The sequence below is a fragment of the Melospiza melodia genome, chromosome Z (genome assembly GCF_035770615.1).
Source record: "Melospiza melodia melodia isolate bMelMel2 chromosome Z, bMelMel2.pri, whole genome shotgun sequence".
Lineage (NCBI taxonomy): Eukaryota > Metazoa > Chordata > Aves > Passeriformes > Passerellidae > Melospiza > Melospiza melodia.
The window spans coordinates 6,474,358-7,598,759 of NC_086226.1; the positions used below are offsets into that span (position 1 = coordinate 6,474,358).

Consider the following 1,124,402-nt stretch of genomic DNA (forward strand, 5'->3'; position numbering starts at 1 on the left):
CCTAATTACCTGATCCTAGATCTTCAAGGGATCAGAATTCTCTCTCACAGGCATTACTAAGAAAGCCTCTCTCCCCACTGATTTCATAGACAAGAGTAATAATGCACATGGCTGGCATTTGCTGGATATCTCTGGTTAAAGACTGGTATAACCCCACCCTTATATCCCATTCTGTGAAGTCTTGGTTCTGCTCAAGTTGTCCTGCAAGCAAGCAGACACCTTGCTCTCCTGTGGCCAGTTAGTTGGACACATCCTGCAGCTAAAACCAAGAAATACAGTATTCCCTTTCCTCTGTGCAGACTGGGAAGAAGACCAGGCATTTTCTATTCAAAATCAATTGCCCCTGGAAAGCAAGGTCTGATTCTGTCAGTCTGGGACCTAGCAGAGCTCTCCTCCTTCTCTTCTTAGTGCTTCTCTGGCTGCTTGCCAGCAGGAGCATGAACAGCACACAGAAGCAGAACTACTGGACAGAAACTCTCCCATTTTGCCTCTGAGTCTCCAACTAATCCTACTTTGGATACCTGTGCTTCGTTTGACTTGTTTCATGTGCTTGAGATGACTTGCTGTTTATTTTGACAGCAGACTTTCCAACCAGGCCAGTGGGTGGAAGTTTAAGCCTGTATTTAAACTTGTCCCATTATTTCACACAAAAAAAAGCTTGCTTCCAACTGTGTGTGAAGCTAGTCCTGGCATATCCTAAGTTTCAGCATCAAAGTATGCATGTAAATACATGTACAAACTGCTCTGCTCATCCCATGCCCTTCTTTGGTGTAGATAAATTCACAAAGTTCATGGTATCTTTATTCTCATTCCATTATTTCCTGTCACAGCACAATAGAAGGTAGTGATAGAAGGTTTCCTTGAGGAGCTGCTGCAGATGGAGCTGGAACATTTTGTTCAGACTTAGATTAATTCAGAGCTGTGGAATTATGGCCAGTTTCAGAGGTTACTCCATTATGGACTCTGGAATTTCCTATGTGTTTTCTGACATTTCTCCCCATGCATGACCTCTTTGACTTTATGTTTTATCCCTCCAAACTCTTGCACCTAGTTTTATTAAGTGTTTAGACCTTCCTCAGAAAGGCCTCAGTAGCCTTATCTACCCAATTATTTTCTGAATAACTCTTCCTTTTTTTGACCCAACTAATATCCTCACCAAGACTTTGCTAGTTTTTCCAGGAAATGTAGCTGCTTTACCTTCTCCTGCCTGCACTATGACTTAGAATGTTTCCTTCATTCCTGAATTTCATTTCAATTTTCCCTCTCTACTTCCCTTTCCCAGTCCCTCTTTTGACCTTCTCTGAGCATTTTTCTCATCTGCTGCCTCCTAGAGATCTGGCATTTCTGCTTTCTGAATTCTAATCTACCATTTCCTCTTCAGCTAAGGGTCTGGAGAGATGAACAGCCCTCAATAACACCTATCTTTTAACATCAGCTGCAGATGTAACTGGGGCTCCTAAATTAAATGGATACATGCAGAAAGCACAAAGGATGAAAACTGACTGTTCTCATTTCAGGCCCAGTACAACCCACCAGCTGGAAATGCAGGAAAAGACCTCTTCACCCTCCTATTTCAGTCAATGGAACAAACAGAGTCTGAATCTTTGTATTATGCTGTCACTTGTACTATAACTATTACTTTTAGATCATGGGGAGGTACGTGCAACACAGAGTTTTCCTGAGATTCTAGAAGGCTGGCTGAGAGAAAAACAGCTTCCAGGTGAAAAAGCCATTCTGAAGTGACCAAGACCCTACACTTTCCTAGAGAATGCACACTTAAATGTGCACATGCAGCCAGAAAACCTCTTGTATTTGTTCCATAAACTTAATAATGTGGGCTTGGCCCCAGAGCTAACTAGAACCATGAGTATTCTCTCCCACTGCTGTTGAAGCCATGGCCAATTCAAACACCCCTGCTTATTCAAATTACTGTCTCTACCTACATGTCTCGCCTTCAGAAGACAGCTCACTGTACAGGTGATTTACTATTCTGGACAGAAACAGACAAAAAAGAAATAATCTATATGAGTTTAAAGACATATAAGAACAGATCTACATTTTATTACATTCATAAATTCTAGGACAGATTTATAAATTTGACCATTAAGGAAACTGAGCATATTTGCAACACCAGTAACAAATAATGCAGGTAGAGATATCATCTATCAGACAGCAAAGAACTGATACATTTGTAGATATGTAGACAAACAGATAGGAAGGGAGTGAAATAGGCAGAGAGACTGGCAGAGAGAGGGAAAAAATCTTTAAAGTCTCTATGAAATTGTAGCAGAAATCTGATGAGGAGTATTTTTGCATGTTTGGCTGTAGAGCACCCTCCTTCTCTGTCTGCAGTATTTCTACATATGTGCATGTGTGGATGCACTCCTACATGGGCTCACCCTCAAAACACACACACACACACAGACACACACACAGTCAGCACTTGGTCATCTGCCATGCATCTGCATTAGAATGAGATACATGAAATCAGCAGCATTAATGCTGGACCCTGGCTGTCATTCCCTCTGGGCACTTGGAGAATAAAACAGGAGCAAGAATGGGTTTTATAAAACAAGTATTCACTCATGCAAATAAATGCAGCATTGAGACTATGCCTACAACATGTGTCGTTCAAGGCAAAGCCGGGCACAGCTTCAGAAGTAAAACATGCCGCGGGATGTCAGGGTGCTCTGAATCTGAGCTCTGACTTTGCCATTTCCCCCCCCTGAGGCTGTAAAGGTCCGTGTGTGAAGGGACCATGATTTGGGATACTAACGTCACACACCTAATCTCCATGCTTCATTCTCTCAAAAGTTCAGCAAGCTGCTGGGTGCCTAAATATGAATTAACTGCTTTAAGTCCTTTTTCAGAGTTAGGCCTGTTTTTCAAGAATGCACACTAAATGTGACTACAGCTCTGGAGGACAACACTCTCTAAAAGCTAGCTTATAATCCATCTTTAACCTTGTTAAATTGAGTTAAAGTCCCCAGATCCCAAACTGAGTATACAAAAAACAAAAACAAAGGAAGAGGGGTTTTAGTTTGTTTTTTGGGTTTTTTTTTTTGTTGTTGTTTTTTTTTTTTTTTTTTTTCTTGCACACAAGCCCTAATTAAAAAGAAATTATTCTGGTTGCAAAGACAAGCACTTAAATATTAAGAGCTCCCAGAATTGAGGTTACTTGCACAACCTGGATTTTCCTTTGTTGTACAGATGCATTCTAATTCAGACTTTAATTACATGATCATTCACAGAGTAGATGGCATGTGTAGTGGTGTTTGCAGACTGTAGAGGACTGAGGGACTCTGCCTCACATTTCAAGTACTCAGAAGACTGGACTTTTAGGGGCAAGTATTCTCTCAGGCAGGTCTTCCTGTTCTTTTAACTCATCCCCTTCTCAGATCCATCCCTTTCACTCTGTATTCCCTTTCCCTGTTACAGTCCTGTATCTGATTTCACTTTTTGGCTCTTCCTCAATTTGTCTCTTTTATGCTGCCTCAGTCTTTAAGGGCCTTGACTGTGAGTTACCAGCCCCAAAGATCTCAGGTCCTCTGTGCTTTACCAGAATTTATTTTCTGATGTTTACTTACATCATATTTTGCGTATTAACCCCTCAGTTTTCCCTGATTTTATACTACAGGTGGCTGCCCATTAGATTTATCTCCCCTCCCATTTTTATTTTCCCAGTTTCTTCTTACTGAGAAGCAGACTGCTGTGTCTCAGCACAACCTTTTCTCCAAAGCTCTCTGTGGCTAACTGGGTCAATACAAATAAATATCCAGAGAATTCTTTAAACCTGGGTCCAAATGACATGGAACCAGCTACCCATATGGATAAATGTTCTTTTCCATAAAAAAAAATAAAACCCCACATTATGCTGTCTGTAGTGCCTATTGAAATGACCACACTGGTCAGTGATGACCTCCAAGCCGCACCCAGAAGGTACCTGGGAGGCTGGTGAGGACCAAACATGTCAAAATCTGTGGTAAGATTAAGGAAATTAATGCTTTTCTTAAACTTATACTCTGAACTTGGTCGTTCATTTCCTGGTACACATATTATTTTTGAATCTGAATCTCAGTCTGTTCCCCATTTGACTCCCTTTTGAATCCAACCCAATGATACTTCAACCTCCTTGTCTTTCCAGAATTACCTGAATTTCCCCCCAGCTGCTTCTTTTTAGTTTCTGCTCTAGTCTCACTGTTGGGTCTCCCTGTCAGCCCCTGAAAGCAAAGGGAAGATACATTCCCTGCTTTTGTCTTAGGTATCCAGACTCCAGTTTTTCCTGGCCTGTCCTGGCCCTGAGCTGCAATGACAGGAATAACTCTCTCCACTGTAGCAAACCCGGTGAGAGCCGAGTCACTGGGGAATCTGGTTTTGGAAATCTGCATCTCCAGTGAGCATATGAGAATTGCCATTTTCCCCAGGCTTTTAATTGGCCGCTTTGGGGCAGATTTTCCCAGAGACAGCAAAAAAATCTCGAGAAAGAGCTTCACCTCCTGACAGCTCTTAGTGTCATGCTGTAAAGCGTGGGGACAGGAGAGCTTTTCAAAGCATCTCATTTGACTCAGTTCAAACCAGCCCAGTTCTCCTACGGATTGTTCTCAGGGACAGACAAATAGCTCCAGACAAAATTTTTGAGAAATAATTAAAGAATCTGAGCTGCACGCTGGTGCCCAACTTGGAGTTTCAGCCAAAACACGTGCAGTTTATCAAAGCTGAACAGGATTTTATTAGACTGAGGCAACCTTTTTAATTGGTGGTGCTACCAGATCCTATTAAAGTGAAATCTCCCTTCCTCACAGGGGCGCTGTAAGCATTAATTTGTTAATGACTGCACAATGATTTGATGATGAAAAGGACTGTATTAACATGAAGCATTATTGTCCCTACAATACAGGCTTGCCTGCTTTCATTACTCATTATGTACAGGGACATACCTATTATGAAAAGGGATGTGGAGATAATAAACTTGATATTCTTTTCAAAGGACTAATCCAAGATGTTTACAGTGTGTGCAGCACAGGCAATAGGAATATTCTGGAGAGCTCTGTTTAGATGGCAGATTCCATTGTGTGGAATGTAATGATGTGCATGTATGTGTCTGCACAAATCCTGTGTCTAAACATACCTGCAAACACATGTTTGCATGCTCTCTTCTACTTTTCTGTCCTCTATTAATCATACATTTATTTTCCTTTGCCACCTCAAACTCACCAGTGCTACTTTAATAACAAAATGCCTCCATAAACAAACTCTTTTATTTTTTCTTTTAATAACAGTGATACCTTTTGTTTCCTACATTGACTACAATCCTCTGCTAAGCTCCTTTGGATACAAATAATTTTTCATTTCTCTCCTCAATCAACCTTCTTGATTTTAACTAAGAGTTAAAAAAAAAAAAAAAACAACAAACAAAACAAACATAAAACCACCAACCCACACTGACTTATGCATTAATTCAGGGACCAATCTTGCAAATGTTCTCATGGGTAATCCTTCCTCAGATGAATAATCCCTCTGACCACAGCAGAGTGATTAACAACAATGCAGATTAAGGTCTTCAGGATCGGGCCCATGCCCTGATGCTTGGGTTCTCACCCAAAGTTTAGTGGATGATGGTCCCTCTTCTTTTGTTAGATGTTATTAGAGGCCCACATGCAGCTCTCAATTATTTCATTTGATTACATAGCTAATATGCCCTGATCCTGTCAGCACTCCCTGCAAAGCCTAACAAGCTGAAGTAAACAGTTCCAGCTGAGTTAGAAGGCTTGGCAGGATTGGGCCCTTTAATAGCAGTTGTGAGCTGTATCTGATTTGTTATCAGAATGTCTTTGATACTAACAGTCTCATGTTTCATTTAGAAATAATCTTAATTAAAAAAAAAAGAAAAACTAGTAGAAAATCTGTGGGTATATGAGCTAGTAAAGCCAACTGAATCTACAGAAAGAGAAATTGCTATTTAAAAACAGAAGTCACACGAATTTTTATTTCTTTGGTGCAAAACTTGCCTGCTACTTAACTTGTCTGTTTAAAAATAAAATTCACATTTATTGCTTACTTATTTGGAATAAAAAAACCTGCCTGCAATTCTTTTCACATCATACAACGACTGGTGGTTTTGTGTGCTGTGGGTCCAGGGGTTTGAAGTCCAGCAGAAGAATCCCCCTCCAGCAACCTTTTGGCCTGTTCCTCGCCTTTCTTCTCCTCTTGCTCGTTTCCTGGAGAACGAAGACAGTCAGGGCTGATGTATCGCTGTGTCCCCCTTGCCTGCACCGCACGGTGTTCATTAAAAACTTGCTGCTAGCAAGGGCCTGATCCAGCCCTCCTGGAAGTCATTGGAAAGCTGTCTATTGACGTCATGGGGACGAGGAGCATACTAATGCGTGCCAGTACCTTCGCTAATGCGGCCAGTCCTGTTAACAACGCCGAAGTTGTTCACAGGATTAACAGCAATCAATCAAACCCTTTGAAAGGCACATTAAAAGCCAAAGCCTGGTCTGCAAGCCCTTTCTCGCAGGAGGTGTGTGCATACCTGTGGCTGGTCCTGCCGCATCCTTCTGCTCCCGGCCTGGCCGTGCCCCTGCCTCTTTCCGGCCGTGTGAATTTTGGGGTAGCATTTCCTCGGAGGAGGTAAAAATTAATGGCCATCTACCCCCAAAATAAATGGTGCTTGTGTTCTTAAAAAAAAAAAAAAAAAAAAAAAAAAAAAAAAAAAAAAAAAAAAAAAGAAAGGATAAAAAACAAGGAAAAGGAAAAAGAGGGAAAATAAAAGAAAAAAAGACACACTAATCGGAGTGAGAAGCAGGAGAAAATGGGTCTGCAAATGGCTGTGGGAAGGGGCTGCTTTTTCCCTGCAAGTACAGAAAAAAAAAAAAAGAAAAGAAGTGAAGTGCTTTATTTTGGTCCCAAGCAGATAAATAGTATTTACTGTCCTGGAAAAACTGAAGCCTGTTACAAAAGACCTTATCCTTACAAAATTCCTCTGGACTTCTCTGCTTCTGGATTGCTGAACTGGACCCACTGTGATTACACCGGGAACATTTCTCACTGGGGAACTGTTCAGCAAAAGCTGGTTTATAGATAGCAATTTCACTCCTCCTTTGCGTGTATCTGTTTAAAATCTGCCACAGCCCCTTGTACATGTGTAAAGGTGCTTGTGGGGGTATAGCTTATTTCCACCCGCAGCAGCAGCTGTGTTCATCTTGGAGCCCTTGTAGCAATATTTGTGTCCGTATTATTTCATCCTGCCACCCCTCACAGCTGTGCCTGTGCACCAGGGGGCTGTACTTGAACAGCATCCATTTCTAAATGACTATACTTACGGCTCTGTGAAAACGGGGCGTGGACCAGCTCAAAGTTTTAAAAAATAGAGATTGTTATAAAAGGGACACCCGCACTGAGCGGCAAAATGACTCTTTTTACTGCCCTGGTCTTTTTAATTGGTTTTCATTTGGGATAAGCCGTGATTGCAGGCAGAGTGGCCTGCTCGTGGACAAGGTGTTAACAGAGCTATCGCTGGGATGGATCAGTGGGATGTTGTTTCACTTTTCACTGTTGTGGATATTTCTTCTTTAAAAAAAAAAAAAAAAAAAAAAAAAAAAAAAAAAAAAAAAGGGTTTAGTCCTCCTAGTTCTATCACGGGTGTGGTTTCAGGATCAGAAAGAGCGGATATTAGGATTTTTAAGGGGTGAGGAGGGGGGGAAGGAAGGCTGAAAGATTTTGTTTGGTGTGGGTTTTGTTGTTGTTGTCATTCTTTTATCACAGTCCAAGGCACAAAGCAGGATTTGAAAACAGGTGAGTCACGGGGCTGGGAATTTGGGAGCGGGGCTGTCTGAGGGTTTTACCCTCCCCGCGCTCCTGGGCTGTCACATCCCCGTGCTTGCAGCCTTTAAAGGTTGCAGGAGTGTGCCCAGGAAGGGAAGACGGGCAGAGCAGCCCCCTCGCCCCCCGGCTTGGACGCCGGCACGCAGCACGGCTGGTCAGGCGGCAGACAATGCGCGGTGCCTGCCACCAGCCCGGCACCAGGCGGCTGACAGCCGCTGCTGCCCGTCAGCGCCCCAAGGTATTGAAAGAGCCGTAAAAGGCAGCGCAGGCTGCCGGGGGCTCCGCTCGGCTGTGCCCCCAGGCGCGGGCCCCCGGAGGGTGGCACGGGGAGGCTCCTCGGGGCCGCTCCCGTCCCGCCCCCGCCCGCAGCGCTCCCCTCGCAGGGACCGGCGCTGGCCCCGGAGCGGGGCGCAGTCCTGCCGCCCCCCGATCCACCCCCGCTCCTCTGCTGGCCGGACACGGGAGCGCTCTCAGGCGCAGGAGGAGTTGGAATAGCCGAGCCACCTGCAATGGGGTGATTTTATTTTTTTTAAAGGTTTTTGGTTTTGTTTTTAACGGGAGGCGGAGGGGACGGAGGACGGTGGGGGGGGGGGGGGGGGTTTGGCAGGACACTGCCTTCCTTCTCCGTCATTAAAACAAAAGCCAAATAAAGTGGAAAGGCGGCAAAGCTCGCCCCTTTCTTTTGTTTGTTTGCTTGTTTGTTTGTTTTTAAAACCGAAATTAAAAATAAATAAATAAAATAAAATAAATAAATCCCGCTCAGTAAAGCAGGCAGAGGAAGGGTTGAAATTTTAAACCAACAACCTCCTTCCCCCGCCGCTGCCCCTTCCGTCGGCGGCCACACGTGTCACCTGCGCTCCCGGGGGACGGGCGGCCGGGGGGGTCCCGCTGCCAGCCCCGCTCCCCCTGCCCAGCTCCCCGGGGCCCCGCCGCCCCCGCCGCGGGGCTGCGCTGCCGCCGGCGCCGCCAACAATGGCCGGGCCGGGCCCGGGGCGGCGGGGCTGCGGACACCCCCGGGGGCGGCCCGGCACGGCACGGCACGGCACGGCACGGCACGGCGCGGGGGGTTCAGGCCAGGTAACTCGCAGGCTGCTCCGAGCTCGCCTGCTGCTGCTCCTCCATCCCCGCGCGGCTCGCACCGGCGAGCGGGAGAAGCGGAGAAAAGGGAAAGCGGGAGGAAAAAAGAACAAGGTGGGAAAACGCTCTGAGCGCACGCAGAGCCGTGTTTCGTTACTGTCCGGATTACTGTTGTTATTATTTGGGGGGCAAGGGGGAGTTGTGTCCTTAATCCGAGGCTCTCTGCCCTCCCCACCCCCGGATGCTGTGAAAGAAGAGCTGATTTCGTCTCCACCATACAGTGCACTTTGTCTAGAGAGCATTGTTCGGACAAGCAACTCCCGATCACTGATGACTACAAAATACGATTTATGTTTCCATCAGAGACAGACAAAATATCCTGATGGCTTGAAAGTCGGGCAAGAAAACCTTACTTAATCAATCCCTTTCCAATATACACAGGCACATACACACATACACACACAGAGCCCGTATTGGAGATAACGCCCGCACTGACTGTACATGACATAAATATCGGCAGCACGAAAATTAACAACACTGATTTCGATATTTTTTACTCTCTTCAAAGCACTACAATAATATAGGTTGTGCTTTTCTAGTTTGATGTCATCATCAGTAACATAATTTATATTTAAAAATAAAAGAGAGAGCTTAAAGAGCATGCATTTTTTTTAGATGCAACATGAACAGATATAGTAAAGAGAGCTTGTAACATCACAATCACAACAACAACAGCAAAAGCAACCTCTGAGCCGGGGGGTTCATCCGTATCTGAACTGCTTTTTATTATCATTTGCGAAATTAGAATAAGAGTAAATAATAAGTAAGAGGCATCATCATAACAGAAAGAAGTCAGAACACCTTGGGTTTGGGTTTTTTTCCCCTCTCAAATAAAAAGACAGATTTCCCGATGATCACTGAAATTATAACGACAGCGATTGATCGGAGGGCTTGCAAAGGAAAAGGAAAAAAAAAATCATCATCATTGGTCCTAAAAACGCAACCGTTCCCCTTTGCTCACTTGGCACAATAGAAATTGACTGTCTCTCAAAGAGCCATGCGCCTAGTGCTATTTATAGCCAGGGGCTGTGTTGGAAGATACCATTGAGCCTCTGCCGGGCAGACAGACAGGGGGGTGGTTGGATGGGAGGAGGGGGTTTAGCCAGAGTAGAGGCAAAAGCAATCCCCCACCCCTAGCCTCCCTTCCCCGTACACACACACATCCACACACTCACACCCCACCCCCTAGTCTGGCTGGGAATTTGAACCGATCCAGCCTGTTTAAACGGAAAGGACACAGATCTTCAATGTAAAAAAAAATCAGATCAGACCCAGAGAGAGAGAGAGAGAGAGAGAGAGAGAGAGAGAGACAGAGAGGGAGGAGTGTGTGTGTGTGTGAGTGTGTGTGTGTGTGTGTGTGAAAGAGGGAGAGGGAGCGAGAGAGCGAGAGAGAGGGAGAGAGAGAGGGAGAGAGAGGGAGGGAGAGAGAAAAGAAGAGGGGGAAAAAAAGGAAAGAAGATTTTCTCTATGTATATAAAGATGGCCACGTTAGCAAACGGACAACCAGACAATACCAGCCTGAGTAGCAATCACAGCAACCCCAGCACCAACGGGCATATGAACGGATTAAACCATAGTCCCGGAAACCCATCCACCATCCCAATGAAGGACCACGATGCCATTAAGCTCTTTATTGGGCAGATCCCCCGTAACCTGGACGAGAAAGACCTCAAACCGCTCTTCGAGGAGTTCGGGAAGATCTATGAACTGACGGTGCTGAAGGACAGGTTCACTGGCATGCACAAAGGTGAGTTACCTCCTGAACTTTCCCGGGAGAGATCGGGAGAGAAAGGCAGGCTCCCTCTCTCTCCCCGTCTCTCTCTTTCTCTCTCTCTCTTTCCTTTCGATTTCATTTCATTTTATTTCATTTTTGGTTGGCCCGGGGGCGGAGGCGGCAGGCTGGGGGGGCAGGGAAAGAAATAATAGACCCATCCTGGGAAGAGAAGAGCGAGAGTCAGGGCAGGGAGTCAGCTCCGTTCGGCTCGTTTGTTAGTATTTTTTATTTCTTTCCCCGCTTTTTTGGGGGGTGCGAGGCAGCTCCCGGGGAGCGCCGGGCGAGCGGCGGCGCGGGCGCGGGGCCGGCGGCAGCTGTCCGCGGTGCTGAAGCCGGAGCGGGTGCTCTGTATTTACCTTCGGGAGCCGCTCTCCGTCAGCCCAGGGGTGTGCGTGCCCGTCTGTCTGTCCCTGGCTTTGCTGGCAACCCCCGATTTTACAACTGTTCCGTATCTGGCACAGGCGGCTTTTGCTTTTCTTTCTTTCTTCTTTTTTTTTTTTTCTTTTTTTCCCCTCAATTTTTTGGTAGTTTTTTTATTTTTACTGCTGTCACACTTATTATTTGTAGTCCTCTACAAAGCAAGAAGTGGAGGAGAGTGAGTTGCTCCGGGGGGAGACTGTTTCAGTTTGGTTCTATTCAACACGGGAACAGGGATATAAACAACAATAAAGAAGCCCATCTCAAGCGGGGCAGGGGTGTGTGCACAAAATCACGGCATGTGTGCTCGTGTGGGAGAAGGCAAGACAGAAAGGACAGGTGGCAGCTTAGTTCCAGAGGGAAGAAGTCTCTGACCAGGCATATTCCAAGCACTACTTTAATGTGCCCGAAGTCCATGCCGGGAACTTTTTAGGTTTTCTCTAAAGGTAGTGGAGATGTACTCCTCACACGATGCCTCACTTGCTCCATCTCTGCCCGCTCATTTCCCTGCTCAGCTTAGGCTCTCCGGAGGTGCCTGTCAGATTAGATGGTGCTCCGTTTTGGGGGTGGGGGAGGGTGTGTGTAGTGGGGGAGAGATGCTCAGATCCTCGGGTAGGAAAGTAGGACTTGCAGGGAGGAAGTTGAAGGTAATTTGCATGGCAGTCCCTCTTAGAAATAGGAGAAAGGCAGAAGTGATATAAGCCACCTTATTAACTCAGATTCTGTGCGTATGTGTATGTGTGTTTATATTTTATTTTTTAAAGAGAAAAGGGAAAAGAAAAAGACCGGGTCAGAAGTGATTGGGGTGTGACTCCAGATTTAGTGCAGGAAGAGAAAGCATTTTGCACGGGGCCACGGGGAGAGTGGAAGTTGTACCTTTTACAGGACAGCTTCCGTACCAGTGTCTAGTCCAGCTTGGCAGACTCCTGGCAGTGACAGTCACCAGTAATGGCATTACTGGCTTCCCAGCTTTCCAGATGCCTTGGCGAGTTGTAAATCTTGAACTTAACGGCATGTTCAGCAAGCATCTCTTTCCCCTTCCCACTCACTCCCTTCCTTGCTTCCACTCTCAGGAAACGCGAATGAAAATATACCCTGACAGTGCAAAGTACCAGCTTTACTCAGGCTGGAGAAAATGTCCAGGGATCGGGGACTAGGGACTCAGTCTAAGTTACAGGATATTTCTCCCATCCTTACTTGCCGGTCGCTTCAAACACCCTTCTCATTTTTAAAATGATCAGTGTAGCTCTTTTGAACCTTGCTTTCTTTTCAGACTGTCTTCCTAGAAGCCACATCAAGGTCCGATTGGCATTATTCAAACATGACACCCGTACTACTATAATAATTATTAATAATAGCAATAAAAATACTAGTAGGAAGTGTAGGGAAGGAAAGGTCCTGAGAGATTTCATCTAATAGTGAGAGTAGACACTGAGCTCGTATGTGTGTGCATGTGTTTGCAAAAATTATCTAAGGTTTCTATAAAATAGAAATAACAGCAGTAAAAGCTACACTGAAGAGAATCACTCAACATAGTGTAGAGGAAATCTTTGAGCTAACACTTCAATAAAATATTTATTTTTGTCGTGGGAGATTACTGTGATTTGTTGATGAGATTTTATTCTTTTGCTATGTTTTATCTTAAACCTGAAATTAATCATTCTGTGCGCCAACTTCAATTTCTATTTCATAGATTTGAGTTCTCCCTCTTTGAGTTCAGTTTTGCTTTTACTGTATGCCTGTATTCACAGACACAAACTCAGGAAGGGGGAGAGAGAGAGAGAGAGAGAAGGAGAGAGAGAGAAAGAGAGAGAGAGAGAGAGAGAGACAGAGAGAGAGAAAAGAGAGAGAGAGGGATCATTTATCTTGCTTGGATGTGTTTAACACATATCCCTGAATTAAGCAAGATACTAACTTCATTTCCCTTCATTTCATTTCTGTTCTAAAGCTGCAACCTAGGAAAAAATCCAGGTGGGGAATCTTGTCACCTCATCAAACCACACTGCATGAGTTCATCTCAAAACAAACAGTCATTTTTAACATGCTGTAAGTTTTGGACTTTGGAAAGAAAATTTATGATGATGATTGTTATTTTGCGGGCTAAGGTTTGAGTGAAGTTTCAATAGACACCGAGTTGCCAGCATTTCAGAGATCGGTTTTATTTAGTACATCCGAGAAGAGTTTGAACTCCTTTCTAGCGATGCCGCTGATTTATTAGCTAATCCTGATAAAAATGTGCCTCTGGCTACCTGGAAAAAAATTACTTTCTTGCCAGTAGTGATTAATTACTATTAAGTCAAAAAGCGTGATGGGGCTTTGAAGGATGAGGGTTGTGTTTGGCTTTTTTATTATTATTTTATTCATTTTATTTCATTTCTAATCTATTTTTTCTCTCTTCCCTTCTCTAAATGCAGTCATGTGAAGCATTGTATTCACTCAGATGTCCTTATTTTGGCTTTGCTTTGCAGGCGTAGGTGAAGAATTGCATAAAGATAGTCCAACTTGGCTCACAGGGGTAGGTTGGCAATACAAAACCCCAAGATGCTTTCCATAAGAGATGCATAATGCTTATACATTAATTGATCCATCACTCTCAGTTGATTTCATTCCTAATTCAGGGGAAGAGGCTGTGGCAGTGGTACACCCTGAAGGGTTAATAGTAGGCTGTAGTTTATTTAAGTGTGCGGAGAGCAAACCTTGGGTGTAGAGGGGGAGAAGGTGGGACTGTTCTGGGCGGAGGGAAGAGAGAGGAATTAGCTCAAAGTAAAAAAACAGCAACCGGAGTAATTTCAGGTGTAAATCCATTGAAACAAGATCAAAGGATGTGTATTCCTGAAAATATTATGAAGATATCCTATTGTGGTGCCCCTGTATGGCAGGAGGAAATTGAAAATTAAGAACCTAAAGTACATTACTATGCCCTCCTCTATAAGAAAAACTATCGCAAAAGGAGAGTGAAGTCCCAGGTTCTCTCATCAGCAGCTCTGGCTGATACCAGTACAGAAACCAGGAAAGAGGTAGGGGATTATGATTCTCTTGCAGATACACAAAGAGAGGAAGGGTACGGGGGAAGCAGCATGTGGGGGAAGGCGGGAAAGGCTTGCCAGATCTCCGAGAAAATAAGCTTGAGCGTAGCTGCTGCATATTTCCCCCATCCTTGCTTCTCTCCACATGGGGCAGGAACAGGCTCCTGCTCTGGTACTTTGCTGAAGGGTTGGGAAGAGGTTGTGTGCTGAGATCTACGGGTAGAAATCTACCGGGGCTGAGCTGACCCACCCACGCTCTCACACATACACGCACACACATGCACCGAGTTAACTAATCACACTTTAACAATTTAGCAAGACATTCATTCATAACTTCCCCCCATCTTATCTAGCTGTGGAGTATGCTTTAAGGCTGAGTTACTGGGAGATATAAAGGTTAGTGCTCTCAGGACAGCCATATTATAATGCATTATCTTTGAAGTCATTTAAGGCCAATTTAAGTGGTATTTAGTATAATATTTATGAATTAATGTTATCTAAATATAGGACTGTCCCCATAGGTTTAAACAGTCTTTTCTACTGAAGCTTGCTTGTACCCAAGGCCTGGGAAATGTTTTAATTTAAAACACACAAGTCTCCATAATATTCTGTTTAGGAAGTCGGAAGAAATCAGCATTCCACACTTAACTGAGATTTACTGAAACACATGCGGGTGAATGCACTTAAAGTGCGGAGATAGTGTGCACTGGAAAAGCAGGAGTCTTGCATAGACTTGAGACCAACAGCACTCTTTCAACCCTTATTTAGGGGTGGGACAAGCACAACCCCCCCAAAACTTTCTTGAAATCCACTGCTGCAATCCCGTGGTTGGGGTGTTTTTCCTACCTGACCCGAACCTCACTCTGTAAGCATTCAATGCAGATAGAAAAATGCAGTATGAAGAGAATAGCTTAGTTCTTTTACAGCTTTACCATCTTAAAAATATAAATAATTTTGAAATTTAAGACACCTTTGGAGTAGAAAAACAAGGCTTCAGTTCATTATATTCTATTCTATTTGATTACAAAAATAGATGATAGAAAAATTAAAACCTTTTTAAGTTTAAGGATGTTTATGAAGGTTTTGGATATGTCAGAAATTCAAACGCACAATGAAAATGAGCATTCAGTTAAGATGATGTGTATGTTTATATGCAGAAATGTATAGATTTGTGTGTGTATACATACAGAAAAAAAGATGTGTATACATTCATGTGTACAGCCTTTGGGAAATGGAAATTTAGTTGAAAAGAAGCGCAACGCAATACAGGTGCTGAATAAACTCCTCCATAATTGAAACATAAGACTTGCCTGTCTGAAAGCAACACATACAACATTTAGTATGGTAGTAAACCAAACAAGTTTTAGGGAGGTAAAGCACAAATAAACTGGAACAAAACAGAGGAGACTTCAAGTCTTAGGTCTAAAGAACAACCCCTTAAAACAATCACAATGCAATTTGATAGTTTGATGGAAGAGAGGAAAAAAGCAACACCCTGTTCATTAAAATCTCCTGTATTTATGAGCATCTATGTGTTTTGATAATGTCAAACAGATAGCCCAGATTGCTCCATAAATTATAAGAGTACACGTTAACTCTTTTTTTCCAGGGGTCTGGACATGGATTCTGGTTTCTAAAAGCAGCTGCAGCCAGTTATGATGCTGTTGTTACGGTTGTGTCAGCATTTCCAATACAAACTCTAATTTTCTGGGATCTCTTGCTTGCCTGTCAAGTTTTGCACTGAAAGCTGTTCCTCAGCTAGTCCCACTACCATATGAACTAATCATCCTTACAAGATGGATTTGTTTAAAAGTTACATTAATGCAAAAAAAGGAAAGAAATTAAAGTTTGTGTGCCCACAGCTTTTGTTTCTTCTCTTACATTTCTCCAGATTAGACTTACACTTCTTACACTTTTACAGATTACAATTACTTCTGTCCCTCAATACTTACATATTCTGGTGCCTTTAGGCATTTTATGGAATAAAAAAGGGTACTTTTTGTCCTTAAAAAAAAATTAGGAACAACCAAATTTCTCAGTATTCATTTGTCCCTACCAAGGTTTTAATTAAGGTTTGAATCAGAAACTCACTAATTTCTGCAAGAAACAATAGGAATGGGGTGCACCTTGGTTAATTTTGTATCTTTTTTTCCCATATCGAGCCAGAAAAATTGGAAATTTCAACACTGAAGTAGAGGGAAAAAATTGAGGATCCTTGTCACCTTGCATGAGAAGCGTGGTTCATCTGGTCCTGTATCCCACATCTGCTAGTGGCCAGTGCCACCGGCAGGGCTTTCTTCAGCAGAGAATTCAAATTGCACAGCATAATAAAAGCCAGGCAGCTGATGGAATAGTCTTTTGAAGGAGATTGTCAGAAAGCACCTGGAAATTTTGTCTGGGCAAAGAGTGAGCGAGATTGCGGAAAGTGTCTTGTGCTCAACCGAAAAGCGGTTTGTACCTGTCAGGGAGGGCAGGCAGCGAATTCTCTGTCCATGGTGGTCAAGAACAAGCGACAGAAGGGTGGTCAAGGAGGGTCTCCTCCAGCCTTAAGAGCTGGAAGCACGCAGCCACATTTTTCAGCAAGACATCAGGGTGTTTTTTGATCATGCACACCCTGCGTGCACGCACACCAGCCAGCCGCACTGACCCGACAGACCATAACGACACTAAAGGAGCTGTTACTGTCCCTCCCGTCAATCAAGTGTGAACTGAGGTGGTTGTATGTGACAGGCAGTAATGGTTCCAAGGGAGAAAAAGTGGGGGAGATGATCTAGGCTGTTGGACCGCTTACCTGCATTTCAAATTGAGAGAAAGCATCAGATGCCCAAAGACCCATGCAGGTGTTGGCTCAAGCCTCAAAGTAATACTCCAAAAAAGCAGGGGGCTGCAGAGCTCAACATGACCTGTCCACCAAGCACTGTGTGATTTCTTCCCCATAAGAGTTTTGCACTAAGCAAGTGAGGTGCTAAGGAAGCTAAGTTTAATCCTGACTTTAACAAATAGCTGGTGCTTTATTAATCCCTGCGTCACTTTTACTTGAGGAGCAAAGGACTTTACCTGCTTGCTGGACAGAGCACAGTGAGATTTCTGCCATCGCTTAGGTGGCTTCATGTTTGCTCTTATGCAGTGTTCCACATTCCCTTTAAAATTCTGGGTTTTGGGTTTAAATAACAAACCTCAACCCTTGGAGCTAATGCTACTAATTTCTGTCCTTGCTGGCTTGTCCCTTAACTTAGCTTTACTTCTGTAAGTTAAACTAAAACTAAAACAAAGCTAAGGAACTGACAAAAGCCTGATCTCAGCCACATTTCTCACTCACTTAAACGCTCCACCGACACTTGTATGACTGTTGCCAGCATTTGCCATGGTGGACTGACCCTTATGCATTAAAATCTGCTGCAGAAAAAGGGAAAAATGTAAACTGTGGTGAGTAAAAGTTATGGTTTTCTTCCACCAGCGCTCCACTTACTGAGCTGGGGTATATATTACAAGGGTCTCTCTTTCCCCCTACCTCCCAGAGAGCCATCATCGCATTTTGGGGATCTCAGGATCTACTGAGTCACTTTATCTGCGCTGCATCTCTTGGTGTGGTCTGGAGTCAGGATGTCACCACAGAGATTGCATTTGTTTGCTTTTGTCACTGTGAGCCACAGCCTGAATGCACCTACAGGTGAATGCAGCTTTTAATGTGCATTCATTATATCCAGCTGACATCCCCTTGAAGGAAGAGCGGGCTTATTATTGTCGCTCCTTAAAATAAAGATGGATGAGAGCTCTAAACCTCTCAAATAAAGTGCCTGACCATACGTAGTAGCTAAAAATAAATCATATACGGCCATCTATTCCATGTAAATGAATGGCAAGACATATAGATATAGACATTGTGTTAAGTTTGTCAAGCAGAAGCAGCCAAAAATATTGATCAAGGCAAGGGGGAAAAATTGATAATGAACTGGACTCCAAGAAGACTTTAATTGACAGTGACTTCTGTGAACCAGCTTTGGACAGTATATATAAACTGACCACGATGTAACTTTATTGCAATGCACTCTCCTGTAATTAATTGTCACCTTTGTTAAGACTGGCTACAGATCAAAGGTTTAAAGATACTTAACAGGTTCTTAGTAACAAACCCTTCAGATGCATTAGAAATATCCGACAGTTCAGCCAATGAGGCATGCAGATTTCGATCTACCTCACCCTTATCTGTTTATTTCTTCCTCCTTTGTTGAACACGTAAAGTCATTGTTTAACATTAACTATTTAATAGATGACTTTGCAGGCAATTTTAATGCCTCCAGGGATATATGGTTGTGGTGATGGGGACCCTCACTGTAAGGTCTCTCAAAGTATTTTGCAAACGGAAAGTTGTTTATTGTTTGGTAGACCAAGGTGTAGTGCAGACACAGTTTGCAGTGCAGACTGTTCTTACCCCTTTTCGTGGTGAAGGTGTTTAATTTCCTTGTTTAAACCCAAAAAACATAAAAAGAATATAAAAACCTGAAAAAGCCCATACACAAACAGTGTTGCTGAAAATGAACTTTTATGAGAAAACTGCGTAAGCAGTGAGATAGAAGAATGCCTGACGTTTGTACATCACACACATGCAACTATTTATTTTATGTGCATGCTAATGAAAACATGTATTCAGTACAGACAGGATAATATATGTTTCTAAATAATTCCTTTCTGAAAGACAGTAAAGAGAACATACTCTTATGTGAAAGTGTCAGGTGACTTAAGAGGGCATTCCTGAAGTTATATGCCGAGTTTGATATTATATGTAACCATTTACTCATTATACTATTTTAATGATACAGTCACACTTAATTAATTCAACTCTGCTTTATGTGTACGTTGCGTCTGAGCCTCCAAAATATTTTAGAGGCTACCAGGCTGCCTTCCCAGTGCACCAGGGCAGATAACTCTGGACATGAAGCTTCTTCAAACAGAATAAAAACAGAGCTTTGCAGACAGAGTTGGTCTGATGAGATCTGACTTCATATTTGGCCTGTTTCTAATTCAAATGCCTGTGTATATCCTACACAGGGACTGTGTACGCATGCATGTATCGAAAGGGCAGACTTGCATTTGCACATAGTTCCTCTCCTTCCCAGTCCCTAAGGATAGATTCTCATCACATAATATGCATCACTCACTGCAAACGCACACAAATATCTTTGTCGGACTCGGTAGCTTCTTGCAGGTAGATGTATAAAGCAGCATCAGCCTAATAATATCCCTATAAAACAGCGCTTCCTTCCTAGGATCGAGAGGGATGAAGGTTGTCAGAAGATCAAAAGATATATCACAGTGTGCTTGTAGAAATCCCCTGATTATATTTCCTCTCTATAATGCTCTAATTCACTATTTGATCAATTGTAAAAGGGCCAATGCTTTAGGAGGAAAAAAAAAGTATTAGGTTACTAGATGCTTCAGGGTGAGTGAAAATCACACCTAAAATTATATGTAGCAATACAGTAATGAACTTATCAATACTTCTTTAAAGAATCTGACAGCCCTATATGAGAGATTCAGTTCTGTGAGCAAAGGTCACAATAAAGGTATTGCTTATTAAGACTATCGATAGCCTAGTTGACCAATCTAACCAGAGACTGTATAATGTACCTGCTGTTAACAGGCGGGGAGGAGAACTATGAAGAATTTACAGAATTGCCCACATGTAATATTAATAATATTGATTGATTCTAATAATATAATAAGGTAAAGATGCACTTCTTTGAAATGGTGCATGGAGGAAGCAGGGGGAGAGTGAGATACCTTTGCCGAACAGATTGAGTTAGTTTGTTCTTCTCTGGAAGTTAATCTAGAGAAAATTCAGTTTTCTCACCTAGGCTCTGTTTCCTGCTCATTATTTCACTGAACACAGACGTAAACCGGATTTACTTTTCTCTAGGATCAGGTCTTGGCCCGACAGGTGCACAAAAAGCCAGAGACCTGAGAACTTGTCGCAGCGAGGAGCATTTTGGTCAGCAACTTCAGCCCCCGTCTAAATAGGATTAATCCTAGAGAGTTCTTTTTCAGCACAGAATTGCAATGAAAATGTTTCATTTTTTCCCCCCCCCCCCCACCTTTATCAGCATTTAAGGGACGGGGGGAAAACATGGCAGAAATAACGCTCATTCAACACTGCGTGAAATCTATAATTGATAAGGAAGGACTTTGCAGAGCAGCCACACACCTGCCCCAAAGCCTGCTGAAGCTCAAGAAGGGCTCAGCCTTGCCTGCAGCAGTGTTTGGATTGGGCCCCAAGTTACGGGCAGCTCTGCAAGGTGCCGCTGGTTGAAGCGGGAGCGGCCGATCACGCGCGACGCAACTGACTCAAGGTTGTTACTCACCCAAGCCCAGACAAACCCAGCTCCATCCGAATTCCCTAACTACTCCCTCTGCAACACTAGGCTGCCTTATCTAGGTAAGGTAGCTCACTCCTTCTGCTCTACCATTCAGCTTCGACCGTTCCCGTTCCAGTGTCCATATGGTACTTTCAAGAAGGTTTGCATTTCATTACACCCTTTTTTTTTTTTTTTCAGTTTATGGGGCAAGTGTTTTTCTTTTGTGAGCATTTAATTGCTTTTAAAAGCGATTTATTTGATCGTATTCCATCTTCAATAATACATGGATGAGGATGCAATTTTTCACCCTCTTTTATAAAGATATATTGTTATTCAATTATGCTATTCTGTGGTATTTGTTCTGTTTTGTACATTCAGAGGGAGCTTGGTTACTTTTTTGCATCGCTTTCCTTCTTCCTATCTTCTTTTTATTATTATTTATATGGATTTTTTTTTTTCTTTTTAGAAAAAGAAATCTCATTCAAGATACTGGCAATAAATGAGAAAAGTAGGAGTGGAAATGAGGAATGGGCAAGACAACCAAGAAAAATCCTTTGGCAAACTCTTTAAAAGCATACCATTGCCTCATGTTTATTTGCAAAAAGGGATACAGCCAATTTTGATACCAAAAAAAGAGTATCTTAGAAATTATTTAACTCCAGGTTTAGTAACTAACAGAGAAGGGGAAAAAAAGAAGTGAGTCAACCCATAGGAACACTGGCAGAAAAGGCACCTAAATATCTTGCAGGAGACAAGAATGCCAGAGTGTTGCTAGTTTCTACATTCTGCTAGGGATTTGAAAAGTTAACAGGGAATTAAACAAACAAATAAAAAAACAAGGAACACAAGCATTGCCATTCCTTCTGAATATTTGTAATGGCTAATACACCTCAGAGCTGCTCCGTTTAAATTGCTGCCTGTGCCTGCAGCTTCATTCAAAGGAAGGGCATTATCTGGTGGGTGAGGGCGGGCAGTGAGGATGCCTAGGTTCTAATCACAGCGTGGCTCTCTGATGGAGTCACTTAAGCTCGGTGCCTTCAGGCCTGAACTGAAACCTGTTGAATCAATGGAAAGATTCCCATTGGCTCTGGTGAACTATTGATCTTTCATTTCCCCAACTGCAATATTAGGCCAGCAGGATTTTTTTTTTAATTTTTTTTTTTTTTTTTTTTTTTTTTTTTTTTTTTTTTTTTTTTTTTATGAGGGAGAAGGTAATGGCATAAATTTGACTTTTTTCTGTGTAAAAGTTTTGGTGTATCTCTGATGGTAAATGTATTACATCAGAGCCCCTTTCAGCGTAGATCCGGAAAACACGCTTTCAAAAAACACTCAGTGGGGGCATGGAAAATTAGCTTTGCTCATTTCACTTGTAAATGCATATTTGTCCCTGCTTTGCTAAGAAAGGGTCAACAGCAATTTTGCCAGTTTTCTTTGTGTGAGTAGGATTCAGCCTTTGTAATTTCTCTGTCTACAAGAATGTCATCATTCACTGATTCAGGATCTTGATTTATACTTTTTTTTTCCCCCCTTCTTTTAGTGAATCACATACATACTCTTCATTGTTATGGCAACTGAGGGAGCTGCAAAGCAAGGATTTGACGAAGGGCTGCATCCCACCTTTCTTCTTTGAGGGCCTGATCCAAACCTATTGTTTGCAGCAGAGTTTGGATCAAGCTGAAGGTATCTGCCTTCACCGGGTCAGTAAAAAGAGCAAGTTCCCTCCAGACAAGTGTACTCCCGCCCTCAGTACAGGCAGGTGGAATTGGCAGTCGTCGCCCATTTGCCGAGCACAGACCCAACACTCTCTGAAGTCAATAGTTAGACTCTGACCCAGCCTCACAAACAGCAGACAGACACTGTGTGAATCCTTAAGCAGGGATGCGAGCATCCCTGACTTTGGGAGAGCAAGGTAGTCCAGAAGGGAATTTTCACTGCTGCTGCCCAAGGTGTAAGTTGTGGGCAATAAACAACATCTCCGTGTCCTTAGGTGTCCAGACACAAAAAAATTAATTTAGCGATATTTTCATCAAAGAGGAGGGTTTCAGGTGATCACCTACGGGAAAGATCTGACAAACAAATTAATCAGGTTCCTTGTGTTTCTTTTTTTCATTATTTCAGTTGTAGTTTTAGTTTGGTCATCAGTAGCTATGTACATGGGATTTCTTTTGTTTTTTTTGTTTGGGGTCTCTTTTGGTGTTTCCATCCCATCTGTGCTCATGTGCTTTATGAAATAAATGAAGGAGCTGGAGTGTGCATGAAGTTATGTGTGTGTGTGTAGAGTCGATTATCTAACCCCTAGTCTATTTGAAATCATCACAGTGCGCTCAAGTCAATGATATTCTGTCAAAGGTGGAGAGGAAGCCTGCGTGCAGTGTGAGTGTGTGAACACGATGCTGTTTGATTGCCTGAAATCCAACTAAGTCTCAGTTTCAAAGGCCTGGGGGCAGCAGAGAAAGTATTTGTTTGTTTAATTATTTATATATTTACTCAGCTTTACTGACAGTGTTTGCAGATGGGGGAAAAAAAAGGAAAAAAAAAAAAAGGAGGAGGAATGTTGGGTTCTTGTTTGGAGGGGAACATGTATTGTATTAGCCTCAATCTGTTCTCCCTTATAACAGCTGCTTTGTGCTGTTAAATGGTCATTTGTTACTGACCGGCTCATTGAAAAAGGCCAGAGAGGTGCTGGTAGAATTAGATTTCACGAGTTTATTCATAAAAGGAGTTGCACAATAGGTGTGTCATTCCCCTGTCTTTTCCTCTGCACCGATCCAGGGACAGGACTTCTGGCAGCAGCTTCTTAATTCAAAAAGATATAGCTGAGCCACCAGCAAAGCAGATGACCCTGCTGTGACAAAGCACACAAGTCCGACTGTGCCAGGCGAGCAGCTCGCTCCCCCGGCTTGGGCCTCTCTCCTTGGCCCCTGCCTTTGCTGTTCCAGTGCAGCACCCAGGCTTTCACTCACTCGGCTTGCATCCAAGACCAGCTCTTCATCCTGGCTTCTCAGCCTTCCTCGCCTGGTTGCAAGTACAGGTGTGGGTGTGTGGACCACAGGCTTAGATCCCCTCCAAGATCAGGTCCCTTCTCCAGGTGCCGCTCCAGGCTCGCTGCCCATTCCCACTTGCCAGCTTACCGTGCTCATGAGTCGTTTATTTTTCCATAGCCAAGCTACAGATCATTTCCCCCAGCTCTCACCATCGCTGCTCACACTCCCCTTCCCTTGGCTCAGCTCTGCGCCGATGTTCTGCCCTCGCACCGTCCCTTGCAGAAAACACTTCACCGGTTCCTGCCGCGAGTCACCACCTGGGTTCTCTCTGACCATGCTAGATGTCTCTCCTCTCTTTTCTCATCTCCTTCCCTGGCAGGTTTTGGGAAATGGAAGCAATTCTGTCCATATTCTCAGAAAGCAAAACAGCCATAGGTAGTAGCTGAAAGACCGCACTCATTAAATATGCAAATACACAGACACATTTCTGTACGTAAACTACTAAGAGAGTAGACAGAAAAACATTTTTGTTTTTGGGGCTTTTTCCCCTTTTTGGGGTTCAATGTTCAAAGTCTTCTTTTAAAGATTAAAAAAAAGAGTGCAGTAAGTATTTAATTTCACCAAGACAATTGCACCTTTTTAATTTTTAACTTTGCTTGTTTCATTAAATAGGCAGCTGGTTTCTCACACCTGAACAAAGATCCTGCATATTTTTTCCTTTGAATTCTAAAAATTGTTCTTAACAATCCCTGGCAGTCCATTCTGGGACTACACTTCAGCTTCTTGGAAAAAATATTTTTTCTTCCTGTTTTGAAACATAACTTCAGAAACCAAAACTTCACTTCCAGAACCTCTCTCTAGCAATCCAAAATTAATGTGAGAAGGCAAAATAAGCATTTGATGTGGTGTTGCATCAGAGTCTTCTTCATTCAGAGGTAGGTAGGAAGGGATTAAGAGCCTATTTCTAGCCCAGTCCTCTTACTAACCTTCCATATCTTACCTGATCCCATTCCTAGACCTTGTTCTTCCTTAGTTTGCTATGTGTAAAGAGGAATTTATGATATCCAGCTTTGTGTATATTTAAGTCAGAAGTCATGCTGTAGCTTTAGCGGTGATGGTCTAAGGTTATAAATGAGACCAAATTTGTAAGGAGAGGTAATATCTTTTATTAGTCCAGCTGATGTAGCTGGGAAAAAAAAAAAAAAAAAAAAAAAAAAGACTTCCTTGTGTGCTTGAAAGCTTGTCTATTTTTTTCCAATTGTATCACTCAGTCTAATAAAAGATATTACCTCTCCCAGCAAGGCTTGTCTCATTATTTGAGGTGTAAAGCATATAGGCAGGTAATTTAGGCCAGTTTTTTGTCTGTCTTGAGGGATTAGACTTTTCCTCACCCAGGTGGACAGGGGGAAAAGCACCCCGGGCTGGTGTCCCTGTCCCTGACTTTCTGTGATCAGCAGCGGTGGCCATCTCACAGAGGTGCAGAGAAATTCTGAAAGCCTCTGTTTTCTGATCCTGGATATGTCCTTCCTTTTTTGCTGTGCTGCTCCCTTCCAAAGCGCCACATGCCCTCTCCTCACCCCTGTGACTGTGATTTATTTAAAAATTTGCTGCGTGTATGTGTGTGTGCGTATGTGTGTGGGCAACCACACAAACATCCCCAAGCTGCCCAGCAAGATGATGATTATTTTCTAATGTATTTAGCAAGTAATAATGCAAACCACAGGCAAAAAGTTCAACAAGGACAACAGGTAAAATGCTTAAGCCAGGGAAGACTTTGGAAGGAAGGTATTTTTTTCCGCAGCTATGAATAAATTGCAGCCCCCTCCATGGCTGGGAGAAGTATTTTGGTGGTTTTTTGGTTTTTTTTTCCTGTTTGTTTGTTTGATTTCACAAAGTGTTGCTGAAAATACTGAGCAGCAGAAAAGAATCCAGAAGCAGATAGCAGGTTTTCAGACACAGCAAAATCTGACTCGTACGCATATAAGGCAGCAGTAGTCAGAGGACAGCTATTACTTATGCTTGGCTTTACTACCAGGGAAAGCATTGGATCATCTATTCAGATCAGGATAGTCAGCTATGCCAAAGGTTTAATCAAATATTAAACATGGTCAGTAAACTTAAACCAACGTTAGACATGCAGGAGATCTGTTCCTTTTCAAGCAAGCACTCTAAGAGAGGAAAGTTTTGTCTTGTCTTTCTCTGATGGAGACCTTCTGCAGCTGGAGGGATTCTTTTTTCAGACAGGGATCCACATGGGTGTATGTCTGGATAAATAGGTGTGCATGTGGGTCTCCAAATGTGTATCCTTTACCCTGCCAAGTAGAGACAGAGTTGATTTTTCCCAACAAGTTCATCTCTTTCTCACTCAGATAATTTCCTATATGCTCTTAACTGTTCACCCTGTCCATTTCTCTGTCCATCTGTCCCTCTCCAAACATGTTTTCTCTCCTGCACTCCCTCTCATAATCTCTTCAACAGGGTTAGAAAGGTGTGCGCTTGTAGATATGTGTATGTGTGTATTTGCAAACCCGTTCAGGTAAATGTGCGTATCTGGCTGCTTATTGATAAATAATACACTTACAAAGCCACATCTGCCTCCTTCTTCTGTGCATTTGGGCTGTATTTACACCCTCCAGCTCTTATTTATTCTGACTGAGGACAGTCAAAGGTAGAACATTTTGCAGGGAGTTATGGTTTACAATGTTACCTCTCCCTTCTATTATTCATTCTCTCTGATTTTTATCTAATCTCTCTTTGATTGTCCTGGTGCAGCTTAAGAGACAAAGTGAATTTTTATTACATCATCAATATAATCTCCAGCTAATCAGCATCTGTGTGCATTACCTTGCCCCCCTTTGGCTTTTCATCTGTGTCCATAAATAATAAGAATAAGGGCCAGTTTTTGTCTGTGTGCGTGTGTTTGTGTGTTGGTATCAGTGAGAGAGTCACAGCTGCACTTTTTCATTTCAGCCAGCTTGTTTTAGTAACACTGGACCCAGCTCTCTGCAGATTGTCTTGCCTATTGCCCAGATTAATTTCCTGATGCCTAATGCTTAAATCATGGAAAAAATTAAAGTGGATGAATCCATACACATCTTCCTGCAGCAACTGAACTTTGCTGTTAATTGTACAAACACTTCCATGGCATTACAGGCAACATGCCCAGTCCCAGTGGAGTGTGAGGCAGCCAGAGTATCCCCCTATATAGACATTTAGCCTCTAAACTTTTAGTGAATGCTTGCCACTCTTTCTTGGGTAGGAGAATAGTACATTGCATGAACAGGAAGCTTGGAGACCAGATTTTTGGCTTTTGATTGCTGATATTTTTCCACAGCTTGCTGTGTAGCTCTTAGCCTGCCACTCAGGTCCGCAAATTTTGCAGAGTTGAGCTCCTATACATTTTTTTCTCCTCCTTTTCCAGCTCTGGAAGAACAATGAGAATAATACCTCCCCATAAAGTAAGACTTGTGCCGTACTTTGAAATTCTCATCCTCTGTATAGATGCATTGCGAATTTTAAACAGAACCACTCTGCTATCTCTTTAAAATACCCTGATTTGGCAGAGCAAGGCAGTAGCAGTGCCTCTCTGTTAAGCAGGCAGATTTCAGATTGGCTTCCCAGTGGCTTAGGGTGATACTCACATCCGATACACAAACTGTAACGCTTCTGTCCCGCTCTGAAGTGCCAGGATCAATCCTCCCCAAGTTGTCCAAGACTCCTCGCAAGCACCGCGCAAGGGTTCGATTAGATATGACAAAATCTTCAATTAAAAAAGGCATATACACTTATGGAAAAATTTTAGACTGATACAGTGGAGAGCAACGAACCCTCTGGGAAAGAGTATGGCTCTCTTCCAGGTGTAATGTAGTTATGGTATAGAGCTGTCCATCCAGCAAAGTGTGCGCTTAATTCACATTGTGGAAAGCCTCCCAGAACGCAATAGGTTCTTAAAGTTGAGCAGGTGCTTAAATGCTTTGCTGGATCTGTGGAAATCTGTAGTTCAGATGAAATAATTAAGCGTAGGGGTGTTACAGAAGCCAAGTGAAAAGCATAATTCTGTGACTCAGAAATAACACTCCTTCATAGCTGTGACAGAAGAGTGAAATAATGAAAGAAGCACTGTGTACCTTGAACACCTTGCAGGGTGGATCAGGCTGAGACCACCTCTATATTTCAAAATATTTCCTATCTGAATTCTTTCTTCATGGGCAGATTCTGATTTGATTTGGATTGGGAATGGGATTTGCTTCAAGCAAACAGAAACACAGAATATTTTCAGTCCTCATCTTCTGTTTTCTTTTTTATAGCAAATCCTTCTCCCTGGCCCCTCCAGTTCCACTCCCTGTTTTGACAAACCAGCTCATTTATCAGATGGGAAAAGAGGATGGGGGGAATAGGAATATTTTTGGTTGCTTCTGTTTTGCATGATATAATCCCCCTCTCCACTTAGCACCTCCGTAAATAGGAGTTCCAATCTGAAATTGGTCACAGTTTATCGAACTCAGGATGAGACCATATTGGGTCCTGAGTCTCTGTCAGTCATCTAATAACGAAAACAGAGTTTTACACTTCAGAGAGATAGATCTGACACTTCATATAATGTCTTCTGATTTTTCTGGATCTTTATCCTTTATTCTTTTCTTATTTTTTCTTTTTTTTTCTTTTTTTTAAAATTTTGAATGTTTACTTGCATGCATACCACTAAGTCTTTCTTTATTGTTTCACTATTCATTTTTCCTCCCTTGCATGTTTTTACACCCTTTCTCACCCAGCTTCCTCAAACCCAGTGTCTAAATCCCTTGGGCAGGTATGAAATACCCACAATAATTGCTGAATAAAAGTCTACCTTGAAGGATGAAGAGCATCCCCCCATTTAGAACTGGGAGCCATGAAAAAGAACACATCACTTATCTGAATTTGCTGTTCATTCAAGCACTGTTTATGGAGATTTACAGTTCCTTGCCTGCGCAAAGAGCTCTATTGCATGGTGTCTGCTGGAGGATTTTAGGTGGCAGTATTAGCTGCGGTATTAAAAATGCATCGGAAGGCACGGGGTGGGAGATTAGTTGGATAGAAGGACCCATGAATGAAGGGTTAATTGCATTCAAAGAGGCCATCGTATGGAGCAGAAGAGGCAATAGGTTTCTTTTCTTCAAAATTTACTAAATAGCTGGAAACACGGTTTAATGAATTTTAATGGGATCTTTCTGAATCCTATGCATATTGCATCTGCTGACTGTAGGAAGTCAAAGTATTGTTGAAAGGGAGGGTATTGCCCTACTTTAGGTTTCACAGTTCTGTATTTAAAAAAAATATTCTGCAACAAGCACTTTATTCAATATATATTTTTCTCCCTATTTAATTCCTGCCCCCCCTCCACTGCAAGTGGAAAAGACTTTCAGAATCTGTGAGCCCTCAATACCATAGATTATTCTACTGTTATGTAACACGTGCTTTACATTTATTGAGCCATCTTGTGCTGTCAAGATAAAGGAGGCCTTAGTATTTTCCTTGCTTATGAACCATCGATGAAGACACGGTGATGAATTCTCCTCTTGGTTATATCCGTGTAAATCTAGAGGAACTGACTCTCGTGAATTTCTTCCAGGATTACTGTGATATAAATGAGACTGAGGTTTGGCCCAGTTTGCTGGGAGAAATAAAGAAGGTAAAGAGTCCGAGTTCTCTTTCTCCCTTCCAAGTGTGCATGGGCTGAGCTGGGATCTCGCACCATACAACTCATTTCCACAGAAGCTCCAGCAGAGGCAGCAGAAAAGCCAATCTATTTGACTTCGATGCAGCGCAAACCAGATACCCACTCACACTTTAAAGAGAGTGGGTTTTAATGTAGCTTTTTCCTATGGGAAACCAAGGCAGGGCATGCAGTGAATTTGTCTCAGAGGAGCTGTGTGGATGCAGCACGTATTTTTTACGTCTGTCTTCACTATGTTGAGGTTTCCCATTGCCTTGGCAACTTGAATTTTCTCTGTCGCTCATCCTCAAAATGCCAGGCACCCTCCCAGGCAGCTGATAGGATAAGACTGCCCTACTTTTTATTAACCTGGGGCCCAGTTCTCCTTTGGGGTGCAGACAGAATTGCTGAGACCCTCAGAACAGAAGCTTTGAGGTTCCCTCGAAGCCAGCAGGAATTGACAGGGCTTGCCATCTTACAGGATTGCAGGTCTGTGGAAGGAGAAAACTGCACCGTTTTAACTGCAGCAGCATGATTAGGATGGCAAAACTTCTGTGTTAGAGATGTTTTAGTACCTATATAGAAACGGTCACACTCCCATGTAAGTACACAGACGTACACACGAATATAGAAAATGTGAAAGGAAAGTGAAAGCAAGCTGGCATTAGGCATTTTTAAACCAATCTGACCGTGGCTATTCTACTGCGATAATATTTTCTGTGACCAGTTGTTGTGACACTGGCTCTGCTGATCCAGAGGGTGTCCCAAGGCAGGAACCAGGGCTCCCTTAGAGCAGAGGCAACCTTAGATCTGGATTTGGAGTGAGACTAACCAGACTGAGAACAACAACAGGACTTCGCACCCGGGGTTCTTTAAAAAAGAAAGACAGAAATTTAAACACTCTTCTGCAGGACTCCAGGCAGCACGCCTTCCCAGTACGGGGTTGGTGTAGCTTTCCCCCCTTGTCTCCCATCCTTCCCTCATGTGTTTCAGATCTTTCTCTGCTTACAGGCAGGCAATGTGATGCCGGCTTTAACGGCACAGATAAGTTAGCCACGCAGCTCGGAGTGCCAGCCCTAAACCACCTATCCTCCTCCCTTTGATCTGGAATCAAAACAAAAGACACCAGCATCAAAACGATCCTTTGCCAGGTAACGGTTACTTTGTGCGCGTCGCCTTAATTCAGCTGCGAGGAGCTCTCATCTTTGTATCGTGCTCAGATCTTTGCTCGTCTTAATACTTTATCAATGTGCCAGCAAGCTGCTTCTATCGTGGATACAGCTGTGCAGAAGCTGTCAGCGTTTTTAAGTAAAGCATTAAACAATACTTCAGGAGACAGCAAGTTGTTATTTCCTTACCCCTCCTCCAAATCTTCCCTCTTCCCCTCCCTCGCCAAGCCCAAATGATGAAGCCCTTATTTTTATGTCAGCTTCGTGCTCAAATTATACAACCCAAATGCATTTTCCTTCCCCCCCCCTCCGCCCCGATGGGACACGTTCTCTCTCTGAGGGGTGGAGAAAGAGAGGCACAGGAGTCCTTCTGAGGAGCTGCAGACTAAATGAACCTCATGAGCTGTTTTGGTGGCTCATTCCCCCTCCGTTCCAGGTGAGCAGCTGGACTGAACCCAGAAAAGCCACCCGCCTCACCCAGGTCCTTCCAAAGGCACAGCCTGGGTTTCATAGCCCTCTCTACACTTTTAACACACAGTGTTGTTGAAGGCTGGGTGTTAGGAGACATAGTTGTTTTGGTTTTTTTTTTTTTCCTAGCTCAGCTGTTGGTTTACTCCATAGACGCTGAGCAAGTAATTTCTAGAGAAAAATTAAAACTGTCTGTCACTGGTTTTAGTGCCTACTTGTTGTGTGCTTGTTATGTACATGCTTTGGGGAAGGGGGGTCCCTGGCACAATTGGTATTTCAAGCTGAACACTAAATTCAAGATTGATTTAAAAATTTCGAGATACTGAACTTGTTGGCATTGAATTTCTGATTCTTGTTTTACAAAACTGGATAAATAAAATTTCCCTTTAAAGAACTTTGACGTATTCCAAAGGGTTAACAATTGACAGTCACTTGAAGTATCAGGGATCAGACCTTGTTGGGCTTGCACATGCTGCATAAACAGATATATCCTAACAGGAATATTTTGCCAGATTCTTGCTTAAGGGATTCCAGCTTGTTTTGGTGTATAATAATCTAGCCACCCCAAATTTTTTTCTTTTATTTTTGGTGGGGTTTTTTTTTCCCACTTTTTTCCCCTTCTTCTCCAGTGAGGGGCAGTTCTGAGGCACCAGTACCAGAGAAAAAAGTTTACTCCTCATATGTTGCCTTTGGTACTGATCCTCTCCTAATAAGTCAGGTCTAATTTGATGCAGGCAGGACCAAGGTCAGGCTCGCTTGACTCTGGCTGTGTCTTGCACACACCAGATACAATGCTGCCACTTTGTGGTTCCTTCCTCTCTGTTCTGCTGCACACACTCCCCCAGTGCTTTCATCCTGCCAGAGATCATCCCAGCTTTCTCTCCAGGGAGGGCTGGTGACACTCCAACTCTCACACTGCCTGGTCAGGAGTGCCATCCACCCCTACCTGCCTCCACAACAGGCTGAGACCAAAAAAAAACCCCTCTGCCAGCGGTCATCTATTGCAAGCCCCTTGTGTGGCACCTAGTGTTTCCAACTAAAACCCTCTGAGCTGGAAGGGAGGGTGTAGGGGTGCCAAACTTCAACCCTCAGATAGACACCACCTGTTTTTACCCTCCTCTCAAGATCCTTATAGAGGTGTCTGATGATTTTGGTGCAAGAGAAATGTACTCAGGCCACTCTTTTCCTGAACATCTTTTCTCTTTATTGTCTGTCAGGTTCTTGATCCTCTTTATTTTTTATTACCATTCCTTTTTTTCTTATTTCCTTCCTTCTTTTGAGGAAAAGAAAAACATACACACAAAAACACAGCAGGACAGGAAATTAAACCTTTGCAGAAAGATGATTTGGTAAGATGCTGGCTTTTCACTCATTTGTTTTGCACTGATTATTTTTTATAGGGGAGAGAGGAAAGAGTGAGAGCAAATGGATGTGACAGAGAGGGTAACTAAGCAGAGGTAAAAAAGTCCTTTAATTTATTTGGAGATCTCAGACATTGGCTGTTGCTTTTTCCCTAGACACATGAGAAAACCAAAAGAGCTTTAAACCCACCAGCAACACTCACATGAATGAAACGCCAGGTGGAACTGCTCCCATTTTCCTGGATATGATAAGGATAATGGCTTCCTCCTGGCGAGATTCTCCCCACATCATCCTGGTTAAGCAAGCCCTAGCTGTATTGCAACACCACTAGGCATTCCAAGGCTCCTTTTAATTTAAATGAATCCATCCCTTTGTACCGAAAGGTGGTTTCAAAATAAGGCCATAGCAGTTCCTTCAAAAATCCCTCTTTCTCTTTTACGAGCATATGAACATTACAGCCAGGAAGCACTGGATGTCTCTGGCTCCCTGCTCATCCTCAGTGCTCCCCAGTTTGCCTCCTCAGAGAGGATCTGCCCTTGGAGATATTGAAATGCAAAGAGCAGGAGGGAACTGCCACAACTTAGGAATTTGCACTTCAAAAAAGTGGAGGTATATCAAGGATAGTCACTATTTCTGAGGAAGATGTGCCCCAGACAGGAAGATTCCAGTGTTCATCTATGGACGTGTCTTACACTTCCTGGAAACGTGTTCAAGTGCAGTAAGAAACAGCTGTGACAGAGTCCCAGCAAACCCTAACCTTCACCTGGAGGCTGGGAATTTCCCCACGCGTCCTGCACCGCCCAAGGGGGTGAGAACAGAGAAAAATCTCCTGCCCCACCTGTCCCTGGTGGCCGCCACCAAAGGATACACCTGCAGCCCTCGCGCTGTGCAAACACTGCCACATGCCCCGTCATCTATCTGCCACAAGGCTCAAACAGTTTTTTTATTTGCACACTCTGCAAACCCAGAAAACACGGTGTTCTCTGTGGTGGTTTCATTCTGTGCTCCTGTTGGCATGAAGGGCCGCGCACTGCCTGCTCTTACTGAGGGAGAGGGACAGCTTTAGGGAGCTGAGTGCTGTTATTAGGGAAACAGCAAACCTGGTGAAGTGCGGACACAGGTGTCACAAAGGAGTAGTTTAGTAGCCAGAGGAGGGGAACTGTGGCTCTCATCCCAGGAGACATGATTAAAATAGGAATATTTATAAATCTGACCAGAGCAAGGGGGATGTGTGTCTGTTCCAGCACAGCATTTATGGGGATGTTTTGCTGTTTCAAGACCTAAGTGCTTATTTATGTATTCTTTGTCTGGGGCAAAGTTCTGTGACTCAGTTTCCTGCACTGCAAAGTAAGCAAGATAACAATCCCATGTCTGGGAGGGCAGGATGCAAAGCCTAGTTCATGCTTGTAAAATAATTGAGATGTTTTGAGGAAGGGTCACTAGAAGAGCTGAATAATTGAAAAGGCCACAGGAGATCAATGCACAGCAAAATACATGTTTGCTGATAATTTTTAAAGCACAAGAGAACATTATAAAATAGACTACAATAACAAGGTCCTTAGCTTTGTTTTTTTTTTTTTTTTTCAGTTTAATCCTCAGTATGTGTTGGACTTTTTGGGTTGGGGGCTTATTTGGCAGTTGTGATCATGTTTGCATTATATTTTTCCAGCAACAGCTGGGATCAAGAATGCACTGTGCTAGATGCTGTACAGGCACTCACAGAGCTGCCATGTTCCAAATGGACACAAGCAAGCACACATCCAGTAGGAGAAAAGAAGTACCAGATTGTGATCAAACATGTTGGGTTCCTAACCCAGAGCTGAGATTAAAACTCAGATCCTTAAAGGCACTTAGAGCCCAACTCCCATTGAAATCAATGGGTGTTAGATGCCTAAATAGCTTTATGGATCTGAGCATAAATAACTTATCCAAGAGCAGAGCAGCAAACTACAGCTGGGTTGGGAATTAAACACAGATTATACAAGTTTCAGTCTGATTTCTTAATCACAAAATCATCTTTTCTCTCCATATTTTGTGCAATAAATCCCCAGCATTCACATCACAGCATGGATACACAATGTCCACCCGAACAAATAACTGAAAACCTGTGGTGCCAAAAACTGTTTTCCTCAAAACAAACCCAGATACAGACACACACCAGTACATTTCTTCTGTGTTTGAGGTTGGCTTCTGCTCTTCTTTACACCATAGAATCTTCCATGGTCTTCAGTTTCCTCCCTAGGTTTACACCCAGGTGACAGAGAGCAGAATCCAACCCCAGCACTACAAGTTCAAACATTTTTCACTTGGCTCTAGGGAGGGGATGGATTAGACAAACTGAACTTTCTGAAAAGATCAATATGGAACATCTCTTTCAATTACTCTCCAAGGCACTAAGCCTGTGAAGTCGGTTATGATGCATTTATAAATCTTTCCAGGAGGGGCTGTCTGACATTTTCTTCTTCCACCTTTACTCCCCACAAATAATTCCCTATTGCCTGGGATGGGCTGGCAGGGCAGCGTTACTCGGGGAAGGATCAGGCTTCAGTTTCTCAGAACCAGGACAAATGGGGACCATTTTCATCTCCCCTCCCCAGACACTAAAATTCACATAATTGGAGAGGCAGCTACAGAACAACAGGAGGGCCCAGGACCAAACCTTCCAAAAGCCACTGCAAAGTCACTGTGGCCAGAAGACATTGCACAGCCTGAATGTAGGTGTTACAGTCTCCAAAAAGTTCACAGCCTGAATGGACTGCTAGTTTGGATGCAATTATATAGGGGAATGGGGTGGGGGAGCCCTTATGCCGGTACAGCTCCTTTGATTCACGGAACAGGTTTAAAGCCTACCCAAAAAATTATGCTGAAGGCGTTGATTTAAGTTCATCTCCTACAAGCCTGCTGGCTCTGATACTGCAGGGTTGAAGAGAGGATTTGGAGCACACAGGGAGAGTTTTCTAGAGGACCATGAGTCACTACACTGTGGCTATGCTTTTCTGTGCATTTACCTGCCAGGACGACAGGAAACCTGCCAGTTAAAAGAGCATCAGGGTCACTTGAGATGCAATCTGTGTCCCTCGTTCTCCCTCTCCAAAAACCCTGGCTTAAGATCAGGCTGTCTGAAGTTTGATTTCGTGTTCTGTCTTGGTGTCTGGTTAGGACCTTCTCTAGAGGCATTAGCTGAAAGGCAGTAATAGGCTCGGGCAGACAGGGCTGTGAGTGTTTAATTCGTATAAGCTATTTAGACGTCGCATCAACAAGGCTGCAGGATTAACGCATATTAATTCCCATCTTTCAAATCTGACTGCAGACCAAGCCTAAAAACACCACTGCTGGCCGAGCTGTCTCCACTCCTGTGTGGGTGTTTTTTTCTTAGAGGGCTTGGTGAGACAGATTTTGGCGGGCACATGGGATGAGTCTGTGTCTCCTTTTAGGGTATAATAAAGTCCACATGATGGTCTGTAGATAGGAAAGAGATGCTGGGCAGTTCAGACTCCTCTCTGCACTAAATGCACCCTCCTGCTGCAGAGGGCATGGTTGTACCTTGGGGTTGCATTGACCTGGAGTTTGTCACCTCTGCTGGGGCTGAGAGCCCCACTGCTGGGTGCTGCACAGATGGGGGACAAACAGAACCTCCAGCTTCAAGGTGCTGGCTTGCCAGGCAGGAGAAGGGAGGTAGCAGATGGATACTGGCAGACAGGGCAAGCGTGAGTTGGGGCTGAGATGTTTTTCAGCAACGTGGCTGGCAGCCTTCTCACCCACCCAGCCACTCTGGGTTCCCAGGCAGGAACCCAGAGGTGAGAAGGGGCTCAGCAGCAGGTGAGGGGGTTTTGGTCTTGGCTCATGAACCCAGCAAATGTGACAGCCATCTGGGGTTGTCTCCCACCAGGTCCCTTCTTGCCCTTCCAACTCTACCTTACCCCAACTTGAGAAAGTCCAGGTGCTTGGGTCTTGTTTGCTCTGACAGCAGTGCTGGGCTGATTCCTGGCCTGACAGGGTCTGCTTTGCTGATATATCTTCACAGAGTGGACACCTCTGCACCCTTCACCCCTGCCTTTATGGAATCAGGAGTTCCAGACCCGGGCAGGGAAAATGAGGGAGCTGGCAATGTGTGAGAAACGCTGCAAGTACGGCCAGGGAAAATGTTCTCCTCCATTTCTTTCCTTTGAGATGATCAAACTCTTGGCAGCTGCAAGGGTCAGTCTCTTGATTTGTCACCCACTGGTGAAGGTAGACTTGTGAGGGTGGCCAGAAGGGACATTTAGGCACCAGTGTGCCATCTTTTGCCCACCCAGCCTGTGGAATCACAGGAATCCAGAAGATGCCCTCACTGCTGCCGGGTGAGAGCAGCAGTGCGGGGCAGCAGCGGGGAAAGCGCTCCAGGAGCGGCTGCAGATAGCGGGAGGTGAAACTGTCCATAACCTGATGCCAACTGCAGGATCGGGCCGCAGTGGGGTTGAAAAGGACCTGCCATCCTCGGTGACAGCATTTGGTGTGAGTGCCAGCCTTATTTTAACCCAGTGGATGCTGTTAATGAGAGGATGTAAAGGCACCGAGGAAAATTTGCATGCAGTGACTGCGCAGGGATTGAATCTTTCGGAGTGAAATTTCTAGTGTGAGACAGTCTTGGTAGATGCTATGAAGAATTAATATTTATAGACCATCTCGGCTCTTAGCTGGGAATTTCTACGCAGAGGTACATTTGCATTCTTGGAAAAGAACTTTTTATGAACTTTTTTTTTTCTTTATCACTAAATAGAAATAACTTGTTGATATACAGCATATAATTTGAGCGGGTGATTACTGTCACATTTACAGATAATTGAGCAAAGTGCATATAATAGATGTATTTTTACATTGTAGTGGTTACATTATCTAGAAAAAACAGAGAAATGCACATGACTACATTAAAGATTTAGGGCTCTATTCTGCACCATTTAAGTCAATGGGAGTTTGTCACTGATTTTAATGGAAGTTAGGGGTTTATAAGCCCAAGTAATGCAGCTGCTAAGGAATAAATATTGACATAAGTGGGTCAATATATTGGTGTCTTTTAAGTGCTAAAACTGTACTTTGAGATACCTATTGCATTTTTTTCTTTTTTTTTTCTTTTTTTTTTTTTTTTGCATATTCATTGTAGCTGCAGTGCAGCCATCCTGCTGCTAAAAAAGCAGGACATGGTGGGTACCAGGATTCATTGTGTAGTAGTGACACCTTCAGGTTACTACCAAAACCAGTCCCCTCTGTGCAAGGCACTGCACACACACGTGTGGAGAAAGAAACCTCTAGTGAGAGATTTGGTGACTTGGCCAAGGACATAGGGCACATTGGTGACAACAGAGGTTGCAATGAAAACCAGGGACTGCAGCTCCAGGGACAAAGCAGAACTGCATGCACTTAATCAAGTCTTGCTTGGGAGGTTTGGGATATTTTTCACCAATGGGCATTAAAAAATAAAAAAAAAAAAAAAAAAGAAAAAGGAAAAAAAAAGTTCAGGTTAAGCTCAAAATTTAATTTGTTATTTTTCTATTAAAAAAAATCTCAGATATTTTATTTTTTAACACATCTATGTTGGGTCATCTTCTATACTTTTCATAAAATACAATAACAAAACCAGGTCACACCCCATTTAAGAAAAAAAGTTATTTCCACAGATAAACTTTTTTTAAAGAGAATAAAAAATGAAAATGTATTGAATTTATCCCTTTTTATGTCCTGCTTGAAACAACTTGCCAAATTTCCTCCAAATCTGCGAACAGATTTCCTTCTTGCTAAGCTATTTTTCCCCTACAAATATCAGCTGACAAAAAAAACTGTGCAAGTCTAGCCATCAAGCTAACAGTCTGCTCTCAGTCTCTCCAAACTAAGCAAACAGTACACAAAACAGAAAAGAAATTAGGAAAGAGCCAAAGAGACCAGAACAAAAGCAAAAAGGATTTATTCTCTGAAAGCATCAGCCTGGAGTACGGGGATATTACTCCAAGACGCACAAGAACCACTAGAAACAGCCACCTCCATATGAACAGAGCGAGTCCTGTACTCTGCCTCCATCTAATACGTGAGATTTATAAGTGCTTCAGCTCCCCAGAGGCACTCAGGCATATTGCTATATATAGGACTGTTCCCAGATTACAGAATGCCTTCCCTTGACTGTAGCATTTTCAGTCCACAGGGATTTTTTTCTTCTTTTGCTTCTTTTTATTTTCTTTTTAAACCAGCTCACTCCTAGCTGCTTCCCTTTGTTTGCTCCACCACCAGTGTTAATCATTGCATGGAAATGGGTTCAATGTCCGGTTCAAAAGCAATCCTAGGCAAATACAGATAAACGGCCTCTCCCAGGAAGCGACAATATTTGTGCGGCACGTAATGTGGACAATAGATTTGTTTTCTGAACGAGTTAGCTGGAAAATCAGTTAGGGCTCTGCCTCACATTGAGCTGTGCCTCCACTGAGGCCAGGACTGGGGGCTGTGGGCTGGTTGATGCTGGGCTCGGGGCTGGTGGAGGTCCAGAGGGGAGCTGGAGACACCCATGGGTTGAGGCATGCTGCTGGCATCCCATCCCATCACCAGATCTGTGGAGGATGTGGTTCTGTCCCAACTCACACTCAGGCTTTTAGCTCAGAAGTCTTTGCTTTAACCTGAAGCATTCACAGGGATCCATCACCCTCTCAGGAACAGTGAGGAGGGGAATTGGACAACAGCAGCTGCTGCTCTCATAGAGGATGTGATTGCACATGGTTTTGGGGAAGACATGCACAGATCCTGCAGCAGTGCTGAGTTCCCTCTGCGCAGAGCTGGTTTCTCTTTCTCTTTAGCCTACAGGGAAATTAGTATTTTTGCTCTCCTTCACTCTGAAACTGGTGTGTGATTTCATACATCTCTGCTTCTGCAATCACTGGCCTCTCCTCCATTTCTTAGACTTTTTTTCTTTGTGTGTGTGTGTGTGCTTTCCTTTCCTGTCATTATTTTTGTCCAACAGCTATTTGTTCAGTAATCTCCCCCAAGAGATTAGCACACTAATAGGCAGGCAACAAAACAAGAAAGAAAGAAAGACACAGTACTTAAAGGATGAATACTTGGGAGAGAGCATCAGTCTTTTGATGTCCTGATTCCAGTCGGGTTTATTTGCTATATATATGTCTATAATAACTATACATCTTCGTACAGCTGTCCTACTGCTGAAACGGAGATTTCTGACTGCCTTGCAAACCTTGTGCCTCTCTTTCACTCGCAGACAGGAGGAAAACTACAGCATTTCCAGCACCCAAAGGGGCACCCTGGCACAGAGAGACTCACAATTTGGGGCAGCAGGACAGCTTATCCGCAGAGTCAGTCTACCCATCACGTTTTCCTGCTCTCTGTAGCAGCAGCCTGAGTCCTGAAAACATCTCCACAGCTTTCACTTTAACCCCGTGGTTGGTCCTGTTCCCATTTTGAGGGGTCTGTGCCTCCTGGTGGTGCAGAACCAGGGCCCCATCTCCAAATGTAGACGCTGGATTTCGCTCAGTCATGGCTGACTAAAAGAGCATCATCTGATCTTTAGTGACCCTACTGTGCTGAGTGGATAACAGCCAGGCATTTAATACAGATGCAGAAAAAGGCAGGGGCACTCAGGAGGGAAAATATGGCTGCAACTGCGTCACATTTTGCAGCATGGTCTGACAGAAGCTGCAAGTGCACTTTTCGAAGAAAGTCTGGATTTTCAGGCCTGCTCCATCTTTGGTGGTTTCTCTTGCTTTGTTTTTTCTCAGACAAATTCTTCTTTTAAACTGGCAGTGAAGACTTACTTAGGACTGCATTAGGGGCTCTTGAAAACACCCTGGAAATTGATACCACACACTTGGGCGATTTTATTTTTTTTAACAGATTGGTAGGCATTCTTTTAATTTCCCCCTTGTGATTTTGTACAGAACACTTTTTCAGGCAGATCTTTTCACACCCCTCCAAAGCAGTCAATGAAACCATTTGCATGCATACAATTAAGCACAAGGGAGGGGGTGAAAGCAGGAAAAAGCTACAACTACAACAGCCAATAATTTCATCTGAAAAAATCCTTCAGCTGGCTAATATTCTGAAGCAACAAGTCCTTTTTGAGTAGAATTTCAAAAATTCATGCATATATCTAACAACCATTTTATGTACCAACAAATGTTGGAAAATATGAAAGATAGTAACTTTAAATCTAGAATAATATCATATGTTCTGCCCCCAGTTTGCCCCTGATCCTACACAGTTGAGGATGGTAGGAGCTTCATTATTGAGTCTGTTGAGCTTATGACAAAGTAGCTGATGGGGTGCAGCCTCTCTCAAATCAAATGGACATCACAGGTGTAGCAGAATCTTCCCCCACATTTCTGATAACGTGTAACATAAAACCCCCCCTTTAAACACACTCCAATACCCAGAAATCATAGAGGGACAATGGGGAGGCCTGTATTTGGGGGAATAAAGGTGAAAGAAGTTAGATCAGCAGGAATAAATCACAAATCCTCACAGTAATATAGGTATCTTAGGTATCCAACATCCTAGGCCTCTTCCCAAGAGATCAGAGCAACCCAGATGCTCCCTGTGATTCCCGGTGTACACAGAAGAGGGAGTTACTCAGAGTTTGGAAGGCCATGAACTTGTTACTTTTGATTTCAAAGAAAACAAATTGGTGTTTGAAAGTTAATAGGGTTTTTTTTTTCAGCTGTCATGCATTCAGAAAAATGAAAGAGATCATCCAAAATTACGATGCTGGACTGAATATCTCTAGCCAAAATATATTCAATAATTTCAGCTCGAATCAGTGCACTCTGTTTTGCAGTATTTCAGTCTATAGGATTTGGATTTTCTCAGTTAACACACAGGCTGAAAAATGTACACTTAAAAAAAAAAAAAGGTGAGATTCTCATATATTCTCACACATTCTGGAGCTGATTGTGAGGAAGTAGAGCAAAGCACACCAGACTTGGAGGAGCTAAAAGAGAGAGCAAACCCAAAATAAGAATAGGAAGGTTTTCCTTTGAGTATGTACATGGTGCATTTGGTGATTTTCAGGGTCAGATCTCAAAAGTACCCTTTAAATTTTTATTTGCTTGCTATTCATTCCCATTCATCTCCTGGAGTCCAGTGAACACGGTATCAGCTTTGTAAACAAAGCTCACACGTTTGAGGGCTGCTTAGAAAACTTTTTCAACACTAAGGATACAATGGGAAAAAGAAATAGAAAGAAAAGAAAGACAGAGAAAACGAAGGACAGGGCAAGTGTGTGCAACACCTCCCTCAGACATTCTCCCATTTTCAACCCAAGGGACTTCCAAAGCCTGATGCTGCTCAGGCTTTGCGTGAACCTTTCTGTAGTGAACCATAATGAGCTATTTCATCCCTGTGCAGCTCCAACCTAAAAGTCTTGAAGGCCTTGTACCATGGGGGCATGAGATATTATTCCATCTATGTCAGTGCATCTGGTCAGAAAAGAGAAGAAAAGTAATTCAGAGGGTGCAATAAAACCTTGAGCAGAGTCTTCTGGAAGCACCCAAGAGGAAATACCGGTCCAGAGACCTGCCTGGAGTAGCCAAGGTTTGCCTTTTAGCACTGGCATTTTAGGAATATACATCAAAAATATAAGAAAAAGAGTGATCACATAATTCCTTGGAGAAGCAGTACCTCTGGAACCAGATCAAATGTCTGCAGTAAAAGCTGAATACAAGTAAAATTCACTTGCATTTAATGTTTCACTCAAAGTTTCAGGGTCAGCTAGATTAAAATTAAAGTCTGTCCAACATTTCAGATGAGCTTGAAGTTGGACAGAAACAGGGGGGACTTTTGTTTTTCGACATTATCACGTAGATGGAACATTCGTGAACCTTTCACTTGGAACCAGCTATCAGTGCTCAAAATAACCTTGAAAAAGTGTGACTTGAGAAAGCAGAAAAAGATTTATTTTGTTCATACTTTTATCATGCCTTTACAACATTTCCCAAATGAAAGGTTGGGATATTAAAAGGGGTGACCGAATTTACCAGCACTTCTGTAACAAGATCTTTTAGACCATCCAACATCCTACAATGAAAGATCAATTTCTATCATCACCTTACACAAAATGCTGGTTTAAAAGTTTAATTCCCACTCTGTGCCTCTGAACAATGCAATAACATCCTCTTGCTTTTTGTGTTTTCTGGCCCAGGCGAGCTTTGGATTTCTATTCAAACCGCTCTGTATTCCAAACCCAAGCCCCCAGCTCCCCTCATCCCAGGTAGACATTTGCATCCTTTAAATGATCTTGTTTATTCTATGTGTTGGAATACAGTTATCTGAATATTAATTATGGTTTTAGTGAAGTTCATCGGTTGAGTGCAGGAATTGAGAATTCTTCCTTCGGTTGCAGCCACCTGCCTAGATTTCTGTGTTTATCTGCTTCACTGAGTTTAAATCAGTTTCTGTAAGTGAAAGTCTGTTGCTTTGAGCAGATGTTAATGCTCAGAAATAGTGTACAGTCTGCCATTAGCATATGTAGCATAACACTAATAAATAGAGGCATGTACCACCCTTGAAGGTTATTCTGATTTCAATAGAGAAATCTTCCCCCCCATCCTGCCAGCCCCTTTCCTTAGGGAAGCCTCTGGCATATACAGCTGTTAAAAGTGAGGGATCTTCCTCCCACCCCTGGAAAGACCTTAGCAAATGGTCCATTCTGTTTATGCTACATTTGGATGATTAATGATATTGTATAGTGTAACTAAATTGTACTGCTATTATCATCAGGTCACTGCTGACAATTAGATATATCATCTCTGGGGTTCATACACAGATAACAATTTTAACTATGTGGATAAGTAAAGGTTTGATGGTGTCCTAATGTTAATGTAAATATTACCACATATTGGAAATCAGTAATGCACCGCATGCGGGGATCGCGTTTCACAGCAGCGGCTACCGGGGAGCTGGAGCTGGTCAGATGGTTGCAACCGTGGTTTTCTCCTTTATCCTCCTTGTTAATTTTTTTTTTTTCCCTTCCCTAAGGATTTGGAACAATCCATCTATAAAACATGACAGGCTCTAGGGGAACCAGCAGCTTTCAAGCAAAGCTGTAATGAAACTGATTTGGGATGCTTTAGGTTTTGGGAGGGGGAAAGTTCAGTAATCTCAGTGCTCTCCTGGCTCCCTGCTCAATGCAGGGCTTAGAGATCCAGTACTAAAGCAGAGTCACTGGAAGAAAAGTTGTTGTTTGAGCATGGCCAGCTTAACCATGAGAATGAGAAAATCTGAGAAAATCAGGTCCTGAAAGTGTCTTCGTGTTTTGTCTCGAGAACAGATCAGCGCTCCTAATCCTGACAGCTGCAAGTAACCATTTGAGAGAGAGGTCGTATTAAGTCAAGATGAAAAATTTGAGAAAGGACTTATTGCAGAAATGTAACATTACAGCTCCTGGGTAAAGTTGAAAGTATATTGAAAAGGTTTGGAGGAGCAAGAATTCAAATTGAGCAAAGCCTCTGCCCCTTTTACTATTCATCCATCAATAACTGGCACATGTCATGTTAGGGCACAGACTAGAAATTAATTTTCTCGCTAATATTAAGAAACTTTATTGCACCAATCCTTATCTTCATAAATCCTGATATATACCAAGAGCAAAGAACACGGAAGTCACTGCAATAATATCAGCAGAAAACTGGAGCATGATAAAAATCAGCTTTATGGGCCTTGCATTTCCATGAGTCTAATTCCCATTTCATAGGGAGGAAAACATAGCAATCTGCACTCAAAAAGAGAAAAGAATCACTGGATCAGAGCCCCCAACTGATTTATACTCACAATTTCCTTCTGAGATAGCAGCAGCGGATGTGAAAAGCAAAGACTACCAATAATTCTGTTCTCCTCCCGGCATGAGAAGGGAAAGATTTTCCTAAACTCAAGAAATTACTGGAGTTAGATTCATTGGACAGTGGTTATTTTTAAGTGGCTTGAGCTATCCACTTCCATCATTTCAGGTGGATACATCCCATTTTCCACAGAGGAAGGCATTAAAAATGAGAACATTTTTGAACAGGAATAAAGATATAAGCTGAGTTCACACTTTAGTGATTATTGCATACCTTTTCTGCTAATTAAATAATGGGGTATATAAATTAAAGTAAAAAGAAAATACAAAACAAAAAAAAAAGAAACTACTAAAAATGATAGATAATGGTTGCTCATCTTGTTAGAGAGCTGAATCTATGTTGCAAGATCAGATCCCTTGTTGGTAAATTTTTGCAGATACCCAGAAACTGACAAAACAAAAAACCCAAACAAAACCAAAGTAGGTCCTAGAGCAGACAGGTTTGTGTGAGAGGAAAACAGAGATGATGGGAAGCAGATATTAGTTTCCAGCAAATCAACACAGATCAGAGCATCACTTCACTTGACACCTGCACCTCTTGGGAAAGGGATTCTTCTTCCAGACAGTGTCTGGGTCTCTGGGCAGAGGAACCCAATTTCTGTGGGTCTCAGAATAAAAAAGTAGATTTCTTCTCTGCTCCAAGCATACTTCTGCTGTAAAATAAGTCCACTCAACAATTTAAGAGAGAGAAAATAAGGAATGAATAGTATAAATTCATTTTTATTCCACTGATGTTCCCATGCCCAGTATTTGCAGTTATTGATCTGCATCTCAGGGAGAAGGCCAGAAACAGTAAAGGATAAAGGTAAGCCCAAAAAACTTTGCTGTTCTAGAAGCTGGAGGGCAGAGGAGAGACAAGGAAGAAGAGCTGCAAGAGAAAGGGAAAACAGAGAAAGGAAGAGAAAATTAGAAACAGAGCAAACAAGATTAAGTTTCATCTGACTTATTGGATGTACACTTGGAAAGCAAAAGGCAGAGAGAGGAAGGGCAGGGGGAGAGAACATGAACTGCAGCAAGTTCTGTCCTGAGGCTCCATGCAGTGGTTTTGTCAGAGACTCTCTGAGGCTGGTGCCACTTGGCATGATGTGTAGCTTTAATGAAACAAGGAGGGGGCCAGGCAGGAGGGAAGGGAAAAAGAAAAAGTGGCTGAGACTCTCTGTCTCTTGCTTGGTCCCTGCTTCGGAGACCTATTGGCCATAACTCTTGCAGGGCAAATAACAAGTGTTCCCCATCCAAATGTAAGCACATTGGCACTTAATCCTCTTTTATAAAGGTTATAGTTTTACATAAATCACTCGCTCTAAATGCACTTTAGTAATCCTCCTCATGTTAAGTTTCCCTTTAAGCCTAACTAGGCAAGGAGGATTTCTCCCACTGGCCCTCTGGACATGACGCCACCAAGATTGAACTATGCTCTCCATCTTTAATATCCCTGGAGGGATTCATCTATAATGATGTCAGGGGCTAAGCATATTCCCTTGCCTGGGCGGGGGAATTAAATCCATCCTTTCCCGTCTCACTCGGGTCCAGCACAGCCAAAAACAAGTTGTTTGGAGACCAGGGGAAGCTGGTGACGTTTCACTTTTGATGTCTTGCTCTCCGCTCAGGTTCCCTAATGTCTGCTAAAGAGTGAGCTTAGCAGCCTTTTCTTGGGTGATTTCACTATCAGTCATCCCATTAATGAAGTTTATAACAGTCACTGAGACCTCTGCTCTCTATCATCTCATGTCAAATCCACCCAGTGATTCTCAGGGTTACACTGGAAGGACAGACTGACAGACGGAGCCAGACCTAGGTAGGCAGACAGAATATTGCTTGAAAAAAGCACATTTCACTAAGGAATCAGGTTAAAAGTGCTGCTGACATAATTGCTGCAAGTCATCTTTTACGTGTTCTCACACAGATGCATCCCTGATGGGGAAGGCACAGTCAAGCTCCTGCACATTTTCCTAATGAGTTCTGTGTTTGTTTCATAGCAGGGCACACAGGCTGTTGAATCATCAAGCACTCAGGAAACTTCATGAGCTTTGACCAAGTTAGGTACAATTATTTTAGCAACCTCAGAGCAGAAATACACTATTCCAGCTGCTCCCTTTATTTTTTTCAGTGAAAAGTTAGTTAGTCCAGAGGGATAAAGTATCATAAGTCCATAGACACTTAGGATACATAGTCCAAGAGCTTTATGTGGCCAAAACAGAACTTAAGTTCTTTCAGCTAGTGTAGTTGAGCTATCTCTGTGGCATCTCACTAAAGCACCTTTAATTTAAACATTTCTTCTCTACACGAATACTCATTTTCTTAGCATTTCTTTTAGTTTAGTCACTCAGATTCTGGACCTAGTCAAGTTTTCTGAGGTTGAATAGGTTTTAAGAAATTGGAGTGGAGTGAGGAGAGCCAGAAACAGTAACATTACCATCAATAGGCTTGTGTTCTGAAAACTAATCTAAAAATACACTCTCTTTACAAGGAGACAAGATAGGTAAGTAACATTAGATGGCAGGAAGTTTGCCCCCCAAGCTGTCTTGATCCCTCTCAGTAGATCAGTTTCTGGTAATCTGCAAGAATACCCTGAATTTATTGTGAGGAACCCAGAAACCTTTTTCAGTTTTCCACTAGCACAGACTTTACCTAGCCTTTGTGTTTAAGAAAAGATTCATGCGATCCGGGTTTAAATGAGTGTCTCTGCCCAGCATTAGAAAAGGAGCTGATGCAACAGGAAGCAGCTCTTTTGTTCTTTCTGGCCTTACATCAGGCAGGAGACAGTTTTTGTGACTTCCAGTCAACCGATGCAAAACCACAAGTCATTGAACTAAATTCCCAGTGTCTGATTCAGAACACGACTGTAAATAGATGACGCTCCACTGAAATCATTGTTGTTTAACTCTCCCCACCAACTCTTTGACTCTTCACAGCAACTCTGATTCTAGCTCCAAATTAACATTAACAGCACATAATCCGTCTTAACAGAAAGCTATGGACAGATAGGAGATGAAAAGCTTGAACTCCTCTGCAGAGAGCAATCTCACACCTCTGAAATCCTCGAGCTTTCTGTGTCAGCCTCAGCTTAAATGATTGTAGAAGCCTAAAAAGGAATGAATTTCACCCACAAACAACATGAAGAAAATTTTTTACTTGCCAGTCAGTGACGATTCATGCATTAGCAAATTCACGGGAAGTTCAAAGCTGCCTAGTTCTGTCACCAGCTCTGCACAGCTGGGAGAAACTCCATTTCCTTGAAATAGTAATGACATTCTACTACATGAGTAAGAATAAATTTGTTTTCTATCAGACAACCAATAGAAATAATTCATAAGTTTGCCTTATGCAATATGGTTGCATTTGGAAAGCTCAACTGCAATCAGTGCCCCACCGTGCAAGGTGCTGTTCATTCTTTAACAAAAACACAAGCCAAGAGAAACAGAAGAGAGGAAGTCATACACTCAAGGCCGTGCAGCAACTCGGCAGCCAAGGGAAAAAATGAACTTAAGTTTTTTGACCACCAGCCCAGTGTTCCTTATGCTGCACCATTCCCCGTGCCATCAGTGAGGTCAGAGAGGGTGTTTTATTTACGCACTTCACAACATCACCATGCAAAAGCACCTCACAGCCTATATTCTTATTTTTCCCCAAGAAAGAAAAAGCTGTTTCTGTTCCCAGTAACATAAGAAAAATTGAGATATAGGAAAAAAACCTGGAGCTACAGCCATAAATAAATAAATAAATAAATAGATAAATAAATAAATAATGTCTAGACTATAATTTGTGGTGTTTATGTCCCAACCTCAAAGGCCCTGCTCAGTTTCTACTCAACCCCAAAAGCACCTATTCCATCAGCATAAATACTCCTTCTCTAATGAATCCATATCTTGGAACAGGGCCCAGATCTGAGGTCTCCTCTGAGTCGCATAAATGCCCTTACCAGAGCATCATTTTCTCAAATCTCTGGTCCAGAATTAAGACACAAGAAGCAGCAAAACATTTTTATCTCCTGCTATTGCAGCATCCAAAGCACCACCTTGATTCTTTTTGGTGCACGCTGTTTGTTTTGGGAGCAGTAGTAGCTGTCACATCAAATCACTGCCATGTACTTTGAGGGGCACTCACTCACCTCTACTGGTCCAGAGAGCCACCTCCAGCACCAGCATCCCCCAGCTGTGCTCAGCACCCCCAGAGCAGCCCCTGGCCCCCTCTTTGCCCGAGATCCCCAGTAAAAACTTCTCTCTCCACACAAATAGACGAGACAAGTGTTTATCTGAAATGTTTAGGGCACTGGGTTTTTTTCCTGAGGATTTTCTGTTAAAATCTCCTTGGCACTAAAAACCAGGCTGGGTCATGGAAACACAAAGCTTCTAAGTTTCTCTAACAGTTAACAAAAAAACAAAAAAAAACCAAACCAAAAACAGAGAAACAAAATACCAGCATTTCTTCTTTGCAGAGAAAAACAGACTGGGGCCAAGGACAAAGAATCAAGTTGCTGTTTTCTAAAACATTGATTTGAACCTGCTTTACACTTAAAGCAAAACAGTAAGACAATAAATCCTAAGAAAGAATCAGCAAAAAAACCCACAAAAGATATCAAAACTTACGGAGTTCTATAGTAAATCTAAACTGCTCACATAAACATGCTTTCCTGTTGAAGCATCCTAGGAGGACTTTTCTCCTCAAGGGGATGCCAGAGTCACCAAGGTTAGCTTATCCCCCCTCCTGCAAACATCCTTGCAGAGCATCGCAGCTGGAAGGCTGACGTAGATTTGAGACAGACACACAGACTGGGCTGCTCATGCAAGAGGCCCCACGCAGTCACAGTGACAGTCACACCTGCTCCGTCCCTGCCTCCGAACCGCGCGGGGCCGCTCCCATTCTCTGCCACAAGGCAGGGCAGAGCAGCACATATGCTGTTCACAAAGCAAAGGGAAAAAAAAACTCACAATGTCATCTGTGGAAAGCAGGACATCCTTCAGCACCGCTGAGAGGTGAGTGATAAGAGAGTCGTCTTCTTTTTCTGAAAATACCGGAGCAACGCTGGTTCCCTCAGCTGCCACCACAGCAACCTGTGAACAGGGCGCATCAATTTTATGCAGTCACAGAATAAACACCAGGTTTAGAAGACACTGTCCACATGCTGTCAACACTTATTTCATGTCTGTGCTCCTTAACACGAAATACATTCACAGGCCTCTCCATTACATAATTTCTAGCGCAGGTGTACCCAAGCTTTTGAGTCAAAAGCAATTTTTTTGCCTTTTTTCTTTTCTTTTTTTTCCTCTCTTCCTTTTTTCTATTCCCCTGGCAAACCCACTTAGTTTCTGAAAAAGTATAAGACTGGCAAATGATGTCTTAGTACTTTCTACTGCTTCCCCTAAAGCCCACCAAATTAGTTCCTGAAAATTGCTCTTATTCCTATTAGGATTCTCTAGAGAAGGTGCAACAAGAGAGGATTAGGACAAAGAAGAGTTCTTTCGCATAGTTCAGAGAGGGGATACACTTTTTTTTTGTGCTCAGAAATGAAGGTGGACTTTGGCAGGCTCCTCTGCAAAGCTCTGCTCCTGCTCCTGACAGCTCTCCTGAAGTGATTTCACATGGAGGCAGGAGCTCCTTGTAAGATCAGACCTGGTTCCCACTCACTGCATTTGTCATGAAGGTTCCCAGCTGGTACAAATTCACATTACTTTGCCAGAGTCAATAAAGCTACAGCTCAAGTGTTGGCTGTAAAGCCATTTTCTTTTTTCTGAACTTTTTCTTTAACTTTTTTCATTTTGAGAGCTACTCCGTGTTAATTAATGATCCATCCAAAGAGAGGGTGATATAGAGTTGCATCTAAAAAGTTATTTACATAGCAGACCAGTTGCTGAAATCCATTTGAAGGTATAGACCTGAGTCTGGTTTTGAATTAAGCCCTTATAGTCACTAAAAAGGAAATACTTTCTTATTTCTTTATTTATGAGTATAAATTAATTTGCTATCCACCTAGAATGTGGTTGTTTAATTCTTTTCTCTCAGGAAGAATAGGAATGGAACTTGGTGAGTTAGAGCCATAGGGTAGTAATTCCTTAACTGCTATAAGCTCTGAAATTGACTTTCAACAGAAGCAAACACTACATGAGGAAAGTTAGCAAGTGAGAAAAGTATTTGTTATTCCATAGGCAGCTGTGTTCAGAAAAGCTGAGCTCCTAGAGTGTCCCCTCCTTGCTCACAACCCTTTGACTGTCTTTAAATAAGTAGTTAGGAGAGGTTTTAGAAAACTGTACCAAAAAATTTTTGCAGCAAGCCCTCATGATAAACTTAACTGACTTGCTTGGTCTTTGAGACTTTCTTGGTTTTGTCACTACAGAAGTGTCTATTTGTGTTTCATGGGGGGAATTATCAAAGCCCAACCAGGGAAAAAAACAAAATGAAACAAAGCCAGAAAAAAACTCTAAACCTTTCCAATCATTTATTTTATTAGCTATAACAGTAATCATAGCAAATGCTCCTGAGAACAATTAAAAATAGTCTTTCTAATACTTATTATTGTTTTTTTATATTTAATTTCCCCTCAAGACACTTGGAAAAGCAATTTACTAAAAAAAGCAGGAGGATACAGGAGGATACAAGTCCAGGACTGCACCAGAAGCATCATATACAAGCCCCAATGTCCTCTCTTTTTATCATTTCCTTCCTATGAGCTGCATCTTGTCAAGGTTTCCCGTCTATGAGAACACTTCCTAGCCTATTTTTGGAGAGATGACTTCTTAACACAAGGGGCAGAACCATTGTAAAGGCCCTGAAGAGTCTGTTTTGCAGTAGGTGGTAGACTGGTAAATCTCTTTGTTTCGGGTTGTAAGTATCCTTATTTCTTGTTTGCGAGCTTTTAGTTTGTGTGTCTCAAACAAAACTGTTGACACCTTTCCCCCCCATCCTAAAGCTAAGTAGTTATATTTTCCTTTCCTAGATTATTTTTGTTCTCCTAAAAATTGTTCCAACTTGCCTCCCTAAAAAAATCATCTCTGAGCAGCCTTCAGACATGGAAAGGGTTTTATTTTTTTTTTTTCATTTTCTGAAAGCTATGGATAGCCTCGTTCTTGCACAGCTCCTTGGAAGTAATTCTCATTAATACAATATGTTAAATCCCAGTCTTGAGGAGACTTTGATGTGTAGGCTTACGAGATGTTCAGGATGGGATCTATCCATTAAGAAGGGCTTGCTTGGGACAATGAGTTTGTGTATTAGGGCCTAGAGCTGTTAGTTTAAACACAAGTAATAAGATGAGGTTATTCCTGGATGTAAGGCTAAATATAGCACCACCTTTGCCGGCTTATGCTGCTGCCTGTGCAATGCCTTACTCCTAAATCCCTATGCCACATTCCTGCACAGTTCTGGGATGCTGTTTTATCCCTCTAGGATGTTAATAAGCCTCACTGGCAAGGAAGAGAGCATTAGTCTTTGATGGGTAGGTAGATTAAATATGCACGCATAATAGTAAATATTTATTTAGGTACCTGAGCTATTCTGATTAATGGCTGCATTTTTCTTTTAAACGATTTGAGTACTTTTTAATGGCAATTAATTAGTATTTATGGCATGATTATTTAATTTATTTCACTCTTCTGCTGCTACTACTGTCAGGGAAGCTGGAAACTCCAGGTTTTTACAGTTTTTTCAGGTTGGTAAATATTAGAGTTTGCTTCTGTCTTCTGTGTGCCTGGGGATGCACAAACCAGCATGTCTCTGCTCTATTTCCTGGCACTTATTTACCAGCAGCAGAACTACCATCCAGGGAAATAGGACTCTGATCCTGCAAGCACTTCATGAAGTTTTTTAACTTTAAGTACACAAATAAACTTGTTGTGGTCAGCAGTGGCACAAGGATTACATGCATAAGTTTCCAGAATTGGGACCTCTAGGTCTCTCCAGTGACCTGCTTAGCTTGCAGCAATAACAGGGCAGCTCTCAAAGGACTATGCACAGAGATACCCGGTGCCATAATCTGGCTTTGTAGGTCCGATGTAAGTAGTGGCAATATGATTTATTTTTGGCCCTGATTGTTGAAGTGCGAGGAAAAGAAGTGAGGGTTTCAAGAGAAAGGACACAGGAGACCCTTCTTTGTCTGGAGTGTCCACTGCAGAAGCTATGAGCAAAGAGGATGTAGCAATATGTACCTCCTCTCCTTGGCCTGTCAGGTAAGCTACAAGGATTGCAGGCATCCATCTCTTGCTCCTGCACAAGGAGCTCTACAAGGACCTTGTTGATTGACCCTGGGAAGAATCTCCACTGTTAACCTCACAAAAAAACCTACTGAATTAAAAAAAACATAATTTCTTCTTAGGGTGAATTCCTAGAAGTTTTATGGGCTTTGCTGTTAGTTGCTTAAGCAGCTTCAGTTCTCCCTTGGCTTGATGCATGCTTTAGCAGCTGGATTTTTTTTTTTTTGTTGGTTTTTCTGAGGCATGTGGGTTTGTAAATGAGACCAATATTGTATTAAGCCAAAACTTTGGAGTTCCCAGTCCTAGTCCAGATTTGTCTGAGACAATTTCAGAGCTGTAGGGCTTCTGAGCTGATCTGGGCACAGAAAACTGCTGACAGCCTCGAGAAAACCTTGTCTCCCAACAAACAGCACAGGATGAGCACCTTGCCTGGATCAGGCAGAGTTGGAGGCTACCAACAGGGAACGAGTTGATGGGAGAGGTCCTAATGAAGCAGAGGGTGAGACAATTAGCACCAAGGGATAAATATTACACAGACGGTTCTCTTATCCGCTCATCCCCTACGCTCTCCTCCCTCGACAGCCCTGAGTCAGGGCATAGCAAACAGATGGGGAAAAATACAATTAGTTGAAGAGGCACCAGAAATCCAAACAATATTCCATCACAGGTTCTAGGCCAGCACACTAATTTATCGAGTTCGTGGTGCTATTGGAAGTGGCCCGGTGTGCTAACTCGGCAATAGATCATGATAAAAAATGTAAGTGATCCGTTATCGCCAGGTTAATGCGCTTTACTATGCAATTCTGCTAGCTCGACAGAAACATCATTACATAATGATAATGATGCTCTGCAAACACAAGCTGGAGGAGGGGGAGGAGGGAAAGAGACCTCAGGCTCCAGGATTTTGCAGAAATTCCTGGGCAAAAAGAGCTGGATTTCCAATTCAATTAAAAATAAATATAGGAAACTGAAGAGAGTCAAGTCTCAGAAAGCAGAGATGTTAAGGAATCATTAGTTCAAAGTAATGAATGCTTTTTTTTTTTTTTTACAGTTCATCTGCCTGATTAGGAGTGTTGATAACCATGAAATTCACCAGATATTTGCTATTGTTTCATTTCTCAAGAGCTGACAGGGCTGTTCAAATCTGGATGCACTTTGCTGAAAATGTGGATGAATCAAAAAACTGTCTTCCCACCTGGCACATGGGCTTTGGAAGCTTGAAAGAGAGACTGGAGGGAGGAAGCAGGAGGGAGGGAGAGAAGGAGCAAGTGATGACACTCAGTGCCTGGAACATGGGTGCAGAGAGAGTGGGATAAGTGGGAGAGGCTGAGGCAGGTAATGGGAAGGGGGAGAAAGGCAAAAATAAAGCACAGCAGCGTGGTGCTTGTGGGACGTGTGTGAAGTGAGGTGAGGGAGTACACACAGGCAGTGCCCTGGGTGAGGAGTCCCTGAGAGTGAGCAGAAATATGTGTGTGAAGGAAAGAGAGCGCTGCCTGCTCTGAAGGCATGGCACAGTGAGTGACAGGGTTGATGCTCGTGACACAGACATGATTCCAGCAGAGGGGAGTTTGAGAAATCACAGCACGAGCAGGGGCCAAGAGGGAAATTCTGCTGCCTTTGATGCCTCATCGGGTCCTGGTGCGGGACAGAGACCTGGTCTGTACAAGCCACACTGCTTTACCCCCATCTTGCTCTGCATCTGCTGGGTGTGACATGTTTGTCTCGTGGTGCTGTGGAAAGCTCTTGCAGTTGATGTGCTTGCCTGGGTATTTTTAGCATTTACATTATAAATCCTGCTGGCTTTAACTTTGCTGGGTAGACTTGGTATAATTTACCTTTGGTTTAGCAAGAAATAGGAGCTGACTCAGGGATTAAGGTGTGTCAAGTCAACACAAATAAAAAATAACGCAGGGGAGGATTAGTCAAAGATGAATGCAACACGGGACCTGCGTGCTAATTGTGAGAACAGCGCAGGGAAAGAAGAAATGAACCCTCCTTTATTCACCCTCTGACGACACAGCCTGTCATGGGGTCAGCGTTGACAACACATGCTGTTGGTGTGACTCTCTGTAGCTTGCAGAGGTTGCATCCCTTCCCGTGGAACTCATTGTCTTTACAGCCCAGGTTTTGGAGCTGCATCTCTTAGATGAGGGAGCTCCTGCTTGGCCTCCCACACAGCAGGCAGGGTGGCAGCCCTCAGCCCCATCTCGTGGCTGGCAGCTGCTGTGTGATGTGGCGGTGAGCAGGGGCTGGCTGCTGACAGGATGCGTTGGGAGACGCCTGATTTGACACAGATTCCGGTCTCTGGCAGGAGAATTTCCCTTACAGGCTCCACACAACTTCAGCCATACTGGGAAGGGGAAATTTCCGAAGTGTTAAAACTCTTCATGCAAAGCTGTTGTGGGAGGGAGGGTGCAGCTGAGTAAAGCTGGTTGCTATTAAATACAGGGGCCTGTGACTTTGGGGAAAGATGAGGGGTGACTTGGCAACATTGAAAAGACGGTGGAAAAGGGGGCTGGTCTTCCCTGGCCAATCCCTATTGAACTCTTCTTTTAAATGAAAGACCCTGAAGGTTTCAGCACCTGAACAAATTACAAAACTTCTGTCTTCCCTGAGGGCTGGGGGCCTATTCTGTTCAAAATGCTGGGGTTCATGCTTTTGCCATATGGCAAAGGTTCAGGGTTGAATCCCTCAATGACTGTAGGGGAAACTACCATCCCCTATTATTCTCATTCAGCACAACTCTCCATACACACACATGGACTCTGCAGTGAAGCCTCTATCACAGACTTCTGGGTTATGCGTTGCCCTGCTCATATTCCACTTTTCATGGCTGGCATCAGGCTGTGACCAGAATACAAAAGAAATTAAAGTGGCTCAGTATTTTTTGATCTTTTTGTTCCTGTTCTAGTGTTCTGCCCCAGAAATAAATGGTTATAACAGACATTGAAACAACCAATTTCATAGCCTTGGGTTGGTTTCTTATGAATTATTATCCTCATTTAGAACCTCTTTATGTTTCCTTTCAATTATTTTTCTACAAGAATATGCAAGGACTAATTTGGAAGGAGAGGATGGGAACTGTTGCATGTGCACATGGAACACATGTACACATCTAAAGGTAGTGTAAAATTTGTGATTAGTTGTTTAGATTAGTCATGCTTCAAATTCCCCATCAAAATTTAGATGGGCTTTTTGCTAGTGACAGCAATTTCACAATACCCACCCCTCTTCCCCCAGTGTTCCTGACACTGTTGTGTTCTGATAAGGAATGATTAGAGGTAGGAGAAGGCTGAGGGCTCCAAAATGCATAAAAGTCAGCACAGGACAGTTGGTTTGGACCTCCAAACTGCCAATGTTGTGGCCCAGGAGTGACATCCCTTCACACCACACATGCAGGATCCCACAAGCAACAGGCTGGAAACCCAGGTCTTGCTGCCAGCCTTCTGAACTTCTGTGAGTGCACACACAAGCATGAGGTGCATGAGGTGATATCATGGAGTGGGGAGTTAGGATTGTGTGAATATTGGGCTGAAACAGGCAGGGAACTGCCTTCATCAGATACTGCCTTCAGGTCTGGGCTTCTAAATTCTCTGCAGAAGTGGGGTGGCACTGCAGAGGTCTGAGGTAGATTCTCAGGGTTAAGGACAGCTATTAAGTCATTTAATACTTCTCCTGGGCTAAATACAACTTTCCTGTGTTGAATCATCCACTCTGGTAGTACATGTGAGCCTACGAGAAGCCATTTCCAAGATTCCATAAGAGTACATTTTTAAATTTAATTTTCTGTAAGTAGTGCAGAGATAGAGTGAAAACACTTAAAATTTTTCCCCACCACACCATGATGTCACAAAGAGGAGGGATAATGCTGGTGCCAATGGAATATGAAGCCCCTATCATTGCACTTGAAGACCAAACCAATGAAAAACTCAGTCATACAAAATGCTTTATATCTGATCTTTCACTGTAAATGTCATATAAAGAAAGGATCTCTCTGATATTTCAAGGAGCAGCAAAGTCTGTGATGACATGCTGGTATCAAGATTTGCATATTTATTATAGATAAGCTGTCAAAATGTATGTTGTCAATTTCACCTTATACTCAGAATTTAATGATGCACATAAAGGACAGAAAATCTTTAATATTAATATTAATATGATTTTAGATTATAAGACTTCATTGTGGATATCAATCACCTAACCCTTAAGGACATGCCACTCAAGTTGATAGAGCTTATAGAAAATTAATGCGACCCATTCTGTGTGATCTATTGCGGGACGGGGGGCGCAGGGGGTGGCACGGGGAGCGGGCAGGGGGCTGGCCATCCTGAGTTTGCATTCCTCTCCTGGCTGTGCTCAGCCCTTTGAGCAGATTAACTCTGCCTGACCTGGGACTCAATTGCTGTCTTTCAAATGCAGCTGCTGAGGAGCCGCGCAGCCTGCAACCTGAGGGAGAGCTTGCAGCTCTGCTGATGGCCCCGTGTTGGGTCAGCGCCCGCATAAGGAGGCTGTATTTCATCAGCAAGAGGTGCTCTTGGAGAAATATTTCACTTCCCCTCGTTACTTAATAGCTTTAAAGGGGACGGGCATTACGGCTTCCAAGAATCTAAAGGGGAAGGGGATGCAGGGAAGTAGTTGAGAAGGAAAGTTGCTCCTGTGATTGATGTCCCTATAAGAAGAGTGTTGAGGTTGACAGGTTTCTTAAACTTGATTGCACGGATATTCTGGTAAAATCACCCTGATATTTAGAGAAAGGCTTTGAAAAGCTGCTACAAGCCTTGGTTTGGGTTATTTTTGGTATCTTCTTCCTCATGTCGGAAGAGACTCGTTCATTTAAGGCACTACCAAATCAACATTCTTACACCTTCTTTGCATGGGCAGAGACTTTCAGGTAGAATTCAGAGAGGAGTTTGGAGGTTTTCATCTTTTACTTCAGTATCTGTTGCTGTAGTTCATTACCTACAGCATGTCACACCCGTGGAGCTCTTGTTCAGGACCCTCAGGAGAAGACAAAACTTGGGCCAGGCTGCAACAATTAGATCTGCTCTTTTGAGCAGGGGGACAGAATAAGACCATTGCACACTCCCCCTGGCAACTCTTGTGTAACAAGAAGAAACATTTTGTGGGTGAACAGAACCAGGATCAGTTCCAAGCTCAGTCACAGGTGGGGAAAGATATCTATACACCCCAACAAAATGGTGATCCTTCTTGTGGGCAGCTCTGCTGTCCTGCCCTGCCTTTGCAAGCCTTGTGTTCAGACTGCAGCTGCGCTGGTTCGGGGCTTCCATCACAGGAACAACACAGCACAGCACATATTTGCCAATAATGGTGCATCATGTCTGATTGCCTCCCCAGCCCTCATCTCCCTTGACATTGGCTCCCAGGGAGGAGAGTGTTAAACTTGCTGATGAAACCATGCCTTCAGCTTGCTGCAGTGTTTCTGGGTCAATTTTTTTTGTATGGGCCAAGAAGAAGCCACCCAAATTTAGAAATTATTTGTTTTGATTCATTCCCTGAATTTAAGTAGCTGACACTGCTTGGGACTTTAGGAAGCAAAACGCCTGATGCCCACCTTTTGTATTATCTTCAAAGCTGTGAGTTCTGGGAGACACTTAAATTTGTGGGGAGCACCTGGGCTCTGACACCGTGGTGGGATGGGGGAGAAGGAACTGGAAACCACCTTCCTAATGACATTCCCACCAGCAGAGAATCATAATGTGAAAGTTCAAGCATGAAATGAAGGCAACGTGAATCTATTTTCTTTATCCACTTCATAATACCTGCAGAAAAGAGGCAGGGGAGCTCTTATATTTAGCATGTGAAAGTGGCATGAAGCTCTGGCAACACAGACTGGGTCGATGTAGTTAGTTACTCCTGGAGTTTATTCTCATACATACTCCTCTTATCTCTGAAAAAGACAGTATGCACAGGCTCAATAAATCAAAAAAAAAAAAAAAAAAAAAAAAAAAGAAAAAAAGAAAAAAAGGCATGTGGGAATGAGAAGGGGGCAGAGATAGCCTGAAATATCTGTAACAGCTTTAAAAACACCTTTCTTTCAGCCCGGTTTTTAGTGGAGCTGACTTCTTACAGATCTTGTGTTGGCAACTTGGTTTCTGTCCCATATTTGGGTGGGGAAGGAGAGATTGAATTGTATCTTGATTGTATAAATTAATGGGTGAACACCCTGCACATGTTTTCTTGTATTAAATAGTACCAAAGATTCACTAGTACAACTTTCTCTGCATGCTGGCAAAATGCTGAATTGGGAGATCTTTCTCAACATGTTTATGCCTCTAGAGCAACTGTGAAAATGATAAATTCCAAAATCTGTCCTATTTTGACTGCTTTTTATCTCTTTTTTTTTTCTTTTCCTTCTTCTTCCCCCCCATTCCCCTCCCCAACTCTCTTCTTCTGCTTGCATATTTAGGACACTTACTCATCTGTGTAACTGTCTCATCTATTTCCTGTAGGCCTCCTGCATAGTAGTATAAGCAATGAAATAAACCTAATCAGCCAAACACGTGTGCTCTCTCTTGCCTTGTGCATTTTCTCCTGGTTGTATCTGTTTATCTCTGTGTCTCCAATATCTGCTTTTATCTATTAGTATGTCTACTTTCCCATGTTTTATCCATTAATACCTCTTGTTCAGCTGAGGATAAACTCAGTAATAATTGCACTATAAAATGAAGAGTACACTACATGTCTCGTATTGCTCAGGGGTCTGTTAATTGGAATTTATAAAGTTCAATAAACAGTAATCCAATAAGACCTAAACTCTTATTCATTTATCTTAGAGGTAATATCCAGGCTGCCAGCAGCAAGCTGGAAGTAGTTGAGCCGCAAGCCCTTGGTCACACATGCAGAATGGATTTGTCTCTTTACCTCTCTGTAGTAGGTACCTGCAGCTGTGAGTCTCCCAGCATCCCTGTCACTCCCAACAGCAGGAGATGCTTTCCCCCTGTATGGGAGACTTTGAAGGAATGTGGCAATAAGCAACTCATGCAAAGAAAAAGGTAATAATTTTTTTTTTCCCCCTTATGCCACGGCCTGTCTAGCAGATCCATATGGAGGTAGTGATCCTGTGACTCTGGGTGCTTTTTTTTCCTTTTTCCTTCAGTTGGACACTACTAATCTAGGGCTAATTTAAAACACTGTTTTCCCCCCCACCCCTTTGAACTCTGCCTTTTAAACCTTAGCCCTGTACCAGAGGGGTCTGCTCTGCCCTCCTCCCTCCCTCTGGCCTGAAGCTCTGCCTGTGAATCACATTGGACACCACTGGCTCATTTTCACCCCAGCCTCTGTTTTCACTGAGGGAGAGAGAGCATGAAGCAGCTCTGTGCTGTTTTCCAGCACCGTGCAGAGCTCTCTGTGTGTACAGGCACTAAGTTTTCTGCAGTCCACTGCAGTGGAAACCAGGAGTGGAGTCCTGCAGGCATAGATCAGGTCCTGTCCCTGGAGCAGCCTGGGGAAGCAATGCAGATAAGGGGTGAGGCAGGGTCGTGTTTTGAGGTCTGCTGTTGACTATCGTGGGGGCTGATTGAATAGCCCTGCATTTGGCTATGCAAACAATTAAGTGTTCTGTAATACGATCCCTGCAGATGTTGTACCAAATATATCTCAGTGATAATGCAACTTAAATAGCAATGTATTGACTGGACAGACTAAACAGATAACATGATACCTGATTACTGGATCAGTTCGGGAGCAAAAAGCAGCAGGATTGAGAGTGATTCACATGGCCTTTTGAAGGCCACGTATGTTTGCTGCTACCTAAAAAAAAAAAACCCAAAAAACGAAAACCCAAAAAAACCCAAAAAAACCCAAACAAAAAAAAAAAAGCCACAAACAAAAAAAAAAAAAAATCCAACCAACCAACAAACAAACAAACAAAAACAAACTGTATAAAAACAATTTTTCAAAAAAAAAATAGACTTTATGTCTATTTCTAGGTTTTTTTTTAACTCTATAATAAATTTGGGGCTTTGAACTGAGTTTGATAAATCTAAATATATCGCTTAGAAACCATCTTTGAAAATAGCAGCTCAGCATCCCAGTGTTTCCCAGGAAGCCCCACAGAAACCTCTCCAGCATGCAGCAGTGGTTTTGCTCCTTGCAAATTGTTGCTGTAGATCTGAGAGGAGATGCCTGGGTTGGGGATTACACAGCTGAGCTCAGGGTCTCACTCTTTCCTAACTCTTTTGCACCTTGAAACAAGAAACCCTTTCAGCCCCTCACAAGTAAAACATGACAAATAGAGTTGGCTCATCTTATCAGAAGCGCCCACAGTGCCTCTGCATTTTACCTGGATGCTCAAAGAGTAGTTTGATCTTGGCTCTGTGGCACTTTTACCTCTGCTTCAAGAGTGTTGCTGGAGTTTTTTTTCACTGATACCTACTCATATCCTGCCATCTGATACAAGCACCCTGCTAAGATTTTGAAGCAATGATATTATGGCAGTGGTTTCTACCTCATTGCCTATGCACTGGTTTCTACATCATTGCCTATCTTTGCAGCATGATGTGGTTGGCAGAAGTTTCCCATCTCAAAGTGACTAGGCAAATGTTCAGATAACTCCCCTTGAGTGTTTTGCTATTTTTTTTATTTTTTTTTTCAATCTAAGATTGCCACTTTGGAGTCAGCAAATCTTTGAGATGTAGATAGCAGAGGTTAAGAGAGCATACAAGGAAAAGAGCGTACATATTTGCCCTGTTCTTGAGCTTTTTCACTTAATAGCCATTACTGACCATAGCCAGAGATGGGAGAGACACTGGGACAAATAGATATTGGGCCTGACCCAGCAGGCTGTGGTTGCAAACAGCCCTCCTGAGACCCCTCTCTCTGCATTCACTGGCTGCATAAATAACTTTGAACCATCAGAGTCTGTTCTGAGAGCCTCAGCCATGTATCTAAAGTGAAGTGGAAGGAATCTCTGTCTCCGGGTCTACTCTTGTTGAGCAAAAACTGAAACAATAATCGTGAATGACAAATGCTCTCCAAACCCCAGAAGCAATGTTGGGCAAGGCAGTATATTTGCTTTGCCTCCTTTTGGTGATGAAAAACAGTTTTCTGAAGAAAATGAACATTTATAAACCCTTAGTTCATCAGTGGGGAAGCTGCAATGATATATTTAAACCTTTCGTACTTTACTGTTGTAAAGTTGTTGCTTAATATTAGGGTTTAGAACAACATATGTCCCTTTTTTTGAGAGTATTTTTTGTTTTAGGACTTGTGGAAAAAGCCACAAGCTCTGTAGTAAGGAGAGGAAAGGGACCTCTATTTTAGAAACTTCCATACAGAAATGGACAAAAGTCCTAGCCTTGATTCAAAGCTTCAAAAGTGCAAAGTGAAGGCTCGTTATGACCTGTTCTGTTAAATGAAGTACAGTGGTTGTTCAGAGGTAATATCCTCATATATTATCATGCTTAAAAACAGGCAATGTCATAAACTTTTTGAAGCACCTAACATACTACAGAAGCTGTGCAGGCTGGTAAAGTCACTAGTTAACATCTCTAAATCACATAAAGCTGGAAGTGCCATATTCTTTCCTGATGTGTTCAAGGTCACCTGCCATTCTCACTATAAACTGGATTTTTAATTTATTTTTTTATTTAAGAAGGGAAATGCATCCACTCTGGGGTGGTGAATAACAGCTGTTTAAGCATGCTAGGGCACCGTTCCTTGGGAAGGGGCTCCTTCCATTGTGGCCTAACCACAAAGATGCGCTGACAACTTTGTTGGTGATCACTGTCCCGATATTGACATAGTTTTCAGTGTCAGAGGCAGGTGCCTTTGTTTCCTCATTCCTTCACAGCCTTGATGCATTTGTTGAGCCTAAACACCAGGGCCTAAAAGCCCCAGGTGCTGTCCTGCAGTCTTTACAGGTGCAGCAACAGGTTGAATTGAACTCTTTTGAGGAGGGCAGTGGGATGTGTAAAGGCAGTGAAAGTGCTGTCCCCCTGTGGGTTCCAAAGGCAGGAATAGATGTTCAAACCTCTGTAGATTGTTTTTAAATACTGCTTAAAGTTAGACTTTTAACGCTCTGTGTAGGAACCAAAGTGTGCATCCTGGCTTTCAGAGACACCAAACACTCAGGAGATCCCACGAAAATCAGTGGAGGCATCTTTGTGCTCAGGAGATCTGAAATAATGCCATGACATTGTCAGAGGGAGTGATGATTCCTTCCTCCCATAATCTATACCTAACCAAGGCAAGGTATCCCTAACCAGGATCATATGAAGCTCAGTGCTTTGCACAGGAGCTTCTGTCCTCTTTGATTTACTCTTGCCACGCTGTGGTTTGCACCAACCCATCCCTCAAAGCCTCCTCCCTCTGTAAATCGCAGTACTGCTTCACTGACCATGTCAAAGGTTCACTCTGCTCCTGTAGAAGTCTTTTCCAGCCTGGTTAATGTCACTTAGTGTTTAGCTGCAGTGTTTGTTTTGAATCAGATTAATTAGGTTTCCCATGACTGGTGTGTTAAGAGCTTCTTGATTCATGTGTCCTGAATATTGTCTCTGGATGTGTTTTGTGGACAGTCTTTGGAAATGTTTGTGCTGTGGTGATGTTTGTTGCTAATTGCTGTGATTTGTTGAGACATGGAACAGTTGAATGATATCACTGTTTGCAAGGGCAGGCAGAAAGATAGTATATTTTATTCTGAGGTCAGAAAAAAGTAGGAAAAAAATCCATTGCAAGTTCTAATGAAATTTTCCCTGTGTAGTAAGCAATTACTTTGAAAAGCATCTAAACAAAGGGAAGCAAAGTTTGCTTTTTTGAAAAGCAAACAAAAATCTGTTATGTTTTAGAAACAATAAACAAACTTACCAATGAAGCACAGCTGTTCCCTGCAGCTATGTTAATGGTAAAAGGTGCCTTTAAGCACCTGCTTAAACAGGGGTGGCCAGTACTTGACAATGTTTTTGTTTTTCAAGCTCCCCTTAGCAAAAATGAATTGTCAGCAAGTTTAAGTACAACATCCTTTCTAAAACCTCCAGTGACTCCCAATGACTTCTAAAACTGTGTAGCTAAAGGTGTGGATTGTGGCAGCTATCTCTCCTAAACTTAAGTGAACCTTCAAGAAGTTGGCTATTCCCTCTTCTTCTAGGAATGCCTTCCCTTAAAGATCCTGAGAGTTTTACTAACAGCTTTTCCTTGTAATGATCAGATTGTGAAAACTGCGTCCAAAGCTAATGTTTATCTCCAAAAATATGTTCATCTCCATCAGTGAGAGGGATCTAGTGCTCTTGCAAGTTTTCTCTCCATGGATCAGTGGTCTCATTAATATCTAAAAGCCAATGGTTTCTGACTGAAAGTTTGGGATATAATCTTGATTATAAAAAGAGAATATGGTGGGACAACTGCTGTTTATGGATAAAGAGTGAGGCTGTCTTCCAAATACCAAGGAAAGCAAACCTATTATGTTCCAGCTGCTGACATTCATAGAGATTATGTCCATAATATAATAGATACAGACATGGACTTGGATGTCGGAAGAGTCCAGAATTTCGACTTGGCAGATTGCTATGTATTAGTAGCTTTTTAATTTTGGTCATATTATTGTCTTCTTGATGTATGTAAATTTGATAGAGTGCATCTTTCACACTCTCTGCTAGCTCAGGGCTGCTGCCAGTGTGGTCAGGGTGACAGACTGCCATGATGCTCTGCTGCTACTGAGGAATTGGTGGTTTTCTAGCCTGCCAGCAATTCTTGGGGTTCCTGGTCTTGGCATCTTGCCTAAGTTCCATCTTTTTAACTTTTTACTGTCAACTTTGTTCAGAGATGTGTGCATACAGCAGGCATTGTCTGGAGACTGTTTTGCCCAAAGTGTGTTTTGTGAGGGCTGCTCAATTTTCTCACAGTATGAAAGAGGCTTTTCTCCCCACTTTGGTAGGAAGCACAGAAAAAATTTTAACGCTTTGGGACTTTCACACCAGATACAAAGCAAGAGAAGGAATCTTGGAATTATGGAAAATTTTGAGTTGGGAGGAATGATTCAAGTTCATCTGTTCGAGTAGTTCTGCAATGAGCAGGGACATCTTCAACTGGATCAGTTTGCTCAGAGCCCTGTCCAACCTCATCTTGCACGTTTACAGGGAGGAGGGAACTGACACCTCTTAAGACAACCTATTCTAGTGTTTTAAAAAACATTTTAAAAGACTTTCTCCTTATGCTTCATCTTAATCTTCCTTCTTTTAGTTTAAACCCATGACTCCTATCGTAATAGGAGAAAAAAGCAGTTTATGCCCATCTTTCTTATAGGCCTCTTTCAAATACTGAAAAGCCATAATAAAGTCTGGAAAGCCAGAATCCTGCCCTTTTCTTGAATATTCTTTTTGACATAATATAAAAGTTATGATAGTTTGTAAATTTACCATAATTGTTCTTCTTCCTCCTCCTCCTCTTCCACACACTCCCATTAATGTCATCAGGCAGATGTACATATGGCCATTGCTGAAGTCAGGGCTGTTAAACCAGTTGTTTGTGTCTCTGGAAGAAATTCCAATGGTAAAACTTGGAAATGTGCTGGGAATATAGGGCCAACCCCCTTTCCCTTGCCTTTGCTGCACACCTGCATGAAACTTACCCCACCAGAAACCCAGATAATCTGCAACTCAAATATCTTCTGTGTATCTGAAACAAATTGTGCTGGCTGTTTGCCATGCAGTGAAATCACACAGTTTTTCATTACACTCTCAGAAGCCTTAATTAGTGAATAAGGCAGCTGTATGCTCTCAAAAATACATCTATCAGTACAAACGGCTGCCTGATGGTCCAAAATAAAACGTGCCAACATTTCTTTCATGCTTTCTCTTCCCTTAGAGCTCATGGGCAGGTAACTGAGGGGAAAGGGACAACTGAGGATTTTCTTACTTTGTGATTTACGTTCATCCGCAATTAAGAAGAAAAGACAAAATGCAGCTTTAAATTGTCTGTCTGATTAAAATTATCTGTCTCTGTATGGGTTTACATTCCTTTCTGTCTCGTCTAGGTGTACAACTGGTACCTTGTAACTCCTGATTTTGTGGGTCCTTCATGCTTAGAGGAAAGGTTCTCTGATCTTCACCCATTAGCTCCACAGTGCTGTTTGTCAGCATGGAGAAAAAAGAATTCTTGTCTTGACGTATCTTAAAGAGGGCAAGGCTCTTACCTGTCTTAGAGAATTGACCAGAATATACTGTTTTTCTAAAAAGGGGCAAGAATTTTACTTAAAAAATTGACATGTGTCACTTCAAATGGCTCTTGGTATTTTTGTTGAATAAATTAGCCCTAGGGACATGCACAGGTGGAGTTTCTTCCCCTGGAACTTTTTCTGGAATTTCCTCTTCCTTTTTACAGCAAACTTAGAAATGAGCTTGTGGAGGTTTTTACTCACTAACATAGCAGGTAAATAGCTCACATCACCCAGTTCCAAAGTATTTCTAATAGGAAGTTTCCACCAGCTTTGAATTAGAGCTGCTGAAGCATCACTGGGATTCTATCCTCTTGAATTCCCAGGGGGGCAGTGAAATTGAGTGTTTCTTTTTACAGAGGGGAGAAGAATTCCCACCTGCCACCTAGGAAGCTTTTGGTGAATTTGGGAATTGAACCTATACCTTTCACATCAGCAGGCACCTGGCGTTGATGCCATGAATGCCTGGCACAGCTTCAAGCAGGAAGAGGGTTAGTTTAGGGTTGTATCAAGGGAATGCAAATTCACATTGATTCCTCTCATCTCCCTGAGCCAGGGAACTGCCTAATGATGCAAACTTGCAGAAAGTGACAGAAAACCCAAGGGAAAGGCACAGAAATGATACTACTATTTCAAAATTTTATATAAAGAACAGGAAGGGTGGTGAGACTTGAGTCCTATTGTGAGTATTTTGTCTTGTTTGTACTGTTTTCCATAGTGGTGGTTGAAACAGCTTGAGAGACAGGGGGAAAAAGCTCTTTCTTCTGAGTCAGGGGTACATGCCTGGTGGAACAGTGGAGTCTGATCTTTCTGCCTGTCGGCATCTCACATGCACTTGTACGCTGTCTGTCTTTCTCCCCCTTGCACCCTCAGAAGAAACAAGTACCTCTGCTTCATTTCTCATCCAGATCACTTCTGATCCTTCTTCAACAAGATTCTAGCACAAGTCTTGGTCTCCTGTGTCTGTCTCAGTATAAGAGTAGAGTATGAGTCAGAGACCCATCTGGACACCCTCTGGGTCTTCTGTAGAACTCTCAAGGATCAGCATGTGAGTTTCGCTAGCCTCAGCTGGTGGAATGTCTCTTAGCTAATCTACATCCCAGGTTTTCTCTTCCTTTTGGAGGTTTGTAGTTGGAAAAGTGTTCACTGAGAACCTGCTAGTAACAAAAGAAATCTCAGCCTTTTAAATGTCTTTTAACCTGTATCAAGTGTGTACCCCTAGCAACTTCTGACTCACAGCAGCAGATCCTGGGAAATCCAATATTCTTTTGCAGCACAGTGCAGATAGAAAGGCATCAAGTAAATTCAGGTGAACAAAACACATCAAACAAGACTAGATTTAGACCTAATTTAGATTTGGACTTAATTTCCCCTCCCTCACTCCCTTAATTTCTCATCTTTCTGCTTTTTGGACTGTATTGTGAGGTTTTAACTGTGGTTATGATATGAACAAAGAGCTTTGATAATCAAGAGACTCATAAACAAAGGGCAATGCTAATTGTGGAGCTTTTATTATCGAATTAAATAGTGAAATAAATTCTGCACATCTGAACTTCCCAAAAAGACAATATTTAGCCTTTGCATTAAAAAACACATTTTCTCATAAAATCATACTCCAGGCTGAATTTTATCCTTCAGCAAACAGTTGGAAGGCAAACAAGCAAAATTTGTGCCCCACAAAATGCAAGTGAAATAAACACAAGCCTTCTGTCCCTCAGCAGACTGGTAACATCTCCCAGATGATATGCTCCTACTCAGAGGTCTTCAGTGCTGCTGGGAGGAGATATGCAAGTAGACTTTTCAGACTTCTATTTTGCCCGCACATTTGATCCTCCTCGTGCCTGAAAAAGAGGCAATATATAAAATCAGGGTTATTCATGACGGCAGTAATACCATTAACTGCTGCTTTAATAGCCTGCAGGAAATGAGCGGGAGTATGTATCTTACTATTTATGGTGAGCAGAGGGACACCATGAAGAGGGCTCTGACAGCTCCAGTGGTTTCTGTGGCTCATGTTGTCCACAGTGTGTTTATCTGACCTCAAAATGCACTTTGGCAGGGGCAAGAGATGGAGGAAATGTGTTACCTTCTTCAAAAAAGGGATTGAGGGGTGCAACTGGACAGGGAGCTGGCCCTGAGGAAGGTGGATTTCACACACAGCTTTGTTACCCCTCTCCTGGTTGAGTTTGGCCAAGTAGTTTCGTATTTCTCCAAGTATCTGTCTTCTCATCAGCAAATGGAATAAAGACACTGACCTTAAGTGCTTTGAGACCTACTCAGATGAGATAATTTCTAAGACCATGGTGGGATTAACATGGTAGGTTGAGAGCTTTACCCTTTTCTGGGTAAATAGGATACCGTTCTCTCAGGCTGTCAATCCAGTAGCTGTCACTTGTCAGATGCACTAAATTCAGATGCAAAATGTATAATTGCAGACAAAGTTAAATGTACCAGGGTCAAAAGAAGGGGGTGGTGGGAAAATGAGATAAGTTGTTTATGTGGAGAGGGAAGGTACGTGTGTGGGGGGAAGTGTTTGGTGAACCTCATAGACCACGTCTTCTGAAGGATGGAATGGCATTGCACGAAGATTCCAAATGCTAGTTTCTAGCAAAAAGCATTAGCTGCTGGAGAAGCAAAACCATATATTACAGAGCAGCACTTTCTGCAACTTTTTTTTTTTTTTGAGGCACACATTTGTAAACACATCTAAAATTAGATTTCAGCATCAGAACAATGAGTACTAGCTCTTCATATTCTTTGCTCTCAAATTTTGATTTTTTTTTCCTTTACAGATCATAATATAAGTAGTGCATGTGTATATAATTTATTTATATTTTTAAAAGGAACTTTCTATATTTCCATCTGTTCCAATTAGACTGAATGGAACAGCTTTTGTAAGTAAATGGAGAGAGGGGGAGGAAAAGGAGAGTAAAAAGAACAAAATGGCTTAAAACACAAACCTTGAATGGAAGGAGAGAAAACATTTGTTGCTTAGCACCAAGACGAAAAATATATTCTCTCCACAAAAATCCAGAAGCAAAATTCTCGTTCCTCCCCCTCCATCTTCCTTTCTCCTTTAGGGAATTTCCAGCCACTAGCAAGGAATATGGGATGGTAGACTTGAGCACAAAAGGTCACATAGGACTGGACACAGCATTGCTCCTGCGGCAGACAGCATTTTCCTAAATAGAGAATCTCTTTCTAGTCACAAACGACCCCACATCACTCCTCCATGCTTTGAGTGAGTTGGTATAATCCAAGGAGAGGGAAGATCTTGGTCATCTTGGGCAACACGATCTCCAGAATCTCCTCCCAGAATCCACAGTGCTGTGGCCCAAGATGGTCAGCAACATGCATGCCTCCTTGGTGTTGAGAGGTCGTGCTTTTGGTCTCTGTCCTGGTGACTCGGCGTGTCAAAAATTCTTGCCAGAAACTCTAATTTCGTGGTGGAGAATTTAAAAATCAGTTAGCCCACTTGGTTTATAAAGCAATGATGAGAATAGGCCAAGAGTACCCAAAAGGCTGACTGTTTTACTGTTTTGCTACCATTTTCTTCTGCTTGCCTTTAGTTTCTTTGTTGTTTATTTTTGTTTCTTTGTTTGTTTGGTTTTTTTTCTTTTTTCTTTTTTTCTTTTTCTTTCTTTCTTTTTTTTTACTTGCACTTATTTGTCTCCAGGATTTTTGGCTGCTTTGTACCTCCACGTCTGGGTGAACTGAGGCTTCTAGAGTTGGTAGAAGCTTCTCTGAATTTGTCCTTCTTCAACCTTTGTTTGAGGCTCTCAGCAGTAAGCTGAGATGAGACCAAGAGTAGAAGCTCTTCCTTTCCTGGGACCCACCTGTGGCACTTGGAAGGTGCATCCTTGCTATTTCATTCCCTCAACCAAGTGGGAAACCCAACCATGCTGTCCAAGCCCTTTCCACCCCACAAGAGCGAGCAGGCCTCCTTTAATGGCTGGAAGTTGCTGGGAGATGGGAACCCATGCAGTTTTTAGGTTCATAACCCCCTCCTTCCCCTTCCCTCTCTTCCCATGTCAGTGTTTTGTTGCCATGGAGACAGTAATTACTCCAGGAGGTTTCCAGACTCCACCGAAGCTCCCATCAGTCTCGCCTCCCACCTGGGGAGCTTCTGACATTGAGTTAAAGGTCAAGTCCTCATGTAAATGTTTTCCTTTCCAAAATGAAATATTTTACCTATTTTGGGTGACTGTGGCGGCAGCATGGAAAACAGTTTGTCAAATCACTTACAGAGCCAGGGCTGGGACACTTAAATTCTATTCCCATCAGGTACATGGGAGTATGGGTGGAAATCAACTACCTCATAAGTCATATATTAGTCCAAGTTGAATGCTTGATTTTCCCTGCCTAATATTGCACATGTGCTTTGCCATTCCCTTCCATCCCCCTCCTTCCAGGTTTTCTGAGCTTCTTGTTCTCATTAATTTGTTGTTTGCTCTCCTGCCTACACGTAAAAGCTGGGATGAAATAATTTTTATTGACGTTAGTCACAGGCTGACACAGTCCTAGAAAGGATCCCCTGGGTCACTGAGTCTGCCCCCCTGCTATTGCAGCAGGCAACCACGTAATTTAATTCCTTTCATAAACTACCTGTTAAAAGCCAGAATAATCCCTTTTTAAGTGACGGTGAGGGAGGTGGGGGAGGGGAAAAAACCCTCATCCCCTGGTGTTTCTTGTATAGAGGGCAAAGAAATGGAGATGTGTTGTTAGAGCACGCAGAATAAGAGGCAAGAAGATGTGGCTCTTTCATTTTTGGGTTTTGTTTTTTTTTTTCCAATTAACCCATGCAGTCACCTGCTGGAAGGTGTCATCCACGTGTGTTAGACTAGACAGGACCAATGAAATGATGGTGCTGAAACACCAGTCCTCTCTGAAGTGAAGGACAGTGTTAGAGTTTTCAGATGCTGCACTGAGGTTCATGTGACCAAGCTCTGCTTGTCTTTGCCCTGGAGCAAGCCCAGACAAACAATTTCTTTGACAAGGTCTTTGCTGTCTGACCACTGATGCTGCAGATGACTTGCAGTTTTCCAGAGAGGCCAAGGCAGAAGGAAGTGTGTTTGTGGTGGCTCCTCCAGAAGGAATAGCTCTGCTGAGCCCTCCTCCATCCAAGCTGTGCCTGCGCTCTGTGCCGCTGGCACAAGTGACACGGAGGTCAACTGTGCTCTTGTCAGAGGCAGACTGGAAAGCAGCAAGTGTAATTTATGGAGGCTGGGCATGCAGTTAAGTGCAAAGTGATGGAAAGTGTGGTGGATCACTGCACTGGTGCACTTGACTTGTGCAGCAGGCACATATCTATGCAAGTTCATGTTCAGTTCAAAGACAGTCCTGAAAGCATAAAAAATGGCAGCACTCCCAGCTACAGTATTGTCAGTGTCAGAGGATGCCATGGGGCTTTGCTCTTGATACCTTTCTGAGCTTCTCAGCAAAGCACACAACTGTAATTAGTTGACAAGCTGGCTGTGAGGAAACTCTGGGCTTTTATAACATCCTCATGTTTCACTGACACCCTAGATCCTGAAGTGCTTTACGAAATTCTGCATGTGCTCAGAGGAGACCTTTAATGCTGGCACTGACATTCAGCCACTGCTGGGGTGATCTGCAGCAGGTGGGTAAACAAACAGCAGCTACAGCTGCATTGGGTGCCGGAGAAAGAAGCACTGAAGCAGTTGAAGAGTTTTGGGTAGGCAGCTTGGGTAGGGCCCAAGTGAATGCATTTAGCTCAAAACAAAAAAAAAAAAAAAAAAAACAAAAAAAAAAAAAAAAGGGAAGGAGCTTTCAAAGTATGTTAGTGCATTGTTTCTAAACCAATGTGTTGAGCTAGGTAGCTTGCAATCGGAGAAAGTAATTCTGGAGGATCAAGTGTACTTGGCAATTTTCTTTGAGAGAGGGACTCAAAGAACAGAGGGCTTTTTCTAACAGCTAAAACTCAGGATACAGGCTAATCTCAGCCAGTGAAGTTGAGCTGATGGAGAAAACAACATCCTGCGAGCAGATCAAAGCTGGACTGTATAGACAGCAACTTTAGCATTGGTTGAGTATAAAGTGTACATGACTGGACCCCCAAAAGGATATCTGTTTAAGCAGACATTTTTTTTTCAGTGAAACAAGTGCCCAATTTGCAGTCTCTTTTAAGCCTCTTCATTGTGGGATTGTTTATGTTGGAACAGAGAGGCTTTCAGAATGGTTGTGAGCAGTTCAGAGTGTCCACATCTGCAAATCCACACTTGGGATCTAATTTTTCTGATCAGAAGTAGATATGGTACAAAACAGTGTGAAAGAGAATGCAAATATCTGTATTAAAGTGATAATGTGGCCTGGCCTACTGGTAAACTGCTTTTGTTGCCCGAGTTCAGGGTTTTCTGGTTCAGTCAAGTGTCAGGCCTAGCAGTCAGGGACAAACACTGACCTTGGGCTGTCTGTCTCTTCTCCTTGGTTTTTGAAGAACTTTGATCTGTCAGTGTCAGACATGGATGCAGTAACTGCTGGTTAGTTGTGATTTTCAGTGTATTTTCCAGCCACCACCATACCTTAGTTCCCGCAATTAACAAGCGAAAGTAATCTCCTCTTTCACCAGCATGCTCAGAGGAAAGGAAGCAGACTTCAGGTATGTTTCCAATGACTCGTATTACTGATGGAGAGTATCCTTTAGCTCAGTTGAGAAAGTAGGAAGATTAATTTAAGCCCTGGAGGTTTAGCCACAGCATTAGTTAAAAGGCCTTAGCACTGCTGCTGTGGAGTAGTGCAGCTTCTTGGTACGTGAATCCAACACTTTGGGGAGGTGGGCATTGAGGTAGATTGCAAGTTGCCCAGACCCAGAGGATGTAATCAGCAACATTTCTGGCTTTGAGACTTCTGGGTTCCCAGAGCTGGGCTCTGAAACCTTGGTCTCTCCCAAAACACAGTGTAAAGTCATTGGGCTGGACACAATATTAAACTTTCCTGCTTCACAAACCGTGATCTTCTCTGTGGCGTGCAGCCACAGCACAGCACAGCAGCAGGCTGCTGTGTAGTAAATTCATTGTGTATTGTGCAAGGGACCATTAGTTAGCTTATTATTAATACATGTGTGGGCTTTAATATACTGGTACTGTATCTGTCAGCATCTCTACCAGGTTTGCTTTTGTCCTCTGTGTTTTCCCAAAACAAGCTTATACAATTAGTTTCTTCTTGTTTCCTAAATTATTTTTTGCTGTTCCTAATTATTTCACACTCCATATAAAAGAATTATTGGGGTGGGTAATGGGAGGCAAGGGATCACCTCACCATTGCACTGCAGGCAATGTGACGTTAAGGCAATTTGGATTTGTTTTTGTACTTGTTTATATTTGGCTGCTGAAGAAATAGGAGATACTTGGGATCTGATTTTAGAGGTTAGGGTGTGACTTTGCAGTAGGGAAAAAGAAGTCTATCAGGTTGGCCTTTATGTCCAAGTAAGATTTTTGCTGAAATAGGTTTAGACTAAATCACTGTCAATTCATTCAGAGATTAATGTTCTTACCTGAACATGTGGAGTTATTGGTTATTTCCGTAATTTTTATTCCTTTACAGACTATCCTCTTTCTTCCCATCTTTAGATATGTGTAAGTAGCATCTTCAAACATTCATTGCTATTTACATCATGGGCAGAAGACAGTATTCCATTGAAGATTGTCTTCTCAATCTCATGCAGATAGTGGAGGGGAAATGTGTGAGAAGGGTGTGAATAAAATGAATTTTACAGCTGGGCAGTTAAAACACATTTACGTTTCTGATTTCTGAGAAAGCAGCCAGCTCCTTAAATACTGGTTGACTGAGTGTGAATAGGCCAAATATCACTTATTTCTTAAATACTAATTAAACAGCCATCTCAGTTAGGATTAGGATGCAGACCAGCCATGGGGAGAGCCTGAAGAGAATATGTGCAGAGTGTGCCGCTGACTTGGAGGCAGTGCCTCTTGCCCATCCAGGATAGTGATCCATGTCCCTCACCAAGCATACCTGTGCTTGAAAATTTCGACCAGAACTGGAGTAGCAGCTGTGCTGTCCAAAGCTCTAGGGTAAACAGGGCCTCGAGTATGCTCATTGCCAAGTCATGCTTGGATTGCGGTGGTTAAATGCTCAAACACCATCTGCTTATATACTTTTTCTGCCTTCCACAGAGCAACACCCTTGCTAACGTTTGCTTTCTGGTAGAGATGAAGCATGTTTGCCTGTTCTCCCCAGGTTGAACTAGAGCAAACACATCCATTTATTTTCCAACACAAAGTTTCTTGCTTGAAATCTGGAGGGTTCTTTCCTCAGTGGACTATTCCCTTCCAGTGATGACATCCTGCCTTTCTCTAGCCTATTCTCATGCAGAAAGACCTTTGATAAAACAGAGTTAAATGGGAGGTGGGTTCTGTACTGGAGCTCATGAAGAGCTGGGGATGAAACTAAACAGCCGGAAACACTGCGGGAAACATTATAGAGGTCAGGGAGAACATACTAATTAAATCTGATAAATATGTTTCTCTTGGGGACAAAAAAAAGCATGGCAGTTTGTTGGCTGTTTTTTTTTTTTTTGTTTTTTTTGTTGGTGGTGGTTGTTTTTTGTTTGCTTGTTGTTGAATAGGTTCTTTTGCTGGCTGGTTTGGTTGGGGTTTTTGGTATTCTTTTTGTACAGTGAGTGGGTATCTTGAAAGGGGGAAATGCAGTTTACCTGATTATTTATTCCACAACTGATGGCCATGGGCAACAGTTCCCCATTAGTGGGAGTGGTCTGGGCAGGGTGGCAGGGCCCTTCCACTTAAAATATCTCTAAAAATCTCATATCCTAAATGTGAATGAGTCCTTGCTACAGAGGAAGAGAAAAACAAGGGCATAAGCAGCCAAAACCTCTCTAAATGGAATATTTGTTAGTTTTCCGTGATGCACTAGTGGGTTTTTAAGCTCTTCCAAGCTTAGAACAAATTAAGACTGAGTGTAAAGTGTAGATATATTTATATTTGTTCCACCTCTTTTGGGTAAGTTGAGGATCTAGAGGAAGACTCATCAATTCAATGCATGTTCCATTAGAAACTTCTTGGGATTAGATCAGGTTAATGAAAGGAATAAATAGGGCTTTGACATGTTGTTTGGTTTTACAGGACTGTATTGTTTTATGGTGTTTTATGAGAAGCACTTATACTACTCTTCAGGCGAGAGATTATTGCGCCTTTTATAAAAAGTAAAAGAAAACCCACTTCTCTTTCTTTTTCTCTCTGTTGCTAAGTAGATGCTATGTTTGTTTGCCGTCGTCATTTCCCAGTAGAAATGCTATGTTCTGGAGCACTGCCTGGAAAGAAATGGTTTCAGAGCACAGATTTCACAAGCAGAAGTGGTGGTGTGGTGGGAGGTACCCGAATCATGAGCACCCAAAAAAATCTTGGAGTAAATAAGTTGTCTTGGAGAGAAGATGAATGAGCACGTCCCAGATGAATACACCCAAAGTCCAAAAAAGCCCCCTTGGGCTCAGTTCTGAAATACGCCTCTTGTTACATTTCCTATTTCATTAGAACTCTCATATCTCAACAAACAACTGAAAACATTACTCTGACACCAAACCTCTGGCTGTGCAGAGAACATCTAAGGTGATGTCAGTGTTCAATTTGAATAGGTTAAGCTCAAGCTCTGAAAGTTTCCAACGCCTACTTTCAGAGCTGGCTTTTTAGTCTTTCAGCATCCTGGTTAAAATGGGACAGCTGATCTTTTGATTTGCTTTAAGGGTTTGGAGGCTGTCATGCCAAATCAACAGGGAGTACTTGTTAAGCTGCTTTGTCTCTGACTTCACACTATTCTGTTAGAGTTTTAATCTTTTCTGTAGGATTTAAACAAAAACACAGTAAAAGTGTAAAACTGCATCCTAAGCTCCATCTTCTCTTGCTACTTTACTCTCCAGCTCAGCTTCTCCATGCTAGCTCTCATATAGAATGACATCATTGTTCTAGATAGTGTCATTTTCACTTTTAATATCCTCTGCCTTCCCCTATGATGACAATCCCCAAGCAATTGGTTTAACTTTCTAACCCTTCCAGCACTGTGGAGACACACAGCAGTTGTGTGAGGGAGGCAGAGCTGAAGAAACAAAGCGATGTGCTCAGATCCACACACAGCTTGGGGGATGCACAGACTTGAACAAGGTCCCCTTGTAACCTTGGCTTCACAGGAGGCTCTGGGCTGTACTTGCAGACTGTCACTGGTTTTGTGATATGGACAAATGTCTGTTAGACCAGTGTGACCCACTTATGCGTGTAACCTAATGAAGCTTTGAGTACAGACCTTTCCTCAGAGGCAAAAGGCCAATGCACTTGCCTATGAAGTCTCTTCTCATTCACCTTTAATATTTTGATGTTAATGGATCATGCTAAAAAGGATTAGCCATTTCAATTTACATTCTGCTGCTTTCTGCATTTAACATTCTCACTGTAAGTGATGAATTATTGACTATTTGAATGTGACTACAAACAGTCTGAAAGAGAAGGTCTGCTTTACCGTTTGCAATGCTGAACTCATGCAGCACAGGTGAAGGTGTTCCTTTCTCTTTTTAGCTACCCATCAGTGGCCTGCCTTCCCAGCCTTCACCTACTGTCCCAGTACCCCAGGCTGGTGTGCTGTGTGATGTTTAACAGCCCAAGAAGAGGCCCCAGGGTTAAATATTGTTAAGCATGTGAAATTTAACCTATATTATTGATATTGGGTTCAGACCAAAGTGTCTGCAAAGTGGCTTAAAAGGAAGAGTTCATTATAGAATAAAGCACTTTGGCAGAAGACCAAATCCACATGCCCTTAAAATTGCTCTTGATTCCTCCCCTCATATTTAAATGTACGTAATTACAGAATCGGCCGCTGTTCAGAAATCAAGATCTGTCAGATCTTGAAAATAAGTCAGAAGAGATCTAGGAGCAAGACAGGGTACCATTACTCAGGACATGAATCCCAGTCTCCTGAACAGCTGTAGCAATGCAGTGAGGCTGAGAGATCAGTGTTTTTCTGGGCCTGAAATAGTTTTATAGTGGCAAAGACTATGAAAGCAACAGCGAGTGCAGAGGCTTTGGGAAACTGTTTCTACAGACTGCAGTGAGGTTTCAGATCGCCCCTGGAGAAATGAAGGATTCATCCTTACCTTGCTCCCTGCAAATTTCCTTCAAGTCACCTGTCCTTGGCCCCCTCAAAAGCCTAGAAGTGAATCATGCGCCTCTGAGATGGAAACAAGGTTTCTACCCTTGTATGTTGGAAATTTTTTTGGGATGGGAGGGAATGAAGAGATCTGGGATTGGTTTCCAGGCTACCCATTGCAGGGAAAAGTAGAACTTCCTGATAAATGTCCAGTTCTTACTCCAAGATGGTAATGATGGAGGAACTTGGAAGTCTTCCCTTGTTGTACATATGTATTGTGTCTAACATATGATAGACAGTTTTTGTACCTTTGACATGAGTAGTAGGTCTGTGACATTTTCTTCAGCTGCAGATGGGCCGAGAAGAGGGACAACTTTTCAAGCAATCAAACTGAGAAAGCTCTAAGCTTTTTTCTATCAAGGCACTTAATTTAATTTATTTTTTTCTTTTTTAAGTTCTATGTCCACAATTGTTCTGTAGGCTCTGCAGCATAAGTGACTGTCCATATCTGGAGAGCAGCCACCAAGGGGAAACCAAAAAATTCCAAATCACATGTGAAAACTGAAGTGCTTCTATAAAATATGCTGTACAAACCTCTTTCTAAATGTGAGAGGAAGGCATGTGTCAGTGGTATAGTCAAGGTTTTACCCTTCAATGTAGCTAGACATTTGAAAACAAAATAACTTTCCCTAAGCAGTTAGTCAGAAGAGTATGAATTGGGTAGGTATTTGGTGAACTCAAAACCAACTCAGCCTTGTCTGATCCCTTCTTCACACCAATGCATGGGAAACACAAACTCCTGATTAGAGGAGAAGGCGGCACCAACACAACCAAACCCCATCAGATTGCTGAGTATGACCTAGCAGTTGGCACTGAGCACAGAACTTCTGGCTCCTCTTTCTGTGATAATTGAGTTCTGAATCTTCCATCAACTATGGGGAGTGTTTCAATCTTTTCATTTAATTAAAAGTCACTACTTTAGTGCTAAGTATTTACTGGTTTGGTATGACATTGCGTATCCATGTCTCTTCATGGATTCATATGCTTGGAGTGTCTTGCATATAAATTTACAGTCGCGCAATAATACACTGTTAATACTAGTACTGTTAATAATAACTATGCAGATTTGTTCAGGGCCTTTTATAAAGGAGAAAAATGCACTTAGAGCTTCTGTCATGCACTTAAGAACCTGACACAGGAAGTTAGGAAATTGTTGACAGAGTTTGAAGCAACTCTATTCCATCTCTGGCAAAGTTTCTTTCAAGTTAAAGAAATCATGGCCAGTGAAGGCTAGCAATGTTTCTTGAAACTCTTTGCAATCAGATGTTCTATATGCAAATAAATGTAGGTGAGTACTGGAGAAAATGTCCTTTTATATTCAGATTTCATTAACATTTTTAAATATCATTTTTAAGTAGTGGTGCAGTACCTGAAATCAGTGGACCCATTCTACAAGTTACTAAACAAAATGAACTCTGAAATACCGATAAATGGAAGAGGCAGTGAAGAACTAATCAGAGACATTGCTCAAAGTGTAAAGTCATGTGGGAGTGCTTATTGAAACAGATAAATAGCAGGAACTGCTCTACTTGCTGCACATTTGTGTTTAGTCCCAGTTGTAACAAGCAATAGTTAAAAATTAAGGTGAGAATTTGAATGCACTATTTTTCAAGAAGAGGAATTGGATCTTCTAGAGTAGGAACATTATTAATTACAAGAGTCATGCTGACAGAAATGACTCAGTTGTGCAAATTTCCCCTTATTTCTTGTATTTTTCTTGGTTTTTTGTTTTTTTTTTTTTTTTTTTTTTTTTTTTTTTTTTTTTAATGTATGTTCTTTTGGAAATTGAGGTCTTATTTTAAGAATTTTTACAGCTGTGAGAAAGAAAAAATGACAGACCTTCAAATCGTTTTGGGCCTTTCAGACTATGAAGCGTGATTTCTTAGCATATGGCTAGAGGAAGAGGGTTTGGATGTGCTCTGGAAAATAATTTTCCACAAGCAATTGCCAACTCTGCAAAAGGATTTCCTGAACAGAGACTGAAAGGACGCTTCTGATTCCACTCAGGGTGTTCTCTTTAATGGAAATGTCTAACTTGCTGCAGTAAACCTTGAAGTCCCCATGAAAAATTCATGGAGCATAGAGAGAAGAGAAAAAAAAAAAAAAAAAAAAAGGCTGAAGGGCTTGCGTAGTGCTGCAGGAAGAGGCTGGCACCGAGGCTCGGTGACATGAGAAGTCCCGCGGCTCTGCCAGGTGGTGCCCTGGAAATAGCGAGGAGTCCAAGCCCCGTCATGCTCCTGAGCACTGCTGAGCTGGAAGAGAGGTACCGCAGAGGAACCCAACCAAACCTTGTAATTTAGCTGTCCTCCCTCCCCATTCAGCCTTGCTTTCCGTCCTGGGGAAGTCCAGACAGGAGTGGAACTCTGGAAGTGGATGTGAATGGCTTCTTCTCCTTTTGGAAGGAAGGTGTGCATGAGTGGTTCCTAGGCTGCAACCACACGCACAGTCCTGGTGCCTGGGAAGGAAAACCATCTTCCTTCTCTTCTGGACAAAATCTCTGCTCTGGAATCAGTTCTGTTCATTCAGTGTGAACTTAGTGTGAACTGAATTCCTTTCATTCTGTGTGAATTCAATTCAGATGATTTCACTCTTGGTGTAAGTGAATGGAAGAGAGACCTTTCTAGTGTAGAACAGGGCACACAGACATTAAATTTAGCTGTTCTTTTCCTGCTGAAGAGTGGCTATAACTTGTTCTTTTTCTGAGAGATGGAGGCTTGAAAGTAAGCTAATGATGCTTCAAGGCCCACTGGGTAATGGCACGCAAATGGCAATAAGGCAATAAAATCCTGGCATAGCAATTTGAGCAGTATGACCCTTGTGATAAGGAATTTGCCCATAAAGTGCATCTAAATAAAATAAACATAATTGTCAGAGGAAGTGTGGAGTGAGATTTGAAAATAAGTGTAAAATAAATTAAAAATTTTCACTCCATCTTCATTTGTAGGCAGCTGTGGGGGCTATCTAGGGTTTGTTTGGCAACAACGTTGTTGGTGTGGACAAAGACATCCAGAAGCAGAAGGAGAAAGATTTCCTATGTGGTGTTATGGCACATGAGAAGTTAAGAATATCCCAGAGGTCCAGTGATTGACATCATCAAATGCACTTACAGTTCCAAAGCTCTTGTCTGTCTCAGGCCTGTTTGGCAGCAGAGCCAAAGGTCAGAGAGAAATTAATCTGCTGTAAATGAAACTAAATGGATTTCAGGGTGCTGTTTGTGACAAGAGTAAGTGGTGGAAGACTTCAGCATGTAAAGGGCTACAATTTAGACCTTGCTGGTGAACTGGGTCATGCATCTTTCCCATGTAAAATGAGGTGAACTTAATCTTTCCAACAAAATAAGGATAACAAGCAAGACGGGTGTTTTTAGCAATTTAACCCCAGGGCAGCTGCCATCTAAATAACTAACTATTAATGTGCCTACCCTGCCTCCTATCAAAAGGAATTAAAAGAATAATGTTCACATGGAAATAAAAAGTAGTTAATTGTTGTCATTCTAGATATCTCAGCTCTAACTGAACCCCTGGTAATATATTCTATGTTCTCTAATTAGTGGTGCTTGAGTGGCAATTATACCTCAGGAGTACCCTGGACCAATTCTGGGTGACAAAAACATTCCGATCGTGCTACCAGAAAGGTAATTTTGGGCAAGGAAATATTTTTGTCATAGCATTATGGCACTTGTTGCAGGGATCCTTCATCATCTTGGCCATTGACTGAGGTCATACCCTGCTTGATTCAATCCTCCTGGAGTTCTGAGTGCTTCTTAGCCACTCTCTTCCTCTTCAGTGTTTTATTTAGTCCTCTGAAGAGCAATTAAGATGCACTGATTTAAGAAAAAGCTTTGTGTACAGCCTACCTGAATGTGGTGCCAGGTATGCATGTGCCTCTTAACATGAAGAAAACTGATTCTGGTTGAGATTTCCAGGTATTAGAAGGTATAAATAATCTCCTCTTGAAATGAAGTGAAATAAATGTGTGCACTTGTACGAGAGCTAGCTTTCTGTTGAGAAACATATAATGATCCTAGTTTCTGAGGCGTCTGAGCCAAAATGTGTGAGTATATAAATGAATGTATATCTCAGTGCTTAGATGCTTGAGTGATGGATGCTTTGGGAGAAGATAAAGTAGCCAGGAAGGTTTGAATAAATGTCTCACCAGTGCCTATCAATAGGCAGCAACTGCTGCTGACATGCTGTGTCTCAGTGGGCAAACTGTAAGGCCTTTAAGTAAAAACAATTATTGAATGTATGATGTCTAAGTCTATTAGTTGTATACTATTATTGACTGACGTTAGATTAAAAAGCATGTCCTTATTACTCCCTCCTGTCATTAACTTGCCAGGAAAGGTCAGTCAAGAAGTATATTATTACTAAATTGTAGACTCACACATTTGTGGATGAAACCAGAATAAAGCCATGGAGGACTAGAGCCAAGCTTTGGTCAGGCCCAGAGCCTAGTTTTGTTCTCACTCCCCACACTCTATAACGCAGCCAACTGCTCCCCATCCAGACACATTGTGGCTTTGTCTGTATTCTGTGCTGAAAACAAGCGGATTTCTCCCACTGTAGCTCTTCCCCAAATGCCTCAGGGAAGAGCTGCACTGTGCAAAGAACCTGGAGCTAAGCCTGCATTTGAGTTCCAACCTGCTGTCCATCAACGCAGGGCATGTGCAAGCCCACGGTGTGCTTCATCTAAGGGACAGAGGGAAAAGAGAGGGAATAAAGGCTTTGTGCTCAAAGTGTATATTTATCCATGTCATGGAGGGACCAGTCAGCTGTGTTCAGCCTGTCTCTTTCTGTTATTTAATGTTTCCTGCAGCCATGGTGGTTGATCCACACCAAATAGTGGAGAAGATGCTGCCAAATCCTTCCTGAAAGAGCCTGACATCTGCTGCTGCAAAGCAGATGGGATTTGTAAGCAACCTAAATCAACTCTCTGTCAGGAGACATCAGGAATCAAAGCCTCAGGCCAGAACATGGAAGGGTGGAGAGTGGGCAGGGAAAGAGCTGGCCATCAACCTTCCTGCTGACCCAAGCATCATGAAGGCAAACATGTAGTTTCAGTGCTAGACCATCCTTGTATCTTCTCTGACTTCAGCAGCAGTTAGTCTGAAATGCCTGAACTTTAGTCCATGAACTCCTTTCTCAGAAACAGTATTGAGCTAAATAGAATGACACTTGACAGTGACTTCAGTATTTTGGAAGACTTTACTTGGTGTTTAGTGTCATTGACATAAAATTGCAGGATTGGGAGTGGATAGGACTCCACTTATTCCTTTTCCAGTGATTCCTTAAAATGTTCCTTCCGCAGCTCAAAACTTAACACTAAGATTTCAGAACAAATCAAGCTCAGAGGTGGAAATGGAAATTATTCTTCGTCCACAATGTGGACTTATAGATACAGCAGTAGGTTACTGACACAGGCAGAGAAATAACTTGCACAAAAAATGAAGCTTTGTTTTGATATTTTTTGGTCCCTTTGCCTCTTTCCTTGGACAGAAAGATTCATCACAGTCTTTTGATTCAGAACAAAGCTCCTTACAAACATCAGATATGTGACTCTTCTTTCAGGCATAATGTCATTGTTTTGGCCTTGCACCTTCTTCCCTCTCTTTCCCTGTTCTCAAGTAAACTCCTTGAAATCATCTGGGTTAGTGTGTTTTTATTCTTAGTCTCTTGCGTGCCTAAGGGAATTGAGTCACAAATGGCTTGTTTTCACAAAATTAGTGGAATAAAGCCCAAGCTTTAAAGATGCTGCTTGGCAGCTTTTAAAAGGGCATAAGTAAAGGCATAAAACATTGGGTGAAGTTTCCAGAGTGATTTGAGAAAGTGATTCCTAAGTGAGTTAAGAGAATTTAAAGAAGATTCTGACATTCATTTTTTGTCTCATAAAGATACAGGATGATGAGCCATTACATACACATTTAAGCATCTTAAAGTGTGCTTCAGAATATATGTTATTCTGCTCCTGCAAGAATGGGGAGGGTGTGTGTGTGTGTGTGATTCCAGAACAGGCTCATCTTTAAAGTAAAACTCGGGAATGTCATGTGGCAGAAGTAAGAGGGAGTTAGGAAAAGAGTTTGACATTGTAGTGGGAGGGAGGGAAGGAAGGAGCTGTTTGCTCTTTGTGGAGGAGTTCAAAGTTTCAAGAACTGTTTAGGCATTTGGAAATATTGGTCCTGTTCTACAGTCCAAAATCAGGGAGATTTGGTTAATCTGTTGACTGAGAGCTGGCCATGCCTCCTGAAAGTGAGTTGGAGGGCAGGTTTTACAGAGGAACCTATTTCTGTTTCTTAACATGTAAAACCATAGCAAGAGGGACAAGGTGTGCAGACATTAATGTTTGCCACGGGATCATTCTGAATCCTTTACATCCATCCTGATCTCTGCACTTCTCTCCAAGTTTTCCATATCTCTCTAGGTTTCAAATCCTCTCTTCCTGGCAACTCTGGAAAAAGTTAAGTTTTTGAAGTTAGTCTTAAGGATTTTTATCTCTTTTAAATATCCTATCTCTAGTCTGCTGTGTTTCAGAAGTGTCACACCAAATCCTGAAGCGAAGAGTGAGAACACCAAGCTCTGCATAATGCAGGTGCCCAGGAGAGCAGTAGGCAGGCTGGTTGCTATAACAGCTTGTAGCTGTAGAACATCTTCCATTTCAGAAAAGATCCCAAATCTCTTTATGGACTCAGTTGAGAGAAGGTAAAATGCTCTATGGACAAGTTGGGAAAAGCTGAAAGAGGCAAAGTACTGGGTTTAACTTGGTATCTAGGATAAACAGTCCTGACCTACTAAGTACTCTCCATGCACAGATGAGAAAGGCAGACAGAGTTCTTCTGCTTATTTCTAGGCAGTCTTTCAACATCTGTGGAAGAGGGATAGCAATTTATCTCTTTTCAGTAGAGCTGGTGCAGAAAAGGAATGATGCAACATGGCTAAAAAACCCCTATGGCTTAGGAAGTTTAGTACTCTCTACCCATCAACTATTGTGCGTCTGTATAGAGGGCAGCTGTGTTAGGTGAAGGATGAGATGACAACTGACACTCTGGACTGTGTCTATGCAGCCTATTTTTCTTTTGGAAATGACAGAAATGGGGAGGTTTGTCCCTATGGCTCCAATAGCCATGACTGAAGTGATCTAATTTGAGAAACATGGATGGGAAACTTTGCTGGAGTGGCCAGGCATGAAACCACTGTGAATTGTGTGGTGAGTTTATGACACCCTTAAGATTTCTCAAGACACCAGAGGTGCTTGCTCTATATTCTTATCAGAAAATAATTTCCCTTGCAGTGTGAAACTGCTTTGCATATCAAGATTCATCTTTCCTGGGAACTTTATCAGTTATCTTAAGGAAAAAATAATGGCTAATATCAAGACTGCTGTTGGGGTAATCCTGGGACAGCTTTAACTTTGCAGAAGGCTTTTTTATTGGAAAAGGAGGAGCGGTTATATTCTAAATCTTTTTCACCTGCCACCCTAATACTTAATAGGATTCAGACTCAGGCAGTTTATATTGCACTATGATTCCAAAATGCAGATTCTTCTTATTTCTGGAGGATTCTAGGAAAGGATTGGACAAAAAACGTTAAATGCTTTATGTATGCCGTGCATTTTGGTAGCTGGTTGGATGAGCTGACCTCGCAGGCTCCATTTCATAGTAATTGGTGTGAATTGACAGTTCTGTGATTCACCTGAAACTGCTAGGTAGCCAAGAGTGCTGCTCTCAGTTTTCAGAGTTGAACAGAAAATATGGTTTGCATGACTAATATGCTTATCTAGATGCTACTTCCTGCAACAAAACTCTCAAATGCATGGACTGATTTTTATTAAATATCAAAGTGGTTTCCTGTGTATATGTTTATTTATCAAAATATTGGAGTAGTTTGCCCAATTTTCCAATAGAAATAATCTTTCCTTTCTTCCCCCCACCTTTATTTCAATGACAAATGTCTAAGTTCATCATTTCCCACCATCTATAAAGATTTCTAGGGGCTTTTTTTCCCCTTTTTCCCCCTCCTCTTTTTTTCTTTACATTTTCAGTAGTAGAAGTTCCCTTTCAATGTAAGTTGAAATGTATGATCTTTGGAAAAAAGGAAGCCAGTCCTGTTTTAGAACAGGGTGGTCTCTGAGATGCCTGGTAAATCACTGCACTGCAGAGGAGGATTTAGGTTGACAGAATGCAGCCTGGAACACAGGGCTGGGGGGAAATTCTGGCTCATCAGGATCTGTTCCCTAACATTGCAGACAACCACATCACATAATCCCTTTCATAAGTTTATCGAGCCTCATCTTTAAACTAATTAGGTCGTTTGCTCTCACTATCCTTGTTGGAAAGCAGTTCCAGAGCATCGCTCCTCTGATGGTTGGAAACCTTTTTCTAATTCCCAAATCAAATTTATTCATGGTCAATTTATACTTATTTGTCCTTGTGCAACATTGTCCTTTATTTTAAATGCTTCTTTTCTCCTTGATATTTAGTGAGGGGATGTAGCTAGCAATCCTGTCAGTGTGGAGCTTTTTTCCATTTTGCCAACCAGACAGAGCAAGCTCTTATTTCTTGCATAATACAGGAATTTCTCTCTGGCTCCAGGTATTGTATTCCACTTTTTGGAATACAGGTGTGGGGAATGGTACCCCCTCTTCATGCTGGGCCCTCCCAACAGCTTTGCTAATGGCCATGGTATTCTTCTCCCTGATTTCTGAGCATTCTTCTTGGCGTTCTTCTTTGGTTTTAGTACTGGAAAAAACATTAGAGCAACACACTGAGGTTAACCACTCTCCTTTCCTTTTTTCACATGAAGAAAGGGATGCAATCACACCTTAAGCAAACAGTTGGGAACAGGGACACCCCTGGGTGTGCATTTCAAAGCGTCACAATGCGTCCTGTCACACAAAGCCTACTAGATGACCACCAGCTTTACAAGCAGTCTCCAAATTTGTGAAGACTTACAAGAATCTCAAATGCTGACCAAAACCAGAAAAAAACCAGTAGCTGCAAGCTACTCTGTCTTTGTCCTTCCATTCACAATGCGATATACAATGCAGAACCATGTGTAAGGGGAAAGACCGGTGTCGTGTAGCTCCTCCTGGTGTGTGCGTGAGCAGCAAATAAAGCCCTCACAAGTGGAGTTCTTCTGGGGACACAAAGTTCCATGAATTTGCAGGAATCATAGCCAAAGGGGCAGTGATATGGCTGCAGGGCATCCGCTCAAAAACTGTGAAAGTCTTAGACATGGAAATGCAGAGCGGTCGAAAGACTTTGTGGATGCCTGGCAGTGCTCCATGGAGGGCAAAGACAAGAGGTAGAGTAACAGAGCCATTAGCTAGCCCAGCGTGTCAGCAGGTTGTCACTGAGGAGGGTTTTCGAGCAGTTGGACAGAGCTGACCATGAGTCATCAAATGCCGCGTTAAACCGCGATGTTAAACTCCTGCTTGAGCTGTCGATGCTAAATTTTATCTGTTTAGCTGTCAAGCTTGGTAAGGCAACTTCAAACCACAGCAGGCATCTGCAAAACATGTCATCGTCGTCTTTGGGCATGGAATTCTTATGGCATGCATCCTGGCAAGAAGCAATTCTGAAATATTTTTGTAGAGAGAGGAGAGGGAGAAAACAAAGTACTGCACGACTAGGGTCTGTGTTGTGTGAAGAAGTGTTGCATGCGTGTCAGGGGTTGGGAGGAAGAGTGGGCCTTCCAGAGACATCCAGCACCTTTGCTACTTAGTAATAGTTGGATAAAAAGTTTCTGGTTTTGCCTCTTTTGCCCCTTTATCAAGGTGAGAATTCCTGCCGCTTTAGCTATAACATAACATTCTGCATATCCTGACAAACCTAATCTGTTGCAATTAAATCATATGGCGATCATATGACATGTTTCAATTCAGATGAAGAATTGTTTCAGTCGTACTGGAGAAAGTGGCTGCATGGATTTATTTTTATGAGGATGCTGATCTGCTAGGGTCTGTACAAGAGTGGAACAAAGACAGTCCAGTGAGAGAAGCTAAAAAACAAGGAACAGAAAAAACTGTGTGCAATCATATAACTGATATCTTCTATAAAGCATACATATATTAACATAGTTTTGCTACAGAGGCAATTTAAATTCTGCTGTTTCCTGGCTTCTAATTTCCATTTTAAAAAAATTACCTCAAAATCTTGTATTTTCACATTTGAAAATGTAAGGACCTTGCAGAGATTTTATAGTCCTTGTCTGAGGGAAGGTGGGGAAAGGAGAGTCTGTAAGGTTTCTTCTTTCTTCTGGGGGTGGGAGAAATATTATTTAACATTCCTGTGGGTATTATCCCATTATCATGCAGAACATATTATCATGAGAAATTTGGTTTATCAGCAGAGGTAGATTAGAGAAGAAATTCTGTGATAAATTAGTTCCCTATTGAGCAATGTTGTTTTACAGGAACCAAAATATTTGAGAAATGCTTCAACTCAAAGCTTCTGCCAGCTGTTGTACCTGGATCTTGAATATTTGGGTCTGTAAAAGGGTTGGTAAGATACTGGAAGCCCTGTAGGGCACTTCTAAATGTATAACCTCTTGATACACCTTTTGGACTGCTCCATAAAATCAGATTATAGGTAGTTCTGGAAGTACAGTCTTATAATTATTGCTTTTAAGACTGAAGCTTGCTAGTCAGGGGTCTACTACTTTTTCTGGAAAACTTACTATAAATGATAAGAAAACCTACAAAGCAAACAGTCAAGCACCCTTGAATTTGTTTGCAGGGGAATAAAAAAAACCAAACCAAAACCACACAAACAAAACCCCCAACACAAATAGGAATATTAAATATATTAAAAATATTTAAAAATGGCTATGGAAAATGAGAGATTCAGTTTCATCAAGTGATTACTGAATATGCAGAGATCACATGTGGACCACCAGACCCTGACCCACAAGGTGAAATCTGAGAAGAATACCCAGAGGAGGATGATGCACATCCTCTGCTTAAAACAGGCCAGGGCCTCTGCTTCTGACCCCCATTGGAATGAGGATATTGAATAAGGTGGATTTTGTCCACCTAGCATCATTGTCCTTATATAATGTTCTAGTCCACTACTTTTGAGGGCAACAGTAGTTGTTCTTTGGGATTTTTAAGCTCATTAAACTCTACTCTCCTACTTTCTGACATCAGCAGGGATTCTCCAGTGAGTTTCAGCCTCCCAGAGACGCTCAGCAGCTGGCTCACTATTATTAGCTTTCCTGACAGAAAAAAAAAAAAAAAGTAAAATGTAACCACATCTTTGATGTGTGTCTGCTTTCAGGCATCCACTATCCACTGATTCATTGACTGGTAACAGGGAAAAATTTGGTAGGTCACTGTATTCATGAGGTAGCCTAGAAAGTTTCTTTCATCTGTTTTTTAATGTCTTGGTCAAAACGGCTTCCAACAGTCTCTTTTGAGGAGTCTGCTCTACAGTGTGAATACTTTCCCACTGGGAGCTATTTGCTGGTACTGTGTTGGTACAGACATGCCTTTCTGTTCATTTCTGGCCTACAGCTTCTCAATCTAAACTAAAATATCAAGCGAGACGTCATATTAAACTTTTATTTAAAAAAAAAATCTAGGAAAATTATAATAGGGTGTGTGTGTATGTGTGTGCATGTGTGAGAGAGAGACTGATTTTCAGGTTTTTTTCCCTGAAATAAATAGTTACAAAATAAAAAAATAATTGTACCACTCAGGAAAATTTGGTGACTGGCTGACTGCACAGCTCTGTCCAACCCCTTGGAAATTACTGGCAATTGCCCAGCTGACCATGGATGGAATGGTGTTTTAATGCAAATTTTATCACAGTCAGTTGACATTCTGATTTCTTTTTACCAAGAAAGGCTATTGAAACTGTTTCCTTAAAAAATGGGCTTTTTCTTGGGTTAGACAATGTATTAAACTTCTGGATAGAATCATTAAAGTCAGAAATAGGGAGAAGGGGGAAAATGAAGGCCCTCTGAATGCATTTGCTCTTGGATCAGTATTAGCTTTTGTTTATGGTTTCAAGTCACTTAAGTAATAAAAGTTCCATGAAGGACTGATTTGTTCTAATGGCTGGGAGAGACAGTTAGTAATGTTTACTTTTACCTTCTGTAGGGTCATAAACTTCCATCTTATAGCTTGCAATTGTCCTAAATGGCACAAGAATCTGTGGCTGCGATTCTCTTCCAGGGTTGCAAGAATTTCTCTCTCCTTATGCCTTTTAGCAGACTAAGGAGACAAAAGCCTTACAGAACAGTCAGATGGAACAGTGACAAAGAAAGGTGTTGGAAAATTACTGAGTTAAAAGTTTGCACTAGAAGCACCCTCTGCCCTTCTATGCTGATTTAACTCTTCCACCTTTTCCCTCCCTGCCTTTTCTCCATCCCTGCCTCCAACACACACAGGCATAAACACCCCTCAATCATGCTTAAGAGATTATTCCACTATTGCCCTTGAACTTGTATGATCTGGAAAACACCAGGTTATGTGGTCATGCACTACCCTCACACAAATAAATGCCAATAAAAATTCAATTAAATATATTCCAGACTAACAGGTTGTTTAGATCCAAAAGCCACTTTGAGGCTGAGAGGGAGGAACAAACACCAATATTCTGAATAATTAGGAAGCATTCCTAAAGCTCAGACAAAATGTTCCAGTGTTGAATTTCCTGCTATTACCTCCAGTTATTGTTCCCTGGTATCACCCTGAACAACTTTTCTCCAGTCTTTATGCTTATACCTTCAAGATTTGCAGCCTGTTACCATCCATCCCCCTGAGTCATCATTTACCCAAGTCATACACGTTTAGTTAATCTTCTCTCATAACTCAGTCCTCCCAATCCATTACGAATTTCTATTACTCATCTCTGAAATTCATCTTTTCTTTTCCATTTTTTTTCCCTTCCATGTGTTTCTGAACACTTTTGGGTGATTAGAGCTGACAAGACCATTTTAGATGTGGGTTTTCTAAATGACACCAAAGGAAGGGGTGTCTGATCTGGAAGAGACACACACACTATTGCGTATGATATTGCCCACTGCCATCTGAAAATGTCTTTTGACATTACTGCCTTTCAGCTTCGTTGGTCCTGTTGAACATTTCTCCTGTGGCTATCCTTTACCTGCATTTCCAGAGATGAACCATGCATGGTTCTGGGCATGGCCAATCCTCCACAGCAGGGATTCAGGTGACTGCCCATGCCATTAAGGGGCTCAGCACCCTCTAGGATCTGTTGCAACTTATTCTCCATTCCTCTTGATGTGTGAAATCTTCCTTGCTGCGCTGTTTAAATTTAATATCAGAACTTCTGCTTTGCTAGATAGTTCTTCTACAACTGACATTTATCATGCACGTTCCTCCTGCCAGCCCTCAGAGTTTTTTGGTCTACACTGTTCATCATCTAACATGAGTTCAGTTCCCACAGCAAAAAAAAATCTGCTATAAGCTGTTTCAAATGTTTGATAGAAACAATTTACTATATACTCAGCGTTCACTAATTTTTAAGTTGATCAACAAAAATGTGATCAAAATATGTCTCTGGTAGTTGATTGCTACACACTTTTCCTTCTGTTCTCTATGTGTCAGGAAATTGTACCTCCTTTACTTCAGCCTGACAAAAGCCCTTTTTAAACCTAGTGCACTGAAGCTTTTTAAATCACACAGATCGTGTTTTAATTAAATTCACTGTTTCTTTTTCACTTCAAAGATTACATCCTTTTGTAAAAATCTGAAGTCTTAGACTTAAATTCACACAGTTTGTCTTAAACTTGCTACCCAGGAACTTTGTCCCACAGTAGTGGATGGGAAAACGCAGCTGGATACAAGAGACAAGAGTGTTTTCCCAGGTTTCCATTTTGAGATAATCTACTCGATTATATTTATAATAATTCATTTATAAATTATTTACTGGATTGTATACTGGATAACATTTGTGAGTCTGCTCAGGAATATGCTCAAGAAAAACAGACTGATAGATTTTTGTAGCTCTATGTAGGGTTTTGGGAGGTTTTGGGTTCAAGTTTGACCTTTTCTACAAACTCTTTGTGTGGCTTTGGACAGGTGGTTAAATCTTCATTCAGTCTCTGCTTGCCTTGTCTAGGTTCCTGAGCTCCTTATGCATGAGCCAGGCTCTTTAAGGAAGTTTGTACCATAAAAAAGATGGCTCAACTTGAAGCTTTTTGCCAGTAAGGCAGTGGAGGACCTTGCCCTTGGGACAAACCTCTCCTCCTTTGTGTTATAACTGATTGATAGGGCCTTTGAGAACCCATTTTCACCTTTTCTTGTCATGAACAGAGCACCTCATCTCACCTCCCTTTCTCTCTCATGCACTCACACAGGCTGTGCCTCGTGGTTCTCAGCCCTAAGCAGATAGAGGTTTGTTGATTTAGAAGATTACTTCATCCCTGGAATCTTGCAGAAGAACTTGGTCCTACTTCACACCATTCTGCTACCTATACTTAAAGAACAAGCCAAATTGAGAAAGAAGGATAAAGAGAGAGAAATAGGTGATAAGAGACAATACTTGTTTGCTTCCAACATCTCTTAGAGGATAGAAGAAGCTATTCAAAGTCAAAACATATGGAAAACAGCATCTGGTTATGGGAGCTTGGATGTTAATTGTTCTGACAGCTGAAATTTGTCTCCAGAAATCTCATGAAGCCAGCTGGTATTGTAGAGTTTTCTCTGGCTCATATTGTGACTCTTACAAGTTTCTGGAGTCTTCTAGTCTCAGGGTGATCATCTTGTAGGAGCAGCTGCTGCTTAAAGATTTTCATTTCTATATCAGCTGGAATCAGGAAATACATTTTGTGTGGGTTTAGATTTGCTTTTGTGACAAAAAAAAAAAAAAAAAAAATCCTAAGGTGGCTTTGGATGCTCTTCCCTAAATTCAAACTTTACAAAAACTTGTGGAACTTAGCAGAGAGGTTCTGATGTTGTCCAGTTTACATCTCTTGCATATGTGGTGTGGAGAAAAACTCAGTAACTGCGAGTAATAAGGCAGATTTTGAGAGGTATCCTAAGGTTCAATTCTGAATCTGAATTTCCTGAATCAAAAAAGTGTGGGCTGGCAAACTTGGTAAGAGCAATAACTCTCTAGAGATAATTACAATAGTTTGTTTCTGAATGGGCTAGGAGTTGTCTAATAATAGTTCTTTTCTGCAGTTGTTTCAGTGCCTTTTTTCTTTCAACCTTGAGCTGGAAATGTCAGAAATCTATACTGACACTTGTGCCCTGTCTGAGAGAATAAAGAATATGAGGTTGTTTAGAGAGCATACACGTCTGTATTTAGAACAAGCTACTTACATGTTTCTGAGACAAAAGCATAAATAACTAATCATTTGATGATGCTATCAACAAGATGTTTGCTGCATAGGCCTGACATTTTTTAAGGGTGAAAATACCAACTTTTTTATGCAAAAGTACAAACACATTTCCTGCACATAGACTTGATGTTATTTTCCAAGAAATGTCTGTTCCTCATCCTTGTGAAAGATAATGAGCAGTAAAAAAAAAAAAAAAGGAAAAGAAAAAAAAAAAAACAAATCAAACCCACTCTATATAGATGCAGAAAAGAAAGGCTTGGACAAAGCTGTAAGTAGCAGAGCAGTCTAATTAGTCTAGAGATGTTTTGCTTTAGCTTTATTTTGCTAAGATTCAAGGCATTCAAAGTGATTGTTGTTTAACAGTAGCATAACCTCTGGAGACTTAGATGAGCATTCTTGAAGAAGTCTCTCCAAAAGAAGTGAATCCAAAAATCAAAACAAAATGAAGTGGAGGAAAAGTTTCCGAAAGAGCTAAATGTTTTAGAAAATCCACTGAGTTATTCATATGCTGCTAACAATAGAAAGAACTCAAAAGGCAGGACCCAGAACAGCAGGTACAAAGTCTAATTAATGCATGTAGTCTAAGGAGGTTTAACCCATAACATTCTGAATTTAAGTGTTTCTGTTTCAACAGCAAGATTATATTCTCCAGTCTTTCACAAATGAATCACAGGACACAAAACCCCCTAAATTTCTGTATTTTTTCTTTATCACCTCACTTCAAACAAGAAATCTTGGAGATTTCAAGATATTTTTTTCCTGAGTCTGTAATGTAAAATGGATAACATAATTATGTTGGATTTTCTTTGAAGCAATAGGTAGGTTGAAGTGAGTCAAGCTTAGAGATGATCAGGATTTTAACTCAGATTTGATGCATCATTATGGAGTAGAAGGTGAAATCTGCTTACTCTCACGTGAGTGATCTCCAAAGTTTGTTCATGACTTTTTCATCAATGACAGAGTTCTGAAACACTGGGAACACTCTTGCTTGGTCCAGAAGAGCACTTGACTATTATTTTCACTTGAATATCTGTCTTTCCTTAGTTTAAATCAAAAGCATGCCCTTTATTAGGGCCTGAAGGCCCTACTTTGCCTTACAAAGTAAGGCAAGAAGTACACAGGTATTAGGCAACAAATGAGAAATTTAAGAGGCTGCTCTGTTTAAAAGTAAGTTTTCTACCATAACTCAAAGCATATTTCCAGGCCTTATTGGGCACACCAGCACTCTCTGTGGTAGACAACTATCTTAACCAGTAATCTACATTCTGATTTCTTCAATGGTGAGCCTATTCATAGGCCATTTCTTGTGTATATGGAAATTGGACACCTGTACTGGGGAGGAAATGTTCTGGATAGTCAGAATTGCAGAAACTTGAGCAGCGAGTCTTCTCTTGACTTGGCTGGGATGATCAAAATTATCTCTGGAGTTTCAGGATGAAATTTAAAGCTGAAACATTGGCAGTTATAAGAGAACAGGACGTGGTGCATGGTATGTCAAATCAATGGTTCACTCTGCACCTTGCTTTGAATGTACCAGTCAGCAAAGGATTGCTCAAAGCAACCTTGCAAGGAACTTTCAAGACCCCAGGAAAAAACATTTATGTGTGAATCACAGCCAGAAACTGTTCCCCCATCCTGGTGAAGAAAGTCTGACAGATCAAATGCCTTCCATTTTTGCAGTGGTGTGGAGGCAAGGTAACTGTGGTGTTACTTAAAAAATACACCTGAAGCTTTGGGGGTCTGCCAGTGACAATGTGCTCTCCTGTGTCAAAGCTCTGCACTCGAGACCCTGTTTGCCTGATCCAGATTAGAGCCCAGACTAGTGGCTGTCCTGGAATAAATTACTCTTGCTGTAGGATCTTGTCAGAAATGGTATCACGGGGCTGAGGGACTCGGTGAACTATTTCGTTAAAAATTTCTATGAGAAATTCTGACTTTTAAAAACGGATGCTTTCATTAAAAAACTACTTGTTATCAAAAATCAGGAGAAAACCATTGTCTGTGTTGTTGAAATACATACCAACAGATGCTCAAGTCTCTGTTGTCTGCCTGTACACTGCTAAATATAATTAAACGCTGCTTACGCTGAGGACTGACTCTGATTTGGACTGTGCATATCAATGCCTCATTTTGAACTATCATAAATGCATTTTAAGTGAGCTAATATTCTGTAAATATGGTTAACTTCTGCATTTGCAGATTGCGCCTCTTAATTTGCTTTTTAGTATTGGTTCACGGACGTATACGAGTGGGTCTTTTGTATGCTTTTAACACAGAGAACCCTATCAAGTTATCTATAGCAGGAATATTACAGCATCATAATAGTTAATGGAAAATAGCATAAGAGGAAAAAGAAAATTAGCATTCCACACAGCAGGGCATTTCGGATGTTAATCTGCCTTGCAATATAATTGACAGGGAAGCTGATATCTGGGAAGATTTTTATTCCTATCTTTTTCTCTAAACAGTTAGTGTTCAGTTGTTGTGCAGCAGGGGAGATGGAGAAAAAGAAAGTTCTAGCCAAGTGAATGTTCTTTACCAGCAAAGATGTTAACTTTTGTCAGAAGGTAGTTAATCACTGAGAGAGAAACAGATGAAGAAATTGGATAAAACATTTCCAGTTCCAAAAGTCTTTATTGATTGTGCCTCCCTCAAGAAAATTCAGCTCAATCTCTGAAACCCTCAAGTGATTAAACCTTGGGCAGTCCACTGTAGACAGAGCAAATGAGAATTGTTTCAAACCCAGACATGTAGAGCTAGGATAGTTAAAGCGAAAAAAGATTTCTTTTTCACTTTGAAATCCTTGCTGGGAGACGTAACCTGAGATGTTGATTTTAAGGCAAGAGTTTTCTTAAGTATCATGCTCTTTCTCTATATAACAGATCTCTGAATTTTGAAGCAATGAACTTCTTTATTTTCAGAGAAGTAGCTCTCTTAAAACACCAACCTAGTCTGGAAAATGGGGCACAGGTCTCTGGTCCACCACAGCTAACTCGTATATCTTCGTCTAATTTTTTCAATGGCAATTAGGGTACAGTGAAATTGAGGCATCACTAAATGAGATGCTCAGACCTGTGACCAGTTAAGAATTCCTATATTTTTTTCCCAGTGATGTAAACTTTTTGGTCTCAAACCAGTTTCTCTAGAAGACTATAGCTCTTCTTGAGCTGGAGCGTGACCAGTAGCCTGTGACCCAAGGTATGCAGAATTACTTGCCTTCTCCATTTTCAATACACAACATGAGGATCTTAGAGAGTTGTGTTTGGATTGCAGTTTGCTTTCTGAAAGTCCATAGTGGTCTGCTGGTTTCTCTGCTTTGGAGTTTTAGGGTGTGAGGTACACTAAAGATGGTAGGGGGAAAAGTAGACACTCTCGGCTGATCTGTGTTCTTTCTTCTGTTACAGAAGGCTGTCTTGTTCACTAGTTCATGTGCTGTGAAGGATTCTAGCATAACACAACACAGGAAGGCCAATTAAGGAAATCCTCACTGTTAACTAATATATTTGTAACTAAAAGCAAGAAGGTATTTGACTCAAAGAAGAAAAACCAACTGACAGCCTTGTTGAAATTTTATCTTTTTTTGGGCAATGATTCTGATTTTAGTTACACTCACAAGTATTGGAAAGGCTGTAGTTTCAGAAGTTATCACCTGTCAGGCGAGCTGTGATAACTGGTTGAGTGAATACGCTATAGTCACAAAAGTTTGTGAATTAAAAATTGTCTTAGATCACTCGAGCCAGCCTTCTCAATCCCTAGGGTTATCCTAACTGTTCTGGATTATTGTGGCTGAGGTGAGCATCTGGGACAAGAACTGCTCCAAGAGATGCAAAGCATTAGGGTTCTAAACCCCAATGCAATATCACTACTTAGTTTCAACTTCCCTGCCTGTCCACCTTCTGCTAGACCAAGGCACCAAGCCTCATCCAACACAGCCTTGAGCATATCCAAGGATGAGGCATCTGCAACCTCCTTGGGCAAACTGCTACCGTGCCTCATCACCTTCACAGTAAAAAAAAATTCTTCCTAATATCTGATCTAACTCTACCCTCTTCAAGTTTTAAGCCATCTTTCCCCTTGTTCTATCACTTCATGGCCTTCTAAAAAGTCCCTCTCCAGCTCTCCTGCAGCTCCTTAAGTTAGATGTCTCCAGAGCTTTCTTTTCCCCAAGCTCAACAAACTCAACTCTCTCAACTTGTCCTTACAAGAAAGGTGCCTCAGGCCCTCTGATCATCTCTGTGGTCTCTTCTGGACTCTCTCCAACAGCTTCACATCCTTCATAAGTTTGTGACTCCAGAAATGAGAGTCCTCTCCAAGTGGACTCTCACAACAGTAGACTAGAGGGGGAAATCACCTCCTTCAACTTGATGGACACAGTTCTTTTGCTGCAGCCCAGGACATGGCTGTCTTTCTGGACTGTCAGTGTGCAATGCTGAGATCAACCAACATTCCCCAGTCCTTCTTGGCAGGGTTTATGTCAACACATTCTCTGTCCGGTCTGTATTTGTGCTTGAGTTTGTCCCAAAATGGGTAAAAGACTTTGCATTTGGTCTTGTTGAATTTCACAAGGTTCGCATGGGACCCCATTCCAAGCCTGTAAAGATCCCCCTGGATGGTATCCCTTCCCTCCAGAGGATGGACTGCTCCACAAAACAACCTTCTGTTTCAAGGTAAACCTATTGAAGGTGCACTGAAACCCAGTGTCCATGTTGCCAGTAAAGATGTATAGCAGCACCAGTTCAAAAACCAAATCCTGAAAAACAAGCACTACTTGTCATTGTTCTCCACTTGGACATCAAGCCATTGGCAGCAACCCTTTGAGTGTGACTATCCAGCCAATTCCACTAGCCCATCCCCGAAATAGATTTTTCTCTATTTTAGAGACAAGGATGTTTTGTGAGACAGTGTCAAATGCTTTTCACAAGTCCAGGTAGATGGTGTCAGTTGCTTTCCCCTTTTCCTTCAGTGTTACAATCCGGTTGTAGAAGGCCCACGAGTTTGCCAGGCACAATTTGCCATTTGGGAAGCCATTTTGACTGTCACTAAGTACAATCCTTATTTTCCATGTAGCACGTTTTCCAGGAGGCTCTGCTCCATGATCTTATCCAACATGGTCTGTAGTTCTCTAGCTCTTTCTAGTTTCTCTTTTGAAAATAGGGATTTTTTCCTCTTTTCCAATTAGTTGGTCTCCCAGAGATGAGGAACAGTGGCTTAACCACTTCACCTGCCACTTCCCTCTGGACCCATGGATTCATCTCATCAGATTCCATGGACCTGTGCATTTTGAGGTTCCTTAGATGGTCTCAGACCTGATCTGCTAAAGTGGGTTGTTGTCCATTCTCCCAGGTCATGCATTTGCCTTCTTCAGCTCAGGGTGTGTGACTGGCTTTCAGTTTTCAGTATTATTTTGTTCAGTTCACAGTGTGTCTCCTGACAGTTTTGCCTCCCAGGCTTGTGCAGAATCTTCTGAAGACTTGCTATGAAGTTGAAGTTGCCATAACCACAATCATTTTCCATCTGTATCTCATACAATTATTATTTGCACTATTGAATTCTCTGGAGATAAAATTAAAGTAGAGCCTTTGTAATTTCTTTTCCATCTCAAGCTTTTGTTTTTGTTTCCCAACATGTCTTTAACAATCCTGTTTCCCAGGAGATATCTTGATATGTCCTCATGCTTCCAAGAGACTGGAGTTCAATAGGTTAACAGGCAGGTGGGATTTTCCAGATGTTTATGTGCTTGCCCAAAAATCTGTTTGCTGGTAGCAAATGAACAGCTGGAAATACACAATCCAAACACAGCCTTTTTTAGCTGATTGACATATGTCTGGAATGCATGAGAAAAATAGAATAGAAATTAGGAGCAGTTTGGACCAAGCCCTTCATTGTCAAATATTTTGTTCAAATTCTAATATAATTCACAAACTCTGCACTGAGTCATTACCTCCCATATAAGTGGAGGATAGAAATAATGCATTGCTTTCACACCACCTTTACTTAAGAGATGTGTTGAGAAATGTTGGTTATACTGCTGAACATGGGCAATTCAAAGGGGATGGATGCTGCAAATGTTTTGTAATAGAATATGAAGCCTTCCACCCAGAAGTCATGTTCACACCCAGACCAAACTGCTGATGGCAAGTGAGCAGTTAAGTTGAGCTACTTAGGAGTCTACTATGAAAAACCTTTTTTTTCCCCAGTGAAATAAGTGATTCTGTACACAATCGTGAGGTTCAGCTGGGAAAATTGATTGTTCTAAAATATTTTTCCATCTGGGAAATCAAAATGAAAAGAAGAAAAAATATCATATTAAAAAAAAAACACCTTTTTTTTCCCCCCATTTTCTTTCCTCTGGAAAAAAATAAAAAACAACATAGCTGCTCCATATGAAAATATTTCAAGACTCAGTTGTTTAGGATGCTGTATTCCATAGTGTTAATCTGAGTGTCTAGTGTTGTATTTTCTAAGCAACATCCAGGAAGGAAGAGCCCTTTGGAGGGGTCATATGGAGGCACACTGAAAGTGGTAGCCTAGGAAAAGTAACACTTGAAAGGGGTTCTCATTCCTTTAAACACCACAGTACAAAGCAGAGATCAATTTTGGTTTCGGGGAGGCAGGCAGGATGGTGCAAGAAAGGGCATTTCCTTTCATCCTAATGCACAAGAAATTCTTGCAGGATGGAGTAATAGATAAATATTGTTTTATAAAAGTTCTCGTGATTTTGAAAAAAATCATTATTTTAGCTGATGGCTAATGCTGCATATGTGCCTTACAGGGCAATATTGTGGTAAGGAAAGGGAAGACAAAAATTCCCCATGAGCTGTCCTTTTCAAGTTCAGGTTTGAGGCCTGCTATGAACATTAATCTTTATTTCATTTGGCCACTGCTGGGATGGAACTTCTCATGGTCTCTAAGAAACCAAGCCTTACTTTAAAATAAACAAGATATTATTTTTCATAGAGATATTACTTTTTCACCCAACATGCGTGGGATAGATTGTAATTCATGTGCATGATATATGAATGAAAAGGGAAAAAGAAGCACTTCCACAGAGGATACATTTTGTCTCTGCAAAACAGGAGGGGTTTTTTTGTCTGATCATATGAGAGTGTAGATTTCTTTTCAATTTCAAAGTCTTTTAGTTCATAGCAGTGTGTTTGTTATATCAGTGATGATTGGATGCATTCTGAGTACTGGTTTGGGAAGTTTGGTACTTTTACCACTTTTGAAACAGCTTTGGAGACAACTTAGTGGAGGTTTCTCCCTGGTGAGGACTTGCCTCCACGCACACACAGAGGGTGGATTTTGGGTGGAAAATGCCCATTTTGAGAGAAGAGTTGTTTCTTGCTTACTCAGCCTGAATTACAGTCGTGGTACTATAGGAGTAGGACATTGTTACCCTGAACTGTCATCGTGGCAATCACAATGAGGAGAAAAATATAGCTATCATTATGAGAGCTTTACACTGCATAGTTTATCTCTATAACAGTGTGCTATGATGTGCCTAATTAGACTGTATCAGCTGCTCCACGTCTGCTGCTAAAGGGAGACTTTCTTATTGTATCTAGTAAACAGAGAGCTCTCAGCCTGTGATTTAGCACTGAAATTAAATTTAAGCATAGTTTCCCATTTGATTATCAGGCTATGGGTGACTTTTAAGGATCCTTTCCAATCCATTATTTCTGCTAGCTGTAAACACTTTGCCACAGTTTCTTCCTCTTCTTTGGTGGATACAGACTAACTGAAACCTCATCCATTTCAAGTTAGAGGGGAACAAATCAAAATAATTCCAAGTATGCAAACTTTTGGTGATGTTCAATCTCCTTTTCTGACTGTTACCTTCTGCATCTGAATCTCAGTTACTGAGACATAATAAATGTGATTGGTTTGAATAAACAGAAAGTAAGAAGACCCCAAAAACTAATACAGGATAAGAAATAGTGAAAAAAAAATGTTATTTTTCTTCTTTTTCACGCTATATCATAGCTTCATTGTGATAGGAGTACAGTGACTTCCACAGGACAATCTCTGATAAAAAAATGTTAATTTATAGAAAAAAAAATCCTATTTTCTTTAATGTACTAATCTATTAAAAGCATGTAAAAGTGTGTATTTCTTCAGTGATACTCTCTAAGGAAAAAAAACTGGAAAAAAGTGAGCATTGCATGGACAAAATGTTCAAAGTGGCAATCAAAGCTGAAAAGAAGTTTACAGTTTACTGTTTACTCACCTGTTACGTACTTTATACATTCTTGGGGAGAAGGTGGGTGGGTGAAAAGGAAGCTGTGGGACCTGTTTGTTTCTTTGGTAGTCTCTCCATACTTGTGCTACTCTAGAAGAACATTCTCAGTTTGAGGGACATGCTTCCTGAACCTTGAAAGTTGTGATACCTCCATTTCAAGGAGCTGGAGACGTTCTGTAGTAATTTCAGAGAAAATGTCTTCTGCATAACAAGCATATTTTTTGCTGCAGGAACTGGCAGGTTTTCAGTATACTGCAGTAAGAAGAAATAATTTGATCACATCAGACACACAAATGGAGTAAGATATTGCAACATTTTTACCAGAAGGGAAGCATAGAGGTGGGGAAGGAAAACATAGCAGGGCTCTGCTTTGACAGGGCTTTAGGCTTTGTAGTTGATAAGTTAATCTTTGGAAGAATCAAAGATGTAACCCATCAGTGTATCTCTAACATTCAAGTGATCTGTGGGTCAGGGATGTTTTGTAGTGATTGTTTGGGCTTTGGCATGTTTGTGTTTACAACTAGAAGCCAGCGAGTCCTTGTGGCAGCCAGTGCGGGGAGATGGATTCCTGGTGTGATGCAAAAAGAGCAATGAGTTTTTGGTGCAGGTCAGGCTGAACAACAGAAATTTTCCTCTGCAGTAGGAGGCTACAAGTCCTTGCATGCCCTTTGTTTAAAGTACCTGGTAGGGAAGAAAGGCATGAGACCTTTCAGGATGTGGCAGCAAGGGGATTGTTCCCAGCGCTGCTGCTGGAGCAGGAGTGGGATCCCATGCCCCACCTTGCCATCCTGTGGAACCTTTGGGATCCCTAATCCTGTGCAGCCTCCTGTAGCTGAAACATCAGCATGTCTTGAAGGAAAAATAAGCACTCAAATGTACACTGTTGCTCACTGTCCACCAGGGTTTAGAGGAAGAGATGATAGCTTCATTTCTTGACTTTTACTACTGACACTACTGACACACTAAGGAGAGAATTTTATGATTGATTTACTGGGAATGGGATGATGATAGGAAAGTGGTTTGTTCTATGTCTCAATTTCAGAAGGATCTTCTCGGAAATAGTGCTCTTACGAGAGGTTTTTCTTGTTCTTTGCAGGCTGTGCCTTCCTAACATACTGCGAAAGGGAGTCTGCTCTAAAGGCCCAGAGCGCACTGCATGAACAGAAGACACTGCCGGGGGTAAGTCCAGACTGATAACATTTCCTTTTTTTTTTTTTTCTCTTTTCTTTTAAATCTAAAAAATAGGTTACATATAGTGTTCTCCTCTCAGATTTGGAAGCAGAAAGTCTCCATTTGTTTGGACGATTCAGTATTTGCATTGTGCTAATAAAATCAAGATACCACCAACCCACCCAAATGGTTCCCATGCACAAAACTAAAAGCTTTTTGCCCTTATTGGGAGTCAGGAAAACAGAAATCAACTGGTTATGGACTGGATTCCACCAGCCTAACTCAGCTGAGGAGCTGCTTTAGGATTCTGACCACTACAGAATGTTAGTGGTCCTCCCCAGGTACTTCCTCTCACTCCTTTTCTTCTCTGAAGCAAGGTTTGGCAGCAAGAAATCAAGAAACAGATCACATTATTGAGTTATCACAGAATGAAAACATATTCCTGATGACAAAGTGGTTTGACTCAGTTACTTTAGTATTCAAGCAGCTGTAGCAGATTGGAAAGGCGGTGAGACAAGGAGAAAAGAGAGAGAGAGGAAAGACGCACGCGAGATAATGAGGAAAATTATTCACATGAGCAAGATCTAAGGTTCAGACAACACAAGCAGAACTAAAAATAGAATCAGCATTATGTGGGGAAGACCTGCCCTGCTGGGATGGGTTTCTAGTTAAGTGGTTACCCGGGGGAGGGAGAGACTATTTAGATTCAGCCAGAGTGCGTGGATCGGGAGCAGCCAAGTGCTCCCACAGCTGGAATGAAGCTGGTTTCACAAAAACCAGGAGCCAGTGACCACATAACTAAGAGTGGGCTTCTGAGGGCTCCAGGCTGCATCTAAACTGAGAGGAAATCTATCCAAAAGTCTGTCTTTATTAGCTGGTGCTGAATGATTGATTGCTGTGTAGCTATAACCTACCTTTCCACCAGATCTAAGACACATCCCTTGCTCTGTGTTCTGAGGAAAGTGTTGATTCTGCTCTGCTTGTTTCCATCATCCTGGGTCTATTTACCTATCTCTAAGCCACCTTGCCAGTATGGAGATGCCCACGCACTTGCTCATCTACATCTATCTTTGCTTAAAAGGCCATACCTTATGCAAATATATACATACTTCATTGCCTAAAAATATTTCTGTCAGCTGACAACTCCCTCTGAATTATTTTTTTCTAGAAACTCCTTAGCAGCAGATTGAAAGTAACTTCAGTCTTGGGAGGGCATTTCAGTTTTTCTTCCTCCTCCCCCTTCCAATATTTTCTTTTTGATTCTCTTTCCTGAATGATAAAACTGGATAGGAAAAAAAAAAAAAAGAGAGAGAATATGTTGAATAGGGATGTTTCAGGTAACATCAGGTAAATCAGGTAAATTTTTAACTGAAATTTTCTGAAATTTGCTTGAAATAAAATACATATTTATCTATACTAGAGATGTGATGAATAGAGTGTTGTGTATTTTAAAAAGAATAATTGAAATTTCAGATTTTCCACTGAGACTCCTTGCACTTCTTATTGGGAAGAGATCATCCACTTGTAAATGGAGATCTATCTTCTCTATGAGTTTAAAATCTTATCCTGAAATTGTATGATGATAATATCTTCAAGAACACAGTGGGTCAGTGAGATTGAGGACTCAGGTGTTGGAGAGGGAGGGCAAGTGATGATTTAGGATTTTTTTTCCTATATGTTCATCATTCTGATTCTCAATTTCTGTGTTAGAGACTTCAAATCACAAAAGTCTTAAAGTCAAAACTATTTTCTTGGACAGTGGTAGAATTCAACCAACTTTTGCATTAGGATTGAGACTTACTTCAAAGGCTGCACCAACTAATTCTAGACTACAGGGAAACAATTTCTTCCTTGGTTTGTGCAATTTCTCTTACATATATTCCATACTGGCCACACTGCCTCTAGGAGGCTTTTCTTTTTTTTAATTTCCTTACACACTTTCAGGAGACACATCAGGATCTCATTGAGCTGAGAGCAGTGAATCCTCTGTCTAAAAGAGCAACCAGGTTTCTTAGAGTTCTGAACACTGATTTTCCCATCCCTTTCATTTCCAGTTCTATTTGTCTCAGGATAAAGGTTTGCTTTCCACCAGCAAACCCTCTTCAAGCAGCTTTCTGCCAAATTTCTGAACTCATCCTCTGAATGATGTCACTGTAGTTTATTTAAGGAAACCAGTCTTGTCTCTTGATAAAGTATCATGCCTGGATACTGTTTTATGGTTCCTATCTGAGTAGCAGAGAATTATTTATGACTTACCTGACTGTTCTTGATAACATGCACCAAAAATATCAACCATAGTTAATCACCATAAAATAAGAGGCACTTTTAGGGTCAGGGGTCTAAGTCCTTATTCATATAAGTTCAAAATGAGATGCATATAACATCTTCTCTTGACACTCCACTGTCTGTGACACAAACAGCTCGACTGAGGAGGCATCAAAAACAATTAACAGGCATGGTATAGGAAAAAATAAATAATACTAGACTAAGACATTCTTTCCCATTCTCCAGTAAACTGTACACTCTCCTGCTCTTGCAATATTGCTTGTATTCTTTGCATTGTAAAACACAGAACTGAGTAATTTTTAATAGTATGCACATGAATGGTAATGTATGGAAATGGTGAGAAATGAGGAGGTTTTGTCCAGATTCAGATGCCTTGCCTCTTAGCTATGTATCACTTTGTTTTTAGTGGAGTGGCTACATGCACATATTTTACAGTAATTACTTTCTGGATGTGCTTTGTACAATGACAGAAATATGTTTCACATATTTCTATGTTATATGTAGGACATAAACTCATCTTGTGGAATAATCAAAAGACTTCCAAGCAGGTATGTGTTGATTAATAAAGTCTTTATGGCACTTTGTTTTTGGGTGGGAAGGAAACATGATACATATTTTGAAGCATCTGGATTGGAATGTAAAACAGAAGACTATCATTTGAATTGTCTTCATCTGAATGAGTAAATTAGGCTCATTTGGAGAGTTTGAAATTGTTTTGCCTAAAATGGAAGGTTAATGTGGCACAGTGTGTAAAGAGCACTTTGTGATTGTCGGACAATTCAAATTCTAGTGTTTACTTGTGATTGTTTATTTTACATATAATAGAGTGGCTGGATGATGAAGTATATTAGTTCTTTAATAATTTATAGAAATGCTTTGATGTTGCAGTAATTACATTAAAGGTCACATATCAAAGGTAATTTGGTTGAGCAGCTGTGATGGTTTCTCAGAAGCAATCAATATTGCTGTCCATGGCGCTGATTTCACCAAGGGGACTGCCAGATTAAAGGAGGCTTATTACCAGACAGACAGACACGGGGGAAATCAAGAACAGATTGGAGAGATGCACTATTCTTTTTCCTCACCTATAATTAACACTGTTCACCATAATCTGTGCTAATCCTTCATAGTGGGAAACCACCTTTTTTTTTTCTTTTTTTTTTTAAACTCGCATTATAAAAAGCGAATTAAGGCAAGGGAGAGTAATTTGGGGGAGCAGAAGAGAGAAATTAGAGAAAGTAAAAGTTGTCTCACCCCTGGGATTTCTGGTGGTGATATATCCCATGATGATAAAATGCAATATCAAACCACAGGCCATGGTTCTGAGGAAAGCCAGGGGGGTAAAATGATCTAGGCAATGAAAGTGCAATGTATGGGAGAATTATATCTGCCTGCAGATTTTGTATAATATTATCTATTTGCCCCACAAAGCTCCACAGGAAATGAAATCGGGGAAATAAAATTATGTTTTAAGTGTAGTCATTTTGATTACAAATTATAGTGAAGCGAACTTTTTCTCCCCTTTCTTTTTTCTTTCTCAAGTGAATGGCAGAGGATAATGCTGAGAAATGTAATTACGCTATCAAGATCTACTTTTATTTATAGCACAAATAAACTGAGCTCTTGTATGATAAGCACAGCAGCATTTTTCTTCCCCTAGTTCTTTGTGGCTCTCTCAGGCAACGGGAGAGAACAGTCCATGTACACTTGGTTGGAGGCACTGTCTCTTTGCATAATGTTAAAACCTTCCTGTAAGACTTGCAAAGAATAACTATGAAATTAAGTATGTACGAAACTGTTAACCTCAGCAATCTGCGGGGCTTGTTCAGTCTGGGAAATAGGCTGGGCTTTCTCACTGCATCTATTCCTCTTGAAAGAGACAGTGGTACTACTGGTATGCTAAATTTCTCAGTGCGAAACATAATTAGTTTTCTCCCTAACTGTTCTGATACTCTTTGTCTCTTCTTGCGATCTAGAAAAAATGCATTCTGTTTTATTCATCATATGCAAAAATATGCCTCTTTAACACTAGAAGACAGGTGAGCTCATAAAACTCACAGTAAACCCATTTTTTAAAGAAACAAAAACTCTCCATCTAATTTCACGTGCCCACAGTTTAGGGGGGTTTTTTTGTTTATTTTTGTTTTGTGGGTTTTTGTTTCTTTGTTTTGTTTTGTTGGGGGGATGTTTGTTTGTTTGTTTGTTTGTTTTAATAAAAAAGGTTTTTCCGACATTACTGGTCATACCTGACTTAAATTTTTATGTGAGGAAAGACACCTGAACATAGAGGGGAGGGCAGAGGAAACCCTGTAAGGTCTGGCCTCTCTTAAATCCATGTCATAAGACTTAAATGAGACATAAGTATCATGTAGACTTCAGAAGTCCTGCCTGTATAGAATGGATTTCACTGTTTAAGCAGGTCTTGAAATCTTACTGTCTTATTGTTGTTTTTTTTTTTTAGTGTTTCAAAGCTTTTTCCAAAAGCTTGTTAGAAAACCATTAAACCACATATCACCCTGCATGCTGTGTTGTGCCAAAAATGGTATTATATTCCCACAACTTCCCATTTCAAAAGTTTTTCTCTACTGATGTAAATTGCAATTTGGTCAGCAGTGGTAGGCTGGATGGGTTCCATTGATTAAAGTAGCCTGCTGAACACACAGCTTGCTCACCATGCCCTTTAGATTTTGAAAGAAAACACATTTAATTGTTCCCTTGGGAGAAACATGTCTGTTTTCTGAAGTTAAAAATGAAGATGAAAAGGAATAAAACCCAGATTTGAGGTAAGAGACTTGGGAAAAAAAGAAAAAATAGAAAAAGAGAGGAAAAAAAAAAAAAAAAAAACAACAAAAACCCAATCCTTCAGAAATTCTTCAGAAATTCTCCCTTTAAGATTTTTGGATGTCAATGTCATGCTTAAAGTGATCTTTATTTTTTTCCCCCTTGTTTCCTCCTTCTGAGTGACCAGCCAGCAAAAGTGCTTTTGGACCTTGCTTTGGATAAGCAGGGCAGAGGAAGAGGAAGCTACAGGCACTTTCCATTTGCTAAAAACCCCTGTAGTTTGACAGCGCTGCTCTGTTCACCAGATGAGATGAAACACCTGGGTCCTATCTGCTTGGTAAACATTAAAGTTCCATTTCACTAGTTAAAGATTGGCTTCTGTATCCCTACAAGTCAGCCTCCAGAATACAAAGTAAACTCTCTCCCTGCTCCCCAGTCCAAAGAGCTTTGCAAAGAAAGAGCACAGTGCCAGCATCCTGACAGAGCCAGTGTGTTGGATGCACACTGTTATCTCAGCTGAGACTGGTGTATTCATCACCTTTGTGGTGGCTAACCACACTCAGCCTGAGATGCAAAATGGGAAAAAGGCTTCCCAGTCGTGTCTGGGAGATTTGGTGGCAATTGAAAAATGATGTGCAAAAAAGAAAAAAAAAAAATTATAAAGGTAGCGTTGTCTTGTCTTTTTGTTTTGACACCTTTTGGATCTCAGAGGATGATTTTCAAGTTATTCAACAAAAGCTTTTGCTGGACCTTCATTTGCTTTATGTGTTATTCAATGACAACTTTTCTCTCTGACGTGTCTGCCATAGGAGGATCAATCTAATTTTATGTACAACTGTAAAGATGAATGATAAGTAGAAAGGATTCAGGCAAGTACAAGCTGAATAAATTATAAAGGGCAAATGATGACAGGACTGGGGGTCCCAAGAGACAGTGATATGATAACAGAAACTAAAGACGAATTTATGATGGATGTAGTTAGCATGTACTGAGGCTGTTAATTCTTCAGGGTAGTTTTACAACTTCTTGTGATTGGAGCAATCAAAGTATTTCATTTTAAAGAGATGCTGTATATTTTCACTTGTCTGTTCTGCATATTTGTATGTATGTCCTCATTTACATGCATAGCAGTAAACTCCCATAGGCTAGTCAAGCTTACCTCCCATCAAAGGACCCCTGTTCTCCAAACCATAATGCCACTGTTTATGCATAAATAAATAGATAATGTGCAACAATTTGAGGGTAAAGCTGGATATCAGGGAAAAAAAGTTTCCATTTTCATAGAACACAGGGAACAAATTTCTTTAGACCCTGTGAGTAGCTGAGCACCTCCAGCTACCTTCAAAGCCAAGCTTGGAGATTGAGTCAGCTCACAGATCCCTGATGAAAAATTATGTATAACAAGTTTCAGGTAGGTCAAATTTTGGGCTTAAGCTGCTGTAAGAGCAGCTGATGCAGCATCATAAAGTTAGAAGCAAATCTGATCTCAGAGCAGTTCTTGATTGCATTTCATTCATACTCTTATTTCTAACTCTTGTTCCTTATTATTAAGCATATTTGCATGAAAATGATCTTTTTTCCTTCCTCTGAAGGGTTGTCTCTTGTCTGTGAGTAATGCTTACTCTGGCCTACATTTGTGAATACCATGGGCTGGATTCTGACTTCATTTACACAAGTGTAAATCAGCAATGATCTGATTGAGGTCAAGGGATTTATATGGCGTAGGAAAGAGCAGACTCAGCTATATTTGTCACTGCTGAAATGATGTCATCGTGAAAAGTACCGTAGCTCTAAATGGGGAAACATATTTTTACCAAGAATCTTTGCATGCGAATGCATGATCTCACAAAACACTGAGCATCCCTGACACCTGCTGGGCCCTTCAACAGCACCCTCAGCCCCCTTGCTACACAGAGGTCCCAGCCCCAAACTGTAAGAATTAAGGATGGTTGATGTCTTGGTGTTTCAACAGTGTTAAGTATTAGATACTAATGAACCCTAAGAGTTTGGATTGCCAGTTGCATCACCCTGCTGATTTGGCAATGATGGGATACACCCAGGAATAGCTTGCAAGCAGTAAACCTTCCTTCCTCATCCCACATTGCCAGTCACAGAGAAACAGAGGAAGAGGACAGGCACCCTTTACCTTTTCATTTTTTCAGCCATAGTGTGAGACATTACCCAGCCCAGGAGTCATTGTTCCTAGGCTAACCTTCCCATAAACACCCACTTCCCATATTTGCACTACAAAGCCTGTGCTGCTTGTGATCTGCAAGGCTACTCCAAGTTTCTACTAAAGCACTCAGTATAAGATCCGGTATAATTGTGTGATTTGGATTTCTTCCTGGGGAGATATGCCCACCTATACTATAGCTTTACAAGCGGTACCAGTCATAGCCTATGCTGGTGTGAGCACTGTCTGTTTCATGTTTTTCATGCAGTGTATACATCCCTTAAAATCTTTCAGATACTCAGTTACAACACAATAATTCCTTTTTTTTTTTTTTTTTTTTTTTTTTTAATGCAAAGGCTGAAGACCACGCACAAGAATGATGAATCAGATGCTTATCTCTGCCACCAAAATATTTATCTTTGAAACACACAGACCTGTGTCTTGATCTAATTTAATTTAAATAGACTATGTAATAGCAATGAAAACACGAAAACATGGACTTGAATGCTGTGGAGTAACTGCATTCCATGACTGTAATTCCTGGTGGGCAGCTCTACAGTAAGGACTTGAATCTTTCCTGAAACATTATTTCTGGTAGTGCTACTTATGCTATGTAGGTTAAGAACATCTATGCTTGCTGAAAACATTTCAGTCGCAGAGTAGACAGCCTGCCAGCCTTACCATGTGAAATCCATCCACTGGCTGCAGATCCCTTAAAAAAATAAGCCGTGTTCCCTACGTTAAATAATCTAAGAGCATGATTTGTGCATTAAACTTGAAACTGTTCTTTAGGTTAAGGACACCTTTTAAAGAACTCTCTGAGCTGGAATGCTTTTGGGAGTGGCAGGAACTGTCCCATCTCTCCTCTCACGGGTAACTCCTGATAGGACTTGACGTGATGTAACCCATTTAGCTGCCGTGTTTCCCTTCTGCTGCGCTCTGTCTCTGGCAGGGAGAAAGTGCTGGGGAGCGACTGACCACGAGATTGCACTATCAGCTGAGGCGAGCAGGTATCTGAAGGGATTTTGCTCTTTTGAGTAAGCTGCAGTGAGAGACCCACAGCGGCCCCGCATGTATGAGCCGCTGCACTTGGCAGGTTCCCAGCAATGTCAAATCTCTCTGATTAGTTTCTGTAAGTACAAGGACAAAATTAAGCCTAACCTATTTTTCAAAGAAGAAATGTGCATTTCCCATTTTTCTCTTTAATGGGAACTGCTTCTATCTTGTGTCCCACACCTTTTTTTTCCCCTCCCCTTCCCACCATGCCACTCCTTTAAAAAAAAAAAAAAAAGTTCGTTAAAATACAATTTCTTGTAAAAACATGCATTCAAATTTCTTTGATTTCTGTAACGTATTTTGATCTTGATATGCATTCATTTTCTGCACCAAATGAATCTTCTGGTGCTAGAATGAAGTTGTTATTTTACTTTCCCCTTAGGTATGGTATACTACAATCCTAAAATCCTCTGTTTCTTTCTAGTGCATATTTTCTTTGACATATTGCAAAAAATGAGTGTTTTGATCACTGGCTTTGTAGGCAGGTTTTGGCAGAGCAAGTTCTGTCCAGCTATAACTAATCCATTCCAAGCTCAGGTTGTTCCTTCAAACAGATGGAGAAAATTTATTTTTCTCTTGTTCTTAGAATGGCTCAGTAATTTCTATGCTACTATATTGACTTTGCACGGTAAATATGTAACTGATAAGACATGCTGGCGTGAGTTTCTGATTTCATTTACAGCTTTGATCAGTGGAAGAGCACTTTGTTTTCAAGGTGGTAAAACTGGAATTGGTTTTTCTTGGTCTTTTTATTTATGGCTAGCTTACTGTAGAGATCTTCCTTGGTAAACATTTGAGGTGCTGCTTCTGTCTTTTAGGCTGTTTTGTAGTGTCCTTTCCCAGTGAAGTCACGCTAATGTCTCCTGTCTGGCCAAGCATCATTTTCTCCTTTTCTCCTCCATCCCGTCTCACCCAGCACGTCTGTCCTTGCCATCTCTTATCTCCTTTGTAGATTTGCTGGAAACATTACCCTGCGTTCCCGTAATGCCTGCTTGGTGAAATGAGTTGAGATTACAGTTGCTGAGAAGGAACACCGTGCTTCCCAACTACATCTGCCTGGGAGAGCACGTATTTCCCCCAGACAAAGGGAGAGTCTCAGCTTACTGAAGATTTCCACACGTTTGTGATGCCTCATGTATATAGACCGCAGAGCTGGCTTGTCCTAAACCTCATGTCTCTTGAAATTATGGTGTGTAAGAGCTTTTCAGTGCATACTCATGCTGCCCAAGAGAACAAGACACCCAGGAGAGGGTTGTACGTGTTGCGCTCTCTTGTCTGTTCTTCCTCAGAGCAACTGGGGATTGATTTCTCTGCCTGTGTTTATCCTGTACAGAGGAAGGGAGTGGGATGTACAGAGGGTGAGCCTTTCTAACCTTTCAGGGTACCTGTTCTGTTGGTAGCAGCCTGCTGCTCCCGCCTTGTTGTTTTTTTCTGCCACCGCATCCTCACATTGCTCGACGTGACTCACGCTTTCACCTGGGAGAGGAGAGGCTGAGACACTCCTGGGCAAGTTGGGCATGTGTTGCTAGCATTCAACAAGCACAGAGCTTCTGAGGGGAGCCTGAGAAAATGCTGATATTTCAGGGCTTTGTATGTTTTTGTTTTGTTTTTTTTTTTTTGGAAGCTACAGTTCTACAAATGTGGATGCACTACAAAGAGTACAGATGTGACACTCTTCAAAGACAGTGTCTCATGATGTCCCAGTGGAGGCCCCAAATTTATGAATATTGCTGTGTATTCCTCTTTCATTTTTAGTTCAGTTAAGCCTTAAACCTTTCCCACCAGTACTCTGAATCCAACCTGCCACAGCACAACGATAATGCTTCTAAAGTGAGCCTGTCCAAATTAATTTCATTGTCCTTGTTGAGTGAAGTGCAACAATTAAGCAGACAGCACAAATGAGTCCAGATAAATCTAGTATTTACAATTATTTCAGTTTGGATAATCTAATGTGATATTCATTGTGCAGCTAAGAATTATGTTTCTCAGTGAGGAGGGGCTGTCATTCAGTACTCTTGTTGGATGGATGTAAATTCAGAGTAACTCCATATGCTCTTGCAGAGTTTAAGCTTCTTTACATCAGTGCAGCTCAAATGAGAATCTTGTCCTCTTTCTTTAGATGCCCTATACAGCTGAGTCCCTTCAGCTGTGCTTGCACTTTAGAGATATAGCCAAGGGAGCTGGAAGGTCAGGTTTTTTTCTAATTTTTTTTTTTAATTTTTTCCCTGGGCCAGGGTTGTGCTGTTGAACTTGCTCACTTTAGGGACTCCAGCTTTCTCTGAGCGCGTCTTCACTTTCCAGCTCTGAAACACTGACTGACAACTTGAGTTACCCTTCAGATCTGGCATTGCTGCTGCCTTTCTGAATAGAACTGCAATCAGATCTCCTCATTATAGGTGCCTCTCTTTCTTGGTATTAAACACCTTGTGGCTGTGCCCTGCCTTTCCACCAATTCCAGCTGAAAACTCACAGCAATCCTGGTTGAAAGCCAAGAGATTTATACCAGCATATCAACGTTAAAAGGCAGATTTGTGCTAGTTTCTGCTTCATTTCTTTGCAGGATACATTGCTTCTCATTCTCTCCTCCTGTTCCCCCCTCTGCTCAAGCAGACCACACTGTGCTGCTGGGCAATTTTCACCAACTTAATCACATTTGGGCCCAGTGTTTTTCCTGCAGACCCTGGAGTGTGCATTGCTTAGGCCTTGGTTATTAGTTTACACAATATATGAAGCCCATTAGAAGAGGATAATCAGGGCTTGGAGAAGGCCACCTCACTCATTATCTGAGGAGGTTATGCTAAGCCTCTGTAGTTATTAATCATACTTTCCCATGCAGATAGCTGAAGATTAAGAGTCACATTTATCCTCTTTGCTCCTCATTCTTTCGCTCTGATGTGCAAATTCTTTTTATAATCGTTGTTATTATGATTATTCATAGCCCATCCAGCCAGCCAGCACTGCTTCTAAGATGTCACTTGAAGTCTTGCACCTATCTGAGGTGGCCTGATGATGCAGATCAGAGCCACTGGAGGTCTCTCCATTTGAAACTCAGAAAACATCCTTGAGAGTCCTAGAAAGTCTCTGCTAGCTGTTATTGAATTGCAGTATCTTGTCCAGAGGCCAAGAGAATTCTGAACAGAAGCCGACACCATTACAAGAGCCAAGTTTAACAGCAACCCTCTTGATTTCACTTGCCTTGCTTTTTAATATCAGCTCTAACCTTGAACTTTGACTAAGATGATATGCTACCTTGTGGCTTTTTGAAACCTAGCCTAATGCCCTTTTAATCGAAGTGAATGATTCTTTTTCCTTACTTCATTTTTAAAGCACTTAAGTCAACTTGGATAAAATCAGAACTGTACCAAATAGACTCAACATTGTTAAACAAAAATAAAAGTTTTAAAAATGAAAGTGTTTACTCCACGACAGAATTTTTTCCCCTAGAAATATCTTTAGGTTTTCATCACTCTCTTTCTGATATCCTGTGTACACAAAACAATTCCCCAGAAAAACTTGTTTAAAAGCCAAGTAGTTGAAGCTTTTTCTCCAATGGATCTAGTCATTGAGTCTTTGGTTCAATAAAATTAACGTTAAAACAGCAGTTAACAACTAACACCATTCAACATTTAGAGGTTGCACAACCATCCAGTCACAGATCACATCAGTGTGCAGCTACTTCCTATTCCTTGCATGCCTATTTCTTTCCTTTGTGTCCACTATCAGCTTTGCAGAAGTTTTTTCTTGTCTCCCTTAAAGAAAACTGGTTTTCTGTGAGCGGACTTAGTTTCTGAAGCAGTAGTCATGTCAGTCACAAGCAGAAATCCAAAACAATGGAGACCATAGAATCTATCGTGCAAATTTAAAATCACCTATTCATCCAGTTGTTAAAAGCTGGATTTACTCTTTGAACCTGGAGTGTCAGTTACCATATATGTACGTTTTTCCATCCTAATATTGTTTCTCATCTGTGAAAACAGGCAAATTTCCAGAATGAACACTTTGTAACATTTCTCCTTTGACTGAAAGAAATAAAACTCAAAACACTGATTTCTCCTTAAGAAGTCTATATCATCCCCAAATGCGGTGCTTACAATACCAATTCTGCATATCTGGAGGAAATCAGCACTGCTGTATTGATTGAGAGGGACACTAGTCTCTGTCATCTCATGATCTGGCATCTCCTTTTTTCTCTTTTCTTTTTCTTCTTTTGTATTTTTTGTCTTCACCTAGACAGCATGCTTGGTAATGCATAAGACCTTTGCTATGGCATTATGGGGGTTTTTTTTTGGTTGGTTGGTTTAGGCTTGGAGGAGGGGCTTGTTTGTTTGTAGGGTAGAGTTTTTGTATGGTTTCTTTTTTTAATTATTTTTAATGAAAGTATTTTATCCAGAAAATGTCAATTCAAGACCTTTTCATTTGAGGGATCATAGTGGATTTGATCATGCATTTATGTGAAGACTGAGTTTTGGATCAGATAGAAAATTCTTGCTCAAATGAAAAGGCCAGAAAAGCAGAAATCAACCCAAACAGGCAGGCATGACATTTGCTTGACATACGTAGCTTCCCTGATACAAATCCCTGCATTACCTAATTCAAACTAAAAAGTGAAGAGGCACTGGCTTTTCTCTGCTCTCCCCAAATAAATTTCCTACCCTCTTGATCCTTGACTATTTGACGATATTTGCACATATGCTTCCTTTATTTTCCCCTCCTCTCCCTCCATTTTTATAGAAATTGCGACATAATTTTCTGGAAATGTTAAGGACTTTTTTGAGTACATGAATATTTTGGTGTGGTTCGTTGAGGCACAGTACCAGACCTGGATGATTTTAAGACGAATTTAAGGTTTTTTTAAGATGCTTTTAATGTTTTTGACATGCAGCGACGAGAGGGGACTAGGCCCACAGATTAATTTTGCTGCACGTGACCTCAGGTTTCATTAAGATGTTGGCAGCTCCTCAGTTGCCTCTGTACAAACTGGTCTCCTTGATCCTCCCTGAGGTGGAAAAGTGAAGAGAGAAATACCGGTGATAAAGAGCAGTTTTGAGGGCTGAACTAAACCAGGATTTCCAACTCTAGATTCAACTCTTGCCTACATAACAGAATTCAACAAACCCACCTATGCCTTGATATCCTAACTATGAAATGGAGTTAATTAACCTTTCCCCAGTGTTATCTCTTTGATTGGTAAGCATTTAGACTCCTCCAGAAAAGCATTTTTCCTTTCATATGCATCTGTGTTTGTGTACAGTGCTTAGGAGTGACAACTCCAGCTTTTGACTACAGTGTCGTAGACATTCCTGTGATGCTGACAAAGGATGATAACTGTTGGGAGGGAAAAGCTTTCTTCCAATATAAGTTGATAGCTCAGCATGATTCTTTCCTTTCAGAAGGGGGTTGCCTCTCTTCTCTTTCTCATGATTGACCTGAAAATAAATAAGGAAAGAGTGACATTCTTACTAGTGCTTTATTTTTATATATTCATTTTAAGAAAGGAGAATTTCTCTTAGACTCATGCTGCACTTGTCCATACTGTATTTGACATCTGTGATAAAATTTGGGTCAAATACACTTGTCGATAAAAAGAGGCATCCTACAAACAGCCCTGTGCTTGCATTAGGGTCATGTCAAGAATAATAGAGACTATTGTCACTGCAGTGAACCTCTGCATCATATTAAGTATTCCTCACTTCTCCCCTCTCTGCATCTCTCCAAGACATAATACAAGATGCCTATCATGTTCCACCACATCTCACCAAAGGGCACAGAAAGGGGAGATGGCTAGCAGGGAGCAAAACTCATCCAGGTTGCTCCAGCATCAGTAAGCACAGGGAAAAATGCTGCATCCATTGTCTTCCTTGATCATGTCTCCTCTCCACTTCCGTGGGTGAGAATCTCTGGAAAACATTGCTTTTGTCAAGGGGAATTTCAGGAGCATCTTGTTATTTTTAAGCACAAAGTGTACGTTGGGGTTGTTTTTGTGAATGAACAGTGTCCTGGGGAGAGATGAGGGAATCACACATTGATATATGAAAAAGAAGGTCCTAGGCAACTTCCTTTCAGTGGTTTTTGCTTAAGATCTCCCATGCTGCTCACAGGTACACAAACATCAGACACCTGCATGTGTTGTAATTGTGTTAATATGTGTTCAGCCTGCTGTGTCTTAGCAATGAGATTTCATGCTATTTCTCTGCACTGTCCACCAACACCAGAAAAATTCATGTGCTATCAGAGACCTGCACTCACCTCTGACCTGTTCACATCCAGAGATGGCCCTTGGCCTTAAATGGCTCATACATCTCTCCCTGACAGTTCTGGATCAGCACCCACAGCAGTGTAGTGGCTCAGGAGTACCTTTGTATAACCATCTTTTTGCTTATTTAGTGCATTTCTGGTCAAGAATACCTTCAACACTGGTGCTCAATCAAACCTCTTCCAGTTCTGGTGATAAAAGAAAGAGGGGAGACTGATTTCATTTCACCCGTACCTCAGAAAAGGCTTAGAAGACAGGTCATGTAGGTAAAGGAATTATTTGCTCTGAATTTAATGCCCAAAGTTGCTCTGCTGGACATTTTCTGTCCCCCAATAGTGTTTTTTGGGGTAGGCAGCAAAATCTAGTTCCCCCCTAAAAGTGCAATACCCATCTCTCCCCTGTACAAAACCACTTTCACTTGACCAACACATCAATAATTCAGTGTCACCTGCTTTGGCACCACACACCTGCACTTTCCCTCCCTTCCTGTTTCTCCTTTCCCTTCTTTTCCCAAAGCCTAGTGACATCCTTTGCTATATTTGAGGTGCTAGCATAGATCAAAGTCCTCTCAGGATCAAACAACGCGCTGCATACAATCCTTACGGTAACAAACAAGGTCTTCCACTGACAGAAACACGTTTCTGTGCTGAATTTTCAGCAGCTATCAGACTTGATTCAAGGGTACCTTTTGATTTCACACGGAAATCTCTCCCGCCCTTCCCCCCAGTTCTTCAGGCAGAGGAGGAGGGGGAAAATAACACCCCACTCAGTTTGCCTGGAAGGAAAGGGAGAGATTGAAACTTTGGGGGAGAGATTTAATATTCCCATGCTGTATGCTTGATTTGTTATATCAATAGCAGACAGAGACCTTTAACAAAGGATGGATGTATCTAATGTAAAAAGCAAGAAAGAGAGAGGGCTCAGACACTTGCCTGAGTGTTTCTTACGTCATTCTGGTGGTATTTTTTAATATCTTGTGGTCCTCACTTCCCAATAAGGTCTTTCCTGTTCAAATATCCCTTCAATGCAACCTTTGATGTTTGAAGTGACAGGTGGGTCCAGAGTATGTTTTGAAAGTTGGATAAATGGGTTTCAATACAGGATACTAGTTACTATGGGCAACTATTTCCTATGAGTCCTGTCTTTGTACAACTTCAAGCAGACCTTCAAAGGAGATGAAGTGAAAATATAAGTATTAATGTACAGTTTTCTGACTAGCTAGTATCTTTTGTATTCAATCTCTTGGGGCTTCTGAAAAGCTCTCTGAAAATTTAAGTGACGTAGATGCTGAAAATTGAATGCAAATACTAATTTTGCAAATCCCATTTGCAGAGGTTCACTTTAGTTTCCAGTACTCTGAGAACACTCTTCACTGCACAACTTAGGGTTTTGTTGTGTTTTATTTTTCAGACCATTTGATAAAAATCCCTTTTAAATTATTTTCAAAAGACAATTCTGCTTGAACCTTGGGGAAAAAAAAAATCCCAACAACATATTTTCTTTGCCACTTTCTATACAGTCAGAAAAATGGAAAAGTAAAGAATGTAAACAATAAATAATACTCCTCTCCACATTAATGGAAGAAAAATCTATATTTTTGCTAGAGAAAATAATTGTTGATTAATATTTCTGAGCAAATAATCTTCATAGTTCATAATTTGCATTCTATTATTAAAAAATCAATCAGTAGAAAGCTCTTCTTAATAATTAAGTTCAGGAATGTTACTGTTTACTCATAATGTTACTGGGTTTGTAACTGTTCTGGTTCATTCTGAATCACAGAGATGGAAAAAAAGCACTTACTTATAAGTGGCATACAGATGAAACATATTGCTTTCAAGAAGAAAATTAGAAATTCTCCCTTGGTGCTCACTTCATCAGGGTCTGTTTATTTACCAGGAGAGTCTTAGTTTCATTCCTAGTTGATATTTCTTCTCTAATTTTGAACATCCACTCTTCCTAGGGTACAAGTAGCTGGCTCACAGGTCCTCAGAAGACCTGAAAGATGTAGATCGTATGCTCTGAAAAATTGTTTGTCAGGAAGCAAGAGCAGGATTGCGCCCCAATCTGTGATTATCCATTACGGGATCACACTCTCGCTGGCTAGCCTCAATGTCCTCTCTTCTGGAGTGCCTGCAGGGTAAATAGGTTCTAATTTCCTTGCTGCAATGAGTGCATTTTCTGTCTTGTCTGAAGAGAGGAGGTGCTCCTTTCCCCCTGAAGAGTTTCTTTGTGTATTGGTTTGGATGAGACACCAAATCAGGAGAGAAAGTCCTCCAATCGTCACACACTCAAGTAAGATGCAGCGTGCCTTTCTCTCCCACTGTTAATTCCTTCAAATTCTTTCCTCACAAAGTAATGTTCAATTTTCCTTCCCAAGAAATATCCCTGCTGGTCACTACAGATAACTGATGTGGTAACTCAGTAGTATGAGAAGCATCACAGAATAAATAAAAAAAAAATAATAATAGGCAAAATAATTATGAATTCACACACTGGAGTGAAATTTCAAGCCTCCACAAGGAAGGAAATGGTTACCCAAATCATAGTGTGTACATATGTACTCTAATATGAGGAAATATGAGTAATGCATGGGAGGCACGGAGAGATTTGATGTGAAATCCAAGTTCATTGAAAATCTAACAAATATTCAAATCCATTCCAAGTGCAACTCTCCACATCTGGATGATAATTTCATTGACTTACCTACCTTAAAAGAAATAAATTCAAAAGGAAACGTAACAAAACTGTGTTATGGGAAACATGGAATGGTTAAATGGAGTTAAAATTTTACTTTTTTTTTAAAGGAATGCACTCATAGTTTTTCAGATTCTCTGTGAAAATGAGCATTATACAAAAGTACACTGAAGCAATTTCATGTAATGAAAACAGCTTCATTTAAATGAAAATACTGGTGTAATTCTCATTAAGATTTAAATTTATGAAAGATAACCCAAGGAACGGTCTTAAAGTGATTTAAAAGAAAAGGGGGGCCCTTGCTAAACTGGAAAACATCAAGAGGGGCTGAAAAAACTCTCAGTGAGGAAGGGGAAGACGCTAAAAGGAAGAGATTGGTTACATTAAGCTCTCTAGATTATGACCCAGAATGAACCAGTTCAGCACAGTACTCAAAGGGCAGGAGGCACTCAGCTTTCCCCACACCCTTACTCATTACCACAGACAAATCTTTCCAGGCCTAAGACTTCTCTGCACAACTGAGGCTGCTGAAGCATCTTTCCTGCCAGTTGCCAATTTCCTGATGAAGCTCAGGGTGCTGGGCTGTGTGAGCTGTACCCTGTTGTCACTGCCACGTTTTCTGAAAAATCTATTCGCCAGGATTTCTTCTCCTGGGAAGCTGAGAAGCCTCAGAGAAGAATGAAAACAATAATTATCTGATTGCTTCTCCTGTGTTTGCTGCTTTGGAATGTGGTCTGGAGATTGTTTACCAACTCTCAGTGTTTGATTGGGTTCATGTGAATTGTTTTTACTTAATGACCAATCGCTATCAGCTGTGTTGGACTCTGAGGAGTCAGTCACGAGTTTTTATAATTCATTCTTGTTAAGCCTTCTGTCTGTATCCTTTCTGGTACTATTCTTTAGTATAGTAATAGTATAGTATTCTTTAATATAATATATCATAAAATAATAAATCAGCCTTCTGAGAACATGGAGTCAGATTCCTCATCCTCATCTCATCCTCATCTCCCCCCTCCTCAGTGTGGTGAGGCCCCACTGGTGCTTGATTGATGGGGAGTCCACAGCTTTAAGAGGTTGTGTGGAAAAACCAGAGGCTTTCTGAAGTTAGAATTAAATCACAGTTTTACTATTCCAAAGGGAAGACAATGAGGAGGCTCTTCAGGCTTTGTCTGAGGCTGGTTTTGATCTCTCTCTCTGCGAATTAGTCAATTACAAATGACTCATTTCAGTGCAGAGAACCCAAGTTAGTACTGGGGGAAGGGATGAAGTTGATTGGATTTTCTGTCAGTATGTGGGTAGATTTTTCTTATATATGTGTTCAGTATCTGTTTTGTTCTGCTCTCAGTTGGAACCAGTGAAAAGTCTTCATCTGGATTCCCAGAAAGTAGAGCTAAGTCAAGGACACGATAAACCTCTCTTTTCATGTGAGATATCCATTTTGTCCATTCCCAGTATGTGTGGGAGGAGGTGGAACAGGGCTCAGTAAGCTGATGGTAGAGCTCTTTTATTTCCAAGGATGTTGTTTTTCTTATACTGGGAAGCTGGTGGGAGTTCTGCAGTGAGTAGGTGAATACAATTCTCAGAGGCTGGCTTGGTAGTGGCAGACGTGCAAGTTAAACTGGAAAACGCAGTCATGTGATTTGACTTTTAGATGAAGCTAAAGTGGGAGCAATATTCTGGTATTGCAGTGTTTTTCTGTCAGCTAACTGATCCCAGCCCCTTTATCCAGATATTAACCCTTCCCTATTTAAAAAACTCTCTCCCTGGAATTTGATATTTTAGATTAGCTGTAGGCATCCTTATAGACATTCAAGGCCATCCTGGTATTTCCTAAGTGTGTTCTTACTGTCTTTTTCCCATTTGTTTGTTTTACAGTGTAGAGAGACCTGATGCATGATCCTTCGTGGTATGGTCAGTCATCCCCTAGAAAACAGAGTGGATGGGGTGAAGGAGATTATTGGCCATCTTCAGTCTCACCTGAATGTTCCCAAACTGTCTTGGAGAACAATCAGCTGGGTGGTTGAAGTTGTTTGAATTGCTGATTTGTACAAACCTGATTAATCTGAGCCTGAAAGCAAGATTGCTGCCTCCCTGTAGTGCAGGGAGATGCCCAGGTGACTGTGGCACTGCTGTCATGAGCTCAGAAGGGTTTTACAGGTGCTCATCTTAGCCAGTATGGCTAGAAGCTGCTTGCCTTTGGCAGCACACTTTCCTGGATCACTGTTCTTTACATCTCCAGAGCAGTCATTAACAGTTTGGATTCCAGTTCCCACACCTAATAGCTCACCTTGACAGATGACATTGTTTCTTTTGTCAGCGCCTGGCTGTATTTTCCAGGTGGCCTTCTGTGGAGAGGAAAAGTCAGGGGGCAATGTGGACGTAGTTTTATTTTGAGCACTTATACATAGGATGCTGTATATTTGGAAAGGAAATATTCAAGCCAGACTTCCAGGGAAGCAGTCCATGGGAGATGGAAATAAAGCAATGGGACTTCAGCATTTCTTCTTGTGCTTGGCAAAATAAAGCTGGCCATTCTTGTTCTGAACTAGATAGAAACAGAAAACCCATCCATGAATTTGCTTCTTAGTGATCCTGGGAAGAAGCCTGGGATGTGAGGTTTCAAATTTGTAAACAAGTTAACTATTAGAAATACAGATTATATTGGGCAAATCATTTTGCCTCTCTGAGTCTTGGGCTTTCACCCAAAAGAAGGAAGACAAAGCTCCTGAAATATTTTGCGAAGTAGCATAGAAAGATCTAGTATTTATTCTCCAGTCACCTGCTCTCCCTGCACAGGAGAAATTTCTTTTTTTTTTCTTAACCATTTCACTATTGTCAGATGCTGGCAAGAACTGCTAAAACACCAACAGTTTTCCCACCTCTTGGCTTTTAAAAACTGTAAGCCCTTAAAATAAATTTGAAAAACACCAACCAAGCAAAAACCTGAATTTATCATCACCTGGTAGGTCTGGATAGGGCTATTCATGAGAACAATCCAAAGGCCTTCACCTTGACTTCCCAACATAGTTTGATGTGATTTTAATCTGATTATTAGACTCTTGATACATCTTGCAAGCTTGTAAAAGATTCATTGCTGGCAGAAACATTTTCGTTACTGGGGAAACTTTTTGTTGTTGTTGATGTATGTGTTGCCTGCCATAAATACTCATCCAAGAGCCAAAGGTCATTTGGTAGCTGCTTAGCAGCTTCACTTTCTGAAATGAAACTCGAGTGTGTTGGATCAGCAGCAGAATGCTGGGGGTGTAAAATAGATGAGGGAAGAGCTGTTCTGTAGCATTGAAGCAGCCAGATCATTTTCCATCTTTTTTGTTTGGTTTGGGTTGGAGTTTTTTTGGGTTGTTTCTTTTCTTTTTTTTTTTTTTTTAATTTGTTTTGGTTTGTGAGTTTTTTTCTTCTTTCTTCTTCTTTTTTTTTTTTTTTTTTTTTTTGGGTGGGGGTGTTGTTGTTTGGGTTTTTCTTTCTTTTTTTTTTTTTTTTTTTTTAATTATCTTGATGCTGAATTTTCTTGCTTTCAGTTTTGTTCTCTATTCTTCTTCATAACCTTTAAGTTAAGATGTGCAAAGTGCAGAAGGGGTAGTCTTGCTATCCAAACCTTGTGTTTACTTACAGGGTTTATTTACAGGGCTGCATAGTACAGCCTGTGGCATTAAGGGATGCACTCCCAATGCCATGACCTTCTCCTGTGCTAGCCCAGGGGATTTGTCTGCAGAGCAGCAGATGCAAATTTGGGCTTGTTTTCTGGACTAACCAGAATGATTTGGTAACCAAGGGCAGTGGGTAATCAAGCCTTGACTTAGAAATTTCATTATGTGTACAGAAATGAGGCTGAAGAAAAAACTGAGATTCTGGCTCATGCAACATAAATGCACCCTGAACAACACAACAACAAAAAAAATCAGTTTATCCCTATGTCCATTCAGTTCTCAGTTTACTTCAATAAAGTTTACTTCTGTAGGTACTAATTTCTGCTAGGGCTTGCAATATCTTTAAAAAACCTCTGTGACCCACATGACACAGCACATCAGATTAGGTGGTACAGCAGCAAGTGCTCACTCTAAACTTTTTAATTTATTTTGTTTGGGGCACCACCTTATACCTCTCTAGATCTCTGAACTTCCCACAGTTGTGATTTGGTGTCAAAACTGAGGCAAAAAAATTGGCACTGTTGTAGCCAACAGACCTGTTTGTCCCTGGTGCTTGAATGGCATTCACTGCAACTCTTTTTTTTGAGTTGTTAGCATTTTTTGAGAAGTTAGCATTTTTGCTTATGGAAACAGGTGCCATCCACAGAAGTGACAGCACTGCCAGAACAGCAGCAGCTCCTGGCTGCAGGACCAACACCCATCATCTTCCAGCAGTGAGGAGCAACTGGCCTGTGATGGGAAGCTACCTGTGTGCAGGATCTGCAGTGCAGCCAAGTTCACTGTTAAAATTGTGACTGCATCTCCTCTCTTGTTTAAAACACAAGAAAATGCTGAATTTAGTGAGCAGAAATGATGGAACAATTAGCACACAAAAGTTATTCTCCTGGAAAGCACTGAAATGTTTTCTGGAACAATAGTGCTTTCAGTATATTTCTTACTGGGATGGTGTCTCAGATTCAGAACAGTAATTTGACCAAAAAGTTTGCTTTATCCTGTTTTGATGACATCTGGAGTTACAAAACAGTAAGTAAACTGCTCTGATATTGGTAGAGAATTCTCCTCTAAAATTGCATCTAATCACTGGATAATACACAGTGTTATTTTTCCTCTTAGAATACCAGTTCTCTCTTCACAGGAGAGAAATAAGCTTCACAGCCTTGAAGTGTGCATTAAATGGAGTAATGTTTTTCTGGCCAGCCCTGGTGGTACCTTGTGATCATGGTTATATTTCATCTTCCTTAGCTTCAGCCTAATGAAGGTAAAAATATTTGGGTTTCTTCTCACAGCCATTGCAGAGTAGTAGTTGAGTGTGGCCAGTCAACCCATCTTTCCTTTTCCCTTAATGGAGAGTGACTCAAAGGCTAAGGCTGCCCGAGTGACATCAGGTGAAACTGCTCTGACAGCATGATTGGTGAATTAATCCCCTGGACCCAGGCAAATCAGTAGCCAGGTCTCCCAAATGAAGCTAGTCAGAAAGTAGGTTTTCATCCTATTAACCCACATGCTTAGAAGATTTAGCATTATGCAGCTTGTTATAAGCTCTTCACTGTCTTTATTAAACTATTTATCTGAGGTAACTTCATATTTTCTTTTAGGATAAACTGGAGATAATGCAATGTGCTTGTTTTAATTTGCAAGGTTAACTGATCTAATTATCTGTGTGTGTTTATTTAAATCCTTTTGAGCACAAGGCCCTTGCAGGTGGCTGCTTTGTTTTCCACCAACAGGAAATCTTTTAAAATGAGATGATATAGCTCAGTGGGTCTTCTTGTATAAAGGATTTTCTAATAATGTATGAATTTATTAAAGACAAATAGAGGGCTTATTTACATTAAACAAATTCATAAGGAACTACTTTTTCCTTAACTAGGAAGAACAAATGGCACCTACTTCTTTTACTATGTGAAAGGAGTGTACATTTTCTACAAAAATATTAGACATCAACATTTTGAGTGAGGCCTTTAGACATACATTTCCATTCTCATATTCACGCAAGTTTTTACAGTGTTTGTGAGTCAATATTTTCACAAAGTCTTTGAATCTGGAAGATTTGGAGACTTCAGTGGCATGGGAATCAGCACCACAGTTCTAAACCTCTGCTTCAGGTGGAATGAGTGCAACCTTTGAGGTGTTCTGTGTTTAGGTGCCCAGTAATTTAAAGAAAAAAAACATGCTCTTAAGGATGACTAGATAACATTTCAGCAAAATCGAAAGAAGGCTAATATTTTTTCCTCTTTCATTCCTTTTGCTCTTAGACATATCCTCCTCTAGCTTTTACATGAAATCTAGATGTTCTGCTTGCAAATGCTGACTTACCATTTGCTGCATCCAGCTGATGGAGTTAAGCTACAAGCAGTGCCATCTGGGGCAGCTTGTCAGCAAAGGTGCTGCATGAATGCGGCCAGACAGCCTCCAGACCAGAGAGGGCTCTGCCCTGGCATCCCCTAATCTTTCAGCCCAGGGATTACCTTGAATAGAGCCAGCTTGTGCCAGCCTGCTCCTTATGTTGTACAGTTACCAAGGTGCCCAGGTTTTGCAGGACCGGTAGATTTCTTTTGTTTGTGCTGCAGAAGGCTTTCTCCTAGTAACTGTTCATCGACTCTGAATACTCCCCATATTAATGAATTACCATGTTCCTCCTATCAGCTCACAAAGCCACCTTTGATAAACAGACTCATTTGCTCTGTTTCCTGACCAAGCATTAGCTTAGTGGCCCAGCACATCCATCTTATCTTTTGGGAGCTTTGTTCGCTACAGCAGAGCCGATATCTTGCTTCAGTTAAGCACCTGCCAGTGATAAACAGGAGACAGGTGCTAATCTCCCTGGGCCTGCCACTCCCCAGGGAAAGAGCCCATTTGGTCATAGATATGAGTTGCTGATGGATATTTTATAGATGCCACATCTCACCATAAAGGGAATTGGCTGAAGCCCTTTCTTGATTTTGGGTGTTTTTAAATCTTGGCTGACTGGGGCACTGCAGAATGTGCTGCAGTGAACAGTCATGTTTTGGCTAGCGTGTAAAACAGCACTGGTTTCAGACAGAGTTGTGTATGAGGAAGGTCTTACTTTTGCTGATCCTGCTTGTGCTCCAGACGGTCTTTTATGGGCTGTCAAAACAGAGAGCCAAAGTGAAGTCTTTCCTTGGATTATATGTGGTCTTTACTTGAGCAGAGCCTGCACTAAGTGAGCAAAATCTAAATAAGGCTGTCAAGGCTCTGACCTAGAGTATTTACTCACACGAGTTCCAGTGAGAATTGCAGACTTTATACACTGGTGCAAATGTGTTTCAGTGCATTCTCCTGTGCTCTGACAAAGTTAATTGTCTAATCTTGACACCGAGTGCCCTGTATTTTTTTAAGTGGTTTATGCATGAGACTAATTATGTGCTGTTAATTTGGCTACTCGAAGCTTTCTGCTTTTAACATCCATTTGATTTGGGAACCATACAGGGTGGCATTTGCATGTAACTAGTGCAAGGGCTCTGAACTATATGCTGAAAGACAAAGGCAGCATGTACCAGTGAAGCACTCAAAGAGGAGGAAAGTGCTGATTCTTTTGTCTTGCTGTCCAAAAATACTAGGATGCATGATCCACAAGTACAAATAAATTTTTCTAGCACAGAGACATTTTTCCCGTACAGGGAAATTTTTCCAGTGTATATGTGCTCTGTTCATGTACATAGATAGTACAAGGAAGATTAGCATTTTCTGTAACTATGTTCAAGTGCAAGGAGAAAGAACTTAGGTTACAGAGGCAAGGCAGGGAGCCCTAGGTTGGGACAGGCTATTTCCATCAGCATACTTGAACTTCCAGTTGTCTCAACTGCTTTGGAGGTACCTCTAAACTTAGTAATGTCTTGGCATGCAAGCTTTGAAATGAGACAAACTTGTGAGTTATCTAAATTCTCGAGGATATGCTAGTGTGTCATAGCTAAAGGTGCCTCAAAATCTGAGCAAGACCTTGCACAATTTCTGTAAATGTCCTATTTTTCACCCTCCCAATTTTCATCAGAACTTCCAGTGACTGCAGCTGAAAGAGAGAAAAGCAGACTGTGTTTTTTGTTGTGCATCTAGAAAGTGCTGTGGAAAGCTAATCAACTTTGTACAACAGGACATTTACTGTACTGCGTTCCCAAAGTAGTTTCTCAATGGTATAATGAAGCACTTACAACATTTCATAAATTAAAAAAAAAAAAAAAAAGTGGGGGAGGCAAGCCATTGTGGGAATCAGATTAATGTGACAGCAATTTGTAGGTGTTTGGGGAGGGGGATGGCCTCAGCTTCTACTGTGTTACAATTATGTTTCTCATGTCATTTCTATCTGAAATGAAACATAATGCCAGAGATCTTAAGACAACATTGAACTGATACAGTGCTTCAAGAGTGGAGAAAAGCTGGCTGTTCAGATGCTTCTATGTCAAAAGTTTGAGTAGATCAGAGTGTCTGTAACTGGGTTTGATTACGAGCCCCATAAATATACATTAAGTTTCTGCCAGGGCAGTGTCTGATTTGTAGTTTGGGAACTGGCAGACTGCAGGCTGTCCCCTCACATCACATCCATGGGAAGTTTAATTTTGGATTCGAGAATGATGGACCTTGATCTTGGGTTTCCAGCTGAAGTTCCTTGGGACTCTAAGCCAGCTCCAAAGCCAGTGTTGATCTCAGCATGATGTAGCTCAGAGGCAAAGCAGTCTTTGTTATCCACCTCAGACCTTCAGCCTGCGGGCCAAGGCCTTTCTGAAACCCAAAGCAACCAAAAGAAAGCAGACTCCCCTGCAAAGAAAATGGTATAACAAATTTCTTAGGAGCACCTCTAACACTGTAGTCCTGATTGTTAAGAGGATCTGTCACTGTGGAGTTTCTGAAATGACTTCTCTTTATATGGCAATTTCCCATCTGGTATAGAAATCAGGTTGTCAACAGACCTGTTTTGATCAGAAGGAAAAAAACCCATAAAAAACAAAACCAAAACAAAACAAAACAAACTAAAAATAACCACCAAACCAAACCAAAAAACTCCATAAACAAAACAAAACAAAACAAAACAAAACAAAAAAAAAAAAAACCCCAAAAAAAAAACCCAAAAAAAAAAAAAAAACAACAAAAAAAACCCCAAAAACCCCCAAAATCCCCAAAAATGAAGAAAAATTCCGGGTGTTATTAGTAACGTATTAGGATCCTAAATTTTTATTTAAATCTAGGGCTGAGAGCTGAAGAATATATTTTTTTTTCTCTGAGACAATATAGTGTCCTAAGGCTGAAGAGTTATCACCATGTACCTATGAGCCCTTTTTAGTCTGTAGGTGCATCTTTACCTGAGCAAGGAGCTGAAATAAATGCCTAAGTTGATGGATACATAGCCAGTGAGGTTTTTTAAAGGAGCAGGTGTTGAATGAAGTTGGAAAGCAACAGAATAAGGGGATGCGGTATCTGAAGGCAGCTGCGCTGGGCAGGCAAAAAACATAAGCACAGGGGCAGCTGGTAACCTGTGCTGAGAGGAGGAATAAAGAGGAGCCTCTGCTGAGGACAGGGGAGAGTGAGCCTGCTCAAGCCGAGTGGGAGGCAGCAGGAGCAGGAAAGTTCACTGCCTGCTTAATTGCAGGGGGTGCCACAGTCCCACTGTGTACACAAAACCCTGTCAATAGCACTGAGGTGCCAGCCTGTTAATTAATGATTTACTTACACTGACCCCTAACCCTGAGGCAAATAAGGGGGATTTGTTTTGCTTCTATTAACTCCTCAGCTTGCTGAGCAGGGGCCCTGTAGTCCCCAGAATCACACGGCCACACAGGAGCTACGTGTCTTTTATTGTGCAAAGATCCAGCTTGTGGCTGAAGGGAGGGACTTCTCATGGGGCTCAGTAAAAGAACTGGGGGCTCTGGGCCTCCTTTTCCCCATGCCTAGCTTAAAAGTGCACATTTTGATGTGGCAGTGTGGGCGGCGGTAAGGGAAATAAGTGCAACAATCTCTTTGGAGGCAAATATGGTTTCCTAGTGGTATAAATGGGGAAAGAAGTCCCAGTACATCCTCAGGGACACCTGCCATAATTATCACAGTCAGTTTGGCCAAATGGCTCCCAGCAGAGCCTGGGGTCTGATCTGTGACTGCTGTCAAAGCCAGATTTCTGACACAGCACTGTCTTCCTGCATGACCATGACCAGGCCTCAAGCCCACACCAAGATTCAGGCCTGCAAATCCCATGCCATAGGAAATGAAGATCTGAGAAGGCATTGGAAAAGCAATAGGAGCAGCAGTGATCTCTCCTTCCCCTGAGCAGTAGGAGGATAAATACATTTCAGAATGTAAAGAGATTGATACTATGGAAATAGGAACTCTATAAGTTACTTAGTTCACACACGTGCAACTCCCTGAGGGTGTAACTAAGGTTGTTCTGGTTTTTTAGTATTATTGCTTCAGGCATTACACCTGAAAATGCCAGATGTATTTAAATCAAGTGTGATGGTGTCACTGCATAGTAATAGTGTTTTATCAGGGGGATGAACTGGTCTGCTTTCTCTCTCAAGAGCATTTGGAAGAGTATGATGCAGAGTGGTTTGGAAGGCAGATGGGCTCCTCTCTACTGGAGAATTACATTTTTATTAAAGTAGCTGGTTGTTGCTTCAGTGGAGGGCCAGTGGCGGCTGCTGTGATCAATAGAACTGTGCTTTTTATGTAAGATTTACTCTTGCTTGTCCCAGTTTTGCCGAGAATGTTCAGCTTGCAATCGATAACAAGCCGTGATGACAAAGTAGCTCGTTTCAATTGAATTTGATGTCATTAAAAATGTTAAAAAAACTATTGTCTCTTCCACCTTTTTTTTAGATAAAAGCTTTTCAATGAGAAACTTTGGTGCTGCCTTAGCAACCCAGCAGAGTGAGAATAACCAACCATCTGTCTCAGCCTTGCCATTGCTGGTCTAGGATTATCATGGCAGAATCCAGCATCTTGTAGCCCTGTGTTTAGACTGGGTCGTGGTGGCAATTCCCCAAGAAAAGAGGTGCCCATTGGTGAGGGGAGAAGATTCCTGATGGATGGCTGTAATGTGATACCAGGCAGCTTCCAAAGTAATTTTAGCTGATACTGCTCTTACCTCTGGAATCAGGCTCCTTTTGGCCTTTGATATTAAGAGTCTGATTTGTAATTAGAAGAATGACATTATGATAACTTTAGGCTCTGGAAGGTAACTGTTGTCATGTATCTCATAATTTTCCGTTGCCAAAGTCAGAACGCATTAAGTAAATATCCTTCTTGTGCCCAGAATGGGCGATTATCTTCTAATCTTACTTGAAGAAGCCCTGATGCAGGGACTAACTTGCTCCAACTTTTGGAGAGCAGCCACTTCTTCTGACTCTGACAGGACCACAATTACATTTACCAGTTTTGTCTTGCACATTTCAGCTTGTTTAATTTCCTAATAAGTTCCTCTTCTTGGGCAGGAAGTAAAGTGATTTCTCACTCTTCCAGGAAGTCAAGCCATTCCTGGCTCAGGTGGTTCAGGTCACAGTGACACAGCATGGGGGGGAATCCTAGTAACTTTCTGCAGCAAAAAAAAATGGTTGCAGATTTTAATTCATCTGGGAAGTGTTCTGAGTTGTAGAATTGACTTTTCCTCTCCAGTCTGCAGAACTGCGTCTGCATTTAGAGAACCTGATATTTGCTGAGGAAAGCAGCCCTTAGAAATAAGCTTCCAGTTGTTGTGAGTTCTTGGTTGGTTTTGGTTTTCTGTTTTTTGGGTTTTGGTTTTTTTTGTTTGCTTTTTTTTTTTTTTTTTTTTTTTTTTTTTTTTTGCTTCATCCCACATCCTGCTTTAAAAGCATCCTTACACCCAGAATGTTCCAATCAGCAGAAACAGGTATTTTAACATCACAACCAGGCAGAGAGAGAGAGATGTGTGGCTGCAGAACTGCCTAATTCTTCCTCCTAGGTTAGTCTGTTGGGTCAACATCTCCTCAGAGCAGGTAGTCCCTCCTCTGAGAGCTTCCCAATGAGGGGCTGCAACACCAGAATAAGATGAAGGAGAAGGGGATGAAATACACAAAGGCCCAAACCATCTTGCTACCTGCAGCTGGTACAGCAGAGCACTCTATTTAGATGGGCTTAGAGGTGGATGGAGCTGAAGTCTGACAAATGAGCTTGGAGGCCCTGCTGTGTGCTTGGAGCAGGGGGAAGGCAGGATGAAGCGACTGCAGACCAGGCTGACAGACGGACTTTGTGCTGGTTGCTAGGCAAAGGCAACTCATGCCTGAGCCAGCAATCCCCAAACCCTCCCGAGGAGCACCAGAGCTGGAGATGAGGGTTGCTGCTATTCCAGTGCCAAGGAACAGCGCTTTATTTTGTTAAGAGCATGGTCCTGCTTTATTTGTGTCCTCTCCAGCTGCTGGACATCAGTGGCAAGGTTAACTCTGCCGTGGGTGGGGAGAATTCCTTGCTGTGGCCTCCTTCACATATTTTGTTTTGTTCTGTTTTAATTTCATAACCTCAGCAACAAACTTCTCCCCCTTCTCCCTCCTTATTCTTCCTCTCCCCTCCTCCCCTTACTCCAATGGTTTATGAGTTTTGTGCTCTGTGGCCTATTAAGGTTCAGTTCCCAGCCAGTAAAAATGAGGAATTGGTTCCTGCCATTCCACGCAAGGAGTTTTAATGCACTCGGTCTCCTGGAAGCCTAAATGTTTTGTATCGGTGATAGTTGTGTAACATAAAGCCTTAATAAAGGTTTATAAGGGAAGGGATATGAAATGGAGCGTATGGAGTTCAGCTCTGTCTGTGGCTCTGCTGGAGAATTAAACCAGGGAGAACGAGTTCCTAGGAGAGCTGGGGGGCTGTGATGTGTACAAACATCCACTGCTGTGACCCCCCACATTCCAGCTGTGTTGCCTCCTCCTGAGATAACAAAATCCCCTTCCTCTGAGCCCTGCATGGGAACTTGTGAAGCCGTGGCCTGAAGAGACATGGCTCAGTCTGAGGTGTGGGTTTCCAGGGTGGGCTCTTGTGTGTCTCATCCTGAGGTGTCCTCTGCTGCCCAAGTCTCCAGCATCCCTGGAGATGCACTTCCCTCCACAACTTCTCTCCAAAACTTGTGTGTGCAGGGAAGGTGCCTGTAAGTAAAGGTGGCAGCTGGATCATCTCTCTGTGCACCTTACTCAGCTTTGGGCTGAAAAGTTGCTTTATCATTTGCTTGATCTTTTTGCAGCGATCCTTGAAAAGCAGCTTGCTGTCACCTCCATTTGCTGTCTCATCTTTTTGGGTTGTAAGCTCTTCAAGATGCTGTCTGCTCCTGTGCAGTGCCCAGCACAATCTTTCTTCAGTGGTCAGTGAGGCATCTACCACACATATTTAATATTTAATAGTCTTGTGGGTCTCAGATTGGGAATACAGAGACAGTCTCATACCTACCCATTGTCTTTTCCCCCATTTCAGAGATGGTGCCACATGAAGTTACAGCTAGCCTTCTCCATGAATTGATAAAACACAAGCTTTTTATGAGCTTTCCATCAAAATTCTTGAAAGTAGGTGCATGGGAATGCATTTAGTAGGGTTTGAGGGGTGCCCTTTAGCTGCCTTATGGTATGTAAACATGAAGGTATTTTTTGTGGCTTTGTTCTTTAGCAAAGCAGCAAATCTTCATTTCATTGAAATGTCTCACAAACATGAGCTTTTAAAGGGATAGGGATGGCAGGTTTTTGACATATAGGGAGTTTGGCTTTTCCCCCCAGATCTTTGAACAAATGGAAGCAAAACATGAGAATGTCTTTTCTTCTCAGCCTTGTGTTCTCAATATTTTAAATTTTAACTTTCCAGAAGTCATCATGGGGGTAGGGAAAGTACTGACTTCTATTCTGCTGTTGCAATTGTTTTCTGTGTTCTGATCTCTAGACCCAGTCCCATTCCCAGTCACCTCAAATTCAGATTTCTGTATGGTTTCTATTTTTATGAAAAGGACATGAAAGACAAACATTAAAGTTTTGATGACTTTGGAGAAAGTTTGTCTTCTGACTTGAAGGTTTGTTTCTTATTACTTCAATATTGTTCTTCCAGTTATTTCACAACTTCAAAAAATTAAATTCAGATCTAATTACAACTGATTTAATTGTCAATTTTTAATATACACACTTGCAGGCTTAGATTTAAAAACCAATAATATTTAGATATATGTATGGTCTTTGGGGTTTTTTGTTTGTTTTTAAACAGACGAAAATAAATAAGTGAAAATGGTACATTAGGGATCCATGGTCTAGTCCTTAATATTGCAAGAAAAGTGCAGGAAGTGTTTAACTCTAAGAAGGACAGTGAACTGTCCTAAGTGATTAGAAATGCTGCTTCTGTAAGGTGTAAATTCCCCATAAATGTATTAAAGGATATTAACAATGAAACCTAAAAATGATGTATGAATATTGCAATGAACTTTTTCATTGCTGATCAGGTTAATAGATGGGGTGAAGAAGAAGGCTAGTATGAGGCCTTCTAAAGGTCCTCAGGAGTTATTGCAGAGGACAAAAAGCAGAGAGATGAAATAGAGGAAATAGATATGGATAATAACCGTGCTTCTGAACAGGTGCAGTTTTCTCCTGTGCAACAGAGGTGACAGAGTAATAGCAAGTGATAACTAAATTGGTGTTTCAGTAATTGCAAAGTCTTGGTCCATGCCTTAACATCCTGCTGCTGTCCTTGGACTACTCTGATGAGAGGACAAAGTAGTCTTAAATGAATATACTTGTCTAATGATCCAACCCACAGAAAGATCGTGGGGTTTTTGAATGCTGCCTCACATGCTGTTCACCTGCAAGCAGTACAGGACAGGTGTAGCTCACCTAGTTTCACCTGTAGAGCTATCTTAAATGACTCAATTTGCCATCCTGTGTTCTCAGTATGAAGATTGAAGTCCAAAAAAGTTTCAGCCATTGATTGACTGACTTTCTCTGATTGATATGTTTCTTTGGCTTGACATAAACAACATTTCCTGGGACACTGTACCATGGATTGGTGTGGGCTACCCATAGAAAGGGTGGTGACCTTAATATCATGCCCAGGTTCACTTCGACTCCTTCAGAAAAATTCCTGTTCAGTTTAGACTAAACCAGTTTGAGTTGCACTCAGAAGAATATTTGAGATGGGTGACTCATATTGAAATCAATATGGGTCCATTGCAGATACAAGCTCTGGTTCCCTCTTGGCCTCATTTCCATGTGTGTAAAATGGTGAGAGGGGCAACCTCTGCCTCACAGAGCAGGAGGACAAAATGCATTAAATGCTGAGAGCAGCTCAGATGCTGTGGTGAGGGGAAGGCACACAAGCACCAAGTTGCAAATGCTTCAGACTAAAATGCCAGCAGGAAGAACAACTTCAGCATTGGAAGTAAGTCATCAGGGTATCTGCAAAGAGAAAAAAAAAATGCTTGAAAGAATCCCCTGAACAAATTAAATCTTGAGGCCTAAAGACAAAGGGAGAGAGAATTAATTTTTCTACAGATATGAAATGTTCTGAATCAGATAAGTCTTGTCATTAGAAAAGGCACTAAGCAGCAAATGTCTGGATAATACCGCCAGCTCCAAGCTTCTCTTGGAACCTCTAAATACATTAAATCCATAAAACTAAATGAAAGCAGCTGCAGTTTTATAGAAATAAAAGGCTCTCATATTAAAAAGCTAAGAGCTTATGAAATGAAAGAAAAAAATAATAATAAAATTAAAGTGGGGGAGGAGGAGAGTGAGAGAGAGAGAGAGGAGTGAAAGTTAGAAACATAGGTTCCTAGGAAAGGATGATGCAAAACGCTCTGAGTTAATATATGAGAATCCTTCAGAGACAAAATAACACACATTCAATGCTCAGTAAGAAAGAATAATAATTTTTTTTTATTAAAATATTTTTTGGCTTTAAGGATAGGTTTTAGTGTAAAAATGCCATTTTGCAATAAAACCTTTTAGAGCAGTGTGCCCTCTGAAATTTTGGGGGAGGCCCAGAGGGTTTATCCCTTTTTTCATTCCTGCTTCAGCTTTCTGAATTGAAGCATTTTGGCTTTCCACTTTGAAACACTATTCTTCCACCTTTTTGAGTTACAAAAAAAGATGTCTTTTTGTCCCCCTCTTCTTATTCCTTAAACGCATCAGTGCATAGAAATAGCCAAGTATATTTTGTGAGAAATTCTGCTGTTTCTTCTCTTTGTGGGAAATGGAAACAAGGTTTCTGTCCAGCAGTAATTCCTCGTGTCTTATGCATCCTTGAGGTTCTGAGAAAAGAATGAAACTGGAGGTGGGGGAATAGTGCGTGCAAAAATAACTTTCATTTGTATGCAAATTTGCTTTCATTAGGTTTTTTCAGTTCTTCTTTCTTAGATGTATTACAGCAGGGTTTGGAGGCCTGCTGTACAAACACATGAATTCTGCATTGCTAACATCCCTTTGTGCAAGAGCTGCTGAGCCACATCTCCGTGATTTAAGCGGAGCTGCCACTTGTTGTGTCTCTGCTTCTGCAGAGCTGTTAGAGGAGATTCGTCTTGCCCCATCTACAGCGTTTCAAAGCCAACTGCCCATGCATGATTGGGCTGTCTTGGACCCTTTTTATAGCCAGGAAAGGGACAAGAACCTTCAGAGGCACATTGACCTTTGCCTGTTGGTCTGCATTGCCTATAAAAAGAAGTCTAGGTTGAATAACTCAAACTTGGAGTTCAGATCACTGACTCCCACTCTGTGATTCCTTAACTTGCTGGAACCACTCTCACCAGATGGATGCTTTCTGTTGAAGCTGTGCATCACAGGACTGCTATTTTGCCAGCTATTCAGGAAAACGTGCATGTGGGCCAGATGGCTAAAAGTAGCCTTGATGTGTGGTGATTTAAGTAGGCCTTCTCCTGTTTGCTTTGTGAGGTTTTTTTGGGTTTTTTTTTTTTTTTTAGTTTTTATGACATGGAAAGGATGAAGAGGGAGAAGCTGATTGAACATCCTATTCATAGGAATAATTACTTTTGTAAGGCATTTGAAGGGAAAACAAAGAATTATTTGATTCCTACAAGGAGAAAGGCAAGAGCTGAGACAATGAGACATCAATGAATACATATTAAACCAGCTGCCCTTAAGTAGAGTATGGACTTGTAGTAAGAACTGACCTAAAATCCCTTCCTGACTGTGTAATTGGTTTGATGCAAGATGATGGCTGAAATGGGTAACATTCTCCTCCATTAGTCATCTTACTTGAATAAAAGAGATAAAATCTCAGATGTTACCACCAATGATTTCATGCACCAAAGTTATTGACATTAATAAGGCCTTACAAATGTTAAAAAAATGATGATAATGCTGTGAAATCTTAAGCTAGATGCTACTTCTCAGCAAAACAAAGTATTTTAAGTGCCATTATCCTTTATATTCCTGTACCGTTTTGCTTTTTTGCTTTGTTCTGATGTGTCAAGCCTGTGGAGCAATATTCTTTCCTAGTCCTCTTGCCTTGGCAGGAAGACACAAAGGCCAGGGAAAGTTGTGTGATTTATTCTAATTTTCCTTAGAACCTCTCTCTTGGTACGCTCCAACTCCAAGTGGGCAAACGCTCCCATCCAGGAAGGCAAAGCTTGTCAGATGTTACCATGACAACCTGAGTGTAATTAAGGCCCGTTTCAGCTGCTAACAGCTGTGTGCATTTTATCTGTCTTGAAGATTATACACACACACACACACACAGAGATAAATATATATCTACATGGGAAGTGTACTGTGAGGATATCTGCATCTATCTAGCTGTACATAAACCCACACCTAAATTGCTGCCCCTATGTACTACCTGAGCTGAATTAAAAAAAAAAAAAAAATTTGCAAAGACATTTCTGTTCTTAAGGATGCTGAAGAACCAGAGCTTCTCCATTGCCTTTCCTCATACAGACACCCATTTTTAATGAAGTATGGGAAAATAAATATTCATAGCCAAGAAAAAGGAAACCTTGTTTCAGGGTTAGAGTTTCCTGCATCTTTTCAGGTTGGTCATAGAGACTATGATTTTTGTTACTATTAAGGAGGAAATAGGAGCTGTTTCCACTAAATGTCTTTTGCAAATGCATCAAGTTCTGAAATAAGTCACTTAACCTTTAGGTAGCTCTTCCTGCCTTCCTGCAGGAAGCCATTCTCCCGTGCACTGTTTCTGCACTCGGGATGGAGTGTGCTGTGGTGTGTGTTGGCACACAGTGCTGTGTCTCCAGGCTGGGACAGATCCCCTGCATCCCAGGGCACAGCCAGTGCTGCTCTGCTGCTCCTATGCAGCGCTCAGCAGAGGTCAGGAGCTGCTGCAGGCACTGCTCTCACAGGAGAGGGAATGGGACCTGCAGGAATGGATGCTCAGACCACTCACAAATAGGTGCCAGATCCATTTCCTTTGGTAGCCAACCGGGACAAGAACCTTTTGAGAGGCACCTACAGCAGGAATGTTCACTGTAAGCTGTGAGACCACCCTCCCGAGCTCACTGGCTGTCCCTGCCTGTGCAGCAGGCTGCACTGGGCCTGCTTGGAGGATGCAAAAATCTCTCATTGTGTCGCAGTGGGTTACAGAATTGTCACCTGATAAACAGTGCTTCAGTTGGTTGTGCTGAAGGTAAACATGTTTTCTGTGAGTGTGGCTCGTAAAGGATGTGAGGTTCTGTGAGATGCCACACGTAACTTGTCTGAGGCTGTGAATATATTAGACTCCCACTCAAATTTAGATACACATCCTTCCAGCAGAGCAGTTTAACTCTTCAAGGAGCCCATAGGGATACAGTAAAGCATGGAGAACTTCATAATTAATAAATTTATTTTCTAATATCTGTATAAATTGTCTGAGATTACATCAGTTTCAGTAAGAACTGATGGTCAAAGGCTTAAGTGAACCATTTGTGAAAAGAAAAAGGAAGATGAGGAGACAAAAAATTAAGAACTGCTTTTGGGAAAGATGGTTCACAAAGTAAGTGCAGTGTAATGAAGGCAGTGATGGTGTTCAAAAGACAATAAACTCTGGACACATCTTCTAAGACCTAGATGCGGCTGTTGTTGTTGTTGTTGTTTTTCATAATGCTCTCTAGGTTTGCACCTGCTATGAACTATACAAATGTGGATGTCCAGAATGTGTTTGGCTGGCCTTTTGGTTTTGTTTTGGGTTTGTTTTTTTTTTTTTTTATTATAATAATCTGAGCTGGTGAATACAGCTGCGTTCTCCTGCTCTTTCCCTTTGTGTGTGAGAAATTATAGGTGCCAAGGGATCCTGTGAACTTTCTGTTTTGGGAAGGAGTCTCATTGCAATCTGCATTTTGGGAATGCAGAATTTCCCCTGAGTAAGTGAACGGGGTTATGTCCCCGAATGCTTTTTGCCTGGGGGACAAAGCAGGGGGAGGCTGCAGGCAGAGAAGCCAGCAGTGTGTGATTATGTCCATAAGGTCCTGTGTCTAAGGCACAGTTCTCAGAGGTCAGATAACTCTTTGCAGCTCTGTTTTTGAGTGTCTGGCTTGCAGAAAGGCAACTCACCTGGCAGCACTTAGCTTGAAATTCTTTGTCTCAGTCCTACACTCTCTTCTGGTCTCCTTGGTCATTGTGTTCTTCTTTCCAATGCACGTGATTTTGTCTTTTTTTTTTTTTTTTTTTTCTATAGGAGATGATTGTAAGTTAGGTATTTTGATTAAAAGATGCTTATAAATCCACTGAGAATGTGTTTCATTTTTGTGCATATGCCCACAGGCATGTGTAACTTGGAATATGCTCAGACTTGGACACAAAAATGCCCCTATCCTGGGTGCAGGAATCCTGCACTGGGCACTGGTAAAGGTTTGGCTACAGCTGCAAGATAAAGTGGGAGTGGTGGGCTACAAGTTAGCCTGAATCCAGAGAAATTAAAACAACTTGAATGCCATGCTGTACCTTTAGCATGGTCTAAATGATTCCTCAGGAGAAAAAAGAAATACATTCAGCATTTTGTGGTATTTATGTGAGGGAAATGCTCTTCAGGGAAAAGGGTGAGATGGTGGTTTCAAACAAAATAAATGGAATTTCATGGAGACATTTAAAAGGGGAAAAAAGTTGGAATGGTGGGAAGATTGGGGTGATAGGGAGTAGGAGACCTTTGCAGAGTATGGATCTTTTTGCTTGGGGATTTTGTATGGGTTTTGATTTGAAGAATTCTGTGAATGATCAAAACACATTCTCCCTCCACCTGCACCCAGTCCCTTTCCCCCCCAAAAAAACACCAAACCAAAGAAAAACTGATTATGAAAACTGTTCATTTTTTGCTGGAATAATTCCAAACTCGAGATGTCAAAGAATGATTTTCAGGTCTTACATGTGAAAAGCTCCAGCTCTTAATTTCAAGTTGGCATATGCTTTATCAGACTGGAAAATCCATCTCTGAATGGAAGCGGAAGAAATAATAAACTGGTAATTGGGATAATATGATACCAAGATTAGCTTCCTACATAGCTGCAATGCCTCAAGTAATTTTCTTGGGACTGTGATATACCCAGTTATATCCAAGCTTATTTTGTCTTTATATCTATATTTATGATATACTTTAATCCCCCAGTGATATTTTATAGCTGGGTAGCCATTTTGTGAAGCACAAAGTGAATACCCTCGGAGGAAAACATCAGCACCACTACTTTTTGTGTGCCATTTTTTGGGTTTGTGCTGCCCTTTTCCTACCCCATGAGAGGTGACACCGTGAGGAAAGTGTTTCGCTGGCAGTTTGTATGGAGAAGTGGAGGAAGGTGAGGATGGGATGTGCAAGGGATAGAGAGGTCAAATATTTACAGAACTAGGTCACATTTTCCAAGCTCAACTTCTGGATAGCAATCACAAAGAAAAAACTCATTCCTTCAGAAACCAGGATGTGCCCTGAATAAGGAGGAGTCTGTAAGAAAATGAAAAGCACGCTTATCACACAGTGAAAGGATCTACTTGGAACGGGGAGATTCAGCAGTTTAAATGTGCCTTTGGACTGTAAATAGACCCAAACCCCTATCTACCAGTCAAACAGACTCCAGTCCTTTCAAATGTAAGATTTGCTTTAATTACAAAAGCATATTACCATTTATCACCACACTCTAATCCCTAACCATACACCTCCTTAGCCTCTCTTATCCACTAACTTTACTCAGCCTACCCTAACTGATAAAAATCTACATCTACATATCAAACATATTCATGAACCTCTGTCAAAAAAAGGGAAAAGAAAAAAAAAGAAAATAAACGACCCCCCTTCCCCAACAAGCGCAGGATTAAGCCAGCAGAGGTGCGCTTGTGCTGAATCTTGCTTTGCTCCTGCGGGAGCTGCAGCTCACCAGAGGTGCCTGCATCCCACAGTGAGGGACAGGGACAGTGTCCCTGCCAGCCTGGCACGTGTAGCCCATAAATCCCTTTTCCTTCGGAGTGCAGGTGTTTGGTGTCACGGTGCTTTACGCATCTCCTCAGCTGCTGCCGAAGCTGCCTGAGGTCTGCGGCGATGGATCGGGGTTTTGATGTTGGCTCGCCTGTCTGTACACTTTGCTAATTAGAATAACAAAACTGGTAGCAAATCTTCAGGCATCAGCCATGCATTGCATCAATTAAAAACATCAAAAACAAAGCCTCTCCTGGTTCCTCTCCTTTCCACTTGATCTCTTACTCCTTGGGATGATGTAACTGTTTCCCTGAGTCCTTCTCCTAATTACTGTGTTCCTTGCTTTCTCTCTGAGCTTTCTTGCAACCCCAGTTCTCTTCCAACATTTTATTTGCTTGCCCTTTCTTTTGCTGCTAGGGGACACCACTACTCTAAGAGGGGAAGACAAGCATTTGCTGAGTTTACGTACCCTGGCAGAAATATAAGCATATGATTTTAAAATAAGTTTTTCTTCTCATTTAATTTGAAGCTGACTTTTAAAATTTTCTTTAAAGTACCAATTTTTGCAACATTTCTTCCAAAGGATAGATAAGTTCTGTTATTTCAGTTGCATGTGGGGTATTCAAGGCACACAAGTTTGAATTAGATGAGCTCATATGTTCTACTGGATAAATTCTAAACCACTGAGCAAGTAGGTTGATATCTTAGGACATTGACAAAACATGATTGTATGGAATTTAGATAAAACACCCTGAACATTAATTTTGACAGAGCTTGGATTCAGTTTTGAACTGTTAGCATTTAAACTTACATCTCGTGTTTAACTGACACAGAAATATAAAATACTTGGAGGAAGACAGAGACACTGCCCTAAATTTTTTCTTAGGCAGTTTAGTATGTGCAAAACAAAGCAGAGGGAGATGCCTCACTGTAAAGATAATTCTTTGTTCAGAGTCTGAAAAATGAGATCATGGTATAAAGAGGCTACTTCTGCACTGATGTAATTTCTTTATGGGCTTCTAATATAATTGTTTATTTTTCTTAGATTAATGCAAAAATAGAAAGAGTGCACTGAATATTTCAGGTGATCCATAAATCATACCATGGATATTTTGGTCTTGTCATCTCACTTTGTCCAGCTTGAATTATGTTGTGACACGTGGTGGAAAAGAAAAACACTGCTCAGTGGAATTCAACACCAAGTGTGCAGGTATGAATATAATCCCCCCCAGATATTAATTACATGTCCCAAAATTCAGACCATCAATATTTTGTCTTTTTTTCCCTCCTAGTTAATCTCTTGTACGTTTTTGATTTTGTGTATGAGTTTTTGCTGTTGCCAATGAAAACTGGGATGGAAAATCTCATGACAGAGGCCAGTGCCTCCCCATCATCTTCTCCCTCTTGCTGACTCAGGCATTTCAAGAAGCATCTTAAACAGGGATGTTTCTGAGCCTGAACTCTCAGCCTTTCATGCCTCTCTTTTCAGTCTCCTTGCTCTTCTTTCACATTGTTTGTTTGCTCGGCATCGCATTAAAACCTACCTTAGCTGGGACTTCTTTAGAAATCTCCCTACCCAACCACAGCAATGCCCCTACTTCCCTTTCCTCCTTCCTCTCACTGTCTTCATCTGTGAACACTCAGAGCTGCTGTTGGGGGAGTGACTTGTACCAGGGCAAGCTGCATTTAATTCAAGTCACTCCTTACACCTACAGAGCTGCCTTCCTGCTGTTCAGCATATGTTATGCATCCCCTCTCCGTGCCTGGTCCGTCCGCCTTGGCAATTTAATTCAAGTTGCACAGCATCATGCTTAGAGTCTCCAGTTTGCTCTCAAGTGTCAGCCAAGATGGCTGCTGTCATAGTCACTTAAACATCCCATGTAGATGAGCCCTTTGTGTGACAGGAGAAGGGATTTGGTGGGTCAAAACCAGCACGAACCAGGAGACACAGCATTTCCTATTCCTAGCTGAGCTATCCTGACATTTCTGACCAGACTTCACATGCCACAGAGGACTGACTGCAACACACACTTTCCTGATGAGCTCCTTCTTAATTAATTATTTCTCTTCAAAGGAGTTGTGGGGGGTTTGATATATTGATACATGGTACTCGCTGTCAATCCAAAGTAGAGGTCTGTCTTGAAAATTTTAGACAATGCTTTATTGAAAGAAAAAAAAAAAAAAAAGGAAGCAAAGCAAAAGCCCCAAATGATTGCAGGACTTACAAAGAATACACTAGGGGCCAGAAAAGGCAAAAAATGAGTAGTGTTAGTGCATCTGACAACTTGTAACAGGATGCTTGTTCTTGCATCCTTTGGTTAAATCAACTCAAAGTTACTGACTAGGAGGAGGGTAAAAGAAGGTGGGAGTGGAGGAGATAGAGGATGATGGTGGATGGGGAACAGGGGGAAAGAAAGAAAAAGAAAAATCAATTGAGGCTGAGTGAGATTTTGTTTGCCAAGTTTCCAGCTGCTGCTCAGAGTGAATTTTTATGGCCAAGTTATAAACCTTTGAAAATAGGAGTTTCTAATGGAAATGCTGACAGACCCTTTATATGGTGACATTAACACTGGCCGCTCTGCAATTGTCCTTGCCTTCTTTTATTTATTTTCCTCTCTTTGTCCTTAAGGTCCTATCACACTTACTATGATCCTGGTGAAGAAACAAAGAGAGAGAGGTCAAAATCACTTAGAAACAGGAACTCTTTGTAAGCTGATGAAGCAGGTTGGGGAAGGGCAATTTCACTGTGTGGGGACAGAAATGCTTCAAGTTATTGTACCCTCCCACCACAAAGCCTCTTGTGATGCAATCTGTCAATATATATTGTTTTATCTTTCTTCTTTTTTTTTTTTCCTACTCCCAGTAGCTAAATGTCATGTGAATGCTGTTCCTCCTTAGAGACAATTAATGAGGTAAATTTTTCAGGTAATAACAAAAGTGAGCTTGAGAGTAAAAGAAAAAAAAAAAGGTAATTGTACCCTGTGTTTTCCTTTTGGTATTTTGTGTGTGTTTCAAATAATCAGGTCTCTTTCTCAGCTGAAATTAAAGTGGTGTTTTAGGGGAAAATCAGTCTTTCTTACCTCTTTATTGAGAAACTTGATTATACTATCACAGGCTTTTGATTTACTTGAGAAAGTTTAACTTTCTTTGTGTCTGAATGGCCTTAAAATAAGTCTCAAGCTGTATTTGTGAAGGAGGCAGTCACCTCTGGGTTGCTGGGAAAAAAAAAATGGTCAGGAATATGACCTTGTCCATATTTGCTGCCACAAGCTTTTCCTCCACGCGTGCGGGTTGGGATGGGGAGCATCCAGTGAGCTGCAGAAAACAGGCTCTGTGAGGAGCCAGCAAAGTGGTTAACAACTCTGAGGGCACTTGGGGACTCTGCAAAAGATGTGAAACTTTCCTGAAGGAAAAGGAGGGGGGGATGTGCAAGGAGGGAAATGAGGACGTCAGTCTTGGCCCTCCCATTTCCTTCTGCAACCCCTTTGACTTGCCAGACAAAAGAGAAAACTTTCTGCATCACCTGAGATTTAGTTTGGTCTTGTCATTCTTGGAGACATTAAGCATTAAGAAGGTCTTTAACTGGAGAGGAGAAAAGAAGCATCTCTGATCTTTTAAACCCTGTTACTTACCTTCTCTGGGCCTTGCTGATTCGGCTTGCCCCCAGCAGCATGCTGTTGTGCGCACCGGTGCCTGGCATCTGTGAGGGGTGGGATGTCACATTTGTGAGCAGAGGTTTTTCATGAGGTGCCCTGCCTGCAAAGGCTCCTCCTGCCATGGTGGCTGCGTCCCAGGCTGGCCCCAGCGTGACAGAGATAACAGGATGAGCATTTGCAGCCTCTCCAAGCATCCTCAGTGAGAAAAGGTGGTGAAACCTTCTCCCAAGAGAGGACAGATACCCCTGTCCAGCCTGTTTGCCTGGTGGCACCACTGTCTAAAATCTGTGTCTCTGTCTTCAGGGTTTGTGCCCTGGCTGGAGCCGAATGCACCTGCAGAGAATTTGGCCATCATTGGATTTAATAGATCTCAGTCATGCCTCCCTGCACTCCCCAGAAGGTGGAAGTCAAATACATGCCTCATGCTTCAGTGCTCTTCAAACACATGTTTAGCATCTTAACTTTATTTCTTGGTTTCCATTTTGATGGTACACCAAGGGTTTAATGTTTTCATTGTTATACACAGTAGCTTAATTTTTTTCCTTGTAGCCTCTGGGCTGTTGCACCACTGTTATGAGATCCCTCCTAGGAACAGCAGGGCAGAAATGTTCTTTATTATGTGCTTGAATTTAACTTTTTTTTCCCTCTCCTCCCTTCGCTCCCCCCACAGTTTCGTTTGCCTCTCTGGTTTTAATTAGCCTTGCTTTTCCAATTAACATCCTGGTCTGCTGCAGTGAGGCCAAAGAAGGGAACCAGAAAGGCATGGCAAGAGCCCCCTTTTCTGAGAAAGACTCGTGGCTGAGGCTTGGAGACTGAATTTTCCCAAGGTGGAGCTGCATTGACTGATTCTTAATAAAAGGAGAATTTGGGGCCCAGCGGCACTGTGGGTTTGTAACAGGCATTGTTCCTTGAAAATATTAAGCTCAGTAGGAAGCACGTTCCCCCTTGGCCTCTCCGAGTCTCAGGTAGTGATATGGAAACTATCATCACATTTGAACCCCTTGCAACCTGTCCCTAGGTGGTAATGCTTTATGAATACCACTGAGCAAGCAAAAAGAAGAAAGGAAACAGGAAAATAAAAGATTAAAAGCAAAACCTTTTGGCTTGTCCCCCAGCACAATCAGCTTGGTATTTTCAATAAACTAAAAAAAAAAAAAATAAATTTGGGGCTGAGCAAATCCTTTAATTGGGACTTAAAGATTTTCTCAGACATTTATCAGAAGTGTCAAACTGCTGTTAGTGCATCCCCTAATGTGATGCATTTAGCCTCTCAAGCCTGGCACTTGCTTTCAATGGAGTGAGTCTGGGTTTTCCTCCCTGATTTTCCTTCTCCTGCATGTGTCCAGCTAATGGTGGGGCACAGGCACTGTTTAATGTGGTCCCCTTGTCCAGCAGGTCCCCCAAACTGGCTCTACTGGTCCCAGACCTCCCATAATGGTCCATCCTTCCATAAGGGGTCAGGGCAGATCACAGCCAAGGAAAAGAGGACCTGGATCAGCCTTGTTCCCTGGGATGCAGAGTAGGGAAAGGTAGTGATGGCGGCTTCCTGCCACTGATGCTCTGTCCAGCTTTCCTTTCTCTGCCCAAACTGAGTTCTTGATCCTAGTGTGCCTTAGCAGGAATCAAAGCCTTCCAGGAAGGAATTGTAGGCACAAATTATATACATGCATATTTGTATTTACGTTGGCTGTGTTTGCCTGGTATTTCTAGATAAATAGTATCTTTTAAGAATATCCCTTTCTAGAGAATATTTTTGGTCAGATCCAGCCAATATCCATTTATTGGCACAACCAAACTTCAAAAAATGGCTGTGATAATGACAGAAAATCCACCTGAATAAGGACAAATTAACATTCTAGAGAATACTTCTCCACCAGTGTTCTTGAACAGACTAAACTATCAGAGCTTTAATTTTTTCTCTCTTCCTGCTTCTGCTCATTTTTCTAGCTGTGATCATGCATCCTTAATTCCATTCAGATTTCTTTCCTTTGAGAAGATGGTATTAAATTAATAGCTTTGCTGGAAATACAAAAAAAAAAAAAAAAAAAAAAAAAAAAGAATGTAGCCAATATGTAAAGTACCTGGAGATTTAGCACTTTGCTGAAGAAATTAATAATTACAACAATATGAATCTCATTGCTTTGCCCAACCCACCAAAAAATTAACAAGTCTCTTCCCCTCTAGAGATAAAAATCTTATTTAGATCTGTCAGGAATATACTTTTGTTGCCTTTGCAATATCATTGTCAGTGCAGGGACAGGGGGAGGGTAAGATTCTATGCAATGTAACAGATTTGGAATCTAAATATTTGATCACATCATTCTCTGCTGAGATTTTATTTTTCCTTATCTTACTTCCAACAGCTTATTTTACCCTCTTCCCACTAGGGTGGTGTAGCTTTAGTCACAATTCCAAAAGAGCTCTGTGTTAGACCCTGGATTCAGCCCTGGAAGGGTTATTATTAATAGTGATGTTTCTCAGTAAACTTGCCTCCCAAGGTTGCTCTAGCCAAGATTGTTTAGAAAACTCCACTGGGATACTTGTAAGGGACACCTTGGGTCTAATGTACTAGCATTTAATGGACAAATCTATTTAGGTCCCTGTGTTAATATAAAACTGTTTTGTTAGTTGTGAAGCAGGCACAAAGCACTACTAATAACAGCTGTGAAACAGAGCTAATTTGAGCATCAGTGGCCACCTGAATACTGGAAATTCAGGGCACTCTTAAAGCCTCTCTGTTCTTGATGAGTACAATTGGATTGATGTACATTTCGTTATTAAAACAAAAATTCTTACTTCCCATAGAATTTCTTTTTCACTTCTTTGAAAGCAAAAATTACATTTTCTTGAGAGAAGAGCACAATTTGATAGCTAGGGAAAGTATATTCCCTGATTTTCCATGGCTTGTTTTGGAAGGCTGGATCCAAAAGGATTTGGAGCCTGTGCTAATGTGATAATGGCAATACTGGTGCTATTAATTTGGTGTTTCACTCTGCCTTGTCCTGCCATGTTGCAGCTTTAGGACAGAACAGACTTGTCTCCTGCTCTGTGGGGACCTGTCAGCCAGATGATCCCCCCCGGCTCAGGGTGCTGCTCTTTCTCCCTGCAGTAACCTGAGCTGCCACAGAACTGGGCAGTCAGTGGAGATTTCTGGGTGAAGAGAGGTGGTTTGGCGGAGATTTATGGGTGAAGAGAGGTGGGTTGGCGGAGATTTCTGGGTGAAGAGAGGTGGTCAGCATTGCAGCTCCCAGGGTGGGATGGAATCGCGTCAGATTCCAGCCAGGCCCCCAGATCACCTTGGTGCAACAGAGAGAAAGGAGGGTACAGAGAGCAGGGAGGAAGAGGCAAAGAGAGACACCAAACCATGATGCAGCCACTTTCTTCCTATCCCCAATTGCCTGTGTCTTCATCTAACTCTTTTTAAAATCACATTTTCCACATTTCACAAAAGTGGTCTTGCGTCTGTCCTTTTCTTTCCGCATTTAAAAATGCAGTGGTTCTAGGTTTCCTTCTTGGAAGTCTAAATCCTCACGTGCTTGGTTCTTGTCCAGAATCTGGCCTAACAGTCAATTTGTGTTCACTATGGCAGGGGAAGTAATGACTCTATGTGGAGGAAGTGTGGGAAGAATAAAAAGAGGGCATTTTTTTTCTGGAATTTTTAAGAAAGAAACCATGTAGAAGGGCAGAAAGTTACAGACAATTTAGCATTTCTTCTCTGGGACAACTGGATGGAGGAAAGTTTTTGGACAGCAGGGAACTAGGGAATGGTGTTATGTGATGCTGCTTAGGTGTTGGATAGCAACACAGCAAGAAACAACACAAGGAGCCAAAGGTCATTTGACCAGCGCATCTCCTGCGTCTGCACCGCTGTGCTTTTAAATGATGCATTGCTTTGGCTTTCCTTCCCGGGGCCTGTGGTGGATAATACCAACAGTTTTTGTGCTGCCCTGGTATCCTGTGTGCGCCAGGGCAGCCCGCTGTTGCCGTGACCCTGTGAACACCACTTTCAGCGGCACGGATCCGTCCCGGCGCTCTTGACTCCGCGGCGCCGCGTGGGCTCTCCCGTAACTGACAGGTGCATTTCTCGGGGGACTTATTTGTCAGCCTGGAGTTCCCCTTCCCCTGCTTTAGCAGAAACCTGTCGACACCATTAGCATGGGGACTGCTGATTCACCAAGTGGGAAACAAGAGGAGATTGTTTATTTGCTAATGTCAGACGTCAGTTCAAGGTAATCTCTGACCCTTGGTCAGGTCTCAGGAAATGAAGCTAAGTGATACCTTGGCTGGTTTACTTTGACAGAAGAAGCAAAATATTATTATAAACTATACAGAGATTAAAAAGGAAAAAAAATATGGAAAAAGCTTTCCATGGAAAGCTTTCCATGGGAAAAATTGGTAGCAAGGAATCCCCAGTGTATTATCTCTTTGAAGGTATCTTCATCCATCTTTGTGACTTTTTACTCTAAAAAATAACCTCATCTTAACCTAATCTCGCTCAATTTTCAAGGAGAATTGGAAGAGGATATTAAAAAAAAAAAACAAACCAAACCAAAAGAACCACCAAAACAATGGAAAGCCTTAGGGTTAACAGATGGATAAAAAAGAATATATAAATTACATTGCCAAATAATCTTATTGATGGCAAGTTTGTATCTCCCTAATAAAATAATGTGAAAGGTGTTTAATTTGTGGGATAAATTAATGGTTGGCAGCATGAAAAATCCATACGGTACACAATATCCACCAACCCTCTCCTCTGTTGGATTCCATATCCAATATTGACAATGAGAAAATTATTCTGGGCTTTTAACAGTGGCTAATACAAAGACTTTACAGAGCTGATTAGGGTTTTTCATTTTTCATGATGCCTGCTCTTTACATAAACTGGATGAGACTGGATATATTTTTAAGTCTGAGCCAGAAGATGACTGAATTTTTTCTCCCTAAAACCCTCTGATTTTAAATTGTTGCCTAAAGTAGGGTCTCAATCAGTCGTTGGTGAAAATGACTGGTGAGCAGCTGCCAGCCTTATCCAAACCTCAGGAATCCTTACTGGGAATACTTAACTCTATTGTGAATGGTCCATGAAAGCAAGTAGCCTGAGATTTTCCTTCCCACTTAAAACCCACACAAAGGGACTAGGAAACAACACCTCAGGGTCAATTTCCAACGGAGGACAGTGTTAATCTCTTAAGAAGTGTTACTCACACTTCATTTTTTTCATGTCTCTGACCATTTACGTACACTCCTGACTCATTGCCTTCCTATCATACCTGCGAATGTGCAGCCCCTAAACTGGAGCTTGGTCTTGGTAACCCTCAAACAGAATTTCCCACCTCAGCAGGTGGGAATAGAAGAACTCTTGGGCAGATACTCAGTGGTAGAATTTGAGATAAATGAATCCTTGTCTGCTACAATTCCCTCCTAAATTCCCTTACTAGCATCCTGGTGAGATGAGTCTCCATTTCTGGTCTGATGATAGAAACAGATGATCTTTTAATAGTTTCAGTGGTGGGAATGCTGTTCCCTCGTCTTCCAATGAGGAGTTTAGGAACCGACAGGTAATTAGCAGGAGCAGCTGTTCATATGAATAGGCCTATGTCCAGCTTTCCCCTCTTCAACAGCTATGCTCTGTGGAAACAGGGAAAAATTATATATCAGTGCAAGGGCAATTTCATTTCATGTTCTTTTTCCTCTCTTCCATCATTTACAGTAGTTCCAACAGTAGTGATGTGGTAGCAGGTACCACTTAAAGCTGAGACCTGCAAAAGAATGAGACCCTTGACATTTATGTCAATGGATTCAGAATTTATCATTTTTGTTACACTATATGGCAGCTAAGGTTTTTTTGATCTATTTCTTGAAAATCAGAATTCTAAAATTTCTGTTTCTAATGATGATTTTGTTCAGAAAACACAGCTAAGTGGGTTAAAACAATCTGTTGCATAGACAGCTTCAAATAGAAGAAGATGAAAGTAAATTTTTTAGAGTTCTTTGGGGGGTTTTTCTACTTTGGTGTCTTCTGTGTCAACATTTTGTGAGGCGGGTGGGAAAGGGAAGAAATACGCTAGAGGCTTCAGTATAAATTAAGACGTGCTTTCCAAATCATTAAAGGGAATTGTTAATATTCACAGACACTTCCAGGGGTCAGTTCAGCCTACCTAGGATCTGAATTGCCATCTGGCTATGCCAATCTCTGCTCATTCAATACATAGTGAACTTAGGGACTAGACTCCTAATACCAAGATGCTGTTTCCAATTTTGTATTAATATTCTACTCAGATGTGGAAGATTGTACTTCCATTAGAATCATCTAATTCAGAGGGTGCTTTTTTTTTTTTTTTTTTTTTTTTTTTTTTTTTTTTTTAATGTGAGCTGTTGCCTTGTCAAAAGGAGTTCTGCTGGTGATGCAGTAATTCAGATTGTAAAGTTATGCATCAATAATTGCATGTTGAGCTCCATGAGAGGCAGGACCCTGCAGGGTTAAGCGTCTCATGAATGTGCAGAGATGTCCTTTGCCTTTGGGAGTTTTCCAGTGAGGGGAAGGAGCAGAGAGGGATGGCAGAGAATTGGAGTATAAGGAAGGCTTGTTCACCAGCAGCCAGCAGTACAGCTGTGAAGAGAACTGGTGATTCAACCCCGTGTCTTTGACTGCTGGCCCCTGATTCACTGCAGCTGAGGTGTCAAGTTAGGAGCTAATCTCCTTCAGTTCACTCTGCAGTCAATGAAATCTCTTGAAGCGTTTCTGAAGGACAGGTTACTTAAGAGCTTGAAGTTAATGAGATAAATTGAACAGTTGGTGCCCCTTTAAGTTGCTGTCACTTCTGCCCATTGAAATCTCCAACGTGCATTTGGTCTGGCAGCATGACAAATCCCAAGCAACAGTAATGATGACTTCAGTCTCTCCAACACCAGTTAGCCAATATAATATAAAAGTGTTAGTAGTATATGTTGTATTTTTGGTTAGATATGCTATTTCTCTAGCTGGGAGAGGTGCTCCACGCAGAGCCCCATCAATAGCTCTGGAACCATACTCAGTGCTGCTAATTGGATCCTCTGCATTTTCTAAATTGAGGGAGAAATGCTGGAACTGAGAAAGAGGCTGGAGCACCTCTTTTCCCTATTCACTCTGCTACACTTCTGCAGCTGCTACCATTGTTTTTCCAAGTAATTTCCAGGAACCCAGACAAAGGAGATTACATGATCGCTACAGTGGCCTCTCTGAAGAGACAGAGTGATTAAATGTGTTGATTAGAAATTTGCTGCTCACCTCTGATAGCAGTGGCGTGGATCAAAAAGTCATCTGCAGGTGAAAAAAAAACCAAAACAAAACCTGCCTTTTGAGAAGAACTCTGACCACATTTCCATCAAATACTTACAAGATTATAGAGTAACTAAGAAGAGAGCAATGTGTTCAGAAGTTTTCTAGGTAAGTAATTTACCATATAAAAACCAGATGTATGAATTTAGAGGTTCTTTGTCTATGCATGGACATTGGGGTGGCCACTGCCTACTCTGCTGCTACAGATGCTCAAGTACATCAGCTGTCCTAGCCCTGAGCAAGTTATTGAACTTCACCTCTTCTGTGTCACCTAGCAATATGGTCACTGTCAAATTGTAAAGTTCCTTAGTTTTCCCTTAAAAAAGTCTTTTTTTAAAGTGTATATTTATGGTTTTCTGCTGTCTACTGCAGGAACATGGCTTATGTGTGACAGGGAGATGAGATGAAGAACTCAGGGTCCCTGCAGAACTTGCAGAACACAAGAATTAGGTGTCCAACACAGGAGGGCTTCTACCTTTTTCAGCATATAATGGATGGTAGAGTAGAGAAAACTGGTTGTTGCCACCCATAGCACAATGCTTTGTGTGTTTTCTCAAATTTTTAAAATCTGGAAACAGGCATATATTTTCAAAGGGTTTATTGGCAAGAGTTGAAACTGTGTTGCTTAGGTGTTATGATCTGGTATGCTTGCAACTCTGTAAGCATTCAGTAATACACAATTTCTATTCTGATGTTTTGGGTATTTCTCAAAATATGGAGACAAAATCTAGCACCATGGGAGTGGGGATGTTTTATATTTAATGCACTCTTCTCATTTTTCATTCTTGTTTGTCTTCTCCTGATTTTGCTCCTTGGGTTCAAACTGCAAGGCGTTGAGGCATTGCAAGTGTGTTTTCATGGTGGGGTTCCAGAATGATCCAGAGGGATGTGCAAGCTAACACATGATGCATATTACATTTCCTCATATAATTTACAGGTTTTACAGAAAACCTGTGATGAAGCCAAGATTTCAAACCTGTTTTTCCTGTGTCCCAGTGATGTAAGAGCAGAATTGGACATTTTAGTTAATTTTTTAGCTTATCAAGAGTGTGTGGGCTAAACTAATTGGAGTTAGATTTTATGGACATTCTGGATAATAATAGGATGTGAAATGTCATACTGGGATGTTTTTTCTCTCCCAAATACTGCACTTTTTTGGCCCTAGGAGGACTCTGTCTCAAAGAAACTTTGCTATTCAGCTACCTGTGAATAAAATATTCTACTCTAGGTCAGCAGAGCACACCATGAGCTTTTGAACAAGACCAGACTAAGTTTGGTCCCCTTGGCCACTGAATAATTGAGCAGACAGGAGATGTCACAAAAAGTGACAAAACAAAACTTTTGAGGCTGCTGTCATTTTTGTTACACTGCACAGGGAAACAGTGTTTTACTTGAAGAGTTTCATAGAGAAAAGAGAAGTACAGAATTTTTTATTTCTCCAAAGGCTCCTTAGCAGCAGCGCTTTTTGCTTCCAGTGTGGTGCCGCACCTATAGGCCCAATCCCCCACCAGTGTGAGCCCACTGAAACTGGGGATGAAGATAAACTCCACAAGATAAACTCCATTTGTCATGGCAGGTCTGAGTGTGGCCTTTTGAACCCACTGTGTATGGCCTTAGGCTCTTCTGCCTTGAAAGGAGCTGTATTTCCATCTGAGGCACTGCAGAGGCTTTTTCATCCTGGACAGGACTCAGCCCTCTTTGCTTTTGTGATGCCTTGAGTTTTCCTGTTGCTCTCCTCAAATGTCTCACAGACAAGCCGGGAAGAGCCAATGTTGTGTATAATGCTGCCACTGGTTGCAAATGAGGCTCAAGAGCTTCACAAGTGTTTACAAAGTGTGCCAGACCTAGCAGATCAGTGTGTGCAACAACAACTTGATAAATACACAGGTGTATAGGAGTCAGAAGAGTACAGCGCTGGGATTCAGGAGCTCCCAATGTATGTAGCTCAACCATCTGACCAGTGTAACCAGTTATTTTGTTTTGAATTGAATTTGAATTTCTCCCACTCATATTTTTAATCTATTTCCTTTCTATATTTTTCATTTTTTTTTAAACAAGTGAGTAAAATGAGAGTAAATATTTTTATAGTGTAGATAGAGGTCAAGAAGCTACATCTTTGAAATCACCAAAATATTTTTTGGATTCTGTTGTAAGATTGGGTTTCTGAGAACATGAGTCTTAAATATTTTTTACTGTAGCTCTATTTTCTATTCTTGTCATTTTTCAGTCTGTTCAACTGACTAGCCAAGTCCTCCTGTCTCTTTCTTGTTCTCTCTCTCTTTCCCTCTCTTCCTCTCTCCCCTTCCTCTTCTGGAATAAACCCTCTCAAATGTATTTATTTCCTACAAAGCTAATGAAAATAAGGCTGTGGATAGAGGAGGGAAAGCCTGATTCTCACTGAGGGAAAAGCCTTAGTTGAGATTAAACACATTGCTTTGACAGCAGAGATTCCAAACTGGGAGGAAGAGTGGAAAAATTAATGCTTAGTAGTTCCACCATTTGTTCACCTACATGCAGATTTCCTGGCTATCTGCTCCTCCAGAAGCAGATACTTATTATTTAAGTAAACAATTAAATTTTAAAAAGAAAAAGAAAAAAAGAAAAAAAAGGTATAAGTGAAATAACTGTATGATAATTTTGGACCAAAAAAAAAAAAAAAATCACACTTTTCACATGCATGACGAGTTTGGCCTAGCTATTATCACAAACCACTTCCAAAACAGGGCTTTTTGTAAGCATTTATTCTAGGGAAAATCATTGCACTTTCCTCAAAACTCCCTGGGGCCCATGGGATGGAGAGAGGGACAAGCAATTTACTGGCACAGAAAAGTACTATTGGAGCTGCATATGAAATTATTTCCTTCTTTTCAAACAAATGGGGATTGGTGTCAGTGACCTGAGAGTGCTGCAGAAGTGTCTCCCCCAGGAGCTGAACCTGAGCAGTGGCAGCTGTGAGAGCAGCACCCAGCAGTTCTGAACAGAGCTGTGGGACAGCAGCCCACCCGAAACTGCAGGTCAGGGATTTTTGGAGACCCTTGAAAGGGATAAACCTGCATGTGTAACTTGAGCACAGCCCAGTGTGGTCCTATCCACCAAATATGTCCTTCTCAACCTATCCCCATCCTAACAAATTAGGTTTTTTTTCTGGGAGCTGCTGGGTCCTTTTGCACCCCAAACCTTCACAGGCAGCAGCTCTGCTGGTGTGACCTGAGTACAAGGTACCCTTCACTGCAGCAGGGCTGCCAGGATATTCCTGCCATCAACAGAGCCATCCATCCAATCCTTACTGGTAAATTGGAGCACAGATCACATGCTTTTTCAGGCTAATGATGATATAAGGGAGTACAATCCATGGGTTGCCACTGCAGCAGCTCCAGGCAAGCACAACCTCTGCTATTCGAGCAAGAGGGAGGAAGAAAGCTTCCAAAATTCACCTAGTCTTTGCCCATCACAAATGATCTTTCTCCTCCTGGCTTCAGGCTTCTTTGTCAATATCAGAGCCAGGTACTGCTGCCACTGAGACCTGGTAAACCTGGTGTAGCACAGCTCAGTTTTCACTTGCAATACTCACAGGTACAGCCAAAGATGGGAAAATAGCTCTTGTTATTCTGGAAGCCTCTGTCCCTCAGCTGTCTGCCCAAGCAATGCAGCACCAGCCTGCCTGGCAGGGAATATGGTGCAGGATTTTGTGACTTGTTGAAAAAGACAGTATATCATGAATTCAAGTCTGCCTTGTGCTTTTGTTGGAGCAAATGGGAGTTTTGTCTCTAATTTTGTGGAGAGCAAAGTCAGGGCCATGGCCAGCAGAAATAAAACCTTTTAAACAAAAAGGAGTAAAATCTGAAGGTGGATTTCTTTCTATCAAAGTTTAAAAGTACTTACTGCATGGAGGAAAATTATTTGTCTGAATTATGACACTGAAAGTCACCTTTCAAAGAGCTCTCTAAATAGATTTGTATTTTCTTTTCAGAAGTTCACTGCTGAAAGTTAAGAAATCCCCAATAAACATTAAAATTTATTTACAAAGTTATAGGTGTGAATATGCTGCATAAAATGAATATTTAATATACAAGAACTCTTGCTTAATATTTGTGCAATTGATTCATTTTTTTATTATCCCTGTCATAATGATCATTGCTTATTTCACACTGAAATCTGTTTCTGATGGTTAGTTCTAAGCAGACACTTTTTCTGTGATTAACATAATTGGTTATCTCATTACAGGCAATCAAAGATTTTGATCTTAAATACTTTTTGAGAATTAATTTGATGTTTTATTGAGTAGTTTTGGCTATGTGATAGATGCAGGAGACAAATTCTGCATTGTATGACACCGCAAAAAAAACTTGGGCTAAATAACTTATCACAAAGAATATTTACCATTTGGAAAAAACAGCTATATTTAGAGTAAAGTCTCTCTAACTAGATCTTCTGTAATGTGCAATTTAAGATTGACATGCCATCTAATCTATAACAGTGGATTACACCACTTTCCTTACTGCTGCATTCAAATATTGAGCCTAGTTTGAAGTATTGATTCAGCTGTCTTCAGCCACTAGAAATATGACAGTTTATACCAGCTATCTGGTTGGTAATGTCTCCATAAAGTGATACATTTAAAAAATACATGCTTAAAAATAATACTTTAATTTTTGCTTGCTTCTTAAAAAGACCATCATGGTTGTCATTAAATGAAAATAAAATGCTCTAGTTCTGAAGGACAAGTTTATAATTTTTTTACTGCACTCGATCAGGTCAGATGTGCAGTCCTTGTACAGCTGATACTCCTTTTACAACCAATGTTTTGGACATCCTCATCATATTTTGATTTTTTAAAAAAAAAATTGCTCAAGGAAGCTTTGCAGAATTGGACCCTTTGTTCCATCACTGTGCTGGTTCAGATCTGAGCTCTCACATCCAAAGGGCTGGTCTGTTTAAAAGCTCCTGTGTGTCAAATCAGGGGTGAGAAATAGAACCATTAGGAATTATTCATACAGTGACAACGAGATTTCAAGGGAAAAAAAAAAAAAAAAAAAAAAAAGGCAAAAAACAAAATATCCTGCCTTAATTTTGGGGAAGTGGAAGCCAAGCTGACCTTCTGACCCAAAGAAACTCTGCCTGCCCATGGCTCATTTCTCCTGTAGTTCTTCTGGCATCATGTCTTGCTGCAAGCTTCCCTCTGTCCCACCTCACACATGATAACCCAGGGACTGAAGGACAGAGAAAGCCCTGAAGGGAAAATCTCCTGGGGGTGACACTATGCTAATACCAAAATAAATAACAAAATTAAACCCAAACTTGTTAGTGGGTAGGTCACACAGCCAACCCTTTTAGGACAACTTCTTGATGCTGGAGGGAAAAGAATATGAATCAACAGGCAGGACAGAGACCCTGCTTCTGCTGAATGACTCATTCGGGGAGTGAACTGTCTTCATTAGCATAGTATCACCCATTAATTTTCCTCTGTAGAAGGAAAGGGCTTCAGTTTCCTCTCTTCCTCACATGACCTTCTTCAAAGTTATTGCAGAAAACCACTTGGTTATCCAGCACCAGCTCTGTTGCTTTCCTGATTTTGTCTTTTTTTGTTTTTCAGTGTGACAGTAAATGCAATTTGAAACCAAAATATTTGTAGGCTACTTACTCCCTATCCTATTTAATTTCCTATATCATGACTACATTATGACATTCTAATCAGGTTCCCACATCACACCCATTGTTGCTGAAGTGAATTTTATTTATTGTTTCTTCCCTTCTCTCTTGTGCCCTCCTTCATAAGAAGGACATTGGGGCTATCTGGGAAATGAAATGACTCACTCAGTGAGAAATCCATTTGTATCGTACAGGAAGGGCAAAACAGATTTGCTCAGTTGCTTGCAGAATGTGAGGGCAAACCTTCTTGGTGGTTTTCCAGTTTCTTTCCCTGTGTTTTGAGCCTGGGAAACAAACAATTTTGAAATTGCTTTTTCTAACTTGGTTTGGGTGTTTTCTCTCACATCTGTCTCGAGGTTACTGACTGGAGAAGGAATAGAGGGGGAGAGAGAGGCAAGGGGCTGGTGGTAGAAACCTTGGAAAGAATCTGGTGAGGTTATCCAGCATATCTTCCTTATTCTACAGAGGGATCAACTGTTCTTTCCTGTGGAATTTGAACAGGAGGGTTTTTTTATAATTCTGTGGAGATGAATTTCTGGCCTGATTATTATCTAATCCCAACATGCAAGATTAAAATTGATAGTTCTAAAGCTGAGAAGTACATACGTGAGGAATGAAGCTTTTAGCTGTATTGATCAAACTACCAGTTTTATATGAGAATTAGTTGGTATTTAATCTATCTAGCAGCATATATCAAAATTACAACCTAAGGTTTTTAATACTTACAAAAAAAAAATTGGGAGGGGAGGCTTGGGGAGATATAAATCAATGGGATAAACTGTAATTAGCTTTTTTTCTGATAGATTATAGTTCCTTTCCCAAACGAGAACTCAGTACAGTCACTATATATATTTAAATTGCATTAACTATCCTAAGAGCTGTAAAATACCTGGAGCATGGGAGATGTCTAATATAATAAAGAAAATAGTAAGTAACAATATATAACTAGGAGCTAGTGTCGAATTTTTATGGGTCATGTTGTTTATAGGCTTATAACGGTGCTCTTGGTTGGAGCACGCACTAAGGAATACCTAACTAAGAATCAAAGAGAATACTGTGCCAGAAGATTTGCATGAGTCCTTTTCTTTTATAAACTCTATGTATTAACCATGTTCAAATATGGTAGCCTGTTCATGGAATGTTAAATTAAAAAAAATAAATAGAAAATTATGTCAGATTCAAAAAAGTAGAAAACTTTTGTCAAAATGTACTTTGTCTAAATATCTTTCCATACCCAGCATAAAAGGTTACAGACAATTACTGAAATAAAATACAAATTTAAATAATTAAAAAAGGTAACCCATGAACATTCCAGAAACAATGAATTTTAAAATTTCATTACTTTTCTGAACAACTTGCATGTTCTCAGAGCTGAGATTTTGTTGCAACAAAACCTGCATTTTACTGGCAGCTGAACTTGTGGCCAAAGAGAACACAAACAGAGACCTGTAGAATCAAGTTTTGAAGAAGCCTTTTGGCATTAATCAAGCTGACATCTTTAGGATGCTTTTTTCATACACTTTCTCCACCACTAACATTTTCAAGGCTGTGCTCAATCACCTCCAGCACACATGCTCAGTAGTTTTATAACTGGAGGTTGACTTATCGAGTTGTCCCTCCTCTTCAGTGCCACTTTTATTTGGCTTCAGATCCTGAAATCCTCATTCTCCAGTTCAAAGTGACTTTGTCAGAGTACCTATATGTGACTTGGTCTCACACCTGGGCCTATCTGAGGTGCATTTAGCAGCAACTCTTTAAACCTTGCTACAGCCATAAAACCTTCCAAGAAGATTGCAGTTAGCTCATCACCTTCTAATGGATGCCTTGCACAGCCCCTGGAGCAAAGAAAAACTCATGCACTGCTCTGAAATACACCTTGGGTTTGCTCTGCTCCTGGTCATCAAACGTTAACACCAAATGTTTGCGATTAGGCTGCCTATTGTAGAGACTCAGGAGTTCTTTGAATATAGAGCAGCAAATGGTTCTGAGATAATGGTAGGCATTATCCTCCATAGGAGAGATCCTATTTTCAGTGACATGCTATCTTAATTCTGCTTTACAGCTGCTTTACAGAGAAAAAAAAAAAATTAAAAATGCTGTTTCAGTCCAACTCTGAGCACTTGTTTCTTGGTCTGCATCATGGCAAAGTTTTCTTTAGCCCCACTGCTGCTCTCTTTTTCTTATGACAATGCATCTATCAGGATTTTCAGGCTTATTTAGGGATCTGCCTGCTTACATGTTTATTATGAGTCTCAATCAAGCCATCACATCTTCTTCAAAAGTGCAGAAAGCCTGGAAGTGCTTAGGATGTAATGAAAATAAGCAGCTTTATGACCATAAAGGAGGAGGGAAAGAGTGGGTGGCAGATGAGAATAAGCAAGGGGAAGTTTACATCTCTGTTCTTTCCGTATGGTCCAACAGACAGAATTTCAATTCCTCAAAGACCTGAGTCAACTCTGCTGAATTCCCTGGCTACAGTAGGCATCCTATATGACTTTTAGAAGTTACTTAGCTTGTCTATGGCTCAGTTCCCCTTCTTGCTTACTTGCTTTTAGGCAGCACATTGCTGATAGCAAGACACTCATGATTAGTGTCAGGGTAATAGATAGGGGTAGCACAGATCATCTGAGAGTGGTGACTTACCTCAGGGCCATGTGCCAAGTCCTGAGCAGTGCAGGAATAAAGCCAGGTCCTGTTCAGGTTGGTGGCCTCCTAGTGATACTTTCTGCTTGCTGCTCTGTGCTGATTGACTGGAGATAGGGCCCGCATTGGTTGGTGTGCTTCAGGATGGCCTAGATTATGGACATATACCACCACAAACAACCAGTTCAAAATATTTCTTGTTGTTGCTATCACTTGGATGTTGATGCAGCAGTGACTGAAGGTACTGAGAATAAAGATGAGATGAAGCATGATGGGCAAGAATATCTGATCTGAGAACTGACCTTGGTCTAGGAGGCTAATCCAGTTTGGTGCTCAGCGTGTTCATCTCCCCACCAGCTTCACCAGAATTTAAGCAAGCTGTGCACCTTGAAGGATCAGCCTCCTTTAGTACGTTTTTTAGCCTTTGGCAATGCATTAATTAAATGAGGATAATGCTTACTTTTCCCTTGAGGGTATTGTGAGACTTGTGTAGAGAGACATTTTGAGCCCTCCTCATGAAAGACACTGCACAGAATAAATGCCAAGCGTTATGAACCTCTTGAGAATCAAAAGGTCACCCACTGAAGACCAGGCTAAATTCCCATTGATTTTTATGAGAACTCTGGGTGGAGCCCAGAAAAACAGTCCCCAGGGCATGGACTGATCCTTCTGGCCTACTCAGTGCTGGGATTGTGTAAGCTTTGATACTTTCTGGAATTAAATAATTCACTTCTTTCTTAATTTTATCATCATTAATTTAGCCTATCTTGAAGAGAAGCAATAGGTCAGTTGGATGGGGGGTAAGGAAGCCACATGGAACAAGTGAGGAGGAATTAATTAGGTATGCTGCTGGCAACGTGCTGCTGCCTTCTGTGGAAGCCACAATGCTTAGAGCTATGGAACTATCAGGGAATGAAAAATAAAATAAAAGGCTTTAGATTTACGATTCCTGCTCTTATGTGTTCTTACCATCGTTCATATGGATTAGGAGTTAAGTTCAAACATTCCCTGTAGAAACAAGGGTTTGCTGACTTAGAACAAACAGCATTAGGAATACAGGTTAGGCAAACCCAGAGATATTCAGGTTCATCCTAAGTTTCAGCTGGAGTTGGTCTGAAGTGCTATGCTTAATTTTTTTTTTTTTTACTCTGGTGCAGCAATATTCATAGGATAAATCTATATTGGTCAGAATTTTTCAATGCTGCTTTGGGGGAAAAATGTAAACTAGACCTAACGCTTCAATATTTTATAATTCCTCTTCCTTGTCTGTTTCTGTTTCTAACTTCTTCCAATATCTGTCGTTTCTACTGTTTCCAGGTTATTTCAGAATCACCCTGGGCAATGTTAAAGTTGAGAAGTCCAGGTGTACCAGAGTGGTAAATTCCTTCTATCTGAATAAGAAGTGAAAACTGATATTTTGGTATCCAGCACAGTGGCAGTGCACAGAGGTCAAGAACCAAGGCATCTCCATACAGAGATGCCTTGCTCCATCTCCAAATTAGACATAATTAGACATAAACATAGCTTGTGGCATAGAAGTTGTAAAAGTTACATTCATCAGATCAGGGAAAACAAAATAATTAAATATAAGGTTAGAGGTAGGAGCAGGAAAAAAACAGCAAGAAAAACCAAAGCAAAAATAAAAAAACAAAAACTAATGGAAAAATAACAAACAAAAAAAAAAAAAAAAAAAGGGGGGGGAAAAATCCCACCACAAAAGACAAACACAAATTTGACCTCTGTCTTCTGGAAGTCAGGCAGATGTGCTTCTATAGAGGTTGGCAACTCCTCTGTTCAATGTTTACAACTTCCATAGGGAATAGTAAGTTTCAATACATAGGAAAAGAGGGCTGCTTTAGGACTGTCATGCTGTCTCAGTCTATAGAAGCTGTGAAGATGATATTAGAAAAGCATCCACAAACTACTGGATATTTATAATTCCTTCTGGATCAGGTGATCTTTTGGGATTCCTCACAGCTCTGATTGCTAGCTTAAGAAACAACAACACTGATTTGACACCTGAACTTTGAAGAAGATGGAGAAGGAAATATTATGTACCTTGTAATATTTTTTTTTTTCAGTCTGGAACACAGGTCCAGACTTAAAATCATGCAAAAGCTGAAAATGTGACTCTTAGCCTACTTGCACAGTTGAATTCTCTTCCTCGCCTGGGGCCAGCACTGTCCCCAGGGCTGTTTGATTTTGCTCTGCTTGATCCTGAACACCAATTCCCTATTTTTCATAAATCCAAAAGACAGAGGAACAGATCATAATGAAGGCAAATCCCATGATCCAGGAAGCTAAAGGGCTAGAAGGGATCATGAATTGTAAAGCCACTCTCTAGCTATCCCACTGGTGAGGTGACTTCTCCTTTCCACTTGTCACCCTCCCCTGCACCCATTCTGACCATGAATTTTGGGCCTGTACCAACCTGTGTTGATACCAAGCCAGAAGGCAAATTTCTTTGTCTTCACATTAGGCAAAACATTCACTGGTATCATTAAACAAGGAGCCTCTTTCTACAGCATCCCTCCTCTGGAAAGAGCCTTCTGATTTCTGCTTTGGGGAATGCATTAATGATGCCGACAGGGAACTCTCTTGCAGGTTGTTTCTTGCAGCGTACGAGGATTTTACTCTATCAAAGGGTTTCTGGCTGTCTCTCAGGGCCCAGGCAGCATTGCTGCTCTAATTCCTGGGCCTGGATTTCATTTAGCTTTTTACTACTTCTACCCTGGTATGACTCCCCTGACCTGCAGAGGCTTTTCTCTGATTCATGCTAAAGTAGCAGCCCGTAGTTCACTCAGAAATCCAGAATTCACTCTTTCCGATCCCTCCTCTCCATTTCAGACACAATAACCTGATGCTGATCTTAGTTTCATCGACACCTGCCTGAAAAATAACTCTGTTTGTGTGCACCTGTTGAATGTGTTTAGGGACAAGCCACCTTGGAGCCTGCCTGCATGAAGGGGACCAGATGTTACTGCCAAGCAGCTCTGGTTGCAAAGGGTCATGCATAAATTTCCATGTGTGTTCCGTTTCCAATTTCACTCCCTCAGATGCAAAATCTTTCCTCAGGGGTCTGTGTTTAAAAACTTGTTCTACAAAAGAAGGGTGAAAGGGTGATATTTGCATATCTGCAAAGGCACCAGGTTTTAGGTGAGAATCTTGATAGATCAAGGATGCCACTTTTAATAAATTCCTCTTTTGTACGAGACTGCTGAAACGTCTCTTATCTGACACAACAAAACCAAAATTTTCTAGCAATGCTGTTTGATGTGAGGAGTTCCATTCCAAGCACTTATTTGCCCAGAAGCTGATTGTGCGACCTGATGCCTAATCCCAAATTCAAAGTGCTGTCACATATATCAGGTTATTGGAACTCTGTGCCTCGGTTTCCCCAGTTATAAAAGGGAGAACAGCTACCTTTCTCCTACTCAAAATACATTGAGGATTGGGCAAATTACACAAAAGGAAACATCTGAATCTAAATGCTGTTAAGAGCTTATTTTCCATGTTGCTTCAAACTCTCAGAAGTAATTCAGAGTAGTAGTAGTGATGTGTGTATGTGTGTGTGTGAGAGACAAGAAGGGAAGCAGTAAAAGCATTTATGAAAAAATGAACAGGCTTAAGGTAAATTTACCTGAAAAACTTTTGTCAGCATAAGGGGTGGCTTGAATTGAATGACAGAACTATGTGTGTGTTTATTTGTAGAAGTAAATGTAAAACATCTGTTGGGCCCGTGTACTTAAACCTCCTGGGAGCAGCTTTGAAGCTATATACCTCTGAGTCGATGCATTTTCTTTCTCCAGATTGGTGACTAAAGATAAAAAGAAATAAAAATATGCCTAAAACAATCTCATGTGCCAATCTGGATGTGGTGTTTCAGGCTCGTTCAGATTGTAAGGCTTATTTATGGTTTATTTTGTCACCAGCAATCTCCAGTAAAAACCCCGGCCTTTTATTGTACATTTGGATCTTGTTATATCCTAGGTAATTAGAGAGCAGATCCAGGTATTGAACACACATTCCTTCACTAGCTATCTAAAATTAAAGGTAATCATAAAGACATTACGGAACACATCAAGATTTCCTTTATTACGACATTAATAAGACATTATGCATCGCACCCCATTTGATTAGCATATGGTGCCTCAGAGCAAATCAGTTAACACTGATGCATCTATTAAAGTGTCCAAGCAATATTCTGCATCCCCTAAGTGATGCACAATAAATACACTGCTGTGTGGCCACCCTCACCCAGCCTCTGCCAGCCTGACACAGCCCTAAACCTCCTGTGATGGGCTGGGTGTGCTGCAGACACAACACTGGGATGAGCACAGGGCTTGGGGGGCCCTTGCCAGAGATGAGGAATTTGAGAGCACATTTTAAGCCTTGTACCTCAGCTAAGCTAGTTTTTAAGAGCAAGCTTGTTTTAAAGTGTGAGTTTAGTGAGGTAGGAGTGAGTGAGGTTTTTGTCCCTCTGAGACACTGCTGTTAAATTACCTGGTTCCACTGCATCCCAAAAGCCCTGTGAGCACAGGTCCCCCCTGAAGTCAGTGCTGTAGCTCAGTGCCTTCCTCTGCAACTGCACAAGTGAGCCAGTTTCAAGACATTCCTCCCATCCTTTGTTATGGAATTGTGGCAGAATCAGTAGTGCATGTATTGTCCTGATCCCTGTTGCAGTCAGTAAAGCCCGGAATAAATACATTAATTTTAGGGTTTGATAAATGTGAGTTTTGCCTTGTGACTCAGTGGTCAGGTTTCCATCACATATTTGGACTCACTTCTCTTGCTCTCAGAGTTTAATTCTTATTGCCTAATTCTGTCCTTTTACATTTTAAATTATGCCTTTATCTAGAATTTATTTCTCTCGTCTGCAATTCAGAATTTCTATTATTAATCCTCTGCAATATTATAGACGTGCAGGAAGTACTATGAAAAATTCAATATACTTTTAAATTTTTTTATTATTGTGGTAAAAAAAGAAATACGAATGCCCCTCATCTTCGAGTTCAACATATTTAATTTAATTTAACACATTTAACGACATTTAAGAAACAGACTAAAGATGTGTTTGGATTTGGGGTTTTTTTTTTGTTTGTTTGTTTTTTTGTTCAGAAATTCAACCACAATTCATAGCCAATTCTGTTGGATTGTGTCATAACTATGAGATTAAAGCAAACAGTAAATATATTATCCCTTTTTTCCTGGATGGGAAAACTGCATCACAGGATAAGTTACATGACACAACAGAGTAACAGTAATAGCCTGGATATTAAATACATAGTCTTGTTTGCCCTAGATAAAGTCCCTGTGCATTTCTTTCTAGAGATTGTCTCTTACTGAGCAGCCTCTATTGTTCAGATATTCTGCCTGAAAGCCTTTGTCACTAACTCAGTATAGCAAAGTAGGAGCTAAATACTTGAAACATTTTTCTTCCTTACTATAACTTTCAGGCACTTCAGGAACATAAAGGACCATTTTTAAGTGTGGCACATCCTATTTCTTTAAAGGAACAAGTCAGAATCTCTGATGTGCTTTTGAACTTCCGCAAAATTCACACTGCACTTTCTTTGCTTGATGACTCTTACACTGTGACAAGTTGGGGGAAGGTTGCCTGAGGTCAGCTGAATCAGACAGGAGTAAGCAAAACTATTCCTTGTCTAGTCTGCAGAGAGAGGATCACCCCGAAAAGAGAATTAGCCATGTGTGACCATCAGGCTCTTCTGCTATGAGCTGACAACTGCCTGTCTTCCTCAAAACCAGACTCTGTAAATTTAATTTTTTTTAAAACAATAATAGCCTTTTCTGCGCTGCTAACATGAATGATTTTTTTCCCCTATTTTTAGATTGTAAAATAAAGTCCTATTGGCAAACAAGAAATATTATCTGGGAAAAGTTCAGTAAACTGTGAATGCTGCAAGGGCTGCATATACCCAAGGCCATGGTCAAATGGGGAAGAAAGAGGAATGTGAGAATGGGGAACAGAGGGAGGAAGGAAGAGCAGGCAGTCCAGTATGATGAGAACCATCTGAGTTTCTCTTGATGTCCCTGCAGCTCTGCCTTCCTCTGGTGTCTTTCATCTGTGAAGCTCCAAGTCATTCCACTCATGCACTCCTGGAATTGTGGGCACGTAGCAAAGTGTTTGGAGCAGGAGCAGCCTCGGTGTGTGGCACATGCTGTACATGCATTTCTCTTGAACCCACTCTAAAAATGCACAAATTCTGACACACATACAGGAGGCCCATTCTGGGGTTTAACAAAGGCCTTGTTTTTTTACAACATAAACCTCTTGTATAGCTTGAAGAAAGATGGAAAAGAGAAAGTATTCATTTCTTTTTTTTTTGGAAGCTGTAAACTGTAAGGTATTTATTCAAGAGACAAGAGCTTTTCCCAAGAGCTATTTCAGTTGCTTTTAGAGTTCTCTCTGTGTTTCTCTTAGAGTGGAAGAATTTTAATATTTGTTCCCTTCTTTTTACTTTTAAATATAATGTAAGTGGATCTGTGACAGTTTAAACTCTCTGCTTATATTTTCCCTGATTGAATGGGCTGCAGGAAGATAGGATAAAATTTAGAGGCATGGGTCATAGTTTTGATAAAACACATTTCAAGAATTGCTGCTACAGGAATGCTACAGCTGAGATTTTCACAGCAACTAAAATGTAATCTCAAATGTTTTTGCTTGCTTTGCCCAATAGGAAATTCATCAAAATGGGGTTAGATCCTAATTTTAAAAGCTAAAAAAGATGATTGTCAGAAGTGAGTACAAGATAGTGTGAGTTATTTCACCACACCACTCATGATACCATAACATCTTTGACATAAGATCAAGTGAGGCATCTCAGCTACCCAGTCCTCCCCACTGCTGCCACATCAGCCCTTGAACAGCTGTGTATTAATTCACACAGGCTCTTCAAAAATTTTATTCATCTGCAGGTCACAAACCTTCAGGTCTAAAGATGTTTGCGACGTGTTTGCACCAATTAGTTTTGCCCAGATGGTGCCATGCACAACCAGCCCCATGAACAGCAGCACCCACGTTCTTTACTGTGTCCATTTAAACATCCAGGGGCTCTTCTGATGAGGATGTTTACATTGGTGCAACTTCTCCATCTACAGAGGATTCATTGCCACCAGGGTTGCCTAAAAAACATGCTGAGGGCAGGCAATATTAGCTAAGCCTTTAGATGCAGGGTGGTCTAATGTACAGGATGTGAGCTTGAACATCTAATTCTTTGCTCTGGCACTGATTTCTCTGAAACTCTGAGCAATTTGTTTTACCTTTGAATCCTCCTTTCTCTGAATCACAGTGCTTACCTGCTTTGAGGTTTAATCAAGGAAACTGTGCAAGTGCCAGATACTGTATAAAAGCAAGAGGCAATTATTAAAAGTGGGCTTTGACTTTTTAAAGGTAGGATAACAGATGCTGGGTAATAAATCTCATTAACGATGATAGGGAAATTGTCTTACTTTTGAACTCTCGTGGTGTTTGTTCCCTAACTTTTGTTACTGCTTAATACTTACTCTGGTTTCACTGTTAGTTTTCCAAAAGTGCTGAAAACAATTAGATGACACAATGAGCTATTATTTCCCTCGGGTGTCCTAGCACTTTCAGATCTGTGCTTATGTTTAGGAATTATTGAAGCATATTGTTTTGATATGGCTTTAAGCAACATGATTGGCTTTCAGATCTAACCAACACTGAGATTTGGAATCTGTTGAGCAAAGTTGCAGTGTTTTTAAAGTGTTGCAGCTAGAAATTCATAAGAGATATTTCACCAGCCTAATATTTGTGTGTGAACGCTTATCTACTGACAAAAATTATTGACTTAATAGGCTCTGATTTTTCTCTCTCAATTTGGAATGGGAAAAACATGTCTCTTGTTTGCTCATGATGGGAAATCTGCTTCCTGTCCACTTATATCAACAGCTCTGAATGAGGAGCTGCAAATCCAGCCTGGACTTGATTGCTCTCAGAAGTGTTTCTGCAGTTAAGAAGCTGCAGTGTAGCACTTGGTTCCACATGAGGGGAATCAGATGGGCTTTAGGATTTACTTTGCTCTGCTAGTGAATGTGCCTCAATCCTGCAAGTTCAAAATGGTGACGCATTTAAAGTTAGCCGCTGCACTCGACTCACCCACTGTTCTTCTTGGATGATTTCTGTCTTGCAACAAGCGAATACACAGGAAATAAAGATCTAAGTTTGGGTGATTATTTGTCTTGGGATGATGGGTTAGGCGTTCACATTGAGATTTAAAAAAAACCCACCAAACAGAGTGTAAAACTCTTGCTTGAGTAGGAAACAAAAGTGTCAGTGATAAATTAAGCCTCGACCTCAAAGTTTCCCTTTCCTACACAATTAGGAATTTCATAGAAATACCTCACAACATGCTTGAAAGAGAAAAGACAGATTTACACAAGTGGGAAATATCCTTACTCAGGGTCATGAGAAATACTAATCATCACAAACACAAAAAGCCAAGTGAAACAGAGGTTTGAGAGAATTAGGTTTTGTTTTTAAAAAAAAAAGATGTTGCTCTTGCAGACAGAAAACGGTGATAAATAGACATGCAGGTGGTGTACTTGTGTAGTCCTGGGCTTGTTGGAGATGCTGACCCACCCAGACATGGGCACATCTATCTATCAGGCAGCTCCTCTCCGAGAAGTGTCCTGTGCTGATTCCCTGACTCATATTGTAAAGAGAGAGGGAGACCAGCCTCGTGCTTAGGATTTTATGATGGAGCGTAAATCAGGTCTGCCTGTACTTGACCAAGGTTGAAACCCACAGTGCTGCATGGTAATTAGATTTTTAAAAGATTTTTTTTCCCTCTGGTTTATTTATATAGCAGTAATTACCTCCAGCACACAGTCGGAGTGACTGCTTGTCTTTCATGACCATACTTTTACCCTTTCATTTGACTGTCCTGTGCTTTTGTGGCTAATATAGAGCTTCATTCATTATCCCCGAGCCCCTTCCCCTGCCAGCCCTTGCACAGTGGCACAGCGGGGAGCACAAGGTTATTCTGTGGCAGCTTAAAGTGGGAGTGGATGTGCAGAGCAGAGCAGAGATGCGTCCCTCAGCGCTGAGAGGGCCAGGCTGCTCCCACGCCTTCCTCAGAGGCACAGCATTCCTAGGGGGAACAGGGCTTGCCCGGGGGCCCTGAGCCCGTGCACCCCCTTCCTGCTGCTTCTGGTGATCCTCCCACCCCTGGCTCTTGCTGGTGTAAATTGCCAGTTACACAGAAATGTTCCTCAATAAACGTCTCATTTTCCAGCTCTACTTGTCACAGAATCATTAAGGTTGGGAAGGACCTTTAGGATCATCCAGTCCAACCAGCACTGCCAAGCCCACTACTAATCCAAGTGCCACACCTGCATGTTTTTTAAATCCCTACAGGAATGGTTACCCCACCACTGCCCTGGGCAGCATGCTCCAGTGCTTGACAACATTTTCAATGAAGAATCTTTCCTAATATCAAATCTAAACTACCCTTGGTGCACATATGTCTCTCTTTGCCTCTCTTCTCCTCCCATCTCTTCCCAACCTCCTTTCCCATGAAGTGTCTTTTGAACTTGTCCCTGGGTTTGAAATGAATTTGACAGCACTTGTTTTACTCCAATTAAAAATTATTTGGTTCTTACACTTCTCATCTTGACATGAGAGAAGGACCATCAATTAGCTTCGTGAGGATAAAACAACCCCTCATTGTTTCAGCCTGGCTCCTGACAGGACCTGTGGGCCCTGCAGAGAGGAGTCCTGGAGGCTGGAGCAGGTTTGCAGGTGGACTCATGATCCCACGGGGAACAAGCTGGAGCAGCCTGCTCCTGGAAGCATGGAATGGGAAAGTGGGGGTGCTTGTGAAGAGCTGCAGCCCACGGGCAGGGCCCAGGGAGGAGCAGTTCATGCAGGACTGCCTCCTGTGGGAAGCACTCCACACCGGAGCAGGGGAGGGTGAGAGGAGCCCAATCCCTGCAGAAGAAGAAGCAGCAAACACAGCGTGTGATGAACTGACCACAGCCCCCATTTCTCATCCCCCTCTGCCACTGAGGCTGAGCAAATCAGGACTGAAGTTGAGCCTGGGAAGGAGGGAGGGGTGGGTGAAGGGTGTTTTAAGATTTGGTTTAATTTCTCCTTATTACACTGATTTGATTTGAAATAAATTAAACTAATTTCCCTAAGCCAAATCTATTTTGCCTGAGATAGTAACTGGTGAGTGATTTCTCCCTGTCCTCATCTGGACCCATGATCCTTTTGGATAATTTTTCTCTCCACTGTCCAGCTGAGGAGGGGAGCAAAAGAGCATTGGTGTGTGCCTGATGTCCAGCCAGGGTCAATCCACTGTGGCCCAACTTCTGTTCTGGCTGCACTTAGGGAAGGTGATTCTCATGTTAAGTCAATTTTCCTGAAGGCATGCAAGGATCCTAAAACCATATTTTTTCTGCTAGACCAGTGTTGAGGTAGGAAGGACTGAGGTGGATGCCTGATGCAGATCTGTGTGGCACAGGCTGCAGAGGGACACTGTCTTCTCTCTGGAGGCTCCCTAGAGCTCTGGGTGTTCCCAGTTATTATTGCTTAATGTGCAACAGCGTGCTCCCGGACCAGCAGAAACATGGAGTTTCCAGGGGATGTCTTTATAGCAGTTGTCAGGAGGCTTGAGGCAGAGCAGCTATGAAATGGAGCATTTTCAGTGCTCAAATGAGATAGAAGGATCTTGCTTAGCCACATGAGGTGGTGGTGCTGCCATCAGGCCAGTGCAGTCAGTCAAACAAATGCAACTCCCTTTACAGTGTGAAGAAAAATAGGTTTTAAAAGCATCACAAGCCTTCCCAAAAGCAAACAATGTTGGTGAGTCAATAAATGATGGAGTTCATAAAGTGCCATTTACTTCCCCCTCCATCTGCAGCAGTAAATTCAGATCAGACTTTCAGTAGCTGTCTGGCCTCACAGGGGTCTTGATTTCTTTTTGAAAACCATGGATGACAGTTACTTCTCTTCCCCAAGCTGTCAAAAAGGAGCTGATATGACTGTCAGAGGTACAGTGTACATGGTGTAAGCAGCGTTTCTGTTTCCACCTCACATTTGTAAATGCGGCTGCTAACATCGGAATTCAACTCATTTCTAATTATTTCAGTAACACTGAGCTGGCTTTCTCTTTCTGCAGAAATCTTCACTATTTACCAAGTTTCCTGACAAGATCTTGAGTGAACAGGACCTATCTGTAGATATTACATTAGTTTCTGGTAGAGGAGATCAGTGAGGAGGAAAGATGCTGATGGTTCACATGTAGGGGCAGGAGGCAGAGAGAGCTCTGCCACAAGGTGTTGGTGTCAGCATCCATGCCTTGGAGACCTTCAAACATACTGACTAGCTGATCTAGCTGATCTATTCCAGATCCTGGTGTCTTGGGCTCAGCTGCTTCAAAAGCATCACAGCAGCCCTCCTGGATCTCTCCAGCCTTGTTAATCGTGTGTCCCTACAGCAGACAGAGCTTGGGAGGATCCAGGTCTAGAACCACAGGGACACAGAAGTGTTTTGGCTTGAAGGGACATTAAAGATGGTACCACCAAAAGCCCCTGCCATGGGCAGGAACCCCTTCCACTAGATGAGGCTGCTCAGAGACCCATCCAACCTGGCCTTGAATATTTTCAGGGATGGGGCATCTATTCTCTGGGCATTGTGTGCCAGTGCCTCAGCACCCCCACAGGAAAGAATATTTTTGCTACCTTTCACATTAAAGCCATTCTCCCTTGTCCTGCCATTACCTGCCCATGCAAAAAGTCCCTCCCCAGCTTTCTTGTAAATCCCCTTTAGGTTCTGAAAGGCCCCAATACAGTCACCTTACTGCCTTCTGTTCTCAGTGCTAAACAGCTCAACAGCTCAGACACTCTCCATAGGAGAGCAGCTCCACTGTCTGCTCATCTTTGTGGCCTTCTCTGAACTCAGAGTGAGTTCCCCTGAGATGTCCACGTCCCTCCTATGCTGGGGACCCCAGAGCTGGGCATGGTGCTCTGGGTGGGAGCAGAGTAGAGAGTTCCTTCCTTAGAGAGGGTAACAAAAGTTAGATGTGACCATCACTGCCCATGTCTTACTTGGACTTCTCTCCTTCACACCTGCATGTGCATGATGCAGTGGAGACCAGCCTGACTTGAGCAGAAATACGCTCCTAACCATGACACCAGATTATCTGAAGAGCAGATGCATAGCTCTCAGCACACCACAGACCTGTCCCAGTACTACTTTCTGATAGTGATTAAATGCAGTGCTGGGGTTTTTTTTTTGTTTTATTTTGGTTTTCAAGGTACCGAAAGCATTCACAATTTGAATTCACAGTGCTATTTTTCTACCCGCTGTAAGATAGCGCCTCACATTACCATTCTTCTGTTAAAAAGCCATTTTTAACAACTGCAGGTCAGGAGTCTGTTTTTCCTTCCCAGCTTCAGCCCACAGGGATTTTCATGATAACATTTAGCTTCAGAGCTGCATGCTCTATGGAGAAATGTGATTCAACAGCTGCCCTTCCTGAACTGTGTCCTTAAAGTAGAAGCAAACCTTTCATAAAGCCAGGGATGCAGGGGGAACAGGTTTGTATGTGTGTGGATGGGTTTATGTGTATATATAGGGACCCATATGAAGAAAATTTTGCTGTTTCCTCAGATGACTTCTGATTTCCAAGTACTGTAGAAAACTTGGTCTCAGGTCACTTTTTCTGCAATCTGTAAGTGGGGAGGATAAGCTGTGATGCTTTGGTAGCTGGGACCACTGGGTTGGGGTGTAGGTGAGGAGGGAGCAAAGAACATCCCATTCTGAATGAGAGTGGAGGTCATTCCCACACCCTGGTAAACTTCTCCCTGTTTCAGTGTCAGGGTGTTACGTGGTCCCTACATAAGAGTGAGGGGACTGGGGATGGAAAGCAGTTGATTCCCACACATGCTGAAGGTAGTGTCCAAGCCCTGCAATAAGGGCTGTTAGCCCATTTTGTTTGTCTTCTTCCCCTCACAGTCCAAATGATATTCCTCTTTTGTTTGGTTGTAGGGGTTGCCCTTTTTTTTTCTTTGATTGTTTAGTTTCATTGTTTGGGTTTGATTTTTGTTTCCCCTAGTCTCCTCCTTCCCACAGATTCTCCTTGTACATGCTGTTTTCTTAAAGCTAATTTGTTTCCTGAGCATCTCCCATCTGCCCCCTTAGAGAGGAGTTGGACCTTTTCTCTTTTCACCCACAGACTCCTCTTCCCACCGTCATTTGGTGTGGGAGTGTGTTTTAGGGTTCATTTTAATTATCATTAGTGTCCTGAAATGACCTACACGGGTAAGCTGCTTTGCATTCCCTAAATCTGGTGTGGAGCAATGCCTGGCTGGCTCCTCTCGGGCCGGGTGGGGCTCTGTGATGGATCAGGGCTCAGCTCCTGGCCTCCCTCCCTGCCCTGCACCCTGGTGAGCCCACGCAGAGCCGCCTTCCCCTGTCACCCCACAGCTGATTGAAAACCCTGCTCCACGGATTAAGACACAAAAGTCCTAAGTGAATTAAATTGCTCAGCCTCAGCTCTTTCTTTCGATGAGAGATTTCGGAGAACAAAAGCCTCTGTAGGTTGTTTTTTTTTTTTTTTTTTTTTTTTTCCACATGGTTCAGCACAATTGGGGCATCTTGCTCGGAACAAAGGAGATGTGGAGCTGAACGGAAATTGCAGGGCTGGTTGTTGGACCCTGTCCTCCACCCTCCCCTCCGTTCTCTGCACCAAGTGCAAAGGGCTGAGAAGATGCTCCTGTTGTACATAGGTGGGAGCTTTTTCCCCTGCACCTTGGCCTGAGTGTACTGAGGGTCCAGAACTGCCCTGGCCCCAAGTGAGTATTCCCTGATACTGTCACTTGAATTAAAGACGGATGATTTTCACATCATTCCTGCCCTGACAACATTAATCTGATGTGGCTTTCACAGCTTTAGTTGCAAATCCAATCACTTGATGGATGGGAATGTTTACCCACCCCAAATCTCAACTTTCCTGCCTTCCCCGCCTCCTAGCTAGTGTCAGCCAAGTCAGCAAGATCTCTGTCCATAAAATATACCAAGCAAGCTGCAACTTTGCAGTCTTACTGGGATTTATGGACAGGCTTAAATGATAGAGGATTTTTTTTTGTTTGTTTTTGTCCTTTTAGGCTTTTATAAACAAACGTTTTCCATGAGTAGCTTTGTTTTCCTGAGTTCCATGTCAGCCCAGCTCAGCTGATGCTGAGACCATGCCCATCTTTCACAGTCACCTTAATTGCAGTGAGTATTGTGGCAAACTGAGAGATGAGTTTCACTTTCTGGAGCATGGAGTAAAATTCATGCAAATAACTTTTAAGACTTAAATCTCCTTTTCTTTATCAAACCAAGAGAGAATTGGTATATGGAAGAATATTGAGACAGGTGTGGGGGCAAAATTGGAACAAAACAACAAAAAATTATCCAAAAAAAGCAACCAGATCTCACTCTCTGTTTTCTCTAATAGGACTGCAGAGGGCTGAGTATTATTTCTTTTACTACTGGCCTTCTCATGTGACTATCTCAAATACACCCCTTCTCTGACCAAATCAACAATGCAATCTGTGTTTGTGTTTGTATTTGGATGTCCGTCCATGCCCTACCTTGTGTGACTTTGCCATCTGTGGGGCAGAAATACTGGTTGTGTCTGCCACACAGAGTAATTGATCAAGGCCTTTTACATCTCTCTTAGACAGAATGGGTCATTTGCTAAAGACTGGTCCCATTCTCTAACAATTAGAAGGACTTGGTGTCATCCTCCCTCTGCTATCTCACTGTAATCCATAAAACATTGCCTTTACAATGCATTAGTATCCTCTTTATAATCTCTCTCTGTTCCCCTCTCTGACTTTCCTTGAAAGGACAATGTCAAGATAAAAATCAAATATTTACTCTTGTGGGTGTAGACAAATCCTTTCTGTGTTACTTATAACACCTCAGATTATGAAATCGGACATGATTTCAATCCTCTAATTGACCTGTCGTCATTTAGGCTATTTACTTTAGTTCTTGTGGTGCTCAGAGCTTGGACAGTGGGTTCAAAGGAGCATGGGAGAAGAGAAATTTTATGCATAAGTTGGATGCCTTTAGTCCTTTTATGGCAGTGGAAGCCTTTACATCAGGTGATAACACTGAGAGGAACAGCCTGACATTAGCTGTGAGTAAGCACAGTGTACAATCACCTCCCTAAAAATGTTATTTTGCTTATTCTGGTCTCTCATTAAAGACCTACAAAGCACAATTCATGGAAATTTTTCATGTAAGTGCTATCCTGGAAAACCTGGCTATTCAGGTTTTGTTTTGACCCTCAATGAACACTGTAGTGAGAGAAATGCAGTTTGGTAGTAAGAGTGTGGGTCATGTGCCCTGAAAGCTTCATTTGAGGGAGCAGTAAAGTCAACTGGAAGATCTCTTTTGATTTCAGCATTATCTTCCTGGCTTTGTATGCACTGACCTATGCTACCCAGGTAATTCTGATAATCCAAGGGATGCCAGGGTGTCACTGTTAGAGACTCAGTCCCTCTGTAATAGATATGAAGGATGTCCTTATGTCAACGTGCTTCAAAGGTACGACACAGTACCTAACGTTTTTCTACCTTCTGCAAAACAATTTCTCAGTAAACATACACCAGTCCCTTTGAGAGGTCTTGGCTAAGGTTTAACTCCAGATCATTTTTCGCTGTCTTGAAATTTAATCACTTCTGCTGAAACTTTTTTGGTAAGGGACTGAGAAGGGCAGAGTGAAGGAGGAAAAGAAAAGCCCTCAAACTTTCCAAAGGGTTTGAGAGGCTTTTTGGGATGTGAGAGGCACTCTTCTATCTAAGAAAACCATCAACTTTCAGCAGGCACATTGGTGCTTGGTGCCTACTCACATAATTTTATGGCATTCTCTGAAGACAGTGATGTTGAATGATAAACATGAATAGGTTCAAGCTTTCTGAGAGGTCCAAGAACACTCATGGGATGCTGCAACTTTTTCATTTCCTTATGTTAAGACATTGCTGCTTGTTGGAGTGGACAGGTGGATACATAATTCATCCCTCACTCATACAACAGTGACTGTTTTGGTCAACACAGGACAGATTGATGGTCACCCTGAGGTGACACAGTATGCTTGGGGGGACCAGGAATGCAGCTAAGGGCGCATCTTGCCTGTGTCAGGCAGAACGAGCCACTGGATTACACTGGACTATAGAAGAATTTGAGATAAAAAAATACTCCTGGCCTGGAGCTTGCCTTCTTCTGTGACCATACATGTGGGGTTTAAGCACAGTTTAGTGCCTAATCACAATATATTTCATTGACAGTGCTGTTAAAATGGTTGTTCTTACCTTCTGCCTAATGGCCATTGAGAGGTAGGCTGTGCTCTGTGCATGGCAAGGGGTAAAGTTAATGACTGTAATTTCAATTGCTTGTAAGAGATCCTGAGAAGATTTTAGCATGCTCTCTTTTCTTCCTAGTGTCTTTTCTCAAAGGTGGGAGGATAACAAAAGTCAATGTGAGCATCACTGCCCATGGCAGTAAATCCATGATGGAGCCTTGATTGCAGTCCATCTCTTCAAATTTGTTCCCTGGTTCCCCTGTTAGCTGACAGAGAGAGTGGTATTAGCTGCAAGTGTGAGATCAGATGGGGTGGGTATTAATGGAATCTTTGTTCCTGCTCTGATTGGTGGCCTTGATTGCGTCCGTGATGTTGTCTGTTCCTGTATCTCACCACTGGAGGATAAAGTCTGATATCTCTATGCTTTTCCTAGAAAGCTGTTATATCCCAGTGACCAAACACATCAACACATTAAAAATCTTGCTCCTGAATGGTAGGAACCCAAGAAGGTTTTGAGGGAAGGTGTATTTATTTGTCTGTCTTTTTAACCAGTCTCTTTCACAAATCAAGTTGTTACCCAACCAGTTGACTCCTTGGCAATTGGGGTACCAAGCTGATGTACCAAAAGGGGTACAGTCTCACAAGTACAAGGAAAACAAGTGACTTTTGCAAAAAAAATTTGTAAAATGGAAAGCATCAATCTGTTTTAATATCGATGTTCAGGAAGGGTAAAGATAAGAGGAGAGAAAACAGTTAAAAATTGCAATCAGTGTGTAGTGGGCACGGTCAGCTGAAGAGTTAAGTGACAGAGCCTTATTCACTCATATGAATTAATAATTGATTCAGTAACAAATCACTAATGTTGCAGTAGTCATGGTGAATAAGATAATAAATGTGTCCTGTCCAGGGAATGCAATGTTGTTAGAATTCAGCTGAAATTATTCATAAATGTGCTACTTTTCCTCATCTCCAACTACTGCTAGTTTAGCTTTTCTTTTTAATCTTCCTAAGCTGTCACATTAGATGGTGGAGCTAGTCACATTCTATATACAGTGGGATATTAAGGAGAACTGTGGAGACATTATGTCAAATTTCAATAGATAATAGACACAAATTAAGAAACAAAGTGCTTCCATACCTTTTTGTGCTCCTCATCTAGCTTAATAAATAAATAAAATAGAAGCCCAAAGGCTATTTAATAGCTTTTGCATGTGACCCCTGCAGATTTTCTGCCCCCTCCCTCTTTTTCTGCTCATGGAAGGAACTCCAAGGACTTCTGTAGCCCTTTGGTGATGAGATGTCCTGACTGAAGAGGCTGCAGGGTACCTGGTATTTGACTGCAGAGAGGATCCACAGCCCTTACACACCAGTCTGAAATGCCACCACAGGTCCTTACGTGTTTGAACCACTATTCACAAAGGCAGCAGGGTGTCCTGGATGACAGGAAATGAGGGCTTATAGTGGTATTTGGAACATGAGGAAAAAGGTGTTGGGGATGGAGAATCAGTCAGCCCGCAATTAAAGAGAAAGTGAGGCAGATGGAGCAAACTTTCAAAAGATGAGAAGTGCTTAAGAATGTCGTAGCTTAGATGATGTGAACAACAAAATATCTCTAGTTTATCAAGGAAAATTACACCAAGGACTAATACTCGTGAAAGCCAACCAGACAAAAAATGACAAATAAGTATGCTTTTGTTTTTTTTTTTTGTAATCAATGAATGTAATTGAGCTTTGTCATAACTTCAAATGGGTGAATTTTTCATTGCTTGAAGTTTTCAAATCAACATTTGGATCCCTTCCTAGAGAAGATGCTTTAGCCAAGGGCAAGGTGTTCAGTAAGTGAGTGGAAATTGTGGTGCATCATGTTAACGAGGTGAGATTAGAGAAATCTGGCTTTAAACTCTTTGAACACAATCTTTAAATACATCTGGAAAATGACAACAATATGAAACAAAATCCCCATCAGTGCAAAACTGAAGAATGCTGGAGAAATTATCATTGTGTTCAAAGAGGGAAAATAATAAAGATGGGAAATAGTTCAGAACTCAGGGCTAATGGCAAGCAGTCTAGAAGTAAGGACAAGGTAATTTTCAGTACAACAGAGGGATAAGTGGTAGAACATAGGAGATCTCATTTTAAAAGTGAGGAAAACATGGGGGATTCACATGCCTACAATATTTAGGGCCAGTCTGAATTGCAGTGGACAGCTTTGTAGGAATGTAGGTCAGGAAGTCTTCAGTCCTGCTCTGCTCATATTCCTGGTACACAAAGAAGCACATCCCTCTGAGCCAGACAGAAGAGCAGGGCTGAGTCAGAGACCAGAGACAGCACCAGAGTACCCTTGGAATACTGAGCTGAGAAAGGGAGGGGAGCACAGCAGAAATCAGCGAGCTCTTTGGAGAGGGTGATCTCAGCTCTCCCTGGTTTGATATGCATACTTTTCTCATCTGTAGCAATTACACACAACCTCCTAAAACTTGCTGTAAATTCACCTTTCTGTGCTCTCCTCAGATTTTGACTTTAACCTCCTGTTAAGATGTAGCTTCCACCTGGAGATTCTTGCTATAGTGCAGCAACACAGCAACCCATTTCTGTCTGGAGATGCAGCCGCCAGAGCAGGTTTATCCATACAGCCTGTGATTCCCCAGGCTGGATGCCAGCCAAGATGACGTTGTCAGATCTCTTGTTTTCAAAAAAAAAAAAAAAAAAAATTCTAAAAAACCCAACACTGCCATGGGGGCCGCAGTGATCACACAACAAGAGGGCCTCCCACCTCTGCCTCCCCATCCTCATCTCCCTGGGTGCTACCAGGGAACAATAAAGCCCAGCAGAAAGGAGCATCACTCCTCCTGTAATCACAGAGGATAAGACAAGCTGTGTGTGCCTCCCCCCCGGGTTACCTAACCCCTGGTGGTGGCAGGAGCTGTACGTGCCTCCCTGGGAATGATGTCAGAGCAAGGCGCAGGGGGCTGGGGCTGTGCCACATGGCGAGTCACATGCACTGTGGCTGTCTTCACGTCCTCCTCCTCCTCCTCCTCCGAAAGGCTCCGTGTTTACTCTGCAGCACACTACTCCCCTGTGCAAGGGAAATGCTGCTCGCTGGGGTGCTGAGGGAGCAGGGTTCACACGTGTGTGCGCACGTGTCTGTGTGTGTGCAGAGACAGGCCTCTCCTCCTCCAGTGCTGCTTTAGCACCAGATTAGGGACATGCTCTTCCCTTGGGGCTATGAGGTCCCTTCAAGTGAAGCCCGAGCTCTCCTCCACGCAGCAAGAGGGGAAAAAAAAAGTGAGAATGGGGCTGGAGGGAAGTGGAGAGGAGCGGAGTCCTTGGCTGGCTGTTTGCCCTGTCCGCTTGTCCTCCCTCCACTTCCACATTCCCTCTTCCCCCTGCCACCCGGCCCTCCCCCTCCCTCCACACACATACACTCCTTTTATTCTCAGTAAGTTATTAAAAATGTAGACATCACTGGCTCCCAGGGTCAATATGTTGTTTTTAAATTTAAACATGAATTTCCATTTCATTGAGCCTTCAGGCCTAATGAGATGTGCTTTGACAGGAGCAGCTAGCTGGAAAAGGCATGATTGAGGGGCGAGCCAATAATATTAACTCACAGCAGAGTGTGCACACACAGCGCCGGAGCCACGAGCCTTGATTCGCTCCTATCCAGGGCTCTGGATACAGCCAGGCAAGGATTTCTGCTGCAGGCCCTGCAGTGAAATGTCAAATGCATTTAACCATCTGTGAGCTCTGCCGGCTCGTGCTGGCCCAAGTTGGACAGCCTGAATGGAGTTTCTTTCAGCTGGGATGACAGACGGGGCCAGGAGGGCTCTGGAAGTTGGGCTTGTCAGTTTGGAGGGCATCAGCTAAAACAAAGAGAAGAGCATAAAGCTGTGGAGAAGGCATTGGGATGGGACTCAAGGGATGTAGACTTTCGCTGGCCTAGTGTGTGACCCAGGCAGATCACTCTGTGTTATAAGGAGGATCAGGAGGGAATGTTTGCATATCCTGGTGTTGGAGGTCTCTCCTTTCCCTGAAAAGTGCCTCATTCTCCCTGGGGACAGCTACCAGCACACAAACTTGGCGATATTCCCTGTGGAGAACATGATTTTCCCAACCTAGTCTGTATAAAGCACATTTGGGAGTCTCTGTCAGGATTGCACTCTGGGAAGGGACAGCAACCTTAACTCCATTTCCACAGGGAAAACCTTCTCTCAGTTGTGAGATGGCCCAACCTACCAGTGTGTTCTGGGTGCTACGGGACTGTAGAGTCCTCAGCCTGGCTCTGTCACCAAATAAATTTGTCATTGAAAGTGACATTTTCCCATATTTCTGAAAGATGGCTCATTTCAGTCTTTTCATCTGTTACAGACAGAACCTCTTACCAGCTCCAAGACCCATGTTTTGTTATTCTTAAGGTGTGTAACACCGCAGATGTGCAGGAACAGCAAGGCAGTGAGAATAGCATAACACATAAAAAAAGATAGGTTGGTCTGATTTTTCCAGCTTTCTATCAGAAAAGATATCAGTTGGAAAGACTGAGGAATGGACCTCAGAAATGAAGAGAATTATTTGTGACTTGTCTCTAAATTAGAATTAGCACAAATGTTTTATCAGAGTTGTGTTTGGGAGAAATTAGATATTTGACCTTTAGATTTTATGAAAAGATTTTTTCCCCTCTGAAAATAGTGATTTGGCATTGATAAAATAAAAGGGGAAGTAGAGAAGAAAATCAAGTTTTGGAAAAAATAAATAATTTTGATTTTCAATGCAAAATTGATGCTTCCCATAGACTCAATCCAATTAAAACGCTATTTTTTTCAATCTTTCTTTTTCTCTATCTGGGCATATAGAAAAATCCATTTCCCAGACCTAATCCAGACCCCTGGTGATTTCAAATCACTTAGGAGGTTTCTGTCAGGTGTGATTTGTAGGCCTTCCTTGGTTTTGTTGATCCAGACTTAAAATCAGGAAGAGCCTTTCTCATGGTACTTTAGTGGGTTTGCTCCTGCTGAAACCCACAGCAGCAGATGCTGATCTGTGAGAGCGTGTGTGTGTTTACAAAATGCGAAGGAAAAATGCAGCGTGATATTAAATGAAAAGTGAATCAGAGTAATAATTAATAATAAAGGCTGCTGAATATTCTGAATCTTTGAAAAGAGTCGCCTTCTTCCCCCCTGAATCCGGCGAGCAGTCACTCGTATGAATAACATTACATGCATGAGTAATCCTTTTGAACTCAATGAAACCCAAGTTAAGTATGTGCAGGAGACCCACGCAGGATGGGGACCAGGAGCTTTAGCCCTGAGCTGGGGGAAGCTGTAGCATTATGTTTGTACTGTTGCTTAATTGCAGAGCAGATGTAAACAGTAGGTCTCCCCAGTTCTATTCTGTTTGGGCTTGGCTGGGAGAGATTCCCTCTTGGTGCCTAAACCTTTCTGGACTCGTGCATTTGTGGCCTTTAAAATGTGATATTTAGCTTTCAGAAAGCAAATAACAACCATTGTGCACTTTTTTGCACCTTTCTCCTGAGGATCTTCCAAAGCACTTTTGACAACATTAACTGTTGAGACCTGACAACTCCTCTGCTGAGGGACAGCATTTCAGATTTGCTCTTTCTCCTTCTCCCCCTCTCTGAGTCTGCCTATATTTCTCACTTGCATAATGATATTTGGACCTTCCATAAAACCTCTCCTGCTAATAACATATTTGTATAAGAAGCTGAATTTCTATTTCACATTTTTTCTAGGAATAAATTTCTAACCTGCACACACTTAAAATTTTGGAAAAAATATAATTTAGAAAAATCTTACATTTTGAGGGAAGCAGTTCAATATGTCTTAACATTTGGTTTTGAGAGTCCTGGGTGCTCAATTCTGATTTTATAGAGAACTAGATAGATAAAGGTGAAGTCTAATTTAGAGCATTGTGCCCAGTATCATATAAATCATCAGTGTTAGGAGCAAGAATAAGAAACCCAGAGTACCAAATCCCTTGCTTTATGTCCTGGCTGACACTTGTAGTAGGAGAAACATGAACTGCAGCGGCTGAGATGGTGTGAGGATTTGCTGCCTTAACATACAGAACGTTTTCCATAAGCTGAGTTTCATGAGTCAGCATTTCAGAGAGCAATAACTTACAGTAATAAACAGGGAAAGAACACCAAGTTTGTGTGGGTAAATTTGGTTCTAAAATGACTGATGTACTTCGTGGTAATCAGGTACAGTTGTGATTTGAGCCCCTTAAAGCCTGTGAAATATGTTCTCTGTTGGATAATTCCAGCTTTTTATTTTTTTCTTCTTCCCCATCTTTTATTTTCAGGGGTGTTTTGGTTTTTTTTTTTTGTTTGTTTGTTTTGTTTTTCTTTCTTTCTTCCTCCCCTTTTTTTAGCTTAAACTGTCTTTAAGGACTGATACCTCAGTGGGATATTGTGCATTGCCACTACAGAAAAAGAGAATAAAGAGTGAGGCATGGAGAGGAAGAGTACAAATTTTCCCATTCACTATTGATTTTTGTGATTTGCAGAGGGAAGCTTCTGTGGCTTCTGTATGAAGGCTGTAGGTGGGGAAGACGGGGAAAATGAGGAAGCAGATTCAGGAACTCTGCTTCCATGTAAATTTTTACCCATCCCTGTCTTTCTGCTCAGTGGAATCTTGGAGCGGATTCAGGCTTTTCATGTTCACAGAGAATTGGAAGCTTAGATCTCTGACCTTTTTAAAATCCATTTTGAGTCTCATCTTTCAGAGATTTAAACAAAAGATTTTGACCTAAACAGCCATTGGTTTACACTTTCTGATAGAGGGGATAAGAAAGACTAAGAGGAAGGAGGGGAGAAGCAGAGATTATCTGAAGCAGGACCTGCTGATTCAGGTGGTAATTTTGCAAGTGGGACAGGGAGACAGAAACCTGTGAAAGGTGCAAGTTTCTGCTTTAAACCTGTAGCAGGAAATGTGGCAAGAACCTTTGGGGCACAGACAGACTCACTGTTGGAATAAAACAGTTTTCCTTACTATAGTCAGGCTCAGTGTTAGAGGAAAAGGACATTCCTGATTCTTTACTGCCATCATAATCATCTGCTTTTATTGCTTTTATACTTAGACCCTGAAGAAATGCCTCAAATAGCAAAATTTCAGAGACAGAGAAGGTGTGGGATCCAAGCATTGGGCATGGTGGGAGCTGACACCTCTCACTATCTTAGCTCGAAATCTCCATTCTTGGTGCTGATTTTTTTTTTCCTTCCCTTGGAGTCCTTTCCATTTGAAAATTAGTAGTAGCTATGAAAAGATATCCACTCCAAGCCTTCTTTATTTTCCTTCTCCCTCATTTTTCTAATAATCCTTTTTCTGTTTGGAACAGATTTTTTGTGCTTTTTGGCAATTGGACAGGATCAAATTCTTCATACCTCTTCTTTTTCCCACTGACCCACCCAAATACTTACCCACTCAAAGAATTAAAAATGGAAATGTGCTAGTGAAGAATTCTCTATATTTAGGAATGCTGGAAGGGGACGTGTCCTTTCCCTAATCACTCTAGGAGGACTTTTGTGATACAGCAGTGTACTACCACTGGAGCTTCATCTCTGTTCCTCATCTTCAGAAGGAAACATCAGAGGGTGTGGAGAGAGGAGGCATCTGACACACCAGACACATAAGAGGGAGGAAGGATTTGCTCCCTGTTGAGAGAGGGGCTCACCCCAGACTTCAGAAAAGTCTAGAGCAAAGCTCTGCCCCATCTCACTCCCGCCTGCCCAGCTGCAGGGGGCTGTACAGATGCAAGGGCATTCAGTAAACAGACTGGCTCCAGCTGGGGAGTGTTCTGTTGGGGAGAATGGATTGAAGAAAACCTTCATTTTGCCTGGATGTGAGCTATGTTTTTAGTCTTGTTTCCAAAGGAAACAGAGCCTATTCATTCACACAACCCACCCACATCTGCTCACCTGCTTTCCTTCTACCCCCATTTCCATCTGCACTCCCGCAAGACCCTTTTTAACCTATCAGTGGGTTTCAACCACATCTAAAATATCCTGAAAACTCTTGATGGTAATTGTGGTTCCAGTGGCTGAATAAAAACAGGCAGAGGAAAGGGTTACCAAAGCATTTCCCTTCAGAGAAGGTAATGGCCAGAGTCTAACCTGGGCAGCAGCTGGTGCAGCTGGAATGTGTCACCCCCAGCACGAGCCACAGAGCTCACAGGCTTTTGGACAAAGTGGAACTTATGGAGGAGGCTGGCTTAGCGAGACGGGAGAGCACGGGAGGCCTGAGATACAAATCTGTAGCAAGCCAAGCTTCATTAGCTTGGCTTCATACTTTGAGGAAGCAATTATTATTTCCAAAGCTTCCACGGCGCACGGAGGATGCGCCGCTTAGCTTAGAAAAATGCCACGTCCTTGAGAAATACCTGTACCATTGAGAGAGCCAGGGTGTGCACAGTCAGTCCTGAGACAAAGAGAAAAGGAGTTAACTGGGCACCTTTGGAACAGCTTAGAGTGGAGGCATTAAGATCTAGGATGTGGAAGCTTCTCTGTTGAAAAGAAGAAATCCTCCCCACCCCATGAAACACGCAAAATGTTGAACCAATTATTTTAGGACGCTGTGAAGATCAAGAGGTATTCCTGGAGTAGAAGGTTTACATAATTTAATAAATAAAAGCACTAGGCAAATTTGGTTTAGGAAAATTTCCAGAGGAGGCACCCATGGTGATTCTTAAACATGGTTACCCATGTAACCAGTTTCTGAGAAATTTCCATAATTGCTGTTTTCCTGAGAGTAAGAGGCTCTGGCTGGGGGGAATTCACTTTTATTCTTTCTATTTCTTCATCCACAAAAAATCTCCTAATTACTGTCTGAAATAGGTGCTGGACTTGAAAAGTGATTAGCTGGTTCTAGCACCACAATATTTATTATTTCATCCTCATTTGTTGGATATTCTGGGTCCTAGTAACTGAAGGATTGAAGTTTGAAACGGAATTCTTTGGGAAGGAGCCATGGACAGATTGACAAAGCTGCTGTGGGATAAGAAACTGGTAATTGTGGCAGATTTATTATGACCTTCATAAATGGGCAATGGAACCTTCAATTCAAGGAGGAAGCCATTAACCCTTTTGCAGATATTAAAAATAATGTCATGGGGTACTTTAAGTATGCAAAATTTTTCCTCCTGATGACACACTTTCCTTTGGGTCTGATTTGAAAAGCTGTGCATTCTCCCAGGGGCTAAGCTTCAAATAATAGCGAAGCGTGCAGGGAAAGAAACTACTTTCACACTTCATAAAAGCAGGACAACTTTCCACCAGGGAGCCAGCAAGCAGTGTCCCTGTGGGACCTGTAAAGGTGTGTTTAAAACAAAAGTGAGACAGGTTAAGAGAAGACTGCAGTGATTAACAGGGGGCCAAGTGTTCCCTGTGTATAATAATCTGATTATTGCAGCAGTGACATCAACACTTTCACTGATTTAGTCTGTCTGGGGTTCCACCCAGTTATTTCTTTGTGAAAACAAGAAAAATATCGTAATACAATTTTCTCACATTATAAAATGCTTCAGTACTCCAAAGTTATCTGAAATATTAATGTTTTGGGAAAATGCAAAGCATTAAGAAAGGCAACTTGATGACAATAGTAGCAGAATTCCATAGGATTTGGTGGCAATTGTAGTTGCTAAGATTTTGGGGGGAGGGTGAAAATTGTTACTTCCCCAGCATGTGAGGGAGGATATTGAGGAAATGGGAGATGAAAGGACCTCTTGAAAGCAATATATGTTGAAATTCTGGGAGAGAAAAAGTAATTTTGCTGAGTTTAGAGTCTCCTATATCAGCGTTGTGGCTAAATAAACTTTTCAAATTCAGTACAAAATTATTTTAATGAAAACTCAGTGGGAGTGGCTTTTAACTTGCTGCACAGTGATGAGGAATTACCAAGTAATTGATCAGCAATGTCTTGAGAGGCTTCACATCACTAACAGAAAAGGCACCAACAATTTTGTCATCTCTGTGCAGAATGGTGGTCACAATTCCCTATAAGCTTTGAACTGACGCCTCCCTTCAAGTCCAATGGTCCCAGCCCACAGCTTTTCCAAGCACCATTTGAAGTCAAGATGACTTTTGCTCCTGTGGCGCTGCATACCTCATCCTACCCTTCAGAACACAATACTGGTGTGAAAAGTGCAGATATTTCCTGGAAGAGATAAAGGATAATAAAACCTGTTCTGGGCAGCATTGATTGTATGACCTTATATGAACAGGTTTTTTTTTTTTTCCTTATTTCCAGAATAAATATACCTGTTATGAGGTCTGATAGGAAGAATAGACTCTGGCTTCTCTCCATTGCTCCTCTGAGCAAAAGCATCCCTTTAATGAACCTAGTGCTCAGCATCCAGGGGACAAAAAGTGCACTTTGCCCTTGCAGGCAGGTGCAGGAGGGATGATTTTCCCCATTAGTGTTTTGGAGTATGGATAACTGCTTTCCCCAGGATGGCTGATCAGTCAGTAGGATGTCTCTCTTTCCACAGCCTCCCGCAGAGGTGGTGGGCGAAAAGGAGAGAACAGCAGAGAATAAGCCTCTTCCAGCTTCTTTTCTTTACCTTGCTCTGCCTTGTTCCTTTGATGTAGCTGCTGGGACTTGTGCACAGGGACAGTGAAAGGCCCAGGCACAGAGGGACTGCCCAGAGCTGCCCCAGAGCCCGTCGGAGGGGCCATACAAACACAGCATCCAGGATGCTCCAGCAACACCATGCTGCTGGGGCAGAGCAGGCCTTTGCAACAGCTCTTCCTCTGGTGTGTAAATGAAAATAGAGGTGGTAGTGTGGGACACTGGAGTCTGAAGCAGGAACATATCATGAGCACGAAATGAAAGCGAATGACAGTTACTTTTATCTATTTGTCTTCATTTCAGTGGATTCTCCCTTCACCCATTCCCACCCGCCTCTCGTCCTTTTTTATTGGGTGAATAGCAGTTTTTGAACAATCTGATAGTAGTTGCTAGCTCAGCTCCTTTGCTTTTGAGCTGTATTTATTACTCATTTCCTGATTTCTTACAAAAGAGTTCTGCTGCCTTTGAGATTTACAGAGGGGTCTCTTTTCTGCAAGGAAAGGAACAAAAAACACAGGGAGGACTTTGCTCAAATCTGGCAGTGGAAAGAGCTTCCCCTCACCTTGTTGCTCTTACTGACCTTTTTTCCAACACTCATGCAAATTAAAATCAGCCTTTTCCATCTATCCATTCCCTTCTCGCTCTGTACATCAGCTTCACATTGCAGATAATCATTATCAAGAAAATCCTCCTGCAGTGCACTTGTTGGTCGGGATCTGGAAAGTGTGCCTCTGTTCAGCTGCAAGGCAGGGCCAGACATATCTAATTGATGCATAATTATAACCTATTTGGTCTTCCAAACTGCTGCTGCTGCTGAAGCTTATCTAACCTTAAGAAGGACTGGCTTCAGCTACTGCAGCTGCCACCTCAGGAATGCCTCGCCCAGACCCACAGTCTCTCTGGCTCGGGCTAATAGACATTAACCCCATTGCTCTGTGCTTTGTTTTGAGTTCCTGACACGTCTGTTTTTGACAGCTGGCCTGCCCTGAGAGGACCTGGATGTGCCCATTAGTGGAGCCAGCCCTGGGCGCACAGTGGGCTCTCCTCTGGCTGCTGTAGTGCGGAGGCTTTTCACCACCACCACCACACAAATGCAGTTCCCAAAAAGGGAGTCTGAGGGACTGCAGCTGGGGAGGACAGCAGTGGAAATGCATGGGAAATTCTGTTCTGAGAAACTGTGTGAACTCTGTGTGCAAAGCCATGGTGATAGCTGGGCAGAAATACACGGGCCCAAGGAGGCGCCTTCCAAGCCCTCCTGATCAGTGGGAAATTCAACCTAACTCCAGAAATAAACCTTCTCCTTATCCTGTGGCACTTGTTTTTGAATGTATTTGAGCCCCTTCATCATCCACATGTGAGCCAAGGAGGAATAGAGAAAGGCTTGGAAACACAGGTCATTGGTTTACCTTTCATCCTGCCCTCTCTAATACTTTTGATTTACCTCCAAAAACATTTTCTGCAAAGAGAAGATCTGCCCGTTTATGTGCAAAATTGCTGAATTCTAAGGATGTTAAATGGCTAAGTATTATCACACAGTGACTGAGATATGAAAGAACCCAGGTGACTTGACTTCTCCAACTCTTTATGATTTTCACCCTGCTCTCTCTGCAAAGTGGTTGCGCACTAAAGTGCATGGGAACTGCTGCACTTTATACTCCCTGAATACAGCTTTTAAATTTGGGCTGGTAGACCTTTCTCTTCAGTACCTGCAATTTACAGTCCCTCCTCTCCACATTTAATTGTGTTTGTAAATAATCAGTATATCTTTGGGTGGAAAAATAAAAGTGCAAAGGATCTGTTACAGGCCAGATTTGTAAACTAAATCTTTCTTCTGCAAAAAAGAGATAAAGGGGAGGAGCCCTTTGGTAGTTTATTTCCTGCACAATTAAAAAGCTCTAGTACTGCTGTAAATAAAACTCCAGTAACCGTAGTCAGCTGGCACCATGTGGAAATCACTGATTTTCAGGCTGAACAAAACTGTCCCTTTGTACACCTCTGCCATTTGCTGGCACTGAGCCGAAACAGTTTGAGTGTGTGTGGAGAGGCAGCTGGCTGTTTGCTCTGTGCCTTGCCTGTGTAGCACCCAACACGGAGATTTTTCTGACTCAAAAAGAATATTTTGAGGATGTTGCATTGGTGAAAATACATAATTATGTGTTGGGTGGTAGGTCATTACTGTGCTGACTGCATTTGTTCCTTAAGCAGCCTGAGAGAAGCCAGTATATCCCAATAGCTAAGAAAGGATTTGCACGCCTGGCTGAGGATCTCAGTGCTTTATCTGCTCTAGTGAACCAAGCCTGCAGCTCCCTAAAATGAAGAGAAATGCAGTCACTCAGGACCTTTTCCTTTGTCACTGAACTGCACAGTCCTGGACCAGAAGGGTATTTAAGTGGAGAAGGCAGGAACAGAGCCTAGGTGTGGTTATTCCCTAAGATGGTTTGCTCATTAATTCCTATTCGTAACATTAGATCACATTTTATTTTTGAGTTGATTGTTTTGTTTTTTGAAGGGGGTGTTTTTTTGGGTTGCCTTTTTTTTTTTTTTTTTGTTTTTGTTTTTTTTTTTTTTTTTTTTTTTTTTTGTTTTTGTTTTTTTTGGGGGTTTTTTTGGTGACTGGGAGGAAGAAAAATATCCATGACTGGTGTAAGACCAGGATAAGTTTATTTTCATGTGAAGTTTCAGAATGCCATTTCCTGTCATGATGGAGGAACCAGCCCCCAGGGCACCTGCCCCTGTCCCATGGGCCATAGAGAGATCCCTACACAGTGTCAGTAGCAAGTCTGCAGCACATTAGCAGAAACTGGCTTTACCCCATTTTCTCCTTTTTGGTATCTTCTCACCAGTAAGATATGCGCAAATTGAAGGAAGTTCAGACAAGAGCCACAAAAATGATGAAGGGCCTGTGAAGTGTTGACTTATGAGGAGAGACTAAAAAGAGCCAAATATGTGTAGCTTGGCTAAGGGATGACTGGGGGTAGAGGGGAGGAAGGGAATGTGATATTTATCTCCTTGTACATACAAGGATGTAAATTCCGAGGCAGGAGATGAATTGCTTATGATAGTACAAAGGAAGATTTATTAGAAGTTGTAGTAGGAAATTAAGCAAAGGAAATTTTCAGCTGAATATCAGGAGAATTTTGTTAAGCGTATGATAACGATGATAAATATTTATATAGCATTTCCATAGTGAGAAGGGGAGAATGGTGGCACAATGATACCTGCATCCAGTGTTTCAAGGCAATAGGGAGGGATCACTTTCCACCCTTACTGCTATTTGATAAAAGGCTTAGTGCAGAAAGGGAAAGTTTTCCCTCCAATATGTGAAGCCAAGATGGCTAAAATCCTTGTCTAACCATAAATGGCTTTGGTTCTCTGGCAGAAGTAACTTGGAGAGATCTTGACCATTTTGCCTGGTCAAGCAAGCCAGTTGTTGGTCAGCTAATGCTGGTATTTCTAAAGACAGATTGGTTGAACATTTTCCTGGGCAGCTCAAGCAGAAGACGTGGCTGTCTTCTCATGACAGGCGCTTATATTCAGAAAAACACTGGAAAACTTGCTATTTACTTAGTAAACAATCTTTGCCTTCCAGCCTGTGATCAATTCATTTCACAGCTCTGTATTAGTGCTTTCTGAACTTAACAGGAATTTTCCAGCACCAGCCCAAGGAAAGATATCTTCTTAGTGGGATGGTGGAAAGCCAATACTTGAGGACCTGGAGGCAGGAATACCAGAATGTGCTTAGCAAGGGACAGAGCCATGCAAACCTGGAAAGAGTGTGCAGGATGGAAAGCAGTGTCTCTCTGTCTCACATCCATTACAGTGACCCCCATCTGATGCCCCTCAAAGCCACGCTGGAGTCATCCACTTGACTTTATCGAGCAAAGGGGAATCCCAAAGTGATTCCAGTGTGAGTGAACCTCACACGCTCTTTCAGAAAAAGATTTCACACAATTCAAGGCAAAAGCAGAGTGGGTTTCTTCTTTTTTTTTTTTTTTTTCCTAGTGCAGTGTTCAGTGTCTGGGACAGAAAAAAAAAAAGGTATTGTCAGATGTGTAAATGCAAATTTAATGAGTGCGTAAAAAAATCCCTTCAAATCAATGCAAAAATATTCCACAGTGGAGTCATTTTGATTAAAAAAAAAAGGGGGGGGGGAGGAGGAGGTTGCCTGAAATAAGCAAAATTTCAAGCTAATGGGAATCTCATTCATTATTTAATCCACTCCTTATCTGAAATGTACAAAAAATGGAATCTAATATGGCGTATGTATGTTGTTGTCTTAGCGAAAAGACAGGGGCAAAGGCCTGCAATTTCACTTAATATATTAAATCCTACTGCAGGCTTTGAGCCAGATTAATAACTCTAGCGAGCTAGAAAATCCCAATATATATTTTTTCTAGCTCCATGCATGATGCAGCTTGATTCATAAGCAGCTCTACTGTTGGGCTTTATTAAATACAAATAAAATATCCCTTCTATTGCTAAAGCCCACAAGGTGACAGAAAGAGGAGAAGCAACTGTCCTTGCTAGTTAAAATGTATTTTCTTTGGCTTCCTACTCCTAAACTCAGCCCCCAAGTCCCAGGTCCCTAGAATATTTATACAGTCATAACCCTGTGCATAGAATCCGGAGGGACAGACTGAAAGGAAAGAATTTGTTCCCAATCACTGGGGCGTGCTTGTGCACAAGACCCTGCAGCATTCCTACCCTCAAGTGGACACGACTCAATTTTATGTCCGCTCAGGAGAAGAGTTTCAGCAGCCCAGCACGCTTCCTTACTGTCTGGGACATCTGGTTTGTGGCTGATTTAAGAGTGTTACCCAACGACTCGCTGGCAGCTCTGCCACAAAACCTGGGTTGGTGCTGTGTTTGCCAGGTGGCGTATTTGAATCCCCAGCTTGGAAAGCAAGAACGGTGTCAGGGAGCTCAAAATCACCAGGCTGGTTTAAAAATCGTGGGATTGAAACTACAAAATGTATAGGAGAGGCCCTATATAATTTTAAGGTTGCTTTGCAAGCCTTTCTGTGTACGTGGAGCGATAGTAAAACAAAGGATTTAGGAGAAAAAAAAGAAAATCAAAGTTACATGAACAGCATAGTCCTGCCTATAAAATGTGGCACTATCTTGGGAAATCAATCCTTTTTTGGACAGCAGTGAAACACATGCTGTATGGATAGCTAGGGATGCACTTGAAGGTCCTGAAAAGAGAAGGGTTTACTCCTGCACGGCCTTGGTCTAAACCTTCTGTGTGCAAAACCAAGTTCTTGGGGTCTCTACTGGAGTAAGTAGACAGGGCTTCCCAAAAAGTAGATCTGGATCCCATTGCAACCCTTTGCCTTGGTATCTTACAAAGGCTTTAAAACCCCATTGGAATATGCCTTGAGTCTAATGGTGGTGATCCCTGCAGGAAGCACCAGCAAAAATCTGGGAACATCAAATTTTCCATAGACCTGCTGAAAGTAGATACAATAAAATTATGCAGGAGTCAGAGCCTTCTCTGTAAAGGTTAATATGGAAGTAGGCAAGTGAATTAGTGGAAAAAGATATTACCTGTTCTGAAGTGAGCAGAGCTGGCCTGATATAGACCAGGGGACAGGATACCTGCAAAAGCACTTTGGGGGAACATGACACCCTCCTCTTAAGGGTTTATTTAAGCCATGACTTATTCTTTCTAAAATAAACAAAAGAATAAGGTCTTATTTAATTTATTCCTCTGGAGAAAATGGAGCTTTCAGTGTACTGGAACAGGATAAAATAACTTCTTCAATATAATTTCACAAGTCTTTTTTTTAATTTTTTTTTTTTTTAAATCATAGATGACCGAAGGGCTTTGTTTCATTTTAATTAAAGGAAGAAGAAAAATGGAGTCTTAAGCTAGTGCTGCAGGTTTTCAGATATCTGGCAGTGAAATAAGAAAGCAGTGGTTTTTATTGCTGCAGTTGTTTTTAAGGTGGGAAATTAGTGTAAAGTTATTTTTAAATCCACATTAGTATCTTGATGGATTTTTCCACTCACTCCTGGCACAGACCCAAGGATTCCAGTCCTGACTGCACTGAGCTGCTGGAAGTGGTGTCCAAAGGGACCAAGGACAAGGGCACGGTGCCGGAGGAGGGATGGTTTTCTGTCTGTGTCTGTGTCTGTCATGAGTCTAGTTGGAGGCTGAAACTGCTCTGGTGTCACTGCAGCATCTCTGCTGTGCTGTGAGCAACAGTCAGTGGATAACCTGAAGAAATTTGAGGCTGGCATGAGCTGCTCTGGTCGTGCTTCGCAGCTGGGCCAGCCCTCAGGACTGCTGCTGTTGTTGGTTTGTTATGGGCACAGGAGCTCCTGTTGGAAGGTAAAAGCCCTGGACTAGTAAGTGCTTACCACATGCAAAATGAAAAGATGGTCCTTGACCTGAGCTGCTCGGAGATGTGAACGCCTGAGAGAGGCCACAGCAAACAGATGGAGGGAGAGCAAGGTAATAGAGAGCGGATTATGATTTGGTTGGGAAGTTGCAGTGATAGCACACTGGCTGCCTCGTGGGTGTTGAGTGGTTTGGAAGTGTCACCGCAAAGGTGAGTTTCAAGGAGGGATGACGAGGCGGGCTCTGTAGTAGATGCCTCTGATGTTGGCAGGACTTTCACATCCCTGGTACACAAAGGTCTCTGGACAGTAGAAACAGCTGACATAGCTTTGGGGTTAAGCCAACACTATCATGCTGTTAGGATGTTTATCTGAACCAACCGTCACAAAAGGCTCTCCCATGCCTACCTCAATATTAAGGACTCAGAGGATTTTGAGGACAGAGCACATCATTTACCCTGACCTTCTGGATGTAACAGGATTACAGTGGCTCCTGCACCAGGCCCCAACCACTTGGCCTGAATCACAGCAGCCCTCTCAGGAAGGTGTACAAGCCTAAGAGAGAACCTTGAAGGGAGATGGTGCCTCACTTAAACAGGACCTGTGTATGTGTTTGCACAGCATGTGAAATATAGTAAGCATATATTTGTGGGTTTGATTTTTTTGGGTTTTTTTTTTCTTATGTTAAATGGGCTTCAGGGCCTTTCTGAAAAGCTCAGGGGTTTTGAGCACAACTGTGTACTGCAGAGGCAGCAACTGTAGGCTAATTTGAAAAATTCACGCTGGACACTGGGCTGAGATGTGCCCTTTAAATGATGGTCAGTGACCCAGGAAGAATTTCCTGAGTGCAGGAGGACCTCAGCGGAATTGTTTCATGTCTGCAAGTGTGTGGCTAAGCAGTTTAAATGGAAATAGTACTAAGGGCATATTGTTTTCCTTTGGCTTGCATTTAAAGTGCTTATCCTGTGCTTCAAATGCTCATGATTTTACACGAACTTAAGTTCAGCATAAACATTTACAAACTTTAGAAAGTCACTAATGTTACAAATCCATATTTTAATTTATAAGGTTTTTCCCTCCTTTTTTTCCCCCAAATGCCATGTTGCTTCTATTTTTTTTTTTTTTTGTTTCCCTTATACAGTCAGCACCATTCAAAGGGTTCACAGATGGTAAAGTTGGCTGTGACCATTAGAAATGGTATTTTAGCTAGAGGAATAGAATTCAGGAGGTGGGTTGTGTCTATGCCACAGAGTTGCTTTAGAAGTCTTGAGTGGGACATGAAAATATTACGAAAAGGACGAATTAAGGACAAGTGTGGTATTTGGTTTCACAAATTAATTAGGTATCTTGTCTACCTATATGATAGAATGAATAAGGGGGAACGTGCTTTGTTCTGGGAACAGTGTGGAGCACTGATCATTGCTGACAATTTTTTACACTTTAAATGAAAGTAGAAAATAAAAAATTACTGTAAATTACAGGAAAATTTAAAATTTTGCCATAAATTGTTGCGTTAACTGAACTCCAGATTGTTGTCAACATTCTTCTGAACTTCCCCCATCCATTATAACCCCTTTTCTCTGCTGAGATCATATCTGTCTACTTTGTAAGCTCTGTATATACAGTCCAAAACCACACTTTCAGGCCCTGCTAAGAAATTGTGTTAGCACTAGGACAGAAAATTGATTAGTGCGTTTTCTCTGTTCCAACTTAAGAGAAGAGTGAAGCAGTAAATAGTGTTAATGCTGAAAAGTGAATTAGATTTCTAACACTGTTTCTGCTTTAATAGTTTTTTCCATTTGCTAATAGCCCAGATAATAGCAACTGCCCTTCAATAACATGTGTTGTTTTGTTTGTATCTTTTTTCTGACAGCATCTTTTTAAAGCAACATGTTACAACTCATTCATGAAATAGTTATCAATTCTGTCCTTGTTTGTTTCTCCAGGCAAGCTAAGTATGTCCTTGTTAACACTGGCTGTCGGGCATTGTGTACCTGCAGGCTGTGCTTAGCTCCCTACCTTTAAGGGTCTCTCAGTCAATTAAAATTGCAGATACAAATTCCAGGTTCTTTGGAATGGGGCTTTAGCTCATTTCACACTTTTTTGGAAAGCAGAGCAGTGTGGATGGGTGGTGACAGCCTCTCCAGGCAGGAGCAGGGTGTCCCCTGAACACCAAGGATGCTGAGCCAGATTGGAGTATTTTGGTATCACCTTTCCCAAACCTCCTCTGTTTTATCCATCTCAAATTCCTCTTTAGGCGTGCTTTTACTAGTCATACTGTGCTTGTCAATTCTAGCTTTTTTATCTACTCGTGGCTGTATCTAGACACTTCCCAAGAGTGTCCAAAACAGCAGGGCCATTACATCACCTGTAGCCAATATTCTTTATCACCCCCTCCTCAGCAGAGTGAGTGGGGGAGTGTTCTGCCAGGGTTTCTTTTGTTTGTGCCTCTGCAACCCACGTGCTGCTCCACGTGAACACTTGGAGGAGGTGGTTAAATTTGCTGTGAGAAATTGATGTGTCCAGAATGCTCCTTCATTCCTGTGTTTGCTCTGAAATACTGTTTGCCTTGAAAATCATGGTTCCCAGTTAAGCAACACATATGGAGAAAAAGTCTGTCGAGCTTTCAAAGCCTGTCAAATGCAGGCCACAATGTACAGCACTAGGACACTTCCTCATGTATAGTCTGTGCCTTTGAGGGCTTCCCCACGTGTCCTTTGATGATTAAGTGACAATTTGTGATTTGATATTGCCTAGCAAATTCATCTTCTTTCCCTGTACCAGATTTCTCAACCCACCCCATTCTGTTCTGTCCCAGCATTTCAATGCCTAAATTATTAGGAAACTAGGGCAGAGACCATTTACTTTGGGATGTCCATTCAGTAGTTTTCCCAAGTATTTAATCTCAGATTGGTGACTGTAAAGCTACAGTAATTTGTAATTGCAATTACTGAGTGATGACAGTTAAATGGTATGTAATAAGAGCCTTTTAGCTACATACTGAGTTTTATCCTAGTTTATCACTGACATTTCATTCAGAGAAAAAATCTCACAAAGTTTTAGTTTTGTAGATACAGTCATCTAGAGCAGAAATGTTTGCAGAGGAGTGCTACTCAGTTGGTTCTGTCACTCTGTCCTTGGCAAAATACATGTTTAATTTTAAAATACTCTTTTAATTTATTTGGTAGTTCAAAGATCTATGTTTTTTTTGTTTTGTTTTGTTTTGTTTTTTTTTTTTAACATGGAATTGCTATTTACTTGGATCTCAGAAAATATGTCTAGCTTTTTTTGCTAAATTAAATATCCTGGCTTGAATTTGTATCTTTAAAAAAGAAACTTGTGAAATTGGCATGGAAGAACTATTTGACTAGTGTGTTCTCAAATCCATTTGCATAGCCAAATTCCTTCTTCTGCAACAGTGTGCAAAGCCTGTACCTAATCCCTGGGTGAGAGAGCTCACAATTATCTAGGTGGAAAGGACCCCTTGCCACATATCCCTGGAAACCTTTCTCCAGAGCTTGGCAAGAAGATGAGCTTGGGGAAAAGTTTCTGAAGTTCAAGTGGGATGTTTGATAAATTACTGGCCAGCATATTACTTGTTGTACTGTGATTGTGATTAGTCCAGACATAACCCTGTTTTTTTTTCCGGAGTTATTTCTTTGAGATTAAGCAAAGCATAATAGTGTGATAGAGTTGAAGTTTATAAGGAAAAAGGTTAGAACATTAATTAAACTTTTCTGTATTTATCTCAGTCTTCTTGCAAGACAATTTCTTTTACAGCCAAGCCAGATACTTGAATGAAAAATGACCCATCTCCTTAGCTCTCCTATCCACCACTTTTCATGAAAATTGACCTCTCCATTAGATCAACTAATCAGTGGAGCATAACTGAGGTTTAATGGCCATCAAAGAGAAAACCAATTTAGCTTCAGCTGCTTTGACCGGAGTGCATCTGCAGGACTTTGGGCAGACTGATCAGTAGGGTTTTTTCTGATTGTTGTGCCAAGTCTTTGCTAAATTTCAAGTAATGATCTCTCACAACTGTCCCTATACTTTGTGTTTGTGCTAAAAATAAGTTACTGGGTATTTCTCAGGAGGCATTGTCAAAGCCTGGACTTAAATGTTTGTATGAGGACTATCATGTCACACTCCTGTGGCCTGGATAAGGGATCCAATCTCTCTTCAAACTGCAGGACATGTTGCATTTTTTCTCAAGAACCGGAGAGGCATCGCCAACCGTAATGGCAAAATTTTCGCCAAGTATTTTCTTCTGGATTGAAACTCCATTTTCATAAAAGAATAAATTCTAGATTTAAATAAGGTGTTTCACATGCAGCAATGATTTTATTTAATTAATTAATTAATTAAATAAATAAATAAATTTAAACTCCCTGTTGCAGTTCTTACCTTTGAAACTAATCTTTGCTGGAAACTGGATCCAGTCTTGACTGAGTGTGAGAGCTTCAGTAATATGTTAGGGGTGGTTGGTTTGTTGGTTGGTTGATTTATTGGTTTCTTTATTTTTGGTAGAGAAAAGTTAACACTTAGATGTGGACCCAAGGAGAAGGTTTGGGAACCTCAGGACTGGTATAGCCATATCTGCTGATATGGGTATCTCCAGCTGATTAGGACTGCATTTTCCCATGGAGTTTTATCCAGAATTCGTCATGAGTAATCTGAAATAACCTAACCTGCATCTCCATGCCAGTGTAAGGTGTCAGTGCAAATTACTTTTTAATTCATAGTAGCCTCAGTTCATGCTAGTTTTCTTTCCTTTTTTTTTTCCTTCTACTGTAACACCTCTTTAAACTTCCTGAAGTATTCTGCAACTTCATTGGCTTTGGGAGTGGGTAGAGGTTAAAAAATAAAATAAAAACTTTTTACAACTTATTTTACACCTAGAGTAAACATGTTTCCCATTCTTGTTCCAGGGATATTTCTGTATCTCCAGACTCTCAGGCTCTGATCCAGAGGAGCTCATTACTATACAAGTACAGTCAACGAGAATAATTTTTGTAGGCTTTAAATACAGAAAAGAAGAGAAAAATGCATGTAGAAACTAGTAAATTAAAAGAAAAAAAAAGGAAACATTTTAAGACAGAGTAATGCAAAGCTTTCAAAAGCATGAATTAAACCAACCTTTCACTGATTAGGCATTAGGATGAAAGTTTCCATGGGAACATATTATCTCATCAGTCTCTACTTCAGTGTTCCTTGTGTCCTCGATTGAAACAGCTGGAACTAGCTAAATTATGCCATTTTGTTTGTTCTCAATTGTATGAAACCTTTTTCTTTCTGTGTTTCAACTGCAACACCAAAAAGTCAGTGTCTCTTTTTTTCCCTCCTTCTTCTTTCTTGGCCAATGAATCTTTAATTATTTATACAAGTGGAATATCTCCAGGAGAAGTGAGGGAGAGAAAAAGAGAGGGAGTAAAATGAAGAAAAATTGCTTTAGCTTTGCTGGTGTGGAGTTGATCCCAGTCTTGAAATAAATATCAGCCTTTTTGGACTTGATTATTTACCAGTTAGGGGAAAAAAATATTAAAAAAGAGAGAAAAATCATGAACCTCTGATCAATAATTCAGGCTCCTCCATCTGTGAAAATGTTGGATTTGGCCTAATTTTTCTTATAAACAAAGACCATCATCTGCTCCAGAAAATAAAATCTGCAAAATTCAGGTTCTGAAGGGGCACTTTTTCCCTGCCAAGATCTGATATATTTTTTTCCCACACAGATGCAATTAAAAAGCCAAACCAGGAAATTATAACAGAAAAATCAGGCAAGCTATCTTTCATCCCTGTTCTGGTAAAATGTCAGTTGCTTAGGGCTATGCTGTTGAAAACACAGGTCAACAGGAAAGGAGTTGTTAGCTTTGCCAGATTCTGCTATTCAGTGCCTAAATCCCTTTGGCAGATACGCTAGATACCTGATGCTGCTCTGAGAAGGAGACCCCATATCAAGCACTGACATGGAGCTTGAAGGACAAGCAATAACTTTAGCCTGTATCTTGTATTGCATGCAATGGATATCTCCTTCAAATTTAAAATAGTTTTAGTAAAACAGCTTCAGTAATTCTGCACCTTCCAGGATTTTATTTCTTTAGAACTGTGGAGATATGTCTGGGTGTAAATATGTTATTATTTGCAGGTCATCTGGAATTAATGAATTGACAGAGGCCAGCTGCAGCCTTGAGTGGTTTCTGAGCACTCAGCATTCAGGGGTTTCAGGTAGTAAAGAGCTGAGGATTAGGGAAACCTGAGGTTCAGGGATCTCAGCATGGGCCAGTCTGTAACCAAGGAACTGGTGATCTTCTGCCTTCCACATCAAAAGTGAGTGTGGGAGTGCAATGGCATGCAGCTGATTTTTCCAGGTTTTGAGAGAGCTAAATGCACAAGGGTGGGCAAATGTCAGGGGAAAGACCTGTGGTAAGCTGAGTTGGGAATGGAAGAAAGGGAAGCCAGGCTGCAGACTTCGATATACAGTCTGGAAAATTGTGTTCAGAACTAAGTCTACAGACTTCAGAAGGAGAAGAAATTTGCAAGGAAGGGAGCCTGAATCCACAACTTAGAAAAATTCAGCAAGAAAAAGTGGCAGGGAGAACTCTGAGAGGCCTCGAGTAGAAAATGCAATATGATGCCAGTAAACACACCAGCCCCATGGCATATCCTTCTTTGCATTTGGCTTCTTCCTTTGATTTAACAGAGGTCCAGGGAAAAAAATGCAGCCACAAAACTGCACCCAGCCAAATTTGATCGCAGCTTGTTTGGCAATTATTGTATTCATGTATGCGTGAAATTTCTGCTGGGAACTTCTCAGGGAGAGTTTGTGGCTAAATTATTGTCATTTCTCTCCTAAAACTCTAAAAATGTTAATGAGGGTTGGTGCAAAAACTTGTAACTTTAAAATTAGATTCATCCAGTAGAAATGACCTGAAAGTGAGTTCCCTGTGACAAGCAAACCAGGAATCTCATGAGAGCAGAATGGCAGTTTTCCCTCAAGAGTGACGGTGGTGAACTCAGCTTTGCAACATCAGAATCAAACCCAGCTCTCTGGCTCTGTCAGACAGGTGGGATATTTATCCACCTGCCACAGATACACGTTTCTACTCAAGAGTAAAAATAAGTGACATAGAGGAAGAATCTATCATAAAGTGTTTAGGGAAAAGAAAAAAAAAAGAAACAAATACAAACCTACAAGCTTTAGTGTTTCTCTTCTAGGTTCAAATTAAAAAAAGAGATAATATATAAAAGCCACATTGTGAAATGAAATTTAAATAGATGTGGACACTTGGACTACATCCAGCTTGCTGGACAGTGCTCACAAGGCTGTGCTGAGCTGTGACATTGCTTTAGAGAGGAGAAAACAATACATGTGGCCACTTCTGAAGTGGCATTTGCAGTACAGGGTGGACAGAAACAGTCATATCCGAAGGTCTGGCAGTGTTTCCATGGCTGCTGAAGTCAGATGGAGTAAAGTGGCTGTGGCTGAGCACCAGGGTACCCGAAGATGTGTGCCTGTCCCCAGACACCCCAGGGAGCAGTGGCTGGGCTGGGGAGGACAAAGAGAGGCCCAGAAGTGGAGCTAGGAAAGTATAAACAGGATTATTTCCTGCAGCTTCCCACAGCTCTCCCTAGGCATCAGGTTAGCCTCTGCACTCCCCTCCTGCTCCGTGCAGCGAGCGCTGACTGGAGCTGCTGTACCATGAGAGGGAAAGGGTTTGTAGCATGTGGGTTAGAGCAACAAACCTGATCGAATTCCCCAAAGGGAGCTGCACTTTCTGAGGCTTTCCACAATCTGTTGGGAAGGTATTTTTTTCCCTTTGTCTTTCCTTTATGTGTCCCTCACAATCTGAGCATTTTAAAGAGCGTTGCACAGACTGCAGAGAAAAGGGGAGAGGCTTTTCTGAGGGTGCCCCTTCCACCAGAGCAGAGCAGACACTGCTCTTGTTTCTTTGCACGGGTGAGAGGAAAGGATGGAGACCTGCTTTCCTCCTTCCCTTGCCAAGCCAGACCTGCTCATGCAGGGAAGAAAGAAAATGAAACTCGCTTTTGGGATCAGGGGAGGAAGATGGGAATAACTCCTCTTCACTGTTATTTCCAGCCTGAGATTAGCTAATTTCTGAGCAATGGCACTCCATTAGGCTCTGGGGAATCGGCTGTCCAGCCCTGCACTGCCAGAAAATCAGTCCTTTCACAATGATCAACCCGTTTTTAATTCATCAGCAGCCAAATCCTGGGGAACAGCTCTGTGTACATGTCTATATGTGTGCGAGATAGTTATGAAAGACCTGTCTTTGACCTCCTCACTTTCAGCAGAAGGTTATTGTCTTAAATAGCACATCCAGCTCACAATTCCCTTTGATCCTCTGAAACTTCAGCTCAGCCACCTGATATAATTTTCATCCCCCTCTCCAACTCCTTGCAATCCCTCCTCCCCATCCACCTCCCCCCCCAAACATTCAAAGACATTATAGCAGGAACTAATTTTGTCTGGACTATTATTAGATCATGAGATCAGGGCAACATAGAGGTCGTAAAATGTTTCATTCTCTCAGAATGGCCATCGTGCCCCTATCAGGTACCATAACGTTAGGTTTGCTTATTGTGCAGATTGCTTGAGTTGCAAATTGCACATTATCCAGCTTAAACACCTGGCATTTACATTCATTATAACCCTGACACCCCCCCTTTATGGCCTCCCGTGAGGGTCTTCCAATTGGTCAGAAGCGCAAATGAATGTTTTATGATTATGATGAATAATGTGAGGGGCTGTGGAGGGGAAAAAAAAAAGGAAAAAAGAAGAGAAACTAAAAACAAGAATGAGATGTAGGCAGAGGAAGGGCCTTATAAAGCACTTTGGCAATGCAGAGCTTTTTGTTAGAGGGGTATAGTGATCTCTGTAGCTGGGAGAGGGCTCCATGTAGATGGATAAAGCTCAAGCAGAAATAAAGCAGTTTCTAGGAAGGTATAAAATGTGTCTTTTTTGAAAGCAGGTTGAAGATTTTGGCATCCTGACACTAAACAAAGAGTTGGAGAGAGGAGGTTATATTCCTGGTGGTGTTTTTTGTTTCTGAGTGATTTCAGGCCAGTACCTGCCTATATTTCCATGCCTCAGTCTCCCTTTAAACACTCATCAGGAGCATATTTAGCAGCCACTCCTCTTTCCCTGCTCCCCACCCGTCTCAGGGCCTTTGCACTGAAACAATCCCTTCCTCAGCCCTTCCAGACTTTGTGCTTTCCCCAGAAAGGGGCGCTTGGAGACTTGCTGCTAACTGGAGCCACATCTATGTGCGGGTTTGAGGTGTGTGACTGTAACCTCCAAATCAAGAGCTATCCTTTCAGTGTTTCCCTGCCTCATTTGCTGGCTTGAGGAAGGGTCATAGCTTTGAATTAGGAAGCTGCAAACTAAATGTATGAAGCCATTTACTGCACTACTTCTTGGGTATTTGGCTTTTTATTGGCTCCTTCGTTTCCGCTGTCAGTGGCTGCTGGGCCAGCTCTATCTCAAGAAGTCACACTGCATTTTGAACCTGGGTGTTATATTTTCTATTTTATTTCTCAGGCAAGATGTAGTTCCACTACCCTAACGCTGTTATGCCTCAAGTTTGTTTTTCAAGGGGCAACAGAAGGTGGACAGAGTTTATCTCTTGCCTCTGAGGCCATCTTCAAAGTTGAGGAGTCTTGACTATAGTTTGTTTTTGGGTTTGTTTTTGTTTTGTTTTTCCAAGAAAGTTGTAGCTATTTTGCAATTTACTTCAGTGGAGCCAGAACTTCAGGGCTTATTTCCTAGACTGGTCAGAGAGAAAAGCTGGAAAAAACAGTCTCTCTCTAGTGGGGCTTTCACAGGCTAACAAGAGCCTGGAAATTGCCTCTGGGTTTGCTAGTGCCATGTCTTCCCTCAGGAGGCACACAGAGATCATTCCAGGATGCTCCAAGCAAGGAGGAAGGAAAAAAAAAAAAAAACACAACAGGAAAAAACCCAAAACAAAACAAAAAGTCTAAATGAGACTCCATGTCTCCAGAGATTGTTTCTGTGGCTTAAATGATTTTAATTAATAAATAAATAAATGAGATTGAAAGTTGCCTGGGAGAGAGACTGAGGTTCTGAGATATTTTTAACCCCTCACTCCTCCCCCCCGATGCTGTTTTGCTTCATCTCTGAGTGGGATCTGCTGGTTGCTGGGTGCTCTTGTGTGCATCTCAGTCTGGGCTAATGAGACTTTCGTGTGATGGAAAGCTCAGAGCAAAGGCAAAGATAGATTTGACTATTGTGCTCAGGGCTTGTGTGCATTGTAGGGTACCAGCTGGGCAAGGGAGGCTGATTTTAAGGGCTGGTCTTTGTTACAGCCTCACCATTTAGAAACAATCAAGCAGCATACTGATAATGAGAGGTTTTAAATGCAGTCTTGGGCTCTGCACAAAACTGAACTGGTCGAATAGCAAATTGCTCTGCGTTGCTTTCTCTCACATTGTCTGTGATAGTTCACTTATTCATGACGTGCACTGAGCTCAGGGAAGCCACATGCCCAGCCTAAATGCATACAGAAAAAGCAAGTCAGTCTTATAAGACCCAAGAAGAAAAGAAAGGAATATTTACCAAAGACTAGCATGACATTTAAGATGGGTAGAAAAGACGCTGCTGGAAAGCCTTCTGCCTGATCTCTTTGTGGAACATTGCAGACAGCAAGGCTTAGAACAGTGGGAGAGATGTGGGCTGCTGTCCCCGACAAAGGATATGTGCTTGTGAGTAGTTTTGTAGTCTGTGTGGCTCATAACCTAAGATCTCTCTGACTAAAACATAAATCTTGTTTGGTAGCAGGGGCAGATTCATGTCCTGAACAGGAGTGGGCTCAAGCCCAAAGGGGTTTGAATCAGCAAGGAAGCCCAGTGCCCTGTCTTATATGGTTTCATCATATTGCAGCCTTCAAATCGACACATCCTTTAATTTTTCAAAATAGCCCTTTAATTGAATTATCAGCCATTGATGAAAACATAGTCTTTGCCCTCTGCAGGCATAATGAGACCAATTCCACAGTACTCTTGACATATCAGTTTCTTATGGCACAGTCCTGCAACGCTCAATAGGAGTGAAATCATCAGGATTTTATAGAAACAACTCTGAGAGGGCATATAATCCATTTGATAATGTTTTGATCTCACGGATAGATAGCTCTGGATATTTCAATACATCCTAGAGATTTTTCTAGGATCATATTCAGTTCAATCCTATAGATGTGTGGACAGGTTTCCTCTCTCCTGTATCTAGACAGCATGGATATCTGTTATACACAAAACAGCTATGTAAGTGAAACAAATTCATCCAAGGGAGGAGGGTGCCTTGCGTGTCATCAGTTACTTGAAAATTACACTTGTGTAATTTAATCTTGCTAGAACTCCTTGACTGAACACACCATCCATTTCTACCTCCATTTTTGGTGGTACAGGACAAGTGCTAAAGTCCACTTCAAGGGTAAGTACAGAATAAACCAAATTTCTTCCCAACTTTGTCTGACTTATGCCTGGAAGCATGAGGGTGATTTTGCTAGCATTTCTTATCCGAGACAGTGCAACTGTGGATGTTCTCATTATGCATATAAATGTCTAATCCTATTTGGAATTACGGTGAGGTCTCGGATTTCATGGAACCTTGTGGCAATTTGTTGCACAGGATAATTATGCAGTGTAGTTAAAAAATAAATAAAAATCTTTTTTCGGCTTCAGATTCATTCTCCCTTTCAGCTTACTGAGGCTTTCCCTCAAACTGGTAATATATGCATATATATTTTATGCAGGGTTTTTCACGGAAAGACTGCTGATCATTATAATGGTTTTTTTGAAGAATGAGGATTGTTCTGATCTCACTAATTTCTTTCCAGGCACCTATGTCTTCATATTTTGGGAATATGCACTTGCCTCAATATCACCGCCCCATAAAAAAAGAGAAAAAGTAGATTTAGTTACACATTCAGTTTAGGTAACATGATCCTGGACTTGCAAGTGAATAAATTAAAAAAAAAAAAGGATTTGAAATAATCTGAAGAACATGCAAAAAGGTCAATGCTTCTGGGCAGTATCTGGGAACATGATGGTTCTTCCATCAGTAGGGGATGTTCACATGAAAATTAGATTGTGTTTTAAGATGAGCCATGTACCAGACAAGATAGAGAGGCATGATGCAGACACTATAGTGTAAGATTCTATGAGAGTGCTTGTGCTTTATATACCATGTCAGACTAAAAACTACAGCATCTCCTTGTACTTCCAGCGTCTTAATCTAGAAGAAATATTTATGCTTATTGTTTTTAATTAATTTAACTCTACTTCCAAGTTGTTGAGCCATTTTCCCCCCAGTTGTTATTGGCTTGCAAATTTTTTGGTTGGTTAGGGATTTTTGGTCATTTAAAAGTATTTTAAATTAAAGTGTTGCAGAAGATGTTGTTCAGAATATCTTCCCCTTGAACTGAGGGGGATGTTATCAGATTTTAAATTTTCTATAGGAAGTGAGTCAATAAACCTGATGCTACAAAATAGAAAGCAAGATCTTTTCAGGGGGAGTTTTCACTATTCTTATAGGACTTGAGAAACTGGGTGTGAGTCTCTCTTGAATGTTATGATGTGGCTCAAAATATTTAGGCACGGCTGATAATTTCCTGTTAAATTCTAACAGGTTGAGAAATGCGACAAAGATGGAGACTGTGGAAGGAAGTGGAGCTCTTTTTGCCCTCAGTGATTTATGCTAGCTGACGTCTTCAATTATAATTCAAATTTGCAATTTCCTCTTAATTGTTTTATAGAATCATTATCTTCAGACTACCTTTTTCACGGCTACATGTAGGGCAGTTCTCTGACTCCAGTCCTCTCTTTAAAGTTTGCCCTTTCCCAGCTGTGCTCTTCCCTCACTTATCTGATTCCTGCCCTGGTATCTGCAAGGGGCTGGCGTTGTGTGAAGCTACAGGAACGGCGCAAAGTTGCCACTCATAAAACGATTTTCAAACATGAGAAACATAGCGTTCAATTTTCCTGTCCGGAGCTGCATCCTTAAGTTGGCATTGATGAATCAGCTCTTTATTTGGTGTCACAGAAGCCAAGTCCAGGAAGATTTCCTGATGCTTCTGGAACTCTCCCTCTCCATCTGTGTGGTGGATGGACCTCTCCACGCGGTGAACCATGAAAGGGCTGCACCACAGATGCTGGGGACTGGCACGGAGCTGGTGATGGAAACCAGCTCGAGCTGGTGGGGCTGGGACACTTTCCACCAGCTGAGGGTCATCGGGGAATGGAGCACCTTGTTGGGGTCGCAGTTTGGACACATTCCGCTCTTTTCTCCCTGAATTTCTTGGCACACCCTTATTTCCTCCGCCCTTCCAAAAAAAAAAAAAAAAAAAAATACAAAACACAACCTAAATTATCCCAAACTACCGGAGTGATGGTCTGCCTCACCCTGTCCTCCTCCTCCTCCTCCTTGCCCAGCTCGATCGCGCTGTGAGCCTGCAGAAGTTTAGCAATAATTAGTGCCAACCTCTAGCTGCTCGCGGCTTGCTGGGAATCCGGGTTGTCAGCTCCGCCTGTCACAGGGCTGTGAGGAAATGAAGCATTGGGAGGCACAGGGATGTGGGAAGGAGGAGGAGAGATGTCCCTGCGCTACAAAGCACATTGCTATTAAAGTGTCAGTTTTTTGGTTTACTGTTGCAGTTTGTGTGAAGAGTTTATGGATCAGCAGATAACAGTAATTATCAGAGAGACTTTTCTGCTAAAGTCTAATCTAACCTTTTATAGTTTGTACCACAGGGCATCCTTCTCCTCACTCCTCCCCCCACACCCTTATTTTTTAAGAGCTTATTGGGTGATTTTATTATTTTATTTTTATTTTTTATGGCCTTTAAATCATCAAAGTTGACATCAGACACCTTCACATACACACACAAAAAAAAAGGATGCATAGATTAATTGAATGAAGGGGAGGATGGTAGGGTTTTATTAATAATACCAATCTAAAGAGTTTATTGTAGTAAAACCCAGGAACAGATTAACTGCATTAAAAGAAAAGGGAGGAGGGAGTAGGGAAGAGTAAAAAACTCAGAAATGTTAGTCAAGGTGAGATGCTGTCCTCAAATTTAAAGCACTTGAAAATTTATTGAATACCATTTAAGCCTTGCAAATACTGGTCCCAGTCTGGAATCATTCTGTCAAAGGCAATGCCTTTATTCTCAGTTGAGGAACAGAATAGAAAGACTTATCCCAAAAGTGGGAGAGTGAAGAAAAATTGAAAAAAAGGTAAAAATCACCAGCATTGCTAAAAAGCAGAGAAAAAGTGCCACAAGGCAACTTTCTAACCATTGTTAAAAAAAAAAAAAATGAAGTCGTTAGGATAGTGTTGTAAACCTTGTTGGGGTGTCTTGTACTTTTCTTTTACTGAAACACAACTTTTTTCAATGAAAAAATCTGAAATACTTATAAAACATGGTGTGTCATTTTATAAAAGGGACAAAGATTTTCATTATTTTTATTTCTGCCTCCACAATCTTTGCTGTGCAAGCATTACAAAGAGGTCCTGATGGAGTTAAGCTCTCAATTTATATTACTTTCCCCCCCTCTCTCTCACCATTCCCGCTTCTCCAAAAGGAAAGAAGTATTTCTAGAAATTAATAATGCAAGTGAGTAGGGGTGCATTTTCCTTTCCCCGCCATTTGTGTTTTCCTTTGAAAAACTTCAGAACTGTCAGCACAGGGGTTTATTTCAGTTGTTCATTATTTCATAATATGGTAGAAACCATCCCAAAAAGGAGTATTTATTTCTGTTTGCTTGAGGATATGTTTTTGAAAAGCTACCGATTCACAATTGTAATGTGGTGGTTTGGAGACAATGTGCCAATTGTCAGAGCCCCAGTGCAGAAGGGATGTTCAGACATCTAGGAGGAGCTGAGAACTGCCCTAAACAGCTTTCATGTTCAACAGGGAAGGCTGGAAATGCTTCATTTTGACATGGAAGGTTGATGTACAATGGGCAAGACTTGAGGTCAAGTTGGTGCTTGCAGCATGACTGAGAGGGACCATCTTAAAAACAGTCATGCCAAAGATGGTCAGTGAACAGCAGAATCCACGGCTGTCTGAAACTCTTCAGATGTCAGAGAAATCACAGCCTAGATCCACCAGTTCTTTGGGACCCTGGAGTCTCTGGTCTCTTGGCAAACCACCACACTTGGTTTAATTTGTCATCACATTTCAAAGCAGGATGATGATAAGGGTGAATGGTGTTGGATTGGTGCAATATTTTTTACATCTCTTGCATGCAAGATGTTAAGCTCTTCCATTCATGTATAAGTTTTCTCTTCCTAAGGTTTGGGACATCTATTTGCTATTTTAGTGGGGGAAAAGAGAAGTGACTCAATATGGAATACACAATCATTGACCCCTCATAAGAAGAAGCAATAGTTAATGAATTACACAGAGGGAACTGAGTAGGAAAATGCTGAAACATCCTATAGGTTTAAATTGTTTTGTGTTTAAGCCTGAGATTTGGGAGATCTGGTCCCTCTTTATCACAGTCCTTCCTTTGCCTTTGTGCTTCATTTCTATTAGGGGATGTTTCAGAACAGACATATCTGGATTTTAATACTCTAAAGAGCAAGGTTTCCCTGAACCATTGAAGTCCATACAGCAACTCAGGGAGCTTCTCTGTTTTGTGTTTTCTCTTGTCTCCATGCTGGACAGGTAGGATTATAGGTCTCCAAAACTGTTCTGTTGAGGTACAAAGTACCAGCTCAAGAGTAATTTCCTGCAGGGATAGCAAGGGAAAATCATGAAAATGGAATACTGAGGCAAGCTGTAGTCTCTGGAAGACCATGTGGGGAAAAAAATCCTATTTTAATTTAATTATTGTTAAAGAAACACAATGGCACTGGGCAGCAGTCACTTTTCAGGGTATGAAACATGCCAGGGGGATGAGGATGATATTTTTGTTCCTGCCTGAGGAGGAGGGTGGGTAGGTACAGCCTTGGTGCAGAAATCCATCACTGGTGCAAACAATTTGCCATGCCCTGCCCATCATCCAAATGATGGGAAGATCAGTCTACAGATCTTCCCCTGGTGCTCAGCACAAGCATGAACTCACCTTGGAGGAATATTAGGTGCCTAAATTTAGTATATTCCTGGATGCGAGGCATTTCACTTCTTCATCTTTTCTTTCCTATTGTTCAAAAAGCTCTGGTTCATCAAAATTAAACAAACAAACAAACCTAAACATAAAAAAACAAAAAAGCCCAGAAAACAACATCAACAAAACAACAGCAGCTAAATAAAAACAATAACATACCAAAAAAATCTCTCACATTTTCGCCTTCTTCCTTAAAGTACGTGGGCCCAGCCTTTTTTCATCCTAAAGCGACAGAAGAATGGCAGGAACCGTGAACATGAAATGAAACAGTTCGCTTAGCAGGAGAGCAGGCTCCTGGTGTTCGAGGTCTCTGAGAAGCCTCTGTCAAATGGCAGATGTGGCACTGGTGATCAGGCTTTGCTCTTGCTGGATTTAGCACAGCCAGAGGATTTGGACTGTTCTAGTCAACTGTGAAAACAAAGTTTCCTTTTTCTGTTTTGTTCTAAATCTGAGGAGAGAGGAAAATAAAATGCCCGTAATTCCAGACACACTGAAGGGCAGCTTTACTTGTGTCATTACAGGAAATATTTTAATCTTGACGATCCTTCTCTGGATGCCTCAAATTTTTGACATTGTTTTTATAATCTCTGTCCCCTTTCTTTGCCCCTTGGCAATATTGACTATTGTTTATCTAAGCCCTTCCTCAGTCACCTGAATATATGTTTCAAAGATTGAATTTCTTCCCCAGAAGTAGCTTTATTCTATTTTCTCTAAAAACTGGAAGGAAATTGCTTCCAGGAGGGTATATGGCAGCTTGGATTGCAAAGGCTACCGGCATCTTCTTTCTCCAGCTCCACAATACCTAGCCAGAGATGCCATTATTTCTGCTGGACTTTTCATTTCTGAATTAACCATGTAACCAGAGGCAGTAGCTCATTTCATGGCTTTGCTGGGAAGAGAAGGAGCCAGGGACAGATATCCAGGCATTTTTACTTTAGCTGCAAATTGATTTTAGCTCTTGCTCTGGAGTTTGCAGCTGGCCTTTGGCATCTGGAAAAGCATTTGCTGAGGAGTATCCAGCACAAATTAAGGACTCTAATTTTTATTTTTTTTTTTCCTTTGGACATTCTCTTTGCAGGGGTTGTTTTACTCTCAGAGAACACAAAGCAAGGAGGTGAGGGTGGCTTTTCAGACCTCTTGCTCCCTTCCTCCAAAGCCACTTGGAAGCCTTTCAGCCCTCTGCAGTAGCCATTTGGGGGTACAGACTTCTGACATCTTTTTCTGGTACATTTTTCTGACAACAACAGAGGTACCTAGAGATGATCTCAGAGATGTGGTATAAATGCTCTTGTTTATGGTTTGACACTCACAGGGCACCCAAAGGCCTCAGGTTTGATGTTTGCAGATCTCAGAGGACCTATGGAGGTGTTTGAGTTTAAGCACTCCGGTTTTGACAGTTTTGTCCTGTGAGATTTGACAAAAGCCGTGCTGCCAGGTTGGTGATGGGAGCAGACACAAAACCTGGGAGTCTGGCTATCCAGATGCCTCCCTGAAACATCAGTTACATTCTCTCTTCTCTGCTGTGGTACATAATTATGATTATGGCAGCCTACAGGGTTGTGGAAAAGTGCAAGGGTTTTCTGCTGATTTTGGCTAAGATAAATTACATCTTGGGAAATCCAGTGGATTAAGCAGGTCTTTTCACCCCCATTTTAGAGACCATGATATCTGCTGACAACAAAGAAATCAAAATCACTGTTTTTCCCCCCAGGAAAACTGGCTTCTTTGAAAGTTGAGATGGGACAATAGAAAAATGAGTGAAAAATATATTGGGAAAAAAAAGAAATCTGAGAATCTGAAGGCTTTGCCCCAGAAATATTTTTAAATAAAGAAAATCTATGACCAGAAGTTCCACATCAGGTCTGTTTCCCACTTCTCTGAGGGATCTGTGATTTCAGCTGTTAAATGTTAAAAGCAGAGAGATGTCAGCCCCATAGTTTGCGTCTTCCTTCTCATTGTCACCTCTCTTCTCTAGCCAGTGCAGGAAGCCATGCAGCATCTTTCTGGGCAGGAATTTTATATTCTACAACAATCTATATAATCACAGAGGTTTAGGAACCTCCCTATGCAATGGCATTTAGGATCTGGAAACCCTTTTAAATACCAGTGCCTCTAAGGACTGTTCAGTCTGCAAACAGCAGACAAACTGGTTAACTCTTGGTTTTGTGTTCTCAGGCACCCCATTTAACACCCTCCTTGGTTAGATAAACAAAGTTATTTGAATCCTTTTCCACCAGCCTAAAACTTGCTGGAGACAGATTTTATTAAAAGGGAAAAATAAAAATAAATTCTTGTTTGTGTCTTTCAAGTGTCTTTTCGTAACAATGCTACACTGAGGGAAAAGGCTTTTCCATCACTCCACACCTCTTGATTAGTTTGGATTATCAATACATCCTGATTATCTACATGGAATTGCTTCAAGAATTATCAGAGGTGACATTAAATTGATTAATCTAGTAAAGCTTTTCTTGCAATTAGATTCATCCTATTTCCAATTACCTAAGCACTTGCCTGGTATTTTATGTGGTGGAAGAGGAATCACTGAGACATTCTTGTGTGCTGGGTGCACTTTTTCCCCCTTTGTAGAGGAGTTTATCTCAGAAATAGAAAATCACAATTCAGTGCTGTGTTTCCAACAGTGAGAGGTCACTGCTTCCAGACCTTTCAATGAGAGGGGCAGAGTTGAAAAAAAATACCAGCTCCAAGTCAAAGTTGTAGAACACAGTCAAAGTTACCTTTTGACAAATCCTGTTTCCCTATGGTCTTTTTGGTAATTTCCACTTGGAAAATGCACCAGACTTTCTGGTACAATGTTTTGAAGGTGGTCACTGCTGCTTCACACCAGAGAAGTTCTGTGTTTGAGCTGCTGGTTTATGATGCAGGAGGTTTCTGCCTGCTCCCAGGACAGTGATTCCATGTGAATCACCCTTCTCTGAGTCTGCTGTGCCATCCATAAAACATGGGCAACAACATTCCCAAGGTTTCCATGCTTTAATCTGGTCACTCTTGACAGTAAGTTCTTTGACTTCAGGGGTGCTGTACTGATTTAAACCCGCAGAAATTCTGCCTCTGAAAGTTTTTGACTTGTTTTCCAGCTCTGTGGGTGAAGAACACACAAGGTTTGCTTGAAATTAAAGGTGAGGGTGACTGGTTGGCTGCGTAAGAGCAGAGTTCTTGTGGGATGTCCTTCTCAAAGCGGGGAGAGCAAGCTGTTTTGCCACAACCCCATGCTGTGTGTCTGGTGTACAAAACAGGACCTGAGAGAGGGAGATGCTTATCAGCTGCAGTGAGGGAAGAGGAAGAGCAGAGTAAGCAGTAGGAGGGAATCTTCACAACAGCTTTAAAGGAAACACATTTGAAATATAATGAAAGGTCTTATTGGGCTGTAAAATAAAGAGAGAAGGGGAGAGGAAACAGCAACCAACCCTGCTGTTGTATTGTCTTGTTAACAGTGTGTCACCAAATTTAGCAGAAGGAAGCTTCTCCCACACATCTCCCCTCACACAACCGCAACTGTCACAACCTCCCGAGCTCTGAAGCACAGCTTTGATCCTGTGCAGCTCTGCCCCAGTTCTGCAGCACACAGAAAAGAGAAGAAAGGGGAATCACCTAGCAGATTTTCTAGGGGAACCAAGAACACCATTGCCAAGACAGGGTTAATTGCCATGACAACAGTACTTCCCCAGCATCTTTCCAGTCTCTGTCAGAAGGGCCCCCCTCCTCGTGTCCTCCTCCCCTCACTGCATGTGTTGTGTTAATCTAATTTGTTCAGCTCAGTGGCTAAACAAATAACTGCAAACCTGGTGCTCATTCAGATGCATGGCAAGAGGGGGCAGCTCTCCGAAATGATATTTACTTGGTTATCTGATGATACACGAGTTGTATAAGGAAGGACAAGGCCTGGGAAGGGAGCAGACGGAGAGCAAGGTGAGATAAAAGTGAAGGGGCTCCTTAAGTGCCGACTGATTTGTGGCTGTGTCCTGCTGCGGTTGGGCAGATTGCAGAGAGCAAAGTTGGTCACTGGAGCATGATGTGGAAAGGCTGTAGAGGAAATCTGCTTCCAAGGATTTCCACTGAAGTCCCAGCAGCAACTGACAAAACTGACAGAGAAAAACAGAAAGCTTTTCTGGAATCACTGGGTCCCAGAATAGTTCTTAGAACAAAATCTGTCCTGGTCAAGATGTGGGTCGCTTTGTAAGATGTCTGATCCAAAGAAGTGCTTGGCCTTTTTCAGTTTATTTCCTCATTTAATGATTATGCTTGTGACCATGAAATGTGATTCCCTCCTCTCACGGGATTTTTGTGTTCTCAGCTACCCTCAGGAATGCTTAGCTTTTCACAGCTGTGTCATTTGGTTGCTCTAAAATTTGAGAATTCTCTATGAAAGGAAAAGTTCCTTCCCAAAATTTGTTCCTACCTTGATTCGCAGAGAACATACATTCTTAGATTTAGCTCAGAAAATCAGAAGTGAGCTACTGGGTCACGTACTTACACATGGTATGGGACCCACTAGCTGTGACCATACATCTTACACTCTGTACATCTTTTCTGAAGTATTGACATTGCCTTTTGGATGGAGCAGATCCCTCCTAAGAAGCAAGGCAGGGAAGTACACAGAGGTTCTGGGCATAGAGTTGGGCACAGAATTGGGCACCTACATGCAAAAGCTGACTTGCAAATTGCTGAGTGCCTTGAGCATCTGTTTTCAGTGTGGAGGGTGCAGGCAGCTCCTTGCCTCTCAGAAGTCTCTTCTGTGTATCTATTTGAGGCAAGGCTTTTGCCAATGGACATGAATTTCCACATAGATTCCATTGAACCAGTTATATTTCCAACCAGACTGGGGAGCCATACCTGTAACCAGCCCATCCTCAGGTTTCAAATTATTTTCCCATTATGTCTGTGCTTCCCTGGATTCAGGGCAATCTCAGGGACAGGGAACAAACCCCTGAGAGCCCCCTTCCCTGTGAGCCCTACATCAGCTACCTGCACTCTCTGTGCATCTGTTTTCCCTGCCAGCACTGCCTGCTTGGCCGTAATGCTCCGGATGAGCATTTACTGGGGTCCCAACAGGTGTTGCAGCACAGTCTTCTGTATTATTAGCAGTAAATAGCAGACCACTGCTGCAAAATGCTAAATATGTTTTGTTTTCCTTAGCTTCACTAAGCAGAAGGAACACCTATTAGCTCAGGTCTGTTCAGACCTGTAGGCAAGGACTTTCCTAATTTAATGTGAATTCTTCTCCAGTTAAAAATGATAGCCTGTTAGAAACACTGCACATGCACATAAGGTTCAATGCCTCTCTTAACAAGGCTAACATGTCCACACTGTTACAGTGGTCTTAGATTTTAACAGGATCATCCTTTCTGTTATTTTTGAAGGAAATTAAAAAGCTGCAAAACTTTCGGCCTTGGAATGGTTGTTTTTTTTAGCGCTTGTGGTTTGTTTTTTACCTTCCGCAATTTCACCAGTGCTCTCTGAGGCCTTCCTTTGTTCAGAGGTAGGTCTGTTTTCAGGGGAATGAACGTTGGTATGATACTTCAGCAGTCCTCCTTTCCTCCTCTCAGCAGTTTCAGGTTGTTCTTTCAATGTCTCCTCTTTCAGTATTTCACCAATTATGAGAGATTTGAGGAAGATACAAAAACTTTCCTGCAAACCTCCTGCTCCCATTCCTTCTTTGCAGCATGGGATTTTCCATCTCTGGGTTCATATAGAGAGTGGTGACCAAAACATCAACATGCTAATCTCAGAGCCCCGGGCCATTTTACTTACAGTTGCTAAAGAACACAGCCCTGCTGGCTGTGCCCTGAAGCTCTTAAAGCAAGGAGCTGAATTTTGATATTCTCTTTCCTTCTCTTGCCCGTTTTTTTTTTTTTTTTTTTTTCTCCAGCCTTATTTTATAATTATATTTATTTGAAATTGAATTTTAAAGGTTCAATCCCCAAAGCAGTGAGATGTAATTTCTGGTGGATATTAAAACTGTATAAAACTGCTCGTATATCCCCTCATGAAGAACAGCTGGTATTCAGAGCGGAGGAGAGAGAAAGAGATTGACTCTACCCTTCTTGCCAGCTATGCAAAAACCCAATAATAATAAATAAAAACTTATTATTTTCCCTTGGAAAAGGAAAAAACCAAAAAACCAACAAAAACTAAAATAAGCCTGAAGTTACATGAAGCATAAAAATTTGCTGCGTAGATTATAAACAGATATTCAACCATATAACCTAAAGTACTGCCATTGAATTCAGGACCATGATACTGCCTTGTGCTGGGGGAAGGTGTAGCATGGAACAGCTCAAGAAGTTTCTGCCTGAGAGTGCAGACTAAGAGACAGCCACAGGGCCTCTCTGTATTTTGTACAGTGGAATTCAAGACCACACTTCTATCCAGGGTCCAGATTGTGATGCCTGTCCTTTCAGTTCATCTCTCTCTCAAAGAAGCATTGAAACAAAAGGATGCAAATAAAACTGTATTGTGTTAACTTGGGTGGAGATGGCAATAAGGCCCAGGGCTTACACAGAGACAAAATAGACAAGGGCATGAAATACTGGGACAGAGATAAATCAGTGGTGGTGTTCATTTGATCTACCTTTAGGTGCATTGTGTGTAGGCTTCCATTTCTCAGTTCCCTTCATAGCTAATGGAGAGGTAGGAAAGACAGATGGTGAGTTTTAGGGCATGACTGGTGCTGGCCTTGAGCAGATACCTGTGTTTAGCTGGATAAATTGCACTCCAGACTGGTGGGGCCCTTGGTTCCATCCCCAGTGGCCGTGAAGAGAGCCATGGATGAGCCCTGCACAGGCTGTGCCCTCTCATTGCTGACAGGTAATTACATTGGCTGATACAGCCAGTGACCTGCTCGCTGTTTCAGTGGCACAGACAGGAAAGGGGCTCAGGTCTCTTGAATTTGAATCTTGTTCTCATCCTTCACCTCCTTTAACAACGGGGGAATTATATTTTCTGGTTTGGAGTAGTGGGTATCCTCCACATTTGTCTATGCATAGTTCAGGTATTTTTCCCTGTTTCTACTGCTTTCCAGCTAAATTAATGAGATTTGATTTTCACTGAGAAAGCAGTAGAAAAACAAAAGTGGCCTCAGTGTCTGAATACCCTATTAACAGCATAGGGGTCAAACATCTCCACTGGCCCTAGTGGGTCAGGGGGCCACGAGCATGACTTGGAAAGGACAGATTCCTAGAGGGCTGTGCAGAGGGCTATTCACCTGATCAATAATTCATTAGGTACAATTTGTAAATAACTGAGTGGAAAATATCCTTTCTTTTCTTCTAATCACCCCAACTAATCTGCTGATCTAGAGAACAGACAGGTTGATAGGGAGTGTTATCTCACACTCCAAATGTAGGAGGAAGAGGTCAAGCTTCTTTTTCAAGTCTCACCTCATGGACTTTGGATGCATTTTGGTCCAGCTGGTGTTATTTGAGCCGCTCATTTGGCTCCAATCACAGCCTGATCTCCTTGACAAAGTTCTCCCAAATCACTGAAAATCTCTTTTATAAATTTTATTTTTATTCTTTTATATCTCAGCTCTTTACTCTTGTACAGAGGTCTGTGGAAATAACATATCATAACCCAATGCAATGATGGGTTAGGTATTAACAGGTGGAAAATTCAAAGTTAGCAACAGAAGAGTCTATTTAGGGTTGTGGATAAGAGTGTGCTCTGTCACCAATCCACTCTGCACCCAAAGTCACATCTCTCAGTTCCTGTTTCACCTTCCCTTTGCCTCATCTATTTTGACTATATGTTCTTGGATGGAATAGCTCAGTTACCACTACCATCATGATACTGAAAACACAGTCTGCCCCATATTACCCAGGAATAGTAGGAGTCCCTTCCTCCTCCACATATGCATGCATTTCCTGCTGAAAATGTCAATATTCTGCAGAAACCCATCTGTTTTCAGAGCAGTCTTGTAAGATTTCATTACTGTAGGACAAAAGACAGGGGGAAAAAGGAACTTTTTAGCTTTACAGCCAGCAAGCTCTAGAGGGAAGGTAAGGGTGACAATTTTGTAGCTCAGTGTTGAAAACAAATTCTCAGCTTTTTGACATTAACCTGATGGTCCCAACTTAGACCAGAGGAGAGTAGTAGAATTTGAATAAGATGCTCTTCCTGACATTTACGTGGTTCCATAAAAGCACCACAGCAGAGAACAACCCTGCTGTTTGGCATGCCAGTTCTTGTGGCCCAGCTTTGTTACTCTCTGCCTCGTCTCTCAAGGAGCACGGTGGTTTGATTTGTGTGGTCACGTCTCTCTAACCCAACACAGAATTGCAGGATCATTTAGGTTGGAAAAGACCTTCAACTTCAGCCATTAGCAGTGCTCTGCTCCATTAGCAGAACACTTCCAGGTGCACCACAAACCCATGTCCCTGAGCCCCAGATTCACCCATCAACCCATCACAGCCATAAAGAGCAGCCCGTGGCAGGTTTTCCCCTTCCTGAGCTCCTGGGAGAGTTGTGCTCCTCCTCCTTCTCTGAAGTCAGAACAGAGGATGCAAGGCAGTGTGAAATCTCATATCTCACCCTCTGCCACCAAACAAGGCTGAACAGCGTGCAGTGTACTTAAATATCTGTGTATTTCTGTACACATGAGCAAGTGTACAGTGACACAGATAAGGCATCATTTGCCCTTTAGATTCTGGTCACTGACCTTCTTTTCTATCTGATTGATCTAGAAACACATAATAATATTTAAATAGAAATACACCGGAGAAATTTGTAACATCAACAATAACACTAAGAAAAACAACTCACTTCTTTATTCCCTTTGTTTTCTTGGAGAAGTTAAACTCTAAGTTAATACCGATTTAGGTTTTCTGAGAAATCTTGCTGTGATGAAGCTCATGCAGTGACCTAAGGAAGCACACACTGGTTTGAACTCTGCAGCCCCTGGTAGAAAATGTTTAATTACCTTTATTTTGCCGAAAGCAGAGCTGTTTATCGTGCACTTCTTGGAGATCTCTTGGACTCCCTCTGGTGGCTCATCCAGTACGATGTGAAGGGAAGGGAAAAGAAAAGTTGTTTACTCGGTGCATTGCATCTGGGCACTGTTTGTGCTGCCGCTGTGGTTTGCATTCATCTCTCCTGGTGTTTCCTAGGACTGTGTCATCCTCTCTCTGCCTAGAGCTTTTCAGTCAAAGCTCAGTGAGGGTGTGATGGGCTCAAGGTATTTTAATGCCTGCTTAGTGGAAATAACAAACCTAATCCTCAATTCTCCACGGCATTAAAAAATAAAGAAATAAATGTCACCATGCTCATGAATGCCCAGATGTTTGCATCAGTGCCTGGGGAAATCTGCTGGATAGCAAACCTGTAAGGTGGGACTCAGGTTGTTCCTGTACTGCACAATTTCTCACTCACTGCCTTTTTTCACTGTGAGATGTTCTTGTGCTTTGAGCCCCAAATGAAGAGCATTGCCCACATGCTCAGAGAATCTGGGAATTCATCCTGACTAAGGATACAGACAGATACCATTTTATTTTGTTTTTCATGAAAGGAACTCTCTGCATTGAAGCAAAAAACAACCAGTGTTATTTGCAGCACAGCTGTTTTGCTCTGCTTGATACTTTCCCTTCTTAGTTTTTAAGTCAGCTCTTTGTAGTTGGTTTGCTTTTGTTTGTTTTGCTGTTGTTGGCCTGGTTCATTGGTTTTGGGATTTTTATTTTTTTTTTAGTTTTTGGCTGGTTTCACATGAAACTGGACGCAGTTTTCTGTCAAACCCATCCTGTGCATCTGAGCTCAGATATTGGTGAGTCTGGCTTCAACCTGCACACCAAGTCAGTGCATCCAGAGAGGTATTAAAATATTCCGGTGATAGCTTCCCTTCAGTTCTATGAATGCCAGTTCAGTCTTATCCATGATAGAAGTGTTTGCACATCTCAGAAACTAGGATAAGTTTTCCTGGTGCAGACCCAGATGAAACAGTAAATCTGTTCACAGCACAGAGAGAGCCAAAACCTCCCTATATGGGCTCAGTGAGATAACAAGCTGGCTGGAGTGGCTTCATCTGCATCATGGCAAGGATCAGGGATCTTTGCTTGTAGAGTTGCCCATGGAACTCTCCAGCACAAACCAAGCTTTTTCCATGTGCCTGCTCAAGCTGAGCTTCAGGGAAGGGATTTGTTTAAATGTCTAAAAGATAGATATTTACATCTGAGATTATTAACTTCACCCCTTCTGTGGTCAGTGGAGGGAATGAACAGCCTCTCTGTACTTAAAATAATCATACTAAGCACTTGGGTCCAATGACAATCCATTCAAAATGATTTATCTGTAATTGGATAAGTATATCAAATTCAGATGTCAAAGGTTTAGATGTCAAGAACAAAGTACCTCTGAAGGGCACAATGCTTGTATTTAGGACAAAAAGTGACTTTTCCCTTTTGGTTCGGGATGAAGTGCAAAGTGTAAAGTAAATTTTTCATGAAACCTGCTCTATATTGCCAGAATTCAGTGTTATGTGATGCATCCTTGACAAAGAGTATGAGCTGGTAAAACAACAAATGTTCAGGGAACACAGTGAGAAGGAAGAGATCTGCTCAGAATGTGGCTTCCTTGAAGGTCCACTTGGCATGTCTGTGATAACACTTTAAGTGCTGAGAAAGGATGGTTATAAGGGACTGTTCATGCCCTATTGGACTTAGGTCTTGGCCCAAGAGTAACTCACCCAGTAACTGACACTTGCAGCACTTTGAATATCTGGGGAGTTAATTACATATATAGATATAGATATAGATATAGATATAGATATAGATATAGATATAGATATAGATATAGATATAGATATAGATATAGATATAGATATAGATATAGATATATATCCTTTAAATAAGTATTTTCAGCTGTGGATTGTGCACACTGCTACATGTACACAAGTGCATCTGAACCAAGTAATCTGTAATATTTTTTTTACAGTAGTACAAAAATTGGTGGTTTTGGGGGTTTTTTTGGGTTTTTTTGTTTGTTTGTTGGTTTTTTGTTCTTTTCTAAAAGCACTCTGCAAGTGAAGTTCAGGTATATGTTAAGTGATCGATCACTTTTGAGATCAAAATTGGGCAAAGAGCTTCATGGAAGGTATTGGGAGCACAGCAATGCCTTGACTGGTTTGCTGTCCAGGTGCTGTTGGGTTTTCACCAAAACTACTGTGTTCTTTCGTTAATGGAGCTCCTGAAACAGCTGTCCATTAATGTACTTTTGCATAACTTCATGGAGGTGGCACATAGAAGTGTCACTGATCTGAGCCATCTAATAATCAGTCTAGTGCCTACAAAGATGATGTCGCCTTTTAGGCTTGATCTGAAGCTCTTGAAGACAGAGGGATGACTTCAGGGGCCGTAGAAGCAGGCCCTCTGTAAGGTGCAGACCTGGAAATACCCAGCTCTGGCTTCACATGGTTACTGGGAAGAGGGTTGAGGTTCATGCCCTTGATTACTGCTTCTGGTCATCTGGTGCCCCTCTCTGCCATTACAGCAAACTCTGCAGTTGGGTGCCTCCTCTCCGGGGGAATAACCTCACTCTGGGTCAAGGAGGGAATGCTGGAGGGAGGATGGAGAGGCAGCCCCATGTTTGTAATCTCTAGACAGAGAAATGCGCGTCAAAAAGTGTTGGAGTCAGCTGGGAATGCTGCTTGCAGCAGCTCGTGGTCAATGGCCAGTTGGGAGGTTACAAATGGCCTGTGCAGCCACACACAAGGCTCCCTCCCTCACAATGGGTGAGCCGGGGAACAAAACCAGCTCCCTGTGCCAAATATCTGCATGGGAATGGAACAGATACAAGGAAATGCCAAAATTGCACTTGCAGATGCAATCCCTGGGAGCAGCCCCGGGGTGCAGAGGAGCAGCCACCCTCTCCACCCCACTGTTGGCCACAAGGCAGACCTTGTCTGGTGAATTTCAAAGCATCTGCTGCATTCAGAGAGGGAGATGTGAGGAGATTTCTTTCCCCATTTTCATTTGCTTCTTGGTTTCTCTTGAAGGCATCAGAAAAGGTTTGCCTTGATACTCACTGCTGAGGCATTCCCAGTGATTTCCCCCACGGCACACGCCATTTGTCTTTACCTACCTGTCTGTTAGCACAATGCAGGGAATCTTTTTGGTGTTTGGGGCTAAATCAAGAATAAAGAGCCCAGTCTTTTACCGCATGGTTATCAGAAAATAGATTGTGGCAAAATACCTCTATTTGCACAGGATTCTCTTTGTTGTGATGAGTGAGGGATACAGAGGACACTTAGTCATTCTGGGAATTACTGACTTAAATTCTGCTACTAGGGATTTAAAATGATAATACAAATGGTCATTCTGGCTTGAAACACAACACCCAGGACCCATAGCTTTAGAGCATTAGAGATGTTAGGTCACAGCATTCCCTCTTAAAGATTTAAGATCATTTATTATCAGATTTTATTTATATGGTTTTGTATCCTTTCTCCAAATGAGCTTTAAATAAGTGCTCTCTCTCTTTTTCTTTTCTTTCTTTTTCTTTTTTTTTTTTTTTTTTCAGTCATTAAAAATCTTACCAGTATGGTCAGATCTCCCTGGAAATACTTGTCAGTCTTTTAACAGATCTGACTCAATTACAAATATTTGAGAAACACCCCCAAATTGAGATGGTCATGGCCTTAAGTTATCTTGCATGAATTTCATTGCACCTCCTATCATGGAGAGAATTTCAAGGGTCTCTAGACACCTTTAGGATGATCATCACTACTGATTCAGGCGTGAAAATAATGTGGGATATTTTTAATTATTTAACTGAGACTTTGCAGAGCTGTTTATGTGTATCTTGTTTGTTCCCAAAGCAGACTTCACCTACTCCAGCTAAAATTCTCGACCCTCAGAGTAGTGTTTGTATGCCAAGAACTACAAGTCATAGAGCACCTCTGGTAGCTCAGGTAAATGGTAACTGTGGGTGCAGTCCCAGCCGGGGAAGTGAATTGGAGTCCTGTCAGTTTTTGAGAGAAGGAGGGAATTCAACTACTTGTGAGCAAGGCTTTCATGCTCACAAGAACCAGCCCATGGCCTGGTTTAGTTTTTTTTAGCACACATGTGAGAGGTCAGAAAAGTACTTTTGGAATATTTCTACTGGTTCATTTCTTCCTAAAGTCAGAAACTCAGATTGCAGCGAGGTGTGGATAGAGGCACAGCCTCATGGTCAGGAGCATGAAGCCATAGAATGTCAACCTTGACTTGCATATGGGCTGTGTCACCTCAAAGGTGAAGATAAACTTCAGCCCAAGACAGGCAGCTTTTCAGTGTTTTCAAAGCCCGTTTCAGAGGATCTTGAGAGAATGAAATTGTCCTGTAACATACTTTGCAAGGGTACCAGGAACTAGAGGCCTCCTGTGTGCCTCTGCACAGAGGAGGGCAAAGGAGAGGTTTATTGGGTGTTTGGATTTCTGCTCCTGAAGGACATAGCCATAACTCAGCTCCTCTCTCCTGAGCAGCTCTGTCACTCTGCACATGCAGATGAAAGCCTCTTAATTCACTGTATGCCCTTCTCTCCCTTTTTCTGGTGCAAACATATGTGCATTTACATGCTCTGCTTTCCTGCATCCTCCTCACAGCCCCTGCCCTCTCTCCCACCCACACGCTGTAAAAATCTGCCAGGGATCCAGTTAGTAAAAGGTGAATTTTTCCTGCCATCTGGGTGTTTGGTGGCACAGATTCTCTTGGCCTGCCCACACACACTCGCGGGCGCAGTACGCCCTCCTCTTTCCCCTTCCTCTTTCTCTCCCCCTCCCACGAGCTGGCAGTGAAAACAAAAGGGAAATCTTCAAAACCACAATGTCAGCTGCCTGTGTCAGTGTGGGTTGAGAGGACGGATCACAGCGTACTCATCTCCCAGTAGGCAAAGGGGACTGTATTTCAATAAATTTACATACTACAGAAGACTCTGTGAGAGATTGCTTTGGGGATCTCTCTGTTGAGTTGCTTTGGGGACACCGAGCCCTTGACTTGCTCAGGAAGGGTTTGATGCCACCTGCTCTAAAACTCCCATGTTCTCCATACCCTTTCATTTCAATACCAGTGTCCGTTGTTTGCTTCATAGCACAGTTTTGTTTTTCTTTCGGTTTGACGAAATGCTGTTTATTTATAGATCTGGAAATGTTGGCTCTGGGCTCGCTCTCAGGAAAGAGCAATGATAGCTTTCCTCTGCTTAGCTCCTGCACACACCTTGCTCCTGACCTTCTTGGGTCTCACTTAAAATCGTGACCTGTCTTGAGTAGATCACTCAACCTCTCTGCCTTTCTTTAATCTTTGGTTTCTCTTCTGATTAAATCCAGTGGAACTATTCTAACTCAGGAGAGCAATCGGAGAAGAATAAAAAGTGTCACTGAAAACAGCATTTATGTGTTCATCTCACTTTTCTTCAGAATTATGTATAATTTTTTCCTGTGAAAAGATAATATTGAAACAGTTTTTGCAACTGGCTGTTCAGTACAGATTACATCTTTTTGTTCAGAAGAGAAGAAGAAATTTCCCTTAGAAATCCCTGCATTTAAACATTTTTGAATTGCATATTTCCACAAAGCATGTGTAGTTGTTGCCCTTTTTTTTTTCCCTGGCTTCAAGAGAAGTGGCAGCTGTAGAAATAGCAACATTTCCTGTGTTTTTGAATTCTTGTACTCCTCATGAAAGCTCGCTTCCTCTAGGACCTTAACTGGACTGATCATGGACCCAAATCCCATCCCAGAACAGCATAAAACACAGGGACTGCCTTCCAGATGGTTGTTGCTGTTGCTTATTGAAGGGATTTGCTGCTATTCCCAGACTTTTTTGGGGTGATCGCCTCCAGGTAGCACAGGGAAGACCTGTGACTTCACAGTCTGCTGTAGGATAATTCACCTGCATGCTTAAAATAACCCTTATCCATATTCCTGTGAGCTCAGACTGATGTCATGGAGAAGCTGTCCTACCATACTCTTCAAGCAGGTGATGATATCCTCACCTAGAGGCTGGAATTTAGAGCTGGGCGTAGAAGGTTGGTTTGAGGAGCACAATGAGAGAGGAGCTAGTCAACATTTCATATACCCGGTGCTGATATCAAAGAAATGGCTTCAAACTCCCTCTCGGGCACGAGCTCTCTGTGTGACAAGGCAATTAGCCTCCCTGTGGCTCTGTTCCCAGTCTGTGCAGCGAGGAGAACACAGCACACAGCAGAGCAGCAAAGCACAAGTGCTGGTGAGATGTGCCACGGGGAAGGGGATGGAGGCATTGCTGAGAAGGGATAACGCAGGAGCGAGCAGCAAAGAGCCGCGTGTGAAATGCACATCCTCACAGAGGCAGCAACCTGCTGCTTCAGTGTTTGCATGGCTCTGGAAGTGCACCAGGACAAGAGGCTCTGAACCAGGTCATTTTAACAGCTCCTGTCAGAGGAGCGTTCATTTAATGCAGAGAGGGAGCGGCTGAGCAGCTGCATGTAGAGAGAAACGCCGTAATCTATTACGGGGCTTGGGCCACCATTGATCAATACGGCAAAGTCAATAACAGCTTTTGATTCCAGCATATTAGGCTGAATGTCAGATTCATGTTTATTAGAAGTTTTTACAAATAAGTCAGGCTTGAAGGAAAGAGAATATGTGTCAAAACTTCAGGCAGAAGGCTGATTTTTTTTTCTTCCTTGGGATTATCATAGAATGATATAATAATTTGTGTTGGAAAGGACATTACAGATCATCTAGTTCCAACATCCTGCCATGTTGCATAGCTTTTTAAGGGGGGGAAAAAATCTCCACCTTTCTATGTACAGAATGAAATTCAAATAAAATCCATTAAATTTGAGTTTTCAGTTAAGGAGGATCAGGATTATCTGAGGTTTAAACTTGTAATGACCAAAGCCTCATATCTAATTTTTTCTCCTGAAACTTCCATGACTGTAAATAAATCAATCCATTAGTACCTAAAACTCTTCTTGAAAAGAAAGGAATTCAAGCCCAAAGTGCTTTAGGCATTCCACATGACATCAGAAAAATGTTATAACTATAATATGAATTTATTTCAAATGTCTAGAAAACATGAGGACTGTTATATAAATAACACTAGAGTTAAAACACTACAGTAAGTTTTAAAATGAAAAATTTAGTATATTTTTTATATCCATCACATATGTTTCTACCTCAACAATGAATTTAGAATATTTTGACTGACAAAAGAAATTAAATTACCAAATATATAAATACTTTAGCTTTTACAAATGTTATTTTGAAAGGTAAAGTGGAAGTGCACAAGTAAAAATACAGAACTGCTTGAATTTAATCTCCTCTATCTTTTTAATCAACCATGTCCCAAAACACTTCCTGGGAGTTAAGCAGCACCAGTACAGAGACAGTTTATTAAAGAGAAGGGGGGATTAAAAGATATAAGGAAAGGAAAGAAAAAAGTTATAATTGAAACTAATTGGAATTGACAAGAAAAAAGGGAAGTTTTTCCTGATGTCTGGAAATATACAACACAGAAACAAGGTCTGAACATAGCAGTGACAAGATTGTTTTAAAGACACACACAAGAGGTCTCTGTCCTGGATGAAACTAGAGTGATAGGAGCTCACAGATGCAAATAGATTTGTGGGACTGGTGGAGAAACAGACAGAGCAGCATTTTGATTTTTAGTTCTTGTTTATTAATAATCAACGGAGGTCAGCAAAACAAAATCTCTCCATTTAAAGAGAAAGTCTAAACGAACAAATAGGTGAACAAAGTTGTTGGAGAGTAAGTCAGACTGTGTGTCAGAGCTCAGCCTTGAAGGAATATGTAAGAAGAGCTACTTGTGTCCTTATCTGAGTCTCCTCTGAGATGTTAGTGCATCCGATGCATTTTAAAATTTGATGGATTTCTGTGGTCCTTATCTTCTTTGTTCTGCTGGTGCTTTGCCCTTCTGCTTTCCTTTGATCACTGCCTAGGATCAGTTTTTTGTAGAGCTGCTGGGGCAGAGTGTGTTGGCCGCCTTGCTAGTCGGTGACCCAGCAAGAGTGGTACAAGGACATTACATGGAGAGGAGTTTTTCAGGGGATGCTGGATGAACAGGTTTATCATAATTAATGAACTTGCAGAGAAGAGAGCCTTGAAATCTTCCTGCTCCACTCCTGTGTGCAGCCCCTTCACCATGGAATTTGCTAGGTTCATACATCTTGGTAGGTTTGTGGATTTTGGCAAGAGCTGATGGGCGTGGGGCTGAAGTAGCATCACAGGGAAAACCAAACTCTCGCTTACATGCCAGTGGTGTTTTTAGTTAAGGGACTAAAAATGTTTGGAGTAATATTATAAAGCTGTTTATTCCTGAGAGAGAAAGGCTTTCAGCAGTACACATCTGCAGTGCCTGACTTCCTGGTGGATTTCTGCAACTTTTTAATGTAAACCTTCTGAAAGTTTGTGAAACAAAAACCTGGGAAGTTTCTAAACTGCTGATTTCAGACTCAAGAGTACAGCCAGGGGAAAGATCACTCTGTAATTGCCATGGTTTTTATACACTTTCCCCAAACATCTGTTACAGGTCACTGTCAGGAACAGGTTATTTTGTTACAGACTTTTAGTCTGACCCAGGATGACAGTTTTTACGTTCTGATTAATAGCCTTAATCCAACATCACCCACAACTCCTATAAATCCTCTTACCTCTTTTTTGGCTCTTACCTGCCAGAACCCCAGGAGTGGGAACACTACAAAGAAAATGTTCCTTTCCCTTGCAGCAGAATCCAGCTTTAAATCCAACACAGTCTACTGAGTTTATCATTCTTTTTTTTTTTTAAGCCTTGCCTTATCTGCTGTTATTGCCCCTCTTGGATCCAGAGCATTATGTGAAAGGAAAGATGGTTGAAAACCAGAGTTAAGGGCAAGATGGTGCTCATTCCACGAGCAGAGGAGCACAGAGAGGTTTGCATAACACCACAGTACCTGCTGGTTTTGTTCCTGTGGGTCATCATTGCACTATACAGCAGAGGATAATTTCCTCTTTTTTTATTCTTTTTTTTTTTCAGAAAACAAATAAACATCTTACTTTTCAGCCTGCCAAACACATGTACCAAAACCAGGAAAGAGAACATGTTCATGATCTTACAATGCTTACAAGAGTGGAACACGTATTTTCATACTGGAATAAATGTCATGTTTGCAACCAAGGCTTATTGCTGCACCTTTCCCAGGATGTTTCGAAGTGTGTATCTTGTGGGCATAAAATTGTTTTCTGTAACACTGGTGAGGTAAAAAGGCCTAGTGCATCTTACTTTCTTGTGACAGAAAGAATTGTTCTCTGCATTTGCTGTACATACATGAACTTGAAGCCAAATCCTTTATGAGTTAGTCTTTCCAAATGATTAACAGGACTAGTGTAGGCTGCACGCCGTGATGTGAAACACAATCTGGCACTTCTCTTTTTCTCATTTCAGTTGAAATTCTTTTCTATCTAACATGTTAGTGGAAAAGAAGAAATATGAAGTTTTTGATGGTTTCTCCATGATGTTGACGTGTTTGATTGGTGTATGTTCATATGTCCTTTCTTTTTTCCTCCAAGTTCTGCAGTCATCTACATGCAGAATGGCCTTTTTTGTGTGTTTAGTGTGACCAAGTCTCTGCTTAAGGTCCCCAGCTACTAGCCTACAGGCAAGAATGAGAGAGAGAGAGTCCTTCTTTGTGGTAACTAACTCTTTATATAATGAGCCCTTTGCAAATTCTCCTTGCATACTTACCGACACCCCCGCAGTTACTTAAATGGGCATTATTGGTCACTAGGTCCCAAGGTCATTCAACAGAATGGGGCTGTTAAAAATAGGAATGAGGGTTCAAGGCACAGGGTCAAGAGAAATTAATTGAAAAATCTTCTGCAGGCCTGACATCATCTGTGGAATGGCAGTGCCCAGACACCTCCAGCTGCTGTTGCGTTTCTCGCGAATGTAAATGAATGGCTTCCTTTGTGGCACTGGGGTGGTTTCCAGGCTGGCTAGTTCATTTTATTATGTTCTTTTACCTTTAATTTTATTTCCTTTTCCTACAGTTCATCTTTTCCTCGGTGTCTTTTAGTCTTCCTTCCTGCCTTGTCCCCAGCTTTAACCTTTGAACTCTTTGGACAGATCCAATTAAATGTGAAGTTCTCGCCAGCTCTGTGGAATCAGGCTCCCAGATGAAGGAAATGCCGTTTCTTTTGCTGTCCTTAACTTCATGAAACAGGATGCCTTAGTGGACTGTGGAGAATGCCCACCACTGCCGACACATGAAAAAATATTTCACAAGCCAAAGTGCATTACTACCCTTGCAGACTGAATTGCTCACATTTGAGGATGAGTGGGTGCTGCTTTTCTTTATACCAGGTTCGAAATCAAAAGTTGTTGCCTACTTCCTTCATCAGCACACATTCCTGTTCTAAGCCTCTGAGCTATTGCAGATCAGGGCAAAAGCTGAGCCCTGAGGGGAGTATCCATAGGCCACCAGGATCCCACATTTGAGAACTAACCACAAACCCAATCACGAAAACTAGATGCTTTGAGGAAGGTGTCTCCTGTAGGGTGTCACAACTTGGGATTCATTGATAAATGTGTGTAATGAACTGACATCTGACCTAACTGCCCAAACTCTGTACACAGTCAGTGGAGAGAAATAGGCAATTCCAGAGAGTGAATCTCCTGACATCTACATTTGAATTAAATGGATCGTCCTCTAGAATTGACTATTTCTCATGGGTTGTGAAGGTGACCTAGATGACTATCTCAGATGTAAATGCCAGCACTGTAGATGACTAAATCTGTACCAATGAAAGTACTTCTGATGAAGATATGCCAGTCCTGAATTGCTTCTGGCTGTTTATGCTTTAGAGGAGCCTGAGATCAGGACTTGTGTGCCAGGAGAACACCCCTTCCCAATGCTGTTTTTTTAGTTGGTTGACTTTGTGTTTTGTTTTGTGTTTTGGGGGTTTTTGTTTTGTTTTGTTTTGTTTTACAGAAACAAGACAAGCAAAAGAACATCACTTTTCAACAAATGTGACTGAAGTTATGCACCTTTCCCACTGTGACTCTGAAATTTTGGTACAGAATTGGTAATAAGACTGAAGTGTCTTCAGTCTTATTTCAGTACCTTAAGCTTAAAATTAACAATTTTCAGAACATTATTTTCAGAGTTTGAAGACAGAACCATTTAAATTTGAGGTTCCTCATAGAGCTAAACAGATCTTAGACCATGAAAACTCTAAAAGGTGTTGGATTTATTCCCACCTCTGGTCAGAGAAGAACTTTACCAGGTCAGAAGTCACACTGCAAATACCAAGTTCCCACCTAAATAGAGATGGTACTCAATTTGCCAGTCACAACTTTTACCAGTCACCTCCTCCTGCTCCGATCTGCTGTGGAGGATCACTTCTTTCCCTTTCTCTTTCTTCTTTAAAGGAAAAAAATATGATCAGGCTTTGAGGGCTTAAAACTGTTGCTGGCTGCACATCTCTAAAAATAATATAAATCACTGCCGAGGGACCACTTGTATTTTGGCTGCATGAGGAACTTTAACAGCAAAAGAAAAAGGAGAAAACTCATCAGTGTGTAGATCTCAAAAACTAGGATGCTGCGTCTGCAGCCTTTCAGGAAGTTCAGAAACCCATTAAAAACTTTATTTTTTATTTTCTTTCCTTTGGCTTTTCCTCTCTGGTAAGTTATTCAGCCTTAACATGGCACTCATATACACTTTTATCCAGTCTTGCAATGCAGACAGGAGGATCATCTCAATCTGGCTGCTCTTGTAGAAACAGGTGTGAGGCAATATCAGGAAGAGAGATGCTGGGTTTTAGTTCTTCTTTGTCCTCTGATTTCACACTTGTAGCTTAGATATAGGCAGCAACGGTAATATCAGCCAGCAACAGGGTGCAGGAGGGATAATCAGTGATATCAGAATGCAACAAGGAATGCCAGAAAGGCAGGTTGAGTGGCAGAGAGGCAGAAGAAAGTCAGCCAGCATCACCAGGAGATGAAGAGTTAAACAGAAGTCCATTTGTTTCACATTTGACCTCTTCAACTTCTTGCATTTTATCCGTAGCTGACGTGGCCTTTGAAATTCACCTGGAAGAACTGAAAGGCTCTTCCAGGCACCTTCTTTATAGACTCATTTGTAAACACACATTTAAAAATTTCACGCTGTTAATGATTCCCATGATAAGCTGCTTGCTGAGGCAGCAGAGGATATTTAATGAATTTGAACTACTCCTCTATCCAGCTCCATCCTCTTCCTCAGGTGAGATATCAGCATTCAGGATCAGATCTGACCCATGGTCTGGGTCTATTAGAGACAACTGTTGAGCCAAATTCTCCCCTGTTGCCATACCAACTGAAGTAGAGGAGTGAATATTCTTAACATGAGCCTGTCCATTTAGCTGTTGAAGCACAGAAGATATTCTTTCACACGTAAACTTGAGATGGAGAAACTGTGATAAAAGCTAAACAATCCTTGTAGGCCAGATAGCCAAAAACCAGAGGGATCAAGAACAATGCTAAGGTTGTCCCAACTCTGTGCCCTGTCTCTTACCTACAAGACAGAGTTACTGACTGGATTTAGAGATCAAAGTGACTCACAGAGCTTCTTAAGGCTGTCTCAACCACATTTCTCTAATATTTTTCCTCCTGGCTCCTTGAACATTCCCCCTTCATCTTTTTTTTTTTTTTTTTTTTTTATTCAAATGCACCGACCGTAAATCTGTTTAAGTAACATGATAATGACCAAAGGAATGGTTATGATGTCACTAAAATGAGCTATATATAATCTACCTAGTGTATTATTGGGAGCAGACAAGACAAGGAGATGGGAGAAAAGAGAGGGAGGAAAAGTGCTTGGAGTTAAATATCAATGTTTATTAGCTACCTTCTCAGAGGTGCTACTTTAAAGGTAAGGGATCTGTTCCCTTGCATTTCTTTTGCCCCTTCACCTTCTGTTTCTGATGTATTAGAAGTTTAATTTTGATAGCAGAAGTATTCCCCCCACTCTCTCTTTGGTTTACACTAGACTGTCTGATCTGTTTCACTGACATAGCACAATGGAGATGCTGCTAAGAGATATTAAAGTCAGGAATTATCAGCTAGGTGGTGTAATATTATTTCAATCTCATCCTCAATAGATTGTCTGCATAGTGACATGCTGCCAAGGTGAAATGAATGAATGAACCTGGGGAGGCTCATTGCATGGTGAGCACAGGAAATGAAATAAACAAAGGGCAGAGAAACCCAATGTTAAGGAGGAACATGGACATGGGATCTGGGGGCATTGCCTTCACTGTCCTCCTAGAAATTGACCTGGTGGTGGCACAGGATGAGATTTCTGTCTGATGGACACATGGCAGGAGTTAAAATTCTTCTTCAATAGTGGAAATGGTCTGGTCTGGTGATGTGGATGAATTAATGAGAGGAAAGTAATAGCCCTGCTCCTGCTGTAAACTATCACTTGAAAGATCTGAATTTGGTTCAAGGGAAACAAAACCCAATGAAAACCTAGACATAACTCTCCAAGTACTGCAGGGTTGTACCAAATACCAAATCATTAGTGTTTAAAGATGGGATATTATTGAATATTCTAAGTTGGTAATTGGGAGGAAAAAGTGGGTTTGTGCCACAATCTCTCTTCATTCCTTGGACAATTCATGTACCAAATTTTTCCTTTTTCCTCGTTTCACTATCTGTCCCTTGGGGTTGGACCCCAGTTAATGCCCTGGTGAGCTTCTGATGTTTCTCAGCATCTGCCAGACTTTTCTGAACATTACAGGGGAGTAGGTCCTGATGCACACAGGCAGGGTCTGACTGAACCATGGGCTCAGACCCCCAGAGAGGGGCAGTTGTTGGTGAGGCACGGGCTAATCAGCTCAGCTGAAGAGTGGTCATGATAATTTTGTTACCTCAACCTGTTCACTGAAGAAATTATATAGTACTGCCATGGAGATCCCTAAGCAACTCCGACTTAATCTAAAATTATAAATCTGGCTTCAAGGGGAAGGAATACAGTCTGTGTCTGTCCTTCAACTTTTGAATTCAGCTGATTTTGGATAAATTAAGCAGTGGAGGTAAAAAAACTAAGATACATTCTGCTTTAATATGAATTTTGGAAACAGGTAAAATGGTGAGGAAAAGGCACTACCACTGCTTCCACTGAAGAAAGAGCTAATTGATGTTGTCCTTTATTAGACATCAGAGAATCCAGTCACAAGCAAGCCATTGGCAAACAGTCCTCATTAATTTCACAAAGTCTGAAATAACTTGTTCCTCTTTAGGAACTAGGTAAAAATATTGAGGAAGCACCTTCCACCTCTGTCTCTCAGTAAACTGAAGTACACTACAGAAAATTAACAGCTTTAACAATCAACCTTTCACTAATGACCAGCGTAGACAACTGATTTTATGAGCCTCCAGGCAGCGCCTCAAGACCATATGCGTATGTACTTGATTGTGCATTGAGATGGATTTCGGCTGATTCTCACTTCAAAGTATTTCCAGCTTTCCCTCTGCCTGTCCCACACTTTGTGCCTCTCAGCACAGTTCTCACAGCCCATTAGAGAGAGTTGTCCATGGCTCAGATTGCTGCACTCAGCCAAGATGGATGCAGGTCCCATTCCCCTCGTTCTCACAGTCCGCTTTGTGCCCCTGCTGTCCTCTGTTGGAAACACTCATCCATCTGCACGCCCCAGATGTGCTGCTCCCACTGAAATCTGGCAGGGGTAACAGGTTAAAGATGCATCTGGTGGAACCTGCACCCAGAGAAACGCCACTTGGTGCTCCAGCCGCTGCAGGCAGGGAAATCAGCCAGGAGAGGACTCACTCACCTGATTCGGTCTTGATGAGCTGCCCTGCAAGCTTCAGACAAGAATGCCTTAATCTTGTAACTCATCCAAAACAAAGCGAACACACACAGAAAGTGTTCAGCTTCACACAATTTCAGAAAATTCAGATTAACATTTTCATTTTGTCATAGCTGTACAACCAGTGAAAATGCCAGACTGCTCCATGAGAAACTAGTAGCTACTTCACTTCCATTGGATGGCTGGAGATGAGGCAGAGACAGAAACAAAGCTATTGTGCTCTGTAGCATGAGAATGATATCTCAGGCTGCAAAAGGAACAGGTAGATGTAAAACTTTATTTTGTCCTGCAGCAAATTCCTTCACCTGCTTTCAAACTGAATATGCTGTGACAAAACTATGAGCAGAGTCTGAAGATAGCTACAGGATCTATCAGAATTATCTATGGGACACCACAGTCCCATAAGGGTGTTTATCCCCTTCCTGGTCATGTCTTCATCTACTTCTACAGCAGCTCAGTTTTGCTTCTAGGAGCCAAGTGTTGCCTGCAATGAGAGAGATCTGCCCAATGACAGATTTTTTTAGGATTTAGCATGTTTTAATGATAATGTAGAGTAATGTTAAGATCTCTCATATTTACTGTCCACAAGGAGAAGGGTGAGGTAGCTAAATCCACCCACATGAAAGAGATTGAGTGCTGCCCAGTGCTCGTTATATTTGTCTAGATGATAGGAAAGCCTTTTACCTGCTCTTTTCTTCGTATGCTGAAGGATTTGAATCTTTGCCTTCAGTCTTCCTAAATGAGTCCCCCAATGACAGGGCTTTCATGCCTGTGCCCCCTTTCCCTACAAATGTTTTATTATTTATAAAAGATGAAACTGCTCCCACTGTAAGGACTGACAGGTTAAGGTATGTAGGATGTTAAAGCCTCAGGCAAATGTTTCTGTCTTTTCTGCTATCCAGGGCTGAACCCAGGGATCTCATGTGGGTACCTTAAGTGTCTGTCTATTCAAGTTCTCCCTGACTGCCATCCATTTATTCTGGAAAGAATAAAAGCAAACTAGGCATCAGTCACCAAACATGAAAATCCCAGGGGATTTGAAAACAAAACAATACCTGACTGATTTTAGACGTTTTGTTCTCTGTGTTATTTGGGGGGTGGGGGGGTTGTTGATGGAGGAGCTGTTTGTTTTTTAATCAATTCTATAGAAGGAAAATTAAAACTGTGGCTGAATTCTGTAGCAAAGACTTTAAAATGCCTGACTTTAATAATTTATATCTCTAGCACTGTTTTTATTTATGTTAAACTCTTAAAAGTCTAAAAGGAGTTTTTCTTAAATCAGATGGTTCAACTTCTTTTAAGTTTTATCGATATTTTCTAAACAGTTAAAGGACATATTTCAGGGGCTTAAACCTCTCAGGTCTGTGGAGACTTGCCAATGGGAGCTATTTTTGTGCTACTAGGGCCAGACCAAAATAAGAAGGACTAGAATAAGTGTCTGTTACCTTATTGCTCATTTTTGTTGCCTGCTGCATTATTGATGCAGGAATGGAAAAGAGTAAGAAGTGGTGAGTTAAACAGGGACATATCAGCTCGTCCTGGTCTCTTGCAGCCTGTCCTTCTGTCTAGGACTTTCAGCATCAGTCACAAACTTTCAAAGAGTTTTGGAGATCTATTCAAGGACACTCTACCACTGGATAATTAATAAAAAAAAAAAGCCACCACTATTCAGCACTTTTAGTAGACTTCTGGAGTCACAGTACTTCTAGGAAGTCATTGGGTAAATCAGATTATGTTTAATCTTGCAGACGAAGCAAATACATATTTTCATGCTGACAAAACCAGTTACAATTGGTGATCTGCTGGTGCCTAAAGTGCCACCTGTTTCTCCAGAGTGAGAAATCTTCTTGGTCTTGGGAAACTCAGAGGAGAAAATGATTGCAAATACCTTAACCTTGAACTCAGTAAAGTGAGATAAGGTCCAAAAACTGGCTTGGAAAAACTGAGGAGCACTACTTGGGACTGTACAGAAACACTAGAGATTCCCACATTTCACAGGGCTCCAAGAACTGAAATTCAGTTCGTATTTGAAGGAAAATATCAGAGAAAAAAAAAAAAAAAACAAAAAAACAAACAAGCACACAAACCCCAGGAACCCCTCAGAAGCTGCCTCTCAAGAAAAACTTTCTTGGCAAGGTGAGTTGGACATTGGTAATCTGGGTGAGGGTGGTTTGAAGAAGAGTCTGCTGCCAGTTGTTGATTGTCTGATGGGAACATTGGCTGAGCCTCTGCCCTCATTGTGTTCATTAGCATTCACACCATTCACTGGCCACCCCCTTGCACCAAAGACATTTTCTGAGGTTGCTAATTTTCATGAAAGCAAGTGGGGTCACTTTCCACCTTTTTTCCTCATCTCGATGAGGCTCGTCCCCCAGAGAGCTGAGAAGAAAGGTGCTTTCTTGTTGTCATCTGTGCAATTATCAGCTTTGAACACGATGGCAATTTGTTGTTGTTGTTGATTTCCTTTGTTATGCAAATGTACCGGCTCATTCTCTGAGTACTTTTTTTCCCCCCATACAGCATAAAAAGGAATATTACACATTTAATTTCATGTTATCATTTGTTTCCCTCTGAGATTTCCTCCAGCCATTTTTCGGTCTTCTTCAGGCTAGTGGGAGCTAAGCAGTGGCATTTTGAATTCTGACTTTGTCACTTCTATTTACTTTTTATCATAAAGGGGTATTGTCAATAGGTCTTGTGTGGCACCTATAAAACCCATTTAGGAATTTAAATCTCCACTAAAACACAGAATTTATACTTCCTTTTATGATTTATGAGTAGAAGCCTAAATTCTGCTTTTAATAGTCTACCCATTTATATTCAAAGCAATCAGCTTACATGCTGCACGAGCCTTAAAGTTGTTAGTGCACAACTAAAGAGAATAAAAGCAGGAGGATGTAGACAGAGGCCTAAGCCAGGAAGTTCAGAATAGAATTCAAATTAGGACTTCTCCAGGGCTTTAAGATGCTGTATCTCTCTGACACTTATTATGATTCAACTCCTCTATGCATCCTGTATTTCACCCTTTGGGAAGAAAAACAATATTTGAAATCAAGAAGCAGGAATATCTTTTTTCTTTTTTTTTCTTTTTTTTTTTTTTTTAATCACGTAATCAAACCTCAACTGGTTCACTTGCAAGTATAAATCACTAAACAAGTGGAACACTCCTCTGAGTCAATTGTTCAAAACTTAACAGTCCTTACAGCTAAGGTGGTAAGTGGTCTAAACCAGATTTTTTAATGCTAACTGTTCTTATTCATTTTCAGACAGATTTAATGGTTGTAATATCCTTTTTTTTTTTAATCAAAGTGAGTAATAACACTTGTCTGTAATAATGCTTAGAATAAATGAAAGAGACTGATGAGTACTTAGGTGTTTTCAAGTTTTTTGATTAATTGAATTTCTTTCCTCTGAATTTTGAGAAAGAGTGAGTGGAACAGGACAAAGCTCTTACCTCTTCTGGCCAATTACTGGTAATTTGTACCTATCAATAACTGCAGATTCATATCTCTTGATTTACATATTTGGAAGGCTATTTGTTGGATGTCAGTTTAATTTGTCTTCCTTTTGATCTCGCTGGAATAAATCTAAAAGTCTTCAGATAAATGAATGACTCTGGAGTATTGCTATCATAACAAAAAATTATAATGTGTCTAAGATGTGCATAAAATAACCCATACCTCTTAAGGGTTAAAGTATTAACCCAATTTTTTCCTACAACCTGACATATTTTGCTCGCATGTTTATCATCATTGCATGGAGAGGCAATCTCAGAAATCATACATCAAAAATGGGACTCAGAAGTTATCTATTTATGACAGAATATCTCTTGCTGATGAACTCTGTTGCAAATGATTTTATGCCTGGTGGGTTTTAAAGGAGTTCTCACAGATCATTATTGAGGTTCTGAGGAATGAATATGAGAGAGGAGGCATCAAAACGTGGCCAGTTTAAAAATATCTTCTACTATAAGTATTAGTGCTGTCTATTGATGAGCATTGTGGTGTGCATAGCAAGCTTTATCTTCACTGCAGGATTAGCAACGTGCTATGCTGGAGCTGAAGGAGTTTCTGGAGGCAGCTCTGGTTCATCCAGTCAGCATCCCTAACAGTCAGGTCTGCCTCCCAGTCTGAAGTATGAAAAGCAGAAGCATGTAGCAAGACAGTCCCCTAAGTTCCTTTTAAACTCTCTGCATTTCAGGCCATTCCAAAAAATTATTCATAAACTGCACGTGGAATATCAAGTACAACATCTTTTGCTATTTACCTGCCCAACGCTATTTTTGATTTGTTCTTAAGAGGGACCATCGAGGTCTATGGCAAAACTAACAAATTATTTTATTCAAGGTCTTTCATGCCTTTGTTTAAGGTGAATTTGGTTTGGTTTTGTTTTTTTTTTTTTGTTTTTTTTTTTTTTCTATCTTCTTGGGAAAAAATGTAGAACCCAGCATTTTAAGTATGCATTTTCATACACAACTTCTAATGAATGCGACCACAAGAGGCTTTCAGGTATTCTCCTTCTTTAGGTGTGGTGATGATATATGTACCAGCTGAAGGGAGCTTTTGTTTCTGGAGAGACAGAAGCAGGGCACAGAGGGAGCACAGTGACCAGTTTAAATCCTTAATAGCAGCCTAAAATTAAGTTTCCTCCTAAAGAAAAGGGGAATGAAGATAATGAATCTTCTTGTAGTTTGGCTAGCACAATCTCAGAGTATTTCTTTAATAGATCCTAATTTAGTGTGTCCATTGCTGTGCAGATCCCAGCCAGGATCTTTTCCACACCTGCAATGGAACAAGGATTTGGCTCACTACTTTGAGGACTCACAAACCTTAGATGAGGTTAGAATTTTACCCCTTTCTCACTCCCAGTCACGTGCTGGGTACCAAAAATAGGTCATAACTTCTACCCTCCTTTTAGAGAGAAGACATTTATCACAGCATAATCAGGACTTCCCTGGTGAATCTCTGCTTTGGGTCTATATGCTTACTCTTCCAATTATGAGTGCTATGATAAAACGTCTTCACAAAGGACAAACTACTTTCATAGCATCCGTCAGCATCATTTAGACTCCAGTGCCCTTGCTGACTAGGTTTATAAAAATGACATCTACATCCCAAACTCTTGGAGCAGAAGAAGAAGCTGCCTCTGCGAACTGCCATTTTTTTTTTCTTCTTATATTATGCTCATAGTGATAAACAAAGCCTCTTTTGAAATATTCATGATACTGGCCCACCTGGGGTATAAAATATCCAGAAGGTAAATAATGAGCTAAGGTTTCACAAAATATATCCCCAGACAGAATGGAACACATCAACTGCTTCCAAAGTCCCAGAAAAATAAGTTCCTTAAACTTACTCCCGCCTTGGTCCCAATATGGTCACAGACAAGAATGAAAATGTCATCATATGTGAAAATATCTCCACATGTCCTTTATTAATGTCGAGGTCAGTAGAGATAATGGATATTACATATTTAAGTTTCTGTGCACAACGGGCTGTAGAGATTCATGTCCAAGTTCCTGAAGCAGGTGGACAATCCACATGGAACAGGCTGCACATATAGAAACAGTTTCATCACTTAACAATGACCATCAATGTGTTTCTGGGAACAGGTGATTTCACTCAGTGTAGCAGGTCATTGCAGGTCTTTGGAATTATAATATTTTAGGGGCAAATAACAATGAAATATTTTCTGTATAGACCACAGTTAGTCCTTGCTAAGCAGCTGTTTTAGCATGGTTCTGAGCTTGACTATAAATTCCCTAATTTTCACTATAGCTATTGAGCTTGGAGTAAAATTTTAATCAGCCATTGATTCCGTGGCTTTTTTCAGAACTGGTACATGTAGAGCCTGCCATAGAGCAGACCATGGACATCATGTCTACTAAAAAACTAGTACACAGATGGAAGAAAAATAAGAAATTACCAATTTTTCATCATTCCTAGTGTTCAGGCTTCAGCAGAGATCCTTTTCAAGGCAAGCAAACAAAACCAGCCTCTATCTGAAAACTATTCCTTTTGCAGTCCAACAGCTCATCCTATTGGTCTCCATTTTACAGACATACTGTCTGTGAACAACTAGTTCCTTTATAAACCATCTAATAATGTCCTTCCACATAGTCTCCTGTGGTAGCAAATTCCAGAGGTTCACTACTTACTGCATAAAGAAGCTTTTCCTTTTGTCAGTTAAAAAAAAACCTTACAAAAACCTTTCCTTAGTTCCTTGCTTCTTTTATCGCATGTTGTGTTGTGTTGAACAACATTTCCACATTCAGGTCGCCCAGTGCTTTCACCTTTAGTAAATCTTCGTGGTTTCACACCTCAGATTCCTGAATTGTCTAAGTCTTTCAGTTTCCCTTCAAGAGGCAGCCACCCCATCTCCCTGATCATAATGCTTGTCCTTCATTTCACCTTCTTTAACTTTAGTGTATCTGTCTTGGGGTGTGTAAGCCAGAAAAGTGCACAAACCTGTTCGAGATGTGGGTGCACGACACCTTTTAGACACAAAAATATGTATCCTATTTTGCTGTCCACAATTTCATGATGGTGACCAGAATCTCATTGGCTTTTTCAGCGGCCACTGCGCATTGAGTCGAAGATTTCAAACACCTGACATCATGAAACCAAGATTTCTTACCTGAATCATAACTGCCATTTTCATGTCCAGCTTTATGAACCTTCTGGTTCATGGCTTAGGTTTTTTGGTTCTTTTTCTTACTTGCATTATTTTAGGTTTATCCACATCGGACTTTATTTGTCATCCATTTGTAAATTTTTATGGGATCTGTCAGCACCTCCTTGTCAGCAGAAAAGTGGTTTTCATATCTACAGAGTTGGATATTCCTCTACTTATTTTTTCTCCAGGTCATGGACAAAGATGTTGAATAAAATTGCCTCCAGGACCAATCCCTATTGACTTGTTTCTTGAAAAGTCTCTTCTCTTTAATATTCCTTGCCTTTCATCCATGCATTTACAGTCCCCCTGCTAGAACTTCAGCAGATTATTGAGGTGAGTTTTCCCTTTGCAGAAGTCATGCTGCCCAACAGAAAATATAGTTCATGTACTGTATGATTTTATTGTTTATTATAGACTCTGTCATCTTTCAAGGGATGGAAGTCAGTCTCACCAGTCTGTAGTTCCCAAGATTTTCCCTGGAGTCCTATACGCTCTCAGTGAGGTCAGTCTTTGATTAGAAGTTATAGCCTGTCAGTATTGGTTTTGATAGCTAGGTTAGGAATCTCCTCCCATGGACTTTATTGCACAGTTAGCCCCCGAAACAGAGCGAGAAAAATGTGCCTCCATTTGAAAAAAGCCTGACATTTTACTCTTCCCTTATTTTTTTTGTTTTTTGAATGAGTGAAATTAAAAGCTAACACTGATTTTATCATTAAAATAGAGTGAAACCAACATAGCTTTGTGTTGTGCAAAAGCTAGGGGGAGGGACACAACAAAAAATATACAAAAATTCCCTTCTCTCACTACAGTAGAATATCATGCAAGAATTTGCTCACGGCGTGGTTTTTTTTTTTTTGCTTTGTAGGATAAAGATGTCATTCCTTATTCTGTTTCTGCTTTAGAAATAGGACTTTCAGAATTTTAGCACAAATACCATCTCTGTAATAAGATGTGAAATATGAATGAGTCTTCTCAACTGATTACTACTAAAGGGATGAAGAGCTAGGACAGTCCAGCAAGACAGAGATATACCAGTGCTTTCCTAAGTGTCTCATTTTGCTGATTCAAATGTCTCTGTAGTCAGGGTTGTTTGAACAGAATCAAATTTACTTGTAATGAGCCATATAGTGATTCTCTTGCCTTTTTTTCCTCTTTTTTTTTCTCTTGTCTTCACATTAATTTCTGTAAAATAGCACATCTGATTTTGTAACGCACTAAGCAACTGTTTCTCAATTACACCAAATTTTACTACTCCTTAGTTGACTTTTAAAGACATGGCAACTTCAACATTATCAAAGGTTCTCCTCACAATAAAATCTACAGTAATTCTTCACCAGTTTCATAAAAGTTTCAGTATCAAATTACTCCATGAATACTTGAGTAAGTAATACTTTCTACCAAATTCTTAGACTTGTTTCTAGAACATCATAGATCCATGGCAATGAAATCCAAATTGCCCACAATGGTAAACTGATAATTGCTGCATACATCTACATTCTTTTTTTATAAGGTTTTTCTTCCTAAGTCATCTTTTTAATGTATGATTTTGAAAGTGTACAACAACTAGCAAGAAGTGCTGCATATATGTTTGGACTTGGATAGAACAGTAGAGGAATATAGGAGGTTCAAGGAGAGTAATTATGAAATAGGCACTACTTTATTTATGAGTATTAAAGAAAAAAAGAAAAAAAAGTTATATTTGTTCTTTCTTTTGGTTTTCCTGAAATCTTTGTCTTTTCTAAAGCAGCTGTTTTGGGTCTCTTCCTTTTGTAGACCGTCTCTGTACATCCATCACTCAGTGTGTGTCTTTTCTGGAGAGCTCATCCAGTTTCTAACTCTCTCTCTCTCCTGCCCTCAGCTCCCTGCCATGGTATTTCCATATGTATGAGGGACAAAACTTTATTCCTATAGTTTCTCTCTTTCTTGTGCTTTTGGATAATCTGGACTGGGAACTTTTCTCCTTGCTGAGGGACTTCAAAGCACCGTGAGACGTTTATATATGAGCCAAGACTCTTACACTCATGTACTTGAGAAATGGGTTTGTGAAGGAAGATGGGAGAAAATCCAATATGGTCACAGACAAGAATGAAAATGTCATCATATGTGAAAATATCTCCACATGTCCTTTATTAATGTCGAGGTCAGTAGAGATAATGGATATTACATATTTAAGTTTCTGTGCACAACGGGCTGTAGAGATTCATGTCCAAGTTCCTGAAGCAGGTGGACAATCCACATGGAACAGGCTGCACATATAGAAACAGTTTCATCACTTAACAATGACCATCAATGGTAACAGTCACAGATGACTTTCTTCTCTCTCCATCAATCAGGTATCTCTATCCTGAGTAAAACAAGTCCTTTCCTCAAAGCTAAAATGTGAGATGTGTTACTTATAGACAGAGCTGTCTTACACCTTTGAATTTCCTGCTTGAGCTGGAAGGAAACATTGCCAGCAACCCCAGCAACTTATGCCAGTAATTTTTCAGAGCCACCCACTTTCAAACATTACACCTTCCTTCTGCTTTTCCTAATATTAAAATTCTTCCCTATGATAAAGTGAAGGGGTAAAAGAACCAGGCATTCTGATTATCTGACGAATAGGGATGATGACCTAGCCGTTGACATTGAGGATCAAGGCAATATGCTCTGGGCTGCAGAATCTTCCCAAACACCAACAGCCATTCATCATCTGTCCTGTAGCAGAAACACTGACATGAATCTCCACAGCTGGCTGAATGTGGTGGCCTACTCAGTTCTGCTGGGTCTTAAATTGGTTTTCAAGACACCTTTGTGAATCATGGGCAACTGGAGAATCAAAAGTTTCTGTTGAAAACACCAAGGTGAAGAAACCACATAATTTTTGTTTATTTATTGGAGGACTAAATTCAGCAGAGACCCAAGTACTCTAAATTACAGCCTGAGACATGTTTGGAAATAGTTTACCTTACTTTCCTCATGGCCTCTTCCTTTTCTGAGACTAAAAGGGACTTGGTGACCAGCATCAGTACCTGTGCGGCTGCAGGCGGAAATTAAAATCCTATGAAGTTGCCACAGTGAAAGACATTTGTCAGTGAAAATACAGCATAGGAATACAGGTTTTTCTGCTCCAGGACACATAACCCACTCAGCTGTCACAGGAGTAACCAATGCAGCAAAGTGAAATTCATCTCCCCCAGCATAAGCTGAATAATGAGAGAGCAGATTCCTGAGAATTCTCTGCATTAAGAGTTAGGTCTGACCTGTCAGAGCTCAGAGGGTGCTTTCAGTGCAGCTGAGTTCACATGGCTTTTCAGTGCTAAGACACTTCCTAGAATATGACAGGAACTTCCACCACCACAGCCTGGCTTCAGACATTCCCTGTGGATGTCTGCCAACCCCCTCCATGGACATGCAGGCTCTATTTAAGACCTTTGCAGTGATGACAGTCCTGATGACCATTTTGACCTTTCTTAAGTTATTCATCCTTCCTTCCTTTTTCTGAGTTTTCTGTAGTGGTTGCTCTTTTGGTTTAATTATATTAATGTTGTGCAGCGCATCGATTGCCTAGAGACGGGTCTCTTAGAGAACAGTACAAGAACAAGAGTTTGCAGCAAATCCTTTGTTGTAGAAATAGATACAAAATTCCAAGCTTTGCCCCGAGGAACTGTCAATGTGACAACTTTCACTTCCCCTACAACTCATGGGGAAGGTGTCTTTTTGATGCAGCTGGTGGCTAGAGGAGCTGTGATCTTTGTGCACATTTCCTCTGCCAAATGCACGGCTGAGGCAGTCCTCAGAGCAGAAAAGACAGTGTGGTTTGTAAGCACTGCAGTGAGGGAGGTGATCAGGAAGTGACAATAGTGGACCTTTCTTGAGCTCCTGTCTCACTTGTCAAAGGCAAGAGAAGGAATGAGATGCAATTATGTCTGAGCCTTGGCTAACACAGAATGAGAAGATAGTAACACCTCCGAGCAATTGTAATTGCCTGGGTTTTTACCGCTGAGATGGAGACCCATTTAGGGTGAAGTTTCTGAGGAGATTTTCGGCATTTTAATCTCCTCATCAAGCTAAAAGTAATGAGAAAGCAGTGAATTCCTGTAGTGGTCTGGTGCTGGGATTCAAAGCATTGGCAAGAGGCAAAAATCCCAAATATCTACCTGTTGTTTAAGGCAAGAGAACAGGTTGTGAAGTCATCACCAGTAAAGGAGCCACTAGTAAAGATCTGAATATGAAAGTGCTTGTTGTGAGTGTGAAGCAAAGGCCTCAATGGATGGTCATTAATCTAAGACTTTTCATTCTTTTTTCATCCAACTCTAGATCTCCCTGCTGTACTCCCCTACTTGCTGCTTGAAATATCTCACAGCAAACCACTTTCCTGGTTGCAGTAATGTCATACCAGCACAGCAGAGGAAAAAAGGATGAGAGGACAGGGAGACTAAGGGCAGACTGTTTCTACCCCCTTTCTTCCCTCACCTCAATATTCCTAGAAGTATTTGTTCAGGGCCAGCAATAATTACGCTGGGGTTTATGTAAGAGAGCCTCTGAGAAGTCAAAAGAATGTCACCCCTTTACAGCACTAAAAACACAGTGATACTGCTCAATACATGCAGGTTCTTCAGGAGTTCAGGTCTTCTCTTCAGCTGTTAACTTTTCATGGGGAATACAGAAGAATACCAAAAACATCTCTAGGTGGGATTTGTCACAGAAAATAGGGGACATTAACCTTCTCTGACTTATATTCTACTCCTGTACAAAGACAGTAAATGATATAAGTATAATGATGAGCTACTTGGATTTGGGTTATCAGGGATGAGGAGTGGAACAAAACCTTCTGTTAATTTGGGGAAACATCGTGAGTCCCTACCTAGTAAAGTTCCCATTTACTTCACTGACTATACCTGGTGTCTCCAAACATTACAATTTTAGATACTCAGAGCAGACCAGACACTTTCAAGGCCTAAAAGAATTTTCTTCATGTAGCAAAAAACTATATGACAACTTAAAGCTTTCTCGTGCACCCTGAGAGTGCCCCAATGTTTTCTGACAGCTGACAAACTAAAAAGGACGAGGCTGTCAAATGCAAAGAATGGGTCCCCTCCTTTTGGCTTCTGTCCCTCTGGTCTATTCAATTAGGATTGATCAAGCTGTGTCAAAGGTCCCTCCTCTGTTTCACTGGCCACCAAGATCTTTCATGATGACTAATGATAGGCTACCCTTAAAAAGAAATGGAGAAGAAATAGAAAGGATAATACAAGCATTTCTTTTTTCCTTTCTTTCTTCTACTCTTATGGTCCAATTAGGCACGTTACCTTTATGGTGTACTAAATGAATTTATTATAGTTGTCATTGCTCAATGATACACCAGACCCTCCTGCTTTCCAACATTTTCTCTCAAGCAGAAACCACCACTTACTCAAGCAAAACAAGATTTAATCTTATTTGGTGAAAGACAAGGTGGAAGATAAATATTTTTCTTTCTCTGAAAAGTAGCTAAAATAATTGAATGCAGATATGGATAACAAAGGGAAACTGGGTAACACTGCTGATAAGAAACTTACACATTTATTAGGTATCTTGCATAAGTTTAAGAAATTAGACTGAACTGTTACTAGAATTGAGGAAATGACCCAATCATCCTCTGGCAGTTCCCATACCTGTTCATATTTCTCCTAAACTTTTTTCTGGACTTTTTGCTTGTTTAATGCTAATGCCCAGGTCCCACTTACGCTTGAAAGTATATGCCATACTTTTCTTTGGGAGCTAAGGCTGTTGGCCCATGGCAGCCATTTCAAGGGGTTTTTTGTCTGTTAATCCCAAAATTAGTTGTCATTTGTAACAGATACTTCCCAAGTCTTAAATTAGACCAGCCTCAGAAAGACAGAATGATCTGCACCAAAGAGTTCGGGTGAAGGTGATGGAATGACACCACAAACAGAATATAAATTTATTATGATAATTCTTATTATTGGAATAACAATATAAAAACTGCATCTATCTCATTATCCTAGTAACTAGACAAGGAGTGCCAAAAGTTCCCATCAAAAATCAGTTATATACAGGATATAGGCCTCTATCTCGTGAAAAATCCTTTATTAATTTCTAAGCGTTAATTTCCTCATAAAGCTAAAATATATAAAAGAAAGGAATGGGGAGATCCTAAGAGATTTGAAAAGCAAATAAAGCCTGAGAACTTAAATCTGTTAGAGTAACACAGGTCTAGGGATTTTCCTTTCAAGCTCACACAGAAATTCCTGATTTTCACAATCTTATTCATGTCTAGTAAAAAATCTTTGGAAATTTGTACTTTGTCTTAAGAACAAATTATTTGTCTGAGCATCTGAGTGAGTTCTAATCACAACATGCCAGAAGTTGATCATGGCTGAATATCACTGTCCTAAAGATGCCTGATCCAGTGTTTCCAACACATAAACTCTTCCTTAGGACTGAATATACCAATGAATTTCCTAGTGTGGTCATGTTAAAACATTAATGACAAAAATGTTGTGAAATTCAGTGGTTTTTTTTCTTTTCACAGAGGGTTATGGCATTTACTGTTGGTTGAATTTTTCTTTCTCTGACGTGAAAGTAGAATCACTCATTTATTGCCAGAAAGTTTTATCAGATTTACCAATTTTTTGTAATACTTAATATTAATACTTAATAACTTTCCAAAATAACTGGAATTGAGGGCTTTCTTATCTTCCAGTAAAACTCAGTGGCCTCCCAGTTTCTATCTTTCCTTGAAGACATAGATAATATGGCCTTAGATGGAAAAAAAATCCACTAATATCAGAAACACAAATTAAATTTAAATATTGAGGTTGTGCAATATTCTGATTCTGGAACAACACAATACTACATTTATCCTGAACCTTTGTACTGAAGGATCCTAAACCGTGATGCAACTACTGTAACATTAACACTCACGGCCTTGAAGCATCAATATTATAATTTTTCAGCCCATGAGGAAATGAGGCATGCTCAGACTGAATTAATCCAGGTTCACAGAGAGTCAGGAAGGGTCCTGGCAATTTTGGTAAACAAAGGCTGCAGGGATCACATGCAGAGATGCCCTGGGAAGATGAGGGGAAGTCAAAACTGCCTAATTACTTGGGCAGATCATCACTTTAATCACTTATTGTATGTCTTGCTGAACCCCAGAAGTCATGAGAACCATCACTGGTGAGGAGATGCTGTAACTGTGCACACCAAAGCCCAAAGACTCACAGAGGTTTCCGTGTAAATCGCTGGCCTCTGATACTGAAATGTCGCTCACTGGCATTAAAATGAAGTCACAATTTCCAAGATAATAAGATTCCCTGCCATTTTTAACATTAATTCCTCACAGAAACTGCCAGCCCCACCAGCAGGAGCTGAGGAGGTGGTGTTGCAAGACAAGCAGGTTTTGGGAGCAGTGAAAAGTCATGGAGCAAGGGAAAAGAGGAGGAGGAGAGGATGGGGTCAGGGCGGTCCATCCTAAAAAGAAAAAAGTGGGGAGCAACATGTCCAAGTGCACAGATGAGGAGTGGGAGGGGAAGCAGAGACAGAGGGGAAGGAGTTGAGCCCAATTACAGGATTCACAAACAATATTTTTGCCTCTGAAGAAGTCACCACTATCCTGGTGAGACACAGCCAGCCATACAATTATCCCACAGCAGTAGTAAAAGGTCTGAGCTGAAGGCATGTATGAAACCCTGTGATGGTGACTTGATGCCTAATGCACTGACTTCTCAGCTCATGACCTTGTGGCCAGCCCTCAGAAGGAAGAAAATATGCAGTAATAAAAGACCCTTCAATCTGAGGGAATAAGTATTTCAAGAAAAAAAAAGGCCAGAAGTTGAAAATAGATAAAAGGCATATTTTTCCCTCTTTTAAGCAGTGAGTATAATTGCCCATTGAAAAACAACTGGTGTATTTTATAATAGTTTCTCCAAAAAGAAAACAGAGATCTTTCAGAAGACAAATGTCAACTTAAAAAGTCATTGCATTTAATAAAGAGGTAATAAGGAAAATCAGTGTCCAGTTACATGTAGAGGGTCAGACAAAAAGAGTGATGGAGGACTATTGGCATTGGTGTTATGCCTGGCACTGATGGAGGCCTGGAATGACACCAGCTGGTCTCCACTGCCATGTTTTAAGCAAATTTGGCAAGAGGCACCTGAAAAATTTTCAATTGCAGTTGAAGGACCTAGAGGTCTTCAGAGGCAAATGCATTTCTGAATGAGCACATTTACTTTCTGGAAATATAACTGCACTGTTTTGGTCAGGGTCCTTTTGGAAGGGTGTGGTAAGAGCACCAGGCTTTATCAGCAGGCCAACATTTGTAAAACACACGTCCACACAAATTGGCAATTGTAGCAGAGACATCCTATCTGAAGGTTTAAGTTACATTTGTGTCCCTGTTGCATGGTTGTCTAGGAAGATTGATTTCTAGCTACAGTCAGTATTGTGGACTAACTCTAGGGTTCACTTTGCCTAAATAAATAAGTAAATAAATAAATAAATATTGCTTGCTTCCTCTTGTGGCAGCTAACATTTCTTGGCTAGGCTTAGCTTTCCATTTCTGTGTGTCATGGACCTGCACTCTGAATAATGTCAAATGCCTCTAAAATATACATCACAAAGCTGTAGATCTGTTAAGATTTCTAATCTTTACTGGTGAGAATCAACTTTTCATTGCACACAGAGAAACCAATTCCCATCTCCTCTCCCTCCAGAAATTAGACTGTACAGTGGAAAGGCTCCAAGTCACTGCTGTTTAATGGCAAATTGGCTTGGGGCACCAGCAGTACTAGTTCTAAAATCATTAAGTGAGCTGCCACCAATACATCTTTCACAGTCAAGCTGCAGATAAATGGATGGTGAAATTGTCAAAGATGGAAATCAAAGTTACTGATGAGTTCTATCCTCATCCTTTGATTTTTTGAAAAATAATATTATTTAATATTATTTTCTTCAAGCACAATGTATTTTTTTTTTTCCAGGTGGAAAATAAAGGGCTGTGATAGGAGAAAGCAGAGAATAATTTTCCTCTCTGAAACAATCAACTTCTCTCCCTACTCCCCTTTCTTCAAGACCAAACTCCATTAGTAGTTTGCTTTGATAGGAAGGGGTAAGATTTGTAAAAGTTTCTGAGATGAGGAGAAAGGAGACCTGAAGGAAAGAAAAATGATGCATGTTTTTGTCGAGGGGAGGGCAGCGTGGCAGAGACATTTGTGGCTCCCACAATATTGATCCTGAGACAGAGGTACCCCTCAGAATTTCCAGGTTACAAATGAACGTGTCCTTCCCCATCCTCATACCCCATTAATCGAAGTAGGCTCTCTCCTTGAATCACAGGTTTGCTTCTGTTGCAGGTCAGTAAAAAACACTGACTGAGGGTTGGGGAAAAATCCCTTCCAGGGGAAGTGTGGCATGCACTCACCTCTCCTTTGCTGCTGTTCATCACAATCCAGTGAGAAAGATGAGCAGACCTTTGAATGGGTGGCACGTGAACTGATGTCTTTGATGGCAGGGTTTGATGGCAACGCCTGTTAGAGGCTCTTCATGCAAATTGTGAAATGACATTAAAAACCTCTCCGGCTGGAAGAGTCTGTTCCCTACAACACAGACAGCAGAATGAGAGGGAGAGATTCAGGGAAAGCATTGCTGTAGGTGCCTCTCCTATCTTCCTATGGAACTAGGCTAGGTTTTCTCTTTACTAAAGAGGCCAGGAAAGACATATATAACCAGTTGCCTGTATTTCTAAGATATCATCAACTTTCGGATGGAATAAATGTTCTTCAATGGAAGCGCAGATCACTATTTATTGATTAGAATGTTGCCTTATATGACTAGCTTAGGGGTTAGGCTTAAAATCTGAATACCTCAGATGAGATACACTTCCCTGAATCTTTTTAAGCCAGGAAACCAACCTCCTCAGCTTGTTTAATCCCCAGGAGGTTCATAGGAAGAGAGTCATTGGTGATTTTATGCGAAAAATAGCTGTACCTTCAGCATTTTGTTACTCAATAAGGGTATTTCATGGCCAAACATATGGGTGAAAATGTGCTATGTGTGAGTCACAGGCATGGAAGATAAATATCTGAGACTGTCAACAGAGTGGCCATTTCATGTCCCTACAGATATTAACTCCCACCATAGTTAAAGTCATTGCCTGTATAGAAACACTGTTTATTGGCAGGAAGCACATGGAAAATCTGAGTCATTTTACACACTCCTGACATATGTGGGGACCATCAGGGATAGAAGGGTTATAATAGATGATGCTCCTCCAGCACAAGACATTTTTTATACCATGCACTGCATATCACAGGTTCTCGGCATCACCCAGAAATCTTTGATGATGATTTGTGACTTGTTTGAAAGATTTTCTTGTTCATTGCAGCAAAAAGTTTTTCAGTCTTCTCTAAATTCCAGTGAATTTCTGACCCAAACTGTTCCAAAGAGGTATCCAAATTCTCAGGAATATTATATTAAACTGTTAGAAGGTTTTTTACATAATCTTTTGTTATAAGTCTTTGGGTATTTAATATTTACTCCACATGAATTTATTCTGTTTTATTTTATTGTTAATGGTTAGAATCAATGATATTAAGGTCTTTTCCAGCCTAAATGATTCTATGATTGTATTTTAATACTGCCCTTATGATTAATTGCAAAAGGACATTATTAGAGTGCAGATTCACCCCTTTCTTCTTAAGTCAACTCTACCAATGTCAGGGAAACAAGTGATTCTTCTTTTACAAGAAGATAAAATTATGATGAATGTAATATAAGGAATAATTGAATTAGTGTCATAACAGCAGCATAGACTTCAATTAGAAAAAAATATTTCCATTGTGATAAAGTTCTGGCCATAAATTTCAGAAATCATACATTTTTGTAGCCTTATATTTCTTTGCTCAGGAAATGTCTGTCACTGAGAACCTGAGGATGACTCTTAAAAATGAAAGGTTTCTCTTCATAGAAGTGCAAAAGGAGAGGGAAAAAAAAAAGAAAAAAAAAAAAGAAAAAAAGCCTGTCCTGTAAATGAGATACCATTTTCAGGAATCAAGTTAAAAGGTAAAAGACACTTTGCTCCCAAGCATGAGATTGTTAAGTCAAGGTGTTTTTTTTAACATGGCAAAGAGCACAATGTGATTCTATAGGTCTGTCTTACGTGCAAAATATTTTCTCCCATTCTTCAAAAGGGAGGAAGAAGACAGAGATTAACAAAATTTAGGGACCAGATAGTGTAACATCTGAACTTGCTTAGACCATTGCTTAAAATGGAATAAAGTGACGGGTGTGAACTTGTGCTGAAGGTTGTCAGGATCAGGGAGTACACTTTTGAGAAAGGTCCTCATTATTATATAGTTTTATCTGAGAAATAAAAAGGGGAATGAGCTTTTCTCATGGCAAATTGTGCTCTACATATAAACACAAGTGTCAAAGAGTTTGGTAAAGAGAGGACTAAGCTGCAGAGAACAAGTATGATGTCCAACAAAGTCTTAAAAAAATATTTTGCAAGTCTGTGTGTGCACATACATGTGCATTTTGGGACTGAATGGTGCCAGTGGTAAATTACAGTGCTTGTGGAAAAATAATTTAGTGAAGGATGGCTGACTTGAGTGAGAAGGAAAAAAAAGGAAAAAAAAAAAACCAAGACATTTCCATACTGTTGATGTTTCATTTTCTTGCACATACTAAAGGACATTTACAAATAGGAGAGCAGCTTAAGTTTCTTCAGGGAGCAGCCAAGTCCATAGCTATTGGGATGATCTGGAGTATTTTGTAAAATTACCTTTAAAATTGTTCCCTTTGTCTTCCATATTCTTTTCTCAATTTCTTTCACTTAAAAAAAAAAATTGTGTTGTTTCAATCCTGCTTCATCACGATAGAAATTATTTATGCACCACTGTCACTTTCAGCTGGCTGATGTGGAACTGATACTCAGGGTAGTCACTGAGACTAGACCAGGTAGGACTGCACCCCCTTTTCTATCATGGCATTGCCACCACACAAACACACCACACAGCCCTGGCATTGCTAGGAATAAGTGTCGCTAGTGCCTCTTATTAGTGTTTATTATCATAACTGCTCATTGTATTGCCCATTATGTTAATGAATTAGAACAACAGACCTAAATGTTTGTTGTTGTATAAAGCTCATTAGTCTCTGAGAGGAACTCAATGCGACATGAAGGTTGAGGAGCTGGGTTGCAGGAATATTACCAATTAAGTCCTATATGAACACGCAATTAGGTAGGATGACATGCTTGATTTACGTTGCTTTATGGCTAAGCTGGATAAACAGCGTATCGCTGAAGACGAGAAACCTGCTCCCCCTTTGCTCATCCCCACCCTGCTGGAACCTATTCTAATGCTTCCAGTGGGAGCTCAGCACACAAGAACGGCTGGGCAAGGTTATTGGTGCCGTCCTGAAGCACTTTTAACTCTCTCTGCTGAGCCAAAAGGATGGGGGCAGAGTGTGTTCCCATTGTGGCTCTTGTTAGTTTAGCTGCTTGCCTCTTCCTCACTGATGTCTGGTCATCACGGGGTGTTTTCCCTCTGTACCTCAAGCCTGCAGTGACTGCCAGCTTATAAATGGCTTTATCCCACACCCTACTTCTTCAAATAGAGCGCTGGACTTAATTTAGATTTCTCCATCAGCCCTTGCCTTCCCTGAGAACACACACAAGTATTTATTATGCAGTGCATAATGCAGCATGCAGCACTGCACATCGCACACACACACATTGTACATCAACATGCACCATCGGGTGTGATCCTTGTGAGGCATCACTCTTCCTAACTTCCTCTTCCCTATTTGTGCCATTATGCACATCCATCACAACTGAGGGGAGATGCAGTTGAAAGGCACTTTCAGAAGTTGTCACCTCCAGCTTCTCAGCCATAAATTGTTACCTCCCAACTGAGACTTGGTAACTGATCATATGAGCACTCCTAATTGTTTCAGAGCAAGGTGAAACTTCAATAATGAATTAAACTATGGAATCAGCAACCATTAAATAGCGACATGTTGATCTTTTTTTTTTTTTTTTCAGTGTAAGGCATTTTATTTCCAAAATTAGAGGTTACATGTGCAAGTAGAAACCCAACAGGAGCCAGGAGACTGCTAGTGAAAGACACAGGCAGCTGATCAGCAGTATCTTGTTCTGTGTGAGGCACCTGTCTCTCACAAATGTGTCTTTCAAAAAGCCACGTCTCCCCAGTCTCCTGGCTTATTCTGTGCTGTCTTTGGCACCTGCACAATCAGTTGTTGACCTCTGTTTTCAATGACGCTGTCTTGGCACTGAAATCAAGCCATAGAGACAGTGAGGTGCAACAGAGAGACATTTTATGATGCTGTGTCTTACTGCCTGAAATGCTGCACATGGACAGTCTAAATCCTGGAGCTGTACAGAAGGCTTGAGTTTCCATCACTTTTTCTAAGCAAAAATGGTGCGGCTACCTACTAGGACATTTGTTGTGTGGGTTTCTAGTGACTCAGAAATCAAGTTTACTCTTGGTGTTATATTGACCAGAACAATATAAATGTGCTATAAGTCAGCTTTGGTGAGAGAGTAGGGAACTACACACTTCTTGCTCCTTTCTGTTCCTGTGTGTGCAATACTAGTGCACCATTTGCTGTTTCAGCTGTGTGGCAGGCTTTTGCATTTTATCTTTTTGTTAATGCTGGGATAGAGGAGTCAAAGTTCTCTCCTGTTCTAAATTGCTGATGAATACTACATCTCTCTTGAAGTCTTTTTCCCTGTTCAGCATGAAAAAATGTGAAACTTTCACCATTGCATTGCTTTAGAGTTTAAAGTTCTGTCATTTCTGATGAATAAATACTTAATAACAAAAAACTTGGAGTCATCAGTGGGAAAATGAGTCTACTTTAGAAACTAAGGTAGCAATCAGCTTGGAATTGAAGTAAGTGCTTAAAAAGAAACCTTAGAGGCACAAAATGTCAGTTTTGAATGGAAAGGAGGAGTGGCTGTTAGGGGGAAACCGGGAAGATCAGAAGTGTGATTCATTGGGCACACAAACACCCAAACAAACAAATACCCACAAAAACCAAAAACAGCTCCTGAAGGGAGAAGAGAGGAGGGGACCTGCAGTTACAGGAAGAGTTGAAAGGAAACAGTGACAGGTAGCTATGATGTGTTCAAAAAGTCTCTTTCAGGATCTTTCATGGTTCTAGCCTGGAGGCAGAGGAGGAGGGCCTGACAGGAGGCAGCTCTACATCTGTACAGCCTTCATTTGGCACCAAGAGTGTCTCTGTCAGGATTTCTAAAGAAGATTTTGCTGTTGTCCACCTTTTTCTTTCCTAAATATCCTACCCAAGCATATACTTTTTGATGAATGGTTTGAGACCATTGGTTTTGGAGACTGGTGCTTGAAACAGGCTGCGTTTCTCCAGACAGACACATTCAGGTTATCTCAGCCCCATCCTGAAGGACCTGTCTTTAACACTCTGACTATCTGGCTGTCTTCTCTCCCACAGCCCTCCTGGGGCTTTGGCAAGAGTGCAAAATGATGTGGATTGTTAGGAGGAGAGGCAGCTCCACAGCTCTCCATTAGAACCTTCCTGCCCACTCGAGTCCAGTCAGCCTGCCTCAATATTCCATAGACTCTGCTAGGCATTTTAATCTGGATTCAAACAAGTAATTCTTGATTGCAAGTTTCCTAACAAGTGTGAAATATCCCAAGGTCCCCTGTGCTTTCCTCCATTTTGCAGAGGAGCTTCCTCATGCAAGAAGGCAGAAACAGAGACACTGTTCTCTGGTGCTTCATCCAAAGCAGCGATGAAATGTGAGAGGAATGGTTATTAGCAGGAATGAAAAAGGAATTTTTTTTTTTTTAATTTTATTTTCCATCTCCACCGAGTGTTTGCTGGAAGGATTGTTCCAATCTGCTCCTGTAGTTGCTAGATCAAGTGTCCCATTCCATCTGCCTGCATTGGTTTTCCTTGATTGAATGGACTGAAGGTGAGAAGCCCTTAATGTGGGCTGATGAAAGTGGAGCTGGCACTCCACAGCAATGGGATAAAGGTGGCAGGTCTGATTTTTCAAACTTGTCTGAGAACATCATTCCACTCATCTTTAACCTTCAGATCCAAAGATGGGGGAAAGGCAAAAAGGAAGGGGTAAGATTCTCAAGGGCTAATTCTGAACAGTGGTCTTCCAAAGCATAAACTCTGTGGAGGACATTTACTGTCAGGAATTTTAAAAATCAGAATTTTTCTTCTATATGTCTATTTCTCTATGCTTATACTTCTATACTGTGCAGATAGAGAAAGACTTTAAAAAATAAAATTGACTAAAACCCATCTGGAATGGAGTCAAGCTGTTTGCAAAGTGGTTAATTATCATAGTAGGAACAAGATATTCACTGCCATGTGCTTCCTAAAATTTGAATGTGAGAGAAGAGTGAATGAAAAGGAGTGCCAAAAGAGTCCGAAATATTAAAACTGATGCTGCAGATTTTGAAATCTAGGCTTTCCTGTTTTCTGGAGATCAAGATCATTTGAGCTAGAAGTAGATCCTAGAGGGAGTTGAAGCTTAGTCTCAACTTATCTAGCTTTAGACAATTACTTGAAAAACTTCTACTGGTTTCATAATAACCAAATCTGTTTAACGTGGGGATGGGTTTTTTTCCAGAGGGAATACAACCACTTACTATTTGAATAGCTATTTTTTTCTACATTGACTACAGTGATAGCTCAGGATGGTTGCACTCTAAGCTTTAGTATCATATTTAAATACATGGAAGGATCTGGGCCACCGTGTCTCATCAAATCACTCTTGAACATAGATGGATGTCACCCTGATTGTTATTCAGAATCAAGACCATTTTCAAATCACAAACCTGTGCAAACTGCATGGCAAAGCACAAGGTGTAATTTCCGAGCTGAGCTGAGCAGTAGGATATTCCGTGGTATCCACCAGTGAGGTGAGAATGCCTTTCAGTCATGGCACAAATACGCTGGAGGTGAGGTAGAACAGCTTAGAAAGGAAAGGTCGTCCTCTTCAAAGCCAAACTAACGGCGAGCAAACTCAGAGCCTTAATGCATACCGATTAAAAGGAAATCAGGATGGGTAATTAACTCCTCTCTCAAGTGTTTGTACAATTCACTTTCCCTCTGCTGCATTTCCTGAGCACTCCTGGTGCTTAGCTCTGAAGACGTTGAATAATGACTTAGACCACTGAGTTAAAAGTTTATTTTCCTAAAAGATCTGTTCTCCCATTCAATCCATTTCACACATTGCCCTCCACCAAGCAGAACAATAAAATGAACTATAATCATAAATCCACGGGTGTTTTGAGGTAGCCCATTCATAGTTTCTCAGACTAACAATATGAGTCAGCCTGCAGTACCAGGGGAGATGTTAAATTTACATTGTTAAATTTTCACTCTTACCTCTATGGTTTCTCCGAATCCTCCCTTCTCTGTTTAATACAGCCTGCTAATCTGTGTTCTGTTTATTTTTCAAACGCAGGCCTTCTGCCTCCTACACCACTCAGCATCCCGCCCACCTCCCTTCCCCCTGTGACTTTCCCAGAGCAAACAGCGCATTCAGATCGAACCAGATTGACAGGTGTGTGACAGATGGATGGACAGAAAACTGGATCGGTCCAAACTCCTTGGCACTTGAAAAATTGACAACACAACCAAAGCAGCGTAACGGGGAGAGATAGATTGGCAAATGGAATAAATGGTCCCCTGAAAGTTTGTGATTAATCTTTGCCCTGTCAAGTAATGGCCTGATAATGCAGGAATTTAATGGGAACAACTTCTGCTAGTTCAGAGGCATCCATTAGTGTGGGGTAAAGCAGGAGACAGTAGTAGGAATTGTTCTTTTTCATAGCCTTTGCAAATGAGAGAAGGTTATTAAAATTGTACCATCTGCATCCCTGCTCCACTCTCCTAAATGACAAGTCCACACCTTTGCACTCTTCTGTTCATAGGAGGCGACATTTGTGGGTTTGCAGCTTCCTTCCTGGAAATATTCCATCTTATTTGATGTTACATGCTTCTCCTCTCCAGAATGAACTCCAAGCTACCTAATGAAGTTAGCACTGGAAGAGAAAGATTGTGTTAGCTGAAAGGTGTATACTTCTCAAAAAGTGATGTTTCTCAGCCCCATCTTGAGAAAAGTAGGTTTTCCTCTCTTCATACATCATTTGGCTCTGCCTCAGTTTCCCTGTACATAATGAGGCTGTTCCCCAGCAACAGGGCACTGCGGAGGATTCTGCTAGACAAGTGCAGAAGGAAAATTCTGTGTCTGAACAAATGCTGGTGTTGTCTCAGGTCTAAATTGTGCCTCACATGCTGTGGGTGTTTGTTAGCACACTAGCTTAAGGGTCTGATTAAGGTGAGAACACATCTATTCTAGTATTCTGTTTATAAAAACAGTTGTAGTGACTGGGGACATAACACAAGAGTAGGCAATAACATTTCTACTGAAATTTTTGTTGTAAAGACATCCTGTTCTGAAATCATTTGGCTCAGTAGATGCTAATTGGCCTGTGAATCTGTTTGGTTTGTCTTTTTGAACTTTTCTGAACTTTGTTGGTTGCCTCAGCATCTCCTGCAACAAGTGCTTTAATTCTGTACCACTTCAGGGGGAAAAAAATAGCTTTTACTTTCAACGTGCTTGTCTTCTCATTTCATTAGCTTCAAGCATTCAGAGCAGGTGGTAGCACTTTTGTCTTTAGCCCTTCAATTCCAGCCAGAGGCTTATTGCACAAGATGTCAAGAGGGGAGGGAAGGAGCCGATGGGCGAAGGATCCCAAGGAAAGAGCAGGCAGTTGTGTGGCATCAGTGGGGTGGTGTTTACTCTCCAAGAGGCCTGGTACAGACTGAGACACCCCAGGCCTAGCTGATATGAATAACTGAGTCACCTTCACGTTGGCACGGAGGGGACTGGCTGGGGAGTGAGGAGGGAGCCCAAGTGCTCAGTCACATCAGTGCAGCTGTAGCACTGGGGGAGGGAGGATGCAGGGGGGCGGAAGAAGCTCATTATGACTGATAAATAGAGGGCTCCTGTTGTCAGCAATGTCATTGTGTTCACCTTTTTTTTTTTTTTTTAAAGTCCCCTCTTTCCAGCTGTGTAATTAATTAATGGATTGGAAGTGCTTAGTTTCCAGTGATCTACAGGTTGACCTTGCACCTTCCCCTGCCTGTCTGCGATTGTTGTCAGTCGGTCCAGCTTTCACCAAAGGCACCTCCCTCTCTAACCATCTAACCATCTCTGCATCAGCCCCCATGGTAGCAATAGCTGATTCCTCCCCATGATATTTTCATAGTTCTGAGGAAAAGAAAGCAGCAACATTCTTTTTTTGCTGTCATTTTTACACTGACTTTGCACTGGGATAAACACTGGCACAAGGTGTAGGTCCTCATGCGCCAAAGAGTAGGATTAAGATCACAGGCATTTTAGTTCCTGGAAAGAGGGAGGATCATACCTTTGAATTTCAGACTGCCCAAAACAATGCTTGTAATCCAAACTAGATTTTCTGGTCCTTCTGCAGCTGCTGATGAGAAAGGTGCCTCTACTCTGACACCCAAAGCAGATAACTGTCCAGAATAGGATAAATCTCTTCCAAGAGAGATGTTTTCCTTATTTAGGCTAGGAGGACTACAGAAGTTAAAGTAGATATTTTGTGTTCAAGGTAGTAAAATTAGGCAAGATGTGTTTCATCCTCATCATGTCTGCCTTGTACTTACAAATGAAAAAAGCAGATCCATTCCTTCACCTCTAATTTTTATCTTTAAGCATATCATAAAGGCGTACAATGTTACAACAGTTTATCAGAAACTTAGAGTTGTTAATGGGGACTGAAGAACTTGTACCAACAGGGACCTCGTGTCTTCAGTCCATAACTGAACTCTTACTTTTTGCAGTGTGTGAATAAAATATCATGAGCTTTACAATCAACACCATGAATGAAAGTCTGGGTAAATACACTTGGTGACCTCGCTGGCAAATCTGCCTGACAATTTTGCAGAACAGACTCAGGCTATTGATCAAGTTGGTTGGGAGGGATCTTTTCACCTCAGGGTCTCTGGACTACATTTGACTTAGGGCAGTCAAGAGCAAAAGTGGCTGTTATCAAATGATAGGAGCAAGCTGAAGGTCTCAACCTAGTCTCGGGAGAAATAAGTCCAGGGTATGGAGATCTCAATCAATTTAAGTTATACTAGGGGTGACTGACTAGGTTCACATCACAAGGCCAATCTTCTCTTGGTTTTAGGCCTGAATGCATAAGAACACAGTTATTTAATCTTTTAGTTTGACATAAGATTGGAAGAAAGTCGGAAAGACCATTAGAGAATCTGCCAGTCTATTGCTTCATTGTTTCAGTTTCTCTGTAAAAGCAATTTTTTTTAAACTAAACATATCCCAGCACTGACAGTCTAAAACTTTCAGCTACCTTAATAAAGTATAATAACTAATTCAAGACTCTATTTCCCAGCCTCACCTTCTCCAAGAAGAAATACAACCAACACAGGAGCAGGATTACCTAAGCAAGTTGCAGGAATGTGCCCATAAGTGCTGGGTCAACCACTTTATTACTCTAGTGTAGAGCTTTTATGATTACTCATAGGCTTTGTCATATATTTATTCACCTAAGCAAAACCCCACCTTTCCTAAGAGCTTTACTGACTCAGACCAAAACTTCTCCTTGTCCAGCAGTTTCTTCTGCAACAGTGACGGTAAGAAAGTGTCCAAATAAAGGTGTAAGCGGAAAGCAAAAACATTTTATCTCTTAGTTTCAGCACCCTTGCAGCATGTTCAAGCTCAGACATTTTCTGAGGTGTCCCATTTGCAGTTAGGAGTGTTGGGTAGATTTTATTTTCTTGAATTCTCCACAACTTTTGGATTTATGAAGGTGTTTCATACCTGTATCTAGGAACAAGTTGATTCAAAAGTATAAGTACTATATAATCAACTCCCTTTCTATATTTTGAGCATACTACATGCTAATTCTGCTACAACCAAATTCCGTACTATTTTTTATGGAACATCTTCCCTCTCTTTTTCTTCTCTCTCTAAGAGAGATGCCCTTCCCTTCCCTTCCCTTCCCTTCCCTTCCCTTCCCTTCCCTTCCCTTCCCTTCCCTTCCCTTCCCTTCCCAGTTTCCCAGAACTTCCAAGAACTTTCCAGAACTTCCCAGAATTTCCCAGAACTCCCCAGAACTTCTCTTCCTAGAATTTCCCTTCCCTTCCCAGAACTTCCCTTCCCCATCCCCTCAGTATGTGAACTACTGGAAAACCAGGCTCAGAAGAAAGCCAGGCCACAGAAAATGCAGATCATTCCACAGGAGAGAACAATCACAAGTCCAAAGTCAGTTTCTGAGGCCGACTTTACTATGGTGCTGCCTTCCCTGCCGCTGTGGGATCTGGGGAGGAAGCATCTGGCAGTGGGTTCTCTTGCGCGCTCTCTATTCCCTCTGACTGCTCCCCGCATCTGAGTTGGATGGTGTTTGTATTTCTCCTCTTCAAATGTGCATCAGCATTTCAAATGAAACTTCAGACCACCGCCGTGGCAGCCTTTTAAAAGGATACAGCGCGAGATTCCTCTGTCTCCTCTCCTCCGCTGGAGAGCAAAGGCAAACCAGAAGAGGGATATTAATGTGCAAATTAGCGCAACCTGACTGGCTCCAGATTGCTACTTAGAATTTGCATATTAATAAATGTTTTTGTGACAGCATTTAGCAGATCAAGAAGGGCAGAGATTAAAAAAAGTCAATAAGATTTTTAAGCTTTTCCTTTATATTCCCTTCTCCTTACACTCGCAGCCTCCTGTATATATCAATATCTCCTTATACCATATCCATATGTGCTTAGGTTGCACATCTATAGGTCAATGCACGTAAATCTGCCCAGCTCTTGACAGATGTGAGATTTGCAGAACTGCCCTGCGTGAAGTTGGAAAAATAGTTCTGTGCTGGAAGGAGAGACGGCAGCTTTGCCTGTGTGTGTATTTGAATGAGTGTGTTTTATACACACGCACACAGAGTTAGAAAGACAGATGTAGGAACTGGACAGTCTCCCTCCCCCACCCCCCTTTCAAATCTTTTTCCAACAGGCGCTTTTATCCCATTCAGCTGAATAAATTGGGACTCTTGAAACTGTGATCTTGACAGATGTGAGCTTTTTTTCTGAGCTGCATTGGAAAAAGATAGATAGTGAAAACCTCCAGGGCATTTGGGCTTAGTGGAGCCAGTGAAAAGGGTTATTTCCAAGCGTGCTGAATAATGCATCTCTCTGAATTCCTTAGTTCTCTCTTTCTGTCCTCCTTTCTGTCTTTCACTCTCCCTTCCTTTAAATGCTTTGTGGATGAAATGTTGAATGCCCTCCCAGAGTTCTTCCACCACCACAGGAAAGTTGCGATCAAAATCTTACTGAGCAACGGGCCTTTAAAGTGTCTCATGTGAGTAGTCTGTGGGGGTCAGGAAAAGAGGGGGAGAAAACGAACAGGCAGATAAACAGAGCAAGTTACATGTACATAACTGGTGCATTAAAGATATATTTCCCAATTTCAGCTAATTAGTTGTCACATCAGTCTTAAGCAGAGAAACTGGCTGATAGCCAGACTACATTTTTTTTTTCAGAAATCTCTGAGTCAAGAACATATGTTCAAAGAGACTCTCACCCCTATTAGATTTGTCTCCCTGGCTTATTTTTGTTTATCTATGACATGTTTATCAAAACAAGAAACAACTTGAAATTATCTCATTGTCAACTCTTTTCTTTGTTCTCCTCAACTTTCTTTATCCTTTCCCAGTTGGAGCTTGAATTTTGTGCTAGTTGGTCAAGGCAACATTACAGTTTGCAGTGAGGACAAACCAAACTTCACATTTTACTGAATCAAAATGTACAATTTCTGTATGAAACAAAGGTAAAAAATGCAATCTCATTCAGGATAAATGTGAAATACTTTGTTCTTGCCTTGCTTCATACAAGACAGATGTTGGACAGTTATGTAATTATTGTTCGGATTTTTTTTTTCTCTTAATTGCCCCCATTTTGTGGCCTTTTTTCCTTCCTTTTTTAAAACAAAGGCATTTTGAGAAGAAAAGCCCAATTTCCAAATACAAAAGTTTTGTTTTTTCCTTTGGCATTTCCACCATAAAGCACTTTGTCTCTGACTGCATTGAAATGCAGTGTTTTGACATTTTGCTGTGTGGATGTCGGGCTAAGTGTCTTGCCTGAAACCACAGAGGGAATTAAGACCACATCTCTTGAGCCTTCGGTTAGCCCTTAACCACTGAACCATCCTTCCTCCTAGCAACCCCTAGGAATTTTTTTGAGCAAAAGTGAGCCCATGGACAACAACATGGAGAGGGACACGTCCCTTTATCAGAGGCTCATGAGCAGAGACAACCCCAAGCGGTTTGTGGAGAGGGGTGGGCACGTACCCCCCACGCTGCAGTTGGCATCATTTGTCTTTTTGCTATGCCTCCACTATAAAAACAAAGATTTAAGAGAAGCACAACAGTGGCACACACACCCTTGGGCCACACATCAGTGAGTTTGCTGGCGAGAGCAAAGCTGCCGTGTCTCTGCAATGCTTTTGTCAGGATTATCTGACTCCCAGTCAAGGTGCAAACAAACCTGAGGTCTTCTGTCAATAGCAGCGTGTGAGCTGAGAATCTCAATGTCTTATGAAAGAAAGTTTGGGAGTTTTTCCAGAAAAAAAAAAAAAAAAAAGAAAAAAAAAAAAAAGTGGGGAAAGGTTTCTATACCAACATTGAGAAAGTCACTAGAAGAGTCATAGTGGAGTGAAGACAAAGTCAGAGTATCTCTTGATTTGTCTTTTCGAGTATTTTATTTGGCTTGGTTTTTAACACCTCAAATAGCCTTTACTGCTTCTCTTGGGAGCCTAGTGCACCATCTCATTTCCATGAGCCTTCCTCTATTTTACACTCCCATGGTGTCACACAATCAATCCTTGCAATACATCAACATTAGTGTAAATTACTTCAGAACTTTCTGGTTCTGGTTCTGGTTCTGGTTCTGGTTCTCGTTCTGGTTCTGGTTCTGGTTCAGGTTCTGGTTCTGGTTCTGGTTCAGGTTCTGGATGGCATTTCCATGGCTGTGCTCAATCATCCCGGTGCTGCTCTCCCCCAGCCCAAAATCCCTTTACAGCTATCTGAAAACCAGTTACATATACCCAGCTCCTGAGAGATGAGAAAATTTTTCTCCACACATCCATGCAAACCTGTGACACAACTGTAGGTTTAGATGACAGCCAATGGCAGTCCTGATTTCATTGATCCTATGTTCATTCATTTGATCCAAACGGAATTCACAGATTATCTTATTCACCTTATCTCTTCCTTATTCCCTGTTTCTTGCTCCATCCCAGTTTCTACCTCTCTTTTCAGCTTTCCCTCTTTTCAGAGTATCCTGAAGCATTTTGTCCCAGCTGCCCTTCATCAGCCCATCATCTAGAGTAGCCCATATGAGGCACCACAAAATCTTCAGAGCCAAGTCTTTGCTCTTCACACAGGCTTCTCCCTTGGGTGGGGGAGGTAGAAAAGAGAGGGCACAAAACATTTCTGACAGGCTGGAAGGCAGTTAAGGCCTGGAGATGTAAATAACATCTTTGTGCAGCAGAAGGAATGGGGCCCCGTTTCCCATGTTATCCAATCTCCCTCCTTTCTCTCATCACATCCTTTTTGTGGATTCCCCTACGTCTAATATAAAAAGGTGAACATACTTCAGTTTTCTCTCAAAAGAGGTTTACAGACCTTTCCTTCACTCAGCTGTCTAGTCTCATAAACATCCACGGAAAGTAATGTCTTTTTTTTGTCTTGAAGAATTTTCTTTCTCTCACTCTGTCAAATTTGGTTAAAATTGCTCAGCTGCTATAAGAAATATTGGCAGAGAAAGAATGGGACAAGGAGATAGGCAATAAACATAGCACGGTTCTGTAAATCCTGTTTCCTTAGGAAAACTAAAAGAGAGTGTTCAGGATTCAGCCTGGTCCTGTGATGGGCTGGATCCCTGCCTCTTACTGATTCCTTGTGTGGAGGCAGGACTCAGAGCTTTCCCTTGGAAACGATCATTGTAACTGGGTGTGCTGGATGGGTTCATCCTGCCTGCATGTGCTGAAGGCAACCCCACAAAGTCCTGTACCCTTTGTCTTCAGGTCCTTTTACAGAGTTGTAACATTTCAGATGCCCTGAAATTTATGCCTCTACGTCCTGAAATATGCAGTATTTCAGTACGTCCTCAAAAAATGCATAAGCTTTCTCTTCCCACTTTTCCGACTCCACTTCCCCCTCTCTCTGTCTTTTTCCATCCTCAGTCAGCCTCTCTCTGGTTTTTGTCAATAAATATTCAATTAATGCTTTCCTATGATACAGATCTATGGGTGCCAGATAAGAACATCTTCACAGGTTGAATGGTGCTGCTAAGTCTGGCGGCTAATTCTATGCAGATGCAGAAAGTCTGCTGGAAGTGACTTTACAAAATGGAGTGCTCAAGCATCCCTGTTTTATTTTTTAATGCAGATGAGAATTTAAAAGCCTGTGTTTTCTACAATTAATTTTATGTACTATTCTTTTCAATTATTTATGTTCCCTGAATGATAAATGGGCTGGTGGAGAGGAAAACAAGACTCAAGGTAGTGGGAATCTGTAGAAAGAATCCTTTTTCCTCATTAGTTATTTATTTATTTTAGACTGGAATAGCAGCCCAGATGATAATTAAGAGAATGCGGGCCCTAGATCAACAGGTCATAGGAGATCAGTTTATCACCTAGCAAGGCTCAGAGGAAAAAGACCAGAACAGTGGATGGAGGTTTAATCATAATTTTGCCACAGATTTATTTAATGTGCTTTGCCAAATCCCTTAACTTCCCACTTGCGAATAGGAGGAGATAGCTGTTTTTGCAAAATAGAAATGGATAGCACAAGTAAGCACAAATTCTGTAGCTGATGAAAAAGCAAAACTTTCATGGATTCAGATAGACTTTTCTTGCATATATCAGTGTTGATCCTGAGCCTAGGTGAAAGCTGCATTCATTAAAGTCATGTTCATCCAAAGCCAGAAAAGTAACCCAGAGGTAAATTTTGATGTTTGAGGCAGGAGAGAAGTGTTACAGGATGCATCCATAGCTTCTTCAGGCAACCTATGCCAATGCCTCACCACCTTCACAACAGAGAATTTCTTCCTAATATCTAATTAATATCTACCCGCCTTCAGCTCAAAGCCATTGTCCCTCATGCTATCTCTATAAATCCTTGTGAAGAGTTTCTCTCCAGCTTTCTTGCAGTCCTGTTAGGTACTGGAAGATGCTATAAGGTCTCCCAGGAGTCTTCTATTCTTCAGGCTAAGCATGAATGTCTTTCTCATGTTGGGGGCTCTGAGCTGGGCAACATACTCCATTTTTATTTATTTATTTTTTTTTTTTAATTTCATGCCTTTGTGTGAGTTCTGGGCATAGCACACAGAAATACAGACATGCACGGAACAGCCTTCCTCAAGAAAGAAAATGCCTGCTTGAATCAGTGGGCATTTGAAACCTCTGGGGAGAGAGCCTTACCCTCTCTGGTTTCCAGTCCATTTCCAAGGCTTTTGGAGAAGCAACAGGATGGCATTTGGGGCCTCTGAGAAATTGATTCTAAAGATGTAAGGGGATTATTTTAGAGCAAAAGGGAGGAGACCCCATTAAAATAGCACTGAAATGGAAAGGAAGCTGAACAAATGGAGATGTGTTAGGCTGAGCGTTGTTTGAAGTGAGACATTTTCCTTGAGATATTGATTGGGTTTTTATGCCGTTCTTAACCTAAATCAGATCCTTAAAAACAAACAAAAGCAACCCTGAGTAAAAACAAAATATAAAAACCAAAACCAATGAACAAAAAACCAAATGAAAAATATATAGAGGGTTATTTTAGGACTGAGAAGAACAGCCAGGATTTTCCTTCCGCACATTCTGCTTCCCTAAAATAGTAGTGCTTTCTTGTAAGAGAGACATCTTGGCAGTAATGTATATTATTTTCTTTCAAGTTCATTTATAAGGTTAAAATCAAAAGGTTTGTGAGTTCTGGATGGAATTTTTTTTCTCCTTTCTAAATTTATTTCAGCATAAAAGAGTTGAGTTGGAAGGAAAACAATAGAGGTAAAAAATATGCACTGGAAAGAACTAGGGATGAAGCCACTTGAAAAATTGCCAACTTTCAGAGACAAATTTATACTAATTTTAGAAATTTCAAACACTTTCACAAATGTATTTTTATTCACTGTTATCCCATTGTGCTTTCATGGTTCTTTAAGAAAGCAGGGCAAGGTGGGGGTGGGAGGACGGTAGATCAGAGTAGAGACCTTCTCCCAGTTTGGGAAAATAAGGCAAGCAATTTGGACAATTTTATACAGATTAGAGTTTATTAAAGTCACAACTAGAAAAATCAGCTATTAATTGAGAATTATACTGTAGGTAAAACTGCCTGATCCTTTTCAGGGTGTCCACAGGGACATCTGGAGTAATCTCTTCCACCATGACCTTCAGAGATGACTGAAATTATGGCCCTTGATACACTAAAACAGTTCCTTCAGGAAAAAAAAAAAAAAAAGCCAGGAAGGAGAAGTTTAAAAAAAAAAAAAAGAGAGATCCATCAGACTTATAGCATAAATGTTTGTCTTTGTCATAGAGGCTGTTAGATTAGTTCAGCTTCCATAATCTATTTAATTATTGTCTTTAATGGGACAGCCATTAAGAGAACTAGTTACTTTCTGTAAACATAATGAGAAGTATCTGCATTTTTTGCACCAGCCTGCCACCTTCTGAACCAAAATTGTGTACTCATCTCAGTGACATTCCGCTCTTTCCAGAAGAGATGCTGTTGTGAGATGGAGAATGGGAATGATTTCACCACTCTGTCTATTGCACTACTGAGCTCCATTAACAGTGGAAGACAACAGCTGGAGAGACACTGGATTCTTCCCCCTACTTTTCCCTTTTTTTTGAGTCTATTGCACCACTGTCCGTGCAGTTTGTGATTTGGGTGTTGTGGGACACTCGGAAGGTAGGGATCAAGCTGAAGCTGCAGGTTCATTTTTCTAGTGGCAAACAGGATGTGCTAATGAAGCCCTGTTTTCCTGCTTGTCTCTGTGGCTGGAGAGGGACCTATTCCACTGATATACTCAAAGATATCATGTGGTTTGGAGACTCTGGTAATTTCTAGTGAAATAACAGTTAGGCAGAGTGAACAAGTACCAAAAGAAAGCTGGGAAACGTAACCAATGCCTGAATTAAAGGCCAAATCTAGAAAATACCTTTGAAACACTTATTTTTCTCTCAGAGTTGTTTTTAAATAAATATTTTAAACTTTAGGAAAGGGAGACTCCAGACTTCAGCAGAACCTGGACCTGACCTAAATCCCACTACACCACTGAATTTACTTATGCCTGGTGGCACTTGGTTTTGTTACTTCTTTCCGAGTGTTCTTTCTCGTTGTCTCTATTCTTTTCTTTTCCTGCAGATTTTTTCCTGTTTATTGTGCTCCTAGAATAAGAAGGGATCTGAAAATGTTCAAATCCTAGGAGGGGTTCTGACCCAGTGGTTGCTAGGTGATTAGATGTTTTGATGATGGGAAGTCATATAAACCGATAGCAAAAGCAGTATCCAAAATACAGCACAAGCAAGTGTGAAAATATGTGGGTGATGAGCCTCTAATTTTACACTCTTCATCTTTCCACATGAGGCTGTGAGTTTACAGCTTGTGTGGATACTATCTAGATGCCTGTTGTATGAGGATGAGAGGTGCTGTAAAAAGGTAAGGCTATCTTCAAAAATAAATCCATAAACTCCCCTTAGCTACCCATTACAGCAAGAAGCCAACCATTAGAGCTCTCGATGAGGGTGGAGAAAACTGGGGAAAACAAACTGCTCAAAATGGTGCCACATGCCCCAAAGTGGCCTCAAACACACTGCTAGAGAACAATATTCCAGAAATAAACTTTTTTTTCTTCCCCCTACCCTCTGCGTGTGATTAGCTCATCCTAATTCACCATTTAGGAAGCAGGAAGCCATGAGGCAGAAGGAACACTACAATGCCAGGCTGCTATTTCTTGCTGAGTAGCAACAGGCTGCAGAGTGGACACGCAGCTTTTCCTGGATGTGGCAAAAGGTTTCTTTCAGCCCCTAATTTGCAGTGTCAGAGTAACCCATTATCAAGACGATTAAATTTAAAGAGACTGCAGTAAATGCTAGCATACAGAAGACATCAAGCATCATTAAAATGTAATTGGAAGCAAAGCTTAATGAGGTAAAAGGGAAAAAAAATACCCAGAATTCTTCAGGGTTTTCTGCCCCCCCCCCCCCCGCCCCCCTTAACTTGCTTTGCCTGAGCCAGCAACTACTGTATTGAAAATTATAACATGCAAGCTGCATTTTTTATTTGCTGTTCTTGCAGCAGCTAAAAAGGCACGATGTTTAGTGTAGCTTGGCAATGAGCATATAAAGTTATATTCGCTGTAATTTTAGACTAAAGGCGGGAATGCTTTTGCTTTCTCAAAGTCTAAAGTTTCTTGTAGGACCAAAGATAATCTGGTTTCACTCATCTAGGACAGACAATAATGGACAAATGGAAATGTGTGCCTACAGTTTTGCACTGATCCCTAGACAGCAGTGGGTTTTGGAGCAGCGTGATTCCATCTTTCCTGAGGACAGCAGGAAGGGTGAGACAGGGGAGCACAAAAATTGGAAAGGATCGAGAGGGGAGCAGCAGTCATTGTACCTGGTAAACCAGAATGAAGCTGCAGTGCCTCTGGTAGGGATGTGGATAGTAAATGTAATGTTTGTATAGGAGGTAATAGCTCAATAAGGCAGTGGGCTGGTTTCCCAGGTCCTTAAAGGCTACTTGCTACAAAGCATCTGCAGTTCAGCTGGTGCTATTGTGATATGTGCTGGTAGGGTTCTCTGGAGAGGCAGTTGTTCCATTCATCTCTGTCTTGCAGCAAGGTTGAGGCCAAGCCTAGACTTTGTAAAGGCTGAGTTGGTGTGAGTCCAGCTTTTTTTTGTTGTTGTTTTTATTGGTTGGGTTTGGGTTTGTTGTTTTTGTGCTTTTTTTTTTTTTTTTTCTTTGTTTTTCTTTTCTCCCCAAGACATCAAATCAACACATTTTGCACTTTTTTTCTGGAGAAGGAAACAGACTGGCTGAGTTGGCTGCATATCACTATCTGGGCTTGTGTTAGTGGTTGTTCTCCTTGTACACAGCTGCATATTTCCTGGAAGCATCACCACTTCCACTCAAGGCCCACACAGAAGTAGGTTAACAATACAAATATTTTTCACAAAACCATCTGATCCAGCGAGGGTGCCAAGACCTGGCCCTTAAACTAGCCAGATATATTAATCTCAGTTTGATCCATGATGATTTTATTACATTTTGTTTGATGTTGTCCTTTAAATCAAAACTCTTCAGTCACCAATGACGACTCTAGAAGAGAATTTTGTACCTTTGTTAGAGAATAGAAAACCTGACCTCTGGAGAAAGCTGCCTGAGCTACAAATAGAGCCCCAAGCCTGCAGTGTGTGTTGCAGCTCAGCCCTACCAAACACCATTCACCATCCCTGGTTTCATTTACAAGAATTCACACCACAACTTGTGCATTGGTTTTTTTTAAAAAGGCTTCCAAAAGCAACAAAGTGACCTCAGAGCTTGGGAGCGAATTCCAAGCAATGTCTGCGCCAGAGGGGGCTCTGAGGTACAAATGCCTGAGCTCATTTGGAGCCAGGAGATATGTCCACACAGCAGCAAACCCAGCTGTCCTGTCTCCCTATCCAGAACTGATATTTGCACCAGACTCCACTGTCCTCTCCCAGACAACCAAAAGAACTGACCCCTGAAAGTTTCCAGTATTTCCAAACATTCTCTGAAAACTATGCCCTTCAACTTTTGCCTTTGCCTTTATTGCTGCTCCTATTCTCTGTCATGTCTCTTTTAATTTAAGTCCTCCAGGGAAAAGACACTCTTCCTTATTAGGAGCTCATACAATGTATAAAACAGCAGGGCTCTATCTTTTGCTCTCTAGGATCAAGCAAACAACCTGAAGAAATAAATTTTGTCAAAACATGTCAACAGAAGCTTGACTGAGTAGCACATCTCAGTACAGTAAAGGAGGTGGTATGCCTGATACAAAAGATTACACATGAATCACTGCTTGTTTTTGTTGAATAAGATCCTCTTGCTTCCTTGCACTGTCACATTTATTTTTAATTGCAGATACAGTGTCAACTTAATTCAATATGGGGAGTGATTAGTAGAGTATAACCTGAAACAACTGGACAGGTAGAGCACCCTTAAGGATCTTAGCTGGGCTGCAATTAAATAGAGGTCGAGTATTTGAATAAGCTTCAGATTAAATTTTCCCTTCATTTTCTGAGTTGCTCTTATTGGCCAACTATTTTACATTGTCTAAAAATGTAAATCTTCAAGTCTCCAGCTGCTCAAACAAGACCTTTCACTGACACAGTGTTGTCTTTAGATTGAAAAAAATGCATAGTTGCAGGAAGCTGGTCATTGGATCTTTCATTTTCCTGCCTTTACTTGAAGAATATTTGCCTTATCATACAGAAGTAGAGAGGGGAAAATATATATATATGTGTGTGTATATATATATATATATATACATATATATACGTATTGCTAGACTCTTCTGGTTTAATACTGAATATAACTTTTTATTTTTTGGATCACAAAACCATTCCAGTAAGGTCTCCAAATGTTCTTCTCCTCCGTGAACATATGTGAAGTGCCATTGCCCTTTTTAGCCCCAAATGTACATCTGTGACAAACTGAGTCAAGTTCTTTGTAATGTTACCTTTCTTTGACAGTTTCTTCTAAATAATAACAGGGGGGTAGGGGAAAGTAAGCGCAATCATCCATTTCATAGTATGCCAAAGAACAAAAAAAGGAAACCACTTGATTTTTTGCTGTGTTTTGGCCACACCTTTCACCAAGGTTGAGATTGTGATGCCAACACTTATAAAGGTTTGAAGTTTGGATTATTTGGATTTGGACAATATTAAAAAGTACAAAGAAGATGAGTTGGCATCTTCATTGCCTGCAAAGGGCTCTCTATTTTCAACAAATTTTTAAGATATTGTGTGTCTTCAAGTTGAATATGCTTTTGCTGCACATAATTGAAGAGATTCTCTCCTTTTTTATACAAATTAGATCTGAAGGATCTCTACAAATAACACAACAAAGTTCTGTGTCTCAATGTTCTGTTTTTACATGTCATTGCCCTAAGCTTTGTAGGGCAATCCTCACTATACTACATTTCTTGCTAAAAATAGGAGTATTATGTACTAGAAAACAGTAGTTATTTTTTTTCCATCAAAAATGTGTTTGACTTTTTAGAGGGGGAAGTTGAGGGATCGAGTTGCAGGATTGTTGCCCTTTCAGGAGTAGCTGACACGTTTTAGGAGATTTCAAATTCTTATTTCATGTCAATTTTCAAAGCTTTCATTAGAAAGAGGAATCGAAGGCAAAAGATAACATAATTTTTTGATCAACTTGTGTGACAGAGAAATAAGCACTAAATTTATCTACGTTGGCATAAATTATAATAGATTTCCATGTGGTACTACAACCTCAAACATGAGTGCTGTGAGTTTTGGACAGAGTGTGAAAAATTTTTTGGTTTCATATTATAACATTTTACAATATTTTAGGGCGAAAGTCCAGATTTCAATTTTAATCCCTGTGTACTATGGGAACTCTTGGAGGGTGAAATAATTTTACTCCTAGATTTCAGAACCAGAGGTTTTGCTGCAGTTCAAAAGCACTTTAGGCTATATTGGGATTTTCATTTTACCAGCTGAGTCCTTTATAGAGATTAACCATTGTACACTTATAATTTTGCAATAGCAACACTGAGCTTTATACCCCTCAGTTATAAATAAAATCTCAGCCCTAAACAGTGGCCTATCAAAACTGAAGTTGTATAATAATACCTGGGGCCCTGAGTAGACCATCTAGAAATATTTAGAAGAAAGATCAGAGGTGAAGGAGATGAAAGAGGATAACATTTAGGAACCACTCTTGTTTTGCCTTCCCTCTACCCAAAAAGAAAAAAAAAGAAAAAAAAAGAAAAAAAAAGAAAAAAAAAAAGATAAAAAGCCTCTGTATACACATTATCATAGAAATAGATTGCCCTGCAGCTGCTCCACTCCAGATATATTAACAGCTCTGGGATTCAAGAAACCATTGTACAAGCATAAGCTTAAAGCCATCAGAGTGACCGCAATGGACTTTTTCATTAACAACAGGATCACAGAGTAAGAATTTACTCAGGCGGAACAATTAAAAAGCATGGAGCTGCAATAAAAGGGAATGAGACTTCAACTCTTTCTCTGCCTCTGTCTTTAGGACTCTTTCTCCCTTCCTGGCTCTCTCTTTTTTCCTCCTTCCCTCTTTCTCTTGTTGTTCTAATCCAGGGCTCCCAATGGTCTGGCATTACATCTTCCCTTGAATTAGCATTCCCATTCCCCCGGGAGGGCTGCTGTGGTGATGACTAAGGGAAGGGGTGATAAATGTTAACAGAAACACTTTTGCAGAGTGCTGATTTTTCTGTTTGTAAAGCATGCACCTGCACAAAAGATGCCGAGTGAGAGAAAATAACTCCGTCTCGATGGGAGACAAGCGCACCCGGAGACACACACTCACTTAACATACATTACAGGGATGCCCCGTAGTACTATCACACTGGGACTTGCACGGCAGAGCAGCAAGAGGGAGAGGGGAGGAGAGGTGCAGAGTGGAGGGGATGTTTGCTTTGGGGGTTAAGGCTGCAGCTCAGGTTTTGTGTCACTGCCACGCAGCCCCATCGCCCCTTCCTTCCACGACCTTGTGCATCTCTCTTGCTCGGTGTCTCACTTTGTCAGCGTGGCTGTGGCTCATGAAGTGAGGGTGGATGGCTGGGCCTAAGGGAATTCGAGTCCCTGAATATCAGCCACACTCTAAGGATGCATCTATTCAGGGCAGTTCAGTTCATTTCTGAATCCCCACATGTGGAATTCTAAGGGAAGGAGGGAGCCCGTAGGTGATAAATTGGACACTGGGGTGGTTCCAGTTCCTGCAGGGTCTGTATATGGAGATGAAGATGAGCAACTGGAGCCTTGTCCCACCTGAATCTGCACTCCACTCCACTCCTGCCCCACACCACGAGCCCTAACACAGACACATATCAGTACAGCTCCCATCATATCACCTGGATGATAAAAGAAAGGAGAGTGGGACTATGGCCTCACACTGGGGTGTCCTCATCTTCAAGAGCTAGAACTGCAGGAGCTGTAACTTCTTAAATAAATGTGGTAGGTTCTGCTTTGGTATTGGAATAAAAATGATAAATATGAGCAACACATCCACGTTTGATGAATTGGAGGGCTAAATGTTCTCATGCATATGTCTGAACCACTTCCTGAGTCACCCACTCTTGGCAACATCTACTTTTGGGCTCTCTATTATTCATGGCCATGCTGTATTTGCAGCATTTTTAGCTGAATGGACAAAGTAAGGCCATGGACATTTTCTGGAGAAAGGTCAGTGCACTCCCCATATTGTAGATTCAGAAAAACAGTAAAAAAGTTGTTCAGGCCGATGATGGATGCAGAGAAACTTGGGAGAGGTATGGTTTGCTTTTGATTACAGCTATGATAAAGATTTGGTCTAAGAATATTACCTTACAAGGGCCTACTAGGCTGCCACAAACTTTGGATTAGTTTGGAAGCCTGTGTCCAATCTTTTTGTGATAGTAATGAATTTTGGTCTTTTGCTGGAATTACTATTGCAAACAATTATATTATAGAAGGGGGGGGGGAAATACTGATTATTTTTTCCTCTGTGTATGAGTCACCAACATTAAAAACAAGCTATAGAGGTAGTTTTACCAATTAACTTATTGTAAAAATTGTAAAAGTAAAGAAGGCTAAATCTTTCCTTCTTTAGTCAAAGTTCTTGGAGTACTTCTTCCCTTCTTTCAGACAGGGTTGGAGATGGTGTATACAACCTTCATCTCACTATCAGGCTGGTTCTTCACTAGTGATGGACATGGGGTAATAAGGTGAGGACAGGACAACAAAGACCCAATCTCCTGCTACCCAGCAAGACAGGCTCATCACCCAGTTGGACTGAACAGTCCAAAGTCATGGTGGGTGTTCTGACCCTTCCTTATGTGAAAAGTTGAGACGAAAGAACAAATTCAGAGCAAGCACTAGTTCATTGAGCAGTTTCAGCCAGCAAATTTACTTTAGGGTCCTTAATGGCTATGCCTGGCACATTCCTTCAAAGGTTCTTAGGGAAAGTTGTATGGGCAGGTCTATGAAAGAGCTGTCTGAGTTCTGAACTGGGCGTTGTAGGAGCCCTAAGAAAAGAAGCCAGCGTGCCAGTCTCCAGGCTTCAAACTGCAGAACATGCAGTTGTGAGGTGTTGGTAAAGACATCTAAATACCCTGCTCAGAAGGAGCACCAATCTTTGACAAATAGAAAGCACTTTGAGCCAAAAAAACCACTGACTTCATCCAGAGAAGGGAGGGGAAGAGAGGCAAAGGCAATGTTTAATTAGGAAGCTAATTTCATGACATCATGCCTCCTGGCCTTTATTCCATTAATGAAGCTGAAAGTAGGCCACAAACTACAGGGATTTATTCCTCCCTATTGGGACCATGTTGTATCTGTCTGTCTGCTTGCATGGAAAATGCAACATCATTCCCAGTTGTTAACTTACTCCATAAACATTCACCATTCACTCCTCTTTTCCTGTACTCTCATTTGTACTGCATGCCTAATGCCCTGTATAAATTGCCTCTCTCTGTATACTAATGTGGGCATATTTTTATTTTTTCTTATTATATTTCCTTAGAGCAATGGGCATAGGAAGAGTGGAACAGCCACCTCTGAGGATTTACCTGTGGGCTAAGCTCAGAGTATAAGGGCTGTCTCCCAAGATACTGAGAGGTGCTGAAATGGAAATCGTGAGATGGGAGAGCAAAGAATTAATGTTGGTTTTACCTGTACTGTGGGATGAATACTGAGGATCTGATAACTCAGCCCTTATGTGCAGGGGGAAGAGGCAGAAAAGGACAGTGAAAATTAGCTGGAAGCATGCTTGGGATAGCGCAGACTAAAATGCCTCAAGACCTGGCTCGTGCCCTGTCTCCAGGCTCCTGGTGTTTCGTGATAGCGAATCTGTGGCGGTGCCTGTCTCCCCCTCTCCCCAGCGTCTGCTGCTCCCCACAGACGAGGCAGTGGAGCAGAAGGCATGTCTGCTCCATGCTGCTACAGCTCACAGCCCGGGGTCCTAACGCAACACGCAACAGATGCCAGGTCTGGTTCCTGCTGGAGCCGTTCTCTGTCAAGACACTGGGAAAGGAAGCATCTTCAGGCCTTCTGCCGGCACTGCCGAGGCACTCAGCTGGGTTAGAGGGGAGCCGTGCCTCAAGTCAGCCCCGTATCAATCACCACAGCTCCTAAGACAGGACAGAGAAGGACATGTTTGGATAATATAAGTAAATAGCTCCAATGGCCAGCTGCCATGAGCAGGGGCAATGTCATCCCCTGCCCTTATCTGCATGTTTGTGCTCTCTCTGCTGCGCCAGCGCAGCACTCATCAGGCTTGAGGGTTTTATCACAATCGCAGAATCAGAGAATAGCCAGAGTTTGGAGGGACCCACAAGGACCACTGAGCCCAGCTCCTGAAGAGCTCCTGAGGTGAGCCAGCTCATGCAGCTGACCAGGCCTGGGGTGAGACCCACGTAGTGTCAGACAAGCACCAGTGCCACCCTGAGAATAGGGCAGGAAGAAATATTTGTAAGCTGCTGCCAAGAAATGCTGTCCCATGGATCTGCAGTGATGCTGAAGTCTTGGATCCCTTTCCCAGACTGCACAGAAACCAAAGTTAAAGCTGGGAAAGTAAGTAAACACTGTCATGAGAATACAGCATCTCAGCACCAAAAATTGTGCATTATAACCCAAAAAATGCAGTCTCTTAGCTCAGGCATGTACCCATCCTCTGTGTCTGAACAGTATCAGCACACATTACACCAAGCCACTCCACAGGCCTGCTCAGCAATCAGCTGGGTATATTCATAGATGTTAAAGCCCTGAGGACTACTGCGATAATCTGCTTTGACCTACATAACATGGGCTGGAGAAATTCACCCAGTATTTCCTGGAGTGAAAGGAATTGTTCTTCCCAGAGTGATTTCATTCAAAGTAGGACTGAGTTGATTGTCTGTGTGTTTGTGTGTGCTTGTGTTTAGGTATGCATTATGTTGTGTCTCTTTTTAATTCTTTCTCCATCTCCCATTAGTGGCCTTTTCCCTTCTTCTGAATGCTTAAGCCCTTGAGGATTTAACAGTATTCAGAGGATTCAAAATTCAGAGTTGTGAGCATGACAACTGGAAATATCACCACGAAAATGTGTTTAGTTCACCCTGGAAGATAGGGCCATAACAGCATGTGTCATTCTCTGACCAACCACAGTGAAAAGCTGTGATTCAAATTTCAGATCTGCACCCATGATAATGGTTGAATAAACATCACTTTTGTTTGGTGCTTGACTGCTTAGGGACACCAGCAAACCCTGATGAAGTCAGCACTGACGCTCTGTGTCACAAATTCCCTGTATACAGTGAAAAGGGACAGTCTCAGATAGCACAGTCAGAGCAGTCACATCTTGTCACAAGTTTCCTTTATGGTTGGCACCTGTCTTTCCAAAGCAGAGCTCTTTCCTCTATCCTGTTCTGCTCTGATTGTGGCATCAGCTGTCCCACACCAGCATGCAATCCAGTGGCCCCAGATTTGGGAAAGCTCTGTGTTTCCTAGTCTGGCAAGCACCAAGGGATGTATTTAGGCTGATGAAAAATATTTCAGTTTGTTCAGGCTCTGGCCTCAGAGATTGTGTGAGTGATGTTTGCTGATTGTACTTGATGCTTATGTAGAAAAGACTCCCTCCTTTGCAAGGACTGCATTTCCTTGGGATTATGAGTTGGGTGCAGTCACCGCTCACTAAGTGAGAGGAGGAAGGACTGGTTTCTCCACACCAAGGTATCCCTGTGCATTACCTGTTTTTCTAGGAAAGTCCTCTTTAAGCTGTAGCGCAGAGCTCTATTCTTCTTTTCACAGAATCTAAGCCACTTTTTTGGCTTATCTTTAATGTAGGTACTGGCCTGCTGCTTCCTGGACAGAGTAAATTTACAGCACAGTGCTGTTGCTTCTCCCTTTTCCTTGGGCTTCCTTCTATCAGATGGAGGTGTCTGTTTGACCTGCAGTCCACTGAGCAGCAATGGAAGTCCCAAAACTAGAAAGATAACACTGTGTCGTGTAAGGCTTCTAGCGACAGCTCTTGAGCTGATTAATCCTTTTTACCTGGTCCCTGCCTCACATCAACCCTGACATGCAGGGGTTGATGTGAGGTAGGGACGTAGTAAAAAGGATTATTGGTAAAATAACCCTGGTAAAAATAAGGATTATTGGTAAAATAATCCTGGTAAAAATAAGGATTATTGGTAAAATATTCCATGGTAAAAAGGCCATGGATGGCCTTCCTGTGGCCCTGGGGGCGTCCGTCCACAAGCAGGTGCAGAATTCATTCTGGTACTTCACATGCATCTCTCTCCGGTGTCCTAACAGCCCTTCATCCCTCAGCACACCCCCAACACTGATGTCTTGGCCTTCGCATCCCCATCTCCAAGCTCCAAGCAGCCATCTCCTGCCCTGCTCCTGCCCCTGGGTGTGAGCAGCGAGCTCAGGGAATCAGCCCCGTCCCTCCTGCTCAGCAGCGCAGAGCGTTAGGACAAGGTCAACCAGCCTGACCCTTGTGTGTGTTTTTTTATAAATACATCCTCCAGTCACCAGGTCAGCCGCATACAGACTTCTTTCTGAAATATGGGAACCTGACAAGTGCTTAGCAGACGGCCCGACATCCTGAATCCGGTCTCTGTGAGATTCTCCTCTCAGCAGCGCCGGCACATGCTGTTCTGATGGTGCGGTGCCAAGTGACTTCTGGGTCAGTGCTGATCTTTGGAAATAAGTCTCAGTGGGGGATTGATGACAGAGTTCTTCTGACCTGAGGGAAATCGGTAGGAGGAAGGCACAGACGTGGAGCTGGTCTGCAGGAGGGGGTGAGGAGGGGAAGGGGCGGGCAGAGGGGAAGGGGGGATGGAAAGCTGGCGACTTGAATATTAAATCCTCTTGAGCCAGGGAGCATGGTGAGGCAGCCGAGCCTTTAGCTCCCTTCCTCACGGGCTGTTTTCCAGGGAAGGAAAACAGCTTTAATCTGTTAGAAGAATCCCAATTTGTGTTTGAAAGCATATGTTTATGCTGGGAATCCAGCAAACGGCACTGCAGTGCTTAACTAGTAGGTCAATGCTGTGGACTGGGAATTCAGCTCTGCCTTCAGTCTGGAGAGTTTATCCACACAGATCTGAGCTGCCATGGTGGTACTGAGGAGCAGCACCTGCACAAGGAAGGCTCAGAGGATGCTGGCTCTCCAAAGGCTCACCTGGACCTGCCTTTGTTCTGAAAGCTGACAGGGTTTGTGGGGATTGTTCTGTCCCTCTCTGCTTTTACTGAGGAGCTGGGACCTCCCCTTCTGCCTGGCTGGACTCAGCCCTGACATTGAAGAGTTGTTGGTCAAACAGATGAAGGGAGGCAACCCTTTGGCAGCTGTGCCCTCAGGCAAGAGCCCACAGTCCCTCCCTCCCAAACCTAAAAAGAGCATGTAGAAGTCACAGGAGGCATTTCGTTACAACAGGTCTGGATCTTGCACACCTTTTGTTGCAGAAAACCAGTAGTGTCCTCAGGAGAAAGTAGCACAAAGCAGCTCCTGGGATGTCACCCTCTGTGCAAATGCTGCAGTCACGGCGGGCAGAGCAAACTCATCCTTCACCCCACTGCTGCTCCCCTGCCCCCAGCATGGTTTCTGAAGGATTTCCTACAAGCTGCAGCAATTCTTCACCCTGGTTTCTCATTTGAATCAGCAGGGCTCTACAAATGGTTTCTCCAAATGGAGGAACAAGAAACAAGAAGGGTTTAACCTAAGATGTGAATTATGTTAGGCCAACCTCCAGCACAACCTCCCTGTTGACCTCACTGTTTGTTTTCAGCCAGGCTCATTTTGGTTTAGTCGCTTAGGGACAGCCTCATTTGTGACAATGAGGGAATGTTTACATTGGGTATTTTTATCAAGCAGGCAAAGCCTAGTTTAAGGAAAAAAACAAAAACAAAAAAAAAAAAAAAACAAACCACAAAAAATATGAATTATCTCATTGTATCTTTGCTCCTGAAAGATAATGCTGAAGTTATGATTTCCCCCCACGCCCTATGTGAGAACACAGTGCAGCACTGTACATGGAAGCACAATAGAATAGTAACTCTTTATTACTCCCCTCTTCGCAAAATTATCCCTAACTTTGTCCCATAATACCATTCTTTATATTTAAAAGTGTGAGTGCAGGAACAGATTTGCAGCATTTCCATAAAAATTATATAGACAGGTACAATCTGCTGCAGGCAAGACAAAGAATACGTGATTCTCTCATTCTTTATTTGATTTGTCCAGCTATTTCTCAGCATGAGACAAGACAAAGCAGGAGTTTCCTTCACCTCTCATAGCAAGGAGCGAGCATGCATCAAATAAGAAAGAGTTTGTGGCCATCTCCCATGTGAGCACTCCTTAAAAACTGTGCTGAGGAAGACCTCCGGGGGAAATATCACCCTCTGGGAGAGGGAGATTTGTGCTGTGGTTTGGTTGTTTCTGCAGAGCCAGAAAGCAGAACATCAGAGATGGAGTAAGATACTATGGCTGAAACCTAAAGTGGGGCTGCTGCATCTGCCTTGGCAAAGACCTCACTGCAGAGAACAGGGAAGTTTTGCTACTTTGGGACGCTTGGAAGCTGAAATTGTAGCACAGGCTTCAGGTAATTGATGAGTTCATATCCAGGATACTAAATCTCCTTAATTGCATGGCGAGTTCTAAGGAGTCTGGGCCAAGTCCCATGATATCATGGGAATACATTAGTTGACAGCTAGGGACAGAGGATTAATCCCAAGTCGTGAAGGCCTGGTGGTGTCTATTCCCAAACTTATTAGTCAGACTTGGAGTTACTTGTGTTGGCATTAGGAAAGGTGCACTGAGACATAATCGGCTTCTTCTAACTCTATCCCACAATGCGAGAACAAGGGGTGACTTGCTGAAATTAATGGCTGGTAAATTTAGAATAAATAAAAAGAACCACTATGCCATGTGCCAGTCCCCTGTGGGATTTACAGCCACAGGAGGTCATCGAGACAAATACTGTGGCTGTATTATTAAAACAGGCTAGATAATTTTATTACCATTAATAACGTTTACAGTTATGTAAGCTGAGATAATGAGGCTAATCAAATCTCATGCTTCAGGGCATAAACTGATTGCCTGCAGGGGTCAGGAAGAAGTTTCTTTTTCCCCACATACAGCACTGCACAGCTGGCTAAGTGCTCTGTCTAGGGGCTACCCCAGCACACTGGCTCTCACTGGAGAGGGTGACTAAAGCCAGCAGCATGGCAGTGTCCCCATCCATGTTTTGCCGCCATCTCCTCTTCCTCCATGTGCTCCTGCTGTTTTGGTTCTGACCCCATCTCCTGGAGTGCCCCTCCTCCTCGTTTCCTGAGCATCCTCTGCTTTCTCACTCTGCACCCCAGGTTCCTCTCACTGCCTACAACTGCCTCCTTCCATGCTGTCTGCTCTTTCCCACCTCCTGCACCACCCACACCTTGCCTCTGCACCCTGCCACGAGCTCCAGCACGCTGGCTGGGAGCCCAGGCTAATAAGCCTGGCTCCATTTGTCTGACCCTGTCCAAAGCTGACCCTCGGCAGAACAAGAAAATGTGCTTGTGTGGGGTCTGGGGTTCATGGTAGAGGTTATGAACCTGTGATATTTCCTATAGTTTCTTTGCAGATATATTTTAATGACTTAGTGCTTTCCCTGGTAATGGTCAACATCCTCTGCTGAAAAGTTTTTTGTAAGCAAAAAGTGAAGGCGCATTAGCTGAATGTCCAGAAAAAAAAAAAAAAAAAAAAAAAAGAAACAAAAAAAGCCCAGCATCTCTTTCTTGGTGCATAGAAAGACTCTAAGGAGAAAGCAGAGGTGATAAGTAGACAAAGAAGTGCTTTTGGATATCTCTTCTGGGGAGCAGGTGAAAATAGCAGTCGTGTCATTGTTATTTTGGGTGAGATGGGGAAAGGAGAAGTGAGGGAGAAAGTGTCATTTAAGTCACATGCAGTGTTTTGGATCTGCAGTGATTACTCATGCAGATATCTGTGCTGGCGTCTGACAGGCAGATGAACTGGCTGTGGGCTTGCAGAGCTGTGAGCAGGGGAGGTCAAACTCCAGGTGAAGGGGTTTGAGATGTTCTCTGCACTGTTATTAATTTGGCCAGTGCAGACCTGCCCCTGATACCCCCAGGGGCAATTTTGGTCCCCTGTTACAGCCACAGAGGGGCATGGTGCAATCAAGGGCTGGATCTGGCTGTGTCCAAGGCTGCCTCTTCACCACAATGGCCCAAATTCTTCAGTGCCCAGCGCCACAAGTAGTTATCAGTCCCACCTTCTCACAAATTCTGGGACAGTCACTTGATCCCCTGATTTACACTTCAAATGTATCAACAGGCGAGATGAGAACTTGAAGGCCTGCTAGGAAAGGACTTTAATAGAGTGAGTTTGCTCCTGTTGCAAGAGTTGAGATGACTCCAGGGCATACACAGAGTTGTGAGCAAAGCTGATGCACATTTGCTCTTCTCAGTCAGAATGGTGAAACATTTCCTTCTTTAAGCATCCTTCCCAATCAACTCAACTTGCTGGGAAAGACACCACATGTTAAATAGCCTGCTCAGATTTTGTCCCTGAAAATACATGTGAGAAGCATGTTTTCCTCCCCACTCATGGTAGACCCCCTCACCTCCAGGATCTGTGTTCACCTCAAACAATTTTGAAAGCTACAGGCTTTGTCACAACCTGTCCTTGTTGTTGCAGAACAACCTCACATGTGCACTTTGAAGGGTCTTTAATATAGGTATAATATGGGGGAGACCTCATCACTGAGAAAATCTCTCACAGAACCAATCTTTATTAATGCAGACAGGTGCAGAATGCACCTTTCAATACCCCTTTCTAGCTGAATGCACTGAAAATTACTAGTGCTTTATGCAACTCCATTGGGGGCCACTGAAATTTCAGTTTTGCGATTAGATGCTATACCAGATATGTATAAAAATATATTATGGAGTTGGATTTTTTTTTACCTCCCCTTCCTTCTCTTTGATTAATCCTTCTTTCCTTAGATTCCTCTTGCTCCCCTGCCTCCACTGCTTCCATAGAACATCGCCCTCATGTCTGGTTTCACTTGATCATCTCCCAGGAGTGGTACTGCCCGTCCCAAAAATGTGAATTCCAAGAATCATTTGGACTGGGACTGTGGATGGGAGACACTTCCTTCTGCAAGTGAATGATTGTCCCAGGCATTGTTACCACTCACTTGGTAGCACACTTTTCTTTTTCTTGTCCACATATATCCTTGGGATAGAGATTGTTCTGATAGCTTGTATGCCTTGGAGTATTTTGTAGAACATTACCCTGCGAGAAAAAACTGTTTGATTTCTGAGCTAAGGTTTACTGATTAACAGAAATATGAGGTTCAGTCTTGGTGCAGTGGGGCTAATTCTTAAATATTTTAAAACCAAGTTTGCCTGTAAGAGGCCTTGATTTAAATTTATGGTCCACTTTCACACATAAAATGGTGGATAGGGGACTTTAACACCAAAAATTTGCCTTAAAAGCAGGAGGGCTTGATTTAGAATTAGAAATTTAGAGTGAGGTGGACAGCTCTCTCTAAATAAAATACTTTTCGAAAAATAAAAAAAAAAAAATTAAAAATTAAAAATGTTGTTTCACAGAGCCAGGGCAGACTAGAGAATTACTATGAGCAGCAGTAGCAGCAGTTGCCCCCCTACAACCCCTAGGTAGACAGCCTAAATTGCTCTTCACAACAATGGTGTTTACTCCAATTTTCAGCTCCACTGGTGCAAATACACCAGAGGTTGTATGGTTACAGCTATCCTGGTGGCTGCTGAACACACAGCCACTTATCCTCCCCAGGACGGAAAATACTCTTTGCATCCAATCCCACCAAAAGCTCTTTTTCTTGCTAAACTATCTTCTGAGAAGTTCACTGGAAGATTAAATACCTCCTTCTGCTACCGCCCTCCCCTCTTTATATTTTTATCACTCTGGATGGCCCAACCTTTCCCTCTTAAAGCTGTGCTCAGTGGTAATATAAAACCCAGACAAAAGCACAGAAGCACTGAAGACAGCAGCCAAGTTAGAATTTAGGTTGCATCCTCTGAGCTCCTTTTCGGAATACTGCAGGCTTAATTTGTTGTTTGAGCATCTCCCATATTTATAATAATACCCTCTATTAAACAACATGCCGTTAGCCATAATTTCCCGTGTGATTTACATATTTATTATTTTTATTTTTATATATACAGAGGGTGATTTTGTCTCTCTGAATCTACTGCTCTCAGATGGCTCTGGTTGTTGCATTATTATTTTTTTCCCATCCTTTACCAAATGATCACAGACAGATTGCAGGGGGTTTTTTTCTATTTTTTTTTTTAATAGGGTGGCCTGGCTAAAGAAGGGTAGAGTGAAAATGGGTGCAATGCAGTAAACCTGGAATCGACACAAGGAACCCAGAAGGTCTGCTAGGTTCTTGCCTCATTAAGAACTCCATATCTGCTCACTGACTAACCTTGCAAATGAGTTCACGCTCAGTAAAGGAAATTGATTACTTTCCATTGCAATTAACATCTGGTCCTGGGTCAGATCATTAGGATAATTTGTTATAGAAAAAACCAAAGAAGCTAGCTACAGGGTAATAAAGTTTCTTCTGGACCCAATTAAAGATGCATTCTCCGGTTATTTTGCGGGACATCAGCCATCTCTTGGGGGTATTACCAGGAAGAAGGAAGCATAAGGAGTGGACAATAGGTGGTGGAATGCCATATATGAGAAAGAGATATCAGGGGAATCATTTGCTCCTGCCTCTAGGAAACGCTCCCATTTGCAGCCTGAGTTTCAGAAATGATGTATGACATCTATTTGGTGAGGAATGCGCGGGGCTGAAGGGTTAGTAGGGACTGTGAATCTCTGGGGGTTCCACTAAGAGCAGGCTGTGTTCCTGTTTCGGACAGGTTAATAGATAAAAATAAAAATAAAAAAAAAATCTTTTTTAATTTCACGGCCCTGTTTGCTCTGAGATTCATAAAGATGTTGGCTTTCACCGGCAGAGTTTTCCCAGTTTGAGAAAAAACTCTGAATCTTGCCCAAGAACTAATAAAGGGTTTTCTTGGATCTGAGACCTACTTTACTTTTTTTTTTTTTTCCTTACATGTATATATATCAAAACTCTAAGAAATCTCTAAACTGAAAATTCCAAATTTCAGCCCCATATGTTAATCGAGCTAAAAAAGAAGCAAACACCACCAACTAAGAAACCTAGTTTCCATTCATTTTTCTTGCAACAACAGGTTTGCATGGCTCCAGGGAGAACATTTTGGGAGCCAAAGTGTCAGAAATGGAAACAATGCTGTTCATATTCGTAGCAGGGAATGCTCTTGTAACAAACCTGTTGGTGTCTGAGACTTCCTGGTGTTTCTTACACTTCTTTCTGTGGCCACTTAGAAATTCATGGTGACAGGGAGGCTCAAAAACTAGGTTTTCCTGCAGCACAAATACCATCCCCTACCACTGAGTTAAAGGAGAATCTTCACTAGCAGCAGAATGGATAAATAATGTTGCTCTAATTATATAACTGAAACTGGGAAGGGGCATGTCAGAGTTGGGTGGGAATTGATTTTTTTCCCCCACTGGAGAAGAGTTTTTAAGATCACTTTTGATTTGATACTTTTGTTCCAATTGTGATGAAAAGTGAAATTGGGGGAATGTAGCAAATAAACATTTTCAAAAATCAGATTGGGTCAGGTGAATATATTTTAAAATCATGAGTTTAAACTGCTTAGTTTTCTCTTCATCATATTACATTTATTCATCATTTAGTTTATGGACTACAATTTCAAAGTAAAAAGTAGTTTTCTAGTGACATTCACTAAATATGTCATGTTTTAAAATTATGGAATCATTATTAATTTCAGATTATAGAAGGGAAGGGTATTATTTTGTTGTTGTTGTTTTTACTTTCAATTTTCTCTGTGAAAGTTGAGGGATTTTCTTTGTTAGCAAATTTTTCTCGCAAGTGCTTCAGTTCTTTCTGACCAACAAAACACCAAAATGTCACAGAAGGAAAAAAATCAGAACATAATTACCCTATGAGAGAATATAATACTGAGGTATAAGACTATATGCCACTCTTTTTGTTTATTTAGTCGTCCAAAGAAATAAACCAACTCTCAACTTTAATTTTTTTTTTTTTTTTTTTCCTGAAAATTTGAGCCAGACATTGCTGATGGCTACAAGAGTTTGGGTTGATCTCATTGCAGCAGAGGATGTGAGGGAGCAGAGCCTGGCTGAGTGCTCAGGTAGGACTCAAGTGATGCATAGACTTCACGATGGCTCTGCACAGGAGATGTAAATATCGGACTCCAGTGGCTTTGAAGCATCTTGCTGATAATTCATATGGCTACAGATCTATAAACCTGCTGGTTCTCAGGCACCTTTGCCACAGCTATCCATGTTAATGGGAATGGGAAATGAAGCATATATTTTTCTAGTAATGGATAAACATCAGGAGGTCCAGGGAGTTTGAATTCTTATTAGAGAAGACTACTCTACTTGTGAAAAGCCCTTCCAACTCTGGAACAGTTTAGACCTAGACCACTGAAGTCTGTATAGGTGCTACCTGCATTTTTTTTGATGGGTTGGGTATTCAGTTTCAAAGCCTCTGAAAGCTAGAAGAGGCTGATATTTTTAAGATCTGGCTCTGGAGCTCACTACTATAGTCTGACATCAGCTACTGTCCTGATGACCTTGCATTTATGTTTGTGCTAAGATCAGTCTAAGCTTGTGGTCGTTTATGATGAGACCTCAGTCTCAACGCAGTGAAATAAACCAATAGAAATATTTTTCAAGCACATTAAATGCCCAAGTTATTTATTTGAAGAAACTTGGCATTGGGTCAGATGGCAGCCAGAATATCTAGGCTTGGGATTCATCTTGTCAAGTGTAGACACCATATTACCTATATCTGTAAGCATCCTCTGCATTCCACAGAGAAAATTAGCACTTGCAAGAGGGTTTCCATACTAAAGCAGACATCCTGGGAGGTACCTGTTTTCCACTGTTGCCTCTAATGTCACCAGCACAGCAGAAAAACTTTATATCTGGTAAAAAGGTCAGGTTGAATGCTATCCAAAAAGAGTCTGCCTACAATCTTCACATATCTTCATGTGACCCAAGGTGGATTTAGATTCCATGAGTAGATAAACAGGCCAGTTACTGAATTTTACACCACAGTTCATCTCACCCCACAGTGGACACTCACATTTCATCATGTGAACAGGCAGAAGAGATTTCCACTGATTAAAGGAAAAGCCTAGACATCTATCTTCCAAATGCCCAAACTTGGTTGACAGGAATCCTACCCAAGATTATAGACTCCTGGAATGATTTAGATTGGAAGGAACCTCAAAGATCATCTCATTCCAACCCCCATTGCCATGGGCAGGGACATTTTCTACTAGACCAGGCTTTTCATTCAGCCTGGCCTTGAAGGCTTCCAGGGATGGAGCATCCACAGCTTCCCTGGGCAGCTTGTTCCAGGGTCCCTTTTCTCTCATAGTGAAAAGTTTCTTCCATCCAATATCTAATCTTAACTTGCCTTCTATCAGCCATTCCACCTCATCCTCTCACTCCATGACTTGTCAAAAGTCTCCTCTCCAGGTCTCTTACAGGCTCCCTTTAGGCATTGGAAATTTCTATAAATTCTCCCTTTAAGCCTTCTGGTCTCCAGGGTGACGCACCCCAGATCTCAGTCTGCCTTCACACGAGAGGCTCTCCATCCTTCTGATCATCTTTTTGGCCTCCTCTGGACTCACTACATCAGGTCCGCATCCTTCTGGTAATTAAAAATCTCAGCTAATTTCAGTGGAAAGTGAGCTAGGTTGCACTTAAATCCCCCATCAGAAAAAAGGGGTGGGTGAACTGTCTGTTTCAGAGGGATTTGAATTTGGGTGGGCGATGGAGGCTTCTAAATGAGCTTAGAACAGTTTTATCACTATCTTGGTAATTCCTCAATAAATAAAATTAATGAGTTCTGTTGTCATCCACATCCCCACTGAAGAGGATTCAGATCCTCCTATCTCTGAAACCACTCAAGGAGTCTTGCTCCTCATCTGCTTCCTGATGATATTTTCTGTTAAAGAAAGGTCCATTTAATATGTTCCTCCCCAAAAAGTATTTGCAATTAATTCTTATCAAGGGCAACAGCTGATTTGTAAGATTACTTCTAAATTGGTAATTAATTAACCTATTACCAGAGGAGGGAGGGGTGCTCTGATTGTCAGAGGTTAGAGCTGATAAGTGATGAATGGTTGGCTTATATCAGGACCTTGGCTCCCCTCTCTGATCACTTTGGATGTTACCTAACCATGCATTATATTTGAACATGAATCACAGCTCCTCAGTCTTTACATTTCCTAAGCCAAAGCCTGACACACAGAACTATGGGTACATCTCATTTATTATTTCTTAATTAAAGGCTCAATGCACAAAGAGACGCCTCTTGCTTCACTCTAGCTAGCCAGCAAGATCATAATTGTACTGATGTCGAGGCCAGCTTTCTAAGTAGCTATTGGAAGTCACAGTGAAGAAGATCTGAGCTATTCTGTAGGGAATTCTAGACAACAAAACTTACAGTTATAATTTTTAATTAAGAAATTACTTTTTTTTTTTCCTACTGGGCTCCAATGTTGATTCCTTCTCATTCCTTTCATGGTTCCACACTGGAGCATTACAAGTAGCAGCGAATAATTCAGTTCTTTTTCCTTGTTTTTAATTTTTGTGACTAGGCTAATATGTTAAAATCTTTGCATTGACCAAAATGGTATCTTTTAGCACTGCTAGTATAACAGTTGTTTGTTGTTTCAGCCCAGTAAAATAAATTTTTCAGTACACCTTTGATACCGTCTTGCAGTTTTCAGGTTTAAATATGTTTACATACTCTATAGAACCTGCTAATAATATTTAAAAAAAAATTAAAATAACAAGTCTATGCAGCTCAACTGTAAAACATCTGCAAAAAAATTCAAATTCTTATGGTTTTTGTGTGTCTTTTAGCAAAAAATAATTTCCTCTGGTGGAAGTAGGTTCAAAGCAGTATTTTATGTAGCCTCCCATTGCTGTCTGAAAGAAATTCCATAGGATTGCAAGGTGACAGACAATGTGTAAGGATGAAAACGATCAAACTGCTTTAACTGCCTTTTTTTTTTTTTTTTTTTTGGCAGACTCTTTCTCTTCTAAGGTGATGTAAGAGTTAGATAATGCATGACCCATCCTTAGGGGGGAGTGTGCCAGAGCTGAGTTGGAAATGAAAAAAAATTATTTTTGACTTAACAAACTCAACCTGGCAATGTTATACGAGAGAGAGAGGGAGAATAAAATATGGAAAGCCCAGATGGCATTATAGAGTCACTTTTCCTGACTGTGACTGTGTTTTCAGAAATTGTCCTGCACTCTGGGATGCCATAAATCTGTCTTGATATAATGCAGCACTGCTCAGTTGCTGTCTGAAACCTTGCATCCTTGGCTTTTTTTGGTGGTGGGGTCTGGGGTTTGGTTTTGTTTTCCATCAAAGAGAAATAGGAATTCTTTTTCTGTGAGATGGAAAGAAGGCAGGCAGGAGGCATCTTCTCTTTGCTTCCCCCCACTCTGCTGTGCTCCCCATTTAGCAAGATAATCTCTGTTATGTATAAATAATGATAGGCCAGGCATTCCTGAGGAAGGCAAGCATGGGGTAGAGGTCTGACAAAGAGTAAGAAAGCCTAACTTGATGGAAATGAAGATGAAAGGGGCCTTCAGATCTAGAAGTTCTTCTCTCCTGCTGACCAGCTGTTCCCAAGTGAGGCAGGCTCTGCTCAGACAGACCAGGCCAGCAGGAAAGGTATTTGTTCCCTGCAAGCCCAGGTGGAGAACAGTGTCATGATCCCAGAGATTTCTGGAATTATCTGCTATCTGTCCCCCATGGCTGTGTTTTGGTTTCGCAGTCACCAGAGGCAAACTCGCTGCCTCAAGTGCAGACCTGTCCGCAGCTCAGGAAACTGCTGGGAGAAAACAAAGGAGATTTCCTGCATCCTTGGGTTTCTCATCCTGCTCCCGACCACAGGGAAGGCTCTTACCAGCTTCAAACAACTCTCCAGCCCATCAAAGCTTTTTTTTCTTAGATTCAAACTTGCAGAAATATACCTCTTTCTGCTTGTGGGTGTGTAATGTGCTAGTGGATGAATATGGGTGTACATACAGACACAACTCCATGCATCTGTACAGAAAAATACTGCCATGATCCATCCAATCAGTGAAAGATGCCCCTGCCCAAAATTAAGGAGAAAATGAGGCCATATGCAAAAGCAAATCATATGGTTTTTATTTAACAATAAATGTGAGGTAGAGAGATGGAAGGAAGAAGAAAAGAGGAGGGGGCAATGGGAGAGAGAGAAAGAGGGATAAGGCAGAATATAGTCACAAACCACAGATCTTCAGCATTCCCCTACTCTTCCTCACTGTAGACTTCCTGGTGATGACGTCCTGGAGTCATTCTTTTGGGGGCACCACCTTTACACAGTGAAAATTCCAAGTACCCACAGGGTGGTCACAGCTGCCGTCCTATTACTGAGAGTGGCATAGGTGTGAACCATGGCTTCCTTTCCTACACTTTGCCACTGAATGAATTGTTTTCAGGTGTGTTAACCCTTTTGTGCAAAGCAGATCTTGCTTCCTCCAGGCCTGGAATTGACACCTTCCTGTCACAAATTCCTTCCTCCAGTGCTTATCTCAAGTTCCAGCTGTGGTGACTTGTCTTATGGCAACTTCATTCCTACTGGCCTTGTCTGTATTTGAGACAATTGTGCTCTTTAAATCCTCAAAAATTCCTGTAGGAATATATATATATGTATATGTATGTGTATATGTATATATTATGTATCTATATGTATATATATATATATATACATAATATATACACATACATATACATATACATATACATACAAAATATATCCATGTACATATACTTATAGATATAGACACATATACATGTATATACATATATATACATGTATATATGCATACATATATATAGGGACACAGCAATGTAGTTTCTTAATTTCTCTTTTACTACCCAAAGTCAAGGCACCAAGAAGAACATGTACTTAAAATTAATAAATTGAGGTGGTTCTTGAAACAAAAACTGAAGGGTGCCTGTGAGACATTGCAGTGATTAGTGTTGAGACACAGAACAGGCATCCTAGTGAATGCCTTATAAAATAAAAAAAAAATAGAAAGGAAATTAATTGACTCCATGTAGTTGTATCTGCACCACTGCAGAGGTCTCCTCGGGACTCAGAAGTGTTTTTGGAGAGGTGACTCTCTGCACAGTCTCTCAGGGTGCAAACAGTCTATTTTGCATATCACTGTGCTAATTTTCAAATCACAGAAAATTTGCTCCAAATTTTTACCAACACCTCTCCTATGCAAACAAGACCTGTGGTTGAATGTTGTATTCATAACCCTGTGCTTGTTGTTGTATTCAGTGCTGTAAAACAACCCAACACCAGCAATGTTGGCAGATTTTAAAGGTGTGTTTTTTGGGATAGTGCACTGGAAGTGGAAGCATTTTTTTTTTTTGTTTTTTTTTTTTTTTTAATTTTAAATAGTCTCTTGTCTTATTTCCTCCCACAGATTGTAGAAAGATTTTTGTTTTTGTTATTATTTATCCAATCAGTTTTCAGGAACACCAAGCCTTATGAAATGCTTTTTATGTGAGCCAGTGGACCACAGGTGAAAAACAGTGGCCAGCTCTCATGGATAATCCCTGTCAGCAATAAGCTCTACACAGCCTCTTACACACTCCCAAAACCCAGCAGCAGCGGGGAGAGGATCAGAAGAGTAAAAGTGAGAAAACTTGTGGTTTGAGATAAAGAAAGTTTAATCAAACAAAACAAAATTAACAACTTCCTCGAAATAATAAGAATAGTAATAAAGAAAGAATAAGAATAAGAATAAGAATAAGAATAAGAATAAGAATAAGAATAAGAATAAGAATAAGAATAAGAATAGGAATAAGAATAAGAATAAGAATAAGAATAAGAATAAGAATAAGAATAAGAATAAGAATAAGAATAAGAATAAGAATAAGAATAAGAATAAGAATAAGAATAAGAATAAGAATAAGAATAAGAATAAGAATAAGAATAAGAATAAGAATTCTCACCACTCACCAACTGATGTCCAGCCATAGGATTGGTTGGACACCCCATCCAGCTCTCCCCACAGTTTGTATGTTTATATATTGCCTATGGATAAACCCCGTGCTCCCTCCCACCTTCTCAGGCCTCTGTTTGCTGGCAGAGCTCAGTTCTCTGAAATGTTCTTGATCAGAGTGAGCACCAGTAAGCAACAGCTAAAACCTTGCTGTGTTGTCAACATTATTTTCATGCTAAGTCCAAGAGGACGAGCTATATCAACCACAGGAAAGAAAAATAAATCTGCCCCAGCTGGCAGCCGGACACCAGCTTTCTCTGGAAAGACTTTCCTGTGTAGACAAGCCCTCAGGAAAAGGTGTTTTCAGTTTCTGGTACCATCTCTGCAATATCATGCCACTGCATTGACTTTATTCAAAACTCAGCAAAGCCAGCTTCATCACCAAATGCCTCTAAAAAACTGTACAATCACAAGAAATTACTTGTCCACATGCAAATGGGGTTTCAATTAAGAGATATTTTCTCTTTGAAGGATTTTTGGTAAGTTGCCACACACTCAAAAACCAACTGAGAGTTCTGCTAGCTCTTCCAAAAGCCTTCCTAGTGTAGTGCAGGAGGACAACAGCCTTTGGTTTCCATGTTTGCCTGCCCAGGGCTCCCCAGCAGTACACAGCATATTGACCTAGTGCCCTGATTTAGTTTTAGTCAAAATACTAAATACTTTTTTGCAAATCTGGCATATTTAAATTGTGCCTGTGGTTACTAACATACTCTCTGTTTCATTTTCTGGAACTTGGGATAAATAACTTTATGATAGTGATGTTGAGTAGCCATTAATTCTCATTTCTTTCAGCTATTCCTCAACTCCAGCTTATGAGTTCTTCAATAAAAATCTCCCAAAGTTACCTTGGCGACTCATACGTTTGCCAAGCTGACAGATTTATGACAGTTACATATATAAATATTTATATGCTGCGGCAATGCAATTTTTAAAGGCAGATATATACACTCTCACCGAGACTTTCAAACAAGGCAAAACGCACTCCAACAGTGTGACATAACCACGTGCAAGTCAGTGTGTACCCACAGTGCCCGAGCACACAGGCACACACCCTGATGGCCATATAGACTTTCTCACAAGCCTGTAGGCTTTGTATTCAAAGGCCTTTTGGGGAGCCAGAGCATGCCGATGGATGTGTGTCTGTAATGCACACCTCAGACACCAGAATTAAACCCCCTGCTCTGCTGCACTTTGCTGGACAGGCAGCGCAGGAGCACATCTCCCACAGGAGCTCCATGCAGTTTGTAGACTCAACTTGGCTTCAACAGAGAAGAACATTCACTACCCCATGTCGCAGACATATTTTATGAAAAATCCCTTCCTTAGGATTTTTCCTCCTCAGAAACTCAGAGGCCTCAGAGGCCTGTAAACAATGGTTATCTGCTGCCGTGGAATGCAACAAGCAGATCTTTGATTGGCCCATGTTGGTTGTTTCTAATCAATGGTCAATCACAGTGAGCTGGCTCAGACAAAGAGTCCAAGACACGAGCCTTTGTTATCATTCCTTCTTGTACTATTCTTAGCTGGCCTTCTGAAGAAATCCTTTCTTCTATTCTTTTAGCATAGTTTTAATGCAATATATATAATAAAATAATAAATCAAGCCTTCTGAAACATGGAGTCAACATTCTCGTCTCTTCCCTCATCCTGAGACCCCTGTGAACACAGTCACAACTCCCCAGTAAAGTTGGACACAGGACATCAAAATATCTGCCAACAAAGCCAGCTTCACCTGCTTGTACAAGACCATGCACATACAAGGCATTTATCTGTCTGGTTGTAATTATAGAAGAATTATCCCTGGAAATAATTCTCTTTATTTTGCCCTGTCACATACTCCTGTACATTCTTTTTACACTAACTGAATATCTTTGTGCTGCATTGCCCTAGGCTGGTGACCAGAGCAAATTCTTAGCCTATACATTCTGGTGATGAGTTCAGCTGTTTTATTGTCTGGCAGAATAGATGGAGATGATACAAAGTCCAAAGTTAAAAAAAAAAAAAAAGAGAGAAGGTGGCTAAATAGAGAGGAGTCATTTATATGTAAACGACTCAGCAATTTATAGAATAAGCCAGGGATCTTTTATTTTTGTAAGACTGAGGGGAAGCACAATCAGCATCATGTTAACCTAGGACGTACTCTGAAGGTACCATTTTACTTGCTCCATCTTCCCTTTCTTTGTCTAAAAGTCTAAATATAAAATCACATCCCCCCTCCTTCCCTTGCTTTAAAAATAGAACTGAGATGAAGTCTTCCTCCTCCCCTGCTTTTGATGGGGAAATCTCAGTGGCTGTTTAGATTTTGCTTGTACATTAATAAAACATTACAGGGAAGTAGTAGGAGAGAGAGCAAAAATCTTTCCTGTGACATCAAAATGCTTTTCTATTCTGCTGTTGCCACTTGAATTCACTGCTGCGTCTTCTAATCTCCAGAACTTTGGTTTAGTGTGAAATGTGCACATAGGGAGAGGTTATGTATGTGCATATATTTTTGGATGTGTTGTGTCTCCCAGTCCCTTGGATGCACACTGAGTGGTGTGGCAAAGGATCCAAGAGAGCCTTCCCTCATACAGGAAGAGCCTTCCCTCTTGGTCCATCTGTGGACGTGAGAGCAAAGAAAGCTGGCAGGTTCCCAAGTCCCAGCCCTGGAGATTTTCCCTGTGCTGATGGCAGAACGAAAAATTTGAGCAGTATCTGTTGAGGTGGGTTCTGATTTTGCATACTTTAAAAAGGGACACTTGAGATGAAGGGAGCAAACACCTGCAGAGAAAAGAGAGTGCGAGATTCTGAAAAGCAACAGGAATCTGAGCCAAGAGGGAAGTCAGTACAAGCAGTGGCTTTAGAACACTCAGACTGGGTGTCCAAAGCTGCAATCAGAACTTGGACAACTAACTCTCTTGGCCTGATCTTCCCATCTGTAATCCCAGTTATCTACCGTGCCTTTCATTCTGTGAGGATGAGCAGCGCTGGGGAAGTGTGCTGCTCACTATCCTGACTCCTGAAAGCTACCAAAGAGCTGTGGCAGTCTGACTGCAAATGCAGCTACCTGGATAATTAATCCTCAACCTAAGCCAAATCACATGGGATAAGAATTAGACAGTGCTGACATTAAATATTTGTGCCATTTTGTTCTCACCTGCATGCATCTTTGCAGAATTTACAGTGCTTCCAAATACCATGCGCAAAACTGTTTTTGCTAGATAATAAAAACTTTTGTGATATTTGTAGCTTGGGTTTTTTTTGTTGTTTTGTTGTGGGGCTCTTTAGCATTCAGGCCATCAGGTATGCAAAGTCATCTCCTCATTCTCATACTTTTGAAGGTCTGAAGTTCATTCACCAGCCTTCCTACTTGTTTCCCAGTTCTGCAGCCACAGCTTTCCTTAGGATCTGATCCAAATCCCTTTAATCCCATGGAAAAGCCTCAACAGGCATGGTTTGTACACTCTGTGCAGACATCTAAGAAAGTTCTTCAGGTTTTTTTTCCATGCATAACACTGGGAAATATAACACTGTACCTCTTCCTTCACTTTTTCTTTTTTTCTTTAAGGGAAACCTTTTTTTATTGCTTGTCTTTACCATTGCTGCAGTATTATACAACGTGTGGATATATATATTTTATATATGTATACATATTTTTTATATTTTAATATTTTTATATATTTATTCATATATATGCCTATATATATGTATTTCACAGATATGCAGTTCAGCTACTAATGTCTCCAGGCTTCATGGAAAAGAATAGTTTTACAAGTTTAATTCTATTCCATATTAAATACAGAGCCTCAACAAAACTAGAAGTCTTACCAGGGTGTTCAAATCTAGGAACAGGGCCATGTTTGAATTCTTTGTTGGAAGACATGATTAGGAATGTTCCCATCTTAAATCACTTTCTAGGAATTAAAAATGATCATGCACTGTAAGTGCCCATTGTTCTTTTGAGGTTTGGAAATTAAGGAAGTACAATAAATTTACTGAATGGGATCTACTGTTTCTTGTCTTATTTTCTTCAGGGTAGTTAATCTTAAAATATACTGCCACGTTTGCTGAATCTGTTTGTGTGTGTGTGTGTATAGCCATTTTGAAGTAGGAACAGAAGTACAGAGAATCCTTTAGGAATTTACTGTAAGTCAGTAATGGATTTTGCTTGTTTTCAGGCCTGGTTTTAAAATGTCTTGTAAAAAAATAATATCCCCAATGCATATTGTGCAGGAATTAATGTGGAACTAGAGCAAAATTACTCTGCCTCTTAGGCATTAAAAAAATCCCAGTGACACTAAGTTCAAAACATTGCAAAAATGTGTTTCTCCCTCCTTCTCTCTCTCTAATATTTTAGTAACTCAGTATAATTCTTCATTATTGTGCTGTTTGATATGTAGGAAAGGGGACCTTGAACATAGAATAAGTGCTTCTAGTACAGCTGTAAGATATGTGATCTGCAAAGCATAATATTACATAAGCCTGATAAAGCAGAATGTTTTTAAGCCATTAGCTAAAGCAGGTTTTGTAGCAACAAGGGTTTAACTCAGTGGTGTACCACTGAGTTTATACTGGTTTAACACCATCACCCATATAAAAGGAAAATCCATAGATACACCTCATCTTTGCAGCTGGACAAGTTTTTTACCTTTGAAGGCTTTAATTTTTTCTCCCCTTTTTCATGGCACGGTTGCATTAACAAAATAAGCATCCCATACTTACATTTATCAAAGGACTGAAACTAAAAAAAATCATCTATATATGTATATGTAAGTTAAGGAAGGGACCCTGATCCCAGCTGACACTGCTGAAGTGAAGCTTGGATCAAATGTTCCCTTTCCAAACAAAGCAACTCTGGGATTTTTGCAGCCCTGAGGGCAGAACAGTACCAATTTAAGGACTCCCATGATCAATTCAGGGGTCAGTCCACTGTTTATTCACAGTCTGAGCTTGCAGTGACCTCCCACGGTAGGTCCAATTGAAGAACGGGGGCTTTGGATATAATTTCTTGGAAAATCTTTTCAGTAACTGGATTTTGTTGTTGTCCTTGTTCTCAGGGGATCTAGACTTTATTCTTTCTTGGTTACTGGTTTGCAATGAAACTCCATGGAAGGAATTTCCTTTTCTGTGCTTTACTTTTCCCATCCACAGGGAAGGAGCCTGGCTGTGAGATGAGCTGAGGAAAATCTTAGGGCATAATTATTTCAGTGGTGTCACTCAAGGTTAACTTGGCTTGAACTGGACCCTGTCAAAACTTGTCAAGATAGGAAGCTTGTCATCAACTAGACCCATGGAAGAGGACCCCCTTCTACACCTCCTGTTTTCTTCACACAGGAATAATTCATTTCCTAGAAATATTGTAATTGAATTAAGCAAACACAGCAGCCACTTTGTGGTTCTGTGGGAGATGGTATTTAGAGTGGGAGGATGACTAGAGGATATAAGATTAAGTGAGGGAAAATTAAGCCTGAACATCAGGAGAAATGTTTTTCCAGTATTAAAGTCTGAGAGGCTGTGATTGCAATTTCATAATCCAAGGGAAAGGGGGGAGGTAGGACAGGACAGGGTGGGGGGTGTCCATGGTGTCTTTGAATGACAAAGCACAGCAGAAAATATGATTCTGTTTCTATTTACTGGACTCCCAAGTACACTGTGATCTGGTCTGGATTGAATTACACAGTCTAATTAAAACAGACCCTTATTTAATGGGCTAGAGACACAGAACATTTAGGTACACAAATGCTGGTGTAAGCTTTGCATGCAGTTGCATTAATTTGCCTGCCCAGTTACAAGAGTTCTGTGTAGAAATTGGTTAATTGCACCAATTGAATCGCTGATTGGGCATAATACCCTGCACAATAGCCTTATTTGCATATGCATTGATGGAGGCTTGCATGTGTAGTTATGTGGGCAACGGTGCTCATATTTTGTATATATAAGAGTGCATGTAAATTGCTCGAAAATCTGTCCCTGTAGATCTCTTCTATCTCTACTTTAGATCATTTTTGTTTGCTAAGCAATAGATCATCCCACGCTGATACGAAAATGCGTCAGCTTAGAGAATGAATATCAATTAAATGGGTAAATAAAATGCTGCCAAAGGTGTATTTTTGTCTTTTATCTACAAAATCCTTTTTTGCATTTCTCATAACTAAAATTCTGGATTGTTTTGAGGCCCTTTTCTGGCTGTGAAAGCCAGATTTTTCTTTCAGTAGTTTATTTATTAGCCCCTTTTCACACAGATTTATTAACTATAAACCTGATTGAATTCCATATAAGGCACACCAATGATATTCTCACTAAATTCCATAAGATATGTGTTTAATTGGAATCAAGGCCTCATAGCACTGGGAGCTATCATGCTGCTAATATGCTCCTCAAGGCTAGGATCTGTTTTGAGGCAGTTATATTGCCCAGTAAATATCTTTGCTTTGATCTTTTTTCCTTAGGTAGGGCAACCCAGTCACAGAATGCAAAGGTCACCTAAAATGCTATTAAGGAAACCACACATCCTGGTGAACTAGATCTTTGTTCACTGGTGAGTCTTTTAGCACTCCTTGCCCTCTCCTGTCTCCAAACATCAGCCAGCTGGGCCTCTCAGTCTCCTCTCTTCAGCTCATCGCTGGCTTTAGAAAGTAATGAGCACTCCTGTGGCTCTCTTTTGTTGTGTCTCATTCTTCTTTGGCAAAGTAACACATGTTGTCCAAAAAAAAAAAAAAAAAAGAAATGGGAAGAGCTTTCTTCAAACCTTTAACTCAATACAGGAAAGGCTACAGGATGAACTAAAAGAGATTATTGGAATGTTCACCCATTCTTTCTCCTTTCTGGTTTGGAGCACACACGGGGATTTGGGAGAGTTCTGAAGAAAACAGAGTTTTCTGAGGAAAGCAGAATTTCAGACAAGTGATTCCAAAAGGTTTGGTATTATTATAAAGGTGGGCTTTAGTCTCAGCACAAAAATTGAAGGCCCTGGTTCTTGTTTTTTAGCAAACAGACCCTGAAGATGCAGGAGCATAGTGCTGGGATTAGGCTGGAGGGTGCCTGGCCAAGCCTGGAGAAACATTGTGGGTTCTGCTTTTCATAACTCCATCAGGATCTGCATGGCCATACTCCATTCCTCCTTCTATGGATTTCTTAGTCAGGAATTCCCACCCTCTGTAGAATTATTTAAGACTTCCAGAGTGGGTTGACAGGATGGTCAGCAGTTGGACGTGATGGACTAATTTCAGTAAAACAAGACTGCATTCCATACAAGTAAAAATGATATCATGTAAGGGGCCTGACAGGAATACATAATCTGAACTTTAAAATACAAAACAGTTTGCAGAGCAGTTTCCAAGCAATGAGTGTCCCAGAATAGCTAAAAATTGTCACACGTCAGGTGAATGAAATATCAGCTCCCTAAAGATGGGGGCAGTGAGAAAGTGGAGCATCCTTAACAGATTAAACATAAATTGAGTCTCAGAACCTCCAGGTGTAGTTCCATTTTTGCAGAGAAAAATTAAAATTCAAGTGTGATTTGAAGGGAATCTGTGATGCAGAAAGTAGGAGAAATTTTAGAGGATGAGTCAAAGGCACTCTTACCAGTAGAGAAAACCATTTAGTGTTTTATAAATAGATAAGAGAAAACAAGGACAGAGTAAACTGGTGCCCAGCCTTTAGCACACGCTTTAAGCAAGCAAATATCCTTAAATTAAAAACTGAGATCCTGTGACTGTGGGAAAAGAGCACCTGTGTAAGCACTGGTATCACCAAAAAAGAAAAGGAGGTCTGGCCATTTTCTTTTCATTGGAGTTGATGTGTCTAAGGCAGGTAACACCATTTTCCACTACAGTTTGTTATGCTCTCTGTCATGAAAAACAAGTCTACTCCAGCCCTGGCCCTCCATCCTATAAAAAGTCAACTCCTGTCATCCAAGAGAATGTCTTTGAATAATGAATCCTGAAAACAGCCAAGAATTCATAGCAAAGCCTATCTAGCTTTCCCAGATGCCAGGCTTCCAGGTTCAGATTTAGTCAAGACTTTTGAGAAGCTAAGGTAAAGAAATAGGAAGTGGAAAGCTTCATTATTATTGCTTGTTGTGGCTAGAGGTACAGAGAACTAGTCAGCTAGCAGCAGAAAATTGACAGCTTTTCAAATCCCCTCTAAAAAATTGAAGGTGCTTTGCAGGATTTTTTTTTGTTGTTTATTCCAACAAAATATATGTTGTCTTCTTTTTTTACTCTGTGTGTTTTGCTATTTCCACTTTGCTTGTGCTATAGTAATAGAAATTATTATTCTTGAAGGCCAAACTTTCAGCCAGCAGCAAAGTAGGGGAAATATTTCCATCAAGAAAACAGGAAAAAAAGGAAATACCTTCATCTCCCAAGATAATGCCATACATGATGAATGCACCTCTTGATCACATTAAAGTGTTTAATTCATGTAAAATTACAAAGGCATGAAAATGAGCAGGATTCCTTTTGAAGTCAAGACAGTTTACGTCATCTTGGTGGTCATTTCTCAGGGAGGCAACTCTGAGTTTATTAATAATGAAGATGGGAACCTAGAGGGAAGGCTCATTTTGTGGGTGGCTTTTTTTTTTTCCCCTTTTTTTTTTAATTTCTTGGAAGAAACAACCTAAATCACTTGGAGTATGAAGTCTTCTGGCACCTAGAAACACTGGCATCCCTTGAAATAGCCATAAAATTCCTATCTGCTCAAATAAATTCTTGTCCCAGTAATTTCCTTTAATCAGCAGGATAATTTGCTCTCAGCCTGCATCAATCAGGAGGTTGAAACCCTGTCCCTACTATGGTCCACAAGTTTCCTCGTAGCCTTTACCCATTGACAGCAGCAGTAGCTATATACCAAAAGTTTGGACTATTCCATGTGGTGGGGTGTTTTCTGAGAGAAAATTGTGGCAATAGTTTGATGTGAGTGTCCGAGACACAGCAGATCTTCTGAAATCTTGGTTTGTGACTTGCATGTCTGCAGAAGTAAGTTTTGAGTTCAGTGTAGGCACAAGTGGTGTCGAGGTGAGATTTGCATTAAAAGAGACAGCATTAACTATGAAAGATAACAGTATGTTGTCTAAAGACATAAAAAGTAAGTGGGAAGAAGTATTCATCACTGAAAGGAGGACTGAAACACAGTTTTGTGGCATGAGCAGCAGTGGTCCAGTGGTTAAATGAATGCAGCTTCTCCTCTGGAAGTCTTCAGTGGCAATCATCAGACCACACTGGTAAAGTAGAAAAATTATGGATATATTAAGAAATAACTTAATGATTTCCATGCCTAAGTTTGCAAAAGATCACTCCAGAGCTTCATTACACACCCAGGAAGAAATTGCAGAAGTTCTTGGTCCCATACTCTCCTTTTTCCCCATACTAAAATGTATAATATTTCCACACTAGAGAAAAAATATCTGGGATGAGACCCATCTGTTCTAAACTTGAAGGCCAAAAGAGAGACATCAAAGTCTGGGCTAGTTATGCTAGACTCACTTTATGGTCAGTGGAGAGAAATAATCCTCTCCTGAGAGTGATCCATCACACCCTGAGATACACACCTCAGTTAACCCAACTGTGTGTTGCCGGGGCTTGCTGTTTCTTTCCATTGACTAAAAACATAAAGTCCAGACTGTCTGAAGGCAGATGTCTTAGTGAAAGTGAAATCCTTGTTATCTTGCACCTGAGAAGTCCCCACAACCTGACCCCTTCAGATACTATGCTTTTAGTATTTTAAAATGTCTTCTCCACCAACCACTCATCCCAAATAGTACCAGTATTTATGCTTTGAAATGGCATTTAAGTGAGATAACCTATATGTATAAAAGACAAATCATATTCAAAAAGTGTCTCACCCACCAACACAGTATTTCTGAGGAGCCTGAGCAGCAGATGTCCTTAGATGGAAGTTTACACTGGACATTTAGGTGAAGTTATTTCTAATTTCTGTGTGTGTGTGTGTGTGTGTGTACGTCTGTAACAGCAGATATGACAATGCGGTGTGTACGGGAAGAATGGGTGAACTTTACCATTTCATCCAAGCATTGTGTGCTACAGTAAATATCAGAGATAATGATATTGACTTTAAGGTATTGCAGCTTCAAATGTCAGTTCTACTCTATCTAACACTCCTTTGGATTTGATTTACATCTCTTCCTCCCACCTGCAAAAAGGAGCATGTTAGAAAGAAAGACTGTACACGGACACACTTTGTCTCTGTTTTCTGGCTCTTCTTTTTACAGTTTTTCTTTTTTTATTGCAGATTTTTGACCAGGGCTGAAGAACTAACTCCACAGCCCTTTTTTCTAATGCTTTAATTCTGATTGTAAATAACTGTGCTTCAGGCTCAGGGGTAAATCAAATGGATGAAATATCATCAGCCTCGAAAGTGAGTTCTCTTGCCAGAGGTGTTGCAGCTGAATCAAAAGGTCAAGGAAGTATTAGTGACAGTTTGAACAGAAATTAAACTAGTCCAAAAAACCAAAGAGCTCATAAGAATAACATTTAAACAGCATTTCTTGGTCCTTTAGAGGCATTAACTAAGAAATCCTCACTGCACCCCGGTGACATAATGAGAAATATGATGGTGGTATTGATACTGAAGATTCAGTTGCAAACTGTAGTCAAATCCGCACCCTATAATTGAGCTGAAAGCCTATATTTTTGATCCTTAGAAATTGCAAAATATTGACTTAAAACTCAAAGTGGGCAGGAAACAGATTTTTCATCCAGCAAAACTTTGCTTCTTTCTGAGCCTTGATAAGACAAGCTTCAAAACAGCTAATTTGCAGGAAGGGGACAGCACAGAAAAAGCCCAAATGCTTGATTCAGTGAGGGCATTTTGCTTCAATAGTCCAGAAGTGCTTAATTTTCTTTTCAGGTCCTTGGTTCTATTCTGTCTTTTAGAAGAGTGTTGCAGCGTGTCATTCACCATGTAGGATCAAGTGAAGGTTACTGAGGAGGCCAGTTCAACAGAGGTCACTTTTCCAAAGATCCTGGAAGGAAGCAATAGCAAAGAACTTCCCCAGTGATGGTTTTAAGCTTCCTAAATGCATTAGGTCACTTTACTGTAAAACCTTTTCCTTCAGCTTTTTCTTCTAACACTCTCACCCTTATACTGTGCGGTAAAGTTTTTCCATTTTAAGTGTTTTGTGTTTATGGAAAAAGGAAATTACCTTGATAATTTTAGGGAGGCACTACCCTAACTAGTAGAGACATCTCTATATCTCAAGGATGTAGGTACTGAAAAACTGTATTTTTTTCAAAGGATGATTAAAAGGACAAGAAATAAATTCAGAAATGGAAGAAAAAAAGTTGTCCATGAAGGAAGGAGTTATTTAAGATGATCCATGGGGTCATAACTAAGAATAATGGGATAAAATTAGGCAAATAAAAACTCACAACAGGTATCAAGTGAAATATATCAAGCCCTGGTCTCCCGAAGGAAAGGGTAGAAAATCCAAAGTTGAGAAGACCTAGAGGCACATTGAGCAAAATGGGGTAACATATACAGGAACATTCAGACACTGGCAATAGAAATGGCTGGATGACCTACAAAAAAATAAGTCTTTTTCTTACTCCTGGTCCTGGCAATTACTGTCCTATAAATCTAACTTCTCTCCCCATTAAAATAATGGAATATAAAGACAGAGAAAATAGCATGAAACTTCTAGAGGACAATGGGATCGTGAGCCGTAAGGAAGATGGGGTTGAGAATTAATGACATCAGTGTAAAGACAAAGCAGAGGGAAGGTTATGTGATAAGATTTTAGTAATAAGTTTGATAGAGTGCATCTGAAAATCTTGAACCCAAAAGGTCATTTAGATGCCTAAGATACAACCACTTCCTTGTTAAGGCTGTCTGTGAGAGAAGGTGATGATAAACAGCAGAGTTTCTAATGATGGAGACTGGTCTGAAAGTGCATTGCAGTGCCTTTTCCCTTGTGGCGTCTTCATTCCTGATGCAGAAAAGAAACAGCATGATAATGATGTTTCCTACTAACAGGAAGTTAATCTTAGTCCTAAATGCCTGTCATGGCAAAGAAATGCTTCCAAGGAATGTATCCAGATTTGCAGTACCATTTGTTTGAGGGAATGGTATTTCAAAATTGTTCATTTTTTAGGCTTCTCACACTTTGAATTATTCCGGACAATGCTAGTCAGACCTGGTGGTAATATCCTTCTGTAATTTAGAGCAACGTAGTTCTTCATATTTTGTACATGGTCTTTTTTTTTTTTTTTTTTTTTTCTGTTAGAAAAAATGAAGCACATAGATGTCATTTCTCTTAAATATACTGAGTTTGTTATAGCTGGGAGCAGACAGCCTGACTTGCAGGGCCCTTAAGGACTTTTGAGATCTCTGCATATCATCACAATGGTGCTTACTGGTATGTGGGTAAATAAAGAAGTTGGGGTAGGATTTCTCTGACAGTTCATTACAAACCTGAATGGTTGAAACCTCTGCCTGGCACAGCTGTTCCGGACTGGTCAGATGTGTGAAATTTTCAGTTTCTTGTCTTTGATTATAAACTTGAGAATTAATTCAAATTCAGACATAGAGGGATGAAAATAGGTGTGTTGACTCTCGGTCTTTTAACCAAGTCCTGCGAATTATTTGCCTGCTCTTGTTGTTCTTCTAGAACAACATCTACAACCTCCAGAGAACACCTTTAGATGCCTAGTATTACCATTTAGTTTTGTCTTATTTTGGTTTTTTTTTTTTTTTGATTGTTTGTTTGTTTTTGTTTTGTTTTGTTTTTTGTTGTTGTTGTTGGGGTTTTTTTGGTTTTTTGGTTTTTTGTTTTCCAGAGCAGCTGTATTTCTAAACATGGTAACACACCATATCCCTATATTTTTTTCACAGCTTCCTACAGACAGAGTTCTGACTTTAGTTATTGTTCTGTGAGAGAGAATAGGTTCTTATAGCTGGATTCTCAGTCTGGCCATTCCCCTTCTCCTCCCACCTTCATGGCTGAGATCCTTCCAAAGGTGGGTTTTGGGACCACAGACTCCTTAGAGGAGAACCTGGTCTTCCCTGCTTATTCTTTTGCCAGTTGGATTCTCATCATACCTGAGACCTGGATGTATTTGTGCCCAAAGTGCAGCTGAAACATCACTGAGTAGAAATTCAGCTGCAATCCTCCTCTTCAGCCATGACTCCTGCTCCCGGTTCCACACGGATCAGCAGGGATCATGTCTTAATCTGAGCAGGCATTCCTTCCTTTGCTGTGCCACTCTCCAACACCAAACACTCCCCGGCCTTGGTGGTCTGTGCTGGATTCAATCTGAAAGGTCAGGCATAGAGAGGAGGCCAGATGGCCGTGGAGACCCAGCATGTTGGAACACTATGTTTAATTACACACAAATTTACTGCAGCATGTCAGGAGGGACACGGGGAGCTTGTCCCATGGAAAGGTCATGCATTGTGTGGTGGCTTTACCTAAATTACACCAGGAGGAATGGAAGTGAGACCCTGACCTTGTATAATGAATGTACAGCCAGACCCCAGTGGGCACAGTGCATTCATGTGTTCAGTTCTTGCTTCCCCAGACAAAGCAAAAATAATTTTTTTTTTCACATACTAAATAAAATGCCCCAGATTTTCCTTTTCTTAAGAAGTGCCAGTATACAGGACACTACATATGTTAAATGTATAAAAGTGTTAAAATATATATAAAAAAAACAAAAAATGTATAAAAACTTTAAAAATGTATAAAAATGTTAAAATATATATATAAAAAAAAAAAAAAAAAGGGAATGCTTTGACCGTGGAAAGCCATCTAAATATGATTTGGACGTCTGAAATAAGTTGGGGAACCAAATCCCAAAGAAGAGTTTAAATAATCAGATGCAGAAATTTCTTCTTTTAGGGTAATTTCTATGGGGTAATTTCTAAATGGGATTATTTCTCTTTGAATTTTAAATTCTGCAACCTTAATATCCCATATTTTTTTAATCCCTTTTATTGTACAAAAACTGAAGGAAAAGCTTATGTTTTTAACTTATTCACTTATTTAGCCTGGTTTCCTTGACTTGCTTGTTTTTTCTGACAGTGGAGAAGATGGAATGAGGGAGGCAGGAGAGTTTCTTTGGCTCTTACTGTTGATCTGAATCTCAGTGGCATCCAATGGTCACCATGATGATGAAGGTCCCACTGTTGTGTTTGTTCCAGCACAGTCCCCACTGAAAAACAGTACAATTCCAAATAAATGTCACCAGGATTGAGACAGGGAATAAATGAAGAAGGTGGGAGAAATTTGTTTCCCAAGATTACAGTGGATAAGCGACAAACTGGAAGAGAACTTTGTTGTCCTGATTTCCAGTCTAGTTCTAGTATTAACACAGGCTTATTCAAAGACATGGATATGATGTGAACACTTATCTGGGGAAGGTGCCGATTAGAAATTCTTGTAGGTAACTCACAGTGGTTAGGTTTCAAATTACATTAAGAGCTTGACATGATTTAACTGCTTCTGCAACTAACCAAATCTGATGGAGCCTATAGATTTCCTTTTCCTTGGAATGAAAAATCATAGACTGATCTCATTTTATTCAAAGCAGTTGTTCTACTACTGCCTTAAACAATGAGTTTTATATCATTATTTGTCAGTTTAGCCTCCTGGGGTATTCCTTTAGTCTCCTTAAATGAGAAATGAAGAACAGATAGCTATGGTGACACTTACTAGTGCCATATTTCTGTATCCTACCATCTTACTGGTATGTACTCTGCAGAAGAAGTGACCTGTCTTATATAAATGAAAGTATTCAGGACTAGGAATTTATTTCTGTGTTTTCGAACTTACACATTCTATAAACAAATGTTAAGAACTTAGTAACTTCATAAAGTACTAGTATGAGAAGGTAAAATTGCACAGAGTTAGAGTGCATTGCACAGTAAGGGAAAATAAAACAAATAGTAATAAATAAATACATAGATAAAAGCCAATAGATGGGGACTATATCAATAGAATGTTCTCCCTAAGAACCATCACACAGATCAGGGACTGTCAAAGCTGGAACTTCAAGAATTTTGGTTGCTTTGAAATAACAGCATTATGTTTTTAGGGTACACTTCTGCATTAGTTGGACTATGTGACTTGGTAAAATGGGTATTTCTTTTTGCTGGTATTTCTTCTGATTCTGTGTGCTTGATTTTGTTTAGTTTTATTGGGGTTTACTGCTTTCCTGACCATCATATTTTAAAAAGTCTGGGAGATTTTCAGCAACTCAAATCAATAGGTTTCATGACAGTTTAGTGAGAGAAAGCATGTTTTCTCATGTAACCACAGAAAGGACATGTGCCTAAGATACTGGCATATGACCAAGACAGATGTGTGTTAAGGTGTTGTGAAATGTTATCTAAACAAGTAGAGGTCAAGATGACAGTTCAGAGGCCTCTTTATCAAGGATTATGTATTTATATAATTTATATAATTGACAGCTCTAGCAGTGTACAATTTTAATGTCCAGATTAATTCCATCTGACAGAGGAGTCTGATATTCTTGGAGGTTGCTTCAGATCCTGGCCTGAACAGCTCCATGGAGAGGCATAATCTCACCATCTCTCTCCATTTTTGATGACGTCAGATGGTAGAAAACCTCTTCATTCTTCAAATACCCTCTGCCTAAAACAACAGCGAAGTTGCTGGATGTCTGAGCAGCTCCACACCGTTAAGTGTTCTGGTTAGTCATGGAAATGCTATTCCTCTAATTCATAGGAGGACTGGGGAGGAGGGCAATAAAATAGGGAGGGACTGGTCCAGAAAGGTTCAGACAGTGCCAAGCATCCAGTACCATGAGCTTTGTCTACCTGCACACCAGCAACACATGCCAGTGGGTCTCCAGTTTAAACACAGGAAAGGACAGAACACAGCCTCATTGATATAGGAAGACATCAAAATTCTTTCACAATAAGTTGATATGAAGTTCATTTCAGCTAACTTGACAGCCCTTGGGTTGGATGTTTGTAAGAAGTCATCAGCAGAGAGAAATGGTTGTGTGACATTCGTACAGCCTCTTTCACTTTTGAGATCCCCATGTCCTCCTTCATCTGCCACTGCAGGCACCGTACCTGAAAAACTATTTCTCTCCTGAGCACAAAGTTTAATTTCACACCTTTTCTATTAAGCCCACAATCATAGGATGGTTTGAGTTGGAAAGGACCTTAACTATCATGTTGTTCCATGGGCAGGGATGTTACTACTACTGCACCAGGTTGCTCAACTGCCCAGCTTTTGTTCTCTCAGTGGTTGCACTGATCACTGGCAGCCCTTCTCATTCTATTCTAATCTCTCATTCTATTCCAATCTCTAATCAGAAGTAGTCCTTAGATCTTCCTACATGACTGAGGTCACAAGCTAGCGGTGATCTGAATCCATCACCTCCTGCAAGGCTGCCTGGGAGGTTTTTCAGTCTGTTACACACCTTTGTAGTGCTGGTGAGAACTGCCTGAAGGAGATGTCAGTCCTAAATCCAGCTTGCAACAGCCAGGGGTAAATACAGCCACGTTCTCTGGCTCTTTCCTGGGACTGGCACATTGGGGGAAAAAAGGAAGGAAGAGATCACAGTTTCCATATACTACTCGACCATAACATTCTGAAAGTTAAAAAAAAAAAAAAAAAAAACAAACCCAAAGCACAACCAAAAAATCCAAAGCTATCAAAGAAAAGAAAAAAAAAAAGTACAGAAACAACAAAACCAAACATGTTCACAGATATGTGCCTAAAATGCTTCCCCAGCACAGAGTCAAAGCTGAATTTAATTCTGAGAACTTTTTTTCTTCCTTTTAAACTGAAACCTCCAATAATTGCCTAGTGTTCCTAGGAATGTAAATTACTTTTTTTGGTCTCTATGTGGGAAGCAAGGAGATGAATGGGAGTCTAAATTGGTTTTGCTTCCTGTTCCCTGTAGTGGTTGCAGGATTAGTCCACTGTGCCTCTTTGCCCTTCCATTTCCTTGAAGACATGGGAAAACCTTCATTTTGCCAGGAGTTACTTACTCATTAAAATGAATCAAACAAGCCAGATTGTAGCAGGCATTTGAAAACCTGCTATCTGTCAAGAATTTTAAATTTAAAATTAACATTGAGTCCTCCTTTAAGACAAAAACCTTGACCTTAAGTTGCGTAGTGATTGGCAAGCACTCCCCATCCCCTGACTCGATTAACATTTAAATGCCATTTTGTGTGAATATGAGTTGCGCCTTTGGAACAAACAAATTACTAATGTCTTCCTGCAGGAAAGGAGCATCAGAAGTGTCTTATTAATTTGATGTCTAATTGAAAACCCCTTCCTTGATCTGGAGAGGTCTATGTGGCTTAGGAGAAAAAGACATGGGGTACTTTTTGCCCCTACAGATGATATCTCCATTGGCTTACTCTTCCTTTATTTGTTCTTCCAAGCATGCTCTGCAGTGGGACAAAGAGAAATACAGGAGAGAACTTGTCTTTTCTGAGGAAATGTATATTTTGTGTTTCAATCTTCTCGGAATGAGCAATAAGGAACAACTTATTGTTGAACAACCATTAAGCCATGCAACTTTTAGTACAGCACCCAACTGCTGTACCAGTGAATAAAGAAAGCTATTGAGAAATACAAGTTTCTCAAGCAAATTAACAAAAAAGCATCCAAGCTGGAAGCCAAACTCAGAAATTCTGGTTTTTGGACTATTGAGTTTTTAGGGTGTTGATGTTTTAGTGCATAAACACTTTGCAGCCTTAACCACTATCCACACCATGTGCTCAGATCATCTGTGTTTGTTGGATCTCGCTCATCTCTTGTAGCCAGAGCAGGTTAGAGTCTAAACAGAATCACAGAACTATGAAGGTTTGAAAACACCCCTGAAGAGTTTATAGCCTACCCTTTCACCAAGTACCACTATTCTCACTAAACCATATCATGAAGTGCCATGTCTGCTCATTTTTTGAACATTTCTAGGGATGGTTGCTCTATCACTTTCCTGGTGCACTTATTCCAAGTTTTCCAACAATAAGTATGCCTTGATGGTGAGTACACATTAGAGGTGTCTCCATCCTTCATCACCCACAGAGAAGTTTCACAACAAATTTGAAGGTTAACCTATCAGTGATGTGCTCCTGTTTTGCATTTCAACAAAATATCTGAGGCCTGTGCTGTTGGCAGGGGAAAGTATAGGAGGGAATGCTTCACCAGCCAGCACATTTATCTGCCAGCACTAATTGTGCAAATGGGGAAAAATTTGTAAGATGCAAAGGTGCCTCTCAGAGAACAGCAGAATTTGCTGCTATATCAGATAAATAAATATGCATATGCAAATTAGAAATGGGCTGCTTTTTTCTTTTTTTTTTTTTTTCCTAGGATAATGCCCGCCATCTCCTTCAAATTATGTCAATTTGACATTGTAAATTTGCAAGGTACACACAGGAATCTTGATACACCAAGCCTAGCGCTCGTTCTGTTTCAAGTGTTTTTCCCTCCATCTCATTAACTCTGTCAGTTAATTCTTGTTCAGACACTTTGCCATATTCTATATTTAAATTTTGAATAAGAAAAGATGAGATTTTATTTAATTACTCCCTTGTCCCACCTTTTCTTGCTAGAACTCCCATTACAGTCTGTCTATATGCTCACGCTACGCATCATCTCTAGCTACAGAGATTTATTTTTTTTTTTACCTATGCATGAGCTAATCAGCATGGTCTTCTGCTGAGGTCAGTAGAGAGAAATACACTCTTTTATGATGTGATTCCTCTCATGCTAATGTTGAAATCTAAAATCAGTCAAATGAATTGTGTCCCAAAAGAACACATTTCTCTTTGTTGATTATAGAGAATATCAAATGTGACTCACTCAGATGAAGTAATCTGTGTTCAATGACCACATCTGGCTGGATAAACTTAAACTCACTCCATCCTCCTGGAGGAGAAATGTTCTTGAGGTACCAAACCCAAAATATTATCTCCTACTCCTGAGCAGCATGCATAGTAGCATTGTGATATGCATGATATCAAAGATGCCTACATGCCTGCAAATTAGTGAAGGTGCAGTTGCATCCATATGTGAAAAAGAAACCCCAAACATGCAGATATTTCCTAGATACTACCCTACATTCTGCTCTGTGAAGATGGGATGGAGATGTTTTGTTTGAGCTTGGTCTCATCTTGTAAGGATATCAATCAGATTGTGTGGTGACAGCGTGATCATCATTTTAGCTTTCCAGTCCACACCCCCTGCCAGTTCAAGGATGCTTTCTCCAAAGAATATTTAATCTGCAGCTATCTTATTCATGGCTTTAAGTAGTAGCATGATGAAAAGCTCCTCCTGACCTAAGTGTTATGCAAAAGGCTTAGAAGAAATATGTTCTTACAAGACTTTTAGCTCAGTCAGATTGAAACATTTATTTTTGTACAAAGAGTGCATCACTACTTTACAGGTGCTCAGTCTTTAAACCATAGATTTTTTCCCCATTAAAAAAATAGTAGTTAAAAAATAGTAATAGTTAAAAAAATAGTAATAAAAAGAAGAAAACATGAACTATATATTGATCTGTGTCCAGCTGGACCATGTGATGTCAAAGTACATGAGAGTTCATCTGCCTGTTTTCAGTAGATGAGTGACTCTTAGTTGCAAGTGCTGAAGAAAATGCTGGTATTTGAGCACTTTGGGGATAGATCTGTCAGCATTTCTACTGTTTTCTTGAAACCTTAGGCATGTTTGTCTGACACAGAGGTGATAAATCAGTGCACAGAGTGCAGGTGACCTGGTCAAAGGTGTTTGTTTAATGCAGTTAATCACCTGTTCTGCTCTTCATCATGAGGACCTGCAAAAGTTGTTCCTTTATAAAGTTAGCTTTTTATAAGCTGGATATAGATAATATAGATTACTATGGTAAAGAATGCTGACATAGTCTTTTAAGTAAAATATAAAAATAAAGGGCTCTCTAAGTGGGATGCTTTGGAATAAAGGGGGAATTGTGTGGTAAGGCTTTTGGTGAGTAAATATCCAATATTATGGCTGTGGACAGCCATATTCAGAAGATACCTACAATCTCAACACTCCCGTGAAAAAAGAGCTGGGAGAATGGATCAGGTGATGTAGGATGCAATTTCGCCAATTGTTTCCTCTTATGTATTTCCCCTACATCTGTCTGAGTGAGTATTCAAGATCCTAAATAAAAGGGCTTTCTTTATTTCCCAGGGTGGTTACAACCTAATATACTTTTCATTTACGAAAATTCTCCTTGGCATCTATGTCTTTCATTTTTCTTCCCGTATGCGTGTGTAACTCTATCAGCAGATGATCTGTTCAGAACTGATGGCGTTTTGGAACCCAGGACAGCATTTTACTCCTGTAGCTTGGTCAGCCAGTAGCAAAAAGCTTTGGAACATATCACTGGCTTCCTTTAAGATTTTACCTTTCATCAGTTTCCAAAGGAAAGTGAGAGTGGGCCAGAAGTCTGAGTGGGAAGTATCTTTATGGACTTGGACACTGTAACTTCATCCGTCTGTGGAATAGCCCATTTTGAAAAATTGCCAGTATATAGGGAACAGCAGAAAAAAAAAAAAATACAAAGCAAATCAGAAAACAGAACACACTGGTTTTCCACTGTCTTTTCAAGAAAAAATTTTTTGTCCCACACAAAATTTTGATAATTTTATTAATGTTTCATTTTCAAAAAAAAGGAGAAAACATGATCTCAATATAATAATAATATTATAATTATAATATTATATAATTACTTTTATAAGACATTATAATAAAAATTACAATATCTTCTCTGTAATTGGAAAGTTCCTAATAATTATTTAAGTTATGTTTTCTTTAGTTTTATTAAATTTTTTCACAGACAGAAGCCTGATAGGAAAAACAATCCTAAACTTTCAGGAAAATAAGGAGGCTCCTATGTTTCTTCAAGTTCAATAAAAAAAAAATAAATTTGCTACAGTTCCTATCACACGTATTAGCATTGTGATAGCTGGTTATTCTTAGAAATAACAGAAATTGATAGGTTTTCATAGAAGATGAAAATAAAGTAGCAGCATATGCTATGAAATAGAGGGCAGAAATCGAGGTGTGCACATATCTGCAGTGGGAAGAGGATGAAAAATCAGGGAGGGGTTTTGAAATGAGTTTGCTTTTATTCAATCACTTGCCCAGGACCTTTCTCAGTGCTTCAGAAAGCTTTCAATAAAAAACAAATAAAATGAATAATAAAATACGGACTCACAACAAAAATTCAAATGACCATCCCAGTACAAGACCATAAATAAAAGATTCAGCTGGTGAGACACCCACGAAAGACATTTTCAAAAGGTTTTTAAACTGATTAAGGAAGTTGACTCCATGTATATTGATACTGGAGGGTGCAATTTCCTACAAAGAGCAGGCAGGCAAGGCTTGGTGTATGGAGGGTAACTCAGGATGCAGTTTTGTAGGGCTATAAAACCAGTCCTCCCAACAGGTTGTTCTTAGAAGAAGATTGTCATTAAATCTTAAAGAAAGATTTAGGTATGTGTTCTTCTTCTTTCTTCCTCCTCCATCTATTTTAATTTCAAAAAGTTTTACAATCCTCACTGTAATAGCTCATTTATCTGCAAAATAAATAGAATTTATTCCGTTCAGCTGAATCATGCAATAATGTAATCAGGAAAGAGTCATAGGCTAACACACACACAGCTTGATCATATTAATTTTTTTAGAAAACCTAGCTCTACTTACTAAAAAAGACTCTAGCAATCATTTCAATCCACAGCTGTGTCCAAGAACCAAAGATTTTATTCTGTCTTGGCTTTAAATCTATCTGATGTTCTAAAGAAGATTGATTAGACATTTTAAAATCCCTTAAAATGAAAATGTTGCATTTTTAATGAAGAGTAAGGATGGCAATAGAGTATTTCTAGATATTGTAATCCAAAAGTGCCACAATACCGCCAAACTTTATATATTCATAACACCAGTATAAAAGTATTACTTTTTTAAGCAGGTGGGGAGGGTTTAGGTAAAATCTGTGTCCTCTTGGTGCAATTTTGCTCCCACATCATCTGGTCTTGCTGTGGTGACAAGTTTGGGCTCCACAGTATTAAAAGTCTCATTTTTGGCAGGCACATGGCTGTGTGATAAGGTGAGGTTGTCTTGCTTTCCCTGTTTATCGTGGATCCAGAGTGCAGGATGGATGTAGGAATGCAGTGAAGGCTGCTGACTGCACACAGGCTGCCTCTCAAGAACCCTCTGAACTGAAAATTATTGGAGTTTAGGAGATTATTTAAGGTAAATGTAATCTTTCTTGCCTGTTTTTGCCCTATGCTCCATCTCTGATGAGAGGAACTTCAGTTGGATGGACCTATTGTATGATGCAGTAGAATTTGTCTTATTCCTCAAAAATATTTACTATCATGACTGTCCTGTGATGGAAGCATGGCATCCAGACCCACAGGAAATGATCTGAAAGGAAACCTCCTGACACTTCATGCCAGATCCACACCCACAGAGCAGAGCTGCACACTCCAGGTACGTCCAGGATTGCTGAGTGCCCAGAATAAATCACCCCAGCCCTCTAATCCAACGTGTCTGCAATGATGTGGTAGAGACTGAGGCATGATGGAGACATAATAGCCCTTCAAAAGCACTTTTCTGCATCCTCATTCCCTTACTGGCTTTTGGTTATTCAGTGAGAGTTTTTGCTGTGTGATGTAGCACATGAGGCACTCGCAACACAAAGAACCCAAAATATGAAATTAGATAGGTAGAGAGTGGAGAATTTAAGCACGGGAAGATTAAATGACTTGCCCACAAGCATCTCAGGAGTCTGTAGCAGAGCCATGGACCTGTTTTCCATCTCTACCTCTTGCTTCAGTCTATCACTTGCTTTGTTTTCTTGTTTTTATCTGGCCCTTCTTTCCCTGAGGGCAGAGAAATTTCGCAACTCACTGGATCATTTTGTCAAGGGAGATAGATAACTTTCCAGTTCCTCCCTCTCCCCACCCTCTTCCCCCCATTAGCCAATCCAATTATAGAAAATCAAATATCTTGCTAGAGCTGGCCAAATTCAATTACACAGGTACTTCTGGGTAAATTTTGGCAGTGAATAGTTTGCTCGCTTTACCCAGACTTTTCTCTTTAATAAAATGCTCCCAGTTAGCCAATATATCTTGTTATAAAACAAAACAAAACCCCACATATACATGCAATAGATAAGCAGAGACATTTTCTTCAGATGCTTTCTGGGTATAGATTTTCAGGTGTCTTCCAGGACCTCTCTGCCACTCTGGATCTGAACTGTCAAATCCTGTCTACCTCCAAATGATTAAATGGCAGGATGGGAAGTCCTGCCTTTCAAAGCTGGAGCTCAGCAGTCAAATACCAAAACTGCTTCTGCTCAAAATATGTTACCTTTTCACTAGGGAAACAGGAGCAACAAAAAGAAACGAACAAAATTAAACAAACATGTCACATACAAGTACACTTTTAAAATAAGGTGCTTCATTTGAAAGCAGTAATTTTTTTATTAAACAATGTCAGAGCAACACCAGGTGGAAATTCAAATTACTCATATTCTTATTTATCTCTGTGGGGTTAAACCTTTAAGTTGCTTTGCTTGTCTCTTCTGCTTTAAAAGCGGCAATTCATTGCCAGACATGAAGTCCACCTGGGGATCACTACTCAGAGAGGAAAAAGTAGACCTCTGGCAACTATCCTTTAACTCACTGGAACAAACCTCTACCAAAATATTTGGGCACTTCTGTAAAAACTCTGCAAGGCAAAAAAACCCCAGAACTATTTTCCTTAGGAGGCAAATTATTCTTTATAAGATTTTACAGGTGACCAAATTAACAGTTGCATAAGATAAAGGACATACCATTACAACAAAGTGAACCAACCAAAAAAGTGTTGCCTCAAAGAACAGTACCTCATACTATTTCTTTAGGGATCCCCAGACCAATGCTAAAACCTCCACAAACACTTCAAGCTTCTGTGAAATGCAAACAGGAAACATTGGCCAAAATAACCAAACCTCAACTGTCTGGCAATTATACAATATTGTCTTAAAAAATATTTTGTTGGTTTTTTAAACTTTTTTTGAACCTTCGTGTGGAGAAATTCTACAAATATTCTCTCTCTCTGAGTCCTGTGGCTGTATTCTTGACCTTATGCAACTTATCCAGCAAAATGAGACAGTGGACTGGCATTTGGAATGAATCAGAGCTGATGTATCTCCTTTTTCTCTTGGATAACACCTCTTCTTCCTCTCAATAAAACCTTGTATTATTCAAATGGGGTGTAAAGACAGTGGACCAGCCAAGAAACATGCACTTAAGATGTCTGAAATACAGAATGCTAAACATGTCCTCTGGATCCCTTCCAAGCTGGTTTAGTTACTAGACTTGTTTCATAAAGGAAATGGGTGCTAAGTGTGGGAAGTGAAAATACATGGAAGGGCATTTTCAGGCTGTTTTAATGATCACAGCCAGATAACAAAAATATTGGTCATGTCTGTTTTCAGTAATTCTTCTCAAGTTATTCTTCTTCCTTGTTTGTTCTGAGATGGGGGGAGCTGCTCTGAGTTATTAGACAAGTTTCTCTCCCCTGTTCAAGCAACATCTTCAATTCAGTTAAAGAAGAAAATACACACACAAACTACTATTTGAGAACCAAAATTTTGACAGTTTAGGAGGAGGAGGGGAAGGAGGAGAATGGGATTAGACTTATATTAGGTAGCAAGAACATCCAGATTTAGTATTGTGAGGATTAAAAAAAAAAAAAAATCCCAGAGCTTCAGCTTCAGAGTGGATAAAAGCTTTCTTGCTTCAGTGCCTAAACCAACTTCTAATTAATGGGGTTTAGGAAGACATTGTCCTTATGAGTATGTTATCCCCATGGCTGCCCACTGAAGGGTGCCCTGCCTGTTGCAGGGAAGCAGATGGTATTGACCACTGTCTGAGACAGGCTATTGAACTAAGGCTGACTGTTGATCTGGTCCTCTATGTCTGTGCTCTTTTAATCTAATCTCATCCAATCTAATCCTAATGCATTTTTCTTGTGCGCCTCAAAAACTCCCAGGTACATACGTAAAATCTTTTTTAATAAATTCTCTAATTCCAATTGAAAGTGGCCTTCTGGTTCGAGATGCCCTCCCACCTTATCAACCTATGAAATCTTCACCCCAAACGGTGAAGTCATCCACTGCAGGTCTGACATTTTCACCCAGAACAAACAGCTGTCCGCTGTAAGGATCCATTGCAAACACTTTGATTTTGGAGGAAACCCTCCTGTGGGCTGGGGGCCACAAGGGTCTGGTTTGGCCTGGAAACGTGCAGGGTGACACACAAAAAAGTTTCAGAGTCAGGATGAGCCATCTGTGATGAGCTTTGGGAGGACACTGCTGGCTATAAATGAGCGATCATTCCGTGGACACAAGATGTAGAGGATTGTCTGTGACTTGTACACCTGGATATAAATCATGCCATGACTTTTTTTTTTTTCTCCAGCCAGTCAAACAGTCAGTGTTTTGAAGAAGACTTTGTCATATTTAATAGTGCTGTCAACCTTGCAGTTTTGCTGGCCTGTTAATAAGAAATTCCAGAATGACACTATTAACTATTATTTTCCCAGAGCTGAGCAAAGCCGGCCACCACAGATTCTCACTTGAGGTGGAATGAAACCCTCATGGTGCAGAAATGATAAGCTCAATTCACCCCCAGGGTAACTTCAATATATTTGGAAGCCAGTCTGCCACCTGCCTTGACAGCAACAGCTACAGGGGAAGGAATTTGAACCCTTCTGGGCTGATATGGATGTTGAGGCAAACACAGGTTGAAGTTCTTCCCAAAGTAAATAATTTATATTCTATATAATGCTAGTGCTTTTTTTTTTCCCTTTTTTTCTCTGGGTGCCATCTCAGTGTGAAGATAAAGAGAGCTGGCAGGAAATATCCTCTCAAAACAGAGGAAAAAAAGCCTTAAGGAACTTGATAGATAAATTTGTACTTATATTTCCCCACTCTGCTGAGAGATTTATCCTGCAATAAAAGTTATGCCAGAAGCTCAGACAGACAAGTCCAGATTAATGCCAAACTCCTGCCAGAACCACTAAATGATCTGCATGGTCAGAATCTACTTTGCAATATGTGAGAAATGACTGCCCTAACAGATGATTTAGTTTTAAGATTTCCTCTTAACAAGCTGTAGCAAAGAGTTGGTGGGTGTTTGCCCTGTGCATAGTCAGTTTCTATTGTGTTTTGGTGTGCACTTTCGCCCTCTTAAGCAGGTCATCCTCCAATAGAGAAAAAAAAGGAAATAAAAAATTCCTATCTGTCCAGATGGTCCAAACAAGCAGCTCACAGGTGGTTGGAGTCAAAAAGGTTAGAGCTGTTGATTTTGTTAATCCATTCACTCACAAACAGAGATTCCTCTCGTTCAAACTCTTCTATTTCAGTCTTTTGGTGCAGGAAATTCGACCTTACATGGAGGACAAAAAGTGTCTGTTGAAAGATAAGGATGTTTTCAGAGTCATAGGCACCTGAACAACTGATTTCAACTTCTATGGGGTCTTCCCTGATGCCAGCTTTAATTTTTATTCATCACGGTGTTGACTTGGTTAATTGTGCATTGAAAACAGTACCATTTGCACCATTAACATTGGGCTGATCTGTTCTATCAACAGAGGAACACAGCCCAAATTGATGCAAAACCCCTTGCAGCTGAAACTTGTCATGTGAGATCTGGTTCCAAATTACCCACAGTTTCAAAGAAAAAAGGTACAGAAAAGAAAAGAATGTTTTCCCCTTCGCGAAAACACAAAGAAATCCAAAATAACAACAATAAGTAGAAAAAAGGTAGGAGAGTGGAATTTTGCTACTGTTCAGATTTTGCTACTGTTCACATTTCAAGAAATGTTTGATCCAGCATTCACTGAAGTCAGCAGGATTCTTTCCATTCCCTCCCTTTTCCAATTGCAGCATCATTAGCCACATTACTTCTAACTGTTGGGCATCTACATCTAATGTTGCCCTCTCAATTGCAGCAAATAAAAATAGAAAATTAGAGAACTCAGCTTTCCATATCAGCACCTGAGGAAGGGGACTGAGCAAAATTTCCACCCAATTACCTTCATGGCCAGATGCACAAGGTTTTGATCACCTTTCCTTCAGTTTGGGAAGCATTATTTGCTGTGCAGCATTTTCCAGGTGATGTTGTAAATGATAGATCCTCATAGGCAAGGTACCTCATATATGGGTGTTGCTCCTGAAGCTGCAATCTTTGCACTTCCTGTTTTTTGCCACTTCATATTTGCAACATTAACATTGCATTAACATAGGGATGGAGTGTTTAATATGGGTGTGCAGTTGTTTGCAAGTCAGTTTGCAAAGCACTTTGGGATCCTTCTGGATGAAAGGTACCATAAAAGTGTCAATCATTATTACTATCATTATTATCATTATTATCATTATAAGTTCACAAGGAGACAAACAACCACGTTGGAATAACACTGGGGGCAGATTTTTTCAAAGCCAGAGTGGAGATTTGGGCTGCATGTGAGTGCCATGAATGCACAGTTAATGGCAGGTCTAATAGATTACCCTGCAAGGGGAGCTTTGGCCTTGTGAAAGGATAGGTACTTTCAGAGCTACAGCTCCAGCCCTTAAAGCAGCACATCTAGGTAATGCCAGGGAATTTCAGCTTCTTTTCCTGCTGTGAAAGATGATTCATATCAGGACATGCAGTGGGGGACGTTGGGGGAATTGATGGGAGGAAGATTTGTGGGAGCCCTGCAAGGTGGCAGCTGTATTGGGATTTGCAGCAGCTTCTGGACCTGTAGCATGATGTGCATATTCCAGGAGAGTGCTAGAGAAACTCACCCTCTCCATATTCTGTGCAAATTCATCTCAGAGCAAAACCTTTCTGGATAAGGAAGCAAGAAGGAGTTTCTCTGGCATTTTGAGTGCTGGAATGGGCGTCAGAAGAGAAAACTGTTTTCTGAACTTTCAGAAAGAGGTTATCTTCATAACCACCAAATATAACTAATCTTCTGGTTTAGCATCTCCTGTCCTCACCATTGTTCTGCAAGGGGTTATTGCCCTTCTCATCTCTACAAACAAAAATCCTTGTTAGGATGAACTTTAACTTAAATCCATTTCTGGGGACATTCCTACTTAAGACTGGGAGGTTTAGCAGTGTGGATTTCTAGGTTGTTTTTTTTTTTTCCCTGCTTTGGTGCTTATTTTGCCAATGGATAGTTTCTCAAGCATTTAAATTGAGACATTTATGAGGACTCCAGAGTAGAGGGATATCTGTTGTGGAACCATGCCCCAAGTTATGTATAGAAATATAGCCCTGGATTGTGAATACATCTATAGATGGCACAGGTTCTACTTTTAATATTGCAATTTCATATCACTGTCTTCATTTTTTCTTGGGAAGGCTAAAAGCCAAGTGTTTGGCTCAAATCAGACATGACATTTTAAAACATAATTATAAAGTAATTGACTGAAACCAGAAGTTACTGTTAGCAAGTTGCATGGCTGAAGTGGAAATGGCCATAAAACATATCTCATGATGTAACAGTCCCTAATACCATTCCAGAACTGGATCTGGTATATCAGAACATGGTTTTGACAACACCAACAGAAACAGCTACTGTCCTGACCATATATGTCAGTATTCAGGCACCTACTTCCAAACAAAATTAACCCTCGATCTGGATTTTAAAACACCTAACTTTAGGCTAGTTTCTTAAGAAACAGAATTTATGCAATCAGCCTCTTTGTGTTCCTGTCCATCTGTTCCTCCTCCTCAGGAACTGTGCAACCACTGAAATTTGACTGATCTGTGGCGTGTTTGGGGTCCCTAGGTCTTGGATATTGAAGTGGAGCTAAAGCAGCACGAAGTGAGCTGAAGTGGAGGTGGAGTGAAGCAGCACAAAATTTGTCCCTTCTGAGTGGCTTGGCTTGCTTCTAGTTTAAAGGACAGACAGATCATGCTGTATTTCCATGTGATAATGAAAAGGCAGATGCTACAAATATCCTGCTGCTTTACCAGGCAGGAGCATTCCAGATTATATTCCTCATAGAATGAAAGTTTAGGGTAAATGGGACCTGTGGCATGAGCCACATGGACGTAAATCAAGGCTAAATTGAGGGCACTGACTCATTTCCTCAGTTTACCAGGAAACTCCTGTCCCTTTCACTAAATCAGGAGACATTAAGACCCATATGGATACCATACAGTCAAAAGAAGGGGAAAGGACAAAGCAACCTTTATTCATGTTATTTTTCGTGGTAATCCACCTGTCCACACTATTATTGTCTTGTAATTAGGGTGAAAGACACTTGAGACAGCAATTCTCTTTTCTTTGTTTTCTTTATGGTTGTGATTATAAGTGGGCTTTGGTTCGTGTCCTCATCTTTATGTGCTCTTTTGATTAAAATAATTTAGATTTTTTTTTTTTTAACTAGGCTCAATTAACCCTCTGTCCCTTAGTTTTCCAATTTGTAAGAGAGAGCTAATAAATAAGCCCTATTTACAGAAATGTTATTCAAAATTAACATTTTTACAACTGATTTGCAGAGAAAAACCCTTTGCAAGTGCAAAACAATTATAAAGATGAATTTACAGATGTATGATAACAGAAAATTATTCATGAAAATCCAGCTGCAAATCTTAAACACAACTATTTAGCACTAGCATACTTCTCTAGTAAGCTTTATGGATTAAGGGACCAAAAGGGATTTGGATTTGGAATAGATCAAGTCTCTCCAAGGTTTCTATTGGCCATGTATTTCCAAAATAATCCCACTATCATCACAGTGTTTTCATGTTCAGCTTGAAAAACAACATTTGATTTCTCATCTCTTCAGAGGTTCCTTGACTCCTAAGTTGTTGATTACAATTCAGATGTTAATTGAGGAACTGGAGGATGAGTGTGGGTTGTTGTTTTTGGTTTTTGGTTGGTTTTTCTTTTTTTTTCAGTGGAATATTTTTGCTGGAGAAATGAGGTGGCAAAGGATGTTTTTGACAAATAGATGCCAATTTAATGCTGCTACGTACACTATTCCTGCTTTCCCCTGCAGGGGCTTCCTTTTACAGTCCCACAATGTGCTAGTTTCCAGAGGCTATGCCTCTGATTATCTCAAAGTTGACAGCATTTCAAGCAGTCAGCAACCCTGTTTTAAAGGAAGCTGTGGTGATTGGTTGAAAAAGACAGCCTGAAGGCCTCCTGATCCAGGAAGCCACTTACACATATGACATCTTCCCCATACCCTCACTTCTTCAGATCGACTCAATACCAGTTTCTGCCATGATAGTGCCCTGGGGAAATCAAACAATTAATAATGGCTGAGAAAAATGCAAAGTTAATTGATGCTTGTTCTATTCTTCAATGAAAATTGTGGTTGCCCATGATAGATCGGCAATAGTATTTCTCTTCCTGCGTCTTCCCTTTTGGCACTGCTGAGTCTTTGGGTCAGAGAAAGTGATTCTCATATGTATTTGTTAAGTTTCTGGTCTAAATTAACATTTCTGTTGGGAAAACAAGAATTTGCTCCCTGATGTATAATTATTTTTTTTCTTCATATCTTGAACATGCCTTGTAGAAAATTAAAGTTGATTTAAAGATTTTAAGACTCAGAGAGTTGACTCAATCAAAACAAACCATGCTGTAATTTTAGACTTATTTGTCTAATGTGATATTCTGTGGCGTCTTCACATCCTAAACTAAAATGCCCTCTGCCATCAGATGTTTTTTCTTCTGATAGGTAATAATAAAGGACAACAAATTTTCCTGACTTTCCTTTGTAGAAGCTACATATACAGCATCCTTAAATCCTTTTTAAAAAAAACGTTTCAAGCCTCTTTTTCTTTTTTTTTTAACCCTTCCAGTGCCTTCACATTTTTTCAGTATCCAGTTTGTAGAACAGGCAGTTGAAAAATGCACTGTTTTGATTTAACATCCTCACTAAAGCCCTATGGATAAGTCACATTTGTTGCCTTTTCCTCATTAAGCCTTTACTCCTGGCACTCGCAATCTTCTTGGTCTAGGAAATCACAGAGGGAATTTGCCATGCTGGCAGTGCAACCTGAATTCTTCATGTGTGTTGCTGCCCTTGTGTTCTGGTTATATATGCACTCTTGCTTTCTTCCTGTTATAGTTGTGAGGCTACACTTGGGGAAAGGAGGGAAGGTGAATGCAGGACCTTCAGGAAGAAAGGATCATCTGAAGGAGTGGAACGTGGAGACAGGATGTTCCAAGCATAACAGGGACATAAAAAGGAATGAAACATCATTTTGGACAAGCAGAAAAGGGGAGAGGAGACAAAAATGTTGAGTCGTTGGCAAGCACTAAATCAAAGAGGGGGGCCTTGAAGTCAAGGGCAATGCCTTCCATTATATCAATACAATTAATGGCATCCTTATGTTCAGTTATTTGCATTAACAGCAAAGTTAATGCCGGCAAAGATCAATGCTGAGATTAGTGATGTCCAAATCAACATGCTTTTAAGCAAATTATTTCCACTGTCTGAGTCCCTCTCCTAGTTAGTAGCATGAATCTTTGGTGGTGTCTGCAGCTCCATCAGCAGATGCCTCTTAAGGGCTGCTGTCTCTTAAATATAGTCCTGCTAACATTAGTACCACTTGCACAGTAAGCAGGAATATCAGTTCAATAGATCCACTCCGTGTGGATGTCCTGTACATCACCAACAATGGCCAGGAGCAAAATGTTCCTTTTGCATTAGTGATTAATATTCCTATTATTATTGAGAATATTTTAATTTCCTTTTCTCTTTGATCCTCTCGCACACAATCTGATTATTGTGCTTATTCCTTCTAAAAAAAAAAAAAATGAGCCTGTTGTCTTGGAACATTAAACCCAAACAAATAAATCACACCAAATCCCATGAACCACCTCTACACATGTTGCAAATGCGAAGTAATCAGTCAGCTGTGGTCAGTAGCATCTCCATAGTATGAAGACAATGTGCTTCCTGCCAATAGGAGGCCTGGAAGCTTAAGACTGTCAAAAGCAGTTTCAAAAAGATGCCTTTGGCTGGGAGCTGGTGGCAATAAAGCTAAATCTGTGTATCTCAAAGTACCCCAAAAACCTCATAAAGAAAATATCCTCGACAGCAGTGACCCAACATATTCTGCATTATTACTCACTCTTGCAAACTTGGCTGAGTGTTGATCCCTACTCAGCTATTCCTAGATAGGCCTCTCTGCCTTTGGGCCTTCTTGTAGAAGTTGGAAGTTCTGCAGCTTTGGTTCTGCCCCGGCGTTTAGGGCTGACAGACACCGCGTGCCTTTGGCGCCTCGAACGCGCGCGATCGCCGCGGCACTCTCCGCCGAGACACACCCACACCACTCCACCCAGCTGCTGGCAACGGGCTGGAAGCATCTTGGAAAGGACTGATCAAAGCAACTTAGACAATGTTTTTCTACTGGAAAATCTTGTGGGTTTTTTTTTTTTTTTTTAAAGCTTTTTTTGTTTTTCTTCTTCCAGGAGAAATCACCAGGGATGTCTCTTAGATCCAGGCTTGAATTTCTTTTGAAAATTAGTGACAGTGGGAGAGAGAGGACTCTGGATTAGCAGGCTTTCAGTAAATTATCAAAAGAAAATATTTTTTTGCTGATCAGTCAGTTACTCTCTAGCATTTCCTTCTCTATTTTTTTTAAATCATTGAAATGAATCTGTGTACTTTGTGAGTCAAATTTTCAGTTTGCTAACAAGAAGTTACAAAATTGGAGAGGATTCTATAAGAAACATCTTTTTAAATACCATTCTATTGGAAGGCATGAATTCAAATTAATCTTGCAGACCATTGGCAAGACAGTTTTGCTGGCAATAATAGAAGAAGGTTTTGATGATAAAGCAAAGATATGAAAAATATATCCAGAGCCCTAAGACTGTGTATGAATAGAGCAGTAGAGGTATCAGTAGCAGTGGTATCTTTATGCTTTCTGATGGCTGGATAGGCAGGTGGGCCATGATGTGCAACATTTTGGTTATCAGTTAGTATTGGATAAGCATTTCGCCAAAATATCCTCTATAATTAAATACTGTGGTTCTGGCACCTTGAAGAACTGCATAACCCACTTGGATCCTAATTTATTTTGATTTCTAGAGATCCTGTCACCTCCCTCATGAAACAGCAATGCTTTCCACACTACACATGGTATTTTGTGACACTAAGACATAGTGTCAGATAAGCAAAGTGCCTTCTTGCCACCCTTTTCCTTCCTGATAGCCCCCAGTCCTTGCTAGGCTATTAAGGAAAGCCAGAGGAAGGTGAAGGGAACGTCTTTGGGCCCTGGTTTAATTCAGAGCACCTGCTGTCTTCCTGGGTGCCAGAATTGTATAGCCTTGTTGGGAGCCAGGATGTAATAGCTGTGCCTGATAAATAGCAGCACTAAACGTGCTACAGCAAAGGTTTTCTGTACTATAATAATTGTAGGCACTGACTTGGTGCAATATATCTTTGCCAGCGTGTAGTGACAGAATAAATAGCTGTTTTTAACTATAGGATCAGGAAAAGCTAATGCAGTGATTGAGGGAAAGTATCCAGCTAAATGCAGTCTGTCTTTGTTATGCCATCCTTCCAGCCCAGTCCTACCTGTGCTGAGGGGGTGAGGGATGGACTCCAGCTTCTCCAGCATCCTCTGCTCCTCCTGGTTCACAGCAGGGCTTGACTGTCAGGGCTGTCTCTGCCCCTGTGATGGCTCCTGGGCAAAGAGAAGGAGGAGGCAGAGAGGAGGCTAAGAAACCCAGCGTTCCAGGAAGCTGTTGGAGGGGAAACAAGTCAAGGTCGTGAGTTCACAGTCTTTGCAATCTGGTCAGTCTTTGTTGGCCAGGAGAAAATTAATGTGAGTCCAGCCCAACTCCTGGCAGGATTTCCCTCGCACAGAAGGGTGCCAGAATGGTTGGTCACCATGTTGACAGTCCTGCAGGGATCAGGATTGAGAGGGGTCTGGTATCTAAGCTAATGTCAACTATTTTTTCCTGCCTATACCTGGGATATTTCATCTTGCTCAGGTGGTTGTAGGATATTTTACACAGTCACTTCCCTGCTGTGGATGGTTTTTCTGTTTAAATAAAATAAGCACAGTAACAGAGAAGAGCTTTCATTGATGCCATGCTTCAAGGTGACAGCCATCAGGAAAAAAGTCTGAGTTCTGCAAAGTGTTGTCAAGGAGGAGGATCCCTTGTGGAGGGTCTGCTTGGGGTATAAAAGATAAATATTTTCTTTCTTAGGCTCTGGAGTTTTATCTAAATCTATTTCATATGAAAGATTAAGGCACAATAGGAGTAATGAGCAAGAGACCTTTGGAGCATGGGCAAGCACAGAAGGGGAGAGCCCTCGCTGCAGCTTGACAGTCACTGCAGATGGCAGGAGGTCAAAGAAGGTGAAGCCTTTTGCTTCCATCCAGGGGCTGACCCAAGATGAAGGTTCCCTCACAGCATTTCCAGGGCAGGGCTGCATTTGCTCTGCCCTGCTTTGCAGACCATTTTTCCTTCCATCTCTCTCTTTTCTGTGGCTTTGCCGGCTCTTGCTGCTTGTACTGAGAGCACACTTTGCATAATTTATCTCTTTCCTAATGAGGAGATGGAGTCCTGGCTGCAGCTAATGGCACTGAATTAGCTCACCTGCAGTCTGAGCACTGGATCTCATTTACCAAATCTGCTCTGAGTGTCTGGGAGCTCCTGCCAGCTTTTGAGGTACACACCTTGGAGATGTGGCTGGATGGTCAAGAAGTGCTCAAGGGGGAAAAGTCTTTAGTCAGCTGAGACTGAGGTGATTGAATTTTAAGTTGATTTTTCTGCTGCAGTGAATTCCATACTCTTCTGATTTTTCCTCAAGTGGAGTTACAAACTACCCTGACCCAGGACCAGCAGACCCAGAAAGAAAAGGTCTGCTTGAACAGCAGATCTGGTAATCACTGCACACGCATCCTTTTCATGTACACAAGCAGTGTGTTTCAGGCAGGTCATGAAGGCCTGCACATTGCTGGAGCTTTAATCAGTATTAATTACTTGTAAATGTGTGTCTCCTACAGCAAGGAAAGAAGGAGTAACAAAAAAGAAATCATTGAGGAAAGGCTGGAGTTTAGAACTTTAGCAGGAAACAAAAAAAAAAAAAAAACACAAAGCAAACCCAAACAAACCAATGTAAAAGGCAACCAAATTCTTCCAGCAGCATTTCCTCTGTAAAGCATCAAAACTTTGGATGATTGTAGGAACATTTTAAAGGGTAGGAAATGAATACATGTCAAACTGGGCAACAATTATTTTATTCAAGAAGTCAAGCTTTTCATGAATTTGGTAAAAGAATGCAGAAATCCTTGTAATTTTCAGGACATTTAAAATGTAGCTCCGGGTTCTTGGATATGAGTTTCATCCTTATACCTTATCTATGGGGCAAAGGATCACAAATAGAATACAGATCCATGTCCATGCTGTACATATCAGTCCAAAATAAATCCAGTGGTATTCTGGTAGGGGTTTTTATATAAGAGCAAGTGTACAATTCTGTTGAGTCCAATTAGAGATTCATAGACTAGCAGAGCATCTAACTTTGGCAAGTGGCACACACTCAGGGGAAAGGTACCTAAAAGAAAGTAGCCCAACAGTGAGTGGCACTGATTCATTAAACCTCTGCATTTCAGGCAGTGCTGGCAAGCCTGGAAATTGTTCTTATCATCATACAAACATTAAGGATGTTGACTAAACTTGTTCCACAAACAACAGGGAGAAAGTGGCATCTCAGGAAGATATGAGCTATCTTACACTAAGACATGTAATTTTCCTGGCCAAAATCATCTGAGGCCTTAACTGAAACCTCCTCATAACTGAGCTAAAGTTTTTCTCAGTGATGTGCTTTAATACTAATTTCATACCTTTATTCATTCTTCACTTCTGCACTCTAAGCAGGAACCATTCTTTCAGCTGTTTCTTGTGGACAATGTTTTCTCAGCCTCTAATTCACCCTTCTCTGAATTCACTGATCAATCCACACATTTCTTCAAGGAGAGTGCCAAACCTTGGTTCAGCTGGGGCTTTTTCAGTACAAAAGGACTGTAAAAACTGCTCACCTCTTTTCTCCCATGGTCTAGTTACAGCCACTCGAGTTAGGAGGCACAGTGAACAATGTTAATGCACTGTGCTTAAAGACTGCATCACTGCCGCTAGAAGATATTAAATATTTCATGGTTTGTTCTTATTTCTTTTCTCATCATACTGTATGATTTCAGCTCTTGTGCAGCCTAGCAGAGATTGTTTTAGATAATAATGACTGGCTAATGCAAAGCAGAAAAACTCTTGTATCGTTCCTGTGGTCCTTTCTGGCTTTAACTCTTTTTAATCTTCTATTGTACTTGCTTCTCTTTCTAACACATTCATATGCACCCATATGTGTGAAGCATGGTAATGTAGATAACTACCAGTAATATTATCCTTGTAGCAACCATTCCACATGGTTTTCTAATTACACTTACACATAAATCCATGTGTGTGTCTGGGTATGTGAAAAACATCTGTACACACAACACATGGAAGCATCCAAGTGTTTTCCAGTCCAGGGATTAGAGGTGGGTTTGGCAAGGCTGTTTCTGTCACAGGAGGGAAGGAACAGAACTGGGGTCAGATCCTTGAAAAAACTGATCTTCCTCTTTACCTCTGCAGTCCTGGAAGAGTGTGATGGATGCAGAATTAGAGTAGCATTTTTCCAGCACACCACAATTGTGCCTAGATGAGTGCAGCCAGGCTGAGGAGCAGAGCCACTCTGCTGCCCCTCAGCAATGTTCTTCTCTGGGCAAGCCAGGTTTCTGGCCAGATCCATCCCTGCATACACCTGCAAGTGTTTAGATAGGAATTTCATCACACCATATCAGTGAAAACCATCCTCCAGGACAAACATGTGCTGGAAATCAGCAGTCCCAAAAGCAGCCTAGATACCAGGAAAATTGCCAGACCCTGCTGCACACTAGACATGTGCTGAAAGCATCTCTAGACCTTGATGAGATCCATGAATCCCTGGGCTTCATTTTCCTCCAGCCCCTTGTTCACATTCATGGCTTTCAACACAGGTTTTGTTCCATCTCCTCCTTTCCAAGGCAAGAGAACCACAGGCACTCTTAATTCACAGATTTCTTTGCATTCTTGAATGAGAAAGAAAATGTTGGAAAATGGAAACCATTTGCGGTTCTGGATTGTCTCCCTGTTTGACTTGGGTTTTAGGATTCCTTATCACCACTTCTGCCCTGCTGCTCTCCCCCTCCTCCCTGCCTTTTGGGAGCAAAATCTCTAAGCATGGAGACAAAAATTGTTCTGGAAATCAGCAACTGGGCACTTGCTCTGTAAATTTCACATGCTGATGCATTTCTGTGTTAGCCAAAAATAGCAACAAAACCAACAACAAGAGCAACAAAAGGAAAAAAATTGCTTAATGCAAATCACTTGCCACTGACTCTTTTCCAAAACAGTAACATTTAGTGTATAGTGCAGCTGGCTGCTGGCCCCCTGTGGAGGTTTGTGACTAAGGTACCATTTAGAAACAATTTGGCTGATCCATCTTATGTATTTTTGGCAGATCTTGTCCCTCATTTCTTCTTTACTAAGAAATTATGACAGATGAGTCTCAGACACAGATGTCATCTGCTAGGTTCTCCTAGAGGATCATTTTAAACCTAGACCACCTGTAGATGTCCCGTTCATCCTTTGGACGTCTGTCCCAAGATCAGACAACCTGTGGCAATCCTATCAGTGAACTCCAGAGAACCTCCTCTGGGACTCTCCAATAAACCCAGGTTCTGCTGAAATCAGTGACAAAGCTCTGATTTGTGCCAAAACCCTGTTAATCCACAGGATGATTCGCAAATTATGGAGATTCCCATTCGTTCATTTGTTTATTTATTAATCTAATCTTCATAGAGACTTTCTTCTCATCAAACTTGGCTCTGTATTGCTAATTGGAGTCAGTATTAGGTTTCACTCAGGTTGCAAATCAGTCACTTGGTAATTTGAGTTATTCTTGAGAAGTGTCATTATTTTGTGAGATAACTGCAGAAGGAGCCAGATACAACTAATTCAGGTGTTTTGGCTCCTGAAAACTGGTTAACTGGTGGTTAAATTCAAATCCTTAGGGAAACATAAGGGTGTGTGCAACACTCTCCTTTTTCCTCTTCAGCTGCCCATTGTTGCCCTGTCTCTCCCTGTACCTCTATAATACACAGGCAAAAAAAAGTGTTCATCTATTGTGACCTTCATGTAGTCACTTAATCTCAGTACTAGAGTTCCTGTAACTTTCCATCCTTTCCTATCCATCATCTCTGCTTACATTGTGGAGTCTTTAGGCAGCTTAAGCTTCCTGGTAGCACTAAAATATAAATCATAAATTATATTAAGGTCATCTCTCTTCTCCAATATTATATTTAAACAAAACATATATGGTTTTTCATCTGCTTTTCAACCATTGTTATCTTGCCCTTTTCAGGCTAAAATGAGAGCTCTTACTGGATTACATTCAACACACACGAACTTTAGATGTCTGGAAGTAAGGTGCTAAGGTTAATCTGGTCATCTAAACCTTTCTATAGACAATGGAGAAAAAGGATCATCACAGAATAAAGTTTGTCCTATATATATTATGAAACTATGACTAAGAACAAAAGAAATGTCTCTTCAGAGGTGTGTACATCTCTTTATTTGATCATGGAAGGAGTTGGAATGATTAGGTTAAACTAAATACTATACGGTTAAAATTCCAATCGACAGAGATTAAATTAATCACATGCCACATACACACTCTTTTTGTTGCGTCTGTGTTTTATCCAGTGTCTTGGATAAACACGACACTCCTGCTTTTATATTTTCTGATTCAGATGCATTTTTGTTGTTGATCATCTTCTCTTTCCCATTCAAGCACAGGACAGCGCTGTTTTTCAACCGGTGCTGTTGTAGCAGACCCTAAGATACAAAATGCAGCTCTAAAGGTGTCATGTAAGGCTGGAAATGCCTGTGATTGTGCAATCATGAAGCATTTCTTCTCTTCCCAAGTTTAACGCACATTTCAGTTCTGGTGACAGCCCAAAATTTTTCTGCGCTATCTTTCCTATTAAATGAAAACAGCCCACTTACACATCTCTGTTTCCCCCTCAAAGATATTTTTGTTGATGTGTTTGGAACTTTGAGATTACATTGATCTTTCTGAAGGTTGAGAAATTAGCACTGTTTTACCAAAGTCACTCTAAGGATATCTGCTATTTTTGCTTCATTTCACACATCATGTGGTGATTCTTGAAGGTGTAGTCTGTGACATATAGTGACATGATTATGCAAAGATTGCCAAATATGTTTTAGACAAAGATTCATTACCAAGAAGCTCGAATAACCTTCCATGATAGACAGCAAGATAAAATATTTCAAATATTTTGATTTAAAATAATTAGATTTCAGAGGTGGCTGCATGTGTTTTATACACATAGCATTTTGCACACGATTCTCTCTTTCAATGAAGTCAAAAAGGAGAAATGCATTGTCCAAAACGTACCAACATTAAAGAAAAGCTCACTTTTCTGAAACTTACCTGCCTCAACAAGAATGAACTTAGACATGCTAATTTAACATTTTGCTGTTCTATTTTCTTTCTTTTCTTATCACATGTGTACTTTCATATATTCTAGCTTTAAAAGTACAGTCTTATAAGATTTACAATTATGGATCTTTTGTTTTTCTTTTTTTGTTAACTTATTGTCTGGCTATAAACTCATGATAAATTTCAGACATAAAATGTGCCAAAGTCTACAAACCCAGTGGATCACCACATGGGATGAATAAAAAGCAGAGCTGCTATTTATCTGCCCTTGGAACTAATTAGTAACTGCAGCTCCTGGATCCCTTATACTCTTGATACTCAAGCACAAACAGAGCCCAGTTACACTTCAGGGTGCCTACTTAAGTCTCACTTATTATTAATTTCTCTCTAAAGGCTTCTCTTTGTTCCAAACTGTAGACCAAAGTGATTTGGATGTTACCTGGATCCTCCCAAGCTCCAGGCAGCAATATGGGAAGGGTTAACTGCACACCCATACAGGACACAGGCTGACCCCCTGGCCCTCAGCAGAGAAAACATTCATCTTTACCAGCTTAGCTTGAGTTGATCCAGCTTTGTACTGAGGGAAACCGACCTTTGGAGCTCCCTTCCAGCCCTGTTCTCTCTGATTTCCTTCAGGGAAAAGGAAGCTATCCAAAGCAATTTAGGGTGGGGTCTCTGGAGAATGCAGTATATTTCTGCAAAGGGCAAAGCAAGGAAGAACTCATTCTGCTAAAGTTATTCAATGCTATCCCCTGCCAACATTTACTTAATTATCTTTCTGTTCTATAATGGCAATTGAGTTACGGCTCTTTCCTGGAACTTCTATATCCTTCCCTAGTGAATGTGTTTGTGTGTGTATTTTAAAGAAGAATAAATTGAGTCCAATCAGTTCTGCTTTGCTCAAGGCAGAATTTATGATGGTCTGGTTGGCGGAAGAAGCCACGAGGCAGGAGAGGACAGTGCTGCTGCTATATTTTAGCTGCTAAATATGCATCGTAAACGGAGCGCTCTTCTCTCCATACTCTTCAAAAATCTGTCTCAGGGATATTGTTGCCACTTGTCAGAATCGTGCACTGCCTAAATGTTTCGTCCCTCTGTACTTGCTCAGCTGCTCCAGATTACCTTAGTCCTTGTGAAATGCATTCACCAGACCTCAGGCACACAGATTTGGTGTTTCAACTCCATTCCCTCACTGCAGAGTTGATTTGATGCCCACATAAAACGGAAGGGTGATCCTCTGCACAGCACATCTGGTGCCTGGTGAACTGAAGGCATCATTTTCTCTATATCCACTTTCTCCTGTTACGTTGGAGATAGATGGGAATCTTCTAAGCTAATTGTAGTGCTAGTAAAAGGGAAGGTGCTCAGTCTAGGTTGCTATTCATAGCTCTCTTAGTCATCAGCAGGGAGACACAGGCACCCTTGTAAGCCAGTGGATGACTCCTCTTGCAGCACAGAATGATTCACTGCATGGGGCACCTGACTCCCTGCTGATGACACAGCTAGTGGAGATGCCTGGAGCAAATCTGGTGCCTGAGTTCTGCTGGTTCAGTTTAAGTTAAAGAGCTGAATTTATCCCTCAGTTACGCACCTGACAAATGAGAATGGTCTGACGTCTCCAGAGATGTTTGAAGGAGATGTACACTCTGAGTTTTTGCTCATTGAGATCACAGTAGATGCTGAGGATTTGTACCTTTTACTCCCCCAAGATCTCCTAGTTAATATTACAAACTGCTATCAAAGTCAGTTTAGTCCTCACTTTCATAGCCTACACTTATGTAATTACAGAAACACTGCTGCAACAACTCTAAGAAAACCATCAGCCATCAGCTGAGTGTATGAGTAACAGCATAAAAGAACAAAATCCATAATCTCTTTACTTGCAGGAGATTTTTGAAAATTAGGACACATGGGAACATTAAATTTCAAGTTTTAGAGAGTTCTCCCAGTGCTAATTTTTCAAGATGATTTTTCTAGATTATTGTTAATCTCCTTGTCTGCAGCATGAGGAGACCCCAGGTTGGGATAAATATCTGCTGTGCTGCCCTTTTCCAAAAGAGAATGCAGTCATGGCAACACAACACAAGTAAAGAAAGAAAAGATGAAACATTTTTCCAGTTACTGATCGTGTGATCAGGGGGAAAAAAAAGCAATTTAAAGAAACACTTGACAGCATTCCCTCCAACTCCCTAGCAATGACTAGTTTCCAGCTCCCAAACAAGAAGAGACAGAGTGTAACTGAATCTGGGCCCAAGGTGCCTTTGCACTAATCCTCAAGTCCTAAGGTTATTTGGCTTTAGTTTTATTTAGTGTCAAGTTTTACTTCTATGAAGAGAAAAGAGGGGGGGGAAAAAAAGGAAAATAAAAAAAAGGAGCTGATGAATTTTCCTCTTCCTATGGAATGAAATGCCAGCACCTGTTGAGCTGCATCTTCATCGCTGCCTTGGGGGTATTTGATTTCATGAATCTGATTAAATTATTCTGCTTTCAGTGTTTCTTTAATATTGCTTTATAAAATATACTCCTAGTGGCTTCAGTAGTGAGAGCACTTGCTGTACTTTCTTTAAAGCTTGCACTGTCCCCCTTGAGACTGGGGGAAGAGCCCTTATTAAAGAGTTCAGTCATAAAAGCTTCTTCCTCTAGGAGAAGTACTTTGAAACAACTGAAACACACACATACTTTTTCACTGTGATTACAGAGGCACCCATACTAATTCCTTTCAGTGTTCTCTATGGCCATCTATGATTTCATTGTCAGAAAACATATTTCTGAAGAAATTTCAGGACATTGTCATTTGATCAGTGTCTCTAACTGATGGGAGACCATTTCCCCCCCAGTGGTGAATACCTCAAATTTGCTCTGTGGTGAAATGTTGCATTTTTATATCATGGGGGTTTCTGAGGCTCTGACCTTTTGTAGGGTGAGGCACTGCATGAACATTCAGTGAGGGACTGTCGTGGTGGCAAGGATTGCATAGACCTCATGAGCAGCATGGATAAAATCAAAGTGGATGGAAAAAAATGGAAAAGGGGATTAAGTAAGGCCAAAGTGAGTGCCAAAGGTGAATGGCAGAGCTGAAGGGAAAACTTTTCCTCTTCTCCACCTGCCTAGTACTGCTGTACTGTTACTAGTTAAGGGTCCTGTTAAAATAGAAAATTAGCTGCCCTGTTGCTGTGCTGTGCATCTTAATCTGCTGTCAATTCTGGCCATGGGGGCTGAGGACACTGGGCCTTCAAAAATCACGTAAGAGTTTTAGGAGCAAAAATTCTGAGGCAAGTCTTTGAAGCTGAAAGGAAGAACCCAGACCTTTTCTTTCTGTGCATTGCCCAAACATGAAACATAAACACAAAAAGCACGAACAAAAAATTATATCATGTACTGTTAACAGAATATATACCAATGTAGTGAAAAGCTTGTGCAAACAGTAGGAAAAATTCAAATATACAGACACTGTGGCTCCTTATCAGTCTCTATCCTCCTCAGTCTGCTCACAGAAATTTCTGTTCTTTATATCACTTGGATGCATGTGTGATGCGCAAGGAAACACAGCCCTGTCTTCTACCTGCTTCTTAACTGGGAAATCATCCATCTTATTGCTGCTGATGAAAGCCCTTTATTGCTATTAAATGTCTGCAAATAACTCCTAAATTGCATTGCTTCTCTGAGAGGCACTTATTATATACATGTATAAATGTATATAATAATTGTTAGGAACAACTCACGCATCTACTGCTGGTTTGCAAGATAAATGACATTAATCAATAGGATGCCTACAGAACTTTTGGTGAGTCATTTGTTATGCTAATTGAACCACTTAAAGTAAACTGTCAATGAATAGAGATTTTTGACAGCTGAGATGAGACGTGGGGCTAATTAGTCAGTTGCTATTAAAAAAAAAACCTGCCCAATTTTCATAATGTAATGTTTAAGAGAGAAGATAATGTTAATCATCTGACCAGACCTCTCTCCCAGAGGATATAGTAGCAAAAGGCACAACCCATCACAAAAATCAAGTTTCTCTCAGAAGCAAACAAAACAAATGGCTGGCTGCACAGAGATGACAACCTTTGCAAGAGAGTTGATGTGTCCCATAGGTTACAGCAAACTTTTTAATTAATACACAAAAGCCCAACTTCTGCTCTAAATTACCTGTGTCCTTTTAGATCAATCCCCTTGTTTTCGCTCAAAGTATTTTGCATTCATGCTGGCAGCAATGAGATCATTGGGTCTGACTGTGAGGCTCAGTCCTAACCTACAAATCAAATGGATTGATCAGATACACACACTGTCTAGAAGGCATGAGCAGCGTTTTGGCAGCCCTTTGGAGCTGGGTTGTGGGGGATGCAGACACATGAAGTTGTGACTGAGATCACAGGATAAACTTCAGAATGTCGCACCTCTCTTTCTGTGATAGTTTCCATTTGCAACCCATTGTTTCTCAGTGCTGCCACTTCCACTCTCGAAATTGCAGGAGTCACAGCAGCAGGATTCAGAAAATAAGCATTTTGGTCTCAGAGCACAACACAAATTCTAATTCTCTCTAATTCTAACAACTTAGAAATACTTTCAAAGAATTATTGTTCCTTATGTACCCAGCCTCTGTACAGTATGAATAGTTAATCTTGATTCCACTGAGGCATGCCAGGACCCTTATGCCTTAAACAGCAGGATTGGGACTTTCTGCTGTCAGTACATTCCACCCGGAGGTGGCCACAGCTCTGTGGATGAACAGTGACTCTGGCACTGCAGCAAGTGTCACTGGCAATCACCAGTTACCAACTTCCCAAATTCTCTCTTTTATGCTTGCCAGAAAGGTCCTTAAGACAATTTACCTTTAATACCAAATTTCCATCCTTAATGGCAACCAGCAAGGTTGTGCGGAATCAGAGCTGTCTCCTGTGCTCAGGGCAAGCATTGGAATGAAACTGAAATAAGATAACCAGGCAGTTGTCTAGACTGTTGCCATTCTAATTTTCCTTAAAATAATAGGATAAAATAAAGGCAAATTCTTGAATGTGTTGATGGAAAAAAGCAAGTGTGAGCCAGAGACTTCCATCTTGATTTTTTTCTTGTTTCATAACTGCTCTTGGAAATTACTGGACTTCACACAGCACATTCAGAAGAATCCTGATTTTTATAATTTTAAATTTTCAAGCTTTTAAAATTAACTGCATGGTACAGTGAAGTTAACACTTATCAATAACCAAAGGAAAAGTATTCAAAGCAGCTTTTCAAAGTGCTAAGTAACAAGAAACTAGTTAATGTATCACATAAAATGTAAACAGTACTGTAGAATGGCCAGGTCTCTTTGTCTTTTTCTTAGCCTGTTTGTGTATATGCACCTATGTCTCTACCGTGATAGCACCTACATATCTGTGTTCCATATCAATATTAAAAAGTTAAACAAATTATTTCTGTGGGTTGGCTGTTGCCATTTTTGTGTCACTCTGGCACTGCCCTTGAACGCATCGACACCCAAAGTCATGTAGAGATGTGTTATTAAACAGACTTTGACTGAGACACAATGAAGTGCATTTCCAGGAGCATTAGAAACAACACCCATCTTTAGCCTGTACCCAGGTCAACCTGTAATCCTGCAAAATAAATGTCACAAATGTCGCAAATTAGAAACTGGTATTTTCACAAGCCCAGAGTGCTGAGATGCTTTTTGCTGCTGCTTGTGGATGGAAGGTAGGGTGACACAGACTTCACCAAGAGGGAACGTTCAGCTTTCTCCAAGGCAATTCAGCTTAAGCAAGCATGAAGCACAAACTTCATCACCCAAACCTCCAGACCTACTTAATCTGACAGGTCTGAAATAGATCAAAGGCTATGAGCTCTTTCCTTTCTCCCTGCTTTCTGGTGTCCTGGCACTTAGTGTCTTGCCCTGTCGGGAGCACAGTCAGAGTTGGAGTGGGTGATGTCCTGTGAATTGGAGGGTTACTGAGGGCTGGAAGTGGACATGGCAAGTCTTTGGATTGAGTTAAGAAACTGAACCATCCGTGAGGCAAGGGAAACAAAACAAAACAAAACAAAACAAAAAAGTGATGGTTTCGGAAGCACTGAAGCCTTTGCTTGCCATGGTGTCAAAGAGATGAGAAACCACTGCAGGATGGGTGTCTGGCAGGCACTCAGACACAGACTCAAATCTGTCCTGGTCCAGCTGATTTTTTGAGTGTATCCTATGCTGTGGCTCACCCAGAGCTCAGGCATGGCCTTCAATTGCTTAGGACAGGTTTCTTGCCCAGAACCTAGCTGATTTCTTGAGGACCTTTCAAATACAATTTAACATGATTCTCTGCAGGAGGATTTATCTCAGTCAGGGACTCTTCTACATTCCCCTTTTAATCAACAGAAGATACAAATCTTTCAGGGCCTCCTCTGGCCATTTGTCTCTGGACATGCATTTCCAGCTTTTGACATCTGCATTGTGCTTTCCCAAATGACAGCTTTTGGAAGAAGGAAGGAAAAAATTTTTGTTTTAAACTCTCCTTACATCCTTGCTCTATGCTACAGCAGCTTCATTCTTTATTTATCTATTGAGCAATTTCTTGGTTTAAAGAACACTCAAATTTCAGACTTTTCCATCTGAAGAAAAAAACACACACATTTTGATGCAGGGTTTTGATTCAGAGAACTACTTATTTTTGTTTAAGAAGAGGCTGATTTGGCTGATCATTGTTCACAACTGAAAACCCTGACCTTCATCTACAGTTTGTTTCCTTTCTTTTCCACAAATGCTGAGCAACTTTGAAAGAGATTCATGAATACAGTGGGCTGGGGAATAGGAAACCCAGGGCAGAAGGCAGAGGTGTTCATGTGTGGAGTAGGAAATGAGATTTCCTTCACCTTTACAGAGTACAAGGATTTTAAATCTAAACATTGGCATCTATATGTGTTGAGAGGATCCTGCCTAAGTATATTCTTCTAGAAAACTCCAAATACTTCTTCAGCTGAACTCCAGATTTATAATGTATGCATCAGAAGTGAGGCTATGCCTTGAATTCTGGGTGGGCTTGAAATCTGAAGTAGCCTTAATCTCCTTAATGACCTCAACTCTCCCAAATTTTGCTGAGAAAAAAAACGAGAAAGAAATGGGTGTGAAAAAAAGATTCAACTTTACAGCCTTGACCTATTTCTAATCCTGTTCTGATTGCTATTTACTGGGCTCCTTTCCAAACATACTGTTTACTTTAGGGCGGATTTTTCTCCATCCAGATTAAAATTCCAGTGAGTTTCCCTCATTCCTTTAGACTGTAACCCCAAATGGGCCATGGTATTTTATTCAGAATACAGTAGCTGGATAATGATGCTCTCAGCAACTTGCAGAAACCAGGCAATTTGTATACGAGGAGCTCGTATGCACACAGAAGCACACGGGAGCTCATGCATACAGCCCTGCAAATTGCCTCATGCACACACACACACACAGAGAAAAATGTGCTCCATGAACATGCCCATGGCTCCTTCTACGCCGTGCACATATGGACTAAACAATTACACTCACCTATGAGCCTGTCACAAGGCAACAGAAATGCCAGCTGCCTTTGAAGTTTCCCGAAGAGCAGGAAAACGAGTCAACAGTGCTGGCCAACATCACATCATTAATCATCTATTAGCCGAGGTTGTGTGCTCCTGTCACCTGTCACTTTGTAATGCATGCAAATCACTCCAAGAGTAACATTTTCAGCCTGACATTTCCAGGGCCAGAGCTGGGATCAACCTGCTCTTTGTATTCAAGATTAAAAGGAAGTAGCGAAACAAGTGGTGAGATTGTTGGAAGGAGACAGGGAAAACAAGAGGAATAAGAAAGGTAATGAAAAATTGGTCAAGAGAAATAAGTTTAAAAATAGAAAGCTAAAATAGTGAGGTTTTACATATGACTGGGAAATACTCAGTTTAAAAACATACGTCTGCTCTATAGCTCTTAAAGAAAGTGAACCATAAAAATGACACTGTTTTCCTGATAAACTATGTAGAAAAGGAGAATACTTTCTATATGTTTTCCTTTATTTCTGACTTCTAAATTTGAAACCTGATCTAGCTTTAGAAATCTCTATCTGAACTGTTTGCTATAAGTTCCCATTACTGCCAATGTACGAAATAAATTTTTTTTTAATACAATTCCCTTATCTCTTTTTTAGATGCATACGTTAGGAAGAAATAAATTGCTGAAGTGCATGGAAATGTATAATTCTCTTGTTTGTCTAGCAAGGGAGTTGAGGGTGTCTCGGCGAGATATACATAGGTACAGGTATCTATATTTACTGAGTTGAATCTCATCCCTACTGATTTTTAACTCAGTTCAATTTCTGGTGATTCAAAAGGGACAGAAAGTGTGATACCAACCCAACTTCCTCAATTATTTTTGTCATGATTCTTGGAAAGGTAGGATAATATAAACTCCTCATATCCTAGATCTGACCTACCTAAAAATGCCACATTAAGTCTTGAATACCTTTATCATGCACAGTGTTGATTAAACAGGAAAGTTTTCAGTAAATTAGTGTTTCGTGACCAGCTTCTCCAGAAAGAGCCACACTTCTACTTACAAACTTCCCCTGCTATAGTGAAAACATCTTAAATTCTCTTTGGACAGATTATACTGGTGTTTACAACAGTCTCTATTGTGCTGATCCACAACAGACTGTTAAGAGAAAAATATGAGTTTAGGGTTAAATAAATCTCCATGTTAAATAAATACCTGAGGAAAACCAGATGGAGATATCTGGTAGTTCAGGTAGAGGTGTTCAGGTTTGTAGATCCAGACAGGCACAAATTCCCACCTTCATATCTGTCTTTCCTAAGACACTCATGTTAGCTTTCTCTCCAGCCCCTTCCTTCCTTGTTATCATTCCTTTCCTTCTCACTATTTTCATTTCTTCTTCATTTGGCCCACTTTGGCAAAACATGTCTGCCATTTCCCGTGTCTATCCTTATACAGATGAACATGTTAGAGAAAATCATCTTCACATGGATGAGCATTGCTTCAGCGTCAACAAAGCATACCTTGTGACTGAAAAAATATAAGGGTAGCATTTATCTCAGCTGTGGGTCCCTCCTGGCAGGGATGGTGGTGCTCTCTGCCATGCCACATCTCACTGCCCCAGGAAGGCAGACACAGATTAATCCTGCTTGTACTGGTGGGGAAGTAATACTGGGAAACCAGAATAAGACATCAGCAGTCCTCACCAAGATTCAGTTACCTGTTTCCTGTCTTTGTCTTCTGAGGAAGCAGAGTGCAGAAATTTTCTTCCTAATTTAAAGCCATTTTCTTTCCTTTCTCTACTGAGATAAATAATTTATTCTTTCATTCCTTTCCTGGGTGTGAAAGGACACACCTTTCTGCAGGGAGCAGCAGAGTCTCCTCTGTGGAGTCTAAATCAGGGTGCAGCACTCCAAGGATGGAGGGGCAGTATCCTCAGCTAGCCCACAGGATATGCATTTGCAGGAGATTTTGAGGCTTATTTCTTTGGATAGATAAACTGCAGATCATGAAGGCAATTAATCATGGACTCATGGACGAGTACATCTGCAAGGGACCTCAAGAGGTCATCTCATCCATCCCCCAGCACGGAGGCAGGATAAATGTGCACAGACCATCCCTGACAGATGTGTGTCTGCTTCTCTCTGCTTCCACTCTGGATGCTTGCACACCATTATCCATCTAGAGAAGAAACAGATTTAAAGTTATGAGGAGAGGCAGAAAATATCACTTTTTAAGCCTGAAGATTTCCCCCTTAGTGTCTCTTGGGGCCAGAATCCAGTTTTTGGCAAGAGGAAGATCCAATCCTCACTGTAAAATCTTATGAAGGGAAGGAGGCGTGAGCAATTTGCTCGTTTTGTAGCCCAGGTTCTGTTCCAAGATGTAAGACCTTTTTGATTGCTAGTTCAGTAGAAAAGCTCAAAATTAAATCTTATCTGGATGTGTGCATGTGTAAAGGAAAAAGAAAAGAGAGAGAGAACAAAGAAGGAGGAGGAAAAATTAAGTAAAAGGAGAGTGAAGAGAAGGAAAGAGACAGAAGGGACAGAAAAAGATAAAATACATAAGACAAAAGGGAAATTGCAGAAGGGCAGGGACTAACTTGAAAGGAGGAATGAAGAAACAGAAGGAACAGAGGACAAACAGGCTGAAGTGAAAATGCAGAGAGATGCAGGATTTGAAGCTGGCCATTTCTAACCGAGAGATCAGAAAGACTTTTTGTTGTTGTTGTCCTTAAGTGACTTCTCCCACTGGCTAACATCTCATTTTATGGCAGGTAAATAAGCCTGCCTAATTGGTCCCTTGTTCAAGAATGGGAATATCGAGCTGAGCCTGCTCCTTCTGAAGTGGGATCTTGTCCAATTTATGGTCTTAGCAGATGTGATCTCTTCAGGGTTCCACTGTAATGATAAATTGAAACATTTGAATGCTGCGTTCCCAGGTCTGGGCATCCAGCTTTGTGAGTGGGGAGAGAGGATCTGATCAACTTTCCTTCTGAAATGACAAATTGTGGTTTCCAGAAACATGACTTAGTCCCATTTGCAAGCCTAGCAGTTGTGGAGGCCAAGAGTGGGCTGGGTGAAGAAGGATGCACCAAGGTCACTTGACTCTGAAGGACTTTGGTCCAGGAGAAAATATCTCCTTCGAAAAGGAAAGTCGGGAAGTGCACCTTGACTCAAAAGCACTTTAAATTAAGGTGACACTTACAAACACTTTATTAATAATTAATAAGTGATTAATGAAAATTACTTTTTAGCTGATAAATTGCTTGAAGACACATTAGAGCATGTTTCAGAAAGACATGGATAAATATTTTTATGCATTCCCATTTATAAATGCTTAGTAATGGGCTCTCAACTTTCAGGTGTCTCGGCATCATTTATCCCCATCATCCTGGTGGCATGCTATAGAGACATCTTATAATCATTTATTTTCAAAATCTGTTCCTATTAATCATGTATTAATTATTATTAAGAAAACATTTGTGCACACTTCTCTTAATCTGAATTCTTGCTTCACTGCTTTTCCTAGAAGTCTGGAAGAACACTCAGCTTGAACAGTTCATCATGTACTCCAGAGCCAGGCAGGTGTAAAATGGTAGTTCATGCGACTATCTCAACTTACTCCAGCTAAGAATTGAGTCTGGCCTGCTCTGCCCTGGCTTTATTTTCCCCTGTGGTGCAAGGGGAGGATCTACAAGGATGCAGATGCATGGCTACCAGTGCTAAGCAGCGCTGCTGTTTCTGTAGTGTCTGGGCACTACAGGATGGGAGCTCACTGCTGAAATCCATCCTGTGAACAGATCAGTGTGTTTTCCTCCTGTCTGGTGGGTGGCAAACCAAAGCACAGATGCACACAACTCCAGATCTTGGAAATTTTTTTAGGCACCTATGGAAATTAATGAGCTTGCATCTGAAAATGGCTGATGACTTATCCACAGCTCAGTCCCATGCTGGCTCTTCACCTACTGGGCTGTTCTGCTGCAAGGTCAGGGTTGGTCTGTCAGTGAAGTGTACACAGAGAGAGGGAGCAGACAGGCTGTGTAAATCCTTTACACAGGGCTTCGACTGAAGCTGCTCCTCCACAAAACTTAGAGCAGTGTGAAGGCCACTGTTATTTATACCAGCCTTAAGGACTGAAACAACACAGGGATGCCTAAGTCTGTCGTGAGGATGACAGCAAAATTGTCCCTAAATTACTCAATGAGTTAGCAGAGCCAGGCAGATTACTTCACTAACTAGCAATAGAACAGTAGACAGGACTACCTAACTGATGGTTTTCTGATGAGTTTAAGCCCATGATTCCTAAGCCTAAGCCTGAGCTCAGAGTCTCTTGCCTTTGAGACCCCTCAACATCAGCCTGAGAGATGGGAGACTAAAGGCGTAAATTGTTAAGACCAGGTACTACACACAACACTTGCTCCATACCTTGATCTTCCAATCAGCCAAGGGCTGGAGGATCTCTGCTCTGTCCTACATGGACCAGATAAATCACAAATAGAAGCTGTCTTAGCTTAGAACTCTCTTCAAATAAGAATCTCATTTTATTCACTGTGCTTTTTATGGTGGGAGGGGGTCAATACTGAAAAACATCTCCACTTTTCTAGGAAAGTTTTGCAAAAACATTAATTCCTCAGAAAATAAATTTTAAAAAAAGCCCAGCAGAAACTATTTCCTTGCAGCTTCTTGTGATTACTTTCTCTCATGTCTGTCAAGCTGCAAATGAAACCTCCTGTGTCAATTGGTTCAAAGCTATTGAGGGAAAAGGAAAAGAGAGAGAGATGTAAATAGACATTAAGATGTGAAATAATCACTAAATTCTTCATTTCTTTAGGAAACAAAGCTAAAAATAATTTTAAAATTATGTTAAAGTTTCCTATATCTGTCCCTGGTGCTTTTGCAGAGCTCTGTGACAACAGACCATTGTGCAGGACACAATAGCCCTGTGACTCCTGAATTGAATTTGTTCTGCCTGTTCATGGCCAGTTTGCACTCAATTTTTATGCCTGTTGCATAGAAGAATCATTTTTCACAGACAATGATTTCTCCATGAGCCGCTCTGGAATATGCACAGTGCAGTGACTGGCTGAATTCATAATTACCAATGCTCCTCCTGGAAACACACAACTGCAAAAGTTATGCTCTTCCAGGCAGAGAACACAAACAATTTATCTGCCTGCCTAGGTGCTCATATTCCCTGTGCCAGGCTGTGGAGTGCCTCTTGATCATAACTTGACCTAGTGCCTCAAAAACTGTGGAGAATCAGGAAAATATTAACTCTGTGGCCAGTGGTGGGACAGGGACAAGACAAGGGACAGGACAAGCGGACTTGGCAGAGCTAGGAATTGATCTAAGGTCTAAAACCTTGTACCCAACTTGGCAGCTAAACTCCTTCTCTGATCAAAATCTTCCCCTGCAACAGGGTATTGAATGTTTTGCCTTGATGATAAACGGCTGCCACTTGGCTGCCGTCCAACAAATGCCCCTCCCATGCACCTATGTGAATAGCTCTTAAAAGAAATAGCCAATACCTACTCACAAAATAATTCCCAGAGAGCCTGTGTATGAGACAAAGGAAAAAAAAATCTCAGAAAGTCTCTCCTCAGTCTTTTTCTCAACTCCCCTGCTGTGACTGATTTTTAGAATATCAGTAATACTTATAATACCAGTCTTACAGGACAATTACTTAGAAGAAAAATATAAGAAGAAGCAAATCTGCATTGTGTTCCCATCCTTTTTTTTTTTCCCATTGGGGGTGCTGCACGGCTTGTGTTATTCACTTTCCCTCTGCCTACCTGTAAAATTAAAGCAATTTGGGGAAATTTGCTGAAAACTGCTTCCCACAGAAGGTGTGTAAGGCCTGTGTGTTTTTAATCACACCCATCTGGAGCTGTTATGAAAGGATGAGGGACGGGCGGGCGTGCGCGGATGAAGAGACGCACGCGGTGGATGCGCGTGGAGAGCTGGGGAGACGCAGGGCTCTGGGGCTTCTCTCTGTGCAGGAGCTGCGAGGAGCAAGCGTGCATCACCAGGCAAGAGGGAGACAGATTTAAAGGTTTCTGAGAGCCACACAGGTCAGCCAGACCATGGGCACTGTGATCCCTCCTGTACAGGAGCCATCACACATTCCTGCTCCGGGCAAACACTGGAAGTGCCTGGTCTGAGCTCTCTCCTCTCTATCAGGGCTGACATGTGCTCCAGTCCAGCACCACCTGAGTGCCAGAGGCCAGAAAAACCCTTGCATTCTTTATAAGATGCTCTGGGGGTAGCTAGCAGTATGTCATGTCTCTGCAGGTATTATGAGAAAAGAAGCAGAGACACAGGTGATTACAAACAGATTCAGAGATATAACTTTCCATCCAATTCCATCAACCCCATCTCTCTTTAATATTTAGCTATTTCTCAATAAACTAAATTGACAGCACAGTCTCTCCTGCCGGGTATTTAAAATATATGTGTATACATTATACACAGATTGCTCCTTATTTCTTTCCCTCCTTATATCATTAAACTGGTGTTGTGTCTGCTGCTCTGTAAATGTGTAAATGGCAGCTTCTCTTACTGATAGTGGAAAAGTTTGAATAGTGTGGTTTTGCCATAGATGAAGTAAAGGAGAGGGAAGAGGAGGACTGTCTGCATGTCTACTGGGTGATGAGTGCGTGGTTGCGGGTGTTAAAGCAGAAACTATTTCCTCAGAGTCTTGGTGGTATGTTCTTTGACAGCCTCCTACACCCATGAAAATGTTTATGTGTTTAAATTCTTCTTTAGGACCCTAATCTTCTTTCCTTATACTGGGCATAAAATATCTAAATGGAAGGCAGGATCCTTTATGTGTTTCCAGATCACTTAAGTTTCTCCTTTCCCAGCGTGTTAATTTTTGTGCATGGGAGTCTTATAATGGATCAGGGGTACAGAAGTGCCAGAGGAGCACACAGATGTACAGAGGGATGTGTGATGGTTCTGCTGAGGCACATCACAAGAGCAACAGCCTGCGCACAGCATCACTGCTGGCCAGCACAGGAGCTCCTCCAAGCAAGGAGTCAGGCTGGGGGATTCACCCCCTTGCAGGGGCTCTGTGACATCTCACACAGACACAGGCACAGGCACACATCCCTCAGCCCACTGCAGCTCAGCCTGTGGCAGAGCACACAGACACACTGAGCAGAAATGGGTTTGGGGCACTTCAGTGTACAGGCAAAAGGTGGAATACAACAGGAGAGCACTCACTGCAAGTGAGATGGATGAGTCACCTGGTCAGGGACTTGGAGTGGATTTTTCCAGCCTTTGGGAATCCAGGCTGTCCATGTCTCTACTTCATAAAAACTCAAGGACCCTCTCGAATCAAGGGGATCTTGTCTATACTTCCAGGATGCTGTAATTCCACATGTGTAGATACCCACATTTGTATCTAATGGAGAGAAAATAACATACAGACAAGATCTTCCCAAATAATTAAGTCCACAATAAGCTATCAATCAATACAGAAAATCATACCTGTTCAGCCTCCTTGGGAGAGACATACCCAAGACCCATCTGTTCAATGATCTAAAAGTGAATGCTTGGAAGAGGCATTTAAAAAACAAATGTAGCATGGAGTGACGCCTCCCTACATTAACCCACTCCGAGGTTCTTGCAAACACAAAACCACAGGGTGTCCAAAACCTCTTCTGTTTAAGGTATACCAGAAAGTGAAATGTTTTCTTGTGAGGTCATCAAGAAACACTTTTAAGCTTCATAGCATTTTTTGTTTAACCTTTGAGCACAGACAAAAATTTTCTTTCTTTTAAAGTAGGCTTGTTTTGCCTGTGCAAGTGTATGTTAGAGTCATGATACAGCTTCCAAGCTTCTACTTGAAGCCTATGATTGCCAAAGAAAGTGGTGTGAATTCAGGTGATAGGAATAAGTTTTCTAGAGACAGGTGCTCTAAAGTGAAGCTGAAGAAACCACTCTGTCCTGGGGCCAGATTCTGCAGCTGGAGTGACTTGCATTTCATCTGCACTCTCATGTTGCATTTCTGATTCCAGGAGGCTCTCCTAATAACCCACCTTTGCCTGTTCGTTATAGTAGCTCTGGTTATAATTAAACTCCTCTTTTAAACAAGATACCAAATCCAGCCTGCAAAAAAATATTCATCAACGATTTCCATCTGTGTTAGCAAAGATTTCCATTCACTTTGTCTCCTGCCTCACCCCACCCCCTCTGAACACGTCTTTGGGAGGCTTTCAGTATGCTCGCAAGGAGGCTTCATCTTCCTCTGGGTAGATGTAATTTTAGCCTCATGGCAACTGAGAACCATGAATATTGAAGGGGCTGTGGTTGTTTCTGGAGCTGCTGTTGAGGCAGAAGCCTGATGTTGGTCAGAGAAGGGCTGTGTGCCAGGTGGCCTCACGGTTTAACCCTTTCTCACCCTCAGCCGCAAGGTGTCTGCAAAGCCCTTCTGACCGGGCAGCCTCTGGCACTGCTCTGCTGAAGTCTGTTTACTTGCTGAAGGCAAAGCTGAGGGGCAGCCTCGCTGGCAGTAGTTTTCCAGGCATGGACTGCCTGGTTGCACTTAGGAAGGTATCCAGGGATGCTGGCTGCCCTTTTCCCTCAAAGCCAAATATGCTCGTCCTTGTGCTAGCGCTGTCCATTATGCAGTAGTGCTCCCAGAGGCTTGCAGTGAAACACCTGATCCTCAGGTGGGGATAAAAAGCCCCAGCAGAATAATTCCACTGACTTCAACAGGGCTGTGTCATTCCATGCCAGATGAGCAACTACATCAGGAGACCTTAGAGTCACTTGAGAGGCTGGGAAATCACGAACTCTTAATTCTGTCTGAATAGTTCACTGACCCGAGAGGGAGACTGGATGTCATTGTCTCCAGAGCCAGGATATTCACCAGCTTCCAGGGATAAGCAGCACTGTCTGTATCAGGACAAGCGCATCACGGCGCAGTGTTGTCACCCACTGTAAGAGATGTGGTCTCCCTGCTTTCCCCAGGGTGTGTCAGACACTGGAAATGTGTTAGCAGGGGGTGGGAGTCACACTCAATGCCCTCCCAGCCTCTACGTGCACATCCTTGTCTCTGTGTTTCACCCTGGAAAGGGAGTGTCCCTCACACACAGTCGAGAGAGAGAAATATAAATCAGTGTAAGTAAATTGTGCTTCCAGCTCCATTGCCAAATAGAACAGGGCTAATTTGCCTTTCTTCTAACAGTCTTCTAACAATTCACGGTCTTTAAATGCAATTTTTGCACTGTTTTCAGAGATTTCTTAAGGTTTTCTTGAATCTAGTTATAATTTTATTCCCCAGAAGGTTGTGTGGCAAAGAATTCCTCCAGTAAAATATGTATGGCATAAACAAGCAATAATTCTTTGATTTCAAATATAGTTTTACTTTTTTAATATTACAAGTAAGTGAATCTTGACTGTCTGTTTAAAAATCCTTTTGACATTTCATTTATTTTTTTTTATATAAATCAATTTGATTTCCACTCTGTTTTGTCATTCATGCTGGGGTATCTAGACCATTTCATCTTCCCCATCCTATAGAAACTGTGTTTTCCCTCTGATCTTTAAAGCCATCTTTTTCTCTGCCCTTTCTAGTTTTGCTTTACTCTTTTTCTATTTTTCTGGTGAATTCTGTGCACCATCATAGGAGACAGAGTCAAAATCATTTAAAGATCATGACTTTCGAATATAATTTTGTTGCCTTTCTAATTCTATTAAAGGACTCTGTGCTCATAGTTCCCCTTCCAAAAGGGCGGAGGGGGAGATAACAAAAAAAGATATGGGTTTATTTTTGTTTTCAAACAGTTATTTAAAAGGAAAAAAAAATACAAATACAAAACAAACAAACAAAAATGAAACCCACCCCAAAAATCTAACCCCAACTTTTTTCTTGGATGGAGGGATGGATGGATGGATGGATGGATGGATGGATGGATGGATGGATGGATGGATGGATGGATGGATGGATGGATGGACGGATGTTTTTGCTGTCAGGCTAAAGCCGAATGCACAGCTCCGGGGCATTGTTCCAATATTTCAGTTCTTCAGCTAGGTGATACTTCTCGAGTGTTTGAACAAGAGATGCATCACGGAGTGGGGGAAGGAGGGGTGGAGAGGGAAGAGTCTGTCAGCAAGAGGCCCCATGCTAATCTTCTCCTTCAAGACGGGGGCCTTTTGGAAACCTGTTTTAATATTCATGGTCTTTAGGTAAATAGTCTCTGAGTCAGGCTGTCAGTTTCTGCAAATGTGGCTGTCTTGCTGAAGCTACTGCACATTTATCAGTGAGTAAACAGTGACAGGAGTAGGGGGATTAGAGAATTAAATTAGTGTGTAACCACTCTCCTTCTCAAGTTTTTGGCATTACCTCGTGTGTGTTTTGTTCCAAGTTTTTTCTAGGTTGTATTTTTTTTTTGTTTTAATCTCTGTCTCTCCCTTTCTCCCTTCCTTCCTTCACACACACCCAAGTCACATACTTACTCAAAATCACTGAGATTTAGCTAGCTTGTTCTCCATTTTTTAAAATTGTGGGAGCTTTAATTTAATTTTCCATCAAAAATGAAGTTTTTAAAATAGCAATGAGGTGGGTTGGAGGAAAGGATCAGGAGACACTTGCTGATGCTGACCAGCTCTGTCTTCTCCCACCCCGGTCCTTTTAAGTTTCTCTGGCTGAGTTTCCCAATCCAACAGCCCTGTTCCAGCGAGAGGAGATGGCACTTCCCATCTGCACCAGTCCTATTTTTTCCTCCTTTCTTTCCCTTCCCTCTCCGCCCCCCACAGGGCATGACATAGACTCTGCCACCTGCCTTGTACTCATCAGGTTATAAGCCAAATATGCAAGCCCCTTGGCAGCGCCACGTTCCTGACATCCTTTGTTGCCATCCCCTGACACCGACGCACAGACACGCGCTGGCCACCCCTTCCCCCAGCCCATCTGTGACAGGAGGAGACACTTTACTCTCTCCTGGCTGCCAGAGCCAGACCGGTCACAGAGGATGCCAATTAGGCCTCCGAGACACTAACCAGGTCACGTCCAGCAAATTCCTCACCGGCCCTCGCAGGGGTGCTGGCTCTGGTGGGGGTGCTGGTGGCTCCCCGTGGGAGTGCACTCCCGGTGTTTGAACAAGGCACCATGGGCAGTTTGGGGTGTTGGCATCCCAGGTAGGGCTTACATCAGTCCCACAACGTCTGCCCCTGTGTCACAGCACAAACAGAGCGTATGTTGAGCATCCTCTCCTGTTTGCTGTAACAAAGCCAGTATATTGGGAGCGCCACGGACCCGGCACTGGCTTCCAGACTCCCTCCCTAGCTCAGAGCAGACAAAAAAGGTGGGAAGGAAGGAGGAAAGCAACTGCTTCCCCGTGTATCTCCTCGCCTTGTGTTAGGCTGATATCCACTGGCATGTACACAGCCACAGATGGGACAACAGTACCTTGTTGTGTATCCAGCCCACAGAGTTTGTCTTGTATGTGCGTCTGCTCGGTTCAGCCGGGTTCGCCAAGGTGGGTGGCGGGGAGCCAGTGCTGCTGCAGCTCCCAGGATTTATTATTAACACCCAGCTTGAATCAATGCAGCCTCCTTTCACAAACCTCATAGTAAGCTCTCTCAGGAAAAGGTTTCTTTACTAAGCGGAAACTCTTCCCCATTCTGTGCAAGCTCTTACTTCGGGTCTGGGGACTGAGGATGCTGGGGCTGCTCTTGCATGCCAGGCATTTGGACTAAACCCTGCAACAGCCACTGCACATGGTAGTTCGTGTATGATCTGTCCTTCAGCTGTAAGGGCTGGCCCACTTTCTGTTCTGTTGGAGGGCTGGGGTGGCAGATGGGGCAGTTAAATTTGCTGCTGATGGGCAGAGGAGACTGCTGCAGGTCTCCATGGGGCTTCTGAATCCTTTACAAGGGGTAGGATAGGGTGAACTACTTCATCTGCCTCCACTCACTCTATAACTGCGAGCATTTTACAAATTGCTAGCAGACATTTCTGCAGGAAAAATGCATAGATGGAATAAGGAGAACACAGTGCAAATAAATAGGGTTGTTTTGGCATTTCTGTCCCTGTGAACACCTACCAGAGTGTTAAGGGCTGCATAACTAGCCTATGAAATAGAATGAAATCCCATTTTGGCAAATTTGCTACTGACCATGTGGACATGCCTGTGACTTTTCCTATACTCCCTCTCCATCACCATCAACCTCCTGCAGGGCAGGTCATCACTGAGGGGGAGGAAAAGATGGTCCCACAGATGGCCTGAGTTCAGAGGGTCTGTGGGAGGGAGATAGCTCTCATTTCCAGATGCCCGTGGAAGAAATAAAATAAAATAAAGTAAAGTAAAATAAAATAAGATAACGTGTAGGTCACCCATGAAGCCCTCTCCCTCCACACCCTCCCTTACACACACATTACCCTGTTAATGACAACCACCCTTGGGGCCTTTGCCATTTGGAAATTCCAGAGTGGATGGAGAATGCAGCTGCTGCCCCCAAGCAAGTGCCCAGGCCAAACAAATGGACCCGCTGCCACGGTGTAAAGGCCTCCAAGATGTGCAAGTGCTCCCTGCCCAGGATACGCCCCTGCTCTGACACATGGCACAATTCGCTAACAGCAAACACTCATAGATGCCATCCAGCTGGGATGGGAACAGGAGCAGATGCTCCTATTAAAAAGGCTGTAAGACTCAGTGCCCCTGTGCCCTGTTCAAAGGGAAAGTCCAAAGTGGCTTGTACAAACAGAGGCTCTTCTCCTTCTGTCGCCTCCTCCTCCCAGGGGTTAGTGTGAAAACCAGCCATCCTCAAAGATATTTTTGCTCGGTTTCATGCTTTGCAGGACATCGTTTGTTGTCACAGACCTTGTATCTGTGTTTGTAAGGGTTGAAGCTGCAGCCAGGACTTCCCATGCTGGAGATGTTTCGGTTGTTTTGTTTTGTTGTTTTTTTTAATTTGGTTGTTGGACCCCTGAAACTGATCTATCTGGGAAAGGACAGGATTTTTTGGGGTGGTGTGCACACATCCTGCTTTTACAGATAATTCATATGTGCATAAAACTCAACTACTGTGGTGTAAACAAAGAACAAGAACTTTCCTGTAGTATCAGAAGCAAATCCTCTCTTCCTTGGCACAGAGAGGTGTCTTTTCCACAAGTATTTTGGGAGAGGGTACTAATATCAGGTGCACTGTGCATCATCCCATGAGACATGTATTTCTCATGCGCTCCCCTGGGCTTCCTAGGGAGGGAGTGTGTCAACAAGACAGCTTCCTTCTTTCCCTGTACAGTCCCACAATGGCCCTAGGGGAGAGTTACAGATTCCCAAAGCTCCAGATCTCCCAAGTGAGTATGGTTTTGGAGAGTTTGTTTTTGTCTCATTAATGACCAGCCTTTGCATTGGGAAAGAATGAGGTTGTGGGGATGTCCTGTAAGCTAGGATTGAACTGTGCCCTCAAAAAGAGCCTGAAGGTGCAGACAGCAATTCTCCCTGTGAAAATCTTTCTTCACGTCCACATGGAAAAGCAGAGTAGAAGAGGAGACGGACAGATCACTTCTTCCCATCCTATATGTGGTGTTAGCTCTTCCACACCCATGCATTTGGAGCAAGCAGTAAAGGAAAACTAGGAGCAAGGCTCTTCTTCACAGATTCTTTGTATTTCTCTTGGAGATAGGCAGTGATAAAACACCATTTTTGTCTTCTCTCCAAAACTTTCTCGCTGCTTGTGGTTATCTCAAGGTCAACCAAAACAAAGCCAGAATGAAAAAGTCTATATGTAGTGCAGCAACCTGAAAAATAGCCTGGGATGGTGCTGTAGCCCAGGGAAGGCTCTTAATGTGATGCATTTGAGAGAAAACAGACCTCTGGCATAACCAGCAATATGATTAAGGGGTTTCTTTGCTTCCAGTAATGCAATATTCCAGCCTAACACATGCAGGATTAATCAGCCTCTTCCTGTAGACTGGGAGCAGGACATGTGTAAGAAGTTACAGCCCTCGTTTAAACCCAACTGCAGAGGATTTTGCGGGGCTTTTGCTCGTTCTTCTCATCTGCAAAATGCCACTTTGGTGGTTTATGTCAGTCGTAACAGCACCACATAATGTTTTCTGAGCCCAGCTGGCCCTTATTTAGAGATCAGGAGGTAATGAAGGCACAGTGGAATGATATCGATGCGGCTGCTGAAAATTTTCAGGGCTGGATTGCAATTTGCTGGAGTGGGGGCCCTGGGGAGGGGATAACGGTGTGTTAACCCTTTCCATCTCATTTTCCTCCTGCTCCCAGCCAGGCTCCAATCCCTAGCAGTCAGAGTGAGCCAGTGAGAGGCTTGTTTCTGATATTCCACAGAGGCTGTATGGGGCATCTTGACTTTCGGCTTGTGGCTGTTTTGCCATACAGACTCAAGGCCGGTTTACGGGAGATATCCCCGGTGCTGGGACCGGGCTTGCTGGGTGCACTCAGCCAGCTCGGTGTGCCCTAAACACTCCCTTAACTTCCCGGGATTTTTGAGAGAGCAAGATGACCACTCCTGGAAAACAATGACTCCAGCTCCTCCAGTCGATTGGATTAGCAGGAGCGATTGGATTAGCTGCTAATGAGTAGTTGTCACTGGAACTGATGCTACCTCACCGCATTACTAAACCAGCATCAGCTGCCCTCTGCACACCTTCCCTGGCTTAAACTCCATTTACATCCTAAAGCGTAATTTAAACAAAAATAGTAATTACTGGGGTGCAGAGGGGGTAAACGTGGGTGCAAAACTCGGTGCAACTCCAGAGGGGTGCAGAAGACTGTACAGAACTGCAGGCTGAGTGAAATCCTTAGGAAGAAAAGGTAAAGCAGCACATGCCAATGCATATTTCTGGGTATTGGACATTAATATGTTGGGAAGGAAACCATGTAATACACAGGAACTAGCACATTTCCTGCAGTTCTGGGGTTTGGGGATTCCTTTGGATTTTTTTATTGGATTTCTCAAAAGCTGCCTAACCTTGTCTTTCCTGTAATTCAGCTCATTCTGATGGTGATTCAATTGAAAAAAAAAAAAAAAAAAAAAAAAAAAAAAAAAGAAAGAAAGAAAGAAAAAAAAAAAAGGAAAAAGAAAGAAAGAAATCTTTACTCTAGCTAAAGGGGGGAAATCAGCGGGTTGTGTGTGTGAGCTGTCAGAAGCCCTGCACATGAGCTCACAATTCACACACATCCTCCTCTCTGGTACAAGCACCTAAATCTGGTAATTAGCATGACAGATAAGATTAGGGGGAACTGTTGGGTAGACATAGTTGGTAGCTTTTTTCTGTGCTGTAACTTTTTGCTCTTTCCACACTTCTGGAGCTTTTTTTTTTTTTTTTTTTTCCACAGTTTCAATATATTTTTCACTCTGCCTGATTTTTTACTGTGTTGGTTTTTATTCTTTTGCCTCCTTCCCCCACACACTCTCTGCTCTTTTGGTTCACTGCTTCTCTTATTCAGAACGTGAACTCAATAGCTTTAGAGATCGAGTTGAAACCATGATATTTAGTGGCTTCAAAATTAAGAAAAAATTGTCCCCACCTCCCCAACTCATTAGCAGGTCTGGTAGATTTTTTTATCATAACAAGACAAAAAGTTATTTTCTCGGCATCATTTTGAGAGACTATTAGGGAAAAACTGCTGATTTTCTTTCATTGTTCCCGTGCTGTCTCCACCCATAGAAATGAAGTTCCCGTATCTTTTTCCTCATGGTAAAAGCCGTATAGAGAAACTTGGATTTGTAGGTGTCCAGATGCCAAAGGAGAGATAACAAGGCAGGCAGACTGAGACAGATTCCATCATCTTCCAGGAAAAAAAAAAAAAGATCTAAAAAACTGTCCTCTCATTTTCCTTCTGAAATGAAAGACTACAGCTATAGCAAAGCATCTTGCAAGGCAAACAGGTGGCCAATGTGTTGGCTGGACCAAAAAGGAGCGTAGGAAGTGTTGCAAGCCTGGTTATAATTATTTCCTTGCTCTTTCCTGCTTACAGTGTTTCACTTACGTATGGTCTAGTTTTCCGTGCCTCCATCTACCTGCTCAGCCCTGCATATTTATTTGGACCTAGGACGTGTGATAACACAATCCTACTTACCAACACACGGTGCCTACGAACTGCAGGAACTGCTCCACAGGGATCTGGGTACCTCGTTTTGTCATCTTGTGACACTAATCTCTACCCTTACTTGTTAAATTAAAGGGGAAAAAAAAAGTCACATTTTAGTCATTGCTTTTTCTTATCGGATTCATGCACAAATTCCAGGTTTGCATGATTGCCCTGTTGAGGAAGAGGCCTTTGGTGCAAAGTGATAAGGGTCTGGCCCATATTAAGGGAGAGCAAGGGAGGCAAGATAAGGTCAGGAAGGGGAACTAAACATAAACACCACGGTTACTGTTTCTGAAGCACTATTTGCCCAGATTAATACAATTTGTGAAATGACAATCCCTGTGGTGGCTTTGTCCCAGCAAACGTTTGCTTTTCGGATTAAGCCTCATTTGATTTTATTTTCTATTTCCTTCTCCAAGAGCCCCATGCCCTGCTCTGAATCCTGCTGACAGACACAGGGACTCTTTTGTGCTGCTTCTTCCTCACTGAAGTGGAACAGGGAGAATTGCATTTCTTTGCTTTTCCTCCTGCTGCCCTGGAAGAGAAGAGCAGATGGAGGGGGCTGGGGCCAGCCTTTTCTCACCCAGATATCAGTGGCTTTTATGGTCCTTTCTAGTTTGTGGAAATTTGAAGAAAAGACCCTCACACCTATTGATTCTCTTTTTTCCATATACCTGTACACACATATAGACACCACATATATGTATTTGAATGAAACGCCTCTATGGAAGATAGCAATGTAAATATAAACACACTTTAACCTCAATCTAACAAAGTGAGACATGGAAATTTCTTCTCATAAAGCAGTAGCCCAAATGAATTCTTTGAAACTGAAAAATATTCCCCTTCTCACCAGTCACTGTCCTTTTAAGATCTCTCTTTCCTTCTCCCTTCCCAATACGAATTTATAGCCTGGACATACCCATTCTTGTGAAATTAATTCATCCCTCACATTCATCCCTGGACCTTTTCTTCTGCTTCATCTTTTGGGTGTCGTGAGTGTGACACACCATTTAAGATCAGTCCTTATCCCCTTATCCCTATCTCATTCCTCTGACTAGTTAGATTCATCTTAGCTCCTTCACTTTGCTTTCAAGCTGGAAGCCACACGGCAGTGGTTAGTCAGAGAATCCCAGAAAATGATGGGGAAAGAAAAGAGGGGGAGAGCAGCCCTGGTGAGGCTGTGTGCTTGGTATGAATCAGAGGGGAGGATGCATTTTATAACACTTCTAATCTTTTCCTAAGTAGATTTTTTTTTTCTTCTAGGAGGGACGTCAGGGACACTCATCCCCCTCACCTTGGCTTTACCCATGCCTGGAGAGCATGGGTGCCCCTTCCCTGCTGCCAGCCCCGTTTTGCAGAGCTGTCTGAGGGAGGGCATCATGCTGCTGTGTCAGCGAGGCCCCAAGCCTCTGCCCCAGCCAGGCTGCTGGAAGCTGGCATCCAGGGCACAGGGCTTGGAGGCAGGGAGAGAGAGGAGTGAGCTGGGCAGCGATTTCTGCCCCATTAACTCCCCTCTCCCTGTAGTGAGGGCTTATGTAAGAGGGGACGGCGTGTGCCCGCGCAGGATGGGCAGGACATCTGGGCTCCTCTGCCTCTAGAATGGTATTGTTTTGCACAATGTAACCAGGTAAATGCCTTGATAGACTAGACCACATCGCCAAGATAGCATTACTAATTTGATTATGTCACTGTGACATTATTAACCCACTCAAGCATCCTTTAGATGCATCGCTGCATCCTGAACTTGCGTTGCTTTTCCTTCCCAGTGACAGGCTAAGGGTTCTTTCTCCCTAATCTATTGTTCTACACGACTACTACTTTACACAATAATTTCTCATAATACTCAGCTTTCCTAAGAGCTAGAAAGCTTCCTGGCTTTTTCTTTTATATTTCTGCCTGTCTGGCTCTTTCTGTCTTTCTCTGCCTGTCTAATCATACTCTCCTCTATAATAATTTCATAAAACATTTCTCCATTATTTTGTAACCATATACATAGGGTATGTTCTTGAAGAATAGACAAAACTCTCTTTCCCTCTTCTTTAAAAAAATAAATCTCTGAATGTATTTTGCATGAAATCAGCATTGGATAAAATGCAAATGCATTAACTTTCCCACTCAAAGGTGTGCTCTCTAATCTCTGAGCTGTAGAGATATACCCCTGTCACTCCCCTTTCTTCAGCTATATATATATATTCTTTCTGTCTTTTCTCACCAATTTCACAGTATTAGGAGGCAGAGGGTTCAACTCTTTCCTCTCTCACAGTGTAGCTGATAGCCTGGTGGAAAGGAATTTTCCCAGGAGTAGAGCCAAGGAAGAGACTCAGCAGAAATGTCCTGTACGAGGGTGATCATCTCATCCTTGTTAATGTCTAGGCTCTTTCAGCCTGAAGCAGATGATACCCGACCAGAAAGGTCTCCCCATGCTGTGTGTAGCAAAGGGATGGTGGCTAAAGGGAAGGCTCTCAGGCAGCCTGAGAGCATCTGCAGCCTCAATAATTGTGTTGTGCCTACGTCTGCTCTCTCCTCGGGTGTATCTGTGCTCTGGTGCAGCCTCTGAGAGCCATGGCGTACGCACACGAGTGAGCGCCACTCCAGATAGTGAGACTCAAATGCATTTTTAAGTCTGTGCTAAATCAGGACCTCAGAGTGTTCCTGGGAGGGGATTTCTTCTCTAAGGCGTTGTGCAGAGCTGTCTCTTCGTATCACATGAATAACTGGGATATTGGGCTCTTAGAGCTAGAGATGCCTTCCTCTTTTAGTTATGCCGAGGAATCATTTCACTGGAACCTCGGCTCCCCAGACAGCTCCCTTTTGCTCTGTTTCTCTACATCACATCTGTGTTTTGCAGCAGCAGTAGCAATATTCTAGCCATAGCAGTAGCAGCACAGGAATTCCACACAGAAGCCTGGATCCTCCCACATTTGGGATGAGGGTGTCACAAAGTAAACAACTCACTCTATTTGTAGTAGCTCCCTATGGCCCTTTGCATTGTAGTTTGTTTTCATACTGACCTGCAGTATGTTTTCTCCACATCTGAGTATTGCTTTTCCCTGGTCCATCCTGTGTTAACTCTCTGCTGCCCTTGTGTCCTTGTGCCCGTGTCAGGAGATCTCTCTGTCTTTCCCTTAATGGCACATGGACACACTCCAAGGGCTCAACCTCAGACACCTTTACTCATGAATCTTTCCAGAAACAAACCCCTTGGAAGCTAGTTCCACTCTATCTCTCCCATCTGGACAAAATCCACTCACTGAACTGACAGAAACCACAAGAATCAGTGCAGGGGAAAAACTAAAAAGAGGTGTTAGCTTTGTAGTGGACTAACAGGCTGAATCATCTTTGTGTCTTACAAGCACCAAAACTGTTTTAGATGAAGGAAGCAGAATCTCAAGGGAGCAGCTTGGTAGGGGACAGGGACTGGCCTTACCCAGGCAGGGATTTGAAACGCAGGAGCAGCCCCCTGTGCAGGTGCACTCCAAAACAGAGGGGTTCAGGCACAAAAGGAACAATGCTGTGGCACGGATTGCAATGAAAAATAACATCTCAGTACACCAAAAGCCTCACCCCTGCGCACTTTTCTGCCTTTAAGCTTTTGGGAGCTTTATGTTTAAGGGAATGCAGAGCTGAAATGAACTCTGGCTGGAGCACAATGCAAATATGAAACAATGATGAGTAATATTAAAATTAAGCTGGACAAAGCGCTGAGAGAGTAATCCATAAGGGAATAATCTCTCATCAATTCCTTGGAGCACCAATGCAGCAACTTATTAGCTCTTTATAGCTCTGGGGAAAAAAAAAAAAAGAAAAAAAAAGGAAAAAATCTAAGATTCCCTTAGCCAATTGGCCTATGAAGTAATTTAATAATAGTAACAATTATAAACATAGTGGTAGGAGTAATAAAAATAACAATACTAAGATGACTTCTAAAAAAAACAGTTTATTTACACGCTCTTTCAAATAGTACAGCTTGTAAAACAGCAATATTTGTACCACTGCATCTCTTTGTTCACCAGCTGCCACCAAGTACCTGCCCTCACTGACCATAAGAAAAAGAAAGGAAACACTGGAGTGGTCTGTCAATCCCAGCTTTTATTTTGAATAGCTGATTTCTCGAGCATGTGCAGCCTGAGGTCTGTCTCATTTGCAGGATACTCTGAGGAATCAGCCCTAACGCATTCAGTGACCTGGCCTGTAACAATGCAGGATGTGAAATAAAGGGGACTTTTTATTATTTTAAAAAAAAAAGCTAGTCTGTGTCAGGTATTGGTGAGCAGCTGTTTCTGCAGGTGCTGTGCTCTCAGCTGAGATGCAAGGAAAGTCAGCAAAGGGGTTTGGCTTCTTTTCATCCCTGTTTTTGCCCCTCAGCGCTGACAAGTGCTGCAGGATCAGGCTGAATGTCATCGTTCCCCCCTCCCCAGCGCTGCAGTGGGCAGTGGCTGCCCAAAACCGTGCATGTGCCCTGCACCGTGTCCGTGCAGACATAAATCACGGGCTCCACTCCACAGAGACACAGAACACGGGAGTGCTGCTGCACACACACTGCCTGCTGCACCGCAGAGCCTGCCCAGGGTGGCCACACAGACGCAGCTTTCCTAAAGGTTAACACCCCAGCCCAGCAGCCACAGCTTTCCTAACATTGACACCCCAGCCCAGCAGCCACAGCTTTCCTAATGATTAACATCCCAGCTTTCCCAAATATTCACCCCCCACGCCACCGGGCCTACCATGAGAGGCCCGCCACGAGAGGCTCGCCATGGTGGCTGCAGAGCTTGGCACAACAAAAATCGTACACCCTGCACCTAGAACCATTCCCCAGCATCCCTTCCCACTGGGATTTCTTGCTGTTCCAGAGAGAGGCAGCCAGAGGACAGGCCCAGCACCGCAGCCTGCACAGGTGTGGTGACCTCTGGGCGTGGGTGTGAGTTGTCTGTGTGCACGGTGCCCACACAGCACACCCAGAGCCTTGCTTCCCTGTTCCTTCAGCCCATCAGGCCCAGAACTTCTCTTCACATATTTACACCTTTAGCACACTCTGTGGCAGCTTATGTGAGTCCCACAGAGTCGAGGGACAGCAGGTTGATCTGCCACAGGCACCCCAAAATGAACAGCACAAGCATGAGCACGCACACCTGTGAATAAGGGGAGGAAAGAGCTAAAAAATGCAGTGAACTAATAGGAAAATAACACTAGCAAAGGCTAGCTGAAGAGGCATGTGCTCTCCTCTGCTTCCTGAAGGGCTTCCATTTGAAATCTTGGAAATGTTAATAAGAGTTAACCAGGTGAGACCGTCAGCAGAAGGGAGAGTGGCTGTGTTGGAGGCTGCTCGGAACACCTGTCCCCTCTCACAACGAGCCCTGCTCCCTGCTCCTCATCCTTCCTGCGCAGGCGAGGGGGAAAGCGGATTCCAGTACGGATTTCTCGTTTAGTTGCTCTATAATGCCATCTTGTGGCTTCTTCAATCATGAAGCCCTTTTTTTGTTATGTTTTCCCCAAATTAGGCGATCACCTTGTGAAGACAGGGATGGGCAGGGAAAAAAAGGAAAGAGGGAACTAAAAGGAGCAATTTATGAGGAACTACCCATATATCAGAGGAGTGAAGGGCTATAGGTCATCCTATAATCTAAATTTTGAATGTACCAATTGATACTCTGAAGCCACCTGCATTCAGTAAACCTTGACAGACTCCTTCTTAATACTTTTCATATATCTTGGAGTACCAGGTGATATGTTAAAAAATATATTATTATTTTATTAGAAGGCCAAGCTCAGATAATTCAGGTTCTTACTTTGATGGAAGTGTAGAGAGATCCCATTTGCTATGAAAACCTGGTGTTTGAATTATCTCATTTGTGGCAGGACTGATGGTCGCATGGGGCTTTCAGAACAGGTGGAGTCAGAAAGGAACTATGCTCAGAGCATGCTGGTCACTATTGTGAAAGCTGAAAGAGGTGTGGGGGGATTTGCAGGAAATCTGAAATGCTGGACAAGCCAGGCAGCACACACAGGTTCCTTTGTCAAAGCTAGATACACAGCAGGGTGAGGAAAAATGTGAGTAGGGAAATGAACACAGCAAGAAATTACATCACTCAGTCATTGGTTTCAGGATCTGCTCACCTTAGTGATGATGCCAGACTCTGAACAAAAGCACTCAGCTGTAGGTGCAAGCTTAGAGAGCTTCAGATATTTGTCCCAGTGGTCCTCCATGTGGTGTTTTTTGAATTGAGGTAAAGATTCTCCAAAAATACAATTCTCAAGCTGTTTGAAAAATACACCCTTCAGAACCAGAGTTGGGTTCAACACAGAGACACCAAGAGCAGAATACACAGGCCAGATCTGAGATGCTGCCTCACCCAAAAAATCCCCCTAAAAACAACAACAAACAAACAAACAAACAAACAAACAAACAAAAACAAAAAAAACCAAACAAACAAAAAAAAAAACCCACAAAACCAAACCAAAACAAAAAACCCCACTACTCTCATAAGTGGGATTTAATTCTGCCAGCTCCTAGCAAAAGCAGACAAGCAGGACTTCATCCTAGGTGGGAGAAGGTACCAATACCTTTGGGACAATGTGCGCTGGCTCCCTTTATGGCTCAGTTAACTGGAACCTGCGCTGGGATCCACTGCTGGGATCCACTGCTGTCTGCAAACTGTACCAGAGGTCCTGGTGGTTTTTTTGTAAAAACAGTCACTGAGCTTTTGCTAAAAAGAGCCATGCAGAACACAAAAGCTTCTTCATCTCTGCTCTGCATCACCTACCACTGTTTCCCATTAGTTTTGGCAAGTGAAGCCTCTCATAAGCAATAGTGGGTTTTTTATGAGATTTGAGGCAGCAATGGTAGCAGGAGTCACCATGTGGAAACTTGGTTTTATTCAAGGGGAAAGGAGTTTTGGAAGGTGATATTTGAGACAAATTAGAGGAAAAGAGTATAAAGAGAACCGTCACTCTTGAATGAGTGTCTGCTTCTTCATAATTTAAACAAAACCCTTGACTCACCTCTGTTCAATACAGGAATATTGGGTAAAAATAGATTAATTAAGACAGAAGAGAAATGTTGTCATGTTTAGGTTTTAAAATCAAATTAACAGGGAAAATTCAATTCTTCACCACCCCAACATAAACTGAGAACTGCTGGTTTGGTTTCAAAGGAAAGTATCTGCATCTTTATAGCAGGATTTGTAAGCAGTTTGCATCAAGGAGGTTTTTTATTAACAGATTGTTGCAAGAGTTGTCGCATTTGACCTGCAGTGGACTCCTTGCATCATCTCATTCAATTATATTCTTTTGTGTCAGATAACCTTTGTGAAAGTGTTCTGTTGCACCTAAAAACTCTTAGGGATTTGTTGTTGATTATTTTTCCTTCTTTTTTTTTTAAATTCTTTTCACCTAACTTTAACCACCTACAGTGTAAATGTCTCTGTACCAGTTACCTCGGGCTCTCAAAGCACAGGGAGAAAAATAGGTGTTTCTGGACTGTGATTCATCTGGTCTATTTTGGATGCCTCATTAGGGTGAGATGATTCATAAGTGATGCTTCATTCTCACCATTGAATAGAAGGGGCCTGGCTCTGTTATAGGCATCTGCATTTGTTCTGGTTTGGAAGGCTTTTCCACATCTCTGTCTCCTCTTCATTTCTAGACTAAATTTATTCACAGCCAGTCCAAAACCATCAGTTTGAACAGAGATGCTCTCCCTCACTCTGGACAGCCAAGGAGCTCCAGTTTGCTGCCAGCCTTTGGGGCAGGTCAAGGGAGAAATGTTATCAAGAGTTTGGGAAAGGCAATGGCCAAGGACAGGTGTGATTCCCTGTGTGCTCCATGTCCATATAACCTCATGGAATCTTTATTGCTCAGATTAGGTGTTTTGGTAAAAAAAAAAAAAAAAAAAAAAAAAACAAAAAAAAAACCAAGGAAAAACCCCCAGAAGGTTGGAACCACCATCTGCTGTGTCTAGATAGGGATAAAGCATGATGAACTGAAACATTAACCGTAAGACTCAAGTTTTTTAGAGTTTTGTTTTCTCATTGGGTGCAAACCTGGCTTTCCCTAGCAACCTACCAGTGAATTGCCCATGACCCAGCCAAAAAGCCAATTCACCACCTGTACCTAACCACATGAGCAGGGAGTTTGGCACCTCTCCAGTCAGAACAAACACTGAGGACAGAATCGTTTATGGGGTAGCTCTAGTCAGAGCTGTCTTGGTCTCTTGTTTGCAACTCAGAGATTATTCAGTGTTGAAACCAAACACAGGCTGGGAAGTAATAGGCCTTGTTATCAGCAGCAGCAGAAGAAAGGGTTTTGTTGTTGCTGGGTTGGGGTTTTTTTAAAAGTGTTTTTCTCATGTAGATCTTTACTATGGGATTTATTGGGAACCTGCTCAATCCTTCAAATTAAATGCAAGATAAACCAAAACACTGTTCAAATGGAATAAAATAGGATAACACCCATGAAATAGTCTGACTATATTTTAGTATTTGTTTTCATTCCAAGCCAGAGTCAGTACCACAGCCCAGCAGGCTGAAGCCACCTGGTACAGCCACAGTAGCTATAAATACTCCATTGCACTGGATTTTAAATGTTCCTTTACAGGGTGGAAGATGGGGCAGCTCTCTGTGCTTTATCTAATCCTTGTCCCCGTGGTGTGCCTGCCAGCAGCAGTACTCATTGTTAGTAAATGTGAGAGTGATTTTGTCTTCTTCTATACTTTGTCCATGAGGTCCTAGAAATGGCAATCAAAGTCCTGTCTTTGCTACTGCAGACTTACCAGGTGCCTTTAGTTCTGGACAAATTTGTAGTCATGGGAGGGAGAACTGTGTAGAAACCCTTCTTGGGACATGAAGGGAAACATGAAGTTTCTAGAAATTTTCCTCCACACTCCTCTTGCTTGTCTTAGGGTGTTGGTCCTGCTACCTGCAGGTGCACAGCTTTATTCTTTTGGCCCATGTGTTGCTTGCTTTTATGTCTGCTTCAGTTTGCACAGCTACAGCATCAGCTGTCATTGCCCACCTTGCTGACCTCCCCTGCGGTCAATTCATTCACTGAAACGAGTCCTGCATTGTAAGCTCTGCATTACTGCACAGAAATTCCACATTTCTGCTGTGGTCCCTCCTTTTCTGCAGTGAGCACAGTGAAGAGGGAGGAAATCCATGGGTGAAGCGACACGTGTAAAGCCTTACCTGAATTCTTCCAGTGTAGGATAAGAACCACAGAGGGTAAAATGTATTTCTGAGCCGTGCCCTATGCGTTGGCATCCTGCTGCATTCTCAGAGGGCTTTGGACTTGGGAGTAGGAGTACAGGCTCAGCATAGAGGCCCAATTTGGTTAGTCAGCACTAACCTTGAGAGTTACAGAGGACAGGACATAATTTGGGTGGCTCTGGCTGCAGCAGCAGGGCACCAGGTACATTTTCATGGTGAGCTTGTGGCAGGATCCCCAGTTAGTCTGGTGAAGGGGATCTGATCACAGTTTGGTTCACACAAACAAGGTGAGTAATAGAATGATTTAGCCCAGTTTTAAGGACATATCTTTTGGCACTCTTAGCACAGGACACACTGTCTTTGCAAACCTACACTTACAGCAGAGATGTATCAGGGTTGCTGGGTTTCCCAGATGACTCATGTCCTAAGAGAAAGCACCTCTTTAGGGACTGATATGAATAATAAAGACATGGACCCTGCAAAGACAGCATCCTGAGGGTGTTTTTATTTTTGAGACTCCTCTGGAAGTGCAGGATGTTCCCTTCATACCCTGAAGAGCACTGACTGCTTCACTGCCTCCTTCTTCCCTCTTAAATTTGTTCTTGTCCCCACTTACTGCATTTAGCATCCCGTGAAGTAGGCACTCCAGCACTGCCAGCGAAATAAACTGCCTGCCACCTGCCTACCTATCTGCAGGTCCATTTTTTTCCTTCTTCTGGCTGTAAATATGTTGGTCAGAATCAGAGCTGGCCTCTACCATCTGCATCAGGTTGTATTTCAGCACTGTCCAGGCTTGTTGCAGTGAGGGCTTCTGACTTAGGGATGAGACGAGCAATAAGAGCTGAGCTCCAGAGGAAGGAGCATGAATCAGGTCATTAGTTATCCCTCTGCTTTTCTGGAACCTGGGGCATGAAGATACCTGCTTGCTTTCAGATGAATCCCCCCATCACAGTGTAAGCTAATGAGGCGCAATTTTACAGCTCAAGGTGAACAAAGAATCTGAAACTGTTGTTTGCCTGCATGAGCAATTGGTGGCAGGTGCTAAGCAGTTCCTTCAGCAAGTCTCACACATCAGGGCAAGCCATGAGAAAAACAGAGTAAGGAATCAAGGTGTGCTTTTTTCCCACTGGAGTGTCCCTGTGCGTAGGTGATTTCCCAAACCAGAACTCCTCAGAACTTCTGCCCTGCTTTGAGCCAGATTTCCAGGGGCTGCCTGCTACTGAAGCAGACATCTCTGCCTGGGCTCCTCTGTGGGGGCTTCCCTCGCTCAGTAGACTAACAAACAAAAAACTCTCCAGCAGGTTAATGGGAGGACCAGAGCAGAGAGGAACTTATGTGCTCACAAGCCACACAGGGAGCCCAAGATTTATTGATCCATGCTCCAAATCAGGGACGGAGCCCCAGTGAGGGACACAGGATATGGGGTTATACAGGGCTGCTCCTGAAAGACACCACAGTGAAATGGTGAACTGCCTGCCTTTACAGCAGCTGAAGAACAAGCAAGTAATGGATTTGGCCTCCCTCAGCTTCTCTCCTGAAGGTCACTGTGCCCAGAATCCATACTCTCCGGAGCATGGGACACTCTCCTTCAGGCCTGATTACACAGACTGAATTCCCCTCAGACAAAAGTGGGAAGGTGACCTGCTTTGTAGTAGCTTCAAAAAATGAGGATCATTTATTCCAGTAAGACACCACCCGAGACTGAAGCCTTAGTAGAGATACTAATATTGGGTCAGGCTTAGTTCAGCTGGTCCATTGTGGGGACAGCTGAAATTCTGCAGGAATGTTATAAAAGTTTGTCTGAGACCTTTCTGAGATGAGATGAGATGAAATGAGAAGAAATGAGATGACAGGGAATGGTCTTGTAAGAAGGGGTGAAATCTGAAACACACAGCTCTGGGTCTGCAGGCTTGCATTTGTGCCTGTCTGTGGGACCATCTCTGCTCCTAAACACAGCTATTGGCAGGCTGGCTAGCACTTTGCTGTGTATATAATTCCCCCTAGCTCCTTTCCCCCTCATGGTTCTATTTCTTCTTTTCCTTATCCTTGTCTTACATTTTTCCCCCTCTTACCTTCTTCCCTCTTTCACCTCCTTCTGGTTGATTCTCCTCCATTCCTTCATTTGTGGGTTTGGTTTTTGTTTTGCCTCTCTTCTCTCATTTATTTGTTTAGAGCAAATTTTCAAATCTATAAACCTATTACAGCAAAGAGACTGTGTTGAGGCAGCCTCTGAGCCTGCAGATGTGGTGGGTCCTGGATTCCAATAACAGAACTTATTTGGAAAAAAACATTATCTGTAATGTGGAAATGGTTTGGCTTGAGGCTAAAATTTATCATCATTACCCTAATATCATCTCAAGACTCAGCTCTGGCAGCAGCTAAAGAAAACACCAAGGCTTAATTCAGTCAGTGCAAGGAAAGAGAGACAGAGGATGGAAAATATGATTTATGATGGAAATCAATGCAATCATAATACTTTATGCTTGTAAAATTGGGCTGTTCCAACAGTGCTCACAGATTGGATAGGCAGCTCTCCACCAAATAAAAAATCACGGCAAGAAAGAAGGCAGTAGTATGATGGTGCAGCTGGCACAAAGGGATAATATTCAAGGTTTGGGGTGTGAATTGGAACAGGTTTTGTTTTGCTGGGGGTTTGTTTTCCTTCCTTCCCTCTCCAGGGATCAGGCAGCTTCACTCAGCTGAGGTCAATCTCTGCAGGACAATAGAAAGATGTTGTCCTGCAGCTCCCAGAGGCTGGAGGAAGGGGGAAAGGGATGGCAAGGATGACAATCTGGAATATGAAAGGAGCGCTGACTAGTTTTCCAAGTAAATGGCAAGATCTGGCAGGAGCAGTATCCCCAGTGTAAAAGTGAAAGCAACAACGTGACTCATTCCTCTGCAGTGCGGAGTACCTCTCAGAGACCAGCTGAAGTATATTTACAAAAATTTGAATCAGGCTGTTCACCTCAGCTAAAGACAGACAAAAGTGATGAGGCCTGGGAGGTTTCTTTCTAATGCAGAAAGGTAAAAAGCATCTGAACTTTTAAATTTGACCAAATCATTACTCCTTTCATCCCATAAATAAAATAAAAGTTGCAGATCACAGACAAATTTGCTGATGGGTTAGCTCATATATAGTGTAAGGAACATGACTTTTCAAAATGTTATATGCAATTTCCCTGAACAATTCTTGAAGGATGTTCTGCACTTTGGTTGTATGGGTAGGAATATATCCTTGCAGCATTGCCTGTCCCTGGAGAAGCAATGGGCTTAGCATCCCCAGCAGACAGAATGAGGGAATACAGTTATTCTTTCGGAATGTAAAGAAAAATGCTCATTCATTTATATAATTTCATCAAAAATGAAATACATGATATCTAGGACTTACAATTCAATGCAAACTCTGTCCAAAAAATGGTCAAAAGAAAGCACTTGCATTATTATTTTTCAGTGGAAAATACCTTTCCAAACAAACCTGTCTTTAGTAAGATGCTTTTGCAATTCTTTTGATATTTCCTAATATCTTGAAAAATCTCTGCCTGTAAAACTTGGGAGAAAAACAATTTGGCGATTCCTCCTTTAAAATAATCAAAGTTTCCAGATGTCATTTATGATTCCTCCCTCCTCCTCTCCCTCTGCATCTCCTCAAGCAGAGTATATGCATGCAGTGATTTGGACCTGTAGCCACTATAGAGGAATAAATTGCAATGTGACGCTGTGACCACCACACTCACACAGAAAGAGAGGACATGCTGGAGCACACCAGAAAATCCAAAAAAGGTCATGACTAGCAGTACAAACCGCTAGGAACACAGGCTTCCTTGTCTTCAGGGCTCACAGGAAGATTTTTTTTGTAAATGCTGTAGCCAGCAAAGGCAGAGTCTCCCTGTCCCTTTCCAGCTCTCAGTAACTCCGTGGGAGTTATGCAGTGGCCAGCTTTGAACAAGTTTGTATGGACAGGAGCAAATTGAGAGGAAATGGTGCTTGGGGTGACTCCATACCTGAACTTTCGTCAGCCAGGCTGAGGGGTGCCTGGTGTCACAGGGGCCTTCAGAAATATGCAGCTGCAGGCAGGTTTGCCTTCCCAGGAGGACCATCACAATGAAAAGACCATCACTGCACAAAAGTAATACAGTTCACCTTCCACTCCCAGGGCCAGAGCTAGGGTTACCAAGGACTCTGCCTTGTGCTGACAGGGACATCTCCATCTGTGACTTTAAATGCTTAAAGCTTTCAAGCACTGTGCTCTTTGCAGGAATGGACAAAGAAAGGAAAGTACAAAGGAGCCTTTAGTCTATTCTTCTCCATCTCATCCACTTCCACAAGGACATTGACAGATGAGCCTCTGTGGTGCGAGAGAACTTGTGTCCCTCTCTGATCTGAGCTTTTCAAATGAAACCAAGAGGAGGCTGGTTTTTAGCAGAATGTCTTACTCTTATAGATTACCCTGTAATACCCCATCAGTATCTGGCTGTCATTTCTGTCACCTCCCAGCCCAGATCTCACTAGCTAGTCCTCTTCCTTTCCCCCACCTTGCATCCACAGCTTTCCACCACCACCCCACAGACCCACACACAGAGAGTGCGCACACCTGTTTCACAGAGACCTGCGTGTGAAGCAGGTTCTTGTCTGATGGCCTGATTTCCCCAATGGATTAACAGATGACTCTACCACCTTCTGTAATTCTATCACATTGTCCCCCACACTCTTTCTTGCTTCTGGAAAAGTTTGACAGCAGCAGCAAGGGATTGGAGAGCAAAAGGTCTGCTGAATGGAACCGAATTAAAAGCCTTGAACACCTGCGGTGTCAGTGTTGGACAGCCATCTGTCCCTCATTTGAGAGCGCCCTTACTGTCTGCCATACCTAATGTTGCTTGTCCCAGACAAATGTTGAGATGCTACATGGACTAAGCTGATGTACAGGGCCTTGCTTGGCAAATCTATCCTTTGTTTTAAAGACAGAAAGGAAGGTATTGCACAGGTTTGTCTTTGAGTCTGTTAATGAGATCAGGAGATTTACACTGTACGTTAACTCCTTTTGCTGTTCAGGAATGTTACCTCAAAATAAACCTTCTTTAACTCACATCACCTTCTATCTGCACACTGCCTGAAGTACGGAGACATCCGTACCAGGTACAAGAGTATTTCCTCTTCACAAATACATATATATATATACATATAAAATTATTTAAAATATGCTAGACTTATGCATATGCATATCTTCACACATGCACACATATGCTTCACACACATAAGCAATGAAATTTTTCATCAGACCAAAGTGCTGGGAGCAAAAAAGAGCAATAAAAACCTTGCTTGATACTTAATTCTTGAGCATACTGACCATCCAAAAATAGAAGAAATAAGTCTTTAAGGACCTGATAGTGCCAAACATTTTGTACCCTAACAAAATCAGTTTAGCAGGAGAAAATCTTCAAGAGCCTTTAGAGTAAGCACAGAGCAATATAATTTTTGTTTTCTAGTATATTCCTAATTTAAAGAAAATCTGATTACCCATCTCCTCACAGAACTTTTTTCTGATATGTCAGTTGAATTGGCAGAAGAATCACAGTTTTTATGTAGGAGACAGAAAAACAGATTATATTTGCTGATGTGCTTGAGAACCCTCTTCTGCTACTAAAGCTGATAATGTTTCCTTGTCTGAGATGATATTGAAAGCAAGATCTCAAAATCCAGGAGAAATGGCTGTCACCACCTCATCAATAAATACTGTAGGGCCTTTGCTGTAAACTGGGAAAGGCATGCTGCAGGGCAAAATTTACTATTAGTCATTGTTTGTTTCTTCTGAGATCTTACTGTACTTCTACACTCTTGTCCAGACCCCAATCAGAATCAGAGTAGGAGTAAGTGGGGGAAGTTTCCCCATCTTTGCCATGAAAAAAGTCAAACTATGTAAATCCAGTCAATTTGACAGATCAGCGGCAGTGAATCAGACCACATGCTTAGTAAATAAAAGCCCATACCATATAAAACCATCACCATGATCAGTATTTAAGAGTGAGTCTTGTTTACTTCTAAGCACAGTGGTTAAGATTGAAGGTTCAGAGAAACTGTTATATCTTTACATCATTGGATAACATCTTTACATCATTGGTTAATCGAGAACCAGAGGCTTTGTCAGTTTAACATTTTTGTCTACTGAAGTCATGGAAATTGAGGTGATTTGAGAGCTTTCCATCCCTTCAGCTACACATGATAATCATTTCAGAGCAGCTCAGGAGTGGTGATCAGCAAAACCAGAGATGAGGTGTCTCTTGCTGCCACCACTGCTCTCGCAGGGATCTCTTGGGGATGAAGCAACAGCATCAACGTGGCTGAGCAAAGAGGGGCACGACAGTGTTCAGAGAAGATTTTTCTCGGGAGGGGGTGTTTGGTTTTTTTTTGTTGGTATAGGCAGGAAGCTTAAGATGTTATCTTCAGGCTACAGTGTGTGCCATTTTAAACACACTGCTCTTAATAAATACCGACAGCAAATCAGGACAAGAACAGACGCAAGTTGTTTCAGGCGACTTCTGTCAAGTGAACAGTAATGCGCCAGGATTAGTGGCAATCCTCTCCATATTGAAGAGAGCAAGTCGCCTGCAGATGAAGTGCTCCAGGCATTGCAGTGGGTTTATCAAGGGGTCCTTGATATTCTGGAGCAGACGTGCAAGCTGCAACATTATCAGCAGCTTTTCAACTCAGCCATCTCCCGCTGAAACCTGGGTGGCAGTAGTGGTGGGAGTGGGAGGCAGTTGTTTTTAATTCCAGATGCATCCTAAAGAACCCACATCCCAGTGGTTCCCAGACTGCTGCCTTGCCCCCAGTGATGTTGCTAATGCAACTAGACTTGCTCTTAATAACCAAATGTTGAAAGCACGGTATTGGCAGGGCAACAGTTTGAGCCAGTGAACCATTAACTTCCATTCCATCATTTGCAATCAAAGTCAAAGTTCACTGGGGCTCAAAAAGGCAATGGTAACCATCTCCAGTGTCACCATCCTCCCTCACACCAAGTGTTCCTTGAAAATGCCAGCCCAAAGGACAACCTTTTCTCGTGTAATTTTATTAAATGAGTGCTAATATCTACAGCACATTATTCTTCTCTCCATGCTGAGATAGGCAGTAGTTGTGTGGGTTAGCTCTTTATATGTGAACAAGACACCTCTTGCATATTCCTGAATAAGGATCTCTTTGGAATGACAGTGTAGAAGTACTTCCAGGCCTCCTTTACCTTTCAGCATATTTGTGCTGTCCTGCTAGCTTAAGACTGCCTAAAAACTAGAATTAACAAATTTTATTGAGTTACCATGAGGGAACCCTCATAACAGAGCCAGCTGTGTTGTTTTACTAATAACGCCATCAAGGCTGGTTTCCAGAAGAATCTATCTGATCACTGGCATCTGGTTTGAATTACTTTGTACATTAGCGCTGAGAGCTGACTCAGTCTCTGGGCACCTCAAAGGTCTCTTTCAGGCACAGATTGGTTTGCTTGCTGGATCCTTGTCTACAGCTGAGCATCTAAATTTGTATTTCCAATCCAATTTAAAGGAAACATCCTGAGAAAAATCTGTCCTTGTAAGACCTGTAGGCTGGAAAATACTGAAAAGCCAGGAAATTAAGATAAAAGCAGCATCACACATTCCATGGAAACCATTTCTGAAAAACCTGTCACCACTTCTGGGATTTAGCTGTGCAGAACTTCTGGCTAAGAGTTTTAAAAGAGGTAATTAACAAAATACATATTATGGTCTCTTTGAAGCTTCAGGGTGGGGTCTGGCTCTAATAACTTTCACTGCAGAGCTCCTGTCTTGACCCACCTCCATACAGAGCTCAGGAAACATCAGTGAAGGAAATCCAGTTTGGAAGTCCTCCCTAAATTATATTCTAGCACAGAAAAAGGGTTTATAAGAACTTGGAAGCCTTTCCCCTGCTCATTCTGAGTTTGCAGCTAACAAGAACTTTTCTTGCCCTTTTTTTTAACCCCCTTTTTTTTTGCCTCATTAGCCTTCCAGCAGAAAAATGCTGCATTACACATGACCCTGAAAGGGTCTGTATTCTCCACGCAATTTTTATGCATTTTATAAAATAAATAGCTTAATCAGACGCACACCAAAAGCAGAATACAGACACACACACAGAGTGAGAGACAGCAGGCACACCTGAGACTGAAGTGCATCCTGTTCATAAAGGGAGATATAGTGCTGATGGCATTTCACACTGAGGTATCCAGGGACCATCACATGGCTTGATGAGACCAAGGAAGCTCAATAGACTTTCCAAACCTAATTAGTACTTAATGATCTGGAGAGACACGGATGTCCATCACCTCTGCTTCAGCCCCTCTGTTCTTCCTCAAATTCTTAATTAACCTTTAAGGAGATGATGTGCTGATGAGTTTCCTAGGATATTGCATTGATTTTTTTTTTCACACACGCACACATACACACTTGTGCACACGCTCAGCCACACCACACATGCCAGCTCACATATTAAAGAAGCTCTGGTACAATTTCTGAGCTCCAGTGCACTCCACACAAGGGCTCTGCTGATCAGTGTTTATTAATGAAGCGCTGCCTCGAAAATTGTTAATTGATGGCAATGTACAGAACATTGTCTGGAATTTAACCTTATTCATCATTTAAATATGGGGGAAACTAGAGCGTGGTGTTAATTAATAGTGTAAGAACAAAGTTGGATCGTTCTGCTGTGGATTTGAAAAACAAAATCGTAAGTGCAAAGAGAGGGAGAAAAAAGCTGTAATTAAATATAAAACCAGAGAAAAAAACTGAGAGAAAATGGAGCCAAAGCCAGTGTCATATTCAAGATGACTCACTTTGTGCTGATAATGAAATAAAAATTTTCTTGTGAGCTTATGTAATATTTTACTCTTGTGTCATATTTAATCAACTCTGAGTTTTAAGAAGCTAAGTAGAGGGTGGGGGGAAGCTGCTACCAATGAAGTGAAAACAGATTAATAAGTTTTGAGAAGTTAATAGACAAATTTTCAGATTAAAAAAAAAAGAAAATAATCAATGTTGGTAGCTGAATTCACCAGGGGGAAAATGACAAATGGAGAATGCCTTACTTCAAGTTCACTTAATAACAATCTAAATATATGGTGATAATGTAGTGTGCAACGCTAACAGCTGCACTCTTCCAAGCTTGTCTAGATGTTTTCAATGGCTGTTTGTTCTCCAAGTCATATGCCTGATTAATGGAAACCTATCTACTCAGATATTCATTTAAATGACTTATTACCTCTTATTCCACTTACACTGTGGTTTGAGTCTGACATTGTCTTCCACGGGACTGCTGCCCTTGCTGAGCTAGGGCACCTGAACCCTGTGAGTTTGGGCTCAAAATCTCAGTGTACAGGCTTCAGCCTGTTGAGCTTTGCTGAGTGAACCACAGTTATGGACCAGTCTTCTGGTCCATGCAGGAATTTCTCTGGCACAAAGATCTTTGATCTCCCCCAGATCATACTCAACACCAAGGATAAGAGGGGGACAGCATGGACATTCCTGGCTGTGCTGGAAAGTCATGCGCTAAAGCACTGTTCTCTTATAGAGCAAAGCACAGTTTCTGCCTGTGATCTGACAAAAAACATCTGTACGGAGCAGGGATGAAGCCTAGCATTTCCTTGGAACTGTCTTCTTCTGCAGTTTCTCTGTTTACATCAACGTGGGGTCCTAACCCTTTAAAGAGATGTTTCAGGGACTCCTAGGTTTGAAAATGTGGAGGACGGTGTGAACACATGGTGTGCTCCCCACTCCAGAAATTCTGTCATGGAAAGAGAGAGGATAGTCTGAGGAAAGACAGGAAATGAAAAGAGGGAAAAAAAAAATCCTCAAGAAACAAACAGTTATACCAAGGGAAAAGTACTGCCAGACTTTCCTGAATTTCAGAGAAATGTTCTTCAGGGGTTAGTCCAGTACTTTCCCTTTAGTTTAAAAGAAAAATATACCATTTTGAAACAAGAATAAATCCCATCTATTTTCTTTATTTCCAAAGCTCTTTTGTACCTTTATTTTTCCTGGATGCTGACCAAATTTCTGACTTATTCAAGTCCCCCTAAAACTTAATTTTCAATTTACTTTACTGTTTATTTGGAACATATTTCTTAATTTCTGCTTGGGAAGATAAGGCATGAAATGATGAAATGTGGAGCTACACAAAGGTTGTTTAACCTACCTTCAGGCCCCAAATCAGGATTAGTTCTGCCTTTGTCATCCCTGTGTCATCCCTTGTCATCAAGGCCTGTAACCCTTGAGTCATTTGGCCATGGGTGATGGGAAATGGCTGGCGAGGAATGCAGAGCACAGGAGATGACAGTGCAGAGCATCAGGGACCACGGAGGATGTCAGAGGCTGCCAGATGCCATGAGAAGGCAGAGATACTGTTTTGCCCAGACCTCCAAAGATAAGAAGAGAAAGGTCCTTCCAGTGCGTGCGCAATTCGAATTATGCTCAGATTTCCTCGGATGCGATTAGTGACTGTTCGTGCACAGCACACTCTGATGGTTGGTAGTGGGAAAGTATCCAAAGGACATAGAAAGCTTCAGGGGTATCTGGACTGTGTCAGAAGCAGGATGGTGTTTTGCAGAAAGCACAAGAGAACATTTCCTGTTCTGCACTTCGTGACCCTTACATGAGGTCTGATTGCCCTGATATCACTCTGCTTTGTGCTCTCCCTGAGAGCTGATTCAGTCTTTATTGCCTCTTCTCTGTCACATGCCTGGGGGCAAAAAGGACACCCAGCCCCCCAACCAGTCATGTAGGCTGACATGTAAGTCACACAGATCAAGATATATAAGAACAAATACCCCGTCTCTCAGCCAGGAAATGCCTGGTGGGGATGGTAAGAGTGCTCTATTATTAGTGTCTGTTAAGTGAACTGTTTATTATTTAAAAGTCAGGTGGCTTAATTGTTCTTGTGAGAGCAAAAAGCAAACAAATGTTCAATAGGCCAAGCTCATTTTACTTCCTATTTATGAGTAACCTTTACTACAGAACCTGGCAGCAACTGGACAAGAAGACAGCAGCTATTTTCTGCATCTTTCACCATTTCCTTTCTTCTGCTTCTTACTGAGAAGAAAGCTTTTTTCCCAGCCTGTAAAATTTTGTTTAGATGAGCAATGAGAGGCAAAATATGCTGCCTAAATCTAGGACAGTAGCTGACTAGTTAAAAAGAACAGTGGTCTTATATTTAGGAAGACTGCTGAATGACAGAGCAGAGCAGATTTTAGTTCTGGAAAACCAAATAAATAAATGAATAAATACATATAATAAAAGTAAAGAAACCCACTTCCTCACTCTCTATAATCTCAGTGTTTTTAGAGAGTCAGGTGAGGCCATCCAGATCACCAAAGGCAACCCAAAGCTGGCAGCTTACGAACTGTGCTGTTAGCAATGCTTACACCCAGCCCTGGACATTAGAATCTGTTTAACTGAGCAAAATAAACATGTTAATCATGATCCTGGGGATTAGCTTGTAGCCTGCTTGAAAATCGCTGCATCATTTTTGGCCACCAGAGTTACTCTTTATCAGAGCTGGTTTCACGCAGAGATTAGGAATCAGCAGGGCTCTCCAAAGTGTACCCAGCACACTCCCAGGAGCTTTTGGGGTCAGTGGTGAAGTACCTTGCAAACAAGCTGCTGGCATGTGTGTCCCAAAGAGGCCCCTCCTGATCTAGCAGGGGGAGTGTTAAATTGGGGATTGCTGCACTTGGTTCAGTTCCTTTCTTCACCCCATGAGGGACAGGAATGTGCAGGGCTCCCTTGTGTTCCCCATGCTTCTCTCCCTCCTCCCTACTCTCACCTATGTAGAATATATATATTTTTTATGTAGAGTGTATAATTTTTTGCATCAATATTAGTTTCTCGTATTTGGCACTCTTCTTTTGGCAAGGGGAAGATACAACCTTGGTGGGAATTTGTTTCTGGGGCAAATCAGAAGTAGTTCACTCCTATTTCCAGCATGATTCAACCCCACCAGAGAAACCCTGCAGAAGAGAGTGCTCAGCATGTGCCAGGGGCTGCAGGAGCTGGAGGGTGGTGAGGCACTGGCACAGAGAAGCTGTGGATGCCCGTCCCTGGAAGTGTTCAATGCCCATTTGGAGAGGGCTCTGAGCAGCACAATCTAGTGCTAGGTGTCCCTGCCCACATCAGCGGTATTGGAATAAAATGAGCTCTAATGTCCTCTCCAGCCCAAACCATTTTACAAATCTGTGATTCCAAGATGCACAGTGGGATACTCATTGCCTTCTTAAGCCTGAGAGAGGCGTCCTCCCTACTTGTCTCAGTTAAATCCTACACTACCAATCTTCTCTGCTCACCTTGAGTGAGCAAGAGTAACTTTTGGTTCCATGGCTAGGTGAACTTCCAATGAAGGTGACTACATTCAGCTTTCACTGACTTGACTTAATTCCTTAACATGGCACAAGGTCAGTATCTATTCTCAACTGAAAGAGAGCACTTAGTTTGAAGAGACAGAACATTGAAGGCTTTGTTTGTCTCCTAGACCTAAGGAAGCTGTGCACAGTGGGAATCAGAGTGGAATCAGGAGGCAGATGATTGCAGCTCCTGTCCTGTTTTGCTAACAAATATGCTTTAATCAGGTAGCACCAGTGATGGTGAGTGTGGCACTACCTGTTTTGTGCACAGTAGGATGCACTCAGCTTTCTGGGAGACATTCCTTGTCTGAGTAGCTCACTTGTCTCTAGCAGGTTCTTGTTATGAAATAGGGCTTTTTCCACATATAAGAGTTCATTTTGGTAGAACACTGTCATCCCAAAAGACATCCTCTCCATCCTTTCTATTCCTTGGTGTCTTCTTCCAGTGACTAAATTTCTGCATGCCTATTAGCAAACAGCCTCAGCATCCCATCGTGTTACTTGAATGACACTATCATGAAAAATAAATAGAAAAACTGAGTAAAAAATACCCAAATCTGACTGGGAAATCTTTAGAGAAGTTTTCTCGATCCTTCTGCCTTGGCATCTAATGTGTTGATTTCATTCTTTCCATTCTCCTGTCATTTCTGTGCCTGCTTCCCCCTATGTCCCTCATTCTCTCCCCACTCATCCCTACAGGTATAAATAACCCAAAACCCACGTAGCTGTGTCTGCGACACAGCCATGCTGTGTCAGTCTCTGTGTGCCAGTTTCCCCATCTGCTGCCTCTCTGCCCCACACTGCACGTCCAATACACACTCTGGTCGTGCTGAGCTGATCCAGGTGGGTGCCCGTGCTTGAAATGAGGCAAAATCTGAAGCCCTCTGCTGAATCTGAGACCTAGGCTGTGACACTGATCCTGAACAGGCAATTGTGCCTTTGCAAGAGGGGACAGAATCCATTCCACAGTGCAAATTCTTGAGTACTAATGGGTCTGATAGACACAGGTGTGAAATCTTGAAACAGCAATGTCCAGGGCTGCCTGTCAATGCAGAAAGATACCTGCTTGATCTTCCTGTGACCAGGCTAAAGGCTACTGCCTTGCATGAGCCCAAAATGCACATTGATTCAATTTCCCATCTCTGTCCTGGAGTTCCTTAGGAAACGGAACATTTGCTGAAAAGAAATAAAGCAATCATTACAAATGCTAGTCATTAACAGTGTGAACCTTCATATTCACCTGCCAAGACATTGGTAGCAACTCAGCAATGTTGTTCCCTGAGCACTGACTGTTGGGTTTTAATTACATTGTTCTATTAGAGCTGTTCAAATCAACCATTTGAGAACTGTCTGGCTGTTGTAGTAAAAAAAAAATAATAATTTGACCTTGACATCCTCTTCCTTCTCTTTGTCCTAGTACTCTTTGGAGGCAATCATTCACACAGTGTTTATCTTGTATATAGTCTGTCACTCTTCCTCCTGCAGTCTGTGTGGGATCAAAGTGGCTTTTCTGGGTGTTCAAGCTCCTTTATAGTGCACTGAATTTACTCAGCACCTAAATACTGATATTCCTGTTGGTGCTGTGTGACTGCTCTCATGCTGATGTTTCCTACCATGGCCCTACATCTGTGAGAGTTTGGCCATCATGTCTGATACCTTCTTCATGCTTTACTATCTTGATTATATATGTCTTCGTTAACACTTAGTTTGTCTGCATTCCCATCTATTTCGTGCAATGAAGTCCCCTAGCAGTCAAATGCAAAAATGTTCCAAAAAGTCAAGACTAGACCACCTGTGTAGCTCTCTTATTACCAGAATAGGTCTGCTTTTCCCCTTTCCACGCCTAAGCCAGGGCTAATGAAAGGCAGATGGACAGCTTTTTTAGAAGCCAAAAGACAAGTTCAAGCTGGTCTCTTGTGGCAGACCTTCCTGAGAAGTCACTGTCTTTATCTCAGCTGACATCAACTTGACAGTCAATGAGACTGTCCAAGTTTGAAAGCGAAATGAAGATACAAGTGCACTGATCCCTAAGCCCCAAAATATGGTTTTATTAGTAGTGGCAAATTCTGTTACCAGTCCTCCAAGATACTTCAGCTGGAAATTGAGTTTGAGCATAGAAACAGCTTATTGCAACATTATTTCTTAACAAGGGTTTAAATACCATGTCAGAAGCTACACAAATAGAGAGAAACTAGATCTGTAGTAAAAATGCAAACAATTTCATTTATGCTCCCTTTCCTCATCAAAAAAAAAAAAAAAAAAAATAAGTTGACAAAAACAATTATATGAGGTCCTTAAAATTTATCCATGGAATATTTTGATTCCATGGACAAATAATAACTGAATGCATAAATATTTATTTATACTTTGAAAGACCACCATGCTGTGAATAGCAATTTGGGTAACTGATGCTTATATCTTCTTCCATACCCCATAATCCCAAATTAGACTTGATGGATATGGTACATATAATAGTCTCTACTCTTAATGGAAAAAGGGAGTTCATCAAGGGAACTTTTTCCTACAAAGTATCCTGAGAGGCTTAGTATGTCTGGGGAAGCCATCTCACAGCAGAGCACGATGGCAGCATAGGAAATGAAAATACACTTCCTCTGGCAGTATCTCCAGACTGAAATCTTTGGTGTGTTTGGGATTTGAAGGGGGGGGAGGGGGGGAAGAAATATTCTCCATAGACACCACATTTGTTTCATGAAAAAAACATAGAGCTCAAACACTAAATTTCTCTGAAGAAACAGCTTGATTTCACAGTAAGTGGTGATTAAGACCCAAGAGGAGAGGCTTTCTCCAGAATGCAGCCACCCACCCGTCCCCAGATTTCTTTAGCCAAAGAAGTGCTGTGAGGAATAAGATCGTCACGACCTTGTGGAGGAGTCTCAATGAGATCCTTGTGATCATCCTGCTTGGCTCCAAGTCATATGCAGGAGCAATAGCTTCCAGTTTCCGCCACAGCCACACTCCCAAGGACAGTCAGGGCGACCACAAGGAAAATGAGCATTTTGTGCAAGTGCTGCCCATGTGCAATATTCACACATGGCATCCCCTCTTGTCACCAGAATGGTGATCTATTTTTTTCATTTGTTACCAACAACAATTTAATTCTGGGTAGTGCTCCTGAGGGGAGGAAAAAAACTAAAACCCACCACTAAAATAACCTGTGCCCCTCCCATTACTGTACGTTTAGTTATCCTGTCCCCTACTTCTGCAAGAGGCCTGCCATTAACAAATTCCCAAACCACTCATTTATTTCCAGGGCTGTGCTGTGAAACCTCATTCTTCAAACACAACAAATCCAACAGCTTCATGAGTTGAGCTATTGTGGATTTTTTCGTGTGACTGCAAATGGGAATGGTCTGTACAAATAAAAGCCCAGATCTCTCTGCTATTGCAACTAAAAGAGTTTGGGTGAAATATCTGCCGAGGAATATATTTTATGTGCTTTCTTTAACTGTCCATCCAAAAAGTGCTGAATGATGGTCGGGTGCTGTTAGGAGGCACTGATAATGGCCTTACATTTATAAAGCACCATCCATCCAGATGGACTCCCAAAGTACTTTATAAACTTTACTAACTGGTTGTTCCAGCTCCACACGTCACCTTATATCCATCCATCTGTTCACAGCTATAGCCTTACACAGAGCACTTCTTTCACCACTAAAGGGTGGCATTTCCAGATTTGGGATGTAGCTGATGGTTAAGAGCTCACATCATCGTTGAGTAACAACTCTGTGGCTTAGCCCTGCTTCTCCTCCATAGCTCTGTTGACTTCAGCACTAATTGAAACTAGAGAGCAGAAAATGAAGGTCCCGAGGAATTGGGTTAAATAGAGATGAAGTGGTTTTTGTGTAGTAAAGCAGAGTAAGGCACCTCATTGCCAGCAGCTGCTTAGATGTTAAAAGTTTACACAGATGTGTGGGGAAGCTCACAAGCTCATGGAAAATCTTGGTTCCATATCCACAGAGATATGCAATGTCTCTAGGGAGATTACTGTTGGCAGACCCAGACCCCCTAAGGTCACAGCTGGATTTGGGGTATCTGTGTAAATTTTCCTATAACAATGCCCACACAGAAGACCCAACAGCAGGGCTTCTTGTTCTGGGCAATGACATGCCCAGCTGGACATCATCAGGTAATTTTGGCTCTAAAATCTCTCACTGGCTTATTGCAAGAAGTTGCTCAGATTTCCATTGCTCTTTACTACAGGGATTGCTGTAAAGTCCTGAGTTGAAACTACAATTGCACTATCAACTGGAAGTCAGTATTTGGGGCTACCAGTTTGCAGTTAAATTACCTAAGCAGGGGATGGTGAAGGTAATTCCACTAGGGAGGGAGAAGTGAGGGGTGTTCTGCAAGTCCCTGTGAGCCCCAGGGGACTGCTTCTCTCCCAGGTGAAGTGTGAAAGTTTTATGCAGTGCTTGTTCATCCCAGAAATTGTTTAAACAAGAAGCACGAGTCACTTTACACATCCCTCTGACAGGTCTGTTCACATTAGTTGGGGTTTAGATCAAAATTATATTCTGTTAAATTCTGGTTTGTATTTGGCTATAGGAGGCATTTAGATCAGGCAGCTTCTGCTCTCCTGAAATATACTCAAAAAGCAACATGATTGTGACTGGTTAGACTATGATTTATTTTTTTCTTCTCTTTAGTCTGGAGGATATGTTCAGACAACAATCTACATTTGTGTGATATTAAGATCCATCCAGCACCCTGTAAAAAATCCAAACTAAAAGATTAATTGTTAGCCATGATTACCATATTATTTATTGTTATTGTGTGATGTTGAGACTATGTTTGGAACAGATGGGAATCCAATTAGCTTAGTTCTGCCTTTGTCCGTTGGACGAGACATTAATTTCAGGGCCACTCTCCACCTCATCTGAATAGCTACGAGGAAAGAAATATGCTCATGGAACTTCATGTTTTTGAGACTGTTTGTCATATATTTTGTTTTCTCATGAAAGGGCACTACTGGCTGCTAAGCAACAGAATAGCTGTGTTTACATGTACATTTATCTATATATATGCGCATACTTACGCAGACACAGGGAGTTGTTTACTCAAGGACAAGAGTCCTCAACAGACTGGCTTTCAACTGAGAGTAATTCTATTAATTAGGGCTGCAGATACCATCCCCCTTCTGCTTCCCCCACCTTACCCCTCCTTTTCTTTCCTCTGTTGCAACTATTACTATTTTTAATTAACGTGCCAAAATGTTCACTTCTAACTATAACAAGCAAAGAGAAAGACAAAAGGGCAGAAGCAGGGAGAGGAGCTCTGGAGAGAGAGACAATTTGTTTGACTAACCCTTTCAGAAAAAAGACAGGCTTGTCAATGATTTCTCTTCAGGATGGTATCCCATAGCCAGGAGAGGAAGCAGAAAAGCTTTTTAATGGGGCTTTTCTCCCAGCCAGGAATAATCATGCCTACACAGAAGTCTTAAAGCAGCCTTCGGCTTGGGGGCAGTTCTGTTACACCTCTCAGTGGTATTTCTTTTTTTCCTTTTTAACATCGCCCTCTTTTTCTTTTTCCCTATTTTTTAAGGTGCTATGAATTCTTAGTCTAGGAATTATCTCTCAATCCAGCTATATTTTTTGTGCTGTATTGATTATTAGGTTATTTCTCCACCACAAATCCCTACCCCTGGATTTTAAATGTTACAACATTTGATGTAATCCCCACACTTCAGAACTGATATCCAGACACCACAGTAAATATTTAGGGTTCAAGGTTGCCTCTCTGTTCCTCATCTTTGAAAAAGTTTGTGATTAATTGAATACTGGAAAAAGGGGAAGGTGATTGAGATACTCGTTGTAGAGAAACAGAAGTATAAAAGACAACACTGGAATTGAGATATAAACACAGCATTATCACTGGAAAAAGTGTAGACTGAGATTGGGCATATATGGGTATGAAATATAGCTTTTCATACTCAATAAATTCTATGAAATCCATGCTTTTATTGTTGCTGTTTTATTTAAGCTGAAGTTTTCTGGGTGTTGATGAAATACCAGAGGAGGTGAGTTCAAGAAAGAAAATCAGCTTTTAACTGAAAGGATAATGGCTTTGCATTTACTAATGTTATCATTCTCCATGGATAATATTAATAATCTAAATGTTTGCCAGAAACTGGAAAAAACAGTTTGCACGTTTTAGGTTTTCTGTTGAATCTTTCCCATCCTAGGCCTCCTCCCCGTCCCTTCCCAAAATATATGCACAAAATTAAAAACATCAGAGAAACCAGTGTGTTGTGAGCCCCATCCTTTCCACTTCTGAGGAGATGTGAGTTTTTAAAGCTTCCAGCTGGCATCCACCAGCCTTTCAAGACAAGCTGGGGATCTGGAGCCTGCTGCTCCAGAGGTCCCTGATTCAGACTCAGTGGCTTTGTCAAGAGGGTGGTGACTACTTTTGCTGCTCACAAATTGGCAGTTTTCTGAACCACTGTGAGCAGAAATCCTTGACTCCTATTCATATGCGTCAGGCAGCGTCTCTCATTTCAAATGACATTGGCTTATTTGACTTTCAAATGAGAAAACTAAGTATCATGAACAGATGAAGAGATAATCAAAACATCTTTGTTCAGGTTTTTGGAAACTGGTTTTGAAAACTGAAACTCCTGAGCCATTCTGCCAGTTCTCACAATATTTTTATCATTAAAAAAACAAAAACAACATTTGCTAATCGGTTTCCTAAACCCCCTGCCTTTGGAGGCATGTGAATTGGTACTGATTCACCTTAATAATAATTAAATGTAACTTATGTTTCTATCAACCCATATTTGAAAGCTTGAAAAACATTCACTTTCAAATGGAGAAGAATTCAGAATCTGAGCTATTTCTAAGCCAATCCTCAGCCCTGACAACAGTGTTGCAAGAGCCACCCTTGCTTTTAAAGCATAGGCATAAAATAAAAAGTAATATAAAAACAACAGAAATGCATAGTAGTGAAAAACCTTCCCGGATCAGCAACTTTGATCCTTTACCACTGCATGAACTTGTCAAGGTTCATCTTGAACATGATCTTGTATCTTGCTCCTCACTTTTCCAGCTAGGCTAGGACTGCTTATTGTTGATGAGCGATAATTCTCGTCCTAATTTCTGGGCTAAATATATTCATAACTGGTCAGTCTATTTCCTCATCTCAAAGAATTTATATTAATGAGTGGCTAATTGTTAATTCAATTATTCTTTGTAATTATTCTTAACTGTACGTCGCATTTTCTCTCCCTTTTCGCATATTTGAATTGTTATCTATGCATATTCACTCTCCAGGCTGTTTTGGTGAGTTATGATTGATCAGCAAAATTGTAGGGTGAATGTGTTTCATTTTCCCAATTCTATAAGCAAAAACATATTTGTGAGAAAATGGAGTACTCATCTTCCTTTAGTATTTGACTATATTCTTGGAAATTTGGGGTTTTCTTGAATATTCATTGCTATAGAGACCCATTTCACTGTTCACAGAAAGCAGAAAATAGGTAAAGTAAATGTTATAAACAACTCAGTCTTGTCTTCTGAAAAGGAAATTTACCTTCTCACACAGTTCTTGTTGTGTTATCTTCTATAAATGGCTGCATTTCAGCAATGCCATGCACAAATTTCTTATGAATTCAGTGTACTGTAAAGTACCACAGGACATTTTGGGATGTCGTTGTGGGTGTACTTGGTTGTGTCTAGACTGGTATTTTATAAACAGACACCAGGGAATGGAATATCCTCAAGATAATAGCATTTCTTAAGGATGGGTGGATGCTGGAGGATATGTTCAGACAACAATCTGATGAGAGTCAAGATGAGAAGGTCTAGCAGCATTTCCTAAGGGATTTGGGGGTCTTTGCCAGGCAATTCCAGAAATTCAGGCCTTGTTTGCTTATGTTTTGGTTTAATTATCTGGAGTGAAAGGACATCTTTGCTTTGTATTCGAACAGTGACACATCACCTGCCCTCTCTAACCTCAGCTAACAGCATTATCTCCTCAGGTCAAGTGAGAAAGGCCAGTGCTCTTGTTGCTGTGGGTGACAGGTTCAAACCCTTATAATCATCCATGACAGCACTTGTTATACTTCTTTTTTTTATGAGAATTTTTCAACCTTTCTCTTTCAGTTCCTTTATACTGCAGGTCTTTGTTTCTTAGCTTTCATTTTACATAATTTCCCTTGTCCTTCCTCAGCAGCCTGGCGTTTCAATGTTTGTATGGCTTGAACAGTTTCCCTTCAGGATTTAACTCATATGCTCATGGTCAAACTTTCAAATCCATAGGGTTAATCTGGGTTTGAAATACGACCAGAAGCACCTTACAGTCCAGAGCAAGCACACACTCAGACCTTTGCTTCTTGGCCTCTTTTTCTCTGGCCAGCAAGCTGGAGAAAGACACATAAACACAGGGCACACACCCCCAGGGCACAGACATATCCTGTTCCTTCAGCTCTATCTTCAGCATTATCAAAATTAACAAGAGGCCACCTTAATCCTGCTCACTCATCACAAAGCCCTCTTTCTCCTGCAGACCTGGATCCACAGCTGGTGACTTCCTGTCTTGGAGGCTAAGTAAATAAAAGAAAGGCAAAGAAAAATAAAAAATACACCTTTCTACTCTTGCATAAGCTTCACACCAACCTTCTTGTTATTGATAAGTGGCTTAAAGTGATGTTTGGAAATGAAAAAGTCACTCTGGTAAGATAACCTCTGGCCTTGACAATACCTGGCAAATTACTGCGCATCTCCGACTGGACACAGCTTCTCTTATTTTGCCTTTGACTGGGGAAAACTGACACCCTGGATCACAGAGTGAGCTACCCCAGTGTAATCCCTTTCACTCCCTAGCAGCATTTTCTTAATTAATATTGGGCCTTCTCCCCAAGTTTCTCTCCTGCCATCACTTCTGTGTTTTGTTTTGACTTTTTGTTTTGGCATTTCCTCTGCCAAGAGCAGAGAGAGGCATAAAATGTGAGATTTGACGTTTTCTAGCCCAGGAAAAAAGAACAGCTCAGGAGCTGCACTGGCTGGCAGAGCTCCACTCATGGTACCTGGTCTGAGCTGCTGCATGGAAAGACACCAGGGGGGGATGTCTATACAGAAGAGAGAGGAGATGCTGCAAGGTATGAGGACAGTGGAGAAATGGTAGCTTTGGTGAAGGCTCTTCCCAGGATAGAGTGAGAGCGTGGCTCTCTTGGGAATTAATGTGGTGTAATCTTCCTGCGGAAAGCAAAGTTTGACCACGTGAATTAAGCCTGCTACTTTGCAGTAGGTGAGGAGAGTTTGTTGCCTGTGCCACCACTCCACAGTTTTTCTCAGGAGGTAGTGTGCGGCATTATTGTTGTGCCTACTGCTGTTGTTTTAATTTTTCACGGGAGATTATATAAAACAGCCTCTCCATGAACCAGAACACATCTCTGGGGAATATGATGACAGCATCCATATCTTAAAAAGCCATAAAGTAGAGACACACTGTAGAAGGTAGTCATTCCCAGTAATAAGTGCAGTATGACATCCAGGAAAAATACCCTATTGTGACAAGTTTGAACACTAGTTCAAATCTGGAGAAAAGTACCTTTAAAACCACAGATGTTGCCATGCTTGTTTTTTTAAAGGATTTTCCTTCCCTAAATTACTCCTGCAGCCAGAACAAAGCCCTTTAACCCTTGGAAGACCACAGCCATTTCCTGCTCCCCAGCTGTGAATCTTAAAACTGGTTCCTCTTGAAGCCAGCATCACAGACATCCTCCCTTAAAATAGCAGCTCCCCTGCATTTTGCAGGACTCACACTTTGGTGTACTCCAGCCCATGTGGACCCTGACCTTGATGGGTGAACAAGCTGATAAGGGTTTTTCTTCTTCTCTGATCTCACGCAGAGATTAGTTTCTGGACTATATATAGTAGATGTGAGGCCTGATAACAGGCTTGTTCCAGGTCCTGCAGGAGCTGAGGCAGGAAGAGAGGATAACCAGAGTTCCCAGTCACAGAGGGATGGAGGCAGACTTCAACTTTCCATTTGCAAAATGTGCTGCACCTCAGAGCAAGACACTCATTAGCTATTGCTGCATTCATACCTGGAGGTGCAGTCCTGCTGCATCACCCATGCTGCCGCCCACAAGATGGAATGGGAAAGAGTTTCCTTGCTGTGCTACTCCACTAATCTGCTAGGAGAATTCAGGCCACTGAGCTTTAGCTACCTCGGGCCACACTTTCAGAGCTGAAATGCCACCTCTATCCCTGCAGCTAGTTAGTGAAAGAACAAGAGACTCCCGAGCCTGATTGAGACTGCCTGAGCAATGTGACGTGCAGGATCCTGCTTAGAGCAAGTGAATGGAAAGCCGCGGGTACAGTGCAGGTCAGCCTTTCCAAATATGATGCTGTGTGCCTCAGTTTCCCCTCTCTGATCAGTGTGCAAATTATGCCAGCAGCCACTGCCCTCAGTTAGGTTTTATTTATGAACTCCAGGACCAACAAGTCAATAGATCCTGGAGAAATGTCACTATTACACCCATCCACGACAAGGGAAAGCACATTCCCAAGTAGGGACAGTGTGGAAGGCCTAATGAACATTAAGCAGAGCACTTGTTCAGCACTGGCTTTGTCGCTGCTGGGCAGCCTTGTCCTGACAGAGCTCCTGTCCAACCAGGGACGTGCATCCATTCATCATTAGTCCTAATGCAAGCTTGGGAGTTTTAAAGCCAGGGCTAAATCAGACCATCTTAATTTGCAGGCTTAATGCATTGCATATTATCCGTATCCTTCCTATGGGATTTATCTTGATTAAGTGCTAATTTGTAACTGGTGGTATACCCAATGAAGTGACTGATGAGAAGGGTGCCTGGGTTGAGTCTGTGTTTTGGCAGCAGTGCAGACTGGGGATGGAAACTGCTGTTCCCACTGCAGTTTCAAGCAGGCAGCTCATTTTAAGCCCACCCCCATCAGCCTCATAGGCAAAGTGTCCAGAAAGGTTTAGCTTGGGTTGCTCTTCAGCTGAGATGCAAGCCAGAGGTCTGCAGTGGGAGAGAGGACCAGACCTGTAAAGGTTTCTGGCTGTACTTGAAAAGCCAATCCCTGTGGTGTTGTACAGCCCTGTGTGGGCAGAACACAGAAGGTCAGGTAGATGCTTCAAATAACGAAGTGCAGGCAGTTTTTTACACACCCTGACTGACACATCTTCTGTTGGCTATTGGGCTCCTCCTGTCAGTGCCCACAGCTGAGCTGCCCCATCCCCTCGGTGAAATCCTGCCCAGCCCTGCCTGTCTCACTGATTCCACCCAGTGCCCACCAAGAACCAGCTGGAATAAAATGTTGAGTGGGTGAGACCATTTTAGACACAATCACAGTCCTGATTTGACCACAAAAACCTGACAGAGCCTAACAGCATCATGAAAAAGTCTCTTTGAGATGGGCAGAGCTTTTCCAAGGAGCTAGGAAGGTCCTATTTCAAGATAGTTTTACTTTGTTGACCTTCATTTTGGAATCAGAAACAAACCTCCCACCTTCACCAGACACACCAAATCTCAGATCAATCTACATCAACATGTAAATTTTACAGGGTTTGAGGAGAAGTGACCTTTAAGCAGAAATGGGTTCTCAACTTTTGCTATCCCAGCGTTGGCATTTCACTAAAATAAAAGCCTTTATTTCATCTGTCACTTTGGTATCTGAAACTGTGTCTGATTTTGTAACCACCTGCCCGTCCTCTTACCCCACACCCTAAATCATAAATACAGGCTGAATATATGTCTTAACTAAGTCTTATACACATATACAGAATTCAGGTCAAGCTGTTTCATAGTCCTATTTTACAGAAGACTGAAATGAAGCTTCACCCAAATTTCTCTAATGTGGTAACAGTAAAACCCAGGGAAGGCATCCAAAAGTTTTAATTTATGTTTTATGCTGTACAGAGGTGTTCCCAAATAGCATTTCTCCTTTTGGTTGCTTTTCCTAATGCTGAAAATAGTGGACAGTTTCTCAGCTGATGGATACTGCTTCCTTTTGCTTGAGTAACTAATGACAGCATTTGAGGAGGAAGGGGGGCTTTGTGTAGAAAAGAAGTTAATTAATTTGGGGGGTTTTAATCTCTTTTCTTTTGTACCAAACTATAAAACAAAAATTCTTCGGGAGCCAGAACATGTACCTCCAGTAATCGAAAGAGAGGCAAGGATCTGACTAATAGATATTACGTTCCATTATATGGTCTTGAAGTCAATAAACATTAGGTTACCTTCATGCAGTGAAAAAAGACCAGATTTATTAAAAAATCTTATCTGGAGGGTTTGCATTTCAATAGGATGTGAATTTGCATATTTTAACAATAACCTCCCATCATTCTGTCTGATCTGTGCTCAGTTGGCCATACAGATCACTTTATCTTGAATAGATTATCACCGGTTTAATAAACCCTTCATAATATGCAGGTATAACAATGGTACTTCATTGGATAAAGAAGGCATTAAAGTTCTTTTTCTGGAAATAGGGGTGGCCCAGCTAGTGATTAACTTTATACCTCTGTACATCCCTGTGCTGAATACCGATTGAAGGAGAGTATTCCCATTATTCACATTCAAAATGGACCAGCTCTTCAGAGCTCCTGTTAACTCCTCCTTGCCCATGGCAGCTGTGCAGAGGTGGGAGTTTAAGAAGCCAAGGCTGCCAGGGACGTTATCTCCAGCAGTGGCCTCTACCTGGAACATCAGGAAAAGCTGACATTCTTCCCCCAGGCTGCGTCTCTCGCATGCGCAGGGTGATCAGTGACAAGATGTCTCACGAAGGCAGCACCATCTCAGTGCTAGCTGGAATTAGGGTCAATACACTGCCCAGCAAAGAGCCAAAAAGTCTTTTAGGCGAAAAATCTTAGATTGCCTGTTCTTAGAAAAATCAGCATTACCTTGTCTCCTCTCACAGGCTTTTAGTTACTGACCACTTCAACTTTCCACACAGAAGTTCATTTTCCACTGGTTGTCCTTTACAAGGGATGAGTCCCAGTTGTCATCTCAAAATGTTTGTTTGGGAGAAGCACACTCAGACCCTCGGCAGGAGCACCAAGGAGTCTCTGCCAAACCACAGGGCTGGCTTTTGCCTCCTGCAGTTTCCACGGAGACAGACTATTATTTACATACGCCTGCATTTCCAGGCTCCCGACCACCCTTCTCATGAGAGCATCACTACCAGTGCACCAGAGACAGGGGCAAATATAATTTTCGTGTTGTCCTGCAATTTTTGATTTCTTCATTTTTGTTTCTTTGCTGACATTTGCACCCTGACTTGAAAAACAACATGGTACTCTTCCTCTCCAGGGTATCCAGTACAAAGCAGGCAGCTGTGAGCGTGAACTGTCCACACACACAGCTCAGACAACCCGCAGGCTACTGTGGCATTAAGCCCGAGCTTGTAGACCTTAATGAGAGATAATGTTTGCTCAGGACCAGCTCTGTGGTCATGCAGCCTTGGGATCTGGGCTGCCTCACATCTGACCAGCTGGGAGCACAGGAATAATGAATTTAGGGGCTGAGTGTGCATGCACGTATGAGAAACAGAGAGTATGTCACACACGCATTCCCCAAGACACTCCTGAGAGCAACTAGAACTTTTCACACTCTCTCCCTCCCCGGTTTTCTTTTTCTCTGCTCAAGCTGTGTTCGTGCTTGCTTTTCCAAAGCTCCCATCAGGAGCTTTTTGCTTCACAAGAGCCAACATGCCGTTGTGCTGGCTGACAGTGGGAGCACAGCAAGGCTAGTGAATAATGGAAAGTTATTGACCTATAATAACCTGGCATTATTGACCATAAATGATTTAGTTAAAGTGCACACACACACACATACACACCACACGCACACCATCTCACGTGAAGGAGCTGAATTTTGAATTTCGTCTGTTCAGCACTGGCTCAATGGAGCTTGTCACAGGGGCATTTTGGCCTGGCATGAAATTAATGTTAATCAAAACATCTCTGAGGATCCTCCAAATAAGATTCTTGTGGGGAACAAGCACAATATCTGCAGCCAAAAGCAGACTGTGCTGAGTCTTTACTTGAGGCTCCATGAGAGCACAAAGCTTTCATGAACTTCAGCAGAGTTCACAGATTTTAAGGCTGAAGAGGACAATTTTCATTAAGCAGTTTTGACCTCCACCATAAGACAGTCTAGAGACTAACTACCAGGACCACTAACCCACCACCAAACCAGAGCACAACATTTAGGGAAAAGGAAAAACATCCACTTTTGGTGTCAGACTTCCCAATTTCCTGTTATTTTTTTCCTTCTGCTGAGCCAGCTGCTCCCCTCCAAAGTGCTGACATCAGGTCCTTTGGAGTCACAAAGCGTTGGTCGCCCTTCTGGAAAGCATACTCAGGGTTCATGGCCGGCCTCAGGGGCCCCTCTGGATCCACAAGGTCAGGCTTTACCCCCACCCACCCTGAAGGGACCCCAGCACCCTCCTGTGCCTGAATGGAAGCCTGTGGAAGTGCAGGTATCTGAGCTGGTGAGCTTGGCTGGCTCAGATGGAGATGTGAGCAAGTGCCTGTTTAGCTGAGCCAGATTTCTGAACCAAGTGTTACAACCCCAGACACTTGCACAGTCGCCATATGCCCTCCTAACATGTCCACGTTTGTGTCAGCATCTGAATTTTGTGCCTGACCCTTATTTTGGGAGGTTCCTGCCCAGCTTTTGACAGGTGAAACTCTGCAGCTTGGACCTGTTCCTGATTATCTATCAGTGCTCTCCAAACAGCCATAAAAGCTTTTCATTAGCTTTGTGGGTGCTGTTCTTTATACACAAAATAGCCATGACACTGTGCCTGGCTTTCTTTGTTTTCTCAGGGTCAGAGGGATGAAAGGAAGGATTGCTTTGATTTCAGATTTGCCTGACTGGGAGCTCTTGAGAGAGGATACAAGAATAAAATTTTAACTCTCAATGGCGCTGACCTGCGGTGAGGAAGCAGCTATGAATTGGCATTTTCAGCACAGAAAAGTGTCACGATGCAGGGTTTCTTTGCCTTGCTTTTCCAAGATCAGGGCAGTGTTCTCCCACTCACTCCAGCAGGCAGTGGAAGCTCCTGGAGCTGCTCCCACAGTCCAAAATCACTGCAGACAGGCAATCACTGGAGTCAGAGGTGCGATCCAGTCTGTGTACTGAAGTAACTAACTTTTGAGTACATTTTAAGTACCTAATGAAGCAGGCTTCCCGGAGTAAATCCTTAATTTCTCCATCTAGGAAATTGGGTTTGCATAATTTAGTTGTTTAAATTTAGGCAGCCAAGAGCTCCCTCTGGAGGTCTCCAAGCAGCCCGTTCCTCTGCATGGGCACGGCCGGGCGCTTGCTTCAGAAAAGGTTTTCAAGATGTACCTGTGGTTTCAGCACAAGATAAGTTTTCCCATTCAGCAAACAGGATCTCCCCAGAATTTTCCAATTTTTCCTCTAGAACTAGGGCTAAGCTAGGGGGCATGGCCAGGTAGAAAGGAAAATCTCTATTTCTCCCTGAAGTCAGGCAAGGCGCATGATACCCTAAAGCAGATGTGCTCGTCACAGCGAGCAGTGGCAGCAGCACAGTGCCTCATCTGTACGTGCACACCATCACACACCCCTGCACACCCCCGAGAGCAGCCCAGAACACCTGGCTGCAGCAGGGTGTGAACCAGACACAGCCCTTTCAAGGGGGGCAGAGATGGGGGTGCTGACCTCCTAGATCCCTCATGGAATAAAGCTGTGTCTGGGGACGTTCAGCCTAAACATTGGGAAGAGATTCTTCACTGAGTGGGTGTCTGGTCACTGGAACAGACTCAAAAGAGCACTAAGCCTGTCATTGTCCAAGTCACATAGGCAAGTGTTAGGTACACTACAATCATCATTATGGGCCCTTATAACTCAAGATTTTCCCTGATTCCATGGTTTTCAGCTCTGTCTTCCTTCCTCTCTCTGTAAGGTACTACACCAGCATTATCCGTGCCTTGATACCTTGGATTCGCAGAGCTTCTAACAAATATAAATTCCCCTTTGCACACACCCCATTTAATCAAAACCTTGCTGGTTTAAGCAGTCTGTTTTATTAAATTACCAACCTATGAAGCCATTAACTCAATTAGAAGCAGCAGTTCTGTAGTCTTGAACAACCAAGGGGTAATATTGCAGTGGTAGACGTTATGCAGGTATGGCACGTTATAATAACAGTGAGAGCTCATAGAGCATCTTAAAACTTTACAATTTTGTAGGAATAATATCTAATTAAGGCTCACAATGGTAAAGATTACTGTCTAACCCCTTTTTCCATGGAGAAAACTTAGTGGGGAAGGAGATGATAGGTAATAGACTTGGGAAAAGCACAAAAGGCTGTATCTTTCCACGGTCTGCATTCACTGTAAGAAGGTTCACCAAACTGCTGCTTTCTTTCAGAGCAAAGCAACCCCGGGTGACCATTTTCTCCCTTTCTTGTCTCCATGCTGTAATATGTAATGGGTTGCGTTAATTTTTTAAAAATCTTTTATATTTTGGAAGGAGTAGAGGTAGGAGTGTAAAAGTAAATAACACCAAAGTATTACTAAAAGTTAATATTAAAAATAAATCATATGGAAATAGAGACAATAAATTGGAAAAGCAGCAGGACTTGATTTGAATTTGGGAAAGAAAGTGACAGATTTAGGATAGTACATTCTTTTAACAGAATATTGAGAGAAAAAAAAAGCTGAAAACAGTGAAAATCAAATGATGTTTCTAATAATTAGCATTGCCAACAATAAAAATGCATCAGGCATAAATTATCTCAAGCAATCCTGTATGATAAAATAGTATAAATAAAGAAAATTTATTTTCACATTTTTGTTTTCTTTGAGTGATATTTTAAGCATTAAGAATTTTATTTCATTCAGGAATTAAAATTCTCATTAAAAAGTTACTCAGGTCCAGAAGTTTAGGATTTAAGGAAAGCACCATATGTCAGGAGACTGATGGTAAAGCCCCAAAAGCTAGAATCTCTGGCAGTGCTTGTAAGCAGGGCTAGATAAGGGTTACCTTTAAATGCAGAGGTTTGCAATTTACCCTTATTCAAAGAATTAATGAATAGTTTATTTAAAGTAGATGATTTAAAAAAAAAAAAGCCCAACGATTGTTCTCAGTGGTGATGGCTCCATTTTATCTCCTTTCATATTTACACCATGTAGCACCCAATTCACACTGCAGAGAGAGAAAGTACAATCTGGCTCAAATTTTCAAATATGCTCAGCACCCAGTGGACCAAAATCTTTTAATTATCTCTCTGTGCATTTGAGAACATCCCGCGTTTGAAACAGAAGGCTCCTTAAGTAGTGTGATTTCTTGCTCGGTTTCCCCCTCTGCTTTTTTTTTTTTTTTTTTTTTTTTTTACTGTCAGCATCACATCTCCAGAAATCAGGATGGATCCTGCTAGGAAGCACAAGCCTTGTTCTCTTCCAGGCTGGTTCAGACATGTCAGTGTTGCTTGGGCTTGCCACCCTCCTACCCAGGAGCAGCAGGGCCCCGGAGCTCAGACACACACTTAGCAAAAAGTTAATGGCCACAGACTCCAGAAAGTTCACAGCTGAAATTTTCTGTGTCTCTGAACAATTCTCCCTCTTCATCCACAGCCCAGGAAGGCGAAGGATGGAGGAGAGTGCTGCTGGATGCAGCTCTTGGTAAAGCCCCTCTGCTTTGCCTCTTCCAACTTAATCCAATTCAGAAATCTGTGAGAGCGAGTGAGGGGGTCAGGCTTGTGAGCAAGTGGGACTGGGGGTGATGGGGAAGGTAGTAAATAACTTTAAATAACTTGGAGCTGTTGGCTGTGATGCCAGAGGTGGCACGCTGCTTCCAGCCACTAACACATGTGGACAGGTGAACCTTTACACCAAATCAATCATCATATTTATTCTAATTGTATCGTAATAGTCCCCCAGGAGCTCAGTTCAAATGAGCTTGACATTATTAAAATTTTAATGCCCAGTTTTCATAGCTGAATGAATATTTAAAGGGTATGTCCCAGGCTTAAGTTATGATGATGAAGAAATTAATGGAATGTCTTGTTTAATGCTTTGGTACATGTTGATGCAAAAAAAAAAAAAAAAAAAAAAAAAAATGTGGCTGTTTAAGGCAGAAAAGAAAGAAAGGCAATATTTAGGCATAATTAGAGGAGGAAAGCATCAGTGATGCATTAGTATCAGACACCAATTTTGTTGGATAGCTCTCAGCAGAGGGGAAATATTTATCATTCAGGAGGGGTGGAAGTCAGGGTGCAATCAGGGACCAGAAGAGAAGCAGCTCCACATGAGTGACAGATCAGAAACCAATCTCTGGGAGTCTCTGACCACATCCCTACACAGCAGAATGAGCTTGCTAGCCTTTGTTGCCTGGAACAGAGAGAGAAAATCACCTTTGTTACCCAACCAGGGTGTTTGTTTATTTTAAGTACCCAGATCAACTTTGAAGGATGGCATAATTAATCAGCAAGACTCATCAGTCTGGTAATTATGTTACAGATAATTGTCAAAACATAGGACCAGATGATACCAGGTATACATAGATGGGAGTGAGAGGCAGCGCCTTTTGCACTGGAGGGCCTGGTACAGGCTGAAACTGGTGCAGAGAATTGCACTGAGGGTCTGAAATCTGGCATGATTGTGGGGTTTTGTTTCAGTGTTCGGGTTTTTTCAAGCCTTCCATTCTTTTCCCAATTCAGGAAATATTTGGGAATCTATGGATTTTGGTTTTCCCCTTTTTGAAGGCTCTACTAAAATTTGCAAGATTCCAGTTTGTGCTTATTCATTTACTGTTATAAACTGAGAACTAACTTGAGCATTTGAATGGGCTTAAAATCATACCCTGTATGTATTTCCTAGCTGTGAAGGAGGGCAGAAGAAAAAGTTAATACTCTTAAGTCCCTTCACAGAAGATTTTCTCTAAAGGGGCACTTTCAAAACTAAAATAATCTTATTCTTCCTCTGAGTGTTTCCTTGTTTGTTTTATTTTTTTGTAAAATTATTTTTTATTTTCCTTTTGCCAGCTCAGGAGCCCTGATCAAGTGCACAGCTAAAGGGGCTTATCATCAGAACAAAGTGTTCACACATCTGATTTGAGATGTGGCTTCAAACCAGCTTAGACAAGTCAGTGGATAAGGTGGCAGGGCTGCTGGGGGCTCTTCTGCTCAGATGGATCTTGTTTCAGGCTGTCTAAAAAAAAAGACTAAATTTTATTTGTTTGTTAATAGAACTGAAAGGAGAGTACAACTGTAACACCTGCAGAGGATAGGGATACATGTTTAGAAGGAAATTCTTGTGGTGCAGAAATGTCAGAGCATTCTGCTTAGAATAGGTTTGGGTCTGGGCCTCCTGTTGCTCAGAACTGAGGTGATGGTCTGCTCTCTGTTATACTACAGCAACCTTTAACCTTAACCTGACTTTAACCTTTTAAAAAAGGGAAATTAGTTTAGGAGGAAGAGAGTGAACACACTGACCTTGGAAGCAGGACCAGGGATGGGGGAAGAACACTTTCTAGCCCAGTACCAAGGAAAACCCTGCTTGCAATCTTAACCTGGTGAGAGCCTCTTTCACTTCTTGGGGAGGCTGTGTTTAAAGTCATGCTCTGAAGCTACCTGCACATTTAGATCAGTGAGAGAGCCTGTATTTCATGGTCCTGGCAGTGGGTGAAAGCAGCTAGTTAATTTACCCAGCTTACTCAGTTGTTATTGAATGGCAATGCCATGGAAATCATTTCTCCATAGGCAAAGGGGCTGGCTGTGGTTCTTATCTTTGTGGCCAGGCACACAAAGCTACAAGCACAGAAGGTCTAATCTTCTTGGATGGACGGTGGCCAAGGTCTTTTTGCACTCAAAGCACTGAAGTCAATGGAGCTTGGCCTTGCCTAAAGTCTGCAGAGTCAAGCCAAGCAACCATTAGTGGCAAAGGCAACGTTTGGGTCTTGCTTCAGAAGAAGAGATAAAGCTCAGAGAGGGAAGAGCACAGCAGGAAAGTTCCAATAGCCAGAGGCCATGGGCCCAGGGTAAGGTAGAGACAAGAGCAGATGTTCATCTCCTCGTGAGGGAGCAAGGGTTATGTCCACAATGCCTTCAGGGACACAACTGTCTCTGTGATCTGACTGCTGATCCCTGCTCATGTCCGTGCTGAGGAGTCCCCAGGGCTCTGTGTGACCATGGTGTGCCCCACATGCAGAGAACACCCCACCTGCCCAACAGACAGCAGCAAAACAGCACCAGGAGCACCTGTGGGACCACTGGGATGTGAGGTCTGAGGGGAGGCCTTCATCTGGGAGGTGCAGACAGAGAGAGATCCACCACCAAAAACACCTTATCTGAGCACTGCAAAACTGATCCAGGACCCTCAGCTCATGTTCTCATTGCTCATTTAAATGCTGTGATGCCTCATACATGCATTAGCCATCTGCAGGGTGAGGGTCTGTGCTTGTTAGTGTGAGGCTGTCTTTGTAGTGTCCATTTGGACTGCCTTCACATGCTGGGGGAAATGGAGAGCTCAGCCTGAGAGAAAGGAGGCTCAGGGGAGACCTTGTCACTCTAAAATTACTTGGAAAGTGGTCATTGCCAGGTGGAGGTTGTTCTCTCAGATAACAAGGGGAAATGGTCTAAGTTGTAGACCTGCTAGGGCAGGTTGCATTTGGATATTAGGAAATATTTCTTTATCAAAAGGGTGGTCAATCATTGGGGCAGACTGCCAAGGGAAGTGATGGAGCCATCAACCCTGGAAGTGTTCAAAAAGCTCACAGATGGACATTTGAGGGGCATGGTTTAGCGCTGGACATGTCAGTGTTGTATTAACAATTGGATTTGGTGATCCTAGAGATCTTTTCCAGCATTAATTATTCCATCATTCTATGACTACACTGTTCCTCTGCCTTGAAGGAGTTTGGGATCAAAGTGAAAGAGAATGAGGTCTCTTTTTACTCAATACATGCTAAGCTGGCTAATAGAAAAAGTTAGGGATAGAGAAGAACGGTTTTTGATAGAAGGTGTTTGGGCATATTTTAAAATTGGAAGCAAATTATCTTGAAATAAACTTGAGAAGGAAATTAGAAGAAAGATAGGATTATGGAAAAAAATTTTCCTACTAATACTAGGGAAGAAGAGAGGAAAGGACGGCAAAAGACTGACTTATTTTTATATTAGAATTTGATGTGCTTATGAACAGAATTTCACATTGTAGTTGCTCATCATATCAGCAGAAAACGATATTTAATGAACAGCATGTTCACTCAAGAGTAATTCCTCTGCTTTAAGGATGCACATAGAAATAGATCCTTTTATGTAACTTAGCTTGGCCAGAGGGCCAGTCCTGGGACTCTTGACATGCTTGAGTGTGCTCACTAAATGCTCAGGGATTTCTCACTCATGTAAGGGGTCTGGGGCTACAGACACCTTTTCAAAAGTCACTGTCCACAAGACACCCTTCTTTTCCTGGAAAGAAAGGTCAAGGGCAGGAGCCAAGTAAGATCCATGACTGCAAAATCACACATCTGGGTGATCAGAGCATCATCTTCTGTCCTTAGCCACCAAGGTACCACGTGGCAGCACAGTCTAGGGAGTGAAAATAGAGCTACCAAACACCATTTTTACAGTGTCACTGCCCAAAGCTTTAAGGAAATCTCCTGCTGTCTGTTTCACATGCAGATTTGTACATGAAACAATATTTATAAGATAGAAACACTAAAAAGAACAAACCAAAGCAAACCAAACAAACAAAAAACAAAAATAAAAGCTAAAAAGGCAGTTCTGATTATCTCATTTTGGAAAATTAGGCTTCACTCCAAGCATCCTGTGTTTTGTCCTCAAACACAGGATGAAGACTGAGATCTCCCTTTACCCTACCACACTTCATTTAAAACCAGAGACACCATAAGAATAAACACTACATTCTCAGCTACCCCAGGAACAAACAAAATGACTTGTTGTATTGGAAAGTCTGTAGTTGCCTATTAGCAAGATTAGCAATTTATTCAAACTCAAGCCCAAACTGTTGAGTGAGGAAGAAGTTTTGTGTTTGAAGCCACAGGCTTGTGCACGTGAGCATGAACTGAACTGGAGCCCCTCTGGGTTCATCTACACACGGGAGAAAAGGAGAAAGAAGAATCAATAGTTAGACAGATGGGTTATAATATGTTCTATATGATATATAGAAATAGTCTCAGAGAGCAGGGATGGCCGGTAGCAATCATTCTCAGGGGCAGGCACCAGAGCATTGACTGATTTGGAAAGGTCAGACCCTTCAGTGGGGTTTTTTTTCATATTTCACACATTGCCATTTCAGGTCTTGTCATCTGTTTGTGTACATACCTATGGCACACATCTCAACAGGAGGGGAAGAGGGTGGTGGGGATGAAATAAGACTCCTTTACCAAGATGAGGTTTGGGATAATCATTTCAGAGGCAATGCATTACTAGCAAGGGAAACCTACGTGATTTAGTTTGGGGGGTTTTTGGGTAATTTTTAAAAAACTTTCTAAAATATTTCCTCTCCTTACTCTTTTGTTAACCCAACATTTTATCAATTCGGAGTGCCCACAGTAAATGTGGATAATGTGTAATTACACATCAATCCATGCATACATAGCTCTTACCTCTATTACCTTGGGGACAGGTTTTTGCTTTATGAATTGCAGCTGAAATAGACAAATAGAGTCTACTTGTGCAGCTAACCTGTGGTGAAGAGACTTTCCTGATTCTGTAGCATTTGGAGAAATTTCCCTGAGCTGAGCACCTGAGCCCTGACTTTGTTGGTTTTTTTTCTTCAGAGAAAGGAGATTGCTTTGGATTCATGCTTATGGCTATCTAGTTTAGATCACTGTAATTCAATTATGTCACTCAGAATCAGGTACAGAGTGATTTACTTGAACTTTGCAATTACACATACACAATTCAATTGTAGGTGATTTTCTTGGCTTTTCCAACTTTGACACTGATATACTTTGCATTTCCTTAGGGCCCTCTATCAGGGCAGATTTTGTTCAATGCTTTAAAAATTATGACCCACTCCCATAAACACATTCCTGCCAATACCTTTGCTCACATAAATAGCTGTATTGAATTTGGAGAAATTACTATTGTGCACGTGGCAGACTCAAAAAAGACTCATGGCAGACTCAGTTGGCAGAAATGGTAAAATGAAATTCCTCTTAGCGTTTTGGGGAGAGATTAGAAACAGAAAAACTCACCAAAGAAATAAATAGTAAACGTATTTTCTGAAAATTTCAGAGCAGGTATTAAACTATTCCTAGCTCCAATTAACATCTGAGCTATGTCACAAAACCCTCAAGAACAGCATATTATTTTGGGAATTTTTTTTCCATTAAGCTAACCAGCAGCTACAGAGATGCAGGAGTGCCCAATAAACATTTGCTAAGACCTGCTAGCTGGCATTCTTCATGACCAGGTCACAGCTGAGTTTCATCATCAGTTTAGGGGGCTGATCCCTGAACAATACCAAACACAACACAACCTCAGTGAGAATGAAGAGTTTTTTATTTGCTGCTATATCTGTCCACATAATTCAAGCATAGAAATGACAGGATGTTTGTTTATTAGTTTTTTGTTTGTTTAAAAGCAGAATTTAGACACTTTTTTTTTTCCATCAACCACCTTAATACTACATGATGATATCTTTATCTTCATTAGTAGAATAAAAGTTGAGAAAGAGGCAGATGTAATGATGTGTCCAAACTCACCCAGAAACCCAGGAGAGAGCTGGAAACAGGCCTTGCCAGAGGTTATCTCCTCTACTTTTTTTACATTTTTGGAAAATTCCAGAAATATGGGCAGCAGAAATCCTTTCATCATGGTTCTTGATACAAACCAAAACCCCCAATATGTCCTCAAGGAGTATTCAATTATTTTAAGACCTCTAAGGATGGTGGAAAGATTATAATTATTATTCATATGATCAGCAGAAAAATCTTCCATGGTTCTATAAAGCACACAAGCTCTAGAATAACCTTTTGTCTCCTGAAGTGACATCACCCTTAAGCACAACCAGCAGATTATCTCTAGCCTCTCTTCTGCTTGGTCATGATCTTCCTGTTAGTGGCATTTAATTCATCTTCAGTAATCTCCTCATCTTTTCCCTTTTATTTCCTGTTTCAGAGCAGCTCCATATTTTTGAGGGATTTTTTTTAATCTCTGTATTTGTCCATTCTCAAGTAGAGTTTTAGACCTACTTAAAAACAGAAGGTACATTGATGAGCAATGAAAAAGTGGGTGAGACAAGAAGGAAAAGGGTGGTAGGAACAGTGAGAGGAAGAAAGATGGAGACAGTGAGAAATCAGCTGTCTCTGCTTCCTACTCTTCTTTCCTAGGTGATCCTTCTACCTGCTCTAAATTAATATCAAAGCCAGAGGGAGTAGAAAAAGGTTGGTGGGGGAAAAAACCGACAACCTTAGGAAAAGAAAAATCATGATGCAGAAAAGTGTCTGTCCCCTGTCTAATTCCTGCAGTGGCCTGTAGCTGATGGTGCTGAGAAAAATACAGCAGCAAGCTCTGACATTTCATTTCTGTGGAGAATTGAAAAAGGGCTTGCTATAATTCATCGCTTCTTGTAACTCAAACCCTTTTTGACAGGGGTACCTGCGCTGTCTTTTAACAGTGGCACCACAGTGGCTGTAATTGGACATGAAAAATGATGTTGTGTTTCTACTTGCTGGGAGAATTGGGCTGGGCGTAGGTGGGGCAGTGGCAATTTGGTGTGAGATGGTGGCATCTGGCATAATTTGGATGGGTTGGTTTTTTGGCAAAAAAGAAGAAAGGGCAAGCCAAAATGAAGGAAGGGTATGAAGCGTAGAAAGTGTGATCGCCTTGCTTAAGGTTTGCAAAGGTGCTGGTAAGGGTGGTGTTCATCATTGATGAGCCTGCAAAGAATCACAGGAAAATGAGAAGTGTGATGCACATGAAGTACTAACTCCACCATCAACACAAATATTTATGGCATTTTTAGGAAAAGGACACAACACCTCTTCCTGAAATGGGCCCATTCACAGCTGCCATGGTTCCTCTTCCCAGTACAGATGGGGAGCCTGAGCCACAGGCTTTTCCTGACTCCACACTGGGAACACAGTTGTGCATAAAACTCTGCTGTGCATAACACTGTCTCACCATCTCTCTGAACACTGTGCCTATATATGTAATCCAGATTAAATTATTTGGCTCTTGCCTAAATCCCTGTGCCTCAGTGGTCCTCAGCACATCTTTGCTACAAAATTGTTGTCGAGTGAAGCACTTCAAAGTAAATTTTTGGCCAAATGGGACTCTGAATCACGAATGAGGATAAACATTGTCCTGATTTATAATGGTTTTATAACTATAGAGCATTCTGGTACCATAAAGTCAGATATCTCCATATTATGGAGGGAATAAAAAATTTATGTCAGGTCTTAAAGGATGGTAGAGAATTTAAAGATGAGATGAATGTTTTTGGGACTAAAAAATGGTCAAACAATTTACTCCTTTCTCAGTGGCACCCCAGCAGGGGTGACATGGAACAGGGAAGCATGATCATATTTCAGGTGAGAGCACAAAGAGCATCCATGAGCAGAGGAAAGAAGGACCACTGAAAGGACAGCACATCCTAGAGGAAAGCCTGACAGTGCACTCACTCCATCCACTCCAACAGTTCAGATGTTGGGTCAGCCAGCCCTAGGTCCTTTCCCTTTTGAAGCCTTCTAGTGACAGGGTTTAATAACACCTTACAGCCACATCTGTAATTCCACAGATCCCAGGTGGATTTCCTGGTGGTATTAATCAGATTTGCTGTCTGGAAAATATTCTTTCTCCTATCACACACTCAGGGTCCACCAAGACAGGACACATATTAAAGATGTCCATATCACTATTTCCCCAAACACTCTTCAGAAGTCTTCATTTTGGAATATAAACTTTAGTTTCATTCCACTTAACTTATGGCCACTTCCAGCTGAAGAATAAGCAGGGAACTTGAATATCTGAATACCCTTATCCCCACTAAGGCATTTCCCCAGGGTTAGAAAGCTGCATTGTTCTGCCATTTTATTTCCCCACTTAGCCCTTTTCTGGTCCCCATGACAGGTCCTTGCTCCCAGAGTGTCTGTATGAAAAAAAAAATTCCATAGATGGAGAAAGGAAACTTAATTATTTTCCTCTCAGTGTTTCTCCCTATAATTGGTGTCTTTCATGTCAAGATGATCTCAATTTGTATTATGGGCTCCGTTCAGGCAGCACTTTCTCTTTGGTCTATAAAGAAATTGTCAAGTGTATAAATCATAGTGTACATTAAATTACACTAGCCTTTTACTTATTAATTTCCTCAGTTTTTTCTTCCTCTGTTGGATGCTCAGTTCCTCACTCTTTTTATAAATTTTCTTCAGAACTGACTGCTTTTTCTCACTCCTCAATATCAGAAAGAAAAAAAAACAAAAACAAAGAACCAAAAAAAAAAAAAAAAAAAAAAAAACCAACCAAAGTCCAAACACATATTTGCATCCTTTCATTTTTGCCAAAGGGTCTGATAATGTCCTCTGCCTTGTGCAAACTGACTTCATTCAACTCAGAAAGAAGGATGAAATCTGTCTAGTTTTCCTCAAGGCTGGATCTAAAAGTTATTTGATTTCAGTGGAAATTTTCATGGACTTTAGCACAATGCAGATCAGCACATATGTGGGTGGATTTATGGGATGTTCTGCATCTCAAGGCTGTGTCCATTTGGACTCCACACTTTGCCTCTTGATGCTGTATCCTGCACACCTCCTGCAATTTCCTGCTTACTGTGACATTCCTCTGACTGCTTGGGATGCAGGTTCTGGCTGTCTTGGAATGAGCACCAGGGACCTCTGAATCCCCTTTCCTGACCATAGGGGTGGATTAGACATAAGGTTCGCATCAGGAGCCCATAATCTGGAATAAGGAGGCAAATGTTAAAAGTAACCAGGTCCCAAGTCAGATTTTGGCACGTGGATGGCCAACACCAGCCTGCTGCAAACACAAACAGCCAGAGGCTGAGCAGCTCAGGGAAGCAACCAGGGAATTTGCCTTCATTGTCCTGCACATGAGAAGCAAGGTGGGGCTCACATCAGCTAAGTCTAAATGCAAAGACAACCTCCATGATCAGTAGAGAGGAACAGGCACTGCAAGAGACCATGCACGGTTTGTGCCTCAAACACCAAGTTCAAGAGTGGCTCAGAGTTACACTTTCCACACATTTGGCGTTACACGGCGTTGAGTTCTCTCCTCGCCTGTGTGGTGTCAGATCATTGAATGTGAGCAGCAGCTAGCTGCTCACATGTGGGTATGAAGGAGCCCTGTGGCAGGATACCTGTCCTGCTGCTGCTGCTTCATACATCACCCCTGCCCTGCTAACACCTTGTAGTACCTCTGTGAGCAACTTTGCAGAGGTAAGGGCTGATGCAAGGTTTAGCTATTACCAGACTCTTTGTTGGCTTCAGCACTTCAGCTGTCTGGGTTTTGTTGGATGGCACAGGCATAGAGGAGAGCAGGAACTGCTCAGTAGTAGCATCTGTAGGCATGGATCCTTCTCTTGCAGAGCGTGAGTCCAACTGTAGTCATTTTATGGATAAGTACATTTTCCTCTAGAGACAACAATACAGCAGGATCTGCTAGGCTCTTCATCATCTTAACCTACTTGTCAGCCAGCTTGATAACTTGTTGTTACTAAAAATGTGTGCAGAGCAATTAGAATAAATCTAACTTATTATGAAGCGCTTTTCAAAAAAAAAAAAGGGGGAAATTAGGAAAAAAAAAAAAAAGGAAAAATGAAACTAATGGCCTTGCTGCCCAACTATGATTAGCCACAAATAAGGGACGGATTAATTCCCTGAAGGCATTCTGTGATATTCATCAGCCAATTTGTGGTCTGACTTTACTGGGAAGACATATGTTAGGAGATTCCTATTGCCTTCTGACCTCGTGCTCCTTGTGATTCTTGTTTGAACTTGTACTTTCTTTGTTGGTTGACAAATCAAAAAGATATTTTTATTCTGCTCAGAGGTGGTCACACATAGAAAGATATTTTGAATACTCCATCTGTACAGGGTATTGATTGCTTTATGTGACAAGAAGTATGAGGCAGGGAAGGGCTTTCAGACTAAATTCTTAGCTGTTTCTGATCCAGTCTGCATTCCTGGCTATTGACAGGAGGGGTTTACCCTCATCCCTGTTCTTCAGGCTCCCACATCATGTTAGGCACTGCCAGTGAAGAACATTGTGAGCATCTGTTGCCCTCTCTCCTGGGAGTGAGCAGCTCTGGGGATAGTGATGGTCCCCAGTTATTTTGTTGAGTGAGAGAGGGATAATTTGAATATCAGAAACCTATTCACAACACAGTGGGCAAGGTTTTTAATCCTACTCATATAGTGATATGAGAAAGGAAAAAGATATCTGAAAAAGCAATAGAAGGAACATCTGGTCCTCTACCACCAGAAAATTCTCAGTATCCAATACTCCTGCAGCATGTGGCCAAGTTAGATCCAAATCCTGGTTTGAAATGGAGGCTGCTGTGTCACACATGACTATCCTACTGAGCTAACAGTAGAAGTGGAATTAGCTTTTCAATTTCTTTCCCATCACACCAATCTCAAGAAATTTTTGCACTTTAAGTTTCACTGGTCCTGATGTTCTGACAAAGCATTTTTGCTGTCATGCACCAGTGTTTCCAGGGGAAACTATTAGAAATTTTAAAAGTTACATTTAAAATTTCATGACCTGTGTGAAATGAGTCAGATCCCTCTCCCAATGTGATTCAACAAAGCCACTGTCGGGTAACAGGAGTGACACTGATTTATTTGCCTCAGACCAAGCCGCAGCCTGCACTGGTTAGTTCTTTGTTTACTAATTGCTTTTTTTCCCCCCCTTGTGGAGTAAATGCTGGTGCTAATTATGATGCACAGTAAAGAAGCAAAGCAAGCCTCTGTATATGAATGTCTGACTCCTCCATTAATTACATGTCTGTCTTTGTTCTTCCTTGCAGATGAACAGACCGATCCAGGTGAAGCCAGCGGACAGCGAAAGCCGAGGAGGTAGTTGACTGCATTGCTTTCAGCCACAGTGCTAAATATAATTGTTGTCTCTGGCTTCTCTCAGGCAATGTGCTGATCAATTAGTAACGTAATCACTGCCAAAGAAATTCCCTCCACAGCAAAGATTCTCTTTATTAAATCTCCTTTACTTCGTCTCACTTTCCTCATATTCAATTATTATTTGATTTTAAAAGGCAGGCAGGTGCCAGCAATTGCCTGAGAAACAAATAACTGCCTTGTTAAGAAGTGAAGCATCAGGCAGTGACTTAACAAAGTTTAACAGCAGTGGACAGCAATGGGGGTTTTTTCAAGCCCGTGTCAGGCTGAGCTGTAGATGTGTTTAATTTGGTTAGGATAAAGCAGAAATTCTATGGTTCCTCTAACCATGTGGTTTCTGCATGCACTCAAGTAACTCTGCTTCTGGAAAAAGCAAATTCTGAGCTGGCAGAGTTTTCTGCACCTGTATCAGCTTATCTGGATAAACCTGTTGTGGAAACTGAAGACTTCTCCCAGACCCTGGGAGTTATTCAGGATTTGCACAGGTATAGCTGAAATCAGGAGCTGGTATTTTGCTTTTCCATTCTACACAGTGGCTTTGGAAGGCTTTGTTAAGTGATTGTTCAATAGATCACCAGTGATGAGGTGTTTCCTCTAAAAGGTTTTTTACCTGAACTGATGGGGTGATACTTCACCGTACTCTTCTAATAGGAGCCTGTTTGTCAGATCAAACACACAGATCACTGAGAGAGTGTGAGATGGTCTGTTATGCTGGATAAATTACCATCCTGCTATTTTTTTCTTGTGTCTGTACATTTATATATATATACACACGCATATATATATAATGACATGTACTCTTCCTCTCTATCCCTATCTCTTTGGGAAAAAAATAGAGAGCCTTTTCCTCATCTTTTCAGTAAAAACCTCTAGTGCTTATGTATCTGATAAATGTGGGAGTAGATTTTGTCATTTAGCAATGATGTGGCTCTTAGATGTCTGAAAACTTTTCAATTTCCACCATAAATATAAACTCTTCTTCATTTGTGGGATGACTATCTTTGTGCTGGCATTAGTGGAAATCTCCGGCAACAACTACTTAAAAGGAGAAAAATGCCTCACAGAGAAAAGGCACCACATTCTCTCTCATTTCATTTGGAAGCTGTGGTTTTCAGGGACTTTGGCTGTGTCAGTGTGAGGCTGAAACTCTCCAGTGACTCAAGCTGTTGGGAGAATTGGTATGTAGCTTGTAGTTAAAGGGTTGGTGTTACAGGCTGGTGAAATTACAGGTTGAAAAGGGTTCTGTAAGGACTGGCTGTGGTGGTGTGTAACTGCAGAACAGGAGAAATGAGTGCTGGAAAAACACCAGAAATCTCCATCAGAGACAAATACTGCCCTTTCAGAACCTCTATAAAGAAAATTTAGGGGAATTTGGTTAATACAGGGGGAAAGTACCTGATGGGATCTGGCAAGTTCTGCATTCAAGGGCCAGGGCACATTTCTGACTTGTAATAAAGACGCGTCACATCCTCCAGCATTGTCCAGTGGTTTTTAATAGAACCAGGTCAATTTCTCCCCCTTTCCCTCCTTGTCTGATGATCTGGCTCTGTGTCTGAGTAGGACTGGGTAAGCCATGGGCAGTTGTCAATGCCAATCTCCTAGGGGAAAATGGAAAGGCTCAGCTGCCTGGGCAAATGAGGGGACATTAAGCACATTCCAGTGGAGTTCGTGCCGACAGCGAGAGTGAAGGGAAGGCCTTTTGTCCATTTAATTAGACATACCAAAAAATAATAATTAGGCTGGCCAATTTGCCTAGTGCGCCTACAGGGTATGTAGCTCCCAATCTTTTTCTTTTTTTTTTTTTTTCTAATGCAAATCAGTAATAGAGAACACATGCCTGGCTTTCTGGGGAGGGTTTTCAAACTCCTTTGCTAAGAGCAGCTGCTTTCAGGAGCAGTGGTTTGAACTGCAAAGGGCTCCAGTGGCAGCTTGATTCCACATTACCCCACCCGTGGCCCCCTCCCCATTGTATTTTAGCTAATTACCTCCTCATCTTACACAAACCTCATCTTTTCCCATCCAGCCTGCTCCCATATTTCTCCTGTCAGTGGCGATCACAATGCAGAGGCCAAGCGGGTGCTCTCGTCATTGATGTGAAAGACACGTTGTCCTAATTCCCCACTGACAAGCTGCTTCTGGGCTGGGGATGCTCCAGGACGGCATGACTCAAGGGCAGCTGTGGGAGAAAAGAACAATTGGCACCCAAGGGAGGCATTGTGTGAAAACTTACGTTCTTCAAGAGCCCACTGGTTAGAGCAGGCACGGAAAACGGAATGCTAAAAAGGGGGCCCTGTGCCTTAGGAGCGCATCAAAAGGCTTCATTAGGGCTGCAAGATAAAGGTCAACCTCAACAATAAAGAAATTTAAGTTGTGGCTTATTATACCCTGTCCCTCTATCAGTATGGGACATAGGGGAGGAGAGGGGCTTGGGAGATGAAGCAGCTCTTCCACGCAGCACAAGTCCTTGCTCTACCCAAAATCCACACTCTGGATTATGGGGAATAGACACCCTGGATTAAGGGGAATTCTGGTGCCAGGCCACAGTGCTAATGAAAAAATGCAGTGTTTTCTGGAACTGCAGCTTCCAGGCAAGCTTTTACTGAAAAAGGTGAGCAGCATTCTTGTGGAACTGAGATTGTGTTTTCTTTGGAGACAAGTACTTGCATTTTACTGAAACAGGAATCTTTGAATTTTTCAGCAAGTTCTTCCACAAGTAAAAGGTGATAAGAGTCACAAATTTATTCTCGCCTTCAACCAGATTAAGCTCAGTTTTTCTTGTTGTTCGGGAGTCCGGATTTTTTTTTTTCGGTCTTTAACCCTCCCTGTGCCCTAATTCTCAGCTGAAATGAGAGTGAGTGTTAGCATTCAGTGTTTGTGAGCTGGAATTTAGACTGTCTTAGTTTGGGAAAGCGTTCAGTATATTGCTGTCAAAAATTACAGTCAACCCACCAAAATGGATATGGTGAGTGCCGCTTAATAATTTTTCTGGGTTTATTATTTTTTTGTTAATATCCATATTGTACTATGAGCAAAACAAAGCATGAAAACCTTTTAAACAAAAACTGGCATTATTTACATTTGCCTAATCAATCCCATGGGAAATAGAAATTAATGTGTCCTCAATATATTCCTCTAGGGAAATAGTCTCAATTACTGGGAAAATTTTACATTTTACATTTCTGCTTTTTTGTGCCTGTATGTGCATAGTCAAGATACAAAATATTCTATAGGGGTATTCCTTTTACAAAATGCTTCATAAAGTTTCAAATACCTGATCAGAAGATCAGAGTCCATTGAGACTTTTTACTTTAACACTAACATAATTGATGGAATATGATAGAAAATGAGCAATTCCATATTTTGTCATGAAAAATCAGATTGTGAGTCCAGCTCTACTAAGGATATCTTAGAAACGTTCATAGGCCTTTGTTTTGGCCATTTTATCTTGATTATACAGAAACTACTTTGCCAGACCCTAGTTAGTCTAATACAGTTTTAGGGAGGTAAGCTAGAACTCCACATCAAAATTTCAAAATAAAAAATCCCAGCTAAACTGTTAGAATTCACTATTATTCTCGCCTTGGTGGAGGTGGTTTTCCTCAGCTCCTTGTCTGATATTAAGCTCTAAAAATAGCCTGCAGGTATCTATCACTTAAAGTTTCTCAAACTTAGAGAGTGATCTCAAGCCTGTTTTGTGGTTTGGGGCAAAAGTTTGGAGCCATTTCTTATTTCATCCACAATATCTCCAGCCCTCACCAGGCAGCTCTCACTGCAGCTGGCAGGGTTAACCTATGATAAACGCAGCCCCCAGGTCCCACTATGTTGTACAGGCAGTAACATTTTTTAAAAGGAAAGGACTCTCCTGCTGCTCCAGCTGCAGCCTGTTAGTGATGCTTAGATGCTCCACTGCTCCCACATTCCTCTCAAAGGACAGAGGAAGGTCCGTGAAGGAAACCATGCAAAGATGTACGCCGTGTGCTATACCCTGGCTCCGTGTAAATGTCACTACCAAAATGCATTTTGTGGTGGTTTTGGGGTCCTCCAGCCTTCAAACAGAAGGCTCCTGGAGTAAAGAAAGGAAAAGTAGAGAGTGCTTTAGGATTGAAAGGGTGTAGTGTCCTGCAGAGAGAGTGTTGAGAGGTTTACAGGACAGACTGTGGTGCATTGTACTGCAGTATTTCTGCAGTATTTCTGCATGCAAGAAACCTGCTAAAGTTTATGTCTGTGCTTTCAAGCAGGTTATCTTTTGTGCATGTTTGAGGGAGGTGTGTGCTGTGTTGTCAGGACTTAGGACATCTCTCTGGCTGTCTTGAGCAGCTAAGACTTTTGCCAGGGGTCTCAGGACCCTGGCACAGAGCTTAAAATGCTTGTGGTTTTGATTATGACTCGTGGAGCAAGTTACTAACTTCAGATGAAGACTTGCAAGTTATGACAAATTAAGTAGAATAATAGTGAAATTATCACAGGGTGGAAAGTAGATTTTGAGATTTTTGGTATGAGGGTTCAGGAGGCAAGATGGAGGAATCTGGGTGTGTCCAGCCTTTCTCCTTCTTCTTCTTGGCCTCCATTTTCTGCTGTGATGTTGGCACTTACAGATTGGTTTAGAGTAGAAGCTCACTCTCTAACATAGGTGATAGGAATTGGAAAGTCATTGTAAATATTATACATGTAGTTTTTAGTATAAAGATATAACACTGCCCTGGGGGCAGGCAATGGGCCTGGAACTGTCCTGCTGGACAGACCTCGGCAGGGCAGGAGAACATTTTTTATAGATAAGATGCAATAAACAACCTTGAGACTGAGAAATTAAGAGCTCTGACTCCTTCTTCAAGCACCGGGTTGGGAAAAGAGACTTTCTAACTTTTCTCTGAGTCACTCGGACTAGCTAAAGATCCTGACACTGTGTCATTTTTTGTTGCTTGGCAGCTGGAAGGCTTAGACTTTGTATTTCAACTAACTTGCAGTATTTCTCTACCTGTTTCTTGATGTGCAAAATCTGAAACTATCTGTTTGGTCATGGTTTATTCCAGATTCAGAGCAAAATATTCAAGTACTGAATTAGAGTTAACAGCAAAACATGTGCCTTGCTCACGAATTATTTTCTGCTACTTATTATACCCTTTCCATCAGCTTGGTAATGATGATGGGGTCAGAACGGCCTCTCCACATTTTCTAAGTTAAATTTTCATTTAGGACAAAAGCCTGGGTCTAATTCTTACTTCAAACAGGTAGTCTCTAGCTTGCTAGCTCTCTGCTGTGGGTGGCAGGGCAATCTGTCCTAGGTCCCAGTAATTATTTGTTAGTCAGTTGTTTTCCATTTAACCAATCAGAATTACACAGCTTGTGCAGATGTCCAAAACCTCTCAGGGAGCTTCCCATCGAGGTACCAGCCAGATCTAGGCCTATTTGGGTGCTGCAGTCATGCAAGACTGGTTTCCTTCAGCTTAGTTTGGCTTCATGTTGGTATAATAGTCCTACGTGGAATGATTTCCTTCCTCCTCGGAAGCCCTTTGTAAAGAATAAATTAGTTGCTCAGATCTTTAGACCAGAAAAGTCTGAAGACGTCCAAGGATGAGAAAGCAGATGGCAGCCTTGGCAGAGCTCAGCATCTTCTCTCCTGCCCTGCTGAAGGCTGGGCTGTGCCTGGTGAGAGCAGTCCTGAGGTCTGGGCCGTGCACGTGCAGAGCTGCATCTCTGCAGCTCTCATCTCCTCCTCAGCTCTGATCCGCACGTGTTGCCTGCGACATTCAGCTCTTTGGAAGACACTTTACTAGCTGCTTCCAACCTTTTACCTTAAAAAGACTACCCACCCAAGAGCAGCAGGAGGGAATATCCTCTTCCAAGGTGGCAATCCTTACATACTGCCTTTATGTGGTCTGCCACAGCTTTTTCCTCAACTGCTCATTTTTTTTTTTCCTCTTATAGTCTACACACTCATTCAGCAGGAGTAAGCAGGTGGCACTGGCAAATTATTTAGAGAAAAAGATAATTTTGTCCCATGTCAGAGTTGGGGAAAAGATCTCAATGAACCTATCTCCATTAACCCTTTCAACATCACAATGAGTGCAGTACAGCTCACGTTGATCTTTTGTAGCTCAGGTAGAAAATGGCACAGACAGGGGCTTGCAATGGTCACACCACACATGAATGGCCTTTGCTGAAAATGTTGTACTGCAGATGCTGACTACTAGTTGTAAAGCAACATTTACAAATTGTATGAGCTCTGGACTCAAGACCTCTGAAAAAAATAATTTTCTACATCCAGGGTCTCATATTCCCTCTTCTTTCCCTCAGTGTTTACAATAGTTTAAAGAGCATCTCTCTCCCCTCTTGTCAACTCTTGCAGTTTGAAAGAAGGTTCCCAGCTTCACGTCAAATCCTCCTCCTAAGTCTCATACATCTCCCCTTCCAGAGATTTGTACTCAACATGGTTAGCTGGTTTTGACTTCTTTCAGGAGGCATTTGGAAAAAAATACTCCCACATTCAAATATAAATATCTTTTTCTCCATCAATTACATATCAAATATTACCTACTAGAACTGAATTGCAGTATATCTGTGTGGACAGTAAAGAGAACAAATGACTGGTTAAATTTAAACCTAATATTCTGTTAAAAAGTCTATCACAAGTGAAGATGAGCTCATGAATGAAGGGGAAAAAAATAAAAAGAAAAATCAAGAACACAGCAAAAATCTTGATATTAAATTGGGAGGCAGCTTTTTTGCCTTAGAGGCTGGGGAAGTGTTAGGACCAGCAGCAAACTCTGGTGTCATTACCAGAGGCTCCTGAGGAATTACTGTAGGAGATGCTGCAGTACTGGGAGAGATGTCAGTGCCTTTGAAGCCTGTTTGTCTTGTCAAGGGCTGGGGAAAGAGCTGGGTCCAGAACCAGAACAGGCTCTTAAGGTATCCCACAAACTTGAGCATCAGTCTGAGGACATGTCCGTCGGATTTTATTTCAGATCTGAACATCTCTTATGACCAGCAGTGTTTTTCCTTCAGCTCTAAGATAAATCTGATCCAGAAAGAGCTTTTCAGTGCTCATGGAAATCTTGTCTTCCTAGCTGTAAGTGGTTGTGGGACTGATTACAGTCAATGGAAAATCAAAATCTCTTGGTTTATTGTGGAATTTCAGCACTATGTGACCCTACTGACAGCTGACACTCTGCTGTCCTCAGAAAGCTGTATTTTCAAGCAGGGAGAGTGTACCAGCATGCAAATGGATCAGTTAATTCAAAGTGGCCCTGGATGACCCTGTTCTTGCTCTCCATTCTCTGTTAAAACTTAATTCTGGGTGAGAAAAAGGGTTTCAGCAGATCCTCACGTGTAGTGTTTTATATTTGATGACTCTGCTGAAGGCTGATGTGCTCCATTCTGCAGTCAAATGTTGAAAGAATATAAGGGACATCAAACTTTTGTTCACATCTGCCCTTCCCATGGTGATTGAAATCAATGGAAGTGTGCCCATCAATAGGAACTGGAAAAGATCCACAGGACATTGTGTTCTAGTACATGTCCTAAGGACAACCTTTTAAAATCAAGTATTAGGGGAATAAAAGGGAAAAAAACCCAAAAACCAAAAACCACATTGCACATTTTTCAAAAAATGTTTGTAACCTAACAATTTACTGACAAGAAGGAGGAGAGAGAGACTGGGGAGCTCATCTCCTCGAGGTTTTGATATTGGCTCTGTTTCTTGCTATGACAGAACTTTTGATCAGTTATGTAACTTTGATTCCCTTCTCCTTCACACCCTTCCTTTATTGTCTGCCTGGGCTGTGGTATGTTTTTATTTGCTCATTTCTTGTAGATAGTGCCTTTGGCATTCATGCAAAGGCTGTCAGTGTCAAAGGGTTAAGGCACCAATGAAAGCCTGTATCTGTACATAGGAGGATGTGTACAGGGCCAAAAATCAGCTGCAGTGGGTAATCAAGAGCCCTCATACTGCAGTGTGATATTTGGAGTTTTCTTCAGTAAAAGGGCAAAATGGAAGAAGCAGTGGGAGGAGAAGAGTGGAGGAAATAAAAAATATAATCCTATAAAAAATCCTACCATTGTAAATACAGTTCAGCCTCCTGGGTGAACTCGAGGACACATAACAATCCCAGTATCCTTTTTTTAATGTAAAGGTTGCTTGTCAATGGGGTTTTATATAGAATTAATAATACATTTATATATACGCGCCACAATTAATTGCAAAGCATTTATGGCACTGAACAGTTAGAATGCATTATGATAATCACTCCTCGTGCATTGACTTTATTGTAAAGGTTTTGCTGATCACTGTAATTGGCTTGTTATTACACAGGAATATAATAACACCTCTCTGTATAGTAGTTTATAGCACATCAATAGCAAATGCATTCCCTTTATTGGAAGCAATGTGCATTTTATTAGAATACAGCTGAATAAGTACAATCTGTGTAGACAAATGAAGTTCCTAATGACCTGTCTCACAAAAGAGTCGAAATAACAAGCCATTCATTATGTATTTTTTTCCACTGATGAACTTCTAGTTACGGTTATGCAGCCATTCCTTTAAAAAAAAGTAAGGCATGTTTTTCTGTTCTTTCAAAAAAACATTTTGGGGAAAAGAAATGTATGGGCCATTTTTCTGCCCGTGTTGAATAAAGTAAGGGTGACTGATGCTCACACCTTAGAGATTTCATTTGCTTGTTGAGATTTTCCAAGCTTCTTCCTTGGCTATTTCATCTGACATTCACAAAGAATCAAAATGTTCTTACACTGAGTCCAAATGCAGCTCTTGGAGCAGTACTATTCAAACAACCCCTATGAAGTCACAAATCTGTTAGGTATGAGGGTCTTGGTGTTGCCCTTATTCCTGTTGAATGGGCTCTTTTCCTTTAATTCACAGAGGCATTTCTATATTTAGCAAAAAAAAAAAAAAATCATTAAGGTACCCAGACTTTTCTTCGTGTCTGCCACCATTACTCCAGATCTAAATTTCAGATTTTTCTGGAAACTTAGAGCAGCGTGAATCTGACATACACATTTAATTAACATGCATTTGTTTGTCCAACTATCCCCAAGTGTGATAAATGTAAATCAAGTGCCTAACCACTTCTGAAATCTGGGTAAACAAGATTGTTGTTTTCAGACCTGGTACAGTTATACTGCTGCCCATGGTATAAACTGAGTCCAGTGTTCAGCACATGAAGATCACCATCTTTCATCTTTAAAATTCCACCAGTGGTAGATTTTTGTCATAAACTCGGCTGATTAGCGGATGGGGCTAATAATGCCAAAGTTGTGGGTTTGATCCTCATACCAGCCATTCACTTAAGAGTTGGACTTTTGGGTGGGTCCTTTCCAACTCAGAATATTCTGTGATTCCGTGATATGTGTCTGCTTCTTCTCCACTGTCACTTGTTTATCGTAGACTCGCAAATCCCCTTGACTCTAGAGTAATTCAGGGTATTTCTGGAAAGCAGGAGCTAGGAAATGTCTGCACCATGGGCAGGACTCTGAGCTGTTGGCACCCAGATTGGCTCAACCCAGTTTTGACACAGACAAACTCTCTTTGAGTGGGAGTTTCAGTGGGGATGGTTTTGCCTCTTGCCTGCTGAGATCTCAGATTGGAGTGTCACAGCTTGCAAGAAGTTTCAAGACTCCGGAAACACTGGAGGTCAAGAAAACTTTTCTTCGTGACATACACAGCATTTTCCAATTTGCTATATATATTTTGCAGTATGTACATGAAATCAGCTTGGGAGGAAGAACATCTCTCAATGTAAATGATTTAGCTCACTGAGTAAACTGTATCTACTGCTTTTACCCAGAATCTCTGGGCCTCTTAGGAGCCCTAGACTTAGGGACAGGAGAAATTTTAAATAGGGCAACTATGCCATGGTTCTTAGAATGTTACTGCAGGCAGAATTCACTTTTTCTAGCTTTATCACAAAAATATTAAGCATATAGTCTAAGTTAGTAATCTAGTCTCCTCCTATGGACAGTGGAGAGAGAGAAGAGCTTCCAAACTATGATTCATCCTGTCCTAAGACAGATTGGATAAATGGCACTTCAAAGTTTCCCTTCCCTCTCCCGTCACTGAATCAGGAATGAACCTATGGCAATTAACTTAGATTTAGATATCTCACTTTTAGACACCTAAAGAGAGGTAAGATGAATCGCAACTTTCACCTTTTCAGGCCACAGTTTTCTATCTGTATCATATGAAGGATGATACTTGACTTTTCTGAAACCCTAGGCGAGATCTATGAATTAAAATTGCTATATAAAAACTATGGATTTTAGAAGTTTGGGGTTTGTCCTAAAAAGAAAAGGTATCTTTTTTCATTAATGTGTTTGCGTCATAATATCAGGGGAAGAATAGAAGGGATTGCATCCCTATCAGCCTGAGCAATAGAGATTATCTGATCAGTTTTAATTCCTCATTAAAGTCAATTTCCATTTTCATTTTTTGTATTTTACTTTGCTACCACTCATATGCTCAGGACAGAAAGTGAACCAAAAAACCACCCCAAAACCTTAAAATTAAAAGTAGCGGTGTGTAGCATCAGTGTCTTTAAAATGTGTTTTCATAATTAAGAAAAGTATTTTTATCTTTAAAACCAGCTTGCTTTGGAATCTGTGATAGAAAATGAATATGGCCCCTTGTAATATCATTTGTAGAGAGGCAATTTTCAAGGCAGCACTGCACTGAAACATTTTCCCCCAGGGAGGATAAACAGTTGGCTTCAATTAGTGAGGGACTGTTTCCTTTCTTTTCAATTTTAAGGACAGTCTTGCAGCCTGATCCTGCACAGAGGAAGAGAAATCTCTGCACAGGGCAATAGACTGCAGCTTGGAAGACTGAGGCTTAAATTCTTGCCTTGCCACAGATATTCTCCTTGACCTTGAAGAGGTTACTGAGGATCAGGCTATTATTTTCACTCCATTTCTATCTGGTGACTATTATTACCTTTGACTGTCTGAATATACACGTAAAATTGGCCGAACATCTTGCTCTGACTCCAGTTTCCTTCTATAAAATAATATTGGTGCTGCAAGGATACATGCATTAAAGATTATTAGGTGCTCAGGTTCTCTAATCATTAGTTCCACAGAAATAACTTGGTTAGATAAATAGAGGTGTTCAAAAGTGTCAAATGTGTTTCACTGCTCAAATCTCACATAAAGTCAATGGGCCTTGGGTGTCTAAATATTCCCTTTGAAAATCTCCCCAAATAATGATGTTCTTCCAAATAGTTGGAGCCAGCTTTGTGGGGCTGATTCCTTACACTTTTACAATGGAATCAGCTCCATCTTTCTCCCATAGGAGAAGCTGCCTATGGATGCTTGTGGAAAGTGAGGAGGACATGTTCCATGGCAGGGCAGGCTTGTTTCATAAAACAAGTTGAGACTGCCCAATGAACAGGACTGGAAGAGTGTTAAAAATAAGGGAAAAGTAACTTAAGTATCTTAGGAGTTCCCTTAGTGAGGGAATGCTTTCTTTTTTGCATCAAACCTTAAATGCAGGAATTGATAGTTAATAAAATACTTCCTGCCCATGAACTGCCATATGAATGGTAATTAATTCCCAAAAATCTTTATTTTATCCATCTCTAGAGTCACTGATAAATGGCCAGATGCATTGATTACTAACCACAATATACTAACACTACCAAGCAGACAGCCAATTAACATGAAATTATATTGCCACAACCCGATGTACATTGGTACATTGGATGTATTGCTTTCTTGTTGTTTTTTTTTTTTTTTTCCCAAAATGATTATGACTATAATTATTATTAAGAATAGCTAATGAAACAGAGGTGTGGAAGAGTGGGCCAGAACCACAGGAAAGGGTGAATCAAGTTTGTGTGAGTTTAATGACTTTAGAGATTGGACTAAACCAACACAGTCGCTCCAATCCCTAGACCAGAAATCTAATTATTTATCTTCTTTCTTATGGTAGTGCCTATAGAACCAGCCACGAATGATGACACCAGGCTCACTGTACTACACAGAACAGACAAAAGTCTTCTCTTCCTTAAAAAATTAGTCTCTAAAGACAACCAGGGGCAGTGTTTGGATACAGAGGTTTCAGACAATGTCTCCCCAGGTGACACAAAAGGAATTACGCTGGGTTGCATAGTTAGGAGTGAAATTAGTAGTTCAAGTCAGGGGCTGAGAACTTAGAGTCTGCCCAGAGCAAGAAAACAGTAGGATGGCCTTCAAGCAAAGCTCCTTTTGGTGACACATCCTCTGACACAAAGCAAGTGACATGAATGGCACACACAAGAGCCTAAGCCAGAGCAGCACAGCCTCCTTCTTGACCAGGACCATTCTCTTACACTCTCACACCACAGGGTGGGTGAATGTGATCACACCAAAGGCCAGACAGCTGAAAAAAAATGATCTCAGGTTTAGCAGATATCTGAGGGACACAAGAAGGAGCCTGTTATGCCACCATGCCACTCACTACAGAGGAGGCAGCTCAGTGGGCACCGTGGTAGAAACAAGGGTGCAAGGCTATAGATGTCCCCAAATACCAACTGTATCTTTACAGAGAGCTCTTCAAAAGGACCAAGGGCGCCTAAAACAAAACAGAGGTCAAAAAATCATGTTCACAACAGAAATTCTATTCCAGGGTCTGCAATGAACTGAATTTATCCCTGCCTCTCCTTGATCTCAGTGTGTGATCCCACAGTCTTCCCGGGTATTACAGGCAATGGGGTTTCATTAGAGCCTCTGATGTTTCCTTTTTGAAGTTTGGGCTTTGAGAGGAAAGGCCAAAGCATGGGAGCAGTAGCCATTCTGGTGTTCCTCTCCAGATAAAAAGGAAAGGAATAGGGTTTAGATCTAGATGAAATCGTTAGATCTCATTTAACCTTCTGCATAAACTGACTGTAAAATTTCACCCAAATGATCTTTGCTGAGACTTCTGGCTTGTATTTGACTGAAGAATAAAGAAATTTAGCCAGAGAATAACTCTTTTGAGGCTTCAGTACAACTTTGATATCAAACAGGTTGGAATTGATATGAACCTTCTAAAAAGCTTTTAATAATTCAGTTCAATTAGTAAGGATACATTTTGGTGATCAACTACATGTAACAAGTAGAATATATTTTTCCATCAAATACCTAAATATGTATGCTTTCTCCAGTTTCCCTCACAAAAAAACAAGGGGCAATCTTTTCCTAGGGCAAAATTTTCCAGATTTTTCTAAAGAGACCCTTGAAAAAACACAACAGGGTGACTCTCCTAAAACTGAATGGGTGGAAATATTCATGTTTATGGACAATGGAACTCATTCAGAGCAATAAAAGGGAAGTCTCCTGGAAAACAGAGGAGGATGCAATCTGCATGGCTCCTCCTGTGTGGTCCCAATGCTGTCATTTCCTTCTTGCCACATGTCCATACCAACACAAATGTTTCTGCTTCAGTTTCTGTCTTCCTATTCTGACCATGCGCCAAAGAGGTGAGACATGTTCAGGGCTTTTCAGAAAGTTATGCTGTCCCCAACTCAAAAGAAATGTCTCATCTGCCTTATCCAGTGACCACAGAAATGGTTGTTTGCATGTCTGCAGACACTGTGGAGTGACAGAATTTCCATAGGCAACTTATCAGGAGACAGAAATCCTCCATTTTGCAGACATCAGTAACATGGTGACCTTTAACAACATCGCAAGCTTTCACTCTCTCTTTAAAGCATTATATCCATCCTTAGGGAGAAAAACTTGTAGCTAAGGATTGAAATCAGAAGTGGATCATAATTCTGGCTGTGCTATTCAGTTGCCCTGCTGTACTTAGGATCCATTTCTTTCTAGCAGGGCTTTTTTTTTTTTTTAAATTCTGTCTTGAATCTAAAAAAAGAAGTGACCAGGCTGGCAGTGACATGTGATTAATAGATTGCACCTTTAGAAAAAGTTAGCAGAAGGAGATTAGCATTGCAGCCTATTATTTATTAATTAAATGCAGACACCCTATTTATACCAATGCTGATGGCATTAGTTCACATCCATGCTTTGGGACTGCATTATCCATCCGGTCTCCCAGCATAGTAATGTTTGTTACTGAGCTGGTGGATGTTGCTGGGCTCCTTCTGTCACTTGCTTCTGTTGTCAGCAGGAAAGGACAGCCAAGAAGTTAAAGATCCAACCTGAACATTTTGTTCAAGTGTCTGCTCTGTCTCTAAGAGCCTGAGTTACCTTGGCCATATCTCTGGGCTCCCTTGGGACATCACTGCTTGCTTTCTACATCTGTACCTCCCCGTAGCTCAGTGTGCAGTGAAGATTGAGCATGCAAGGCAGAGCGCTGTGTGAGACCTTTCCCATTGCCTACAGGAGGAAGAATTACATTAGTGGGCATATAGGTACCTGCTGCTGCTATTTCAGTCAGCAGAATGGGAAAGAGTTATCACAAGTGTTGTTATTTAGCTGTGCCAGGGTAGAAAATTATACTTCACATGACTCTTGTTTGATAAGCTTGTCCTCCTGCCTACAAAGTATTCAAAGGAAAATTCTGAAGCCTAATACAACCCTGAGGTTTCCATTGTTCCTAGCAGCTGTTTTCAAGATCCTGCCTTCAAATGCAGGAAAAACAACAAATGGATTGCAGGGCTCTTCCTGATTCCACCTCAGAGGAATGCCATGGGCTTCTCTGTCACAGGCTAAGCTTGGGACAAGCAGATTGCTGTGAAATGGCCTTCTCTTGCACCTTGAATTAGAGAAAGCCCTAGTGGTGCTTGGCACACTTCTGCTAGTTTAAATCAGGAGATAGCTCTTTAGTGCCTCATAAACAAATACATGGCTTTTGGTTGGACCCACTGTTGTTTCATGAGCCAGCAGAGCCAATAGACCATACATGTTTGGCCTTCAGAGTAAAGATGGGAATCCAGGAATCCTCACATTCACCTGTGGGTATCCTTGAAAAATGGCAGTTTGGGTGTCCATAGTCCAAATGACCAGCTACTCCTGCAGAAACGTGTCATGAATGCTTAGATTTGGTAGGGTTTCTTAACAAGTTGTGATATACATCTCTTTTGTGACTGTGTTTGGCTCTTTTTTCACACATTAAAGGACAAGTTAGATGCATGAACTAGTCTCCCAACAGCATCTTCTACTTGTAAGCAGCTGCTTTGCCTCTCAGCAGGATGATCTGCAACCAGAGCAGGCAGTCTGGTCATGAATAGGTTTAAGGTTTTCTTTGTACTCTGGGAAAATTCCTAAGTCTACAGATTTACAAAAAAAAGTTTTAAAACCGTGGTGAACTCATGAAACTATTTGGGCTTTGATTCAAAACCCTCTCAGAATGAGACTTCTGGAGTCTGAGTAGGCTTTGGATCAACACCACCATGGAAGTGTTCCTCCAGAGCAATCTGAGGACCCGAGCCTTAGGCATCCTCCTACCATCATTTTGGTGTTTGCTTATTTGAATTTTTGTCAGCTATCATGTTCCCTCGCTGAAAGCTGAGCACTGTAACAGCCAATAATTAAAAGTGAATATTGAAGAGTCTTTCAGCATTATCTGCACCATGATACAATCTGAACACAGGCAAAAGACATTAAAAGATGAATGAAGAAAGTGAATGGGCTGATTTATCCTGGACTGTTTCTCGCGGTGTGAAGTCTGCCTTTCACAGCCTGATGAAGTGCAGAGACAGTTAGTGGATTTGCTACCAGGAAGGGCACACATTCATTTCCCTTCCTGCAAATGTATTTAGAGCTGAAATTGAGCATAGGGAAAGTTAGAGCCAAAAAAGCAACTACTGAAAATGCAAACTATCATTTATTTTGGCAAGCTGGTGTTAAGAAGAATAAGTTGAGGGTAATAGAAACTGGCATAGAAATTTTACAGAAGGATTTCTCCCTGTGTGTGTATGCTTCCAACTGGTTGTTTTTTTCTTCTTTTTTCTGCCCTGCATTTCTTGTAGCTTTCCACAGTTAGACATTTCTTCCTATGGAAATTTATTAAATACTGTACCAGTTGTGAACATACCCACTTCTAACCTTAGACAAAAAGAGAGTTGTATGCAAAGTGAAACTGCAGTTCCTCCCCATCCCCACTGCTGTAGCAGTAGCATAAAGCACCTCGTCTTTAGTCAGGTAGTGAAGAAGGGCAGAAAGATGGATTTAAAATGGATGCTGCTCTGCTGGATGATGTAGATATATTAGCACTTCTGCATCTCTGTCAGTGACTCTCAAAGCCTCCTTCAGATGTAATCAGCCTCTTCACCTTGCCCAGTGTATAAGGAAACTGAGGAACTGTGACTAATGTGGTTGGGAACAGCACATCACTACACAGCTTGGAGATGAAGTCACGTCTTCTAAATCCTGTTCAGTGCCCTACTTAAATCTGGTCTTCTTCATTCATTTTGCCCTCCTTCCTTCCCCCAGATTTTCACGAGTCTTCTGGGTGCTGTAAATGTGCTATAAAGTGAATCAGAGGGCACAGGAGTGCACGGGGTTGGGGAGGTTTCAGGGGAATTCCCTGTGGGTCCAGCCTGTCAGCACCCACCCATTCCTATGGATGGGGAACACCTTGCTGCTGGCATTGCAGGAAACAAAGGAAAAGGTGATGCTATCATGCTGGAGAGGATGTAGCCCCATTCCTGACCTCCCTGCACCCTCTGTGCCGTAGGAATTCATCATCACTCTCCTGTCAGTTATATTATCTCCTGCATGCAGCCGTGCAAACACACAGCATAACACGTACAAATATCTGGTCACAAAAGGCTCAGCAACAGCTCTGACCAAATAAAATCCCCCAAACAGACAGTGAGTCTGGATATTGTCCTTTTAAATCTCCTTTGAAGGTTTCAATTTTTTCCCCCTTTTTATGTAAATCTGTTCTACCTACACCACACAAATGCCAGGAAGTCTTAGAACAGTAAATACCCCTGCAGCACAAACAAAAATCATGCTTCAGAAAAATTGTTCGGCTTCTCAAAGCCACGGTCTTGCCCTTTAAAATGAAGGACGTGCTTCTGAAAAGCTCTCCTTCTTCTCCAGACCTTTGTTTCCAGCATGTTTGCAGCTGTACCACCTTTGCCTGTGATGGTATCATAGCTTCTTAGGTTCAGCGAGGACACTCAGCCCTGAGAGACATTTAAGTAATGTCTTAGAATTTCAGAAACTGTTTTGCCATTGAGTTAATATTAAAGCGACATCTTCAAAAGGCAATATGAAGCAATTTGCTATAAGTTATCCAGTCTATTGGCTAGGACCAATAAAATCCCTGCTCCTTCTTGCCAAAGGAAGTCAGACTTGTACAGTCAAGCTGTTTGTATGTGCCTGTCTGGGCCCATCTATCAGTCAATCTGTCAAGGGCTCCTCCTCTGAGCTTTGAACCCACTGGGTAATTTAACCTGTCGTTGATGGGGTGGAAGAAGTCCCAAAGCTACTGTGTTCCTATAAATTTCATGAAAATAGGCAGCCATGCAGAGCAGAGGGTTCTCATTAGTGTTCACAAGCCCATCTTTTATTAGACATCAATGAACTCATGGGGGTAGGGGCACTGGATGAGGGTTTACACATTCGGCTGCCCATGAAGCAACTTGTTTCAGTGTGTGAGCTCTGATACCCTGTCAAGAGGCCTCCTGTAGTAACAGCTTCCTGGTTTTAACAGGATGTCAGACAGATTTCTTAGCTCCTTTCTGCTGATTTCAACAATGCTTCACACGGCAGAGAAGTCAGCCTGCTGGTTGCATTTCCCTTCCCTCCTCAGCCAGAGCCACTGGGGAGAATTTCTGCACAATGTTTAACAAATAGCACAACATCAGAGGTGGCTGCTTTTCAGTGAGGAGTACCTGAAGGAAACAAGAAAAACAGTACAGTCTTTTGAAATTTTTCTCTATAGCATCACAAAAAGTAATACTCAAAAATAAACAGGTATCTCAATCATATCTTCAGGTTGTCCAAAACAGACTTCAGATTAAAACAGGTGTGTGAACAAATCTTAATTTCATTTAACATTGTTCAGATGGACTCAATTCCTCTTCCAAACCCTTTTGCATTAGTAGTGTTGATTTTTTTTTCTTTGTTCTGCAGAATAAAGAAATCTGAGCTGTTGCTCAAAGCGTCTAGGTTTAAAACAGGAAAGCACACTCTGAAGCAGACCTCAAAAGCTCCAGTTAGGTGGTAGTGCATGTAGCAACAGGAGAGATGGTTCTTCAGCTTTAGTTCTGAAATCTCTGTGCTGTCCTGGGTTGATGTCAAATCTCTGGCCATTACCCAAGCATATCTGTGGACAGAGGGATGTGGATGGAGGTGTTCACAGTATACAGTGTAATGTACTACAGACAAACCATGGGTCTCTGCCTCTGACAAAGAATTTTGAGGTAGATTTGATATAATTTTGAGGAAGATTTGATATAACTTGGCTAAAAAGTACAAGGAATAAATGGCACTAAAAACATATACATATACATATACATATACATATACATATACATATACATATACATATACATATACATATACATATACATATACATATACATATACATATACATATACATATACATATACATATACATATACACATATATGTGTGTGTGTGTGAATAAATAAAAAACCTTTTTTTGGCAAGAACAGCATTGAACAACAACTGAAATGTACCCCCAGCTGGTATCAGTCATATGGAAACCTATGTTTCAAAGAAAAGCAACTTAAAATTAACATCGTGTCAGAGCTACTGCTTTTCATGAGCACCAGAAAATTCTCCATCCTGTTATTTCTGCAGATCAAAAAATTTTTACATGTGTACTTACATTATTTGTTCTCATTGTAGCATTCTGGATAAAGGAAAAGTCAGTTTAATTCCTCCTTTCAAAGAAAATCACACTAATTTGGATATGTGGATTGCATAAAACTAGGTACTCTGTGGGATGTGTGTGCACATGCATTGTTCAGGTCCTATGCCCTTTTAGGTTTTTTAAAATTCAGTGGCAGTTTTACAGAAAAATTATTGGGTTTATTTTCAATTTGTCAAAGTATTGGATTTTTTTTTCTTAGACTTCATTTCTATAGTCCCTTTGCTGAAAGTAAAAAATCTTATTTTCTTTCTTTCTTATGTTCTTTATTTCTTTCGGTTTTGGCTTTCTTCCTTTCTTTACCTCTTTCACCTACCTGCCTGCCTGCCTCTCTCTTAGGTAATATCACCATAATTTCTAGAAGCTATAACAAGCAGGCAAAAGAATAGGATCAGCCTTTCTTCTTTTTAAATGGTGGTGACTAAGCAGTAACTCCACATGAGTTCTTAAAAGTCAGTTTGATTTACTGTGGGGTACATTAGAGCAGGCTCTGGTATACATTATCCTGCCAGAGAAGTTGTTTATATGTATGGAAGACCAATAGGATGAAGCTGGAAAAAAGGCTGGTTTCTGTCCCTCCTGAATGAGTGGAAACAGAAAACAGGAGAAGAGAAGAGACAAGGACAGGAGACAGTTCCACCAGGAGGTTATTTCTGCTTGCAAGGATTCTGCCCAGAGCTCTCTCCTTACGTGGACCACCCTCTGTATAGCTGGAGGTGTGCCCAGTGAGGAACCAGACCAGGGAGAGCACCCTGGCAGCAGGAGGTTTGCCAGCCTGGTCTTACGCAGCAGCTGAAATTTATTTTCTGAAGGTAGGACCCCTTCTGTGACCATTATTCACCCCAGCCCTTACAATGCAATTATTTGCCCCTAATAATGTTGTTTTCCTCATGTGAAACATCATGCTAGGAGTCACATGAGGAGTCACATAATACCTGTCTCAGGTATCTCTTGTGCTTCCTGACTTCCTGAAGAAGCAAGTCAAGAGGACAACAGAGGTTTGCAGCATTGCCTGAGCCCTTTGACTCCTTTTAGCTTTGCCTCTCTGTGGGCAGAATGACCTGGGAGCAATGTCCCAGCCAAGCAGGATCAGATTATGGCCTTTGCAATGTGGCAGCACAGCCAGCACCAGGGGAAATCACATTTTCACTCAGCTGATGTTAAAACAATAATATTACTGGTCTTGTTCTCTGATATGCCACGAGGGTAGTGTCCACCACTGTCGCTGCCCACCACTATTGGTGTCCACCAATAGTGAGATGTTCTGTGGTAAAGGGAAAGAACCATAAAAGCATTGGGTCCATACAGCAGATGAACTCCCTACACCCTCCAGAACCTGGCAGAGCTCTCTGAAATAACAGGGGGAGAGGAAATAAAGAGCTTGGAGCCTTGGGAAAGTTTTGTAGGCGTCCTTGCACATTTCATGCAAGTTCTTCTTCCCAGTTCCCCGTCTAACAGTGAGCCTTTGAACACACCACTGAGCCAGGAAACCAGGAGCAATACCACAGCAACCACAATCCCTCGGGCCATGCTGGGCTTTACCTGTCCTGATATTGGATGGAGCACATCATTTTTTTAGTGGGAATACTTATTTCCCAAGCCTAAATTATCCTTAGTGTTTTTGAGACTAGATTTTTACGGGTCAGGCTTTAGTGTGGTGTTAAGCCTCCAATAAATTTTATTCAGATTGCCTGAACAACTTTTAATAGTTCCTATTTTTCACTCCTGGCAGTAGTCCTGCAGAAGTAGTTTGTTCTCTGTGCTGAAGTGCTAAAGTCCAAGCTTGCAGCCCCAGACCCTACAATCTCCTCCATGGTGACCTATAATCATTATCCTTGCAGTTGAAGGTTGTATTCATTTCCAGGTCTCTTGATTTATTAAGGATGAAATTCAGCTGGGACTTGGAAAAAATTCTTTACTCATTTGGCTTTTGTTGCAGACTTATTTATAAGGCCAGGAATCAGTGAGCACTTTGAATCTGGGATGGGCAACATTCCTTGATTTGGATAGCATTTTGTCTTCTGGTAATGTAAGCAATGAGCTAGACAGATAAAAAAAATCTGAAATTATCTATCCTAGTGAAATTCTTTGCTTCCTTATTTTTGTATGTAATATACATAGTTATCTCCCTCCTCCAAATTGCTCAATTTCTATAATCCACTAGAAAAATGCTCCGTGTGGGCTGCGGATTTGTCTCTCTTGCCAGGATCAGGCTTTCATTTTAATATTCTTTTTAATTTTTCTCTTGGGCAAGGATGGAAAACATACCTGAAGGTCTCACCTGACACCCAGTACAGATCATGTTAACACTACTGTGACTATCAGCGGGCCTGCAAAATTTTACAGAATGTCTGGGTGCACACATGCCTGTTGGAGTTGAAAGGACAATCCTGGGAAATTTTGATCTTGTTATTGATAAAATGCAATAAACTATTATTACTGAAGTGTAACCCTCTCAACTGTCAGAGAAGTTGCTAGTACAGAGCTTGCTAAGGATTAATATCTATGTGTGTGTGTGTGAGTGTGTATCATGGTGAATAATAATAACCACTTTAGTCAGGTGTTCTTTTCAATCCTTTCCTTTATATCAGCTGTAGGTTTTAATATTTTTTTCCCTTTAGGGGATATTTAAGCATGTTAGCTATAAAGAAGTAAAGCAAATGCAAAACCAAATATTACTTGAAAACGGCATTCATTCCCAATGGGTTGCTGTGCATGGAATTTATCTAGCTTTTCTGTGTGTCTTCAATTATTATTATTTTGTAGAATTTAAACAGGGACATTTGCTCCAAGAAAAATAATATCAAAGATGATCCTCTGGCTCTACTGTTCATAAGAAATGTCTTTATCCTCATTTCCTCCGAGGGGGAAATAAGGGTCTGAGAGCCATTGAGTTTGGATTAATCTGGATCCATAGACTGAATACTTTCTCCCTCCATTCTCCAATGCTCATTTCCCTTCTTCCCTTCCCACACACTCATCTACTGCAATACATAACAAAAACCCATTGAAAGTGTGACTCTGGGCTTCAAGCCACACTCATCCCTGAATCCAGCTTAATCATGCTGAGGGAACATCATCAAGATTTTGTATTTCAATTCTCTGGAGGTTAACCTCCCTTTACACTCCCAAGACCAATTTCTTTTTGTTTTAAACAAAACAGCTATCACATAACAGGTTTTCAACAGTGTAAATTCCAGTTTTGCCTCTGTAGTTCACCAGAAATTGCACGCCAGATCTGAAAATGTCAACTGGACACAAAAACAAAACCAATTGGCAAAACAGAGAGTGCTGGTCCACATATGATTGCTGACAAGAGGGTTCACACATGTCCCAAGGAGCCATCTGGTGAATGCTCTACAAGAAGAATGTTTGTTTCACCCTGTTCCCAAATAAATTTTACTCTTTCAAGTATGGGAGTTAATCAGTCTAAGAGAGAGGCATTAGTCAATGAAATAGCTTTCTGAAGAAATCCTCATTGTTCAGGACTTTTAAAAATTGGCTGGACAATGAGCTCCTTGAATATGGGGATTCATTTTGCTCCATCCAGGGAGCAGAGTGAGCGTGTGGGATAGAAGAATTAATAAGTCTTTTCTGTTGCTAATTGCTGTAATTTTGAGAAAGAAAATGGAGCGAGAGCATTGCAGCAAGAGAGCCAAGAGACCCGAGGACAGGAGGGGTTAACACTTGTCACTCTTAATCATACCCTCACAGTCTTGTGACACAGGGCTGCGCAGGGTACAGACACACACACAGCTCACCCAAATCCATTTTCCCCACTGGCACCGTCTCTTTATGACTCACTGTGTTAATTAGCTGGCCTGCTCTGTTCACACTGGAGCTGAGCTGCAGCGATTGCCACCTGAGGGAGAGGGGACGCCGCGGCCCGGCGCCAGCGACCGCGCTGCTCTGCTCAGGGGCGGCTTCCAACGGGGCAGCTTTCCATCATTCCCGGGGGAGCAGGGTCTGTACAGCTGGCAAACAGGAGGGTCCTTCCCTCCCCTTGGATTTCCTGACACTGTTCCTGGGGCTTGCTGGTCTCCACTGGAACTTGGGGAGATGCAGTCCAGTCTCGGAATTCATCCCTGCAACCACCTGGGCTCTGGTTCCGCTTCAGACTACAGGCCTGCGCTACAGGCCTGGAGGAGGGGGAATTGTTTCTTTGTTTAATTTTAAAGTAAGGTTAATGTCAAGTAAATCAGTGTTTCCTCTAAAATATCCTTGTACCCCCCCCCCCCCCCCGCTCCACCACCACCCCCCACCCCCAACTGTTTTCCAAAAAGAATTTAAAAAAAGAGATTTCAGGCTGAACCTAACTGAGTCCTATCCTTAGGAGGGATAGTCAGCTTAGTACAGGAATAAGTGTGGCTCAAGGGAAGGAGTGTCCCAGCCAGAGGATTGAAGGTTGTTATACAAATTAATGTGGTAATTACAGTATCATCTGGAGAAAGCAACTGTGACTGCGTCCCTGTTCTTCTAAGTACTGTAAGCACTGTAATAGAAGAGAAGTCCTGGCATGCTTATAATCTCAGCAGACAACTCAAAAGGAAAAAAAAAAGAAAAAAAGGTCGTTTGTTACTCATAGATAAGAAGCCAAGGCCCAGAGAAATTTTAAAGGTATTATCATCACCAAGTCACCGTCACCTCTGGTGTCATTTTGCCTATACTATGTGCAAGACTAAATTGAAATTCTTGACAGGGGAAAGGGATAGCCACAACTGCTAGGAGTAAAAGACATTTTAATTTAAAAATGAAAATTTCTGCCAAATTATTCTTTCTTTAAAGTTTCTGAATAATGACTGAAAAGGATAAGAAAAGCTCTTCCTTCTTCATTCATCCTTTGTTTGGGAGAAAAGGGATGTTATCTTGAATTCCAGAAGAAAGAATAGATAGAGAGGACTCTTTCTAAACACAAAAACAAATCCTAATGAAAAAAGAAAATCAGGACTAAGAACAAAAGAAAATCAGGACTGAGAACAGACATCCAAAATTGTATTTTTTGGTTAATGAAATATGTCTTGGTTTAGTCCAAATGTGCCCCTCCAAAACCTCTGTCTAAGAATAATTTGCAGATGGTAACATAAGGAGGCTTCAGCAGAGTAGTCTTGTTAAAACTCTGTTTTAATAAAGGAAATAATGTTAATAAGATATCAAATGAGCAGTCATAAGCATGCGTTATTTGTAAGACAAAAAAAGTGTAAGTAAGTGAGAAAGGGGAAGATCAAAAGCAACTTCTGCCCATGCCAAAACAACCCCATTACAAACAAAAAGGACATTAGGCAGAGATTATTAAAAACTAGTCCATTGTTCAGTAATAGCAAACATTTCACACCTCACAAGGCAGAAGCAATAAATCCCATTGATTCCTCTGAGACAATTCACAATTAAATACTGATTTGCAAATAAATAAATAAATAAATAAATAAAGGCAGAATTCATTGTGGCACCTTGCACCGCCAAATCAAAGCAATTGGAGTGGAATTGAGAATAATTACCAGATGTGTTGCTTTGTGCTCAAAACGGCATCCATTATTTACAACTACCAGTGATGTTCCTTATTTATTCCTCCTGCTGGTCTAATGACTATTGCCATTCAGCGTTCTTTTATTTAATCATCAACATCCAAAAAAAGAAGTATCTTTTTTCTCTCTCTGTTTTTTTGTTTTTTTGTTTTTTTTTTTTTCTTTTGGCAGCAGCAGGAAGGGAGAATTTTTCTAAACCCCAACAATAGCAAATTGCTCTGGAGGAATGTATCATTTTTTTTTTTCAGATTGGCCTGTAATATAATTATGTGCATTGCCTTCAATTTATTGGACTTCTACAGATGTGCAATCCAAATGGATGTTTCTTTAACTCCTGAAGTAATGAACATTTGTTTTCTCCTTGCCTATTTCTCATCTTTTCTATGGAGGTTATTTCTGGATGGAAATTGACTGGTGGTCATGAGCATTAAGAGAGTCTGAAGCTCCCCCAGGGAACCCAGTGCAGTCATAAAGTTGTAGTACATGTAGCCATGCACACACGGAAAGAAAAGTGTTCACAGGTGAAGAGACTCCAGGGACATGGATTTCCTTTTTTCTTTATTCTTCTGTTTGTTTCAAACCCATTTACAGGCAGGGTGCTTGCCAGGCTCATTCTAGGTAAGGACAAAGAGAAAATATTCCTTGAGGAATGAAGAATTGATAGGTAGATTTTAGCAGACAATTAAATAATCCGGCCCTTCATATGCTATGTCCATAATAGGCCAATTCATTTGTATCCCAACACTGTTTCTAGGAAGTATTTACATGAATATGTCCATTGAGATAGAGAAGGAGTTTTGAAGGAATAAGTGAAGATGTAGTGAATTGTCTCAGCTGCAGGCTGTATTAGAAAACATCCCTCTTCCATTGTCATCTCATTATTTCCAGAGGTAAAACTGTTGGAACACCTCTTTTCCTCCACAGTTTACAGATTGAACATTATTTCTGTAATTTTTCCTCTCACCTTGGCTGTTCAGAATGAATCCTTGTGATTATATAGGGGTTGCCATACTTTCAGGCCCTTGTACACATTTCAAGAACTTCACATTTCAAATGAGGAGATTTTATCACATTTAATCATCTTCAGGGAGCTCCCCAGGAGAACAGAGTCCTGGTAAGTCTGGCTTTGCAGGGACAGTGAATGGACACACACAAGGAAAACCTTTTTTCCTCCATTTCAAATGAAATCTGGCAAGTTCTTTCCATTCCAGTCAATGCACTCCCACTATAAGGAAAGTATGACCACAACACCCCTGCAAAAGTGTCCACCCTGTATCACAGTAAAAGGATTAGACTAAACTGGAAGCCAGAAAATACTGGGGAAAAATGCTAGGCAGCAAAAAATAATGGTACTTCTGCCACTTGCAGTTTTCTTCCAGGAATATTAAAAGTGAAAAGAGTATGAAATTTTGTAGGGATTAAAGAAGGCATCACAGAAAATCTGATATTTGAGCAGCATTTCTTCTGCTAGTTTCCAAATTCTTCACAACAGGATCTCTGAAGAACCAAAGATGCAGACGACAGGATGTGGACAAAAGGTTGTAGAAGCTGGGCAGGGCAGGCACTGTCTAAGAAACTTACAGTAAATTCCAGGGTACACACACCCACACACACACACAGATTCCTGAATGGCTCAGAATCTCCTGTCAGCTGGGTACTCTCAGTGAAGACAGACATCATTGCTCCTCGTTCTGTGCCTTTAATCTTCCGTTTTGCTCATTCTGCTCTTTAATCATCAGACGACTCCTGACAGTAATTGTGGATGTCCCTGGATAGCTCAGTAATAAATGTATCCTGAACAAACATGCCTGTCAGACTCTATTTATCCCAGAGCATCAAGTTTATGACCTCATGAAAGAGAATCTTTCTTAAGTTCTCTAAACAACTCTCAAAGTTAATCTCTACTTCTTCTAGTCATTAACTATTTTTTGCCATTTCCCTCAAGAATTAGGAATAGCCCCCTGAAAATTGCATGGGTCCCAGACTTTGGACCACAGACATAATCTCCGTGTCCAAGTCTTAATGATTGTGTTGCATTCTGCAACTTCAAATTTGCCTTTTGTGAAGACCAGTAGCAACAGAGCAACATTGCAGAATATTGCTAATAGAAGCACACTTGTGCCCTCAAAGATTGCTCTTGCAGGAGCATGGAGGACAAGCTCTTTTTCTGTATTCACTTTTGAGCATAGTACATCTGCTGTGAGAGTTTCACAGACTAAAGAAGTGGAGTTGGAGAGGGGTTTCTTTCATTGTTAATTATTTGTGCTTCTGGTCTAGTGACCCAAACTATATTTAGCTCCCCATCAAAACCAAAACCTGAAAATTAAATGGACTGGAATGAAAAGGTGGTCTCTGTGTCACTCTCTGGATTCTGTTTCACAAGATGCAATCCTCCTCGATTTCCAAAACCAATTTTCTCCCATCATCTTATGAAACTAGAGGTCATCCTGTGAAATGTGATAGCTCACCAGTTTTTATAAAAGAACGTGCCCTTTCTCACAAAAGCAGGGTTCATTAAATCATGCAGCTGATCAGATTGCTGAAGCCTTGATTGGCCGGCAGCCAGGGTGAAGAAATCCATGGGGAAGAGGCACATGGCACCATCCAAATAGGCTGGACCTGAACTAGGGTATTTTAATCACACTGCTATAGAGAGGAAAGACAAATCTCAAAGAAGGGCAGTACAGGAGCTTTATCGACTTTTAGGGTCACCAGGAGATGGGAAATAATCATCCAGCCACATCTGAGTTCCACAGTTAGCATTTATTCCCAGGCACCGCTTTACTGCTAATCAGAGTTAAAAAATAATTCAGAACCCCACCTCTGCCCTTGTTGCACACCTTCTCTCCACAGTTTCCTTACAGAAGCTGGCAAAAAGCTGCTTGGAGTTGATACCAGAAGGCAGCTGCTTCTGGAGCAGGGCATAGGAACAATGAGCAATGCTTCCTACAGGACAGAAAACATAGCAATTGTTCTACAGGACAGAAAACCCAGCAAGTTTTGAGAGCAGGTCCCTGGTCTAAGACAAACTTCAGGCAAAATGATGCCCGGGACTAGCAGATGGGACAAAAATCCTTGTGTGTGCTGGGTAGAACAGGGAAAAGTGTGCAGGAACAAGAGAGATTAGGAAAGTATTTCTTATGCTATTCTAACTCTGGAATATCAGGGTTAGATGTCCCAAATGTCAGATGACTTATTGTGAATGTTATCTAGAGTTATAGGGCTAATTTTTTCCACAGATTTCACATGGAATGAAAAAGGATTGGATTTAAGCAACACTCTAATTTCTTTTCAAGGTGTTCAAATAAAATTCAAAGTCATAACTGGTGACTCAAGGACTAGCCAGATCTGAATACGAAACCAAGAGTCTGTCTGTCTGGGATTTGCAAGGCATGGATAACCTACACCTAAAAAAGGATAAAGACAGCAAAAGAAGCACCCCAGTATTCATCACAGCTGTCTGGGGCTCTGAGACAAAATATGCTGGGTATTTTCTTTATATCAGCCAAGAAGAGGGGAGTTGGCAGAGCATCCTCAATTGAATCACCCATTCCTCAGGCTTGAGGGTTTTGCATAGTTCAGATGAGCAAACATTCTTTTGGATTTAGCCCCAACACTAAGTTTTGTAGGGAAACTGTTGCATACACTATTAATGCTTTGGGATTTCACCTCTGCTAGAAGACATTTTCCATTGATTTTGTGAAAAATGGGTATATGTAGATCCTCTGTTCACACTCAGACTTAAAATTTGAAAATATGGATGGTGTTATCAGCTAATATCTATAAACAACCAATGCTTTTTTTTTTGCATCCATCCATTTTTACAAGTGGGAAAGTGAGGCACAGAAAGACATAGGATTTAGACTGAGGTATAAGACTGAAAGGCAAGAATCTCTGATGGCTGGTAAAAGCTGCCAAAGGATCCTCTTCAACTAAGTTGAAAACTGCAAATTCAGAACAGCCAACCCTTCATTCATGGGAATCAGCATGTCCCTACCCTAGGGTGAGGCGTTCAAAGGCCAAATGCCTTGCTCACCAACTGTTGTCTGAGAAGTTTTTCAGCTCTTTGGAGAATATTGATATTGATTGTGGAAAACAAGCCTTAATCTGGAGAGACAGACAAACACACATAAATAAAGTGCATTTGAGTTTAAAGAAAAAAGTTAGCATTATGCCATTGAACTATTGACAAGACTGTCACAAATATCATCTTGTCTCAGTGTAAATAAACAAGCTTAGTGCTGTTATTTTAGAATAAAAGGCCGGAATAGCTTTTGTATTGACTTTCTAATACCCACTCAAGAGTTGGAAGAAGAAAATTAAAGATAATAAAGTAAAAGTGCAAACCATAAAAGTGGAGACAGCTGGTGCATAGTAAGCTGTGAATCTGAGACCTCTTCAGTTCAGGAAACCAATTGTGTAACTCAGTAAAGGTCAGCAGCTGAGATAAGTTGAGCTTGTCAGTGAATCCCCTTCTAAATTTGGAAGGATGACGACTGCAGGGTGATACAATCTCAATCTGAACTGATTCAAAGACTGGTGCTTGTTTTCACCCTTTGTGTGTGCACTGGAGAACTGGGAGGTGTTCCTGGGCCCCGCCACATTCCTTTGAAGTTGGCCTGCTCTTGGGTAGCTTATCCAATCCACTAGGCAATAGTGTAAATTGGTAATATCATCTTAACTCTGTTCAGTGGCAGGGATGTCTATAACTGCCTACAATAGAATCAGGTGTGATCCCAAGTGTTCTTCATTTGCCTTTCTTATAAAAATCTGCACTGATGCCACTTGGTATCTTTTTTGGAGCTCATCACTCTGTCTCTTCGTTAATTCAGGCCTCTTTCTGGGTAAGTGCTGTTCCTAGAATAACTTCATCATCTTTACCAGGTTCCTCTTAGAGCTTCTTTTATTTTCCGAGCTTCTGTGATACTTCTGTGGACTTTCTCACTTCCTTTTTTCATCCTAAATGAAGGAGGATAGAAGGATTTAAAAAGATAGGAGAGGACTGAAAAGAGAAATCTGATCACCTAGTCCAGTAGCCCTCTCAGGAAGGACTACTGTTTTGTCCTTTGGCTCATCTCAGCATGTTTTGGGCAAAATGCTCCCTTTAAGGATGGCAAATCGTGTGTAGGAGGACTCACTTTCCATTTACTTCCCAACATTTGGCAAGCAAAGTATTGCTAAGAGAGTAAAGTTAAAGGTGAATAAGTGGTGAGAGTTGGAGGGGTAAAAAGAGCTTGCATAAGGGGCTGGCAACATGATGAGGATTTTAAATGATGATGAATTTGAAGATGATAATATGAGGAAGAACTTTATTTACAAAGAGCAGTTGAGGAAGATATTGACAACAGTAATGACCATAGGCTGCTGCTCTGCCGTCTCTGCCTAAACTTCCCTGCATCCAAGCAATTAATGAATGATCAAGGCTTTCCATGACCATGACTTCTACACACGATTTTGAGTCAAATCAAAACATCCTCTAGATCTGATCTATTTCAGACCTCAGGTTCTGCCTTCTGCAGCTTCTTGAGCTTCCAGTGATGTTGCCTCGTAACATCCAGCATATCAAACTCATGCAAAAAGAGGGTGCAACTGCCCATGAGTTGTTGAATACATGCAAAGCTTTCATGCAATCAATTAGTTTCAATCAGATTGGTTACTGTGTCCAAATAATGCCATTTGAATAGATTTCTTTGACTTCCCTTCTCAAATTCCTTTGAGTTGGAGAGTCAAATGTGAGGTAGGGATGAGTTATTTGGTTTTGTTTTCTATTTCAAGGGAGAAAATTTGAATGGAAAATTCAGAAAATCCAGCTCTATATAGAAGCTGCAACTCTTTAGTCAGAAAAGAGATGGGACTGCAATTGTGTGGATAAGCTCTGGTCTCCTGTACTGGGAGCACAAAGCAAGGGGCTGATACAAGTAGTGACAACACTTCCAACTTTTGCACTTTTTCCTTGGAGGTTTGAAGGCAGCAGTAGCCTTTGACATTTCCTCCTGGCCTCACACACAATGCTGAATTTCACATAGTGACTCTTGCATCTGCCCCACAGCCTATGGCTCAGCCAGAGGTATTTAATTGCTTTAAAAAGTCTTATGGAAAAGGAGAGGTTTCCCCATCCCTAGCCTCAATGCTTAATTACCCTTGCTGGTTAATTATGCTCACTAATTCTCTTCAGTGACAACAGGGTGACTATAGGGTTTTTTTCCTACTGAATTTAGTTTCTCCAAGCCTCAGATTTACCTTTGTTAAAGTGGAAGTAATAAACAAAGAGCCAGATCATTCCCCAGTGTGGATTAACAGCACTGAGCACAAAACCACCTTTCCTACTTATTTAGTTTGGGGTTAGAGTCCTTTGAAAATCCTGCCTGTGCCTCTCTGTACTTTTAGTGGGCAGGATGCAAAAGTCCTGGACATGACATTGCCTGTGAAATGATGCAAGCCCACTATCTCTTCAGCATTGTTCTTGCAAGCATGTATCATATCAATAAAAGATTATCTGAGTTCAGGAATGAAAAAATAAAATGAAGGAGAAAAAGATTGGGAATCATTCACAGCAGGTCATTTTGGTTGGACTGCAATCAACTTGCCAGGTTTGATAAGACAGGTATTTGAGAGAGTATTGATCTGAGCTCTTTTCTCTCTTTAATTTCATTTTTTGGATTTGTTTATACTTAACATTTAACAAGCTCCTTGCATCTTGCCTGCTGGTTACATGCAGCCTCTGGCTTATGTATTTGTTGCTCCTTGAAAGCTTTGTAAAATTTCTGTAGCTTTTGGGCCAGCATCCATTTCTGCATGGCTTAGCTCACCTTTTCCTCCCTGTCTTCAGTTTGTGTTGGGATGATTAATTAAACCCCAGTTTGATTCACAAGACCAATGCAATTTCCTCACTACATTTTCACTCTGAAAGATTGTTGCAGTGGGAATCCTGCCCTGGTACTGTGGTTTCTGTGACTTTTTGTGCACGCCTGGGCTCAGCACCATCATTTGCCTTCTGGTAGCAATTCTGGGAGCTCTATGCAAGTGGTTTGTGGGTCCCAAGCAATGTATTCACACCTGATAAGGGGCAGTAGCTCTTGATCTGCAGATTCTGCCAGGCTGCACAGAGAAGATGAGAGGGGAAACAAAGGCACAGAGGTGGAAATGACTTTTCCAAGGTCGTATTGCTGACCGTGTCAGAGCCTGGCTAGACCCCAGTGCTCTCAGTCACTCTCTGGTGAATTATCTCCAGCGCCAGAAAACCTCTGAGGGTGATTTAAAAGGGTGTGATTTTAACCAAGCTCAAGGCCCAGCAGTCCAATGAATCTTCTCCCAACGACTGGTATGCACATAATTCATCTCGTTTTTCAGGCTTTTGAGACTAACACAAGAGCTGTTCGCCCTAACCTCCCTGTATGATTCATCCCTGTTTTGTATGGCTTTTGTTACCCAAATTGTAACTCTCAAGTGCAAGGGGTGAAAGGAAAATTAAAGAGTGATATCTGACAGCAGATGGAGACTTGATAATATGAAGAGTAGTTTTTTACTGGATCTTGTTCCAAGTTGTACCAGTGTTGGAGATGGTTAGACTTGGGCCAAAAATAACAAAAACATTGAGATAGGAATTCTGATCTGATTAGTTTTTTTCCCCTGGGTTTATGTCCAGTATTTCAGATATTGTGCTAGAAAAGATTCAGAGAATCATAGAATTAAATTAAGTTTAAAAAAAGTCCAACAGTTAACCCAGCACAGCCAATTCCACCATTAAACCATTTCCCTGAGCACCACATCTATGCATCTTTTAAATACCTCCAGGCATGGTGACTCCAGAACTTTCCTGAGCTTTCCTAGGAAAACATGCTTGACAATTTTTACATGAAAAAATTCTTCCTGATGTCCAAATGAACCTTCCCTTCCCCAGCTCTGATGCCTTCCTCTGCACACTCTCCAGTACCCCAAATAATGAGAAGAGACAGACAGTTCAATTCCAGTGTGAATTAAACCTTGTTTCATTTGCAGATTTGGGGTCTGTTCACAATAAGGGACTACAGGTCAGATAGAAACAAGGTAGTCCAAAGCGAAGACTGACTTAGAGCTGTTCCTCCTTCTCTACCTAATTTTTGGTTTTTCATCGCATCCAATCCTTGAATGTGTTTAAAGTTTCCCTGTCACCTTACTCCCTTAGCCAAATAAATCACCACTTTTTTGTTTATTTAAGTAGCTTGATAGGATGATTAAAAGTTAAAATATATGAGGAGTTTATTCTACTTAAAAGTACTGAGGTTTTGTTTAGACCTTGCTTTCATACAGTGTTGGCTTAAAGGAGTGTAATGACACCAGCATGGTTTTTAAATGCTTCCTTTTGTTTAAGAGATGCCCATGAACATCACTCTTTTTTCAGTGTTATTTATTATTATTATTATTATTATTATTATTATTATTATTATTATTATTATTATTATTATTATTATTATTATTATTAGTATTAGTATACAAAGAAGGTCAGTGTGGTTTTGAATTAACTGTTGCTGAGATGTAGGAAAACACAATTTAAACGCTCTGGTTTGTTTTTTTTTCTACTGAGTACAAAGCTGTCCACTCCAAATAAGAACATTGAGCTCCGCTTTGCTATCCTCCACCAGCTGCCCTTTCCAATAATGACTCCATGACTGGTAGTTAGCAGAAGGAATTTTATTTAGGACTCATGTTTTGATAAGATTAAAGACTATTTTAAAAAACCCCAAATTTCCCAAATGACAGGCTAAGTAGGTGGTTAACCAGCTCCAAAGCACAGATCTAAAGCAAAATACATTTTCAGAGAAACTGTACAACATAAGCCCTTGGGGGACTCAAGGCTCAAGTAAAACAAAATGGGATCTGCAAATTCATTGAAATTAGGTGAAGCATTTGAGAACCATCACCATTCAAAGGTACTGATGAGCCCTGGTCTGCCCATGCAAGTCCATAGCATTAATCATTCACACAGACAGGAACAGACTGTAGTTTTCCAACAAGATTTGCTGAGGGTTGTTGGGCTGTTTGGAAGATGTGTTGTTGAGGCTGGTGCTAGGTATATTGAGGTAAAGGTGCAGATGTGGCTCTCCCCGCACCCTATTACTGCATTGTATCCTTCTCATCCCGCAGGTAACCCTGTTTGCAGCTGAACCTGGCCAGCCCCTGGGACTGTAGCCAGTCCTGGCACCTTCCTGTGCTAGGGCTGAGGTTAAAATGCCAATCTGAATCCAACCTCTCCAGAGCAAGTCGTGCTCCTCTTCCTCCTGCCCATGCCTCAGTTTCCTAAACTAAGCAAAGTACAGGAGATATGATGTATTGATCTGTCTTGTTGGGTTGCCCAACAAGAGAGGAAAAAGAAACATTTGCTGGATAAAATTAATAGAAAGTTCCACTGGATTTCATTTAGTATTGGGTTTGTGGGAAGCCCAGACCAGTTATGTCTGGAGCTTTCAACCCCAGCATGAAATTCTTGGTTCCTTCCTCTGCCATCGTTAAGGTCTGATCCTGACACTCTTTACTAGCAAGAGTAAACACTGCCCTTTGAAACTGTCATGATGACTGACACTTAAAAACTCCACATTACATAGGGCATTGAGAGTGAATAAAGATTCCAGGCTCAGCTTTAAACAGGCTGCAGCGAAGATGGCTCAGTGAGAGGTACCATCCCTCAACCCCTCGCTGCCCCAGAGTGCAGGTCTGCATCCTCAGTACTGGTGTCCTTCAGATGAGCTGTTGACCAGAGCTCCCTTGTGCTACCTGTCTCAGGTGGCTCCTGCCTAAAAAGAGCTTAAAAATCTCCCAGTGTAACATTCCCAGAAGAGGTGTGACCTCAGTGTCTTTGCCAAAGCTCCCCTCTTGCTGTAACATAAGGCCCAGATGTGAGCTGAGCATTTGATGACTCCTAGGGTTTAACTGTGCAGGAGCAGATCGTGTCCTGGGCTCTGGCTCTGCAGAAACATCCCTCCTGCCCACCACCACTGCCTCCAAACACCACTCCATGCAGTGTCTGAGTGGTGATCCACAGCATGAAGCTCATTCTCAAAGCCAAATACTCTCCGACACCCATTTGAGGATCCTCTGCATTGCATCTGCATTGAGATGTTGCCTGATTACAAGGGCTGGGCTTTCCCCTGTACACAGTAGTAAAAAAAAAGGTTTGTTGAGGGTGTCTACCAGGTAACTCAGCATTTGCCTAAATCCTGATCCTTACCTCTGTGGCTTCTGTATACTGTATTTGTTCCATCCTGTACTTCTCATTGCTTCACTCCCATAGCTCTTCCTCAGCATGGCTGAGCTCTGGAGCAGAAAACAAAGCTAAGGGAGCGCCTATGCTCAGTTCTTCCCTTCATCACACAGCGCTGGTATGCCTATGACTACTGGAGGCAGACTATTAAATTCACACCTTTTAAGTCCTGCTTTTGTGTAGCATCTCTCTAGTACTGATAAAAGGCAGGAGGGCATCTGAAAAGTAGGCACAAATCCCCCTATTTTTTCCCAGATTCTAAGATCCCCTCCCTTCTCCTCCTCCCTCAGTCCAGGGGAAGGGTATCTGTCCCCAGAACTGCAGCAGTTGGCTGCTCATTCACAGATTAACTGCTCCAGCTCTCTACCTTATTACTATTCATACTCGTTTCCCCATCCCAGCAGGCAGTAATCCAGTAAAAGATGTCAGCTGGTTAGCAGAATCATCTGGGAAAAGTTGGGAGACCCTTAACAGACTTCCCCTTCCCATTGCCAGGCCCCTGCTACGAATTCAAATAGTCCCCAAAGCACTGGGGGGTTTATTTCAGTTTCCTTTCTCTTTGTCTGTTTTCTTGGTTTTGTTGCTGGCTTGAATTTTTTGGTTTTATTTTTATTTTTTTTTTCCTCCTGGACCCAGCTGCATCTCTGCAAATTCCATCTCCAAAATGGAAGCTTGGCTGAGCTGGAAGCTGTCAGCACCAATGGTTAGTAGCTGGCTGAGGCCACTTGCCAGGGAAGGGGGAAGATGAGTCCCCAGGCATCAAGGCAGCATGAAAAGTGACTACATCTAAATACTCCAGCACATGATATCTTTCCCATTACTTTGATTCAAATCTCCCTTAATCCTCAGCTGAGTTAATGCAGTTAGTAGGTTATGAGTGCCGCATGTGGATGCCTCTGGATTTGAGTCCTTCGCACAATTGGTTGGTAAATAATTTAGTACCAGTTTTGCTTGGAACTGAACCTCAAAATAGCCAGGCTGCTTATAGCTCCTGCTTTCTCTCTTCCCACTTTTGTCCCCTTCACAAGCTCTGGAGGGAGGGGGGTTGTTTGTGCAGCACAGCCTGGCAGAGACTGCCATTTTACATGTCACAGCTTCCTCCTGTCCCTGCTCATCACAATCTCTCCTAATTTATTTTCTAGAAGAGAGGGGAGGGGGAGACTGGGGTCAGGCCAGAGAGCTACACATACACAAAAAAGCAACTGAACATTCCTGCCTTGGAATATGCAAATAATAAGAATTGGCCCAAATTTCTGCCACCAAACTCAGTTTTTCCCTTACATCTGGTGTTTGCAAAATAGTGGTGAATTTATTTATTTAAAACTCTTAAATTCTGTTTAAGGTAAACATGGCAAAGGTAGACAGGAAATAGTAATAACAATGAAGGAATATATGAGTTTATGAAAAAGTACTTGATGAGCACAGCAAAAGGAATCCCTCTGAAATGTCTAGGAAATCTGGGTTGGACCAAATTCAAGCGTTTCAATTCTTCTTTTGGCCATGATAATATCGCTAATTATGTCCCTCATCCTATTTTATTTCTTGTTACACTTCCTTGTCTTCTTCCCTGCTACTGACCATGGTGCATCAGGCTATGCACTGTATGCCATGTTCCTTCTTCACACCAGACACCACCATCCTCAGCCTCACTCAGCAGATGTGGAGCAGACTCCAAATCCCTGTTGCTCATCATTGCTCCCTTTTTAATTGAGGTCCTTCTTGATCTGAACCATGGAGCATTTTGCCTCTCCTTACCCAATGAAATATTGATAAAGAGAGGATTTGATCTCATAGTTGGTTCTGTGAGATGCTCTTAACTGATTTCTGTGGAAGCCATGGGGACAACAGAAGGAGCTATGGACAAAATTTGCCATTAAATATTCTCCTAAAGAGAGGCAAAACAGTTGCACATAGAAGCTGATGGGTGAAATATTTAATTTTACTCTATTCTGGAGGTTGAATTTCAGGAGATGAAAAGCGACCAGATTCCTGACTTTCTGGTTAAATTAATTGCTGCTGGGACCTCTCCCACTGTGAGAATCACTGAGGCCAACCAACCCAGAGCACTTTGTGTCACCAAAGTCTAGACCACAACCACTTTGATCCTCACACAGGTATTTAGGGTAACAGACCAGTGCATTCTTGTTTACACACCCTCATGCATACCCAAAAGCAGTCTGGGGGCCACCCTTCCTCCCTCAGATACCAATTCCCTTAGCAAACTGAATTTTGGTCAGTCTGCCTGCCCAGCCACAAACAAACCTATTAGGCAGATCCCAGAGTGGTCACCCTCACACCAGAAGTTCTTTGCCATTTCATAGCTGCTTGTGAGCCTCCACATCCCCACCCCAGCCCCCATATGTGCCTTTCCAAACACCTGTTACAGGACTCTGCATCAGCACATGAATTTAGCAGGGTTTGTCTGTGAGGTGTCTGTCACCAATAGTGCCCTGCACTGCCCCAGTGTTGCATTGTTGTGTGTCAAGGCTTTCACTTGCTCTTGCCTGCTTTGCCCTCCTGTTTTGCCTCTTTCCTGCTGCAGCTCCTTCCACCCGTGCAGTCGGGTGTTTTGCAGACGAGCTGCGGTTCAGCTGCCTGCCCACGCTCAGTGAAGTGCAGCACTGCTTCATAGAAGGGAGGACTGAGGTGCAAGGACTTTAAGGTCAGAAAGTTCACCCTCAGGTGCTTAAAGGAGCAAAAGCCTGCAGTATTTAGGGACCAGAAGGATGCTTGCCAGAGGTGGTATCACTGCGTGTTTGCGTGTCCCGTTGGCTCCGATACGAGCAATGGTTGCTTAGCAACTTTGAGATGATGGCCAACTATTCTGATGTCTGAGTAAGGATTCAGACATTTGATTTCAGGGACCCACATTTGAAAACACTGGTTTAGGTGGAGTGATGAAGGTCACATGCAGAGATGGTGGCTGAGTAGTAGGGGCAGAGCCAAGCCTGCTCCTCAGTTCCCGTTTCAATCAGAAGCAACTATTTGCTTGCTCTACAGAGATGTTTCGGACCTTTGGTGTTAGGAATCACCCTTTCTGTCTTGGCATGGCTAAAGCTGGCCCCTGGGAATGGAGGATTTGTAGAAATGGGTGAGGTGAGGGTTTGAAATGACTGTCCTAAGTGCATCCTCACTGATGTCTGTGGTGACAAGGGGATTTTGGGGTGCTGGGGCACTGAGCTGCTCATGGGGGGTCTCCAGCTTGACTCACAGACCCTTTCTGAGGGTCACACTTTTGCCCAGCCTGCAAAATGGGAATAGTGATGCTTCAACCACACTTGCCAAGAGCTTTGAGAGGTTTGTTTCCCTCCCACAAATGCAGGGCAAGATCTAAATAGCAGTGTTATTTCTGGCGTGTTATCCTGAGAGCGAGAGGCACAAACAAGATCCGCATTTGCTGATGGTGACTCACTGTGAGCCTTTGAGGGTTGTGTGGAAGGGCTTGCTCTGATGTTTTTGCTGCACTGAGATAGATTATTGATTCTCTTTATCTGGTGTTCGTCTTACAAACCCAAGGTGATGAGCATCCTGTTAGTTTCAAGAGCACTGGTGCTATTTTTCTACTGCTTCAAGGGACACAGAATACGATCCAAGTATCCTCAGATGAGCAAAAAAAGCAGGTCAACCTGGTTCACATCAATTAAACTGCCAACTCCAAAAGAAGGCTGAAAAGTAAGATTGGATAGCAAAAGCAGACCTTGTCCAGTGTGACGGTTGGGAATTTTCAATTAAATTGTATTTTGTTTGGCTTGGGTTGGCTTCTGTTGTTACTGAGTTTGCTAGGAAATGCCAGATCATTGAAAACAGTGTCTTTCATCTGGGGGGAAAAAAATCCAGAGAAAAATCTCAGAAAATTGTCAAAATGTTTTATTTTGACATTGATGCCAAAGGAAAAAAATGTGTTCTTTCCCATTGCCATAGAATGTGTTATTTCAGAAATTTAATCTTATTCCCAGGTAATTAATACAAGAAAATGTGTGGAATGTAACAGATTTGTATATACAGCTGTTGAGATACAAAAATAAGGATTTGGCTTTAACACAATAGGGATTTCACTGTTCTTCTCAATCCGTGGCAGAAAAAGGTCTCTCCAGCAGCAGCTGCAACATCAACATCCCTTTCTTTGCAGCAAACCCTCCAGCCAAAAAATGCTAGATGCAAAATTTACCACATTCTTCACAAAAAGCCTTTCTTGGCTCACTCCCTCACCCACCTTCTGCCTTTCTTGAAAGCCATAAATATGAAGAGGCCAGCTGAAGTTAACTGCAAAATACCCACTTGCAAACAGGTGTAACAAAAGAGCGAGTCTGAAATGAGCGTTCTGCAGAAAAGAGAGGGAGAAAGGAGGTGGGGTGGGAGGCGGGAAGTGGGGAAAGGGGAAAAAAATAAAACCACTACATGATTGAAGGCCTTATAAATGTAAATGGTTTGACAGAAAGGGTTTAGCAGCCCTGGGTAGAAGATTGCTCTTGCTGTTTCAAGGCCCTTATTTTCAAAATCGCAGCACTGGATCCCTTTCAAAGCTGGTCCCTGTGTTTGCTTTTTCAATCAGTGAATATCAGGTTGTCTTTTTTTTTTTTTTTTTAATATTCTCTGCACTCATGTTCCAGGCTTAAATGAAACCTGAGAGAGAGAGAGAATACGAGCCGTGTTCTGGACCTTTGAAAGAGCTCATCCCTGCTGCCTTTATTGCTACTTATTTATGAATCTCCCATCTCCCCCTCCCAATCCCCCCTTCCTCACCAACCTCCATCTCTTGTTTTCCTGCAGCAAATCCCACCTTCCCCTTTGGATGTTTTTTACTTTTCTTTTTCCTCTACATTTATCTATATATTTTATACCCAGTAAGTCAATCAGTTTCAAATTATTGGTCCCTGAGACAGATGTTTGGTGAGTCATTTAGCTGCGCGAAGTTCTTTAGACGGCTTGCTCTTCCACCTCCTGTTCATTTAAAGCATCTTTTGAGGCTGATTTTTCCTTTTCAAAATGTCTTTAACTGCCGAATGTTTGCTCCCACCGGGCAGTCTAATGATGTTGGACACAATATGTGTGAACATCTCTTTAGAGGCCATCTCCCCTAGGCTACATTCTTGCCTATAAAATCATTGTTTATTTAGTCCTTAGGCCTAGGAACCATCTGCAGTCCCCATGGCTCCTGTTGTTTTTAAAGTCCTATTAAGTTTCTGCACTTCTCCTCAGAGCATTATTTTATTTCTAAATAACCACAGACAACTTCTTGTCAACGCGGCTTCTGCCAGGCAAATTAGAGATGACAGTTTCATTCTTCTGACTGTGGTGAGCTCTCATCTGATGTTATTTAATGTGAAAAGCAACTGTTATATAGAGAGTGATTTAAAAACAATGAGGAAAAAATAATAATAGTAATAATAATAATTTTAAAGGAGAAGATGGAGAGGGTGGCCCTGAGACTCTGGGTTAAGATGCTCAGATAGTGTTTGCCAGCCCAGAGAATATAAGGGATTGGAAGACTCTATATAATGGTTATAACAAAAGAGAATCAATGAGAGCTGACTTGATGTCATTTTCAATCTTTCTTTTCCTGACTGGAACTGAAAACATTTTTGTTTGGTTTGGTAGGGTTTATTTTTGCTTTCCCTCCTTGCTGCCTTTTCCCACCTCACATTCCCCTCCTCTGCTGAGTAAGCACTCAAAGCCAAGGACAGTGGCTGAGCCCTGTCCTCCAAGGGGGAGCCCATCCTGCTCAGCCATTCCTGGCCTCATCACCCAGCAGAGACACCAAAATCCAACCCCTTGGTTGAGCAGCATCTCAGAAGCAGGATGCTCTTGGCATCAAGAGGCACCTCCCCCTTGCAAATCACTCTGTACAGGACTTTTCCCTATGTCTGAGTAGAGGTGCTTCACTTAAACATCTGTGGTTAAAAAAAGGTGAAGTCCCTACAGTGATGTTCAGGCCAGGAGAGGGATGTCTGCTCTTGCCACAGACTTGCTCTGCAGGCAAGTGAACCAGCATGACTCATGCCCACACTTCTAGTAATATTCCCCTCCCTAAAGCCAGAGGGCATCATCCATTTTCTCTTCTGGGAAAGGTTCCTGGCTCGTGGTACACCCCAAACCATGCCCAGGTATTGACTGTGAGTGCTAGCTGGTCAGGGCTGGCAGTGGGCCAACCTACATCAGTAACAAAACAACAGGGAGGACAAAAGCAAAACACCTGAGCCCAAATTGCCTCCTTGGACAGAGAGATGGCCATGGTGTTTTGACCTCCCTCAGCTTATGAACAACAAGCTGCTGGCTCTGGCTTCATGCTGACTGCTGCTGATAAAAGTGTGATCAGGGAGAAAGTGAAAAATCAGTAAGAAAAAGAGGTAAACCTGTGTGATGTCTGTGAACCAGCCAACATCTTACTGCATCAGTTTTGCCACCCGCTGATCAGCTGCAATAGCTGGGCAGGAAGGCTGGGTTCAGCTGTGCTCATAAGGCTCTTCAAGACATGCAGGAAGAGGACTGCATGTGGAAATGGTTGGGAGGGGGTGATGTGTTTTGTGAGAGCACCTCACCTTAGCAGTGCTGTGGCTCTGCAGAAAAACACTCAGACATCAGGGAAGGAGGTTAAGGTGGCTTCTGTCATCTTAACACTGCCTCCCCCTGCATGTGCAGCATAAGGCTGTCAACCTAACTCTCACTTTGTGGAAGTCATGTAACTCCACTGAAGTTTTTAAAAGTCTGGAATTATATTGTGGTATATTAGCAAAGAAACAGCACATTGCACTACTGAGGAAAGAGGCTGGCATCAATGGATCTACATTGATTGACACCAGATGAAAAGCTGCCTTTTACAGCAATCATGGATTCATTTTCCAGATAGTATGATATTACTTCAAGTGAGTGTTTCTGCAAACCTTAGCTATTGCCATGCTTCTACAACCCATTTGTCTCCTTGAATGCTCACACTGGTTTTGCTCTGTCAGAGCAGTCTACACTATCCTTATCAACTTAGATGGTTTATCTTCTCACTATGACTTGTATTCTAATCACCTGGGCAACTACCATCCAGTCTGAATTTGCTTTTGAAACAGCAGGGTAGCCTTACATACAGGTACAATTCAGGGGGATATGACAATTCCATTACTGTGAAGTTCATTTACTGCATGCTTGGGTGGTCTATATACTTTAGTAAATTTTCACTGTTTATGCTGCAGCTGTGAATAATCTCCTGAGTGCTGTTCTGTTCCAAATAGGTTTTCATCCCATCCTCAGCACCAGCATGCTAGAGAGCCCTCCAGTCACACATTAAGTAGTATGACCAGTTTCTCTCCAGTGAGCCTCTTCTGACATTTTCTTCTGAAGGGGACAAATTTAAGTGCACAACCACTTTTGTTTCACTGGTTTTATTTTTGAAGTCTGTCTCTATGTCTGCTCTTGGGGTATGCAGTAGAGAAGTCAAGATGAGGAAGTGTCCCTAGTTCTACAACTAAAGAATATCTGCAGTCTGTGATGAACTTTTTTTTTTTTTTTTGTGAGAGCTGCTTCTGTAAAGCCCTTGAGAAACTTCTGCACCATTTCAGACCTGACACTGTCATTCAGGGTCTCTTATTCCAGTGGGAATTTGTTGCTCATATAGGTGCAGGTGAATATGCAGGATATTTGGAGAAGTGAAAAGAATACAGGCTAAGGAGTGCAATAATGGGGCTCACCTCCAGTGCTTCTCAGAAGAATTGGGGACTTCGGAGTCAAGCACAAAAAATTGGTCATTCCACAGGAAGAAATAATGGAATTGAGACAATCTGCATATCAAGCTGTCTCCACTCCTTGCTCCTCTACCTCAAAAGTATAGGAACCCTTTGCAGGCACAGAGAGGGCTCAGTAAAACCGAGATGTGCTCACATTGAGTCTTTCCCTCAGTGAGAGCTTTGTCAATTGGCCGTGACAAGATTCTTATGTTCTGCTTTAATTGTTGTATTCTGAAAGTTTGTTCAGGACTGAGCTAGTCACCTGTGGCTCCTTTAAAAGCCAGCAGAGAGGAGAAGTTACTCCAGGTGGCAATTCATCTCCTTGGAAAAAAGACAGAGCAATTGACTTGTGGAGGAACATGTTTCTCTCTGCAGAGCAGTGGGACACAAGTTGTGGTTAGAAGGTGAAAGGCTGAACCTCATCTGTGGACCCTTTTGTGGGACCTACAACCTGGAGAGCAGATCCCAGGTTCTACCTCAGGCAAGGTTTAAGAAGATAAATTCTTTGGAGAGGAGAGGGGTGCATTCTCATCCTGAAAAGGAGCTGTGGTGGGGGTGAACTGGTGTATCCTCATCCAAAAGAGCTGAGGTGTGTTTGAGGATGGGGAGGGACTGTTGTGGTGAGTAGTTGAGTCCATCTCTCCCACTGCACAGTCAAAGGGTGGATATATCCTTCTCCAGACACCAGTGATGTCTCCACACAGGAAATCCAGCTCTTCCTTTTATGTGGGGAGAGGGGAGTAGAGGAGAGGGGGAAAGAAGGGGGGAAACGGGAAGTGAAGAAAATTACTTTGAGCCATTACAATTGAACCCAGACAGTACTTGGATGTGACTGCAATTAAAATGGAAGGTCTTTCAGATGTAGGAAAGAAATCCTGGCTCTTAGAGTCCGTGGAGAATGCAGTATTCAGTAACCACAGAGGCAGGCATACATTATAAATACATCTGTAACTACTGAGATAGGTGTGAAAATGTAATTAACTGGAAACCTACTGAGTTTAAATGGACTTTTAGTTGTTTCAGGTTTTTTTTTCCCCCTTCTTCTTTAGCCCTCCCTCCTTCTATTCTAAAGTTAAGTTTAGACTTGTGGGTCCTCTAACTCCCACTGGCACAGTGTAATTTAGCAAAGGTTGTTCCAGCCGAATTTGAAATTAATAATTTCAAATAGGCAAATCAATGATATTTAAAAGCTCCCTCCTGTGTGTTTGTACAATCTGCACAGGTATAAAAGCTAATCACATCTTGCTGGGGAAGAACATTTTTTATCGGTTTTAAGTAGAGCTTGGCAGTTTGGCGGGATCAAACACGATGTTTCTTCCTAAAGTGTGTGTGCACCTCTGTAATTTAATATTTCTCATTAACGTAGTGCTGGGAAAAGGTGTCAATGCTGACAGGGAGAGGCCAGACAGCCCCCTGAGAGACCATCTATTTCGTGTCACCATGAGATCTGTGGATGGAAGGAGGGGGACGTAGAAGGGATCATGGAACAGGAAGTTAAAAAATAAAGCTTCTGAGGGTATTGCTTTTTTTGGACAGTGAAGGGCTAGGCTTGGCTCACCTAAAACACATAGAGGAGGATGCCAAAACACAGACTTCCTTCAAATATCTCTGCAAATGCCATATTAGCTCAACTTCAGCAATATTTGTTGTTCTTTGTCATGATCATAGCACTTTCAAATATCATATATCTCATGAAAAATATCAGAAAAGAATTGCAGACTTTACATTTTTCATAACAACATTTTTTTCTAACATCAGTAATTTACTTTTACTGTCCACCTGGAAATAAGATATTGTAAAACCATTCCCAGCATTTTCTCTGTTAAGTGTAATTTTCAATGCTATTACTATTTGCAAATCAGGGAATCAGAGAATCATAAAATGGTTTGGGTTGAAAGGGACCTAAAGATCATGTAGTTATGAACACTACCCCCTTTCTAAGTCCTTAAAGACCTTCAGCTGCAATAATTTCTTGCAGCAAGGAGTTCCATAGGTCAACTCTAGAGAAGGCAAAATATATGCTATTTCTATGCCAACTCCAATGTATAATTTATTTTCTGGATTAGTATTTTGCCTGTGCTTCTACATGAAAAGATCCTATTCAGCCCAGTGCTCTCTCATATGGAGAAGAAAAGCCAGCTGGCTGTGCTGAAATACTCTTTCAAAAAGTTCCAAGAAGGAGGAAGAGTCTCACATTTGTATTCTCCTTGCAACATCTCTTAATAATTTAATTCCCATTAGAAGTGCCTGTGTTGTAGGGGGGAAAGATTTATAGAGAGATTTCACTCCAGGTTGGGTTTTTGTCTTTCTGTGTTTTCTTGGCATTTATCATGCATGTTTTAATTTGGATCTGAGTCTTGCTACCATCTGGTCATTATTGCAAAGAAATATTCATTTTCTCTGAGTGACATGGGCTTCATTCATCATGGAACTAGCTGATTGCCCCTCGGTTTTTTTTTCCTATTACTTGGAATGAAGTCTGAAGATACTTAGCACCAGACACAGCAGTAGTCAATAAAGTTTGCAAAGTTAGTGGCAGCTGGTAACTGGGCATAGGAAAAATTAGAAGACACTTTTTAGGCTCTGATTCTTCCAGTCGTTTCCGTACGTCACGCATGGGAAGTGCAGCACTAAAGGCCCAGGCAACATTGCAAAGGATGGGAAGTGAACTGATGACTCCATTCCCCTTCTACTATTGAACTGTGAAGTGCTGTCACCATCAGAGTGAAACTTGGAGGTTTATGCTGTCACCTAAACATAGGGAAGACAAAAAGGAGACAATTTACCCCAGAGGAATGTTGCAACAGCTACGCTCTGTTTCTCTCACAAAAGGAAAATACTTCCAAGAGTGACAGCCTCAGAAGCAGTGTGAGTTTTTCATGAAAAGGTCTCAAAAGCCATAACTCAAGCTTTGAAGGGAAATTAGATATGATCACTTTTAGGCTCCTGCCATGCAAGAGCCTTCCCTCAATGCCTGTCATCGCAAACAATGGGCACAGAAGCAGGGAGCAAACAGAGGGGCCCAGCTTGTTTTAGGGTTATTTTCCATGTGTATTGACCCACAACCACATCTGCATACCCTTTGCAAATAAATTGCTTGTGACTATTCTTTTCCTTGTCCTTCCCACATCCTGTTGTGTAGATCCCTGGGCTAATCTTTTTTTTTTTTTTTGATTCCCTTTGCTGGCAAACACTCCTTTGTAGCTGTTACTGCAAAGAGGGAGGCTGCACGTGTGGTGGGGAGGGCTGTGCCACGGTCTCTGCAGGCTGTGAAAAGCCATGTGTCCATCAGAGGGTTGGACAGACAGTCTAAGGACTGACATCCTTCAGCATCATCACTTTTGTACCTCTCCAAATGGGGTATAGCTAAAAAAAGGCCAGCCAGGGGCAGATGGCAACTTGGGATCAGTCAGGAGCAGAGACAGATGGCAACGTGCAACCAGTTGGAAGACAAGTTATTGCATGAGATTAGCTGGAAATGGATGGGAATTGTAAAATGGGACTGGTTGGGAATGTAATTCTGTACAGTCATTTGCAAAGAGCTGAAAATTAGACCACCGTCCTAGCTCCCCTGGCAGTCTTGGACCTACTTATGTTTCCAAACAGTGCAGAACTACACAGATCTGCAGAAAGCAAAGTCATGTCCCAGGGATAAGATCTGGCCAACATGATCTCACTACAACCTCTGGATTTGGTCCTAGAGATTAGCTTCTTTTTTGGAGAGAACAGGACCACTGGTAGCAAGCATTGCAGTTTAGTGTTCATCAACTGTTGTCACTGTGCCCAAGGAAATATGTTTAACAGTTTTTGGAAACACAGCACATTCTGTTGCACCATGTCGAGGGTGGTTTCAAATGGAGCAGCCAACAACTGGAGAAGGTGATAGAACAGCTTGCTTCAATTTGGACCATCTGTGACAGTGAGATTTTGGGGTTATGAATACTCAGCCTTCCTCCAACCCAGCAAGGCAAGAGAGAGAGAGAAAGAAAGTGGGAACAGCTGTGAATTTGCTGGAGGGTAGAACCAAGCTCCATATTGGGTAGAACATCATCAAAACACTGAAATGACCAGGAAAAAAAAAATTGTTCTCAATCAAAATTAATTTTTACTCTTCCTAATAGGTGGCTTGTTTGGAGGCTTTGCTCCTGCTCAAAGTGATTTGAGGTTGGTCAAGTCCCATTACTCCTAGTGAAATCTGTCATTATCTGTTCTAACGCAGGCAGGAGGCTAAGCAGAGCATTTATTTATTTATTTGACATCTAAGAAGGAGAGCAACAGAATCATCCAGCAGTAAGGGTATATGGGTAGGAGAGAACAGGGGTGAGAGAGGCAATAAAAATAGAAGGCAGTCCAGATGTTTACTGCACACTAAAATACTGCCTTTCTTCTCTACTGATAGCACTGAATGCTATTTTGTTTCTTTGGAATTCGTTTTCTGAAAGTGTCTGCATGAGGAACATCTGCTCCCTCAAATCCAGACCTACAATTTGAATAAATTATCAATATCTGGCAGAGCCCGTTATTAATGGCTAGAGTTTTATAAGATTCTCCAGTATAATAATAGCAAAACTAGCGGCTGGCATTTCTCCCAGAGGGACTCTTATTTGTCCCATTTTATTCTGTTCTGTTTTCTTTTCTTTTTTACTCTCTGAATCTGAGCGTCATCAGTTGATTTTTACCATAGCTCTTGGCTCAAAAAAAAAAAAAAAAGGAAGAAAAGGGGAAAAGCCATTAGTATCCTATAAATCAAAAAGAAAAATGACATCCTCAGATATAAAAGACTCCCCTGAGTGTTATGTTATTATTACCTGTACAAGGTTGCACCTGTGGTTTCAGAAACATCTTCTTCCATCAGGAATCATCAGGTAGTAAGATTTCTCACTTCCATGCAAGAGATAAGTTTCATTAACTTCCTCTTCAGCATATACCCTAGTAATTAATGATGCAGAGCACCTTTGAGGTACCCTAATGTAGGCCGTTTATCAAAAAGTGCAACTGCATAGAAAAAAGACTATGTTCCTTCAATATGATAAATCCGAGTGCGTGCTTGGGTGTTCTACATCTCTCTTTTAAGTACAGCCACTCCTTATAATTGCAGGGTTTGAATTTCAGTGCAAGTTCTGAAAAATCGCCTTTTGGCAGAGAGGTCCTCCCATGCACGTGTGGATGGCCACACATCAGGAAAAACTCATCACTTCCCACAGTCAGCAGAGCACTAAACCCATGGGGACATTGTGCAGCCCAATTTTTGGTGCCACTCCGTGGAGCCTGTGGCAAAAGTCATTTGTCTGTGAGTCTTCTTTGTCAATGGGGACAAAGGAGAATCCAGCAGGGTACCTATATAAAATTTCTGTCCTCTACTGTTGTAGAAAACTAGTTTCTACTGCTTTGGCCTGTTTGCTCCCCAGAGTTTAGCACAGGGAGATGCCTGTTATGAACCTTAATGCAGGGCCAGGACCACTGAAGACATTATTGCATGTCTGAGCTCTTGGCAGGATTAAACCAATTCTCCCAAACTCTTTGCAGAGAGGATGGAGATATTTGGCCCATAGGTAGGCCCACTGCAAAAAGGGCTGAAAGGAAGACTTCAAGGTGCTTTGGATTAAGTCCTAATGGAAAAGCTCTTTTGTCATAAGAAAAAGAAAAATATAGAAGAAGGTAATATAATCATGTCAGCAAATTCATGGAGCCTCCAGAGTCTGCAGATTGCCCTTTGTCACTGTGATTTGCTCAAAAAGGCTGGTATCAACCCAAACACAAGGAAAGGGAGATTTCACAGGAGTCTTCCTCATGCGTAGGTTCTGAAAACTGAATCAAGCAGCACTCTCTGTCCAGCAGCTCCCACTGATGACAGAGCATGACTCTGAGTGGGCATGTAGGTCCTGTAGGCGTGGATGAACTGATGAGACTGGCAGCCCATCCCAACCCAGAGGGACAGGGAGTCATCAGGACACAGGGACAGTCCTGGAAAGGGGAGTCACCAGAACAAACTCTGCACAATACCCCTCTCCACACGGGCAGGCAGAGCTTTGGGGTGTGTCCTGGGACACCACATGCCAATATTTTCCTGTAAAATGCTCCTTTAGTCAACCAGTGGTGGTCCCAATACTCATCCCGGAGGAATGCCACCCATGGCTGCTCCTCAGCTTGACACTGAAAGGACTCAGGTCTTTCTGTGCAACCATTCAGCCCAATCCTAATCCACTGAGTGAGTGACCCATCTGTCAAACCCATGGCTCTGCAGCCAAGACAAAGAGGTTCTGTGGGTCACTGTCAAATGCTTTGTGCAAGTCCAGGGAGATGATGTCAGTCACTCTCCCCTTATCCACCAGGGCTCTCATCCAGCTGTAGAAGGCCATGAAATAAGTCAGGCACAATTTACCCTTAGTGAAGCCATGGTGGCTGTTGTCTATCACCTCATTATTTTCCATGTGCCCTAGCATAGTTTCCAGGAGCTTCTGCTCCACAATCTTCCTGGACCCAGAGATGAGCCTTCCTTTTGTTCCCTTTTTAAATGGAGGATATATTTACCTTTCTCCAGTCACTGGGAATTTCATCAGGCTGCCACAGCTTTTCAAAAACAATGCACCCTGCCTTAGCTACTTTACCTACCAGTTCTCTCAGGACCCACAGGCGCACTTCATCAGGTTCCATGGCCTTGTGCACCATCATGTTCCTTAGATGGTCTCAAACTTGCGCTTATTCTTGCACAAGCTCCTAAGACACCCCTGTCCTTAGGACAACTCAGCTGTTTTTCACCCAAAATTGGTCCTTGTGAGCAGAGTCACTCCTGAACACATGAGCTGCTGCTCTGCCTCAGCTGAAAAGCTCCATCTCATGCAGGGATGGTGAAGATGAATTAGTTAATTATGTAAAGTGCTTTGGAGAAGAAAAGTGACATCTGAGTGCCAAGTATTACTATTAATAACAAAACATATACCACCTACCAGGTATTATTTCTTCTTTTTCCCCTAAAAAAATAATAGTTCTGAAGTTCAGATTACACCAGCACAAGTCAGAAGGAAAGCATAAGATTTTCAGCAAAGCATTTTAATCTAAGAAATCCAGAATTCAGAGGAGCCCATTTTCTTTGGCTCTGCCTATATTACCATCTCTGTACCATGGTGTCCCAGTGCCAATATGACATCCTAATAGACCACAAAAATGCACAAAAATCTGCCTGTCCTTATTCTGGTGTTTTGTTGTTTTGTGTAGGCACATTTGCACTGTGATTTGCTCAAAAAGCACTTTGTTCAAATTCTAGGAACACATCTCTGAAGGTAAACAATATGCTTGATTCCTCCTCAGCAAATTGCTTAAATACATACTTAAACTAAAGTACAGGTTTAGGCTTGAGAAAGCTGGGTGCCAGATTCTTGGTGGAGCCCCAGTTTTACTGAAAGCCAGGGAGAAAGGGAAGGAGAGGGAAGGGAGAACATTTCTCTGAAAATTCGACCTCACATGAAATTCCAGATTGTGGCATATGAAATGAGAAAAAAAAAAAAAAAAGACTGCAAAATAGGAAATTTTGTACTCTACTATGAAGGGTATAAAATACATTTCATATTTGTGTTGGTATTTAAATGTGTTAGGTGTGTTCTTGGTAGGTCACTTGGAAACTGGACCTTGGTGGCAAAAGCCATTATTGATTTTGGTCTATTACAATATTTCAAGATAAAGACTCCAAAAGTGTTTTGTGAGACAGAAGTTAAGTTGCAAACTCTGCTGTAGCAATGTGTGTTATTACAAAAAAGGATTCATACATGGGAACCAAGGCCAATATTAATTAAACAAGTCCAAACACTGCAGTGTGTTTCTGCAGGGGGGAAGGAGTTTTCTTTTCATGCACCACACAGCCAGCCAAATGTAAGATATTTTGAGAATGAAGCAATTTGTTGAATACACATCTTTGTCCTCGTCTCTCCCCCTCCTTTCCTCTCTCTCCTTGCACGAAATTTGAAGGCATTCATGTAAAATGGCTCTTAGGAATTTCACACACAGTTTTATTTATGGTAAATTTATTATAAGGATGTTCTCTGTCATTGTCTGAGAGATTTATTTATTGTATCACACTTTTGAAACTGCTGATATTGATTGTTTCAAGAGTTTGCCTTAAAGGAAGAAGGGGAGAAAAACAACAGCAAAAAAAACCTCACGAATGAAAAGAAATGGCCATGTTGCTATCAATTATTTCATAATGAGATATGAGGAGAGAATTTTAAACATTATCTCTAGCAATACAGTTGAACAAACAATATATTTGCTGGAAATTATACTCCAATGATGAATGGCTTGTTTTAAAATAGAGACTTCTCTAATGGGGGCCTTTCAGATAATCAGTGACACACAGTCCAACTCACAATTATTATTGCATTTTAATCGAAACTGAATTCCGTATTTCTGCCAGGGAGTGAGAAGAGTGAATCCCATTTGCAAATATCTCCATCCTGATGATCCCCAAACAATAACAAATTCTATGTTGTCCAAAAATATTCTAGTGATAACTCCATTTGCCAGCAATTCATCCTTTTCCTCCTGCTACAACCCCCCATTTGCTTTCTTTCTCAGTGCCCAGGTACATTTTCAACTGCAAAGATTAAAAAAAAAAAAGCTTTTCCCACCACCACCAAATGAGCGCACCCTTCCCCCGCCACCACCTCATCTTATGTAGAATAGGGAATTGAATATTACTCACTGAAGTTTCTAGCTATGACAGACAGTAATTTACCATTTTATTGTGATTCAGTGCTTTGGACAGAGGCACACATTGCCTGTCATGCTGTGTTCATCACCGACTGTAGAGACAAGCGTTGCTTGTCAAATAGTAGAGCCCTTATAATGAGGACACCTAGGTGTAACATAAAAGATTCACAGGCAAAAGGACTTCTTATGGAGGGCTTAAAGCCTCTAAAGCAGTATGAGCTAGTTAGATAATACACAAACTTTAGAAGTGCTACAGACAGATATTTCCCCCTTACATCTATTAGGCATACCAAAAACGTTATCAACAGAACAATATGTAAACCTTTGTGCAAAGTAGGCAGAGCAATTTATTTGCATTATCTGTAGAAGGGATGAAGGAGAAGGGGGTGTGTGTGGGGGATATGCAAACAAAACCACAAAACCTAACCAGGTGTGTGCAAGGGAAAGCAAAAACCTTCTACCTTTCACCAAAGCTGTTGGACGGTCACTAATGAGATTTCCAATGATTTTCATTTGTCTTCATTTCTACCAAGGTTGGCTCTGCACGGTATTTTTCATAAAGTGAGGGGTAAGGTGGGCCAGCAGGTTACAGCACACGCGTCACTCCGTGAGCAGCTGTCAGGGGGCAGAACACTGACACTCCAGATGGGACTAATCCTCCATCAAACCTAATTGGAAATAATGGACTGGATCCTCAGCTGGGGTAAATGGACACAAACCCAGTGTTCCTCAGTGAGGCTCTCCTCTTTTATGTCTGTCACGAAGCTGCATAACTCGTGTGTGACTCTGCCTATCATTGCCGGCATGGCTCCCAAGGTTGGAGCTGGTCCCCTGAAGGTGCATCCCTTTGGCATTGTCAGCAGCTTCTTAGTCATGTAGAAAAAGGCCTGCACAAAACATGACAGTGCTAAGGCACTGGAACAGGTTGTCCAGAGAAGATGTGGCTGCCCTATCCCTGGAAGTGTTCAAGGAAGGGCTGGATAGGCCTTGGAGCAGCCTGGGATAGTGGAAGGTATCCCTTACCACAGCAGGGGTGTTGAAACTAGAAGCTTTTTAAGATCCCTTCTGACCCAAAACTTTGTCTGTTTCTGCAAAAGGTTTGTAGAGCACACACCCTTGTCCCCTCTGCCAGGTGTGGTTCAGGGCTTGCTCAGGGTTGCAGGTAAAGTGCAGATCCCATTGAAGTGTTGTCATTAGGACAAAGAGACCACGCAGAGGGCCTGAGAGCTGAGTGTAAAGCCAGAGCTGTGCTTGTCTTCAGACGCTTGGCCCCACTGTGTGCTCGAAACAACCTCTGAGGAGCAGCAAGCTCTTCACAGACAGGGGCCCTCTGTGGGTACAGATGCCCCTCGCTTTCCATGCCTCCCTCCCACCCCAGTCTAAGTGGACTTTGTTAGCTCAGGGTGGCAAAGCCCCCTTTGAGTGTACATTTCCAAGGGTGAGCAATGGCATATCTGGATAAGGGGTCCTGGGTGAAGACCAGGCACTTGACTGCATGACAGAAGACTGGATGAGAGGTCCATGAGCCCCCTTTTCCAGACAAGTTTTTCCCAGATTTCCCCACAAACAAACCCATGTCAGATTTATCTCGCCAAATGGACAATGCCTTTCCTCAGCAGTCCTTCCCCTGGATATTCCATGGGTGGTGGGAGTTTTCCCCCTCTCCTCCAGGTCCTCTGTCCTCACTTTCCTGGGACAGGGAGATGGAAGGAACAAAGCTGGATGCAAATGCTGCTGGGTGGAAGTTGCAGCACGTGCTTTTATATTTTCTTATTTGCACAGTAATGTGAGCACACAAGTTCATCAGTGCATTATAATATGCACATTTTCAGTCTTAGATGCTGTGTTACAGAAATCTGCCTCCACACACAGTTCAGTATCTCATTTGCAGGCAAGGTTATGTTTTCCTTTAAGGGTAGTTAGAAACACAACCAATTTTAGGTACTAATACTAATTTAGGAAAGTGCATGTTCTAATAAAGGTAGTTTAAATGTATTTAGAGGCTGAGGAGTACTTGAACTTTAATATTGCCAGTTTCAGATAACATTTGAATATTAGTGAAGCTAAACTGATTGATTGAATTACTTTAGGGAAGGGTGAGACACAAATGCAACATTTTAGTTAGTCTTATTACATTTTCATTTAGCTTAAGGGAAATTGTAACTGCTTGAAGATTGGATATTAGAATGCCCAGGTAAATTTTTGCAAGATTTTGCTTTATCACTACGTGCATATGTCACATGCTGACATTCATTTTCTAATGCTCTTTCCCATCTTTTGTCCCACTTCTCCTAAAAAAGAAAACAATATGTGAAATTGAAAAATGGTGCTCACTGAGGGGTTTAAAGACATTTGAAATTTGGAATATATTTTAAAGGTCAATTTCAGCAGTAATTATGTTATAATGGTGAAGCTTTTAGAGAATGCGAAACGCAAGATTAATATGTTGCTGGATAAAAAGTGGCAGAAGACTCTGTCTTGTGAGCGTGTGAATACGTGTGTGCATGTCTCACGTGCCGGAGCTTGCAGGCTCCACCAACACACCAGAGCAGCTCTCCCAGGCACAGGAGACACCACCACACTTTGTACAGGGTGGAATTCGTGATTTAATCAGCTAAAATGGAATATTCTGGTGTACGGTGTGCACGTATGTAAATCTCAGGTGGGTGCTTTAACTACATGATCACCTATGCAGATTTATATTTTGTCAGGTGCTCCACTGGCTCATTGTGTGTTCCTCGCTGTCTCACAACCTAATGTGCCTTAGTGTACTAGATCAAAAAAAGAAACCTCTGAGTCATGGCAATGCCAAACATCACATGAGTTTTCAGCTCTGCTAGAGTGAGTTGTGTGAGAAGTTTCAGACCTTCTGATGTGAACCACTGCATAAAACATGGTGAGGATTTAGTCAGTGTAGCCAACAAACTTATTTGTTACAAACTGCTCTCTGCTGGATGCAATCCTACCACTCCAGGAATGGCATTGTCCTGAAAACTCAGTCCTGAATTTTCACTGGTACTGATGGGCACTTTCATCCCAACAGAGTTTTCCAGTCCTCTGAAAAACTTCTATTTGGAAATCCGAGCCTGACAGCACAGTTCTAAGATGAGCCACAGGGGTGGATCAAAGCCTGAGCACAGAAGGGAGTGCTCATACCCTCTAGCTGTCGCTATGTGAAGAAAATCCTGAGAAATGTTGAGGCCCCTGTGCACCTATTCATTATATAGGAGTAGGATCCCTATTTCTTTCCTTTTTAGCATTTACAAGTCAGGGGATGAGGTCTGAGCTGGTTTTCTTTTAGAATCAGTAAGGAAAAACTGGCAGGCAGTGAAAGTGTACCCAACCAGTTCCAGGTGGGTATCCAGGTTTTTGCTGCTCTCCTCTCAGTGCATAAGGGAGGATAAGTGACAAGCTCAGGGTAGGCATCTAACACTTAGTCACTTAATCCTTAGATGAACTTCAATTGCATGCTATTCACTCCATTTGCATTTAAATTAGGTGCCTAAAAGACCCCAGGAATATGGTAAGCTCCCATCTCTCCAGTGACAGAGTGAATATGAAGGCAGAGCCCCCACTGCAAGGGCTGTGATTGCTGTGGAAACTGTGAGGCACCTGGCCACTGCAGCAAAGCAGAGTAAAACAATAAACCAGGACGAGATGTATAATGAGAGAACTACTCATTTCCCAAAGCACATCGTAAATAGTATATTTACAACATTAATTAAATGTCTGCAACTAAAATTATTTATAATAGAGATGTGAGAACTTGCTAGACTATTAGTGAAGTCAACTTGTTTCATTCCAGAAGGACTGGACAAAGACTTATTACACTCTATATGAAAGTCTTAAAGAGTTGCTGGCTTAGAAAAGTTTCTTTCCAAGATGTCTTCATAAAAATAATGAATGTGTTATAGAGCATAGCTTATGAGAGAAAACCTAGTTTGTCTTGACTCCTCTCTGACATATTTCCCATATAAACAAGGAGAAAAAAAATATGTGCTTGTATACTAATGAAATAATAACATACTGTTAAAGAGAGCCCCAGAAAACCTACACACTTTTGTCTTTGAATTTCTCCACAGTAAAGCAAAGACCACCTGAAGGCAGACAGGTTGCTGTCTTCATGGTCAACAGTGCCATATCTCTACCTGTGAATAAATCAGGATGTTGGTATGTGCCCTGCCCCACAGTTTCCCACATTCCTGAATGTTTAGCACATCCCTTGACAGCTTTGGCCCATCCAAGCTGACCACGGGTCCCTACATGAAGGCGCACGCCATTTCAAAGACCATTCCTAAAAGCCATGTGAATAAATTTCTGTCAGGTTTGTCTCCTTTCGCCCTGCTCTGCCCTCCACTGTGTTTCCACAGTGCTGATGGGTCCTCATGCCACACCTCAGGGCATTAGCACATGCTCTCATTTCCAGGCTTTGCAAACTGCTTTGCTGTGTGGGGTTTATTTCCTGCAACTCTGAGCAGAACCCACCCAAATTAACAGACCTATTTATTGTGAATGTGGTCAGCATACTTCAGCTGGCCATGGTGCTGGAGAAAGGTCCTTAGATCTGTTTTATTTAGACATAAAGACATGCCTCTGCTGCTTTTGGGAGGGAAGGGACAGTTTTCAGCAGCAGAATATCCATATCTTTGAGCACTGATGAGCTTTTCTGTCCCTTCTCCAGCTGTGATCTTGAGCTTGGAGGCTCAAGAGCCAGTTACTGTGATCTGGTGAGGGCTTTCCCTTTTCCCTTTTCATACACCAGCATTTATTCACAGTCCACTCAGCTAGACAAGCCAAAAAATTAACAGGGAAAGAAAGAAGAGGTGTAAGACCTGCTATTATCACCTCTTATTTTCTTTATTTGGATCCCATTTTATGTGGATATGAACACCTACCAGCCAGAAAAAAAATTAAAAATATAGCAGGTAACTACCAAACTCCATTATTTTTACATTTAATTTTGACTTTCTTTTCCTCTTCTCCTCCTTTCTATGTTTTCATTGAGGTGACTGTACGCACTTCTTGTTTATTCCTGTTCCTCAAGGTCATGCACTACGAAGATTTCTTTTCACTCGGTATATTGAAGGGTAAAAAAATCAGGGGAAATCAAGTCCCTCCATCCTCCTCAGGGAAGGAGTTTGCCCCTGCAACTTCTTCTGGTCCTGTTCATTGCTGTTTCCCACTTAATAAACATCATAGCAAGGCAGTGTCGCTTTGTCATCTCCCTTCAGACTCCAAGGCTGTTTTGCGTTAAAGGTCTGGAGCCACGGGGTGTGCCAAAAGCTGGGTCATATGTTTTGCTGTGATGTTTCCACTATTTCAGCTCTGTCTAGAAAGGGCAAATGGTCAATCATCTTCCTGAGAGTTAATGGAGCATTTCTGCAGCAAGAGGAAAAAGTGAAAAAGTTTAAAAAGAGTGGCTTATTATCTCAGTCAGCCAAAATTCACCTGGCCTGTCACCTGCCTAGAAGTCTTCATTTTCTTTTCTTTATTCTTCCAGATTTTTCTTCCTTTGCTTTTTCACGTTTAAAGCTTTCCTTTAATTCTGTTGCTTCAGTTTCTGATGCACACCCCTGTTCAGTTCTCCAACCAATTATAATATTTTGAACTTTAACATTAAAATCAGGATATCTGTCTAACATCTTTCCTGTGTGTTTCTAAGCTCTTTGCAGACAGTAATTAACTGAATCTGATAACAATTCTAAAAGTTTAGGTGATTGGAGGCACAGAATGCCTGAGTCTTCAGGTCCTTAATTAGTGGCAGAGTGAGGAAGGGAGCCCAGGAGTCCTGACTCCTCATGCCTTGATTTGACCATCTGATGTTGTTTCACATAAAGCATAGGAAAATATGGATCAGACTACCTCTCTCCCCATCCCTCTTCATCTTATTCTAATTATCTGTCCATATTTAATCTACTTTATCAATGCCAAATGCCTCACTAATCTGCTCTGGGTTGTGCCCTGGGATACTTGGGTTACTCCATAATACTCTGTCTTCTGGTCCTAACCTTTCCTTTGAGATATCCCCCCTCACCTGCTCTAGCGCCAATTATATCAAAGGATCACCTCCAGCTCCCTAAACCAGAGAATCCAGCCAAATAATGCAATACTTTTCCTTTCTGCATCAGCAGGAACATAGAATCACATCATCATGGAATCACTGAATAGTTTGGTTGGTAAAGGACCTTTAAAGGTTTTTTAGTCCAACACCCCTACAATGACCAGGGATATCTTCAGCTAGATCTGGTTGTTCAGAACCTACTCCAACCTGACCTTGAATGTTTCCCAGGAGGCAGTTTGCTGAGCTTTGCAGGACTCTTTATTTGTGGTGAGGTTTACAAGCACATCTGGGCTGATTTTTCCCCACCACGTGCCCAAAGTTTACACCTTTCCTTAAGCACTGCTAAGCACACTCCTTTATCATTCACCCTGACAAGTCTAAATTTGTCTTTCTCTTCAGGTAGGGACAACACCTTAAGACAGGTAAAATATACATCCCTTTCCCATCTATCCCACTCCTGACACGTTGCATTCTCGATTAAGCTCTTGCGCTCCCCTTTGCTTGCTTGGGAAGAGCTGGGGGCTGGATGGAGGGATGGGGATGTGGTGCTGCCTCAATGGGAAGAGCCCAGGGCAGTGGGCTCGAGGCATACTTCACATCTCCACAAAGACAGATTTCAAGCTCCCTTGCCCACAGTTGCAAAGGGAGCTGTGGCAGGGTTTGACGGTCTCCCTGCTTTGTTTCTCGAGCTGTCTCATTCCTGGTGGTGAGGTGGGGGCCAACCTTCACCTGCTCCTTTCAGGTATTTTGTTGCAGCTGGGGGCAGCCAAACCTCGCACGTACGGGCTCCACCTGCCTCAGTCTCTGCACTGCTTCCAATGTTCATCATCCTGCCCCATGCTGCCATCTCCCTGACTAATTAATAAGTGAGTCATCTTCTCCTGTGGCCTCAAAATGCATTCAAGCTGTCAGTGGGACATTTATTTATTTATTTTGTTGCGGTTAAAGGACTACTCTGCTAAACAGGGGAAGGATAAATAAAATCAACTCAGACAAGGTTATTTCACATTCCTAATTTCCAACACTATTTTTTTTTTACTAAAGTCCCACGTTGCTTGTTCATGGTTTTCCCCTTTCCCTCTCCCACCTGCTAACAAAAAAAAAAAACCAAAATACATTTTGGAATCAAGATAAAGCCATCAAAGAACTAACTAAACATGATTAGAAAAGACCTCTCCTTAATGGGAAAAAAATCATGATTTAGACCTGGCTGCTTTCCAAATATCCCTGTGCAATCAACCAAAGAAACACATTTTAGAAAACAGAATTGTAAAAGTAACTTTGAAGAATTGGTTGCCATGGAAACAGATCTGTAAATACTTAACTGCAAACATTAAGTGACACAGTGATATTCCAGAGCTCAGGATGCTTTAAAAGGATGGCAAATTTCACCCAGCTCTTTAAATAATCAACTCGGCTCTGTGCTTTGATTTTTCTTCTTTTTTTCCCTTCTCCTTGCTTTTTTTCACACTATTCAGTGCAATCGCATCCCTGTTCTCAGGCATGTGTGATAATGGAAATGCCAGAACTATTTTATAAAAGAGAGTCCTGATCTTTTATAACATGGAAGCAGGGAGGGAGGATGCAGCACCAAATACAGAGTCTGAGCAACCTGTGGAGTCTGAAAATATAGCTCAAATTCATTCTGTTTCCCTATAACTGCAGGGTCAGAAGAAAGTGTGATTGATTGTGGCTTTTCACTGCAAGAAAAACCACAAACGACCAGCAATTTCTTGTCATCTGCCAGGGAAGAATCAGATGCAAGGAAATAAAAGGGTTATGGGCAATTTTAATTTAAACAAGTGGGCACATTTATGTTGTGTTCTACCCTTAAATCTTGGCTCAGAGTTAACTCACTCCCAGGTTCCCCGGTACATTTCAAGACCCAGCTCCTGTTGAATTCAGTGGAGTAAGTATTCCCCGATCCCTTGGGGAGTCAGGGCCTCACTTGTTTCTTGCCATGGAGCATCCATCCATGCCTCATATGCTTATCTGGTCCAGTCAAGCAGGTGACTTCATCTGAAACCTCAGGTGTTTGAGGGGCAAAACCTCTCTGCCCTGCTGAGATCAGAACAGAGAGCATTGGTGTTTCCTCCTGGTAGAACAGTGAGGGGCAGCTGCTGATGGACCTTTCCCTGGCTGCAGGTGCTGATATTGGAAGATTTTGCAAGCCTGCTTTCCCAAGATTTTGAATGGTTGAATTTTCAGACATTCTTCAAAAGGTCTACATGTTGTCCCCAACCTCAGGGGAGGTGAGGTGGGTCATCAGCACCACAGGGGGAAGGAAATCTTTAGGGATGGTCAGGACCCAGGACATGATAATAGAGTCAACTGTGGTAATTCACCTAGTCCCATCAGATGCCTGCTAATGGCTTTGCTCATCTGCTTGAAGTTTTGCAATTTAGGTTTTGCTGCAGTTTTAAAACCTAACACGGGCAGGCTAATTTAACTTGTAGAAATCTTTTGGGCAAGGTGATTCCTCTTTGACTTCTGACATATTTTGCTCAGAGCCTCCCAATACTGCTAAACTAGCATATGGCTTTTCCAGAGTAAGGGGCTAGCAGAGAGGAGAGGATATTTTCCCACTACAACTCTGCTGTTGGCAAGCACTTGGATTTGAACCAGAGATCCTCACTGCTGAGCAACAGCCTGTGAGTATCTGCAAACATGGGTTTAGCTGTTGCTTTAGGAGGACCTTTAATAACCTGCTTGTTTTCATCGTTCTGGTTGGGTTTGAGGTTTTCTCTTCCCCGTGGGCTGGCTGTGTTATCCTACTGAAAGCTGAGCGGTATTATCCTTTAAGCTGATTTTTCTGCCCAGCTTAGGAAAAGAAGGGACAGGCAGAGGAAAGAAAAAACATAGAGGCCAAGGATGCGAGGAAAAAACAGGAGGGGACAGAGGAAAGGAGTTTGAAAGGAGCCCTGATCTCCAGAGTGATCACCTTTTACTTACCCATTCTCTTTGCTGGAAGTCTGTACAACTGCAAGAAATTCATCCATTTCCTATCTAGTCTAGGGGTTACTAAAATGGACAGTGAAACAGAGATAGAGGGATAAACCTAGGCACAGATAAGTTACCAATCAATTTCTATATATAGATGTAAATATATATATTTTTTTTTTCCTAAGAGGTGTCTTTATCTCATATAGCTGAAAAGTTCCCACCTGGATCTCTCCTCTGCACAGCTTGCCTATCTCTGTATCTCACATACATGCCATCTGTCTGGGAACCTCTGAGAGAAACCTGTGTGATCTTTGTGGAAGGAATGTGAGGAAAAGCACATTTTCCTTTGCCTTTCTCCACTCCCTCCTGCTCCCTCCTCTGGATGCATGCTTCAAGGAGATGTGTGCACGTCAGGCAGAACTCAGCCCAGGGCAGGGAGAGGAGAGGTGGCTCTCATTTGCAAAATCTGCAGTGTTTTCATCCTTGGCATGGTGGTGATGGGGTGGGGAAGAGGAAGGGGGTATGGCATGTCACTTCACTTTATCACTGCCTGGGCTCTCGCCTTGTCATTCGGCACTTGCCATGAATCTAAAGAGAGTTTGGCCTTAATAACTTCACACAAGTACTGCACTGCCAGTGACTTTAGAGACGGGTGACAGCAAGCAAGGAATTATAATGAATTGCTGCAAATGCCTTCTTCACACAAATTACCGTTATTTTCCTCTGAGTCTGCAAGCCTTCCCACATCAGGATTTTGGTTCAGAAGATAGAGTAGGGTGTTTTTGTGTCTAGGGAGGCAGACATACATTTTACCATTGCAGTTGGACCCCTTCACCCTTTCCTTTCCCTTCTGTCTCCCCGAGTTTTTTTTTTTTTTTTGCTGTTGATTTGTTTCAGATTTTTTTTTTCTCATGCAGCCAAAAAACTGATTTTCCCACTGAAAACAGCACAGTGCTCACAAGCCACCCTGTACTTTAAAAGAGAGCGGAAGGAAGTTTGGCCCTTGTAGTGACTGCAACAATTTAATTTGGGGTTAACGTCTTTCCTTTCCACCCCAGTTATCTCAATTGGACTGTGAAGATCCCCCTCTCCACTGAGGGCTGTTGTCACCATGGCTGTTTGTCCATCCTGATAGGTGTGCCCTGCTGAGGATGCTCTCAAACAGCACTCCTGCTTTCATTAAAGGAGCTGTTTAGGTCTCACTAGGGTGGGGTACTGTTCCTGCAAGCTTTTATTGGCTTTTCAGCACCCAGAGTGCCCATGGCTGGTTCAGGCTGACTGTCCCTGTTGCCCATAAGTAGATTCAGCTTTGTCAGCCTGTGATACATTTGGGTTCTGACCATTGAAGAGGGTAAATATCACCCAAATACAGCATGACTTCTTTTAGACTGGTGTTAATGGCCAGTATATGGCCAGAACATGGCTTATAAACATTTTTCATTTCTCCATCAGTCTCCATCCTTTCCTTTAACAGATATTTTTAGCAGTAGTGAAGTGATGCAGTCCTTGGCATTTCTAAGACGAAATTGTCTGCACAGACAGGTAAATTGCCCTAAAATCTCCTTGGTGCTAACACACAGCCCAATCCTCCATCTTAATGTTCATCCTAGAGCCTTCACTAGGATTCAGATCGTAGCTATTCCTTGGCTGAGGACAGAAGATTGTCTCTTTTAGTCACTCCCTGTGCTGAACACAAGACTGGAGATGACACTGTGCATGAGTTCAGGTGATTTCAGTGGGGTCTGCAGAGAGCAGAGGATATATGCCACACAGAATCAAGAAGAGCCTCCCCTAAGGTGCAAAAACAGATCTGTCAGGCAGTCACTTTGTGCAGCTCTGCAAAGGTCACTTCTTCTGGCAGAGCATCTTCTAAAATCACTAGAGTAAATGGGAAGATTTATTTTGCCTGCCCTGCTTTTTGTTACAGACTGGAAACACAAGATAGTTTCTCCATACAATTCAGAAGTGTAACTCTAAAAGCATTTTAACCTCATCAACCTTAGGTATTTAAAAGACTCTCTAAAGAGTTTTGATTGAGAACACAAGTCAACTGAACTCTGTACAGTTCAGGCAGCTTCTCCCTCTTTCTCAGCATAATCGTCCATAGAACGAGGCTTTGCTTCAGCTGCTCAGTTCCTAGATTGGTTTTAAAACACATTATTTGTGCTATTGCCCGTGTTACTTGTTTAGTTAGCAGCTGTCATATGTCAGGATCAACTGAGCGATGATAATGCGCAGCAGAAATATTTCAATTATACATGGAGCTATTCTTAAGCATTAAAAGAAGAGGGATGTCTGTCATCCAAGCCCATGTTATCCCAGAGGTGCACACCTGCTGCTGCTGGGTCTCAGGTGCATTCAGGACAGGCGTTTGATCTTCTGTTTTCATTGGAAATAGGTTAGATCTTGTGAGGGGTTTTGTGTGAAGAGAGGAAGTTCAGTTACAAGGTGTTCTGAGAAACAAGGGACTGAAGAGCAACATCATTAAAAAGTGAGCTGTTTCAGTGAAGGCTCTGGGAGCAACATGCTTGCCTTTTCCCCAACCCAGTGTGCCTTTGAGTCACCACTGACTTGCTTACTGGCAGGGAGAGTCTGCTGCTGCAGGCTCTGCGGTGTCAGAGCAGTTAAAGGGACACTGCCAACATGCTCTACCTCCTCAGGAACAAAATGTGAATTACAAGTAGTTCCAGGTGCTATGTTTGTCCTTGAGTATCCTTTGCTGATTCCTGTTGTCTCACAAACATGTTTTGAAATGCCTTTCCTCCCCTTGCTGCCACGTGAAGGCCCAGTGACGGACTGCCGGCCTCTGAGGGAGCGCTGCAAAGCCCCACCCTGGGCAGGAGGGTGATGGCTTCACTTTGTCAGTCTCCCTGCAAAAAAAGCGTGTGGTGATGGTACCCTGCATCGTGAGCCTTGTCAATAAATTTATCACTTACGTTCCAAGGCTAGGAAGTCATCCCCAGGCAGCACCAGCACCTGCTCGTATGGAGTTTTCCCACTCTGCTGGCCTTTGTCAGAGACAGGACATGCTGCCTGGATCCACAGGCCCTCCCTGTGCAGCCATTTGCAGGTTATAAAGTATGGCTTCTTTATTTCTTTACAGTTATGTCAAAAACTGAGCCAGATTCTTTAGTGCTCAAATCACAATTGAATCGGGCAGGGTTAGCAGTTAAGAAAATCTATATTTAATGTGGAGGTGACTAAACATTACTGGTGCCATCTCACAAGTACCTGATATTGCAGCTGCTTTTGTCTGTGGCTCTAAAATCAGGAATGAACCTGCAAAAACTTTGAACTAGTGTAATCACACAGGATGGAAGTGTGGCCACACAGTCCAAAATGATCCAGCTACCAAAGCTGGATAATTGCCATCCAGTTTTTGGTCCATCCAGTTTTTGGGCCCATTGTGCCTTCTTCTGCCTTCAAGAGAGGCAGGTCTAAGGACACACATTTGGTGAGTTACATCAGGTCAACAGGAAGAGGACAATAAATTGTGTATAGCAGAGAAATCTCTAATACAGGAGCTCTGTGTTAAACATTGTGGTGTTAATATGCCCAGATCAGGTGTGAGCATACAGTCAAATTGCATCAGTGGAACAGCTAGCTCTGCTACAATCTTCAAGTTTTAACCTTAGTTTTATGTAGAAGAATAGAAAATAGATTTTCTGCAACTGGGCATTAATCCCAGATTCTATCAGAACCCAAGGTTGAATCTGAAACTTTTTGAAACACAGTTAAAACGTCAAAAACATCAAAGACATTTGAAGCAGCAGTATCTAAGATCAGCACATTTTTTCATGTGCCCGAAGCTTTTGTCATCCTTTAGCTGGTTCCATGTACCTGGGTAACGTTTAACCACGGCCTTACTTAATATAGTTAAACCAAACACTAGTATTCCTTTAAGAGGGCAATGGATTCCACCTTATTTTAGAACTTCCTGAGTGAACCAAGTGAAAGTTGAAATGTCCTCACAGTCTTCTGCCCTTCTCTAACAAAATGAGCACAAGCAGGAAAGCTGACTTAAGCATCTGCAGTTTTGTCAACATTTGGTTTTGTTCTGGGTCGGAACGAAAAGGCAGAATATCAAAACCTGTATTGGGGTGAGGAGTTCTGGAAACGCTGAAACTTTTTTTAGTCTGACATCTTTGATTGAAGAAAAACATTTAGGGTTTTCTCAAATTGAAATTCAATTTCCACGTGGCCAGACCTGAGCTGCCACTGTGCCTCAGGCAAATGCTGTGGATGGAGGGCACAGTGAGGTTTGCAGCCTGGCAGGGGATCCCAGCCCTGTGAAGGGTGGGGATGTAAGACACCTGAGCCATTGCTCTCACAAGAAATGTCTTTCTGTACTATTATTTGAATTGTGGGAAGATTCCGCTTTCATCAGAAGTCCTTCAATTATCTTTTTATTTTTTTCAAACAACAGACAATTATCCCCATTTAAAGGAGAAGATGATCTGTGGGTTTATTAGAGAAATGGGGATGTTTGACCTAAAACACATTCTTGAAAGGTGGAACTAAGTGTTCTGTGCATAATTTTGAAGGAGAAGAGAAAAAAAACCACAAAAGAACTCCAAACAAAAACTCTCCTCTCCCTCTCAACATATACAAATGGTTATTTGATGTGATGTTTGTCACTCCAGTGAGTTTGACCAATGCTCTTCATTAAGAATCCACTAATTTACTGGATTTCAAGACATTTATGGCAGATATCACAACTTATTGTCTGTTGCATAATTTAATGTTATTACTAATTAAATGCAATAATAGTGATGAATGCAGTCCTCAGGATTGAGAAAACGCAGTGACTTGAGCAATTCAGGTTGTTTTTTTAGTAAGACTTTCTCAAAAAACAATAAAAACAGCAAACCAAAACAAAGCAAACAAAAAACCATAAAAAAGGAAATTATGAAAATTTTTCACATAGTAAGAGATTTCAGAGCTGTAGATGTATACCATGCACAATTACATGCTTTACATGTCTTTATGCATTAGTTCAGGAGTGTGGAAGGAGTTGTGTGTCATGGCTGTGAGGTTCCTGATTCTAGCAATGGAGCTGTAGTAGCAAGTGGATTACAGCAGCTCTCTAGTTAAACACCTGTCTTCTCTGTAGAGAAACCTTCCCTATGCCTCTTTAATTCCTTCCCTATTGCTCTTTCCAATAAGTGGAAGTGATGAAAAATCCTGACTTTAAGCTGTGTGTTGCCCTCTTCTCTCTTCTCCCTGTTGGGTCAGACAGAGTCGCAACTCCACAGAGGTTGGTGGTGAGGGAGGTGCTAGTGGTGATAGGAGATTTTATGACAAGGGAGAAAGATGAAGAGAAAAAAGAAAAAAGGATTGTATTAAGGGGTTTTAAGGGAATGGGAAGGGTGATGTCGAAGAACTGGGTGGAATGGAAAGTATATGAAGGAATACAGATGTGTGGAAACACAGATTTATGGAAGAAACTGAGAGGCGTATTGGGTGTTTCAAGAGATACAGGTGCATGAGATCAGCTTGCTCTTCATCCTCTTCTCTCACTGTTCTGCTGAGGTCCCATCATCAGTGAGGAATGGAGAAAGATGGGCCTGCTGTGGGGAGGGCAGAGCAGGGATGCTCAGTCCTGGGTGGGAATCAGGCAGAGGAAATGCTTGGTCAGCTTAGCTTTGAATGAAGAACAGAGAAGCCAAGAGGCAGAGAGAGCAGGAGAGGCAATTTTGGATGCTTTGTTAATTTAAAAGTGCAGTAGCACAGCAGACCCTGTGCTTGATGTCACCGATATGAATTTCAGGCCTTTTCTTCTCAGAGAGCATCAGGGAAGGAAGCAAGAAAGGCAAGGGTGACCTTCAGCCTTTCCCTCCCTAAAGAGCAGAGGGAAAAGGCTGTCAGATGCAGAGGTCAGAGGAGCTCTGGCTGTTTCCACCCACCACCAGGAGAAAGGTTCATCCCTGCTTGTGTTTTGTACAACAAAAAGAGATCTTGAGGGAAAGAAGACTTACTACATATCTTGCTGTAATGGATTTTAAATGCCTTTATTTACTAGCATTTGCAATAGTTTTCTGTTGGTATCAAGACATCACCAGCTAAAGATAAAGGAATCTTTCAACTGACTGTGCATGGGGTCAGGAAATAATTCTCCGGCTCTCTCTATTTAGCTTTGCATAATTGACCCTGTGAATTATGGGGGTGAAATGGGGAGAACACCATCTTCCAAGGCAGCAAACACCACCTGGCAGAAGACAAGGACCAACAGTGTAAAGTCCAATGCAGCAAATTCTGTTGTCTCCTTTAATATCCACAGTATTTCACCTGGAGGGACATAGACCAAAACCCAAAATGTGCAATGCTAAAGTAGATAAGTCCACTGCTGTTTGCCATGGCTTATTTCATCCTTGGCTAGAAGGAAATCTGATCAGTGGTGTAAATCCAAATTCCTTTTCTTCAGAACACTTGCTGACAACTTGGACAAGAAATTCACTTAGTGGATAAGTTAAGTGGATAACTTAGTGGATAAGTTTTATTTCTAGCCACTTTTATATGCTGAAGTACTGTGAAACATACCCAGCTGTCTAGTTCCTTGTCCCCCCGCTCCCCACCCATGTTTTCTAAAGATAGTTCAAGCAGGTTCAGTTTATTACAGAATAGTTGGGGTTGGGAATGATCTCTGGAGTTCATCTAGGTCAGCACCAGGAGGGGTTAGAGGTATTTTTGATTTATGAGATAAACTGCCAGAACAAAGAGAAGCCAGCTAGACTCTGCTGCTTTTATTTGTGGTTAGTAAAGAGCAGGTTTCCTTGTCATACATCCCACACTTCATTTAGAGAAGGAAAGTGCTGGCTTTACCAAAAAGTTTCTGCCTCCTGTTAAATGTGGAATAGTAAAAGTCAGTGGCAGACAGCAGTGGAATTATTGCCTCAGATACTGAAGTATTTGATTTTTCAAGCAAAGGATAGAGAGTTAAAACAGAAAGTTTAGGTGTGGTGTACATGAGCTCTTATCTGAATACACAGTCTTCATTTTGGCTTTTGCTGAGATACAAGAAGATGCTCATCTTAGCAGTTAGTTAAATCGGCTTCCAGAGGTGATGACCCCAGCTTCCCAAAGCCCTTCCTACTTTTAGGAACGTAGCTAGGTCCTTCACTGGAGGTAGCTCTTACCACAAACATGTCTTCTGCAAAGATCATACAAAGATCCTTGTATGATCTTCCCCAAACCCACCTGTGGGGCTCAAAAAGAGCCTGGACCCGCTTTGTCTTCCTTGGAAGCCTGATGGTTCCTCTTGACTCCCTCACATTTTTGTCCTTGACACCCTTGGGATGCTGGAAAGACCCTGAAACCAGTTCTATGCTTCGCCATCAGGGCTGTTTTCACTGGGCATATGAATTTCCTAACTATGGTACAAGCAACAAAAAAAAAAAAAAAAAAATGACACAAATTTTGGCACTTTACAAGAAAAAGCACTAAAGCATTTAATGATTTCACCACTGTGCCAATATACAAATATTCAAAAGTGATGAATAAGACCCCCAAAAAATCCTAGCAATGATCAGCTTAAAAAGATATTTTTGTTCCCTTAGTGGTTATATTTGGCTTCTTATAATTTCTCTTGTAGCTTTCAAGTCTTCAGGGCTCAGGACTTGGTTCATATTTCCAAGCTTTTGTTGTTCACAGCAATTCATGTCTGGAAAGGTATTTATTTTTTTTAACTGAAAACCTGTGATTGGTACACATAACTGCAGAACTCTGAGAGGAGTCATGGATCAACACAAAATATTCTGACACTCAAAGCAGTTGCTGGTGTTGGTAATATGGGTTCATTACCACTGTTCTAGGGGCTTCTTTGAAACTAGCAAGTGTGGTTTTAAGCATGTTAGAAATTCAAGCAGAAAAAAAAACCTTGATAAAAGAAGCCAGTAGCAAATAGCTGGTCTGCTATGACAAAGATGGTTCTTAAACTGTGCAAAGTTTTGTGGGAAATTTTTTTTCATGAGGTGTGTGCTAGTGATGTCTTTGATGCTTGCATCCCTGAGGAGGATATGTACATCTTTTAAAGTGTTCATGGAAATATTCCCTGTGAATTCATGCAAGAATTCACAAAGTTTAGCATCAATTTTCTTTAGCTCTAAGCAACCTCTCAGATGTATTTCTCTTGCATTCTAAGTATAAAAGGCAGTGGCCACTCAGTGAACCTGGCAGGTGGGGGGGTCTTGGGTATATATTTTTCCCCCTTTACAGCAAAATACAAGGGTTGCCTCATGTAAAAGGGACCAAAAAATTGAGACAGATAAGACAAAACCTGTGCAATGTGCAGCAAAGATTCCACTGAGAGGACCCAGTGGCTTAAGAAAGACCCTTTAAATGATCAATTCCCTTATGCTGTTCATTGATTTTCTCCTGGTTTTCCCTTATCTTTCCTTTCCTGTTGATATCTCTTTAATTGACTCCTGATTACAGATTACACCAGTTACAAACTGTTATTTGTCAAACAGTGCAGCCAGGCTTCTCTCTGTGGCTCAGAAAAACACATGAAGCTTTTGATAGTTTTAGGAGGTTCAAACTGTAGAGAACATAAGAAGATCTGGTGGTAATTGGCAAAGAAGGAGTCTGTACGGAGTCTTCCTCAAGCAACTACCTTGTTTACACTCCCAGGCCTTTATACTGCTAGGAAATCCTGTATCCTGCACGAATTACAATGCAGTAGAATCTGCAACTGAGTTCAAAATGTGCTACTCGGACTCATTATCAACTTCAGCTCTGTTTGCAATGCTTAGCATATAAATTATTTAAATTAAACAAACTACATAAATTATTCAAGTTTCTTTCCCCCCTCCCCTTATCTTTAACAGGCACTGGAGAAGTTCAGTGCTAGTGGTGTCACACTTCACTGCCATTCAGATAGGAGTGTTAAAGGCATCTCACAATGCTGGCAGTGCCTAAATGACCATGAGACTCCTAGGAGGCAGCTGCCAAAAGCAGAATGACAGTGACCCTGGAACAACCCACCGCCAGTGATGGGCAGCATCCTGCTCTGCAGTGTAAGCAAGGAGGGAGTTACAAAGGGAATAGGCGCAATCCAACCTTGTTAAATTCTTTCTGCTTTGCCTTTGGGTGTCTCCAGGGCTTGTGGCTCTTGCTGTGGGCAGCCTGAGGTTGTCATCGGCCATGCTGTGAGCAAATCTAGTGCAATGTTAAGGGCCTTTCCCCTTAGGAGACATTACCTTGACCTGGCTCCCTTATCCCCTGGTGAAGCACTTGCAAGCACCAAAGGAATGGGGCCTTGTTCTCTTCAGCTGCCTCCTTTCCTGCCATCTGCTTTTGCATCACCTTCATGGCCAAAGTCCACAGAGTCTAGGATGAAGCTCTGACTTGAAGGCATGTGCAATCTCATGTTTCTTGAGGGCCTCAGCCAGGTCTCTGTTTAGGTGCTTCATGCAGGCAGTCATGGCTCTCGGCTCCAGGAGGGCAATAAATACAGAGACTGCTTTAGAGGGAGGGCTGTCAAGGGCTAGTTTGTAGGCAGCCATCAGAGAGAGGCAACAATAAAGTATAATTATAATAGGAAACATGAGCAGAGCCCTTAGTTTCAGTGAAACTGTCTGAATTGCTCATTATACACCGGTCTTCTCTTCCCTCTTTTGTTCTTGCTATTTTCTTAATTTCACATTTCAAATATGATTTAAGAAAGCAGCCTCCAGCATGTCCCTTATTTTGCTCTGATTGATTTGTAAATCTGTGAGGACACGGTTGAGTTAGATTTCTGAGAATGTCCAGACGTTGCGATACATCACAACCATGAGGTTTGTGGGGGCCATATTTTAGCTGCAGGGAAACAAATAAATTCTTTTGTTCATCACAGTCTCCATGGACCATCCATGTGATGGTTCAATACAGGTGTAAATAATAGAAGATAAATTCCAAGATATTGATGACTGACTGTTTAGTCTTGAGTTAGTGTAGCTAGCAAGGATTGACATCAATTCAGGCTGGAGGGGAGTGAGACAGATAAACTTATAATAAATATATAAATCATTTGAAGAACATAAGGATGGGCATGGCGTGATCCTTGTTGAAGTGAGAGAGCAGTGCAGATCATACTGCAGGAGGAGATGATGCAAAGAGCTATCTGCTGAGACATGTGGTAAAGTATCAGAGCATCATTCCCTCTCTGCATGGCTTGAGCATCCCTAAAGACCAGGCAGCAGAGCCACAGAGGAGAGGAATGGCCTTTTTGCCACTTCAGAGAATCTGAACCTGCTAGAAAGGAGGCTCAAAGCTCAAATGATGTGAGTGTGATGGAGAGCACACTGCCACCCTTGTGACTGACAGTAAGTCTCATGATACTCAGGGCTTTCCAATTTCCCACAGCTCTTACAAGTATTTGTGCATATAAAAGCCTTTGATTTAAAAAGAGTAAAAGATTACATCCCAATCACAAGTTCTGGAGAACCTGAACTCTTAGAGATAGAAGAGCAGAAAAAACCAAAATTACTGAGAGAAATAATTGAAAAACAAAGCAGAACAGGAACCATTTTAATCTCTTCTCATGATTCAGGGCAAGCAAGGAGAACATACTCTCCTATCTCATTTTTCAGCAGTTTGGGGTTGCTGAAATACAAGCAGGTGAGAGATATGTTGTATTCATTAAAGATGGATGTGGTGTGCTTCTTTCTTTTTTTGACCACCAAGAGATGACATTCTCTGTGTGGTGATAACTAAGAGGATAAGATGGTGTTTCTATTGGTTTCATGCTTGCCTGTATTGGAGCAGATAGATGTAATCACCCTGGAGATACTGTATTTACTTCTCTTTACTTATTTACTGTGTTTCTTTTATTTCACTTTAGGGGACTAGGCTGGAATTGACATTTCTTTCTCTTCAGCAGCAGCCTCTTCTCTCAATGCAGAGTCTCTGGGCACTGAGTTAAGCCAGACAGTGGAATGGACCTGCTGTAAATAGTGTTGATAAATTGGGTAGATAACACAGCATGGCCTGGTTTACCCCAGTGCACAGAGTAATAAAAAGGAGCTTCCTCCTCGGAAAGGTCACGGTATTGACAAGGGGAGCGATTGTGGGGATGGCAGTCGTGCGATGCTGTCGCTAAAGTCACTTTTCCACAGGAGATGCTGAAGGCCTTTTCCTCACTGCCCTCACCCCTCACAGCTCTTGATTTAGTGGTGCTGGGAGGTGTGTGAAGATGAGAATCCCTGGTGCCAAAGAGACCTGAGCTGCAAGGCTCGGTTGGATCTCAGTTGGATCTCAGTTGGATCTCAGTTGGATCTCAGCTGGATCTCAGGATCCAGCCAATCCCAAAATGGCCAATTATGCAGGGACTTTTCCAACTTGACCAAAATGGGGTAGACCCCCCAGGGCTGGCCTAAGCATCTTCAGATGGTTTTTCGCCACAGCCTGTGGAGCCACAAGGTCTTAGTGAGAAAGATAGTGCCATGAATCCGTCACAACACTGCCAAGCAGTTCAGTGGTTCCATGTGGTAATTTTAAAAAAAGTCTTTTTTTAATCGTGTGCTTACATTTCTCAGTTCATACCCCAGAGAGAACCATAATGGCCAACACAGGACCCATCTAACAGACATCATTGAAACATAATTTTAGAGACACCAGATCACTTGTGGGTCACAGACACTGAGCAGAACTTGCTCAAGTGTGTCTGGCATGATGGAGATCACCCAAAGAAATGGCTCCAATAGATAATTAAGAGTCTCAGACCACTCTAGGGAAACCTGCACCCGAAAATCTGGTCCTCAAGAACCCTGCCTGCCCCTTTGAACAGTCAAAGCAAATGTGTGTTCAACAAACCAAAGCAGAGATGATAGAACATAGAATGCATGGGGTTGATATGCATCCACAAATAACAGCAAATTGAATAATCTCTAAGGTCTTGCCTAGACTTGTGGTCCTTTTCATGTCACAGCACTTTTAAACAGCTTTCCAATTAACATACCCAATATCAGGACTGGAAATTCAGGTCCAACTAGGTCTCATTAAAAAACAATGCATATAGCCCACCAGCTGAATTCCATGGATCGTGCCAATTGGTACTGGGATGTGACTTGATTATGTAATAGCAGCCATTCTGTGTCACATAAAAGGTCCTTGTAGACCTACAACCTTCCCTAACACTGGCCACCAAAGTATGCTTAAAAAAGCAAAATTGAGAGCAAAGTGCTTGTTACAATTATTTTTGTCCCAGTTACTCTTCCAGCACTCCAGAGCTTATGGGATTCCTAAATCAAACTTGTACATAAAGCACTTTGTACATCAATGACAAAGTATACACTAAGTGATGGCATTGCTGCATGGTGGGGAAAAAACATTTGTTCTCCCCAAAGAAGCTAAACAAATATGACAAAGTATTGATTCCATCATTTTATTTTAAGAGTGATGTCCATGGTGTATTAGGAGTGTGTCCACAGTAGAGCAAGTTCCTTAGATCTTTAAGGTGTTTTTCTACCCCAATAGTATTATAATAGATGTGGCTTTCTGAATGGGAGGAGAAATGGTTTTGGCCACTTTCTCTGTCTTTTGACTATTTACTTACTACAAAATTGGCTTAATAGTAATTTCAAACAGCACTCATGGCCTACTCCCAGCTAGGAAACTCCTGTGAGTTCTTTATAAATGAGAATGAGGTTTTGGGGACATTCCTATTTTGCATTAAGAATTGGCCCGCACCGAGGACTAGGGTTTGATGTATCATGAATTTGTGTCACTTACTACCATTTCAAATTCAAAGTGACATGGATTTGGAAACCCTGCTAGATGCGGAACTGTGGCGAAAGGGCTGAGTTTGGCCAGGCTGGGAAATTGCAATGCCTTGAGAAGGTGACAGTAAACTGGCTCAGGGGAAGCTTAAGCAAGGCCAAATGGTGACCTATGCAAAGGCTATCTAATGATTTAATACCCCTGTTCCTGGACAGAGGTGCCATGAAGCCCAGAACAGCAATCCTTGCTTTGGCCACACAGCACAGTCTTCCAGGGAGCCAAGATCAGCTCATTAGACTGCAAGATCTGCACTCCTTGCAAGAAGCTGGTCCCCATCCAGTTTTGACAGTCTCAGCCAACCTGTGCCATCTGCCTGGGACAGCTCCCCAAACACACAGCAAAGCCTTTCTCAGAGCCCCAGCCACATGGAGGGAATATTTCAGAGCGCTGGAAACAGTGGTCACCGTCAAGCACAGTAGTTTTTGGCCCCAGTGGCCACTTTGTCACAGATGTTGCTGAGTTCTTTTGTAATTTCCAGGCACTTCTGGAAGGCAAAAATTAATTCAGTAATCACAAAATTAGAAAAGAACTGGAAAACTAAAATTGGTAAACACACACCTAATATTCTCCCTCTCCACTACCTCTTACTGCAAACCTCCCCCCTTTATTGGCAGAATGACCTGGACCTGGGTTCCTGTGAAGTGAAGTTAGTTTGGGTTAGTCTTGCAGGAGTCTCTGGGCTCTCAGTGGTGATGGGAAGTGAGATAATAGGGCCCTCAGCAGCTCACCCTCACCTTAGCCCCGTCCACTGGGCACACATGGGCTAATGCATTCTGCTCCTATTGCTAAGCAAGCTGGGGTTATAAACATGATTTTCATAATTGGGTTTTAACATACATAGAAACCATCCAGCAGCGATGATAGCTTTGCACCAGAAGAGCCTTAAGACAGAGAGCAGCTTCTCTGAAGTGTTAAGAATCCCAGCATATTTATCTTAATAAGTTTTATTACAGCCTGCCAGTTTAAACCTAATGACTAATTTATCGTATAAAATACCAGCAATATATTTTTTGGTTTTGCTAATTAATTATCTCAAACAAAGGTGATATTTATAAAACTGTCCAGAAATGGTATGTGCATTAAAATTGCCTTGCAGCAGGAGATGAAATTATTACTAATATGGGATCAAATTATTACTGTATTGACTTAGTTATTTTATTACCTCATAATGGATTTCTTCATTATTTTCCCCGGGATTGTAGCATTCATGATTGCATTAAAGTCTGTTAATCTATGCAAATATCATTAGGAGCTACTAATAACCATGGCAACTTTCTTCAGTTTCAAGGAATGTGGTAAGTACTCCCAACGCATTGTTAGGTTCTGTTAGTGTGATGGGATTAACTCAGCCCCCAAGTCCTTGGGACAGTGGGTGGGCAGCAGATCCCTGTGAGCCTTTCATGCTTTACAGATAGATAAAGTGGAAGGTGGGAATTTGTTCTTCTGCTCCAGAGGTGGCACAATTTTCAGCTCCACCACTGTAACCCTGCCTGATGTCAACCAAGTCACCTGTTAGTTTGGAAAAGGGCCGTGTCATAAATTTCCTCTGTATTTCCAACCCTGCTGTGTATCCTCAAAAACAATAGCCCGCCACATGGCTCCATGTTTTAAAACTGCAGTGGGAATCAGATATTTTCTAAAGGTCAGGTCATGGAGTTGTGGCTTTTCTACATGCAGGACGAGGCAGAAGAAAATAAGGAAGGTGAATTTTCAACACTGGCATAGATTTCGAGTGTTTCTTGTGTGATCTAATGCCTTCACACTGATGTTTCAGAGGTGCTCAATGAACCATTTTTGAGAGGACTGAGATTGCTGCAGAGCTGTGAGTGTGTCTGTCAGTGTTTGTATCGACCACTTCAAAAAAATGCAGACAAATATTAAGCCTTGAATGTTTCCCTTTTCAACACCTCTGAAAACTGAAAGATGCATGCATGAGTAGAATGATAGGTAAGGGAAAATACACAGCTGCTGAATGGTATGACTATTTATCTCCCTCACCTATTAGTCTAATTTCACATCTCCCATACTTAGATAATGAGGTTACAGACACCTTTGTAGTAACGCACACAAAATTAAATAGAGGAAAATCAGGTTAAATTGGATCACAGAGTGACAAGGATGGAATTTCATCTCCTTACCCATATCTGTCTGTCTGACTATCTGTCTCTCTAAATAATCTAGATCCATAGCTTATATGAAAGCAAGACAATCCCAATAGGAACTTTCCAGCAGTGATTTCCAACTGATCAGTGCTACATAATTCCTGCAATATTAGGGCTTACACTGGGCTCTCCTGTCATTTCTGAATGGCACCTGAAGCCTCCTCTTTGATTTGACCTTAGACTGAAATCAGTTTAGGTCCAATTATAAGAGCTAGTGAACTCTGGGTGCCCTTGTTTTGCTCCATCAGCATGTGCACCACAACTGAGAGGACGACAGGCTTTGAAAATGTTAAAGGCTTCAGTTTTTGACACAAAAGCTGCATTCTGAACTATAAACAAGCAAAATGGACTTGAGATGTTGGTGAGCAATCCCACAGCCCCAGGGATTCACAGGAATCCTGTCTTCTCCCTTAAACAGTAACAAGAACCTCCATCCAAAAAATCTCGTTAAAAATAAAAAAATAAAAGACAGCCCAAAAACACTGCTGTGGTGGCAGAGCAAAGTGGTGTTGGATTAGGCATTTGCACCTCTGTAAATGAATTAACAAAATGTGATTGTTTTATATTTGGCTGTCAATCTGTATTTGGCTCAGAGGGGATAATTTTTACTCAGAATGTGTTAAAAAGTAATTCCGTAGATGGTAGCAGTCTTGGACCCTGTGAAAGTCTCAGCTTTTTTGCATGAGCTGACCTTGTTTTGTTAAATAAAAAGAGACCCAAAACAATATTCAGGAAGGGAAAAAGCAGGGTGAATCCATGGAAAACAAACAAATAAAAAAAAGAAACAAAAAAAGCCCCCCCCCACAGAACAAAACATAAAACCCTCACCACACTATTTTCTCTCTATTCCTTCTTTCTTTTTCTCTTGTTTTTTTTTTTGTTTTTTTTTTTTGTTTTTTTTTTTTTTTTAACAAGAGCCACTCTTCATTACGAGATGTAAAATAAAGGGGAAAGCAACCCCAGAAGAAATGCAGGCATTAAATTGGACGGATGGGCTGAAGCTGGTATGCATTAATTGCATTTCAGGATCAGCTGGGCCCCCTCTCAGTCTGCTGGGGGGCTGAACAAAGGGCAGTAACAAAGCAGCATTGAGGGTCCTATCGAGGGTCTCTCTGGCTGGTTTCCTTTCACTGCCTTTTGCAGAATACAAGCTCATTTATTCTTTGAGTTTAGACAGATTCTGCCAGGAAAGACTCACTTGCAAAACCACTGAATGAAGCTCCCAGCTTGAGCTGCTCAGGAGTTTTGGGACTGGGAGTACAGGGAGCTGGTCTGCTTGTGTTGTTGAACAGACAAAGGTCCTAACTTGGCAAAATTCTCAGGTCAGCCCTGCTAAGGGATTACAATAGATTTAGGTGTGAGGAGACAGATATGGAAGGAGGATAAACATCTGCCTGTTGCTACCCAAAACATTAATTTGGAAGGAGAAGGGTCCCACCAGAATAGTTTGGCCCTCCTGTGCTCAGCACTCCTTTTAGGCCAGGCAGGGAGTGCAATGGTTTAATTTAACTTAAAATGGAGGATGTAAAAGCATATGCTTTGGACAGATGTGGAAGTGGGAAGCAAGGTTTTCTTATCATGACTTAAATCAGGGGAATTTTGGAGTATCTGGCATTGGTTCTCAATGGCTGATAGCTGCTAATGAAAGGTTTGCTCTCAGTCTGACTGGGTCGCTCTAATGTAATTTTGAACTTTAAAAACGTCTGTATTCCAGGGATGATCCCAATTCTGTCATCTTGAGCCCATCTCAAATAGCAGTGAGGGGACATAATTATGTCGTGTAAATCAGGATGGTTTCCCTGATGGTGCTGATTTACACCATCTAAGGACCTGGCTTAGCTCTGTTATGGCAGTGAGCTGCACTGCCTAACCTCCCTGAATGCCCTGCATGGATTCTACACATCACTTAACTTCAGGCAAGACTTCCTCACATTGTCTGAATGCTAATTGCACGTCTGTGCTACAGCTTATATTAAAATTAATATATAATTCCAAAAAAATAGAGATAATTGAACTGACCCAAAATATAACCCCTTTCCTTATTTCTTAAGCACTTGAGTTTTAGCACAAATCTCTTTTACTGCAGGGGCTTATGTTGTGCCGTCAGCAAATGCAAAGAGCAATTAAACATTTAACATGATCACAAGGAAAAGAGGAAAGCTGCTGTTTAAATGCATCAAGGAAAAAACAAAAGCCCAGGAAAACAGCCTCTTGGGTCTAATATAAGACAGAAAAAAATGCACTACGGTCAGTACAATTCAAGAGCTTTGTTTATTGGGGATCTAGTATATTATTTTTAAAAATAAAATTCTTACTTAGTTGGGCTTCTTAGAAGGAGTTTCAAACAATCCTACGCCACAGAGATGCCAAGTTGAAGCAAACACTTTCTGGAGGGTAAGCAATGTGATTTTCACCTTCTCTTTGTATTCCTTAGTTGGGAGGGTAACCTGGATCTTGGGGAATATCTGCTTCTGGAAAGAGCTTCACTGCATTTCCTCAAAAGAAGAAAAGAAGTAGCAGACTTCAAAACTCTGCATCCCTACTGACATTCCTCATTTTTCTGTTTCACACATTTTCCTGCTCTGCTAAAAGCAAGTAATCTAACCTATGAGTCATCTTGGTCAGTGCTGCTGCCTATACCCAAAGTATTAATAAGGGGAATTAGTCCTGTTTGTCAGTCTGTCTGTGCATGAGAGATGTGGGATTAAGTCGCTGGATGATATTTATTTTCCGTAGCTTATAGAGAATGTTTATTCAGTTGCCATAAGGACATCGGGGTCACGCAGCCTGATGTGCAGCTTGAGCAGGCAACTGCAGTGTGCAGCCCCATTCAGAGGGGAGTCCCTATCAGAGAAAGCAGCCCTGATTTGACATTCTGGTTGTCCGGGGGGGCCTGCCTTAAAAATGCCCTTGGAGTCTGTTTGCCTGGGACAAAAGGATGCACAGCAACACAGGCTCAAAAAGGCCTCACTCCTGGAGAGGAGTGGATGGGGAGAGCAGATAAGTGATGGGACTCCGGGGCTGCTGTCAACCTGACAGCATCTTAACAAAGATACAGAGGAATTTTTTTTTGGGGGGGGGCCTAATTTAATAGGCCAAATTTAATAGGATTTGTCAGATCTTTTCATGGGACGCTACCGTTTTCCTTTAAGTGTTTTTCAGAATAGTCCTCTCGATCCTGGTGGGTGGTTTAGGAAAGGGGGCCAATGCCAGAAAGCCACACAAATAAGTAATGAGGTTGCCCATCAGTTCTGTGGGGCATCAGGATACAAGCTGCTGGGATAATCTTTTTGGAAGAGTCCAACACAGGGAAATTCTGAAATGGGGTGCTGGTCACCAGGTGCCCAGAGCAGATTTTCCCCAGAATTTAAAACAATGGAGAGCAATGATCTGAACCCTTTTCCCTACATTTTAGGAGGGCATCTGAATGACAGAAAATGGAATCTATTTCTTCCTCCTCTGAGATTTTTAAGAGTTTAGGATTTAGAGGAATTTTTTCATAGAAACAGCTTTAAAAGTTTTTAGGTTGAATTCAGAAAAAGTGGGAAAACAACTCAAATATCAACTGCTTTCTGCCTGCAAAAGCATTTTCTTCTCAGCTCTTGGATTAACACCTAGACTCAGGCATGCCTGTGACACAGAGTGGCTCTGTATTTGCCAATCTCAATTTTTTTGGGGATTGCAATATCAGACACAAAGCAACATTTTCTCTAGTAGATTGTGCCGCTAATACAATAAGGGTCTAATATATTAATGAATAAGGATCTATAATATGCTAATATTTCTGCATCGCATTAATATTCTATTAGACTAATGTATTATTATGCTAATAAGTCTATTAAAAATGCAAAATATAATTATACATTTTGTATGGCTCCACTGTTGAAACCTGATTCCTGCCCTAGACACACTTGTGTGTGTATTTCTAGAAATTGTATTACCTGCTGTGCAAAGTTAGCTTGATCTACACCTGATGTCTTTCATCACGCACCCCAAGCAGCCGAGAGAGGATTTCATAGCCCCAAACCCATTAACAGGTGAAACAGATTAAGTGCTTCAGCAGGTCTGCATTTCAGCTGCGGGAGAGACAGGCTGACAGCCATGCTTTACACATGCCTCACCCTCTCCTGGAATTTACCTTCCTTTTCACTGAGCAGCTGATTGAGAGGGGACCCTCCTCTGGGTGGGTGTGTTGTGGCAGGAGGGACTAACACACCTAAATCCCAGAAAGCCAATCCCCTAGGAAAGGGTGCAGTGTGAGACCCGTTGAAAGAGATCCCTGTCTCTATGGTGCTTTCTTTTGCCAAGTTTAGGCTGCTCCCAGTTCAGTGTGCTGTTTATATAGTTTATTCTTTAATGCCTAATTTCCCCCTACGCTATCAAAGGAGCCTAATCCACAGGCAGAGAAGGCTGTGACTTCCTCTGGACAGCTAATCCTGAATAACAGGGCACTGTGTGTCTGTTTTCCCCCTGGTCCCAGCCCTGGCTATGCTTCTGCTCCTCTGTCACTGTTGAAAGAGAATTTTCAGTGTGCCTCCCACTCTCCATAAATATATCCACACTCCTGCTCACTCCTGAATAATGGCATTTGGAGGAGAGGTCTCCTGCAGATCTTTCTACCACAGCTAAATGTTCACTTGATTGCTTTTAGATGGGCCAATTAAGAATGAAAAGGGAAAGTGAACAGCATGGTTTTGTTTTGTTTTAAAAATGTCATGTTTGCCAAGTTTATTAAGCAGCAGCTTAGAACGAATATTGAATTTTCAAAGACTGGCTCTGATAAAATTTAGAAAAGAAAGTGGAAAGACATGTCCTTCCCCTTGTCCCTGTCAGGATAACTCGCTGCCCTGTATCAATGTCTGCATCTCGTGGCACCAGCCATTTAATGGATGTTACAACAGACATCTTTAATGAAAGAACAGGGCTTCTGTTACCTGTCTGAAGATCTATTCACTACTTTATTGCCACTGGAAAGAGGCAGAGAATTGAATGGAGAAGGTGTCTGACCAAGAGAAATCCTTTCTAATGGGGAGGAAAGAAACTATATGGGTAGAACTCATGGTGTGGGGAGACTGAGGCTCTCTGTCACTGGAGGCTGGTTAAAAATGGGAGAAATGTACCCATCAGTAAAAACACACTTGAATGTGGTCCTGCATTGTACCCATTGAGCTAGGGAGCTTCTCCAGGTTCCTGCCAAACCTTTCCTCTGGCTCTGGCCCTTCTTTCCAAGGCAGCAGACCCAAGGCTTTATGAAGACCCTCACAGCTCTCAGGGTTTGTTTGGTACCCAAATAGCAAAGAAGTTGGGATGGCACAGAATTGTCCTTAAGTGCTGAAAGGGAGGAACAGTTTATAAGTGCATCATAAAACTCAGAAGTGTGCTCAATTTCACAAGATTTAAGGCTTCCATAAGGCTTCACACAGCCCACCTGTACAGCACTGTCTTGTGCATGAATAACTTTGTTGTGTGGTGTCTAATTCTTTCACAGTAAGGATCCTGCTGCCATTAACAGTGACCAGATTTCTCTTTTAGAGCAAGAGAAAGAAATCCAGGTTTGTGGAAGTGAAAATCTAAACACTTCATTATTATTTTCTTTGGGTATTCAGTATGATTTATGTGTACATATATATATGTTTGCATGAGTGATAAGGAACATATGTGACTCCCTGACTTAAATTTAGGACACATGGTGAATGAGTAAGGGACTCAACTACACAATATTCAAAATAATTTTATTTTTACTGTAAAAATCATCTGACTACCAAATTTCACTATTTTCAAGGCAGTAGCATAATGATTATGTACTGGGTGAAGATACACAAAGCATGGAATTCCCAGCTCTGGTCTATAAAATAAGAAATTCATACTCACATCTTTACACTGTCCATGTTTTCAGCTTCTGGTGGTGTTCAAGTCCCACAGCAAATTCCAGTTATGTTATAGTCATTATTACCATTACTATTTTAATCCATGACTCATGCACCACCATTTGCTGTGGATTCTCCAAGATGATGTGAAGTGGTTTCAAACTGCTTCTTCAACTTGAAGTTCAGTGGAGCTACACTGATTTGCATGAGCTGAGACTTTAGCCCAAAGTTCCTATTGAAAGTGACAGAAAGCTTTTTGCTGGTCTGTCTCTCCCTGGGAAAGAAAATGCTTTTCACAGGAAAGCTGTTATTTGGTGTGCTCTCCTTTATGTAACAGCACTGCTGGCAAAGAAAAGAGACCAAAAACATGAGGACACTCACACTCAGAAACAGATCAGGGTGCTGAAGTGACCAAAACCTCCCCACAGCACAATGCTGGGTTGTTGTCAAACAAATCCACAGAAGGGGGATTTTATCAAAATCTCATCTCCAGTTTCTGCAGATATCTTAAATCTACATTTGTGTGGAACAAGGGTTTAAGTGTAGATTATTACTCCAGCCTTTCGTTTTGCCTGAGTTAATCTGCTTAGCAAAAATCTTCCTGTCCTGCCTCCCACCTATATTTCTGCAACAATACATATATAAAATATTTATTTTGCTTCTCCTATCACAACCAGAGCAGAAGTTAACCATGTTGTTTGTCTTCTTGTTTAAGTTTGCTATTTTATAGGGTTTTTTGACCTCTAATTGGTCCATCCACAAGGGGAGATAAAAGTACCCCTATGCAGTTCCCCTATAACCTTAGATCTGCTGGATAATTTCAAGTATTTCAGGGTTGTTATTTATGAAACCATCAGCATCTTTAAGTGGGTGGGCTAAAAAGCAAGAGGGAGGGTTATGTTGCACATCTCTGTGTCAAAGACCAACTCATACATTCCTGTGCCAGACTCTGGAATGAGAGTTTGCTGCAGGAATCCTGAGTTGCAGATGCCTGGTAGCTCAATGTCTGTCTGTGAGTGTGTTTTCTCCTCTTGGGTTTGTTTCATATCAGAATAAATGAGGAAAGATTGGCCTGTAAAGGTTATATAGAATGCAATTCCCTTTCTATATAATGCTCCTCTTTTTGACAGAGAGACTTCTTTTCCCCCCCTAACAATTTCTGGTTTTCTTTCTCTTGATCTCACTTTTCTGCAGTCTGCATGCAAGCATGTGTAAAAAATCAGGGTGAGAGGATTTGGTCTCTAGGCAAAGAAAACACCAACAAAAGGAAGCATAACAAGCAAATCCCTCTCTCTCCTACTCTCTCTCCACATGGGCCCTTCAAGCCCAGGGTTTCATGCAGGAATGGTTAGTCAGGACCAGGATGGAGGCAAGAGCCCCAGTGGAGAAAAAACACAAGACACTTGCAATCTTTGAAAGGAAGTAAAGGTGGGGGAAGACCACCCCATCAGTGCAACCCCAATGAAATTTCATCTAGGCCTGTTGTTTTTTAATGAGTTTTTGTTCATCTTTAATTTGACTGGTCTTTCTCTGCAAAGGAGGGCTGAGAGTGCAAGGGAAAGGGGAAACACAACAGTAGGCTAGAGAGTGAAGTCTTTGACAATATTTCTTTTTATATTTGTTTCTTTCCCTCTTAACTGAAAGCTAAAATGTCTTTCTAATAAATTTCTCTGTCCGTTTACTAATGTATTTAGCAGAAGATTGGTTTTGGAAATATCAAATGAAATAAAGAAATCAAGAAAGATTGCAAAGATTTGATACAGTGTCCAAAAACTAAATCCACCCTTCCCTTCCCTTCCCTTCCCTTCCCTTCCCTTCCCTTCCCTTCCCTTCCCTTCCCTTCCCTTCCCTTCCCTTCCCTTCCCTTCCCTTCCCTTCCCTTCCCTTCCCTTCCCTTCCCTTCCCTTCCCTTCCCTTCCCTTCCCTTCCCGGAACCTTCCCTTCCCTTCCCGGAACCTTCCCGGGACCTTCCCGGAACCTTCCCGGAACCTTCCCGGAACCTTCCCTTCCCTTCCCAGAACCTTCCCTTCCCAGAACCTTCCCAGAACCTTCCCTTCCCGGAACCTTCCCGGAACCTTCCCTTCCCAGAACCTTCCCTTCCCTTCCCAGACCCTTCCCTTCCTTGAGCTAGGAACTTCAGCAACATCAGAAACCTATTTTGATCTTCTGTGTTATAAATTTTGGATCATATCTAACTGGTTAGATCAATCCATAATAGTATTTAAAGGGAAAAGTCATGGAGTTTTTGCAGTAAGGAACAGGAATGTCAGGAGCAGGATGAATTTGGCACGGCTTAAATGGGATCTGATCTTTTTGATGAAGAGTGGGGCAAATTTCCACCAAAACATTCATCACAGATTAAGAGTCCAAGAGAAAGTGAGAAACGGGTTTGGTTGTTTTGGTTGATGGGGTTTCACATCTCACTTCCTCTCCCTCTTTCGTTCTCTTTCACCCACACACCCACAGGTAAACTTTGAATGTAATATTTTGCACATCTCCTACAACTGCATTACATCCCGCTGGCCATATCTTGACAGACTGCATCAGTCAATAATGATGTAATATTAAAGGGTAATGACACAGCCATGCAGAGTAATGAGAGAAAGCAATTTCTCTCACTATTTACCCATTTACCAATCGATTGAATTTATCATGTCAAAAACACAGGGATAAGTCCATGAGAGGCTGACATATGCTCCTATTGTGTAGTGGTTCTGCTCAGCTGGCTGACAAAAATGTCTAACTAAACATATTAAGTTAAATTCTGCTCAGGGTGTGAAGACAAAGGAGAAAAAGGAAACAAGCCTGGACATGAACTTGGACTTAGAGAGTTGAAAAGATATTACTAAGAAATAAGGAGATGAAAGAAAGTAAAAGAATGCATTTTGGGTTCATGCAGTGAGCATCAGTCAAGGCAGGTGTGCTGTTTCAGCAGAGTAATTAATTAATACAGGTGTGTCTGTTACTATAGACTTTCTCAATACTGCAATTCCATCTTGCAATCCTTCCTTTGAGAGTCTCTACAGGCTCAGAAAACATCTGTGGTTCTCACAAGCTGCCCCTAGAGAAGATTAGGATGGACAAACTTCATTTACAATCAGGCAGAAAGTGAAACCCAGATAAATCCTTAGATTAAGCGGAACAGGACCTGCATTCCCTCCTGGTGGTGAAACAGGGGAGGGGCTTGGATCAGCCACAGGCAAAGCTTGATGACCAGATGTGTCCGGGAAAATTGCATTTGGAAAAAGCAGGAGGCAGATTTTGTGCGCAAGTTGGTAAGGAATTCCTCAGACTTCCAGGAAGCAGAGAGTCTTTCAGGAGTGCTGTCATTATTTTGGGTTCTTCCACCAAGAAATTTGAGGCTGATGTGACAGAACCCTTCTGCACCTTCATTGCTTTTGATTTCCATTTGGGGGTATTGATATTCCCTCCTCTGAAAAGCAAACTGGATCTACATTTCCAGCACAGCTGCCCATATTTGCAAGGATATTTAGGAAACAGATCCTGCAAATGTTGTATGGCTCTTGGAGCAGCCCATTAGGAAGAAAGGTGTCAAACTCTGAATCTTGCTGATTATCACCTGATGAAGTGTTTGGCTTTACTAAACCACAGGCACCCAAGCTGTGGGGAAAAAGGCAAATACACACCTGGCAAGAGAGGTCATATGTAAGGTGCTGCCCTAAAATACTGCGCTCAAGTAACTGAGCAGGGCTGTGGGAGAAGAATAGGGTGGAGAGAGGAGTTAAAATCCCTGAGACTCCATCAAAGATGGGTATTCACAGGTCCTGGGCCAGGGAGGTTTAGAACTGAGGGCATGAAGGGAAGGATAAGGATGTTGCAAAGTATTTTTTCTTTTTATTTTCTTTCTCTGAGCTGTTTATAGATGTAATCCTACAACTGCAGAGTGTAAATCCTACACAAGCCTGAGTGATTATTGCAGCTGGAGGCTCTGGGTGGTTTTGTAACCTCTCTGCTCCACTTCAGCAGCTGAAAACCAGGAGAGAAGAGGAGCAAAGGGAGGGAAGTGAGAGGAAGGAGGAGAGCTGGGCTCTAGCAAAAACCTTGATCCAAAAGCCCATCTATTTTCCCAGCACTTAATGCCTCATGAATGCTGTCCAAAAGGGGGAAGGAGGCACTGGCTTCTGGGCTGCATCAAAAGCAGTGTGACCAGCAGGTAGAGAGAGGTGGTTCTCCCCCTCTGCTCTTGTGAGACTCCACCTGAAGTGCTGAATCCAGCTCTGGGACCCTCAACATAGGCAAGACCTGTTAGAGCAGGTCCAGAGAAGGATCACAAAGATGATCAGAGTTCTGGGGCACCCCTGGTATGGAGACAGGCTGAGACATTTGGGGCTTTTCACCCAGGAGAGGAGAAGGATCCAGGGTGACCTTCTAGAACCTTCTGGTAACTGAAGAGTCTAAAAGAGATTAGGAGAGGGACTTTTAAAAGGACATGTACTGAGAGGACAAGAGGTGATGTCTTTAAACGAAAGGACAACAGGTTTTGATTAGACATTAGGAAGAAATTCTTGACTGTGAGTGTATTGAGGCATTGGCACAGGTTGCTCAGAGAAGCTGTGGCTGCCCCATCCATGGAACTGTTCAAGGCCAGGCTGGATGGGGCTCTGAGCATCCTGGGATAGTGGAAGAAGCCTGGCAGGGGGTGTAACAAGATGACTTTTAATTCTATTCCAACCCAAACCATTCTGTGTTTCTATGCTTTTTCCAAAACTCCTCTTCTCTCATGATGTCCTGCTGTACTGGGTGTGCAGGAAAATGAAGTGTGATGTGATCCAGCACCAAATGCTGGTACAATGGCCCAGGTTGCTGTCAGCAGGAGCTGGCTGCAGCGTTTATCTCCAGCTGTCCCAGCTCACAAGCATGCCCACCTGGCACACAGCAGCACATTTGCCTGCAGCACGGCTGAGACAGACCAGGCTGAGCCCAGCTTGTGCCTTGCCATGCTGGGACACAGACCAGCCTGTCAGACATAGGAAACCACAGTCAGGAGTCAAATGATTATTTCTGGCCTGATAGTTTCAAGCCTCAATCATACGTATGTTTAAAAACATTTTGTTTCCATTTTACTTTCTTTTATTTTCCTTCATTGGGAGCCATCAATTATGGAGGAATGTGGCAATCTTTGGGACTTGCTCGCAGAGAGTCCCCAAGGGCTTGACCACGCAAGGGCACCTCTGAAGCTCTCTCTGTCTGCTTTGGGGAAGCTTCCAAAGGAAGGCAGGGGATATGTGAGCAGAGGGAGGGCATTTTTCAGTCGGTGGAGTGTGATGATTTCCCCAAGTGATGCAAATGAAGGAGGCAGGAGCAGCACTCTGCCAGCGCTGCCGCATGCGGAGCGTGGCTGTGCCCGTGGAGCTGAGCCAGCCTGGAGAGGAGGGGACACGGCCACAGTCCCTGCAGTCTCCTCAGCTAAATGGGCTGCTCTTGCCTTGGGACATATCTGTGCAGCACCTAACCAAGTGGGGCTCCTCACGGCGCGCATAATGGAAATAACTTACAATAATAAAGTAAATAGACAGTAAAGCTGTCTTCCGTAATGTTATTCTCCAGGTGAAATGAGATACCAGAAACAAACAAACAGCCTCCAAATGATATTAAAATGTCTTTCACTTTTAATAATTTAAGGGACATACTAGTGAGAAAGATAAGGAAACTTAAAAATACATTATTTTTCAGGCTGATGGTCTTTTCCTCAGACTCTCTCCTGTCTGATCCACTGAGGACTCATTGACATATCCTAGGCTGAAGCAGAACATTATAATAAGTTATTCAGACAAAAAGGTTTCTTCTTTAATTTTATTTACTAAGTTTGCCTTCAGGAAAGCTGGTTTAGCTTTGGGAGTTTTGCCTCTAAAAAATAAATTTCCTTCCTCTCTCTCTCCTTCCATTCTTCATCTCTCTCTCCCATCCCTTCCTTTGCTCATCCCCCCCCTTCCCTCCCACCCCTTCCATCCTTCCATCTCTTTCTCACTCTCTCTCTTTCTCTCATTCTTTTTCCTGTTTCAAAAAGCCCTAGACTGTCTCCTTGAGTGTTAAGGACAAACTGGCAATAATTTATGTTATAGCGTGATATGAAAAAAATTACATTACACTATAAATTATAATATGAAGGGTGAAATGCCAGGAAGGATGCCAAATGCTGGTGGAAATCCCATTAGACAACAGAGTTCTATTGCCTACCACTCCCCACAGAAATCTTAGAAGGTTTGCATGAAACTGTTTGCTGTGAGGGGAGAGAGGCTGGAGGGGGGGGGAAGAAGAAATCCAACACAAAAGATAAAGTACATAATCAGTCAGCTGGAAGTAGGAACTTTTTACTAATGCTCAAAGAGAAAGGTGACTTTTTAAAATAGAAATTTCAAATCTGGCCACCTGGGATTTTTAGGTGCTGCCTCAAGCTGGAGCAGAGGCTGTGGGGAGGAGATGTAATGTGTGTTTGTGCAGGGCTCTTATCAGAGAGGCTCTTGGATTTCATCCTCCCAGACAATCCCTGTGGAAGTCCCTTTTTGGGTTCTTTGGGGTTTCAGGTATCCCTGCTCATCGCTGCAGGCCCAGAAACTGCTGGAGGATGTGCCAGGGGCTGCCTGAAACCACAGGCTCTGGTGCCCCTTCTCTGAGAACAGGACTAATCAGGAATGAAATTAAGAAAGGCTCTTGGAAAATGGCATCAAGGAGAGACGAGAGCCCAAATCTCATCTCTAACCTTGTGCTAGACTATTGTTCCTGGAGCCAGGCAGCTGCAGGGGAGGAGAAGATGGATGATTTCATACTTGTGGGTACATATTTGTCTTAACACTCACTACTACCCAGCACCTGAGAAGATCCAGGGACCCGTGGATCATCCTCATCTCTCCATATATTGCCTATCACCCAATTATTATTTAATTTCTAAAAGTCTTCACAAGCTGTCCATTCCCCTGAATCTCAATCTGTGTCCATCTCTTCCTTAGATATGCTGGCACCAAAAAAATACATGTCAGAACAAATGAACTTTTGCAACCTACAGCCTTTGTGCAAAAGGCACAATTTACCCTGGGTAGAATGGTTGGTGAAGCTGTTGTTTTGCTCCTATCTCATGTCTGGTTAAAATAACTGTTTGAATCTGAAACTATCAGTCAAATTTTATAACACTGCAGTGTTAGTGGAGAAACTAGAGTCCTCTCTAGATGCCAGGTGAGGAAAGAGGATCATTTCATTGTAAAAAATTTTTATGATGAACCAAGAATGAGAAAATGTCTATTTTTCTTTAAAGATAAAAGAAATACTAGACAAAAAAAAAAAAAAAAGAGAGAAAATAAAAAGAACCCAAACCCACAGATTATTATTTTACTCTCAAAAAAAAAAAAAAAAAAAAAGAAACAAAAACCATACCAAACACCCCAATCAATGGAGAGAAAAGCAGCTTTGAGTGCCTTATTGAACTGACCTACAGAAAAAGCCTCAGAGTTTCAAGCCCAAACAAGTCCCTGATAAGATGTGAAATGCAATGGAAAAATCATTTAGAGGAAACAACAGAGAAGCTGATTTTGCTCTAGTTTTACAGGTCGGTTCAATAAAGGTTCCTGAACTCCCTTTTCTGTGTAATTCTAAGGAAGGGTCATTTAATTAATATATTTATCTGAAGGAAGAAATAAAGAAGGGTAGGGGAGGGAGGAAAACAAACTTAAAACAAAGACTGTATTTCACATTGAGCATTGCAGGTTTTGGTTGAGTCTGTCTAGCACATGAGCTCTCTGGGTACCCACAACCCTTTCTTCCACACGGTTGCTCTCTTAACTTCATCCTTTAATTTGGTGTATAAATTATCACAAAAATGACGGAATCCAGAGAGGAAAAACACATCCAAGCACATTTCTTACTCATGTTTTTCCTTCTTTAGCTCTTTGTGATTCATTTACTGCACTTTCAACCAGCCCTCCTGGTTTCGTGAGATGTTGAAAGACAGCTCAAGCATTTTATTATCTCCCTGCCAGCCTCCAGAAGAGTATCTAGCAGTGCTCAGGGTACCCCCTGCAGTGGGACTTGTGAGTGTAAAACTGTGGGGCTCAGTCCTCGGCTGTGCAGCATCGCTCCCTCGCTGCTCCTGCCGGGCGCGGCACAGCTGTGCAAACCTCAGCACGGCACGGACCCCCGAGCTGGGAGCGCCTCCACAGCCTCTGGTGGACGCTCCTCAGGCTGAAGCTGTCTCGGCAGCCCTTGACAGCTCTATTTCTCATGCAGGCAGGGCTGCTGAGGGGGCAGTGCAGCAAAAGGGTTCATCCATCCCTGTGTTTGAGAAGGCGACTCTGTGCCCATCTCTCAGTGCTCAGCCTAAGGCATTGAATGGGCGAGTGTGGTGGCAAAGACCTGGTGTCTGCTGAAGACCCTGCTTAACATGGGCTCTAAAGCCTTTTCATAGCTCTGTAGGTCCAGCCCTGCTTCCAAGAGACAAAAAACTTTACACAGCCTCAAGTACCATGAGGGGGCACCCTGTGAAATGTGCCCTGTGGGCTGCCTGGACCGCTGGTTAGGAGCTGCAGTAATACCATAACAGAAAGGAGTTTTGTGCAATAATAGGGCAAAAACACTTCCCAATGCTGTGTGGTCCCTCTGAGAGGTGCTCCCCATCAGAGAGCCATGCTGGGGAAGGTAGGGTGCATCTGGAGCTGGGACTGACATGTCTGTGCATGGAGTTATTGTTGCCATCTGTGTTCCGATAGCTTCTTCCTATAGATGAAAGATGGAGAGAATTTCCCCCTGCCCCCTTCCCAATGACACTTTTGCTAAAAGGGTGTTCTTTCTGTGCAGAGGAAGGAGAAGGGTTAATAGAAAAACTTTTCAAGGTGAGGCAGAGAGCTAAGCCTTCATGCTCTCGAGAAATTGAACTGTGGAGAAGTGTGGGAAAAGGCTTTCTTCCCCCGCCGCACCACAATGCGGTCTGCCTCAAATTAAAAAAAAAACCAAAAACTGTAAGATTTTTTTTTTTTCATGTTCTTCCAAATATCACTTCTGCTTGTCACAATATTTATAAAAACCCTCTTGCTATCTCAAGCTGCACAGCCTTTGGCTCAGGTTCCTGCTTATGCAAAACAGGGTCATAAACATGTCACTGTGTATTTGATAAATCCATCTTCCTCTTGTCATTGTCACCAAGAAGCTGAGATGACGGGAGATTACTCCGTCAAATCGCCGTAGAAACGCCTGCAGAGTTTATGAATTTTCATAGGATGTAAGTCCTCTTTAATGGGAAGTGGAGCCCAGTGAAAGCTTGCTGTTTTTGAGGAAAAGTACGCGCATCTGTGTGTCTTCATCGGTGTGTGGGAATGCACTGCACGGCCAAAACTTTACCTACCACACATTGGGAGCTGTGCCAGTGCATCCCACTTGAGAACATCATCCGGAGCTTGTGCCCATTTCCTTCTATCTCCTTCTCTTGCTGTGACCCCAATTCACATTTGCATTAAGGCTTCCCTAAGCCATACTGGATGTGTAAAAGAGATGTTAAATAAGTGCAAATGCCATTAGAGGGTATTTACTGATATAACATATTTCCTGTGAGCATTTTCATTACCACATCTTGACATGCTTGTCTCTGCCCTCGCCTCCTCCTTTTTCTGCAATCTAGTGAAGAAATCAACCCATCTTCAGTGAGAATTGCCTCTGTGTCAGGGTTCAAAGGCCGGCTGGGTTTCTCTTTCTGTAACAAAACTTAAAAGCAAACCCATTTCACAGTTTTCCAGACAGGAAAAATGTCCTTTTGTCACTCCTTTACAAGGATAAAAAAAAAAAACGGCTGACAGTACTGTGGTCAAATTTTAGCAAAATAGGAGAAAAGAGATAAATATGAATATTAACCTTCAGTTATGAAGCTCTGTTGAGGCAGGTGCTGAGCTCTGCTGAGGACATCCTAAGACCTGGTAACAGCTTCAGCAGTTCAGTGGGATTTTTTGCAACTTTCCACTGGCATTCATGCTCCTGCAGTTAAACAGCTAATGCCCAACCTGGGAAGCTTACTGCTAGGTCTTCTATGTAGACTCTTCTTTGTGAGTTAAATTTTTATTTATGACCTATAGTAATGTCTCCTGCGATCCTGGGGCATTCTCTCTGCATTAAAGTTGTTTTATCTTCATTTTCCAGCATATCCAAGTAGTTCAGCCTCCTGCTGGGATGTTGTGGCTTAAGCCCAGCCAGCAACTCATCCCCATACAGCTGCTCACTCACTCCCTGCCAGTGAGATGGAGGAGAGAATCACAAGAGTAAAAGTGAGAAAACTCAAGAGCTAGGATAGTTTAATAAGTAAAGCAAGCACTGCACACAGAAATAAAGCAGAGCAAGGAATTAATCCAGCATCCCACGGGCAGGCAGGTGGTCCATCTTCTCCCCAAGAGCAGGGCTCCCTTGTGCATAATGTTGACTTGGGGAGACAACCACCATCGCTGCAAATGTACCACTTTTCCTTCTTCTCCCAGCTTATAAGAATTAATTTATAAGAATTACCCCTGTTCTCACTGGGTTCAGCTGTCCTGGCTGTGTCCTCTCCCTGCTTCTTGTGCATCCCCAGCCCCTCACTGGTGGGATGGGGTGAGAAGCAGAAAGGGGCTCAGTGCTGTGCAATGCTCACACAGCAATGACTAAAACATCCCTGTATTGGCATTGTCATCTCCAGCACAAAAACCCACAAAACACAGTTGCTATGAGGAAAACTAACACCACCCAACCCTAAACAAGCACATGGTGCGGGAGTACAAAACGCTTTTAAGCCTTTTAAGTGTTGTATCATGGTTGTTGCAGTGCAAACAAAAGCAGAATCCTCCCCAAATATCTGCCCACGTGTGAAACTGCAAAACAAGGAGGACCTCGCTGTTTGTCAGCATCCCAGGGCTTAAGGGGAGACAATAATTCACTTGTGATCCTCATGGCAGCAGTCACTGCAGCGTGTGCAGCCTCAGTGCGTTGGTGCATTTACCCAAACAGGGCGTGAAGCAGCAGCTCTGGCTCAGACTCACCCAAAGGGACCATTATTTAGAAACTGTTTGTAACCTCTCTGCCCCATGCACAGCCCTGAGTGTGTGTAATCCCTGCAGTGTCCAGGGGAGATGGGCTGCAGTGGGGTTTTCCTCCAAGCGATCCCACAAGGGCAGGGCCACCCGTGTGCTCTCTGTCAGGAGCTCCAGTGAGCAGATTCCCCATGCAGTGACACCAGGGGATGGTGTTACCTGCGCTGGCTCTGGGTTTCACCCCTGGGCTGCTGTGACTGGGGCATCTTGCTCACCATCACAGATTTCCTGCAAAATCCAGAAAACTCAATGGCTAGAAGTAAACTCCAGTGGACACATTGGGTGAAATCTCTTCCCTAGTATATCAAGACAGCGCTGTGCACCCATCAAGTGGTTTACGGATCACACATGCTGAACTCTATTACCAAATCATTAGTAAGTGGAGCAAAACTTAGAGGAGAAGAATGAGGATCTGACAAAACATTACCAGATACCACAATATATTTTCTAGAAGCATCTGACCACTTCATATTTTTCATTTGTCAAGAGGGCATACAGCATAAGGAATTCTAATAAAACTAGAAATATAGCCTTGGTCTGGTTATTTAAAAATTCATTTTCTGCTTTACAATGAAGGGATTCTGTCTTATTGTTTTGCAAGCAAACAGCAGCTTATTCTTCTGAAACTCAGCATTCTTACTTTTGGAGGATGAAAGAAATTTTCAGAGAATTTACAAGAGAAACCTGTTCATTACATTATAAGTTAAAATTAATTAAAAATTGGATTCTCTAAGAAATGTATCATCTGTGCTCACACTCTTCATCCAAATGATGTCAATAAGAGAATAGTTCAGACTTCAAACTTTCTGTATGGTTGCAGTTAATTGAATTCTTATGCTTGGGGTATTCTTGAAGAAATTAGGAAGTAATTAGGCTATGCTATTAACCATTGTATATAATTGATCTGATGATATAGCCAACAAACAGGCCAAGGTCAACAGCTTATTCAGCTCTTGAGTTTGATGTTTTCTCAGAGGTGATGCTCCATTCCTCCCTCTGTCATGGATTTGCTTGCTGGGGTTCTACTGGCTGTACTGGGAGATACAACTTTTTGGGGGGATTAAATCTACCTTCTGCTGTACTAAACATAACAGGTTGGACAGCTGTGCTTTGGTTGCTTTGCACGGCTTTGCACCTCACTGGGCAGCACTGCTTCATCTCCTCAGCTCTGCCCACAGCAGAGCATCCCACAGCAGAGCATTCCACAGCAGAGCATTCCACAGCAGAGCATCCCACAGCTGGGCATCCCATAGCAGAGCATTCCACAGCTGGGCATCCCACAGCAGAGCATTCCACAGCAGAGCATTCCACAGCAGAGCATCCCACAGCTGGGCATCCCACAGCAGAGCATTCCACAGCAGAGCATCCCACAGCTGGGCATCCCATAGCAGAGCATTCCACAGCTGGGCATCCCACAGCAGAGCATTCCACAGCTGGGCATCCCACAGCTGGGCATCCCACAGCAGAGCATTCCACAGCAGAGCATCCCACAGCTGGGCATACCACAGCAGAGCATTCCACAGCAGAGCATCCCACAGCTGGGCATACCACAGCAGGGTGTCCCAAACCCCTCTGGACAGCTCTGGACCAGGTTCCTGCTTGTAGGGTTAATCCAAGCAGGTGATTCCCAATGCATAAACAAAATGTGTGACTGGAAAGAGACATCCCAGGCCTCCACCTGCCTCTAACACACCTCACCCAGCCATTAAAAGGGCATCCAAAAAGTAAATGCTAAATTCAGCAGTACAGTTTGGCTCCTTGCATGGCTGTAGCTCTGAGCAGCAGTTACAAATCCAGTTTAACAGGCCAGTGCTCTGACTCTTTGCATTGATTCAGCACACCGGTGGATTTGTTCCTAAAGAATGAAGTCAAAACTCCCTTTGGCTTTGCCAAGGTCTGGCTTTCACCCTGCAGAGCTGCAAATCAATAGAAGCAGTGGAAGGCAGAACTCACTGTAAATGCCTCTGAAGGGGGGGTTTTGGAAAATGCAATTACTCAGAGAAGGAAATAACTAGACAAGCTTTTTTTTATTTGTCTATTTTTTTCCCCTCTCTTTTTCCTCTCTTGGTGAAGAGTACTATTGTAGGAATAGTCAAGAAAATGCATTTTGAACATTTATAATTCTTCTGAGCCGAAAGCAGGAAATTTACTTACAGACAGAAACACAAAGATGCAGGTGTGTGAAAACAGTATTTTTCAGTCCATTCAGAAATAAGATTATTAGAAAAACACTCTAAAATCTATTGTAATGTGGAATTAGAAGAATGTGACTCAGTTACTTCATGGTGCCACTGACAGCCAGGCATCAGTGTTAGCAGCATTAGTAGCATGTATAACACAACACTTGTCTTCAGGGGCCTTAAAAATTAATTGCTATTAGGATTGGGATTGCAGCCCTTTAAGAATACTAATGTAAGGTTTCATAGAAGAATGTTCATAGAAGAATGTATGTGTTCTTATATTCTGGTGCATATATTCTTAACCTTTAAAATAATTTCAGTAGGGATCTTGGCTCCCTGCGTGCTGCTCTGCTTTGCCTTTTTCATTGCAGCGAGCTGCTTTGGCCTTGCTGTTCCTCATCCAGGGGTAGCCCTTCTTTGGTCCATCTGGAAAAGGAAGGAGCACAGGAGATGATTTTCTGCACATGCATCACTCCTTTCCTGTGTTTAAAATGCAGCTACCTCTGGGGTTAAACACGACAGCATTTTAACAACTTTCAGTCGTGAAGGATGGCTTCTGCAAGTCAAACTGATTGAGGGCTATCTGACAAGGGGAAGGGGGAAGCAAACACCATGAATTATAGATGGCAATCTGTCTATTTTACCATTACATACCCACAGTAGGAGCAGATTCATTCCTCTTGCACCTCCCATTGTGCAGTCATCCCCATTGTACATTCATTTCCATTGTTTCTCCCTCCATGTATTGTACATTCAGACCCTGTCTCAACTGTACATTCTGGCCCCGTGGCAGGAGATCCATCCATGGGCTCAGCTGTTTCACAAACAGATCTAATAGCTGTAGTGTGCTCAGATGAGCATGATGGGTAATAGCAGAGCAGATTGAACTATATTGTCCCAGGAGTTCATATATTTTTATACACTCGTAGGGTACACATCATCTTGCTATGACAATGAGGCTAAGTCAAGCATCTCGGGATGCAATAAAGCAGATTACAATACCGTTCTTTCACTCATTTTCACTACACTTCCCCTCCCACTTTCTTTTAACAATGCCAGGCAACTTTACAGGCAATTCCCAAATCATGGCTTGCTCTATGTTCTCGTTCTCCCTGAAAGATATTTAGCTCTTATTCCTCCTGAAACAGTCTTCCATGGAGATAAAACTAAGAATTTCCTAAATACCAAAGAAAGTTAGGGACATGAATTTCAGCAGAAAAACTCCTAGCAATTCAGGCTTAAAAATGGCAAGGTTAATAATTTTTTTCCCACCCCAAGCTATGTCACATTATTAAGTGAAATAAAGCTGACAAAGGAAGTGATATTCAAATAGCCAGTGTTCTCATTTACTGCATTATTATTACCATACACCTTTCTTGTGCAGACATGCTGGGCAATTAAGAGCCCAATTAGCCCCTCAGACACAGGCAAAGAACTGCCCAGCATCTCACTATGAGCTGTGGATGTTCTTTCAGAGGGTCAAGGTGTGACCCTGGATGGGTTTGAATCACAAACTTAGCCAAAAGCTGGAGAACACTTCTGTCCTCTTCCCAGTCTGTGCCCACATATCCAAATGGCAGCTGCATTCACGCCCTGTCACCTGAGGCTTTGCTCAGCTTTCCCACTTCCAGTTTGGGCAGGGTAACACTCAGTGCCCATGTGCATGAAGCAGGTACATTGGCCCACGCTTTTCCTTGATGGCTCCCACTGTAGAACCCCTGATCCCAAATATTCCAAATCAGGAGTCAAGCTTTAGAGAAGCACAAAAGTTGCTTAAATTCTTAAAGTGATTTTTAACAGATACATAAGGCATTCTTTGACTGTGCATTGTGTCTGACCTTATATGTTTATTTTTTTTTTCATTCCCCCAAGAGCTGAGAGGTGGGGTGAGAGGGAGGTCCAGTGATTAGGGTGATAAAAATCTAATGCAAACAGTAAGTATACAACATTCTCTTTATTTCAGGATTCCAGGTGCTAGTGTAAAAAAAATAATTGGCTGGAAGAGGTAACATTCATGATAAGGTAAAATTTACTCACACTAACAGCACACTGTAAAACGGCAAAGTCCAAGAAATCTGAAATCCTTTGTTCACACAGCCGCTTCAGGACCACAGACCCAAAAGAGCAGAATAAGCAAACTTTTGTCTATAACCACGTAGATATGGCTGATCCTGTCTTCTGGGAAGAAAAATGAGCTCTTTCTGGGTGCCTCCAAGCCCAACAGTTGTGACAGTCTGTGAACTCAATTCCTCTTTGTATTCAGATAGTTCTTCCCACCTTGAAATATCCCACTGAGTGCAGCAAACCATACATAAGGAAACACATCTTCCCAGCACTGACATCCGTCCGTCCCGAGGTAGCCACAAGCATCTGTCTTAATGACCCACAACACCACCAGACAACAAATACCAGAGAGAGCCTCTGAGATGATGGGCTGGTGTAAAATGAGCCAGAGCGGGCTCCGTATAGATTTACACCACTGGAAAGTAGGAGCCAGGGACAGAAAATCATTACTACATGCTTTGGAAAGTAAATGTGTACCTTGGAAGGCCAAATACTGGATTGGAACTGGAGATTAATTGTGGCGTAGACGGGGCGTTAGGAAATGTAGCGTAAGGTACAACTGTCCTTAATGATATTGACTCCTCTCACAAGGGTGCTGTGAAGCTTTGTGAGGTTGTATCAGCAAGGGGTTCAGAGATGCTCCACAAGCAGGACTAGTGGGAATGCAACCCAGAAAGGACACTGCCTTCTTCTTCAGGGCCGTAGTAACAAAGGGAGAAAAAGATAAATCGTAGTAGGATGGAGAAATAGGGTAGTTTGACAAGATGGCTGTGATTTCCTCTTTCTTTTCTACCTTCTCTTTACTCCACCATGCATTTTCTGCTTCTGGACTCAATGGGACAAACACAGAATGAATGTGTGTATGAATTCCGCTGTTATATCTTTCTTTTCCTCCCTTTATTAAAAGGAGGTCTTTGTGTTTATGGTAAGACGTATATAAAATCTATAGCTAGAAATAAAAGCATATCCAGATTCAGGAGAGCTCAGGGTCAATGCCGAGCCAGAGCTTAGCAAATTTACTTCTGAGAAGTTTTACCAAAATCTTACATATCTGTCTCTAAAGGGACAAAAATTTCCCAACCTCAGATTTTGTGAGACTTTTATGGGATACAGGGCAAGTGGATACAAACAGGCCAGTGCTCCTTTGCTTGTCCCCAATTCAGGCCACATTTGTAACACTCACTGTAGACTTGGAGTGCTGCTTTTATCCCAAACACCAGTCAATAAAGTCAAATTTGTCAATAAAGCCAATAGAGTCAATAAAGAAGCCAAATTGAAGATTTGAGACAGATAAATGTAAATACTTTTCAATATAATTTCCCTGTACTTCCTCTCCTTTCAGTGAGCCCTATCCACAGGTTATTACAGTTTATTTCATTAGCGATAAGAAATACATTGGAGTTTGGGGGGGAGGGGGAAGGAAATAAAGCAGAATAAAAAAACAGCAACAAAAATTTTGGTTTTTTTAGTGGAAAATTCAGTAAATGTTCAAGACTTGCATTCCCTAGTCTCTTGCTCCTGACACAGTTATGCCAGACCTGGATGGCAGCCCCTGGTCAGAATCTGCCTTCATAACACTCTGCATATCAGTCTTATGACCCCATTTCTGCACCTCACCAGCTTCCCTGTAACCAAGCTGAGTGTGTCCTACTGACATCGAGATATTTAGGCTCCTTGTATACATTGGACATGGATTTCCATTCGGTCTGATGTGCCTGAGATGGATGCGCTGGCTGCGCTGCTTCAATATTCTCCTCTAATTGCTAATGTTTCAGTTCCAACACAGAAGCGCTGGTTATGCTATTTTATTTTCTTTTTTTTTTTTTTTTTTTTAAGCCATCTGACTTTGTTTCCTAGATGAGATATGACAGGCAGGGATTGCATCATGGCTCTGCAAGTGCTCATTCTCTCACTCACTGTGCTGCTGGGTGTTTAGTTGGGCTGGAACAGAGGCAGCACCTATTACACCCAAGCCCCACAGTTCCTCTGAGGAAAGAACCCAGCTTTTTCCAAATCCATTTCCAGGCACCCAATAAGAAGCCACACAGTGCACGTTAACCAGGTTTTGGGAAGGAGGGAAGATACAGCAAAGGAATAGGAAAGTGAACTGTAAGATACAGGGGAGCCACAGCAGGCTGTTAGCAGGAAAGATACTGTTATCTTTAAACTTTCATGTCTCACTGTCCTGTTATCATTACCACATGATTGCAATCTTAAAACATATATCTACTCTAGCAAATTAAACCAGCCAAGGCCCATTTTCTGGCCCACAGGACATGAGACATAGTACAGCTTTTATCCAGTTATCTAAACTCCCTTCCACCCAGAACAGAGAGAGTGAAACAGGCATCCCTGGGAAGGATGCCTGGCTCATAGCAATCTGTATGGCCCCAGCACAGTGTCTGGGTCTGTGCCTTCTTTTGGTTAAGCTGACAGATAGAAAGGACTGGACGGACAAAGCCCAGTACCAAGCCTTTGTGCCAATTTCAAAATTTGGGAAAGGAGAAAAAGCGCATTCAACTACCTTTAACATCTGCAAACTCCACTCCAACTCCAACCCTGGTATTTAGCTGTAAACTCAAGAAAGCCCCAAACTTCATATGAGAACAGTTCCAAGAGAATGAAATTGTCATGGAAAGGATCGTGTTGTGCTTCAATTTTGATTATTAAAAGAAGAGAAGAATCTAACTCATATCCGGATAGAGATTTGAAGTCCCTACCTGTGGGTACCCTGGGCTTTGTGTTTCTTCCTGTTCTAAAGAACTCAGAGCAGAATGGGATTGCAGCCCAGAAATATGTATATCTAGTGAAGATCAGAAATGTTTGATCCTGAAAAATATCTCTTTTATCAAAATCACCCTGTAAAAAAAAAGCCACTGTATGTGAACATCACGCTGTGTCTTGCTTCTGTGCAGGAGAGTGTTTCAAAAAGGGCAGATGCCTGCAAATCTGTCAATGGGCAGAAAAGAATGAATGGTAGTGAGGGGCTGAGGTAAGAGTAAATTCAGAACAAGGGAAAATATTATCATGGTGAGAGCAGTTCAGGCAGTGGACTAATGTGTGAGGGAATGCAAGAATCACTTGGCTGGACAAGACAGAAGATTTTCAGCTGGGGCTGGTCATCATGTCAGCACAAATCCTGCCACTGAGGGGAAGTGAGGTGCTCAGGTGAGCAGCGCCTGACCCTGCAAGCCCTGGACTCTACCCCAGCCACTCCCAGGTGCCAGATTTTTGCACCCTTGTGAAGCTGTCCACTTCCAAAAAAAAAAAAAAAAAAAAAAAAAAAAGTGTAGAATTTACTACAAGGAGAAAAAAATGGAGCCCGAGTGCCATTCATAGGATGTATGGCAGCATTCTGTAATACATCAGTCCCACTTATAACATAATAGCTGTATAACTCATACAAGGCTCTGCCTCATGTGAGGCACGGAGGTCTACATTCCACAGGGGAAGAATAAGCAGTGCAGTTACACACCCTGTAGCTGGGTAAGATTGCAACACAAGCAGCAAGCTTTCCAGGCATTAAATGCTGGAGGGAAGGACAAGGCATAGGAACAGCTTGATCCCTGATTTTTATGAGAGTTAGAGCATTTTCACTGCAGAACTGCAGCAATTCTCTGCAAATCTCTCTGTGCATGTGTGTGTGGCCAGCAGTAATTCTTAGTTGTCTTAGCAGTGAAAGTAAGGAATGAATTGGTGATGGGAATTAAATTTGAATTCTTATGTTCTCAAGAGGTGATGCCATCAGTGTCAGTGAAGGGAGAGGTGAAATGAGACACAATCTCAGATGAGGAAAATTGCTACAGCTCAGATGAAGCAAAGGGAGCTCTGCTCCTTTATACTAGCTGAGTATATATTAGTGAACAAAAATATGAGGAAAACTTTATTGCTGCAGACCGGGTTTCTTTAAGGAATTCAGAGCTCTGGACCTGCAGTATGACAGGTCTTTTGCAACTCTCAAATCCCATAGTCAGGCAGAGCAGGGTGGCCAACTTCAGATCACCCACAAAGTATGTATAATAAGAATCCAGTCCTTGATTTTTTAATTTTTTTTCTGTAAGACCTGAATTCAAAGCTTTGGTCTTCCACTTTGGCAGGTGACGAACATCACAAGAAGTTACAAGTGAACCTTTAAAATGCTTCAACCTTCCAGCAAAAGCAACCTTTGCCTTGGAGACTCAGTATCAGACTTCAATAATTCATGCATTTTAAGCCCAGTAGAGACTGGTATGACAATCTGAGCTACACTGCTACATATAACAGGCCTTCAGACTCCTCTGAATTATTTCCATTTCAAGTCCAAGAGCTATTTTCAAAGTAAAATACATATTTCAGAAAAATACCCAATCCCATTTTAAAATAGCTAGTGAGAGGTTATATTCTATAGTCCTTGGTAAAGGTTTCTAATAGCTAATTACTCTACAAAGGGGCAACTTCTTTCTTCTTTACATCTCAGACTTTGTCTTCTAGGATTTGGTGCTTTCTACCTCCCCATCTGCTAAAATAAAGGGCCCTGTATTCCCATATTTCTAGTCCACAGACAGTGATTAAATAAATGCTTAATTTTAATTTTCTTGGGCTAACTGGTACCTTTAGTCTCTCCCGATAAAACTGGATTATGACAGATGTATGTAAAACTGAGTGTCTCAGGGAAGATGAACAGAGAATAGTCATTCACTGCCTCTCCCAGTGTAACAGCTGGGGGACATCGAAAATTATCAGCCAGAATGTTTAAAATGAAGCCAGAGAAATTCATTTTTAATGGGATCCAGTCATGTGGTCTAAACCTTTTCTGCAGGACATATAAATAGTCCCAAAAAGTCACTAGATGTGTTCTCCTTGCCCCTGTGTTCTCCTTGCCCCTGTTCCTGCCAGTTACACATCACTGTTGCATGTGCCTCCATTTTTCCATAGGTTCAGTTGTGTTGTGGGTCAGGCCCAAGCCTCAAATTGGGAAATGCTTAAATAATAGATAATGAAAAAAAAAAAATGGGTAAGTATCTTTAGCAGGATTAGTTCTAGCATTTTCCAAATGTTCGAAGTAGCACAAATATCAGTGGAAAGAGGCTCCTTTCCATGCTCAAAATTTCATGGCTCAGGTCCAGCCCCCAAGATCTGAGTAGAGGTTCCACCAGTGGGAAGTCTGAGGTACTGAGTAGGAAGTGAGAATTATGTGCCTTCATGGACATGAGCTGCAGAGCCTGTCCACAAAGATAACGCTCATGAATTTCCTTCTGCAGCACAAGGCTGCCCCTGAGGATCCCCACAGGCAGACAGGATCTGTGCTCAGGGAAGCAGGTATGAATGCACCTGCATTGCAGCTGGCCAGAGTCAACTGGCACAAGAGGAGAAGAATTACTCTCATCACTCTCCATTCCCAGCCTGGATCATCAGGAGGGTGGAGTAGAGCAACAGAGGTTAAAAACTAGAATGCCTACACTGGAATTAAGCCATAAGGTCTGACTGGACAGGGAGAGGAAGAGGGGGGTATGGATAATTGCACCCATAGGGCAATTAGAGTTACAAGGAGCAGTGGAGCTACACTTCAGTCCCAAGAGTGTGATTAATTGGCACTAACAACCCCTCTGGAGTTGCCTTATTGCTATTATGAAGACAAGTCTTTATTTTTTATTTTATTACTTTTTATTTATAAATGAAATATTTAAGTGCATGACTTTGATCGCCAGGATCTGCTAGTTAGTGCCGGCTTCAGCCACAAGGTGCCAAGATTAAAGATTCATCAAAGGCAAAGGATTAACCCACCCTGCTGGAATGCCAAGTAGCTAGTCAGGAAGAGGATGCTGCATTAAAGCCTTGAGAAGTCCCTCTTTGCTTAGCTTGTTCTCTAGGGCTGTGAATTTGGAATCTCCCCCTTCCCTCAGTCCCTGCTTAGCTCATATGCCCTTCTATACCTGTGAATTGCCTAGGAGGAAGAGGACAATACCAACATTAAAAAATGCAAATATTTTGCCAACATGGAGTAATCTCCTTTTAAAAAGAGGTGGTTGTAAAGGTTGCGTCTCTAATGTCTAGGGTTGGGACTCAACCTCTTCTGTCTCCGTGTCTTGTGGAGAAAGGGCTTAGATGAATCTGTGACTGGTGGTCTTTTCAAAAGCAGCCAGAAAGGAGACAGCAAAAACACCATCATGTCTCTTTAGGCAGAATCACCACACATCCACATTTTCCCCTAGAGACTTTCTTTCTTTCTTTCTTTCTTTCTTTCTTTCTTTCTTTCTTTCTTTCTTTCTTTCTTTCTTTCTTTCTTTCTTTCTTTCTTTCTTTCTTTCTTTCTTTCTTTCTTTCTTTCTTTCTTTCTTTCTTTCTTTCTTTCTTTCTTTCTTTCTTTCTTTCTTTCTTTCTTTCTTTCTTTCTTTCTTTCTTTCTTTCTTTCTTTCTTTCTTTCTTTCTTTCTTTCTTTCTTTCTTTCTTTCTTTCTTTCTTTCTTTCTTTCTTTCTTTCTTTCTTTCTTTCTTTCTTTCTTTCTTTCTTTCTGTCTTTCTTTCTTTCTTTCTGTCTTTCTTTCTTTCATTCTTTCTTTCTGTGTAGAGATTGAGTCTGAACTGCTGTACGTTTGTCTGAGATTTCTGTGTGCTTTTTTTTTTGGACATGTTCTCTGATATGGTCACACTGATTGTGGATCAATGCTGAAGTGAACAGCAAAACTCCACAGTTGTACAGAAGTCCATGGCAGAGGAACGGCCATCTCTTTAGCAATCTAAATCTATTTTAAATGCTTCTTCCTATCTTAGGACTGATGGTCTTGAGGACATTCATTTACACGCCAAGACTAATGAAATAGACTGGTAATTTTTTAGTCCTTCTGCTTATTCTCAGATATATTAAACACTGATAGAAGAGTATGTTCTGTGACTTTTGGAAGTCCAAACAATTTTCAGGCTTTTCAGCTGCAAATTTGAAATTATTCTCCCTCTTTTAAATATCCAACTGCTAAGTCTGAGCAAACACTAAATTGTTCCTACACCCCCCTGCCCAAGGAGGGGCCACTGGAAAGCAGAGCTGTGTAAGCATCCACTCCCTTGCAAGAGGGCTCTGCAAACCAGTGAGTTCACTGTTCATTTAATGGGAAATGTCAACAGATGAAACAAATGGGGGAGGAGAGAATCTGCCTTGGACATACACAAGTTCATCCCAATAATCTTGGTCTGTCTGAATGGTGCCTGTCCTCCTGCACTGCTGGGGCTCCTTCCAGGAGAGGATAAATACATTTACTTCTTCTTTCTCACATGACAGTTCTCTCTTCTTTTCTTTTCTTTTCTTTTCTTTTCTTTTCTTTTCTTTTCTTTTCTTTTCTTTTCTTTTCTTTTCTTTTCTTTTCTTTTCTTTTCTCTTTTCTTTTCTTTTCTTTTCTTTTCTTTTCTTTTCTTTTCTTTTCTTTTCTTTTCTTTTCTTTTCTTTTCTTTTCTTTTCTTTTCTTTTCTTTTCTTTTCTTTTCTTTTCTTTTCTTTTCTTTTCTTTTCTTTTCTTTTCTTTTCTTTTCTTTTCTTTTCTTTTCTTTTCTTTCCTTTTCCTCTTCTTTTCTTTTTTTTTATCCTCTCCTCTCCTCTCCTCTCCTCTCCTCTCCTCTCCTCTCCTCTCCTCTCCTCTCCTCTCCTCTCCTCTCCTCTCCTCTCCTCTCCTCTCCTCTCCTCTCCTCTCCTCTCCTCTCCTCTCCTCTCCTCATTTTCTCCGTTTTTGCTGCCAAAATAAAGTAATTGGTAGGCTTTGGGAAGACTTGAAATTTTTCAGGCATCTGGTTAGATAAGGTTTCCTTCTCTGTTGCGCTTCCCATCTCTCTTCTGCGATGTAGCTAAGGAGCCCAGCAATCTGCTTTCCCTGCCAGATACCATCATTCAATTGGAAATACTATTGTTTTCTTTAGGCAGATGGTTAGATCCTTTGATCCCTTCACTAAACTCATTAGAAAACCTGGCCTCAGATCAAACCTTGAAAAGAAGAAAAATTCAGAGGGAAAAATAAATACCATGGTGATGAAGGTGGTGTGTAAGATGCTGGATAGAACTTATTTTCTCTCTGCCTTTGAACCAGGGCTTTTTGCTCTCTGAAGTCTGCCACTGCTTCTAATACTAATCAGACCACACTGGTCCTTGTACATATTCACGCACACATATACACGTGTTCATGTGAATGTTGATGTGTGTAGAAGTAACCAAAGGCATCTCCACTTGTTTCAGTCCATATGTGGGCTATAAGAGCCATGTGGGACTGGCTGCGCTGGACCCGGTGCTCCTCTGGCACACCTTGCTGCGTGCTGATAAGGGCTCTGCTGTATTTTTCATTTTGGAAATAAAGGGTATTTTCAGTGATTTGGGCTGTAAGACGCAGCATGAACAGCAGCCAAGTGACAGCTGACATGGCCTCTGTTCTTATCAGCCCGAGTCCAATCCCTCCACATCTGGCAGCGCAGAGTGGGCACAAGGACAGTGCCCAGCCAGGAGTTATCAGAGCAGCTCCGTGCCCCTCCCTTGCATGGGGACAGATTTATTGTGATGTGCAGGCAAAAGGGGCCAGGTGTGTACTTGAGAGAGGAGAATGGAAACAGGGGAAGTCCAGCAACACAGTCCTCTCTTCCTTGTGTCTCTTGGAGCACACATCCAAGGATTCCCCATAAAACAGGACCACTGAGGGTGACAGTGATGCCCAGCAGCAGATACCCAGGACTCAGAGAGGTCAAAGCAGGAGATGTGGCAACAGAGCTGACTTTGAACACAGCCATTGGCACAAAGTGAAGTGGGTTTGTACAACTTTGGGATTTGAGCTGTGTGAGAGGAGTGATCTCCACACCTTCTCATTTCTACTGAAGTACGGAGAGAAATATGAAGGAATTTCCCCAGATCCCCTAAGAGCAAACAAAACCACCCCTCCCAGAAGCAGTCAGTGGCTGTCTCTGTGGGACTCCATCTCCCAGGCTGAATTAAAGGGTGCTGGACACCCACAGATCCCATCAGTGGGGGCACAGGCTCATCATCCAAAATGCCAACACAGTGTGTCTTCTCTGTAGCACAGGACTAGAGTCAAATACTGTGACTGGACTTTTTTTTTATTTTATTTTTAATGGATTGCATAATTTTATGACTGTCAAGATTAACAAATAATTTGCAATGAATAATTTATCCAACTGATTTTGATTCTTTTGCAGCTTACTGAATATCCATGAGCAGACCTCGATTTCAGCTGGCTTATTTATTGTTTGAATTTATTTGACATGTTCCTCTTTCTTTTTTTTTTTTCAAAAACACTATCAACTAATCAGACACAGCTCCTGAAAAAGTTTGATAGTCTGCATTGAAAGTAGTTGCGGCAGTCATGAATCAGGGAGTGGACAGTACAATGTGTAGAGATTTCTCTTGAGAAATTTGGATTTAATTCTCAGACCTTTCACGGACTTCCAATGTGACCTTGATAAAGAAAGTTGGGAACAATGTTTCTACTAAAAAGCTGTCCCTAAGTGGCTGATCCAAGGGAGAGGGAGGAACACAAGAATGACCATATTGCAAGCACATCAGTCTTGCCTGATGCTCTACCATTGACAATGTGTCTAAAACAAAATGTAAAACCAGGGCAAGCAGGCAGTGACTCTCCCCTAAAGCGTTTATCCCACCTCCTTCAATTGGTAGTACAAAAGATCACTGAGACAAAGGTGATGTTCTCCTTTTTGGGACCCCTTGATGTATTTCAGTTTCACATTAGGGGCATGAACATATAGCTGGGGAGGACACAGATTGCTGGTATAAACTGTGTCTTATTCTGTCACAGGCTACCTGGGTTACCTTGATCCAGCAAATTAAGATGAGATTTATTTACCTCACCTAACAGCGTTTATTGAAAAGAAAGCTCTCACTGTGAGCTACCTTGCTAGCTAAAGATGGGGATGTGTTCATGTACCATGGCCAGGAGACCACCACAAACCCATGAGAGTGGTTGGTGACTATCTGGGACCTCCAGGGTGCAGGCAGAGGTCTGCTCATTACAGCAGGGAAGATGCTCCCCTCCTCCAGAGATTCTGATTATCCTTGTGCCAGGGGTGCACAACAAGTGGAGCAAACAAGCAAGGCAAGATAACTGAACAATACTGGGAGGGAACTGAATCCAGGATTATGTCTGGCTTTGCCCATGAGAGGCAGCAGTGTTTTGAAGGCACTGGAGCAAAAGGTAGATTTTAATTCAGGTTCTTTCCATACACAGACTCTCTGCTGAGATGAAGGAGGTATTTTAATCCTCTGGGAGCAGAGCTATCAAATTGGCTGGATGGCTCCCTCTGTCACAAACGGCATATTTTATGCAATGTACCCACACTCTGCTTGGTTATGGTAAATCAGCTTTTCCTTCTGTGATGTTGCGTGCTGTTTTGCATAGTTGGGTGGAGGGGAGGAGGGAGGAATGGCCCAGGTGGACAGAGATGCAAAACGCTTTCTTGTCCAGGAGACAGAAAGAACTGCTTGTGAACAGGTGGGACCGAATCACGCTTGGTGTCAAATGTCTACACTGGCTGTTCAGGGCAGCCCTGAGAGCTGGAGACCAGGAATCACCCTCTGTGCAGATAATGAGCCTGCAGGAATGGCCCAAGGTGTGTCAAGTACACTCCACTCCCACTGCACAAGACCTCACTTGCCCAGGGACTCCTGGTGGGCCAGCATGTCACCAGGCAGGCCCAAACAAACTCTCCACAGGCAGGCAGGCAGCGGGAGCTGGAGTGTGCCATGTTTCGTGCTGCTCCAGATGGTGCCCTTTCAGAGTAATGTAGATGTAGCCACGGAGGTCCTGCCGAGAGACAGCCCTCTCCTGCCGGGCAGCTGCACATGAGATCAGCAGTGCTTTCCAAAAAGATCCTGCACTGGCCACTCTGTCCTTGCTCCATTTGGGAGGGCTTGCCATGAACCCTGTGCCTGGGAGCAGGATCAGGGCAGCACAGGGTGCCCTGAGAGAGAAAATGGCCTCATAACCCTCAAAACATGGGATCCTCTCATGAAGGGGTCTGCTTTCACAAGGTTGCTCCTCCTCTCTGTGAAAGGAGGAGGAAAATAGCAGATTTTATTCCTGTCTTGGGGCAGAAGGCTCGAGGGGTTCTTGAGGAGTGAATGACAAGGTGGAAGTGCTGGCCATTGCTCTTTCTGCCCTTCTCCACTGGGACAAGGGAAGCTCTGCACTAGAGCCACAGTGAAACTCTCCAGTCTTGTTTCCAGACCCACAGCAACCTCAGCTGAGATCACAGATGCCAAACTCACCAAGCTTTCTTCTATCTTACCTCATCTTTCTGGACTCCCTTCCTTTTAACTCAACAGACTCCAGCCCAATCCAAGCTGGGAAATGCAAATCAAACCCATTTGACTTACATCGTTATTTCTTTACAGATTAAGTGAAAGTTCCTGTAGTGACCATAGGAAAGAGACATTTCATTTACATATTGTTCCGTCTCCAAATTATTCAGGAATGTCTGTTCTTTTTTGGACAACTAATGGGACAAATCCGGATATAACGCCAGTCTTCTACTGTGCAACTATAGAAAGCTCTCCTAAAACCTCAATCAAAACCATCTTCAATCTTATAAACTTGGCAATTACTTTCCACAGGCTTTTTATGCTCACAATGTTTCTACAGATAGAATTCATATACAGTAGATAGGAACCCCACAGTCTTTACAGAAAGATACATTGTCAAGAGCAAAACTCGCTATAAGCATTTATCAGGTTCCATATTAGGATGAATGGACTTTACTCAAAGTGAAAAGAACTTCTATGAAGAGTCCTTTCTTTATATTTCACAGCAAACAGGAGTTTGCATACAAGGCCTGACATTAGGATCTCAACACCTTAGGGCATCTCAGGGGTTCTCAGCACCTCCCTCTACACCGTTCTCCTCCCTGGACCATATCAGGTCTCCCTGTTTATCCTTCTTCTTATGTTTTTCTGCCTCTAAGGAGTATAGCTATGTTCAGTGACCCAATCATCCCTCCAGAACCATCCCTCCATTTCTGCCAGGCTGGTGTATTTGTTTTGGAGGTTGCCTTGATTTAGGTGAAAGTGTTTGCGGCCTGAATCCATCAGCTACTCCGAGCTGCTCAAATTACTTTCAAAAAGTAATTTGTCACTGATTCCCACATCCAAAAACTTATTGTCAATCTCATGTTCTTGGTGACCGTCTCACTAAAAGATAGTCACGTATCCAGAATTAGAACCCGGCTGCTGGGAGCTCTGGGGAAATAAACCTGAGGTGCAAATGAAAGAGAGGTGTTTAGAGACAAATATAGTTTGGTTTCCAGTGCTCTCTTTGATAGCTAGCTAGAAACCACTCTCCAAACTTTCTGGCCCTTCAGCAGCACTTTTAAGCGAGTTATGCAAGTGACATCCTGTGGGATTTCTCTCCCCACTGCTCTCAGATTAAAGACATGGTCCCAGCTGCCCATGAACAATGTCCAGGAGACGGCAGATACTGTGGCACCAGACAGAGGGATGATCATTTGTCTGTAACAGGGCTCAAGGGCATTTTCTGCCATTCCAGTTAGGACAAGGTTCATCTTCCTTGCCTTAGGTGTCCCAAAAGCCAGATATCTAATTTGGGCTAGGCATACCAGGACTTTTATATAATGAATACACCTCCAGAGGCAATTCCATTGCAGCCAAAGAAAAATTTGTAAGAAATGCCAGATGAATTGCTCCCAGGATGTGTTTATATATCAGATGTGTTTATATATTTAAAAAACCAAACAAACAAACAAAACAAAAAAAAACCCACAAAATCAAAAAACCAAAAAACTTAGGACCTTAGGATGGGCTTAGAAATCCACCTTTTAGACATTCTCATCTAGAGAAGATGGATCCCGCACTCTGTTGGAAAATTCTATTGTCCAAATGAAAGCAGTTCAAGGAAAAATGTTGCTAGCAACATCTTTCCCAGTGCAAAGGACTGGAAATTATCCCAATTTCTTTTTACAGTGTTGAAATATGTCTGTATATGTTTGAATTTGCTTTGATTGTTGAAGGAAGCACAGACTATTGCACTACAAATGTGCTAGAAATGTGTGAAATGCAGGCAAAGCTGTAGGGAAGCAGAAAAGAAAGGGTTATCATAAAAGGGCAAAATATGTAAAATGTTGATATCATAACACATCATTGTGATGTTCACATGGTTAGTGAGAGGAAAAGTCTGGTGAGCCTGAGCTAAGAAGAAGTTCTTCCTTGTTCCTCAGATTTGTCCTTAGAAGAGCAGTTTAGCAAAAAAAATGCACCTTGACCCCAATTCAGTAAAAGGAAAAATATTAGGAATTCCTAAAACTTACCTCGTTCCTAATTTTCCTGTTTTTCTTTGAAAATTACCTGTGTTCATACATGGAAGCAGACAAACTGCCTTATAGGACACTTCTGGCGAAAGAGCTGAGGTGAGCACAGATAGATGATGTGTATTACGCTTTCCACAAGTGATACAAATTTTCAATTAAAAGCGGGGTCTTTTTGACAGCATAAGATTAAGATGTTTTTCTCAAAATCACATTTATTTTCTGGAGGAAGGGAAATGTCTCTCTGACAACATTGAGGCACTTGGCTGGGAAAAAAACTCCTCCATTAAAAGGCTGGATTTTGATTGAAAAAACATGAGTGAAAATGGCAGAAACATGTACACGGAGTCTGAGCTGAGGGAATTGCAGCAGCAAACTGCAGAGCTGAAGCAATGCAAACCCAATGTCCCTCATTTATGCTTAGCTTGTCACGCTGACATGCTGGAGGTATTTAAATATATCACAGGGGCCAGTATGGAGGGGGGAAATGCTTTTCCTTCTTCTTTCATCTCAAAACCCAATAGGTCATTACTGGTCATTCTGACTTCAGTGCTGGGAGGAGGCAAAACAAAATCCTTGTTCAAGGGAAGTGCCCAGATCTCTCTGCCACAGCCAAAATCCAGCTCTGTGTGCCCTCCCAGCAAGGATCTTCCTTGTCATGTAAAAAGCACAGGCTCTTAATCCATCCATGGCATTTACACTGCCACATCCAACCATGGCAGGGATCAGTCACTGATAGTGCTGATCTGCCTAATCTCTCTGACAGTGTAGAGCGGAGACATGAGTCAGTCCCAAAAATTAGTTTGGTTCTCATTGACAGTGAAGCAGTGAAATTTGCAGGGTGAAAAGAGTGTGGGTTGTAAAGCAGAGCAAATTTGGCCATTGAGGAATCATCCAGGTTGCCATAGGCTTTCTTCTCTTTAGAATGTGATGAAGGTTTTTAGCTTTGTCCCATGTACTGAGCCAAACTTACTGTTTAATTTGCCCCAGAGAAAGCCCCTCTCCCTGCAGCCTTAATTCCAGGGCTGCCCATTTCTGCAGCTAGCTCATGTTCAACAGGCAAACAAGGAGCTATAGCATTTGGGAGGGAACCAAAGCAGCTTTGAGGCTAAGAAGGATATATGTGAGTCAACTCAAACAGCAGTACGAAACTGTACCACATACTGACCCCTTAAAAATGCTCCCATAGCCAAAGCTGTCCTTGGTTTTCTTCTTATTTCTGATCAGAAAAAAAACACTTTTCTTCAGAAAGGGCTGCTTTGCCAGCTTCAAAGAAAGTCACCCTTCCTTGGGACTGTCCCTTACTTGCACAGTGAAAGAAACACACATTTGTGTTTCCAAAAAATGTGGGAGTATGTACAGATATGTACCTTGCACAGTATCATCTCCCCTGAATAGGAAGAAGCCTAAGATTGGCCTTGTTCCAAATCATGTTGAACACGCCACCTGGAAGGAACAGAGACATCTGGAAAATCATTCCACAATCTCTGAGGAAATTACAGGAGAAATACTGGATGATTGGAAGAACAGCCCTTTGTGGGATTCTTACTTTATCAGCCAATTTCACTTGGATTTTTTTTTCATAAGTAGCATATGTTCAGAACTTTAATAAGAAATCTTTGAGTTCTGGGGGTTTATTTATTTGTTTATTTAATTTTCATCGCAGACAAAAAAAGTTTTAGAAATTTCAGAGGTGGCAGGGCAGAGAGTGAGGGAAAAAAAAAAAAACCAAAAACCAACCAAAAAAAAAAAAAAAAAAAAAAGTAGTAAGAAATATCTGATAATTCACACTTTAGGGTGCAATAGTGGGGACGTTCCTTCCCTTGCCCAGAATGTGATGCAGATTAAATGAGCCCACAGGAAGTCTTAGCATGCCTGGTCTGCAGATGGAAGAATCATTGGTTAGCTCTTCCCAAAGTCCTCCAGCAGACAAGCAGAATTGTTTAAAGAAACAGCAGAGTTATGTCTGGTAAGAATGAAGGTCTAGGTAAAGCTGAGATTCTGTATGCCCATGCAAAACATTGACTGCAGTGTTGCCTGGGTATGGGGGAATGAGGGGAATGGAGAACCTCCACATGAGCTGCTCTTCTCACCCATGTGCAATGCCTCTGATGCAGAGCTGCTCTATCCTCACATTTGCAATTCCCCTTTAGATATGTGGCTTTTATACAATAAAGAAATCAAACAAGTGAGAGAGAGATAGAGCACACATCCCACCAAAATTCACACAATGCTCACCTACTTAAATCACTTAGGAACTTCATCCTGAATATCTCAAATGGAGTTAGGTATCCTCTCTGTTAAAAATATTGCTAAAGAGAGATGTGCTAACCCTTCTCAGTTTAGTTAAATGTGGGGAATTGCTTGGTATTTACTTTAAATGCTCCCTGGAGATAACAGGCAAACTGTACTCTTCCCATTGCTATTGAGAGGTGAATGGCAGAGAAAGCTTTAGCTGAGGTCATGTAGATATTTGGGGAAACCAAGCCATATAAAGTATAAGAAAATCACAGGCATCTCCACTTGAGCCTTACATCCATTCTGCACTTAGCAGAAATACAATTTGAGCATTGTGTCTATGCAGCTCACCTCAAGATTTAACTAAAATTCCAGCATCTTCTGTTTCTGATTGACTCACAGTGCTGTTCTTGTTTGCCTATACTTGCTCCAGTAACATGAATAAATTTCTCACATGAAGTTCATACAATAAATCCACATCTGCAACTGAAATCACACTCAGGGGTGGGGAGTCTAGATCTTTCCATTGGTAATAGAAAGAGTTGCACGGTTCAATTTAGCTTTACTCTAAATTTTTAGGTACTTGCTGCCAGGTGAAATGAATTTCAGAGATTCTCATACAACAAGTTTAGATTTCTCTTTAAAACCAATGAGAATAAGGGAAACACTCCCTCTAGGGTCTACATCTAACCCCTCAGCAAAATCAAGCTTACATTTCCATCTTCAGGTTGTCCATTACTTACACAACCACCTTCTCAAACCTTAACCATGTTCATGGCACGGCTAAGGAGCCATAGCCACCACCAGAACTTTCAGGGGATGCATTTTGTACCTGCAGCAAGCACAGGCACCTGCTCCAAGAGAAGAGAGAATCCTTTGCTCTGCATCTCTGCTCACTGCCTGTCACATTCCTTGCAAAGTCTGAAACCTGGGAGAGCAGTCTGTAGGCTGGGACAAATGTTAATCCCTTTGTGCCATCCAGCTGCTGACACACAGCCTTGGAGAGGGTAGTCTGCCCTGCAGAGCTAGGGAATGGTGTCACAGAGGCAGGACCGAGTACTTTGGACAAGTAAAACACACTGAGCTCCTAACTCTGTCATAAAATCCAAGAGAAGTATGGGAAAGGAAGAACACACCCAAAGGAACTCTTCCTCTTTGCTCAGGGACCCCTCCAGTGCCTGGGGTTTGAGCCCATTTAAGATAACATCAGCACACTCCTTTTGACAAAGCTCTCTTCTACCTTCCTTCTTCCTTGACTTTATCATTCTGTTCTTGTGAAATAATGTGAAAGCATCTGTCATCTCTTTCTATTTAATTTGTAAATACACTCCTAAAGGGCTGGCAGAGCACATATATCAGTCCTTCCTTCCAAAGGGAAGGAATGCAGGTTGCTGTTCTCACAGGAGATGTCCTCATCCTTGCAAGACCCTGGTCACTGCACATCAGCTGGAAAGATGTTTAAAAACAGGTTTAGGTGATTTCTGCACATGCCTGGTGTGTGGAGATGGTCAAGGGGCAGTGGGGAGCTATGGGCATGCCTCAGATGCCCCCTGCATAGCTGGACAGAGAGGATAGCAGACACCTACCTCCATGGGGCTCAAATGTGTGATGTCAGTATTTGGCTCAACAAGCTGCTACGTTTTCTATGAAGTACAGTCATATCTATCTCATAGACAAAATTAATAAGAAAAAACCCCACCCTTTCTGTTCATATTACCTTTCATGCTAAAGGTCTGGAGTACACAAGCACTTGCTCAGATGTATTAGCTAAAGCAAGGAGGGTCTTTGCATTCCCTTTGCCATATTATTACTTCAGATAGTCCTTGGGCTGAAGCTCAGTCATTTACAGAGTCCTTGAGACCACAAACTTGTCACCAGCTTATGCGGCCGTTCTGCCCCACAGCAGACTGTTGGAGGAGTCAAGGCTTCACCCGTGATTGTTATCATTACTATAAATTATCTTTTTATTGCACACTGAAACCCTCAGGCTCCAAGCACCTACAAAATCATGTTTCTTTCAGCAGCAGGTGCATGCTTTCAGTTCCTGAACACCCTCGTATGGCTGAGAAGACAGCTGAGACAGCCATCTGGAGACTCAGGAAGCAGCGTACCTGGTTCCCCAGCTCCTCAGCCCTCTCACTGTCTCCATTCCTGACAGAAACAAGTCTTTCCTCTGCCTGGCAGCACACAGACTTTGTGGGTGACATGCCTTGTTCTGCTCAGTACATTCCCTGCCAGAAATCCAGAGGCAGCATCTTACACACACACACACACACACACACACACACACTGCACTGGCCACAAATGGAGCCAGAAGTTAGGTTTCTCACACTTTAACAAGTAAACACTTGCTAAATGTTCTTCTTTCTTTGGAAATCGGTATAGACTGATAGCTAAATAGTCATTTATCTCTTGATCACTTTTGCTGGCTATAATTGTATTTAATTAAGGGTAACAAGTGCCCATTGGACATTTTAAAAGAACCATGTTAATCCCCTATTGACAGCACTTTAACATGTTTCATGTCATCTTGCTGGTTTTGGTGTGCTCTAGGATTAACCTTCATTCCTCAATCCTAGCACAAAGCAGGTGATTGAGGCACGGAGGAATGGGAAAATTGCCCAAGCTAGACCAGCAAAAAGGTGGCTGAGCTAGTTTTAAAAGTCAGGAGATCAAACTTGGTCCAGCACTTTGGTTCCCTAAGACCTCACCTGTTTCTTTCAGTCTGTAACCTGCTTGGCAAAAAAACAAAACCAAAGCCCCGCTTGGGTAGGAGGAAGCTCTCGAGGCAGCAGTGTATTTGCTCCCCTCTCCCTCCTTGCACCTGTAAAGCATATTGCAATAAATAGGCAGAGACAATCAGTACTTTCATAGACAGGCCTCCATACCAACAGGGATTTCATCCTCGCCTGCTTCTCTAGATTGGGCTGATTGGCAAAGGCGGGTAAATCCCTACCCTTTGTTTAACAAGATGGGAAAATGATGGAAAGCAAGAAACACCCACAGCCCTCCCAGGTACGATTGCTCAGGCTGATTCAAGCCCTTTCAAGTGGTTTTGTCTCCAGCGATTTGCACTTTCCTGCCTCCCAGCCCTTCCCCACATTCCCATTTCCTCTCCCAACTCTGCCTTGCCAAGTTCTTCCACACCGCTGTTATTATTTGTGAAGCGTGAGGAGAGTTATGACAAGGGAGGGATGTCATTAAACCACGCCGGGAGGAGATGTCAGCCGCCATGCAAACATCTTCCTGACACTCCACTTTCAAACGATTTCAGAAACTGCACTCAGATGATTTCAGGTTGGGTAGGCCTGTCAGCTTGGATGGACGACACGCGTTGCTGTGGTGCCGCAGACAGCTCCGGAGCCTCTCAGCCGGCTGCTGCGCACTGGCGTACACACAGCCCCGTCCCCACACACACAGCTGCACATCATTATTTTTATGCCACTCCAAGACAGACATCCTTGAATGCCGCTGGAAGCGTCAAACTTTCACTGCCAGGGAAAGCTTTAACATTTAGAGGGTTCTTGTGTAATGCAAATGAACCAGAAAGGTAGGAAGGCATCCCAAATGCCACTCAATGCATTTATAAAAAGATAAGGTGACTTTGTCCTACCCTACCATATCACTTCATTACCAAGTGTCAGCAAAGAGCCTGGCAGCTCGATTGGTTGATGAAATCACATGACCCAAGTGTTATCTTGCAAAAACACATGAAATTACTAAGCTCGAACAGCAAAGAAGTATAAATAACCCCACAGTTTATTCCCATCAACCAAAAAAAGACTATGTATCTCTTTATTTCCTCTCATTTTTTTCCTCCCATTGGGGGAAGAAAAAGAAATTCCCCATCTAATTTATAATTCAAGATATTTTTCTATCTAATATATTTATATTACTTTCTTCAATATCTAATTGAAGTGCTTTGTTTATGCATTATTCATTTGATCTTTGTTTTCCATCCTTATTGTTAACTTCCAATGCAATTTTAATGGGCTCATGGTCAGAGATCAGGGCGGCAGACTCTTTGATGCCATGTTAACTCGCTGACAAAAGGGCAGGAAGAAAATGGGAGTTAGGAAGACATTAAAGCCATCATTTCTGATCCAGATCTGAGCTGTACCTTGCTGGTACGTGCCTAATTTTCACAGGGGCAAATTTCCTGGCTTTGCTGTGGTGGTCAGTTAGGGTTCTGGGTGTCACACTACCAGCAAGCAAGAAGAAAAATGTAATTGCTTGAGCTTCTGCAGAAGTGGGACATTAGCCAGTGCCTGCTGAGGTCTGTGGAAATCAAGTGTTCTGCTGCTCTTCTGTCTCTGCTGAATCGCTCACACAAGTAAGCAAAGGTGAAGGTGATGGATGTGGCATGTTAGACAGGAAAATGGGTTGGTGCTCAAGATTTTCTAGTACCTAAGGTGGTGCTGGAGAACCAGGGATGCACACTAGACTCGAGCAACACGCTTCCCTGGAGTCTGTGACTCAACCATAGGACAGCACAGTCTGCCTTGTGCCTGAGCAGGTACCAGGTATGGCCTTTTAATTCAAGGCATTGGGGTTTCAGATGGGTCTTGAATTTCTCCCAGGCATAAATTTTGTTATGCAGTCACTCATTGAACTCACAGTTAAGCCATCTTCCACAAGCAAAAATGCACATTTCTCTTTCAGCTGAAATATTGCAGCCCAACCCCACTGAGATGAGAAACAGTCAGGTTCACTGCTCACTCCAGCCAAAAGCTTACTTTCATTTTTACTCTTTTCTTCTCAGCTTTGATCTCAACAAAGACATTTTGCAGCAGACAAAGAGTTAACCACAGTGTAGGAAGTATAATTCAGCCTAGGAAAATAATGTGTGGGTATTCTTGGCATTTCTGGATATCAGCACAGCTGTAGCACCATCTCACCCATGAACAAATATTCTTGGCCAGGACAGGGGCTCTCACAGAACATTAAAGGGCTTCTGTAGGAAGGAGCACATGCAGCAAACAATGCTAACCTGGGTTTACAACTGCTGCCCACTGAAAGTTGGCATGGACAGGTAGTGGAAGTATTAAGTGATAGAAGACATAGAGCATTGAAAGTGACAGGCAGCAGATGTAAATAGAGGCAATTTTGTGCAATAACCCACCAAACTCCATTTTAATGAACTTAGCTCTGCAGTCTCCACAAGACGAGACATTACCAGACAAGGGAGAGCAAGAGGGAGGTCCAAAAATAGTGTCAGGAAGACAGAGGCAGCTAAAAAGTTGCAGCAGCAATCCCGCAGAGAGCAGACTCCCCTGGGATTGAGCCCTCCAGGCAGCCTCAGTTTGCACCCGCAACGGGAACAGCGGGGACACCAAGGAGGAATCTGTACTCACAGGGTGACGGAAGGAAAGACGCGAGGAGTAAATTATGTTTTGCACATTCCAACAAGAAACCTGGCAGCGGATGGTGGAAATAAGGGAGATTTGTAGGACTGATGTTTGTCTGGGACCGGTCTGCCTTTGACTTCCTTCTTTCCTTTGTTTTGCACATTTATTCCCCTTGAATTAACTCGTGGAAGAGGAACAGATGCCGTTAGGATTGAAAACAGCGTTTTCAGTAGCTTGAAACTAGCGCCTGAATGGAGGATGTCAGCATTTCCTCTGAATTGTACAAATCAGTGGCATTGTAACAGGGCTATTGTTTATAGATGATTTTTTTTTATTAGAGATTCTTAAGGTCAGTTGCTGACAAATATTTTTCAGAAAAATTGGGGACCATTTAGGAATTCTCTCCCATCTAATGATACATCATTTTCAAAAGTTGGAAATAATATCTTCCAGGTGTTCTGTATTTTTGTGCTGAAATGAATCTCAATGTTTTCTGGAGCAAAAATTCCTGAGTTTGATTTCCTTTCCCTCATGTTTGACTGACAACCATTGACACACTGTTGTGAATGAAGTGTTGCTGTCTATTTGAACTCAATGGCCTCAGACGTTCCTCTAGATGATTCATGTTATTCAAATGATCAGAAATATATAAATCTCAGAATGGAAAAGTGCAGAAATGGCATCTTCATTATTCTTTGGATTCTTTTTTCTCATCAAGGATGTAAGAGACAGTTTTTCATATGTAGTTGCTGTTTCAGATTCAACATTCTCATCCTCAAGGTTTGAAATTCTTTCACATTAGTCTTTGCATGTAGTTAGTAGAGATGACCATCCCAGTTAGAAAATATTTTTGCACAAAGTGCAGCAAATGCAAATAAAATATCCTCATGTAAACTCTTGCTAGCTACTTTAGAACCATGCTGGCAAGTTTATTTCTGAACACAAGAAAGAAGCACAGTATAGCTGATGGGCTTACCGTAGGGGAAAAAGCAAACAAAATGAAAACGTCAGTGAAAATATTACCCTTCTCTGTAGAAAATGTAATTTTAACTCATCTTCTATCTGTCGTAAAATCAACTCCTTTAATAAGGCCACATTCTTCCAAAACCTAGACAGCACTGGAAATTAAATTTCCAATCTCAAAATAGTTTTGATGGGGAATCTTTAACCTGCCCAGAAACAGTAAGTGTGGTTACTGGGACAGTTACGGTTGTCCCAGTCAAATTCCCTGGTTGTGCTTGGTCATCCTTAAAAGCTGTTAATGGCAATGCAAAACAGTCCTATGCTTGAATGTGTAAAAATGTAAAAATCACCAGAGGCTCCATGTGTCAACCAAAAAGGGATTTCCTCCCTTTCCCTATGGATCTGGTCCTTTCTCAGGGTTCAAAAGAATTTGAATGTACGGTGGGGAAATATCTTTCTAACATGAGAGAAGGGATAAGGGGTGGGGGGGACAAAAAGAGACAGAAAAGGGAAAGAAAATTCTACTTGATTAGCTTCTTAGCATCAGTTGGATGTGACAACTCTTTGAATATGGATGAAGTCTACAAGAGGGATCATCTGCCAGCAGTAGTTGTTACCAAGGAAGTAAGTGATGCTGGAGGTCGGAGGGCACCTGTCTCGCCAGCTAATGAAAGAATTGTGGGAGACAGAGCTTTTCTATCTGATTAGTATAAGGGCTGTAATTCATGTCCTTCCCACCCCCACACCTTCTCTGCTCTCTCTTTTAAAATTATTCCGAGGCTATTGTTGTTATTGTAAGTGGGATGTGAAAGAGACTGTCCTAGGAAGAGCTTTGCCTCTCTTTAAGTGATATTTTGGCCAACAGCTTTTGCCAATCTCATCATCCCACACAGATTCTGGAAGGGAAAAGCAACTCTTTTCTTTAATCTCTGCCAGACTTTTTTTCCCAATCATGCTGGGAGCTGAAAGTCACCCTTGATTTTCAAGGGGTAAAAATGCAGTGGTTGGAAGGGACTGATTAAGCAGGAATGTATGTATGGCTGTAGGAGTGTTAGAAGAAATAACAGGAATGCTTTGTCTGCAAGGACAACAAAGGAAAAAAAAGATTTCTAATAATTACTATTATTATTGCTTTAACCCACTTTTCTCACCCAATTTACTGCAGAGATAACCTAAATAATCATATAGCTAGTAATCCTTTTAGGTGTCCTGGGAACTCCATCCTCACCCTTCCAAAAACCCCACAGCATGAACAGACCTTTAGGCAGGGCCATGGACACAGACCAAAAACTGACAATTTGAGGATAAAGTCTGATTTGAAAGCAGATTTAATCATGCAGCACTGTACACTTACCAGTGCATTACAAACACAAGGAGGAAGAATATAATAAAAAAAAGATGCAGTAAAGAAAACAGACCTGTGAGTTTTAGGGATCACTCTGTGCTTTCCAAGGCAAGGCATAAACCAGAGCCTTCTTATTCCCAGACAGAAGGTCCCTCTGGCTATCTCAATCTCTGTCACTGTCTGGCTCACACTTTCCCTTATGTGCAAATTTGTTACAGAAGCTCATCAGGGCTTAAATCAGTAAGTTTCGGTACAGCTTTGGTGGTTTTCAAGACGAAATAATTTGGCCCATGCATTACACCAACAGATCAAAGATTTTGCTTGACCTCTGTAAAGCAGTACTGATCCTCCTGGTCTGATCCTCCTATTTATTTACCAAGTAAATGCCACTCAGTGAATTTAAGATGTTGTCAGAGAGTATGAATCAACACACAGGTCTTACATAGCCAGGATCAGGTTTCACAGAGTTTAATTAATGCTGAGGATAAGACATTTTCCCTTCCACTAGCAGAGGAAAGAGAGAGGGAGTCTGGAACTTCTTCATTGTTGAGCTATCACTCAAAAACTTTGCTACACCATCAATCGATACCATGCAATTGGGAAAAGATGGATATAGCAAGGCAGCTACTCCCATGATAACACCCAAACATGGATAGTTATACAAGGCTGCAGTGAAAGGCACATCTACACCAAGGCACTGTGATTGAAGTGTCCTGCTTCAGATCACTGTGAAAAGCACAGAGAAATGCCTAAAAACTCCTTGCCCTTACCAAGGTCCTCCAAAAGTTTTTCCCTGCTGCTCTGCTGAGGGCTGATATAAGTTAATTTTCAGGTGTAATATCTTATTGGCTCACACTTTCAAAGATATTTACTAGCAGAATTCACTAACAGAATTCACACTCCATTGATGTGAAAGCCTTAACTTGCCACCTGATTAAAAAAAATAAAACTGGGTCATGATTACAGATTGCGTTTTAAAGTGGAATTTATCTTGAATATGTACATATATACATATACATATACATGTATATATATGTAGTTTACCTCTTTTGAGTGTGTTTTCTTCTCTAAGTATGGATGATAGGAAGAAGGGAAGTAATTTATATCTCACTCCTCATTTTTCTATGCATTTTAAAGTCTTGATAATATTAAAAGAATGAAGATGAGTTCAGCAGAGATGGGACACAGCTAATAGTGTTTCCTCTACAGAGTGGGTATCTGCAATTTCAAATAAATTGTGCACTATTGTGCACATTTGGTGCCTTTCTGCCCATAGGCATTCAATCTGAAATTAGAAGTATTTACTTTCATGTGCTGTTGCACAGCCAGCTTTAGGGAAACCATGGCCCTGTTAGGTTCTGCATAATCCTGTTAGCATCCTGAACAGCTTTAAGGAACAAACTCTCTTTTAAACTAGTTGGTCAGGTTTAATGTTCCCTAAATTTACCCACATCTAAGACATCTAATTAAAATGCAGATCTTTCCAAGGATCCTTCCAAATCAGTCAAGACTTGAAATATAGAACATGGAGAGAAAAGTGCTTTTTTAGGGGAAGAGTGATTTGGCTGAAAGCAGATTACTATATTATGAGGAGAGCTGTGCCCTCAACTTGCAGAGCAGAACCCTGTAAATGACAAAAGACAGAAAAGGGTGATTATCTCAGAGGCATGCCTTGTAGTAAACACATTTCTGCAAATGCATCCCACCCTTTCAAACACAATACTCTAAATCTGCACATTATTGAAATCAATATTTAGTTGTCTTTTCAGACACAGTGAAAATGCTATTCCAGATTACAAGTGAGGAAGGATTTTGTACAAATACTTTATTAACTGGGGAATGGAAATATATGCATGCTCCTATCAAATAATAAGATACCACAATCAGTTTGCTTGATTGAAAATGTGAAAAATTTTGCTGATGAGGTATTTTTTAAACAAAGCTATTTCTTTTCATTTTTCTCAATTTCCTTTATTAATCTACTTGCTTTAAATGAAAAGGGAACAAAGCAACAAAATGAAAAGTTGTTACCTTTTGGGTAGGAGAGACACTGTCATAAACTGTATTTTTTTTTTTTTATGTGCATTTTGGGCAGTAAACAGTATTCAGACACATTTCAGTCCACATGAATGACTGCCAGCACCTACCCACAGACCTGGGGAGGAGCTGCCGGGGCAGTCATTGAGGAGAGGGAAGGTCGGGGGTGTGAGAGGTCTGGGAAGTCAGGATCAAACAGATATATTAGGTACTATATTTAGATTGGATATTAGGAAAAATGTCTTCATTGAAAGCATGATCAGGCATTGGAAAAACCAGCCCAGGGCAGTGGTACAATACCATCCTTGGAAGTGTTCAAAAGGTGTGTGGATGTGGCCTCTAGGGGACACGGCTTGGTGGTGATGAGTTAACAGCTGGAGTGGATAATCTGAGAGGTCTTCTCCAACCTAAATAATTCTATGAACCTGTATGGATCCTACGTTCATTTATGTAGCTGTAAATTAAAGGAAAAGCCACTCCCTGGGCAGTTTTATCTTTCACTTTCCTTCCCCACACAAAGATGCGGCCTGCCCAGCAGATGGGACGAGTGATCCATCCTGTCAGGCCCGGCGCCTGCAGCAGTGGGCTGTGCCTGGTGTGTGTGGAGCCCTCCCTCCTGGCAGCACCTGGCCCAATGCACAGTGCTCGACAAAAAGGACAAATTTCTCCTCAGGCCCTGCAGCACCGACCTGGTGTACTATTGACACGCACAAAGACAAATGCTCTGTCCAAGGCCAGGGCTGCTGCAGGTCATCTTGGCACCTGCAGAGTCAAGACAGCCCCTGAGGGGATGTCTGGGTACAGCACATGCATGAAGTCAGGGAGTTCCAGGAACAAAAGGCATCTCTGGGGACTGAAACAGGAAGGGCCTGCAGCAGAGCACAGCCCAGGCCCAGGACATCACCACAGCCTGGTCATCATTCATAGCAGGAGAGCTTGACGTGGAGGATGAGCCTAATTGATTTAGATTGTCTAAGGCACTATCTCTCTGGTTTGTATTTTTGGATGATTGAAATATCTGGGTACTGCCAGTCATTTCCAGCAAATGAACCCCCAACTGTCTCTATGCACTTACCTATTTTGAAGAGAAAAGAGCCAGGGACCCATGTAGGCATCAGACAGAGAACCAGAGAGGGAAAGGAGCTGGGCCATGTGCTCATTCCTCAGAACCCTCAGAACCCTCAGAACCCTCAATACTGTGGCAGGCTGGGAGCACACATTTATCTTGGATATTCATTATTAAAGCCTTGTTAGGAACCCTTCGATCTTGTGAGGAATGGGAGCAGCTGGGGAAAGTTTGAAGAAGAGAGAACCATAGAATCTTCTGAGTTGGATGGGACCCACAAGGATCATGGAGTCCATGGATCATGGATCCATGTCCCTCCAGTCATGGATCCTCTGTCCCTACAGAGGAAAGAGGTTAGAGATTCAGATCTGCTAGGTGAGGAAATAGGGTGAATGTATTAGGAAATGTTCCCTTGGTCATTTTATCAGACACTTAAATTTATGGGGTTTTCTGAAAAAAAATTTAAAAGGTGTTTAAAAAAATAATAAAATAAAAGAAAGGGAAGCTCGTCATTCAGCAGTTCAGCTTCGGATCTCTATAACACTTTCAAATGAAGGCATTACCACAGAGCACATTTTATTCCCAGAGACACTCTTGAGCTTGAGCAGAGGGGATTTGCATCTGTAAAAAGGACGGAGAGAAGGAGACAGCAAGGCTTAGCCTTTGTATACATAGCCAGAGCTGGAGGAGGGGAAAGCCCAAGGAAGGGGGTGTTTGACCCTCACCTGAGTAGCAAAGAAATTGGAGACAAAAACATTTTACTCCAACAGGCCCACCTCTGTTTTGTTCCCCCAACTCTAGCTGAGAAATCAGAGTTTCAATCTCCTGTTGTCAGGGGCTAATACATAAATAAATAAAGGCCCAGATAAGATAACAGCCACAACAACAACAAAACATGTAGCAGCATCAGGGGCAGGAAGGATCAGCATCTGCTTTAATTAAAAATCTGCCTTCATTGATTTTTTTTTAAAGGAACACATTTGTAGGGATATGAAGATAATGCTTCCACTCCATCTTAGTTCAATGAGTGGTGTACGTCCGCTGTTAGCTACAAATAAGCCTTTGATCATTTTACTGCTGTCTGTAAAAAAATAACTTTCCCATGTATTTTCTTTTTTCTTTTTTCCTTTAAATTGGGAGCTTAAAGAGGGGAGTGGCAATAGACAGATCTACTTGGGAAACCTCCGAATGAGGGTGGGGGAGAGAGCAAAGAGAGGAGAAATGAGAGTAAATACATGAAGCTGCATCTAGCAAGGAGGGATCAGGTTGCCAGAGCCCAGGGGCTGAAGCTACCAACTGTACCAGCCTCAGCTCAGAACACCCAAAATACTCTGCCTGCTGTTCCAAGCTGCCTACACTCCTCTCCAAACATAACGTTTAGAAGCATGTTGATGTATTAAAATTGCAGGGAAGCATGGCCAAATTTAACTGGAGTGCTTCATTGTGCTCACCCTCAGAGGAAAACTGAGGGATGAGGGAGGAGGCAGTGTGGGAAATGATGGTCCTCACGGGCGTGGGACATGGAGGATAGAGTTCTCCTTGCCAGAGATGGCACTTGGCAGTGCAGAACCAAGCACATGAAGATGGAAGTGGGTGGCAGAGAGCTGCCCTCCTTCCCAGGGTGAGAGCCTTGGTGGATGCAGTGTGGGTCCCACGTCTGCTGACAACCTGAACAGTATTTATATGGAAATCACTCATGTTTCCCGCTGTAAAATGAGCTTAAGACCACTTTGCCTGCCTCCCAGGGCTTCCTGAGGGTAAGCAGATTAAAGGTTTGGGAGCATGTGGGCACCGCAGCAGTGGGGAGCAGAGGCCAGCGTGGCACAGCCGGGGCCTGGGGGGATGCAGGGCTGATTGCAGCCACCAGAGCTGGGTCCTGCTGCCTTCACGTGTCACACAAGTGTGAGAAGCCATCGCAGGTGGTGGCACTAAGGCAAAGTAGGCTCACTGCCTGGTCAACAAGGGATTTGAATGCACCTTCTATCCACCTCCCTCCTCTTACCCCAGCAGCAGCAGCAGCTGGTTTAGCGTGATGGGGCTCTCTGCTGCTCTGTGAAAAATCCCTTTCCATCTTCCTGATGGCATCAGCGACCCCTCCTAAGGCTGGCCATGCTCCCATATGCTGAGGGGAGGCCAGAAACAAAACCAGCTTTTCCTAAAGGGCTGAGGAGTCTGGAGCTGGCCTTGGTGAGAAGGCAGGGAGAGGACAGGAGGCAGGAGGGGACAATGTGGGGCATCTCTGTTGGGGATTGTGGAGTGGCACAATCTGCTCCAAGATCCCAGCATCTAGGTAGGTCCCTTTTGTCTGTAGGTGTCTTTTTGCACAGTCTCTGAGAGGTATTTCTCATGGTTACTTCTCATCCTGACCGTCAGACCGTGACTTCCCAAGGGTTTGGGAGGCACAGGGGGTAGAACGTGGTGCGTCACCAAAAAGCTGCATCTTCTTACCTTTAAATTTTGTGCCTCAGAGCTCAGTTTCTTCCAGTGCTTGCTGCCAAGGAGAGGAGCAGGAAGGGTTTTCTGTCCCCTAGGGGCACCATGGCATGGGACACACATGACAGGGTCAGATCACTGGATCTTGCTCCTGCGTGGGCTCACCTCTGCTGGCTCTGCACATCCCAGTCACGGGCAGCAGTGACAGAGTGAGAGGGTCCCTGCATGTGCGTGTGTACCCACTGCACTAATACATATGTATGTGTATTTTTACATATCAGTTCTATAGGGCTCAGCAACATCAAAAGGAACCTGGATAATCAGAGCAGAAGATATAAAAGATCAAACAGAATATCTTTTAAACAGATCTGAGAAGCTTAATTTTCATCCAATGTTACTGCAGGAGCTTTTCCTTCTTTTTTTTTCTCCCTCTCTCCATTTTTTTCCCACTTCCATGAGTTTCTTTGATCTGTTTTGATGTCTTTTTCAGCTCCTCTTTCAAAAAAACTCTTTTAAAACCTTTTTTTTTTTTTTTTGCTTTTCCTTTCCCCGAAAGTCATGGAGGTTTCTAAGAGTAAGAAAGTAGCTACATGCAACATCTCCCCTCACACTTTCCTCCCCACAATGCACATGCACTCCACAGTCCCTGTTCTGCTCAGAAACCTCTGACTCCAGGGCAGAGGGATGAAATTAAAACTGCACTGAGTGAAATGTTATTTCCTTCATGTCAAGGGTTTTCAACTCGGTCACTTTTGAGTCTTGTTCAGGGTTTGAATTGGACTACATTTGTGGCAAAAGCTGCTCCCTCAGTTGTATGTCTAGCAAAAGGCCAACTTCACAGAGAGAAACCCAGCAGTCTTCATTTCAGACCTGTGCTATCAGTTCACATTGACAAGGATGTGAGTGTAGGGTCAGGTCACCAGAGTTTTCCCTTACATTTCCTTAAGGCCTGGACAAACTTACTTAACTTTTCAGCCTGACTACTGAAGAAATTACTAACTTCTATAGCAAACCTACTATGCCTATAGGCAACAAGGAAAAATTAAATTTCACCCATGGATAAAAGCCACCTAGGAAGAAATTCTCTCTTCACAGCTCTATGGCACATTTTTCACTCTGATTAGGGGTACACCTCCTCTTGGTTCTCCCAGGTGGTTTGAGCTCTGGTATCCCTTCAACACCCTGCAATATCAAGGTCCCACACACAGCATTGCCCCATGCCATGCTCAGATGTAGCAGCTCAATCTTGGCATGGCATCCCAGCCGTTCTCCACAGGTCACCTGGCCACGTTTGGGGCAGCTGATGCTCCCCATATGCTCCCAACAGCCCCAACTCTCCCAGCTGCCTATCCCATTCCTGGCTTTGCTCCTCTTTCTGTAGCAGACACACTTTCAAAAAGCCCTTCTCCAGTGAAAGGAGCACTCACCAGCACTTCAGAGCAGGCTCTCCACAGCAGGCGCCAAGCACAGGCAAGAGCTAAACAATATCAGCTGAGTGAAGTCAGGTGAATATATGTGGCAGGGCACTGCAGGGGATGGCTGTCTGCTGGGCACAGGGCAGATAAAGCCAAAACTCTTTTCACGCTAGCCTTAAGCAGGCTGCAAGCGACTTCTCAGGATGCCAAGGCTCACATTCCTGCATTAAGGCTCTCCCTCCCTCAACAGCTAGTGCCAGAGCAGTAGGAGTGCTGGCCCTGTTCTTCTAATTAATATGATTTCGATCTCTCAGAGTGTCCTCAGAGCCCAGATAAAATGTAGAAAGTGTAAATACTGTACAGAGACACACAGACTCACAAGACTGCCTCGTCTTTCAAGCCGAGTTAGCCTTTCTTGCAACAAGCAGATGAGCTCAGAGGAACAGAAAAAAAAAGCCTGAGCTATTGCAGCAGAAGTTTTGTGTGAAACCAAAATTGCCCTGCAGATTGGAAATCTATTTTCAGTCATTCCAGTTCCTTCCAAAATACTAATAATAATAATAATTGAAGTTCTGAGGCTTTTCAAGTAATTTTTATCCACCAGCCTCCTCTGAAGTACAAAGCCAGCTCATGCCTGTCAGGCCAGCTGGGCTGAGCTCAATCCGAGACACAGGGTGCCAGAAATTTAATCCTGAATTTCCCAAATCTAATCGAAATGGCACAAGCCGTGATTAATAATTCACTACTTTATTACTGATACGATGCCTCGGACTATCACAGCGTCTGAATAATTGATTTGCCAAGAGGGGTGACATGTCCTTTCCTAAAGCAGAGAAAGTTTGACCAGAGAGTTGCTGTGTAAAGCTGGCTAAATGTTTTTAAACAGTTTGAGACTAGATCTCTGACATTCACTTGCTGTCTAAGGACAAGCTGGGAAGAGGCAGACAGGAAGTTTTATTCCATCCTCCACAGCACAGATCAGTCTGTACACAGTCAAGAAGCAAAGGGATAGAAAGGCTAGAAAGGACTGGAAGGGAAGGAAATTAAGTTATCAGAAGAAAGAATCCTTATCCTACAAAGTATGCATAGTATGAATATTAGCTGCCTTTAGATTTGATCCATTAGGTCGGTGTCTCCTTTCTTTCACACTGGCCCCTCTTTTGATGAATGATGGCTCAAATCCATTGAGTCTAAGGGAAGGTGAATGTCCACAGAAGAGCTGAGCAAATTTGGTGTAGCTCAGCCACACTTTGTATTTTCTCATCATGGAAGGCTGACTAAATTCTGGCTGACGGTCCTGCTGTGCCTTAGGATTAATGGCAAATTTGGGCTAGAAATGGTGTTTCAGTGTTCTCCAGAGCTGACAGCACCATATCTGGGCCTTGAAAACCCCTAGAGTCAGTATTTCAGTTTGAACAGTAAACAAAATTTCCTTGTCCCATCAAAACAGGACCTCAATTTTCCCATTTGTAAAATAGAAATATTCACCACTGGTGCGCTGTTTTCCACATATTCCTGTGGATGGACAAGAATTTGGAGTACTTGAAACCATTGCTAGCATCTCGACTGGTGTGGGATGATAACAGTACCATGCAAGTAGAGTTATGAAGAATCAGAGAGAAAACTCTGGTCCTGCATTTAGAAAACAATATTATATGAACTCTTTATCTCTTGCCATATATGCAAGGTGAGAGGTCTACCAGAAAGCAATCCCATCTACCTACAGTTTTGTCGAAATTTTCAGAGCAAATGGCAGCCTCTGGCACTTTCAGGGAGCAAAACACAACGAAACAAAACATTTTAACTGCTAGCTGAAAAAGCAATCCTTTTCTCTGCTCAACTTTATTTTGATACAGAATTTTGTACTTATAAAACAAGTCACCTGCTGAGCTAGTGCCAAAGGGGTTAACATAAGTGGGGCTGCTTTCTCCCCCTGTCCACTTTGCCTTTGGTAGTTAAATCGAAAGCAAGTGGTGCTGCCTTATTACTATCATTGTGCTGAGATATTGCATTAAAGGAGTTTAGGGTTTCAAATTGAATGTCAAATATAATATCACAGTGGAAACTTGAAGTGCACAGCTGAGCTGCTCAGCTCCAGAGGGTTAACGCCGCCTGCCCAAGAGCACTGCCGGCCACTGATCTCCATTTCAGCCCACTGAGCCATCTTCAGATGCTCACCACGACTTGCAGGCAGGAGAAGGGGGCCCTGATGGACGTCAGGCAGCTGCAAATGGAGAGAAAGTGAGTTCAGTGTAACGAATTGATTGCTGGGGAATTGATTGGAGTTCTGTATCGCCTCAGCTGTAGCAGCCGATCATAACTAATCAACCCTTTGTCACTTCAGACTGGAGCAGCATCATGCTTGGGCCAGGGATGGGGAGAATGCTGTTCATTTTCCTTGGTAGAAAAGTTCCTTGTTGGAAAAAGACCGTGGCCATTGCCATAAGATTTTTCTACCTCAGTGCTTAGAAGCTGAATAGTTCAGCTTTTGAGTAATTTTCTAGGTGCATAGACAATCTTGCCAATGTTCTCCTCTAGTTCTTATATTATTTTTTTTCTATTTTCTTGGTCTGATTTATCCTTTTTCTGCAGGTAACATTAATGAAGTATGCTGTATGATGGAAAAAATGCATACAGGCTTAATACTGGAAACATGTTTTTTATCCTCTTGTTAATGTGAACTAAAGTGTATTAAATCAAATCACTGAGAAAAGTAGATTAGACCTATTCACAGCTTGGAGGAATCCATACGTAGCCCGGAGAACAAATTCCCATTGAAGAAAATTTTTATTCAGTGCAATGAGTTGTCACAGTAATGAGATCTTGGGGTAAATACTTTACTCTGGTACCTTTTCTTAAGTGGTTGGAGGACTGCCAGTGTTGTTCATCTTTCCAGCCTCACTGATATCACTGCAGTTTTGTCCTCCTTATACCAAAATTAGAGTTGTTTAGAAAACTGACCTCACACTGCAAAATTGTGCTGTGAAAATTTTGGACTTAAGATTTAGATAATCTCAGACTTAACCTATGCTTTCAGTCTGCTGAAAAACTTTGAAAGTGCTCTGAAAGTCTTGTTCATCATCTTTCTGCATGATTGGTTTGAGGATCAAGAAAACTCTCTTCTCACCCTCCTTCTCTCTCTGTTTTCCTTATAAACCCTCCTTGAGCATAGCCCAAGTATGACTAAAAGGTGCTTCACTTTCTGATTCCCTAAAGGACTGTGTCCTGGGATGTCAGACCCAATTTCAAACTGGCATCTGAGACTGCCCAGAGGGGCTGGTTCACCATTTAAGGTGGGCAAGAGCTCATTAGCTACTTCTCCTGATAGCTGGGACAGGTAATGCAGGGCACACCCCACCTACTGCATCACTCCAGTGAATGAAAACACAGCAAAAACACCTGCTGTGCCTGTGCATAAATTGCAGAGAGGAAAAGGGAGGCTTCATCTCTCCAAATTCACTGTTCAGCAAAGTTACATGTGTCCATGCACATGGACACTCTGCTCTGAGGGGAACTCTGACACATGCTGGACTTATATGTATGTAATTTCACACACAGTTTTAGGACAGGCTTCAAGTTACCCATGAGTGTGTCATCAGTGCTTTGCTGGACAAGAATAAATCAAGCCAGGGTCCCTTTTTTTTTTTTTTTTAGAAGAAGCATTGCTAATTACCAAAGAGTACTTTTGCACTTGGCATCATCTTTTGATTATAAAAATATCTACAAGCAATTATGAAAATAAAGTCCACTCGTCACATGAATTGTGGTATATGCACTGTTGACTCACTGAAAATGAAAAGATAATTTTGTCAATGTAAATGTCTGAAAGAGATAAACCATTCCCAAAGCAGGTGGAAATGTATATAGAGCTATAAAGCAAGTCTGCTGAGAGTGAGAACAGCTCATGTAGGAAAGCCTTGGATCAACTCCACAAGTGTGATACAGCTTCTTCACTTTCATTACTCAATATCCTAGGAGTACAATGAAGAAAGATAGTTACTCTAGTTGATGCTGCATCTTTGTGCTTGTTTACTGTGTTGCACATTGTCTTGTAAAAGATTAAAAAGAAAAGAAACTTAAAAACCTGCGGGGTTAAGTTAGAATTTTATAGCCCTGTTGGGAAATAACATGGCAGGAGCAGCAGGCTCATCCTACAGATGCATTATATTTTGTGACAAACTCTGGTGCATGCAGAACATCCATCAATCATTGAGATAATTTTCCATCTCATCAATTATGCAAATTAAACCAGAAAAACTATGTTCAAATAACGCTACAGGCCTGACATAAACCCAAGAAAGCAAGGCAGCTTGGAGCGAAGGCTGAAATCCTACCTTCCCTCTGCCCTGCCATGCACTGGCTGTTCAGGAGACAGGCTGTGCATGACCGCCATGGCAAAGCAGTCTTTTTGTTCCTGCCAGGAGCTTCAGCACCAGCAAACCATGCCATGGTTGCTAACAGGAGCCTGAGGGACAGACCTTTGTATTCCTTTGGCTGATATTCAATATCCATTCCTTCCAGACTCGTTAGGGCCGGGACCTAGCTAAGTTGGTTGTGAGGGTGTTCCAGGGCCCTGAGTACTGTGATGCTGATGGACAGGCTGAGCTGTGAGCCACTCACTGGGTATGTGAAGTCAGAGGGTGGAGGGACAAGTCTCAGTTCTCAGTGGCTGACTTCATCTCCTATCTCCTAAAGAAGTGCCAGCACAAAGAAACTCTTCCTATGGCGGTCCTGCGCCGCTCACGTGGCTTAATCCTACTTTTCTAGTTTTTCTCTATAATGACATGACTTAATGAACAGAGTCACACCTGGAGAGAGAAATCTATCCCCTCTGAAAGAGAGACACAGGGGCTCACACGGGTGGCAGGCACTGCCCACGTGAAGATATTGCCATTCTCCCAGCAGATCTCCCTCAAAGGCAGAGCAGGATAGTGCGAGTTGAATACCTCAGAGCTCAAAGCTCAAAGTGACAAGAATGACAGTGGATAAGACATTTGTTAGCTTTTCAGGGCTTTGGAGCAATCTTGCAATCAAAACTGCTGTCTTCTCATTGATGCCGTGTTGTCACCATGAAGCCTTGAGGAACTACAAACATCAGTGTGGATAATGTAACACAAATGCTAAGTCATGGAATAAGAAAAACTCTCCAATATGCCGGTTATTTATTACTATTATTATTGCTATATATTAATAATAATAACAACAACAACCACCTGCACGGTGCTGGGCTTCATCTTCTATTTTGTTTACCTCAAAATCAAGGCAGTGATTCCTTTGACTGAGTACGTATCTGCAGGGTATACATCTGTACCAGAGCAAATCTCTCTTGGCTGCCTCTACAGTGAACAGAAATATGGTCAGTGGAGTATGATCAAGGTTTATTTCAGCTCAAAGTCCCCATCATTCAGTCGCAAGAACTTTATCCTGCATAGTATTAAATGTATTGATGAGATTTCAGTTCCTGTCAGGGCGTCTGGGCACACCTACACTTTAAAACCTGCTGTTAGCTGGGATCCATTTCATGATTGTTCCAGGTCTGAAGCATCTAGCTTTAAACAGTCCCAGAGACACATAGAGAAGGCAAGTCAGTGATTGTGGGATCCTTTTTGTTTCTGAAGCACTCTGCTCTTGTAACTTTCTTCCAGCTTCTAGAGGACTTACTACTTTTCATCAACAATAGAGTGATGACTTCTCAGCTGGTATATAGAGTAGTTTTGCTGCAAGAGGAGTCAGGTAAAAATGTACACAGAAGCAAATGCTTGCCAGTCAAAAAGAAAAGATTTGGAGAGAGACAAATGCTTGCCAGTCAAAAAGAAAAGATTTGGAGAGAGAAGGGAAAAAACAATGTAGTTCCCTTGCTGAAGGACAAAATGCTTTTTAATTCCAAATGCCAGCATCAAAAGACAAAAAACTCATTAAAAAAAAAAAAGCCTACTCTAGCTAGCTAGCTAGCTATCTACCAGAAAACTTGGGAAAAAATACAGACAATCAAAAACATTACTTTTATCAGTGCACCCACACCACAGAACATTTTTTCTCTCCAAATTATTACTAGTGAAGCTGTTTGGTAGGTTTTTTCCCTCCTGCACCTCCATTTCTGATCACAAATGCATTGCTTGTACTCCCTGTTGGTTACACTCCACATTTGTTATGTGACCACCAGCTCTTAAATGTAAGTGAAGAACTATACTCCACTGATTTGTGTCAGTGAAGCTATGTTTGGGAGATAATTGTTCACTGGGTTTATTTATTACAGTCACTCTCACAGGATCTGCATCACAGTATGGTCACAGCATGTCTCTGGAAATAAAGCAAAATGAATTGTATAAATAAATCGGGTACATTAACTCAACATGAGCTTTGCAGGAGCAATATAGTCAATAGAACATACTAGTAAAAGTGACAGGACATTATATATTCAATGACACATGCTAACGAAGGTAACAAGAAGCACTTATTCCATGAAGCATACAAATATCAAGTAGAGACACAGGAAGTTTGAGTCACATCCAATTAAAACAGCTCATTTCTGGCAGGTCAGCTGCACTTGACAGATGTCCTCATATACAGCAGCAACTTGCCATGATCTTTGTACCCAGCCCAACTCATCTCTCATTAGCGAGACATTTCATTACCCGTCTGTGGGACCATCCTCTCAGCGTTGCTGGTTTCTGTCTGCCCAGCAGAAATGCTGTCGAAGCCAAGAGCTTCCTGTAGGTGACTGTCTAGCCAGAGAGGGAACTTGGCACTCAGTAAAACCCACCTAGTCGAGAGGCACCTGAGGCACTTGCAGCCACATTCGCTGAATGCCACTCATTGCACTCTTTTCTGACTTTTTTTTCTACAAGACTTAAGATAAATAATTTTTTTAACCTATTTTTCCCCCTTCTCCCTCCTTCCCTACTCTACCTCATGAAAACCTCTAGCAGGATTCTGATATCTCATTTTCTTTGTGGAGAGTATCAGCTGACATAGGATCTTCTCTGCTGACAGGAGAGCATGGGAATAGGGACAGGAAGATATTAGAAATGTTCAATTTCTTTTGCTGGGAAACAACCCCTCTCCTTTGCATAACTCTATCTAGTTATGTAAACAGTTTCCACAGGATAAAAAGGGGAATTTCTCAAGCATATGTCTGTCATATAGAAGTACATATTACCTTTGTGGTCAAAAATTTAAACATACTTAGGTCGTTCTTTGCATCTACAGGACTTATTCAGAGAATTCAGTTCTGGGAGAGCTGCCAGTGACCACAGCAGCACCCCCCCAATCCACCAGCAAATTAAATAAAAAAAGAGCCGATTTGTGCATTGGTTTTGCCAGAATGCTGGAGGGTCCTTGTAGTTTAGCTAGTAGACCATAAAAAGTACTTAGCGATTCTTCCATTCCCTTTCTTCATACTCAGCTTGATTCTCTCAGCCACAGGTTTTAATTAGACAAAAACTTTGCTTTGACTGTTTTAAGGCCATGAAAATTTTGTAGAACTAGAACAGAAGTGATTATTGACTCTCTGAAGGAATGGCTGGCTGTAGAGTAAAGGATCTACGTGGGCATGCATGGACTAATGTAGTAGGCATAACTCAGATGGAAATAAAAGCATCAGAAGCATCCTGCTGCAGCTCTAGCCTACCAGGAAAAAGCATAATTTTATGTTATTTAAAAAATATACTATTTATATCATATATATTGTGTATATATATATATATATATACACACAATATATTATATATGTATAGTATGATTTACTGTTGCTATTTCCCACTCCTTCCCTTTTCTCGTACCTATAATTTCTTTTAAGAAGTGGTTAACACTTGATCCTCAAGCTGATGAGCAAAGACATGATTTCAAAGATTACATTTCCAGTGTTACTCAATGTGTACCATGGTATTAAGCTATGGGGAATCTTTATCCCTTCAATGAATGAATGGTTCAGTGACACACTTTTTAGGTAGCTACCAACGAATGACAGTCTTCATTTGGCATCTTCTTACCTCCAACACTCTTCCCTCACTCATCCACTTTGTCCAAGGCCAGAGGCACCTGCCTATGAGCACACCAGTCAGGGAGAAAGTTGATTCTTGTTTCTTTGTCCTCTGAAACAAACAATACCCACACCACCACACACCCCTTAGCTAATGAAAGCCTTCCCTGAGCCACTGCTGTGGGTGAAATCGACCTGTGATTTATGTTCATTAACATCATGAACATTACTGTGAAATTTTTCACCCTGGCACTGTCTTTTTCAAGCAATAAAAAATGAATGACTTCCACCAAAAACTCTTCTGTCACAGCAACAGGAAAGCCATTTTCTGAAAATGTGGTTACTCTGCCTCAGCTTGGAACAGAAGTCAATGGGTGCAGCTCTCTAGATTTATAAACATTTCTTAAAATTAATTTATCTGTGAAGTCTAACATCTTCAATGTAGTTGTACCTGTCAGATACAAATGATTCAGCTATGCAAGATGAAATCCCAATATGTCGATAAGATCTACTGTAGAAACAGGTTATTTTTCTTTCCCCTTTTTCCAATATTAGATAACTAAGTCTCCATCCAGATACAAAGAAACAAAAGAAACCACATAATATAACCAAGAACATTCAAATGCAATATTTAATAGTAGTCTGACCAATGGGATGAGAAAGTCTTATGAAAGCAATGCTGATTTTCAGTATCTCAGCTCTACACACTTTTCCAGAGACCCATAAAAATCCTCATTGTCCTGGTAATGTTTGTATCTCTCTGGCCTGAACTGAGAACTGAGATAGGTTCACCATGGGGTTCTGTCCCTTTGTGACACTTTTCACTTGTTTGGGGTTTTTTTTTTTGCTATTTGGGTTTCTTTTTCTTCTTTTTTTTTTTTTTTTTTTTTTTCACAGTACAGCTGTGGTAACTGGAGGACTATAGCACATATGATTTGCTCTTACAGAGCTTTTTTATTAATTCACAGCAGCAAAGTTAAGATCTCATATTCCGATTTGTAGGAGGTAATCTTCAGAAATGAAATTTGCTGAACGTTCATTTTGTATCCCTCTTATGTCAGATGCAAGAGGGAGATGGAGCACCTTGTATCCACTCCTGTAAGAGCCTAAGATTAGAAGGAAAAGATACTGCTCATATTTCCATTTCATTTTCATTTGGTACAGGCTTTGAGGTCAGTTTGTCTTCAGTCATTCTATAAACACATAGGCAGGGAACAACACACAGTGAAAAGATTTTGAAAAAGCTGCCCCCAGGTTTTAGCATCTCCATGGTAAATATGTGGCACATGTAGAACAAAGGTGCAGGTGTGACATTACTCACTGGATAGATTGTCCTCTTCTGGGGGCCAAAACAAAAGGGGTGTAACTGAACACACAAAATAGAGAAAGGCACTGCAAAAGTTTTCAAGGAAAAGTACTTATCACTTCAAGCAGAGAAGTCATGACAACTTTTTATCAATGGGAGGAGGAAAATTAAAGATATGGCACTCTTGCAAGTGCCAGAAAAATTGCAATTAGAAGAAGGCTGAAAATTAAGAAAGCCTCAGAGTGTGGCAACTATAAGATTCTCTTTTGATAGTGGAAGTATGGTTCTTCCAGTGAAGTGGCAGAGGCTCTTCTGATTATGTTGCCTAATTTGAAATTGGATTGGACAAAGTAGCTAATTTCCCATAACAACAAGCTGTGCTGAAACTTAGGTGAGGGAAGTTACTCTAATGGGCTTTGGGAACAGAAGGAGGGAAGAGTCTACTGTGATGATCAAAGAGTTCTGGTTTGGGCATCACTGTGCAGCAAATTGTTCATTAAAACAGTAACTACTTCTGTCTAATTATTAAACTTGAACGTTTCTGAGCACCAAGAAAAATTCCTGTCACCAGCATTAGCCTACCTCTGTCCTTCACATTTTTCACCCCAACCACCTGCAATGGAGAGTGAACTTTGATCTCAGAACCTACATGATCCATCTAAAAGTAGCCCTTCCTGCTCAACCTCAGCCCTAGCACAGTCATGTCCTGTCTGAGGAAAGTCAGGTGCCCTTACCAGCCCAACACTTAATGTGCAAATAATGAGAAAAGTGAGGGAAAAACACATGGCTAGTAAAACAGAAGCAATAGTAATAATGTTAATCACTTTATTTATAGATTATGATTTTAAGATCAAAAAGTACATTATAAACATTCAACATTAAAGTTGCACAGTCTTTGATAACCAATGTTCTCAGGATTTGCATTCTGGACTGCTTATTACTAACACTATTAATGATATTGTTTTGCATTAAAGCAGCAAATAAAGATCTTAATCAGGGCCTGGAGGCCTCTTTCACTGCATCACACAAATATAGATGCTTAAAACAATGACTAATTTCAGACCTACAGCTTTACAGAGTTTGGGTGGGATTTATCTCACCTTTCACTACCTAAAAGCTGGGATCACAAGGTTGCAAAATGAGCATGAGTGTCCTAGTTAGAAGCTGACAAGGTGTTTTCCTGTCAGGCACAACTTCCTGGGCTCCTAAAAGCAAATAAGAATGTGGATTAAGGATATCCAGGGACTGAGATAACGTGCTGTTATGGGTCTTTGAGTGTTGTAATTCCTTGAAATGCAGCAGTCTGATTTGTGTGTGTGTGTATTTAAAATGGTTTGTGTGTCCATCTGCACACGGAGAGAAATGCATATACAGATAGATGGATATTTTATATGATTCATTCCTATACTGCCATTCCTTAATGGATTTGCTTCTTTTGAAACTATCCCTGACTAGCATATCAATCCATATTATGTAGACATCATTGAAACAGGCATAACAAGGGGCAATGACTTGAATCCTAAAAAAGGAAACATTGAGTTTAGACATTAGTTAAAAAAAATCTTAATGATAAGGCCAATTAGGCACCAGAATGAGACACTGGAGGTGTTTTCAGAGGAGGTTAAAAAAAGGACTTGCATCAGGGGTGAGGAAGAAAACTATGCTTGTAAGAGAAGTGTTTCAGACAGATTAGCCAGACAGACAGGCAGGTTTGTGTGTGTGCACAAGTACATATATATATGTAACATGCACAAACATCATTGTGCATTTAGTGTATGTTTATGTGTTTACACACATATGCACGGATCTGTATGAATGATGGCCCTTACATGAATTGGCCCACTGAATATTTGTAAAAGATGACCTATAAAATCAAGTAAAGCAGAAAGCTGTATTGGTCTGCTAATCTGACTGTTCTGGAGCTTTTTAAAACTTGATAAAAAGCAAAGTTTATGGACTTGCTATGAAGTGGGGTGAAGCAGCTCTTGGTTCCCCATCCATGATATCTTCAGTGGTTTTTGGTGTCTGTAAGGGCACTCTTAGTCTGCATCTACCAAGCAGCCAAGTTTGACCTTCAGTGGTCATCCACATCAGTGCTGCAAATCATCTCTGACACAGCCCTCTGTTATTTGATTCACCAGCCCACTTTCTCTTTTTGTTTGCCTCTCCAAAAATGGGGGTCCCTTCTGTTCTCTTCTCTGTTTCCTCTTTCTGGGATAGAGAAAAATATAGACAGAGAAGTATTTTCTCTCCAATTTAGGAGTACTCATTGTATGAGTAGCTAAGGAAGAGTGATGAAGCACACCACTCTATCTGACTTTACAGTAAAAAGCAAGTCTCATACTGATTTTAGGTATCTGTGAAAATCACCACCCATTGGGCCCAAGCTTCATTTTAGGAAACAGTTTTGCAATCTTGGCCTGCTTAGTGATAACACGATGAGTAAAAAAATTGTTGTGAGGCGTCAATGAGATGCTTTTGCGCACCTGCCTCAGCACAACTTCCATCTGAAAATACCCAAATGGAGCCCACTACAATTCCATCTGCTCCAAGCTCAGCTTCAAGGCTCGGGTTGAGTAAATATTCCCTGGCCTAGACAAGCCTACATGCACATGGTTCACTTCAGGGTTAGAGTAAATCCAAGGAATAGCAAGCAAAGTCAGTCACAAAAAGCAAAAAAGTTGTTTGCCCCAGAAATTTGTGTCAGAGCCAGCAGAGCCAGAGCTAATTCCAAACCTCCCAAATCCGAAATATTGCCATAACTGCTGAAAAGCACATGTAAAGCTACAGGAAAGGTTTGTGCTGTTTGATCAATACTGAGTATGTCCAAAAATCCCACCCTGTGATAGCACAGGGGGAAGGAGGAGGAAGAAAGTTCCTGCTCACTCTAAATCAATCCCTTTCCCTGAAAATTACATGGACTGTGTAGATCTTCATGACTTTCCTAGACATCTCTCCCAAACAGCCAGCCTTTCCATGCCAGGGAAATCTGATGCCCAGCACTGCTTCACTCTGATTTCCTTAAAAAAGGAGAATGAAAAAAATATCTGGATGGCAGCCTCTGGCAGCCAGCTCTTCATATTTCTTTCACTTACTCTTCCCATCTCTCTTCTTTTTATTTCTTTTGGACTGTAAGTTTTATTCCAGCTGGAATGGACCAAAATATACCTGTTGAATATTCACAATTGTTGAAGAAAAAGACATGCAGAAATAAAGACACACCTTCGGGCTCTGCCAAGCTAAACAGGGGGTGTTTGTGTGTGTGCATGTACAGAGAAAACAAGCATAAACATGCGCCTGTGTCCACAGGTGCCATTTAATTCTCCAAAGCAGAAAAAAATAGGCTCCAAATTTCCCTTCCTTTTCATGGGGAATAGCCAAGCTGAGAGCAGCCAGCCCCAGCACACTGGTGTCCACCACCAATATATTTGATAAGCAGTAAAAGAGTGTCTCCTCTGCACCATTTTCCACCAGTTCACATGCACCCTGAACTCCCCTACTCAGGCAGCCTGAGAACCTGGGAGATCCTTGTGTCCTTAACTGCTACATTTGTCTAATTTCCCAGACAATGTGATGGAAAATATCCTTTTAGAGACTATGAAATGCCTATGAAATATGCATCCTTCCTTGCAGGATTTCTATGGGCTGGTGTAGATCAGCAGCAATGTTCCAGATTTACACCTTAACAGCACATGGTCCTGTCATGAGAAATGAAATTCAAATGGTGTATGGGTAGTGCAGGAAGCCTTAGAAAGGATGGATTTGGTCAGATTGACAGGTTTGTCTATGACTGCTTACCTGTAATACCTGGACAAAAATTTATTTCAGAGGGAATCTGTGGGATTCATTTCATCACCACATTTTCTATAATTCCCTGACAGGAGCTAGACAGTTCTAAGTATTTATGAGTAAAGGTGATGGAGACAAGTGATTTTGGGGCAGTGTAAAAGCTGGGAGCAGAGGTCTGATACAGCTTTCTGTGGGGAGACCAGAGCATGGCTTCCTCCTAAAAACAACGCTTCTGCCCAACTTGCAGGACATGACTTCTGCTGCAGCCACTCTCTATCCCACAGAAAATCAGATTTGGCATGAAACTTTTGTTTTTCCTTCTCTGAAAACCACATAGTGAAAAACTCACAAGAAACCTCAGTCAAAGCTGCAGAATTGCCCATGCCTCACTACGTAGACAGTGGCTCACCTCACCGCCTTTCTTTTCAGCACAAAGAAAGATTTCTCAGTCACTTAAATCCAAAATAACCTAAAAGATTTTTGTCTTCCCCTCCCCACTGATTTGGGTTTCTGTGGACCCAAAAGAGAAGAGCTTCTCTCTGTCAGAGCTTTGCACTAATTAATTGCACCCCACTGCCCAACTGCAGTTCTTGTTCAGGTGCAGACCTGCTTTCCATAAGGGAGATTAATAGGCAAACCCGGCCTCAACTGGGCTCTTTACTTTGGCTTCCTTTCCTTCTGTCATTAATGCTATTTTCTGTAATAGATGTTTTGACTTATTTGGGAACTTGGTAAATTAGATTCATTTATAGTGTGATTTAAAATAACTAAGTAAATGTGCTGAGCACTGCTTAAGAAAGACTGTGTCTTCCCAATCTATGACAGGGATAAGGTCTGTGAAACTCAGCTGAGCTTATGTCTTAGTTAATGGCAGAGCTGGGGTTTCTAGATACAGATTTCTTCAAATAATGATTATGATATCCTATATTTGCCTAGTCCTTTCCACTCTAGCATTCCCCATAGCATATCCCAAATGTCTTGTCAACCCCCAAAGCACAGATTCTTTATTCCTATTCAGCTAAATCTTTCTCTTCTGCCATGGGCTTTTGCTTGAGTTAAGACTTCAAGCCATGCTCCTATGTACACTCTACTTTTGCTTTATATGGTACTGAGAGGCAATTTCCTGTGGGATGTAATACATCACCTGCTCCAGCAATGGAAAGCCACATATCTGCCCAGGGCTCTGCTCTCCAGCTGCTGTAAGTCAATGGAGATGCTCCACTGGGCAGCAGAGGAATCCCTTAAACACAATGCTAGAAACAAGGCAGGGAATCTTTACAGCCTGCACAGTAAGGGCTTTTTGTGTTACTTTTTTCTCTCCTGTCCAACAAGCCACCTGCCTAGCAGACCTGCCAAAAGGCCTGGGGGGGGGGATTTATGTAATTCAATTTGGACAATATCTTCCACCTTGGCTTGAGTTGCTGGGAAAACTTTCACAGTTTTGATTAATATTCTCCTCTCTCAAAAGCTTGTCTTCCGAGCAGACATTGCAGAAATATTCTTGCAGAAGTTCTTGAAATGGTAAGCTTGTCTTGCTTTTTTTGATCAGCCTGAAAGAGTGTCAGTATTTCCCTTTCCCTCAGCCACTCTAAGACCCTCTGTTTAAGGGCAAGTGTCCTCGAAGGAGAGAATGCAAAGCCCAGGAAGACTGATGAGCAGCCCTCGGTTGTTTGCAGAGCAGTGTTAGGCATCAATAGGCTCTGCAAGGGGGAGCAGGCAAGAGCAGTGCCAAAAGACACCTGTTCCCTATCTGTCTCCAGTGTCTCACACCTCTCTCTCCTTCTTTCACTCACCTCTCACTAAAACCTTTTTTTTTTAACACAAATTAATTGCTACTGCAGAGACCACTGATAGAGATAGTTAGTTGACCCCTGCGAGCAAATCAGCTTCACTGAGGTGGAGAGGGTGAAAAAAAATAAAAGCCTCAAAAGAGTGATCTTTCACAGTGCATTTTAGCAGGACAGCTGCTTTTCGGCACATCCTGTCACACCCAGGCCCTGCACCAAATTGGAAAGAAGGGCAGGCTGTACTTTATCCACATCTGCACAATGAACTGGCACGGATGTGACGCTGTGGGTGGAAGAACAAAATTAAATTCAGTTTCTTATCTTCCTCTGGCTATCCTCACTCTTACAGAAAAGGAAACCCTGTGACAGGCCCAACAGAAAATCTTCCTCACCTCTTTATTCAGGTGTTAGGATGGGCATCCTCTTCTAGAAAGATCCCCCCTAAAGGTCCTGCCCTTTGGCCTAATAAGAAATGTCATTTTGTCTGTCCTGCCCCTGGTTTCCTAAGGGCCAACAGAGCTACAAACACTTCCTGCTGCCATGTCACCTCAAATTGTCACCCTTCTCATCCCAGAAATGCAAATCATGCAAGCCCAAGTGCTGACCTGTCATTCCCCTGATGTACTGGGGAGCAAATGATATGGACATCTGCATCCTTGGCTGCTGCCACCTCCGCCACAGTCTCCTGCAGAGGAGATAAAGCCCACAGATATCTTGTTTATAGCCCTCCTTTTAGTCCTCCTTTCATCCTGCAGCTTGGGTGCGTCTGGAGCCTCTCAGAAGCTCTGGGGTTACTAACTGAACTGAACAAACTTCAGAGGGAATAAAAAGAGTTGTGCAGGTTTTCAGGAGTCTCTCCACACCTTAACTCACCCCTCCCACTGTGCCTTGCACAGATGTAGCTTTGCACAGACAACCAAGCAGTTTAGGCTCAGATACAAAATTTAGAGCATTTTGGAGGTATAAGAAACCAGTAGAGGAACTTAAATACACAGAAAGGTGTACCTTTGTGTGAAAAAACTAGCTCAGAGCTAATGAAATAATACTTCAGAATGCCTGTGCTTCACTTAGGTTTCCTTCATGCTGCTGGGAATATGCAACATATTAGTTATGTTCTCATTAGTGTAGCTCTGAGATATGTTTGTGTTCTCCATTTAGCTCTTGTCTTTTTTATCAGGTTTTCTGTATCTCCACACTCACTCTGAGCAGGGCCAAACCCCTCATTGCTGGGCAGGAACAAGGGAGAAGGATTTCAACTGCCTTTTGTAGGAACACAGCCATCCTCATCAGGAGTCCCCATGCTGGGGTAGAGGACAAAAGAATTGGGTATATACTCCTTGAATACTTTGCTTTCACGTGCCCTTTGCCATGTGCTGATGGGGTACCATCTCCATGGCTTTGGAAGCTGGAGTTAGGAGAAAAGTGTAACAAGAAGATGTATGCTGAAAGCTAAGGAATTTTTTTCCAGTATACTTTTTTTTTTGTTTGTTTTTCTTTTTGAAATGAAGGTTGGGTTGGAAATACAGCAATGTTTGTTTCTAATTCAAGGCCCAACAGAAGTGCCAGAGTCTAGTTTCTCCAAGACATAGCCTGACACTTCTGATCTGTTTACATCTCATCAGCAGAGTGGTGTTAAATCCAGCCAAGGCAGAACAAGGAGTGCTCCAGGGGGAGAAATATTGCTGCTGTAGAAATCAGAGTTGGTCAATGACTGCACAGCACTTCCCTAGCACCCTTCTCCAGAACACTTCTGAGTTGTAAAACAGAAATCCTATGTAGTGCTTTAAGGAGTCATTTTTTTCATATTCTTTATGAGCTTATACTCCAGCTTGGGTTATTGTGTTTTGCCAATTGTATGTGCAATGGTATTGAATAATTTTCTTTATTTTCCTGCAAAAACATAGAGAACTATAATGCCTCTTTGTGTATCCCCTGATGCCTTGCCATGGAAGCACCTCATTTTGCAAGAGGTAGTAAAACAGCTCCTCTGAGTAAGAAGCTACAGGAAGGAAAAGAAAAGAAGGAAAGAAAAGTAAGGGAATGCCTCAATGCATGTAGTTTGTGAGCACAGCCATGAGGAAGTCTTGCACCTCAGAAACCCTGCAAGCTTCATCCATGTAAAGAATAAGTGCATCTGTCTCCACTAAAAAAAATAAAAAATAAAAAAAATTGAGGTTTGGGAGTTTATTCCTGCTCAAAAAGTAGTCAGTAACACCTCCATGCAGGCAGCCTGCATGCCACCCAGGACACAGCACAATGCTGAAAATATGAGGAAAGAGCCAGCACTGGAGGTGTGCAGGGCAGGGTGGCCCATTTCCTTCCTCTTCCAAGCTCTTGGCATTCTCATCCATGCCATCCTCAGTTTGCCTGCTGTTATCCTCAGACCAGCCCCTGAGAATGTTCCAGTTTTCCCTGCATAGTTAAAAAACACAACAAACAGTGGGAAATAATGCCCAAGAGTTGAGTTCCTCTTAATGCTGGAGTGGCAGGAGGATTGTCCCAGCCTTCTGAGTACTGAGAAAAAAACCCCCCACTATGAAGCCTAAACTTCTTTCTTTCCACCATCGAGGTGGCAAATGCAAGGTCTAAGCATTTATTTATCAAAATCACTGTAGATATTTTCTTCACTTGGAGGCTCAGTACTTTAGGCTGAAATCATCCATCACAACTAGGGAAAGGGAAAAAAAAGGCTTTTCACCTTCATGGATCCCACCCGCCCCCCCTGCATCTCACCTTATTCATGCTTAAATGGGTAGAAATTCATCTTTTTTTCCAAAGATCCAGCTGGCTGCAACACACTCTGTGCTTAAACAAGCTGCCTGCATTGGAAGCATTTTTCAGGGTCTCTCTCTCTGTCTACCCCTCCCCAGCTCCCTGGGCCCTGATTGACATCTCATCCCATTTTTATATTTGACATCTCAGAAAAAAAACAAAACCAAACAAAAGGAAAAAAATAATAAAAACCTAGCTTAAAATAATAGACCCTATTTAGGAAAGCAAAGCAACTTTTCTCAAAGGAAAAACAGGCTTCTCACCAGGAGGGGTTCACACTCTCCAGTAAATGCTCCAAGGGGGACTGTGTGTGTGTGTGTGTGTGTGTGTGTGTGTAACCCTTGCACACAACAGTGTGTATGTTTGCATCTTGTGCAATGTTTGATTCTGCCTTTCCTGAAAGCTGACATGGAGAAGCAAACACACAGAAGCAAGTCCAGTGGCTGGCCCCTCCATGGCTCTGAGAGTGGGATGTCTGTCCTGTGGCAGCAGCTTTGATAAAGTTGCCAGCAGCTCCTCCTGCAGTGCCCATTAATGTACCCGTGTCATTAAAGCAAAAGGTTTTGGGACAGTTCACCCCAAATACACTCAGGTTGTGTGCCAAACCTACTCTGAACTGGAAAACATGAGTTTTTCTCAGTTCACTTCAGACAGAGAGTGAGCAGAAACCTCTGAGGGATGTAAGTTTATGCTGACAAGCCTGATGGTGTGATGGGACCACTGAGGCTTCAGATGTCTCTGTGGGGAGGGTGAGGCAGAGAAATGCCACTGTTTTTACTTCAACAGCCATGAAGCAGAGCCTGTAGACTTGATTGGTTATGAAAGGTGATTGCATCCACATTTATTGCACTAGGAGGGAAATTATTGCTCAGCAAGGGAAAAAGTGAAAAAAAAAGGATTGACATCCTTCTCTGAGGGAACATGGGATGTGCGTTCAGAAATGAGGACATGGCAAAGGATTTCTATTCCCACCTTTTCCCCTGTCTGCTTCTGTTTTGGAGGGTTAGTCAGCTTGGGCTGAGATTGCCTTCCTTGTGTTTGCATAGATCCTGCAGAAAGGAGTCCTGAAAGCCTTATAGCTCTCACAACAAATAAATTCTTCTTTATGGATCTGAGGCCACTCTGGTTTTTAAAACTTTGAATGGAGCAGAGAGATTTTGATCCCACAGATCCACATAAACAGTTGTATAACTCTTCTGCCATTCCCAACCCATTACTCATAAAAGAGGTGCTGGGGTTGGAATAGTGATATTGAGACATGCTGGCCTTTCTCATGCTGAGAGAAGCTCCCTGTGTCATCCCTTCCTTCCTCTGTGGTGCAGCACTGGGTCTGATGAGCTATTAACATGTCAGCAGACACACACAAATCAGACTGTCTGAATCAAATGGCATTACCCTCCAAGACAGGACAAAGCAACAACAAATGCATCATCTCTGTCTTTGATCTCAGATGATTACAAACAATGAAGCTTCCAACTTTGTGGAAAGCAGTTTTCCCTGCTCCAGTGAAACAGCTCAGTGCCTGATTCCTTGGCACAGCCTAGAGCCTATAACCATAAGCGTGTGGCTGTTACAGATAACATGGCACTTCTGGGAAAGCTGCAATAGTTTATGCATTTTCCAGAGCCAAATTCCAATTTGAAAGGTCCATTATGCCTATCTACACACCCATTCGGCCTCACACAACCCAAGCAACTGGCTACAAAATCCCTCCTTGCATCCTTCCCTAAACACTTGGTTATGGTGCGGCAGAATATTGCCACAACTCCTGCAGAAGCACTTGAGTTTTGAGGCCAGAGTGATTAATCCTCAAACAGGGCATCCACTGTATAGACAGCAAAGCAACCTACAATTTTTTGGATAAGACACCTTCTCTGCTTCTTCTCCTTCCTTCAGTGCAATTCTGTAGGAATTCAGGAGATCCCAGGTGCCCAGATGGGGGGCATCCCATGAGCCAGAGCTACCTTTGCCAACAAGGATGGGCTGACTTTCCCAACAAGGAGAAGAAGCGGAACCTCAGACAGCCATCTAATAATAATTGTCAAATGTGTATCTTTTAATGGGGTATTTCAGGGGATTTTACACTTTTCTTTGAGGCATTGATCTCTGCAGGATATGTAATAATACTGGATCAGAAAGGCTGAAAGTCTTTGTGGTTTACATCTCTCTCCTTATTTCAGCTAAAATGATATGAATCCCCTGAACATTAGAGAGTATTCCCTAGAATGAGTCTTTCTCTTTTTAAAAAATTTTATTTATTTATTTATTTATTTGCATTTCAGGTCAACCCAAAACGTACTTTTTGTATGAAATATACACATGCAGTTAATGCGGTGGTTATTTAAGCAATTTGTTCTCTTACAGAATTCAGGTCAAATTTTATTTAATATAACTTTGAAACAAGAAGTCATCAACTATTGGGCTTTGGTACAGGATCAAATATTTGCTCCAAGAAGGGCAATATTTTCAATATTAGGGTTTTTAAGTGCTCCTTGATCCAAAATCGCACTATTTTAATTTTGACACAAAACTCTCCTCCCCATGGAATGTAGTAATGGACCAAAAAAAGCCCCACAAATTCTCAGCCAGCCATGTGCCATATGTCCTAGGGTTTGCTTATCTTACTAATTTGCATATCTCGCATATCTTACTCTTACTGTAGGATGATTACTGGGAGGCAATCGGGTCCAACTCCGGGATGTTCTCAGGCTCAGATTTTCTCCCACATTTGAACATTCTGATAAACCATGCCCACTGAGGTGTGCTGGCTATTCCGCATGAAGGTCTGACGATACATTCGCAGCAATCATGGTGAATGCTTCACAATAACTCAGTTTAATAACCCAATATTAGGGTGTAATTTTCGGTTGCTGTAATTCTCCGCATAGCCTTTAAGAGCGAAAATTTTCCACCTATTCAAATCAGCTGAAGATCTTGAGCCTGAATCTGGTTTAACTGCTTGGTCATTAAATTAGGAGCTTTCCAACCGCGATGCGATTGTATATGCAGTGCTAATGCCTATTCACTCATATAGGCCACCCGAGATCGCTGACTTCAAAAGGCTCCTCATGCAAACAGCACTGTGAAATGCCCAAATTGCTCTCTGTAAATTCTGCAAACTGAGAGCAAGTGTCTTTGTTAAGTCCACGAGGAAGTGCACGAAAATCCTATTTGCTGACGTGCGGAGGCTTTGTAAGGCAGAGCCCCCAGCCTGAAATCGCTTGATTTGTGGATCCTTGCGATTAAGTTGAACTGAATGACATGCAAAGCTGGCAATTGAGATAAAGAATCACTCTAGGCTAAGGAAGGGAGGCAGCTAAAATCTGAAAACAAAGGATGTTAATCTCACGCTCATCATCTTTAAACAGGGCACGTTAAAGGAGCAGGTAAGGCTCAGTCGATGCCTTCAGATTACCGGACGGGGATGTTGTCTTTTGTCTTGGCAAACCTCATTTTGATCTAGCTGCTGACAATTCTTCCCCCTTTGCTTTCCTCCCCCACTTCCATCCCCTCAGGCGGAACATCTCATCCCAGTGGAGCCTGTGCCTCGCTCAGGCAGGAGAGAAATCCTATTCCACATCACGGAAAGTTCCCTCGCACCCCCCAGGAGCGCTATTCCTTTGTCCCCCTGCCCCTCTGCCTGCCTGGGCCCAGGGGGTCCTGCCCAGACAGCATTCTGCAGACAAACATGACACCTTGCTGTAGGACATGTGGCTCATCTGTCTGTCAAAACACGGGGACAGCCGCACAAAAACAAAGATGTTTTTTCCAAAGTAGATACGCGCAGCCTGGAGCTGAATCCCACTCCCAGAGTTAGGTGAGACACTTATTTCTGACAGCCAAAGACCCAAAACTGTGCAGGTTTGAGCTTCAGCATCCCTACCCCAGGGCCCGCGATCTAAGGGTCTGGAACTTTGTGTAGTTTGTCACAGGTGGTCCCCAAGACGTCTGTGGACACCAAGTATTGTCCTTGTGCAAATTAACGCCATGGTAGGGTCTGGCAGCATCCAGCCACAGCAGGATAATAGGCAAAGGGAGATGCATTTAAACAGTATTGGAAACATTAGAAACATTCCAGCACTGCAGGTTAAAAACTGCTCCAAGATTGCAAGTTCGGCATTTTAGGGATCAGTGGGAGATTTCTCTGGAGATTAAGAGCAATTGAAAAGATCGACTTCCTCTCTATAGAGAAGTTCTAATAAGGCTGAAAATAAAATGCTGTCTCCCTCAGCCTTCCTGGCAGAGGAGCTCCAATGCGCCCCCCTGTTGTTTCAATAATTCAAACTTCAGCTTTAGCCAGCCAAATAGGCCTGAAATTCACCTGTGAAAGTTCATGAGGCTAAGTGGGATTCGGAACAAACTCCTCGTGTTTCCAAACTCATGTATAATGCAGCGAGGAACTTTGCTGAAAGCTGAGCTTTGGCTCCCTGTTATATTTACGATGCTCCACAATAAAGAGCAGGAGGCAAAAGGATAACACCACGTCAGGGGCAGTGGAGTGGGAGGGGAAGGAAAGAGCACAGCCACCAACTCAAGATAAGCTGACATTCATCTGTAGCTGGGCAGCACCTGAATCTGCCTCTTCTCCCTTGTCTGCCCAAGATTGTGGCATTTCCCAGATACAGAGGAGAGATCTGTGTCCCTCGGCAGAGAACAAAACAGACAAGGCAGGCACGAAAGGAGAGAGGAGGGTTGTTCCATTAGCCAGATGTGAGGAAACTGAAGCTGAGCACAAAGCATGGCAAGCCTATCACTCTTGCTCACACAGACACAAAGGTGTGTCCAAGTCAAGCTGTCCATCCATCAGTGCTGTCTGTCTGTCTGTCTGTCTGCCTGCAGGAGCATCCTTGTGCCCACAGAGCACCATGGCCAGAGGGTGTTGGGCAGACAGTGCCACTGCATCCCTTGCAAGGTGAAAATCTAAGCTTCAGCAGGGTTTGTTTCAACAAGAGTTGCTCAGATAGTACAGTGTCTACTGCTAGGGTTTTCTTCCACCGCTCTGGTTTTCTTCCACCACCCTGGTTTTCTTCCACAAACCCGTGCAGTGGACTGCAAGCAGGTCCCTTCTAAATTCACTTCCCTGATGGCTCACCCTGTTTGTATTAAAATCCTATCCACAGACTGCAAATAGATTTCTAGATAAACCTATAGCTGCTGTCCATAGACAGAATAGACATATTAGTTTTAGGTAGCTGGTATTAAGTAAACTAAATCCATGACAGGGTATTAGGAATCAGCTTTTTACATCTACTTCAATAATCATTGTTTCACTGAGGAAATACATACACTGATTATATCTAATCATGAATTCCAGTGCTGATCTGAGATCTTTTCTCTTTCCTTCCTTCCCTTCTTTCTTTAATTACCTCACTAATGTGGTAAGATGTTTATTGTTGTTGTTTTTTTCATTTCAAGTACTTGATTTTTTTGCAGTTTTCTGGGACTGGAGTAACTGAAGTGCAATGTGATTCATTTGAAAGAGTAAATATTTAACTACTAAATGGCACCTTGTTTTTTCCAGATCCCCATGTTCTTTCTAGCTCTATTCATACTATAAATAGGAGCTGGAGTGTATCCAAAGGAGGGCAATGAAGTTGGTGAAGGATCTGGAGTACAAGTCTGATAAGGAGCAGCTCAGGGAGCTGTGAGTGTTTAGTTTGGGGAAAAAGAGGCTCAAGGGAGACCTTGACAACCCCCTAAAAGGAGAGTGTACCCAGGTGGGAATTGGTCTCCTCCTCCAGGCAACAAGAGACAGGTTAAGAGGAAATGGGCTCAAGTTGCTCCAAGGGAGGTTTAGATTGGCTATTAGGGAAAAAAAACTGTGCCCAGGCATTGGAACAGGCTGCCAAAAGCATGGTGGAACCACCATCCCTGGAAATGTTTTAAAAAAAGGCGGATATGATGCTTAGAAACATGGATTAGTGGTGACTTTGCAGTGCTGGATTAATGATTGGACTCCATGATCTTAGAGGTTTTTTCCAACCTTAACAATCCTATGATATTCATCTTGCAAGTACGAAATGACATTAAAAGAAGATAAATATTATAAAATTGTCTCTGAAAATGTTAGACAATACCAATTGTCTAACCAAATGAGGCCAACCCAGACAAATTTAATTCTTCTCAATTATATTTCTATTTCATTATTTCACTACTCACTTCTTGATTCGATAATTACATTGTGTTTTTTGAGAGAGCTACTAAAGCTGAGAGTGCAAAAGCCAAAGCTGGAGTGAACCAGCTGGCTGTGTTCACTCAAGAGCACAGGCCTCTTAGATTGTGATGGACCCCCTTTCCCAAATTAAACAGAATTTACTCTTTAAAATCACACTCCTATTGGTACCTTGTGGGCTGTGGTATATCAGTGCAGCAACCTCTGCTGTTCTAGGGACCATGATCAGCTGGGTGGGCTTTGGGTCAAGTTTGCCTCCTTTGCACGAGGCTGTCAGCTGCTGCTTTGGCTGGGAGTTTTAAATGTTGACCCTACCTACAGCTTTGCTAAGCGTATCAGAGAATGAGAACAAAAAATTATACTTCAAAGTATACAGGTGCTACGAGCTGAGGACATTCTGTGGAGTTAATTTTGGTGTAAACTTGCGAGAAGCAGGAATGTTGCATTTATGTTTCTTGATGAAACTCTTTTTCCTGCAACATTTGCTGCATTACAGTTAATGGAATTTATGAGAACAGCTTGTGATTCTCCAAAACTACCTGGTGCAGTCATTTCAGCCAGCACAATGTGAATTATGCAATAAGCCATCACTTTAATTAAAACAAATTGCATTTACTGTATCAGTCCATAGTATAAATCATTCCCTAGGGTTCCTCTTCAAGGTCTGTGCTTGGCCTAATCTTGAGAAATGTTGACAGCAGCCTCTATTACCAAAATATTTTTGAGCATTTTGTTCTAATATTCTTCTTCAGGATTTTGAGCTCACTGCCTTAATATAAAAAGCAAGTTTTATCCAAGAAAGCAGGGCAGAAATCATGTGTAAAAGCTGAATATCTCATTTTCCCTTTCTCTTCTGGTTTGCAGCGTGCACTTTGGTAGACAGTGGCAGTGGATTATGAAGTTTATTAATTGAAATAATGATAATAATAAAAGCCAAAAAAGGAAAGATGCAGATTAATTGTTTTCATCCAAAGTTAGGAGTCACATGGGATTCCTCACACTCTCAACTATAATTAGACTGAACAACAAGACAACCAGATTATTAGTCCTTTGTGTATCTCCAGTTTAATAAAGAGAATGACCATTGGGTATTTGTATTCATTTGAGCTCAATGCAGCTTAAAATGCAGTGCTAAATACAGCATGTCATACTGCAGGATGAAGTAACTCACATTATAAGGAGAAAACATTATCTTTTTTGTGACCTCTGATGAGGGGGCAAGGGGTTTTGCTTCGTTCAGTTTGGATCAGGCATGCTGAGACCATGCAGAACTACCTAATGTTTAAGTGAGTGTTTCCTTGAGAGTTTGTTCAGGTTTCCTTGCTTTGCAAATTAAAATAAAGTGGTTAAGTTCTTTTCTCAAAAGGAGTATAGTTAAATAGTTCCCTGAATTAGAATTTTAGACTCAGTTGTGATTTCTGCATTTAGCCATATGAGAGAGAGGCTATTGCAATTGTGAAGGAGATGTTAACACAGTCCTGAACAGGTTAAAATGCACAGGGGGGTCCTAACAGAAGGCTAATGCAAATTTTAAAATTTCAAGCAAGATTTTGCCGCCCCTTTTGCAGGAGTTGCTTGACTCTTGTTAATTTGGTGGGTCTTGTAGGTGGAGCTGCTAGAATTTATGAGAAAGGTGAACCATTTGTATATAACACCAGTTACTTTGAAATTGCTGAAACCTCATGATGAACAGCTGGGTCATTGAACATAAAACAAGACCCTAGAGCCTGACTGGAAAGCCATTAAAGCCAATGGAAAGGGACCCACTGGCTGGGGCCAACACTGAAGCAGATCCACAGAGAATAATTCAAACCAAATCTGTCTTCATATTTATTTTCTTCTTGATATACACCTAAAAGAAGCCCAGGTAGATTTGCAGCAGCCCTAATAGCTACCTGTTTGTTGTGAAGATTATCTCACATCATTATATTATCTCACATTATACATCAAAGCAGGTATCCATCTCCTCCAGCAGCCTCATCCTGTTGTTGTTCAGGTCTTCAGATGAAAGCCTCTGTCACACAAACATATCCCAAGAACAGATTTAAACATTGAGAAGGAAAGAAGACAATACCCATTTTCTTTCCCTCAAAAGAAAAGTAGACGCATTTGGAAGCAGCATATGCCCAGACTGTTACTCCTGTTCTTCAGCCAAAATAAAGTCTGAAAGTAATTGACATCAATAAGCATTATCAAGGACCATCTGGAACACACATGTAGTGAAAAGTGAGCAAATACCTTCAGAGCAGTGGATAAATACCTTAGTTGCATATCTTATATATTTGTTGTATGGAAAAGACCATTTAGCTTGTGAATTCAAAAGGCATTTATTGATGCTGTAGTAAAGGCCCACTGCACAAAGCTCAGGAAGCTCAAAATGCTGAAGCCAGCAGAAAAGGTCCTTCAACCTCCAATAAACATAAGTACATTTTCCATCTCTTACTATTAGGCTTGCACCGTATCCGAGTGGTTTACAGTTTCTCATTGTTTTTAATTTTTTCTTGGTGCCTAAATTTAATGATAATAAAGTGGTGTCTCACGGACCCTGTGGTCACCAATTTTTTTGTGTTACAGGATGTTCAAAGTGCATGCCTACATTTTCTTTTTAATGATCAAAAATAGTTCTGGTTTGGTTGGTTTGGGTTTTTTTTTTTCCTGAAGTTATGACAGCTCCAAAAGAGCTGTGGAGATTATCTTCCAACTTCCTAAATAAATTCACTGCTGGCCTGTTAATAAGAAAGCGTAAGAAAATGTCAACCCTCAAAGGTAATTTTGGGGGAAAGTTATAAACCACTGAAAACAGCAGCTTATAATGAAAGTGTCATCTCAACCATAAAAGGTACCTCAGTGCTCGGAGCAGGCACCGTAAAACATGATTGAAAGGGAGTTCAGAGGTATTGCTAATGGCCCCGACATAAGGAGGGTGGCTATAAAAGATGGAAAGATGCACGGCTGAAACTGCCCACCACAAGTCTTTGAAGAGCACCTGACTACCCAGGCATGCCAGAGACAGCGATTGCTGATGGACCTGGTCATGCAAATCTGCTTAGACAGAGACACCTTCAAACACCTCATGCTTGTGCTTCCCCTGAAAATGATGCAATTGCTCAGCAGAGACACAGCCTGCATCCCCAGGCACATCCTGGGTGGCTTTTGGAGGGAGGGGATGGCCAACAGTGAGGCAGGACTGCGGCACTCAGCCTCTAGGTCTGGAGGAATAACATGACCTGTGGCTGTAGAATTCCAGTGTCTCATCAATCCACTCTCTGGGTTTCAACATCTTTTTTCAGTTTTCATGAAACTGCGTCATTTTGGTTGGAATGAAAGTCTGGAGAACATGCAGGAGTCTAGCCTCCTGCTCTCAGCAGGAAAACTTCAAAGTTAGTTTTGAAGTAGTTCTGCTGTTCCTATTTAAGCCAGGTGATTTAAAGTGTAATTAATATGTGAAAAACTTCTGCAGGCTGAAAGTCATTTCATGGACTTTCAGGGTTCACGTTTGGCCATGCTTATTTTGCAACGTGGTCCTTATGATATCTTTAGTGAAAAGGGTGCTGGTCTGTGCTGAGATTCAGTCAGGAGGACTGTTTGGTTAAATTTATCCTACCCTTCAGGGAGCATATTCTGAGTAGGAGCTATATTTTGAATATCTGTAGGTCAAGGTTATACATGACCATGACTATGCATTTTATTTAGGTCATTTCAAAAAATGGATTGTAAGGCAAAACTGTGTTGAAGGCTATGTGGTAGAAATATTTTCTTTTTTAATCACTGGTCAGCAGATGAAATAATAACAATAAGGAGAGCTGTGCCTTAGGGGAAACTCACTTCAATGCTGCTTTCTGCCTGAGACTCGTCTGTTTCTCATTCTCACTAACTCCATGCCAGAGATATGAAAAAACAATGCATGCGTCTAAAAGTCTGTGTCATGGGCTGACCCGGGCTGGACACCAGGTGCTAACCAAGCCACTCCATCATTCCAGTCCTGAGCTGGGCACAGGAGAGAAAAAATACCACCAATAATACCACCGAAAATACCAGCAAGCTCCTGGGTCAGATAGGGATGGCTAGAGATCACTCGCCCATTACCAGCACAGGCAAAACAGACTAAACTCAGGGAAATTTATTTAATTTATTACCAATCAAATCAGAGGAGGGCAATGCAAAATGAAAGTCATATCTTAAAACAACTTCACCCCACCCCTCCTTTCTTCCTGGCCTTCGCTTCACTCCTTATTTCTGACTGAGGTCAGTTCACTGCCCCTCATCACAGAATGCAGCCCTGCAGCTCCCCACTGCCTTGCTACTCAAACCAAATACAGCCTGACTTTGCAAAACCCTTCCTGTATACAAGCTGCCCCAACTTGAAAATGCAGAGAATTTTCTAAAGTCTTCAAGTGTTGACAAGTATATTTCTGAATATGTTCCCAAATATTATCTGAGGATCAAAGCTCCAGACATTTTCTTGGTGTTTATTATCAATTTCAAGGACTCAGAAAATATAAGTCAGACCTAAGATGTCGTGAGGTTTTACTCATTTAATAATAGAGTTTAGGTTCCTTTATTTGTCTCCTGCTGAGCCTTTAGCTTGAACTTGGGTCACTTTCAAACTTTGGTATGCTCCTGAGGTCTAGAAAACCAGGGATTTATTGAACAAGAAAGAAAAAAAAACCTCAAGTGTGCACATGACAGCAGAGGGCAAGGCCTCAAACAGCTTGAGATTGCTGTAAAAATCCTGATGGGTTTCTAAGCCCTATCATTGTCGCAAGCCTCTAGCAGGCTCTACTCTTGTAGCCAGTTAGGTTCCTCATGGGAGGCTGCAGAGCACGCAGCCTTTCCCCAGGGCCAGGAGGTGAGTGTCTCAGGCAAGATGTTAGCTTGACTTTTTTTAGAACAATTTCATATGGATCCTTCAAAGACAAAAAGAAATAGAATAGCTAAATGTAATTCTCTTTATTTTTCAGATTATTTTTTAGCTTACCCTTGCTCCTCAACTTTTTGGTTATCATCTCTTTCTCTTCCTCCCTGCTCTGGGCAAGGATGGTGCCTGATATTGAAGGTGATCTATTGTATTTCCCTCCAGCCTAGTGAGGGAGATAGAGGAGCAGGGCCAGGAGAAGACTCTTGTTCAGTAACCTCTGAAAAGCTGTGGAAGTGGTTTTATTCCTTAGGTCACAGTGTGCATTCACCCTGCTGGGTGCTTCTGTGAGACTGTCCAGGACACAGGGATACCCTAAAACTGAGTATTCCAGGTGTGAGCATGACCATCAAGGAGTGCTCAGGCATCATCTTTTGCTCTCCCACCTATTTCCCACCTCCTGCAGCTGCAGGAGGTGCTTGGGGGTCAAATCAGCTTCTGCCCAGTTCCACACCAGGAGTTCTGGTGCTGGGAAATGATAATTGGAAAATGCTGCTTTCCTGCAGCCCTGGGAGACTCCCCTCCACTGCTGAGGGGTCACCTCCTGTCCAGCCCCAGGACTCAGCTGTTCACAGAGCTGACCTGATCACCACCATGCTCCTGCCTGCACCAAGTGACCCTCAGGGACCAGGGGAGGGTGACATGAGAACCACTCTGCCTCCCCAAACTCTCTTTCTCTCAGCAGTGCCCTTCACCCCTTGGTGTTGTTCTCATGTCCTTCTGCTGGGAGAACAGGATTTTGTGAGTATGTAACTCTTTACAGAATCATTAGGGTTAGAAAGAAAACCTCTGAGTAATTGAGTCAAACAATTAACCCAGCACCACCATGTTCACCATTAAACCCTGTCCCCAAATGCCACATCCACACACCTTCTGAACACTTCTAGGGATGGTGATTCCATCATTGCCCTGGGCAGCCTGTTTGAATGCCTGACCACCACTTCGGTGAAGAATTTTTCCAACATCCAATCCAGACCTCCCCTGGTGCAGCTTCAGCCTGATTCCCTCCTGCCCTGTCACCTGTAATCTGGGAGAGGAGGCTGGTGCCCACTCAGTGGCACTCTCCTGCCAGGGAGTTGTAGAGAGGGAGAACATCCCCCTGTGAGCCTCCTTCTCTCCAGGCTGGGCCCCCCTGCCCCCAGCTCCCTTTAGATGCTCATCAGACCCCTCACTAGCTCTGTTCCTTTCTCTGAATACACCCCAACACCTCAACGTCTTTCTTGTCATGAGGGGCCCAAAGCTGAGGCCAGTGTGACCAGTGTGATGGGGGGGTGGTGATACACTCTGGGCACACTCTGTGCTCTCCCCACCAGACGAGGAGGGCAGCAGGACACTGACTGCTGATACCTGGGGATACGCAGGAGAAACAGGCAGCTCAGTGCAACTCTTTTTTTCTCTGTGTTAAGGCTCAAAAGGAAACCCACACGTCCTTCTTGCAAACCTCCTCTGCAAGCCCACGTGTCTCTCTAATTGAAACAGGGCAGGGTCTGACACCATAGGAGTCCACAGCTGCTATTTCTATTGTGCATGTCTGAGTCAAGGTGAAGAGAAAAGTCAGCAAAATATCCCACAGGGTGAATCCTCCATGTGCCAAGAAAGCTGACTCCACATTAAAGGTGAGAGCCAGAGCTTGCAAAGCAGTGATGGCTTGGGAAGACAGAGGCCTTGATTCCTTCCAGCAGCCTCCAAGTGTTATTCCCATTAACACTGGCACTAGCCATCACCCTGAATACCCCATGCACCAAAAGACGAGTGAAAGTGAGCAGGAGGGAGGGAGGTGATAAAGTTGTCAGGCTGTAGGCTCTGGCCTCCAAGGGCTGGCAGAGGCTGTGTCATTTAGAGATACATCCCAAGGATGTGTTTTAAGGGTAGATTGGAGAGTCTCTGGGTAAGGGTGGGTTTGTTGATCTTGCAGAGGCTTCATCTTTGGTCATCCTTCAGCTTATAGTGCTGGAAAATCAGGGTTTTGCTTTTTTCTTCTCTTTTATCTTCATTACCAGGGGAAGAAAAGCTCTATGTGGCACAAAAAAAATACTCAAAAAAACTGAGATGGCAAAGCCACTCATGTTACCTTCCCACAGGTGACAAATTCCAGCACTTGGGGAGTTGCAAACCCTGATGCAAACCCTGTGGCTCACAAGGCACCTGCCCTGATTGCATCCAGGGTCAAAAGCACTTTCAGACCCCCACCAGCAATCAAAATCTGCCTTAAAGAGCACAGCACACAGTCCATGCCATGGGGAGACAGGAGAGAGCATCACTTCTGCTCTGGATCTCTGCTTTGGTGTTGAAAGAGCAGCACTCAGATAAAACACAGAGCTGCAGACAGAATGGTTTCTTTCTGCCATGAACAAGTCTGAATGCCACAGAGAAATCAAAAGTATCCTTGTTACTGAAGATCCAGCCTCTTTTCAGAGCAGTGCAGCCTTTCTGCAGAAACTTTAGTAATTGATGCAGAATCCACAAGTGAGTCATTCCTCCTTCCCTCTCTTTTCTCCTCTTCCTCCCACCTTGGCACCAAAGTGCACTAAGAAAACAAGACGTCAGGAAGATGACTTCTGGATCATTGCTGGAGCCTCTCATCTGCCTTCAGGCTCTGGTGTCAAGTAGTGATCAGCTTCTTCCCTCCAGCCCTGAAGTAGCAGTTTTCAGACATGACCTTCCACCCCCTCACAGCTCCCTGTGTCTCTGTAATGTCCCGAGGTCAGCCCCTCACTGCCTCCACAAGGAGACCTGTTCTGGAGATCCCTGCCTCACACCAGCCCCACCTCGTGTCCCTGTCATCTCCCATCACGTTTCCAAACTGAAGGGGATACCAGGAGTTTAGATGGTGTCCTCCACCGTGACATGGGCTCATCATTTCACTATTTGTTGGGGAATGGCAGCTGTGCACTGCTCGTGGAAAGGTAGCCTTGACTGACTAGCTAAAAATTGGAGGTGACCTAGCTGTACAACTTACTGGTCAGGAACAATGTGACAAACTTCATCTTTCTTCACTGCCAGCCTCTAAGGTTAGAGAGGGCCACTACCTGTCATAGTGGGGAGGAGAGAGACAGCTCTATGGATGTGTCTGTGCAGGGGGGAGAGGAGGGGTATGCTCTTATTCTTTCTTTCCTCCTTCGTTATATTGATTTTCAGTGGCTTGAATGCTTGGAATGCAATACGGGAGCAATTCCCTTCTATGCTGGCTAGTAAACATTGCCTGTAACTTTATTTTGGGTCAGGGAAGTCAGCACTTAAAATTAAAAGTGGTTCCAGAGGAGGAAAGCCATATTTTAGGAAATTCCAGCTGGGGTTTCCTTGTTACTGTACTTCATTTTAAAATCCAGTGTCGTGTCATGTCGTGTCATATGTGCCTTTAAAAAAGCATTTAACTGATATATATTCTCATCTGCTCTTTACTTGCAATATTTCAAGCAGAAAATATTTTTTAAAAATTAGTTCCCTGGCTCTCTGAATTTACAGCAGAGACCACAGACTATAAAGTGGAAGGAGTTGAAATTAAGCCCAGGGGAGAGAGAAGTGCACTAGAGAGAAAGTCTCATATGCCAGGTGCTTAAACACATGCATAGTTTAAGTCCTGCACCATCTCACCAAAGTCAGTGGAGCTGCTTTTGTGTTTAAGACTAACCTGCCTTAAGTTCTGGGACATAATCTCTAAAAGAATGTGTATAATGCTGGGGTACAGGCTGTTGTGCCCATAAACTGCTCCAGGTCTAAGGTACAAGCAGATGTGGAAGTTCCTTTTTTTCCTGTGCAAAGCCTCTGTGCTCAGGTCTTGGAAAGCCAAAAGGTTTCCCCAAGGCAGGAAAACAAATGTCCTGAACAGTCAGATTGAGGAATGAGTGCCCTCGCTGACATGTGGCTCCCAGATGTGAATCCAAGATGGGATCTGTGTTCTTAAGATGAGTGTTTTTGCTAGAGAAGTTCCTCTCAGCAGAGGCTCATTTCTTGAGTCCTGGGAATTTTCCCTGGAAAGCTTCCTTCTCATGGATCAGGCACTCAGAGCGAGCAAGTGTTTCACATGTAAAACTGAAAAACATGGTGCACTACTTTTTAGTTGGGTAGACAGGCAATTTACAGAGCTCTGCTCCTGGTGCTGTAAAAGCAGGGAGCTGTTGGAAAACACCCAGTGTAGGAAGCAGGACCAGTGGTGTGGAGTGCTACCCTTTGGAATGCCGCGTGCTTCACCTGCACAAGCGCCCCCAGTGCCCCTACTTGCATTCTGTCCTTCTGCAAGAGCCCCTGCAGATCCCCCGCCCACTCTGCTGCATGTCCACGGGCCCACAGCAGGGCTGTCACCACTCTGTCAGGTCTCGGGCATGTCTGAGGCTGGAAACCCCGCTGGGGACATGAAGGAAGCCTGGGCAGTCCGTGAGATGGCAGGAGGCAAAGTACACCCACCCGGCCCCGAGCTCTGAGGCTCGGTCTCCCTTGCTCCCCACTTGACATGTACAAACAGTGACAAGGCCTGTCACCTGCCACCTGGTGCGACCATTCCACAAGCTGGGAAAGCCAGACATGCTGCTAACAACTCCGGCTTCCCAAAAAAATGCCCCAGAGACTTCTGACTAGGAACTGCCTTGACTCAGGCCAAACGCATTCGTGTTAGGAAACCTCCACAGCTGGCTCCCTGGGAGAAACATCCTCGATGAAAGGACAGCAGCAAGGCAAGCAGACAAAGGGAGAGACATGGCACTGGTGTTTCACCCCACCTCTCCTCCTTGTCCCTTCTCTTCCCATGAGAGGAGAAACCCCTGGCTGAAACATCTCAACTCTGGGAGTGACATAAGCTGCTGCAATTCTTTGCATCATCCCTGTCTATGACTCCTTGCTCAACAATTTTCATGCTTTCCCCTGGTCAGTCTCCTAAGCACAACAAGGACCGACAGAAACACAGATATCAGCACAAGATGATAATCTAAGCACCTTCCTGGGGTCTATATTTCCTGCAGCTTCACTGGTTTTGGTACCCAAAATGCTATTTCCTGGTGGTAAATCACAATCTGGATTTTGGGGTCTAGAAAAAGTTGGCTGCTGTATTCTGAGGAGACAAAATGTGAAGACTTGCAAATCCTTGCCATCAGCAAAAAACCTCCTAAATTTCCTAGATTTCCAAACAACTCTCACAAAATATCTACTTTCAAGATGCATTTTTCAGGATGCTGCTGTTATTCAAGTCTCCATCTAAGCAGTCATGCAACAAGCATCACTTTCAAACAATAGTCTATTGATTACTTGCTTCATTAACAATGGGGCTATTCCCTAGAGATTTTTTTTTTATTATTATTATTTTTATGTCTTATGATTTGGTCATTAATGGGTACACTTGCATTTCATTTCATTGTGACTGACTTTCCTGCAAGGAATTCTCAGCACAGTCCAAGAACCTCCATGAATAAATGTTTACTGTCAGGAGATATGAGTGTGTTGCAGGGCTCAATGGATGTTTTCATCCTGATGATGCAGCAGTAAATCAATTAAAAATATGATTGATTGTAAAATTGTGGCTAACTTGCTTTTGCTTTGGGATTTCACATGACCTAAGTTAGTCAGTATAAATCTAACAATATATTAGTCATGCAGTGATCATCTTGCTGGTATCCACAGTGAGGACTGCTGTGCACACAGCTGAGGCAAGAGCAAGGGCTAAACCTGGCCCTGGCATATCCTGCAGCTCTACTCCTGCACAGAGCACAGAATCTTGTCCCACTGGTGATTTAACTCCTTTTGGCAACATTTGACTAGAATTCCCTTCACCAGAGGATAAAATAAATCAAAAGGGCTCTTGAAAGGGCTCTCTACACAGATATGTTCATTCAGATTAGGGTATAGTGTACATTTAGCAAAGAATAGCTATTCTTAATTAATTCCCTGTCTAGTTGCTTTTTTTCCAGTCAGACTACTGTAGCCCAAATTAGATTAATCGACTTTGGATATTCTTGCTAACAATCACTTTCTCTTATTAAGAATTATTAATATTAGTTCTTAGAAACTGCTGATTCTGGAATAACTCAACACATTTAGTTATATCCCAAAATCTCCAGTGGCATACAATGGCCAGTATGCTCTCACTTGAGCAGAAGTCCCCACACTCCCCTTTTAAAGCTTTTGCCAAGAGCACTGGGATGTGTCTGCTGATCAGAGGGAGTAGTTTCTGTTCTAAAATCAGTTTAGAAATCTTCTGCAGTAAAGCAATAAACCTCTTGGTAACAAGACCAAATCCAGAAGCCACCATTCAGCACATAGTGCTGCAAGTGAAATGTGAACCAGAGAGACTGAAAAAGACATGAGCTCAGGACAAAAATCCCATTCCTGTCTTCCACATACCCATCCAGGGCTTATCCAAACCCCAGAAATGCTGATCTGGGCTCTGAGTGCAGGCCAGGGGATCTGCTGCCTCTCCATGTGCCAAAGTCTGCAGAGAGGGGCAGAGGAACGATCTGCATGACTGTGTGCTCGAAGATTGATTTACAGAGACAGTGTGCATAAATCTAGATAATTTATACAGTGCCACAAATACCAACAGCAACGGGCACCTTTCACAAATTCACATACACAAATGCACCTCCAGCGTGAATAATGCAGTGACAAAGTGAGCTGCCTTTGTGTGGACATCTTTGGTATCAGCAGTTAGGAATAATAGTTGTCTAATTGTAGTCTTTCATTGTGTGCTGTGTCAAAGCGTGGGCGAGTAATTGCAATCATCAAAACCCTTTCAGAGTGTGTGCAAAGCCCCGACCCCCATCACCTGCCATCAAGCCTATCTGATCCACCACACATGCACTTACTAGGCAGATGAAGTAGCTAGATGGGCTCTTCTCTTAAAAAAAATATTATTATTATTATTATTATTATTATTATTATTATTATTATTATTATTATTATTATTATTATTATTATTATTATTATTATTATTATTATTATTATTATTTCTTCTTTTCGGTTTTGTTTTTCTTGCATCAAGATTGTGTCTTATTGGGAGGGGGTTAAGGGGTTAAGATTTTTAATTGTTGTTATTTTGTTGGAGGGGGGTGGGTGTGTGTGAGAGAGGGAGAGAAACAGAGAGACCGACCGCTTTTTGGGTGAGATAATATAGATGACAGACATCAACAATTATACAAAATAATATGGTAACCAGCAACTGAAAAAAAATTAATTCTCATGGGCTGGTGAGTGTTGCAATTTGAATGTCTTTCTATTAAAATCCTTGTAATAGACACAGGGAGAAAGCAGGGAGGAGGGAGAGAAAACAGCTCTTTTTAAAATATACTCATACGATGGAGCACAAGATATTTTCAGAATGCAAGAGGGACTGATTTCCATTAACATAATCCCATTTTCAGTATTTTTTATTAATATAAACATCTTGGCTCTGGGAATGCCTCCTGGATCACTTATACCTGCTGTATTTTACATTGGGTTTAGCTGAAAATCAAGGAGAGCACTAAATATATATATATATATATATATATATAAATTGAACCTATTTGTTATATTCATTCTGAATTGCCAGCTGTACAATACCTGAGTGGAGAAGCAGACTTGATTATCAAATATAATTAGGGCCTGGTTTTGCCAACGTGGAGCACCATGTAAGTGCATATTGTAAATATCTGTACAGAAGACAGGAACACCACAATCACGTGGGCTGCACACTCTGTCTTGCTGCTGGAGAGGACTTGCAGTGATTTTCTCTGGTTCAGCCTGCTGCAGCAAGGAATCCATCTCAGTGCTGCAACCACTGTTACAGAGACCACGTCTTGTTCAGGGAGCACACAGATTCATGGGTGGATATTTGCTTTAGAGGGTCACAGCTCTGAGTTTTCTGCTATCTGCCTTTGTGTGATAGATCATATCTATTTATTAATAGTATCTGGTGCCTTCAGAGACTCAGCAGGACACGTCCTTCTTGCTGAAAGTATCTTCTGTTGCATAAGGACAATGTGTAATTTCCACGGGTGTCAAACACTTGTGTGTGCACACTTGAATTTCTGCAATAAGACAGTTTTGAGGTCTGCAATTAAACTCTCCAAGGAAGCAGGGGAAGCCCTATTTTTGTGCAAAGTTCAAATAAAGGGAATTTTGCAGAAACATAGGATCATTTAGGTTGGGACAAACCTTTAAGATCCTCAGGTCCAACAATATTTATAAAATGTGTACAAAGTCCAATGAAGAAAAGTCCTCATTGTGAATTTTCTCAGACTGTGGGTCAGCCTCCAAGGAGAACAGATGTAATTTGTTACTTAGACCACTAAAAATGACAACAGGCAATATATTTTTGAATATTCAGTGGGGAGAAGTGTTGCAGTATCAGAGACCCATAAACCCTAAGAAGCCTTTTTCATTTTGGATTGCTGTAAGTTATCTCCACTGTGTTGTCTGACACTACTGCCCTCATTCTGCACACTTTGAATTTGCTTCTGTCTTTGAAAGAAACAAAGATGCACCAAAATACATATATTTTATAAGGCCTCACAACAATCATAAATGGTGGTGGTATAAAAGACAAAATACTGAAAAAATACCTGATTGGAAATGTTATAGATTGTAGATTTTTCTCATTATTGCAACTGCAGAGGTCATCATTTTTCAGACAGCAGAACACAGGTCTGGAAACAAGGATAGTTTATTCCTGTTGGTCTCACTCTTGCTGTAATATTTAGGGCAAGTCATTTGAGGGTGGAGTATGTTCATCTGCAACACCTTCCGTCTTTGGAAGATTAGGTGTTTATTCTCAGCTTTTCATTTGAGATACACCCAGCAATCAATAAGGAAGAAAAGACATTTTCCAATACAGTCACTCATTCACTTCTCAAACTGATGAGAATAAATCACTTTGTAGAAGTTCATTTCTATCTACCTACATTTTCTGTAGATCTGTGGCCAGCTTAAGTAAATTCCTGGATGGCAAACGTCAGAGAAGAATACCTCCCTGAACTACCTGAAATTCCATTCAATAGAAATGTTGGATCCAAAGACCTATAACTAATTTTTTTTTCCACCTGTAAATGCTTGAAATTTTACTCCCCAACACAAGAAGTGGGTTCATCTTTTCTGATGGAGTTTCATAATGATCTTGTAGTAAGTACTTGTTTCCTCATTATGATGGTTCCGAAGGGTTAACTGGACTAAACCTTCATCTTAACAAAGTTGTAAATGCTTCTTTTCTTAATCAAAGAGAACTGCTACCGATTTCCAGTTCCATCACCCACTGTGCTTTGCCAGTAACATTTGGCCTGGATGTATTGAAGCATTGTGCTAGAAAGCAACTTTCTTAAATACTTATTATCCACATGATAATTAGCCTTGACTGATGTAATTTTTCAGGCAAAAATGCTAATTTTTCATGATTCCTGCTCTGGAGACAAAAGCAGAGGATTCAATAAAATTTTTATTGGACAGGTTTCTGACTTCCAGGATGGACTTAGGGCAATAGCAAGTGCTCCAGTGTGTAACCCATACTCTGCTGGCACAGATTACCTTTGCTGCTGAGTTATCCTGATGTCTGTGCTCATGGGTGTTCAAGGGGGAAGAGTGATGATGTCAGTCCAACCATATTTTAAAGGTCATTGGTGCGGAACAAAAATTATGTATGAAAACTTGACATTTTCCGCTAAATGGAATTCTTGTTTCCCACCTCACCCTAATTAAGATAGTGCTGAGAAGTGCTTGTCATGGGGAAGGACTGTACACTTTGCAGAGACCAGCCAGAGGCACGCTCAACTGCAAACTTTTTACAATGCAAGATGAGTAACAGAGAAGAAGAAACAAAACCAGAAAATGGAGGTGAGAAAACTAAAAGTTTCATAGCATGAGGAGAAGTAGTTTCAACACACACGTGGCCACAGTGTTGTCAAAGTCAAATGTGAGTGCAGGGGGACCAGTTCTGGAGAAATTTCAGGAAACTGAGATGGGATTGCAGCTCTCTTTAAGGAGCTCCTACCATGCATAAAGGGCCAGCATGGGAGAAACCAGTGAGACACTTGTCTGCAAAATTCAATTACTGGCTGATAGAGGATGTTATCGCAGGATAACCAAAGATGGGAGCTGGCATTCCAAAAGCAAATTAGAGATGGGAGGTAGGGGGGCGATAGGCGGTGAGGAGCCTTTCAGAGGTCCCTGTGTGGACATTGAACCATAACAGCCACTCATCAGCTGTATGAAACTACCAGCAGCAGTATCCCCAGGCTGGGAAAGACTCTTCTTGGCAAGCTTGTGTACCACACCATGCCATCCAATAGAGCCCATCTTATTGAAAACTGAATCCCTTTGAGTTCCCTGCAACAGCAGCAGCTGGAGGGGAAATAACAGTAAAATTCTATGGCCATAATAAAACGCATTAGCCATCTGAACACTCATTTCAATCAAATAATGCAGCCTATTCATATTTAAACAGGAAATATTGTTTAATGTTTATGATAATGATCAAATCAAATTTTAAAAATTAAACACGAAATTAAACATTAAAGTGAGGTTCCAGCATTGGGCACTTGGGACACTGCTTCCAGCCCACAGCTGATGGTTGCAATCAGCAGGGTCCATCCCCTTACCTTTGCTCAGTGCAGCTCCTTGAGGAGCATGTTAGAAGAAGGCTTTGGTGTCACTCAAATGACCACAGCTGGCGCAGGGTGGCTGATTTTGAGCTGATTGCTCCAGTCTCCTCTTGCATCCATTCTGTTTTCCATTACTGTGACACTTAATGGTTGTTGAGGGAGAAGTGGAAATTCCAAAGGAAAACTCATTTCATCTGGATGAAGCTAAATGGGACTTGTTTTCCATCCAAGTGGAAGGCAGTTGTGTTCCTACTGAAATATTTTGGACTTATTAACTTTTTCCTGAAGAGAACAGGAAGAAGTTACATAGTTGTTTTTTGTTTTATTTTTCAAAGCACTAACAGAAAAAAAAAGTAGAAAATGACACTATGAAAAAGCAAATCCTTAGATGTGCATAATGGTCACAGGAGGCAAAAGTGCAAAATGACACCTTATTGCTCTTTAAATACTGTTTCTTTGGGGTAGAACACAGCAGCTTTTATGCACCACTAACACGCAGTCTTTTCTGTAGTGGCAGTAACTGGTGCAGAGCTACAGATTTCAAAAAATAATATGTTGTCTTACACCAGTGGAGTCATGATCCCAGCTGATTAATTTAAGGTTTTGACAGCACTGTCAAAGTTTGTGTCTAATGAAGACCTTGGAGTGATGGCTAGAAGTTAGGGTATTTCTTTTAGACCATATCTTGTGCTACAGTAAACTTAGAGCCAGGAAACAACTTTCTCCCACATGAAATCTGTAGTGATTTTATTGATACTAAGCCTAGCAAGTTTTTTTTCCCAACTCTCTCCACTCAAAGTCAGCAGAAAAGCAAAGTTTGAAACAAAAAAGTATTGAAACAAACTCATTGTTTCTAACGTCCCTACGCATTGCAGCCATGGACCTTATCTCTGCTGTGACTCTGTGCAGCAATGTTAACCTTCTGCTCTAATATTTGCATCTTTCAAGGGAGTATACCCTCAGTGAAATTAATATCAAATTAATATGAATTAATACAAAATTAGCAAAGGTTTGGACTACCAGTAAACTGCATGTTGTTTCTTAGAGAAAAAAAATCACAAAAGACAGAATTGACCTGTCAATCCCCATTCTTACAGCAATGTTTGCTCAAATTTATTATGGAAGGAGCACGCATAGAGATTTCCATACGATGAAAAAATAAATAAAACGACTGAATAAAATATCTGGGAAAGTACAGCAAAACAGAAAGATTTATCTTAACCTGCTTCTATTGCTCTCATCCCTGTACCATGCACTTTAAAATTGGATTGGTATCCTATAAGACACTGTCAAGGATTTCATTTGTTCTGCTTGACATACAGATGTACAATTGGTAAAACTGCATCTTATCTTAGTAATTGTCTACACTGCTAAGGCTGTACCTAGTTATTGACTTCAAAAGTCAGGTTTGGTCTGCGCAGTTCCCTGATCCAACATCAGTCCAACCACCTCGAGCTCTATCTGCTCATCTTTCAGCTCACCTTCCTCCTTTAAACCACCTTTCTTTTTGCAATAGCTGCTTTTCAGCTTTCTGTAATCAATCAAGACTGGAGTGTGGGGGTAGAGAAAGGAATAGCTCAGTTCCCTGGTTTTGGTAGCATCTTTGTGTATCTAAAAGAAAGTAACTGTGAGCTGGTGTTTAAGAACTTACTGAACATTTTGAGGGATTTTAAAGAAAAAAGGGTTTTTCTAGAGTTTGGAGGGAGCTGTTATCTAGCTCTAGTTAAATTTCTGTTTAGTAAATGATTCATAGAGTTGAGTGATCACAGAGAGAAATTTCTGTCTGTCTGATGGTCTTTTAAGCACATTTTGTTCCAAATCCAGATTAGCATGTTGACACTGTAATGGTTTAACAGTGTTTTTTCAAACCTGCAGCAACCTTCCATTTTCACAGGCACTGGCTGCAAATAGACCCACTTGTAAAACAGGGCACTTTGTTATCAAAAGAAAGCCTTTAAAAGCAGGGTTTTGTGTTTTTTTTCCACTTCCAACAGGAAAGAGCTTTGACTTTTGAGTTTACAATTTAAAAAACCAAATCACGCCCAGATTTTTTTCTGGGAAGCCCATATTTCTACAGCTTTTGTGTATTCTAAATGATGGGCATTATACTGCAAATATTCTTTAAGCACTTTAAGCAACTGTTAGGAGAAAGAGGTTAAAAACAAAACCTTCTTTTCTTCCAATTCTCCCCCCTGTCTCAATAAACAGCACTGCCATCCTGGGAACTAGTCTTGCTTGAATCCCAACATCATGGATTCACTTTTTCCAAGGAAAACAGGAAAAAACATAGAACAACTATAGTCAATCAGACCAAGACTTATTCTGACACATATCCCATCTCCTAGTCTAGTCAGTCATAAAGCAGAGGGAAAATTGCAAGAGCAATATTCTTTCCTGGCTTCCTGCAATTGGCAGCTCAGGGATTTCCAGAGTCAGGGGTACATTCTTTGTATCAGTAGTTTTCAATGGATTTTTCTTCCATGAGTTGTCCTGCTGTTTTTGAGTTCACATGGATGTTTAGACTCTGGTTTGGCATCACTGGCATTCCTCATTGTTTGAGCAGAACCGTTCGTCCCTGGAGAAGGCAGAAGTTAGTCAAAGAACCTCAAGGCTGACAACTTGTACAATCATAAAACAAAGCACTGAAGTCTCTTTTCACCTCCCCAAATGCTGTCAGCAAAGCGTGGATGTGGCTGGCGTGGCAGTTTCAGGGAGGGAAGCCTGGCTGAGCGGGGCGATGAAGCTCTCCAGATGTCACCACTCGAGGTGGAATCCCAAACGCGCAGTGGATCCTGCTCTGTAGGAAAGCTGTGAGCAGCAGGAGTTCAGCAGCTCTGGCACAGCCCTGAAGCAGGAAAGTATCTCCAAGTTTGGGTGGAAGCATAGGTTCCACATTTCAGATTTGGGTGGAAGCATAGGTGAACTGGTTCCACATTTCAGAGGTAAAGCCATCTCCAGTCACAAGTGACAGCCACGAGACAAAGAGCACCAGGTTTTCAGAGGGTTTGTGGCACCTTTGCCATATGCCAGGCAGTCCAGAAAAAAACTCATTTTTGACAGCTGGCAAACAATGCCACTTCTAGAGATGGCAGGCTGTGCCTGTGTCAGCCAAACAGCATTTCAGCTCCCAGTGAGGAAATTCCTCTGCTCTTAAGAAAAGGTCTGCAGTTGTCACAGCTTTTTGGGGAGATGAGGTGGGTTTTCAGCCCTGTTTCTTGCCCTGTGTTTGATTTTCAAGCTTCTCTACATAATCAGTGTTTGCAATAAAGCGGAATGATGGTAAGGTGGTTGGAAGGACCCACACATAAACCAAGATGCTAATTAGATTAGTATGTAGATCTGGGATTGTCTATTGCACCAAGAGCTGTGTTCATGTGTTAGCTTTGTTCCTGGGCCTCCTTTGTGAGAAATCCTTATTTCAGGACTTCACAGGAAATGCATTATGGCTTTTGTTGTTTGTAAATTTTTTACATTATACCTTTTTTTTATTCTTTGATTCCTTTATGGACTCCCCAGGTGCCTGTAACAATGTGGCAATCAACACGGATATGCGCAGTAGAACTTCCCCTTTATAAATGAATCTATGCAGATATGGCAATCCACCTCAGGGTATCTTTCAAACTTGGGGAAAAAATGTCAGGGAATGAATTGTGTGATGCTTCAGACAGTTGGTGGATATTGCTCCCTGATTTTGGAGGCTCCCCTCACTTTTCTCTCTCTCTTCCCTCTTCCCCTCTCACCTCAGTGTGCTTTCATAAAGACAAGTGAGTAAAACTGGCATGAGCTGTCTTCAGGGACCCTTTGTAGTCGAGGTCCATCCCCAGAGCAGTGGTGAGTGAGGGGGAGCTCAGGGGCATGTCCTGCTTCCAAATGTCTCCACACACCTGCTACTGGCCTCAGCTGGGAACTCCCTGCAGGCACAGCTGAGTAATGGATTTGAAACTAAGCCTCTATTAAAATAAAATAAAATAGAAAGCCTGACATCTTTGGGAAACAGAGAGCCCGGGACTGCAAACAGTAAGAGTGCAGCGTGATGCAGACCCAAGGCAGGATTTGGCTTTGAATGATGCTCACAATCCTGTGTCCTCTGGGCTTGCCACCCACACAGCTCATTTCCTCAGCCAAGATTTTGCAAGAAAGGGGGGCACATCTTAACCTTCACAGCAAAACTGAGTGTCTTCTCAATCAGGCTTGGATGCCCAGGAGGAAATGTAGGCAGACAGGTTCTGCCCCACTGACTGCCCCAAGAAGGGCCAAGTGTCTTTGTGGGGACAAGGGTGACCAGAGACCCCTGGAAAAGTGACCTTGGGGAACATCTGACGTCCAGCTGTCTGTAAGCTGCAGGGGAGATGCCTTCCTGGAGCTGTCTGTGGCCTTTAATGTCAGCCTAAAATGCTCCTCTGTGATGACCCTCACCAGATCAAATTACTGTCTCTGTAGTTTGGGGGTATGATTTTTATCTTGTTCTCTGTCACATCAGAAAAGGGAATATTAAAGTATTCTAATGGAGGTTTAGCTACCATTACGAGGGGAAGCTAGTGAGGTCTGATACCATTTGACATGAATATACTGGGAAGAGTCAGAAAGAAGAATGAACTCACATGATTCCCAGACAGACACCCAGACCCAGCACAGTTTTGAAGGGACAAAACTGGGATCTTACTGGGTAAAAATGCCTTTCCAAATCCCAGTGCAGTAGGACAAAATGTTATAATATATAAACACAGATTATTTTCACCGAAAATAAAAATCAGGACCCACTGTTGAAGAACAGATTGCCATAAACAAAGGTACCCCAAAGAGATGGGTTCTATGTAAATAAATCCAAATAGAACACAATAGAGTGGAATGATACTAAAGAATCTAGCTTAGATGAAAACAGTAAATAATTTCCACTTTTAAATGCTTTTAAAATGCATCACTTGTCCTATGAAAGGCCTTCACTACTTTAAGGAGAAGGAGGACCACCAGGTGCCCCTGCAGATGTCCCTCAGCTCTGACAACCCAAGTGCCTCCTCCATACACAGGTGTTACCCCTGACTACTGCCTGAGTTTGCCATATGTCATCCCTTTTTTGTGCGCTGCCATTTGCATGCTGGCAGGTTGACTTTTTAATAAGGTAAGAGTAGGCTGCAGATTTCACATGTGGGCGCTTGAGAGACCCTCCCCTTCTCAGCAGGCTCAGCTTCCTCAGCCTCAGCTCAGGCTGACATTATATCAAACTGTGCCTCTCCCCGGTGGGGATAACCACAGTTTATTTACAGGCTACAACGGGAATGTCACAGTAAATGAAGACGAAAGATGTGCAGGAAGTGTGATTGCTGCCTGCGCCTTCTTAAGAGCTGCTTATTAAGGAAATAGTCCTTTTAAGCAGCAAAGAGCCACCAGAAGTGGCCGTGTTCAATACTGGGGCAGGATCTGACCTGCTCGCCAGCCCTGTCTATCGATAACATTCCTCCTGTGGTCATGATGCAGATGCTAATGAGCGTATTAATAATAAATAGCACTGTGTGCATTTATCGTGTCCCTGATTCAAAGGGTGGGAAATGCTTCACCGAGTAGAAAGTGTGAGGTCCCAAAGCAGCTCTTTTCTCTGTGTGGAGCCTATTGCTACCCTAAGCAAAGGAACTTTTGTCATTTGGGTTAGCAAAGAGAAGTGGTAGTGGAAACACTGGATTCCAGTCACTACGGTGCTGCTGATTCATAGTGTGAACTTGGGGGAGTTATTTCAGTGCTCTGAGTCTCAAGTTAACCATCTGTAAAATCAAGATAATTATATTTACAGTGCTTATTTCATAGAGCTGCTGTGAAGATTAATTAATGCATATATATTTACAAAGTGCTTTGAGATCTTCAGGTGAAACCTGCTGCATATGTGTAAGATATTAATTTTCTAAAATATCTTGAAGCCTCAGGAGCTGTAGTGTCTTGCCAGGTATCACTACATTTTATAGTGCTTTTGTTCTTTGTCTAAGAAAGTTGTTTTGCAGATAGCAGTAATATATTGTGTTAATGGTGTGATACTTTGAAAATAATAGTTTTTCCCATTTCCTTTTGACTTGTTCTTATATCATGCACCATATGCTAGCAGATTATGGGTTCATCCAACAGTCATTTTGGGTAATTATCAGAAAAAATATTTTTAGCTTTTTTTTTTTTTACTTCTGTAGATCTCATCACAAAGAAAATCCTTGTGTCTATTTGATATTGGCTATTCCAGCTGTGTTGGTTGTTTGTGATCAGTTAGATAAGCTACAATGCACATGATCCAGAAAGAAGATACAGGAAGGCACAGTGAGGATTATATGTGTTTATTTTATGTGCTATGGGCAGGATTGTTGTCCCCTAAATTTGGCCATCTGAGTATTAATGGCTAAGTCAAAAGTAGTTGTTTGAGGTTACTTCATACTCACTGGAAAGAGGTGGGCACTGGCTCAGAGCAGCTTGCCTGACCTTTTTTAGGTAAGAAGATCAGTGCAGCTGGCCAAATGTCCACTGCAGGGTAAATGGAGAAGTGCACTGAGCTCCCCTGACTCTACAACAATCCCTCCACTGCTTTGGCAATGTAAAAAGAAAGACTATCTGTTGGTTAAAAATGTGGATATTTTAACCTGCCACTGAAATTTCACCTCAGAGGTATGTCTTCATTAAGAGGATGAATACTGAATTATTTGATGCAGGCCGATGTGCTGAGAGTGCCACATTTCTCACAGTTAAACAACAGTGGCTTCTGCATCTCTGAGTAGCCTGTAAGCATCTCAGTGTTTGTAAATCAACTTAAAATAACAGAAGGCTTTGATAATAAAAAACTCCCATACACTCCCCAGTTCTTAACTCTGCCTTTTTCAGCTGTGGCAGGATTGTGCATGTTAGTCATATTGTGTCTAAGGTTCTCAAACTGTGGCATTTCCACCTCCTTTATTTTAAAGCAATTCTTCAGCTTTAGGAACTCAAAGCCAAGAATCTTTTCAGTGGAAGTTTCTTTCTTTAATTTCTCTCTCTGACATGCAGTCAAAGCCCCATGGCCACATAATTAATTTCTTCCATCTCTCTATGCTTATATATACATCTCCAGATAGATGCCACATCCAAAACACACATAAGTTTTCTTCCTAATTTTTGCTCATTCTAGTCACCTTTGAAAAAATTCTGTACCCCAGATCTATAAGAAAGTGAAAATAATATTTGCACATGCACACATATATACAGAGAAGTCAAAGCATTCAACCAGGGAAGCAAACAGGTGAAGAGTGTTTAGGCATCTTCATGCTCTTTCCTTAATTCAGTGGACTTATACTATTTAACACCAGCTGGCCACCTGCTTTAATATGCACATTTACACACAGACCTACATATGTATGTTTAGATAGATAGAGATATCTGGGTTTACATTGGAGTCTTGAGAGAAGAATTCTTTTGATTTTCCTCTGGACATCTGATCTTCCTTAAGGCAGTTGTCACTCTACATTAATTTGCCTTGCTCTGCCTCAACTCACTCTTTTTTGTCTTAAATGCCACATTAGAAAATGTTTACAGGCCCCCTGCCTGCTTTTGAGATTCCCACAATCCAGCTGGGCACCTAGGGAAGCATGGTGTGATGCTCCCTGACACATGTCAGCCCGCATCTCATCAGGGGCCCAGCTGTGTCAGCCGCGATGATGCCGCGCCAAGATCAGGCCTGGGCTGCATTACACCCAGTCCTGCCCCCGGGGCAGGTGGGAAGGACTATGCTAATTGCTTCTGACCCTCCGAGACCCTGGAGCAATGGGATGGGTCTGTTGGATGGAGAGCACGTTGCTGCAACGTGCACAAACCCCCGCAGTGCCTTTACAGGACGGCAGAAGCCTTTGCCCGTGTGCCTGTGGTGAGAGGATGTGGCACAAGAGGTACAGGATCAGCTCACCTGGAACTATTCCCCATGAGTAAAGGAGCATGTTCCCACTCACAGCCCTGTGTGGAGTTATAAAAACATGTGCTTGGACCCTGCTGCATAGGTGTTGCATCAGTGCCCTCCAGGAACCTCTCTAAAAACCCTGGATTCTCTCTTCAGGGATCCCACAAAACAGTGGAGCTGTCTCTGAAATTGAGGGAAAACATAGAAAATCAGTGCGTTTCAAAATAGCCTGCCTATTCTTTACTTTCTTGAAAGAAAGGAGGTTTTCTAGTTTACTAGAATCATAGAATGTTTCAGGTTGGAATGGCCCTCAAAGATCCTCCAGTTCAACCCCACTGCCCTGGGCAGAGACAGCTTCCACTACATCAGGTTGCTTCAGGCCCCATCCAAGCTGACATCCCCAGCCTTCCCAGGCAACCTGTGCCAGTGTCTCAACAGCCTCACAATAAAGAATTTCTCCCTAATACTTTCTTAATAGAAGGTATCACCTCTTTTGCACAGCCAACAGAGTGCTAGATTCAGGGAAACACAGGAGTTTCTCCTGTTGCCCAAGACTTGCCCTCAGCTCTGCAGAGCCCTACCCTGAGCCAGTGGACCAGCACACAAAAAAGGAGGATGAAAGACCCAGCTGTTCTCTGACCTGGCTCTGTATGTCCACATCATCAGACACATTTCAGACACAAAGACATTTTCTTCATGTCTCTTGTCACTGTACTGAAAGAGAAAGGTAGGACTGAGAGGTGCAATCATTCCCTCATCACGTTCATTCTTTTCTTTTTCCCTTCCTTGCTCTCTTTCTTTCCAGGACTCCTTTTCCTCCTTTAATCACACCTTACTACACTCTGTGCTTTTATGCATCTCCTGCCAAATGACATGCACAGGTGTCTGGCTTTGCATTTCCCTGGCATGCAGATATTGCTGTCTTGTCCTTTGCTGGGCATGAACCCCAGAGTCATCACCCCCAACAGAATCAGACCCCTTTTCAGGTCATGTGTGCATGGTTAGGTTGTAGAAACACCTCAGAGGGGAAATAAATGCATGCAATTATGTGAAATAGTTAGAGCAACACTGGATAAAGAAAACAGAAACTGAATTTTTTAGCCTGTTTTCAATCAAGCTTTCAGAAGCACCAGGTGCTCTAGTAGAAGCAGAAGGCAGTTTTAAGATAGCCTCACACCAAACCAGTTCCTTGCCAGTTTTCCTGAATTAGACATTGGCTTTCATCCTGCGTGACGGATATTTTGTCTCTTCCCAAGTCCCAGAACAGCCTAGTCCTTGCAGAACAAACTCCAGCACTGAAAACCCCTCTGCACTGCATGCCAAGGCAGACAACTTGTTCTGCAATGCAGGGCAAGGAAAGCAGGGGGTCAGAATTGGGTTAGAATTAAGGCTGAAACCTCGGGACAAGCTGGGGAGGGGGAGATTGTTGGATCATTGTTTGTTTGGGGTTTTTATTACTTGATTATCCAAGGGATGCTGAGTAGGTGGTGTAAGTTTTCACTCGAATTGCTTGTGTTTAAAGGCACCCATACCCTGCGCACACACAAGCACACACTCACAAGCACATGAAAATGGGTGTTGCAGGGTGGGGGCAGGGGATGGGGCGAGAGAGTGGAGCTGTCAGGACGATGTCATGGCAAAGGCATCCCATCAGCTAGAGGGGGAGATTTTCTGGGCCTTGGTTTGAGAAGCAGACAGATGAGTGACAGGGGTTAAAAGCTTCCCGCTTTCTTTCCCACATTGCCTCCTTGATGGTAAAGAGTTCCCTGTCCCTCACACAGAAGGTGCTCTGAGATTTCAAAGCATTTTGCTGGAAATACTGTACAGACTATAATAAGCTATTGTAGCCCATGGCAGAGAAGCCCAGCTGAGCCTAATTCCCCATATCCTTAACTCATCAGCCTCTGATCAAAATGCAGGTTCAGTGTCCTAGAGTACCATTCAATTAAAAAAAAAATGCACCAAAAAAACCCCCAATTAGTACATTTCGTGATGTTGAGAGATGTCAGACTGTGCACCCTGGGCATGGCAGTCCTCTGCTTAGCCATGAGACAGGCAGTGTAATCCACCCCACAGCCTGCTGTGGGCCTGACCCAGAGGACCTGAAACCAAAGGACAGACCGGAGCATGGGCTCCTCCACTCTTTCCTTTTCCAGCTGCCTGGCCAAGGCTGTCACAGGCAGGCACAGTCAGTTTTGGCACTGAAGGCATCACCATCCACTCTCATGAGGAGCAGAGCACAGCCAGGGCCACCTCCAACACTGGCAGCAAGGAGGGGAAACACATTAATGGTGCAGGTTAGCAAGGGAAATTAGGAGAAGGATAGACAAATGGAAAGAAAGAGAAACATGATTCTAAGTAACTGTGATGCTCCTGGAGATCATTGCTGGAGACAGTGAAAAAAGTGGTGACATTTGGCTCTGAGTGATTAAAATTACAGAAAAACAATAATAAAAAGCACCTGAGATTTGCTGCACAGCAAAAAAAGTTTGTTTCTCAACTATTCCTGAAATAGACCGCATTCCTCATAGGCTCCTTTGCAAATTCCCTGGGGGGAAATTAATTGTATGCCTTGCATTTAACCAGTTCCCTCTCCCAAAGAAGTCTGGGCTCATTCCATTTATTCCTCATTTTATCTTGGATCTTTAACATTTAATGAGCAGGAGATTGGACCCTGGCCTTGTTGTCCAGCACCATTTTCCTTAGAAGAGACTGCATCAAACTTTCTGGACTAAGACGCAGCAAACCTCACAGATTTCACAGACATGGGAGACTATGACCTCCCAAAGGTCTCTTTGGTTCATTGAGCCTGAAGATGAGACATCATTCTGACACTTGCGCTGTAAACACCTAAATAGATGAGATCTCAGCTCAAAAATCACACCTCTGAGCTTCATTATTTAAATATTTCTATGCCTGAAAATAATTATGCTGGACAACTATCACGAAAACTTCTCCTTAGCCAGGAGACAGCCAAATGGGCAGCAGTAAATCAGTGACCATGACTTCTTGGCTCTCAAGCCTGGTTGTGAGGTTCCTGCCTGGTGCTCGCAGTACCTGTTCCCACCTCCTTGTGAGGCTGGAGTGGTTCATTTATGCCTAATGATGTCTTTTCCAGGGCAATGCAGCCCATGGCTTAATGTAGAGTGACCCACTGAGTGTGCTTAAGTGGGTCTCTCTTGGCTACAGCATATTGGACCCATTTTTTGCACTATGCAAAACCAAACATCCAGGTAACACAGCAAAAAAAGGAAATTAATAAACATTATATTTCTGTGTTTTTCCTCTATCAGTACATTCAATTACTTCTTCCTAATAAACAAGATCCATTCAGGATCAACAGGTCTCAGGACTGATTTTATCTTATTATCATCAAGGAGAACTGGCTTCGCTGTTAACCTTTCCATTTATTTAAAATGCCCTGGATTTCATATTCAATTTTTATGCTCCCTATTTCTGATTGTTTCCTTGAAATGGGAAAATCGAGGACTTTGATAAATGGATTGAAAGGTTGCCTTATTTCTCTGTCACTTCTGCCTTTGCGTCCTCTGCAAAATGCTGTTTTGCAAATCATAAAGATGGGGATTGCTACAAGTATTCATCAGAGTATGGCAGGCAGAGCTGCAGGAGAAGAACAGGTTAGGCTGTCCAAGGGAGGGGAAGGAGCAAGAAGCTGTGGGAAACATTTAGGAGCTGAAATTAGTACAAACTGGCATAGGCTGGCTGTCCTTTTGGTGGTGGTGTCCATGGGCTGAAACCAGTGTTACACTGGTCTGTGGCAGACTGGGAGCCATGGAAAAGGGCCCTCTGTGGGTTTGTGAAAATATGTTGAAGAATTCATTTTCTGATTTGAGACTAATTTACACTCTTTTTATAGCAAGTCCAGTTGAAATAGTGCTGATACAGGTATGTGTCAGACTGTGAGAGAGACTGATGGCTCTCCATGGCTGCACAAATTGTCACCTAAACTGCAAATGGCAACACTTGTCCCACACACCCACCCCATACCTCCCTAAGCAGGATCACAATTCCTGGGGTATTCCATACCCCTTTGAACGAGGCATCACAAATAAGTGACTTCCTCAGAACAGGTTTTCTTGAATTGAGTCACAGATAATAAGCACCTAGTGCCAGAAGTATCCCATTCAAGACGTCAGCATACCCAAACACCATCCCCCTCTAAGGAGCCAAACTCAGGCCTTAAGTAACTGCAGAATGAGAAACCTTCAGTACTAATTAGGTTACTTCTCTCCTGCATGAGCTGAAATAGGGTTTCTGTCCCTCCTGCATCACTGTAGTCACTGCACTCGAGCTGATGGCATGAGCACCTGGAGATCTCTCCCAATACCACAAAGAGTGGTCACTTCATGGTGAAGTTGGTCAATAAAAAACCTCCCTGTGCCACTGCACACAGAGAGAGCTCCCTGCAGGGCAAACACCTGGGACTGCTGGCTCTCCTACCCTTCCATTCCTGCACTCTGCTCGTGCCCACAGAGCCCCTCAGTTTCCTTTCCACCTTCTGAGCCCTCCGAGCCCCACCACAAAGGGCATCCCACAGGGAATGCTGAGCCAAGAGGTGGCTGAACACCCAATGCTTCACAAGGAGCTGCCTCCTCAGAGGGACGTGACCACAGAGCCCGTGTGAACACAGCCAGTGGTGAAAGCACCAGGACCTTTCAGATGATTCAAATGTGTGATTGTCACACTTGTCCCTTCACACACCCCTGTCAGGGCAGACAGGACCTGTGTTCCTTCTGGCTCCGCACTTTTCACTCCCTTTCTTTGTGTTGCTTTGGCAAGTAAGGAAAATGTTCAGCCCCCAGCTCTGAGTCATTGCCACCCTCCCAAAAAACATGCTTGTCCTGGGCTGCTCTTTCCCAGGAGCTGCCAAGCACATCCCAGTACTCACCCCAGCTCCTTAGGCAGCTACAGACTACAGCTTGTAGCAGAACCATTAATACTATTAATAACCTCTTTTTAACACAAGACATTTTCAAACCGCCGGACCCAAAACACTTGACGCATTTCACTGCCTACGTGGTGCCAATCCACACCCTCCAAGGAATTTCACAGCCATCACTGATGCAGGCTGACCTCCTTGCACCTGCAGAGCAACATCACAGGCAGACCTCAGGCTGTCCTGCCTGAAACTCATAAATGTGTCACCATTCAAAGGAACAAGGGGTCCTGTGCAGCAATAGCAGCTCCCCACCGTGCTTTGATATGCCACCAAACAACTCCACTGCTGAGCACTCCTGTTCACAGGGCATCGTCAGTGGTGTGCAAGCTTCCAACTTCCCAGATCATTTCTCCCAGCAGCAAAATACTGGGGCTGCTCAGACCCAGCAGGCTTACTATGGAGCATCCAAAAATTCAAGGAAGGTGGGATGCAACCCCTTTAGAGCATGAGTACTTTCTGCAGCAATGACCTCCTGTCTAGCCTGTTTGATATTCCATCCATCCATCCATCCATCCATCCATCCATCCATCCATCCATCCATCCATCCATCCACCCATCCATCCTCATAGTCACCATTATTCTCACTACAGGTGAGCACCTACATTTCCATGGAAAGGGCAATGCAGTTTTTTTTTCATCTATGGCCATCTCATCTCACTTTGATTTATTTAGAAGGCAGGCCTATTCTTTTTTGCTTGTGTTGACTTTGGATGCCACAGCCACAACTGACTTACTTGAGCATCTCTGACCTTTACCACCTGTGACTATTTCCCACCAAATACCTCCTCTGAAGGGGTTTGATTTTAAAAAGTGACCATTTGCTGCAGGGAACAGAGAATTTTTTTGCCTTTGCAGTCCCACTTGTGCGCTGGGGAGAGGCAGTGTTGGGAGGACTGCTGTGCCATACCCTGGGGTTCCAGAGAAGGGTCTGTCCTGCACCAGGGTGAGACTGAATGTAAGGAAGGAAGGGAGGAAAAGGGGAGATAGAGACACAAGAAACCTCGTCACTTCCACAACTGCTACTGCTCAGGAGAAAGGAGCAAAAGAAATATATATCTGCTTGCCTATTAATTTAAATCTAGACACAGGAAGAAGTCAACGAACTGTAATTTATGAGCTGTCAAAGACTGAAAAATTCCTTTTGACACTGTATTTTCAGTTATTACATGCTTTCCTGCAAGACGACAGCGTAATTCTGTAGGGAGTCTTCTAGTGAACAGCACAATAGCAGAGGGCAGTGGGGGCTTTCTTATTATCTTTTCTTCCCCCTTTCGTCTTCTCTCCCACTCCTTTCAATCATCCCCCCTTTCCTACCTTGCTGCTTGCCCAAACAGCAGCGAGGAAGGAAATCAGCAGCAGTGCCATCCTGCCAGCCCTTCAACACCTCCGAGGCAGGGCTCGGTGCTGGGCTGGGTCTGGCACCACGCAGAGATTTCTGAGGACTCAGGAATCTCAGGCTGGGTGATGGGAGTGGAGAGTAGGCAATGACCACATCTCCACCACTGACAAGGGAAATAAACTCTCGCACTGTCTCTGGCATTTTAAACACTTCACTTTGCCTGTGCCCATGCTAGCTACCCACCACTCCTGCTGGCACACCTTTGGTTGGGTCCCTCTCACTTTGATCAGCACTGATTGACAAGGGCCAGCTCCCTCAGATGCCCAGAAGTTGGCAGCACTGACTGCCAGGCTCCCTGCTCCTCCAAAACAGTGAATCAGGACAGTGGAGATTCCTGCCAGGATCCTGGGTAGCACATGCTCCCCTGGAGAAGAGCAGTTTCTCCCTTTTCTAAGCATTCCTGAAGGTTTGCTCCTTGGAAGGCAGTGGTAGGATCTTGGGATGGACACCCCTGGACAGCACAAAAACCAGAGGGTGGGTGGCACTTTGGTGGTAGTGTTTGTGGAGGGGAAGGCATGAAAGGGTCACCTGCCCAAGGATGTCTGTCTACATCTCTGTCAAGTTGTGGGGACACACAAGTTTGGGAAGTGATGACAGTGGCACCTTTGCCCAATGTCATTTGATGTTGGAACCCAAGCTAACATCATAAACAAAGTTTGATCTGAAAATGTTTCCTTCTCCTGAATCCAACCTGAAGTTCCCTTGGCATCCAGCTCATTTCCTTATCACTTGGGGACAGGAGTGGGGGAGGCTTTCACAACAAATGTCATTTATCCCTGTATTTCCAAATCTTCCTTTTCCTTACACACACAATTGCTTTTTAATTTGAGTTGCTGGTGGTAGTGGTAAGGTTGTCTTTTTGCTTTATTTTTTTCTTCCCAGCTTTGGTTTCTCACTCACAGCTCAGAAAACCCTTTTAAGGTCTATTCTCTGTGATAGGCACTTCGTCTCCTATTTAGAGAATCACTCCCACACGCTGCACGCATCCATATGCAAACACCCAGACACACGATTTTTCTGGGTGAACTGAACTACAAATCTTGCACTTTAATATAATTTAGGCAGCCTGTGCAAAGCTCTCTGAAGTCAGGATTATGGACTAGTCTTCTGAAAAATGCTGTAGAAAAGTCCAGAGGAAAGGATCATGATTTTTGTGGGGTTGTGCTGCAAGTCAAGTGCTCATAATCCCCAGAGTCTATTCCAGGTTGTGTGTCTGTTTAACTTCTGTGTCACCCCAAGCCTGAATCTGGGCCAACACCACCACCTACTATACTTAGGCAGTGTTTGAATGATTATGTTAGACCTTCATTAAGTCTGCCATCATTGCTGTGGTAGCATGTTTTTTCAGAATTGGGTATCAAAACAATCAAGCCCAAAACTCCCTTGGATTGCAGGTGAAGAGATAAAAAAAAATGAAAACAAAGAGGTTTGCCCAGAACTACTCTCACATCTAACAGCAAAAACAGGGAGATAAAAGGCTGTCTCTTGAACGTGAGGTGAATCCTTAGGGACCTGGGGACAAACTGTTGTATCTTACTCATGAGTGGGTTATTGATGGGCAAACTTTCAGTGTTTTTGTTAAAATTCAGGAAAGCCTGCACCAAATCCTTCAAGCTACTGCTCTCTGTGTCCTGGCTTCCACTTAGATAAGGTGCGAGTTACTGCCTGAAAAAAAGGCAGGACAAGTATCTGTCTGTAAGACCAAGGACCACCAAACCACCCAGGGCTAGATTTTCCCAAGTCTGGGACAAACGTGGCTGGAACAGGTCAAAAAAAGAGAGAGTGGAAGCCAATAATGAAACAGTGAAAAAGACAAAGCAGGACTCAATGCATGTTCCCTGACATATTTTGGTTAACATTACATATGCTAAATAAATGTCATCCCAACTGGGACCTGGGCTTGGTTTCCAGCTCAGAGAAAAGTTCAGGGAAGCTGAATGATAAGAACCCTATTGCCTTTACATTGCTCCACTGTGCAGGGAGGTCTCTGAGTGCATACAGTACAATTACTTTTGCTCCCAGGAAAAAAAACACATAGAGGTGGAGAAAGGAAAAAACTGTCCTGTGTTTCTTGTTATATGAAACGCTCTTAGGAATTATGACTTTGGTTTCCTTTATTTGCTGGTCTCTCCAGCTCTCACAATCTTGGTGGGAGTAGCTTGCAAGGGGGTATTTAATCCCAGGGTGCCACAGACATAGTAGTGGCAAGAATATAATAAGAAGAAGAGGGTCCTTCTTAGGGTAGTTGAGTCACTGTATTTGCAAAGATAACATCTACTCCCGCATAGCAAACAAAACTGCCAGTGAACGAGCCATTAAAAATATGCTGCAATAACCAAGAGCAAAGAACAGAAATAACTGAGGTTTGTGCCCAACTTCTATAGCAATATCTGGAGAAAGGAAAATGCAGTATTACTTAAATAGTGTTGTTAGAGGATGGTGCTGCAGCAGAGGTGAAGTCCTGCTGTTCAAGCTGGGAGAAGGAACAATGCCAGAGGCAAGGGAAGGAAGGAGAGGGGCTATGTGTCTTTGAGATCCTATCTTCCCCCGTGGCAAAACTGACTGATTGAGTTTTCCTTATCAGTATAAGTTATCTTGAGCTGCAAAGGTTCTCTAGAATTGGAACTTCCTTGTAGTTCTTGCTGAGCACAGTGTTCAAGAGGGTGGACATTAAATGGATTAAGAAGTGGGTAATGGACAAATCTCAAAATGCAGTTGTCAAAGAGAAACCATGATAGAGTGAGGGTATTTGCAGCAGGGCTCTACACGGATCAGTAGCCAGCTCTGACGCTAGTCAGCATTGTCATGAATGATGTGGAATTAAATATCCCAGCTGATAAAATCTGTGGATAACACAAAATGGAAAATTGTAAGGACAGAGCTCTGATACAGAGTCATCTAAGTCACTTAGGTCACTCTGAACAAGCTTTGGCTGGCTGAGACATTATGTGCGTGGTTCTGCAGAGCCAAATCTAAGTTGACTCAGGGTGGAATAGGGCTGCAAAACAGGCCTAAAGAATGAGGGGCTGCATTTCATGAGACAGCAACCTTGAAAAGTACCTAGGCAAAGGTGTAGAAAAGTGGCTAGCACAAGTGGGGAAGACAACATCATCTCCCAGCATGGTGGTGGGCTAAACCATCTAGCAGGCTTCTTGCTATATAAACAAAGAAACTGAAGGACAAAGGTGATTTTTGGTAGATAACACTGGTGGAGAGAGTACTTCAGAAAACTGATCCAAGCCTGGCATTCATACTTTAAAAACTGTAATAGTTTTTTTAAAAAACCTGTATAAATGAAACACATGTCTCTAAGTGCCAGGTATGAAAAGTTGTGCCCATCCTTGCCTGAGAGAACTCCAAGAGACTTGGGCCTTTACGGAAGTATCTTTTCTGGGAAAAATAGGCTATATAGGGAAGAGCACTTTAACCACCTGGAGAGAGACTGTACTTTTCTCCAAAACTTTTCTAATTTGAACACGATGCCAAACACATTAAAGCGAGAAGTCAGAGACAGGCTCCTGTCACAAGAGGATGCACATCAAAGCAAGCGATGATGCTGTCGCTCGCTCTGCCTGTTGTCCTCGTAGTAAGAGTTGGCCCCTCACCAGGACACACATTTTAGCCAAAACACAGCCTGTGGGGATGGCTGCGGGGCAGCAGCAGGATGGCTTCAGCAGAGTGCTCCAGCCCCCTGGGCCAGCTCTGTGGGCATCTCAGGTACGGAGGGGGAGAGACCAAACCCCTAAAAATCGCTTTTGAACAATCAGGCGTGTGAGCCTCTGATGAGCCGGGGGTTAACAGGGTTTGGGGAGCAAGGAGGAGTTTGCCACCACTGTATTTTCCCCAGTGCCATGGCCGTCTCTGCTGGCTGACTGATGCTGCAGATCACTGAAGAGGGTCTTTAGCACGGGGAGCGCGGCGCTGGCTCCCCGTGTCAGTGTTATCGCTCGCTGTCACATTGCGAGAGAGGAAGCGAGTCTGTGCCACGCACACAGAGAACAAAGCCCTCGCCAAGCCGAGTGAGAGCTACAACTTGTCAGCACGTCTCTCAGCCTGCCGAGGGCCAAACATGAAACACAAAAAAAAAGGCCTGAAATGAGGGGAAAAAGGAAAATAATAGTGCAGCGAGCTCTCAGGCTCAGAAAAGGCTTGCTATAAAACAGCACCTTCGCTCTCTGCCTCTCTCTGTGTTTCTCTGAGTCCTGGCTGCTGATGAAGGGAAGAGATGACTCCCCTTAGCATAGTTACAGTACTGTTGCAGTAATAGGGACCAGAGCCAGGTTCAGATCTGGCTTGCACAGCCCTTCTTTCTCCACACACCCCAAAAAATCATTATTAGCCAAAAAGCATCATTAGTAATGATGAAATCTGAGGTGGAAACAGCCTGTGGAGGGTCATTTTTTACTATATGGACAGTAAAGCTCTAGTGGGTAGAAACACCTTTCTGAGACTTGGACTTTACTCTGAATTAATCAATTAATTTATCCCATTAGTAGGAATGGGATAACAGTTTTTTATATTTGCTGATCTTGCCTTAGCTGTGTTGGTGGGACAAATAATTCTATCACTGCATGGTGTATGTCCGTAATCTTGATTTATACCTAGTAAGATCTTGTTCCAAGAAGCTTTCTAGATTTATACTTACTAATCGTTTGGTCCAGGTGTATCACTTTCTCTTTCAAACACTTTTGACATGGATAATGTGCCATGGCAAGAGAAAAGCAATAGTATGGGCAGCACTGTGCAGGGCTGAAATGAAAGACCAACTTCAGAGCACTTCTGTGAAAAAACAGAGATTAATCTACACAAACTGACTGAAAACAGGAGACAAACTTCATATGGGCTTCATCTTACACTGCCAGTTGTTGTTGATACAGTTGGTAGTATATGCATCCTTCAGGCTCTCTGGTCTAATTAAAATTAGATGAAGCAGAGCACTGTCAGTAGAAAACTACTTGACAAATATTTGTCTTGCTCCCATCATGGCACTGTGCTGCATCTCCTTCTGATGCCCACACTGGTAAGGGATTGAATTCCCCGCTATTAAGACTCACCTGCTGTTAAGGAAAAACAGCATCCAGTTCGACACAATTGTCACTTGCAGGGACCCCCTTCTGCCAGACAAGGTTGTTCAAAGCCAAATCCAAATCCAACCTGGCCTTGGACACGAGTCTTCTGAGTAGACAGAGAGATGATCCATCTCTTGCAGGTGTATAGAAGTCTTTTGTCCCCAGCTCTTCCCTTTTGCTTTCCTCCATGAGCAGAGTCTCGGGTATGAGCTTGAGTGGCACATGTAAGATCAAGCTGTGGTTCAAAGCCAGGATTTTTATCTAACTTTTGATGAGCAAGACAACAAATTCATTAATCCTGAAGGAAAACATGGGGACAATAATGGTCCTTCAGACAGGTCAAGGGCACCCAGCTCTGCTACTTTTACAGAAGCAGAGCCTTCATTCAGTAAGAGTTACCAGGTGGCATTGGGCTGAGCTGAGAAGGATTAAACAAGACTGATGGAAAGGAGGAACTCAGCAAGGAGAAAGACAAGGCAGGATTTGGCCCTGAGCACTCCCATCTTCCTGCATGTGAGAGAAGATACTGGAGAAAAGATCTGCAGTTGCAAGCCACTAATATTTCATAGACATCCACTACAACCAACACCCGTTTGCTGTGATTTCAGACCACAGCAGCCAGGATCAGAACTGTGGGACTGTCCCCACAGGCTCACCAGGGAAGGGCTGACTAAACTGTGTGGATGGGGAGGTGCTGAGCCTTATCCTGACCACGCTCACCCTGAGACCCAGCTGTCCACAGCCCTGCCAGCAGCACCAGTGCCTGCACTAGCCTGCCTCTGCAGCAGGAGGCTGTTTATGAACTAATTCTTTACTGCTGGCATAGCACCCGGCTCGTTTTCACCTTTCTTAAAGGTTAACCTCATTTCCTTCTATTAGTTGGTTTTAGCGAATGCCATTCGGCGCGGCAGTTAAAGAGCTCTGTCAGCGGATGGAAATGACAGTGGCATTTAAAGCCAGCCGGAGCTGAGAGCTGGGGGGTGGGAAGGTGGGTGGAAGAAATAATCTTCAATAAAATGTTTGTAGGGAGATGCTAAGTGACATCAAAGAAAGCAGCCTTGCTTTCCCCAAGAGGAATAATCTTTGGCTTCAGCGTGCTCCGTGGGATGGGTCTCCCCTGAGTTTGAAACCAGCCCAAATGCAGGGAGAAAAAGTGACAGAAGGATGTCCAGAAAGGGCTCTGGACATCCCACCTTTATGGATAACTTCTTTTTGGGTCTAGTTGGCCTTACTTAGTCACAAGTGTGTGCTGAATATTGCTGTCACTGAAGGAAAGTTCCCCTGTGAGTGTGTTGATTATAAATTCTATTGCAAGCCCTGCCTGGCATTTCAGGGCATCCTGTCTGATCCCAATTTTATTGCATTCATTCACTTCTCTGCAGTGCTGTTTTAAAACCTGGGGTGAGACCTGCAGGAAAGTCTTCTGCTCAGAGGAAGGATGAGTTTTGCCTGTGCAGGAGATTTCACAGGGGGTTTGTTTTCTTTTCCTTACTGCAACAGAACGGTGAAAGGAGTGTAAGCAAACAGGATGAACCAGGGAAACACATGCAGACTACCAAACCCTGGCACAGAAAAGGTGTGATGGGTGTAGTCCAGGCTCTTGCTGTCCTTCTGCCCTGTCCTCACCAGATCTCTCCTGGCATGGGTGTTAGACATTGCTCTGCATCAGGGAGAATCTGCAGTACCCAGCAGTGGCAGGGACATCTGAGCAGTGCTTCAGCAAATCAGGACTCTGATCCAAAGCCTGCAAGGCTCTGTGGTACTCTTTTTCATTAACTTCAATAAGCTTCAGCTCTAACCCTGAATCCCCAATGTTTATTTCAAGCACTGGTGTAACATCACTGGAATATAATGTTCCTCCTCAGACACACCTTAGGGTAACAGTTTAAATGAATATGTGGATAAGTCAAGCCAGATTCCGCTGGGTGACATCCTGAAGCAGACCCATGCATTTCCTGGGTCATTTGTCAAGCTGGCCAAAGTATTTCAAAAGGCCAGGTGCCTAGCCCAACGTGTAGTTTTGTAACAGGCAAAGCATTCCCCTGGAAGAGATTCATTTCAGTGAGATTTTTGCCAGGGGACTTTTTTTTTTTTTTTTTAATTAATGCATTGAGTTCTCTTTTCAGGAGGTACAAATCTATCATTTTAATGGGATCTTTTTGATTTAATTTTGTTTCAAGTCTGTATTGTATTAAACCACTAGCTTCCATCCTGAGTTAGACCAAAGGTTTCTCAAGTCCAGCATCCTGTGTTCCAACAGTGCCCATTAGAAACAGTAGGAACATGGCTTTTATGAAGAGTGGTCCTCCCCCTAACACCCTCTGGCTTCCAGCAGACAGAGGTTTAGTGACTAAGATAGATTTTGCATCTGGATATTCATGTTTTATAGCACTGAGTGGACATAAGCACCACTATCTGTCTCATTCGCCTCAGAGCTAATTTATTACTTTTGCATTCAGCAACATCCCATGACAGAAATGTCTTTTATTTATTCATATAGTGTGTGAAAATATACTTTCTTTTGTCTGGCTGAAAACCACAGCCATTCTGCTTTATATATTTTATGTTTTGAGGTTATTAAGACAAAGGCTTTTTATTCCTCTGAGACAATACCCTGTAACATTTCACAACTGAAGAATTTCCGTTTCACAAGAACTTTGGCCTCTCCAATTCAAAGTGGAAGTACATTTTTTGAGACATCAGTATTTCTTATAGAAAAAAATTCCATTTTTCATCCAGTTTCAGTCATTTCATTATATCAGTGTAATTGAGGGTGACAGCAGCAAAAATAATAAATAGCAAAAAAAAACCCCAAAACCAACCAAACGTAAAACTACCAACAATAACAAAAAACCTACTTAGGCACCCTGGGAAGAACCGGCAAGAATGCATTAAAGTTTCATAATAGCAGCTTCTCCCTGCCAGCTGGGCTAGGAGAGTCACAAGGACAGGTTGGGAGGATCAGACACCCCAGCCTAATCACACTGGCACCACGTCATGTGCCTCCACCTCATTGTTCAGCTGCCCACATGCAGGTGTGTTCTATACAGAAGCAGAGTCCCATTCTCACCTTCATTTTTATCAATAAAATCTAACAAATGGGACTTCCGTCCAGTTAGAGCTGAACTGGTTTAGCAAAAGTTATGCTGTCTTTTTAGGTGACCTGCCTTGTGGGGGAAAAAAGTCACTTTTAGGGTGTCCTAGCAGTCAGTGGGATGTCTGCAGGATTAACTGGGTGGATCCTATTGGGGTTCAGGTCTTGTACTCTTCACCTGCAACTGGCCACATGCACTGCATGCCCAGCTCCACTGCTCACATCCACAAGCAAGCCCTTACAGGGTTTCAGCTCTTGCTCCATAAAGCGGGGCAAAATTGCTTTTTTTTCCTCCCAGCCTTCTTATTTTTCTGCTTGCAGTTACAGGCAAGACTATCTCTTTACATGCGCATAAACACAGCCTGGCAAACTCCACTTTTGATTTTAACTAAAGATTCCAGGTACAGCATCAAACAAGTAATGCACAAAACTCTGTGTGAAATACAGCTCCATAACTGAAGTGAACATTAGGCTAAGAGCTGTATGAAGTAGGAAAGGTGTTATTGAGACCTCTGAGACGTGCTGCTTGGATTCCTTTATTATTATTGTTTTCTTTTGCCTTTTCTTCATTTTCTTTGTTTGTAGATGAGGGCATGGAGAGGGAAAAAAAGCCAGGAAGTTTATAAAAGCAATAGAGAAGGGAGTTGAGGCGTTTTGTGGAGATCTTTAATGACATTCTGTATAATTTGAAAGTGGGGAGAAAAGGGGAGAGAGAAAAAGGGAATTAGCAAAAAAACTGGCAAAAGAAAAGTGGAATGTGGAGAGAAGCGTGTGGATGAATTTTAATGCAATCAGAAAGCTGTAATAATGGTAATAAAGGAATATATTCAGACGTCAAGAGAGGGAGAAGGGAACAGGACCCGCAACACCAGAATTTAAATTAGACATAGACGTATAATTCTCTTTTCTTCCCCCCCTCCTTTCTTCAAATGAAGAAAATGGAATTTTTAAGCACAGCAAAGGAGGGATTAACAATTGGCAGGTTTTCAGCCCTTTGTCTTTTGGCGAATCCCATTTAATCACCGTCTTTAATATTAAGGAGGCTGTGGCCGTGCGGGGCTGTCTCAGGCTTGGGGGAAAAGGGATGATATACAGAGGAAAAGAGAGATAACACTTAGGTTCAGGCAATTGTGAGGAAGTGTTTCAATTACCTCCACTGAAGTCTTTAAAAACTGAAGTTTAATTTGATCTGAAATGTCGTCCCAGCTCCTGCAAGAGAAAATATGTCCTTCCCACCCCCCTTCCTGCCTGTGCCCACGCTGTTTCAATAGTCCTCGGTGCTCAAGGCTGGAGTGCTACCACAGATTAATGTCTTGGCCTTCTAGGCTTCTGGAAAGGGTTTCAAAGCTTCGACAGGTCATCAGTGAGATGAGTTTAGGAACTGAAACTTATTTTCCTGACATACCAGTCTTGACACCACTGACCCTGCGGAGTTTGTCAAGAAGCTTCTAAGCCTTGCTCTGAATGGGTGTGAAAACCAAATGGCCCCTCAGGCTCAGCCTCAACCTTGTGTGGCCACAGAGTGAAAAGGGGATGTTACACATAGGAATTAAGATCTGTTAAATTCCCCAGAACCAAAGGCAATAGGAGTGGTATTCAAATCTGAGCTGCCTCTGAAAGATGAGTGCAAAGGCATAAATCAGTGTTCATTTGAGGTGTCATTTGATAGTACAAGACAGTCTTCTCCTTTATCTCCTTTTTCTTCTGGAAATCCATCAAACTGCGCCAAGATAATATTTGTGGATTCACAGGAGGAAGGAGCCTAAACAGTCATGTAAATTCCTGTGAAGTTTAGTCATAGCACAGCTGGGCACATCCATTCTTCCATGCTGGGTCTCCTTAGGTGCTTTCTCCCAAGAATGTTTCCAGGGTTGTTCCTGGGAAATGGGAACTGTAAGAACAGGCTGCCAACAGCTATGGAAAGAGGTCTAATTTTACCATTTTTTCATGATTGAAAGGTTGATTTAAATTCAGATATTCTTCCTGTTGTGGCAGGATTGTGAAAAGAAAGTGTGCGTTTAGGCTATAGGTTGAGTTTAGAAAGACCAGATTCTGACTCCCAAGTCTTTTCCTAAAAGGCATTGCCTCAGGAACAATTCTCAAAAATATTCCAGTTGTGTGTTTCAGACAACGACTAAGAAGAATCATGAGCAGTGAGGCACAGTTCAGAGGCAGAGGCTTTATGCTTTGCCTGGCACGGGGTTTCAGGCTTTTCTCACCAGCAGCTTTCCAAAGCAAAGGCTACAAATAAAATGGATCTTTTCAAGTTGTTTTCCCAGCTCAATATCAAACACCATAAAACCTGTCACTTGAGATCTGCACAGGGAATCTGCACAGGCAATCTTGGCAACGGACACTTGTGATGGTGCTGTTCAGCAAGTCAGAACTACAGATATTTGTCTTGGGGTTATAATATTTGCAGCTGTACAAGAAGAGTCTGCTGCTGGGATCTTTTAGGCTATGTCTTCATGGCAGGGTTTGTTTAGCCCATGGCCAAAGTTCCATGTGCACAGAGGAAGCCGGAGTGTGTTTTCATCTCAGCTGCCCAGATGAGGCTCTCGATTTGTGGTTGGGTTTCACTTCAGTGCTGGTGCACAGAGGGCGTTGCTCCTGCAGCACAGACCAGGCAAACCCAAGCTACACCCACCCTCCTGCTCTAAAGAGTACCCTCCATCTCCTTCCATTGTTCATCATGGCTCTGCACTTTTTCCATCCTGCTCCTACCCTTGCTCTCCCAGACAACACCTGGATGGGGTTTACAGCTGCTGCACATCAAGGACCTCTCCCAATTCCCTGTACAGCAGGTCTTCTCTCAGGAAGGAAGGACTGTAACATAGACTAGGACACTGAAAGAAGAGAATAGGTCTAGTCATGTTTAATCAAAAAAACATCATCTTAGACATTAGGTTCAACATCTGGCAACAAGTTAATTTTCCTTCCAGTTTCTCACAGGGCCAACAGCAGCCAACGCCTGTGTTCTTTTGGACACAAGCACCTTGGTCAGGGTGTCATTGTCTTTAGGGATCACACTACATGAAAACCTCTCCCTGTAAGATAACTTCAAGATTCACAGTCATTGAAATTTACCAAAGTAGACTTTTATTGAGGACTAAACCCTGCCTTGACTTACCCTCACACTCTTGTGTGAAAAGGAGTAGGGAAAGCTCCAGCCACTTAAATCTGATAGAAGCCATTGCAGGGTTCAGCTGTAGTCCTGACTCCCAGCCTGCCAGGTACATTTCACTATTTCTGCCAGGCTACCTGTGCTCCTGGAGTATGACAAACCTCACCAATGCCCAGTTTTGCCAGCTGCAAACACCAAATTATTCTTTTTGCAGATGGGGAAACTGAGGCTGCCTTTTTCACTGGGTAACTTACATAGCCCATATTTCCATTGAGGCCACTGTCCGTGGCAGAGATATAAGTATTTAATAACAGTAACTGCACAGTCATCCATCTCTTTGGTACCAGGAATAATAAATCACTCTAACAGAAAAGTGGTTTTGCTTTCCCTAGTTTCCAAAGCACGGCTTAAGATGGGACTCAGGAGTCCCAAAAACCAGTCTGAAACATACAGGAAAGAGCTTCAGCCAAGCTCCTGAATATCCTCATGGATATTCACTCTTCCATAACTGGATCAGGAATGATTTCCACTCTTTCCCAAAGCAAGATCTAGGTTCTATCTATTGAAAATTGTTTGTGGCATGTTGAAAATAAGCAGAAGGAAGAAGTTCCTGACTCAGTGCGTGCTTAAGCTGGAGAATGTCTTGCTGCAGGATGTGCTGGATGCTCGCAAGCACACACGGGTTCAAAAGTCCACTGAACAATTACATCAAAGAGAGACACTTCAGAAACTACTATGAACATATGAAAAAAAAAAAAAAAAACCAAAACCAAAACAAAAAAAAAAGTAAAAAACCAAACCAAAAAACCAAACCAAAACAAACAAACAAAAACAAAACCACCACACTGCAGACTCCAGAATTCCCTGAATTGCAGAGCACTTAATTCTAGGAAAATATTTGGGGGGATCAACAAAATTCCCCATTCTTTTACTCTTCCCTAGGCATCCAAACTGGCTGTTGCCAGAGACAGCAAACAGAATCAGACAGACCCTGTGTTTCTTGTTCAGCTGCTCTTTCACTCTGTTTACAGGATCCATGTCCAAGTCAAGGCTCAGGGTGCAGCCAAGCAATTAAGTAGGAGAAATCCTTCAAACTAAGTTTTTGACATGCAACAGTGGAGAGTAGCGCACCTGTGGGATGAAGCTTCCTTCTTTGCATGGGAGAATTACGCTCCCACACCTGGGCTTATATTCATTTGCGCTTGTCCCCATCACACAGCTGTTCAGATTAGTGTTATTCTCTCTAGCCCGGGTGTCTCAAAGCCTCTGTCTCCAGCAGTTGGAGACCAGCAGCTGTGCAATCATATCTGCTAACGTATGGGATATAAAGGATCTGTTAAGTAAAACCAAACCAGGGAGGGAGGAGGGGGAGAGATCAGCGCAAAGAAATCAGTCCTGCTAAGATGTGATTAGGGATGCCCCACAACATCCAGCTGCAAGGAAGAGGTGAACTCAGCAAACATGTTAAAGCCTGCAGCAGAATTAGCCCCTTGAGGGTGTTGTTTGATATGGGGAGGAGGAGGGAAAAGGGGCCAAATAGGAGCTGCAGGTGGAAGGAGGGTTTGTTTGCTATTCTTTGGAGTTAGGTAGCACGATGCTTCTGTTGTTCGGGTTTCTGAATCTTGTTGGATTTTTCCCCCATCCTAATTTTTGAAGCACCTCTATTTTACAAGGTTCATGTATTTTCCAGCAAGGTACTACGGAGAAGATAATTAGCTAATTTACAATTAGCTACAACAGTATTCATAATCACTTCCCCTGTGGAAAGGGTGGTAATCATCATCACGTAGCTGTAGGACTGCTGTGAAAATGGCAATAGGAGTGTGAAACCCAGGCCCTGGGAAATGCCCTGCTTTTAGCCTATTGATCACCTGATTAGCACAGGTTAAGGGGAGTGTTGGGGCACTCTGGATCAAGAGAATGACAGGTCTGAGCTTGCAGATTTGAGTTCAGCACCCAAACCAAACTTTCATAACATTCAGGGCATCTGAAGCCTACCCTTCTTCTTTCAAGCTCCTTCTTTCTTCTTGGACCTGTGGAGGGTTCCTTGGTCATGACCATCTGAAAGAAACCCAGGTCTATAGCTCTTTTTCACCACTGTGACTTTGGCAAATGCCTGATTCCACCGTTGGGAGTTCTAGGGGATGAAAGGCTGGACATGAGTCAGCAATGGGGTCCTGTAGTCCAAAACCAGCCTTGTCCTGAGCTGCATCAAAGGAAAGTTGAGGCAGGTGGTTCTGTCTCTCTATTCCATTTTTTGTGAGGCTGTTTTTGTATTTTTGAGACTGCTACACCCAGCTCTGGGCCCCTGCCATAATAAGGGTGTGGAGCTGTTGTGGAGTATCCAGAGGAGGCTGCACACAGGGGGCTGGAGCAACACTGCTATGAGGACAGGCTGAGAGAAGAGAAGACTTCAGGCAGACCTTATTGGGGTCTTTAAATACTTTAGTATGCTTATGAGATGTGGGGACAGACTTCTGAATATCGCCAGTACCAACAGGATAAGGGCTCCTGCTTATCAAACAAAAAAGAGCACATTCACTCTAGATACAAGGAATATTTGTACACCAAGAAGTTGGTGAAACTCTGGCATAGGGGAGTTTCTCGTTCCTGAAAACTTTCAAGATCTGTTGGGCAAGTCTCTGAGCAACCTGCTCTAGCTGAGCACGTCCCTCCTCACTTGCAGGGGCAAGTGGACCCTTTAAAGGTCCCTCCCAACCCAAACCACCCTGATTCTGCGCATGTCAGGAACACTCTCAGTGCTATCCCCTCTTCCTTCTCTGCCAAGGACAAATCAGGAGAGTGGGCAAGCAATATCAGCTCTGCTTCCTGCATTCTCTCTGTTAAATGTGCCACTTGGTCCTGTGCACCAGCTTTTCTTCTTACCCACACCTGCATAGAAAACTTCTCTAGTTGCTTGTTTGTTGTGTCATGGTGCCAAGGAGATAAACTAAACTCCTTCCCATGGTGCCAGCACCAAGGCACTGCAGCTGCTCCCCCTCTGTGTATGCAAGCATGTTTGGGAAGGAGAGGAACAGCAGCAGGCACAAATAGTTATTATCTATACAAATTAGCCTGGGACACAGAGATGGTGAATCTGTGCCTCTTTATTTCCGAGGCCTCGGAAGTTCTAGATGGTAAAGCCTGTTTGTGCTTTCCTGATACAAGGATTCAACCTCTTCGTTTCGCATGAGGAATACAAGAACACAAGTGTATTTATATACTCTTATCTAAATGTACCCCCACGCACACACATACATTAGCGAGAGCTATCTGGATAAACACAATCCTGTGTCATGTCTCCCTGCGAGTGACCCTAATTTTCCCCCAGTCCCTCCACAATTGCTGTGATTCTTGTTCTTGTCCTCTTGCTCCACAGAGGGTCAAACATCCTGCATCTCATTGTCCCTTCTGTCTCTTTAATTAGTGCCCGTCCTCCCCCCTCTCCCCCTCGCTCCAGTGTCCCCCCTTCCCATCTCCTTTCAGCACTTGGTTTGCAGCACTCTGTTATTTCACCTTTCACGTGCGCCGCCTCCTGCCTCCTTCACCGGGCCCATCAGACGCCTCTGCCTTACACTCATCATGGAAACATAACATTTAAATACAAATAGAACAGGGAATAATTTAACCCCTATTTGCACCGGGGAAGGTGCCAAGGCTGCATATAAACACTGCAGGGAAGTCTGTAGATGTTGTATGTTTATTTGACAAGTTGCGTTTCTCCACCACGGTGCCTCTCAGCCAGATTTTCCTGACAGGCACGAGCCTCCACTCCTGGCAGAGTGGTCAAGAAGAGGGAAGCCTGGTTCCGCAGAGAAAATGGAAATGTGACCAAATTGGAAATGTGACCAAAGGGACATCTCTGGGAACCCTGATTTGCCACTGCAGTGGTCTTTTTCTCCCTTCTTGTCCTCCTGCGAGGATCTGGAAGTGCTACCTTCTGTCACTGCTGTGATTTATTTGTGGCAAAATGGGGCAGCCTTGAGCAGATCCTAATTTTCAGTATCAGAATTAACCAGCAAAAACCTCTCCTTTGTGCCAACACACACATAAATATCCAGCCATGTTCCATGGCAAAGGGGGCACAATGGACTCAGCTTGTAGAAAAAGACTGATAATGGAATGTACAATAATGAGGGAAGACAAAAACATGAGGCTCACATGGACACCATACTCAGTTGCAATGTTGCGCTGCTCATAGTGGCACCAATTTAGAGATGTTGCTGCAGCAAGGTTAGTGGAGAGTCATCACATGAGACAGAAACTGTAATTGTGACTTGGGAGAATGTACTAGACAGAAATTTGGACAGGTTGTTCCTCACAAAACAAAAGGGAAGATGCTCAGATATGAATGAATACTTGATGTACAGACATGTGTGGCCTTGGGGAGGCTACATGGAATAGGCCTCTTTCATCACACCTGTTCTTAGACACACTGAGTAAGCTCACTGTCTTCATTCTCCTCATGGGGAGGAGATGGAGGATGCTCCTCCTGGGTGCCCATCTCCATTGAGCAAGGCTGTGTGGTGCTGCAAGGTACAGCTGCCTCTCTGTGGCCACAAGCCAGTTTAGGTTGGAGCACGAGGTCATGTCCACAGATCATGGGCTCATTCCTGGCTACTTTGCGTCTTTCCCTTCTGCCCTGGACAGTGATACTTCTGTTCTCCTTGACTGAGTGTTCACTTTGGTCTGGGACCCATGTCTTAGGAAGTCTGGTCTGAAGACTTTTTGCCCCACAATGCCACAGTCTGAAATGGCATTGAGCACTGAGCCTGGCAGTGGAGGAGATAGGGGACTGAGTCTGCCCAGTGCTCTGAAATTTAGGTGTGGAGCCTGAGACACATGTAGTGGGAAAACAATGTCTCACTGAAAAAGGAGGAAGCATGTGACTCAGGATGGTGATATATATGGATTATTTTTGGTAGAGACAGGCCCTACAGGCAGGAAAAGCTTAGGGACAGCATCATCTAGAGCTGCTCCAGGCTCATGTGCAGCCAAAGACTCAGAGTTTTGTAGGATGTAGCACCCTCAAATCTCACTAGAGGACCCTGGAAACACTTGGTGAGGAGCACCAGTGGTGTGCACATGTGGTCAAGACACATCTTGATGACATCAGCACATCCCCTCTTAGTCACAGACATCTTTTATGAAAAATCTTTTTCTTAGGATTTTTTCTCCTGAGAAGCTGAGAGGCCTCAGGAACAAAATGTAAACAATGGTTATCTGCTGCTGTGGAATGCAACAAGTAGGTCTTTTATTGGCCCATGTTAAGTGTTTGTAATTAATGGCCAATCACAGCCTAGCTAGCTCGGACAGAGAGCCGAGCCACAAACCTTTGTTATCATTCCTTCCTATTCTTTTGCTAGTTAGCCTTCTGATGAAATCCTTTCTTCTATTCTTTTAGTATACTTTTAATGTAATGTATATTATAAAATAAAAAAATCAAGGCTTCTGAAACATGGAGTCAGATCCTCATGTCTTCCCTCATCCAAGAAATCCTGTGAACATCGTCACACCTCTTCATTTTATTCTTGCAAACTCATGGCCCTTTTTTGACATATTTAAAAAACAGAAATTTTCGTGAAGCTTGGCATGCCAGTGTTTTGTCCAGGATGTGGAAGACTATTGTATGATGATGCCCAGAGTGTAAGAGGCTCATAAAAGACCATTAGAGGAAAAACTCATCAGCCAAGACCTGGAACACATTGAATGATCCCTTCTGCTGGACTCTTCCCTCTCTTTTTCTACTCAGGATATGAGTGTTGTTAAAACACAGTGTTGAGTTCCCTGAAAGAGTTGGGATGTGAGAGGCAAATGCAGCACTTTGTTATAGAAACTACTGAAAGTAAAAAAAACTTGTTAAATCAACTCATTTTTTTATCAGTCTAGAGTGTGATTGTGTAAAGTTCTGGGATGGCAGATATAACAAACGATTCGCCAGACTACACAGGGTGATGTTTTTCAGGAGGGAGACAGGGTGCTGGTTTGGAGATGGGGTTGGAGGTGATGTCCAAGCAGTGGCTGTCCATGGGGATCCCCTTCACACCATCTCCCCTGGAGCAGCAGCAGCTCCTGGGGAAGGTGATGCCCCCCTTTGACAGAGCCTGCCCCTGATGGTCAGATGCCCATCCCATGGGCAGCTCACCAAAGCGCCACATCACCTGCCAGCCACTGCAGACCCAGTGCACTGCAAAGATGTGGGGTGGGGGATGTAAAAATAATAATTTGAGCAGTTCCTAAAACACCTGGTTTCAGCTTTGCATAAACTAGACCAGACAAGGCAGTTTCAGGCCAGTTCCACACTAGAGAGTTTTGCTGACAGAGGAGGGATGTGATTTTTTTTTTAATGATACATTTATATTAGCAAAAAGTCTGGTGAAAACAGTTACACAGCTAGAAGAGTGCTTTTGCTGATGCAGCTTATTTGAAACAGGGGAAGCTGTACAAAGTACAATATAAGGCTCTTCTGTTGTGCTGGAAGCATTTAACAGGCACAAAGTTTCTCGACAAAACCTTTTGCCAATCATGTTCCTAGCTCCTTCCAGCTCATCTGCCCCCTTCCTAAAATATCTTGCAGGAATCTGGTCCCATTTGCTAGGCAGGTTTTCTTCCAACATCTGGGAAACCTTTGGACTTTGCACTGGTCTCGTTTCCTAAGGCTCTATAACGCCCTAGACTGAAAGATGCTCCCCAGTGCACACCATGAACTTCACCAGCTCTTCTCTGAGGCTTGTACCTCACATCTTGGAGTCTCTTTTGCAGGACACTTAGGCAATTGGGAAAACAAGCCTTTCACATGTCCAAACCACCTTCTTGTGAGGTGGGGACAACCTACAAACTGTGTCGTGTTAGGTGTGGCTCTGTGCACCAATACAATCTGAACTTTTTGTTGCCAGCAAAGACCTCCAAACACCTCTCTGCATAATAAATTCCAACATAAAGTAGGAATATTCTTTACTTTAACAGGTCTATCAGAAGGCCATTTCTGTTTTTCTCACCTATCAGAGGTGTACCTGTATCTTCCTAAACCTATTTTTCCTACCAGTTCAGCAACCTAGCTGAAGGCAACATAATTCCTGCTTTTCTGTGGGCAGTACACTTTTCATTGTTGTGGATAACTCGACTGCAGGGTTGAAAGCTCCTAATATCCTCATTCAATAGCCACTGCATGAAAAATTATTCACATCCAAGGCTGTAAAGTAATTTGCCAATGTGCAGGTGCATCTTGGAGAGGGGAATTTTGATCAAACACTGGTTTGAAGCAGAACAGATTGCCTACTCCAGTGATTTCTCAGTGAACAAAAGTGACATGAATTGCCCAATTAGTCAGCAGAAAAGGGTTATTGCAAACCAGTGTTTTGTTCAGCTTTAGGTTAACCTGTACACTAAAAAAAATAAATTAAATTTTAAAAAATTATTTCGATATTTACATATATTTATTCAAATTAGTTACATCTGCTCAGTAATGTGCTCTGAAAAAACCCTCTTGGTTCACACATTTACATAGTGTTTAATGAATCATAAATAAGACATTTATGAATCATGTGCAAATGGCCTGTTTACATACACGATGTAAACTATGTAAATTTCCTTTTTTTTCTTGGTGTAATGGTAGTAGTCTTTGAACAGAAACCTGATTGAGAGGTATCATTCAGCCCCCTCTGAGATCCTTCTGACAATCTTATTTTTTTCACCATTACTTTCCGGAGGTGTCCCATGGAGATCCCCAAACTTGGTTTAAGGCCAAGTATAAATCATAGAATCATTTGGGTTGGGAGGGGCCCTGAAGATCATCCAGTTCCAATTCCTGCTCTGTGCTGGCTCCAGCAGGTCCCTGTGGTTCCTGTGCTGGGAGCCCAGGGCTGGATGCAGGGCTCCAGGTGGGTCTCAGCAGAGCAGAGCAGAGGGGCAGAATCCCCTCCCTGCCCTGCTGCCCACGGGGCTCTGGGTGCAGCCCAGGACACGTTTGGTCCTGTGAGTGCACAGTGCTGGGTCACCCTGAGCATCCTTGTTCAAAACACAATTATCCACTAGCAGAAAACATCCTGCTTTGGCATGAAATACCACCTGCCTGAGCTATCTCATATATTAACAATCGTATAAGTTAACTTTATATTTCAAAAAACAATTTAAGTTTCAAAAACTTTGGGCTTATTTCAAATGAACTTTATAAATATATTAAAAATCTCATCCAAACTTGTAGATACATGTCTCTGAGTGGGCATGAATGACAAATCTCCAGTTTACAGGCTGTGACTTCCGTTATATCCTGATTTTAAAAAGCTTATGTTTAACATTTTTTTCCTGCAACTTATTTAGTATTGCGAGGGCTACTAACTTATGTTATTTTTCATTTGGACTTGGTTCCAATATACTATATTTATCACATTCCTCTTGGATTGCAGTCTGAGCAATGTTGTCATTTCAGTTACTGCAAACTGACTGCAAAAATTGATCAGAAGAAGTTGATTTGGAAGACTTTGGTGCCTAGGTTTTAAGAGGCAGATAAAGATTTTATAAACAACCGAACAATTTTTGTTTGTTGTTTGGTGGTTTGGTTTTTCCAAAATTTGCTGGATTATTTCCAAGTACTCATGTGAAGTCAGAGGCTGTTAAGTTTTTTCGAGCCGGTCACCCGAAAAGACTATCAGCTTCTGAGGTGTGTTGCCTCGGTGAAGTGACTGCTTGTGTTGCATGTGGTACTGAGCCATCTTGGCTTTCACACCCCTCCTGAAATATGGTAAGCATCTCTTTATTTTGTTCCAGAAGACAGAAAACTCTTTGTGGGCATGCTCAATAAGCAGCAGTCGGAAGACGATGTGCGCAGGCTATTCGAGGCGTTTGGCAACATCGAGGAGTGCACGATCCTCCGGGGACCCGATGGCAACAGCAAAGGTAAGGCATGCCTCGTGCTGTACCCTGCTCTTCGTGTATATATCATTTTCTGGTGTGACAAACCGTATCATGCAGCCCCCAGAACAGCTCCTCTTACTTTAGGAGGGGGCACGTTTTTACTCTGCTGGTCGCTCTCTGCTTGTGCGTCAGAAGAAAACACTGATCACGTTGTGAAACACTCATCTCCAGTGGGCTGTGGGTCACCACATGCAAACTCATGCCTCCCCTCTGAACAAGGCCTTTACATTCACTCCAGATGTGCTCTCCCCACCCTGTTGAACAGGATGGCTCTTTCTTTAAAAGTGCCAATATTGATACTTTAAATTTTGGCTCACCGTCTCCATCATCGCCTCTGTTTGTCTCTCATCCACCAGCCCCAGGTCTTTCCCTTCTTCACCTGCTCTTTGTATGGGCTCATACCAGCCAGTGATTGCAGCTGCAAGGGTACAGGTGCCAGTTTAAATATTACACTCATTTACTGTTTGAAACACGCAAATATTTCATTGAAAAACATTGAGGTTCCTTTCCTCCCTCTGCCACTTTTTTACCTGAATGGCACAAAAGATCTTCTGCTACAGCCCAGGAATGAGCATGAGGCTTCTTTCTGGTGCAGGAAGGTTATCTTTTTCCCCAAAAGTCTCTAGACAAAGTAACTTCAATATGAATAGGAAACCCTCTCCTCCTGGCCATTAATGTGTCCATTAAAAATTGATCTGCACATAATATAGCATAAAATGTGTGGGTATGTGCAACACCAGAGAAGAGGCCAGTCTTCACACAGTTCTTATCTCACTGGATATTTTGACAAGGTACAACATCAACCAGCACATTTTTGCAACTATGTCTTTCTCCAGTGCATCACTGCGATTTGGATTTTTTGCAAAATCCAAATTTTTTGCAAAAAATCCAAATCACAGTGATGCACTGGAGAAAGACATTGTTATTCCATAAAATCACTGGTGGCCAAAAAAATTACTTTACACCAGCCTCATAGCTGTTCAACACACATTAGCACAGATCAGCCTTCTTGATATAAATGGCTGAAAATAAGCTGTGGGCACCTTTTTTCAGTTTTGGGTTCACTTCATTTCCACCACACCCAAAGATAGGAGCTGGCCCACAGGGAAGTAGTAGGCTAGGATGTCCTAGAGAAGCTCCAGCCATCATAACAGCAGACAGTTAAGCATGTCATTCACTGAACAAATCAGTAAACTGGGAAAAAGCAAAAAAAACCATGTCAGGCTGCTTCCACCTGGAATGAAATTTAATGACAAAGGAGTTAAACAGAGTAATAATAAAGGCAATAAAGTCTGAGTTCTGTGAGAAACAAATTCCAGAGGACATCCAACCCATGGACTTGTCTTCATACTTGCTCTATCTTTTTTTTTTTTTTCCTTCTAAAACAATTTCATTATAAGACAGAATCTGAGTGGCAGCTCCATATTGCTAACCAGTTTAATTATTAGTGCTAGCAGACTGCAGTCTCAGGCTGACGTTTCACTGAGCTGTTCAGGATCAATACTGAGCCTTGACAGAGTTAATATTACCAGCTTCCATTTGCTGGTGCTATTTACTGAGAATGTGAAGCTCCTAATTTACACACACACGGTTTCGTGCATGCACACATGCACACAGAGCAGTCAATCCAATGGAAAACTTAAGGCTAGTGCCCTTATCTTAGGAGACAGTCAGGCAAGCCACAACTCCCACAAAGTTATTCCCAGTCTGTAATGTTTTCCATCTGCTAGAAACCAATATGTGACACACATTGCTTGTGAGCTACTTATTTTGGGCAAAACCCATAAGGCTTAAATTCTACGTAAGTTGAGATTTAAGCAGATTGTCTAAATTCCAGATAGCAGTCAGATCCCATGCACTTAAATCCTGCCCAGCCCACCAGGTATCCCTGTGGTGAGCCTCTACACCCTTCAGGTAGCTCAGTGCAAGCACTGCTCTCAGAAGCTGGGTAGCAGCTCCCCAGTTTAATCCCATTCCAGGCCAGGCATAGCCAAAAAGCTGCCTAAGCCTTTCCTGAAGCTGTGGGTGCTCTCCTGAGCCATGGGCCATGGCCTTCAGGGTCTGCAGAAATACCTCCTGCATGGCCTTCAGGGTCTGCAGAAATACCTCCTGCATGAGTTGCAGTGCTAGGAAGGGTGGCTGGAGCAGGTAAGCAAGTGGCAGAAGAGCTGGGACTGAGGAATTTCTCACCCTGAAGGGGAATGCAGCACCCTGGGAGAGGATGGAGTGCTTCTGCACCACTCCAGGTGAAGCTCATGAGGGTGCCGGCAGGAGTACTCAGGTGAGGGACCTGAAGTGGATGCAGAAGGACCCACAGCGTTTTCATTGCTGCTGCTCTCTGTGCAGCTATTCTTTTTCCCTTCCTTTTTTTTCCCCATTCAGCAGCCTGCCTCAATAACTCAAAAAGTAAGAACTTCCACCAGCACCTTCCCCAAGAAGAGCCTTACCCTGTGCAATTACAATCCTAGGGCCTGATTCTGCAGCCTCCTCCAAGCTGACAAAACAATCAGGGCAGCCCCTTCCAGCCCTAGCCTGGAAGCAAAGGAACAAGAAAACCTTAAGCACATGTATCACCCTGTTCAGCAGAGGTTATATCTCTGTGTGTGTCAAAATCCTTTCACACTCCAGAGCTGCTCCTGTCAGAAGGACACCATTGTTCTGAGGAGAGTGACATGACTCACATCCTCAGCTCACCCGCTCCTGGAGGCAGCTCTGGTGACAATGGCAAGGAAGATTATGTACACTTCTGGTGCTGGGTACAGAAGCCATCTGATTGAATGCACAAACAAAAAGGACAAAATGCTGGGATCTGTGCTATTGCCTTGCCATTTGCACCAGTAAAAGCTGAGTTTTCACTCATCCTGCTACCTCAAAACCTACTGGAAGCAGTTAATAGAAAGCAGTAGGAGGGATCCCATTAGCATCCTGAGCATTAAACAAGATAAATGCCTGCTACTCCCTTTATTCCCACCTTTATCCAGCTCCACTGATCCATCAGGACCCTCAGCACAGGGGTGAATTTCACCTGACAAGAGTGAAGCCTTCAACATGACAGCAGCACCACAGCCAAAAATCCTGCTCTAAATTAAATTGGTGACTGGAACAGGAAAGCTTTTGTATATTTGCTAATCAGCATCTTCTTTTTAGAGGCAGAAAGTACAAAAGAATCTCTGCAAATAATTAAACACCCTAATTCTGGATTATCTCTGATTAATGAAGAGGAAGACGCAGTATCTCAGGAGCCTGGGAATGCTGGGCTGGGATTATGTCATAATTGATCCCTATTGTTTCCAGCTGAAGTTTATCTATCTCATTTTCTCATGATTGTCTCTTCTCAGCTCCTTATAAATTAGATCCAACTATTAGCAATAATCATTGGGCTTTTCCTGAAATACAGCCTGAGTGCAGTGTTGGGAGGGTGATGCAAAGTGAACGGCCCTCAAAGTGAACTGTTAGATATTTTATTTGTGTATATTATTTTTAGAAGAGGCTATCACTGCTTTCTTCAATCTCACTTCAATCAGCCTGCAGTGATGATTTTAGGGACCTTTGGGGTTCATTCTTCTACTTTGCATCTCTTCTAATTCCACCCTGTGCTGTAGGGATCCAAAGGGGTGTGAAGACTTTCTAAACTTGCTGCAAAGGGGCTGGAGAGCCATCCCACTGTCAGGACTGGCATCCTGTGCCCTGCAATCTGCAGCCCTTCAGGGAAACTGAGAGGGCTTTGCAAATTGATTAAAAGCTCAAAAGTCCTTGGTAGTAATAGAAGGGGATGGAAGCCAAAACTTCTCAGATCTCTCCCAATCTGTTCCAGAAACTGCCTTAGCATATGGAAATTACCCTTCCATCTCTGAGTCAGTTTGCTTGTAGCTGGGAGTGTTGGCAATACTTTCCCCCACCCTAGAAGTGCATGTAACCCTTTGAAGTGTTGATCATTTCTGCACTCTAGCGCACACCCATAAATGCACCTTTCTGCCCTAAAACCTTATGTAAGAGTTTGGTGTGAGATTCCCCACACAGCAATACAGGCCAGAGAAACACTGCCCACATTTCTCTAATGTCCAGAAGAGAACACCTACACAGGCACTGACTTTGCAGCTATGAAAAACTTAAGATTCAAGTTTCAGTGGTGGCAGGATGGTAATCAACACATGGGTACCTCTCCCACCCCTGCTACTTCACCAGAAGGTGTCTCATGCTTTGCCAGACCTAAGTGGCTTGGAGCCAAGACAGGCTCTGGGCAGTCTGTCACAGAGCTCTACCAAGCAGTGATATCATAAGGTACCTTGTGGGCTTGGAGTAACTCAAATACCTTCTGTACATTTGTCCTGTGCTTGCTTGTGTCAAGAGTGTGCAGCTTTCCAGTGACTTGCACATGATTCCATGCTGTTTCTCACAACCACAGAGGGAGGAACACTCATCATTAGGTCTAATATCAATAAAAGAAACAGCTTTTTCGCTCAACAAATTGCAAAGCTGTGCAAGATTCTGCCATGGAAAGCTGTGGATGTCAAAACATGACTGGATTCAAGATGTTCTTGCTAAGTTTGTGTCTGTCAGTACTTGTTACAAGTAATGCGGGAATTCTGGAAGCAGCTTAGCCCTAAGAGGTCCTCAGGCTGCTGATGTCTGGACTCTGGGAAAGGACCAGGACTGTGACGGTGTTCACAGGGGTTCCTGGATGAGGGAAGAGACGAGCATCTGACTCTATGTTTGAGAAGGCTTGATTTATTATTTTATAATATACATTACTTTAAAACTATTCTAAAAGAATAGAAGAAAAAGATATTATCAGAAGGCTAGCTAAGCTAAGAATAGAAAGGAGTGATAACAAAGGTTTGTGGCTTGGGCTCTGTGTCCAAGCCAGCTGACTGTGATTGGCCATTAATTACAAACAACCACATGAGACCAATCACAGGTGCACCTGTTGCATTCCACAGCAGCACATAATCAATGTTTACATTTTGTTCCTGAGGCCTCTCAGCTTCTCAGGAGGAAAAATCCTCAGGAAAGGATTTTTCATGAAAAGATGTCTGCAACACAGGACACATTTTTTTTTTTTTTTTGTTTTACCTTCTTCACAACCACATTATCAGTCAGTTCTGAGGACAGGACACTTAGCTAGATGGAATTTCATGGTACCCACGCAAACTTTCTTACGCTTTTCTTTTTCCTCTTCCAGGGTGTGCATTTGTGAAATACTCTTCACATGCAGAGGCCCAGGCTGCCATCAACGCCTTGCATGGCAGCCAGACAATGCCGGTGAGTAGCTCTGTCACACGGGCAAGTGAGAATTGGGCCAGCCCTGGCTGCCCTGGGGCCTGATTGAGGAGGAGAAATTATTTACCTGTGCTCTGCAACTCATCATCCAGGCCCAGGGCCTTGGGTGTGCTTAACTCAGCAGAGGAAAGGCTGGGATGGCAGTGTCATTCCTCACTGGCACAGAACCCCAATGGGTGCTGTGTTCTGTCACCAGCAGTTTTGATGGCCTGAAAAAAAGACACATGGTTCACACATGCCAAAAAGTTTGGGTCAGACTCGCCATGGGCACAACCTCTCAATTTTCAGAGGGATGAATCAAGTAAAAACCAGTGTCTAATGTTTTTTTTTTTTTCATTTTCCCTGCTCTGAGAGTGCCTGTCTCTAGGCAAAGGATAAAGAACTTTTTGCCAGCTCTCAGCAGAGAGAAGCGTGTTCACATCATGGTAGTAGGGGCTAGAGAAATAACATAACAGTGATGGGTGCCTGTCTCTGTTACCAAAACAGTACCAACCTGGGCATAAGTCTGGTCCCCTTCACCTGCCCCTTGAAAGGTGTCAGACCTTGGTTTCAGACCAATTACTGGATCTTCCAGGAAATATCTGAGGGATCAGTCCACTTGCACAAATTTCTAATCATATGGGGTTTCAAGACTGATTATTCAATAAAACAGAAATGGGGTTGTATTTCCATGCAAATAGATATCCGTGCACCACCATGAGACAGAGAAGGATATAAGGCATTCCACTGTCAGTAGGAGAAGAAAATCTGGAACAAATTGTTTTGGTTTATTATAATAGTGTATTATTTTTATTACTAATTATTCACAGTGTAAATCATGGAAGGCTAAGAAGCATGTTGACAACTTGGAAAGGATACAAGAAAGCTCAATTAAAAATATTTGAGAGTGTAAAATCTCCCTTTCAGTAAGAGACTCTAATGTAAATTCATGAATTTATCCAAATAAGTTTAAAGTGGGCCCGACAGATTTTCTCTAGATCTGTGCAGGGATGAAAAAGGAAAATTCTTTACAAGCAAAAAGGTTTCTAAAACTAGCAAACTATCAAGATCTCATTTTTTGGAACCCCATCTTAGACAAATCAGTTTAAAAATGGTACATGTTTACCAGTGATGGTACTAAAAATGTCTCCTCAAATATGGGGTCTCCATTTTTTGAAGTACTTAAATACTTTTAAGAGTCTCTTCCTAAAAGGCTCTTCTAAAAGAAACCAGACATTGGGTTTGATGCTGACATCCCATACTGATATATTATGGATGTCTTTCCTGAGACAGGTTAAAGAGGAACTTTTAGTGACATTCTTTCAAACTTTGACCCAAAGTGATAGTCTATAAGCTGACATCAAGAATTTCAATTCAGTAGGGTGTGGTACCACAAAAAGGTTTAGTAAAAAGTCAGCCCTCATCCCAAAAACCCTGCAAATTCCTGTGACAAAGGCAAAAGGCAGACATGAAAAAACAGACAAAACCCAAGGAGAGTTAAAGATTTTGTCTTGATATAGTATACCCAAAATATCATTATTCCTCCCCAGGCCTTTCCCTTCCTACTTTCCCAACACTTTGGATTAGAAAAACATACTCATCTCACAGCCACCTGGGAACAATTTATGACTCCATCCTGGTGGTATCACCTGAGCTTAGGATATACAAAACACCTGAGAATTTGGTCACTTCATGGATCAATTTTATGGGACCATTTGTCCTCTTGACTTATCTGACTCAAACACCTGTTATAGAAACATTCTAAAATAACCAGAGCTGGGCATCTGAAAAAACAACACAATTTATCCTTTATTAGATGGCCATCCCAAACTCAGAATCAAGTTCCCACAGCTTCACAAGTTTCCATGGATTGGCTGAACCTCACAGTACATAGTTCACAGAAAAAACAAGGAGGAAATTAATTTCATTATAAGCTAAGTTACACGGCACTGCCTTGTGTCTCCCATGAGCTACAAGCCGCCACAACAATGCCACCATATCTTTGCAGACGTGTGAGGACCTGCAGAGTGACCAACACTCAGTGAAGACATGGAGCCTCTGTGGTTTTTCCCCATGGTGGCTCAAAATTTCTACGGCTCTTTGAAGGAGATAGGCCAAATCCTGCCAGGATCTCAGTGCCCATTCTTGTTTTCATGGTACTTTGGGGCCTGCAGCGGCGCTCAGGACTTGTTTGGATGTTCACAGGGAAATGCAGCCACCTCGTGGTGAGATGCAGACGCAGCCCATCGTGCTTGGGAAGGAGGGGGGCATCTCTGCCATCTTCCTTCAGCCCCCTTCCATTCCTCTCGCCACCAGGACTGGCCTCATCTGCCCGGCTGCGATGCCAACCCAACGCTGTTGCTGTGGCTCAGCCAATTTCAGCATCTCCTGGTTTGTCCTCGTGTACCACCAGCAGGGCATCCATCATCATTCCTGTCAGGTCTCGGGCCGCTCGCTCCTGCGGCAGACTCCTGTTTCTCCACAGCTGTCAGGATTATTGCTCTGCTGTGACTTCCTGTTCACACAACATATGTTGCCTAATAGTTTCAAAAGGCAACTTTCTTTTATGAAAGTTCCTTTCTTTTTTTTTTTTTTTTTTTTTTTTTTTTTTTTTTTTTTTTTTAATTAACCTTACCTTGGACAAGTGCCTGACCATCAGCCATTACAAACCCATTTCACAATGCAAGGCACTTGTTTCTCCTAAGGGTCCATCAAGTCTAAATCTTTCCAATTTTTACACAATCAATTTCCTTTAGAAATAAGCTACCCAAAATCCCCTAATTTTGAGCAGGCACAAAGATCCTTTTTTACCTACCTGTCAAGAGAGCTTCCTTTTTGTCTTTTTAGATCATATTTTCTATTCGCTCATCAACTTTATGAGACTGTTTTACTGGAATTCTATATCATCCTTTATAAGAGATCATAATATTCATGTACTTTTGCTAGTATTTATAACATATTTACAGTAATTATATGTCCTGTACTTTTAGTTTTGATTACTCCTTCCTTTCTGTCTCTGTTTCCCATCCATATGGGGACATAAACAGGTCCCTTCCTATCGTTCTCTTCTCTTCCTGTTCCAAGTCTTGTCCCTAACAGCCTTTTCCACCAACACAAATTCAGCTGCTATTGCTGTAGTGACAGCTTGCAGAACTAATTTCTCTGCTTCAGGACTGACTCCTGTCCAACCCAAAATCTTGGTCTGTCTTTCCATCTCTTGGTGGATGTTTAGCTGTCAGAGCAAGTTCAATATGTATAAAACTGAGCTCTTGAACTTTTCCACCCAAAACCTGTTTTTTCTATCCTCCACCTTCATTTTCAATCACTGTGGACAATATTATCATTCCACCTGTCAGTCATGCTTTTCCTAGACATCATCCTCAGCTTGGTTTTCTCCTTCTCCCCATGTCTTCATACCTGGACAACAGCCAAATTGCACAAGAGTCATTCTGCAGAACACATCTTACTAATCTAAGATGTGGCCTTGTCCGTCCACCCACACAAAGCAAACTCTTCCCAAAACTTCATTGAACTATCACAGAATGGTTTGGATTGAAAGGGAACCTTAAAGATCATCTACATGTCCATTAGCAGGAGTAGAGACACTTCCAACTGCGCCAGGTTTGTCAAGGCCTCATTTAAGCAGGCCTTGGTCACTGCCAGGGATGGAGCACCCACAGCTCTTCTCTGGCAGCAGGCTCCACTGCCTCACCACCCTCACAGTAACAATTCTTTTCCTAACAGCTGACCTAAGCCTGCCCTCTTTCAGTCTGAAGCTATTCCCCTCCCTCCTGTCACTCCAGACCCTTGTTAAAACCCCCTCTTCAGCTCTCTTGTGGCCCTTCAGGCGCAGGAAGATGCTGTAAAGTGTCCCTGGAGCCTTCTCTTCTCCACCCTGAACAACACCAGCTCTCTCAGCCCGTCTTCAGAGGAGAGGTGCCCCAGCACTCTGAGCATCTCTGTGGTCTCCTCTGGACTCAATCCAACAGCTCCACGTCCTTCTTATGTTTGGGCCCCCAGAGCAGGATGCAGCACTGCAGGAGGGATCTCAAGAGGGTGGAGTAGAGGGCAGAATCATACACATTTAAGTCACAGCAGCTATCCTCCCCAGAAGCTACACAGGGTTAAAAAATAGAGGGTTTTGCACCCTTTTCACCATGTTGCCCACTGAGGCAACTCGGAATTTCTTTGGTAATGAATTCATTCCTAGAAGAGGAAGAACAGTACTGTTACTGTTTACATTTCCTGCACAAGGGTGAGAAGTGAAGAGTGTGATGTTCTTGGCTTATCTTTAACTATCTGAAAGTTTGTGACCTATTCTAAATGTCTTCTAGGATTCTTGCAGAAAGGAGAGAGAGGGACATTTCCAGAGATTTGTGCATTCTTCACTTTTTCTGTGCTAGGATGGGCAATATCACCTTCTGGGCATGCCTGTCCCATTATAATGGATAACTCAATAACAGGCTTAGACTGAATACCTGAGGTGGGCCCCATCTAACCTAATTTGAGACATCCAGAAGTTAAGAAACTCATGTCTGAGGTTGTCACCCAAGTTTGTCATCTAAGTTTCTCTTATAATCAATAGAGGAAAATAGATACCTCTGGAGAAATTTTATTTTAGAGAAATAGATTTTGAAACCTGTCAAACTAATAGGCAAGCCCAAATAGAAGTGTGCTTTTTAGCTAATTTTAGGCATCAATTTGCTATGGTACTCCAGCTCCAAAATAGTGGTTCATCATCCAAAGTGCAACTTAGAATGAAAAAAGGACCAGAATGCAAAAAAGCACCAGTGCTTAAAAACTAAAGACAAAGCCAGTGCAGCTTAAAGTGAACACTTCACATTCAATGCTGGGAGACCTGAAATCTGTCCTGGATGTTTGTTGCCCAGATAAAGCAATTTGGGATTCAGAAACCAGGCATCCTGCAGCAGAGTCCCCTGACTCCTGTTCCATTAGATGTGCTGTGAACTTGCTTAACACAATAATGGTCAGCACTATCTTCATTCCATATCCTTCTTTAATTAATGGGGTTTAAAGCCATCAAGGCCTCAAGCTTCTGGTGGCTTCTCCTACCACACAGACCAAGTTCTCTCTTTGTTTTACTGCACAAGCCTGCAGCAGCTTGGTCAAAGCACAACATTTCCTCTGCATCCAGGCAATAGCATTCCAAGTCTATCCACGGCTGGCTGAACGTTTTCCATGAAAATTACTTTTCAGATGGACTCCTTGGTTTTGTGAAAAGGGAAAATGTGAGACTTGGATACAAGCACTGAACAGACGTTTGCCTTTCAGAGAAAGATTCAGTTTAGCTGAACTTTGAAAAAATGGTAGTGTTGCAATGCACAACTTCATTAACTTGGAGGCTTTCATTTAAATATTTTTCCATGCAGCTCTTATCAACACAAATGACAAAACCAAATTCATCAACAGTGTCCAGGAACCACCGATATCAAATGATGCAATTATTGCTCAGTGTTGTTAGATGACATATAGATTAGATCTTTTGGTACTTTGTAAAGTGCTTGTTGTACTTTACATTTTTTATTAAGCAAGAAAATATGAATGGCATAACACCTTGAATGAGGTTGATTTTGAGTATCTGTCCATCATGTTCTTTGGAAGTCCACCCATAGCAGAAAAATTTCCAGCCAAACATGGGTAACAATCAGGTGAAAAAATTGTCTTCTTTCCTTAGACAATGTACTGTCCATCCCTTCATACCATAAGATTTTTTTTTTCCATTATTTAAGCTAAAGGAATTTGTCACCTCTTTGGTTTATCAGGTAAGAGTGACTTAAATATGAGAGTATCAAAAACTGTCCCAAGAATCACAGAATTATTCGGGTAGGAAGGGACCCTGGAGATCATCTAGTTCCAGCACCCTGGCATGGGCAGGGATGCCAGGCACTAAACCACAGCTTACAAGTGGCTTTGTCCTGCGCAGTGGCCTCTTTCAAGCTAATGGCAAACGAGGCACTGGTTCTCATCTTCCTGGCTTTGGATGCTCGGGCACCCCACCAAGGAAGCCACCCCCAGCTCACACTAATGATTGCTGCTGTTATTGCTGTGCATTCCCATGGTGCTGCTATGACTTTGCAGAGCTCTGTGAGGCTGCCTTCAGACACAGCCCCACTGTGGAAACAGCTGAACAGCTGTGCTCACCCCTCACTAACCCAGCAGAGAAATATTTAGGTGGATTCGGGGCGGAGGGGAAAGCAGTGCAGAGCGTGCAGAAGATGCTCTGAGCAGGTGGAGGAAAGGAGGAGAATGGGCCTTTGTGGGCACGATGGAGCTGCAGGCCGGGTGCTGCGCTCGCAAGCGGAGGGGAGGCAGATTCTGCAGGAGCAGGCTGCACCCTTTAAAGCACTGAGTCGGCAAGAACTGCCTGGGAGGAGCAGCCTGGTGGCTCCGGTGAGTGGGGGGCCACAATGCCGTATATCAGCTGAGGTATTTTTAACAATTATTTTGATATAAACAGCTCTGAACTTGAGGAGCTCCATGTAAATGGGAAGCAGTGGGGCTTGTAATTAGATTTGTGTACACTTTCATAAATTGCTGGAAAACATCAAAGCCGTGATAGAAGGCTGTGGTGCACTTTATTTCCTTCTTCTGTTCTTCTGTTAATTGAATGGTTGATGTGTGGATAGGAAGCGTTGGCTTCGCAGAGTACTATTTACAGACCCGCTGACAGCTGCACTGTGAAAATTAACAGGAACAGAGCAGCCTCTGTCACAGCTCTTCCCATGAGGGACTTGCTTCAAATTAGATCATTTCTTTCATAGGAGAAACTTTCCTCATCGCTCCTCCCTCCTTTGCAAATACGCGCTCACATCCAGCTGCACGCTCCCTTCTCCCCTCAGGCTCATGGCAGCCTTTAGTGCTCAGAAGGGTTTGTCACTTCCACAAAGTTGGGGTAGTTGGGCTGCTGTTTAAAAGCTGCAGTGCATTCCATTTCCAGCAAGACACTTTCTTCGGGAAGTCACCCAAATTAGTGAGCCAGGTGCATGGAGCCACATCTTCGTGTTTGCAGGTCTCTCATTAACTGGAACACTCTTCTCATCCTCCCAGAAACTCTGGTAGACATCCTCTCAGACTACTGCTGCTGGAAATGTGGTTACTGTTGTTCCTAGAGAAAATTGCTGTGTGCTAAACACCATAAAAACCTCTGACAGGACAGCTCCTACACTCAGCAGTTTGCTAACTAAAGGCCAGGGTTAACCTGGCTGGATGAATTGCTTCAAAGTGTCAGTCAAAGTATAAAACTTCAAGGTCATCTACACTTTTGTTACAGTTGAAGGAGAGGGTCTAGGACCCAAGGGAGACTGTCTTGAGTAGCTGAGGGTTTAGGATTGATGCTCAAAATGCCAGTAATTACATCATCTGAAGGTCTCCTTAATAGACAAGACACAACAGAGAAGCAAAAGAAAAAATAATACAATGCATGGGAATGAGCAAGTCTTTTACATAATGAATCTATCTGTTTAGGCTGTTCTTAACCAAGTGACAGCAGCTGTTGTTCCTGGTTCCAGTAGAGAAGTAATAGCCAGTGAACACCTGAGAATCTAAATCTTAATATTTATTGATATCTGAGAAACACAGAATTAAGAATATCAAAGTTTAAGTTTTCAGTTCACTCCCTCACTTACTGAAAATGTCTTCATCCCAGTAACATAAACAGAACCACAGACAAACCCATAGTACAAACAGAGTTAAACAGACCACAATTCAGAGTATTAATTAACCAACAAAATTTACTTTCATTGAGATTCCAGCATGGGATCAAGTTCTCAACTGGTAAAAGCCACATTATGAGAGTCAGTAGAGACAGAGCCACTGAGCCCCTCAGGGTAAATGGTATCACAGAACCATCGAAGTTGGAAGAGATCTCTAAGTCCAACTATCAACCCAGCACCACCTTTGTAACTCCTAAACCACATCACCCAGATCCAGATGCCTCTTAAAACACCTCCAGGGATGGTGGCTCCACCAGGGTGACACATTCCAAAGCCTGACAACCCTAACAATGGTTTTCATTCTAATATCTAGCTAGGATGTCTCTTGTCTCAGTTTAAGGCCATTTTCTCTGACCTTCCACTGCAGCCACAGTAGGAAAGAACAGTCCCCACCTTGTAACCTCCTTTCAGGTAGTCACAGAGAGCCATAAGTTCTCCTCTTGAGTCTCCTCTTCTTGAAACTAAAATAGGAAGTGGAAAATCCATTAGACTTTCCTTTTACATGACCACAGAAACTCAAAGAGGAGATTCTCAGAGGTAATCCAGGCTGAAAGTTGATGCAGCTCCAGCATCTAAGTGTCCTTCATGACTCATACCTGAGTTTGGCTGAAAGTTAATTGCCCAAAGTGAAAAAGCCCAGCACAGACTGAGGTACCATCACCGCCAGTCCACCTGTCCAAATTAATGCAGAAGGCTGAGGCCTGGTTTTACACCATTGATATTAGAAAAACTGATGGGTGAAAATTGAGATGTCGACTCTGACCCTGTTTTTCTCTTTTCTGTTGATCTTGAACTCTCTAAAGAACACACGTTCTTTGCAATGTCCTTGTGCAACACAGAGGCTGTTTTGTTTAACTCAGGGCAAAGCACAGCACATCCATTCCTTGTATTAAAAAATTAGTAATAACTTAGAAAGCCATTTATAAGTCACCAGCGGCAGGCCTCGCCCTCTTTCCAGTAATAAATGATTTTTTGAATATGCTACTTAAATACCATTTATAAAAGTGTGTTGTCCTTTAGGATGAAAAAAGCAGAGGGCATGTAATACCTACATGTGAGTTTGCAGCCATTTCTACCAAAGTCCAGCGACTCCTGATAGCTCACCTTTGCTTCCCATGGAGCAGTGGGCTCTGGATGGAGGGGGAAAAATGCTCATAGACCCCATCCCAGCACTTCCATCAAGACTGCTGATTCTACAAGCTTTGGGACAGCAGGTTCCCAGTGTTGCCATAATTTCCCTTAATTCTTCCAACAAAAAGTAAAATTGTAAGACTGTGTTGCCTGCCTCTCCCATTGTTTCGTAAATTAACTAATTAATCATGTTTCTGGGTCACTGGACATCTTCCCTGGGCGTCCCTGCTCCCTCTGACCCATAGCATTCACTGCATCCAAATGGGACACAAGCTTGTGAGCCACATTGCCTCCTTCTGGGAAAAAAAATACTTGGTTGGCACCCACCCATCCCTTCACAAATCCAAGGGGAGCTGCTCATTAAATCAGCAGTGTGGAGGTGGCCATGGGGAGGCAGGAACAGGATCGTGCCACTCCTGGGAATTGCCCAGGTCCTGGTGATAACAGCAGCCCCTGCAACTCTTGCTCCACTCAACTCTTGTCTAATCCGTGTGAGATTAGCGCTTGAGGGGCTAAAATAATTCACAGGCAGGGACTTTCCTGGGATATCAGAGTAATTGAGAAGCCTCCAGCCTGGGAGAAATGAAAGAGTCCCTGCCTGCTAAGGGAGTTCCTGGCCTGCTAGAGGTAGCTCCACTGGGCATCACCACCTTCCTGTAATAAGGATTCAAGATGTCAGCATTGTCTTTACCTCTTCTGCTTGCTTTGGGGGCATTTCTTTCTTCCTCCTTTTCTCTTCCTGTATCTTTTGATCTAAGCCTCATTTATATCAGTGGGAGCTTCCCACACAGTTAAGTAGGCTCTGGATCAGCATTAAATCACTCTGGATTCTTCTCATTTTTTTTTCCTTAAATTCACCCCTTCCCAGCCTTGCTCTGGTGTGTGTTCAGTACTGATACCATGCATTCTTGTGAGGAAAACAGAAAGATCTTAGTAAATGGTGGAATGCTATCCCTGTGCAAAACATAGCATTAGCGATGCAGTAGTTATTATCCAAATGGGTTTTGCAAAGTTCAAATTTAATTTCTAGAGGACAAAGATGTCCTCCAAGAATCAAAACAAAGAATCAGAACAATGACTTTCAAATAATACTCTCAGCTGAAGCTCACACAAAGTCATGAATGTGAAGCATCCTACCAGACCCCAATGTCTTTGCCTCAGATGTCCACTGGCAAGTGAAATCACATAAAAGAGCATGTTTGACTTCTCATTCCAAATGGAAATGGTCTGGTTGGTGCCCACAGGAATAGTGGTTGTGAAGATGGCGTGTTTCAGTCTTAGTGGAGTGGAAAACAGCAAGGGCAGATCCTTCAACATAAACCAACTTTTTATTTCACCAAAACCCAGGAGAGCTGCACTGAATTTACACCATTTCATTGCTTCAGTTCACCATCTGTTTCTCTGTATTAAAGCATGGGTGACACCTCCCTGAAAGCAGAATATTTTCTCAATTAACTGTAGAATCATAGAAAATTTTGGGTTAGGAGTAACCTTTAAAGCCCATCTGGTCCAGCCCATGTCTGGACAGTGCCTGGAGATCTCCAGTTTAAACATGCTGCAAAAATTCAAATCATTTACTATCTCAATTGGGCAGCATGGTTTACACCACAATAGCCTGGAGTCTTGCAGCATGACAGGGATCTGGGAAGCACAATCATGTGCAATGCAGTGCCTTGGAAATGTTCTTTTTTGTCATATGAACATCTGAAATGTATCTGCCCAGCTTGCCAGCCCTTCCTCAACATCTCTTTTTTTCCCCCAAAGTCATCATAGGCTGTTCATGTCCTCATCCTGAGGTGCCAAAGAGGTGTGGAGTTCTTGTGGGCAGAGTCCTGAGGCATCAGGATCTCCATACCTGGTTGAGATTCTACTTTGCTTCGACAACAGTCAATTCACATTATGACCCTGGAATAATTCCACTTCTCTTATTTTCATCCTTGCTTGTTTAACTGAATGGAGAGATCATTCATAGGCTCTATGCTGCAGCTTCCAAACATGTTTTTAATAGTAATCATAATTTATAAAAAATCTTAAGCTTTTTTTTTTTTTTGGTGTAAGTATATTTTATGGGGAAGTATATTTTTAGTTAATATGGAATTAAACATACCTAATCTTTTAAACCATGTTGCTCTTATTGGAAAGGGGAAATATACAACATTTTCTTTTGGATTCTTAATTTTATGTTTTTCTTCAAATAGGCAAAAAAATCATTTACTCCTTTCACGGTCCTAAATATCAGGAAAGAATCACTACTCTGTTAGTGTAATGTAACAATACCTCCCACTTCATAATGCATTAAGGGAGGTGAATGATTTTGTGAGGCCTTTTATCATTCATAGACTGAGCTGAAAAATGCTTGAAAAAAATCGCTTGAAGAACTCCGCTTTTAAGTTTAGGTTTTTCAGATACCTGGCTTTGATTCGAGAGGCATACTAACACTTGGGTTATATATTGAGTTCCTCCTAATTAGAATTGGGTACAGTGACACCAGGACTCAATGATTCTGTTGCCCTGTGGAAAGCAATAACTTCAGCTCTGAGAGACACCTGGTAAGTAGTGTATGGGCAAATAAAACCTAAATCAAGCTTCCACTCCAAATAAATTAACAGCTCCGGAGACCTGTGAAGGGAAGTACCTGCAGCAACTCTCTCTGCTTAGACATTGCATGAAGAATCTTCTCTACTGAGGGAGCAGCATTATCAAAGGGTCCATCACTACGGTCCTAGATGAATGCCTCCTTTCCCCTCTCCATCTCTGTCACTCTCAAGAGTGTCTAAACCAGCTCTCAGGACTGTAAAGTGGAAATAGCTCCTAGTGACTGCTGTCCTACTCATCTTTCAGATGAGACATGAAATTGAAGCCCTGAGTGCAGAAAAATAACATATTTCACAAGATGGGAAGGATGTTAGTCCTGGTCTTTTGGTCACTTTCCAGCCTGGGTAATTACATTTCTGCCTAGCAGAAATTCCCACTGCTCTGCAGTTTAATTGGACAGTAGTTTCTTTTTCACTTGCCTAAAATCCCAGGTTGGGGTCCAACCCCACTGTCGAATCCACCAGCCCTCTTCAATAGAGCTGCATAGGCGTTTCCAAAAAATTCCAAATTTGTTTTCAAACTTAGGGGACATCATGCCAAATGGCCTGAGATAACAGAGCCCAAAGCAAATAAATCTTCCTTTGGCTTTTGGGCCTTAACATCAAGGATTCTTGCATGGAAATATTACCCTGATTGTCTTGCTGAAGGTCAGCATCCTCCCAGCTCTGTTTTGTAGTCACAAAGGGAGTGCTAAGACAAAATTTCCACCACTTTCTGTGGTGACACTTAGGAATACAGTCATTGCCCAAAAGACAAGTGTCCAGCAGCACCTACTCATTTAAGCATCTTTGTGTTGATGGCTGAAGGTATTTTATAGGATCTGCATATTCAGATCTCTTATACTCAAGAGTTTAGACACTGGAACTTTAATATAAAAAATTTTTTACAAAATATTTTTGGCCTAGAACTTTTATCTGGCTCCATTTGAGCTAACAAAGATGTAAAGGTCCACCTACACGAGACAGTCTTGTGTTAAAGGACTTAAATGTATGTTTGCCTCCAGCAGGAGATTCACTAAGCTTAAAGTGAAACGCACCGTAATTACTTTGGCAAATTAGGCCCAGATTCATCAGTTTTGAAGGAAAAAGGTGTCTAACCATCTGTGGAGATTAGTAACCTAAGGAATCAGAGCAGATTTATAGGGCTGGCAGGAAAAGGAAATTCATGCATATATTCTGCAAGGCCAGACCTTCACAGAACTTTTCCTAAGAATATTGTTCTAGGGAGAAGCAACTGGACACCTGAGCTAGTAGACAGGGATGGGAAGCAAAACAGCCCCCCTGTAATCCAAGCAGAAGCAGAAAGAGACCTGCTGAGTCACTTAGGGGCTCACAAGTCTATGAGACCAGATGAGATCCATCCTAAAGTGATGAGGGAGCTGGTGGAAGAGCTCACCAAGCCCCTCTCCATCATTTACCATCAGTCCTGGCCCACCGGGGAGATCCCAGATGGCTGGAGGTGCCAATGTGACATGCATCCATCAGAAAGGCTGGAAGAAGGGTCTAGAAAAATACAGACCTGTCAGCCTGACCTTGGTCCCCAGCAAGGTTGTGGAACAGATCATCTTGGGCGCCATCACACCTGCAAGATAGCCAAGAATGTCTGAGGAATATGGGGTCGTTTAGCCTAAAGAAGAGGAGGCTCAGGGCGTATCCTCTACATCTCTCTCCACAACTCTCTGAAATGGGGCTGTAGCCAGGTGAGGGTCAGTTTCTCCTCCCAGGCAATAGGACAAGAGGACAAAGTCTTAAGCTGTTCCAGGTGAGGTTTAGGTTGGACATTAGGAGGAATTTCTACACAGAAAAGGTGATGGGGCATTGGAATGGACTGCCCAGGGAGGTGGTGGAGTCACAGTTCCTGGAGGTGTTTAAGGAAAGACTGCATGTGGCCCTCATGGTCTGGTTGACACAGTGGTGTCTGGTCACAGGTTGGACTCAATTATCTCAAAGGTGTTTTCCATCCATGTTGATTCTGTGATTCCGTGATTTTTCCCTGCTCCTGGGTAGTAATGTTTGGCCTCCTGAAACGCTTTTACTTAATCCGTGTATACACTCCATTTGGAAGACCATATCTAATGAGAAAAAGTTCCAACAACCAGGCAATAGATTTGTTTTCCTTTGCCTTTAAATGAAATATCAATGGATGGATATTTTATTTTTAGCTGAATATAAAATTTCACAAGCGACCTGTCAAGCTCCTGTTTTCAAGAATGACTTTATTTCACACGTCAAGACAGCCTGGGAAATTAGTTTTTCTCACAGAGGGCTCTGATTAGGGATTACAAAGTGAGTGTGGCGCAGAGTGATTTTTCCTCCATCTTTTCCCTCGCCCCACCAACCTAGAGAGTGCCTGACTCTGCTGACTAAGGGGAGCAATTCATTACCATGCGTGGTAGGGGGATGGGAAGAAAGATAGCCATATTAAGTAGACTTGCTGGCCCAAGAGAGAATAGGAGAAGCATAATAATACTTAGCCCTTATCATTCTTTTCATCAGTAGATATCAAAGCACTTGAAAAAGGAGGTTGATTTGAGGGGAAAAGAGATAAATTCCAATTGCAAGCAGCCTATTGCAGAGGCACCAGCAGGAAGGCTCACTTTCATGATAGTATCTTCTGACTGTGGGTCTGCAGGGTAGAGAAATGAACAGGTCCTTTCCTCTGAAAAATGTAGAAGTACATTTCAAATGTTATTGACTTACCCAGTGTAACTCTCATGGGGTTTGGCAAAATATGAGGTCCAGTCTGAGAACTGGAGATTATGTATTACTAGTAAATGACACAGCAGACAGGACCTATTGCCTTTGCCAGCAGACAACAGCTGATTTACACCATGGTTTAACTCCTCACGGAAGCAATAAATAATCCAGATGAAGGGCTGCAGCATTTTTACCCCATGGAAAACATGGCCCATTCTGGGGCATTTCTATTGCTGTCCAGTGGATTAGTAGCAGTCACTGGAGTAGAAAGCAGCCCTGTTCTGCTGTATATGAACAGCAATATTTGGCTCCACTGTTAAAAGTCCCACACTGGCTGATCTGATACAGTTTACTGCCTGATTTCCTTTGGGCCACATCAAAGAGCTGCACATGAGGAACCACACACTGAAAGTATCAATCCCAAGGTCAGTCTCCATATTCAAGAGCAGTGCAGCATCTCTACTGGCTACACAACTTTAACCGCTTACATGCACATCTCATTGCAGAGAACTCTCAGGAAAACCTCGTCTTTTTCTCTTCCTTCTTTGTAGTGTGTGGTCTAGCTTGAATCTATTTGCCAATGGCCTTTCTGCCCCGTGTATATGATAGCAATGTTCAAAGAGGCCTGAAGTCCTGCTGCGACAGGCAGCCCAGAAAAACATCTCTCAGGAGGCAAGATGAGATCCCATTGGGTCAAACAGCTGCTGTGCAGTCACTATGACTCACATCAGAAGGGAAGAACACTCCAGGGGCCAGCACTTCATGTGGAAGTTACCCATGTTTTCATGATGCCATCTACAATAATAGCTTGGTTTTCAACAGTGTGAGGCATCACCAAATGCCTGAGGCAGTTCCCTGGCCCTAAGACTTCCAGGGCAAATAGAGAGCGAGAGAAAAGGAGAAGGAAGAAGACACCAACTTATTTACACTTGCCTGTCATGCTAACAGGAGCAGGTCACAGCAGAAGAAACGCCTTCTGCAAAAATGAAGACACTCTCACTCAGTTTCAAAATCCTCCATCCTGCATTGTGCTCATCATGATGCAGGCTCTGCTCTGCAAATCACAACAGCAGCTCTGAACAGCCCAATCTGCTGTGGACCAGTGCCTCCCTCCAATACAGCTGCAAATAGGTTTAAATCATTAGATGCAAGTTACCAAACAGTCTCTTGGATCAGGGTTAATTAAATGAGTGTTGAAATCTAATTAAGAACTGGTCCAGGTGATAATTAGCAGGAAATGTATGCATTAAAATATTCATTTGTCGATGAGCTGCAATTAAGAGTGTGATTTGGGGAAGGATCAATATCTGCATCATGTGATCTGAAGAAAAATTAAAAGTCACCCAGCCTTCAACAGAAATGCAGGGGAATTTTGGCTACAGGTTTTTTCTCTCTCCTCCTCCACTCCCCCTTCTGTTTAGGTTTTATAATAACTGCTGAAGATTGCTCTCCATCTTTGAATGGAGCATTCATCTCTGCATCCCTTTGTTTTCCTGAAGCACTTCTTTCAAAACCTTGCTCTTCATCACATTGTGTGAGTGGGTTAGAGATTTATTAGAGAGAGACTAACAGGTCAAAAAGAAAGATTCTTTGCCAATGAAAATCACTTTCTCCCAGTACAGATTGCTAATCCAAGGGAGCATCACTCATTGTGTGGTGTTAGATTGTTGGGGTCTTTTTTTAGCAGGTTAATTCCTCAACTCTTTATTCATAACTGAGAATCTGAAGAGGCTATTGAATATGTATAGCTTAGACTTATTTATACATATATCTATAGCTGTGGTTTACTACACTCCTCCTAATTTGTAGCAGAGCAATTCCGCTTTTGCTGAGATTATTTTTTCTCTTTGCAGGTACATAGGGGCATGTGTAAGCCAGTTAATAATATTTTTATTGTGCAATTCCAGAAAATTCATCCTCTGCTAGGACAACAAGGGTCCTGCAACAGTTCAGCTCCTCTGGCATGGAGCTGTTCTTCCTCTACTGCCACAGCCAGAACTGAGCTGGTTGTTTCCCCACTGACAGTACTTTGACCAGTGAACACCAGTTTGTCAGAACAGAAGCCGTGGGAGCACAATTATTTCAGCTGCTCACTGTCAATGTCCTGCCCATCTCCCCAGGCTGGGGGGCAGCCCAGCTCCCAGGGCAATGCCCACTGCTGTCAGGGCTGCAGCCAGATTGTCCCTCCCCTGCACCTCCTCCTTCCCTTCCTTACCCTGTGGGGAAGCAACCAACCCATGAAGTTAGGACTTCCTTGGAGAAAGACCAAAAAATGTCCTCCTAGGTAGATATATTTCTTCTCATCTCTGCCCCCTATCAGAAATTTAAGGATTGCAGCTATTGACCCTTCATCTACTTGTGGGAAGGAGAGGGATTTCTTTCATTCCCAAAAGCACTGCATTTTTCACAGATTTCTGCAGGCAGCTCTGATGATCATCCATAGTTCTGCCCTGGTGTTGACTACAGATATAATCCTAATATTGTAGATCTTTCCTGGGAATGTGTGGGCTCTTTCCTGGTAGCCTCTATTTCCTACTGTTTGTGGAGAGGGAGCTCAGGTCCCTCCAGTATTACTTTTGGTCCCTTAATCTGGCAGTGCTGAAGAGATGCTGTTTCATGATGGCACATACACCCTGCCTAGCATACTGACTCCTGTCTCCAAGGCTGGACAGGGATTTCCCATTGGGCTTGGGGGTTACAGGACGCAGCATTGAAAGCGTGATCCACTTCAGGGGTCTGGAATGCAGAGACCTCACCCATTCCACCAAAACAAATCAGTCTACAAATCCTACCACATTCATGCAGCAAAGCCTCCTACGTTTCCCTGCACCATGTCCAGATCTTTGTCCTCTGACTCAACATTCTGGGCCTGAAAGTTGAAAGAATAAGGCAGCAACTTTTGCAGAGAAAATGTAAATGACATCCTAGAAGCTTTGGAATTATGGAAACTAGGAGCCAGGCTGCTGGCATTCACCCTCCAGGGTCCTTTGCCTCTTGATGCTCGCGCTCTCTTGCAAAAGCCAAAATTCCCAGCCTGATAGGTTGCACGGAAAACATCAGCACCTGAATTCCATTCCACTAAATCTGTGTTAGGTGTATGGACTGATGAGCTGGAGTGCATCAGGCTCTGATTCCCTGTGTGTCTCCTTTTGTTTCCTGTGCTGCAGGGAGCCTCTTCAAGCCTGGTGGTGAAGTTTGCGGACACGGACAAGGAGCGTACGATGAGGCGCATGCAGCAAATGGCAGGACAAATGGGCATGTTCAACCCCATGGCCATCCAGTTTGGAGCTTATGGAGCCTATGCACAGGCAGTAAGTATAGACAGCAGCTCTCTGAGTGTTCATGGGAGGGGGGACTATCACCTGGAAATGCACAAAAACTCGTGGGAGTGGACAAAAAACCTGAGCAGAAGAGGAAGCAGTGGCTTATCTGTTGAACTGGTTACATGACGGGAGTAAAAATTAGCCGTGCCTTCCAGGGTAGGCTCTGGGAATCTCCCAGGTGTCTCCTAGGTGCCATAGACAGCTCTAGCAGTAACTTTTGGATATGTGTGGACCTAGGCAGAACATTTACTAGGGGGACTAAGCCATTGTTGTGGAATGAAAACACACTACACTTTGAGGATTTGGATAAAATAAGCCTGCTCACTTTATCCCAATTATCCCAGTTATCCCAGCTTTCGGCCTCACATCACCAATACCCTGCTGTGCCTTGCATCAGCATGGGTACCTTTGGAGTGACCACAGGACAAAACACCAGCTGTTGAGAGAAATGCTTTTAGATTCACAAGCATGGTAGATGATAATGAAATGTACACACAGACATATGCCCACACAAAATCCTGCTGCCCCAAACAGTATGATTGAAACAGACTGGGGAAAAATCCTCTTGTGCTAACTTCAGGTTTCCTGTGGGCATACCAAACCTGAGAAGACGTGACTGTACAGGCGCTGGGGTCTTTATGATGTTATTAAATGGATGCCTCTGAAATTACTTGTTTTCATTAGGATAAAATTAACAAGGATCTGCAAGACAAGACCAGTACCAGGTAACTTGGGCTCTCTGCCAGATATTTTGGAGGAAGGTGGAGGTGGTGCCTGCAGCAGGCAGACACAATACTTCCCAGTGACTTTGGCTGCTTTCTCTCAAGCAGGTTTTCAGGCAGTGGCAGTGTACATAGCTACTTCTTCTATTTGATGACAAAATGTGGCCCCCTGCACAATTTGTGCTCAGGAGGGAAGTGCTGTTGAGCACATTGTCCAGAGTAGCACCTTACTGAATGGGAGACCCAAACCTTGCTTAGGTATGTAGGACCAGCTCAGGAATAACACTTTGGTGTGCCAACACTCCTTCCAGAGCAATGACCACAAGGTTTTCCTTTCTTCCCTGACTGTTTCTTTCTCATGTGTTGGCACCAAGTATTTCCCATTATATCACAGTGTTTCCTTTTTAATTTGAAGCTCTTGACATTTCCTCTCTGAAAGCCCTGTGCCTCACACAAGGAGTAGGTTGTGTACAATCCAGCCCACCCCTTGTGTGAGCCATGCAGAATTGTGAGGATGTGCTGTAGAGCTCCACTGAAGTTCTTTCTCTCCTTACAGCTGCACCTCTTGGTGCACCTCTGGAGTTTTTATTCTCTCTTTTCTGGAAAAATTCTATTTTTACTTCTATTTGGTTATCTTCATTTTTCTTCCTAGTCAACGTCAGTCTCTGTCTTTTCCTTGTCTTCTGCTCCCCTCCTCACATTGTAGAAGAGTTACTTCCTCTGTGTTTAACACTCCCCCTGGCCAGAGAAAGCTGCAGGAAGAGGAAAAGAGACAGTAAATCCCAAATGAGCCTGGGTTAGTGGCCAGCAGACTCTCAGAGGGATGTAGCACCTTTGCCCCCATGAACCAGAGGAATTAACAGGAGGCAATCCACAGACAGCTTGGGACAAACATTTGCTGAGGTTGTCAGGCAGGAGAAGTGGCTTCAGTGTCACTCTGCAGACATTGATCAGGCAGCTGGAGAGATGGCCAAGACACCACTGTCCTGATGTCCTGGTCCAAAAACTATTCTTGCATTATTCTTAATCTAGAGTAACTCTTCTAATTTCCAGACAAGGTTTATGCTGATATGAGAGGATGTTGTCTGCACCTTTACACCACAAGTTTCCTTTGTTTGTCACGAGATAAGACAGGTGCATTATGAGGGGAGGTGAGGAATCAGGACAGAAGGAAGAGGAAAAACAATTTCTGGTCTGCTCCCATCCACTTGAAACAAATGGATATTTTTCATGTTGATTTCTGTGGAAGCAGAATTAGACCCATACTCTTTTATTTTATATTTTTCTGATAAAAATGCTAATAAGGGGGGAAAAAAATAAGTTTTAGATCTTGACCCATTGGATATGACAAGCTGGTGACACCAATTACCCTGGGGACTTGGGAGCTGTCTAAATGATGGGATCACATTTCTGTGTGGCGCCTGTGGACCCAGAGCGTGCTCAGAGGCTGTCTCTCAATCAGCCTCCCTATCTGCTCCATCTCACAGGCTCACACAAAAGGGAGGGAAGGCAGAGCCGGGGCTCTGTGACGTTGCCTTGGTCCCGATTAATCCAGCCCAGGCTGCTGGCTCTCAGATATCAGGGTGATTGGCACCTAGCAAATGCCAGCAGGAGATGGAGGGATCGATAGCACGGAGGGAGAGGGAGACAGCAGTTTTACCCAGCCTGAAGTCAAAGAGCTAAGGCAAGGCAAGAGGAGGGAAACTGAAATATCAGGATTGTCATGACTGGTGATGCCACTGCCACCAGCAACTCTTGTGACATTGGTTGAATTGTTTGACCCCCTGATCTTGTTTCTTCATGTGCAAATAAGCCTGATGATCAGGTTTATTTATTTTCTCTTCTCCCTCAGGGACGCGGCTCTCTCTTGTGCTGTCTCTCCATGAGCTTTCTCAGGGTGGTGTGACAGTAACAAGAGTAAGAATTGCCTCAATGCTTCATAGTGAGACCACCACAAGCCTGAGACATCAGGCTCTCTGATTCCTAGCCTGTCCGCCCAGCTATCCCCCAGCAGAACAGACCTGACTGATGTTTCTGTATAACAATTCCCAAGCAACCCCATGACAGTGGTTTTTCAATAGTTTCTAATGGTCTTTCCCCGTGGAGGAGGTTGCTCAGGACCCCATTTCTGCAGCTTCTGGCTGAATTTTCCCCAGAGAAGCATCTTGCACGTCACTGTGACCAGATTATCTCCAAAAAGCCTCGATGAAACCAAGGTGGCCAGTGCAGCAGGAACCCCATGGTGTATCTGTTTGATAGATTGGTGGACAGAGCCATGGCTTCACCAACGCAGCAGCACCACTGAGGAGAGGCAGCAAGGGTCTCAGACCATTAAAGTTTGACAGATAAAGTTTATTGTTGCTATCAGGACAGATTTGGACCCCAGGTTACCTCCCTCACAGCCCAGCAAATGGCCATGCCACAGCTCTCAGGCTGCTGCACGCTGCCAACCCCCTCAGCCCCAACTTAACTTTAACCTTGATAACAGCCATGGTCTCAGCCAAGCAACCAGTCCTGGGGTTCAGCAGCCATCTGGCCTCAGACACAGAGGCAAAAAAATGAGGAAGCAAGGGGAGTTCTCCACTGTGTGTGGTTTTCTATCCCCTCCTCTTGTGCCACCGTCAAGCAGCCCAGACAAAGCTTGGCACCAACTCTGTCTGCTGTTTCAGTGGCACAGAAAGTCACATCAGACCCACCTCACCTCTTTTGTATGCAGCTCAAGGCAAGTCAGATTTCATAGCTTCCTAAAGCTCCCAGAGCCCCTACTCTAATTTATTTCAGGGTGAGTTTTTTGATTGTTTTAGTTTTTTTCTCTTCAGCAATACCTTCCCATACTCATTTGACTTCCCCTTTTATGGAGCAATTATTTATTTTATTTCACAAGGGTACAGGGCACCAGCCCCTTTCATTGTTGGGTTACGGTGGATCTACATCAGCTGGGTACTGACAGCTGCTCCTGCAGACTGAGGCCAGGCTGAGGTATGGATCTGGGCTCAGCCTGGAGAGGAGGAGAGTGATGTTGCCTGGCACCACCTTTGATTTTCTGCCAGCCTAGGAAGAACCTGCAGGCACACTCCCCACTTCACAGAGCACAGCTCACCCACTCAGGGTGGCCAAGCCCAGAATCACAAGCAGTGACAGTCAAAACTGCCTGTGGATGGTGGTAGTACAGCCCTGGTACAAATAATCTACAGTTCCTGCAGGTCTTTCTTTGAATGAAAGGGGCAAGGAGTGTTTAGTGCCTGTCTCATGTCAGTGAGACATGTCTCATGCCTCACCATGCAGAAAGGAAATGTGCACAGATCAAAAAAGGGTGAGGGAGATGGGAAAATGCAGAAGAGCAAAGCAAGAACAAAGGAAAGAGCCTTGGAAAGTGACAGATTCTGTATAAATTATTTAATTTTTAAATTATTTAAGATAAGATCAAAGTCATAAATCAAGTTTGCATAAAAAATGGGTTGGGACTGTTAGCCACAGTCTTCTGGCCAAACTCCAGCCATGGGACTGATTGCATCCTGCAGCAGGGGTTAGGCAGAGAGTCAGTGTGTAAAAAGAGACAGGCTGGGACAGAGACAGCACAGGCAATGCTGACATTTGTTCTCTGGCCTCGAACAAGTCCTTTCTCAGTAAATCCCAGCTCTCCTCACTCTGAAAAGGTACAAATGGCTGCTGCTCCTGAACTGCAGAAAATAACTGCAGCAAAAATTTGGAATATCCAGCGCAGCAGAGCTCTCAGACATCACCTTAAGTGGTCTCCTTGGGAAGTTAGGGCAGCAGTTACCACCACGCTGACCACAAAACCCTGGGTGCCCCGCTCTGCCTCCCTGTCCAGCTCCAATGGAGGTGAAAGGATATTTCTGCTAAATGATCTGAGGTAGTGCTGACAGGAAGAATTGCTTTTTCCAATATTTCTTCAGTTTGGACTGTGAAATTATTTTGGAGAGATAGTTAAAAAAAGAAATCAGCTAGCCCTATGAAATCAGGGGAAAATTACTGACTGTAGGCTGCCTTCTGGATATAATAGTTAATACATTTAAATTACCAAAATGGGACAGTATATTTGGTAAATAGTACCTGTTATGCAAATTATTTGCACTTAACCGTTCCAGAAGAGGAAGCTATTTTGAAGCCATAATACTTTTTAGCAGGGATAATACCATATTTCTGACCAGCAGCTCCCAGGTTATAATGAACACTGGAAATAATGAACACTAAGATTTGGGCTCTACATACAAATTTTTTAGGTCTTTTGGGGGGTTTTCCAAAGTTCCCAGGAAGTTAGGAACCCAAGCTATTGTGTGTCAGACTTTGGAAAGACACTAAGACATGAATCCGGGTGTTGCATATTTGTTTAGGTTTTTTTAATATCCTAATTATATTTAAATATTGTTTTCAAAGCAGAAATTTCTATTTCCAAGAAAACACAACAAGTATGAAGGACAATTCTGATTTTTCTACAAATTATCTTCTGTTTGTTTCAAGGCTTGTAAAGTATTTTTAGATTTACCTCCCAATAGCCAGTTAGGTGTAGCGGACATGAATTTGTCAATTACACAATTTTACCAAATATGAGTCGTATTACTGCTTGATTGATTACTTTACTTACCTCTTTCTATCACAGGGATACCATGAGGATTCATTAGCTAAGTCTGTATAGATCATTAGAGGTGGGAAGTGTGGGATACTCTTACTACTACTACTACTACCACTACATTATTATTATTATTATTATTATTATTATTATTATTATTATTATTATTATTATTATTATTACTATTATTATTACTATTATTATTACTGAATGAAGAATATGAAAAATCAAACAAAGCATTGCGTGGTTCAGACACAAAGATAGAAAATAGCACTGGAAAAAAGGAGAAGGTCATCACATTGTTCAGAGTAAGACCGGAGGGCAATGATCACGCTATTTCAGAAAGAGCTCATCAGAAATAATCCCCCTTTCTCCTCTTCCCCCTCTTCAGTTTCACACACATTTCTTTTGGGGCATGGGGAAGGCATTGCTTTTCCTATTTCTAGCAGGATTTTTGTTCTGAGAAAGTTCCTTCATCCCCCACGCAATTGTTCCTCCTGTAAGAAAAAGACATTATCGCCTGCCCTTGAGTATCATTGCAACTTTCAGTAGGAAAAAGATGAGTGAGACAAGCCCTTACATGTGTCTGTATTGATCAGACAACTCTGCCACCCCTTCCCATGCTTTAGATGGCTTTTCCAGGGCCTCTCCACCTGTTCCCAGCCCTGGGATGGTGACTGCAGGCTCCTGTCTCTTGGGGTGCTGGTTCCAAGGGCAGGAACAGGTCTGGTAGCACCTCCTGGTCTCCTCAGAAGATAAATATTTGAGCAACAGAAAAGACAGCGGGAAAGAAGGAACGAATTGCTAAAATGAATGGGGAAAAGCTCTAAATGCTGAGGCAAAGGTCATGCAAAGGAAGTAAGAGAAGCAGAAGGAAGTACGTCCTTTCAGCTAAGGGAGGGAAAAGCTCCTCTCTGTCCCCTTGGATCAGCCTGAGATAATAAGGCTGCTGCCTTCCTGATTAGTGCTCTGTAGCCCCAGCCCAGGCAGGGAAAATCTGCATTTCAAATGGCATATTTTAAAGTACACAATACCCAGGGGCCCTGCTGCTATTGATTTGCCTCTGGTGGGGTCACTGCCTCACTTTCTACAGCTTTATTAACTGGGACCATGCACTGGGTCTCTTTCAAAGTGAAAGGAGAGTGGATGGGACATTTGTCTTCAGGGGGAGCTGGGGAAGGAGTGGGGTGACTTTCATTGGGAATGCCTTGGGGGTTTTAGAAGGAAGACTGGTGACCCTTACAGGACTTGTTCTCCTGCTGTAAATTTCCCTAGAGCCACCCTGGGGGGGAAGCAGGTGGGTCTTACGCACTCAGCTCCTTTCAAGGTGACTGAATTCCTGTCCTCCCACCCTCGTGGTGCCATTGCACTCTCCAAGCTCTGACCATCAACCACTGGGCTGGGCAGGAGCCCCCTCTTCCTCCCCACAACCTCTGCCCCTGAGCCCCTCCAGACAGAGTGGCATGGCCACAAATGGGATCTGTGACCTCAGAAGTTCAGCAGGAAATTTGTCAAGGGTTGGAACATCCAGACATTCCTGTGCCTTGGTTGAGGCCACCTCTCCAGGCAAGGAAGCAAAGCCACCAGCTGGGGTGTACAGCTGTGCTCAGGTGGGGAATGCTTCGTTCCTTCCAGCTCCAGCAACCCCACTTTTACTCTGTTGACTTGGTCTGAAGGCTGCAGAGAGGCCTGTGTCCTCTGGGTCATGGTGTGAAGGGCTCATTTCAACATCCAGAGGGGTTCCCATATCTCTAAATCATCTCAGAGAGTTCATCCACAGAGCACTGAGAATAATAGATATTGGGTGAATGTTCCCTGCAGGAGCACCTCTGCTTTGTAGCAGAAGAACCTGATCTAGTTTCCCATGTCACAGGTTAGGATTTTTACCACATCAAAGTGAAAAGGGGTAAGAAAGTGCTAGAGGCTATAAAACTATTTATTAAAATCTACAAAGCTACAAATCTGTGAAAAATATATTTTTAAAAACAAACCCAAATCTTTAGGTATCACCCAGGTAAAAATACCTAGAACAGAAAATGAGATGTGAGTCAGCACACATAGTGTTGGAGTCAATCCAGTGTTAAAGATGGGTGGATGGATTCCCCTTCCTCCTTGACTTCCTTGGCATAATTTCTAATATTGCCTGCTCAGTACCTCCTCTGGAGAATTAACTCAAATGATGCCCAGGAACAAATGTACTCCTTAAAGGAGAATCATCATAGTGTATAATAAAAAAGATTGTCTAATCACTCCACCAGTAATTACAAAGAGCAAAATATCACTAATTAAAATGTAAAAGTGCCTTGTGCAGGGTAAAATAAAACAGGGTGATCGACCATCAAAGGGAAAGTCATCACTTTGCCACCAATCTTTATTAGGCTTCAAAAAATAACAATACTCAAATCCAGTAGAACACATTTCACCTGTAGTCTGACAATGTGTAGAGTCAGGTATCCTCTGTTACATTTTATTGCTGGAGAAACCAAAGCAAGTTCACATAATTTGTGCATAGTTATTCTGCAGGTTTTTGTCAGAGCACCCCTTACTTTGGACTGTTGATGGATGGTGGCAGGGAAAGTTTCAGCATTTGAATGAGTGCAGTGATTTCAAGGGTTTGTTTTAGTGTACATGTGTAAGAATGGTTAATTTAGCTGATATTTCAATATTAAAGCGAACAGAAGGGAACAGTCTGTTCCTTGCCATGACTTCTGAGGTCTGTTTAATTCTGAGAAGCATGTCCCATGTGCTTAAAGTACAGCATCAGAGGGTGATTTCCTGATGGGAGAGAGAGTGAAATCAGAGAGAGCAGTGAAACAGAGTTATTCAGATTTTGGAGACAGCAAAGACATGAATCACTTCCAAAATCACCACAGAAAAACATTTCTCTTTTCCACTATTATCATCAAGTCACAGATTACCAGAGACTGGGGAATGTGCAGTTTTCCCAAATTTTCTGTACGTGTTCTTTTCCCCGCCTCCCCTTCTCTAAGCACCCAGAAATTGTCACTGCTGAGGGTTGGATGCTCAGACATTCCTGCCCTGTCTGGCTCTTTGTTCAGCATCAGGAAAGGAGACAAGAAGCAGCTTCAACAAAACTGTCTTATCCTTCACACCAGGACCATTTTAAAATCTCTCTGCAGCCATACTGTCCACATGAACCTCGCGAGCTCTGTGCTGGGCTCTGAGTGTAACATAAGGATTACAAAGCCTTGTTTTAATGAAAAAAGCATTCCCAGGCTTCATAAACATTCACCAGCATTCTGCTCCAAAATTTATAGCCCCAAATGCCTGAAAATGCTGCCTGGGTTCCTTATTTCTGACTTTTGTAGGTGCCCTGAAAGAAGCAACATTGTGACTTCCTAGAGAAAATTAACTGAGAAGGTTGACCCAGATCAAAACCACAGGGAAGGGGTTTTCTCATTAGACAAATCTAATCTTGCTAAAACAAGCAAGGGGAGCTCCCTTCTCATTGGGGAAGAGAAGGGAGTGAAGTGAAGTACGGCACTTCTGAGGGTTTCTGATAGTGTTGGAAGTCGGTGCTATGATCTGGTTAGGAGTTTTGGTTGTGGTTTTTCTCAGTACCCAGCTGAAGCCTCCTAGCGGGACCAGGAAAAGTTGTTTTTTGTCACTGACAGGGGAAGAAAAAAACAGATTATCCCTAGAGAACTAGTCAAAATTTCTGCTTTGGAGAAAGAATCCCCTTTTCCTACATACACTCCCATCAGTAACCTCCAAGCTTTTCCAGAATTTTGACATAAGCAACATAAGCCACGAAACCACTCTGCTCAGGTATATTGTGCTTTGTCTGTACAAAGACTTTTCTCTGCCTTTCTCAATTGGTGGGACAGGTCCAGGTCACAGCAGACCTCCACATGATGGGGTGGGGACCATAAAAAAAACAATTTGCCAAGGCACCCTTTGCTTCCAGCCCCTGTGGCGAGAAGAACGGCCTGTCCTGGGGGGTGCCACAGGGGTGGCGTGCCAACACCCCAAAACATCGGGATGCATCCCGCCCTTCCTGGGTGCCCTCCTCGAGCCGGTGCCACAGGCTGCCCCGCCAGTGACCGCGTGATATTTTTTCCCTGCTCTCTTTGTTCCAGCTGATGCAGCAGCAAGCGGCCATCATGGCCTCGGTGGCGCAGGGCGGGTACCTGAACCCCATGGCCGCCTTCGCCGCGGCCCAGATGCAGCAGATGGCGGCTCTGAACATGAACGGCCTGGCAGCTGCCCCCATGACTCCAACCTCAGGTACGGGCACGGCGGGACGGAGGGGGCAGAGGGCAGGGAAACCAGGCCAGGTCACGCAGGACGGCTGGCAGGATTTGTTAGCTCTTTGGGATCCTCCTCTGAGCATCAGGGTCTCCTCACGGGTAACAAGCGGAGGGCCAAAGGAAAGGGCCTCAAGTGGCACCAGGGGAGGTTTGGATTGGATATTAGAAAAGGTTTCTTTCCCAAAATGGTTGTCAAACACTGTAACAGACTGCCCAGGGCAGTGAACCAGCATCCGTCCCTGGAATTATGTAAAAGGCATGTAGATGTGGAATTTAGGGACATGCCCTCGTGGCAGGCTTGGCACTGCTGGGTTAATGGTCGGACACAATGATCTTAGAAAGAACATTCACTATTCTGTGCTTCTATGACATTTCTCAGTCTAATCCCGCACACAACTTCTCTTTATCTCCAAGAACCCTCCAAATGTCACAAAACATCCCACAGCGGCCTACACTGGTTTATTGGGACATATATATGTCCAGGGTGTCAGTGTTGGTGCTATCACAGCCAGGCTGCCCCACAGACTAGAAAAATAGGGTTGTGGTGAGATGCAATGTCATCAACAAGATGAATTTTGCCCTTGGGACACATAATCATTTCCCCCTGTTGTGAAATTGGACAGAAGGCACTCAAGGAAGACATCTGGTGTTACCTGGATGTGCAGTTTGAGGGTTTTTGGCTGCAGCAACAGAGACAGGTAGCCAGTGAAGGGCTCCCAGGATCTAGCTAGGCTGTAAAAAGCCCATTCTAGGAGGTGCAGTATGGTCCAGCAGGTAGAGAAATAAGCTGAGATGGGAACAGGACTGTCTTTCTTGTGGCTTGAAGAACATGATTATTCCCATTTGGGCAGGGACAAGTCAAAGCAATCATCAGCTCGGATACTCTGGAATAACATGTGGCCTAACAGCAGGGGGGAAGGGAAGCAGGAAAAGTGGGGCCAAACCTTGAAAGAAGTGAGGATTTGGGAAGTTTTCCAATACACAAGAGTCTGGTGGGGAGGCAGAGGACTTGAAGGCACATCTTGAAAGGACCATTTGTAACAATATCTCAAGGGAATGGGGAGAGAAGGGAGAGTAAGAAAGACAGATCTCATTCCACAAGACTTTATGGAGACCCAAGAAAAAGCACTTGACTCAAAAATCTTATACTGCACATTTCAAAATGTATGTTTACACAATGATAAATGTATAAACAAAAAGTCGAAGGAGCTACTGCAAATCCAAATAAAAAAGTGGCTTAATTATATGTGCACCCTTTAAACCTGCTGCTGGCAAGATTATCATATTTGCATTAGCTAGATTTGTTTTGTGTTGGTGGGAGCAGAGAGAACATCAAACAAAGACTGCCTGGAATTCAAATATTGTCAGGGTCTGGAAAGCTGAATCCAGGCATTAGTGTGCAATGGACCCACCACAAAAGAGCACAAGCTCTTTTGAATATATATAAGCAAATTCTTGAAAAGAGTATGTTCTGTATCATGGCTGTGAGAACACCTGTAAAACAGCCAAGTTCTGTGCCCACCAAGTTCTGTGCCATGAAAAACATCCCAGCTCTTTTATGGCATAATCATTTCCTCTTCTGCTATGGCCAGTGCCTTTCAGAGACCGAGAATCATGCAATTTAGGTTGTAAAGGGTCTTTAGGATCATCAAGGCTAACCATTAACCCAGCACTGTCAAGTCCACCCTTAAACCATATCCTTCAACACCATATGCCTGTGTCTTTAAAATACACCTAGGGATGGCAACTCCACCATTTCCCTGGGCAGCCTGTTCCAGTGTTTGACAGGATGAGGGGACTGCTAAACTCTCACTGTCAGAACAGAGGAGAGGAAACTCATGTTTTTTACATGCTTTCTGGATTACCCATGACTGGTCATTATTGAAAATAAGATGCTGGTTTAGATGATCCCCTGATGTCTTTCACGGCAGCCAATTTCGTACTCTCCTAATGACATATTTTCAATCACAGACCCTATTCACTTTGGCATTATTTCAGATTTACCTTGAATGGCTAGCTTCCTTCATGAAAAACCTCTGTGGTAGGTTGTGGAAATGTCCATTGACAATTATTCCTTGGGAGAAATGTTTAGACTTTGAAATTACTCCTTGTATTACTACAACACTCACAAAGCATGTGATAAGATGCATAGAAAATGTTTCACATAATGTCTGAGCAAGCAAGCCTACAACAGTAGCAGCAATTTCTGAGTAGCCAGGAGATATCTGAAGCCTAACATTAATTCTCCTGCTGGCTTTTGTTAGCATTCAGAAAGCCAAATGGAAAATGATCATTCTGCTTCATAGCAGGATTTCTAGTCATTGAAGTATATCTTTTTTCTGCCTTGGAAGGAAAATGAAATATTTCAAAGTTCTCAGAAAAAAAAAAAAAAACCAACCAAGAACTAGAAAAAGTGTTTGGAACATTGGAAAAAAAATAGAAAGGAAGTGTTTTGATCTTCCTGAAGCAAAAGTTCTGGTAACCCAGAAGTCCTAGAGGCTCTGGAGGTATGGGCTCAGCACAGTGCCTCTGTGCTGGAATTTTCAGGCCTCCTAATACAGCTGGTTTCCCCTGCATCCCACCTCTAGGAGAGTGGATTCCTGGGAATATGACCATAGGTTAATTCATTTCCATGGGACCTAGGGGCTCAGAGTTTTGGATCCAGGCAAATCTAATAGACGAGAGACAGCATCCATCTCACCTGGCTTTAACCATAAAAAACTTAGACATCTCATTTGAACTGCAGTCAGTGGAGTGCAATAAGCACTCCCTATGGGTAATTCAGACCAAGAAAATTGTAACACTGTTTGCTGTCATTTTAACAGTCTTCCATTAAGGGTCAGGTTTATCTCAGACAACAGTCCATAATTGTGAGGCAATTAATTTGACATTTCTGAGAGTTTGGTTCAGGCTCTACATTTCTCCCATCACTGCAACAATCTGGGTGAAAAGTGGGTCTGGCAGTGGGTCTGCTGCTCTGTTACCTGCAGAGAGCAGCTAGAAATTAAATTTTATTTAGGCTTCCTTCCTTCTTCCTCCTCTCCCTGCCTCCCTCCCTCCCTCCCTCTCTCTCTCCTTGTTGTAAATCTGCACCTGGTGTGGCTACAGCAAGAGATCTCAAACGAGGGATGAAATCCACAACTGGCATGCACCACCACCATTTGTTCTCCACGGTGGCACTATGCCAGTTTTACTCCAGCTACAGATCTGACTTCTCCAGGGGGGTTCTTTATAAGAAAAAAATTGAAGAATTCCAATAAATATGCCTAAACTTCCTTAGACATGCACAAAATAGCAAGCACAAATCCCTTGCTGCAATTTTAGAAAAAAAAATATTATTTACATTTTCTATGCAAATAAAGGAGAGATCCCGAAAAGCAACTGAAATTTTAAGTAGCCTTTGTGATTTGGAAGCTGATGGCATATGCTAAGAGCATTGCCTTTGGACTTCAGTTGCCACTGCTGGCTCCCTGTACCTCCACAGAGGACATTTTTAAAGGCCAACACCATTTAAATAAGAAAAGGGGAAGCAGCAGCTTGTCTGCTCAGGGTATAAGAAATGAGCTGAAGTACTGCCTTTTTTTTTTTGGCTACTCAAATCTGAACATATTAAAATATCTCATGCATCTCTAGCAGCTTTCTTAAAGCACCAACACAGATTTAAGCAGGGGTTAAAGTGTGTTATTGGACTAACCCATCATGGAATGCTGCAATGGTGAAGACAATATCTGCAATTGGTTTAAAAGAGAGATTACTGCAAAAATTGTGCTTTCAATCAGTAGCATACCCTGATAGAGAAAGATATTGTTGAAGTTAAGATAGTTTCACATGCCATGCACACCTAGCAAGAGAAAAATATGATTTCAGGCTCATTGAAAACTCATTTTTGGTCCCTGAAATCATCCTGAACATGTTGCAAGAAGAACAGACTGTCCAGCCGTTTTACACTTACATGGGAGTAAGTCAGTGAGGTAGCAGACAGATTTAATTCTCTTCCCAGAAATTCAAGAATTCTCTACCAGTGGGTGACAAGATCCCACTCAGAACATAAAGACAAATTTGTTCTTCTCAAATAGCAGCATTACAGTCCCCCACAGGATGCATCTGGGAAGAAGGAAAGAAAAGATTCCATGAAAGGAACAAAATTTGGTCCAAATTTGCCCCAGTTCATTGAGCGATATCTGTTAAAACAGTATGAAGTCAAGTTTGGACCAAACAGGAACATTAAAAAATGCATCACTGGCTACCTTTAGGCTACAAATAAACCTGACAAGTCTTTTAAGGATCCCTAGTGCTGAGAAAGTTCAGAATGAGTTTGCACATGAAAGGTGTATTCATGAGAGAGTGCAGACAGAGCAGTCCTGGAAATCAGTGCACCCACAGAGATCCAAAGGGAATCTGATAGGAACTGCTGTAGGGAGCTGGGGCTGAGAGTTTTTGGAGGTTTTTCAAGCTTGTCTTGAGTGCTTTCTGAACAGGGGAGCGACTGCAAGCAGTCCAATTTTTTGCTCAACAGCTTGGGAGCTTTTTCATTCCTCAGGTGTTTGTTTGTTTTGCGGGTGGTGGTCACAGCTGTTGTGTCAGCAGTTTTCTCCACAAAGTTTTTGTTCCCAGCTCTCACCAGCTCTGCCCTTGTGTCCCCCTCACTTTCAGGTGGAAGCACGCCTCCTGGCATAACTGCACCAGCTGTGCCTAGCATCCCATCTCCCATTGGGGTGAATGGTTTCACCGGCCTCCCGCCGCAGGCTAATGGGCAGCCAGCTGCTGAAGCCGTGTTTGCTAATGGCATTCACCCTTATCCAGGTAAGCCAGACACATCCTGTGCCCACAGCCTGTTGCCTCAGTCCTAGGGATACTGTCCACACCCTCAGGCTTTGCCCAGCAATAGCCTGTGGCACGGGTTCAGAAGGGCTACACCCCACACAACCAGGGCTCTGTATTGGTGTATTGTGTCTTATGCAGCTACAGTGTTAAACGATTCAATCTGGATGATAAACATCAAGGGCATGTTGGAGGTGGAAAAACTGTGTACTGAATATTTGAGTGCTCAACTTCTGGGTAGCATGTCTGGTGAATACAGTCAGGACAACCAGCATGTTTTGCTTCAGCTGAACATTGACCCTGCAGGACTCCCAAGGGTCTTGCTTCTGGTTAGCCTTGAAGGAGCTGTGCTAAGCCCGTTTGCACCCAGCACTGGCACCTCCTGCTGGAATTCCCCCGCAGCCAGATGACTCCGGGAGGATGATCCAAAGGGTCCACGTGCCCCAGAGCCAAGCAGCTTCCTGTGTGCAGGGAGCAGGTGTTGATCTCCGAAATGCCCACTACACACAAATCCTGCTGCCTTACCAGGCCTGGGGAGTGAAGCTGCATTGATATAGCCTCTGAATGGGCTCAGGGTCACCCGTTGGTGGCACACTGCAGGAGAACTGCTGCTGGGATTCACACTGTGCCTAGCTCGAAAATGCCAGCACTACAGGAGTGATTTCGCAAGCACTGGCACACAGAGATGGATGAGGGAGGTTAAAGGATCCATACCTGCCCCTATACCTGTATTTACAAATACACAAACAGTCTAAATCTGTAATTTACCAATTACCATTCCTTAATGTGCACCTACATTTTTTCAGCATCCTCAAGACTTGAGATAGCTCTCTCCTCCAATACACTTCCTCTAGAAAGTAATTTTACACCATTTCTGCACACATACTAATGGTAACAATCATAGCAATAAAAAATCCAAGTAAATGTTACTAATTGATCCTAATCACCAGCTGGCAAAGGAATATTTTACCCTGGGGAACTGATAGATTGATCTAGTCTGTTAGGAAATCAAATACTGAGTTCAATGTTCCAGCCAAAAAGCCCCAAAAACTCTAGGAAAAAATAATTCTTTCAATCTTAGCCAGTCCTGAAAACTCAGAAGATTCATCATCATAGGGGAATTTATGAGCTACAAGGAAAAATACCATATAGTATAGAAATACCAAAGCCTTACCTAGGTATTGACAAATAATTATCCTCCTCCCAACAAACACTTTGCAAACATGGACTTTGAGTGCAACTCTAAGCAGAATTAAAATCAAGGGACTTACTGTACTCAAAATTAGGCATGTATATATGTGTTGTAGCAGCATAAGGACAGGGGAGATTTTGGAGTCATCAGAAGACTGCAGAGAGCCCTTAGTGTGTTCAGTGAGTTCAACCCCAACACTGAGAAAGCATTCTGTCTTTAAGGTTATATAAACATGGCCATCTGTTCTTCTGTCCATTTATTTCCGTTTGCCTGTTTGCCAGTCAATCATTTCTCTATTTATTCACCCACTTCTCTGTATGTCTGTCCTTTTTTTTCTGGTTTATTCAGATCCTTTTAGCCAATTTCGATGATCCATTACTGTGGGTACAGAGAAAATATGTTCATTCTAGGTGAATCTTAATGGCTTGAGCTTTTCTTACTATCCCAAACTACCCCATAATTAAAGAATACCTCAGTTAGATATTCCATCCATGGTTATATAAAAGCCAATGGCCTCAATCTGATTCTCTCTGAGTTTCTGAGAGGCTTGCTCAGGCAGCAATGCCCAGTAAGTCCCTGCACAAACCCCAAGAGGCTGACACACAGAAAGGTGACAGTCATCCTGCCCCTCTTTGCTGCAGGCAGACAGGCTCCCTTCTGCCAGTAGAGCTGACATCCAAACAGTCTGAGCTGTGTAAAGTTTGGATTTATCTCAGGGTAACTTGAACAATACATTTGTCTTTCTCACTGCTCAGCTTCCCCATAATGTGGTGACACCTTAAGTTATACCAGAGGTGTAAAGGGAACAGTGCCAGGTCAAGCACCCACCTCTCATTATGCTTTTGTCTGTCCCTGAAATGCTGAAAGCAAGTCCACACAGCTTACATCACGTGTTTGCTCCATCTAATTGTGTTCCTTCTCATGAGCATTTTTGTACTCTCCAAACCTCTCCTCCTTGCCACAGGCTTTATTCAGTCCTGGAGCTTAGCAGCATGAAAAATAAAAGGATTAGACATTTATATGGGTAATGAGAACATCCACAGCCATATTAGACTGGATAAAAATGTAGATAGGACACAAAACTTCATGTTTTATGATATAAGCCAGCCACTAATTGCTTGGGGTTAGAAAGAAATTTTCATCACTGGGCAGCTTGTTCCATCATTATGGGATTTTTCTCACTCTCCTCTATTGCATCTCTTACTGCCCTGTGGTTCTGCATGGCTCTGTCCCTAAATGCAAGGGTAGAAATAAAATATTACAGCTGAGCAGGCAATTGCACTAACACTATAGAGAAGGGAAGATCATGACAGTCCCCATCCAAAGCCAGCATCTTCCAAACAGCTTTCTTTTATGGTGTATCTCTCATTCTGAAAGTGGCTAAGACTGCTGCTGTATTATGTACATAATCATAGTCTTGCTATGATTATGACTTGCCATATATTGCTTAAATCCTGAATATTGCTTTCAGATACTCCTTCATACTCCACAAAAAACCCTTTAAATGTGGGTTCACACCATTACAGCCTGTAGCAGAATATTCTTTGTTGCCTGAAAATAGCAAAACAGGACAATGAACGTCTCTAGAGGCATGGCATCCATATCACTCAGACCCTAATAAATTCCATTAATTGTGCAGTTTCTCTACATGTTCACCTTTCTGACCAGCCGTATTATTTTTGATGCTGCATCCAAAGGACTCCAGATTCCCAGTCTTTATAAAAACAAGTCCATATAACATAATTGTATTTAGCCTGTAATTCCACTCTTTTTTCCTTCTGTCTTCTGTGCTGTTTTTCCAAGATTCCCTTTGACTGGAGAAGGGATGTGCATGGTGTCATTTCAATCAGATTACCAAACCATCCATGCTTTTGTGGCGAATGGATGAATACTCTGAACACCCCTACTCGCCAGGGCTTTGATCACAGCCCCTGTCCCTGCAGGAATTATCTTTCTCTGGTAATCTGGTCAGGCTATGGACCCATGCAGTGGCACTAAAACACCATTCCTAGCAGTCATAACCTTTGCAAGGCAGGGTCTCACCTTCTCCAAGATCAGACAGTACATAATGCCTCAGTGCACTTTTTGCCACAGAGTGAATAACAAGGCAATAAGTATTCTCCCTTCCACTAGTCTGAGCCCCTTTGGAGATTTGACCTTTTTGTGTATTAATTCCTGCCCTTTAATCTTTCAGTTTGCAGAGCTATTGAACGTGGCAATGTGTCACAATATATAGTGGGGACAAAGAGCATAATCTTCTGTGCCATAATCTTGAGTCACTTTGCAGCAGCACAGGAGCGTTTGCCATTTCCACATTAGTCACAGTAGCAGGGATTGCACTCTTCTGCCAAAGCTTCTTAGCCACCCAGAGCCTCTCTTGTAACCATGTGTGATGTACAGTAACAGTAGACACCATCTGCACTGGCTTCTGCTGTGTCTCATATCATCAGAATTCTGCTCTCTGCTAACAGGTCCTGCCCTGCCGAATTGCATTGTGAGGGACTAGGCAAAATTCTCACTCCAAAGACAAAGCCTCTTTGGTAAGAGAAAGGGGACATAGAGATGAGAAAATCAGGAGACCAAAGGGTAGCAAGCAAGAGAGAGAAGGGACTGGCTGTCAAAGCATCAGTGAAATGAGAGAACTGGAAGAAGGAACAATGCAGATCTCTCAGAAAGTTGAAGACTGCTCCATAATCCTCTGTCCAGTGCCCAGAAACAAGTGGAAATACATCACATAGCATCTCACACTCCCTTACTGCTCCTGGGCCAAAGGATGTGCAACTTGACCAGAGCCAGGGATGGCCCAGCAGTTTGGCAGCTTTGTGGAACCATAGATATGGAATGCTTCTCTGTTGACTGGTAACAGAACCTGAGGGAATGGTCTGAAGTGTGTCAGAGGAGATTAAATTTGGATATCAGCAAAAGGTTCCTCACCCAGAGGATGGTTGGGCACTGGCACAGGCTCCCTAAGAATACAGTCCTAGCACCAAGCCTGACAAGGTCAAGAGGCATTTGGGCAATGCTCTCAATGAGCTGAAGTATTGCCCTTGTTTTGGGCTACTCAAATCTGAACATATTCAAATATCTCATGCATCTCTAGCAGCATCTTAAAGCACCAACACAGATTTAAGCAGTGGTTAAAGGGTGTTACTGAACTAACCCATCATGGAATGCAGGCACATGGTTTGACTCTTGGGGATCCCCTGTGCAGGATTTTGATGAGCCTTATGGATCCCTTCCTAATCAGGATATTCTATGATTCTGGTTAAGTGCATTTGGTCTGGATTTAGGTTGCTGAGATAAAAAAAGTTAAGTCCCCTCAGTTCTTTGTAATCCATTAAAAGTGTGTCCCCTCATTTATTATTTTCAGGCACACAGTGGTTCTGTTTCTGACTGCTCACCACTTCCAGGTCTGGCTCTATCTTTCCACTCTGCAGAGCCAGCACAAGTTTCTCCACCACCACCAGCACTCCCCTTTAGCACACAGTACATCTGGGCTAGCAAGACAGCAATCTCCATTTCACACCCTGTTCAGGGTCCAGCCCTCTCTGGTGGGGACCAGATGTCAGTACAAACAGGCAGCCAAGCTTTTGTGCCCACATTTTTCCAAGTCACCACTGAGACAGGCAGTAAGGTGTGCCCCACAGGGGAATTCCTGCTCTGTAGCAACTCATGACTTTGTAACTGAACCAAGACCACCAATTCATTTTCCTTGGTTCAGCAAAGAGGTATCAGGAACCAAGGTCACCCTCTACCAGCAGAGACAGCATTCAGACTCCATCTGCATCTATTATCATTACCCAAGTCAATTTTGCAGCCTGTCATTGAACAGTGCAGCTGATGAACAGGCTGCTGCTCCAGAGCAGTGAGTCCAGTGCCAGTCCTGACCACGCCAGGCACCATCCAGAGGCTCTGGGCAAGAGCAGGGCTTCACCAGTGCAGGGAGAGGAAAGGACTGGCTTCCCACTCCCCAGTGTCTGCCCCAGTATTTCAGGCCTGAAAGGCGTTAGACAGGAAGAGTTTAGAGAGGAGGTGAATCAGGAGAAGAGAGAAAGAGTGACCTGCCTGCACCTTTAGAAGGTCCAGGATGAAAACCAAACCCCACAGCACTTTGTCCAGACATACACTGTGGCCTAGAAAGGTGCCTGGCTCAGCTACCTGAGGCAAAGCTCCTCACTACAGGAAATCTCTGGCTCTGTATTGTTTGTCCACCCTAAATCTCCAGGTGAGAGCTTTCCTGTTCATATTTTGTATCAGCAGTTCCAAAACTGCAACAGTGAGCACCTGAGACATCATTATGACTAGGAAGCATTTATTTGACCCATTTGTAACAATCTGCCATGTGCCATAAACCATACTTTACTGGTAAAATAAACAAGTGAAGGAATGGACTCATTAAAAATATAATAGCAAGTTGCCATCTTCAATTGTAGTCTAAACCACTTTAATGATGCCATGTACTTCCAATGACCGTGCTGCAGCTGTAATGAATGAGGTTGTTCAAGGCAGTTGTGTGAGCATTTCCAGAGCAAAAGTGATTTCTCCTCTGATCTGGAAGAAGGTTCAAACACAAATCAAACTCCATGCTTATGTCTTCAGTAGCAACTATGTGAGTTAAGACCTTGAGTTTTATTTTTAAAACTGACTTAAACTAAGCCCCAAAATATGGACTTTAGAGCACCTTAAGAGCTTTTAAAACCTGACCCTGACTTATGTGATCATGGCCTTTGGCAAAGAGAGGGAAGTCTGGTCCTGGCTTTGCTGTTGAGTGCTTGTCACCTTGACTAGCCATGTCCACCTGTCTGCCTTTTTGAGTCACCTGTGTCTTTCTTGCTGTGTTATCTGGAAGCTCCTCATTGCCAGACACGTCTCCTATCATGCTTTCACTCAGCATCTGTCTCAGAGGGAATCTGATTAGGGCTGGGGCTTGGAGGTGCGACTGTTAGGAAAATAACAAAGATAATCCTGGTTTCCATGGTTGAACTATATGCATTTTATAGAAGGTCCATGTGTTGTCCCAAACAAGCACATATAATAGCTGGGGATGCCACCAAAAGGACTTTTTCCTACTAACAGGGTGAATCAGAGGGTACAAAACCCCTGGATTTCTGTGCTCTTTTGATGTGTAGGGGAAGAGACAGAGGGACAGCATGTCTTTAACTGAGTGGTGTCCACCCCTAAATGGCAAAACGAGACTATAAAACACAGGATCAGCCTCTGTTTTCTGCCAGATCAGCACATTCTTTCTGTTATTGCAGTTATTGTTGTGTCTGAATACCTAATTAATTACAACAGTAAGCGCTGGCTTCTTTAATCACAGCATCAGCTGTCCTAATCAATCTTAATAATATGGAATCTGTACTATGGCACCCATGAATTTTAATCTACATAAATTTCTTAAGACCTCTCGCAAGCTTGTTGTACGAAATGATATAATTATGGATATAGATTAGGGCTGTAGAGAGTGATTTAAATTGGATTTAAGGAGAAGGTGAACAGAGCCCTCCCACTCAGTTATTTATTTATTTTAATCCTGGCCTTCACATAGATTTTTTTTTTTCCTGTCATTATGTTGTTACCCCCCCACACTGACTGAACAGCCCTGCCTCTCTTTGATTGCCCTCCTCCCCCATCCACCTTCCCAAAGGGGGCCCTGGCCAAGCTGCAGCCCCTGAGAGAGGTGTAGAACACCCCCAGGACAGTGAGAGGAATGAATAGGTGAGGCAGAGCACAGAGCTGAGCACCCAGCTCACAACATGCTGTTCCAGACCTGTAGAGGAAGCATCTGTGCAAAACAGAGTGAAGTAGATGGAACTGAGCATGTCAGTCATGGAATGCACAGATAATCAGAAGAAAGGAGTGGAGAGAATATCACATAGGAGTAAGATCACTCCTTCAGCCTAAGTGAAATCACAAAGCATCATAGGAGCCAAAAGTGTGCCAGGCTCTGCTTTTGTCTTTGAGCACTGGACGCCTCTGGTTTCAGAGAGCAGACTGCTTTGGCTTTCTCTTACCTGAGCTGGGACAAGGAGGCTGTCCCATAGTCCACTGAGGGCATTTGAAGATCTTTTTGGCTGGTTCAGGATGTAACTATTATCCTTTTTCCTCATCAGCCCGCTCACTTCTATGCAGATCCTCCTGATTTACACCCCTGAATACTACAGAGGACTCCAGCCCTCTGTCCCCTACAACCAATTTCCCTTGGGGCACCCATATGGCAGCTTGTCTTGGACAGACACTGGAGTCAGGCTACTGACACCTCAGGGAGGATTCTTTATAGAATATCACTTCAACCAATTTTATTTATTTTTAACAACGTGCTTCATTCTGCCACCTCCATCCATTCATTCTCTGACAAAAGCTAAATGTCAGGCCCAACACTAACTGAAAGCCCCTTTAAAAAGTTGGATTTCAATCTAGAGATATATCAGGAGTAAGAAAGTTTCCTGGTGTTAATTTTAAAGCACTTGTATTTCATGCTGACTTGGGAAATCATCCTCAGTTTTTGGCATCAGGCAGAGGATTTGTAAAGTGACATTAACGGATCTACTTTCTTTGAAGGACTTGGGAGTTATTTCTTGACTTCTGCCTAATGAATAAGTGCTGCCTTCGTTAAATTTATATTTATGGCCATATAGTAGGTCATTGGCTTGTTTTATGTCTCCAGGTTTATGGAAGGTTATCTGCCATGGTCACCTTGTGGCATCTTGGCCAGGACTGTCTTGCAAAGAGACAATTGTATCTGAGCAGGATTTTTCCCGTGGAGATATGGAAATGATCAAATTAATATAGAGGAGATGTCCAGGGATAAGGCTCCTGCCCTGAGCTGCCAAATGAAGTTACTATTAGCATCTGTTTTCACGGTACACCTTTACTTTGCCCTGGCAAGGCCAGATCCTCAGCTCCTGGAAAGCAGCGAGGCCACAGGGACAGCAGTGGGGCTGATGTGATTGATGGTTCTCCTCTGGCCTCTCAGGAGCCTCTCTGCTTTTTTATTTTTTTCCCTCCACCAGCTGATCCTCAGCATTTACATTACAACACCTTTAATCTCAGAAATGTCCGTGTGTTGGACATGATACCTCCATGGGTCTGGCCACAAGGAAATCTGTTTCACATGTTCTCCCTAGGCACATTTGCACAGAGTCAGCACATCCAAGGTCTTTGGATGATGATACAACTTAGAGACATACTGGTGCTAGTCCAGAAGCTGCTGCGAGGTGCTCTGTGATATCCATGTGCCTCATCTATATCTCTTATCAGCCCTCATACACCTACTTACCTTGTGTGCACCCTGGCACAGACAGCACACAGAGCAGCCGAGGTGCTTTGCCAGCCCTGTATGTTTGTGTTCAACCAATATTTTCAGCACCAAAGAAGGCTGGTAAGCTGGATGGGGAGAAAGGGTGACTGAGGCAGGTTAAGTCTCCCACTAATGATCTATGTGAAGGCCACCCCGTGAAGTTGTGTGTACCTTATGGAGGAGCAAAGCAACCCCACCTGATGGTCTCCTTGTGCTGAGATACAGAAAATACTCATAACTCTCAATAACTTTGAATTTTAGCAAGTGGTGGGCTACAGCCACACCTAACCCCTGTGGTAGGTTGACTCTGAGTTGTGAACTCCTCACATAACTGAGCGCCTGATGAACTCCTCATAGGTCATTAATAAGTAAGAGGGCTGTCACTTTACAGAACACAGCATGGCCACAGCTTTCCCAAATGTCTAATCTGTGTCTTGAGATGCCTGGATCAATACCAGCTGTTGGCTTCATCCATGCTGGGAGCACAGGCAGTTATGCCCTTTGCTGGGTCTGACTCACGTGGCAGGGTGAGCAGCAGCATGGAGATGTGCTCGTGGCTGCCCAGGATGCCTTGGCTTCCTGCAAGGGTGTCCAGCCAGCCCTGGAGTCTGTGTCCCTGCCTCTTCATGGGCCAGCACAGACATGTCCACTATACTGAAGTCGCACCTTCATTTGCTGGGTAAACACAGGCTTCAAGCCAAGGAAGGCACGTCCTTCAGTGAGAGAAGTCATCACTTTAAGAGGTGCCACGTTAAATTCCTGCTGGTTGCGACTCACCACAACTTTGGCTCTTCCCAAATGGCCAAGGCAGGGTATGAGACTACAGTAAAACAGAGCCATAAGCCAGGAGCTGCTGCCCCTCCAGAGCTGCTTCCAACTCTCCTTTCAAGAGCATCCAGGGTTGTTCGGGTCAGTCAGGGCCCTGTGTGTTAGAACAGATAGTTAGATATTCTATTCCCATGAGGAAGGGATTCCCAGGTTGGAGCAGAGCTAACTGTCACCTTCCCACTGGCTTGCATGTGCTGTAAGCCAGGAGAAAACCCCATGCATGACCTGGGTCACAAGGCAGCCTGTGAGAAACACTCAGTTGGATATTACCCTTGGTGGCAAGTCATAAATACTTGGGAAAATAATGAACTGTGAAAGCTTTAGTGTGGAAGGCAGAAAGGCTGCATTTCATGGCCTGTTATCCCAAACACTTTAAATAAATTATTTACCCAGCTCTAATGTTTAACCTTAAAGGTTGGGGGTTCTCATAATATATTTCCTAAGCAGTGTACCTTAGTTCTGATGGTCAGAGTGTGGTTCCTAAGGCAGGTGAGATATCCACAGGTGGGATAAGCAGAGCAGTTCTGCAGTGAGCCAGGTTGTTGTGTCCAGGAGATAGACTCAGCTGTAGCTGGGAGGTCAGGAAGCTCCCACATGTGCCCAGATAAGGCGAGGAATAAAGGAAAGGACCACAGGACAGGTCCTGCTCAGTGAGTTCTCTTGTGTCAGTGAAGTGCCAGCCATTGCTAATTACCAGCAGAACAATCATGTCCAAATCAGCCTCACCTGGGGAGGAAGGAAATACTGTAAATGCATTTCCTGAACAGCAGAGACAATTTCCTCTTCTGTGCAATGAAAGGAGCGCAGTTGCCTTTGGGGCAGAGATGGCAGATCTTCTCCTTCACTGCAGTCTGTAACACCATAGCTAAAAATGATTTGCTTCTCTCACCAAAGGTTCCCTCACCTTTCTCAGGAGACATCTTCTACCTGACAGGAATTGAAGGGTCTAAGTTATTATGATCCATTCTCCTAAAGGGGTGAGGGAGCTGATGTATTACTCAATTTTTCATACCTGTTCAGTTTTCTTGTGGAGCAATATGATCAATATTCTGGTTTTTGAGGAAAGCAGTTTTAAGCAGAAGTTAAAAAGAATAGACTTTAGTTGGTTTCTTCTTCAAGAAGAAAGTAGTAAGTAAAAAAAGAAATAAAAATTTGTATTTTCCAAACATTACCTCCATTATTTTCCTGGAACAACTGCTCTTTAAAAATGTAGTGTAGAATCTCTAGTCTGCCTGCCACTGACCTCCCACAGGTTTTAATGTATTCTCCTCACACTGTTTTGCAAAAAATGAAAATCTTTACAGTAAGACAGTGCTTTCCTATTTCACATACACATATATTGAGGGACTTGCCAAAAGTCAGCTAGGAAACCATTCCAAGCAAAGACTGCAATCCCACTTATTTCTTCCTATGACTACCCCAGCCTCAAAGTCCACATGATCCAGTCATATCCATAATGAACAGGAGCTTCCAAGCCTTAGCCAGCTAATTGGGTTTGCCACCTCAAATTTGGTCGTTTTACCATTCCTCCTTGTACTTTGGGAGAAAAGTGTAAGACCTTGCAAGTTTCCATCATGACCAATGGTGATCTTTAAAGTTAAGTTTCAAGCTGGTATTTCTATTTGTAAGAAAACACTTTATCCGTGTTCCTTGGGTATGTAATACTCACGTATGACAACCTCCCCCACACTTTGCCATACAGTCAGTGTCTTTCCTTGGATAGGTGTATGGCACCAGATTTCCTTCCAAGAGGCCCCCACCTTTGCATCCTCCAAGCCTTGCCTCCAGCCACACCTCTGTGCGGGTAAGAAGGAAAAAAGGTGGGATGGATGTGGGAAAGTGGCAGTTCCCTAAGGGATCATCCTACGAGGAATAGGTTGGAGGGACTGCATAAATGTAGAACAGTGCAGTCCCAATAAATACAAATTAAACTCATTAGAATAAGTGAAATATTAGGGCCAAGGTGACATTTGGACTGGAGGTTTAGCCAAGCTTTGCTTTAAATTTTTTATTGATGCAGATAAAGAAAGAGCTTATCCAACACGTTTCTCTTTTTTCTCCCTATCAACCAAAGGAGAAAAAGAAAAAAAATATTTCTTAACTAGCTTTGGTTGTATTTGAGCAAGACTTCAAAGTTTCACAAAAATAAACAGTTTTAGTGGGGAGGAATGCACACTTGTAAAGAGAGAAAATACACTTTGAAGCCAGCAAGAGACTGCATGCCTTATGCAGAGATTCACAGCATCCTCCCTGGAGCAGACAAGTGGTGTCCCCCTCCCCTCCATGCAGCTTCTTCTCTCTCACTGGGGGCTGCCTGGCAGCAACACAGTCCTTCGAAGGGATGTGGGGATGACAGGAGCCATTGCTTTGTTCTCTTCTCCTTCCTCCTGCTATGCCCCTGTTGTTTTCTGCTCTGATTGAAAGTTTCATGTGACTGTAGCTGTCACTGAGATCTGAGTTTGCACAGCACCTAGCACAGTGTTAGTCCTGGCTTAAGATGAGGGTTCTTTGGGGTTGATTAGTGCCAAAACTCTGCATGATCGGTGCAGATCCATAATTTAAGCTTGGGAAATGAGGAGAGAGGTTTATTTGTCCTCTGCTCCAACATCTCAAAGGGTGATGGCTGGGGGACAGAACCCCCTTAGCCATCCTGGGGGGTTCTCTGCATTCCTGTCCATAGCGCAAGTGAGCTGCTCCTCTTCAACCCTCAGTCCCTGGGTCTGTCTGTTTCATAACACATGTTGATGATAAAAGATAAGGGGAGAGTGCCTATCATGTTTTAACCCCTTAATTCCTTGTCTCTCTTGTGTCTCCACAGCACAGAGCCCCACTGCAGCAGACCCCTTGCAGCAAGCCTACGCTGGAGTGCAGCAGTACGCAGGTCGTTAGTATTAACACTTTCTCCCAATAAACCTTTCTCTTCTCTAAAGCCATTACCCTCTGAACACACCTCAGGGGGCCGAGGGAAGGGAGGTTTTTACTGATACAAGGACAAGCCAGGGGCCACAGACTCCCTGATTCAATTTGCACAAACACCAAGACATCCAGGGCATCAAAGGAGGCAGCCTCCTACTTTTCCCATGGAAAGGTTCCCACTGACCTGCACCCCAGTGAAGCTTCATCAGTAGAACTGAGTCTGGTCTGCCTTAGCACAGTGCAGAAGGGCAGAATCAGGCCACTGCTTTGGAGGCCACTTTCTAAACCAGGTCTCCTGAGCGCTGCAGCAGGAAGATGGGCCAGACCCTGCAGAGCTGGGCAGGGCACGGAATGCCTGCACACGCCCGTTTATTTAGGATCTGTCTACTGGCCATGCCCCACTCAGTCATTCTGAGCCTTACTTAGGAGCCACCCAGACATCCCCCTGCCTCCCAGCAGATTCCAGCAGAGCTCCCCGTGGCTCAGCCTCCCCTCGAGCTGCCCTGTGTGCTGAGCAGCTCCTTTGCAGCTGATGGACTGACACCAGCCAAAGTGACCTGGTGCAGACCGCGACCCCGCCGTGTTCAGCCTCCCCTCGCGAGGTGTCCATGGCCAGCGTTGTGAGGAAGCTGCCACCCCAAAGTCATTATTTCCTGTGGTAACTGGAGCAATCATGGGTTCCTGCTGAGGAATGGCTATTATCTCGTGTCAGCGCTGTATCTGGAAACTTAATTTAATTCTCCATGTAAGGCTTCATTTGCCAGTGTTTTAGTTATTGTCATTTATTGCTTGTGAGGTTTGATAGATGGGAAGCAACTCAACCCTTTGAGCTGTTAATTAACCCCTCTGCACACACATGGCCCCTATCCTCTTCTCTCTGGTCTTGCAGGCGACCCATACTCTGTATTTTTAACAGCAAGGCACATCATCTACCATCTGTGGTAGTGAATGGCTCCCCTTGTTTGCTTGGTGGGGGAGCTGAGATGGGGAAAATTGTTTAATTGCTGCTCACTGTTTCCACTGTGTTTGTGTGAGAGAGAGGAAGTCTCTACGGGCATGAAAGAAAATGTATATCTGAGAATGTGTGTGCAACTGTGCCTGTGCAGCCTGTGGGCACATGAAGGGGAAAACACACGTGTGAGCTGGTTTTGTGAGCACGGTAGTTAATCAGGGTGCCAGAGGTGAGCTGGGGAAAGGTGTCAGCATGGGCAGCTCTGCTCTGAGCTCGTCAGTGAACGTGTTCCTGTCACCACATGGAATGGTTGGACATCTCAGCTGGGAGTGGTCTCAGCAGAGCCCCCTGTTCACACTGTATGGTGCCTCTGCTGATGGAGCTGGAGGGAGGCAGGGAGGAGGGAGGAAGCTTCAGGCCCTGTGGCACCTGCTGGAGCACCACCATGGCTCTTACACCACACTTCAGGCTGCACGGGATGCCCCTTCACAGAGCCAAAACACAGGGGCAAAGCCCACATCTGGCTTGGTGTGTGTGGTGGTTTGGAGTGAAAGCCCCTTGCTTCCCAGCACTGAAATCTGTCCTTTCTTCTTTTTCCCTTTCTCTCCCGTTTAGCTGCTTATCCTGCTGCTTATGGCCAGATCAGCCAAGCGTTCCCACAGCCACCTCCCATGATCCCACAGCAGCAGAGAGAAGGTGAGTAAAAGTGATGTCCTCCTCCTCTGTGACCCCAGCAGGCCATCCCCATCTCAGCGGTTCCCCTCCTCACGCACCTAGAGCGTCCATTAAACACCCAATTGCTTTGAATGCCTGGTCCACTGAGTTATTCTCCATTTCCATATGTGGCATGGTGTCACTGTGACCAGCAGTACTGTGGTGGGCTGCCCGTGTGGGGAACTGCTGGTGAGATCTCTTCAGTGCCCTGGGAGGAAAGCATGCTGGTGTGCATGGGACATGGAAAGACCAGCTAGCAACATAGCCATGACCATCCAGTGAGGGCCTCTGTTTGAGACAAGCAACAAGAATGCAGATAAAAATGCAATTGTATTGGAATAAAGAACTTTACAGGACACAAAGCACGAGGGGCCCTTCATTAAAAGGCAGTAACATAATTTCAGACGCCTGCTGTTTGGAGAACAAGGACTTGCTATTTAGAGTAGCTGATCTAGTCCTTTCAGCCTTTCAGCCTCCACTGATAATCTGGAAACATCAGTCAGACCTTGCAGAGCACAATCCCTATATCAGGATGAGAACAAACTTGTAGTTACAGTTCCTATTTCTTTTCAATGACTGTGAGAGTTGCCTGGGTAATCTGCTCCACAGGACTGGATGGCTCCACTGAAGACATGAAGAGTAAGGAGAGGTGAATCTACCATTTTTGCATGTAAATGCCTTGGGAGAAAACTGTGCCATGTAACATTTCCTTTACAGTCAGTGGGGAGCTGTGGAATCCTCAGAGGCAGCCCACTTGGGTGGTTCCATTCCAGTTGTCCTCCAAGGAGAGCTGCTCCCTTTTGTCAAGAAGGAGGGGCATGCCTGCCTGAGTGAGACATTAAAGTCAGGTGCTCCAGCTTAGCAACTCTCATTTTAAATAGTTACATTTTAAATTTTATCCTCTATTAGATCACTAATTCAGACATATTCTATATTATATGTGTTATTATATGTATGTAATTACATTTAATATTTTAATACAGTGTAAGAGTCAAAATGAAATGAATCTAGATTACACCATCAGACTAAAACATTCTGATGATCTAAAACTACTTTGGGGGAGAAATCTCATTTTGTAAGAAAATTAGAAATGTCGTCATTTCCATCTAATTTGGAATTAATTTTTTTTCCTATGTCAGAATTTCCTGGGGAACACAACTTCCAGCTCCTGATTAGCTCTAGTACATGTCCCTGCTGTGAGAACAGATGCACAGACCTATCGGATCATTACAGAGATGTTTCCCCCATGCTGAAGGACTTTGCTTTTTATTACTTACTGGGGCTAGATTAAGCACAGGACAAAATGGCGAGCAGATCCTTGCTCAGCACAGCGCTGTGCCAGCAGCCACCAGAGGCAGGGGGAAGCTGTGGTGCACGCCTTGAAGAGCCTGCAGACCCCTGTGTTCACCAGGCATGGTGTGCCTCTGTGGGTTAGGAGTGAGTGTCACCCAGTGGACAAGCTGTCTCATAACTCTGCTCCTTCCTGTAAGCAGCTGGCATTGAGAATGGGGATGGGTTGGGGGACAGCCACATGGGGTGAGCCACCAGCCCGGTGCAGGCTGCCATTCCCAGCGTTCCTCATTTTCCTGCAGTGCTGAGAGGCTGTGTCTTTCTCTGCTTCTTGCTAGAGCAATATTCTGTAAAGCACAGCACTCCCCTTTAGCAGAGGGTCAAGACCTTTAAGCATCTCTAACCTTTAGCAGGAAAACACAGTGAGAGGGAACTCAATAATAATAACAATGCTCAGTGCTGAGAGGAGTATTTTAGGTTTGCAAGGATGTGCACAAACATTGATTCGTTAGTGAACCAGCCCTATCACCACAATAACACCAGTGATCACATTGTTAATGATAATCTCAGCTCTCCCCTCCTGAATCCCAGTTGGATAACAAGCCTGGGGACGTTTTGCTGCTGCAAGATTCCTGTAGAGATGAGTCATTACTGCCACATGAGCGCTGAGGCTGCTGGCAGCTGACAGGGTGCACAGGGTGGAACTGATCCAAAACCATCACAGCTTAAGATAAAATCTTGATTCAGGCCATGTCAAGCACACAAAACTTGGAGGTAATTTTAAGTCTGTATTACTCATCTTGGTGTAGTTTCTGAAACTAGGATGTGCAATTCCTGGGTGCAAGTTTGCGACTCTTATCTGCGCTGTGTTCAAACATTCTGGGCAAGCAGAAGAGGCAATGAATTTCCATCCTCTGGGTGTTTGCTGTAGAGGTGAGGTGTGCAGCTCACCAAAGTGCTGCAGCCTGACTTTATACAACCTCGTGGGTTAGCCCAGTTTAATTACTGTTGGAAAACAAGCCTCATCACAGCCTTTCCTCATTACGCTGTGCTGGGATGCAGTGATGGGTAGCTGAGGTCAGAACAGGTATATGGAGTTCACTTGTGTTGGAGGTGGGTCTGCAGCTGCCCCTGTGCTAAAAAACTGACAATGAGCTCAGGTGTGAGGAGCATGGGCAGAGGAATGGATCAGTTCAGGTCCAGCCAAGCTGAACCCACCGTGTGGTTCTGTGCCCTAGATTTTGCCATTATCCAGCACAGTTTGCCTGTAATCTATAGAACATCCACAAACTGTACAGTCCTTAAAGCTTTTCTTGCTTTTTTTGTCCAAATCAAGGCTAACTGTTCTTCTTGTGTATAAATGAAGAGAAATGTATATATATCATAAAATGTATACATATCATAAAACCAAGAGCCATGGCAGACATCAGTGTTGAAATGAAACTTCATTTTTTTCTGATGATATGTCATGGGGGTTAGATTTCAAGATGTACTACAGCCCTTTTGAAAACAAAAGTAAAGCCTGTCATAAATAATTTTATTATTGTATTCAGCCCTGAATTGCCAAGTATAGTGATCTCCAATAATCCATCAACTCTGTCCAAAACAAGAACTTTTTCTCCAAAAAGAGAGTTGGAATCTTTATTAGGATTTTTCCATACCAGCTTTGGTTTTTCTGTTTTTCCAGTATCCTGAGCAAGCCCCTCAGAACTCGTTGCATTTGTGCACTGAGAACTGACTAAGATCTTTAGAGCATTCTGAGATGAGCAAATGGGATCATAAAATTGTTTGTGTAGGAAGGGACATTTAAGTTCCCTACCATGGGCAGGGATACCTCCCACTAGATCAGGCTGCTCAGAGCTCCATCCTCCATGGCCTTGAACATTGTCAAGAATGGGGCATCCACAACTTCTCTGGGCAACCTGTTCCAGAACCTCACCACCTTCATAGTAAAGAATTTCTTCTTTATGATCTTGTCTTTGGTTTCTTAAAAATATGCCTAAGTGTACAAGACAGACATACACACAAACACACAGCCTTCTATGGAATGCCCAAATTAACTTGAAACAAGCAAAAACATATCCAAAAAAAAAGCTAGGAGGGCTGAAGAAGACAGATCTTGTTTTGTGAGTTCTTTACCAAGGTCTGTGGCTGTGACAGGTAACTTACAGACTTAACAAAAAATTACAGACAGGTAACTTACAGATTCAACAAAAAATCGCTTGTTAAAATCTAAGACTGTAATTTCTTATGTGAGGGTGTCAAAACAAATCAAACAACCCAATTGTGGTTTGTTTTTTTCTTTTTGTCTTCAGAAGCAAGTGAAGTTTTCAGCAGTGGAAGTTAGGAAAAACCCCTCTGTAGATGTAAACAAAATGAGTTCAGCCCTGAATGTCTGGGTCAGTAGGGACAGCCACCTCACAGGTTCCTCAGGCACATTTTAGAACCCAGCTGGTCTTTGAGAATGGTCCCTGCTTTTTCACACCCTCCCTGGCCTCTTCCTTTCGGCCTCTGAGTCATGTGAGGAAAAGTCGATTTCAAGGTGAACCAAGGGTTGTTCTCTCCTTGAGCCCAGGCTAAAGGTGGTGTAGTTAAAGTTGTGTGCCTCCTGGTCTGCCTTATGCCTTGGTAGGTGTTTCTCAGCACACACAGGCAGAATCTCTACTCATGCACAGCACATCCAAGACCGCAGGAAATGCAGCTGGTATTTTTGAAAGAATTGGCCGGTTTTACAGTGAAAACTGCTGGCTCTGGTGATGTCAGTGGGAATTTTGCCACGGACTGCAGCAAAGCCAAGATTTTACCCATTTTATTATAATGTGAATCTCAAATCCCACAGCAGAAGTGCTCTGGGGCACGTTCAGATGAAGGAATGAATTTTTTCCCTGCTATTCTGGACTGTGGTCTGCTCCTGGGCAGAATTTTCTCAATTTTAACAGACACCTAAGGGGGTTAGTGTTTGTTTAACACTTTCAGACTGTTTCATATCTAACTTATTATGCCAATAACTCTGCATTGTGCAGAAATGGATGGCAGCAAGGATTGGAAAAATGATACTTGCCCAGTGAGAAGACTAAAGAAGAGGCATACGGGAGGTGGGGGGAAGCTGGAAAAGCTTGGCATGAAATAGGGGAGCCTGATTATGGGCCACTGAGATTCAAAAGTAATTTGGCTAAGCAGATGACCGGGTGCCTAATTGGTTAATTATCCCACTATACCACTATCCCCCCCATTTGGAAGAAACCCTGTTACCATCCCCATGACCTTTAGGAAATGCACAAGATGCAAAGGATCAGCTGTTCCTTCATGACAGTCCTTTTAGCAAATTAGTGGGGAAAATTGTGCTTAGCAAATATTCATTAGGGCTTCATTTTCCATTAATCCAAAAGGAAATGTGGAGAGCCTGTGACTTCAATCATGCTGAGGCCCAGGAATTTTAATGAGCTTTAAATGGGCATCTGCCAGAATCCTGACTTTGCCGTACTTCTCTTGCCAGCCGGGGGGATGAGTAATGGGTAATAAAAGGTGGGAGCATCTAGACGAACTCCTCTCCCTAACAGGAAAGGCAAAGTTGTAATTTGCTGTGTTATGACACTGTAATTATGCCCTGATGAAGAAAACGAGAGCATTAAAAACCCTTTCCTTCCCCACACTGTGCCCCAGATGTAAAAAGGGGAAAGTTGACTGAGTCAGGTCACAGGGTTGCAGGCACATGGGCGAGAGGGAAGGGGGAAACCTCCTTCTCTCTGACCTCCAACCCTTTTGGTGAAGGGCACACAATGTATCCCCTTCATCTCGGTCCCTCTGAGTCAAGCAGAGCTGGAGTTACCTGTCGAGGTCAGTGCAGAGCAAGGCAGCAGCTGGAAGTACCTTTAGAAATAAAATGATGAAAAAAACAATCTCTGTCTCATCAAACTATACAGTTTTCTGCTATTGAACACTGCAAAGGTTTTAAATTTTTAATTTTCTTTAACAAAACCATTTGGACACACCTTTTTGACTGTTGCTCAAGGACCCCATGCATAAAAATAAAAAGTCAGGTTGAAAACTTATATTACAGGCTATTTGACAAGAGGCAGGTTTGCCCTCTTCTGCCCCAAAATACAATTTCAACAGAATATTTTTTGAGGGTCTCTACTTTAATTTCATATTCCAGCTAAAGACATCTCTCTAGTTGTTTTCCAGAACACCCTCTGAAATTGGTAAGAGTATATGTTACAGGATTGAGGCAAAAAAAGCCAATCCATCTTGTCTAGTAATTTGGACTTAAATCCACCTAAAATATCTCCTGCAGAATGCTCTAGAATGGAGGACATGGCCTAACTGTCCAGATTTGTGGGAGTCTTCAGGTTCATTTGAGCTGGGGGGATGAATGTAAAATTCTACAGAACAAGATGAGCCTGTGGGTTTGTGCATATCTTTCTGCTCATTATCATCATTTGTGTGATGCTATTGTCATCACACAGATTCAAGAAGGATATTGAAACTTCTGCATGCAGACACTGGGAAGAGGCAAGGGATAGTGTGGGTCATCTGAAACTCTGCAGATTAAATAAGATTATGAACAACAAATAAAATCTATGAACGATATTCTTTCATTCACTGTGTTCTTACTCCTCCGTTCTGTTCTTTCCATGGCCACATGTGCTGGTGCATTCCTCTCTCTCTAGATTTTATCCTGGTGTCCTGGGAAAGCTATTGAAGTTACCATAGCCTCTAGGTGGCTTTTTGAGTTCATGCTCTTCTCCTTTGTCCATTCCTCTGAGAGTCTACAGGCTGCTTCCTAGCATGACCACTCACCAGCCAGAGAGAGAAGATGCCAAAGTAAATCTCCACCGTGTGCTTTCTCGTGTCCTATTTCTCTTCATTCATGGGTCTTCTTTTTCTCTTGATAGGACCAGAGGGCTGTAACCTGTTTATCTACCATCTGCCCCAGGAGTTTGGGGATGCTGAGCTGATGCAGATGTTCCTGCCTTTCGGTAATGTCATCTCCTCGAAAGTGTTTGTGGATCGGGCGACAAACCAAAGTAAATGCTTTGGTGGGTAAAGATAACAAAACAATTAGATTCATCCAGGAAAGGGCTTTCTCTGAATACTTTACCTTTCAAACTGCTTTCTTTCTGCTTAAGCTTTATGATTTCTCTCAATTTACTCCTGTCAATACTTTCCCCCTTCCTTCTTTCTCTCCTGATTGTCTCATGCTCAGAGTTGTGTGTGCTGCTTAGAGGTCAAGGTTTGGCATCTCACCAGCAGCAAGATGCTGCAGACACTGGTGGGGTCAGAAAATGCCCCACTTGCAAAGGGAGGTGGGGAGGGTGCAGAAAAGACTAAAGCAACTGGAGCAAAATGGAGGAGGAGCAAATGGGCATAGGTGAAATCATGAGATTAGCAGAGGGATCATGCTGCAGAAGGGGAATTTCTGTACCTAAGGCAAAGGACAAGCAGGCCCTGGGGTTGAAGGGAAGGCAGAGCTGTAGGGTCAGCTTTCCTGTAGCTGTGATGCATTAGACTGCAAAGGGGTAAGGGCCAAGCATCTGCTGAGAGCCTGCTCTCCTAGGGGGTGATGGCTGCTTGGTAGATCACATTCAGACATGTTCTGACCTACTGGACCTGAGGCAGCACCCCAGCAGATAGAGATGGGCCAAGATAACCCTGTGCTTCAGCTGCCAGCCTGTGCTAAGGGGCTGTGTTTGACAGCTGCACCTGGCTCCCACAGCTCTGGCCCCAGTGCTGGCTCCACTTCACCAGCTGGAGCAGAGAAGGAGCAGAGCCTGGAGCTGCCTGTGAGCCCCAGGCAGGGACACCCTGAGCTGCACCCACGGTGGGAGGGCTCAGCCAGCCAGCAGCCATGGAGTGATGTATGCATGGGCTCTCACTGGGATACCACCCTTTGCAAAGCTGGGGCTCTTAAGGGTCCCTTTTGGCAGTGTGGCAGCAGGGGGACCCTGGCCACATCTGATCCCATCACACCTGGTAGACAGGGGATCTCTCACAGCCGTGTGCCCACCACTGGGGTCTGTAATTTTTGATTCTCTGCCATCCTGCACCTCTTGCATACCCTCCCTGGGAAGTGCAACAGAACAAACTATTGCTTTTCTTTTCCTGTTATTTGCAGCTAATCTGGATTCTGTCTCTCAGGCAAACTTCCAGAGTTAAGACTCATTGGAGTTTTCATTTGATTTTAAAACCACTCTCAATCTCCACACTGTGCTTTCTTTCCATGCTGCCTTCCTCTTTCCCCTCCTGAACAGCTCCCCTCCCAAATCTCTTCCCTCACCCCTTGCTACCCACAGTGCATGTCAGAGAGTACTCCAAGAGTTTTGTGCCCTTTCTCTATGCACAGTTTCTCCTGCCCATCCACAGAGGGTCTGAACAGGCTATTTTCCCTTTTGTTTGAGGGATCCCTGACCCCTGATGAGAGGGACGCAGCCCTCCCAGTCACCAGGAGTCTCCGGGTTGCTGCGCTCTCCAGCACTGGAGGAGTGAAGGACAAAGAGTCTGGCATGCAGAGGGAGTTCGCAAATTTAAATTAGAACTCAAAACTATGAATTAGCCCCAATGAATCCAGAGCCCACCTGCTTTTTATATATGAATTATACATATATATATATATATATAAATCTCACAACAAGTTGAGCAGATCAGCACAGCTCTAGCTGACACTGAAACTGTGCTCAAAGGAGATCCACAGATTAGAAATGGACCTTTGGCAGTGAAATTGTCACCTGTGTTTGTTTAGAGGATGACCTGGTTCTCCACATACTGAGCAATAAATGGAGATGCCCTTCTGGACAGCTGTGAGCCTCATCCCACTCAGGTCAAAGGCTGATGGCTACAAGGCCCCACAAGGACGCGACACGCATCTCATTTGTGGGCAGGGATTTGGGACTGCTTCAGAGGTCAAGGCTGAGATTTTAGCAGGAGCTGAGGGGCCTTAGCAGAAATTTTCTTGAGTTTTATTTGGAGAAACTAACATCAGCTTGTTGGGTGAAGTGAACTCCAAAATTAACTGTGGGATATTGAAGGCTGGAATAGGAAGGTGTTCCTTTGGAAGTGTTGACTCAAGCACACAGACAAGCAAAAGAAGGAATTAGAGATTGCTGGTCTCAGTCACCTTAATCACCTTATATCTGCTTCTGAGACACAAATTCCCAGGTCCAGCCAGTTTGGGATCCCAGGTGTCAAATCTCTGGATTTCTCCTAGTTTTCCACAGAGCTGAGTGCCTGCTGTGACTGTTGGTCTCAGACGAATATGTTGACTATGCTTCCACATCCACCTCCTCCAGAAGGATAGAAATAACAGAGGCACAGGTAGCTAACTATCACAGGTAGGTTATGTTGCTTTTCAAAAATTCCCACCCTGCTGACCTTCAGGTTTAAAGCAATGTAAAAATGTAAAATTTAAACGAGGAAATCAGGCTTTTCAATTGTTTTGCTAAGTCTACTGAAGCTGGTATTTTTGTTGAGGAAATAAATTTAAATAAAAAAATAAATTACTTTTTCCTAAAGGAAAATAAGAGATTTTATTAACTTTGAAAGTAAGAAAATTCCTTCTTTGCTGTTAAAACATTTCCCAAAACTCAACATGTAAGAACACAGCATTTGCATTCTATTTCACTTTTTTTAGTGCGGCTAGAGCTCTCCAACTGCTTGCCTGGGGGGACAATTCTGTCTGGCCCCAGAAAGATATTCCACTATTATATGACCTTTTAAAATATATCTGCTAAGCAGATCCCAAATAAATTGCTGTAACAGAGTTTAGCCCCAGGTTGTCGAGAAATTGTCAAGAAGTCCTGCTTTAGACAAACTTTAAAAATTCTATGGAGAAAAATGTCACCATGTTTTTTTCCACAGGAACAGAAAAATCTTTATTTGATGCCTTTGTCTTGCTGTTGAGCAATCTGTAAACAACTGGCACAAACTGAAAAAGTCAGTAGAGCAGCATGTCAAAATAGAATTGTGGAGATCCACAAGGATGATCAGGGGGTTGGGTCACCATTCCTATGAAACGGGCTGAGAGAATTGTGATTGTTCAAATTGGAGAAGGCCCAAGGGAAACCTGACAGCACCTTCCAGTATTTAAAGTGGCAGCAAGAGAGCTGTGTACAGATAGGACAAGGGGGAATGGCTTTAAAATGAAAGAGGGGAGATACAGCTTAGCTATTAAGAACAAATTCTTGACTGTGAGCAGGGTAAGCCTGGGACAGGCTGGCCAGAGAAGCTGTGGCTGTGGATGTGGAAGTGTCCAAGCTGGATGGATGAAGGTGTTCCTGAACAGGGCAAGGGTAGCTGGAACTTGATTAACTCAAAGGTGCCTTCCAACCAAAACCATTCTATATTTTTTCCCTTATTATTTGCATCTGAATTCTTGCCTGCATTTTGAACACAAATTTATCTCTTTTTGCCGCTACTGGCAGGATAGTGTTGGGGCAGCTACAGGAGTGTTAGGAAGAAAATGAGATCAAAACCAAAACTTTCTCCTGGTTTCTGGCGTCCATGAGCCTGCAGAGAGCCACTAGCACCTGCTCATGCTAAAGAAACCATAGTGTGGTCAGCAAGCCTTTGACATTCTCAATTTAGAGGCACTGCCTCCTGGCTGACAAGGAATAGTGAGGAATGGCACTAAAGTAAACACCAACACCAGATATAAAATGTGAGAGTGCTCAGAGTATGTCTGTTGTTTTCCCTAGTGGGATCATGTAAGGCTGCCTAAGATACAGCCTTGACTTCCCACTGAAAAAAGTAGTTTAGTCTGGGAGGATTCTTTGCCTGTGGCTTTTCTTCTGCTGGACACATCCAGGCTAGACCCAAATCCTTCATTTTCTCTTACAATTTTTCAAACCTCTGGCTTTTTTTTTTTCTCCTGTCCCTGTCCTGATGCAGCTGTAAGATGGCCAAATGCAGAACCATCCTCATCCTTCCATGCACCAACACCCTGTGTATCCCCATCACCTATGCCTCCATCACTGACCATATCTGCATCCCCTTGGGTTTCTCCTCGGGCACTGTCCTCTCCCCATTCTTGCATTCAGACTCAGTGATTTCACCTTCACAGCTCTTCACCATTCTGCCCTTCTCTCTCCTCTCTCACTGGTTCTTCACTCAATGCCCAGCTGACCCTGTAGCCTCTGCCCGCACACTCCTTTTGCAGCCAGCTGGGCTGTGCTGTCAATTCCCAGTGAAATGGCAGGGCCACAGCAGCACTCCTCTCACTCAGAGCAAAATTACACTTAGTTGGACACTCCTTGAAGTCTCCCATTCTCGGAGTGGGCTGCCCTAGGAAGACTTGCACGGAGGTGAAGTGTGCTGCAGCATGAATGTCAACATCTGCAGGAGCCCAGAGCCTGTGTCTGCACAAGGCAGCATTCACGCTGGGTCTCTCACATTCCCACTACCCGTGTGCCAGTGATTCTGTGTGTAGGTGTGCTGAATGTCAGAGGACATGGATTACATCTTTGCGCTGGTCTCAGTGGTTCTGGTGATAATTCCCCTCTCAGTTATGTAGGTAGTTTAAATGTGAACAGTTTGTGTACAAGGCTAAAAGTGAACTCCGGTAAAACAACGCTGCTGAGGCTGCTAAGGCAAGTAGGCAATGTGAGAAGGGCAACTTTTCACCCTGCCCACACGTGGCTAACTCTGCCTCTGTCATAGGGTGACGCTGCAACACAGCCCAGCAACACTCGCTGCTGCCTCGTAAAACACATCCAAAGAAAGCACTTGAAGGCATTAAGTTAGTGAAATACAGAGACAGACATATTCTAGAAAAATGTCTTAACAGAGAAGAGAGCGAGCAAGACAGGTTTGGGCAGCAATAATTAGGAAGACATGTCAGAAATTAGAAAAAAGAGAATAGGGATGGAGAAGCAGAGATCAAATGGTTATCCCAAAGTGTCAAATAAGATGTAGATAAATTGAAGCTGGAGGAATTGCTTCACTGGAACACTTGGTGTGCTCCAGTCACCTCTTTCTGAGAGCAATAAGCACCTGGATCTGCCAACTTTTTGCACACCATTGAGCAGCAGGCACTGTCAGGCCAGTTCTGCTCCACGTCCCTGCTTTGTCCCCTGCCTGTCTCCTTGGCATGTGCCTGTTCTTCATGCCCATTGCTGCAGCAGTTTCAGTTTCTCCCCATGGGACAGTGACTCCAGAAGGCTGTGAGCAACCTGTCTTATTCCCAGAGAGATGCTGTGGTTTCCCTCCACTCAGCTTGACATGCTCTGACACCACAGGTGTAAGCAAACATGAGTGGCATGTGTTTTTCTCCTTTTCTGCACATTCCAGAGGAACTTTCACATCAGCAAAATGTCCCAACCTTTTTTGAAGTGTCCCACAATTAAACAAAACAAGGATCATTCCAGCTTGCAAACTGCAAAGGCTTCTTAGGACCATAGGCTTATATATCCTAAAGGAAATATCTTGTTTGACTCCTAGTGCAACATGATCATTGATTGTTTCATTCCAGATTCCTGCAGGGAGTGCATTTGAAAGTTGCTAATGGGCCACCTCATTTGGAAAAAGATGCCAAAATAGAGAAAATAACATCACTTGATGAGGGTCATAATAGTTAATTAAGTTTGCTGTTAAATAATTCTATTCCCTACTAAACTCCTCCTAGCTTATGAAAAGAAACTGGGGAGACAAAGGAGAGAGATTAAAAGTGAGAAAAGCAGTGAGGAATGAGAGCTGAGCACAGGAGGGGGTGAAGCTGGGGAGAAGGGCTGAGGGATGGGCAGAGCTTGTATCCTGTTATTAAAAACATGCTGTGGCAGTTAAACGCTGCAATGGGGTGGCAAAAAAGGTGGAGTGGGAGATGCAAGGCAGCAGGCAGGTCGTGATGATCCACAGTTTCAGTCTGGAAGCTGAAATAGAAAGAAGGAAGATGTGTCAAGAGAATAGGACACTGGCAGAGCTGTACAGGGCCCTGGGACAAGGGGCATTGCACATTAGGTCTAAAGTGCATTGGCAGCACTCCACAAGACATAGGAGTGGAACAAGGGACCCTGAGGTACATTAGGAAAATATTGTTCAGCACCTGCTGACAACATGCCTCCAATATGCACTGCCAAATATGGCAGTTTCTCATTTAATAATAAAAAAAAAAATAAAAAAAAGGTAACAACTCTCCTTGGGTTCATCCAGGAAATGAGCAGGTGCAGAAGTAAGGTGTTGTAAAGGAAAGAAATTCTTGTTGCATGTTCATAGCCCGTGTGGGTGATCTCAGGTCAGCCTAGCTGTTAGGATTGGACTCCTCTTCTTGGAAAAGTACACCGACTCCTTTGCACAGGTCTTTAGGATTCATGGATGAGGAGAGTTATTTATCAGATAAAAAGTTTTTTGAGGCTTCTTTTCTGAGGCTTCTTTTGGTAAAAAGAAAATTCCCACCAAATAGGTGCATTATTAGGAAGGACTTCAGGTGTGTAGCTCTGTTTGTTGCTGTTACCAGTACTGTGATTAAGTTTGATTTATTTTTTTATTTTTATTATTAACCTGATTTCAAATTTCTTAAGGAAGTCTCTATCTGATCCTTTCTCCCTGTAGCCCTTAGAATTGGGCTCTGTCCTTAATTTCACATGATCTGGTGACAATACATTTTGTTTCAGATTTTCTGGAAAATCTGTTTGTGATTTCCATATGGCTAGAGCCTACAGATCACAGCTCAAAGAGCAATGGAAGAAGCCACTCACTTGAGTGCCACAGCTGAGACAAAACAGAAATTATTTTCCAGGCACATTAAGCATGTCTGACCCCTGGTATGTTTCAGTTCAGATCAGCACTGGTTGTTGTCCTCTCCACTCTGAAGGACCTGGCACAGCCAGAGAGCCAAGGAGGGACTCATAAGGTGTGTCCAGCTCAGCTGGAAACTAATCCAAGAGGAGGAGGACACCCCAGAGGAATGCTTTGAGCTCTCGGAGAGAAGGAGAAAGAGACATAGAAGTTCAATATCTGCTAGCTTATTCCAAAGCAGTCAGGCCCTGAGATTTCAGGTCTGCAGAGGGAGGATGGAGCTCTTCCAGCTGATAAGGAAAGAGTTGTGTGAGTAAGAAAGAGAAGGAGCTGTTCATCAAACTCGCTGTACAGCACCTCCAGCCATTGCAGTTGGCTGGGGGAGGCTTTAGGGGGAGGAGGAGGAGCGGGAGAAGTATTAGGGCTGTGAGCCACTATTCATTTACAAACTATAATTAATTTGATGTTTAGATTAATTTCTGATGCACTCTCAAAGGTGCACTGAAAGCATTTTTCCTTTATTATAATGTTGATTGCTTATTGGGGAGATAAATCTAACTGTCAGTTATGCACTGACTTACCAAAACTTTCAGACCAAGCAAGCATGTATGCATAAGGAACAGCTGTTTGCAGCTCTCCAGTTAAAGGGACAGCTCTGTCTTTTCCCAATAACTTACATTACAGAAAACCTATATATTGTACAAAGGGACTTCTGCTTTCTTTTGTAGCTCAACAATTTATTAGACAAGAATATGTTAGCAGAATCTATCTTCTATTTATCTGGGTATCCATGTGTCTATCCATGTTCAATCCATCTCCCCCCACAAGAGATAAAGTCTACACAGAATTGATTATTTTCAAGTTATGGGTATGTGTGTGCATACCTACTCCCATGCACACTTACACCACCATTTTAAATGCTTTTTCTCCTGGGGTAATTAGATGGAGGAACTCGTTACTGCAGGGTCATTGTGGCTCCTCCTTTATTGACTTTCAAAAGGGAAATGGTCACTACCTAATAGAAATAACCAGAGTTAAGAGTTAAGACCAGAAGAGGAGTTTTAGTGCTACTTTGATTCCAGTCAGAAGTTTCTGTTCAGAAGTCAGAATAATGACCCATCTAAAGGGCAGGCCCATTCCTGAACTCAAAGTGATGGATTTGCAGAGTGCAGACTTTGCAGGTCCTACTCTTGTGGGACTGCAGACCCACTAGATCATTTTGTCAACACATGGTATCTGGGTTTATTTTTGTGGTCCCAAGATCTCTGATGCAAGGGAAATTCAAGCTGTAGAGTGGATGAGTCTCTACCAGTCCATGAGCCATCCTTCAGCTTCCTTTTATCCACCCATTCTGCCTCATCCACTGCACAGGTCTGCTCTTCACCATCTTGAAGTCTATTGCCTGGTTGGTTACTGAGCAGCTGTTCAATAGATCCTCACATCTTCATGCTTGGCCCCAAGCCTTCCTTTTATATGATACTCAAACTCTGCCATGAATATGAATTTATTTTTATTTCTTCATCTGTTTTCCTAAGACCCTTCCCTGCAGAGCATTTGAGATGTTCACAGAGCTAAGTATTGGCATTTTGCTGGTGCTCCTGGTGTCCTCATTTCACCAAGGGGATGATGAGGCAGAGAATTAGCCAAAACTGTTTCTTGATCTTGGATTCCTAATCTGAGTTGCCACAGGCCTGATCAGACTGTTTACCTCCTTTGTCTAAGAATTCAGCATAATGCAGAGCCTGCTATGTTTTGTCTGCTTCAGATGCAGGTATAGGCAGCAGCCTTTCTGCCAGTGAAATCTCAGGCCATGCACTAAAAGAAGAGAAAAACCCAGTAAACATTCATCCTCACTGAAAACTAGAGAGGCTTTGTACATCTGCAAAAACACTCTGACACAATTTTACATGTATTTTCAACATTTGTATGCCATTGTCTCAATTTGGGCCATGACAATTAAGCCACAGCTGGATCTTGCTTGGGCAGGACTCAGCAATGGCAAGGGAGCACCCAGGAGCACCCACTTTTGAGAGAGAGCAGAGTTTAATGACATAGATTCAAGTCATGGTATACCACTGGCACTCAGGACCTGCTCCATTTTATTTAACAGTAAAAAAGCAGCCTAGAGGTCTTACTAAAAGAATTCCATGATATATTATACACTTAGCATAACTGGGATGTCATGGCAGAAATAGGGAAAAATTCCAGTTTTCCAAGGCAACATCTGCTTGTACAACTACAAAACCATCCTTTCCCTGCCTTATTTACTGTCTAAATTCCAGCACTTACAATAACAAGTCTGATACATTGCCATTTTCTTTGCCCTGTTATGTTATTCATTCTCGACAGTAATTAAAACAAGGATGCCATGAAAGAGAAAAATACAGAAATGTGTGGTTAGAAGCAATGCCTTTATGCATATACAAAGCAATACAGAATTAAAATTTTATAGGTAACATAATTTCTTGCATTTCTAAATTGAGTACTTAATTTTGCAACCTTATCGTTGTTTCAATTTATGGTTGCATGTGATATCTTCCCTTTTTAAGTAAGTAACTCCAAATCAAAAACTCCCCAGATAAGATTAGCATCTTCAAATAGTATATATTGACATATTTAAAAGCTGTCATCAGCATAACAACTTGCAGATCTCCATAAAAACAGGTGCATCATTCTTAATGATGAAATTTTTGGTTTCATCTGTATCAAATCCCCAAAAACAATTCAACATCAGCTCTGCTCTCCCCAGTGTGGATCTGTCACACACATATATAAGTATTTACATGATATACATATAAGATATGCACAGTTATTTACATTATGCACGTACTACACATACATTTGTTCAGTAACAAATATAAAAACTTGCAGACACAATTGTTAATGAAAACAATGAAAATTGCGGAGCACTTGTTTGAATTTTAGCAACCTGCTCCAATGCTTGCTGGGCTTCAAGGTGAAGAATTTTCCTTGTGTTCAGTCTGAACCTCTGCTGTTCCAATTTATGTCCCCTGTCTCTCATTCTCCCTCTGTGAATCATATCTCAAGTTGGAAGGGACCCATAAAAATCACAGAGTCCAACCCCTTGCTCCTCCCAGAACTACCAAAAACTAATTCCATGGCTGAGAGCATCATCCAGATGCTCCATGAACTCTGACAGGAAACAGATTTTCTTCCTTTTGGACAGCATGACCTAAAAATCTGATTGTGTTCTGACCATTTAAAGGTGAAATTAAATGATTCTCTTAGCGAAAGGTCTCCACAGACCCTTTAAATCCTTCTCTAGAAGGGTCTTCAGAAATCGTGAAGATTTAGCCAGGTCTTTGTGCATCTTCTGACATGGCTGAATAGGTTTCAGAAGGATTATTGTTCTGCTAAGTTTTTTTTTAAATTCTAAGGAGAGAATTTTTAATTCTGGGCTTTTGAATTTGATGCAAAAGAGCTGCTTTAGGGGTGGCTCATATTTTCACCCCATCCATTCAAATTAAGAGCCCTCTACAAACCACTAACATAGCATGCTGTTCTCAGGTCTTTAAATTTTCTGTTCAAAGCCATATTCAAAACCATGGTTTCAAAACATATATTTATTCCTCTTAGTTCAGTAATTAAAACACAATCTTATTTTCCAGTCTTCTACCCAAGGGTGGATCAAGAGCTCAGGTGGGTCACTGGGCAGAGGCTCCAGAGCCAGTACCAGATCAGGATTTAGTAAATCTCTGTTATGATTCAGGTCCCATAGACTGAATGCAGCTATTCTGAGGAGCTGCAGACTGTTCTTCACTGAGATCTCCAAAATTCAAACCTTTGAAGGCAACTAATGGTGAACATTCTGCTGGCAGATCCACAGGAGTTTATCAGCATCTCTGTTGTAATAAGACAGTTTTTCTTTCCCATTGTTTTTGAGAAAAGAAGCCAGACAATCATTTTCTTACCCTTTGGGGGTGGTGGAAAACGTGGAGGTTTTACCACAAATGTAATAGCTGGTTGAATCTGGAGATGTTATCTTCCAGTTAAAAAGTGTACAATTCTTTGTTTTCTACTCTTGCTACCCAGCGTAGGTCAGTGCCAGTTCACAGCCTCCTGGTCTAGATGTTGAGAGATTTTCTCTTTTCCTTTCCTTTCCCAATGACTCACTGCATATGAGGAGGTTTTTTTTCCTGTTGAGTTCACTTTTAGTTTGGTTAGCTGTTTTTCACACAGTCGCTTCCACAGAAAGTAAAATATTCCTTCAAAAGTCATGGCCAAAAACCGTTCATCACCACTTCTGGCTTCTGAACAGAACCTTCCAGGCTGCTGCACAAGAGAAGCTTCAGGCCTTTCTGCCTCCTTTGGGCTATCCCAAACTGCCCATAATGAGGCATCAGGTGTTCAACAACCAGCAGGGAAGGGGTGGGCAGTTGTCCATCTGAGTAATGGTCAGCAGAGCAAGATGGGAAGGTTCTGTGCATTGCTGCACCAAAAAGGGAATTATTGCAGAGGTTCCCTGGGATAATGAAAGAACTGCTAAAAAATAGTGACTAGTACAGGTCACAGCTCACCTTCCCGACAGGATTTCCTGGTTTGTTTGGGTGTTTTGGGTTTTGGATACTTTTTCTTGATTAGTCCAGGAAGGAGTGTTATTACTTACATACTATAAAATATTTTCACAAACAAGGTCACTTTTTATGGTACTTGTCTCTTATAGATCAAGAAGGATGACTGGTGATTTTAGCAGCTGCCTTGTTCATACATGGCTTTTTTATCAAAAAGTCACAAATGAAGCAGGACCCAAGAGAGAATCAAGGAGCAAAGAAATTAGATTTAGATGAAAAACAGATTGTAACATAGCTGGTGGGAGGTTCAATAATTATTTTCATCTGGTTTATATTGCAAACTTCAACAAAACAAATGTAAAAATGGCCTTCATTTTGATTCAATAACAATCTCAGTGCATCCTTAACTGAGCATCAGCATCTACTATCTATTTTGTACATCTTTACAAAACCTACTTTATACTCATCCTTCATATCCAGTTTCACATTGGAGAAGAGCATATATCCTCAAAGGTTCACCTGCTTTTTTCAACCATGTGATTTTCCCCATAAACCTTATTCTGGCACATGATGACATCAGATGTTTTCAAGGAAGGCTCAGAAAACAAGTCAAGAAGAATTCCATCCATTTCTGAGAGCACTTAGGAAATAGCTTCAGTCCTACACATCATTCAGAAAGAGGACAAATACTATTTAGTCATCCACATGTGATTCATCACTGGCTGCTTGTTTCTTGTGAGGAAGATAATCATCATCACCTGGGCTGCAACATTATGTTTTTTATAGAAGAACCACAGTGCTTTTTGTCCACAGCAGACATGTATGCATACTGGTCCAGTGTCTGTTTCATGGGCTCTCCAAAAAATGGCTGAAGCCTCAATCCTTCACTTCTTCCATCAATTCATCAATTCTTCTTATAAGAATGGGTAGAACCACAGTCCATAGCATTAGACAAGTACTTCCTCATCCTTTAGAAAATCTCAGTTTACAGGGAAAAAAAAGAAGTTTTAATCTTTACTCCACTGTCATGATGAGAGATCTGTTGTGGTTTTCTCCATGAATTTTTTACTCCCTCTTATCTTTTTAGAAAAAGTTAGTTCTGATCATATGCCCAGATGTATATATGAGCCAAAACCATGGATCACAGAATCATGGAATAATTTGGATTGGAAGGGACCTTAAAGATCATCTCATTCCAGTCCCCTACACTTTCCACTAGACCAGATTGCTCCCAGCCTCATCCAACCTGTCCTTGAGCAGGGATGTGGCATCCCCAGCTTCTCTGGGCAATATGTGCTAGAGTCTCATCCCTCTCACAGTAAAGAATTTCTTTCATATATATATAATCTAAATTTCCCCTCTTTGAGTTTGAACCCTCAGATCGGATCTGACCATGCAGTTTTAAAATTGTCAAAATCCTAGTCTAATCTAGAGTCTTACCCTTGTGCTTTCAACATGAGTCATTACAAGAATTTTCCTATGAAAAAGAATCAAACACCATACAGATTATGAAAGAGAAGACTCACAGCTGGAGTAGTCCTTCTTGGTCTTGGTGACCGTATTCAGGGTCAGCATCTACAGCCCTCTGATTTCAGAGGAGACGCTGCTTCCTCTGCCTGGGTATTTCTCCATCTGGAGATCATCCAACAGGCAATGCACAAAAAGAGGGACCAACTTCTCTGCACACTCCAGCTCACACTGCTGCAATGTGGAGAGGCAGTTTCATGCACTGGAGGACAGGAAGGCGACATCAGGAAGATACTTGTGTATTTCAAGCTGCCTTCTGCACCGGGTGTTCTGACCTTTAGAGAAAGTTAATCATGCCATCTACTCTCACTCTTCATTTAATCTCCCCTTCCCATCTGTTCAGTCTCTCTCAGCTGGAAGCAGGATGAAGAACGAGTACCAGTCAGCCCTCTCAGTGGTCTGCAGCCCACGCTTTGGGGCCATTTATTATAAGGCATTAACATCAATTGTCACCTGTATCATGATTGTTACCTCAATCCATCCCAGATTAGTAAGCAAGAACTGATTCTCTAAATAACTGAACTGCAAAATTAACAATAGACAGACAGATACGCAGTATCAGAAGAGACTGTTCTGATCCTTTGGACTGAAGTCTGAAATAACCTATGCCAGGTGCCTCAGCTCATGTGACAAGTTAGAACCTTCTGCTTGAGTCATAGCATCCCTTTTAGAAAATGTCTTAATCAAGGTTTCATGTGATAGGTGCTCCACCCCTATTGCTAAACAAGATGTTTTCCAAAATAGTTAATTACCTTCACCATTTCAAATATGCAGACTTGGTGTCTTATTTCCATTTTAAATTTGACAAATGCCTGCTTCCAGAGGGCACAGAAGAAATCAGCAAGCTCTGCTTTTTCCCCCTATCCTAAAAGAACCCCATGTTTTAGTAGTTATTATTTATAGGCTATGGCCAGAAGTAAGTTTAACTTTCTCTTCAATAAACTGTGGCCACTCTCATTACTCTTTCAGACCTACAATTACTCTTCTACTTCCGAATAAGTATTTAAATTTATTTGTTTTCTAGAGCAATCAGTAGAACTAAATGCAGAATTCCAGTAAAGATCTTTCCTGAACCATATTCAGAGGTAACACTGCCTTGCTATTTCTAGAGGATATTCAGCAAAAGTAACTTCATCCCAAAACTGTACTAAGTCTTGGGGCTTTGAGAATTTTAACACTGTCCTGACAGCTCATATATTTGGCTGTTACTATGACACTCATCTTCTTCTTAAAAGGCACTGTTTTCTAATGAGGATTTCCTCTTTTTATGAGTGACCCACTTGCTTTTTCCTGGAGATACTTAATTTTGCATTTGATTAGATTAAAATGAGCACCCTTTAACTGCGTCCAGCCTACGCAGTGACCCAGGTCACTTACTTCTGTCATTATTTCACCATTTTTGTATGATTGGCCAATTTTACCAGTAATTACCTCAAATGTCTTCCAAGTAATGCAAGAGAAATTGAATAGCACTGAGATTTCAGCACACCGCTGAAGGAGTCTCCTAGAATCCCTACAATTTTGTTTGTCACAACTGGCAGATTCTTTGGTGCTCTCATTTCTGGGCTGATTTCATTTTCTGTAAAGAAATGCTGTCTGAAATACTCTAGCAAAGTTTAAATACACTCTATGATAACTTACTTTATTCACCGAACTTGCAATTTCATGCAATCAGTTTCATTTGATAGATGTTATGTTCTATGAAACCATGATGATTGGTACTAATTGTGTATCTTTAAATTCTTTGCCATATTATCTCATATCAAAATTTTCATAATTTTTCTGGCACTTATGAAAGTTTAACTAAGTTTATCAGGTCACCTAGTTTATACCTTTAAAAATTAATATTAGAATTTTTTTCTTTTCCTGGAACATTTTGAAGGTTTTCTAATATTCCATAAATTTCTAAAATGAACATTAATGGTTCAGCAGATTTCTGAGCCAATTCCTTGAATATTCTGAGTTTCCAATTATCTCATCCCGCAGATGGGAAATATTTAATACTAGTTGTTTAGCACAGTCGTCTGTTACTGACTGTTCATACATTAAAAAAATAAATGGATGGATGGATGGGATGGATAGCTGGGTAGACAGATCTCTCTTGGACATGATTAAACAGCAGTGGAAGGTTAAATAATCCAAAAAGTCATCCAACCCTATTAGACACTGGAAAACAGCTGAACTGCTATGCCCTTGCTCTGCAGACACACTCCTTTATTGAGTATTCCAGTACCCATAAATCACCTTATAATACAATACTTTCCAATGCACACATACATTATAGAGCTACTTACATACAGATTGTATCCTGAAATTCTTTACAGCACTAAAAAATTGCGAGGCAGCAGCTAGTACATTGTGTAAAGAACACAGCAAGGTAAAGACCTTGCAAAGCAATTAAAGGAAAACCTCCATTCTCTGATAAGACTAATAAACACGGAGAAAAAGACACTGAGGAATTAAAGAGACTGAAGTAGCAGGGAAGGTCTGAGGAGCAGGTGGGCAGGTCCTCCTGGGGGGAGAAGGCCAGCAGCTGCTGAACACCACCCTTCCCACAGGGAGGCTAGTTTGATGTGAGCACCTTCCTGCTGCCTTCACAGCAAAAAACGCCTCCCGGGATCCCACCTTTCACTGGTCAGTAAGAAAATCGAGGAACCCATGAGCGGAGGGAACAGTTATATTAATAGCCAATTGTATCAATATCTAATTCCTTAATTACTGACTCAGATTCTTGGAGGAAGATCCTGGTCTAACCAGTTACCAGCACTTTCTGCAGGTCCCTCCATTTCAGTATTCTCAGACACATGGTGTGACTCTTGGAGGTGTCCTGTGTAAGGCCAGGATCTGGACTCCATGATCCTGGTGGGTCCCTTCCAGCTGAGGATATTCCATGATTCTGCTGCTCTAGCCTGGCCAAGCTTCCCTCCTACAGCCTGGGGGAAGCACTGCACACACAAGGGAAGGACAAAGCATGGACTTCTCCTTTGCTGGTGCCTAAACCATGTGTGTGGCATTTCTCTTTCTCTCCCAGAGGCTGAGCAGCAGATTCTTATTCTTCTGTTACTCTCATTTCCCTCTAGTAAAATGAATATGAGTTGAATGTCTAAAGGAAAAAATTCAGAGATGCTCTCCTTAGCTAGTGACTTTCATAACTGAAGGAACAAGTAGCACCAGGAAAGATCCTTCATAGCAGTCAGACAAATGTTCTGATGGCCAGAACTAATAAAAAAAATGTTTGGTCTAAAATGAGCTAATAAGCAGCAATTTCTACTTGCTTCTGTTGCAGTGTCTTGCAAAGTATATCTCTGAGATGGCAGCAAGTATCTGGATCATAGATAAAAATAGTTTTCTTAGTTTTAAGACAAGTTTAATATTAATTTCTTTGAGGTCCCTCTTTTCCTTCCTATTGCCTGAAGGCAACCTAGTTACATGAGTGGACCTGCTGCAGGATCAGCTGCCCACAGTTGAGGAGTCTGGATGGAAAGCTTGCATCTGGACCTCCCTCATGGTCTCGACTGATTTAAGTTCAGCAGAGTTACCATGCACAGGGCTCCATCCAGAGGGAAGCTCCTGCCCAAGAGAGACAATGTGTTATTCCAACCTGGTAACAGATCATCAAGAGGCTGTTTTGCACATTAACCACTAATTCTCCTTGCTGGATGCAAAGCAAACCAGACAACTCAGAAGGATCAGTTAAGGATCCATGGAAACATAACTGTGTGCTCCTATTCAGGACTGCTCTTAGTGCACAAAGTAATTCATGGACATGCAGAGAAAACGTAAACAAAAAGTTTACAGTTACCAAGCAATCTTCAGATATACTCTGACATAAATTGTGAATTCCCTTCTTTATCATCCTTGCTGATTAAAAAAGAAAAACAGCCCTTAGGTAATATCTGTTACATAAAGCCATTGGCGATCGTGCTGATCATGTAATGGGAAAGGCACAGAGCTCCCTCCCCACATCACTCCACAAGAACTTTCTCTGGAAGAAAAGGGGAGAAAATAAAGCAATTCCAAAATTGTACCCCAGTTTCTGCCTACTAATAGTTAACACGGTCCTGTAGGAAAAGAGCAAGCCATAAGTAGTGGTGGGCTCCAACAGCAGTTTCTTTCCTGGAAGATGCTGTGCAGAATCAGAAAGATTAGATGCCCTCTGTTGCTGTCCTAGCAGCTTTCACTATTCTCTGCTGCTTTTGATAAATCATTTATTAGAACAGCATTTTTACATAATCCCTGGGGGGGAAAAAAAGGGAAAAAGAAAAAAATCCCCACCAATATCCCCCCCATAAAGTATATTTATCACGAAATGCTGTCCTCCTACCAACTGTCTTCAGACCAGAACATATATTTCTCTGATTATTAATTAACTGATGCACAGAAAGAGCTTCAAGCTTTTTAACCTCTCCCTTTCTCTTTTGTCCTTCAAGCATGTAGATGACAATGCAGGGGTGGTGTTCAAAACACGGAAAGCAACTGTAATACTGCCATCATGTTTTGAGCCCATGGGCTCAAATACTAAAGCCATTTAGGATCTGAGTATTTGAGTTATTTCCCCAGTATATACATTCTAACCCATGTCATACATGTTCAAATCTGCCATAGTACCATGAATCCTGCTGACACAGATGAGGAGAAACAGAGATTGTTGACTGCCAATACTCCATGTAACAACACAAAAAAAAAGTCAAATCTGCCAGTAGGTATCTGACCTGAGAAGAGAAAGGAATTTGCTGTTGTTAGCCCAACATGCCTCTCTCTCTGCCTATCCTTTATCCACTGTAAAGTCTCAAATCTCAGGATAAGCCATAGCTTTCCTTCTCTTTGGAGTTCATCCAAATACCTTCCACAATATGAAACACAGCTACTTATAAACAATAGGAAAGGGGGAGACTTGGATGCACCAGCAAGTTCTGAGCACATCAAGGGCCCTAAAAACCAAAACAGTGAAATGAAGCTAGAATAATTAGGTGTTGTGTCCCTAGATATTCTATATACGATCACAAAGAAAACACACAGTTATTGGCATTTGCCCATCTCTTTCCACAGGTTTCGAATCCCAGTTCCTCTACCCTCCACATCCAGCCAGAGGAGATTTTTATATTGCATCAGTGAATACCAGAACAACTAAGGAGAAAAAAATCCTGTCCAAATCTGTAGGCAACTAATACCAGAATCAGAGTACAACTCCCAGCTTCATTATCTGGTCTAAATGAAATATAGTGAGCAAATGCACTTCTGATCTCTCTTATTAGTCCCATTTGTTAAAATGCTGTATTATTTACAGCTTTGCACTGAATGAGGAAGTGGGCTAAGAATCTCAAAAGCTAAGTGATGATAAAAACTGGTATAGCGTCATGAGCTTATCTCACAGCAAGGTTTTTGCAGAGGCACAACTATATTAGCACCCCAGCACAAGGGCTTATCATCCCTCAAAAGTCTAGTCTTGGCAAAAGTAGAGAAATAATAATCTTCTGTCATAGTGGGCAGCATTTCTGGAGGGGTTTGATTCAGCAAGTAGCATCACTCTGGGGAGTGACCCACCCGAGCATTTAGACAGTTCACATTCTACCTTGAGATGTCACTCCTAACTTATGGAACCAGGTAGATCCCACAGCAGAGGTTCCTTGATTTAAGCTGGGTGCCTGCCTTCACTGCAGCCAGCACTGCTCCCTGACCAGTGACTCCTTTGAGCACAGCCAAGGCTGTCCTGATAGAAGAGAGAAATCCTGCCCTACCCCCCACTGGCTGCACTGGCAGGACCTCCACTGATTACTGTAGGGCCCTAAAGTGTCTTGTTCACAAAAGGGTGGGTGTGCAGGCACAATCTACGTGTGCACATGTAGGCAGCAGGAGCGACATCCCAAAAGGCCTGTAGCAAGAGTAGGAATCAAAGTTCCCAGGCAAGGTGTGTTCTCTAAAGGCATGAGCTAAACAACCATCCAGCTGCAGCCAACTCAACTTTGATATTGGATTGCTGTGTATATATCAGTAAAGTAAACATACCTGGCACTTCTCCCTAGCACTGGGGACAGCTGGCACAAAATGGCCTACACCCAAATTATTAAATTCTCTCAGTTTCCAGAACATCATGGACACGTCCAAGTTAACCACTGAACACAGCCTGTCTTCTGTACTAAAACTCACACTTTGTCCAGGAATTGTTTGGTGTTAAACATTAGTCAAAAAAAACCTCAGCACTACAGATTATTAGGTACCAGTTTCTCTGAACTTCCCTGGAACAGCTTTAGTCTACTGTTTTAGGTGTAACTAAAATATGTTGGCCAGGAATATCAACAAACCAGATGTGATTTTTGAAAAGAAATGGGTTTGTTTACATCCTATATTCAAGGATAGCATACCTTATATCATATAGACAACATATTTAATGTTGAAGCTCAAGTAAGGCATCCCCAGGGGAGTTACCAGAAGTATTTTAAGTCTGAATGCACCTGGATGAAACCAGGAAGTGTTTGGTTTATTCCATTGCTGAAAGTGAATCATAGGACTTTGTTGATAGATTAGTAGTCAAATGCAAACTGGTAACATCACCAGGCACTTACTGCCTAAAAAGTGAGGGCAAGAGCAGATCCATTGCTATTGAATAAAACCACAGCTCATCACTCACTACAGCCCTCCAGTTTTCTTTGATGATTGCTGTGGGGCTTGGTAGTACTTTCTGTCTGTTCACCTTCAGAGCTGCAGTGTTGGTACCTCCTCATCCAGGAAAACTGTAAGGACAGCCAGTTTTACTTGAAGCCTTGGCTTCAAGAGGGGAGGACAAAGAGGGTTCCCTATTTATTCCATTGGCCTCCCTTTTAAAACTCCATGGGTTTTTTTCCTCATGTGCCACACTCAGCAAACCTGTTGTCTCACTTTGAGGGACACAGACCATGGGTTTCATGGCCTGCCATGAAGTTACGCTATTAGCCAAAGTCAGGGAGCACAGCTTAATGCAGGGGTGAGAAGGTGCCTTTGCACACACGGCTCTGTGTCTTTTTCAGATGCAAGACACCCTCTGTCACCTGTGAGAATCACTTCAGAGGAGGAGCCAGACCAGGCAGGAGGGGCAGCAGACTGAACCGTCAGCACAGCCCAAGGCTGTAAGCCAGGCCTGGTTCTGCTCTCAGGAGCAGGTGTATACCTGGCAGCAAACGCTCAGCATTAGCTTTTTGAGGGGCTTGCAAAAAACCATCTCTTTGTTTCAGCCTGTCTGTTGAGCAGCACCAGGCTCCTAGGGTTGATTTGTGCTGCCAGAGCCTTGCAGGGGTGGGCAAACAGATGGCTTTGTCTGGAGAGCAGGTTGGTCCAGGCTAGTCTCACCCAAGGTCTGTGCTCAGAAATGTTGTTGGCACACAGGGACGTTTCTGGCAAGAAGAGCAGAGGCAATGCCTGTACAATGTGATGGCCCCCTGCCTCACTGATATCTCAGACCCATGGCTGCTCCAGCTACAGCCATAAACAGCATGGGGAAACAAGGCCTTTTTTTGGATCTAACATGAGAAAAAAATTAAAAATATAAATTAATTTTAGAAACAAAACCAGAAAAAAAAGTAAAGTACCAAAAGCTCTCCCCAGAGCTGAATGCATTAGAATGCATTAGCTCAGTGCATCCTGTGTGGTTGACCTATATTATTTCATCAGATTGTTAGAGAGCAAATGGAGACAAAGAATGTCTTAGGTGACCCATACATACAACATTCAGACACTACAGTTGTTTCTAGTGCTGGATGTGCTCCGTGGTTGATTGGGAGATTTGTTGGCAAAATTTGAAATTCCATAGGGAAACTATGTTAGGAAAGCACTTGTGTTCATCTCTCAGCTGCAGAGTAACATGGAGTTTGCAGAAATTGCCAGTGATTATAGCTCTTCATATTGCTCAACTGGCCAGAAATCAAACCATTCGTGCTGATTAATACAATAATGAAGAATTTATTAAATTCACATTTTGCTTATATTGCCATAATAAGGAGGTAGCAGTAGGTGTGTCAGGTTCCCCTCATCATTAGTATTGGAAGGCAAAGAAAAGGCAATGATGGGAAGTTAAGGAAGGTTTAGAGGATTACCCAAGTCACAATGGAGGGAGATAGAGGAAGACAGAGTGCCTTGAGGCCATGCATTACATCTGCTTACTCCCAGCTCAAAGGTGACCCAAATCTTGTGGCACCAACATCTGGATCCCTGTGCTCCACATAGTCCAGTGTTCAGGCTGGCACTCAGACCAGGCACTGTGTCCTGGGACACTGATCTGTAACAACCCCTCCTTATCCTTTGTCCCACACTGGCAACCATCCTGTCCTCACTCTCCTGCCCACCTGCCCACCTTCCTTCCTGCTCACTTCCCCCCTCTCAGTGCCCTCACCCCCTCCCCATGTTCATTCTCAGTGGTCGTTGCATGTACGTGCCTTGGCACCCTTCAGCTCGTTAAGTCCCACGCCTTGCCTCGTGTTTTGACAGGTTTTGTGAGTTTTGACAATCCTGCCAGTGCCCAAGCTGCTATCCAGGCCATGAATGGATTCCAGATTGGCATGAAGAGGCTGAAGGTGCAGCTGAAGAGGCCAAAGGATGCTAATCGTCCCTACTGAAGGGTTGTGGGAACCACTGGATACAAAGCACTAGCACAGGTAACTGCATGGGGAAGGGGGTGTCAGCTACACCTGTAGCGTCTCTCTGTGTTGTAGACCCTCGAGGAGATTCAGCTCTGTGACTCTCTATCTTCTGCCTTTTTGACTCTGGCTAGAGCCACTCTGCTCAGACACGCACCCGCACATAAACCAGGGACTGTTTGTGTGTGTGTCTCTCTAGAAAAAGAGGTGGAAGGATGCTTAACAAGGGATAAGACAACTTCCTCATCCCAGGGGCATCCTGCATCTCTAGAAAGTGTTTCTGGTCACTAGAGGAGAGTCAGCAGCTGTCCTGATTCCCCCTGCTCAGTGAAAGAGAGCATTTCTGGTGCTTGAAGAATATCTGCAATTGAGAGGTGGGACTGGGCTGCGGTTTGATCCCAGGTGACTGGACTGGGACAGTGTCTGTCTCAATAGCTCTGTGTTGCAAACGTTTCAAAGCATTCTTCATTCTCCATGCGGTACAGTCTGTATCCAATTCCATCTCAGCATAATAACTTAATGTAAATATGTCTCCCTGACAACCAAACAATCCCAGATTTATTTCGTCACAAACCCAAGAAATTAATAGACGGATCCATGTTCACTTCTCGGTCAGTTGTTTTAAACTCCTGTGTGTAGATAAAACCCCACCAAAGCCAAGGGAGCTTAGCTGCAGTAAGGACCTGGGGTCTCGTTTTTAGATTCATGTGCCATGTATTGCTGGAAAGAAGCCAGCTGAATGTTTCAAGGGAACTTCTAATACATGTAACAACACCAAAAATATCAGAAGCCACAGCTTGTTTCATTGGAAAAAAAATCCAAACACATCACCAGTAACAAAAATGAAGATGTTTCCAAAAACGGAAATATTTTCCACCACTAGCTGGCTCTTTCATTAGGTAATTCTTTGAGAAACACCCTATGTGTTTGTTTACAGAGACAGGAAGTCCTCCTGTTGTTAAAACTGTTCCACACCAGAGATTCCCCAATAAACTCAGCACCTAGGGAGGCCCTAAGCAATTTGTACTCCTGAATTAGTGATAAAGAGATTGGTTAGGTGACCTTTCCATGTCATTTTAGCTGTAATGTCTAAGATTCTGTGATTTTTATTCAGTCCTCTTTTGATTTATCTAACATAGGCAGTAAATCCCTATCTTCAACTTTCCCAAAGAAAAACAGAGTATTTTAATTTTTCACTGGGATCCCAAATATCTTTGAAAATACATATTTTTCCAGTCTTCAGAGCAGTATCCTTTCCAGTGAGAATTCAGGAATGGGATCAAAATATCTTTGAAAGAGGTGCTGCACTGAAGACAGCATAAAGGAGATTAAGAAACCTTTCAATAAACATATTATGTGCATGTGCAGGAAGCAGGCTCCATAGTTTAGAACCTCCTTTATATGTGACTATACGAAGACAAACATCAATGCATTTTCCCCCTTCAAAAACCTCTTTTCTTTTCCTTGCTTATGAAAAGGCCTCTTGGAAGCTTGAAACCAAAACATGTTGCCATATCCAAATGCTTTTTGCTTCATCACACTGGCTTTTTTATTTTCTGCAGGCTTTGCTGGGGGAGGGCTGGGGGTGCATGCATGCAGCTGCGTGAAAGCAGGGGCTGCCTTGCTCAGGGAGGCTTTCTGTGACACCTGCACAGGGATCAGGGACACAGAGGTGTCCCTAGGGAGGCACCAGGCTCCATGTCCCAGCATAGCTGTGCTGGCTGAGGATGTGCTTGTGTCTCATGGTGGTGTCAGAAGATGCAGGGCTGTGGATATCTGTGCTGTTCGAGATTCACCAGTGTGAGTCTACGGTGGTTTTTATCATCGTGGCTCGCCATGAAGTGCTCTGAGGTCTCAGCTTGTTTCCTACAGAATATTAATCACCAGTCGGACAAAGATTAGTTGCTTGGGTGTTTTTTCTTCCCCCCAAAAAATTTAATTAAAATTATACAACAAGGAATCAGCAGGTAAAAGAATAATATAATTCCATGTGTAGCTCTTAAGCATTTTTTTCCTTTCCTTTGCTTCTAATAGACAGAACAGTCTTGAAGAGTTGCCTCTAGGTAGGAAGTCCTTTAGCCTTCCTGGCTTTTATTTCAGCTTTAGTACTCTGCTGTCCAGAAAAATCAGTTTTACCACCAGATCACTTCCACCCTAGGCTTAGAGAACCTTGTTTAGAGACTTGTGTAGAGACCCTACCAAAATGTATCTCAGAGGTCCTTGTTCTCTGGCCTTGCTGGGCCTGTTGCAGGAGCTGTAGCCAACTTCTAGCAGAAAGGAATTCTCCAGAAAAAAAAATTTTATACATGTGTTTTTCCCCCTGATAGAAGGAATTGAGCAGGAGTGTATCCAGTGGGACTCCACCTGATAGAAGGAATTGAACAGGAGTGCATGTGGTCCCTGGAGGACACTGCAGGAACATTCCCCAGGGGAGCATTTGGGTTAGCACAGGGAGAACCATGCTGCAGTAGGCTGGAGAGGACACGTGGGGACAGCCAGGACACCCAGAAGGTCACGTGGTCCTAAACCCAGGTCTTTCTCCAGCTCCTGTTCCTCACAGGGATTGGGAACACCGATGCCAGCCCTCTGGAACAGGCAGGATCCTCGGTCAGCAAGGCCACAGGGCAGATTTCCCACCAGGGCTGGGCAGCAGTGAACAACAGAGGGCTGAGCCCCCAGGAATAAACTCAGAGACAGGTCAGCTGCTCTTGGCTAAGCACAGTATTACTGCACCTCCACTGCTGGCTCGATTTGCAACTTCCTTTAACTGATAGAAAGATAATAACTCCACCGTGCTTTTTATCTGTCTTTACTTTGGATGCAGCTCTTCAGGGTCTTTAATTTCAATTTGAAGCATGTGTGTAATGGTATTGACACCAGGGTAATTACTCATGTGCTTCAAGAGGATGCTCAAGAAACTTTTTAATTGGGATTTTTTCCAAGGAAGGGCTTTTTTCTATTGAATTGCTTTCAAAAAATAAGAAGTTGCCAATGACAACAACAAAAAAAATCAGCACCCAGTTTGATATAAGCCACCAGAGTGTATTTTTCCTAACTGAGAAAGAAAGGACCTCACTGAATTTTAATTCTGGATGCTCTTTTTTAAAAAAAAAAAACTTATAAATCTCCCTTTTGGGACTCAAGAAGTCAAGGCCACAGTGATTTGAAGTCCTTTGTTTTCTTTGCAAGCGCTCTAAACTTGCTGTCAAACACTGAAAGGGTTTCTGTGATGTGGCAGATAAGTCCAAAGCTGCAGCAAGCAAAGCCCTGAAGAATTCAGATGGCAAAATGGCTGCCCCTGTTCTCTTTTTTCTTTATAATTAAAGAGGTGTCTGTAGGGGGGAAATAAGGATGGGAGGAATGATGGGCTGGGAGAAAGCAAAAGAGAGGAGGATCATTTGGGGCAAGTCTGCCAAAATCAGTATATTCTATTGCCAATCCCCCCTTGGGACTAGGAAGCAAGGACTCTGAGACACTCCATGTGTCTTTCAGATAGAAAATGCACAAAATAATTAAGAAGACACCAACCTGAAGCCCACATCTCCCTTATGTCCCATTGCTGGGAGCCCTTCCACGCCCTGTGCTGTGCCTGGGGCTGTGTGTGAGCTCAGCGCTGCCCAAAATCTGCAGAGCCTCTCCAGAGCCCAGGCCAGGGCACAGAGCAGCCCAGGAGCACCCAGCTGACAGATCAACAAAAGGCACAGCACACAACAGCCCTGGAAATCCCATCTATTCCCCTCCTGTGGCTTCGTTGCAGTGGCTGGTCACTGGCAAAGTGATGCTTTCCACCTCAGACAGACAGACAGACAGACAGACAGTCTGCTGCTGAAGTTTATTTAAAGCTAAAGATGCAGAGACATTTGGGTGAGACTAACCCAGAGCACTGAGTGAGGCAAAGTGAGTGTGAGCGAGACAAACTGAGTGAGGCAAAAGGGAAACAGAAAAGTGAAAGACAAAGTAGAAATAAGATAAACCCGCAAGATTCTTTTAGCTGTGCTCCGGAGTAGAGACAAAACATTAAATGGATACACTGCCCAGGCAACCTGCTTCTATAAAACACCAGGGGAAATAACATAGGCCAAAGCTCAAATACGAAAATTAAAAAAAAGATTTTTCAGGTCGTCCTTCGCTGCTTTTTGAACATGGACTGATGTCTGGTTTATTGTGAAATGTGTGAAATACATGTTTTTGCAGCTATCTGGAATTGGTGGTATTTTTACTCTGAGAATGGGAGTTTTTGGATTTGTTTGTTTGTTTGTTTTTTGGGTTTTTTTGGTTGGTTTTTCTTTTTTAATTTGAGTGTATATTTCACTAAACTGGAAAATTTTGCATTTTTCTCTTTTTGATCCCTAATAAGAGAAAAAAAAAAAAATAAAAGCAACTCAAACTCCGTTTTAAAGTAAGATTATACTATCAGCCAAAAATAAAACAAAAAAGCAAAATTTCAAATTGCCAAAACAAAAATATGTGAGAGGAGAACTTCTGTCTTCTCTTGTCAGATGGCTTCAATGCAAAGTCTAGTGAAAGTGTAATTTTTACTGAAATTTTTGTTGCCTATGCCTCCCAGATAGCTTTCTATTACCTCTAGTGAGAGGCTATTCTGCAGCTGCATTGATCTCACTGTTTTCTATTAGGCTATTCATCTTGAGATTCATTCCAAATACCCTTTTTCAAGATAAAATCCCATTTCTTGTAGTTATGCCTCCTACAATCACGCTAACCAGCTTCTCTTCCACCTGCACAGATTATTGTTGTTTCCCTCTTTTAGTCATCACTTAGATCGTTTAAGACTTGCTTACATTATGGAAATTTGCACTAGAATAATTGCATCAAAACAGTACTCCAGCACAAGCTTTAATATGAGTGAATAAAGAGAGAAAAAAAATCAGCACAGCTTAATTTTGGAAAGTCTGTTCAGGTACTGGAAAAACATCACCTCAGCCAATATTTTTTTCTGTTCTTTGGATTACTTTTGTTTTTCATTTCCACTGACACCTGTGATTAAATTAAGCATCACTCACCGTGTTTACAACCTAAACTTTGTGCTGTTGTGCTTGTACTGAGAGAATGGAAGTGGATTTTAGTGGGAGAGGCTAAAACAGGACCTCTGAAGGTGTTTGCAAGACTGACAAGGAAATCTTTTATTTTTCTGTCTGATCATTTTTAACCTGTCTGCCCATTTAAATTACTGATAGCTTTATTATGGCAAAATTCTCATGTCTGTTCTAGAAACCACAGTTTCGATACCAGAGCATGCAAAATGCCATTTGCTAATTATTTTATTCTAAGATTGGCACACAATACAATGCACTGATGGAAAACGACAATAATTAATTACTGCATTTACTCCAAAATTACAATCACTAATTACTGCTCTGAGACCGAATTCCATTCAGCAATATTTGGAACTTGTTCTTCCTCAAAGCAGGGCAGCTTTTCAGGAGTATTGCTGTGTTTGCATCTAAATGAGTCCATGTAGGTCACTACCGGATCTGCACTATTTGTCATGGGAGTGATAGAGCAGCACAAGGCAATACCACAACACTTTCCCTCACTTTGGAGCAGGAATTCTTCATTAAAACCCAAGTCTCTCCCCCTTTTTTTTTTTTTTTTAATGTTAGAGAATGTAAATACTTCAGAATTAAATAACAGATATTAAAGCAGCCTCCTACTTCTCACTGTGACACTCTTGGCCCTGGTGCTCTGAAGTAAACTTCTGGATAATTGTGAGAACTTTTGCCAAAGACTCAGCCAGCAAAGAGCCTTCTGAGTTTTTCCCCATATATTCAACACTGTGAAAAGACCACGAGCTTGTTATGGTGGTGCCCTCTTCAAAGGCTTCCAACAGCAGAACCCCCAAAGCTCCAGGGTTGACCGGAGGGTGGCAATTTCATATTCAGCCACTTGACCAAGATTAGTGTGGGAGATCATGTGGACAATGTCACACAGATTACCTAAGTCAGACTTTAGAGCTTTTCTGGGCTCAGTGTAAACTTCAGTTGCATCAGTCAATGGGCAGCTGCAGTAACCTGGAAACAGCAGCTTTTGAAGGAACATTTCTACTGGGTTCATTTAGCACACAGATCTGCTGGGCCAGTGCATGAGGGACTGCAAATTGAAGAAAAAACAGAAAATATAAGAAAAGGAGAGAGTAGGCGTTTGAAACAGCAGTGATTTGAAATAAGAGCCAAAGAGATGGAAAAACACAGGAGACATCCATAGCCAAATTTTTTTGTTCAAGCAGCAGCAGCAGCAAACACTGACAGAATGAATCCTCTGCTAAATAAAATATGTACAAAACAAATGAGAGCAGGCAAAGACCCACAATGAAAGAGGATTGTGAAAATATGGGATGAGTCCTAGAAAACAAGCACAGTCATTTTTCTACAGAACCTGCCAGTAAGTTACGAGTCAGCAAAATCCATTGATACAGGGACATTGACAGAGAGACGAGTAGTCACTAGTGAGCAAACAGGAAACAGGCATGTTATCAATTTGCAAATGCCGCTTAGGGAGAGAGCAAAGAGAGGTCTAGAACCTCAGAGATGTTCTGCTCAGATGGCCCCATATTTGAAGGCAGATGGAGCTGTCTCTGGTGTGTTGAGTTAATACAAACATCAGCATCATTAACGTGGTTTTTTGCCCAGGCAAAGACAATATGAACAATAGGCTGGGCACAGCCCTCTACGTCTAAGAAGAAGGTTAAAACCTTCTTCCAGGGAAACTGGAAATTCACAATGAAATCAGAGTTAGGGGTTAGCCCCAACATGTACACAGGACTCAGGTGACTTGTGCAGCATTGATCAGTAAGCTGAAAATGATCTGATGTTTTTGTCACTGACCTTTGAGAGCTACTGCAGAACCATGAATTGAAGCTCTGTGGGATAGTGTTTGGCACTTGCACTGTAGAGATAAAGAAAAGGGAGGCTAAAAAACTCCATGAAATTTACTCTGCAGGGGAAAACTGCTACAGGAGTTGGCAAGAATCTTAATAAGGGGTTGCAGAGCACTCCATCAATGTGAGCACCTTAAATTGATGTCCTTATGGTTTGGAAGGCATATACAATCAGCTGCACTAGAACACTGTTTCTCGTTCCCACGGTTATACCCAGTGATATATCAAATGCAATAATTGCATATTTGAATAATTCATAGGTACGGTAACTTTGGCCAGATACAAGTAAATATCAAAACTCTGGTCTCTGAAGTGTTTGATTCAGCTGTAGCAGAGAATTGAAGGTTTACGGTACAAGCCTTGCTTCTCAGGTGTCTTTCATCCAGCCCTGTGACTGCAGTCAGGGAAAAATAAATAGAGTTTTTATTTCAAACGGTTCATTTTTCCACTTAGCTGAGCTTCATCCAACCTTTTTGAAATATTGGGTAGAAGGCTGAGCTGGAGGGGAAAGGAGAACAGCAGTCAAGTCATTTCCCAAGCAAGAGGCAGAGTAAATGAAAACTCAGTGCTCTGTCTGGAAAAGTACTAACCACAGCCATGATGGGGCTAAGTTCTCGGGCAGCGTCAATCACCAGCTCCTCTGAAGCCAGTGAAGTGACACTGATTTATGGCAGCCAAGGATTCAGTCCCACTAGTACTTATTTAACTCTAAATGTTCTTCTGGCAGAGATGTTTCAATTATTTGCAATTCAGAGGGAGATGCAATGTCTCCATTCTGGCTGCTTTGGTCTTCTTAGAGCAGAGACACCAGGGAATGATCATGGCCACCTCCAAATATCACCATGGCTCATTTTAAAAATGCCATTTTAGGATAATGACTTGCAAACAGAGGAAAATCTCTTGTACCCATGGAACGCTGCAGCTCCACACTCTAGTAATCCTCTTCAGAAAGCAGATTTCTCCCATTTATTGGAAGACACATTCTCCCTCCCCAGCTCTTCACATATCCCTTTTTCCTGTGTGAAACAGATCCAGCAGCTGGGCTGCCTGAAGCATCTATTCTATGCAGAGCAATAACACTCTAAAATCCTCACAGTGACAAGATGCCTACCTCTGAAATTTCTGGCTCTGTGTTGCCCAGTCCTTGATGCCAAAGATATCTTTTGGTTGATTTGGATGTGCTGTAGACCATGGTTGTCATGGTAAACCCTTAAAAGCAGGTTGTTCCAAAAGAAAATAGGTTTTCACTACCTTGATTTCTGAGAATTTGGAAACAATTGGGCCATCAAATCCATGGGCTGTGCAGTCAGCTAAAAATTTGTCTTTGCTGGATAAGAGTCTCTATTTTTTTCTACTTTTCTCTACTCTCTTGAAGCATCTCCACTCATGAGCAGAGGTTGCATCCCATTTGCTGTGATGTATGACAAGTGAATGCTTTCCATGCTCTTTATTTTCCTCTGTGCATTCTCCTTGCATGGTACATATTTCTCCATCATGGCAAGTTGGACACTGGGAAAGGAAACCAGACAGGCAACCCAAAGCCAGCTGTAGGAAACTGGGCTCCTATAAGTCAGTTTTAAGAGATTTGGTGTTTTCAGAGGGGGCTTTATTTGGGGGGGTTTTGTCTTCTGCTCAGGTTACAAGAGCATTGTTTAGTACAGACCACACAGACTCTGTTACATAAATCTCAAGAGGAATTCCTACAGGTCTTGTTCCCATTACCCATGAAGAGCAGTGTGATGCAATTTAGAGAAAGGTGTACAGATCCTCATCAGGAGTAAACGGATAGCTCATACCTGGAGAAGTTTTCCTTAAACCTGAATGGAGGAATTCATGTCCTTTGATGGCTTTGTTGAGGAGCATGTGACGTGCTGTTAGTAATTAGGAAAGGCACACAGGCTGGCACCATGGTTATCTCTGGGGTGTTTTCCCTTTCAGCACAGACCCACTTCCTGACAGCCTGACTTGTGGTGCTCACCAGGGATTCCTGGAAGTAACCCCAGGACACTGCTTAGGATTAAAATGCAAATAATTTCTTTCTTCAGAAATGCTCTAGAATAAATGAGTTGTCCTGAGGTTCACAGGTATCTGAAGGAGTGCTGGGCCTGTCCTTCATCTGGGGAAAGAAGGTAGGCTTTAAAGAAGTGGTGATGATTTGTGCCAGCTAAAGGCTTGCTGTGGGATTTGGCCACTTACACTCAGGGAGCAGAAATCTTCTGCTTTTTCTCTTCTAATCTTTCAAATTGCCTCTGTAATTTTTTTTCCCCAAGTTGTGTGTGCTCAGTGTGTTCTGTCGATGTGAGAAGTGGTAATGTCACTCAGCTAGGAGTTTTATGGTTCACAGAAGGCAGGATTTGTATTGAGATAGACAGATAGATGGATGTCTGGTGCCTGCACACAATGTATTACAGAGATTGACCCAAAATTTTCAACACTAAAATCCCAAACAATAGACTGAGGGAATCTCTGTCTGGGAGATTTCAGATGGATTTTATATCTTTTTTTTCCTGATTAATACAAGTCTTTAAAAGCATATCATCCCTACCCCTTTGCCCAAATATTTGGAGAAGATCAGAGTAAAGAAGGATCAATGGCAAACAAGTAGCCTACATTTTCTCAGGTGTCAATGTAAAGGAAGTCAGACATGCCATACTGGGGAGGGAAGGATGCACAGTTAGAAAAGTCTGATGTGCATTCAGATAAGGAACATTCACTGGGACAAAGGAGGTGAATCCTGTTGCCCATGCAGCTGGTGAACTCAGGAAAGGGGGCAGTGATGCTCATGTCGCCTTGACCAGCCAGGCTCAGGGACACCCTGAGATCTGGGCTCTCCCTGCACATGAGAGGGACATGGAAAAGAGCAGAAGTGCTGGGAGCAGTAGGGACACCATCCTGCATGTGAGAGGGACATGGAAAGGAGCAGAAGTTGTGGGAGCAGTAGGGACACCATCCTGCACATGAGAGGGACATGGAAAGGAGCAGAAGAGCTGGCTGATGGGAGCAGTAGGGACACCATCCTGCCAAGCTGCCTGCAGAGCCTGGAGCTGCCTCCTAATGAAGGCGAGCGGCTGGTCACAACTGGAGGCGAGCTGTTCCCCATTTGTTTGTGCTCCTCAGAGTGGCAGGGATCCGCTCTCCATCAGAATAATCCAATTGAACAAAATGATTCATATTAGCAGGCACATCTGTCTGAGGCCAAAGCAGAACCCTGGTGTTAGTTTAATAAATGGCGTTCATTAAACTCAGCTGAAAATATAATCTGGAGAGACTGATGGGGTGAACAGAGCAAAGAATAAGCAAAAGGAGTTAGCAATTATCAGATGTCATTTGTTCTACTGGTACCACGGAATTGGAGCTTGTTTGCTGAAATCTTAATTTCATTTTGCTGAGGCAGAATCCATCAGAGAAGCTTATGCTGCAGCTATGATTCCTGTTTGTCAGCCCTTGGTAGGGAATGTGGCATTTTTCTTTCCTCCTTTTCTACCAGACAGAGCACAGATCCCAGCAGAGAGCACAAGGACAGGAAAGACTGAGGGAGAGCAGCCCTTCTTTTGCCATGAGAAGACTGCTGAGTAAAGTTCCCTGTGCTGCAATGGAGAGAACATGGGCAGTGCTCTGGGACAGGAACTTTGGGCATTTCCAATGCAGAAGGAGCTATAAATCTCCCCAGCTCCTCTGCCATTTCCCCTCCCATACAATGATGGTGTATAAACACTTCTCACTTGACTTCAGGAGCATTGTGCACTCTATAGGATAGGGGCCAGTGTTTCCACTGGCAAATGTTTTGCTCTTTTCAGACTGTACAAAGGCTGGGTTCTTCTTGGTGGTCAGGTCAGGGAAACTCCTGCAGCTGTGCACTGGTGGCTGTCCAAACCAGCACAGGGAAGCAGGCACAGGCATTGAGGTGTTGGAGGCAGCCCACATATCAACAGCTTAACCCTGATGGTCTGGGGCTGCCTCCTTCAGGCCCAGCTCTCACCCTGCTCCAGCTCAGCCAGCTCGGCTCTCTGGCATTAACATTCCTGGCCATAAGTCTCCACACAAAGCACTGAATCCAGAGGGAGTGCTCTGAAGAGGGAGAGCTGCCTTTCCCAATTTCTGCTGAGCAGAGGAGAGCTTCTTGGGACTGACTTACAGAATGGTCAGCATTTGAAGATTGGCTGGACAACCTGTTTCTTGCGAGTTGCTTTGGTTTTGTTTAGTTTTAACTTGTCCCTGCGGGTATTCAAATGGCTCTTGGTGTGCTCCAGGGGAAGGCAAAAAGGAATTTTATATTTATAGACTTGCCAGAGCTATCGAGTCCTTGCCAGTTAGAAAAAATCAAAAGAATAATGGAGGAGAAGGGAAAGCTTGACCTCATGAGCTTTCAGCGTTGATTAGTTTGTTGGTGTCAGGAACCTTTTCTTGTTCAGGGCAGACTAACTGTGAAATAACTTTTTTTCCCCCTCCTCTTTAATCTGTCTCCTGCATTCCCAAGGGGAAGGAGGAGCCAACACCTGCCTTCCTGGAGCTCTCCCTCAGAGGAAGCAAGTGCACAGACTTGCACACCAGCAGCGAGGGGCTGGCGGGTTTGGGCTTTTTCTGAGATTTGTCTTCTCAGTGTGCCCTTTGGCAAGAGGCTGAACACCTTCAATCTCCCTGAAAGTTGTGTAAGAATCAGCAGCCAACACAAGCTGCTCTGGAGATGGTCAGAGGGAGTTTTTCTCACCCTGGTGAGCACAGAAGAGGGAGGGAGAGTTGCAGAGAGGGGCAGCATCTTTCTGATGTTTGCCCTGGATTCCAGCAGAACAATCAGGGCTCCTCCACAGCCATGGAAGAGGGTGGGATGTGCACTGAATCCCACTTCTCACCCACTACCATTAACGCAGGTTAATCCTGAGCTTCCTGGCACAGGGAGGAGCACAGAGGCTTAGGTTGTTAACATGATCCTGTCATTTGTATGGGACTGGTGAGAAACTTGCTGAATTTGCTCGGTTCAGCTCTGCGGATCAGGCAGTGATAGCACTCCCAGGCCAGCACAGCTGCAGGCACAAGGGGACATGCTTCATAAGCACAGGCTATCTGAGGTGACAGTGAACCAGAAACCTAAAGAACTGAGGCTGATCAGACTCAACCAGATGCAAATGGAATTTGGGATTTATTTTCAATACTCTTTTCAAAGTACATTGAAGCAATCTTGTGAACCAGACATCATGGGAATCAGCACATTGGTTTTCGGTGCTTTCAGAAAAAAAAGTTTTGTTTTGGATTTCTTTTTAAATTCTCAGACAAAAAGTTTTGACTATTTTTAAGCAGTAATAATGTTTGACTGATCACCTGCATTTTCTGCCCAGAAAGGCTTTAAACAAAAATGTGATCCAGTTCTAAATTAGAATCATATAAATACCTCAGCTATAGCAGTGAAATGAGTCACAGACATAAGTCACATGCATAAGTGTTTTCAGAATCAAATTCTGAGACACTAAAATTCACCAAGAGATGTGAATTCCTCATATGGAAACCACTCCAACAAGATGGTGGAATTCTTGTCTCATCTTTCTCCAACTCAGAAAGAGTTACCATCTCCTTAGCTAAAGTATGTTCTTTTAGAAGCTTCATACAGAATTTGGCTTCAAGAATGTTTGTGGGATTTTTAATAAAAAATTATGAATATTTAATAATTAATAGAACTACGTAAGCTTATTGAGTCATCCTGGACTTTAATCAATTCGAAATATTTGGGGCACCAATTTCCACCTTACTACTCCTCACTGGAGGTACATCAGAGCTTTAGTGCAATTAAAATGAAGCAGGAAATATTTTTAGCTAATTGCACTGTGCACCTTGAAGGTAATTTGAAGCTGCAGGCAAAAAAAATAAAATATCAGAAGGTGTAATTGAGTGCTGCAAGCTGGGAGTTTGTGTTTCTGGCTGCATTCTGATTTAAAGGGGTATGGAGACAGGGCATGGAGAGGTGGACAGCCTTGGCAGAAGGAGAGTGAAATCTCAGCTCTGGAGGAGAGTCTCAGGGTGCATCACAGAGCCAGCAGCCCTGGAGCAGCTCTGGGAGGGTCAGAACATGGGGTGGCTGATGGGAGAGGAGGATGTCAGGCTGGGAGATGAGCTGAGGTCTCCTCCTTTTCGAAGCCCACACAGACACCACGCCAACACATCCTTCCTGTACCTGGTGAGCAATTACAGACCAAATCCTTCCCCCTCCAGCCCAGCAGGCAGCTGAGGGCTCTCGTTTCTCGTGGCAGATTCTGGAGCCACTGGTGGGGTGCATCCAACACCTCCCTGGGAGGGCACAGGCAGCTCAATTAACCTGCTGAGACCTGTGAGATGGACTTCATGGGGCCATCCTGGGGTCTGCTCAGGAAAAGGAGGGGGGAGCAGGACCCACACCTTACTGTCAGCAACAGAAACAGAAGAGTGTAGCAGTGGTTTGATCAGCATTTTGATAAGGTCTAGTCAATCTATAAAGGGAAAAAGCAGAAACAGCAGAGACTGGGCACAGAGGCTTTCTTACAGCTTCCCAATTAGACTTAGTTCTCAACCATGCACATTTTTTTAATTAAACTGTTGGTACAATGCTCAGGAGATAGAAAACTCCTTGAGGCCCTCTTGTAATAAAGAACCTTTCATTGTATGCAGAAAGGCAAGCTTAATTTCCTCTCCCACCTAATCTTCATCTGCAGCAGAAGCAGGGTGAGCACTCTGGATGAGGCAGGATAAATGCTCCTCAGGGCACAGGACCCACTGATTTGGCCATTGGGAGGTAAAGAGGCTACATCCTTTGCTGCAAAATAGCCATTTAACACTCATTTGACCTTTCCCATCACTGCTTCTCAAAATGACCCGAGCTCATTGCGCTGATCTTCGGCTGCAAAGCTCTTGATTGGCAAAGCAGAGCTGAGAGAGGCAAAGAGCCATGGCTACGTTTGCATGGGCAGGTGAATTCTGGGTGCTGCCCAGGAGGGTGGGCAGGGCTGTGACCACTCAGATCCCACTGCAGCCCTGGTGATGGGCAGAGCTCCCTCCTGAACCCCAGCCCTGCCCAGCCCTTCCTCCCACCACACTCCTCCTCCACACCTTCTCCGGGGCTCCTGCACCACCCCTGTGAGCCCCAGCACCCTGTGGCCACCTCCTTTACCACTGCTCAGGGCAGAGAGAGGAAAGGCAGCCCTGCCCATGGGCCCAGTGACATTTTCTGGCTGCCCAGGCTGGCTCCTGCAGGAGCAGCTGCTCCGTCGTGGCGCTTTTTCATCCGCTGCTTGAGACTAATGGCTCTAGAAAAATAGATAAATCAGAGGTGACACAGCTATTGCTGCTTGACAATTTTTCATCAAACAAGCTGGGGGAGGAGGGGATGACCAAAAAGTGACATTTTGACCAAACTGGATGTTTCTGCCGCAAATTTTCATTCTGGTAGATTAAAAAAAAGGAATGCAAACAGCACAAAAAGCATAACTGTCTTGATTAAAAATGTTGGTCTTCAAAACACTAAATTCCTCTTAAAAATGGACTGGTTTTCAAATTGATTTAAAAAAAGGCAAAAATTAATCTATTTCTCTGGCCACCTCCCCCATCCCAGACTTGTTTTGTTTATTAACTAAAATATTCACAGGAAAGAAAGCCAAAATAATGACAATTTTCCTCCAGAAAATAATTGTCATTTTTCAACTAGCTCTTAATGCAACATAGTTAAATGAGAGCAATCCTAGTAACAGCACCGCACAGCAAGTAAGTCATGCAATTATTTGAAAGAAGGGCACCGCAATTTAAGAGCTAATTTTTATCATCACCTTAAATTTATAAATGGGAAAAATGAGGCAGGGTCATCAGGAATATAAGAACAAAACAAAACAAAAGAAAAAGAAAAAAAAACAAACAAACAAAAAGAAAAATAAAATAAAAATTAAAAAATTAAACATTAATATTAGAAATGCTGGACTCCCATCTCCCTGTTAGATCACATTGGCTTCTCTTCGCTGTCTCTGTGTGTGTGCAATTGTCTCTGTTGATACATATGTACATGTAATTCCTCTGTACATATACATATGGATATGTTGGTGTGCATTTTCATCTATATAAAAATTCATATATACAATCTGTCTGCTTTTTAACCTTCAGATGTCAGAACTGAAGCATCTGACAAAAATACTTTTTCCCCCCGCCCCTTCCCTCCCCCCACTAAAAATAGCACCCCAAGAGTCCAGGTAAATGCGTTGATATCTGGTATAAATCATCAGGCTTCTTTTAATCCCAGCATGGATGCAAAGTCCCCTTCAGCACGCTGCCCTTCCCACCCTAGCACATTTGGGCTCCGAGTCTTGGCTCACCACACATCCTTGGCAGCGTTGTCATAGGGATGGAGGCTGTTTTGGAGAGCCCCTGCCGCCTTTATCCACCCTGCCAGGCAGTCTGGGCAGGAGCTGCAGGAGATGGGGAACCTCTGTGGGTTGGACTGGGGAGCAGTGGAGAGAAGGACTGAGGCATAAGGAAAGCAGAGCCATCCCGCAGCGCTGGGGGCAAAATCAGAGAGGGAAATTGCTGTAGAAACAGTACAGAAGGCAGGGGAGAAAAGCATGGGCTGGAGTTTTAATCATATTGATCAGCTTCAGAGGCAATAGCTGTGAAGTTCTGTCATGGGCAGTACAAACATGTCCAGTTCCTTCCAGCAGGTGTGCATGGCCACAGACCCCAGCAGACAGAGGGACAGGACTCTGAGTGCAGTTTTGGGTGCCAATGCACACATGTGTATAAATGGAGATTAATAAATGTTGCATAAAGGTGTAGAAGTTGTCATATGCCATGATCAGTGTGAGAACAGGAGGCTGCCACTTTCCTGCTGGAAGAAGTGGTGGCCTTTGAGTTTCATCAGGGGGAGGTTTCTTAGCTCCAAGCAATGAAAAGGGTCTAGAGATGATCAGTGGAGACTTGGCTAATAAGGACTCAGGGGAGAGACACAGTAGAAATTATGTGGAGGCAGTAGATTTCTGCAGTGGAAGAAGAACCCAGCCTGGCAGCCCACCACGATGGTGGCAGTGCTGACACAATTGTGTGGCCCTGTGGAGGACACAGAGCAAACTTGTACCTGCAGCTGGCTGCATTTGCAGCTCAGGAAATGTACAATGACAGCTCCTGTGGCACCCACCAGATAGTCAGGAGTGTTAGGCTTGTGCCACTTGCACTCCCCTCTTGGGTCATCTACCTGCTGTAAGGGTACGATGGAACCACAGTGCAGATTAGGTTGTAGAAACACCTTTAAAAGTATTAAATTCAGTCATTAACCCAGCACTGACAAGTCCACCACTAAATTCTGGCTCTAAGCACCACATCTATATACCTCCAGGATTGGTGACACCACACAAGGCAGCTAGTTCCAGTGCCCAACAAGCCTTTCAGTGAAGAATCTATTCCCAATATCCAATCTGAACCTCTCCTATTGCAACCCAAGGCTGCTAGGCTGCTTTCTCTTGCCCTGTCACTGGTTCCTGGGGGGAAAGAGACTGACCCCCACCAGTCTGTAGCCTCCTTTCAGAGGGAGGGTGATCAGGTCTCCCCTCGGCCTCCTACTGAACTGAGCCCCGGGGAGCACCACTCCCGACCAGCCCCAGCTGGATGTCATTCCATTCACCGACACCCTCTGGGCCCAAGCATCATCCATTATTTTACCCAGGCAACAGTGCACCCCTCCAAGCCACGAGCAGTCAATTTCTCCTGGAAAATGCTGTGGGAAATGCTGTCAAAGGCTTTATGAACTCCACATGGACATATTCCCAGCATTTTCCTCATCAGCTAAGTGGGTCACCTTGCCACAGAAGAAGATCAGGCTGGCCAGGCAGGACCTGTCTTTCATGAGCTCAGACTGGCTGGGCCTGGTTGTCCTGCTTGTGCTTCATGATGGCACTGAGGATGATGTGCTCCACAAGCTCCCCCAGCACTGAGGTCAGGCTGGCAGCCCTGTAGCTCCCCAGGTCCTCCTTCCAGCCCTTCTTTTGGATGGTCATGGCACTGACTAACCTACATCAACTGGGAGTTCTCTGGTTAACAAGACTGATGATAAATGGTGGAGTTGCTTAGTAAGCACCTCTGCTAGCTCCCTCAGAACCCAGAACCACACTATGAGTGCCTCCCATCTCCCAAAATGCAGAGCTTACCCTCACAGTCCAGCCAGAAACTGCTGCTAAAAGTTTTATTGTGACAGAGGTGTTTGTAGCAATAGGACAACTGTGCTGACAGCACAGGTTGCAAGGACATGACTAGATTTATGTTTGTCTAACCAAGGCTTTCACTGAGATTCATTTCTTGTGATGGTATAGAGCAGGACTGCAACTATTCCCTTCACAGCAAGTCAGTCAAGGTCCTCATTATAACCATGAAAGAGATACTGGTTCCTTTTGCCCATGACTCACAGTCTTATCTGAAACAGTTCCTAAGCATGAGTGAATTGGGACCTAAAATCCCTGTGTGTCTCCACTAATGCTGTCCTAGAGTGATCTGTTCAGCTGAGGATGTCTGCATCTTGAATTCCATCATTAGAACTCCAATCCCTTATTTCTCTCCAGTGTTGCAGGAGAACAGTCCCAGGATGGGACTTGCTGCTTCCAAAAAGAAGTTGGACATTTACCAGGTTTATTTGGCTATGGTTTGCTCAGTGGAGCAAGATTTTGGGCATGTCCCTAGAGACTATCAGGAGTCTGTCTACTCCTGTCCACAGACCATGTAGCTTATGCAGACCCCTGCTTTAGAAGAGCAGCTTCATTTGGTGCTTGAAATACAGACCCAAGTTAGGCAGACAGGATCACCACACGTCTCTTCGGTCCGAAAGAATATTTTCAAGTGGCTTTTTTTTTTTTTTTTTTTGCTGTTTTTTTAGCCTCAGCAAGTCCTAATCCTTCACCTGTACATATATATATGTGTGTGTGTGTGTGTGTGTGTGTGTGTGTGTGTGTCACCTGCAATGTCTGAGGCTGTCTGTGCAGCACAGACAGAGGGATGGTAGTACCACCTCCAAAGAAGTGGTCACTGATTGACCGGTCCCATCCTTCCCACCCTGCACATTAAATATTTTCCTCAGTAAAATTATAGCAAAGAGCCTCTCCCCAGCTTGACAGTAGCCTGGATCTAGCATCCATGTGTAAACCCACTGCCCACTAAGCTCCACTCTGATCCTGCAGCTGGTGCTATCCCATATTTCAATCCAAGACAGGAGATGTGTGTTGTTGCTATCTCCCAGGAATAGAGCAGGATACTGTCAGCTCCACCAGATCTCTCCTATTCCTGTTGCCTCCTTTGTCCTCCATTCATTGAATCAAAGCCTGTTAACCCTTCCTTTTCCTGCTAGTGCAGCTGAGGTAAGGAAATATACAGGCCTTTCTGTGATGGTGCTCACAGCTCTCCTTCCTTCCTCAGCTGCTTGTTTTCCTGTGCTATGACATGGCCAGAAAGCCCAGAGGGGTGCAAGGGATGCTAGAGATCTTTTCCTCTTCCAGGAGCTGTACAGCTGACACTATTTGCTCTTGGGCACCTAGGGACACAAAAGACAACAATTCTTCTCTGGGCCATCTTCAAAAGGACAGTTTTCCCCATCTTGGATTGTGAAATAACTGTAGACACAGATCTTGCATCTGCCTTGGGGGGTACCAGCCTAATGTCTTTGTCAAACCCCAGGAAGCTCAGGCTGACACTTCCAGATCCTCAAAGGGCAAAACTTTGGGGCCAGGCCATCAGGAAGGAGCCAGCCCCACCCAAGACTGCAGCCAACTGTGGGAAAAGTGTGGAGCTGAAGCGCAGAGCTCAGATCGGGGGCTTAGTTCAGCATCATCTCTTGTCAGCTAAGCACAACTGCTGCAGCACAAGAAAGCATGTTTCAGTTCGCAGAAACAGTGAAGAAACCCAAGACAAACAAACAGAAAGCTAGGGAAGGAATTTTCGCTAGCCAGCATGCATGACTTCGAGATAAGAGAATGCCAACAATGTTCCTGTGACACTCCAGCACGAGGTGAAATTTCATTCGTGTGCAGTGACTTTTCAGAAATAGGCTGCAAAGGGAGATATGAGCCCTGCCAAGGGGACAGAAAGGCAATACCTGAGGAGCAGGGTGCAGACCTGCTGACTGAGACAAGTGTATTGGGTGTGTGCAGTGATTTTTGGTGTTTACCGAGGCAAAAACTCTGTGGGCCAGTAAAGGAACATTTTCCTTTTCCTTCACAGGAAAGGAACAGGGCATTTATATAGGTTGTAGCAACCAATCCCTGGCAGGTTTTATTCCTTTTCCTTTGCTTTGTCCTTTTGCTTTTTCTTTTCCTTTCTCCTTTTGTTTTTTTTCTTTTCCTTTCTCCTTTTGTTTTTTTCTTTTTTTTTCTTTTCTTTTATGCTTCTTCTCTTCTCTTCACTCTCTTCTCTTCTCTCTCTTCTCTTCTCTTCTCTTCTCTTCTCTTCTCTTCTCTTCTCTTCTCTTCTCTTCTCTTCTCTTCTCTTCTCTTTCTCTTCTCTTCTCTCTTCTTCTCTCTCTTTCTCTTCTCTCTTCTCTTCTCTTCTCTTCTCTCTCTTCTCTCCTCTCCTCTCCTCTCCTCCTCTCCTCTCCTCTCCTCTCCTCTCCTCTCCTCTCCTCTCCTCTCCTCTCCTCTCCTCTCCTCTCCTCTCCTCTCTCCTCTCCTCTCCTCTCCTCTCCTCTCCTCTCCTCTCCCTCTCCTCTCTCTCCTCTCCTCCTCTTTCTCTTACCCTTTGTTTTCCAATTACCTTTTCAATTCAGGCCAGAGCTAAATGCCAAAGGAGCAAATGTCCTTCTTTTAATGATGCTGATTTAGGAACCATTGTGTCATCTGACTCCTCCTACAAGTCTGCTTCCCCACACCATACCAGCATTGCTGTTTCAGAGCCCGCCATCCTGTGAACTGCTAAATGGACACGCAGCAGCCAGCAGTAGCTGCTTTCCTTTTCGGTTTTCTTTTTTTGTTGTTGTTGTTGTTTCGTTTGGTTTTGGGTTGTTTTTTTTTTTGTTTTTTTTTTTTTATTTATTTATTCTCAGTAGCCAAAGCAGTTCTTGGCCTATTATTCCCCATGATTTTAAACTCGGGATGCAAACCAAATCAGAGCGGTCCCTGCTCCGGAGTGGGTGCGAGGCAGGGGAGAGGCTCCTGGAGGACTCTGGCCAGCCATCCATCCATCCAGCGAGGCCCAGGAGGCTGGGGGTGGTGTGGGGAAGGCCGGTGCTAACGAAAGCATTCTGGTTGGCAGTGAATGTTTTTATTTTCCAGACTCCGCAAACCGATCTGTGTCTGCGCTCATCCATTCAGTGCATGCTCTCCTCAACAGCCGCTGCATCACGCTCTGTTCCTGTTCGCTGTTGACCGTGTGTCCACATTTAAGTGTGTGTTTTATGTGTGTCTCTGGCTAGGCCTTCTCCATCCTTTTTTTTTTTTTTTTTTTAATTCTTCCTTTCTTTCTTTTCTTCTTTTCCTTTCTTTTCTTTCCGTTCAGTTGGTTTGTTTTGCTCTCATTCTTGTTTCGTTTTCTATAGTTTAATGGCAAGTATTTCCATTAGAAATTATTTTTGATTGATGCTGTGTTTGTAACATTTTTTTTTAATTATTATTTTTATATATATCTTCTTTCCCCACCTTTCCCTTTTTCCACACTATATATAAATATATATATATAAAAAATCTTTTCTTCTTTTGTCATTCAATCAAATTCCAACCAAGAGCCAGTCAAATCCACCACAGTCTCGCGCTGAGCTAGGAAAAAAGTTCTCGTAATGACATGAAAGTGGAGAATACAGTTCCCCAGGCCGTAAGTTCAAATCAACTCGAAGTTGAAAGTGTGACATGATGGCGTCATGTAACAAGCTAAGAATTGGTTGCATGACATGCCGTCAAGTTTCGTGCAGGTGCCGTGATTGAAGCATTTTTCTTGGATGTTGTATCAGTTGATGATTGGCCAGTCATGATCACATGTGCCTTTTTTGACTTTGTGCTGCCACAATTTTTTGCTGTGCTCATTTTCGTTTTGTTTTTGGTGCTTGCAGTGGTTTCTTTATTTGTCGTTTGATTTCTCGTCAGCGTTTTATGCTTCTTTAGATGTCACATAGAAGGAAAAAAAAAAGATGGATTCCTAATTCTTTAGAAAAAAAAATGGGATTGTTGTAACTACAGATAATTTGGAAAAAAAAGTAGAGAGAAAAATGTGTGGTTAATTTTTTGCACTGAAAATCTTGTGATTATTTTTTTTTTTCCGGAGAATTGGGGCCTTTTTCAATTGACACCTTTTTTTTCCCCTTAGGATATTTCAAATCACTTTCTAAAAATTTTAAAAAATAAAAAACAAAAACGGAAAAACCAAATCAAAACTAAAAAGACTAATGATAGTAATGGTAGTTTGCAAACTATAGCAACCAAAAAAAGCAACCCCAAGAAAAGCCTCATTGTATGTCTTTTCAAGAATTCCTAATTCTAAGGTGCCGTATTACAGCAACTCCAGCAAAAATTAATTGCTTAGAGGGAGGGAGGGATTGAGTGGGAAAAAAACCCATCCAGATCAAAAAGCAAAATGCATCTTTTTGTTTACAACTGAAAAAGGGTCCTTGACGAGTGTTTTTTATTTTTTTATTATATTATTATTTTTGGTGTTGTAATTGTTTAGACTGCTGTGTACGGTTTGCTGTTTGTTGAACCAACAGTGTGAAAACCTGCCAGCATGGATTGATATTCCGCATGACACTTTTCCACCAGAGTGGACCTTTTGCAGTTTCTAAGTTTCTTGATGTAATAAATCACCGAGTGTATAAGAAGAACCTGCTTGCTAGAAGGAGATAAGAGCTAATCCTTAATGATTAAGCATCCTACTTAAATGTCAAGCCTAGTCGGATCATGATTATATTTTTTTAAATAATTTTTTTATTTAAGAAATGTTAGCTTTACCTTTTTTTCCCCCCCACAAAAAAAAGTTTACTCCAACAGTCTTTTTTTATTTAACCTCCTGTAAATTGCCTGTTCAAAGTCCTACTTTCTGACACACCAAGGAGTAGATGTTATTGGCAGCTACGTCTCCACAGAAAGCTCATACACTGTCAAAGATGGCACCCCATCAAAATGTAGTACTCCCCTCTCCTGATGCCTTTCACCCTACAAAAGCCTGACAAGCAAGATTGTGATCTGGCGTTGCAAAGCGGCACTTAAAAATAACTGAAATGCTGCTGTCTTCACGTGTGTAGTGATGCAGATTTACATAGACACGCCCTAATTTTATTTTTATTTATTATTATTAATATTATTATTATTACTAATAGGAACAATTGTGTTTTTCTTTATCATGATCGTGACTACCTTGCTTACTTTGGGTTTGATCCGGTTCCCACTGAAGTCAAGGGGAATCCTTCTGTTGATGTTAAGTGGGAGCAGAATCAGAGCCAAGGCCTTCAAAAGCAAAAAACACCAAAGCAGAAGCCCCATCCTGTCCCAATTGAAGGGAGAAGAAAGCATCCATTACTTTCAACGGGAGCAGGATTGGGCCCAAAAGAACAGGCTTGATTTTAATTTCATTTTCATTTTTAGGTCTTTTTTGCCCCCCCTCCTGTCTCAAATATTCCCCCCACACCTTCCCTACTTCCCCCTCCCCTTTTTGATTTAATTTGCAATGATCTTCTTCATTTTTTAGGGCAGCAGCTGAATGGGCCACATTTAGAAAAAAAAAAAGTATATATATATTAAAAAAAAAAAGTGAACTGTTGGATTACATCTTTGACATATCAGCAAATATCAGTCGAGCTGAAGACTTCAGACCTATTCTCTCTTTGATTGTTTAGACTGTAACATTTCTTCAAGAAAAGTATCACATCTGCTGACTTCGAAGGACATGCGCTTGAAAACAAACAAACACATAAAGTAAAATCAGAGCAGGAGGAAGATGAACCGGGATTTCTGAAGAGACACTGATATCACCACAGCGGCTTTTCTTCAAACAGGAGATGCAAACCTGGATTCTGGCAAAGGAGTGCCTGTTTGCCACCAAGGATGCGGTTACCATGCGAGACCCATGGTAACAGTCACTGAGCATCTTTATCTGTCATTCCTTAGCTATATAGGGACCAAAGGACAAAACTTTTTACCGCAGACTTGTAGCTGTATGTAAAATATGGAAGTTCTTTCCTTTTCTCTGAGCTGTTCCTAAAACAGTTTTTGAGAGCGATTATATGAAATATGTAAAACCTAAAAAAAAAAAAATAAAAAAAACCACAAAAAAACACAAAAACCACAAAAACACCAAAAAAATAAAACCACAAAAAAAAAAAAAAAATTACAAATGCTTAAATGCTTTTAAAACGGCAAGATAATAGTTCTTTGATACTTTGGGAGGTTCTTTGGTTATACATTAATTAGAGTCTATGAAGCTTTCATATGGTTTTCTGTATAATACGCAAGGATTGCGCTGTTAAAGGCAGGTAAGATGGATATCTATGAAAAGCAAAAAAAAGTAAATAAATAAATACATAATTAAGTACATAAAAAGGCATAGAAAAGAGAAAGGAAAGATGGTTGATATTAAATGGAAAACAAAAAGGTTTGTAAATGCTTCTAACTCTCCCCATTTAAAATCCTAATAGTTGTACAGAATTTAAAAAAGAAAGTTTAAAATACCTATATAATAGAAAAAAAATTAGACAACATAAAAATAAAAAAAAAACAAAAAAGCAAAAAAAAATAATACTACATAGAAGTTAGCGTTAATGCTAAAAACAAAGATGTTGTAGAACTGTAATTTTGTAGAGTTTAGATTGAGCATAAATTCCTACTCTCTGCCAATTGCTGTTGGATGCTGTTATTTATCGAGGAGAAAAAGGAGAAAAATGGCTATTTTGGCAGCTTTTTTAACTGCAAGCATTCCAGCTATTAAAAAATAAACAAGACAAGACTCAATTCTGTAGACAATGCAAATGGGAAAAAAAAGAAAAAAAAAAAAACAGCTGTCTTTTTATCAGACGTTAGTTCTAACTTGAACAACAAAACACAGCTAAACGCTTCATGTCTTCATGATCTGCTGTCCGCAAAATTCCCATCATCCTATGCTTCAGTAGCTTCCATATTTGCTCTAGAAACCTTCAGGGCAAGGGATTAGCCTAGTACCTTAATCTTAAAAAAAAAAAAAAAAAAAAAAAAAAAAAAAAACTAAAAACCTAAAAAACCTTAAAAAAAAAACCATAAAAAGTAAACTAAAGAAACAATCTCTTTGAAGAATTTCTGAAACTGTTTACAAGGAATTTTGAAAAACAGGGGGATGTTTAAAAAAAAAAAAGATGCTGGCTCTGTTTTCTGTAAATAAATTTGCATATTTTGTAGGACTTTTAATTGTAATGATAGAGAAAAAACAAGGAAAACTATTTAATGAAAGCACGATATTTATCTTTGGTAAATGACTTTAGAGCAGTTAAAAATAAGACATTGCTTTAAAAAATCTGACTCAGAAAAAACAATGAATTATTTAAGAACACATATATTTTAAAGAATATCATATTTATTATAATTTATTTTCACAGTCTTAAAACTTGATTTACATAATTCTCACACTTGTTTGCATCGATTGAGCAGTGTGATAATTGTTTTTCATTATTATTTGGTTATACTCTTGGTTTTGGTTACTGTTTGGTTAATGCTCTTGTTTGTTTTTCTCAGTATTTTTTATCTCGATCTCGAACTTTCTTTCTCTGTTGTTTTTCCTTTTTTGGTTCCTTTTCTTTTTTTTTTTTTTTTTAAATGTTAATTTTGATTACATATTGGGCCTGACCGTGCAGTCCTTACTCTTCCAAAACTCTCATGGGGATATAACGAGCATTTTGCCAGAGTAAGGACTGAAGCAAACTGAGCCCACAGCTAGGAAGTACAGATGTGTAACGCAGCTGCAGTTCCATACAACTGCTCTTTCACTCTCAATTCCCTAAAACTCCTTGTAATCTTCTGTAATTATTGAATGACGCTTTCCAGCTTAGCCCTAAATAAAGCACAGTTTAAAAAAAAAAAAAAAAAAAAGCCGTGTTCTTTACTTCTTGATGGCTTTTCTTAATGTGTTTGCTTTGAGAACAAAATGAATCTATTTCGACTCTTTCATTAATATACATTGTTTGAGTATCAGAACAAATCCCTTTGTTATATAAAACGTATCTCATTGGATTGAATTAATGACACTGTTTCATTTAATGTCTGCTTGATATTCCAGAGTGGTTTACCTTAAACCTAGTAGGTTAGAAGATCAAATAATGGTACATACAAATTAGTGTCATTGTAGCTCCCATTTGAAGCCTGTTGTTTGATTTCACGCTCATGGTTTTTTCATGCTGATAACTATAGAGGCCAAAGCTCGGGACGTTGCTCCTTTTGCTTCTTTGGGAAAACCCTGTGAAATTCAGGAGTCTCCGGAGATGAGGCTCAATTTCTTCCTCAGCATCCCTCACATCTCGTGTTTGAATGGTTATTTTCCTTTCCCCTGAAATGGCTGTACCAGATCAGCTGAGCTGAGGTTGGGGCTGAGATCAGGAGCCTTTGCATTTTCTCCCTGATTATTGCAGCCACATCTACATTTGAATAAGTTGCACAGGCTAAATCTACCTCTAAATGAGACCAATGTGCTTGTTCATAATTTGAACTCCATAGGAAGGAGTTCTGTAAGTAGAAACTCCTATTATTAATACTATCAGTTACTTAAGTCTCTTCAGGGCAGTAGAAATAAGAAATATAAATAAGATTATGAATACAAGGAGGGGAACATGGTCTGTATTTGCTTTTCTTCCAAAGGTAAAGGCAAATACAGAAATGCACATACACTAAACCTATCCCTGCTTTTCAGCAGAGAAGATGCTCTGCAGAGGACAGAGAGGCTAGAAATGTGGGAACTGTCTCAGATGCCACTGAGAGAGAAAATGAGGACTAGATTTCCAGTAAGAAGAGGTTTATATTCCAAAGATTATTCAGCATCCTGTCCTGAGCTGCAGGGATGAACAGACAAAAGCGCGGCCAGGTTGAGAGTAAAGTGTGGGGGAGGGCTGATGAAAATCACTACTTGAGGGAAGAAAACCTCACAACAAACAGGGAGGACTCAATTTCCCAAACTGGCACAGCAAAAGGAGAACTAAAAGGTGCTGCCTGACTGTCTCCCCACTTCTCAGGCCACCTTCATACCCTCCCCTGTGACCTTCAGTGTCCCCAGAGCTCTTCCCCACCCTGCTCGGGGTAGATGCTGTGTCTCTGCAGTGTGAGTCACATCCTGACGGATCTGCAAGAACACATCCCTGTCATCCAAGCAGGATGGGTTGCACCCCTGGGGCATCCAGCTGGGAGCACTTCTGGCCAATGAGATACAGCTGGGGGCTGTTGACTGGTGATTGTGAAACAAGATTTCGTCTTGTTTCAGGTACCCTGCAATGCACAGCAGATAAAATATCCAGTGTTGGAGGGCAATCAGCTCCCAAAGGAAGACCAGAAAACACTGTTAGCATGACTCTATGACTTAGGTCAATACACCAAAATGCAGCACTTTGCTGAGAAACCTTTGGTGTTACTGGACTGGGGAAATTGGATGTGAGGACAAGCAGGGACAACCAGTGACACAAGAGAGACCATGCCTGGTACTGACCCTTCTCCCAGGACACGCCCATGAATTACACTGCAAGCTCAAAATGTGATCATACCTCCAAGTTCAGCCCCCAGTGAAGGGAAACACCACAAGGCTGTCAGCCTGCTGGAGGTTCATTTGCACCACAGGTTCATTTACACCAGAGGTTCATTTGCACTGGTGTGTTGGGAAATAAAGCACAGCTGTCACCACCCTGCTGCCTAAACCAAGTGATGGGTACTTGCCATGCCCAGCTCTCTGGCTGTGGTAGAGGCACAGACTAGAACACCATGGGCTGAAGCACAAATGTAGGGACAGTCTAACAGCTGGCTGAAACACCCTTCTCCAGGCTGTGCAGACACACCAGCCCTGATTGAAGTGTTTGTCTGAGAGAGACTCCATGCTTCTCTCCAGAAAAAGTTCATCCACTGACACTGCAGGTGCTGTAAAGCAAAACAAATTGCAACACAAGCCTGCTTCAGCATGGGCTCTGTTGTTGGGGCAGGCAATTATCCAAAGAAACATCCCAATTTGAAGCAATGAAAATGAAGAGAGAGACCAGGTCTACCTGAAAGCCTGTAGCTGCATGTCTGTGTGCACCAGCACACAAAACACTGCATTACAGAGGTTTAAAAGCCACTGCATGTCTGATGCTGGCTCCTCTCTCTAGTTTGTAGCTGCTAAGTCACATTACATTAAACTAAAGGGTTTTTTAAAGGTCAAACATTCATCTTTCACCAGTGTGCTCCTTGGTACCACTGTGATTATAGTAAACTTGAGTCCTATACCCATGAGTAGTTCAAGCCGATCTTTGGTACAAGAACAGGACACGGTTTGCTGTCATTCTTTGGGGAGTTCCATGAGGACACTTCAAGCAATTAGGTTGAGGACACCTCAACCAACCATTTTCATGTCCCTGAGAAAGCAGTTCATACCCTCCTGGAGCCACTTTTCCATATCAGCATTTCTTGACATAGGCACAGAGCCACTCACTTTTTGCACACATAAGGTGAAACAATTCCTCCTCCCACCTCCATCCCATTCCTACTCCAGGCAGATGTCCATTAGAAAACTTTATTTTATTAAAGGATAATATGGACTTCGAACAAGGCTTCAGAGTTCTGCCTGTTTTCCCTTTCTATAACAAATATCAACATAATGTTTGGAAATGTCCTTGCAAAGCAAGGTCAGGACTCCTCCAACATTTCAGTTTCCAACAGCACATTTCTCCCAGTCCCAAATATAACCTGGGGGCAGCGACTGTCCCATAGGTGTAGAACCAAGAAAGGTGTTTGTGATCCCAGGAATAACTCACACAAACCAGGGGGATTGGCGGATGGGGAAACTCATCAGCAGGGACTTCAGTGCAACACTGTGCAAGATTTTGCTCTGCACCACCTGGAGAGGGGAGCTGCTGATGCTCTTCCTTAGTAATGCCCCTTAGAAAAGCTCATTTGAAACAGCCTGACTTGTCCTGCCAGTCCAGAGCCAATGAAATGGGAATAGGCTGCAAACTCAAGGCAGCCCCTTGCTGAGCCTGAAAATGTCTTCTGGAATAGCATTGCTGTCTACTTGTTGAGGAAATCAGTTCTTAAAGCAGTTTTCAATACCGCAGCTTATCCCTCACTACAGCAATCACATTAGAGCAAACACATCCCCAAAAAAACACTCAGAAGGTTCCAAATCAGAACCCTTGTGTTTCATTTATTAAGGGTATGAGGTCACTCTGGTGTCTCATAGGTCAATGGAATTGTTTGAGTTGGGAGGAACATTTAAAGGTCATCTAGACCAACTGCCCTGCAATGAGCAGGGGCTGTATCAGGTTTCTCAGAACTTCATCCCTCTGCACAGTTGTCCTCACCATTGTGCAAGCCTCTGTTAACACCCACACAACTTGAAACCTTCCCCACATTTCCTCTGAGGAATCTCTGTAACATCAGCACTGGTAAACACACAACAAATGCTGGGGGGAAGAAACACCCCTCAAAGCAAACATCCTCTCACATGGCATTCATGAGCTATCCTGAATTCTGGGTCTCAGTCTGGTAAGTTCTGAACTTGGCATGGGCCTCCTCCAGCAAGCAAGATGAGGGGAGGTGTTTCCTTGCACAGGTGTAGGTAAGCACATGCCCTCTCCCTGAAAGCAGCCGCCTTGCAGGGCACAGCACATTCATATGAGACACAAGAAGGTTCAGATTCTTCCCTATCCAGATGAAGCTTGCCTCTGAGACTCCTGTGACACAGAAGATGGCCCTGATTATAAAATGGTAGGTCAGTTCAGGGAGGTGTTCACAAGTCCTCTCCTGTTTAGAAATCTGCCTCATCCTGTTTAGAAAAGTGGAAATAGAAATGGCATCAGGAAGTGGGTGACTCTATAACCTCTCCTAGGAGAACCAGGCTCCTAACACCACTTCTGTATATGATATACATTGTACAGGACACTGGCTCTCACCTCGGTACTCCTTAGCCTGCCCCTCATGGCATTTTCCTGGAGTATGCTCATTGCTGGATTGCAGCTATTGCTTTCAGCACTCACAAAGAAAAGGTACAAACATGCAGGTTGCAGTCAGCTGGTGAGTGGGTAGGTAAACTCTCCCCAGTGGGGAACTTCAGCCTGACATCCCAAAAATGGGTGCCTGTCTGCCCCCCAGAGAGAGAAGCCCTAAATTTCTCCTCACCCTTTGAGGCAGATCCCACCACATATTTTCTTCCACAGACAGCACAGAGAATGCAATTGCCTAATTCAGTGTGGTGAGTCCTACCAGATAGCAAAACACCCACAAATTAGGCATCATGACTGTGATGCCTCCTTTGTGATTCCCTCCTACAGAGGATGAGAGATGATTCCGCTTCAGCGAGCTACAGAGCAGGCTCCAAAACTGGAGCGGTTGTCAGAATGCATATTGTACACAGATCCTCCTACCAACTCCTACAAGAAACGATTACCTTCTTTCAGCTAGAACAAAGAGCTATTAAGTGAGACAATGGGCCCAGCAGCATTGGTGAACCATCTGTCATCAAGCGTTAGACATTAGCAATGTCTTTTTTAAGCCAAGCCAATAGAAGCCCCCAGCCACTGTTATAATGGCACACAGGCACAGATGAAAAGTGTCAGCCCAACTTACCCTTGTTTTAACTCCTTCCACTCGGTCTGCTCTGCTGCTGCTGCTTCCTGTAGCAACCCTAGCACACGCAGGACCACACAGATTCTCACAATAACCATCACACTGCACTTTGCACCACAGCTCACACAAGTGCAGCAGACCTGGGCTGCTCTGGGGCACAGGCTGATTTGTTTGGAGGAAGCTGATATAAGACACTTTCCCTTCTAGACCCAACTCTCCTAACTCCATGGGACAGCAATCCCAAACACCTCTAATTGTGTTCCAGAGCCCAAAGGCCAAAGACGGTCTGAGTCCCTCTTCACAACTCTGGTAGCTGATAAGCAGCAAGCAGCCAAGTGTAGGGTAAGAGATTAAACATGAGGCTTAGACTGAGACATTGAAAACTGAGAGCAGGCTCACCCTATGTGTGGCAACAGTCATCAGGCTCCTCTGCCCAGCCTCTGCATCCCACTCAGTCAAAAATCCTGTTCTGTTCTGGTTGTACAGAACAACCTGAGCCAAACCTGGATAAAGAGATAGAGAGCTACCTGGCTCTGCAGATTAAGCTCTGTAGCTTAAGCAGGAGCTGTCCTGTACCTGGCTTATTTACACCTATCAGTTTCCAGCCTAAAAGCCTGACCTTAAAGCTTTACTAAGTATTTTCTCTCTTTGATTACCAAGCTTTTGCAGTGCTGGGAGGGGGCTGAGTTTGAGTGAAATACTGGACATCTAAGGTGTTTTATTTTTTCTAGAAGCAAGGAATCCACATAAAGCAACATGTTTGCCTGAATGAATTACAGTTCAAATCCAGTTTAACCAGAGACTGGGGAATTTTTCCTTCCATGGAGGGATGGATACAACCAAATGCCAAATTTTAGGACAGGTTTTCACACACCAGATTTAAGGGAGCATTTCCTTCCCACAAACCACAAAGAGTGAAGAACAGCAGGTGAAGGTCTGCAGATGGGGTGAGAGGACAAACCTGGCCTGACTGGACAATGCTTTGCCTCTACCCAGATCATGTGAAGTCTTTGGTGGTCCTGGATCAGCAGGGTCCCTATCACTGCTCACAAGCCCAGATGGTGCTTTTGAGTTGCACTTTCAGCTGGGGACCCAGGAAAAGAGTGAGATGTCACCTCCCAGTGGTTGCTCCTCCAGGGCCTGAGCACTCAGAGCCACCTTGCCTGCCCCAGAGGTGACAAGCCAATGGTGGTGGCCGAGCATTACACCTGGATAAATTAGGAAACAGCTCCCATGCAGATGGAAACCGGCAAATCTCATTGGGGAGGTGGGGACTGAGAGAAGCCAAGTGAAGCAGGAAGTGAAACAGATTAGCCATGGCTTGCACTCACTATTTGAAACAGCTTCAGAGAGGGCACACGTGGTTGGGTACCGCATGCAGGAGAGAAGTGCTGGTGCTCCTGGACACCCTGGGCTGAGCAGCAGTGACTCTCAAACAGGCTGGAGGTGTGTTAAGGCCAAGAGGTGAGAGATTCACAGGAAAGCAGGATTCAAGGGGTTTCAATCCAGCTTCTCCCACTCTCTGGAAATATAAATTCAAAGAGAAATATAGAAGAGGGACAAAACTGGAATTCGAGCCAGAGGGACAGGTGTTGGCGAGCATCACATGGCAAGAACAGAAATGGTATGGATCAGAGGCTTTCAGATCTTCAACCATTTCATTGCATGAGTAATGTACAGTGTGACTGGAGTGGAGACTGAGTGAATCCGGGGGTGGCATGCAGCACTGCACATGCTGAACAGATCACTGGGTTCTTGCATGACCTGCCCTGGTCCTGTAAAATGGCACCATTGCCATGGTGACTGGAAAGACCCATGAGAAAGGCACACTGCTCCACAAATTCTTCCAGTGGCTGGTCTTTTACAAAGCTCCTCCCATGTCATTCCAACTGGGGTTGTGAAAAGCATTCAACAATGGCCTCTTTCTGCAGCAAAATAAGTTAATGGGGACATTTACAGCTGCTTTCAGTGAACACCTTACAAAAGTCAACAAGAAACTGCAATTTTAGTGTGTCAAAGGAGCCAGAATATCAAAATGTCCCAACATGCCCATCTTTTACCCAATAAAATCCATGGCTGGTGTGACAAGCTGTAATAGACAAACAGCAATGCTCTGTCATTCTTCTGTGCAAAAACACCTTTAGCCCTTTGCCTTATCAGGCCTAAAGTCATTTCCTTGGCAATAAGATCAACAGAAACCTCTGCATTTTTCTTCCAACAGTTAAATTATTTATGAGCTTTGAAAATAATCCCACTTTGTCTTCTAACCCTAGTTTTGCATATATACATATCGACCCCTGTGAATTCTTCAGCTAAAATATGCATTCATTACAAAAGCATTTCAGGGTATTTTTTTCTTTCCTCTTTATCTACTTGTTTGAATATGTTGTAAACTTGATTAATGTTGCCTTCTAATCTCTTTCTTTCTAGAGAGAACACCTGGAGCTCTTTTAACCTACCTCAAATAAAAAATAAAACCCAAGAGACAAACAACCCAAGTGGCAATGTCACACTTCCACAACCCTTTCCTTTCCCTGGCCACGAATTTCTCCTCTTCTAAGAGGGTGGACACACAGGAAAACTTGTGTCAATGAACCTACAGGGCCATGGGCTTCTTCTAAAGCCCCTTTCCTTATGCTCCTAATAACCTGCTTAGTTTCAAGCCTCTCTCAGGCTGGAATAGTTTGGGGAGATTTATGACAGCAATTCTTCTGGTTCCTTTCACAATGTGTTTTCCGCTATTCTCATCTATTGCTCTGCCAACATGCATCATTTATTTAATACCAGTCACTAGCCACATTAAGCTTTTTGCTGTTTTTTCTTTCTTTTTTTTTTTGCCTTTTTTTTGTGGAGGACATTCCCCCCCCATACCTGGAGAAATCATGCAGGTGAATAACATCTGAGGCAAGAGTCTTCGACCTGCCTTTTCTGCCTCCATCCACAGCTTTCCAGGGGTATCAATCATCTCCGAACTAGGATTCTTCTCAGTTTAATTATGCTAATATCGCCATAATTTCATTCTCGTTAACAGCAATTGAGTTTCAGTCTCTGCAGATGGTGGAGCTGGACAGTTACCAAGCCACATGCCATCTTGAGGGGAGGTTATGGACCAGTGCTTAGCCTGTGGCAGTGCTGCTCAGCACCATTTCTGGGTTGCATCACTTCACTTTACCCATTCGTGAAATGGCATATGCCTTCGCCTCATACTGGTTTTGAGATTTACAAAGGACACTTCTAAAAATAGAGAGTCCACTGCCCAGCTCATTCTTGTTACAATGCAACCCTGCCTGCTTTGAAAATTTCAGGACAGACACTCCTCACAAGGAGCCTCAGGAGAAGACAAAGGAGAACAAGTACAAGGTGCACCAGGAGAAGTTTGTTCTCAACATAGGAAAGACATTTTTTACAGTGAAAACCATCATTAGAAAAACCTCCCCAGGGATGTTGTAGAGTCTCCATCACTGGAGGTTTTCAACACGCCATTGTATTCCACTGGATGCTAGACAATCTCCTCTAAGGTCCCTTTCCCAAGAAAATTTGGGCCATGTGAACTTTCTAGGCCTCTTCCAACATGGATGCTTCATGATTCTGTGGTCCTGTGGTTGTTGCAGGTGTGCACAGGTGTGTGGGTATGTTACCATGATAGACTCCAACCCTCTGAACCTCCCCATGAGAGCAGCTGTAGTCCCCAAATCACGGCAGTGCTGATGGGAAGGACCTCTGTGGTGTTCTCATCCAGCCTCCCACTGAAATCAGGCTGGGCCTTCTGGGTGTGTGCCTTGCTATTCTCACAGAATAAAGCTATTAAAGGCTACACAGGTAAATTTGTATGGCCACAATCACACCTGTGCTGTGGGGACTGGCACCAGTGCAGCCCCTCTGCTCACCATTGTCCAGCCTGGTGGATGGACCAGGGTTTGCTGCATCTCCCTTCTGGGCTGGGGTTCTCTTCGAGGAGAACCAGTGTGTGTTGGGTGAGTGGTGAGCACAAAATCAGTCATTATCCAGAGAAATATTGGGGTATGCAGAGGGACCAGGACCTCAGTGCACATTATGAGGAACTATTCTGCCCCACGCAGCAGCTCCAGTTCCACCCGGTGGAGAATATTTGGTTTCCCTGGGATAAGCCATCGCTGCCTTTCCTCACCAGGACTGGTCCACCATCTGTGAGCTACCAACACATCCCGGACACAATCCTCAGCTCCAAGCTAAGGGAAATCCCACTGCTCCCCGGCTGACAGGCAGAGGAAACTTCAGCTTAAACCTGGCTACAAGTCAGAAATCAATACTGCATAAACCAAACTGCACCAGTTCTGCAGGAAAGGCCTGACATTGTGACTGAAAGTGTGATGAATGATTTTTACATGGATTTCATATTTAGGTTGTTGGGTTTTTTAATCTGAGTACAGTCTAGTAAGGCAAATAGAAAATATGACGGACTATTGCAGCTTTCTGGTCTGAGGAACATATTAAAATCTCCTCAGGAGATGATATCTGACCAGCTTCTTATGCAACTGTTGCCTCCTCCTGCTCCATTTGACAGCTGACCTCCCTGATAATCAAAGTAAGACACAGATGGAGGCTGCACAGCCGAGGTAAACATGAAATGGTCTCTGTGACAGCCCAAAAGAGTCATTGTTTTCCCATCCCTAGATCAGATGGCAATCTAGGATCCCAGCCAGACCCATCTTCCCCCAAGCATTAAAAGCACACAATGAATGAAGAGGCACCGTAGTCAAAAGGGTGAGAAACAGCCTCAGTAAGATTTTGTGTTGCACTTCAGGTCTTCAGATACTTTCAGGATATAGTTTTAATTCATGGCAAGGACTTTGTTTCTCTTTAATTATTTCATATGTTGGTGAGGGATTAATTAAAACATGAGAGAGAGTCACTTTTTAAGGGCAAAAGGTTTTGAATTCTGCTTGTTTGATCAGGATGACAACAGTATTTATGCTGATGGCCAAAAAGGGCATTTCTGACTCCAATTCCATTTCCAGAAAACATTAACTTTGCCTCACGGTGCATTATTTGAACCAGCACACGTCGCCAGAGGTTGAATAAGACAGTTCCTCCACACTCCACGACGGAGTACCGACACTTACTAAATTATGCTGTTAAATACTGTAGTATGGCCATAAAATACAATGAAGGCCCGTGGAAGGGTGCCAGCCCCTTTCTGAGGGAGAGAGAGAGAGAGAGAGCTTTTGGAACCCTGCCTGTGGCCCGTAATTTTCACTTCCTCCTACTACAGCCTGAAGTGACATGAAAGGACTTGTAAAGTCAAGTCCAGGAGGCTGGTGGGGATTTGAAGGAGTGAAGATGAAGTTAGAACATCGTCGGTAGCATTTGACCTACTTGAACTTTGCCAGGAAAGAAGGAAGGAGCCAAATCTCCCACACACCTCTACAGCAGACCACACTGAGGGAAAGGGAAAAAAAAAAGAAAAAAAATAATTCCAGCCTGCAAAATCTACATTTTTTCAGCTCAGAGAGGGGCAAAATATTGAAAACATATAAAATTCTAATGGAGAAAACTGTTCAGTCAAAAGCAGGAAAACTTGGCAGAAAAGTTTCTGGCTAGCAAGATATTTCAGTGTTTCATGGGAGATGGCACTTGGTGAAGGAAAAGAACCAATGGCACAGAATGGGAGGATGGGAGGATGGAAGAATTGCTTACACAAACTGAGTCTTGTCAAGTGCTGCAGCAATTCACATGGAACTTGACATGTGAAGTCCAATAATGACTTAATGGAAGTCCAACCAATAATGAAGTACTTTAAGTCCATCAAGCTCAAAATTTAATGCTTTTTGTTATTAGTGATTACAAAGGAGTTGAAGGATAGAGAAGGAGTCAGGATGGACCTTTGTGAAAAATATTTCAGCAGGAAAGATTTGTCCTTCTCCAGTGGTCATAATCTGACATGTCACACTCTGTGTGTGCTTAAAACCCTTCAGTGCAGGAGCACAGACAAAATGGTGTTGCCCACTAGGCTTAAAATCAAGCTGAGGAACAGCAGCAAAAACAAAAGCAATACATGACAACTATTCAGGTCAGCTCAGTGACAGTGCCTGACAGACAACACAAACAATGTTCTGCCCTCCTGTTTGCTACCACAGTCCTACAGAGGTTGCTTAGCCCATCAGAGGAAGGCTGAAAATAATAATGAGGTGGAGATGGGTGAGCAGAATTCCACAGAAATTTTTGTCTTTTATGTTGACACATACCTTGATCTATTTCTTATATCCCCTCACTTACAAACTTATACACAAATCCAGCAAACCACTCAGCCTAAAATGTGTGCCCTCAGTTGTCTTGCACATAAGCTTTCATCAGATGGTCAAAACTGGAGAGCAGCAGAATTTTCTTAGCAGCAGTGTTTGAACAGAGACACACTTGGACTCACCCAAACCACCCTATGTTCATTTTCTAGGCTGGGTGTCCACTGGAGGTGAATCTTTGTTACACACTGTCTCTGGAACAGACCGAGCTTGAGACATGGTTTTCAAATTCATTAAAAATTCACAACAGCTCTGGTGGCTGCAGAAAACCTTCACATGGCTCCTAGGGATACCTCTGTCAGCAAAACTCAGAGCTACCTTATTCCACACAACCCACTTCTCAAAACCCTGTCCAGCCCGGGCACACGTGGACAGTGACTGCCAGCAGCACTTCCTAGGGAAAGGATTTGAAAGAAGGGGTTAAGCCCAGAGAGACAGGACAGCCTGGAGAGCTCCTGCCCAGCCCCAGGAAGGGCTTTGCCTGAATTTCAGGATGCCTGACACCATCACAAAGCACACATGTACCGGACAAGGGAACACCATCAGCTTCCAGAGAGTGCAGCCTCCAAGGAGTGGACCTGAAATGCAGGGAGCAGCATTAAGGAAGATGTTAATGACCCTTGTCACCTGTAACAGACATCTTTTGTGAAAAATCCTTTCTTTAGGTTTTTTCCCCCTTCTGAGAAGCTGTGGCCTCAGCAACAAAATGTAAACAATGGTTATCTGCTGCTGTGGAATGTAACAGGTGGATCCGTGATTGGTCTCCTGTGGATGTTTGGATTTACTGACCACTCACAGCAGAACTGGGTGTCTGTCTCTGCTGAGACACAGCCCTTTGTTATTCATTCCTTTTCTATTCTTAGCTTAGCTAGCTTCTGAGAACTTTCTCTCTATTTTTTTTTTTAGTATAGTTATAATGTAATATATATATCATAAAATAATAAATTGAGCCTTCTGAACATGAGGTCAACATTCTCATCTCTCTCTTCACCCTGCAAACCTCGCAAGCCCTGTGACAGTCACCCAAAATAAAGTTTATCTCAAAGAAAATTCCCCGTGCCAACAGCATAAGACTCACTTTATTTTCTACCTCACCACACCCGACCCCACCCCTCTTAAGTTTTTTCTCATCTCCACTGCACTTTTGGAGCAAAATTCTCAGTGCAGTTGGTCACAGCAGTTCAGCTGGGGACAGGGATGAGTATCAGGAGTGGAACAAGATACACAGAAGGGTCTCTTTTACATTTTCAGAGACACAGACTGTATTTTTTCCCCTTTCCCTTGGGCTCTGTCACTTCACTTTCAACTCCCACAAGCAGCGCTTGGAGAGCAAGGAAAGTGGGGGAGAGGTGTGAGAAAGCTGAGCCATCTGCCTGGAGGAGAACAGGGATCCAGGCACTGGCAGATGAGCTCTGCAGGCACTGCCACGGCGTGCTCAGCTCCTGCCGCGTGCCTCTGCATCCTCAGCCCCTGCCATGGGCACCCTCACACACGGGGGAGATGCAGGGGAGTCTGCAGCACACACCAAGGAAAATTGATGGGATGCCAGACTTCCAGAGACAGGCAGAGGTTCCCCCCTCTGCTGCAGGAATGAAGGGCTGGTAATAAACTGTGGGGATAAATGGCAGCAGCTCCCCTCACTGCCTCTGTGTGCTCCCTGAGGAGGTGCTGGGCCGTGGCAGAGGGAGGGATTTAGTGAACAGCCTCTGTGACAGCAGGCATCAAAAACATCCCCAGTGCCAGCTGTCCTCACACAGGACTGGTCCTGCTCCATGGCTCCCCTGGCTGTAGGATGTCATTTTGCTGCTCTGCCTCATACTTCCCAACGTGACAAATTCCTTTCCAAGCAAAATTCTTTTCTCCACCTCCTCCCCCCATTATAAATATATGAGAAAAAACAAACTAACCAAACAACCAGACAACCAGCTCTTGACATAAACCCTTTTGGCTCAGTTTTTTTGATAAATACTAGTGTTTCTTTATCCTTCACATTTCACTCTTCTCCACAAACTCTGAGCAAGAGTTTCAGGCAAAGCTCAGCTCTAGAGTCTTCTCCATGAAGCTCCTTGGGAGAAGTCAATGTGCAGAGTCTGGGCAGGGAACTCTTCCTCTGCTTGTGGAGAGTGGACAAGACATGGAGTGAGCATGTGCCCAGGATGCTGCAGCATGGCTTGTCTGTAGATATTCTGTTTTATTTCATTGCAGGCATCACTTCAGTCGTTGTTATAGTGGAAATGGTCCCATCTAGCTGCCAATACCAACATCTGAGCCCGAGATCATCACTGTTTGGGTCAGCAGATCTCTAGCCATCAGACCTGACTGCGTCATCAGATTGCATGCATAAAACCTGGGACAGAGACCAGCACCGAGCTCCAAAGCCCAAACCTTCTCTCCCTCCTCGAGTGCTGCAGCCATGAGTCTGCTCCTTTCTGCTCTTCTTGGCTGCAGGCTGAGATGCAGCACTGAACTGAACTGCGCACCTGAACTGACCCTTTCTCACAGGATTTGGTACCCAGGCGTGTGAAGCTGCATCCAGGCGCTTCCCTCCCCATGCCAGTGTTGGCAGAAAAGCAGAGGGGAGCCAGAACACACAAGGATACAGAGGGGAAAGGAGCTCCTTGCTCCTGGCTTTGGGGGCTTGACAGAGTTTCTCAGACCCAGATGGATCCAGTCAGCAGTTTTGGATACTGAGGTTCAGACCAGGCTTGCAGACTCAGCCTCACAGAAGAAGGAAGGACAGTTTTGCTGGATCTCACCTGCATCTACGTTCTGGGCAGTGGATGAAGGAAACACCTAAATTCCTGTCCAGACAGCTGCATTTCAAGTCTTGAGAGAGACAACTTTTGCTGAACCTGTCAGATAGGGTCTTGCAAAATAAAGCACCCTCTCAGATGGCTGGCTAGCAAATGCCACTGCCCCCACCAGGCCACCAGCTACCTAAAATACAGTTGCAAGCCTGGTGCCTAAGCCAGGCACACCTGCTAATGTTCCACTTTTGTATTTTAACCTCAAGAGAAGCTCTTGTTATGGTGAAGTATATGGGGCAGCAGACCATGGCAGCGGAGCTGAAGCCCATAGATCACAGAGTTAAATATTCTGCTGTGGGCTGAAAGTGAGAGCACACAGTTTCAGCCCATGTGTTGGTGGAAGTTATGAGCACGCGAGAAAAGGGGATTTATAATGAGAACGGCAATTCAACCTCAATTATAGTGCACGACTGTCTGCACACTATAAACTGAAGGTTTAATAATGAGGCAAGAAGGCTGAAGGAGAGAATTTCATTGTGTCTGTTTCACAGCCTGGAATTCTTACTAAATTCATCAGATTACTTGAGTTCTCCTGACAACTGTAGCAGTATAACTAATTTTAAAGGGGTTTATTGTATATTCAGACTGCAGCAGAAGATACGGGCAGAGAAAACCCCATAGCAAAAGAGAGCTCCAGATTGAGGACTATAATGTATATGAGATTTGAAAGAAGTAAGTGCTAAAAGATGTAGACAGCAGTTTTTCAGGGTCCTTAACCTTGATGAATAAATGAATAAAATCCCTTAAAAAATTGCAGTGTTTCTTTCAAGTGGTTTCCAGCATGTTAATGATCAAGAGAAGCTGAGAAAATTGCTGGGAAAGGAGATGACTTTCCTCAATATGCTTTTACCACAGAGACTATGAGACAGACATGAATTGTAAGCAAATAATACGCAAAATATGACAGAGAGGGAAGAACAGAGGCTCTTTATCTGCCCATAATGCATTTGCATACAGATGTGTTGGCTGCAAGATTTTGTGATGCTGCCAAATCAAAGCTTTAATGGAGACTTGGAGCCTTCCAGTTCTGCCCTATTCAGGTACTTAGACAGGACTCCCCTGTATTGCGTTTACCTTACCACACCAAAAGAAAAAGTACCTAATTTGAAAAGGGACACAGAGAATACACAAAAGGCTTTATCCATCACCACAAGCATCCCACTCACCATGTACAACACCCCTCCAGCTAATAGTGAAGACAAAGGGGCCAGAATAGCCCACTCCTCTAATTTCTTATCACCAAAGTCCCCTAAGTATTGCAGAAAAATTTCAAGCCACACCAGTAGAATGCACTACAGAAAAGGGGCATCTCCCCACCTTGTGCCACATGGGAAGGGAATGTCCTGGCATGGCCTTGCCCAAGGAACTGGAGGAAGGTGTAACTGAGGCAGGGAGCATCAGGCACTGACGGGCAACTTGTCTGCTAAAAAATATCCCAGATTCAAAAAGCCGTAAAATGGCAAAGAATAAAGGGGTGCTGAGGGCTAAAATTCTGAAGGTATCATCTCCAGCAGGGTTTTCACCCCTCTGTTTGCTGTCTGACAGTGCTTGAAGACAATGCTCTTGTCTCTCCCTGTCTTTGAACTCTCCCCAGCACCCACACACCCCTCTTCTCTCCTGGCCCCACCAACCTCCAGGTAATAATGTAGCTGATTAGATCTTTCATCATTTTTATTGTTATCCACCCGCAGATTAATAAAACAGCGCTCCCGCTGTTTCTGGCTGACCACATTCCCTAATTTATCATAAAGGCTTAGCCTGAAACACTCGTGTCTGACACGTGGGGGGAGCTGCAGCCCCTGCCAGCCCAGCACAGCTGCGGGAGGGCCGTGGTCCGCAGCAATTCCCGAATTCTCACCTCGCAGAGCACGAGTCAACGCGCCGCAGCCGAGCCGCTAAGGCAAAATTACCAGAGATTGGTACCAGAGTCACAGAGGTGGAAAAATGGGGAGTTAACTCCAGCTCACTGGAGCACACTGCTTCATATCTGTACTGTCTCTTAATATGAGGGAATATGCTCTTAAAGCGCTCCAAATTTTCTGTTTAAAGACAGTAATTGCAAGGGTGGCTTAACATGGCCTCAGGGACTATCCTGTAAGAATTGGAAGACTTGATCCCTTAAAAGTCAAGCTGGAGGAATCGTGAAACTGACACTGGAGTTCCCACACATCCTTACCTTCTTCTTGTATCCTCCCATCCTCTGCCATATCCCTTCCCTTCCTGCTTTGCCTTCCTCCTCTTCAGGGTACTGATTTAAACTCAGAAGAAACGCAAAACTCAAATGTCTTGCAGTCCAAAGGAGGATTTTAACCCACAAACTCAAAGGCAACGTCCCCCAAAATCACACAGAGCTCTACTAAACTAATGGCCTCATTTATTTATTTGAAGCACATGAGCGGCTAAGTGAAGGTGAATTCTTCTTTGGCCAGTGTTATACTGGGAGCAACCGTGACCTATTCACTGTTCTACAACCCAAAGTAACAGAAAAGTGAAGAACTTCTGTCAGGTAAACATTTTCATAGGACTTTTCCTGTTTTAAACTGAACAAAAAGAATTTTCAAATTAGAAAAAGAGAAAAGAAAACCAAAAAGGTGAAAACCTTTTAGTTAAAGAAAAATCAGGGAAAATTCTACAGAGCTGATACTGTTTTATAGAAAGATTCCATTTAATGAAAAAAGTCAATTTTCTGATGAGAAGTATTTTCAGGGGATACATTTCAGTCAGGTCTGTCAGCTGTCACTTGCCTTTCAACCACTGACCAAACCAAAGCAATCTTTGTCTTACAGAGCTGGGGTGTCATTTTGGGAAGAGCTGAGAGTAGCAATTAGTGGGGTAAAGGTGCAATAACAAGATCACACAAAGACAAGTCACCATGAGAGAACAGCCCAAAGGCAGAGCATGTTTGGAAACAGCTCCCTCCCAGCCAGGTGGGCCCTGCCTGGCTCCATGCAGGAACCCAAAGATGTCCAACACAGTCTTCTACCAGACTTTAGCAAAACCTTCATACGAGAAAGAGCCTCAGACCCCCCAAGGTACTGCAGTGACAGTGAGGGAAACAAGGATGGAGCAGGAAAAAGGCAGATAGGGTATGAACTGCCTCCTCCTTGAACACACATGTCCAGCTGGCTCGCATGGCTCTGTGGTAAAGACAAGCATCCTTATACCCTGCAATGCAAGGCCATGGAAAACTGGCATGGTTGCTAGTCTCCCCAGGAAAAGGTCTGAGCTGAGAACATGTAGGAAAAGCCCAGAGCTGCCAGTCCCTTCCAATGAAATACACTTTAATTATTCTGATATCCAAAATATTCTCCTCACTCTCTGCTATTATATGTTTGTTTCTTCTCACTTTCATTTTTTGCTATTCCTTTTCCTCCTCCTCATTTTCAGCTAAGCCACCCAAAATTTCTGTGAGCTGAAGAACCAAGACTGATTTCACACGACTCAAGGCCAAGTCCTTTTGTATGTGTGCGTGTGTGTGTGTGTGTGGTTTTGTCTCTGTTTTATTGGAATCCTGTGCTCACCAGGGCCTGTGAAGGGATAACCCATGAACATCAGGGGCAGTTCCACAGACCCTTCCTCTACACCTTTCTTCACAAAACACACTGGAGCTTAAGAACTTTGAGATTTCTTTCTCCTCTACCTAAATACTCTTCAACGGAGATAAAAGTTAACATTAGAGGGGCACCAGCCAGGTGGAGGGCACATGAAGTACAATTCCATTTACTTTTCCACCTTTCAGAAGCCAGACTTTGGTGACACATATTCCCCTGCTCCTTGTGCCTGATAGTTCATGCATGCTGTCTGACCATCCCTAGACCTGGGTTGTTTTATGTCCTATGTCACCCTCACCTCTTTCTCCCTTCCTCCCACCAAACCTGAGACAGAAAACAGCACTTAGAAAGATTTTCATGAGCTGTTTTTTTTGGAACAGAGACCTAAGCAACAAGTCCCTCATGAGCAAGTGATGCTTTGCCCAACCAAATCCAAAGGAAACCCTGGCAAAGTCAGGCTGAAATGGACCAAATGCAGTTTTTCTTAGCTCTCCCAGCCCAGAGAGGACACGGGTCTAATTCCCAGCTCCCAGCCCAGATCTGCAGTGACAGATGCTGCCTGGAGCTGAAGGAGAAATGATGATGCAGGGCCGTTCCCTTCGCGATGCCGTTCTGTCACCATGGAGGCAGACAGCGTGCTCTCAACAAGTTTATCTGCAAAGTAACATGAAAATTCCTCACAGCAGGAGAGATTTGACAGGACGTGCCTAGCACAGCTTTATAAAAAGGTTTCTTCAAATGCTTCCAAATCCCGTGGATCTTTTTCTTGCTTTATCATCCTTTTCAACATCCTTCTTTCTCTCGCTTTTTCTTTTTTTTAGTGCCTTCACAAGGCACGTTTATCAACATCAAAGCACATTCTCTTACAGCTCAGTTTTTCTCTTCTGAATCCACTTTTGCAAAATCCGAACTACTATTTCTCTCCACACCCAGTGACTTCAGGAATAAAACTTGCCTCTGTGCACAAAATCTTCTTCAAATCTGGGCAGAACTGAGATCGCAAGGCAGGGACGGAGATCCCTTACACAAAGGTGAATTCCTCTGAGACAGAGCATTTGTATTTGATATTCCTGCAAACTCCACTGTGTCTAAGCTAAATTTTGATGGCTACCTCACCTCTGAATTTCTCCTACCTCCCAAACCAAACCAGAGGTTCATGCTGCATTGTCCTCATAGGCTGCATTCAGGATGTTCAGCCCAGACAAACAAGTGCTTTGCTCTGTGCTGCTATCACCAGAGAGATGCTGGAGGCTCGGTCCTGCCTGCACTGCAATTGCCAAGTCCTTTCCGAGCAGTTTCCTGGGCAGCTCAGCCAGCCTACCCACACGATAGGGCAGTGCTGAAATGCTGAAACCTGGGGTTCCCTCCCCACGTAGCCCTCAGGCCCCCTCAGGATACTCTAGCTGTATCTACACAGCTGATGTGAAGGAAAATTTGGGCCCAAGAACAGGTCTAAGCCTCCAGCCCCACACCCTCAAAGCTGCTAAACCTTCTCCTCCTCTCCCTGATTTCTTCCATTTTAAGGAAGAGCTCAGCCATGTTCTGTCAAGCTCTAGAAATGTGAATGTGTCTACATGGCATAGGTGGGAAAATTTTCAAGGCCCAGACTGGTCTGCAGCTGCGTTCCAGACCAGATGACTTCACATAGGTCTGCCTTCATTAAAAACACCAAGGCAATCCCACAGGATCTTTAAAATCCAAACCTGGATCACCTGGCAATCCCCACCCAGCAGAGCCTTACCTCTCTTCTCCTCTGCACTGGCACTGCCATGGGCACAGTGGTAGCTTCAGAGCGGTGTTCTCCACTTTTTAGCAAATTTCATTTGGCAACTGGCCATGGGAAGGGTGGAAACTGAGTTAAAGGATGTAAAGTCACCCTCCTCAGTGCATAAAGGACTGTGTGTGTCTCATGGATGGAAACTGAGTTAAAGGATGTGCAGCCACCCTCTTCAGTGAGTAAAGGGCTGTGTGTGTATCATGGATGGAAACTGAGTTAAAGGATGTGCAGCCACCCTCTTCAGTGAGTAAAGGGCTGTGTGTGTATCATAGATGGAAACTGAGTTAAAGGACGTGCAGCCACCCTCCTCAGTGCATAAAGGGCTGCGTGTGTCGGGGTGGGGATGGGAGAAGGTGAAAGGGTAGTTGGAACTGTGAAGTTTGAAGGTGAAAAAAGTCTTTATATCTGGATTAGTGGAGTCCTGGGGCCTTCAAAAATAGTTAAAATTCCCTTTTTTGAGTAATGGAGAAGTAGTTTGCATTGATCTTAAGAATTTGCTTATAGTTTTCCCTGGAGTTCAATGTACTGGGGAGTGCAAAGCTGACACAGCTCAAAAGTTTTATGAACCTCAGGTAACAGCGTGAAAGGAAATTTTAATAAATATTACATTTATTTAAATTTAATTTCTTTCCTTGTTAATAATAAAAGCCAACCTTGGTCTTCTGGGCTTTTCTCATATGCCTGCTTAATACAGCAGCGAAATCGTGGAATTATTTATATTTTAACTTCATTTTCAGTAAATCGTCAATCATTCACCTTTCAAAAGCATTAAATTCAGAGACGAACAGCAGGGGAGAGGGAGACTGAAAAATAAATATTGACTTTCAGGGGTTTGTTTTCGGTTTTTTTAAGAACAGGGTTAGAAATAGAAGCTGTTGTGAGTGATGAGTAAAAGCACAGAAAAAGGAAAAGACATTTGTGCCTATAGATTTCTCCCCATCATAGTCCTGCAACTCTGTTTCTGCTTTGTTTGCAGGAAGCCACAGCAGTACTTATGGGTAGTGGCCCTTGCTGGCCTAAAGATGCACTTGGCTGAAAATTTTGGGTCTTCTTATCATTGGGTAAATGATCTTCCTTACACAGGACACCCACTAGTAGCCATAGATACTGGTATGGTCAGCAGCAGCAGAGATCCCAAAGAAAACCTAAGAAAAAGGAATGACAGAATTGGGAAATCCACCAGGATTACAGTACTGTGACATTTATGTCGTGTGAAGATTCCACAGATTCTTCCCTTCAAGTTCAGTATCCCAGTCAATGCCTAAAGATAATGACAGCCTCTTGCTACAGGAGTCTGCTGTCCCCTGAGACAGAAGGATTCCAGCCACCTGTCCCCTTGGCTGCTCTAGAAACCTTCTGAAGGGTTCTTGCTGGTCTGTGAGTGACAGCATCTCCTCAATCCCCAAGCAACATCCACCCTCTGCACCAAACTCTCTGGCTATTCCCCCCCTAAACCACCTGAAATCCCAGCCTGTGCAGGCTAAGACACATCAAAGGGGCTAAACACGGCCTGGCAGATAGGTGGAGAGGAGGCAAAGACCATAACTCATGTGTTGTGCTCGTTGCTCCCTCAGGGAACACTCAAGTCAGAGCCAAAGAGCACAGCAAGGGGAGCCCGGCCTTCAATATGGGCTTCACAGAATCACAGAAATTCTAGGTTGGAAGAGACCTTTAAGATCATCGAGTCCAACCCATGTTCTAACACCTCAACTAGATCATGGCACCAAGTGCCACATCCAGGCTTTTTTTGAATACATCTAGGGATGGTGACTCCACCACCTCCCTGGGCAGATGATTCCAGTATTTGACCACTCTTTCTGTGAAAAACTTCCTCCTTAATTCTAGTCTGTATCTTCCTTGGCACAGCTTGAGACTGCACCCCAGTGAGCCATCACCTGACAGGCTGGGCTCAACTGCAGCCACACAGCCTCGCTTCAAGGCCTCTGCAGGGGAAATCTCTCCCAAACCCTTTGGCAATTTGTTCCTAGAGACAATGACCAGCACAACAAGTGCCTGGATCCCTGTATTTGTGTTCAGCTTGTGGGCACAGGCCTGTCTTGTGCCCTTCTTTCTCTTGGAGGTTTAAGAGCCCTCTACAGCAGGTGCACACACACAGCAAGCTGCCACTCCAGCTCGCTGATGAGCTGAACAAATAGCTCTCTTGGAAGCATTTTCTCCAGCCCAGATTTGTGTGGGTTTCTGCATCCTCTCCAATTTCGTGTTTTTCTTAACAAAGCACATGTCCCCAGACTGGAGATGGGTGTTGTTTCTGTTGTCCAACCCCCTTCCAAAGGTAAAATGAGTTTCACCAGTTTCCTTCAAGCTGACACCAACTGGTCCCACCACCATACTGAGAGCACAGGTCCAGACCAAAGACCTTCCTTTAGGGCCTCTAAATCACCTTCAGGGACATTGCCTCCTGCACCCTGGGGCTGGGCAGCTGGGAAGCAGCTTGGCAGAGAAGGACCTGGGGGTCCTGGTGAACACCAAGCTGAGCACGAGCCGTCAATGTGCCCCTGTCACAAACAAGGCCACCAGGCTCCTGGGCTGATCACTGCCAGCAGATGGAGAGAGGAGATCCTCCTCCCCTGCCCAGCACAGGTCAGACAGACCTGGAGTGCTCTGTCCAGCTCTCTGATACCCCACTATCAGTGAACTGCATATCGGAACAAGCCCCACAAAGGGCCACAAAAATTACAAATGAATTGGGGCATCTGATGTGTGAGGGGAAAACTGAGAGTTGCATTGGCCAGTGTGTTGAAGAGATTGGGACCTTAAGAGGATCTTATCAATAAGTATAAATACATGGTGGGTACAAGTAAAGAAGACAGATCCAGAATCTTCTCTATGGGGCCGAGAAAAGGCCAAAGAGTGCAAACTGAAATACAAGAAATTCCATTTAAATACATGAATAAGCTCTTTTTAACTATGATCATGCTAAAACACTGCAACAAATTCCTAGAGAGGTTGTAGAGTCTCCTTCTTTGGACATATTCAAAACACAACTGGCTGTGGTCCTGAGCAGCCTGCTCTGGCTGCCCCTATTCTGAGCAGAAGGGGTTGGAGCAGATGAACCCCAGGGATGCCTTCCAAATCTCCAGTCTCAGCTGTTCTGTGATTCTGATGATCACCAGCCCATATTTCCACCTGTCCTCCTGGTTCCTATTCTCTCTCCTTTGATGCTGTGAAAATATATGTTCTACATGCCTGGACTGCTGATGTCCTTTACACACATCCTCAAGCCATATTAATCACTCCTCCAAACTTTAGGTTATCTGTACAATTTAGCCAGCAGCGTTGTTTTTATGTATTTCCAGACCATTGATGGAAACATTAATTTGCATCTAAGTTATGACTGCCTTCTCAGGAATGCCATAGGAAAGTGCTCATTAAACAGATTTCCTGCTCATAATTTCTGTCCAAGATCTGTCAGCAACCCATTGCTCAATCCATCAAATATCAGCACATAAAAGAAACACAGATTTCCAGTCCATATAGTCTTTATGTCCTATTTCTCTCCATTTAACAGCAACAGAGACCCAGGAAATGACTGCAAGAACTGCAACACATCCACACCCCCACACATTCTCCACGCTTCTGGCAGCTGCGTGTTTAAGAGCAGCAATGGCAGCCAAACTGTGGGGTCCTACAGTGAGCAGTGGACCTGAATTACTCTACCTCTTTTTAAGTGGTTTGCATGTTAGCTGTTCACTGTCACAATGAATTTGATTTTATGATTTTATGCCCCAAGAAAAACTACTTCCCCTTTTCTGTTTAAAACTTTTGTGTGGTATTTTCACTGGATGTTCTCTCCTTTACGCCACATGGGAAGCCGTGACTCATTTTGCCTTCTTCATGTAATCTTCAGCACTCAAGATTTCATAGCCTTCCATTCAGGCCACATCATCAGCCTCACTGTGCCAGACCTATGTCCAGGGAAGAAGTTCTATCATTCCCACTCCCTCCTTGGAGCTGGTGCTACATGTCTGCAGAAAGCCAGGCTGGGCCTTGTCCTCTGCTGCCCTCACACCACGCTGCCCCTGCAGCTTCCATGGCCTGAAACCACCCCTGTCCGGGTGGCATCCAGTCGGGACAACACATTTCCTTAGGAAGCAGGGCATGAACCTCTCTGGTTCACAAGGAAACAGAGGCTGGAGCCTTGCAAGCTTCTCCCCTTTGCACAAAAAGCATTCTCCTTCCTTGCTGCCCTCCCTGGGCAGGCAGGCACAGCTCTCCGTGCAGCAAGCACGCGAAAGGGGAAACAAAAATTAAGCAGTGGTTAAGGGAATAGGAGAAGAAAACCAGATGAACCCCTGGAGTCTGGGGCTGAGCAGCACGAGCAGTCGGAGCCCCTGGAAGCCAGCTCATCCATGCGCACTGCCCTTGCTGCCTCCCTGCTCCCAGGAGGGGGCCTAATAAATTTTACAAAAGAGCAAACAGCTGAAAAATGCTCGTATTTAAAAATATATTGAGAGAATTTGCATGTTGTTCCCTTTTGTGTGGGGATGGCATTTATACACCCGGCATTTCAGCAGCACCGCATCTCAGAGCACTTTACATAGCAATTAATTACACACTGGTAGTGGAGTGACTGTCTACAGGCAAACTCATCAGCCATTATCCACTCAGCAACATCCAGCGTACAGCTGTGAACATTTGCATTAGCAGAAAGTCATCCTTGCTGCCATTAGCAGGGTGCAGGGTGTCAGCACGGGTGAGAGGGGTCGGTTCATCCCTCACTCCTTCCCAAAAAGCCTTTGACAGCCACCGCCACAGCTTTCACAGCCAGACCTGTGACCCTCCCCTCATTCGACCCCAGGGAGATGCCATCAGCTCACAGCATGCTGCAGTCCAGATCCTGCACCATAATGCCAGCTTCTCCTACAAGGTGGGAAACACTCTTGGAAGAGAGACTTCTGAGGTAGTACATACAGGTACGGCCACCAAAATCTGTGGAGTGGATGGCTTTATGGTAGGAACACTACTGTGGACAGTGACAGTTTCTATCTCATTTCCTCCATGACACCTCCATGGCCCAGGATTGCTTCAGCACTCCCCAGGTCTCTTCCACAAACCAGTCTGGAAAGACACTGAAGATCTGAAAGACCAATGTCTGATAACTGCTGTGGCCTCAATGCTATTTGGAAGTACTTTACAATGCCAGATTCTCTCCGGAGTCCCCTTTGTCTTTGTTTTACCCATAGCATGGCAAAAACAAAAGCACCACAACCAGGAGACTAGAGGAAACCTGTGGACAAAGAAGATCCCAGGAGTGCACTGACCTTCAGAGGGGACCTGAGGACAAGAGACCAACCAGCAGTACTCACAGAATCCAGAGATACCCTAGCTAAAGCATTAAAATAAACTCCTATACTATAGCTTTATCGCCAGTTGTGAAAATGTCCCTGGACATTAGAACTTGATCTTCTGTATTGTAAGTTGTTAAAACACTACCTGGCATGTTTTTGGCACAGTCTAGCTAGGATGCTCCCAAATAATGCCTAGACACAGCCTGGGAATTAGCACAGACTAGTGCCCATTCTCAGTAGGCAATTTGGATGCAATCCCCCTTTTTTGGAGGGTGAGAGAATTCAATAGTACAGATGCAGGATATCCTGTGCCAGCTGGCCTCTGCACAAGAGAGCAGACCTAGCTACAGTTAATTTACAGGTATAGATGCAGCCTCAGAGTCCTGGACAACATCCAGACGATGATTGCACCCTCCTCCTTTCAATTTCACCAGCCTGAATTGCAAAAGAAAGCCACAATGCTTCTAATCTTTAATTGCTTCTGTGGACCACTGAAATGGTTCTGTCTTTTGATCCTGGATAAGTTGATCTTTGAATTTCTGAAAGTTAGAGTGTATGAAGTCTTTGGAGCTCCTTTGAAGGGCCACATGAGATATGATTGCAGCACAAACCACTAGGGTCTCTTCTTTCTATCTTGCTCGTGTTTCATGTGCGCAAAAATATCCTAAGCAATTATTCATTCTGCAAGGCTGGCGTGTCTTCCTTGCTAAGCCCACCAAGCCACCACGAGCCCAGAGAGAGCAAACAACCACAATCATTATTGCCATGGGGCAGGCAACAAATCTCAGCCAGGATGGAGACAGGAGAACCACCTACAAATTTGTATATCAAAAACCTTTTCCAGTTTGTGCTTTTTAAAGAACCCAAGTTGAGTGGATGAGGAAGACCTAACAGACTCGGGAGAATAAATGCGGTCTTACAAAAGACGACTTTGGTGCGCAAACCCAGCTCTCCAGCTCGGAGTTTTCCTCTCATTAAAGCTGAATGAACCAGAATTCTGGCAGGATGGGGCCATTGCCTGAAGGCAGAAGAGGTCTCTCTGCTCAACCTGCCCACCCACTCCACAGGGTGGAGTTGCTACCCAGGGTTGCAGGAGTTGTGGCACTAGAGGTGAGCAGACGTGGTCTCTTCCCAGAGCCTTCTGCAAAGAAGGGAAGGGAATCAATGTTTCAGTGTCTGGAGAGGGGGGAAATCCATCCAAGTAGCTGGTTTACAGCAAAACCACAGAATCTTTGGAAACAGAATAAGATAATCTCAGTAAGATTTCCTTTATCTTGTTCTTGCTGCCAGATTTCTAACATTCCTTTGGGGTAGAGAGAGACACATTTTAATGAACTTCTGGGAGATGGGGTACTTATCCCACTCTTTAATGTAGGCTGGATCCCATTACGAGGTTGCCCCCCATCAAATTCATCTGCCTTTAGTCACTCATTTGTCTCCTGTGAGACTTCCCAATTTCTTCCCCAAACACACCTCAAACTCCTTTCAAAACCCTGTCAACCCACGGAAACTGCCACCTGGCTTTGGGGTTTCAATGGTGCGTCCCTGCTCAGGGACTTCAACACAGGCAGTGAAGCAATTCAGGAAATTGAGAAGGATATTCCTGAGGAGACAAGAAAGGGGAACAGCAAAGGTCACAGCTCTCTGCGCTCAGATGTCCATGAAGAGCCAGCAGCCACCATGCTGGGCCTGGGGACTTCACTTCTAGTGGGCTCTGTAGCCAAAGCAACTTTTTTCATGTTAGTGCTATAGGGATTTTGATCAGTTTTGTGCACTTTTTCTCCATCCCACAGTGTAGGGAAGAGTGCCTGATCCCCTGGCCCTTACCTGCTGCTGGTGTCCCTCTCCACAGCCATCTCCCAGATAGGGGGACAGAGCAGAAACTGCTTTTACTGTGATGCAGAGCCACATCCTGGGAAGTAGAGCTGCAAACCACCAGGCAATTGCACAGATTTCACTGGAGACCATTTCAGAGAAGGCACTGAGCTTGATAATGCTGATTTACATGGTGGTGCAGCTTCCCTTTACCATGGGAATTGCCGGGTGACGTTCCCTGGCCTGCACGATGCCAGAGGTCAGACTGCTGATCAGAGCGGTCCCATCTGGCCTGAAAATCTATAAATTCAGATCTGGATGAAATTGGGCAATTTTGGATTTGGATAAGCATTCATGAATTTAAATGAATAAATAATAATATAATGATAAATCATTCATCTCACTGTCTAGCGTGCGAGCCCCCTCGAAGACCTGCAGTTCAGAAGCAGCCAAAGTTTGACTACCTCTGCAATTAGAGGCAATGAATTTCAAATGAGGGGGAGGGAGGGATAAAAAGAAGAAGAAATGTTGTGGGGGGACCATTTATCCAAAGCAACTTTCCCCTCCCTGCAGGCCATACAAGGACTGGATGCTAACAAATTTATCTCACTGCTGGCTCAGGGGAGTGGCACTGGTGAGAGCTTCCATCTCCCAATACTCAATACAAGCAAGATCCATAAATCCAATGGGTTCCAGATCTGCTATGTTAATATAAAGCTTGCACTCCTCACAGCTGGCTAACAGGGCTAGGCTCAAGACATTCTGATTCAATCCCAGGTAACCATGGAAGGCAAGTACATTTCCTTTTGGTTGTATTATGGAAAAGAGCTTTGGGCTAGAGCAATGTTTTGCCCTGCTCAGAGTCAGGCCCTCTCCAATGAGAGGTAAATCCATGGGCAGTCACCCTGGTGGAGAGGAGACAACAGGCTGGGCTGCACAATCTGGGCTGGGCAATCTCCACTCCTGATCTCTCACCCAGAGCTGTCTCCTCATTCCCACTGAGGGGCATTTGCCAGACGCTCACTTTGTGCAAAATTCCCAGCACTGTTCTATCCTTCTCCTCCTCATCCTTCCAACTGTTGTATCCCCTTGAAACACCCCCAAACCAATTCTGTCCTGATTCTCCCTGGTGAGTTTCTGCCCTCCCCAAACCTTTGTGTTTAATTTCCTCTCTAAACCAGCTCTTGCAGCTTCCCCCAGTTCAGCCTCCTTCACTCATTTCATTAACATGCTGTTTACTTCTGCTTGTAGATCATTAGCAGCAATATTAAACAACTGGCAGCCTGCCCAGGAGGCTGTGATCTCCGGGGTTGATGGCTTGTTTTATTTTCCCTCCCTGAGAGAGCAGCAAAAGCATCAGAGTTGCATGGACATGGAAAGACCCGAGCCAGGAGCAGAGATGGGAGACGCGGCTTTTTGCCTTTCCTAGTAAATCTCCCAATCTTCTTTGCCTTTAAATTCTTCACACATGTAGGTCCTTCTCTTATGGACGTGCTTCTGATGTTTCTATTTGGACCATTTTCTTGAAATAAGCCTATCCCATCCCTTGCATCTCTTAAAATCACTTCGTTTGGAATTAATGAGTCCACATCTGGGACTGAATCTTAGGTAAATCTCGTTTCAGGCCCCTTGTATCACAAATTCCTTCTGCTTTCCTACTGAAAGATGAGCGAACAAACTTATTGACTGATCTCAGTCTGTCATCTTGCTCTGTCACAGGGATTTAATTCCTTCTCCTTGAGGAGAACTCATCTCCACCACTCAGACTCTTGAGGTTCTCATATGTTTCCCTTAAAAAATTCCTCTAAGGAACTATGCAGAGGTGTGGGAAAACTTTACGTTCAACTCAGAGAATACTTTTAGTAACCCAGACCAAGTATGAAATGAACCCAAGGCAACCTATGAAGCCAGGAGGAAGCTCAGACCAGAGCAAAGGCACTTTGGTGCCTTGCAACAGCTATTCTGTAGTGAACAGAGCAGAGAACTGGCTGCACATTTTCATTAAATATTCATCCATTTGCTTTTTAATATGATGATTTTTTTTTCTTTTTCTGCCAGGGAAAGATGAAGGGAAGGAAGGGTGAAAGGGAATTGGCACACTCAAAATCTTCCAATATCATGTCAACAGAAATGTCACTTGAAAATTCTAATTCAGACAATTTTGACTGATCTCTGTTCATATTTCCAGTGTCTCCACACTGGTCCCTTGGGCTGTTGGCCACCTCCTCCTTGGACTGACAGAGGATCAATCAATCAATCCTGCCCTGTCCACAGAGGATTGCAGGGGCCTGCTGTTAGCACTGTAAAAAATTCCAGTGCTAGTAGGAATATCTTCAGAACATGTTCATGCTCCTTCTTTGCTCCTTCTCTTTTTCCAGATCAGGCTGTTGCCAGCCATGAACACAAAATCCTGGAAAGCTACCTCTGGATTGCTCACCCAAGGCACACTTGCACCAGTTTGTTCCTCTTCTAGCACTGCCACAAAGCATTTTCCTCCACTCTGCCCACAGGGGAATCTTTGGGGATTCTCTGGGTCCCCTCTTGGCCCCAGGTAGCTGGGTTAAGGACCCCAAACCCTTTGGACTCTCTCTACCTGAAGTGATTCTTCTTCTAACCCATGGTCAGCAGACGCTGCCATCAGGAACTGACTTAATGAATTTGAGTAAAGAGCCGCCTTTCTGTTCAAGTAACTCCCTCCCCCTGGTGTGCTGCTATTTCAGACAGATTTGAGAGTGTTTTTCACTCAAAGGCTTTCCATCAAAGGCCACTCATGTGGGACACAGACCTTTTTGTAGGGTTTCAGTCACTCTTTATGATTTCGCTTTTTCTCCACCTTGCTGTGTGTTTTCCCCACACCTTCCTGGCCAAAGGCACCACAGTGTTCCAGAGGTTTCCTGCTGTGCCTCTCACTCCATGGACACAGACTGCTGTGTCCCCACCTCCAGGAGTGTGCAGCAGAGCTCTGTGACACACAGAAGCTGCATTTGCTCTTCATCCCCAGGTTCTTAATGTCCTCACGTGGCCTTTTATCTCTGCTTCCCTGCCCACTTGCATTCACACTATTCCCAAGCCAAGCATTCAAGCTATCATTCCCTGCTTGTCTTTCCAGCCTCCCCAAATCTTTTTGTTTTACTTCCACTGTCCAAACCAGCCCCTCTAGCTCCTCCCAGTTTAGCTTCACCCACACATTTCATTAACATGTTGTTTATTCCCACTTCTGGATGATTAGGGAAGACATTAAATGACTGGCAGCCTGCCCAGAGAGGCCATTACCTTTGGGGTTGATGGTTTGTTTTATGCACCTCTCACAGTGGTGAGAGCAGGTCTGGAGGGTCCTGAGCAGCGCAGGGAAGATCCAGGGGAAGCTCCACATCTCCACATTTTCAGGGCACTGATGATCTCTGCCTGCCCCCCAGCCCCGTGTGGAGTCACTGGGACAGCCCCAAGCAGGAGCCTTGGCATGAGGCAGAGAGCTGATGGGGAACACGATTCTGGGACAGGGATTTTTTCCTGCTCTACAAAACTGGGAGAAAATAAGGGGTGTAACTAGACAAAATCATACAGGACATCCTCTGGCAATGCCACACAGTGCCCTTACCACCTGTGAGGGGTGAGGGAGGATGTGACAGCATGGTGTTTGTAAACTCATTAAAATGTTACATTTCACAGTGTGTTTTAAGTCTGACTGAGGTGAAAATGGTTCTTTGGGTAAAACAGCCTCTGAGCACCAGAGTCTGGTGGTCTCAGTGAGGGGTTCTCAGGAGGTTGTAGATTATTACAGCCCTGAGACACACAAACAGTCTCTGTTTTGGCCCACACGTTTGAAGAATGAGTCGGAGCTCTTCAGTTCTCGGTCTCAGAGTTGTTTATTGTACCTTATCTATAAAAATTTTTCTCCTGCCCTGCCAAGGTCTGTCCAGCAGGACAATTCCAGGCACTCTGCCCGCCCGCAGGTTGGTGTTATCTCTTTATACTACAAACTACGTATAACATGCTTACAATTATTTCCCAGTACCTATCATCTGTGTTAGACAGTGAGCTTCTGCTCTAAACCAATCCAAAAGTGCCAACATCACAGCAGAAGATGGAGGTAGAGAAGAAGGAGAAGAAGAAAGGCTGGACACACCCAAGTCCCTCCATCTTGTCCCCAAAACCCCTATTCTAATAACCCCAAAATCTACTTTTTCACCCAGTGATAATTTTATTATTACACTACTTAAACTTCTGTGGCTTTCAGGTCTTCATACAAAGCTGGTAATTTGCTCCACGGGTCATAATCAAACCCACAGGTGTTCTGGGCTGTTTGCCAGGGTCTCTGAGCCCCCTGGCAGGGGTCCTGGCAACTCTGGACACCCAGAGGGATGCGCTGAGTTCTGACAGGGAGCTGGGTAAAATCCCTTTGCAGATCCTCTCTCAGCCCTCCTGAGCCCAGGTTCCAGAGGGACAAGAGCTGTCAGGGGCACACTGTGGAGGGGATGGTTTTACCAGGAACCTGGGGGGTCCCAGGACTGCTGTGAAGGCAGACACCTTGACACCTGACAAGCTGCAGCCTCTGTGCTCTGCTTCCACTTCCCCAGTGGGAAAAACACTTTTCCTTGGAAAAGATCTCCTTGCCAACGCAGTGCCCATCACCAAAAAACCCTCCAAAAGGCAACTCACACAAGGGCAACGTGTTTCCTGATGGTCACTTTTCCAGATTCAGTGGTCTTTGGGGATTCTCAGCCTGCCAGATTGGTCTCACACTCACTGGAATGCCTCAGAGCAATGATTTTGCCGAGCAGCTCCGAGTGTAGCAGTGGTTCCAGACCAGAGCCCTTCCCCACATGAGCAGTCACATTTTCACCAGGCAGCCTGCTTTCAGTGCAGGGAACATGCTGGTCACCCTTACAGAAAAGCACTCTCTTTCGGGGCTTTTAGAAATACAGATCTTACCTGCCTTTTACACTCCTTTAAAGAACAAGATGCAAAGCGTACTCTTCCCCAATGAATAAAATCACTGAATTGAGAAAGAAAATGTACCAGGTGGCTCCCACTCTTTCCCGCCTTTAAAAAAAAAAAAAAAAAAAAAAAAAAAAAAAAAAAAAAAAAAAAAGAAGAAGAAAAGAAGGTAAGAAAAAGGTTTTGAGCTGCTCTTCAAAGGCTGTCTGATTTGCTTTGAATAATATAAAATGATGATGGAGGGAAAAAAGAGAATATTAAACTCAAGGCTGTAAAAGCTCTGCTCTCAGGGCTGAGCCACTGAAAAAGATCCACGTACACCTTTCATGAAATAACTGCAATGATCTCTCCTTGTCTCTGTAACAGCTGGGGGATCAGCAGCGAGGCAAACCTGGGCCCAAACATGGCCTGGGCAACAAAAGCTGGGGTGCTCCTTCCCTGGAGATGTTTGCCCCCTTGGTACATCCAAATGCCCCACACCTCACTGTGGGTTTCTCCACCAGAGTCCCCCGTGTGTCCCCATCCCGGGCCAGAGCTCCGAGGAAAGGGAGGCAGGAAAGTGGGACAGGAGGGACACGTGGAAAGAGAGGGGAAAATGAATGAAAAAGTATTTTCTTCTGAGATCCCCCGAGAAAATTAGTGTGAAGCTGGAAGGAGCTGATTGCTGTCAAGGCCTGCCAGAGCCCAGATAGCCAGCTGCAGTCCCCAGGCACAAATGTGATAATAGCCAACAAGCTAAAATCATTAACAGTAACGATTGCCTCTGGAAAGACCCCAACACCTAGGAGGAAAAACCAGTGACAGCAGAGGGAGAGAAAAAAATTAAAAGAGAGAAATTGTAATTTCCTCTTAGCATTTCTGCACTCTGTTTTCCATAACCCTCTGATCCCAATAAAGACTGCCTCGCCTAGTTATGGCTCAGCCTGGCTTTCCCCAGCTGGACTCCAGCGATCAGCTCTTCTCCCTTGTTTGCTGGTGGGAGAGCAGAGGGAATGAGGGTGAGGGAGGAGAGGCAAATACTTGGTGAAAATAGCCCTCACCTTTGGCTGGATGGACAGCTCTTACAGATGTTAACCACTACCAAAAAAACTATGTTTGTGGCTTTGTTTGGATGAGTCAAGCCCATGTGATGAACATCTGGGGTGTCCCCACAATCCATGGCATGTGGCACAGAAAGAGGGAAAAAAATCCATTTCTCAAGCAGATCTTTGAAATGCCAGAGACAAAAGGAGTACCGGAGTGGTCTGTTCTGGGACCAGTCTGGATCTCCTTCAACAGCAGCTTGGAGAGAGGATGAGAATTTGCAAGTGGTGCCAGAATTAAGGGACTACTCTGAGCTGTGTTTGGAAACAAGACAAGTTTGGGTGGATATAAGAAAAAGATTCTTCCCCATGAAGACAGTCAAGCACTGGCAAAGCTGCCCAGACAGCTTATCCATCCCAGAGCCTATGGCATGCCCGTTCCTGAAGGTTTACAAGAACCATCAGGATAAAGCCCAGAGCAGCCTGGTCCCATCTCACAGCTGGCCCTGCCTTTGGGAGGCTGCACCAGAGACCCCCTGAGGTCCCTGCCAGCCTGAATCATCCAAATCAGACACCAATGCCTCTGCTCTCTGCCCACAGAGCCAGCTTCACCACCCTTGCTCTGTCAGCACACCTCTGTCTATTCCAGCATCCTAATACTCCTGGGAATGGCTCTTTCCTCCAAGGAATTTTCTGTGACAATCAGAATTGGAAAGCAGGCCATAATGAGTCTGTGTGCTCTGTGTCAAAATGAAACATTTTCAGCTAAGCCCTTGACTGCAAGGCCCCTTAAATCTTTAGTAACTCACATCCCAGTCTGCAAACCTGAGAAAATTTCTTCTTGCTTCTCAACTCTTTGCTTTCTGTTTTTCTAACCTCATCTCAAAGCAAACTCCACATGAGCGTCCTTTGGTTAAATCAACTGCTTCTGCAAGGAAGGAAAATAACATCAGTTTTTAACATTAAAAACAACAGATTTTGGCTCCAGTTGTATTTGTGAGAACATTGGGTTTGTGTGTAGGATTTCATGCTTTATCTTGGTACAGCCCCACGTGCCAAGCCAGTGTATTCAGGGGTAGGTGATGGGAAATGGGAAAATTATGAATTTGCCCCTGAAGTATATAGTCCAGAGCACAGCCTGCCCAGGACAGTGCTAATATTAGGGGGAGAGGAGAACATTCACCCTAAAAATCCCCTGTATAATGCAAGGCCACATTTATCATGCACTCTTTGGACTCATTTGCTTTTTTGCAAACAATTCTCTGCAGAGCCATGGCTGACATTCAGGAAAGAGCAATGAAGTGGAGCACCAGGAGCTTTTTGCACCAGCCAGTGAGCCCATTGCTAAGCTGCTTTGTGCAGGAGTTGTAGAAATCACATCCCATGCTGACGCTCACCTTCTTGGGGAGCTGGCGGGGAGGACCACATTCCTTTCCAAAGATTGTCAGGGCTCAGAGAAGCATTTAGCAAAGCCACACTGAACCTGTTCAGATGCAGCTGGAGTTTGTAAAATAGGGAGCTCTTCTTCCAAAATTAATTCCTGGCTTTGGATTTCTCTGATGTAAAGAGTTTAATTTTCCAGCTCAGAAAACTCTGTGCTGCTCCTTTAGTGAAGGGATAGGAAGGTTCCCAGCCTCCCTGCCCTGACCAGCAAAACCACAAATTCTCAGGCTGTTCCTGGGAAGTTTCCTCCTGCACCTCTTTCTCCTAACAGGACATCCTCACGTGTCCTTCAGTCCCAGGCTCGGTTTGGTGGTGGGGGAACACTGCACCAGCTCAACAGCAGTGACCCACGAGGGGCTGTGTGATCCTCGGGGCTCTCTGAGAGCAGGCAGTGAGCTGTGGGGCTTGTCCAAGCTCCCACAGGACCTGATAAAGGACCTTTAGCAAATCATTCTGGATAACCAGCCCATTAGGCTGTCCTTAGCACCCCCAGCCCTTCAAATACCTTGTCAGGGCAGCATTGCCCACCCAGGGATTTCACAGACCCTGCCAGACCCCACCATCTGCACAGCAGCCTTGGCATCTCCCACCTTGGCTGCCCTGGCTCTGCCAAGGACAACAAGGGCTGGCCCAGACTCTTCCTGGCACTTTCTAGGGGGTACTTAGGCAGTTCTGCACATCTGGTGTCTTACACTGCACGATGGGTTATTGGTCAGGAGACATGCAAGGGTGTTTTGGCATGGCACGGTGGGGATCTGTCCCTTCACAGCTGGAACATCCATGCCATGGGTGGGTCTTGAGCTCCGAGCCACAGGATGCTCCTCAGACCCAGAATTTAACAGCTTTATTTGGATACTGGGGAAATCCCATACGAATACACACTGGCACAAAGCTGGAAGGAACAATTTCCTTGCTCTCACTACACTCTGAACCCCTCTGCTGCAGGAAAGTGAGTTGGCCAGTTCTGCCTTAAAAAGAAGTGCCCAGGGATACTTAGAGAGTGTCTCCAAGGCACTGAGAGTAAACCATGTGTCAGATCCCCAGCTGGAAGAAATCAGAAAGGAGAGAAAGAAAAAGATAAAAGTAAACAGAAAACTTCTTATACCCTGAAATGGGAACTAAAAGGTGGAGAAATCCCATGTGAAGGACTCTGTTCAGAAATCCTGGCAGAGTTTCAGACATCAGACTTCACAGCCAAGTAACTGATAGCAGAGATAAGAAAAAGAAACTGTCAGAAGTGTACATAGTGCACACATCACCTTGGTATCTAATTAGCTAAAGGAGTCTGAGTCTTTACTCAAAAGCAAAATTTTTCCCAATGTACACAAAAGCTGATTAAACTTTAACCCCTCTCCTCCCCATAAATTAAAAAAGAGACCCCAGTCAAAGTGATATGGTACAAAACTTGGTCAAACAAAAGTTTTGGAGCTCTTATCTCCAGTTTACCTTCTCTTTTGAGATTTCCCATCCTTGATTAATGACTTGCTTTTTTATTGTGTTTTAAGGAGTATGTCAGTTGCTAAACCTCTGAAAGCTCCATGGTGTCACTGGACTCTGAACAGACCAAGAGCGAGTGTGCCTTTTATAGAGCAACCTGTGTCTTACACACATCCTGTCCCCTCACAAAACATATGGATATTCCCAGTGTGATCATAGCCAGTCTTAACATCCCAGGGTTTGTCTGCACTAGGTCATTTAGTCTGAATTAAATATATGAAAACAGGACTGGTCACACCACACCAGCAGCTCCTCAGGCACGTCCATTTGGTGTCAAAGAGGTCTCTCATCTCTTTTGCTTCATTGAAGGGGTCTTACTTCAACTCTTCTTAATTCTGAGTGTTGAAACAGAGTCCTGATTCAGTTTAATTAATCCCCTTTAAAAATGAATTTGAGTTAATTCTCCCACGGGTCTAAAAGCAGAGAAGTGCCCAGAAATTGCTGCGTGGCTTAATATTTAGAATGAGATGGAACTCTTTCAGGGTGAACTACTAAACCCCACCTGAAGATTTCATTTTCCTTATTACTGGAGATTGGAGGAAATTTTTTAACTCAGAAAGCAATTATGGGCAGTGCTGCCATGCCCATGTTTTGATCATAGGTTTGATGAAGTGGAAAGGTCACAGCTCGTGAAGTCAAGTGCTAGGATGATATTCCCACGTGCCACATAAGTTTATAACTGAAAAAACATTGGAAAAAGCTTTGAAGCGTAATAATAAAAGCAAAAACAAGACCTCAAATGCATTAGTATTTTTCTAAATCACGCTTTTTTTTCATACTTGTGGTTGGCAGTGTAACATCCAACAGCATCTGCAAAACACTAAGTACTATTTGAACAGACCAAATGCTTAGGAGGAGAGCCAGAAAAATGTTCATAGCAAAATTTACCAGCCCTTAAATTTAATTACAAATCCAGAACTAAAACTGTGTTCAATGAAAATTTCACTGTGGTGAGTGCAGTAGAGATGGGCCTGAGCCAAGAGGGAGCAAAGAAGCAAATCCAGACCTCAGGAGCCTGGACATTGTTCTGAACTTCACAACTGTGGAACAGGGATCAAAGACCTGGACTATTCAACTTGGAGAATTCAAAATCCCTGTCCATCACCATGGGTAGCCAAAGAGCATTTTCAGAGCCAGGGGACATGGGCAGCCCACCTGCATCACCTCCCTCCCAGGGGTGTCACCTCCAGCTCCAATGGGGATTGCCAGGAACTCAGCAAATTTGAAATCTGGCAGTGCCACATGCACAGAGTGGGCAGACAAGTGAGATCTGGCACATACCAACAAATGCACACTGACAAACTTCTTTGAAGCAGTCCTGGCCAACAAAACAATCTGATTTTTCCTGGCTCTTTCTTTTTCCATCTCTCCAGTACCTGCCCACCTTCCACCCAGTGGTGCAACACACGAGGTTTTCAGTAACTTTGAGGAGAATGGGTTTTTTTATTTCTCCCTCCACCAGATCTCATAGAGGTTTGGCTGCCCAGTGTCCATGGAAATTGAAAGAAGAAAATGAAAAAGCAGAGGCTGGCCCCTGTGCCCATGGCAGCTGATGGGCCTCAGCTGTGGATAGTACCAGGCAGTGGCCACATGCAGCCCTGAGGTGCAGAAATTCTGTGTTACACGATAGATGCTCTTGTAGCTCTGCAATACTGTCTACATTTATTAAGTGAAATCACTGCCTGTTTTCTGCAGCATTAAAAGTGAGCTGGAGTACAATATATTTATTGATTGCTACTAAACACACCCTGGGCCTCCCTCCAGCTTCCTCTCTGCTGTTTATTCAAGCAGAGCTCGAAGCACAGACACACACCTGCATCCCCAGGACAGGCTGTGCCCTGTCCCTGGAACAGGGGACACGAAACTGCTGCCCAGCCCCTCTCAGCACCACACACAGGGGAGCTGAAATCACCAGGGAGGAGAGGGAACGACGAGCTGTGATGGGACCACTGGGCAGGGAGGGCACCAGAACTGGCGGGAGGAGGAAGAAACGGATGTTGGACTCCAGGAATCAAAAGGAGATGCACAGATGAGGAGGAGGCTGATGGAGGCATCTCCACAGCTTTCCTTGGGCTGGCTGTCAGGAGGAGCAAGAGTCCTGCAGCAGGAACAGATGCCAGAATGATGCCCCAGCACTGCACAGGGTGGTGGGGACACAGCAGAGAAGGCCAGGCTCGGGCACAGCCCATAATGCAGTGAATCCCACTTTGTTACCACTTCTTGACACCCTGGGGACCCACGGCAGAGAAATGAGCCCCTGGATTTATTCCCCTTTTCCAATTAGCCTCATTTCCCCTCCTCCTCTCCCTCCGCCCTGCTGGAATCAATCCTTGTCCTGGCATTTTAAAGGGCAATGTGCACGTTTTATGGCTGTCCCCTATAAAACCATTCTACATGATAACACATCCAGCCCTTTATTAGGGACGTTTGGCAAGTTTATTAGCCAGACATTTTTCTGCGCTGACAGATGAGGTCCTGCCATCACTTCTCTGAGCACGAGAGTCCCTCCCGTCCCCTCCTCCCCTCTCCAGAGCTGTCCAAGCCCTCGATGCCAGCAGCCCACAGAAACCCTCAGTGCACCACCAGCCCCCTCCCTGGGCAGCTGAAGTCCTCCCTGTCCTACACCTCACCTGCAGCCAGGTGAGGAGCAGCAGCAGGACCATCCCCTTCCCCCAGGAACTAGCAGAATTTAATTATCCTCTGCTACAGCCACACCCAGCAAAGACCTATTAACCCTTCAGATCCAGGAAAGTGCTCCTGGCTCCGTGCACAGGCATCCAGAAGGGCAGACTCTCACACCATGGCAGGACAGCTCCTCAAGTCTCTACAGCAATGCTGTGCCTGGAGGAGCAATTAGCCCCAAGATACCTAAAGATACCTTTAGGGGGGTATCTTTAGGTATCTCGGGGCTAATTGCTCTCATCAGACACCAGGAAACCAATTGGCCTTTGTAGTTTGGGCACTGTGATGCTTTGCCCCAGTCCACCCCAATCCCAAGGTCACCACAAACAACACATCTCTGCAGCACTCCCTGATGAGATGAAGCTGGGACACAAGTTCAGCAGATGTTACATGAGGCACAGGGGCTCTGCTTCCCAAAAAAGCCAGCACTGTGCTGCCAAAGTGGGTTTGTCTCAGCCCTCGGATGCTGACGCCACCGAGGCTGTGCCTGTGCCAGCTCCTCCTCCCTGTGAAGCTCGGAGGACTTGATGTAAAGCCAGCTGCAAGTTTTATTGTCCTGTGCTCACAGCTGTCCATGTGTGTAACAGTGAGCAAAAGGGTCAGCAGGGGTTTAATGGGGGGTCAGGGATTAAGAACAGAGACTGGAATTTATCTGAGTGCTTACCTGGTGCCTCCTCGCCACACTCCAGGGCCACTGGCCACCGCTGAGGGTCTGCTCCCCACACACCAGGACAGCCAGAGGGATGAGTGCCTGGTGAAAGGCAGCAAGCAAACCTCTGGCTCAGCCCTGATCCCAGTCAGGCTGTTGGGCAGACACCCTCCCAGGTCACGGCAGATGATTCTTGTCACCTTTCAGGTGTTTGTTGCACATTAAAATGGGAAGCAAATGCAAGGCCGTGTTGTGATTCCCAGCCTGCAGGGAGCCTCCCACCCAGCTGTGGGTTCACTCATTGATTTTGACCCACTGCTGCTGTTTAACCCCGAGCAGGGCCACTGGGAGCAGTGGTGGGCTCCCTGCAGCTTCCAGCCCCCTGCCCCATGTTGGTTCACATGTCACATTCCCAGGCTGTGTTATTCTTAAGTGCTGTAAATCTCTCACTATTATTCTCCCACTTGATATAGTGAGCTGTGTCATTTTGAAAGGAAATACATAACAGTATATTAAAGAAATCATGGATCTCCTCATTCATGTTTAAAACAAATTTATTACAATGTAAGAAACCCTGAATAGCATGAATTTATTATAATGATTTAAGGCTCCTGGCACTTGAGTTAAAAATGTCTCTCAATAAATAACTTTCCCTTGAAAACACAGCAAATTAATATAGTTTACCATTTCCAAAGTTATATAAATCCAAGAGGCTTAAATCAACAGTACGCTGGATAAGATTACTGTTGCTCAGCCACAGACTGGTATCACAGCTCAGAGGGATGGAAAAATCGGTGAAAAATGAATGGCTTTTTGGGTTTTTTTTTCTTTTCCTGGTCACCACCCTAGGCTATGTCTGCTCTGTGAAAGTCAGACTAATGTGAAACGGATGACAGCAGCTGTGGCCTTTGCACACAGGTATCATTAAAACAGAGCGGCTACTCCGCCACCAGACTCAACAAGGATCACTCTGATATTTCCCCAAAGTGCCTCCAACACACACAGCCCCCTTGCTTTCCACAGCCGTGTTTTAATTTGACTGCAACCCAGGAGCTGAGATGTCTCCAGCTTGGCTGTCTCCAATCCTGCTGCAGTCTCCCAAGTCCAGAGCAAACACGGGGTTATAAAAAACTGCCTGGACACTGACCCTGGCCCCAGTGCAGGAACATGGATAAACTGGGAAGGGAAGTGAACCCCACACGCGGCTATAGCCATCAGTGGGCTTTTCCTGGCCCAGAACTTGCTTCAAGAGCTGTATGTGGAGCTCAGCAGCTGCTGGGGACAACAGCCTGTGCACATCTGTGCATCCTGGGCAGCAGTGGTGTTGCTCAGCTGCACGCACAGCTGGGTGCCAGCTCACAGAGAAAATTTCTCACATCTTCTCCCTCCCCATGGACCTTCCTTCTCCACAGGCCACCCTCCAGGCAGCAGAAAGAGCTCGGCATCATCACCTGAACAACCAGGCAGCCCTTCCCAGGCAGCCCTTTCCCTCAGCAAGGTTTTCTATGGCTTTTTACTTTATGAAGGCCTAATTTTTTTTCTTTACTGTCAGCATGTCAATTTTTTTCCACAACATGGGTGATGACTACTTTTTTAAGCAAAGTACAGCACCAGTGACATCCTGACAGTGCCAATACAGCCAGAGTACACCCACCTGAGCTTTTCAACACAGGAAGTTAGGGCTGTTAAGAGTCAGATTGACAGCCTCGGTAAATTCAAATCCTCTGTTCAGCAGACGACAAGGAGTTATTAGAAGCAGACAAGGCTTTCAGGTCATCCAGTCCATCTCCCACCCCACCTTTTAATTGTCTCTCTCACCCATGCTATAAATATCTGACTCTTCTCATCTTGTTTCCTCATTATGTCAATTATAGCAGTCCCTGATCATTTTTATTACTCCTCACTGCGATCTCTCCAATCTGCCAGTAAGCTCTCTGGTAATGAGATCCCTGTGCTAAAGGCACAAGTGCAAATAGAGGGGCACCAGCTCAACTGACAAGGAGCCATTTCCTCTGCAATTCAGAGATGTCATTGCCTCCCCATCTGCAGCTCAAAAGTCTTCTCGTCTGTTTTTGTTGCTATCACTGCCTTGTGCTTTGTTCACTCTTCTCCTTCTGAGAGTTTGTGTTGTCTGGGTCTCCCCCATCCCATCAAGAATGTGTCTGGCAGATTGTTATCAAGGTGTCTGAGTTCACAGGTACTGCACCCACAAGTTCATGCTCTGTCCCAAACTGAGTCCTGCAATCTTTTTCTTTCCTGCTTGATATTTCCACTTCATGTCATTCTTTCCTCCTCAACTCTTCTAAATTTAGCAGGGCCTCCTGGTTTCATTTCTTACACAATTCCACAATTCCTGCTTCAGGAAACAGAACCATGATCTGAAATGCAACCAGACCTGGTACTCAGCCCAAGACATCCAAAAAACAAAACAAAAAAAAACTTCTGAAAGTGGCAAAAAGGAAAGGCTGTACAGAAATGAGGCCACACTGTCACCATGTCCCATCAGCAGCACTGGAACTGGGCATCCTGCTCTAGTGTAAACCTTTCAAGATGCATAAATGTTCAGAAATAGGCCCTCCAAATCATCCAGAGGCTGAAAAGACATTAGGACACAAGGCCATCTCAACAAAGAGAAGGCTTGACCAGGAGTTTATGACTCCCTTTGGGGTACTCAGTCTGGCTATACGGCAACTTTGTAATCCTGCTTCTAGAGGCACGACAAAGTCCAGCAGCTGGAAATTCAAGTAGATAACTTCAGCCTCAAAATAAGGCAGTTTTGAGATAACATCAGCCTCAGAATAAGGCAGTTTTGTAGCAGAAAGAGTAATTGCTGGAAGATTTTGACAAGGCACTTCTAAAATTTCAACGCAACTTTCTCATAGTCATCTCTAATTCAAGAATGAACTAGATTTTATGTCTGTGAATTCATCTTGTCCTTTTCTTCATTATCAGGTGGAGGGGAGAAGTTCTCACTCTGTTCTTAATGATCACAATACTCAACACTGTGTTTGGGCAGCTGCTTTAATCAAACCCATGCTTCAAGGTTTTATTGTAGCTGCCAGTAAGCACCAGGAAATATACCTTTTTTCAGCTTTTCACTTTCCTCTTGTCTGCAGATAGGGGACCAGAAAAAAATGAACTCACACTGGTTATTGCATGCTCTGAGTGGAAATTATTTTACATACTCAGGATGAATCTTGAATCAAGGAAACGGCTCTCACTGCAGCTTATGGATTAGGTCATCTGCTGGGACCACCTGGGCATCTCTCACCTCACAGATGTCGGGACCTCACCTCTTAGAGACATCTGAGTTTCTCCAGTTCAGCTCCCCAGTGCCTTCAAGCCTTCCTTCAAGCCTCAGAATACAAGAAGCCTGAGAGCTTCAGCTTCTGTTCAATAGGAATGTGTGCCCCATATGTTTCTGCTCTTACAGATTACAGTTCACAGACATATTTTGGTGGATACCTCCAGTGCCTTCTGCTGTGGGTGCTGATATAGGCCACAGCCCCTCTGAGATGTGGTGCTAAACACAGTTCAGCACAGAACCCACAGAACCCTGTGAAGGGAGGCAAATTGGCTTCCCCAGAGCTAGGAAACAAATCCAGTTTCCCCTCCAGCCCATCCTTTTCCTGCAGCTGGGATGCTCTTCCACTCCCCATTTACAAATGCAGGAGTCCTCAAGCACCAACACTGGCCAGGCCAAGTTGGGTTTCTTGCTGTTTTTTATCTGAATTCTGCTTTCAAACACCCTAGTCAGGGATCCCCATGAAAGCTCTGCTGCACAGCTACGCCAGAGATGCTTGAGCTAGATGTCTCTCAGCTACACGGAGTCACAATATTGTAAAACATTTATTGTCACTGTGAGCAGACAAGCCTTCCAGTGATGCAGGAGCAGGTCTAGATGGGGGAGGCATTTTCCAGAGGAAAGCCACCCAGTCAGAGCAGACTACATTGCTTCTGCTGGTTTAAATCACCTCATTCAATATTCTGTGTTGTCTTATGTAGCATGCAGTTATGTAAATTTATAAATCATACACTAATTAGCACACAATTTCATAAATTTAGTAACAGTGAAAAAGGAGGTTTCTAACTAACCAGGCTGTGTTCTCTTCCCCACAGATGGTACAAATTCAAACACAGCCTGGAGGTCATATTTGAGAAATCTCTGCTGCAACTTCTAGAGTTTAACCCCAGGCTCACATGCACTTTCAAGGGCTGTCTTTTGGATATCTCAGGCTCAATCTCTCTGAAGTGCAGCTAAGCTCATTTCTCTCCTTCCTTAAAACCAAACTTCCACAGCTCATTGGATCACTGCAAACTTTATTTGTTTATTCTGATTCTTGCTCTCCAGTCTCCTGTTCTTCACCCATCTAAGTCCCCATCCCCTGCAAGCATTTAAGTTCAGTCCATGTCCTGGGTTATACCTGGGTTCTGCACAGTTGCTCTCCATGTGCTCTGGCCTCCCTGCCCAGCTGCTCTAAAGGGGAGATGCTAAAGCTAGGTCAAGGTAATTTCCTTCTTTCCCTCATTTGCCAAGCATGCCTTGGACAGTAGCTCCTCAAATGCAGGAACATGATTTGGAAAAGGGTGCGGAGTCATAAGGCTCTTCTGGGAACAAGTGTTTGAAAACCTTTCTCACTTTAAGATACAAGCACACAATTGTCCTTCACCTGCTTATTCTAGTTTTAGAATTTGTCCCTGCCCTCTGGCTCACTCCCACTTCATCTCCACCTTTGGTACAGTTATCTACCTTGCATCTTCGTCCTTTCTTGCCTTCACCTCCATCCTTTCTTCCTTACTCTTTAATTAACTTTTTTGTCCCAAAACATGGTGCTGGCTCTTCAATTCTCTTCTCCTTTGTATTTTGAGACCTCTCTCTTACTTCATGCTCCAATGGAGGCCTTGCTCCTTCTCACAGTAAGACCCATGTCCTGGAGAGGAAGAGAAGGCTTAAAACAAATTCTTCATGTATCTTAGCACACTGGAGACTCAGAACATAATATGATGTGATGTTGTGGGAAGTGGAACACGTTGTCAATGGCAGTACTGACAGCTGAGCTGGACAAAAATCAGAAGATAAGCCAAATAAAAGTCTGGAAGAATAAATTAAACCCCCAGATAATTTATTAGATTAAGACCTCACATACACATATAAATACATGCTCAAGATGAGATTCAACAGCAAGCTGGAAAGGCTAGAAATGAAAAGGGTGTGATTATCACAGGTCTGTGATGTGCAAGGTGCTCAAAAGCAATAACTACACAAACAGCCAGCAAGTGTGTGTGCACGAACCACGTGGGAAGGACACAAACTGAAGGCGTGGGTAGGAGCCTTAGCAGCAGTCGTGTTATTCCACAAAGCCCCATGGAAAACACAGCCTGATGTGCAGCTGAAGGATATTCACTGGGAACGCTCTGGACAAACAGTCTATGCTGGACCAACTCCCCAGCAGCAGCTCCCAATATAGAAGCTCAAACTTAAAAGGACACTGTCATGTCATTGCTTTTGCTAGTTTAATTTTTGCATTTCCTCTACTGTTTTAGCAGATGGAAAACAATTCCCCTCCCAGTACCAACTACTGATTTTGTCCTTTCCTATTTGACAATCATTGATTTTTTTTTCCTAAGGCTATAAATATTTTAATAACTTCAACTCTGTAGTGCCTCATGGCAAAATATCTTTGCTTGCACTGACTGCTAAACACTATTCCTAATGTACTGCTGATAACTAGACCAAGAGCCAGCATTATAAAAAATTACTTTCCACAGGGTCTATGAAATTAATAGCTTTTGTTTCTTTTGTCCACATCTCATAGAGTTAAAGCATACAGCTCTTCACCCATCAGGGATTTCAACCATCTTTTACTAGAAAACTTTGATTCACAAAGGTGTGCCCCCTGTATAGGTCTGACTGACAGACAGCACCTTCAGCATAGAGCCCACAACCCTGACAATGTCCTTTTAAAAAGAGCTACAACCAAAAAATATAGATTCAAGCCAAAAGTCACCTTGAGAAGTAGAATTTTTTAAGTGATCATAAGAAATCTCAAAGCATTAAATATTGGCACCCACAAAAGAATCAAAGAACAGAATGCTCCCATGGAGTGTTCTCAACACAAAGGCGCCTTTCAAGAAATATACATGTAGTTTTTTGCTGTTTTGAAAGGTCAGTTAGCATTTATCAGAAAAGGCAATTAAAGTTTCAGTCAAACTGGAAAAGAGACAAGAAGCAATTGGAGTGAAATCAGAGAACTCTTTCTCTATAAATGCCAACACTTAAAAAAACACCAGCAAAGCTAAAAAAACACCATGAAACAACCCCAAACTCTAAGATCTGTGTGACGGTTATCCCCAAATTTCCTGCTGGTCCTTGTATATTTTTCTCTTCTTTCTCCTCCTTTTTCCGGCCCTCTTTAAGCAGCACACTACTCAGCCAACAGAATAAGAAAACTTATGTTCCTATCTGCTCTACCTGAGTCAGGGCACTGAATACATCTTTGGGGCCCTTAGCAGATACCTGGGCCTTCACAGGCTCAGGGAGTAGAACAAGAGGGACATTCAACAGCAAATGGACATATTCCATAAAACTGTAACACCTCACTAAAAGCAGGACAGACCATGCAGGGACTTGCCACAGTAGTAATTTTCTGGTCCAGCAATGCTGCTTTCCTCCTTTAAACTCCTCCAAGCAGCTTTTAAAATTCAGCTGGGATGCGCAGAAAGGGTATCACCTAATTTGTGATTAAGACTGGGCCTGAACGAAGCAGCCCAGAGTAACCTGAGGTTCCTCTTCCCCTTCTCTCTCCTTTTGTTTCACTGATGGAGCACGGTGCTGCCAGGGGCCACGGTGCTCTCGTCTGAGATCCACCCTGCAGAGCATCACACATTGCACAGGAGCAGCATGGGGAGGCAGGCAGCAGCCATACCCCAAGCATCAGTACAGCAACTCAACCCAGCCATTAAGATAAGCAGGGTTGCCTAAAGAGACTGTCTGAGGAGCAGTACTGGCCCATGAAGTGGTGTTTGGGAGCAAATGGCCTAGAACTTGCCCGTACTGGATCAATTCTACCTTTCCCTTGCTGCAATTTTACTGTGCAAAATGAGTATTTTAGTCTCATATTTCTAGGAACACATGCCGGTGGCTACTGTTACAATAAAATATGAACACTGCATTGTGGAGAAAATGACCATTAATCCTGTAATGTGCAGTCATTTTTACCAATTCGGCACATTTCTTTAAATAACCAAGTACATGCAGTAGATGGAAATGCATTTAAAGAAACTGAAATAGATACAGCATGAATAATTAAAGCTGGCAGGAAAGTGTGCATTGTGAGCTGCTAGTGGAAATAATTACTGATTTGTCTTATTTACAATGGAGTCTGGATGCAGGATCAAAATAGTGCAAGTTAGTGAAAATGTCTTAAGACTGCTCTTGTGCTAGCACTACTATGTATTTCATCTTGAAAAGTACATCAAATAGGTTTTGGATCTCTATGATGTCTGACTCTGTTCTGCTGTTTCAGGGTTACATTACCCAGCACATAAACTCTGTCAAATAGCACTGATTTAAAGAGGAATATAATTCAAACCTGTGCCTAGTACATCAACCTGCAACATCATCTATTAACATTATCAGACACTGTACAGTTGAGCTTACGATATATCCCCTAAAAACTCAGTGTGTTAAATATCAGAATGTTGAAGGAAAAAGTAGATCATAAAATCAGTGAAAAAGTACTAAAGTGCTTGTACCTTTATAATATGCCAGGTTTTAAACAGACTTGTTTAATTAGAAAATAATCTACTTTGAACATGCTGGTTGTTGAATGTTAGGCAGCTCTTGCACACTGCTTTAGAACAAAAAAAATCAATAATGAAATATACTTCCGACATAAAGCTGGCAAAACTGTGACTTCAATGTATTAGAAAATGTTGTAGATTTTAAAAAAATGCTATTGTAAATTGATTACTTGGCACATGAAAGGTTTAGGAAAAAAGTTAACACTTTCTGATTGGCGTACCCCAACAATATACTTGCATCATGATCACTAAATCCACAATGAACCTGGATGCTAATTAGCTATGTTTTAGAAGAGGGAAAACAAGCGGTGATCACTCCAATAATTTCAGAGGAGGTGTAGACCAAGGAGCAGTGTCAAATGAAGAAGATCTCCTCGAGGAGCCGACTCTCCTCCAGCTCATCTGCTCTGCTCCTGGGGCTGCAGGGGCTCTGGCACCAGGAGGAGGACAGCCTGTGGCTCACGCAGCAGGGCGGGTGCGGTTTGTTCCCGTCACAAGGTTCCCAGCAGAGCTGTCCTGGAGCTGATATTGGGCTCACAGACTCCACCAGGCCAAGAAGAGAGGCTTGGTACCTACAGAAACACACCAAGAAAACAGAGCTCTGTTAAGATCACAGCACCATGCAGGAATTGCATCCAGTTTTCCTGCCTCCATAAATCAGACCAGTCCTAGATTTGTTTGACAGGGGCCACTGGCACAGAATGCATTTTGCTGTATGGACTCCTGTCAGTAATGACAACACAGAGCTACTGAAAAAGAGGCAAGCAAAGCATGGGTGCTCAGGTTATTTTAGGCTGTTTCATCAGCTTTTCCTTTTGAAGTGTGTAATGTCTTAGTTGCACTCTGGAGACTGAACACAGACCTCAGAGAGATGACAGCCAAATACACCAAACAAGGCAGACCCACACTGGTAATGGTAAAGTGACTTATACACATGCTGCACTCTTTTTTTTGAATAGACCTCTACACTTGATTTAGTTTCTCAGGGATTTGAAAACAGCAGGAGACTTTATTATTATTATTATTACCAGAAACTACATGTGCTTCCTGTAAATCTCTGTGTACTATATGGAGTCTGTCTGGTGGAAGCAGTGAAGGAATAGAATCTAAGCAAGGCAATACAGAATCAACACTTGAGACACCAAGAGAAAAGGCAAAGGCGCTAAGCATCACTCAGGTTGTCCTTTAAGTAAAAGTACAGACATGAGGGAAGGTTGCAAGCCAATGTGATCTGGCAATGCTCACTGAATAATGGCAGGTACTTGAGACAGAGACTTTCTATTAATATTCACAGGAGACAAGACTTGATCTAAATACCAGCACAGGATTGATCATTACAATATATTTCCTCCTGTCCAATTTTAAATGTCTTAAACAATACCATTTCCACTGCTTCCCTAGGGAGCCTGTTCTCCAGCAATCTCTCAGTGATATGTAAGAGATATCACTCCAGAGTTTCACCCAAAAGTCCCTTTGTTCCATGCTGTTGTTAGCACCAACCTGCCTGATCTTCCCAACCCTCAAAGGCTTCCATGCACAAAACATTATTCACATTATTCATCCAAAGGAAATTATCAGCACAGGTGACTGGATCCATAGGGTATCTCTCTTGTAAGCAAATAGTTCATCTATAGCATGAGGAAACATGTCAAACTGGTCTCTGCTTTGAGAAAAGCCTCTGTTTTTACTTTTGTGACTGTAAGAACCTAGAAAGACTAAGCAACTAAGACAGCTGTAGGTTTCTCAACTCAGATGGGATGAAAAATCCTTAAGAACAAACATCTGTAGCAGCTTATGGATGTGAGAGATTAGCAGTGGCCCATGTACCTCCTAAAGGCAGACTCCCACCTGTGCTGTCCAACAGCCTTGTGCAGCAGCAGCAGGTAAAAAGCTTTCCCACCGTGAACTAGCCATGCCATGAAAAACACCCTTCTTGATCTCCACAAGTAAGTGCTACATCCTATCCATCACCAGAACACTATCACAGAATCATTTAGACTGGAAAAGACCTCCAAGGCCATTGAGTCCAACATTTGACTGGTCACTGCCCTGCCAACCAGACCAGAGCCCCGGGTGCCGTGCGTGCTCATTTCCTGAAAGCCACCAGGGATGGTGACTCCACCGCCTTCCCAGGGAGCCCATTCCAGTGCCTGACATGACAAGGAAATTCATTGTTGTATCTGAGACACAGAACAACTCCCTCAGCTCAAAGGAGTTAGCAGAGGCACTGATGGGTTAATACCTATGCTAATGGTGACCACTGAAGTTATGCTATAAAAGCTATTTCTTTCCATTTTTATTGTTTCTTCCAATCTGATGTTCAGTGTCATTTCTAATACAGTCTGACTTGACACTACTGCCTAGCAGGGCTCTCTCCTGTTTGACTACAGGTTGTTTTATTTTCCTGAAGATGTGTTAGATTTAATCTCACTCACAATCAAAAAGCTAATTTGCAAATTTCTTTTCCACATTTTAAGCTTTTCTTCCTATTATCTAAGTAGCAAAATATGAGTGGCTCAAAATGAAAAAAGTACAGCTTTTGTTTCAACTGGATCTTGTTCATGGCTAACCATAAGCAAACATGATGTCTTTTAGTTACCCTAACAAAAAAGTTCAGAAGGATGTGGAGTTTTGGGCAGCCAAACCAGATAATTTTAGAGAAATCTGTTGTTCGTACTATCATTCAGAAAGTACCCTTTAAAAACTGAAACTCCTCAAAGATATTTCCAACATATAAAATGGAATGAGCTGCACTGATAGCAAGAGCTAGTGCACAGATATATGAGATTTTTCACATGGAGAAAGTTTAAGACCAAACTCTATATAGATACACACATATGGTTTGAACCCCAAAGAAACCCAGTTAACACACACACTGCTTTCATTAGCCACACCTAAAACTTCTTTTTAGATTAATCTAGTCTAGCATACAAATGCTTATCTCCTCTGACGGTAGTGCTATCATAAAATTTCAATTTGTCCAGCAGCCACATGCAATCACAGATTAGGCAGGGGAAACCAAACCAGCCAGTGCATTTACAGCAAACGTGCAGGCCCTAGATTTCAGCAGTACCTTCGAGTTCATTTCTTCTGCAAGTTTATCTAAGTTTTACAGCATTTCTGCTATCAGGAAAGCTAAATGATTTGGCAGATTACAAGCGCAGCAAATAGCAAAGATTATGTAAAAGACCAGGTGTTGTAAATCAGTCTATTTGACACCATAGTTATATATGCAATAAAGTGAATGAACTCTGCTAACAGGGCACTATCTGATAAAGAGAATGCTCCTTGCAGGTATTTAGTGTTTAATCCCAGGATAATGGTTTGCTGGGTTCGTCTAAGCAACATCAGACAGCATCTGGCTGGAGGCAACAGAGTACACCTAGAATGGTTTGAAACTTTCAAAGACAATTTTCTCACACAATTTATTTGTAACCCAATATTTAAAAAGACAAAGTCAGAATGCTTGAATCCAACTTTCGCTAAAACCAGGGTATGCATTCTTTGCATGACTTGAATAAAAAAAAAAAAAGAAGTAAAAACAGGCTTTATTATTATTATAACGCTTAATGGCTTCAGTGAAGTCAAAGTTACAGGATCACTCACACAAGAGTCATAACATTTCAAACAGGAAAAATGATTTTGCAAACTTGGTTTGTGAATAGTGAATGCTCTTTTAAAAGAAACTAATGGCCAAGGGTTCCCTTGTGTTGTTACTGCTTCCAGAGGAGAAAAAAATCCCAACATTCTGCAGAAGTACCAGCACTGTACATTAAGCCACATATAGAAATTCCTCACGTATAGATGTACAACCAAGCAACCAAATGTCCCATCTGTGCTGGTGCTTACTCACATTTTCTTTTATAGGTTTTGCCCTCCCAACAGAGGGAAAATGGCATGGGCAACTGTCCCTTTAAGGATGGTGATAATTCAGTCTGTCCTCACTTTTTTGGTACATTTGCCAGTGTGCTGGAAGGTCAGTGAGCAAAGGGAGTGTAACCCAGGTTCTTGTTAATGGATCTCTTGGAGTGGATTGAAATGAAATGTCACATAGTCCAATGGGTTAAAATATACTCAGGCTCAGTGGGAATGTCCAGATACCTCCCCTAAGTGGGGGGGAACTTTCATTCCTCTGGTGGAAGGCCCCAGAAATGAGTCTGGGGGCACTTAGGGAGTCTCTGATAATTTATGATCCCTTCTCAGGGATTGCCTCTCATTTGAGCCAATAACGCTCCATCAGATCTTCCCTGGGAGGAAGAGGGCAGTTTAACGACTGAGGGAGTTATGTAAGGAAGAGCAATTAGCATAGCAAGAAGCACCATCTCGCCTTGCAGGATCCAGGCTGTGATAGTTCACCTCTTCTGTCTCATGCAGACTAGCACATGTACACCCAAAAACTCACGTCCTCCCTCGAGAGATGCGAACCTGTCCTCCGCAAAGCACCCTGGCACCTCCGCAAATGGGCAAATGTTATGAGTCATTAATCATTAATAGTCCAGTCTCTCACAGCATCTCTGCAACAGACTGGAAAATAATCTCTTTTTTTGACACTTCTCCGATGTATACTTTTTCATCTAACTTTAATGAGCTTGAAAGTCTGCATGTTTCATCATGGGAGACGAAAATTTCTAAGGTCTACAAGTTTGCATTAGAAGTCTAACTATTTAGACAGATAAAGTTTGGTGAAAGCAATCTTCTAAAGTCTCCAAAAAGTTCATCAGGAGACAGAACACTAAGAACTAGAGTACAAAGTAGAAGGAAGGCAGGGCCATAGGCAAGAGGATAGAGCCAAAAGTAGGGAGACTAGACCATAGAAAGCTTTGAAGCTCTTCTTTCAGTGAAGAACTTTTACCTTTGCTTTTATTGTACAACATAGAACTCCAAATACATCTCACAGAGCAGCACAGAAATGCTCAGTCTAGGAGGCTGGTACAACTGGGATCAAGCTGGTCCAGTTGGGTCAGAGCACAACTGTGACCTGGGTAGCAAAATCCACCCTGGTCAGGCATTGCACAGTGCACTGAAAGCATTCTCTTCATCTCCTCTGCATTACTAAAACAGGCTGCTAGAATTTTGTCTCCTCAGCCTCTAAAACCCTTTTGCAAATTTTATTAGAAACTCTCAGCATTGGCTCTTAATTAAATAAGTATCTAGTAGAGTTTATAACTCTTAATGTAAGAGTTTTTTAGTCTATCACTAAGATAACAGGAAACATCATAAACCATTATGATTCAGAAGAGATCATTAACCATTCACATTTTAAAGAGGAAAACAAAAATAAACACAAGATGGCACAGTCCCAAATCCCTCTTTCCACAGTGTGTCTTTTTCGCTGCTCAAGCAGCAGGAACACAGCTCTCTGAACGCCTACAGGTGAATCTTACTTTGTCCCATGTTTCCAAACTGAATGGGAAGGAAGGCTTTCACATTTTTATGACAACCACACAAATACTGCTGATGCTCTGGGAACCATAAGACCACTTATGTCCAGGATGGTTGGTAAGAAATCACCTGAAACTACTTGGTATTCCTCCTGATAAAACCTACAGGGCAATCAGAGCTCAGACAGTCCCACAATGTACAGTACCTAAAAAATGGTCAGGTTATGCCAGAGTGATGCACAGAACACAAAACTGTGCAGGACATTAGAAAGAACAGTGCTCTTGAAGACCTGCTTGCCTCAACTGGCTGAACAGTGATGTTTATTTATTTAGACATTTCGGATATGCCAATGGATCTTTAATACTTATCTATTTCCCACTGCTGGTAAAATATATTATATTTCTTACACATTGTCCAATTTTTAAACTACACTATTCTATTTTCATATTATACACTCCCATCGAGCTATTAATACCATTTGTTCCTTCCTGAAAAAAAATAGCACAACTTCAACAAGTTTGATATTTGGAGGAATGAGAATCTCCTTATGAGACAAAATAACTAAACTTATTAGAGTCATAAATACTCTGGCAGTAAAATATATGTATATTTCTTTAAACAAGCAGTGTCAGATAATATTTGATCACTATATTTAGAGACATCTTTTCATTTACAGTCTCTGAAAATTTATTCTCCAACCATAAACATGTAGGAAACACATGGAATGTCTCTTTGCAAGGTGATGGCATTTCAACAAAGCATACTGGCAATACAGTTTTGTAGCTGTATAGGCTTACTTTATTTAACTGTATATACCAGAGGAAATAAAAAGGTTTATTTTTATACTACTGCTTATATTTTCAACATAAAGTTCAAAGTGATTTACTAATGTTACATGAATTGCCTTTGAATTACGGTACAGTATTGTGCCTAAGTACAAAGCCTAACACTATTTTGTATTCATAAAACACCACCTGCCCCCGAGCACTTTACAAATGCTAAATACAGCTAAAACCACATTCAAGGGGTAGGGAACAGACCCATTTTACAGAAAATTAAACAGTTTATTGTTATGATAGAGCAAATATCAAATCACTGTTTGACTGGAACAAACAGGACAAATAAAAGCGGAGGAAAAACAGATGCACATAAGAAGTGGCCTGAGCAGTCAAACTACCTGAAACATGAAGACACCACACTACTGATACAACCTGGGGTTAAATGGAAGAAACAGCCAATCACCCAAGCTAGCCCAAGCTCTACACGTGAAGGGAAGAACTCAACCCAAATTAAAGTGTCCTAAGCACTTCTTGCCATCTTTAGTCTGGCATCCACAATTACAGCATAAGGGATGAGAAATTATCTCCATGGCTTGTCCTTTCAACATCCATGTACCAACCCACTGTCCATAAATTTGCCTAACTGTTTTTTCAACCTGCAGTTTCCAACATGTTCTGTGACAGCAAGCTCAGGAAGTTCACTGCTGTTGACAGACATAATTCTGTTTTCTGTTTTAATACCTTGCAAGTTTTGCCTTAAGGACTGATTGCAGTTAAGCCTCTTTCACATGGTGGAATCTGGTAAGAAACAGCTGCACATTCAATTTATCCACCACCTTTACAATCTTACACCCCTGATAATTTTCTCAGTCTTTTCCTATCCAAAGTCATTGCTTCTTGGTCTCTCCTTAAATTGGTTCATCCTGCTGATCAAATTAATTGTTCTGTGCACCTTTCCTAGCTTTCTTGAGAGGCAAAGACCAAGCAGAATCAAAATGTGGTAAAGCAAGACCTATGTATCCACAAGCTGTTGAGAAACTCCAGAAAGGTTTGAACTCCACAAATCCTAAACACATACTCTGAGTTCAATATCATGTAGGCACAGTGTTGATGACTCTTCTCCAAGTAAATTAAAGTTTCATTCACTCTGTTTTGCTTTTTTGGAGTTGTTTGCTACTGACATATCATTGGGCTACCTGAAAGAACGTAATATCTAAACACATTAATTTATTAGGTCACCCAAGACATTTTGCTGTTCACTTCTCACTCCAAGTCATTGATGAAGAACCAGGCCAGTGAGTTCCTGGGGAAATCCCTCTGCTAACTCTAAAAAATGAATATTAAGTCACTTTGCTTGCTATCATTTAACCACCAGTAAATCCCTAGAAGGAACTGTCCTCTAATCCTACAGAAATTTGACTTCTTTAGCAATTTTTGGTGTGGAACCTTGGCAAATGCCTTTTGAAAATCCATAGGGCTGAGCTGAGCTGATACCTCAGATTCTTTCTTCCTCACTCCCTGCTCTGTAAGAATAATCCTAGTCTTAGCCAGCAGGCTATTTGGCCCAGGAAACCTGAGCTGAATATGTCAATGAACATTAGAGGCTGGATGGGTAGGAAAAGAAAACTGAGAAAGAGAACCTGGTTTTGCAGTCATTCCCTGAAAGGCCACACATCAGGATAAGGAAGCTTGTCCTTCATGTGTGAACTGCACCTTCAGTGACCAAAACACACCCTGAGGGGATATTCCCCTGTACTGAATGTCAAGACACCAAAACTGAAAGAAACCACAACACAGTGAAGGACAATTCATGAGGCTGAAACATCAAGAGAAGGAACACGATTAAACTGAGAATTAAGAGACAAAGGGACTGTGACAGCCTAAGATTGCCATTTTACTTTCCAACAGGCTGGAACTCAGAGCAGATACTTCACTGTGGGATACAGGAGGAGGCAAATTTAACAATACTATATATGTATTTGAAACAAATCCAGGTGGAGACATACTTCTCACCTCCAACAGGTCTGTATCTTCCAAAATCATTTCAGAGTTCCTTAGTTCTTAAAGAAAAAGATCAGACTGCAGAATATTTCAAAGCAATTAAAAAAAGATCTGAGCCTTTTATTTAAAATATATCATACAATGTAAAACAGAATATATTTATACAGTGTCCTCAGCAAGAGCCTCCTGGAGTGCTGTAAAACCCACACCCACATAATAGAGAGCTTACACTATCAGAGACTTTTAGAGAGCTCTCCGAGGCAGTATTCACAGAATCATAACCTAGAGAAGGAAAAGACTTATTAGACCATCCAGCCCTCTCCCTGCTGACAGAACTGCTCCCTGCAGTGTGCTTCCTCACATTTGTTGCTAACAATCAGCCTCTCTCTACTCTCCTTGGGAAGCCATTCCACAGCCAAATATATCTCATGCTATCATTACCATTATTACTTATTTATGGGCCACGGTATAACCTAAAGGGCCTTGATCAGGATCAGGGGGACCAACTCCAGTACCACTTGTAAGAGCACTCCTCTCTCCAAAAGAGCACACAGTCAAAAGAGGTAAGCCAAAGTCCAGTGGGAAACATATAACATACCATTAAGGAGAACAGAATAGTATGGGAAGTGTCACAAATGTCCAATGAATTTTGCTCCAGAGTTTGATGGGAGGGAATGGTATGTGTCACAAATAAGAACATCTTTCTGACAGTCACCTAAACAAAGAGGGTTTTCTTCCTCCAAACTTCCCCCTATTAGTTATGGCTAAAGATTGGCATAGAACAGAGAAATCAGTCCTCTTTTTTTGATGCAAATACACCTTAAGTATTTAAACAATGTTACATTTTTTCATTCTGCTCTAGTCTCAGTCAACATTTACCTGAGCCACACGTATTTTAATATTCTCTCATAAATCAATACCTCTAGCATTGCAACAGATTTTGCCACTCTGCTTCCATATTTGACAATTTTTTTTCCAGTAAGCAATCACCCAGAAATAAGCACCATATCCCCTAGAGAGGCTGCACAGAAAGAGAGAGGAGATCAGCTCCCTCCAGCACTCACGCAATGCTTGTCGGTGCACATTCAGCCCTTCTGCTGCTGCTTCCTGCTCCACAGGTCCCTCCCTTACCTCTAGGTCTTGCAGAGCAGTGAACTCAATGCCTCCTTTTCTTGGGTTACTAACAATTATCACCAAATCCTGTGGAAAGTAGCATCAGAGATTACAGCCCTTGCACAGGAGAATGTGGAGAGAAGCAGCAGAATTGAGTAACAGTATCACACGTCGGCTAACTGAAATGTGATGCGCTTAGCAGGGTTCTGGGATGTTCTCCCTTCCCAGTATAGTACACAAGAACTAAAGAGGACTTGAAAGAGGTCTCTGGTTTGCCCCTGGCTGTTGGCATACCATTCAGTGCCAGTGCTCTAAAGGACACCAGATCCAGCAACAGCATCTGAAAAGACTTGAGCCCTAAGGCAGGGCTGATAAAGATATTTTCTTCCCCCCAGTTTTCATCCTGGTTTCACCTATGGTAGCATCCAAGCAGCTGTCATTACTGAAACAAAGAGTTACTGCTGCTCTCATTCCTCCTTGCTACACAGCAGGACATTTTCACTTACTTGCTCCTCAGAGACCAACCTGCTTTCCTCACCTTTCCACATTGCCATCTCCAATGCTCCCCATCAAGTTATCCTACCTCTTTGCTGCTGGTAACTCAGCCTTTGTTATTTCCCCATTGGGCTCAGACACTGCTGCCCTGTTATCAACCTGACAAATAAAATTCAAACTGCTGCTTCATTATTTTTGTCTCTGTGTGGTTTTAGTACTTAAATACTAACTAACTAACTAACTAACCAACTAACTAAAGACCAAGAATAAGAAACACCACAGATCATTTATTTCAAGGTATGGCTGCAGGCTGCAGCTGAATTGGCATAACTGAGGTTGTAATAATTCTGGAAGGGGGAGGGTGAACTACAACATGAGTGCTGGGAAGTAAAGAAACCTTTTAAATCAGATCTGCCAGTGACAGAAGAATAATTTAGAATGAAGTTTCTTGTACAAAAGAGAGAAATCACAGAACCAGGTAACTACCACAGAGTTTAACAACCACCTTCTGCAATCACTCTGTTTGTATTGTCCTTCTCTCCCCTCCCACACAGCCGTTTCTGTGTCATCAAGTCTGAAAGCTCTTCAGATCAGAAAATGAACCTTGGTGTATGCACAGCACCTGGGGCCCTGATTCTGCTGTGATATTACATAACAACTTTGCACTTCAGAGCACACTTAGCTTTTATTCCTTTTAAACACTCTATCATCACAGCACATCTTCAGCAAGATCTTCACTCTTTATTGTTCTGGGCCAAAACTAAGCTGTCATCATCTTTTCTGCCATACTTCATCCCTCTACACCTCTTGCCTTAAGAGCCTTTCTTTCCAATTTTTTTACTCTTACCAGTTTGTCCCCAAGCATCCTTCCCCTCAAAATCAACTCTAATTCAATGAATCATCTTCAAAATTGTGCCTTTTCTTTTACAATATACTAAAGCTTCTGACAAAGGATTGCATACGTAACTCATGGTATAGTCCTGCACCTCCTCTCTGCCAGTCTCAGTGCTGCTCCCCAGTTTTGATTTCTTTTCCACTTTTCATCTCTTCTTCCCAGCACACTTTCAGCAAACCTGGGACTACCTCACCCTACAGCTTTGTGGGTATTAAATAACTACAAAACAATTTTAAGGGGCATGGTTTAGGGGAAAAAGAACCCCACCACATACAGCTTGCTAAGTCTACCACCATTTACATGGGTTAGCACTCTGTCTTTTTTGCAAGCTCAGTCCAAATTCCCAGCCTGCCAGATAATAAATCAACTTTTTGCTTCAGTTGTACAGTCATTGGGAGATCTGCATAGTTTTAGGTCAAGCATTTATACCCTTTTTATGATTCCAAAGTTTCTTACCTTGTCATTTAGTTACTGAACTGTGAGCTTTCATTGACTTTCTAACCATTGTGGCAAGAACCGCGAGAAGCTGTGCAAGATTTAAAACCTCACTGAGCAGAGGAGCAAAATCAGACTGCAGTAATTTTAAGTACATATTGGGGTGGAACTGTGACCCTGTGGAAGCCAATGGAAGTTCTGCCACGATTTCACTGGGGTTAGCTTTTGTCCCTGCCATTTCTTGTGCTGGGGTGAGTAAGTATTGCAAGCTGTCTATTTTGTACCTTGGAAAAAAGATGGCTCAGAATGCTTGGAAATAGTTTATTCTACCATTCTATTTTCCTTTTTATCCTCCCCATCGCGGTTAAATATTTTACATACAGTCAATTGCTGTACCTAAACAGCAATTCTTCTTGCGGTTCTGCATGATCCTTCCTCTCCTGCTTGTCAGCTTAATTTCTTCTGCTGTGGCATGGAGTGTGTAATAGCAAATCCAGCACTCAAATTCTTCTGTTTCTTAATTATCTCTGCCCTGTCAGCTATATCAGTGAAAACAAGTTGGCATTAGACAATTCAAATACAAGTAAACATCAAGTTGTGATAATATAGAGTCCTGCATTACTGTCATTATGGAAAAAGCTGTTTCAGGGAGGCTTAAAAAATTAAATAAGCCCAGCACTTCTAAATGGCTAAAAACCTAAGGATATCTAAATTATTCTTCAATATCTTAATCATCTGGGAGAATCATGATCTTATATAATGGCCACTTTAAATGAAAGGTTTGCTGCTCTGCACGGTTACCACTTCATTTCTAATTGTGAATTAAAGTATAATTTAGGGTGGCTGTATGCCAACTTGACTAGAAAAATTTAGACAGTAACTCTGGTTGAAAGAAGGGGGAAAAAAGCAGTTAGATTTCTTCAAGTAATAGAAAATCACTCACCAAGTTGTACTTTAAAACAAAACACTAGAGCTTTAACTCGACAAACTGACTTGAATTAAACCACAGAAAAAAGTGCTTGCACTGTAAATCTTACAGAGCAGAAGTGATGGTAGGTTATCATTCTGTTTATTAGCATGCACTTTGGAGAGTTCAGGGCAAGTATGGATACGCATTCATTCCATTTTATGCTGCACATTACTGAAAACACATTCCTCATGAATAATTCATAAACGCATTGTCTGAAATTTCAGATTCCAAAAATACAACACCGTTTTCAACTTTATGGTTGCTTGGTCTTCAAAACAGAAACAGACAACTGGATGGATGGACTTCACAACCCTGATAAGAACCCATCAGTCAGAATTGCACTCCAGAGGTAAATTCAAACATCTCCCAAGCCTCTGATCCCTGGAAGCAAGACCATGATGATAGACCCTGTGCTTGTGCTAGCAGCCTCTTGGTAGGGAGCAGGCAGAAAAAGAGAAAGGGCAAAAGTAACCACATAGTGAGGTGTGGTGGAGAGCTGGTAAGTTGAAATTGGGTAGAAACCAAAAGGAATGTAAATATAAGGTATATTAACAGTCAAAATACAAAGACTGAATACAGCTTGTCTTGCAAAAAGCCCATTATTCAGACCACACTGCACTAGAAATGAGCTCTGCTTTTTGTTCTCAGCTTTTAACTGGTATCACTTTGTTTATGACATAGTAACTGGCATATCTTTATGTCAGCTATGCTAGCATGAGTGAGGTGAATAGGTTCTTGCACTTCATCTGAAGTCTAATTCCTGCAGGGAGCAGAGTGACCCCAACACACAAAAGAAACTGAAGCATGCTTCACAGGCTGGAGTGCTTAGGGTTTATATACACAGTGATTTCTGTATCTTGCTGACATTATATATGTAGCTTATACTCAGTTGGTTTTTTATCTTCATACCATGCTCAGAAGCCTGACATCAGATAGCAACTGCTTTTCAGCCAGATTTGCATTTACTTGTTCAGTTCTACTCACCTCCCAGCGACAGGCACACACAATTTTGGGCACCTTATCTAGAGAAACATTTGGTGCCCAGCTCCTAACAGAACAACAGCCCATGATCTCCCTATGCACCAGCTCTTTATATGAACTAATTCCCTCGAATTTGCCTGAGAACAAACATTGCAACTGAGCTCAAATACTTGGCATCCCAACGCACTGACTGCTTGGGTGCAGACCATATGTGAAAAAACAATGCTCCCATAAAAATTGCATTCCAGTACCCAACTGCTGTAAAACTTCTCACTCGGTGCTCCAGCGTGGAAAGACTGGGACTATCTGTCACTCTGTTCCATTTCCAGGTGTGCTGAACTCTCTGGGGTAATATTTAAATCAGCTGAGATTTCATACATCAAAGATGAGGATACATAATTCAAGAGGAGCCACTGAGATAAAACAGTAGCTGTAAAAAATACGGCGTGTTGGTGGCGCCTGGTTTAGCATGTCAAAGAGGGGCCACTGCTGGCGAGGAGCTGCACGCCGCCAGCACCGAGCAGGTCGTGTGGCAGAGCAGGCACAGCCCCTGTCAGCTTCACAGGGACACGGCCACCGACCAGGTCTGGCACTGTGCAAGTACCAGGTTGCAAGGCACCCTACAGGAAAAAACAGCAGTGAGGCACAGAGCACAAGGCGCTCAGGCCCGGTGTCCCTTGGCTATAGTCATCACACGCTAACAACCTCTTTCAAAAACTTTACACAGGTGGTAGGTGTCCCACTGAGATAAATTACCTACTTTCAGCTGCTGAACAGATGGGCAGGGAAGTGAAATTTTAGTTTGTTCATTCCCAGCAGTAACTAGCAAAGATGATCTCGGCTGCTGCAGGATTACTTTTCGATAACCACACACCTGCGAACAGCCCATGATTCTGTTAGAAACTACATAAGGTCATTAATACACTACAAAATAAGGCAGGGCACTTAACAGCTCAAGAAACTGATGCTAAGTCTCTCATTCCCATATCCTTCAGAATATACTCTAGGCTGAGTGAGGCCAGAAAGTGAACAGAGAGAGACCTCAACAGGAAGGAGAAATGGGCTCACAAGCATCTCACAACCTGTAACAACAGGAATTGCCTGGTCCTGTACTTGGAGAGGAGTAACCCCAGACACCAGCACATGGCAGGTTTGACTGGCTGGAAGGCAGCTTTGCAGAAGGATCTGGATACTTGTGGTGACACACAAAAAACCCCTGAATAGAAGCCAGCAAAGGCCAGAACTGCTTGAAGGTCGAGGGAGTTGATCTTCCTCCTCAACTCAGCACCACTGGGACACAGCTGGAGTACTGTGCCCTGTGCTGGACTCTCCAGTGTAAGAGACATGGACCAATGAAGAATATTATGGCTTTGATGTATCTGACACAAAAGTAAAATGTGAGAAAGCTGGGAGTGTTCAACCTGGAGCAAATGCAGCTCGGGATAATCTCACCAAAGGGGATAAATACTTGATATGGCAAGGAAAGAAGCTGGAGCCAGGCTCTTCCCTGGAGTGCCCAGTGAAAGGACAAGAGGTAATGGGCACAAATTGAAATACAGGAAATTCCATTCAAATGGAAGTAAAAAAGTTTTCTCGCTGTGTCAGTTGTTGAACACTGGCACACACTGCCCAAAGAGGCTGTTCATCAACACAGACCAAAAGGGCAAAGACTGACTACCAAGGACTTGATGCTGACCTACCACCCATGCAGTGCAGGCATCATACAAACAGGGCAGTTTAAAACACCAATCAATGCCTGCAAACCAGGAATCTCCAGAAACAAATCAAAACATGAGCCAAGGACTTCTGCCCAGAAAAGTCTCATGAAAACCAGGATTATGGGAAACCAGATCATACATTTGAACAAGTCACTACAACAAATGACAACTTATACTTCACCAAGTCACTTACAACTATTCACATGCAAATATTTTGCAGTGTAGCCCACACCCTGTACATAGTTTTTTTTTCTTTTTTAATAAGATTGTCATAGCCACTGTAAAAAACTTAACAAAAATAGTTTTAGTATCTTCCCTTTAAGCTTGCAAATATTTTCCTGGCAGAAGTCCTGAGCTAACTTTACAGCAAGATCTCTCAAAGGAAACAGAACTTAAAAAAAAAAAGCCTCAAAAAAATACACTACAAAATGAATGTGACCCAGGGACTTACCCTTCTATGCAACAACACGATCAGAGTGCACAGAGACAGTGAAGTCCGCAGGGCGTGAAATTAAAATTTTCACACAGATACAATGAAGTAATGATACAATGTTACAACCTTGGCACAAAAATCTTCTGGTTTGAGTAAAGTCAACGTCATGTGATGTTACGGTTTGTGCACTGGTAGAAAGAGTCTGCTGCTAAAAAGTTCATAACAAAACAGAAGAGGCAAAAGCAAGAAAATTGTGCAGCTAATTACAACAGACCTGCACATTCTAGTGATCCAGACATCCCTTAAGATGCTCATCACAGTCGAATCAGGCTGTCAGTGCAGGCTGAGTTAAGAAAACACACTTATCTTTCATGTCTAGAAATCTAGATGCTGAGAGGCCATTAGGAGATAAAAAAAAGATTGGCAAGGAAGGGGGAGGGAGAAAACAACTTCTCTTATGAGGTCAGTTTGTTCGCTACAAACAAGGTAGATATACAGGTTCAAAATTCCAAGCATATGGATAAGAAGAGGGATGCACAGAGCAATTAACAGAGTCAAGCAGAAGCTGGGATGAGCAGCAGCTGGAGCACTGTTAAAGTCCTTCTAGGAATTGCTTCACCTGCTACAGTAAAAAGAAAAGGCTGTGCTGGAAGAACACTGGCTCCTAAGCAAGGACAAGGTCATTGGAACAAGAGAGGAGCTGGAAAAGCTCTGGGCAGACGCAGGCACAGGGGCACAGACACTTCAGAAGACTGTGCCACATCACAGTGGTCACCTGCAAAGCAAGCAACCTTTGTAGTGCAGATACACCAACACAGTCCCACAGGGATTCACCAGATACTCTGCAGGGAGCAGGAAGCTTCATTTCTAAGAGTATGGAAAAGTCTCTCATAAATCATAATGCTGCTTGTACATTAGGATGTTACACAGAGACCCAACAGACTGACAAACATGCATTCTATAAAATACATTTACAGGCCAGCATTCTGTGGGGGAAGAATTGGAATTCAGTAATACTGCTCATTTCAAGCCACAATTTTGTGATCACAGGCACAGAAGTTAATGCATGCAGGAACTACTGGCAATGTATTTCTAGTAACCCTTCTGGAAATGTAACAGAGAAAGTCAGTCTAACAGTGCAAAGGTCATTCCTTACAAGAAAAGTTTCTCATCCTACTGATCCAAGACAGTACACACAGAGAAACATACAGCCAAATGTGACTTAATAAAAACTTCAAGTCTTCAGCTTATTATTTTTTTTTTAATTTTTCTCATTTCATTCCAGTGATTTCATTAGGTTAGACTTCTTCATCTTTATTATAAAATAATCAGAACTGAAATGTTTCAATAAACTCAATTTCTGTTTTAAGTAGCAAAAGATGATTCAACGCAGATGAAGCAAAAACGAAAGTTAAAAGTACAATGGCATTAGAGGCTTTGAGGATATACTTTAAAAGATGTTAAATACATAAATTATATATTAGTACTCTAGAATGTCTTTGATTGTTGTTTATATTAAAAAAAAGAACTGTATCAACAATTTTTTTTTTCATAGAATAATAGAATAGTTTGGGTCAGAAGGGACATTTAAAGGTCATCCACTCCAATCCCTTGTAATAAGCAGGGACATGGTAACTCGGTAATTTTCACTACGTTCTCCAGCAGTATGGAACAAAGCAAAATACTTCAAAACTTACAGGTGAGAAGAAACAAAGGTGAAAAACAACATTTAAGTCACCGCCATTAAAAGAGAGAGTGCTAACTTAGTACAGGGCAGAAACAAAGATACAATATTATTCTCAGTAAAAGTTTTAGATTTCCATCATATTCCCAAATTATTTCCCTTCCAACACACTCAGACCAAAAGAAACAATTTGTTTCTTCCCTCCTCAGAGAGCCATAAACTAAGTACCATCCCAAAAACAACACAAAACAGAACAAAATTAATGAACATGGCCCCAAGCTACTGGGGAGATAGAAACACATTGCATGGAGCAATTTAAATATTAAATATAATCAGTATCTATAATTAAATAAATGGTGTAAAATTCCAGCTAGGTACTGTTTTCCTTCTCAATTATCTAAATGCTGAAGAGATAGCTTCAGTGCTCTAATCACAGCCCATCACAAAGCCAAACTTAATAATGATCAACAGCATGTGTTTTTGAAAAGGAAACATGGCCTAGGAAGAGAAAAAAGTCACACCTGCAGTAGAAACTGGTGCACTCAGCATGAATAAAGATCTTTAACAGAGACTATAACATCGCTCTGTGTTTCCTTCAACTCTGCATCAGAAAGCTAAAGGCATGTTACCTGCTTCAGCGTTCCCCAAAGTAAAGCCAACAAAATAAAAACATATTCCGTTCAGTAGTTCAAAATTCAATATTCTTTACACTGAAAAATCCCCATTACTTTCCCTAAACAAATGTGGAAGATACCTTGGCTCTTTCATTACTCTACCCAGGAAAAATCAGGGCCCAAATCTTCTGTTACTGTCCTACTGAACTCATGACAGATTGTAACATGGTAAGATTGAGACACAAACCCAAGTATTTGGCTTTTCCCAATCAGAAATGTTTCAACAAGGATAATAAGAGATAACAGCTATTTAAAAATAGATAACTATTTAAAAATCATTATTATAATACATATATCAAGAATGACTTTAAAAAGCTTTATGAATTAGAAGAAATTACAATAAAAATCTTGAAATATGTGATATTTAGAAACACAATAATGATAAAAGGTCAGGATACAAGCTCACTGCTAGTTTCTGTCTTCATTTATATCATCTGAATGTGCCATCTCACAACTCTGTCTGATGCCTACCAGTTTCTCCAGTAGACAAGAAAATAAAGAATTGTTCCCTAATCATTTTCTACATGTCACTTTTAATTTTATAAAATTCTCATAGTATCCAAAACTTAGCCACCTCTTTTCCAAGCTGAAGATTCCTACTTGTACTGTTCATTCCATAAAACTCTCTCACACCTGGGAGCAATTCATTCCACTAGCCAGATGTGACAACCAACACACAGTAACCACTATTGAGCAAAAATTTGCTACAGCAGTCTTTTATTTCAGAAGCGGAAAAAATAGAAAAATGAGAAAGCTTGTTAAAAATAATAGTCATACTAGGACTCCAAAAATGGAGATTCAACCTATGGAGAAAGACTTCAGAGGGATGAAAAGAAACCTTACCAGTCTAAGGTTTAAAATGTAAACTGCCATCCAGTGCAGTCTAAATGAAGAAAATTGTACAAACTGCTAGCTCAAGGGAAGGAAAAAAAAATACCAGAAACCCACAACCAAAAAACCCTTCAAAAATCAAACCCTACCAAGAATTCCAGCCAAAGACTAAGGGTTATTCTGCTGAAAACATTAGGTCCAGTAACAAATCCCAGTTTTAAGTATATAAAACACAGAAAGTTTAAGTTGAAACTAGAAGGAAATGAAGTTACAAAAGGAACGGGATGATAAAGCTACAGCAGAAAAACTCCATGAAATGGAAGATACATTCACCATGCAGGAACTTAGGAAGTTTCAGAAGCTACACAAGACACAGCGGAAGACCTGTTTGAAGCTGAAATGTCTTGCTAATAAATTACAGAACAAATCAACATGAATGAGCAATAATGAATTGCTGGAATCAGCTGGTACTCACTCAAACTTCTGAAGGAGCTCGGGTATGAAACAGTTGAACTATCAACTGTAGCTTGTAACCAATTGCCTAAAACTGCTTCAGTTCTGAGCAAATGCTGGATTTTTTTAAAGTGATCTGAAAAGATGCGGAAATCTACAAATGAAGACGTCTAACCTTTAGAACAAGCAGATTAATAGAAATTATAATAATGAATTCATAAACTTGACATATTGGTAGAGACTAAATATAAAGTCTTCATTCACTGGGGACCTCTACAAGATTCCTAAGATTATTATGCATCTAAACAAGAAAAATATAGTTTATGTAGTCTATCTGGAGTTCCAAAAGTCCTCCAGCAAATCTATTACCAAAGACTTAAAAGCTGACATAAACGAAGAGGAAAATTCATTAATGCATAGATAACTGGCTAAAACCCAGGAAATAAAGAAAAAACATTAAAACTGGTCTGCTATAAAGTGGCCAGAGAGGTCATCAGTGGAGCTCACAGAAATTTGTGAGGGTCTGAACTCTTTAATGCATTCACAAGTGGCCTAGAGAAAGGACAAATAAGGAGGACACATTTGCTGATAATACTATGCTATTTATGGTAGCTCAAAGAAAAGCTAAAGAGCTTCACAGAGACAGAAAACTAGAATATCATAAAGGCTTATAAAAGTATATTAAGAACTGGAAATGGGACAAATCAGAGACTATAAAGCAAGAACTGGTTACTGTCCTTAAGTGACAGAGAGGCAGGAGTGTATATTTGAAGCAGGAAACTCATCAGCTGGAAATAACTATCAAACACCTGACAGAGCTGTGTCTGCCTGCTGAGACCATCTCCTGGTGCACAGCACAACTGATGGGCAGGGATGGGACAATTGTGGTGCCAGGCCCTGCTCAGACCAAAACATCACTGCAGTGCCACAGTACCCGAGTTCCAGTTACAGGGCGTCAGCAGCTCACAACAATTCAAAACAGGACTCTCCAAAGCAGCCAAACTTCCATCACCACAATTTTTACTGAAAATGTTACTACATCACAAGCTCGTGTACTGCTGAAGTAGATGCTGCATGCTCAAAATCAGGAATATCCACACCCTGTCCCATAGTGGAAGGCTTTTACATCTTTGATGCCTCAGCCCTTCAATTCACAGTGCAAGCATTAAAAGTATACTAATAATCAGGGCACTGACCATGCAGCAGCACATAGATTAACCCTGCATTTGCCTCCAAACCATAATGAAAATATGAATGACAAATTATTTTAATTCCACATATTCAGCTACAAGAGGGATAAGGTGTCAGTGTGTGTTAATCCACACTTATTTTACAGTTCATGGGATAACAGGTATGACTAAAAGGATATTCAGCTGGTTCTAAAATAAAATAGTGAGGGTAACTAGCTCAGTTTTCTCAAGACAAACAAGACAAATTCCACCCTAACTATACCATCATCACAGTTAAAGATCATTACTGCATGGACCAGCCAAGCACAAAGATGTGCTGTGGTAAGATCCTGCCCTGAGGAGTTTACAGCCTGAAAGACCCAGGAAAGTGAAGGACAGAAGAAAAAGGGAATTTATTAAGCATAAGCAATATGGTGGAAGGATGGCAGAGACATCTGGGACAAAGGCTTCTTAAAGTAAGATGCAATTATCCTGTATATATTATTCATCTATTCCTCCCATCTCAAAAATAAAACAAATTTCCAAAAAACAAGAGGAAATGTCTCAGAAACATGAGAAGAGAAATTACTACAGTACTAGGTACAGAACAGTTGCTTAGAGAACCATGAAGACAGGAATCAAGACTGATCTTACCTTGCCAAGCTCTGTAGAAACTGCCATCACAGTAGTTCTAAAAAAGTTTTTAGAACTACAAGGCAGAACACTCAAGGTATCAGTGCAGAAAAAAGAGACAGTAACTTTTTGGTTTTTGACAAAAAAGTAGAGAAAAATACAGAGGAATCTCAAAATATTTTAAATATTTTGAGGCTGTTTTCATTGCTGTGATTACAAATGCAAACAGGAATCACATCCAAAGAACCAACATTCTCTTAAGATTTGATGTGGTATTTGAGAACCTGCAAATGCACACAGGGAAAAATTGTAAAAAAATAGTAATTAAAATAACAATGAAAATGATGCAACGAGTTAACTCAGTTTCATAACATGATTTGTACTCTATTTTCCTTTGCTTATTATTACTTTCAAACTACAGTCAAGTTATTGTCATACCACTGAATGATGGAAACCTTGCCAACTACTTCAAAACTGACACGTTTTCTGTTGCACTGAGCATTCCCAGAAGACATTTCCCCTCATTTTAATACAAAATCCTGACAGATCCATGGAGCTGAAAAAAAAGGTGTAAGGGATATATAGCTGTAATAGACCTCCCCCAACTAGTCAGGTTTGGAATAAAAGACTATCAAAAAAGACTCAAAGATCCAGTGCTAGATTAATGCAAATATCTGCTTGTTTGCAAGTGTACTTTTTGATTAAACTGGCATACATCAAGTACAATTAGAAGGGTTATTTATAACTAAGAAATACATAATTCTGCATTTTAATGAGGGTGACAATTACAGCCAACAGTTGGTAATTAACATTAATCCTTTTGCACTGCAAATCAGAATTTCCCAATATGATTTTCATTGTCTGCAATGGACACACCAAAACTGTTATTGCAAAGGAGCTATTAGGTGGGCTGCTTTGACACAAATAGGTGTTCCTGTTACACACAGTAAAGAAAGAAACCAATGATGTGTTAAATTTGATAACCTCAGATGTAAATACAGAATGTCACTTCAAAATTTACTTGATGTCTACAACACAAAATACAATCAAGGCTTATAATTTTCATGGCCGAACCCAATTCCAGATTTCCCAAGAGCCAGGCTTCACAGGTGAAATCTGATTTCAACACAAGCTTGAAATCTCCCATTGTTAAATTTGGTTTAGATCCCAGCTCTGGGTTCACATCTGCATTTCCCCCCTGAGACTTCAAAGCTTTTAGTGGTTGTAACCGAACAGAGCAGATAAGGAGGAGCGTTTGCCCAGTCGGTATCAGCTTCCACAGCAGAACTCTGGAGCAACTACTAAAGACAGGAATAATCACTACCCAAGGATTTGCAACTGTAGCAAAACCTTATTGCAAATTCTTTCCTTAAGCAGGTTATCAAAAAAATTTTGATTCACAAACCCACTGAATTTTAAATATCAATCTTCCTAAATTGCGTTAACATATTTCCATTCCTTGATTAAAAATTTCTCTGAAAATAAGTTCCATGTCTATAGCAAATGTTGAACTTATTAAACACTTCTCTTTCTGGTATCTGTAATCTTCAAAGAGATGATTTAGATTTGCTATGTGTGTCTTTCCAAAAGAAAAGGTATTTCTGTTTTAGCCTCTCAGCTGTTGTCTTTTCAAAGAGAAGCAATAGAAAACTCTTTTCATAGTGGTCTTTAATAGGAAAAGAGACCTAGCCCAAATCCTATCTGAGGCAAAGATCACAATGCAGCCAGTAAATGAAGCCTCTAGAAGACTGCTGAGGTGTTCAACACCTGGGTCAGGCAACTGGAGGGGGATCAGTGTAAGGTACAGGTAAATGAGAAGGTAGAAAAGGAGAACTGTGAGCAGTAAGCCAAGAAACCTACAATGCACTTCTTACAAAGAGCTGTAAAATTCACATTTATTTTTTAAGTATGAGATAGATGGGTTATTTCTACATATAGAGGTGCCCAACTAAAATCAAGATAAGTGATATTAATGTCCTATGGTCAGTATTATTGAACCTCGAAAGCAATAAAGTATGAGTCGATAAATATTACATTTGCAACATAGTTAACATTCTTCTACTGTCTCTGGCACTTATTACACATTGTAACCGCAAGTCTACAATACATTATTCATATTTGGGGTGTCACTGAGTGATGGATTGCTGTAAGAGAGGCTGTCCTTTAAATAAATCAACAAATAAAAATGCAAATGTTAACATTTTCAGCCACAACTTTTTCCATCTTGAATGGGGAATGAAAATTTCACATTATATCGACAGCCAGCAGAGAGAACAATTAACAACCTACACTGTGAATAAGAGAGATTAATTTGCCAATGTCTGGTTTTATCACTTGCATATGGAACTACATTGGACTTTTTGCACTGCTGGCTTTCTCAGGTAGTAGGCAAAACTTGTGTCCCCTACCACTTTCAGAAACTAACTCACCACCCTACTCCAAACATATTTTTAATCTCTTTAAATGTTCCTAAGTAAAATCTGGAATGAAAGTTTTCTGCTCCTTTTGAATCTTGAGTGGTGTCTGATCCTAAGGGTAAAAAAAACAACTCTATTTCTTTGGCAGTGCTTGCTCAGATTCTACATTCTAAGGAACTTCAGAAATCATCTTAAGTTGATATCCATATTTAAGCATCCAAAATGCAAAGAGACGTGAAAATCAACTACCACATAAGACAAAAGCTTGAATCTCATCACTGTCATATTTCCTAACACTCAGCACAACAGATCTACTTTAGACAATTCCAGTGTGCATTATTAAGTATACAATTCTGCACATTATATTTTACATCAGATATTAATTTGCTTAAAAGTCCCTGACTACACATTCACCTGAGATGTGCTGGGCAATTGGGTAAATAGTTTTGTTTTTAAAATGTCCCTAAACACAAATTTACACAATACAATCTGTTTATAAGAAATCCAACAGGCCACTGTAGTCTAACAGATAATAATACAGCTCAAATGCAGCATTCATATTGCAGGAACTTCTAAATCACTTCTTTTATTGGCTACAAGAAACTTCCCTCTAAGACAATGCATTCAGCAAGTATGAAAGCTTTGATCTGAAACTGCAACCAAAAACCACAGACTTAATGCTGAAATCCCTGACTATCACACAGTCCCTTAATTTACCTAACAGTTCTTGAATTCGCTTTGTCCAAAGTGAAAAACACTACAGGAGAATTATCTGTTTCCATGGTGAGCAGAACAAACTTTGCCTGTGTCTTTTTAAGTGCTTAATTTCTGCAGTGTTATAGGACTTACTGTGCCAAACTCAGCGCTACGTGGGGAGAGCCTGACAATTGCAACAGAGCTGTAATCAAATTAAATGGTATTTCAGAATGTACAATTTATAACTTCCTTTTTTTTATTCCCCCAGAAATAGCTGAATACTTTAATTTAGTGCAGTTTCACTTCTGTACGCAATACAACATTTGTTTTGCTGATATCAGTACCTGAATATAGGTAAGGTAAGATCTAGTTTATATGTAAAAATTTCATTACCAAATGAAAGCATCAATATGCCAGTACTTCCCCGTGCAACTCCCCTCCAGTACAGCAGAAACACAGACACTTTCTTCTAGGCAAACACCAGTTATGAAAAAATGTAACTGGTCACCAAAAAGGTAACATTTAACACAATCAAAGTAACCATGCTTTAAGAACTAATCTACTCTTCCAAATTTGCCCAGCCCCAATCTTGTCTGTGAATATTTTTCCCAAATATATTGGCTTTGGTCTAGATAAATAAGCACATGGAGTAGAAGAGCTTTCCCAGGCCTGCTGTGAATATAATTTGAAGGGCCTCATGCAGGTGAGACACTTGGCTTAAGAACACTGGATAACCAAACTTGCAGTGCTTGGCCACGTTATGGAAGGCAGAGATAGGCATGCACAGAAGCCTGACAGGTAAACAAATTCACTACTAGCCCAGCTCCAGATGCCAGATAAGGAAATGCTGGGATTTTCTTTTTCTTTCAGAGGTATCACTGAAATAACCTTGTGCACATTCACTTTGAAAGACTAGTCCTTCTACAGGTCTAGCACTAAGGCCTCCGAGGTTTACATCTACCTTCTAGGGACACTTATTTCTTGTTCATGACATGATTCATTCTGAGACATAGAAGGAAGCAGGACTGCAGCAATTCTTTCCCAAGCAGGAGGTAGCTGTAACACACTGAAGCCTCCAGTTGAGCCCTGCCAAGGCAGGCTATCATGCCAACACATCTTCTACCTGCCATGCCTGCTTCCCCAGCCGGCCCTCCCCAGAAGCCGTGCTAGCACCCTGGTGCCTCTCGCTGCCAGGGAGCTTCTGTCGCTTTCCAACACCTTCTCTCTGGCAGGCTCTGCATTGCTGCTGCTGCCGGGTGCCAGGGCTTGTGCTAGTTAAAGCTGGCACAAACACGAGTTGAATCTAGTCCTATAAATTTAAATAGTCAAAAGTAATTAGGTTTACATGTACTGCTGAATAAATAAATTTGCTCTTAGGCTAGGGCTTTGTGTTGCAAGTTTCAGATCTGTGCCAACTGTTGTGGTTAAGCTGTTAACCCCCCCAAATCACAGATCATAATGAACATGCTGACAAACCCTAACTTTAGTGGCACAAAAGCAGCAATAATTCTCAATATTGATTAATTTAGTTAGTTAAACCTGCAGTCTAAGCTTATAACCATTCAGTGATAAATTGAGACTGACCTGCTGCCCAAGCAGGTTTTTTGATGAAGGATAGAATCAGCTTTAGGTTTCCCCAGAAATATTTGTCCATTTGCCATTTTTAATTAGAGAAGGCCAGGAGTAAGGGAAAGCACAACGTGGCTGTTTAACCTAGTTAATAATATCTACAGCACCAATGGTGAGAAAGAAAGGGAGAAAGCATGGGAGAAAAAGCCCAGAAATACAGGATTTTTCATCAACTGGTAAAATAATACTTTAAAGATGACAGCTAATCAGACTCCTTTTACTGATCACTTTACCTGGTATGATTTCTAACAGCATATTTCAACAAATATTTTACTCCCCTCTGTGGAAAAGAATAGACCATCAATCCTCTTGAATAAAATTTCTTTTTCTGAGCAGTCTTCATATGATGTGCATAATTATATCTACTTCTCAGTGCTTGAATGGAATCTCAACCTAGCGCTATTAGACAGTATCAAGCAGTATCTTTACACACACTTTATCTGCTATGCCTGCCTTGCAAAGGTAACCATTGCTTCTAAGAGAAACGGTTAGGCAATCTTGTGGTTTCTGTTAGTTTAAAGATACAGCTACTTGTGGTAAACAGCCCAATTTAACTCAGTTCTTAAATCCTCCAAGAATTATCATCCCTTCCATCAGAAGAAAAAAAAAGTGTTTCCATAACAAGTACTAATTTGTCAATATTGATAGTGGGTTTTCACCTATTATATATCACAAGTTCTCTCAGAAGATAGAAATAAACTGCCAGCTGCTGCCAAGAATACAGGGTTGATATCAAGCATACATTTTCCAAGTCCGCTGGGCCAAGAGAAGATTAAATCTGATTCTAACCCTCTCATCCTCCAAGAAGCAGTTAACTCTTCTCATGAACAGTTGCACATTCCTGTTATGCCACTGTACTGTTATCTAACTAGTGGTATAAAATACTGCAAAGTTCATATTTCAATCTGCTTTTTTGTTGCTTAACTGAAGATTTTATTATGAGAAAATGTGGGATATGATAAAGAAAAGCAGGGATTGTATGCTGTTCTTCTAGGCAGTTACCACTAGAAATTTAATCCTGCCTAAAGAAGGCAAGTTGTTTTCAGACCTTTAAGCATAACAACAATGCTGCGTTCAGTTTTTCCATTGGAACAGAAGTGATAATGCTGCTTTTCCAGTGCATTTAGTGCAGACATATAGTATAATCAGGAATTGCTGACTTAATGTGATTTTGTTGCTTGTCATTAAACATAAAATAACTCTCATACAAAACATTTTAAAAGAAATGCCATTTGATAAAAATGGGAGTGGGGGAGGAGGCGGGCAAATGGCGAGGGATTAAAATCTTCAAGCGAATGTAAAACCTAACAGGGTTAACACTGTCCATTAAAATTATTTACAAAGGTATTTAATGTGTCAGGACTTGGAACATAAAATACTCTCTGTTCAAAATCTAAGTAAAATTAAAATGTTAGAACCTGGCATATTCTTGCTTTTTTTATTCTAACACGCAACTTAAGGCTTACTATAAATGTCAAAAGGATATGGCAGGTTTTAGTTTATATTATTCAGCGTGTGCTAATATGAAACATCACAGAAATTCAGTCACTTCCCTGCATCTGGGAGAATTTGATGGTTATGTTTGCAGAATCTTAAACCAGAGATTACCCAGCAGCTTACCGTGAAGGGTCATGCTGAATCGGTGATACGGCTGTGGTTGCAGGCACTTTGCTGCTGCCCATCAACCCAGGAGACATGGCTGCATCCTTCCTAAGTCCTGAAGTTGTCCCTGTGGAATGAAGTGAAGACAAATCAGGCATCAGAAGCTAGAGATTTTGGAATAGATGTTTCTCAATTCTGCCTTATTACAGAACATTGGGACGAAAAACTGAAACAGTTTTTGAGTGAGAAATATACACAGAGCTCATCAGTTGATAGTACTGTGCACAGCATCCCTTTTCAGGACCATACAGAATCAAATCTGTAGAATAAGACACACTCTCCAGCATCCATCTTACTGCCCAGAGCTTGACAGACTTGCATGGTTATTATTCCTTAAGTGGCCCACAGGATTCAGCTTGTTTCACAGATGCAGTTCTCATTACATGCTTTAAAATGTTAGTTCTCCGAGTGTAAATATCACTTCAATAGTAGTTTCATTTAAATAAAATAGAACTGAGAATCCATTCTTTCTTCCCACCTCCAAATAACTCTTGAATTACAAAATAATGTAGGTTTAAAGGTGAAGTTTGGAGGTCATGTAGTTCAATCTTCCATTTACACAACATCAACAGGTTTCAGACACTTAACACGTTAGGCGCTGAATGTCTCACTGATAGAACCTCTGTGGGAAACTCCTCTGGTTCCACTGCTTGACCAGCCTCATAGTCAAAAAAGGTTTCCTGTATAGCTAATCAGAATTTTCTGAGTTGTGACTTTTCCCTGTTGTCTCCTGTGTGGCTGATGATGACTTCCAAGAAGGCTCATTCCCTCCTCTCTACACCCTCTCCTAAGGTAGCTGCAGCAAGAAGCAAGATCCATGCTGAGTCACCTCTACCTGTAGCTGAATGCACCCAGCCTTCTCAGCCTCTTGCTTCAGCCCCATGGCTGTCCTGGCTGCCTCTGCCAGACTCCCTACAGCTTGTCAGTGTTGTCTGTGCACTGTGGAGTCCCAGAGTGGACACAGCATTTTTGGGCACAGTCTCATTGAGCTAGATGGGGGAAAGTGTAATGTCAGCACTCTGATGGCCGCAACTGTATGATTATGGCCCAGTAAGAGGTCCAGTTACTCCATCACACAAGCACATCACTGACTCACTGCTCTTCAGCAGGACACCCCATTCTTTTCTGGCACAACTGCTTCCAGGATTTTTTCAGTGTCAGGTCAATCCGGCCGAAGGACACTGGCATTGCCCTCTGAACCTAAAAAAGGTTCTGTCAAATCTTTTTCCCAACCTGTTAAGGTTCCTTGAATACTGTGCCCTGTTCTCCAGCACACTGACTGGTTCCCTAAGCCTGCTAACTTGCTGAAGGTGCATCCTGTCCTGCTGCTCAGGCTGTTGATGTTAAGCAGCTAACCACTACGAACTGGCTGCCAGCTGGACTGAAGACAACCCTTGAAGGCTGGTGGTTCAGCCAACTTTTCATTTGCTCACCTGAGAACTGAGTTTCATTGATCAGATTTAGTAAGACAAATAGCATACAGGTAAAAAAGAGGTAAAGGGAAATAGGAAAATTAGTAGCTATCTGATCTACCACATAAAAACCTGTGGATTTGGGCTTTTTTAATCTCTCCTAATTAACGGTGCGCAACCAACATTACTTAACTCGAGTCAGTATAGGGAAAACCAAACATATCAGCAAAAACTGAAGTCAAACTAGTGTTTAGATCCTTATGTAACCCTGTGATGGCCAAATACTTCTCAGCTCTGTGAACAGAAATATTAGCTATCAACCATTCTGAAACACAAAGCATCACAAGGTTGTAACTCCAGCTTCAGTGTAAAATGTACAGATGTTCAAGGAGTTATTTAAAACATGCATTGAATCTAATATTTATACAAATATATACAATTCAATAAATCCATGTTTTAAGATGCATTTTAGAGAGACCAACAAAAAAATATGTTATTACCCTGCTATAATGAACTGTGTTTCAGCACCTTTCAGTAAAAAAAATCTTGCCTAAGGAAGAGTTAATTATCAGTGAAGAAGTCTGGAAATATCATGGGGATATATGCTGATTGTGTGTCCCTGGTAACTTGATAGTGTGCCAATTCATGATGAGAAGAGTGGGTATGCATATAAAGACTGGAAGGCTCTTGTTTAGAGTTTCGACTTTACGACTGAATAAGAGATATTTAGAAATCATTTCACGTGACAGTGGAATGAGGCAGCTGGATTTTAAGAAACTAATACCAAAGTAATAAAAACCTTGTTAACATCGGAGAAAATATTCAGTTGTTAATACAAGACAAGGCTGGCACACCGTCAGCAAACTACATTCACAGAAAATGAGATGTATCTCTGCAAAAAAAGACAATATATGGACTCAGAAGTGGCCAACACAGCCTCAAGGGGACTGTTCAAATACCCAAGTTTGAAAATATTACCAGAGCTAGAAACAGAAAACAAGAAAAGGAACTCAGCAGGAATTTACTGAGGCTGTTAGGCTGCACAGAAATAAAGCAGAGGCATAAAGAAATCCCAAATAAATGTATATTAAAAAAAAAAGTTAAAAAATACATCTTGGAAAAAGCATGCACGTCTTTTGAGGAAAAAGAAACACTCACGAACAAGCAAATATATAAGGATGATTAAATCAATAACATTCCCAAAAATGTCCAAGCTACTACTAATTTTAAAATATATTATGAGGAAAAAATAAAGGAAGGGAAAACTGGCGAGTAGAGGATAATGAAGACCCTGTTGATGTATAATACCTGTCTATATAAAGCTGATGAAAAGAAACTACCAGGGGAAAAAAAAGATACAAAGTCTTTAGTCTGAAGGATATATATTTCAGGGCTAAAGGGAATTAGTTAATGAATTTATGAAGTGACTGGTAATTATTTATGAAAAGTCATAGAGAACTGGGGTGATACAAATGACAGCAAATTAATTAGATTGCAGGTGTTAGAAGACAGTATGAGACTGGAGACATTGCAGATGATCTAGAGAAGCAAGAAACGTGGAAGAAGAATAGACACATTTACCCCTGGAAAAAAGAAAAAGCTCTTCCATAGTGTGGTAATTTAAATCCTGACACCAATGGAAAGAACCTGGAGCAGCAAAGAATCACAAAAAAACCCCTAGATATAAGCTTGCAAGTCAAGCTACCCCCAAAGCAATTATAAATGTCTCCTAAATGGCAATGTCAAGAATAGTATTTTCAATTGGGCTAACCTGGTACAAGAATGATTTAAAGTAGATTAAAAAATCATTTGAGAAAACTCAAATAGCTATATATTTCTGTTTGAAAAACAGACAACTAAAACATTAAGAAAATGGGGAAATACAGCAGTCTATATTTTAGAAGTGTAAACATTAAGGATGAAGAAAAATGGATGAGGCTGGTTCAAGCAGCAATGGAATGAAAGTAAGCAATGGGAAATCTAGGTTGATAATCATAAAAGAAATCTTTATGGCTTGAATAATAGTAATATTCATAAGACTTAACATTTATATAGTACTTCACATCTTCAAAGCACTTCACTAATATTAACTAATTGCTCCAATCACTTGTAGAGGAGAGTCTTCCCTCAAGGGAAGAAGTTCCAGATCCTGAATCCCTAAGAAGCTACATCAGAAAAACTACTGAAAAACAAACACTATCTAGAGAAATCAGCCCCTGGAAAAGTACAAGGCTAAAATGAACTAAAATAATTTTTCTTCTCTGGCTTTTTCTTTTGCATATGAAAAAGGAAAGTGTGCACACTGTACAACATCATGCAGACATTATGTCCAACAAGAAGAAACAAAGGGGAAAATAGTTCTTTCTTTTGTTTCAATGCAGAGGTACTTCAGGAAGTGTTTGTAAAGATGAATACTTTAAACAGAAATGTAAATAATTGCCCTATATTGCACAGTGCAATGAATGCATGTTTCCCAGCCCCACAGCAAAATTTTCAAGAGCAGAAAGGAAGAAAACCCACACATTTCTGTACTCCAGCACTTTTTAACTAGACAAGTTGTCAGATTTTAGTACACGTTGACATAGCTGGTGGTGACACCAATAAAAACAATTTACTGCTGAAAGGATCTAAGACTTCAGGATTGCTTCAACTGCCTAAAGTTTTGCTGGTAATACTAAAAAAGTTTGACTACAAGACACAAACACCTGCTAAAGCACAGGAATAAAAACTAAGGAGCAAGCAGAATCAAAAGACAAAATCAACAGTGAGGGAATAAAAATCGATTTCCTAAGTTGATCCAGTAAGCTTCTACCCTGAAAAGAGAGCAGAAGTGACCCTTTCCACTCCAAGAGGTGAAGGGACGACATTAACAATGCTCTTCTACCTGTTACTAACCATGATCTGGGAGAAGGAAATGTGTATTTGTTAAGAAATCACCCTTTTCAAACCCACTGCTGTCACAGCAAGTGACCAGTCCTGTAGGCAGGAAAGCCTATAACCATTCCAGGATGAGAACATTAATTATTAATCTTGATTAATAATTTTAAATCTGATGTAAGTGCCCGTGCTGCTCTGGAGGGACACTACTACTGATACAGCCACCATCCCCAGTGGTACAGCAAGCTCAAGGGCTCAGACCCACATTCACACTGCACTAAGGAGTGCTTGGATAGAGTCACCATCCTGGAGAACATACAAATAGACCAGACTGATACCAGCAGGAGAAAAATAAACCTCTGTAGCAATAGGTCAGCATCTGATGGTTGAGAAGTTTTCACCTGAACATGTTTCTGTACACAGCACTCTTGTGCTCCGACCAACAGGCCACCTTCAGGTATGTGGCTAAATGAGTTTCATGCCTCAAGATATCACTTTGTGGATTTCATTCCCCTTTCTTATACTGCACTAAATCAGAAGTCCCAGGTCAGCAGCATCTAGGAATATCCAGTAAAAGCAAGGACAGAGCCAACTAAGTCCAGGCTATGCAGGCTAGAACTAAAAATCTTGACATTGTGTCTTGGTGATCTCCTAAGATGGAAAAAACACTTTACAAGTATGTGTGTGCTTGCTAAAGGAGTCCAAATATATAACAGAAGGAAGCCAATTAAAAAGGTACTAAATACAGAAGACTTCAACTTCAGTGATTAGTGCTAGGTAATTTGCCTTGTGATAAACAACCATTCAAATCAGTAATAGACCTGAGGTTGTTCCACAGCTTGAAAGCATTCCTCTGAACTTTATCAGCTATCACAGCAAGTGCCAATGTTTGTAAGTCAAATTTGGCAATGCAGCTCTACACCATTAAAGCCAGCAATCCCAGTAAGTGCTTGCAAAAGATGCCCACCATCTTCAGAGATCATGCTGAATGCTACAATCACTAAATCAGCATAGGTGCAGCTCAGTTGCAATGTGCAACAGCCAGATGCAGTTTGTAACTTCTTCTCAGTCCTACAAAATGAAACGAATGAATGAAGAAGAGGCCAGGTTGGATATTTAACCCTGAATCTATGGAAAATAAATTACTTTCGGGGACTAGCCCAGTCTAAGGAACAAAACCCACCATCCCGCTGTGAAAAATTCTTGTTTCATCACTGCAGCAAAGAGAAGGAGGAGGGGCAGAAGGAAGAGGAAAAGAGAAGAAAAAAAATGATAGCTGAAAAAAACCATAAAAGAAAACCATCAGTGAAAATTGCCCCTGAAACTTTGCAGAATTGTAACGGCTTTCTCTTGCTTAAATTGATTGGTGTAGCAATGTTATAAAATGACTATTAGGATTCATTGTGCACAACAGAAAGTGTGAAATGTCAGCAGATTATACAGCAAAAGTAATGGGTCCTGAACCCCTGTTAGTCAAAAATGATTTTGTTTCAAATTAGAAATTGATTTTTTTGGACACAAGCCCTTTACAGGCTTCCAACTTTTGTAGCTGTGCCTTGGAAGAGATTAACCTCAGCCACTGTTTGGGTCCAGGCTGATGATACCCTTTTGAAAGTTTCTTCACAGGGACTGCTTTTTAATGTTGGTACGGTCTTAACCAATAACACAAGTTATTTGTTCCTTTGAGAACTGCACCACATTTCTTCTCATTTTGCCATTTTCTTTATTTTTATGCTGACATATACAGCAAACTGGCTGACAAGTTAAAATAAAAAAATAAAAAAAAAAAAAGCTAGTTCATAATTGAACCAAGGATTATGTTCAAAGCTAAGCAGTGAAACATCCAAGCTGCTTTTGTTCCCAACCTTTTTTCTTCATAAGAGAGAAAAGATTGCATCTCTGCTCCTAAAGTGGAGGCACTAAGCTAAGGGCAGGATAGGTTTTAGCAGTAGAGACATCCCTGTGTGGCAAACTAGCAGGTTGTGATGGTGCAGTCATCACTCAAGGAGGAAAAGAATGCAAAGATTACATTTGAAGAGCAAACCCCACTGCACTTCTCACTGCCTTTTGGGAAAATTAAAAAACAAATAATTGAAGGAGTTTTCTGAGATTAAGGGACTACTTTTTTGTCTTTCATCAGAAATACCAGACAGGATCGCCACTTGTTATTTAATTATGTTTTTAATGGAGCTAGCACTTTCTCTTAGGTTGCTTAAACACCTCTAAAATTACTTTCTTTAATTGTGCATTTTACTAATACCCTTTTGAACACACCAGCACAATCATGGCCCTGCAACACAGTATGCTCCCCCTTACCTTTCCTGGACTTGGTGCCTTCCCTCTTGGTCTGCATTTGAGGGCTTTGCCCATCATCCATGTTTATACCAAGGCCAACCATTTTCTTCCCTGAACTGCTCCCATGACTGCTCCCTGGTTTTCTGGAGTTTTTGCTCACTGGAGATGTCCTCAGTAAATAATCTTCATATTTCAACACAGGGACACTAGGAGGAAAAAAAGATCATGCTGTTACATGATGTATTTGGCCCATTAACACTGCACCCAGCTCCCTACCAGCTTTTACTCTCCAGAAGCATAGACATCATGCTGCTGTTAAGCTCCTGTTGAATACATTTATAATTTCTGCAAGCAGAATGCCAAAGGCTTGAAGAGTTACCAACACACTTTATCAGGAGTCTTTGGTTATCAGCAGCCAGCAGCACCCTGACAACTGTATTTGGATTTTCACAGCATTGGGTACATTCCCTAAAGCATTAGGTCCTGGATTTCTCAAGCAGTTAGAACAGCCCCAGTGGGATGAAGACATGGAAGAGAAGATGAAGACAGACTTTGTCCAGCACAATGGGCCAAAATTGGAAGAAAGAATAATTTTAAAAATGTTCACTTTGCTAGAATAAAGGGGAAACAAAGAAGATTATGTGAAGAGAAATCTGAAATTTTAGTTTGCAAAAGGGAAGCAGATCACAAAATCACATAATAATTTTTATTGGAAAGGACCTTTGAGACCATCTGAGTACAACTGCCCAGGATACTGCTAAACCACATCCCCAAGTGCCACATCTACATGTATTTTAAAAAACAGAGATGGTGAGAAGCTGATTCAAGAAGAAAATGGATGAGAAGAAAGGAGACAAAGAGGTGAGATTGATGAACAGAGGTACTTTTAAACAGGATAGAGAATGTATGAGCAAACTGCTGAGAGAGAATGTGGTGGAGAAGTGCAGTACTTTGAGTAAAGTAAGGAAAGAGAAAGTTGACCAGAACCATTACGGTTCCAGATGAACTTCAACACACAATCATAAACACTGCATGGATAGAGGCAGGAGGCAAATCTAGTGATGGTGAGCAATCATGACCTCAAGCTCTGCAGACACAGGCATCTCAAAATGTTCTGGGCAGACAGGAGGATGACCCACATTTCTCTCAGTAAAGAAAAGCTACTGCTTTCAAACTCTGCACTCTGGGAAATAACTACTGCTTTAAATGACAATTCCCAACATATGTAAGTCATTACTCCCTGTCATAAAAGGCTCCCTTATAAAAGAAATTAAAAATATAAAAAAGTATCTTTGTATTATCCTCATGAAATAAAACTGTTTATTCCAAGATTATATTGATCTACTTGCAACCATGGAAGCAAAAAACAACTTTCTTAAGTTATTAGAAGATTAAACAAATCTTAACAGCTGGATTCTGTGAACCTAGAGGTCTTTTCCAACCTAAACCATTCTATATTTCTATGATAAATCTTTTTCCTGTTTAAGCAGCAATTCTATATTGGCAACCCAAAGACTGTCACTGAGCTTGTATTAGTTAGGATACAGCTTCATGGAGGCTGAGTCACAAGAATCTTTTACCTAAAAGCTTGCACTGACTGAAGTTACTGTAGATCTGAGGGGAAAGGAGGAAATGATGCTAAATTAGAAGTTTCCCATCAATGTGCTGTATAAGACATTGTTTAATAGGGCCCACTGAGCCTGTTGGACAATTAGTATTACTCCTGTATTATTAATGCAGAACAGTATATAATGGCTTATGACCTATAATAACTGACTGAAGTGTTGGATATAACTTCTCCAAATAACCTCCGTTTACTTTAGGGCTTCTAACTGTGTGACCACTAATAATACTGCAAAGTGTTTTTTAAAATTTATGGTGGACTAAATTAGTATCTTATTTGAATCATATGAAATTATTAACCTACTAATTCCTGCAACTACAAGAGCACCAAGAGGTGGTTTTGGATCCTAGCAACTGCTTAAAGAGGCTTAAAGGTGTAATAATTGACCAGATTTCCCAGATAAAACAGGACTTGATATTCCATTTGCCTCTACTTGGGATGATTAACAGCATTTAAAAAAACAGTGAGGCTGTCATTATTTGGATGCTTTTTGAGTTGTTTAAAGCACATTTGATTACAACCTACAGTCCTCATGTGAAGACAGTGACCTTTGGCTTGCAGATAAAGAGGTGACTACTCAATTTGTTCTCATCTGAATGCAGTATCTTCTATGGTGCACTTACCTCTATAATACTGAGTTCTGTTCTAAATACGGAATGGCAGATGCAGTTCAAACAGAAACAGACACAAAGAAGAAATTACATAAGCTAAGGTATAATACATAGCAAAAGAAAGTGTATTTGCATTTATAACTTAAATAAACAACTAGAGCCTCATTGTTTAGTAAATAATAGAAGTCAGCTCATGCTAAAGTTCTGCTTAAGTAAGGATAGAGTCTCAAATCTTAAAATGACAATCTGAAAGGTGTGCAGACCAAGGAGAGAAAGGGATGATGCAGAGAGATAAAAAAATTCAGTAATTAACTATCTACCGCAATTAAACAAAGAAAACATAAGGCAAAAAAATCTGTTTCAGAACATAATTACTCATTCACCTCTGGAATAATTAGTAAAACAAATGATGTCACTATTGCAACATGGAAATTTAAACTCAACATATGGTCAAAGGGAATCAGCTATTTATGTCTGGAGAGATTTAGCAGCAAAAGAGGTTCTTGTCTATTTTCAAATCCAACTACCCATCATGTCACTCAAAGGCATCACAGTTAGTAGGAATTCCTGCAGGTCACCACAATATCCAATGAATTTTCATGACACTTCTTGAAACTAACCAACAGAGAAGACTTCCTAAATAAAGACCTTATTAACCTACCTACCCTACATACCAGGGCAGGAGATGTAGTGTGGCCAAGAAAGAAGTGAGTCTCAGCACTGCTGCCTCATTATGAATATCCAAGTACACCATCACCAAAGGAAAACAAACCTTGAACATTCCTTCCATCCCGTCTGAGCCTCATATCGCGATATCCCCGCTGAGCGCGAATGGCAAATTTTAAATGTCATTCAGGACCCATTGAATACTGCTAGTATTTGCATTCCTTAAAAAGTAGAAAAACATTAACCTTTTGTTTTATTGAATTAAAATGCCATGGAAATGCTGATGTAGTCTTCAGAGACTGAAATACTTTTACAAAGAAGAATAGCTGTCATTTATTAGACACAAAGAACAATTACTTGATAGGATGCTTTCTGACAAAAAGCAGATTGGTATTCTCATCATAGAAAAGGCATTGTAAAAAAACCCGGCACAGACCTCTGAGACTTGAATAATTTAAAGCTGCATTTGGTGCAATTTGAATTTTTCTTTAGGGAGGCAAAGTTAAATACCTTTAATTTGTTCTAATTATTTCAAATTTGCAAGTTAATTATGGCTGATCATTAAATAACAAAAAGGACTATCGTCTCCATAGAGTTTTACCTCCTACCCTCTGCATTACTTAAGCTAGATTTTAGTATGCATGAATTAACTTTCTAAATAATCACACGGTTTGACTAAATGGCTCAGTAAAATGAGCTCTGATCCTCACAATAAGCATTAATGGACATTAGAAAGGCAATTGGGACCCATGTTACTTACATTATAAGTATTTTTAATGGGGTCTTATTTACTAATCTTTATGTACTGTTCAAGTTAGGGCATCATATAGATACATTATTCTGCTTTAATAGAGGAAAGTCAGTTCTTCAAGATACTAAAATAAATGTCCACTTAGAGCCAACTAAATTCATTTTTAAACTAATGCAGGAAAACTCTGATAGAATATAACTTGTTTTAGCTGCTGATCCTGATGAATCAATCCAACATAATGGCAGCCTTGCTCTGCAAATGGAGTTTTGCAGATCTGTTGAATCGCTAAGCAACCCAAGCAGCTCAGGCTCTTGCCAGAGTCGTGCTTACTATCAGCATGTGATTTACCTCGCCCACGAGGCTTCTTCTCTTCCCTGCTCCACACCCAGCATTCAGCTGACTGGGTTCCCAGCCTTCAATCCCAAATTTGGATGCTCACCTTCCACTGAACTCTGATCTTTCCATGCGTTTTTCAGTGGCATTCAGAGAACAAGACTATGTTGTAACTGCTCAGAAACCCGAAAAGCGAGGCAATTCATGCCTCTGCTATGTATGTTCAACAGATGGCTGCCTTAATGGTACCCTACTGCACTCTGCTGAGGCAAGGGCTTACGAGTTTAACCATTATCAAACTAACAGATTGCCGTGGTAGGTTAGCTCCAAAAGCAAACATGTTGGAATGTTATTTTCCTGTTCCGTAATTTCTGTTTTAAAAATAAAATAATTAACAGTTCATGTGTGCAATCTGCTGCAATTATATCAGGCCAAGAATGCATAACACTTAATGATGCAAAACTGGTGATAAGTAGACAACCCAAGCAATACGTTTTTGTAGCTGGAACCTGAATTGCCATTTCAGACACAGTTTGACAAACAGGCTGAAAATTGCTTCCTCCCCTGCCACTTTGGCTGGGAGTGTTTTCCAGCCAGATCAGTTTCCAGAGTCAGTTCAGTATAAAGCAGCAGCACTACAAGTACTAGGACAAAAGAGAAGATGCCAGGATCTTATTTTCAGTAGGGGTCAAATTTAGATCAGTTAACATCAAGCTTGTTATCAAACAGCACTTTTGAAAACCACCTGTTCCAAAGTGGGACTGTTTGGGAGGTTGTTTATCTGCATAGCAAATTAAAAAAATATTTCTGGGGACTTTGTAGACTTTGGATGCATGGATCTGAAAACAAATGGCAGTGGTCTACAGAACAGTTACAACCTTTCCTGTCCCCTCAAGTGGAGCTGAGGAGAAACACGTCAGAACGTACGAACCAGCACAGCAGCACACGGGAAAGAGAAGGGAGATTGATCTTCTTGCTACTGCTTTGTGCAGGGTGCACAAATCCACAGGGCAGCTGAGCACAGCTGGAAGGGACGTAAGAGAGATGCAGGTGAAGAGGAGAAACACAGTGTGAACCTCAGGGCAATCTCTCATGCCTGAATGCCATCACCCTTCCCTTCCTAAAAAATGCTTTTTTAGCTTAGCATTTTTTCCTCCCTTTAAGCAGGAAAAAGTCCTATTCTAATACATTCCTTGAAGACCATATTCAAGCCCAGAGTGAGATTTCATGGGCCAATTATGAAATCTGGCATTTTGAGGCTTATGTTAGATGCATCAGCATGTTAATGGCACTGCTGGGATCCAGTGAATGTCAATAAGAAACAGCTGCTTTCCTTTCTAGAGAGCATGTGCATTTAAAGCTTTGAGATAACAGAATCAGAGAATACTTTTGGTTAGAAGGAACCTTTTAAAGGTCCCCTGGTCCAATCACCCTGCAATGAGCAGGGACATCTTCAACTAGAACAGATTGCTAAGAGCCTATCCAAAGTGACCTTGAATGTTTCCAGGGCTGGGGCACCCTCCACCATTCTGGGCAACCTGCACCACTGTTTCACCACTCTCAGTGAAACATTCCTTCATCACATCTAACTTGAATCTGTGCATTAAGATGAAAAGCAAGACCACTTGTCCTATAGTTATAGACCCTGTTCCAAAGTCTGTCTCTATCTGTCTTAAAAGAGACCATTTTAACCATTGAAAAAGTGCAGTCAGGTTTCCCCAACACCTCTCCTCCAGCTGTCTTCAGGACCACATCCATCTCCCTTCCCACTTATTTTTTAGGCAAAAGGCAGGAGGGCAGGAACAGGTAGGGAAACATTTCAACAGTCAGTGAGAGTTCTGGAGCTGAAATATAAATATTATCAAATCTGCTTGTAATAAAAGGATTTTTCATCACAGAAAATAGACAGTGATTGCCTACAATCTACATGTTATTATGCAGACAATAAATTGCTGAGCTGTCATGCAGAGATTTCATCTCTTACAGCACTCTTCAGGCTCAATGCCCTTGAATCCAGCAATGCCCATGGCTGTGTCAGGTTTCTCTGTTGTTTTTTGGGTTTTTCCCCCCCTGTTGAGCTCTCTCTCTCAAATCTACTGCATTTGGTTTACTTTTCTCTCATCTTGGAGGAGATAAAAATTTAGCATAGGTACAAGTGTATCTGAAGCTGTACCAAGGTACAGCAATCCACAGCACAGCTTCCCCAGACCACTCTTTCAGGGACCAGTTCCTTCCCCATTCCCTCAGTAGTTGGTACTCAGACATTTAATTCCACTAGCAAGAATTGAGGCCACATATGCTCTTAATTAGCAATGACCTATTAGATCATACCAGCCATAGGTGAAACCCTAGCCCCACTGAATCAATCAGAATACTGTCTTTATTTTCAATGAAGTCAGGACTTCACTTAATTTACATGGTTAGAGGTCCATTTGTAGCAAGTATTAAGCTAAATTTAACCTAGAATTATATTCATGCCTTCCCTTTGAAGCCCTCTCCTTCCTCTGGTTTAAGTTCACTACATTTCAACTCCCTACCAGCACCTTTCCAACATATCTGAGTTTCTCTAATAAATAGCAAAATTGCAGCTGTGATTACTTTTCCATCTTTTCTGAATTCAAAGAAAATTCAAGCATAAAGGTTTTCAGTCAGTCATAGAGAAATGGCCACGGGAAACAGACTGGCCAGGCTTTAGCAGGGCAAAATTCTGTGACTGTTTGTTTGGCCTTTCTTACAGAGCAGAGCAGAGCAGCTGTCGTTCCAGCAAACTCTGCTGTCAGCCTTCACAAAAGGAAGTCATGTAAATGTCAAGTCACACGTATAAAAACAATCCTTCCAAACAGTGTCTATATATCTGAAAAGCCTGCCTGGCTGTCACCAGTTAAAGCACCACAAGGAATGATGCAAAACCCTGTTTAGGACAAAGTTTTTGAACTAAATCTAAACTTTTTCAGCACATCAGACAGCATCCCTCTCTCCTTCAGAAGGAGAATCTCATGCTCTTCAGCAAAGTGAATGCCAGTCTTAGTGCCTTATCCAGCATCCCTAGTGTCTGGCCGAGAGCCAGCCCCAATCACAAGATACCCATCGAAATGCCATATGCAAGCTATCTCCTGAACAAACATGCCCCAAATTGGATTGTAATTTGGTTGTGATAAAAGCATTGAAGAACAACACATCATCTCTTCTCTACTTGCCTCACCCAGAGCAAAAGGCTTCACAGTGGATGGGCTGCACTCCAAAAACAGGCTGTGGCAGAGATGGGTCTGGGTGTGCAGGTAACCCCCTTATGTCTTCCTTTGCTAAGGCTGTTGGTACACAAGCACTCTCTCCTCTACAGAAGTTTCCAGACAGTCTGATAGGTGTTGATAACAGCAGCTTTCAGTAAATGAGCAGCAATTGCAAAAGCCCTTTTTCTGATCATGGATCACATAATGGAGCAATCATTTCCTAAGGGTAACTGACAATATAGCAGAGGAAGCACACACTAAGAGTTGAACAGTATATACAGGGTTTTCAGCATGCCCTACTAGTAAGATATTCTGAAGAAATTCCTAATTAGAGAAACAGATTGCTTTTTTTTTGTGCAGGTATTAGGAGTTACACATGCACAGAAAATATGGAGCTTAGGAGGATCAGAATAGTTGAAAAAGACACAGCAACTACAGTTGCTTCTGTTCATTGACAAAATTACACTTGATTGATGCTAAGTTTCAATGTTCAAGACACCAGTAGGATAAATTTTCAAACCTGGTTTCTAAGTGATGAAATGAAGGAACAAAATTTCAGATTTCTCCCACCAATAGAAATGGAAATTAATAACCACTAAACTGGGCAAACAGACATATCCCTAACAATACTGAGGTGACTTTCTGGGCCACTGACAGCTCCTTCAATATCAGGGAACATGCCACACACAGAGAAAGTCTTTCATAAATGCATCAAATTCCATAATAAATGCAATTAAGAGTTTTTATACTGTCTATTCTTCTGAGGCTGCAGAATCTGATTTCTCTAACCAGGAACCATTACCACTGAAAACAACACAGAAGCACCCCTTACAAATCATGGGACTGTTGAATCTGGAAGCTGCAGTGCTTTACTTATTCGAAAAAGCCATTTGGTTCCTCTGCCAAATACAAACCTGACATGGGATTTGATTTTTGATAAAAACAATCAAGTAGAATTTTACCAGGTCTGTAACTACAAATGTACACAGCATCCTAAATATTCTCATACTACAGCATCTTTTAAAATGGTGCCATACACTATCCCAGATCAGTTAGAAACACCCTTCCTGATGCATCTTCACACTTCATTGGCCTTTTTTCCATGATTAAATCACATCTGTGGGACATGGTCACTCTATGATTAAAGAGTATATTAATGATTTACCACTACACTAGTACTCATCCATATTATATTGCTTAGTAAAATGAAAACACTGAGATTGTTTATTGATCTGCTTTAAAAAAAATCCTATAGCCTGAAAAGAAGCAAATAGAGAAGTAGAGACTTTGGACTTTACTCTGATTAGTAGACTACCATACCCAACAGATGCAGATTTGACAAGATAGCTCCTGGTAAAGATTTAAAATAACAATTTTAGCCACTTCAGTTGCCTTAAATTCACTGAAGTTACATATTTCACAGGGCATGTTTGATGGCTAGTGACTGTAAAATCAAGTATTTATTGCAAGAGCAATACAGACTTAGATGCCTAAATAATGGCATACAACTATAAAAACCATGGCCCTGGGCCCCACAGAAAAGGCAACATACTAAAGATTTCCCTTCAGTGCATATATTTTATGGGAATTTGACAGCACCACCAAATACTGACTCAACCAGGATGTTTAGGGAACAGATTTAACACATTTTTGCACTTGTATTTAGAAAATATTCAGATATAATAGAACTGAAACCAGATGGAAATCACTGCCTCACTAAAAGGCAGTTACCACTGAGACATGTATTGGCATTGCTCTGATATCCAGTATCAAGGGGAGAACAAAGGGAAGAGATCTTGGGACAAGGATGTTTGTCATGAAGCTCTGGGCTCTGGGCTGCCAGTTCCCAGCCTCTGGAAACCCTTTTAGTCCAGACACAAGTGATTTTTGCCATCTTAGAGCTACCACTATTGATTTTTGGGCACAAAAGTCTACCTTTGCATGCATTTGTTACAACCTGGTGGAAACATCTGTCCACAGCAGAAGCCACGAGTGCTGCTCTGACACTGTGATGTGGGTTCAGGGGTTTGCATTATTTGTGCTGCCAAACCATCTCAGCCCTACTGAGTCCACAGCTGGTATATAAACTTAGCACATCTCTCAGAGACATGGTTTGCTCAAAAAGGATGCAAAGATGTAAATGGAGATTAAGGAAACACAGAGATAAAAAGAAAAGAAGGATTAACTATGCATTGATCAAACAAAAGGGCATGTAGTTATACAAAGAGGTGAAGTCTGGCACTATTGATAGAAGACTGAAGACACTTGTAAATTGTTTTGTTTCAAACTCTTCTGCGTGCTAGAAGCCACACAAAGGTTTTCCATAATGAAGAGTTGATGACTTGTCACTGCAGTGGAGCTCTAATGCTTTTCTCTCCAGATCACCAATGAAATCTTTTGAGTATGGTTTAGATTTTAGGTAGGTTTACCAGGCAGAGACCATCTTTGTGATGAGTGTGAAGAAACACATTAGTTTGAAACTCACCAAATTAGGATTGAAGGCAGGGAGGGGAAAAGAGCACTCTTAAAAAGCTGAGGATAAAAAAAAGGAGGAAAAGATAAAATGTAAAACAAGAAAGGCATTGTCAGAACACACAGATGGAGGTAGAAGTCACCATGAAATGACCCAGTGGTTCTAAAAGACAGAAAGAATTAGGGAATGTAGTAGCAGCAAATGGCTGAAAGTTAATCCAACACACAAAAAAACTCTGAGTACCACATAATTGACAGAGTAAAGAAGAGGTGGTGGCAGAGAAAATAAAATAAGAAACAGCTTTATGACTTTTAACAGACAATTGGCCCCTGAAGGTGAGTTTAAAAGAAGCAAAGCAGACAAGACCTGAAGAAGCAGCCAAGATACCCACTTGGAAAACTTATTTTGAAGTAGGCGAATGAATACTGAGCAATTAAAGAAGACTTTAGAGTAGCCAAAGTGCAAGAAGAAGGACTAAAGCAAGGGGTGGTTTTAACTGTTGACACTGCAAAAGGGTATTTTGGCTGCCAAGGAGAAGGGAACTGCAATAGCTGTCAGCAGCCCAGATGCATGCAGAGAAGGAGAGTGATCCTGAGGTTATGAATCTGAGTGGCAGGGAGGATGTGGCATTATCAAAATCAGAAGTGAAGAGAGATTCAGTAGAAAAAAGTAAGGAGCTCTGTTTTGGCCAGATTAGGAATGATCTGAAGGCAAAACAACTGGGATTATGTGTCAGGGAGGCAGTCAGATATGCAAGACTAGATGGAACAGAGCAGAAGGTTTAAGAGTTATTGGCAGGGAGATGATAGCCAAATCCGTGTAACAGGATGTTGTCATCCAGTGGGTACAGAAATCTCCAGGCAAATCAAGGAGTGACTAAATCCCTTCCCTGCCACCTCATAGAGGTTTTTACCTAGTTTCAAATGAAATTATCTAAAATAGTGCTGCAAAAACATGCATAAAAAACCTGACTTTCCATAAAATCTAAAGATCATACTGTTTCTAAAACTAGGGCAACCACTAAATGAAAGTTAACCCGAACAATAACTTTAGCTAAACTTCAGGTCACATGCATTTAATATAATGAGATGAGGAATATGAAAAGGCCATTCATAATGGAATTCATCGAGTTAGGAATGCCATGCTTAGCTGCCTTATAACATATAATTAATGATCCTATAAAAATCCAGCAGTACGAACTCTCCTGGCTGCCCGCAGAACTGTTCTTTATGCTGGGTAGGGCAAGCAAGCATCTGCTTCCACAAATACTGCCCTTTGAGAAGCTCAAAAGCTTTTTTCCCCGCGTTCCATCAGGGACCACAGTGCCATTTCCATGACATGCTGAGCTTTGAACCATTACCCAAATCAGACTATAGCATTTGGCAACCCAGTACACATCTGTCATGATAGACTGGTTAGTGGTCAAATGTTAAAGAAAACGTCATTAACTCTCTTCCATTGCTTCTAATACCCCGCCTTCCTCCAGATTATTTATAATCCCCACTAAACCCACCCTCTGTTTACAGTCTTCTAACACAACAGTGAAATACATACTGCCTGGAGATCTGTGTTGCCTTACACCACTCCCAACCATGTGGTACAACAAAAGATGTTCTCTCTCCATCAAAAGGCCTGATCCCTCCTGAAGCATTGATGCTCGAATTCAAGGTTAAAGGATTAAGACCTGAAGCACTGGGTACCAGAGGAAATGAAGCCAAATATCGAAAGAAACACAAAAATCAATCCTCTTCGCTGCAGGAGCAGTGTGAAGAACAAATCAGCTAGGCTGAATCTAAAATTTTCTCTGCATGGCTTTCAAAAATTAGCACTTTTATAAATATAATGGGTAGTCTGCAAAGCCTCAGCACCCGTGCAAAGCCACAGAGTTCAACTCAATACATCAGTATGGTCTGGGAAGTTTTATGCCAGAATAATTCAGTGGCAAATACACAAAGTCCACTTCAGAGAGAGCAAGAGCTGGGAAGTGAGTGAGAGCACATATGTTGTTATCTTTATACGTAGTCTGAAAATCTGCAAGTGGCAGAACCTAATATTTACTAAAGTTTGCCTTTTGCTTCAATTCTCTGAGTGCTGAAGTGCAGCCAAGGTCACAGGAGGGGTGGGGGAGTGGGTTTTAGCTTAGTGTAGCTGTGATCATGGGCAGAACAGCAGGGTACAGAGGATTTCTTGCTTAACTTTGTAATACCAATAGCTTTTGTTCTTAGTCCTGCCCCATCAGTTCTGATATAAGCTTTAAATGGCATGAAAGTTGTGCGGGTGGGTTTAAAATTTCCTGATTCAAAACTACCTTCCAGAACATTTTGTTTTATGAGGTTTTTCTTAACTTTTCCAACTGATAAATTTCTGGGACATATGAATGTCTAGATTAAACCAAGTATTCTCTTCATCCAAGATTACACATAAAAATAAAAAGTAACAAAACAGTATGTCTGAAAAAGTAATCCATTCCAATTTATAAAAATAGAATTCAGGTTTTCAAAATTCAATTCAGGCAGTAAACTAACAGTGTCTACATTTTCCCATAAAGGAGGCATCTGCAAATGACTTGCAAAAATGTCTCTCACTGTCTGCAAGTGTTGGCAAGGAACAAACTCCTTCAGGAGAGACATGCATTTCACATATTTCAACTCAAAGAAAAAAATTTCCAAGCATTTTCAGTTTTGATGTAGGATATTACCAAACCAAACCCATGCAGAATACTGGCAGCAAACACAAGTTTTGTGAAAATACCAAAATACTTTTTTTTTAACAAGCCTGATTTTTTTTAACAAGCCTGTTTTCACCAACTGCCCTCCTAAGGTTAGCAGTGTTTCTAATACCTGAGTGCCTGTGCTTTCTGAAGACCTCATCTACCTATTAAAACCACTTATGGCATTTTCTGCTTACATCTTACACCTCCAGTCACTCAGCAGGCTTCCTGCTCAAGGTTACTTCGGACTGCAATGGGAATGATGTAATACTGCTGTGTGCAGCAGACGTGATCATGAGAACAGAATCAGCATAATTCAGGTAAATGTTAGATAGGCAGCTTGAAATCACTGTTGCAGTTGAAAGTAAACCTGAAAATTAGATTAGTGAAGGAACCAGGTCAGCAGAAATGAACTCCACTCTCTCCAGTCCGATAAGGATCACTGCCTACCCTAACAAAAAAACCCCTCAACTTTAAATGCATGCATAGGTATATGTAAAAAATTGCCACACACTCCCCTTTATGCTTTTAGTAACCACATCAGAACAAAAACCTTCGCCCTGAACAAGAAAACCTACTACTTCCAGAGTCGGCACGTGGCACTAATGAAGCAGAAATGTGTGTCTAAGTCTGACTGTACCCTCCCATACGTCACAGCAGACTCCAGCAGCCATCTGTTGGAAGGATGCTGTGCCTATATATAGCCAGACACCACCACGAGAGAAAGAAAAACTCATATCTGCACCTAATTCAGCGTGTGCACTATTGGCAGATCTGCAAGCACTGTTTTTTTTTACCGGCCAAACAAGTGTTCGCTCCACAAATATCCTATCTAAAAATGATACAAAATTCAATGTAAAATTATCTGGAACAAGAAAGTAACTTGGTTGTTAAAAGGAGCACTAACAGGTGGGAAAGCAGCTTCCAGATACACAGATTTTATGGGCCATTTGCAAGCACAGTTGATTTCATCCCAATTTAATGTGCCAGTCTGCCAAAACAGCAAACAGAAAAAAAAAAAAAAAAAAAAAAAAAAATCCCAACAAACTATATTCGGTACATTTCTAAAAGTTGGCCAAGTCCTTTATAGATACACCTCAAGAGACCAAGGACAACTCAGAGATGACCTGGGAGTCTTGCACAAGGAGCCAATTGCAGCCCTGGTGAGAATTTCTCCTTTAGAGGCTCAGGATCTGGACACACCCCAGGAAGTGGCGGGTGACATGAGGAATGAAGAACTTAAAAGCAAACTCTTCATAGGAAACCAAATGGCTGCTACCATTGTTTTTCAATTCTCCTCAAAAACAGGAGTAATGGGGCCAGCAAAAGTCAGACCAGCAGTAGCAGAGCCATGCGATTGCATGTGATTTTTATTTTATATTTAAATTATTTCGAGGGGGAACTGAGTGAACAAACTTGGATATGCCTGGGACAGCAGGGGGAGCTGCGAGTCTGCATTCCTCTGCAGGTCTATTTAATTGCATTGAATATTTGGACAAAAGCACATCACCACAGAAAGATGCCTGCATGTCTAACAAGCCTCAGAAAAGCGAGTTCATAACAAAGCATTAAACAAGGAGCAACAGATAATTGTCACCTTTTCTCACTAGACAATAAAAATACTCACATCATAAACATAAAAATCTTTTAAAAGACCCCTGACAGCACTCCCTCCTGGAAATATCACCATAGCAATGAGCATCCAAGTACAGGGGGAAGTATCACTGAATCCTGTGCTTGATATTTTCGAGTAACTAAAAATACAAACTGGCAAAAATATGCATGGGTGATGTAGAATGAGGCACACAAACATAAAGAGCCTTCAATGAAATTAAAGGTGGCAAATTCCACCTGCAAATCTTCAATACCCCAGGATAAAATCCTTTCACCAGGTAGCATACATTGAATGAGTGCCTGCAGATAACTGTAAACACATCTGATAGCTGCTGTGTCCAACAATTCCTATTTGGAACGCTTTGCACAGGTTTGTGTAGAGGCTCAGTGGCAGAATTGTGTGAAATCCAAGGCAAAGATGCCTGTTGGAGGGGAGGCAATAAAGAGCCATACTAGCAGAGCCTCATAGGAAATCTGAGACTTGGAAAAGCAGGGAATCTTGAATGTTAAGATTTAGGCACACAGCAGCACTCTGGGGAGGGGTGCTTGCAAAGTGAAAAACTGTGTCTCCTCAAGCTGGTGCCATTAAATACATCTTATTTCCATGCCATTCAGATCAAAGTTAAGATTAAACGAGGGAGGGAAGAGTTTTAAAATTCCTTTCCCAGATGCAGATGTCAGGAGCACACACAAAAGCAGGTGCTGGGTGTATTGATCCTACTGAATGTGCATGGAGTGGGTACTTGAGCATGTACCAAGCATCTGTGTCTGGGAGATGGAAAGCACTTTGTAAAAGGCTGTTTTATGCTAAACAAATGCATCAGGTTATGTTTTTATTTTGAATATTTTAAAGCATCTTGCACATTGGGGCAGACTTGAAAAGAAATTATACAGACAACTTGCCATTAATTGCACAAGCTACCAACTCCGTAGCTGCAAATTGTCTGTGGGCTCACTTAGGAGCACTCCAAGCTGCTGAAAACCATCCTCAATAAAACCTGCTCTGACTGCTGCACCTTAGAGAAATGGAGATCCCGAATCTGAAGGTAGTTCAGGTCCCAAATGCTGGCCCAGCTGCAGCTAGGCAAAGGGACAGGCACATTTCTTCTCAACATCAGGGAAGGGACAAATTCAACACTGCAAATTCCTACCAGATTAGGTATCCAAACAGGCTGACATGGACAATGCTTGCTGACAATGACAACAAAAGTACCTTAATAGCACACGTACAAAACAAAACAGGCACCCTTTGAAAATCTGGCTATAGTTTGAAGTGGCCCCTGAGATCAAAGTTTTCATTTTCACTAACAGACTATGAGGAAACTCTGTATCAGAAATCAAACTCTGCACGGTATTTGCTTGTGGAATCTTTTTAGCTTTCTTCAATGAGGGAAAAAATTAATCCCTACAGGAGATGACAAGATGCCTTTTAAACTACATATCTCATTTCTGACTAAAATTACCTTTCAATAGTCTGGCAAGCTGCATGCTCCTATTTGGGTTTTTTTTTTTCATTAAGGGTTCCTCTATTATTTGTACCCATCCTATAGCATTTACGCTTGGCAGTGATGCACATTCCCTTGTCTACAATTCTTCCTACAGATAGTAAAGGATAAATTGCAATTAGATTTTTGTAATTGTAGATAATTAACTCAAAATGAGCTGTTAATTATATAAAAAAACTAATGTTTTTTCAGTTCTTGATTACATTATTTATTTTCCTTCTCACTTCAGCAAGTTTCCTATTGTAAAGGTATTTCACTATTTCCTTTAAAATACCAGGATATTTTTTAAGTAAGTTTTGCTTATTTGAAGACTGAAATCAAGTTCTGTGCTGTGAGATTTGCAAGAAGACCTCTCATGCATGCACTGGAAGTCAGAGAGGGCTGATTTTCCATTGGTGTTCCGTTGGAATTTGCTGTAACAAGAATTGTTTGATACATCAATTAAAAACTAAACACCACCACCACAAAAAAAAGAAATAATAATTTAAAAAAAGAGCTCCACATTATTAAAAAAAAAACCAAAACAAACTAAAAAATAAAAAATCAGAAAAAGAAAACACCAAAAGAGACAGTTAAAAAACGAATGTATGTCTACCAGCTCTTCCTCTTTTCTAAGACATGGCCACACACTCACACACTCTCCCTCTCTGTACTGAAGAAAACATCACTTACATATTCAAATGCATAAAAGAGATAAATGGACTTGTCTTCTACGGCCTCTTTAAGCCTTACATTAGAGTAAATTATTTAGGGACCATTCATCTGGTAACCTTTGCAAAACTGAAGATGGCATATAAGAAGAAAAACTTCCAAGTGTTTTGCTGCCAAACTTTGTAACCAGCTGGCATGGCACCTTGAGACTGCTCAAACACACAATAACTTTGAAAAATTACAGTAAATTAAACCAGGGGAATGAAGGTAGGGTGGGGAACCTTTTGAAATCTGGGACTCTCATTTTGTTAACACCACAGGTTTTCTTCATTTTCCCTGCTAGAATATGTAGATATTTGCAGGTTTTTGGTTGCCAAGAAGCTCTGCAGATGTTCTAGGTTACATTTTTCCTCCAAGGGGCTTAATGCTGCTGCATCTTAAACATGTCATGACTCTCCATCTTTTTTGCTACAGTGATAATACTTTGATCACTTCAGTTTGTGTGAAAATGAAAGAAAAAAGCATCTGAACACAACAAAGATATGCCAGTAACTCACAGCAGCCAAACACCTGGTTAAGCAGTGAAGAATTCCAAGAAAACTAACAACTCCTGCTGTTCTGGGGAAAAAAAATGTCTTATCCCTTTTCAATCGAAAGGGATCTCAGAAAGGAAAATAAAATTAGTATAACAAAGTTAAAAAATAAGAAAAAAATAAGGTATTGGACTCTTAGTTTATAAATGAATTATCAGTTCTTACACTATTCTCAGAACAGAGAAGTTTATTACTTTGAGGTATTCTCTCATTGCTAAAGAAGAAGTCATTCAAAGCACAGCTGCTCATCTTGTCCACCACGCTTTGGTCAAAAGAACACCTATAGTTACAGCACAGAACAAGAAGCTGTTACTTTCTGAGAAAAGGAGAAAACCTTTCCAGTTTTTATTTGTTGCTTTCCTAATAAGCCTGAATCTTTTTCCAGTGTTAACTTGAATGCGACAGGGTAGGACAGAAGGAAAGTACAATAGTGTACTGATTGAAGTTTTAAATAGCAAGCAGGATGGAGATAAAGAGCTAAATATTGGCTTAACTCTGCTTCCAGTTATTTCAGCGGTAGTTTGCTCTGATCACACTGAAGTAGAGGTGTAATGAGAGGTATTTAAAAAAACATGTAACTGTCACCAACCATGGAAGATCTACTTGAGAGTTAAAGGATAATGCATTATTTACATCAGGTCCAAATAAAGACTAAAGAGATATTCTGATCTTAATTTAAAAAGTAACAAGCAGCACCTAGAACAAAGAACTAAAACTAAGTTTTTGTGAAAACTCCATTTTGCACTGGGCTAAGAGGCGGCCCACAAAACCTGAAGCCTCTTCAGGAAGTCACCTAAACTTTGAGTAATAACAGGTCAGCATAACTATTGAGTTGACTCATAAAACACAGCAGCCAATGAATTTTACCCTTCCTGCAGAAAAAAAGCTCTTAATCTGAAACAAACACATGAACAAATACACTTGGCAGGCAACAGCACACTGTCAAGAAGATATACTGACCCTGTGAAGCACTTAGAAGTGAAGAGAGAAATTACCTTAGCCCCATGCTGCTGCCATTCATCATCAGAGCAAGATCTCTGGGTGCTTCAGCAACGGGCACATCTTCTGAGCCAGGTACAGGGCCTTTAACCCTGGAAAAGATAAGTTAGTTGCTTCTGCAGCTGGTCAAATCACACCAGGAACTTGCCACTAAAAGGTGACCTATGTGTCTACAAATGGGACACTTTTACACATTAAATGCTTTAGCAATTACCTTCATACTCTCAAATATACTTTTGTAGTGGAAGTCTGGTTCAGGCCCAGTGCCTTTGCTTCTAAGGGTTACCACAGGGGCAACCCCAGCCAGTGTAACCCAGTTGAGTATTAGCTTTTCAGCATTGGAAAGCGAAAACAACAGGGAAAACTCTGCAGTCTTTTTATAACAGAAACAGAAAAGTTTCATTTGCAGATTACAGCACCAGAGCTCAAAGGCATCATGTGTAAATGGCGTAGAACAGAATTTGTATAAGATGCTCATGTCTCCTCAAACTATGGGCCCACAAATGATGCTCCATTCTTAACAGATCACTCCACCTTCTCCTTTCTCTCCAACAGAGACAGAAAGTCAAGATAGAGGTATTTCTCCTTTTTTTGACTAAAATTCCTGTTCCCAAGCTTTGCTTTTACTGGGCTGCTCCAGTGAGGCTTGAACCAGGAGAAGCCACTGAACTGCACATACACACCATTTTTGATAGCTGAGTAACTATTTCACATGGAGAGTAGCTGCAAACTGAAACTACTACTGCCATGTGAGGCTAAGTAAAGAAATGTGGAAAATTAAAAGCAGTTATGATGCAGTGTGGCAGAAAAAATTATCAACTCACACTTTAACTAAAAGATTAGAAAAGTTTCTTGCCAATTACTGCAAGTGGTCAAACCTCTTATTTGTCATTCAATGAGAATGGACCTTAACCAGCACTCCACTCAGGCAGAAGGACAGACAAAAATAAATATTATCTGGAAAAAATGTTTTCTTGTATTGTTTTTTATGCTGTTATGATGTTCTAACTCAGTTAGAACCTCCTGACAATGAAGTAAAGGTTATTTGAGCTTAGGTAAACAAATTTTTATTGTTAGCAGTACATAAAATTACTCTGTTACCAAGTGCAAAATGAATTATATATTTGGAACTGAAACAGAACTGTGATGCCTAAGAGATTTACCTCTAAATATCAAGCATTTAATTCTAAAGATACTGAAATATTTTTAAGAGAAAACACATTATATTCCGGTTGTTTTCTTAGAGAGAATATGGCAAATCTGACTTTTCACCTGTGAAAAGAGATCACAAAAGTGCAAAGTCCTTAGATTGTTCATATATGGTTCTTTTCATAGAATTCTTTTTAGGTAGCTAAAGCTCTGTAAATCATAAAGGACTTTTTCCAGAAAAAAAAATGTAGCTACAATAGATATAATGGTACTAACAATCACATCATTACCGATATTTAAGGTGCATTTTTTTCGGAACTTACACCTCCAAACCTGAAAATTTTCCATTAGGAAAAAAAATGCACCAAAAAATTCAGTTTTTATGTCCTTCATATCTACTTGTTTTTCATTAGAGGGAGGCATGCACAGAATTAAGGTATTTGATGATTAAGAATCCATCTGTTCCTACTTAATTCTCACCTGAAGTCATAATCCTTTGTTAGCAACTTCAGTCATTTTCAACACACACATTTGTGATTTCCTCCAAGACAGGTACTTTTAGAGCCACATAAACACATTATTTTCAATGCAAACAACAATCCAAGAAGACAAACAAAAGACGACCTAGATTACAGTACTCTCTTTTACAGTCTGAAAAGTAACCAGGGGGCTGAAATGAAGAAGGGCAAGTGATGCAAGTGATGCATCCCTCCATGGTGGTTACAGCACACAGATGTAGGAAGTGGGTCATCTAATGCAGACTCTCATGGGGTGCTGCTAGCAGCTGCCATACTAAAACAGTATAGAAATATCCATCCCTGTGAAACACTCCTACCACCTCTTCCAAAAGACTGCAGAGTTTTCCTATTGTTTCTCCTTTCTAATGCTGAAATGCTAGTACTCAGCTGAGCTGCAAGGGCTAATTTAACCTGCTTCCATTCACTGCTCTGCTCACTTTAACAACATCATACCAAAAAAACAGTTGTTCCCTCTTTCTCAAAGACTATTTAGATTATCAGAAAAGTGTTACCTTCTGCAACAAACTCATAGGCCTTCATCTCACATTTCTATGGCTGCTCCATCTCCCTTCAAGTTTTAAGCAAATAATGTGTCTCAGTCTTGGCATTCTCCCTTTTCACTAACATTGCTGAAAAGAAAATGTCTTCACTACACTGCATTTCCTTCCTCTTCCATAAATATATGAGGGAAAACTCCATATATTTTTATATATTCCATATATGTAAATATATATATACACATATATATATGTGTCTGTGTACATATGTAATGATCTTCATCTTTTCTATAAAATAGACTCTTCCAGTCCCAACCTAGGAGAGTGCAACCCTTCAAAACTGACCTTTCCAAGGAAGGGAGAATGCCACATTTATGTCATCCACGCTCACACTGCTCTCTTGCCAAATGTCTGTATTCTTTTCAAGTGCCTACACTAAGATCAACTTCTCATTTTCTTCTACTGCTTCTCTTTTCCAACCTAGTCTTTTAGTAGTGTTTTTCTTCTGTCTTTCTTTCTACCACATACTGTTTTCCTCTGCTGCTTTCCACAGCTGTCATGCTGCTTCCCAACAGTATACACTAACAAACTAAAGTCTCCTCTCCTCTGAATCACTCTTAGAAATTGTGCCATAAGCCTTGCCTGTCTTGTTCCATTCTATTTATTGTTGCCTTTTTCTGTTCTCCCACTTAAATCAACTATTGCCCATGTGCTTATTAGAAATTTTAGAATTTTTTTAAATTGTAAGTCTCAAAATCACCTGTTATAATCCATACGGGATTGGTGTAGTTGCTGTTGTTTTAGGAGCAGTTTTGCTTCTTGCTTAGTCAATAAATGTTGGAGTCGTTCCTTTTCAATTTCCAGCTCCAGTTTTTGAAGAAGCAGCTTCTGCCTTCTTTCTTCATACAATCTTTTAGCCAGCTCTGTTTCCTTAGGGCCTGAGTCTGTGCTGTGATTCAGCCTAGAACCTCGACAGTGCCTGGAATGATCATGGGTCTTGTGAACTGTCCCCGAGTGTTTCCTAAGTACCTGGCTGACATAGCAGCTCTCTTCCACGCTCCCTGAGCTCCCCACATGCCTCCAGGCACAGCCATGGCTCACTTGCTGAGGGCATGCACTCTGAATTTCACTTGCCCTCTGGTTCACCTCCTGAGCTTGCTTTACATGGTGAGGGCTCCTCTGCTTGGCTGGGGAAATCACATTGTTGCGCTTTCTGTGCAAGTCGTTCTCCATCGGATACTCCTTCAGACATTCCTGATGGCTGTAACGCATCTCAGTCCTGTAATCGCGGTTATTCCTGCAAGGCTGAGACAACACAACACGGGCTGGGCTTACAGCCTTCGGTGCTCTGCTGTTCTTATGAAGAGTCCAAGGTCCTCCAAAAGCCAAGCAGGAGCTGTCCAGCCCCAAAGAGTGCTGCTGGCACAAGCTCTTCCCACTGGATACCTGCAACGGGAGAAACAATTTCCTGTCAATCACTAAAATTCATCTTTGTTCATCAATTTCCCTTGGTAAATGTGTTGTCCTCAAAGCAGAGCTGCTGGTCAATGTTGATGGACATGCAGCCAAACCCCACAAAATGTTTACCAGAACACGGACACAAATGTGCTATCAAATCTACATTTCATTCCATCTACACAACTGTAATAAATGCAAAACTACTGTCTGCAGGATCCTCAGCATAAAATGAGTCACTTCAGAGTATCAAGTAGTTGTAAGCATCCAGGGTTACATAAAATCAACTTGAAGAGTGGCAAAAAACATTAAATGTTAAGGTTTGAAAATGTTTAATTTTGAATACCGAGCCAAAAAATCCATTCAGCCACTATAAATACTCTTTGATTGGCTATTACACAGCAGGAGATTTGATGTAAAACATTTCACCTTGCACTGAATGGTATATTACTTACCGCTGGAAATTTGATGAGAGTTTTTGAAATATCTTTACAGAAACACAGATAAAAACCAACTACTTTCTGTAAAAAATGGTTGTACATCAAAAGCTGTCATTTAAATACAAAACATGTTTAAATACAGCTATAAACGTAAGCGATTCTTCAATTAAGCTGGGCAAGTGATTATAGTCTGATAAAACTCTGAAGAAAACAAGCAACTGTAATTCACATTTGTCAACCCAGTACAAGCAAATTCTAGTGGTTTTGTTATAGTCATGGATATTATGTAATAGACATCACAATTCTAGTTACATCCTGGAGTATCTTTGCACTAAGGCTCATCTAGGCAGTTAAGCATTTTAGCTTTTATGAACGTCACAACAGCAGTGTATCAGGCACACACATTTCTTTTGCTAGAATTGCACATTAATTTCAATAACAAACTGAATTTAAGCTCCTCCAGCCTTTGGGATCTTCCACAAAGATATGGGACTTTTTAATTACAGAAGCCAGATTTGTTAAAGATAGCAAAACCACTGCAGTGTAAGTGGTTCAGCAAGGAAATTTGGAATCCATTTATGAAAAAAAAGGTATTTTTTGCCCCCTGGGAATGCTTACAATAGAGAGGTGTTGTGCATATGGAGTGCAAGACAAGTCAGCCAGACCCAAACCACTTGAATTTAGGAATGCAAGAAAGCATCCAGCAATGATTAGAAGAGAGATATAATACAAATCTATGCAGCATTTATATGTATAATTTAGATTCTTTCTTTAATAAATAAACAAAATACCAAATATACTCTGCTGCCCTTCAAGACAACCAATTACAAGTTTCTTGTAGACTTCACAGAATATAAATTAATGTGAATTAGCACCTGAATACTGATATTTTATTATTTCCAGTTTTGTGCATACAAATATATCCTCTCTCCCATGTGATTGAAAGCCAAGGATGTCATGTTTTGCCCCAAAGGGCTCAGTGAGTTGGAGGCATTTGCATTAATGTCAGTGCTAAATGTCTGAGGAAAGTCTGGTGCTTGGACTGGGTGAAAAGTGCAGGACACTAAAATATTTTAAAGTCAGAGGGGCTGGCAGGGCAACTGAGCAGAAATGCAACATGCTGCCAAAAAGACGGAGTTTTGTTATTTATTATTTGCAGCATGCCATCCTTGTTGGCAATATTTTCCAGACAAATAAAGGCTACAGAGCCCTTTTAATCTGAATTAGACAATACAGAAAAGGACGATGCAGTCTCTCATTTCCCTCATCACCTGTTTCTGCTTATAGAGAATTTAGGGCACCTACAGGAAGAGGCTTTCAAGGTGGAGGGTTCTCCAGTCCCCATGGACAACAGAAGGTCTCAGATCTGAAGACAGTCTTAGAGCATCCTATCAGGGCTGGCAGTATGGGGTGGTCACAGAAAGCAAACACCTGTCTTTCTGCAGCCCATAAATAGTAGTTAAAAAGAACACTTAAAAAAAGGAAACTCAAATGATAAAAACGTCTGAGAACACCACCTTTATTTTAGCAGTTTGCTGACTGAAGAGACAAGAGAATGTTAAGAAATCTAAGCACATGAATGAAGATTTTACAAAATAATCATCAGGTTTAAGAATAAAGGTCCACATTGCAAATTAACTTCATGGCTGAGACTCTATTACGAGTCCCTGAAGGCCCTAAAAGAGAGGTACCAGTTAGCATTTGTTGACCTTGGCTGCCATTAAGTCTGCCCTGATGGTCTCAGAAATGGCATTGACATTTAAAGACTTCATAACAAGGCAGAGAAACTTTAATGTTATTTCACAGATACAATATGTTTGCAGGGGGGAAAATTCTCATTAATGTCATTGAATGTGAGTGGGATTTTCTTACTTCTTTAGAAGGAGGAGGTCATGTTAGGCAGAAGGCTGAGTTCCAACATGCCTTTGATGGCTACTCAGTACTTTTCAGGGTCTAACTCCAAAGAAAAATTAACTATTGGGAGTCAGAAACTAGTTAGAAACAACTTTTTTTTTAGTAATTTGTGGGTTTTCTGCTAAAGCCATAATTGAAAATACAGCTGGATGGTAGACACTGCAAGGAAAATGGACTGACATTTACACTTTTGAGGGATGAAAAGAGACTGGTGCATGACATGACAGACCTGCAAAATGCAGGCCAGATAAAGGGGAAATGTAGAGGAAAGAAACATTGTGAAGACCCACCTACTTCTGTGAGTCTAAAGACACACAAGCATAAGGAATCAGGTAATTTTACAAGATGAGTTTAAGAAAGATATTGCCTGCGGGAGGCCTGGAAGCCATGACGGGCCATGGGAACAGCTGTGCTCGCTCCTCCACGCAGCTCTTCCAGGCTTGCTGTGCCGCATTTAAAGATACAAGTCCCTCTAACTGAGGCTTAAACAAACTCAGACTGCTCCTTGTAAGGTAAGGAGTTAATAAGACTTGATCAGATGTCAAACTCTTGTGAAACAAGGAGATACTAAAAATGGTTTTAATAATCTTTAGAAGGATTTAAAGACGGAGACACGTGTGGAAGTCTGCAAAGACTTTACTGCAACCCCAGTAATTTTTGCTCAGGGATTCAGCGCAGAGCTTAAACAAACACCCAGTCCTTAAAACTTCCTACAAACAGACAAACAGTACACCAGTTTTATGCACGCAGCATTATGATCTCTGCAAATTGTTCTTAAATGCAACTTGTGTGCTTTGCAGTTCTAATTCACAGCGCTGGCAAAGGAAGCACAGTTACAGACTGGTTCCAGCACAAAGGGCTTTGTACTGCAAGGAATGAACTAGTAATGAAGCATGTCTTCACAATACCAGCACAGGCAAGGTCTGGACAGATTTCATCACATGTACAAACATGTTTAAGAAATAGCCCAAAATCGTTACCTTGAGAAGTCCTGCATTCTGAGGGACAAAAGCTGGCATCCCAGCTTTTGTAAATACAATGTAAAATACAATGCTGTTAGAGCAAAATTGCTGGAGATGCTAACAGCGTTAGGAGTTTAGTTCATAGCACCTGGGGCTGTAGTTTTTAGCTGAAAAACTATGTCTGAATACTGGCAAAAGAGACAATGAAGTAAAATAATTCTCAGTTGTATCTTGAGGACATTTCTCTAATCTGGATTTTCAGCTCAGGAGTTACTTTTGGTGGGGTAGAAAGAGTGGAAGGAACATGTTGATTCAGAACTAGTTTGTTTTGCTGATCTAAGTGGGGACGCTGAAGGAAACCCAGAAGAATGAACAGAAGCAGCAACCAGAGGAGAAATTCAGAGATGTAAAGATATTTAAAGATGACACAGAGACACACAGAAACACCTTCAAGAGCACCACGGGCACATACCTAACGGCATATACTCTTCACCAGTGTAGCTGTTCTTTGGACATGATCTGCAAAATTTATTAAGAAAAATTTGTTCATTGGAAGCATTGTCAAGTCCTGGCATAGGCTGCCCAGGGCAGTGGTGGAGTCACCAGCCCTGGAGGTATTTATGAGACATGCAAATGTGATGTTTGATGACGAGTTTTAGCGGTGGACTTGGCAGCGCTGGGTTAATGGTTGGACTCAGAGGTGGTTTCCAACCTAAACAATTCTGTGATTCCATCAGTGACCCAGATGACACCCTCACTAAGGTATACAACCTAAACCTGGAACTCAGTCACCACTCTGAATGCCTGATATATGGGTCTCATCTGAATAAAGCTTGGCTTTGGGGTTCAGGTCTATCAACAGTATAAGCACTTGCTTTTGTCAGCAAAATGAGGCAAAATGAGCTTATTATAAATAAACTCAGATAGGATATTGGGGCAACAGAAATCCTGTTTTTAAGAACAATTACATCAAATTATAGGACTGTTTGAAGTAACGTTATCAGTGATTAAGGAGCTATTCTTTCCAAGATTCTGTAAGAATTTAACAGGGAGAATGAAAAACCATAAAGATTTTAAAGTATATTAGTAGGATCTACTGAAGTCTATAAATTTTTTTCTCTAACTCATATAACCCTTTGTTAAAATCTTTACCATAAATAACCCAATATCAGTTATTACAAAGTGCCATGTAATACTACAGCAACTGTCTCTGTCACTACCTAAGATAAATACAGTAGATAACTCCTAAGGTAAGCCAACCATTTTTCAAGCAAGAAACAAAGCACTATTTTCTGTAGAAATTATGTATAGCTATGATTGCCATATTCCACTGAATAAAACAAGTGGTCTCAAATGAAAAATACTGTGAATGACAGACACCAACCTGTATTTTTCCTGTAGAAATCTACTGAACACAACATACTGAAAAGGCGTAGCTAAAAAAAAAACGTAGTATCACATCACAAAAAAAGTGAATCTATAGCTGCTAGCTGACAGCCGAGGAACACCTCCTATATTTGTGCTGCCTTCAGTATTTTTTCTCCTCTTTGTTAAGAGGGTTTGAGCTGGCATGCCAGGTGCACAAAAAAACCTGCATTCAAAGTAGCATGTGAGCATTTGCTGGCGCTCAGCTTTAAGTGTATATTTTGCATTCATAAACATGCCACCCTTCTTCTCCAGCTACCCAAACACTGTTGATAATTGCTAACAAAGGCTCCCATTTCAGATCAGCAGACTGGTTTTACGCTGCCTGATAAGGCAGTTAATAATACAGTGCTCCAAGAAAACTAAAGAGAGGTGCCTGCGTGCCAAGTCTTGGAAGTCATTGTGAGCAAAATGTCCATTAAGCCCACACAGTACCCACATGTGGCAGTCCAATATCTGCCACTAAATTTAAGCAAACATGTTTGCTTTTCAAAACAAAAATGTATCATTCCTGTTTGCAGTATAGAAACATGCCACTACACTAATCTTGACAGTACCGGGTCCAACTATTAAGATTCAATGTGCTGCCAACATTATAAAAATAATAATAAAAAAAAATCCCAATCTTCTGACTTCAATTTTTTACTTCTGCCCTTTATTTTACTGAAGAATCAGTAGTTCAAGACCTAGATAAATATTTCAAAAACTATACTATTTGTGAGCAGAGCAGGTCACTACCATTTCCCAGTGCATTTGGAGTTCATGTGAAATAAGGGCAAAAGAGTGATGAGCTGCATTTTTAACATGGGCATATACAGAATAGTTGTCTAGCTGATAGAGAATGTGTAATGCAACATCTGCACCGTACGCCTTGCCAAAGCCCATCCCAAATAAATGTAGTGCATTCTCCCTAGTGCAATTAACTCTTGTACTCTGGCAGGTTGTGCTAGAAGATCATCAAGGTAGATTACCTTCCAGCATATGAACTAAATACTTACAGGTGTTATATCATCAGTTATTACTTACAAACTTCTGCATTTAACAAGACATCCAGGCAAATGAATGATCTAATTTATGAATTATTTATAAGAATTTCACAGCATGCTCCTGGCGTCATCCATGGCCTTTTCCAGGTCATATGACACCAATTAGAGCTGAATTTTAAATTATTCAATAACCTGAACTCTCTTGTCATTTAACATATAGATATCAATGCAGTAAACAAGTTAAGTCTAATGGGCCCTGGAGGTTTGCGTTCCTCCACCCATCAGCAGCAGAGGCTGTATGCTACCACTGGAATAGAAAATAATAGAATGCAGCAGTCAAAAACATTTGCAAGGTTTTAATAAGTTATTTTGCCTCCCTTAGGGATTTTTGTATAACTTACAAGCCTTGAATCTAAAACATATTAAAGTCCTTAGCTATGTGCTTTCAAAACAAAATTAGGACATAGCAAAAGAGCAAGTCTGACACTAACCCTAATTTAGGCCCTTAATTTGAAATGTAGTGGAAATTATGGAGTAAGCAAGATTTACTATGCACAACTCATTACCTTCAGGCTCTCCTACAGTACAGCCAAAAATAGCCCCTCTCCCAACACAGATACACCTGCCTATAAAGATAAGGCTACACAGAGGAAAATGGAAATTTTAATTTAACAGCTATCAGTTGACAGTGCACAGCTGGGGTGCATCTCGTATTCCTCAACATTTGGGTGGCAAAAAGACTTCCACCATTCATCTGTCCCAATAATAGCACTGGACACACTTGTGATGTAGAAACCCATCAGGATTTGGGTACTTGCTTCAAGACATCACATTTCAGAGAGGTTTATGGTTGCACCACATCATAAAAAAAAAAAGTGAATGTAACAGCCTCCAAAGCACAGACACAATAAAAGATATCTTAAAACCATCATTTTCCATGATGACTACAAGAAGAACAAGAAGACATCAACAACAAAGATGATGAGATGAAGAGCATTATTAGATATTTTATTGTGCCGCAGTGTGAAGTCTACAGGAAATGCATGGCAAGCAAGCCATGTCCTGGCTCCAAATCTCATGAGCCTGGGAGCATCACCCCCTCTTCATTGCTGACCCACCCTGAGAAGTCCAACTCATATGGGAGAAAACTTCTGAGACTGGGGGTGCTCAGTACAAGCCTAAACCCTGCCTAGCACCAAGAGACTTATTTTTACAGCACCTGTGCCTCAGCTTTCTGAAGGCTGCTAAACTAAACACCAGATCCACACCTCCAGATGGTGACGTGCAGACCCCTGTCTTGGAGGACCCAGCAACTGCATTCATCTGCACACACATTTCCTTTGCCCACTGCTCTGCAAGGATTAAAAAGTTTACTGAGATCTATCCAACACCAAAAGGAAAAGATAGAAAGGGAGATGCTCAGCTTATCCATTTAAACACTATAGCAAGAAGTTCTCTAGCTACTGCTGTCAAGATAAATGCCCAAAAAATGATGTTGAGAAAACATCATGCCAAATAAGTAAAAACACACATATCCAAAATGTCTAGCCAGATTAGCAAGAATAAGGATTTAGATAAAGCACACAACATTGGATTTTCTGCTCCCTGACCTTATCATAGGAGGGTGCTGCAACAGAGTTCTCTGTGGTTTTATAAACTTTTTAAACTTTTTAAGAAAAATAGCAGAGAGGGGGGAAAAAAGACAACTGCCTAATCTCTCAGCACACATTTTAAGAACACACAAAAATAGCTATAAGGGATTTTATTTTGGTTGGCAGCCAGATTTAACTTCATTGCTACACTGGGCAGTATTTGATTATTTCACATTAAGGGTAGTAACATGTTGGATGATAAGAGGGAAGTTCATATTGGTTTTCATTAAAGAGTAATATCCACCATGTATTTGGTTTTTCAAGGTAACTTTTTCAAAGTTATTTTAAAAAGCAAATAGTTTTCCACTTGGAATCACAAGTTTAGCATATCACAGGCTACACATGTTCCCAGCTATTGCCAGTCTCTTTAGAATTCAATCAACATTTGCTCCAAAGTCATGCTTTCATAGTTCTAGTCACAAGACAAAAGGGCAAATATACTGTGACCCTTCTAAATAGCCCCAATTGCTGTGATCAAACAGAAGCCACATACTGATGTGGAGAAGAAGGTTCAGAGTTTGATGTGTGAAGATTACTGCAGAAGTAGACACTGAATCAGCATTTGCCAACATGCACCTCACCATGACAGTCAATATCACCTTTCCCCTGTATTTGCAGTAGGGATAATTCTGGTACCCAGTGGGCAAGGATGAATTTTAAGCAACAGCCACTGTTCACTCTGAAAATTACAGAAAGTTTTACTTCCTTCACGTGGCTCCAGCTGCGTCCCTGGGGTATGGACAAAGGCTTTAAAATATTTTTGCAACACAAAGAAAGGAAGAGATGACATCTAGGAATTAAAAGCATGTTCAGAAGTAGGGACAGTGTTTTGGGAAAAGAAGGAAAAAAACCCCACAAAACAACTAGAAAGTTATTTAAATAATAAAGAAATCCCACACACGCAAAAGCATAAAATCTTTTGATTTTAAGAGTGGAAAGGTGTGCCTAAGCAAGCGCTTTCTGTCAGGAGTGTCCTTGCACTAAGAGCTAGACAGCATTTAGATTCTGCTAATGATCCCATCTCTGGGAAATAATTCATAAAAAGTAAACAGTAATTTTCATATGCCTGCCCTTTTGATCTTACATTTGTAGGGAGTATCCTGAGGCTAGCCATGGGCGCCCTCGTGGCTCTGGCTGATTGACCTCTAATCTGCCCCTCAAGTAACGATCATGCCAAGGAATGACAACAAGAGTTGCAGACATTTCAGTGCAATCTCATTAAAGACAGACTGACTTCATCTTGTCAAAGAAGAAGTTTCACACAAGAAATAAAAGCTTTTTAGAGGGATCATTTTATTTTGTAATGATGCTGTTCTTCAGAACAAAGACTGGAACAAGACTAATGCACCAGGACCTGACTGGTACAGAGCTTTACATTAACTGGCCAAATGCTGGTCCAAGACACAGTTATGTGGTAAACAGTCTTGGTAGCAGAAAATTAAGACTGTCTTCTAAAATAATCAAGTCCGAACCATAGTACTTGACCTCTCCACATTTCAAAAAAGTACAGATACCATTTATAAGATAGCAGTTGACTAAGTGACTGCTCATATCTCATCAGCCACACAAGGCTGTGAGTTTTGATATCCCAGCCTGTGTGGTTTCTTTACCCCATTCTAACCCTTAGTAAATGTAAGAGAGGTCCTTATGTCCCTATATCTCACTGGGTATGAAGCTAAGAGAGAAAACAGCTGGTCCAGAGCAGCTGACATCCAGAAACTCACTGTCCTGCCAAAACTTGCTATCATGCTAAGGTGAATAATTGATTGAAAAAAGGGAGTGAAGAAACTACAAATTAATCTGCTGGAATCCAAAGAAATGGGAGCACACACTATTTCCTATTAGAGTAATACTGAAAAAACATGCAACACACACTGCAACAATGCAACAGAGAGATAAATGAACAAGTAGCAATAGAGCATTAGAGCTGCCACCAAAGTGCTTAGAACACTAAGTTGTACCTGAATGGTGGCACAATTCTATCATGGGCATATATATTGCATATACATTATGCTTCCACTTCCTGTTTCAGTCTTTCCACTGTTCATATCCCTGCTCTTGTCAGACTCTCTTGCCTCAGCAAGAAGTCAACATCTTAATTTACAGTTAAGTAAGAAAATCGCTCTTCAAATTGAAAGGATTTGATTTTTTTTTTTTGATACATGTAACTGGAAGTTTTTTGCAAACTACAACAAGTCCTGAAGAAGTTACACCTAAGCCTGATACCTCATGATCTCTTACCTAATCTGATAGACTCCGCATTGGACACAAGTCTCTGAGACCTCTGAGCAACACAGGCAAATGATCTCATGGGAGTCTGGAAGGCTCAGCTTGCTGAACATAAAAATTCAAGGTTCTCTTGGCACACAGGCTATGATTTCAGTGAGAGATTAAATGTTTTCTCTTTGGCAGGCTTGCAGTATGTCAAACAGGTACGTAAATTAACTAACAAAAGACTGCATGCAAAGTTGAACCAAGGAATAGGAACAGGCATGGAGAAAATAGCAATCTCTCATTCCTAGGGTAAGCCAGCTATTGTCTTTTGAAGCTCACCACCAACATGCTGACTCCACAACATTCCTACACTTGAAATGCCACAATGGATGTCCCAGCAGACATTCCATGTATGGCTGAGACTCCTTAAAAGCTGAGGGCATTCTGAAGAGGGTTTAGTACTGTTGGAGGTGGCAACCACTGACAGAGGGAAGTGACCTCTGATATATCAAGCTACAAAGATCAACTTCCTCTTGACCTATGGAAATGGATATTTTACAGTCCTGCTTAACACCATAAAGTATAGCAATATTGTCACAGCTATTATTTGCATAAAATGGTGCTAGATGTGTTGTAGAGCAGTTTGACAGTCCAGCCTAATGGGTCTCAGCTGCAGAATATTGATATAAAGGCTCTTCTATAGTAACCATAGGCCATTAGGTTGTCTGAATGGACATCCATCACTACCAGCTTGTGTGAAGAAGAACATTAAGTTAAAAAGGCATGACTAAGAATAAATTGAAAGGCCCTTCACTACTCCAGGGCAGCAGTGACTTTGTGAGGCAATTGCTTTCACTCCATGGCACTGTGGTCTGGACAGACAGACCAAATAAAACCAGCCACAGGTTTATTAAAGTGAGTTCAGTTTCATAAAGCTCTCAAAGTCTCAGCAACTGCAAGAGCCAGAGGAAACAGGACATCCTTGCACAAAGCCGGGCCTTGGTCACAGGCACACAAAAATATGCAATGTAACCATGTTAACATAGTCCCACATTAATAGTTAGCAAAACACTGTGCCCTGCTTACAAGCTGCAGGACAGGGACATGGAAGGACAGTTTCCAGCTGTGAACCCCTACATTATAATCCTTTCAAGTTGCAGATGTGGACTTTCCTTTCAATAGAGAACCATTATTTTGTTGTGTTGTACCAATTTAAGAGTTCTATTGTGATAAGCAGGTAATCCATACCTCTTCTGTGCCATTTCTAGCCAGTATCGTAATACACATGCATACAAAAAACAGAAAAATCTATTTCCCACATGACAGCAATTAATGCAGCATATATAAGACACTTGAAATTTGACCTTAATTATCCTCAAGCAGGGAACCAATTTTTGATGGGAATTTTTTTTCCCAGGGTAAACCATAGAAGCTTGTGGTTTTTATATTTTACCTTTCCTGTGGTTTATCCTTCCCCACTTTGTAAACTCAGTCTGTACAGTAAGACTGCACAAATGCTGAAAGCAGAAACAGCCTATGATGCAGAAAGCAGAGACAGGCCATGATGCCAAAAGGTATAAACTTTTGAAGTTCTGACAAAATTCTAATGCAAAGTTGAATCCTCTATCTGGGTTCCCAGGCCACTTCTCTGGATAGAGTTAGTTAATAAATGTATTCTGATTACCAGGCTTAAGCCTTTCTTATTCCATTTGAAAGAGCTGCACTTCAGCTCTCCTCCTTAAACTCTGGATTCAACAAAGAATAGTAACGCTTTGAGGCTGAAAATCTCTAAAACCACTCAGTGCCAACTTTAACAGAAGCAGAATTAGGTCAACAGTAAAATTCACTCCCTCCAGGAACAGAGTTTGAACCATCCACTTGAGCAGAGAAGAAATTCTCACTCACCGCATGTTTTCATATCTGTAAAGTCCCTTGGGATTTGTAAATAGTAAAAAAAAAAAAAAAAAAAAAAAATTCCAAATATTGTTGTAGAGCAGAAAGTGCTATCCTACTGGAGAAGTAAAAAAACCCCAGAGATTGTGCATCCCTCATAGTTACATATTAAATAAATACATCTTTTGAAGTGTCACAACCTTGATGGGGGAAAAGACATGAAGTCACAAGTATTCAAAAGAACTGAGTGGGAGGGGAAAAAAAAAAAGGAAGCCGGGAAAAGAGTCAAGAAGAAACCCAAATCACATTGGTCCAGTCAGGTATTTAAAATTAATTTTCTTTAATTAACCGAACTGTAATACAAATTAAAACTGAATTTCTTGTTCATAGTATATTCATTGGAGGGGAGGGGATGCAGCTGGCTATTTCCAGAGCAGTTCAATCTAGTCCAGTTCTGCAGGACTGAACAGAAGCCAGTTTCCGTCCTTCTCAAAAAGACGAAAAAGCAACTTGGCAGCAGAAAGTCTGACTGCAAGCTCCATCTCAGAAATACTTATTAAGCACGACAAACCTGTGGCAATTGTGACTAAACTCATTAAATCACTACAGATTATTTAAAGTCTTCATGCCTGACATTCAAGTCCTTTATTATGCTTTAAATGTCCAGGAAAAGAAGCTGTAGACACAGGGCAGAAATGAGGGCTTTAATACCACAGCAGATTGCTACGTGATGAGCAAAGGGAGTCTGGTCCCACACTGTATCTTTGGCATGAAATGTTAAACTGGATTGATTATAGAATTTCCCCTTGTTTTTGAAATCTTTTGCTTTCTGATGGCAGAATGTTGATGATACAAATGCCCAAGCCCAGCTTTCAGTCTGGATAATGACCAGAAGCAAAGTAATCAGATCTCTTGGATCAGTGTCTGTCTCATGATACGAGATAAGATTAATAGTTTCATGCTGATTTGCCATTTCCTAGAGTAGTGTTAAATTACAGATTTACAGGGGGGTGGGAGGGGATGTGTACCGTATGAAACTCTCAGAAAAGGGCAAAACCAAAGCACAGTTATCATAAGATAAAACCATAAAACAATCACAGCCCTTGGGGAACCAGAAGCTCTGTGCACTCTGTGCAGCCTCTCATGTGTCAGATCATCACAGGGTGCCTGGTTATTTCATGATAAGATTATCTAATGTTAATCTCACCACTAGAATTGCCTGCAATAAAAATGTTACAAACTTTCTAATTTTAATTACTGTGTTAGTGAAGATAACTACTTCAATTCTGTTTGAAGGGAAAAAAAAAAAAAAACACAACAAAAACACTCCCCATGCTTTCTCTGAAGCTGGAAGTACTTCAAATACCAAAACTGGATTTGATGATTTTCCATGTCTTTATTTCTGTAACTATTAACTCTTTTCTTCCCTTCTATTTTCACCCAGTCACCCTGACACAGGACAGTAAACGCCTATAGGATAACACTTTCTTCCATTTAATTTCACAAACTACATCAAAAATTGCCAAACACCTCAAAAGAAAAATAGAATGCACCTATAAGTAGGTGTTTTTGAAATAATGCAGAAGGGGAAATTTTTCCTAACTAAAAATTGTCAACGTGATGACTTTAGCATTAGCTAGCAGAAGTGGCAACCCTGACTGTAACAACTCCAGCAGCAGAAGCATACGAGCTAATTCCCTGGAGAATGTTTCTGTGGAGCAATCTCTTCAGAAGCCACCACCAAGCTACTGAAGGGATAATCTCAGGTGTTAGTTACATTAACTGGTATTGTAACACATGCACACACATCCTCCTTGCATTGTAATTCTTATACCTGCAAAGCTTTTATAGCAAATACCTCCTTCCCACTACCCCAATGCCCACTGGCAGATGATTGCAGAACCACACATGCCATTTACTGTCACATGACTTCAAACTGCAGACAAGAACTTTCAAAGGGAGATGATGTGCAAAAATCCTTTAGGGAATTAATTTTTGGAGGCAGTGGGGTTCCTCAGGAGCACAATATTAAAGAGGAGGAAAAAAGCCAAGCTTAAGGACTCAAACAAATTCAACAACAATACAATTGATTCATTGTATCAACTCGAACTGGTCCAAAACCACACTGTCACCTTGTTAACTTCTTAATAGTCCACAGTTTGGGTCTGATGCTACATTTTTCATCACATCTTATTATTATTGAATTAAGGACTTCATGTTACAACAAAACAAGTTTCTCACAAGAGTTGCAACCTGGTAAAGCCAAATAAATATGTCCTAATCACACTGCCTTTGGAAACTATTCTATTGGATGCTATGTAATTTTCTGTAGATGAAAGTAGAAAATAAGAACATTTAAAGCAATTTTAAAAATGGGTTTTTCATTTTACTCACTGGTATGATACAATTTGCTTATACATCAGTTATTTTATATATGCATACATAATCTATTGCCTGCATTTTCCTTGTGCCTTTAGCATAAAAATAGATAGAGAAAAATCTAGATGTGTATTTCTCCTGAGTTCACCAGTTCCTGCTGTTTGTTTCTCACCTGAAGTCATAATCCTGTCTTTGACATCATAATCATTTGCACAGCCACCAATTGAGATGTCACAAACGGAGGATTATGGCCAGGTGGGGAATAAGCAGCAGGAGCAGTTGAACTCTTAAGAAACAAAAATCTTGTTTTCATGCAAATGTCCTTCATAATAGAGAACAAAAGAACAAAGGGAGAAAGCTACAATGGAGAGAAAAATACAAGAAGCCAGATTGTTTCTAAATACATATCTCCCTGAAGTTCCCTCTGAGGAGTCAGCTGCCAATTAACAATGGCACAAATCATTACAAAAATAAAACAAAACTTGACATCTGATGATTGAATTCCCCCCACTGCCCCCACTACACATACACACAGTTTTCTACTTAACATGAAATCAGCAGAAATACAAGGCACTTTGAGAGAACTTGTAACCTTTAGAGGTATTTATATATTCCTGGCAGTAACTAAGCACTCTTCTCCTTGGTCTATAGATGAAGACACTGAGGTCAAAGAATACACAGGACCTCTCTGAATCTCAGTCACAAACAGATTGCTGAAGATATTAGGTATTATAAAATTCAGAGCTGAAGTGGCACAAATTCTTGAGGAACAGAAAACACATAGCTCCAGTCGCAGTCCAATGGAAGGCTGCTGCAGAAGGGCCACTCTAGTTTACCAGTTCCAAGGAGTTAAAAGAATTATGAACAATTTTTATATTTTAAAAAATCATTCATAAATTAATCTGTCTGAAATTGATAGCTAGAATCAATCTGAATGCCAATATAAAGTCACTGGGAAAAAAAAATTAAATCAAAACTGCAATCCAGATCCAAAACAGCAGTAACTTTATATGTAAAGAGAAATCCAATCAGCTACACGAATATTGCACACTTTGTAAGGTTGCTGCAAAAACATCTACTAGGAATAATCCTGCTTTGATTTTCTTCTTTTATTCACGTTTGGGTAAGCAGTGCTAAACTGAAAAATGCTTAAATTGCGATGTTCTTAGCACTGCTGCTATACCCTTATCAAGAAAATCAGTGTTTCTGCACCAGTCTAATTAAAAATACAAGAAATTCATTTCCGAAAAGGAAAAAAAAAAGTACAGCTTCACACTCTTGTGTTCTGCCTCACTATTGCTTGTGATGATGCTGCATATATGCCATTAAATGTGACAGCATAGATAGCCTACAGCTCAAACAATTGAATCATCTGCCTGTATTCTATTCCCAGAGAGTCTTCTGGACATATCCTGTCCAGATCTTGTCACAGCACAGCAGATGTGGCAGCTCATTCCCTCAGCAGTAGTGCAGAGTAGGAACCTCAGCATGAAAACTATGCCTTCTCTCCTCTTATTTTCCAGTCTCCCATTTGTGGTGCTGAAGCATCAGGACTGCTTCAACTTCATTTGAATTGTCCAAATAGCCTGCCTGTAAACAGAAGTGCCATTTGACAAAGGAGTAATTCAGTAGAAAAAACTTTTTGACTTTGCCACTAATAACCTTGCATTTTAGAGCTAACTCCCTCTTTCCTCCAAATCTGAAATGAGTGCAAGCAGGACTGTAAACAGCATTCCAGCTTTTAGGCACTATCAAGCATGAGAGCAGACTGCTAAAAACACAGACTACTCTGGGTATCTTTACAAGACAATTGCACTTGGAAAAAATCCTAAGTAGTATATATGAAATCTAACCATGACTTCTAGTAAAGGAGTTGCTGAATAACTCTAAGATCACTTAGGATTTTACACTTGATGGACAAACCTTTAACTATCCTAACTAGCTTTTAAACAACTGTTAATTGCTCTCAAGTTGTATTTACCTTTAACATCTGCTGTTTCTTTTTCAGATCACAAAAGAAGTTAGACTATCCATAAGTTTATCAATTTTCCGAGTCTTATCAGTCTAGTTTAACAAAAAATAATAAGCCTATCTAAAAATTTTGTCCCATATTTGCTTTTATACCCATCCTGTATTTTTTAAATAGAAGCTATCCACATTATTCTAATCATCTTCAAACCTGTCACTTTAAGAGTCCAGATGGTAAAAAGAATCTTTTGCTCCTGTACAAATTTATGTATTATGTATTAATAAGGCTCAAATTCTATATTCAGAAAGCAGATATGGATATTTATGAATAACTCAAAGAAAATTGCTTTAAAGAAAATACATTTAAATTCCTCCCTTCATTTTTCATAAAGGATGACGGGTAGTTTGTTACACTAATAATCACTTGGAACATGCGTGGGGATGTTTCACTATGTTCCTGTATCTTACTGGTGGCAGGTACCATACTGACTAAACTTTTTCTATTCATACCTAAGGAAGCGGACATACAAGAATATGGTCAAGTTTAGAGCAGGTCAAAGTCATAGCTTTACCTAAACGGTACTGAAGCTTCTCATCTAGTGGGAAAATCAGTACTTTTTTAAAATTTACACACATGTACTGAAAGCAAAAGTTCAATCATCTTGGAAAGAGCAACACTGTGTTCATATTGAATCTTTACTTCTAGGTGGAGGGAGCTGAGGGTGGAATCAATTCTACACTAAATACACATTCAAACCCTGTATTTCCTAAGACCTTTGTAAGATGAGCAGCACCCGTGCTGAGAACCGCCTACTGAGAATCCCAAGACTCAGCCTTTAGATAGCATATGGCAGCAATGGATAATGGATGCTCTAGGAAGCAGCAGACAGAAAAATGCCAGTTAAAATATTTTAACAGCAAGGAGACAACAAGTCTTTCAGAATGAAAAAAATCTCTTCTTAGAAATAAATCAACAAGTGCAGCGTACTTTGTTCAAGGCAAAAAGAACAGAGGATGCAAAACCATGCATCTGAAACCAAGGACTGAAGGCCAGTCCAGCCACACCTCTACACAGTCTGTAAGAGCAGCATTTCATTCCTAGAGGCCATTGGTGTCTGCTGTTAAAGTGAAAAAGTCTGGTAGGTAACAGTATAACTGATGTGCCTCCCTGCCAAAAATCCTTACTGTCATAAAACGGAGTGCTAAGCAGAGCTTTAAATAAAGTTTGGAAGTGAAATGTTCTCAAACATTAGCCTGTGATTTCTGAAATTAGAGGTCAACTCTATTACCCCTTGATGCTTGACTTCTGAAATTCCTTAAAATATGGCACTTGCTTCCCATTTTCAGGAACGCACCTAATGCAGTCAAGCATATGGAGTCAATAAAGGTGTCTCTTCATCTGCCATCTGAAGCTTTATTTTTCTCACTTATGAACTGCAACTGGTTTTAGTAATAGCAATCCTTGCACACATTTGAAATGCACTTCCATTTTCCACATTGCAGAGCTATATGGCTTAGTAAATACATGCAATTTAGGTTCAAAACCATAGCTCCAGGCACTACATATCGAGAATTTTATATTACTGAAAATTAATGCCTTTTTTGCATATGTTTGAGCAATAAATTAAAAAGCTATGTCTTCTATGTATCAATTGGGATTTTCTTAGCCTTCATTTTTAAAAAGAATCATGCATACAGAGTTGCATTTTGGTTTCTTCTCTGGGCTTTTAATAAGGAAAAATTAATTTATTTCAATTCATCAAAAGCAACTAACTAGAACTCTCAGAGTCTCGTATTTTGTACTGAAATTTGTAGGTGTTCAACTGTATCAATATCAACCTCTGAACTCAATTCTCCAACTGAAAAAAAAAATTGGCACCTGTGTGTACAGTACTCATGCCATTACCCAAGTAGAATAATCAAAGTAATAGTCATAATTTCTTTCAGCACAGAAAACTGCAGTCCTCATATCAGAGCTGAAAGGAAAATATATGAGGTTATGATAATTGCTGGAAGGGTGGCACCAGGGCTAAATAATACTTTGATGCTGTTCTCTCCTGGAGAGCCCTGTTTCATCCTGAAATCTCCATTCTCCCGTGCACATGGAGAAGCGAAAAAGCCATGGGTATTACTGAATGAATATTGAAGGTGCCTGAGAAATAGGGCAAGAGTCTTGCCCTCTGCCTGCTAACACAACCTCATTTCTTCCATGGCTTTCTTTTTCCCATGCCAGGCTGACCAGTGACCAAGGTGTGAATGCTGGAGTAAGTCACAGCTCAGGGACTCTTCAAATTAAGGGTACAGTGGAAGTGGCCCAAGAGATGGCCAGGGAAGGGCCAACAACTGTTGGTCCTTATTCCTCCTCAACTCAATATAGAAGTGAGAGCCTGGAGATAATTTAAGAGAGCTGGCTGGAATGCCAGGCCACAGACTTGTGGGATTGAAAGCTTAATCATGAAATCAGCAAGCTGTGTCAAAAAACACTTGAAACAAACATCTCACCCAGAACTCATTTGGGAGAAGCCTTTCATTTCTGCCATACATAAACCATAAAGAAGGCAGAATTGGAAATAAACCTTTTTCTTCCTGTGTGTCTTACTTGCTTCACTCAGAATATGCCTCTGCTCTAAATTCAGATTTAAACTTGGGGATGTCATGCTTCAGAAAGTAAAACTAATGTGGAAAAGATGAAAAAGTACTTTCAACATGCAATCTAATACTCTTTTCACCTTCAAAGTAAAGATGGAAGCATCAATTCAATAAAACAATGGTAAGAGGATCTATTTTCTTATTTCCCTATGAATCTTAGGAGTTCACATGCATTGTTAGGGACCACACCACGTGGTTTCATGAATTGCACTAATTTTAGAATTTATTATTTCATAAAACCCACAAAAATAATTACATAGATTGGAAGAATTTTAAAAGAAATATCACCTTCCAATTCACAAGGGCAATAAGCAAGCCAGGCTGCTCACTTATAAAAGAGAGATCTAGAAAATTATAAACATTTTCATTACAACAATTTTAATTCACCAATATCTGAAAGGAACATATACAACTTGTACACAAGTCAAGTTCAAGCTAAAGTTCTGGATTTTTTTTGTGGGGTTTTTTAAATGTTCAGTCTACAAAATCCATAGTAATGTATTTTGTTTGTGGTTTTCCAGCAGTAGGATCTCCCTGGAACTGGAGCAGTGCCAGAACCATCCATTACCACAAGGCTTGGTATTAGCAGGGGAAACCTTTCTAGAGACGCTTTTTGAAGGTAACTTTCAAAGTCTTTCCTACATCACAAATATACTAAATGCACCAAAATATAATTTGCTCTAAACAAAATGGTATTCATCAAATCTTCAACCTATTATCCCACATTCTGTTTTGGAACAGACATGTCGATAGAACAGCATCGTCAATCAATCCGATAGATTTTGAGTGTATCCGCAATGAATCTACTCTGCAATAAATTGGCTTGAGTCATTTAAAAGCTCCTATCTTAATGTTAGGAGAAGAAAAATTATTATTTTGATCTACTCCTCCTCCCCGTAAAGCACCTTGGGCAAGGGCTAAGCATTAAAAAGAAAAATAACCAACAGCTGTATTGCAGCAATAAAGCCTAAAGAAAAAGGACTGATCAATCCTGAGGAGAAAATATAAAAGACATCATTTTATATAAAATACACACAAAGATTTTAACTCAAAAGTTTTCAACTGTGTCAAATGTGTTACAGTAATTAAACAAGCAGACAGGGTGCCAAAGCAGTAGGTAGTTAGAACACCCACGTTTTTCCCCCTTTTAAATCTTTCTGTCATTTACTAAAGCATTTAAATTTGTATCCTTTCACAAACACAGTTCTATTAAGGTACTTAACAAGAGCACCACAGGCAATGATGACCTATAAACCTGTATGTGGATTTCTCTGCTAGTATCTACAGCATCACAAAAGGAGAGCCGGGATTCTCTCCTCCCTCCTTGCACTAGGCAGGAACTTGCAATTCCTTTTCAGAAACAATTCCCATTACACTTCTTCCTCAATGCATGTTGCATTTACTTCTCTTGGATGAATCCTAGCTACGTTGTACTGCATCTCAGACTCCTATCAGCTCACCTTAAAAGATTGTTTTCCTTTATGAAATGGCTGGGCGTGAAAAAACATAATTCACTACAATTTCATCAAATGGCACTGAGCAATTGCTTAGCTCAAATTATAAAGAAAGAAGAAGGTTCACCAGAAGGCAGTTTCTGCCACCCATACAAAATACATTTCTGACATTTGAACAATGTAGTAGTTTGGAAAGGTGCTGAGGAGCTGAGTGCTCCCACCTTTCAACAACTTCAAAGAGTCAAGAACACTCAGCATCAGCAGTATTAGTTCAAGCCCATGTCAAATCACTTTATCCCAACATATATTTAAATATGTAAAGTAAGCTACACATATAACCAAAAACTGCACAGAACAGAATTTAGAGGGCCAGCTTCCCAAGGCGGAGCATCAACTGCAAATCACCCCTCCAAGAGGAACGTCCTTCACAAGAACCCCAAGACAGTATTCCCTTACAACTGAAGGCACACAAACCTATTTCAAATCCTTCTGATACTGTAATATCACCCTACAAAGTTTCCCCAAAGTAACTTTTAGACTGATTTATCATTCTGTTCAAATCAATTCTCTTCAATGCATTGCACAAAGGAAGACAAGCTGAGATACAGCTGGCATCAATGACAGCACCATGAAAACTGAAAGATTACCTCTAAAAGGGTTTGAGAAGAAAATGCTCAACACTGTATTTCATATCACGGAGTCTGAAAGAGAGCATGTTGTTTATAATGCTTTCTCAAAGTACTACCATTAAGAAAAAATTAGGATATATTAAGATACAGACAGCAATTTATAACACCAGTGATGTGGTTAAACAACAAACATTTAAACAGCAAAACATAATGCACTAACAGGTTAATACCAAATAACAGGGCAACTGTTATACAGGCTGCTAAAAATGGGTGTGAAATGATGAAATGGGAAATAGGGGCTGTAAAAACACCTTGTGATAGCAAACCACAAAAGAAGCCTCCCATGGGAGGCAATGGAAACCAACTTTCCTGCTATTTAGACTGGACAAAAATGTTTAAAAGAAGATCTAGCAGGAGAAAAATCCTACAGTGGGAGCAAGGAGTCGAAGATGAAAATTTTGGTTACACACATAGATGGAGAATGCAAGGGTAAGGTGAATTACTAAACACTGGAAATTTGAGAGAAGCCCAGAACACTCTGGGTGGGAGGGGGGCAGAGAAGGAAAGACTAGAGAAGTTTTTTGTCCCTAATATTTCTGATATTTACATCATTTTTCCAATGCAATGAAAGCAAGCAACAATTTCCAAGTAGAATTAACAAGCACACAGAAAGGCAATAAATATGGGTTTAAAATGGAACATCTAATAAGAAAAGAAAGTCTTTCTCTTTTCTGCAAATGGAGGATAATGACAATTTAAATAAAAAAACCCATAGAAAACCATATTCATAATATACGGTTTCTGCAGGCTACAAAAATCATTGCGAGGTGCTGTATACTGCAGAGTTTTATGACATTTTTTGGCTGAGTTGATGATTAGGAGATTACATAAGCTGTTTATTACTTGCTGCAGCCTATGGAGCGCAAAAAAATGAACTGGTCATTTAATTTACACTAAATTTGTCCCAGATAGCAGAAAAAAAAGCAAAGCAACTCACTGAAGACAGAGCAAGCATTAAAATGCTGCAACTGAGAAAACAGCACGATTTTCCAATATCACATTGTACAGAGAAGAGAAGTAGTTTGGTAAAAGACAATTAGTATAAAAAAGCCTCTTGAACTCTGCCTGGACCCATGGATTAATGCCTAGCAACAGAAATGTGTGCATGTGTATTCACTTGCACGCGTGCATGAGCATAATGGTTGTGGATGGACAAGGGAAGAGCTTGAGAATGACACAGGGCCAGGGAGGAAAAGAACAGGACTTCAGTCTTCACATTTCCCCAAAGTCTCAACTAGAACTAATCAAAATGAATTCATCTGAATGTCTGTGATGGCCAAGAATTTAGTCACACACAGTCTGGCTGTCCAAATGAATGGTGAGGAAAGGGCTCACATCAATCAACTTCATCTGAGAAGATTGGCACAACTTCAATAGGGATTGACAGAGTTCAGTGTCTGCCAGACTGATGAGCCAAGCACCAAGCTGAAAATGTTCTGACAATTCATAATGACATTGCAGTCTAGGGCCTTTGATTAATTAATTCAGGAACTAAAGTGTTCAGTTACTGTAAGAAGAATATTCAAGGTAGCTGTTTCTCTCCTTTACTGTATATGAAATCCCACTGCCCTGCACTTGGGCTTGCAGTGGTGCCATTACTGGAATGCCTTTGCTGCTAAGGTCTAATCCACACTCCAGTTCCTCCCCTCCCGCAAACAATTTACTTTCTTACAAAATAAATAAGGCCTTGCAAATGCTCAGTGCCTTGCCTTTGAGAAATTTTGCTAAATGAGCCTTCTTCAAGCCACAAAAGAGGCATTTGTCTTAATTGTTACTAATAATGTTATCTTTCAGCCCTCTCTGAAAATCTCTGACCAACAGCAGGGCCCTCGCCAGGCACTGCTAAAAATGTCGCTAGGTAGCATTAAACATGCAGGCAATTAACAGCTAAAAAAAAGAAGGTTGATCATTTTATTGCATTATTGTTCAGACAGAAGAAAATTCATTTTCATTAAGATAAGACCTTTCTACTCATTCTCAGCCCTAAATCTGGTTAGACGAAGGCAAGGTGTCTGCTATATTAATGTATTCCAATTAAACACAATTGGGTAACACAAATAGGAAACTTGAGCAAGTTGTATTGAAGTTAGGGACTGCTGCTACGCTTTCTTGGGCATGCAGTCAGTCACACTGACAGTGTTTAATGGAAATCTTGGAGGATGAAAGACATTATATGGAAGTCAGGTTGAAAAAAAATCCCCGTACTCAGCTCTCCCCAGCCTAAATAATCTCACCAATATTGTCCATGAATTTGTACAGAGTAACCCATACAGACTCAGACTGTAGTTACCCCTTCTTTCTTTCCAGTATGCATCACTTTTCTGCTTAGCAATGGTGCTCTCGGTAGCATGATATTTCCCTAAAGTATCCATCTGCACTGAAAAATATCTTAAAAGGAAGCAACAAGCTTGACATAAAGAGTAGGAGTAAGATCCCAGAAAAAGAGCAGCAAGGAAAAAACCAAAGATTAAAGTTGAGAGAGTTTATCAATTGACCTTATTTCTCCAGTATTCACTTTGCACCCACTGTGCATTTATTTTTTGAAACTCCATTTGTTCAAAAATAATACTTGCATGCCTTTTGCTGGAACAAAGTCAATCATCAAGACTGTGGCCCATGTAAATGAAGAAATATAGCTAGAGTAATATATAAGCTGCTTTAATATCAAAGTGAAGCGGTATTTCCTTCGTTTTCATGCCTATTTAAGCAATCTTTTTGTTCTAGAATAAGTCTCAGCCGGCAGAAGACCATTAAGCTACAAAGCACAGAGAATTCACAATGCACTGCCATGAAGGGCCCTTGAAGTCCACATACAATGAATCCTTAATGGAAATACATCTGGCAAAAAGGAGGCAGTAAACCCACAAGATTCACGAACTACACCCTTCTCCAAATTACAAATTATAAGGGACATGCAAAGACTACAAGGTCTACTACAATCCAAAAGCTGTATTTATAGGCTTGTGGCTGTTCACAGCTTTCAATTTAGATTCAGCCTCCAATTTAGATTCAAAACTCCAGTTTTGCTCCTGCAGTGAGTAAGATACTCCATATAAAGACTATTTTGTCCTTCTTAGCACTGGGAAATATGACCTTTAGGAAATTTTGGCTTAGTTCAAGTGATTTGGCTGCATTTCTCTCTTCCCTCTTTCCATTTCAATATAATTCAACTTCATCTGTAAAGCCCAGGGAAGCCTATAGGTAGAGAAAAATGATCTGTTACAAAGCAGCAACTGGTAAAGAACTTTTTACTTCCTCTTAACTTTTAATCAAGTACTCTGCAGTAGTTTTTCTTACAAAACAAGATTTTTTATGCCAGTACCTAACTGTGAAACCAGCTCAAAAATCAACTATGAGCAGAGTAACAATTATTTCAAAGCTGAAGGACAAGACACTTAGGGAAACAAGAAGTCTGTTACTTTAAACAGAGAGTCTTGATGAAAATGAGACCATCTATTACTAAAGCAAAGCCATCCCACCAAAAATGTCATTACACAAAACTGTACTCGTTTTGTTTCAGCCATATGTAAGGCGACACCTTCCACTACACTGTTAACAGCTGACATGGAGAAGGGACTTTTAAAATCTCCCTTCTTCTATCCTGTTGTCACTGCTGTGCACTTCAGCCTGCCTGGCCCTTGGCACAGTCACCTCTATGAAAACCACAGAAGTATTGCAAATTGACTAACAAGATTAGCAAATCCACGCTTGACTTGCTCAATAAGGTGTTGATGCATGCAGATATATTTGCCGAAATTACTTCGTCCAGGAGCCATCAAATCTCGCTGGAGCCCCTTCTATTTTCAGTCCCTAATCCCTAAACCTTTCTAACCTGCGTATAAGACAAAAAAAAAAAAAGCAGAAAGGAGCTGAAAAGGAAGGCAAGGAGATAATGATGCCCTCCGCGAAGGCAGCGGATCAGGAGTGCCTCTCCCAGCCCCTGCACACGCAGTCAGTGCCAGCTGCAGGCCAATTAAACCCAGCCGCTCGCAGGTGTTCACAGAAATGACTAACACAAAAGAAATTCGCACTTCAGAACTGCAATATTTAAAAGCTTTGAGGTGGAACCAAGAAAGATAAAAGCCCGAATTAAGTTTATTGCCACCTTGTGCTTCACTCTAATGCAGGTTTTGAACAGGGCCTCCCATTGGTATTAAAACTTGGATGAACATCTGCATTTAAAATACAGGAAACTGAGCACGTGAAGTGCTTTTAAAACGCCAGTTGCCATAGTAGATGGGGGCTTTAGTATATGTTCATTTATTATTATAGTTGTACAGCAATATGGTAAAATATATTTGCCAAGTGGGCAATACAAGCTCAACTCTAAGTCAACATAATATGCTAGATTGCTTAGATTTTCATAAATATTTTTGGTGCTTATTTTCCCTAAACATAACTCTCATTTCCCAAAATAACAATTTCTTTAATTTTTAATGAGAACAAAACCATGGCAAGATCTTATCATGCTCTCTTACGTTGAGATTAAAAACCACAAGAGGGGAGAAAAAGGGAAAGAGAGGCAGCCCCCTGACAACTCTCTGTGTTCTCTTAAGTGGTTGAGTGACAGGAACTATCCGATAAGTGAATTCTTTCCCTCTCTCTACAGAGCAGCAGGCAAAGTATCTGTAAAATGAATTTCTCTTTGTGGTCCTATACCAAAAATAAGTATACAAATTAACATCCAAATGTCTTTAATTCCCATGATATGTCTATTAAGCAGCAATTCTCCATAAGGCTGTTTAGCTATCCAAACAGCAGCCTAAAATTATTATCTCTATAAGCTTTCCATAACATATCACTGAGTTCCTATGAAAAGCCATTAATTTTGGCCTCTCTCTATCTTGGTCTCGCAGGAAATATTCTGCAAAGGGATGTAATAAAAATGTGATTTCTGCCATCATTTCATTAAAATTCCCTGTTAAATTTCTATCTGAACAGTGTACATAATATAAAAAAACTCAAAGCTCTTATTAATGGTGCTGTTCCTTATGATATGGACTTTAAAAAATAATGAAGACCATTTCTTACTTGTAAGAATATTGTTCATTTTTCATTCCTATTAAAATTTAATCTGGAAGTTGTTTAAAAATGTTTAAGTTTCATTACATTTCAACATCTTAAGAAAGGGAAGGAGCTAGCAAGTTCATGAGCAGCAATGCTGTCACTCATCTGTCTCTTGCACTGATATCTCAACAGTAAATCACTCAACCCATCCATGACTCAAGATACCCATCTGCAACACTTTACTACTTACCGACCTCACAAAAGCACTGTGAGGCAATGTTTGCTGAAGATCTTCAGCTCCATGGGTCGAGGATGTTAGAGAAGAGGAGCAAACTGCTTCCTCCACAGTATCTCTGAAGTACTGGGAGAGAGTTTTCTGAGGTTTTTATTGGGGTTTTTGGTCTGGGCTATTTTGTTTTGATTTGATTTTTGGAGGGTAGTGGGTATTTATGCAGGAATTAAGCAAGATGAAATCAATGCAAAAAATAGCAGGCACTACACGACACAAGCACATTAAAAACAACCAAGTGCTCAATATGGAAGCATTCTTAGCAAACACTACTGAGACACAACCCCCAGTTGCCTTTTGGAAACTGGAGAATCAACTTTGGTTTTCAAAAGTGGAATCCAGGCAGCTTTTCCCTGAAGCAACAACAGGTTACCTCACATTTTAGAAGTTTCCTAGAAGGAATGAGTGGTCTGACTTTCAATGGTTTTCTCTCTGCCTCCTTACCTGCAAATACTTGGTGGTAAGACACAGTTCCAACCCACGTGGATCGATGCGCTGCAAGGGCACATCCCTGCACTCAATGCCATCCAACTCACCCGCCCAAGTCAAGAGAACAAGACATTGTTCTGGGGCAACACTGAGTTAAACGAAGTGACAGTAACCCACCAAGAAAACTAAAATGAAACTATCAGAACTGGGGCATGCATCTCTTTACAAACACTGTGCTTAAGCACTTTCTACAATCAGGTCTTTTATTCGGGGGTTTAATTTTAGACATCTAAGTATAAAAATTCTGGCCCATACATTTAATGGAAGCGTGCGATTGCCAAGCTGAGAATGTTAAATCTAATTTTAGTTTTTCTTTGCGCACTTGTTTTTTCACACAATTTCTGCAACTGAATAGGAAAATATCTGTGATATTTTCTGGACTGCATTCACAATACTCAATTTAGTCGTTGCATGTGGTGTAGTTACAAAGCCTACTCCAGTGAGTTGAAGCTTTTTCATTACTGACAGTGAGACCAAAATTTAATTCTGAGCAGCTGAAGTCTTTTCGGGGGAATTTTTTAATGCTGAAAATTTCTATTAAAACTAATGCTAATATATTGTGGTCTGCATACATTCTATATTAGAAATTATAAGTTTGCTGAAAGTCCTCCTTTTAGATCTCTTTGTGCAACTATCACCTAGTTATTGTGCTACAGGCAAATTCTTGAATTTTCTTCCTCACAGAGATGGGCTCATAACAGGGATATATTGATTTAAGCTAGTCTCATTACTACTAATGCTCTGCTAAATTTTAAAGACAATGCAATATTGAACAGAATAATGTGTTCTATTAATAAGCATGCTATTGAAATACGGAGCAGATTTATTGCATTTGGATGTTCAAATAAACACTAAGATCATTTTATATATATCATCTCCTGCCTAAAAAGATGACTGAAATGGGATTTGATTTAAAAAACAATAATAAAAGCAACAAAAAATTGTTTGAATAATTAAGCAATGGATTTTAATTAAAAATAATATTCTCTAATCAGATATGTATGGGCCTTGTTTAAGCAGTACTTATTCCTTATTCACATAGATAAAAAGGACCTCTAAAGGCACTGGCTGTACCAAAAGTTTGAGAAAAGAAGTTTAAAAGGAGATTTAAGGTCTGTTTTGTAAATGAAATAAAGCAAAAATGGCAAAACTTTAAGTTCACACTGCACAGCGCCTGGCTCTTGCAGCACACATACTTAAGCTGGCTCGGGAACCAGAAGTTAAGTATCCATGTCAGCGCAGTATCTGCTTGAGCCTGCTAATTAAGCTTGCTGAGAAGAACTAATTACTGATGCAGCTCTACTGCTTCTGGGAGCTGAGCTAATACCACTATGTGGTACAACATATCAGCCTGTTCGGGGGGTACCTGACCAAAGCAGGGCACAAGCATGCCCTCAAGTAATTCATTTCTGATAACAAACAACAAATAAAGATCCTGTTTCTTCACTGGTGACCCAGCATGTGATCTCCCACAGGCCCTCTCCTCCGTGCCTCATCTGCCACATAAAGAAAATGCTCCTGCAAGACTGCCTGAGCAGGGAAGGACTTACTGAAAGACAGGAAAATAAGCACCTTCTGAGCACTAGCGTAACTGCAGCCAAGGGTCTGCACACACTGAAATCATCTTCATTAACTCTGCTACAAAGCATCCTCATTTCTTGCATTCTTGACTGCCACAAATACTATACTAGGTGCTCAGGTTAAAAGAAAACACTTTAAACCATTTTCCAGCACAAATTTGAGCTGCCATAAAACATTCGCTTCCTATCTTGCTCTAACAGTTCTCCATAAGAATATTTCTAAAATTACATGGGAATCCAAGCTGAGGGGGAAAAAGCAAGATTGTAATCAGAATAGCAAGCCCCACCAGGGCTAACAACAACTGCTGGTTACTACTGCTATAAGATAACAGTGAAGCAGGCACAGAGCACCACTGTGCTCCCAGCAAGCACAGGGCAATATGCTCGGTGCATATCCTTGCCTTTCCATCACTGCTATCACCACTAAATATCTTTCTTTCATTTCTATGTTGTTTGCACCCCAAACCACAAACTGGACAGGACAGGAATCCTGTTTTATTTACATTCCCAAATTACTCCAAGATTGATGACTGTGGCCCCTCCATTTTCCTGCACCTCTGCAGTGACAAATAAAGCAGAAAATCTAAATTTGGTTTCTAGCTTACTACAGCAGTACCCAAAACGTGACAGCTCCCTTGGCTGCCAGTATATACTTCCAGGCTCAGGACTGTGTTGCCCAGAACACCACCAGACTGCCCAGTAAAGAGCCCATACACAGATGGTAAGCACCAAGCTGCCCTTCTGCAAAATTTCAGCAGGGGCCAGAAATCTGTATCTTCCTTTAGTATTCATGCTATACCTAAAAGAATGGAGCTTGAGCTTCTAAACACTAACACAATACAAACAACCACACTAATTCTTTATAACCTGCTGTTTCTGCTTGCACATGCTGCTTGGCCTACAAAAGGTTATGCATATAAAATTGTTAGGTTACAGTTATTATCTTGTTAGAAAGAACATTTTAAGAGCATTTGAGGAATGAAAGGGCTTTTTTGTATTAATATTTCAGTAAAACTGCAAGTGTGTAGTACTTGCTTCTGATGTATGAAAAACTAATTTCAATTCAGTAATGCAGCATAACTGCAACATCAAATCCCAACATGCCTCCAAAATCTTAAAGATATAAAATTAGGCCACAGTCAGAACCTAACCCAATCTTCACTAGTTCAGCAGAGATCTTCCACTGCGTAAACAAGCTCTCTAATCATGGCTATGTTGAAATTTCTGCCTGTCAGATATTAAATCTTTATAACCTCAATACTGATTAAGTGTATTTTAAAATGTTCCCAACAATTATTGTCATTACAGAGGACCTCTCATTGACCTGTGCTGCATACTTGCTACTGTTCTTCCAATCATTTTATTCCCTACCCACATTCTCTCTACAGCTTACCACAAAAGCATAAAAGCCTTTTTTTAATTAAATGATCTCATCTTTGATGGGCAGCTGAACTTGGCAAACTGAAGACACCCGCTGTGTAGCAAAGGCACATACTTATTCTTACTTATAGAGTAAATTACAGAGTTTCTTCCAAGTTTGGGAGAAATATCAACTCTGGATATCCACAAAGCTCTCTTACCATGCACTTACAGATATTCTTCACAATGTCTATCTCAGAAGATTACCCTCTCAAGAAAAAATAATCTGGATGAATTTTTCTTCTGGGAGTATCTATTGAGATAGCATTATCTGTTCACAAGTATCAACAGAGCATGGCTATGTCATCTTCCTGTTTCTACCCTTTGTCTTTTTCTCATTCCACTCTTACACACTCATTTCACCCATTTACTGTTCATCTCCAGATAATAACTTCTGTAACAAACAAGTTACAATGCGTGCTTTAGATAAACATTATGTAAACATCAGAAGTCTTCTGATTATCTTCAATCATTCTTAATCTATACTGGCTTACCGAGTAAAGTATTTGTCAAGTACTATGAGCCCTCTTCTCAATTATGTCCGAAAAGAAGCTTTAAAAACTAAGTTCATAAAAGAAATAAGGATTGAGCACCTCAGGTCTCACAAACACACAGTCTTTAGCTAGTCACTCAAGATCCTTCCATGCATTCTTCTTCAAAGGATACACCCAGTTCAGCTGACATGCTTCAAGATTATTTCCCATGCCCCTAACCTTTTGAAATAACTGACTGCAGCAATGATGAAATGGACCTTACCAAGTGCTCACTGGTAATTAGCTCACTTCCTAGCCAGCATCAGTACCTGGTGCCAGTCCTTTGGTTTCCATGAACAGGCACAGTTCAGGCACATTACTGCACCCTCATTTTAATTAAATGTGAAAACCTGCGTGTCACCTGGTGTTCTAGGCCTTATTTAGGACCAAAATGAGAAGCAGCACTCAGAAGCAGCAACCTGAGGAGTCTAAAACAACCCTGCTGCCATTTCAATGGTTTGCTATCTTGCATGAACCCTTCTTATGGCTATTTTATCTCAAAAATAGAAAACTGGCAATGGATTTGATTCAACATTCTTACACCAGCCCAACTGTTCTTATTTCAATAGAGGATTTTGGTACAAAGAGAGTAATGCCATTATGAATCATGGCAGTGCTTTGTTCTTGTGGTTTGCAGGCACAGAACTTGAAAAGCTTTACAAGTGCTGGTGGGAAGCACTGTTGACCTCACTGTGCAAATAGTGAGCTTAGGCACAGAAAGCTGAAGTAATTATCCAAAGGTCACAGAGCAAGTCAGTAGCAGATGCAGGACAAGGAGCCACTTACATTCACTTCCAAATTCTGTCATCCCCCCCTGCCTCCCTCCACTGCAGGGAAGTTATAAGTGTAAATCAATAACTGAGGTCACCAAAAACTTTCTGCATGCAGATTGCAGTTAGGTCACCCTCAAAGAAAGCAATGACAAAAGGGAAGGTGCTTAATGAATTTTTCAATGGTCCTTACATAAGGATACAGCAATCCAGGAGGAGGTGAGGAGATGCTCACTCTGGAAGCCCTGTAACAAGGCTGCAGTGACAAATCATTACTCCCAGAACACTGCTCAAGGAAATGTAATGCTGCCATCTCCCAAATGCTGGGTTATAAAACCTTTCACACATACAATATTTAAAACTGCGAATTACACCTGAGAATGTATCCAAACTTCTAACAGTATCAAGTCATGCTAATGGTTATCTGTTTATAGGTCAGAAGGGCAGTAAATTATTGCAATGGAAAGTAGTAAAGCCACATTGTATCCAGTTGTGCTGTTTAACAGGTGATAGTGAAAAGTAGGTGATGCATGGAAACTTCAAGTTTTTATAGCTCCTGCCTCAATCTATATTCACTTATATAAAGATGTCACATTTTTAAACATTTAAAAGTCAAATTGTCTGGAGAATAGATTCATATAAAATTTATTTTCAGAAACTGATATTTAGCCTACTGCTATCAGAGTTGATTGCTGTTATGTATAAGCTTTATTCAAGTTTCTACAGGTTTGAAAATACAAAGACTGACATTTCAGATCCCATACTCAAGTGTGTCATTAACCAGAAATTGAAATGGGAACATTTCCACTTTCTCAGAAATACTCAGTTTGTTAGGGTGGTAAGTACATTAACTGTTTTTGAGTTTTTGTGAAGCTACTAAATATGACTCTATTTCAACACAGACAGGAAGGGGGAGTCACAATGGCAAAAGAAAAATCCTGAATTGGTTCCTTACCCAGCACAATATGCCCTGAGAATTAAATAGTTTCAAAGCTCTGCCAAAATAGATATTTGTAAGTGGCTAATAGCAGAAATGTTTTATTCTGTTTATGTCAAAGACACGTTTGTCAGGCGCTGGACAGCCAGACAAATCAGGGTCTAATTAGTTCAGTCAATTCCCTCAGTTTTATCCTTTCAGTCTACACTGAGTTATTAAAGCATCAGAAATAAAATGCTACTGAGACAGCAATAAGGGAAATAAGATGTCAGAACTCTATTAACAATGGCATTTTCAGGAAGCAATGTAAATAGAAAATCAAATTTATGCAAGAAATATATATCAGTAAGTAATACTTAATTTAATCATGCTGCATTTATCTTCAAAGCAGCTTTCATATCCAACTGATTTAAAAAAAAATGCTTCAACACATCAACATTGTGACTTCTTTGGAACAGTGACCATCATTCAGATTCAAATTCAGTTGCCGACCTAATACAAGAGGATATTGGTCCCCTATCCAAATACTACAGTTATACAAATAACAGTATGTGAGTAATAATTTATTCCACCCTCGACATTTAGCCAGCTCAGAAAGAACGTGTGACAGTTAAGCAGTTGCAAGATAAAAAGAACCGGAAAATGCCACATTCAACTAAAATGACAGGAAATATTTAGGTAGACAGAATGTAATAAATTTGGCAGACTTATGCGAGTTTAATTGCCCCTTTGTGGAAAGAGATAAATACATGTGAAAACTGTAACTGTGAGGACCAGTTCCTGGGAGGAACAGCTTTCTGCTAGAGGTGTCTAAGTCTTCATTACTCGAATACGACCATCAGAGAAAGGAAATTTTCCTGACCCACAACAGTGATGGTTATGTTGGCAGCAGCAGCTCCCAGCTCTGCACCTGGCACCAAGGGAACTGTGGCCTCCTGCCCCAGAGGCTTGTCACATGTACTCACAACTTACTGGCCCTGCAAGAGTTCACATCTGCTAGCACACATATTGAGATCTTTCCTACTTCAAACAGCATCTGCCACCCAAATAACTGAGCCTTATGGCTCCCAGTTGCCCCCGGAACTTTTTTCCTGCCCCCTACCACTGTGAAACAGTGCATCTTACTGTGATGGCTGGCAGGTTCCACGTTAGCTCTCACTCAAGTCATCCTGTCCACCAAACCATGATATGGAAACATTCCTCACTAACACAGAGAGGAAAAAAATTGGTGATTACATCCAAAGAAAAGATTTCTCCTAGGCTTCTGATAATTTAAAAAATTACCAGCTCTCCGCTTTACAGTGTTTCTGACATTTCAAAGTGTTTTCGTAATATCCTTAAACTTTTTATTTCATGTTTATTTTAACAGAAGCTTTAATCTCTTAATTCTACCTTTTAACCTGCTTCTACTTGGGAAAAAAAGGGTTAGAAGGGAATAATGAACATCTCTAGTTTTGCCCAGATCTCTTTGACAGCCATTTGTTCCCACACAGAAGTGCCGACTTAAGGGTCCAAAAGGTTGAAGACAATTTAAAAGTTATGCTCAAAATACTTATTAATTTTAAGAGAAGGGATTAGTTCAACATGTAAAGAGACTTAATAGGCTCTGAAAATCAACAAGCCAGACCAGAAAAAAACATGCTCCTCCATATTATTTAGGGTTGTGCATTTCACACGCAGAGTTGATCATCTTAGTGATGATCATATCTAATCATTCAGGAAAAAGTAAATGGAATATCTTTGTATTTAATAAAAAATAACAAGGACTTCAGAAAGAAAATGCCCAGATTCATCTAAACTGAATCATCTGCTGAATTTGAGTAACTTTCTGCAAGTGCCTCACAGTTTAACTCCTGCCATGTACACAGGGACCCAAGAGTGACTGACATTGCTGTCACTCATCATTAGAAAGAAGGAATCAGGAGTAACTTTCCAATATGTATGTGTCCACTGAGTTACAGGGTTTGACTGAAAGCACTGAAAGGGAAAAGCTGCAAGTTTTCAAATGCTTTTTATCAAGAAAATCCTTCACATTTACTCCTTAAATAAGCATACTATTACAACCACACTGTTTTTAATAAACTGTTTTAATGAATCCTTAAATAAATTGATACTAAGAATGCAGAGGGGTGTGTCTACCTAATAGAGCACTGCAGTATCTTCTTCCTGTATTTTACTCACAGAAGCACATACTGTCAATTTCAGATGATGTGATTCTTTTTACTTCTGATGAATAAACACGTCCATGAAATGGATCATATATATGTATCTGCCTTGTATCAACATGGGAGGGAGAAGTTTTTTCCTATGTTGAGTACTTGTTTTTCCTAACCCAGTACAAGCAAAAAGACTACCTTTCTCCAAGAATTAAATTGTGTGTGGAGAAGTCCCAGGCTAACTGAGCTCTCCTTCCATTATCTTACAACTGGACCTACAATTCAACTTTGCATTTACACAGCATTTTAAATTCACTGAGCTTACGTTCTTTAACAAACACTGGGCATCATTTCCTATCTAAAGAGCAACAAATTAATCCAGAAAACAATTAAATCATTTGATGGTGATACAGTAACAGAACAGAATTAGATCCCAATTCATCTCTTTGCCAGCCCTCACCTACCCGGGTAGACCATAGCAGCAGTCCCAGCTGCACACTTGCATGTAGAATTTTCACAGTCAGCACAAGTAATGAAAAATATTAATCAAAATTTCTCATGTCCCTTTAATGATATTCCCATGAACAAAAATGAAAAACAAGGGCCTAAATATTTAAAGACCTTTTTTAATGTGTGTGTGAACTCTCATTTCTGCAAGTAAAAAGGACTGCCTCTAGACCTACTCCTGGCTCTGATTTTACCTCAAGCTTGGAATTTACAGTAAGGGCATAAGATAATGTTTCAAAAGGCTGACATCAGCTGATTAACTAGAATGTTCAAGTTATTAATAAATAAATCTGGGACTTATTTCTGTGTTAAGATTTAGAAAAAATTGGAAATACTACAGTTACACAACCAGACAGATTATTATATTCAAAGCTTGCTTACATATACATCAGTTCAACTGGGAATGCTGAACTTGTGCTGATGTCTCAGCCATAGGTTTTTGTGTTCAAGAGGTGCTAAACATGGGTTTGCTAAAAAGGAGGTTACTTACAAGTCAGTCTGTGTATTCATTCACTTGCTGTTTGCACATGCACCCAGGAACACAGAACAGGTGGCCTTCTGTACTGGGAAGCTGGTCAGAAGCAAGTCCTTCCCACATGCATGCTGATACCAGAACACCAGTATGCACCCCATGTCCTCCATCCCTCTCAACCTCAAAACCTCCAGGGACGTCCAGGAAAGTGTGCTCATACCTAATGCAGAAGTTACAGCTAAAAATAATCATTCTGTCTCCTTCAACCCCATAACTAAACATGCATACTCATTACAAGGGACGCACTCAAATATACCAAAACCACAGATGACAAGGAGTCCCACAGCTGAACAAGTTCTGAAGGATAAGTATTCAAAAAAAGAAGCCACATTAACTGCAGAATGTTGGACTTCATATGGGGGGCATAAGGACCTCTGGAAAAGAAATGGTCTCCACAACTGTCACTTAACATTTAGATGAGTGACTTCAGTTGCTCACAGGCAACTACCTTTGCAGTCCTGTGCTCTCACTTAATGAGACAAGTTCTCCATTAAAATTTTCAGTCTCATTTTCTGTAACCATGAACATAAATGACTCCTGACTAAATTTATGTTCTCAATATGACTGTGAATTAAAGCTTTTCTGCTCAGGTTTAAAAGTGACAGCCTGCAATAGTCGGTCCTTGACCTAGTCACAGACGAGACCAAGGTTCTTAGAATCACACAACCATTTAGGTTGGAAAAGACTTCTAAGATCACAAAGTTCAACCATTAATCCAGCACTGCCACACTCACCACTAAACCATGTCTCCAGCTGCCATATCTACACATCTTCTAAATGCTTGCAGGAATGGTGACTCCACCATTTCCCTGGGCAGCCTGTTCTAAAAATTGACCCCTCTCTCAGTGAAGAAATTTTTTCTCATATCCAACTTAAACCTCTCCTGGCACAACTTGCAGTAATTTCCTCTTGTCCTGTCACTTGTTACCTGGAAGAAGAGTGACCCACACCTGGCTGCACCCTCCTTTCAGGTCACTGCAGAGTGTGAGAAGGTCCCCCCTGAGTCTCCCTTTCCCCAGGCAGCCTGCAGTTGCCTCAGCCACTGCTCTCAGGCCTGTGCTCCAGACCCTTCCCCAGCTCTGTTTCCTTCTCTGGACACACTCCAGCCCCCTCAGTGTCCTTCTTGCTGTGAGCAAACAAAGCTGAGCACAGATTCCAGGCGTGGCCTCAGCCGTGCCCCAGCACAGGGGATGGGCCCTGCCCTGCTCCTGCTGCCCCTCCATGGCTGACGCAGGCCCGGGGCCTTTGGCCTCCTTGGCCCCCGGGCACCCCCAGCTCGTGCCCAGCCCCTGGAAACCAGCACCCCCAGGGCCTTTCCCACTCAGCAGCTTCCCAGCCACGCTGTCCCAGCTGGAGCTGCAGGGGCTGCTGTGACCCAGGGACAGGAGCCAGCACTTGGCCTGGTTGAACCTCACACAACTGGCCCGGGCCCATGGATCCAGCCTGGGCAGATCCCTCTGCAGAGCCCCCCTGCCCTCCAGCAGATCGGCACTCACACCCAGCTGGGCCTTGTCTCAAACTGACTAAAGGGGCTCTTGATTCCCTCACTCAGATCATCAGTAAAGATAAAAAACAGTACAGTACAGAGCCCTGGGGGACACCACTAGTGACCAGCTGCCTGCTGCAAGTAATTCCATTCACCACCACCCTCTGGGCCAGGCCAGCAGCCAGTTATTTTTCCCCAGTCACTACTGCACCCATCCAAGCTGTAATAACCAGTTTCTCCAGGAGAATGTTGCAGAAGACAGAATCAAAAGCTTTACTAAATTACAGGTAGACACCAGCCCCAGCCTAATCCACCAAGCAGGTCTTCTTTATGAAAACTCTTCTGAAGTTTTAGAGCAGAGACATTAATCAGATGCATCATACAAGTAAGGTACTGATGTTCATGACTCAGCTCCAGAGAGTAAAAAGGAGTTTTTGAAATTACACACCAGAAAACAGAAGACATCCTGAGTGTTTTTCTGGTCTGCTCCAGTCAATATAATTGCTACCACTTATGGAGAACAGATGGGGAAAGATTTAACATGGAATTAAATGCATCTATTAAAGATTAATGAGAAATTACTTTATTTCAAGGCAGAGATCAACTTCAAGGTAATCCAGACTTCCAAAAGAGGTCAGAGAACATCATTTGCTTTCCTGTACTCTAAATCTTAGTAAGTAACTCAGCCTGAGAGTCCATGCATATGTGTGGGTAGCTTTGAATACTTATGTTTCAGATTGACCATTTTCTTGCATAGACAGGAGAAACTCGTGTATGCCTTTTTCTGTTGATGGTACTGTGAAACATCTTTGGCACATGATGGCACTGAATGTCTACATGATCTGTTTCTATCCATGTTCCAAAATCTGAAATTATACAAAGTTTCAAAATATGTGTGTTGCTGTAACTTAGAGAAACGTGCCAGACATTTTCTAGAATTTGTCATAAATAGACAGCAAGCAAAAATTGTAATGTAATGATATTTAATGCATTCACTGGATCAGAGACAGGCAATCACACTGCTATAAACCAAAAATCACTCACAACATGCATGCAGACTTGCAGTAAATGCTGTAGACGGCTGCTCTGTGCTCATGCTACCTCACCAGTTATATTCTGCTCATAGGAGATGAGTGCAGCTGTCTCAAGAAATCTGTCCTATGGTGGATAAAATCCTGGAAGGAGGCTCCTTACAAACTTCAAATGGCAAACTGTGCATCAGAAAAACTTTAAGTTCAAACTTTTTTGCAGCTCAAAATGAAAGACTCAAGCTAAATCTTAGGGTATTCAGAACTAACTCAAAGAGATATTTCTGCAGGCAATCATTCTGGTACAGACAGATAACGAATTCCCACCTTCTTAGCTGAAAGAAAATTACACCCTCGGCTCTCATGAAAAATCTTTCTGCCATACAAAGACCAACCTTTAGTGCCCTGAACTGATAATCACCTGGTTTTCATTAAATAAAGACACTTCCAATTAAACAACCTGATCAACACACAAAAATGTGTGCTTTGCAGGCAAGAAATGGCAAGCAATTTATCTTTCAATATAGTAATCACTTATATCACACTATCTGTAATCTACAGTGATGAATAAAGGTATTTAGGTTAGGAAATCCTAGATGAGTTACTGACTGTATTCATTTCAACAGCAAGAAACAGCAACTCAAAGTGTTTGCATTTTGAGAAACAGGATGCAAATTCCAATCCAATACAAATTGGATTGGCCCAGAAACACTTTCACTTTTTACCAAAATATGTTCTCACAAGGATGATCTCCCTCTTCAAAGGCTGGTGAAGAGAGAATACACAACAGTCAAAGAAAAATTCAAGTTGGATGGGAACTGTGCTATTATCTGGTCTACACCACACCAAAACAAGGCAAGCTTCAAAGTGGTCCTTGGTTCAGTTGGGCTTTGAAAGCTTCCAGGGTTGATTTTCCTCAGGTTCAGGAATGTAATGCTAATCACAACATGAAGGACATGCCACACTTGGAGGAATCAGATAAGTCTAGGAACTGGGAACTGGTGAATCAAGGATGTAAGTACATGAGAAACTGATTTTCAAGAGTCTCAAGTTTTGAAAAAGGCTAAATATCGCTGAATCAAAGGGCACGTGCATAGGTCAAATGGACTGTACGACAGCAGTGACTGTATATGTCTAGGTAGCTGGTATGCTTAAACTACTAAAGACTGCCAGGTAAACAGGTAACTCCACAAAGTATGGATAGAACCGAAGTTTCCTTCCTCAAGGCCTGTAGAGTAACACAAAATCTTTGACAGCAAGTGCCTTCATATGCAGCCTAGCATCCACTGAAGAAAGCCTTACTCCCAGTTCAGAGTGAGAGGATGCTGGTGAGTATGGCCACAATTCACTCTCCTGAGAGCCACTACAATGTCAGACTGGAGAAATTGCAATATCAAATCTAGGAGTTTGCAAAGTGCTTCTCAAGGACAGGCAGTTCTGCTGCAAATTTGAAATCTGGTGTAAATCCAGAGATGATGTTTCACAAGTGTAACAGTATCATCAGAAGCTTACAAAACCAAGAGGATGTTTTGATCTCAGAGAATGGAAATGAAGGCACTGTCTTCTTTCCAGATTTATTCTCCAACAACAGAAAAATATACACCAGACATGACTGTTCACCCAAGGAAAAGATTTCCATAGGAGGGACAGTTTTTAAAGCTAAATGGATAAAACTGAAAGAGGCATATAGAAAGAAAACAAAAGGAAAACGAAAATATTTTAGAAGAGACTAGAGACAAGCCTGATTAAAGACTGTAGAACAAAGAGATGGTGAACTGGCACAGATCTCAGTTAAGCAGTGAACTGGGTGAGCTGAGAGTGAAGTGCTTATCACCAGGAACACAGTGTCATTCACACCAAGAAAACAGACGGGGCAAACCAAACAGTTCTACTGTGGCACACATTCCAGGAGATTAAGAGTGAGTGGAATTCTGTTGTGAATGCTAGCACAGGTATTGAAATACTGATATTTCCTTTTTGCTTAAATATTTATATCCATCTGCATTCCTGTTCAGTGTTAACATTTTTTAGAAAAGACAGGTAAATTAACTATGACCTAGTATCTTAGAGGTAAAAGGAAAAAAACATTATTTTTCTTCATGCTATTACAGGGTAGTCTATTCCAGACCACCCTATGCTTCAAATATCACTGCTAATCACTTTGAACACCCATGAAAAAGCACCTGAAACTTGACTTTCTCAGTAAAAAAAACCAAAAAGAATGAGGATAAAAACATTATCTCATTTTTACAGATAAGAGAGGCACAGAGAAAGATCAGAGGATTTGCAGAAAGTAACACAGGTAAGGCAAGGCTATTCCTGACAGTTACTCATGCAAAAACTGTCTCTGTCTGGCCTTGCAAAATTGTTCCAATACCCTTGAGTCCCCAGTCAAATTAGTTCTTTATTTATTATCCCAGTTTTCAAGTATCTTTCAGATGGGCTCATTCATTGTTCCCATACAGCTGGGTAAACAGACAAAGTCAATTCCATGATGAAGGTTTACCTTATAGCATTCAAAACCCTTCGCATATGTGGGATTTTTTTTTTTCCTTAAGCAGGCTAAGAATGTGTTTAAAGGTGACCTATGCTGAAAAAAATGGAACTGGGGAAGTTTGGGGACAATCACAAAGGAAAGGCTTCTGAAAATTGGTGTGTTTCAATATCTTTTTCAAAGGAAAAAATTAATAAAACAAATAAGTAATGTTTGAAGCTTTAGTATGTAATCATCCTTATTAAGGGAAAAAAAAAAAAAGGACAAGAATATTAGTTGCCAATATCAAAAGAAAGCAAGGCTTATTCATTTTTGCAGATAAACGCATTTTTTGGATTTTACTGTGAAGTGATACAACTACATTCAACAATTTTTAAGAAGTGATTAAAGAGAAATAGCAACATAATAAAAAAATTTTTTTTTAAAAAAAGCCTTCCTGAAAGTCAACTTTGTTAGGATTTCACCATAGGCCCAAAGCAGACCATGTCTTTCAGGATGCTTGCTTGGTGCTTAGCATTGAACAAACACCTCATTCCTGATGAGGGCCACTGGCAAACCTCAAAGAGGGGGCAGACATCAGAACACTGAGGGAGAGGGGAGATGATACACCATTGAAAATAAATTCTTGATATTCCTTTCAGTACGTAATCCCACTCCATTCCCAGGCTTCTTCTACACAAGAAAGAACTGAAGCCTCACACACACAAGAATCTTTGTGAACCAAGGGAATTAGCAGATGTGTTGGTAATCTTCCACAAATAAGAAACAAACGCTGCCAGCTGTACTTGTAAATTCGAAGATTAACATTAATAAAGAGTGCTAAGACTACAGGTATTATCTTTCCTTAAGGTGACAGAGCTCAAGAACCCCAGTTCTGCAGAAACTCAGCTGCCTGTCCAACTCTTGTGCCTCAAGTCCTACCCTACACTGCAGAACATCTACGGATTCATCATCCAAAATGTGCCAAATCAAACTGGATTCTGGACACTGTTTAAGATGGCAGTGGAGTAGTGAGTATATAAATTAGGTCAGACATGATTACCTAGAATAAGGGCAATTTTCTTTACATGTTTGTGTAAAGCATATGAAAATGGCAAAGACTGAATGTTTGGGTGCTGCAGAGAGTATATCCAAAAATCATTTTTGATGGAGAAGTTTAGCTACATTTTACTATGAATGATATTTTCTATTAACAGCAAGGCAGAAGCCTATTTTTCAGTAGAGCTCTCCCTTTACCAAAGCACTATCTCTCTGAATCTGAGTCAACTTTAGTGACCACTTTAATATTCACTTGACAATTAATGCTTCTTTTTATGGGTTGGTAGAAGGTAAACCAATTTCAGTTCGGCTTCTAGATATTGAATTTATTATAAAAAGTTATGTACTTAAAACTCCTATAATGAAACCAGAGGCATCATGAGATATTAACCTAGAGTTAATGCTGAGAAGGCCAGTTTGAATAATTCAATTCATGTCACCTTAAGTATCTTTTCAAATGGAATTAACTTTATCTCACAAAAAAAAAAAGGAAGTTCCATGTTCCAGTTACTGATTATTGACTCCACAAGAGTTCTGACTTAAAACATCTTACCACCATCTTCCCAGCAATTTTATTTCACTACTACCAGGATGCTTCTTTACATTTTGAGGGCTGACTTTCATTATAAAGAGGCAAGATTAGCTAAGAGGAAACCATGGTTTCAGAGTTACTGCTATCATTTGGTGATAGTAAAACGGACAAAAATAAAAGTTAACACCAGAGCATCTGCATTAGTTCAGTACATCTACAAACCAGGGCTGCATTTCAGCCACATGCACACGGCTGCTGCAGTCATTTACATCCTGTAGAACTCCACCTCTTTTTACAACAATGCCATCGATGTTTGGTAAGCTGCTCTTCTCTTGACCTGTTAATTGTCTTACTCTGACAGAAAACCCAGCATTTAAACTCTGAAAGGAGATGTTTCCAAATACCTATCTAAACCCAGAGGAAAGTGACAGCTCGTGATCCAAATTACGATAGGGTAAGAACGAGGGAGACAGGCAGGTGAAAAGCAGAAGCAGGAGGCGTTAAGATACAGGTGTAGCACTAGAAATTACTCCGAACTAACAAGAAAAAGAAAGGGAAATGAACAGAAACAAGAAAGACCAGCTCAAAACAGGCAGAACAAAGAAGTGCTTCATTATGGAGTACAGCTGCACAGTCCAATGTTTCTGCACGAGATGGGAAAATTGGAACATTGTACATCGAAACACAGACACCCCAGAAAGATCAGCAGTGTCCTGTAATAGGAAATGCTAATTATGTCTCCTACACAGTTCTACAAAGAGAAAACTGTGCGACAAACTAGCTATCTCGCTTTAAATCCAGACATATCCAAGATTTCCTTAACCTGGAGAAAATCAAGTGAAAAGGAAAATATTTCAAAAGGATTTGGATTCAAAGAAAAATCACAAAGCCTTCCAGTATCCTAACATTTCAACAAAATTGCTCTTGTCAAAGCCCACCTTAAAACAGAAAGGAAGAGCACAAAAGCTTCAGTGGGGCAGAAGAAACTGGCATGGGCAGTACCTGGAGCAGGAGGAGAGTGTTCTGGGTCTGTCCTCTTCCAATTCTTTCCTCTCAAAAATCCCTCCCTGCTGTGCTCCCCTTCAGCAGACCCCATCAGGCAGACAGAACAATGCTGGCCTGAACTACTGTGTTAAGACAACACTCAAAGAGAACAAAAAACACTCAAAGAGAGACCCATCAGGACACTAAGAGTTCACAGTTCAGGTATTAAAAGATGTGCAAAAATAACACCGAGTCCCATCAAGAGCAGCCCAGTGACCCTTCTTGGGTTTGGAAAGCCATCCCGTGAAAGAGTGCACAAGGGAAAGGACAGACAGAGTGCAGCAGTCCTGCTCGAGTCCTCACAGTTTCTAAACTGTGAGGAGAAACACAGCACAAAGTGCTTGTTTGGGTGAAAAATGGTAACAATTTATAAAGCCAAATGCAAAGAACGAGAAAATTGAAGAGGAAGGCTAGAAACATCAGAAACACTTTGCACGCTGTAAGAAAAAACAGTTGAAGCATGTTTTGACAGGTTTTTATCTATGCCTACGTTGCTTTGCACACAACAAGAGGACTAGGGTAATTTCAGACCTGCTAGGCTGGAGCTGTAGAGTATGTAACCATAAATGAAATGTCAAGGCAAACCTCGATATAATATCTGAATTTGCATTTGTGGACAAAAGTACCTGTAAGCATAGAGAAAAGAAATAATGGAATCAAAGATGAGCTTGATAGAACTTTGCACATGAAATCAGAAAACAATTTTAAAGAAGTCTCTGTGTATACACTGACAGAGTGATTAGAAAGACAGAAGAACAAGAGGAGATGAACGGACTGTTGAAATGATTTGATAGTCAGTGGGCTGAAGGTTTTCTATTATCTGCTTCCATGCCTTTGCCCTGTAGATGTGATGACACTGGATCCCTCCATACTGAGGGCTAACCTAGTATAGGATAAGTGTATTTGAAGTTGAAAGGCTAGAAATGAAACATTCAAGGCATAACCTGAAAGAAGGATTGGCATCACCCAAAACACAACTACCACAATGCTTTTGGACTACATGGACTCCTCTGGACTATTTTCCATGGAGATCCCCAGCAAGCTGCCTGCCATACAAGCAGCAGCACAGACATCATCCTTTCTGGGAGAATATTCTTGCTTTGAATTCAATGCCATCACAAAAATGGAGGGCAGATATAAACACAAAAGAATGCAAATGAAATGTTTATAAAAGGTTAAAAGCCTGACAAACAGCTCAATGTCCAACAATGCTGGACCAAAAAAAAAAAGCTGAAAAATACATAATTAGGACAAAAAAAAAAAATCCATTCCTGATGTCAACTAAGTCAAAGAGTATTGCTACATGCTTCCTGAGAGAATTAAAAGACTCTTTCATGCACAGCCTCCAGTCTCCTGAGAAGCAGGATCTGCCTGTATAATTCTCACAGCAGGTAACCACTGAGACCTCCTCTGTGCTGATGACTTTATTTCTAGCCCTGTTATAAATAAGCCTTTAAGACTGTTCCAGAAGAAGAGGGGATTGAGGGCAGAACCTCTAGAAAAAGGCATGGTCTTAGGAAGGATGCATTCTGGAGGTCTATCAGACCTCCAGCAGATGGAAGCTGCTACCAGAGAACAGCAAGCAAGAACCCGGGGTAGAGCACTTGCATGGGCAGTCTTCTCTTCCAGGGTATAATCTGTCATCAGACAGGACAAACAAAGCACCTGGCTACCAGGGGATATCTCAAGCAACCATGTTCTCAGGGCTTTGGGTGCCTACCTACAAGAAACATTTTAGAACTTAATTCAACACATATCTCTAGTCAACATTTTCTGGTTTTAACAGCATATAGAACTACAGGTCTTCTATAAATAGCTCAAATCAGATGAGCTGCTTTACAGACTTGAGAAAGCTCTTATTGACCAAATACATCATCTGTAATGCCCTTTTCAATCATCAAAAGCCACAGTGAAAATGTGAAAGGCTATATCTACAGTGACTGCAATTATTTTCCTGTTTAAGTAACAGAATAGCAAACATAACAGCATCTTAACTTTTTCCTTGGAAAAGGTGTGGGTTACCATGATTCTTACTCCATTACAGCATGGTCAATTAACTTCACCCCTTCTGCTGACCCAAAACTTGTCAAGATTTTTCTCTTTGTTTTCCTGCAATCCATGTATTAAGGCAAGGACTCATGGGAAACCAATCACAAAATAGTATTCAACACCATAAGATGTAAGATAATACATTCACAGTCTCAAAAAGACTTTTTGACTTGGTAATTTAAATAAAAAAGAGATGGTAAAAAAAAGAGCTTACCTTCTGCTCCTTTTCCTTGGCAGCACTGAGTTCAGAAAGGGAGTGTGATAGTTTTTCTTGCTGCTCAGCTAGGTACTTCTGATAAAGGCTCAAAAGTTCTTGGCATTCTCTGTACTGCTGCTGAAGAGGTGAGACATCAGAAGTTAAGGGAAAAACACACTTTAGCGAACAGTTATAGCCAAATATATACCAACTTACTCTGTGTAAATCTGATTTAGATCTATAACAGTTCAATTTAAAAACAGATACCATGTGTTTGAGTAGCGCCTAATGATGATAAATCTGCCTAGAGATGAATGTTCAAGTACAACCTTCTTCCTTACTCAGAGTGGAAAAAGAAGAATTGCACTAAATTCTTTTACCATTGGAAAAGGGACAGCAGCAGGAGGCAGGTGATGACATTGTTTCAGCTGGAACAACTACAACCCTCTTATTCGTATTCAGCAAAGCCAGCCATTACCAATGTTTATTTATAAATAAATAAATAGCCAGCCAAGTAAGTAAATAGTCCATTTTTAAGCACAGACATCGATTCACAAGCCCACATACCCAAATCCAATCTCTTTGCTTGAGCGCCAATGGCTCAAAACCCCACAGCCACAGATGCAGTGCTACAGGCCTTTTACAGACCAACAATAATTTTTGGACAGTAATGTGGAGAAGCAGCAACTGTGGTGTTTGCAAGGATATTAGCAACAGCGTCCTGCCTTGCTTGCAGCATTGAAATTCCAACAGGAGATAAATCTGCTCTTCACCTGTCATTGTGTAATTCCCTCCCTTGCTCATGTAGCATGGTAAACCATTTATGCTCCCCTCTCTCCCCCCTCACTTTTAATTATGCATGCAGATGGGATAAGGGCTCGCTGTCCAAAGAGATTACTCTGAATAAATACTTTAATAACAAGTCACTGCAATTAAGGTAGGGAACAAAAACTTCTTCAATCTTTAAAACGGTGTTGAGTTACAGATTTCCTTAACATTTTTATGATCTAATCATTGCTTCTGGGCAAATTCATGTTGCAATCACTTTTGCCAATCATGGCTGCATAAATAACTCACTGCTTTGTTATTCCCTGTTATGACCCTAAGGGGTTTTTTTTTTGGTTAGGTTTTGTTGCCTTCCCTCTCTCCCCTCCTCCTCTCTTCTTATTCTTTCGCAGGAGGGGTGGCCTTGCTTCGTTTTTGTTGTTGTTTGGTTGGTTTTCTTCCCTTTAAATAAAAGGCTACCGAGAGAATAAGCAAAACATTTTAGGAAGGAATGGAAGGTTAATAAACCCCAATGCTGAAATCAATCAGGAGAGCTCTCATAACACCTTTGCTCAGCACCTGGAAATATGGGAGGGTACAAACAATGGTCTTAACAAGCTAATTGCTTTCCAGAGCCAGCCTGCCTGAAGCCGGAGCTGTTTTACATTTCAGTTCATTTCGTCAGAGAGCACCAAAAGGCTGAAGTGATTTGTGGTGGTCTCAGGAGTCTCTGCCAGCTATGATGTATATAAAAGGAATTTTTTATTCCAGTTGTAACCATAGGCAGTAATGTTTATAGTAGGTGAACATATTAGCCTGGACGCAGGGCATGAATTTTACTCTAGCAAAAGCCAGTTCATTTATACAGCCTAAGAGTTAAATGTCGGTATTTGAAGACAAATTATAGGGAAATTCATTTAAACCCATGTTATGTGGCAGAATATAAAAACAGACAGTCCTATCTATCTTTATCAATTTTTTACAGCCCTCTTAATTCACTTTGCTTCCAGCAACCCCTTCCCCACAAAACAGATTTTGCCCCCTCCTCCCTCCAGTGAGCACACTGCTGGCACCAGAAACGAGCACCCTAAACAGCCCTGGGGCCCTGAGGGACGGCCAGGCAGCCATCCCCACTCGTGCCACAGTGTTAGCACCAGATCCACTGGAGAGCCAGCCATCCTCACTCTTGCCACAGTGCTAGCACCCGATTCACTGGAAAGCCAGCCATCCTCACTCTTGCCACAGTGCTAGCACCAGATTCACTGGCAGCCATCCTCACTCTTGCCACAGTGCTGTCCACGGGAAAGCCAGGCACGACTGCCTGCACTCCCAGGCCCCATTTGTGTTTTACAGACTACAGAGCCCTCACGGTACACATGATGCCACCACCTCCTGCACGTGGCTGCCAAATTCATTTAAAATACGGTTTCAAACAGGACAAGGAAAATTAACATCGGCAAAGTATGCAAGCAAATCCTGGTTGTCCAAAGGCCAGTTACGTGATCATGAGTGGGAAGGGCAATGGCTCACATGAGCTTGAATGGTGGCCAAGATGTCCCTGAAATTCTTGTGAGATTTGGTCAGCCACTGTAAAAGTCACTGTATTAGAAGATCAAAACCTTGTTCATTCACACAATAAGCAAAGTATTGTTACAGCCACCACAGTGTGAGTTTAAAGCCCTACTTTGCTTACTTAAGTAAACATGAAGCTTCTAATATGAAAAAAGAGTTCATTTGTTTGAGACACATGCAGAATAGCTGAAAGTATGGCAATTCTCAAAGATGTGCTGGTACATTTACTGCAGAATATCTTCTTTTTAAAAAAAGCCTTAATATTAGATCTTACTCTCTCACTCAATTGAATTTTTTGCTAAAAGCAGCAAGATTATCTCCTTTTTTCTCCTGCAAATTAGCCAGACAATACACAACACTGCCACAAAAATATTTAAGTCATTCAGATATAACAAGATCATGCATCTACTAAGGCAATACAGTCTTTGGACAGACATGCATGTCATAAATATTTTCATAATCTGCTTTAAAAAAAAAAAAAAAGGAAGATTGAAAAAACAGTATAGGAGAAATCCTACAGATTTTCATTCCAAAAAAGGTAATATACCTAAATGGATACATTTGATAATTCTTCATGTGTTCAGGAGCACAAATATTGAATTTGCAAGATGTTAGTTACCTGGGAGAAGTGGTACTTGGCATTTCACTGAAAGGTAATTTTATGTCCAAGAAATATGCATTTGAATGTATTAGAGTAATACTTTTTATGCAGTTTATTAGTAAAGTATTGAGGTTGTATGAGGAGGAGGGGGAAACAAAAAAAATTAGAAATGCAAAGGTTAGAATTTCAATAGCCACATTTACATGTAATACTGCAAGTACTACATATTTTATAGAATATATTAGTTAATTTTTTCACTAAATGTAAGTCAAAGAATTAAGAGCTCATTTATGGCTCTTATGAGATAATAACCTCAGTGGAGATAGCTGGCTTTGAGGGGAGGGGCTGCCAGCACACAGTGGTGACAGCTTACAGAAGCCAGGAATGGATGTCCAGGGAGCCAGGCAGGGAACAAAGAGCTTTTCCTTGGGGTGATGCTCCACAAGAAGGCACAGCCAACCTAATGTTCAACTGCTTCCAAAGATACTCTCCCACTCACTCCTTCCATCCACACCAGCTCTGCTGCCCCATAGATCCCTCACTCCAGGCCTGAGCAAACTGTCCCAGCAAGGCAAAAAGACAACCAGGCACAAGATCAGGCATGAGGCAATCAGGGGGAGCGGAGCTGGGAGCAGAGGACACCTCTTCCAGCAATGGTACCTGTCTGGGTGTGTTTATCCACCTTGCAAAGTCCCAACCCCTTCCTTCAGTTCCACTCTTAAATCCTCAGGCTGTGAAGTCTGCTCCATGGCTACCTCAACTACTCACAGCTTACTCCTTGCTGAAATACTGTCTGCCTCCCACAGGCTGAAGTAGAAAAAAAAAAAAATCCGAAAACTACAGCTCCTGCTTCCCCAGAAACTGGGAAGAGAAGGGCCAGACTCTAGCACACCCACTGATTCCCTTCACTGTTCCCAGTCCACTCTTTCCACTGGCACTTTGAGCAGAAGTGAAGCCCAGCTTAAAATCTGAAATGGTTTAGTTCAGAGCATCCAGCATCTACCTAAGAAGCTCTTGAATTCAACACATCAGCCTCCACATGCTTGTACAAGCTATGTTCATGCTACAGCAATTCAAACTGGTCTCTTCAGGTCCAGGTTTCCAAGTGAAGCCAACATCAGGTTGCTCCACGAGGACTATTTATCAAAAAATGCCTTTCTTATATTACTTTTTGCAAGAGGGAAAAAGGCAACTAAACTAGAAGACAGAGAATCTCCCCCCCCCTCTTTGGGGGGGGGGGGGGGCCTTTATGATTTAAGAAGAAATTTTTCATTTTTATCTCACTTTATTAATAGAAAAAGAAAATTAAAGCAGCTTCCAATCACAGCAAAGCGAGTCTGGAAAAAACTTTCCAAGAAGCTACTAGCAAGAGCAGAGAACACAGCTAATGAGATTCTTCACAATCAATATAATAACAAAGGCCTTCCTGTTTTTTCAGAATATTTGTGAGAACTCATCACCTAGTGACATTTTCCTCACGGGTTTGCCAAGAGCATTTCTGGGACAGGCAGGAGCTCTATTGTTCCCTGTTTACACATGGGAAAACTGTGTCACGGGGAGTCTTTGGGTGTGTCTGAGCACACGGGTGCAGCCCAGCAGCCCCACACTCCTCAAAGCTCCAGGACATGTGTCTTGCAGCTGCAGGTAAACTAGCACAGCTCAGGCACAGCACTAACAGACCAGATTCATCTTGCACCTGATTAGCTCAGAGTCTGAGTTTCACTGCATTCACCCATGCAGAAAAGCCCTAATAGACCTCCCAAGCATCAAATAAGATGCCCAGTAATGATTCATTCCTGTAGTCCCTGACTGTAGCTTCAGCTTGGACTGTCCTTTCACTCAGGGCCGCATTCTCTGATCCATGGCCAGAACAGAACACAGGAGCTGAATCTCCATCTTCAGTCACCAGATGCTGCAGCCCCATCAGCCCCCATATCCAATGGAAGACTCTCTAGAGACTCAGAGCTATTACAGAGATATGCAAAGATGAATAAAGCAATCAAAGGAAAGAAAAAGTCAAACACACACAAATTGGATTGGAATTTAAATCAGACAGCATTAACTTGAACTCTGTGATAGAGACACAAGAAACTTTCTGTGATGTGATGAAGAAAGTTTTTTGACATGTGCACTCACAACCCAGTAGCCACAAAGCACTGGTCTTTTTAAATTCCTGCTTAAGGACATGTAGCTAGAAACCTGACTAGTTATCACCATGTTGCCAGTTTCAGCAGACTCAACTCTTTTCACTGCCTCAGGTAGGCCCTTGAAAACAAATGCTGTGAGAAAAACTAGACAAGGAAGGAGATGCTGAGAGAATGCCACTGACAGTGGGTGGATGAAGCTACACTAAGCTCTGAGAGGTCTTTGGTCTCCCAAGAAAAATCTCCTCAGATGAATTGCAGGCAGACCTGAGCTTGCCTGCATGCTCTCTAAGCAGGTGTGTGTGCCAGACCATTTCAAGGAGCCATGCATAGTCCCAGCAGCACAGCATCGAGCACCACAAGCCTGATCCAACTTGCCTTGCTTTGAAGTTTTTGTGGGGTTTGTCTGGGGGTTGGTTATTTTCTGGCAGCAACAGCAACAGTACACCACTTCCAAAATGCCTCTGGCCTGCGGCTGGCACGTGAAGAATGTCACAGCAAGCTCACAGCTGTTTAACAGACACACCACTGCATCCATAACTGCGGCGCCACGTACTGCTACAACATTTCACTGTACAGCTCATAGCCCAAAAATCACTCTAAAAAATGCTGCAGGAGTAAGAAAGCATTTCACCAAACTCAGGCAAAGGCTAAGACCCGTGTTTGGAGCTGGGTCTCCAAACAGGGCAATCCCTGTAACTACAACTAAGGATCCAGCTACATCTAAGCTTGATGCTTCCTAAGGGAACCAAACTTATAGAGTCTGCAGAGCCCCAAAGACCCACACCAGACTAATGGCAAATTCCACTATAAGTGTGTTCAGCTTGAAGTGGACCCCCACTTTTTTTCATGCATCACCCAAGCATATATTTTTACAGTATTTTGACACATAAAGCAATGGGGTTTATTTTCTGCCTTAATATTTTGCATATCAATAGGAGAGAGATACGGTGCCTTTTGGGAAAGAAGCAATATGTATGTCATTCTGATTTCTACCTGCAGGCTTTTTTCTCTCTAACCAAAGAAAGGATTAAAATAATGCAGCTTCAACTACTTACATATGAAAAGTCATATGAATAAAAATAAACTGCTGTATTAATGAATTAACATCTAAAAGGAACACTTTAAAATATAAACTAAGATATTCTAAGCTCTTTCCTTTAGCATTTAACAATTACATATTTCTTTGGAAGCTGACCCACATTTAATTTTAAAATACTACTTGGGTTTAACACATACAGTCCTGTGCTTTGACAATTTCATCTCAGAAAAGCAACAGGACGCATTTTAGAAATCAGACTATCCAGGCACAGATCAAAGCCAACCCTAACATGTTTCTTCTGCCTTGAAATTAAGAGAAATAAAATAAGTGGTTTGACTCTATGTGAATCATTGTTCTGAGAAAGGGTAGAAACTAGTAACTTCTATGAAGGTTTATTATCTAAACTCTGAAGTTGCTGCAAAGACTGAAGGTAATAAAATATTTCATGAACAACTTCCCTTTGCTCGTTCTTATATAACTGAGTTTATGTGGACTCCCTGGCACAGCGATGCTAAGAACCTGTAGGGAACTTTCTGCATATCCACTTTTCGATGTATTAAAGAAATCATCTGGTGAGAATTTGAACCTTATGAGCCTTCAATTCAAAACACAATTTCCTTCTGATCCAAATGCCTTAGGAAGCACAATTCTGAAAACACTATAAAGAAGCAAGTCACATACAATAAGACAGAGTGATCTCCTATCTGAAGCCCAACAGTTACATTTTAATTTACACTTGAATATTTTAATGTTGTTATTCAGTCAGTAAATTAACTCAAGATGCAAGAATAAAAAAAGGGAAGATGCATAGGGAAAAAGGTCACAAGGTCTACAAAAGTTAAGAAATTCACTTCTGTTTGAAGCATCAGCATTATGTTGTTGAATGCCACAGTTCTCATATAAAGGAATTGCTTAATACATTCCCATTCTGTTTGAAGGGAAATTAAATTTACATTCTTTGGGAATATGGTATTGTAATTAGTTCATGACTTGATTACACTTTGAAGTGAGCTGAGACTGCATATGGTGCATACAAATTAGTTAAGTTATGGTTACCTACCTACAGAAAAGCTACCGAGTTAAAAAAGTTAGTGACAAAGCCAGGGCAGTCCTTTGGAGCTTTCAAGAAGCACACAAAAACCATCCAATTCCAATCTAGTCTCTGGACTCCCAGATGCCAGGTGTGAACAGAAATAAAAAACAAGTTTCCTAAACAGCTGAAGAGTTGTTTTCAAAAAATAAGCTTTCCATTTCCACCTAGAGCACCTGTAGAGCCACTGTTAAAATTGATCCCAAAGAAAAAGCAATAAAAGATACAAGATTTCCTACCCTGGTTTAATTCACCACTATAATTTATCCTAATACTTGTAATTTTGAAATGTCTTTTATATAGACAGTCTAAGTTTTATATTATCTACCAAGATACTCTGTTCCACACAGATGATGAAACTCCCAAGTTCGCTTTAACACTCTGGAAAATATTGAGATGCACAATGCAAATATAGTGCATCTAAAATTGGCCAAAGAAGAAGATAGCCCATATGATTTGATGAGAGCAAGGAAAGTATTTAAACCTAAAACTAATTCCCGATATAGCAGATGAACTCAGAGAAGTCTCTAACATACTTTCAAAATGCAAAAGCAGTTTAGGGTACAGGATTTGATCCTATGTATTGAAAATCCTTTCCACAGGATATGCCAATCAAACTGGACAGCTTATCTGCCATGTTCTCTGGTTCAAAGGTGGGTAAGGACAAAAATATCAGACACCATTGTATGCCAGCAGATGTGCCTGGATCGATAAATGCAAATACCACCTCAGAGCATGCATTTTCTATTCCAAGTGGAAAGCACATCTCCAGCCTTATCTTCATTAATACAAACAAAAGAATACTTACAAGCAAAGAAAAAAATAATCGAAGATATATTTTACAGGCTGGCTCTGCTAACAACTTTCTTTTACTGAAAAGGAAGGAAAAACATAACACACAAAAAACAAATGCTGCTACATATACTGACAAAAACATGTATTTTCATAATAATGAACATAGGAGACCTAATGAGAGAATAAACTAAGAACCTAAATACACAAAATACAGACCCCACAGATCGTTGTAACAAGATACTGATCCTGGCATGGGCCATGAAAATTTCTGCTTTTAGCATAAGAACTGCAGTGGCAGGAGATTTTCCTCACTGGCAAGAAGGCATTTGTTCAGAGCATACTTGCTCCTTTCAAGAGAGCTCTGCCAATGACTATAGTGACTTTCAGAATTTAAAGACTTCCTTTGGCATTTGCTTAAACGCCACAGCTACCCAGCCTCTTCCACTAGAAACTGTGAAGGAACTTGTTACTTATGTATTTGTCTACCAGCCAATAAATGTACCATGCATTTTTTATGGAAGAAAGGAGCCTGGAGATTCAGACATACACACTTTCTGTGCGAAACAGTCCCAGCACCTGAGAACAACTCCACACATTTCATCATGTACGACAGAAAATAATCACAACCTGCACTGTGTGAGAACACAAAGCCAAAAGGAGGCATTGTACCTATCACCATCCACACAAAACCGGCGCTATTTTTCCTTCTACATATTTAGAGCGCAAAATTAAACAAATAAAAGGAACACTGCATAATTTAGCTTTCATTTTGTATCAAATTGCTCATAATTGTAACCATAAAATGATAATATTGTGCCATATGTGCATCTGCAGAGCCGGCAGCGGCGCTGACCGGCCCCGGCCGCGCCAAACGTGGGGCTGTGGCGCCACCGTGTGCCCGCGCCGGGTATTGCCGCCGCTCGGGGTTCATAATCTCACCGAAAGCATCGCCGGGCGAGCTGAAAATGCGGCGTGCAATCCTCAAACCGCACTCTGCCCCACCCGCAGAGGGAGTCACGGCTTTGTGTGAAACACCCATCGCTGGGAATGTTTGCTGTTTTAGTTGCAGGCCTTTGTAATAATTAAAAAAATTTTTGCAGTAGCCACTGTTACCGTTTACACAAAGCCATTTGTCATCTTAGTACTACTCGATATTAAAACAGACATGTTCCTTACTCTAATGTGACAATGGAGCTCCTGGCAGAAGCCTGAGGAGAGATAAGGTGGGAATTGAGGTATCTGAGAAAGGATGCTCAGCCTCTTATGTTTAGACACAGTAGGAGGAGTTATTTAACAGGATAAATGTGAGCTCAGAGTCAGAAACGTGGAGAAAAGGGGATGAAGAGGCAAAAGAGAAATGGAATGTAAAAGCTGAACTTACTGAGAGCAGAGCTACAGCACCTCCATCTCAATTAAAGAACATGCATAGTAAATCAAAAAGGTGTCTGCTTTGCAGGGAATGAGAATGTAAGATCACAAAACATCAACTTGTTTTATAACTAAGCCAATCAGGTTTGGTCTTGGTTACTATCAGAATGGCGATCACCTGAGAATACACAACGGTGTCTGTCTTGTTGCTTCCTTGCAGGAAACAATCAATCATCGCTTTTAATTTTATATATTTGATGTCTCTCACTGAACCTTTTCCTTACCCTTAAACAGGAATAATGTTGATGGAGGAAGGCAGTCTCCTTCAGCCCAGCTCCCACCACCTTCAGAAAGGGAAAGTCCTCATTTGGGTCCTTACTGGAAAGGAAATCTGGATGCTAGGGAAAGTTTTTATTTGCTGCTTCCTAGCATGGTTGCCACTCTGTATCTTCCACAGCAGGCATCAGGCTTGGGTATTTAAACTTTCTTATCTTCTCTTTTTAAACCAGAACATAATCAGACAGCACCATGCAGATTTTAATCTGACTATTGGCAAATGGTGCAAGAGGCAAGATGAAAATCTGTAAATGTTGCTGGACAAAAATAGAAAAAAAAAATAAATAGCAGTGAACCAAGGAATCTTGCCCTTCTTATGGAACTGTCCTCAGCACTATAGCTAGAAGTGCACCAAATGTAAAAATCACAGATCATTCTAGATAATTTTTTTTCCTTTAAAACTATTGCTATTTTGACAGTCTTTCTAACCTTGTTAGAACACAATCTGTTTGCACGATGTAGAGAGAAACGCATTGCTTCTTTTCCTAAGATACAGCTGAGGTCAAAACAGACTCCATACCAGCACACTAATATTAAGGAAGGTGTCCTCAAACCTAAAAAGGCGAAAATATTACATGATGGAGTGCTGGAAAGATCTTTTCCACCATGTGCTGTACCCATCTCTAATGTGGTAAGGACTTCAAAATGACAGAACCCAGAGGCTTGGTCCTTCCTTGCGAAATCTGGCTTTAAACATGCCAAACTCAGAAGCACTGGTTTCACTGAACTGAGGCCAGGGAAGGAAAGATTTAATAACAGCCTCATTATAAGGTTCATTGTTGTAGGACTATTTAATATACAAGATTAACACATCTTATCTCCCACTTTCACTCAAACCTATTATACCCCTCATTAATACATGCACATTTCTACATCATTTACAGCACTCAGGAATCAAATATTACTGTCTGAAACAGGGTGTGTTCTGCTGCTCTTCCTGGTAATAGGCATTTTTTGCAATAACAGTACTCAAAAATAAGCCTCACAAAATTAGAGACATGGGTAGGTAAACAGGGCTGTCTAAAACTGGGAGAAACATAAAATAAAAATAATTTGTTCTGCCAACACTCCGGATTTCATTTCTTGATTTTGGTTCAAAATCAACAACCAGACCATCCAAATATTATATGACAGGAAACTTCTGCTTTCCCAACCTAATGAGTAATGGTATCCTTTCCTCCTGGCAATTTGAGATGTAGAAGTAGTAAAGTGACCCACAGCTCCTCAAATTAAGAGGCATTTTAAAAGTCTTCAGATCTGGACAATGAGAGAAGAAAAGGAAGCTGTAAGGTAAGAACACCACAATAGTTCCCCAGATCACACTCCTTTGTGTCCACAGACACAGCAGGGCAAGCCAGAACAATGTACCTTAAAATTACATGAAGGGGAGGAAAACATATCCACTGTTCTCAGGAGACCAAAGGCTGCAGGTTGGCCCCTATTCCTGCAGGAACTGTTATGAGTTTGCAAGCATCTCAGGACAAAGAAAATGCACTTGTCCAGCAACTGAGCAGGTCCAGGTGCCTACAAGCCCTCCTGTGTTCCCCTAAGCTATGGAACTGCTCTCCACAGGAGGCTGCAAATGTTTATAGGAAAAAAAAAAAACCTTAATTTCTGAAGCCACCCTGTGGTAACAAGAAGGTTTTCAAATCAAACGGATATTACATATTGAGGAGAAAGGTAATGAATGACCTGGAATGATTCTCCTGAGAAGTACTGATAGCAAAGACTTAACTTCCATGAGCCAAATGTATAGCTCCTAGGATTTTTTCTACTGTTCTTGGAGGTAAAGATGCTTACTCTGGCTAATTAATTTCATATCAGAAAAGGTAATTTGCTGGGACAGAGTGAGCCATTTACACTGAACTTCAGGCTTTTTGGAACTGTCCACTATTTCAGGTAAAAACAGTCATGAGGAATTGGAAGTTGCTACCTCCTGCAAGAAAAAACACTCATCTCTAAATCCTCACATCTATTACCACTAAAGAATAGCTGACATTATGGAGGGCTTCTTACAAAGAGCATACCAAGGTACACAGCTGATGTGCATGGACCACAGAAGTCCAAGGTATTGGTGGGGAAGAGAGGAAACCTTTTCCCCATAGCTATGACTCCTTTTCCCTCCCACTATAGTTCTCCACTCATCTTAGAAAAACATTGCTATGTGTTAGCCTTGAGGGTATCAGTGCCAGAGGGCTGTTACTCCTGAAGACAGGAATTCCTGAATCTAAACTCAAAAGCGCTCATCAGAAGAAAAAATAGCTGAAAAGAGTTTGCATAAAGACAGTTACTGGCAGCAAGAAAATGATACTTTCAGATATAGTCCCTCTCACAGGATTAATATTTGAGTAAGCAAATAGTTCTTTGGCAAATTCTTTACTTATTGCAATGCAGTCAGAATCACAGTGAGATGACTCCATGCATACAGCAACTGCTGATAATGCAGGGATCACCACGGATGCTTAGAAGGGCTTAGTCAACTCAAGAATAGAACAGGCCTTCTTGTCAAATACATTCCCATGGTTAGAAAAAAAATTTTGAGCCAAATCAAATACAACATAAGGAAATGGGGGAAAAAAAATCAAACACTAAAATGTTTTATATAACAGGGACCTAGAAAAGTCAGAGAAATTAGGGGTATTTTCCAGACAACCAGTGATCAAGGTAACCTGCACACCACGCTATATGAGAATGCCTATTTCCTGCCAACAAGAAGGAAAGGAAAATTACTGTATGTAAATACTTTGCAAGGACCCTGGACTAGAATGACTGGTTTTCAGGAAAAACACCACAATAAAATTAAAGAAACAGAGAAATAAATATAGACAGCTACCCTCCTCTGAGAAGTTCAAAACAGAAGACATATAAAGGGCACAAAAGCACTGAACATTTAGTAAGATTTTCTCATTGATAAACATCATAGAGACTATGGAGCCCCCAAAGATTTAAGACTTGACTTCTTTACTGCAGGATCAATTTAGAAGCCAAAACTGCAGCAAAGCTGCTCGGTACCTCTCCTTAATTTCAACAGGTCAAGGAAACATCCATACCTTTTCCATCTCAAATGGAAAATTATTCCTGTACTAACAGCCAGAAACCTTCATCACTGCAGTATCTCAACAGTTCATGGGTATCAACAGACTCATTGTCATCATCCCTGTATGTTCACTCTGCAGGGAAGGTCACATTTGATATGGGGGAAGCAGAGATACAGACAAGGTATGTGATTTACAGGACTTCACAGAAGCAAGAAAACCCACGTGCATCAGACCTGAGAGTGCCTCCACAGCAGGCTGCAGTGCCATTCTGCCAGCACCATGCTTGGAGCTGTTGCACTCCATGCTATTGATGTGGCATTCTGGGCAGCCACACTAACGGTCCAATCCCCAGTTAAACCAGGAAAAAAAGGGATCTGCACTCTTTTTCAAGTTTCATGAGTAAGACATTTCATATATTCTTGCCTTCCCCTTCCAAGGATTAAGGTGGGAAAGAACTGAAGCAAAATACAGACAAAAATTAAAGCAGTAACCACAACACATCTGCCTCTGAAGCAAGAAGGAACAGACAGCACCAAAACATCTTCAGATCTGACAGGTCGCTCTGCTACCAATCTGCACGAGCAGGTGAGACATGTCACTCCATGACAAGTATCAGAAATAAAGGAGCTTAATGCAACTTCTAGTATTGTCTAAGATTTCTCTCTATTGTGCGGAGGGAGACAACAAGCAGTTCTAACAGAACATGGGGAGATTTTTCTCCCCTGAGCTGCAAAGCTTTAAAATTAGCACTTTGTCTATGCTTGTTCTTTTAATGTCTGCATTTATTAAGGAGCAAAACAACCATGCATCTGAAATGCCAGAGAAATATGGATCCATAAATAATGCCACATTCCTATTCACACCTAATCTAAATATTTATGTAGTAATTTACCAGCAAAAGATGCAAACTATTCTTTAAATGCTACATTGTATTAAAGGTTAACCACGTGACATGTTTTATTATAAGGCTCTGAATTATGTTTAGCACAAATTTTTATTTTCAGTGAAAGTTCTGGTGTTGTAATGGATGGACAGGGCCAAGGAGTTTTAGTCACCTTTAAAAGACAAATGCTGAAGTTCAGACTTCTTCAGTATTTTTTCAGTCCACATAGCCATAGGCCATGCAACTCAGCAGCATACTGATTGGGAGAGGAAGGGCCACCTTCTTCGCAACTAGAAGAGCTAGAAATGGCTCTGTCAGGGAGGCTTGGTGCTTGCAGCAGGCCTGTGGGTGCAGAGTTGCACTCAGACACGCAGCCCCTGCTGGAACCAGGGCCAAATCAGAAGGGCTGTGCATGCCCCTGCTGAGGGAAGTGTTAAATGGAACAGCAGAACTGCCCCCAGTACAAGCACGTGCCTCCAATCTCACAACTGACAGATGCAGTCTCACCCTGACAGTGAGGGAACACCTCTGTGCCCAATATCTCACACAGGAATTCCTGATCCACTTCTCACTCAGTCCTACAAAACCCAGCTCCTCTCTCACTTCGTGTCCTGCTGCAGTCATCATGACATATTTATGGCCGTAACTGTTCCTTTTGGTTCCTCCTTCAGCTCGCACCTTCATGCCTTCTGTTCCTAAAACCTTTCATATTAGACATAGTTTCCAACTTATCTTCTATTTTCTCTCTTACACAAGGCTTTCTTTAGAAATATCGCTTTGCTGACTTCGTTTCCAATTCTCTTGATCTCTACGTGATCTTCCACATAGAACACTTTCTTCAAGTCATCACTTTCCTCAGATGCAAGACCTTTGAAGCTCACTGCAGACTCAGCCATGCAGGAACTGATACAAAGATTTCCCAGTGTTTTCCGTTTTCACTAACAGAGCCCCTTCCATTTACATTACACTGAGAGAGATCCACTCTTGTGTGACTTTTTGAGCCTACAACATGCCACAGTTTTCAAGGCCGTTAAACAGAGGGGTAAAAAAAACCTCATGCTTAAGTTTAAGTAGTGCTCTGGAAGCTAAATATCTGCCAACTTGTAGTATAAGAAATAAATGAACACTACTGCCAATATGCCACCTCCTGTACTGAAACTCTCACAAGAAAAGGAATTCCCCAGTCTAAGCACAAGGTATTCACAAATAAACATTATGACCCATTTTAAATGTCCGACTTCTTCACATTCCCTTTGTGACTGTGAAAGCAGATACCTCTAACTCAACAGCAGAAAAGGCTCACTTTTTCCAGAAAAACTAATCAGACACAGCAACATGAGATGTAGTAATGCTCCCTGCTTCAGCAAGAGATGAAGCACAGACTTCTTGACAGAATCTGCATTTTTGGTTCTCTGGTTCTCATGTGCTCTGCCTGAATAAGCTCACCAATCTGAGACAACACTTTCAGACACTGGTATTTTGAACACCACTGATCTCTGGGACTATCCTTTTTCTGCACCTCACTGTATTTAAATAGAAGAAACCTTGGCAAAAAAACAGAGGAAGCTGGAAGCATAAATGTTCATTCTTAAGTTGCAGTAAAATCTTTCATTTCAATGATATACAGAAGTACTTGGAATGTATTACAGCTGATAAATGCAGAAATGAGGTATAGAATACTACTGAAAATAGACCTTATTTGTATGCACACCATACAAATATGTTAAAATACGTAGTTAAATATGCTGTTGGAGTTAAGTAGCTTTCATAGAAGAGAATCATTGCAATTATCAGTGGTAATAGCAAATCCTCTCTGATACAGATGTTTACTTCCTGTTCTAAGAACTAGGGCAGGAAACAGCCATGTTAAAAATATTTGCACAGCACCAGCCATAGTGTTCCTATTTGTTACAGCTAAGTGTACAACCTGTAACAAAAATAGATAGTTTTTTCTTTCTCCCCCTCCAGCATAACTTAATATATTTAAAACCTTTAGTCAACAACCAAACGCCTGCTACCATATTTTGGCACAAGCTGTCTCTAACTACAGTCCTATCTCTTCAGTTAACAACTGGAACACAGAATTAGTCATCTCTAGGAAACAGATAGCATTAGCTTTTCATCACAAAAAGCTCAATTAAAGCCCATTTGAGAGAAGCTGAGCCACTTCTTTATTGCATTTTTCCTTCTCCCTGCCTCTTGATAGCTAGGCTGAACCTAAATATCATTAACTGCTGCGAAGGCTAATATGCAAAGCCTAAGCACAGACCTGACTATGGTGAGTGCCTCTCTCAATTCTGATGCATGGGGGAAAAAGAAAAAAAGAAGTCATCCCCATACAGACAAAGCTTCTCCCCCATGCCCCCATGTTTACTTCTTGCCAATTTCTTTTGTAAAATGGGAGAGGTGTAACTGTCTATTCAATTTTTTAAATTTCACTGTGTGCCTTCTGTCTCTTAGAACATGGCAAATACTGTCTCTACACTATATCCCTAGTACTTAGAATGCAAAACACTTTATGACACTTCTAGCTCTGGGAGAAGAGAAAATGAAGCATGAAATAAGAAATATACTAGCAGAACAATATTCATTGACACTGGTGAATCTGTATACTGCTGCACTGGGAAAGTATTAGTATTTGGGGTTTTAGGCTTTTTTTTCATATGTTTGCCCAGCCTGTCTGATGCCAATGGCATGTCTGCCCTTGCAGCTTTTCCATGTAACATGCAACTGAGACACGAAATTCATCAAATTATGCTCAAATCTGGCAGATACATACATTCTCATTTAAATGACAAATATTTTTAAGCCAAACTATATCATTATCCTCACAGTTCTTCATAAACCCCCCACCCCTGATAAAACACAATCCCATTTGTAGAAAAATCTGGGCCCAAACACAATAGAAATAGAAATCTTTTCTCTCCTAGCAAGAGTCTAGAACTAATAATAATAGTATTTTCTTTCCTAGCAAGGGTCAAGACAAGAGATTCACAAACAATAGAGCCATAAGCACGGAACAAAATATATTAAAAAAGCATCTTGGCTGACCAAAATCTGACTTTGGTTGAAAAAATATTTTACAAATTATTCTTTGTTTCTTGCAGCTGGTACTGAAATTGAAAGAAAATGGCACAAAAAAGAAGAAAAAAAATCACATTCTCCAAGTCCATTATGACCAGCAATACTCAATTTAACATGCACTAATTCAATCAGCCTCACACTGATATTAGATAATGTGTCTTTGCACTGGTTTTAATATACAATAGTTAAAATTCCTGCATAAATATACACAGGCAGTCACAGTGCCCCAAAATTTGTCACATCCAACAAGTAAGAGCTGGGCAAACAATAATTGGAAGAAAATGCATAACAAAAACAGAATAAAGAATAAAAACAGAATAAAATCTGCTTTTCAGAGCAGTCTTCTGAACCTCAGCCCCAGAAGAGCAGTGATGAGAATCAGCTGTCTACCAGAATATCCTGGTCTGGTGTGTGGCAGGAAAGGTGTGGGAGCCTCCACAGCACCACAGCACAGAAAACGTAGGGACTGCCACTCCTGCAGCAGGTGTCCAAGCAGAAGCAGATTTATGTATATCAGGCTAATCAATACTAAAATGGATCATATCTCCTCCACCTGGTGCCTCATGCCAGGAATTCAAATAGCCTGAAAAGCCTTTCTTTTGGAAAAGAACTGGTGCAACCCCATTCAGATGCCACTTGTACTGCTGCCACCTCCCTCACTGCTCAGGGAAAATTTCCCTCTTATTCTACTTTTAATGGGAAAACCTTCCATGCACTGTAGGAAGGCACAAGACAGATCAGCACATCTTTGGGTGAACTAGTTAGAAATTTGGCTAAAGTCATTACAGCTAACTGACAAAAGTTTAAATCTTTTACTAGTGATTTGTTTGAATTATACATCAGATTGGTACTAATGTAATAGGGAACTTGGAATACGCAGCCCTGATTTACCAGGGATTCTCTCATGAGGGATTATTTAAAGTAAAGAAGGTACAAACTAAGTGGCAAAAAGCAAAGATAAATGTCACAACACTCATTACTAGCAGGCCCAGTGTAACACTGACTGGGTCAAAGCTGCAGCACTGGATATTTATAATGTGAACACATAACAAATACGTAAAAATCACTTTGTGTACCTGCTCTTTTTTTATTTTCTTCCAGTGTCTTGAGGGAGGACCATTCCCACCAGTTTCACCTCTCTTCAAATCTACCTGGACTCTTTTTGAAGGGAGAAGCTGGTATTTCATGGTTTCTAAACCATTTCCAAAGCCTACCACCTTGGTCTCAATATATTTTCAAAGAACAAAAGGAACTACCCCAACTACCTTATACATGCAAAAAGCTCACCCATAGTTATAACTGTACAACACAGAACACCAAAAGAATTTTCTTATATTTTGTAGCCAGTTTAGTTATAGACCACCACAAATGGACAACTGGTTTTTGCATCCCCCCCTTCCTTAAGGTAGCAGGGAGGCAAAACTGCCAGGGGAGGCAGCAAAAACAAAAGGCGACTTTCAACATCCAGAGTAGAACATGCAACATAGCTAATGCTTTTTTTATTTTCATCCCAAAAATGGATGGGGTCCTATTACAAGAGATAAGATTGGGGACGAAAAAAAAAGGTGCTTAATGCATTCTTTGCATTAAGGATAATAGGAATTTGGTACAAGTTTCTTGTATTTCCTGCTACATAAATGAAGTCATTGACTAAAACCCCAAGATAATTTCATGCCACAAACACCACACACCACTCATCAGAGCTGAGATGCTGACATTTGCTGCAGGGCTGGTACTGCTGCACTGAACTTAGGCACATAATCCACCTCTCCTCTAATTTAACTAGAATCTATTCTAGTCTGTACAAGAACTACAATCTTAACTGCAGAATATGTATATTTTTCCCTTGATTGCGTCTACTTGTTCTTTCAAGGGCATTCCCATTAGGAACAAACACTTCTCCATCCTCTCTCCCCCTGAAAGCAGAGTGAAAATAATCCTATCAAGGGAAACTTATTACTGTTTCCAAATTGCGCCTGGCTCTCAGCAGGCACACTCTCCAGGCAACAGTTTTGCCGCTACATTATAACTAATTTTTATTTTTTTTTTCCACATGACATTTTGTACTGTAAGTAGGTATAGGAAGGACAGATATATGTGGTTTGGGACGAGAAACAACCTTCTTGAGCCAAGCAAAAAAGCAGTGTCTCCCCTCACTCTGCACCCTCCTGCAAAGAAATTTTGCTCTGACTCCTCAGAACGATTTCTTAGCACGTTGCACCGTGGTCAAAAACAGACCCTTTCACAAATTAACGCTGCAAGAGACAGATGAAACCTGTAGTTTGTTCAAATTTGGAGCTCCTGGCTGCAGAGGATAATGAAGAAATAAAAGGAAAGAGGGGAAGAAGGAGAACAAAAGAAAGCCCAAAGCCATCGCTCGAGCCCCCGCACCTGGACGCGGCACTCGCTGTCCAACGCTGCCACCTGGTGGCCGCACGGGGCGGCGACACGGCCGCGGCTCGGGAGCGTCACCGCCGCTGTCCCCCCGGCAGCCGCAGCCACCAACCCCTCACAAAACCCTCTCCGCTTCCCGCTCCCTTGGTTCTTATCGCTTTCTGCACAAAAATCCAAACCAGATCCACCAGAACGCTTTAAATAAACTGTTCCCAGCACAAGGGAAAAAAGAAATATCTCAAACGAAGACATACGCAGTGGAATTAAATGTAGCGCATTTGATTTTTAGTGAGTAGATAAAGAGCAATTTTTAAATTAATTCAAGTTAAATCCACTAAAGGCTGCTTCAAGATCAATTAACAAAAATGCCTCAAAGTCACAGGCCATTATTTCAGACAAAGGGAAACTTACCCAAATACATACCAAGGAATTTATGTGTAATTTCTAGCTTTTTAAACAGAACATGGGCAAACACACAAGTCTTACCGACAGACGGACATGACACTTAGCAGGATGAGACTATCTGAACCAAGAGAAAAAAACATCATATCTTAACTGATTCTTCTGACTAAAATAATCAAGGGAAATAGATACTTCCTTGGGAACAGGACAGAGAGAGCACAAGAATTGCACAGTAACAACAGAGAGCTGTGCACATCAGAACACCACTTCAAAATCAGATTGAAGAGAGGTCAGGAGCTAGATCCCAGCTTTTAATCTGCAAATGTACGAACAGCAACTCTCAACCTACCTAAAAGAAAGGTCACACACTGCCATTCTCTCTCCCAGTAACCCCTGTGGCCCAGCCCCTCCTTGGGAGACTCTCAGCTTAAGAGCAGGCTCAGCTGAGAGGTATTATTGAACCACATCACACTCACCCAGACATTACCTTCTTCTGCATTTCACAGCCTCCCAAAGGCATTTAACCAGCCACATCAATGTCCTTTCCCACCACATGCTCTCATGCTCCTAATCTGAATAAAGTTCTTGCTCCTCACCACATCTCTCCATGCACCAGGGAGGACCCCCTCACACACCAAGCAAAGGCGTTTCTGAAAAGCTGGACCATTCCTCTCGATTCCAGAACCCAGGTGTGCAACTCTCACACACTGACAGCTTCCATACCCTTCCAGCTCATGGGAGTGAGAAACAAAACTCTACAAAACCCACAGCAGGTTAATGCTTAGGAAAATGTACAACAGGCCTGACATGAAACAAGGACTCTTAAAAGACAGCAAAGTAGCATCCCAGGCTTCTTCTCCAGCCAATGCATAGCTCCAACTTCCCACTTTATGCACAGCACCTTCCATGTCAAAGACAACATAACTGTATGATACTTGCTAAAAAATCCTTTTGGCCATCGGGGAGTAACACTTTAGAACATGAGCCCAAAGAAGTAGTAAGAACTATGCCATAGCTGAAGTATCAAATTAGAAAAAAACACTGATGCAGTCAGTCCTACAGGCACATATATTGTCAGGAATGACAAAGCTTTGAAGGCATGAAATCCTCTTTGAAGCCTGGCTCCAGCAACTATCACTTTTTACAACTATTTTACATTACAATTTTAAGTGAAGGGGCCTGGCAAGCCTGAAGCACTTGGAATTAAATAAATAAATAAATAAGTTTTTAAAAATACTGAAAATGGAGACCCTGTGATTTAGTACCAGCTTCAAAAAATATAAGTAAGATGACTTATGTTAGTTTTTTTCTTTAATTGTATGGGGCAAGCACATGCAGATATTTCTAAATAATTTAAATATTGCAACTGTGGATGGCCATACTGGCACAACTCGGGCCTTTCTAATTCTGATTTCTTTTTCTTCTGACTAGAAAATATCATTAAGCTGATTTTGATATTTCTTCTTCTAATTCTCCAACAATAGGCTGACCTTGGTCACTGAAAGTCTTCCTTTGGTTAAGTGAAACAGAACACGTTTTCCTTATGAACTTGCTGCATCCTTAAATACAGCACACACTCCCTGCATCCTCATTCTGGTGCCTCTTTGTTTCCAAAAATGTCACAAGTCAGGAGGACAATCAAAATCAAATCACTTTTCCCTCAGCAGGTCTCCGTAACACATTCAGCTTGCTGTGTTTTCTGTTGTTTTAAATCTGTAATGTCCTCTTCAATTTGTAAATTTTTAATTGGAACCACAAGACATGCAATTGTTCTCCCATTTCTGTAACTCTTGGGAACCTCATACCACTATCGTCTTGTTATTGAGCATTTTACTCCATAGGCTCTGCCAGTTTGATTGCAACTATTTTCACCATGGTGTTTTTTTTTTTGTCTCTGCATTCAGATTTCTACCTTCCTATCCACATCTGTACTAGAAAGTCAGAGGCAGGTGAACTTTTATCACTGTCCACTGCCTGCATCACTCTAAGTATCTGCTACCTTAGAAATTCAGATGCAGAACAGAAAGATTGTACCTGCTCCAAATAATTCACACTTGAATACAATCTTTGCAGTAGACTTTGCACCTTATTTCTTTCCTCATCGTGATCATAAAACAACTGCTGGAGTTTGTATTTTCTCTGAATGAGATTCCCCAAACATATCCTGATTCATTTAGCTACAGGAATTCATTATTTTAGTTCGAACTAATGCTTAATCTTGATTGTGTCCGTGTCTCAGCTGTCATTTCTTCTTCACCACCTCTTCCTGTCACTTCAGTGCTTTACTTCTCTACCTTGCTACCCACAATGTTTTCAGCCTTTACTCCCATTGTTCTCTGGACTTCAAAGAGGACCTGTGTCTGCTTTCAAAGATGTTCTGCACAGGTATTAAATCAGATTGCCCTCATCACTACTGCTTACCCTACAGTCTCATCCACTAAGTTTCCATTCTTAATTATCTTGCAAGATATTTGGTAGTAAAAACACTGTAAATGCACACGCCTAATACAGAAGCATAAATACAGCTCCGAGCAAGTCACATTTGAACCAAACAAATTGAGGCTGCAAAAGCAGAACACCAGCACTTTGAGATAAGTTTTGGCTGAAACAGGGGAGTAGTGCAGACGTCTCCAGTGTGCCATGTTCAGCACGGCGCACACGGCTGCAATAAGCAGCAAGCAGTGCTCCAGCAGAATATTCCAATCGGCTTTCAAAATAAATCTCAAGTAGGGGGTGTAATAATCAAGTTGGTAAACTCAATTTGAACATGAAACGTATTGATTTCTTCTGTGGCTAATCACCATCGTGATTCTAAATTATAAAGATCAGAAATTCTCTTCTCCCTGAATGCATACAGTAAATTGCAAACCAACAACAGCCCACAGAGCTGTAATTGCTATCCTGACAGGATAAAAACGCCTACTCATCCTATTGTTTTTGTGAGTCCATCTCCTCTCTCCCCCTTTTTCTCTGCCTTTTATTTTATCTGTTTTTTCACCACAAATGTGAACCTTAGGGATAGAAAAATGAAGAGCTTTTTCCAGATGTTTCCCACAGAATGTAGTGCTTCATTTGATGCTCCAAAAACCTGCCCTTTCTGGAAGAAACACACTGTGCATTCTCAGGTCAGTCACAGACTCATAGAATGGTCTGGGTTAGAAGGGGACCCCAAAGATTATCTAACTCCAACCCCCTACCATGGGCAGGGACCCCTTCCACTTGATCAGACTGCCCAGAGCCACATCGAACCTGGCATTAAACACTTCCAAGGATGGGGCATCCATAGCTTCCCTGAGCAGCCTGTGACAATGCCTGGCCAACCTCAAAGTAAAGAATTTAACATCTAATGTATTAAACCTGTACTTTCAGTTTGAATCCATTTCCCCTCGTCCTGTCACTACAGGCCCTTGGAAATAGTCTTGCCTCATCTTTCATCCAAGTTGACAGTCAATAGCCATGACTAATGAATCTCACATATTAGTGTTACTTCTCTATAACCTGCGCTCCATTCAACTGAGTATTTTCATGCATTCTGTTAATCCCACCCCTCTGATGGTTTTTGGTTTGTTTCTTTCAAAGCATAGTCATCCCATTCCAAGTTACTCCTAAAATACAAATTTCACCCAAGTTCTGCAACACTTAACTAATCCATGAAGATAGGCAACTCTCTAGTATCCCAGAAGGTAAGTGAGCTGATGTGAATGCCTCAAACACCAATAACCAGATGGCTGTGGAGCCAACCAAGGATTGCTGGTAATAACAGACAAGAATTGCTGGTAATAACCAAGGATAGCTGGTATTAACACACCATGAGAAAAAATCCAGGAAGTGGCTGGAGAAGGAGGCATGCAGGGATAGAGCAGCACAATTCCAGGACAGACATCCTTGTCCTGCTGGAGCTCAGCACAACACAGCACAGCACAAGTGCAGGAATGAGGTCAAGAAGCAGCCATGGGCTGTAGGGGGATACGGAGACCACCACATATCCTGAAGCCTCCAACCCATTTCCAGACAGGTCTGGAAGAACTGACTGCACACGACTGCAAAATTACATTACAAACTTACCTCCAGTGCAGGAAAACTCATCTATAAAAAGGTACCCCCACAAAGCCCAGGACCCTGTGTGTGCACCCCAGGACCCTGAACACCCCATCATCTGCATCAGCAATGGAGACAGGATCTCTCTGGTGATCTCTCTTTCTTCCTCCCCCTCTTTAATTCTTATCTCTCTCCCTCTCTCTTCCATTTCACCTTACCCCTTTATCTTAATCCACTGCCACGTGCTTTTATTAGGCCAAGGACTGACATACCACTTCTCATGCCAAGTGTGTAATTCATTAATATAACTTTGTGATTGTTTGCAGACCCTTTGACTCCTGTTGTTCCTTTCAACAATGAGCATCTAAAAATCTTGGGTGCTCCCTTCCCCTTAAGAATGGGACATTCACAAACACCAGAGATATGAAAGGAAATTCAAACACCGACTTGTAAGATCTATCATAAACATCATTAGCCAGTTTGGGGTATTTTGCCACATTTCTGTCCATAGATTTCACTTTCAGTATGTTCAGTAACCCTGAATGACTTTGAATCGAGAAGCCTGAAATGTTTAACACTTTACACTGTGCTATACAACTTGAATTATTCTTCACAACTGTATTACTCTGGTTTTTTGCCAAATTTAATATACCATATGCTTATCTACTTCTACTGTCTTGGTTCCCAAAAGAGCATATCTGTTTCATAAGGGTAATGCCTCATGGGGTTGATGTTTGTATTATCTGATGTAGAAAAACATGGATAATCTTAACTAAGTGTGTCTGACAAGACACCCATGAAAAAAAGCCTTGCACATCTTTGTTGGGATTACTGCAATACAAAGCTGAACCCCATTTGAAGACAGCACCTCTGAATAAAGTACAGAAAGGTCCCAACCTCAGGGTGGAATGAACAGCAGAATTTTCTTTCTTGATTTTCTAAGCGATATCATTATACAAAACAATAATGTTGATGCTGTTCATACAGAAAAGAATCTGCCACCTTCAGAAATCAGGACACACAGTATGGGCAATTAAGCTTTAACTGAGATTTGGCTCAAAGTAAGCATGGATGCAAATTAAAGTACAGCAGTCTAGAGCTTACTAGAAGGTCCTGAACTATGACCTTCATCTTTAATAATTAGACAAAGAATCATAAAGATCACTTTCTGGTAAAGAGCTGTCTGAAAATTACAGGAGGAACAAGTTTTAAATATCCTACCTTCACTTATTTGCTGCATAATCATGCTCTAAGAAAAGGTAATGATGGAAAGTATGGAACGTATTTTTGTAGAGAGGTAAGATACCACTCAGTGTTTATTCTCAACATTTACCACCAGAGAGCTTATATCATCCTGTATTAACTTCAAAACTAATATTTAAGCATAACTGACTACTTTAGACAAAATCAAGAAAGGAGAAAAGCAGTTCATTTGAAGAGAACATCCTGCCTCTAGCATAGAACACAGCATTCTTGTGCAATCAGAGTAGATGATAACTTTGGCAAAATAACAGTACTTTTAACCACGCCAACAGAAGCATTTTTCCCCCCAGGTAATCCCTCACCACTGGTGCTTTACCAATTCTGTAAGAATAACCTACAGAGAAAGGCTGAAAGCACAGTAGCTGTGCACACTCTAGCATCTCTCACTGCTCAGAGAACAATCTTTCTTCCTCATCCTTTCCACTCTTTGCATATTCAGCTACATATTCCCTTTCATAACAAGACTGGTTGTAATTTTAGCAACTTCGAAGTCTTAAGTAGGAAGATACAGCTTAGGCATTAAAAACCAGAGGGTTGCCATTACTTGAAAGGAGTCTGTTGGATGCCATTGTCCCCTGCATTTGCACAGATGAGCTGCTAATGAGAGAATTCAGGCATATTTTCATTTGAACTCTAAAATGTCCTCAAAAAGCTTCAGTTCTGTGCCAGAAATTTCATCCTCTTGGGTTTAAGCAAAAACAAAGAGGAATTCATTTGCATTCTCTACACAAACAGTTTTTAGCTAGCAGAAGGCCATTCCCTGATGTCAAGGAAAGAGGACTATTTTGTTCATATCACTCTTTATCCACAACTGTCTGTCTGCTCATGTGAGGGTCACACCAACTTAATCATTCTGAAGTTTTGATATAATAAAGAAATCCCGCTGATAATTTGCATTCAATTTTGAAAGAGAATTCACATTTCCCATACCTTTCACTGTACCCAAAACCACTACATTTCTCCATCTGCCAAACTGAGGCTTCTGCATTTTAGAAGTGTTCCACGAGACACCTAAATTAAAATTTAGGTCTTCTGTTACACTTGGATCTCGCCAGCTGGATGTCTGTCTGCCAATGGCAGTTCCCCCCTGAGAGGTAAGTAAGGAAAAGTGCCCTGGCATTATGCATTTGATCAATTCTCCCCCTACATAATTCCAGCTAGAACAGAAATCTCTGCACCCCCCACTAACCACGCAGGCTGGGTCACAAACCTCTCCACAGGCACACAAGTCTTTTCTTTCCTTCCCTGAGCAGGAGGGAAGGAAGCAATATTTCCTAATCATTGCAAGGATACAAAAACCGTACATACAAAGAAAAGTTACAAAAGCATACTCTAAATATTTTGAAGATGGGTGCATCACTCCAGAAAAGTCTTTGGACATGGTCTGAATGCATACATACATAGATTCCTCATAGAGACAGCCACCAATCAACCAAAAAACCCTCTTAACAGAGGGAACAAAAATGCAATTATTAAAACAAAAAGAAGAGCTGCTCTTGGACACTCAGTAGTAACTTAATTTCAGAAAAGTTACCAAGGATCTCTAGACAGAAACCAGAAAAGCCATCAGTCAGGTTCCTCTGTGTTTTAAAATGACTCCTCCTGGAAGAGGAAAGTTTCAACATACAAGCATTAAGATATTTTCTCTGATGTAAATCCCTCCACCTACTCAAGGACCATGTTGCCAAAGGTGACAGATATCATATTGCACTCACTGTATCTCCACTAGACAATAAATTACGTTTGCAGTATAAAGTTGTTCAAGAACAAGATAAAATATCAGCAGCCACACATCCAAACAGATACTTAACATGGAAATGGCAAAAGGCACTGTTTCAATTTACACCACTTGATTTTGTAGAAACCCTTAAGCTGTCTAAGGAATTAATGTCCGTGTGCAGACAAATGGAAAATGCCTAAATGTTCCAGGAGGAGATTAGGCTCAGTCTGAAATGAAAATATAGGAAGACAAAAGCAGCAGTAACTTGCAAGACCCATTGTCAGATGGGTTCTTGCAAGCAACAAAATGACACACTTTGACATAAGCAGGTTTAATACCACATCTTAAGGAAAGCGACTTCAAAAACAATATTGGATGGGGAATCTGAAGTTCCCTTTGTCTGTGAGCAAAAGGGTGTTTTTGCATACTGCAGGCTGTCCTAACTGGCAGTGATCTCATCTTCACATGTTTTGGAAGGAAGTCCTAGTCCTTCTGCCTTCAGTGAAGGCAAAAGTTTCCTCCCAGAGTTTTACTGTGCAACCTCAGAAATTAAGACCAAAAAAATCAAAGGAAAACACAAGCGGCAGAATAAAGACATCTGAATTTTAAACATAGTCCTACTACAACCTTCCTTTAATATGTTGAATGAATTCTCATATTTCTATTTCATTTTCTTCATTTTTATGAAGATGAGATGGCTGCAATACATTTTAACTCACAGAATGAGGACAGAATTAAGAGCATTTGCAAACCACTGACCTCCCAGAACGAAAGGACCTAGATTAGCACAACACATTTTATCAATCCTTAGAACAAGCTGATTTTAAGTGAGCAGCAGCATTATGTAAATTAGTTACAGGGGAAAAAAAAGAAGATCCAAAAGATTTAAGTAAATATAAAGGTTAGTACAGACATATACCCATTGGCTCCATAAACACATTTTCTATTTTCACACACAAAATGGAAGCTACTGCATTTCCTAATTATATTGAAAAAGAAGATGATCATTCCATGAAGTTCCAACTACATTATTTCAATTCAGTAACCCTGTATGTTCTCACAAAGCCTTGAAACATTTATATAGAGAGACATATACAACACATCACCTTTTTAATTTTATGAACACTGAAATAAAAAAGCCATCCAAGTTTCAGGCTATTTTTAGAATTGACTGCAAAGTACAAAAACCACCTGAAATTTCCCATGTCCTCAACAACACTATCCCTCTTCCTTGAAAACATAAGAGTAATTTTGCTATTCATAAGACACACTACAGTTTCCCAGTTCATGCAGAATTCAACAATGCTGTTACAAGCTGAACAATTCTTAGAATTGCCAAAGTTTGTGTACTCTCAAGGTAGATTGCATACTGTTATGCCCAGAAAGTAAAGTATTCATCAGGTTGTTTTCATGGTTTGTCCTTTGAAAAAAAGGAAAACATTGCATGGGAAAGAATATAAAATACTAGGTACAGCTTAATATCCATAATTTCATGTTTATGCATGCTTATCCAGATCACAAAAATAAAGTGATAGCAAAAAATAAATCAGTTTGACCTGCATAACCAGGGCATAGCTGAGAAAAGCTCTATTTTCAGGATGGTCCCATGGAAATTATTAAAACTAGTTACAGAAATTAAAGATGTGTGAAGGTGCCTTTCTAGGCTGACAAGCCTAGAATTATTGCCTAGACAAGCGATAATGACAAGCCTAGAATTATAGTTTTAGAACAGAAATTCTTCTGTATTCTCAAGCATTTCTGTGAGATGCACAAAAGTGATCTCTTTCAGGACACTGAATACCTTCTCGGTGGCTCCTATGGCAATCATGTAAGGGTCGTTAACTTCCCTGAAATATATCAAAATCTAAGGAAAAATAAATGCAACCATTTTAATTCCTCATTACAGTTCACAAGAAGAAATAATAAGCAGCAAGGTATGCAAAAAAAATCAGAGCTCAGTACAAACATTACTCCAGCCATACCACATATTCTTATATGACTAGCAACACAATTTACTAAAACCAGTAAAATAAAACCATGTATAACTGAAAAAAACAACACTTCAAAAATCTGCAATGAACTTATTAAAACCACATATGCAAAAACCTCACAAAAACCTACCAGAAAATTTCTAGTCTGGTTTCACTAACAACCCCCCCCCCACACTTGGGCTATTTTGGCTCATGTTACTGCATCTTAAGGTGAACAAGCAACTACTCGTGCTCCTCCTCACATCTCTCATTAGCTGTAATTAACATATCTGTACTTCATGTATCCTGTCTCAAACTGTCATATGTTCTCTTAAAAAAAAATTTTAACTCCTCTAATAGAAGTCATGGCAACCTGGAAAACATAAGCCATAATTCCTCCCCTGCCCTTTTTTCCTTTATATTCAGGAGACAGGCTGGCTCCTTAAATTGGGAACCTTGACTTATACAAGGAGATGCATGCAATGAAGCAGTATAAATCAAAGCCATCTCCATTTCTGTGCATGTGCCATACCCATAACTGAATGCAGCACTCTTCCAGAGGGCACAGAAAACTTTCAAATATCACTAAAAACCATACAAGTAAAACTTTTACACTTTTTAACAGGAACAGCTCCAAATATGCTTCAGACTGGCATTTAAAGGAAACCTAGAAATCTAGTTCTTCTTTTTCCCCAATCAAAAACTCGAGCAAGTTTACTTTTTAAGACAGAACATGTGTCTGTCCTCATACACTCACTCCCACTTACTGATCTCTACCCTTCCCATCACAAAACCCAGAATTTCATTAGTGATCCCCAGAAATTCAAGACTGGGAATTCATGAGGCTGACTACCAGAGAAAGGGCACCTTTAAAGGAAGAAAAAGTTGTATTTGGCATAACAGCTCCTCAGTCCAGGACTGCTGGTTTCACCTTCCCATCATGAATTGCTAATACAATGCAAATAAAAATACACACACCACTGCAACCTGACAATATTTTGTTCACACATGCACACAATTAAACAGAAACAACACAGTTACTAGAACATGAATTTCTGTCACTGTCTTCTAAATTAGAAGCATTAATCTTCAATGTTTATTATGGTAGTCCTGTAATATGACTTCAAACAGATCCCTATACATCTATTAACAAGTGAATTGAAGTCTCTTCTATGCCTATAATGTTTATTATAGGATCTCAGTTCTGGTCAAACAAAATGTTTAGGCTGAATTTTTTGCCTAATTAGGAAAAGATAAACCTATTTTACTTATGAAGGACACATCTGCCATTTGAATGTACTTTTGTAATACAAGCATGGAAGCTAGAGAAATATAAAATCGTATGAAAACTGCATTACATTCACATAAAGGGTAGTTTAATAATTCAAGGTTTATTTGGAGGTTTGTTTGCAACTGTAGGAAAGGTCAGACCTTATATGAATAAGGTATTAAGGTTTGCACATAAAGTCTAAGGTAAGGGTAAGTAAAAAGGCTTGTTTACCATGCAGTTGCTCAGTGCTGTAGAGAGCTAACATTTTTAAAACCAACGCAGTGGAAACAGCATGGATTACTGAAAAGATTCTGCATAGAGATCAGAAAGCATGCATCAGGAGCTCAGCCAAACATCACAAAATCCGTTAACACACAGATCGTGGGAAGTTTTACTGTTTTAAGAGATATGTGGCTTTGACTTACACTTAACATCCTTATTTTAAATTTCTTATTGCTCTTCCTTGCACTTCTTGAATTTAATACTGTACAAGACAGACTCCCATGCTATTGCATTAAACACTTACCACACTGTTTAGTGGCTGCCAGATACAACAAATTGTTAAGTGTGGACCTGATCTGTGCTGTTCAGAAGAGAAGTCATTACACCAATAAGCATCTACTTTGGGCATCCATAACTGGATGCAGAAATAGATATATCCAAGAGGATTCAGAAATGCATATATTCTACTGCCTGAGACTGCTAGCTAAGTATTTGAACACATACCTGTGCATATTCAAATATGCACATTTTCACACTAAATAAGCTCAAACCAACTCTTACCAAAACACTTCCTCAAAGAAGACAGTGGGACACTAAGAATATTCAGTCTAATAGGAGCAGGAACAAAGACATAACTTACTAGCAGCCAACAGAAAAACAAGAATATTCCACAGTTGCAGAAAACAAAAAAAGCATGTTTCAGGAAAAGCAAACTTTGGCCTCATACAGAAATGCTTCCAAATCACCTACACTACCTTGGAAGAAAGCAAACACAGAAATTTGTAAGCTTGAGGAAAAATCATTTCTGTTCTTCTAACCCAAGCTTCACTGATTAAATTCACAGAAATCTTAGTAAAATAAAAGTAATTTAATCTTATTCAATCCTTTTATCCTCTTGATTTAAAAAACAGAAGTGACTGCGTCTCCTGCAAACCCCTACATCTTCTCCACACCATCCCCAAGGGTGTCCTGGCAGGAATGGCAGCACCATAAGCTAACAGAAGGGACCACAGCATCAGTAGGTCAGCAGCAGGTAGGAACACCTGGACCATCTGCAGTATCTCCATCCCTCTTTCTGAAGTGAGGGAGGAGAAAGGAGCCCCACCCTGGCTCAGCCAACAGCCAGGCTGCCAAACAGGTGCTTCCAGAACAGAGCCACATCAACACAGCCCAAACGCAGCACAGGGCAGGCTGCACATCCATCAGAAGGAGTTTACCAATCTGCACCTCCTTTAAGCAAGGAGCTGCAATTATTTTATCCTGTGGTTTCCTTTACTTACTTGCACTTTCACATCATCACGATTTTGTTCTGCAGTTTAAACATGATTCATACCCTCAATTTAACTTTGATTCATAGTTTCTAATAACATCAGTCCATTGTCCAAACACTGCAAGGGGATATTAAACAAGCTTAGACAGTCTGGGGAATTTGCCCACCAACATTAAACACAGAATAATTGGTTGCCATAATATTGTTTTAGATAACAGTTTCAGATAAACAAAGTATAAGTGTAATGTCCCTGCTCTGAACCAAGAGAATAAAAAAAAATTCAACAACTGTTGGATAATATTGCAAAACCTTGTATTATTAAAACACATAAATGGTTATAGCTTATTTCAAAGAATTGTTACCCAATTTCAAATTATATAAGAGCAGAAAAACAATCACAGAAAAAAATTTTGAGTTTTATGAGTGGCTACTGCCCCACAGCTCAATGTAAAGCTCTATTGTCTTTGTCCAGAATCTATAAGCTAGCTTACTAGCTGCAAAATGACACCCTCAGGAGTTTAGGTTAAATTGTCACTGGTTTGGAAATGTAGGCATCTGGTAATATACACACAGAAACACACATGCAATAAAATTCAACTATGCCTAATAGGTACCTAACTTGGTTTTGAACTCTTATTAATGATACATTTCTCTGTAGAGCAGAGAACGCCCAAAAAACGAAGCACTGAGCAGATGGCTTTTTTAAAGTGTGATTTAAATATGTGGCACATGCATGACATGTGCCTTTCCTTGATTTTCCAGACACTAATTGTTAAATAAGACTTCTGAAGTACGCATAAATGCATGGAATTCAATAATCAGTCAAGTATTTAGACACTAAAGAGAAGTCAGCAGAATTTTATGGATAGACAAAAATTAGCTTCCCAAAACTAGAGTATATTCTGTGTTAAAAACATAGTCAGCACTATGAAAAAAATGTTAGAATAATACAAGTGCTTGTGCACATACACAGAGACACAAAGGAAATTGTTTCCATTTTCATGCCTAAAAGCATAAATATCCCTTTGTACCACTACACCATTTCCCTTATGAGATCTAACTATTAATACACAGGTTTTTTAATGAGAAATGTTTTCTCCCATTTATAGGGGATCTACCTCTGTGCCCCAACAGCCTGACACCTCTTTTTTACTGTCTGTATTGAGTATTCTTTTCCCTTTCATCCACATCTGTATCTTGGGTTTGCCAGTCCTTTTTCTTTGCCAGTGCCCCCCATTCCTAGCAGTCTACCCAGCACAGAGTCATCAATATTTTTGGAATATACATTCCTGCATACACTGATTCCAAATACAGCAAGCATACATACTCCACACTTGCATATACATCATTAGGAGACTTCTAGGACCTTACACTGTCAAACCTTATTAAAGTGACATTTTTAAGGCTGACATTCCATTTTCTCTAAGCTTGTTTTGAGCAGACATTTAGTAGAAACCTCCCCCCATTCAGGATTTTAATCAAGAGAGAAAATTAGGAAAAAGTTAAGTCTGCTATCTAGGAAAAAGATCTATTAGGTCTTGTCTGGACTAGAGAAATGTATTCTTCTAAGAATCAATTTAGTCTTTGCAATGCACTTGTAAAATGTCACACGTTCACACACAGAAAGCACTGCAGATCCTGTTAAAACTAGTTTCATTAACTCCAAATGCTATTTCAGTCGGGCTGAATTAATGGCAGCTAAGTTAAAGGTTTACTGGCATTGTAGTTAATGCTGATCAAAGAACCTACCCATCACCTTCCCCCCAATATACTCATGGTCCTTTGAAATCTGCCCAACTTCACCATTTCTGAGACCCCTACCACAAATGTGTGGGATGGTACCCAAACTGCAGTGATTTCACAAAGCACAACTAAGGACAGAGGAAACCTGTGACAGCTTGAAAAGCTTATCAGCAGTGGACACTGCAGAGCTTAATTTGCTGAGTGAGAAACAATTCATATTTCTAGACAAAGGCTTACAGCTATGGCAAAGCCTCAAAATGAGAATGAAAATCTAAACTTAAATTCAGGCTACCTGTACAAAGAACTAGCAGCCAGAGAGGAAGACACATAATGATCCATCCTCTGCTGGAAAAGAAAATGATGCCTAGAGATCTCTTTCAGGTTTTTTTTCTAATATATTTTGCTAACAACACCAATTGTCCAGCAAAATCACTTTTCAAACAGAAGAAGAAAATAAACACGTTGAAATTTAAGAAAATCCTCCCTTTTTTCAAAGACAACAATATTTTCATTTTGCATCAGATGTTTGGTTGCTTGTCAAAGTTTCATCACAAACTGTCACGTTTTGCTCAGTATTAAAAAAAAACATTATTTTTTCATCAGCAGCTGAAAGTCTAATTGTGTGACTGATTCAGTATTGATACACCATGCATGTAGCAATGACAGACTGACAGAGTTTCAAAAAACAAATCACTTCCATTATGTCAGAGCACAATCATCAGAACAGCAGGATCACAACATGAGTCTCTCACTATGTCATGAAAGAACATAACAACAAAACATGGCATCTTTGAATTTGTTTGAAATACATTTTAGTGAAACAAAATTGCATCTCAAAGTATTAACAATGCCTGCAAAATAGAAATTTAAAATGCTGATCAGCTCTACATGAAAAAAATTGTTGCTTGCCCTTAATTCACTTAATTTTCAATGTCTGCTTAAGAACAACTACTATACAAGCCAAAAACTGATGGAGGAGATTTCTATTCCTAATCTAAGAAATAACTAAAAAAGAAAGAATAAAATATATAAGATGTTAGAAGTTGTTTTTTTTTCTAGACAAGATCCATCATAATAAAATGGTAGGATCAATTAACAACAATTTCCTAGCACTGCACCAAGGCTGTCTAACCACTATAAATTCTGATGTAATTTTTGCATATAACAGTTTATTTCACCAAACCCTTGTCTGTTCAAGGCTCTAAAAACCGTGGGAGACTTCTCTTGTAAATGAATCTTAATCAAAATTTGTTATGAGCATTGCTGTGTTTTCCAAGACTCCTAATGCATCCTTTTCACAGAGCAAGGCACATAGCATTCAACATTCTGCAGGACCAAGTGCGGCAAAATTGGCATTGTGGCAATAGAGGCTACATCTCTATTAAACTTACAGAGCAAGGGGCCAGCTGAGTTTTAAATAAGACAAAGCACCACATGGCTATACTAGGAGTCTCGTGTCTGTCAGCACGTCTGTTCCCAGCTGACCAGGGCTCCGACACATGATTTGGTATGCAAGTTCATTACTGAATCTGTCCACACTCTGTACCTTTCATACTGGAGTTCTGTCAGGCCAATGAAAACAACCTGACAAACATCCTGCAGTGCGACACCATCCCTCTATGTATCTGTTTTATTAATGTGCGTTCAGTACAGCTTAACGTATGAAAATGTTACAGTGAATTATTCTACTGTTACCAGAGACTTATCTTGCCACTAGGCTTAATACTACATTTGATTCTCAAATTGGCTTTGTAAACATGAAACTGTTATGTCCATAGTCCATAACAAAGAAAAGTGTTATGATGATGATTGTTCTGGTACAAGTTTACAAGCATGGAAAAACTACTGTCCATTACCCAGCTGACTTTAGAAGACTGGCTCTGCTTGAGATAAAATTGAGATCAAACAACAAATCTTAACAGATTTGAGGGAAATGTATCTTATACAATAAACTAGTACTACTAACCCAGTTTATCCATTCTTTGTATATTCGTTACCGTACAACTGACAAAAAAACAGGAGATGAGCAGAAAAATAGCAAAGAAATACTGTGTGCATTCACATAAATGTATAGCTGAGTCTCCTCAGGAGAGGACAATTCCATGAGGTGCACTGAGGATTTATGCTGTGACTGGCTACTGCTCTCCTTTATGGATGTGCCCATGCCATAGGCACACAAGGGGCTCTCTGAACACTGGGGTCAGCTGCAGGCCCACCCAAAGCATTGGATCAGAGAGGCCACTGGGATCAAGGTGGGCAAGGCAAACACTGCCAAGGATGAGAGGCAGGATTGAGCAAACTGGCTCCAGCACAGCTCTCCAAGGAGTTCACTACAGCTTAGACTGCATGGGCACCATGCAGGTCATCATTTACATTTATTATTTGGGAAGGATATCAGAAAGTCCCAGAGACAACATATGCAGAAGCATGATGTTTTCAGAATGTATAGAGCTGAAAATCCAAGATATCATCCCTAATTCTCTTCAAGTGATGTAACAGCATAACTGGAGTTCACAAGGGAGAGTCCATTGTCCTCCAGTGCAGCACCCCAAAGGAACAACACAGCCTTGTGCTTCACACCATTATGTGCCTCCCCTTGAAACTTCCTACCTGCTCCTACATCCATACTGCTCCTGACTAAAAACGATCTTCAGCGACAAGCAGACATGAAAAAATAATGTTAAATTCCAAAATATACAAAATACGACACAAAGTAACACAAACTGAATCAACTTACAGCAAATATACAACATAACCCTTTCAAAATACACAGCATTGAAAAACAGATTCACATTAGGGAACGCACTTCAAAGACAGTTAGACTAATTATCTTCCAAGAAAATTTGGAGAATATACTGAGCAGAAAGTCTCCTTCCTAGGGAATGAAGATTCACATCATCTAGCAAGCAGATCCAAAGAGTGAAAAGGAGTTTATGTATAATCTCATATACTTTTCATGAGCCTTATAAACTTCTGGCAGATTTAGTAATCTTCCATAAGTCTCCAGATTTCACAAGTCCTATTAAAATAAAATTCCTGACATTGAAAGAAAAAGGAAGTAGAAGAACACCTTAAGCAATGCAGTTTGGACAGAGGGGAGAGCGAGGGGGAAAAGCCAGTCTTTATTACAGCTCACAAACACATTTTTGGTTGCTCTTGAGGCCAAAAGATATAAAAGAGACAAAATACCACTGATTCAGCTTGCCCATAGTACTTTTATGTCAAAACTACAAGCTGCAGTGCAAAGCTCCTGCAACTCAAGTTACCCACACTTCACTTAATTTCAAGGACCAGCTGAAAATAATGACTCATTCAATAAGATATTAATTGCAGAGCTTTCCTTTCAAATGTTTTCTATGAAATATGAGGTAAGAATATATTTTAGTGTCTACTAAGAGCAACAGATATGGCAATAGTAAAAAGAAGCATATCATCCAAAAGAGGGACAGATTAAGGCAAAGATGGAGCCCAAATAAACACTCAAGGACAGCATTTAGCAACTCTGAATTCATAATCACTTGTCCTGTAATTTCTGTCAGAATTATTGCAGTCATGTTTATTTCCTCATGCACAGTGAAAACTCACAACACAAAAAGCAAATAAAATATAAATCTGTTGCAGATTTATGTCCCAAACCTCTGATTACTTTATCATTGCTATTTAAAAGGTAAAAGTCATAATGCTGGGAAGTAAACCCTGACTTTACTGTGGGCAACACCATTCACAGTTCTGAGACACCACCAGCTACTCAGTTAATGCAAATCCAGCTACATGATGCCTTTTTTCCAAAAATTTAAACCATTCACAACAGCTCAATGGCCTTGAGCAACAAAAAGAAGAACACCCACAGTGGCATGTCCCTGGCTGACCATGAAGCAAGATTGAACCGAATTCCTAACGGGAAGAATTGAGAAGACAGCTTTGCCATGGGGGAAGTCAAGAGGCCTAGTTAAAGTCACACTAATTTGTCTGCTCAGTTATCTCATTTGCTTTAGTGGACCAACCTTGAATCACAACATACGTGTGCATTTAATCTCACCTTTGGGGACTTTCTATAACACCAATCAAAAGATTTTCTGTGTAGCTTTGCAAAGATGAACTTCATCAAGACAACTTCTATAGGCAAGAAAAAGCAAACAAATCCCAATTAGTCCGCGCTGCTGTTCTGATGTTGCTAAGCTTTCTGACCTTTCAGTCATACAATCCTTCTCAGCCTTGTTCCATTTCACTCAGATTTCCAGCCTGTTCTAATCCAGAAGCCAAGACTTCCCATCATTCATACAAGTGAAACTTCTCTCACTTCGTCCTCTCTTTTCCCTTTGAGAGAGAGAGCGTCTATTGCTCTAATCCCTTCTACATAAACATGAAAGTGAGGAAGATCTATTTAAGCAAAACACTGGCACAAGAACAAGCATGTTTAAGCTAGCTGTGACTGTGTCTAGCCTGGAAATTAGGAGGTGTCATAAAAAAAAAAAAACAGAAGCTCTTCTAAAACACTGATCCTTAAAAAACAGCACACAGAAGAGAACTAACAAATGAACCAAGGCAGATATTTACAGTTTTAGGAACAGAAATATGTTAAGAGGATTGTTTGAAAGAGCCAGAAGGTTTCTGATAGTCATCTGCTCCCTGCAGATGAGCCAAGAGAATCTCCAATGCATTCAATGTCCGGTCGGAACAATGCAATTATATTGTTGTTGAAATCTTTGCACTGTCCTGTGGTTGTTTCCAAAAGGACAAGTGTAACACAGTAACATGAACCATGCCAACACGAGAGAAGTTCAATATAAACAGTTCATTAAAATCAACTAGGATTCACAGGTTGTGTGGGCATCAGAGCAGATGGACCCAGGAAATACCCAGATGGCTTTCTGGGGAAACCACGAGCCTTCCTGGGTTACCAAATCTAGCCCCACTCTACCAGAGACAACACCAGGCAATCCTTCCCATAATCAAATTCGGTCCTGAAGGTAAGTTCATTTCATTTGCTCCCATCACTTCTCTCTGCAGATAATTAGAAACATATTCCTCGTTTTTAATTTCCCTCTTTTCATAGCAAAAATTTATGCAGTAGATATATTAACAGGTTAAAGCAAAGAGCAATGGCAAGTTAATATGGTTATTTGCACTGAAACAGAGCAATAATGCAGCAATGCATGACTCGTCCAGTTACCTGAAGTGACAGCTGGACATTAAAAGCTGTGCTCACTCAAGTCTTACTCTGCACCAGTAAGAGATGTTGAGTAGCATCTTTTAAATCATCCTAGGATCTTTCATTAATGTGTCCAGCAATATTTACAGAAATCCAAAACTTCTCCCTGAAGTTAATAAAATATTAAGAAATCCACACTGGAAGAGTTAATGTATTATAAAGGGTGTTAAATGCTTTGCTTGCATTTTTATATAATTACAAAAATTCTAGTCTCTGAAGGAACTATTTGAAAGCAACACGTTTACTTCAGTATCCTGTTCTCTGCATGTAAACAAAATTAGACCTGCCAATCCTTGTGTCCATAATACATTTTCTTTACCCCTTCTTTTATTTTTGCATTTTGGAATAAGACATATTCCAATCCTCCCCTTCATTCTTCCTACACAATTTCAAAGTGTCAGAGCTTAATGTGCACAAACATGCCAAAAACAACCCCTACAAGAAGATTACTAAATGCCCAAATTGCACTCTAAAAATCAATTTACAGAACTTCAGAAGACAGCAAGATGCCACTTTATTGTCAAATTCCAAGCTGAGTTTACAGAACTACTAGGTGGGGAAAAAAGCATTTTTACTAACAAGGACTTAAAATATGCAGAAGTCAAATGACAAACCTTCACAATGGCATTTTCACATTTCCAAACAGTGACACCAAGAAATTCAGATGGCAAACATGTAGCTTCATGTATTAAAACATGTGCCAACCCATCAAAAATGAAACTGTACAGGGATAAGAAAAAGCCTGGCTGACTGCAAACTACTGAAAGAAATAAAACATTGCTGAATCAATCAAATTTGAACCTTCTTGAAGGTAGATGAACCCAGCAGACACAAAGAGTCTTGTCCTGGGCACTAAATTTAAGCATAATCATGACTTGGTGGGTTAAAATTATAGATTAGGATGCCATTACAGCATGCACTATTCCCTTGCTGCATCTGCACTGGCACCTGGGCAAGACCCAGTCACTGTAAACAACACCACACTTCGGTCTCCTGGGTCATTCAGCCAGGACATTTTGAGAAAGTTTTGATAGCCACAATTGTTTTATTCCATTTTATTCTCACTACTTGGGATATACATCCTTCAGCTGACTCATTTTTTAAATCACTTCAGTACTTAAACTGTCACACTCAGCGCATAATCTGACACCACAGAGTCATAGTTTGAATATTTCAGTTCTATTACTTTTAATTCTGTACCAGTTAATCATATTTTATTTAAAGGTAAAATGTTAATCTTCTGATGTTAAAAATCATCATATGTTACCTTTTTATGGCCACATATTAAAATAAGGATTCTTGCCAATTACCTAGAGTCTTCTTTTCAGGATTTAAATGAGACATTGACAAGAGGTCAGCTCAGACTCTCTGCAGTACAACAATCTGCTCTGCATGCCAGAGGTGCTCTCTTTAAATTTCCCAATACTTCACAGCTGAAATTAGCACATCTCACCCATTTGCTAGTCTACATTGGTGTATCCATATTTAATTCTGAGTAAAAGGTGTACCAAAAAGCAGCTGGCTCCAAACTGTTTGCTATAAAATGGTTGCCCTATTGCAAGCTCAAAACTCTGACAGAAATCTTTCAAAACCCCTATGGCTCTCTCTGACATAATGAAAGCAAATTTTTTGTTGTTGTTTTAATATTGCTACTTCCCATGACTTAAAACACACGTCTACACACACCACCAGAATGAGGTCTTAGACTGCAAGCATTTCCCAGCAGGGATTTTTGTCTCCATACTTGTCTGCAAAGCAACTAGCAAATTGTTAATCATCTATAATTAAAGACACCATAAGCCCAGAACCCATCAGAGTATATCTCCAGTTTACTCACGTGGCCCTTTATGCATAAAATATGCCTTTTTGTTTCACTCCAAGTACCTTTTTCTACTTGGCTGCCTCCTTCCAACCTTTTTTTAAGACATGACTAAAAAAGGCATTCTTTAACATGTATTTTTTATGTATAAAACAATGAAAACGACAATCCTTTGTAATATACTTCTCTCAGTCTTTTCCTTGACCTTGTGTCCGTGAAATGCCATAACTGAGCAACATGCTTACATTTAACCTTCATGTCACACAAAGGCCAGCAAGCAGTACCACAAATTTTTTAAACAGGTAAGTAGGAAAGAAAACAGGAGAACTGCCTGGTGCCACATCTGGTAAGTCAGGAAAAGCAGAGAACTGAGCTGGAGATCCACTGGACTTCCAGGCTCATTAACACGGGTCATGGTGGGTTCATAAGCAACACATTCTGTATCTCAACAGTTACTTTTTCCTGCGACCAGTCTGCATACTGCAGGCTGCACACACCTGCTCTGCCTTTAGCACTCTACTTGCAATAGTAAGCAAGTCATCTCAAGATAAATTCATACAGAACCAAATGCAACATACTAATTTCATTATTAAATGGAAGAAAAGCAGTGTTGTTTTGGTGGTGCTGCTGATTACATTTATTTATTTTTATTTCATTGTTTCCACATTCAGACCTACAGTTATTGGTATGTTGCTCATGATTTTGATGTTCTGCTTTCAGTGTTGACTTCAGTAGAAGCATCAAAGCTCTTACATACATAAAAAAAAACGTCAGCCCCAGTTGTTCATACAATAACTACCATCCACACTTGGCTGCCAAGAGCTCATATACCTCTACCTGTCTGCAAAAGGAAAAAAATATTTTAAGTGTAAGACTAAAACCTTGACAATGTAAAAGTCAAAATGCACTTCTGAGAGAGCTGAGAGAGCCTAGCAGGTGAAACTGCTCCCTCCCTTAATCTTCTTTACAGCCATGCCCTGCTGCCAGGTAAGCCAATCCATGGATCACTGCCTGACCAGGCAGCTTGCTCTATGAGACTCCATACCTTACACAGGTGGCAACCTCAAGGCTACAATTTTTATTTTAACATAATTGCCTTAAATGTTAGAAGATTCTTCCTCCTTCAGGCAGAGGACAGTCTCCCACTGTTCAGAATGACGGTATCTGTTATTGCAACATTTGCAAGTGACTAACGGGGGTGAAAGCTAAGTTTCATTTCTTACAGATTCTTTAGAATGAAACAAACTATATCTAAAAAGTGCAGATATGCTTTTTTATTTCTTTTGCAGTTCAGGGGAGGGGGAGGGAAAAGCATCACTGATTTGTATATTAAAGTGCAAGCATCTGTCCTACTGATGACATTCTAGGGAAGCACATTAGCATAAAATTTAACGATGTCAAATAAGTGGATGTGAAATAGGGACTGCGTAAAGACACTATTTCCAAGCCTGACAGAAACATCACTGTTTAGAAATGCAAATGATACCATTATGTTCAATAATTATATGAAAATATGAACAGTTCAGCATGTTTTCCAGCCCTGATGGCGGTTAATGGGATGTACGCTTATGTAAATAACTACTATTAAAGCTAATGCTGAAAAAAACTAATAAATTCATACTAAAGCAACTGATTTAGTACGCTTTTAAACCCCAGCAGTGCTCACTTATTAGAAAGGAGTGCATTCTTATGTTTAGAACTCATTACTGTTACAAGTCACTGCAACTCCATCAATTACCATGCATTAATGAAAATGGGACACATACAAAAAAAAATTATTGCCTCTCAGCAGTTTTCTTTAAAGACAAAATATAGGGGTATTACCATCACTGGGCCTTGAGGGGAACTTATCAGCAGCATAATCCTTATTACCACAACTGTACTCCCTGCTCTATAAACCCTGGGGTATTTTGTGTCCCAAGAAGGGGATGACCTTTATGTAAATCTCTTGCCATATGCACAATGAAAGTGACCACACTGCCATCAGCAAAAGCTTACCATTTCCACAGTTAAAAATGTATTTAAATAAACACATACATACAAGGATCTGAACTGAAAACTGTAAATACAAAATGAAAAACTACCATAAACTCCTAAAACTAGACCAAAGAAGGTGTAATGCCAATAGAACCACGGACAAAAGGTATAGGTGGAAATCTTCAATGAAGTTCTTGTCTCCAGATGAATTCCATCCAGTTTTAATAACCTCCTAGAGAGCCATGGAATTAAGACTTTAAGGATGCTATTCATTCCTCTTTGGATGTTTTTTCCAACTCCTCAGTATTACTCAAAATTCTTAGCCCTCATTAAACATCACAACTGACAGAGGAAACAAAACCAAGAGTGCTGTTATAGTAATGAATTCCTAAGGAAATTAAAAGCTGAGATTGACTGAATGTCTGCAACTCTACAACTAACCCACTTTCATTTTCTAAGAAGTCTATGGAAATGAGATATTAGTCTAACATCCACTAGATCCTAAGAAGTTTAGCAAGGCTAAAAATGCATTATATTAGTTTGCATTGACTGACAGTTTAAAATTAAGGATGGATCCGAACAACCCTACAAGAGACTATGGACAAAGAACTGATGCCAAATGAACAAGATTAAAGCAGGACAGTCACCTGTGCAGTCTCACCTGCTGTAAAACAAGATGGCATTTTGCTATGGAAAGGCACAAACTTGCAACTCTTGACTACAAAAGTACTGTCACTGAGGACCATGAAACCCCACATCAATAGAAAGGGGCAAAGAAACAGAAGCTGTTTTCATCATGCTTGAACAGTGACCAAGTTCTTACAGGCCAACGTCCACCATAAAGGCCAACATTAAATTAATGCTAGGCTTAAGTGCAACGTACTCCCCACAGCATAAGGTAAAAATAAAGTCTAGCCTAGCCTGAAAAACTTCCAATTTAAAAGCAGGCAGCAAAACAAGGCTTTCAGAAGGCCAGTAGCTCACAGAATACAACAGCAAACACATGATGACAGTCACTGTGACAAATGTTTGATGGGAGAGAGAGGGAAGAAAAAAACCCCTACAAAACTATCTGATTGCTTTCACTAAATCTCTGTTGAAAGAGAGGTATGAAGTGTTTTGCTATCTAGACCATTAAAACTATTTCATGAGTGAAGGCCACTCTAAAAACAGTAAGACAAATTTGCTACTGATTAATAATAAAGCCATTCATTTTATTCTTCAAATCTAAAGTAATTACAAGCTAGAGCATGGCAAATGGATTTAGAAGAAGCCATAACGTCAGAAGAATCCTTTAAAGAAGAACAGTAATTTAAAAGACTGAACTGAATAATGAACTCTCCTGAACAACAATTATTATGAGATTGATTTATTGAAAGTGTATTTAATTATGCAAGAAATGTTTAAACTTTCCAAAATAGTGCAGGAAGACAGAGAAACCAATAGCAGAGTCAGCCCTACGTCCTCATTATAGTTGAGAAGCTGAAGCAGATGGAGAATTCATTTAGTTTAGAAGGATAAAGTACATCAATTTCTCTGAATCCACATTTCTAGTCAATTTGTTACAGTACCAGCTTCAACAATTAATGATCTCATTTTCCCATTTGTGCCTCCTTTTAAAAGAACTCAGTCTTTGTTTCCAAATGAGCAAAATGTCATAAAGAAAAAATGTAACTCAAATATCACTTTGAAAGCTCACATGCCTAAAGCCAAATGTTTCAGCAATAACCACAAAACCAGTGGTCAAATTCAGTCAAGTAAGTAGCCTGGTCAGTTTAAGTATCTGGAAAAAACAGAAAGACCTGTCTTTGATCTGAGACACTTAAACTGACCAGCCTGACTCCTGACTCCTACAGAGAATTTTTTTTTTTTTACCTGAACTACTTCACCTTTTTTCTTAAAATACCTGATATTGATCTATGAGACTGCCATGGCTGAAGGTGCATTTCCAATGACAGGTTTCTCCTGTTCAGTTTAGACAAGGGCAGCCCATCATCACATCCAGTTCTGTCATGCCCACAAGACAGTTAATATAGATAATACCATAAACCTGTGCTTCAGATACCCAGAGCTGGGAGACAGGCTGGCAGGGAAGCACACAGCTACCCATAGGTATCCACAACGTGGCAGGGCAGAACTCCAGCTCCTACTCAGTTTCAAAATCATCAAGTCTCGAATAACAGATGCAGATCACTCATTCCATGCAAGAGCTGCTGGGTGGGAACATCTCCACTTCAGTCAGACACACACCAAACACCATTCCACTCTCTGTATAAAACACAGAGCAAATATGCTTCTCCCATTCCACAGCTGTATTTCTATGCTGACAGTACCATCTCACAGACAATCATGCACCACTGAGTGCAGAGGTTTAGGGCAAAAAGCCTGTCCAGCTCATATTCTACAGAGGCTGTTGCTGACTGCTTAGATGCTGCCTGCTAACTCTGGGTGTTTTCATAACATGGACAGTGTTGCTAGATTGTGCTACAAGGCACTAACTAGGATTAAGCACGGAAAGCTTCAAATTAATCTCCAGCCATTGATCCATTTGAATACTCAACATTACAATATGTTTCACCTTGTTATAGTTTAAAAGTTCATGAAAAATTCAAAATATCTTATTTACCCAATAGCCCTTGACTGATTCTTCTACATTTCAGTTCGTAAATACATACATTATTTAACCAATACTGCAGTTACAGAATAGCATATAAATATTCAGGGACTTTTTAATAAGTGCAGCTTTTTTTCAAGAGACCACAATGGTTGCTTAGGAACATTTACTAGTAGGATACCTGAAATAATAGTAAGAGAAACACCTTCAAAGAGTAAAGTACTTGGATAAAATGGAAGAAAGGAGCAAAATACTAATTCTCCATTCTCCTCACACACCTTCAAACAAATTATGATGCACAAGAAGATATATAGTATGCATACACATATGAAAAATAGAAAGGGAAAAACTTTAAATGATAAGCTGAGGGAGCCAAGTTAAGAAATAAAAGAAAAATAATGACGGTCATTCCAAACCCTCAGTTCATAACTTGTCAGAAACTATACCATCAGGAACAGACTCAGCCAAATTTAATCTCTAAAATTGTTACTGAGTTTTAAATAAATAGCCTGACTTTCAAAAGCACAAGTTTCCTGCAAATGGCAAATTTCCCTTTCTACAGAAATTTTCTTCTTACATTGTTTTTTTTTTTTCAGGGAAAGGGGTGGGGGCACAGCAAGGCAGGGACCCATCTTCTCACATAGATGGTAAATGCAGTGCTAATATCTGCGCCCCACCTCGCCCTACACTGTGCTGACATTCTGAGTGCAGACTGTCCCCTTGCCAACAGCAGCCCCAGGGAGGCACACACACACGTGAATCTGCCACACAGGACACTGGGACCACACATCAAACAAAGTACATGGCCAAAGCCCTTCTGTGCAAGATCCCCTTCTGTGCTCCCTCATCTGTGGTGACAACTTGGTGGGTCTAACTAAAAAAGAAAGGCAAGCTTAAGTTTTCATATTTTCAGAAGATCAGATTTAACGTTATAGGGAAAATAAGGCAGAACCAGCAAGTAAATTCCATATTCTGATATCTCCTTTTCCCACCATTTTTTTCTTTGCATTAAGCAAGCCAGTAACTCTTTTTCTTCTGAAAAATACTACTAATTTTACATTAACACATTAAGATAGGAAAAGGAGAAAATATGTAAGCAGCCCTAATTTATCTACGCAAGACTTATGTAATGAACAGTACTATGGCAAAACTAAAAGCATTTTATTAAAGTCTCTAGATAATAGTTATAAAGCTCATTATTCTTCCAGCAAATTAATATTCTATGTCTCACTAACACTACAAGCAAATGAACTGTTTTAGTTAAATTAATATTCATGTTAACTGCATGCAAAACCAACTAATTAAGTAGTTCTATAATATTAAGGACATATGTAAACAGAGTCTGTGATCAATTTTAAGACTAACCAAGTAAATCATACAGGATTTGTTGTGTGAATTTGGCTGGGTCTTCAGAACGTGGTCTACTGGGAGGTGTCCCTGTCCAGGGGTTGGACCTAGATTACATTTCAAGGTTAAACCATTTTGTAAGTCTATGTTCAGTCAGAAAATAATTCCAACAAAAAGGTGCATTCTAAATATAAACCAAAACAGTAGCATAGTACAGATTTAGTAGTTTAAATCTACAAAAAAGAAAAAAAGTTTGCAATAAACAGAATCTCTTCTTTCCTTTATCTGCCTATTCCTTGTCTATATAATAACAATTTAGAGCTTAGAATTCAATAACCAATTCTTAAAATGTTTTAAATAAGTTTCCTCTTCACCTATTAGTAAGTCTTGACAGAAATGTTATAGCTGCTTTTTCTTCTTCATTTATGCAACCGCATCAAATTTGCATGAAAAAAATCCCTAATGGTGATAACAGAAAAGCTCAAGACCACAACATAATTTCTTTGAGCTATGAAGGTATCAGTAGTATTTGTTTCTTAATAATCTCATTATAATTCTTTTCCTAAGACATATATCATGACAGTACTGGGACATCTTACAAAGGATATTTTCCTGATTGTTAAATTAAATTATATTTGGGACCTAAATTAATAATAGGTGCCTGAAAATACATCAGGGAAAAAAAAAAAGGAAGGCCAAAAGCTTTTCTATTAGCAGCTCCTACCAAAAGAGGAAAAAGATGCAGCACTAGTAGTCTAAGTGCATAACATGGTCCACACTTCTCATCCCTTACTGTAAAAATGCAAATGAAATAATACAAACAAGAACAAGAAAGTTGCAAGTCATACACTCCAAAGCCAATTCCAGAATCTAGACTGCCACTAGAAGCAGCTGAGTCACCATACAGCAGCAAAGAGAACACCAATACCAAGAGTAGATGCTGTAGAAGACACCACAGGTGGTGACACACGACAATTCTCACATGAACTTAGTCCCAAATTCTATTTCAAAAGTTCAGAGGGTGCTTGAACATCCTAAACAGACACATCCCTGCTTGCATCAGCTGTCTTACAATTGTCTGACTGATCCTAGGTCACCTGCACCACCTTGGCTCTTATTAACCCTGACTGCTTATCCCAAACACTTCTGAACCCATCAGTCACAGGCTTTCACATCAGTCACGTCCAGCTCAACCTCCTTTTCCAAGTCTTTCTTTCCAGATCTCATGTTCTAGATCTCACTTTCCCAACACACACGCCATTTACATTTTGCCTCTTTATCTTTTACGTAAACTTCACTTTCAGAAAGTGATATTTTTCCCCACCACTTTATCATCTTCAAAGTTGTAGAATGCTTTCACTGGGGAGGGCATCAAGAGAGTGTGAGCAGCTGTTACTGGATTATCCAGGTCAGTCCAATTGGGCAAATTTTAGTAAGAACAGCAAGAGCTGTCATCCCAGCACATGTCCCTGAACACCACTAAGTGGCACATCTTCTAACAGCAGCACTAGAACTTTCTGGTTTATTATAAGCAAAAGAGTTTAATACAAACAAAACAAAGTTTTGATCCTCTTTTGGTTTTGGAACTTTTTTTTTAAACACTTCAGATCACATTTCTTTTCAAAGAAGTCAGTCTGAAATGTAAATGTCATTAGGTAAGCCAAGCCAAAACAGCTACTTTTGACCAAATTATACAATAATATGATAGGCCTTAATACTTCTTTAGGAAGAAAGTGTAGACCAACTGACTACTTGAAATCCCTAATTTTCCTTAATGCTGTGATAATTGCCAAATACTTAGCATTGTAATACAATACTAAGTATTTGGCAACCCTGGCAATAGGCTGGACTATTTATGGTTCACATAAACAGTATGCTCATCACTGTTGTTCTCCATTAACAGCACACCCTAGTACTAAGTACTCAATTTTCAAAGTTTCACCTGCCAAGGAAGGGTAGAATTGACTTCTAAATCTGCATGAAATTTTATTTGTTGTTCCCTACCCAGACAACACTGGCAGCTCCACAGTAAATGTGAGCTTGGGCTGCAGACAGATGCTGTTTTCTAAATGCTGATAAGTCACTCAAAGTTTTGTAGTGAGATCTTTGCATACCCACCCATCTCCCTTCCCCCAAAGCTTCACAGTTCATGAGCAGCAAATTTGAACAGAGGGGTCTTCACAGCTTCTCAGTGGTAAAAACATCAACCACAACAAAATAAGGATGGATTTTCCTCAAAATAGGGATTTCAAGCACCAAACAGTATTTCTCCTCCAAGAATCTCAAGGGAAAAAACAAAACAACAAAAACATGTCTGGCTGGAAACAACCCACAGAGTCCCCATGCTAAGTGAACTAAACCCTTACCAGGCTGAAATTGCACTTTGCTGGATAGCTTCATTTACAGAAGAAGCACCAATTTATTATTGCAGGGTACTTTTAAATACTGCAGTAAAGAAAGTTATCTTATAGAGAATAAATTTGCTATGTGGGGCAAAAAAAAAATATATATAAAATTGATTTTAACAGGCTTCAAGTTTTTTTCTTATGGTATTATATCCTTGATATCTTATTTGCAAGTGGACACTATAATCCAGAAGAAATTAAGGAATTTCAAGTTGCTGTACTTGAAACAGCCATAATCTGTATTCAGCCTCAGCAAGTCATTTGTACTATTCCTTGTCTCTGCAACAAGCTTTAAAAAATTAAGTGATCAGAGTTACACTGAAGATCTTGAATCATTCATGTATGATAGGCAAGTATTGCAGCAGTTAAAATTACATTGTTTTAAATTATAACCTTGTTTTATATATCTAGGTTTTACAGAGTTTTATGAAGTGTAAAATTGCATGCATTAACCTTCTGCCATGTCTACCAGACTTCTGGAAAAGTATTCATGCTTGTGCAATCTATTTCTGGTAAAGAAACAAAAGGAAAGGGAAAAAATCCCAAACAACAAAACAAAAAAGCAAGCACGTCTACTTTTCACTAGCCAAATAAACTTCATGTGAATTAGTGAAATCTTTGTGTGGATAATTAACAAAAAATCAGAAACATGCATCCCACCCACATTCATGAGCTGACTGAACACACAAGACTCAATATACAACAAAATACTGGCTTTAGTGAAATCATTATCAAAGAGTTGTCATCACATCTAATGGCTCTTGAAATACCTCAGATCTAATATTTTCCAGTAACAGTTCACAAACAGCTAAGTTTGTTGATGTGTATATCATTTAGGACAAACAGACAAAGTAAGTGCCACTGTGCTACAAGGGATGCTCTAAGTCATCAGGGCAATCTCTCCTGACAGAGACCACACATCACTGAATGTCTTTTCTAAGCCAAGAAGCACTGTTTTTGTTACACCTCCAGTGCTAAACTGTGAAATAGGATTTCCAGAATTTTCAAGAACCCTCCTCTAAATTCATGCTTAAATTTCTAAATTATCTCTGTTTCTGTTTCAACACTGGCCAATAACTTGAACAGCCTCTTTTTGTCACTAACTTTTCAATTTGAACAAAGGATGGCTCAGGACTGAAAACAGTACTGCATACTGGGCTCCATCATGCTTTTTAAAACAACATTACTACCCTCCCTATCAGCAATGCATCTCCCAATGAATCACACACTATTTGCTTTTCCTGTAGTTGCAGTCCTGTCTCTTCCCTATCCCACTGCAGCCAATCCTTAGCCCTCTGAGGAATTTAACAACAAAGCATCAATATCAGAAATTGTGAAGAAAAATGAATAAGAGACTTTTGTAAAGGTCTGTCACACCTCAGAAAGAAAAATATCAGCTCCTGCAATAGTGACTTTGCATGTGATATTCCAGCACTGGGACTAAGCATACGCAGCTTTAAGAAATGCAAGCCACAGTCAGCAAGAAAAGAGAATCTCCCAACTTTTTTATATACAAACAAATATATAAACCTACACCAAATATATAAACCCTACACCAAACAAAAAGTCCAAGCTAGCTAAACCCCCTGGTACATATATTTAATTTGTATCCATTTAGTGTCGATTCCCCTTCTCTGGACATGGAGAGAAATGGAATACCATGCAAGTTTTAGACCTAAATTATGACCACCTAACAGAATTTTCAAAAAATATCTATAATCATATTTTAATGTGTAAATTCCTTATTGTCATTTTTTTAGTTGACAAATATCTGTTTCATAGCAAAACAATATCATAGGAACAGCTGGATGGCAGTTTAAGCTCAAATGAACCAGTGTCACATGCTGACAAGTCATCTCTCTGATTGCTTTTGAATGGCAGCACATGCAGATTTATTCTATGCCATAAATTAGAACAATTATTTCTCTGTACTTCACTTTTTATTTCAGTGGGCCATTGGCACATATTTTTAAAGGATATCTTCCCTTTCCTTGATGATAAGTTCATTCTGCTCCTCTAGCTGTCTGATCTTCTTCTCAAACGATTCCTGTTCAGCTTTCAGCCGTTCTTCCGTCACCTCTTTTTCTTCACTTACCCTGAAAAGAATTTGAGAAAAATAAAATATATGCCCATAACCACAGTGCCTGACTTTCAACTCCTCCACCACTTTGCAGGTAAATGGATAACATCCTCTCCACCCTTAAGCAGGTTAGTTCCTCACAATGCTTATAATATATTATACTGGAAGGTAGGTATGACTTGATGCAATACATCTCTTCTTTTTTTTTTCAGAAACACTGGTCTCAGTAGAGTACATGCACATTAATGGGCAGCATGGAGGAACAAAGTCAGGGCCTGAACCCACAATTAGGCTTGTCCAGTCTGATCCTCTGCAGCCATAATGAAGATTCACTGGGATACTTTCAAACCTAGGACATGAAGACAGAAAACTCAGACAGAAGAGCTTAGATGACATGACAGAAAGAAAATTCTGGAAAACTTTTCGTTTCTTAATCTATAAACTAATCCTTCTTTCACCTTTACTGGTCAAATACAAGTTCAGGAAAGAATCATTTTTCTTGTTAGCTTTCTCCAAACAAAACTGTTTGTCCTTTTCCTTAAGGATTTTCAAGTATCAAGGTGCAGGCGTAAATTTTCCTTTCTGTCTGGGGCATGGCACCCTGTATCTTGCTGCTCAGTGTAAATAATTGGATCAAGATTAAAGGATGACAATGGGAGAAAGGCTTACAATGATCATTTATTCTGCACCTCAAGAGCAGGCTATAAAAACAATTATTCTGGTATCACGTAGGCAAGAAGATCATTATGCACAGATGATCCTGTAACTATGCTAAAAAACGTGGCTTGGAAATCATGGTTCCATAAAAGCTCCACAAAAATATTAAGTAATGAGCTTAGACTAATAAATATTATTGCTCTGCACTTAGGCAATTTCTGTTGCTGAAGGCTCTTAAAGTTCAGTCTTTTATGATGATGAAACAGCTGCCACAACACAGGTGACAGGAGACCAAAGCAATACAACTTTTAGAAAACTCCAATTTTAACTTCCTTAAAGTGGAACAATCTTATAGGAAGAGGAAAGAGGAGGGGGAAAATGAAGTGTGTGTATGTGTATATATAAATATATATATATATATATATACATATATATATATGTAAGTATAAAACTAAGTCTGGCACTCATTCCATTAGACTAATATTCTGAACCGAATGTTTCATTCAAGGACTGAGCCATACATTTCATATCACTGTTCCCCTTAAGAGGGCACAGATTTGTTTTGATCTTCCAGTGGAGAAGTCGTAAATACCACAAGTGGGTCACTCCCCTGGAGTGAATTATAGGCAAGCAGTATTCCCCAGCTTCAAGATCAACCCACAGCACTCTTGTATCAGCTCAAGCAGACTGCATGAAGTTGGAAGTAATAATACTGGAACTCACACTTTTTCTCTACAAACCTAGAGGGAGACAGACGACAGATACCGGATAATCAAATTCTTTAAATTAGGGCAGTTTGAAAGCTTGGATCAAACTATTAATTGTACAGTTTCTAATGTACAGGGGGGGAAAAAAGACACTGATTAAGCATAACAGCATTCCACCAGTCAAATGCACAAGGTCTCACTTACAACCTTGGGCCCAGTCTGGGAAGGTGTGATGAGTTCAACCAGTTCCTTGGCCCCTTCCCCTCCACTCACAGGCTGTCAAAAGGGCTGTGCACATACCATTAAAGAAATGTGGTAACAGGAACTACCTGTATAAATTCTGGACCCACACCAACACCTCTGCACTCCTTAGCTAAGCAGACAACAAACTTTTGAGCAATATCCACCACACTTGCTTGCAGTAACAGCCACAGCACATTTGCCACAAGCTGCAGAGAGAGACTCTCATATCCAACCGTGGCCCATTTGCTTCCTCTGAGTCCAGTGCAACCACCTAAATAACTACAGCACAAATGACCTTTTTTCACATTATCAGTGAAAGATGCAAAAACAAAGTTAATTAGAAAACCACAATGAAGAACACAATGGCTACCTGGAAATAAGACAGGAATGGAACAAGAGCAGGGCAAGCAACTGGAAAGAGAGAACAAGTACCATCTCCAGGATTCTATGAAAGGAAGGAAGCTTGGTCAGTAACTTGCAGGAGTGATGCTGCATGAGAAAAGGGTTTGGGGCAACAAACGGTGGGCTATGCTGGCACCTAATAACACTAAAATTGAACAACAGTACAAGAAAAAAAGGCATGAAAGAAGAGAGCACTAGAAAAATCAGACTAAATGTAGCAGGCTTTACTCATCTCTAAATTCTGTGATTTGTTTCTTATATCAGTGTGCATCACATTCACGTGCTGTGTTTGTATTTAACACATATCACAGCAAGCTGTCACACTCCCAGACACATGCATATATTGTGCCACATATCTTACGCAGTAAATGACTGAGAACAGTAAGTGATCTCAGAAGAAATGTGGCAGTATGTGTTTATGTATCACAAAGCAGGAGACAGCCCATAAAGGGCAGGCGAGATACAAAAGACGGTTACTCACAGGAGGTGGCATAAGGAAGTTAGAGAAAAGGAATACAAGAATCTCAACAGATTATGCTGGATTTATGTCACTTCCTATAAATAGCTCAGTGAGTTGCTGGGTTCTTTAATAAACTTATTTCTTTGCCTTCTGGCAGTACAGAACATATGATTTTTAGCAGAAGTATGGAAGACTTCACTGATGCTGTACAAAAACGTTACAATGCTCATATAATGCTCCTCAAAAGTATTTTCACCCTCTGTTCACCCACTTGGGTCAGAAAAGAGCAGCGAAAGAACGAAGGCACAACTACAAAGAGCTCAAATGCTCCACTGAGCAATATGCTGGTATCCAGCTCCACTGTTCTTGCTTCCAGGATCAAACAGACAACTGACAGCTGAGAGCAAAGATGATGAATCAGAGGAACTATTCTTCTATTCCTTCCATTCAGTGTCTGCAACATTTTCTTGCATTCCATTCACATTCACCTACCTTGTGCCATAGGACGTGCACCATCTTTGTTCAAGATTTGCTTTAAATTCAACAGTTCAAAGGCTATATAATTCTAAATGCATTTAAATAAATAATTTTACTTTACAGGAGCCTCTTTAGAAAAACTTGTAATGCAAATATATTGACAAAAAGCCCTCCTAGGACATCTGCCTTAGTGTCAAAATTAATTCCTAGTTCACCAGTTCCAATTATTACTGTGTTCTCCCATGTCCACTGCTGATGGTAGTATTTCTGTCTAATCTAAAGAAGGAATTGATCAAGGAGTTTGCTGATGACACTGACTCATTCCACTGAGTAAGCAGGACTGATGCTCTCCAGGTGGAATTTTTGAAGCACTGCACAAGTCAACAGCACTTCAAGTTTTACTTGTTTAATGAAAAACTGACATGCACAAGAAAGAGCCATGATAATACTCATATCAACACTACACTAGGGACAGAACTCAGCTCTTTCTGACTCAAGGCAGAGTTGGAAAAGCAAATTAAAAACAGTATCTTGTGTTTTTTAAAATTTTAAAAAAATGAGCTTTTACCGAAAAAAATCTGAAACGCAGTAAGAACATTGCAGCTCAGCTAGTTAAGACAGAAGGAAAACTGAACAAAAAACAGATATATAGACACTGGGAACTTCACTGATCAGTCCTACACTCCTTGGGAGCACTTATCTTCTAATAAACACCAATCTGGTATTAGTCTGTCAACTGGCTAGCAAAGATTAAAAAGGTTTGGCGACCATTCTTGAAAACTACAGGTTTTAAATTCCAGGCAAATAATGGCATCTGGAACAGGACAGACCACCATGGCGGGCAGGGTTGGGGAGAGAGGGGAAGGAAAGAAAAAACAGAATTTTTGTCCAAGGATCAGGGTTCACAAATCTGATACATTCTACTCAAGCATCATATGCAGTTTGTACACATTAGAAAAAAATAATTTAAAAAAAAACTGCTATGCGCCCAAAACCTAATTGAAATTGCTACACAATGGATAAATTTTACGATATGCAACCTGCAAAATACAAGACTAGATTTCACAGCATGAATTTATAGCTACAAATGACTTTTTAAGCACATAAAGTAAGTGTGATTGGTGATACAATAATCCTGGGCATGCTTTACCTATCAACACAAAGTAATTTCCAGGCAAGCTTAGGGATATCTCATTTGCAGTCTCACTGCCTGACCAATTAAGAAAACTGCAGCACAAAATTGCCCCTAAAGTAACACACAAAAAAAGATAAAAGATTTTGATTTTAAAGCCAGGTAACAATTTGGTTAAATATTAAGTAGTGTAACCCAGGAGAAAAGGCAACACAAGAGGCCAAACACACAAAATTTGTAATACAAACCACAGGCAAGTTTTCCTTCAAAGATCTTAAGGACTGGAAGAAAACCAGCAAATATACACTATTATGGCTTTACTGAAACCTCTTCAATGGTTTCCAGTTCTGTAACCAAATTAATATTCTGTTTTGACACCCATTTTCACTTTTTGTTAGAAAATTTCAATTTCAGTTGGTCAATTTCAGCTTCATATCAAAGACAGTAGAAAAGACTATCATCGCAAACTGCTAGCACCCTAGAAAGGGCTTAGGAATCCAGAGAGTTGGGATGAGGGAAGCATTTTCTCAGTAAGGGACAAGGGGCTGTCTGAAGGCTGTTTTAGTAGCTGCCAGTTACAAGTCATTCTGGGTAGGCCAGTGATCTCAGCCAGAACACTACTATAATAGCAAAAACCATCTTGTATCTCATTTGGAAAGGGAAATCTCTCCCTCCCATGGGTGCAGAAGGGCATTATGATACCTTTCTACCAAAATTGCTTTTGAAGATTTGTCTGCAATGACAACAGGAAGCCAGTTTTCTCCAAGTTTATTTTATTCAAAGAAAGAAAGAATGCAAAATCGTTAGGTACCAATTTTTGCCACTAAAAACAAAATTTAAACTTTCATGAACAACTCTATATCACTTAGTGAATGCTTCCGTTCACTCAAAAGACAAATTCCGTATCTGAGCTGTACAGGCATTTGTGATCAGGGGAAAAGTATTTGTGATGTACCTGCCATACCAGGAGCCCCAAAGTCACAGAACTATGGCTTTATACCAGTTAGGAGTGAAGTGAATCTTGCAAACATACACACATTCACTCTCTCTGCGAAGGAGTTACGGTCCTCTCCATTTAACCAAAGGCCAAGAAAGAGAGATCTCTCAAAATCTGCATGTCACTCAAAGTATTTCACCCTAGAATACTTCATAATCAGTCTCAGTGTGGTGTCTAGCAAGCCCTTAATGTCCAACAGTCAGCTGGCTACGTCCCAGCAGGCCCCGTGCTGCTCCTTCTCAGAGGAGGCTAATGTGTCCTGACACTGGCAGCGAGCACAAGAATCTTTCTGTGTCTTCACCATGCCACTGCTCATTCCATTACATAAGCTGATGACTGCTTCAGGAGCAGCCTGCAGGAATAAAAGCTCAGAGAGAGTCTTCTTTGCCTCTCTTGAAAGGACTTTGCTGATAGAGAGAGAAAATTTGCTTTTACTGTGCCACTTTCACCACCACACCAGGAGGACCTTGCTGAAAACATGAAGGTGCCACACTGGCTGTCTCAGAAAATAATGACTGATCACACTCAAGAATACTCCACTTACTCACAAAGCACTTTGGCATTCATGGGCATGACTTATTCTTCTCAGAAATTCCTCTACAAAAGCAATTTTTAAAGAATCTGCTGACACAATAAATTAAAAAGCTCAAATGTGCTACATTCTAGTATTTTAAACTGGCTCCACTCTGCCACTCTCATTTCACCTTAAAAGGATACATTCAAAGAAGGGCAAGATAATGGTTAGATTTACAGGCAGCAGCACAGATCAAAAACTACGATTATTTAGCCTAGAAAGGAGGATTAGAAAGGATACAGCTGAGTCCTTTCTTTAGACCCCGTCTCAAAATCCAATTCCATAAAATTCCGAACAGCTAAGGTGATGTCAGCCACTGGAATCCCCAGCAGGAGATCTTTACAGCCCAGAAGCTCTTCTTTTTTTACCCCAGAGAAAATTATATTAATGTAGTTAGCATCAGAATTTACTCATATCAATACAAAGTCTTACACTTCAGCAAATTAGCAACCACACTGGCACACGCACCCTCAATGTTCAAAAGCGCAGTGGGAATGAAAGTTGGAGGGAAAAAGGTAAAAAATAGAAGAAAAGTACAAGAGAGCTCTCTCCTTCAGCAGTCACAAGCTGGGGAAAGACCAACCACTACCCTGAACTGCTCAAGCAAGACCTGGCTGAAATCAAAGCCTATGATTAAAGGAGTCAATCACATTTTGCAACTGGTTTCCACATAAACAGAATTTTACCACATTAAAAGAGCTTTCATGCAGCTGCTAACTGACCAATCTGTATCTGTTTACCATCCTGCAACAAATGTGCATGAATGAGCCTCAACTACCATTCATAAATTATAGCAAAATAAGGAACAGCGAGGTACAACCCAAGTGAGACATTTATTATTCCAAGTATTTAATGCAGGACAGTGTTCCTGTAAAACTTTCAACATTCTGCTGCTCCTTTTTCTTCTCCAAAGTAGCAAAGAATGTTCTACTGCTTGTAAAAACTCTCTATCATTGCACAACTAAGGATGAAAATTATGGAGAGTTTTAAAAAAGTGACGAGGTGAGCGGAATTAAAGTTCAACTTCCCTATTACTCTGCAAAGGACTTTTAATTACATCCAATAAAAATATGATTAGGTTTAAAAATAAAAGAGAACTAAGTATAAAATAATAGTGTTCCACTAATTTTACTTTTCAAAATTAATGTTGCTGCACCTTCTATTTTTCTTCAAAGAAATGTCAGGCAGAAATATCAAACTGTCCTCAGGGAAAAATCACAGCATCTGAGATTTAAGAAGAATCCCATGCTCGAATGAATTACTGTACTACTATTCACTAGGGAGCAGTGTATTAGGAGGAACAATGTAATAAAAGGCTTTTTTTAGTATTAGAATATACCTCTATATATCAACAGTGGCAACAGTGTCCGAATAGCTCCAACATCTGACAATTTGTAACCAGGCATCCCACCAATCTACTCTTTATGACAGTCTTAACTATACATTTTCTAACACAAAGCATGATAAAATAGAGTTGCAAGCATGAAGAACTTCAGAAATTACTAAAATACTGTATGGCAAGAAATCCTGTATTAGTAGAAATTATTAGCAGGTAAAATGGTCCACTGGATAAGGATAATCAGAGAGAAAATATTCCTGGCTGCACCAGAGAGTTATTGCATGACCTTGAGCAAGTCACTTAATTTCTCTAATTTTCCATATTTTCCTATATAAAATGTAAAAAGAACAGTAATGCTTGCCAATTATTGCACAGACAAAGGATCTACGTCAAAAGGCATTTAATTATTAACAGTAATTATTAACAATAACTTCTGGCCCAAAGGACGTGGGATCATCTCATAAGAGCTTCCCCCACTGATATGGCAAAGCCTACCAAAGGCCCATGTGCTCCTCCTCATTTTTAGAGACACTCTGTAAGAAACAGATTTCCAGAGATTCTGAGGTGTTAGGGATAAAGAGTAGGACAAAAATCTCCTCACTTTAATTCTACCTCTTTATTACTTCCTTTACCTTTGAGAATATTACTAGTGCTGGAATGGAACTTAGAAAAAGACTTCTCCTAAAGCTGAAAACTTGCATTATTTCTACCTCTCCTTTCAAGGAATAGGTAGAATCTCAAGTAATTAAGGGAAGCAAGAAGAAGTTTGGCTAGGTAAGTAAAAATTACACAGGCAAATCACTACCAACATGTTTCAGCCACAAGATCAGCAATGCACCTTTAACATGGCCTTTCATACAAAAGCTGACCTCTGCCAAATAATAAGAACTACAAAGTTTCATTTCATGACCAACAAAGTCTGTCATTTCCAAAAGCAGGATGTGTTTATTTGTAGCACTGGATACACACAACAAACAAAATCCTAGCCCTGTCATTAGGTTATTACAGAAGTACTGCTGGTCATGAAATTTTGACCTCCGTTTTAAATATACATTTAGGGGCTCAGAAAGCAAGAAAAAACCAACCAGGCTGCTTACTTTATCCAGCAAGAAAAATTACCTTGCGCAAATATTCAGGTTTTTTAAGCAGTTCTACATTGCTTGATGTTAATTAGAGAAATTACTCTCTTTAAACTTAATGCATTTTCAGGTGATGCTTCTTCTTACCTGGCAAGTTCTTTAATTAAGTTTGCAATGCGTCTCTTGTCCTCAGGACACAAATCCTTTAAAGAAGCACTCTTCATTCCTCCTTCATTAGTGCCCTGAAAATTTAAAGTTTCATTTTAGAATGTACTGTTTAAAAGAAAACAAATACTTCATAAGCTAATAAAAGCATTTCAAGACCTAATAATTAGAAGCTGAAACTAGATCAATTCCAACTGGGAATAAAATTCATATTTTTTAAATTGTAAGTACATTTCAATGAAACAAATTACCAAATTGTGAAGAATTATTTTAAGGTATTTGTAATTCAAATGCAAGCTGCTAGCTTCAATACTAAAACATGCTGGGTAAAGTTTTAAGACATGCACTATTCCTTGACTCATACTAGATAAAGAGGAGTAGGTTCTCATGGAAATCTAGTGCAGCAATATCCAAATCCAACTTCAAACTTTATCATATTAGGATCATAACATAGGGAGTAAGGAAAAAAACATGCTGCCTTAGCATTTCTGAGCAAAGCATACAAAACAGCAAAACATTGTTAGCAGAGAGTACATCCCTTATTTCATTTTTTCTAATACAGAGGAAAGCACACACACCTTCACATGCGGCTACTGTTTCATTTTAATGGTTAATTTGCTTATTTTGTGAATATATACTGTATTTATGAATACATATATATATAGTTATGATTTTTTTTTTCTTAGATAAGTACTATACTACTATGCTACTTTCGTAAATAAAACTTGTCGAAGAAGGCTGTAGCGGGGCTGAGCACTTCCCATCTTTCAGGCGCTCCCGGGAACGCGGAGAGCGAGCCGCTGCACTTCCCAGGTGTGCCCACCAGAGGGCACTCTGCCGCCCGCCATTCCCGACTTCGGCCGTTTCCACGCAGGAAACGGCTCCAAACTGGTTTTATTCACCCAAAATTCCTGTGATCGGGTATTCAGTTCTGCAGCGCTAGTGGTGAACACGAAATAGGAACCCGAAGATAATGCAGCACTATGCTGTTCTGTCCAGGATTTTGGCAAGTTTCAGTACCTCCACTCAATCTGAAGGAGATTCAGTTTATACTTTTACAAACCCCCCCAAGTGCATGCAGTGCTTTATCAGATAAAAGAATGCCACCAGATGCCCTGAAGTTTGGCCAAGTCAACACAGCAATGCACAAAAGAAAACAAAGCCAACACTGGGCTTCTCTCATTGTCAGTAAAAGCAGCTGATCGACACCAGAGAGGAAGTGACCCCTTTCATTCTTAGCTAATTAAACAGCATCTTAAAAACAATTAAATAATAATGTCCACTACAAAGAGAGGTGATGTTTTCACACAGACGCATGTTGTACCTGTCTGACACTTCATTTTAACTTCAGTGTATTCTTCTCAGGGGCAAGAGGGAAAGCAATTTCACAAGGCAAATTTCAGCACTTTTCAAGGGGCATTTGATTTCACAGTTTTCTTCCCAAACATATGTCACTCACAAATGAACACTAGGGAACATCTAACTTGGCTGAATTCAACTAAACGTATGGCTGAAGGAATTTCACTTCGCATGCTAAAAATGTGTGACTGGTTTTTTTTCAGCAGACAGATGATGATACTTCTTTAAGAAAAATGAAAAAAAGAGAATGAGAGATTGATCACATTAGTGAAGGGGAATTTAACAAAAGATCTCAAAAACTACTACCCAAACTGATGTACATACTGTCAGACAAAGTTTTGTGGGATGAAGAGGAAAAATCAGTTTTTCCTATCACCCACAAGTATGCAAAGATGGCACACAGGAAATTATCAGAGGGAGACTTGTACCATAACACGCATCAAAATGAAGCTGTGGAATAATGCACAGCAACAGCTTGACCACCTAAAGAAGACAACACAGGAGGTAGAGGCCAAGACTCTCTCCATTTCCCAGATTTCTGTCCTTTCTACACAGCTCAGGATAGAAGACAGTTTTGGAACGCGGCACAGGGAAAACATTCTCCACACCTTGGAGGGTGATAACCGCATGGCAAAATCATGACGGATCACAGAAAGAACCACAGCAGCTCACCTACTCCAGCCTAGAGCATTTTACTCATGCTAATTATGTCCAGGCCAGGCTGGATGAGACCCTGAGCAGCCTGCACTTGTGGAAGGTGTCCCTGCCCTTGGCAGGGAGGGTGGACTGGATGATCTTTAGGGTCCCATTCAACCCAAACCCTTCTATGACTCTAAGCCATAGTAAAGCCATCAGCTCTCCCTGGACACACACACACAACGCTTTGCAGAAAGTGAGTTGTGTTTTTGATGAGAATTCCACGCAAAAGAAGTTCTTCTTCAATAACAAGTAAAAACATGTGTTCTGTTTGTTTCAAGTATTCAGAGCTTATCTTCAGAGTACAAAGTTTTCATGAGAATTTGGCAAGGCAAGCGAAAAACAGAAGGTTTAAAAAGACAAAAATGAAACATAGCTGTGAACACATCTTGTTGTCAACAATACAAAAGCACGAGTCGCCAATTAAGATTTCACATATCAGGCATTATATTTAAAATAAAAGTACACCAAAACCCATTTATACAATGGCTTTCACAAAAAAGGAGTAAAAACTCTCTAGACAACAAGTAACGCAATCAATGCACCATTCAACAAAACAGATTTTAATGTGGCACATGAAGGCATCTGTGAGGCAGCAGGCTTGTAGATACTTATGAAGAGATGCTTCTACATAAAGACTCTGCATAATGGGGGCTATTTGTGGAATTTATCTGCATGCCACTTAACAGCATCATTTGCAAAGCAGAGGTACATACCAGCCTCTAAAAGCAAGTACCGATAAACAGAGGAAGGGAAATATACATGTCCGGGAAAAGCCCTAAAAATTAATACTAGTTTAATAACTAGTCATGTGTCATGCTGAAGGATTCAAAGGACAATGACACTGTCAAAGCAACCAGAATTGTTTGATCTGTCTTCACATCAGAGTTTCAAACCCACATGTCTGACACACAGCACACAGAAGGCAGAGAAGATGAAGAACAAGATCTAACTGCATGATAACAAAACAGTGATGCAGAACCAGTCAAAGGTTTCAGATCCTTCCTGCAAGAGGGAAGACGCCAACCCCAGTGATTTACAGGCTGGCCCAAGATGACTGCTAGGCAAGAGACTCAACAGTACTCAAATGACTTACACAGTCGTTGAACTACACAAACCATGTTAGAAAAATGGCATCTCTCAGTGGATTTCTAAACACCACAGCATCTGTCACAACACAGAATAACCCTCCAAAGGAAACCCCGCTGCTTTGGAATTTCTAATGCAAGGAACTGTAGAAACACATCACCTAGTCTCACAGGAGGAGACCACAAAATTCAAAGCAGTTGACATCAACTGACAAAGCTACTTCTACTGCTCAAATGCATTTTGAACTTTTACTATCAAAAACAAAAAGTGATTTTACTCTTCTAACATGAGCAGGTATAGCAAAAAGGTCCCTAAAATGAGGTTTTGCTCATGTAATTTCTAAATGAGATGAGCAATGAAAATGAATAAAATGAACAAAACTTCTTGCATATTTAGCTAGTAAAGTATAGGCTAGGCACTACCCAGGGCCACATGCACTGCCTCCGTGCAAATACACACATAGAAATATAAATAATCTGTTTTACATGGCCCCAGTTACACACCACTTACATAAATGAGCACATTCGGCCTTTGTTCTCTTCAGGTGATAATTTCTGCTAGAAAGCCACCATGAAAAGCTGGCAAAAAGTGTAAGAAACTGTAAAAATAATACTCTAAAACTGTTTAAACATTTTCAATCTGATCATCTTCAGCTTTTTTTCTACAATGTGCACTCTTAAGAGCAAGAAAAATTTGCTTTTACTCACCTGCTGCCCTGTCAGACCTCCTGAACCTCTATCAGGATCCATTGAAACAGAAGCAACAGCTACAGGCACCTTCAGCTCGGTTTGACCTGTTTGATATTTTGGCAAACACCTTGTTCTTAAATTTCCTTTTGTAGACACTCCTGTAAGTGAAAGACAAGCAGAACATGCAGATTATAAAGTGAAAAGGGGCCTTATTCTTGCCTTCCACAAAGGCAACCTTGCCTTAGCAGCTCTTTTTTTGAAAAGAATGAGCACCTCAGGAATAGGTCTGCAGGTCCCCCTGTCCTCTCACTCCATAGAAAATTTCAGTAAGATGAATACATCAGCAGGAAAAGAGGTGCATGGCACTGAAGCACACCCAGCCACAATGAACATTTTGTAAATTCTGAAATGCACATTATGTCTTCAGACTGAAGTTCAGTGCAAATAAACTGTGTTTGAGTAAGATGCAAAAGCATAAAATTGAGCTTCTGCTTTGATACCCAAAGACAGTAAAGAACCAACCAGCAGTAAAGCTGTTAAAAGCACCACTCATATAATAAAATACCATTTCTTCTGTTACACAGCCAACCTACTGATGCTCGCGCTGTTTGTTCCTTTCAGGACCAGGCAAATGAGTAAGGCAACACTGCAGTGCACACTCCACAGCTCATCTGTCAAACATTTCCTGCCATAATTAGAATTAGATCAACACCACAAATGATAAGAACATGAAAGCACTGAAAATCCTGATGCTGCAATTACAAAGTGCCAACACTGACACTAATGCTAAAACCTCCCAGGACCAGATTAAAGCCCATAGCTACTTGGTAGTGCCTCAAGGTTTAATTTTTGACTATTCAGAAGTGCAAAAAGTTTTGAACAAAAAATATTAACTTCATACTAGCAGATCAATTACAATTATTTGGGCAATTAATTTCAGAAGTGTACCAGAATTCAAGTGAAAGAACTAAATTATAAACTCTAATATCTCCATGCTCATACACAAGCAAAAACAATGGTCCTGAAATTCTCTTCCACAGAAGTGGTAGAAAACTTCCCACGGTGAATCAATTTCCATCATTTAGGATCACTGCTTTCTTTGCAGGGCCCAGAGAAAAACAATCCAACTAACCTGGCCTAAAAATCTCTGCATGTGTTTTGTAGTTCAACAGAGATGTTTGGCCAGTAGTTTTGAAGGGTACCCCAAACCTAAAGACTACAATTCCTCAAAACTTTAACTGCTGGATGACACACACACAGTTTCAGTCTAGAGTTAACCATCCCCAGATACGTTTCCAGGACCTTGTGTCACTTTAAGAGCTGTGTTTGAAAACAATTAAGAGAATTCTGAAGGGGAACTAAGAGCATTCATCTCTTCCCCAGCGATGTACACAAGTATGCACTCAGTAAATTAAGGTCAAAAGAACTAATAAAAAAAAAAATTGCTTTATCTGTACACAATGAATCTTCATTTCAATTGATATCTTCAAAATTTACAAAAGACCTAACACCTCTAATGCTTCCACATTCCTTGGAGACCATATTAAAAATTCAGCTTGCCTGATAAATTGGATAAAGCCACACTGTACCTGCATCAGAAACAACTCCCCTGGAACTATTCATCTTATACAGTATGCTTATCTAAGCAGCAGAGGATAAATCCTCTGCTATAATCATGTATGTCCCATTACAACTTATGATTACTCTCTACCTTACACACACTTATGTACACAAACCACACACCTGAAAAGACACTGCAAATTTTATCAGCCACAGGAAAAAACTTTGTTTATGTCTATTAGAAAGTCATACCTGAAACAGGTACCAGGGGACCTTCTTCATCAGAAGCTGCATGTGGCTTTGATAAAGGAAACAGAAGGAGTGCAAGCTTAGCTCTTTAAACAGGACTGTAAAAAGAAGTATTTGGTCTCTTAATTTAGCATAGCTGTTGATAAGAAAACAGTCAACATTCTGGGAGCAAGAAAAGCAAGGAAGATTTGGTTAAAAAAAATCACCACAAAGATTGCTAAAACAAAAGGCCTTACTCCTTCTTCACTGCGCATTAACTTTCAGCCTGTAAAGATTACCTCAGAGGTCACCTTTGCAAAAGATCCCAGGGACCAGCCCCAGTTACAAGAGCAATTACTAAGATAATGAACAAATAATATTAATTTAAATTTAAACAGTTTATATGGAACATCTTGATGTGTAGGGAAAGCAAATTCTGAAACAGTATATATTGATATTGTAATGAAATCTATTTGGGCAATACATTCTAAAAAACATAAATGAGGACAAATGCAAAAGGTTTCAAACTGGTCATTCTCATCTGATCATCACATGATGAGTAATGATAAAAGTTTGAGGACTGATTTTCTTTAAGTTTCAAGAACTTTCAAATATCCCAGAGGTTTAACTATTGAATTACTTGACCACAGAAAACACTAAAATCAGAAACAACATGGCGCCATATGGAATTACTTGACCACAGAAAACACTTTAAAATCAGAAACACCATGGCACCATATTATTTGTGCTATTAGCAGTCACTGTAAGCAGTTGCTGAACTTGAATCCCTGCCTCCTGAAAGCCTAAAAATAGGACTCAATATAACTAAGGGAAGGGTGTAAATCATGCTGCCTTCCTTCAAGGAGCAGTTTTTCATTTAGCTGAAGGTAAAGATTGTTATTCCCACATGAATAACTAACATACTTGTGACTTAATCCCAGCCAGAAACTCAGTACCACACAGTCACTCCCTGTCCACCTCCCTGCCCCACGTGGGGAGGAAAACCAGAGAGAAACAGTAAACCTCATGGGTAGAGATAAGAAAAGCTTAATAACTGAAACAAAATAAAACAGGACAATAATAATAACTGCAACATAGGGGAAGAGGGAGAGAGAATTAAAACCTGAAAGAAACAAGTGATGCACAGCATAGCTGCTCACTGAACAATGCCCAACCCTTTCCCCAGCAGGAACTGGCAGCTCCCAGCCAGCACTCCCCACTTTAGGTACTGGACATGATGTTCTGTTATGGAATCTCCCTTTGGCCAGCTCCTGGACATGATCCCTCCCAGCTCCTTCTGCATCTGCTCGCTGGCTGAGCACGGGTCACCCAAGTCCATGTTTTTGGGTAAGCACTGCTGAGCAACATCCAAAACATCAGCGTGTTATCAGAATTATCCTCATGCTAAATACAAAACACAGCATACCAAGTACAAGGAAAAGAATTAACCCTATTCCAGCTGAAACCAGGGCAATACTGAAGTGGAAAACAAAAGCACAGGGCACAAAATTCTCCTCCACTAACTTTTGTTTACACCCCTTTACTTTCCTCAGCGTTCTGTGGTTGGCCAATTATCTCAATTGTCAAATTTCTACTAATACTCAAATTTCTACTAATTACTCAATTATCTAATTTCTCTACTGTTAAAAGATAAATGCATTTAAGGTTTTGCAGCTGCATTCATGCAATAAAGTAAAATTGTAAAAATATTTCAGTGACACAGTACAAACTCTTGCCTTAACTAAAATTTGATTCTGAGAGCACCATCTCAAAAACTTAATTTAGTAAATTACCACAGAGTGGAGGAAATTAGGAAAAGGAGTTTCCCCCTGTGGACAGCAACTTCAATCAACACCCACTGTCCATCACACCTCTGGTACTTGTCACACTGGAAGGGCCTGATCACAGGCTCACTTATGATCTTGTTGATGCCCTTTATCACTCACAAACAATTATCACTCATCAGCCTCACACCAGTTTAAAAACACATTCAGTGAGTACTGCAGTCAAAGCCAGCTCTCTCTACAAACACTGAGAGCATTTCTGCTCTCACGTGTGAGCTGCAGCCTGCCACCTCCAGCTGCCAGAACACACTGTGGGGGCACAGCTCGGGGAGAGGAAGCTGAGCAAACTCCACAAGGAAGGCACTGTGCGTACCCTCTTTTCAAAAAGCACCAAGATGGATCAAAAGTCCAAGTCTGGATCGCAGCCCAGCCCAAACAGCTGTGTCAGCACAGCCACAACAGCAAGCTGCAGGGCGCTGAGAAGTGTATGTTCAGCTCACACTGCTTCAGGAAACAACAAACTCGAGCACAGGCAGTTCCTACTCAAATGACATACGGTTAATCTGTGTGTCAACACATGGCAATAGGAAATAAAACGATCTGCCTAAACAACGTCCTGCTTTTAGAGTGTGCCTCTGGTGCTGCCAGCTGCTGTGGACAAATTCCTAGTAGCACCATACAAAGACTAGTCGAAGTTGTCACTATTACTCCCCCCAGCCACCAGGACGACCCTCCTGGTGAAGCTTTGCAGCCCAGTGCATCAGAACTACTCAGAGTTAGAGCAGGCTGCCTCCATCAGCTGGACTGAAAATCATAATGACTCAGAGGCTGATTCATAAGCAACGTCCTTGCCTCAGAGTAACAGACTGGGGACAGCACCAGCGTCAACCTTCTAACATTAACCCACGGCCACGTGCCTCCCAGACTGCCAGTGAGGCAGGTGTAGTATTAAAGGCTGTGTACCACCACAGCTGAAGTTCAGTGAGCAGCAGAGAGAGGCACTGGAGAAGCTCAGCACCTGGTACAGTTCACTATACAACCTGCCTTCCTGCGCTGAGTCAATTCAACAAGGGTGGAGAGAACTTAAGTTTTCCAAATGTATTAAATGTATTAAATCACTCTACCAAATTTCTCCTCTTTTGTTGAAAGCAAAAGTGATGCACAGTATAGCTGCTATTATCCATTATTTTTAAATTGTGCCACATGCTTTTCTAAGAATTTAAAACTTTTCCAAGGTCAGAGGAAACACTGCCTATTCACCAAACCATGCACAGTGGAAATGGTTGTCAGAAAAAACTTCATTCCTTGGAATATCATGATGCATGAGGCCACTGATGGGCACTTTAAAACATATTTAGTAATAGGAAACAACCTGTTGACTAATAAAAATAGACTGTCAATGAAATTGCATCAACACTTCCACAAGTGAGCAGAGTGGTGACAATGGCAATAGATCCAACATGTGCCACACACCTTCATCCCATTCACAGCACAGAAAAAGTTGTAGACAGTCTTTTTTACTTTACACAGATGAAAAATCATAACAACATGCTCCCTCAACAGGCCAGGGGATGTTTGGCCCTTTCAATTGTCCCAGGGAGTGTGCAAACAGAAATAAAAGAGCACAGACACGTATTCTTCTTTCCAATGTCTTCCAGTTGATGCTGACATCCCACTTTCAGTCTGACTAACAGCAGTGCTTCAAACCCCTCATAACTGGAACTAAACTGTCCCCTTCTAAATTTCCACCAGGCCAGACTATCAATTCTAGCCCAATGACTTCAAGTCACTGAGCCTCCAACTCAGCCACACAAGCCCAAACACCAATGGCAGCTCTTGGTTCCACACAAGCACATCATCTCTCCATAACCAGGCTTGTACAGGCTGAGCTCCCAACACCACAGCCACCACCCACACCATCTACGTGTCCAGCCCCACGTAGTCTCCCACAAGAGGAGCCTGCAGGTCCTCTGCAGATGAAACCACCCCACCCTCACACCCATCCCTCAGTGACAGAGCCCTCCAAGTCCCACAGAGGCTCACCCAAAATGTTGTGCTTGTAGTCAAGTTTAGGTGCCAGTCACAAAAGACACATCTCTTCTCTACTCAGCTTCTAGCCTCAGTTTCAAAGAATCACAGAATCAATGAGAGTGGAAAAGACCTCTGAGATCATCGAGCCCAACCTGTGACTGGACACCCCGTGCCAACCACTGAGTGCCAGCTCCAGTCCTTCCTCAAACACCTCCAGGAACGATGACTCCTCCACCTCCCTGGGCAGTCCATTCCAGTGCCCAATCACCCTTTGTGTGAACAAATGCTTTCTAATGTCCAACCTAAACCTCTCCTGGAGCAGCTTAAGACTGTGTCCTCTTGTCCTGTCACTTGTCACCTGTGAGAAGAGCCCGACCGCCACCCGGCCACAACCAATTCCTGTCAGGCAGTAGTAAAGTGCGATAGGGTCACTCCTGAGCCTCCTTTTCTCCGGGCTGTTCAACCTCATTGTCTCCATTGGTTCCCTGACAAGACCCCATAAGCTGAACGCAATTTCCCCATTTCCTATATATTTACTCGCCCCGAGATTTCACAGCTGGGTCACACTGAAGAGGACTTACGACCCTCCCTTCTCTCCCAGGTCACTTTTGCTATGAAATCCCGCGTAACCCCTACAAACCGGCACATACCCACTCCCTCTCCCCAGGCTAAGCTCACTCCACACTCGCCAGCGGAGCCCTCACATAGCCTCTGCCACGGCCACAGAACCCCACCCGACCCACAGCGCCGCACCGGTTCCACGCCAAACCCCTCGACAGGCCGCCCCGCATGCCCCGGCGGCCCCTCCCGCCGCTGGCCCCTCACACCGACCCCCAGGCAAGGATACAGCTCCGGCCCCGGCGAGCACCTCCACCCACACCGGCGGCCGCTGCCGCCATCTTGAAACAGCCGCCACTCCCCGCATACCCCCGCCGTACCCCCGGCTCTCGCCTCCCATTGGCTGTCTGCGCCTTAGGAACGCGGAGGGTTGCGAGGCTTGCCGGGAATAGAAGTCCTCTGAGCGCCGGCGGCCGCCATGGGCCGACCAGGACACCGCCCGGAAGAACTATTACTCCCAGCGTACCCTGCGGCTACGGGACAGTAGAAAGGCCAGAAAGGCATTGTTCTCTGTCAGGCTGGGTAGAGACAGGAGGGTCCCGCGGAGGATGGAGGAAAAACTCCCCACCGGCATCAAGCCCTACCTGGACAAGCTCACCTTGGGCGTCACAAGGATCTTGGGTGAGTGGCGTTGAGCTACAGCCCACGGGGCGGGGGGAGGCCGGGGGCAGGCCGTGGGCGGGGGAGCCACCCGTTTGTGACAGCCCCTCCTGTGAATTGCTCAGCTGAGCAGCCTATGCACACACACAGACACATCCTTGTTTCTGGAAGCAACGGCAGGAATCCCGGATCTCTCGACTTAAGGAGTTTCATAAACACCAGAGAAGAAGAAGGTGGTGTTTTATGAAAAATCATGGAATCATTGAATGTTAAAAGGGGGGAAGAGACCTCAAAGATCATCCAGTCCCAGCCCTGATGCCATGGGCAGGTTACTCAAGGCCTTATCCAGCCTGGCCTTGAACACTGCCAGGGCTGGACATCCCCAGCTTCTCTGGGCAAACCTGCCAATGTCTCACCACCATCAAAGTGAAAATCTCCGTAATACCCAACCCAAATTTCCCCCCTTTCAATTTGTACCCATCACTCTTTGTCCTCTCACTTAAAGTTCATAATGAATAGTCCCTCTCCAGCTTCCCTTAGGCCCTCTCCAGATATTGCAATGTTCCTATGAGGTCTCCACACAACCTTCCTATGTAAATCGTGCCTAAATTTGGTCCTCTGTGGTAAGGTAGGGTCAGCAGGGAGTGTGCCCCATCAAGGGGAGTTTGGTATGGTTCATCAGTGTTCTGGTCAAAGGCCGATTTGTCAATCTGCTTGGGATCAGATCCCCATAAATAGTTGCCCTGCAGTTCATTCCCACATTGAGACTTGTTCCACAAAATGCCCTGATTGTCATTTCCAGGTTTTGCTCAGATATTGAGCCTTCTTGCATCCCCTCAGCTCCCTCTGAAGTTCAGCAGGATGCAAGGCATCCAAAGGAGGTATTCTCAGACAAAACTTTACTCATATGAGTGGAATCACAAGGATTTGTGCAAGTATTTGTGTGTACAAAGGATTTCAGCATTAGACCTTTCATACATCAGCAGCACAGAGCACAGGAATGTCTTATTTCTAAGGCTGAAAAGCCATGCATCTATCCCAAACTATGTGTACAACAAGATTGCAAATTGCAGTCCTGGAATTTCTTTCTGGGAATCTTAGAGCCAAAAGTGAGCTCTGTTATTATCTCACCCCAAAGAGGCATTGAGTTTCACCTGATAACCTCAGTGTATCTATAGTTGCACATGGGTTTGGATAGCTGCTCAGACAGATGAGATTAAAAGATCAGGGTTAAATTCTTTCTCTGAGCTTCAGTGAGGACAGGATTTCACCCTCAATCTCTGATCAGTGTTGTCATACTGACTTATTATTAGACTTCTTGAGGGAGGTGGTGGGTGGATTTTTCTCCTGTTTGTTTGTTTTGTTAGTTGTGAGGTCAGGATAACGTTATCTCTGCTCTGTGAGTGAAACTGATGATGATCATCATGGCAAAAGCTTCTTTGAAGTAGCTCTTTAAAAAATTACTAGCCCTGCCCACATTTTCACCACCCTCAGGTGTGTGAGAGCTGTGAGATGTGAGCTGTGTCCGAATGTTGTGTTGCCATATAAATGGTTTTGGGTAGGTATTATGTCTGCACCAGCAGGACATGGCAATGTAGGTATGGCTCTGAAAGTCCTGCAATGTCCCTTTCACATGGAAGGTGTTTCCTGGTTTGTGTTTTTTTCTTTTCTCTCTGTGTTGCTGACAACTTGTACTATGCAATACAGCAATGTCCATCTGTCCATCTCAGTGATGTTTTACTCCTTTTCTCTGTCTCTCCACACCTTCTGGGAATTTGGCACATATTTTCCAGTGAAGTAGTCCAAGGCATTTCAACTGTGCCACCAAATTAATTAAAATTGCTTAGCTAATTGAAAAACATAACCAGTCTGTTCAGTGCTTGTTTCTTTCAAATAACAAAGGGTATCTCGTTCAGAGTGACGCCTCACTCTGTATTTATTACTACTAGAAACTATTTTACTGTAAATCTTTCGGAAAGTCTCATGAAGTCACTTGATATTTTCTGCCTAAGGTAAAGTACAATCAGGCATTGTTTTGTTGGTTTGGGGTTTTTTTTAACTTTAGTCTCTGTGGAAGTCCCTACAAGAAGGGATTTTTCTCATAAGCACTGTGGAAGCTATACCTTGAGGGGAAAAAAGGGAGAGATCTTTCCCATTGCCAATGCTCATTTTGGTGAAGTTCTGTGAGTAATAGAAAATTCCAGAAAGATTTATTATTCATAACTAAGTCAGAATGGAAGGTGTTAGCTCTTCTGGAATGCCCAAGATGGAACCATACTTCGCTGTTAGCGCTCTGTATTAGATAAGAATGTAACTATTGAAAAATTTTAAAATTAGCCTGAGAGTTTAGCCAGCTTACAGGCAGTATTAGCAGTACTGTAAAGACTGACAATCCTGTGATTTCCTGCTTCAGCTTTGTGTCACACCATTACATTGACTGTTTCTGATTAATACTGCAACGTGGTTTTGGGAGCTTCCAGACGAAATGTCCTAAAAATAGGGCAGAGTTTACGATGATCTTCATTCAGATTAATTTATAGGGTGTAGTCTGAAGAAGTTAAGCTTTTTCATGTATCTAGGTGACACTAAAGTGGCTTCTTCATTTCTTCCATCTGGAAGGAAAAAACAACTCATTGCAAAATTTACCCAAATGTTCAGTGGTGCTCCTGTCCATACCTACGTGCATCTGTTAAACATGGTCTTCAATTTACCCACAGTATATTTTTAATATAATGTTTGGGCTTTTAAGATGGAATTTCTCTTTCTTTTGATGTTGGATTTGGTTCAGACTTCTTTAGAAGTTGCATTCTCTCATTTCTAGACTTCTTCTTTGACTGATACGATATTTAATCTTCTGTCATCCCAGCCAAGATGTTGTACATGATGAATTAAACATCCCTGCTGTTTTCTTTGATCACAGAAATAACAATTACTCTGTTATTATGATCTCTTCCACTTGTCATAAGGTTTACATAGCTTAGATGGAAAAGGCTGGTTAGGTAATTGATTCCACTCTCTTGTTCAGACAGCGTATATTTGAGCAAGGAACAGATCACCGCGCCTTGGACCCACCTACAAGAAGTGAAACTTTGTGAAACCTCAGAGTCTTCTGTATGTTGGAGGACCCCTTTGGCCAGACAAATTTACCTGTGTGACCGACTATGAAATTTTTTTAATGTCTTTAACTTGGAGTTTATTTATCTGATGCCATGTTTTTTCTTTTCAATTATCTGACAATGTAACAATCAGTATTTCCAACTGAAGTGGAGGCTTCCTGAAACTGAGTGCCACTGTTCCACCAACAGAACAGGCAAGAACAATGCTATTGATAGAATTAAAAGCCTGGCATGGAAGATAAAAAACAAACCAAAGCTCTCTAGTGCCTGCTTTTCCTGTCTGGTGCACTGTGTATGTTTTACCAAAAAGCAATTGTAATGTGTGTGACTGCTTTAGGGGCCAATACTTTCACAGCAGACCCAGTCTTGAAAGCCTTGCATAGTTATCACTTCTATTCCATGGCCCTGTCTGCTGGGCTTGCAGTTCCCACAACAATTTAGTAGTCTTTCTGGACTTGATCCAAAGAGAATTATGTCAGTGGGAATTATTTCAGTTGGCTGTGGATGACATAAAACATTATAAAATAGTAATTGTAAAGGAGTCTATTCTGCCATCACGCACCTGCAAGCACCATGAGGCTTAGTATCTTACATTTATATAGCATTCTTTCCCATAAAATATTCAGAAGATTTCTATAGATTGATAGGAGTTCAGTGCTTGTAACAAATTTTCATGTGTCCAGCTGAGGTTCCTGAGGATTGATGTTTGCTCATGCAGATCCCTTCAGCATGATCAGGTTGTGTGTCTGTCCAAATGCACTGAAACCAGAGCTGAAATGTGCCTGCCCTTGTGGAACAGGGTTGTTAGCAGTTCACAGCAGCAGTGCACTACATCTTGTGCCCAGGTGAGAATATCCTACTCAACAGAAACCACAGGGCATGCTTGCAAATAAAGATTCATCCCCCTGTAGGAGTTTTCCTCAAAACCCATCACTGATTTTTTTTTCCATTTTTCCATGAAAACCTGTGCAAAAGATCACACCTTGAAGACAAATTGGATGTGATTACATCATAGAATCATAGAATGGTTTGAGTTGGAAGGGTCCTTAAAGATCATCTTGTTCTAGCCCCTCCCACCCTGGGCAGGAATGCCACCCGCTTAATTAGTGTATGTGTAGACATACAATGACATGTACATATATATATATGTATTAAAAAAATCGAAGGATAACATTTTCTTCAGCATTAGACATCCTCATGCCAAGACATGCAAAGTACAATTACAGACAAAAGAAAGTGACTGCTCAGTCACCAGCACAGTGCTTGCAATCATTAATGCCTTTTCCCTGGCTGTCGCTCAGATTAGTTTGCAAAATTGTCTGTCTCACAGTGTTGCTGTCACCCATGCCAGCTGCAAACGTGCTCCTCTTTTCCTTTCAGAGACTTCCCCAGGAGTTGCTGAAGTAAATTTTGTGGAAAAGGAGCCAGCTGAACGCCACACAATCGTCTCTTGGGAACAAGTGAGTATTTTCCTGGTAAAACTGCAGTGAGGTTAGTTTGAATGTGCAACAGCCCATGGAGAATGTCAAGTGCAGTGGCAACTTTGTGTTTATGAGACAGCTTGTTACCAAGTTTGATGTATAGTGCAGCCTAAGCAGGTGTTGCTGGGTTTTTCTTAATCAGGTATCACTGTTTTAGGCTGTCACATGTACCTGATTTGTTAGAGAAACATCACCACTGTGGGTACATTCAGCATGAATGTATTTCTAAAAATATAATGAATTTCTATAATGAATTTCTAAAAAGAAACCACATAACTGTAGTAGGCAGCTACAGTGGTGACTCAGTTGGGAGCAAACAGTTTTCTGTTTGCTCTGTTTTCAGGTCCGAAAACATTTTCCAACTCCCTTTCAAACAAAATGAAGCAGTGCTTTATGATCCATGGCCATTAAAGGTAAGGCCTCAAGCTGGCAAATAACACTGAGCTACCCAGTTTGTTCCAGTTATCTTTTTCTATTTTTAGTCTCAGCCATTCGCTTCAGTTTCTCATATCCCTTTCTTTCACATCTTTGGCTGCCCAACCCAATCTCTTGCCTAGGGCATGTCGCGTTGCCTGTTGTAGAAGACTGTGAAGGACACGTGCTACTTTCATTCTGCATTATCTGACCTTACTGCATCGGTCTGTGTGATCAGAGGGCTCCTGAAAACTGTTGTGTGACTCAGGCCATTTTCATTCCCCTTTTGGAATATACATTTCTTCATAAATCCCATGGCCATGGTTGAATAACTGCTTGGTAGGTGCTGTTTGTTTAGGAATGGGACAGTAGAAGCACTGTGGCCCTTGGAAAGGGACATGGCAGAGAATGGAGTTGAGTGAATCATCCCCCCTCTGCTCTAACCCTGGCTGTGGCCTAAAGCAGCTGCTCCCAGACACTGCTCTTACCACTGCATAAAATACCTTCCCCTTTGACACCGAGCCATTTACTGCTTTTCCTAAACAGTGAGGAAAAGTCTTACACTAGTTTTGGCAATGCCTTATTCCAATTAGTGACATTTATCAAGAATATATATAATACATATATATATATATTCCAGGTCAGAATATATGTAGTGTAAACCTGTGTGTTACTTACTGAAACTTGTCCAGAAGTCAGCAACTGTGGTCAGGGAGAAATGTCCTGTTTTTCAGGTTTGTGTAAACCGATCCCTGGTTTCCTCTAGCTGTTGTTCAGGTATTGGGTTACCTGAGCTGGAAAGTTTGAGGCACCATGACTCCGAGCCAGATCAGGTCTGGGAACACAGAGTAATATTTGCTCATTCTTCTGTTGAGTGGAGAGGACTGCTTCTCCTGGACATGCTGCTCATTCCTCTCATTTTCAAGTGCTGCTTCTCCTCTAAACTAAAATGGGTTTATTTCACAAATGAGCTATTCTTGTAAAGCCAAACAAATGCTGTAGCCGAAGCACTTCATTCAAGAGAAGCCAAAGCAAATTTCAGTTCCCACCCTCCCCCCCTGCCCAGCAATGGACTAAGTCAATTGTGGATGTAAATGTTGAAAATTAAATGAGTACAGTTGTGTTGGACTTCTAATAGTGAAGGACTTCGCTGTCTGTTTCTTCAGTTTTGGTTCCCTTTGAGTTGACTTTTTTTTTTTTAAATTAAAAAAAATAAAGCTCTCTTCTCAAATTAAAAGGTAACTGGATTTTTTTTCCTTTTTTTTTCCCTCGAATTCTGAGGATGAAGTGTAAATCTAACCCAGTCTACACAGTTGCAGGACAAAATGTCCTGCCATGATGATTAGGTGGAATGCACTCAACAATTCACAAAGATGTTCCAGGATGAGCTTGTTCCTCATTTTTCCTGAAACTTACCTTTCTTGAATTTGAATACGTTTGTTTTTATCGGATTTACGGCCACTAGGTGGCAATACTCATACACATGATCATTTGTCCGTGGCTGAGATTTTTAACAAGATTTCGCCAGAGTATATTTTTAACTTCCCTCCACATATTTCGTTATGAAATTATGAAACTATTTTTCTGTGATGTAGGAAAAACTGGTGAAACTGTTCCCAAAACTACATTATTTTTCCCCCAACAACTTCTCTATTAAGACTTATATTGTGGGGCATTCCACTGACTCACCAAATAAAAGCTTTATTCTTTAGATTATTGTTTAATGGAATAAATTTTTCCAGTCCCATTTCAGTTTTGCAAGGAAAGATTGCTTTACTGAGAAAAAAATCCAGGTCTTCAGAAGTTCTTAAAAGAAAATCAATCTTTTAAAAATTATTAATTAACATATTATTTTATTCATGCTGGGTATATATGCATTTTTTTTTTCTTTCCACCAGCTGTGTTTTCTAAATTGTGCTGTGCCATGTTTGTGCTACTACGTAACTGAATACTGCTGTGTTTTAAAATCTCACCGTGTTGAGATTAAAATAATCTTTAAAATCTTAAGCTTGTTGAATGTCCCTTAGCTGCCATGGAGCTTTGCAGGGGGAACTGAGCTTCATGACAGCACTTAGTGCAGTAATGCTGTAGGAGAGAAGAAGAAATTTTTTCCAATGCAGAAAGAGCTGCTAATTGTTACATGTCAGGAAATCGCTCCTGAAGAATTTATTGGAAATCAGCACACACACAAAAATACCTAAGGTGTATGATTGCCAAGTGTATTTACATGGGTAAAACAAGAAGTAAAAGAGGGAGTAGAGACAGTTACCTGGTCACCAGAAAACCAGTGGTAATAACTATATCATCCTAAGAAATCTTTCACACTCCTAAAATTAGGCCAGCAGTGGCTCTACTCCAGTCCACATGCAATTTTTAGAAATGGGTGTTACACTGAAATACTGCTAGGAGGCACTCTGGTGCAGTGTCCAAATGAGTCACTTACATCCTTGTTTTGGTTTTCAAAAAATAGGAAATTGCATTTAAGTTAGAGGGACACAGGTACCTGAGACCATTTCCCTTGTTCTTCTCATTTATTACTTGGGAGAAAAACCTGACCCACACCTGGCTTTCAGGTACTTTCAGTATCTCTGAGGTGTTAGAAAGTGAAAAGATCTCCCTCAGCCTCCTCTTCTCCAGTCTGAACACCCCCAGCTGCCTCAGCCACTGCTCTCAAGCCTGTGCTCCAGACCCTTCCCCAGCTCTGTTTCCTTCTCTGGACACACTCCAGCCCCCTCAGTGTCCTTCTTGCTGTGAGCAAACAAAGCTGAGCACAGATTCCAGGCGTGGCCTCAGCCGTGCCCCAGCACAGGGGATGGGCCCTGCCCTGCTCCTGCTGCCCCTCCATGGCTGACGCAGGCCCGGGGCCTTTGGCCTCCTTGGCCCCCGGGCACCCCCAGCTCGTGCCCAGCCCCTGGAAACCAGCACCCCCAGGGCCTTTCCCACTCAGCAGCTTCCCAGCCACGCTGTCCCAGCTGGAGCTGCAGGGGCTGCTGTGACCCAGGGACAGGAGCCAGCACTTGGCCTGGTTGAACCTCACACAACTGGCCCGGGCCTGTGGATCCAGCCTGGGCAGATCCCTCTGCAGAGCCCCCCTGCCCTCCAGCAGATCAGCACTCACACCCAGCTGGGCCTTGTCTCAAACTGACTAAAGGGGCTCTTGATTCCCTCACTCAGATCATCAGTAAAGATAAAAAACAGTAGAGTACAGAGCCCTGGGGGACACCACTAGTGACCAGCTGCCTGCTGCAAGTAATTCCATTCACCACCACCCTCTGGGCCAGGCCAGCAGCCAGTTTTAACTCAGAGAACAGAGCATCTAAGCCACAAGCAGCTGGTACCTCCAGGAGAATTCTATGGGATTCAGTGTCAAAGACTTTAGTTCTAAAGCCCAGGAAGTCAACATCCCTGGACTTTCCCTCATCCACTAAGAGGGTCACTGTGTTATAAAAGAAGATTGGGTTGGGCAGTAATGCCTCTCACACACCCATGCTGGCTGGGCCTGATCTCCTGGATCTCCTGTAGGTGCCATGTGATGGGCACTCAAGAAGATCTCCATGGCTTCCCCAGCACTGAACTCAGGATGACAGGCCTGTAGTTTCCTGGTTCCTCATTTGAACCCTTACACACAATCCAGGAACCTCCTGAGCTGCTCCCTCTCTGCTGCATAGTGTTTCCAGCACACGTGTGGAATGTCATCCCCCTTGCTTCTACAGCATCTTTTTGAGTCTAAGTATGCACGCAGGGTGTGCACCTTCAACAATCCTTCTTGGCATCCCTCATGTCCACCCTCAATATTAGCCAAGCCTCCCATCCCGGATCCCCATGAGCCCAGCATCTACCCACCTTGAGCTTGCCTTGTGGCTGTGACTGTGGGAGAGATGGGAACTGGATCCAGCAGGGCCAGTGCATGAGGTAAGCTATGTTTCTTCAAGCTGCATGATGGGGAACAGGCTGGAGGACTTTTGGGAAGTAAGTAGTGTTTCTTACATGTGTTCCCCCTCTTGTTAAGCTTTATAACATATTGAAAAACTGGCTGCACAATATCCTCAAGAGAACTTTGAAATCCTGTTCTCTGCAGCAGGGGATCAAGTCTCCTGCAGCCCCAGAAAATCAAGGTGATGTCCTGGGAGCTCCCCAGGTCAGATTTATTAAAGGTGCAAGAACATTTCAATATGTTACATAAATTAACATCAACATTCACTGACAGCTAGGACAAACCAACCATAAAACTGCAGGACATTAAGGAGAGAGAAGGGTGGCTGTTGATGTGGTCTAATTCCTGGAAGCCCTGAGAAGTGACATGAATGCCTTCCTTCTCTCCTCAAAAGTTGGGTAAAACTTATTCATGCTTTTAGAGAAGTCTCTCTAGAGCTATATGTTTTGATTGCTTTCTGTTTCTTTAGTATAGGTGCTTGAGAGACATTCTTTCAACAGCGTTTCAAGTGAATTGCTGTATGTCAGGGTTCTTAGCTTTGGATCCATTTCTAATCAGGTCCTCACCACAAAAATCAGATTCTCATATTTTCTTTGTACTAAATGGACGGTGCTTTCTTGGGAGACTATTTTGAGATATTACAAAGAACAAAGAAAAGGAATAGACCTCTCACACCATATTAAGCACTTGGGATATTTTGTTTTATGAACTGATGAGTGTAACCAGATAACTGGAATGAAAACAGCTGCTTGCCAGGGCTGTGGTTAAGCCAAGTCTGACATGTATTTTGTGGGGCTGGAGAACACAACCCTGACAACTACCAGTTGAGTGAGAAGAACATAGAATTTTATAAGCCATTTTTAGTATATAGTGTCTTGTTTCTCTGACTTCTGTCAGATTACTGTTCTGATGTCATATGGTCATGTGACTAAGCACAATGTGACAGATTCATAAATCCTTTCCATCAGATGAGAGAAATGGGTGCTAATGAAGTTTTCTATTTACAGGCCTTTTTCTGTAGACCCCAGACCTGCTCTGGTACTGCATTTTCTACCCGAATATTTTGCACCAGTGTGGGTTAGAGAATCCTGAAATAAAGTCAGACAGTGGCCATCTGGAGAAACAGTCACATGTTGATCTTTTTCAAAAGGAGGATTCAGAGCATAAAACCTATTCAGATTTGATTTTTCTCTTGTCTTAGCTATGTTTGCTAAATTGGGCTGTGCCTGAGTTGTAGCAGGATTTATGTGGATACTGCAGTGGAAGTTTTTAAACCTTGGATTTTGTCATCCTAGTGGATCTGGTTCTCCTGCTTGGAGAAGAAGCCAGGAGACCAATTCACATATGTGTTTTTACTGCTGCCATGAATTAGTTTGAATTGGGGGATTTGAAATGTAGTCGAAGTGTTATGTTAACTTTTGTACTCTGCTGAGGCTTTGTAGCTGGTCTGTCAGACTTTCTTTCTTCATAGTTTTAGCCATAGTCACTGTGCTTACAGGTACAGCTTGAAACTGGAAGTGATGAAAGCACAGCATGAAATTATAAATATTTAGGACTGAGGAGAACCACAGAAGAAGGTGTGTTTGTGAAAAGCATTTGAAGAACTTCAGATATGTCCATGTGGTTTATTAATCACCTTAAACTTACCACCAGGTCCTCAGCCATCAGCAGACTCTTGTCGTAGGATGTTAAATTCTTCTAAAAACAGCCTCTGCAGTGTCAGGTTATCTGTGGACCCTGAAGATTTTCTCTGTCTGGATTAAGAGGGCTCTGAGCTAGTGACCAGGCTGCTTGATGAAGCAAGTGAAGTGACCTGCCCTATTGCAAGCTGCAAAGCCATTAGTGTCTGGGACTCTTCAGTAGCAGGCAATCAACATTAATGGATGTGCTTTAAAAGTAAATTAACAAGCACAAGGCTGTGGGCAGATTAGGTGCTCCTACATAGTGTGTACACCCCAGTTTAGGAGACAGAGACTGTGATAACCCAAAGAAAGTGTCAGTGAATAAGGCTTTAACAGGCAGAAAGGCTGTTCTGGTCCTAGGGGAGGGAGGACATGTGAACAGGATGAGACCAGCACCTTCCCTTGCTCATCCAGCAGCTGATGACTAGAGGCCAGCATTGCAGTTGGATTCACAGCTGGCAGGGTGCTCTTGCTGGATAGGTACATCTCTCTTCTCTTGAAATGTTAAAAAATTCATGCCCCAAGTGAAGCAGAGGTATTTGAACTGGATGTGCATCTTCCTTTTCCTTAGCTACTGGTTATAGAATATTCTGTCTTTATTTAATGAAACTTTTCCACAAGGAGAGTGGTGCAGCCCTTGGGCAAATCAGCATACACAGATTGTGGAACCTCGATCACGGGACACTCTCCTGAGTTTTGAGGTCTGATATTTTGGGAGCCCTGAATGTGACTATTTTAAATTTGAACTCACTGGAGTCAATCTGTTTTTTTCTCTAAAAGTTACAAACAGACCAGCAAGTAACTCTTTCAGTCATGCTTCTTGTTTGTGTTATTAAAAATGGCAGGTTTCCATTCTGTTTGATTTTTTGTACTTGACACTTCAGCAAGAGCAGAGGGTCACTGGTCTGCAGCCAGTCCTGTCCCCAGGAGGAGGGTCAGCAAATGCCTATGGTTCTTTGGCCTTCTTTTTGTTCCGAGGGTTAAGCCTTTATCCTTCCATCCTTGTATTTGCAGCTCAGCTGAAGAGTCTAAGTTAAGAATGACTCCTTCCACAACCAGCACAGGTATAGGAGTTGTTTTCTGGTTCCTAGAAACTCAAACTCACTGGGATTGCTTCTTTCGCTGGTGGCTCAAAAGGAAGCAGGCTTAGGAGCCACAGCCATTCACTGAAGTTTGGAGGGATGAAGCCAGACCAGCAGATTTCTGAGTCTGGCTTTGCATGTGCCTGCACACATACTTTTTGTTAAGTGAAATGTCAGATTTACTTGAGTATGTGCAGCTTTTGAGTCTATGCTTCTTACACCTACTTGGAGCTGAAATCCCCCAGAAGAGGAGAGTCGCTGTGCTGATATTGTACATGCTTTAGTGGAATAGGTAAGTTTAGTCTGATTTCACTTAAAGCAAAACCCTATTATTTTAAGCCGTATATATGAAAAAGCTAATTGTTCTGATTTATGTGAGTTTGGAGTGGCTGCTAATCTCAAAAGGTAACACGATGTCTCAGTTTGGGAACAATGCTGTAATAATTTTGTGGTGACTAACTGCTCATTGTGAAATTTTCCCAAGCTACCTTTGTTAAGACTAGCAGAGTTCCGAGAAATACACAGTTTTTTCCTCGAGGCTTTAAAATGAGATATTTGAATTGATTTGAGTCACCTTGGAGTTAAGCAGGGAACTTTGTGGCAAATATTTCTGTACCAATTTTCAATTGTTCTAAGGGTTTGGCGCATGTTCTGCATTTTCCCATTACACTTTGATTGTTATTTGCAGAAAAACTCCTGTGTATTACCTGAGGATTTAAAGAACTTCTATCTGATGACCGATGGCTTCGAGATGACCTGGAGTGTGAAGACTGATGGTGAGTCCCTGTGTCCCCCTCCACTGACAAGCTCAATTCATTGCAGCCAGTCCTCCTTCTGCAGAACCTCTTTAATTTCCAACTTAGTTCATGCACAATCAATACACATCTCTCAGGAAAAAATCTATTGCTTGTATATTCTGGCATCCCACAAAAGAGGTGCAGACACTCTTTCTTTCTGGCAAGAAACTAATTATTCATGACATAAATTCTGTTCTGTAATATACTGGCCATCTGTTGACACTCAGATTTAGGTGTGTCATTTAAACCTCATACCTAACTCCCTCTGTAGTTCATATAGAGAGAAACAACTGTAGCTCATTATCCCATCATAAATCAGTAGGAAGACTCACCCTCTGATAATGCTTCTTTCTCATTAAAATGTGTATGTACGTGTTGGAGCCTGATTCTGCTTTCCACCAGCTGAAGTCCAAGCTTCATTTTCCATCCTCGTTCAGCAAGAATCAGGTAGTTTGTTCACTCTGCAGCTGTTTTCCTGGCTCTCATTGCCTTCGGGCAGGGTTCTCCAGTTGGGCCGTGGACACTGCTCACTTCTGGAGATGGGTGTCAAATGCAGGGTCTTCCTCAGGAAGTGAAATGGCATTTCAGAGACAGTTCACATCAGTGCTTTAGCACCTGCATGACTCTCGTCATGTTTCAAGGGGGACTAATGACCTCTGTGGAGTCTTGTTTTCAGGGCTCACAAGTACATGGAGACCAAGGCTGCTGGTAAAACTGTCTTGTTTTCAGGGCTCACAAGTGTACAGAGACCAAGGCTGCTGGTACAACTGTCTTGTTTGAGCAAACATCCAGCAGTGCCTTCTGAGACCCATCATACTGGCACGTGGCTTAACAGGGTGCTTGCTGCCTTGATGTCTGCTAACAGTGTGGGTCCTCAGAAACACAGACAAGTGACAGGTCCTGTAGGATTCTTTGAAGAGCACCCACATTTAATGCACTAATAAAAGGCACTGTGGAAGTGGGAACCATGAGGATGCACCTTAAACAGATACATGGAGTGGAAGAGGACAAGCTGGCCAGTAAGCTGTGAATTTGTGGGTTGGTTTCTGATAGGAAGGGCAGTAGGAGGGAAAAGAGTTTTGAGGAAGAAGCTGTAATCCTGTAGCCAGGATTTTTAGTTTTTCACAGCTCTGAGCTAACAGCTGCAGCACAGTCCTTGCCAGCAGTGTAATTCCCATACCTTTATAGCTCTGAGATGGTGTTGCATCGCATGTAAGTGGGAGTCTGTGTTTGAAAAAGCCTCATTTTTACTTTTGTATAAACATTCTTCACCCCACAGAGGTTGATGTCTGGAGGAAGATAAATGCCTGCCATGCCTTCCTGACACTGGACGTGATTAATGCTTGGTTTTGTTGCAGATACCCCGATGCCCTTGGGCTCCATGGTGATTAACAGCATCTCAAAGCTGTGCCGGCTTGGTGGTTCCTCCATGTACACTCTGCCTAGCGCTCCAACTCTTGCTGACCTGGAAGATGACACAGATGAGGAAGGTAAGGCACAGTTAACAGGCTAGAAAACCTGCTCTATCTCATCCCTTTTGTTCTATTAATGTTAGAATATAGCGCAAGATATGTGGACCAAACACTTTTCCACCACGTTGCTCAGAGCTCCATCCAGCATAGCCTTAAACACTTCCAGGGTTGGAGCATCCACAATTTCTCTGGGCAGCCTATGCCAGCACTTCATCACCCTCACACAAAAGAATTTTTTCCAGTATCAAATGTAAATCTGCCTTCTGTCAGTGTGAAGCCACTCCCCCTTATTCTGTCACTACATATTCTTGGAAAAAGTCCCTCTACATCTTTTTTGTGGGCTCCCTTCCACGTACTGGAAAGCCACAATTAGATCACCCTGAAGCCTTCTCTTTTCCATGCTGAATAAATCCAATTCTCTCAGCACCTCAGCTATCCCCCATGGCAGGGAAATTGGAACAAGATGGTCTTTAGTGTCCCTTCCACTCTACAATAAATCTACATCACTCCAGGTAGATGGGGATTGCTTGGTCTAGCAACCTGGTCTAGAGAAGGGTGTGCCTGTCCCTGTCAGGGCAGTTGGAGCAAGATGATCTTCCAGGTCCATTTCCAACCCAAACCATTCTGTGATTCTCTAATTCTCTGTCTCCTGGGCTGGATCTATTACATATCTTATTAGTTCCCTACTGCCTTGGCAGGTACATCTGTGTGCTGTGAATGTCATGGGGATTAGTGTTATCTGCATCCTCTTTTAACAGGCCTTTTCCCTGTTTAAACTTTCACCTGAGCCTTGCTCCAGTGATTCAGCTTCCAAAATCTTTGTGTCCTTAAGGTGTTAAATGAACAAAAGATAACAGGTTTTGTTTTGGTAGTGAAGACAGCTGGAATTGGAGAAGTAACTGGTATGCACATATAACTATGAGGCTACCCTGCCTAGAAATGCTGGGAATGCTGCTATTTGGAAAGAACAAAAAAGAAAAAAAGCCCACTCATTTTGTCAGAGCTCTCACATCCACCTGGAAAAAACAAGAGGATAAGAACACAGCCAGGTGTCACACCAATTTCTTAAAGGAGTGCTATTTGATTTCAGTCTTGTCTCTTACAGACAAGACCTCTGTAAGTTCTTCCAGCTCCTAAATGTGGCTGAAAGTAGTTTTGATATTCAGTTTGGCTGCAGTCCTGATCTTCTAGAAATGCTCAGTGATGGTTAAAGGTCTCAAGTTGAATAAGAGTCAGATGTGATTGTGGAGAAGGATGCTGATGTCACACTGGAATGTATGGAGAAATAAATATCTCTGCAATTTCATTGAAGTCTTGTCCCAAGACTCCCTGTCCTCCTTAGAAAAAAAATAAATCAGGACAAAAAAAGGAATCATTTATGCAACAGAAATAATGGGCTTCAGTTGTAGCAAGGAAGATTCAGGATCCATGAGGAAAACTTCTAAGTGATAAATGATGGATTTGGGTTGAGTACCTAGAGATTGTGCCTGTGCCTTCTTTAACACTGGAGACCTTTAAGAAAAGATTAGACAAACCTCAGGGGTGACATCTGTAAACCTTGACTCACTTAATGCCAGGGAGGAAATAGAAGTCAGCTTATCTGTTTTCAGCCATCTAATTTTGACTCTGTGGTTTGTTTTCCTAACAAAGATGAAAATTTTTCTCACTTTTTCAGGTTTTTTTGCTTGGTTTTCTTTTAAACATGGGGAACTTAATAATTTCCAACAAGTATAAATGTAATTGTTTGATTCAGTTCCTCATCAGCTGATTTATTAATGTATAAGACAGATAGGCTTTTTGCAACTGAGTCACAGTCAGTTTTCCAAACATGTTTCATACATTTTTTTCCTTTGTTTCAGGTAATGGAGACAAGCCAGAGAAGCCACACTTTGATTCTCGTAGTCTTATCTTTGAATTAGACCCATGCAATGGGAATGGGAAAGTCTGTCTTGTTTATAAGCATGCTGAACCAGGTAAGACTGAAAAAAGAAAAGTTAGCTATCTCTCCTTGTGGATTGTATCTGAAGGTCACATGTGGAGAGTTATCTTGTATTTCTGGTCTTCTTTGCTATATGTAAGTGAAATTTTTACTGGGATGTCCTGTCTCCACTGAAGTCAGGAGCTAAATCTTAACTAAATCTAACATTTTCACTCCTTTTAGTGTTGGAGTCTGAGTTATAACTCGTGATTTCTGCGTGCATAGAAACAGGGAAGTATTCACATGTGACCTACAGACAATTGAGTTGAAATAACACAAAGTTCCACTAATCCAGTTACTTGAATGTCTTGGAACAAAGCCATTACATTTTGATGAGAAAGGGTATAACTCTGCTTAGAAATAAAGTGTAAATGATAAAAAAAGCTGCGACAGAATTAGACTGGGTCTTCCACCTTGTGCACAGATGCTGGGTCTTGAGGTACTAACTAGGCCAAAATGTCATAGGAAGGGTTAATGGGAAAGGTGAAAAACGGGAGCTGAGCTGTTTGTTTTGACAGATACAGAGATAGTGTTATCAGTGAGAGTAGTGAAACACCTAAGGCACTTGTAAAATAGTTGTCATCTGACACAGTGCACAGGTCACTAGATGTATGTCTGTTTACTGTCTAGGATTGGGCAATTGCAATATACAGGTTCTTAAGAAAAATTCTGGGTTGCTATCTTGTACTTTTCATTGTGTGTGACTACAACTGCCATGGCAGGAAGCTCTTGTCCTCTTGCCCTTCCCCATGTTAGTGATTTCAGCACATGCAGTTGATAACCAGGCAAAGGAAGGGAGCATTGGTTGCAGGTGTCAATGTCAACAGAGGGGCAGTCTGTTTAAATGACAGTGTTAAGCATCTCAATCTCCCAACAAAAATCCTTCTTTTTATGCTACAAAGGATGTCACCACCAGAGAAATATTTGATCGCTGTGGAAAGATTTTGCAAAATGTGTTTTTGTTGGCAGCCCATACTACTGTGACTTCCAGACTCTGGACTCTATTCAGTAGTCCAGATCACTGACAATTGAGTTAGTTGCTTTTTACTTTGTGGGGCAGATAAATGTTTGCCATAATTGTACTTTGAACATATACTACAAAGTTGCTGATGTCCAAGAATGTTCCATGTAGCATGTCACTCCCAGGTTGTGAAGGAACACATTCATGGTCCAAGCATTGCATTCATTGTCCAGCACACAGCTAGTCAAATACCCCATGCAGTGGGTGAACACTGGGTGATGGGTATGACACAAAAGATTATAGTAAATAGGGCTAAATAGTAAATAGTCATCACATCAAGCTGATAGCTGGTCACTGGTGGGGTTCTGATAATGTCCATCTTGGGCTCTTCAGTGCCTTCATGAATAGCTTGGACACAGGACTGGAAGGAGTGCTTAGTTTGTCCATTATATTAAATTGGGAGGAGTTGATGTCTCCCTCAAAGGCCTTGCAAAGTGACCTCAGCAAATTAGAGAGATATGCAACCACCAATTGTATGAAGTTTAACAAAGCCATGTTCTGGATTCTGCACCTGGGCTGGAGCAAGCCTGGAGGTACATGAAACAGCCCTACTGATGAGTGTGTTGTGTCTCCCACCTGACAATGGCCCAGGGGTTAAACTTAATACGGCAAAGCAACGGTGTAATTTGTGCTTGTTTTATTCTAGTGGTCTCCCCAGACACAGAGATCTGGTTCCTGGACAGAGCTCTGTATTGGCATTTCCTCACCAAAACCTTCACAGCCTACTACCGCCTGCTCATCACGCACCTGGGTCTCCCACAGTGGCAGTATGCCTTCACCAGCTATGGGGTCAGCCCCCAGGCCAAGGTAGGACAGCAGAGTCCAGCCTGTCAGTAACTCTGCATTAGTATAGACTGGAAAAACATCTTCCCACCTTTTGGCAAACTGTCTGTCAGCTCAGGGGGTCCTCCCTGCTGAGCCGTGGAAGGGACCACAAGTTTTTTCCCAGTAACATGTTAACAGTAATTTGTTTCACAGTAGTTTGAATTCACTACTATAGTGTTAACCCTGCTTTTCTCTCAGAAGTTGGGCCTTGATAAAAATTATGACCAAAAAATGGCAATTTCAAGTCCTAGAGGTAGTTACAGAAGACCTCTACATAAACCCTTGTGAACATTCCAGTCATTTATTATTATTAAAATTACTATTCTGCCATGCCAAAATTCTGCTATTAGAGGCTTCTGCTGTTCTTCTGTGTTTGACTGGGCCTTCAGCCCTATCCTTCCTCTTGTGAGAGATCAGGGGATGGAGCTGATGATTCTACTGAACACAGCTCGTAAGCCAGCACAGTGTCTGCGCACCTTGGCAAGGTCTGCTGGGACTGGAGTGTCCTGCACTTCAGCCAGACACAGCAGCTGTCTTACCAGCATGAGATTCCCTGGTCCTGTGTGCACATGAGAATTACTAAAATCACTCCTGACTTCCCATCAAACAGTGGCTGTAGAATTTGGTTCTTCGCATTCCTGATGCCTTCCCTGTTACACTGCACTGGACTTTATCAGTCAAGGCTGTGGCACTGTGCTCTGCCTTTCTGTAACTTTCCTGCTATAAATATTTTATTATGTTCAGTATCTTTCCAAACCTTAAGAGGAACCATTTGTATATTCCCTAATCATTTGCAGCCCCTCTTGGTTAAAATCCTCCTAGTTTGTTAACCATTATCATTTTAAAAGCTTGAAAGGGGGTATATTAAAGCTGTTTTCCACTAAGCAGTACATTAATAGATGATTATCTATATTTTTGTATTGAACTTCTGTATGTCCTGCTCAACACTTTGCTGATGGTTTCACTGTGATTTGTAATACCTTAACTACTATAGTTTTTTTTCTGACCTTGTTAATGGAAAAAATAGAAAATCAGAAACAGAAACAATAAGACAAACAAACACAAAATTCTTTGTGTAAGGAGTTTAAAAACTTCATTATTTTATGTGTGAAGAGAGGGAGGAATGTTACATTTTGAGAAGTTCAACTAGTTTGTTTTCAGTTTATAAGCACATATAAATTCCAAAGGTTTTTTAATCCTTTCTGCTTATCGGAATCTAAATAAATGTCATTTAGTCTCATACCCTCCTTTTGCTTTTCCTCCTGTTTCCTCCTGATTCCTCCTGAATCCTCCAGGATTCACTCTTTATAAGAGTTACACTGCAGGAAAGGTGGTGTTAGGATTGTGTCTGGTTCTCCTCTTCCCTATCTGGTATGCAGTTCCAGGACTGGGGCTGTAGCCAAGCCTTGTGTATCCTTATCACAAGCACTCTTCCAAGTCCTGTAAACTGCAAACTGATAAGTGGCATAGGATTAAGATCAAGACTTGGGGAAGATGGGGAGCAAGGTGGAATTGTCCAACTGCAGTTTGAATTTAACCTGGTGCTTCCCCACCATCCTGCCTTTCAGCAATGGTTTAACATGTATAAACCCATAACCATCAACACAGCACTCCTGTCTGAAGAGGCAGATTCCTTTGTGAACAAGCTGGACCCCAATAAGGTATTTAAAAGCAAGAACAAAACTCCAGTGCTCAAGAAAAAACAGCCTCCACAGCCACCAGGCTCCCAAAAGAGTCACACAAGCATGACCTCTGCCAAGACATCCTCACTAGCAGGGAATTCTTCAAGGAAGTGAGCCTGCTGGATCTGACCCTGGACAACATTTGCAATAAGCTTTGATGTTTTCTGCTGCAGAGTCTCTGTGGTTCAGACCAAGTTCCTCGTGCATGAATAGATGTGCCCATGGAAAACACGTTGCAGCGCTTGCATGAAATATAGCTGCAATGTGGATGTAGTTCCTGGAGGCTCTTAAAAAAAATTGATACATCAATTTTATTCCCTTCTGCTACTTGCAGCATGTACTTTTCAGAGGGCATGAAGAAACCTTTGATGTCACTGATCCAAAGGGAAGCATTTGTTCCTGTACAACTGCAGCAGTGAAATGAAAGCAAATATAATTCACTGTAACTTTAACCAGACCCATGCTGAAGTAGAGAGTGTGAAGATGTTTCTTCCATGTCCTTTGAAAGAAAACTATCCTGACCTTGCATGCTGTGGGAGCAGGCTGGAACCCACTGAACAGAGAAGTATCTTTCAGTCCACATAGAATCAAACTCTGCACTTCCCTGTGCTTCATCCAACTTCTGCTCTGACATTCATGGTACAATGGGACTTGAGACTTCCATGTCTCTGCATTAGCCACTTGCTCTGCAGCCCAGACCACTTTTTGGCCTTCAAGCTCATCCTAGATTGGAAGGCAATATGTGTATTCTGTTTACCATCTGTGAGAGGTGTGGCAGTTGTCTTCTGTTAATTGGGCAGTTTTCTTTATCTCTTCCACAAACCAATCCTCCTTCCTGGGAGATATCTGCTGTTAATGGGCCATTGAGTGTCACTGCATGACTGATAAAAATTACAGCATCCCATTGTGAGCTGCTTCACCCAGGGAGAGGAGCTAAGCATTCCTACCTGGATATAATCTGAGATTTTGGGGCACCAGAACAGCGTTTCCACTGTATTCCCAGAGGAGCAGCTGCCTTTTCCACTGGATCTGCAGAGGAAGACCAGGCCCATCTACACCACCGCTGTATCTTCAGAGGAAGACTACACCTTTCTACAGGATCACTGCTCCAACAGAACCACACCTGCCACTCCAGGACTGCAGCCACCATTCCAATTGGACTGCTGCCAACACCCTGACCAACAGGGTGTCAGGTGATATTCTTACTCTGTCAGTGTTGTTTTGTATTACTGCATTGTTTGTTTTATTTTCTTCCGTAATAAAGAACTGTTACTCCTGCTCCCATATCTTTGCCTGAGAGCCCCCTTAATTTCAAATTTATAACAATTCAGAGGGAGGGGGTTTACAGTTTACTGTTCAGGAGAGGCTCCTGCCTTCCTTAGCAGACACCTGTCTTTTCAAACCAAGACAGTGCTGTATCTTTTCAGATGGTGAAATGATTTGCAATAATCCTGAAGCCAGAAGCTGCAAAATCCTTTGTTGCCTCCCTTTGTGGGAATTGCTGAGCACAGAGTCAATGGTGTTGAGTCCCATCAGCCAGGACGACCCCTTGGTTTGTCACACATTCGTTTTCAAAGCTGACCATTGAAACAGACACTTTTCAATTGGGCAGGATGTCACCAGGGGCTGCTGAGATCCTACAGCCTTAGAAGCTCCAATGCTGTTTTCTATACTGTAATTTTTCATGTTAGAACTGCACTGTAACCCATTCACTGCTGGTTTTCAGTTACTCCTGTTTGTTTCCATTACTTTTCTATGCTATTCTGTCTTCCAAATACACTGGAATCATGGTAGTACCCAATACATTTTGTGCCTGAATATGGAAATCAAAATCACTGTCTTCAAGTAAGCATTGACTATTTAAACAGCATCATCTCTAATTTTTGAAAAACCACCACATAATTACACAAGACAAATCTACCTCACAGGGATGTTGTGAGGCTTTCATGGGTATTTGTATGGGATGAAGCCATGCTGTAAGTGCTTAATAGTATTTCAATAAATATTTGAATATTTTCCTCCAAGGTGATTGGGTATTTGAAGATGCTTTGGGGAGCACATGGGCGTGGGATGCAAATGCAAGAGCAGTGTTCAGGATGGATTGTTTGGGGTGCTTTTTCAATGCAGTAGAGAATCTCTCCCTGAGACAAGATAGGTTACAGTGCTTTTAGCTTATCCCTCTTAAGCTACTCAGAAACTCCCAATTTATTTCATAGAGGCCAGAAGACTGAACTTTGTGGCAGCTGTTCTGCTTCTGCCCTGCATAAGTGCAAAGTCTCTGCAGCCACCAGCCCCTGCTCAGGTGTATTTTGCTGCTTCCAGCACTGCCAAGGGCCCACCTTCAAATGCCATTGCTGCATTGCCTGGTAGCCACTGTCTGCCACCCTCAGATGACAAGAAATCCTCCAGTGCACCCTCTGAAGCCCCTGTGCATCTGGAGACAGGTGAATCTCTTCTAGCTGCTCCACTGACATAAAGTGAGCTCTAATGAGAAAGCACATGTCAGTACTTCCCACCCAACGCCATAGCAATACCTTAGTTATGCTTTTAATATTGGGATGGGAATGACCATTAAATCCAGTAAATGCCCTTTCCTGGAATTCTGTGCAGTAGTGACGTTCTGTCACTTCCTGCTCTTGGAGAACTCTGTGTTGTTTGTTCATGGCACCCAGCCCTGGGACCGCAGTTATGTGCTTGGCATACATACCATACTTGCTTGAGCACTTTCTAGAAAAGTTAAGACTGTTGTCACCCTCCTGGGAACAGGCAGCTTCTGATAGTGTTCTGCCTCTAATCCAGTGACACCTCAAACTTGTAAGGCTGTTGCAGACCCACTTCCTCATTCAGATGGAGGTAGCAGAATTACTGCAGCAGCGGGGCAAGCTCTTACATTTCTCATGCATTCAGAGCAGGAAAAAAGTATGGGGGGGTCAGTTTGTTCAAGATTTTGGAGACACTGTCACAGAAGTACTCTGACTTCTTTCCTGTGGTGGTAGTTGGTGTAGCTCAAGTCTAGAGTGTCAGTACACACATGGTTCTTTCCTGACAGCAAGTTCCAGCAGAACTGTGGCAGGATTCAGGAGACCCTGTAGTTTAGTTTAGTAATTTTTCAATGCTTCCTGAATGTTCAGATCAAAACCAACAAAATAAAAAACAAGCACAGAAAAACCCCAAACAACCCAACAGGTTCATGTTTCTATTTTACAGTGTCCTTGTTCTTCTCTCTTCTGTGCTTTTCCAAACTAGGTGTTTGTTAGGGTGACAGATATGCAAATGAAGCAAGCCTAGGACCCTGGTCCATCCCTGTAGTATCTGTGTCTTACCAAACAATATTCCAGATCAAAATTTATGTGTTAATTGACTTAATCATGTTGTATCTACCACTGTAGATGCCTGTATTTTGATTTATATGAATATATGCGTATCTGGAGACTTGTAGCTCCGCTTTGCTTTTCTTCAGAATATGATGATTGAGAATATGATGATTTTTGTTTTGGGTTTTTTTTTGGTTTTTGGTTAGGGTTTTTTTTGTAGATTTTTACACAGGGAAATTGAGTAATTCCTTCAGGTCACAGCCAGGTCTTGCCCTACACAGGTCTTTTCAATATCTCAGATATCAAGCTTGTCTGTTTAAGCAGAGTAGGTTTACTGAAATCTAGTCCCTCGTCCCACCAGCGTGGTGGACAGACAGATGTGCCCTTCACATATGTCATCACAGCACATGGCCATCACAGTTGGGAAGTCTCCGTGCCTGCCTCATCTTTCTCAGGTTCAGCTTCAGGCGGGATGTGAAATTCAATGCAGAGTTTGTAGAGTAGAACACCAAAAAGACTTCCAAGAGTTGGAGCTGTGACTGGGATCCACCACCAGCAATGATCAGCCCTAAAATGAAGCACAGAAGAGGCAGCTGGTGAGCCAGACTGGAACCACTGCCCTGCCACCACATCCTGCTGGGGCAGGAGTGAGCAGAGGAGTCTGTCCCACTCCAGGCACTAAGCCTACAATTGTCTTAGACAAATCTGCTTTCCCCCCACATAACTGCTGGAAGGAAGGTAATTTTCCCCATCAGCATGGAAAGGCGGCTCCACACTGCAGGTTTCTTGTTCTCCAAAAGAAATGGGCTGTGTGGTCTTGATGAGTGGGACTCTCAGACACACACAGGCATTTTGCCTCCCTCTTTCCAATAAAATCTGTGACTCCTCTACTGAGCTCTTGAATATATTTTCTGGGAATTTAAGGAAAGTGGGCATCCAGGACAGGAGACTCTGGTAATGATTTCCCCATAGGAAAAGCCGTAACATAACAGCATCTTACTAGACAGAGGAAGGCAAGGTTTAATGTCCAAATTCAGACTCTAAATTTAGGAGACCTGTTCAGCAATCCACCTGCATTCCAGTGAGCTACATTCTGGCTCTCTGCTCACTGAAAAAAACAACTGGATCTCCAGTGAGCAGACAGACAATTTGGTGCCCAGACTGAGGTATCTGCGTGTCAAGGTGAATCCCATGCTGGAGAATTGGTGTACTCCAAATTTTGTGTACATAATACAGAAGGCTCCAGTAGGCACAACCCTCCCGCTCTGCAGTGCTACCATCACTTGGTCCAGAGAAAAAAGGCTTCATGACACATTTTATCTTGTGCTTATCTCCTCCCTTGGCAAGCTGAGAAGGGTAAGAGCAAAACAGGTCACTCACGAGAAGACTTCCATTCCCCAGCCAGCAATTGCCGTGAAGATCCGTGGGGGCAGGTCCCTGGAGGGGTTTATGGCATAGCCTGTGTTCAGCCCCATTCCCAGACCAATGCCCACGACCAGGATACCCGTGAGCATGGGCTGAGCGCCTTTGACAGCTGCGTTGTTTTTCTCATCATGGATTACTAGAATACCCAGCATCAGCATAACTGTTGCTGTAAACTGCGGGAGCAGAAAAGGGAGAACAACATGTCAGGAGAGAGGATGGGGATGGTTGAAAGATCCTGCTCAGCAGAGAAGAGACTTCCCAGAATGAAGGAGCAGATGAGATTCATGGTCTGATCAAGGCAGGAGGAATCCAAATATTACTCCTTCCTCACAGGTAGACTGAAGAAAATTCTTTTCTCAGCAAAAACCTCATCACCAAGACTGATACAAACTTCTGAGCAAGGTCAGGGAAATGGTTTATTTAAAGTACATTCTGTCTAATAAGAGCAGAGCCATAACAAACTGCTCACGAGACAAACCAGATCACCTCTAGAGGAAGTGATGTTTTGTACAGCCTGTATGCAGATTTCAGATTCTCACCTGGGAAACTGAATTTCCCATCAATGACTACATAGCTGGCATTTGTAGATTTGCAGTGCCAGGACATCAAGAAGCATGGTTTTGATAGAAGTGATGACACCTGCCTCTTTCTGCTTTAGAAAATGCAGCTGGAGAGACTTGGACTGCTTGCACAGACACCAGCAAAAACAGAAAACCAGAAACTGTAGCTTTTGGCAAGGCACTGTCACTCTTATTTTCTTTCTTTTGCATCAAGGACACTGGTCCACAGAAGGCTGAGGGGATCCACTCCCCCCCTTCTAGGCTCTTTCAGCATCCTCTTCATCATGCCCAGGCAGGAGTTTTATCAGCTCAGAGTCCAAATCACAGGCTTCCAAAGATTTGCACTGGAAGTGAATCTTCCTTCCCTAATGTCTCAGTGCTCCACATCCCCATGAAGAATCCCTTCCCTATTTCTGGGCATTTGGACACTGCACCATAAGCTGAGAATCCACTACACACAGTCTCAATGGATCTGTTCAAACACAGAGTTCAGTCCAGGCTGTGCTCATGAGGAGACAGTCCCAGACTCTGTGCTGGGGAGGGGCAGCCAGCACAGCTGCTGAGGAGTATGGAGAGGGTGTAGGATCCAATAAAGAAAGGAAAGTGCAGCCCAGAACCCAGAGGAGATGACTGGTGATACAGCTCAGCTTCTCACTCCTCAGTGCTTTAACAGCATCAGGGAATTTGTCTGGAGAGCCCCTGGACCAAGCTGTGGAGCAGCCTTCATGGATTAGGCTCTGGGATCTTACCTTTCAGATGCCTGCCTGTATGCTGGGCTCCTTGGGTAAAGAGGTTGTGGTTGTCTGTGCATGTAGGGCACTGGGGACCTGTAGCAGCCCTGCACCACCCACCTTCTCCTGGCACACCACAGCCATCCCCACTGACCTCTGAGAAAAAGGCTCCCTGCAAGGACACATTGGAAGCAGGGTACGTAGAGAAGATCATTGCTGTGGCAGTTGGTCCTGTCACTGTAAAGCTCCCATTGGTGTAGTCATAAAGAGCATCTAGGAGAAGTGGGAATTATGGAAGTTAGCACAGCATTTCATCCCACAGGACACACACACAAGTGCACCTGTTGCAGCCAGCACAGACATTAGGGAGAAGGGAGGCAGTGGAAGATGTGATGGAGGTGACACACTCCTCGCAGAGCATGATCTCACCAATATGTTACCTACAGACTTTGGTCTGCACTCACTTCTTTACACCTATCAGCTCCCTATTCCTGTTCCAGGAGCCTGGGGTGGCCTGGGTGGTCTGGATGCACTGGAGGTCTCCAACCCTCTGCCCCTCAGAGACATGCTAGAAACAATGGGTAGTGGGCCTCTGCTCACAGCTCAAAACCCCAAATGGCTGCAAACCTGAGCTCCACAGAGCAGTAGAGTCCCCCCAGAGCTCCAGCAGCACCTAATACAGGGTAGTTCATGAAAATAAAACCCCTGCAGACCTGGAAACAAAATGCTGACAAAATGCAGCTACTGCCCTTCTGCTGAAGACAGGTCTTGGAAGTGGGAATGCCCTGAGTAAAAGGATCTGTGTTCTCTGGTTTGTGTGTATCCTTCCCGGAGGTGTATCTGGGACCTGCTCTGAGCTTCAGTCTGTCCCACAATCCAGGGGCTTGCCCTCCTCGCCCAGAAATCATGCTGGGCACTGCAAAAGGATATATTTTGACAACACTGTGGGTTGACTGAAATTATGCCTACAGCAACCTCTGTGATAAAAGACATGACCCTACCGTAGTAGAGAGCAAAGACGGCGGCTGCTGCCAAAAAGGAGCCCAGGAACTGGCCGAACACATAAGCTACAGCCGTTTTCGGAGAGATGTTTCCTAAAACACACTGTGTAATTGTGATGGCAGCATTCATGTGAGCTCCTGCAAAATCACAGAAAAGAGAGGCCTCAACACTGATGCAGCTGTTTTGGAACATGTCACATGGTGGATGCCCCATCCCTAGAAATATTTAAGGCCAAGTTGGACAGGGCTCTGAGTAACCTGCTCTAGTCGATGTTTCTGCTCTTTGCAGGGCATTGGACTGGATGAACTTTAAAAGGTCTCTTCCAACCCAAACTATTCATTGGTTCTGTGCCCCATGCCTCGCAGTAATCACCCAGACAAAAGCCAGAACAACAAGACTCAGGTCAGGGTATTGCTCCTGCACAAACACAAAAGGATCCTTTCTCTCTCTACAGCTGAATCATGCAGGTAAAAGAGCTCCTAGCTTGTCTTCTAAGAATTCTGTAGACCACAGGCTGCCTCACCTGTCAGATATACCTCTCTTGGGAAGGTATGAGTTTCCCTATGAGCTTCTCCCTACTGAGCTTAAAAAGAGACCATACTCCAGCACATTTTATGTAGCTAGTGGTAGATAAGGACCTTGTTTTGATGGAACATCTTGTGACACAGATGAAGCCAAATTACTATGTCAGGAAGGTGTGAAGTTTGTTTTGTAACCATACTATTGCTGGCTGAGCTGAGATCCCTTCTGCACTGCCCTCTGCCCTCAAGAGATCAGCTCCTTCTCAAGAGTCACTTGGGACTGTAGGACCTGCTTTTCTCAGTCTGCTTTCCCCAGAGTGTTTCCACCAGCTCCAAAAGGATAAGCAAATCAAGAGCTGACTGCTCCTGACTGCTTACATGGAAAATTTTATCTTTCCAAGACAACCCCAGGTTTGGACCTCTGTCTACTCCAACAGTTTAAGAGCAAGGAGTTGCTTTTAACCTTCTGCCCATTAGGGCCCTTAATTTTTTTCTCTTGGTGCAAATGAATGCAGAAATTGCAGAAGGCAAAGGTAATGCTCTTGTCATGTGATGGATGCCACCTCATGGCACCAAAATACCACTCCCCAAGTTCGTGTGAGGCATCTGTGCATGGGTGTGCATGATAAGGAGAAAATTTGCATAGCATTTCTATTGCAACATCAGCAGTAAGCTCTCCTTCGCAATAAATTATTTACTTCCTCGTGGGTTTTATCAGCAGCAGATTTTGGGAGCTCCCTGTACATGGGCTGTGTTGGCATGTCCCAAATGAGGGAGCTGCTGAACCCTGGCTCTGCTGTCCACAACAGAAGGGGCTGGCCAAACCTCCTCCCCTCTCCCTGTCCCACTTGCCCTGTCACAGCTCAGAACACAAGCTGGGGTCAGTATTCTGTAGGTATGCTGTGCATGCCTTGTCCCCAGCCTCTCCTGCTTTTCAAGCCTGGGGACTCTAGGATTGCTTTTTTTAGGTGAGGGCACTGCCCATGCCATAACACACCCCTCCACAGCCCACTCCTCCTGTTCCCAGCACACATGGCCTTTTTGGGACATGGATATGTCCCATGTTTGACAGTGCTGCTCACCAGATATTTTTCCAGCCGCATAGATACCCAATGTAACGCCAATGCCAAATGCTATGTTGATGCTCAGATACTGACCAACGCTTCCTTTTCCCAGTACCACTTGTGCCACACAGGACAAGCCAAAATCCTGTGTAAAAAGAAAGAGAGAAAGGAGTGTTAAAAGTATTCTTGTTGCTGTGGTAGACTGAGCTTCTTTGCTAGTTTTTCTGCAAAACTAATGAGTTCCTAAAGACAGGAAGTCTCTGAGGTATCAGAAGACAAAGAACAGCCTTGCCCCACAAAAACTGAAGTGATACCTGTGATTGGTGCCCATCAAACCAAACTGGGCACTCTTATTATGGTTGGGTATGGGGAGACAAACCCCAAACACTCACACCAAGAGCTGGGGCTCAGTGGGGTCATTCACGCAGCCACACTGCAGATGTCTCTGCCTGAAACCAGGGGCATGGACTGGGGGAGCATCACTGTGGACCACTGGGAGAAAACATCCAAGGTGGACTGAAGGAGGGTGTGCAAATTCTTACTGTCCTTCTTTTCCTGGTGTGCAATTTATTGACTAAATATGTCATTTGGGCAGCACACAGCTATTTGCCAAACTCGACTCTAATTTTGGTAACATTCAAGCCAAAGACAAGAAAGGAAATTCTGGTTTAACTTTTCCATTCAACACATATATTTTAAGGTTGGAAACAGCCAAAGTTTCAGTGGGTTTTTTTAGTGACTGAAGGAGAACCAAGGGAAAAAAACTAGAGGTAAACACTCTTCAGCCGGAAAACACATATTCAAGACATTGCTCTGTCCTGAAAGAGAGAATTCTATTTCATGCTTTTAATGAGGTAAGAGTGGAAAAATCAGTTCTTTGCATGCTCTTACACTGAAATCTAGAGAAGGACAGGGCATTGCTTGAGGTTTCTGCCTCATAAACCACTGAGGGTTTGGAGAATGTATCCTGTTCCTTGGATTGCATTGATGTTTATCCAAGGTGACATGTCTTTCAAAGACACGAAAGTCAATATGTTCTCCAGCACATAAACTTCTGATTTAGCTTGTACTATTTAGATGTGATTTTTTTCTGGCTACTCTGCCTGCATCCAAATTTTATCTCATGTGTATGCTTCCCCTCACTGCTTTCAGACATCACCCAAATTCCCTGTTGCCCAGAGAGGCTGCTCTTCTTATCACTCCTGTAGACACAGACCACACTTTGTGCTCTGCACAGAGCTACAGCCCCCACAGTGTGAGCCCTTTCAGTCTGCCTCAGCAAAAGCCCCCAGAAACAGTTTGTGATGTCCCCTTAGCTTCTGCAAATTACACAAATTCTCTCTCTGATTGTTCCATCTCTCTTTTTCATCTCTGATTTTTCCAAAGCCAGATACAAAAGACAACAAATGTGCAAGGCTCAAGTTTTGCAGGAGAGCACACAGGTGCAGAGAGGGTTGCAGAGGAGGAGACATGACTGTGCATAAAGAGCAATATCCTGAAAAAAACCCACAAGAGAGGACACAGAATCTGGTTTTCAGCACAGATCCAAACTTCTGTTTTCTCCCTGCATCCTCACAGCCCCAAAACACCATTTATTTCAATTTCTTCTTCCCTAGTCCTCAGTCCTGCTGGTTCCTTTTACCAACACTTCTGTCCATTAAACTGAGAGGCCCTGGGGTGAGTGTTATCATCCAAACAACAGCCATTCAGGCATCCTGGAGGTGCATCCAGAGCACAGCCTCTTGCACTGAGGGCCAAGGTGCTGCTGAGGAGTTGGGCACTCTATACTTTGTTCTGACGCTGGATGCTGTTTGTCTTCAGCCCTTGATGGGGCCCATGGGCAGTGCCTTCCTTTTCTCTCTTCCCTCACATGGATCAGTGAAGGAAGAGCCAGTGTGAGCTGCAGGCTGCAAAACCTGCCTTGAACTGCCAGAGTGCAGAGTGAATTCTCCACCTCATACTGCTTCTCTGGCAGGACAACCCTGAAATTGTTCTTTGTCACCTGGGAACTTCTACCACCAAATAACAGAGAATGGAAAAGGCAAAAGAATTTGATAAAATGCTGCAGAGGAGTCATAGATATCTGTACTCTGACTTACTATGGGTGCAAAACAACCTGGGAGTGAAATTCAAACAGCTGGATGTGCAAAATTACATGATAAAAAGCAACCATGCTCAGTACAGGCAGTTTTTGTCCTTGTAAATGAGCACCTTTCTTGGTACAGAAAGCTGTGTCAGAAGGTCCCTATGCTTACCCAAATCTTAATTTCTTCCTCTTTAAATCTCCAAGTGCAAGTTATTTAGGTTAAGCCCAGCCTTTGCATGCCAGCCTCTGTCCAGTCTAAAGTGTCTCATCCCAGGCTAAGTCCAGGTGTGGCAAATTGGCACAGATAGATACTGGCCCTTCTCAGAGGGAGGATCTCATTCTGCTCTGCTGATCAAACACTCAAAATCTCTGGTCCCAATGGGTACTTCACCCCCACCAGCCCCTACAGTGACTGCAAAACCTTCCTAATCCTCTACCCAAACATTTCTGAAGCAGCCCACAGGCTCAAAGACACTTAATTATTTCTTTGTGAAACAGATCCCTCAGGCAAGGGGGCAGTTTATCTATGATTTACATAAGCACTGTTTGATTGGCAGCAAGAAAATCAAAAGGGAAATCATGGCATGCTTCACACCCTGTAATTACATTTCCTAATGGTGGGTTGTGGTTCTGGAGAATTTCTCTGGAAAGTTCATTACCCTGGCAACACCAGGGGGAAGATGGATGAACGCTATTTTCATTTTGCCGCAGCTGTCAGTGATAGAAGAGGCTGGGTCTGTTCCCCAGACCAGTTCTGTTCCCCCCCAGCTACACCACACCTCTGGCACAGCAGAAGGAAAAGTGTCCATTCACTTTATGGGATCTTCTACAAGCATTGTGGACACTATTCTTTTGTTTCATTCCCAAACTCTTCCTCAATTTTCTCCTAGAAGAGAGCTGAAAGAGCAACATGTCCAGGAAGGGCAGTGGAGGTGGGAAAGGGTCCTCAGGAGCACAGGTTTGATGAGGAGCAGCTGCAGGAGCTGGGGATGTTCAGTCTGGAGAAAAGGAGGCTCAGGGAGGACCTGATCACTCTCTCCAGCCCCCTGACAGGAGGGTGTAGGCAGGAGGGCTGGTCTCTTCTCCCATGCAACAAGAAACGGGGCAAAAGGAAATGGTCTCAATTTGTGCCAGGGCAAGATTAGACTGGATATTAGGAAAAATCTGTTCACCAGAAGGGTTGTCAATCATTGGAACAGGCTGTCCAGGGAAGTGGTGGGTTTACAGATATTAAATACATATAATACCTTGGAGGTACTTAAAAGACATGTAGTTGGGCACTTAGGGACATGGTTTAGTGGTGGCCTCCACAGTGCCAGGTTAATGCTTGAACTCTTGAAGGTCTTTCCCAACCTAAATAATTCTGTGATATTTTAATTCTATCCCACCCACTTCTCTCACTCCCAGCACCCACCTCCCTTTCCCTGCATTACTTTTTTTGCTCCAGAAGGTTTTTGGCAGATGGTCTGCCTGCTGGGAAACTGCCACCCCACCAAAGCAGAGGGGTGAGCAGCAGCAACCAACCCCTGGGGATGTGGCAGGAAACCACTGACCTTACACACTGCTGCCTTAAATGGCTGCACACACACACACACACACACACACAGACACACATGCACATGCACAGACTCCTCCTTACCATGAGAATGAATGTTGATAGTGCTTCTGCCAGCATCTGCCTTATGGTAATGTTATTAATTCTGAACACATTCTTGACCTTCGCCATCGTCTTGTTGAAGCAGCCTCTGCGCTCCTGTAGTGATGGCACACTTCACTGCACTGAGCCAGGTTACCCTTTGAAACTTGGCACCCTCTCTTCCCCCACAGACACCTTCTCCCCTTTGGTTAACCATGAACAAGCCAACAAAGCAGCAGCTAGCCTCAAAGTCTTTCCCCCAGCCCTCCCTCATATGCCATCCTATGAAAGCTCTATGGTAGGGATGCAATATTTCTGTTATGAGGGCATTGGTGACACCATGCCTCTGCCCAGGAGAGCCTAACCCCAGAACACTGGAGCTGTCAAAAGCCTTGAGGTGCTCCTGATGCCTGTCTTTCTCCTTAACCTTTTCTACAGGAACTGAACAGGAATTTTGGCTCTGCTCTGCATTGACTGTTTGTTTAAGCAGATTGGATTGGGACTGTTTGCCCATGCAAGACTAATGGGTACATCTTCTGCAGCAAGGATGCTCTGCCTGGAGCTGGTGTGCCCTGCTGTCTGCAGCTGGGAAGAGCACAGTGCATTGTTTCAGGTGGAATATTTGCTCTCATTGAATGCTCCTGTGCATTCTGCAGATGCCTTCACACTCACAGAGAGCTTTGCCACCAGCCACCCTGTCCATCCTCTCATACAGGGCAAGGAGAAACCAACCTCAGCAAGGAGAGGTGGCCCGAGAGATCTCCAGTCTTACCTGGCTGCCACAGCAGAACCATTGCTCTCCTGATTCCTCCTCCATCTCCTCATTCCCTCTGCCTATCTCCCTGCTCACCAGGTGCTCTTTCCACGGTGAAAAGGTTTTAATACCTTTGCTTAATCATGGAAAATCATATCCACTGAACCCTCAAGACCTTTTCCCTCAAGCCTTTTCTGGTTATTTGCTGGTTTTCTTCGCCTTCCTCTCAACCTGCTGCAGCTTCTCAGTGTGGCTCTGGAGGGGACAGCTCTGCACAAGTGTCAGCAGCTGCCCTGATAGGGACAGGGTGCTCTGCTCATGCTGCCCCTGGCCCTGCCTTCCTCTCCTCTACTGCATGGCAAAATTTCATGAGCTTTTCTTTCACCCACAGGGCACTCCAGCAGCTGTATGGAAGACCCTGGGAAGCTGATTCTCCTCTCTGCTCCATAGATCATTGTATGTCTTGTTGCAGGGAGAGTTTTATGTACTGGGGTAATCCCTCCTCCAGTGACAGTTTAGCTATTGACCTTAGTGAACACCTGGCTAAATATGCAGTAAATTACTGGTCTGTCTCTGATACTGAGGATCATTTAATTATGATGGATGATAATCATGTTGCTTGCGAGGGTGTTTCTACAGCACATTTCTAGGTGGGATGGTTTCTGTCCTGTGGGTCTGTGGCCTGTGCTGCAGCATAATAAACCTTTCTAGGTCACTTCATCCTCTCCCATGCAAATGTTTACTGATGGAGCACAAAGCATGGGTCCTGGACAAGACCCTCAAGTTTCTTCTGCTCATGGTGACTTCCAGCTGACTTTACATGTCACCTGAAATCCTTGTGTCTCCACATGCTGGAGATCTCACAGCCTTTCTCTGATGGACAAGTGGGTCAGTGACACCCACAACTGGACCTACAACTTTGTTTTGTCTCCTGCATCTCAGGGAGCCTTCCAAGTGGATTCCTTCCCTGTGGGCAAACAGTGAAGCTGCTGTGTGTCTGATAGGCTTTGGCTCCTGCATTCAGGCATTGGCTGTAGGCATCTCAATATTCTGATTCGGGCTGAAAAACAGACAGCCAATTTCTGGGAACATTGGGTTCTAAGGGACTTGCAGTCTCCTCAGGGAAAAACACAGTCCCAGTTTGCAAGAGGAATATTTGGTTTGGTGATAATATTCGCAGCATAATTCCCAATATTACCATCAAACTCTACAAAATTCCAGCATGCTGGAAAAAATGCTTCTAGGAGCTTGTGCTTTTATACAGGTCGTTCCACAAGATGGCACTGAGACATTAATTTCTCCCCTTAAGGTGTTCTGAAGGACTCCTCTGTTGGCTGCTGAAAATGCAAGAATCCCTTAATTTTGACGTTCTGATGGCCATTTTGAGACATTAAAGTGACCTGCTAGTTTTCAAGGACTGTAAAAATAATGAAACCATCACCTTTCCAAAGGACTTGTAGGTCAGAGCACCTCTGCTCTCCAAGTACACAAAGTGTGTGAGCCTGTGCCTGAGTTTATAATGAACAGAGAAAAATAGGCAGCTCCAAAGGGCAATTCTTCCTCACCTAAAATAAGCATCTGGTGCCCAACCTGAGTCATGCTAGATACTGGCACTTTCCCTCCAGTGTCTGCACACAGACATGGAGTGATGGGCTTCAACATGTACCCCCATGACCGCCAGGTGGGCTGGACTGCCCCTTCTCCCTGCATCCAGACATGATGATCTTGAGCAAGTGCAAGCCAAGTGAGTCAGCCAAGGGCTGGATTGCAAATATCTGCTGGTTTCCCAACAGCAATCTGCCCATACTTGCTGGGTTTCACTTACCCGCAGGGCTGACGAGGATCTCTGGGGTCACTAAACACTGTCCCCTACTGACACAGGCAGCCACACCATATCTGCACTTTGGAGACCTGGCCACCCTGAATTTTAGTGGTAGATGATTGTTGCCCAACTTCTGTTGTTCTCTGTTACCAAAATTTGCTGCTCTGAAAATTAGACGCTTTACTCTGATTTTCAGCCAAATTCTCAAAGCCATTTGTCTATGTGCATCATTAGCGCATCACAGTCATGAGTTAACTTAGTTCTTGCGCGTGCTATTGCTTAGTGATCCTGTAAGGTTTGTTAAAGAGCATTGGCTGCTCATGCTTAGCTCCCTCCATACCACCTCCTGATGTTTGCTTTGATACCTTCACAGGTTGAATCTTCACTCAACAGTGGTCCGACAATGATTTTGCCACATTTCCCACTTCACATTAAGCAGCCAACTGCTAAACCAAACCCACTTTCCTCCCCAAGACAGGTGTGCTTTCAGCACTACTAATAAAAGTCTCAGTTTGGAAAGGAAAGTTTTGGCACAGTCAATGTGCACTAACAGTTCTGGTGTTGATATCCAAGGTAATGAAGAATCAGGAGAAAAATGCCCCTGGGTTCTGCAAGAGCAACCCTGGGAAGAATGAAGACCCAGGCAATCCAGGGCATTCAGCAAGAAATAACTTCTCTGACTCAATTTGGACAGTGCACGTGCTTCCTCTGCACCCAGGAGCTCCTTTATCTCTTAACTGGTCTAATCAGCAGGTGGAACACTGCCACTCCATTCACTTCAGCCCTGCTGGTGGAGCTTTTTCTCCCCAGAGGCCAAGAGGAGCATAAACAGACAGCTGAGCAGAAGAGCTGCTCACCATGGGCAAGAACAGCTTGTTCCTCAATCTGACCAGATGAACAGGGCACTAAAATATCTCCAGTGCCCTTCAGGAAGCAAGATCCAGTCAGAGATATCATAACAGCACTAGTATGGCCTTTGCTGTGCAGGACATAACCTGGAGCACCTGCTCCCTGTGGTCTCATGTTCCACACTCATGGTCTGTCTCCTTCACTTCTCTATGGATGGCAGGCCCCAAACAAGCCTCACACACCCCATGTGTCTCTCAGCAGATGTCTTTGCTCCCTGTATCACCACCCCCTCTCCATTCCCAGAATAGTGGCCTCCTCAGCCTTTCAGCTCACCCATTGTCCCTTGCCCTGAGGCCAGACAAAAGTTCATCACCTGCTTCTCTTCCATAAACTGAGACTTGTTCCAGTCAGAAGTGTTAGGTGGAGATCCTTGGTCATTCACGGGTGGGCTCCTGCCTTGGGCAGGGTGCTGCCCTGCCCAGCCTGCTACAGCTTCAGGGCTGCTGCAGCTACAGGGCTACTCAGAGAGAGGTAATCCATGAGGTAATCCTGCCAGCAGAAGCAGAACTACTTGTCTTTGTTTGTCTTTAGGGGCAGAGCAGGGCTCTGTGTGATGGGGTTGCCAGGGGTGGTCCTGGTCTCATTGTTGGGCAACAGAATGGAACCCTCCTGCTCACCAGGAACCCATCCACCCCATGGTGGGCCACACTCCTCCTGCCCTTGTCTGACTTATCACACAGGATGAAGTCATTCTCAAATAAAGCAAAGCATGATGGTTTGAGGCACCCACCAGCTTTGATCTGTGAAAATCCCTGGAAAATCTCCCCCACCCACAACTATATAACAGAGTGAAATGGAGGCACAGGAGTAGATCAGGTCATAGAATTATGGAATGTCAAGGATTAGAAGGGACCTTAAAGAACATCCAGTCCCAATCCATCCTTGCCATGGGCAGGGACCTCTCCCACTAGACCAGGTTGCTCAGGGCCCTACCCAACTTGGCCTTTATGGCTGGCAGGGATGGGGCATCCACAGCTTCCTGGGCAGCTTCTTCCAGAATCTCACCATCCTCACAGTAAAGTATTTTTCCTAATATCTAGTTAATATTTCCCCCCTTTCAGTTTGTACCTATTACTCCCTGTCCTATCACTACAGCTCCTGACAAAAGGTCCCTCTCTGGCTTCCCTGTGGGCCCTTCAGATATTGGAAGGTTCCTATGAGGTCTCCACACAACCTTCTCCAGGATGAACAGCCACAACCTTCTCATCTTGTCTTTGTAGGGAAAGTGCTCCAGTCTTCTCATCAACTTAGTGGTCCCCTCTGGACTTTCTCTAGCAGTTCCATGTCTTTCTCATGTTTGGGGCACCAGAACTGTAAGCAGCAGAGATCCCAGAAGATACCATGGGATTTCCAACAAGAACATGCTGGCTCCTCACCTGCCATCACCCCTCATTTCCATGGGCATCTTGTTCTCCTGACCTGCTCAGGGGCATGTTCCCACTCTACCCCTCCGTGTGAGAGCATCCCCCTGTGCTGGGACTCTGCTGTGGGGCTGCACAGGCCCAGGCAGAGAGCAGCAGACTCTGTGGGTTCAAGTGCTCTCTCTGAGCCTTGAGCTGCCTCCTCTGCTCTGCTTTCAGTCCACAGGTAAAGTGGACGCTGGGGAAGCCATGGGCTCACAGGACATCAGCACCCTGGAGAAAAGAGCAGCCAGTCTCCTTCTAGAGGAGAACAAACACCCACATTCTGAAAGGAGAGATTTAAGGGAAAAGGCTCTAGGCTGGAGGAGGAGACACTGGATCAGTAAAAGAGGTTTTGGAGTTGCATGGTGAAACCAGCACACTGCTCTGAGTATTTCCCTGCCTCTGACTGTACCCAGAGACAGCACAGCATGCCTGAGTCCTGATGGCCAGTTTGCAATGGGTTGGCTCTAAGAAACAGTACCACTGACAAAACCCCTTGTACTTCATCCCATGCTGTCTTTTCTGCCTCATCCTTTCCCCAGGCACTCCAGTCTGGAATGCAGGATGTTCTGCAAAACACACCAGCCCAGCGTCCACCTGAGCAGCACCAAAAAGCACAAGCTTGTGTTGACATTCACAAGGAGCAGAACCAGAGCAGGGCCTGCTGACAATCACACAACCATGCTGCCTCTGCTGCTGGGCAAGGCTGAGCCAGTAGCTCTTCACAGCCACCAGGTGCTTGAGGGTGAACTGCATCCATACATTCCACCCACATAAGTGAGGCCTGTAAGCCTTTCAAGAGATGTTGCTAAACCCATAGGGAGGCCATAGAATCACAGAATCATAGAGCAGTTTATCTTTAGGGGCCTTAAACACCACCTCATTCCAGCTCCCTGCCATAGGCGGGGTTCCACCTTCCCCTTCCATCCAACACAGGATGCTGAAAGTCCTAAGTCTCTCTGATCCCCATCCAACCTGGCCTTGAACAACTCCAGGGATGGGGCAGCCAGAGCTTCTCGGAGCACCCTGTGCCAGGGCTTCTTGACCCTCACAGAATTTATTCTTAATATCTATTATCTGTCTATTCTTAATATCTATTATCTTGATTAACTATTATCTGTATTCTTAATATCTGATATCTGTCCTCCTCCAGTTTAAGGCCATTCCCCCTTGCCCTATCACTTCAGGCCCTTGTAAAAAGTCCATCTTTTCTGCAGTCTGTTATCCAGACGTTTTGTGGGGCGAGGAGCTGGCTGCTGACACTAATCATTGCCCATATGTGTAATCAGTGAATTACCCAGCTATCTCCCCCGGAACACGACTGTGCTCTCCCATATCACACCTGCCAGGGGGTGTCTGAAGACCATGCAGCATCTGGCATGGCTCACATCAGTGCTGAGCAGTGCCTGCCCCGTGGGATTTGTCTCTCCATGGGGGAGGGAAAGGCCAGGATGTAGATGGCTGGGTCAGCTTTCTCAGCCCCAGAGGGCTGCTGCTGCTGCTGGCGCGGACGTGAAGGCATCCAAAGGAAACCCTGATAAGCTCCCAGTATCTCAGCTGCGGGGAGATGCCACACATTCCTTGCGGACATGCCCACAAATCCCTTCAGACACTGCCCAGCCTCTCCTGGAGCTCCAAGGATCCCCACAGGCATTTCAGTGAAAGTAGAAGTTTCCTCCAGCATCACACATGCCCCACCACCCTCGTGATCCCCCAGCCACTTTAGCCTCTTGTGCTGTTTTGAGACACAGGAAAGAGGGGCCAGGTGTGGATCTGAATTGCTCCCTGTCCATTCCCATTCTTTCAGTTCCTGCATGTAAAGATATTGACCCAGAGGAACGCAGAGAAGTTAAAAATTCATCTGTTGATGGGCCCTGAAAACAAGCCAGTTTTCCTAGCTCATGTAGTTTCCCAGCACAAATCCTGGATGACGCAAGTGGCAGCTTCATGAATTGTCCCATCGTAAGCACAACACTAACATGCAATTTATTTTCCTAAGCACAGGACAGTGCATATCAGTCACCCTGACAGTGCAGACATCCCTAACCCATGGCAATTACTAAATTTTGTCACTGTCTTTTTTGTCCCTGAGTTTGTTTTTACACAGATACTCAAATGTACACATTCCTATTAGCCATTTCCTAGTGAAGAAGTAACTGTTACACACCACCTTCTGAATTTTGACTTCATAGGAACCTCATTATCAAATCAAATTATCAGTATATAATCTTATGAGAATGGCCAAGGATCAGTCCCCCACTCCTGACACGAACCAGTTACAGCTCTCAGGAATTAACTGAGGTGTATTTGCATAGGACCTGATATGATGGGCCTCTGACCACAGCACAGCCCCCAGTTTGTATCTCTGCCATGAGATACAAACCATAAGAGGTCTGTGAAGATATGGGGAGTGATTTGGCACCTCAATTGTTCATACATGTTCCAAACTGCAGCATTAGGCACAGCAGGTGCCTAATGCACCTCACAGCTACAGGAGCAGCCAGTGAAGGATCTGCTGGGAAATATGTGACTGCTGCAATGACTTCGCTCAGAATAAGCTCAAACTGCTGTTCATGCACTAGGCTACATAATGAATGTTTAAAAGCCCTTGACACAGGATGCTGAAGGTCCTAAAAAGATATCTAAAGCTAGACAAATTCATGAGGGTAAAAATCCGAGCATGGCTATAAACATGGACACACATGTATCACAAGTGGACCCTGAACATTGAAGATTGTAAAATAGTTTTGGGGAAGTACATTTGTTTTCTTCACACACTCATGTCACACTCTCATGGATCTTCTTCACAGGTCCAACCCATCCCACTGCCTGGCTACCTGTGCTATCCAATGGAATGGGATGTCCACCACTTCAGTACTTAAGTCACAGGAACAGAAGACCACCAGAGTTTACTAGCTGCTGGTTTTCAATTGCCCAGATCTGAGATGACATGAAAATGATAAAAATAAATTCCTGGCTCTACTGTCCACCAGTGTGAGACCTGAGTATCCACTGGCCAAAACACATTGTTCAGATGAAGCCTGTGGCAGGCAGAGGAGACATTTGCACCTGTACTCAGCAGGTTGTGCGACCTCTGCTAAAACATCAGCCCCAGCTGAGTGCTGGAAGTGTCATCAGCTGCTGGGTTATCCTTCTTGTTACTCTTTTCTCCACTGTGCAGTGCAGATAGCGACCTCTTCCAGTTCCAGGACAGTCAAGGACATCCACTTCACCACTGGTGTTGTCAGTGGTCAGAGGGACAAGTGGGAGCGTGCTTCATATCCGCAACAGGTCAAGCCAGCAGAGCAACTCCTCAGCTCACCAGAGCACTTACTATACTGCCTACAGCCATGCAGCAATTCAATGGCATTTTAGATACAGCAAAAGCTTTAGCTGTGGGATATCAATTGCACTGTGTAGAGCTTCCTTTCTCTTTCCCTTCAGGAGCTGGAGGAGGCCACATCACTTGCGTCATTTAAAAGCAGACTTGAAGCAAAAGGCACTTGAAAACTCACCATGGGGAACGATCATGCTCAGGGTGGTAAATAACTGACTTTGTCTTGTTCATCTCGTATTTTATGGCCTTTCCTGTTTGTACAGTGCTTCACAGGAACAGGCAAGCTAGCAGAGCAGAGCCTGCTCTCTGCTCGCCTGCCTCCTCCTCTGTGCCAGCACCATCTCCCCTCCTGTGCTTTCTCTGCTGTTCAGCTCCACCGGATGGTAGCTTTGGATGCCACACTACCACACTGCAGTCACACAGTACTGTCAGCAATGGCCTGGGAGACAAAAATGCTGCCAAAGCCCTGGGAGCATTGCAGGACCCTGACCACACTCCCTCCTCCATGCCTGGGGTGAGAGCTCACACCCTCCTCCCTCCTGGCCAGTTCAGTCCCTGATCCATGTGGGAGCTGTAGTGTAGCAGGGAAAAGGAGTGTCTGAGCAGGGTCTCACTCCCTTCCAAGTACTGTGGGGTTTGCCATGGGCCATCCTGGGAATTTAGGACATTAACAACATCTTCTGGACTCACAGGACCTCTTTTAAAGCCTGCATTGGCAATCACATTAGAAGCAGCAAAGGGGAAATTTTACAATCAGTAATTGTGTGGGACACTGTACATTTGTTGAAGACACAGAGTGGTATGGGGGAACAAAGATGTCTGATTTCACCATGGTGTCCTCAGGCTGCAGCTGGACTCTCAAAGCATGTGTTTGTTGAGGAGCTTTGGATAAGTTCTCATTAGATTTTATTTCTGTCATACTATTGCCCCATATTTTTTGGACTCTGACTTATTTGGAAGCACTGCCAAAATAATCCATCACAGTGCCTTGTACCCAAAGGCAATAGCCTGATGGAAGACATCATGCCCTGATCAACATCTGCATAGAGCAAGATATGATCCAGGAATGACAAAAACATGTTATGTTCTAGGTTGTCAGCACTGAAGGAAAAAACGTGTTCATAATTTGCATTTGTTGATTCACACTTGCTAACAGGATAGCAAGACTGAGCAGCACAGAGCAACTGAGATTAATGAATCCTGATCATCTTTAAGCTTTCAACAGATTGACCCTAATGCATAACCCAGGGTCAAAGTCTACATTATGCTGAGTTTTATGTCAGCCAATTCAATACCCATCTACGTATTGAAATGAAGATAAGGTCCTGAAGGTCCTGAAGAAAGCATTCCTGATGCCTTAAATTTCTTCCTGCCTTATGACAATCCATAACTGTGAAGAAAACTGTAAATTCTGTGGAAAAGTCCTACAATACCAGCTGGTGGATGACTACATGTAAGGAAAATGGTGCTCCCATGGGCAGTGTCCTACCCAGCCTGTCTGGAAGGAGTTTATCCCTCATAGATGCTCTCAGCAGTGGCTGCAGCACCCAGAGGTTTAATCAGAGGGCTCCTGTGGGGGTACCAGTCATCAGTTTTTCTGGGCCTGGATTGAAGGCACTTGAGACAGTAATTTGTGTTCAGACTCAAGTGTTTATTATTTCTTATCAGTAAAAAAGTCTCACTACTGTGAGTTGGGCAGCTTTTCATTAGAAGGCACAAAATGGCTAACAATCTCTAGTTACAAGGTCTTTTAAGACTAAACCATCCAATTAAGAACTGACACCTAGATTATTTTCCCTTTTAACCCAATAACTGAGCCAAAGAGCCCCCAGTGCAGAATTTTCTGCCCAATTACAAAATGCCACCCAAACCCATGAAGAAGAAATCCAGGATGCCACCCTGTGCCCTCCATCTTGCTTCCATCCACAACATACTAAGAGTCCCAAAACCTAAATTTCTCACCAAGTGATGTACCTACACTACTCTTGATAATCTATTTCACACTTGTGTGGATTCTAATCTGTCTTGAAGTCTAGGAAAATTTCTCCATGAATGAGGGTCAAAGTCAGTGCTCCCGTGGGACTCAGGGCACAGCAGACAGGGAAATATTTCCAATGCCCTGGGTTTCCACAGTTTCCCTGTCAAGCGCTGACCTGTCTTGCCAGATCTGTCCTGCTCAGCTTTCAGCACATGATAGGATCATAAGCCAAAGCAAACGTAAGCAAAGGATAGAAACAGAGGATAGAGATCTCCAGTACGCAATTATACACATAACGATGTTGTGTTATGCACAAAGGTGCATGAAATATGTTTAAGGAAAAAAAAATCTGTATAGATAGGAGAGTTGCTCATAGCCCAGGTTTTATCAGATCTGGGAAAATGCCACGTGAATGAGTCACTGGAACATCAGTCAATTGCTGTTTACAGAAAATGCCACAAAATTGGCTGTTGTAGTCCCTCTCCTGGATTTGTATTTCCTTTTCATCATTTCTATAAATGATTGACTGAAATGTGCTATAGACTGCTCTCTTGCATTACACTTACCTCCCCACTACCTTGCTCCAGTCCAGTCCCTCCTCCCTCTCAGTAAAATGTATTTTAATGAAGTATCTTTTTCAGATGATGATTAGAGAGCAAACAAAGGCCCTTTGAAAAAATGTTTTGCATCCTCCTGCCACAGCAGCTCTCCAACCAACCTGTCAGTGTGGTTGTGTTGTAGCCTTATGCCAAGGAGGGACACCAAATGTGACTGATCCAGCAAGTTTATATATGCCCCATTCCTTCAGAAGCTGCTGCTCACTATCTCACTTCCCCGGCGTTTAGCACCTGAAAAATTCAAAGCCTGGTGATCTGCAGATCAGGACTCTGTCACAGAAGGCTTGTAAATCAGAGCTGGTGCCTTCAGGCCCAGCTAGGAGCCAGCAGCCAGAGAGCAGAGATCCCACAGCACCCTCAACACAGAGGCCTAGTCAGGATCTCTGCTGCACGGTGGGTCCCTGCCCTGGGCCCTGTGCTGGGCTGGCCTCAGACAGGCAGGGAGGCAGGGACCTACACAGCAGGACAGCTTCTGGCTTAACTCCCATTCCAACCACCCCAGAAGGGCAGGGTAAAAACAGAGGAATCGGGGGGAAAAGGGGGAGGGGGGGGGGGGGGGAACAATAAGGACTGTGTGAGGAAAAACTGGGAAGCAGGAGGGCCCTGTGCTGCCCAGACTCAGTGTGGTATGGTTTGTGCAGCACAACACATCAATGCCTGGATAAATCTGGACAATGCTAGACTCTTTCTGAATCCTGGGCTGCATTGAGCTGCCACCACATTCCCAGAGAGCAGCACAAATCACTTCCACCCCCTCTTTGCAAAGGTGCTTGTAGCAGGAGACCAAACTGTCCAAAAGAGCCTGTGGCTTCAGGGCTGAGGCTGCCTGCCCTCAGTGCTTCTCCTTTGAGCAGTATTGAACTCTACCCTCCTCTGCAGGAGGAAAAGTCTGTGTGGGGGCAGCCACAGTCCATGGAGCAAAACCTTCCCACTGCTAAAAGCCATCAGAAGCCTCCCTGCCTCCTGTGAACCTCCACAAGGTTAAAAGGAGAGCTCTACATGTGTATCTGCACGCGTGCCTCTGTGGAAAAGCAGGGGAGAGACTGGCTTGCTGCAATGAGCATTTCAAAAAAAACAGTATAATTACACATATTTTTCTCCCATGAGCAGGATGGGAGCTCAGCATGTAACATCTGTTGCTTAATGCATTCCTAGATAGCACACAGATATTATGCTGATAAGCACCACTTAAGAACCAAGATAGCAAAGAACAGAAAGTAATGATTGTAGTTACATAGGGAACAGGTCAGATCTTAGTGTGACTTTAAAGCAACCTGGTTTCGACCCTTCCATTTATCATAATGAAAGTAATGCATATAGCAGTGAAGAATTTCAATAGCATTTTAGAGGCAATAATAGCTTCAGAAAGATGGCTTTCATTACATGGCTGTACAGCTGCCCCTGGAAACTGCAGAGGGCCGCATCTCACACCATTTATATCTTAAACTGAAAAAACATCCTTTGGAAATGAAATACCTGTATGGATGATCTTGAGCTGTTTGAGAATCTAGACAAGACCAAAATTCACACCTGCTTCAGATCTTTGGCCTTCACCAGGGCACAGCTTACCATGTGAAAGACATGACCAAAACCAAGAGGTGCCCACCCTGTGCTTTCCACACTCTGCCCTCTTCCAGTGCACCATGACAGTGCTTCCCGTGCCGGGCTAGTTCCTTATTCCCAGCTCCAAGAGGTGGCAGCAGCACCCCTGCCTTTGGGAAGCCACTCCTGTGCGGGACTGCCCTTGGAAAGAGAGAAGGACTGACACCCAAGGGAAAAGCAAGTGCACACCCACCCACTCGGACAGCCTCAGCATCTCTGAGCTGACCAGGCCAGCTGCAGCAGGCCTAGCACTGTAGACATGCATAATATCAGACCCTGAACAATGTATCAAAAAAAATTAAAACCAAATTTTAAAATGTTTGCATCTCGCTAATTTTTTCAAGTTAATAAAGAGCGGGTTTTCAATCCCAAAACTACTTTTGGGATTGAAAAGAGCCCTGAGACTCTTCTCATTATTCCCAAGGGGAATGGTTGACAGCATTGCCTATTACAAAAAACCTTTGCAGAAGTGTCACTTGCTTTGACTGTCTCCAACCACCTCAGAGACTAAATGCTGAAAACAATTCAGAGTTGTCAGTAAGAAAAGAAAGAGAAGAGAAACAAACATCATCCTTCTCTCAGATACAATACAACCTCAACAGAACAAACATACAATGGAGAAAAGGATGAAAATCTATAGACAAAATCTCCTTACATCCTGGGACAAAATAAAAACATCCCACCAGTTCTCATTCCACCTGCAAGGTGAGACTTACACCTGAGCACATCAAAAAGGATATGTCACTAAGCAGGGTCCTGTCACCTTTTTATGGTGGCTTCTTGTCTCCTTATACTGCCATAGGATGCAAAAATATTTGCTCTGTCGAAGCATTGATACAGCCCAGTAAATATAATTCTTGAAATTGCTGGTGAAAGACACAAGCTTTGGCATCCAGGCTTATCTTGACCTGGGCTGCTGTTAGCTTACATTAACAATTGCCAGTGGTCAAATAACTTCTGTATAATCTGTTCTGGCTTTATCTCTGTGTTAGCATATAGGGTAAAATGGCAAGCATAGGTGGTCACTGCATAACAAGAAACAGCCCTTTAGGTTAATTGAGGCTGGGGAAAGCTGTTGTGCAACTTTTAAACTTCAGCTGGAAACTACTAGGAAGGAGAAAGAGTGTAATGAGGAAAAAAAAAAAAAAAAAAAAAAAAAAAAAAAAAAAAAAACCACAAACAAAAAAAACCCCAAAAACATAAAAATAGCCTCAAACAGACTGCAGGCCTGAGGAGCAAAGAACACCATCACAAATTTTGTGCTTGTCCTCATGACAACTGAGGACACTGATGACTCACAGAGACAAGCCACCACCATCTCTCTGCTTGAGGGGACTGGTGCCACCAGACTCAGGGACATCAGGAGGTGAGGACAGCACTGGAGAGGAGGATTAGATATTGCAACTTTTCTTTGCAGCAGTTTTAAGAACATTACGACTAATAAGTCTTAATGCTTTTAAAACTGCTGCAAAGAAAAGTTGATTTTTCTGTACTAATCTGGATTATAAATGTCAGTATCATTTCAACTGGACTAATAATAAATGTAGTATCTCTTAAGTTAAGATTTTAATAAACTTTTGGCTCTGTATGAATATAATGTGTTCATCTTGGCACATAGCAATATTTTAAGCATAGCATGACAGAAGCTGTCAGAAACCCAAGCTGATTGCCAGGCCCTAGTGGAGCAGAGCTGAGAAAACCTCTCAAGACAGTGGCTTCAAAGACAGGAGAGAACCCTGCACAAACCTTTTCCCTAAACCTCTCCTGCCTGTTGAACTCTTTGAGGATGCACAGGAGAACTGTTACTCTCACAAGAGCTGCAGCTATTTGAGGTGCTCCTGCTGGGAATTTTCAAACAAATTTTTTAAACAGGAATCAAGTATCACCTACTCCCAGCTTGTGCCCACATGGTAGCTGACCCCCATCCTTCTTGGACCGTCAGTTAAACCCTTCATTTAACCAAACTGACCTTTCCCACAAACTGCTGCAGCTCTGGAAGAGATGTGAGCTGAAATTACAAATGAGGGTGGGATCCTTACACCCAGGCTCACTGTCTTTGGCCCATCTACAATTGGTTCAGGTTTAGAGTCACCTGTGAGAAGGTAATTCTGACCAAAGGACTCCATCTGAGGCTGGAAACACATTTCCAACAAGAGCCACAGCTTGGAAAGGAAGAGAGAAACATTCTTCTCACTCCCATCCTCGTTAGGTTATCCTCAAATATTTTCTGACCAATCTCTGCTCCAACTTTGCAACCTCCCTGTCTATGAAAGGGGCAGACTGAGCATCACTGAAAGCAGCTGAAAAGCCCAAAACTGCCCCTGAAATCATCTTCCAAAACTCACTGCACCATACAGTCAGAGGCAAAGATCACAGTGACATTATCACCTGTGCAAAAAGCCAGGGGATTAAGTAGTAATAGAGACAAGAAAAGCCTGAGGTGATGCTTGTTAGAAGCTGTGGAGACTTGAATGGATATGAATTTTATTGTCAAGCTGACCCAGCGAAGTTACTTAGTTTAAATTTTCCTATGCCAAACTTCAGCTGAAATAAATTTCTACCCAAGAAAAGTGTTCATTAAACATTTCACTTAGAGATAGGAAAGTGTAGTGTGGGAATATGAAGCTTTTCAACTGCTCAGGCTTTAAAAATATAACAATGTCAGCCTTCTCCACTTTCCATGATCTGGCTCCTCACTGTTTGGAGAGTACAGTGTTCTTCACTGAGATGGGCTCACTGCAGCCAATCATCTGTTTATTCATAAGACATTATTCTAGAATGAAAAGTGTCACCTGGGTTTCAGTGTATTGTTTAAGATTTTTGAGGGGGTTTCTTCCCATGATTTACAGCCATGTCTACCATATGTATTGGTTTCTAAAGTTTGTCCTGATTCCCCAAGGACAAAGAGAAAACAATTCCCGTCTCTCCTTTTTAAAATGGGTGGAGGGGAATGGGAATATGGGGAAGGAAACGTAGGAGAGGTATCTTTCTTTGTTAGAGGCTAGCCACAGTCAGACTGCAAAGAAATGGAGGCATCCTGCTCGTTGCAGAATGATTTTCTGTGGAGCAATCATATTAGTCAAGAAAGATATGAAGACTCAGAGGTTTCTATCTCTTTCCACACATGAAATTTAAAACATAAACTTTTAAAAAACCAAACTTGTAATAAAACTGTGAGATTTGGCCAAAAACTACCCTGGGCCCAACAGATGAATCAGGCTTTGGCAGTTTCCAAGGTCGTTCCCTGTCACAACAGTACATTGCAACATGAGAAAATAATTTTCAGGCTTCTGGAAATATCTCCTCATCCTTACCACATAACCTAGCAAGAAGTCTCAAATGAAGAGACTCTTTTGGTCAGCAGCTGCATCCAAACCTGTGTTATTTGATTAAGCTGAGGGCTGTGAAAAGCAGCCAGCAACACAAACTTTTTGTAGGAAGAGATGATTCACTGGCTTTACTGGCAGCAGCAGAGAGAACTCTGTGTCCCCTTCCCACTGGATGCACTGTCCTCTTGCCTTTACACCCTGCTCATGGCTCCCACCAGTGTCATCCTCAGGGACCAAGGATTGCATGGAAAATTCACTTGCTGTGCAGGGAATGCAGCCACATGCCTTCTGCTGGCACACTGCACCTCAGGGGCAAATAGGTGGAACCTCACAAGGGCCTGCAGCAGCATCTGGACAAACACAGATGAAGCAAATGAAGGAAAATAATTTTGCATCTGCCCAGTATCCAGAGCTGGAGCAGATTTCTCAAACTCATCACCTGCCATTCGGGCGCAAAAGAAGCAGCCAGATATTCAATACAGCTGTGCATCCAATGCCAAGAAGGGGCAAAAAGCTGGCCTTTCAAAAGGTGTCTGCTGTCCTCTTGCTAATCTCTCAGTTTGCAGTGCATGTGGGTGTGGTGGTGTTCACAGGGGTCCCAGGGTGAGGGAAGAGATGAGGATCTGACTCCATGTTTCAGAAGTTTATTATTTTATGATATATATTATATTAAAATTATATATTAGAACTATACTAAAAGAATAGAAGAAAGGATTTCATCAGAAGGCTAGCAAGGAATAGAAAAAAAGAAGAATGACAACAAAAGCTTGTGTCTGACCAAGAGTCCAAGCCAGCTGACTGTGATTGGCCATTAATTAGAAACAACTACAACCAATCAAAGATGCACCTGTTGCATTCCACAGCAGCAGATAATCATTGTTTACGTTTTCTTCCTGAGGTCTCTCAGCTTCCCAGGAGAAAAAATCCTAAGGAAAGGATTTTTCATAAAACCTGTCTGTGACAGGTTAAGCAATGGTCTGTGACTGTGGTTAAGCAGTGATTCCAATGGGAGCCAGGGACAGCAGCAAAAGGAATTGCGGGATCACCTCCAGCCGTGGAGGGGCATTTACAGCCCTTCTGTGGAAGCCAGCTTCCTCCCCTGCCTCCACTTCTCTTGTAAATCCATCACAGGTCCTGCCAAGCAGCAGCATCTCCCCTTCCGTGGCTTTTCCCTGTGGCCTATGACCGCTCTTGGCACAGCACTCCCTGCTCCAAATGCAGCATCCAAGAATCCAGGGCTGATGTAGCTGCCAAAGCCATGAGAATTGTATCTGGAAACGATGGAGAGAAAATTACTCCTGTGGGGAAAAGACACTGTTAAAAATAAGTTGCTCTGTGACCAATGGAGTTAATAAGGTGACCTTTCCTACAGTTCCCTTTCCAATCTCCTCCACCCAGATACTGCAGCTCCTTCCAGCATCTGCTACTAGTTTGGCTGGAGATTTGGGTCCTGTGCTGTGGCTGGCTTGGAGCAGTACCTGAATTGCTTCATTATCCAGGACACAAGTGCTCCTTGGTCCACAGCAGGTATATTGTGCAAAACTCTGCCTCTGGCTTGTGTGGAAGGAGCAGGGAGCAGCACTTATACAGATCTTTCTGCTCTATCCAGCTGGCAGTTTTCACAAAACTGTGAGCAAATTAAAATCTTGCACATCTCTTACTAGATGAAAAGTGTGGTGGAAATCATACTTTTGGGGACATAGTGGGGAAAGAGGAAAGAAATACAGGGGAAAAGTAAATGCAACACTTTGGTCCCCTAGGTAATTAGGTTTAAAAATACTGACAAATGACAATACTATGAACTTTACACACTGACTTAGTACAGGATAACCTGCAGTATCAATTAGGGACACAGTGGAAGTGTGAGGTCACGCTTGCTGCAACCTCTAAAAGATTTTCTGATCTCATTAAAGTCACTTTCAAGCTAATTTTAAGCAAGTGTGAGTGATTGTCAGAAAGGTCAGAGAGGGAAAGGGAGAAAGAGAAAAGAAATGCAGTAATAAAACCTGCCAAGAAATTACATCCCCACCAGAGGTGCAGTGTGACCCCATCAAAAGGCCACTCTGTCCCTCAGGAAATCTGGTTTTCCTGACAATTTTCTGGAGAAGCTGCAGAGAAAAACAATTGTAACTTGCTGCACTGCAAAAGAGTGCAATATCTGGTGATTTCTGAGATTTCTCCATCTCTGTTTTTCTGGGATACTATGGTTTTTCCTGAAACATTGGACCTTGATCTTTGAAAAGCAACTCTGAAATGCTGAAAGAGGAGATAGCCAAAATTATGTTAGAAAGCTCCACCCTCTGCAGCTGCTGCAGTTACCAGTTTTTGCCATGACTTTCACTGTGCTGATCCAGGGCACAATCAGAAAAAGCAGAATAAGAATAGGGAAGGGACCTTTAGCACTCTTAGCACGTGGCATCAAGACCTGCAAACTGCCAAGTCCACAGCAGAAATTATTTTCTCTGACAGGCTTTTTGTTTCAAATTCTGATTTTTTTTTTCTGATTTTAACATGTATTTGCTCCTGCTAGTGAATTTTTTCCAGTAATTTCATTCATTTTCATTTATGTCACTGTAGTCTGTCTACATGATAGCTGAGAGATGATGAGCCAAGTTTACAGCATCAAAGCTCAATTTGTATTTTTGAATTTTCTCATGTCTTGATGAAGAAACCCAGCCATTTTTGAAACCCAAAAGCCGGTAATGCAGAGGAAAAAGGTGACTCTGGTGCCAGCTCATGTCTTCCTAGAGAATCCTTCTTGAGAAAGGTGTACTCCTTCTTGCAAAAGTTGGGAAACTGAGACGTAAACCTTCCCACTGAGTTGCCAACAATAACAGTAGAAAAGCATCTTTTCAGGAAGAAAGTCTGTTTTCCTCTTTGTTGCCTCTCTCAGAGGTTTCCTGTGCATTATTTCCCCATGATGAGCTGCCAGCCAGCTCTCATTTTAATCAGAAAACATAAGCCAGCATAAATGCCGGCATTTTAAACCAGCCTTCCTTTCTCTGACACTTTTCTGTGGGTTGTGTTGAGGCATCAGAGAGCTGAAAAGCTGAGCTGGTGTGGGTTTAGAGGTTTTGTGGCAGTGCTGCTCAGCCAGGGAGGGTTTGCTCCTGAGCTTGGGCAACAGAATATCTCGATGCAGGGGAAGGAAGAGCCTGTGCCAGAAATAGCTGTAAGGCTCCAGCATGTCCCACAGACCACCAGGCAGACACAATCTTCCTCTAAATATCCAAAAAGGGTGGGTGAGCAGTTCCTCATGTGCAGCAGATGGGCTGCAGAGAGAGGAACTGCCCAGCCAGCACAGATGGAGGAATGGGAGAGCATGGATGTGTACCAGGAATGTGCATCACAGAGCCCAGTAAATTCTGGTCCCCCACCAGTCCTTCCCCTTCTCCTGCTCAGAGCTGTCCTAAAGAGCTTGAAGGTCTCCCTCTGCACAGCCTGAGTCACCATTCTTGTTGTTTAAATAGCCTCAAAACACCAAAATTACTTCATGAAAAAGGATTGGGAAAGACATATGCCAGATGCCCAGCTTGGTTTTGGTCCAGTCTGTCTGGATTTTCTGCAGGGGCTGAACATCAGCCATGAAGATGCAAACAGGGAGTTTCCACAGCTGCCTCTGACAGCTTACCCCTCAACCAGGCAAAGAGAGCAGGGCCCACAGGCAGGGGTTTCTGCACAAAACTGGAAGGAAGAGAAGCTGGAAATGCAGAATGATACTGATTAATTACTTGATAACACCTTCATGGTGTTGGCCAGTGACCAGGTCTTCTTGCCAAGTACAGCAGAAGTAGACACAGCACTCCCTGATATGGTTTAGTGGGTGTGGTGGTGTTCAGTTCAGAAGTTGAACTTGATGGTCTTGAAGGGCTTTTCCAGCCTTTATTAATCTGTTATTTATAAATTTATGGCTTTTTTATTTCCCACAGGTCCTTAGTGTCCTAAGCACCATGTGCATTCAGTCTGGGGCCATTCATGACCTGTGGTACTTGTTAGCAACTTTGTCAGTTCATAGCAAATCTAGCACATAATTGGCATCATGATCATCACTTCCTGTAATCTGAAGGACCTCATAACACCGTAATTAATTTCTTACAGTGTCCCTTTTGCCATCGTGCAAACAATGACAATTTCATCTCCCAGTTTAGGAGAAAAACAGTTTCCCACGCTCATGTCTGCAAGTTTCCTGAGTGACCCGTAGACGTTTGAGAGCCCAAGACAGATAAATAAAGCCACAGCTACAGTCCCAGACCAACCAGTCTGAATCACACTTTTCAAAAACTTCTGTCCAGCAAAGCTGTGTGTCAGACCACTGTCACTGTATGTGAATACTCAGTCATGGCCTTTGCAGTATAATAAAGAAACAGGAGGAGGGAAATGGACTAATTAAAACATCTTGAACCCATCCATTTACAGACACATTGTGTGGGAACTTAAGTTATGAAAAGCCTGACTAAGTTAAGTTATGAAAAGCCTGACTTCTTAGGCATACCCTGAGCTCAGCATTCTGTGGCTCAGCATCCTGCAACACTCTCTGCCACCCCTCCAGAGCTCCTGCAGCAAGGCCAGCTTTCCAAACAGATTTTTTGCACAGGCTGTGACAAGCTACTTCCCAAATTGCATCAGCCTCTCTGAATCCAACCAGCCCTATGAGATGGGTCCTCATCTGGGCCCCACAGAAGGTTTTTTGATTTCCTAAAGTTGTAACCTCACAGCTCCTTTAGCCTGCACAGAGCCAATACCCACAACCAGCTCCTCTTTTGGGAATCATCTGCCAATAGTTTTCAGGTTTTTCCCTAGCAGGCCACACCATTTGCAGCAGAATGCTGCTTGGAAAGAGTCTGATTTTCCCTACCAGATTCTTCTGAGGATAAAATCTGAATCCATCACTGCATAACACAAGTTTGTGACTAAGATGCTCAAGAGTTTATTCCCTGGACGTGAAACCTGACATGAGGTGTGACCATGGGATGCAATGCAAAAGAAACGTTCCCTTCCTGATATCTGTGACATCTGAAAACCAAACAACTGAGTCAGCAGTGGCAGCACCCAGATGTCCAGCCTCCTGCACATCAGCTCTTGCCCTAGCAACTGGTAAACCTTACAAGTATGCTTGGAGTGATTTATTTGGTGATTCCACGTTAGGTGCAGGGGTAAATTTTGTTTTCATTCACTCATACACATGAGAGAACTCAGTGATCCTGGAGGTCTTTTCCAATCTGAATAATTCTCTGATCCTAAGACAGCCTGCCATAGTTGAGATATGTATAGGGAAGGAGAGATGCTTCTTCCATGTGTCAGCAACAGAAGTGGATACTAAATGCTGTTCTTCACATTTGCAACCCAGAGAAGGGAAAATATCGTGAAAATTTGGGAACAGCAAGTGTTTATCCAGTAGAAGTGTCCAAGGAGTTAGGAGGTGAAACCATGCAGGCTTTGACACAAGGTTATCCTACTCCTGACCTGTGGAGCATTTGCTCTCTGTGCTAGACAGCTTTAAGGTAAAATATGTTCTCCAGGGAAAATACATCACTCTGGATCTGGGATCCTTCCCACCCAACACTTTGTGTCTGGGGTGGAGGTGCCTCTGCCAGTGGTGGATCTCACAGTGCAAAAGGGAATGTGTAGTTCAATTAGAAGCTGATCTCCAAGAGCAGTGTTGACTCAGCCATCCTAGGAATTTAATACATGTTCAGATGCAGACCCTTTGCTGAAGCCCAGATTTGGTCAGATTGCTCAAAACCCACCTATCCTTTCCTGAAAGAGCTGGAAAAAATTATATGTCTGGTGTGCAGCAGGACACATGTTCCTGTCTGCAATAAAGCCTTTTTGTTCACTCCCTGTTTGTCTTTCCTTTGCCTTTGAAGTGAGAGCTCCAGAATACACACTGAACCTGCTAGCCCAAGGTACTAGAAAATCTTCCTTATGGGAAACATAGTAATTACATTAAACAAAAATTTTTAAATGGAAACAATTTTGCATTCCTCTGCAAATACAACCCCAGACCAAGCTCTGGTCAGATAAATTGGATCCTGGTGTTCTGAGCTCCAGGTGTGAAAAAGCTGGGGGCAGGAATGCTTCCCAAAATGTGAGGAAAAAAAAAGAGAAAAATCATTTCCAGACAGATATGCTGGGAAGAAGGAGCCGAGGGGTTTTAGTATCTGATAAGAGCTGCCTTGCATGGTGCATGGCTGCACAGAGATGTAGCCCCTTCTCCATGACTTCTGCTGCTCTGCTCCTTTCCAATCCACCCACCCAGCTCAGGGCTGTGTCCCCACCTCCCTCTACCCTACTAAATCACCAGCCTGCTGAGCAAAATTCTTGCATGTCCATCTTCCTGTTTCAAATCTGCTATGTGTTTTCTGCCTGCCACCAGGCTTTCTGGCTGGCTAAGCATGTTAGTAAAGCACCAAAACTTCAGAGAAGAGAGAGGGAATGGCAGGAAATGGTCAATTTTCCACTGTCTGGGAAGGCAGGACAGCGGTCTGAGCCCTCTTGGCTGTACAAAAGGGGAGATAAAGGTTGTTGATGACATGGTGGGTGTTGAGGGTGAGGAAGGCAGCTCCAGCCATGCAGAGCTGTGAGTGTCTGTGTCTCGGGTGGCTGAAGTATCTGCAGGATCTAAGGGAGGATCTGGTGTTCACATGTCTGCATGCGCGCGTCTGTGTGGGAGTAGGGTTTGCATATATTATAACGAGAAGCTGCAGATGGAAACAACCCATTTTGGTGTCTAAGGCCTGGTTCACAGCCCATTAAAATCAGCAGGAGTCATTCCACTTACAGTGGTGGGGTTTGGCCCCATCTCTCCTTGCCCTTCCCCAACATGCCTATGGCCTCAAGGGCCGCTCCTTGCTGCATATCCTCAGTTCAACCCTGTGGGCAGTGGGGCTTCCCATGTTTCCCAGAGTGGTGCCTTTACAGGGGATCTCTGGACATGCTCCCCCTCTGCTGTCACACCCTGCACTTACTGAGAGGCAAGTGCTGCTCATTCATCTCTCCTTGCTCAAGACACCGAGATGCCTCTGTTTGATTTGGTTTAGTAAATTGGCGTCACCAGGGGGCTTTTTCCATCTTTTGTGTGGCTTTTATCTGAACACACTTCAACATCATCTCCCTCCTCAGAAGCCAGAAGGTGAAGTCAGAAAAGCTCACCATCCTATCACCTTCACCCAGTCTATCACGTTTTCCCCCAGCTCTGCCTGAACCTTGTTTAACCTGTCTGCATCCATTTCTGAAAGGTCTTCATTCTAGGTCTCAGACATCAAAAGCTAATGATCCTTTGGTCCGATGGCTGCATTCTGTGCACAGTGATGGTGTTGCTTTCTCTCCTTTGGTTTTGTCAGGTTGTTGCTGCACTCCCGTGTATAAAAGAGCCCTTTAAGATCTTATCAATTCCACATTAGTGTGGTAATATCCTGTAAACAAGGCACATCCCTGCCTTTTGTTTCTCAGTAAAATCACATGATTATGCTCTTGAAGACTTTCGCTTCGCAGTACAAATGTTTTCCATTTGTAACAGCAGTTTAAAATGTGGATGTTGGAACAGGATCAAGCACAAGGGTATCAGTCATAAAGATGCAGGTTTGTTTCCACTCATCACTCCATCATTTATGCAGCCACAGATTGCAACAGTTTTGTTTGCCACAACATTGAGTTGGAGGTCAAAATTAAGCTACTTCTGCTTTCTGCGCCACAAACCCTCATCAGAAGTATTGCTGTCTGCTCTCCCCCTTGTCCTTCCCGAAATACCACCCCAGCACCATGGCTCTCTGGATGTGTATCACCCAAGTCTTGACCAGGCTGAACAGATCCATTCAGCTTTTCCATCCTGATAGGATCACAGGCTGGAGTGGAATGAGCAGGAAGGGAAGGGCTGAGCCATTGGAGCGGATCGAGGTCTGCCACGTGGGTGCCAGGAACAGTAATGCAATGTTCCACGTGAGCGTGCAGGAGATGTGTTCAGGGATAATGTACTTACACAAATAGAGAATTTTTTTAATTCCAGGATTTTATCAGATCTGGAAAAATGCTGAATGAGTGGGTCGCTGCAGTATCAGTGTATGGCTACACCATGAAGAGGGAACTGTGTTCCTTCTTTAACATCCACTGTAACTGTACAACCTCTGCAAATAATTAACTGAGTCTAACCAGACTCTTTAGCCTGCATTGAATCTGTATTATTAGTTCACTCCCTACCTCAAAAATTAATTTTCACTCTCAGACCCATGCCCCTTTATTATAATAAATAATGTGACATTTTATCCCAAATAATTTGGTGGGAATACTAGAACGAAAGGAGTTTCAGCCTGTTTGGGAAGAAGGGAAAGTCAGGGGAGACAAAAACTGCAAGAACATTCAGTCCCCATGCTGCAAGTTATAAGCTGATCACGTATACATTCATGCATACACATGTAGGCGTAGTCAACTCACTACTGCCACGTGTTGTGATCTGGTTTCAGCAGCCAAGGCTTTCCTAGCACTGAACTAGGAGATAAAATTGCATTGCTTGATCCCTGGAACCCCATGCCCAAAACGTGTGCTTGCCCTGTTGAGCTTGGGTGTGGGGGACATCTTTTGTGAAAAATCTTTTCTTTAGGATTTTTTCTGCTGAAGCTGAGAAGTTTCACCAACAAAAGTAAACAATTATTATCTGCTGCTGTGCAATGCAACAGGTCTACACGTGATTGGCCCCTCTTGGATGTTTATAATTAATGGCCAATCAAGACAGACCTATCTCGGACAGAGTCTGAGAGAGCTGCCTTTTGTTTTCATTCTTTCTTTTGTATTATTAGCTTAACCTTCTGAGGAAACCTTTCCTTTCTATTTCTTTTTAGTATAGTTATAATGTAATGTATATATATCATAAAATAATAAATCAAACCTTCTGAACATGGAGTCAACATTGTCATCTCTTCCCTCATCCAAGAACCACTGTGAACACAGGCACACTGGGGCTTTTAGGGGCAGATACAACCATGAACTTTGCTTAATAGTCCTGTAGTCTGCTCCAAACTGGGGCATTCCTCTGGGAGCAGACACACAGGTAGATGTTGAATTTGGCTAACACCTCTCCTCTGTATACCTCAGCATCTCTCAGAGCTCTCACCCCTCCATCCTTTAGCCCACAGCCAACACTAAGTCCCAGGTATGGCAATGCTGCCTGACAAGGTGTTTTCCTCTGTGCTTTTGTGTGACACCAACCCAAGGATGCCCATGAGGCAAGGGGTGGCTGGGGCAGAATAGCCAGGGGGTGGCAGATGTAGAAGTGGGAAGGCTATACAAGCTGTGGGTGTAGTTCAGCCAACAGAGAGGAAATAAGAATGGAGCTGAAGTTTCCCATTAGTTGGACTCCCAGCAGTCTGTCACCATGGAAAGCTACCTTAATTAAAAGTTCCCAACATAAGCATTTATTCCAGATAATCATGAAACTTAAGACTAAATGGGTGAGTGTCTGGTAAGGTGCAGATTGCTTACTGCAGTGTCTTGTACTCTGAACCAAATACTGTTTGTGGCCCAGGGCCAGGAACAGCCCTTTGGGCTGAGGGACTCAGGCTCCTGCTTGGACCAACAACATACAAGCATTGGAAAAAGGGGCAAGTGACATTTCTACTTGGAATGAACCTCTCAGGAACTCATGTCCAATCCTTTTCAGAGCCTGGAAAAGTGGTTTTTGTAAGTTGCCACTTATACTGAAATAGTGGATGTAGACTCTAGGGCTGGCTTGAGAGCACCCAATTCCTGTGAAGGGTTTGAAGACTTCACACAGTCTCATATGGTCTCAGTATGGACAAAGCAGTGAGAGAATGCAACGTAAAACCAACCACAATTGAACTGATGAAGGTTTAAATGAGATTAAATCAACAAGGAAACAAAAGAAGTGTAAGTGCTGTCTTTATTCTGTGAAAATATAAAAGAAGAGCTAATCTGAAAATAAAATCCCCATGCAGAAGAAGCTACAGCAAAAAGGTCTAAGTTGCAAACCACTGCTGGGGTTTGCTGTGGGTTTTGCTCAACCCAGCACCAGTGAGAGTCAGAAAAGTGCCTTCTCCAGGATGAATCCTGATAGGACAGGAAGGAAGATCGTGTGCGTAGGGGCACCCCCAGCACTGTACACCACGCTGTACATAGCAGAAGCTGGTCTGCACTGGAACCGTTTCAGCTTTATGTCCATCATCCCCAGGCTGTTTTTGCCATCTCCTACCATGGTGCATTCAGAAATGGTGGTGCAACCCTTCATGGCAGCTTTCAGAGACAGTCCGCCTGTGTAGGGAAATAGAAGAAATGCATGGCATGTATCAGGGGATCCAATTCCCATCATTAATCCCACCCTGGCCAGTGGAGTGCCCATTTCCAACCTAAGAACTGCCCATTCATTACATCCAGTTGGTTCCAAACCCACCAGAACTATCTGTTCCCATCCTGTGAACAAAGCTGAGGAAACAGCAAGGCCATCTTGGTTTACTCGAAATACAAGTAATTTAAGGTTTGTCTTCTTTCTTTCTGCTAAATAAAGATGACTTTTAAAAATTCTAAGCATTTAAATTTAAGAAGTGAAAATGTCTTAAGTAGTTCTCTTTCTCATGTTTAAAGATTCTCCTGCCCAAACTTTGGCTTCCTAAAGGGCTGTGTAGCAGTACACCAGGTATTCATTGTCTCCTTCTCTCTCTGACCCTCTCATGACATTCAAACTGGATAACTTTCTGTCAGTCAGATTTGATATGGAGTTGAGAAGTCTCAGTGACGAGACAGCCTGAGCCATTTATTAAGAGGAATTATTTCTCAAAGTCTTTATAGTATTTTAGCCAAACCAAGAGAGAAACCTACTGACAGGCCCACTGAAACCCTGAACATGTCCTTTGCCACCACTGGAGCATTTACAAGAGGAGACCCAAGCAGGTGCTGAGTGCCCAACTCCCCACTCAGATATTCTTGCTCCTGCTGCTTGCTTTTGCTAGTGTTGTTCCTGTGTCTCTGCTGTGCAGATTACAGAGGTCTGGAATACTTTGTTGGACAATTTTATCTCAAATACAAATAAAGGCACTCCATTAGCTCCTCACCTCCCTGTGCTCCCCTACACTGCTGCTTTCTCTGCACAGTTTATCACACTGCAGAGGCCTTCCCCATTCACAGTGGTTGATCAATCAAGTTAAGACAAGTTGGGAGGATTTTTTATTTCAGTCATACACTGAATTAATTTTGCCACTCTATTTTCATTGCTGTGACTATGAAAATTCTTATTTTCCTTCATGTTGTCTCTGTGAAACATGATCTAATTCAGGGTTTGGACAGCACATTAGTAAAGTCTATAGGAAGGACCTTCAGGCACCACATCATCACCAAGCAATATTATCAAGTCAAAGGAACTTCATCCATAACCATATACAAGATAATTGTTTTTCAGTCTGCTCCTACAGCCGGTTGCTGCCCTTTATTTCCATGGGTTTTTTCCTGCCTGCAGGAGCACAGGTGTGCCATGACAGGTGGAAGTCTTTTACCGGCAGCAGGGATGGAAAGGAGAGTGACCAGAAAAATTGCTGTCTACTTTCCTCTCTCTAATTACAGGACCTAAGGTGGGAAAAAGATTTCTGATGGAGCTGTTCAAAGGCCGGACTTCAAGGCAGGGGACCTGTCCCTGGCTTTCCTCATGCAAAACACCACTGCAACTGTGTCTTTTCCCACATGACTGGCGTTACCCCATGGGAAAAGCAATGTTTCTGCAAAGCTCCATTTGATGATCCTCCACGGAGCTTGCAACTGGCTCAGATCCAGGCTCACCCTCATACATGCTAGCTAGGGCCAGCAGGTTCAGGGGCTTGGTCAGGTTTGTTACACACCCGTGTACCAGATTGCCCCAAGAAACCAGTTCCACTCTTGGTCTCAGTTATGCCATGTTATGAAGAATTCCAGCAATTATCCATGCCTGACTGGGAAGAAGGAAAGGAAAATGACACCTGCCCTTTGATCAGTCTAAAGTTTTCAGTTTTCAGCTTTAAGTTCCTTATATCTTCCCTTTTTTTTTTATTTCACACCTTTAGCCCATTCTTATCTCAGTAGAGCTTTATCTTAGACTAATTTCACCCACTTTACCAAGAAGATGAAAAACAGCCCCAAATGATAGGCAGTTACCTGCATTCATTAACCCAGCAAGGTCAACACATTGGTCTTCAGATCCAGTGCAGTTTACAACTTCATTGCCACACTGAAAGGAGTCCACACTGTAGCAGGCAGGACACTGGTATCCATTGGGCACATCATTATCTGGTGGCACTGGAATGAAAGGCAGGGGCTGTAGCTGCTTTCAGTGAGGGAATGAGAGGAATAACACAGGTGATGGCCTCACCATGGGGTGGATCAGACAGAAAGGGGAAGGGCTGCAAGGAAAATAAAGAGTTTACATGACACAGAGGTGGTCCGACAGTCATCACCCATGCAGCAAACCAAGTGGCTCTTTGCTTTCACCTTCCCATAGTTCACAGTGACAGGACCAAGGTTGCAGACGTGGGATGGCAGGCAGGACTTGATGGATGAAGAGATGGCCATCCCCCCTGTCACGGAGCAGAAGGCAATGCCAAGTTGTTCAACACAAAGTAACTCGCTTCCCCTCCCGTTAGTTCATGTACCAACTTCTAGGCAGCTGTCCCAGGGCCTAAGAGGGACCCCTAAGCCCCCTGAGAAGCACCACTGTGAGCAGGACACTGCAGAGATGAGGGTGTGACACGTGCCTCTGACCCAAAGCACAGGCTTGCTTAGCCTGTGTAAAATCTGCAGAGCGCACAGTCCATCCCAGCCACAAGCATCCTGACATGGTCCACCCATCAGCCAAACCCAGAGGGTGTGAAGGGGAGGAGAATGGTTAAACTGAGTCTGCTGAAGTGCTTGGAGGATGAAAGGTGGGTGCAGCAGCAGAAGAAGGCAGGCACTGAAGTTGCCAGCACCAAAGCTGGTAGGATATGAGCCAGACTCCAGTCTAAAAGGTAACAATCACATCACTGAGGCTGGGCCATGCCTCTAACACTACTTAGTGTCCAGCAGTGTTAGGGCTCAGCATCAGCTTTGACTTATCAGCTACAGGGACGTGGTTACTGGTTGACAACATTTCCTCTGAGGACAAGCTGAAAGAGCTGGCGTTGTTCAGCCTGGAGAAGAGCAGGCTCCTCTAGAGACCTCATAGCAACTTCCAGTGCCTAAAGGAGCTACAAGAGAGCTGGAGAGGGGCTTTTGACAAGGACATGAACGAATAGGGCTAGAGGGAATGGCATCAGACTAAAAGAAGATTAGATATTAAGAAGAAATTCTAGACAATGAGGGTGGTGAGGCACTGGAACAAGTTACCAGGGGAAGCTGTGTGTGTCTCCCATCTCTGGCAGTGTTTAAGGCCAAGTTGGATGGGGCTCTTAGCAACCTGCTCTACTGGAAGGTCTCCCTGCCCAGAGCAGGGGGTTTGAAACTAGATGATCTTCAAGGTTTCTTCCAACCTAAACTGATTGATGATGATGATGATGATGATTACTATGATAAGGTGATAGCTCAGCCCTGGTGGCACTCCAGGATTGCATGGTGTCCCCATCCCAGCTTGAGGACAGGCAGGCTTCTCTCTCCACACATCCCCAGCACTGGGTGTCAGCACCTTAGTGTAAGTCAAGGTTGAATCTCCCAACTTCCTGACTCAACTATTCACCTTCACCAGAATTAAAAGCCAGTGTGTCCCCCCACTATGAGGTTTTGGTCCTTTCCTCCACAACTAAGAACCAAACCCTCCCACTAGAAAACTGCTTCTCAAAATAGAAGAATAAAGAGCTTTTCCTGTCCCAGACTATCCTGATCTCTGGGTCTTCTGTCAGTAAAAGGAACAGGTTATCCAAGGATGGACCGTACAGTGACAGAACCAGGGAGAGAAAGGCAAGTCCCTATGCCAGCCCCACTCTGAAAGCCACTCTGGCTTAGAGGATGTCTCACCTATTAGGACTTCATGCAGAATAATGCCACAAGTGTCTTCACCACCAGTGCAGGTTTTCATGGGGCCAGAGCAGCTTTTTCCCATACTGTGACATACCTCACACTGAAGGCAGGTCCCTGGGGAGAGGAGGACACATTCCTGAGCAGCAGCCATAAGGGATCTCACTTCCTCTTTCACTGATGTTTGATTTCAGCATTGATCAGCACTTTTCACATTTCTCTTCCCTCATGTTTCATTGTGCAATCTGTGCTGGGCTTTTCCAGAGTTGCTGACAACAGCAGCCCTGCAAACCCTTCATCCTGGCAGGCACTCAGGTGTTCCTGGATTCACAGACCCCAGATTCTCTCTTCGTGGAGAATAAGGGCACCTGAATGGCTGGGGAACAAGAGCTGCCAGCAGGCACTGGCCGTGGTCTGTACAAACTGCAGGCTTTCTCTGTAACCATTATCTCTTTGTTTATTTCTTTGTAGGCATTAGGGGAAACCACTTCACCAGATACCTGCTGGAACACTTTAAGCAGACCAGAATATCAGATATTCTTCAGGAAACACTTAGAAAGGAACAGCATGTATTTCAACAGAGAGCAAACAGGATCTCTTCCATGACACACACCCACAGAGTCCAGTGTGTAGATGAACAGGCCCAGGGCACGTGTCACCTAAACCCAGGTGCCAACTAAGGCACCTTGCAGTGGCCATGCCATCTGCTGTGACCCAAGTCCTCCAAGAGAGCTGTGCTTTTCTGGAGCAGAGCTGAAGGACAGCTGAGATGACATGATGTCCAAAATGTCACACAGCCCTGGACCTGAGTAAAATAAATGAGCTTGGAGATCGATTCAGCTTTCCAAAGGTCTGGCTGCCTCAGGGCAACCTGAGTCACTCTGGTGCCTGTCCTGGCTGTACCACCAGTGAGCACCACACAAAATCAGACTGTGAACTCACTTTGTTAATGCCAACACCTTCATCTGCACATTGACTCATGGGACCAAAGATCCCCCAAGACCAGTCACCCTCTCCCCTGTGCAGTGCAAATCCCCCAAGATGAGGAGGGTTCCTGGCTCAGATGGCAGCACTTGCCTCACACACTCCATTCCCAGACCTCTTTCATGTCTCACAACCCCACAGGTCCCAGTGAAAAACTCACCTGGGTCCAGGAAAGCCAGGAGGAAGCTGAGTCCAAGGGATACCCGCATGCTGATGGGACGTAAGCAAGGGAGCTGCCAAACCTCACCCAACAAAGCACTGTGTGCCACAAGGGCTTTATAAACTGGGAGGAAAGGGGTGTTTTAGGGAAGTAGAGGTTGGGGAAGTTTTCTGAACATTATATATATACTGCTGGGCACTAACACCAGTGTTTGCTTTTTCTTTTAAAGCACAGGTTTTGCCTTTTTCTTCACATGAGTGATGCTGTTTGGTTTTGCCCTGTTTAGAGCGTGCATCCTGTGGGGTAAGACTGGCATTCCTGGTGATACCAGGTATGTCTCTGGTAAAGACTTTGAGCAATGTTCAGCCTCCATCATCTATATGGATGATGGAGAGGAAACCATTTGAAAAGCCCTGGTGGTCTCACTGTCAGGCCCAAAAAAACAAAGTACAGCAAGGAGCAGCCAGGAAATTCCCCTGTTGAGTTTTTGGTGGTTGGTTTCCCGTTTTGTCATTCCTATCATAGAGTCAGGAGCTCTCATGCTTACAGTGCAGTGTGAAAGCAACAGTGCCAAAGCAGTGAACTTCTTCTCCAAGCTAGAGTGCAGCTCCAGTTTGCAAAGTGACTGCCAAAGCACAGCTTGGAGCAGGCTCAGTCAAGGGTTCTGGGGGCTGAATACGTCAGAGCAGCAAAGCCAGTACTCCAGCGTTTGTGTTTTGATATAAAACACTTGGCAGTTGATAAGGAAGTCTCCTATTGTCCTTCCGGGCTTTAAATTAAACCAAGTCAGCATAGAGAAATTACGGATGCAAGACAGCCTGGTCCCAGATCAGGTAAGGTTATAGCAGTTTTCCATGCCCTGGCGTCTCATGATGGGCTAATGAGAAGTGGCAGTGGCCAACTTGGCACTGGCCCACAGGGTTCCTGCCCCATGGGCAGGTTTTACCAGGATGTGCTGCCTCACTGAAACCACACCCTACCCTGAAGATATCCTCTTGTCCTGCACCGCATTGGACACAGACCCCCCAGGACTTTTTGCATTGACAGACGGGAAGAACTGAAGTGCCCTCATGCTCCTTTCCCATTTGAGAATAACATCTTCAAAGGACAGCTGTCCTTTGACATTTCCCAATATATTTAGTCCAGTGGGACCACTTTCTTAGATAAGCCCACAGTGCTGTAAGAATGGGAATCACACTGGGTAAGAGCCTTGGTCCCCCATTGTCCATAAAGATGATATCACAAGGAAACCAGGGAGAGTTATATCTTCACCCAGAAATCTTTTCAGCTCAGAAATGGTCTCATGATGCAGTAGATATGTTAAAATCAAATCAAAGTCCTGACTGCTGCCTGTTCAGGATTAAAATTAATTTCTTATTGGTCTTAAACCTCACAAAGAATAAAATCATGTCCCCAGGCAGGGGTACATAGATAGCGGTGATTCTGCCATTTGACTAAATATGGGACTGCAGATACAGATAGGAAGATGAGAAGATGTGACTGCCTCTGGTGATTTTAATTTCAAGCCCTTTCATTTAAGATGATTAGTGAAGTGCTTGGGGGCTTTCCCTGAGCAATATGAGCACACTAGTCTCACTGAATTATACAGAACTCACCTGTTTCCCACCTCTCAGGGAGGGAGGGTATGAAGCTGCAGCCTTTTTGTGTGTTTTTTAGGGATGAAACCAAGCACAGCAAGGAGGAGGCACCATCTGCAGCAATAAGAGACCTGGAAAATAACACTTATTAGAGAAGGTGAAAACAAAGGTGATCAGGCTACTCCCAGTCACATCATACAAGTCTACAGGGCTGGATAGGAAAAACTGTCATGGAGGGTTTACATTAGGTATTGGGGGAATTTTCAAACAGTGGCAATAGTGAAGCTGATTGCCTGGGAAGGTGTGGATCCTCCATCTTGGGTGGCTTGGAAAAACAGACTAGACCAGTATTTATTAGGGGATTATATCAGTTGATAGGATCCTGCTCCAGGGCTGAGAGATGGATTAGATGCTCTCTCTCAAGATTCCTTCGAAATTGGTTCTTATATTTTAATTTCATGGTGTGCATAAAGTGCCTGCCATCTGCAGTGTGTCCGTGTTTCCAGAAGGAGAGAAGGATGATAACACAGCATTCACATCTTCAGGGAGGTGAGACAGAGGCTGGGGAAGTCAGAGAAATCTGTGACACAAGAAAAGTTAAAAATCCAACCCTGAAAATAGCATTGGTAGGAAGGGGAGATGAAAAGGGACAAAATGAAAAGGAAGATCATTCTATGATAAGCAGAAGAAAGACATCCCTCTAGATGCTAGAGCATCTAAAAAAAAAAAAAAAAAAAAAAGTGAATTTGTCCTGCAGAGTTGTAGCAGAAAATTCCAATGGGTTTCATAAAATCAGGAATTATTTAGGTTGGAAAAGACCTTTAAGAACATTGAGTCGAGCCATCAATCCAATAGTGCTAACCCTACCAATAAACCATGTTCCTAAATGAAATATCTACATATCTTTTAAATACCTCCAGGAATGGTGATGCCACAACTTCCCTGGGCAGCCTCCAGTGCTTGACCACTCTTTCTTTGAAGAAATTTTCTTAATATCCAATAAAAATCTCTCATGGCACAACCTAATGCCATTTTCTCTCATTCCAACAGTCCAAACATAAAGGTATCTTTTCAAAGCATGAAAATAATATATCAGATTTATATCACAGCTGAAGAACCCAGGTCAGAAAGCTCTGAAAAATAAATCAAAGTGACAAAATTGTGACAAAGAAAGTAAAGGCTAGAAGAACTGGGGTTAACAGTTCCTGTAGGAGATACTGAATGAAAGCCTTGCACAGTCCTAATTGGTGTTCAAAGGGAGGATTCCTAAGGGAGAATTACAATGTTGGCTTTAAAAAAGAAGAAGTGAAGTCAGAGCTAAGGATAAACCCTCTGATGGTGAGATCAGCTGGGGCCAAGAGGAGCACCCTCTTCCTGTGATGAAACACTTGAGAAGGAACCAGGAGGAGAGGATGTGCCTGGGTGAAGGGTGAATCCACCAGAGCCCTGGACCCAGGCAAGCACAGAGTGGCTGCCAGCCCTCGTCCCTCACAGTCACTGCAGCGCGGTGACAAGGGCTCCCCTCAAGCAGCCCAGAGCCTGCAAAGCCCTTTCTGCAATGGCAGACAAATTGGCGCTCAGGATGAAGCCCTGTACACAAGGCTGGGGTGCTCAGCTGCACCCAAAGGGTCACCCACAGTACTGGCAGCCACAGCAGGGATGCCACCCCTTACCCACATCACCAGGACATAGATCCTGGAAAAGGCTGCAGGGACCATCACCATAGCCATTCGTAACCACAACGTGTCTCCTTTTCTTCTCTTTAGAAGACAGTGCTAACTTCCCAGCCTCACCGGGCTAACATTTGAGCTATGCTAACACAGGGCTGTCTGAGACTCCAACAGCTCTAACACTTCCAGTGAAAGAACATGCCTGAGTAATACCTCCAGTAAAGAAGCAGTGTTCCAAAAGCCCAGGCACGGGTTCTGTGGGAGCAGTAGAGCAAAGGTGTCCCCTGACCTCCGTTTAACCATAATGCAAGAAGACAGAACCACAATGTGTTATGACATTGCAATGGTGAAGTCATCCAGCCCATAAAGAAAGCTATAGAAGAAAACTCAAATCAACCCATTTTCTGAGCTGATTCCTAGTTCTCCAGACCAGAGACTGGCAAAAACTGTCTGGTTAACCAGACAAGGAAACAACACAGCAACTCCAACCACTCCATGCTGAGGTTACTGCATCTGGCCCAAAGCAGGAGTCTCACCATGTGCTCACTGATTATAGCAGAGGAAGTTTTCACATAATCACAAAGTGGTTTGGGTTGAAAGGGGCCTTAAGGACCATCTAGTTCCAACCCCCCTCTCACGTTCCACTAGACCAGGTCTATTTGACAGTCATTTGTCTCAGCTGTGATTGCACAAATAAATGAACCAACCAAGGCGAAGGTTGGTATAAATCTAATTGCCACTCCTGATATGGAGCTTCCCAACGTATCCCCTCAGCTGTGCTCCCCCCAGTGCTTCACCAGACAACCCTAGGCCAGAAAGAAGGGGATTTTATTGCCTCTCCCCCCACATACTGCTGATGTGGGGTCAGTGCTTGAACCAGGACCTGGGGAGGGAAGGTGGTCGCAGCCAGAGGATTCAAGGGAGCAGAGTCACACCCATGGCTCCATGGGAGTCAGAGAATCAAGAGATTGTCAGGAAGGAAATTACTGTGTATCTGGAAGAGCAGCATTCCTGTAATAGAGTGCCAGTTTTCACATATTACTTTCCCATGAGGACCTTACATGGCATGGCGCCAGTGCCAGGTCCCAGGTGGCTGCACTGAGCCCTCTCCTCGTACCTCTCCCCAAAGTGGGGCTCCTTCCCTCTTCCAGCCAGTGCTGGATCTGCCTTTCTTAAAAATACTCTTTAGGGTTCACTTTCCAGCCAGCCAGGTCAGTCCTTCAAGGTGAGAGCTCCTGTTGGCAAAGAATTTGAGAACCAGGGAAGACAAGATGAAGGCTAGAAATAATATGAATGTAATAACATAAAACTGCTTCCTAAATGCTTTCTTCTGTGGTTAAAAAATATGGCAGTTAACACATTATTGCACCTGTGCAGCAACATTCCTGAGAAAATACACAGAATCAAATTGCTGAACACTATCAAATCATGAAACTTCCTCTTTCAAGGGATCAAGACATTTAAAGGAGTGCAAGGGACATTTTATTTTACCTTTGACACTATGCCATTTATGCCATTAACATTGATGAATTGTTGGCACCCTGACCAGCAGTAACCTTTTCAGCTGGAATAATCATCAGGGAATCCAACTGTTTTCAAATATCCTGAAGGAAAATAAACTTGCATGCACGTTAGTGTGTTCAATGAACTCCCTGTTCCAGCATGAGTCATCAGCAATGTCATCTTTGAGCATTCAAGAAAACAGCACCTGTTTAATCCATTGGTGGATGATGTAGAAAGTACATCCTGATTAGATATTCACACCTCTTATTAGACATTCATATTTCAACCTCCTCTTTCTCCAGTGTGCAACTTTACCAGCAGCAGAGTTCATTCACTGAGAGAGTTCCAGGCTGGCAGCTGAGGCAGACCAGTTTACCAGTTCTAACTGGTACATCAAGCCAATGTTAATGCTGCATGGTCTGGTATCAAAAACCCAATGAATACATAAGATGAACTCTTTTAATACTAATATCCACACATTTTATTTTTTGTCATGGGACCGGTTCAGAATCTCAAAATGGAATGGAAAGTCAGCGTTTCAGGAATTATGTCTAAGTGGGCTCTCAAGTAACCTGGATCTGCTCTTGTCCCTTGAAAAAGTGGCCTGACCCCAAGCCACTGGCAACTTGATTTAAGGTGTTTAGATGGCTTTGTTTTTTTCCTGCTTTATGCACACAAAGTCTGCCATATAGCTGGAGCTGATGATGAAGGCCCCAGGTCCTGGGAAGGCAACAGACAAGTGGCAGCCTCCTACATCCCACTGGAATTTGTGAAGGAATTAGTGAGAACAATGGGAACCTATACATTTCTTTTAAAAGCCTAATTTTGTGGGGGGAAAAAGGAGCCAGCCAAAGACAACCTGGTGATGAGGCATTGATACACTGCAGGTGCTAAGCTGTTCTGGGGGATTTTGGAGGACAAAGATCCATTCAGCCACTCATCTACTCCTTCCCTCTGGCTATCCACTGCACCCACCTGCACACCTCTGGCATGGAAACCCTCCTTAAAACAGACTACATTATTGGAAACAAGAGATGTGAATTGGCAAAGGCATTAATTTTTGCCCTGGACTGCATTTTTTCTGAAAAAAAAATCACTCTATCAGTTTTCCATCTTCTCTTTGTATTCAGTCAATTACTAACCAAGTCCCACCGATAGGAAAAAAGATTTTATCATGAAAAGCAGGAGTCACAAGTGAGTAAAACCTGCCTTGGAAATGGACAGATGAAGCCAAATCAAGAAAAATAAAAGTAAATTTTTACCACTAGGCTTGAGACAAAAGGCTATGCTGTGGCTCCAAATTCTGCACATGGTGGGAAATATTTGGAAGCAGGCATTTCTTTGAACATTTACACAGATGCAGACTGTCTGTTTTACACTGGAGATCTTTGAAGTGTGAAGAGCCAGACAACCTCATTTACCACTTTTTCTTAAGCTGAAGTGATCTGGAACTGGCTGAATTACAATTCTGGCATTCCATCTTTCACTAGTGTGATGTTACCCCATCGATGCCATCCTTTTCTGTTGCAGGGCTTTTCCTGAGTCTGGTGAAGTCATCCAGCTATAGAAGAAGACTCAAATTCACCCCTTTTCTGAGCTGATTCCTAGTTCTTCAGAACAGAGAGAACTAGGATGATGCACACATCATCCCCAGTGAGCCCAGGTGTTATGTGCTTTTCAGCATCAGTTTCTGTCTCCTCTTGCCTGGCGTTTTTGTGAAGCATCACACATTGCATAAGGAAGAACCTGGAAACTCATGCCCTGCAGTTCAAGGAGACATGATCCCAGTTTTCCAAGTGATGCTCATCTTTCTCATCCCTTTCCAGTCCAACATTATTCATTGATTGATATTCATCAAAGATAAAAGTATTCCCAAATGAGCATGACAGCACTAAGAAGATCATGTTAGCTTAAAGCCTGCATTGGTCTGGGCTCTTTTGAATCATCAGTTACTTTCATAAAGCAAAATCCATTGTTGGGTTTGTCTGGTTATCCTTCATTTTCTCACACATTCATGAGGAAATGCATCCATTGTTCTGGGCAAGGCAAGCCTCCAGGCAAAACAACTGTTTGACAAGTTGTAGTACTGTGGACGTTCCAAACTGAAATAGAGTAGGTTTAGATAAGATATTACCAAAAAATAATATCTTTGCTGTGAGGGTAGTGAAGCAGTGGAACAGGTTGTCCAGAGAAGCTGTGGAAACCCATGTGCAAGAATTCAGGACTAGACTGGAAGAAGCTCTGAGCAACTTGGTTTAGTGAAGGGTATTGCTGCCCATGGCAGAGGAGTTGGAACAAGATGATCTCTAAGGTCCCTTCAACCCAAACAATTCTGTGATTCTGCATCCAAATATTACAGCAAACATCAGATAAATATCCAGAAGCAGCAAACAGTGAATGACAGGGGTAGAGATCCAAGCAAAACTCCAGAGCACCCAGCATGGAGGTGCCTAGGGTAGCCCAGCACCAGCTGGAAGAGCTCGTGGCACAGCACCATGTGGAGATATGGGTTCAGGTCCTGTGAGCAGGCTGGGTATGGGGTGCCATGCTGGCCTCCACCATCCAGAGCTAAAGCAGCTGTCCAGTGTGGCACGGAGGTGCTCACACAGCTGCCTCCCACCTGGTTTCACCAGTGATGGGAGAGCTCTGAAACCAGTGTCAGATGCTGTTGGCCTGTGTCCAGAGCTGTGTGTGCCACAAGACAAATGACCTTGGTTTTGCACAGCTTGGAAAGAAGAAGGTAGAAAGCACCAAGCCACCTGAATGGCCTTGCAAGCGACAATCAGACTTTTCCATGACTTGTGCCTGTGATCAGTTTAGGCCCTCACATTACAGTAAAGACACTGAGGTGCTAGAGTATGTCCAGAGAAGGCAGCAGAAAAGGGCAGGATGTGGAGCTCAGGTTTGATGAGGAGCAGCTGAGGGAGCTGGGGTTGTTTAGTCTGGAGACAAGGAGGCTCAGGGGGACCTTCTCCATCTCTTCAGCTTCCTGACAGGAGGGTGTTGCCAGTCTGGGTCAATCTCTTCTCTCAAGCAACAAGTGATAGGACAAGGAGAAATTGCCTCAAGTCATTGCCTGAGTCATGGCACCCCACCCCAGGAGGGGTTTAGATTAGACACGGGGAAAAGTTTTTTCACTGAAAAGCATTGTAAAGCCCTAAACAGGCTGCCCAGGGAAATGGTGGAGTCATCATACCACAGGTGTTCAAAAATCGTGTGTATGTGGCACCTGAGGGCATGGTTTGGTGATGAATGTGTGGTGGTGGTGGGTTGAAAATTGGAATCATGATCCTGCAGGTCCCTTCCAACCTTAACCATTCTTTCTATGGTTCTGTGTCATGCTTTTACCTACTCATACCAAAAGGATATGGACCAGGATTTCTCACTCACTAACAAACATCTTGGTTGTGGGGATAAAAGACATTCTGGCAAGGAAGTGTCTCCAGGATAATGTACGATAATGAATACATTTTCACAGATAGGCCCTCACTCTCCTATAACAACCAAAGAGTCACTGGTTTCAGCAAGTCAGGAGATCAGGCTGCAGATACCCTGGCTATATGAAATTAAAATTTTACAACAGGAATATCCCTAATAAAAAGCTTCTTGACTTATCAGTGACATATATGCAAACAAAATCTCCCCCAAATGTGGTCTGTAATAAGTCTGCCCTGTTTTTTCAAGCCTGGGATGTTACAAATGTACCTGATAGGGATGATATACTGACAAAGGGCTGGTGTTTCTGTGTCTTTTAGGCCCCAAGCAATCATCTGGGAAACCACAAGATTTTAATGAGCCTGCCCCAAAGACATTAGGTTTTATGGAAACAGATTAAAAGAATTTAACATAACAACTTAATCATGCAGTGTAATGAGAAAAAAAAAAAAACCATATAGATAAGACATGGGAAATTCCAGCCCCAGTGATATGAAATGTATGGAAATGATAATCAGATGGATACAGAATGAAAATGAAAACAAATGTGAAAGGAGAAAGGCAGGTATTTAGAACAGGGATTATAAGATTATTAAAAGACTAGGGCATATATACATACATATATATGCAATGCAATATTTTTCAAGAAATTTTTTGTCATCTTTATGTTTTAACTTTTGCATGAACATAGAGGGAAAGGCTAAGGAGTACAGCTTGGTTCCAGATCTCTATTTCTCTTAAGGAGGACTTGAAAATGTCTGTATCTTAATATGAGGAATGCCAAAATTACATTCACTGGTTCACAGAAAACCTCATTAATGAGGGTCACCTCACTTTAGATTGCAGGACAACAAAGATTTCAAATAAAGATGAAAATTAAGGTGAAGCTGGGAAAGGCACACTCTTCTTACACACTCCCATATCCCAAGACCAGAGAAATAAAGGAAGCATAGACTGCACAGCCCACCACTGGGACCTGGACTTCCAAACCCTGTCAGTTTTGTGGGTGAAGATCAGTTTTGAGGCACAAAGTGTTGAAGACAGCATGGGACCCCAAGCAGAGTCATTGATGTAGTGCTCAAATTTGCTGAATGTTGCCTTCAAAAGCTCATGTGAAGCTGCTCCTAGGGATCTGCTGCAGCTCCTGTGTCAGGCCTCACAGCCACACAGGGATTTTTCAGACACTGTGAAGCATTTAAAATGCATTTGGTTGCCCAAACTGTAGTGTTAGCCTGCAAGTTCAATCCCACCTGAGGAGGTGAGGGATTGCATTACCCCTACAATTTTCCCCATATCAGATGATCCAAAGCTATAAAACCCACAGATTAATGACACACTCTGAAAGTGCTTTGCATGACACAGTCCCTAGGTAAATTTAACTGCAACAGACCCAGTTATGCCAGCACTGTGTGTATGCATAGAAAGAGGCAGCACCAGGTCCTAAAGCCCTCAGTGAAGATGCCTAAGCTCAGGTGTGGTGCTGCATCCCCCTGCCCTTCCTTGGCCCCACTGCAGCTGAGGAATCCTCACTGGCCACAGCAGCTGGGCTCAGCCCTTGTGCTTATTAGAGACAGGCTGCTCCCAGGAGCTGCTGCGGTCTAACAAGCTCCTGTTTTCTTTATGAACGGCCTTGGAAATTATATTTCTTCCCTGAGCTGCAGAAGCATCCCTCTTCTCACACTTCCAAAGAAAGCGCAGACCCAGACTGCGGCTGGGATGAAACATTCTTATCAGTAAAACCCACCACCTTGTGACCCTGTAAGAAATGATCCAAAATGAGGCCTTTGGAGCTCTCCTGAGCCCCAGCAGGCTGTGACCAGCAATCTCCCTCTGAGTGGGGCCTCTCAGAGCCAACTCTCATGTTTGCTGTGCTCAGAGAATCGCTGGATGACAACGAATCCTAGGCCAACACCCCTACTCTACTCCTTGGGGCCAAACCCTTGGACCACTGGGGAGGTGCAAAGACATCCAAAGTATGAGTATTTCCCTACCTTAGAGGGGAATCTTTGTCAGTGTGCATGCACATGTGCATATGTTGGGGTAAATCTCAGAGAAATGCTGCTTTCTTAGATGTTTAAGTATCTTAGATATCGAAGTTAGGCCTGTAAGTAAGGTAAAGTCATAAGTTATAAGCTAAGTTAAATGCTGCTTAGTGTTTGCTCTTTTGCTAAAACGCTAAGTTTAACTTCAAAGTTATAAATTAGGTTAAACACTGTTAAGAGTTATTCCTCTGTTAAATTGCTAAGGTTAAATTATAAGTTAAGTTTAAGGTCTAAATTTAGGTTAAGTTATAAGTTAAGCCAAAGTACTATTGCATGCTGTTGGGATTTTAGGCCATATTCCTTTTTATCCTTGCTGTCACTCTCCTTTTTTCTCACACACACACATATGGATAGTTCTTAGCTCATTTCTGTTTTGATTGGCTGGATTTTGTTTGATTTTGTTGTTGCTTGTTTTTCCCTGGTGTGCCTCAACTGTCCAGTGAATAGTAGAGTGAATCTTGCCAATGAACTTTGTCATGCTGTTGCCTAACAGTAAATCTGTTTTTTACTGATACCCGTGCTGGTGATTCTTTAAGTGATTTCAAACACTCATGTGTAACAACAAATGAGCTAAGTGAGCTCCTCATGGTCTCTTGGACAGCATTAATACCCTTCCAAAAGTAACCCTGCAAAGTACCTGCTGCTTGTACTTGCATCACTCATTCCCCATGACAATCCCACCATGGTGACATCCCCATGTGGCAAGGTTGTAGACAGTCAGAAATATCACCAACTCTGAAAGCAACGTGCAGGTGAGTCAAGACACAGCATCCTGTGGGGGCAGCTCCAGCTACTCTGATCTCTTGTTATAGCCCCCGTTGCTAAGGGAATAACTTTTGTGCTTCACGTGGGTTTGCAGCCATCAAGATCTGCAATTTATGAGGCAGAAAATCACTGTGGAATACACGTCTCGACCTGCCTTTTGTCTGTGTCAAGGAATAGATTTTTTCCCTGCCATGCTGGCCTGTCAGAGAAAAATATTTCTTTGGTGTGGAGCTGGGGAAGCAGAAAACTATTGCCCTCTTCCCATGCATCCCAGGGGCTCCTAGTGCCAGAAAAAGAGGATGCAGCCATGTGAAGCAAAACTGTGGTGCAACTTAAGTTTACCCTGCTGACAGAAATGTATTCCAAGGATTAGCTCTGATCTGGCAGGCTTTGTTTTGGATCAGACCCAGCACAGAGTGTACTGTGCTGTCTCTAGGTCAAATCAGGTGTCATTTGACTGCACTAAGCCCTTATAGTATCTCACCATGGCAGTTAAACCAAGATCACATCTTCCTTCTCCGGTATTGTCTGTTCTGTGTGTCCTTCTCCTTCTCCTGTTTCCTCCTCCTTCTCCCTTGTGCTACTGCTCTTTGCTCCCCTGGAAAGGCAGTTCATGGAGCAGATCTGACAGCCATCCAGCAATGAAAAGGGAAATGTGTTCAGGCCATGCTGGCAGGATCAGAGAGAACAAGGTTGTATCTGTCCACATTTAGCTTGGCTGACATAGGCAGGGAACCACACACAAACTTTGTGCATGTACTTAGTCAGGCACACATAAAAACATTTCTGTTGCCTAATGTCTGTTTTACGAATCTTGGCTAATTGAATTTAAATTTATTCAGAACTCAAACCCTGATTTGATTCAAATCTGTGTTGTAACATGACCCAGAAGCACACAGACCTGGTACAGAGGGTCAGGGAAGCACACCCCCCTTCTTCAGTCACACAGTCCCTGACTTTTTTTGCTGGGACTTTTTGCAGAATCTCATGTTCAGGTCCAGGGATGTGAGCCCACTTCCATCATGGACTGAAAAACTCAGTGAACCTCCTGCAAAGGAAGCTAAAAAATTAATTCCTCATCACATGGGGCTGAACTGACATCACTCAATGCTTGGAAACTGATGCCACAGGTCTCCTATGACATCCCCATTCCAGGAATGATCTGGTGGCTCTGATTTCTTAGACCTTCCTTTGCCTCAGGCTGTCCAGATTCTGGCTTGCTACAGATTCAAAGCTAAGAGCATGACACTTAAGCTTGCCACCAACAATACCATGTGCCTGTAACATGGGATGCCCTACTGCGCTGGGCTGACATACCAAAAGGGAAAATGTTCTTTCCTCTCACTTTGCTCTGCACTATGGGCCCATCGTGTCATGGTCAAAGAAAACATGTTCCTCTTATTGGCCTGCAGACAGAGGTTCCATGAGAGGGATGAAAAAATCTGCCTAAACCAAAGCCAGGATTAAACCAGGGTAATCCTGGACTATAGGCCAGTGCCAGCTTATCCAAAATGCCTTTGGCCACAAAGGAAATGGCTGCCTAATTAACATCAGCAGAATTAGCATGTGCATGATTTCTATGTGGTCTCTGCCAAGGTTATAGTCAGCAAGAGCAGACTTTGCCAAGAGCAGCCTGCTGGCAAGGCCCCATATTTTCCTCTGCCTTGAAGCAAATCTCCCCTCATTTCAGGTATTCTCCTCCACCTGTGGTCTGCTCCTGCCAGCTCAAAAGTCCCCACCCATGGGGCACATTAATCCCTTCAGAGTCAGCCTCTGCAACCACTAGGAAAAAGAGCTGAGTCCCTTATGCAATATCTAATCAGCACTCTAAGACAGAGATGGTTTTTGTCCCCATTTCAGCTTGCAGCATGAATGCAAGACACAACTAGCTCAGAGCTTTAACAAGACATCACCAAGATGAATCATTACTACTAAGTTATGTGATTACTTAACAATCTGTATACATAACTGGATGAAATGAGTCCTCTCTCCTGTCTTCTTTCTCCTTTGTCCAATCTCCCCAATTATCTTCATCTACTGAAGCCAAGATCCTTTCAATACCTCCAGCTTGCCAGGGAGAGCTGCCCCAGCTTGCTATTTGAATTATAACACACCCTCTAGAAAAGTCTCTGGCTCAGAACCCACTTAAGTGAGAATATCCCTTAAGTGCATAACAAGAAAAGCACAGTTGGGTGAGTAATTGATTCCATTCAGTTTGAAATGGAAAAATCTCGTTGGGTCCTACTCTCGGTTTTCTGCTTCTGTACTTGTTCAGAGTGCAGCAGGTCTGTTTTCAGGGATTAGAGATGAAGTGAAGGCTCTGGGCTAGCTTCCCTGCCGGCTCAGGAACACCACCTGGGATTCACAAGCAGCTGTTCCTTTACTGTTAAAAGAGAGTTGGGAGAGGGAATCCCAGGGCTGCACAGGGGGAAAGGACATTGGGGGCTGGAACTAAATGATTCTTAAAGTCTTCTTCAATCAAAAAAATTCCATGATTCTATGACAGGAGAGAGACTTTTTATAAAATCATGTAGTGCAGGAAAATTGGGACTGGTTTCAAACTGAAAGAGGTCAGCTCTAGATCAGATATTTGGAGAAAAATCTTTATTGTGAGGGAGGTGAGACACTGGCACAGGTTGGTCAGGGAAGTTGTGGATATTATCCCATTCCTCAAGTGTTTAAGGCCATGTTGGATGGGGCTCCGAGCAACCTGGTCTAGTGGAAGACACCACTGCCCACAGTAGGGACATTGGACCAAGACAATCTTTAGCACCCCTTCCAACCCAAACCATTCTATGTTTCTGTGATTCTTCTTCTTGGGGCCTTCTCTGAAGGGCTGCTTTGCAGTGGGGTGATGTTCAGACACTCAAAACTTAACTGTAAAATGTAAGATTGAGATTACCCCAAAGACAGAGCACAATTTTTGGAAAAGACACTTGGAGGAAGACCACCAGGAGCCAGGTGCCTCCCAGGGGAGGAAACAGAAGGATCTCAGCATCGAAAGGAAGTTGAGATATCTAGATTTTTATACAGGAGAGGAGCTGTAGTGGTGCAATTTTTCACAACAAAGATAGGTGGAGGTAAGTTGCATCCCTCTGTGCCTCCATGCAAGGATGGCCACCGGATATGGAGCAGATGTTTCTTGTCCTGCCTTGACCTATCTGGATCTCTGACAGGATCCTGAAGGATCTCTGACAAGTTTTTTGCTAGGTGCACATGCAGCACCTGCCACAGAGGAACCTGGAGGGCAGTAAACATGTCAATCTACTAAGGAGACAATAAATTTGGCAGATACAATCTCAAAGGACACAGAGAAAGAAGCTTCTGCCAGGGCAGGGACTTCTTGAGCAAAACCAACCAATTTGTGCTTGTTTCATGTTTGGGGAGGAAAGGCTGTGCAAGAACAACAACAGGAGCAAGTGTCAGCTTAGCCATAAACCAGAGAGGACTTCTTGTCCCTCTGACATGCCTATCTCCAGCTATCCTAGCAAAAAGTCTGTTTTTCCTTTGGAGATGGCATGTTTGAATACTGGACACAGATGGACACAGGATGTAAATGGTGTCAGCTCTGGATGCACAGTGAACACCAATCACCATGTTGCAAGAGTTCTGTGCTCACAGCACTGCTGCCCTCCCACCAGTGGTGGCAAATAGAATGCTTTCCTTTTTCCCCTTTTTAGGAGGGACAGCAAGTGCGCAGAAACGAAAGTCCATGGTCCCTATAATACCTTTTGACAAGGTTTGAGGAAAACATGAGGTTTGTTAAGGGTTTTGCAGAAAGAATTGTGGCACCCCTCACGGCACCACCCTCAATGTAATCCTTCATGACATCACCCTTCTAGAAGAACAACCCAAGGTGTCTTTCCATATGTTCAGGCTGGTGAGGCTGAAAGTGGGAAATTGGCTCAGGACTTCCTGAGGCAAGGGAGGAGGACTTTTCCCCAAACATTGATTTTCAATGGATTTCCATCTCTGTTTCTTAATGTGCTTTTTGTGCACTCTTGATTCCCACCAGTTATTCACCCCAGGGCAATCACTTGAGTGTTGCCACTCTATTAAATGTGAATTGAATTAGACAGGAGACAATTATCTATGTTGGAACTTTCCCAGGGTATCAGAGCTGAGATCCTCAGCAATATCTGATGAGATATTTACAGACCACAAGCAATGCAGTCATTATTTAAAATTATGGTGTTTCCCACACTGCTTCTTAGTATGTTTTTGGGACACTGGGCAAGTCAGAGAAAGGAGTTAAATCACACCTCTCTATCACAAAGCAATAGAATTTTCCTTTGAGATCTCTTTGAGTGCCGATCTGCTGCTAGAGCTTTTTTATTCTCAGGTGGCTGGAAAACAGTCCTTTGACATGAGCCATGTTTTGTTGTGCAAACTGAGCACTGACTGAGTCCATGGGAAGGGTCCATCATCAGTGCAGATACTGATTACTGATGATGGATATTCCTGCCCTACCCTGACCTGTGATATCTTACCATATTCATAGAATCACAGAATATTCTGAGTTGCAAGGCACCCACAAGGATCATCAAGTCCAACTCCATTTGTTAATGCCAGACTGATTATGAGCCAACAATGTGCTCCCAATGCAAACTGGGCAAACCACATGCTGGTTTATGTCAGGACTTTTGTGGCATGCAGAGCAAGGGAGTTAAAATCTCCACTGCTGGGTCTCCAGTTCAACAGGGCCACCAAGAAACTGGAGAAAGAGCAGATACACACCAAGACCAGGAAACAGAATCCAGGGAGCTGGAATTAGTCTGGTGAAGAGTCTGAAGGGAAAATCTGCAACAAATACTTGAACTACAGTGGTGGAGCTGTTCCCCGCAGGCACAGCTGACATAAGAAGGAGTAACAAAATGAACTCTGGGAGATCCACAGTGGACTTGAGGAAAAGCTTTTTAGCTGGTGTTGCAAAAGCATAACTAGAGGTCCAGCACTGGATGTGAAAATAGCCAATGGCCTATATATCAAATCACGTGCAAAAGAGCAAGTAGGATTCACAAATCGTGTGATTTATTGAATGCAACATGTCAGGGTTTTTGGTCTGCTGGTGATAATGCAGAGCAATTACACATAACACCTGCAGTACAATTACAATCACAAGCTTAATATTCCATGTCAACACTCACACAGCTGAGGACACGAGGCTTACCAAAACGTGTCCACTCCAGGGAGGATGAAGAGAACAAATCTGTCAACCTATCCCTGCAATTTCATGTCCAGTTCTGATCCTCTGGTTAGATGCAGCACTGGGTATTTTTTACACCTTGTTAACCATTATTGTGCAAAGGGCTGTGGTTGGGACTGTGGTCAAATCTTCCATTCTTTGTGGGCATGTTGTATAGAATATTTCTTGATAGGAGATGTACTTGACATTTATGGGTAAAGGGCAAAAGAACGAGATCATACAGCGTATGCCTCACTCCATGATCCCATGCACCAATGCCACAGCAACACAAAGGCCTCCATCTGCTTTCCATGTTTCCACCTGTGTGTTCCATGGCACACTGAACTTTGCATTTTCTACACTATTTTACACTTACAACAGATAGGATGTATCGATTTCTCGAGGTCAGAATCGAAGGCACTTGACATGGTAGCTCATGTTCAGACTCAGGTGTTTATTATTTCTTATCAGTAAAACAGTCTCATGAATGTGAGTTCTGCAGCCTTTCATTAGCAAGGCACAAAATGGTTAACTATCTCTTGTTACAAGGTCTTTTAAGACTAAACTATCTAATTAAGAAAAGACAGATTATTTTCCCTTTTAACTCAATAACTGATCCCTCGAAGCCCGCAATGTGGACTTTTCTGTTTAATTACAAAACATCACCCAAACCCATGAAGAAGAAGAAAGAAGAAGGTGAAGAAGAAGGAAAAAGAAGGTGAAGAAGGAAAAAGAAGGTGAAGAAGAAAGAAAAAGAAGGTGAAGAAGAAGGAAAAAGAAGGTAAAGAAGAACATTTTGCCTCCATCTTAAAACTTCCATCTTGCTTCATATTTATTTCTATATTCTAAACCTCCAAACCCCAAGTTTTCCACCCTGTGATATTACACACTTCTAACCAACTACACGCCCATAATCCCAGTGCTATCAATTAATTTTGAAAGCCTGTTCCACAGCCTCTAGGTCAAATGCCCTGTTCTCTTGTGGGTCTGTGCCTTTAAGCACAGAAAGTTTAAAATTCTCAGTATCTTAGATTCCAGCAGGGATGGAGGACCAGCCCTGGGTCTGGTCACCAGAGTTATCTCCATCCTCAGAACACAGGTAAATCAATGCATGTAAAGTGGCCAGCCTTGTAAAGTGTTGGGGATAGCCCAGCTATTCTGAGCAGAAGATTGAAGTGCAGACCTCTGAAGATGTCTTCAGACAAAGCTTCTGGGGTTCAGTCTTCCCATCAGCTTTGCCAGCTTTTTGTGTGGGTGCAGAGAAGTACAGTGAGTTGTTTTAGTTGAAAAATAAGTCAGAAAATTATGGTCTGTTTCAGGTAGATACATTCTAGATGTTCCAATGCCAGCCTGAGAGCTGTGATGAGTGGTCAGCAGCAGAGTCTCTGAGCTGCCACCACTACCAACAAAATGTGTACAGGACCATTGATAATCTAGAATAGTCTCTGCTTCATAGTAATTTGTATTTTGGGATTGACACACCTGCTGGCTTGATGACTGAGGTGGATTCATGCCCATGTTGCACATGAACGAAAGATTACAGCCCACAAAACCCAGGTCAGGGACCAGTTGCAGCCAAACCATCCTTGATTTACTGGTTGTCAGACCCAGTTCAGAATGTAATGAGCCTCATGTGCAAGTGGATATAGGAGAACAAAAGTCCTGCCTCACCTTATGATAACAATTCAGTGTGAGTAATTTCACATGCAATGGACCTCCTAATCAAGTCAGTTATGAAAGAGCTCGTTTGTGGGGAGAGGAGGCAAGATTTGAATCTGAACAGAACTTCACAGTTAGTTTTGGTACAAAAGAAAGATAAATACTGAAATGTGCATTTGCTTCCATGAGGAACAACTTAAGGCTGCATAGCTTGTCTAAGAAAAGCATGACAGGACAGGTAGAGAAAGGGGTCCTGGGCTGGCCTGTGGAGCACAGTAAGAGAGGTGATGCAGGCCAGCTGTGGGATGATTAGTACAAAATGTACTTTTCTCTTATTTATCTCTTCTGCCAACACACTAAGCTCTTCTGGTTCGTTTGCTGTCATATACAAATTCTTTGTTTAGTTTTGTTTAGCTTGACTGACATTGCAGTTCTTGAGAATCAGTGGGTGTGATAATACTCTCTCCTGCTCATGATAGTGCAGTACTTCAGGAAACAGGATTAGAACCTGTACATCACTGACCTGCATCGATCACAATGGCAGGTAATGGAGAGGGCATTTCCAGGGGGAAAAAGCTTTTCCAGGAAAGGTCTTTGCAGTACAGTAATAGTGGGAAGAGCCTCAGAGTTCCCCTATGAAGGCTATGCTGTAGATCTTACAGTGGCTGTGACCTCCAGCGACACCGGCTCCATCTGGAATATCAGCAAGGTACAAAATGTGTGTTTCTGGACTCACACTTTCCTCAGCCTAAGTCAGTTTCTCTTCTTTTTCCCTTCTTTTGAATAATAGCATTGATTAACTCAGGAGTAATGGATAATTTTTAAGTGCTGTGCATTCATGGTGAATTAACTGGTTACAAATATCTATACAGATGGGACAGACTGAGAACACACAATCATTGCAACTCCCCACAGTTTCCTAAGCTGTAATATCTTGGTTGCTTCTGTTAACAATACACATCATCGAGAGTGAACGAAGAGGGAAAGGAGAATCAGCAATCCTGAATTGTCATCATGTCCCACATCTGCTACCAGACCAAAAGCATAAGCCAACAACAGCAAAGCTGCACCATGCAGTGTTAATAACGGCTCCAGAAATATTTCTCCAAGCTGGACTCCCAAGAAACAAGTGTCTGAAGCAGGGGGGAGGAACAAAAGCCAGTGTTGAGCAAATGGTGCCTCACAAAGCCTTTGCATGGCAGCTCCCATTCTGACTGCACTTTCAAGGAACTTGACAAGGATCAAGCCAAGGACTCAGCACAAAGCTGGAAGGATTCATCAGACACTGGGTTGATGGGGTGCTATATCATCTGCATGTGTGAGCACTTCCTTCAATTGGTCAAATCCTGCATGGGATTCCATCAGTGGTAACCACAAAGGGTTTCAGTCCCAGTCCAGATAATCCAGGTATCCTATATTGCCTGCTGGTTTTCAAATATGTGCTTTTATATTTTATCCCATGCTTCTCATTCTTGAGGGAATTTTCATTGTCCCTCTTCTTCTGACACCCCCTCTATGTTCAAACCATCATTTTTCAGGCTGATCCTTAGAGTCTCACTTCCTCCTTCTGCCCCCTGGCTCTTCATCCAGCCACTGTTCTTGTCTGGTATCAACTATAACCAGAACCATGAGCTAGTTTGTGTCCTCAAGTGAGGCACAGGGCTGTCCATGTCCACAATTATGTCACTTTTCTCTATTACAGCAACAAGGAGGAGGAGGTGGGGAAGCAATGCATAAAACAATATAAAACTATTCAAGGAAAACAGGCTCTGGAGGAATCCAAAAGCCTCCTTGTTTGTAGAGCCAACATCTAATGGAAAAATCATAATAATAATCATAATTGCTTTTCAGCCAATTTTGTTTTTCTTAGGAAATGCTCTCCAGGGACAGTCACTTTAGGGAAACCATAATCAGATGGTTTGCAGATCAGACCCTTAGAGCCCCCTACAAAATCATGCTGAGAGGAGAAGCCCTGCCTCAAACACCAACAAGGCTGGGAGACACAGCATGAGTCATCTCATAGCTGCCTCTAATACAGGGTCTGTATATCACATTTAGTTTCTACAAGACACTGAAGCCATAGCAACTGATAGATAAGAGAGACCCAGAGCCCGACCTGCTCTTATAGGAAGGCAAAGAATAAGAAGAGAGATCAGGTAAGAAAAAACAGAAAAAAGTGGAGGGTGAAGGGGAGGGTAGTGCTGAGGAATATATTTGACACAGGCACGTTGGTGTGCAAGCTGCAGGTTGAGCTCTGGAGAGCAGGAGCCAGAGGCTGACCCCAAACAAGACGATGTGAACTGCTGGCCCTTTGCACAACAAAGGGCACAGGGTCCTGCAGCCTGGGCAGGGGACTGAGCATTCAGGGACACACTAGGAGCCAATGACTCCAGGCTCTCCCCACTCTTAGACTGTGTGGGTATAAAAGTCCAGGGATTTCTCTGTTGGGGTTCCTCCTCAGAGGGAACAGCTTAAGCTGCTATTCTGTGACTGCACCATGATTAAATTATTTTAAGGATCAAGATACCTGAAACTCTGCTTCTGTGGGAAACCTGGGGTCATGCCAGTGAGCAAACCCAGTCTGAGTGCACGAGTCATGCAGGTGGGAAGGGGCCTCAGCTCAGGGGGTGCGAGTGTGATGGCCAGAGTGGCTCCTGGATGGCCGGAGAGGGAAGTTTCCCTAACAACAGCTGTCACCCTACATCAGAAAAACAGAATGGACTATTTTTGTTGGAAGGCAAATACAGCAATCGTCAACTTGCTCATGGTGCGCTCCTGCATACAGATTGTTGATAAATATATTGAACTGGCCCTGAAATTGACCCCTGAAGAAAACTACTGATTGCCAGCCAGATGAGGGCCCATTCATTGCCATCCTTTGAGCTCTGCTTTAGCCAGTTCTTTACCCAGCACACCATGAACCTGCTTATCCCACAACTTGACACTTCTGAGGGACAGTAGCAAAAGCCCTCCTAAAATCCCGAAAAACTACATCCAGTCGGTGGGTGACCTTATCATAGAAGGATATCAAATTAGTTAAAAAGGATACTCCCTTGGTGAACACCTGTGGACTGTGACTGATGATTACATTTTTCTTTAAATTCCTCACTGAACTGTGTGGCTACAACTGCCACATAGTAACTAACTATAAGCATTGTTGTGTTCCCCATTCCAGAACTTCTCTTTTTGTTAGACTTAAAAAGCCTTGTGTCCAAATTACCCTTTGAACTGTGGGCTTGTGGGACACACCTGAGTGTGTTGCAAAATCCCTAAAGCAAGAAATCACAGGTTTCACGCCTTGGGCAGAAAGACTGAACACCCTGAAGTTGCATGCAGGAATGGGAAAAGAAGTGTGGAATAAAATAACCACACCACTCCCCCAATAAAAGTATTTTTCTGTTATAAATGTAGCTGAGAAATAGAAGTAGTTTATGCTCCTGGCTTTTATATCCTGGCAACTGCAGTGTTGTAATACTTACCATGCATTACTGTAAATAGGATCCAAATTAAAGGTTTACGTTACCCCAGCTGCACTCACACCAGTGGGAGAAAAAACCTGGGAGAACAGCCCATAAACTCCACAGCTCCAAGCCTCTCTGATGAGCATCCCAGAGCAACAAAGAACCAGCCCTGGAAGAAAATCACCCTGTTTCCCCACTCTGGGGCTTTGAGTTCATTTTAACCTCCTCAAAGTGCTGGCCCCTTCCCGGCAGGATCCCTGTACCGCCCTGATGACTGACTGTATTTGCCTCATACCTGGAGAGTATCCATGTGATTCACCCACAGCTCCTCAGGGGCCTTGCAGCTTTGATCCTGGCTCTTGTTGCTCATTTTTGTTTTCTCACAAGAGAGAAAATAACAAAGATGACTGACAACAGGCAACATGAGGAGTCTGCTCCATGATCACCACCGGCCGAGGGTACAGGCCCAGGTGTTTAACAGGGCTGGCTGGAGGGCAATGGGTGCAATGTTGTGCTAGGATCTTACACCACCCAGCTTCTGAGCCAACTCTGCTCCCTGGAACAGTGCACATTTTCCCTGAAAACCAGAGAAACCAATGTAATTGCCTTCCTAGAAATGAGTAACAGCACAGAATGACAGACATTTTATCAATTGACTTACAGCAATGACTCAAGTTTTGGTCTTTGGGCCTAGTTTGCCCAATGACACACTGAAACAGGCAGAAGCCTTTAGTCTTTCTTTTCCTTTTCCTTTTTAATATTTTTTTTAATATATGTATTTCCAGACATGGGGAAATAAGCAAGAACTGAGTTTCAGCAGTCAGCAGCTGAATGTGGAGGGGCCTGTGTCTAACCAGAAGGGAGTTTTGTGCAGAGTAACCTGCTTAGCCAAAACAGGCCTTTCTAAAAAGCACAGTCACCTTTGTGCTGGTTTTATTGTAAACCAGAGAAGTTTTCAAAACTAAGATTGTTTTCCAAGTTTTAAAAAAATTGAAAATAATTTACATATATATTTATTTCAACTTTGGGATCATGTTATCACAGGTCACTGCTTCCCTTTTTCCAGTCCTTGGAGGCTGTCATAGACTGTCATGCTTACTAATGTCCTCTCAACAGGGTCATAATACTACTTCATTTCTCCATCCAGACAGAGACATTTATAGAATCTGTAGGAATTCTTAACTCCTGCTGTATCAGCCCTTCTCCCACTTTTGCACACAATGGGCCGAGAGCTTCAAAGGTACCAGGGGAGCAGAGAGATGCTCTGCAGTGCAGGCAAGGCACACACTCACCCTCTTGCACACCCCTGCTGCATGATCACATAGCCCTGGTCTCCTGGGGAAACCAGAGAGAAGGGGATAATCATCTCATTGTATGTCTCCAAGAGTAAAATTATCCCCTGCAGGAGAGAAGGCTCCTTGTGTGGGTAGATTTCCCTGGCTGCAGAGCACTCATATGCTAAAAACAAGAGGAGTACCACGTGAGCTCTGGATCCAAGGCAGAGATGAAACTTGTTTTGAAGATGAGAGATTGTTTGCACACAGATCACTCTGGAAGACTTTCCCTGGGTTTCCTTTGAAGAAGCTGAACAAAACCTCACAGGAAAAAATAGTGAAAACTTTCTGCTTGTCTACCTGGTGTACAGCTGACGAGACAGGATAAGGCCAAGAGCTAATATAACAACACAAACTGTCCCCCAGAGACAGATGTGATGCCAGAAGGGAGAAAAATAGGAGACCAAAACTGCCAGCAAGGACATACACCATGGAAGAAGACTCCCACACACTTTTCAGTCATTTCCTTGTTCATGCTTCCTCCTGTCTTTGTAGTGAGGTTTCTAAAGGGAAATACTTCATGATGCTCCTAAATATGCAAGGGAAAGTAGAGTAAGGAAGTAAGAATGAAATGAAATGTGTTAAAGGAGAAGCCTCTGCCTGAGCATTGTCACACCTTTCAAGGAGCTGCACATAGAAGACTGAGACTTTTAACTGCTGGGACTAGAGTCTCACTCCAGTGAGACATGTGTATGCTAAAAGGGTTAAAGATAAAAGAAAATATGCCCAAGTAGTGCCAACTGACACCACCTGAAATGCAGGTACGTGATAAATAGCCTGGAGACAAAGTCTTAATTAAAGTATTTTTCTGTAAATCAAAACTGAACTCAAAAGGGAGGGGCTATATATTGTCTTATTGTATTCTTATTTTACTGTTAAAGTTCTAGGAAAAGAAAATTGGATACACTGTTCTCACATCAAATAAGTAGTGCATCACCAAGCCAGTTGATTGATGACAGAGCCCTGAAAATAAAGAAAAAATGAATTGGGATCTTACTCTACTCATGATAATATCAATTCTGGTGACAACCACAGCATGGCTAAGTGGCAAACTAAAAAGAATTTCTACCTCTTTCCAAAGTTGTGGAAAAGTAATAAATTTGGGAAGAAAAAATTTACAAAGAGTATACAGCGTTCAAGTTCCAATTTCTTGACTCTCATTTTTTTGTTGTGAATCAGATAAGGCACATGATCCTACTGTGGCAGAGGTAGTGAAAAAATTAGATCTTATTGTTCCAGTTATACCAGTTGTTCTAATTCCAGGTGTTACGTGGAAGTTAATAGTGAACTTGGCAGATAACAAATTACTTTACCTTGAGAAAAAATTTACTCCATACCATCTGCAGTCCCTCTCCCCACCACAATGAATCGAATTTCTACTCAGCTAATAAGAGAGGAGTTGATCCCACAAATACCTGAAAGTGGACAATTGGACAATAAACACTTAGGGACAATAGGTATTATTTAATCCCTCATGATCCCTGAAACAGGTAGAACTGATGGCACAAGTTGGTGTTTCTAAGTCAAACTGACCTGTTCACCATTTCTACACATATCCTGTGTGGGATGGTGAGCATGGCTATAGGAGCAAACCTTTACCCCCTTGAGATGAACAAAAAGAGATGCAGCTGGTGCTAGAGGGACAGGACTGAGACTCTTAAATAGTATATGTGCTGATGCACTTGTGTGTAAATTGAGCATAACCACAAGTGACTCAAGGAATTTGGAACACCTAATGCGGTCCTCTCTGTTAGCATTAGGGACTAACCAATGGCTTGGGTCTGATACACAACCTCAGTGGGAAAAACACCAGGATCTGACTGTAGATAAACTGTTTTTGCTGTTGCAGTGCTCTTGCAATAGTCCAAGGCAATGTTTCACTTGGCTTTAACTGCATCCAAGCTCAACTTGTTACTGAGAGTCACCTTGTACATAAAATTTTGGAGAACAATCACAGAGTTTGAAAGGTTTCATAAGCTGTGTTCAGCATGTGAGCAGGAATTCTTAATAAAAACCAAGGGAGGACTGTTGAGATATATTAGATGTTTAGCTTAAATAAGTAAGTTTCAAATAGAATGAGCAACAGAGCTATAGTGTTTTGTGATTCAGTACGTTGTTTTCTTACCTTCCCTCGCTTAGCATGAGTAGCTGAATTGCTGAAGTCTTAGTCTGCCAGCTATGGACTTTCACCTAGATAAGTCCGTGCCTAAGAGTTCATTTTCTTAGTAATTTTCCTGGTAGCTGGTACAACACTGGGTTTTGCCTTTAGTGTAAGAACAACATTGATGACACACTGATGTTTTGGTTGTTGCTAAGTAATGTTTATCCTAAACCCAGAGCTTTTTTAGTTTCCAATGTTCTGCCAGCAGGCAGGTACATTAGAAGCACAAACCTGGGCATCACCTGAAGGAGCTCTAGTCCCAGGCTCATGTGGTGCCCCAGGCAAGGCCGTGGCATGGTACCTGAGGAGCAAAGGCTGGAGCAGACAATCACCAGGGGATGGAAACTCACCTGACTCTGTCCCTCCATCCGCCTCCACCATGGAAAAGTCCCTGGTCACATCTGAGCAGTGAAACCCATGTGGAGGTAGACTTCAATAGGAGGGGAAGAGGAGAGGAAGATTTAAATAGGTTTTCCCAAGGTTTGGCTGAAATGTCTGAGTGATGGCACTGGCTGGGAGGTGAGGAATCACTGAAGATCATCTCACAGACGAGGATTCAGTCGGAAGGGAAGCCTGGACAAAGTCAGAGGCCTTGGGGAAAAGGGAGCAGGTGGAGGAACAGAGCTGGGAGGGTACACGGGACAGCACACAGGCTCTGCCCCTAAACTCCTGCCATGGCTCTTTTTTTCCCTGGACCACCTCCTGGCCTAAATTTCTCAAGCAAAGAGCTCAGTTCCACATGTTTAGGGCATAGGTGACCATAAAGCTGTGTTACCTTGGCTCAGGAAAAGGCTCTCTCATTACCCCTGCTCCCTTTGTATGTTACTTTCCTCCCAGGGGCTGACAGAGCTGCAAATGTTTCCTCCTCAAAAATGAAAGGAAGAAGCCGTGAAAAGACCAAGCCTCGAAGGGAAATAATAAACAAACCCACGACAGCATCACCTCTTTGATAAAATGCTGGGAAGATTTTATGAAAGCTCTTCAGAGAAATGTGGCTGGCTGCTAGCCTGGAGCAAGAGCTCCCAGATTCCTTGTGCCCCCAAATTCACAGCTTGCTTTATCAAGGCTTGTTCTTCCCCCCTGCCTTCACCACTGACTAGTAAAAATGGTGTTGGGTGGGGGGGACTCTGCCACCGAAGAGGAGGAAGAGTGCCTTTATGAAAGAGAGGAACAGGACAAAACCTGGAAGACAAATTAATCTAAGAGACACCAAAATGCAGAAGAGGCACATAAAAGGGCAGAGTGGAGAAGAGGTCATGGGAAGGGAAAATACCAAGACACTTAACCAAAATGATTGAATAGCAAATGCTGTGCACAGGCTGTCTCCTTTGGTGTGTGACATTATCATCTTCAGCGTGCACCTTCTCCCTGCCTGCCCAGGGGCAGGGTGGTGCTGCTCTCTCTCACTCTCTCTCTCTGCTTTAAAGACACCCAGAGGCCCATGCCCAGACCAGCAAAGGGTCTCGGGCGTGGGAAAGCTCTGTGTCGCCACTCCTCGCTTCCAGACACCTGGCATGCACACTGCAGGGCACACAAGTGCCCTATGGCACAAACAGGGAGATCCACCCTTCCCAAAACCTGTTCCCATCTCCTGAGACCAAGGGCAGTCCTTCAGATTTTCCATCCTCTGTTATTATTTCCTTGGTTATACATACAAAACATTTTTTTTCCCCTGGTTCCACAGTTCAGGATAGACCCAAGCACCCTGGTTTTAAGTTAATGGTTTCATTCTGGCCACTCTCATTGAGCATGGAATTCAAGGTTTAAAAGTCACTGAACTGAAATCAAGCAGAACTATTGCTGCCGTCACTCCTTCAGAGTCATGGCCTGTCTTGTTTTGCTGCCTTCTGTCACCAGGATTTTCCTGGTAGTAATGCCAGTCCCAAAAGCAGGGAGGGTGGAAGGCCACATTACCCACACCTTGTACAGCAGGCAGTCAGGATCACACAGCTCCACTTAGCTTATGAATCTCAGAAGGACTGGTGCAAAACTCAGCTTCTTCTGTCCAGGGATCCTGGTTGTGGAGTCTTCCTCACTGCAAGTATTCCAGAACCATCTGGAGACAATCCTGTGGCATGGGTTGTAGGATAGCCCTGCTTGAGTAGAGACATTGGACCAGATAACCCAGCCAGTGGTCCCTTCCAACCTGACTCATCTTGGGCTCAGTGATCCTTCTAACATGCTTGAGCAGCAGCATTGCTGCTCTTAGATTTCAGGGAGTAGCTGAGCTAGTGTTTATTGGATTGTGGCTCTCCTGTGGACCTGTATGTCTGTCCCACTGGCCCAGAGGAAGCTTATCAGCATGGCTTCTCCTCTCCCATGATCGTCTTTGCTCCTGGAAGGCCAATAGAGCTGTAAATATTTCCTGAGTGAGCACAAAGTAAATGAAAGGACTCAGGTATTTGCCTGGAGATAACCTAAAGCAATGCAGCAAGAAAGGGAAAGCGAAGTTAAAGGACAAAAGAAACTCTGCCCTTCTGTGCTGGGTGGAGTTCAGAGGCTCCAAGAGAGCCCAGAATGTTTAAATGAAAATGTAATTGTTTCAGGGTCCAAGCTGGCACCAGTCAAATCACAAAATACAGCTATTACAAGTTGTCCCTGTGACTCATACCTGAGAGGTGAGTGTTTTCCAGTATTAGCCTTTAGCATTAGTGCTCTGGGTTTGTGGCTCCTGGCCAGGGCCTGGATACAGTCTTAATAAGAGCCTGTCATGTGAAATGACATGTTTATGTGACTGACACCTGAGTGTGCTCAGTTCAGATAGGACAAGGAAACCAGTATATCTCTTTGACTCAAACTACATTTCTTTTAGCTCCACTATCTCAGGCTGAGCCTTAGCTGCTATGTCTGGCAGAGAACATCCATGTGGGACCATTTACCACTGAAAGCAGCCAGAAACCTCACATCTGAGGTATTCACTGACAGGTTCTTCAGGAAGGTGTTCCTGTACTCCCAAATACAATTTAAAACAGTTGAAGATCTCCTGGGACAAGTTAAACCTGCCAGGCAGGAAAGTTGTCTTCTGCCAAGAAAATTAGAAAAAAAGAAGTATTAATTATGAGACAACATCAGTGCTTCTCCTTGGGATAGGGAATGAGATTGCCCTTCCCCATATAAACCAGAACTCCTTTCAGTTACTATGTAAATGCAGCATTACTCCAGCTCCTCAAGAGAGCAGGTTTCAATGAAGGCTGTCACAAACCAAACAAAGAGTGTTTGGGAGCTCAAAGATGCCTCATCCGTGTGGTTTTTGCTGCTCCCTGGGGAAGCATTCCTAAAGAGGGTAGGGAGGTGTAAGTGGCCACTGTTGGCGACTGGGTGCAGGGGCAGGCAGACCTTTCGTCTGCTCCCTGTGCCACTCCTATGCTTCTGTGGAAATGGGTGCACTACCACAAAGGCTGTGGAACTGTGGAGATCTGTTGAGTTTCTGCCTCTGCCCAGGCCATATCTTCCAGTGGGGAATTCCACTCCAGTTCAGTGATCTCCAGGACTTGACCCAGTCACACACACATAGGACTCTTAAAGCTATCTGCGCGGGGTTTGGACATGTGCCATGGGGCCTGCAGGAGACCTTAGCCCCTCTGGAGTGGCAGCTGGAGCCAGGCAGGATGACCCAGGGCATCTCAAATGGCTCCTGATCCCTGCATCATCTGAGGCATCTGAGTTTGAGCCCATAGTCAGCACAGTCAATGAAGAAATCCAGTTCTCCTTTCCAGGCAGTCTCAGAGGAAGATCCTGCTGTCACTTGCCAGTCGGAGCAGAGTCATGGGCTTCCAGACTTCTCTCAGCTGCTCTTTGTCCCTCTTGCACTGTGCTTGTCTCATGCTGCAGAGCTCAGAGAGCTTCTGCACTTGCCGCCTCTGACGGGTTTTTGAACATTCTTACACAGTCACCCTTACACTCTCAGGTCCCCAGAGACAGCACAAAAGTCTTCTCAATGTTCCACCTTTCTGATCTGGAGTCTGGAGACACCATCGTCTCTGTCTGGAAGGACAACTATCATGCCAGTATCAGGAATGTTCATCCCTGTGGCCTGTTTCTTAAACCCAGCTGTTCATCAGGGCAGGCACGGGGCTGGGCTGCAGTGTCTGATGTCTGTTCAGCACTAGGAGTGCTGTGAAACAGACACAGAGAGAGCTCTGGCAATGTGCCGCTCTGTGGCCCTGTTGCTCAGAGATAGAGGAGACTCTCTTATCTCATGCTTACACCAGGGACAGTGATGAATTTGAAGAGCTAGTGGTGTTCAGACACTGAGAAGTGGGTAAATGCAGAGTGTCCCGAATTAGATGAGAGTAGATCCTGTTCATGGAGGTATAGCTGTTCTTTACACAGTACTTTTCAAGGAGCAAAAGGGTTTTTAGGACAAGACCTGACCAGAGCCCAAACTATCTCTATCCCACCCTTTTCTTAGGCTTTACACACTCATTATATATGATGAATGTCACAGGACTCAGGGACGTGTTTTCCCTCCTGAAGGTGGTTAAATGGGAGCACCCTGAAAGTTCTAATGTCTAATGAGTTATACTTGAGTCTCACATCTATATCCATATTGCAGATTTTTATCCCTCACCAGAGTAACACATGAGAAGGACCAAGTCATATCCCAATACTCAAGCAACAGTTGTGGAAATACATGGCACTTGCTGCTGGGCAAGCAGGGGCAGCAGATAAGATATTCTTACTGACAGATAGTCTCAGCTGTCCTGGAGGCAGGAGGAAGGTCTCCTGGGCCAGGCTGGTTGCCTTCATTCAAAGGGAGTTTGTTCCCTCTTCTGCCACCAGGTGCAAAGCCAGGGGTGGCAGAGCCAGGCAGGTCCTGTGAGCCAGCTAGCCTGGGCCAGACCCATGGACTGAGATGCAGATGTGTCCGTGCTTTAAGTGAAATATTTTAGGCGAGCAAGAAAAAGAAGCCAAACACACTTTGATTTGAGACAAAGTGTAGAGGAGTGAACGGACATTTTAGACAAAGTTTCTCAGATCCCAAAATGTTTCATTAAGCTGGGTCCTGGCCAGCAGCAGAAATTAATAGAATGCAAGTGGATATCCTGGAGAGGAGGGAAAGCAGGAGCTGTAGTAAATGGGAAGTGGGCAAATTCCCTGAAAAGGGCTAAGGCAATCAGTGATTTTGCAACCAACAAAACCACCATCTCAGGCAGCATATTTCATATAGTTTCAGAAATCCTCTTATAGTTTTAGAAATCTTTAGCCTGAGAGCACATTCTCCTTGTTGTCTTCCTCCCATTTACTTATTTTCTTCACCAAGGTGTAGGTGATGGGAAGAAGGAAAAACAGTAAGCAGATGATCTGTCAATGCTCATCTGCTTTGAGTGCATGTGGAAACCTGCCCTGGTACAGCCCCAGCAGACCTGCCTGGAGCTGCTCAGCAAATGCAACCAGCTCCTGCACCCCCAGCAGGCACCACTGCCAAATGGAGAGCTGAAACTCAGTTTGAGAGGAAAGGGCTGCAGAAAGGGAGACTGTGCTATTCTCCCATCCACACTGCAGCCTTTGTTCATGCTCCCACAAGGTGAAACAGAGCAGGGTTTGAAAGAAATCAGCACTGCTGCTGCCATTTTACAGATGGAATAGAGCAAACAGACGTGGAAGAGCTTCCCAAGATATACCAAAAATGTCAAAGCACCTGCAGCAATAATCTTAGACCAGACCTAGAGGAATTGAATATATGGCCACTTTTATCTTGCATTTTAAATTTCATAAGTTTTAAGGTCAGAAGGGACAAATCCTGTGAACTTGACCTCCTGTAATGGAGAGGTCTGGGAATTTCCTCCAGTGAGACTTGCAGTTTGCAGTTTAACTGAAAGAGCTTTTTGCAAGACAGCCATTCTTAATTTGAAAACTTCACACAATAGAGAATCCAAAACACCTTTTAGTGTTTTGTTCCAACAACAAATTACTCTCCCTGTCAAGCATGAATAGTTTAAATTGTAGATTTATTTCTTCCTACAAAGCATATTTCAATGGCTTGGCAGCTGGAGTTCATCTGACCTAAAACCCAGATTACTTTATTTTGCCAGATGAGTCTTTCCTCTCCAGTGAGGCACTACAGTGTGATTCATTGCCTTTGAAATTTAGGTATGGATGGGAAAAAAAAAAAAAAGGAAAATTGTTTGGATTTTCATGGGTCTGCCAGGTGAGTAACACCCAGCAGGTCTCTCAAGGCAGCTAAACTGAAAACAAGCAGAACCACAACTTGCAGCAATTTAGGGGTGTTTGCTGCCAGGAAAACACCTTTCCTTCCCCACAGTTTAATAATACTTCTGGAGCTCTTGAAATCTGGTGTGTCAAAGTGTGCTGTGCACTGCCCTCCTTACATGGCTAGCAAAGACAGAATCATGTCTCCTGTGGACCAGACCCTTCTGGGGGATGTGTTCTCCATAGCTCCCCGTCCACTGATGGCAGGCAATGCCTCCCCTTTTCTCATGTTGATAGATCTACTCAGCAGTGCTTGGTGCTTCTCCAACAGCAAAGCCAAAGCTTAACACAGTGGTCAAAACAGAAAATTTAACCCGAAACTGATATTCTATTGCCATCTTAATAAAGGCAATAATGGATCATTGACACATGAGTAAGGCAGGGACATAGTAAAAGTTGATTACTACATGCCAGGCAAAAGCAAGAGGAATCTGGTAAGTAATGTAACAACAACAGCAAAAAAAAAACACAAAAAAAAGGGGAAAAAACCAAAAAACCAGAATCTACACTACACCTTGGATCAAAAGTCTTAAGATCTGCAGCCAGAACTTTCATGTATTGATCAAGATAGCTGAAGACACAAAGGGGTGGAAGAGTAGAAAAAGAGACAGTCCTGAAGGGAAATGAGAATTGAATTCTGCAGCTGTTAGTTGATCACAGCAATATACACAGCTGCTACATGGAGTTTAAGGGATAAATTTCCACGTTAGAAATGAAAAAAACAACCTGCTGTCCGCACATAGAGTAAATCAAACAAACCTGGGAAATTTCTTTCCAAAAGCCATTTGATTCCTAGCTGGTGAATTGTCGGAAACCACATTCAACCAGACCTCACTGAATTCTTTGTATGGCATCATGTGGGAAGTGAGGAGTTATTTTAAGGCAGCACAATTAATACAGGAAAAATACAGCAGTACACACACCAGCCAAAGAGCAACAAGAATTTTATTTATAGGTAAGTTTCTTGTCTAATTCTGTGAGCATTGTGTCCAGGTCTGTTGTACCTTTCCTTGCCTGGCACAGCTACAGAAAAAGAAAGTTGATTCGTGTAATATGCTAGATGGGGCTGGACAGTAGATGAAGGCAGAGTAGGATTCTGCATTCAGAACTATGTTAAGTGGAATAAGAGTAAGGGAATTTAAATTGTACAAAGAGTGAAGGACAAATACTTACCCAGTGTTTTTTTTTGCTGTAAGAATAAGATGCCTGACAGCAGGACAATCTTACCCCAGCCCATACCTTGGTCACTAAACTACACAGCTACTCCATCTCCTCCACATGCCTCAAAATCACACCCCGAAAGGGAAAGGCATAAAACACGAGTGGAGCATGTAGATGTACTGCCTAAAAGGGTTAATTCCCCTTTGCTCAGGCTGAAGAGGAAAAGGGCTTGAGGAAGCTATTGCTATAGATGACTTCCTTTCCATGGTGAAGTTTGCTGACAGCTACTTAAAAATACAAGCAACACTAGCATTTTTCAGTGTGGGTATTGACCTTTTATTTTTTTAAAAAGGAAAACAAAAAGAATACATCCTTTTACTGACTGGAAATGTGTACAATGATACATTTTTAATGAATTCACACATTAAAGAAATAGGCTTTGAACAAGTTTCTCTAATGCATGGGACTTCCAAATTCTTTCACAACCAATAATGCTTTTTTTCAAATACTTTGTAATAATATGGCGTTGGGAGAGCCAGAGATCCCCTGAGATGCCAGTACTGCTAGTACAGGAGGTGCCTGACCTCAGTCCCTCAGCCATGAGTACCAGGGATATCCCAGTTATTCTGCAAGGTAGAAAAGGAGGTGCTCTACAAACCCCAATTCCATAATCCAAGACCATCCCAGCAAAACCCAAAATTATCTCAAAGCTGACAGAGAATCGGCAATTCCCGTACATCTCTATATGAACTCATCCCAACCTTGGTATTTAGTAACAGCTTCAAGGAGTATATTTATATATAAATCTACTAAAACAACAAAAATAAACCCCCAACAACACCACTGTAAAATTTACGTGAACACACGCAACTTAAGCAACACTGTGTTTCTACTGGATCTTAGCTATTAGCTGCTTGCAGTTTATATACAAAGCTGATTAATTAGAAAAGCTGCTTCTGGGAGCCAAGCTTTTTGTCCAGATTAGCCCTAGTTAGACTAAGGATTTCCTACATGTGATCTTCTATGAGATGGCAATACTAAAATTTTTTATTGTAACACCAGGATGTGCTTGTTTGTAAACATTTTGTCTTACTATTAAATGAAAATCCAATGCATTCTTACATTCTTCACTGACATTATGGATCAATATCTAGGAATTCATAAGAGATGTGAAAGTTTGGCTAATAAAAATCCTCTAGACTAGTTAATTCCTGGTGTCAAGGCACTGACTTTAACTTTAGAGCAACATCAAGCAGAATTTGATCCACAGAATCACAGGCAAATTTCCTCCAGGATGTAGGAGGTTCCAATCCATGCCAGCAAAACAATTTAAGTTTTGCATGATCCCCATTCTACAGATTGGAACGCAGGATTGAAGGGAAGCAGTTTGCCAAGGTCACAGGCAATGTCAGCAACACAGCTCAAAAGAGCTTCAAATTCCTGAACACCCAATTTGTGTTGGACAACAATGCCCACTTCTCTCCTGACTCCTACAGTCCTCAATCCCCTTCTATTAGGAAAAGATTACATGATACTGCATTTGGAGGAAGGCTCACAGGGAAATGTCAAAAGCAAATATGTCAGGGATATACAAAAAACAAAAAAATGCTAGACAGGTAAAAAACTCTTCCTTCTGTTGTTCTTGAAGCTCTTCTTAACTTCTCCTTTTTGCCAGCTGCAGTCCTGAGTAATGAGTACCTGCCAGATCTGGGTGACAGCTTCCTCAGACCCTCTCCTTGTGCTTCACGTTGGCCAGCTTGACTGTTTCCTGCTCGGAGGCAGGGGGAGAAGGCTCGTCGTGACATCCAATCGTCAGCTGATAGACAATCACTCCTGCAACTGCCCCAAGGAAAGGAGCCACAACTGGGACCCACCACCAGTGGGACGGCTTACCAATCCTGGAAAACAAAAAGGAAGTGCACAAGGTAAGGAGTGCAGCCTAAGCATTGGGATATTTGCTGGATCAGGAGCCGTGCAGGACCTGACCCTCTGCAGCCATCACCACCCACTTGCACAGGACAGCAGCACCTGCAGAGCTTCCAAGGCAAACGTTGCCACACACACACAAACAAACACTTTAAATCCCAGTGACAAGCCATTCAGAATAACTACTTTCAGGACTTCCAAGACTGTCTCTCCACCAGGAAAGGAGAGAAGCATTTGCTGTGCCTACACTAGGCACCTTCAATTCCCTCCCACTGCTTGGAGGAAAGCAACCCTTGATAACACGGCCCTCTTAAGTGTCTCCAAAAATAACAAACACTTCTCATTTTCTACCATTCAAAAATCATGATGTGTTCATGTTCAAGGTGCAACTGAAATTCTCAGATTTCCTCTGAGATTTCCTCTTTGACAGCAATGTCATTTGCTCTCACCACTGGAAGCTGCCCAGCTTCCACGATTTCTTAAGAAGCCGAAAAGCAGACAGCATCTTTTAGCAACATTTAGACAATCCAAAGATACCTTGCCAAGACTCTTTATAGTGCCAGAGCTATTTGGATTCATAATTTATTCCGCCTTGATGCTCAAGGTGTTTGTCGCCAAGCACTTACCGGAACACTTCCATGCCCCAGCCAGCAATGGCTGTGAAGAGACGAGGCCCAAAGTCCCTGGCAGGGTTGACAGCATAGCCAGAGTTGAAGCCCATGGAGGTTCCAATAACAAGGACAACAAAACCAACTGTGAAGGCCTCCAGCCCGGTGGGGACGGGGTTGTTGTAGGGATCAACAATCGCCAAGACACAAACAATCAGGGAGGCAGTGCCAATGAACTGGAGAGGGGTTGGGAAGGAAAACATGAATTTAATCCAGATTAGTCTTACAGCTAAGTTATTTAACTCCTCTGGGATGTAATTCTCTTAAAAAGACCAAGTCACCCTACGACACTATCAGACCACAGCAGCCATAGGAATAAAAGAGTGGAGCTCCTCTCTTGAGATTATGGCAACCCAGAACCTCAATCAAACCTTTCTCCCTACCCCCAGAAGTGTAATGAATAGCTGTTTAGACAGCCAGAAAAGCTGGAAACAACTTCCTAAACCTCCTTCCCACATGCCCTGGCTGGGTAGAAGCTGTACCTTTTGTGGTTGATGGCAAGTTTAGAAGACAGTCACATTCAACAGCAACCGCCACCCCATATCCAGCTGACCTCTGAATTGTGCCACAACCACAGTACCAGAGTGAGAGTGAGGAAGAGCTATCATTCCTCACACTATGGCTCTTCAGGGACTGTGACAAATTGCTTTCTTTTCTCTGGTGTCCTGACCAGTGTTGTAACACTTGTTAATGCCTTGGCACAAGCCTTCTGGCTGTAAGGTCCTTTCTGGCCCTGCTCTTCCTATGGGCTAGTGAGATACCTGTGTCAACTCCAAAAAAACCTTTCTGGATACCTTATCTTTAAATTGCAATTAATTTTCTAACTAAAGGTGAGGCCCAGACCCACCCAAAAGATTCCTCTTCAAATGCACTTTTATCCTCCCAGCACCCTCTCACCTGGTCAAAGAAGCCATTCACAACATTCAGATGCTCAGATGGGTAGGTGGCAAAAATACCAGCAGTGGCATTCTGTCCTGTAACAGTGAGTCTGTTACTGTCAAAAGCCCAGATAGCATCTAGAGGTAGGGAAGGAGAAAAAAAAATAAATCATTTGCTGTAGAGCAAACACTTTTATTTGGAAAACTAATGGCATCATCCACCACAGCATTTTAACCAGTCAGGCTCAGAGGCAGATGGCATTAGTCCCTGTTCCTAACAATTATTTGCCAGGCATCAAGAAAGAGTCAAGAAGCAAACACTAAGGTGACTCCAACTCTCTCCCAAAGGTAACCAAACATCTGTGGTATCAGTCTTGGTGTGAAAACATGACATAGTGATATGGATCAGCAAACAGGATTTGGGGTTTTTTTCACTTTTGTAAGTTACAACTCCCAAGGTTGTCTTTAGGGCCATCAGTGCCTTGCCTACCACTGTGTAGAAGCTGGATAACTAACTTAGGGCAGTCTATCTTTCCTTCATGGTGAGTGGAAACAAAGCCAGACACCTCTGAATGTAGCTTCTCCATGGGTTAGGTAGCTAAAATGGGGTTAAATCCCTTCTGAAGAGGAGGCCTCAACCCAGGAACTGGAAAGGTAATTGGTGTGGAACTGTTGCCCTGATATTTACTGAGAGGAAGGAAGATCTCCTTGCTTCTTACTAAAGTGAAAAGCAGTTCCAGCCAGTGCTGGGGTGGCAGCTTCCTCCTCCAGCTGCAAATAACAGTGATGCTGGAAATAACAGGTGCTCCACTCAGCTACAGTGAACATCACTCCTCTTGCCAGAAACAACTGGGAGGCAAAGTCTGATTCCAAATGTCACACTTGATATTGAGGAACAGCAAGGCCCAGCATAAAAATTCAGTTCTTGCCCACTGAAGATCTCCCTATGATGATGAAAAGCACACAGGAGAAATAGAGGGATGAGGAACTGGATTTGTAAGGTGCTTTCCAAGGTATGGAATCACTCTATAAAAGCAGCAAAATCTGCTAGAAGTCACATTATCTGGAAGTTAACACCAGACAATGCATTGAACGTCACAGTGAAGACTTCATTTTTTAAGCCAAGAATGAGAAAATGCTTCTGGAACAGTGAACAGATGTAAAACCTTCATCACTGCTAGTGCTGCACTGACTTTTCTGGAAGATCAGTAGATACAAAAGAGCCCTTCCAGAGGTCCAGTGTTCATTACTCAAGCACACAAACTTGCACTTTGACAATGTTTGTTGGCCTTCAGATTGCTTTGAGGAGGCTTGACCCCATCATCATGAGAATGGCAAAGCCATTTCACAAACACAGTAAGGAGGTCTCTTGGAATACTGCACTGCAAGTTCTCCTGTCTGATACAAAAACTTCCCTCCCTGCAGAGAGTCACAAACACAGTTGTCTCACCTCAAAAAAGACACAGGGTTTCCACACTTACCATAGTACAGCCCAAAGACAATGCCAGCTCCAAGGAAAGCCCCCAGGGTTTGTGCAAGGGCATAAATTGGCAGCTTGATCCAGGGCTCCCGGGCCAGTAGGCACATGGCAAAGGTGACAGCCGGGTTCAGGTGTCCACCTGCAGAGAGGATGGCGGTTAGTGTACTTTAATGGGCACAATTAGGTCCCAGAGTTGTGCCAGGGGCACTAGCTTCCATACCGGTGGCACACAGGAAAAGTAGTATGAAAACCTGAACAACAACTGACACAGGTGAAACTTGTGGAGTTGTCCACGTGGAGCCAGACGTACCTGAGACTTGTCCTGCAATCAAAATGCCGAGCGTCACAGCGAAGCCAAAGGCCAGGTTGACAGTCAGGAAACCTCCATGGGTCCCTCTGCTGAGAATGATCTGTGCAACAGAGCCACAGCCAAAGAGCTAGGAGGAGAAAAAGATTGAAATTACCCTCTCTGTTTCACATCAGGGCCAGCTGCTGACCAATGGCTGCAATCGCTCCCCTTACACCTTCATGGGACATCACAGCCCACTCACGACTCAAAGCCTTCACAGCATCTATCTTTGGTCAAAGTATCTATGCATTATCTCTAGAGATGGGAGGGAAGAAAAAAGGGCACAGACAAATCTATCTCCTGGCAGGATGGACTGAAAATAGGGCTAAAATTAAAAGCAAGATGTATCTACAGCAGTCTGTAACTCTTTGTCCAAACATCTAAATTTAAGATGCCAGGTGAGAAGGAAGAGCCAGACATCATCCTGCTCTGAGATATTCACAGTACAACTATGCTGATGAGGGATCTGGGTACCATTGTGTTAAAAAGACTAATAATTGCTTGACACAGTAGCACATAGATTGGTAGGGAACAATTCTGTTAATACCTGGAAGTACAGTTGTGACTGAAGAAGGCCACATTCAGCCTGACATTATTGGAGTTCTCTATCCAGATTCCATCAAGAAAAGTCCATATTCAAGAGAGTCCACCAGCACAGCCAGTCTTTGCCTTCTGTCCAAGATCAGGTGTGCAGCAAACCAAACACTCAGGTAGAAAAATACTGTTTATTTTGGATTATAAAACTGTTTCCTAGTAGCTAAGGAAGGTGTTGCTTAAAGATGTTCACTCCAACTGGATAATTCTTCTCTTCCCAACTGCACCTAAAAGCCTTCATTCCTATGCTCACCTTTAACAACTGAAACTAGTTTCCCACAGCAATTCAGTTCATCAGCCATCCAGCTGCAGGCTTTCTGTCTTGGCAAGTCTTTCCACTATGCAACATGTAATTTAAAGAGCTCTAAACCTGATCATCTGTATGCTTCTATCTCCCACTGGCTCCACCTGAACTGACCCTTGGTGCATTATCACTTGGAATTACCACATTGGCAGGTACTGAGAGGATGCTTAAACTAGGACAGAGATTACAGCCTGCTCATGAGATGCTCAAATCTAGGGATCAAGGCTTGACTTATTTCTTCTGACCACATATCCACAACTACGCCCCCACAAAGACTTTCTACTTCCGTAACTCCATCATCCCAGAATTACTCAACTGCCACAGAGGTGGTATCAACTCCTACAGGATAAGCCACCAAACAGGCACCAAGGTGGCCAGGTTGGCTGTTGTCTATTCTTCAGCCAACACTGGACATGCCCATTGAGCAACACACAATCCAAATCAGAGGCAAAGACAAAACAAACGTAACTCATCCCCTCCCGTACCCTTGACAACTGAAGAATTGCTAACAAAGCAAAAGGTGCACTCAGCTTGCTTGGAAAGGAGCAGCCAGGTAGCCTGCAGGCTGATTCATGAGGTGGACACTCTGTAAATAAGTGCCTCTTGACAAGGAACCAGGTGCCCAACACAAGGGCCTTGTGTAAAAAGAATAAAGGAACCTGCAGAACTCGGTAGTGAGGGAGGGATAGCCAGCACTGCTCTCTACTGGGTGCAGTCAGAACAGCCCCTACAATATCCTTACCCAGCTGGGAAACCATGGCAGAGGAGACTCCAAGACAAAAGCAGAAAATATTTGTTATTGGCAGCAAGCAGAAATAGCTATGCCCAAACCACCAAGGGACGCACAGCTCCAACTGAGCAAATAAATACAGGCTAAAAGCCAGGGTGAATCCTGTTTCTGCCTTTCCCCAAACGAGCCCCAACAAGCTTTGGAGAGATTTCAGAGAGTACGTGGCCATGGTGTTTGCCTCTCAAAGGCCACACAGCACATTATTCTGACCAGGCAGGGGACAAGCCCACAAAGCCTGAGTTTGGAGGAGTTTACCCACCGGTGATCCATGGCGATGAAGGTATTTGTGTTATTCACTCTGTAAGAGCTGGCAGTCCTGCAGGTGGTTGGTGCATGGTTATGCACATACCTTTTGGCTGCAGAAACCAAGGAGTAAAATTTTCCCACCTCCACCTCCCCGATCGCCCACAAAGGTCTTCCCCTGAGCTGGAGGAATGCCAGGTCTGCCATTTCTCAAGAGGTTATCTCAGGAGGTCATTCCCCATCCTCCTCTCCTCCATCCTACACCTGGCAGTAGCACTCCAGCTTTTCCTCAGAAGGGAGTCTATGGGCCATGCAAAAACACCCTGGAGCCACTCCACAGGACCTTTACAGCTGTTTATCAGATGGGCCATGGACACTGTTTGGCTTAATTCAGTGTAACAGTAGAAAACTTAACCCTCAGCAGATAAAAAGAGTGCAGTGATACTCAGGAACAGGTTTGAACTTTGATACACATGTGTTCAATTCCATCCTGCACCAGTGGAGTCCACTAAACACACAAACACAGTGTCATGCATGACATCCCTCCATGGCATTTGACTTTAGGGAATGAGTTCAAGTCATGCCTACCCAGACTTCTGTGGCAAGTACCTTGACACTACAGAGTTTTGTTGTGGTAGTAGCTAATACAATTTTTAATCACACCACTTTCACTTCTGCCCTTTGCTAGTTTTCCTTCCAATTCCTTTTCCCAGATCAGATGAGACCAGAGAATCTCAGCTTTCATTTTATAGGTTTTGTTTGTCCACTGCTCACAGAGAGCTCTTCAGGAGCATCCAGCTTGGGTTGAACGGCAAGGAAGGTCAAATAAAAGCAATTCAACATTTTTCCCAGTCTTTTTAGTTCATTAAATGTATGTAAGACTTCTTAGCAAATCTTCTATCTCTGTAGTCAGGGACAGTGGTGCACACCTAAGGGGAGATCACACCCCATTCTTTTGATTTTAATAACTTGCCTCCCACAGCATTTTGTTTCGTGGTTTTGTTTTTCATTTGCATTTGTTGGATTTTTGTTTTGCTTTTTCACTTATTTGGCTTTGGTTTTGTGGGGGGAGGTGTATTTTGGTTCTGTTTTTGTGTAAAAAAAAACACTTCTGGAAGAATGTCCAGCCAACAGAAACGCAAGTTAGCACCTCCCATGACAGTAGGTGCAGCAGTTGTTGACTGTTACACACCCACAATACTAGCCAAGCTCAAAAGTGGTTTTAAAGTGCTCATAAAACACTTGCAATAAAGCATCACTCCAGTGTGTTAAACCTGCTCTCCAATGAATTGGAGTCAATGCAGCCATTAACCAGGTTAATGGAAGCCTGCTCCCTACTTCCATCTTACTGAGTCTAGCAAATTTAACAGGGAGGTTTCTTACTGCTCATGGGGTGATTCAGCTTCTTGCACTGTGAAAAAGGGCTAAATCCTTGTTCTGCAGCAATGGGCTCAGGAGTGGCAGGGGTGCCAGACTCCAGAGGGGAAAAGAACACTCCTGAACAAAGGAGGCACCAGCAGCAAATAATGGGAAAAGGTAGCACATTGCAGGGGATACCTCACACTCAGAAACCGTGAGCTCCCTGTGTCCAGGGCATGTTTGGAGACTGAGCAGCTGGCTTTGTCCCTCAAGATAAAAACACCCTGTCTCAATCACTCAAGTAAAAACCACCCCATCTCAATGTCTGAACACATGGAAGCCCTGTAGCCAGTAGGGGCTGGTAGGAAAGAGCCATGGAGGTTAAAAAGTCACAATAGCTCATGAAGAAACAGGGCTACTGAAGGCAGCCTATTTAGGCAGACCTTGTGGAAAACTGATTCATATGTGAGCTTCACATGGTGCTCAGAACTCCTCTGCACAAGAGCCAGGTTTCTTTCCTTTCTTGTCTCCTCCTTTCTTTGCCAGCAAGCTTTTTTACACCTTAATGTGCAACACAAAAGCCCTGAGAGCATGTGCTCTTCGACTTCAGACAGGTTTCTAAATGTAGGTGGGAAAGCTTTGCTGGCATAGATCAGGAGGAGTGCAATTACCTGAATTACAACTCTTCTGCCAGCAAATAAAGCAGGGATTAGGCAAGAAGCCTACTGTAAATCTACCCTAATCACCCTGGTGGATGGGAAAGACTGGTCAGCCCTTGATGTTCTCTGGTTAATGGGGAAGATGCCAGAAGATACAGTCAGACCATGAGTATGCTTTGAAGGAGAAAACCCAGAGATACTGAAGGATGATTTTAAGTTTTGAACACACAGAGGATACCTCTCTTCATAGTGAGAAGGCAGGGAGCAAGATCAGCATGCAGAGATCTTGAACTCCACAGCTCACACGGCAGGATAGCCTCCACCAGACAGAAAGACAATGCAAGGAGCACTATCCTTCATGCTTTTCCTCAAAGCATCTCTCAAACAACCAGGCTGGTCATCATTCTCAATTTGCAAAGCAAGGAGAAACCTCAGACCCCAGAGCCCAGTTTTTTGTCCAGCACAGCTGGAGGCAGCCTGTACAGAAGCAGCCCTGCAGGAAGGGCAGCAGCAGATGGCCTGTTATGTTACAGCTCTTTGTGCACCACCCACTGAACCAGAGCCAAGCCAGGGCTGCAGGGCTGGAGAGATGAGAGACTCTAAGCAAAACTGCGCCCCACATACATCACATGCTATAAAAAACATTGCACAAAGCTGGAGACATGAGCCTCCCCCAGCTCAAGAAACCTGAGCGACCTTCAGCAGAGGAGTTGGGCATTAGGGATGAAATTCACTGGTTTAGGTTGTTCACCCATGCACAGAGGGAAAAACATTTGTTCTGATGTCCCCTACCAGAGGTTTCAGCCACTAGAAAGACCAGTGTGTCTGGTGGGGGCTTGGTTACAGGGTTGGGCACTCCTGGGGAAAAGATGCCTTCCCACCAAGGGAAAGTCTTAGTGCCCAAGCTGTCCTGTTTGTAGGAAGGAGAAATGTCCTGCTTCTGGAGAGAGACAGCAAGAAGGGACAGTTTTGGACAGTTAGGGAAGAGCTTCAATCCCTTCTGTGGAAGGGTTGAGGGAAAGCAGCAGTACTGCCACTACCCGTGTCCCCATACCCAGCAGCACAGGACCCACCAGACCCTCCTTTGCAAGGAAGAATCAGCAGCACTCAACATGCTTACAGCAAGGATTTCCATTCACTTTTACAGCCTAGCAAAGCATTAACCAAGAAAAGAACTTTAATTTTTTTTAAATTACATTTTCTAAATGTGATAAGCTGGGTTTAAGCAAACCACCCCAAATCAAACAGCAACTGTGGGAACTACTGTGCTGTCCCAGACAGTTGTGGGATGAGCAGCAACTTTAAGTTGCCAGCACCTAAGTGGGGCTCCCCTTACTGTGGTCATGTCACGAGGTGAAGATCCCCTTGCTTTAGTCATCCAAACCACTTTGCCATTTTTGTTTCTGTGGTCATACCCCAAAAAGCTACCACCTAGCCACAAAGTCAAGGCAGCAACAATTGAAAAGCAATTAGGAGCTGTTTTGTTCTTTCTTTGTGCCTCTACAGTAGTGATTCACAGTGAGTCCCACTCGGAAATCAGTCATAATCAGCACATTACTTTTCCTGCAAATGTAAAAGACAAACAGAACCAGCTTTGGTATTTACAGCCAGCAGAGCAAGGCAAACAGACCGAGCCTTAAGAGAAGCACGGAGACCCACCATGGAAATCTGGCTTTGGTGGGTTGCTACAGTAATAACACAAACAGCAAGGGACTGGGAAAATGCCTTTGGCGTTTGTAGTGCTTAACGATTGCCAGCAAGCGGTGCTTCCAGCACAGGTATAAAGCTCAAGCTTAAAGTGCTACTCAGAGAGTGAATTTTGAAGCGGGGAAATGCCAATTTAAGTATCAAAGGAGATGTATGTAGAATCAGCATTACTATTTTTGCAACAATAGAGACACCACCCACAAATTAAATAAAAGTTATGCAAGGTGCTCCGCACAGCAAAAGTGGCTTGGAAGTAGACAGCAACCTGCCTTGGCATTCTTCAGGGCTTGGCTGCCTTAGCTGGATTATTTTTCTTATCTTAAAAAAAAGAGGCACTATTCAAACAGTCCTTTCCAGCTCAAACCGCTCGATGATTCTACCTCCACCATCTCTTTAAAAAAAATGAGAAAAACAAAATCAAGCACTAGGTTCATTCTTACAGGCAGCGAGACTTTATAGGGATCTTCAATCTAGGTTTTGTCTAGAAGAGCTTAAAAGAGCTGCAGTCATTATGCGAGTGAAAGGGAGGAGGGAAGAAGCTGAAGCAGTGCCAATATCCACAGTGGGACAAGTTTTACATTACACAGTAAAATTTAAAGTAAGCTGCAAAGTTTAAACCATCTCCCTCCCTTGGGGCTCAGGAAGTCGATTTCAGTGTGAACAACATCTAACCTTAAATCCATCCCTGATAATATTTTATTCAAACATATTTGTGTTTAGTCAACTCCATCTACCATGAAGAAAACTTTCATGGTTTCAGGTCTTTCTTCAGGCATTTTACTGTGAAGCCCAAAACAGATATTTACTGGGGTACAATCCCTCTAAATGCACACACACAGCTCAACCTGCTGGCAGGGTGGGCAGCAGGGACTTTTGCAAGGTACAAAATGACAATTTCTGTCTTGGGAGAAAATCCAACTCAAACAATTGTCCAGGCCAACGTAAAGGGGAAGGAATTCACCTTCAAGACCCTTTCTATTTCATGTAGGTGATACAATAAAACTATTAAAAGGAATCAGGGTGGAAATAAAGAAAAAACTGCAAGTTTCCCTTTGCTAAGACAAATAGACTGAGACAGCACAAAGTTGGAAAGGGATTGACTAGCTTGGATATTGCAAGCTTGTAGTCCTGGAACCCACTTTCCTCTGGTGCAGCCTGTTTTGGACTTCTGACCATGCAAGAGAATTCACTGAGTTTGGGACTTTCCCTTTTCTCTCACATGGTCACAGAAAGCCCACAGCGCTCTGTCCACTGCAGAGCTGCAGCAGGAGATCCTGAGTGAGTTTGACTCCTACAGGATGGAGTTATGGGGTTGACTGTGCCTCTAAAACCAGTTCAGGAACTCCCAAACACGGTGAAGGCTCAGCCTGTAAGCTTAGACACACACACTCTGCAACAGAGCAGGTTTGATGCTCCTGAGGACAAGGCGTGTGCTGCCCACTTCTGCCAATGCAGTGTCCAGCGTGGCTGGTGGGTGCCCATTGCCACTGCCGATTTGGAGGCTGCTTATGATTTTGGACCAAACCCTTACTCGAGCTCTGAGCAGATCCCAATGCCTCTCTGCCTGGAGAGGCAAGGTGTAAGGAAATGTAGTCGCTGTTGTGCCAACTGTTACAGACAGAGGATGGACTAGTGGGGTTTGGATCATGAGCCCTTCTGAAAGCTCAGATCCAAAAGGCCAAAGGCTTGTCTTGTTTCTCAGCAATATTAGCTTTGCTATCAGGAAGCATTAGTCCACTACAAGACTTACCTTGTTTCAATCCTGAGACTAACAGCAGCAACATCAGTGATTAATAGACAGCAATCTTCTAACTGTTAATCACTTTCCTATCACCTTCTACCCACCTTAATTCCAAACAACCCTTCCTGGAAAAATCAACAGGACTTGTTTGCAAATCACCAAAGCTGGGTCACTCTGACAATAAAGCCATTGCACCATACAAAGCTGCCTTCTTTTGAGAGTGGAAACATTTTACACAGTCTTAGCAGAGTCCCCTAAGCTGCCATACAAGATTCCAAAATGCTCTCTTCATCATCAAAAAAAAAAAAAATCTTATTTATGAGAGCATATAATTGCGTCAGTCTTTTTCTGTTGATCCCCAGGTGCTTCATCAAGCCTTCCTCTGCCTTCAACTCTTCCAACCCTTAGACTTCTCTCCAGAGAGTTCAGCCACCAGTTACAAGGAGGTGTAAACCCACAGTCACTCCACTGAAACCTTCAGGATTGCTCTGGATTTACACCACCTCAGAGGAACCTGTACCTGCAGATATTCACTGTGCGAACTCCAACTCATTTCTGCCTCAATGCATATACATCAAACCAGCGGCCAGCTGGGCAGTCCTGCATTTTCAGATGCAGGTGCTCTAAGCCAGATATCCCTGCCACCGTTTTTCTACACCAGCATTTACTCCACACAGTTCATACACAACTCACCTAGCTGTCCATATCTGCCTTTAACTCTAAAGCAAATTGCAGCTGCTCAAAACATTTGCAACCTCAGGCATTAGACACACATTTATCCTGTTTTATCCCTTATATTCCACCCCTTTGGAAACTGAGCACTAGAACAGGCAGAAGAGTTTTATCTCCATTGGCCACTGAAAGGCACAGTGGCTGATAGCAAGCACCAGGTCCCAGCAGGAGCTGCCATGGTATCGTGCAGCCCCACTGACAAGCCCCTGGGGAATCAGTGGCTGACAGCAAAAGGACATTGCAACAGCTAGAATTCTGGCTACTTCTTCATGATGGGATGCATGGGAAAAGTTAAGTGAAAAGAAACAAAAATGTCTTTCACTTCCTCGGGTGATAACACTTGCAGTATTTCAGAGCCAAGAAAATATCCTAAGGCGGACAGAAAGGAAGTTTTGCATGATCTCTAGCAAAACACTTGCTGCTCACACAGAGCTGTTTTGCTCCCTGCACTTCACAGATATACAGAAGCTTCCACACACCCAACAAGCTCTTCAGAGCCCACATTTTGTAAGAAACCCCAACGCCCACCCTTAAGCAATATGCATTAATTTTTTCCCTGTGCACAGGGACTGTCCTCCAGACCCTTTGCAGCAGGTTGCACCAGAGCTGGGCTCATTCCCAGTGCAAACCCTGACAGCAACGCAGCCCCTTCACCAGGACAGCTTCCCCCAATCCCACAGGTCAGAGAGCATCCCACACTGCAGCCCCCACTCACCACCAGGATCAGCGTCCCCAAGCACTCGGCCAGCGCTTGCCGCACTAATTTGTTTCTGATCCTCAGGTGCTCCTCAATGGTAGCAAGAATGTCCTTTTGCCTCCCCATCGCAGCAGAGGTGCTTCTCAGGTGGTGTCAGGGGAACAGCAGCAGCTGGCAAAGCCTCAGCAAAGTTTCTTCTCCAGCACAGCTGCCTTTGCTTATAAGTAAGTTCATCGATGCCTGACACACCTCCTGGGTAACCACACCCCTTCCACCCGCTCTTCAAACCCAACTTTTTTTTCCTGCTTTTCAGCACGAGACAGCGTGGGTGGTTTTTTTCATTTTCCTTATTGCTTGCATAGGTGAGCAAAATATTCAGGAGCTTCATAGGAAGAAGGAATTAAATGCGTCCTGCTGAAGCCACTGCTATTTTCACCACCAGCTAAAATACAGGGCCATATCTGCCCTTCTCCAGCTTCACTTAAATGTATAGACTGAGCAGTGCCTTACCCATTTGTGTGAGCATGGTACCCTGCATTCAGGTTTCCTTCCCTCTTAAGCTGTTGCAGAGTGGTAAAGTAAAGTGTGCTCCTGTGCTGATTCAGAGGCTGCAGGTGCTTTGACAGAAAAATTGGGAAGCAGAAGGGTTTTAACCCCTACAGCTAAGTCTGAGGCGCTCCTGAGCTCCAGCACTTACCCAGCTGAAGCTGGTACTGTGAACAAGACCAAGCCTCTTTCCACGGAATTCTACGTTTGAGTCCAAATTCTTTTGTGTTATTACAACTTATCTCACCCTCCCAGAGCTTTGGGAGAGCCCTCACAGCCCAATCCCTCTGAAAGCTGTAAAGAAAAGGCACAAGGCTCCCAGTGCAGAGCCAATTCCCATCACAGAACCACAGACTTACCGAGCCACACAGGAAACAGCCCTTGCTGCCTTTTCATTGTCAGTAACATCCTGTATCACTCTAGGATTATTCCACAGGATGGCCTGGATGAAAGCAGTCCCAGTCTGTACCATCTGAGGTGAGGACAGCTAACAGGACATGTGCAGCTCATGGCATCTGGTTTTTGTTAAGTGAGTAGTAAAAATTCCCTGGGCTCCTTGACTCACCAGGCCTTGATGCAGAGCTGCAGGGCTGAATTTGCAGGACTAAATGGGAGCCCCTTGATTTGTTCCCCCGCCTTCTCTGCAGAGCCACAGATGCCCAGCTTTTCCTCTTCCCCTCATTTAACCATCAACTTTCCTGTGGAAAAACCAGAGCTTTTTAGTACAGTGGTGAATAGGCCTTTATTTTGTACAGAAACTGCAGCCAACACGAGAAGCAGTCAGGAATGTGGCTAAGAAAGCAATAATGTGTGAGGAATCAAATACAGGGAAACACTCAAGTCCAAACATAATTACAGGGGCAGGAAACTTTCCTCGTTATTTTGTGCTCAAGCCCAGTCTGGGGCTGCCAGCATCAATGGGGTCCTCTGAACCACAGTGAGTGCTCCACCAGCCCTGTGCTTGCTTGCTGGGATTTGCAAGTGAGGGCTCAAGACAGAATTTTCAGCCTTCTCTCCACATCTCTCCCCTCATCATCTTGCAGTGCATCACCAGAACCGTGCAAGCTCCTCAATTCCTCCTGCACTCCCCTCTCCTTTACATTCTGCCCTGTCCTTTTACCCTGATGCTTTACCAAAGCAATCACAGCCAGAAATTAAGCTGTGTGTTGGGTTTTTACCCTTTTGGCACTCACCAAGCTAAAACACATGGCCACCAGCGTGTAGACACTGTGTTCTGTGGTGTAGTTTTATTTAGGCCAGTTCCCATTCTTTCCCTGGTGGTGAGGACAGGTCCATCAGACCAGAGAGAGAAAGGTGAGGAGCAAAAAGCATGGGAGGTTGTGATGGTTTCCAAGCAGGTAGGAACATTTCTTCTGTCTCCAGCATTTGTGGCCCTCTGTTACAAGTTGAGGATACAGACATTTCCTCACAAATAGGGGAGGGAGGGGAGATGTTCAGGTTCCAAAGTCAATGGTGTGTCTTGGTTTTGGCTGGAACAATTAATTTCCTTCTCACTAGCAACTTGGATTCAGTTGAGAAAATGCTGATAGCACACTGATGTTCCAGCTGTTGCTCAGCACTGTTTACCCTAACCCAAGCACTGCTCAGTTTCCCAGGCTCTGCCAGGGAGCACAAGAAACCAGGAGGGGGCACAGCCAGGAGAGCTGACCCAAACTGCCCAGAGGGATATTCCATGCCACAGAACACCATGCCCAGTGCACAAACTGGGGGGCAATTGGCTGATCACTGCTGGGAAACAGGCTGGGCGTCTCTCAGTGGGTGGTGAACAATGATAGTGTTTATCACATGCCTTTCTTGGGTTTTATTGTCTATCTTTCTCTTCTTCATTGTCATTGTCATAACTAGTAGCAGTGTATTTTATTTTGTATTAATTATTAAACCATTCTTATCCCAACCCACAAGTATTACAATCTTTTGCCATTGCCTTCCCCACCGGGGGTGGGCAGGGGGCAGTGCATGGTACTTTGTCTCTGGGGTTTTTTTGATCACGACACGGTAAAAGATGGTGATAAGAGCAGCATCAAAGCTGTTGCTTGGAGAAGTCTAGACACAGGCCAGCCTGAGGAGCTGGGGTGGGGTGGGTGCTCCGACACCAGCTCCGTGCCTGACTCACAGCCTGACCCCAAGCAAATCCTTCACCTTTCCACACCCCAGCTTTTCCGTCAGTAAAATTGGACAGTGATATCAGATTCCCTTCTCGGGGCGTTGTGAGGGTGAATCACTGCAGCCCAAGATCCAGTGACTTAAAATGAGGGAGTTATGCAATTGCTTTCCCAACGGGCAGTGGTGTTATTATCTAGGAAGGAGCTTGGGGAAAGGACTGTGATGCAATGCCAGAAGAAACGGGACATCCTTTCAGAAGCAATAACTAATCAAAATGTGGGCAAGGCCTGAAAGACCACACTGCTGAAGCTTCTCTGTGCCAATACAGGAATTGCTGCGCTACACCAGTCTGCTGGCCTTAGGGACACATAATCTAAACAGAAATCATTTAAAGATGTCAGTGAGCAGCAATAGATTTCCAAGAAAGCCCATTTCCTACCATAACTGGTGGTCAGGGTACTTGTACCCATCCTGGTGGTTAGAATAGATGCGATGGTAGGAATAAACAAGGTAGGATGTAACAGTAAAGAATAACGAGACAAGACCTCAGGGCTGCTTAGCTCTCCTAGAGTTGGCATACATGGAAAGACATCCATGCCTTTAGGATTGCCTTGCACGGACATCCAAAGAACCTCTTTCACAGCACAAAGCCTCAAAGAAGGGAAATTTCCAAAACTGTCACAAAAACCTCATGGTGGTGACTTGCCTTCCTGGTGGTTTTGCCAGAGCTATTGAAGTACAAGCAAGGGATTTCTCTTGTCCATCACAGCGTGATTAAAATATCAGGTATTAAGGTACCTAGAATGGACTACCCCATCAATCAGTACAGTGTCAAAAATCAAGGCAGTAACACTCCAGTTTATGGAATCTGCTCATTTACCCGGAGGAAACTCCAAGAGAAGAGAAAACTCAACTCAGCGGGAAGTCAGAGACAAGGTTGTTACATTGTGGTCCTGCCATAAATCTCAAACTTTTCTTCCAGTGTCTTCTGGGACCAACAAATACAGCTGTACCTTGTAATTATCCAGGATTTGAACCTATGCCTTTTGATCCTGTCCAACAGAGCACTTCTCTGTGACATTTGTCACTTTCTTATTCCCTTCCTTTCTCTCCAGCAGAACCTTGCAATGTGCCACAATAAACTCACTGTGTGCTCTGGCTGTTATTTCTAGACAAGATCCAAAACTAACACCCAGGTTCCAAGTGTGCTGTTTGTGTTGCAGCCTTGCTGCTTGGCTCCGTCCCCCATCACTGCATGCCAGGGGAAAGATACAGGTGAAATTATGAGGGAAGAACCAATTCCTGGCTGCTCCCATTCAGCTGTTTTCCTACTGGCTATAGTGGCGCAAAATAAATTCAAGCTCATAAACTTCTTGGCTTCTGCAGAATCCTGAATCACCCCCCAGCGATTTTTCCCATTAAAATCCAAGTTTAACAAAGCAACAAGACTTTTTCTTAAGTAAGTGAATGGATAAACCCGGGCTGGTGGGTTCCACAGCTTGTCCAAGCCAAGTTAATTCACTCATCCCAGGATGGATGGTGCAATGCAATGGGGAGAAAAGCGTGAATCACTCAAATCTGTGATGAGTCAGCCATTGCACTGATGGCAGGGTCACCTGGTGCAAAAGCCGCTATGCCAAGAGAGGTCACTGTGTCAAGGCATGGCAGGATTCAGCCTTGTGAAATCTCCCTTTGGAAGACACCTCTAGCCATCTCCTTCCCATGATCTACTTGACAGAGCAGCATGGTGACATGTTCATTAGATTTCATTAAAAATAAAAATTATAGCTTGCCTAGCAAGGCAGGGTAGGAAGTGGGTGGGTAGGAAGTTTATAAGCTTTCTAAACCATTCTAGCTGGAGGGTTAAGCGCAGAGGTTTCAACATCCTGCCTTGACTCTCCAGATTTGCACAGGCAGGTGTTTGTTTCATGTCTGGGTCTGCTTTGCCCTCCAAACTGAGTTAGAAAAATGAAGAAATTCCTTCAGGAAAGAGTGATAACCCACACAGCTGAGTACTGCTTACGATATCTGGTTTTGGAGAAACTTAAGGTGAAACTGCAATCCTAACTTAGGTTTCTGGGACATTAAAGAGTGGCCTGGAACCCAGCAAACTGGATTTGGACTTGAATTACTATATAGTAATAGGAATAATATTTTAAATTTCATTAAAATAGCTCTTCATGAAGCCCACTGATTGGGACCAAGTGAAGGAAAGGTGCCCTGAGTTTATGCCTAATGTAATTCAGAAGTATCTCATAGGGATGGATCCCCCAGAGCTATATTGGGCATGGACCTGCAACCTGCGCTCCTGGAGGTTCCTTGTCATGTCTAGTTTTCTCCTCAGCCCAAAGCTTGTCCTAATTTACAGGAATAAACAATGTATATCATATATCATTCCTGTAGAGACATCATTTTCCACTCTCAGTGGTGGCCTGCCAGAATAACTACTCCACACTGGAAAAGCATCAATTGCTCCAGAAGAAAGCTTTTTAATAACACATCTGAAGGGAAAGCAATTACAAACAGCTCTCCTGAAACAGGGTTTTGGCAGGGGCTTCTCTCATAAACTGCTCTGTGTAGACAGCTGTTCTTCTGAGAGCTGCAGAGCCAGTCCTGCCTTGGAGACACTGCTGCTGTTGTGCACCACAGCAGGAGAGTTCAAAGACTGTGAAGGCAGAAGACACAGAAATGGTGTGAAGCTCCACCAGCCTGAAGTGTGAGTCAGGAGCAATGACAAGAACTTTCCCTACCAGGTGAGGACATGTCTCAGAATGGAAAGTGTGTCTGCTCTCCAACCTAACCACAGCTAGAGGTGTTCCTCAGCACAGAAATAATCTCCTTAAGAGCAAAAGAACCCACCTAGATGTAATTTTAGATGTGTATTCCATGAGATCACTTTAGGAGTGTCCCTTTGTTGGGCTACAAAGGAAGACTAAAGCAATTATCCCAGGTGGAGACAGCTACATGTAACTGGTGTAACCCACCCCGTCTCTAAGGGGCTGCAGACCTGCGAGATGCAAAGACACTTTTACCACAGGTGAGGTGAGGTATTTTCAAAAGGAACAGGGAAAACTTAAAACTGTCCCACAATTCACAGCTGGGTCTCTCTCTGCAATGCCACTTAAATTCCAGATCACCTTTGTTCAAGAAAGGTGAATTAAATGTACAAAAGGTGCAAAGGAATGTCAGAACAACAGACGGGTGAATGGAGTCTCACCAGTCCAGTGTGGGCCAAAAGTGCTCAAATAAGGTAATGCAGTGATCCCAAGACCAAGCTGGGACATAATGCTGTCAGTAGGTACATTCGGAAGAAAAAGAAGTGTTTGTGTTGGCACAAGTGCAACTAGGCATGAACCAGCTGTTGACAATGTTAGGCTAGAGCGTAGAAACCATAGGAGCATGGATATTCAGTATTTTCCAGTTCAAGTAACAGGTTTCTCCTTTCCAGGAGATGCAAAGGCAGAAAGTATCAGAGGGTTAAATTTGAAAGGAGGTGTGGCATCCCTCTTTTTCCCTAGTTTCTGTACCCTCACCTAATTCTGTACCCCCAAATCTCACTTGCAGGAGGAAGATTTCCTTCTAACTTTTACCCTCAGAGAAGAGAGCTGGGTTCCTGAACTGTAAAAGCAATTTGGAGCAAACTCTATGCCCTGCCTCTTGTGTCTTCAGGGCTGTTGGAGGACTGTAACTACCAGTTCACCTGGACGCTCCCTAAATCCACCTCTGCAAAAGCAAAGTGAGCTTGTCTACACTTGCAGAGTCTGCTGTCCTCTTTGGGACATTCGTTCCTCCAGCTGATTTTAAATCAACCTCAATCCTGGGGAAATTTCCATACTGACCTATTTTTTTTTTTTTTCCTCCTGGGTAGTTTAAGTATTAAACACCATTCTTTAGCAAATAAGCATTAAGGAACTGCATTGTAATGGGCATTTCTGAGATTCCATAATGAAACAGGGATTTGGCATGGACAAGCCACCTGAGACGAGTGCCTGCGGCTGTGCAGATAACAGGGCTGTAAACAGAAGGGCTGGGCTGTGCACTGGATGCAACACCCAAAGTCAGAGGAGACACAGAGCACCCACCTCCTGATCCACCAGAAGAGCCCCTCTCCCAAAGACAGGGATAATGTCCTCTACCTGACAGACATCAGCAGGCATGGGACATGAGCTGGTTTGAGGCAAGAGCTTTTAATCTGGTTCTGGAGTCTTCAAGGAAGTCTTGCTCTCATGGGAGGAGAAAAGCAAAGAACTTGAAAGCCACTGTGGTAGGAGCCACTCTCTTTTCCTCACTCCCCAAGCAAGAAGTTACAATGGTTGACAAAACCTGTGGCTGACCTGGAATGTCCCAAGAGTAAAGAGCCAACATTTCCTTATGAAAATGTCCTGACCTCTTTTTGTTGGCCTGCCCAGAAAGGATTAATGTGGGGATTTACACACAGAAAACACCAAGAGGAGTCAGCAAAAGTTATTCCAAATTGGGATCCAGGAGATACTCAGAATTTCAGTCCTAAACTAGGAGCACTGAAACAGGGCTAATCTTGTGCCTGGGAATACATCCTTTAGGTCCTGTGAGAGCACACAGGCAGTCCAAGCCCCAGTTTGCTTCATGGTTTGGGGCAGGTTGTTTTTGAGCTTGAGAAGCCCAGAGTTGAATCCAAGTGGTTTGTGGAAACAGAGAGCAACACATTGCAGAGGCAATCCAAGATCTCCCTGTGCCCCTTACTTCCAAGGCCAGGGCTGGGAGTTGAGAACAACCAGACCAGACGCCACAGGATCTGCCTGTCCTGGCACAGGATGGGGAATCAGGGAAGAGAAGCTGGCAGAAAGGAACACGTGCTTTCATTTGAGCCACCAGTGCCTTTTGAGCCAGTGCTGGCAGCAGCTTCCAATCCCAGCCACCTCCTCCTGGGTCAGACACTCTTTTTCCCTTTGGGAAGGAAGCCCCCATCCCTGTCAGCTGCCAGCATCCAGAACAGGATGAGACCTAAAAGGAGCACCAGGTGGAGGCAAGCACTTTGTGTTCCTCCACCCACAGAGAGCTGCTGTGTCTCCATCTCCTTCTGGGATGCAGAGGCAGTGTATTCCATTGCCCTTGCAGCCCATATGTCCCAGTAAATCCCAACAGTAGAATCCCATCCTCACCACAGCTCTTGTTCACTTCCAGACTAGAGAAGGAGTAATGGGAAGGCAGAAAGAGCAGCAGTCAGACAGGGAGAGGAGATTATCCCTCCCCAGGCTGCAGCAGCCCAAGATCTTCCCACCACCAGCGCTTTGTCACACCGAGTTTGCAGGGTGGTAGGAGCAGGGCAATACAGGCAAGGCATCAAAATGATCGTGCTGCAGCAGGATGTCTTGCCACACACCCCCCTTGAGAAATAATTTCCCAGATAAAGCTGTCAATGAAAGTCTGATGTGTGCAACTGGGGCTTCACAGGAGGGAGCTCTGTATACTCTGGGAACAGACTCTCCTGCTTTACCTGTTAACTACACACTGATGTACCCATTCCTCAGCTCCAGGGTGGGGAAACCCTCCAGCCTGTCATGGGAGGTGCAGGTGATGGATCTCTGATGTGCCCCCTGTTTCCTGAGCCTGCAACCCAGACATTGCACCCACCACATCCTGCAGGAAGTCCAGAGCCCTGAATCAGACATGAGTCGGGCACCTGGAGTCAGCAAATTGGATCCCTATTACTGAAAAGCAAGATAAGATCTCTAACACTCATCCTGCTTGTGGCTCGGGGAGGATCTATTGCAGGCACCCAGCTGGGGCATCCTCTCAGCCTTGCAAAACCCTTACAAAGAGGCACCAACCCTGGCTCCACAGGTGCTCTCCCACCCTTCCCATGATGAGCACACTCAGCTGGCAGAAATGACAGGCTGAGGGAGTGGGGCTTGGCATGGCTGACGTTCTGCTCATTCATCCTTCCCCCTGGCACATCAAGTCAGCAATGAGGAGGGAAGGGTAAAAGAGCTAGAGAAAAGCTGGTGGGGTATCCCAGTGTGGACCACCGAAGAGGAATAAGGCATGCCAGTCATTTGTGGCAGGTTTCCATAAGGGATGTGCTAGGAAGACTTGGTCCTGGTGGCTCCCACAGAAATCGCAGGAAGTCTGAAGTCGAGGCTGTTATTTACCTATATATTCTTGCCTTGCTTCTCATCTAGGAGAGCAAAGCTGTGTGTGACGGGAAGGAGAGGCAGCAGTCTTCCTCTTCCTCAGACATCCCAGCACTTCGGAGATCCCTGAGAGGCAGGAGCTGTGCCTCCCACTCTGCCACCACTGAACAGGTGGCTCCACAGCAGGAAGCAGAGCACACTGCATCTCTTCCAGTGGGCATCCCTGGAGCCCTGGGGAAACAGCAGCAAGGTGCAAGGCTGGTGGCTGAGCTCAGCAGGCTCCAAGCATGAGCTGTCCAGAGTCTGCTCATGTGGAGAGCCAGCAATAACTGCTGGGGTTTCAGCCAAGGCCATGGGCTCTGAGCAGCCACAAGGATCCAGGTCCAGGGTGTGAAAGAAGGAAAAGCCGTAGCAAAGGGAATTGCATTGGTGATGGTGTGACCTGCTTCTGGGACTGCAGCCCTTCACTGCAGTGTCTCATATTGTTCCCAGAGTTGTCACAGCAGTAATCCTGCTCCTTCAGAAACAGGTCAAAACCCTTTGCTCGTCTCAGTGAAATGACAAGAGGTCTTCAGCAGTGTGTACTCATGTACAAATGATGTTGCCCACACTGGAGAGGCAAGGTACCCCTCAGATCAGGCATACCTATCAGAAAAATATCAAATGGGGGACCAAGACGCATGTTCTATCCTTTAGCAATCCTTTACACCAGTGCTGTCCCCTGAGAGAGATGCATCCACTCAGGCTAAACAACCTGAGTTGTGTCAGTTGGACCACAGCAAGCCTGGGAAGCAGGGCAAATTGCTAGTAATAACTCTTGCCAGGGCCTCTTATTGAGAAAGGAATTAACTTTTGCTCTCTGAAACAGAGTTTCGTCGCTCTGGGAGGAGCACTGCTCCCTCCACACCACCCTGATGGTTTTCTTTTAGTTACCACTTACCGTAAGGTGCTTCAGAGAGGTTTCTGGAATGTACACTGCCCTTAGGGTGACTCTGGCCATGAAACTCTAGACTAGCTTGTGGACCTCTGTGGTGAAGGATCGCATCTGTTATTATTACTTCCCTCTGCTGGAGCTGCTGAACTCCGGTCACTGCTCTGTCTCTCATCACTATTGTTTTCGCCACTTGGTAAACAAGTGACTTTCCGTCCTGTTTCTGGGACAATGCATCCTGCAATGGATGGGCTCCAAGCTGACACCTCAAGGTTATTGCTGATTTGGGTAACAAAAACAGCCAGGATAAATCTTCCATGCGTGTAAACTGAGGCATCTTCAGCTTTCAACAGTGGAGAATTTGGCCCCTGAAACGTGATTGCCCTGGGTGAGGATGCTCCCCTGCCTGCTTTCTGCACCACTGGCCTGTGAGCAGCACCACAGGTGGCTCAGACATGTTTGGGCTCTGCCCTAGCTTGTGTAAGGCCCTGGCCACTGCCTGGGATTATACTTGAGATATTCCCTCCTTTCACATCAGCCAAGATGAAGGAAAGCAGAGATATGTGTGTACAAACCTGAGCTTCAATAATGTTCAGAGACCCCTGCTGATGAGTCTGCATGAACGCAAGACACATTTCTTAGTGCTGGATGTCCAACAACAGTGATGTTCTGGCTCTGCATTCCCATCTCCTGGTGGGATTGCCAAATCCATCAGGATCTAATTGCAAGAGCTGGACAGCCCTGCAATGTGCCTGGCCATGTGAGGCAGATTTTGAAAGGCCACAGCAAGGAAAAGGAGAGGAGAGGAGAGGAGAGGAGAGGAGAGGAGAGGAGAGGAGAGGAGAGGAGAGGAGAGGAGAGGAGAGGAGAGGAGAGGAGAGGAGAGGAGAGGAGAGGAGAGGAGAGGAGAGGAGAGGAGAGGAGAGGAGAGGAGAGGAGAGGAGAGGAGAGGAGAGGAGAGGAGAGGAGAGGAGAGGAGAGGAGAGGAGAGGAGAGGAGAGGAGAGGAGAGGAGAGGAGAGGAGAGGAGAGGAGAGGAGAGGAGAGGAGAGGAGAGGAGAGGAGAGGAGAGGAGAGGAGAGGAGAGGAGAGGAGAGGAGAGGAGAGGAGAGGAGAGGAGAAAGGAACATCACATTGGCAGCAGATCAACAAGTCAGGAATATCCACACCCAGCCCTGATGAGTACAGGGCTGTGGGGCTTCAGATGTTTTTGCACTTTTGAAAGATGTTTAAAAGTTAAAGACAGTGAAGACAGCACCAGGAAATTCACCTTAGGGCTAAAGCAAATCATACTTTGCAGGAAGAAGCTGAGAGTTCAGCATGTTCAGCTTTTCAGAGAGAAGATGTAGAAGCAGCTTGATTATAGGGTACAATACTACTGTGAGGAGAAAATACAAGGTCTTTAATTTCCAGGAGAAAGGCTTGTCAAGACAAATGTGTTCTAGCCTTGAGCCAGGCAAATACAAACGAGAAGGCCAGGCATGGGGGCTTGCTCTTGCCCAGGGCAGTGCTGGCTCTCCTGTGGGCTGGGGGCTCAGCACAGGGTGTCCCTTGGGGGAGAGGGGAGACACCAGTACAGAGAGCTAGAACGTGTTTCTGGCTGCCCCTGACTGCAGGTGCTGCTGCCTCAGAGCATGCTCCATCAAGCCCCCCTTTGAAAGAGCACACACTGGAGTGGAAGAGGGGAGAGAGGAGCAGAAGTGATTTACTAGCCTGAGGCTCAGACAGGCTGAGCCTGTGCTGCACTAGTCATGTAGTGTGGCATCCTTGAGCTCCAGGGATCCGGAGCCAAGCCAGAATAATTAATTGTGCAACGCCTTTATGACTGGGAAACCTGCCTCCCTGTCCTTTTATACAATGGCAGTGCCCAGGGGCAAGTCATCTCTTGCTGGTTGCAGAGCTGCAGTGGCAGGAGCAGGGTCCCAGGGTGGGTGACAGTCGCTGGCACAAGGCAGGGCAGGGACAGCTCCTGCTGACCCTGTGTGAAGGGCAGGATGCATTTACAGAGCCATTCACTGGCATGGGAGACACTTCTCCAATCCCTCAAGAGAAGGAGAAGTGTGCTTTAACACCCTGTCCAAGCCCAAAACAAGAATTTCAACCACCCCAGCAGGTCTAGCTGATTTTCTCCTTTATCCTCTCTATTGCAGACTCCTACAGTCATCTTCCATTCATGCTCCCTTTCCCCCTTGACACCATGTGTGTGTCATGGGACACCGCCAGGCTGCCCACACTGGGAGGATGCAGCCATACAAACACTCTCCCACGCACTGCGCCCAGCGCACACCTCATGCCAGGCTCTGCCTTCCTCCTCCTCCTCCTCCTCTGCCTGAGCTGGGCCCCGGCCCCCAAGCCCTGAGTGGGCAGGGGCAGGGCAGAGCAGAGCCCAGGGCTGGGCAGGGAGCAGTGGGTGCCACAGTGGGGAGTGAGCTGTGCCTGCCCTGCCAGGCTGGGACTGGGATGCGCTGGGCTCGCCTGGCGTGCCGCACACTGATGAGGATTCTGTCTCAAATCAAGCACGTTTGGGCACAGGGACCAGGGGTGGTTTTGGCTGTGATGTCCAAAGTGCCTGCACAAGCTCTTCTGCTGTGCCTCATTGGCACAGCTGCCAGCACAGCCTGTCGCTCTGCTCCCAAGCTTGCCCAGAGTGTTGCCAAACTGGCACTGCTGGGAATTCAGTGTTTTCTCACCTGCTGTTTACCTCAATTATTTCAAGCACTTCCAGAAGTAGGCTGGTAACAAATTTATGCTTTTACCCATCTTAAAAATCATAATTGTAAAGCCTGGTAACAAATTTATGCTTTTACTCATCTTAAAAATCATAATTGTAAAGGCCCTGGTGGCCCTGCCTTGCATCTGGGACTGGAGAAATGGTTGGGAGACAGACCTGCAAGTAGGCAAGTGCTTTCACCAATGAAAACTTCCAGTGTGGCCCAAGTGCAGTTCATGTGGACTCAGCAGAGCCTGGACAACTTATTGCTGACAAAACACCTCCGAAATTTTGGAAGTTATTCATCTCTTATCTGAAATTTCTGCTCCCATAGAGGGGACAAGATCACTCACCACATCTTCCCCACAGTGGAAATTGATCGGTTCCCTCATGCTCACCGAGGCAAAGAAACCCAGAATGGGTGAGGCTGGGAGGGACCACAGTGGGTCGTGTGGTCCAACCTCTCTGCCCAAGTAGGGCCACTTTGTACCGATGGCTTCTGCTGGCCCCATGGCAGACAGTGGCTACCAGAAGTGAAAACCAGGGTCTGACAACATCCCCTGACCATGGTTTCCTCTGTGAGATGGTGCCTGGGTAGAAGGCTTATCCAAGAGGTAACAATCCCAGATTGGGATGGAGGGGGGAGGTACAACATTACAAACACTACTCATAAAAAATTTGGCATATGGATGGAAACTCTGCTGTTTAGAGATGAAGACAAGGCATGGAGATGGAAAGAAAAGGGTTTGGGAGAGTGTTTAGGGTGTGATGCCATGGAAAGCCGTTCCTGGAGAGATCACCTCATGGTTCCCCGGAGAGAAACCCAGCCAGGAAGGTGGCAGAACCCAGAGGTGGCTGAACGTGGTGCCAGAGACTGCCAGCCTGTGGAGGGATGAGGAGGGACAGGAGACAAATGAGAGCCACAGAGAGACCTGATATCAGGGACACAGCATTTGCAACAGGGAAAGGGAGGAGGCATGTGTGGAGCTGATAAGGACTCGGGAGAAGCTGCAGAGGGACTGGGGCCAGTGAGCTGTGTGCAGAGGTGACTTAAACAAGAACTTAAACTGGGAGTTAAGACAGCAGATAAGAGCCACAGGTTCAGAGAGGGAGAGGGGGAATGTCTCTGCAGACAGGCAAAGAAAAAGAGAAGTAACTTAGGGCTGAAGGGCTGTGAGCCCTGAACCAGGCAGAAGGACATTGGGAAGGGCAAGAAAATTGGGGTAGACAGGAGAAGATGCTCTAAAGAAGAATGAATAAAGGGAAATGAGTGTGTATCAACCATGACAAACTCTGCCATGAGATCCAAAAGATCTGTGAGTCTCACCCTTGTCCTCTGCTGTCAGCAAATACCCATATAAAACCTCCAGGCAAAACATGTTTCAATCCCACTTTGTAATGAGACAGGGGCCTCCCACCAACTGGTCACCCCAAAGTCCCTCTGTTCCAGCTGGAAAGGCTGTAATGAATAGTGAGAACTCAGTAAGACCCAGGTTTTGATCAGTTGGGTGGCTTTTTTCAACCACAGAGAAATGCTCCAGACCTGTGCAGTAAAAGAATTGTGTTAAATCTTTTAAGTCCGGCCCTCCACCAAGAAAAGCCAGCATGGATTTCACCCACACAGTTCCTGGGTTTAAAAAAAACCCTGGTTTTAAAAAAACCCTGAGTTCACAGGTGAACACATAGTCCCCCCCACATCTCCTTTGGGATGTAAAACAGGCACTTCTCACCTGCTGAACAAATCTTGTATTTTCTGTTTCCCTCCTGCTGCTCGTCACCTGTCTTCTCCCAGGTCTGTCACAGCCCCTCCAGCTGGAGAAGTTCCTTAAACTCCCCTCACTCCTTGGGAAGGGAGCACGAGAGGGAGGCATCACCCCCTCTTCAGCTGGACCAGAACAGACACATATAGTCCCCCATTTGATGTGCCCATGTCCATTGTAGCAGAGGACCCAGTGCTGTACCTGCAAGCCCAGCTTATCTGAACATCCAGCAGTGACCACTGATGGTGCAGACCAACATAAAGAGATGTTAACTCATCCCCTTGGAGAAGGCCAGTCATGGAAATCACTGAGGTCAAATAAAGCACAGGTCACATAAGGCACCAGGAGGAAGAAGCCAGAGCCTGACCACAGCAGGGAGATATCCTGGTGTATGCCTCTGGTCTGCTTGGGACCACCAAGATGCTGGAAAAGAGAGCATATCTACCCAGGTCTTGTGGGTGCTCAGCTACAAAGTATGGGGACAATTGGCTTTTCCTGATCTCCTCACACCATTGTCATGTAGACCCCCTCTAACAGGAAAAGACATAAACACAAGAAAGAAATTAAATCAAATTGTTTGGCATTGCAGGAAACTTGGACCATGACTGAAGATGTTGGGATAACAGTGTCTGACTTGGTTGTAAATCCTGCTGGTGATGCTGATTTCTACAGAGCCAGCACTGGAGTGAGAAGGGTGCTGGAGGAGAGGCTTCTATGCAGCAAGCCTTAGGGATGATAACAGGGGTCTGAGAGCTCTGAGGGGAGCAGAGGATCCTGTAGTGACCCTGCTCCTACTGCACAGCTGCAGGATCAGTGGGCACAGATCTTTTCTAAAGGTCCTAAATAACCTGGACCTGGAAGCAGGAGATAAACGTAGGAACTGGAAGCAACACAGTGCTTAGACTCTTTACCCAGAGAACAGTAAAGATTTTTAGAGGATGCTCAGATTAATTTATTCAGTGTCTGGGCATTGGGCTACCTGTCTAGAAAAAGACCTGGATGTAGTGAAACATATGCTGGGCATGCACTGCCAACACAGGGTATAAAACTGGACATCTGGGGCATGATTCAGTTATCAAATGCAAGGAGGTCTCAGAGATGCCCTGAGGTACCTAAACCAATCAGCAGATCTGACATGGGACCTTCAGGAGACCCTTGTCCTTCCAAAAGTCATCTGGGGATCAGGAGGAACATCCAGGTAATTTAGGCAATGGAATCAAGCTCCTGATGTGAGACACTGGTGTGAGTTTGGAAACCCCACAGAGTGTCTAGACACATCTCCCTTTGCCCAAATGCTTTGATCTATGTCTGGCCTCCAGCTGGCCAAAAGTGCTTTTGCAAGGACTTTATAACCTAGATAATTTGAATGGTTTGGTAAATGTTTTCTGGGCAACCAAAAAAAGTGTCTAAGATATCAGACCAGGTCCAGACGAGGTCTAAATCCACTCCACTGCTTTGGTTCTGTTAGATGCCCGTCTCCCCTGTTGCACTGGAGTCTTGGGGATTAGCAAAGTACCAAAGGAAGAGCCAAGGAGGTGGACAGGCACCCTGGACTCTGAGGAATCAAGGTCTTAATTAGTCTTGTGGGTCTCTGTCCTGAACATTTAGGATTTTACCCTCTGCATTTTAGCCCCAGTTTTGCCATCAGTGTCTTTGAGGCTGCAGCATGCCTCAGCTTTGACAAGTGCCAAGGCATGGCAAACCCTGCTGATAGATGTTAGACCTCCTGATCCTGGTATTTCTTTCCACCTCAGTTTTCCCTTCTGCACAATACAACCTTATCTACCTCATGTGGGCTATGCAATGATGACTAATTAATGTTAATGAAGCGCTTTCAGATCATCCAATTCAAGGACACACATAATTGCAAAATATTAATTACTATTTACTTATTATCATGAAACAAATAGCAAACCCAGCTGCTTATCTTCCTCAGCCATGACTCAGAAGGAGGATGATGGCTGATCAAGATAGAGGTGCAGAGTCCAGTTAGTCCTGTACAGTGACACACGTGGTGTCTGTGTGTGTGTGTGCTTGTGTGTGCACGTGCAAAGGCACCTGACACAGCAGGGACCAGGCCATACTCATGACAAAGCCATGCAAGCTCAAAGTCCTTGGAGATGAGCAAGAACTCACTTTTGGCAAAGACCCAGATGGGAAAACGGATGTCTAGCAATGATTCATGTGTTTGAAAATGATGCTCATGAGCGACCATGTGTCACGGAGAATTAGAAGAGTAAAAGCTGTAATGAATTACTGTGAATGACCAAAAAAATTGCTGTGCTTGAAAACACCATTGTCAAAGATCCCAAACCCTGCCTGAGGGGCGAAAGAGAAAGAGGTAGGGAGAACAACATCCAGGAATGGAGAGCTTGGCAGACAAATTGAGGGGAAATTGAGCATGGTGATAGAAATGCGTTTTGGGTTGAGCTTTGAATGAGCTGGTGGTCAGAGAACTGGGGCAGGATGGGTATTTCACAAACAAGAGCCACATAGGTGATATCCTCTGGTCAGCTCAGGTCTGATCATGTTGATGAATCAAAAGGGGTTGATTCTATTGGAAAAGCAACAATTCCAGCTAACCTGCAGTAGAGAGGCTTAGGAAGGACCCTGCAAAGTGGTGAGGGGCACTGAGTTGCTTGCTGAGGTTTCAGAGGAGGGGTGAAGGGTTCACACTTCTGGATCTAGTGGAACTGTACTTTGAAAGGAGCAGTGGAGAAGAGAGGAGGGAAAAACATGGAGGAACACAGAAGTTTTGGGAAGATGAGAGCAGAGGTTGGGTTTGGGAAATCCATGCCATGGATGATGAGGAACTTAACATTACAAAGTTTTTCAGGCACTTAGAGGTGTCTTCAAATTACCAGCTGACCTCAGAGGACCTACCAAATCCCTTAGGCATTCTAGTGTCCTTAAACATCTCAAATTGCAGCCTAGCATTTCCATTGACATGCAAAATTGTCTTCCCTGTGAGGGCTTGAAAGAGTGACCTGAAAGCCGCTGGCTGTGTGTCCTGCTTGGCCACTTGCAGAGCTCGGGAGCCTCTGGGCCCCTTTCTGGGTGACTTTCTCTGCAGGCCAGTTCAGAGCCAGCTGTGTCCACTGTCAGCAACCAGAACAGCCCTACCACTCACATGGAAATACAGACAGGGGAGCTGGATACACTCCCCTAAATAGGTCCTTAGAACTACAAGAATGGTTATGCGCTACAAAAGCAAGATCTGCACATCCAAGTCCATTTGCTTTCAGGGGTCTTTAGTTAAAATAAGTGACTATAATGTACAAGTCCAAGGAGGTTATGCAAGTTGATGCTGCTCAGTGAGGTGAAAGATGGGGCACCTGATGTGCCATGGGACAAGAGGCAGAGCAGGAATGTGTGTAGGTCAATGGCAGCAGCCAGCAGCTCCCTTTACATGGAGAAATACCAGCAGGACAAAGTTGGCTTCTGGACCCCAGAGTCCATGGGGTCCTCAAGCTGTTCTCTTTCTGCCACCCAGAACCCAAAATCAAACAAGCCTTATCTAAAATTAGGCTTTTTTTTAGGTGCAGTGATGCAGTGTCCTCCACGTGCTGCAGAGCAAAGCCAGAGGACTCCCTGGAGCCCACATTTTGGGGTCTGGAGGTGGTAATGCAGCAGTCCTGTATTTTATCCAGGACTGCTTTCGCCAGGGTAGAAAACCAATCTGAAAGCAACCACAATCTGAAATCAAACATTTTTGCTGCTGACTTGTGACTTCTGCCAAATTCCCCCAGAGAGATGTACAGCAAGCAGCTCCCTTTAGAAAATCTGTGGTTTTCTCCGAGACACAGAGACATAATGACCATTTGCCTCCAATCCTGGTGTCATGATCTAGCTCCTGATTATATCCTCATCTGGAATAAAGAGGTCTAGCCTAAGAAAATGCTCTTAAGCTTCAGGGTGTCTGAGATATGATCAGTCTGGAAGGCCCAAGTCTAATGGGGAAGTTTCCTCCTCCTTACACTGCAGATGAAGGTTCAGAGCAGCCCGAGTGCTTGCCCAAAGCTGCTCAGAGAGTTGGGAGCTCAAATGCCTTTTGTCAGCCACACTGATAGCTCTGAGTGTATTATGCTCATTTTGCTCTTCATTAATTGCTTCCCAACAAGTCCTGGCTGTGGTGGAGTCAGTCTGTGCAGCCTGAACATCACGACTTGTCCTGCTGATTCCTGAGTGCTCTCGGGAGCATTCCTTGCTCTTGGTAGCAACATTGCTTTTGGGAGCAATTTCCCTCCTTAGTGCTTCAATCACCCATTTGAGAATCTGCTAAGGCTCTTGCACTCTCAGGATTCCATTGACTTCAACCATTCAGAGAGAACAAACAAGTCAAATATAGACTTGTTTTTCAGAAGAATGATTTTACAGTCCTTTCTGTTCCTGTCCCTCAAGCTCCTGGAACCATGTATTTCCAAAAGATTTCCAACAACCAGCTTTTAAACCCCTAAAAACCATGTCTGGGCCCAGATCTACAAGAATGAACCACATTTACTGGGTTGTCTTCTTACAAAAAGCAGGTTCTTATCTTTGTGATAAGCGCACTTAACAGCTTGGACTAAAACTTTTAGCCTTGAAAAGCAGATTTTATTACTGCAGCCTCTTAACAGATCTGTTTCATAGCCATGAATTAATGTGGGTTATGTCCACATATTAACACTAGCTTGATCATCAGACCTATTTAATGGCTTCAGAATAAATAGGACTAAAGTGCTAACCAAAAATAAATTAATTAAAAGGTAGGTGTTTTGCCTCACTCTAGACCTGGAGTCTGATTGTATGCTGTCTCTTCTGCCTGGAGGTCCCATGAGGAGACACACCAGTAGCCATAAACACTATTGACTCCAGGGTGTTGAACTTGAGGTTATGTCAGGAATCTTTAAAGGCAGGAACTTTCCTGGTCCCTGATGAATGGAGAGTCAAAAAGAATATTTTAAACAACAAATCTGTCTTTTATTGTCCAACAAGAAGCATAAATAAATAAATTATGAGTCACAGCATCTTCCTGTTTTTGCATCTTTAGCTAAGGGGAGGTAGATTTCCATCTGAGCAGCTCCACCCCGTCTGCATCTATTGTCTTATTTGTGCTGGCTCCCACACTCACTAATTTTACACTCTCTCACACTTTCTGCAGCACTGTATCTCCTTCCTTGGCCCTGTGTGTGTGGAACAACTGACCTCTCTTCATCTCACAGAAACCAAACAGCCCAGCTGCCCTTGCAAGGGCACCCACCAGAGTAAAGGTCTCACTAGTGCTGCTGATTCAGTCCTAATACGGGAGCTGCTTTTACCATTTCTCTGTTCCCCAGCACAGATCTGCTCATGTGGGCAGACCAGACCTATCAAAAGACATCTGCAAACTGTCCTTTCATAAGACTGGAATCTTGCAAAAATCTGAAGTCCTTATGACATGGATCTGTGCTCTAGCTGGTTTCATGACACAGTGAAAGTTGTGAGGCAGATGCATACCACGATGAGGAAAGGAGAAAGGAAATGCAAGAGGACTTGTGAAGGCAAAGCCACTTAGCCCTCATCTTCCATAATCTATCAGATCCCACAACTTCCTTCTCTCTGAGATTCCCGCTGGCTCTGACCAGGATTTCATGCTGGAAAATGCCTTTGCATCAGAAGGGACAGGACTGAGAGCTGCCCCCGGGGCACCAGGTAGAAACACTCCTTTGTGTTCTGCAGGCTGGATAGCAGAAAAGATAATGTGTGGAGTTCTTTTTCCCAGTTTTTTTTCCCAGCAGCCTTCCCACCACACTTGTACTGCTGGATCCTGTGTGCCAGTACTGGAATAAGAGCAGTGGTTTCCAAAAAGAAGATTTGAAACATGGATCATAGGTTTCAATAAAAGGAATAATCAGCAAACATGGGGAATTCACCTTGGGGAAAAAATTCTAAATCAGTAAAGCAAATGCAAGAGAGCCTATGTGCTACCAGAGGACATTGTGGATGTGTTTACTCATCGCAAGAGACAAATTAGTGCATCCGAAGGCATTACTGCCAATCAACTAATGTAGTAATTGACTATATGCAAAAGACTAATTCATTTCAAATGCGATAAAAAACGTTTGCTTAACCCAACCATGAAGGTGTTTAAACTCACCCATTTAATTTCACAATCAGGACAGGCTCAAACAGAAGAAGCCAGTCAGTTACTATGTTTCATCTGACAGGTAATAATTTCTTATGATGTGTTGACTTAATTCTCTTGCAATCACATGAGCATGCCCTTAATTAAGCACATAAAGGCAATCTGTCCTGACGAACAGGGGAAAGAGGAAGTGCAGTGAGAGATGACAGTGACAGCATCAGACACCAGCTGGTAACCTGGGAATCAGAAAGGAATTTTATAGCAAATGGGAAGTGCTGTCCTGTGAGGAACAATGATCATGACAGTAAGGCCTGGAAAGACAAGGATAAAATCAGACAGGCTGAAGAACCTGTAAAGGGTAGAAACTAGTGGGAATATATGAGGGGCTCTATAGAAAATGTCCTTGAATTACGTTGGAAGTAAACGGAAGATGAAGAAATGCAGACCTACTCTTGGCAGGAAATGGGAACACACAGCAAGTGATCCTGGGGGCACGAGGAGGAGAGTGGCCAGTGGTCAAGGGCATTGATCCTCCCCCTCTACTGTGGCGTGGTGAGGCCACACATCGAGTGCTTTGCTCACCTCTGGGCTTCCCAGCTCATGAAAGACATGGAAGTACTGGAGAGGGTCCAGTGGAAGGTTACAAACATGGTGAGGGGACTGAAGCATCTCTCTTCTTAGGAGGAAAGGCTGAGAGAGCTGGACCTGTTTAGCCTGAAGAAGATGTTTACGTCTCTCAGTGTTTACAAATATCTTAAGGACACCTAAAGATGTCAGAGGATGAGGCCAGTGGTGGGATGAGTGTGTGGCTGAGTGAAAGCTTGTACATCCCAGACCATGCTCCAGATGAAGGAAAAGGTTAAACTGGGACATATTACCAACAACAGAAAATGTTAAGAAGGGCTGGGACAAGAGTCCAGAATGGAATAAACACAGGATGAAGCCCAGTGGGCAGAATTTAATAAACCAGGGGTACTTAAGGAAACAGTCAGAGAGGCTTCAGACCCATTATTGAGAACTCTTGGCATTCCCATAGGACAAGTGAAGAGTAAACACAACATCTATCTTTAAAATGCAGGCCCAGGAGGACACTGGGAGTCCCAGCTCAGTCCAGCCACCTTTTGTGCTGGGAAGGACCCCTGCCTTCCCTGTCGACTGATCCATTTGTAAGTGCTGGGAACACAATGAGGTGATTGGTGCAGGTAAGATGTTTTGCTGAGGAGAAAACATATCAAAACAAACCTGCTTCCTGGCAAATCATCTTGTGGTCTGGAAGGAGGTGGGGATGAGGTACCACTCTTGTCGTTCTCCAGCATGAAATCCTAATACAAAATCAGCAGAGTACAGCTGCAGTTGTGGTTAAAAATTATTTGTTATTGGAAACTTTCTTCTGCAAAATGTGATCTCAAGTACAGGAACATCTCAAAAGGCTGCACACAGGGGCCATGCTTGGGCAGCATTTTGGTTTGTACTTTTACTGATTCTAAGGCAGAAAAAAAGGAGACTTACAGTAAGTCTGGGAGGGCTCCAGAGAACAGGCTCAGGTAGAATGCAAATGACTTTGTAAAAGCAAACTAAAAGTCTGTAGTGCCATGGGGAAAAGGGTGGCTATCATGTGGTTGGTAAGGACAGGAGAGCCAGAACTAGGTCATGAGAAGTAATCATTTTGCTTTTTCCATTGCTGATAGAGCTGGAACTGGAATCCAACTCCCAACTGCCCTTACAAACCAGAGGTGTCAGAACCCAGGACATCCCTCTGGCTGTCCAGGGTGGCCAAGACCCCTGCCAGGGGGCTCAGAAGCCCTGGTACAGAGCCCAAATCACCTGTGGGTTTGATTATGACCTGTGGAGCAAATTACCAACCTTATATGAAGGTCAGCAAGACACAACAGTTTAGGCAGAATAATAGTGAAGTTATCACAGGGTGAAAAAGTAGATTTTGGGGTTTCTAGAATGAGGGTTCAGGAGGCAAGATGGAGGGAACTGGGCATGTCCAGCCTTTCTCCTTCTTCTTTTTCTTCTTCTTGGTCTCCATCTTCTGCTGTGATGTTGGCACTTTTAGATTGGTTTAGAGCAGAAGCTCACTGTCTAACATAGGTGACAGGTATTGAAAAGTAATTGTAAATATTATACACGTAGTTTTTAGTATAAAAACATAATACCGCCCCGGGGCAGGCAGAGTGCCTGGAACTGTCCTGCTGGATGGACTTCAGCAGGGCAGGAGAAAGAATTTTATAAATAAGGCACAATAAACAACCTTGAGACCGAGATCTGAAGAGCTCCGACTCATTCCTCAAGCACCGGGCTGGCAAAAGAGACTTTTAACATTTCTCAGGGTCATGGTGACCAGCAAAAGATCCTGAGACAGAGGGAGCCAGGACAGGAGAAGGGTTGGAGGTTTCCAGAGGAGAGTTTTGGTGTGAGTTCAACCCGTGTGGGGCACAGCTGGAAGAAGCCCAGCGTGAAGACCACAAGCTGCGCACACAGCAGGGAGCTGTGGGAGGAGCCGGCGGCCATGTAAGCCTAAGAGAATGAGGGTCTTGCAGGAATCACCACGGTGCTGGCCCCAGGATTTGTGGAGCCCCAGTTCCAGCAAGTGTGGGTAAGACTGATCCCCTTTCCTAAAACCCACCCCAAGGTTTCATGCCCACTTTCTCTGGGGTCTTTGAAAGCTTAGGGGAAGAAAGTACTGTGTGTACAAGGCCTTTGCCTGGGTTTTCCCCACACAGACCTGGGCTTCAGGGTTTCCATCTATAGAGTGGGCCTTTCTGCCTGTGCTTGGGCAAAATTAACCCAAGGAGTGGGAGGCACTGGCTGGGAACAGAAAGAGCAACAGGGGCTGATGGAAAACCCACAGGAGCAAGGCAAAGTAGGGTAAAGGTAAACCTCCTCAGTCCAGCTCCCTGACTAATGTCCTGGGTGGCACAAGGCAGGTGAGTCAGCAAGGAGGGAGGGAAGCAGCTCTCTCTCCCCTGCTCGAGCTAACCACAGGGTCCCTGGCCCCCTTGCCCCTCTAGTTCTGCTGCCAGACCCTGCTGGGCACACCTGGCACTCAGGGACAGCCTCCTTTGCAGGTATTTACCCCATCCCCAGCACAGTGCCACCTCACCTTGTGCTCAATCACTCCACACCTAAGGGACCCCATCGACTCATGACATGAAAGCATTATTCATCAGCAGATGGGAGAAAGAAAAGCTGAGGTTTACTTTCACAGAGAATTAATTTTTTTTTACTCCATTCCCTGCCCCAGGGGACACCTCTGCAGCTGGAGAGGTGCATCACAAAGGAATCACATCTTGCTAACACCAGTCATGTTGGGCTGCTGCCACATTAATTTGAAGGGTTTCAGGTGGACGTGCAGGCAAAGAATGGATTCACAACAACATTTAGGGACAAGCCTAGTGTCATCTATCCACAACTTGACCCATGTGAGCCACCCACCACTTCTCCACTTCTTTTACACAGCCTGCCCCCAAGCTGCTCCCCATCACTTACTGGTACAGCAGGGTTCTTTGGAGATGGGCTCATCTTTCAGCAAAGCCCTCCCAGCCACAACAGGGCATTCAGCACAGAGCTGTACAGTGTGCTCTGCCCCTGCTGATGAGGTGGAAGCAGTCAGTCACTCATCTCCATTATTCCTCACTCTTCCCCCAGTGCGCAAGCAGAGCAAGAGTGGGACATCTGCTCCACAGCTCCCTTCACCTGAGTTTGGACCTTCCTTCCTCATATTGCCTAAAAGTAGTTGGGTTTTTTTGGTTAAACTGGAAGAGAAAAAGCATCCCAACCCACCCAGTTAGCATGGCTGCTATAATCTCTCCCAAGTTTTGAGCTAATCAGACACACCCAAACTTTTTCCCTGTTCCCCTTGCCCAGCCCAGCATCTCCACGTCCTGCACAGAGACAGGACTTGGTGCTGCCAGCCCCAAAGTCCCCAGCAGACTGCTGATCTCAGTCCCACAGAGAGTGGCTCAGTGATGATCCCTGAGAGCTCCCACCTCCCCTGCACTGGGTTCACCAGGACACCCCCTGGGTCTCTGGTGCTAAGACCTGTCCTGGCTGATTCTCTTGAGAACAGCTCAGAGGTACACACAAGCTGGGGCGCTGCTGGGAAAGGGTTAAAACCCCAGCCCTTGGATGTTGGAGGGGAATTTTGGAAACCACAAGGAATTCAGGCTGCTTTGAGGCAGGGTGTACAAGGAAACCCAAAGAACCACAGGCAGTTTGCTGTGTGGTTTAGGAAGCTCTCAGCTAATTGCCACCTCCTGTCTGAGGTGGTGCTGGACTGTGTTGTAATTTAGATGTAAAACAAGATCAAGACATTCACCGGAACTCGATCAACCCAGAAAATGGAATTTACATGCAACTCATAAACCTGCTTTACAGAGGAAGTTGTAAAACCAGAGACCCTCTGGTCCAAAAGGCAAGAAAACAATTAATGTCTTCTTATGAGAAAGAAACTCCTACGCATACAAGACATCAGATTTAGGGTAGACCCAACATGTACATGAGGAAATCAAGCTTTGTGAGGTATTTATGCTATTCAATGAGAAATTATTGTGCAAGAAATACTATATAGCTTGCTGGCTGTGAGCAAAGATGTAGGAGGGTGTTATTAGAGCCATTAGGGATATTAGATATGTCATAAAAACACAAGCCTACGTTCTGCTTGAGAAAGATGCTGGTTTGAGAAATACGCTGCTTGGAGAAAGGCAGCAGTGTAAGTACAGACAAATCACTGCACATTTTATGAAGTCTGAAAAGTATTTTCCTATGGAGGCACTTTCTATCCCCCAAGCATCTCAAGCTGATAGATGTCTCAAAAAGTTTCTGTGGATGTTGGTTATCTTTCTGATTCAAGACTCTGACCAGCCTAGGTTATTCCTTAACCAATTGTGATGACAAAACTCTTTGAAGAAGTTTAGTGTGGATTTTCTTCACCTTATACAAACTTTTGTGTGATTACTGCTTCACTCCTTTTTTTTTGTATAAATCTGGGAGAGTTTATGTTTCATATGCTAAACTCCCATATTGTTAGCATGGCAACTCACAAAATAGAGAGTATTTCTTGTGAGCAAGAATCAGGAAATATTTGTTTGGCAGCTCCTTGGGAAATTCAAAAAGAGACTGGGATGTTTAAAAATAAATTGCCAAGACTTATTTCAAAGATTAGTATAATTAAAAACAACTTTTATGCTCGAGGACTTTTATACACATAGCAAAGTTTGTACGGTTTATTTGGAACAAAATCTTCGCTTCTGCAAGACCCCGAATAACCTAAAATGGCATCTTACCTGTTGAAATTTATTCAGATAATTTCTCTACTTTAAAAAAAGGAGAAGCAAAAATAGTTTTCTCTAAGAACAGAAAACTCCCCAAAGCTATAAGCTGAAAATTTCAACAAATGAACTCCACAAGAACAGTGACTCATTGCAAGGACACAGAGGCAACACAAACAACCTTCTTCAGATCCAGACAAGTATAAAATAATTGCACTTTCTTATTTGGGTCTTTGAAAAGAAGTGATCATAGAATACCTCTGAACTGAACATGTAAATGTGTCCTCTATCCTCATCTCTCAGCACTCATCACACCCTCTCTGTAAACAACCCCAGCAAGACAAATAACTGAAATAAAAGAGTTTATCACATGGCACAATTGCCAGACTCAGCAAAGTTTTAGCAAAATGACATATCAGAGGCTTCTGTGTTCTGGGTGAGGCAAAGCATTTAAAACACTACTCACAAATCAGACTGTCACCTTCACAGATGTTAATGGACTTTTTAAACATTCTCATTAATTCATCATATCCCTGTTAATCTCATGATTGGGACATTTTCCTCAAGATGAAACACAAACAAAATTACAATGGGAAAGAAACCCAGTAGGATTTGGTTGTGCTTCAGCTAGCTACTGAGGTCTCAAGACAAGTCTTTAGACTACTTATTCTGAATAATAGGCTTAGAGGACTTCTTTTATTTCATAGAGTTTATTAATATCACCTGTGCTTGCCCTTTCAGCCTGTGAGTTTTACCCTGGACATGCCCATAAGGATTCTCCAACAAGGAAATGGTGAAGCCTGCTATCTACTGCTGATCCTTGCAGCTCTTCTACTAATTTAGGAAAAAGGGTGAGCCCACTTAGAGCTGCAATCCCTGCCAGGCCTTTCTGCAAAGGGACTGGAGATAAAATGAAACACGCTTCATTGTCTGCTTACTTTAACATCCTAAGAAATACCTTTGTCCCAAAAACCCCTGGGCAAAAACATGCAGGCAACCCTCTGGAGTTGAAAGCCCATCTCCACAAACCACAGTTAAAAGACAGTGTGTTAGGAAAAACAAGGCAGTGGTGCCCACGCTGGGGTGGGATGCTGGAAGCTAAAGTGGGTCAATGAGTTACTGCATTCCAGAGACAATGGCTGCCCCACTTCTAAACGGTGCCCTGAATTACCAAAGCCTGCCGGCACATCAGCCCAGGGTTTCAGAGACAGGAAGGTTTTAAAACTGCAAATGAGCTGCAATTAATGGAACTGGAATAGAACCAAAATAGCAAGACAAAGAAAGCCCCTGCCCTTGCTCTGAAATTACAGAGAACCTGGATCCACCCAGGTGAAGTGTGAGTATCTCACCTCAACTGGATCATCCTCATTAAAACCCTGTCCTCAAAACACTTTCCAACTCCATCATCTCTTCCACTCTTTCTTCTGCCTCTCAGAAGCATGGCCTCTCTATAAAAACTACACATACTGCAAGACTTTATCCAGTTTATCCCAAACACACTCTGTGATTTTGTGATTCAGTGATCTCTCCTCGTTAGCAAACAGAGTATTGTAGTGAGTAACTGCGGGTTTTGCTTTCTTCAAGCCACTGCAAGTATTTTTAGAGGAATAAGATCCTTGTCAAACAACGACAGTAGCATCACAGCCAAGCTTCCTGGAATTACCTTTTGTCTTGCTGCTACCAGGTAAAATTCACGATAGTGCGGATTAGCAGAGAGGTGGATGACATTCAGGATGTTTGTCAGCATTGTGAAAAGTTAGGATCAAATCTGAGGCCACTGTATTTGCCTCCCAGAATCAACATGCCAGGCTTGTGATGCAGAATCATAGAAAAATGGAGCTGGGGATGTCTGCCTAGCAATTCATAGATACCTGGGGCTGGATTAGTGGATTAGCATTGCTCAATGTACTTTTACTAATCCAGAAAAGGAAGTGAGCAGTTAGGTGACAACTAGATCATTGCTCACACCCTTCTCAACTGTGTTTATGAATATATTAAATAGCAATGACCATAAATTAACACTAGTTAGTTACACAATCATAAAGAACTGGGATGCAGAGGGACCTGGAGAGAGCCAAGAAGGGGTCAGCCCTAACCTTGTGATTACAGGTGTTTATCAAGCCTGTTCTTTGAGATTCCCATGCTGGGAATTGCCAGGCTGCCCAGATCACACATTCCAGCCCCTAGAGATCCCACTATGCCTAGAATTTCCTCCATTGTAATTGCTACAATGCACTCTCCTAACTTTCTACCTCCCCAACCAAGAGAACAAATTCTTCCTTCTATTTCATGAATTTAAAAGTTGGCATTGGGCCCCTTTTGCTCTTCTTTGTGAAAGAGGAGTGGTTCATTGTCTCTCACTTCAGAGTTGGGCCCTAAGTTCTTTTGCAAGGACAGAACTTTTTAGAGATATTGTATCTGTAGACAGCCCTAAAGCATATAGAAACTTGCTTTTCTTATTCAGCTTTTCCAGACCATGTACAAATAGACCAGAAGGAAATAGGCCACAGTCTGGAAAACCCCTGCTCTAGACCCTGTACCCAGCCGTAGATCATGTTCCCTAGCCCTCCAGTCATTTCTGTTACATTCTCTGAACCCTCTCCCACTGGTACATAGCCTTCCTGAAGGGCAGTGCCCAGAACTGGTCATATTACTGCCATGTAGGCATGATCCACACTAAAAAATCATTTAAACTATTTCCTGTGTCCTACAAACAATGCCGTTGTTTATACATCCCAGGGATTATTAAATTTTCCTTTCTTTTTTGCAACACCATGACTCTGTTGACTTATGGTCAGCTGATAACTGCTCCAGCCACCTGCAAAGCCCTTTCTGTACAGCTTCTGCCACCCCAGGTGACTGACTGCCTCTCCCTTGTTTGTGCAAAGGACTATTCCTGCATCCACACCAAAATCTGCACCATCCTCCTTGAAATATATCCCTTCTCTATTGTCAGAGCTGACAAATACAGTGAGCAAAGAGCTGATGGGGTTTGGCCCGTCACAGTGAGCAAGGAGGGACAGCATGTGGTCTGTAATACTGGGAAAAAAGCCTCCATCTTGCAAACTGAAAAACAAAATAATTATTCAGAGGCTTAGTTCAGCCTCTCTGCTGAGAGATCTGACCACCACAGTAGTCAGCTCACTGGCAACATCTGTTCCACCAGTGATCAGCCACATTGTTCATTGATTTTTTAATCAAAAATCTCTGCTTCCAGTTGGGAACTTCTCCCAGCTCCTTCTGATTCCTGTTGATGTTCTGCAAGATGCAGCCCAAACAGCGCATCTCTCAAAACAGCCTGGACAAATGAGGGTGGAACTGCAATGCTAGCACCACACAGCTCTGGTTACTGTGGGTGAACAAACTTCAGGCAGGGATTCCCAGAACCAAAAGTGAGAAGTGTGATTTCCCCAGTTCAGGGGCCCAGCACAAGCTGCCTCCCTGCCAAAGCCTCCTCCTGACGCAAAACCCACTTGCACTTTGCATTTCATCTGTGGAGGGAAGTGAACTGTGAGCTCCCAGCAAGGCGCAGCTTTAACACCTACCTGGGGCTTTACACCTCAGCTGCCTGTCAGCTGAGTGACCAGGAAACCTATCTGAGTGCTCCTGGCCGTCCATATGCACCTCTGCCAAAGCTGAAATTCAAAGCAAAATCGCAGCAAGAAGCAGGAGGATGGATGAAAGGAAGTCAGGAATTTTCAAGAATATGTATCCTTTTTCTTTTTTTATCAAAAGGATGAATAAAGTCTGGAGGGTTTTGACTTCATAACTTCACTCTGAAATGTCCCATAGGCCAGAGGTGTGTGAGGTGTCTCATGCAGGGTGACCTTACAGACCCTGCTCCCCAGGTACGGATGGTGGGGACAAGCCAAGCAGATCCGTGAAGGACCTGATAATGCCCATCTCATATAAATTGTCGTCTTTAATTTCTCTCCACACTAAAGAAAATCTGAACAGGCACCAAGCACCTCAGGTAGTTCAGATCACACATAAAGGCAAAGGAAGGGTCCATCAGGTTTTCTGCATATCTTCCTCCCTTAGTATCAGGATCTCCTAATCACTACAACCTTTCTTACTAATTAGACTTCAGCTGGCAGGATGAGAGAGTTGGGGCTGTTCAATGTGGAGAAGACTCTGGGGAGACCTTCCAATATCTAGAGGGGCTTCAAGAGAGCTGGAGAGGGATTTTTTTACATGGACATGGAGAAGATAAGGAGGAATGGGTATAAACTGACCGATGGCAGGTTTAGATTAGATATTCGGAATTTTTGTCTGTCAGAGTGGTGGGGAAGTGACACGGGTTGCCCAGATAAGCTGTGAATTGTCCATCCCTAGAAGTGTTAGAAGTGTTCAAGGCCAGCATAGGTGGGATGACATTAACTGGTTCACTGATGGCAGCAGTTGATACTAATCACTTGAATTTCAGCGTTGAGTGGACCTTTGAGCAACTGTTCTAGTGTAAGGTATCCCTTTAAAGTCTCTTCCAACGCAAACCATTCCATGAGTCTGTGACTGAGGAGTGCTTTAGCACCCAAGAGCCTTCCCTGCTGTAGTTTATCCTGCAGGACACTGTTCACACACCCAGCAGTGCAGTCAGTTCCCAGCTCACACACAGCCAGGTATCAGGTTCTCTTGCCATTGCGAAATACTTGTAGTTGAAAGGCACACAAAAGAATGTCAAATCCCAAGTTTTTCCACAAGCACAGCTTCTGCAGCATGAAAGAGCATTGCAAGGGCCCCAGGGCTCAGTGAGGTGGATGGGGCAGCCCCACCTCGCCAGGCTGTGCAAATCGTGCCAGGCCGCAGCCATGCTTGCACCACATCCCTGGCAATCTCAGCAAGAACAACCCAGCCTCTCCTGTAACAGGAGGGGAGGAAGGCTGGAAAGGGCGGGTGAGAGTACCTGTGAGGCCCTGGGATGCTGCATCACCCCTGTTTGACCATCCCCTGGGAGAACTCATGCACTGGCCACACAACGAGCCAGTAGTGACACTGACCCAGAGCAAGAGGGCCCCACAGTTATTTTTCTTTATTTTGGCGTCTGCAGTGGTTGTTTCCAGCCCATTAGCTGTTCTGTCAGTGCCTAGGTGTGGATGATTCCACTCCTGGGGCACAGATGAGGCCCCATTGATGGATTAACCACCTCAATAGGCAACATGAATGGCAGGCATGATTTGCGCGCTGAGCTGCCAGGAGGAATTGGATTTTAATCTCATGCCAATGTGGGTCATATCCTCAGCTCACAGCCTGAATCACATCCTCACCTCACATTCCTGACCCACCTTCTAGCACAATCCAGCCTCATTGGCAAGGAAATGGTGAGGGCATTTCAAACACCACAGACACAGCAAAGAGGGAGCTGGGCCTGGGAGTCCCATTGCAACATGGGTTCAGCTAAGCCCCCTTTAAACATGACCCACAGAAGGAAAATCTTAAGCCCTGCCTTCTTTCTTTTTAAGGAGTTTGGAGATCTTTCTGGAGATGGACATGGACAAAGAGCCACCAACCACAGCTGCGTGCATTTGCTTTCCTAAAAACACACCCTCCCAGAAACAGCAAACTCATCCACACAACAGGAATCAGGTTTGGTCCTTGATTTGGTGAGTGCTCTGCAAATAAATTACATAAAAAATCTCTGATTACATAAAGTGCATTGCACAATGCATTATATAAAGCTAGGGTCATGGCTTAATCAACCAGCACTCAGCTCTCTTACATCAAGAAAAATTAATCTGAGGAGCAGCAAGGAAGGAGGAGGAAGAGGAGGATGCTCTCCATCTCTTAAGGAGGTGTCTGGCATGCACATGGCACGCATGACCAATGAGCACACCTCCAGCTCAACCAGCCCAAAAGGAGCAGCTTGCAGCCAAACTCTAGTTTTTGGCTCAAAGGCCACCTGCAGGGTGCATGAACAGGGCAGGAGATTTATGCATCCCTCAGAAAACAGACCCATAATCACAACCACCTCTCCATTAATCTTGTCTGGCTCTAATGGGATTGCCCAGAGGCACAGGGTGTCCATCAACCACTGTAATGCACCTTGGAGGAGAGAAATGAGAAACTCCTCATGAATGCATTGTTTAAAAAGGCCTGGTTTTCTTTTCTGACACTTATTGATTTCAAATCAGTGGGAAATAGCCAAGGGGAATGTTTCAATGTTGACAGTGATAGAGGAAGTTACACAGCAGCGGCTGGAAATCAAAACAAACTGGGAATTCTGAGCTGAATCTGGTGCCAGAGGTGCTCTAAGGTACATAACAGAAGCCAAAGGTCCCACTTCTCTGCCCTAATATACAGATTTTTCTGTATATAAAAAATAATGAGGGTTTCGTAGTTTTCAAGGTACAAGAATGACATTAAATTAGTCACAGGATTTCCAATCAATCCACCACAGGGCTGGCAGGTGGGACCTGCTCCTTCTCTTGGAAAACTTTGCTCTTAGAGAACCCTGAGGCTGCCTGTGGCTTTGATACAACTCCTTCAATCAGTTTGAACAGGTCTTGTACAGGATTTTGAGCCTGCAAGCACTTCAGGGTAAGAAATATCTGCAAAAGTTCCCGCCATGTCTTGCAGAATCAGATCAAATCAGCAGGGACATCAGTGAAAATCTTTTTAATACTGCAGGTTTCAATGATAATAACATCCATTAAATAGGAAAAGCAATAAATCTATAGGGAATATATGGTGAAAATAAATGGTGAGGTTTCAGCCACACTTTGAAGTAGCATAGAATGGCCCAGAGGCAAAGAAGTGCTGGGAACTGCTTGGTCCATTGTTCCAGACAGGCAGAGAACTTTTGTGTACCAGTGGAGAGGCAGAAAGTTGCAAGGAGAGGAGAAATGCCCTCTTTGATGGTTGATTTTGCAGCTGGGCTATTTCATGGAAGGTGAAATTCAGAAAGGAGAGATGGGGATGCAGGAAACAGCAAGGGCAGTGCAGAGAAATCCTCAGGGGATATTTCTGAGCCTCGGAGGCAGATGGTTTCTAATAGCTCTTCCCATGAGAGTGGCCATAAAGGAACCTAAGAGGAGATAGGACTTTGTGTTCTGTCCCCTTTCCCTTTGGTCACAGGAGCACCAGCTGTCACCAGGGGAGTACAAGAGAGGGGCCAATTAGATGACATACAGATGGAGGGGTGTCACACCTCCCTGGCACTTCCCAACACAGCTGTCAGCACATTTAGGGGGGAAAAAAAGCAACAAAAGAAACCAGAACCTTGCCCTGTGTAATAAAATCCAAAGGGAAATAATGAGAGGCAAGAGGGGAGTCAGAGCACATTCCCTGTGACCAGCCATTCCCAGGAAAGGATTTCCCATCATGTCTTCTGCAGAAAAGAATGAGTCAAGGAGAAGTTACCACAGGCACGACAGGGCATGCAGGTGTGCACAGGGAGACAGCTTTCCTCCTTTGGTAATGGCAGTGGGGAGCATTACTCAGGAGACCTTTCTTGCAGCCAAGATCTCCACAGGTGGGGTCACACAGGTCCTCAGGAGTCAAGGACTCTGCAGACAGATCAACGTGCTGAAGCCTGGATGTGGCATTGGGAGAAATTCAAACACTTGGAGCCTGCCTGTGCCCAAAAGCCATTGCAATAGCGATGGGTTGGGTTGGAGGAAGAGGATAGGGAGTTGCTCCTAGCTGCTCCTTCCACCTGTCCTCCTTTTCTTCCAAAAATGGTGTTATCTAGGGGTTATCCAGTGCACAAAGGCTCTCTGTGCCAAGGCTGGATTTCTGAGTCACTAGATGAAAAGCAAACCCATGCCACGAGGGAGGCGATGCCTGTAATGCAAGAGTGAGAGGGCTCTTGCACAAGGCGCTGGGTTCCCAATGATCACACCTGGACAAAAGCTTTATGTGGGCTTTAGTGCTCCACATAAAACTCCCTGGGTAGACACGAGATGCCAACCCATGGGACGCTCAGGCTGGCTGCACCTCCTGTTTGTCCAGTTGGGAAACTGGTTCTGCAGGATGACCAGGGAAACCTGGCCCCAGTGATGCCTGCACCAAATCCTCCCTTTGTGTGAAACAGCATTTAACAGGTGCCTCCACTCAGGCTTTCTCCAAAGTGTCTCTGCCACCCACACCTCTATCCCACACAAAATGTGTGCTCAGGGGATCCCAAATAATCCCCAGCACAAACAGACTTTGCACTGTGGCCTGGGGAGATGTTCGCTCACAGAATTCTCAGTAAGATTAGGTTTTGCAGCTTGTTTTAGCGCAAAGGTCCCATCAAAGCCAAGTGAAAGAAAACAGAATCTGACCACAAGGTCTCCTAGTTGGTTCTGGCAAGCTTTAGTTACAGTCAGGCAATCCAGAATCCTGCTTGATGCACAGGCTGATGGCTCACAGGGCTTTTTGTCACTGTGGGTTGTAGCACAAGATTGCTCAGATGCAAAAGGGAGGTGAGATCCTCTGGCTGCAGAGGAGCCCTCTGTGGGCCATGCAGCTCCAGGGAATTCCCAGGTCAGGGAATGGATGGGGGTGAGTACACTGCACCAAAGTATGAGGCTCAGAGGAGAACTCTGCTTAATCTCAGGATCAAACCATGTGCCAAAGCCAAGGCACAGAAACCACTAATGGCACATTCCTGGCCAAGAAACAGCTGTGTTGGTACTGCACAGGTAGGGTTCCTGGCAGCACACTGGTCCATCAGGCAAACCCTCAAAGTTTTGTCAGGCCTCAGATACAGTGCAGGGGAGTCAGCACTGACCTCCTTCAGCCTGTGCTCTTCACCCAAGGACTAGGGGATTCCATACTCAAACCCCCTCTCTCCCCTAAGAAATGAGACACAGAAATGATCAACCCCCAGGTTAACAGCCCTTGTAAGTGTCAGACAGACACAGGTGAGATATCCGTGTCTCCCCTTTGGAAAGCTCCCTCTCTTTGCACAAAATAATCTGAAAGGGAACACACCAATCACTTCCACCAGGGGCATGGCAGAGGGCCCTCAGCAAGAGCCCCTCCCCTCAGCACCCTCTCACCTGAGCATCCATGAAAGGCTTGTGTTCTGGCCTCTGTCGTGGGAAGGGAGCCAGACCTGGATCTCCTGAAACCACAGGATGGGATAGAGAGGTAAACAAGTAGAAAACAGGAAGACAGCCAGGAATTAAGCCACCTGTAGGAGAGCACAGACTCGGACTACATACCTCCCCCGCGTGGAACAAAAAGGGGTAGAAATTGTGGGTATTTGGCTTAAAGAGCTGTATTCTCAGCCTGCAGTATTTTGGGAATGTGGAGGATTCCCCTGCTGTGCAGTGTACAGAGTCCAGGACAGTTAATACCGTGTTTCCAGGCGGGAAAACCCACTGGGGTTAGAGGTGCTGTCCCACAGCAGTTCCCTTCCCTGGGCATCCCACCTGCATGTGATGCATCCCAGAAGCCCCACAGAAAAGGGGGCTTCTGGGATGCATCCACCCCTCACCAGGCTCTATAATGACAAGGAGCCTGGCTCTTCCTCCTCTTGTTTTTGGTGTCTAATGCCTGGCTAAGGAATGGAAAGTGATACATGTGTATAGAGTGAGGCAGGTAAGAGAAACATTCAGAGTGATAGCTACTACTGACAAGCTTAATTATACAGGCATAATTGCATATTTTTGGCCACAGTAAAATATTTGCCAGCACTTTTCTGTCGTATTTGTTAGTTGCCATGAAACTTAAGGTGTTTTCAGGGTCTGATAAATATGCACTAGATGAGACACAGCATGAAGCTGTGACAGAAACTATCCGTACCATGTGAAAGGAGGGATCCCAAGTGACTTGCACCAAGGAAGAGCTGGTCTGCCAGCTCAACTCCGCCAACAGACCTCTGATTTTTGTGGCACTCTGCTGCTCAGAAGCTCTATTGTAGAAGAGATCCATTTCTTGGGGGAGAGCCTTTGCAAACAAGGTTGCATGTCAGGTTTTGGCCAAGCGTTGCCATTGAAGCAGCAATGCTGACCCAGAGCTCAGGTGAGAAGTGCTGCAGAGCCAGCATGGTGATGCTGTGTGCATGGCTTGAGATAGAGAAGGCATTTCTGCACCACCTTCCCTTGCTGGTTTCCCTCTAAAGCATGGGAAAAACAGCAGCACCATGCTGAGGGCAGGAGGGAGCAGGCAGCTCAGTAAGTGGCCCCTTCTTTGTGATCCTTTTCAAATACTTTTCAGCCTTTTACCTTTTTATTCTATTGTTTATCTGCTGGGAGAGCTTTGGAGCACCTTTGCTGCCCAGAGAGCTTTGGAGAGCTTTGCTGCCCAGCCACCTCCTTATCTTCCTCTCTGTGATGTCTTTGTTCAAGGGCAATGGCACAGTCCAAGGCAAGGGAAGCTGATGTCTTGGAGGCATGGACAGAGTACAGACCATGGAAGTAACATGGGAACACTCACCTTCCTGTCCTTGGGTCACCCAAGCACACCTTGCACCTTCAGCTGTTGCTGTGTACTCTGCTCTCTCTGCTTATGGGGGTTGGCTCCCAGTGATTAAAGCAGGGAATAAATAAATACAGTAAATTGAGAAAGATCAGCTCATCAGGCCAAGTGCAAACGCTACAGAGTCATCCAGAAAGCATCCTGTAACATGCAAACAGGAACTGATAGGGATCCTCTTCCAAGGGCTGAGCTTGTTCATAACTGATGGATTCCCTTGGCCAAAACCACCTCCTGCATTTCTGGGTGTGAGCTCTGCTATCTGCTGCTGCATCACGCACAGCCCAGATCTCTCCTGGGCCGAGGGCAATTCTCAAATTGGAGAGAATGGAAGCATCAGCAGGGGCAGATCTGTTGTCCTCATTAGCCCATTCTGTCAGGGAGCATTTCAGGCTGAAAGTGAGGGAAGGAACATGCCTTTTTATCTTGTCACATTCTTGCATATGGAAGGGAATAACTGAATCCCTGTAGCAAGTTCTGCCTAGCAGAGCAAGCCCAGCTGCAGAACCTCACACTGCAGCCCACATAAACATCACCTTGGGAAGATCTCCTGGGAGCCACAGCATAAAACAGCTCTGTGCCTGGCAGCAACTACAACAGTGGAAAAAATCCCTCACTATGGAGCCTGGGTCTCAAGGCACTGTAACACAAGAAGCCTCACCAGCTCATTTCCTTACCCTGGGGAGGCTGCACCACGGGAAGCCACCTGAATCCTCTCATAGGAAGTGCTGTGATGGGGAGGACATTCAGCAAAACAGGTGGTGTCACACCTCACCTGCACTGCACAAGGCATTGTGAGAAAAAGGACATCTTAGGAACCCTCAAGGAGGGGTAATGAGGCGAGACAGCAGCAGGATGAAGCAACAACTTGGGCAGCAAAAGACACGAGCAGGAAAACCTGCTCTTGGGTCAGATGCTTCAGCCGAGGCCAGATCACCCCTCTCTATCCCATTTCTGTCATTACTGCTGCTGACCTTTCAGAGCAAGCCCTGACACCCAGAGATCTGCAAGGCAGATGGACAGTAACCATCAAAGCTGACCACTGGCATCACTCAGGCTGAAGAGCTCCACACCCTGTGTGTCTGGTTTGCATGGCCAGCTTGTGGTTGGAGAGGGGCTACAGGAGTGGCATCTATGAGAAGCTTCTGGAAGCTTCCTCCCCCTGTCTGGCACAGCCAATGTCAGGCAGTTCCAGGATGGACCCAGCACTGGCCTTTAGGGGCTTCAGCTGGTCAGAGTGACCCTCAGATGCTTTAGAAAGTCTCTTTTCCCAGCCAGGCAGTCAAAGAAGGAGTCAGAACTCTTCAGTTCTCGGTCTCAAAGTTGTTTATTGTTTCTTATCTATAAAATTCTCTCTCCTGTCCAGCCAAGGTCTGCTCAGCAGGATAGACAGAGGCACTCTGCCTCCCCCAGGGTGGTGTTATCTTTTTATACTAAAAACTACATATACAATATTTAGAATTACTTTCCAATACCTATCACCTATGTTAGACAGTGAGCTTCTACTCTAAACTGATCTAAAAGTGCCAACATCACAGCAGAAGATGGAGGCCAAGAAGAAGAAGGAGAAAGGCTGGGCACACCCAGATTCCTCCATCTTGCCCCCTGAACCCCCATTCTAAAAACCCCAAAAAATCTGTTTTTCTCCCCATGACAAACTGATTATTATTCTACTTATACTTTTGTGGCTTGCAGATCCTCATATAAGGGTGGTTATTTTTTCCATGGGTCATAAAGTCACGGGCGTCTTGGGCTCTGTGCCAGGGTCTCTGAGCCCCCTGGCAGGGATCCTGGCCATCCAGGACAGCCAGATGTCCTGAATTCCCACACTGGCCAAGGCTGGGCCAATCAGGAATGACAGTAATGCCTTTGTGATAACATATTTAAGAAGGAAAAAAAAAAGTTATTGTGCGGAGGTAATTGCATCCAGAGAAGAGTGTAGGGTGAGAACATGTGAGAGGAGCATCCCTGCAGGCCGGCAGGGCAGCCCAGGAGGGGCAGGAGCTGCTCCAGGCTCGGGAGCTCAGATTGCCCTGCAGCCCCTGGAGCAGCCCAGGCTGAGGCAGCTGTGCCCCTGCAGCCCAGGGAGGGCACGGGGGAGCAGAGATCCAACTCAGCCCTGGGGGAGCCCAGCCTGGAGCAGGGGATGCCCAAAGGAGGCTGGGACCCCTGGGAAGCTGTGCTGGAGCAGGATCCTGGCAGGAGCTGTGATTCCATGGAGAGAGGAGCCCAGGCTGGAGCAGGTTTGCTGGCAGAACTCTCCTGTGGGGGACCCACGCTGGAGCAGCCTGTTCTTGAAGGATTGCAGTCACACAAGGCTGAGCCACACCGTGGGATGGACTCACATTGGAGATGTGCATGGAGAACTGTCTCCTGTGGGAAGGTGCCCACACTGGAGCAGGGGAAGGGCTCCTCTCAGGAGCAGCAGCAGGCACAGTGTGTGATGAACTGACCATAATCCCCTTTCCCATCTCCCTGTGGCACTGTGGGAGGATGTAGAACTGGGAAGGAGGGAGGAGTGAGGTGGGGGGAAAGTGGTTTTAAGATTTATTTTACTTCTCATTATTCTGCTCTGATTTTGATCAGTAATAAATTCAATTAACATTTTCCGTTTGAGTCTGTTTTGCCCATGACAGGATCTGATCAATGATCTCTCTGGGTCCTTATCTCAGCCCGTGAAATTTTGTTGTATATTCTCTTGTCCAGCTAAGCAATGGCAGAGCAGCTCTGGTGGGTGCCTGGCATCCAGCCAGGATCATCCCACTCCCCCTGCAGTTCCCAGCCTAAGCCTGGCCATCCCCATGGCAGGAATTTGGTGGGCTCCTTGACAAGGCAGCTGTGTGCTCACCACCTCAGAAAGGCACTCAAAGAGCTTTTGCTGGCCAGGCTCTGCCTGGGGATATTCACAGCTCTGAGGGATGGCCCAACAAACCCTGACTCCCTGCCTTGGTTCCTCTAGCATTCCACACTTTTCCCTGCTGCTGCTGTCGTCTCGACCATCCCAACTCTGCCCTTAGTGTTGCCTTTCCCAGCATGGCCATTTCTCACATGGGCAGCACCACAGCTGGCATTTCAGACTCAGGGAGACAGGGCCTGGGAGCAGGGGATTACCCACAGATGGGGTTACAGAGAGATGGGGTAGGAGGGATGGTTTCCCCATGCCTCCTCCTTGAGCTGTTCCACCTCACATGGGAAAGAAAGAAAAAAAAAAAAAAAGTCCCTTGAGCCTCAGAATGCGTAATAGTGAGCACAGCTCCACCGTGAGTCATCTCTGCTTGCAGACAGGACAGGAGGGCTGAAGTTTCCCACGACTTGGACACAGAGGACAGCCTGGCACTAGCTCTATAAACCAGGGGAACATCTCCCACAGGGTCAGAGATACACACACACAGCCCTCAGACACAGCCCAAGCCAAAGCCTGGCCTGAGAGGAGAGGACATCATGATACATGGCTCTCAGCTTCTTGTCTTATGTGACATTCAGCAGGATGCCTTCCAAGTCTTGTGGAAGCCGTCCCTGTGGTACATCACCTGGGTAACAAGATGATCTTTCAGATCCTTCCAACCAAACCATTCTTTTTGAAATCCCAGCTTAATGGGGTCAAGTAAAATTTCCTTGCAGAGCCAGGGTCCAACCTGTGTATAGAGAGCACAGCCAGTACCTGCCTATCCACTGGAGAGGACTCCTTGTATGTGTCACTGCTGAAATCCCAAGATGAATACAGGAACTTCTCACACAGGTGCCACAATCCCACTGGAAAGACTAAAAGCAAACCCACCCTTGGATCATCCTGTGTGCTTTATGCTGCCATAGAGATAGCAGAATGAGAAGCTTCCACCTGCTCTGCCCTTTCCCACATTTCCCTGTGTGTCCATGGAGATGTAGCACAGCACAGAAGTAGCACTAGTGATGACAGTGCTTGTGGGATGCACTACATTCAGGATCCCAGCTCCAGCCCCTCTGCTCCCACCCCAGAAGCAGATTATGGTCACCCAGCACATTGGAGGTGTGTGGGGAGGTCGATGCTGCCCTCCAGCCCTACCAGCTGGTTTGCCAGGTGCATGAGCTGAAGGCATAAGCTGAGCAAGTACAGCTTGTGCAGGGACTCCGTCTGAGAGCTTTGCAGCCCTTTTTGGGGTTACACAGGTTCAGGCTGTCCTAGTGGGCAGTGCAAGGGTAACCCCACGCCCGAGGGTTTCACTGGGAATGGGTACACTGTTGAATACAGCATGGAGGCAGCTCGGGCCAAGCAGTGCAAGCCCTACTCTCCTCTCAGTGCTGCATCCATGCCCATCTACCTCCCAGGTTGGCTATTTTTGTTGATAGAGCACACAGCCAGATCCTGTCTTCTCAAGAACTCTGTGTGGGTGATCCCCAAACAGACCTCAGATTCTCTGGCACCACTTGCAACATTCCTGCTGTACACACTGAGCTCTGCCTCAGCAATGCTCAAACCCTCAGAAAAGCAGATTTCTGCTCTCGGGATCCCCAGAGAGCTGCTCTGGTAGTGAGCTCACCTTTGTTGCCTACAGCAGCTCCCAAGGGAGGCTGTGTTGATCTCTTTCCTAGGAGATGAACACTTCTGGAGCGCAGCAGCGTGTGCGCTGGCACGGCCAGGTCTGCCCTGACTCACACTGAGCCCCGCTTGCCCCAGGGCCACCAGTTTCAGCCATAAATCCCAGCCTGGGCAAGGCCTGCCAGCACACTGGGCTGGCCAAAATTCCTGCAGAAAAGCTAACACTAATAAATGCAGGTTTGCTGGAAGTGTTGGCACGAGGCAGCAGGATGTTGCTGAGCTCTGTGCAGAAACCTACCAGCAGCGCTGTGGTTTCAGATGAAACTCAAGGCATGCGAGTCCTCTGGCCAAGTTTCACCACGGGGTTTCAGTGTCACCCTCAGCAGCAGGAGCCAGCCACCACTGCAGGACACACTGCAGGATGCTGGGCTGGGAGCACAGCCAGATCCCCAGCACATCCAAGGCTGGGCGTGCTCCTGGTTCAGGAGGCAGAGGGGAACTGGTCTCCCCTGTACCCACAATGACAGGGTTCCCTGGCAGCCTGCAGGTCCTGGATTTCATATCACTCCCCAAAATGTGGTAAGGAGGTGTAGGATTGATGGGGGGACAGCACAGTCGGGATGGACAGAGACGAGAGATCTCTGCAGCCAGGTCGTGGAACTTGTGGTTCATTGCAGAGGGCCTGGGTGCAGGGCCCTGCTGGGAGAGAAGAGGGGAGTAGAGAGGATAAGAGGGTAAGAGCGTAAAAGGCAAGAGGTATGAGTAAGAGCGTAGAAAAGTAAGAGGTAAGAGTTAAGAGCTAAGATAGCAAAGTTCCCGTTACAATACAATAAATCTTATTCTGTGTTGAATATTCTGATTCTCACTTAACCAATCTAGTACAATATACAAATCCTATAGTATTTCCATACAGCCTATAAGAATCACTACATTACCATACTGTGCTACATCTTAAACTCTGAAAACTCCTCTTTGGACCCCTTCTGCCAAGCTGGCAGGGTCTGCTCTGACCCTTGGGCCTGTCTGCAAGCAGAGGGTGTTGTTTCATCAGAAGGGGATTACCTTCAGCCAGACACACCATTGTTTCCCAGTTGTTCAGTAACTAAGGGATCTCAAAGCTTGCTTTCATTTCAATCTCACTTATAGTTTCTATATTCTCAAAATCTTTTGCCAGACAATCATATTTATAAGGCTTTCCTGTTTCATCTTCCCCAACAGGGAGGCCCTACCCCAGTGTTCTCACCCCAGGAACACAGGAGAGGCTCACATCAGTGGCACCTGGCTCACAAGCCACTGACAGGGCAGCTGGGACTTGGCTGGTGAGTCCACACACCTCCATCCCCAGACTTGCTGCAGTGATTACTGGAGCTCAGGCAGCCCTCATGCTGGGTGACCTCTGCATCCCTGTCAGCAGCACTGCCGCTGGGAGCTGCAAGCCAAAGCCTCCCCATCTCCCATCCTGCACCTCCAAAACTGCAGCTTGTGGATTCAGGGCTGCTGCTTGCTACTGAGCACGCTGTCTTATCCAATTGCCACCACCAAAAGATCTTTGCCCATGCAAAACTGCAGACAAGCCACCTCCTATTTCCAGGGGCAATAGGTTTGTGGGGGAAATCCCTCCAGTCAGGCAGGGCTCTTCTGTCCCCATCACAGGAGGGATGGCAGCTTTGCAGCATGCCATTTCCATGGAGCTGCCTTGCAGCGGGAGAGGTGTAGGAGAGGCCTTGAAGAAGTGTGTTACAGGCTGGTAGTTTATCTTGGACCACTCCTGAGCACTGGCAATCCTTCAGCCCTTGGAAGAAAACTCTCTTGGCTGCTTTGAACATTACTGTTCAAGCCCAGCAGCAGGCACATGGAAATATTTTCATGCTCCAGGATATGTCTTGCTGGAAGAGGGAGAAAGAGTGGCCAGATTCATGTTCCTGCTTCCAGCGTTGCTGGTGACTCGTCCTGGGACTTGGGTCCCATTGTTTCACAAACCACACCATGTCCAGCTGAGATGAGAAGACAAAGGCAGCCCCACACTGCCAGACCATGGCTATCAGGCATTTTTTTAGCCCTTTATACATATAAGTGGTAAAGATTGCAGCCTTTAAAGGGAACTGACACGTTCAGCCCCCAGCCTGGCTCTGGGTAGGTGAGGGAACAGCTGCTGCACTGAGGAAATGGTGAAAGCCAAATGAGGAGCACAGGTCTGGAAAAGGCCAATGCTTCTCCCCATAGTGGCTGCACCAGTGACACAGCCCCACCTTGGGGTGGACACCACATCACTGGGTTGAGCAGGGGGTGCCAAATGCAATTTTGGATGCTGCTTTGGCTGATGGCTGAGACCCATGTCCATGGCATGAATATCAGCATGCCAGCCATCCTCCCACCTTGCACAACAGGGACAGGCTTCCCCTCTTTCCAGGACCATTCCCAGACCCGTGGCTGTGATGTTCCACCCATTCCCTGCCCAGACCCCGCGCTTACCCCGAAAGTCCCTCCCCATGTGCTGCTCACGCCCTCCTCCATGTCTCATCCATCCTACCTGCCTCCAACCATTGGTGCTCCAGGGCAGGGAAAGTATCTCCTTGCCTCTTTTCCATGGGCTGTGGCAAATTGCTGGGGCTAAACAAACTGCAGTTCCTGCCAAAAATGATCACTGTTGTGGGGCAGGAGCTGGGAGCGTTACTCACCCAGGGAATTGTGTTTGCCTGTGTCAAAAAGGGCTGGGGGCAGCAGCTGCCCTGCTCACTCTCTGCCACACACCAGTGGTGACGTGGCACAGGCCACCAGTCCCCAGCTACATATTCCAGGGAAAGGCATGTCATTCCCCAGGTCCTCACCACCCTCCAACAAGTACCCAAAAGAGTGAAGGAAAGGCATATCTATATAAATATAAGGTATGGGGCAGGGCAATACCTTGCCCTGTAACCATGCAAGGGAGAGATATGAAGCATACCTTGAAGGGCATAAAGGAAAGGAAATGTCCTTGGGATGGGATCGCCTGGGCAAGAGGTCCTGGTGCTGTGGCAGCAGGAAGAATGTTAACCATCTACAGCCCCAGGCTGTACTGGGAGGGAGCATGGGATTTGGTTGCCAATTATTCCACCTGGCTGAGCCTTTAGCAAAGATAGTCCCCTGTGACAAGATCTAACAGAAAGGGCTGGGTCAGCCCTGCACTGTAGGACACCCCTTGCACCATGCAGTCCTGCCCTGTGAGCCCTGATCCCAGGAGGATGGAGGAGAGGCACCTCCCATCCCCTCTGATCTTCCTTTGGTTTGGGAAACAGCCTTGTTTTGGGACAGGGTATGCTGGTCCTTAGTATCCTTACAGAGCTAGCTGCCCAGCTGCAATACACGCCCCTCATCCCTTTCCTGTAGCACTTTAGGGTCTCCCATCATGCAGAAGGACATGGTTACCCCACAGCAGCATCTCCAGCCCACAGCCACAGTCTTGCCCTGCATTAACACAAAGCAGGTCAGCATTTCACCAAACCAAGCCTGGCTGCCATGTCTATTCACAGAATCACAGGACAAGCTGAGCTGGAATGGGCACAAAAGGATCATCGAGTTCAGCTCCTGGCCCGGCACAGAACCACCCCAAGAGTCACCCCAATAGTCACACCATGTGCCCAAGAGCATTGTCCAAACCTTTCTTGAACTCTGTCAGGCTTGGTGCTGTGATCACATTCCCAAGCAGCCTGTGCCAGTGCCCAGCCACTCTCTGAGTGAAGAACCTTTTGCTGATATCCAACTTAACCTCCCTGGCACAACTTCAGCCATTCTCTCAGGTCCTGTCACTGCTCACAGAGCAGAGATCAGTGCCTGTCCCTCCTCTCCCCCCATGAGGAAGTTGTAACTACAATGAGGTCTGCCCTCAGTCTCCTCCAGGCTGAACAGACCAGGTGACCTCAGCCCCTCCTCACATGGCTTCCTCTCAAGGCCTTCATCATCCTTGCTGCCCTCCTTTGGATGCTCTCTAGTGAATTTATATCCTTCTTTTATTGTGGCACCCAAAGCTGCACCCAGAGCAGGACAATTTGCTCCCTTGCCCAGCTGGCCTGGTGTCCCCAGGACAGGGATGTCCCTTCTGGCTGCCAGGGCACTGCTGACTCATGTCCAGCTTCTCATCAACCTGGATCCCCAGGGTCCCTTTCCCTGGCACTGCTTTCCACCCCTCGTTCCCCAGTCTGTCTCTCCCATGTCCCAGCCCTGTATCCAGGGGTGTCCTTGGTGCAGTTTCCGGCACTTTCCTTGTTGAACTCCATGTGGCTGGTGATTGCCCAGCCCTCTAATTTGTCGAGGTCTCTCTCAGGGCCTCCCAGCCTTAGAGGGAATCAACAGCTCCTCCCAGTTTTGTATCACCTGTGAACTTGCTCCAGTTCTGCATCCAGGTAATTTATGAAGGCGTTGAAGAGCAGAGTGCCATGGATGGAGCCCTAAGGAACCCCACTAGTGACAAGTCCCCAGTCTGGTGTCACCCCAGTCACTATAACCCTTTGTTCATGACCTGTGAGCCAGCTGATCTCCCATCCTATGATGTCTTTCTCCAGCTGTGGAATGGACATTTCAGAAGGATACAGTGAGATACAGTATTGAAAGATTCACTGAAAGCCAGGAAGCTGGCTTCCTGAACTGGCTTCCCTTGATAACTAGGCAGGGAAGAGACAGAAAATGACAAACTTAAAGCCTGGTGAGGCCACCACTGTAGTCTGCCTCCCAGACACTAATCCTCAGTATTTTAATATGCATGTAACAATGGGATTTAGCCAAAAAGGAGAGACTCAAGGCTAATAAATCAGTACAGTACCAGGTTCCTGCCATGCCCTTCTCTGGCACCTCCCTTAGACTTCCCATGCATATCCAGGAGCAACATTAACAGGAACAGTCTGTCTGGCACCTTCAGCAGTGCAGGAGTCGCCAGCACAAGGCACAAGTGTTTCTCTGCAGGCTCACTGCCAACACAAGCTCTCGGCACCTTCGTTTGTGACAGCAAACGAAACCCTGGGGAACAGATTCCCCCTTCCTTGCTCTCTGGTGGGAAGAGGCAGAGTTTGCAGAGCCTGCTCAGGATGCTCAACAAGAAAGTGGAATAATGGGGAGATCCTTGATACACCCCCAGTTCATTCCTCTGCCAGATCCCACCGTGCATCACCAGCTACCCAGCACCTCCCCACTGTGCTTTTGGCCAATGTTTATTTTTCTCCTGGTGGCTGCTGAGCCTCTAGCACTTGAGTCTAGTGCAGAGGCTTCACAGCACCAGAGAATACAGCTTTGTGACAGCTCGTATGGTCTGAGCAGCTTGCAGTTTCGTTCTGCTCCCCCTCACACAGCCCAGCAACCAGCATTGCTTCTCCCACTACCCCTTGTGTCCCAACCCCAGCCTCCTTCCAGACTGCATTTCTCCCATTTTGCAATTCCCCCATCCAATATCTTGATTTCCCCTTCCCTGTGGTGCACCTTGCACTTACACCTTAGCTGCATCACTCTGCCTTTCTGAGGAGACCACAAGCACTAAAAGCTGCCACCTGCCAGAGCTGCTTTGCTGGGGAACCAGTACTTCCCAGGAGCTGCTGCCTTGGCTGAGAATAATCACTTCAGGTCTAGAGCATTTGTCTGATAACAAAAACCCCAGCCAACAAGTCATTGCCGAGGCTAGAAGAATGGCCATTGTGGGAACAGCAAACTAGGAGAGATTATTCCCTTTCTGTGCCAAAAACATCCCAGACAATCGCTCCTTCCCTAGCCAGTCGTGGAAATTTAACCTAAGGGTTTACAAAAATGACTAGAAATTGTGGGTGCCTGAGCAAGAAGCTTCTTTAAAAGTCCTTTATTTCCAGGACACATGTGCTTCTTGCTTTCAAAGGGTCAGCCTCAAGCCAGACAGCCTCACAGAGACTCCAAACAGCCTCTCAAAAGATCTCAGCTGCCCCAAAGAATGAACATCAAAGTCTGAACAATTCAGTGAGCATGGATACCTCACACCACTCCACGTGCTGTAGTCATCCCATCATCCAAGCTTGCTTTATCAACCTGCTCCCTTTCATAAATCTTGTTATGGTCACTCAAAGCTGTCAAGGGCACCTGGCAAGCAGGAGTCTGGTGGCTCAAGAAAGGGCTCCATCCCCCTCCCAACAACTGCTGTCTGCCACGTCCTTGCATCCTTGCAAAGCATGAGCTGATCCTTTTGGAAGAAATCTGCCCAAAGAGTGGCTCAGGGAAAGGCCCAGGGGGACCCACCAGCATTTGGAAAGCCCTGCTAGAAAGCAGAAAGCACACATAAAGCAGGCAGCCCTTGAGCCCTGTCTTGGCTGGCTCCATCCATACACTAAGTGCACCAATATCATCACGCCAGCCCAGTCTTGCATTTGGAAACGCCTCCCTGTTTGCACTCACCCCCCACACACAGGAGACCCCTGTAAAGAGCTGCTGAGGTAGCTTTGCAAAGCCAACACATCAAAGCCCATTGCTGCTGCCTCAGCTCTCCCTCTGCCCTCCTCCCAGCTCTTGCAACACGACACGGCGTGGGCTCCCCAGGGCAGCTCTGTGTTTGTGCAGCTCTTGTTTATGGCTGGGACCACAGCTAATCAAACAAGCGAGTGCCCACTCACTGCTCTGGAAGTGGAAGCCCAGCATGGTTGTCAAACAAGAGTGCTCTGAATAACCCAGGCCCTACCCCAGCTTTCACAATAGGAATTAGTCACAGGGCTTCAACAGGAGCAGTAAATCCACAACAGGAGATACAGTTACAGCACAGACCTCACTTGTCCTCTCTTGTGTACCTGAAACACCCCTTTCCTTTGGATCCTGCCTTTTCAGGCCCCCTTAGAGGTGCAGGGACCCTCTGCTCCTGAGAAAGGTGTTTTGGATTTTGCTTTAGGTAAAGTGCTGCTCAAGAAGTCACAGCACAGCAATAACCAGGCCCTAAGAGCAACCAGCAGATGGGCGGAGGAGTCCACCAAATTTATTACAGGGATGGAGCACCTCTCCTATGAGGAAGGGCTAAGAGAATTGGATTTGGTCAACCTGGAAAAAAAAGGCTTCAGAGTGACCTAACTATGGCCTTCCAGTACCTGAAGGGAGCCTACAAGGAAGATGGAGAGGAACTTTTTGCAAGACACAGTGACAGGAGAAGGGGGAATGGCTTCAAACTGAAAGAGAATAGGTTTAGACTAGGTATTAGGGAGAAATTCTTCCCAGTGAGGATGGTAAATACTTGGACATTGGGAGATTTAAGGCAATGCAGAGTTATCCTTCCCCTGAAAGCGGAGCCTGTGCATCACCTACAGCTTTGGCAACAAGAGTATTGCAAGCAAAGCTATGATAATTTGTTATCTGGGTAACTTTTGCTGACACAGGTGTATCCCTTCCAGGTGATGTAACCTGGGCTAGCAGTGGTCAATATGGTGAGTCTTAGATGAATTCATGACAAGGTCTTTGCTGAGGTGCCCATGTTTGTCCCTAAACTGGGCTCACATGTGGCTTCTGAGCACAGTGGCACCACCTTATGAAACATCAGCAGGTTAGGACTTGTACAAGGGTTTGCTTATGAGTTTCATTTATCACCATTTTATTGGGACCTGCAGAAGATTTGCCTGGATTTTTCCTGTCCCTTTGCTGCACGCTGCAAATGGAGGGTGGAGGAGCAGTTTTATGCCTTTTTAAAGGGGAGAAGGAAAAAGTAGAAATGCAATACCTGACAGTGTAAAAGAAGAAGATAAAAGCAGAGCTGGGCTGGGGAGGACAGGGTAGAGATTACAGCATTGTTCAGCTGAAACGGCAGAAGCCATCACCCCATAAATATATCCAGGCAGGGAATAAGCCACTGACTGAGGGGCCACATCTCATGACAGCCCCAGAGAAAGATGAGCAGGACCTTCAAGCCTGCCTGGTGAAGAAGGTAACTGGAGGAGCTCTGCTGCCCTGGAAGCTAATGCAGGCTCTGGCACACATCTGTGACCTGGGGAAAAGCAGATATATGCAGTGGGGAGGATGTTCCAGCATCTGCAATATACAGCAGGGGGAAAAGCAAAGGTGGGATGGGGCATGGAGGGAACAGGCAGAGCTCTGGCACAAGCAATCACTACACCAACTCCACTGCAGTTTACCTAAAGCAACCACTGCACCAACTCCAGTGGTGTCCAAAAGCTGTGTTGGCAAATTTACATGATTCTAATGTCAAATTGCACATCAGAGTGAAGGCAAATACTCAAAAAGAGGGAACAATCCAGCTACCGAGGAAAATTACAGCCATCGCTGAAGGCAGGTTGGGCAATTCCAACATCTAGAGGATGATAAAGCACAACAAAGAGAAGATTAAGAATTAATCCCTAATTAGCTGCTTCTGAAACCTGTTGAAATCACTGCCTGCATCATTTGTTCATGGATTTGTCAGCAAGTTCTGAGGCTGCAGGGGTCACAGCAGCAACAGAACATGCTGCTTTGTTCTCAGGTGAGAGGTCTGTTATGCCCATTAAGAGCTTTTGATGATTTCAGTTTAGGTGTATTCAGAAAGCTCTTTCCAGAAACAATGGGCAATGGATTCCACATCAGCCACCAGCGCAGGAAAGAGAGAAAAATTATCCTGTAATTTAAATGTACCAGATTTATCCTGTAATTTAAATGTACCCCACTGTGTGAGGACACACAATGTTTCCAACACTGAGCAATGGGCATTAAGCAAACAGCACAAGCCCAGAGTCCCATCTCTGCCATAGCCCACTTTAAAATGATTCAGAGAAAACATCTGAAAAACAAGTTGTGAATTTCCTCAACAAAGCCCTGGGCTCACTGCCAACATCTGGAAAGGCCAGCAGGTCCTGAAGCAACACACTTAACTTCCTATCTGAAATGCTCCTAACCAAGGAACAACTGCCTAGTTATCAGTCTGCCTAAATGTCCACTTGCCTTTCCAGGCTTGATCTGCAAAATCAAGCAAAGTCTGCTGTCATGAAGTCTGTTTTCTTTGCTCTAAATCTGATTCACCCATGCTTTGCTGTTGGAATGTGTGTTCTGCCTCCACCAGAAGAGGGGATGGGACAGTTGCATTTGCTCCAACTTATTTTCCTCTCTTCCCTTATCAGGAGCCTTCACAATCATTCTACATGAGAGAAACATCCCTGCTCTGAGCAGGGTCACGTGAAGCAGGTTGCCCAGGATTATGTCCAGTTGGGTTTTGAGTATGAAGTATGGAGACTCCACCTGGGAGTCTGTGGGTAACCTGTGCCAATGTTTGATCACCCTCATGGTAAAGAAAAAGCATTTTAAGCAGAACTTTCTGCATTTCAATTTACCCCTCTCACCCATCATTTGGACCCAATCCATCTTCTTTACTGCCTCACCACATTGGCAAAACCCCCTGAGCCTTCTCTTGTCCAGGCTGAACAAGCCTGGCTCTTGCACCCTCTCCCCTCATCACAGAGGCTTCAATTCCTTTATTGTCTTTGTTGCCCTTCACTGGACCTGCTCCAGTGTCTCCTTTTTATTGGGAAAACCAGCACTGAACACAGTGTGCCAAATATGCCTCACTGGGGCTGAGCAGCAGGGAATAACCTGGTCATTCGTTTAACAACTGTTCTTTTGGCTTTGCTAACCCCTACAACAGCAGCATCTCATGTAAACTCCCTACCAAACCAGGAAACTGCCTTTCCATTGCACACTTCAGCCATATTTTTCAGACCCTTCCATTCTCATGTGAGCACACCTCCAATTCCTACAATGAACAAGAAACAGGAAGATTTTCAAAAACTTTATCCCATCTTTATATTTCCTTCAAAATAAAAAGGCATTTGTATATCAGGTCCCATTGCTTTTCTGAACCATACATATAAAGATAAATAGAGTAAAACATACAGTTCTGGGATTTAGAAAGCTAAAAGGATCTTCTAGGACTGATTTATAGAAAGGAACAGACCCAGAGGTAACAAACTGCTTGAGAACAGGCCGCTCTGACACCTCTCAGTGGTTTCAGATAGTCCATTTTTCTGTACGAGCTTCCACACTTTTGACCAGGCCTTCTCCTAAAATCTCAAAGTCCTCCAGAATTGCCTCCACATTGGGAATGCAGACCAGCTCGTTGTTCAGAGTTGTCACCTTCCTTCCCCTCATGCTGGAGACCTGCAGGACACAGAAAACATTGCACAAATGGGAGCACCTGCTCAGAGTTGCACTGCAACCTCTGCCAGCCCCAAGCAAGTGAACCAAGTTCCTCTCCTGCCTTGTCACATACAAACCTTGCTACACCCAGTTCCACAAGTTTCACTTCTCAACACTATCAGTGCTCATTTTTAGAGCTAACAAAGTGCAAAATTACCCTTCCAGCCCCTTTTAGGGTTTACCCTGGAGCCACAGTCCCAAGAGTGTGAGGAAGTCACGAGGCAAAGCAATGGCCAGGGGCATGGTGGAATGACAAGTGTGCAGAGCCAGGGAAGGAGAAATAAAAAGGTGCTGGAGAGGTTACCAAGCAAAGCCTGGGTAAGCAGGGCACAAGGAGTGTGCAAAAGGGATCACAGCACAAGGTTGAGTAAGAGCTACTTCTGCTCTTTGGTGGGTGTCAAGACCTCAGGTGGGAAGGTATCCTTGGCTCCAACAGTGGCAAAAGCAGAACCCTTGTGTTTAACCCAGCCAGACTCAGCTCCGATGCAAGCATCTCCTTCTCTGTTTCACCACTGTGAATAACTGGGTTTCACAACAGCAGCCAGGCAGAATGGCCAATGCCCTCTGGCCGTGAAGAGAGGGGAGATAAATCACCAGAGACTGACAGCAGAGCCTGGGCTGCCAGCTCAGAGCCATGAGTAACCGGTTTCTTTGCGTCTTTCCTTCATAGAAAGCAGCATGAATCACTCCAGTGTGCCTCACACCTGGCTTAACCACCCTCCAGGGTTTGCCAACCCACACAGAGCAGCTGGAAAACAGCTCCATGCATCAACGAGGACATGGGCACTCCAGATCTAGGCTTCTTGGGCTGGGTATTTCTGGGAAGATCCCAAAGCCACAAGAATGGGATAGTCTATTTTCCTTATCAGTTCTCCTGATACTGAAGGCACTGCGGCCACATCTCTGTCTTGATTTCTCCCCTTCCAAGAGGCGACAAAACCACGACCTCCATTTCTCAAAGGGCTTTGGGGTTGATGAGAGTTGGACTCTCATCAATTACCATACAGAAAGATAAAAAGAGCTCTTCAGCTTTCAGGGTACAAAGGTAACACGACGCTTAAAACAGAGGCAAAAACTCACCTTAAAAGGCTGAGGCTGGAAGCTCAAAGGTTTCCACAGAACTGCAATAACTTCCCCTCCATGCTTGTCATAGAAGAACAAGGCAAGATCATCAAAGGCGTTCTGGAGAGAAAACAAACACAGGTTAAGGACAGTGATCCTTCAGTGACAACCCCTGAGTGTCTCTCACTGTGGTCCTCCATCAGCTGACCTGGCACTACCAAGCTGTACCTTCCCAGTGTCCAGCAACCATATCCAAGATTCCACAATGCATGAGACAGAAAGAGGCAGGCCCTGCCCAGCAGGCAGTCCTGCCACAGTACATCTCATGGCACCAAAGACAAACACAAAACCAGAGGCCAGCATCTCAAGCTCTGCAATCTGTGCAACCAAGATATCAAAGCTCCTTCTTCCACCGAGATAAACCCCATGTGAGCTGTCAGGACTTTATCAAAAAAGGAAACATTAGAGCAGAGGTTTTAAGTAATAACACAAAGTTCTGTGGGGTGGAAAGATGGAAAGCTCAAAGGAGGCACTGCAGCAATCTGTCCTCCTTGCCCCTTGTGCTTCAGCAGTGGTGCCAGTGAGCATCTCCTTTGGTGGTGCTGGGCAGCAGAGATCAAAGAGAGATGTTGCACAAAGGGATGACTAAAGCCCAGCCTGGCCTCCCCCAAGCCCACACCAGCTGGATTCCCAGGGCTGCAAGGAGGCAGATGAGCACCACAGCACAAGGAAACAATGCTGTGTGCAAGCAACTTCTTGAACCCAGAAGTCTGGCCCCACAGCTCATCACCCAACATGCTGATACCAAGAGAAGTGTACCCTGAAAGAAGCTGACCAAGACAGCCAAGCAGCTGCTCCCTGATACGTGTTTGTCTTGGTGGAGATCAATATCAGGCAACAAGACGTATTTAGCAGGCTGAGCAAACAGTCCCCAGCATCAGTACAGGAGAAGCTTCTGCACAGGGCTTCACCAGACTTGGAACAAACTATTGCCCAGAATACAGACCCTCTGCTCCCTCTTCAGCCTTCTTCTCCCTCACCTTAGTTTCCCAGCTTTTACCAAGAGAGGTCTCTGCTGGCATCATCGTATCATGAGGTTTTCATGAGGATGTGTACGAAAAGAAAATCATAATCAAAGACAAGCTTGGATGGGCTCTTGTATGGACATACCAGAATTGCAGTAGGAAAAAAAGGTAGAGTGGGTTGGTGCTACCAGTGATCCTAAAAGGTAAGGTGGCATTTTTAGAATACAGACCTGACAAGCAAGGAGAGGTGGAGTTGTCTGCAATCTTCAGAGACAGATTTGAGTTTGGAGTGTTGCTGCCCTCACAGAGGGCAACAAAAATCAGGTCATCAAGATGGAAAGATCCCAAGAACTGCCAACTCATCCCACTCCATGGGCTTTCACATGGGCAAGCCTGGTCAAGGAATTATTTCACCAAACTGGTTAGAAAAACCACTGTCTAAAAATACATTGAGAAAAAGGTAATCCACCCTGGCATTTCTGTACTGAGAGCAACGGGTTATGCTCAGAGCCCAGTCAACAGGGGAGACTCCTCTTTTTTTAGCCAAAGAGGGAGGGAGGGAAAGCTCAAGGAATGGCAGTAAAGTTCAGGGCACGCTGACCGCCAAGGCACAGCTTTCTGAAGCAAAGGGGAGCAGACATGTGAGAACCTGAAAAAGCCCAGCTACTCTGCAGGGCGAGGCCTCAGGGCCACGCGATGCTCCTTGTGAGAACAGTATTTCTTACAGATGCATCTTGCTGGACAGAAGCCAGCAGCATTTGCAGTAAAAAAAAATCTCCCAGGCTCAGCTAATTTCCCAATAAAACCACTGTTTGGCCTGATACCCAGCAGGTTTGGGTTTTTTTCCCCAAACAGCAGAGAGCAGAGGGCAGATGTTAAAAGGATGGCATCCAATTCAAAATCTCAGCACTTGTCCTGCTCCCAGCGTCATCCATGTGATAGTGTTTCAAACTGGCCCATGAGCTGTGGAGTTCTTGAGAAATGGCAGCATTAAAAGGGTCAGGTGTGTTAGTCACTGCACTCCTGTTTGTTCAGAGGCTTGGGGAGTAAAAGCAAACAGTTCACCCTCCCTTCCACATCCCACGTTCTCTGCCCAGTGTCACTGGACTTGTCTGAGCCTGCAAACACCTTCTTCCAGGAAAAGTTTCAGAGAAAAGGGAGAAAAGGCAGGGACTAAGTTTGTTCACTTCTCCAGGTGCTCTATCTTTGGTTGCAAGTCAGCTTCCAAGGCCCACAGAGATCGCCGCCATCAACAAAACCTACAGCTGGCTCCAACCTCACAGGGACATGGGGGACCTACAAGCTCAGGGCTACACTTTGGAGAGGCCTCATTGTCCAGAGAGAAGGTGTATGTGGCACCTGGAAGAAGATTAGAACAACCTCTTTAAGAAACCATCTGGGTTATAGGAATGAAAAGGGTGGAGAAATGTAGTGAGTAAAACAATGCCTGGATCTAAAATGGGATTACCAGATTAAGCACCTCCATCCGAAGCATGGATTTTGCAATGAGCTAAGTGAAATTTAGTTAAGTATCTACTAGTTGTTAGGTATCTACATTGTTAAGTATCTACTTGCTGCTAGTTAAGTAGCTACTGTTTAAGTATCTACATTGTCTTTTAGGGAAAGGATTTTTTCCATCTGACCCTTTATCCCCACATTTTTTTCTTGCTTCTACCAAGAGATTAGGCTCGTTGCATCACTGGAAGATGCTGGAAGAGCCTTTAAGGGAGGTCTCTGCACACAAAAATGTGTCCTACAGTACTATTTCTTGGTTCAACAGCAGCTCAGAAGGCAAATGCATCAATAAACACTTGCTCAGTGTTCAGAGAATTTTAAGTGCTCTTAGCAAGGAACCCACCAGTGTAAAACCTTATTAAAGCTACTTACTTCCAACAAAAAACTACTTATTTGTGGTTAACATTTCAAGGTTTCTGCCACCCTATTGTGACCTGCCCTGATGCTCCCAGGTATGTGACACAGAGAGAGCCTCCCCCACGACCCCAACAGAGCAAGGAGCACTGTCCAAGTAACCCCAGGCTGGGGCTACCTCTGTGACTTTCTTTTAAAAGACAAAGGAAATCCTTGGGTTTGAGATTCAGCTGATAAAAGGTTTCAAATTGCATTCAAACTAAGCAAACTTTTCCACCTGAGAGCTACGCAGCTATCCCTTGTCCGGGGGCTTGGGGGCAGCAGGAAAGAAATGTGGAAAGGAAAGAAGCCACTCCTGTCCTCCTGCCTGCACCAGCACAGATGTCAATCCACCAAATCATTGAGACAAAAGTCTTCTGTCACTTTCTACACGACAAACCCTGCAGAGGCTCTGGGAGGGCATTGCCAACACAGAAGAGATGCAGCCACAAGTCCCCTGTCAGCTCAGCCCAGGAGCACATGGGGCTGATGCCCCACTGAGCAAAGGGGCACACACACGTGTATCCACCCTCAGCCCAGAGCACTGTGCTAAGGGTCTGTGGCAGCTCTGCAGCCCTGAAAGCAGGTGATGGATTTCCTGACACCTCTGCCCTTCCAAAGGTGCAGATCCAGATCGGAAGCTTCCTGCCCAACATGAGAGCCCACAGAACTTTCTCAGCTTTTCCCTGTCTGCCTGGTGTTACCATAGGAGGACTCAGCCCTGTCAGTCAAAACAAGGGAGCAGACTGACCTGGAAAGATTTCACCAATTACAGCTACAACACAGGATCACAGCTTACATGTTTTAGGAAATAGAGAATTTTTATTATCATTAATTCCTTTCTAAAATGCAGTAGCAAGAGACGCATTTTTACACCATGGGAAGAAGAAAGGAAGGGCTCAAAGTCTCAAAGTCTTCCTGATAGGTCTTGCCTTAAGGTGCAAGAAATGCAAAACATTACTTTAGAGGGATGTTTATTGTAAAGCAGGAAACATTTTCCTGCTCATCCACACAGAAAAGATCTCACAAAATGGACAACTTCTCTGCCACAAGCTCTTCCTACAGCCCAACAAAGCTAAATCTCAGTGAATGACAGCACATCCCATCAGTGACCTGGTGAGACCAAAGACCCAGTAAGAAATGTGAGATCTGTTAAGAGCCATAACAGACAGGCAGATGGACATGGCACAGGCAGCTTCACCCAATGTACCCCACAATCAGTGAACAGCTCAGGGAAGTGACCAGAGCCTTTGGCTTTTGTGAGCTCCAGAATGCAGGCAGACAGGCATGGCAAGCAAATCCACAAGCCCTGTGTGCTCTGGATGGTCTCAAGGCCAGAGGATAGCCAAGTCACCCTGGAGCAAAAGCTGCACGGACTGAGCCTTCTCACACCACATCCCCAGCAAACACAGGAGTGCTCTGCAGCCACACAGACACCAGAACATAGATCAGCAGCCATGATGGAGACTCAATGGGAGCCTCATCCCAGACACTTAAATTTATTTAGCCTTGCTGCAGAATCCCCACCAGGAGCCAACCCAGGGTTTGCTCAACCAGGCACTCTGAGCTGTAGGTGGCAGTGAGGCTGCTGATGGGCTGAATCTCCAGGGAAGCCCTCTCTCTGGGATGTCTGGCACCTGCTTTCCCTCAGAAGTGTCTGTCTGCAAAGCCTTCTCATGTGGACAGGATCACAGAACAGGCCTTCTCTATCAGATCAGTTCTGGAATTGAAGAATTTGCTGCCTGAATCCCACAGCCAGCCTTTCATCTCTACCCAGAGCCTCCCAGGCACCAGAGCAACTCAGGCCAGTTCCTGCAGCACATCTCCTTGAAGCGGGAAAAAAATCAAGCAGTCAGGACTCAGCACCTCTTCTTTCATTTTCTACTCTGATTAAGCTCCCTGGAAAAGGCACACAGCAATCTTTCAGCTCCAGAGCACTACTGCCTTGCTAAACACTTTGACTTTAGAAGAACAGGGACAAACAGGCTGGACAGAAGAGTGGATCTCCTGGTTACCAGCCTCAACTAGGGGAAGAAGCCACTCCCTGCCCCCCTCAATTCAATCAAAACACCAAGGCATTTAAATCCTGTTTTCGTGTGGAAATCTCAGTAAAGGGCAGATGTTTCTTTTCTTCCCACAGAAGAACACAAAATCCCACAGCATCTGTGAGGCAGATGTCTCCCTTTGTTGCTGCAAACCCACCATGGCTGCACTGTCAGCCACGGCCACAGCCCCATTGCTCAGTTCTGTGGTTTGTGCTGTTAAGAGAGAGCAAATTACTCTGAATCAAAGCCAGTCAGTTCTGCGTCCAAACTGCCTTCTCATCCAAGGTTCTCTCAGAAGGATTCACTGCTGTCACCACACTTCTTTCTGGCACCAACTTCTTGCAGGGTTTGGATCACCCCCAGAGCTTCCAGCCCACAGGACAAGGAAGAGCTGAACACTGCTTAGAGCAGCAAGAGCCAGGGAAGGAGAAATAAAAAGGTGCTGGAGAGGTTACCAAGCAAAGCCAAAGTCAATGAAAAGGTTTTGCCTTGAAGCAACAACATCAATACACTGAGAGATGAAGTCAGATGATTTCTCATGGAAGGAGTAGCTTGTATTGACAGCTCAGCATCAGCAGCTTGCAGTGGTCCTGCAGTGCAAAATCAGCTTCTGAGGCATTCCAACTTAACTGGATACAACTGAGTTCTCTGAGACCATGCGCAGCACCACTTCTGTGATTTTTTCAGGAAAATAAACACCTGTTTGCCTAGAAAAGCAGATATTTACCAGCTCCTTCAGGACTGCCCACTACTGATTTGGATGCTATGAATGACAAGCAAACTGTTACTGCAAGATATCTCCAATATGATAGCCACAAGAGAACAAACAATATCTAAAAGCAATAAAGACAAAGAAAAGCCTCCCAGATAGAGATGCTGAGGCAGATTTCGGGCTCTCTGCCCCACAGCTCACTCTTCAGAGAAAGCTGCAACCAGTTCCTGATCTGTTCCCTCCTAGGAAGCCTCATGTCAAAGAACAACGGACACCAAGAGAATCAACACTGCTTCCAACAAGCAATGTGACCTTTGCTCATATGCATCTTTCTTCATTGGGATGTCAGCATATTGGATTTAGGAGCAGCTGTAGTTTGCAACCTGAGCAAACCCAATTCCCAATCTATTATAACCTGTATTAATAAAAATGGCAGTAAAAAGCAGTAAAGATTCAGGCAATTTGGATGTCACTATTGACTGGACCATGTAAATCATAACTGCCTGAAGATTAATGAAAGCTGCCTTCCAGGAAAATCTTTTCTCTACCTTTCACTTCCAGAGCCACTTACTGACATCAGCTTGTCTAGATACATAAAAGTAAACCCTGTAAACCTCAATGAGTTTCCTGATTGACTGCCTCAATCTACAGCCAGACCTGCTGCAAACTTCCCCAAAGAGACAGCTCTCCCAATCAGCTCATCCAGCATCCTCCAGTTTCTCTTCAAGCAAGCATTCTTCTTTCTTTCAGGCTTCCATGAGAGTTGCTTAGCCCTGACCCCTTCAGAGATACAGAGGCTCTGTCCCCATGCATCTGCAGCACCTTGGTAGCTGCTGAAAAACTCAGTTCAGCAATAGAACCCACTTCTAGCATGAGGTAGAGAAGTATTTCACACTTTAAAAACTCCATTTTCTACTCACATCTGCACCTCTTGGCTGAGGTTTCCTGGCAGCAAGTCAAACATTCATCACTGAAAAGCAAGGGACAGGTCTTGATGTGACTCCTCAGACACCAGAAAGGAAAGTGAAAGAGCAAACAGTTCCAAATCTGCTTCCTCCTCCCTTTTAAAACCCTTGTGAAGGATGCTTCTCCCTTTCCCTCTTGCCCAAGAAATCTCCCAGTGCCCTCTGCATGGAGGTCCACCTTCCTTCTCAAAGGGAGGAGAGCACTGGGCACCTCCTCTCCCAAGTGTCCTTCCAGGTGAGGAAGCAGTGCTTTTTGCAAGGAAACTGTATCACAATTTGGTGGTCTTCCTCAGTTTTATGAAGCCTTTCACACATCCCTGTCTCTCACTACCCAAGACATCCCAGGCTGCTGTGGGTGACAGGAGGACTAAGCTTACACCTTGGCAGACCTGGCAGCTCTGCTGAAGGCACAGCAGATTCCCATGGGCACAGGTTATCATGCACTGGGGCTGGCAGGCAACCTGGGGGATAACAGAGCTGTGCCCAGGATGAGGAAACCTTCAAAGAAACCCTTGCAGGTTTTCTTTGCCCAACTCTTAAGGTACCTAATTAGGGGAAAGGAGAGCTTGAACTGAGAGGGCCCAGAATCTTCCAGCCTAAACTGGAGTTTCAGTTCAGGCACCACTTTTTCAATGGTGGCCAAACATTGAGGCAGGGAAGTAGGAAAACCCTATCTCTGGAGACAGACAGCATCCAGCAGGACTGGGCTCTGTGCAGCCTGCTCCAGCATGAAAGCTGGCTCTGTCCTGAGTGGGGAACAGGGCCAGAGACCCCCACAGGCCTCTTCCTGCCACAGCCAGCCTGGATTCCCCTGCTTACAGTTCTGACACTGCTCAGAGCACTCCTATCAGTAAGGGATGATGGCAAAGGCAGGCTCTGAGAAGAGGGCACCACAGCCCCACCTCTCTGCACAACCAACACTAACGTTTAACCCAGCTACCACCCCTGAAGCTGGGAAATGCCAAAGTGCCAGGTGCTGCACAAGTGCAAAGCACAGGCTGTCCACATCCAGGGAGGATCACTGCTGTCATCCAGGACTTTGCATATCTCCCCAGCTTGACAAGGCTTTGGCTTGGCCTTATGGTGGAAAAGAACATGGTCTATGACTTTGGGTACTGATGTTCTCCATATTCCCACATTAGCAACTTCCTCTGTTATTATGCATGTGGCCAAACACAGAGAGACCACTCTGTAACCAATACTAATCTCCTCTGGCTCACACAACCACTGGCCTAACAGTAGAAAGCTTCCTGGGACCATGTCATGGATACCTGTACTTCCCTCCAGAAATTGCATGTGGCTACTGCCCATCATGCACACCAAATGGTGGAAGAAGTCATGAAAAGTGAGTTAACTAACTGAAGACAAATGATTTAAAGACACTTTTGTGCTGACTACTATCTTCTTCAGCAAAAGCTCCTGGTGGTTTCTATCTGAGCTCACCCTCACATCACAGCAGCACTCCCATTTCCATGCAGGAGGTGGTGTATTCACCAGGACTTCTGCTGGAGAAGCAATGCCCATCCCATGTAAATACCTAAAGATGTCACCAGCCATGTCCTGCACCATCAGCAATCCAAAAGCCAGAGGGGAGCTCCCCCTTGGGTGCCCCATCTGCCTCTCCAACAGGCCGTGCTTACCCTCAGCTCCTGGAGGTACAACTGCACAGGGTCATAATCCACCACAGGAAAGAGGATGTTCATGGCAGAGCTGTTCTTCACCACGCCACGGGAAACCGATTTCACCGGCCGGTCCACGCTCTCCAGGAGCCGGGGAATCTGGCTGGGATTCAGGTGGATCAGGACATCATAAAAGTCCAAAGGAGGGCGGAAGACCGTCTGCAGGGAGAAACAAACAGTGCTAGTCAATACAGGACACAAGCAGGCAGGAGGGGTAAGAGAGGTTTCCCAAGTCCTTGTCTGCATTTTGTCTCCTTCTTCTTAGGAAGCAGTAAACCAAAGACAAATCTTTTGTGAGATTCATGTTACAAGTTTGCCACAGACCCCAGGAAGCCTACCTGAGTAAATGTCAGTGGGGTGGGCAACAGAGAGAGGGACAAAGAGGTGAGCTGAGATAGATAACTGCACTGCACATGGCACAGCCTCAGGATGAAGAGGGGAATCAAGAAGCCAACAGGAGCTGAACAAGACACAGGGGACAAAGGAGCTGTTTAATAATGGGCTGGTGCCATCTGTCCACCAGGACTTGCCCCAGAGGGCAACAGCATCTTCCATCAAACAGACAGAGGGTGAGAGCAAAACTCCATTAATGGACGGGAGCAATCCCAGACACATAAATATTTGGAGAGGCTATTGGATACAGCTGTATTAAAATGGAAAAAACTTAAAACTACATGTATATTTTCAGATGGAACAAATGATGCAGAGACATGAACAGAGGCGTGGGACACTGCTCATCTTGGCACTGGAAGAAAACCCACTGCCTGGAATTGGTTTACAGCCAGGCCAGGGAGAACACACATGAAGAACATCAGTGACCAGCACTGAGTCAGTCCCAGCTCTGCTCCACACAGACCTCCTGTCCCACCCAGAGATCAAGTCCATGGCTTCCTGTGTGTGCCCTGGGAGCTAACCCATGTGTGCATCTTCATGACAGCAGGCATGTCCCCATGGGACCCACATGCAAAGGCAAAAAAAACAGCTTGCAGCACTCTCTTAGATACAGGAGGCAACTGCAGAGGAGCCAACTCTAAAGTAAACTGGAAAGGCTTTTCCCTCATCCCTTCCCCAAGCTCTGCTCTCGAAACATGTTTATCCCTAAGGAACATCATAGGCTCCCATAGGGAGGACACTGGCATAATTCCATGGCAATGAGAAACATTCCCACTGCAATGGAAGGGAGGAAGGAGGAGTCCCAAGGAGGCTGAGTCAAGGTGTTGGGAGGCTGCTCTGGCCAGGTGACAGTTTGTTTTAGAAGCTAATCACCCTCAGCTCACAATGTGCCTCTCTTGAATTTCAGTCTAGGGCCAGCACTGTGACTGCAACACACTGGCCATGCCTCATTCCTTCACAGCCCTGTAACACACACTGCTGCTGCCTCAAGTACATCCTCACCTCATAACACTTCCAGTGCAAAATAAAGCAGAACAGAAAGCAGTATCAGTAAGTCCTTTTCATATTGCTTAACCAGAAAAAAAATCCCACTGTATGTGCTGTTTCTGGTTTTGGTTTTCATTTGAGGTTTTCTGTCCCTAATGTGAACCTGTCACATCTAACCACTGCTTGGCTTCTTTAGTCTTTTGAGATTCAATCTCCTGGTTCACTACCTCATACATCAACAAACTACCCTTCAAAACACATGGATCTCCCTTCAAAGGGCAAATAAATATACATCTCTAAAGTCCATTGCATTAATGGATGTTTTAGTTTACTTAAAGAATGAAATCGCTGAGAAACTCAAGAGAGTTAAACTCCATAGGGGCTTTACTCCTCCATTCAAACCAAAATAACATCCTCCTAAAGTGCCTGTCCTGCCAAAACCTCCAACACCCCAAGCTTGGTTAGAGTTGAGCACACAAGCCAGATTTCCACAACTATTCCAGAACAGTCTCCCAGAGGAACCATTGGATCATGTCATGGACACACAACTGATTTGGCACAGGAATATTGTGGGTTTGCACATGTCCCAAGAAAACTAGAGAATACAGAATAAATTTGTCCTAGTCACCCCGAGCTGCAGTGCAGAGCTGGGTCCCCCAGAAGCAGGGGGGCACAGAGGGACACCAGCCTCCCTCCTCCCATCCCTGCAGCTTTACATCCCAGGGCAACCCCATGGCCACAGCCTGAAACCTCCTAACACATCCCAGCAACCACCACCAAAGCCCAGTCTGCTCGGCCAGAGCCTGAAAACCCTTGTCCCCAGGGGTCACCTTCACATCCTGGTCACTGAGTGGGTCCATGAGCTGCTCCTCCAGGGCACGGAGAGACTCCGAGGCAAGCAGGACAAGGCGCTGCAGGATCTGGGCAGGGAGGGAAGTCAGAGGGTAAAACTTGGCAGTCTTGGATGTAACAGAGACATCCCTCCCTCACGGGGCTCTAGAGCTGGCTCCAGCACTAGGAGCAGAGAAGTGCCCCAAGCCAGCAGCACCAGAGGGAGGCAAGGGGACAAAGGGCCCAGGTCACCTGTGCCGAGGGGCGCTCCCGGGTCCACATGGAGCTCCACTGGTCCTTGGGGGTGGCCAGGAACATGACAGGGAGGCGAGAGCGTGATGCTACAAACTTGTTCTTGATCTCCGTGCAGTCAGAATCTGGAGAGGGCAGGCAGACAGGTGAGATGCTCTGCTTGCTCTGCTCCATCCACAGCCCTCTGATCTCCTCACCCACATCATAGCCAGGGAAAGGCAGCCCAACAGGATTTATCCTCTCCCATCCTCTGATCCTATATTCCATTTGAAACCAGAGCTCCTTCACCTCGGACTTGTGCCTCTCTCCCATCAGATGGACCTTTGCTCTGAACCCACTCAGGTGAGCTCAGGCAGGGTAGGTACTGAGACTGACACAAGCTGGAAATTCACATTATAAGCTAGTGACAGTTTGTGTTATCCAAAGAGTGTTTTACCTTTTGTCTTTTATTTCCCCTCAAGTGGGGAAAAGCTCCTTAGTTCATTAAAATAAGTTGGAGGGCACTTTGGAAAATATTAGTTTTCAAAACCCATTCTCTCACAGACACCTTTATTTTTTTTTATAAATCAGCTTTAAAGCTGGGGGTAACTATCTCCCCCATCCCATGACTTTGCAGAGCAAATACAATCCCATGGTCTCCTGAGGCTCCAGCCTGTACCCAAAAAACAATCAACAGACAAAACACTAGAGGGCAGGAACAGACTGCTTCAAAGACAACTCCACATCCAACACCACCCACGCTTGTCACAGATTTCAACAAGAAGACCAGAAGCAGCAGAGCATCATCACTGAGACCCATCTCTTTAGAGGCAGGCAGGGAAGAAAAGGAAACCACACATGGCACAACCAAACCCATCCTGCAGGCACGTGAAACATAACAGGGCAGGAGCAAGGGAGTGGAAAGCCTCCTTTTGATAGTGCAAGCTGTGATGTATCCAAGAGATGTGGAGCCAGGCACTGACCAAGGAGGGCCCAAGAATCTCATGGTGCAGCTCTCCTACCCACTGCCTGCTCACCTGTGAGGCCAGTGTTCAGGTTGACTATCAGAGGGTTGTTTTTCCAGTCAAAGGTTGCCAGCAAGTTGAGGAAGCGCAGGAACCCCACCTGTGGAGAGCTGCAGGCAGGACAAAACAGCTCAACATCAGCATTTGCTTCCCTGGCAGCAAGAAGGGCTGCACTTGGGGTGACTTAGTGAAGGCCCAACCCACATGCAGCCCAACAAGGGATATCTGTGATGGGAAAGGGAAGTTCAGAAGAAATTTGAGACACTTCCCCTTCTCCAAATCTCCAGGCAAAGTCTTTTCACCCTTTTCCCTCATTCCTCAGGAAAAAGAAACCAGAAAAACGTGAATCACTGTGTCCCCCCAATCCCCTCCCAGCTGCCCAATCTTCCGATGCTCTTCCCACCCAGACTCCTGGGTCTGGAACAAGGAGGAGGTGGAAAGAGGGCTGCTCCCATCTCTGGTGCAGGCCTGAACACCAGCCAAGTTCCCAGAGAGCCTCTTCCCCTGTAACATGACGCATGCACAAAGCCAGATAGCTGGGAAGATGGGAATTCTGTTATTTTAGGAGACAGGAAAGCATTCTAGGCATCAGACTGCTGTTCCTGCTACTTTGGGAAAGGAAACTGCACCCCAAGTGCAGGGCAGAGTAACCTTTTGACTCCATACAGAAGAAAAACATTTCCTTTAACTTCATTTCACTTCCTCTGGGCCCCATAACATCTGTCTGCCAGCAGCCAGCATTTACCAACACACGGCTCCATTCAGATTTCAGGGCCCAACCCCTCATTCTTCCCTTGGAAGCCTTCGCCAGGAGGGAGGCTGGAGCTGCCATCACCACCCTGACATCCTTCCTAGGGAGCCCAGGAGCCCCAGCATGCTGGTAGCCACAAACACAGCTCTCACCCTGCTTCTCCTGGCCACCACCCCCAGAACAAGGGGCCTCACCAGCCCTCCAGAAGGCACAAGACACCCTGCAGTTGCGCCACCAGCACCTAGAGGCCACAAGGACACTCACTCCCAGCCTTACCTGCTCTCCCCTTTTCTCTGCAGTGCACAGCATGGGGAAAGCCACAGCTCTCAGTGCTAAGCATCTCCATCTCCTCTGAAAATTCCCAACAGGACTTGGGACAGTATTCTGGCAGCACAGGGGCCTCATGCTCCCTGCTGTGAACCCTCCCAACACTTCTCACCTGAGCAGCATCCCACCCTTCCTCCATGGCATGAAATGAAAGGCACTAAATCCCCATGGGGCCAGCTCCTCATCCTCACCTGGGTGGTGTGAAGGGGGCTGGGTGGAGGAAAAGAAATGCCACAAGCAGGTCCACACACTCCTCAGAGATGCTGTCGCTCAGGAGCTGGGCGCTGATCCAGCGCTTGGCCAGCCGGGAAGTGCTGCCAAACACAGGGTGCTGCTGCTGGAGCCTGTGAGGAGGGACACATGCCACTGCTCAGCCCACACACCCCAGGACCCACACTGGCGTTTGGTGAGAAAGAAGAGAGGGGCAAAAATCTGCAAGGAACACTTACACAGCATCACAAGCACAGAGACTTTCAGCAGATGCTGAGATGTTGGGGGAAGAAGGGAAAATGCTGCCTCATGCTCCCCTCTAAACATGCTGCATTTGTCTCCTCACACCAGTGACTACAGCGTGAGAAGTGGTGCCACTCACACCCACACCCCTCCCTTAATCCTTCCAAAGAGCCTCTCACAAGGCCAGGTGAAGGGCCACCTCCCAAAGCAAGCTCCTCTACCCAGGAGGGATCCAAGCTCCTCTACCCTCCAGGATCCAAGAGCACCTCCATGCTGGTTTCCAGCCATGTCCCACATTCTGACCTCTCAGCCATGTCCTCACATTCTGACCTTTCTGCCTCACTTACCCATGCAGTGAGCTGGTTAGATAGGGCAGATGCAACGTTTCCAGCTCCAGCTGCCGAGATTCCTCTGTGTCCTGGTACTTCAGCATTCCTTCTGGAGTGACCACTTCCTTCAGGATCAGGGGCTCCCGGTGGTAGGCTACTTGGAGACGGAACACGTAGCCATCCTGAGATGGGACACAAGGCAAAGTCAGGCTGGGTGGTGACGTAAGCAGCATGATGTGTGTTATGTTGCTCCTCAGGGATACAACAGCAGCATCCTGACATCAATGCACTCTCATCACACTCCTTCCTAGGCCTACCATCCAAATATTGTTTTTGTCCAGTGGGATCACTGCCACAGCCCCCCACCAGCATAAAGTCACTGCCACACCCCCCCACCTGAGTAAGGTCAGGCCTGGGGAAGGTTCTGGGGACCCCCCTACCTTGTACACGTCAGTGTGGGTGACTGCAGGTGTGCACACCAGCTGGTGCTGCTGCCGGAGGAGCTCAGCCAGCTGGAGGTGGAAAGCGGCCTTGATGCGCTTGATGGCTCCTTTGTCCTGTGGCCACTGGCCACTGCCTTCCATGTGGCAGATGACTGGGGGCAAAGGGAGAGCAGGAGGTCAGGGAATCCCACCCAGAAACAAGATGCTGGATAGGGGTGTCTGGAACTACAGGTTACAGCATAAGGGCAGGAGGAGACAGGGTTCTGCTCCTGCCTGTAGCACACCAACACAGCAATAACAGAGCCAGGATTGATGCTTGCCTCCACTTCCCTCCAACAGATCATCTCCCACTCACATGTCACCCCACTTACCCTTCAAAGGTGTTATGTAGGCTGGGCAGGGCTTCTCCTCCGAAGGAAGCAGAAAGTGCTTGCTTCTCTTATGGAAGGAATAAATTGGCTTCATAGGAATGGGAGGAAAGACCTGAAAGAGAACAGCCACCCAGCAACTGAGAACAGGGAGCAGAAACCTCTTGGCTATGTGTATCCCCTCACCCAAACCTCCCACACCAGCAAAGCCCTCCAGTACAGAGGGTTTGGTCAGCTTGTGCACAGCCAGCCCAAAGGATGGAACAGCAAAGAAGAGGCACCATATTGCCTAAGGGCTCTCAGGAGCCACAAAAGCAGAGAGTGGCTCATTCTCCTGGTCCTGCCTCACCCCAGCTCCCTGCAGCCCCCCAGCTGTGGCCCTGGCCCAGGACACTCACGTCTGTGTAGCGGAGGGCTGGATGCACACCCTGCACCGCCGTCACCGTCAGTGGCAGCTCCTTCAGGTTCCACAGCTTGCGGCTCAGGTCATCGTAGGAGCAGACAACGCTCACCATGGCCTCCTCACCCGTTCCCCCAGCCTGCGGACACACAGGGAGCCTCTCCAAGCACCTCTCCTGCTCCTGCACTCACCTCGCCTCCCTCATGGGCTGCCAACCAAGTTCCAGCACTGCCACCCCAGGGAGCAGCTTCTGGCAAGAGTGCTCAGCAAAATGGGGAGGTAAGAAAGAGAGCAAAGACAAGGGCAAGGCTGTCTGCAACTCTCCAGCAGCCCCAGAGGCAAATAAAATTATTTCTTTTGCAAGACACTAAGGCAGCACCAAGAGCTGTACTGCCAGCAGTCACTATAGTAAAGGAGAAGCCAAGAATGATCTGGGAATAAAGGGATCATACATTGGCAAGGTGAGAGCAGTGCTGCTGTCTCCCCAGCAGTTACCATGACTCCAACAGAGGCAGCAGTTAATAGAAAATTCCACTGACTACATCCTTAGCCAAGGCAGAGCGCTGGCAAATGGCAAAAGCAAAGATAGAAAACATTCGAGCATCACAGGAACCCTGTGGAGGGCAGCAGAGAAGCACCAGAAGGACAACTGGTGCTGCCCTTACTGCTTCCACCTCTCCAAGTAACAGCAGAGCAGCCTGATCTGTCACATTGGTGACACCAAACCACCCAGCTCAGAGGCAGCTGAGTCACACAAGGAGCCAACCTGCCTGGAGTTTTCCAACCTGGGCTCTCTGGCAGAGCAGCAGCACCCTCTGTGGGTGTGCCACGAACCACCAACCCCATCTTGATTCTGGCTGCACCCTTCCTCTGCCTTCATCCTGCACATCCTCACACTGCTGGCTCCCCAAGCTGCCTGCACACAAACAGCTGGAGGAGCAGGTACCCCTGCACCCACCACCCACTCAACAGCAACCTTCTCCTTTGTTCCTCAAGGACTGGCAACAGTGGAACCCCTAAGCACCCCTCAGGCTCCAGGAAAATGCATCCCCTGTTAGACTGGGGTGTATCAGCCCTGCTAGCCCCAGATCAGTCTGAAGGGACACAGCACACAGACCCTCCTGCCTCACCACACAACAGCTGTGAAAACCAGCATCTCATCTCAAATCTGACACCCAGCTCTGCCCAGACCGCAATCGGTTCTGGCACAGGAGACCCTTTCCATCAAATGTGCACCACTTCTGAAAAACTTGAAAGGAAACAATTTCTTCCTCCATCCAACAACCAGGTAAAGAGCTGGTTGTACTGATGCCTTTTTGGGACTACCTACAAGCAGAGCCAGACAAAATCAAGGGAATAAAAAGGGCCTTCAGGCACATTTTCAGGCAGAAAAAGCCCTCCTCAGGGGCTACACCCAAAAATAGTATGGGTTTTCATACTTTCTTAAGTTTGGTTCATTTGCACATTAGGGGTTAATCTTCCAATTACGGCTTCAGGTAATGAAGACATTTACTCCAAGTTTGCTCCCTTTTGTTTGCATTTCTCAGGGCCTGAGATAGTAAGGTATCCTTGATTTCCAGGCCTAGAGAGGAATTGTTTTGTCTAACTAAAATGTGAAGACAGTAGCTAACACTCTATATGGGGTTTAGAGTTATACACTAAAGAAGTGCAGCATTACAAATATATGAAAAATATTAATACTAAAATCCTAAGGCATCAGTACAAAAAGACCAACAAAGTGTGCCAAAGTGCTCATGGCTCATCTCCAGATTTTAATTTCACAAGCTGAAAAGCAGAAGTTGTAAGGAGGGACATTTCCCAGCCTCTGAGATGCATCTTTTCTGTCTGAAAGTGCAGTTTTTTTGTTTTGGCTGCACATTCAAATGGAGCACAATCTAGCCCTTTGCAATATGCCAGGAAAGATCCTTTCCCTGGGTTTGCCAGCTGGACCTAAGGGATGGCACCACAGAACTGCCTGGCCCATGTCCTAACGGATGCAGCCAGACAAGCACTGTGGGACAGTAATATGTGCTCAGGCATGTGGACAGAGGGACAACAGCAGTGAGAATAGGACAGTAGGGTGCTTGCAGGGGAAAATGAGGTCTGGGGGATGCTAAAGCAAGAGGAGTCAGCAGTTTTGCACTGGCTACCATGAAAGACTTGGCAGATCCTTACCCCTACTTCATTCTCTTGGGAACCACCCAGCTGCTTCAGAGCCACTCAAATGACCTCCCTACAGCCCTTCCCTCACTGCTTTTCCTGGAGAGAGCCCCAGCCCCACGGGGAAGCAATCATACCTCTTTCCCAGTCTTGATCACAGATTCCAGCAGGGCTCCTGTGTAGCAGATGGAGGACTCAGGAATATCTGCATGGCTATGTAGGAAAAGACAACAGAGCATCACAGCTACGACATGCCAGCCTATTGATCCTATTGACACTGCGTGGGTCAGCCCAAGAATGAGCAATCCCTCTCTAAGGAAGATCCTGGTGAAAAGACAAATCTCTGTGCATTCCTCCCTGCCCAAGTAATCCACCCAAAGTGACCAGCACTTGTGCAACTTCACAGGATGCAAAGCCAAAGGCACCAATGTGCAGCCTTTGCTCACAAGACCCATCCTCAAGCCAGGACAAAGAGGCACAGGCAAACCCTCTGTGCAAGAGGCCCTCACTTTTGGCAGATAAACTGCTGTATAAACTGCTGCAGAGGCATTCCAATGCCATAGAGAAGACACAATCTTGTGAACCACTACAAGGTCTTAGAGGATTTCACAAAAATGTCCTGCAAGGTTCAGACAGCTTCTCTTCCAGCTCTGAGGAGTATCCCAGCATCCCATCCACAAGGTAAGGGCAGGACCATGCTGCCTCCTTGCCCTTTGCACTACATCCAGCAGAGGCTACAGCACCAGGTGCCCACCCTTCCCACCCACTTTTGGGAAGCAGCTCACAACATTAGGACAACTAAAATGATCTCAAATGATCTCACAAATCTGAAACAACCCACAACACCCCAGAAAGCATGAAGCTGACAATGGGTCACCAGGGACAGGACACATGGCAGGAGTGACACATGGAGCGACCCACAGCTGCTGCTCAGTGCAACTTACAGCTTCAGCAGGTGCCTGATGATCTGCTCAGGAATGAGGCGCTTCTGGCAGGCAGTGCTGGCCTCCCACACCACAGCCTCACAGATGCTGCCATCCTGGAACCGACGCAGCTCTGACTTCTCTCCCCAGAATGTCCGGAACTCCAAGGCCTGTGGGGGAACATTGACCAAGCCAGCACAGGGACACGGGTCATTTCCAGGCCAGACAAAACCTTCCCAAGATTACCAGCCAGCCTCCCAGCTGTGTTCAACCACAGCACAGCACCAGCTTTGCTCTTACTCAGCACAAGCAGGGCTCCCCTCACCTCAGGGTGATCAGCCTGAGGACCCTTCTCCAGCGTGCTGGCAGCAAACTCTGGGACAAAGAGGAGGCCAAACGTCAGGGGTCCCATATCCTTGTGTTTTGGGGGGTCAGCATCAATTGGCCACTGTGGGAAAATGAGGAACATGAGGCACAAGGAGAGATGAGGTTTCTGGAGCAGCAGCTGCTGGGATATTGGGGTGCTAGATGAACCTCCTGCTATGTCCTCCCAGGGGCCCAGACAAGCACAGACACGGCAAGTCTCATCTAACAGGTCTCCCCAATTACAAGAAAAGCTGTCTTCATCCTTCCTCATTACTGGACCAGAGCTTGTGCCCAGACCAAGCAACACAGCTGCATCCCACAGCCCAGTGCAGGGCCTCAGGTTCCATATTCCCACCAAGGGAGACAAGCCTGTCTCCTTCCCCAGTGAGCACAGATGCCCTCCCTATGCTCTGTAGTGCCATCAGAGACATGTGAAACCCTACAAGCTGCAAAGGGTGCAGTGTCATTGCCAAGCTGCCTTACCTCGGGGATCTGGGGCAGGGAGTGAGCCACAAGCTGTGCTCTCTGGGACAGACCCCGTGCCAGCAGCGAGACAACGAAGGGCAGGGCTGCAGCCACATAGTTCCCACCCCGATCCATCAGCTCATTCAGCAGCTCCATCTTCTTGCAGGTACCCTGCAGCTTGGAGACATGCTTCAGGCTACAGAGAAGAAGAGAAGCTGGTCACCTACCTCTGCCACCAAATCCTTTCTGAGAGAGGGCTATGTTAGAGGATGGATGAAATGGGGAACTGAGGGTCCTAGCCCACGATGGGTGCTGCAAGAATGCCCTCTGGCATCTCAGGAGATGCTGGTCATTGTTTCCAAGGCTTAAACATTGCTCCCCTCCTCTGGGAAGCTATCTAGACAGTAAAAGTGGAACAGCCCAGTACAAGGAGGCACCAGCGTCTATCTCAGAGCTTAGCAGAGCCACTTCCCACCAGGTACGTTCAAATCTAACCCGGACCAAAGCCAGCAGCAGCTCACTTGTCTTTGAGCAGGCTGCCTCAGCACCACCCCACCAGCACAGTGAGACTCACTGGAAGATGTGGTCAAAGGTCCTGAGCATGGGCTTTGGGGTCATGAGCAGCACCTGAAAGCCATCCACCATCCGGTCATCCAGAATCTCCATGGAGCGCTTGGCTTCCAACTGGACCTGAGCAAGGAGGGAAGGCAGTGCAGGAGCATGAATGCAAAGGGAGAAGGAAAGCAAGTCCCTCCAGCAGCGGGCACTTGTGCTCCCCCATCAGTGAGGGCCAGCCCAGTTCCATGGTCAGCAGCACACCCTGATCCCAGTCTCTGTCCTTAGCATGAAGCCAAGTAACAAACTGCTCTCACTGCTGGCCAGTCTGTCCCTTCTTGATATCCCTGACATTAAGGTGATCCATTTTTTTTCTCTCCTACAGAACAGCTACGTCTGCTAAAAAGCTGCTTGGCTTCACCCAAAGGTGCACACAAAGAGGGAAACAACTTTCCCACACCATTCGAGCAAGACTGGCAAGGCAGTACTACATTTAAGTCTCCTAATTCACTTCCAAGCTTCAAAATTGGAGATGTTAAAAGCTTAGGAAACCACAATGAATGCTGTCCCTTGGTCCTAGATCCTCCTCAAAGATACCTAACCATCCTCTGTGTGAGCTCGCTCCTCAGACAGCACCTTAAGAAGCCACCACAACCTGCTCAGTACCTGGTGGTATTTGCTGGCAGTCATATCAGCACAGAGATTGACCAATCCAGAGGGATCCACAAAGACCACTTCAAATGCTTGGTGGAAATCATCCAGGACAGGCTGGAAAAGCAAACACAGTCCTTAGTGCTACAGCATACCCCAAAACTGTTGCCATCTGCCCTCCCTGCAACAGGCACATCCTACCCCCAGGAGCAGTGGCAATACAGACAGACTCAGGCACAAGACCCCTCAGAGGGCTGCTTACCAGGGAGGGATCAGCATCCTTGGCTAGACTGATCCCTGTCACACTCAGGTCAGTGGTGGCTGTGGACAGACAGGAAGGAACAAGTCACACCAGCATCCACACCTCTCCCCCTGGTGACAGTGGCATGGTTACATGCCAATACCACCAAAGTCTAAAAACATCAATAGAGCTACAATACAATGCTGGCCTCCACCCTATGATTAGAACTACCCACTGCAAGCTGCACCATCCAGCCTTGCTCTGTTGACATCTCCTCCTGTCCATCCCACCTGCAGGGGCTCAGCACAAAAGAAAAGCCACAGTGGCCTCTCTGCCTCTTCCCCCACTATGTGCAGAGACAGCAACCTTTCCTGGTCCAGAGGGGCCCCTGCAAACTCACCCAGGAATTGCAGAGTGCTTCTCAAAACCTGGTAGCCACTCATCATTTTCACAATCTTGCGCTTCATCAGCAGGTAGGCAACAAGCATGGAGACCAAGAAGCCACTGAAGCACCCCAAGCCCTGTGAAAACAGAGGTACCACAACCCCATGGCAGCACACAAATTAGGACGGGGCCCCCATGGAAACCTAACACAGCTCAAAGCAAAGCCACAAGCCACCACCCCACCCACCAGGACCAAAGCACTACCCTTGTGCCACAGGAAGGAGAGCAGGCCAAAGGCAGGTTAGCCAGGTGAGCAGAGCCCACCTTGGCACAGAACATACCTTACTGAGCTGCCGCTGGTTCAGCCAAACTTTGAGGAGGGCCACGCCATCCTTCATGCCTGGGAAGTCCGTGGCTGCATTAGACAAGAAATGCAGGTGGGAGAGCATCACTGTGTCACAGAGGATGGAGTTGTTGTAGTGCGGGGTCGGGGGCTCAGTGGTTCCTGTGTGGAGAGATGACAGCATGCTGAACCCAAACACCGACCAAAAACCTGAAGGGCTGCAGTGAACCCACCCACAGGCACTGGGGGCAGCCTCTGCCTGAAACAAACAGCCTGATGTTCCCCCAGCCCCAGGCTGCACCTTCTTTGGGGGTGCTCTGCTCCATGAACCAGGCGGTCCGGACGTTGTTCTTGCTAGGGTAGAAGCGGCTGGGTTTGAAGAGATCCGAGGTGGGACAAGCATGGAGTCGGACAGTGACAACCTTCTCATCCTTGCCTGTAAGCACCCAAGGGGAGAGGTACAGGAGGAAGAGGTGTCAGAGATTAAACTGTGAAAACAAAGAGCATCCCCAGCCTGGGCAAAGGCAAAACCTCCTTCCCAGCAAAGTTCCACAGCTGTGGAAATCATGTCAGAGCAGAGAGTGACCACATCCCAGAGCCAGTGATGACCTTGAGGTCACACATCTCATACCCCAGCCTCAATCTCCTCCCCACTGCTCAGCCTGGCAGGCTCACCTGCCCTGGCCTTGCCATGCCACATCTGTCCCAGACCCCAACCCACTATCTCCTGAGGACTGTGGGAACAAGCAGCACTTAGCAGCCCATGCATCCCATGTCATCTCATTAGGGAAGAGACAAACTGCACACAGGTTCCTGGGGAAGGCAGGAGGACAGTGGGGAACAGGGCTGGGGAGAGCAGGAAGGAAGGGCAGTGCTAGATACAGGTGTGGTTTGTAGGGTTTACTTTCTTACTCCCTGAAGTACCCACAGGATATGCCAGCCAGTGAGGCCAAGGCTGGAGAGCCCAGCCAAGCACAGGGGAGAGACCCTGAGGACTAGACTCTGTGTGAAGAGAGAAAACAGCTGAGAAGCACCCAAAATTTAGCACCAATTGTGATGGCACCCTAAGACCCATCCCTCTCCAAAGGGGCATTAAATGGTATCATACCACCACCAGCACCCTCCACCCAACACCTGTACCCAGTCACACCCCACACCAGAGCAAGGCTCAAGTGCCACCTTGAGGCCTCAGGAGCAAGATGGGCTTCAGATGGTTGCTGTTCATGTAGGCAAACTTCACACTGCCAAAGAGCTTCTCCTTGGACAAATGCTGGGCAATGCGGGACAGGTACAGGGCTCTCTTCCGGTGGTAGCGCTGATTCAGGTTATCTTTGTCCTGAAAGATTTCCTGGGAAAAGAGGGACAGGACAATGTCACCTCACCTGCCTGCCAAGTTCGGTTCAGCCCAAGGCACCCCTGCACCCACAGCTCTCCCTGGCCCCACAGGCAGCCCTGTTTCAGCCCCAAGGAGCTCCAAGCTGGTCAGGAGCTTGATACTGGCTCACCGAGCTCCAGGACTGCAGGAGACAAGAGCAGTCATGCAGCCAGACAGGGTGTGCTTGGTCTCAAGCTTTTCTTGCAATCAAGTCTGGGCAGCAAGAGGAGGTTACCAGGCTCCAAACATCTCCCTCCCTTTAACAGTCTTGGGAGCTGTGGTAGAAGTGCAATTGGGTACAAAAACAGACAGCATGCATCTCCCTGGCAATGTTCCATCCGGGCAGAGAGAAGGAAGATCCTCATGAGGAACTATGATCAAGCAGCTGCTCTGATAGAGCAAGGGCCAGCCTACACTCCCCAGCTCCTTGTGGAAGTCATCCTGCATATCCAGATGCTGCCACCTCACTGAGGAATGGAGTGGGCAGGGCAGGGGTCATGGAGGACAGGAGAGGACAGGGCTCTGGCAGGGTCCAAGCCATTTCGGAGGTGGCACGGCCAGACTCACCCGTGGCATGGTCACTGCAATGTCCACGTTGATCTCTGGCCTGACACAGGTGCCCAGCAGGTAACTGCCCACCACCTTCAGCTCGGCTGGGGGCACGAAGTGGAACCTTCCCTTGACGCTGAATGGCACCTGCAGGAACGGGACCTTCACACCCTCGGAGAGCCAGGCCTGGTCAGTGAGCTGGGAACAGACAGGACACACAAAGCACTCTGAGCACCAACAGCAGCACACGTGCAGGGACCAAGAGCCCGCTCCCCACACAGCTGCACAGAATCTAAAGACAGTGTCCCTGCTTTTTCCTCGAAGAAAAAGCAAATTATTATTTTTTCAGCCCCTAAAGGAGACAGTCCACGAGTAGCTGTGCTTGCAGAGCAACAGCAGAGCCTGCTTCTGCTCCATCCAGGACAGGGGTGTTGCCACCTCTCCCATAATCCAGGAACATACTTCAGTTTCTGGGGTCTCTGGGATGGCGCTCAGCAGGCTGTTAATTTCATGGAGGAAGGCATCGATCTTCTTCTTCTTTTTGTCCTTCAATGTCACCTCCTTCAAAAGCTCCTCAATCTGTAGGGGGAAAGGGGACCATCAAAGGCATCTGTAACACTGGAAATGCTGCTTTTACCTTGTCCTCCAGCACCAACCATAAGCCTGCTGCAGAGGACAGCTGGTGAGTTGGGGGACACAATAAACTCTCCTTAAACCCTGCCTGTTCCTGCCATTTTCGGTGAGTGCTGGATTGCAATCATCTCCAGCCTAACCAAAAAAAACTCTGACGTAATTCACACAAGCACAGCTCTCAGGAAGGCAGTTTGTATGACAGAGAATCAGCTGCAGGAAACAATCACACAGATTCCCACCACAAACCAGGCCCTGGAGATCCTGCCACTGACAGCAGCAAGTAGCTAGGAGATCAAAAATGTTCCTCATAAAAATCACCAATGTTAGAGCCACCTGAAGGATGGGATGCCATACATCCCATGCAAGCTCAAGGAGTGGGCCCGTGAGAATCAACTAGACACCATGTGCAAGATGTTGAATCCAGCTTGGGGTATGAGCAGCCGTGCCCAGAAGGGCTTGGGGGTGCTGTGGGTGAGAGGCTGCACATGGCCCAGCCATGGCACTCCCAGCCCAGAGAGCCAAACGTGTCCTGGGCTGCACCCAGAGCCCCGTGGGCAGCAGGGCAGGGAGGGGATTCTGCCCCTCTGCTCTGCTCTGCTGAGACCCACCTGGAGCCCTGCATCCAGCCCTGGGCTCCCAGCACAGGAACCACAGGGACCGGCTGGAGCCAGCACAGAGGAGCCACCAAGGTGATCAGAGGGATGGAGCAGCTCTCCTATGAAGAAAGGCTGAAAGCATTGGGATTGTTCAGCCTGGAGAAAAGAAGTCTCTGAGGAGACTTATTGTGGCCTTACAGCACTTAAAAGGGCTACAAGAAGGCTGGAGAGGGACTTTTTATGAGAGCATACAGCTATAGGAAAAGGGGCAATGGCTTTGAACTCAAAGAGAGTAGGTTTAGATTTTAAAAATGGGACGAAATTCATCCCTGTGTGTTTGCACAGGTTGTTCAGACAAGCTGTGGATGCTGCATTTCTCAAAGTGTTCAAGGCCAGGTTGGACGGGGCTCTGAGCAACCCAGTGGTCTTGTGGAAAGTGACCCTGGGTAGGTTGAAACTAGATGATCTTTAAAGGCCCTTTCAACCCAAACTGCTCTATGATTCTATGGTCCAGCTGCCAGCTGATCTTCCCCTAACACAGCCCCAGCTCATCCCCGGCTCTGGGCTCCCCCCGCGGGGCAGTGCGCGGCCCCCCCGGCTGACCTGCAGGCGGAGCAGGCTGGAGTGGAACAGATCCTCCGTCTCCTTCAGCTGGGTCAGCTCCTCGCTGGTCGGCGGCCTGTAGAGCTCGGCGCGGCTCAGCTTGGCCGGCTGCGGGGCTGCGGCTGCCGGGGCAGCCCTCTTCCCCCGCCGCACCGCGCCCCCGGCGGCGGGCTCCGGGCCCTGCTCCGCCTCCTCCGCCGCCTCCGGAGAGCCCTGCGGGTAGAACACAGCACAGCATGGCTCGGCTCGGTTCGGCCCGGACCAGCCCCGCGATCCCCCGGCCCGGACCCGCCGCCTCTCACCGCCATGGCCGCCGCCCACGTGCACCCCCGTCACCACGTGCGGCGCCGCGCGCCCCGCGGCCGCCGAGCGCCGCTTCCTATTGGCCGCGCAGGGCGGCGCGGGGCTTCCCATTGGCCCCGCCGCCCATGCCCGCCCGCTGGGGGCGTAGCCGCAGCGCCGCGCTGCTTCCGCAGCGATGGCGGCGCCGCTGGCTGGCTCCGGGGGCCGCGGGTTTGCCGAAATCGCCGCCTTTCACCCCAAAACTGCGGCTCTCAGGGCACTGTGACGGAGTTTCGCCTTCAGGCGGGCGAGCGCGGGGCCGCCTGCGCGCCGCAGATCCCGGTTGTAGTATCTGATGCTTTATCGGGGTGGATATCCTGGATGTGGCCTGCCGAGAGCCTGAGCCGGCCTGGCCTGGCCGGCAGGAGCGGGCACCGGGAGCCAGGAAAACCCTTCTGGCCTGGAGGAGCGGGCACCGGGAGCCATCATCCTCCTGGCCAGCTTCCGCGGGGACTGGGAAGGACAGCAGGAGCCGGTGGCATCCTACGCGCAGAACACTGCAGTGGGAGGAATATCCCCTTCATATAAATGAGATATATAGGCCTTTACAAAAGCAGCTCTGTACACCGGCTCCGATCAGATTTGGGTTGTCAGGGCATTTAAAAGATCATGCCATGTGTGTCCCTGAATAGGAGGACACAGATGTTGGACCAGGTAATTTGAATTCTCTTTCCAGCTTTTTGGATAGCTACAGTCAGTTAATTCACTTCTCGTCACACTGCCATGACACAGGCCTGCTGTGTCTCCAGTGGGACAGTCCTTCTTCTCCAGAGAGACTGCTCTGGGATAGCAGCCCTGGAATCTGTCATCCCCGTGCCAGGTCCAAATTCTCCCTGAACCTTGGTCACACTCAGTACCAATTTTTTCCTGCACTGTGGCAACACTACAAGCACGATCTCTTCAAGGCAGATGTGTAGGCATGTTAAGACAGAGGGTAGGGCATCAGATATCCGTCCTGAAGGTAAACAAGGAGTTCAGAGAACTCAGTGAAGTTAGCTGAGGATCCCTAAGCAAGATCAGCCCACTGCTTGTAGGCTGTTGGGGGAAAAGGAGGAGCTTTAGGGTAAAAGCTAAGCTCTGTTGGAGGCAGGGGGTGGGAAACAAGCTGTGTTCAGAGGATGTTTGCAGCTGATACTCTCGGCCCTGCAGGTCTTTCCTGTGTCTGACTTGCCTCAGAGCAGGGTGGGCTCTCACCTATCCCTCTGCCAGGAAAAGCAGAGTAATGTGTTCTGCTCAGCTGCAGAGCTCATTTCCACACACTGCAGCACCTCTGCCTGGGACATCAAAGTGCCAAGCTCCTGCTGAAGGCATTGTTTCTGTTCCCAAAGAAGGCTGGCAGCTGACCTGCTGCTTGGCTGGGGTGGCCATCAGCACTGTTGCCAAGAGCCCCTCAAGCCTCTCATCCCTCCCTCATATTTAATGACCTCCATGCAGGGAATTTGCTGGAAGGTCTCAGCCTTTTGTCAGCTCAGCTACAAGGACTCCTGCAGGCGGGCATTTGGTTCCTGCTTTCCAAGGAGAGTGTCTGGAGACCAAGGCTGCTGTGTTTGGGCAGCAAATCCTTCACACAGGCAACTTGTGGCAGGGATGCAGATGGCTGTAGGTGTGACATGAGGCTTCTGGTCCCTATTACTGCTCGTGGCAGTTGCTGCCTGACTGCTGCATTACAGCCTCTCTGGATCCCAGCCACCAGCAGCAACTTCCCCAACCCTCTCCAGAGGATCCCAGGAAAGGATTTTTGCTGACTATAACCTCCAAATCATTTTTTCCTTCATCTCAGTGGCCTTGGTCAGATTCCTCAGGCTTAGCCCTGAACCTTGAGCTGAGTAGACAGACCTCCTTCATCCATCTGCGTCCATGCACACACTCTCCTGCCAAAGATTCCAAAGTTGCCACCAGAATTGACTTCTGGTTAGTATGGATATTTACCTTCTGTCCAATTTTGCTAGTAATTTCTGAGTGCAGCCTCAGTGATTCCACCAAGTAAGAATCAGCTCCTATCTTTGGATAGGATCTTTGGATCCTATCTCCTATCTTTATCCTCCCTGTTACCAAAAAAAATCCAGTTTCTTGGCTGGAGGAACTGCTGTTCCTCCCCCTTCCTGACAGGGCCAGGACTGCCACGCTCAGCTCTGCTCACTCCCCCAGTGATTCACTGCCAGACACCTGCAGCTGCTGTGGCCATACCTGCAATGCCAGGCTCCTCTCTTTTTTTACGGGGAGGGTAATTACAGCCCTGTGCAGGATTCTTAGGAAGGCTGGGCAAACCAGTTTGGTCATCCCTGTCCCCAAGGACACATCCTCATATTGCCTGAGAGTAGCAGGGGAGGAGGGGCTCACTCAGGGCCAGGCCCAGGGTGAGTTGCTGGGGTTCCATTGTGCAAATCCTTCAGCGTTCCCTATGCACCCCTGCTGTTCCTGGATGGTGTGTGATGCCAAACTGGTTTGTATGAATGAGTTCAGCATCTGATTTGGGGTCACGGGGGGGAGTTTAGGGGACTGGGGGGCACAGGACGTGTGCTGTGGATGTGTGACCTCAGGGCAGCCCAGCCAGCTCTGCAGTGGAGAGCAGGACCACTCATGCTTGCCCCAGAACAGGTTCTTTAATAAAGCATTTCAGCACATTGTGAGTCATTAATTACACCCAATCCTACAGTGCTAATAGTAGTAATATTAATTTAAAAAAATTTACTGCATTCCATACCATGTGCTCGCCCTTGCAGGCATCATGCGCCTCCTCCTATCCTGCCTAGCCCAAAGAGCTACTGCTGAGCTCCTGCTTCTTTTTATGCTTCATCCTTGCTGCTCAGAGACACCTAGTACATTGGAGGAATGTTCCCTGCACTCTGTCCCTGGAAATCTGGGACTTCCTGGTTCAGGTGAAGCCTTTCCCAGGTGGATTTTCAACAATGGTAAGCATCCCCAAACTCTGTGTACAAGCATCTCCTCAGCATGACCTTTTGGAGCTCCAGCTTTCCTGAGAGACACAGACAGATGGCAATGTGGCACCAGTGCACCCATGGGAAAATCCCACACTGGCAGAGGGACCGCTGGGAGCATGTGGAATCGCATCCTCGGTGCTGTCTTTCCTGGAGCAGCACCTGAGCACCGCCAGCCCTCAGCCCGCAGTGGTGACGCCCTGCAGCACACGAGTGCAGCCCGGCACGCACACCTGTGTGCACGCACACATGCCTGCTGCCTCGGCCCGGCCTCAGGAATGCTGCCAGCAAGGGGCTGCGGTCGGCACGGCTGCCGAGCAAGTTTAGCTGATCCCGACTTGTGTTGTGTCTGCTTAACCTCCTGGGGTCTTCCCAAAAACACCACTGCTGTGGAAATGCTCCTCTCCCCTGGCAGCTGTGGAGAGCTAAACTTGCGGCAAAAACCTTGGCAGACCCTGTAGCTTGCAGGTGTCTGCAGGCAAAGCCAGCTCCTCTTCAGGAGCTCCTCCCTCCAGCACTTTGGCATCCATCCCCAACCCTCTTTGGCCACCCCATGGCTGTGGCTGATTTTTTTTTTTTTTACCAAGTACCCCAAAACCTCATCCCAGTGATAACACCTGGACATGGCACTTCTCACTGCCTGGCAGCTTCACCCAAATTTGATGGAGTTTCTCTGCTGCTTCTGTGTAGTGGGGGCTCTGTCCCACTTCTGCATTTCATTGTAGGATTAAATACTTCCTTTGGTTTCTCTAGTATTTTCAAGTGTTTTAAATTCTCAAGTGTTAACACATGACAAAGCCAATTGTAACTCTCAAAAATAACCTGGCACATAGGCTAATGACACACTCCCATAATGTTTGACTGTCCATCCCAGGTATGGCCATATCACAGAAACACATAGCCACTGGGCAATCTTCTCAATGGCCAAGAGGTGTGGGACTTCATCAGGGCAAAAGGGTAGGGTGAAGTAGATGTTTGTAGTTTTTAACTTCCAAACATTGACGTTTTAAACAAAAGCTCAAGGGCTTCATCCTGGGGTTTGGGCAGACACCCAGCACATTCCTGGCAGCTGAAAAAGTAAGATCCATGGAGAGCTGGAGGCCAGCTCTGCCTGTGGGATGGGGTCAGAGGGATACCCAGGTCCCTCCTGGGGCTCAGGGAGCCCCCAGGCAAAACAACATTGCACTGAGTAATGTGAGGTTCAATCATCACTCTTTTCTTGAATGGATGATTGATTGTTAAGTCTCACCTGGTTCATTAAGTCTCAGCCTTCTGCACTGGGACATAGAAAGTACTTGCTTTGCATCCTCCCTCCACCAGCAGAAGCTGCTGCTTCAGGGCTTTACAAGGGCAACACTGAGGTTCACAGGATGGTACAACAGCCACAGGCCTCCTGGGTGGGTCAAATGCTAGGATGCTGTGTTAGACACCCTGTGTGAAGGAAAAAAAAAAAAAGAAAAAAACAAAAAAGCAAAGCTTAACTAAATCATACATATATGTCAGGGGTAGAGAGGGAGAGACTGATTTTGAAGTCAGTCTCTGGCAGCTTTATCTGAAAACTGTGGTGATCTGAATTACACAAAGAGAACTAATGGGAAATTGATATGCTTTGAAATGTACCAGCAGTTTTGCCTCCTCTTAAATTACCAATTTGCATCTTGCATAGATTGTTTTGTGTACCTTGTTTTTATTCTCTGGTCTCTTTGTTTGCTTTATGCAACAGGCAAGAGAGCAAATTTACCTTATTTCCTGTCTGTTGCCGGGTTGGATTTACACATAGCAACAAGGAGAAGAAACCCTTTTCTTTTTTTTTTCTGGTAGTAAAAAACTTGCAGTCTCTAAAAATCACATTGGAGACTCTGAAGAAAAGGAAAAGCTCTGCCTCCTTTTCTCTTGCAGTCTTGTCATGTTTTATCAGTGATGAGTTGGTATGCCTTGCCTGTCCCACCAAGGCATCCCTGGGCAATCTCCCTGCAGTAAAACTGTTCTGTTTCCCAGCCACAACAGAAAAAAATTCAGTCGTAAGGGCAGCTCCTGAGACAAGAGGGGGTGGAGAGAGCCGGGAACATGCAAATGTGAGTTTTATTTATTTATGGCCTAAACCTCTGAGTGCCAAATCACCGGGCAATGTGAGTGGCCTCCCTGTCTTTCCAAACCCAACTTGCATATTGCTGAGCAAACGTCAGCAGAGGTGATGGTAGTGATGACGATGACAATGATGATGATGACAACGTGATTAATTAAAATCTTCAAGCACACCTGACTCAGATTTAACAGCTCTGGCCCTTTTTATTCTTTGGTTCAGTTCCCCCCATTCCAATGACTCTTCAAGACAGGTATGTTACATACTCATTCACCTGAGGGGAACAGAAGCAAGGCAGTAGAGGGTTTTGCTGGAATGAAAATTCTGGAATTCAGGAAGAGCATTCAGGGAATTCCCTCATAGTTCTCCATCTTGCCTTTGCTTCTCATAGAAACAGAGATTAAGCAACAGTGTTGACTGTGTCTCTGCCATATCCCTCCTAGTTTGTGATTTTCAGCCCACAGGGGCTGCCTCACCTCCGGATGCAGGTGTTTCAGAGCCGTTTTGTTGAATTTGGCAGCTCAACTGAGTGGAGGAGAAAGACCAAGCCTTCCACCATGGGGAGGAAGATAGTGAGGCACTCTGAACCACATTACTAGCCACTCAAGCCTCCTCCAAAGATGGTGCTATCAGAAATCAGCTTCAAAGCTCTACCACTCCAGGAACATCTTGCAAAAGACTTACATTGTGAATGTTGAATCCTCCTTTTTTATTGAGATGAGTCCCCACCATGTGGCCTCACCCCATGGTGTGCCTTTGGGCTGGAAGGGAGAAGCACTCTGGCTTTGGGCTGGGATGAGCCCCCCTTTCCTGGCCCCTAAAGCCCTTGCAAGACTGCTCTGTGAGCCAGAGCTGTCATCTACTTAGGTCAGATTCATCTTCTTCCCCAGCAGGGAAGACACCTTTGAGCTCTACATATGGGTTCTTCCACCAAAATAAAAACTGGCCATCAGCTTTGGGGAATCTTGGCAAATCTTTGCTGTCCTTTAGCCTTGTTTGATCTCAAAGAGAAGGAGTTACCTGTCCTGGCTTAGAAAGCAGAGAGACACACCCCCAGATGAGTCAGGAGAACACAGGGTGAGACCAGATGCCTCCTGGAGGTGCTAACAGCTGCACAGAGAGCTGAAGGCTTTGTGCTATCTAACATTCCGGTGGATCCAAAAGTCCCAAAACCCAGGGATGTCAGGCATGCCTCCCAGCTGAATGGTACCTCATCCAGCCCTGCTGTGCATTGCCAAGCCATGGGCAAAAGGCTTCATTGCCCCCTGGGAGATGGGCCTCTGTCCTGAAACAGGCTGGTTATTGTACCCAAGTTTTATACTGGCGATGAATGTCTCTGCTGTTATTTGGGGTTTCCTTTGCCTCCCCTCTGCCTGGTGTGTGAGGAAACACAAAGAGACCGATCCCATAGGAAACAGATCTTGCAGTCTGTGTGAGGACAGCAGCAACTTCCAGGGAAGAAAGTTTGGGCATGGGACAATTTGAAGTCACCTGGCAGATGGTGGGCATCTCATTTTGGGGAATTTTCCTTTGGTTTGTTTTTAAACAATCTGTAGAGTTGTATCTAAGACTCACTGAGCTTTTTATGAAAGGAATGGAGGCAAAAAGGAAACCATTTTCAAATTATCATAGCACTACAAGGTCTCTGTGTCCATGGGAGGAGCAGCTGTGTAGGCTGGCAATCTTCTGGAACAAAAAGACACTAAAGGAAAGGTTATAGTACAGCCTGCAAGGTTACTTGCAAGAGTGTGGCTGGACAGAAAAGGACCATTTGTCATTTTCTCCACTGTGAGGATGAGGGCATCAAAAAAGCTATGAGGTGGCAGGATCAAAACAAGCCCCAAGGAAACGATTCTGCACCCAAACAGATCATTAGATTGGGCAGCTGTTAGGTACAGGATGTTGCAAATGCTTAAAATTTATCTGCCTTCAAAAATAGCCAAGCAAATTAATGGGAGAAAAATTTGAAGGCTATTATGTATAAGTACACTTCTGGCTCAGGGAGTCTGAGTCACAAAAACAAGGTTGGACATTGAGGAGATATTCTGGGGAAGTATCACTTGTCCTTACACCAGGGGTGGACTTGCATGAAGAGAAGTGCTGGGGTAGATGGGTCCTTGTGGGCTATTTCTAGATTCCAGAATAGACAAGCATCCAGCACTGAACCTTCGTGCTGGCCATGACAAGTTTGCCATCGACCTGTGCGAATCTGCCCCAAGACCTCACTGCTGTGCTGGGCAAAGCACTTCCTGGAGGTTTGGGGGGGACAGGACACGTGGCCCCCAGCAGGTGGGGACAGAAGATAGTGCCTATCAGGACCTGTGCAAGCAGGTCCTTGGAGATAAGACAGTGTCTGGGGAATCACTTAGTACAGTGCCTTGATAGAGCAGCAGCTGCTGGCTCTCAAGCCAAGAAACCAACCCTGAAGGACATGAGATAAAGTGAAAGCAGAGGGAAACCATGACCTGGCAGTGAGAATTTCCAAATCTCCTTTTTCGTTCCTGTGACATAGGAAAATGAGATAAAAAGGGAAAATATTCAAAGCAATACATACCTCAAGCAGGCACAGCTCATCCCAGCTCACCCATACTCAGCTGCAAGATCAGGCTCTGAAAGTTTGTGCAACATTTTCATGGTCTTGACCGTCAAGATGCCCTGTGAGCTGCATGAGGAATGGACTGGCAGGAGCAGAATTCAATGTCATCCCAACAGATAGGAACACTTTTCAATCTTCTGGGCTGTTTTTACAGCTGTGTCTATAAAACAGGCAAGTTCACTGCCCCCAAAACAGCTTCCAGTCTTTAAGTCTTCCATAATGCCCATTGGTAATGGAGGTAATTAGTATTTTCCATCGGATGGCTATACACTGTACCCTGTACACCAAGGGCTCTTCAAAGCATTGTCATCCCTCTGTGTGCAAACTATCTCTGGTGCAACTGGTCTCAGTGCTGACAGACACCCTCAAAGTCTCAGGTCTTGTTCAGCAACCACCTCCAATGTCAATAAAATATGACTCAAATGGGCCCATTGCCAAACTGATGAGCACAAAACACAAGCAGGGACAGGATGCCCATGCAGAGGGACTTGGACAAGCTCAAGGAGTGGGCTCATGAGAATCTCATGAGGTTCAACAAGGCCATGCACACTTGGGTTGGAGCAACCCCTGGTACTGGCCCAGGCTGGGCATGAGCAGCCCCAGAGCAGCCGTGCCCAGAAGGGCTTGGGGGTGCTGTGGGTGAGAGGCTGCACATGGCCCAGCCATGGCACTCCCAGCCCAGAGAGCCAAACGTGTCCTGGGCTGCACCCAGAGCCCCGTGGGCAGCAGGGCAGGGAGGGGATTCTGCCCCTCTGCTCTGCTCTGCTGAGACCCACCTGGAGCCCTGCATCCAGCTCTCAGGTCTGTGCTATTACAAAAGTACAGACTTGTGTGCTGGTTTAGAGTACAGTGGCTGGGGTAGAGTTAATTTTCTACACAGTTGGCTTTCTTCACAGTTATGTGGCTGTGTTTTGAGTTTGTGCTGAACACAGTGTTAATAACATAGACATGTTTTTGTTATTGCTGAGTGGTGACAAAGAGCCAAAGCCTTTTCTGCTTCTCATACCACCACACTGGTGAGAAGACTGGGGGTGCAGAGGAGGCTGGGAGTAGACACAGCAAAGACAGGTGACCAAACTCATCAAACTGATTCCAGACCATATGAAATCATGCTCAGTATATAAAGTGTTGAGAAGGAGGTAGGGAGAGATTTGGAGTGATGGTGTTTGTCCTCCCAAGTAACCATTATGTGTGATGGATCCCTGCTCTCCTGAAGATGGCTGAACACCTGCCTGCCCAAGGGAAGCAGTGGATTAATTCCTTGTTTTGCTTTGCTTGCATGCATGGCTTTTGCTTTTCCTAATAAACTCTCTTTATCTCAAGCCACACATTTTCTCACTTTTACTGCTCCAATTCTCTGTCCAATCCCACCAAGGAGAGTGGCTGCCCGGGGCCTGGCTGCTGACTGGGGCTAAACCACTACAGCCTGTCCGAGAGGTGGTGGATGGTGGATGCCCCATCCCTGGAAACATCAAGACCAGGTTGGAAAAGGCCCTGAGCAACCTGCTTTAGGTGAAGATGTCCCTGCTCGTTGCTGGGATGTGGAACCAGATGCACTTTACAGATCCCTCCCAGTCCAAGCCATTCTGATTCCATGATTCAATAAGTGAGAATCCTTTTGTTTTCCCCTGCTTTACCAACATTTTGGAAATACTTCCATGGATAGGAACAGCCAGGAGCTGTTCCAGAACAGCTATTTTCCAAGGGCCCAGATAAAATATTACTCAAATGGCTTTTATTATTTATTAATCATCGAAATATGAGGAGTAACAGCAGGGTAATTTGATTGTACTCTGTTATCAGAGCTTTTGATTGCTTTTGCAGGTTTCTAAACAGCAAGTAGATGTGAAAGAAGCATACATGTATATATATCTAATCTATATGTGAAAGTCAGTATATAGATGACTGTAAACAAAAATGAGACTAGGGCAGTAAGGTCAATGGGACAATATTTTCACATGTATGAAGAAACCCCACAGCAAAATGCCCTATGGCATTGAAAATTGCTCTGGAAGAAGCACCTTTATACTGTTATAAGACAAATAAGCATACTGTGTGCAAACCCTCCCTTCTATTTTTTTTCACTTGTAAGCATTCAAGTAAATGAAAGTATGTCTCACTCTAGGGAAAAACTCTGCATTTCTAAAGCTGAGCACGTGTTCTGATGCTTAGGGAAGGATCTGAGTGTCCTGGCACTGCTCACCGGTGCTGCACTTAAAGAAAAAAAAACAGAGATAAATATATTAAAAATGGATGCTGAGAGAAAAACATGCTTGAGGTGGAGAAAGGCTTTTATCTAAGTTTTGTGGCCTTCGTGGAATGTTGGCTGCTTATTTGCAGAGAGAAGAATTCACTCCTCTGAAAGTCCTTACTGATTCCTCTGTTCCCATCTTGCAACCCCTGCTCTGCACATTTTTCCTGAGGAGGGAGAGGCCTCCACCCCATAGGCCTTTTCTGCTTTACCCCACTCTCATACCTAAGGGGCAGCATGAAGACAGAAATAGCTAAAATTTGCCTTTTTTTGGTTCTTCCTGACCACTGGCAAGTATGTTCACAGTATTTTTTTAACTTCCCCAGAGAAAAATCAAAGTAAGGGCCTTTGATTATCTTGGAGATAAGGAGATGCAGACCCATAGGACCAGACTACAGCCAGCTCACCCAGCTGAAAGCCTCCCCTGCAGCACCACTGAATGTGTCAAAGACAAGAAGAAAAGCATATTAATTTAAAGCACTGTGCAAATGAGGGTCCTGGTGCAAAGGCTTAGATCTTAAGCTCCCTCTCTCCTACTCTTCTAGATCATTGAAATGGAAAAAACATAGGAAAAACAAACCCATTTGAGATAAAAACCACAGCTTATTGTTTAGGACAGCATCAGAGCTTTCTCCATCTTTAAAATGGGAATTCTGCAGAATGAATTGTCCCTGATGTACATCCAGACACAAACATGGCTGTTGGCTCTTTTTGCACACTTTCTGCCCTTGAATTGGCAGCTGCAGGTTAGAAGAGGGAAAGAACCCATCCTAGAGGCCAGGCAGAAGATCTGAGATGTGCTAGATGGGACAAGGAAATGGGATGTGCCAAAGCTACTGTAGATTGAGAGCTTCAGGTTGGTGCAGCCAATGGGTTCCCTGCAGGATGGAGAAGCATGAGGTTAATTAATGGAAATCTCACAGCAAGTAAACAAGTCTGGAGGAGATATACCTGGCCCTACAGGCAGCTGTAGATGGGGATTGAGATGTTGGCACAACAAAGCACTGAGGGACAGCACCTGCAGGGCACAGCCGTGCTCTACCCTGTCCATGTGCCCCAGGGACCCCTTTTGGAGGCCTGAGCCCTCCAGCCTCAGTCACAAAAACAAGGCAGGAATATAACTGTGGCTGCCCCAAGGTCTGCAGCAGGGTGCTGATGGAAATGGGGTAACTGCAAGGGGTGGTTGGAGGGGACAGGAATGCAGAGCAGCTGGTGGAGCCAAGAGGAAGACAATCTACCCCCTGAACAGTCCCTGCAGGCTCCCATCCCTCCCTTCTCCAAGAGAGTGTGTGAGCACTGCTTTCCAACATGGACAATGCTAGAGGATTTCAGCCTTGTGAACTCAGTGGTTTTCTATTTGTTTTTTTAAGACCCCATAGAAGTTCTTTCCAAATTTCCATGGACAGCAAGCCCCAGGGTGGAGATGACAGCATCTCTCAGCATGCTCAGGACAGGCAGGAAGGCTTCTCCAGACTTGCTGACCTGTCTGGGAAATTTGCATCAATTACCCTCCCAATGATTCAGGCTCCTGCAGAAAAGTTCAGCCTCTTCCTTTCTACATATGAGCCCCCAGAGGAGTTTTCAGGATTGGTGCAAGAGTGTTCCCCTGCCCAATTCTGCTTCACACTCACCACAAAGCAGTTTCCAGAGCTCACAACCTACTGGTGCACACAGCAGAGTGAGACATTACATGTGGCACACAAGCCCTACAAACAGTTTTTCAGAGGAGTACCTCTTTGTTAGGAAGCTGGAGATGGAGATGATCCAGGAGGATCCCCTGCCCCTAACCATGTCTGGACCTTTTCATTCAAGAGATTCCCTCTACTATTCAGTCACCCAAGCCTGCTGCCATGCCTTGGGCTTGGTGCTTATGCTGTAGTTTGGTTTTCTTCCTCTGGATCTGTTCATCTTTAATGTGGGAAAAGTCACAAAAAGGCCAAATTCAGCCTCAGCAAAGCAAGCTCCAATTCAATTCACTGATTCCAAATGGAGAGTCTTCTTGTGGTCAGTTTTCAAAGCCTCGGGCAAGATCTGAGCCATGCATCTTCATCTACGCCTTGCTGGGCCTGTATTTGAGTTACTGGCAGAAGATGAGTGCATTGATCCTGGAGATGAACCCACAGAGACCACCCAAGGTATGGCAATGAGTGAGAGCATTGTAAGCTCAGCTGACAAGAGCTGATATCATGCCATATACCATCAGCATGGCACATGGTGTTGGTGCCCCTAAGCCAGGAATGGTGTGAGACCAGAGGGCTTCCTCTTCGCCCTCACTTACCTTCTGCAAAATGCTATCCGTCCCCACCATGTCTTCTGCAGAAACACGAGGGTAAAATACCCTTTACTTTGAGGGTAAAAGCAGGGTCTGGTGAATCCACCAGGGAGCTGCTCTGTGTACTCCAGCTCCTTCACTCTGCTGCCAATGCCTGCCTAACAGAGACGGCTCGTCCCCAGAAATGGGGACAGCTGTTAGTCCCTCCTTGATGGTCACCCACCCCACAGAGCTGATCCTGTGGGTGAGGTGAAGGTGAAACACTGGGGATGTTGGCTTAGGCTGATGTCTCTCTCAGAGCACACCCCCATGCTGCCTTATCCCAGCGGTGCTGGCATCCACACCATCTCAGCCACACCAGAATGCTGGAGACAGCGATGTCTTGTCCAGCAAGAAGAACCTAAAATTCCAGCTCCCAACACAGAAACTATTCCTGGGACTGAGCAATATGGATACCCCAGTCACAGCCCCATCAAGAAAGAATTGTGTTCCACAGCTTGCTGCTTTGGAGGTGCATAACAGTCACTTCAGGTTTCAGCAGAGATCTGATGGGTCACTCCCTTCCAACTCAGCATTTCTATGATTCTATGAGATCATGAATCTCTGAACACCACAGCACGTACCACCACCCCTGTGAGCAGCTGGAGGACTGTCCCTGCAGCTGGCAGCTTGAAAAGGCTCAGATATTCTGCACACTGAGCCCAGAATGGAAGGTGTAAGGTGACCTGAGCTGCCAGGTACACAAACTCTTGGAAATTCAAACCACTAAGGTCACAGTCATCACACTCCTTAGGCCCTGGAATCACAGCTGAAGTAGCATTGTAATGCACTTATAATTTATTCATCAGCTGAATGGGAGCAGCAGGCACTGTGACAGCACTCTTTTATCAAGCCCTTGTGATGGACTTCATCCATTTTAAAAGAGCAAACTGGAGTTGAAAGGAAAAAAAAAAAAAGCCAACTTTATTCAAAGTAAAACAAACAGAAAAAAGGCCAAATCAAAATAAGGAAAAAGAATAAGCTCCACTAAAGATCTAGTTTTCTCTTAATTTTTCTTCTCCTTTGCTCTGAATCTTCCAAACTTTGCATTACCCTGCTGGTGGCTACTTTGATGTAGGGGGCTTCTGTTAACCCAGATGCTGCTGACTGATGCTCAAAAGCATCTTTTCATCCCTGTAATGAGTTCTGCCTGAGGATGAGCTTGCCCCATTTTCAGGTGAAAGGGATCCAGAAGGAGAATTGTGGACAGACTTTTATTCTCAAAGATTGACAATTACTTCCCTTGAGTACTCTGATGCTCTGCTCCCCAGACAGAGGAACTTGTGTAGGTGTCAATGCGAAGGTGAGGGCACTTGTGTGACTGTTCTTTTGGAGTTTTTTGTTTGGTTTTTTTTTTTTTTTTTTTTTTTGGGTTTTTTTGTCCCCATGCACTAATAATGCATTGCTCACTTGGGCAGCAGACCAGATAATCACATGTTGATTTTCCTCACTAAATGCTCAGGGAGTTTTATGGGAAAATCTTTCTTTGGCATCAGGGTTTTTGTGTCAGGGCTGAGATCCATCATGATGGTGATTGTCTGTTGTCTGGTCTGGGACTGAGGTATCTAGTGTAAATAAAAGAAGTAACCCCAGATTCCTCTGTTACTGCCCCTCCAGGGCAGCAAAACCAGCCTGCAAACCCCAGCTGCTATTTCCCCTGGTTCCGTAGGCAATGTTTGCTGCCACTGTGGGAATGATGGGCTGCCAACACCTCTGTGGCCTCTGCTGGAGATTTGCACCCAGCCAGGGCAATGGCAGTCCAGGAAGGAGACAGAAGAAATAATCTTGGCCCTTCTCTCTGTCTTACATACCCCTACAGTGGCCTTGGTAAGAAAAAGCTGGGTAAAATTTGGGTGGTGAGGAGACATATGAGGTCTAGAAGAGGAAGAGGAGCTGAGTCCAGAGCTGAACCCCATTGACCTAGGAGCATGTGAATTTCCACTTTGGGCAGTCTGAAGGATAAATACAAAAGAACTGGTTGGACAAATATATCTTTAGCTGTTTAGGACCAACTTTGGGGCAGGACAGTGATGAAGTGGACCTGCAGGTCTCCAGCTCTGTTTCAATACAGCCCAAGGAATAGCTGTGCTTGCTCCTTGAGCTACAAAGGGCTCCTGGTGGGGTAGTTGTAGGCTAAGTAGAACTCCTACTGCCTATCTAATCTTCTTCATCACTTCACCATCTTACTTGCTGGGGGTAAGAAGGTGTTAAAGTCCAGCCCAGAGTCCCCAGGATCCCTGCTGATGTTTCACCAAAGCACAGGAGTAGGGAAGAGGCAGGAGGAGAGGAAAAGGGGTTGATGGTATTGGATTTTATCCCAGGGGAATCCAGTTCTCCTGCAGAAGGAACAGATATCTCATCCTTTGAGCCACTCAGGAAAGAAATTAGATAAAGCAGTGAAAAGTATCACATGAGAGGAATCTGTCCTGAGAATGAAGTCACACAGGCACTCCCACATCTTCCCACCTCTTGTCCTCTCTGACAGCTCATGGAGCAGTAACCCTCTAATGTGACACCAAGACAGGTTTGCATTTTCAAAGCTTCTGCTGTTGCTAAGCAGAGGAGTTAACTCTCAGTTTGTCATCCTCTGTGAACACAGCTCACAGGAAGAAAGAAATAAATGAGGAAGAGAGATATTAAAAACAGCTGATAATAACAAAGCAAAGGACCTAGAAGTTTTCAAGTCAGATTTAACCTATAGTACTGGTGGCACCTTGAGGTCCAGTTTACAGTGACAAGTTCTGCTGCTGGGGACTGGATAATGGTATGTGTAGCCTCCTCCTCTCCCAGTGACACTTGTCTTTCCTGGAGACCCATGTTCCCACATCAGACCCTATTTCTTGTTCTGTGAGACCAAGGAACAAACTGATTCATTCAGGCAAAAATAAAAGAAAATATAAGAAGGAACAACACTGTTTGTGGCAGAGCATACCCCATGTAAAGCGCTGCTTGCAAGTGAGCTGTAACCACCCATGGGAGAGCAGCTGAAGGAGAAGGAGAAGAAGAAGGCTTCATCCTTTCATTATGGTATATCAAAGGTGATTGGAGGGGAGAAATGCCATATGAAAAATCAAAAAAGTTATGCTAGCCTCAGGGCAGCCAGGGTTCAGGGGAACGGGACACCAGGCAGAGCAGCTGAGCCTCCCTGAAAGCACAGGCAGAAATGAGGCAGGAGCCTTGGAGGGGGCTGCCAGGCAGCACAGGCTTCAAAATGCTCTGTTGCTTCAACAGTTTCTATTTTCTTTGAGTGTTGAATGCTTTGCAGGAAAGAGAAAAAAAAATCAGAGGGAAAAAGACCAATACCTTTTCTGAAAGCAGACACGATGGAAAATTTGTGGTCTGCTCTCTTGAATACACCAGGGCTTGCTTTACTTTTTGCCTTGCATGATTACATCTTACATTAACATTCAAGGCAGGCATCAGGCAGAGATAAATCCTGAATAACTCCAAACTTTGCTTCTTCCATCTCTTCCAGAATGAGACAGGTTGAGACAAAGCCTGTGCTGGAGGCTGGCTGCAAAAAAAGATGCTTTGAGGGCAGTACAGTACCAAATGAGCTTGGCTCCTGTACATTTTTCTCCAAGCATGAGCAAATCCA

General features: G+C 42.7%; 7 protein-coding genes across 26 annotated transcripts; 2 read left to right on the top strand and 5 right to left on the bottom strand.

Moving 5' to 3' along the window:
- The first annotated feature begins 10,094 nt into the window (after positions 1 to 10,094).
- CELF4 (CUGBP Elav-like family member 4) lies at positions 10,095 to 722,026 on the top strand. Of its 15 annotated transcripts, XR_010031333.1 has the most exons (15): positions 10,097 to 10,708; positions 101,251 to 101,333; positions 403,907 to 403,955; positions 603,776 to 603,904; positions 609,105 to 609,184; positions 626,504 to 626,647; positions 636,073 to 636,220; positions 640,897 to 641,046; positions 652,108 to 652,188; positions 653,203 to 653,268; positions 654,868 to 654,948; positions 661,152 to 661,295; positions 682,497 to 682,663; positions 703,232 to 703,319; positions 705,183 to 707,547. XR_010031333.1 is itself a non-coding variant. In XM_063181194.1 (14 exons), exons 1-13 carry the CDS (start codon positions 10,429 to 10,431, stop codon positions 682,622 to 682,624), a joined length of 1,503 nt encoding a protein of 500 aa, XP_063037264.1. In that variant the 5' UTR covers positions 10,095 to 10,428; the 3' UTR covers positions 682,625 to 682,663; positions 705,183 to 707,547. The 15 variants fall into 15 exon arrangements, 14 of the variants coding, with proteins under 14 accessions (XP_063037264.1, XP_063037270.1, XP_063037260.1 ...); XM_063181194.1 differs by lacking the exon at positions 703,232 to 703,319 and having other exon boundaries at positions 10,095 to 10,708; positions 661,152 to 661,235; XM_063181190.1 differs by lacking the exons at positions 703,232 to 703,319; positions 705,183 to 707,547 and adding an exon at positions 720,736 to 722,026.
- A 24,530-nt stretch (positions 722,027 to 746,556) lies between these two features.
- KIAA1328 (KIAA1328 ortholog) lies at positions 746,557 to 922,593 on the bottom strand. 4 transcript variants are annotated; one of them, XM_063181474.1, is made up of 12 exons: positions 922,527 to 922,593; positions 917,889 to 918,047; positions 916,095 to 916,234; positions 915,898 to 915,965; positions 912,226 to 912,320; positions 903,912 to 904,027; positions 853,566 to 853,693; positions 808,142 to 808,827; positions 805,214 to 805,309; positions 787,479 to 787,663; positions 780,832 to 780,940; positions 746,557 to 754,395 (listed from the first exon to the last, which is right to left on the bottom strand). In XM_063181474.1, the coding sequence occupies exons 5-12, from the start codon at positions 912,300 to 912,302 to the stop codon at positions 754,179 to 754,181; spliced, it is 1,614 nt and encodes a 537-aa protein (XP_063037544.1). In that variant the 5' UTR covers positions 912,303 to 912,320; positions 915,898 to 915,965; positions 916,095 to 916,234; positions 917,889 to 918,047; positions 922,527 to 922,593; the 3' UTR covers positions 746,557 to 754,178. The 4 variants fall into 4 exon arrangements, with proteins under 4 accessions (XP_063037544.1, XP_063037542.1, XP_063037541.1 ...); XM_063181472.1 differs by lacking the exon at positions 915,898 to 915,965; XM_063181471.1 differs by lacking the exon at positions 915,898 to 915,965 and having other exon boundaries at positions 917,889 to 917,924; positions 922,527 to 922,583.
- Positions 922,594 to 922,754: 161 nt separating this feature from the next.
- Positions 922,755 to 944,405, top strand: TPGS2 (tubulin polyglutamylase complex subunit 2). Its single transcript, XM_063181523.1, has 7 exons — positions 922,755 to 922,918; positions 927,394 to 927,473; positions 935,295 to 935,382; positions 936,762 to 936,893; positions 938,735 to 938,848; positions 940,521 to 940,681; positions 942,268 to 944,405. The coding sequence occupies exons 1-7, from the start codon at positions 922,846 to 922,848 to the stop codon at positions 942,493 to 942,495; spliced, it is 876 nt and encodes a 291-aa protein (XP_063037593.1). The 5' UTR covers positions 922,755 to 922,845; the 3' UTR covers positions 942,496 to 944,405.
- Positions 944,406 to 944,487: 82 nt separating this feature from the next.
- Positions 944,488 to 955,957, bottom strand: LOC134432624 (aquaporin-7-like). Of its 3 annotated transcripts, none has more exons than XM_063181519.1 (7): positions 955,864 to 955,957; positions 954,724 to 954,837; positions 951,017 to 951,143; positions 949,413 to 949,550; positions 948,566 to 948,684; positions 947,076 to 947,293; positions 944,488 to 946,263 (listed from the first exon to the last, which is right to left on the bottom strand). In XM_063181519.1, exons 1-7 carry the CDS (start codon positions 955,927 to 955,929, stop codon positions 946,110 to 946,112), a joined length of 936 nt encoding a protein of 311 aa, XP_063037589.1. In that variant the 5' UTR covers positions 955,930 to 955,957; the 3' UTR covers positions 944,488 to 946,109. The 3 variants fall into 3 exon arrangements, with proteins under 3 accessions (XP_063037589.1, XP_063037590.1, XP_063037591.1); XM_063181520.1 differs by having other exon boundaries at positions 955,493 to 955,912; XM_063181521.1 differs by lacking the exon at positions 949,413 to 949,550.
- Positions 955,958 to 980,345: 24,388 nt separating this feature from the next.
- Positions 980,346 to 985,705, bottom strand: LOC134431708 (phospholipase A2 inhibitor NAI-like). The gene is made up of 5 exons (XM_063179840.1): positions 985,572 to 985,705; positions 984,428 to 984,544; positions 982,867 to 983,016; positions 982,598 to 982,738; positions 980,346 to 980,731 (listed from the first exon to the last, which is right to left on the bottom strand). Exons 1-5 carry the CDS (start codon positions 985,618 to 985,620, stop codon positions 980,502 to 980,504), a joined length of 687 nt encoding a protein of 228 aa, XP_063035910.1. The 5' UTR covers positions 985,621 to 985,705; the 3' UTR covers positions 980,346 to 980,501.
- A 32,365-nt stretch (positions 985,706 to 1,018,070) lies between these two features.
- On the bottom strand, positions 1,018,071 to 1,032,104 carry LOC134431704 (aquaporin-3-like). Its single transcript, XM_063179831.1, has 6 exons — positions 1,031,904 to 1,032,104; positions 1,023,021 to 1,023,147; positions 1,022,712 to 1,022,849; positions 1,021,250 to 1,021,368; positions 1,020,311 to 1,020,528; positions 1,018,071 to 1,019,656 (listed from the first exon to the last, which is right to left on the bottom strand). Exons 1-6 carry the CDS (start codon positions 1,032,009 to 1,032,011, stop codon positions 1,019,482 to 1,019,484), a joined length of 885 nt encoding a protein of 294 aa, XP_063035901.1. The 5' UTR covers positions 1,032,012 to 1,032,104; the 3' UTR covers positions 1,018,071 to 1,019,481.
- Positions 1,032,105 to 1,082,084: 49,980 nt separating this feature from the next.
- On the bottom strand, positions 1,082,085 to 1,108,696 carry NOL6 (nucleolar protein 6). Its single transcript, XM_063180731.1, has 25 exons — positions 1,108,283 to 1,108,696; positions 1,106,913 to 1,107,029; positions 1,106,469 to 1,106,648; positions 1,105,706 to 1,105,874; positions 1,104,828 to 1,104,962; positions 1,104,525 to 1,104,688; positions 1,104,200 to 1,104,320; positions 1,103,821 to 1,103,879; positions 1,103,574 to 1,103,675; positions 1,102,927 to 1,103,042; positions 1,102,371 to 1,102,548; positions 1,101,847 to 1,101,969; positions 1,101,543 to 1,101,691; positions 1,100,736 to 1,100,811; positions 1,098,437 to 1,098,577; positions 1,098,042 to 1,098,153; positions 1,097,668 to 1,097,822; positions 1,097,246 to 1,097,409; positions 1,096,637 to 1,096,789; positions 1,095,380 to 1,095,477; positions 1,094,364 to 1,094,488; positions 1,094,111 to 1,094,200; positions 1,091,862 to 1,092,059; positions 1,083,585 to 1,083,686; positions 1,082,085 to 1,082,465 (listed from the first exon to the last, which is right to left on the bottom strand). Exons 1-25 carry the CDS (start codon positions 1,108,694 to 1,108,696, stop codon positions 1,082,316 to 1,082,318), a joined length of 3,591 nt encoding a protein of 1,196 aa, XP_063036801.1. The 3' UTR covers positions 1,082,085 to 1,082,315.
- Positions 1,108,697 to 1,124,402: the final 15,706 nt, after the last annotated feature.

Excerpts from the sequence above, each read along its gene's own strand:
- CELF4 (XM_063181190.1), top strand. The coding sequence starts at position 10,429 with ATGTATATAAAGATGGCCACGTTAGCAAACGGACAACCAGACAATACC. Across the intron at positions 626,648-636,072 it reads ATGGAGCCTATGCACAGGCA|CTGATGCAGCAGCAAGCGGC; the intron begins GTAAGTATAGAC and ends TCTTTGTTCCAG. Across the intron at positions 653,269-654,867 it reads AGTGCAGCAGTACGCAGGTC|CTGCTTATCCTGCTGCTTAT; the intron begins GTTAGTATTAAC and ends TCTCCCGTTTAG.
- KIAA1328 (XM_063181471.1), bottom strand. The coding sequence starts at position 922,578 with ATGGCGGCAGCGGCCGCCGGTGTGGGTGGAGGTGCTCGCCGGGGCCGG. Across the intron at positions 912,321-916,094 it reads GAGGTCTGACAGGGCAGCAG|GGCACTAATGAAGGAGGAAT; the intron begins GTGAGTAAAAGC and ends TTAAATTTTCAG. Across the intron at positions 787,664-805,213 it reads GGCAGCAGCATGGGGCTAAG|TGTCCCTGTGTTGAAATATG; the intron begins GTAATTTCTCTC and ends TTTTCCTCCTAG.
- LOC134431708 (XM_063179840.1), bottom strand. The coding sequence starts at position 985,620 with ATGCGGGTATCCCTTGGACTCAGCTTCCTCCTGGCTTTCCTGGACCCA. Across the intron at positions 983,017-984,427 it reads TCTGCATGAAGTCCTAATAG|GGGGGATGGCCATCTCTTCA; the intron begins GTGAGACATCCT and ends GCTCCGTGACAG. Across the intron at positions 982,739-982,866 it reads TCGGACCACCTCTGTGTCAT|TGCCACCAGATAATGATGTG; the intron begins GTAAACTCTTTA and ends CTTTCATTCCAG.
- NOL6 (XM_063180731.1), bottom strand. The coding sequence starts at position 1,108,696 with ATGGGAAGCCCCGCGCCGCCCTGCGCGGCCAATAGGAAGCGGCGCTCG. Across the intron at positions 1,104,963-1,105,705 it reads CTTGCTCCTGAGGCCTCAAG|GCAAGGATGAGAAGGTTGTC; the intron begins GTGGCACTTGAG and ends GGGTGCTTACAG. Across the intron at positions 1,100,812-1,101,542 it reads ATCAGGCACCTGCTGAAGCT|CCATGCAGATATTCCTGAGT; the intron begins GTAAGTTGCACT and ends TTTCCTACATAG.
- LOC134432624 (XM_063181519.1), bottom strand. The coding sequence starts at position 955,929 with ATGATCTATGGAGCAGAGAGGAGAATCAGCTTCCCAGGGTCTTCCATA. Across the intron at positions 954,838-955,863 it reads TACAGCTGCTGGAGTGCCCT|GAGCGCAGAGGCTGCTTCAA; the intron begins GTGGGTGAAAGA and ends CCATCACTACAG. Across the intron at positions 948,685-949,412 it reads CGTCTTTGCTCTCTACTACG|ATGCTCTTTATGACTACACC; the intron begins GTAGGGTCATGT and ends CACTTCTCCTAG.
- LOC134431704 (XM_063179831.1), bottom strand. The coding sequence starts at position 1,032,011 with ATGGGGAGGCAAAAGGACATTCTTGCTACCATTGAGGAGCACCTGAGG. Across the intron at positions 1,021,369-1,022,711 it reads TGTCTTTGGGCTGTACTATG|ATGCTATCTGGGCTTTTGAC; the intron begins GTAAGTGTGGAA and ends CCCTACCTCTAG. Across the intron at positions 1,020,529-1,021,249 it reads TGAATGGCTTCTTTGACCAG|TTCATTGGCACTGCCTCCCT; the intron begins GTGAGAGGGTGC and ends ACCCCTCTCCAG.
- TPGS2 (XM_063181523.1), top strand. The coding sequence starts at position 922,846 with ATGGAGGAAAAACTCCCCACCGGCATCAAGCCCTACCTGGACAAGCTC. Across the intron at positions 935,383-936,761 it reads CTGGAGTGTGAAGACTGATG|ATACCCCGATGCCCTTGGGC; the intron begins GTGAGTCCCTGT and ends GTTTTGTTGCAG. Across the intron at positions 936,894-938,734 it reads AGATGACACAGATGAGGAAG|GTAATGGAGACAAGCCAGAG; the intron begins GTAAGGCACAGT and ends CCTTTGTTTCAG.